At 46.4% G+C, this 1,153,433-nt stretch overlaps 1 protein-coding gene and 1 long non-coding RNA gene across 4 annotated transcripts; one reads left to right on the top strand and one right to left on the bottom strand.

The window, feature by feature from the left end:
* Positions 1-248,440: 248,440 nt before the first annotated feature.
* EPN2 (epsin 2) lies at positions 248,441-840,868 on the bottom strand. Of its 3 annotated transcripts, none has more exons than XM_069645677.1 (10): positions 840,603-840,868; positions 746,176-746,216; positions 653,249-654,042; positions 507,152-507,264; positions 496,997-497,092; positions 472,164-472,323; positions 405,056-405,226; positions 377,276-377,371; positions 316,392-316,607; positions 248,441-252,507 (listed from the first exon to the last, which is right to left on the bottom strand). In XM_069645677.1, the coding sequence occupies exons 3-10, from the start codon at positions 653,844-653,846 to the stop codon at positions 252,176-252,178; spliced, it is 1,782 nt and encodes a 593-aa protein (XP_069501778.1). In that variant the 5' UTR covers positions 653,847-654,042; positions 746,176-746,216; positions 840,603-840,868; the 3' UTR covers positions 248,441-252,175. The 3 variants fall into 3 exon arrangements, with proteins under 3 accessions (XP_069501778.1, XP_069501776.1, XP_069501779.1); XM_069645675.1 differs by having other exon boundaries at positions 472,164-472,326; positions 840,603-840,866; XM_069645678.1 differs by lacking the exon at positions 316,392-316,607 and having other exon boundaries at positions 472,164-472,326; positions 840,603-840,867.
* Positions 840,869-1,065,105: 224,237 nt separating this feature from the next.
* On the top strand, positions 1,065,106-1,085,678 carry LOC138567465 (uncharacterized). Its single transcript, XR_011302214.1, has 3 exons — positions 1,065,106-1,065,160; positions 1,084,978-1,085,129; positions 1,085,246-1,085,678. It is a non-coding gene; the product is annotated as an uncharacterized lncRNA (long non-coding RNA).
* Positions 1,085,679-1,153,433: the final 67,755 nt, after the last annotated feature.

Consider the following 1,153,433-nt stretch of genomic DNA (forward strand, 5'->3'; position numbering starts at 1 on the left):
CTGTGATGCTGGAATGTCATGAAGGAGAAGGACTGCTTCTCAGCATCCTTTACCTTCACTATAAGGCTGTCAGGATAGCTCAGGGGAAAGGCATTTGCCACTAGAGCAAGCAGATGCCAGGCAACATGGGTTTGATCCCCAGTGCAGCACTTAGAAGCTGAAGAAGACCAGTGTAGTCACAATATAAATCACCAATAACAATATATTTTTCTGTAGCAACGTTTTGGCCACAAGCTGCATGTGCAAAAATAGCAAGAAAATAATGCATGGACAGAGTTTGGATGCATGCATACCGGCATGGTAAAGAAAGCTGGAGAGCTGGAGTATCCACAATATTCCGGAAGTCAATATGCACAGGAATAGTTTGGCAAACATGGCTTCACCAACTTTCAGCCAAAACTGATAAAAGATTTGACTATGACCTAACCAAATTCCACTTATTTAGAAAGAAAGAAAGAGAAGAAAGAAAGATAAGAAAGAAAGAAAGAAAGAAAGAAAGAAAGAAAGAAAGAAAGAAAGAAAGAAAGAAAGAAAGAAAGAAAGAAAGAAAGAAAGAAAGAAAACACCCTGCCAGAAATCCCGTACACGCATAGGTACATTTGTTTTCTTCTTCCCCACATTAGCAATCTGCATACAAAATAATTGTTTATTGTGAACATTCTAATGAAGACAAACCACTGCCCTATTTTCTCAACCAACTACTTCAGTCACACTCGTATATAGTAAAAATATGCTGAAAACACACCTCAAATCAAGTTCTGTACATCCTGGCGTTGTTACCATATGTCAATTTGAATTCCTGTATAGTGTATAAATAAAGGAACACAAGAACCAGAATGTAATGTGAAGTGTGCCTAAAAACCAAGTAAAGTTGATCATGTCACAGTGGACCACCTGAGATCCTGCTCTGTGGGTTTAATACTATCAATATACATCACAGAAGAGCTTGTGTGATAATGGTCCATGCTTGCAGGCAATATGTGATGCAGGTATGCAGTTTGTGGTTATGCATCACATGAATAACATTTGAAGTTCCATGAGAATGTTTAAAATATGTATTGTGCCCCCAAACAAGCAAATATGCATCCTCAACAGCTTTCAGTAACTTCTCTGAACACAAGGGAGCTATGATCCATTTCACGGAGAGAGACTGAATCCCCAACGTCCTATTTTTAAAGTTAAAGTCAAGGTGGACATTTCACAAGGTAAGCACACTGCGCTCCACATGTCTGAATCCCACGAACCTTAAATGCCATTACAGTGGGCAATATTATAACATTGTCAGCAATTAGGCATGAAGCACTCAGCGATTTGCTTCATGTCATTAGATCTGACCTAATTTGGTCTCTAACCTAAGCCATTACCCTTCAGGTGGATCCTCGGGCTTGAAAAAGACCTGTTTTTTGGTCGAAACACGTTCTGGCTATTTCCTCAAAATGATGATTTAATTTGATTACTCTTTGTAAATGTCTAAATTTACATATGCATCCAACACCAGCCTTGATGTTTGTAATTGTTTTGAGTACTTCAGTTGGATGATATAATAAACCACACTCTTTGCTTATCACACCCACCCCACGTGCATAGTTGCCTTTGGTATTTGGTTACTGCCCATTGTCCTTCAGCGGCAGTTAGACACTCTTTAAGTCTATGCCGTTCAGAATAATTTGTTGATTAATGTGGCCAACTGTAACACAATGGTATTAAAGCCTGTGAGGAGTATATGGAATTTTCAATGGTAACTGCATAAAGCCTTGGTTTCACAAGTGGATGCTTTCCACTATTTAGGCTTTATACTGAATGACAATGGGAAGGACTCTGCAAAAATGATTATGCTCAGATCAAAAGTTGAAGCGCTTGTGGCTGAAGGGTTAGCTTTGCATCATAGGTTTGGATGTTTCTCATTACTCCTAGTGCTCCAGTTGTACACAATGAAAGTACTCCCTACATTGACATGTGGAGCTGAAACCATGCTGTGTACACCTAGGTCTGTATGGGACGTCCTTGAGGGAGTATTTTGGAAAGAGGTGCTAGGCATCCATAAAAGTGTTCTTATTCAAATAATTAGTTTTGAGCTTGGACTACTTAGTTGCTGATAAGAATTCCTTGTTGTAAATTGTCAAGGAGGCACTGAATTAAAAGAAATTGTAATATTTTAATTGAAAGCAACCGCATGAATTTGATCCAGGATCTGGATTTTATTGGTTAAGGCAAAAGAGAAATGCTGGACACAGAACTGGATTTGAATGCAAGCTTTATGCTGTAATTATATACTTTTTGTAAATTTTGTAGGGGAACAAAGTCAGTAAATCAGCTCCCTAACTATTTAAAACAGTTTCCTATTGTGATATTAGAACTTCATTTTTAAGAATGCGCTTTAATGAACCAGAGAGGTTAAAGACATAAGAACAAAGCGTGATAAGAGTCTGTTAGGCTGTAGGTTTTGTAAATCTCCGTCAGAATATGAAACATTATATGGGTTCACTCGTAGTATGCCCCTGGCTTCTGAACTCAGAACACAGTATTTTACAAAGGATAACACACCACTTTTGGAAGTAAACAGGCCGCATTTTATTACATTCTTTTTTCAAAGCACTTATGACAGGGACTCCTAAGGCTCCTGTCTGTGCCTGTCAGGGCCAAGGTGGGCCTGGATGTCCTTCTCTGTTCTCCCCCTTCTCAAACAATGAATCAGCCTGCAGACCTAATTACTGCTACCCCTTGACCTCAGACCTGTGGACCACTACTCTCCCTGCAGACCAACCAATGAGTGATGGCTGAACTCTCGCATTGCCTCCTCCACTAACTGAACTCATTAATGTACCTATGTTCTCTGCCTCCTGCCTCCTTTCTTGCAACTAATCCTACTTCATCTCTCACTGCATTTGCATTTGTGCCCCTATTTCGAAAGTCAAATTAGCTGTGTATGGGCCCTTATTTTTGAATGTCGAATTTAGCCCCGTGTGCCCGTATTTTTGAAGTTGTATTAGCTGTGTGTGTCCTTATTTTTAAAGTCGAATTAGCTATGTGTGCCCTTATTCTAAAGTGGAATTTAGCTATGTCCGTGCCCTTATTTTTGAAAGTCGTATTAGATGTGTGTGTCCTTATTTTTGAAAGTTGAATTTAGCTGTGTGTGTCCTCTTATTTTTGAAAGTCGAATTTAGCTGTGTGTGCCCTTATTTTTAAAGTCGAATCTAGCTGTGTGTGGGCCCTTATTTTTGAAAGTCGATTTCCTTAGGACTGCATTTTGCCTCTGTGCCTAGTAGGCCACCTTGTGAGTTTAGCTAGAACTGTGCAGTGCAGCCACTCATTCCTCTACTATCCTCTGCCGCCCCTATGGCTCTCACCATCTCACCATCTTCTCTAACTGCAACACCATCACCTATGCCCCCTCTCTCAAGAAGTCCGGAAGGAAAAGGCACAAAAAGGACATCTTGAGTGCAAACCCTGGTCTTCCCATTGCAGACACCTATGTCAGTGCTTCTTCCAGAGAGCTCTTCACTGATATCCTCTTCTCTGTCCCCTCCACAGATCTATGGACCCCTCATCTCATCTCTACTCTCTCTCCTTCCACATCCTCTCCCATTAACAGCGGTACTAAATGGAAAGTCCTGTTGGCCGGCTTCTCATCTTCACGTTGCTTCATTAATGTCTACCACACAGGCACTATCTCAGTTCAGGGTCCTGAACCCAACCTCCTTCTCTTTGACCGGATCCTAACGTTTCTCATTAGCTTCCTTACTCCTCCGTCTCTCCTCCCACTACTCTCTCTACCCCTCCCCTTCCAACTAGTGTGCCATGCCCCTGTACCCCTCCTCAGAAAACATTCAACGGCAGAGACCTCATTCATCTGCCAACTCTTAACACCCACTCAGCCAACAAACACTCTGCTGACACCTGCCTCCTTCTTGAAGACATTGACCTCGACATTCTCGCTCTTACCGAGACATGGTTCAATGCCAGCTCAGTCACTGCTTTTGACTCCCTCCTCGCTGATGCTTCAAGATCATTTCCAAGCCACAACCTCTCTATGCTGGTGGTGGGGTTGCCTTAATCCTCCTTGAGTGGGTTCCTTCTTCCATTTTACCCACCCATCTCTACTCTTCCTTTGAGAACCTGGTTTGCAAATTGGTCATCTCGCACTACTCCACCCTGACCATTGCCACCATTTACCAGCCTCCAGGCTCTTCCACCCTATTCCTCTCTGAATGGGCTGATTTCTGCTCTCCCTTACTTTTATCCACCTCCAATCTCCTCCTCTTGGTGGATTTCAACTCCCAATTGGACTCCCCTTTCGCAGCATCTACTCTTTTCATTGACCTCTGCACCTCTCTATGCCTCTCCATTCTCCCTTCTGGTCCAACACACTCGTCTGGACACACTCTGGATACCCTCATTCTCTCTGACCCCTCTCATCTCCTCCCCACTAGTCACCCCTCTCTCTTGGTCAGACCATTCTCTCCTCTCCTCCCACCTGGGTCTCTTTGGCGCTCTGACCGCACCCCCAATAGCCCTGCCAAATTCATTCACTAACATCCACCTCATGAAATGAGTATCAGCTGCTGGCTTCACTTCCACCTTCATCCCACCTTGCCCCCCCTACCTCAGATTCTACCACTAATTCTGCTCTCAGCAACCTCCACGTATCCATTACCAATACACTTGACATTCTTGCCCTAGTCATGAGGGTCTGCCTGAAAGCTGCCTCTAAGCGTAACACCTAGTACAACTTTGAACTTGCGGCCCTAAAAAGAAAATGCAGAGCGGCCAAACATAAGTAGCAAACATCAGGCGCATCCTCTTACAAACTGGCCTGCTACCTGCTCGAAAGGCAATACAGACTCCCCATCCATGCCAAGAAAAAAGCCTACATACAGGCATTGATTTCCGGTGCATCCAACAACACGGCTGAACTTTTTAAGATCTGCAGGGAACTACTCAACCCTTCTACAATCTCCTCCACCCCTTCCTCTTCCCAGGCTCTCTGCAATGCTCTGGCCACCCACTTCTCCACCAAAACTCAGGACGTCCTGTACACCCTTGCTACTCACCTCCCTCCACCAACCATTCCCACACCCCATTGCCTCCCTTGGCCCCTCACCCTCCTCCTTCCCCCTCTCCTCCTTCTCCCTCTGTCACACCGGAGGAAGTTAACAGAGTTGTCTGCTACATAAAGGTCTCTTCTAAACAGGTTTCCCCTTGCTCATCGAGAACCATCAAGGACAGAATGTATTTGCTCTCTTGTCCCTACACTCGCTGATTTCTGCAACCACTCTTTTGCCACTATATCTTTCCCCTCCTCCCTCAAGTACTCCCTTGTGCGCCCCCTCCTGAAAGAACCTTCAGCAGAACCCACCTGTCCAGCCAGCTAGCACCCTATTTCCATTACCCCCTCCTGGGGAAACTGCTGGAGAAGTTGGCCTTGCCCCAACTCATATTGGTGGTACCATGACAAACAATCTGGATTCCAAGCATCCAGAAGCATGGAAACTGCTCTTCTGAACACCCGTGAAGAACTACTCACATCTCTTGACTCCAACTCCCCAGCTGTACTCATCCAACTTGATCTCTCCTCTGCCTTTGACACGGTCGACCATTCCATCCTCATACAAAGGCTCCACGATACCCTTGGTATCTCAGATTGGACTGGCTGACATCCTTCCTAACTGAGCAATCGTCCCAAGTCATCCTGGGCCTTTCTCCTCTCCTACTTCCTTCTCTGCCTGCGGTGTCCCCCAGGGCTCTATCCTTTCCCTTTGGCTCTTTAACATCAACCTTGCTCAGCTTGCATGCCTCATCTCCTCTTTTTCCCCAAACTTCCAGTGTTATACAGACAACACACAACTCTTTCTAAAACTTCTAGCTGACCCTCTTGCACCTTCCATCAACCCTGACTGTCTATCTACCATCCATTCCTGTGCACCTCCAATGATCTCTGCCTTAATGCCTGTAAAACTGAGATCCTTCCCATCGGGTCTCCTTCTCCCTCCTTCTTCCCCTCACTCCGGCCTTCCTCCATTGGCACTCCCCTGCTCCTTCCTATGAAGCCAGAAACCTTGGAGTCATCATCTCCTTCCTCCCTCACACTCAGGACATTGCCAAGAAGTCCCACTTTCAGCTCTTCCTTCTCAAAGGAATTCTCCCTTTTCTCACTTTCCACTAGAGGCTCAGTGTTACCCGAGCCCTATTTCTCTATAGGCTTGACTATTGCACTAGCCTCCTCCTGAATCTACCTTCTTCCACTTTGCGACCCCTCCAGCTAATCCGGAATAGGGCAGCAAGACTTATCCTTGGCCGTAAACCCAGGGGCTGCATCTCTCCTGCCCTAAAAAGTATTCACTGGCTCCTGGTTGCTACACAGATTAAATTCAAATCCATCTGCATCATCCACAAGGCTGTCTGGGCCCGGGGACCACACTATCTTCAACTTTATCTTACTAAATACTCTTCCTCTAGACCTCTACGTACCTCTGGCACCAACTCTTTGTGAGTAAAGCGTTTCACCAAACAGATGGTAGGTGGTCAATCGCTTTCCTCCGTTGGCACCCTCCTATGAAACAGCCTCCTCCTCCCTCTGCACCTTGAGCAGGACTTTCTTAAATTCCAGAAGCTCCTCAAGGCTTCCCTCTTGACCTCCTCCTTCTCTTCTTCTCTTCTCTGCTGTGATCGGTGTCCTGGGCCCACATGCGACCTCGGGGCTCCTGACATCCCACACCCAATCACCCCAGCTCCTGTCTATCCTGAACACTTGCCCTGGCACTCCCTCCACCTTGGAGGCTTGCACTTATACCCAACACGGCTCAAAGCCATGTAGCACTCTCCATGCCATGCACTTCTACCATGCACTTATCTGTGGCTCACCCACAAGCACGGACACTCCAGCACTTCCCCCCTCTGCCCTCTACCTTGCTGCAATTGCGTTCTGAATGCTCACAAGGCATAGAAGGTTCGTCCTTTATCCTTTTCCCTCTACTGTTTTCAATACTTTTGTGTTTTTTTATGTGTTTCACTCCCTTGTTATCTCCCTTTGCCCTGTGGGCGCTTTGAAACAGTATATACTTGCTGTATAGGCGCCTAACAAGTGAACAATAAATAAATAAATAAATAAATAAATAAATAAATAAATCGTTATTTTACATCTTGCCTCATCGGTTACCATGACCTTGATCCCTAGCAGCACTGCTGACCCGCCAAATGCCTGTTTGGCCTACTGACTGTCTAGCTGACCCATGGTTACTTGCAGAAAATCCACTGTCCAGCAGGACATTCCAAACGCCTAAGCCTGGGCTAATAATCCACCCAATGGGCAACCCGAGGGGCCACCCCCTGCCATCCACACCTGTTTGGCCTATTGGACGCGAGTGGACCCCTCAACCAACAACCCCCCCCCCGAGTGGAAAATTCAAAGTTCTTGTTAATGCAAGGTTTCTGGTCATGGTCCGAACATTTTAGATAATCCATTGTGTTGGACCACGTCCACAGCGCAGTCCATAAAATGCAACTTTAAAAAACACATCTCACTATTAAACAACAACAACCACTAGCACAGAAAAAGAGGGTTAGGTGGGTGGGATTACTTTGCCAATCGATCCAGGCGGGCACGGAACAACAGCGGGAGAGCAAGAGGAGAATTTATGGGCCCAACCCACTTAAATACATTGGGCCTCATTACAGCCCTGGCGGCCCCATAATGAACGGTGCCGGTACGGGACCAGCACCATTCATTACGGGATGCCCTATTACGTGGTTCCCTTGTGCGACCCGCTCAGAACATCTGGTAAAACCCGGCATCCTTAGCGGGTCCCGCGAGGGGACCAGGGAGCTAATATGACCCGGTAATTCCTCATTGAAGGAACCCAGTACTGGTACCCGGTATGGAGGCAGCCATGCCCTTACTAAGGGTATGGCTGCCTCCATACTCATAATGAGGCCCAATTGTCTCCCCAACGGATGCAGGTAAGGTTGCCCCTCTTTGCCGTGGAACGTCCTCCCATCCGCCTGGAAGTCCACCTAAGAGATGAGGCAACCTCCATGGCCCCTAATGGCGCCACTCCTGCAGGACCATGGTGGCGCCTCCATAGGGGTGCACCCATAGTATGCCGCTGGCTTCTGAACATCACATACGCAGTATTTTACAAAGGATAACACACCACCTTTGGAAGTAAACAGGAAGCATTTTATTACAGAATTCTTTCAAAGCAATAGTTCTTTTACATCTTGCCTCATCAGTTACCATGACCTTGACCGCTAGCAGCCCTACCGACCTGCCAGATGCCTGTTTGGCCTACTGTCAGTCTAATCTAACCCAGGTTTAGTTGTAGCAAATCCAGTGTCCAGCCGGACAGTCCAAACGCCCAAGCCTGGGTTAAAATTCCACGAAACATGCAACCCGAGGGGCCACCCCTGATATCCTCGTCTTCTTGGCCTATTGGAGGCAAGTGGACCCCTCAACCCACAACCCGGGCAGTAAAGTCATGGTTAATGCAACATTTTTGGTCATGGTCCTAACATTTTATATAATCCATTGTGTAGGTCCCCATCCACAGTGCCACAGGGATGATCGGGCTACTGTCCAACAGCCCTCCTCCCAATGCTTAGGTACAGACACTGGTGTATCCCCCCTGGTAAATCGGGAATGAAAACATTAACACCTTCAGAGGAGAGATGAAAAAACGCTGGGGAGGAAATCCTTAACAAACCATGCCTAAAACTGCACAGCCCAGGCGTGCACGTGAACTTTGACAATTCCATGTTCAACTTTCTCATTGACGAGTTCATTGCTGCGGGATCATTTCGGACCAAACTATGACCAGACCCCTGAAATGGTGCACTAGAAATGCCATCTCATTAACGATAATTTCCCTCACCCGCTGCCTGCCCCCCCCCCCCGACATGTCATTCCCCCCAACATGAAGTACCAAAACCTTCGGGATGTGGAAACTGTCCCTGCTCTAACGCTTCCAACAAATGTTCCCGCAGCTGTCTAAGGCACAAACCCCCAGCTACCAACTAGTAACATGCAAATCTCTCATACACGTGTGTCACACCACACTGGGTCTCTCAGCCTTGCAACCGATCTCGATACAAATGAATGGCCGCATACCCAAGCCACTTTAGGCACGGGTCGCACTCCTGCAAAAACAATTGTGGAGTTAGAGTAGGGCTCCTTTAATGCTGTACCATTGGCCTAAAAGTTGGCTGCACATAGCGTTGAAAACATTCAGACTTCCACCTCCCAATACGCTGTAGTGCTTGCGGGGGCAGACCCACACACGCCGCTTCTGTAAATTGGAATTGCGCCAAAGCCCGCCCCCACGTTGACCAATATGTTATGATGACCCCCCGCCGGTCTCTCCTTCAAGTAGCGTTGCAGAAGGTACCTAGCCCCCCCGGCCCAACAGGTCCATTTTAGACTTAGGCAAATACAACCTCACTTAATCAGGGAAGAGATGCACGTGAACCCATTTCATTCCTCCCAACTGAACTGCTCTAGATGAGGTCACCAGCTCACTCACCCTAAATGCACCAGAAAATGCCAAACTATATGCAGCTGAAAACAGTACTCCCTCATATGTAGACTTGTACACCGCTGGGAGAACCCTCAAAATACTCTGCAGGAGGGCCAAGGTAATTGGCCTGCATGAATCTGGAAAACCGGGGCCGACCTAGACCAACTCTGGATGCTTTTTTTATCGCAAAATGAGCAGCAAAATCAGCACCCCCTGCAACTTTGAGAAGAAGGTTATGGTCATAACCTGTTTCTTTGCGAAAGCCAGCGACTGGCCCGGTCCCGCAACACCTGTAGGTAAGACGCTACATTACACCAGTTATCCATCCCACCCAACTTGTTGTCAATTGAAAACCCAGAATAAGCCCAAACGGCTGCCTCATATGCTTTCTTAGGCTTCAGGCGGTCAGCAGAGGGTATTCATGCGACGAGCACTGGGCTCCAATGCTCCATAAGTCCCCAGGGAACTCCACCATCTGCTCGTCTGCCATCAGGCACCACCTCCGAAACTCCACCATCTTAAAATGAGACAAAGCATCTGCTGCGTTATTATGGACCCCTGGGACATGGCACGCCCTAAACATAATCCCATATTGCAAACAGTACAGTATCAACTTCTTCAGTAAGCGCAGGATAATTTCACAATTTGCCGTTTGTCTGTAAATCACTTCAACCACTGACATGTTTCCTGAACAAAAAACAAGGCTTTTGACCACCAGCACTTCCCCCATACACCAGTATCGGGAACAGCTCTAAAATGGAAAATTCCTGTTTAAAACAGACTCTGACCCTTCTGTCGTCCAAAATTGCAAGCACCACCGTGAACCAAACACTGCCCCAAAACCTCCGTAGCCAGATGCTTGTATAAACAGGGCCAGTTCACCGCTCATGACAGGCGGCGTGGACCACATCACTTTCCCAGTTAAATCTTCCAAAAAGATCAACCACAACCTTGTGTATTCCTTCACCCCTTTAGTCAGTCTTAATGACAAAAAGACAGAGCTACTCATCCTCGGAACATCTCACAGATTAAAGAATCTGGACCCACAATATAAAACTTTTGTGATCAATGGAAATTCTATCCCAGTGTTGGACTCAGTGAAGACACTGGGCGTTTTTTTTGACTCACACCTTTCGTTTCAAAAACATGTCTCGCACTAGAAATCTTCATGCTCCTACCACGTACATCTACTATGGCAAATCCGCCCCAATTTATCAGAACCAAATAGGGCGTTGATTGCTGCAGCAATAGTTAATACAAAGTTAGATTATTGTAACAGCCTTCTTCTTGGGACATCAAAAGGAAATATTAAAAAACTTCAAGTACTGCAAATTGGCGCACTCCGAGCTGTCTGTGGTCTTGCACATCAAGATCACATCTCGGAATATCGGAGGAAGCTGCATTGGCTCCCGATCGAACAGCGTATACATTTCAAAAGTGCTGTTATGGTGTTTAAATGCATGATGGGTTAAGCACCAGGATACCTTTCTTCCAGAGTCCAAAAATCTACCCCTCAACAGACACTACGTTCAAATAATAAGAGGCTGCTGGTGCAGCCACGTGCTGCCTTATAAAAGCTTGGTGGGGCAAGCTTTAATGCTTGGGCTCTGTCCCTATGGAAGCAGTTCCCCTTAGACATCAAGGGTTGTGCCTCCACTCAACAATTCAGAAAACGTCTCAAAACATTTCTTTTTGACACATATCTGAATTGATAATGCCGAACTGCGATCTTGGAATGAACTGATGTCCAGCTTCTTTAAGCTGCACCTGCAGCTTTTTCGTGTTTCCATGTGTGTTTGTCATGTGAGCGCCCAGAGGCCTTCAGGTGTGTGTGTGCGCTATATACCATTTCTTTTTGGTAGTTAGTCTAGTATGGTGGTGTGTTGTTCCAGTAAACTAGACATAGCCCTAGCTATGCTGTGTTAAAAAGGTCTGCCCATTGGAATCACTCTTAATGCAAAATGTAGCTGGCCCACCAGCACCTGCAACTCCCTAAAGTTCACTTACTTTGTTCCCATTCATCTCTCTAAAGAGCTCCGGAATTCTGCAACCTTGTCCTTGGGTAGCCTAGATTCCCTGGCTACCGAATCCAATCCTATACCTAGAAAAGCCAAACATGTGGTTGGCCCTGCTGTCATTTCGGTTGCCAGTGGTAGCCCCAAAGATGCTGCCATCTCGATGAATGCTTTTAGAGCCTGCTCACAAGACACCTTCCCTGGCCCACCCAAGAACAAGCCTGGGTGAGGAGGGCCTGTGGTGCCCTGTGGAGCTCAGAAGGTACCAGGCAGCCAGTCACTGCGACAGAGGGGGGCATTAGCAGGTGGGGAATGAAGAAGAGAAAAGTTGTATCTTTAGAATCTTCCTGATCTTTCTGAGAGGGGCAGTAAGCCCATTAAAAAGGGATGCTCCTTCCGATGAAAGAGATCTACCCCACACACTCTCTGCTTGGAATAGCATCTGATCTGCACAGAACTGAATCTAGATGACCAAAGGTCTCTAGGAAGGAGGTATTAAGGGAAAGAGTCAGATGTAGTGGGCTCCCCAGAAAGCCTTGTGGATGATGCAGAGGGTCTTGAATCTTGATCCTCTGAGCCACTGGCAGCCAGTGGATATATCTTTGGGCTTGAGAGATGTGGTCCCTGGTCCCTGGGCTTGAGGCCAAGGATAAGTCTTGCAGCCCTATTCTGGATTAGTTGAAGGGGGCAAAGGGAGGATTTAGGCAGATTGTGGAAGAGGCGGTTCATGTAGTCCAGCCTGAAGAGGACCAGAGCTCTGCAGACATTTCTGTATGCCTGCTGCTCCTAATTTTCTGCTTAGATTCTTCAACTATTGTGAGTTCATTGCAAACAGGGCTCAAAATTAGGATTGGATAAGCAGGAATTCCAAGCAGTGCCTGGGTATCCAGCACTAGCCAGTCACCTTGAGTTACCACTGGGCAACAAGGAGCTAGTTTATAGTGTTACATTAGTTGTCCTGGGCAGCCAAAAGTAGCTCCTGGTTACTGTTGGTTTTAAGCTCACCAGTCTCTTCTACATTTGATTTGATTTGAGTCACATACTTGAAATAATAATCAGACTGGGCCTCATTATAACTGTGCCAGTCCGGTAGCAACAGTGCTGGTAAGCCTACTAGCACCATTGTTAGCGGACTTGCACAGTACAACTATGTGGGCGGGTGCAGTCCCGCCCACCAAGGTCATACCTGACGGCCAGGACGGCACCCGCTCACAGAGTTCTCACGGGAGCACCGGCACCATTGTTAATGGTGCTGGTGCTCCTGTGTCCCCATTTGGGACTTACAAAATTACAAGCGCCTGACTTCCTGGCCACCGGACTTGGAATAGCTCGGTGGCACTGGGAAGTCATGGTCCGGCAGCTACCTGCAGGTTTTACCGGCACGGCTACCAGCAGACCCGTAATGAGGCCCATGTGACATTTATTATTGAAATATAAATCAATTATATTGATGGTAATAAAGAAAAACATCAAAGAAAAATAGAAATGTTAAGGCCTATCTAGTGACATTACTTCACAAACAGCAATTAATAAAAAATACATTATTTAACAATTACATCTCAAGTGACATGCCAGTACATTTATTGTACAATGAAAACAGTTTACAAACACTGTACAAAAGTTTGAAACTGGCTGTCTTAAACATTGTGAAGAGAGCCACACATCATTGGAATCTTGAAGTTAACCTTTCAACAAGTTCAAGTTTGGGAGGGCAAACCTCTTTTGCAATGTTCCGTGGCATAGACTGGGCCCTGGAATGAAAATCTGTATCAATTCCATGCATTTGCATGGCCAGCACATTCAATGTCAGATCTTTCACAACTTCAAATTCCATCTGCTGGAAGATTGGCTTTGCCACCCACTGTTTGCTTCTTTTGGTAAACTCCTTGTTGTAAAGAGGTACCCCAAAAATTCCTGCAGTTATTTCGTGTTCCCTTTCAGCGTTCTCATTGTTCGCAAGTACAGCCAGTCTTGTTCTGGCCTCCATAGCATCTATGCCAAAATGCAACCTTTTAGGCCTGTACTTTAGGCACATATTACGGAACACCTACAAATCTCCATTGTGGCAGAACTCGGAGAGTCCCCTCAGGTCTCTTGAAAGCGTTTTTGACGTACACAATATTCTCAAGTGCTGTGTGAGGAGGGGATCCAGGAACCAACCACCTTTTCTAATACTCCTGCTCCTTGCTCAATGGTCCATGTGCACATTCATGGAAATGTTCATTTTCTTTCCAAGAGTGTATGTTACAGCAATGGTGCAGAAATGAACACCATTTTTCAAGCAGAATATCTACATATCCATCACTAGGTATTGTGCTCCACTAAAGATGGTTGCTGATAGACTGTGACCAATTTCAAATATGTTCTGTCGGAAGTGGCTGTGAAGCGGCTGTGTGTTAGTGAGCATACCACCCACAGTGCGGCTTGACGGGCCTGTTTTGCAAGCGTGTTACGTGCAACGCACCTAGGTTCTTTCCTCTGCCACGAGGCCACGAGGAACGCTCGCAGGAGGCGCAGAGGATCGCGGCAATCTCAGCGATTTGACCCGTTGCATGGACTGAATCTGCTAGCTCAGTTGTTTGTTATCTGCCGGCCGGACCCGCAGCGCCTTTTCCGCCTGAATTGACTTAACTACGGGCGGCATCGAATTTTGAACGGGGGTGAGTGATTTTACTTTCTCCAATTTCTCCATTTCCCCGCCCGTTCAGTTCATTTGTTTCTCCTTGCCTCTGGCGCCCTTGGTGCTTTAACCCCTTCGCCTGAAGCAAGGGGTAAGCAGTGTGTAATAACGCACGGATCAGGTAAGTTGAGTTATACTTTATTCTTCAACCCGTACACCGTGACCATCAATCCCCTCCCAGCTCCCTGCCCTTCAAAGATCAACTGCCGCCACGAGCGTGGAACTCAGAGAGATTCCACGCACCTGGGACACAAGACAAAGGCTCGCGGAAGCGCGAGCAACTACAACACTTCTCCCCCTGTAAACCACAAAACAAGTGAGGAAAATTTCACGCAGGAACATCAATGAAGGAAAGAACGGGGAAAATGGGAAGGAACAAGGGGAACATGAAGAAGGAGACATAAGAAAGAAGATAATTTAAATATCTGCAGTCCAAGAATTAATTATCTGCAGACTCTAAAATAAAATCCTTGTACTTTGCTGGAATCTTCTTCATTCTGTTCGGGCGGTTATTCACCTTATTGGAAGCCTCCGCAAGAGCAGAGTCCTCACATAGTTCCCCCCCAGCTGGAACTAAAACCGAATTGTCCGACACAAACACTGAAGACTCCTCAGCAACCTTTGTCCCCACCTCAGCCGGGCCAAGAGCAAAATTATCGGAATCACACTCGGAAGACTCATCCGCCTCCCTTGCAAAAGGCGCCCCACCAAATGGCGCAACGCCTTCACTCCCCGGGGAAGGCACCTCCACACTTCCACGCCCCACCACATTGGCCTGCCCAGGAACTACCATACCACTACTGGCACCCAAAGGGCTCGGTATGGGAACCACACACTCAGCCGCACACTCGAGACCATCTCCAACTGTGGCCCCGCCCCCCTCACAACACTGGTCCTGAGTATCCGCCAACTTTCCCTTAACAGGGACCACCCGCCTCAAACTCCATCTGGTACCATCTTGTAGTTTAACGTAACCACGACCGACTTTGGTCACGACACACGGCTGCATAAACTTGGAACAGCCTTTAGCTACGAATCTCGGATTTTTCACCACAACAAGATCACCAACTTGCACACGCAGGGGTTTCCTTTTGGAAAGCTGAGATTCCCAAAAACGGGATTGTTTAATGCGTACCCTGTCAAGAACCTCCTGCATGTTGATGCAACTCTGCACACCACCCCCAAGGGCGGCTACCCTGAGTTTGGACCCTGGTTTCCTACCCCTCATTAATTCAAACGGAGACACACCAGTAAACGATGAAGGGGTAACCCTATAAGCCTTAAGCGCCTCAGACACTACTCTGCACCACGGCAAACCATTGGCGATGGCCAACTGAACCGCCCCTTTCACGAACCGGTTCATCCGCTCCACTAACCCGTTGGCCTCTGGGTTATACAAAGCCACCCTATGGTGACGAATCCCTAGTTTAGAGAAGAACTCTTGCATGGCACCCGACACAAATTGGGGACCATTATCGGTGACGACTCCTGCAGGAACTCCCTCCCTGTCAAACACCGACGACAATAAGTCAATCACCTTCTCAGTGGTGACTGAGGACAAGGCTGTGGCCTCCACTCACCTAGAGGTGTAGTCAACCAACACTACAAAATATTTGAAACCTCCACCCAAAGCGTCCAAGGGACCCATAATGTCTACGGCCACCTTTGACCACACGTCTTGGGGCACTTCCACGGGTTGAACGGGTTGGGGCGACGTTGTCCTGCTCTTATCGCTGGTGGAACAAGCCACACAATCCTTAACTACCTTCTCAACCTCCTCATCCATCTTGGGCCACCAATACCCTTCTCTAAGCCTTCTTTTCGTCATAGATCTACCGATGTGCCCCTCATGAGCCAACTCCACCAACTTGGCCTTGAGACATTCAGGTGGTATTAACCTGGTACCCCTGGCAATGCCCCAAGGACCAACAGACAATTCAGACCATACTTGACCGAAAGATTTATCCAAATCGTCCATGCCCGCACCGGTAGCGAGAGCTGCCTTGATGCTGTTTAACACAGGATCCAGTGCACACTCTCTACCCCACTCCTGCTCACTGACGGCCGGAAACACCTTGGCCACCAACACATATTCGTCACCCGCCACGGCCTGTGTTGAGTCTTCCACGCCTATATCGTGGCGGGGAAAACGAGAGAGACAATCCGCAACCATATTTTTAGTACCAGGTAAATACTCCACTTTAAAATTATACTCACTCATGTCGGCCATCCAACGCATCACCCTAGAGGATGCCTGGGATAAGCCCTTAGTTGTCAATACATGCACCAGGGGCTTATGATCAGTGCGTATAGTGTATTCCACCCCCCACAAGAATGTTCTAAAATGTTTGGATGCCCAGACAGCGGCCAAGGCCTCCCTCTCTATGACGGCATATCTGCGTTCAGCCTCACTAAGAACCCTGGATGCGAAAGCAATGGGACGGTACGATCCATCAAAACACTGCTCAAGAACAGCCCCTACCCCATACTCACTGGCATCCACTGTCAAAACTGTCTTCCTTGAGGGAGAAAAGGAAGCTAAAGATGGAGCCTGGTCCACCTGAGCCTTCAAGCCTTCAAACTCAAGCTGACACGACTCTGACCACTCAAAACGTACACCCTTTTTGAGCAAAGCTCTCATGGCAACTGTCTTGTCGGAGTACGTGGGAATGAACCTGCTGTAATATTCAGCCAATCCCAAAAACGACCTTAATTGGTCTTTACTGGTGGGTGGAGACACCTCACATAATGCCCTCACCAATTCAGCCTTGGGATGTGTCCCTTTGGCATCCAGAGTGTGTCCCAGATAAGTTACACTCTCCACGCCTATTTTACACTTACTCAATTTGACCGTCAGACCACTCTTCTCCAAAATGCCTAACACTTGTAGAATCCTCTCATCGTGTTCCTCACGTGACCTGCCCCACACCAAGATATCGTCTTGGAAATACTCCACACCATCCACTCCACAAAACAACTTTTGCATAACTCGCTGGAAAACAGCGGAGGCAGAGGCCAAACCAAAAGGCATCCGCCGGAAACGGAAGGCCCCAAACGGGGTAATGAACGAAGTGAGAGGGCGTGATTTGACGTGCAGATCCACCTGGTGATAGGCAGAAGACAAATCTAAGGTGGAGAAACAAGAAGCCCCTCCCACAAGCGAAAGCATTTCGTTTATATTCGGCAAGGGATGCCTGTCGATCCAGATGCTGGAATTTAAATCTCTAAGATCGACGCACATCTTCATGCCACCATCGGATTTGCGTGCCAATACAACAGGGGCTAACCACTCTGAGGACTCTACCTCCTCTATTACACCAGCTTCCATGAGTTTGTTAGGTTCTGTCCTGAGACCCTCACGTGCCATGATAGGTACCCGCCTAACTCTGTGCACAACGGGAACGGCACTCCTCTTGAGCACAATCTTGTGTGAAAAACCCCGCAACTTGCCCAGGACAGGGGAGAAAACTGACGGAAACCTCTCTTGAAGAGCATTGGCTGTCAACGCACTTACCTGACCCAAACCACCTTCTCTTCCTTTGCTCACACACAAAACAGGGACTGCTTTACCAGGGCGAACCTCCATATCTAGGGCAGCCTGCTCATCCCACCCAATAACTGGGTCACCCTTATGAGCTACATAGAGTTTTCCTCTGGTTTTCCGACCATGAAATTCTATATCAACCCACTCGTATCCCAATACTTTAATTGGAACACGCCCATACGCACATGGATTGATGTCAGACGGACTCAAACTAGATACCTCCTTATGGAACTTGGACTTGTACAGCTCGGGAGAAACCATGGTGTAAGGAGAACCCGTGTCGACCAGCACACTGAGGGGAACACCATTCACACTAAGGGTAGCCCATGCACTCTTTTTTGATGGTCCCACGCTCAACAGCGCGCCTTCCTTGGGAAGCACACCCGCCATAGGGGAGGGACTGACATATCCTACAACCGTTACATTACTATCATCCTCTTCAGGGTCCACCATCCGTACAACTTCCCTCTGTGGAGCAGCCTTGCACATGCGGGCAAAATGTCCCCTTCCCTTGCATTTTCTGCACACAACAGCGGAAGCAGGACACTCCTTAGCTCCTGCAACATGACCCCTCCAACCACATTTCTTGCAGAGATCTCTGCTATTCGGCGTCGCTCTTTGATCCCTGTCCCTGGCACGATTATCCCTTGCGTGGCTGAACCATGTGTACAATGTCCGCCTTCTCTGTCACTTCCTTGACGCTCTTCCTTGACTCCTCCAGGGCACGGGCTATTTCTATCACTTTCTCCAACGAAGGGTCCTTCTCCGTCCATAACCTCTCCCTTACCTTTGAGTCACTAGTCCTCATCATGATCTGGTCACGAATGTATTCATCCGCCAGCCCCGTGAACTTACAGGTAGAAATGAGGGTGCGCAGAGCCGTCACATATGAATCGATGTTCTCGCCAAGACCCTGTGCCCTCGAGAAGAAATGATACCTTTCCAGCACAATGTTAGCTCTCTTGCCAAAGCGTGTCTCCAGCTTCTTAAGAGTAGTTTCAAATGCCAAAACCACTGCCTGCCCCCCCTCTCCATCCCCATCGTCAGAAGGCAAGGCCAAAACATCCTGGCCTGGAAGATGCCTGAAGACCCTCAAGCCCTCCGTACCAAGGCAATTGAGCAGGGTCGCTTCCTTGTCGTCATCAGACATCCTGGAACCACCTGACGCTCTCAGGTATAACTTGAAAGTGTCCACCCAAAGCTCCCACGCAATGGGGGGCTCTCCTGGATTGGGAAGAAAAGCTGGATGGGGGCGAGCATTGCTATGCTGCATGGTCAATGGAACAGAGATAGCCACTGATAGAGCTCAACCACAAATGGAACAGATGGAGATGTCTGCACGCGACCAGGACAGGTTAGTTGCGACGACTTCCTTGGAACACAAGGTGTTATCCTGTACACCCTGTCCTAAAACAGCAGACCCTATGAAGGAGTTACTTCATCCAAGACACCTCTACATGGAGGGGAATTCGCTGAACCTGAATGTTACAAATAGTTGCACATGCAGGTCCCCAGGCACAAGTCACTTCCTCCTAACTGAAACAGAAGTGGCCAACAGGGAATTGCAGTTCCTGCGACCTCCGCACTCAAGGGGTTAACATTCCTCTCCTTGAAGCCGAGGAAGTGTAACCACGCCCACTGATGAGTAGGAAACCCTCGGGCTAGCTTCCTCAGAGGAAGGGGCGGAGCCGAACAACGCAACAACCGTGGTCTCTGCAGGCGCCCTTACGGGCTATGAAGGTCCGCAGGGCTGTGCCCCCACCCAGGGTCCACCTCTCACCTGCCGAGGTTCGTCGTCTGCGACGTGCGAGGAGCCGCAGGGCAACAGCTGCACACACCTCCTTGAGCCACGCTCGACCTCGTCCGGGAGCGCGGCTAGGGCCGGATCCTTGAGAGCGAAGGACAGCGGTCGCTCAGCCGGAGTCAGCGGCTGTATACTCCGCCGTGGGCAGTGCTCGAGCAGCTGCACACACCTCCTTGAGCCACGCTCGACCTCGTCCGGGAGCGCGGCTCGGGCCGGATCCTTGAGAGCGAAGGACAGCGGTCGCTCAGCCGGAGTCAGCGGCTGTATACTCCGCCGTGGGCCCCGCTCGACCTCGTCCGGGAGCGCAGCTCGGGAGACCAGCTGAGGACACCAGAAAATGATGGTCCACGGCTTCGTAAGGCGCGTGGGTTGAGGTTGAAGAAATCCTCGTCGCCAGTGTAATAACGCACGGATCAGGTAAGTTGAGTTATACTTTATTCTTCAACCCATACACCGTGACCATCAATCCCCTCCCAGCTCCCTGCCCTTCAAAGATCAACTGCCGCCACGAGCGTGGAACTCAGAGAGATTCCACGCACCTGGGACACAAGACAAAGGCTCGCGGAAGCGCGAGCAACTACAACACAGTGCAGGACTTGCATAGTTAACAGTTTATAGTTAACATATTTCATTTATCAGTTGGCGTCTGCAGGTGGTGTCTGCAGTTAATAGTACTGGCCCAACTGAAACTTAAAACGAGTTCCTGATACTTTGCTGTCAACCGGTTGCCTGAAACATAATTAGAAATTTTACTTACCCGCTCAGTTAACTCATATTGCGTTCCAGAGTGACTGTGGGCTATAGCCTTTGAACTCTCCATCAGCCCTCGCATCTGAACACTGTGTGTGAATTTTGAAAGGTGTTTGTAGTGCTCTTCATACCTCCAGGAACCTGTGCTTACTTTACCCTGATGGCGGGAAAAGTGGCAAATCGTGGTTAAGGGGTGACCCATGGAAAGAAACCATATGGGCTCCATCAGCAAATCTGTGCTCTACGCCAGAGGTGCCATCTCTAAATAAAGATGCTGGCTCCAGAATGGGGGTGAGCTCTATGGGAGTGCAAACCCTATCCACAGGCCCCGTTGATGCATTTTTTAGAGCCAAATCTGTGTGCCAAGATACAGGGATACAACCTGTGGAATTGCCTGCGCAAAATCTGGAGGTAAATACTAGCTACCGTCCATTGGATCTTGATAATGATTCCCTTTTACAATTGTGCTATGCCTTACAGGATCATTCTTCAGCTCTTGTGGATAGAGGAGGGAATGAAGCATCTTCTGGCAAGGATCTCCCCCAACCATCAATCCTTGGGGAACAAGAGTCAAATGTGGCGATGGAGTCATCTACCATTGCGTGCCTCACCAACCAGGGGCCTCAACTTAAAACGGTGCCTTTATTGCCTCTAGTTGCATCAAAAATTGAACTAGGGAGCCCAGCTATGACTGCCTCACTGGGGGACACCAGACTTTCGGCAAGCCCTAACATCTTGCCGGACTCGGCCCATCAGTGAGTCGCTTCAGGCTGACTCCACTACACGAGACATCTAGTATCACTCAAAACAATGGAATATTGCTGTAAAGATCCTGTTAAAGCTATGTGGCACTATTAATGAAGATCTGAAACTGAAAGGATCTGCTATTGCAGCATTACATAGCCACTTGAGTTATGTTGAAAAGTCAATACTGAAGTTAAAATTGGATTCTTTGCCAGAAAATGCTAACAAACTAACACTGCCTAGACAAGACGTTACTGTACTTGTAATTCCTGATACATTGGAAGACCCGAAAATAGTGACGACTGCTCTGCCAGTCAAGACAAATGCAAGAAATGGGCAGACAATGCTTCCCAATTATCAGGAGACAAAGAGGAAGGCAGTGCATATTCCCTCTGACTTACCTACTTTGGGGGATAAACTATAGGGATCAGACCAACCTTTGAACTCCACATTGCGGCCTAATATTGCTAATATGTCAAAAAACAAAGAAAACGGGCTGCAACGAGGAAAAGGCGATCTGCTCAGACAGTAGGTACTCTTACAAGTTGGCTGATTGAGGAGGGTCCCCAATCCTCTGCTCCTTCGGTACCAGCTATAAATAGTTCTATTTCAGAAACAGAGACAAGGGTGGGGGCGCTGCCTACTACTTCTGTTACCCATCCTTCTCCAAGTGTTGATATTGGCGCAACTACTCCACAATCTCTGAGTCTAGCGACTGTAAGTTTGGATCCAAAATCCTTAACTATTTCACCAATACAGGGATCAAAAGGCACTAGCCGATTAAATCGACATCTTTTACTGGCCTTACTTAACAAAATACCCTCTCTCAGAATCTTAAATTCTAATGACTTTGATTTTGTAGAACCCCTTCACATTGTTGGGTCTTATACTACAAAGTTGCACTGCAGTCTACCTGAAACTATATCTCTAATTAGACTACATAAAGACTCAATAGAACACCTGGGCTATGTGCTGGACACACTAATCATGGAAGAAGAGGCAAAAGATGGCTGCGCCAAATGTAACTGTGCTCAGGTAGCACAACAAAAAGCTGCTACCCCAGAATTTCTGTTTGCAAAATTCAAGATGAATTGTACTGATGCACAGGGGTGGGAATGGCTGAAGGCCATGATTGTATTGAAAACCGGCTCTGATTGAAATTGGACTATTTCCAGTTGGAATACTAGAGGCTTTAGCCATTGGTTAAATGGAGGTACCTTTTTAGAATTCCTGGCCATTCAGGATGTGTTTATGTTACAGGAGACGTGGTTTACTTTTGATGTTGAGTTTGATGGATTTACCACTTTTCAGGTTGCAGCTACAAAGCGGGAACGGGGTCGCCCGAGTGGTGACTTATTGATTGGTGCGAGAACCACGCTAAACCCAAGATTAGTATATCAAGCAGCGCCTGGAGGCAGTATACTGGCAGTACAAGTTTCCTCCCCCCCTGGGAGACTTAGTACCTATCAGGATATTTTAATAATTTGTGTCTATGATCCCCCTGGGGAAGCCTGCACAGAGCAAATCATTGACTAACTGGATATTATCTATTCTACCTGGAAAGGTTGTTCTTATGATCAAGCAGTTATTGTTGGTGGTGATTGGAATGCAAATGTGGTCGATGAGGGTGGATGTGGGGGTTACCAACACGTCTCAGATTACTGTAGTATCCCGAATAAAAAAATCTAATAGAAAGGGGAAGCTGTGACTAGATTTGCTTAAGGAGTGCTCCTGTATGGTTTTAAATGGGTGTACAGAGGGTGATTACCCTGGACAGATAACCTGGGTCTCTGGCTCTAAGACGGCCATTTTAGACTATATGGCCATCTCTGACTCGCTATTGGAGCCCGTCCTACGATTACAGATGGTATCTAACACTTATAGTGACCACTCCTTGGCTGTATTAGTTATGACTGGCTCCGCTGCACAGGAGGAGCTGTGTCCCTGCAGTGATGTGGCCGTCAACCGGGCAGGGAACAGGATCCGTTGGTCTGAAAAGAATATTGAGAGGTTGAATATGTTTGCTTTTCCAAAGAGCTGCTGTATAAAGCAGCTCCTTTGGGGCAAAAACCCTGAGGCTATTGAAGGACGGATAGGGGGACTGATCCTGATGATTGCCGGGGGTAAAACAGCTCCTAAGATAAATTGGGGGAGTAAGAGTAGATTGATATTTGACATAAACATCCGGGACCGTAAACGTCAATTGAGATGTGAATTTAGGGCTTGTAGATGGGTAAGTTATCCCTTGGGTAACTCACATGAGATATCTGTTCGTATAAAGTTTTTTAAACGGCAGTACCATACCTGGCTCTACCATTACCGAAAATCTCAACAAAGAGGGAGATGGGAAAAATGTATCCAGATCCTTGGCAGTAGAGATTCATGTAAAATTTGGCAAACATTGACTGGGATTGAAGGTGACCTGTCAAAGAAAATAATAAATCCAATCTCCTCTGATCAGAGGGTACAATATGCTAAGAGTAAGTTTTATAATCATAACATCCTCTCTCATTTCAACACTGGGTATGCAGAACCTTGGCCACTTCCTATGAACTTTAAAAGCATAAAACAAGTTATCTTAAACTCTAAGAGGTCTAACGCACCTAGTCCAAATGGTCTAGCAAACTCTGCCTTGAAAAAAGATCCAGAAAAGTGGGCTCAGATTCTCCTGACTCTATTTTCCTGGGTTTGTCGCTCTTGCACCGTGCCATCGACATGGCAAAAGTCGGTGTTGATCCCGGTCCACAAGAAAGATTACCATAGGGAGGTAACCAATTACCGACTGTTGTCCATGTTGGATGCTACGGGCAAGGTTTTTGCGACACTGGTGCTTAGAGAGCTGGAGTCCTGGATTGTTGAGGAACAAGTTCTCCATCTTGCCCAGACAGGATTTAGACCAGGAACCAGCACCACTCATAACATCAGAGAGCTAGATTCATTGATAAACTCCACAACAGGGGAGTTGCTAGGTCTGGAAAAGACCCGGGGCTAAACTGATGTTGGTACTGTTGGGACTGGGGGCTAGCTAGTCTTTTGGCTGTAGCTCCTGAGATTCTATCCGGGGCTACAACCAAAAGATCAGGGGCTATAGCCCCCTTAGCCCCCCCCCTAGCAACGCCCCTGCTCCACAATGAGTAACAAAGAAGCTACTTTATATATGCTATTTGTCGACTTTACTGGCGCGTTTGATCAGGTCATAAGAGAGAAACTTTGGTCCAAGTTGACTAGCCTAAATTGTCCCCACTGGCTAGTTCAGATTTTAAAAGCATTACATAACGAAAACAGTGCTAAGATTAGACTCAACAATGAAGGTGCAGTGACTGAACCCATTAGCATTAACATGGGAGTAAAGCAGGGATGTGTAGCAGCACCTACGCTATATAATCTTTACATCTCTGACTTACTCCTACGTATGGGATTAAAGTCAAACTGCCCCCCTAAATTGTGGATAGTTCTAATGGCAGGTGTGCTCTATGCAGATGACCTGATATTGTTTGACAGAACATTATCGAGCATCAAGAGCATGCTAGAGGAACGTGCACAGTACTCTTCTGAGCTGGGCTTGACCATCAATTTAAGGAAGACAAAGGTAATGTTGACAAGTAGAAAGGGCCCCACCAGGCGGGGTATTGAATCTACCTTGGGCCTGATAGAGTTTACCGACTCCTATCCTTACTTGGGCTTGGAGTTTGATGCAACCCCTAACTACAATAGGATAATAGCCTGTAAAAAAAGACGAGCCAAACTATTGACACTACAGGCTTGCAAACGTTCAACTTACCACCATGGTAATTCTGCCGAAATTCCACATGGTGTCCTATGGACTGCAAATTAATGGGGACTAAAAATGCCACCACAACTTGTAATCTGGTAGTAAATCCGCCAGACCAAGTGGCAGTAACAGTAATTCCATTCCATGATATTCTAGCAGATGTACCACTGGAATACTGCTCAACTTGTAATGAGCAAGAACAATGGGGCAGAAGCCTGGTACGCTGTGCACCTTTCAAGGCTGGAGCCACTTGGTGCAAGAAATATGAGCCCAGCGGTATCCGGGTATGTAAATGCTGCAGGTGAATGTTTAAATGAAGACCCTTTGCCCAAAGTGTCCAGAAAGTTAAACGATACGACTGCAGTTACGTTTCGCCCGTATGTATTCACCCTTAAGTATAATATTGATGACAGATTTCTTGTGGCAGCTAGTTGCATGTAAGATAGCGTTGACAGATGCGCTCTTTCTGAAAGTATGTGTCACATACGCATTCAGTGTCATGATGATTTTTAAGTCCAAAATATCAATGCTCTGGTCACAATATGTATGGGTGAAGGTCAAACCCCATTCATTGGCAAAATCTGAGAGTTGTTTGATTGAACCAGTCCAAATCATAATCACCTTGTCTAAATAGCGTTGCCAGAGGTGTATATACGGCTGGAATGCGTGGTTAGTCAATGCATATTGATGTTCGAAATGAAGCATGAGAATATTTGCTAGGGACGGGGCAAAGCTAGCTCCCATAACAGTACCCACTTTCTGCCTGTAGTAAATACCTTTGACCATGAACACATTGTTGACAAGGGCCGGCATACCAATTGTGTATCCTTTGCATATTCTTGAATTTTATGGTATGACAATGTGTGTGCATTGTTACACATTGCAAATGTTTTGCTTACTATCTGTACTTGTGGAATGACACGTTTGATTATTTATGTAATGGTTTGCCTTCCCAAATGCATCTGAACTGCCTTTCAAAATTGCTTGTTTTATTATCCTATTTGAATTGTATACATACTCATACATTGCTTTGCCAATTTGTTACTGTAACATATCTCTGCAATGGTATATACCCATGCTATTTTGTGAATTTTAGCCTGAAAGAAGACCTGCTGGTTGAAACACGTGCCGGCTACATTCACTTTGGTTCATTGATTATAAATGGATATTGTAATTGCGCAGTGTGTTTGTGTTGTTTTCTGTATCATTTAACTTGCAATGAGGCCCATTGTATCTAATGTTTTAAGGGTCTGAGCATCAAGATCATTCAGTAGTTTATTCGTATTTTGCAGATTAGTTTGTGTAAGATTCTGCTGATTATCAATAAGGCTACAGATAATACTATTACTAAGGGTACTGGTACTGGAAATCATACTAAGGTAATGAACATATGCTGCAGGATGAGCCACAGTCTTCCTGGTGACACACCTGGCGCAGTGCTGGCAATAGTATTCTATGTCGGATAAATGTCGAAGCCAGAAAGCCATTGAGCGGACTAACTGGAAGGTTCTATTATGACAAAAAGTCCATGCTGGTCGTTGAGTGCCTACATTAAAAATCTGAGGATTGCTGTGGTAGCACCAGGTGATGTAGTAGCCGGTCAGCAACTTTGCTTATACCGGATTCCATCATTATGCAGAAGCGTCTTACACTCCCTCAGCATTGCAGCCTGTTCTGAGTCTCAAAAGACATCTCTGGGCAAATCCGCTCCAGTGCTCTTGGATTTCAGGAACAGAGTGATGCCAGGATCTGCTACATGGGTCAAACAGATTTCATCTCGGTCAACTGCGGTAGCTCGGATAACGCCAGAATGGTAAATGGCTGGTACAGCCTTAGCTGGGATCCGAAGCAGTCCACACCGTGGCTGTCTAGCTCGTGTTGACTTGCAGCCTGACAGCTAAGTTCGACGCCTGCTAAAGACAACTCCTTACACATATTAGTGCACCACAATGCAGCGAGCCATCAGTGTCCGGTACCATCCAGCTTAACCGACTTCAGCACATAGGTCAAGGGTTTGTTGTCTGTTCTCACCATGAAAGTGGCACCATAGAGATAATCCTGGGACTTTTCTGTGATGGCCCACTTCAGTGCCAACTTGTGGATTAGGTAGTTCCTTTTTACCATGTGCAGGCCTCGGCGGGCGAAAGCGCATTCTCGGATGGGCTGGTGGCAACACTCACTAGGGCCACAAAAGCTGTCAGGTGGAACTGTGCATTAATGGTACATCCTGGTAAGCGGATTGTCCTAATGGCACCTTGATACCCTTCAGGTCCGTGCCATCTGTCCTCACCGGAGATCACTGTACCAGTAAACCACCTGGTGGCTCCCCATATTCTCGTGCCTACCTCACCAAAAGTCTTGGGCATTACTCTGCCATGGGTCACACTCTGCCAGGACCATCACTGTGGTGTGTTCTAAGATAGAGAGCTGCCCAAACCAAGTGGTGCGAATATTTCCAACAGATCCATCAGGTGAAGCTCTGGACCTGATATCTCTCTGCAGGAATACCTTCTGGCACATGGGGTTCACGGACAATGCGCTGGCATATCGTGGCGCAGCCATCTCTTAACATAATGCCATCACTGCAACGAACACTGAGGAATGGGTTCCTATCACCACTGGTGTTACAGGTTCTTCACTTCAACTGAAACTAGAAAAAGAATGCTGATGGGTGTGTTGCCTCCAGCTATGTCGCATGGAAAGTGCAATATGACTCATATTTTCCCCTAGAATTGGGTTGTCTCCCATGCCGAAATAGTTCATAACAGCATGCATCTTCATACGTGTGCAAATGCTGGGGATCCCTATGGAGCAAGTCGGCTTTTTTAAACAAGCAAAAAGTAGGCGGATTCCATAGAGAGCCATTGGAAACGTGGCCTGCCATGTGAACATGACAGGTGGCATTTACTTCATTTGTACAGCAGAGAGCAAAAGTGCAGAACAGCAGGAGTTGTACACGCTTGTATGCTGCCTTTGAGAAAGACAAATAGCACCAATAAGTGTTCCAAGCTGCTTTGTTAAAATCAAAGACCATTTTGGGAACACAGAAATGAACATAGATCTTTAAATTTGAGAAATATAGCTGTAATAAAAGGTTTGAATCCTGGAATGGCAAAGGTACATACCACACACTGGGTTAGATGCACATTTAATTTTTCGCAATATTCAAACTAACATTAAAGCATTTGAGACTGTTAACCATAGAAAACCAATCTAGACAGCTTCTGGAGTTGTAAATAAGGATAAAATGACTTTCTGGATTTGGGTATAAGGATAAAATGACTGACATCTCTCCCTGCAATGTCATCCTGCTCTAATTTCCTCTCCACTTTCAAGGCTGAATTAGTTTTCACCTCTGCTGCGTAGCCAGAGTTTTCTCTGCAACAGCAGTTCTCCACCAGAGTAGGCAAAGGCTCACAATGAAAGCAGGTACACCAGGTGGAAACGTGTTCCATGCGACTGGGTTCAGGCTTCGGTGATTGATCCTCATGACTTTCATCTGATTCCATATTGTCTCAAGGTTTTTCTCTTTCAAGGATTTCCTCTTCTGAATATTCGGGCTTGTACAGGTAGGGCTGAATTGTTGCCATAGTTCCTGAATAGTGAAGAAGCACAGAATCAACAGTGAGGTAGATAAAAACGTTTTGTTAGTATGCAGTAAAGAAAAGAGGTTTCCCATTAACATTGAATGTTAAAGAAAGTCAAGCGAAGAAACAGCCATGTTACAAAAACACCTTGTGAAAAGGCAAGATTAATAGGCTAAAAACTTTAAAAGTTTTCAAGGACACATGTTTAAATATGGTTTGGTAAAGACATTTGTCCATAATATAATAAATGAAAAGTGACTGTTGAGTTAATTAATTGTCGGCAGTATAAGTACCGGGTCTCAGTGTGTCGTACTTGGCAGAAAGCTGAACAGAGCAGAAACAAGTCAGGGAAGCTCGAAATGGAATATACTGACACAAAGAAAAAAGAAACTCCAGCATTGTGTGATCAGAAAGGGTTTGTTTGCACTTGTTGAGGAACCAGGCGTTTTGGCATCTCCCTGGAGATACGTCCATAGATTGCGCACAGAGGACGTTGACATGAGAAGTGCATTGGGTGTGTGAAATGGGGCGTGAGCATCTAGTGATGTCAGCGTTAGGTGTGAGTGATCTGAATTAGTGTTGCAAGGGTATTTAATTAGGACGATGGATCAACGGATACGATTGGCATAAAATGGCAGTACCCGACCCATCATTTTTTAATGTGTTAAAGTGAGAAAAACTTGGGTAATTTGCATTGGAAATGTTTTTAAGAACGATTGATGTCTGATCTAAAATACATGCCCAATCGATTGGGCCAATAACATTTCTGACCAAACTACCCATTTAAAGTTGCCAAACTGCGTTCCTATATCAGTAATCTGAAATGAGTTAAGGTTACTTTCAATTGAATGTTGTGTAAATTGGAACATTTGTATTACTATTTAAGAAAGTGCATAGTCCGCCCGAGGAATCTTTATTCTGTGACCTCAATAACTTGTTAAAGAAGAACGCATGTATGCCCTTGCAGAATTGGGACTCCAAGTGTAATCATACTTTGGGAGGAATGGGTTGCACCTTACAGCAAATAGCTGAAAATCCACAATTGGTAAAAAAAAAAGTGTTTGTAGGAGCCGGATTGGATTAAGGCATGTTCAGTTTTGGGAGATTATAAACTGTGCAAACCTCTGTCAGCAAATCACAAGAAATGGGACCAATTGCCGGCCTATTTAGTAAAATTTCCAAATGCTAAATTGAGGACCTAGTTTATGAAGTTTAGATGTAACCTCATCTTAAAGAGGGAGATTCTAAATTCATGCAAACGTGCTGATGAACCATTATCCGTATAAATGATCATAAAGAAAAAACATAAGGAGAAATGACCGAATTGGTTTCCCTATATTTTCGAAATTTTGGTTTGTTTGGTTAAAATATGAGGGTTGTGTGGGGCAAGGTTATTAGATAATGTAGGGTGGTGAGGGGGGGTTTAAGGGTTTCCCCTCGCATTATTAGGAAAAAAAACAATTCAGTCATAAAAAAAACAATTCAGTAATTTTTCATACGATTTCTTTAGATTCGATCATTTCATGGACATCCCTGATGAACCTACTCCCTGTTGTAGATTCTGTAAAAAAAGATATCGAAATAGAAACTTTGAGAGACTGGGTGGAGGCCTGTCATAGGCTCTGAGAAACTAGGACTCTCTTTATGGGGGAGCAATCAACTTGTGGCGATGTCATAGAAGAAGACCTGTTCTGGCATCGTTGTAACTCGGGCCGTTCCATTTTACTCATGCTGAGAGTACTAAGGTTCTCAGGCATTTGTTGATTGGTAGAAGGAATTAAATATGAAACTTGAATAACAATCATATCATTGTACAGGCAAAGGAGTATATCATGTTGTTGCTAAGCCTGCTTCCGAATGATGGAATGATTTTGGCTGTTTTTCTTTTTCATTTCTGAATCAACTGTCTGATTGATTTTTTCTCACCCTATTTTATATTAGAGATTTGATTGTGATATTGTGTAAGTGATAATGTGATGTCTTAATTGTCTTTGTATGAAGTTGTTAAAGGTTGGAATTCAGACCGTAACACAATAACAGGAAAAAAGAGCAAATTTCAGCGTTTAGATTAAACCTTTAATATGTCAATATATGCAGACTAATGTGTGAATACCACTGACAGGGCCACAGTAAGGTGCTCCATGTACAGGCCCAAGCACTCTGAAAACAGGGTATAGGTGATTTGGCACACTATTACACACTATTCAGAAAACTACTTAACACTTTAACTCGGAACAAGAAGGAAATGACTAGAAGGCACATACACACCGGGAAAGAAGACCCCCAGAGAGGAATCCACCATCCCTTACTTCCTACCTTGTCTGCCCTAACCGGAAGATGGGGAGAGGATGCCACTGACACATACCTTATGACATAGCGGAAACCTAGTTAGATTAGGAGCCCGCTTCAGAACGGGCTTGGACGGACCTGAAGTGCAGAGGGAGCACAGAATACCCACTTACCGCTAATTTACAGAAGAATCATAGGCAGGTAAGGACACTGACACACAAAAGGACAGGAAGGGGCTAAATCCTATAATCTTTACAACCCAACAACAGAGTGGGAGAACATGCGTACTTCATCCAGGTACACAAACTAATAAAGTAACATGAAGGAAAACTGCCACACCATCATACCCTCCAATGAGATGGACAAACTACAATAGCAAACATGCAGGACAACCGCAGATGTGACACAAAGAAAAGGCACGCAATGAGTATTGAGATATTAATTTTTTTAAAATTATTTTAAAAAAAGAAATACAAAAAACTAACCCGAAATTATTGAAATCTCTTCTTTCCACATACACTTTTCACACCGAAACCCACAAAACCACTTCTCTGCACAGCTACCTGCACATACTTCACCACACTGCAACAACAGAAAAACAACACATGGAAACTCTCACCTATCCGATAACCACACTCAAGCTCAGCGCACGGTGAAAACCGAACTGAAGCTGCCAACAGAAAATCACAGCTCTCACTATCCTACTCCCGCTAAACCCTACTACCCCTGCCCTACACTCCCTTTTTCAGATCTGCCAGAGCACCTGGGGACCACTTCAGTGGTGACGGTGCACGGTTCAAATACCTTTAACATAACATAACCATTACAATCTATTAACAGGATTTTCTTCCACTGTAGTTTATCGCAGACCTTTGATTTTGCCTGGTGTACTGTCCTGCCAGGTCTTGGATGCAGTCTTTCAAGCATTTAACTTTCCCTGGCATACTCTCCTGAAAGGGTTTACTCTCCTGCCAGGACTTCTATACAATCTTTTAAACACTTAATGTGCAGTGTCTCCCAAATGCTTGAATCTTACCTGGTATACTCTCCTGCCAGGACGTATATGCTGTTATCTTTCCTTTTGCCCACAAAGTGATATGTGCCAACTGTTGGCTTATCACCTCCGGTTTCACAAAGTTTATTTCAACATTCGTGCTTGTACTTATTGTATTTGCTCTTTTCATGTATGGCCCAGTGACCCGTTCATGGTATGGTTTGAGACCATGTTAAACCCTACACAGGTTTCATTCAGGGTTTCTCTTGATACTTTCATGGAGCGGCATGCATTCTCAGACACCCCGGTAACCCATCTGTCTTCCCTGAGCGTACCAGGTGTTTTGAATGCTTCTTGCACTTCTTTGTTTCTTCACTGTGCAGCTTGTTGGCTCAGCGTGCATCCCGTCAACCGCTGTAGCTTTGCCGCATTCGGTTCCACTCTGCATGGCTCACGCTGCGTCTCTGATACAGGTGGCAGGCCCTCTGTCACTCGGTTTCCTATCACCCTGCCGGTATTCACCTCGACTTCGCTTCTCACAGCTTTCTCGCCCACAGCATGTGGTCTGGTCTCTGCGTGCCTGGCAGCATTCCCCAGCTTCTGCAATTCTCTCTCTCGACGTCTATCAGCTGCTATGAATTTAAAGTTCCTGGAAGAATGGAGCAACTTCCAAAGACTAGACCGCTGAGTATGCTTATCGGTCCCAGTCATCTTCATTGTTCTGTTCCTCTGTCTCATTTCAGTTGCGGTCACTGGGTCTTTAGTATAATGTTGAAGAAGCTGACAATGGATCTCACTGGGAGTAATTTCTACTGCTCTCTTCCTCATCCCAGTTATTAACATATCACTCCCTGTATGATGTTTGGGACTGTATGAAGTAGACCTGGCAAGCGTTTGAGGAAAAGGGTTACAATATGCCATTAAGGCATGTGGGAGATAAGTAACATTCCTAAAAGAGAACAGTGGTATGTGACTTCCTCTATCGATGCCATGTCATCCCCCTGATAGTCGCCTCCCAAGAGAAGAGGGGTATGTGACTTCCTCTATCGATGCCATGTCATCCGCCTGAGGGACGCCTCCCCCCCATGGGGTACTCCCTCAAATAGCCACCTCCAGGGTCAGGGTCAGGTAGTGGCTTCTGTCCCCTGGACACATGAGGTTAAGCTACCTCTGAGGAAAGAGTGATGACATCACCAGATTCATCATTGTGGAAAGAAGTGTTAATCACCAATGGTGTGAGGTCAAGGAAGACCATAGAGTTCTTGAAAGGAACCTTCCAAGGAGAAGGAAACATGAGAGTAATCATAATGGATAATGGGGTCAAATTTAAATCCAAAGAGAGGCAGGAGTATACTAAAGGGAAGGCCACAACCCTGCAGAATAGTATCACTCGCAGACAAATGTGATGGTGGAGTGTTTTAACAGGGTAATAAAGGACACAATCAGGTGCGCCTGGGCTAATCAAAGAGATTGGAAGGTAGCGGTGCAGGAGATGGTAGTGGCACACTGTTTCACACCACATTCCAAAACAGGGATATCTCTGTTGGAATATAGCTGGGGAAGGAAGCCAAACACTAGGTACAATCCTCCATGGATGCAAAGAGCAGGATAAGATGATTAATCGCACAACCATAGATAGTAGGATAAAAGGTGTCCAACAACGGAATAATAGGTAGTATGACAGAAAGGGGGTGAAGGCTCCCAGGTATCTGAGGGAAGGTGGATGGCTGAGGATCAAACTACCAAATGCTTTGAGAGAGGGTCTGTTCAGGTGGTCAAACCGATCTAGGTGTTAAATGTGTTAAAGAAAGCAGTAGATTTGGAAGATGATAGGGTATGGAATATGGAAAGAGTGATGATGTTCAGGGATATGCAACGAGTGGGAAGAGTTGATGCGAATCAGGGGTAATTAGAAAGATCATGTTCCTTAGCTTGGGATCCACATGGAGAAAGTAGCAGCATCAAAGGTGTGGAGTGTAGTAGCAGCAATGAGAGTAAATATACGAGGGGAACAGCAGGCAGATCTCACACGCCTCCAGCATATTTGAAAGATTTTGGTTGATAGGTGGAATTCATTGGAAAAGGAGGGAGGTGTGCGGTTATGTCATGAAGGGAGCATTTCGAGAACCGAATGCTGGAGGAGGACCGTTCTGGAGGACGACGAAGAGGAGCACTGGAGCAGAGATCCTTTCACAAAGAAAAATAATAATAAATAGTGATTACCTTCTACCTTGAAGGCCACCTTGTCACTTCAGAGTTTCATTAATTTTATTTTAGCAATTGTGATTTCATGAATACGATTTTTTTAAATTTTAAGTTATGTTAAATACAATTGATAATTTCTTGTACATTACCTTTTCACTAGATTCGGTGCATTTTCTTCAAAAATGGTGACTATTGATTAATACTTTGAAACCGGTAGACCAACTTTTGGTCAGTGACATTATAGTCACAGATGTCTAGTCCCAATCAATTGGTTTTTAATTTGTTTTTTAGGTATTGGCTAACAGCCTGATAAAATATAAAAAAGGAACAAAGAGTATGCCCGTTTTTAGTTTAGTATGTTTGTGTTGTGACTAAATCTTATGGCTGTAAAATGGCGGGAACACATGTTGGCACATTACAGGATCACTCCTGAACTTGAGATATACGAGGGAGGCATACTCGTTTGCCTGTTACTTCTAGAGAGTCGTCACACTAGCACTCTTTACTAGGGACATCCACTTACCGATGAAGGTTAAGGGCTACTTCCATCATCATTTTATAAAAAAAATGTCCCTTTTCTTTTGTATGTAAATGTAGCCGTGTGAACAAATCACATATTCAACATGACCCCACAGAGGGCTGGTGGTATCACTAGGCAAGGTTAGGTGCTTGCCTATATGTTGGAAATGTCAGAGCAGCAAAATGCTGTGTTAACACGGTCACACTAATTACTGCCTTGCCTGTAGTGATAGCACCAGTCCTGCTGTTGTTACACTGTCTGCAGGCTGGCTGCAGGCCTGCAGCAGCAGCAGACCAGGTGGCGCCAACCGTGAAGGTTGGGATTGGGGTCGGGTCAGGGTCACGAGTAGCATGGGCGTGGTAGCAGCGCTGGAACCTGCGCAATGCGCATTAGCACTCCTCCAAGCACTGCACGTGCCCCCTCGACCGATCGTCGACTCAATGGTATTATATGAGTCAGTGAATGCTGCATTCACGGTACATATTGTAACATTAGTGATAGCGCCGTCCCTGGTGCGACTGCACGACACAGGAGAGGTGGACCGAGGACGGTGCTGTGCCGACTACTGCTGAGTGCCAACCAAGTAAGCCAAGTAACGGTACCGGCGGTTACTGCAGATGGAGGTGATGAGCAGCGCTAGCCACCAGCAAGACCAGGCCTGGCCCAGCGCCAGGCTCAGCCCGGTCACCGGTCGCTGGGGCTACATGGCCGTGTGGTGGGGGCATCACACGGGACGGTGGGCTAACCAGGATGGGGCTACTCTGTGTGGTGTGGCAGCAGCCAGCTTGGAGCCTGTGCCCCCGGGGGGTGTGGGGGGTAAAGAGAACAATTGTGGTTGTGGTTTAATAGCGGTGTTGCACTCATTAGAACAGAGTAGAAGATGGTGCTCTACCCAAGGGGCTACACTCCATGGAAGAGCAAGGTCCCGGGAGCAGGCTGCACACTCTGTGGCACAGATACGAAGGGCAGACCAAATTGTGTATCAAGAGTGTGTTAGGCGGCTAGTGAAGTCATGGGGGCAGGCTGCATGCTGTAGCACCGGTGTAAAGGATGGGCTGCATGCACATCGCAGGTGTGAGGGGCACTGCCGACTGCACTTGTGAATGCGCACTGCGCCCTCTAGTGGAGGTGTGAGAAAGTGCACTGCAGTCTGTATGGCTCAGGTGTGGGGGTCAGACTGCACTCTATACTGTAGTTGCTAAAAAAAACAGTGCTCTCTAGAGCAGGTGTGAGGGCAGTGCAAACTGCATGCTGCACAGTGGTATAAGGGTCAATCTGCATTCCGAGGAGCAGATGTGACAAGCAGGGTGTCACATTTAGCACATGTGTAAGGGGCAGATTACGCTGTGTAGAGCAGTTGTAGGCATGACAGGCTGCACTCTGGAGCAGACAAAAGAGGTCAACTGCACTCTGCAAGGCAGATATGAGCATTAGGCTAAGGTTCACAGACAGCATACCTGAAAGAACACAGCAACAGCCAGGAACACTGTCCGCATCCGTACCTGAACAACAATTTGCCACTCAGCATCCCTTGAATCCATTGGGTTAACTTCCCCTAGACCAAACATTCCTAACTTGCCTTGAGAAGGACCCTCTGGGGTCGAAAAATGCATGTCGGCTGACCACCTTTTTAGACTATGTGTCTACACTATGAACAATAAAAGAAACACATTTTGAGACAGAGCAACCAGCGTGAGAATCCTTTTATTTACAAGGTTCAAAACAAACCTTCCGCTGCAAGGTAGTCAGTCCATAGTCGGCGTGAAGGCAGACTGGACTCTGTAGCAAAGGTATAAGAGCAGACTGCACTCTGTACAACCAATTTAGGGGATAGACTACACTTGTAGTGCGGGTGTAGGGGTAGACTGCACCCTGCACAACGGGTTTTGGCTAGACTGCACATTGTAGCTCAGATGTGAGGCTCAGACTACACAACAGAGCATTTGTAAGGGCAGGCTGTATTGAAGAGCAGAGCGAGGAGCAGGTTTTGCCCCATAGACTGGGCAGACTGCACTCAGCAGAGTAGGCGTGAGTGCAGATGGCTCGAAGAGTGAGTGTGAGAGGCACATATACTCTGAAGAGTGGATGTGAGTGGTAGACTACTGTAGAGCATGTTTGGGCACATGCTGCACTGTGTAGAGTAGATGTGAGGGCAGATGCACTCTGTAGAGCAGATGTGAGTGGTAGACTGCATTCTGTAGAGCAGGTGATTATAACACTTTGGAATGTAGAGCAGATACTAGGGCAGTCTGCACTCTTTACAGCTGGTGTGAGGGTGGACTGCAACCTGCAGAGCATGGGTTAGGGGTAGGCTGTACTTAGTAGAGCAGGTTTTGGGAACACATTGCACTCTGACTGCACTCCCTAGAATATTTCTGAGGGATAAACTGCACTTTGTACTGCAGATGTGAGGGGCAAGCTGACATTTGTGTAGCAGAGTTGGATTACACTCTACACTATAGGGCGCGGGTCTGAGGGGCTGAGCACACTGCAGAGTGAGAGAGAGACAACCCATGACATCCAGTGGTGCAGGGGGAAGAGTAAATGGCAATCTATGGGGTGAAAGGTTGGGGTATACTGCACTATGTAAAGCCAGTGTGAGAGAAGACAAGACTGCATTCATGAGAACACGTTTAAGGCGCACACTAGGCTGCAGAGTATTTGTGAGGGCAGACTACACTGTGCGAAGCAGGTGTTTGGGAACACTGCACTCTAAAGTGCAAGTGTGTTGTTTGTTTATTTGTTTCAATAGAGCCTTACGCCAAGGTGCTTTATAAAATGAATGAGTTGGTACAGTATAAGATCTGATAGCAGTAAACAACAGGACACAATGGAGAGAGAGAGAGAGTAAAGCAAAGAAATACCGACAAAGAACGCACATAAATGAAAAGGGTCCATGAAAAATCAAGCGACATGATAAGGAGTTGCACATGTCAGGGTCTGACTGCACTGCGTAGAACAGATGTGGGGGATAGACTGAACTTTCCAGTGCAGGTTTAAAGGGCAGTCCATACCACATATAACACATCTGGGGGCTAGCCTGCACTTTGTGTTGCAGATGTGAGGTGCAGACAACTTCTGGGGATCTGGCGTGAGGGCAGGCTGCACTCTGTAGAGCAGTATGACGACAGACTGCACTCTGTAGAGTAGAGCAGGTATGAAGGGCTGATTATACTCTGTAGAGAAGGTATGAGGGTAGGATGCGTGCCATACAGCAGGTTTGAGTAACGACTGTGCTCTAAAGCAGGTTTGGGGCAGACTGCACCATGTAGTGTAGGGTGGAGGACAAACTGCACTCTGTAGAACAGGTCTGCAGGATAGACTGCACTCAGCATCACTTGGTAGAACAGTGGTGGGCCGGCTGTCTTATGTAGAGCAGGGTTGATGGAAGACTGCACTCTCTAGAGCAATTGTGAGGGTAGACCGAAATAAGTAGCTTAGGCTGAGGGCAGGCTGCACTCTGTAGAAGAGGTCTGCGGGATAGACTGCACTTTGTAGTGCAGTTTGACTGACAGAGCCTAATCTGATGAGGATAAATTAACCCCTCATGGGCATGAGCATGTTGACCTTCACCTCAGCAGATAGAGCAAGGCGGTTAGGAGCGGGTCTACCCGAGTAGCGCTGGCGTGTTTGGGTAGCTACGCCTTGGAGATGAGGCAGTCTGGGGGGGTGCGTATAGGGGGCGGAGGCTCTCACGCTGACTGCACTGGATGTTCCCGTCCTCCGGGCTGCTAGGAGCAGGTAATCTCCGACTGCCATTTCCTGACCTCCAAACAGGGCCTCTGGTTACAGCATGGCTGGGGCACGTACCGCTATGCCACAGCCCAATGCATCTTTGGTGTATTCATGAGAAATCATTTATAATCAGGGGCAGGCAATGGCACGGTAGCGCCCAGGTTTATTGCTCGGAGTAGGCAGGCCCCTGGGAAGCCATGACCACCAGCATCTCCACCTGGGGTGCCGTGTGTCATCAGATGCGGCCGGTGCCACGCTGTGCAGGCAGGCTTGCCTCTCTCTCCATATGATCTGCATTTTTGTTGCACACTAAAGTGGTTGAAAGGTTGTGTTTTGGATTTCCAAACTCATTCTGGTGCCATGGATGTAATGGGTTTACAGCAATCAGTAACAAAATGAGGACGGTTGGTTGAAAACGGTTAGGATCTAGATTGGGGGGGAGTCAATCTGACAGTTTGCTAAGGGTGGCAAAATTCCTTGCACCGGCCCTGCCCCCACAGAGTGAATGTACCACATCTTAAACTGTGCGCTAGGTAGTTGATGGTTCTTGGCTGATGTGTAAGGGGCTGTGTGGCATGAATTTGTAGTTGGGTGTTTTCTTCACATCTACGAGGATTTGGAGTCTGTTATGGTGTTTACAATGCAGCATGACGCGCAACTGCAATCTGATTTTATGTGAGCGATGAGTAATACGTTGCTATGTCTGTGCTTGTTTTATGTCTTGTATGAATGTGTTGTGTGTTTAATGTGTTATGTTTCATACATTACATACATTCTGAAGAAGGTTGTGAAACATGCAAGGGAAGAAACAATAAAAATAGGGCATTAAACGCCAAATAAATATGTTGGGGGTCAATTTTGAGTTCCCTGTAATTCTGCAGCAGGGACCCGTTATGTGTAGATATACGTGTAGGCGGGTCCGCGCCACCGAATGTTGGTCATTTGCACAGTGGAGTACATAAGTGCACAGCAAAAGGCAGCGTACAAGGGTGTAGGCCACCTTTTGCCCTGCACTTTTCCACTTGGACGTAAACTTCGCCTCCCATCTACACATAGCAATTGGCCTTTCCAATGGATCCCTAGGGGGTCCGTCTGCTTTTTGTTGGAGCAAAAAGCCAGCGAACCCAGGAGTAGGATGTGTGGCAGAGAGGAAGGGAGATGGAGGAAATGCAAGTTGCATTCCACCCAGAGGCGTTGCTAGGGGGGGGGGCTAAGGGGGCTATAGCCCCTGGTCTTTTGGTTGTAGCCCCGGATAGAATCTCAGGAGCTTCAACCAAAAGCCTAGCTAGCCCCCAGTCCCAACAGTTCCAACATTAGTGTAGCCCCGGGTCTTTTCCAGACCTAGCAACACCCCTGATTCCACCCCTGCTCTCTGCCATACAAATGGATGCAAATACATATGCACACAACAAGACACAAGCACAGACAGAAAAAAACAAAAAATACCACAAACACTGAATCACGCTCTGTTACAGATTGCGCCTGCAGTAGAATAGCCGTTTGTAGTGGCAGAACATGCGGTAGTGTGGTAAACCAGGTCTTTTTCCGCAGTTTCCCCATGAGCAGGCTGACATGCTGTGGACAAGCGTTTTTCACAGACACTTGCATACCAATGACAGGAGGCAGGGGTGTCATTTGGGGGTCGACAGATCTCCCTTGCTACCCCTGTGGTCTCCCTTCCTACCCCCAGCAAAAAATGTTTAAAATTATTATTTTTTATTTTTTATTGAAGCTCTTGGTTGTGGCCAGTGCCATGTGACTCTTTGTTTCTGAAGTGGCTGACTTTCTTGTTTAGGAACAGGGTGTTCCACAAGTGTAACACTTTGAGCAGTGACCCTAAATAAGAAAGAATAGGAATAACAAATCATGGGGCTGATTCATGGAATTTGTGCGCCGAAAAACGGGGAAAAACGGGGATTTGTGCGCCATTCTGCCCACGAATCCCCATTTGTTAAACAGGGATTTGCGGGCAGAATGGCGCACAAATCCCTGTTTTTCAGCGCACAAATTCCATGAATCAGCCCACATTTGTCTTTCTGGCATTCTCTTACAATAATTGCTAGAATCATTAAAGGTTTATTTCAGGCACACTTCAGGGGGTGCGGCTCTGATTTAGTCTGTTATTAAACACCCCAAATTCACAAGGCAGACAAAAACGTTCAGAAAACATTTAGAGTAGAATAAGCATCCATTTCGGACTACGTATTTTGCTTTTTGCAAGTTATAGTTATAGTTTTTTCTGCCGTTGTCTCTGTTACAATCATCACAAGACATTCCATCTCGGTGTCCTCGGTCACTTGACAACATCCTTGTGCCTAAAAGCTTGTGTACAGTGTAGAAATGTTTAACAACAGCACATAAAGTGGCCCTTGATTTCATTGTGCCACAATTCATTCTTTGTTGTAATGTGTCTATCTTTCCAATCGCTAGGGCATGCTGTTCAGGATGTTTGTTTGCATGTAGGAGGTAACGAGTTCCCAGAGTACGGGATGCCATGTGAGTGCGCTGCTTGCCCTAGGCTACTCTAAATTCTGTAATTATAAGCAATGAACCCTCCCAATGGCATGTATTTTGCCAGTGTCTGAAGCCTGAAGTGTAGATCCATGCAGGCTTGACATGTGGCCAACTTTGCACTAGACCTGCAGATGAACTGGCCTGCTGTTAAATCTCAATTACCAGTTTAATGGTATCCACTACAGAGTGTAATTTGCTTTCTGACTTTGAGAACATTCAGACATGTAACTACTTATTTTACTGTAGCAGGTAAGATAGCTATAGCTGGTAAGAAAGCTCAGAGGGTTGAGCACTCACTGCTACGATGTGTGTGTAATCTGCAGGTTCGAATCTCGGCAAGGCCAACTCAGCCTTTCATCCTGCTGAGTTTGATAAATGAGTACCAACACAGGTTGAGTGATATTGTATTTGTTCTATATAAAGCGCTTAAGCGTAAGTGCTATTTAATAACACATCATTATCATTTGCACGTCTGCTTGCATTCACAGTCTTTTGGTAACATGGGCCTATACACACTGATATCACCTACATTGCTGTAACTCATGTTGCTATTTGTATCTTGTATTTTCGAACAATGCTTGACCAATTCGTGTGCATTGTTATTCCCTCTGGAATCACTCTAGTCCTCTTTCTGTTTCCACGCACGTTCACGCGGGCACAGCTGCTGCCTCTCTCTCGCGGGATATATGTGCCGGAGTGGACGCCCGTGCAGCGGACGGGTGCAGAGGGCACGCCTACAGTGCGCAGAAGGGGCACTTAAGGCAAGTCCATCTGTGCCCGTCCGGGAGCCTATAGGGCTATGGGCTGATCTAAGGCTCTCCCTCAAGCCCTCCTCGTGGCAAATCTTAATCTCACAATGCCTTTACTGCTCTGGCTCCACCGGGTCTAGCATGACCTCATGGGTTCATTATTACTGACCCCAACGAGACACGGAAGGCAGAAGCCAATCTGGCTGAAGCCGGCTTTCTCAAAGGCATACTTATCAATGTCAGATCTGCGGGACTCACCGGGAGGATATTTTCCCCGTCCTTGAGGAGTTCCATTCGGACGTTCTGTGCATAACAGCTGCTTCGAACCCCGGCATAATTCAAATGCTTCCTCCGTAGTAGAATATTCTGCATCATGCCTGCCCGGCCCCCAAGACTGGCGGTGGTGTCGCCATTCTGTTTCAGATCTCGTTAAGCTGTTCCATTATTCCACTGTCTCATAACTGTGCATGCAAAACCTTGTTGATTAGACTTCAACCATCTTCTACTAGTTCGTTTCATTTCTTAATATCATACCGCCCCCCTAGCTACTTATTGAATCAATTTCTTGACAATTTTGTCCAGTTAGTTGCTGACCTTTCTCTGTTATATTTAGCGATTTTTGGGTGATTTTAATATCCACCCCGATGATCTTGGTGACTTACGGGCCAGTAACTTTTTTTCTGCCTTACAGGATTGCGCTTCTTCTCCCAGAAATCACTGTCCCACTCATAGAGGAGGGAACCAGCTTGACCTGACGGTTTTCTGACTTTGACGGCCTTTTCATGTTTCCCCCTCGCCCTGTGGCCTGGTCGGCTCTCTTTCTTGTGCCTTTTTATCTTCCTGTCTCTGGCTCCAACCTGGCCCTTTTTAAAACCTGTCACCATGGACTAGGGTTTCTCCTGATTCTATTTCTAACTCCCTTATTTTCCTCACAAAACGGGAATTACCAATGACCTGAAAGATCCTTGCATTGCGCGGATTGGCACCACCCAAGGCATGGCTGATAAACTTGCTCCCCTTACATAATCTTTAAGTCGAGCCCTGCCGTCTGCCCCATGGTATTCTCCCGCACCTAAACTTCTCAAACAGCACTGTCGTAGAGCCGAACGAAGGCGGCTCTCTGATCCTGACTCTGTTGCTTTGTCTGTTTTTGTACAGCCCAGAACTGCATATCACACTGCAATAAAATCAGCTAAGGCTGATTTTCATGCTAATCGCATTTTGACTGCCTCCTGCTCCTCACACAAACTGTTCCGTGTGGCTAGGGAACTGACTGTTCCTGCTAAAGTTCCCCCCGCGACTCTTCTTACTCAGGCCCACTGCGATCATATTGCTCTCTTTTTTTTAGATAAAATTTCAAAAATCCGACAAATGATTAGTGCAGTGATACCCACAATATCTGATCCTTTTCTGACTTATGATGTTATGGAAGTAACTTTGCCAGATGCTTTTCACTTTAATGCAGGAACAGACAATTTGGTTCTGTCTGCTTTGAACAAACTCCACTCAGCCTCCCCTCTGGATCCTATTCTGCTTACTGTGCTTCAAGAGGCCGCCTGCAATGCTATTCCTCTTTTTACTGTAGCACTTGATCATTCCTTTACCACTGGGCATATTCCTGCCCCCTTAAACACGCAATCATTTCTCCTCGGTTAAAAAAAAAAACATCTTTACCCAGCAGCTGTGGCAAACTATTGTCCCAACTCCCTTCTCCCAATATTAATGAAATTAATGGAAACAATTGTGCCACCGCAACTATCTGCCTTTTTGTAGGCCAATGCCCTTCTTCATCCTTTCCAATATGGATTCCGCCCCGGAATGGGGACAGAATCCGTAATGATGGCACTTATGGATGATATTGCTTTGCTTCAGGACCACAGAGAGGTGAGAGCCTTCCTTGATTCTCCTTGACCTCTCTGCGGCCTTTGATACGGTTGGCCAACAGAAACTGTTGTCCTGCCTTTATGAGGCTGGAATATCAGGCATTCCACTTAAATCGTTCTCCTATTTTCTATCAGATAGAGCCCAATCAGTTTCCCTCCCACCATTTACATCTCCTCCCAGTGGCCTGCATTGTAGTGTTCCCTGGGCTCCGCCCTGTCCCCACTGCTTTTTAATCTTTATATGCACGCATTAGCCAAACTCATCGCCAACCAATGGAGTTCACTTCTTTTCCTGCACTGACGATACCTAAATTCTGTTTCGCCTCAATACGCCTTTCTCCGACCCTCCCAGTAAATTGAAACTTATCCTAGCTGCAGTTGGACACTGTATAGCTAAAAGCTGGTTAAAACTCAATGGTGAAAAAATGGAGGTTCTTTTGGTTGGTTGAAATGTGGAGTCATTTTTGGTCTCCTGACTACTTGCCGCTTTGTGCCTTGTCCTTGGTGCCTCAAGACTTGCTCACTCTCGTGAACTTTTACATCAACTTCACTGGCTTCCCATCAGGAGCCGAATTAAGTTCAAGGTTCTCTGTATGGTTCACCGGCCAATTCACAATGTAGGGCCGGAATTCCTACAGTCACGGATTCTGCTTTACATTCCTAGTCAGTCACTGCGCTCAGCTAATAAACTTCTGCTACTTGTTCCCAGATTTTTTCGTGCCAGACCTGGAGGAAGATCCTTTTCGGTTCTTGCCCCTACCCTTTGGAACACTTTGCCTTTAGATCATCTCAAGCTTCATGAGTTTCTTCCGTTCCGAAAGGCTCTAAAGACCCTTCTGTTTTAGTTCCTTGACTTCCCCCACTCTCACTCGCCTCAGCGCCTCGGTACCTCACAGTCTTTGTGCATTCTATAAATATCATATACAATAAATTAATAAATATTAACAATACATATGATCATCCATTCTCGTATGAAATTTGTATCACATTACAGTGCTATCATAACCATATCTTTCATAGCGTACTCCGCAAAAATGCTATGTGATGACACTTCCTGTTTTGTCAAGGGATGAAAGGTCGTGTTCCATCGTTTTCCGTGATGTCACTTTGGGGTGGGGACAAATGGCATCACTTCCTGTGATGCCATCAGAGTCAAGGGTTGTGTGATGTCACTTCTGCTACCCCTGGAATTTTGGTGAAATGACATCCCAGGGTGAGAGATGTCTAAGCGCACTCACCACACCTGAGGGAACTGCGCTCTTCCAGTCCTACTCATCGTATCATGGGCCAGACCACAGAAACTTTGCACTGGTGCATGTGCACCTTTGCACAGTATTAGCACTAAGGCAAAGTTTTCCCATTGGCAAAATCCTATTCTTTTAATGCATTTTTGCCCTAATGAAAACTTCAGAATGGAGAAGTAATTTTATAACGGGGGAATGATGGTGTGCCTGGACACACGCAAGAGGCACAGAGGGGTGTAAGCCAACCAGCTAAACGGTAACAACCCTACACTGGTGAATGGAAACGATTTTGCCATTTTACCACACTTGATACTACTCTCACAGGTCCTGCTGCTACCGATTTCAGAAATCACCTAGGGGTTGCGCGACAGCGCAGGTACTGGAGTGGAGTATTGGGAGACACAGTACGCCGAGATTGAATTACACCGGAATCTGACCATGTGGTAACCATATTTAATGTTCTGCACCCAGACACAAAGAAATAACTAAAGGCTTCCATGGAACTCTGACTATTATGTGCAATATGGGTGCAATTGTTTAATCAAAACCGAACCAGTGAGGCGATTGCTAAACTAAGGACAGTAATTTGCGTGGGTGTAATAGGCACCAGATGAAAACATACAAGACACAGGGCCTCATTACGAGTCCAGCGGTAGCCTTGCCGGAAAAACCGGCACGCTGCCGCCAGACCGGTAATACCATTCCACCTCCGTGATTGCCGGAATCACCGGGGCATTACATACCCGGTGACCCGGTAATTCCGGAGGCGGAATTCTGTAAATCCCCATTCCCATGGAATCCGATAGGACTCCATGAGAATGGGGACCCATGGGGATGGGGACCATGGAAACACTGGCTCCGTCTATGACAGAGCTGGTGTTTCCATGTCCGCCTGCAGGCGGGTAATGTTACTTCCGCCAGGTCAGACCTGGCGGGAGTGACACCTCCCGCCTGCAGGACTCGGAATCAGCTGGTCCGGAAACAACGGTGGTGGCGGATTTACCACCACCGTTGTTTCCGGACCAGCTGACTCATAATTAGACCCACAGTTCCGTGCCGCAGCCCTTTCAAGCCCACCTTCACCATGCAGCTTACTATGTAGGCCAGCAGGCCGAAAGGGATGAAGAGTGTTGTGGCATCAAAAAATTGTTCATTTCATAAAATAACTCTTCCCTCTTCCGTAATAGTGAGAGAATTTCTTGTTTAAATGATGGTTCTATAGCACCTTTCAGGACATATATATGTGGCGGGCGTTCTCATGGACGACAAGCCTCTAGTCACACATGTAGCAACAACAAAGGAACACACAATTATCTACCTCACAGCTCTCCAAGCTGTGTTAAAAAGCTACATATGTTTTCATTCGAGACCGCCCGCATCCCAGACTGGAAGAATAGCAAGACTCTCTGTTAAGACTACAAAGCAACAATCTAGAAGGATCAGGGCTGATGCTACTACTAGGCAAGTTCACGCACTTGCCTATAATGTGAAAGGCAATAACTACTTATGGTAATGGTCATGTTTATTTGTATAGCGCCTATACACAGGCAAGTGTTTCAGAGCGCTCAAGGAGGGAAGGAGCACAGGGAAAAAACAACAGTCGTTTAGAGCCCTTGAATTTCAGAGACGATAACAGGCTGCACAGGGAGATTAAGTGATATTATACATTTAACAATTTAGATATAGCAAATAGGCCTGATGGGGATTCTGCGTTTTTTTCAAGTGCACATTAAGGGGTGAAGACAAGAGAGAACAAACAGAACGATCTATAGGCAGGGATGTATGCAGATCGTGCAAGTGCGGGAGGGCAAGGAAGCAGCAGGGGACCAAGTCCGCCCAGTCAGTAGAGACTGGTGAAGTGCAGAGAGAGAGCTCTCAAGGTTTTATTACAAGTGCAGTGGGGTGTAGGGCCTGGCGGCAAGTGCAGAAGGACTGACAGGGGTGCCTGGGACCTGTGAGACTCTGAAGTACACCAGGCGGCCAGTCAATAAGCTGTATGGGTGGAGGGAGAGAGTAGGCGAGTGAGAGAGGAAGGGCAGAGAGCTAGGTTAGCAGGGTAGAGTGAGAGAGAAGGAAGAGGAAAAGAGGAAGGTTTTGAGGAGTTTCCGGAACTTGTGAATTTCATGCTCAAGATGGAGGATGGCAGGCAGGCTGTTCCCACCACATCTCTGCTTGGAGAACCGGCTCACTCACAGAAGGTTGGAGGTAGAAGAGTGGAGGGCTCCAGAGGGGCAGTATTTAGGAAGACAACGTTGAAGGTAAGTAGGTCCCAGGCCCTAGAAGGCCTTGTGAACAATGCAGAGGGTCTTGAATTTGATCCTTGCAGCCATGGGGAGCCAGTGAAGGAATTTCACCACCGCAGAGATACGATCCCTGGGCTTGAGGCCAAGGATAAGTCTTGCTGTTCTGTTCTGGATGAGTTGCAGTTGTACACATATATTGTTTATTCTCTCTCTCGAGTGGTGAAGCGGGAGGCGGGCGGCACTCTCAACATTGTCTGCAGCAGCAGGCAGTGCAGCAGGCACTGTGAGGTTCAGGTCGAGTCTCAGGTGTGGACACGGTGGCTGGGCCTTAGCATTAGAACTACATGCACCCTCGTGCCTGAGGCCCTGTGATGCTGTAAATGTCCTACCACTTCTCTATGTGTGTTTTCTCTATGTTTTCTGCCACTTAGATCCAGCATAGACCAGTGCAGTGCATCTCTTCATGTTTTCCTTTTGGTGAACAACACCCATGGGATACCCTTATGGAACCCATGGGTGGCGGTACATCTTTGTACCCCTTATGTGTGTTTTTGGGCACCTGTGTGATACCCACAGAGCAAGGTATGGGCTGGTGGCAGCTACATGCTGATTTGGCAGTAGCTCTGAGTATCCTCCATTTCTGGGACACCCAGGCCCTGCTATAGGAATCAATGGATCCCTGTTCGGTGGCAATATGGCCCCTGCGGCCTCTTGGTTTCTATTACCTTCTACCTTGTTTCCCAAAGTCCTGGGAAGCCCTAACTCTGTCCCTTCCTCCTGAATGGCTGTTGGGTGGAAACACCATATACGTCTCTGCTGTTACCTTTCCCCCTGACTGACTGTTGGGTGGAAATGCCATATATGGCTCGGGGGCTGCCTCCTGTCAGACTGACCGGAGCCTTCCCACGTGTTGTGTGTTGTGGGTAAACCCTAGGGGTGGAACCTGTTTGAATGGAGTCTGAAATGAACTCACATTCTCTGTTGTGGGTGTCAGCTTCTGTGTGTGTGACACAATGAATGAGACAGTCCTGCCTGAAACTGACATGAATGTGTTGTGCAGTGTTGTGTGCTGAAAGGCTGGGTACAAGGCCCAATCCACATCTTTTTTGTTATGGTGTCTGGGTGGAGTGAATGGCCTGATTGCATGTGAGCCTGATTGGCTGTCTGGCTGCATGAATGGACCTCTCACTTATCAATTTCGTTCAGTAGCTGTAGTCGAAGCTTAGCAAGAAGAAGCTACTCCTTGAAGCTAAGCTGGACGAGAAGCCTGCTGCCATATTTTTTCAACAATCCAAATGCTGTTGTGTCTCCGAAGGACTGATCCAGAGAGGATCTGCAAAGGAGTCCTCTCCTCAAGCTACGAGGGACCATTGTGCAAAACTGGTACTCTTTATAGAAGTATCCTTGAAGCCAGTACTGTGTGCCTGCCATCTGGTGAAGGGTTCTTCGAAGTCCATAGGAGGAGTGCCAGACATCTCGAGCTAGAGAAGTCAATTGTTGTCGCCCAGGGTCCGGAGGTGTGTTTCATGACCACTGGAAGCCATTGCTGTCTACCGCCCAGGAGAGGGGATACCTTGTCATCTTTCTGTTTGACACCCAGAGCTGCGAAAGTTCCAAACTGCCTAGGAAAATTTGAAAGGACACCCTTGCAGTCACCACTGACCACTTTTTCCCACCAGAGAGAGTCCAGTGTTGCTGAGAGCCAAGGAAGGTCCGTTGGTGGGTTTCCTGCCACCAGAAGTCGTCCTGAGAGTCCATACTTGGTGAGGCTCCAAAGTCCACTCCAGTGGTCGAGTCCAGGTTGCAAGAAGCTGTCCAGAAATCCGTGCTGTGGCTGCGGCACCGAAGAACCGAAAGTCGAAAAAACGCAATATTCCTAAACCCGTCATCAATTGTGACCTATGCACCCGTTGCCACCAGAAGTCATCAAAGGGTTCCAGGGGTCTTATCTTCATCCACAAAGCCTTTAATGAGACCATAGCAAGTTTCTTCTTCTCAAGACTTCCACAGTCGGAGAAATCATCGACCAGAGGAGAGCACTGCAAAGAGCCAAACTGCTGCCATTCTGAAAGACTTTTCAACTTCCACACCAACCATTGAATCGAGTGGCAGCATTATGTTGTCCCGAGGACATATCATAGGGGAGGGCCACTTGGGAATCAGCCATTCGGACCCCACCCGCCACTCCAGCAGGGAAGGAAACCAGCTGTGCCTTGGCCAAAACGGAACCACTAGTATTATGGACGCCCCCATGTCCCTGATCTTTCTCAATACTGCCGGTATGAGGGGATTGTTATGAAAGGCAAATAGCAGTGACCGCAGCCATTCCGACACCATCATATCCATCCACCATGCCCCAGGAGATTGGAACCTGGAGATTAATCATTAATCAAAGTCATGAGGCTTTGGTGTATTAAAAGAATTACTGCAACTTCCATTTTCATAAAAGATTGCTGTCTGTTACTGTTGCATCTCTGTTAGAGAGCTATACTCGCATGCAGTTAGTCTTCCGTTCAGCTTATACATTGCTTATATTATGGTTCCAAACCCTCAGCTGGCCAATGAGTCGTTAGGTGGCCACTGCGCTTGCAATATTAATGATGCCTCACAAAGGCAGAAGGCGACTGGAGAGGCTGGGTACTAGGCCTGATTACTCCAATTAGAATAATTGATACAAGAACAGCCACACTGCAACAATTGTGATAATTGAAATGAGGGGCTTACTTCGATTAGGTCTGCCTACCCAAGTGGCCACCTTAGTCCAGGGTGCCAGGAGAACCTCTATTGTGCATGCATACGACTGACACGCAAGCTCCCTGACATTCTACGATTTCTTCAGGAAGGGCGGAAAAATGGTTTATCAGTCTCCTTAATGGTCTAATGATCATCGATATGGTAGGGTAAAGGCACAGAACACCCCAGCCAAGGTTCTCAATGGGTAGCAAGGGATGAGCAATCAAGGCTTAAGCTTTCAGGAGGTGATGCATGCTGGTACGGGGAATCCCCCAAGCCCTTACAAAAGAATGTCCACACACTATGTTAGGTGATAACACAGCTACTTTATATAAAATAAGGTATCTGCTAATAACAGATATACATATAAATAATAACACTTTGTACTTGGAAATACTTACTCAAAGAATGGCAAATACATAAACTCTATGTAGTACCACACAATACTTAAATTCAGAAATTGTAATTGTTTATTGGATATACGTATAGCACAAGGCTTTGGATTACAAGCAGCTTAAAATACATTTTTATCAATTATTACAAAGACACTCAGGAAAGACATTTAAAAATCTCAACTATATGGATATAAAATCTAACAGTATGATAAATCAGGTTAATATCATCTCCTTGTAAAAATTCAGACCATAATCGAAACATATCAGACATAATAACAGCATTGTTATACGATTTAAAATATTGCAGACGCAGATGATTCAAACTTTCGCATACAATTAAAAGATTAAATAATGTTTCTTCCAACAAATTGCCACATAATCTACAATATTTATGGTTATATTCAATCTTGTTCAGCCAACCTTTCGGTGATAAAGCCACTGATGTATTAAATTTCAAAAGTAGATATGTCCGAAATATATCAGAAATAGATGCACTAACTGCAGACAGCTGTAAATGATATGATATGATATTTTATTTATATTGCGCTCATACAAAAGTGTTTTACAATTGGATGGCTTAATGGTTTACATGATATTGATCATGTCCTGTTCCTCCTGTTATTACCCTCCCTGCATTAGGTATTTTATGTGTTCACCCCCGTCAACCCAGTGCTCTTCTCAATATGAGAAGTGACATCGTGAGCACTCACAGTGGACCAATAACATCTCCAACATGTTCTTTCTTGTATTTTCTTGTTTATGTATCTTTATTGCCAGTGATGTGGCATCATTTGCCTTCTTTTATTATTGATATTGAGATATATATATATATATATATTACACGGCCACAGTAGTGGCCGTGTAGTTATGGTTCAGTTGCTGTTTCCATAGGAAGAGCACTTTTTGGGCGGCCTATAACTCCGCTCCCCCAGGACTAATCGTCTCCAAACTTTGCAAAAAAAGTATATGGGCCATGCTGAATTTTTTTGCCAAGTTTGGTGATGTTTGGTCTAGGGGGGGGAAAGTTATAGGGGGGGTTCCAAAACGTCTTTTTTTCCCATAGACTGAATGGGGGAAATTTTGCGCACGGCTACAGGGCAAACCGCTGGACAGATTTGCGCCAAATTTGCGCCAGTGGCAGGGGTTGGGCGCAAAAGCGTGCTTTTGTAAATGTTGTGACAATCCATTCAGTGTTTCCCTGAAAAACCAACCAAAATTATGTCTGTAAAAATGTGTGATATCTATGTCCGCTCCGTGGACACACTTCCCTGTTCGCTCCGTGGACAAGATTGCAATTGGTTATTCCGTGGCGTGCTGGCGGCGACCATGTTGCGCTTTCACCGATTGGTTGTGGCACAGCATGAAGTGCGTCGTAATCTTTCCATACAGCCGCCATGTTTACTTCGTTTTCTGTTCAATGCAAACATCGGCTCTAACAAACCTAACCGAAGAAGACACCAATGCACTTGTTGCACTTATGGAACACTGTTTGGAAGGTGAGCATTAAAGAGACATGGTAGTAGAAAAACAAGCATGGAAGAATTATTGATAGCACTGTCATACGGTACGGTGCGCCTTACTACTCATTCTACTAAATTAACTTACTGCGTTCATTGTACAACACATACACATCATCACTGCGGTCAGGCTGGCATCCTACTGTTTGAAATCTGAGACAGCCACCTGCACTATTTCGTACACACAGCCCTTCTGCACGTGCAGAAGATTAGCCATTCTCATGAATAGCCGCTGATATGTTGTTGCAAAACTGAAAATGTATTTGCATTCAGAGTGAAGGCCACTGCATTTTCTGTTTTCAATATGCGCTCAGTACGGCTGCATATTTGCCGACACCCATAAGGGTCCCTTGTTTTTTTAACCTTGACGTAGAGGGAAAGAGTAGAAAGAATGTAGGGAGTAACAGTTTGAAAAACATATCACTTGATAAGTTTATGCTTCAAAAACATGTGCACCGACCATGCAAAATTAGTTCCCGAACAGCCACTGGTCTCCATACACTACTTTATGCCTGCAGCGCCCGCAATGGAGGCTGTCCAAATTATGTAAGGGCCTCATTACGAGTCGGGCGGTACAGGGTTGACGGCACCGGTAAAGGTGCCGGTGCCGTCAACCCTGTACCGCCCGATTCCGAGTTCCCCTTGCGGGACCCGCTCTGCACGTCTGGTCTCACCAGACGTGCAGAGCGGGTCCCGCGAGGAGAAGAGGGAGCAAACAACGGCCCATCTCGTAATGGCCTGTTGTTTGCTCCCTCTCCCATTCCTATTCAGCCCTATGGGGGCTGAAATGGGAATGGGGAAGGACCGTGTCCGGGTCCTCTGAGGGAGCAATTACCGGGCCTTCCGACCTCGGAATGGCCCGTTAAATCCTCATTCCGAGGACCCGGACCCAGACGCGATTTCGGCAGCAGCCATGCCGCCAATAGCGGCATGGCTACCGCCAAACTCGCAATGAGGACCTAAGTGTTTTTCTGCCGACTATATACTACTTTAACGTTATTTCATCACTTTGCCCATATAAAAACAAAAATGTCCCTAATGATTTACAAGATTAATGCTCAGGTGCCATTTTTTTGCCCATTATGGACATTGCAAATTGTCGTCGTTTGTACGATACCACTACATTTTCCCAAATTATAATAATATTTAATAAAAATAAATGTGTTAAAATTTTGTTTTGTAAAAAGGTTGGGTGGTGATTCATGTTTTGTTTGCCATTCCATCGCGCTGCTACCTCCAAACAATAATTTTATTATTAATAAGGAAATTCCAGCTTTCAGTGCCGTTCCAATTTCTAACCCAATCACCTTCCATAGGTTCCCACTGCATTTCGTCCTATTGAATTAAATTTTGAATAAAAAAGTTACGTGTCACAACTTTGGTTTATCCAAAGGTTGCATAGTCATACATCTTTTTTTCCCATTTTCCCTGTCGGATATTTTCTTCCCTATTGTCATTTTCACGGATTACAGCTACCGAGTGACGGATTTTGCAATCGTCAACTTCAATTGCTTATCTCTGTAATTTTGAGCGTCATAATTCACTAGGCTGATCGTGTCGGCCCTCTGTGTCCGTCCGCTTATGTCGTCATAAGAAGTAACATTCCATCCTTTCCGCTGGTGTAGATCAGAATGGTTGATGTCGTCTTGCACATCAATGTGGGAGGAAAACGACTACTTTGGAAGCACCGCTTACTTTCTGTGTCTGAAAAAACAACGTGGCCTTTCAAATTTTCATTGTCACCGAAAGAGACAACCTTTCCACTTGTATGGAAATGTGAATGGGGCGATCATTTCGCACAGGTCATTGTGCAACCAAACAACTTTACTAATTGCATAGGGCGATGATTTCGCTCAGTGTATTGTGCAATAAAACGTATGTACTAATTCTTATATGTTCGTGTTTTCTTTACAAATTTACTCACTGTTTTTACAATGTGGTATGCTACATTGCAGGACGTAATGTGTTGTTTTACAGTTGCTACATCACGACACGTCCATCCACATGGACGCATTAGTTTAAGCAGCCAAGGAGCATTATTGAGAAAGGTACTGCATACCACTAACATTGGGTGCGGGAGGGTCAGGCCCATCTCATATGCTTTAGTGACGTCCGCCCATTTTCTGTGACCTTCAGGCCAATTTCTGTCACGCAGATGCCCTATGGCCAGAAATGTTTGTGAAAAAATACATGGTTACCCCCTCCAAACACACATATCTGCACACCTTTCGACTTGTTCCACTTACAAAATTATATGTGGAAAGGTGAGTGGTAATGGTGTTGCTGCCAGTATTTCCGACGTCATTATGCTTCACATCACACAGTTACTTTGGGATTTTATGTTAACTTAAGTACAGTACTCCATTGTGTTTTTTACACTCCTTTTTATAGAAAAAAAATTACTACATGTACAACACATGTCTGTAAAGGTCATTGACAACAACCGAAAAGCTTCGTATTGAGCATGTGATTGTGTTCTCATTCTTAACAAGTGTCATCATGTACATAACAAATCAACGGTACAGCTTCCGTCTCTGAGGGGAAGCCTCTATGTATGGTTAATGGCCACAATGTCGGGGATGTGGCTACTGGTCTTTACTGGAAGGGACAAAAAATGGCATTCAGGTCGCCATGTCCACCAGGCACTGCCTTTGTGCTTAAGATCTTGCTCATAACCCCAGATTTGTCAAGGAACACAAATGTGGTGCTCCCATTACAGGCACACCGTTTAATTTTTGCTTTCTGCAGCCTGCAATGGAAAGCGAAGAAGGCTTTCCATCCTACACCCCTTTTCCCTTTCTATGGTGGCCATCTTGACAAAGGATCTCTTTTCTTCAGCCGGGAACGCCGGAGGCGTTCCGGTTGAAGATAAAAAATCCTCTTTTTTGATGCCATGCATTACTGCTGCAAAATCTCGATTGCTAATGGCATTCATTCCACACTCTTTGGAAGGGAATGGGGTTTAATGATCCAGATACGGCGGTATGCACTTGTGCTTGTATTGTGTTCAACACTTGCATTGTGGAATTCTGCGCTGGAAAATTTGGGATTACAAGTTCCAACCACAACACCCAATGTACTTTCCCACTATCAACCAGTTACACTTGTGATTGTGAAGTGTGTATGATTTTTCAAATACGCCCGCATGAGGTGCGCCAGCATAGGATAATGTACATTTCTTTGCAAGGTGGCCAGTTACTTCAAATATTCCTCTGATAAGTGTAGTACATAATTTTTGTTAAAGTACTATTATGATGCATTTACACTACTAAAAACGTATGGCATTCAGTTAAAAAAACGTTGCTACAGGGACGTTATGATTACGTTGCCCTCCCAAAAACCTGTAAAATTCACTACAAAAAAACGTTGTTGAGGGGACGTTATGGTTAAGTTGCCGTACCAAATACCTGTGCACTTCACTACAAAAAAATGTTCACCCTCCCCTTTATGCTTCACATTAAAAACGAAAAACCCCTGAAATTCGCCAGTTATGGCAGACTGAGCCCCCTTACTTGCCAACACCAGTGTGCACTGCTAACTCTAACACCCAGAACATGAAAGATGTCATCTCAAATGTCACTCATGGCATCACTGATGGCATTACATGTTTAGCCCCTTTGTTTTTGTTCCCTACCATATATAATTATGTACATTTGGTAAAAAACTTTGTTAAAGGGATGTTATACTTCACAGTGACACCAAACAACACTGCACATTCCTCCATTATGTTAAGCTTAGCAACCATAACTCCTACCATCTACGTGCATTGCTAAGACTAACACCCAGGACATCAAACATGACATCACAAATATCATTGATGACAGCACTGATGCCATCACATGTGAAAATATGTTGATGAAAAGTCCCTACCTACAATGGGACACCCCTGGCGGTCAACTTACTGAAACTCTGCTGGCACATCTTCAATCTGGTTCTCCGTTCTTCTCCACATCACATTCAGGGACCTTTCATCAGCCCATTGTTCACTTTACTGCTTTCTGACAAGTTTAGGAGCCCCCTTTGTTTGCATGAGGGCCCTACTTCAGAACGCTGGATCCTCAAGAGCAGAATAGTCAATCAGGGGTACAATGTCACAAGAGAGACACATGGGTGGGGGAGTACACAAAAGGGCCTTTTTGTCGTCCTTTGCCCAGTTTGGTGACAGTTGGGCATCTGGGTCCCACAGGCCCTTTTATTTTAGTTAGGCCATCATCCCTGCTCGCAGGATCAGGCGCTTTGGTCACTTCAGGTGCATCATTTCTATTGTCCTTATCGATAGTCCATTTCCATATGGAACATAAAGAAAATTGAGTGCATTTTTTGAAGTGTAAGTGTATTTTATTGTTATCACTCCCTGCTAAGACCTATACATTATTACTTCAATATTGTCATTGCTTATAAACATTACTACCTCCTTAACAACTACTATTAGTATTTCTTCTTTTCATGTAATAGTCTATATTCTAATCGCTGACCATTCAATCCACCTCTGTGACCTCTTTGTTCATCATGGCAATACATGCTCTTCCTACTTAATGCATAACCCCATCTACTCTGTGGCAAATGGCTGCTCCTCCCGCATCTGGTACCTATTTTAATGTTTACCTTTTTGTCTGTAATGTTATTGTGTGTTTCTGCGACATGTGAGATGGGAGAGCACACACAACATGTGTCGTTTTGGCCTTTCCTGCCCCACCTTCTTCACAGACTCACACCACACTTTTCCTTACTCAGCAACGGGCCGACCCCGAATGCTATCTCCAAACGAAACACACCTTAAATTCCTCCCTTCTTTTCTGTCACAAAATCATTATGGAATGATACACTATTAATCCTGCTGGGGATAAATGTCCTCTTTCTTCTTTAAACAAAAGATAATAATAACAAAAATCAAATCAACAATAAAAAGAAACACATATCTTCTTTTGCAGCCCTCCAACCATTTCTTCCTGGTACATCCACAGATGACTATTTGCTATTTCCCTGTAAAGACCAAATGGGGACAAAAAGTCATGGGAAAAGAACAGTATGGGTTTTACTCCCAATTTAATAGGCTTTCTTGTCCTCTTCTGCATGGAGGGCGCTGGCCTTGTTGCAGGATATTTCTTTCAAGTGATGAGGCTGGTGACATCTATACTTGTGTCCGTGGCCAGGTAGAAGAGCAGTCACTTTTCCTTGAGTGGTGGCTCTGATGCGACGTCCTTTTTCTCCTGTGAAGCTAAACTGTCTTTTCCTTTGGATGCGATGGCAGGTCTGCTTTGATGACTTTTTTATTTTGCCAAAAGTCTTTGCTGTGTCTTTCTTTTGTAGACCTTCTTCAGACAGAGCTGGATCGCAATCTCTTCTGTTCCTGCTGCTACAACTAACAATGTCTGTTACTTTCCTAACATGTCCAAACTCTGGTACACCTGCCACTGAAGTTGAAACAAGGACATATAATGCTTGCATGTATGCAAGTGTAAAGTGTGTGTATATAGTTTTGCCTATAACTTATCTCTATACTACAACAATTTTCGGTCTCTTTCCTAAAACACAACACATAGAACATTGTTCATGCATTAAGCATGTATACATATTTAATATTCAACATAAGCATAGAGAATATTACTATACCTTTCTTGTCCAGAGGTCTCCTTTGATTTCTTCAAATAATCAAAATAATTCTTCTATAATGTCATATGGCCAAACTTATATGTAACATACTATACCTGTATCTGCTACACTAAAAATGCTATTAAGTTAAAAACACTATACCCCTCACCACAGGTTACTTGTACTCACCTGTGACATCCTTCCTTCAATAAAGATAAATAGAAGAACTCACACACTCCCTTGGTGTCCATGAATACCTACCTTGTATCGCTAGTCACCTCCCCTTCATTTCTACAAGTACTTACCTTTTCTTATGATGTTCCTTCCAACTACATTAATAAGCTATACTCTGATATGGCCATATAAGAATTACTTTTACACTTTAGAGTAATAATCCTTTTATCTTATAACACAAATCAATAATTCTATTTATATATTTAAAAAAGTATTGTATTGCTTACTCTCAAACATTGCTCTGTATGCTGGCAAATATGCTTGGATTCAATATGTGTCTTCGCTTACATCCCCTCATTTCCGCCCTGACAATTGCATGTTATACTGTGTGCCATTTTATTTATTGTAGCCCCTCCTGTGTAATTTTGGAATACTTCAAATGCACTATATATGTGACATGTGGTCACTCTACGTGTGCCTGTACACTTGTGCGCTTTGAGGCCTTTGGGCGAGTAGCGCTATACAAGAACTAAATAATAATAATAATAATGGTGTCCCTGTAAGGCATTTAGGTACTGTTGCTTAATTTAGTACTATGCTTATATTGCAGGATTATTGTCTGATATTGTGGGGGGTGCATATGCATGGGTTGCCCCCCCCTCTGTGGCTGTTACATGACACATCCATAAGGTGATACCCCTCTACTTCTGCATATTTGTGCATAATTCCCTCTCTTTCCACATGTCCGACATTATCTCCACCTGATATCTGTCTCCTTCCGATAACTCCTCCTCCACATTTATATGCACCCAAATCCATCTCCCTAATACCTTTGATAGCTCCACCTCATTTGGGAAAATACCTGTACTCCTCTCCATTGGTCCTATCTGTTGGTATCCTTACTCATAATGTTCCTAACTGTCCCTTCTACTGCAATTTGTGTTTTCTCTCTCTCTCTCTCTCTCTCTCTCTCTCTCTCTCTCTCTCTCTCTCTCTCTCTCTCTCTCTCTCCCTATCTCTCTCTCACTCTCTCTCTCTCTCTCTCTCTTGCTCCCTCTCTCTCTCTCTCTCTCTCTCTCACTCCTGCTTACTTCCTTTACTTCTCCTGTTGCAATTCTTCAAAAATGAATTATATACATCTGTATTTCGGGCCATTCACATTCACCTTTCATAACTGTCCCTGTATGTCATCAGCGAGGATCTTGCGTACTATAATAATTAGGTGCTGGCACATACAAGAGCTCTTGCAGTCATTGATGTGTCATTGTGTCTTAAAAAACATTGGGCAAGGCACCACCCCTTTCTAAATTATTGTCCAGCAATGTACCTAAACTCCAGGAGCAGATAGACTTAGAATCATCAACCTGCAAATATCGCCCACAATCAGCCGTTGGTCGATCCAACTCCTACACTGCCTATCCCACCTCAGGAGACCCACCACTGGAGGAGACCTTGATCCCACCTTGCCTGGTACCTGGCTGACCAGCACGCCTCATGTGGAGCTGATGCACTGTGATTATTTTCCCCTAAAATGGCCACCGCTGCCTCAAGCTCTATCAGTTTACTTGGTTGCCTAGCAACGTTTGGCCTATAGGCAGTGAGGGGCACCGGTAGCCGGAAGCCAGCCCCCCAGGCCTAAGGCCCACAAGCACAAGGCCTTCCCTGTCTGTGCCTGTCCGGGCCGAACGTGCCTTTGGGCTGGTCTCCCTACCCGTATGTCCCGCTGACTGACTAAGTGGTACACCGCTGTGTCTTCAATAATCGTGAGTACCTTCATTGACTTCCTAACCTTGTGTTCACCCCAGAGACGTCTTTATGGGAGGGCAAATTAAAAAGAAGGAGCCTTATTAAAAAAAGAAAAGTCAGTTTCCCCAAGTCAACAAAATTAAGTATCACACATCAGGATTTTCTATGGTGTGCTGCTAAGGCTAAACCTATTTTCTGTCTGTTGATGACAAGTAAATTCTGTTCTGATCTTTTCACCCTGCAATGCTATGTTCACTGCTATGTACATAGTTTGCATGGCACAACACCTGTTGCATTCTAACCTTTCTGTGGAGATTATATGGATCAAGTGCAATAGCCAATGTTGAAATGCATATTGATACATTCGAGTGTCCCGATGGTCCAGGGGATAGCTCAGTGAGGCACGTGCAAGATTACAATACCAAATTCCAGCAAGGCCGACTCAGCGTTTCCAATGTATGAAGTTGTTAAGCCTGCATGTATATGTACTTTGTTCTTTAGCACTCCAGGTGCTATCATCACCAATGTACCTGCACTTGATAGCGGTTGCTATAGAAACTAACATAGCGTCAGTATGGTGATGGTCTTGAAATTGGTTTGTTTAAATGGGGAGTTGTGAAACCTAGACAGGCCCCTCCAATGATGACAAAGTGTTAGAGCTGTTTATGTATCCAAATTCAAGACTGTGGAACCAACGTGTTCATGCTTGGATCCTGGCTTTGCCAGCAGAAGATACAGAAATCATGGACAAATCTTATATCACTGACAGTACTGTACTGCCTTCTATGAAAAGGTTTTCTTCTCACATACTGCTGGCATTGTTTTGCCAATTACCTGATCTTTCCTATCATGTAGACCATTTGAGTGGAAGGAGTTCTAGACAGAAGAGAGAAGACCAGAGATTGCAGGCTTCTTACCAGCATATTTTAACGTCTGCTTATGTGACAACAAAACAGTTTGCTTTTTTGTACAATTCAAAGGTTTTTCTGCAGGTTTTTAAATACCATTGCACAAGCCTGTGTTTGGGGTGTATTTAAAGCTTTACAATACAAAAAGAGAAACCTATCTGAAATCTTTTAAGATCACATCCATTAGTATGCTGGTATTTATATACTTTCCTTGATGATGGAGACAAAGCGCCTCATTATGACACAGTCGGCAGCCGTGCCTGTTTCACAGGCACAGCTGCCGCCGGTGTCCTTTTTTTTCCCGGCGCCCACGAATGGGCAATTACTGAGTCATTACGGCCCTGCCGGACCCAGTAATTACCCATATGTGGGCGCCGGGAAAAAGATGCTCCCCATTCCCATTTGGCCCCATAGGGCTGAATGGGAATGGGGAGGTTGGATGGACCAGCACCGTTTATAACGGTGCCAGTACATCCGACATGATGTGCTCGCGGGGGTGCCTTTCTGCCCGCCAGGTCTCACCTAGCGGGCAGAAAGGCACTCGCAAGCAGAACTCGTAGTTTGCCGGTCCGGGAACTACGGTACCAGCAAGCTTACCCATACCGTAGTTCCCAGAATGGCAAACTTATAATGAGGCCCAATGAAGCTAGAATCATTCCCATTTTGCATAATATGTTTCTATAACGTTTTGTTTTTTTTAAATGTTTATATTGGGTTATGTGATTTTCATATTTTCCAAGTCAGTTCTGTAAAATGGGATTATTTTAGTTCAAGGTAAAAACAAGAAAATAAATTGGTAAAGAGCAGAAATTGTGGGTACGAATCTCAGCTTCACCTCTTAATCAATGTGTGATCCTAAGTATCTCATTTAATCTTGTATTTCCTCACCTGTCAAAATTGCAAGTCGCTAAACCTTTCATAATTGTCAGCCCTTCAGAGTGATTTCGTTCTCAGGGTATAATCTTTAAAAAATACTCATTCATGCTTTCGCTGGCTATAGTATTGCTTCCTCTATAATGATAGTGAACATTGATATATTACACACCACAGCCACCTGTTTCTTTGCTCTCAATTGGCAATGCTGCTTGAAAACCATGTCCTACTTCTAATCTCAGTCTGTTTGGATACAGGCACCTTCCTGGTATCTTCACATCGTCATCCACTCTCTATTCTATGGTATGTGGAGTTTTATCCTTGCTTCCCATTGGTCGTCTGTATCCATGATTGAACACTTTTGCTGTCTCTGAGGCAGCTAATCTCAGACTATTCTGGATTATGTGTACCTTTGTCATAAAATGTGTGTCCTGCAGTTATACTATGGGCCTCATTACACGGTAGGCGGTGAACCATGTCGCAATTAGCGCCATGGTTCATGCCGGTAAAATACCAGCACCGCCTTGGTGGAAAGGGGAATTACCGCCCCATTCCAAGGTTGGAGGGGCGGTAATTCCCCCTTCCACCATTGCCCTTCCCCATTCCCATTTTTGCCCCATAGGGCATAATGGGAATGGTGAAGGCGCTAATTACGGCACCGCAAATTGCGTTACCGTAATTAGCTCCCTGTGCCCCTTTGCGGGTTGGTTTTTAACACCTGCAAAAAGCAGGCGTTAAAATCCCCAACCCGCAAAGGGACCTCGTAGTAAGGCGGTAAGGATTTACCGGTACCGGTAAAATACCGGTACCGGTAAACCCTTACCGCCTACCGTGTAATGAGGCCCTATGTCTAGTATACCTTAGACGTGGCTGCTATTGATGAAATGTTTGCTGTACCTATGCTTGAAAGCAAGTACCCTCGCGTAGACTGTTAATGTTGCACTTGAAATGCTACTTGTTCATCACTCCGTTTGCAACCTGAACGAAGAGTGTAAGATATCTGAAAGGAAGTTTACCATGCTTATTTTGATCTCTGCGAGGCAGCATATCAAGCTATGGGTTGTTATCGTGACACGGGGTGCAGCGCACTAGATATTCTATGGGCCTCATTACAAGTATGGCGGTAAGGTAACAACGGTGCCGGTAGCACTACAGGCTCCATTACTACCGTACCGCCATACTATGAGTTCTGCTCTCGGGTGCCCTTGCAGCCACCAGGTCTGACCTGGTGGCCGTACCGGCACCCGCAAGCAGAACAGGAATGTAGCACTGGTACCGTTATTAACGGTACCAGTGCTACCACCTTCCTCATTCCCCTTCAGCCCTATGGGGTCGAATGGGGATTGGGAGTCCCTTATTTCTGGCACCCGCAAATGGGCAATTACCGGGTCCACCGTTAATTGCCCATTCGCGGGTGCCGGTAAAATCACAGGTCTGACGGTAGCCGTGCCTTTGTTACAGGCACGGCTACCGCCAGACCCGTAATGAGGCCCTATATCCCTTAACTCCTTTGGTTCGTTGGAGGGGGGCCCCAGAGGTGTCCGTGCCCCAGGCCCCCAAAGTGCTTAAGATGGCCCTGGTTCACCCATCAGCCACCCACTCCAGCACGCATCGCTTCCGCAAGATCTATGCTGCACTCCCATTAACGTGTAAGGGCTAAAAAACACCTGTCCTTTACCCCGTTTGCTCGTAAAATAATCTGTGCAAAATGCATCCTGCAACCTGCTATTAATTATATCTGCAAACTGTGTCTTTTAAACTGTGACTATTTGTACGTGCAAAGGGCATCCTCCAAACTGTTGTTATTTATTTGCATGTGGAAATTGCTTCCTCTATACTGTTATTAACTGAATGGACAAACTGCATCCTGCAAACTGTTTTCAACAACCTCTGCCCAATGCAACCTAGCCACGCTGCTGCACTGTCCACACGTAGTCATAATTCTCGAGAACTAGGTATTGCTCTGCTCACTAGAACTGTGTGACGCGTCAGCTGCATCCTCCAAAATGTGGATGTGCAAAATGCATTATTTAAACTGTTTGTAATTGATTGAGCAAACTGCATCCTGCAAACTGTCTTTTACAACCTCTGCCCAATGTAACCTAGCACTGTTCACATTTAGTTGTACTCTCTAGAACTACATAATGCTCGACTCACGAGACATGTGTGACATGCTAGAAGGGTACTCTAGAACTGTGTACCTCTCAGCACCTGCCCTTCCCATGGAAGCCGTCGCTAGGCGCTCCCTTCCACGCATGACACAAGCAGACACCAACACAACTTCCACCAGCCAAGCACTCTCCTCCAGCATGAAGAAGCAGCCACCAAACTAGTCAGACATTCCCCTCACTCCTTTTCTCCCATCCTTCTTCAGTAAGCCCCATTCCCACACCACCCAGCAGCAGCTCACTACCCATCATCCCATTAACTTCCTAGCTTATATGCTAGCTAGGTTAAGATGCCGCACGGAATCCCAGCAGTACGCCAATTACCCCAGACCCACATCCATTAGTAGCCAATGTCTAGGCACGCGCTCCCATCACGCACCTGCCAACACCAAAAATAAGTGGACAGAACTACCCCAGCAACCCGCCAACCCCAGCCCTACTACGGCACCCATCGCCAAAACTGACTCAAGGACAACTAAGCCAACTCCAAGCCAGAACAAAACCCTGTCCTCCACCCCACTCCAATGTGCCCTTCTAAATTCACGCTCTCTCCAAGCCCATGCCACAGAGATACATGACTTGAACACCAACCTAGATTTGGATGCCCTCGCCATCATGGAAACATGGCTTCATGAAGCATCAAGTCCTGCCATCGCACTAGCTTTACCATCAGGATAAACCATCTTCCGGCAAGATAGACCCACTACCAAAAGAGGAGGAGTAGCCCTCATCGTCAAAGAATCCCTATCAGTCAGACAAACTAACTCACCTCTAAGTGGCAACATGATGTTCTATCTGTTAAACTCTCCCTCTCACCAAACTGTACCATGGCTATCCATGTCATATACCGCCCTCCAGGCCCCCTTCTCGACTTTAATGGAAGTCTACTCCAACATATGCTAGGTGATAACCTGAAAGAAACTTCAAAATCCATCCTACTTGGGGATCTCAATCTGGGTTTCAATGACCTGAAAGATAAACAAGCAAAGTCCCTGGCCAGAGCACTCCAGGACATGGGCTTCATCCAAAAAATCATAGATCCCACCCACACCAAAGGACGTATCCTGGACTTGGTAGCTGACCACAACTGCGCAGCAGACATCAGCTCAAACACTCCCTGTCCCTGGACAGACCACCACCTTCTCCACTTCTCCATCCCGACCACCACCTCTATCCTCAAATCTAAATCGCCCACCCCACCAGCACTACCTAGATGTTCACGTAATCTTACTATGGATAGGATCCTCCCACTTCTTGATGTGCAGGCCCTCAAGCTGCAGTTCTCCAACTACCCCCTGGTGTTTGTTGAACAGAACAATATAACAACACAATTAAAACAGTCATCAAAGCCATTGCCCCCTTAGAGAGCAAGAAAGCGAAAAGGAAAAAACACACAAACTCTTGGTTCACTAAGGATCTCCAAGAACTACGCTCCCACAAGCACAAGGTGCTTTCCAGTTGGCAAACCGACCCACAGAAATCCATGCTAGAAGCTTACAATCCAATTGCTGCAGAATACAAAAAAGCCATCATCCTAGCTAAATCTTCAGCCTTTAACTCCAGAATCTGTAACGTTGAATCTGAATCTAAAGAGCTTTTCGCCATCTTCAAAGAATTGGCCATACCTGCCGCCTCCACACAAGAACTGGGGAAAGATGAGGGCTGGTGCAGCAGAGTGCAAAAAGCCATGCTCGGAAAAATAGATCTCCTGCAGAAGAAAATTAAAACCCACTTCAACGCACTTCCTTGTGCCAACAGGCCCACGTCACCCATGACGAACCATGACACTGAGGACATAATGCCCTTCTCCTTTTGGGAGTAACAGAGTCTGAGGTAGGAGACATGATCAATCGAACCAAACCCGCTAACTGCAAGGGTGATATCTGTCCAGCTAATCTTATTAAAGACTGCACAGTCACACTAGCCCCATTTATGACAGCCTCTACTAATGCCTCCTTTGCCGCTGGCCTCGTCTGCGCCTGTCTCAAAGAGGCCTGGATCCACCCTCTGCTGAAAAAGCCCAACCTAGACCCAGGCTCATCCAATAACTAAAGACCCATCATCACCGTCCCTTATCTGCTGAACTTTCTGGACAAAGCTGCATATGTACAAATCCAACACTTCCTCAAAGTGAACAATATCCTTGGCAAAAGGCAATCTGGATTCCATCCAGGGCATGGTACAGAGTTGGCCCTTTTGGACCTCAAGAACCAAGTAGGGGAAATGATTGAGAAGGCAAGCCTGCGCTGCTCCTACTCCTTATCTATCAGCAGCCTTTGACCTTGTCGATCACAAGACACTCTGCAATCAACTCAAAAACTCAGCGCACTTCTCCCCTGAGGGCACAAGCTGGGTCAACTCCTTCCTTGAAGGAAGACTCATGATAGTGTTTTCAAACCAAGCCTGCACCCCACCAACCACCATTTAATGCAGAGTCCCTCAGGACTCATGCACATCACCCACCCTTTACAAATATTTGCACTCTAACTCTTTTCAATGACTTGGATAATAGCGGCATAGCCTATACAAACTATGCCGACGACACCCAAGTTGTCCACCCACTCACTGGCTCCTATGAACAGGACGCCTGCGCACTCTGTAAAATGTATCTCTCCATCCAGGCCTGGATGGCGGCTAATGGACTGTGTCTCAATGGGTACAAAACCGAAATACTCCTGGTCGGGTCCAAGGAAACCCTCAATGAGCTAGACACTAAATACAGCTCCTTCAACATTGGGAATACCCCTATTGCTGTATCACCAGTCGTAAAAACCCCCAGAGTTCACAATGACTCTTCTCTTTCCATGACCCGCCAGGTGAGTGCTATTGCCTCCTCAGCAGCACTCATCACTAAAATCATTAACTCTCTCGAACCCTACTTATCAGCCAAAAACTGCCTCAACATAGCCAGAGCCACTATTGGGGCTAAACTGGACTATTGCAATGTTCAGTTTGCAGGCACGTCTGCCAGAAACCTCAACAGGTTACAAATCACACAAAACAATGCCCTCAGAGCAGCGCTAAGCATTCCAAAAAGTGATCACATCTCACAGGCAAGAAGAGATGCCCACTGGCTTCCAGTTGAAGATCGCATTCTGTTTAAAATGCTAGCAATCAAACACAAGTGCCTTGCCATCACGGCCCCTCCGTATCTCTCAGAAAAATGTGTTTGAGCCACCGCCACCAGACCAAAGCAGTCCCATCTGACCAACAGCTCTCTGTACCTAGCTACAAAAGAGCCAAAGCGGGAGGATCCAGCTTCCTCTTTCTAGCCCCAGAAAACAGGAATGCCTTAACTGCATCTCTCAGAAATGTAACATCCCATGCTGCCTTCCGCAAGGGTCTGAAAAACAACTATTCAACTAAACACCTTGCCTTAGACATACATCACAAGCTTCAACTTGTTCCACTGTAACCACAGAATCATTAAGTTGGCAGCTCTCCTATCATTTGCTCTTGCAAATAGCGCTTCAAATCTGTAAACTTTGCAATGTTCTGTTTTGTTTTTCCTGTTCTACTTTCATTCTCATATAACTAAGCAAGCCCTAATGTAACAGCACCACGATGCCCAAGGGCCGCCGTGTGCGCTTTATAAATGTAAAAAATAAATAAATAAATTGAAGTCTTGGGGAAGGGAACCTTGAAACTGGATGAATTGCAAATACTGTCTTAAGGACAGATCTTCAAGACCCCTTTTCATTTGAAATGTGTTGCATTGAACTTGGGGAAGGGAACCCAGAGAATATTGTGGAATTATATTGCCTGGAACTTGGGAAAGGTAATCTTATGAATTTTATGGAACTATCTTGAACTTGGGGAAGGGGAACTGACGAGGAAACTAAGAACTGGAAGAAGCTCAGAGCATTGTGTTGATCACCATTTTTTTTATTATTGACATCGCTACACATTGTTTAGCTTCGGTTGTGAGGGCAAGGATAGGTTTTGGACACAGACTGACTTTTAAGTTGATCTCTTTGAATCAGACTTTCCTTAGTTTCGTTCAGGTAGGGAAATTCCACCTTAGCATAGGGCAAGTTAGGCCATCCTGACAATGGGTTTAATAAACAATTTGACTTTGAACTTTGAATCTGTTGTCTGTGTCTTGCCTTTACAAATGGTGTCAGAATGGGATGGGGCTCAACTGATACAAGTTGGAGGACCATACAATTTGAAAAGCTAGAAAGTAGAGCATCAGACCCCTAAGTAGCTACCAAAGGCTCTATTGGGTTTGATGTCTGTAGTAGTGGGGTGAGACAATTCCTCCAGGTGAAAGAAGATTGATACCCACTGATTTGATACTAATTCCACCTCCAAATACATACATCAGGCTAGCACCCAAATCAGAGCTGACATGGAGGTTTGGAATTGATGTATTAGCGGGAGTCATAGACCCAGACTTTAGAGGTGATGTTAAGCTATTGCTACAAAATCACAGGAAGGACCCATTCAAAATTCACCTCTTCTAAGGTGATGCGCAGGGTTCGGAAGACGGACTGGACCGGGCCCCCAAATCTGGCTTGTCTGGCTCGCAGAAGTATCCTTCTGTAGGTGAAAATAGGGGATTAACTGTCTGCGGGGTAATGCAATCGGCCTCCCACTTTCCCCTCTCACCCTCCTCGAAACCCCTTCTGTGATTCCTCGTAGCGTCTCACCTTAGGGTCTGGAAGGACGAGCTCTCCATCCTGCTTCTGATGCAGGGGCGCCTTGATATCCAGTTACTTCACTGGATTTTCGGATTGGTGAGAACCAAACTTGCTTGGCTTCCAGGTAAGTTTTTTGATAAGAGGTTCCCCTTGTGTCCATGCATTAATGTACTAGTGCTAGTGTTTCCCCATAGGGGCCGGGGTACGGAATGCCGGGGAACAGGCACCGACCCAAGATGAGAGGTGGAATCCTTGTAGAATTGTAGAAATCAGGTAAGTCTTTAATGAGCGTTTTTTGGTAATGTCTTTTCATTCGCTCATTAACGCTGATGTCTTTTTTTCCCCTTAGGGGCCGGGGTCCGGAAATGCCAGGATGCGGCGCGGACCCGAAATGAAGAGGGAATTAATCAACAGGTAAGTCTTAACGTGGAGATTTAGCTTTCCTTATTCCCTTCTCTCTCACCTTTTGTTCTTGTCTTTTTCTCCCTAGGCGATGGGGCGTGACTGCGAATCCGGATGATCGCTGCTGAACATGGAGGCGCCCTGTAAAGGTGAGTGGAATGCAGCGCTGCCGTGATCGACGCGATGAGCTTTTAAGTAAAAGTCTTCCTTTTCAGGATTGTCGGCGAGATGTCTCCGGGATGCGGATTTCGCAGGTAAGGACTTTTCCTTCTTCTGTTCTCTTCTTCTCTTCCTTTGCAGGTGATCCAGGATGCTGGCAGGCGTGGCAGAAGTCAGGATGCAGGAGCAGACACGGTGAGCGTCCAGCTGCTAGATGCAGAACAATGCGAAGCACGTGTGGCTGTTCGGGTGGGGTTTAAATAGCCTTGGAAGAAGTTCCAGGTATGTATCCTTCCTCCAATCAGGTATGTATCCTTCCCTGACCACGCCCGGACGGTAAATTAGTCCCACAGGTAAAGTAGTTCCTTTCAGGCCTCAAGGAGGCCGGGATCTGCAGCATGGTCTGCATCAGGTAAGTGCACCCAAGCACTCCCATAATGAGCCTGGCGCCTATGGCGCCAGGACTGATGTCTTTTATGAGCCTGGTGCCATAGGTGCCAGGACACTGTCCAAAGGGCCCCTATATGGGGTTGCTGGGTCCTTCCTTGGGGACTGGATGTCCACTCTCGGGGACGCAGGGCTTGAACCGGCTCCACGGGAGCGGGCATCATGACACTCGAGACGTTAGGGAGGCCAATGAGACATCCAAGGGTCTCCCCAACCCTAAACCCAGGAAAACTGAAGAGGAAGATCCCAAAATCCTTCAAGACTTAGCCTTTGCCCAAAGAAATTACCCTTGTTAGCTGAATCATTTTTTCAAGTGACATCAGCGTTAGAAGGTCGTGGGAAAGGGGAGCCTTTTTTCTTTTTGAAACATGGGCTTCTTTATAGAGGAGACAGAGGGCCTGGTAAAAATACACTTGGTGGTCCCTAAAAGTCACAAACATGTGTTTCTAGATATAGCCCATTCACATCAGACAGGAGGACATATGGGACAGTCCAGATCTCGGACACATATAACTTACAGATTGTACTGGCCCGGAATTCCCGCCGACATAAAAAAGGTCATTCAAGCGTGTATAATCTGCCAGAAAACTAGCACTCACATACCACCACTAGTCCCCTTAAACCTGTTACCAATAATTGAGGTTCCATTTTCCCAGATTGGTATGGACATTGTGGGACCCCTGGAAATTTCCGATTGGGGAATAAATATATTCTGGTCATTGTAGATTATGCTACACGATATCCCTGGGCCTTCCCCCGAACAGCCAACAAAACACAACAAATCCTGAAACACCTGCTCCCTTTCTTCTCTTGAGTATGATTTCCAAAGGGGATATTGACTGACCAGCGCTCTACTTTCATGAGCAAGCTTATGGGGGAATTTAAAGAACTGTTGTATATCACCAGGCTCAGAAAATCTGCATATCCTCCTCAGATGCATGGCCTCATGAAAAGATTTAATAAGACCCTCAAAACCATACTCCAAAGGTTAGTTGAGCAGGATGGTAAGAAATGGGATTAAATGATACCCTGGGCCTTGTTTGCAGTCCGGAAAACCCCTCAGGCCTCAACCGGATTTTCCCTGTTTGAAACCGAGGGATGTCCTAGATATGCTGAGAGAAACATTGGAAGAGAGGGAGGAGGCCCCAATTCCACTCTTCATTGCCTTCATTGACCAATCGGAGCAACCAGGAGGCAGGAGCCGGCTCCATCTACAGGGCCCACGAGGAAGCCTCTTCTTCCACTCTCTCAGAGCCTCTCAGGGCTGATAATTGCATGCAGTGGCCTGGCTGGCCCTTTCTGCCTATTTCTTCACTCCCCGGAGCCCAGATGTTACTGCAGGGTAAGCTCTGAATTGTGATGTGCATTTTGCGCATGAAGCGTGATTTTTCTAAACAAAAAAACCCGCAAAATTTATTTTTGGTTTTATTTGGAAGGCAGCGGTCTGCACATAGCTGCTTTCTTCATACTTGCAGCACCCAGTTTATGGGTTTGTCCCTTTTGCCTGCTGTGTTACATTGGGGCACACTGCTTTTCAGGCCCCTCCATGAGGGCCTCACTATCTTCTTTGTCCTGATGTCCTCCTGTCTGGCCTCACTGGCCTCACTCCCACCCACATTCGTTGCCTGGGTTACCAGACTCTTGACAGGCTGCAGGTGTGAGTGTCCATTCATCCCTGCCTGACCACAATTAGAGGGACATGCCTGACCTTTACTTCTCGTAGCAGGCATTTTCCTCAGAGTGGTGAAAGAGGTTAGTCGTCATTGCTCTTAGTTGTTTCTTCTTCATCTCAGTATTGTCAATTGTCATGTTGGGGGAAAACAAGCAGGGTTTATAACATTCCAGGAAGGTTGGGTTGGTTGTCAATGGGAAAAGGGAAATACCAAGTCTCGCCCAAGGCCTTTACTTGGCCACCTGAGTAGAGAATCCAAGGGGTTTAGGGGTGAGAAACCCCCCAGGTTTCTAATACAGTGCAGTTCTAGCAGCATGATACAGCCATAGCCAGAATATTTTGCGGGGAATACTTCATCAGGTGTTCTGTTGGATTAAGGTTCATTCCCAATCAGAGCAACCGGGAGGCGGGAGCCGGATCCATCTACAAAGGCCCACATCGAAGGCCCCTGTCGGCTTGCCTGTCCGCTGACAGGCCGCTACATGAGACCTCTACCTCATCCCAACCCTCCTTGAAGTTGCTATCCCTGGACTACTGGACTACCATGACTCTGCTACCTCACTCTGCATGGATTAGTTAACTCCTCCTAACTGCCCTGCACCATCATCTCTGCCTGTACTCTCAGCTTCTCCCTGTTATGTACTAAATTAAGTCATTTCTGTACTCATCTTTACCCTCTTTCTCCCACTTGATTTCCTTAACAACAGGGCCATACATGTAAATTGAAAGTCAAACTTGGGTGTATTTTTGTATTTAACTTGAAAGTCAAACTTGTGTGGATTTTGCAGTTAACTTGAAAGTCAAACTTGGGTGTATTTTGCATTTAACTTTGCCCATTGATTGCAACCTGCTAGCCCAGTGACTGTTCCATACCTCTGTACTTGCATACTCCTCGCTCTGACTCCTCTCTCTTCCCACCCATGGCGCTTTCTGTTTCTCCCATCTATTCCAACTGCTTCTCTATCAACTATCCTTCCCTTCTCACTAAGTCTGGAAAGAAGAAGTTTAAAAAGGATATCTTGGCCTCTAACCCTGGTCTCCCTATTGCTGATAACTATTCCAGAGCCTCTTCCAGACAGACCCTCACCAACATCCTCTTTGTTGCTCCTTTGCCGGATCTATGGACCCAGCATATGATCTCTGTGCTCTGTCCTGTCTCCTCCTTTCCCATTAATGGTGTCACTCACTGGGAAGTTCTCATGGATTCTTCCAAAGTCATCCTTAATGTCTATCTTAATGGCGCTGGCACTGTCATGGTTCAATGTCCTCAGGCCGATCTCCTCCTCTTTGATAGACGTTTCCCTTGCCTTATCAACTTCCTTTCATCTCCGGCTGTCCCTTCCTCTCATTCCTTGGCTACCTTGCCCACTCCTCCCTCCTCCTCTGCCCCACTTCAGGCTACCTCCACTCCTCCGCAAGGCATACCTCTGATTTGTACCCCTCCCCAGAAGGTCTTTAAGGCTGACAACCTTCTGCATCTTTCCACTCTCAACTCCCGCTCTGCTGTCAAACACTCCTCTGACATCTGCCACCTCCTCGAAGAACTGGACCTTGATGTCCTCGGTCTTATGGAGACATGGTTCACGGCCAGCTCTGTCACGAGCTTTGACACTCTCCTCCCTGATGGCTACAAGATCCTCTCCGCACCCAGATCCACCCGACCCGGAGGTGGTGTAGCCTGATATTTCCTGAGTGGATTCCTGCCACTATCATTCCCACTCAGATCTACCCCTCTTTCGAATGCCTTGTCTGCAGGCTCTCAATCTCTCCCAGCCACTCTCTTACTGTTGCTACTCTCTATTGGCCCCCTGGTAAAATCACCTCTTTTCTCTCAGAGTGGGCTGACCTCTCCTCCTCCCTCCAGGCCTCAACCACTCAACTCCTCTTCCTTGGTGACCTCAACATCCATCTCGATTCTCTGTCCCTCATCTTTGCTCTTTCGCGACCTATGCGATTCCCTCGCTCTCTCTATGCTCCCCTCTGGCCCGATGCATTCTGCAGGTCACACACTTGATGTCTCGATCTCCTCTGGCCTCCCCCTCTCCATCCCTCTGACCACTCCTTTCTCCAGGAGTGAAAACTGCCTCCACTTCTCTCATCTCTCACTCTTTTCCCCCCAAGCCAAGCCTACCCCTACAATGCCACCTACCTTCTCGGACATCTGGCCCATGAAGCCTGTGTCAGTTGAGGCTTTCACTGCCATCTCCCCCCCCCTGCCCCTGACTGACTCACACCCGGACACAGCCCTATCCCTTCTCTACTCTTCTATTTCTGATACTCTAGATGCTCTTGCCCCTGTCATGAGGATCCGCTTGAAGTCCAAAGCCAAGTGCAATTCCTGGTATGACTCTGACCTAGCTACACTTAAACGTAAGTGTAGGGCGGCTGAGAGGAAATGGAGGGCTTGTTGTTCATCCTCTGACAAACTGGCCTGTCACCTGCTCCAAAGGCAATACCGACTCTCTGTCCTCACCAAAAAGAGAGTCCACATTCAAGCCTGTGTCTCGGCGGCATCTAACAACTCAGCCGAAAAAACCCTGCTGCAGTCTCTACCCCTCCTGTTGCTTCCCAGGCTTTTTGCAATGCCCTTGCCTCTCACTTTATCTCAAAAACCCAGGAAATCCTGTCCAACCTCTCCTTCCCCTCCTCTCCCCTCTCTCCATCTGTGCTTGCTGACCCTCCCTCAGCCACTCCCCCACACCTCTTCTCATCCTTTCTGCTTTTCTCCCCCTATGAGGTCGCTACACAAGTCCTATCTATGAAAGCCTCATCAAAACAGGTTCATCCCAGTTCCTCTAAAACAACCAAGGAACACATTGACACCCTCGCTCCAGCCCTTGCTGATTTTTGCAACCACTCCTTTGCCTCAGGATCTTCCCTCTCCCTTCTGAAGCTCTCCCTTGTGCACCCTCTTCACAAGAAACCCACAGCTGATCCTTCCTGTCTGGCTAACTATCGCCCACTTTCCATTACTCCCTTTCTGGGCAAACTCCTGGAAAAGCTTGCCATCTCCCAGCTTAACCTTCATTCCGATTCTGTTGGCTGTCTCTATGACCACCAGTCTGGCTTCAGAGCTTCCAGAAGCACGGCAACTGCTCTTCTGAACATCCCTGAGGATCTGCTCTCCAACCTTGACTCTAACATTCCCTCTGTCCTCATCCTACTTGATCTCTCTTCTGCCTTTGACATGGTAAACCATACGATCCTGCTTAACCATCTCTGTGATAACCTGGGTATCACCAATCAGGCTCTGGCCTGGCTGACCTCTTTCCTCTCTGATTGACCCTCCCAGGTCATACTGGGGTCTTTCCTATCATCTATCTCCCTCTCTACCTCTGGTGTTTCCCAGGGATCTAACCTCTCGCCCTGGCTTTTCAACCAATACCTGGCAACTCTCGCCCACTGCATTGCCATTTTCAGCTCAAATTTCCAGTGCTATGCTGATGACACTCAACTCATTTTCAGGCTGCCCTCGGCCACCTCCTCTCCCTCTCTCATCTCTGATTGCTTTACTGCCATTCAAGATTGATGTTCAGCCAATGATCTTTGTCTGAATGCCAGCAAGACTGAGATCCTCATCATCAGCACACCTTCACCATCCTTTCCCCTCACTCTCTGGCCGGCTTCCCTTGGCCCTCCTCCTACCCCCGCCTGCGAGGCTAAGGACCTCAGGGTCATCTTTGATTCCACACTTTCCTTCTCCGCGCACATCTCTGATATCTCTAAAAAGTCAAATTTCCTACTGCACCTCCTCAGAGGTACTCTGCCTTTCCTCGCCTTCCCCCAGAAGCTCACTGTCTCCCAAGCTCTGGGTCTCTCTAGGTTGGACTATTGTAACAGCCTCTTTTAAAACCTACCTGACTCTACTCTCCTCCCTCTGCAACTAATCCAGAACAGGACTTCAAGACTTGTCCTTGGCCTCAAGCCCTGGGATTGTATCTCTCCAGCACTAAAATCTCTCCATTGGCTCCCAGTGGATTCAAGGATTACATTCAAAACCCTCTGCATTGTCCACAAGGCTTTCTGGGGCCTGGTTCCAAAATACCTTCAGCTATCCCTCAGCAAATACCCCCCCTCTCGAGCTGTTCGTTCCCCTACCTCTACCTCCCTCAGGGTCAGTCGTTTTTCAAAGAAAAGAGCTGGGGGTAAATCTCTGTCTTCCGCTGGGGCCTCTCTCTGGGACACCCTCCCTGCCACTCTAAAACTTGAGGAGAACCATCTCCGGTTCCGGAAGCACCTCAAGACCTTTCTCTTTGCTTCTGCCTTCCCCCACTCTCCCCTGCTGATCTGTTCTCTCCTGGCACGTGCTCCTGGCCACCCTCTGTCCGCCGGTCCCAGGTTCCTGCTCACCCTGCCACCCTCCCGCACTGCCTTGGGGCCACCCTTTGCACTGGGGTCTCTATATGTACCCATACAGCCCCCCCCCTTTTCTACCAGCACTTATCTCACCTAACCTGTCTGCTGCCTTAAACTCAGCACTTGCCACTTGCTGGCTGTACTAACACTTTTGTTTCTTTTATTATTTATTTATTTATTTACTATTTTTTATTCTGTTCTCCTTTTGCTCCGCACTTTCCACTTCTCCCCCTTCCTTGCACTTTTCCCCTCCCCCATGCACTTGGGCGTTCTCAATGTCACTGGGCCTAGTAAGATCGTTGTTCTGTTCTCCCTTGTTCCCCTCCCTTGCCTTGTCGCACTCTGAAACACTTTTGTGTGAGCACAATAGAAATAAAATATCAATTTAATTCACTCTCCCAAACTGCAAATAGGTTGAAAGAACATATGATGGCTGTTAGATCTTTTGTCCAGGCTCACATGGTTAAAGCCAAAATACATACTATGATAAAAGGGTTTAGTTAAGTTCCTTTTTCATAGACCAAAAGGTGCTGGTACTATTGCCTACTTCTGAAAATAAGCCAGTATCAGATGGCGTGGACCATACGAGGTACTGGAACAAATGGGACCCTTGTAGTTATAAAATCTCACAACCAGACTTTCGTCATAAAACCCAGGTTTACCACATGTATTTATTGAAGGAATAGAAGGCTATAATATTATCGTCTTGTACCAGAAGACACAGAAAACAAAGCCAAGAAGGAGCACTGTGAGTAAACCGGTAATACAATCCAGAAGGAGGGTCAAATTGACCTAGATTTGTGTTGAACTTTGAAAGACTGAAACCAGTAAAAGTTGCTACATTGAAGTCTTGGGGAAGGGAATCCTGAGACCAGATGAACTGCAAATACTGTCTTGAGAAAGGGAACCTGAGAATTGTGTGGAACTATATTGCCTTGAACTTGGGGAAGGGGGGCTGACGAGGAAACCAAGAACTGGAAGAAGGTCAGAACTTTTTGTTGATCACCATTTATTTCATTATTGAAATCCCTACACATTGTTTAGCTTTAGTTGTGAGGACAAGGATAGGTTTTGGACACCGACAGACCATTAAGTTGACCTCTTTGACTGAGACTTTCCTTAGTTTAATTCAGGTGGGGAATTACCACCTTGGCATAGGGCAAATTAGGCCTTCAAGCATCCTGACATTTGATTTAATAAACCATTTGAGTTTGAACTTTGAATCTGTTGCCTGTGTCTTGCTTCATGATGCCTTTGCTCTTTCCACACAAATAGGTTTTCATAACAGCTTAACAAAATAGCACAACACAAACATGCAACACATGTTAAATATTAGTTAAACATAACTCTGATTATTAGCCATGCATCAAATTTGATAGATTTGTAAAATTAGCCCCCTGAAAAGTACTTAAAAAATACCCAATATACTAACCACCCTGCTCCCCTCTAACACACTGCCCAACTACTACACATGCCCTATGGGCTCACCACACTGCACACAAACACACAGCCAACATAACAACATTCACATTCAACAAAACAAATCAAACATTAACCTTACCCCTACACAAAAAACTTTATTTCCAAACTAAAACTGCCACAACAAACTCCAATCCTTATTTGATACCCCAGAAAATTGTGCCATGATAAAACTGATAATATATATATATATGCAGCCGCATAACACAAAGCTGGCCCAACAATTACTACACAAACAAATACAATACAATACAATTGTCTTCCCATTCATCGAATGAGGTGACTTTTATCTTTTCATCATACGCCAGAAGGGGGTTTAAAATGCACTCTTCCGTAAACCTTGTTCCAGCCAAGCTCACGATTATTAACACTTCGTCATGAGTTTTAGTGCACTTTCTTCTGCGACATTGTCTCTCTCTTCATCATCAATCCATTAGTTTATCACAACTCCCCCAAAATACAAAAAAAACGTGTTGCCAGGCCAATGCTATATTTACATTAAAGAATTAACCAGCTCTGTCTCCCGCACGTTGTACACTCACCATAACTCATGAATCTCACTCCTCCTCCCTCAGAAACCTGCATTCCACCTCAGGGTACGACGAGCCCACGCCATCAGGCAGCTGTTTTGGTAAATAGGGCAAGACTGCAAGCCGTTTTTCTTTGCGCCTTGCATATATAAAGAAAGTTATACTGTCAGACACGCTCCAAAAATGGTACAACGCTGTGCAGGGAAAACAGAGATTAATTAAAACCACCTCACAGCTGGGAGCAACAGTTCAGAAGCAGCCCTGCCTTTGGGCTGACTGAAAAAGTTCTCAACTCCTCCTCCACTCAGAGCCATTTTTATGAACACAAACCACAGAATAAAAATAAAATGCATTGGCTACATTCTGGACAGGTCAACAAACTGTTTGGTTCAAATATTCATAATCTCCATACATTACTGTGATTTCATTGGGTAACATTTTTTCTGGCACTAAAACCTGCACCACACATTTCTGACATCCTACCTTGAAATCTCACTCACCATTTTACATCACCATCTGCTTGACTGGCAGATTAGCTGAAAATACAGGTTTCAACTAGATCTTGTTTGCCTGGAAAGGAAACAAGACAGTAAGCTAGGCCATTCTCTCACTGCACTCAAATTGGCTCTCTGTTCACTCTCTATCTGTTCCCTTAATGCATTCCAAGTTTTAGTTATAAAAAAACATCTACGAGGCCCTGCTGAAATCTGCCCCCTCAAAGCTGGGAGAAACAGTTCAAAAGCTGCCCTGTTCTTGGGCTGACTGAAAATGTTCTTAACTCCGCCTCAATTCAGAGCCATTTTTATAAACACAAACCACAGAATTAAAATAGAATACATTAGCTACATTCTGGGCAGGTCAACAAATTGATTGGTGCAAATATTCATAGTCTCTATACATCTGTGAGATTTCATTGGGTAACATATTCTCTGACACTAAAACCTTTGCCAGCCCTTTCTGACATCATACCTGAAATCTCCAACCCATATTACATCACCTTGTGCTTGACCGGCAGATCAGCTGCAAAATACAGGTTTGAAATAGATCCTGTTTGCTTGGATATTACACGAGAAATTGCACAGCACTCACAATCAAAATAAACATGGCCATTGTCTCTGTTCACTCTCTATCTGTTCCCTTAATACGTGCCAAGTCTTAGCTATAAAAAAAACATCTACCAAGCACAGCTGGAATCTGTAATTTCTACCATTTAATTATATTTTGCACTATATTTTACTGCCAAAGTCTGCACCTGGTGTTCTAGGCAAACTCCCCCCTCCCATGGGAACATTCTTCTCTCGTATTTCAACCTTGGCTTTTAAACTTCAAGATAATGTCTGGACTCTGCAAAGATTTCATATTTCTGTGTTGTCAGCATTCTGTGGTTCTCTGAGAGTCCTGAGGCTTTTTGGGTATTGGGAGGAAGGCGTGCTATTGAGCAGTATACAGAGACACAATGGATACAAGTTTAAAAAAACTTTATTTACGAGTTTTCTTGGGATGGTAGAATTTCTAACTGGCCCTAACTCTAAAATGGGAGTAATCTTGACCATTAAACAATAACAAATACATCCAAGTCCATCTGGTAAAAAGGCCTATACTAAGAAAACCTAACCTTGCCCATCTTCTCTGGATAACAAATTATATGATATGATATGATGGGTTATTTATGACGGGCTTAATACCCAGAGGTTTCTAAGCGCAGACCCGGGTATCGAACCCGTGTTGCTCCGTGTCGTCTTGCTTGCAAGGCAAGCACGTTGCCCCTGAGCTATCCTCCAGAAATGTGTTAAGGTAATACAAAAAGGAAATCAGTGTGTCAAAAGAAATGTCGGAATGGCTTCAGCATCAAGTCCCTTCCCCAGGTTCAACCCCACAGGGTCTAGAGAGTCTCTTAATAAACAAAGGATACGTGGATTGCACAGTTCTATCAGTCTTGCACACTTTGGCTTAATGGCACAGTTCAATAGTTCAATCTTTAGGCTTTCAATTTCTGGTAGTTCAATCCCTTCTTTATGCTTCATGTGCCCTGTCATCAGTACTCAGATCATATGTTCTCCATTTCTCGCAATTCTACACAGGCATCTCTCTGCCGGGCTCAAGCCTGTATGGTTTCACTTTATCAAACAATTTCTTACAGTTCTGTACAGGCTTCCCTCTGCCGGGCTCGAGCCCGTCTTGTTCTTTGGTGGGGTTTCCTTCCCCACATTTTATCTTAGATCTCTTTCACTGTGGAAGGCTTTTGAAAATGCAAGGAATTTAAATAAAACTCTGCATGACCACACCAACCTCTTGTTCCATATTCCTTCAATTCTCAATCTTCTTTTACAGCACCAATACCTCTTAGTATTTGTACTTATTTTCTTTCACTTGCCTTCTTGCCTTTTTCCCAAGTTCTTTATATTTTACTTTTGCCCTCTTGGCATGTTTCTACTTTGACCCTCTTCGCGTACTTCACATTTCACATATCTCATCTTATTTAACTTTCTTTCCTTTGCTCTTCGCTTGTTATATCATTCAAAAGTTCATAACATTTCACAGAGACTTTTGAATGTGTGACTTCCTCTCGCAGGACCACTCTGCTACTCTGTATCCTTTTCTTTTAACAATTGCTCTCTCCCATTTCTGTTTTATCAGCACACCACAACCTTCAACTTTCAAATCACAGTCACTTTCGCTTAAACATCAACCAGACGTTTTTTGTGCTCAATAACTCACCGGTTGTGTTAAATGAATGTCTTTCATCTTTTCCTCGCATCTCAAGGCTGTTACCAATGCCTCCTCTGCTCCTCCCCGACTCCACTGCTCACTCGGAAGGGTCCCATGCCGTTTCCTGGCACCTTGAAGATTTCTTTCCTTTGCTCGCTTGGCTCTGCCTTTTGAACACTCACGACTTCCCAAAAGCTTGGAAATCTTGCCTGGCTTTCTCTTAATCCTTTCACTTTCTGATCAGCCCATTGGCCTTCCAACTCTCAAAGCGTGATTCGCTTCAGCCTCGGAAGAACTGTTCCTTCTTGTACCCAGCCTCGCTCAAAGTGTGTCTGTATGCGCCACCTTTAATTTTCACAGGGAATTTATTAAGTGGCAGGTGTACATTATTAGAACTATGTGCCTGACTCTGCCAGGCCTCATTACAGGGATAGGGCCAATGCAACTGGGTGGTAATCCTTATGTCCTCATTCCTCATCTTCTTTGGTGCAGTACTTTTGTCAAGATAAGGTGGGGAGGAACTATGGGAGTTGTAGTTTCCCATCAAATAAACAGGGATAGGGGTTAGATGGGTTGTGGGAAAAAGGGGGATACCATGTCTCACCATTGTGCGCTTCCCCCCCACTCCCTGCAGACCCCCTAACCAGGTGATCCTGCCTCGCTTGTCCACCCCAAGGGTCGAGATCCAAACGTGATGGTGTTTCCCTGACCACCTGAGTAAGGGGTCCCCAGGAATTAGGTTGTGAAACACCCTCTGGTTTTTTACTGCAACTCCCATTTTAGAAAAGATGGCTGCCTGTTACTGTCGCATCTCTGTTAGTGAACTATACTTGCATGCAGTTAGTGTTGCATTCAGCATATACATCGCTTCATGCATGAATGATCTGCAAATGTTATTTTTTTCGTGTATAAATGCATCTTTGACCTAGTGCCTGTGTATCTTCATGGTGAGTGCATATGTATGTTTCTATCATCTGTCTGGTCATTCTCGCCATCTTTTTGCTCACATCATATTTATCATTTGTTGCACCTGCTTAGAATATGGGTAATATGGCTGCCTCTGTGAGTAATGTTTCTCACTTTTACAATATTGGACATGGGGAGGGGCAAGAACTATAAGTGACATGTTCATCTGTCCGTCAACAGGGGAGGGGCAATAGCTACAGATGACATATTCATCTGCCCCTCAACATTGGTAAGGACTGTGGAGGCTGATTGCAGCCCAAATGGTAGGGGCCTAGATGGAATATGGTCTAATCTCACAGTGAACCTCAGAAACCTCTGGTGAATGCTGTAGATGAGAAAATGATCATACACATCTTGGAGGTCGAAGGATGCCAACTAGTCCTCCTTCTGGGCCGCTGGAATGATCTTCTGAATGGTCTCCATATTGAAGGGGTGAGCCTTGACGTACTCGTTCAAGGCCTTCAGATCTATGATCAAGGGAAATTAGTGGTTGGGCTTGGGAACCAGGAACACCCTTGAAAAGAGGCCTTGCCGGGCTGTGACCTGGGAACCCTGGCAATTGCAGTCTTCATCAGGCGATCCCGGATTGCTGCTCCCATTGCCTCTCTCTCTTTGTCCGGACTATGGGAACCATCATTTGAACTGTCCCAGAGTCCTGGGGAATGGATGATAACTCGATCTGGTACCCTAGATGGACCGTCTTCTTGGACCAGACATCCGAGGCCCATTGGTCCCAAACTTTGTAAAAGGAGGTCAGTCCACCTCCAAACGGCTATCTATAATATACAGGGCTTATGTCTCTTGGGCAGGGAGCACGTCTTTTTAAAGGACCGTTGCAAATCCGATCTCCTCTGAAATGATTCAGACCCCAGACTTCTCTTAAAGGGCTTACATCCAGAGGATTTCCAAATGGAGGAAGGCTCCTTCTGGAATTTATCGGCATGATTGTCAGCCTTAGCAACCCGATGTACCTTACTCTCCGATGAGTCTGCAAACAGCTTAGCCCCTTCGAAGGGAAGCTTCATGGATGTGGATTTTTAGGATCCTTTAGATCGCCAGTCTCTGAGATGCATGTGCTGTCGACCTGGGATTGTAGATCCCATTGCCATAGCAGAACCCCTGGCACCATCGTAAATCGGATCTGACATGAACTCCACCTGTCTCTGCATCTCAGCCAGTGTAGGGGCACAGTCACAGCCATCCTCAAAGGCTTTCTTCAAATTTCTGAAGCCTGCCAGTACCCTTTATGCAGCATAAGACCCATAGGTATTTGCTCTCATGGCCAGATGGGTACCAACATAAGATTTCTTCAAGGCAGAATCCACCTTCCTGTCCACGGAGTCTCTGATGACTTCCTCATCCACTTGTATACAGGACCTTCTGAGCAAGCTCGCCAGTATCTCATCCACCTGGACCGAAACTGGCAGTTTATCCTCCCCACTATGCAAGGGGTAAACATTAGCCATCAATCTGGGCATGGACATGTGTTACAAGTCCTTCCATTCTCTCAGGATCTTCTTAATGTCAGGGATGATGGGGAGGCAGATTTTGGGTATGTCATTATTCTCCTGTATCCACCACAGTCGCAATAAGAGCAGGGTCCCGGAATCCCATATGGTTCTCGATCTGTCCAAGAACCCCCTCAACCTCATCACTGTCCTGGCATTTGCCCTTAGCCTCATCCTCATCTTGCGAGGACATGGTGCTTGAGGAAGAAGAGGACAAAGAGCTGGAAGAAGAGGAAGTGGAAGAAGAAGCGCTGGGAGGGAGGAGGTCCTTTTCTTCTTCCTTTTCTTTCTAGATCCCTACTGGACTTCCAACAACTCAGAGCAGAGGTTTCTCACCTCTTTCCTGGAGACCGTCACTGTTTTGTGTGTATGGTTTTATGCACCGGTTTATGTGCCTGGACATTCCTTTTCTTCCCATGTGTGCATTTGGAGGAGTATTCCTCAGTCTCTGCCAGATGCATCCTCTCATAGATCCTTTAGTTCATTTTTTATCAGGAATCATCTTCCTGCCGGGAAAGTTGCTTAGCAACCATTCCCGGAGGACCAACGTTGAAATATATATTTTTTAGCATTACAACTTTACCATCCCCGGCAGGGAAGCCCTCACTCAATATGGTGACCATGCCAGGGACCGAGCAGAAACCGACTAGTAGGAGGGTAACCTTCCCCAACTGGTAACGCTCCTCCTTACCTTGCTCCCTGGCACAGGCGCAGAACCTGCCCAGGGAGAGATGGCGGAGGGAGCATGTGCTGCCTTTATGCACACATTAGCACTGTACCTGCCCCATCTAGCACCCCGCCGTGGATCACATAACAAGGCTGCTCCGTGAATCCTTCCTGTGCCAGGGTAGCCGATCCCTCTCCTGGGAGAGATGACTGAGGGAGCGTGCACTGCCTTTGCACACCTTAGCACTGTGCCTGCCCCAAATTTCTGGCAAGCCCCGCCGTGCAGGCCAAAGCTTACCACACAGTGTACACATTTAGGTCGGTCATCTCCGCAGGGCACAAACAAGTTAACTGTGCCCCGAACAGCGAGCGTGCCTTGGTACTTGGACTCCTCAAGGTGATGAGAGCTATCTAGCCTCCACCACCAAAATATTCACGTATGTGGGATGTGAACAACGTCCTCTGACATTTCCTAATTTGGTCAGACAACGAGGCCCTGACCAGGAAGGCCCTTTCAGCTAAGCTAACAATATTTCTCTGCTTAGTAGCCTGCAAGAGAGTGTGGGACGTGGGTGCACTGGAAATAGACGGTGAATGTTTTTTTTCTGGGTGGAGTCACATTTCATTTTAGGAGAACAAAAACCTCCATTAGGATGGCCACCTCTCTGGCTTTTCCAGAGCAGTCGAAGCTCTGTCCAGTTGGAGGCCTCAAAGAATATGAGAAGAAGACCATGTATCTTAGGCCCGCAGGATAGTGTATAATTTCCATCCCACTCCATAAGCCATTCAGAGCAGTATCCACTGCAACCCCAGCCAGGTGGGTGAGATGTGTCATGCAGGAGGCAGGCATAGACACCTCTTGCTTTGGAGCACATTCTGCATGAGGAGCCATGGCGTTGAACGTTTCTGCCAGTGGGGCTCGAATACAAGACATCCGTAAGGCTGCAGAATTGGCGAGTGAGTCTACTTTTGAAGCATTTTACTTCAAGCCGGTCGAACAGATGGTAAGTAAGCTAGAGCCTTCGGGTCTTGACATAGAATTCAGATTTTCCATACTTACGTTCAGGAAAGCCATAATTCTATTAAAGACACTGAGGCAAAGTTTTATCCCACCCGTTTAATCGCTGAGATCTGCGCAGGCAAGGCGCAGTAACGGCAAGGTGCAGGGCGATGGCAAGTGCCAGGGACGCGGCTAGGCAGCAGCTCAGTGGTAGCGGCAATTGCCCACTTACAGTTAGCCTGAACATGGTTGTGGTTTCTCTTTATTCTATCCGTACAGGTACAGACGCTAAACAGGCAGGCTCCTGAGTGCCCTCGGGATGAAGCCACACAGCAGTGGTGGAGATTGGCGGGATCCAGAAACAGTAATACATTCTGAGTTGAGTTCTTGATTCTGCCAGAAGTTAAGGCGAAACTTCTTATAAAGACACTGCAAAGAGTCAGCAAAAGAAAGAGGAAGTTATGAGGAGGGCTTGTGAAGTGATGGGATAGTATCACCGTGATTGGTGGACTGTTACAAGTGATATGCCTAAGCGTTTTAAGTTCAAAGACTACATTGTCATAGAAAATGGTAGTTCTTTTTCTTAAATACTGTTGAATGTTTATTGTTATAAATGCTGCTCGAGCTTCCAGTAAAGAAGAGAAAGCATAATACTTCGCCCCATGTCTTTAATAGATTTGTGACTTTCCTGAACGTTAGTATGGAAAATCTAAATCATAAATACCAACTATGTATGCATAGTACCATGAAATCTCGGTTATTTCCATGGTTTTACTGCAAAGAGATAAAGTGATTGTAAGAAAATAACACAATTGGAACGGGGAGAGCGGAAATTATTACTTGTCTTCTGGTTGTACTGCTCCTGGACTACAGCTGCTTCGATCGCATTTATGTGGTTTCACTTTCCTTTACCATGTGCACTGAACGAGTTAAACTCTCCTAAAAGCACAAGTCTGGTACATGGCACATGTTTGTAAATATTTCTTTAACCTTCTATAATTAGTACTTAATTAACAGAATTACCAAAAAATGCCACTGGGTGGCACTGTGGCTCACCAAAAGGACTTGATTCATAAAATAATCATGAACTAGCTAAAGTATTTAAGTGCAGCACAGCTTCCCCCCCCCCCCCCAAAGAGTATGTACATACACGTAAACATTTTTTTAAAGAAAGGGCGTAGCCAGACACCCTCCCACACGTCATTGCGTTTGAAAAGAGACTACGTCAATTATTAGCGTGACTATCTGGTCTAAATACGTGTGGGGTGGGAATATTTTTCTTGTCTGCGCCCCAATTGAAATATCTGGCCAAAGTGTTTTGTGAACCACCCCCTTGGGAGTTCCATACGCTCCCCTTGCTCGACGTAAACGGTAAATTAAATGCATAACGTCAGGACACAAAATATGTAAATTTTTTAAGAGTGCAGTGGGACCCCCCCCCCACTCGCTCGCAGTACTCCCAGAGTTACGTATCTAAAGGGAGTGCGGGAGAGGGTGCTTAACCTCAGCCAAGGAGTGGAGCGTGAGTGGGGAGTGATGAACCAATGGCCCTGCTCTCGCGCCTGCGCGGTGGCCTTCTCAGGTTTTCCTTCCTCAGCAGTCCAGAACAATATCAGTCAAATGGGCACTCACCATCGGGGCGAGTAGCGGCGGGTCGCGATTTTGGGAATCCTCATTGACCTCGTTCCACCTGACCATAAAACCACTGAACCTGGTAAAGAAGGCGGCGTGCTGTGCAGTGGGGTCCAGTCGCTGGTGTCTAAAGGAGCAGTGCGCTGCGCCACATTCTCCTGCTACGACTATGCGTACAAGGCCAAGGGTCTTATTTAATTGTATTCCTGGCAGTTAACCTTTCAGGGGAGTAGTGGATCTGAAGGCCTTGAACCGAATTTTTGCATATTACCCTTCAAGATGGCGCCTCTCCACGTCATAATTTCCCTAATCCACCTCGGGGCTTCCTGGCATCTCTGGCTTTCCAGTGTTGTGTCCCTAGCTTCAGGGACACAGAGGAATATGACGTGAAGCGAGGCCCCGGGATATCATCTCCCCCCTCGTCACTGTGCCCTCCTGGTTGCTCGGGTGTTGGTGGGAGTCATATGGTGGTGCTGACGACTTCTCCCTCTTGCTGGAGTTTCTTTCTTTGGTGTCATTCTCTCCCATCTCCTGCTCGTCCTCTCAGTGGCCATGGGTACACTCTGTAGTATTTGTTCGGTAGATCTTCCTGCCTTCTATCCTTCAACAGGTATACCTCTCCTCCTGCCCTACTAGTTTATTTTTATTTATTTAATTTTATTGGGCATTTGTAAGGCGCTTATACTTTAAATAAATTGTGTTTCATAGCGCCCACAGGGCAACAGGGAGGCAGCATGGGAATGAAACAAATATAACAATACAAGATAGAAGCGTACCTACTTGGCCTTGTGAGCTTTCAGGACGTGCAAGTGCAGAGGGAGGGAGGGGGCTGAGGGGTAAGTGCTAGGTGTATCAAGAGGGACGTTCTAGAAAGTTAGCAGCTGTAAGTGCATAGGTGGAGTGGTCAGCCATCAATAAATAAGTGCAGGCCTGTGGTGACATAGGACAGTGGCTTCCAAGGCAAAGTGCTGGGAGGGGTGGGGGCTGTAGGCGATTGGGTGTGGCAGGCCAAGACGCGGGAGGATACATAAGGGCCCTGGTCACCAATCTCAGCAACTGTGGGATTAGCAGAGGAGGGAGGAAGGGAAGGAGTAGGTGAAAAGGAGAGTCTTGAGGAGCTTCCCGAATTTGAGGTGATCCGGCTTAAGACAGAGAGGAAGAGGGAGGCTGTTCCACAGGAGTGTTACTCACAATGCCTATACTGCCAGGGGCGATGTCGTCTCAGAGTTAAGCGAAGCCATAAAGCCAGGATCAACAACGAGATTGATTCGAAACGACCTCCCAGAATACAAGCCTCCTCAACTTGAGGGTACTCTTTTTACGATACACCCCTCTGCTGTTGTAATGAGATAGAGGAGTTGATCCCACAAAATAGCAGGGAACACACACGCTGCTTACACCAATGCTAAGAAAGAAATAACAAGCGTTAATGGCCCGAACACCACTAATCAAATACAATTTCACTAGCGAGAGGAGTAAGTACCTTGTGCTTATCTTGCTAATGACAGGAATCCCAAACCTAAAGAAATCGGGATTTGAGTACTTGATAGGCAGAAGAGTCTCTAATGGCACGCCCTTCCCAGTCAGGATTCAATTCTTACCAACTAATGTGAAGAACCAGGCTGAGCAACAAAGAACCAACGGCGGGAGAAAATAACAAACAGGAAGGTAAGTGTGGGAAACTACCCCGGACGGCACAAGGGACGCACTGGTGACGGGATGGTGCACTGAATCAACAGAGCGTTCTAAGTGCACTTGATATTTCAAGGGTTGTGTAGTTCTTTATGGAAGTTCGTAAAATGGGCAGTAAACAATAGTGTTCAGGAAAGGTAATCCAAAGTAAGTGGAATTATGGTACATGTAGTTCGGGAGCACTGGTATGAGGGAGCCTGGTGAGTGATTGCAGAATTACACTTTGTCCCCAGGAATAACTCAAAGGGCTTACCACAGCATGTAGAACCAGCCTCTGTACAGAGAAGCGCCGAAGATGTCAACCAGGCGATGCTGTTCAACTGACGTCTGTGGCGGAAGGACGGTAAGCAGAGCTTGAAGGGAAGCGGGATCTCCTGTCGTCTGCGGCGGAAGGACGGTAAGCAGAACTTGAAAAGGAAGCTTGTTGCAGAAGGACAGGAGTTCCACGTAGGTAAGCGTCGTAATGAAAACGGTAAGTGAGAGCAGGTCAAGGCAAGTCAGAGTTTCGTTACCAGAAAGACAAAACTTTGCCAAAATCAGGAGGCAGGAGCAGGTCAAAGTGCAAAGCAGAAGTCGATAACCGGATATCCACAAATGTACTAGGCAAGGACGAAAAGTAGTTCGTAGAAGGAAAAGTCGAATAGGACACAACTTCAATTAGAAGCACTGGAGCACAGAAAGGGAAAACTATTTAACTTCCTGGAAGGGCAGAGATCGAACGTGAACAGGTCGACGTGGCGTGCGTTGGTTTCTCACGTGACGCAGAAAGAATGCCTTTGTTAATCTCCATGGCAACCTCCATGGAGATTACTCCACATGAAAAGGTTACTGAACCAAAACTTGCCAACGATCTCAGTTCTTGGTTGTTTTCCGCGGCTGCTGCGTGGCCAATCCCTGCGCATGACAAGGCGGGAGCCAGATGAGGAAAGGGATCGACCACCAGCTCGCTGTTTACAAAAGCGCTTAAAACACAGAGAGTAGGTGCCAGAGGAACATAAGGCTCTGGAGAGGGAGTACTTAGTGAGAGCAAGTTGTAGATAGCATGGTCATCGACCCCAGACCGCCTTGTGGATGATGCAGAGGAATTTGAATTTGATCTTTGCAGCAACCAGGAGCCAGTGGAGAGTTTTTAGGGCTGGAGAAATGGGGTGCCTGGGATTAGTGGGAGGAGTCATAGCAAAGAAGAGGGTAGATTAAGGAAGTGGCTATTGCAGTAGTCTAGCCTAGAGAGAACCAGAGCTCTAGAGACATTGAGCTTCTGGGGGAAAGTGAGGAAAGGGAGAATTCCTTTGAGGAGGTGGAGTTGAAAGTGGGACTTCTTGACAAGATCCTGAATATGAGGGATGAAGGAAAGAGAGGAGTTGAAGATGCCCCGAACATTTCTGGCTTCAGATGAAGGAGAAGGGAGAGAGCTCATACGAGATGGCCAGAGTGATGGACAGAAAGTGGGAGCAGGAGTCCCAATCAGAAGGATCTCAGTCTTGAGGCAGAGATCATTGGAAGTACACCAGGACTGGATGGCAGGCAGTCAGGAATAAATGAGGCAGTGAGAAGAGAATTAGGGCAATTTGAAGAAGAGCTGTGTGCCACCTGCATAACACTAGAAGTTTGGGGAGAAGGCGGAAATGAGGTGTGTAAGCAGAGCAAGGTAGTTGTTAAAGAGGTTGGATCCCTGAGGGACGCCACAGGTGGAGAAAGAGGTGAGGGAGGAGAAAGAGCCCAAAGGGCCCATTGTCTCTTTTGGTGGGAAAGGGATTCCGTCCCTGCACACCAGCTCGAGTTGATGTCTTCTCCCGCACCTGGTACAATGATGCCCTATTGCCAGGCACGGTCCGCTGTGGCAAATTGCAGCCCACACCTGTAGTACATACCCCCCTTACTTAGCTTAGGCACATTACAGTGTACTACTGATGCCGTCTTGACCTCGGGGGCACAGTGCATGAACCATGTGTATGGAAGCTACCTGCCCATACCCACTTTCCTCTTGCTTTTGTATTTCAATTGCTTGGATGTCCACCCTTTCATGGGCGTATGCTAGCTCCAATATCTCTGCAAGTGGGAGGGGTTATTTCAAGAGATGCTTCCAAAGTATTGGTGAGGTGCACCCCTCCATGATTCGCAGACGTATTGTCTCGTCGTCTTTGAAGGTTGTTATGTTGCAGTGCGATATCTTCTTTTGCAATCTGACAAAGTCCTCAACTGTTTCATGAGGTAGCTGCAGACATTGTTAAACATGTATCTTTCAAAATCCTTGTTCGGTTGGGTCAGTATCTTCTTATTGAGTGTGGTGACGGCCATCCCATACGTTGTCCTGTCCTCTGGTGGGATCGTTTTGAGGATCCGCTTGACCTCTTGTCCAGCAATGTTTGTTAATATCTCCAGGAGTGTCGTTGGATCATCATCTCCAATTGCTTTCACATAGTCGGCAAACTCCTCCAGCCATTCTTCCCATCTGGGTCCCCTGTCCTGCTGCGGCTGCAATTGAAATAGTTGTGGTCGTCTGAGAAATATCACTGTGGCTGCACATCTTGCATTGCCCATTCTTTGGCTGTCCTGTTCTTCGACCATTGTGGTTTTGTTCGCTGGTTGCCTGGTCCTTACCGTGTCCCCTGTGTGTTTCCTGTTGTCTCCCAGGTTCTGAAGTGTTGGTCTTCTCATTCCTTCTCTTGTCCTTGTACAGAGCGGAATCTCTCACCCTGTAGCCGTAATTTCTGTTGGTGCGTGATGCTGCTGACGTCCTAGATGGCCACAGTAGACTGTACTCCCTTGGTGCACTGTTACTCTGTGTGATGCTGCCCCCTGGCTACCAGACCTGATGACTCTTTTACCACTGTGCGGGGCCGCTATCGGCGGGAGTCGTCCGTCGCTGTTGCTTGAGTGGCCTGTATCACTGCTCAAAAGGCAGATGTCCTTTTCCTGTGGGTGGGTGCCCTCCTAGCACTTGCGGGTGCACACTTGGGCGGATTGTCCCTTTTTATATCTCTCAGTGGCGGGATCTGCAGCCTCCTGGCAGCGCTCTTAGGCGGGTTGCCCTCTTGTTATTTCCCAGGCTGGGTTTGGCAGCCTGATGGGGCGGAGTGCCCGCTCCACTGGGTATATCGCTCTTATATTATCCTTTGGGCTGATTGCTCTTACGTGTTTTACAATGCTGGGATCGGTGTCTTGAGGGGGCAGAGTGGTCACTCTTTTTTGGCAGATTTCCCTTATTTTATTCCTTTTGGTCGGATTGCCCTTTCTTCCTTGCAGCGACAGGATCAGCCACATGATGCGGCAGAGTGCCCTCTTTCATGCGGGCAGATTGCCCTTATTTCATTCCTTTGTACGGATTGCCCTTGTGTATCCTGCTTGGTTCGGCAACTCACCTGGCGGACTGTCCTCTTCCGCTTTGGGCAGACTGCCCTTATTCAATTTTTTCTGGGATTGATGACTAAATGCAGCAAAGTGCCCTTGTACAATACCCGTCGGGCTGGGATCGATGCCTGAATGGGGAAGAGGACCCTCCTTCTCACGGGCGGATTACCCTTCTCAGTCCTGCAGTGTCTGGATTGGCTGTATTGGGCGATTGCCCTCAAATGTCCCAGGAGCAGTGGGCAGATTGTCCTCCCATCTGAATTTGCCACTGTGGTCATTTTCCTATCGTCGCCAGTTCTTGTGTCCCTAGTTCCAGGGATACAGAGAAATATGAAGTGTGGAGCGAGGCCCCAGGATATAAATTACATGCATATATAATAAGGCAAACAGAGCCAAACATGTAGTAATCCTTCCTGTATTCCCTCTACAACTTTCTGTCCCCAGCTCAAGTAGCCCCTCCTCTTCCTCCCTCATCCTGACCCAGCCCTTCCTCTTCCTCGTTTAGGGTCGTCCTCTTTTTAAAAAGGAATTGTCCTTAATCACTCTTCAACATCCAGAATGTTTTTTGGTGCTTCCTTTAACACTCCGCTGCACCAGATGTTTAGCTTTTAGTGGAGGGCATTTCCAACTCAGTGTTTGTCTACCACTTGTGCTGGTATTAAGGGTGGACTACAAGGTTAGGCCCTCAATTAAACATCCAACCCTCGAGGCCGCCAAGTTGTCAGGAAACCCATGAGCAGGGCAAGCTGCGAAACAAAGTCATCACGTTATTAAAGTGATGTACCTTTAAGATGCAAAGTGAGCCTTTCATCTGTGAACAACGGCTTTGCTTTGCTGAGGTCTGCGTCTTTGAGTCACAGAGATTTTGCTCCCTAAAGTCTACAGTTTTTGTAGCACAGAAGTGCTTTTTAAAAAAACACACAAAAAAACAAGCGATTTCAGCCACAAACATCGGTTTGGCTAGCTTGAAAACAATGCACAGTGGAGCATGATATGCACGTTTTTACAATCTGGTTCGTTGTGAGTCCAGATAATTGTGTTTGCTCCATCTACATATGTTAATTACTAATGTTGCAATTGGTTAAAAAAAAACATGGATAATTAACACACATTAATAGACCGGTTTTGGCCAAGCTCACATGCAAGTCCCGTGCAATCCCACCACTTCTGAATGCCTATTAAATTGTAACTCAAAAATAAATGTAGTACACACATAAGCTGAGTTATGTTATGTTGACTTATGTTGTGCACCGTTACCATTAGCATGGTCTCCCCACGCTCATGTGGCTCTGTAAAAAAGACGGCGGGGTGGCTTAGTGAGGGAAGAGGGATAGGATAGAGGTTGTGCTCATCTGTTGGTGCTCGCAGTACCAAGAGAAACTGGCATCTGTTCATGTCTGCTTTCTAAATGTGCTTTGATTGTGTGCACTGGCTTGTTGTGTCCAGAGGGATAAGGCCTGTGTGTGGGATTGTCTGTTGTTTGCTGATGTTTGTTGTTGTGGATGTGTGATTTGTGTGTTTTGTGTGTAGTGTGGCTGGCCCAATAGGTCGTGTGTGTAATTTGGGAGGTATGCGTGAGAGGAGCTGGAGCGGGGTGATTGGTACAGTGGCTAGCTTCAGAGTGTAGTACTCTTTCAACACAGTGGCAGGGTTCAGAGGGTAACAGTCCCCTAATCAGTACGGTGTGTAAACTTCAGAACTCAGCTAAGTGCAGTACATTGACTGCCCTCAAATTATTTTAAGTGCAGTGCATAGTCTACCATGAGGATTTGTCTATGTGCAATACCTTGGCTACCAATTAGAATGTATCTAAGTGCAATACGTTGGCTACCAGCATAGTTCTTCTAAGTGCAATGCATTGGCTACTCTCACAATTAATCTAAGTGCAATACTTTGGCATTCTTCGAAGCTCAAAACATTGGCTACTCTCAGAATTCTTCCAACATGCAAAACATAGGTTGCCCTTGAAGTTAATCTAAATGTAATACATTGGCTACCCTCAAAGTTCTTCTAAGGGCAATACATTGGCTACCCTCACAATTCATATAAGTGCAAGTTATGTGCTACCCTTAGGGTTCTTCTAAGTGCAATACACTGACTACTCACTCTCACAATTAATCTAAGTGCAATACATTGGCTACCATCAGATTCTTCTAAGCGCAATACATTGTCTACTCTCAAAATTCCTCTAAGCATAATATATTGGCCACTCTCAAATGTTTTCAAAGTTCAACACATAGGTTACCCTTGAAGTTCACCTACATGCAATACATTGGCTACCTTAAATAAATTCTACACCAGTTCCTGCCATGGCATATGCAGATGATATCGTTCTGTTGGACAAAACACCCACTGGACTACAAGCATCTCTGACAGCTCTGAGTAGCTATATGGAAAAAAACGAATTAACGATCAACATCGGAAAAACTAAGACAATGACTCTAACCAAATCATTCACAAAAAAATCATACCAACCGAGCTTCAATATCAACGGGAACCAAATAGAAAATGTGACAACTTTCAAATACCTTGGTGTCCTAATAAACCAATCAAACTCGGAGGAGCCATGGATGGATAAAATCGAACAAACGGCACAAACCCTAGCAAGACAAGGATGTATACTTCACAGGAAATACGGCCAGTTTTCATTCAAACCCATAATAGCCTATTACAGACAAAAGTACATCCCGATTCTAACATATGGACCAGAAGCAATGCTGAACGCCCGTACAATAAACTGGATGAAATTTGAAGCAATATCCTGGCGTAAAATTCTCCACCTACCACAGTCATATCCAATGCCAAGAATTCGATATGAAATGGCAACCCAGTCAATTGAATACATTGTTCTATGGAAAAGACTAGACATTTTCCGAAAAATACTCTCCGACCAAAAAACCCCAGCTATTCAAATCCTCTGAGCCCAAGCTAAGACCTTCAACAACACGGTATTACAAAAATGGAAACAATCAATGAGGAAGGAAATGGAAAATGAAGACATCACAGAAGAACAGCTAACTCTACGCCCACAACACGCAAAAATAAAACTTCTTCAGAATGATTGGATAAAAACTATTAAAAAAAAGAACATCTACAAACAAAATCTTGAATGCACCAAAGATAACAGGAAAATTCATGTGCTACCACCATACCTTCAAATTTCCCTTGACCAGAGCATTAGAACAACTTTCTTAAGATTAAGTTTGAACATTCTTCCTACAAACTCATATCTATCAATAACGAGGAAGATTGACGTCAAAAACAACTACTGCCGATTCTGTAGGGATCAAGCGATCCCAGAAACCATATTTCATCTGGTCATGGAATGCCAATCACTTTCGTCTCAGCGTAAACAATTTGGAGTGTTCTTCCAACTTTCAGCGCAATAAATGAACACTCAAGAAAGATGGGCCGCTCTACTCAGTGGATATAACAATAAATATACATATACAATCACTCTTTTTCTAAGTACTATATAGGAACTCAACAAAAGAACACCATGAAATACAATTTAAATCATTAGCTCTCACCATTTACAGATAATGGCCCTCATTACGACCCTGGCGGAAAGTGACTGACCGGACCGCCACAGCGTAAATAGCGTTTCCGCCATTGCACGAAGGAGCAAAGTGCGGCCCATTCCGACCCATCGGGCACGAGCACCACGGCATGGCGGAAGTGCAAAGTCCGCGATGGCGGAAATGACCCCAAAACGGCCCACACCGCCGCCGTACGGCGCCCTAGGTGCAATACCGCCACCCATCACAGCGGACACCGCAGTGTGCGCCTACCGGAAAGTACGGTGACCGGAAATATACGGAAACGGAAGTAAAAACATGGGCCCGGAACGGGAAACATCCCGCCGTACACCTATAAAACCACTAAAACCACACAACCACCAAAAACACTACCCTGAGACACACCCCAACCCGTCATCCACCCTAGCGAAACCAAGAAAAATGGGAAAAGTAGCGAAGAAAGCGTGCGACCGCAAGCGGCAGGTCCACTTCTCCCGTGAGGAACTCACCGTGCTAACAGAGACCCTCCAGGAGAATGCAGCCGTCGTCTTCTCCACGCAAATGACCAGGACGGCACTTGCAAACAAGAAGGCCATATGGGCTCTGGTGGCACAGCGGGTAAGTGCGGTGGGGACCGCACCCCGCAACCCACAGCAATGCCGAAAGCGATGGGACGACCTGCGGATACGCGTCCGCAGCATACTCTCTGCCAACCGCAACATTGCAACAGCCACCGGGGGAGGTCCTGAATCACCCATCAAGTTGACCCCCTGGGAAGAAATCTGTGCCTCCACCATCGGAATGGAGAGCATAGAGGGAGTCGGAGGGATGGAGAAAGGAGTGCAGACATCCGAAGATTCAGGTAGGTGGGCCAGATAAAACAATGCCAAATCCACAAAGTCCATTCATGTGAAGTACCATGTGTCCACATAGTGCAACAGAAACACATGTCCAGGAGAACGTCCACACACATCGGCCTGATAGCGCACGTTAAAACCCACAATAAATACATAATTAATTAAAAACCCCTAAAACACGCACTACACGTGCAGCAGGCACACCCTAACTGCAGGCTGCCAAACAACTGCACCCTCACTCCACACACAAATGAAAGCACCTCCAAGGCCCCGACCCAAATCACCCTCAGGTACCACCCCAATGCATGTGATACAATGCCATTCCAATTCCCACAGACCCATCAATAACCCTCGCCCTCCTTTACTGTCATATATTAATAAATGAGACAAGTTATATGCATATCCAATCAATCAATTGGCAGGTTATCCCAAGGACTCACCGTTACCTCTTCCTCCGACAGACCCCCTTTCGGTAGTGGAAGGCTCTTCTTGTTCCAAATGGAGAGAAGATAATGAAAGCCTCCCAAGTACCTCTTCCCCCTCCCGGATAAACCAGGTAGAAGAAGAAGTCCCAGGGAAACCCTCTGGGGAAGAAAACCCTGTTCCGAAGGTAGCGGTGTGTTGTCCTCCGTTGCAGTCGGGGATTTCGGCGAAGTCAGGAGGGCGTTCGTCTTTGAGAAGAAGAAAGAGACTGGTAAGTATCAGAGTGTAACAGAGGGATAGAATGTAAGGTAAGAGGAATGTGGATTACCCTTAAACCGGAACAATAGGGGGAAGATGATGGTAGTCAGAATCTTCCGAAAACCTCTGAGAAGCAATCGAGGCGGAGCTAAGATCTGTTTTGATGGTGCAGAGTCTTGCCAGTGTGTTTGAAATGCCGGTGCGTGATGTGCCTGTTACTAAGCGAAGAAGAGGATAATAGTGAGTTGTGAATGTTAGAATAAGCGGGATTGGAGGTAATTGGTTATATGGGATTGGGATGAGGCTTACCACGGTCCGGAATGGGACCGGATGGCAAACTTGGTTGATGAAGAGGAGGAGACCGCGAACTCGGAAAACAAAGAGGTAGTTGGAGAGACGCTAGAATTTGAAAACAGGAAGTTTAGAAGCTGAAGACAGTATTTCGCAAGTCAAATTCTAAGACCTAGGAACGAACTTACGTAGCGTTGTTAATGAGGAGTAGCAACGCAATGCCGTGTTGATCTCCGGGACTGATATACCCACCCTCGGGTAGGGAGGCAGTACTTCCGGGAAATCAAGGTGTGCTGAGGCTAGACTCGCAACTCCAGTTACGGCGGCCATCTTGGTAGTAGAAATGGCTGACACCCGCCGTCCTATGGTCCATCGATGCCACAAAGCCCAGCGTCTCCGAAGGGGCGTGACAGTATGCCCCCTCAAATGCCCCGGGCCTCCCGGTTTGGACGGATGGGACAAAAAGAACCGGCGGACCAAAGTAGGAGCATGAACCGCCGATGCCGGTTCCCAAGAGCGATCCGCCGGAGAATAACCCTTCCAGTCAATCAAGAACTGTAGACGACCCCGGAAAATGCGTGAATCGCAAATTCCCGCCACTTCATACTCGGGACCTGTCGGGGTGATGACAGGAGAGGGTAATCCTTTCCGTGCACGGGAGAAACGATCCGCCACGTCTTTCTTCAACTGCGAGACATGAAACACAGGATGAATCCTGGACCAGGATGAAGGGAGATTGAGCTTGAAAGCTGATGACCCTATACGCTTCAAAACGCAGAAAGGGCCGAAATATTTCGGGGACAATTTGGATGGTACCAGATGACGAGGCAGAAATCGAGATGCCAACCAAACCAAGTCTCCTGGTACCAACCGCGGAGCCGGAGTACGATGTCTGTCAGCAGAGCGTTTGACCCGGATCTGGGCCTCCCGAAGAGAGGTCTTGGCTGTTCGATGTCCCAACTGGATGGCATCAACGAGAAGATCCACATCGGGAAATTTTGAAGTGGAGACCGGTCCGCTGGGAAAACACTGAGGATGGTATCCGTAGGAGCAAAAAAAAGGGCTGAATCTCAAGGCTGAATGTCGAGAGTTATTATACGCGAATTCAGCCAAAGGCAACAAGGAACACCAGTTATCTTGTGAGGAGGAGATGTAACAACGCAAATATCCCTCAAGGGTCTGATTTAGGCGTTCCGTCTGACCATTTGTCTGCGGATGGAAACCTGAACTCAATGCCCGGGAGATATGCAAACTCTTGCAGACTTGCTGCCAATAGCGAGATGTATATTGTGAACCTCGATCAGAAACAATGGTCTCAGGTAATCCATGAAGGGAAAAAATCCGTGAAAGAAAAACTCTTGCCATCTGAGCTGCGGTGGGAATCCGCGGAAGTGGAACGAAATGTGCCAATTTTGTGAAGTAATCGATTGTGACCATGATTACTGTACAACCGTCTGATGGTGGCAAATCAACTATGAAATCAGTGGAAATCATTTGCCAAGGACGGTCCGGGATCGGCATTACTGAGAGGAGTCCTGAAGGGGCGTTTCGAGGGCATTTTGACTGCAAACAGATAGCACAAGCGGACACATAGTCTATGATGTCTTGAGTCATTTCCGGCCACCAGAAGTTACGTTGGATCAACTCTTTAGTATTAGCCACACCTCGGTGACCCGCTAGGTATGAGTCGTGACAGAGATTTAGAACTGTCTTTTGCAGTTCACTCGAAGGGAGGAAGAGCTTCTTGTCCTTATAAGCACATCCTTGGACCAAGTTGAGTTTCCAGGTCGCCAGTAACTGTGGATTCAACTGAATAAATTGCAAAGTGGAGTTAGCCACGTTCTGTAAAAACGTGGTAACTACTTGCACGAATGTGGCTCTGGGAAACAGAGGTTCCGATCGAAAAGGCGTAGAAGAGGTATAATCCTTTCTGGACAATGCATCAGCCTTGAGATTGACTCTCCCGGGAATGAAGGTGAAAACAATCTCATACGGTGAAAAGAAGTGTGCCCAACGTGCCTGCCTGCTATTTCGGGTCTGAGCATACTGTAGGACGCGTAAATTACTGTGATCAGTCCTGACCTCAACTGGGTGTCTTGCCCCCAGGAGAAGATGTCTCCACTCTTCGAATGCCTTTTTTATAGCTAATAGTTCTTTTTCTAGCACTGAATAATTGATTTCAGAGGGAGACAGTGTTTTAGAAAGGTAAGCTATAGGACATTCTATTCCTTGATCATTTTCTTGAAGCAAAACGGCCCCAAGGGCCTGATGAGACGCATCCGATTCCACAATGAACTTCTTGGTTTGATCTGGAGTAATCAGTATGGGTCCTGTGAGAAAATGTTTCTTCAGGTTCTCAAAGGCAATGTGTGCCTCCCCGGACCAAAGGAATTTTACATTCTTTTTAAGAAGTGTCGTCAGTGGAAGTATCTCTTGCGAATAGTGTGGGATGAAACGTCTGTAGAAATTGGAGAACCCCAGAAATCTCTGCAGATCCTTAATGCAGATTGGTATAGGCCAATCTGTAATAGCTGATACTTTTTTAGGGTCCATGGATACCCCATTTGCAGAGATTATGTACCCTAGGTAGGCAACCTGGTTTCTGTGAAACTCACATTTCTCTAGTTTGCAATAAAGGTGGTTGTTGAATAGTCTCCGTAGTACTTCTTTCACGTGCTGACAGTGTTCTGATGGTGATGAAGCAAAGACCAGAATATCATCTAAATAGACAATAACTGTGTGAAGAAGAATGTCTGAAAAGAGGTGGTCCATAAAGCGTTGGAAGACTGCGGGGGCGTTGGATAGGCCGAAAGGCATTACTTTATATTCATAGTGTCCCAAAGGAGTACGGAAAGCTGTCTTCCATTCATCGCCAGCTCGTATACGAATGAGATGATAAGCCCCGCGGAGGTCCAGTTTTGTAAAGATGGTAGCTCCTTTAACGGCTTCTAGTATATCTGGGATGAGAGGCATAGGATAGCGATCCGGGATGGTGATCTTATTTAAGCCTCGGTAATCTATACACGGTCTGAGTTCCGTAGAGTCTTTCTTTGGGATGAAGAACAAAGAAGCCCCCGCTGGTGAGGTGGATTCTTGAATAAGTCCATTGCAAAGATTCTTTTGAAGATATTCTTTAAGAACTTCACGTTCCCGTCCAGATAGGACATACATGCGACCGAAAGGAATCGGTGCATCTGGAACTAGTTCCAGGGCGCAGTCGTCTCTCCGATGTGGGGGTAGTTCAGCATATTGAGATTCGGAGAACACTGTCTGATACTGTTTGTATTCAATGGGTAATTCCTGGATATGGTTCAATACAGAGATGGAACCCGGATTTTCCAACATGGAGATAGTGGGACGAAACCCAACCGCACCGTCCGAAAGACAGTGCGTCAAACAATGTTCAGATCCCAGAAAAACCGTGCCCGCCTTCCAATTGATGTATGGGTTATGAGCACGAAGCCAGGGTAGTCCTAGAATAACTGGATAGTGGGCTGTACGGATTACATCAAAGATAATGGATTCTTGATGGGAGGAGATATTCATCCGCAAAGGTATAGTTTGTTCCTTTATGGGACCTGATGTTAACGGACTACCATCCACGGACTCAACTGGGATTGCCATTGTCTTGACTGAACATGGTATATTATGAGCGGTCTTCCAGAGGGTATCAACAAAGTTCCCTGCGGCCCCACAATCTATTAAGGCCGTGACCGGAATGGGGTCTGTATCTCCCCATTTGATCTGGACATGTAAGGCCAACATAGTAAGATCGGGGATCTCCGTAACTTGGGAAGGTATCAGATAAGATGAGGAACCGTTTACTGACTCCCTAGCCGCGGTTCCCCTGGCGGTTGGGAGATGGCGTTTCCCTGACTTTTGGCTGGGATGAGAGGACAATCTCGAATTGCGTGTTCTTTGGAACCACAATACATACACAGGCCCTTGACTCGACGTCTATGACGCTCCTCTGGAGTAAGGCGACCTCTGGTAGTCCCTATCTGCATAGGTTCATCTGTTTGTGATCTTCCTACACTAGGAGGGTATGTCATAGGTGGTCTCATGGAGCGGCCACGACGACGTTCCTTCACTCTTTCTTGCAGTCGGTAATCCATCTGCATAACCATGGTGATCATCTCTGCCAAATTCGGAGGTCTGGGTACTCGGGAGATCTCATCCTTTAGCTCTTCGTTTAATCCTCTGCGGAATATTGTGATTAGAGCATCGTCCGCCCATGACGTACCAGCTGCTAACTGCTTGAAATTGGTGATATAAGACAATAGATCTTGAGATCCTTGTTTGTAATCTAATAACTGCTCTTGGGCTGAAATCGTGATCTCCTGACGGCTGAACATGGCTCGAAGACTATTCAAAAAGGCAGGATAAGAATCTAATAAGACATTATTGGTAGTAACAAGAGGCGTGGCCCATGCTAACGCGGACCCCGTCAAGTTTGCAATCATGTGTCCTACCTTATCACGGTCGCTTTGAAAAAAGGCTGTCTTGAAAGAGAACTGAACGGTACAAGCCTCGATAAAAGTCTTGAGTTTATGAGGATTACCATCGTATAAACCTCCTGGGATAGGGCCAGGAGGCACTTCGGACCAGCTAGGGACTCTGCCTGCCTGTTGTCGGAGGTAAGCATTCTCTTGTTTTAAAGAATGCACTTCATCTGTCAGAGCCTGTACTGCAGTGACTAATTGCTGTTGTTGTGAGGCGTCCATGTTTCTTAGTAACCCTGAATCCCTGAGACAACCTGCTCAGATATACTTTATATTTTTAGGCGTTGCTAACTGTCATATATTAATAAATGAGACAAGTTATATGCATATCCAATCAATCAATTGGCAGGTTATCCCAAGGACTCACCGTTACCTCTTCCTCCGACAGACCCCCTTTCGGTAGTGGAAGGCTCTTCTTGTTCCAAATGGAGAGAAGATAATGAAAGCCTCCCAAGTACCTCTTCCCCCTCCCGGATAAACCAGGTAGAAGAAGAAGTCCCAGGGAAACCCTCTGGGGAAGAAAACCCTGTTCCGAAGGTAGCGGTGTGTTGTCCTCCGTTGCAGTCGGGGATTTCGGCGAAGTCAGGAGGGCGTTCGTCTTTGAGAAGAAGAAAGAGACTGGTAAGTATCAGAGTGTAACAGAGGGATAGAATGTAAGGTAAGAGGAATGTGGATTACCCTTAAACCGGAACAATAGGGGGAAGATGATGGTAGTCAGAATCTTCCGAAAACCTCTGAGAAGCAATCGAGGCGGAGCTAAGATCTGTTTTGATGGTGCAGAGTCTTGCCAGTGTGTTTGAAATGCCGGTGCGTGATGTGCCTGTTACTAAGCGAAGAAGAGGATAATAGTGAGTTGTGAATGTTAGAATAAGCGGGATTGGAGGTAATTGGTTATATGGGATTGGGATGAGGCTTACCACGGTCCGGAATGGGACCGGATGGCAAACTTGGTTGATGAAGAGGAGGAGACCGCGAACTCGGAAAACAAAGAGGTAGTTGGAGAGACGCTAGAATTTGAAAACAGGAAGTTTAGAAGCTGAAGACAGTATTTCGCAAGTCAAATTCTAAGACCTAGGAACGAACTTACGTAGCGTTGTTAATGAGGAGTAGCAACGCAATGCCGTGTTGATCTCCGGGACTGATATACCCACCCTCGGGTAGGGAGGCAGTACTTCCGGGAAATCAAGGTGTGCTGAGGCTAGACTCGCAACTCCAGTTACGGCGGCCATCTTGGTAGTAGAAATGGCTGACACCCGCCGTCCTATGGTCCATCGATGCCACAAAGCCCAGCGTCTCCGAAGGGGCGTGACATTTACTCCACCACAGGGTCCGATCCAAACGACGAGCATCAGGACACCCCTACCAGCACACCTGCAAAGAGGGCCAAGACCAACGGCCAAAGACCCTCCACCTCAGCTGCACGCATCAAGACACGACAGCAGCACAAATCAGGTGGCAGCACAGAGGAGGGAACATCAACAGGCTCCCCAGCAGCCAGCATGCCCACAACACCACCACCACAGGTCCCCCCAACGGATGCCACAGAAGGCACTGCCTCTGGTGGCAGCAGCACCATAGGTGACACCCCATTGATGGCAGCATGCTCCGACACAGAAGACGGGGATGTCGAAGTCAGATCCATCCATGACCTGTCCCAATCCCCCTGTCTGTCCCATCCCGTACAACATGAGGATGCCACGCAGGGGCACCCACAAGACGACTGGCCATCCCCCACAAGCCCTGTGGCAAGGCAACATGAGGTCCACAGCCCCTCTGTGACACCCCGGCAAATGGCCATGGCCCAGCAGAGGCAACAGTCCCTCGACCAGTTAATCGTGCAACAGCAGCAACTGGCCACGCTCCTCAAGGACCATGCCGATGAATGTGGGGGCACTAAGGCAGACATAGAAACATCAACTGAGACACTTAGGGCAGAAATGGAGAGAGGTACAGAGACACTAAGGGCACAAATGGAGAGAAGCACCGAGAGCCTGAGGGGGGAACTGCATGCGACGTCCAAAGACGTATGTGCCGAACTTGCCGCAGTGCGCCGTGTGCTCACTGAGCTCTCGCAAACCCTCAGGGACATGCATGGACGTGAGCAGGCAGAGACATCATCCGTTGCAAGTTCCGTCCAGGGCAGCCCCCAACGTAGATCTGGGAGGAACCTGCGCTCCACAGGCAGGGGTGCCCCTGACACCCGCAGAGGGGGCTTGCAATAGCGACTGCCCACTGACAATGAGCATCTTTGGACACTGGTGTTCGGGGGGGGTAGGAGGGTGGAGGGGGTGTGTTGGGCTCACTTGGGTGGCGGGTCGATAGGGTGTTCAACATGATATCACATATGCCATAAACAGTGCACGATCAACCAATGAGATGTGTGGACATTGATCTTTGTGTACTAGGCCATCATAGGCGTACAGTCCATATTGTGCATGTCCCAGACACACACAGTGCCACGAGTCCCGTGTCCATGTATCAGCCACCAGGCGTGAGTGCTAGAAGCATGCATCTATGAGATGCTGACGAATGTCACGGCCCTCCGGTGCCTCGCAGACTCCTTGAGGTGCTGCCACATCCCCACCCTCATCATGACCATCATCAGGTGCTTGCAGTTCTGCGTCAGGGGGCATGGGCACATTTCTACGTACGCACATGTTGTGGAGCATGACACATGCCATGACCATCTTTGCAACCTTCACATGCCGGTACAGGAGTGCCCCGCCAGACCTGCTGAGGCAGCGGAAACGACCCTTCAGTAGGCCGAATGCCTGTTCAATGACTACACGGGTACGTGAGTGGGCATGGTTGTAGTCCTCCTCATGCTGGTCCCGTGGGTTCCGGACTGGTGTGAGGAGCCATCTCTTCAGTGGATATCCAGCATCACCTGTATGTGGACGATAAACGTATGATGTGGAATGCCATTGCTACGTACGCACACCCCCCCCCCTTCCTGCCAGGTCATTGCCGAATCACATACCCCACATTATCATGCATGTAATGAGACTCACTGAGTAGCCAGGATCTGTTCCCTGCGTGTCGCTCCATGTAGCGTGGTATTGTAGAGTTCCTCAAGACCATAGAATCATGGGTTGATCCAGGGAATCGGGCACAACAATGTGTAATGATCCTGTTGGAGTCACACACCATTTGTACATTCAGGGAATGAAATTGTTTTCGGTTGCGGTACTGGGCCTCCATGGCATGTGGGACGACCAATTCCACATGGGTGCAGTCGATGGCACCAATGCAACCCGGTATGCCGGCAAGTGCATGGAATCCCACTTTTGTGTTGGTAATTTCCTGCTCCGAGCGTGGTAGAGAGATGTAGTCGTCTGCGTGCTGCAGGAGGGCATCGAGCACTTGCAATAGTGTCCGTGAGAACAGTGGCTGAGAAATGCCATGCAACTGTCCGACTGTGTGCTGGTAGGTGCCTGTGGCCAGGAAGTGTAGTACAGACACCACCTTCAGTAGGGGTGGGATGGCGGTTGGGCTATCTATCATGCTGACAAGGTCAGCCTGTGTCATGTCCACAATGGCGGTTATGGTGTCCCGGTCCAGACGGTAGAGGGTGTGGATCTGCTCATCAGTGAGGTTGAACGGATGTGCTCGGAGGCGTGGGATTGCGGGCTGCCTGCGTGGTGGTAGTGGCTGTGCTGGCGGCCCTTGCTGGCCCTGCCTTGCCCTCCTCCTCCTCCTGCGTCTCCTCCGTGCGGCCGGTTGTAGTTGGTGTTCGTCTTCTTCTTGGAGTTGGAGTACTTGCAGTGCTATCAGGTCCCCCAGGGCCAACATCGCGAGTCCTGCCGGTAGCATTTCGGAGTGGGTGTGGTTGTGGGAGGAGACTGGGTGTGCAATTTATGTGTTTTCAGGCTGTATGGCCTCCACCTGTGGTGATTCATTCCACCTGTGCAAACTGCTCTCCCCTTTGGCCGAGCATGTCCCGCACACAACGCTGCAATTCGAGGAATGGCATCTTGCTATTGCAATCATGTATTTGTACCCGATGGCCGTTTAACATTGGTTGATATGTTCATTCTGCTGTGGTCCCATTGTTTCATATGTGCAGTCGCGAACAGACTTGTGAAGGGTCAGTGGTACGTAGTACTCGAGTAACGGTGGGCCCTCATGCATCACTGTACCGAGTTGCAACGACGGGCGGGGCGTCCCATTTGTGGGTGAAGGCAGTTGCCATTTTCACACACAGCCGCACTAGATGGATTAATTTGTGATTTCAAACGGCCACAGATGCCTCTTCGACGTGATGTTGCAAATGAGGAATTCGAAGGGCGGCGCTTTCGGTTTTCAGCTAGCGGCGAGGAAATGCCCACAGGTCTGACTGCAAATATAACGTTCTATTGTTCAATGTCCTTGAGACAGGGGCCATGGCGAGGATGCAATGATTGATATGAATGGTTTGGGATGCGCAATAGCGACGTGGGCGATGAGGCCGGACGTTCCCAAATACATGTTACTTCACTACACTGGAATTACGGGCTGGGGCACTGTGGATTTTGCAGGCTGCATAACACACAGACTCAATGGATATTTCTAATGTTATGTGAGTAAATATTCAGGCGTTTTAATCCCGGGATGAGGGAATGATGAATGGATGCATGGGCAGGTGATTTGATACAGAGTTTGCCATGTACAGGGCTTCTTGGAATCTATCCGCCTCCCCTGCGCTATGTGATGCAGGGCTGCCATAGTGGGACCATCGTCTATCTGGCCTTGTTGAGCCCTCCCTGTCTCGACGCGCCCTCAGACACTTGTGTCCATGCACGTTACCAATCCCATCAGATGGATTCTGTTTTCACAGACGCATGCACAGGTACACTCGTTTGTGATGGTGTTTACACCTCGATATAGATAGTTATGAGTCGCAAGTGGTTTTTGGGTGGTGATGATCCTTTGGAGTGGGCTAGCATGCATATGGCTGTGGATTTAGTGTGATCATTGAAGTGAGTTGTTCGAATGTAGTTCTGATGGCCATTCTATTCTTTTTCTTTTCTTTTGGTTGACAGGTATCTCCTCCCCTTTTGCCACTGCCATCTGTATGCCACTCCTGCAGATGGCTTTTACTCCCGACACCTGCTGCTTCGTGTTAATCAGTGGAGCAGCATTACGATCTTATGGGACGATCGCCAATGGGCCACATGCCCTTACGCAGTACTGGTGGCTCGGAGCAACATTTCGGCCTTTCAGCTGGACTAGTGCCTCCCCATTGGGACGGCCCTGCGGTTCTGTGCGCTTCCATGTTGCCTTTTCGTACGTGAATGTGGCTCTGTGTACCATGATGGAACAGGGCGTCACACAAAGTAGTGGCTGGTCATTTCTTGCGGATGCAGCCCACAATGGTGAAATGTGTTTTGGAGTTCATGGCCTAATGGCTGTATGGGCTTGGTGATTTTGTTGTGCATTAAATTTCTATTCTGATTTGGCCCGTGTAGCGTTCTTCTTTGCAAGTGATGTGGCATATTCCTATTTGGGGAGCGATGTATTGTGAGGAGATCTGCATTGGGTTCCAGCTTCGGAGTTTAGTTGCGTGGTACTGTACTGGGCGCGTTTGCCTACGAAGCCCAGTGAGGTCAGGGATGGGGGCTGCCAATATGACTGTTTGAATGTTGTCATGCTCAGGGGCGGGGGATTGGGTTTTGTGTAACAGATGCCGGTCAGCCAGGTGGACTGGTGGCATGATGTGATTTTCGGAATATTGCTGGTCACAGGTGCCTGTGTTTGCGTGCGTTTCGGGGGGGGGGGACTGTGGTCATGTCCATTGGTTTGGCTTCTGTATTCGTGCCATCTGTGCCCTGCAGCTCCCATTGGCCCCTCTTGTGTTTCTTTTGTTCGTTGGCATGCATGGGTGACTTGTACATTTCACTGGTTGCATTGTGACTTCATTGCACCTACGGGGAGTTGTACTTTGTGGGCAGGGAGCGGTGTACAGGCACTCAGTGGGGCCGTTTACGGTTGATTTGCGATGCCGTACTTCTCACCATGGCGGAATGGTACATTCCGCCATGCTTGATGGCGTTAGGTACATGTCCGCTAGGGTCGGAATTAGCGTACCCTTGCGCCATGGTGGTATTTACGGTTTGGCGTGGCGCGCGCGCGCGTGCTTGGTGCAGTTAGCGTTGGGGTTCACTACGGTGTCGCTAATGGCTTCGTACTTTGCGGTGACGGGTCATAGTCGCACCGAGCGCTATTCGATGGCGGTATTGCATTTCCGCCATCGTTTTCCGAATTCCGCCAGGGTCGTAATGAGGGCCAATGACGGAAATGATGAAAACGTTTACAAATAAACTAAATCATCAACAACAAAAAAACACATTGGCTACTCTCACAATTCATCTAAGTGTGCTACATTGCCTACTCTCACATTCTTCTGAATGCAATACATTGGCTACCATCAAAGTTCTTCTAGGTGTAATAAATTGCCAACCCTCAGAGTCTTCTAAGTGCAATACATGGCTATTCTCAAAATTCTTCTAAGTGCAATATATGTGCTACCCTAAGGGTTCTACTAAGTGCAATACATAGGCTTGCTTTGGAGTGCAGAAATAACCAACACATTTGTATGTGTTGCATGGCAGCTATACAGTAACATAGTAGTAGAATTAAGAGGCACACAGCACTGGCCGTGTTTCCAATACCTAACCAGCATACCTGTTTGTAGCAGTAGAAGGTATTGTAGGGTGACCACGGCAAACAGGCACACAGTGGGAGCTTCCTAAGGGAGCTACCCTTCGCCGGCTGCCTGGGCAAGGCTGGCCTGGGGGGCCTCTGAAATGAAGGCTTTCCAGTCATCTGTGCAAGCGCACAGACCAATCCGAGGGGGAAATTGGTGGCCAGGTTGCTGGAGACTGGGTGCTGGAGAGGGAGGCAAAGAATGGATTCCAGGCACGGGAAGACAGGATATTAAAAGCATGCAGCACTTACCAGCAAGGATAATTATTCAGTAGTGTTGGCATGTGCGTGAGGAAAATAAGTGCTTGGCTGTCAAACTAATCACAAATCACAGTCAACTGAGAAACTGTCACCTTTATTGTGGTAAAAACCTGCATATAAACGATCTATATATATAAAATGCTTAGGTATGTTCCATACTCAGCTCAGAACCTCCAGTTTATAGCGATTTTGTGATCCCACAAAATGCTGCAAAAACGGCCATTTTGCGCAAAATGCCGCAAAAACTGCCATTTTGTGCAAAAACAGCATCCTTAAAAAAATTGTTATTTTGTTTTACCTTTTTTTAAAGTAATCTGCAAAAATTACTGTTTTAAAAAAAATAATCCTCTGGGTGCCAGGCTTTCAACTTTTTTTTACACGAGAAATGAAATAACTTGTGCCCGAAAAGGGGCCCATTCAGATGGCCTTTTTCACCTCCGTGATCAAATAAAGTGGCGTTTCTGTCAATTTAAAAGTGCACCCCTCATTTCCAAGCAAGATGCACTTTTAAATGTGCAGAAATTGTAGGCAACCCAACGTGCACGGGATGTGGGGCTGCCACTGCATGACAGGGTCTTTCCTGACCCTGTCATGCATTTCTTTTATGGTATGAAAAGAGGATGGTATCCTCCAAGAGGATAAAAATGCATTTTTTGGGTCGCATTTTACAGCGGCAGGCACCTGGAGTGCCTGTCCCTGTGAAAGGCGCTGGGAGCTTGCAGAACACTGTCGGGAGAGCGATTCCATTCAAAGTACTGCCCATTTTGATGACAAAAATCTATCGAATGTTACAATTTGACCCATTTCATCCAGTACTATTCGATCGATTTTTATAAATACTGAACATGTGTTGCCGGGGTGTCACCCGCTCCCCATGTTCAGTATTTTTGATCTAGGGTGGTTGCAGAAGTGTTTTCCCTTTTTTCCTCAAAATTGGAGGCGGGGACAGAAAAAAAAAGAAAATAACGAAAAAGGGACCCTGCTGAGTCGGATCCGACCCGCGTTAGAGGGATGGATCTGGCACCGCAGGGTTGCAGGGGAAGCAGCAGTGACCAAGCAGTTAAGTAGGGGAGGGGGTGGGGTGGTGGTGAAAGGTACATTTTGGGTTGTTTGGCTGAAGTGCAAATCAATTTGCGGCAAAATTGACTACGGTCAATTCCGCTGCAAATAATTACACTTCGGTCAAACAACACAGAACACCATTCAAGGCAGCTGGCCAAGCGCACAATTTGCGCTACAGCTCAAGCCTGTGGAAATGCGCTGGTCACCTTTGAGAATAAGGTGACCTGCTCATTTCCAAAAATGGGTTGTCTAAAAATAGCATATCTTCCGTTCTTTTTTTAAATGGCCCATTATTTGAGGAACTGGGTCAAAATCTACATTAAAAAAAAATAAAAAAAATGAAATGGTTACACTATGAGAGAGAGTGAGAGTGATGGGTGAGATGTGAAGTGATAGGCAAGAAAGCAGAGGGAAAGCAGTGGGTCAGAGGAGGAAGCGCTGCACAAGACAGCAGAGGAAGCAGTGTTGCTGCGGGCCAGAAATCTGAGAGCGAGCAGAGGTACAGAGAGTCGAGGGAGCGTGTGGTCAGTGAGCTAGAAAGCAGAGAGGAAGTGGTTGGCCAGAAAGAGGCAGTGAGCTGCAGATTGGGAAAAAGGATGAGGGAAGAGTGCGATAGAATGGGAGAAAGGATGCAAGATGCAGAAGCAGCACAAAAGAATGAAGGAATGTATATTGCGGGAGGAATTGTAGAGTGTAAGGTGTGAGTTGGGAGTATGATTTGGAGTGTGGCAGGGGCTGGGCAGTGCAAATTGTGACTTGACAGTGTGACATAGCACGTGAGTATTTGTATGACAGAGTGAGAGGTTAAGGAATGTAAGTTGTGATGGAGAGTTGGTGAGATGTGTGTTGGTGAGAGAGATGTGTGGGTCTTTTGGGGGATTGGAGAACATAGAAGGGGAATATTTTCAGCATTACAATTGATATTGATCAATATAGTTAATACTATTAAATAGGCATGAACATTAAACTAGAAATGTGGCCAAATCAAACACTGTTCTGCCAAGCCAGATCCATCTGGGACTCTTCCTATTAAATTAATACAAAAGATACATAATAATGATACCGTGGCTCTCTTGTAGCCTTGCACTCTGCCTATTTCCTGCAATGTGGCAATCTTACACCCTCCAGTTAATACAAAATGTCCCACAAAAATGCCGCAATAAATAAAGGTTTGTGCCGCAAAATTTGCCATTTCATGCCGGAAAATTTGCCATTTCATGCCGCAAAATCCTGTAAGGTCTGACAGCTGATGCAAATTATCAGTGTTAGGTTGCCCTCTGCTGTCCAAATGGCAAAGTGCACCTCTGTGTGCTCTTCCACTTTAACAACAGCTATCATTTTAACAAACAGAATGAACATGGTTCTACATGGTCACCTTCACCTTCCACTATCGCAAACATTTGGAATAATTGCAAGTTACTTTTTTCCACCCCCACTTCTCTTCACACATGCCTCGGTGGTTCAAGTGTCAAAAGTTAATTACTGGCTCAACATTTCAGTCTCTAAAGAGGGAAAACGCTGTAGGATGAATGCCTCCTGACGAATGCTTCCTGACTAGCTAAAACTGCAAGTAGGTGCTGTAATTATGCTACTACGCAATCTTATGCCATCACAACGATTCTGCAATGGAACAAGGTTGACAATTACGCATCTACAAAGATGCATTATAGAGGTCTGTGTAACTGATGGATTAGATACTGTTCTTATACAGTGCATACCTCTCATTCCATCTCATAAAAATATGCCTTTCAAATTGAAAAGAAGACAGATTCCTATACGTTTCGCCTTTTCAATGTTCAGCTGAAAAGGTGCCCCACACCTTGGGGTGCCCTCTGTGACTGACAAATAAAGGTTATTAGCTTTCCTAAGTGGTAATTTAGCTCCCCGACTTGCTGCTTTTCTTTGTTCTGCTATGCTGTGGATGATAGGCCTGTCCCTTGAAAATCTGCAGGCACTCCCCCCTCCAACCAATGCTTTATCTAGGATTCTGCTGCAAAAGTAAGCCAAAAGGTGGGGCTTGTGTGCATATCTTCCCTAAGGAAGCATACGTCCACACAAATTAAAGGACATCTCACTTTAAATGTGTATTTCCTGACCAAATACACACTTTTCCGAAAGGTGTTCAATAATCACTGACATGGGGGCGCTGTTGAGCAGCCAGCAAGATGGCCGCTTAGCCTTTAAGCTCCGTGGCCCGCTAGCTACTCATCCGCCGTAATCAGCGGTTCGGCATATATTCTTGAGTTGGGACCCCGTGCATCCTGCTGCCTGTCGCCTCTGCTTCACACTGCCCTGTTTCTGGGCGAAAACGGACATTGGGGACCATTGGGGCCGTCTGTGGAGGCCTCCGGCCCACGCGACGCTGATAGAGGCCCATCCCCCCTCACCGCCACCGCAAGGGTTCGCGCCCCTGCGGCTTGGAGTGCGGCCGCCTGGGGCCCAGGAATCACCCCCTCTTCGCCCTCCCTCCCTGGATGGCACGGACTGCAGCTCCCGGGTGCCGCCGTCGGCCGCGGCCCGCTCCCCCTGCAGGGGTGCGCCTGAGCCGGTGGCCTGCCGGCGGGGCTCCCTCGCTTACAGCTCCTGCTCCGCGGCGGTTCGGGGACCCCAGCCCACAACAGGCGAGGATACTCTGGGGGTGGCCGAACGCTCCTGGGTCGCGGCTCCACCACCGGCACCACTGGTCCCCAGCTGGGCCCCTGAGACGGCGTGGGAGATTACACGCCACAACACTGCAAGACCTCCCGGCGCGGCCCCTGCATAGACGCCATCTGCCCACTTCTGCTCCGTGGCTCCATCGCCTGCCTCGCTGGTTCACTGTGGCGGCTGGAGCGTGGGGCTGTCCCGTGGCCTTCCTGTTTAGGGCCCCGGCCGTGGCTTGAGGCCCTGATTCCGCCTGGCCCCACTTCTACAACTATTGGGCCTGCCGCGGCCCGGATGGACACCTGCTCTTCGACCTACAGGGTCCCAAGGTGAGGAGGGTGAGGGATCTGGCTGCCGCCTTCCTGGGCTGCGCCTTTGCTGTCTGGAGTGGGGGGTGAGGCCCACACTCATCGTGCCCCCCTGTGGCCACTCTCTTGTCGCTGGTGCCACCTTAGGCGCCCAATACTCTTCTCTCCTCTGATCCATGCTACGCCCCGGAGGTACCCTGCGCCCCTGACTTTGCTGCTTTCTACGTCTGGCCACCTTGGCCTGGGCCCTCCTGGCACACAGGCCACTCAGACACCCTGCTTGCCCCTCGAGTGAACTTATTGCCCCGAAACACACCAAGCGGGGGGTGCTTCTGGCCCTCACCCCCCAGGCGGCGGCTGACCCTTCGCCGATTACAGCCCTAGCCCCTCTCTAAACCCCTTGGGCCCCATTGCTGTCTCCCGGCAGAAAACACCCTCTTTCTTATCAAGGCGCTCCCCAAGGATGTCCGGCAAAGCACGAGGGGCCAACAAGGCTGGGGCAATGGACAAATTTGCTAAAGCCCTGGCCAGGCAGGACCAAGCTGGGCCTGCCCTTCTTCCAGATGACTCGGATGTTTTCTCTTGCTCCCCTCAGCCAGACCTTACGTCACTCATGGAGACTATGGCCAAAAACTTTGCGTCATTTCACGAAAAATTAGACGACATAAATGCCAATGTAGCCTCCCTACGCACCAAATTGGATCAGCATGGCACCAGACTGGGTGAGGCCGAGACTAGGATTGGTGCAACTGAGGATGAGGTACACGTGCTCCAGAATACGGTCTCGGACTTGGTGCGAGATATGAAGCAGGTCAAGGCGAAGTGCGATGACTTAGAATCTAGGTCCCGCAGGAATAATATCCGCATCGTTGGGGTTCCGGAGACAGCCCTCAAGGGCAAAATGGAACTCGCAGTCGAGACCCTATTGAGAGACCTCCTGGGGGATCCTCAACTTTCCCCCTTCTTTACTATTGAGCGTGCCCACCGTTCATTGGCCCCTTGCCCCAAACCGGGCGAGTTCCCCAGACCAATTATAGCCAAGGTTCTCAGCAACATAGATAGAGACCACATCCTGCGGTTGGCCCGCGAAAGAGGGGAACTGAGACTTGAGTCCCAGATTATTCGCATTTTCCCGGACTTCTCTGTCAGTGTTCAAATGGAGCGCAGGCAATTTAATGGAGTGAAGAAGATGCTCAGAGAGAGGAAGGTGGAATATGCTATGTTATTCCCTACTAAGCTGAAGCTCACCCACCGTAATAAACTGTACTTTTTTACTGTACCTGACGAGGCGGTGAAATTTATTGAGTCCCATATTCCTCTCCCAGGCCCTGGGGCCGACCCTGTTGATGAGGATTGAGCCGGCCTGCCATTCACCTGTTACCTTCCTCGTTGTGGTACCATTACCATGCCTGTTTTTTTGTGATTCTCTTGTAATGTCATGTATCTTCCTGTTCTGAATTCTCCTATTGTCGTAACTTGTTGTGGAATTTTGAGACATGCAGCGTGGGTCACTGATGGAGGGTCCACGGTGCGTGCCTTTGTGTAATTGCTGAGCCCCCTGATATTCCAGGACATTAGCCTAATGGCCATTCCATAGCAGTTTAGGGGGGATCCGAGTAATGTGTGTCATACATTTCCAAACAGATACCGGCCACAAGTGCAGCGGCCTGATGCGTCATTTCAAAGGCTGCCACTGTCTCACCATTTTTGTTAGTCTAACATTCTGGACACCGACCTGGATAGATCCGGTGTTGCACCCAGAGCATTGTCCAGGGCCGCCCGCCGCCTCCATGCACGCATGCTCACTGCTGGTCTGGTAGATGCCTGGAGGGTACTTCACCCTATGTCGAAAGAGCATACATTTTTACTCCTCATGGGCAAAGCACTCACCTCGTAGATTCTCCCTCGCACACTCTCCGATCACTCCCCGATCACGCTGGATATCACCCTGCGCCCGGACCTCCCTCTGTATTCTAACTGGAGATTTAAGTTCGACGCACTACACGACATAGTCTTCAAGGCTGATATTCTTGCAGATATCACCTCGTTTTTTGATAGTAACAAACGCCATGACACAACGGACGGGGTGAGATGGGAGGCCTTTAAGGTTTTCATTAGGGGCATGTGCATCTCCAGGGAGGCCGGGGTACTGAAAGATATTAGAAACTCTCTGCGCCGTTCTGAGGCCAGGCTCGGGGAGCTAGAGCGTGAATATGCGGCCACCCCGGCTCCCCCCATACTAGCGCAGATTAGAACCGAACTAGACACTTTCGAGTCCCTTGCACACAGCGAGATAAGATACCTCGCCCGCCCCATCGCGGCCCGAAAGTATGGTGAGGGAGAGAGACCAGGCCGTACTCTGACCCATCTCACCCGTGCCGAGGGAGGCAGGGCACGTATTGATAGCATCACTGATGACGACGGTGTGCGACACTGGTCCGACCGCCCCATTCTTGAGACCTTTGCAGAGTTCTATGCAACCCTTTATGCCCGGCAACCGGAGCACGGCCCGCAGGACCTGGACGACCTCCTAGACCGCATCCCAATGTCCCTTGTTTCCCTGCACACCAAAGAACAACTAGATGCTCCCTTCACCCTTGACAAGATCATTGCTGTCATCTCGGCCCTCCCTAAGGGGAAAGCCCCCGGTCCGGATGGTCTGACCACCGAGTTCTATCAGGAGCATGTTGCTCTCCTCGCTCCGCGCCTTCACGAGCTTTAGGAGGAGTCGCTGCGCCTTGCCACCCTCCCCCGGTCCCTGCGGGAGGCTGTCATCACTGTGCTTCCTAAGCCGGGCAAGCCCCCAGATGAGTGCGGATCTTACAGACCTCTATCCCTCATCAATACCGATACCAAGATCTTCGCCAAAATCATAGCAAACAGGTTCCTCCCTATCATGAAATATCTAATCCACCCGGCGAGAGCGTGTGCCTGCCCGCTCCACTGCCTTAAACATTCGGCGGTTGTTTAACGTCATCTCCAGAATTGATCCCCGAGCCAATGCGGTGGCCGTGACACTAGACGCCCAAAAAGCGTTTGACATGGTTTCCTGGCAATATCTGTGGGCGGTGCTGGAAAAGATGGGGATTGGTCCATACATGATGTCCTGTATTAAACTACTATACACTAATCCGGTAGCCAGAGTCCTGGTCAACTCTCGCCTCCCTTCTCCCTCCACAGGGGGACACGGCAGGGGTGCCCTTTCTCTCCCTTGCTATTTGCCATGGCCATCGAGCCCATGGCTGATAGCGTACGTAACGACCACGTGCGCAAAGGGATTCGCTTGCGGGACACTCCCGAAATCATATCACTATACGCAGATGACGTGCTTCTGTATATCAGAGACCCCTCAGTCCATCTCGACCCGATCATGCGAGAAATTATAAAAATTGGCACATTCTCGGGTTTCACCATAAATTACTCTAAATCAGAAATCTTTTCCCTTACTCCTGCAACCCCCCAGCCTGCATGCGAATTTCCTCTCAAATGGGCTCCCGAGGGCATCAAATACCTAGGGGTCCAGGTGGCCCTCTCAAAAGCCTCGTTATTGTCTAATAACTATGGGGCCGCCGCACAGTACGCTCGTACCAGAATGGAAAGATGGCAGAACCTCCCCCTCTCACTATCAGGGAGACTATCCCTAATTAAAATGATCATCGTGCCTAAACTCCTGTATGTATTTGCTAATGTCCCTCTTTGGCCCGGGAAACAATACTTTGCGGACCTACACTCGGAGTGTGCCCGCTTTCTTTTCCACTCAGGGGCCGTGCACAGGAAGTGGCTGTTCATGACCCTCCCTTACGAGAGGGGGGGCTTTGGTGCTCCTGACCTCACCCAGTACTGGATGGCAGCCCAAGCCCAACATGCTACATATTGGTACCACCACCAGCATCCCCCCCGCATGTTAAACTCGAAATCCTAGCGACCAAGGAGGTGAATGTCATTTCCTTGATCCTATTTCACTCGTATCGGACGCAGGCCCCCACTGACCCTGTGGCCTCCACTATTAAAGCATGGCGGCAGACCCTGTCGTCTAGTTCGGGCTCCCCCCCGTACTACAAATGGCTTCCCCTCTGGTCTTTCCCTGGCCTCGCCCCCACACAGGACAAGCTCCTAATACGCCACTGGTCGGACCTGGGATACAGATCATTCTCTGATCTGTTCCCTGACAGGAAATTCATCACCCCAGATACGTGGAGGCCGGGGCACTCCAGATCCCCACTAGAAATGCTACAATACTTCCTATTAGGGCGGCGGCCCAGGGCATGTGGCCTTCGTACCCGAACGAACCCCCTGAATCCCCTGAGGTCTGCTATATTGCCAATTCCGCTGGTGGTAGGGGTATCGTATCCTCCTTGTACAAAATGTTGATGGCACATGCTGCTGAACCTCCCCATACTGTTCGGGATGCCTGGAGCCGGGACATGGGAGTAGACATCACAGATGAAAGGTGGTCCAAGATGTGCAGACACACCCGCAAGGTTTCTCTTAATTCAAGAATCAGATGTATCCAATACAAGCTGCTCAATCGCCTGTACTACACCCCTTATGCGATTGAAAAATTTGCCCGGGACCAGTCGCACCCTTGTTAGAGATGTAGAGCAAGTGAAGCGGACCATGCACACATGTTCTGGACCTGCGGGACACTAGCCCCTTTCTGGAACGCAGTGCTCGACACCCTCTCTGAAATAGTGGGGTTCCGGGTGGATCCTGAACCCCTGTCTCTCCTGTTTGGGCTCTGGGAGGGGACTGAAGCGAAGCGGGTAGCCAGGTTTTTGAATGTGGCGGCGAGTGTTGCCAAGAAGTGCATCCTGCAGTGCTGGAAGCGCAGGTCCCCCCCCCCTCTCTTGAGATGTGGCTGAATGCCCTTACCTGGACACAATCCTGTGAAGAAGACTATGTTAACATGCTGCCTAGTAATGCTCGCCCTAAATACATATGGGCGGAGTTCTGCAGTTACCTGAACAATAAGGTGGACTTGGAGCTCCTGTCATCCCCTCCTTCTCCTGATCGGGGGGCTGATCTCGTTACATGATGCACGCCTCCACCACAATTAACCACTGTTGGGACTGTATACAACCTTTTGTAATACTTGTACGCCATAATCCATGCTTCAATATGTAATGTATGTCACTGTTCTAATTTGCACTGTACCGGCTGCTACTTCTTGCCAATAAAGAAAAGTAAAAAAAAAAAATAATCACTGACATGTTTCACCCTGCTTTCAGATCTTTGGTGTGTGGCAGTATATTTATGTTTGGAGATTAATTAAATTCATGGGGGGAGACTCTTGTTATGCACCATCAATAATAAAACCAGAGGACTCTCCCATTGCAATCTGCTTAAGGAAAATGATTCTCCTTATAAGTAAGGCTCCATGTTTTATGGCATTTATTTTAACAACATTGCCATCTGGATTTATGAACATTATTCAAACATTTAACCATATTTTATTTTTGGTGATTTTATCTGCATTTATCCACATTTATATTATGCACTGTGGAAATAACAGTTGCAAATGCTATTCTTCTGCATGTATCGAAATTAAAATGTAGTGCCCGGATGCCTGTAAAGGGATGCTCACGATGCTGGGTTCTTGCTCTTCAATTCTCCAGCCAGCCTGATATTGCTGATGGCGCGAGCATCATCCCTGCAGCCACTTAAACAACTTGCACTGGCGATAATTTGTGTTATGATGTGCTTGTCTTTGTCTGCTGTAGCTGGTCATGTGCTTAGTGATGTCCTACCAGTGTCAAGTGGAATGTTGATGTATGAGTGTGAGAATGCTGCGTTGAGTGTTCTGTAACAGGATCAGTTGGTCCCTCCCTCCCTGGGTGATGGGTGCCGGTGATCTATTGTCTTATACTTGATGTTTTGTCCTGTAACATGTAACCTAAGAACTGGAAGTAAACTTACTTATAAGCAACCTATCTCAAGCATGGACATTGCTTTACTACAATGGCGACGAGGATGGGATAAGTAATTCCATGTTAAGTTAGGTGTGTGCCTGTGAAGGGAGCAGGTACACCGGTTCAGTGTGAAGTTGAGAACAACCTACGTTAGTGTGTTTTAGTAGGCTTTGTGCACCACTAAGATTAGGGAGGTAGCGCCTCAGTTTGAGAGAATGAGTGCTGAAATGTACCATTTCCGATAGCAGTATTTTGGTAAGGTGTGATATCCACCACTAAGGTTACGGAGGTAGCGCCTCTATAGCAGTGTTGTGGTAAGGTGTGGTATGCACCACTAAGGCTAGGGAGTTTGCTCCTCCGTATTGGTTAATAAGTGCTGGGAGGTAGATAGCGTCTCAGAAAGCAGTGCTTTGGTTTGGTGTGGTATGCACCACTAAGCTTAGGGTAGTAGCACTCTGCTTTAGTTAATATGTGTTTTGTATATTGAGGTAGCGCCTTGGTATAAGTTAACTGTTGTGAGTTAGCATCTCTCTTTTTTATTGTGTCGAGTGAGGTCAATCCTGGGGGTAGCGCCCTGTCAGGAATTTTGGTGAGTGGTAAGTGAGAAGTGCACTAAGGTGAATGGGAGTTGTAGGTCTGGTGAGTCTGGTGACTTTTGGATATAGCACTAGTGCACTGTTTGGATAAGCCGACTATTATTGTTAGGGACAGCTGATTAAGTTAGATGAAGTGTGTTGCTGGTAGGGGACGCCCTCTAGTTAATACTATGTTAAAGTTAAAGATGCTGTTCAAGATGAAGAGTTGCATGTTGATTTATTTATCTTTATGTGGTATGTGTTAATCCTCGCTATTGTTATCAGGTCAGGGTTTGTTTATGGGACTTGTTAGTGCTGCCTTTGAGATAAGTAGTCAGGTCAACCCCATGTTTTGTTGGTGGTCTTGGAGATGGATGGCCAGCATCTTCAAGTTGTTGCAGGATCTGTATATCTTGGTGTGGTTGGGTGGGCTCTGTTGGCATAGTCCATATATGTATCTGTTTGTATGTTTGTGATGCAGGCATAGTTGGCGATATCTGGTAGCAGTTTTTGTAGCGGTTTATGGGGTCTCTTAACAAGTATGGTGATTCTGTTGTCATCCTGGATGACTAGTATTGCGTCAGGATGGCAAGTTGTGCTTCTGGGTGGCAGCATGAAGGCTCGCCTGTGGCGGGGGCGGGCGGAAGGATATATGTAATTGTAGTCGTGGTTTGGTTTGTAGGGTAGTCTTAGCCCTGTGTATGGGCTGGTATGTGTCTAGAGTGTGAGTCTAGAGTCTGTTCGTGGCAGGGACAGGCAGAAGGTGATATGTGTTATAATTGGGGGTGACCTGGATTTGTAGGTAAAGTTTGGAATCGCATGGCTGTGAGAGTATCTTGTGAAGTTTGTATGGTGGATGGTGGTGTGACTTGCTTGTATGTAAAGTGCTTGTTGTTTGTGTAGGTGTTGCGGTAAGGAGGGAGATGAGTTATGATGTGCTTGTCTTTGTCTGCTGTAGCTGGTCATGTGCTTAGTGATGTCATGCCAATGTCAAGTGGAATGTTGATGTATGAGTGTGAGAATGCTGCGTTGAGTGTTCTGTAACAGGATCAGTTGGTCCCTCCCTCCCTGGGTGATGGGTGCCGGTGATCTATTGTCTTATACTTGATGTTTTGTCCTGTAACATGTAACCTAAGAACTGGAAGTAAACTTACTTATAAGCAACCTATCTCAAGCATGGACATTGCTTTACTACAATTTGTTTTAAGCATCTCCCTTGTATTAATTGCAGAGCAAAGCAAGAGACCTCAATTTCCTTATTTTCCCAAATAAATATCAAAAGAGAACAGAGTGATTTCTATCTGTATTCATATTTAAAAAACAGTAAAAGCAGAGAACAGGGAGTCTTAATTATAAGCTATGTACCACATAGCCGTCTTCCGGATCCAAAGTTCTTTACCTGTGTTGTACTGAATTCTTCCTTCCCATCATTTATAATATACTGATTGTGCGGGCAGGTGCGTGCTCCAGTGATACACAACTGCAGCGACTGAAACTGCTTGTCCCAGCAAAAAGTAGTTGTCATTTTTTCACTGCCCGTTCACATTTAAAATCATGCAACTCCCTTTCCATGCATTTGTTGTTAACATTTGCAGTAGGTGTATCTAAGCTGTAAGCAAGGACACGCCCAGGCATTCGTTTTAAATGGGCCCCCACAAATCTTCTGCCGGCCATGGAAAGACGGGGTACAGGATACCGGTGGTCCCAATCTGGACTCGTCAACCATGGTTTCCACTGCTGTAGGAGTTGGTTATAGGGAGCTGTTAGGCATTGCTGATGGGCACCCCCCCCTGTTCAACCAGCTCCTTTGTAGCAAAGCACAAGAGGTGATGGCTGGAAGGTTTAGAATTAATATTAACCTCGGGCATTGCCCTGGGCAACCCTCCAGACCATCGTTCTTCATCTGCAAAGCCAATACAGAAGCGGAAAGACCATATGCAAATCAGGCTTGGTCCCACCCCAAAATGGGCATTTCAGCCCGAACTGCTAGGTCAGACCCCTTCTGTTGGAGGCATCCCATCAAGTCATGTTTCAAGCTTGTTGGGCCTCATCAGTGAGGAGTAGCTTGGGTCTCTAGGCCCAGCAGGCACGGGACCAATGCCTGGGCATACCCGTCCCACTCAGGGTGACTATAGCAAAAACACAAGAGGTGATGGCTGGAAGGTTTAGAATTCATGCTAAACCGTGGCATTGCTCTGGGCGGCCATCCAGACCATCGTTCTTCGCCTGCCAAGCTCCTCTGGTCATTGAGGCTAGTGCAGCTTAAGGAGTGCTCATATAGGCCCTTATTCACGGAACGTTTTCCAATGGGGATTTGCCATTATAAAACGCTTCTGCAAATTAGGCCCATAATGTCACCGGAGACATTCAGGGCCTTTCAAACCTGCAACTGGGAAGGTGTCCGATCGACATTGGAAGTGTTTTGCGTCGTGATGTGCTTCGCAATCTATATCACTCGCCTACAGCACTAGAGCATGGGTGCTAGCGTTAGACCCAGTTCCTTACAGGCCCAACAAGCATCAGAATCCATAAGAATGGCGACGAAACTTTGCAGACGTTCCATAATGATGCCACGCGTTGCACGCTGCATCGGGCACGTACGGTTCACATTGCATCCACTCTTTTGAATGTTCCTGCAAATAGTTTCTCAAACTTTCCCTGGGGTTTAATGAACTGTAATGTCTCTTTTATGGAGGTTTGAATCTTCAAATGTTGCCTGTCTGCTCGCTGGTTATTGTTACATCATTTCAGTGGGCAAATACATATTCGAAATCAAATTTAAACAATCTCTATGGCCCAAGAAGTGTGCCAATTCTGTGGTCCTGGCCTTTCCTATAGTGCTTTCCAGCTCAACCTGGTTGTATCTACTTTAGCGTATTCAGTTGAGGTTCTGACCAGTCACCAAAAGATTGCAGTGTGGTTTCACAAACCACAGACCTTTCATGAGTTCCTGAGTTCCTGCACTTCAATTCGCCATCCTGCTGTTGCTTTGGGGTTTGCAATAGGTATTGCTAAATGTATGTATAGTCAGTGCTTTAAATGGGCCGGTCCTACCCGGACCTTAGTACCTGCACTTCTTATTTTTGAGAAAATGAGTGCCTGCACTTCCCAACGCCAAAAAGACAGTACTGGTACTCAACTATGTGGCGAGCTGAAAATGAAAGCATTTCATTTAACTGGATCGCAATAAAGCCACCCACAGTGTCCATAAGAGCCACTCTCCAGAACATAGGAGAGTCAAACATGCAGCTCGAGAGCTGCCAGCACGCAGGTGAGACACTATTTCACTAACTGCGCTTCACCTGTTACCCATGGGGACCCTTAAGAGTTTTCATATGGGGCAAGGATTGCTTTGAAAAGCCTGGGTCGTTACCTTTTTTAAATACTTTTCTTCTTTCGCAGTGCCTTTTCTAATATGTACATGTTAAAAGTATTGGGAATTGTGATTAGTGTGTCAGACTGAAAACCCACACACATCAGCAGTTACCTACCAAATTCCTTATAATTAGACATTGAAAGGGAGCAATCAGAAAATTCCCCTTTTAGAGCTTCCTTTACATCTTTGAAGTCTGCTAGTCTGACACGCAAAAAAGAAAATCTCATGATATGTGGCTATTCACATTTTCTTAACATTATGCATACCAAATCCCCCAAATCACTGTGCAACCAATATGTGTGATCCTTGGCAAATAATTCAATCTCACTGTGCATTGCCTGCAAAAATGGGGACATCTCAAAGCCTGCCATCAAACCGGTCAACATTGGTCTGGGATTGATGAGCATCTTTGAGAGAGGATTGCATTAGGCTTGCCGAATCAAATTTAAGGTCAATGATTGAACAGTAAACCATTCTACCGAGCTTTTGGTTGAAATAACTGATAACGTTTCCACACAGCATGCTCCTGAGGCCAGACTCAGAAACAAATAAGGACTTACAGAGAGAGTTAAAGAGGGTGTGTGAATATGACTGAAGTGGGAGTGTACGTAGAGACAAACAGAAATTAATACAGCTTGAGAATGACACAGGAAGAGCGAGACACACATATAAAGTGAGAGAAATGTAGAGCTGTGAAAATGGAGTGTGGCACATTGTAAGATTATCTGGAATGGGTCAATGAGCCTTGGTCGGTCTCCGGCATAAGAGCGGCTTTCACACCATTCCGGGCTGAGCCCCTGCTCACTTAAACCCTAGATTGGTGAGTACCTGCACTTTTTTTTCCCATTTAAAGCACTGTGTATAGAGTGTTTGTGTAGGGGTTCCGGGGGTAGAGGTGGGTTATAGTTTGGGGGACCTGCCCCAACCCCCTCACCATCAAAAGAAAACCCCAAAACAGCTGGGTTGAAAACACAATTGGGGTCATTATGACCCAGGCGGTAAGTACGCCAACTTTACCACCATGGTGTAAACTACATTTACACCATGGTGGATGGCGGATTTACCGCCCCATTCCAAGGTGAGTGGGGCGGTAAATGCCCATTTTACCCTTCCCCATTCCCATTTTTGCCCCATAGGGCATAATGGGAGTGGGGAAGGAGCTAATTACGCCACCGTAAATTTAGTGGCGTAATTAGCACCAAGGCGGTTTAGCGCCATGGATTTTAACGGCTGCTAAAAGCAGCCGTTAAAATCGGAATCAGGCGTTAAGGGTTAACGACGGCGTTAACCCTTAACGCCTGAGTTGTAATGAGGCCCAATGTGGTCAAAACAGCCACAGTGAAAATTGCCACAATGCAAACCAGTAAAACCCTGCAGAGACCTTCATTTAAGCCACTTCAAGAAATCAACTTAGAATTGCTGTCAGATAAAGTTAATTTCTTAGCAGCAATAACTTCAGGTAGAAGGCTAGGTGAAAACGAGACTCTATTAACAGAGGAGATGTATTTTCGTATCCTATAGCAGAGCGCCTCTGTTAGCGTACTTGCTACCCCAGCATCCACGACGATCACTGTCAGGACTATCCTTCGCCCCCTTAAATTATAATGAGAGGAAAGGCTCATGTTACCAAGAAGAACAGAATCCTGCACCACTGGTTCTCGGTGCAGAAAGGGATCCTCTGAGAGATCTGCTGTGACTGCTAGCCGGAGCTCCTCCATATGTCATAAGATCTCCCCCCAGACACCCGCTCACTCATTTTGTTTTCTAATCAACGACTCCTGGTGGTACCTACCGAGTGCCACCTGGATGGGGGTGTGAGAAGGCTGTTATGTCAGAGTAGGAACTCCTCAACTTAAACCAAAATTCTTTGATATCATGGCCTAATGATATCCCTTTTAGTGAAAGACCCTTGCTATGATGAGCCTTAGGTTACCACGCCATGACTCCGTACAAGTACATGAGTTGCTGTACCCTGTGCTCTAGGCCACCAGGGATGTTATTTGGGGATCACCAGGGGTCGCACCTGCAACCCCTGAGGTCTCCCTTGCTACCCGAAAAAAATAATTACAAATAAATAAATATATATATATATATATATATATATATATATATATATATATATATATATATATATATATATCTTTTTTAAATGGAAGCTCCCGGGCTGTGGCCAGCGCCATGTGGCTCTTTGTTTCTGGAGTGGCTGGCTTTCTTGTTCAGGCCTCTTAAAAAAATAGGGGGTTCCACAAGTGTAACACTTTGAGCAGTGACCCTAAACAAGAAAGAAAAGGAATAACAAATAATTTGTTGTTCTGGAATTATATACAATAACTGCTAGACTCATTAAAGGTTTGTTTCAGGCACACTTCAGGGGGTGAGTCACTGATTTAGTCTGTTCTTAAACACCTCAAATTCACAAAGCAGACAGAACCGTCCAAAAAGTATTTAGAGTTGAATAAGCATCCATTTCGGACTACGTATTTTGCTTTTCGCAAGTTGTAGTTATAGTGTTTTTCTATCGTTGCCTGTGTTACGATCAACACAAGACATTGCATCTCAGTGTCCTCGGTCACTTGACAAAACCCTTGTGCCTTAAAGCTTGTGTACAGTGTAGAAGTGTTTGATCATAGCACATAAAGTGCCCCTTGATTTCATTATGCCACAATTAATGCTTTGTTGCAATGTGTCTATCTTTCCAATCTCCATGGCATCTTGTTCAGAATGTTTGTTTGCATGTATGAGGTAACGAGTTCCCAGAGTAGGGGATGCCGTGTGAGTGCACTGTTTTCCCTGCGCTACTCTAAATTCTTTAATACACAGTTATCAACCCTCCCAATGGTATGTATTTTGCCAACCTCTGAATCCTGAAAAGTAGATCCACGCAGGCTTGGCATGTGGCCAACCTTGCACCAGACCTGCTGTTAAATCTCAGTTACCGGTTTAATGGTATCCACTGCAGAATGTAATTTGCTTTCTGACTTTGAGAACAGCCAGACATGTAATTGCTCATTTTACTTTAGCTGGTAAGATAGCTCAGTGGGCTGAGTACTCGCTGCTGTGATATGTGTGTGTTCTCCAGTTTGCAGGTTCAAATCCCGGCAAGGTCAACTCAGCCTTTCATCCTTCCGAGATTGATAAAAGAGTACCAACACGGTTGGGTGATATTGTATGTATATTTGCTCTATATAAAGCGCTTTAGTGTAAGTGCTATATAATAACACACCATTATCATTTGGCCTTGGTCATCTGCTTGCATTCACAGTAATTTGGTAATACTGGCCTACACACTGATATTAACAATACATATGGTCATCCATGAAATGTATATCACGTTCCAGTGATATCACAACAATATTTTCGTAGTGTAGTTAGAAACAATGCTATGTGATGCCACTTCCTGTTTTGTCAAGGGGTGATAGGTCGTGTTCCATCACTTCCTGTGATGTCATTTCAGGGTGGGGTCAGATGACATCACTTCTTGCCTCGTCATCAGAGGTCAAGGGCGTGTGATGTCACTTCCGCTACCCCTGGCATTTTGCTGAAATGACATCCCTGTAGGCCACAGTTCCAAACTCCTTATTGGAAAGTCCCTTACAGTTTCTAAGTTATGGCAACGTTTATTAACAGTAGCTACCCTGCCCAATGCTCAGTGTGTGTAGCTTGAAGGATGGCCATTAGCCAAACCCTTTAAAATTAACAGTTGCTCAATTCTACCCACAACTTTTACTCCAAAGAGACGTAAAAACTGCAGGAGCAGCTCGCCTATGTGCACACATTGGCTGTCCTACATGTTCCCTTCAGTAAACATGCTTCCCATGCAGGCTGCCCAGGAGACGTGTGTGGGCTACAATGACTAATTGTCCAATGTATATTGATTAATTTCCAGGCCACTGGTGATCAGCCATGATAATTGCTGATTACCAGCTGGTGCGAGAGCCCTGGAGGGGAATGGCCGTGCAATTTAAATTAATTACTGCGGCCGGCTTTTAGCGATCACTCTGCCATCGATTGACAGGCAGACAGCTGAGGCTGGGCTGGGGATGGCGGCGTCTGGCTCTCGGCTCTCTCGTTCTATTTCAAATAAATGTCCCATTAGCCATTTAATCTGTGGTTCAATCTGAGGCTGGCAAAAGTAATTCAGTACTAAACACTCAAAAAGGAAGTTTACTGTGTACACTGTATCCCCTCCAACCTCTATCCTCTGCACTTATGCACCTCGGGGTGGTGCCCTAATCATGTGGGGGTAATCATCATTACTCTGAGTCACACTCTTCCTCGTCCCGTTCCTCAAACCTCTAACTGAGGTCTACAGCCATCGGCTCTCCAGATGTTTTGGCCAACTCCAAAAGGCCCTTGCCACTGTAGCCAAAGGCGAGGAATCATGGCAGGGGTAGGAAAACACATCTGGAGAGCTGATGGTGCCAGAGTTCTAGCTGAAAGAATATCCACAGCCTTGACAGATAACCTGAAGTATGCCTTGGCTGCTGACGCTTGTTAGACTCCTTTAACTGTAGCCCCCCCTGCCCTGTCCCACCGGACATCCTGTTCCTACCCAAACCTCAAATAAAAGAGGAATGATTGACTAGCCATCGGGAGTGGGAGATGCAAAGAACAGGAGGAGGAAGAGAAGGACTCGGTGTAATGCACGTTACTGGTAAGATATTAAATAATTCTGCTTCATCGCCCCCTTCTTCATGATGCCTAAGTAAGGCAAAATCACACCGGGACGCCTGACGGAAGAGAAATCGCACAAACCACATCGGTGCTGCAAAAAAGTACAGAGCAGACGAACACCACTCACAAGAAATGACTCTTTCCTTAAGTTTCAGAATGCAGACTTGCATACAACCTGGAGAGTCCTTAAAATGAATAGGCCTTAGACCCAATCTGACCAAGGGTTTAGCATCTTGAAAGTATGCAGGAGATAATATGCATCATTCCTAGTTTGGCGATATCCACCAAGGCTTCCAGGATGCCTGCACTACTTTCATTGGACCAACAGGATAATCACCGAGGAACTGAGCAGAAACGCCTGCTGGAGAAAGGTCAAGATGTGAAGAGCACTTATTTTGTAAGGGTTAAAGTGGTCATTATGGCTGACCTCATTTTGGTAATTGGACTTGTTTTTAATGAAGGGGTCCACCCATATCCTCTCCTTCCCTCCAACTCCCAACTGCTCACCTCTTTTCCCACCTCTTACCCCTCTCTTTCCTCAGATGAGAGAGAAGAGAGAGAGCAAGAGAGAGCAAGAGAGAGCAAGACAGACTAGGGCCTATTGACAACCTCGGTATGTTCCCATAATGGCTTCATCAATTTGATCACCACTCGATTAGCTTCTTTAGAACTTGGAAATTTGATCACCACTCGGTTAGCTTCTTTAGAACTTGGAATACTCGTACTAGCTATAGTCTATTTATTTGCCTATTGCACTCAAAGAATGTCTTTACCACAGTCCTTTACCCCCTACTAGAAGATGCTCTCGGACAACCAGCCCATCGCCTTAAAGACTTGGGGTAGCCGGCCCATGGTTCCAGAAAAAATCTGCCACAGCGACATCAAAGATAAACTTCATCCAAGTTTGAGGTATGTATAAACGCATCACTTCTATGGACATCGCCGCAGGCACGGCTCTCCACCCATGCACTCTAGAATGCCGCTACAGCTATGACAAATTCGTCTAGATGGTCACATAAATGATTGCGCTGAAACCCCAGACTTGCCTCAACACCTCTGCCATTAGCATACAGAGACAACCTACGACAAATTTGGAATAGCTGGGTACCCATTGACTTTCCTGCACTAGCGCTACATCATGACCACCCACAGCACCCGTCCACGTACCCGACATCTTGGGTTGATATGATATGATAGGTTATTTATAACGTGCTTAACACCGAGAGGTTTCTAAGCACGGACCCGGGGATCGAACCTGTGCTGCTCCGTGTCGTCTTGCTGCCAAGACAAGCACGTTGACCCTGTGCTATCCTCCCGAGACGGGTTGCTTACGGGAGCATAGCCAGCCCACCTAAGTCCTAATTTCAGCCAAATGCACACACGCATCTTAAAGTCTACTCTCAGAATGGTTTCCCATGATTGGACTTTGATTCCAGAGGGCGTTCTAACCACTAAGCGCATTGCGGCCATAGAAATGGGAAAATGGCGTAATGTAAATGACAACTACAGTACAATACCAAAGAGATGTTTCTGTCTTCCAATTTCGCACCCAATTATTCTGTTTGCCTAAGGCTGCTGCTCCTGATGCCAGAGCTGCCAAGTAGCACCTGGTCATGCAACACATCCTGAACCAGTCCTGGTTTTCCCCTTGTATGCTGCGGCGTGCTGATTCATTTTTCCCATTATAAGTACAGGCCTACAAATCCCAGCAGGCAAAATGAAAAGCCAGGACTGGCTTATGGTGTCATGCATGACATGGGGGCATTTGCCAGCTGTGTGATTCCAGAGCCCTAACCCTGTCATTGTCGGATCCTGTATCCAATAGTCATTCTCCCCTGATCCTACTTCTGAATGCCAACAGATCCAGGAGGTAGAACCGAATAAGAATACTGCAATGAAATAAAGCATTTTAACACATATCACAATGGAGGTATATGAATCCTGCCAGACCAGGATACACATTACATAGAAGGGCACAGATTACTAACATCACTAACTAACCCTAATAAAAACCTTCTGCTATCCTGTATACTCACCTTCAAACACCAAACAAAACGTACACAACCTCTACCACAGCAGAAACCTAAAACCACCACAAAATGAACACACTCAGCAACACCCAACTAAACACCACACACTACAGAAAACGGAACCAGTTACACCCAACTCATCCCACACACAGTAATACAAAACCACCTGACCGTCACCCACTAAATGCAAACCAGCACACAGTGACCGTCTTTTCCGAACTGAAGGATATGATATGGCATTTGTAACGCGCCTATACACAAGTGTTTCAAGGCGCGACGAGGCAGGGCGGGGGAACAACGGGAAGACAGACAACGATCCTACTAGGGCATGTGTCATTTAGATTGCGCAAGTGCAGGGGTACGGGGAAGGGAAAAGTGCAAGGGGAAGGGGAGGGGGGGGAGTGCAGTACAGGGTAAGTAGAATAAAAAATAAATAATAGGGCCAGCTGGTGGCAAGTGCAAGGTAAGTGCAGACAAGTGCTGGGGAGGGGGGGGCTGTAGGGATACAGAGACAGTCCCGCAGTGCAGGGGTTGCCAGGGAGGCAGTGCAAGTGGAGAGTGGCTGGGCCAAGGACCGAGGCTGGAGAGAGTGGCCCAGTTGCAGATTCAGTGCAGTTTCAGTGAAGAATTTAGCAGGGGAGAGGGAGAGAGAAGGCAGAAGCAAAGAGGAAGGTTTTGAGGTGCTTCCGGAACCGGAGATGGTTCTCCTCAAGTTGCAGGGAGGCAGGAAGGCTGTTCCAGAGGGAGGCCACTGCTGCGGAGAGAGATCTACCCCCAGCTCGTTGCTTCGAGAAACGGCTGACCCTGAGGGAGTTGGAGACAGATGAGCGAAGGGCTCGGGAAGGAAGATATTTTGGAAGAGAGAGTTGAAGGTATTTAGGCTCCAGGCCCCAGAAGGCCTTGTGGACAATGCAGAGGGTTTTGAACTTAATCCTCGCAGCCACTGGGAGCCAGTGTAGAGATTTCAGTCCTGTAGAGATACGGCCCCTGGGCTTGAGGCCAAGGACAAGTCTCGCAGTCCTGTTCTGGAAGAGTTGCAGAGGGCGGAGAGTGGAGGCAGGCAGATTAAGACAGAGGCAGTTACAGTAGTCCAGCTTCGAGAGAACCAGGGCTCGGAAGACAGTGAGCTTCTGGGGGAAGGAGAGGAAGGGAAGAATACCTCTGAGGAGGTGCAGCTGGTAGTGTGACTTCTTAGAGACGTCAGATATATGAGGAGAGAAGGAGAGTGTGGAGTCGAAGATGACCCCGAGGTTTTTTGCCTTGCAGGTAGGAGCAGGAAGAGGGCCAAGAGAGGCTGGCCAGAGAGCTGCAGGGAAGGAGGGAGTGGGTGTGCCGATGAGTAGAATCTCAGTCTTACTGGCATTAAGGCAGAGGTCATTGGCGGCACACCATTCCTGGATAGCAGACAGACAGTCAGAGATGAGGGAAGGAGAGGAGGAGGCCGAGGGTAGCCTGAAAATGAGCTGGATATCGTCCGCATAGCACTGAAAGTTGGGGCAGAGAGCGGCGATGCGGTGGGCAAGGAGTGCCAGATACTGGTTGAAAAGCCAGGGAGAGAGATTAGATCCCTGGGGGACACCACAGGCAGAAAAAAAGATGTCAGAGAGGAAGGACCCCAGAATCTACCAACATCTAAGCTCTCTAGCACTTTCCCTCTCTATCCGACTAACTAAGCCCTCCTTCCTTTTCAGATCCACCGGAGCACCTAGAGGGAATGAAAATGACTGTGGTGCACAGAATAAATCACAATAACATATACCAGCCTCTCGCGTCCACCTACAGACCACAGTTTCCAGAGCCGAGTGTAAACTGCAGGGGAAACCTTATCTCCAGTAGAGGGCCTCAGCGCAAGACTTGCCTATACCATTGCATTGTCACAATGCGGCCCTGTCATTGATCACCCACAAGAAGCATCCGCATTGCCCCGAGTGGATACGTTACAATGCAAGGCTGTGAGTTATAGATCATACGAGAATGATGAAGCCTTCATTGCCATATTTACATTTTTTAACAATTCGGTGCTGCCCCACACTAAAAGCAGTATTCAATGAGTAGCCACAAATTAACAAACTAATAATATCAGAACCTTACCATGTCGGAGAGCCTAATGAACCAAACATTCAAAAATACAAAAGAACTCCCAAGAATGAACTTATTGAAAAACAAATTGAGAAACAGAGAAAGGATGGACCCCTTTCAAGTAAAACCATGAATCACCAGTGTGACTTTAAAGGAGTGAGAATGGGGCTCATTATAAGTTGTCCGGTGCAGTAATAACGTGCCGATATTAACGTATACTGGCACGTTCCTGCACCGGCACACTACAAGTCTGCTGGTGAGGAGCCTGATTTACCTCCAGCTGAGAACAATGGGACTCCAAAGAACGTGGATTTACAACTATTGCCGGCACCTGTAATCCAGCGGTAATACCGGCCGACCGAGTGCTGGTAACGGTAATACAGTTTGGTGGTATCTGGGCAGATTTATGGCCCAGATACCACCAAACATATTGTGTTGTCGCTGTATTGTGAGCAAGTACTTTTGTGCTAAGTTTTAGAAGTTTTGTCCAAAGAATTGAGTACCATTCGGGAGTCCTGCTGCACAGACACCCATGCTATCTATCATCCCAGGACAGTATTGATTCTATAGATCTGATATGTAGGTCACATTGCGAATAGACGCTTTATTTGTCTGTAATGAACGGCTGGGATTATTGCCTGTGGGTTATTAAAACTGTCAAGTGCGATTCAAAGGGTATACAGAACTTAACTTGATTGCAACCGTTGATTGGACCATGAGATGAGCGAGGGCGGGGGCCAGCATTTCTGTGCACTCTGCTTACACTTTCGGGGATGCCCTCGCTGGTGGTTTTGGGGATCAGTGTGAATGAAAATGCAGTCATTTGTTGCTAGTTTGCGTTCTTCCTTTTTGTGTTGAAGTTCTTTTAGCAGGGGGCATGGCTATGTACCCGCAAGAAAGCTCATCAAGGGAACCTATGCATGCAGGCTTCTACATTCAGCATGCAAGACACACGTTCGAATCCCTGCAGGGTCCACTTACTCCTTGACCCCTCATTAAATACCATTAAATGGAGTTATAATAACACCTGTTGTAGTGGTAGCACTTGGAACAAGGCGGACCCTGCATGAAGCACTATTTAAAATTATGATTTTAAAAAATGTGAATAAGTTCACAGGTTTTAGTCATTTGGTCCATGAACAAGACTGGAAATTAAGCTCAAAATTGAATCATTTCATGAACTGTTGAGTTTAGAGCCCCAGAGAGGATTCTGGGCCGCTTCGGGCCAGTTTGTGGTGTTTTGGAGAGAAGCTGCCTGTTGCATGGGGGATGACTTTGTAGCATCTTTCTGAGGAAGTCTAATATTGAGATGTATCAATAGTTGGCATGTTCACTTCTACAAAGTCAGTGGTGGAAGCAGAGGACGTCTGCAAAGATGGCTTTTCAAAGTCTGTTCGAAACCTGTGTGATTGGAGGTCGCGCATAATGTCAGGGGCAAATAGTCACAAACTTCCGATCAGGCAAATCATCTTCTCGCGTTGGAGGTGTAAGGAGTTTTCCACCAGACCCCTACGTTAGGGTCTGGCGGAGGCCCCTACATAGGAAAACAGGGACTTTTTCCAGCTTCTATAGGTCAACAGTCAGTAGCAGCGGCCGAGCAATCACGGCCTAGGATTCCACAGGTGAGCAGGGTGCACAAGACACAGGGCACCAGAGGCGTTGCTAGGGGGGCTAAGGGGTTCATAGCCCCGGGTCTTTTGTTTGTAGCCCCAGATAGAATCTCAGGAGCTACAACCAAAAGGCTAGCTAGCCCCCAGTCTCGACAGTTTTGACATTAGCATAGCCCCAGGTGTTTTCCAGACCTAGCAACACCCCTGCAGGGCAGCACCCTAACACCTTTTTATATAAACAAGGAGATCACATATTGCTGTAGGGAACTTGACGACGAGTCTGAAAATGCAAGCCGTATTCACCTCACATGCAAGGGGAAGTGTTAAATTGCAAAAAAGGCGCTTGGCTGAAACGTGGAGTCCAAAATGCCAACGGAAGGTCCAAATCAGAATCCTGGACACATCTATGCATGTGCCAAATCAAGCCCAGTGCAATTAGAAATTGTTTAAGCTTCCAGGATATTCGTGTAGTCACCATTTTTAGGTGTATTGCCAAAGTGAGCCTGCATGGCCAAAATGGAGGTCCTTTTGTAGCTTTTGAAAATAGCTTCAAAACTATGGAAACCTAATTTTGATACTCATCCTATAATTCATACCAATGTGTGTACTTTATAAATAATGGGTGGTAATAATGCAAGGCAATACCCTATTCCTGAAAGGCAGGGCCCTTTTGTAATGCAAGTAGCTGTGTCTGGGTGAGAGAGTTCCTTCCTGACTCCCGAGCTCCCCCTGTGGGACAATTCACGGGATGTATAGATGATAAGCCCTGAGAAAGCACGTTTCTTTGGCGAACTGGTGGACCCTAGGCGACTGCCTGCTCCTGTTGTGATCTAACCAGGCTACAGAATTCCTTGCCTTTCAGGAAACTCACTTCCGGTGGAACTGTTCATCCTTTAGCTCTTGAGCAGAGCTTTCCAATGAACTCTGGCAGAGATCAGAAATATGTAATTGTCCAAAGATGATACAAAATGGAGATTGTAGTGAGGTGTGATTGGCTGCCCTAACACACTTTATTCCACTGCCAACATGCTTCTGTTCGCCTTCCTGCAGCTTCGGCATCCGCTTTAGACCAAGGAATGGTGCATCCTGCTTAATGGAGCGCTTCGAGGAACCCATACTCCACATTTTATCCTTCCTGCTAGTTTTCTCTTCGACCTCCCTGTGGATAAAAAAACGTTAGGGTTTTTGCAACACTCAGACCCCAAAGTTATTTAGATGCTGGAGCACTAGATGAGGCCCTGAGGTGAGGCTGGAAAGGATGAATGTATTAACTGTGGCTGTATACATGATGTAAGAGGGGTCTGAACCCTGTTGGAGACTTTTTGAGGAAATAATTAGGGATTCTGGTTTCTACACCGATCACCTAACAAACTGAAGTTCCAGCTGGCTCTACTGAACACAGCATCTGAGAAAGTTAGTGAGGTTGGAGGTGGCTCTCAGCCTGCCAACCAAAAGACTACGGAACGGTAAATGAGTGCCTGGGGTTTTCACATACTGTGTGGTTCTTTTTCTGAATCAAACAGCTCATGCCTCTCATAACCCTTAGCACTTTGTTTAGGGTAATGAGCGGAGCCCTCAGTCAGCCTCCACACCACCTCTACCAATTACCCAGCCCTTATTGCACACAGTGTACAATATCTAATTTATATTTTTGAAAGTGTTGTCTGTCTATTTGTTTGTCTGCTATAGGAATTGAGGCAGAATTATTATAGAGGGCCCCAAAGAGGTCTAATAGGGATAACAGTTTAAAGGAATCTAATGGTACGGCTGAAAGTTGCTGAAGTGAAACCACGGTAGCCAAAATGACAACTAATGCCCATTTTGCTTAATTTAAAGTTGCTGAAGTGGAGCCCCTGGTGGATGAACTTGGAATTCATGCCGATTTCACTTAACAGACAGCCACAGCTATTTTGCTTGACATATGACCATAACAAAAGCTAACAGTTTTCTAAACAAACAACCATAATAAAAGCTGAAAATGCATCAAAGATTAGTACAAGAAATCCTGATAAATTAAGACAAGAGAATCCAGGCAATGACTCTTCTTGACACTCAAGAAGTACACATTCCCAGTGACGAAGAGTGTAAGTCAGTCATCATGGCAGTCAAGAGACAATCTACATTTGGAGACACCAGAACAGAGATAAGCAAGACACCAGGCTGATGCAGCCAGACAGACAGCACAAATAAAGTAGGAGACCACACAACAAAGGAAAACCACACAACAACTAGATGTCGCTGAGAATTCTTCAAAATGACAGCAAGAGACACCAGGTCAATGTGAACACTGAGGTGTGCAGTGACAATAGTGTTCAGCGAAAATGCCAATCGTTCCTATATATGTACGCATTGATAAATAATATAGAACTATTCAGCCAATTCTTAAGTCTCTTTATTCACTGTTGGAAAACCATGTCAAAGGTTTGGTTACTTTTTTGACAAGGCAATGCTGGGTACATCTCCTAGTGTATGTGTATATATATATTCAATGAAAAAAACGTTACTTAATGACCAGTTACGATAAGAAACGTATGGCAACATAACCCCTGAAATTCAATGCATTGGGGAACTCTGTTTTTTCACTGAATTTCAACGGTTTATTATTCCATAGATATTTTGCGCAACACTGGCCATGGCCTTCGTCCATGGCTAGTGGCCACGGGCTTTGGCCGTTCCCACTGTCCATTTTAAAACACTACCAGACCATTAGTCATGGCATTCAGCCATGGCCAGTGGGCAAGACCTTTGGTCATGCCTACTCTATATTCTAGAACACTACCAGACCACTAGGCATGGCTATCGCCATGTCCAGTTGGCACGGCTGACTGTCCATTTTAAAACACTACCAGACCACTAGCCATGACCAGTGCATTTTCACTCCGGACCTCACCTCAAAACTACTAAAAGCCCATTTTTTATTACTTTCCTGCCTCTGGCCGTGCCCACTGTATTTTTTAGATCACTATCTGGTCACTAGCAATGGCCTTCGGCCGTGCCGACTGTCCATTTTAAAACACTACCAGACCACTAGCCATGGCGATTATTCACCCCCAACCTCACTGTATCTGTAAAAATTACTGAAACATTTTTTTAAATTACATTTTTTCTATAGCCACATGTGTAATTGTGTAATTATAATTATGGTTTTCTGTTTTCAGTGTTTACTTTTTTTAACTTCTGGGTGTGTTTTTCCGGTGCTTTATTTTCGGAATCCAAGAGCGTGTGAGCAGTGAACTACTGTGATTGACCTTGTGTTTTACCTGCCAGCATCCAGGCACTGCGAGCGTTGCTCTTGCCTGGCCCATACCGCTTCCTGGAGGAGGCGGAGTCACTCGGACCACGTGTGTGATCACGTGACTGGCAGCGAGTTGAAAACTGCGCTCGAGCCGCCTGAGCGGTGCTTTATTTTCAGAATCCAAGAGCGTGTGAGCAGTGAACTACTGTGATTGACCTTGTGTTTTACCTGCCAGCATCCAGGCACTGCGAGCGTTGCTCTTGCCTGGCCCATACCGCTTCCTGGAGGAGGCGGAGTCACTCGGACCACGTGTGTGATCACGTGACTGTTAGCGAGTTGAAAACTGCGCTCGAGCCGCCTGAGCGGTGCTTTATTTTCGGAATCCAAGAGCGTGTGAGCAGTGAACTACTGTGATTGACCTTGTGTTTTACCTGCCAGCATCCAGGCACTGCGAGCGTTGCTCTTGCCTGGCCCATACCGCTTCCTGGAGGAGGCGGAGTCACTCGGACCACGTGTGTGATCACGTGACTGGCAGCGGGTTGAAAACTGCGCTCGAGCCGCCTGAGCGGTGCTTTATTTTCGGAATCCAAGAGCGTGTGAGCAGTGAACTACTGTGATTGACCTTGTGTTTTACCTGCCAGCATCCAGGCACTGCGAGCGTTGCTCTTGCCTGGCCCACACCGCTTCCTGGAGGAGGCGGAGTCACTCGGACCACGTGTGTGATCACGTGACTGGCAGCGAGTTGAAAACTGCGCTCGAGCCACCTGAGCGGTGCTTTATTTTCGGAATCCAAGAGCGTGTGAGCAGTGAACTACTGTGATTGACCTTGTGTTTTACCTGCCAGCATCCAGGCACTGCGAGCGTTGCTCTTGCCTGGCCCATACCGCTTCCTGGAGGAGGCAGAGTCACTCGGACCACGTGTGTGATCACGTGACTGGCAGCGAGTTGAAAACTGCGCTCAACCCACCCTTGCGGCGTTAAGCCCGACGGTGAAAAGCCCATTGGCTGTTGTGCGGCTGTTTGGCGGCACATTTAGAAGGGAGGCTGCTGTGATTAGTCACTTTTGATCCCGGAGGCTCTATTTTTAAAAGTGTTAACGCTCAGGTTCATGCTGAAAGTAGTGAACCCAATGATATATTGCTAGAATATGAAGACCTTATGAGTTTATCATATGCGCTGGTGAGTGAGGGCGAGGCTATATTCTAATTGCTGACATTTAATTATAAAGTGCTAGGTGCTTGTCACCTCATAATGTGCTAATTCGTATTTCATTAGATATCGGGTGTAAAGCTGGATTAGTCTCTACCCACCATTGTTTTATCCTGACATTTATCTAGCAGGCTAAGAACTCTGTCTCTTCACTAATACATTGCACAAGAGCTATATCTTGCATTTTAACTATGGCTAATGGATTGCGTAGTGGGTGGTGCACTGAGGCAATATTGAAAGCTTGTACTGAAACTAATAATGACTCCTTAGATCACAAAAGGAGTATTCCTGATAATGAGCTATTGGATAATAACACTTTAGCTGAGGTAGCTAAAGACGATAATTTGAATCGCACTGATACTCCAATACAAACTACTTATTTGGCTCAGATTCATGCCGACCCAACTGCCTCTTTGTACAATTTCATAAAAGAGGAAGTAAATAATGATGCCAGGGTGAGTTTGGGGAGTCGCACAACCCCATTACTACCTTGCACTTTTAATGAAGACCCGTTTAGGATAACTATGAGGAAAATGGCTGAATTAGATGAACAGGTTAATCAATCCATTGATATGATGACCCCACTTGTTCATAGATCATCTAACAAGGGGATTTTTAAACCAACTTGTAGAAAGGACATCATGAAAACTCACAATGAAATAATAGGCGAAGGAGGCTCTGAAAGGATTTTGCATGCTTTATTGTACTCTCCTGAGCAAATCAAAGCCCAAAGAAGATCCATAAATGACGATCATGAGGGTAACATATCTGATAGGGGTAGTGCTGAACCTCAATCTCCTAGCCCCCTTCCAGTGATCACAAAAATATTAGATCTTCTCGATAAAGGCCACAAACTTACCCACTTGGAATTAAAGTAATTAAAGGCAATTATGCATTATCTTTGTTCCAAGATGGATAAAATTGAGGGCTTTATAACCGCAATTGATACCCTGAGATCTTTGCAATATGAAATAGGTGGCCAAAGATCAAGAGAGGCTACAAATGAGTGTCATGAGAGAAGTACACAATGTTCGCTACCTGTTCACCTAGAATGTAATAATTCTAGGCAATTACATGGGGTATCATCCGAGCCGCTGAAGTGCTATTGTGAGAATGATCTGAGTGAGATTAAAGCTTCGATAATCGCATTAAACGATACAATAGTTTCACAATTACTTAATAAAACACAGCCTTGTGATACGCTGCGTAGTCCTATTGCCAAAGTTCCGATTTTAGATCTGCCTGATAGCCCTTCTGTCTTGTTGGACGAAATTGAAAACCAAAAAAAGGCAGAGATTGAAAATATTCACACCGAAGTAACCCCAACCTTTATGTCTCGCCGGGCTAAAAGGATGCATATGCGTGCTGTGAAAAGACTTGCGAAAAGAAGGAGGGAGGAGAAGGTCATAAAATCAACTTCTATCCTAGAAATTGCAGATGAGGAGCACATTGACTTGGACCAGTTGTCCAAAGAGAGTCAGGATGCCCTCACACCTGCAACTGAAGTAAGAGTGGAAAAAGGAGGTGGAGGCCTCGGCACCTCTTCGCTATTGAAGGAAGACGTGCATACCAATACGGGAAGGATAAAAACTAGTACTACACAATTGGCAAAATTAAACTCTCAGAAAACCTTAACTTCTAAAACTGTGTTACATCAAAAAATAGTCACGATTATTCCAAAAGATCACTTAACCCAGGAAAAGGAAAATGAAAAGTCTAACATGGATTGCATTATTCAAAACTCAGCAAAAGCCACCTTAAGTGAATATTTCCCTATAGTAGGCAGATGCTGTACGTCGAAAAGTCAAATAAAGCATCAGGACGGAGGAATCAGCGTCCCCCTAAAAATACCTACGAGGAATTCCTATAGTGAGATATGTACTAATGTCTCGAATAATCGAACACATGTAAATAATGTATGTAGACTGAGTAATGAAATACAATCAGAAGTAGGAAATAGAAATAGCAATAAAATGAATGTAATATGTGATGATTCAATAAGGTTGGAAAATTGTTTATTGGACAAAAAGGAAAATGTAGTGATGGTAAATGGCCAAGGCAAAAAAGCGGAAATGGCTGAGGCACCTTTGAGGACCCAGCCTGGGAATTTATCAATCAATGAAGTAAATAATGTGGGTACCTTTTTTGCCCCGAGCCATATACCTATCCATGGTCCTCCACTAAGAAGGTCCTTATCTGAGAATCAAATTAACATGAATAACTCAAATAAGGAATACGATTTATCCGATAGCAAGTGCACATTTTCACTTGAGTCAAATCCCCGTGTGGTTACTAAGGCATCCCCATGGGCTGTAACATTAATAAATACAGGAAAAAGCACACCTCCTACTAGGCCACAACGAAGTGAATTGGCAACACAGTACATTATTGGATTTGAGGGGGATGAAAAGATATTGGCTGATAATCGCATTAATCGATCCTATACATTCTCCGTATTCTCAAAAATACCTCAATTGAGAATAATCAAATCTGAGGATATTACAAGGGTTTCTTTGGCAACTGTAAATAATCACAGGGCTATTTGTTATCTTACCTCTGAGGCTATAATGAAATTTATCTGGTTTAATCGCGAGGAAATAAAAAAGGAGGGTCTGACGCTGTTTACGTTTGACTGTGAGTCGGAGGCTTTAATATTTCTAGAAACACCAGGCAAGGGTATTGAAAAGATTGAAGTAGCAGGCGGACCTTGTACGCAATCTGAAGCAGGGCTGGATGGAGGAATGTTGGAAATATTGAAATTTGTAGCCAACACAAAAGGACTACCATGGTTGGAACCTATGCTTTCGGCAATCCTATGTCCAAAATTGTCTATGCCTGCTAAATAGCCACGCAATTATATGAGTATGCAAATTATATCTTGGAATTCTTGCGGGTATGTAAACTTGATGAAGTGGCACTCTGCTTGCACCTATATAGACCAACCAACAATAATAATGGTACAAGAAACGATGAAAACTGAGCCATTTGTGATTCCTGGGTATTTAACTTTTACTTCACCTGCAAGGAGATCTCTGCTAGGACGTCCATTTGGGGGTCTGTTGGTTGGAGTTAAGATATCCTTGCAGGCTCAAGCGGAATTAGCTTGGGAATCTGCTAGTATACTGGGGATCCATCTTGCAATACCCTCATTTAGGTATTCCTCACTCATGATAATTTCCCTATATTGGAATACAGCTGCCTTGTCAGTCGACGAGATGTTGGACGAACTAGATGCATGCTTATTATATATATCTGGTAGATACCAGACTTGTGAAATCATTATAGGCGGCGACATTAATTGTGACTGTAGAGATTTGACTGTAACCCATAAACTTAAATCGTCCACTCTTTCTTATAGTAGAGGAGTTAAATTTAGAGAACTCCTCACAGAGTGGGATATGGATTTAATGGTCAGAAATGACATGAATCTTGGAAATACATGGGCAAGAGGAACGATGCATTCAATGATAGATTATATATTTGTATCTCATAATCTTATCATGCATATGGCACCCCTAGTAATAGGACAGATTGAGATAGGAGATCATGCACAACTTTCTACTTTTTTTCAACTAAAATGTCATTCGCTTATGCCAAATATAACCTTGGCAGTGGTTGAAATTGATCGTCCTCTGCATTCCATCAGATGGAACCGAGGGACCTGCAACTTTGTTGTTAAACAAATTTCCTCAGAGATTGAGAGGATTAGACGAGCAGGGGGAAATTATGAATATACATTGTGTATGCATTACCCTGATATAGTTTCAACAGCTCTTGAGCGGTTTGGCAATATACAAAGTAACGTGCAACATACACATTCATATGATCATACATGTAAACTATTAAAAAGGGAGAAGAATAGGGCATTGAGATATTTAAAGAAAAGCAACTTGGGCAGCGAAGATAGCAAGGCAAGGAGGAATAGAATATTATCAGCCTATAAACACAACTTGCGATCTGCTCGTATTTCAAGTTATAACGACGCGAATTGCACATTAATTCGTGCCATCTTGGCTCATGACACACAAGTAATCTGGCGCACCTTGAAAGCTGATAATAGATGTGTGGCATTGTTCTCGTTAAATTGTATTCCTGAGCAGACATGGCAAACATTTATAAAGGTTAAATACCAACTGCCCTGCAAATTTCGTTTTGTCCCAGATGTTTCGCTTGAATATTCTAATATCCCAAGGCTGAAGTGGGATTGCATTGACATTATGTGGGCAATTTCCAGATTGACATATTCAAAAGCTGCAGGACCTGATGGCCTTCCCCCATGTCTTTACAAGGCGGATCCCGTGTTGTGGGCTGGCATTGTAAACTTTAAGTTCGACTCTATCATTAGGTCCGGGGAGGTTCCACCCTCATGGCTAACCGCTAATATAGTACCCATATTTAAAAAGGGTGATCCATCTCTCCCAGAAAATTATCGTCCAATATCTTTAATTGATACTGAGGCTAAGATTTTTTCTATCCTTCTCTTAAACGAATTGGAGAAAGCAATTAGGGCGTATGACATGTACTCGAAATACCAAACTGGATTTAGGAAGTGCATGAGTACAACCTTTAATGCTATTATCATGTCGCATGTTATTGCTGGAGCAAAAGAAAAGAATTTTAATCCTGTTTATATAGCAATGATCGATATGAGTTCAGCTTTCGACACGGTGGTCCGCAATTTATTGTGGAAGAAAATGATGAAGCTAGGGATTCCAACTGTGTTGATGTATTGGATCATTAAGTTGCACACGAATACTTCGTATAGAATAAGAATTTCACCAGAAGGTGGTACCACTGCCCCCATATGCACAACAATAGGTGTGAAACAGGGTTGTAACCTGGCGGCTACCTTATTTAATCTATACCTATCTGATCTCGGTGAAAACTGGGAAAAAGGGAATTTGTTTTCTGTCAAAGTGGGGAGTATTCAATTGAAATGGATTGCATTCGCTGACGTTATCATCTTGTTTGACCCTACCCCGGTAGGACTTCAAACTAAACTCTCATTATTTGAGACTTTTGCAAAAGCTCATAACTTGACACCTAATCCAACGAAAACTGCCATTATGACCTTTGGAGTTAAATCAAAAAGAGCGAATTTTAGATGGCAAATTTTGAATACACAAATTTGTTGTGTGAATAATGCTATCTATCTAGGGTATTATATATCAGCCCTCAACTCCATTAACGCTTGGTCAACTATCATTAGAAATAAAACTCGACCATTATTATCTCAAATGAAAAGGATCTATAGCCATTATTGCAAATTCTCTTTAATCCCGCTAATAGATTTTATGACATTAAAAATTGAAAGTGTCATACTGTATACATTAGATATTTGTCTATTTGACATGACAAGCACGCTTGATAGCTTACAGGGCTCTCTTCTGAAATCTGCAATGTTTCTCCCTATGTCAATTCCAAATGCCATTATTCGACACAAATTGGGACTGGTTTCATTATCATCTCGTTGGAAATGGAGACAGTTGTCCAATTACGTTAAGATTCATTATCCTCCAATAAATTCATTGTATATCGACTTAAATAAAATGTTGGGTTCTCAAACTCCGAAATCCTTCTCTAATTATCAATCGAAAATGCAACAAATCTTAGACAATGTAAATATAACTGTTGAGGATATACAATATCGTCCTGGTTTTGCTAAGAAAAAACTCTTTGAAATGGATTGGTGTATTACAATTGATTTAATTAAGACCCATGGGCTATATAAGGAATACGGTAGACATGTTAAGCAGCGCATTCCACGTTATGATCATGTCTTGTTATTCCCCTGTGAAAATATCCGAAAGGTATATATTCGCTTCAGACTAAACCTATACCACACAAGAGAAAGAACCAAGAACTGGGAAATGAATAAATCAAATAATTGTGTGGGATGTCGATTTGTTGAATGTAATGAATCTTATGAAACGTTGAAACACCTTATATTGTATTGTCTGCATTTTAAGAACATAAGGACACTTAAATTGAGGAAATTCGTGGAAATTGAATTTGAGGACTCCCTTGAAGTTCTGTGGTCCAGAATGATGCAGGGATTTCATAAACCCCTAATATATGATTTGGCAAGTTTTTGTAAGCATATTGAGAATGAATTAGAGCTATTTTTGTAATTGCAAAATGATTGTCTGTAATATTTTAAATTTTGTAAAGGTTCTACATGAATTGTTATGTATTTTGAACCAAATGCAAATAAAAATAAAATAAAAAAATATGTGTTTTCCCCTGTACCCCCTTCAAACAATCACGGATAACTGTTTTTTTTTTCCAGTTTAAACACACTCATATTCTTTATTGTTTCATTGCATGCATAAGTAGGGCAATATCTCTCATGACCGGCTGCAAGAATAAAATATGCCCAGGTTTGAGAGGTTAACCTTGAATTCCACCCTAAGGCAACCATCGCTCAAAGGCCTTTATCAATCACAGACTGATTCTGACCTGTTTTGACAGTGGCATTGTTATGTATAAAAGATAGCAGGCCTTCAGAACTCACAATTTCTTTAGGCAATGCCAGTGAGATACAATTATTTCCCAAGGATCACACACTTTGGTTAAGCAGCGTGCTGCAAGCCCATTGGTTTATAACTGGTTTCTTGGTGGCTGTTGTGATACATCGCAAGACCCCAACTAAGTGCATTTAAGCAGCACAGAAAAAGGAAAATAATTACCGGCTGCAGGAATAACATATGCCCAGGTACTTTTTGTATTAATTACTTTTCCCCCCCACAATGAAAATCAAAAGTTGGCACCCATGAATAATACACACACTAAGTGAACATATATCTCAAAGGGAAATTTACAAATGTAGTTCAATTGACCTTCCCCTTAGAAGAAAGTGTGCAAGACAAAATAGTATTGAACGTTAAAAAAAAGTAATGCACACCTGTAAAATAGCCTCAGAGAGGAAACGTTCCAATACATATGCTGGTAATTATAAGAGGTGCTCACCTTTTAAACCCAGCAATCTGTAGTGAAATATTCCCTGGAAAACAAAATCCCAATACAAAACAAGTGCTTGTGGTCTTCTGGGTAAGCGTCTGCACTGGGAAAATGACAAACTGTGTAAAATCCTGGTAGACAAATACTTGAGCAAGCTTGCCAACCTCAAAGAAACCCAAAGGGTTGCTTCCACTCTCTAAAAAAAGTTACGCTATGCACCCACTTACTTATGCCCTAACAATCAGTCACAGTCAGGAGAAAATAACTGCACCAGTGTCCAGGATTGCAACCTCTGTTGCGACTTCCGGCTAAATACTCATGACTTACTTGCCCTCTCATCATTTCCCCACCTTGCTACATGTCTGGTTTTCAACAATACTCTGCTTTGTAAAGATAACTTGAAAGGTACACATACCATAGTGTCACTCAAATCTATAAAACCTTATAGACCTATGTTAGGCAAAAAGTGTACAAGTGTGTCATTATTCCCCCCCCCATCTTTTCTGGAAGACTACAAATACCAGAATGCAATTCAGCAAAAGGCAACAAAAATAGTCTCTCAGAAAGTATATATATAGTATGTAGTAGGAAAATCCATCTGAGCCAAGTCACACATTCCACAATGCCACCTAATAGCCATCACTGAAAGTTCACTTCCAGTACTGAGCCACAGCAGAAAGGCCATCACGTCAGCGTTATTAGTTACAAAATAGTGTGTTGATGTCAGCTGGCATAGGTACACAATTGATGGCATATAACCAGGCTAATGCATGTAAATAGGTCAGCGTTATTAGTTACAAGATAGTGCGGTGATGTCAGCTGGCATAGGTCACAATTGAAAGTACGATCTGGCCTGGTTAAGGTAATGGCATATAAGTAGATCAGCATTTCTGAATACTCTATAATATGTGTGACATGAGATAGAGGGGCATTAGAGTGTGCAGAGAGGACTACTCGGGTAACAATTCACAATGCTATTACAGTTAAAAACATTGATAAAATACGTGTTGAAATAGTTACAGATGAATGGATATTGGTGAGCATAAGTCATGTTGAGGGGGTGCTGGATAGTTAGTGGGGTGAGAACAAACTGTTTGAACCTGGAGCTTGCAAAGATGCTATGGCGCACATGGGTGAGAACAAGGAAGTCTGTTGGACTCAAGGTGCGCGTTAACACAGGTGGGAGTCTCAGAAGGACAGTACTTTCTTACTGTGCATTAGTGTGGGTGGCGTGAGGGTGGGAGCTCCCAGCTCCCCAGCCACGGACAGGCACAGACAGGGGCCTTATCAGTCGTGCCTTGCCAGAGAAGGCCGGCTTCTGCCTGCTGGCATCAGTGATTGCCAGCACTTGAGCTGCAGAGGGCCAATCACGACGATCAGCATATGATCAGCCGGTCTGGCATTTTGAAGCATCGCTGTTGCTATGGTGCGGGCCCATCAGCCATTTTAGCAATAGTAATCACAATGTTAAAACAAATGGAACAGTGCAGTGATCAGATGACTAAACAGTGGGTTTTTGTGTATCGGGCTGACTGAACCTCACACAGAAGGCACAATTGAATGAATGTGGTTAAATCTACAAATAGCACAGAAGCGAAAGGTAGACTCTCGTAGAATGCGGCGAAGCTCCGGTGCAGATGTAGTCTTACCTAGTGGTCTAGGTGGGTTGATTAAGCTACATATAAAGTAGCACTGCCCTCTTAGACAAAGACATTTTCCTGGAGAAAATGGTTTGCATTTGGTGTCATTTGCATACCCACAATGCCTTGCGTTGTGGAATGTGTAACTCGGCTCAAATGGACTTTCCTACTTTCACATTTCAGGTGAAAGAGTTTTTTCAACCCTTTTTAAACCCACCATAACTTTCTTGATGTTGTGAATCTATATATATATATATATGAAAAAAATGTTATTCTAGTTTGCCTCGCACTTGCAAGCTGGATTTGCAATTCTCCACGTATTAGCAACTCCTTAGCCAGAGATAGCTTATTTTTTCATGTGGGCCTCATGGCAGCTTGACCTTTAGAGTGCAATACTTTCAAAGACTGACATTAGCACGGTTTCTCAAAATGATATGGATGCTGTGTGTTTTCTTAGTGTGTTATGAGATATTTAAAACTAAGAAAACACATCCCATCCGGCACTGTGGACTGTCCCCCATCTGTGCAGTAACCAGGAGCACCCTGGCTTAGCTTCAAAGAGAGGAAGGGGCTGGCCCCCTCCGGCCATGTTCCTCTTAGTGGTATTGTAACTTGAGCTCATTTATTAGGCAACTTTGAAGCAAAGCAGGGTCGGTCCGGGTTACTGAGTTCTGGATGCCTATTTTAGTGCTGACTACAGATAGCTGCGGTTATATGTAGTTTTATAGCATAAATATTTGAGAAACATCAGGAAACATGCTTTTCTGGTCCCTCAGGCCCTAACCAAGTACCCCCATCATCTGTGTCAGCTCCCCCAAGCAGCTGAAGGCCTCCTCACCCCCCCTGCCCCTCCCATTTCCCCCACATCACTCTCTGTTTCTGTGAGGCAGTTTGCTTAGTTATGTCAGCTATTCACAGCTATACCCCAGTTTATACCCGAGGGTATGGGAAAAATATTTGCGCCTCATGTTGCAAACTTGGTCCTAAGCCCCTCTACAACTCCCAAATTTCACTTTGTGTCCACTTGCCTCCCCCCACCTCCAGCCAGATGGTATTTGAATGTTTTCTGATCAGCAAAAGCCTGATTTTCTGATTCCCTCGGCTATAACTGGGGGTATAACTGCGGCTATAGATTGCATAGAGAGAAAAAAAGATGGCGGCTGTTTCCATTATAAACACCCAGATTCTTCTCAATGTAACAGAGATATAGTTATTTATTTTGGTTCAGGGGCACCCCCTTCTCCGTCAAATATCTGTAAAAGTACTGGATGGAATAACCCCAAACCACAAAAGGATCGTGATTCAATGCTTCATGCTCAAGTTGTTTTGGACCTGATCCTACATCTATTGATAAGGGGATAATGGGTGTTTGATAACAAAGTAATGTTGTGACATTTCCAGTTGCGTTGGCAAGTAGGCCCAAAAGACAAATATTGGTGCAACACGTACAGTGGCCACGGCCGAACGCCACACCTAGTTAGACCAGAAGAAACTATGAAACATGCTGTTGGTACAACATGTACAACATTTACATTGGCCACACTAGAAGGCTATGGCTAATGGGCCCTCAGCAAACTAAGGTAAAGCAAATCCCTTGAAATTCATTGAAACATACATTTGTTAAGAGACAGTTAAGGTGATCAGATTTAACACAACAAAACCCCTGAAATCCAGCACTTCAATCAAGTCTACCTCGGAGAAGAAAATGCGTCACACGAACCAAACAGTAATAGGGCATAATGGCCAGGAGGGGCATGGAAAGAGGAGGGGGCACTTGGTGAGTGCCGGTGAGGACAGGGAAGAGTTTTAGATTTTTGAGCGTTATCACAGGAATACTGGAGGAATCCCGGGGGCATGGGTAATTCAATGCCACTGTATGTGTAGTGCATTGCCATTATCGGGGGAATCCCGTGGGAATGGGGAGAGAGTGAAATAAAACAGTAATTTTACACCTGCAGTGATCACCTCTCCTAGGCAGGGGGCAATGGGTCTCTGTGCAGAAGGTCATGGCCGGTGGGCCCCAATGAAACCTATTGGTGCAACATGTACAGAGGCCACAACCAAAGGCAGTGGCCCTGGCCAAGGCCAAATACCATGGCTATTAGCCACAATGAAACCTATTGGTGCAACATGTACAGTGGCCACGGCCAAAGGCCATGGCTAGTGGGCCCAAAAGAGGCCACAGCTGAAAGCAGAGGCCACTGGCCAAAGGCCTTGGCTTGTGGGCCCCAAAGAAACCTATTGGTGCAACATGACCAAAGGTCATTGACAATAGCCATGGCTGAAGGCCATGGTTAGTGGACCCCACAGAGCCGTGAACCCTGGCACATAGTGCACATTAACTCTACGCCCCTGTTTCACAGGGTACGACCCCCAATGATGGTATCACATATGACATCACTGATGATCTCACTGGTAACATCACTAATTTCATCATACATGATATCACTGATTTGATTAATTACATTTTTAAATATGGCAACTCTGCTTTTTAACATAACATTTGTGTACATATTTCAAACTTACACAGTACAATGTTTTTTGCCCTTGCTTCTTTAAATGTAATGCACGATATACAATTATGTAGCATAAGTAACAGATTTTTTTCCATACTGTCCAAACTTAAAATTCTTAGATTATATATGATCACAATGCACACAGGGACATACTTTCTTTTGTATGTGATTATTTCTTTATAAAACTTGTCATTTAGAAATGAATGTGCTTATGTAATATTGTTACAGTGAGGATTATTGTAAATTTAAATGTGAACATTGACTATTTTCATAACACTTACTATTAATCATGTTTGTACTTATATCTATTCTTATTTATTTCACTTCTGCATATACTTATTATATTTGAAATACCTGAACTATATTGACCAGAATCAGGTACTTTCCCTGCAATGAAGATTTGTAATTGTTTACTAATACGTGACATTCAAACCATTTGTATAAATGCACATATTTTTTATTTTAAAGTTTTAAGTTGCTAAGTATTGCACATGAATGTGCCACAAGTTACCCCAGAAATTCACCAGTTATGGTAAGCTAAGCAACGATAACTCGAACCACCGCTGTGCACTGCTAAGACTAACACCCATGACATCAAACATGACATCACAAATGTCATTGATGATATCACTGATCACATCACATATCTGGCTCCCTCTTTTTTTGTTCACTGACATTTCTAGGCCAGATGGTTTTCTTCACTGACAGTTAGGAACTAAAAAAGCAAAAGGCACTATATTTGTAGACCTTAGCCTTCTCATATGTTCTTACACTACTGTCCTCATGGTTCATTCACATCATATGTTATATATACATAGGGGAATGAATATACTTTTTTGAGAGCAATGAATATAGTTTTTGAGGTGTGATACTAAAGACATCTAGTGTGAAGTTAAACACCAGAAATTTTATTAATTTGTATGAAAAAGAACGAAATCAATGGTGTGATGTTCAACACCAAGTGAAATAAAACACAATTTTCATCAATTACTTGGAATGAAGTTTGTTTTATTATATTTTCAACAAAGAGATAACCTTGCACAAAGCATACTTGACTCACCAACCAAGCTTTGTACACTACTAAGTTGGCGCATTTGAGTAAACTCTTTTCCCATCTTAAAAGAAGTTTCTATGCATTGATATCTCTGTAGCAGCCACACAGTGATTTGGGATATACTCATGCAGACAACCATGCCATATTAAAAGGAGCAGGCGCCAAGGGAAAGCTTTGCTGGCTGCAATACTTCCTTTCATGTACTTGTTGCACTGAATTTGATAGGTTTTTGTTAGGGCAACTGGACCATAACATCCCTGTAATGTTGTTTGTCGGTGAATTTGATAGGTTTTTAGTAGGGCACTATAACGAGAACCGTCCTTTAGCATAGTTTTTTCAGTAAAGGGGATATATTTTTAGTAGTGCAACTTAACCATAACATCCCTTTAACAAGGTTTTTTGTTTTTTATATATATATATATATATATATATATATATATATATATATGGATAAACGGATAAAAACGCTACAGATATAGTCAATGCAATTAAGGCACTAGGTCTATCCCAAAAGTGAATAAACCCACCCACCAAAAAGGGAGAATATTGGACTGGATAGCGGATTACAACTGTACAGCTACTATTTCATCCATCCTGCCGCTCTCTTGGACAGACCACTCACTGGTGTCCTTCTACCTATCTACTATAAGATTCACCCCACTGGCTCTCCCAGCAGCGCCACCATGCTTAACCAGAAATAAAAAAAAATATCACAGTAGAGAAAATTATCCCTGCTATCCTTCCCACCCTTATTATTATTATTATTATTATTATTTATTTATTTATTAACTCATTGTCGGAAAATCTTGATCCCAGCATCCTAGTTCAAGAATGTAACAATATTATGCTCACCACTCTGGACAGAATTGCCCCTCTCAAACTTAGATCCAGCAAACCTATGGCCCACTTAAACAAATGGTTTACGCCACAATTTAAAGACTTTTGCACCCTAAAAAGAAAAAGCAAAACTAATTGGAGACTCTGCCCCTCCAGTGAGAACAAAACCAAATTAACCTTACTCTCCTCACATTATAAGAAGGAAGTCTGCCGGGCAAAACGCAACTCCTATGATGAGCATATTGCCAAATCCAATTCTAGTATGAAAGAACTCTTTTCCATACTTAAAGGACTTGAGTCCCCAATAGCTACACCCGACATCTGTACCAAAGATAAATCTTGGTGTACAGACATCCAACATGCACTAACCAAAAAATGTCACGCTCCAAAATAAAATTCAGCAAAAAAAAGAAGTGTTAAACCTACAGCACTCGCCTAACATTACCGTGCCCAGTGCTTTACCACCGGCTTACAATAATACTTTAAATTTTTCCAAAATGTCTACCCTGGAGGTAGACAAAATCATCCTGTCACTGAAGCCCTCTAATTGCAAAGGTGACATCTGCCCAGCCCAACTAATAAAAGATGCTGCCAGAGAATTATCCCCATTAATCACCGAACTGATTAACACCTCCTTTGCCACAGGTACTATCTCTGCCAACCTTAAACAGTCTTGGGTGCTCCCTCTCCTAAAGAAACAGACCCTAGACCCGCTCATCCCCACCAATTACTGGCCCATTACCACGGTCCCATTCCTACTCAAAATACTGGATAAAGCCGCCTACAACCAAATTCAGAAACACCTTGAACAGCATAAACTCCTTGGTAACAGACAATCTGACTTCCGCCCGCTACACGGAACAGAAACAGCCTTAATTGACTTAAAGACCCAAATAGACGAGCTGAGAGACAAAGGGAAGTCAGTACTTCTGCTCCTAATTGATCTCTCAGCCGCATTTGATCTGGTCAACCACAAAGTCCTCTGCCGACACCTTGACTCTGCTGCCCACTTCTCCCCGGAAGCTATCAAATGGATTAAATGCTTCTTGAGCGAGAGAACCATGAGAGTCTTCTCTCCCTTGGCAGCTGCAGACCCAACCCCCATCCTGTGTGGTGTCCCTCAAGGCTCACCAACTCTCTACAATATTTTCACCAAACCCTTGTTCGATGATCTGGACCATCTGGGTATTACCTACACTAATTACGCAGATGATACCCAGATTCTCCTCCCGCTTTCTGGGGATCACAGCAAGGACACGGGGTTGGTGAACAAAGTATATCTTATCATCCAAGCATGGATGGCCACTCATGGCCTATGCTTGAACGATGATAAGACTGAGTTGATAATTCTGGGCTCACAGGCTAACATCAAAAAACTAGGTCAAGAATTTTCCTCATTCAATATTGACAGGAATTCCATTAAAGTCTCCAAGGAGGTAAAAACCCTTGGCTTCTACTTGGACTCCACATTGTCTTTTGATAAACAGATCAAATCCCTGACATTCTCCACGGCTTACACGTGCAATCTACTCAGAGCAGGCAAGCCATTCCTCTCTGACGACAGTTGCTTGATCCTGGCTAGAGCTTTAATACTCTTCAGAATTGATGACTGTTATGCTCTTTAAAGTGGTGCTAATAAAACGACTATCCATAAGCTCCAAACCTTACAAAATAATGCCTTAAGAGCAGCCTTAGGCATAAACAAAAGAACCCACATTTCCCCCTTTAGACGCCATCATAAATGGTTATCCACGGCCAATAAAATACAGTTGAAGACGTTATCATTGACTCATAAAGCTCTTAATAATGCTGCCCCTAGCTACCTTACAGCCAAGCTTCAGAGAAGAATCACTCACAGACTAACCAGAGCTGGCAATGCTAATTGCCTGACCATACTTAAATACAAGCTCACCACTATTGGTGGCAATAGCTTCCCTGTAAAGGCTGCTAAATGTTGGAACTCTCTGCCTCAAGACCTGAGAGCTGACCAACCCTACCTACACTTCAGAAAAAATGTCATAAAACACATTATCGCTACAGACCCTTAGCCTCTGACCTTTTAGGTTATGCTCGTTATTCCAGCTTACCTGCGTGCCTTAGTGATACACGGAGAATATGACTATGCACTGCATTTTTCTGCACACTGCACATGTTTTATTCTTGTAACTATAAAGGCCATCTTACTTCTGTATATATTTGCACATTCTGTATACTCTGTATTTATGTAATTTCTGTACCTGGCGTATATTTGTAACTATGTAAGCTTTGCATCTTCATACTGCTGCGCCCTTTTACCTACGGGTCTGGTGCACATAACATTATTCAATGAAAAAACTTTGTTAAAGGGACGTTATGGTTAAGTTGCACTAATAAAAACCTGTGAAAGTCAATGAAAAAACAACGTTAAAAGGATGTTATGGTTACAAGTAAAACCGAAAAAAAAACAGAAATTCGCCAGTTATGGTTAGCTAAGCAACCATAACTCGTGCCACCACTGTGCACTGCTAAGACTACCACCCAGGACATCAAATATGACATCACAAATGTCATTTATGATGGTTTCAGGACCAGGCCGCCACTCCTGCCGCAAATTTGGTGAAAATCCATCAAGCGGTTTGGGCTGTAGGCATGAGCAAAGTTTTTTCTCCATTCAGTCTATGGGAAAAAAAGAAAGAGTGGGCCATATACTTTTTATGCAAAGTTGGGTGAGGATTCGTCCATGGTGGGTGAAGTTTTAAGCCGCCCAAAAAGTGCTCTTCCTATGGGTTTAGCAACTTAACCATAACTACATAGCCGCTACCGCAGGCCATGTAACATATATATATATATATTGCAGGGTGGCCTATAGTTAATGTGAGTCAGACTCCAATAAGAACCTTGAAAAATCTGATTGTTAATAACTTTTGATTTATGTGACAGATTAAGACGAAATTCTGAAGTTGGTTAGGGGTGCATATGCCCCTCCAGACTGCAACATTTCATAAAGATTTGATAAAAAAGAAAGTTATTAAGACAATTTTTTTTTTCCAAAGTTGCAGCCTACTTCCCATTCATTTTACCGTAGACACAGAAGATACTTTTTTTGCTGGACCGCACAGCCAAAACCGCTGGACGGATTTGGACCAGGTCTGAAACAACTTGGGCACGAAGCGTTTGAAAGAGGACTTTTTGTGGTTAAGAGTTATTCTGTGCAGTAGCCTTTTAAATATTTGACGGAAAAGAGGGTGCCTCTATCTCAAAAATAGATAGCTATATCTTGAGTAAATTGCCAAAACCGCGGTTTCTTAGGAATAAAGTGGCCGCCATCTTTTTTTTCTCAGCATGAGAAATAGCCGCGCTATAGCTGAGGGTATCCAAAAATGCAAAGCAGGCAAAAAACAATTTGCAGGTCAAAGTAATTGCAAATTCCATTAGTCTATAGGTGAGGGTGGCTAGAGGTCACCAAGTGAAATTTGGGAGTTGGAGTGGGTCTAGGGTCTGAGTTTGAAACATGAAGCGTTTCTGTAACCTCGGCTATAACCTCAAATAGCCAACATCTCAAAGCAAACTGTGTCACAGAAACAGCGTGTGTTGTGGGAGAAAGGGAGAGGGCAGGGGGGGTGAAGAGGCCATCTGGGGATTTGGGGGAGCTGATGAGAGCCTGTGGGGGCAAGAAAGCATTTTCCTTCCGGCTGTTTTTCTGATATTTGCTGCTATAATAAACTGCAGATAGCCATCACTATCTGTGGTTCATATATGAAATGACTACAGATAGCCAATGTTATCTGTAGTTCTGTACCAGCGGCTACAGAAAAAGTAAAAACAAGTAAAAAACATTATTTTGACAGGTACAGTGACGTGGTGGTGAAAGATCACTGGCCATGGGCTTCAATAGGCATCTGGGACTCCCATCCAGGCAGTATAAAAGACTGACCTTGCTTAGCTTTAAAGCAAGGTAGTGGCTAGCACTCTCTGGCCATGTTGCCTAATAAATGAGCACACGTTAAAAGACCACTTAGAGCAACATGGCCCCAGGGGGCAGGCACCTTCCTCGCTTTGAAGCAAAGTAGGGTCTGCCCCTGTAACTGCATGGATGGGAGATAGTCCACAGTTCCAGATGCAGTGTGTTTTCTTAGTTTTAAATATCACATAAGACACAGCATCCACATTATCTTTTTTTAACCCATGATAATGGCAGTCCTTGAAATATTTGCACTTAGAGGCCACTCTTTTGCTGAATTTCATTCTGGTATTTGTAGTTTCCCAGTCAAGATGGGGGGGAATGATGCCACAATTGTACACTTTTTGCCTAACATTCATCAATAATGATTTATATATTTGAGTGACAATATGATATGTGTACTTTTCCAGTTATCTCTATTAAGCAGAGTATTGTTGAAAGCCAGGCATGTGGGTGAGGAGGGGAAATGAGAGGGCAAGTAAGTCATGAGTATTTGCCCACAATGTGGCATGAGAGTTTGCAATCCTGGACACGGGTGCAGTTATTTGCCCCTGATTGTAGCTAAGTTTCAGTGCACAAGTAAAGGACACGTGGGTGGACACAGTAACTTTTTGTCAGCGGGCGAATGCAACCCTTGGGGTTTTAGGAGGTTGGAAAGCTTGCTAAAGTATTTGGCTACCAGGATTTTACTCTGGTTGTCATGTTCCCAGTTCAGACGCTTACACACAAGACCACAAGCATGTGTTTCATATTGGGATTTTGTTTTCCAGGGAAAATGTCACAACAGATTGCTGGGATTAAAAGGTGAGCACCTTTAATACTTTGTCAGCATATTTATTGGAATATTTCCTCTCTCGTGTTATTTTTCTGGTGTCCAATGCTATTTTGTCTTGCGCTCTTTTCTCTAAGGGTAACAACAATTGAACTACATTTGTATATTTCACTTTAAGATATATGTTCACTTACTGGGCGCATATTCATGAGTGCCAGCTTTGGATTTTTGCTAAGGGGCGAACGTACATGGGCATATTTTATTCAAGCAGCCGGTCATGTTTTTTCCTTTTTTCGTGCTGCTTAAATGTGGCTAGTTGGGGTCATGCGATGTATCACAACAATCACCAAGAGGCCGTCCATAACACAAGGGGCTTGTAGCATGCTGCTTAACCAAAGTGTGTGGTCCATGGCAAATAATTAATCTCACTGCACAATGCCTAAAAACATGGTGCGTTCTCAAAGCCTGCAATTTGTTTGTTTGTTTGTTTGTTTTATTTACTTGTAGAGCGTGCCGAACCCAGAAGTATCTGGGCGCTTTTTCTTGGTATACAACAAAGGTTACAGAAAGAACAATGACATGAAGTAACAGCTTTTACATGGTATATAACAATAGTTGCAAAAGGAACCAGGAAATACAATTACAGGATAGGTGGCAAAAAGAAATGGCAGACAAGGTATGTTGTAGAACCAAGTGTTAGCCTTGTGTTACAGATCAAGTCATATGATTGCAGCAAGAGAGTTAGGAGTCAAAACATATGTAGTATTCTTATACAGTGCAGGTAGAATACTAGCGAGTGTGCCGATACCGAGATATGTATAGGGCGAGGAAGAAGAGTGCAGTGCCGAGCACAGGGCTTGGAATTGTGAGACAAGTCAAATTACAAATTTGTAGAGGATATATACAAGGTTCATAACATAGCTTAGGATAGTCTTGAGGTGTGACCCTCAGGAGGTCGCCTGTTGATACATATCTAAGCTATGGGCAAAGTCAGGTCTTGCAGTTTGGTCAGATAGTACGTTCGTGGCCGTTAATTAGACTGGGAGAACAGCCAGGTTTTAACCTTATTCCTGAAGGATAGGAACACTGGTTCTGTCCTTAGGGCGGGTGGTAAAGTAATCCAGTTCTTGGTTGCTAGCCCTGCGAAGCAAGCTCCTCCAGCTTTCGTCTGTTTGAATTTAGGTATGTTGAGGCAATGAGCGTAGTTAGCTCTTAAAGTTCTAGTGGAATTATTTCTCGAAAATGTGTCGATCAGGTACTTGGGGGCTGAGTTATTTAGACACTTGTGAGGGATCATTAATGTTCTGAAAGTGATTCCTCTTGGGGTTCACAAGAACAGAACAAAGGCCTCTTGACTTGGGGTTACACAGAATATACTCAGAATAGCTCTAGCACAGATCACCAGTGGATGCGAACAGCAGCCTCAAACCCCCATTCACAACCTCAGCCTCCCGCACTCATGCTGGTATTACAGACGCGCGCCACCACAAAGTGATCCTGTCTTGAATAGGGAGCCAGTTAGTGTTCCGTCGGATTTGTGCAATATGGTTGGAGTGCAGAATATTAAAGGCTGTTCTGAGAGCGTTATTTTGCAATACTTGTAGCTTGTGAAGGTTTCTCTGGCTAGTGCCTAGGTAAACAGTATTACAATAGTCCAATTTGGAGTTTATAAGAGCTCTTGCCAGGGTGATGCAGCTGCTAGTGGACAAGAATGGTCTGCAAGCGTTTATTAGTTTGGACGTGTAGGCTGTTGACGATGAAGTGGCATTGACTTGTCTGTGGTCTGACAGGGAGGAGTCCAGGTAGAAACCTAACGTTTTGGCTTCCTTGTCGACTTTGATGTTGTTGCCATCAATATTGAAGGAGGAATATTGGGAACCTAACTTGTTGAGTCTTAACTTGGAGCCAATGAGCAGAAGCTCAGTTTTGTCATCGTTAAGACATAGCCCATGCTTCGCCATCCATGCTTGGATTTTACTATATATTTAATTTAAGAGTATTGAGTCAGAATTATAGGAACCTAGGAGTGTGATGAGGATTTGCGTATTGTCTGTGTAATTCGTATATATTACACAGCAAGGTCATCAAGGTGATCAAGCAGGAGCTTTGTGAAAATGTTATAGAGGGTGGGGGAGACACATGAACCTTGTGGGACTCTGCATGTGATTGGAGAAGGTTCTACGGAAGCGGTAGGGTAGAATACCCTCATAGATCTGTCAGAAAGGAAGGAATTGACTGAGGCTGCGGCTTTGGTGGAGAATGAGGCAGCTGTGGTGAGATGATTAGTTAGTATATTGTGGATGACAAAGTCAAGTAGGAGGAGTAGGGCCGGCTTTCCATTGTCCCTCGCCTCATCCATTTGGATATTTAGATCCAGGAGGGCTGTCTCAGTCCCGTGTCTGGGACTGAATCCAGATTGCTGGACGCCTAGAAGGTTGTTAGCCTCAAGATGGTTTTGTATCTGATTGTAGGCTGCTTTATCTAATATTTTTAGAAGAAAGGGCACTGTGGTAATCGGTCTGAAGTTGGTAGGAACATTTGGGCCAAGGTTGGGCTTTTTGATGAGGGACATGACCCAGGCATCTTTGAGATTTTTCGGGACAGTGCAGAAGTCAAATGAGTTGATAAAGGATGTGATGAAGGGGGCACATTCTTTAGCTCCCTCTTTTACAATTGAGGTTGGACAGATGTCTCATTGGAATCTGGACAGCTTAAGGCTCCTGATGACCTCTTTCGTGGTAACTGGGGTAAATTCAAAGATTTTTCTTTGATTAGGAATCGTGTGGTAATGGGTGCTGTGTTTGAGCTGTGTGGTAACTAGGTCGCTGGGTTTGGCCAGGGCAGCCAGGCAGGATCTTTTTTGCTTCCATTTTTGCTTGAAGTAGTGCAATTTTGCCCAGTAAGGCCTTCTGGATGTTGGTGCACCATAGGGCGTCTTTATTGAATGAATCTGGTGGGGAAATGGGTGATTCCAGTTCTTTAAGGATAGTGAAGAGATCCTTGGTACTGGATTTTGCATTATGGATTCTATTGTTATAGGTCTCGTTTTTTGTTTTCAGTATGGCCATTTTATATGCAGTGGAGGCATTAATGACATTTGCCTTATTCTGGGTTGTCGTTTTTGTTTTCCAGGTCCCTTCTGCGCCTCTTTTCATTTTACGTAAGGTCTTCAACTCAGACGTGAACCATTTGTTAATATGTGCCAGTGGTTTGGCTTTACTGAGTTTAAGAGAGGCTAGTTGGTCAAGGGCGTTGAGTGAATTCTGATTGTATGAATCCACCAGTTTAGATGGATTTAAGTTGCAGGCCAACTATTGGTTTGTGATGGGTTGAATTAGAGGGAGTATGCTCTCTAGCATGCTTAGCCGATTATTTCTTGTTAAGGCACGGGCGGCTAGATGACCCTTGGGGATGGGTTGTTTAAAATCATGGATTTTGAAAGAGATGACATTATAGTCTGACCAAGCACCAAGAGAGTTGGAGAGAATTTTTGTATTGCAGTTTAGATCTGCTACCCAGTCTAAGGTTCTGCCTTTGCAGTGTGTTGGGTCTGAGGTACGCAGTGAAAAGCCTAGTTCTGTGATAACATTTTCTTAGGCTAGGGCGATGGTGTCTAGACGGTCATGAAGGCCTAAATTCATGTCGCCTAGCAGCATAATTTGGGAGCACAGTTTGGTGTTCTGTGAGAGAAGGCAGGTGATGTCTTCCTCAAAGGAGGAAATCGGGCCATGTGGTCTGTATAGAATATGGATAAGAAGTGTACGCAAAGTTGAGAGCGGGAGTTTAACATAGAGGTGTTCTCCAGAAGCGAAGAGGAAGCTCTCACATTCTCTAATACCCAGAGTGTTTTTAGCAATGATAGCGACCCCACCCCCTCTGCTAGTGGTTCTGTCAGCTCTGATGATGATGAAGTGTTCCGGGACTGCCAGCATGAGGGAGGGTCCTGCTGCTGGATATAGCCAGGTTTCTGTGATCGCTAAGAGATCTAATTTGTTGTAGGTGATGAGGTCTGCTATATCTAAGGCATGTGCAATTAAAGATCTGGCATTAATAAGGGCCCCTTTAACATGAGAAACTCCCCGCTGTGATTCTGATAAGGGGGGGGGGTTAGGCATAGATGTTTGTAGTGGCTTAGGAGTGTGTGTGTGTGAGAGCAGTCGGTAATGATGGTTATGGAGTTGGGCCGAATGATCTTGTAACGTGTCGGGCTTTTTGTAGTGATGCAGGAGCCAAGTCTCGTTCCTGAGGGTGGTGGAACAGGGTACATTCATGATGATATTAATGGCAGTGTGCACTGGGTTGTGACAACACATGGAAGGGTAAAGGATTCTCTTAGGATTTATGGTAATTGGAGGCTGTTGTACTATTCTGGGCATGTGCAATAGTGTTTTTTCTTTACATGCATTGGAGTAGTAAAATCGTCATGGTGTAAAAGACACCCCGCAAGTTCGCCATGGGTGTCAGGTGTAAGCTTGCTATTCGTTCGGAACAGGAGATCAAGCGTCATTGTAGTGGAGAATGAGCTGGGGGATCTGCAATCTTCTATACATATCAATATCACTGTCAAAACAGGTAAAAATCAGTTTGTGATTGATCAACGTCTTTGTGCGATAGGTCGCAAGTGTTTTACAATGTAGAGTGGCCACATCCACCAGCTAGTGGTCTGATAATGTTTTAAATTGGTCAGTGGGCACAGCCAAAAGCTGGAGTCGTATGGGACTCCACAGGAATGGGGACTTACCAAATATGCCACCTGACTTCCCGCTCCGCCGGGACTTGTAATATCCCGGTGGAACCGGGAAGTCAGGCAGCCGATTCAGTGTTACGCGGACAGCGGCAACCCACCGGTAGCACCAGCAGATTACTGCTGTCCTCGTAATGAGGCACATTGTAACAAAACCTTTGGAATTCAAGGAAAGCACTTTAGTTGCAGGGACATTAAGGTGAGAACTTAACGCAAAAAAACCTGAAATTTAGCTAAATCCACCTTAACGGAGCCTATGACCACAATGATGACATCACTGATGGCATCACTAATGGCATCATCTATGACAGCACTAATGGCATCATGGATGGAATCACTGATGACATTGCTAATAGCATCATAAATGACAGCAATACTTATTTAACTAATGGCATCAGACAAAAGATCACTCTATGTATTTGCCCATATTTAGACCACCCTTACGTTTCTACAAATGTGATATTAGCATTTTAGAATAGTTCATAACAATGGGTAAATTGTTTTAAACCGTAATCAGCTACACATACATCATATCACTACGTATGAAGCTTATCTTTGTAGTACGTTGGTAAAAGATATCTCAATTATAAATAGTACACTGCTTAGAATGTTCCTGTCTGTGCAAAATATATCTAGAACATGTTCACTATAATATAATCTCTATATACATTTACAAAAAGAAATTAGTAGAAATAAATTGAAAGTGACACATGTTGAACCCTAATTGTTTACGATGTTTTAAAATAAACATACGTAATTGTTTTATTGTAAGAAAAATGTGTACATGTATCATTTTCTAAATGGCATGAGAAGCGCTTTAAAACAGGGAACAACTTAGCATTAGGATATATTTGATGAATTTTCATACATGGGTATTGAAAAAAGGGATTATTACTCTAAATGTATATATGTATAGGAAAGAAATTAAGTTTTAAAATTCAACATTTGCTTGAAAACATGTACATAGATTTATATTTCTTTCTGTGTCTTTTGCTAGTGATAAACATGTAAAACTGAAATAAAACACATACTGTTCATGTGATCATTGATATCATCATTGTGGTCTTCAGCTGGGCGACAAGGGGTGCGAAGTTAAGGTGGCTTTAGTTGAATTTCAAGGGTTTTGTTGTGTTAGGTTCTCACCTTAACGTCCCTGCAACTAAAGTATGTTTCCTTGATTTTATATTAATATTATTAACAAAAACTGCCGGCTTACCAAAAAACCTGTTATTTGTTATTAACATCAAACATAACGAGAATGACTTCAAATACACTCCAAAATGGCCGCCTGCAGTTACACAGGAGAGAATCCACATGGATTGGGGAAAAGTCAAAAGAGAAAAGGGACTAATTGTATTGGGCAAAACCATAGAGTTTGAAACTTTCTTCTTAGACTGTATTTAAACGCTGTGCAAATCACTCACCTTTATATGTGATCAAGCAACGGGACCGTTGCGAAACGCGTCAGTTCTGTTATGCCTTTAATAAAACTGGATATGGCATAAGAAACCTTGTTGGCGAATGTTGGATTTATTTTTTTGAAGACCATCTTTGACGTCCTGACAGCTTTGAGTGCCGTCCTCGCTGGAAAAGTGGAATTACTTTTTCCTTTTGTTTTGAATATTTTTGCACCTAGCGACAGGCGCTGGACGAGCACCAGCTGGCCCCACCGAAGCAAAGAAAGAGTACCGTGTCACGCACGGGCTGCCCGCCTTCGCTCTAGACCTGGAACTGAACCAAGGGAGAAAGCGTGTGCTGTTGCCGCCGGGAGGGACTCGACCAATCGAAGGTAGACCCGGCTTCATCGGAGGGTGAACGGAGACACCAACGTTCTGGTGAGTGTACTCTCGAGCTGCCTACACACTGCGATATCCCTATCTTTAATGGTCTGTTAGGCGGAAAGTGCGTTTGACTTCACTCGCACGTATCACTGCTGCCAGGGCACAACGTTAAAGTCTTCGCATTGAACATATTCAGACCGAGTGTGTCTGAAATTTTCCATTCAGCGCCATCCCCATCCAGTATATTGTATGAAAGAGAGATTCTAGAAGGAACATGGCATCGCAACTCGAGAAAGAAAATACACGCCGCGAAGAGGCACAGAACCTATTTAGTGAAGCTCAGCAATTCAAAACAGCAAGCAAAAATACAACAGAAAATAATATAATCGACAAAAATGAAATTAGCCTACTTAAAGAGTTGGAAAAACTACAGAAAAAGGAAGTGAGCAAATGGTGGTAGGAGCATTCTCTTCAGAACTATGTGGATGTTGGGAGGATTCCACATGGGCTTAGAATCTTAATATCACCCTCCTTTGAGGAACAAGACCCAGAGATGCTCAAGGAATGCGGTGACTCCACTAACATGTGCTCGGGACAGTTCTTAAATATTTTGATTAAATATGCCCGAATCGACAGCGACAAGGTGTTAACGAAAATTGAAGAAATTAATGAGCAATTGTCCGTTATTCAACCTAGTGATGAAGGTAACAAACTCAGAAAAAGTATGGAAATAACCCTCAAAACATATGATAAAGATATAAAAGTACGTAAACAGAGGAAGTTCCTTCCTGACAAAGAAGATTACTCAAGAGGTAGAGTTTACACTTTTGCACGCCGATTCGACAACTTGAGAAAAAATATAGCTAACCAAAGTATTGAAAGCAAAGAAACAACTCCAGTCTCGAGTGAAGCAGCAACAACTTCAGATTCAGAAGCATCAACCAGCACCAACGAAAATCCACCTAAGAAAACTAATTTTTTAGAAGAGATGAGGATGCTCGGTCTAGATGGAAGAAAAAACCCACCAAAAATATGGGCAAAGGACGGGGCAAATCCCAAGGGTCTGGAGGAAGAAGAAAACAAGGAGGGGACAAGGGCACAAGCAGCTCAGAGTCAGAGCAAGGTACAACAACACGCTCTGGGGGGAAGAAGGCACAATAGAACCCAGTAACTCTGACAGAAGCATCATCAATCTCTCAAAGTATGCACTCAACCAGGATCAAATAAAAGTTCTTCAATATGGATTCAATTTTTGCCCTACAGCAGGTTATGACTACATGGAAACCAGAATAGATTTCTTCAAATACATGAGAAAAATTAGTTTGAAGAAATTTTTCATTTTGAATCCACCCAAAATGAAACCCAAATCAAATGTATCTGGTCGAACAGCAGTAGCAATTGGGCACTTTGTTGCATTAAATGCTCTGGCGGAACTGGAATTTACCGATCTGTCAACAGACATAGGTATTGACATCACCCCAGAAATACTAAACATAGAGACGGATTGGGCTATTGAGAGCACTCTAAAAGCCAAATCAGGATTCAACCCTATGTTTCAGCGAGGTGGCAAAATTGAAGCCTTTCAGGACCTGATAATTCACGACCTGAAGAAAGCCAGATCACACAAAAACAACATGAAGCCAAATTTCTCATTGAAAGAAAGAAAAATTCTCAAAGAACTGCAAGAAATCGACGATGTAATCATAAAAGCCTCAGATAAAGGAAGTAACATTGTAATTCTCGACAGAGAAGACTATGTGAAGGAAGCACAACGCCAACTTGGTGACCAACATTGCTATGAAAAGCTTGAAGACAATCCATTGGAATCCATTAAAACGAAAGTTGAGTGTTTTCTGCACAAATGGCAGGAATTGAATATTCTTGATGATGACGATTGGAAATATCTTTTCAATAAAACCCCCATCATCCCGACAATCTACTTCTTGCCAAGGATACATAAAAACCCTATTTGCCCCCCTGGAATACTCATTGTCACCCTAAACGGTGCTTCATTAGAAAATATGTCTAAGTACGTTGATCAAACATTACTACCTCTAGTTTTAACGTTGCCTTCTTACCTACGTGACACGAAAGACTTCCTCAGTAGAATTGAAGGAATCACCTGGGAAAGAAATGTAATGTTTGCCACACTGGACGTAGTATCATTGTATACGTCTATCCAACACAACGATGGTAAAAAAGCATGTAAATATTTTCTGGATAGCAGATCGTTAAACTATTTGAGCCATGGACAAATGGTTATGGAAATGGTAGATTTATGCTTGACCAACAACGTATTTCTCTTTGACAACGTTTACTACAACCAATTACATGGCACGGCAATGGGCACAAGTTTTGCACCACCATATGCAAACCTTACCATGGGATGGTGGGAAAAATTCATTGTCTGGACTGATGCCAACAGTAAGTACACAGACCAAGTTGTCCTCTGGTTACGGTATATTGACGATTTGTTTGTCCTATGGAATGGTGAAGAACAAGACTGGCTAGATTTTGTGACTATATTGAACGTCAACAACTTAAATCTTAGATTTACTGAGACCCACAGCCAAGAATCATTAATTTTCTTAGATGTCGTGGTAAAAACGGACAAAAAAGAAATCAGCACTGAACTTCACCGTAAACCTACAAGTTCGGACATGCCATTATTTGCGACAAGCAATCATCCGACTCCGCTCAAATGGAGTATACCATATGGTGAGTTCATCAGGATTCCACGCAATTGTAGTAAATTGGATTGCTTTGATAGAGAGTGTAAAATCACAGCCCGGAATTTCAGTAAACAAAGATATTCAAAGGCTGTTATCGAAAGAGATTACATCAAAGCCCGAAATTTAGATCGAGCGGTACTGCTCTCCACTAATCGAATACCTGAACAACCCCCCCGAAACCGATGAAGTAAGACTGATACCCACCTATGGTTCACATGCTAAAACAATAAGGCAAATATTACAAAAACATTGCCATGTCCTGAAAACCGATGAAGCTTTATCTCCTTTCATGGGGCAACGTGCCAATATAACCTACCGAAAATCAATTTCCATCAAAGATACATTAGTAACAAGTTTCCTGGCACAGAAAAATGCAATGCAAGCGGAACCCACATGGCTGAATAAGAGAAATACTGGTTTTCTGAAATGCACCAAATGCAAAGCCTGCCAATCTGCCCTTAACAAAACCAGTTATACACATCCGATACTGGGGTATGATGTTGAAATTAAAACTAAAATCACATGCAAACACCGAATTTGTGGTATATGTTTTAGTATGCTCATGCAATCTTTGGTATGTAGGCAGTACCATTGGCAAGTTGAAATTAAGGATCTTGCAGCATATGCGTGCCATAAAAACGTAGATGCCTCATACCCTATGGCAGTACATTTTAGAGATCAACATCAGAGCAAGTTGGACAGTTTCAGATTTTTTGGTGTGTATCATATTAAACTCAACCCACGTGGTGGTAACCGGGAGCTTGCACTGCGACAGATGGAAACACGCTGCATTTTAGACTTTCAAACCAAACAGGAGGACACAACCTGGATGAAGAATTGTATACTTTCCTTGGGACATAATGCACCTTTCCCATTTGAACTCTGACAAGTTTTCTGTAACTCACCACTAATGGCAATGTCTTGCTTAATTTGTTGATACCTGACCTCATTTTAATATTTTCTAATATTATGTAAATTGTATAAACTTTTTTGAATGTGTATTGACTTTTTTAGTGAAAATTGCACAGCTCTTTTTAGCCCTTGTCTCTCTATACTTTTTCCCCTTGTATATTTTTTTCCTTCCCCTTTCGTTTAAAATCCGGCATGTATTTCCCCAAATTCTGGTTTTATCATAACCTATATTGTACACTGATTGACAGTGGCAATGGATGTTTACAGCACTATGCACTTTATTGAGAATATCTCCTGCTTGTACAATTAATGAGTTTATTGACAACCAAGCTATTGCCCGGATATGAGGAATAATGATGAGCACTATGCACTTTAGAAATTTCTGGTTTTACTCAAAACCAATGTTTACAGCACTATGCACTTTTAAGTATCATGTTTCCTCTCTGTTTTCTTATATCTACGGGACAAATGCTTAAAGAAAAGGAGATCTCTCATTGAATTTGTTACAGCAGCTTATTTATTTTATCGTTCATTACAGATGGGGAAATCTAGTTGGTTTGCTGGCAAGCGAGTTAATAAGGTATATTGATACCGAGCACGCAGCATTTCTTGCTTTGACCACTAGTGTCACAATATTTTTGTTAATATTATTAATAAAAACTGCCGGCTTACCAAAAAACCTGTTATTTGTTATTAACATCAAACATAACGAGAATGACTTCAAATACACTCCAAAATGGCCGCCTGTAGTTACACAGGAGAGAATCCACATGGATTGGGGAAAAGTCAAAAGAGAAAAGGGACTAATTGTATTGGGCAAAACCATAGAGTTTGAAACTTTCTTCTTTGACTGTATTTAAACGCTGTGCAAATCACTCACCTTTATATGTGATCAAGCAACGGGATCGTTGCGAAACGCGTCAGTTTTGTTATGCCTTTAATAAAACTGGATATGGCATAAGAAACCTTGTTGGCGAATGTTGGATTTATTTTGAAGACCATCTTTGACGTCCTGACAGCTTTGAGTGCCGTCCTCGCTGGAAAAGTGGAATTACTTTTTCCTTTTGTTTTGAATATATGTATATATATATATATATATACTAGCTTAAGTACCCGGCTTCGCCCAGGATGTCCATTCTCTGTTTTTTCCTTCATATTCCACTGATAAAGATTAACAACTATTGTTGTTTGCCACAAAGGACATTCATTAATTGAACACCACATTTTCATTTATCTCCCATTTAAATTCTCACATGAATAGGATATTTGTATGCTTACTCTGATTATTTGCAGGGTTGTTAGCAGTGGTGGCCATTTTCGCTGCTTAACACACAGTAAATAATCAGAATAAACATACAAATATGTTATTCATGTGAGAATTTAAATCAGAGGTAAATAGAAATGTGGTGTGTAATTAGTTAGTGAAACCAGGTTTTTTTCCTGGATACCTCGCATTTGTTTATTGAATGGAGAAATAGTTTTTCCACACCATTTTTCTTGCGTTTTTGTGCTGGGTGCATCAAGTTTTTATTTGTTGCGATATTTTTGTTTTTGCTTTTTTACATGGTGTGGGCTCTTGGTCCCAGTTAAAAGTCAGCTGACACGTGTTTCGACCCGTAGGTCCTTTTCAAGGCTATGTAGAGTCTGCCTAGCCCCCTGTGGGGTCCTTGGTTGTGTGCTACAATAGTTCCTGTAGTTACAACTGGGATCTTGTTGGGGCCTGAGTGTAATTTTGTTGCGCATAGTAAAAAATTATGAGCACTTTCTACAATTACCTGTAGATGGTGCGCAGGACACCACAAAACATAATGCTGAAACCCCCAAAAATGAATTATCTTGGGAACGGGATGACCCATTAAGCTAGACATAGTTGCATTAATTAGGCAATGAAATGAACAATATTCCATGCAAAATTCATGACACCAGACCTCACCGTTCATGAGGAGTTACGTCCCAAAGATCAATGCCATATACAAACCCACAAAAAACGACTTTGTTTTATATATATATCTATATAGATATAGATATATATATAGATAGATATAGATATATAGATATATATAGAGATATATTTATATATATACAGATATATATATATAAACAAAGAAAGCATTTGGGCATTGTTTATATATATATATATATATTCACTGAAAAAACATTGTTAAAGGGGCATTATGGTTAGGTTGCACTAATAAAAACCTATGAAATTCAATGAAAAAAACGTTGCTAAAGGGACGTTATGGTTACAAGTAAAACCGAAAACCCCCAGAAATTCGCCAGTTATGGTAAACTAAGCATCCATAACTTGCGCCACCACCATGCACTGCTAAGACTAACACCCAGGACATGAAAGACAACATCACAAATGTCATTGGTTTTATGTCAATTTAATAGGTTTTTATAAGTGAAAATGTTTCATGGTGTTACATCACTGTAAATAAGTTATGAATTTATTAGTTATATAAGCGATTCATAATTCCTCTCTTGAAATACATGAAAGAACTATAAGCCTCCTTTAAGAAGCCTACTTTTTGCAACACATACTTATGTCTGTCGTTATCAGCTGCACATGTTGGTTATGGAAATCATTGTTCAATTGCCTATGGCATAAGGCTCTGCCATGACCCCAGCCAAACCAAACCACGCCTATTATACACTGCACCTACCCTGCATCCGAGCTCAGTGTCCACTATACTGAAATAATGTAACCAATGGCCAGTACTCACGGCTTGCAGCCATGACCAGTCTCCAAATCCATGGGGCATAGGCTTCGGCCATGCCACATTCCCCAATAAGCAAATCAGAGTACACATTTGCATTTGCCGAGGGCCAGGCCCACTAACCAGACACCAAATGTATATCAGTACTTTTTTCTACTTACATTGTTATACTTTTGAAAAATAAAACAAAAGACATATTTCCAAAAACATGCTTTCAGGTCCTTGCTAATGCTCGTCAAGCAAGTTTGTTGTAATCTAGTCCACCACTTCAAGCTGTAACCGCAAGCAGAATATTTTTCCCCATTCAAACCTACCTCTTTGGCTATGCTGAATAAATTACAGTACACATTTCTCCTTGATGATGGCCAGGCCCATTGGCCAGACACCAATGTTATATCACTGAGTTCTGTACTTACATTTTACACTTTTGAAAAAAATAAAACACACGACATATTTGCAAAACCATGCTTTCAAGTTCTTGCTGACCCTCCTCGTACTTATTTGCTGCAATCCCATCCAGCACTTCCACCTGCACCCACAAGCAGATTTTTTTCCCCATTCAAACCTATCCCAATTTACGAAACTGTTACCACATAGCTGGTCCCTTGTGGCCATGCCCACTTTAAACCCATTGCTGGTCCCTCATGGTCATGGCCAGGAGCCAGATAGTCTGCGCTATAGCCTTAGGCCGTGACCCAGACAATCTGCCCACTGCCCATGGCCACAGGCCATACCTCAGTCATCAAAGGTATATCACTATTTTTTGTACCTACGCTATGACACTTTCAAAAAAGTAAAACACAGACAGATTTGCAAAACCATACTTTCAGGTCCTTGCCAATGCTCCGTAAACGACTTTCCTGAAAATCCACCCATGTTTTATTTTTTCAAAAGTGTCGCAATGTACGTACATACAATGGTCATATAACTTAGCCCCCACTTGACAAAATCCATTCAGACCTTGCACAAACATTCAAGATTGGGTCTATAATTCTAAAGTTATAAGCCATCTAAAAATGGTGAGACCCCCATCTAATTTCTGCCCCTTTTGACAAACTCCCACCAAACTTTACAAAAATACTCATATCTTGATCTGCAATCATTTTACAAACCTTTGTGCAGATTTGACATATGGCACCACATTTATAATATATATATAATAGGGGGAACCCAAAATCCACTATACAAAAGATAGTGATTTCTCTACCTCTTTTTGGGGGCTCGGATAGAGTATATATTATTAGAAGGTAGATACATACACAACAGCACATCCAAATACAAATTTTATAATTCAAAACATTTTCAATTGATTAGAAATAGATAAAACTCAATTAAACACAGTTAGATAAAAAAAACTTTAAAATAATGTACTTGTGACACTATAAACTTCTAATGTAATAGCAAAAGTTCAACACTGATACAGATATGACATCAGCCATCTTCAGAATCAGATCTTGCTAAACTGTTAAGCTGATGGTTAATCAGTAAAGATCGAGATATATCTCTAATACACGCAATTACTAGGTCTTGCCCTCGACATGTTTCAGTTTGCTATTTCCATTTGGAACTTTCTTCAGGAGGGATAGTTTTTTCGGTCACTTGGACTTTATGGTTGATCTAGATTGATCTTTCTAAAGGCACCATAAATGCGCATATACAAAAGGATCGCTGTTAGTAAAAAATAAAACAAGATTTAAGCTAAGTAATTCTTGATATCTTAGCAGCAAACAAATCTGCCGCAAGCGAGGTTAAGGAAAAAATCATCATCACCTAGCCTGGGAGTGGTGGTGGTCTACTCAAAGAAACTGGGTTCGTCAGGAATCCTTCAGTTTGACTCTCTTCCCCAAATGGACGGAGTAGTCTGCAAAATACATATGAATTGTATAAGACTACATGTTCCAATAGGTATCTACACATACCCCGCTCTCTTAGATTCTACATTCACAGACTACATATTATTTCTGATTTAGAAGGGGCCATGGCTTACCTCCTTGTGTGCCCACTGGAGTTCGATTGGGGGCTTCCAAGGGGTGGAGGCAATCTTTAGTTTAGACGGTTAGTGATGGATTTCAAAAACCCACTGCAACAACGTATTTATCTGTTGAAGAAAAACAGATCTTGTCGCGGGTATAGATAGAACTGTCAAGTGAGGGTTGGTTCTACTTGAGCTACACAGTCTTGAGGCTAGGTCCACAATGGTTAGCTGTCCCAAATTGAGTAGGTGGCAGACAGATTATCCGGAGGCATTTAGCCGCGAAGTAGGTAAACGGTTAGCCTCACACGGAACCATTCTTCATCTTGGCCGTTGGGCTGTAAGGGTAGTTACAAAAAAAAACGTTATTTATCGACATAAATTTAAACTTATATACATCCATCTGGTAGTGTATTAGCCATGTTAGGTTCACTACTCTATTGTCATTGTGTTCCAAAAAAGGCAGTTGGGACAACCTAAGGCTTGGATAACTATCTAATCGCCCTAGATAGTATTCATCCTGGTGCACTGATCTTACCTTCAATCGGGGTGGTCTCTCATGCGCCTCCTGTCCAGATACACTCTGTGTAGCGGTTTAGAATCCCAGCCATGTATCCCAGCCGCGAGAGAAAAAATCAATCGATGGCAATTTTTTTCAGTGTTTTCGCCAACTTTTTCCAGTACATTCCGACTAGTACCGGCGTTCTCGAGGGTCCCGCGAATAAGCACCTGGGTTATTTAAACACAGACTGGAACTACGCCATACGTTTTCTTATTTGTTTTATCTCTCTTATATGTTGTCTCTGTATGTTTGTAATATGGCCAATTGTTATAACTCGGTTTTAAATGGATCCTGATGATGACACTGTGTGGGCTAGCACATAACCTGGCATGTTGAATAAAATATGTATAACTTGTCTGTGAATTCATCTACACTTTTTGACTGATATCAGATGAGAGCTATGGACCTTGAAGAAGGACTAATATTGTCCGAAATGCATTGGTCTAATCAGCATCTGCGCTATTGTTTTCAATAATTAAAACACACAAGAGACGTAACCACTGTCTCTCACGCATTTCTTTAAACTATTACGGAATTTAAAGAAAATACAAACGTGAACATTAGAAATTCAACCACAAAGTGGAAGTTAAGGTGTGCAACAAACACTGAAGGCTATTGAGCCTAGGTCTATTCATTCATTTCTACAATTTGGGAGCCCAGTACGGAGGCATTAAATTGTGGGTCTGCACCCCACTCATATTTTACAACCACATTTTTTCAACATAAGAAAACCCTGCTCTTACAATAACTGAAAAACGCAGTGCCAGCTCAGTAATTGAAGATTTCAGCCCACAATATATAAGACCGTTGGCACTGCAAATCACTTTTATGGTGCAGCGCCTGCAATATATGCAAGCATTTCAACCGTAAATCACTTTGATATGTGCCCAGAAAATATGACAGCCTCCCCCCTGTAACTCACTTTAATGATGCTGCAACCATAATATATGGCAACATTACCACTCTAAATCAGTTTCATTAAGCTGTATCCACAATATATGCCAGTATTCATTCTCTAAAACACTTCCATGGTTCTGGTGTAGAACACCTCCCCTCTTCTGCCAAACACATGCACCCGTCACACTTGCACACCCCCATTCATTCAGTCACACTCACAGAAACATACACAGGCTTTCACACACACACACACAGACATGCAAGGTCACACACACTGCATGCATTTCAAAACAGACATGCAAGCATGCATTCAAATATTTCTTTGTTATATGTACACTTACATGCGGGGGATCTTCTCGAATCCATGGGGGCAGAAGGATTCACCATCACAGCAGGCACAAGCAGCAGAAGGAACATGTTGGGCGCCTTGTCAGGGAACAACAGCTTGGTTGCCTAGCAGTGAGCAGCACCTGAATGTTGCTGGGCCACTCACTCCTGCAACCATAAAAACAAAAATGAGTAGTTGGCCTTAATGACTGGGTACCTATCCAGTGGGTGGTAGGGAGAACATGCCCAGGCCCCCATCCCTCTCTCGCTCTGCCACCGATGTGTCCCACGTCTGTTCTCCTTCTAGGCATCCCATTGCGATTCAGCCCCTTGGTATTTACTCCCATGTGCCCCACTGCAATTTTGCCCACTTGTCATTTTGCTTTCAGGTGTCTCACTGCAATTCTGATAAGAAGTGTCCCTAGGGGTATTTTCCCCTGGAGTGATTTCATTCCAATGTTGGCTTGGTACCCAATGCTTCCTGCTTCCATATGTCTTCTTCTGTTTCTCCAATGTGATCTATGAACAGTCACTTCATGCTGTCCACTGCTAGAAATATTAACCCATTGCCTTAGGACTTCTCACAATTACCCGACCCAATGTGCACCACTACCAGGATGTTGGCACAGCCACACTGGATGGATGCTTCACAGGTACCTCAAGGTCTCCATTGTCTGCTCCCTGCACTAACACATTCAAACTCTATGCTCCAACACACAATTTGCATACCAACATTGTCTCCCACACTTGGCTCAAACATCAGAATATGACAATCGTCCCTGCTTCCGGGGCAGACATGGCTGGTAACGGCCCAACAGCCCAAGCGTAGGTAGGCAGAGCAAAGCCAGGACCTCGGTGAGTGATGTGGCCCGTTAAATACGGTGCAAAGAATATGGAGTGGTACCCCCAAGTGCCAAGGGAATTCATTCCTTATGCTCCAAGCATAAGGTGTCTAGCACCGAGAATCTACTTGATGACCCAAAGACATAAACCCAGATGCTGCGACTCTGCTGGACCTGTGCACTTTGGTTCCACCGGGTAATAGTGTTTGGTGATGTCGTGGTGGATACAGAGTCAAGGTTGCGTGTTCATCAGTGCTGGGGTGCAAGGCAATCCTTTCCAGTACAGTAACCCATAGCTCTGATGATGGATACATTGTAGGCAATCACATCTGAGCAGAGTGCAGAAACTGCAGTGGTTGCACCACATATCATATTGTTGTGTGGCTGGGTAGGTGAGGCGGCAAAGGGGCTGGTGTCCTTGCTGGCACTTACCCAGCATGAGGCTTTGTAACTGCAGGCCCTAGGCTGTATCAACTGCAGGGCATTGTCGTTGATGTGCTCCCCCTCTTCATCATCTAGGTGGGTGCAGTGACCGGGTTAAGCAAGGCCTTCGGATGGCACATGGTCCGCAGCTTTTAACATAGCTGACCCTGCCTGGTCAAGAGAAGAGAGCACCGCATCTGGGTCCCTCACTCTCTGGTCACTTGAGGCTTAGACAGCTGATAGCGAGAGAGAGCGTCATCAGAAGGAAGCCTCTTAGCAGATTCCAAGCAAGGGAGCAGCCTCTTCTCTTCTAAGCGGTATTGAGAGAACTCGGACCCTGGTTTTATCCAAACATTCTCGTGGGCAGCACATTCTTCTTTCACAGGCTTTCTCGTAGGCGTGGATTCCGGCTGGGCTTGGCCATACGTAGCCACATCCTTATCACATTCACTCCCTCATAGATACAATCAGCCTCGAGTATGGCTTGTGGCAAAATTCAATGGTAACGTGGACGTCATTCCATTACCACTACATGACCACTGCATTCCTGCACCATCATACTACGAGTTTGGCGGAGAGCAGCTAAGAGCTGGAGTTAAATCTGCCACCTTTCGCCAAAAAAACACAAAATTGGTGAAATTATCGCTGGCAGAATTACCGCCAGTGGAAATTCCACCAAAATCCCAATGGAGTCCTATGAACTCCTATTAATTGGGACTAACACCCCCTACTGCCAGTTGAATTTCAGCGGCAATTCCCCCAGACCAAGTGGCGGTAACAGTAATTCACTGGTATCTCGTTGGATTTAATCGCGAGATACCACCAAACTCGTAATGTGGCCCTATGTCTGGGCCTTGGACACAGTATGGGATTTTACACAAGGCTTCTCAGGAGGAGCATCCTTGGGATATAGCAAACTATGGCCCACTAGGATTATGCATATGCTGCCAACAACCAGCACAGCCCACAAAGCCATCTGCAAAGAGATTTACACAGAGTATATAGTGCATCCTGGCTCATAATCCCTCAAGGGGCACACACGTGATTGGAGTAAAAGTCGGATACATTAAGCAGGAATAGGCAAAATGACAAATGGGTCTCATCCAAGACAGTCAGGATGGGCTCATCCAGCAGCACAGGAGGATATGATAGGTGAAGGTTGGTGATACTCAGGGGAGTGTGCCCAAAGGGGTTCGGGATCCAGCAGAGGAAGAAGGGAGATGCCCTGGGTCTGAGCTATAGTTGATCTGGACCGTGGCGGGAATTTGAAAGTATGACAGGACAATGTAACGTAGATCTTGGCGCGAATGAGTGGCCTGTCCGCTGTCCTGCTGGAATTGTAAATGTTTATGGTCCTTGTGAATTCATGGATAAGCCCCGCAGTTGCATTCTAAGCCACAGGAGGAAGTGGACTTGAAAGTCAGCATAGACATAATTAACACAATGCAACTTTACCTCTGGAGAAGAAACGTAAGGCTTTGAATGTATAGTCTGTGAAAATCAACATCTCCGACTGCGCCAATGCTGGAAGCCAACGTCATATGTGTGTCGACGATGAAGACAAGGTGCTGTCCAGTGGGAGGGGGTTGGTCAAGGAGGAAGGGAGTGATGAAATTACAGAAGAAAGGGTTTTGTCTTTTTGTCAAAATATTTTGGCAGTGCAGGAAAAAAGTGGTGGTAATTCCATTATTGTTTTTTTTGGCGGTAACGAAATTTCCGCCGTGTACCTTGCACTGCTGAATTATAAATGCAGTGATAAATTGGCGGATATTGCCTTCAGCAGCAAGGTGGCAGTAAATCTGACCCTTTACCTCCAACAATTGGTGGATTTCCCAAGCGATAAATCCACTGGCGGTAAATTCGCCCAAAAATCTCCCTGGAGTTGCTCGTGTATTGGGTATTAGGTGGGGCGGGTTTACAAAGTGGTACTATAGCCCTTGGGTACCTTGATGCTATTGCATGAGGACCGCCATTGATGCAGCGGGCACGCTACATTAAGGCTGTTTAAATCAGAGTGTTTTTAAGGCCTTCCGAAACGTTAGTGCCAGTGCAGAGCAGAAGAGGGAGGGCAATGCCCATTTCTGCTGAATTCATGGACTCCAGAAAAGAGAAATTACACCACGCTACCACAAATTGTAATCCTGTGGTAGACCCACAGGACCAAGTGGAGGTGTCTGTAAACGTTTTTGGTGGTAATTGGTCAGATTTACTGACGAATTACCACCAAACTCGTAATGAGGCAGACTGTCTTGTTCATGCCGGCAGTTAGTTGGAGGCGCCTTGACTTTATTCAGCAGTGAAGCAGTAAGTTACAGGGTCAATGATGCCGGGTCTACTTGGGATCCATAGGTGACGCAGAGAGTCATGAGCGTAGGAATGGCGCTTTAGGAGGAATTTCCTAACCCAGGAGAACTGAAGCGACGGCAGATACTGAACATAACATGGGCATGCCCACAAGGGGTGTCCCCGAAATCAGTCCAACAGGGTTAGACTCAAAGTCATGTAGTTACATTCTTTCCTTGCCATTGCACAGTAAAGATTAGATCTACTTGCAGTTAGAACGCTGCCCTAGGTGAGAACTACAAGGCCTTCCACTTAGAAAGGATGGGTGCTTTGCAATGTTAAACTCTGAGTTGGCAAGTGAGGCCCTTGGTGAAAATGGAAAGCATCAAGAAAATTCTTCAAATAGGTTGTTGGGTTCTTTCCTAAATGTGGCTGTGAACATGTCTGGATCTGAGCACCTCCTAGAACCACCATTCTCAGCGGTTTGATGCAGAATGCCATAGGGCTAAGTTTGCTTTATGGGTTAATGCAAGAGCCAATAACATTACAGCAGGTGCTACGCATGCGGCCAAGAGGGAGTATAAGAATCTTTTGAGCCAAAAGAGGAAATTATTTTATGAATCCCAATGGGAAAAACTTGAAGCCACTATATATGATAAAGTCACAAAGGGTTTGGGGAATTTGGTATCATGTGACTTTCGCGAGGGTGTGCTCGATTCAGTTTGCCCTATATCTGCTGAGGAGTGGATCGACCACTGTAGGTCTATCATGTTTGATGAGGATGTAAAACCTTTTTTACTGTTGAAGCCTAAAACAGACCTCACGTTTTCATTAGAGGAAGTGCAGAAGGCTATTGGGGGCGTTAAAGTAGGCAAGGCTCCAGGTCCAGATGATATTAGACCAGAAATATACAGGTGGTACCCAGACTGGGGACACCAGTCTTATTAAAACTATTCAATGCAATTGCCACCTCTGGGACGATACCTTCTTCTTGGTCTCTGAGCTTAATAAAAAACAATTAAAAAAAAAAAGGCTTGAGACAGGATCCTCAGTGCTAGCACCCTATTTCATTATTGGAATGCAGCTCAAAAATGTATACTAGCGGCATTTTGAGTATGCTGTAGGAATGGGCGTGGAAAAATAAGATACTTCCCATTCACCAGGCTGGATTCAGGAAGGGGTTTCCAACAACGGACCATGCATTTCTACTTTCGATCATTTTAGATAGATATTTAAAGATAAGAAGAGGAGTTGTCCACTCTGCCTTCCTGGATCTAGCAAAGACCTTTGATTCTATAGAACAACCTTTATTCTGGGTCAAACATAAGAGACTGGGTGTCCCTGCCTTCATTACTTCAAGTGATTGTGTGTCTATATTCGGACACCAGGACTTCTGTTAGAAGCCACTCCAGAGCAGGCTTTGCTAGCGAGTGTCCTATGAATAAAGGCGTGCTGCAGGGTTGTCCACTTGCCCCTCTTTTATTTATCTTTTTATCTGATTGTATACCACCCACAATAGGGTTGGATTCTTTTCCCTTTAGGTTGAATGGAGTGCCTTATCCTTCGCTACTATAATAGATGATGCGGTCCTTCTAGGTCTGACTCCTAAGGGCTGGCTAGTAGCCAGACTATGCATCTAAGTATTTAAAAAACAATGGTCTAAAATTGAATTTAAATAAAACTAAGATTGTTGTTTTTGGTTTAAAACATGAAAATAAATATAACTGGTGCATAGACAGATTAAGCTTAGCGTGGTGGACTCCTATTCCTATTTGGGCATCATGTTTGCAAGAAATTGTCAGTGGTTGGCGCATTTATCAATTGTGGAGAACCGCCCAAGGACTACTTTATGAGGTCTTGGACGATTTTACTAAAAATGTAGCGGCTTCCGCTTTGATAAATGCAAGCAAGCCCTTGAGGCTAAAATGTATTCTGCCATATTATATGGAAGAGAGCTGTGAGGAAAGGCAAGCTGTACTTCTTAGCAGTACTCAGCGTCTGCTTAATGAAACTGATAGGTGTGGCCCCTAGCACTCCGGGAACTCTCCCTGCATTAGAATCGCGGGTACCCAGTATTGGGTTACATGCTGAATTTAGGTTCTTGGAGTGCTACCCAAATTACACTCGTCTCTATCTTTGACTCCTAACATCCTAAATGTGAAAGAAGAAATGGAAAAGGCTGATGAGTATGCCATATGTCCCTGGCACAAGGATTGTGGCAGTGGGTGTAAGAAGTGGCGGATCGCTCTTGGTGTGCTGAAGCGGTGTATAATTACCAAGTGCCAATTACTTATGAAAACTAGAAAGAGAAGCTATGTGCTGGCAACAAATAGCATGGACAAACTAAGCTCGTTGGGGTTCTTAAGGCATGCTTGTAGGACTTATTCTGAAAAGGTTGCTCTTAGTGCTGTCCGTTCACCGACCCAGAGACGAATCATTGCTATGATTCGCCTCAATGTTTTATCTTTGAGTTTGCAAATGAAATGGCTTTTTAATTCTAAGTTTTGTACTTATGGGAGAGGCTGTGAGGAGGATGTAATCCATTTTTTATTCCTTTGTCAAAAATTTCAGAATTTGAGACGTCTATGGTTGAAAAATCATTTTAAGGCTAATTACATCAGGCATGTTGCAGAGGATATGAATTTGATTCTGTCATGCATAGATGTGTCTTTTATGAACGACCTATGTATAATATGTTGTTCAGGCTTTTAAACATTTGGCGAGAGTATTTAAACTGTGTTTTAAAAATATTATGATTTTGTATGAAATTTGCTATACTGTTAATGGCGAAAACCGAAATAAAGTACATTACTTACTGGCTTTGCACCTAGCCGTCAGTGGGCGGGCCTTGTTGAAGTTTTAGAACGGGTTGAGGTGGACTTTGGAAAGGGCTGTAATCATAGCGGAAGAAAGCACCTAGGGGTTTTCTGCCAATACATGACTTCTGTCTGGCTTTTCCTTTCCACGCTTTTCTAGTCCCTTTAAATATTTTTCCAATATATTAATCATGCATTATACATTTTTTTGATTACTAGTTGCTGTATGGCTAAGGTTTTAGTAGGTGTGATAAATACTTCATGCACATACAAGACTTAGGAAATGTGTGTGTTTTTTGTTGTGAGTTCTGGAGTGGATGCTCAGCTAGTGGACAGGTCTCAGGTCTGGGTATGTGTAGTTTTTCTTCAATTTTCACAGTGGTTAACATCAATAATCGCAGTAAAGTCACCTTCCAAAGATCAGCCTCTCGTCACATTCACTTGGTTCAAAAACTACATCAGCCAATGTGATTGGGGATTCAGATAGTTATTGTAGCTCCCAAACCACAGAAATGTCCTCCTCACTCCACGAAACTCCATCAACCCATTTCTGATCTGAGAGTGGCTGAAAATCCATGCCTGTTTACTCTCTATCCTTTCCTTAGCTTGTTCACTGATGGTTTCCATGTGGTATGGAGAGGACATGTTACTCATGGGCCGATACACACAAATTCTCTGTCAACCTCAATAGGGCGCCACAACATGAGCGGGAAGCGGCTGAGGTGAGCGGCCAAGTAATTATCATTAGAAGAAGCCGACTCAGGGCTTCCATGCCTACTAGGGAATCTTTCTGATGCTGCCGGAGCAATAGGTGTAAAGGGCATGACTGATTGCTCGTCTCTGCTCTTTCCGGCGATTCTGATCCATCCATGCACACAGCATCGGCACAGCAACGCCAAAGTCAAGATTTGTTTTTGTTGATGGTTCGCATGTCTCAGAATTCCACCATGCCCGCCGTCCATAAAAAAAACATGATTTTCAAGTGTTGCATTTGTTGCCATTTACCGCACTTCAAATTAATGGGAAATGACCTTGTGCTGGCACTGTCCATCAGCCTTCACTGTCGTTTGCACCAGACCTCCCTGTCCATTGAATCACACCGAGACTTGCAAGGCCGTCGATTTTTCTGATGAAACATTAAAGAATTTCAAGATGATATTGTTGCAACATTGTATGTCAAGACTGGTGGCGAGCATTATGCTTCAACTTCAATTTATTTGCTCCTCAGCAGTTCTCACAAAACCATAAGAAAATTGAAAGGGATCCTCTTTCTGCCCTTTTCTTTTCTGAAAACTACAAATCCCACTGTCTCTGTAGTCCTATCATCCTCAGTCCAGTTCATGACACCCTTCCTGTTCCTGGATGACTCCTCTTCTTTTACTGCTCTTCAGCGGATAAGTGCCTTTCTAACACTGTTCCGTATATTGCATGTAGTTGTGCGTTTGTATATGCATGTATTAAAGCAGAAATCAAATATTATGAGGCACCGGAGTAAGGAATGTGTTAGAATGTTATAGAATGCTTTATAACACTGTTAGAAGAAGTAAGATGTTGCAGATTACAGCGACCTATATTTTGCGCGAGCGTAAGGATCGGTTCAGCGATTTAGCCCGCGTTGTACAGACTCGTAGGCAGGATCTACGGCACAGACCAAGCCAGGTGAGCCCTGTTTCGTATTCCCGGCACGCCCGGGGGCCCGCCCGGTTTCATAGCCATCAGTAAGCTTCCAGCCCCCACCCTTGGGGGGGGGGCAGAGTTCAGAGAACACGAATTGGTCAGGCCCCCTCCAAATGACACTGCGGCCCAGACCGCATTTCGAATGCGACAGCGGTGAAAGAGGTTTTATCAGTAAAAGGCAGGCCCGGCAGTGACGAACATTTGAAAAACTCTAACGCTTCCACTGCATCCTCAAACACAACAGGTCAGTCAGCGGTAAGAGTGAGCAAGCTCAATCGGATGCAGATCAAAGTATCCCTGATCTCGGAGAAGCTGGCACGTGCAGCACGTGATATATGTGAGAGCACAGCTCTCTATACCACTCGGCCCCAGACAGCCAAAAGAAAGGGCAAACGGCCAAGAGAGGAGATTATAAGCAGTGATTGGTGCAAGCCACAAGTAAAAAAGAAAAAAAAGGGTGAAATTGCTCTTTCAGGAATAATCAGATGAGAGAGCGAGTAGAGTACATCTATGATATATCTAGTCATCGGATTCAATGCAGCAGTGGGCGTGCACAAGAGACCTGATTCAGGTAGAAGTCACACAGCACCCAAGAACATGTCCGAATTCGAGTGAAGCGAGGAGGAGCAGTTGCTGGACCTCAAATTCAGTTTCAAAGAAGTGCTGGGAAGCTTGTTGATCGATTGCGTGGCGCAAGGGGTCAAACCCTTACAAGATAGGTTGGAGGCACTGGAATTACTGCTAAGCCAGCCCAGAACAAGCACCAGGGAGACAGACAGCACGTCCACAGAGTCCTTGGGAAGAGGACTGAAGGGGAGTAACCAGACCCGCAAGAAGAAATCCTCTACTGACCCCCTGTGTTCCCAAGATGGGGTAGAATAAAAGAACCTAGAGGCAGCCGACGCTTTCGTCAAGCTGAGAAAAGCCTTTGTGGAAAGGTCGACAGTGCCAAGCCTCACGGCCCCCTCCCCAGGGGAAGAAAATGTGGGCGAGGAAGACCCAGGCTCGGAAGAAGAGCTGACAGAAGGCAAGGTATCCTCCCCTGAGGAGGAAGAAAAGATGAAGGAAGGAAGGAAGGGTGGGGAAAACCCAGTGGGGGCAAGAAAGCCCATAGGGGAAAAAATAAAACGAAGAGCTAGAGGAGGTTACGGACATGTTTGACCAAGTAATAGAAACCCCAGGTCCTCTGATTGGCTGCCTTCACCCGGGGTAATGAAATACATTGGCCTGAGACACAGAAAAGCACTAGATAAAGAGGTGAGACAGCGTTTGCAGGCAGAATGCCCACAACCGGACCTGCCAGGCAAAGTGGCGGAGACGCCAGGCTTGGACCCAAAGATGCTAGTGTTTGTCTCAAAGACTAGCAAAGACCCGAGGAAAGGAATAGACAGGTCATGGAGAAGCTGCCAGGAGAAAGTCCTGGATATCTCCAGGCCACTGGCCAAGATAATGGACTTAGCATAGAGGGCCAGAGATACCGGAGAAGAGATTGACCCCGAAGCCCTAGCAAGTTGGACACAGAGAACAGTCTGCCTATCTGGTAATACAAACTGTGCAATCTCAGAGAGGAGGAGAGGCCTACTGCTTAAAAAAGACACTAAACTAAGCGATCTGGCCTCCTACGAAGCAGTGGAAGTGGCGCAGGGCCTCCTCTACGGGGAGACCTTTGGCAACGAGATGGGCAGATTCGTGCCACATATGCATCTCTGTAGAAGGACCAAGCATCAATACGAAAGATCTTCCCGGGCAGAGTTTTTGCCGGGACCGCGCGTTACCGAGGTTCTGCAGCCGGTCGTTTCCAGGGAGGCAGAAGACCTCATAATCCCAGAGCGCAGTACTGGGAAAACAAGCAACAAGACTCCTTCTTCTAGGCCAGAGGATGTTTTCCGAGAGGTCGCAGAGGAAGAGGAGCTAGCCGAGGCCAGAGCTTTACCCCAGGTGAGAGCCATGAAATATCCTCCATTAGGGGGGGAGAACAGATATGTTCTGGAGAAACTGGTGCTTGTTTTCCAGTGATACATGGGTCTTGCAAACCGTCAGAGGTCTGCATTTGGAATTTGTACAGGAGCCTGTGCAGGAGAGCTTGCCACGGGAGATGATTATAGCGCTAGCAAAACAAGAGAGTCTGAATGAGAGCTCTGCCAACTAATGCAGAAGGGAGCCATAGAGAGGTGCAGAGCAACCACAATATTTGTGAGAAATATGGTTTCGGTCCGCAGAAAAGAGAAAGTGCGACCTGTCATAAATTTAAGAGAATTGAACGGCTGGATTGTATACCGCCACTTCAAGATGGAAGGGATAAACCAGCTAAGAGACTCCCTAAGAGAAAGGGACTGGTTAACGAGACTAGACTTGAAGGACGCATACTTAACAGTGCCAGAGCAAGAGGAATTCCGGACCTTCCTGGCCTTTCGCTGGAACAGCCAACTATGGCAATTCAAAACAATGCCCTTCGGGCTTCCCTCAGCGCCTTGGGCTTTTACCATGTTGATGAAGCCAGTAGCAGCAGCAATCCCAGACAAGGGTATCGGGATGATTGTAGACCTAGACGGCCTACTGCTTCTAGCAGAGGATCGAGAGGCGCTAGTGTATCAGACCACGTGGGTGCAGGATTTCCTCACGTTGCTAGGTTTTCTGGTGAACGTGGAGAAATCAGACACCACACCAGCTCAGAGACCAGACTTCCTGGGGTTCGTTCTAGACACCAGGAAAGTGACCCTAGAGTTGGCAGCCCAAAAAATCAGGGACATCAAGAAAGTAATCAGAGACTGTCTGAGCAAGCAGAAAATATCGATCAGAGTGCTAGCGAGGATAGTGCGGATGTTAGCAGCGTCGATTCAAGCTGCACTATCGAACCCTTCAGAGACTGAAGATCAGACACTTGCAGCAAGGTCTCAAGTACCACCAGTTAATTCCCTTAGACCAGGAATCCATCACAAAACTACAATGGTGGTTGAAGAATATGGACGCCTCGAATGGTCATGCCATTTTCTGAGATCTAGTCAGAGAGTCAGATGCCAGCGGAGTAGGCCGGGGAGCAAGATGCCAGTCTCTAGAGACCAGTGGGAAATGGGGCAGGAGGAACTCCGCCTGCACATAAACTGTATGGAGCTGCAGCGGGCTTCTTCGTCATCAAGGCGTTCACGAAAAGGGAGAGTTCATGTGTCCTGCTCAAGATGGACAATATATCAGCGGTCAGGTACATAAATCACCTAGGGGGAACGAAATCCAGACTGCTAGCAGAACTAGCCAAGGTCGTTTGGCATTTTTGCCTCCAGTCAGGGATCTCGGTCAGGGCAGAATATCTCCCAGATACACTCAACGTAGTAGCCGACTGGAACTCTCAATATCTCACAGACACCAAGGACTGGAGACTGAATACGGAATCCTTCGAGCGACTGAATCAGCTGTGTGGTCCGGTTCACACTGATCTGTTTGTGTCCCACCTCAATGCACAAACGCCCAACTACTTCAGCTGGAGGCTGGATCCGTCTGCCCAAAGTACAGACGCATTTCTACAAAGATGGGCAGGAGAGCTCCATTACGAGTTTCCTCCCTTTGTGATGTTGAGCAGAAGTTTAGCAAAGTGCCGGAGGGAGAAAGCAGAGCTGTTTCTGATACCACCATTATGGAAAATGCAAGTTTGGTTTCCGATGCTCATATAGAACGGTCAACAGACATTCCGCAAGTCCTTCCGGACGGAGAGCAACTGCTCATGGACCCAGTTGGGTTGTTTCATCCTCAGAGTGAGAGGGACTTTCGCTGCAAGCTGCAGAACTCATTGCAGAATCTTCGGCACCATCCACTAAGAGAAACTACGATGCAGCCTTGGCTAAATGGTCAAGATGGTGTAGAGGGAGAAATGTTCATCCTGTTTCAGCCCCTGTAGTTGCAATCTTTAATTTTCTAGCGCACCTTTTGCAGGATGGGAAAGCATTTCGTACCATCGGGGTGTACAGGTTGGCTATTTCAGCAGCCACCTGCCAATCAAAGGAGTCCCAGCAGGGGAGCATCCAGCGGTAACCAGACTCATAAAAGGAGCTTGTTACAAAGCACCACCACAACCAAGGTAAATCAATTGTGGGACATTACGGTGGTGCTGCGAATACTGGCAAGTTGGCCGGCAGACAGGTGCCTGACTCTAAAGCAGTTATCTGGCAAGCTAGCTATGCTATTATGCTTAGTTTCTTGCAGGCGGGTAGCCGCCGTCAAGGCCCTTGATATACACAGGAAGACTTTTGGTCTAGAGGGAGTGACCTTTTAGATAGTCAGAAGAACAAAGTCAGCGTCTACTACAGTACATTTTCCCTATTTCCTGAGTAACACTAAATGGTGCGTAGCTAGAAGTATTAAGGAATACAAGAGCAGGACAGCAGAGTGTAGAGCAGCCGGTACTACACAGCTGTTGATTGCGAGCACGAAGCCGTTTCGAGCAGTAGCGACAGCCACCATAGCAAGGTGGGTGAGAGAGGTGACGCAGCTCGCAGCCATAGAGTTGAGAGAGTATGGGGTGCATTCAGTGTGAGGTGCAATGGTGTCTAGAGCGTTCACAGCAGGAGTGTCCCTTTGGGATATTATGCAGGCAGCTGATTGGGCTAGCGATAATACTTTTTGAAAGAGTTTTATTTCAAGCCAATTGAAGGATTGGCGACAACTGTATTGTGAAAGCTTTGAACAAGCATAATGCTCGCCTCCTGTCTTGACATAGAATGAAGAATACCTCTGCTATTTGCACAGGGAGTCTTGATTCTATTAAAGACTAAGAGGCGAGCATTACATTACCACCATTTCATGTACTGTTTACATTGTATGCAATTAGTGATGGCTGAGTGACAGTACAAACACCCTCCCTGATTTTGTAGTTTGTTTGATCCTTAGGGAAGACCAGTAGAATAATTGAAAATGGAGGAATCATAGGCATAAGAGCCGGGATAAGTTGAGCAACACAAGCGTGCATCAGCGATGTTGAGTCTACAAAAGTTGGATTGGTTCACCCAGTTGGTTGGACATTGTTATAAGAGTTCAAGAGATGCAGTTCAGACCGTGTAAAGAAGAGGAGGAGAACAGGAAGGGTGTCATGAGCTGGACTGAGGATGATAGGACTACTGAGACAGTGGGATTTGTAGTTTTTAGAAAAAGGGAGAAAGAGGATCCTTTTCAGTTTTCTTATGTTTTGTATGCTTTTGTTGAAACTGCTGAGGAGCAAATAAATTGAAGTTGAAGCATAATTGTCGCCTCCTAGTCTTTAATAGAATCAAGACTCCCTGCGCAAATAGCAGGGGGTAATCTTCATTATGGATTGTTTCTGACCTCAATACAAAAGAAGCAGTTTGTTTGATCGAGACCAGAGTCGCAGGGGGCAGCCGCCATTTGTTTTTGTGAGGGGAAGCTCAGTCAACTTTAAGACATTAAGGGGGATCACCCAGGGTTCCTGAGTAGCGCCCAAAACATCAGTGTAGGGGTTTCATTAGACACTCATTCCCATTTACAACCCTATATATACTTGGATTGCTTCAAAGCAGGGCCTATTTAGGCGCATCTTTTATGTTACAGCGCAGTTAAAGCCTGTTTCTTAGATTCGGCTATTTAAAGTCCATTAATTAGCACAGTGCGTTGTCTCTATCTACAGTGAGAATGTTTCCCTAATTTTGTCTCTGCCTTAATATGCCCAGTCAACATAAATTCCACGGATACATTCATATTCCCAGATTCGGCGTCAAACGCCAATGCATATCCATCATAGGTACACCATTGTATGGTGGGGCACTGTAAAATAAGAAGAATGTGTTTAGTGCTCTGCTCTTACCACTGCATTGCGCCTTCAAAGCATTGTAAATAAGAGAACTTACAAATAATCAACTCAGTCTTACTCATTTTATCAAAGGAAGAAAGACGAAAGGCAGAGACAGCTGTGCTGTAATTCAGACATATACTAGCATGTTGCACGCAGATCTCTGTATATATGAGAGCTACATGTATGTGAACCTGGTCCTATGGGATAAACCCTCTTAAATGTCAGTAGTACTGCATGTTGTACGCTGGACTGGTATGCGAAGGAGCATAACATAACTCCCAATACAAAAATGCAAAAAGCCACAAAAGCTAGTAATGTTGTCAAATCACTCCCACTCTTCTCACCTTACATAGCTAGGAGCAGGAGTGAGGAAAAACCTTACAATAAGGCTTACACATCATAGTCCGCAGTCCTTCAGCACCTTTTTTATCACATGCCATTTTGCATTCCTGTACAGTAGTTGTAGTTTTTTCACATTATGAATGCATGACTACATGTACCAGAATGCAATATGAAGGAAGCCTCAAGCCAGGACTGGCTTATTATTTCACTGATATGGGACATCTTATGACTGATGTAACTGTACTCTGGTTATCTATTTTTAAGACATAAAGACACAGCCCAGAAGAGCCTGCATACCCAAGTGACATTTCCTCGCACACTGCCGGATCATTTGCTCCCTCTCCCTTACTGCCTTCCCTCATACTCTCCTTGCTTCGGCCCCTTTTCCAGTGCCACTCTTCCCACTGAGACCCCTAAAAGCAAGAAAGGGGTACGGCAGGTTCATGATGCATACCCGTCCCTCGCCCGCATTGGCCCTCCTCCGCAGCATGGGTGCCACCCTGTAATTTGTCTTGATTTGGTTGTTTTCCTAATCCCCCCACCAGCACCGACAAGATGTGCGAATGCTGATAATGTCCGCCATGGCAGTCCACTTCCATCTTGTACAGTCCACCATTGTCACCATGTCACACTTGTTAGAAGAAACTCGTTAGAGAGCGGACCTCCACCACACTTCATACAACACTGACTAAGATGCCTGAAAAAGACCCCTTTTACCAAATCACTGCTTAAAATAAAGAGTGCGAAAAGACACAGTAATCATGATCAGTGGAGGGTTCTGGGTGAGGGAGGCTGGCAGCGGGCGTGGGACATCTTATACCAAGGACGTCAATTGGGGGTATGTAGGTGTAGTAGCTGCTAACGCGGCCAATCTCCTTGGTAACCCCTAACAATGCCTCAGCGACCCCTGGCCTAAAGGTCATCACACTTATTATTGAACGGTAAAAACAAGGTTGGCCTGAAATAAATCCCTTTGGGTGTGGCACTCTAGGTGTGCTTGGTCCCTTTCACCTTTTCAAAATTCTGAGAACCTAAACATTTTCCACAGTGGCGGGGGAGACATTGGTGTCTGCTGTTTGCTTAACTTTGATATTGTATGTGTGGCACTTCATTGTGAACTGTTTCTATGCAAGTTTGAACAATAAAGCCATTCCCTTTTTATGGACAGCATGGACTTAGCTCAGTGAATTCATTACTTGCTAACAGTAACTTCATTCATCCTGAATGCCATCAAAAAAGTCATACTTTTTTAACCCAAAGTGTTTCAGTAAAGACTTATTTATATTTCCAGATTCATTTTGAATGTGGGTTGGTGCCCCAATATCTGCTTCATTAACTCTTTAACTGCTGGGTTAGTATACATTCCTATGCAAATTGAACGAGAACACTACCCCGTAACAAAGAAACTGAAACATGTGGTTCTGCTCATGAAATAGCACAATGCAGAAATCATAGCATGTTGGTGTGAAACTGAAGATGGAATGGTTGGAGATGGGGGTCTATTGGGTAAATTGGGGAAAATAAAACGGTCATCTGGGCACAAATCGTGGATTCTCCTCTTGACCAGCATGTGTGATGATTGTACTTGGTCGATTGAGGGTGCACTTTGGACATGATCAGAGTACTTGAGCTTGTTTGACTGTAGCTTGAGTGACATGATTATGCATGGCATACGAGGCTCAACCTGGCATAAAATGCCACTATGTGAGTGGCCAACTCAAGTCCTCTGAGCACCTATTGGGAGAACCAGTGCACCTTGGGGTTCGAACCGTATCTGGACATTATGAATCCCAGACTTATTTGCACATTACACATCAAGCTAAGGTTTAGCATGCTGCCGGTAGCCCATAGATTGAACAAGTGGGACCCCAGTATCGGAGAACAGAATAGAAACCGTTGAGCACCTTTTCCTAGCGTGTCCCGAGTTCCTCCATTATAGAAGGATGTATCTGAGACCAAGGTTTTTGTCACATCGAATCAAAACAAAAAAAAGATACAATGATCCTTTGCAGAAAGTCTAATGATCCTGTTGAAGTGGGAGAATGGAAGACCAGGCTCCCGTCCTTCACCTCTCGCGCTTGGCCTAAAGGGTCACGACCCAGACACCCGCCACGAGAAGAGTTTGCCCATCTACCAGACGACCAAATACCCTGGTACAGGAACATACGGATGTGTCCATCTGCCTGCCCAGCAGCCCGCACTGGCCATGCCGACACCTGCGGCACGGATCAACTAGACTAAAACCTACACGTCGTTAGAGATGCCATGACGACCTAGCCAACGGTCAGCACACCTGTACAAATATACACACTGAACACTCCCGCACCAATCTACATGAAGAATATACTCAGTGCTATGACGTAGGCGACAGACATACTCACGGACGTGCATCTTTATTATTTTCCACATAGGCTTTCAAAATGCAGAAACGCAAGACGCATCATGAACTCATCTAAAAGAGCTTGCTTACGCTTCTCCTAAAACCAGTTGCCACAATGAGAAATATAATGAAGACACGATACTGGTCATAAGACAATATGGTACTGTAACATAAAGCGCCTGTGCACCAAACGGCTCCACTTATACACCAGGCTTAAGTAGGCCGCAAGCAAGAGCTTCCATGGACGTTAAAAGAACAAGAATCAAGTTGCTGATCCTGCAGAATGAGCCCGGCGAAGCAACCAGCCAAGGTCGCAATGTTGCCAACCCACATTCCGAGAGCAAACCATCAAGGGCACGATGTTACAACCTCGCACGCCGCACACCAACGTTAAAGTCACACCTGCAAATTAAACCAGGCACACAGTGGAAAAACAATATTAATTGTGCAGAATTCTGCCTCAAACACGGTCTCACCTCACGTGACCAAGCCGAACCTGACAGGATGCCAAGCCCAGGAGGAAGAAAGCGTCTGGATCCCTCGTTACAAGACATAGGCAGATACAATTAAAAGGCTCAATGGACATCTGCGACAGTGGGAGTAGTCGGCCTTCCAGCTATGAATAAGTCCTCACATTGTCTGCACGTACCCATAGTGAAACATTGTTGCATATGACAGGTACACCGAGAGCTGGGAACAGCGATGGTCCCAGGCTGGGAAGCTCGCGGGCGCACCAATCAGAACATGGGGCTCCTATCACTGACGCCATTAACTTTAACCAATCATCAGGGGTCTTCATGTAACAATTCTCATGTATCTAATTGTAGGAACAACCCAGATATATCACCTGACTAACCCTTGTCCACTAATATTGTTCTCTATACGTGTGCTATACTAACCCTACCACTCGAGCAACCAATTAAGAGTGGCGATAGGTTTTTTGCTAACTTTCCAAGGTGACGCAAGTAGCGCGTCATAATAAGATAAAAAGGGCCTGCGAGCCCTACGATTGTGTGTGTGTCAGGACGGACGCGTACGCTCCTTGACCCATCCCTGCCGTTTTTGTCTAATAAACAGCAGAGTCACCTTGCTTCTTGCGTGTGTCTCATACTCTGTCTCATCTGGGATATACGGGAGGAGTTGGGGCCTCCCTGCCCGGAGGTCTGCGGACGGCCCGGCCGACCCCGGCAGAATTTCCCCCCCGACACTGTGAATGCGTTTGCCGTAGCGAAGTTCCTGCATAGATCTTGGCTGAAAAGATCCATCTTAATGAGATCATTTGAACAGAAAGGAATAATGCGTGCATTAGCGGTTCGATTATAGGATATTAACTGTGCCAACGGTTCAGTGGATATTGGTGCACGTTTGTCATTACCAACTGTCAATATCATTCAAATATAGTCCAATGCTATATTGGTTATCATGGGCCTCATTACACGGTAGGCGGCAAGGGTTTACCGGTACCGGTAAGGGCACCGGTACCGGTAAACCCTTGCCGCCTTACTACGAGGTCCCTTTGCGGGACCCGACCTTAACGGCTGGTTTTACCAGCCGTTAAGGAACGGGCCCGCTAAGGGACCTTGGTGCTAATTACGGTACCGCAATTTGCGGTACCGTAATTAGCGCCTTCCCCATTCCCATTGAGCCCTATGGGGGCAAAAATGGGAAAGGGGAAGTGCCTTGGTGAATGGGCAATTACCACCCCCGCTCACCTTGGAGTAGGGCGGTAATTCCGTCATCCACCAAGGCGGACACGGTAAAATACCGGCGGCAACCATGGCTCTAATAGCGCCATGGTTACCGCCTACCGTGTAATGAGGCCCCATATGTTTTATTTTAATAATGAATTGTGCCTAATTTTACTTTACCACATTTTACCAATATTATGACATATGCAAATATTAGCCATCGATTGTGCTGAATAGTAGACGTTGATTTCGCCATAAAAGTTTGTCTGGTCAATTCTGAGGGCGAAATGCGCTTGTACTTTACGGCATTACCGCTGTTTCATCTGAAAAATGTGTTTAATCCGTAGGGGAACATTTTATATTAGATCAGATCACGTTTTACTCTTGTCAACATTTCACTGAATTTCAATGCTTCTATTTTATAATGAGTCTAAGGGCCTCATTACAACTCAGGCGGTAAGGGGTTTACGGTGCCGTAAACAGCGCCGACCCTTACCGCCTGAGTACGAGGTCCCTTAGCGCCATGGCGGATTTAACACCTGCTTTTAGCAGGTGTTAAAATCCATGGCGCTAAGGGACCATGGAGTTAATTACGCCACCGTAATTTACGGTGGCGTAATTAACGCCTTCCCCACTCCCATTATGCCCTATGGGGCAAAAATGGGAATGGGGAAGGGTAAATGGGGATTGGGGACTTACCGCCCCGCCAAACTCGGAATGGGGCGGTAAGTCCGCCAACCACCATGGCGTAAACGTAGTCACGGTAAAGTCACGGCCCAGGCTGATCACCGCTGATGGACCACATTGCATCGTTGGACCGTGTCGACTCGACTTAACTGCATCAAGATACTGACTTGCCCATTGCCTGTCTATACTTCACATATTCAAAACGATCATGGCTGCAGCAGCGCATCACATTGCTAGACAGTGTCGAGCTGGCTCGACCATCTCTACTCACCCAATCCATAGGGAACACGCAACTCGATCATCTTGATGCTGGCTCGACCCATTGTAAAGTGCTTAAATGTATCTGTAGTGGTTCTGTTCCCCTGGCCTGCCTTAACGGGCCCTAGTGATATTTAAGACGCCGCTCCTTACTTTATTAAAGACCTCTTCATTGAACTTGACAATTGCTGCAGAAAAAATTGCCTGTGTCCTCCTTCTTTCAGGCCCAGAGTGACACCTTTGATTCCAAAGTCTGCATATTCTCCGTCATCCTTTATAGGGGTGGGTTATAAGTATTTTTTATTAGTGTGTTTCTATTTTTCATTTGATTTATTTTAAGGCTCCTTTTCTTTTTAGAACCTTGCTTGGACATTTCCTTTATTTTTGTATCACAGTATTATTGTTGTTTGGATATTTCCCTGCTGCCCAGGGCTTTAAGTGGGGTAAGAAATCGAGGGGGGGCCCTCATTTGGGGGCGTGGCCTAAAACGTACGCAAATCGTAAGGTATGCACACACATATATATGCATGTTATATATTTGTGTGCGTACCTTACTATGGTTTGTGTACTTTGCAAGCCATCTTTTCTAAACATAGAAATATTTATTTCTATGTTTAGAAAAGATGGCTTGCAAAGTACACAAACCATAGTAAGGTACGCACACAGATATATAACATGCATATATATGTGTGTGTGCATACCTTACGGTTTGCCTACTTTTCAGGCCATTTTTTTTTTATACATTTCGGTTTTTATAAAAGATGGCTTTGAAAGTACACAATTCAAGCCATCTTTTATAAAACTTTGACTACGGACAAAATTGTCCGTCGGCAAAGATTTATAAAAGATGGCTTGAATTGTGTACTTTTCAAGCCATCTTTCATAAACCTCGAAAAATGTCGAGGAATCCCCAGGTTCGCCGAGGGTTAAAGACGCCTCGGCGACCTGGGGAAACAAAGGGACAGTAACTGCCTCCCTCACGCGAGAGGTCACCAGAGGCAGTTACTATGACTTACAGAAGTGGCAGCCAGGCACAGCATCGCTGTGGTTGGCTGCCACTTCTGTCAGATGCCTGACTTCATGGCAGGCGCATCTCCCGTCGCGGCTGCCGCCGCGACGGGATAATGCATCCCGCCAATGTTGCGTGCAGTGGAAGGGGGGGCCCCGGCAGGGCCCCGGCTCAGTCCCACTTTTTGGAGACTGCCGGGGCCCGGCCCCGGCAGGCCCCGGCCCACTTAAAGCCCTGCTGCTGCCTCACACCCACCTGAAGCTCATATAGCCTACCTTCGACCCATCTCGCCACAAGAGGTGAAGGAGGTATACCTGGCGGATGTGCCTGTATCACCTTTATGATTGAGATCACTGCGATTTTAGTAGTAGCGTGGACCTCTGTAGGTGTTTCAATCGCCACTCATCCCTGCACTCCTGCAAAGCAGTAGTCATTTTGTCAAAGAGTTCAAAATGTGGCTTCAAAATGAAACCTTTCTACAGTTAGACACTCTAATATTCAGCTACGGTATGGGGGGGGGGTGTTTTGAGAGAGGGACATCAGCCAGCTTTCGCACACCAGCTGTTCGCAATAACAAGTTCAGGTATATGAGGCCTAACAGGTTTTCTTTTCATAAACACTGTACCCTGAAAGGGAGCAGTGCCCGCTTAGTGGACAGAGCAATGGCAGGCGAGGCTTGTATTTACATGTCTAGCTACAGGCAACCCATCAGACTGAACAAACAACTGATGTGCCTGGCTGCACTAAGCAGCACGCACTTTACGGCAGATCTCGCGAGAGAATTGTACTGGGAGTCTACATCCTTTTTCTCGAGACTACCATGAGATGCAGGAAACTTGGCAGATCTGGAGACTTATTGGTGAGTCAGCTCACGACTGCAGTACACAGAATCAAAGAGTGGGGTATCTTAGCTGCGCACATAGCTGGTGAAGAGCAACAATGAAGGGCGCGACTGCGGAAATGGCAGCTACCATTGCCCCCCCCCCCTTGATTCTAATGGATTCAACCTGCTTTTTTCCAAAATAGTAACAAATCGCAACAATCCGTTGCAAACCCATGATTTTTTATCCAGGGGTAGGAAATGGGTAAGACAAGATGGATCTAAGCTTTGGCAAAGTTCGTCTTGCCCAACCCCATTGTAGCGCAGCAGTCCCTAAAACCTGCTCCTGCGCATGAGCCATGAGCTCTCATCCACAAGCCAGCTTCTTTGCAGAAGCACTCACTCGAGCAGGCATCAGAAAACATCTGCCAGCTGACTGAATGTTGTATGTATTATTAGTTCCATGCAGAAACAGCCCAAGCCTCACGTCCTGTGGACAAGCACTCCAAAGGGGTATTTATGTCTTGGGATTTTTCAGTTAGGGTGAATATTGACACACATGTAAAGATCAGAGTGCCCAATAAGCATGACTTTGATCAGAAGGGTTTCACACTGAATCACCATCACAGACATAATTCAAATGTAAAATGTGGTCATTCTTATGCTCCCAAGATACTCTTTGTTTTTATGCAAATCGTCAGTATTGGTTTCCCTGGAGACATAGGGCACTGCAGGAGCTTGGTCTACATAACTCATCCCTCCCACACAAAGAGGGGGTGGGGTTCCCAGAATAAATTATTTCCATTTCCAGCACTTCTATCATCTCATTCTGCCAGGATTAGAATGTCAAGCCCCTGTGGAAGGAGGCCTGGCACCAGTTTGGGAACTCCTTATGCCCGCCTCACTGCAAGCTAGAAAGAATGAAGCTGTATGTCTGATTTTTGACAGGAAACACTTTCTTAGCTGGAACTCAGTCTACCGGGTCTTAAATGGACTGGAACTGAGCTCCAGCAAATATAGGCGTGTCTTGCCGGAGTGCTAGAGTCCCAGGAAACTCACTGATCTGTTAAAAGCTCTCACCCACACGCATCCAGCATTGAAAGCAGAAACAGCCAAAGCCTCACACCTGCTCAGAAGCTGTCCAAATTGTTATAGATGTCCTGCAATTTACAGACATGTTATTGTTAGGGTGGGTATTGGAACCAATGAAAGAGCAGAATCCTACTTCCATTACTCACTCAAAAGGATTGCTGAATCACTATCACAGACATGTTTCAAATTTAAAATGTTGGCATTCTTATGTCCCAAAGTGCTCTTTGCTGTTATGCAAATCACCAGGATTGGCTTCTATGAAGCGATACTGAGTTGAGTGACCTGGCCTGGGGCCACTTCCCTCTCCCCTTCCCATAGTAAGAGCACTGACTGCATACTTGCCAACCCTACAGATTTAGGTGGTAGGCAGCTGCTTTTTATGCAAGCCTACAGACTTTGTTTAAAGATCCTACAGATGTATAGCTCCGCTGGGCCCGCTGTCTGACTCGAGGCACAGCCTACAGCCCAGCAAGAGCAGCATCCATGCATGTGCAATGGGAAAGTGAGCAGGTTAACGGGTCATACATATGATTGATGCTGACAGTATTTGCAGCATAGCTCTGGTCTGTTGTGAGACAGGGACATGCACTCTGCCCTTTGCACAAGGTCCACGCAAGTGTCAGCATGGGAGAAACAATGGTCGAATAGCAAAAAATAAAAGTACTGAAAGTCCCAAAAAACACTAGGAGATTGCTCAATATTGCATGTATAGTGGCTAAGAAATGCATTTTACAGAAATGGAAGAGGAGCCTTGCCCCGCGCAGAGAACAATTCCTCACAGCTTTGACATATGTAAACAAATGCGAAGAAACCTATATAGGGCTGGTCCCCCCATCATGCAGACCTAAGAACATTTGGACACCGTTCAGGTCATACCTCGAAGCCACCCCACCAGTCACAGAAGACTCAGATAGCGATTAAACCGTATACGAAGCTTATTATCCTTCATTCATAATGTGTTAAACCTTTGTTGTTAACATGCATTGCTGGTACATGAACTGGGAGAGGATGGGGAATAAGTCACTGTTTAGATTTGTACACCTCTTGTTAGAGGGAAGTTGAAGCGAATGTGATGTGATATGCAAACCAAAAATAAAGTTTTTTAAAAAAAAGTAGTGGAGCTGTGGAGTTTTTTTTGTTTTTTTTTAAATAAAATGCTGTTGCTGCATGATTGTGGTAGGAGGTGTGGCTAGATCAGGTAGAATTGTATTCCTGAAGTTTGTGTTGGCCTTTCACTTCGGTACACGGACCAGGTTATAGCTGTCTTTTAGAGTTAAAGAGAAAGGCCTACACCATGAATCAATGTAATTGATTTCAAGGTCTGCCCAGCTCTAGACAAAGCTTCATCCAGCAGCAAGAGAGCTCTCAAGGTGTGTCCTACCTTGTTTAGAGCATGTAATGTCATGTTCCTGTATGGGAGGGAACCGTAGAAAGTGATAAATACCACTTGTTGTTAAGCGTTGTTTGACACAAGCCTGCAGCTTCTGCTATGAACCACGTGAAAACTATTTCCATTTCTGCCAAAAACTTAAACCAGTTAACAAGCAGAACTCCTGAACTATAAAATAAAACTGACCTGGTCAATTATTTTTAGAATAGTCAACAATCAAAGACATTGGCGGGTGAACTTCAGAATGCAAATGCACTGTGGCTTCCCAGTGGTAATTACCAAACACAATACCATACCAGAAGATGCAATCTTTTATACAATTCATTCATCACTGATTGTGGTGACTACTGCAGCCCTGTATCATAGCACTGTTTAAAATAGAGACAATGGGCCTCATTACGAGGCTGGCGTTAGTCGTGCCTGTAGTACAGGCACGACTGCCGTCTGCATTCATTTTTTTCCCGGCGCCCAAAAAAGGGCAATTACTGTGTCATTATGACCTTGCCGGACCCACTAATTGCTCTTTTCTGAGCGCCGGAAAAAATTATTCCCCATTACCATTTGAGTCCTATAAAGCTCAATGGAAATGGGGAGGGTGGTAGCACCGGTTAGTACCGGTGCTACCGTCATGTTCTGCTCACGGGTGCCGGTATGGCCACCAGGTCAGACCTATTGGCTGCAAAGGCACCCACGAGCAGAACTCGTAGTTTGCCGGAACGGTAACAACAGTACCGGCAAGCTTACCGGTACTGTTGTTACTGTACCAGCAAACTCGTAATGAGGCCCAATGCCAAAAAAGACATTGGGCCTCATTACAACAGTGGCGGTAAGGCAACAACAGCGCCGGTAGAGCTACCAGCGCCATTGTTGCCATGCTGGGTTACGAAGCGGGACCAGAGTTTGGAGGTAGCTAAACTTCTAAATATATATTACATTTACATGCCCTAAGGGCACGGCTACCCCCAAACTTGGGTCCGGCTCCGTGTCCCGTGAAAAGGGAATTACCGGGCCATTCCGACCTTGGAGGGCCCGGTTATTTCCCTTTTGTGGGACCAGGAGCTGGTGCGTTCTCATTCCCATTTGAGCCCCCATGGGGCTCAATGGGAATGGGGAGGATGGTAGCAGCGGTACCGTTCATAATGGTACCGTTACTACCATGCTGTTCTGCTTGCGGGTGCCGCTCTGTACGGCTGGTCTGACCAAGTGTGCAGAGCGTCCCCCATGAGCAGAACTCGTAATTTGGCAGCATGGCAACAACGGCGCTGGTAGCACTACTGGCGCCATTGTTGCCTTACCACCACTGTTGTAATGAGACCCATTGTTTTTGTTGCCAATCCATGATGTATACGGTAGAGGTGTGTGGGACGTCTTGTGAAGACCCTTCAAGGGATGGATAGTTATGTTAATGTTAAAGGACATTTGTACCGCGCACTATCACCACCGGAGTGGTCCCCTGGCGCTCTGACGGCTCTGAAAGAGGAGGGGAGGTTGAGTTAGTGGGAGGAGGCAGGAAAAGTGCAAGAGAGCGGTGATTTGCTGTTGGCGGCCTCAGCCCGGTGTGTCCGTTGGCTGGGCCTGGGGTGTTTGCGGCCGGTAGTCGTTGTGTAATGTTGTGCAAGACTATGCGTGTTTTTGTTTTGTTGTTGCAATGTAGTGAAGTTTGTGCGGTTTGTTGTGCTGTAGATTTTGGTTGTGATTGCTTTGGAGTTTGAGAGGTGTATGCACAAAGGGAAATTGTTAGTAGGGTTGGTTATACAGGGCTTACTGAGAATGTATCAGAGGTCATGGGGTCCATTTTAACATTTTGGGGGGCCTATTGCCTACATCTGGAATAAACAGTCTGAGGCACCCCTGGGGTGCTTACATTATAATGGTGGCACAGGAATACATTGAGGGGGTTAATAGCTGCAGATTATCATGGGATAGTAGCTAGCGAGAAGCTCATGTAATACAAATCTACTGAAAAGCTTTTAAATACTCTTTGGCAGCAAGGAGATTATTAAAGATGAAACCGAAGTAAAAAAGTATCAAGGAGATAAGATCATTGATGGATACTGCAAGAGGCCTGAGGGATATGGAGCTTGAGGGCTCCAGCAAAGGCAGATTGTAATGTGTGTGCTCCAAAGCGCACATTTAATATCCTAGATTAAAGAAGTATTCTGCCATCATAAGATGGTGCCCACCAGAGCCTTGGGACCCCAGATGATACATTTGTCAAGGTTGCCAGAGAGAATTTTAGAAGGAATAAAAGGAATACACTCCTTCTTTCATGAAGACACACTGGATGTTTTCAGTCTGCAGAAGGAATGCTTGCAGAGAATGCTATTTCAACTGAACCCCTTCACTAGGATGCCAGATATCTGTGCAGGGGTCTGTCCTTCGCAGGGAAAGGTAAAAGGAATAGGAGATCATTGAAATTGTACACATAACACCACATGCACATGAGTGACAGCTGCTACATGCTGAGTGTAAGTTAAATAATAAAACAATTGAATTCAGCACAATTCTTGTTGATTAACTATTCCTTTTTCCTATATGATTTCAGGTGTTGGGAAGGGGTGATGGTTTTCGGGTGAAAAGTTACACTTTCAGCTGGCAATACAGAGGTGTATTTTATTTTTAGAATACACGATTTGGTGTTTTATAGGTTAATTTGTAGAGCAATCCAAAACATTTCTGAACCCACAAAAGGAAGCTGGCCTGGCAGTGGGGTGAGGAGCAGGAGGGCACACCAGTGAACTTGTAGGGGCTGCCAGACCACAGCCGTTACTTCCTAAAAAACAAACTAGCAAAGAATCGTCACTTATTTTAAGAAGAGGGGATAGTGGACTTGCCACTGTTAACTCTTCTTTTAAATGTGACTATGTACTGATGACTGGGCTCCAAGCTGCTTAGGCTGTAATTTATTAATTTAAACTTCAGCTATAAAATGAACACTTGGGCACAGGTAGGCCACTGTGACCAAACAAACACATGATAACAAGGAGCAGGTACTCTTCCTGCAAGCTGCCTCTGATTACACTTCTCTCTGCCCTGGTAGTACGCTGGGCTGGGTTAGGGACACAGTTCAATGACTGCAGAATAAATCCCTGACTTGTGTCCTGTGCTCTGCTGGAAGGCCTGTGCAGTAACACAGCAGTATACAAAGGCACCCTAGCAGCACCATCATGAAGTGCGCCTCCCAATGAAGAGCGCACAGAGACCTCCAGAAAATAAATCTGATGCTGATTCCGTTACTTGATAAAAGAAATCATTCTGGAACGGTTTCTTTTCAGAATAAAAGTGTAGGAACCGTGAATCTGCCAAAAATAAAGTATAGGAGCAACGCTCCTGCTCACTTGGACCACTGCTGCCACATAGCCTGTGCCTCAGAGCTTTCTGCCTGAGGTCAGCTCTCTCAGTGTATCCGTGCATAGATAATTCACTCCAGCCCATCCATGGTGATATGATATGATAGTTTATTTATATAGCGCCTATACACAATGTGTTTCAAAGCGCTTCAAGGCAAGGAAGGGAACAAGGGAAAATACAACAACATTCTTACAGGCCATGAACAGTAAGGATGTGAAATTAACTATTGTACTCAGCCTGACGACATTTCAGATAGTGCAAGAGCTAAGACATAGATAAGGAAGGGAGGGAGAGAGTGGGAAGGAAATGGAAACAGACGACTACCGTACTAGGCCTGACCACTTTCCTGGTAGAGCGGAAGCAAAACAAAAGGTGAGGGAGAGGGGTGCAGAAAGGAAGGCGAGGAACAAAACAAGCGACTATCGTACTAGGCCTAGATAGTGCTGGAGGGAGGGGGGGAGGGGCAACAGTAAGGGGATAGGGGAGCGACAGACGAGGTTGCTATCATAGTAGGTCCAGGGACAATTCTGATAGAGTGAGTGATAGAGTAAGTGCAAAGAAGAAGGTAAGGGGAGGAGGGGAGGAAATGGGAAAAGGGAGAGGGGAGGAGAGAACAGAGAGTAAGCAGTCAAAGAGTGGAGAAGCAAGAGAGGAGAGTGAATACAATTGCAGAAGTCAGTAGTAAAACATAATGTTGCAAGCCAGGATACAAGATAAAGATGGAACAGCATGATTCAGGGCCACCATGAGTACAAGATGCAAAGAAGTCCAGCATGAGAGTTGAGAAAGGGTGACGCACCGTGAATCGATGAAGTCCATAAAAGTAAAATCCAGCATTGGCCACAAGACGGTGATGGTGTAACCAGAATGTATCAGGACAGACTCCTGTGTGCAGGAAGGGGGGGGTGCACAAGGGAACAACACAGGGGGACCAGAGAGGGTCGGGATGGCCTGTTGGGACAGAGGGTGTAAACACATGTTGGTGCATGCTTACCTGCCGTTTTAGCAGGGGGTCGGACCCTGGATCCTCCTGATCCGAACAGGTCCAAACAGCAATAGCTCTTTTCTTTGACTGCACTTCACTTTGGACGCCCGGGCGAGAGACGCCCTTCATCTAAGAGTTAAGAGCAGGAAGGAAGAGGCAGGGCTAAGAAGGTGGGCGGGGCTTAGGCCAGGTGACCTAGATCCACTTACAGCTGCTCCCCAGCTGCAAAGGAAAAGAGGCTGGAGGGCTCCTTAAGTAGGGAAAAGAGCGGCAACCAGGAAGGCACCAGGTGGGTGGGGCTTGCTAAGTGGTGAAAAGGAGCGGCAACCAGGAAGGCATCAGGTGGGCGGGGCTTAGGCCAGGTGACCTAGATCCACTTACACCTGCTCCCCAGCTGCAAAGGAAAAGAGGCTGGAGGGCTCCTTAAGTAGGGAAGAGAGCGGCAAGCAGGAAGGCACCAGGAGGGCGGGGCTTGCTAAGTGGTGAAAAAGAGCGGCAAGCAGGAAGGCACCAAGTGGGCAGGGCTTGCTAAGTGGTGAAAAGGAGTGGCAAGCAGGAAGGCACCTGGTGGGCAGGGCTTGCTAAGTGGTGAAAAGGAGTGGCAACCAGGAAGGCAACAGGTGGGCGCTGCTTAGGCCAGGTGACCTAGATCCGCTTACGCCTGCTCCCCAGCTGCAAAGGAAAAGAGGCTGGAGGGCTCCGTAAGTAGGGAAAAGAGCGGCAAGCAGGAAGGCACCAGGTGGGCGTGGCTTGCTAAGTGGTGAAAAGGAGCAGCAACCAGGAAGGCACCAGGTGGGCGGGTCTTAGGCCAGGTGACCTAGATCCACTTCCACCTGCTCCCCAGCTGCAAAGGAAAAGAGGCTGGAGGGCTCCTTAAGTAGGGAAAAGAGTGGCAAGCAGGAACGCACCAGGTGGGCAGGGCTTGCTAAGTGGTGAAAAGGAGCGGCAACCAGGTGGGCGAGGCTTAGGCCAGGTGACCTAGATCCACTTACACCTGCTCCCCAGTGCACTGAATGAATACGTTCTAGTGTCTGCAGGAAGCTGCTTACAGCTACAAATAAGGGTGACCAGACGTGTTGCCTGGGCCGCCCCAGTATTTTACCCTTGTGTCCCAAGACTTTTTTAACTTTTAAAACCCTGTCCCGTGATTTGAGGGATGGTGGACAAATGGCCTGGTTTTTGCTGGTGATCCTGGAATAAATACCCTCCCCCTTCATCCATGACTCTTGCCTCCAATGAGATTTTAATAAACAGTACTTTGCGTGGAAAAGGCAGCAACATAGAAGTAGGACTGGAGTTTTGTTGGAGTCTTGTGTGTATTTTAGTCCTTTTTTTGTGTTTGTCTGCTGAAACTGTAGTCCTACTTCTATGTTAGTCTTGTTTTTTTTATTTTAAAAGTCTGGTCACCCTACCACAAATGCCTTTCATCTGATTGTCTGTTTTCACGTAATTAACATGTGTAAACCAATATATTTAATTTTATGCATAATATTTCATTTGACAAGCCGATGTGTTGTTAGCAGTAAGTCAAAGGCAAACAGAACATTGCCTGGCTGTGTCGGTTCTGTGTGATTATAAAAACTGAAATTAAGCCACTTTATCCACGTGTTAACGCCAAATTATACATTGTAAAGAACAGTTTCAAATGTGACCACTTAAAATATTTTCATCAAGTGTGTGATTGATTGTATTTGAAAGCTCCAGTGGCACTGGAGTTGATTGAGAAGTGAAATAGGTTTGTCACGCAGAGGTTTCCTCAAACTATGTTCACCAAATGTAATTTCTCTGCATTTCTTTTGCTGATTGCACCAAGTTTTTTACTGAAAAATGCAGGGGGATACCCCCACACCTCTCCTTCCTCCCACAACCCCACTATACACCATACCCCAGTTTACCACATATAGATTTGCGGTAAAAGAAAGTGGTAAAAGGTTCACCAAGAAAATGTTTAAAAAATGCCATTCGTGTGAAAGTGGGGAATAGCGATCATGCTACCAATGGTTGGGGTATAAAAAGTCAACATATTAAATTTTAAAATGAATATACTGTGTTGTTGACAATTCGCATTACTTTTTCTGTGGTGTCATCATTATCCCAATACAACATTTTGAAAATTGTAAAATCCCACAGATTTTTGTTCACAGGAAGTTGCCATGTATTTGACTGACAGGATACCCGCCATATCACTGAAGAACACACAAATATGCCTGTGTAAAGTAAACAAGAACAGAGTGTGCACATTCTTCCTATAGATCATCCCCGACTGTAGACACGTGCCAATCTCCTTTGCATCCAGGACTGGCCCCATATTACACCTGTTCAGCAATCCTAACCCTTTTCCTAGGAGAAAATAAAATGTGGGAAAAAAATGGCTAACCACACAAAAGAGGCCCAGGGTGCAGAGGCCTAGCAAGAAATCTTCAGAGTTCCCATAGGCCAGTCCACACATGCCCCCCTCCCCAGCATACCTCCGCACATGTGATTTCGTTCTTTGCACGGAAATGCATGTTTGATTGCTGATTAGCGTCGACGGCGTGTGTTTACGGAAACGGGATCTCACTTCCTGACCCGGGGCTCTGGAAAGAGAGTAATGCAAAGCACTTGAAGTTAGTGCTGCCAAAATTAGAAACGCATGTCGGTGCCAGCCCCACGACCCCCACCTTCCCCCACAACTTTCCATGTTCCTTCAGCGGGGACGCCGCTGCTTCTGTGCTGGAAGCCAGCGCCCGCTGAGCGACGGGGGCGACCCTTCTGACATTTAGATTCCAGGAGAAATGCAGATCATGTTGTGAAAAACCCAGTGAACGACCAAACGCAGAGGAATGACACATCAGCCGTAAAGGTCAGGCCCACTGTTCCCACTCCTGCTTACGAGAAGCGGAATGCAAACTGGCAAGGGGCCAAGGACGCATGCCACAGCTGCAGAGCCCTGCAAGCTGGCTCAAATCGGGAGTCTGAAAGTCAAAATGCAATCATTTAAAACTCTGTTGATTTAGGACCTAGCACCTCCCGCTAGTTGTACATCGGGTTCCCTGCTTATATACGCCATTCCAGTGACTATTGCAGACGTTACATGAGGTGCCAAGGTCAACGCTTGAATAGGCGGGAGGTTTTGAGTCTCTCCAACCACAAACACACACCACACCACACCCCTGACAAACATGTTTTTCATTTTTGAGCATTTATCACAAGTTGCATAAAAAGACATATCTATTTTGGGAAATAAAACTTTTTTTTTTATTCACGGGCTCCGAGATGTGCATGGCCGGCTAGATGTCAAAACGCATACAAAAATATATGTATATATTGTGATCAAGCGGCGAGGCAAGCCGCGAAACGCGTTAACGTTCCCAACGCGCACGGACATTTTGGGAGAGACAAATTTTGATGGCTTTTTCATTTTTGTGCCACTTTGTAAGGCATTAATAAAGATTACTATTATTCTTGAACGTTGGTGTCCGGACTCCGCAAATCTTGTGATGAGTGCTACTCACCCTGCCTGATGTCATCAGTGCTTTGAAGAGGGAGGGAGATATATATATATATATATATGTGCCATAGGGCATCATTTCCTGCATATATTCATTTAGAAAGGTTCCAACGTAGTCCTTATTGTGCCCTCCCTGACCTACTGCATTTCCCCTAATTGTGCAAGAGTCTTTTTTCGCACATAGGCCATTTGTATGAGACGGGTATATTTTGCTTTTCCCCTAATTCTGTGGGCTGGTCATATTTGGCATTCCCCGCATCTAGCATAATTGTGTCACACAACCATATCCTGTTTTTTTTTTCTCCAGAATGCAGGAAGTAAAAGTATAGTCAGCATTTCACGTAATGGTGTGAGATAGTCTTTTTCGCATTCAGATCCTCAGGCTCGGGAGGATAGCTCAGGGTCAACGCGCTCGCCTTGGAAGCAAGACAGCTCCACGGGTCCGTGCTCAAAAACCTCTGGGTATTAAGCACCTTATAACTAACCAATTACATTGTATGAGATTGTTATATATTGCTTTCCACCTAATTGTGTGAGCTAGTCATATTTTGCGTTTATACCTGGGTGTGTAGGGTAGCCAAAGTCTGCACCTGGCAAATTATCTAGGATAGCCTAAGCTTGCATCTCACTTAGCAGGTAAGGCAGCCAAAGGTTGCAACTAGCCTAAGGGAACAACCTAACCTAAAATTTACATTTGGCCTACAGTCCCAAATAGCCACAGTTTTGCACTTGATCGGGGGCCAAACTTTTGCACTTGTCTGGGGTGTGTAGGGTGGCCCCGGTTTGCACTTGACCTAGTAGTCTAAGGTGGCCAAATGTTTTGCATCCAATCCTATGAGGTAAGGTAACCAATACTTTCCAACAGACCCTACAAAGCGCATCTTGCCAGCATTGCATCTGGCCCATAACACTATAGGCCTTCTGTTCCCCCAGTGCCCCTTACGGACATCATACTTACAGGGACAGTGTCTGTGTAGTACTGCACCGCACGCAAGGGTACCCACCATATGATTCACGACCCCCCCCCAACCATCCCTGCCCCACTAGGACTTCTCCTCCCCTTCCTCCGAAAGGTATCGCCGTCCTTAGCGCCCTATATAGCCAGAAGGCCTCCCACTACTAGCCACCTGCCACCAACAGAGTCACACTCACAACTCCTCCAACAGTAACTACAGACAACAGAAGCCACTAAGAAAACTGTGATTTAAAAGGGACCCACAATCCAAACAAACAAGAAAGAAAGAATCCAGCAAGACCAACAAAAATTCCAACCAACGTCGCAGGATGGTTAACACCACTGGGATCCAATACAATAACAAACAACAAAAACCCAACCAAAGGACCGAAAGAAAAGGAACACACAATAAACCAGAGTAGGAGCCTCACAGACACAACCACAACTACCACACTTTGTACATAACCACAAGACCCACCAATAAAGAGAAAAAAACTCAGACTCCCAGGAAGGAAATTACACCAGTGAACTAAAACACACCCAGACACTGAAAAGAAAACCCAAGGAGTGACACAAAACAGCGAGGACTGCCATGGGAACCAAACTAAAGAAAAAATCTCCAAAAAACAAAGTAGCTCCACTTTGTTAGGAAAGGCGCTTCACAGTTAGCCCCAATTAGGTTGCTAATATTAAATCCACTGTAGAGTATATCAAAATGTTAATAAAAAAAAATTCAGAAAGTAGTAAGTTTCATAGCAGGAAATGTTTAATGCACATTCCTGAAGTGTCTGCTATTACAGTATATCTTTGTAAATCACACAATGAGTGTTCATCTGAGATTGCCCATAATACTCTTGCCAATGCATTTCGGTTAAAACCTTCATCAGGGCAGTATTGTAGCAAAACTGATATCACATGACTTTTATAGTAACATCATTAACAGAATGTATCAGAATACACACATAGCAATCAAATGGGAAAAATGTTTACAAAAGCACATACCGATCCGTGTACCACATCCGCATATATAGATAATGGAGAGAATAAAACAAAAAGGCATACTAATTAGTTTACTGTTATGATTGTGCCTGTTCTATTTATATATCAGCCTTAAAGGCAAGTCATACCTTAGTCATGCCAAGAAACGCTATGATCGTGAAGTTGTACAGTTGCACAACGGGTAAATCTGCAAAAAAAGAATTAAATGTTACTCTAAGTCACCCTCGCGGACATCAGAGGATAAAGCATATTCGACGCTGAAAATAGCAGTGCTTACCGAGCAGCTTCCAAGACGTGTGTGCCGATAGAGCTGCATCAAACTCGCTCGCGATGGACTTACTTTTGTTTTAAATGTTTCCATGGAGACGGTGCGAGGCGTCGCAGTCCCTCAGGAGCACGTACGCCTCGCGCCCCACCCACGGGCGCAAGCCCGGGGGTGGGGATGTCTCCATGGTAACTGGCGTTAGGACGAAGCCTACGTGAAAAAAATGATCTCATGCCTGCGGGGACTATTAGGAACTAATGCATGTTCAGAAAGAAACGCGTACGCGAATTGTTCTAAATGCATTTTCCAAGGGATACACGCATCAGGGTAATTCAAATGGTGCTATCTGGTATCATTGCAGTAACAATGATCACATAATTAATACACTAGGCCCGGTAGGAACCAATGAGGGTACCTGGGGTGAGTGCGCTATTCTCTGAAAGGGAGACATGTTGCTATCACATTGTGTACAATAAGTGGAACGACTTAAACTAAGTCTGCCACATTTAAAGCATGTTAAGTAAATGCAAATTGTATCTGGAAAAGCAGATAGATATTACCAATATTACACAAAGCTAATTCGTTTAGCATAGGTCTGAACTGGGCCAACAAGTGGATCAAAATCTGTGGAAGTAAAGTCTATGATGTATACAATGTGCGCCTCCACTGTAACGGAGGCAACTAGGATGAATCAGAAGGTTAAAAAATTGCAACGCAATTAAAGTGAATACACAACAGGCATATGAAAGGGAGCCATAGAAGCAAGGAACAGAGGGCCCACATTTGCATGAAAGAATATCAACAATATGGCCAAAACTGTTAGTTCAATTTCTTCTGTCTCTTCTAGAAACCACTATATATGAGAATTTCCAAAGGAAGATGGACCAGAGAGAAACCTTCTGGATTGACCGTCTTGGCTCCCTCACTCCAAAGGGACTCAATGAAGAAATAAACTACATGTGCTTCCTGTAGAATCATTAGAAGAAATTGAACTAACAGTTTTGGCCATATTGTTGATATTCTTTCATGCAAATGTGGGCCCTCTGTTCCTTGCTTCTATGGCTCCCTTTCATATGCCTGTTGTGTATTGACTTTAATTGCGTTGCAATTTTTTAACCTTCTGATTCATCCTAGTTGCCTCCGTTACAGTGGAGGCGCACATTGTATACATCATAGACTTTACTTCCACAGATTTTGATCCACTTGTTGGCCCAGTTCAGACCTATGCTAAACGAATTAGCTTTGTGTAATATCTATCTGCTTTTCCAGATACAATTTGCATTTACTTAACATGCTTTAAATGTGGCAGACTGTAACGCTCACCTGATTCCCGTAGAGGCGCCGGTCTTGACTGGGCGTATACCGTATCTTCAAAGGTGATGTGTAACACACGGCTGGCTCTTTGGGCTGGACCTCTGTGCACTGTATGTCTGACTGATAGAAAATATGGGATTAATGAACTGGGTTATTGAATGTCTCTCTCTTCTTCCCTTTCTCTTCTCCTGTAGAGAAAGGGAAGGTTAACGCTCTCACCTTAGGTAAGTGAACGCCGTGCTCTCCATCTGCCTCGGGGCAGGGTGCTGTAACCAGTTTCTTCACTGGATAAGGGGAGCAGGCCTCTTGACTTCAGAGGACTGCTGTCCGTCGTTTACTGCACGAACGGTAAGTTTCGAGTAATTCTAATGTCTTTAAAGTCTTTAGTAATGATGTCTCTTGTTTTGCAGGGTTCCGGCGATGGTGGATGACGGGCTGAAGTGAGTTGAAGATGGAGCCCGTGTGATGAATAGAAGCGCCTGGAAGCACGTAAGTAAGCGCTTGTTGCCTGCTTCACGATGCGCTCTGTCTTTTTATTTTGCAGGTATAGGTTCGGAGCGGCTGCAGGGTGCCGGAATACCCACTGGGTTAGATGTGGAAAGGAGTAATGGCACGTGAGTATTAAAGTTCCCCAATGTCTTTAAACGCACCTTGTTTTGTCTTTCAGATGCGGGATGCAGCGCCGAAGGCCTCCGGAGCGTGCAAAGAGTTGGTAAGCTTTTGTCTTTCAGATGCCGGAATGCAGTGTGAAGACCTCCGGCGCGCACGAAGAGTAGGTAAGCCTTTGTCCTTCAGATGTCGGAATGCAGCGCGAGGCGTTGGTGACAGCCGATGGACCAGGTAAGTGAAGAGCTGTCACTGAAGACCGTAATGCTAACCTGTTCTTTCTTGTCTTTATAGGTGTTGCTGAAGACTGGATTCAGGATGGTAAGCCTTTTTCCTTAGGCCCAGGATCAGATGCAGAAGACACGATGAGCGTTCTGCTGCAGAGGATGCAGAATAACGCAAAGCAAGATTCATCCATCGGGTGTGGTTTAAATAGCCTCCTGTAGTGCTTAGGTGTCTCCTTCCACAGCCACGCCTAGGTAAGAAAAGAGTTCCTGCTTTCCAGAAGAGTTCCAGTGTTCTGAACCTAGGGAGTGGCTCCTGCCCCACCCAACAGGAAAAGTAGTTCCAAACAGAAGAGGATCAGAGGCTCAACTGGCAGGCAAGTAAGCAGCATGGTCTGCTGCAGGTAAGTCCACCCAAGCATTATGAGCCCGGCGCTTTCAGCGCTGGGACTGGGCATATTTATGAGCCTGGTGCCACTGGCGCCAGGACTGGGTCCAAAAGGTCCCAATTGGGACTGGTTGGCACTCGGAACCTGGGTTATGGATCTGCTTCCAAGGGAGTTGGGAAAACCCTGACCTTTTGGAAGCAGAGATCATGACACAGACTTAGTTTAAGTCGTTGCACTTATTGTACACAATGTGATAGCAACATGTCTCCCTTTCAGAGTATAGCGCACTCACCCCAGGTATCCTCATTGGTTCCTACCGGGCCTAGTGTATTAATAACGCGATCATTGTTACTGCAATGATACCAGATAGCACCATTGGAATTACCCTGATGCGCGTATCCCTTGGAAAATGCATTTAGAACAATTCGCATACGCGTTTCTTTCTGAACATACATTAGTTCCTAATAGTCCCCACAGACATGAGATCATTTTTTTCACGTAGGCTTCGTCCTAACGCCAGTTACCATGGAGACATCCCCGCCCCAGGGCTTGCGCCCGGGGGTGGGGCGCAAAGGCGTACGTGCTCCTGAGGGACCGCGACGCCTCGCACCATCTCCATGGAAACGTTTAAAATGAAAGTAAGTCCATCGCGAGCGCGTTTGATGCAGCTCTCTCGGCACACACGTCTTGGAAGCTACTCGGTAAGCACTGCTATTTTCAGCGTCGAATATGCTTTATCCTCTGATGTCCGCGAGGGTGACTTAGAGTTACATTTAATTCTTTTTTTGTAGATTTACCCATTGTGCAACTGTACAACTTCACGATCCTAGCGTTTCTTGGCATGACTAAGGTATGACTTGCCTTTGAGGCTGATATATAAATAGAACAGGCACAATCATAACAGTAAACTAATTAGTATGCCTTTTTGTTTTATTCTCTCCATTATCTATATATGCGGATGTGGTACACAGATCAGTATGTGCTTTTGTAAACATTTTTCCCATTTGATTGCTATGTGTGTATTGTGATACATTCTATTAATGATGTTACTATAAAAGTCATGTGATATCAGTTTTGCTATAATACCGCCCTGATGAAGGTTTTAACCGAAATGCATTGGCAAGAGTATTATGGGCAATCTCAGATGAACACTCATTGTGTGATTTACAAAGATATACTGTAATAGCAGACACTTCAGGAATGTGCATTAAACATTTCCTGCTATGAAACTTACTACTTGCTGAATTTTTTTATGATTAACATTTTGATATACTCTACAGTGGATTTAATATTAGCAACCTAATTGGGGCTAACTGTGAAGCGCCTTTCGTAACAAAGTGGAGCTACTTTGTTTTTTGGAGATTTTGTGTTTGAATAGGTCCTAGTGCTACAGGACCTTTTACGGACTGGCAGCTCCAGGCAAACACAATTTTGAATATACTTCAGCATATTTTTTCATCATCTAATGCAATCACTAAAAGACTGAATTCATAAGTGGTGCCCCCCCTCTCTCACTTCATTTTTTAACCAAACTAAAGAACACACAATTGTAAAATATAAAACCTTAGAATCATGGGAAGTCATTCATAACCGTTAGATATCCTGAGCTTCTAAGTATTATAGAATATCAAACCTCAGAATCATGGGAAGTCATTCATAACCATGTGATACCCTGAGTCTCTAAGTATTCTAAAGGAAAACCAAGTATTCTAACGGAAAAAGACTAGAAGAGTCAGAAGCACAGAAGATGCCACGCCAGAGGAGAGGACAATGCACGAGAAACCAAGGAGAAAGTATAAGCGAAATGGAACCACACCAGGCCACCACGCTAGCAAACACCAACACAGCAATGGACACATACTCACAAGCCCAACAGTAAAAAGTACCACCCCGAAAACAAGACAAAAATTACTGTACCTAATGCCCTACCACGCAACGGACCAGTCATCAAACCAGCAACCAACTACCAGAAACGTGAGACACATCAGCAGGATATCAGGACTCCAAAGGGAAAAGGCGGAAACAAACAGAAGGAGAACAATGGGAAACTATACCTTCACTCCATACATCATTAAAAAGTGAAAGGAACCACTGGCAACACCAACCAGAAACAGAAGAGGAGCCAGAAGAAGACTTGAACCTAATATGAAACCTAGCCGATCTATTTAAAGAGGAAACAGACCTCACAGAACACAACCTACACCCTAAAGACACAAAACAGGCTACTATAAAGAAAAGAATATACTGCAACCTAATCAAAGTCAGATCTATGTCCAAACACACAACAAAGATTTACGATCTACTTTGCGGCGGGGGAATCTACAACCTCTTCGTCACAGAAACCTGGCTAGCTGAAAACTACAAGGTCATAATGCAGAGCTGTCCACCTGACAATTTCAAATGCATACAAGCAAACAGAAAAGGAAAAAGAGGAGGAGGACTTGCAGTGGCTTACAAAGAACATCTCAAAATAAAAACAGCCGACGCACTGAACATCCTGAACTGCAAATCACTCGTCCTTCACCTGACGTCAGACCCACACATAAACCTCACATTTATACTCATCTATAGACCACCAACCTACGACACAACCTTCATAGACACCTTCATAGAAACAGTCACAAACCTGGCCATTAAACATGATCACTTTATCATTCTTGGGGACTTCAGCATATGGTTTGAAGAGAACGCAAACTAACAGAAAAGCCTAACTAAGCAGCTTGAGACAATGAAACTACGACAGATGGTGGAAGGAGCGATGCACACAGCAGGACACACTCTTGATGCAATCTTCACCAATAAAAACCTGATCACAACAGCACCACCAATCCAAATACTATGGAGCAACCACCTTATTATACCCTTTGTGATCCAAATACCATCAAAAGCATCCAACAAGCACCAAGAAAAAGCCCTGTTCTGGAAAAGAAACTGGAGAACCGTCAAAAGCAGTTACCTAGAAGAAAAACTAGAATACTTAAAGCCATCAATTGTAACCTATAACGACTGGATCACAAAAGCCACCGACACTCAGAAATAACTATTCAACATCGTAAACAAGATGAGAAACCCCCCCAGATGCAATAACACATAGGTGCCCTCCCAAAAACGATGTCTTGCAGACCTCTTTAAGGATAAAATCACCAACATACATTGGATCCTACAAAGCAGACCAAACAACCTGACCGTTCAGTACTTCCAACCAAAAACGGGACCACAGAACAGACTGAACAGTTTTGCGCAAATGAGAAGAGAAAAATTATTCGGCTTGGTGAACAAAAGCAACAAGGCAGGCTCCCCAATGGAACCCCGTCCATCAGACATCTACAAATCGATCCTTACACATGGTACACCATCAAAATGCTACCTAAACCTCTTCAATCTGTCACTTGCAATGGGGAGAGTACCACAATCCTTCAAAAATAGCCTATGTAGAGCAGCAGTTACATGCCTCTACAGGAAATTCCTACCCCCTACCTCCTGTATCTTGGAAGCCTAAGATTGTGCCAGGCTTGACACTAGCAGTTGTGACCATACTGCAGGGAATATTCAAAAGAAGGTATCCACTGAGAAAACCCTATCAAATGTATCCCAGAAGAGATGACAATCTGAGGGAGGAACTCCCCGATGGAATATGAAATAGAGCGAAAGAGGAGTTGGTGACATCACAAAAGACGAGCGTGACGCCCCGAGAATACTGACTGAGGAGAATGCATGGACCTTATAGAAACTGAAGACGAAGTTAAGAATCGAGTAAACTTTCATATGCAAAAAGAAGATTGCATGTGTGAGAAGCTCTGCAGAAAATGCAAGCCGTTCAATAACTGTACAGATGCTGTAACGCAAGTAGATTAAGTAATCTTAGCAGCTGACTAGGAGTAGTGAATAGACTGCAGGTGAAGCTTCCATTATATAGAAACTGGACATCTGTGTCATGATTTTAGCAAGCTTGGACCAATGAAGAGGAAAGGCAGAGAGCTGTGTCACAGCAAGAATAAGTTGAGATTGTGGACACGAATGGCAGGGCTGTTTGGCCTGGTGTCAAATCTGAAGCAGCCAAGACTGGTTATCTATTCTTGAAGGCGGTGAACGTCAGAAGCTGAATCATCCCTTGTTAAAGTGCAAAGAAAGAACACCAAACGTGCCACGTTTTATTCATTTAAGACATTTAAATGCTGCATAATGGACCAAATCATGGTCTACTGTCATGTGAGTCAAGGAGGGAAATACAGTTGAGCATGGAGTTTTAGAATAACGATAGTGCGTGCTCGCACTCCCTTATATTCCCAGAGACAATACTCTGCAAGGCCAGAAGGCATGGGTGATGAGATGATGGGCTAATTGGGTGGGGAGGTGAAGTCAAGTCCACCTCCTGGCACCTGGGTGGAGCTTACGTGCGGCTAAGTGAACCGAATGTTCCGACTGGCACAAGCGTGCCAACAAATTATAGAAGGCTGTATAATGCAAGGCCTTATAGTTTGAGAGCCAATGATATACTGTGTACATATTAGTGTTGAAGATGACATGTTAGAGGTAAAAATAAAGTTGGACGGATATGGCACACTCTATTAGTGTAGGTAATCCTGTAATGGATTAATGTGTAAAGTAGGAAATTGAAAGAAATTAGAGAATAGATGTGAGGTGCAGAGGAGAGATAAGCAACCTTGACACCTAGGTTGCATAAAGTAATAAGAAACAAAAAAAGTTCCCAATTAAGGAACTCACGTCCCCTGCACACTTTCCAATATCTGGATGACCAGACCAAAAATTAATTTGTATTTTAAACAGTATTTCTAATAATATTTATAAAGAAACATTTAGCGTAAAAAAAGCTTAGGGAAGTCAATTATTGAAGAAATCTACATTCAGTCAGAGTAGGTCACAAGAACCGAAATTCATGTTCATTCTTAATATTGAAATTGTGGCAGGCCCAAGGCGTTTCGAGTGGTACAACACTCTTCATCAGGGGCAAATCAAACAGTTCTAAGGAAAGATATGTACAAAATTTACATTAGAATGTTTTCCATTGACAACAATTTTACAAAAACAGCTTGTACAACCAACTTGAAAACAGTATATAGGCTAATTAAATGAGCATCATTGGCGCTAAATATCATAATTTCGAGGTGAATTGACACCCAAGGGCTAACCTTTTCAAACTCAACAGTTTCCTTAATGTTACAATTTGCAAAACAAAGTGAGTCAGCATCATGAGCTTACTTAATATACTGGACTGTGTTTTAAGAAATATTGTAAGGTCATGTGGTGGTTATAACAAAAGTGGACTGAAAAACAGAAAAGGAAATTCTAACCTTGTGAATATATAAGGATATCTTCAAGCGAAGAGATGGTGGATCCAGGAAAGGGATCCCAAGTAATCGACCAAACAGTACTAGATTAGTAATGTCAACGCACTCATATCTGTAGAAAAGGAGAGGGTATCAGAGACTAGTAAATAAGTGCAGTAATCAGGAAAGGCTTGAGCAATAATCAACTTAAAAATATACTTACAAATGATAGCGATCTATCTGGGTAGTGGAAAATCATCTTTAGCCATGGTGTGAAACCCACGGTAATCAGGAAACCAAGAAGGTGGCTTGGAAATACTTAAATTGTAGCCAGTGACTGGGAGATTTGTTCAACAGATGTCCACTGTCACTAAAAGGAATAGAAATGGAGAGGTGGAATAGTATCAAGGTCTAGCCGAATTTAGAGGTGGTAAAGGGCGACGTAGGAACAAGATTCTGCATAGGGAGTGTAATTAGAGGTGAGGAGCTCTTACCTGTGTAACCACAGCACTGCCAACTGGAGACCGGAGCCCAAAGGAACGCCGACGCCATTGTCAATGCTGTGTGTGTTAATATTGCGTTAAAAGGTGTGAAGTCATCACGCTGATGCGTGTGACGCTACGTCTTCAAATTAGATAATTATCGGAGGATGTGCTACAGATAAAAGAATAAAAGACAGGGTATCACAATAGTGGAAATATTGTAACTACCATTGGGATAGTGCCGAGTGTAAAAAAGGAGCGAGGCAGCAAACCAAGGGGTCCGGAATGTTAAACACATGACGTCATCACGCTAATGCGTGCCTGACGTCATGAGTAAATAAACACAGGCCGGGCAACTACATGATCCTGCAGGGAGAGATGAAATGTTAAGGCAAATGAGCTGAAAACAAGTAAGCCACATATTGATAGTAGCTTGGATCAGCCTAACAGTGCGAGCGGCGCCTGAAATAAAGGCAGCCTGTAATAGAGTTTAAAAACTTAAAACTGATCAGAGGAACATGGAAAAATATGTAAGCCGCCTAGAGAAAGTCACCAGTTAAGCCAACTGGTGATCTCGTGGAGGAGGAGGATAAAGTTGCTTGTTGTTATGTGCCACTGCTCATAGAAAACCTGCGCGGGGGTTTGGTGGTTCTGGTAGCTCAGTATATGTGCCAAAGGGTATCAGACGCACAGAGCGAAGGAGTGATGTGTTAGAATAGTGGCGAACTTAAAGTGCAGGACCGGTGTCATAGGTCGAGCGAGGGTACATTATGAAAGTTGTGTACAGACATTAGTTGACTGGAATAGATTTTAGGTCAAAAGTTGTGGATGAGAAGAGGATAAAAAGAATTCATATACCAAGCGCAGCAAAATCACAGGGTGAGATAATGAACCCTGTTCTGGGTATAATTATTTCTATTATCATGATATATGAACCAGCCCGCATCACCTCCTGAGAAGCTAGGCGTTGATTGCTCGACCATAGCTACCTTATAGAGAATCTTGGTGGGGGTCCTCTGTGCCTCTCCTCTGCCGTATAGAGAGTAGGAGTACAGAGGCCCCCACCAGTGCGTTTCTCTACACATAATATATTTGTCCATTTTATGCAGGGCGTGTTTGCCCAGGACCCGTTCAACATAAAGCCCCAACCAGGGTTTATAAAACACCACATTTTTTATTTGCATTTTAAAACATGTATTTTTTATTCCGATTTTATTTTTCACATTAAATAATTTGAGTTATCAGATGTTGCACAGCGATGTTCCCAGATACAAATTTCGATATATCATCAATTACCTCATACACAGCCTGTCTTTCACTGCGTCGATAAGCAAATATTCATAATAGAGACGGTGGACAAAAAGTCGAAGTTTCCTGTCCAACAACCATTGTCCTTTAACGCATCGAAAACTTTGTTGCTGGTTGGCCACATTTACCCACAATGAGGGCCCGACCTGCGACCTTAAAATCACTCTGCTCTCCTTTGTGATGCTTTTGCCAGTAGTTGTCCATTAGGGGGTGATTGATGATGACGATGCATAAAAGATGGTTACATTTCCTTCTGTATATGATTGTTGGTGCTTCCAGTTAACACAATAGCCTTGGACATATAGTAGCCAGGTGCTCTTTAAGTAGATCCTGCTATAATTGCTGTACACATCCAATGGCTGGTTTCACATTAAATTGATCACTTTTCAGCAGATGTAAATGTTTTATTTCCTGCAAATAAGCATAAATACGTATGAAAACATCTATAGGCTCAGTCCTCATAGGTCGGTTTACAGGGTTCCATGCACATTCCTCTACCATAGATTCATATCCACTGTCTTCAGAGCCTGCATCACCATTTAAGGGCGCCATTCCCAGATTAGCAACTGTAAAGGGCACATGCTCCTTAATATTTTGAATGCAATCTTCAACAACTTCCCCCATAGTCGTAACATTAAGAGGATGGCTTGCTGTCAGCAGAAAGTATAGCCATGTTTTCACAGAGCTCACCGGTCTCACGATCCGTCAATTCCGGAACAATCTCCAGATCAACATTCTCCAGAAAACAATAAGGGCTATAACTATCCACTGAACTCACTGGACTTCCTGGAGGAGTGTATCCCTCGTTGTAGCTGTTTATAGTTGCCATTTTCTAATACCCCCTGAAAAGCTACAAAAGCACAGTGTTTTTCAGCACACCGTAAAAAGCTATATATCCGGGTTATAAAGCCCACCCCCGATTCCATCACAGCCTTAGGCCGTGCCATTCAATCACATTTATTTCAAACTTTCTTAAAATGTATGGCGGCTTTAAAATGCCCACCAACTTAATATAAAATTATTCAAAGGCTTCTTATAAAATCTGTTATAAAATTAGACGACGCGTCTTAAAGGCCATACCAACTCCTGCATCATCATCGCATCACCAAACTCTAACAGTCACAAGTCTAACTCCTCACAACTCACTTTGGCCTTGACCAAGCAACAGCGCACACACGCTCTCCCATCTTTATATAGATTTAATATAAAGTTTATAGCAAATAATCTCTAAATACACAAACACTTTATATTCAGTTTATGGAAATCTGATGCAATGAACAAGTTACTTACCTGTAACTATTGTTCTCCAGCATGGGTCTGTTATGGAGTTACATGCTCATGAATATTCCTCATCAGGCCAGGAATCCTCGGAAAAAGAAAACAGTTTCACTTTAAGTCACAAACTGTATTTCGCTACTGAACAAACCACTGTCCTCTGGGCCATACTGCCCCCAGCCAATGACAGTACTCTCCCTAAGCCCCTCCTTTGGCAGCCATTTCAGATATGATAAGCACGTAAAGTGGCAGTATGACTAAGAAGAGCCGCAGAGGGGTAGGAGGGAGGTTTTGTATACCAATATTACAGTTAAGTAACTTGTTCCTTCTCCAGCATGGGGTCTGGCATGGATTCACATGCTCATGAATAAAGAACACATAGCAGTACAACATTCCACAACCACAGGAGGTTCAAGAGGCAACAGAAGCAATACTCTGGAACAGACTCACCTCAAGCGAACACGTTGCGTAGCATTGCCTGGCCGACTCTGGACTCCTCTCTGGAATCCCGGTCGATGCAGTATAACTTCGTGAAGGTGTGCGTGGACATCCACGTAGCAGCCCTGCAGATGTCCATCAGGGGCACACCAGACAGGAACGCTGTCGTCACAGCGATCTCTCTGGTGAAGTGGGCTCTCGGATGGCCGGGTAGTGGTCGTTTCGCCAACCGATGACCGTGCGTGATGCAGTCGGAGAGCCACCTTGAGATTGAAGCCTTGGACAAGGCCTTCCCATGATTCACAGGACCAAAGTTCACAAACAGTTGAGATGTCTTCCGAAAACTCTGTGTGTGCCAAGTATAACTTCAGGGCACGAGCAACGTCCAGTGAGTTCAAGGCCCTTTGAGCCAGTGATGAAGGCTTCAGGAAAAACACAGGTAACACCAAAGGTTCGTTGAGGTGGAATTCCGACTAAACCTTCGGCATGAAAGCAGGGTGCGTCCGCAGCACCACCCTCAACTTGTGGAAAGTCAGATATGGCTGTTTGCAGGAAAGGGCCTGGATCCCCTGGCAGAGGTGATGGCCACAAGGAAAGCAGTTTTCCATAAGAGAAACTTCAGAGGGGCCTGATGAATAGGCTCAAATGGGGCCCCCATGAGCATCATCAGCACCACGTTGAAGTTCCCACGCCCAGGCAGGCACCTTCACCAGTGGGAAAGTTTGAAACCGTCCTTCGAGGAACTCCTTGATGAGACGGCGAGACCAAAGAGAAGATAGTCCTGGAGACAAGGTGTAGCGCGAGATTGCCGCCACATGCACCTTGATAGGGGCGTGCACCAGTCCGGCCTTGGCCAAGGATAGAAGAATCTGCAGGGCCGTGACCATTTCAGAGGGGTGATGTTCTGCGACCGGCACCACGTAGCGAAATGTTTCCACTTGTGATCATAGCACTTCAAAGACAACAATGCTCTAGCCTTGGCAAGGACCTCCCTGCAGTCCGCAGGCAACGCATATCTTCCAAACTCTAGGGCTGCAGGAGCCAAGCCGTCCGGTTCAGCGATCCTGTGTCGTGGTGCAGGATTGCACCTCCTCCGGTGAGAAGATCTGGGACCACTGGCAGTTTAACCACACTGCCAGGCTGAGGTGCTCCGGGTACCAACTCTGCCTTGGCCACGCCAGGGTGATGAGAATCATCCTCTATCAAGGAGAATACGTCCCCCGTGCTCCTCGGTTGGTTGAATATGCTGGCAAACTTCTGGCATATGGAGTTCGCTGCCGACGCAAACAGTGATCTGGGGCCTGCCCCATTTGATGAAGATGCAGTCCACCTGGTCCTGCCAAAGTTCTCACTCATGGCAGGAGCACAACTCCCTGCTGAGGGAGTCAGCGATGGTGCACTTGACTCCCGCCAGGTGAAAGGGGATGAAGAACATCTCTTGTCCGACCGCCCAGTGCCACAAGTCCTGCGCCTCTTTGGAGAGTGCTGGGGATCGAAGCCCCCTTGCATCCTGATGTAGAACATTGTGGTTGTGTTGTCCGTAAAGATCCTCACCACCTTGCCCTTCAGAGTTGGAAGGAATGACTTGAGGGCCCAGAACACTGCCCACATCTCCAGGATATTGATTTGAAGATCCTTCTCTACTTGCCACAGGCCTCTGGCATGCAGATGTCTAGTGTGGGCTCCCCAGCCTTCCAGGGAGGTGGCTGTGGTGACCGTCTCCTGGTATGGGGGGGCCTTGAAACCCTGTGCCCTGGGCGACATTACTGGATAAGGTAGATGCATCATGCCGAGAAGGGACTTGATGGTCTGCACCGTGGCAGTCTTCAGTGACAACAGCCATTGCACTTCCCCAGAATGGCCACTACCCTCTCCTCTGAGGGCGAGGCTAGGCAGGAGACTGTATTGAGTCTAGCTCCTAGGAACAGCACGTTCTGCGATGGCATCAAGCAGGACTTCGGCTAATTGATGGAGAATCCCAGATCTGTCAGCAGCTGGACGGTCATCTGTGTGTCCGATGGCCAACTCTCGTGAACTGGTCCGAATGAGCCAGTCATCCAGGTATGGGTACACATGTATCTCCCGTAGACGCAGATGGGCCACCACTGGTGCCAGGCACTTTGTGAACTCCATGGGGCTGACTTCAGGCTGAAGGGGAGGGCCTTGCACTGGAAGTGCCATCCCCGCACTACGAAGCGTAGGAACTTTTGGTGCTTCTTGTGCATGGGGACGTGGAAGTAGGCGCCCTCCAGGTCGGACGACGTAAAGAAATCTTCCATTTGGCAGAGCACGTGCTGCAACATGACCATCTCTTATCTTTGGGACTTTAGGTACTTTTTGAGATGCTGCAGGTCTAGAATGGGCCACCAGCCCCCGGTTTTCTTTCCGACTAAAAAAGTATCTGGAGTAAACTCCGGATCCCCAGAGTCATCATGGAACCAGTTCTATCGCCCCATTTCGCAGCATGGCCCGTACCTCCTCCAAGAGTTGAGGGATGTGCTGATCCTGCCGGGCCACCGGAGGGATCCGCGGACACCTGTGCTGAAATTCCAGGGAATGTCGGTGGGCGAGAGCAGCCAGCACCCATCTGTCGGTGGAGATCTTCTCCCACTCACTGACTAGTCCCGTCAGCCGGCCTCCCACCGGGGTGCATGGGTGGGGGCACGATGTCCTGGCCAGTTCAGTCCTGCTTTGGCACTGGTGATCTGCCTTCAGGGCGACGGTGGCACTGACCACCTCCACCGTAGGCCTTGGAACGGCCCCTGTAGGCCTCCTGGGTCGTGGACCTGGAGGGCTGGTGGTATGAGGAGAACCCTTTCATTGATCTGTCTGACTTTCCTCTGGAGGAGCAAAAGGAAGATCATTGTTGCTGGAGCGTGCCCAGGACACGGGCCGTCTATCTGCCTTGACGGCCTTCAGGGATTAGTCGACAATCTTCCCAAAATGGTCAGCTCTGAACGGCATGTCCAGTACTCTCGCCTGGACCTCCTGGTGGAAATTCATTGCCTTCAGCCAGCCTTGACAAGAGGCAGACACTGTTCCCCATTTGCCAGAACCCTGTCCCGGCGGTGTCCAGCGCTACCGTAGCGGCATGGTCCGAAGCCACCTCTCCCGCCTAGAAGAGGGCAATCGCCTCCATCCTCTTGTTGTCGGGAGGAACTCCAGAATCAGGCCCAGCTTGTACCACAGCACCCTGTCGTACCTGGCAGGATCGTCAGTGCGTTGGTCGTCTTGATAGTTGACACCTCTGTGTAAATAACCTTCCTTCCAATGACATCCAACTTCTTACCCTCTGTGTCCGGAGGGACTGAGGACGACGAGGAAAGGTTTGCTGACCTTTTCCTCACGGTGCTGAAACCAACAAGTCCAGCACTGGTTGCAACCGTAGGGTGCGGATGCCAGTGTAAAGGCTGGAGGGGGGCGTCTGTACTCCTGCTCTCTATATGGTAGAGGAGAGGCACAGAGGACCCCAGCCAAGATTCTCTATTATGGTAGCTATGGTCGAGCAATCAAGGCCTAGCTTCTCAGGAGGCTATGCGGGCTGGTTCTTAAGTACAGTGTAGTCCCCAAGCACCCACAAAGGAATGTTCACACACTAGGTTAGTTAAAACAGCTCTTTATATAAATAAGGTTCACATTACATACACAATTTCGATAACACACTTTGTGCTCCGACAATTCTAAAATGGTAGATATATACAGTTCTAGGTGGTACCACTATTACTCCGATTCCATTAAAATGCACCAACTGTACTCAGTTCAAATAGCATACAAATCAACACAGCAAAACAATATCAACCATAGACTTAGGAGGAAGACAAGTTGGTTAGACAACTGGCAGAATACTGGCCCGATACCTAGACACAGTTCTGTATGAGGAGCCCCCCCCCCCGCCTGGGTAACCTGTAAATGAAGATGCACTACAAGTCCAGTCCATATATTGTCTATTAGAGTCTTATCTCCTTCTATAAAAGTTCTACTGCCCCAAAGTAACTGGTTTCATAGAGTTCTTCGGTGAGTCGTCGACAGGCCCTTCTTGAGCGCACTCCCTTTTCAGGCAGGAGCTGTGGGTCGTCGAGATTCAGTGAAGAAAGAGGTGAACGTTTGTCGTTGAGGGAGCCGCTTCGGTCTTCACGGTGCTGGTTGACGAAAGCTTGTGAACTTCCTGTGAAGAAGAGGCATGTGTTGCACCTCGATGAGTGTTTGTTGCTGCAAAGAGTAAATGAAGAACTTTGGCCCAGCAAGGGCGTCGGGTCGTCGGTGTCTGGCGTCAGCGAACGGGACATGACCATGGCTGGCTTCAGTTGCTTAGTCGGCATCTGAGGTCTTCGGGTGACGGCAAACCCACCGGCGGATTCTCCTCGGTCGTTGGTGGCCTTGACCTTCTCGGGGCAGGACGAAAGCGGTAGACTAGGATGAGCAAGGGAGTCCTTAGATCAAATTGTTCTTAAGCAAAGGGAGCACTGTGGCTCCGGTCGGTGATGGTGGATGGCTGTCCGGTGCAACTCTTCATTCTCCTCGGCGGTCCCCTTCTCCGGTCGGCAGCCTTTCGTAGGTCTGTTTACCAGGGAGCTTTGGCAAAGATCAGCTGCACGATGGTCCCTCGTAGCTCGGGAAGAGGTCTCCTAGCCAGGTCCTCTCTTGGTTGAGTTCCTTGAAGGCACAGCAGGTTTCTGATTAGTTCAAGACTGCAGCAGCAGTTCTTCCTCTTCCAGTGGGCTTCAAAGTTAAGCATCAGTTTCAACTTCAGCTTCTGAAAGATTTCTAGCAGTGAGGCCCCCAGATATACTGTTGATCTCTCATTCACTCTGCTGGGTCACACTCAGGCAACCAATCACTCAAAAGGGCAGTCAGGCAGCCAATCCGCTCACAGTGCATTCAGGCCATTCTTCTCTATCCAGACACTCCCAACACAGAATGTGGATTCGGACAAGCACTCTGCCATTCAGCACTCCACAATGCATTCATGCCAGTTTCGGGCAGGGCTGTCTCAGTCATTGTGTCAAACACCAGATACTAGACACCCATAACACAGGATGCGTATTCGTCACACACTCCATTCACACAGGTCCCACCCACGGGCGTACCCACAACATACAGTCGTTGGTAAGGCTCCAGCCGGTCTGGCCTGACATCCCCACAACGCCATATATGGAACTTAAACCCAACAGCCAGTAAGGGGATGGGACAGAGTCAGGGCTTCCCGGGACTTCGGAAAAAGTAAGTTAACAGAAACTAGAAAGCAGGAGGCCACGGGGGCCATCTTGTCTCCATCTGGAATCCACTGATTCCAATGACAGGGCCTGGACATCCCAAAATGGAGGATGCGCAGGGCACTTGTCACTTCAGCGCAGAGCTGCCACCAGCCAGTATCCTGCTCTGTGGGCCACACACAGGTGCCCAAAAACATACACTAGGAGTACAGGGTCGTATTCTCACCCATGGGTGCCATAAGGGTATCCCAAGGGTCTGTTCACCAAACCAAATACAGGAAGAGCCGCACCGTCAGCAGTCCCACGTGAACTCCTGTGCAGAAAACAAGACAGAACCCATGATAAAAAGCAATAAAGGACAAGGATTCAGAGGCCCTGTCTCTACAATGCATTTCCAGCATCACACCCGGCACCCAGTACTTTTTTTCCAGCCTATCCTACTTGGCTGGGGCCGTGCATGGGTTCTTCAAGAGAGTCAGGCCCTCCTCCCAAACATTGTTCAGAAGTGGTACCTCCATGATGGTCTTACTTTTGGCCTTGCACCTCTGTTACATGAAACCCTCCTTCCTGGTCTCCTTGGGCGTAAGCTGGAAGCTCAGAGCTTTGGCGACCATGGAATGGAACAACCCCAGTGGGGACGCCCTCAACTGCAGAGATCCGCCCGCCATGATGATATCGTCGTCTGTCGTCGCTGTGTCTGTCCCCGGGTCCACTGGGGACGGGAATGTGGAGGCTGAAATGAGGCATCAGATAATGCTTCATCTTCTTACCCAGAGGCTGGTCAGGGGGTGCAGGAACCAGGCCCTGCGGCATCCTCTTCTGGATTTCAGACACCAAAGTGTGCAATGTCGATAGGATGTCCAGGGATACATCCCTCGGTGGAGCTAGCGTGATCGGAACACTAGGCCCTGCGCCACCATCGCCAGAATTGCTGCCGTCATTCTCTGCCTCCTCCTGGACCGTTTGTAGGGACTACAGGTTCATGGCCTGAACTTACTCCCCCCCCCCTTTTTGGACGCTGAGGGGTCAGGGCCAGGCTCAGAGACGGCATCCTCTTTTCCGGTGTGCCAGCTGACTTTTCCCCAGTCACAGCAGAAGCTTCCCATCTCAGAAGCAGAGGCACCTTGGGAGCAGTAGGGGTTACCTTCACAGGGGTCAGCCCCTTTGCGCTTCGTGAGAAGGGCCGCCACCAACTCAATTGTCAAAGACCTCTTCTGCATCGCCTGGGCCTTCTTGCGAAGGTCGGCCACCTTTTCCTAAGCCCTTGGCTTCTCGGGCTCTCCCACAGCTTAGCCAGGTTGGCCGATTTCCTTTTTTAGGAGGAGCTTGATCGCTGGCTGGCGATGGAGGAGGATGCTGATGTTGATCACGCCCATAACATCTCAGAACCCGCTTGCGCGGCCACCCTGATGGAACTGGACTTGCAGTGCTTTGCCTTATCTCAGGGAATATTCATGAGCATGTGAATCCATGCCAGACCTCATGCTGGAGAAATTTGTTATATATTTGATATCATTTTTATATTCAATGTATATTAAATTGACATCAAAAATCCTATCACACGGAGGGCGGGATTAATACCGTAAGTGATCTTGCTTACGATGCAGAAGTGGACAAACTAATGGCATGCAAAGGGCTGCAGCACAAGTTATACAGAATAGTGATCTTGGGCACATTAAAATAGAGAGTGCCCATTGAAGTACCACCAAACTATCAAACAATGATGTAAGATAAAGACATAGTGATCAAGCTGTACGACATGATGAAAATGGAGCTCAAGCAGGACCTAAAAGGAGGCGAACGCTGTTTAAAAAGGAAAATTCAAAATAATCAAGAACAAGTTGCGTTATCTTGCATTTGTATAGCACCTCCTGCCAAAGGTAATGGCCGAAGCGCTTTGCCTGTCAGAGATTTAATGGAGGGATATGCAAGAACATGCAATAGTGGTAGGGAGAAGCAAAGTCGGGTAGATTGTTAGGATTTAGGATGGAGGATAGATAAGATGCTCAGGAAGGTGCTATGTGCCAATTGGACAAAATTTATTGTGGGATTCTTTGGGGTGCAGCGCCAAAAGGAGAGCTACTAGAGAGTTTTTGCTGCACTGTCCGAAAGGTGGCATATTGTGACCCTGTTAGGGTAACTCCACATCTTAACCGGTCAAGTGGCACAGTGAGTAGAGCTTTCGCTTTGACATTCGAGCAGAGCCTGCTAACACAGGTTCGAATCCCGGCAGGCCAAACTCAGCCTTTCATCCTTCTGAGGTCGATAAATGAGCACCACATACCGTGGGTAATAAATGCCAAATTATTATTATCATTAATTATTAACCCTAGAAAGGAAGGCGGCATTGGGGAGGTGGTTATGGGAAAGAGAAACTAGGCAATAGAATGACCACAATTAGAGAGGAAAAACAATTGGGATGAGCAGGAGGGGATCTGGATGAAGTAGGGGTGCACATTTTTCAAATGTGATGTTACTGGTAAGCACAAGTGTAGGCAAATCAAGCTCAATCTGGTTGTCAGATGAATGACTTCCACGTGCATATGCCGCTTACTTTGTAAAGGCATTACAGCTTGGGCATGTTGGCCAACATGGAGCAGTGACATTGAAGACACAAATATAAAACCGGTTTGGTATTCAGTGTTGGATGCCATGGTTGAACAGGGAAATCACAACTAAGTTTCCTACGAGGCAGCATGTCGGTGTGACGAGCCAGCTCCCAACATATTTTCTGTTTTAGCCAGAAACATTTGAAAACGTGAATGTGGACTTCTACAGCTTCAATAATGGCTGACATCTACTGTTTTATTTGTGAGTTTCCCAGCTGCAGAGACAAACTCTGCAAAGTTGTAGAAGAAACCAATCACTCCAGGACACCTTCTGGGAACCATATACTATGGACCCAGCTTTAAGAAATGTTTTGTAAATGTAACTTGGGTCTTTGGGCATCACCCACTACACGATCTATAAGTGGCACCAGGATAATGGTAAAACAAAACAATAGATGAAAACATTCAAGGAAACCCTTGGAATTGCAATAGAACACCCCCTTGATGCTAAGCTAGCAGACAACCTGTTTTTTCAAGAATATTAGATAACCCCAAATCCCATTACATGGCATCTACAATCGGTACTGTTGATCGGACGAATTGTAGCATGAATGATACGATATGCCATTTATAACGCATCTCTACACAAGTGTTTCAAGGCACAACGAGGCAAGGGAGGGGGAACAAAAGGAAGACAGACAACGATTTTACTAGGCCAGGTGACATTGAGATTGCGCAACTGCAGGGGACGGGAGGGGAAAGGAGAGTGGGCAGTGCAGTACATGGAAATCCCACGTAAAAATAAAAAAATGATCAAAATAAAAATGATCCAAAATCATGCTGTCTAAATGAGCACGACAACCAGAGGCTGAGCACATGGTGTAATGCCAGAGACAGTGAAATGAATGAGTGAGCCAGTGAAGTCTGATAATTGGGCGTGCAAGTTGTAGGTCTCAGTTTGGTTAAAAGCCAACTAACATACATTTTTCATGTCATTTTAAAATGATCCTTCGTAATGACTGAATGGAAGACCACACTGGTAACTACCATGGTGTGAGCCATTTCTGTCACTAGACATATATAATGGTTTGAGCATTTCTGGTGTCAAGTACCACTTAACTCAGACAAGAAATGTCCATCCCAGACTAGGTTATATTCGAGACAGGGGAGGACGCATCAGATGGGTGGTGGGGAGTTCAGTCTGAGTGTGCGTACTACTGCCACTCAGATGTGGAGGATGTCTCCATGGTCTGCTTTTGGCTCTTTGAACATCTACAGAAAGGAAGTCAAAGGGCCTGACTTTGAAAGCCTGCAGAAATCGCAGTATCATCCAAATCGCAATCTAAATCATCAGTCCTATTTAATGAGTATGCTACTGCACAGTCAATTAGTGCAGTCATGACTCCTATCAAAGGGATGTGATGTGTAGTGCATTAGCTATGATGCAGTCCCTTAAAAAGAATTCTATGATCAAAACACCAACTCCAGAATGCACTCATCATATCATCGTTAACATTACCCGCAAGCCGTACCCATAAAAGAAAATTCCCATGGACGGATGGGCACTCCACACACATCCTGTATTCTGTCCATATCTATCCTGCACTTCTATGCCCCGGAATGTTTGGTGCCCTTTGGGAACCCTGTATCTGCGGCAACCAGCCCTATAAATAAGGGGTATATCAGCTACTTTCACTCCCTAAAAACAGGCACACACTGCGAAAAAATAAAAAATAGGGACCTTCCGCTTTTGATGTTGCAGGTCAAGAAACCATCTTATTACCCTGGCATTGGTGTCTTTTCTCAGGTAAATCCAGGGAAAAGGGGAATAATCAGTGAACTTTCTGCTTGCTAGATTATAGCACAAAACATTGATGGCTCATTTTATAGCCAGGTCCTTCTGTTCCACAGTTGCATAGCTTTATTTGTGACCAGACAACCTTCAGTTCATATAGAACACCACAGGTTCTTGGCTATCATGCAACAGAGACAGGACAGCTCTCAGACCCACTTTGGATGTAACAGTTTGCAACAGAAACTCCCTGCTGAAGTCACGCATTTTCAGGACAGGTGCATGACAAAGGATTCCTTTCGGGCCCTGAAAGCGGTTTTTGTCTTGGCGAGTCCAGACAAGTTTGTTGGGCTTGGTGTTTTGTTTAAATTATCCATCAGATTGGCGGTAATGCTGGCAGAATTGGGAATTAATCTATGATAATAAGCAGCCTGACCCAGGAAGGCCCCAAGTTCTGTCTTGGTTTTTGGTGGTGTCAGGACCATTGCCTTTACTTTAGCCGACTGAGGATGGATAAGACAATTCCCCACAAAATAGCCCAAGTATTTGACAGTACTTTGGGCTAAATGACACTTTGGGTTTGGCGCAAAGCCCAGCTCTTCTTAGGGCCTAGTGACCTCGTAAAGGTGCCCGAGATGCTCTTTCGAACTCCAACTATGGATCACAATGTCAACGTAAGCCACAAACTAGGCATAGGGCCTTAAGTCCTTGTCCATAAGTCATCGGAAGGTAGCAGGGGGTCCGTGCAAACCAAAGGGAAGGACTGTAGTTATATCCCCTCAGGGGTCCTGAAGGCTTTGTTCTCCTTATTGGCTGAATTTATGGGCACGTGCCTATATCCTTTCATCAAGTCCAAGGTGTAAATGAACTTTGCGTTTCCCAAATATTTTTGTGGATTCTGGGAATTGTGTAGTTATCAAAAGCATAGATGGAATTGTGCCGTTAGTAGTCAATGCTGCCTTTGGTAGTCAAGGCACAATCTCCACAAATGATATGGCTTGCAGACCAGGACTATTGGGGAGGATCAGGGACTCACTGAGGGTGCTATTACCCTTAGATGTATCATTTTGGTAATTTCTTCCGATACTCTCTTTCCTCAAACCTCAGGAACGCAATACGGTATTAAGTTGACTGTCCTGGAGGAGTGTGAACGGAGTGGGAGAAATGCTTGGTTCTACCAGAAGGGCCGCCATGGTGACTGCCATCCAAACCTTCAACAGGTTACTATGGTAAATCTGGGTTTTCTACATCCTACCAGGTTGGGAGATTAGATAATTCAGGGGACCCACGTTTGAGTGGTTCGCTCCACCTTGAGGTCTTATTTTAAGAGGTTAGTAACAGGAGGAATACCTAATCACCCACTTAGAGAGACCTGGTTACTGCGGTCTGGTCATAATTCACCTTCTGATGTTCCTGGGGCAGCGTGGGGGGCGGGGGAAGGGGTTCCGTTAGGGGGGGTACTGTTATTCCCAATTTCCAAAATGGGCTTCATAAGGGGTTACATTTTGCAGCCCCCAGGGATATTGGTAGTTAAGCCTCTTTTGTCTCCTCCCAGGTCTCCCTTAGCAAAACAAGAACATCCTGCGGCTCTTAACATACAGGAGTAAAAAGGCAGAATTTCCTAAGGACAACATGGTTTTCCAAACTGCAAACAAGGCCCATGTTATCATAAGGTCACAGTTTTTTCCATCTGTCTCAACCAATTTTCTCAGTATGCATTGTAAGGTTTGGTTAAAACGCTCCACCAAGCCACCCGGCTGTGAGTGATATATGGATGTTCAGAGGCTTTTGATGTTTAACATTTCCTTGACCTCCTGCATTAGGTGAGACAATGCTGGTACCCTGTTCCGTTAGTGTTTCTTTGGGAAATCCCAATAGGGACAAGTTGATAAAAGGTTTTAATATGTGTTTCATGGTGTTTCTTTTGAATGGGGAAAATCTATGGACAGCAGGTGGAGTAATCGACGATTACAAGATGGTTCTTTGGGCCACTATGTCCATGGCTATTCTGGAGAATTGTATTTCAATGATGGGCAAGGCTTGAAAGGGAGCTCAGGGAACTGGGGTACTTCAGATTTTCTTGCAAATATTAAAGTTTGCCTTGTAGGTCTCAAGATTGGCATATATGCCGGGCCAGTAAAATTGACCAAGTATTTGATCTTAGGTCTTCACAATTACCTTGTGATCGGCAGTTAGGTGAGAGTTGGCCAGTTCCATAAATACCCTCCTGTGAATCCTAGGGATGACTATGCAGGTCCCACCCTTCTCATTGTATCCATGATATAGCAGTCCCTTCATTAAAAAAAGAAAAAAAGTGTCCACTCTGTTCCAGAACCCAGTCCTCGAGGATGGCTTTCTCAAAAGCATCCGCTAGGTTCTGGTAATTTCTTTATGGGAAAGCCAAGTCTGTCAGTGTGGTGGTATTTTTCCAATTGCTTGAGGAGAGGGTTACATTTTTATCAGCTTGCCCAAAGCCTAGGGAGCCACTTGAGTTGTTGGGCAGGTCCTCAAGCTCACACAACAGGGAAACTAACACTTGTTGGGGGATGCCCTGGGGCATTGGCTTCCCTCTTCTTACAGTATAGGTTTGTGACTCCACATTGTACAGCATCGCTTGGTTTTTCCCTCTTAGATTCAGGGTCTAGGACACCGGCTGTGACATCCAGAGAGTTTCCAGCCTTCACCTGACTTTGGCTAGCCTCAAATAGCTATCTGCCCTAGTGGAGATGGCTAAACTTGTAATAATTAACTTTCTTTTCAAGGTGGATATCTCAAGTTAGTTCAGGCTGAATAAACCAAAGCCAATGGAATTGGATGTTGCACACTTGGGTAGTCGAGCAGCCGTGGCAAGTTGTTTCACTAGCATGGGTCACAACCCTGCACCAGGTTGTTTGAATCCCACATCTGACACCACTTGTGGTAAGTCAGGATCAGGAGACAAACAATGTGCCATTTTGGGTTAACTAGTTTCTCTATACAAAAAACAACCTACATGTTCATGATGGTGTCTTGACCCTATCTCAAAGAAAATTAAGTCAAAGGGGTGCTCATCAGGATGTCCTAAAATATAACTTGTCTGTCAAGAAAATCTGCCCTATCCTGATCTCTGTCCCTACCACTATTACAAAACAGAAGGCAACATAAACAAAGCTCTGGGTCTCTTGCCTCATTGGAAATGGTGGTGGGTTTCTGACCAAATGTCACTACTTTTCAGGAGAGGGTACCTGACTGCAATGATCAATTCAAAAACATAGGTCCCGAAACAGTCTCTTCAACCTTCTCCCAGTTCAGTTGGTGTGCTTGCTGAAAGTCAATGTCTTTTCTTCCACCTTTGGACTTCGCCTGATAGTTTGTCCCGTGCCTCTGATCCTGTCAGATAGCTCAGATTTAAAAAGTCCTGTCTCAGGTACTCTCCTGGACTTACTTTCTAGGGCTGGCCATAATTAGGCTCACTAATCCCGATGTCTATCTCCACTCCCTGGGGTCTCAGGCTGTACACCCCCAACCAAGGTTTTCTCTCGCTTTGGTCCAACTCCAGTAGCAATGACTCTTACCCAGCCTTGCAGTTGTCTGTCCATCACACCTCTTTGGGGCCGTTTGCTTTTCACCCACCTGGGGTTGTCTGATTCTTACCCTGTCTTGGTATTGTTTGGTTTTCAGCCCACTCTGATGTTTTTGACCTTGCCACCCACCTCCTGGTTTCACCAATCGTCCGCGTACCTCTTGCTCCTTGGCAGCGTTCCTTCAGTTGGGTGCTTTAGGAAGGTGGTGCTTCTCGGTCATTTGGATCTGATGGAGCAGATGCTCTGTTGCTGCCAGCTCCCAACAGGGTTTTGGCTCCGCCTCTTACCCTCTACACTTTCTCAGTTACGGCAGTTTTGCTGAGCCTTCTGTGGTCTCCTCCATGTGTCAAGAAAACAGTCTAGCTGCGTTCATTCCCATGTTGCTGTGCAGGCCTCTCTTCAACTCAGCCAATGCGGATGGAATCTCCCTCACCTAGGCACAGAAAAGGCATTTTATATCTAGTTCTCTGGGCCGGCTGGAGGACAGTGACTTTGCAGGGTCAGAAACCACATCAGCTGTTGCTACATGGAGTGGAACCTCATTACATGGATCAGTTCCCATATAACCAACAACTTTGTGCTCTTGGGACAAGTAAGGGTAGCACATATACCTACCTAGAAATAATTGCCTGTCCTCTAAGGGGGAGGTGGAGTCACCCCCAGTGGGATCCTGCTTACTCTGTCCCCTATGGGGAGGGGGAGCGTTAAGCTTAGTGGGGTCAACTACAAAGCCCCAACAGGGATGGCTCCCCCTTGGGCAGAGGGGACACATTCCATGGATTTGTCGCAATTGTTATATAGTCTTAATAAAACGAGCCCTGTGTCCTTATGAACCCCAGTTATGACAGCACACAAGGTGCAGTTCCAGTCTGCCTCTTTGAATAACAGTTCTCTATAAGTCTGCCTCAATTGTATTCTTAATGTATTCAATGCCTATGTATTCAAGTCTACTGAAACCTCATTGCAGTGCTCACATCAATGTGTCACTAGAGGATATTTTATGTCTCCATTTGTCCCTGCCATGTCTTGTGCTATTCTGGTACCTAAAAGACTAGTGGTATAAGCCAAATATATACCCGTTGAAGATACAAGTTATTACGTAAATAGCAAAATGAATAGTTCAATTCCTGAAATTGCTAATGTAGTAAGTTTTTTCTTCAATGAATTTAAATGTTTGTGTCTTATTGATATCACATTGACAGATGCTGCATTCCTGATATTTGTAAAAGCCCTCATCTTTTTAAAATAGCCAGGTGGTTCCTGTTGTAGTTGGTAATGTTTTCAAATGGCTATGACGTAAGATTCTCAGGGTTGGTGTTTGTATGTTCAATGGCCGGTTTCTCATTCATGCAGCTTTTCATATTCTGGTCCAAAATTAACATTAATATGCCCCACTGCTTGTGAAGTGTGTGCCGGACACAATTTGAGAGAGTTGATATTGCAGTATTTGGATAATCTGAAGTTGCTTGTGCATATTTTCTTGTAAATTATTATAGTAGCATAGTTCAGATTCATTGGTCAGCCTTACCTTTTAACTTTCTCAATCAATTATTTGGGATACTCCCTTGCCACAAATGTATTGCACCCTATTGAAGGGTCTTGGAAAAGGTATTTTTAGGGGAAAAGTAGTCTTGCTTTCACCATTCCATTGAACCAAAATATCAAACTCTCTACTCACTACCTGTTACAAAATTACTAAGATTACCTTTAGCTAGATTGGGCATAAAGTGAGATTTCCACTGGTTATGCCTTGTGTCTGGCTCCATGTTTTCTGTATGTTCGATGGTGTCAGTGTTTCAACTGGCACAACAAAATGCCTTGTCCTCCTTTTATCCACCTGCTCATGCTTCCAAGGATGGGGAGGCTTCCTCGTTTGGACCCCAAGAGAGCATTGAGCTTTTACATTAGCAGGCTCGCTAAAGTGAAACAGGAGGATCAGCTCTTTGTGGTATATGCTGGTCATAGGTTGGGACAGCCAGTTACTAAGCAGACCCTTGGAGGATCATGTTGTGTATTACGGAATGTTACACTTGGCTGGCAAAGAGGTGCCTGAGCATCTGAGAGAACATTCCACAAGAGGAGTGGCTACTTCTTCAGCTCTCCAAAGAGGGGTGGTAGTGCAGGACATTTGCAGTGCTGCAACATGGTCTTCGCTGCACATCATTGCAAAACATTACTTCCTTGATTCTATATCAGGTCAGGAGGCTACATTTGGTAAAGTTGTTCTGCATAGCATGCTTCAAGATCTCTTTTCCCAGCTCTTTCTTCATACTTCTATGGGGAGTATATCAAAGATAAGGAAGAACAAAATTACTTACCCCTGGTAATGTTCTTCCCGATGGATGTGCCTTCCACGGATTTCTCATCACCCTCCCAACCTACCCCTCTATCTTTGGGACACAGTATCTCCTGGTCACCCGGACTAAGCCCCTGTCATAGGGCAGGGAACAGACAAACAAGACAAGTTTCCACAAGAATGCCGAGATAACAACAACTCACCTTCCCGGACAGTCAGAATAGCACCTGGCAAGATGCATTTTGATTATTTTAATTTTTCATTAGGTGGTCATCACCAATAATATTGCCCCTCTCAAATAGTGCCACCCCTACAATTTTGGGCAGTAAAGAGGAAGTGCTCTCAAAACTCAATTTTATGAAAAATTAAAGGTGGTCTCTAGCTTTATGCAGGGGAAGTCAACATAAAATGTTACTCAACAAACAGCTTTAGACAAAAACGAAAATGACCTTCTTGCATGAATCTCACTATTTCTTACACACAAACACTACATTTTCTGATATCCATCTATCTATATGTGTGTGTTCTTAAAACAAGTAACAGTTTTTCTTTAGTGTGTATCTGCTTAGAGTCGCATGCAATGTGAAGTCCACCAACTAGAAGTTGGCTCCGAGTATTACATATATTTTGTATTAAAGAAACTGGGCATCAACAGGGACGTTCCTGTAACACTATCCTTATCCTGTGTGTAGAGGGACCGACAATCATCCACACATTAACGTCCTCAGATGGATTGCTTTTCCTGCCCAGAATATATTATTTGTGCTGGAACCGAGCACTGGTTTTTAAAAAAAAAAGACTGCTCCACTTCTCTTTTGTGAGGAGGCAGGGTAGGGGCATGTGACTAAGCAGATACAAGTTACAGAAAGGCGATTACTAGGTAAGCATCATCTGCCTTATGGAGCTTGTGAATCTGCTTAGATTTAGATGTAATGCACAGATTAGCAAGCAGGACGTGAAACAGGTGGAAAGTGAGAATTAGTAACAGTAGAAAATAGGTGTTTAAGAATTGCTTGTCCTACTAGTGAAACCGTTCTTGCCCAGATCTACACAATAGTGCATAAAAGTATGTACTGAGCTCCAAGTTGCAGCCTTACAAATCTCTTCTAAAAGGGACATTAACCTGGGGAATTTCGAATTGCAGTACATGAAAAACTTAAACATAGTGTTCTACATGAGGGAATTAAGGTCTCACCAGTCTCAGTGATCGGAGAGACTAGGGCGATATGCATTCTCTAGTGGGAAATGCATATAATATGTGCTATCGGTATGTAGGCCCAGCTCTCCCTGTTGCATGCCTCAACGCTGTTGCTGCTCTTGTTCGGCCTCAAATCTTCCGACTTCTGACTCTGCAACCCTTGCTGTCCTTCAAGACCCTCCCCTACACCTTCACTCACTCTCCCTGCCCCACTGGCAGGTATGGTGGTGTAGGGTTGTTTAGATCCTCCAAACTGCCCATCACTCCTACTCCACTATCTCCCACTAGGTCTCCTTCATTCAAATAGACTTTCACCCACATCACTGCCCGCTATGGCATCCAGATTCTCTCTCCCTCTACTGGCCACCTGGTCTGGTAGGTCAATAGCTCAACCACATTTTCCAACAAATTGTGCCCCCCTCAACCTCCGATCACCACCTTCTTGTCATTGGGGACTTCAACTTCCTCCCTCTGATGCTCTATTCACTGACTTTAACACTATTCTACTTAACCACTCACTCTTCTGTCCACAGATTCAAATGGAATCTCCCTTGACCTTATTATAATCTCGTCTCTGATATCTCCCACTGCACCTTCCCCCTCAGATCACTCTGGTCTTTGCCTCAATCTACACGGCCAGTTCTCCCCCCCCCTCGCTCCACCTACTACAACTATTAAGTGCAGGTTTCCTTCCTGCAAACTCCCCGACTACCTCTCTGATCTACACCACTCTCTCTCCTATGCTTAGATCCCGTTTCCATCCACTGGAGAAGCCTTCACTAACACTGCTCTTTATGCTCTCCTCTCAACACTCACTCCTAAATCCTCCCGCCAACAGCCCCGGATTACACCGCTCATTCACACTCTGAAAAAGCTTTGCACTTGGCAAACACTCCTCTGATCTGCAGGTGTTACAGCCCTGTTAGGCAGAAACCTGTGCAGTTCCCTTTGGGAACACTGCAAAAGATTTAGGACTACAGGTGTTAGCAGTAAACCCACTTGGTAGCAGTCTGTACCACCCAGATTTACATGGTAGCTGTGGCTGAGCAGTCAGACTTCTCCCAAGAAGAGTTAGGCAGTATGCAAAGTATGCACAATAGGCACTCAGACACAATAATACAAGCAAACACTGACCAGAGCTTTGGTATCAAAGTATATAATTATTTATTTAAAAATACACTGTTTGAAACACTCCAGCACTCTTATTGTAAAACACTCTAAACACAGTTACTATTATAATATATACAACCCTTATTCCTTATCAGATAAGTCTTAGTTAACACCACTTATTTCCATACAGAGGTGAGCGCTTAACTATAGATGGCACTCCAATAAGTTTATGAAGAAGGGAGGGAAAAAGACAGAATATGGAAAGGTACACCACTCTAAGATTTAGGAACACTATTAGCAAGGCAGAAGAGCAAAAATCACTTGTGAGCCAAAGTCCATAGGCTGGGCCCACTCTTAGAGAGAGCAGAGCACAAATGCGCCCAAGATCACACAGTTACACTAGGCTTAGAAAGTCTTGCAGAGAGTTCGAAAAGAGTTTAGAGAGGCTCAGAAAAGTTTAGCCAGGGTGTCCCAGGCTAACCCAGGTTCGAAAGCCGGGGGCTAAATCTACCCCATACAGTCGGTGGCAAGGGAAGCCAGGCGGGACACGGTACCTTAAGTGGGAAGGATCCTCCAGCGGTGGCAGTTGTTCCTGGCAGCGGGTGCAAGTCTCGTCGTCGTCCAGGGGAAGAGAAGATCTCGACTTGGAGAAAAGATGAAGGTCGTTGCACTGCCAGGGAAGAAACCAGCCGCGGAGTTTTCCGGTTAAAGGTATTACCCTTTATTTCGCGGTAAAACGTGGTATTCTGGTTGCCGGGGTGTTTGGCACAGGCAAGGCGGCCACGAGATGCGTCAGGAAGGTGAAAAGATGGTGAAACTGGTTATCCCCACCAGTCAAAGGAAGAAGACTCTCCAGCGGGAGATCTCCTCTGTCGTTGGGAAAAGTGGTGAGACGGTCCAGCAGGGCTCCACCGGTGGTGTTGTCGTGGCAGGTCGGCTCAGCTTCTCCCTCGTCGGATTCTTAGGTCCTGTGGCGACTTCTGAAGTTCCAGTCCCCAAAGCCCTGCTTTTATGCAGAAAACCCCCACTCAGCCTAGCTGTCACTCAAACATGCTAAGTGGTGAGCCGGCCGGCTCACCACTTGGGCCAATCAGGACGGAGTGCGACTTGAGTTGCCTAGGCAACTCAGTCCAGGGTGCCTAAATCCCCCTCCACCCCTCCTAAGTACCCCAGACCGAGTGGCACCACTTTGGAGGGCTTCTGTGGAGAAGCCCGCCAAAAAGTGGAACAAAGGGCTCGACTTGGGTTGGAGTCACAGAAGAGAACACAAACACCATTTTAGAACCGAGTTGTGGCAAAAAATACCAACCGGAGAATTAATAATAATTAAATAAACCGGCGGTATGTTCGAGGCTATCGTAATTAAATAAATAAAGATGGTAGCCTCGAACAGTGGGAAAATCCCATAGAGAAATATTTGCGGTTGAATATAAAAAGTAGTATCCACTGCCACCAGCCAAAACTCGATCTTGGGGGACGGAGACGTGCCCCCTCGACTAACAGACCCCGGGGCAATCGAATTGCCCCAGCCAGTACGTCCACAATATGATGGTTTGTACTGGTTCTGTTCAGAATTCAAGACTAGTAAAGTCAATGGTGACTTTACATGCCCTGGGAGACAGTAGTCAGTCCCAGGGTATGGAGTCTATACTGGGGGGTCACTATGACACCCCTGTGTTACTGCACTAAGGGTGCTGTGTAACACACATCACAAAAACACATGAAGCCCTATGGAGTAAAAGACCCCATAGCCCATTAAACACATCTAGAGTCAAAGCAACACACTCAAATCATGCCCAAGAGTGAGGGTAAAACTCTTGGCAGGAGAAAAAAATAAACCCCAAAAATCCAGCAAAGCTGCTGGGGGACTCACTAGGTTAGGAAATTCAGCCGAAACAGAGAATTCTCCCTAACACTCGCCCCCCCTCCCCCACACTAAGGGACAGGAGAATTTAATCCACTCCTGGATGAACCGCATACCTCTAGTCGATGACATACATCCTAGAGAGTCCATCAGCATTTTGATGGTGACACCCTGACCTGTGCTCAATGGTGAAATCAAACCCTTGCAGGCAGATTGACCATCTCAATAGTTTTGGATTTTCTCCCTTCATTTGCATTAACCATCTCAAGGGTTGGTGGTCAGTCTGAATGACAAAAGTAGAACCATACGAGTATGGCCTAAACTTCTTCAGTGCCCACACAATAGCAAAGCATTCTCTTTCGATTGTTGCCCACCTTGTCTCAGGATCCTTCAGTTTACGGCTGATGAAGCAAATGGGTTGCTCCCTACCCTTCTCATCCAGTTGGCTTAGAACTGCACCTATACCTACATTGGAAGCATCAGTTTGTACAATGAAAGTTTGGTGGTAGTCAGGAGCTCTCAGTACTGGAGCTTGGCAAAGAGCTTTCTTCAGTTTTTCAAAGGCCTGACTGCACTCCTCATTCCATTTGACCTTTTTAGGGAATTTTGGAGAGGAGATTACATTGAGTGGAGAAGCTATGGTCCCATAGTTCTCAATGAAATTCCTGTAATACCCAGGGAGGCCTAGGAAGGCTCTCACCTGGGTTTGAGTAGTAGGTGTTGTCCAATTTTGCACAGCTTCAATTTTGCTGAGCAAAGGCCTTATTTCTCCACCTCCTACCTCATGCACAAGGTAGACCACTTTACTTTGACCTATCTGGCATTGACTTGCCTTGATAGTCAAATTGGCCTGCTCAAGAGCCCGCAAAACATGCCCTAGGTGCTTCACATGTTCCTCCCTGGAGTGGCTGAAGACTGCAATGTCATCCAAGTATGCCATGCAGAAGTCCTCCATCCCAGCTAGAACTTGATTCACCATCCTTTGGAATGTAGCAGGTGCATTTTTTAATCCAAAAGGCATGACCTTAAACTGGTACAAGCCAACTGGGGTTGAAAATGCAGTTTTCTCCTTGGCATGGTCTGTCATGGCTATTTGCCAATAGCCTGACGTAAGGTCAAATGTGCTGAGGTACTTGGCGGCACCAAGTTTATCCACCAACTCATCTGTACTTGGCAAAGGGTGGGTATCAGTCTTCGTGACTGCATTAAGAGCTCTATAGTCCACACAATCTCAAGTCTTTGGATCCTGCCTTTGGTACTAACACAACTGGGCTAGACCATGGACTAGTAGAGGGCTCTATTACCCCGAGATCAAGCATCTTCTTGACCTCCCCTTTGATATGGGTTCTCACATTTTCTGACATTCTGTATCCTCTGCTTTTGACTGGCAGACAGTCACCAGTGAGTATCTCATGCTGTCCCCAAGGGGTCAAGCCTGGTGAGAGTGAGAACAGGGAGGCAAACTGATTTAACATAGATTTGCACTCCTCTTGTTGCTCAGGTGTCAGATCTGAAGAGAGATTGACTCCTTCAATGTTCTCATCTAAAGGTACACCTCTGAGGAAATCAGGGAGAGATTCACTCTCTTCTTCCTCTGCTGCTGAAGCTAGAAGCAAGGCTCCTACTTCAGGTCTGGAGACGTACGCTTTCAGTCGGTTGGTGTGGAAGACTCAAGGAGCTTCCCTGGGTCATGCCAATGCTTGACCAAAGCTTGTCCAGCTTTCAGGTTATCACTAGCTTCTGCCATCATGTGTGACATTCTCCTTCGGAGACCTATCACATAGTCAGTCACTCTGACTGGCTTGAGGGTAGGAGCACCTTCCAATCCCTCCTTAATCAGGGCCAATGTAACTCTGACTGGATGGCCATAGAGAAGTTCAAAGGGAGAATAACCTACTCCCTCCGGAGGGACTTCTCTATAAGCAAAGAGAAGGCATGGCAGTAGAAGGTCCCACTTTCTTTTCAGAGGTTCCTCTAAAGCACCTATCATGCTCTTCATGGTTCTGTTAAACCTTTCTACCAACCCATTTGTCTAGGGGTGGTATGCGGTTGAGAACTTGTAAGTAACTCCACAGGTTTTCCACATGGCTTTCATGTAGTGGGACATAAAGTTTGACCCCCTGTCGGATATTACTTCCTTAGGAAACCCAACCCTGGTAAAAATACCAAGGAGGGCCTTAGCTACAGCCGGAGCTTTAACAGTCCTCATAGGAATTGCCTCAGGGTACTTAGTAGCATGGTCTACTACAACAAGGATAAACCTGTTGCCTGAGGAAGTTGGGGGATCAAGGGGACCAACAATGTCAATCCCTACCCTCTCAAATGGGACTCCCACAACTGGGAGAGGCACTTAAGGTGCCACATTCTTGGAGCAAACCTTACCAGAAGTTTGGCAGGTATGGCAGCTCTTGCAAAACTTATCTACTTCCGCCCACATTTTTGGCCAATAGAAGTAGAGTGAGAGCCTTTCCTTGGTCTTCTTGAAACTCAAGTGACCAGCCAAAGGAATCTCGTGGGCTAAGTGCAAGAACTGTTGTCTCTTTTCTTGAGGTACTACAAGGCACTTGTAGTCTCCAGGTTCAGACTCAGTTGGTTCACTGTAGAAGAGGCCATCTTCCCAGTGCAACCTATACTTCCCAGGCGCTTTCCCATCAGCCTGAGCAGCTGCCTGGTGGCGGAGACCCTCCAGAGTTGGACATTCTCTTTGTCCCTTACGAAAAGCTGCCCTGCTGGGCCCACCTTCTGCCAGTAAAGACTGCAGCTCAGGATGGTCCTCATGGTCCAGATCTCCAATAAGTTCTTGGCCTCCCACTAGCTCTTCTTCAGAGTCTAGTTCAACCACACAGGGTTGTACCTCCCTCTCAGCCTCAGCTGGAGTTACAGGTGTAACTGTGGACAACCGAGGGGAAGTCCTTGTTGGAAGCACTGGCGTGCTTGCTGCTGGCTTTTTCCTAGGAGTCTTGGGTTGCCCCTTTGCTCCTGATCTGGTAGTTACTGCAGTGAGTTGCTCCAGTGGTAAAGGAGTGATCTCTGTCACCATCTCCTTAGATAACCCTCGTAGGGCTTTCTCTCTTGCAGGTTTTGTGAGCTCCTGTAACCTTTTACTAGGAGGTCTGGGGGTATGTGACAACTCCAAGAGCTTTCAGGTAATTTCCCAACAGAACCCTACCTGGTACTTCACATTGTATACCGACAGGTATCTTTACAGCCATATCATTACACTGGATGAGCACTGGTAACTGGGGAGACATCTGCACAGCCCCTCCAGCTAACTTGGTGAGGCATTTGGGTGCCTTAGCAACATCCTCTGCCTTGAAAAAGGATTCATCCACCACAGTTATGCTGGCCCCAGTGTCTCTAATGGCAGGAGACTCCTGACCATTCACCTGGACACTGTCTTTATAATACTCTTTAGTATTATCTGGGATAGAATTATACACATCTAAATTCTGTTGTTCCCACAACCCCAGAGAGACTAAAGAAACACTGGCTGAGACACCAATGGGTTCATCAGCCAGCAGTAGAACGTTTCCACTTGCCATTGGGACTTCCTCTTCTGTAGCGAAGGCTAAGGAGGCAAGTTGGCTCCCTGAAGGTTTACCCTTGCATCTGGGATCTCCTTTCACATGGTCAGTAGAGCCACAAAGCATTTACCGAATGCCTTCTGGAATGGTGGCTTGTTCTATCCTCCCTCTGGTTTGGCATCAGAGGGCACACTATTCTGCTGTGGTTTCCCTTGCGGCTTACCCTTATGGTTTTGTTTGGGGCCCTCTTGGAATTTGCAGTATTAGAATTCTCTTTGGAGTCCTTTTTAGGCTGTTTCCCCTCATCCTTTTTCTGAGTTACCCCAGAATCCTTGTGAGTGGCCCTGTTGGCAACACACAAGTCATCAGCCTTAGGTAGCTTTCGGGAATCTAATTCCTTTGAATCAGCCAAGTGCTGTCTGAGCTCAGGAGAGCAGGCATCATAAATTGACTCCAACATAAAAAGATTCTTCATACCTTCATAAGTGTTCACCTTGTAACCCTTAATCCATCCCTCTAAGTTTTTCAACCCTTCACTCACCCAGGTAGCCCAAGGGGTACCATCATGCTTTTTGAGGGTTCTAAACCTCTTAAGATACTGGGAAGGGGTCTTCCCAAATCTAGCTATCAGAGCTAGTTTCACACATTCATTCTCTTTCCTATCCTCCTCCCCCAACTCCATTACCACATCAGTTGCAACAGGGGGAAGCCTAGAGAACAACCAGGTGAGTAAGTCATTTCCTGTGATGTTCTGGAGCCCATGATTATATTCAAACAGACAACCAATCCAACACATCCAACTTAGGCTCATACATACCAACCAATTCTTTAGGCATCCGGGGTCTTTTAGGACTGGAACTTCTAGAGGAGCCAGAGAGAGAAGCATTTTCAACAGACAATTTCTTCATTTCTAGCTCATGCTTGAGCTCCATTTCCCTTAGCCTTAGTTCTTGATTCAGTTCCTGGTGTGTTTGTTCAGCCCGAGTATTCAGTCTCTTGAACTCTAGTTCAAGTTTCATTTTCTCTAGCTCAATATATTGAGGACTAAGTGTGGGACCTGGCAAAGGTCCAGTAGGTACAGCTGGCAGAGCAGACAGAGGCCTAGGGGGGGACAGTCACAGCAGCCTCACCCTCCTCTTCTGACTCTTCCTCAAGATTATCAACATTTTGATCAACATCAATCTCTATACTATTATCTACAGTTTCTGGCATGGTCTCTGAACCATCAACCAGACTTTGGTTAGCTAACAACCTTTCTACCAATTCCATTTTCTTGCCTTTAGTCAGGAGATTCTTATGCTTACAGAGAACTCTTAAACAAACAGCTTGTTTTGTAGCAAGGGACTCTTGACTATAATTTTCCATAGTTGACATGTTAGAAAGATTACTTTTTCAGTGCTAAGCTTTGTGGTTAGTTGCACTAAGGTCTCTTAAAGCACTCAATACAAATCCCACCGCTGTACAGCAGTGTTAGGCAGAAACCTGTGGAGTTCCCTTTGGGAACACTGCAAAAGATTTAGGACTACAGGTGTTAGCAGTAAACCCACTTGGTAGCAGTCTGTACCACCCAGATTTACCTGGTAGCTGTGGCTGAGCAGTCAGACTTCCCTCAAGAAGAGTTAGGCAGTATGCAAAGTATACACAATAGGCACTCAGACACAATAATACAAGCAAACACTGACCAGAGCTTTGGTATCAAAGTATATAATTATTTATTTAAAAACACACTGTTTGAAACACTCCAGCACTCTTATTTTAAAACACTCTAAACACAGTTACTATTATAATATATACAACCCTTATTCCTTATCAGATAAGTCTTAGTTAACACCACTTATTTCCATACAGAGGTGAGCGCTTAGCTATAGATGGCACTCCAATAAGTTTATGAAGAAGGGAGGGAAAAAGACAGAATATGGAAAGGTAAACCACTCTAAGATTTAGGAACACTATTAGGAAGACAGAAGAGCAAAAGTCACTTGTGAGCCAAAGTCCATAGGTGGGGCCCACTCTTAGAGAGAGCAGAGCACAAATGCGCCCAAGATCACACAGTTACACTAGGCTTAGAAAGTCTTGCAGAGAGTTTGAAAAGAGTTTAGAGAGGCTCAGAAAAGTTTAGCCAGGGTGTCCCAGGCTAACCCAGGTTCGAAAGCCGGGGGCTAAATCTACCCCATACAGTCGGTGGCAAGGGAAGCCAGGCGGGACACGGTACCTTAAGTGGGAAGGATCCTCAAGCGGTGGCAGTTCCTGGCAGCGGGTGCAAGTCTCGTTGTCGTCCAGGGGAAGAGAATATCTCGACTTGGAGGAAAGAGGAAGGTCGTTGCACTGCCAGGGAAGAAACCAGCCGCAGAGTTTTTTGGTTAAAGGTATTACCCTTTATTTTGCAGTCGTGGTAAAACTTGGTATTCCGGTTGCGGGGGTGCTTGGCACAGGCAAGGCGGCCACGAGATGCGTCGGGAAGGCGAAAAGACGGTGAAACTGGTTATCCCCACCAGTCAAAGGAAGAAGACTCTCCGGCGGGAGATCTCCTCTGTCGTTGGGAAAAGTGGTGAGACGGTCCGGCAGGGCTCCACCGGTGGTGTCGTCGTGGCAGGTCGGCTCAGCTTCTCCCTCGTCGGATTCTTAGGTTCTGTGGCGACTTCTGAAGTTCCAGTCCCCAAAGCCCTGCTTTTATGCAGAAAACCCCCATTCACTCAGCCTAGCTGTCATTCAAACATGCTAAGTGGTGAGCCGGCCGGCTCACCACTTGGGCCAATCAGGACGGAGTGCGACTTGAGTTGCCTAGGCAACTCAGTCCAGGGTGCCTAAATCCCCCTCCACCCCTCCTAAGTACCCCAGACCGAGTGGCACCACTTTGGAGGGCTTCTGTGGAGAAGCCCGCCAAAAAGTGGAACAAAGGGCTCGACTTGGGTTGGAGTCACAGAAGAGAACAAACGCCATTTTAGAACATAGTTTTGGCAAAAAATACCAACCGGAGAATTAATAATAATTAAATAAACCGGCGGTATGTTCGAGGCTATCGTAATTAAATAAATAAAGATGGTAGCCTCGAACAATGGGAAAATCCCATAGAGAAATATTTGCGGTTGAATATAAAAAGTAGTATCCACTGCCACCAGCCAAAACTCGATCAGGGGGGGCGGAGACGTGCCCCCTCGACTAACAGACCCCGGGGCAATCAAATTGCCCCAGCCAGTAACGTCCACAATATGATGGTTTGTACTGGTTCTGTTCAGAATTCAAGACTAGTAAAGTCAATGGTGACTTTACATGCCCTGGGAGACAGTAGTCAGTCCCAGGGTATGGAGTCTATACTGGGGGGTCACTGACACCCCTGTGTTACTGCACTAAGGGTGCTGTGTAACACAACACAAAAACACATGAAGCCCTATGGAGTAAAAGACCCCATAGCCCATTAAACACATCTAGAGTCAAAGCAACACACTCAAATCATGCCCAAGAGTGAGGGTAAAAGAGTCTCACTCTTGGCAGGAGAAAAAAATAAACCCCAAAAATCCAGCAAAGCTGCTAGGGGACTCACTAGGTTAGGAAATTCAGCCTAAACAGAGAATTCTCCCTAACAAGCCCTTTTAAACTACTCCTACGCTTGACTCTGGCAAACGTGACTGCTCTCATTTCATCTCAATCCTCCCAACCTAAGCGACTCCAAAAATCTCACCTCAATTCTCCCACCTCCTAAACCCACCTCCATATCCTCTTTCTGCAAATGATCTTGCTCTACTTGGCTTCTAAAATTTCAACCATTCACAACACCCTAGCACCACTTACCTTCTATCCCCTCGCTCCTGCTCACTTTTCTCAACCACTTCTACCCTCCTTTCCCGCTACCATCTTCCTTTGCCCCCCCCCCCCCCCCAACAACCCAGATGAGATTCTTGCCCTTCTCAAGGCTAACCTTCCCTGTGCACAAACACATTGTGAAGCACATATCTCCCAGTGATGCTCCTTATCTTGCTTCCCTCTTCTGCGCTTGGCAATGCCCCTTTCCCTCATCTTCTAAAACAGCTACGGTTATCCCCCTCAAGGAACCTGGTCTAGAGCCTAACTGTCCTGCAAACATTTGTCCTGTCTCTCTCCTATTACATTATTTCAAAATGCTAGAGCGAGTAGTATGCAATCAACTCACTGAGTTTCTTAATACCCACAGCCTCTAGGACCCTCTTCAATCTGGCTTCTAACTTCTGCATTCCACTGAGACATCTCTCCTCAATGTCAGCAACTTCATCTCTTCCGCTTGTCATGCAAACCTTTAATTTAGTCTTATTCTTCTTGACCTCTGCTGCCTTTGATACGGTCAACCATTCCGACCTTTTCTCTACATTAGCTCTTCATGTCATATGGGGAGCTCAGGGGCAACACGTTTGTCTTGGAAGCAAGACAATGTGGCAAACACTGGCTCGAATACTGATCCTGCATTCAGAAACAACTCGCTGGTATTAAGCTAGTTAAATGAACAATTAAAATAAATAAGTCAGATATAAGGCTCTCGGTTGGTTTGCATAATACCTTGCCCCAGACACTTCCAGGTGTCCTGTCCTTACCTCCTCACTGACCCCCCCCCCCCCTTACTGTTGGAGTTAGGTCCATGGTCCACTTCACTCTCTATACCTCGGCACTTGGTGCCCTGATCTCCTCTTACGGCTTCTCCCATCAACTCTTCTCTGACTACACTCAGATTATCTCCTCTTTATTCGACGAGCTGTTGCCAGAAATTTCAAACTGTCTCTGCCATCAAATATTGGATGGCGTCTTACTCGCTCATGATCAACTTCACTAAGACTGATGTTCTCTACTTCCCAGCCAAACAGGCTATCTCTTCCTCTACCCCTCTTCTCTTCTCTCCGGACTACTTTCCTTACTGTTTCCGCTTGTAACCTTGGTGCTATCTTCGATCCATCACACATCTCCAAATCTACTACTGCAGCCAGTCACAACCTCCTTAATATCCCAAAAATTGGTCATCTTCCTTGCAATACCACTAAAACGCTATTCTTCTCCTTGGTCCTTTCTAGGTCTGATGCGGTGCAAGTCTCCTCTATGGCCTTCCCAACTATGCTTTTTCACCTCTGGACAAAGTCCTCAACTTCACAGTCGGCACACTTTTCAACCTTTCTTGCTTTACCTCTACTTCATCTGCTCATCGCCAGATTGGTTGGCTATCTATGAAACATAGGGCTAAGTATAGACAACTTTACATCATCTTAAAAACTATCCACGGACTCACCCCGTCCGATCTGCCCATCTCACTCACTACTCACCTCCTCACTTGTTATGATCATCCTTGGCTAACCTCAATGCCACCATTCAAGCCCTCTGTGCTTCCTCAATCCCGCTCCTGCTCTCCTCGCTCCCCTACTCTGGAATGCACTTCTCTCCCTTTCCTTACTACTCCAACTCTGCCACTATTTAAATCCAACCTCAAAGCCCTCGTTTCTGACCAACCAATTTCATGGCACTACTGCATCACCCGGTTTTTCCTCACTCCCTAACATTCGGGAACAAACCTACAGCACTTTTCCATCACCCCTCCATCCTTAATTTTGCACTTCCTCCACTCCGTTCCTATGTCATTCTGTCCTGTCCTCATCCCAGGTTTAAGTTTCCACCTTCACCTGTACCATCTGGTCTTCAAGTCACATCACATTCTCTCATCTCATTGTAAAACAATGAGATGAGAGAATGTCCTCTGCGCTCTTTTATCAATTAATTTTTTAAGGTTTTATTTTCCTATTAATACACTGCTTTCCCTGTGATTTTTATAAATAAACATACTGTGTAAAATTAACTTTTTTGCATTAGTTACAACCATATAGTGATACTCTCCTGAAGGTAATTTGAAAAATGGAAGGCAGGCCGTTGGACTGGTAACATTATGTAGGAATGCTGAGAACCCTAAATTTGAAACATGTGACTAATAACTGAGAAGATTCATTTTCTCAATCTTTCAATCTCCTTAAGAGAGCTTTTTGGGAATGAGCAGAAAACGATGTATCAAAAGTAGAAAAATAAATGGACTGCTGTGTATTGGGAGCTGAAAACCTTTCTCCTGAAGTTTAAGAGAGCATTGTACCAATTATTGGGGAAACGGTCTGAAATTCTGAATCTTTTTACTGCCTCTTGGACACAAGACATATGGCTTTTTGCCCTTTTTGAGCTATGACAAGTGAAGATGTTGTCCACTTCCTCTTTTTGTCCAATTCAGGATGACATAAGGATGTCTTATTCCATCCAAAAATGACAGAATTAAGGAGTTGGAGATTCATCATGTGGAAGAGCAACACACTTTCCAGCTCCCTCTACTTCTGGTTAAACACTTCAAGCACTGAACAGACTAAATTCAATGTTTAATTCAATTGGACCAATGGTATTATCTGTAGTCCTTCAATGGTCTATGAAATTATTAACTTAATTATTAGTATTTTGAAATCAATGTGTTAATAGACTTTATTGTATTTAGTCATTTACTCTAACCATTTGTGTAGATTTTGTATTGTGCTTTTGTGGGTCACAGCTACCGGAGAAGCAGCTCATAAAGAGCACCCAGAAACTCACTCTTGTATAGAAGAGAACTTATCAGTGCCCTTCATCTCAAAGGCAATTATTGGTAAGTGCATGATCTTTTGTTAAGAACAAATCAAATGGATGAAAACTGAACCCCTATGCACAATGGGATTCCTTATACTCTGATCCTGGTCTATCTGCAGTGAGCCATGCAAAGATGGGAGACAAAACAGTTGCTTTTACAAAAAGCTCTCATCGGTTAGCAGGGGTGACTGGCTGCAGTACAGGACAGGTGAAGCCCTCATCTTACTCTAGGTACACAATTAATATTTCCATAGTCTAACTCGTAATAATGGAAATTAACGAGTAGAAGCCAGACTAGCAGAGCTGTTTTAGTCAGACACCTTTCCCTGGGCAAACAACTTCATTGTCTGTTCTTGGAGGAATCAACTAGAGTAACTGGTGGGCCTACGTTACTGTTAACCTCCAGACAGACAGAGAAGATATCTTGTGGGTGGGCAGGTTGGAGTGTTAAAGGCACAGATTTAAGTGCCATGGTTTTCAGAGCAAGTCACTAAGTACATGATGGAGGTCCGAGCAGAGGCATTCTTATATGGGGCACCTAAAGGGAACATACCACATCGTTATTACCTGGTCCTCAGTCCAACAGAGGTCATTCGCAAACAGCACTGGCTGTGTAGAGTAGCCATTTTCTACCAATTTGATGGAGGCAGTGTGTCCACAGACTCATGTCTGGTAGGCTTCTCCTTCTGAAGTTAAAACAATTTTGCCTATTCTCAAAGCTGGATATTTTAAATTACTTTTTCTCATGTTTTAGGAATTAAGTAGTGTTGACAAGCCTTTACTCTCTAGCCTTGGTATCAAAGGAAACTTAGGAAGCTGGCAGAGGATAGTATAGTTTTGTCTGGAAGCTTTTGGACTGGCTGGGGATGCTTTTTCTGTGTGTGGTTCCATCATCATCATCTGACACAAAGATCTCATTAAAGGGTAGGAAGCAAACAATTGTGTCTCGTCGATTGTGGATACCAGTAAATGTTTCTGCCCCACTCACTCGTGAAGTGGCCTCAATGTATAAGTGGTGCCACACTTCTTAATATTGGACCTCCTCCTGAATCAAGTGATAATTTGACAACTCATATTTTGATTGTAGCCATCATCCGCTTATGTGCTGGTTTTTCGATCCAGTGCTCGACACATGAAGAAAGAAAGTAGTTTAAAGGATAAAATGACAAAGGCATGAAGTAGTTGAAGAGATAAGGCTCATAAAGGCATATCGTGCTCCCTCATCCCTCTGCTTTTATAAATCTTTATAGACATGCAACTTAGTCCCACAAAAAAAAAAACAGGTCTATGCCAAAGAGCAATCCATTAAACCGCAAAGGGATATAACCCTCAGAAATGCATACAATGGAAGAAGTGTTCCACTGAAACGGGAAGCTGTCCTAATGAAGTGTTAGAAGGAAGCTGCATATTTCCCTGCATGCAGCGCCCAGTTGAAGAAAATAAGACTAGTTTTTCCATTTTAAAGCATTAGGGAGGCTAAACATTTTAAAAAAGTGTTTCATGTGAATGCTCCAACTGCCTTCTCACAAAATGAACGATACTTCTGTGCCTTTAAAAATGGGTTATGCTGGATGGTCCAGGAGAGCCGGCAGCACCCTGCACACTCGGCTCCCCTCACTTGAGTATATAAAATCATAACCAAAACTACAGGTGGAAGGGGTGGAATCCTATCCAAGACCCAAAACCTGAGTAGTAACCTCACAAGGTCTCCAAAACATACAACTGAGGCATGTTAGGCTACGGAAGCCCTTTATGAGTGAGTGGTTACAAGTAGAGAGAAGGCCATCCATGTGAAGGGATTGACCAAACCAAAGTCCCACATCAAAACTGTAAGCCACCCCAGCCAACCTCCACAGCAACTCCATAGGCAGTTCCATTCAGCAAGAAGCAAGACAGAGAGAGACGGGTGTTGGGGGCGAGGACCCTATGAAAGGAATGGTCTGTTGGCAGCAGGCTGCGAGTTCAGAGAAAGAGTTCATTTTGAGATGGTTGGTGAAAGGTGTGGCAGGAGCTGGAGCAAGAGACAGGAGGCCAAAGAAGAGACCCAAGAATCGGAGAGAGAGGAACACACGAGCCTAGGATAAGTAAGAAACTAGGAGGCTATAGGAAAAGCCCAAATGTCTGGGAAGAGACGGAGACCCAAGGTGCTGGGGAAAGAGAAAATGAGAAGACGAGGGAAAAAAGGACTCAGGAAGTCAGAAGGTATTTCAAAATTAGCTCAGATTACAGAGATATTTATGGAGGAGGTGATGCGAGAAATTGAGGAGGGTGTGCAATAAGTCCACCCCTAGCAGAGGGGCCCAAAGAGAAAGAGGTGAACAGCGAGGGGACTATTAAAGGGAAGCGTGGTCAAAGTGAAAAGGTGAAGCAGAAAATCACCAGTAGGAGAGAGCGAGAAAGTTGATCAGGGAGAAAATAAACGAGTGGAAGAAGTCGTCTAAGAAGATGGAAGGTGCCCCAGGTATGAGCTTGCGATGGGACATTGAGGAGAGCTTGGGTTCAGAGGCTGTAAAACAAGGACCCAGAATGAGGGAGGCAGTGACAAGTCTAAAGTGGACCCTGTAAAAACCTTTGAATGTAATCCTATCTATTAATTACTCTGCACCTTTTAAAAAGTTTGAAGCCAGCTCATGCATGACATCAATGAATCATCCACCAGGCTCACGTATACACCTAAGACCTGGGACGGGGGGACTATCCACTGCATATGCTAGCTGCAGAATAACCTTGAAAAGAAGATTACCAGAGACTTAAAGAAGACTGAAAGACATTTTTCTTGCAAATCTTTTTGAATCTTTCAGATATCCCTATACTTACTGTAGCGCACAAACATTCTGATAAAAACGGCTACATTTGGTGCACATTCTTGGCCCATAAGACAACTGTTTTAGTGTTTCCTTTAAAACCCTAATAGGCCTGTTCTGAAATATTTGACATCCAGATCTTGCCTGATATGTGTACATGTTGTGAAAATTCACGATACTCATCCTTTATGTGGTCTCGGGTCAAACAAATCGACAGCCAATGGGTCATAATGCTGAACTACGTAAACGATTGGAAAAATGAAGCATCTGCCCGGAAAAATGGCAAACAGATGAGTATGAAAAGGAATTAACCAGTAACAGAGATCGAAAACTGAAAATATTGACATAAGGTATGCCCAGAGTGCGCATTAAAAAGCAAACTGAATTGGCTAACCGAAATGGAGTTTGAAAATCTTTTTCAGTAACAAACTGGAAAAATTGTTAACATTTCCAGAGATCATCCTCCCACACAGAAATCATCCAGGCACTCATGTGAAACTATGAGCTCGCCCAACCTCTTTCCCTGGAGAATTATTTCTTTTGTAGGGGAATTCTTTAATCAACTGTTTCAAAGAACTAGTCTAGCGCTAGTCAGGGCATCCGTTTTCTCATTCATAGGGACGGTTGCTTAAGAATACGGTTTCAATTGTTCTTTTCGGGGTGATGGGGAACTGACTATGGTTGATACCTTTCTGTAATGGCACATTAGGCTAAAGTAATTAACAGATCCGAGCAATTTAAAATTATTTCCTTCATTAATATTCTTTGAATATGCATCAATCTAGTTCTGAATGTCTTATATTACGTTATTCAACAAAATATCAAGCAATGAGTGGGTATCGTCTAGTGGATTGCCTATGCACTATACTTAGAGACTATCATTACTTAGGATCCAAGAGAGATTCAATTCACTGGATACCGAGTGCTGAGGAAGACCATGAAAGCTGCACCAGTGACCACTGAATACTTAAAGCCTTTTATACAATTAATGTTTCACCAAAAAGGCACACTTTATTAAGGCTAATTAACCAGAGACTATCAGAAAAGATGGCATATTCGAATAAGTCAATCATCAAAGTGCGTGCCGGCACATAGGACTCTTTTACTTGCTCTTTGGTTAAAAGAAACTGAGCATTTCTCCAACTGTTTTAGTTTTGCCTTGGTGAATTTCAAACTGCTCAAAAAGCTTGTGCACAGAACATGGGATTCATTTTGACAACAAAGTTCAACATTCAAATGTATCAATGCACCGACTCTGCAATGTGAGCAACACCATTTTAATTCCAACCAATGCACCTTCAGGCCTTATTTCTATCTACTGCGCCATTCAGATGGAATTAAATATCACTTTGCATTTATTTAACAGTCCTGGGTTAGGGAAAAAGACATTACACAGAACAGTACAGATGATAAATTATATTATACAGTAAAACATCAATGGTCAGTACAAATCCACAAAACAGCAGCCTGCTCCCAAGATGTAGAAAAACAGTTGATCAATTGGTCACAATAACTTTGGAAAAGTAGGTTTTCTTATTTGTGCAAAATTGTACCATGAGCCGTGAATGTTGCGAACCTTTACATCTGATAGAAAGCACAACGTTATTAATCATGGCAAATAGCCATGAAGATGGCTAACAATTGGAGTGGTCTTGAAATAGACACAAAACAACCACCACAGTGATCAACGCATCTTGCTTTCTCCTACCACACCACCTAACCTCTGTGGGCGAGCCAATGGTTACACACACTGCAGTTTCTAAATGGCACAGTATGATTGACTATGTACATTCCTATTTTTGGTGGAGCTGAACAGTTTTACAAAAAGTATGCTACTGGAAATATGACACTAGGAGTAATACTATTTGGTCAATTTGACCGGTAAGGCTAGTTTGGGCTACACATTTTACAACTAAATCACTTTATGTGTATTAGCAAGGACGAGCCGATGACATCTTGGCTGCAATTCTTATCAAGCAACTGGTGAAAGTTTCTGTGAAAGAATGTTTCTGGAGTTATTTGGAGAATGTCTAACAGTATGAATTTGGGCAAACACCATGGCAAGCGCAATCGAACCCTGGCCATGTGAGCTGTGCTTAGCAAAGACCTGCCAAAACATAGGAAGACCATAAAGCACTGACATTCAGTTACGTATTGCGTACATCATTAGGTATAAAGGCAGACTCTAGCACAAGGCAGCCTGTTTTCAGGATTTAAACATGTACATTTGAATTACAAAGTGCTATGCTAAGGTACACAAAAACAGATTAACTTGGATTCTTCAACACTGACCACCAAGTGGAAGGAATCTACAAGATGTTTGATACCATACACAGACACTCGTATGTGTTTACCAGCTGATTTACACACTTGCAATAGGCTTCTCCCTCATTGACCCAAAATGTAAATACCCAATATATGTTATTGACATACATGTCAATGGTAAGCCACACTTTTTACAAAATTATGGGATACACTGTTTTTTACATGTAAGAATACAAGATTTCATCTTAATGCAATCATGTACCCCTTTACAAAATACATTAGTGTAATCATGAAATATTGTCATTTTCTTTTTTGAAAGAGTAGTGTATGAACAGGTAGACTCCGCCTGATGACATTGAGAACCAACATTAGGTGGAAATGCACTGCATGTAAACGTGCACTCATGTAGCACAATTCAGAACAATATTAAGCCTTTCCGAGCAATCCAAAAGTGGAAAAGGGTAGAGGCTGGTGGAAGAAGGGTCAATAGGAGGAGAGAGAACATTAAACCACAAAGTTTAATATCCAAGCACTGATCATATTAAACTCATTGTGTGATCAAATCATTAAGCAGGGCTTCAAACAAAATGAGAACAGCAAGTAAAAGGAAGGAGCTGTGGCAAAGGAGGCAATGCAAGTGAATGAGGAATAAAGATAAAGTGGGGAAGGACACGGAAAATAAAAGGTGGGGGAGTGCAGGAATGTGTATGTCTAGTGTAGTAACTAGGAGGGTAGGCCATAATAGGAGGGAGCAATTCATCAGTGGGTCAGGCAGTGTATGAGGGTGTTACTACTCTCATATTGCACCAGTCACAGTAATTTCCTGGTGTAATGGTGGTGTCCTGGCTTTGCTGGACACCCACGTTTTGTTTCATGCTTTAATTCCTGAAGACTTCTTTTGAAAGTCAATGACTAATCAGGGGAAGGCCACTATGGTACATCATGTGGTTAAGCATTAACACATTTGCAACTTTTAGTTTACTTATCAGATATTAAATCTATATACATTTTGCCCAAAAAGAGAAGGCTACATAGACACCATTTAAACACTAACATTGACATATAAACAGGGGCACGGTTTGGCGACCATATGAAAGATGCAGAAGCATAAAATGAAGCCAACCTGTAAACTTATTACAAAATCTATGAACGTGTGGCACACAATATCATTGAGCTGAGACTCGCTGCCAAACAGGTAAATGAAAAAAGAATCGAAGATTTTTTTTTTGAGTCAACAAATTACAGCTCACTCGTTATCTGATAATTTAAACGCAGTAAGATGGAGTAAAAATATCATGACAATCCACACTTCGCTTTGAAATAGTATTAAATCTCAAACTTCACATAATATTCAAAAGGCAGTTTCCTTAAAGTTATTAAAAGCCACAGGAATATTTAACAAATCCTAAAATAAAGGAAACATAATTACATTTAGTGTTAATTATTCCCTTTTCTAAAAAATACTTTTTCACCTTAGTATTTGTTTAAAATTATAAATAAGTGGACACAATAAAAAAAGGATGTGGCTACATTACATTTCAGCCAGACCTGATAAAAATTCCACCACTAAATAAACAGTTAAATAAGAATAATATTATAAAAATATTAGCAAAAATAACCAATACGGTAGGTAAAAATCTGCGAAACCAAATACGAAACTGTAGTAAAACAATGTGCAAAGGTATTGAAAAATAACTACACATAGTAAAGTTGAGCTTAGACTAGCTGAAAGTAGTACATTTTCATTAAAATGTGCTGTTTTAGTTCATTAATACAACTCACATGGTAATTAAAAAAGCAAGAAATGAATAAAATGCAATGTTTCAGTCATTAATCAATCTTGTACCCTACATGGTAAAAGCGAATTAGACATTCCTGCACAAACACTGCATGTATCTCACAAAGCTTGACAAAAGCAACACATTTTTTTTTTCTTTTAGGCATTTTATACATAAATAAGGTTCATATGCAAAAGCTATGGCAAGAAAGTGTGAGTGAAAATCTGTCACATTTCTAGAGAAAACACGTATTCAGTGCCCCTGAACCCTCCCACCCCCTTCAAAATATGGACTATAGGTGCCCCAAGACTGTGAAAAAAAGCCTTCAGCTGCTAGTTTTGAAAGTACTTCTTAGCCTGCTAACAGAAAAGGGCAAACTAAAAGACTAAGTTAATTGAAGGTCCCAGCATAAGTTAGTGACGTGTACGAACACTAGAGGTGGGAACTTGAGTGGCAGGTTTCTCCTAAGAAGTGAACATATGATCATGTTGAACTGCGTTTGTACACATACAAAAAACTGGACATCCTTTAACTTTGGTGAAGAGACAACGTTCTGGGTGAGGTCCACAAACAAAAGGGTTATCTTCTGGAGAAAAGGATAGTTTAGTTGAACATGTAATGCAGACAAAGCTCTTTAGTAGATCAAAACTGTAAACTGCAAATCTACTTTGTCTCCTCTGTGATGTTGCATCTGAAAGTTGCATTGTTCCATTTCTCAGGCGACGAGCATAGTCTGAAACCAATCCAACAAGAGGATTGTTGAGTTGCGGGCCTTCAAAGGAGGAAAGGGTTAGTTGTGTTTATAGACTGATTTGCAGACATAGGAATTCCAGAGCTATGAAGAGGTTGAGACATTGAGCCTCCAATGCTCATGTTGGTGACCGGGACCAGTCTGGATACAGAAACTGTATTCCCCATGGTTGGTATAGCTTGCACACCGGCAGTAGACATAGAAGAGTGGTGCATTGGCTCCATGTTTATAGATGGCATAGAAGTGAAAGATTGGCTGACTCCCATCATTGGACTTGACCGCAACTGATTCAGCGTGAGGGGCTGAGGTTGGTTCACTTGAAAGGGATTGACTGGTGGTGGGGCTGGCGGTGCTCCTATACGAAATGGAGAGAATACAATAAAAATTACCATCATTTAATTCTTATTTGGCAGATATACGCCTAGGAGATAGAGTTCTGTTTCGATTAAGCAAATTTAACGGATAACCAATTTGAATTATGCCCAGGATTAAAATGCATTGCAGAAGAAAGACCGAGAAGGAAAACATTGTGTGCTAGGCACACTGAGCCACGAACTAAATCAGTATTAGAACACTATGTGGGACAAAAGGACCTTAAATACAACACCATTTTTCTTTCTACACATTTCAGATTCAGGAAAACATCAACTCCTTGCTGAAGAAAAACATCTAAAAATAACAAGCAGTGGTGGTTCCTTTCTAATGACAGGGGTGTCAGGGCGCCGCAGCAGATGGCACAGTCCATTATTTGTAGGGGCTGCGCTGCCTGCCTCGGAGACACGTTTATTTTTCAATGCAGAGCCCCTCTGAGCTGCACAAAAGGCATTGCATGTAATAGGAGGCAGGAGGGGCATAGGTCGTCTGGCCCTGACGCCTCATTATTGAGCTGCTACCATTGGCCACACTGACTAAAGGTAGAGGAGGATTCTTCTGTCATTCAGCATGCTGTGCGTGAGGCAGACCTTCTGATCAGGTCTCGTGGTCGTGTTGTCAGGGTGCTGAAGGGGCGAGTAGGTATGAGAAATGTAAATGCGTATACTGTGTAATGTGTTTTTATTTATGCGTGAAAACAAGTGGGGTTGTCTGAGTGCACATGTGTGAATGTTTCTGCGTATATTTGTTTTTATGTATGTGTGCCAGGAGTTGACCAAGTGTTGCATGAACGCAAGGGTGACTGAAAATGTTGTGTGAATGAGGGTGTGAATGAAAGTGTTTGTTATGTAAATGAGAGTGTGCTTTGAGTGTGGGCCTGAGCTGCATGCATGATGTGGGAGCAGTGCCTCCAACTTTGGGAGGGCGGGCTACTGGCGGCATGGCATTTATACTGGGCATCAAGTATAAAGCAAATATGACTAGTACCTATGACGAGTACCATTACATTGCTAGACTGGCTTTCATTGGATCTACTCTCTTACTATGGCATGGTATTTCTCACTGGACGTCAATGGTAAAGGAAGTACGAGTTATTATGTAGCTAGGCTGGTGTCTACTTTAGTGCAGCCAGGGTAACTATGTTCTTTTATTGTGGCACGACATGTATTTTACTGCTATATGAAAGGTACAGCCAGCATCAATGTAATTACATTGCTAGCCTGGCTTTAATTTGTGCAGCCAGTCTGGATCTACTTTCTTCCTGCAGGCCTGGCATTTATTTTATTGGGCATGAATGTTAAAGCGAACATGATTAGTGTTACTGTATAGCTAGACTGGCCTACTGTGGTGCACCCAGTCTAGTTCATTTTTTAATTGTGGAATGCCACTTTTTGCCGATAGGAAGGGTAAAACCAATATGAGTTACTGCTTTTCTAGGCTGGTCTTCATTGCTGCTGTCAGTTTGGACATACTTATACTGTAGCATGGCATGTTTTTATTGAACACCAAGGACAAAGCAAATATCAACTGGTCTTTATTAATGCAGCCAGACTGGACATATTTTCTCACTGTTACCTGGCATTTTTACTGACAAAGCCAACAGGAGTAAATTCGTAAATGAAAATGGCATATATGTTTGTGCATTCTGCATGAACATGTATGGGCGCAGCCAGCATGAAGACTGGAGAGCTGATCCAGAGCGACGTGCAGCGTGGAATGCGTGACGAGTAGGTGCAGTCCTGCAGTCTACTCTGGAGCAGTCTTTCTACAGTCTCTTCAGTGGGTGGAGCAAAGTGGTGCAAAGTGAACAATCAAAACCCCACTTCCCAGCGGAGCGGAGTAGGTGACGAGTAGGTGCAGTCCTGCAGTCATGGCGGTCAGGGCGGCCAGGCTCGCCAGGAGCGAAACATCGTCTCCACCACGCCATAGCCAGGAGGAAGAAGGTGAGGACTGCGGCGGCCGGCTGAAAAGTCTGAGATCACAAGCGGGCACAGAGAGCGCCACAACTGGACAGCCGTTCGCCCTCAAAGCTGCTACAGCAAAAAAAGTTGAGCGCAAAGGAATCCCCTACAGAGACAGCAAAGTTACTCCTAGCCCCCTAAATATACATGGAGGGGCCGAGGAGCGAGGCGCAGGGCCACCGAGTGGGGAGGAAATCATTCCGTGTCCCACTCAGTGTTCCAAATCAAAAACTCCCAAAACTGCCCCAGCCGCCAGCACCAGCCATGAGCCAGTTTGGGGCGTAGCGGTTAACATTCCACTAAGCAGCCTCAACTTGCAGCCCCCAACCCGCCTTACGACCACCTGCCCGCATATCACCTCTCTGGGTCCTAGGTCGCCGACCCGGGTCCTCGTGGAGGCTGTGGCGGTGCGGCGGTCGCCCGGGGAGGAGCGGGGAAGCTGACGCCTGGCCGTCGGAGAGACCGAGCATGGAAGAGGAAAGCGTCGGTAGACCAGCAGAGGTCCGGGATCATGAGGAAGATCTGTCAGGAGGGCCGAGCACGCCAGGCGAGGACGGCGTCGGGCTCGGGTTTGAAGTTCGAACAAGGGAGAGGGTGGGAGAGGGGAGAGACTTCAAAGCGGTCGGCTTGCTGGCAGCTGAGGAGCGCCCGAGCGACACGCAGGGAGCGCCATCTGCAGGCAGCGAAGAGAGCAGGCGGCCAGCACTGTCGGTGCTGGCGATGGTGCATGCCCCTGCCCAATGGACTAACAGTGACTTTCTGCCTGGCTCCCAGGAAGGACGAGAGGGGACAGCTGATTCCACAGAACTGGGATTGGGCACATCTAAACCATCCAGAGCCAAAGCCAAGAGAAAAAGAAATGAGAATGCACGCTCTTGGGCCTCTAAAACAAGGACGAAGGAAGGCACGGGTTACCGCAGACGGCCTCGAGCGAAGCCATACAAAAATCAAGAGGCAGCGGAGGGGGAATCAACCTCCACAAATGACACCAGAGATTAAAACTATAAGAAAACCACCAGTAATTCATAGTCTAAAATACTACTTTAAGCCATCTTCAGCACATAGAAGTAGAAATACTGTGGAACTGTCAGACACGGAAATCCTCCAAGCATTGCAGGATTGCTGGCCGCAGGCGAAATGCCGGAGAATAGACTATACATCAAGATTGCCCACTAAGGCGCAGCTTGTCGCACATATGAGTCCTCCCTCAGAAGGGACTGCAGGAAGGACGGGGCATCCTGGCGGCCCCGGGACAACGCAGGAAGACAAGCATAGAAAAGGAAGGGCCCGGGTGACACAAGCTAACGAAGAAGAAGGCCTAGGAAAGGTCTCCTCTCTAGAGGCGATCGTACTAGACCCTGAAGAGACTTCCGAAGAGACAAGAAATGGAGGGTACCCGAACCCAGTGGTGGAAGACACACATAGGGACGGGGAAGCGGTGGAACCCACACCTAACACTTACGGGTCACATGAAATCGATCCTGCATCAGAGTCAACAGACGCGAGCACGGATGCAGAACGAGAGAAAGGTGAACCCACACTCCAACAAGCAGATCTTAGACGGACAGCCACAGTATCCATTGGTGAAAAGAGTCCTTGTAAAGGGGAGGGTCTCTTAACCCCGAGGAGCCCGCGGCCGTCTGCCCCTCCACCTGAGAGTCCAATCGCACCCGGGCGGCGACACAACTGATCAGGGAAGCAGGGAAACATGGAACAGTCCAATAACAGGACCCTCAACTAGCAACATCCCAAGGTATACGGGATCGGCAAGAGCCTCTGCAGTGAACGAAAATCAAAGAAGGCCAACGGACTCTTCTTGCTCAGAGACCCGGCTAGGGTCCAAAAAGCAGCACACAGTGCTAGAAACCCCTGCAAAAACAAGAACATCGACTTCGTCAAACCATACAGGCGCTGAAACCCCCTCGAAAAAAGCAGACATTCTGGCAATTATGTCATCAACAACAATCGCTTTGGCGCCCTTTATGAAGCTATACGAGGCCATGAGTGACAACCTAAAAGATCTTAGCACAACACAAGCCATGATGTATAGCAAACTGATATTTCTAGAGGCTTATACCATGGCCAGAGATAAAGGCTCTCCCAATCTACCTACCGAGACAAGTATACCAATCCTGACAACGGAGCAGAACATAACTACAACAGTCTCAAAGAGGCACGCAGTATCCACCGCCACGCAAACGGACATAACTATAGATCTAACCAGTGACATCGGTCAGGACCAAGAGAAAGAACCGCACTTAAAGAGACCTCAGACAGGCCTCGACAAGCAGGTGCAGGGGCTGGGCGGTGAAACCTCCAAAGAGAATAGTCAAGCCCAAGAAGCCCCAAGTAAACCCCATAAGAAACAAACTCAACTTTCTAAACAGTCAATCGGAAAAGCAAAAGGCTCAACTGTGCTCAGTTATCTGATCGAGAAAGAACCCCCCTCATCAACAACAGCTATGAAAGCCAAGCCTTCCACTAAACAATATAAAAAACAGCAGGGGGCAGAAACGAGACAGAAGACCCCAGCCCAACAACTGTTCATCACAAGTGGGAGCCCCAAACCCAGAACAGCGGCGAGCTCGCCCAAATCTGCTGAAGACTTCCTTGAAGATGACTCAATGATGAACATGAGCCAACACCTGGACGAAGAGCCAACCCAAGTACAAAACGAGTGTGCTCCGCTCATGGCAACAAGAGACGTCCATAGGGAGACGCACACGGGCACGGGGACCAACTTTGAGGATGAACCATTTAGCTCAGAATTCTTAACACTCGAGGATTGCTGTAAGAAATTGAATAAAGGGGCGCAGTGGAAAGCAAAGAGCCCGAGGGGATCAGCGAGCAAGGGCAACCAGGAGTCCACAAACCCTCCACACGAGAAAGAAAATCGACACTCGTCCAAGCTCCCAAGTCATACTTCTGCCTATGCAGAGCCGCACTACACAAGCAAAACAAGCCTTCGACCTAGCACAGAATCTTGGAAACAGAAAGCGCCGCACTTCACCTCCAAGACGGAAAAATACCGCAAGGATGAAAAAAACACAGAAAGGAAGAAATGGATACTAAAGCTGGAGCAGATCCCTGGAAACGATGACGAGGTAGTACTAAATAGAGGCGCGGTGCTAGAACTACTGAGCTTCGTGCCTAATCTCAGATCTATAAACACGAAAGACCTGCTGATAGTGGACCCCAGCCAGAGCCAGCACAAATCCATCTCACACCTCTACGTGGCTTCTAAATCTGTGTTTCGTCTCCCGATAGCCGAAACGAAAGCTTTGCTGAAACTTGGATACGACATCATAGAATCAACTAGATCAACACGGTTCAACCGACCAAGCCCAAAACGCGATCATTCAGCTGCTCTGGAAATGAGAAGCCCCTCGTCAAAACATCGTCAGTACACAAAAAACCATTGGCACGAGACAAGAGGGGAAAAATCAAATCATAGACACGAGTTACAAACTACTACTAAGGAGAAGGCCTGCAAAGACCAGGGAGGCGAGAAAGCGCCGGCAAGAATAAGCCAAGAACAAAATAACAGAAAAATGGACCTCATGATTACAAAAACGATCTTGGCAGACCAAATAAAACCTTCACTGAGGCGCAACTCGAGACTCAACCTAGTCCTGGGTCCTGAGTCATGGTTATCCAAAGCAAAGACTGGTGCACCAAGGAAATAGCAACCCAAGCACCATGAGTCCGGTTCAGCCTTCACGACCGTCAAGAAAGCTGAGAGATCCTGCATCCGACTAGGCTCATGGAACACCAGGGGACACTCGCATCTAACGCGACCAGGAGCCATTGAACTAAGAGATTATGATTTTCTATGTCTACAGGAAACCTGGCTCACAGAGGTCCCGACATTGGAGGGATACGAAATCATCCTCTCACCGGCCACAAAAGGACAAACAGGACGTCCATCCTCTGGAATATTGACAGCATGTCGTCAAGGATGTGGCTTTTCACTCGACTACACGCTATTTAGCAGTCCCTCCATCCTGATGACCAAAGCAGTTCAGACTGATCGCGAAGAACACCCAGCCAACCAACTACGAGAGCCACTGATCATTATAAATACGTATTGGAATCCAGCTGGAATCAGTGACATATCCTTTCTGGAACAAATGGAAAGAGCGATCGATGATGCACTGTCGGCCCAGTTAACCCCTAACCTCTTGATCTGTGGAGACATCAACGCCACATGCCAGTCCTCAGACAAACTCACTTCCCATATGGACAAGAACAGCCCGGGTGCGAAGAGAGGAGCCCAGTGGTCGAATTTGATGAACTCTCGTGAACTCCATAACCTGGACGCAGCCTTTCCAGACCCAAAACGGCTGCCGACTTGGGCAAGGCGAGAAGCGAACGCCACAATAGACCACATATTTGTGTCCACGCCGTTGTTGGCAGTGATCAGTTCTTTTGACGTGATCAATGCGCCGGCTAGTGACCACAACTTGCTGGTGACAGTTTGGTCAACAACACAGGTGGAAAGAGATTATGCGTTGCCACAGCTCACCACGAATAACCAACGAACAAGAGTGAAAATATCGGCCAAAGCAATAAAAGAACTAGGACACAAATACCAGGCACAGGCAGAACGGGGGACAAGCGAGCAGATCGACTACTTACCTTTATTGGTCACATACAAAGTCAAGGCCACCAACAGAGCCAATCACAACTGCTCGCACCACAGATTTGACAACATCGTGGTGCTAAAACGCACGGAGATGAGAAGGCTAAAACGACAAGCTAATGTGAGAGGAACTGCGGCAGCAATAACTGAGGCAGCAGAGGGGTGCCGAAAGTACAAAAACTGGCTCAAAAACTATCGCTTGACCCTATAGCAACAGGACTCAGAAGCAATTCTGAAAACAATAGTATCCAACAACAGCAGAGAGTTCTGGAGCCTCCTGAATTCGACACACTCCGACGGAAAAACTGCTTTTATTTCAAACATCGGCAAAGCTACCTGGGTCAAATTCTTCAGTGCATTGTTTCAGAAGTCTGAAGAAGAGCAAACAGAGAAGCTGGCAGAGCCATCATTACCATGGATCAGAGTGGATGACATCGAGGACATCACAACACAAATTAAGAGACTTAAAAACTCCCGAGCCCCAGGCCCAGACGGCATCTCGAACGTTGACCTGAAGTCCTTCGAGGAAGAATGGGCCCCTCTTCTCAGTAAAATCTTTCAAAGATGTGCCCAACTACAATCTCTTCCTCCATCATGGAAAACGGCCACAGTCGTTCCAATTTACAAGAAGGGAGATAAAGAAGATCCAAAAAACTATAGGCCGATCGCCCTTCTGGATTGTATTGGTAAAGTGTTTGGTTCTCTCGTTCTGAGAGAATTCAACAACTGGGCCAAAACGGCTGGCTGCCGCGACTACCTACAAACAGGCTTCAAAAAAGGACTGGGCACAGCAGCCAACATACTGATGCTCAGCGCGTTCAAAGGGAAAGTGTTGGAGGGTGGACCGCGACTTTACCTAATCTTCATCAACCTCACCCAGGCGTTCGACAAAGTGGAGCGCCCGCGGCTCTGGCAGAAACTCGAAACTTGGGGCTGCCCCACCCCGATCCTGGAGCCGATCAAAGCACTGTACACCGGCACCACCATGCGAGTAAGATTAAACCAACACGGCCTCCTGTCCCCAGCGATTCCAACCGCCAGAGGGGTGAAACAGGGGTGCCCTTTGGCCCCGGCCCTATTTATCTCCTTCCTGGGGGACCTGCAAACAAAGTTCGAAGAAGTCCGCTGCTTCCCACCAAAGTTGGGCGACACCCATGTGAATAGAATCCTATACGCAGACGACCTGGTCCTCCTAGACCACACTCTTCTGGGCCTGCAGCGTCAACTAAAGAAACTCTCGGAATACATGGCTGACAACAAATTGGAGATAAACGAAAAAAAGACTAAATTTATGATCCTGTCTACAAAACCAAAGAAGGTGGAAAAAAACGCTCTGTTCTTGGAAAAGCAGCGGGTCGAAAAAGTCTCCGACTTTAGATACCTTGGAGTGACACTCGACGGCTCAAGAAATGAACTGGCAATGCAAGCCACCTCAAAAGAACAACGAAAAAGCTGACTGCACAAGCCAAAGCAATCAACAGAAAATTTGGTCGCTTCTCCCTAATTCCTGTTGTAGACTTCTACAAGAAAAAGGTTATTCCCACCTTGACCGACGGCGCCAACGCCCTTCCGAATTTACCCACTGTTGTGTGGCCGAGACTGGAAGCGATGTTTTGGAGAGGGACACTGGGTCTCCCTAATTCCACCTCGGTGACCGTCATAAGGAAGGAACTTAGCCTGCTATCACTCGAGGGAACAGTGAAATCCAGCATGCTCATGCTTTATCGCAAAACCAGAATTTCGCCTGATCCATCAATTTACAATCTAATCAAGAATGAATGTGAAAACGGCCAAAGCAACATGCTCAACCGTTGGACAAAAATAAACCAGGCTCTGTTGGCTACTACAGAGTGTGACGAAAAGACACTCGTCAGAAACCCTACAAAAATTAAAAAAAAACTGAAAGAAATCGACTGGATCCAAACCAACGAGGCAGCACTAAAGAACAAACTGACACAGCACCTCCCGCCAAACACCAGAAGATTCAACGACTTACAACCGTACATCAAAAAGTTCCCTTCTAGACACGCTCGCGATTTAATAATGAGAGCGCGGCTAAAGCTCCTGTTAACTAACGAAATTTTAGCAATCAGAGGGCTTTCCCCATCGAACGAGTGCCGATTCTGCAAAACGCCGGGAGCAACAGAATCGATTAGGCATTTGCTCTTAGCATGTCCTCACACAGCCAGGATCCGAACAGTCTACCTGACCAAGATCTTTTCGGAGCACATTTTAAGCGACCAGGCCGTTTGTTGGTCCAGATTGATGGCCGGGGATAGACCTTCGTGGCTGCTGCCCACCTACAAAATGTTGGTCTATATAAACACTGAACTTCTCAGCCGACCGTCCTCAGGTTGATCGGTCCGTCCAACGACCTTCGACGAGTTCCGGCCTCAATACAATTCAATACTTCTCCCGTTCTCATCATCACTGATGCTACTACAGCTTCGCACTGAAAATGAAAAGTTTTCTATTGTAAAAATCTTATTGATTAAAAGCAATAAAAAAAAAATGCTTTTATACTGGCATAGATTGTGAGCAAAGGTATCGTAAAAAAATGTTCCTGTGCACAGATCAGGACTTAAATTTACTTGATTGTTCATGTGATACCATACAAAAGCAGATTGCAAACTGTGGATTTTTACCCACTTTTTCACACAAACTGTGCTAGAAAATGCCCCATTTTAACCTACGGGAAACCCTGCCCCCAACAAAAAATAAAAAACCCTTGGTTGGTTAGGGCTCCCTTGCTCGCTATGGCATATTTGAGGCAAACATCTACGCCCGCCAATAAAAGAAAATTCACCAGCCGCCACTAATAAGAAGAAGATCATATTACCAGAATAGTGGAACAGTTTCAAGAATGCAGATCAAACAACTATTTCCCCCTACTGAGAAAGTCATGCCTCAGAAAACATCAATGTTTCAATACGAACAGAACAGAAGACTGCTCCTTGCAGAGAGAAATAGAACTAGATTGCTCCTGCATATACAATGCCATTCTGCCTAAGCTAGTTAATGTGTCTCAGAACAGAGCAAGGTACATGTCAGCCCTACAGATAAGTGCTGTAACTACCATTTTTAACAAGGCCTTCTGACAAATAAAGGGGGAGTTAAAATACTTTGAATAAGAAAATAATAGCCAACCAGAAGCCTAGCCAGTCAGTATTCCCCCACCCCCTGCAGTGTCATACTCCACGAATACATTAGATCATTGGTATTAGCAGATTAGTGCCAGAGAAGGGTGCTGTTCATTATATTACTGCCTGATCCAAAGAGGAACGTTAATGCAAAAATGCAGTTTAATATGTATGATTTACAAGTTGCAAAGAAGCATGGATTACAATAAAAATGTATGTAATCACCTAACATACCCCAATAGGAACGGGTTTTTTTTATTAATGCCAAAATAAACATTTTTTTAAAAAAACACTTCCAAATCTTACCTGGAGCAAAGGTACACCATATAATGATAGTTTTTACTGCTAGCAAGGCTATGGAAACCTAGGTAATGCCCTTGATAGCAAATTATTAATAAAGTATGTTACAAATGTTAAAGTATATGTCCAAAATTGTGCTATCTTGATCATTTAAACAAAGTATTTAAAATGTATTGTAGTTTGAAATAAACATTCTCACAGATACAGGAATGATACTGTCAAACTATTTGAGAAGCATGATCCTAGAAACTTTACTGGAAAGCAATTGCAGAGAAGCTCTCCAGCAAAACAGTCAAATCAGAAATTATCCGATTAGCATTGTACACAGTTGCTAGAGATACCATAAACTTTTGGGACACTGTGCAAAACAGGATTAAAAATGCAAAAGTATCCTTGTATTCATGAAGTATGCAACCTTTGTATTTCAATATAACAAAATGCTGATAAATGCAAAATTAGCGTGCTTCACAACTACGCCACTTTTGGGCATAGCACCACTCCTGCACCACATAGGGAAATTCAGTTGCGATGCTCGAACTCTGGAGCCTCACCGTCAGGATTAGGATAATGTATTTTAACTACTTTCCTGTCATTCCAAATAAAGGTTGTGCCCTTTTCCCAAAGCCACTTGACTGCCGGACTACTAATTTAGGAAAAACACGATAGCAACAGGAAATGGTCGCATGGTGATTTAGAGACAAACTGCTGCCTTCTTCAAGGATCGCACTGAAGACGAAGAAAATTCAGAAGCAATGAGATCAGGAATCTACTGTGAGTAGTCTAGTCATTACATGGAACTCCCACCCGATACTGACATACACAAACAGCCCAATGAAAGTAGAGTATGTAACAGGTTGAAACAGGTTCCAGCAATCGAGCCACCACATAAAAGCCCAAATGTTGGCCATCAATGCAATCACTGATGTCCCAGATATTCTATCTTCATATCAAAATGCTGATTTCATCCAAATCAGTACAGACGCTTCAATGTTAAACATTGTAATGGTGGGGCGAATGCTGTGTTGAATTAAATGAGCACCAAGCCAAGTGTGCATTATGAAATGAGTGATTCAAGCATACAGCCCTTTTATCACAAGGCAACATTGCCAAAAATAAATACCTATGGTCGCGATTTTGTTACAAAATGCTCATTGATTCTATGTAAAGCAGGCTGGAACGTACACTGGTGACATGTTTACCCTTCCCCTTTCTTACAGGGGCAATTTCGGAAGAATACAATAGGCGTGCACCAGACTGTCCATCTCAGAAAAACCTATTTGAAAATAATTTCTATGGTTATTATAGGCTTTAATAATGTTGTTTCCACAGTAATAAGAGTAACATTCTTATAATTACTATACATACTGGAAGCGATCATTAGAAACAAATATGGTAACATTTTAAAATGAGAAAATTTACAATGTTAGCACAATTAAATATTTTGTTGAACAGCTGGTTTTGGAAAAAACACGACTTGCAGACCGGAAGGCCAGCATGGAAATGTCACCGATGCCAAATACATCAAGTGTTGTTAGAAACAGGACCACTAAAATGAAGTGTGCCATGTGTGCCAACGGCAAGGCTGAAAAGAAATTAGGTTTAACTTCCATTACAGGATACAGAGACGCTGAAATGCATTCTTCCCAAAGAGAAAAGCTACCATAGAAATGAATACATTTCGGGGTAGTGCTTTTCTTCCCTAAAACGTGAACCTTTGAATGCCAAGGGGAAAATCCACATCCTTGGTCTTTCCTGTGGTTGGGGCACAATTTAATGTCAGTTGTCACTCCCACACAGTGTGACCAGCTGCGAATGGCGCAGCAACTGGGACGAGGAGGATCAGGCTAAAGAGTTCACCAGTCCATTTTGGGAAGAACCAACAATTCCCCTTTTCCTCTTTTATCTCCAACTTCTGCCAACCTGGGTTCTCTCTCTTTCCAGGACTGGTTAGTACGTTTTTAAAATAAACAATTCTCAGTTGTTACCTTATGCTTTTTCTCATGGTGCAAGGTGAGTTTAGTTCCACCTTCTTCTTGAGTGAGGGTTTGTCAGTGGATTCTTTTCTACAGCTTACCTGGTATCCGCCAAGTAATCTGATCAGCCCCCTCTGACCGCCCGTTTCCAGCCACCAGGCGCCGATATGCTCTCCCTGGATTTACACCTCTGATTTCAGTCGGCGAAGTCGGTGTTCCTTGGGTCCACTCGTCGGTCCTCTGGAAAGTTGTCAGTAACAGTTCTGTTGGGTGAGCCTTTCCTCAGTTCCCGGCACCTGGCGTCAGCCGCTGCTGACATGAGTTTTGTTTTTTGATGTGAGCGGGTATTACGCCCGGCTGCTGGTGTACTTGCACCCCGCTCGATTAGGTGTTGGCTCCCCACCTCCCTTTTCACAGGCAGTCACCCATTCTTGGGCTCCTTCGGTAGGTCCTGGGAGCTCAATACCCTCGATAGTACGCCGCTGCAGACTTGGCAGTCTCAACTAACGGGCTAGGTCTACGTCTGTGATCAGCTGCCGCATCAGCACAGCTATGTTGTGTCCTGGAGAGATGTCAGCGGCACCATTCTGTAAAGTCCTGGTTTCTGTCAGCAATTGGACTTTCACAATTGGTCTACCGCCGGTCTCCCGAGTTGTGAAGAAGTTTCTTCTACTTCTTTCTCTTTCTTTCCACATCTCCAATTGCTGCTTTATCTCCTCCAGCTGTTTTCATCAATCTCCTGTTTGGCCCAATAACACTTCTGTCGCTTTCTACAGCTCTGAGTCCACCATTGTCGCTCAAAGTACTACTTTTGCAATTACTACTTCTTGTTTCCACGCTACTGCTGTAGCCACATCACTGTCTCCACTCCTACGTTTTCTACTGCTATCACTACACTGTGTCGTCCCTCTTCTCTTATTAATGTGGCTGTTCTGCAACATAAAAAGAGGACTAAACGTGTGCAGTTCTCTTGCAGCTCCAGATAAGGCCTCCTCATCCCAGTACTACACCGATTTATTACTGGTCTTTATTTTACAGAACACCTGCCCTGATGTGTTCCCACCATTGTCTTTAGAGGAAAAAGTAGACAACGTTAGACACACATGGTTTGCCCAGGGTGGGAGTATTGTTAGTTGGCCAACACCCAAGGATGATACCTCTAGGTTCTTCACAGTTAAAAGGAACATTTTACAGGAGAAACTCCCTGGCCTGAACCATTCAAATGTATATTATAATGTGAAGTTTGACAGTGATGGCATTATGTGACAGATTAAAGCAGGCCAATATGTAAAGGAATTGAAGCATTCAAAAATACCAGTTTTCTGTGCATGTAGAAAAACTGCTTAGCGATTTATTTTCATTAGATTCGAAGGCCCAGAACTGCACACCGTCCCCATCAGATGCAAGGGGCACTGCTCTTTACTTTCGATCTAAAAAATCTCTTTGAAGCTAACAGAGCAAAGAAAAGGCGCACAGCTTGTGCCAGACTTATGGTTTATGAGGTGAACAGATGGCCACGGTGAAAACAAAAGACCCAGTTAATGGAAGTTAATTCTTAAAAATACATAGAATTAAAGCTCAATTCTGATGAAGTCCAGAATCTAACAAGTGACAAGTTGGAGGAGACTGCCACATGAGTGAGAGGGCAGAGTTATACCCTCTGCTCAAGGAAGATTAGGACTGACAGGCATTACCCCGGAGAGAAAGAAATGTTATGTTCTGTTTTGGCAGGGTTGGGTCAACAAAGGCCAGAGGACAGGCCTACATACAGATCTTGGGAAAATAATTATGGCAGTTAATCTAAGGGAAAATTATGCAATGCATTATTTTTTACATAGGCTTGTATGGAGGATCATACTTTGGCCATTATCGCAGGAACCATAATTCACACAACAATGGCTCAAATATCATTAAAAAGCTTATAAGAAGACCCATCTGGTAAAAATGTAACCTTGGGAAGTAATGTTATAAGCTCAAACGTGATGCTCGCTTCCCAGAAAATGCCACAAAGCGGAGATTCGGGGAGATGATACCTTGTTGAATTAGATATCTGTAATGAAAAATCACATGTTGTTAACGTCTCTTTGTTGAATAAATTACACACATCTGCCATTTGAACTTGCAACATAATGCCGAAATGAGACATGTCATTAAGTCCGGCATGATTAGACCTTTTCGGAAACAGTTTGTGACTCCTCTTACTTGTAAATTACAACATTTTGTCATGTTGTAGTCTTTAAAGTCATAACTAAAGTGTTCAAAAATGCTATTTCAAAGGGGTGGAGTGATGCTTAGTAACTAAAGGAACCAATCATTGCATTGGGGTGGAAAAATGGGGGTGGACAATAGATGTCCATCTAGAATAGCTACCGAATCAGCTGGCACATCCTAATTTAGATAATTTGGGGAGTGGTTTAATATTTATAAGGTGACACAAATGTGAAAATGGGAGATCTGTCTGAAATCTGAGCAGGAACTGCTGGAAAAACTGCAGGAGACCCTCTACAGAGAGTGAGAAATTGACACCTTATAGATCCATATATATAATAAGTGTTTTATTCTTAAGTCTGTTGTGCTTCAACACTGTTGGAATTGCCAAGTGCACAGGGCGATTATTATAAGGAGCGCTACACAAGTTACATTTCTTTTTACCAACAGAAAAGTGTTATGTTATTTAAAGTACACCCTATGCAAAGTATATTGTGAAGCTAAATTGTTTTGTCATGTACAGGAGGCTGCACAATTTTGTCCATTAAGAGTGTTTTGTGAGTGACCCAGGTATCCAAAGTATTCTATAGACCGGTGTTTTGATGTAAACATGGTGGAAAAAAACTCAAGAAGGAATACTGTACATTTATTTATTTATTATTTTATATAGCACCTTCATCCAAAGTGATTTACAGTTAACAATAAACATATCAAACATGGAACAGTAGAAGCGAAACAGTATACATGAATCAAGTCTTAAAATCGGCATTTAGACCAATTTGCAAGAAGAGAGGGAAGGTAAGGAGAAAAGAGAAGGAGAGAAAATGAGTGAAGTGAGCGATAAAAGAGAGGAGATCATAAGAGAGACGGGAAAGAAAGAGAAGGAGGACAGGGAGATGTAATAAAGGGAGAGAGGGAATGGAAAGAAGGGAAGGTATCGGGGAGGGGAGTGAAGAAGTTCTTTCAATGAGGAGCGGAAGGAGGAATAGGTGGGGGAAGAGCAGATAGAGAGAGGTAGAGAATTCCAGTGTAAGGGGGCAAGGAGCTGAAAGGAGCAGAAACGAGAAGAGGCACATGGTGGTGGGGGGGGCAGAAAGTAAGAAGAGATTAGCAGAACTAAGGGAGCGAGAGGGGGTGTAGAATGAGAGGAGAGAAGAGAGGTAAGGAGGGGCGAGATTATGAAGAGATTTAAAGACAAGACAAAGGAAGTGAAACTTAAGTTGGGAGTGGAAAGGAAGCCATCCTAGGTAAGAAAATGAGTTGGCGATAGAGTCATGGGGAGAGAGTAGACAGAGTACAGATGGCAGAGTGATAAAGAGATTTGAAGGGGGCCAGATGGGAAGCGGGAAGACCGAAGAAAAGAGAACAGAAAAGGCGAGAAAAGATGAGGGAGGAAATTAAAAGTTTGGTAGCATGGAAGGTGAGAGAGGGACAGACTTTATGGATGTTAAAGAGATGATAGCGACATGCCCGAGAAGTGAGGGAGATATGATGAGAGAAGGAGAGTGAAGTGCCAAAGTTAATACCTAGATTACGAGCATGGTTGGAAATTGGAAGATTAGAAAGGGGAAAATGGATGGAAGGAGGGGGGAGATGGGGAGGGTAGGGAGTTAGAAGGAAAGAACATGACTTCAGTTTTGTCAGTGTTCAGAGAGATGAGATGACATCCAGTCTTTAATAGCAGTAAGACAGGAAAAGAGGTTGAGATCTAAGTCAGAGGTGAATGAGGAAAAGGAGAGGAACAGTTGGGTGTCATCGGCGTAGAAATGGTGGGAAATACCAAAGGAGGAGATGATGGGGGCAAGGAGTGAGGTGTAAAAAGAGAATAAGAAGGGTCCAAGGACAGAGCCTTGGGGGACGCCGTATTTGAGAGGGAAGTTAGTAGAGGTTCGTCCTGCTCAAGAGACCATGAAAGAGTGGTGGGAGAGGTAAGAGGAGAGCCAGGTAAGAACAGAGCCTTTGAATCCAAGGGAGGAAAGAGTGTTGAGGAGTAAGGGGTGATCAACAGTGTCAAAGGCAGCAGAGAGGTCCAGGAGGATGAGGATTGAGGAATGCTTAGAATAGCGAGCGGTAAAGAGGGAATTAAGGACATAGGTAAGAGCGGACTCAGTGGAGTGTTTGGGGCGGAAGCCAGATTGATAGGGGGGGGATGAGAGAGTGGATAGTGACAAAAGTTGAGAGTTGTGAAAAAGCTAAGCGTTCGAGTACTTTAGAGAGAAGGGCAGAAGTGAGATTAGACGAAAGTTGGAGGCGAGAAGAGGATCAGCAGGTGGCTTTGTTTGGTATAGGGATGATAGTGGCATGCTTGAAGGCAGAAGGGAAGGTGGCCGTGGATAAACAAGTGTTGAAGGAGGAGGTAAGGTAGGGAATGAGGGGGGGGGGCATCTTGGGAATAAGAAGGGTTGGAATGGGGTCAGAAGGGGCGGCAGTAGGATGGGATTTAGTTAAGAGGAGAGAGACATCAGAGGGAGTGATAGGAGAAAATGTAGACATGTGAGCCAAGGGGGAGTGTGAGGAGAGGGGAGGAGGGAAAAAAGGAGAACAGATAATTTTTTGGTGAAGAGTTGTTGGGTTAAATAGTCTGTGATCTGAGTAATTAAAACCAACCAGTGTTTTCAATTTGTGTGAACGGTGAAATGTCAGGGAAGAAAAGCATTTGGGCCAAGGAGTAAGGTGGTGTGACTTGTGATTTTATACAGATCTTTATTTTCCTATACATTAATATATATATATTCTTTCTACACACCAGCCTGATTCTTGGCCTACATATGGCACAGACGTGAGGGATCTAAGTGGTATGATATGGTTCATAGACAGGGCTAGATTGAATTAGATAAACAGGTATAATGGTGTGGGGCTTTGGTGTGGGTGTAGGGAGCTGCAAATTCCCTGCATTAATTGTCACCCTATAAATATACCCCACATAAATGGGGGCTCGGTCCGGGATCTAGCTTTCTGTTTTTGATTCAGGACAAATGCATGGTTGACGGGCTATTTATTCTAGTTCGACGTCGGTAAGCAGCATGGCAAGTTGTGGCGCACTGGTATAATACCATTGTTGGCTTGACCCCTGAGAATCAGGGAGGTGTAGAGAAGAATAAGATTGTGCAGAGGAATGCACAATTAATCTGATTTGGCATTGATTGCCGAAATCTAGCAGGAACAAAATGCAAGGTTTTTGTTCCTGTGTGGAGTGTTTATAAGGTCGAAAAAAGACAAATTAGTGCCATTGGAAGAGTCCAGAAAACATCTCCTAGCCAAGCCGTTCATTCGGGGAGACTGGCATGAGCAGGAAACTAGTTGCTGGCAGTGTAGAATAGTACAAGAAATGAGATCAGTATGCACAGACCTTTGGCATGATGGTGGGATGTAACATCAAGCTCTGTGCGAGTTTAACAGGACTCAAAATGCACGTGAGGAACAGACTAAAATTGCATAACTCATGGTTCAGTTATATTTCCATTTGCAAAGAATTGAAGAGCTATTGCAAAATAAAGAGGCCAGTATGCTGAATCAGACGGGAGACCTGGAATAGGTCCAGCAACACTCATACAATTGGAAGATAAATTACAACAAAGCCAGATTTTAGAGCTCAAATATGAAAACCTCATTGAGTAACTCATTAAGGAGGTAAAAAAAAACATCAACAAGAGTAGAGAGTGGGAAATTGAGTTCTCTACACATCAAAACACACAGTGCGTAGACTAGTCACAATAAAGTATTGTTGGATAAAACTGTGCCCTACAAACAGTCCATGAAAGAGCTTAAACATGAAGTTAATTATAAAAGGGATTGAACTCCCAACAACTTTGATCAGATGCACCAACAAACAGAAAATTCAACCGATTAAGGAAAAAGACATCTTACACCAGGATAAGTGTCCTGTTATAAAAAGTGCATCAGAAGAAAATCGATATAGAAAAGGGCCAACATGATTCTCAGATGCTGAGCAGAATTGGGGAAGAAAATATATATTTTAGGGACTGTTTGAGACAAGCAGAAGCCGACCTTCTGCAGGCAGCGCATAGTATAGACAATCAGGGGAGAGAGCTTGTCATTTTAGAAGAAAAGCACTTTGACCATGTGTGCATAACGCAAGACTCTCAGAGGGAATATGAAATCCTTCAAAATGAAGTACAGGAAATAAAGGATCGATCAGTGGCTCAGAGCAGTGTGCTTGAAGCCAGCTAAGCCTCTGTGTCAGAGTTAACAGCTCAACTCTCTGAATATAAGCAGAGGATCCTGGCAGAGAGAAACGCCTGTGAGAAATTAAATAATGAAATCCGAAAATATAAACAGACATTGAGACCCCCTGACCAACCAGGTTAAGGATTACGACCCCATGACCAAGTAGAGTTGCCCTTCCCAGCAAGGACCTCATGCTATTTACCTAGAATATCCCATTTACAGACTGGAACTGACCTCATGAATACCACTAATAGAGATCAGGTAAACATGAGGCAGGGGGTCTCACCTATTCCTAGCAAACTGATCAGGAAGGACAGTCCTCATCTGACATTGATGAATATTCACCTGTAACAAACAGATGGCAAGGTGACGGGACCAGTGTGTCATGGGAGACCAACAATAGTCCTGCGAGCACTTCTGACCCTGAATAATCATGAGAAATCAGATATTTATATTTAAGGAAAATTATATTGCAAAGAGACTCCCTAGCCTACTTTGCTGAAAGAGAAGAGCAAAAGCATCAGCCTAGGAAGGACATTTTAAAAACCACCACGTATTCAGATAGATTTCCCCAGACGATCTGGAAGGAGGGATAGTACCCACTGGCAACATTCTGAAGAGGAGACACTTCTATCCTGCGCCAAAAGAGACCTTGAGAGCTCAAGTTGGTATAGGCAAAAGGGGGAGTCCAGGTCCTATGATTATGCAAGGTATTCCCAATGTCAGAGATAGGGAGCATGTAGGAGACGGGAACTGGAGTGCCAATAGCAGCACTGATTCCGAGGGTGAATGGTTCAGGGGTAAAAAAAAAAACCTAGAAACAGAGAAAGGGTTTTGTTAAAGACCCAATCAGGCAGATTAACGGCATAAAGTGCTTCATGAACCTATACCACAAGAATGCCAAGTATGCAGTGTGGGAACATTTGGAACTTTATGAAAAAATGTCATTCTTTGAAATAAAATATCTGTCAAATGCATGGAGTTTACATACTGGACGTTTTCTCTAGGGTACTCCCGTTTCTTTGCGGGATTGGAAACCCAGGATCATTAAAAGTAGTCCACCTATAAGTCAGCCATTTTGAAACACTTCTTCACTCACAGGAACCCACAAGAGTCATGCAAGGATGTGTATAACTTATAATGTTGGGAAGATCAGGCACCTAGGGCGTTTGCACAAGAATTAAAACGTGGATTTGCACAGACTACCAGTTGGGTGAATATGAATAGCAGGGAATTTGTGACCACATACTTCCATACTCTTCCCAAATATATAATGACCCAACTAATTTGCCATTTCCACAAGCACGGGACACTGCATTGGGTAATTGAGCAAGCCACCAGGATCTATGAGGTCCAGAAACCCACTGACAAAAACAACCCTAAAACCATCTACCACACCGGTCGTCGCGAAGGTGAAAACTGTCCCTCCTCCTTTGGACCTGGCAATCCGGGGATGGGCTCAAAATGCTCCTCCAGCAGATAAGCAGAATGAGAGGCAGAGGAGACCCTCTGCCCCAGCCCAACTGAATGGTAACCAGTCAGGGTATCAGAACAATGACCCCTCGGACCCTGCTACCAATGCGATCCGGTGATATAAGAGTACAAAGCTGATCCTGGGGTATGTGTACACTTCTCCGGCACAAAGAGGAGGGGTGGGGGCAAATCAGGTGGGTACTGCCCCAAAAAACTACTCTCCAAAACATCCTGCAGGAGAGAAGTATTATGCCACCTCCAAACCTGATTTTTTTTCAATGGTTACAGTCAGAATTTTAACTTCCAAAACATTACTCCTCCTCACTGGTTCATGGACAAATCGATGCTTGAAAAAAGAAGGGAGAATCAGGACTGAAAATGATGGTGAAAATTTCCAATACTCGAGCTAGTTCGCTAGAAGAGTCAGTTACCCTTACAGGGAGCAGCAGAGGTATGAGCAGAGACCTCCCTACAACCCAGAAACCAAAGAAAAGGTTACACAGCTGGATCAACAGGTCCCACAATTGACCGACGGCCTAGGGCACATGCTGAAGGCTCAGTTGAACCCTCAACCTAACCATGCTTCCCAGAACACCCCAACACCGGGTCTGATACATGGGGGATGTGGGTTGGAGTGGGGGAAATAACTGGAGGAAAATCACGACAACCAACAGGTTCCTGAGGATGGGGCCCTGGTCGAAGGGAGATGCCAAGCCTTTGAGAAAGCTTCCTTTCTTAACAGAACCACTGGAAACTTTTCAGCCTGATAGTGACTCTTCTACCTCTGGGAAGTTAGAATCCCAAGAACAGAGGGTAAGTAGAAGAGGTCAAAAACCCACTTTGTGGAGAAGGAATATCATTCCCTTTGAAAGAGAAGAATCCCTGGAGGATTCAGGTAAGGAAATCTCTTTCAGGAATGGGGGGAGGGGGGATAAGGGGGATCCCTCTCCCAAAGAAAAATGGGTCCCAGAAAACCCAGAGTCTGACAGGGTAGGTATGAAGACTGATACAGATCGAGAGAGTCCTAGACCCCAACCATGCGTGCCAGATCAGACTGTAGAGGTATCCTCCCCACAAAAGGGTTCAGAGAAAGGGAGCAGCAAATCTGGGGAGAAAGATGAGGCCCCTATTACACACATTGCACTATGTTAATGCCTTCCTACAGGTTCCCGATCTCCGACACAGAAAACCACCCAAGATCACAGTGGTGGAGTTCAATATTAAGAAAAGTAACACTAATGCTGACAAATAACACTCACTTTCTTTGTACAGATTTTAAGCCCCGGTCAAGGTACAGGGTCAGTGTGAATTATCGGCTCGGGTGGATTCTGGATCCCAAGTTATACTCCTGTCCAAAAAGGCTTTCGACCAACTAAATTTAGCAAGGGGGAGAGTTACCAGATTCCCCTCATACCTCTTTTGGGACAACTTCAAAACTTTGATGGGAATGATATTCCCATCGAAGGGACTGCGGATCTAGAAAAAAAAAAGGGGGGGGCGACATAGTATAAACGCCCAGTGATACTGGGGAACGCCTTGTTTACAGGGGAACGATTTCTATCAGAGGTTATCATCTCTGATTGACTGTGTGAACCAGGTTGTATGGACCCAGACTAACCGGCCCATCAAACTAGAGAATTACAAATTATGTGAATCTGAATGGCACCTGAAATCTTATTGTGCGGTGTACTGATCACTTGTTTTCTTGCATTAAGTAATGCACATTGTGGACTTCTCCATTATGCTGTCCATTTTGTTTTTGTCTTCCACCACTTGATTTGTACACTTTTGCAGAGGGAATTAGCTATGTCACCCTCTGTGAAAAGAAGCGTGGTTGAATTTCTATAACAGAAAGAATGCTGTCTTTAGAAACTTTAAAATAATTTAAAAAAATAGACAGCAATATAAAAAGCTGGTCCACAGTACTAAACTCAAGTGTATGTTTGTATATTGCATGTTGGTTCATTACATGGTAAAAAGCAATATGTGCCATGGATGTTTTTTTGACACCGTTAAATGAATTTGCCTCTAAATAATTGCAATCAAGTAACTACTACAGACAGGACGCCCCCCTCCCTAGTGTGAATCCAGTATTCGTTAAACAATACCGGTTACCTCTCGCGTCCAAGGAGTCACTCAAAGAGATTAAGAATTTGGAATCCCGTGGGATAATTTGTCCAATCCACAATACCTTTTACAACCCGGTACTGGGGATATTAAAACCAAATGGGCAACTGAGACTATGTGAAGACCCGAGGGAGTTGAATAAACTGGTCCATGTGTCAAGATGGCCACTTCCCTGCATCATTCAAGGAAAGGCACAGATCAAAGAGGCAAAAGTGTATACAGCCATTGATTTGCCCAACAGTTACTGGACGGCAGTCGTGAGTAGGGAAGACCAATACAAGCTTGCTTTTACCATTGGGGGCAGAAATACTTGTGGCCCTGAACACTCTTTGGATATATAAAGTCCGGAAATTAGTTCAATATATTCCTTAAGGCCATGCCCAACTTGGGTGAAAGAGGAAACCTGGCCTATGTGGATGAAGTATTGATCAAGAGCTCATCTGTGAAAGAATAGAGAGATTTGCTATGTTCTCGCCCAGTTGAAGGCTGGGGCAAAATGGTCCTTTCAAAAGGCACAGTGTTGTAAGACAGAGAACTTTCTCTGGCACGAAATCACCCCGAGGGTCTCAACCCCCCTGGTGAAGAAAGTGGAAGCCTTACTGAAATTAAAAGACTAGACTACTCTGCTAGAATTAAGAAGCCTTCTTGGACTCACTAATTATAGTCGAAAGTTCATTGAAGACTACGCAACAATCTGAAGCAGTTAAACAACTGAAAATAAGCCTTTGTCAAGCTCCTTGTTTGACTTACCCCATTAAGAATAACAAGTTCTTCTGGAGACAGGGTTTTCAGATATCTACCCAACAGCGGTACAATACCAAAAGCACGACAAGGTCAACAAACTGATCTCTTACGCAAGCAAAAATGTATCCTCTATGCAGGAAAAATGTAACAACTGCGAAAAAGCACTCCTAGTAATGCTATGGGCACTGAAAAATGACTGCCTGTTTATCCAGAGGGAGCACATCATCGTAGCGACTCCTCACCATCCCTTGCAGTACTTACAAAGTGACAGAATCCGGGCAGGGAATGTAAGTAATTCCAGAATTACTTCCTGGATCTCATCAAAACAAGAAGAGTCTTCTCGCGCAAGGATTGGTGGACTTTCATGATTGTACTCAAGAAAACTTTCTCGAGGAAGGAACGTCTCATAACCCAAGACAATATGGAGGCGTACCCAACATCCCCACACAAAGTCTATGAAGACGACACTGGTCAGGGGATACCCACAGTTTATGTGGCTGGGTGCTCCTACCATTTTGGCAATAACAGATAACTAGTGGCTGTCATTGGGAATGCGTGGGTCAATGACACCCCTGAACCCTCTGCTGGTAACAAAATAGGACCCCTTAGTAGTCGGGTGGCAGAGTTGATGGACGTACATCAAACCATCCTCGCTGGAGTACACCACCAACTCAAAGAACTGGCGATATTCACAGAATCTGATTATGGCAAGAATGGGTCTGTGGAACACCTGATAAACTGGAAGAATAGAGGCATGCTTTGTGCCAACAACAAATCATTAAAACATCGAAAACTGAGCCAGTCTATTGATGACCTGGTGACCTCCAAAGGGATGACCATCTACTAGAAGATGATTCAAAATAGAGGGTCCGGATAAGACTGGAAACAACCTGGCTGACCAGTTGGCTAAAACTGAAGCTCTGCAGGGGGATTTCTTAGATACAGAATCCTTGCTGGTGAAATCCAAGCCACAGCTGTGACCAGGTCTCAAACGTGTGCCAACAGTGAACCCTCAAATGTTCAGTTGAGTAAAGATGCCCCGGATACAGATTTGATCACTGCACAAAAAGGACACTATTATTTGAAAATTCTATCAACACATTGAAGACCCTGTAAGATATCCTCTAACAGAATCAGATTTTACCTGAATAATGCTCCAGGTGTTGATGACATTTTCCTAAATGTTTCGAATCCAAGATGGTTTGTTGGTACAGAAATCCCCATCTGTATGGGAATAGTAGTGGTACCTACCTCATTCTGGAGACTGATGTTTAATCACGCCCATGATGCGGCCACTGCCAGTGATTGGAGTTTTCAGACGACTTTGAAAATCTTGTGAGAGGTTGCATTCTGGCCACATGGGCCAAGACCTCAATTTATATCGAAAGGGGCGTCTCGTGTGTGCACAATTGCAGCCAAATTCCCCCACATACAGTGCTCCCCTACAAAAAAAGGGGGTGGTATGATTTACAAGTCCATCAGGCCAGCAAGTCGCTCGTCTAGTGGAAACAAGTACATGTTGACCTTAACATGCTGGTTTACCAAGTTCGGAGAATGTCTTCCTGCCCTAATGATCAACCACATGTTCTCTTAGGTCTACACCATCTTCCGCAAGTAAAATGTCTCAATTTGAACTCATGACCAGACAAAAATGGTGTTCTCAGCATCTGCTCTATAGAACTCCGGAGCAGATACCAATTAAAGCATACACTACTCATGAGTACATCATGAACCTAAGGAAGCAGCTGCAGCACACTTATGCGCAGCGCAACTTAGAGAAGTGTGCTCAAGGGATGAAATCCTACTACGACTCGAAGACCATGAAAAAGCAATATGAGGTAGGTGACAAGCTTTATCTGTAAAATTTCCAGAGAAACCAGACCAGGACACGGAATGTCCTGTCTCGGTGCAGTAGTTTTGAGATTGTAGACAAACTATCACTTGGCTCATAAGATCTGCATCTCAAAAGGAGAACTGATGGAAGAGAGATGGGTCCATAGCAATCAGCTAAAAAGCTGTCATACCAGACTAGCTTTAAGAGTGATTGAGGAGCCCAATGAAGTTCAAGCCGAGGAACCATGTGAGGAATGAAAGATCAAAAACCATGGATGGAAGCAGGTGAGTAATGAAATTCAAACGATAATTTATGATTCATGACTGTCAATGAATATTGCCTGTGATTAATGTCTCGTTCTGAAATGTTAAACGGGGGAATAAGGTTAAAACAATAATGCTCGACAATTCTTTTTAATCCTCCCTTTAGAAAATTGACCCATTCTTTCCAGACTGGAGGAAGCGGGAGTTCTGGTGGATCCCAGGAACCTTGGAGAGAACTCAAGGGGATCTAGAAAGGAGGTCCAACCTATACCCCGAGAACCCAGATGATGGCTGGAAGCCCGACCAAAGCTACTGGATCACTCAAGTAGACTATGCAAACCCCACTCTCCCCTGCCCTTTCACCAGAGTTCTATGTGTCAAAGAAGACTGGGGAAGAGGGGACTTGTGGAGGTTTAAATGCATCCCAAAGACACAGATGAACTGCCCCGTTTCACATTGGACATTCAAATGCAGAAAAATTGTCCCTGATTTTTGAACGCACACTTGACTGACAGACCGGAAGGCCAGCATGGAAATGTCAACACTGTGAAATACACCAACAGTGCTGTTAGACACAGCAAGACTAAAATTAAGTGTTCCATGTGTGCGAACAACAAGGCGGAAAAGAAATGAGGCCTACCTTCCATTATAGTATATTGAGACACTGAAATGCATTTTTCTCAAAGAGAAAAGCTGCCATAAAAATGAATACATTTTGCAGTATGGGTTGAAAGGAACTGTTAACAGTGGAAACTCCCTGGCCTGGACCATTCAAATGTATATTAGTATGGAAAGTTTGACATTGATGGCATGATGCACGATATTAAAGCAGGCCAATGTGTAAAGGTATTGCAATATTCAAAAATAAAAGTTTCTGTGCATGTAGAAAAACTGTGCTTAGCCAAATAACATTTTTTCTCATGAAACTTGAAGCCCCAGAACTGCTCACTTTCCCCATCAGATGCAAAGGTGAAGCTCTGCTCCTCTCTATTTAACACATCTCTTTTAAGCTAACAGAACCAACAAAGGGGGCACAGCTTGTGTCGAAGTTGGGCTTCATCAGGTGAACAGATGGCCACTGCGAAAACAAAAAGACCCAGTTAATGGAAGTCAATTCTTAAAAATGTGATTTCTGGTGAAGTCCAGGATCTAACTGAAAGTTGCAAGAGACTGCCACATGAGATACGTGGAGTTATACCCTATGCTCAAAGAAGATAAGGACAGATGGGCATTAACCCTGGGAGAAAGAAATGTTATGTTTTTTTAATGGCAGGCATGGGCCAATAAAGGACAGAGGCCAGGCCTACATACAGATCTGGGGAACAAAAGTTTGCCAGTCAATCTAAGGGGAAAAATATGCATGCCATTTTTTTTCCTAGGATTGTATGGAGGATCATACTTTGGCCATTATCTTGTGAAGCTTAATTCACACAATAATGTTTAAAATATCACTGAAAAGCTTATGAGAAAACCTATCTGATAGAAATTCGACCTACAGTTATAAGCTGAAATGTAATGATACCTTCCCAGAAAATGTCACAAAGCAGAGATTTAGGGAGAGGATAGCTTGTTGAATTAGATATCTGTATCGAAAGCCTTGTGTTGATAACTCATCCTGGTCGAATAAATTACAAAAATCTGCCATTCGAACCTGCAATATTGTGCTGAAATGAGACATTTCATTAAGTCTGGCATGATTAGACCATTTGGAAACCTAGTGTATGACTCTTATTTGTAAATTAAAACATGTTGCCATGTTTTTAAGGTCATAACTGAAGTGGTCAGAAATGCAATTTTAAAGGGGTGGAATTATAAGTCATAGGGATGATACCTAGCAACTAAAAGAACCAATCGTTGCGATGGGGGTGGACAATAGATGTCCAAACAGTAGTTAAGTCGGAATGGCCCGGTATTCCCCCATTCATGGACCACGGACCCGAGTTTAGAGGCACCAAACTCGTAATGAGGCCCACTGTCTCCACCAATCCCACAGAGTGATATACTGACATTATCTTTGGAAGCACTCTGAGTGACTCGTCGTGAAAGTTTTTACTACTTACGGTTGAATCCTGTTACGCGCTGTCAGTGACGACAGTGAGTGATCATCTGCCTCTCAAGACCTGCTGCTCGTGCTAGTCAGGCATTGATGCTCAGTCAGCTCTGCTTCCTTCTCTCAAGTACCAATACCATTCTACTGTGTGTCCCACCATGACCCGAGTGTCCCACACCCTATCTCAGAAAGAGCCTCCTGGCAGTTGGCTTTTATGTGCTGCATTACACATGGCGCAGACACTGGCCTGGCCACCCACTCCTTCAGATTAAATATCACTCACCGACTAACAGCCAATGAAATGTAACCAACGTCGGCTACTAGGAAAAAATAGGAAACACTGCCCTATTTGCGCATGCATCAATGCAGGGCTGGCGACGATCCAATTATTTATTTAATTTAGGATTGCCGCTACAGCCAGCTATTGTAGTCGCAGAGTGCACATTTCCATGCAGTGCACCCTTCTTGGTTTGGGGGTGGGGTCCCCGGACTAAAAACTCTGCTTCCCTTCACTTGCCAGCATGAGGCGAGTACCATGAAAACGGTGCTTGTCCTTAATACAATCTCAACTAAGTGGGCAAGGACATTTTGCGAGCCCTGTGCACAGCCCTACAGATATAAGGGGTCTATTGACCACTTTTACTCCCTAAAAATAGGCAACATTTCCCAATAAATAAAAACAGAGTAAAAATTCTCCCAACAAACAATAAGAAACAAGCTGTTTTCATCCACACAGCTACATGGATATGTTGGGACCAGTAGCGTAGGTAGTTCCACAAAGTTTTACTGTCACGACTGGCTTCAGGGGCAGACTTTGTGGCATCAGTGGCGTTTCCAACCTAGAATGCGGATTTGTTACTCCAATATGGCGCTCGATGCGAAGTGTAACGGTCCAGTCCTTCAGACGAGAGACGAGAGTGAAGCCCTGCCTCTCGGCCCGGAAGCAGTACTTGATTCAGCAGTTCCCGTTCCATGACGCGTTGCTACTGTCAACAGTGCCTACGCTGCGTGAGTTACCATCTACAGACCTGCGATTCGGGACCCGTTGCCTTGCTTGTTCTAAACCTTTCTTTCTCTTTCTACATTCTCACGTAGGGAAGCTCCGTTCAGCAGTACCCCTTCACTTAGGTTGCAGTCCGCTACCCTTTTTCCGATACAAGTCAGAGTCTCGGCTTTCCACGTAAGTCAGTTACCCTTTCCATTTTCCCTCGATACTTATAGGCACTGCCTACCTCCCTGGACCTCACTAGTGTACATTCCTATTTTACCTTTCCCAAATCCAGATTCAGACAGGAACTGTCAAACCTTCTGGTCAGCAATACGGCCGCGATCTCCCGGGAACTTCCAAGTCAGAATCCCTGTCTTGAACCCATATTGGTAGGTGCTCTGTTCCAACCCCTTTCTTTAGTTTCTCCCATCTGAAATCTTGCCAACACTCACTTGCTTCTGTGTTTCCCTACTCCAGATTGAATACTCCTCTCAACTATTCCATCCTTCCAACCATAAACCGATTTGAGTTGCTTACCAGGTAGATCCATCACTTAAGAGTTGGTAGAGGATTATCCTAGCCACACTCTAACCCTTTCATATTTTTACCCTACAGTAGTCCACACGGCGACGCATCCTGCACACTACTCTCCAGTTTCCGAGGGTGTCACATCAACCAGAGATTCCAAGTGGATTCAAGCTCTTTCAGCACACTCTAAAAACCATCACTGGGTTTTCTTCCCCACGAGGGTTTCCCAGAGTCCTTTCTCTCCATGCCTGAGCTTGAAGGTGCGGACAGATCGATAATGGGGGATCACTCCTTTCCTCTCTACTGATCTGAAGACCAGGTAGGAAGTCTTGCCCTTGTCGATTGTCGGCTATATTGTCTTGTGGAGCTCCCTGAGGTGGTTAACTATTGAGACCGGGCATAACAGATAGCAACGCCCATTACTTTAGGGATCTCCGGAGACAGTCCGGTGGATATTGATAATGGAACAGCAAGTTCAGCAGTTAGAGACGGCCATGCAGGCCCTTTCCGCTGAAGTTCAACAGGTAAAACAGGAAAACGCGATGCTGCGACAACAAGCGAGTCGCGTCGCTCAGAGTACCGAAGTTCCTCCTGGCCCACCTCCAGGAGGCCATTTTGATGGCAATCCCCATGCAGTGAAAGAATTCTTAGAGTCTTGTACAGTGCAATTTGCCTTCAAAGCAGCATTTTATTCCAACAGATAGAGACAAGGTGGGGCATATGATTGCCCAAATGACAGGGGCAGCCTTAGCTTGGGGTAGCCCCTTAGTAACCAACAATAATCCCATCCTCGACTCTTACCCGGCTTTTTGTAATAGCGTCTGGAGCATGTTTAGTAGACAAGAAGTGGTGGTAGCCTCCCAAGAAAGACTTCTTGATCTAAAACAAGGGAACCAAGACATATTGTCGTATATTACAAACTTTAAGAAAATGGCGACAGAAACCTCCTGGGCAGATGATGCCCTCATAACCATCTTCAGACGTGGTCTTTCAGAAGACCTTAAAGACGAGGTGTCGCGGGTTCCCCGTCCTTCTAACCTCACTGAATATATCGCACTTGTCATGCAACTGGACTATCGACTTCAAGAAAGGAATAGAGAAAGACGAAAAGGAAAAAAAAAACAAAACCTATTCCGAAGTCCTCTCTACTCCCCGCAAACCAGTGTCCGTGGAGGAACCCATGCAATTGGGAACCGCGCTGGGTCCTTTATCAGCAGAAGAAAGGGCAAGGAGGAGAACGCAACGACTATGTATGTTTTGTGGATCCAGTAATCATACAGTTAAAGAGTGTACACTGACTCCCCCCAGGAAGCCGGGAAACGCCAGTGCCCGACCGTGAAGGGAACAACGGTGTCGGGTTCAGCCTCTGCAGTCAGTTCCCTCCCCAATATTTCATTCAGCCTTTCTCCCACTACAACAGAAACTACCATGATTGTTCTAAGCATTACTCTGTCCTGGAACAACATTACTCTAGTCAATGTCCCGGCACTAGTAGATTGCGGTGCGTCCAGTAATTTCATAGAAGACATCTCGTCCATGAAACATGATATTCCAGGTAACACCAAGGCAGTGGCAATCCCAGTGGAAAGTGTCGATGGCAGTTTGCTTACATCTGGACCCATTAAGGACCACACATGTTCTCTAAGAATGACAGTGGCTCTACACCAGGAGACGATTGTGTTAGACATCATCAAAACAGCACATTATCCAGTTATTCTGGGGTTACCTTGGTTAAGAAGTCATACTCCTTATATTAACTGGACAGCCGGAACTCTCTTCTTGGGCTCAGAGCAATGTATTCATCATCATCACAAACCAGATAACATGGCACGTAAACCGGATCTGGATACTAACCCTACCACTGCAAGAGTAAACGAGATCCCTCTATTACCCAAGGAATACAATTAATTTCAATCAGTCTGCTCTTAGTCGGAGTACTCCAAACTTCCCCCACATAGGAGAGATGACTGTGCAATAGACCTGATACCCGACAGTCCTCTCCCCTTCGGAAGGATGTATATTCTTTCTGCCAGAGAGAAGGAAGTGCTGAAGGAATACCTTCATACACATTTAAAGAATGGTCTGATGTCTGAATCTACCTCCCCAGCAGCAGCCTCTTTGTTTCTTATTCCCAAGAATACAGCAGAACTCCACCCCTGCATTGACTTCCGAGGATTAAACGAGATTACGATCCCGGATAAGTATCCCATGCCACTTATCCCGGATATCTTAGAGGCTGTTCATGGTGCTAAGATATATACCAAGCTAGATTTAAGAGGAGCATATCACCTCATCCGTATTAGGGCTGGGGATGAGTGGAAAACTGCGTTCAGAACAACTTTCGGTCACTATCAGAATAGGGTCATGCCCTTTGGACTAACCAACACTCCTGCAGTCTTTCAAAGTTTTATGGATCACATTTTTTCGGATATTAATCTCCATTATGTTATCATCTACCTTGATATATTGATCTTTTCCACCACTTTGGAAGACCATAGAAAACATGTAATGGAAGTACTGAATCGTCTAAAAAAGAATCACCTGTTCTGTAAACTGGAGAAATGTGAATTTCAAAAAACCACCGTTGCTTACTTAGGTTATATCCTTTCCCAGGAAGGGATAGCGATGGATCCTGCAAAAGTCTCTGCAATTACTGAGTGGCCTTCCCCAAGATCCGTCAAAGAAAATCAGAGATTCTTAGGTTTCGCTAAATTTTATAGACGATTCATTCCACTGTTCTCGGCCCTCACAAAACCATTGACTCGTTTATTGAAGAAAGAAACACCATTCCTCTGGTCAACCGAAACTCAAGATTCATTTGAACGTCTTACACCTTTTTGTCCAAGCTCCCATTCTCGCAGTTCCTGACCAACGTCATCAGTTCATCGTAGAATCCGACGCTTCACAACAAGCCTTGGGAGCAGTTCTTCTTCAACCAGATATCCAGAACATAGAAAGACCGATTGCCTATCTAAGTCTCTCTCACCTGCAGAAATCAATTACACCGTCCTAGAAAAAGAACTACTCGCCATTAAACAAGCTTTCGAGGAATGGCGTCATCTCCTTTTGAGGGCTCAACACCCTATTGAAGTCCGAACAGACCATCATAACCTTCGTACATTGCAATACGCACAAACGTGCAACAGTAGACAAGCGAGATGGGCTCATTTTTTTTTTCACCATTCCGCATCATTTTTACCTTCATTCCAGGCAGCACGAATCTGAAGGCTGACGCCTTATCTCGAAAGAATCAGTTGGAGAAGGTCCCTTTTAAACTCGAGCCCATGGTGGTCTTCTTTCCCGTTGTACATCATTTTCTACAGAAACTGGAATCCAAGTCCGGAGACCTTGCTGTTTCCAATCCAGATCTCGTCACAATATATGACCTGACTTAAAGCCAAGTGGTTCAAAGATCTAAAGGTATTCGTCCCTGACAAAGACTTTCAGAATACTATGACTGTCATGATTCAAAAGCAGCCGGACATTGAGGGTTCAATAAAACTCTTGAACTTATCCAAAGACATTTCTGGTGGCCGAAGATTCGGACTGATGTACAAGAGTACATCGCCTCTTGCACAACATGCCTTCAGACGAAGACCCCCCGAAATCCTCCGCTGGGGGAATTAGTAACTTCTACACTCCCAACAAGACCATGGCAAATCATTTCCACAGATTTTATAGTGGATTTACCTATATCAGATGATTGCACCACCATCATGGTCACCGTTGATACACTAACAAAAATGGCACATTTTGTCCCTTTATCCTCTATTCCCTCGGCAGCACTCATGGCCCGTATCTTTCTGGATCGTATCTTCTCCCTCCATGGTCTCCCAGAAACTATTATTTCGGACCGAGGACCACAATATACCTCTAGGTATTGGAAACAACTCTGTCACACCTTGGGACTTTCCAGAGCTTTAAGTTCCGGGTTCCACCCACAAACCAATGGACAAACCGAGCGACTAAACCAGGCTTTGGAAGGCTACCTCAGATGTTATGCCTCAGCAGAAAAGTCAATTACCCTTGGCAGAATTCGCCTACAATAATGCTGCTCATTCTACCATAAGGGCCAGCCCTTTCTTTTGTACCTATGGATTCCATCCTACCATTTCTCCCTTACTGCCTCTCCACCGTCCAGGTTCCAGGATATCGAAGAGCTGGTGGTGAACATCCAACGAGGACATGCTAAAGCATATGTAGCCTTGCAAGACACCCAGGTAAGGAGCAAGCGGCAAGCTGACAAACATCGGACCCCAGCTCCCAAAATCCAATTTGGTGACCAAGTGTGGTTAGCCAGTAAATTCCTCCCCAGTAGACTTGTACCTTCTAAACTGTCTCCCAAATATTTTGGCCCCTTTCCGGTTCTGGCCAAACATGGTCCGGTAGCATTTTGATTGCAACTCCCTGGGTCCTGGAGTCGCATCCACCCCACGCTCCACGTCTCACAATTGAAGCCTGATGTACGTAATCAGTTTCACCAGACAACAACTAATCCACCCACTCCGGTGATGACTGACTCTGGGTCCGAATACAAATTATCGGGAATCTGTGACTCTCGTTACCACAGAGGGAGGTTACAATACCTGGTGGATTGGAAGGGGTATTCTCCTTTGGAACGTTCCTGGGAACCTGATGCTTCGGTCCATGTAAATCGTCTGGTCCGTTCCTTTCATAGGCAACACCCGTGGAAGCCGGGGTTTGCCTCCCCTCGGAGGGGGCATACTGTCACGACTGGCTTCAGGGGCAGATCTTTGTGGCATTGGTGGCGTTTCCAACCTAGAATGTTGATTCGTTACTCCAATATGGCGCTCGATGCGAAGTGTAACGGTCCAGTCCTTCAGACGAGAGCGAAGCCCCGCCTCTCGGCCCAGAAGCAGTACTTGATTCAGCAGTTCCCGTTCCACGACGCGTTGCTACTGTCAACAGTGCCTACGCTCCGTGAGTTACCGTCTACAGACCTGCGATTCGGGACCCGTTGCCTTGCTTGTTCTAAACCTATCTTTCTCTTTCTACATTCTCATGCAGGGAAGCTCCGTTCCGCAGTACCCCTTCACTTAGGTTGCAGTCCGCTACCCTTTTTCCGATACAAGTCAGAGCCTCGGCTTTCCACGTAAGTCAGTTACCCTTTCCATTTTCCCTCGATACTTATAGGCACCAAATACCTCCCTGGACCTTACTAGTCTACATTCCTATTTTACCTTTCCCAAATCCAGATTCAGACAGGAACTGTCAGCAATACGGCCGCAATCTCCCGGGAACTTCCAAGTCAGAATCCCGTCTTGAACCCATATTGGTAGGTGCTCTTTTCCAACCCTCTTTAGTCTCTCCCATCTGAAATCTTGCCAACACTCACTTCCTTATGTGTTTCCCTACTCCAGATTGAATACTCCTCAACTATTCCATCCTTCCAACCATAAACCGATTTGAGTTGCTCACCAGGTATATCCATCACTTAAGAGTTGGTAGAGGAATATCCTAGCCACACTCTAACCCTTTCATATTTTTTCCCTACAGTATTCCACACAGCGACACATCCTGCACACTACTCTCCAGTTTCCGAGGGTGTCACATCAACCAGAGATTCCGAGTGGATTCAAGCTCTTTCAGCGCACTCTAAAAACCAACACTGGGTTTTCTTCCCCACGAGGGTTTCCCAAAGTCCTTTCTCTCCGCGTCTGAGCTTGAAGGTGCGGACAGATCGATACTGGGGGATCACTCCTTTCCTCACTACTGATCTGAAGACCAGGGAGGAAGTCTTGCCCTTGTTGATTATCTGCTATATTGTCTTGTGGAGCTCCCTGAAGTGGTTAACTATTAAGACCGGGCATAACATTTACTGCCTGATACGCAAAGGTAAACATGCATGAATAACTAGCTCCAAAAATAATTCTATTGCAAAACATTCTGTTTTCCAGTTAAAACATTTTTACTTGCATATAAAAATACTCACATTGGAAATTGGGCTTTTTTTTTTAAGTCGGTAGTAAAAAAGTGAGAGTAAAGTACTACCACATCAAAATCTTTTCTGGAGCACTGCCTGGGCTAACATTACCAAGTGCGCAGGGAGATTAAAGAGCGCTGCCCACAGTGCTCCAGATAATATTTTAAAGTGGGAGTATTTTATTTTAATGTGGGAGTATTTTACTCCCTATTTTCGAAAGTTGAGTAAAAATGTAATTCCAGGTCCTAATGGGAGTATTTTATTTATTTTTGAATGCTTTTATTGGCATTTGTATTATACATCACCAGTTCGGTATACACTTGTTATCATCAGTCAACATGTGCATGATAGTACACAAATTAGCAGTAGCCAATATTTTAAAGAAGGAAAGAAAAAAACAAATTAAACTAAATAACCAGTCTTCGCTTGCCATGTTATCATGTTGGGGTACATGTCCCCTCCTACTGACCATTGCGAACTTCTGGATCTCGTTGGTGCTAGTCAGGCCAGAGACGACGAGTCTAAATGCTCTCCAGCGGGACCCCTGGTATTTTCTTTGGTAGAGCGCAGTTCGGTGAGCAGGGACAACTCTGGGGGGTTTGTTGTCCGATGGGTCAAACATGTCCCAAATTAGGGCCTTCCAGTCCTTGTTTGCTGGGCTTGCCTCTCCTCCCGCCTTGCCACTCCTTCTCCCCACCCAATGCGAGTATTTTATAAGCAAGTAAAATATGTTTCAACTGGGGACCGGAAATGTTTTCGTAATAATTCTTGGCACCTAGTTCTGCATAAAGATTAAACGATACATGTTTACTTCTTCCGATCACACTGTAATGGCAGTTTCTTCCTGTGCACTCCTGGGCTACTATGTGCACAGCTGGTCCAAACATATCCATGGAGCTGTGTGAGTGAACGCAGCGGCACAAGGTCATCGGGGTCAGTTTCCCATTTTAAAATTGGGATTATTTTGACCATTTTCATTTTTTGGGAGTATTTGTCTATTTTTAGGTAGTAAAAGTGGCCTATACACCCATTATATCTAGGGCTGACTGTGCATGTTAAATTTCATTTTACCAATACAAAAGTGTAGCATGTTATTTAAAGTGAACCTCATGCAAAGTATATTGTGAAGTTAAATTGTTCTTCATGTCCAGGGGGGAGCACAATTCTGTACATTGAGAGTGTTTTGTGGGTGATCCAGGTATCCAAAGTATTCTATAGACCAGTGTTTCTATGTGACCATGGTGGAAAACAACCCAAGAAGGAAAACTACAGGTTGTTGGGTTAAAGCGTCTGATCCGAGTTATCTTAAACCAACAAGTGTTTTCAATTTGTGTGGAAAGTGAATTGCAAGAAAAGAAAAGCATTTAGGGCACAGAGTAAGGTGATGTTATCTGTGATTTTGCACAAATATAAATTTTCCTATTCATGAACAAATATATATCCTTTCTACACACCAGCCGATTCTCGGATCATCTATGGCACAGGGGTGAGACAGGGCTAGATTGAATTAGGTAAACTGGTATATTGGTCTTGGGGGAGGGGTGGGGGGGGGTGACAAACAACTTGCAGTAATTGTTGCCCTATAAATATACACCACAACGTACACAGGGTTACTAACTCTTTGGATGGGTCAACTGATCAATTACACAATATGACTAATTAGCCATGTCCGTATCTTGTGAGTCTTTTCCACTCAGATACGGCCTTGGTAAACAAAATATATCTCATCATTCAGGCATGGATGGCCACACACGGTTTATGCCTGAATGATGAGAAAACCAAAATCCTACTCCTCGGATCCAACACTTATCTAAAAAAAAACTCAGCTCCAACTATAAGGCCTTCAACATTGATGACACCACCATCCCAGTGGCCAAAACAGTGTAAACACTAGGCTTTCACACCTTGATGCAACCATGTCACTAAAAAAACAAGCCAACTCACTAGCATCCTCTACCGCCTACACATGCAAGCTAATCAGGGCAAGTAGAGCCTTCCTCACCCAAGCTAGCTGCATCATCATTGCCAATGCCCTAATACTATCCAGACTGGACTATTGTAATGCCATGTACCTAGGAGCCAACAAATACATAACTAACAAATTACAGACACTACAAAAACCTACCCTCCAAGGAAAAACATTTCCAACAAAAGGAGAGAACACAAATGGCTCAAAATCTGTGACCACATCCCTCTCAAAACGGCATCACTCACTTTCAAATGCTTAAACAACGCAGCCCCCCCTATCTCACATCCAGAATAAAGAAAAAAACCTCCACCCGCCCCACCAGATCGATTAACTCTTACTGCCTGCAGGTACCCAATTTCAGACAAAAGAAAAACGGCAGCAGTAGCTTCCCTGTCTTGGCAGCCCAACATTGGAACGCCCTCCCACTCAACATTAGGACAGACCAATTCTACTATAGCTTCAGGCGAAACACCCTCACCTGGCTGCGGTCCAATGATCCCTATGACTAACCCTGCCATCTCACCTGCCCATGCCTTTGCTCAAACCTGACATACTAACGTGTAAATATGTAAGTTCAACCGAACTGTCTCTAAGCACAGTACTAAATATGTAAATATGTAAGCAATCTATTAACTGTATGTATATATGCACATTCCACGCAATGTAATGCTATGCTCCTTTTCATGTGTGCCTTATCCTGCAACTAAGTTTTTATGTAATCCTACCTTCCTGCTCTCTGTTGCGCCCTGTTACCTCTGGGTTTTGCGCGCCATACTAAATAAATAAACAAACAAAACGATGCCCAAACTGACCACAGGGCACGCCAATAAAGATTTTAAATACTCTTACATGCAACGAAGTAGGTGTGGGGGAGGCACTTGGCAATCACCCTTTGGAGCCTAATTAGCAGGAGGATTCAACTCATTGTGCAATTGACAAACATTTGAAGTCGCATTTCTATGGCGCACGTGCAGCAGCTCTGGAATCTGGCAATTGAGTGTGGTCAGAGTTTGTGATCTTGTGGGGCGACATGCACGTAATTCACAAGCAGAAAAGCGCATCTGCTTCTAAACTATGTCTGGAATGTCTTCTATAAACAACTACTTTCCTTATTAGGCAGGCAGGAAAAGCGCACAGATTCACTGTACCAGTTGCCAAAAGTCCCTGACACAATGCCAATGTGATTAGAAATTCCTCTGTGGAAATGGAATCATCTCTGGCTTTCACTGGCTCCAGGAAACTACAGTAGGGTAAAGAATAAGTATTAGCAGGTCATTAGTTGTCCAGAAAGCTCTACTGCCTCATTAAAGACAGATGGCTAGGCAAAATTAATATATGAACACACAAATTCAGACGGGCTGATAGGGCAAGCGAATGAAGGCCAAATGGCCTACATTTAGCCTTTTTTGGCATTTAAGAGTTCATAAATCCTCGCTTTCTAGGAGGGTCAGACTACAATCACTGTTTAGGAGGATGAAGCAGTCGCAATCGTTCTGGATGTCTAATTCTAGTGTTAAAGTTTATGCTGTGTTCGTCCAGTTTTAAAGTCACAAGATGCAGATTTGTATACCTTTTATTTGTCTAACTGAAGATACTATGCAGCGATTGAACAAAACCCAAGCTTTTGAACTCCCACAGACTACTTCCAAATACACTGATACAGGGACTCAGGCAAAATTGGCATGGTGGAAATTCAGATCACTTTAGATCTGAAGGATCTTCGTATTCTAAGGGCCATCCCTTTGTTCGCTAACAAAAGGGAACTGTGCTAGAACATTTTTACAGCTTACTCTCAGGGCATGCAGAAGTTGGTCTTCATAGTAAGATGCCTCAAAGGACAAGGATGAATTCACTCAAATGAAGTCCACTGGCGAAAAATCAAGACTAAGTTCAAGTCAAAGGTTCCTGAAAAGGTATCAACTTAACAGTACCAGTACTGTGGGTAAGCTCGCCATCTCTTGCATGACCACCAAACAGGTTTTAGGGTAGCCAGTGGAAAAGGTCCTTCTCTATACGAGGGCTGAGAATATGAAGCTCCTGGATAACAACATACCAGCCTCCTGGACATCTTGGTGGCCTTTGTGCTGTCAAGCATTCCAACATAGTGGACCGCCCGTCTACCTCTCCTTTGAAATTGAAGGCAAATCTGTTAAATGATCTTACTTTCAACCTGACGGGGAACTTAAAGTACAATCTGATCCCTTCCTTGTGGCATCTTTCCTCACTTGTGGTGTTCGATCATCATGTTGTTCAATGCATACCTCAGTCCCTAAGCAGGCCTCATATCTCCCTTTTCTGCCACCTCTTCGACATATGTAGATAACACATATTGCCATCAGTTCAATGGCTCCTGCATGGACTCGCATCCGTTATGGTAATGAGATTTTGTACTGTGCCAAATCACCACAGCAGATTTATCAATAGAGTGCTGTACTGTAGTTGCACCCAGTGAATCCAGATCTTAGTCTATTGGAGGAAAATAGATGTTACAAATGGAGGAGGGGAGAAGCAGGTAAAGAATGTTTTTGTGGTAGTTTATGTGCATGTTACTCCAAACAAGTAGACCATTGTTCAGGGGAGATAAGAAGGGGCCATGTCTTAAGGTGTTGTGGTCTTTGGTTACATTTCAAAGACAACCATGGAGAACTAAATAAATACAACTGTTGGCTTTGGATATATGAGGGTCTAGAACATGTGCTCAGGTAAACCTGGAAAATCAGTTGCTTATTTGCCTGGAAAAGGCGAGTTGTAAAGGTGGACGAGCTGCACAAATGCTGTCCTGCAGCATTCACTTTTTTGTGGAAAAGTAAACGAATGAGGGGTCTGACTGGCCATTTACAAACCCCTCGAATCAGCACGAGATACCCCATCCTCAACGAATTTTGGGAGATTCGAGGCACAAAAAAAAAAAAGGCATGGTAAAATAATTATAAATGAGAACAAATAAACCCATTATTATAAAATGGAGAACAATGGATAATTACTTGAAACCTATACTTTTAATTGTTTGGGTCATTTAAACCAGGACTCAAAATGTGCACTTGTCATTAGAATTGAGTGGCCTGGCTAATAGCTTGCAACTTGAAGATTTGCCCCTGCACTTCAACAAATTAAAAACATGAAAATGACATGTTAGAATTTAACAAAATGACACTATTCAAGGGCAACCTCATTAGAATGTCACAAAAAGCTTTTGTAAAAATAATTAAAATGCATTTGATCATTTTACGAAAACTTGTACAAAAAATATATATGTATAACCGATACAAATAGTGACATGAAATTGAATGAAATCTCTACAAATATGAAAAGCTACATGAAAAGTAACATTTAATACATTGAGAAAACTGCAGTATTTCATACAATTGTAAATAAATAAAATCAAGTAATTGCTTTACAATTGAAAAAAAATCAAATGCATAGAAACATTAAACATTTTTTTAAGAAGCTTTAAGTTATGTAAAAATTTAAATTTTAAATGTACAGTGTTGGCCTCTTTGGCATATTGCAGGGACTTAAAACTGGAACAAATACTGGCAAACAATAAAATATCTTCTTATCGGAAATGTGGTTTTAATGAATGTGATATGATCTAAAAAATGTGTGACGCCAGATTGTTTTGACGAAAATTTGATTTTTTACTTAAAATGTATTCAATTTAAAATAACTGAAAGGTTTATTTAAAACTGAAAGAATTCAAAAGTAATAAAATATATACAGTTTCTAATAAAATGCTGTCCAGTGTAGTTGTATTATGTTTAATGGTTCTTCAGCTACATTTATCCAAAGGAAGTAGCCGCTGGCCTACAGTGAAGATGGAACCTATAAACCATTGACTTGAGATCAATCTGTTGATATAAACTTTTGACGCAGACATTTGTGGATGAGATATTCCAAAAATATTACCTGGCTTGCACCACACTCCCACCCCCACAAGCACCAAAATTGAAAACTTTGGCCCTATTTCATTGTACGGTCCAATAAGCAGTATTGACAAAAAGGTTTGTGGACCAAGCTAATTTGTGGTGCCGATTTATGCATTTGTGCAGACACTTCTAGATCCCTCATGGTGAATTGCAGCAATTGAAGCTTTTCAAAAATGCGAACTTGCCACCTTTTTCCCCATCGATGTGAGCTCTTCAAGGCCATTTTGTAGGAAATGTGTTTAAACTCAGGCGAGAACAAAGGCAGGGGAGGCAGAAAACCTATGTATGCTATACCACCTAGGGCAGCAGTATTCAAACTGTGGGTCGCAACCCCCCAGGGGTCAGCGGGTGCATCCCTGGGGGGCCCTGAGAGCTCAGCAAGAAATATATATTTTTTAAAAATATATATTTTTTTTAATTATTATTTTTTTTAGATTGGAAGAAATGGGCAGGGGTGGCTCACATGGTCGGGCTGAAGCATGAAACTGTCTCAGGCAACAATGAAAAAGTGGCCCGCAGTTGTAAATGGATATTCATTCCTTTAGTCACAGACTGGGCCTCATTACAACTATGGCGGTAAGGTAACAACGGTGCTGGTAAGCTACCAGCACCGTTGCTACCGTTCCGCCTTAGTACGAATTGTGCTCGCTCGTGCCTGACAGCCTGCCAGGTCTGACCTGGCAGGCCGTGCGGTACCCGTGAGCACAGCTCATCGGATGCAACGGCACCATTATTAACGGTACCGGTGCATCCGAGCTCCCCATTCCCATTGAGCCCTATGGGGCTCAGATGGGAAAGGGGATCTACCGGTACCGGCACCCGCGAAAGGGCAATTATCAAGTCTGACTAACTGGGCATGACCCAGTAATTGCACATTCGCGGGTGGCGGACCCGGATACAACTCTGGCGGCAGCCGTGCCGGTTTTACTGGCACAGCTACCGCCAGGGTTGTAATGAGGCCCACTGTTTCAATAGTACCCAAGGGGGTGTTAAAATGTAAGTAAATTGTGATATATTCAGCAACAATGGTCAAAATTACTAACTGCATAGTTAAGTAAATATAAACCTGGTCCACATTGTCCAAAATGGCCCATTTTGACTGGCCCACGCTAGCATTTTACATTTTTGGTAGAAGCATTGCCCTATAGGGCAGTCCGAGCCTGGCAGCTCCTCCATAATGGAGAGGGGACACCCACCCAGTGGCCCCTCACCCATTATGGAGGCGCTAAGGAGCCAGCCCAGTGAAACAGTGAGCACTCCCTCAGCTACTTTTTCCAGCTGATGGGAGTGCTCCTGGGCTGGCTGAACTGTCAAAGGGAAACACGGTTTCCCTTTGACAGTTCAGTTTAGTTCCCAAGCCGCGCACATGCTCACTGAGGCATGCAAGTGCTGGGGTGTTTTGCTTCGCCAGCATTGCATAGCTCATTGCTGGCTGGGGCACTGCATGTCTGTATGTCCGAGGGGGAGCTCCTGCGCTTCCTCGCACATATGGACAGAGCAGCCTGGAGCAGGGTGTTTCAGCACCCACACGCAGGCTAATGCAGAAGGTACGTTTATGTTCATTGTTTTTATTTAAACATGTGTATGGATGCGTGTATGCTTATGTTATGAGTGAGTGTATGGTGATGGATGCTCGTGTGAATGATAGAGCGATTGCTGTATGAATGTGCAGCGCCTTGCATACACACATTATCATGTTGATTGTGTTAGGCCCAGTGGGGCCCATGAGACAGGGATTTTATCTTTTTACTGGACATCTATCATAGATGTCGAGTAAAAAATGTCATGCCTGTCCCCTGGGCCCCCCAGCACCAATTGCAAACTGCTTAGCTATTTACCAATTTTTTTGTTAAAAGTATGCGCTACAATGCAACATTTCAACCCATTATTTAACAAAAATTCACAGGGGGAAACCCCCCCGAACACCCTTTATTGGTTCGGACTCCCTCACTATGCTTGGTCACCATGGCATTTTTGGGGGAAATAGTTATGCACCTCCACTTAAAAAAATCAACAGCCGCCATTGGCCTTCAGACTGTGTTGGGAACAGGATGGGGGAACCCAGGGACTATTGTGGGAGCACAATGGGCGGGAAGCATGGGATAGTGATGGGAGCAGAGTGGGGAAGAGCCCAGGATGAGTGATGGGGTGGGGAGAGACCAGGGACTGGGTAGGAGTGGGATGAGGGAGCCCAGCGACTGATGGGAGCAGGTGACGGCACGTAATACATACTGTCCATTTGGCATTTCTGGGGGGCCCCCGACCTGCCCAAATTTTGCTCAGGGGGGCCCCGGCCAAAAAAGTTTGAAGACCACTGACCTAGGGGATCATTTCACAAAAAAGACTTGGACTTCTATGCGGTTTGATCCCCTGCTTGCAACTTTAAAGTTAACAAAACTGAGCTTAAAGGTTAAGAGTCACACCAGACTAAATAGCCTTACTCAATGTTTTTTCTCAGTTTTGTAAAAAGAAATGTAAATGCAGCCTGCAAATTATGCTTTGCAGACTGCATATACGAGCTTCTATGTAACATGCATGACTATTAAAAGGCAGATTCCATAGGAATCCATTGGATAAACACTTTCATTGTAATCTCATGCAGGTGTTAAACCATCTGCTCTTTGAAGGAGAAAGATCGCATGGTGAAAATGTCATTTTGGTCTTGTGCTTCTTCCCTGCCGCCACTTCTTACGCCTTGCACTAAAATACCCATAAGTGTAAACGTAAGGCGTAACTGGCTAACCCCTGCTGCTACACTGCACACATCACACCCATTCTTTTCGCGATTCCTCATTATTGCAGAGTGGCAACAGGCCATGGCCCGTGGCCCGTGGCCCAGACCGATAATGGGGAAAAACCAAATGGTAGGTACCTTAAAAACATTCTAATATTGAATATGGAATCTGATGACATGAAAAGAAAACACTTGAGTACTAAAGGTGGTGTGAGACAGAGCACAACAAAAACCTTGAAATTCAGAAAAGGTCACTGGAACCTAGAGCACACTGATAACATAATGGATGACTTCACAGCATACATCAGGGAAGCTACCTGTCGAGAGTAAACCATTCTGTCATATGTCCTGAAATAAACCAACTTATGTGAAGTGCATGCTAAAACATGATCTATACCCATGGTGTTAGGTTAGCCACTATGAGTGGGCTGGCAGGACCCAGTGCATGGCCTGTGCAGTATCCATGGACCATTTATAGGGGCAAAGTGGCCAATTATGGTGACCTGTTCGGACTTGGAGCATGGTCGAGACAGTGTGGCGAGACACCCTTTTCTGGGTAAAGTGTACAATGGTAATGGCTGCAAGCAAAGCCCAGTGGCTACTTTAGATGGCTTGGCAGGGCTCTGGGGCATGTGTCCAGTGTGGCCATGTCCAATGGCCCACTGACCCATTAGGGGAGTTGAGTAGGCAATAGGCCTGGCTGCAGGCCACGCCAAACTGCTACATTGGGTGGCTTGGTTGGGCTTGGGGGAAGGCTGTAGATAATGTGGCAACAGGCCATGGATGTAATTTTGCTTTAGTTTCCAGTTATATCATCAATGTTACAAATGTCAGTGTGCCCATGGGCCTTGTTAAGGTGGCATAGCTTTCAGCACCTGCCAAACTTCAAGGGTTTTGATGCATTATACCATCATCTTAATGTTACAATAGCTTACGTTTTTAAATGAATTTGAAGGGGTTTCTTGCATTCGACTACTTTAACTTGACTTTCAAGCATTACTTACCGTAATAGCATTTCTGATGATTGCATCTGCTTAGATTCACATGCTGTGCATATAGTCAGACATCTAGTGGTAATCGCAGAGTATTGCATCTTGTCTTTAGAGTATTGAAAGGGTACGTCAACATGGGCGTGCTTGTAGCACTATCCTTACCGTGACTCCTAGTGTATCCAAAATCCCTCACACCTCAAAGTCTCTCCGATTGTATTTTTTCTGCCATGAGGGAGCCTTATGACTATTGTTAGTACAGAGAGAGAGAGTAGTAGTGAGAAGTCTATGTTTCTTCCATCCGAGCGGGGAGGAAGGGAGTGCCCATGTGAATCCAAGCAGATACAATGATCGGAAATGCTATTCGGTAAGTAATGCATGTCTTCTGAATCTGCTTGGAGTCACATGCTGTGTATAGTCTGAGAAGGAACAGTAGTGAACAGATGTCTTAGTACCGCTTGTCCCACCTGAGAATCAGACCTAGAGTTAGTATCCAGGCAATAATGTTTAGCAAAGGTGTGTACAGAACTCCAGCCTGTCGCTTTGCAAATGGACTAAGAGGGGCATTTGCATTGAATGCTATGGAAGTCCCAGTGTCCCGAGTAGAGTGTGCTCTAGGCTTGAAGGGCAGATCTCTCTAGGCAAGAGTGTGATGCAATTGACAATCCACTTCGAGATGGCTGATTTAGAGACAGGGTCCCCTTCTCTACCAGCTGCCTGAGGGTACCTGACGGCATAATCTGGGCATTGTGGTTCTCCAGAGTTACGAACAAGTCGATCTCCGGGAAGCCCCATTCTGTGAAAACGTTGTAGACAGTGTCTTTGTGTAGTCGTCATTCGTACTCTGTGGGTAGCGGGAACTCTCTGCTGAGTACGTCCGCTAGAATATGGAGTTCCCCTGGAACATGTTGACACAGGAGGAACATGTGTTTGAGAGCCCACTTCCATATGTTCTGGGACAGTTTGGATAACCCCAAAGAGTGTGTGCCCACCTGTTTGTTCAGGTATTACATGGCTGTGGTACTGTCCGCGAGGACTAGTACTCTCTTCCCCTGTAATTGTGCCTGAGAGGCCTTTTGAACACTGCTAACCGCTCCAGCAGGTTTATGTGGTAGGACGCTATTGCTGGGAACCAAACGCTGTGCGCCATCTGCTGAAGGTGGTGAGCTCCCCCCCTCCCAGTGAGAGACACGTCTGTTGTGAGAGTGGCTTCTACTGCAGGGTGGTGAAGGTTTTCCCCATCAAGATGTTTTCCCCTCGACCAACACTGCAGAGAGAGAGAACGAGGGCTGCCGAGACAACCACTAGATCATCCATTGTCCGCTGGCCTAGCACCATTGGCTGTTATGCCACTCTTGCATGGGGTGCATGCGCAAACGTGCTTGTGGGACTAAATAAATGCAGTAGGACATAATTCCTAACAGTCACATGGCTTTGCGTTCAGTCACCTCTCGACTGGCTATATATTGAGGGATCTGAAACAGCAGGTTTCAAACCCTTTCATTGGAGGGGAAGACTAGGCCGTCTTCTGTCCGAATGAGTGTCCCCAGAAATTGTTTGACTTGAACGGGGTATAGGCTGGACTTTTTCTTGTTTATCGAGAATTCCAGACTCAAGAGTAGATCTATCATCTTCTGGGTGTTTTAAAGGCATGCTCTGTACGAATCCCTTGTAATGAACCAGTCGTTGAGGTAAGGATAAACTGGGATGGATTACCTGAACAGGTGAGCCGCTGCTACTGCCAGCATCTTTGTAAATACCCTTGGGGCTGAGGCAATGTCGAAGGGAAGGACGTGGAACTGATGGTGCTTGTCCTCCATCATGAACCTTAGGTATTTTCTGTGCACTGGCAACATTGAAATACGAATGTATGCATTTTTCACGTCCATGTTGCCATGTAATCCCTCTGTCAGTAGAGGGATTACCTCTTACAATGTTATCATTCAAAACTTGTGGTTTGACAAATTTGTTTGCTCGGCACAAGTCTAGCACAGGACGCATGGTGAGTTCCTTTTTGGGTACAAAGAAGTACACTGAATAAATACCCTCATTTACCTGTAGAACGGGGACGACTTTGATAGTGCCCTTTTCTTGCAGGATCTCGACCTCTTGCAGTAGTATCTTCAGATGTTCTGGTGACAAACGCCTGGACTTTGGTGGTCGGTATTTTGGTGGTTGGCTAACTCGATACAGTAACCACGGGTGACGGTTTTGAGCACCCACTGGTCTGTGATAATTCCCTCCCATGCGTGGAAGAATGATGTTATCTGTCCCTCGACCAGGGAGGCATGGGAGGGGACTGGATTAGCAAGTCATTTCTGACTGGAGGCCGGGGAGCCTCTAGGTGTGGTGCTTCTACCCCTTCATTTGCCACAACAATGCTGTCTTCTTGACTGATATTGGTCTGAGGCAACTGACCCCTGCCCTGAAGACCATGTGTTTCCCGTTCCATACTGATAGTGTACGGAACGTGGGAAAGACTGTTCCGCGAAAGGAGCAGCGAGAGTTTGCATCTTGCTGCTGAAAGGGCCTTTGAGTTATTTGATTTAATGATTTCAAAATCTCATGTTCCTTCTTCACAGTCTCTAGCGCCTCATCTACCGCCTTACCAAACAGGTTAGACTCCTCTACCGGTTTGTTAATGAGAGATGCCTGTGTTTCTGGTTTGAATCCCGAATTGTTCAACCATGCGTGCCTCTTCAATAGGTCATCTTGGGCTAGTGTTCTCCCTGCTGTCTCTGCAGCATCTAGGCTGTTAAGAATCTTATGATTCACCTGCCTCCCTTCCGGCACAATAGCCAGCAGGCATGAGCGTGTTGGTTCAGGGACCTCTTGCAGGCCTTCCTGGAGCAGAATCCACTGAACGTCGCTGTAGCTGGCCAACAATGTAGTATTGTTGGCTATTCTGGTGGAATAGGCTGCTGCAGTACTAACACGCTTCCCCAGGGCGTAACACTTCTTGCAGTCTTTGTCCGAGGGTGCTTCGTGCATGGACAAGAGTACTCCTGCTCTTTTCCTAGTTTTTGTCACCACTAGGGAATCTGGAGTGGCATGTCCCCAAATGTAGAGAGGGTCTATAGGTGAGGGGTGAAAAAGCTTCTTGACCCGTGGGTTCACAGCTCTTGTTTGCGATGGTGTTGCCAAAGAAGGGGCGATACGCCATTTAATGGAGTTCAATAGAGGTATTGCCTGGCTTGCGGGTGGTTTCTCCTTCAAAATATCTTCCACGAAGCCGGTGGTTTTCACTGCTTCTTGCGTGGCAATCTGAAAATGTTCTGCAGCTTTCTTCAGAATAGAATTGAATGCCATCTGGTCATCTATGAGAGATGCCTGTCTTATAGGAGGAGATGTGGGAGGATCCATGCACAATATGTCTAGACCAGGGGTATAAGTGACAGCCATGGTGCATTATCCACTGGCTTTTCATCCCCCCCCAATCTGGGGCCTGGTCAGTAGGGTGCTCAAAGGGATCATCTTCCTGTACATAAGGGTCCTGAGGAACCTCCTCTGGTTCCGTCAGGTCAAATACCGCCTTCCTTAAGAGAGCAAGAGGTCCTTTGAAATTTAGACACAGGGTATAGGTCTTCCACACAAGGCCTTTTAGGCATAGTAAACCTTTCTGAAAATTCCACAAATTTTTAAAGTGTATTCATACACCCCTCAAATCTGTCTCTGGTCCATAAAGATGAACCTGAGAGGTCAGGAGGTCAGGAGCAAGGGGGGGGGGGGTGTTTGGGGGGAGTGCTCTTCCTGGGGATATGTGTTCTAAGGCCGTCAAGATTTATCTGAAAGAGTCTTGGCCAGGAGCTGGGAACCTTCAGAATACTCTTCCTGCCTTTCTCGGCACGTGGACGTGTCCCTTATCCTGTCTCTAGGCCTATTTGCAGCCGAAACAATGTTCGCGAGACTTTCACGGATCATCGGCGTATCTGGGAGGGATGTCAACTGTTCTAGCGGCTTCACTGTAGTTTTTTGACGTTGCTGGAACTTTCTGCGTCGTCGTGCTCTTAAGAGGCGTCTCGGCACTCTTATTAATCTTGGTGCCAACGCCCTTGTCACTGGAGTGCCCGGATGCATGCCGCCTAGCCGGTTAAAAGGAGGGCTGCCGACCCTGCGAATCGGCAGGTTCAGTCGAAGATATCGGCATACCCGTTGGCGTCTTTTTACCGGCCTGAGTCCGTCGAGGCGGTTCGGGGGAGGGGGGGCGGAGTTGTGTGCTTTACGTGTGTGTGGGTCCCTGTCGCTGGGGTGAACACTTCCCATAACAGAACCGGTGGCCTGCCTGCTGGGGCTGGGAACGGATGACTCGGAGCATGGCTGCTCCAAAGATTGTCCCAGCCACGGCTGTGGCTCAATTACTCGTCACTCTCGGCACCTGTGGCAGCGGGGAGCTACCCTCGGCATGCATCGTGGCGTAGGCCGCCCCCGTTTAACTCGCCAATCGTCTTAGGATGTAAAAGCTGGCAAGACCGACAGGACTCCTCGTGGTGATCTCGAGGTAGACACTTCTTGCACCTCCGGTGCGTGCCCTTCCAGGGATACTTGCCTTTACAAGGGCAACATTTAAAAAGGTATCCTGTCCATAGCTACATTCTAGAAAAGAAAGAGCCCAGACCCCACTCTCCTTACTGTGTAGGCCTGGCTGGAGGACCAAGGCCATGCATCCGACAATGTCGACCGGAGCACCTGCCATCGAAGTCTGGAGTTGTCTTCAGCAGTGGTTGCTAAGGAGTCGTCGATGAATGGGACGAATATATAAAGGACCGTAGGTCAAGGACAAAGATATTAATTAGCAATTTTGTATGAGCTCTGCAGAAGGCAACCAGCTAGCTGGACGGAATAAAACAATCTGAGGGACCTCGACGCGTGAGGTATTTTGGGTACACTACACGCCACATTAGGGATAGTGTTACAGGTACGCCCATGTTGACATCCCCTTTCGATCCTCGAAAGACAAGATGCAATACTCTGCAATTACCACTACATGTCGGACTATATGCACAGCATGTGATTCTAAGCAGATTCACAAGCATCAGAAATATATATCTATTTATATTTTCAAGGAAAAACATTAGTTGCAGGCACGTTAATGTGAGAATTTAATGCAACAAAACCCCTGAAATTCAGCTAAAGCCACCTAAACGTCATGCCCCCTGCTGCGCAGCCTATGACCACAATGATCCCATTATCTAGGACATACATAAGTCAATGTATTAAATAATTGGATACTATTTCAAGATTACTTTACTATTTTAACATGTTAATATATACACATATACACACATTACTCACCGTAATCGTATTTCTGGTGCTTGCATCTGCTTAGATTCACATACTCTGCATATTCCGACATCTAGTGGTAGTCGCAGAGTATTACATGATTTGTTTTCAAAACTTGAAAACAGACATCGACAGGGCGTGTTTAGTAATACTATCCCTAGTGTGACATGTACTGTACGCATGGTCCTTCACACAGAGTTCCCTCAGACTGTTTGTTTCGGACATGAGGTTGCATGAAGTCTAGCGGGAATACAGCTATGCTAAAGGAGAAACAGTGATGACCCAGAAAACATTTTTGGACCTTCTACTCCAGTAGGGAAGGAAGGGTGGGCGCATGTGAATCCAAGCAGATGCAAGCACCAGAAATCAGATTATGGTAATGTATCCCCTTCTGGAGCTTGTGGATCTGCTTAGAACACATGCTCTGCATAGATTAGCGAGCAGAGTCTGGAGAAGAAGGTGGGAAGTGAGAAGGTACAGCAGCAAAAAGATGTTTTAGGACCGCTTGCTCCACCTGTGAATCTGCTTTAGAATGCGTGTCAATGCAATCATGTGTGAATGTATGGATGGAACTCCATGTAGCAGCTTTGCAAATGGCGTCTAGAGGGATGTTTGCAATTAAAGCTAAGGTAGCTCCTGCACCTCTAGTAGAGTGGGCCCTGGGAGTTGAAGGTAAGACTATCAATCTGGAGATGGTGTTTTTTGATATGTGATCGCCTTGTCTTCCAGATACTATGGAAACAAAGAGTTGGTCTGTTTTCCTTAGAGGTTTAGTTTTGTTTACATTGTACAAGACCGCCCTCCGTACATCAAGTGTATGGAGGCTTCTTTCTGTTGAATTAGATGGATTTTGTAAGAAGGTAAGAAGTTTAATTTACATGGAAATTTTAAATGAACTTAAGTGAGAACGTGGAGGCATTCTGGAGGACAACATTGTCCTTGTGTATAATGAAAAAAGGGTCTTGTACGGGCAAAGCCTGTAGCTCACTGACTCGTTTTATGGAGGTGATAGCTACTAGGAATGCAGTTTTTTAAGTCAGCTGTTTTAGGCTAGCCTTGTGCATAGGCTCAAAGGGTGGACCCATGTGCTTGGAGAGCACAACATTGAGATCCCAATCCGGGGGAGGGTTGGAAATTGGGGGGTTTAATCCTTTCATGAAGGCCTTAATGACAGGAACTTTCCACCAGGACACCTTGTTCTGTGAAGTGGTGTAAGCTGACAAAGCCGCCAGATGCACTTTGATGGAATTAAATACTAGGATGGAGTCTAGTAGGTAAAACATGTAGTGTAGAATGTTACCTGGAGAACATTCTGTTGGGTTCAGCATTTGTGACATGCACCATATCACAAATCTCTTCCACTTATTCAAGTAGTGTATCTGGTGTTGGGTTTTCATGCCTTTATTAGGATATCCATACACCTTTGTGGAACATTTAAGTAGCCAAACTAGGACTTCAGGAGCCAAGCTGCCAAGTTCATAGACTGGGGGCGCTGATGAAGGGATGCTCCCTTGTGTTGTGTAAGCATGTTGTACGGGCACAGGCGCTTCATCGGGGGGCACATCGCTAGTTTGAGCAGGTGCGGAAACCAAAGGTCTCTCCGCCCACATAGGTGCAACCAGGATTAGAATTACTTGTTCCTGGTGCTTCTTGTGCACCATTTTGCTCAGGAGTGGTGTCGGGGGGGAAATGCGCAAGCAAATCTCCCTGACCAGTTCATCCACAGGGCATTCCCCTTGGACTGTGGTTGGGGAAACCTGAACGCAAAGTCTGGGCATTGTGCGCTAGTGTTAGTGGTGAACAAGTCTAATGGGGGGTGACCCCATTGTGAGAATATTCTGTCTAGGAAATCTGTCGAGTTGCCACTCGTGTTCTTCTGGTACAGGGTGTCTGTTTAGTGTGTGTCAGAGAATTAAGTTCCCCGGGAACATGTTGCGATGTTAGGAACATGTTCCGCCCGAGTGCCCACTTCCATATATTTTGGGATAGCTTGAACAAAGTGCATCACCCGTTGCTTGTTAAGGTAGAACATTGGAGTGGTGCTGTCTGTGAGGACTTGCACTGTTTGACCTGTGAGATGATGAGAGGCTTGAAGGGCCTTGAGGACTGCCAATTGTTCCAGGAAGTGGATATGTTTTTGTGTCGTGGCGCATGTCCACTGGCAGTGGGCTGTGGGGTGGAGGAAGTGAGCCCCCCAACCGGCAAGCGAGGCGTCTGTAGTCAGTATTGCTTGTGCTCGTGGACCATGAAAAAGGGATTCCCTTTAAGTAGGCTGTCCCTGGACCACCAGCAGCGAAACAACCACTAGATTGTTTCACTGACCGCTTGCCCGAGACCATTGTTTTGCCAACCATTCCTGCACTGGACGCAGAACGCATGTGGAACCAAGTGAATGCATGGGGCCATCATCCCGAGCAAGCGCATTGCTTTGCGTACCGTTATCTAGCGACCAAGCTTGTAGTGAGTTACTTGCAACAGCATGTTTTGTACTCTCTCGGTTGAGGGGAAAGCCAGTTCCTCCTTTGTTTTAGGATAGCCCCTAGAAATTGTTTTGCTTGGCTGGGGACTAGAGTTTATTTCTTTTTGTCGATGGAGAAGCCCGTATTGAAAAGAAGGTTTGTCTTTTGTGTATTTTGTTTGCACTTTTGAGGAGATTTCCCGGCGATTAACCAGTTGTCCAGATAAGGGTATACTGGGATGAACCTTCTGCACAGATGTGCTGCCACTACTTCGAGCACCTTTGTGAATACTCTTGGTGCGGAGGTGATGCCAAAGCGGAGTGCTTTGAACTGGTAGTGCACTCCCGCTATCTTGAAACGCAGATATTTTCGCCAAAGGGGAGTACTTTGAACTGGTAGTGCACTCCCGCTATCTTGAAACGCAGATATTTTCTGTGTGCAGAGAGCATTGAAATATCAAAGTATGCATCTTTCATAGCCAATGTTGCCATGTAGTCTCCCTGTTTTAGGCGTGGGATTACCTCTTGGAGCGTGGTCATGTGAAACCTTTGGGGTTTGACATTTTTTCGCAGGGTGCTCATCTAATACTGGGCGCATGGAAAGGTCTTTCTTTGGCACAAGGGAGTATGTTGAATAAATACCCTTGTTTACCTGGTTTGCTCGGACGATCTCCATGGCGTCCTTCTCCAGCAGTGCCTTCACTTCTTCTAACATAATGCGCCTTTCTTCTGTTGACATTTTCCTGTTTCTTGGCGGGCGGTAGGGTGGTTTTTGTACCAACTCAAAACAATACCCACCTGCCACAGTGGGCAACACCCACTTGTCCGACATTATCCCCTCCCATGAGCCGGTGAAGTGTGAAATTCAGCCTCATACTGGAGTGACAGGGGTGGGGGGTGGGGATGATGGGTGCCTGAAACAGTGAGTAATTCTTTTGGGAGGGGTGGAGCCTCTCCCAGGTGAGGTTCTGTCCCTTCCTCTGCACCTTCCCATTTACTCTTTGAAAATTAGAAGGGGAACCTTGACCTTGCAATTGGTTCCCAAGATGAGGGCTGTCCGCCCCGAGTGTAGCCTAAGGAACGTTGAGCACCCTGACCCAAAATCACCTAGAGTTTGAGGAGCCCCATTGAACATAGGGCTTGCTTGTCAACTGTCCAAGGGATATGAGAAAGTCGTATTCCTCCTTAGCACTCTTAAGGGTATCTTCGAATGCCTTCCTGAATAACACATTTGGCTCCACTGGCATGCTTAAGAGGGTCGTCTGAGTCTCCAACTTAAACCCCGATTGTCTGAGCCAGGCATGGCGCTTGATGAGTGAACCATCTGCTATGAGGAGTCCTGCATTATATGCCGCAACAAGGTTGTTTTTCAGTATGCAGTTTGATATCTGCTTGCCTTCCGAGATAGTCTTTAACAATTGAGCCTTTTAGTGGTTCTGGGACGCCTTCGATTTTGGCGTTCCAGGTCATCCCATTTGTGGCAGCCATAACTACCTAAAAGCGCAGTGTTGTTGGCGATTCTGGTTAGGTATGCTGCAAACAAAGTGACCTTTCTCCCGAAAGCATATATTTTTTTGCTTACCTTGTCTGGCGGGGCCTCTGCCGACGCCAGGGTAGTGCCTGCCCACTTTCTGGTGGTGGTGACTACTAAGGAATCTGGTTTAAGCTGACCCCTAATATACAGGGGGTCAGTGGGCGCTGGTCTCAATTTCTCTATTCTGGGGTTGAACGCCCTTATGAGAATAGGCACCAGTAGGGATGGCTGGATGCATCTTTGGACAGACTGCAGGAGCGGAATAAACTGGGTGGCAGACCTTTTGTCCCCCAGAATGTCTTGTCTTTCACAAAGTCCTTGTCAACCTGTGCCTCCTCAGTGTCGCTATTAAAGCGTTGTGCCGCCTTAAGTAGCAGTTAGTTGTACTGTAGTTGGGTGTCATCAGGCTGGTCCTGGCGACTGGATCATGTAAATGTTGTGGTCATCGTCGCCATGAAATTGGTCTCGACTATAAAAGGTCCCCTTAAGACCCAGGGTTGTCATAATACCTGAGAGGGGTACCTGAGAGGGGTCTTGGTAGGTCGAGGCTGGGGTGCCTGGAGCAGAGGTGCTAGGCTGTGGCTCAAGACAAAACCTTCTGGCAGGGGGCTGCTGTGCTGTGGCCACTGGCTGTGAGGCATCTTTGAGGGTTGACAGTTGGTCTAGCTGTCTGTCCATAAAATCTACGAAACTTGACATCCTCAAGATTTTATTTAACTGTTCAGGTGTGTACTCACATGAAGGTGGGAAGCCCGACATGATAGGGGTGGCCTGGGAGGCAGCTTGTTCTTTTTGGAGCATGGCCCCTGAGAGAGTCTTAAGGGGGGGGGGGAAATGCAGCCTGTGTGGTTTTCAAGGCTAAATTTGGGATTTTTTCGGCTACCTTGCATTTAAGAGGGAAGCACTGACATGTTTCTTAATTAGCTCCTGCATTTTCGGAGTTTTCTTGGGGGACGCTGAATCTCCTTTCACCACCTGTTCTTCTGCACACGAAAGGAGGGCCTTCTCATGTGTGGTGTCTGCACCGACTTTTGGTTTCAGAGGCCTGTCGCGAGGCAACGCCTATGCAATGGCTCAGAGGACAGTGAAGTACCTGAGGCTCTCTCTTTGGACACTGAATGGGCTTCGACACTCGACGGTACCGCTGACAGTCGGCTGTGGGGTATGTTATAAGTGTCTTTGTGCTTGTGTGTGCCCTGGCCACCAGGTGTCCTCTCCATCATAGAGCCGCCAGCCTGCTTCTTGGAGTGGGGGGCCCACACATGGGGTTCAGACAAACACTGCTCACCTTCTGCATCTCTCATGACCCCAATACTGCCCTTGCTGGAGTTTTCGATCATGTCGATGGAAGCCTCGGCCTGCATGGCGCGAGTGTTTGGTCCACCAATCCTTTAGGTTTTTGGGTGAAAAATATACAGGATTTACAAACTTTTTCGGGGGGGATCCCTCGGGAGACAGTAATTGCACAGCTGGCTATATATATATATATATATATATAGCTGTTGCCTAGTCCCCATTAATTTTCCCATAGACAAAAAAGGTCAATTTTCGCCAGCCCGCTCGAGCCCAATCACAGGACGGATTTGGACCAGGTGCAAAAAAACCTGGGCACAAAGCATTGACTCCAGGCCCTTTTATGGTTTGGGGTATTCTGTCCAGTAGTTTTATAATATTTTATGGAAAAGCGGGTTCCCCCTTCTCCAAAATAGCCATTGTGGGTAAATTGCCAAGAAACTGTGTTTATAAATCAAACAGCCACCATCTTTTTTTCCCCTCGATGCAAGAGATGGCCGTGGCTAAAGCCAAGGGCATCATAAAATGAAACGCAGAAAAAAAGCTTTTGCAGGTCAAACAATATGCAAATGCCATCAGGCTCGAACTGTGGGGAGGCAAGAAGACACCAAGTGAAATATTTGGGAGTTGGGGGGGGGGGGGGCATTTAGCGACTGAGTTTGCAACACAAAGCTTTTCTGTAGCCTTGACGATCGGACAGAATTGCCGCAAATAGCTGACATTTCATTTCAAACTGCGTCACAGAAGCAGCAAGAGTTGTGGGGGGGAATGGGAAAGGAGAATGGAGGTGAGGAGACCTTGAGGGGGACCAGGGGAGCTGGCACAGATGGGGCCCTTGGTGAGGGCCTGGGGGAGGAGGGCCAGGGAATTTTTTTTTTTCTGTTTAGCCGCCCCCCCTACCCCCCACTCCCCCATAACCGCAGGTATGACTACAGATTACTGAGGATATCTTTAGTTCTGTACCCGTGGCCATAGAAAGAACATTTTTACAGCTATAGCGTCGTCGAGGGGTGAGAAATCACTGGCCATGGCCTCTGGGACTCCCAACCATGCAGTAACCGGGACCAACCCTGTTTGGCGTCAAAGCGAGGAAGGGGCTGGCCCCCTCAGGCCATGTTGTCTAATAAATTAGCACAAGTTACAAGACTACTTAGAGCAACATGGCCGGAAGGGGTTTTCCCCTTCCTCGCTTTGAAGCTAAGCCGGGTCGGTCCTGGTTACTGCTTGGATGGTAGTCGCGAATGCCTATCGGGTCATTTGACATGGCCAGTGATTTTTCACCCCCAACGTCACTGTAGCTGTCCAGGGAATATTTCACTACAGATTGCTGGGTTAAAAAGTTGAACATCTTTTGTACTATACCAGCATATTTATTGGAACATTTCCTCTCAGGTAATTTTTTTTTGTGTTCATTACTTTTTTAAAGGTCCAATGCTAATTTGTCTTGCACACTTTCTTCTAAAATATACTATCGGTCTGTTAGTTTTTGAAAATATACAGTGAGCACAGCTGAAGGCTGCGAACACTAGCCATGGCTGAAAGCCATGGCTACTGCCCCTTAATGTGTTTTATATACAGGGGCATGACCAAAGGGCATGGTCAAATGCCATGGCTAGTGGCTAGTATTTGTGAATTATACAGTGGGCATGGCCAAAGGCTGTGGCCACTGGCCATGGATGAAGGCCATGGCTAGTAGCCCCTTAATGTGTTAAAATATACAATGGGCACGGCTGAAGGCTGTGGCCACTGCCCATGGCCGAATGCCATGACAAGAGGCCCATTAATGTTTTAAATTATATATACAGTGGGTACTGGCCAAAGCCAGTTAACATTGTAATCTAATCAGATTCCATCAGTGAGGTCATCCATGATGTCATCACAGTGGTGGAAGGCTGCACAAAAGGGGGTGCAAAGTTAAGGTGGCTTTTGCTTAATTTCAGGGGTTTTGTTGTGTTCTCACATATATATATATATATATATATGTATAATACATTACTCACCACAATCGTATTTCTGATGCTTGTATCTGCTTAGATTTACATGGTGTGCATAGGCCGACATCTAGTGGCATCTGCAGAGTATTACAGTTGAAAAGGGGCGTCGACAGGGCAGGCCAGTAATACCATCCCTAGTGTGACGTCCACTGTACCCATGATCCCTCACGTATCAAAGTCCCTCAGATTGTTATTTTTCTGACATGAGGTAGCATGAGGTGTAGCATGAGTACAGTTGTAGCCAAGCAGATACGTATCAGACGTATCAGACAAGGTCATAAGCATCCATGCACCTTCTCTCCGAGGGGAGGAAGGGTGGTTCAAATGTGAACCGAAGCAGATACAAGCATCAGAAATACTATTATGGTGAGTAATGTATCCCTTCTGAGGCTTGTGGAATCTGGAGAGTTGATCAATTAGGTTTACTGAACTCAACTGAAATGTTAGTAGGGTCATTGAGAAAATGTGGAGTCTCGTTATGTCGATACACCAATAGCAAATTAGTACAGTGTATAAAGGCAGTGATTTTTAAAAGCAATACCTCACAGTCCTCGCAATTTACTGAATTAATTTAGCAATTATATAGCGCTACGAACCCTCAGGTATCTGAGCGCTGCTTAGTATTACCCACGGTGTGGTGCTCATTTATCGACCTCGGAAGGATGAAAGGCTGAGTTTAGCCCTGCTGGGATTTGAACCTGCGTCAGCAGGCTCTGCCAAATGTCAAAGCGAGCACTCTACTTGCTGTGCTATCAGACCTAGAGATGCCTAAATCCTCTCCAACTATAAATGCAACCCCCCCTAACCACCCCGAGCCACTGTTCTCGCCAAAAAATGTGAAGCCTATCAGAGTGGCTAGGTTAATAACCGGGCCACTTGAATCTTTAAGCCATGTTTCAGTAATTGCCAGTACGTCGATTTTACCATCAACTATATGGATTTAATGGCGGAGTTACCCAGTGAACGAGTGTTGATTAGAGTCATTTTTAGTTTAAGTCTGACGGAAACTATTTAGGAGCTGTGTTGCAAGGTTCTCCCAAATACATTTTCCCAATAGGAAGATTTCCAATTCTCTCAGAGCCACTAGGGATTGAGACCGGTACCAATGGTACGGGTCCACACCTTGGTAAATGGTCACCAATCATGGGACGTGTCTTTGATTCTTCATTGTAGTTTGTAACTTAAATCGTTTATTTAGCTCCTTCCTTTTAGTTGGGGCTCCCCGGTCATGGCGCAGTTGTCAGACCGCATGGTCCACCCATTACAGGTCGCGCAACCAGGCGCTTTACATTTTACTTGTGTCCTCTTTTCCTTGTGGTGGGGTCTCTGTGGCCCTCCTAGATCCTTCTCCTGCTTGGGGGCCACCCCAATGCTTTGCTAATACACTTTTTCGTTTCAACCCTTTTTCATGAGCTTTACGGATTACATTTTACTTGTATCTTCTGTTCAGTGTAATGGGGACTCTGTGGCTCTCCTGGATCAGTCTCATGCCTGCTGGCCACCCTAATGCTTCTCAATGCTCTTGCTTTAGTGGAAAGTCTTTTCCTTTACTTTTGGGGACCTTTTCACCCACTTAAGTTCTCGCACAGCTCCCCTTTTTGGATCTCTATTTTCCTCGGCTTTCATCACTGCGCATAGTTCCCCTTTGTTCACAGGAGCTTCCTATTCAGTTAGAGTCTTTCGATAATGTATTCAGTGGATTTTGGGTGCGCTGGGAGCCATAATGGACATTTGCTCCAGGCCTCAGTGGAAGCTGCACTTGATGTGAACTATTCAGTGGATTTTCAACATTGCTCATGTTATTCCACTGGTAAACATGTTTTCAGCGCTGCCTATTGCTTACATTATTTTGCATTGCTCCAAGGATACAGAGAGAAGATGCACGCATAGGCTAGAATGAGCCGTTGCCAGCTGGTACTTGATAACGTTGTTATGGAATTTGCTAAAATCGAAGAGAAGTTGTGTAGTTATTTTTGCTGCTTTTTTGAGAAAGGGAAGTGTTTTGCCTCTTGGGGTTACCATGGGTAACTCTGGCCGAGGGCCCGTGAGAGCTGTCAACAAGTAGAGACTTGGAAAGTCAGAAAGTTCCATCACGCATTTGCAGATGGCTTAAAATGAGGGGTGCCAGAGCAGTCAGACAGAAAGCTTCACTGGAGGATGGACACATCGCTCCAGGCCCGTTGATGCCACAATCTCTCTGCATGCCTGGGAGCTTTTCAGGGACTGCTGGAGAGAGGAGGGTGTGCTTTGCAGCTGTGTTAACAGTGATGTATTTTAGTTCGATATCTTTTATTCATTCATGTGTGTGTGTGGTGTGTGTGGTGTGTGTGTGGTGTGTGTGTGGTGTGTGTGTGGTGTGTGTGTGGTGGTGTGTGTGTGTGTGTGGTGGTGGTGTGTGTGTGTGTGTGTGTGTGTGTGTGTGTGTGGTGGTGTGTGTGTGTGTGTGTGTGTGTGGGTGGGTGTGGGTGTGGGTGTGTGTGTGTGTGTGTGTGTGTCAAAACCACAATCACTCTGTTACTTTGTAACAACAGACTCCTCTTTCAATTTCACCTAGTCTTTCACTGGGGTCGAGCGATTGCTTAGAAATACCAGGCTTTCCATCGCTTAGCTCTTCTATTGGGGTTTCCTTCCTTGTACGGACTGCGTCCTTGTAGGCTGAGGTCAGTGTCTTCCCACCTGCCCCTCAGACACTCCTGGGTCTCCAACATGGCCCATGGGAACAAGCACTTGGTATTCACATAAAAAGGGATTAGCAAGCCTCCTGGTTACCTTTTCTTGAAACTGGAGTGGCAGGCTTCTGGCCACATGGTTATAGGGCGCTTCCTTCATGCAAGCCCTCGGCATCTCAGCATCCTGGATTTCCCCCAGCTGGTCCCAGGCAGCAATGGCTCCACAGCTCTCCTGCCAACTTGTTCAACCCACTGAGTTCTTGGGTGATTTTTTTTTTTATACTTTCCGGAGTACGTGACCAAGCTGCAGGTGTGCATGGTTAAGGTAGACTTCCTGACCCTGCGTGGCTTTGTTAGTGGGACATAGAAAATGAAGTGGTTTGTGTGCCTTGATCATCATCATCATCATCATCTTCTCAGTACTGGTGTTTCACATAGGAACTCCGTACTCCTCTTGACTAGATCTTCTTCCTCACAGTACTTAAGTGATGCTTGTGGGAAAGAGGAGAGTGTGCTTGAATACATCCTATGAAGGCTTGGGTAAATACGTGTCATGGAAGGGGGTATATTATGTCTCGCCCTTGGGCATTTCCCTCCTCAGTCCTCAAGGACCCTCTACTTAGGTGATCATGCCTCGCTTGCCCATCACCAGGGTCTGGATCCAAAGGATACAGCCCTCACCTAGTCACCTGAATAAAGGATTCCCCAGGAACTACATGTGACAAAACCTTCGTTAAGGGACAGTTAATATGATTTGATGTAACAAAACCCTTTAAACTTAGCAGATGTGGGAAGTGATAATCATCTCAACTCTTCATCCGCATTCTTTTTTTAGGGTAAAGCAAGCATGACAAGTGCTATTGCGTTGCAAGGCTGTCTAGCCACGTAATAACACTTGTCAAGTTTTCTTTTCCCTCGATGCACAGGTGCATGCAGCCTCCACTGACATGTATGGGCACATCAAGCATGACAATGTTTTTATACTAGCATATGTTGTGGGAAAAGGTGTCATGGAAATGCATTGGAAAATGCTCCTGTGCACTGTTGATGATTTGCTTCTAATTGCGTTTTCTGGATTGATTTATTTATTTATAGAGCGCCTTACACCAAGACTACCAAGCAAAACGTATTTTGAAACTGTATGGCTTTTGAGCCACATTTTCACAAAGAATTGAGGTTGTGCACACACCATGGGGATGGAGTGGGAAGACCTTGCCCACAGCAAGGAGGGGTAGAGCTCACACACCATGGAGTAGGTGGGAACAGAGCTCACATGCACCATGGGGGAAGAATTAGCAGAGCTCAAGCAGACCATGGGGGATGCAGGCAGGTGGAAGGGGGAGATATTGCGCTCACCATGTGGTGGGGGGAAAGCTCACGCACGGCATGGGGCAAAGGGGAGAGCTTGTGCACACCATAGACGTGGGGAGAAGGGCTTGCCCGCCCCATGGGGGTGGAGAAAGTGGGGGGCAGACCTTGCACATTCAGTGGAGGCAGGGGGTGGACAGCTCACTCACACCATGGGGGGGTGGAGAGCTCATGCACACCACTGGGTGGGGGGGCAGAGAGCTTGTGCACACCATGTGGGTGGCCTATGCATACTGAGGGGGTGGGAGCAAATAGCTCACTGGGGAGGGACAATTGCACAAACCAAAGGGGGAGAGCTCACACTTAATGTTTGAGTAAGAGCTTGTGCACATCATGGAGGAAAGGCACACAATGAGAGTGGGGAGCTTATGCATACCATGAGGTCGGGGAAAGCTTGTTTTTTGGGGAATGGGAACTTGAACTCTTACATGGCCCCACCTTGGGGTTGAGGGGGAGGGATTGAGTGCGCCCACATTAAGAGAGGAGGGATTGAGTGCGCCCACATTAAGAGAGGAGGTGGTCATTTTAGTGCACACCACAGGGTGGGGAGGAGAGCTTAAGGAGCATAGACACCATGGAGGGGGGAAGTTTGTGCACAAACTATGAAGGAGGGGGCTAGCACACGCCAACATCATGGACAGGGAAGAGAACACTGACGGGAGTGAGGGGTGGTGGACACCATACACCCCAAGGGGGGAGCTCTCTCACACACCCCCCCACCCAGAGGGTAGGGCAGAGCACACACACACACACACACACACACACACACACACACACACACACACACACACACACACACACCCCCACCCCCCCCCCCTTTCAGGGGAGCGGAGCCCACATGCACCATGGCAGGGGAAGGGCATGCTCACCCTACAAGTCCTAATTGTCCCTGTTCAAAATGGGCACGCAATGATGCGCTAACTAGGCATAATGGAAACATGGACATGTGCTAATTTGGAAGAATGGAACATGAAAACGTGGTAGTGAGCATTTCCAGAATATGGCTTGAATGTATTAGCAGGGTACAATGGTCATATGCCATTTTGTTAAAACTAGGTGTGACTAGCTAGGCAGATTAAGGCAAATCACGGCATACCACGAGATTCCCAGGCATTTGAGATTATTTTTTTAAATAATTTGTAAGGCGCTTTATGCTACATAATTGTTTTTCAAAGTGCCACAAGGCTAAATGGGAAGGGAACAGGTGAAATGATAACCGTGGCAAGAAAAAAAAAAAAAACAATATATATATATATATACAGTCGTGGTCCTACTAGACCTTGTGGCATTCGGCCGTGCAAGTGCATTGAGGAGATGTGCAGGAGAGGGAGATGGAAAGGGGGAGCAGAGGAGTGGATAAGTTCTGGAGGAGTGCCCAAGAGTGAAGTGCTAAGGGGAGCCAGGTGAAGCACCTCAGGCTAAGTGCTGGTATACGCAGCTCTCAAGCGCGTTATGTGGAGCCACCAGGCAGGGGCACGCAGGGCAATGCAGTGGGCGTTCGGGGGCTGCTTGTAATGACTGGGAGGAAGGGCCCGACATCCTGTGAGGTTCATGAGGATCAGGCCACCGGTCACAGCAGCAGTAAGGTGACTAAGCAAGGAAGGGAAAGAGAGAAACAGCAGAGTTTTGAGCAATTTCCGGCTCAACTCTGAGAGGAGCTGGGAGGCTGTTTCCAAAGGTAGGTACCGGGCACAGAGATAGATACACCCCCCACTCTCTGCTTAGAGAAGCATTTGACAGTCAGAGTTGGAATTAGAGGAGCATAGGGCTCTAGCAGGGGAGTATTTAAGGAAGGAAGGTTGGAGATAGTGTGGTCCCAGACCACATAAGGTCTTGTGGATGACGCAGAGAGTCTTCAATCTGATCCTTCCACTGGGAGTCAGCGGAGAGATTTTAGGGCTGGAGAGATACGGTATCTAGGCTTGAGGCCAAGTATAAATCTTGCAGCCTTCTTCTGGATTAGCTGTAGGGGGCGAAGAGAGGGGTCTGAGAAAGGGGCCAGCACGGAAAGGACCTGAGCTCTGGAGACATTGAGCTTCTGGGGGAAGGTGAGAAAAGGAAGAACGCCTCTGAGAAGGTGGAGATGGAAGTGGGACTTTTTGGTAAGGTCCATGATGTGAGGACTGAAGGAGAGAGCACAGTCGAAGATGCCCCCCGAGGTTTTTGGCCTCACATAATGGTGGGTTAGAGGGCCCAAAGAGGGTGGACAAAGGGTAGGAGGAAAAGAGGGCACAGGTGTCTCAATGACGAGGATCCCGATCTTAATAGCATTGAGACAGAGATAATTTGTTGCACACCATGCTTGAATGGCGGACAGTCGGGGTTGAGAGAGGAGGAAGACACGGAGATAGAGGGAAGTTATAAGGAAAGCAGTGTGTCATCAGCATACCACTAGAAGTGAGGAGAGAAGGAGGAGACCAGCTGAGCAATCGGGGCAAGATAGATATTATAGAGTCAAGGCCACAGGGAGACGCCACAGCTAGAGAGAGTGGTGCAGGAGAAAGGGCCCAATTGCAGCTGGGAAGGGTGGTTTGTGAGGAAAGAGGTCAGCCTGTCCAGTGCCCGATCAGTGATGCCGAGGGTGATTAGATGTTGGCATATAGCAGGAGTCTAACATTTGCCTCTGCAGATATTTCGGACTATAAAACCCATCAGCTGTAGCTGCAATAGTAAAAAATGAGGGATCATTGGAGCATTAGCCCAAAATACCAGGCAAATTGCAGATTGCAGACTTCTGCCTTATAGCAATGCCTTCAGTACCTAGGCTTATTGTGGCAAAAGAATAAGTATTTGGGATTTTGATGGAAAACGACATTTATATGAGGGCAATAGCGGCCATAAAATATGTGCCCAGTGATTACCAGGGAAATATATGACAAATGATTGATGGACTAGGGCCTACGGTGGCAAACCCTATAGACAAGCTAGACTAACTGGCCTTGCCAAAGCTTGGTTTAAAGTGTTCTGCGTATTGCGTAGTTAAAAGTGTAAACATGTATCTCTTCAAAAAAAGCATTCTACAGGTCTATTATGGCAACAGCAAACCGAATGATTAACAAAATGTTAAGTGCCTGAACTCAACAAGAACGTTTTTGTCACAGTACTTCTTTTGACTATAAACTTAGACAAAAAAAGAGAAAGTAATTCTGAAAATAACCTTTTAGTGACCTAGAGGACAATCAAGTGAAGAGAGGTGGATATAAAGATCTGTTTCACAATGCAGATACAGGAGAATGTTTTTAAAAGCACGGATATTGTGAAGAATGAAACAGTAGGTCGAGGACGCATACCTGACGCCAAGAACGGATTCAATGAAGGGGCAGGCTGAGGCGGCTTCGTTACCAGGGAGTCCAGGTTAACTAATGCTGCATTGGGGCCCAGGAAGGACTCGGGGGTTTTCCGAGACGAAGACTGTTTGCTCGTGGACATATTCAAAGGCTGAGACTCAAACAGATCAGGGCTTGCTGTACCACTTTGCTCGGAAGGCAAAGTGGAAATGGATTCAGCTAGAAACAAAAAGAAATAGTGGAGTTGATGAAGTGAAGCTACATTAATGTCACATAGGGATACACCTTCCACGAGAAACGTGCACATTGACTTCAAGGATAAGATGCAGCGCAAGTTTCTTCTAAACCAATCTATCTCCAAGGGAACCAAGAAACGCAGTTCAGCAATACAACAATCAAAAGAAACATCCCGTCCTCATTACATGGAGACGCCAAACCCCCTATGAAGCAAGTATCTTATTCAAGGAATTTGCATGGCTTATTGCAATCACTACATTTATTCCAATACGCATGTTTCGCTTAATCACAGAATAAAAGCAATTTATTTCAAAGGGCAGTCATTCAATCAGCATGGCACCATGTTCATGAAATCCATACGTCCAGAATTGGGTTTCAGTCTAGAGGTGCAATCCAGGATAGAGATAACCGAGATTTCACAGCTCGCAATAATGTAGCCAGGTATTAGAATCCCAACCATTAGACGAAAACAGTAGCAACCATTGCCGCTTAATCCCCTCATTCACATTGTGGTCCTTATCGTACAAAGTAGTCCAGTCTGAGAAAAAAGCAACCACATTAACTTTGCATTAAAACAAAACCGCAGCTGCCCCAAAGACCATGGTTACAAAGCAAAAGCCCATCCGGAATCAGAGAAAGTGGAGGCTGGACGATACTGTTCATCTAGTGGAGTTGCATTTCTTTCTTTTGTTGCTCTCCCTTCATTGCTGGTGTGTGATGGAAAGGTCTGCCTTGTCATGCTTATTAATGGAACACCCATGAGCCATTTTGGATGCTGTATTTTTCACCATTTTCTTGCTGTGCAGCCTGGCATCCTAGAGGGACAGTCTGAGGTGTTTCCAAAACAGGCATACATTTCTCTTCCAGCCTTGGCTTTTACCACCTGGGTCTGGGGTGGCAAAGTCTGCAATGTACAGTGCCCTTGTCCTATATCCTTGCATTGAGATGTTGCCACTAACTGGAAAGAAGAGTGGCATGGGAGGCGGCTGAGTGTGGGGAGCTAGTCACACGGGGAAGAACAAGGAACAAAGTAAGCGAAATAGGATTAAACAACCAACAAAAAAAATAATACAAAAAAGTCCTTCCTGGCTATGTTTGTTAGGAAATGTAATCTTCCTAATCATGCAGGATACATGCTCCAAAAAAGAACCCAAAAACATGCATCAAAGTATACATTGTCAGGTTTGTGGCCAAAAGGAGGTGTCTAAAGGGACAGATTCATTTCAATGCTTCCAGGTAATATGGTGGATGTATCTCTGCAATGCAGGTTCATATCCCTGTCCTTTTACTGTATCGAGACCCGTGGCTTTGCATGGGGAGAAAGGCAGAGTTCATAGGGTACTATGGAGCAGGCTCCTCCTGAATGTTGGTACCTTTGGATGTGCATTTGTTGGGCACTGTGACCTTGCTCATCAGGTTCCTTATCCTTCACCTCCTAAGTGTGCCGATTTTCTTTTGTTTGCGTGGAACCTACGCCTCTCCAGACCATTTGACTTCTGCATATGCAAGGAGCAGATTTATTTCTGTACTGGTTCAAATGCCCCTACCTTGGTTAAAATGGTGCGACAGTCATTCGGGTATTGGTGTAGCATAGACACACTGAATGAGCAATCTGATTGGAAATTCCCAGCATGGATACAGCAGAGTTTGCGGAGATAACTTATTGGTGGCTTCGTTGACAAGGTAGTATGATGAATCTAGCCAACTACTACTTATCTCCATTTGAAGCACAGTAATCCGACTTCTACTTTACTAACCAAAGTAAGGGTCCAATGTGCGAACAACTCAGTTGTCTGAATTATTCAATTTTCAAGGGATGAAATAGACCACAAAGGCAAATAAGTGGCATTTTCAACATACTGCCCCATAAAGGTTCGACTGGATGTGCAAACATCAGTCTTGTCAAAATGCAAATTTACATGCTTCTCTAGTATACCATGCTATGCTCTAGTAAGTCACAGAGACACTACGGGTCTCAAGTGGATATTTTGTAACATAGCACCGATACCTCGCATATGAAACTGCCTGGGTGTGGTTGGTTTGTTTTCAGGATGTTTTTGATGAGACATTTGCCTTCAAAAGCTTAGCTTTTGACAGCTTTACTTTGCAGGTATCAGGTTTATCTGTTTGACAGATCGTGCCTTCTTTGTAAGAGGTCTAGTAATGGCTGTCACATACAGGTTGATATACCTGGTTTAGCAGGATAAGTGATGAACTCTTATTAAAATGTGCCTTTGTTAAGTGTAAGAAATCTTCCTTTTTTTGCGATTTGGGCACAAATTCAATGGCAGTAAACAGCCAACTAGTCATAGCTTTCAATAGTGCTACAGAGGAATGGGCCAGATTAAAACATGGTTAACAAAAACTGAATGCAAATTAGTATCCCTTAAAGGTAGTGGTTTTAAATCAGACTTCCGACATGCTATATACTTATTCTCTGCTTGTGTCTCTGTAGCATTGGAGAGGGCCAAGAACTCGTACAGGCTTTTTTGGTGGGTTATCTGGCCGATACTGCGTTCAAGTAGTAACATGCTCCCTCGGTTTGGTACCGGCATGTTGCACGAGTACACCAATATTGCCAGTGACCTTTTAGTGGTATAGTTGCTCCGTCTTGAATACCTCGTTAGAGTTTTGCCGGTAACCCTTCCTACAGCTGCATGTGCTTGTCTTGGCAGTGTGGGTCTCTATCACCATGGTAATGTGACACCAGAAGTTTCCATACTCTGCTGTGGTTCTTGGGTCTACATTAGGGTGTAGGTCATTTCTGTTTGGTATAGCATGCTTTTTCAGTTCATACTCATTGGAGTAATATGGCATAAGTGGTTTTTGCCATCTTGAGATTATTAGTTTAATTCTAGTTGTCTACCCTCCCCTAAAATTTGGCCACCTATAGTGTTTACAGTTATGTGCCTTCCACAATTTACTGGTTTTTATCTTTAATGCGAGATCGTGTTCATAAATTAATCAACTTTATTGGGAAATGACTCTCGCTTCCAAAAAAGAATAATATCTAACCCTCACCTAATTTTTCACTTCGAAAATGTTATAAAGGTATACACTTTTTTTGCTCCACTTGCTTTGCTGACATATATTGAGCCATGGGCAATATAGCTCAGTGAATAGAGTAGACAAATTGACAAATGTACACTGATTGATTGTCCTTTAAATGCAAGTATATTTTTGAGAGTCTTTCAACTGTAACATGTTAGACACACTCAACTGAGCTCTGGTCTCGATGAAGACAGTACCTTATGGCTACATGATGACAAACGTGCATGTCAACAGTTTAACTGTTAAAGCAACTAATCAGAAAACGTATCAAAAGTATGCCCTAGGAGTATATCTGACAGGAATTATCCAAAGGAGGGGGTCCCGGTCATGGTAGGCTGTATGAAAGAGTTCAAGAAAATGGTTAATGTACATATGACAATTCAGTGTGAGGATGATGCACTGTGAATAAATCTAAGATGTGGGTGCTTTTGCACATAACAGATTCAGCTTTTTTCCTGCATTACTTTGATTTCTCTCAATTGTTTGGTAAACTGTAAAGACTGAATAGATTATTGTTGAGTAAAACATTTTGTTAATACATGTCAGTGAGGTTATTGGTTAAATTTGGTTTGCCGTCTGGAGCTATAGGCTTCAATGCCTAAATTGCTAAATGTTCTTTGAAGAAAGCTATATGTATGTGAAATAACTTGCAATAGGGATACTAGACATGCACAACTAATTAATCTTCATTCTGATAAAGGTTAGGACGGTACGATATATTTGAAACTCAGAAGACTGGGCACATCGTTCTAGAATAAGAGCTGTGACGAGGAAGATGAATACATTGATAATGCTCCGATTACTTTCTGGTAGCCTTAAATAAACATGGTGTCCTTCCTTGTCACCCACTCCCTCCTACCCTTCTGTGCGACATGCCTATTTGACATTTTTGGCATTGCTTGGATATTACTAACGTGACTGGCCATATCATCTACCTGATATCCAATAGATAGAGAAGGGCTCAGATTTTAGTTCAATTTAAAGCATTAGCAAAGGTGTCCGTTTCAGCAACATGAACCTATCTCGTAACATACAGGCTTGGATAAGGAAACGCAAGACTCAATGCAATTAAGAGAACTGGTGAGCAATCAGCCTTCCAGCCATCACCAACATCATCAGGTCCCCACTCACCAGCTCATGCTTCGACTAAACCATGTCAACAGACAGGGCAGATATGTTGTTGCAAAGATACAACGCTATTTTATACCATAAAATGCTCACGGTTCACCCAACAAATGTTTGATGGCTTATTTAAACCTTTCATATTACAATATCATAAATAGGTCACAAACTGTGGAAACATAATTCAGCTTCATTTCCTAAAAGAGTTCCTGTGCAATCAATTAGTAATCCACCTGTGACTTCTGACTGGAATAGAACATTGTTATTAAACGTTATGCAAGTTACCAATACACAACACATGTTTCATTTTGTGATTCCGATATATACAAGGCTGTAGAAATGCACCTTGAATGGTAATATTGCTATGTCTCACACTTCTCATTTAAATCACAGAGCATGCAACACACTGGCTCGCATTCAGCTCAAAAATTCACATCCAGGCAGTCAATTGTTCAACAATACAAGATGTTCAATAAGATTATTTCTTTCTGGCAAATGGATTATTTGGGAAGGTACAGAGTTGCTATGTGTCCATTCCTCAAAGTGAGGCTTTCCCAGAAAATTGGAAAATTGTCACATGTGGACTATACCATTCTTTATTTTACTTTTAAACTATTTTTGAAGTTTGTGTTTTTCATGGAAGGTTTTCAAAATGAAGCTCAAGGTTGTATATAGACGCAAGATAGCTTTTTCTCTAATGGAAAATATGGCTATTTTCCACTTGTGTTTTCTTGTTCCACAAACAAGTTAATCGCAATGCCTATGTGGTGACAGTTGCAAATTTAAATAACAGTGGAAGCTTTAATTTTTCAACACACTTAAATTGAGGAGAGATTCTCAGAGGAAACTAGAATTCTGAAAAAAATTGCACAATGCAGAAAATGGCATGGCAGTTACTTGAAGCAATATTTCTATATCCTTGTTTAGAAAATAAAAATGCAAGAATGGATTTATAAGGTCAGAAGTAATGCAGGCATTGAATTCTGCAAATACACAGAATTGCAGTTTTAGACCATACGCTTAATTATTCTGCGAAGATCCCACTGGTAGCTATGTTTTATGCATAAGCAATATGCACATTCACTCACCTTGCGAATGTGGTTCCTGACATTAAAGTGCAACTTTCACCCAAAGTCACCCTGGCACTAACTAAGATGCAAAGCGTTCATAATTTTATACATAAAGTTTAGCTCTGATTAAAAAAAGCAGGTTTTCAGATGTTTCCATAATTTTAGCAGCTTGGTTTCACTGCAAAGCGCTGGAGGTAGTGAGTTCCACATTCTCGCTGCTTGGACCGAGAAGGAGGGACCACCCTTTCCTTTCCTTCTTGTACAGTGGGATGGGTTATTGTAGTTGAGAGCAAGAGGGGCAGTATGAAATTTGAGGTTTGAGAAAGAAGAGGAATCCGGCCAGAGTAAACTCTTAAATACAATACAAATGCTTATTAACGCAATCCGCTTTCTTACCGGAAGCCAGTGTAGAAATCTCAGGGCAGGAGTAATGCGATCATATTTTTTTCAAATTCGAGTGTTCTGGCAGTTGCGCTCTGAACTCTCTGAAGGCGCTCGAGCATGGACTCTGATATACCCAAAGAAGTGCTGTTATTAAAATCCAATCTGGATAGGATCATGGAGTTCGTAACAGTTACTTGCTGGGGAAAAGAGAGTAATTAAGAGTATGGGTCTAATTTTCTTAAGCAGGAAGAAACAGGATTTCGTCACAGCATTGATTTGACCTTTTAGCGTGCGGGAGCTAGCAAAAATAACCCCCGAATTCTTTACCTCCTCTTTAGATTTGGTCATGTTCCAAAATGTTGTGCCCAAAATGAAAAGACTTGGCAACTTTACTGCTTAAAAGTCACACTAGAGGCTTGTAACCCACCATATGAACTGTTTCAGTATGCAAAGGATAAATCACAAGAAAATAAAAAGCAGACTATAATGTTCATTTCAGGACTAGGTCGGTATATGGTTCAAACCTAAAAAAAGGACACATTAGAAACTGCCAGGGCTGCTTTTCAAATGTTCAGCAATGAAACTGGTCTCATAGGAATATACCTTAAGAGCAATACTTCACATCATACATTACATGAAGTGCCCATCATTGCGCAATGAAACATGTTAGCAGGAAAGAAAGTATCTTTACGCTGTGAAAGATTTCAATCAGAAGAATCTGTCCTTCCTCCTCGCTCCGGGTTGGTTGGTCCATAGATAAGAGTGTAACATTCTGAAGAAGGAGAGGCCGCCCAGGGCAATGGTTTAATGAGATGAACAAGTTTCTTACTAACTGGTAATGTTCTTTCGCTGGATGTTCCTCCAACGTATTCCACATCGCCCTCACAGCCTACCCCTCTGACGAATGTCCTATGCTATTGCAGCTTGCGTTCCCACAAGGCTATGTGCAGTCATGGAGGCTTTGTTCTTCGAATGGATTATGTCCTCCGATGTATTCCACATCTTTGACATACTCCCAAAGCAGTATCAGTGAACCGAGGAAGGAGCAGTATTTGGATATTCCCAATCAGATGGCAGAATAGAGCACTGCTTTATCAAAGGCTATATCTTGTCCGTGTAAAGTATCCAGGGAGTAATGCTTGACAAAGGTTTGGATGGAAGACTACGTTGCAGCATCACAAATGTTTTTAACAGGAACTCCCCGTTGTAGGGCTATGGCTTAGGAGGGTCCTTGCCAGCCAGTTTGTAACATTCAGCAATGGTGAGGATAATCCACCAGGAAAAGGTCTGTTTGGTAACATCCTGGCCCAATCAGTGTCCAGTGTATCCCACAAAAAGTTGGTCGTCCACTCTGACCCTGGACATCCTAGAAATATAAAAGCTCAAAGATCTCTTAGGGTCCAACCTATGGAGCTTCTCCTCTTCCTTACCAGGATGAGGAGGAGGATACAAAGCAAGAACTATCACCTTCTGGCTCAAATGAAACTCAGACACTACCTTAGGTAGAAAGGAAGGACGTATCCGCAGTACAACCCTATCCCTGTGTAACACAGTAAATGTGGCTTAGATTAAAGTTCCTGCAACTCGCTCACTCTGCGAGCAGCTGTAACTGCAATCAAGAAAACTGTCTTGAAGGTCAACAGTCTCAAAGGACAAGAGTGCAAAGGTTCAAATGGAGCACCCATCAAGAATTTCAAGACTAGATTCGGATCCCAAACCGGCACCTGAAACGGGGACGGCGGGAACACATTCGTAAGCCCTTTTAGAAAATGGGTAATCAAAGGAATCTTAAAGTAAGAACATTCTTCAGACGAGTGCTTGAAAATAGACAGCGCTGCCAGGTAACCCTTAATGGTACCCACTTGAAGACCCTTGTGGGCCAAAAAAAGCAAGAAAGAAAGAACCAACAGAATGGAACACTGAAAAGGATTGACATTGTGTCTTCTGCACCAGTCGCAAAACCTACGCCAATGGTACAGGGATTTCGTTGCCGGATGCCTAGCCGAAAGCAACACCTCCATCATGTCATCCGGGAGGTTCCAATCCTTATATCTCAACCTTTCAGAAACCAAGCGTGAAGGTTGAGAGTCTTGACCTCTGGATGGAGAGCCCGACCCCCCTTGCGGGAAAGATGATCCTCCTTGTGGGGAAGACGGCGTGGAGGACAGATGGACATTTCCAGAAGGTCCGGGGACCACACTCTCCAGGCCCAATCCAGAGCAATAAGAATCATGTGGGACCCAAACCTCCACAACCTCGTTATAACTTGAGGAAGGATGGAAACCGGAGGAAATGCGTCCCCTAAAGCTCCTCTCGGAGGAAATTCCCTTGAGCAATATCTCTCGCACTTCCAGTTGGCACCAGTCACGAACAGATTCACTTGCAGGGTTTCCCAAAGGGCGAAGATCTCCTGAAGGACTTCCTGAGCTAACTCCCACTCGTGGGAGAGCGCGCTCTGCCTGCTCAGAGCATCCGCCACCGCATTCTTCTCTCCGGCCAGATGAACTGCAGAGAGTGAGATTCCTTGCTGTATTGCCCAGATCCAGAGTTGCATCGCCTCTTTGCACAGAGGCAGCGACCCTACACTCCCCTTTTTGTTGAGGTAATGCATGGCCACTCTGTTGTCCGTCATGAACAAAACACTCTTCCCGCGCACAAATGGCAGAAAAGCCTTTAGGGCTAGCTTGATGGCCCTCAGCTCCAAAAGATTTGTGTGAAGTCTGGACTCCGACGGAGACCAACGACCGCTGGTGGTTAGCTCGTTGGCGTGAGCGCCCCATCCCGTGAGGGAAGCATCCGTCACTACCGTCACCTCTGGCTAGTGTTGCCAAAACGGCTCTCCCTTCATCAGATTCCCTTCGCTGGCCCACCATAGAAGATCCTGTGAGACCTTGAGTGGAATCTGAAGGAGATCTGACATCTTGCCGGAGAATTGGGAACACTGCGTCCTCAGAGATCATTGAAGGGACCTCATGCGCAGTCTGGCCTCTGGCACCAGAAAAATGCTGGATGCCATGAGGCAGAGCAACCTTAAGAATTCGAAAGCCGGAAGACTCTGGGCATGTTGAAATTTGTCGACCATCTGGACAATATGAGCCCTCATCTTGGGTGGCGAGCACTTCCCCAAGAATGTGTCCAACACAGCCCCGATGTACTGGAGCTGTTGGGAAGGTGTCATGTGCGACGTTTGAGGGAGAAGCCCAGCTTGTGAAGGGAGTGGCAGGTGAGGCTGAGATGATCCAAAGCCTGTTCGGGAGAACGCGCTCGGATCAGCCAGTCGTCCAGGTAGGGGTAGACGTGAACCCCTCCTCATGAGATACGCTGCCACCACCACTATGAGCTTGGTGAAGATCCTCGGGCGGAGGTCAACCCGAATTCAGGACCAGAAACTGAAAGTGCGAGCTGCCAACGGCGAACCTCAGGTATTTTCTGTGCTTTGGATGGATCGGCACATGAAAATAAGCATTCTGTAGGTCCAATGACACCAACCAATCCTGAAGTCGAAGGGCCTGAAGGACCTGAGAAAGAGTGACCATCTTCAACTTGTCCTTCCTGAGGAACTTGTTTAAGCGACGCAAGTCCAAAATGGGTCTCAGTCTTTGTTGGGAATCAAAAAATATGGGGAATACCAGCCCTTGTTGCTCTCTGCCACAGGCACTAGTTCCATAGCGCCTTTCTGCAGCAGGGTCAAGATTTCCTGCACAAGGAGCGGATCTGGAATCTTCAAAGAGAGTTTCCCCATTGGATTGTCGCGAGGCTGATTTAGGAAGGGTAGGCAGTAGCCGTGGGCTATTGTTTCCAGAACCCACGCATCTGAAGTAATGGCTTGCCACTCTTCGAGATGCTGAGACAGTCAGCCCCCAACCGGCGACCAATGAGACCTGGCCTCATAGCTGTTTCGGAGCAGCTGCGGCAGCGCCTGAAGACAAAGAGGCAGCTGCCTGAGCGGCTTTGTCACCAAGTCCTCCTCTACCGCGAGTACCCTTACGGTGGCACCTTTGACTGGCCGTTCGTCTTGTTCTACCAAAAGAGGTGTAGTAACGAAAGGAACCCCTCCACTGCTGTCCCCTAGGACGGAAAGGCACAGGTTGACACACAGCTGTGCCCAAAGATTTAGCAACTGCTTTGGAGGTCTGAAACCTCTCAAGGCTCTCGTCAGCCTTGCTCCAAACAAATGAGCCGTTAAAGGGTATGTTGAGAAGGCAGGCCTGCACAGGTGGTGCAAAGCTCGACTTCCGCAACCACGCACACCTGCCTATCACGGTGCTCGCAGCCATGGACCGGCTGACACTATTTGCTGTGTGCAACCCAGACTGAAGGGATTCACACATGGCATCCTTGCCATCCTGCACAGTAGCAAGGAACCCCTCCCTTTCTTCCCCTTCGGGAATATGCTCAGCCACCATAGAGAATTCCAATGAGTGTGTGAAAACGTGGCCAAGGCACAGGTGGAGTTGGCCGATATAAGGGCCATATTGCCAGCCGAAAATCCCTGAGTGTCCATTCATCGAAGCGCTTGTCGTCCCTATCTGAAGGGATGGTAGGGTACCCTGCCTGCCTCGAGGTGGCTGTGGCCACCTGAACCAAAAAACTATCAGGGGTGGGGTGAGTGGATAGGCAGCTGGGGCCGCTACTGGATGGGAAGTATTTCTTAGTCAACGACTTGTTGACCGCTGGAAGAGACTCTGGGGTGTTCCAAGCCACAGCCAACCTTTTCTGTAACGCCATGTGAAAAGGTAACACTGGGTCAGTCGACGGACCCGGATCTAAAATGTCAGTCAGGTCATCCTGATAGAATTCAACTTGAGGGCCGAACCACCCCAGGTACTCTGGGACCCTTGACATCAACCTCCTATAGGAGGATTCAGCATGAGCCCCAGGCTCTGGCTTGCCAAACTCCATCTCAGGAGATGTTTCGAGGCCACTGGCATCATGCAAAGATTGACAAAGATCCTCCTGCTGACTGTCCTCAGAAAACGCCATGTCAGAAGCTTCAGGAGTGGCACCAGGAGCATCAAAAGGCTCCAACTCCACCTCAGACCTCTCTTCATCCTCAGATATCCTGTTGAGAATGAAAGAACTCCATCATAGCACAGGAGGGAGCCCTGGAATCAAGAGGAGGCCTCACAGTCTTAGAGCCTTTCTCAGAGGATCCACAGCTCTAGGGGCCTCCACTGGCAAATTCAGGTCTGTAGGCCCCGATGGCATCTAGGGCGCCGACTGCTTCGGCGTCGACAAGGGCGCACAGGGTCCCGAGGACCTGGCCAAGGACAAAGCCCTGACAGCCGCCCTCGAAGGGCACGGCGCAGATGGCGTTGACACCTTCCAAGACTTTGTCAGTCTCGTCGGGTGACGGAGACCGCGACCCGGATCTGGCACGTCTCTGGCGATCTACATGAACCTTGTCCCAACAGGACCTCGACGGTTCCCGATGTTTATCGCGCCGACTGCCCGGGCCAGAAGGCGTGCAAGCGTCGGACCGAGAGCGTTCCCCAACAGCATCAACCGAAGGCGCGGACGGGACAGTGCGCTAGGATTGAAAAATCACCAGCATTTTCTCCCTGAATGCCTCCCACTCCTGCTGAGTAGAGGATTTAGTGGGGCAAGCCATCATCTGACGAGGACAATCATCATGTCATCATTTGTGATGTCATCTTTGATGTCCTGGGTGTTAGTGTTAGCAGTGCACTGTGGCGCGAGTTATGGTTGCTTATCTTACCATAACTGCCGAATTTCAGGGGGTTTTCGGTTTTACTTTGAACCAGAACGTCCCTTTTAACAAAGTTTTTTCACTGAAATAAATATATATATATATACATTACTCACCGTAATCGTATTTCTGATGCTTGTATCTGCTTAGATTCACATGCTGTGCATAGGCCGACATCTAGTGGAAGCTGCAGAGTATTACAGTTTGTTTTTCGAAACTCGAAAATGGGCGTCGACACAGGGCGTGCCAGTAATACTATCCCTAGTGTGACGCCCACTGTACCCATGATCCCTCACGCGTCTAGGACCCTCAGATTGTATTTTTCCTGACATGAGGTAGCATGAGGAGTAGCGCGAGTACAGATGATCCAAGCAGATAGAAGATAGATAAAATAAGACTACAAGCATCCATGCGCCTTCTCTCAGAGGGGAGGAAGGGTGGGTCGCATGTGAATCCAAGCAGATGCAAGCATCAGAAATATGATTACGGTGAGTAATGTATCCCTTCTGAGGCTTGTGGAATCTGCTTAGATCACATGCTGTGCATAGATTAGCGAGCAGTGTTAGAAGGAGGTGGGATTTGAGAAGGGTCATGAGCAAATAAATGTCTTAGAACCGCTTGTCCCACTTGAGTATCTGTCTTGGAATGGGTGTCAATGCAGTAGTGTTGAGTAAAAGTGTGAATAGAGCTCCAAGTAGCTGCTTTGCAAATGGTGTCAAGGGGAACATTTGCAATGAAAGCCAGAGTGGCCCCAATGCCTCTTGTCGAGTGGGCTCTGGGCGGTAAAGGCAAAGTTTTGTCAGAAAGAGGGTAACACAACTGGATACAGTTGACAATCCACTTGGAGATGGCACCCTTAGAGACGTGATCTCCCTCTTTGCCTGTGGTATACGGAGACAAACAGTTGATCTGTTTTCCTAAGCGGTCTGGTCTTGTTTACGTAGTAAAGGACCACCCTACGCACATCTAGGGTGTGTAGTTTAACCTCAGCCGAGCTTTGTGGGTTTTGGAAGAAAGCCGGAAGCTCGATGGACTGGTTTACATGGAATTTAGAAATAAACTTAGGTGAGAACCTAGAGTGTGTCCGTAAAACCAGCTTATCCTTATGAATAGTAAAGAAAGGATCCTGCACTGACAGAGCCTGAATTTCACAGACCCTTCTTATGGATGTAATGGCTACTAAGAAGGCAGTCTTATAGGTCAGGTGTTTGAGACTTGTTTTATGCATGGGCTCGAATGGTGGCCCCATGAGTTTAGATAGCACCACGTTCAGGTCCCATCCTGGTGGTGGGTTTGATATAGGGGGATGAAGTCTCTTTACTCCCTCCATGAATGCTTTAACAATGGGTACCTTCCACCACGACACCTTGCTATGTGAGGTGGTGTACGCTGACAGTGCTGTCAGATGTACCTTTAGTGATTTGAAAACCAAACCTGCGTCCAGCAGGTGGAGCATGTATGTCACGATTGTGGAAGGAGTGCAATCAACTGGGTTGATTTGTTTATTCTGGCACCAGATAACGAATCTCTTCCATTTGTCGAAGTAGCAATGCCTCGTGTTCGGTTTCCTAGACTCTTTTAGGATGTCCATACATCTCTGTGGTAAATTGAGATGTCCAAACTCTATGACCTCAGGAGCCATGCTGCTAGGTTCATGGAGTTGGGTAGAGGATGCACCTTCTGACCTTGGTGCTGGGACAAAAGATTGTACCAGCCCGGGAGTTTGATGGGATCGCACACCGAAAGTCTGCGTAGGTGTGGAAACCACGGTTGTCTCGCCCACATGGGGGCAACTAGGACGAGCGTCATCGACACTCTGTTCATCTTGTTCACCACCTTCCTGATGAGGAGTTGGTGGAAAAGCGTACGCAAACATCCCTGACCAGTTCATCCACAGGGCGTTCCCAGGGAGTCTGGTTGGGGAATCCTGGATGCGAATCCTGGGCACGGTCTGTTTTCGCTTGTGGCGAATAGGTCTATAGTGGGGAAACCCCACTGAGAGAAGAGATATTCTACGATATCTCTCTGTAGACACCATTCGTGTTCCTCCGGAAGGGGATCTCTGCTCAAAGCGTCCGCTAGAGAATTGAGATCCCCTGGAACATGTTGAGATGACAGAAAGATGTTCCTTCGGAGTGCCCATATCCAAATTTTCTGGGCAAGTATGGACAGATTTGGCGAACGAGTCCCTCCTTGCTTGTTCAGGTAGAACATGGCTGTCGTGCTGTCCGTTCGGATCTGCACCGACAGGTTCAGTAGGTGGGGCTCGAACGCTTGAAGTGCTCTGAAAACTGCCAGAAGCTCTAGCAGGTTGATGCGATTCTTGGCCACTGTGTGAGACCAGAGACCCTGAGCTGTGTGGTGGAGATGGTGAGCTCCCCATCCTGTCAGGCATGCGTCCGTCGTGACTACCGCCTGCATCTCGGGATCGTAAAAGGGTTTCGCCTTGGATAGATTGTCTCTTGTCAACCAGTGGAGGCTTTGTACAAGTGTTGGCGAAACGATCACTAGATCGTCCCACTGACCACTTGCCTGAGACCACAGTTTCGCCAACCATTCTTGCATGGGACGCATGCGCAGGCGCGTGTGGAGGACCAGGTAAATACATGATGCCATCATGCCCAGCAAACGCATTGCTTTGCATACTGTTATCTGGCGACCGGTTTGATATTGCGAAATTTGCAGTAGTATATTCCGAATTCTTTCCTCTGAAGGAAAAGCCAACCCCTCTTGAGTATTTAGAACAGCTCCTAGGAACTGCTTGGAGGTGCTGGGCACCAGACTTGATTTTTTCTCATTTATGGAGAAACCCAATTCGAAGAGGAGGTCGATAGTTCTTTGAATGTTTGTCCTGCAAATTACTGGGGTCTCCCCCGTGATGAGCCAGTCGTCCAGATAAGGGTACACTGGGATTGCCTCCCTGCGTAGGTGTGCCGCCGCCACCACCAGTACCTTGGTGAATACCCTTGGAGCCGAGGCTATCCCGAAGGGCAGTACCTTGAACTGGTAGTGCTGACTGTCCACCTTGAAGCGCAGATATTTTCTGTCCGCTGGGAACATGAAAATATGAAAATAGGCATCTTTGATATCCAATGTTGCCATGTAATCCCCCTTTTTTAGGAGGGGAATTACCCCTTGGAGAGTAGTCATGCGAAATTTTTGGGGCTTGACATACTTGTTTGCAAGCCGTAAATCCAATACTGGGCGCATTGTCAAATCTTTTTTTGGCACAAGGAAGTAAGTTGAATAAATACCCTTGTTTACCTGGTGTCCCGGCGCGAGTTCTATCGCGTTCTTTGCGAGAAGAATTTCAATCTCTTCGAGTAGGATCTTCTGGTGGTCTAAGGAGTGTATTCTTTGTCGTGGAGGGTGGTTTCAGGGAAGCATGCAGTATCCTGCTGACACTGTGGACAGCACCCATCTGTCTGATGTGATCCCTTCCCAAGCTTGGGTGAAGATGGAAATGCGTCCCCCTACTGGGGATGCGTGAGAAGGGACCCTGAACGGAGCGTCACTGTTTTGGTGGAGGCGTGCCCCCTCCTTTATTGGGACTGCCTCTACCCCTACCACAACCTCTTTTGTTACCCCTGCCATAACTCTGGGTAGACTGCTGGTTAGTGTTCCATGTAGTACCCTGGCCTTGGGAATAGTTTGAGCCTCTTTGGGAGTTCTGTCCGCGAGGCTGACGAAAATTGCCATTCCCTCTCTGGTTAGGGGGATTGTTGGTTAGTTGCCCTAGGGACTTGAGTGTCTCGTACTAGTCCTTGGCATTCTTTAGCGCGCCCTCGACCGCCTTTCCAAACAATAGATCCGGCTCCACCGGCTTATCTATCAATGATGCTTGGGTCTCGGCCTTGAAACCAGACTGCCGTAGCCAAGCATGCCTCTTGATGACCGTGCTTTCAGCAATTAATCTGCCGGCGTTATCCGCGGCATCAAAGGTTGATTTTAAAATGCAACCTGACACGGCTCTCCCCTCTGCCGAAACTCGTGCCAATTGGCTCTTTAAGGGTTCTGGGGCAGAGTCTATGAGAGCCGCGACTTCTTCCCATTGGTGGCAGTTGTAACTAGCCAGCAGGGTGGTGGAGTTTGCAATCCGGAAGGCGGAAGTGGAGGCTACTTTCCTGCCCAAGCCATAAATCTTCTTGCTTTCCTTGTCGGGGGGGGAGCTTCGCACGATGACAAGGGTGTTCCCGCCCTCTTACGGGTGTTTGTAACAACCAGGGAGCCCGGTTCGAGATGTCCCCTTATGTATAGTGGGTCAGATTGGGCTGCCCTGAAAAGCTTTTCAATTCTGGGGTTTACTGCCCTAGTGAGATTGGGGTTAACAAGGGAAGGGTCTATCCTCCTTTGTATTGACTTAAGGATAGGGATGGCCTGAGCAACAGGTCTCCTTTCTCCCACCAGTTCCTCTGCAAAGTCCCTCTCTTCCTGAGCACCCTGGGTGTCAATATGGAAGTGCTGTGCTGCTCTGGACAGGACCTCATTCAGGAGAGGTTGGTTGTCAACAGGGGAGTCGGTAACCGCGGGCTCTTTCTCTACCGGGGAATCAACCCTGTATGTATCTAGGTCGTCCTCTTGGTCCTCATCATCCCCATAATAGCCTGTCCCAGTTTGTTCTTCGAACATGCCCACATCTGGATCCTCAACAAAGGATGGATCTTCCTGGTATTGAGAACAGGGCTGTATATAGAAGGGGTCTGAAGATTGTGCCTCACCCCGGGACTTCCTACTTGGGGGTATTGGATCCTTCGAGTCTGAGGGAGTTGACCCTTCTGAGGTATAAGAGAGAAAGTGTTCCGGGTTCTTGGCATAGAAATCTGCCAATGATGACATCCTTGACATTACTCTCTATGTCATCACTGGACCATTCCCTTGAACTGGGAATAACTCTTTCCTGGAGTGCTTTCCCTGTTTTATCCGGACTAGACCTACTGGTTTGAACAGGGGTCTTAGGGACAACAGATTGAGATTTGTCCTGGCTAGACCTACTGGCCTGAACAGGGGCCTTAGGGACAGGGGACTGAGACTTGTCCGTCTGTTTAGGTGGAGTAGAATGTAGTTTAGGAAGTAGGCTGGGGCTGCTTGCTTCGTTGTTTTCCCCCCTCCCCGTGGGTGGAAGAGTGCTTCCCCGACTTTTGGGCCCCATCAGAGCTTTTCGATGCCTGGCGTCGAAATTCGGGGGTAGAGTCCCTGTCTCTGGAGAGTGTAAGGGATTCGGTAGCAGCCTTATCGCTGCCTGCAGACGCCGATACCTGGAGTGCGGCTTGGGGGTAGAGGTCGGCGTCGTCCGCCGATGACCGAACTTCAATCACTAAGGGGAGCGAGGCACTTTTAGCAACAGTGGAGGGTTGCTTGGTGACATGAGGCAATCTTGAACGCGAACGCCCAGAGGACACCGACTCGGTGGACCGTTCTCTACGTGGCTCTTTCCGAGAACTCTATGTGCGCGTCGAGTCTCGGTTGGACTTTTGTTTGCTGGAAGTGGTGTGGGTAGCGCTCGTGTCGCCGGGGGTCTTCACCATAGCTGCCCTGCCGGACAACCTTCCGAGGTCGGGGACTTGCGCTTGGCTGTCCATTGACGCCACATTGCCCTCGCCGTCCGAAAGTACGGCGTTGCTGCCATCGCTGAAGGCACCCTCCGCGGCCATGGTCTCTTGTCGCCTTGCGTGGTGGGCCCAACGCTTTGTCGAACGGTCCTTAAGGGTCTTCGGTTTAAACTGGCTGCACGCTCTGCAATTCTCCTCGGGGTGGTCCTTCGGCAAGCAGAGGTTACACGTGGCGTGTCTGTCAACCCAAGGATACTTGCGGTTGCACTTGGGGCAAAATTGAAAGGGGGTACCCTCCATACGCACCCTATGGCAGCGGGCGGGGAGTGTAGGAATATAAGTAAGTTACCTATATTAATCAGAGTGTAGGATATGTGCCACCCCCCACTCTGCTTACTTGCAGGGCCGAGTCCAGAGGACTTCCAAGGCCCGGGCCGAGGCCAGAGGCCTTCCGAGGCCCAAATCCGTTGCTGTAGTCCGACGGTAGAATTTTCTCCGATCCGGTGTCGAGTGTCGATGTTCGGAGACTCGACGTATAGGTGGAATAAACGGGGAAATATATAACAATATTTGCAAAATCTGACTAAGTCAGGGAACTCCGCTCAGTGCTTCCGACCAGCATGGCAGAAAAAAACAATCTGAGGGTCCTAGACGCGTGAGGGATCATGGGTACAGTGGACGTCACACTAGGCATAGTATTACTGGCACGCCCTGTGTCGACGCCCATTTTCGAGTTTCAAAAAACAAACTAATACTCTGCAGCTTCCACTAGATGTCGGCCTATGCACAGCAGGTGATCTAAGCAGATTCCACAAGCCTCAGAAATTATATATATATATATATATATATATATCCTCCTCACCGGCTCTCCTGCACCTTACTTTCCTGTCACTCTCTGGCTGGCCTCCCTTGGCCCTCTCCCTGCTCCCACCTGTGAGGCTAAGAACCTTGGGGTCATCTTCGACTCCACGCTCTCCTTTTCTCCACACATCTGACGTCTCTAATAAGTCAAACTACCAACTGCACCGCCTCAGAGGTATTCTTCCTTTCCTCTCCTTGCCACAGAAACTCACTGTTTCTAGAGCTCTGGTTCTCTATAGGCTGGACTCCTGCAACAACCTCTTTCTAAATCTGCCTGCTACTACTCCGCCCTCTGCAACTCATCCAGAACAGGACTGCGAGACTTGTCCTTGGCCTCACGCCCAGGGATCCCATCTCTACAGCCCTGAAATCTCTTCACTAGCTCCCAGTGGCTGCAAGGATTAGGTTCAAGACCCTCTGCATTGTCCACAAGCCTTCTGGGACCTGGGTCCGCAAAACCTTCAACTCTCCCTTCGGAAATACCTTCCTACTCAAGCTCTTCGCTCCTCCACCTCCAACCCCCTCAGGGTCAGTCGTTTCTCCAAGCAACAAGTTGGGGGTAGATGTCTTTCTTCGACTGGGGCCTCCCTCTGGAACTGCCTCTGTGAAACTTGAGGAGAACATCTTCGGTTCCAGAAGCACCTGAAGACCTTCCTCCTGGCATCTGCCTTCTCTATTTCTCTCCCCTGCTGATCACTTCTGTTTCTGCACTGGCCAGCCAGTTGCACGGGCACCTGGCTATACTCTGATTTCGGGCCCAGAACCAGCCCACCCAGCTGCATACCCGCACTGGCTCCTGGCAACCCCTGCACTTGGGTCTGTATCTGCAACCCTACAGTCCCCTTACCTGCACTTATTAAACACCCGTTGTCTATGCCTTATTCTTACACTTGCAACCTGCTGGCCGCAGCACCTGTTTTAATCACGTGTTTAGCACATTCCCCTTCTCCCCTGCCCTTTGCACTTTCCCCCTTCCCTCTCCCCTGCACTTGTGCATTCACAATGTCACTTGTTCACCATCTGCACAATGTGATGAGCCCTCACGTTGGGAGGCGAGCACTTCCCCAAGGACGTGTCTAACACAGCCCTGATGTACTGGAGCTGTTGGGAAGGTGTCAGATACAACTTCTTGAAATTCAGGGAGAAGCCCAGCTTGTGGAGGGTGCGGCAGGTGAGACCGAGGTGATCCAATGCTTGCTCGGGAGAGCGCTGCCGGATCAGCCAGTCGTCCAGGTAGGGGTAGACGTGAATCCCCCTCGCCTGAGGTATGCTGCCACCACCACCATTAGCTTGGTGAAGACCCTCAGGGCATAGGTCAATCCGAACTGCAGGACACGAAACAAAGTGTGATTCGCCAGCCGCAAACCTCAGGTACTTTCTGTGCTTGGGATGAATCACACATGAAAGTAAGCATCCTGTAGGTCCAGAGACACCAACCAATCCTGAAGTTGAATGGCCTGGAGGACTTGAGAAAGAGTAACCATCTTAAACTTGTCCTTCCTGAGAAGTTTGTTCCACCAACGCAAGTCCATGATGGGTCTCAATACCCCCGTCTTTCTTCAGGATAAAAAAATAAGGGGAATACCATCCCTTGATCCACCCTGCTACAGGCACCAGTTCTATAGCGCCTTTCTCCAGCAGGGTTAAGATTTCCTGCGCAAGGAGCAGATCCAGAAGCTTCAAAGAGTTTCCCCGGGGGATTGTTGTGAGGCCGCTGAAGCAAGGGAAGGCAGTAGCCGTGGGCTATGGTATTCAGAACACACGCATCTGAAGTAATGGCTCACCATTCTTCAAGATGCAGATACAGTCTGCCCCCAACCGGCGAACCATGGGACATGGCCTCATGACTGTTTGGAAGTGGTTGCAAACTGTCAAGACTCTCGTCAGCCTTGCTGCCAAACAAATGTGCACCATCAAAGGGCATGTTCAGAAGACGGGCCTGCGCATCTGGAGCAAAATCAGACATCCACAACCACGCAAATCTGCATAGAACGGTGCTCGCAGCCATGGATCGGCTAACACGATCGGCCGTATCCAAACCAGACTGAAGGGATTTGCACAGTGCATGCTTGCTGTCTCCCATCTCTTTCTTCACCCATGGGAATATGCTCAGCCGCTAAAGAAACAGTTCCACAGAGTGTTTGAGAACCTTGCCAAGGCGCAAGTGGAGTTGGCCGATTTCAATGGCATGCTCGCTGCAGAAAATACCTTCCGAGCCCAACCGTCGAAGCGCTTGTCGTCGCTATAAGCACCGTGGGCTGATAAGACAGCAAAGCGTCGACGTCGGAGTCGGACACAGTGCCGACCTAGTCGACGCCGACTTCAAGCCCTTAGCAGGTTGCAGCGGTCTTGCTGGAGACGAGGACCGAGACCTGGAGGCACGTCTCTCGCGACTATCCTGATTCTTGTCCTAACGGGACCTTGAAGGTTCCCGGTGCGAGTCGCGTACCCGAGCCTGAAGACATGCGAGCCACGGCACAAGACCGTTCCTTGCTAGCTTCATTAGAAGGCGTGACCGGAACCATGCCCTGCGATTGAAAAATCGCTAAAATCTGCTCCTTAAAGGCAGCCCATTCCTCCGGAGTCGAGGACTTCATCGGGCATGCCACTTTCCTTGAGGCACCACCCACCGAGGAGGACGGGGAAGGCGACCGGTGACGACGCTTCCTAGAGTGCCGGGACGAGCAAGAAGCATGGCTGGAACCACTCCAGGACTGAGATCCCCAGGCCACCTCCAGACGCGGAGAGTTGCCCCTCGAGTCGTCGGTGGAAACCCCCTTGGACGATTTAGACTTTCAGGACTTACTAGGCTTAGAGCCCCTACCTACTGGAGCTTCCCCTTACGCTCCCCTAAGGCCTTGGCAGTCAGCGACTGAACTTTTGAACAGTCGCCCAAACACCACAAACAAATGCTATGCGGGTTGGTGATCGACATTTTCGACTTGCAGTCCCAGCAAGTCTTGAAGCCACACCGTGGAGTCGGACGGGTCAAAGAAAAAGACATCTCAACGATGAACACACGAGGGGCGCCGAGTTTCACGAAGCAACAAGTTCGCAGAAAAAGCTTCACTGAGGCTACGGGAGCCGGGCATCCTATTTATAACATCCGGTGAGGTCGCCCTCGACGGAGGCCTTCGAGGAGGGACATCGACCCAACGTCATCGACGCCCTCTGCTGAAAAAAGTTGCCAAAGTGCACAGCTGTGGACATTACATGTCAAAAGATGCGGAATACGTTGGAGGACACAATCCATTCAAAATAGCTGTACTATAACTATAGTTAGATGAGTGAGCTATCCACCATTGGGATGGAGCGAGTGATTAGCTAAATTAATTAAAAAACACAACTCAATATGTGTCCAGACCGAACAAGTGTGGTGGGTTTCATTATGTGCCAACATGCATCTCTACACAGTGCCATGGGCTTCCCCACCGGTTCTCCTCCTATGCACGGTTAGGTGTTAGCAAAACTCTTCATACTGGAAGCTCAGATCCCCTTCCCCTATTTAACTCTCATATGCTGACCTGTTATCAGTTCAGAATGGGTGCATCAGCCAAATACGGACTCTTGCCCCTCTTCTGTCGCACATTCTCCTGCATTCCAGGATTTTTCTGCATCTCATCCTTGCTACTGCGCAGATGCCCCGTGTCTGCCATCTCATGCAGCTGGTCAGGATGAACCCTTCCACAGTTTTATCCCTCTGAAAAGTAGCTGGTTCAAATCTTACACTAGTCTCTTGTTCACCTCCTCCGACTCATTACTGCCTGCATCACACCTCTGGTTTTTCATTTGAGGGTGGTGAGGGCCTGGGCTCAGACAGGTTATGGGCATTGTGAAAGGACTCCTAGTTCTGTAGTGATTTCTAGTAGTCCAATTGGGTACTTTATCACAACTTATTGCGAAGAAACCTGTTTAACAGGTGAATATCCAACCCTGACCCAAGTTCGTTCTAAGCTCTGTGCGTGTGCACTTGCCCAGCTTCCATCTGGGTGCCCCAAGAAGAGCGTTAGCGCACACAGATTATTACCAACTTCTCAAGCATTCATAATGCACAAACCACAGAGGTTATGTGCAACTTGCATTGTGCCAAGAAAAACCTCCATCGTCATTATCCTACTATATCCCAGTTAACACTACTAGTATTTGAGTGACTGCACAAAGGTAACATTTTCCCTCTGAGGTTTTTGGGGAGACAAATTTCAAGCTCAGTCTCAGCTATTTCTGCAGTTCTAAGATTACTCTAATAATTATAATTCTTTTATAACACGCTTAGCATCGGAGTGGTTTCTAAGCGTGAGACCGGGATGCGAACCTGCGTGGCTATGCGCTGTCTTGCTTCCAAGACAAACGCGTTGCCCCTGAGCTATCCTGCCGGCCCTCAGGTAAAGCAAAATTGCCCATCATTTGTTTGGCCTACAAAGAATTACAGATAAGGAAATATTCCTGGAAATACTGGCATCTAGCATTAAGGCAAGAGATATTTGGAAATAGACAATGCTTTTCAGCCCGCATGGATATTTTCCAAGTTTACTCAGTTAAATTGGGCATAGACATTAATGAACCCTATTTTAACTCAAGTCATTCCCTTAAATCAAGGTTTCACTTAGCACTGGTGTAATCGTACGAAGCAATATTAGGAGGAGACATTGCTAACCATTTTGTTTGTCCTGCAAAACAAACATTTGTATTCAGATTCATGACATTATCTGGTTCTTCTTAAACTAAATATTTGTTTGCATGTAAGGTATTGTGGGTTCGCAAATATATCAGTAGGTGTGTAACTGGTAAAATTATCCAGTGACGCTACCTCACTTTTTACTGAGCTCTGTCAACTAACATTGTAGACCAGCACAGAAGAAAGGGTGAGCTGCTTGAGGGAGGTGGGATTGGTTAAAGGCACATCAGCACATTCCTTCAAGATCAAGGACCAATGATTCCAAGATCACAGACAAATTATTAAAAAATTCAAGTTCTGTATTTTCGCAGCTGTTTGTTTGCATTTAAGAATAGCTAATTCTGATAACAGTCTTGGAAATGGAACATTTTTCTTTTCTGGGCTAAGCTGAGGCTTTTCAATATAATCAGGTATTCTGTGTAAAGAGCCTCAACATCATTCACCATCTTGTATAACTCTTACCAGTGAATTGCAGAATAAGGACCCCAGTTATAGGAGAAGGTAATTCACCTTTAGGACCGCAGAGCAGTGTAGCTATTAACTTTAATGCACACGATGTGGTTTTTTTAAGGGGCCCCCCTCTACAGGACCTTCAGTGAAATTCCCATTTGTTTAGGATGGGTCTAAAAAGTGTGGGGAAACAACTATAGGCAAGCTTCTGTGCCGAGTCATTTCACTTTCAGTGGTAGGATAAGATCATGGCTACAGACCAGGTTTTGAAGTGGGAGTATTTCACTTCTTATTTTGAATACTTTGGAGTAAAATTATTTAAGCGAGTAAAAAGTACACAGCCAATGGGTCATTGAATAGGTGGATGGAAATATATTTAACTGTAGAACAAACTTTTTATCCATACATCTCTCCAACTAGTAATGCATGTCAAATAGAAGATTAGTGCCTCTTCAGATCAGGAAGTCATTATTAGAGCTCCTTCCTCTGCCACTGCTCTGAAGGTAACACTTATCTGAAAATATCAGTTGAAGCACGAGGAGGCTTCTTTGTGTTATTGTTTCATGTTTTTTGTTGGGCACACTTTTACTCCCTATTCTTGTAGGAAGTATTTTACTGTTTTCAGGGAGTAAACGTGTCTGCTCTCTGCTCAACTCTAGGGCGAGCTATAAGTGTCACAGCCCTGTTCGCAAGGCAACGTAATGCTGATAGGCAGTGGAACATGAGTTCTGCTCATCATACTCACTCTGCGGTTCAGCAACTCTGATGTAATTACTCTCCCAACAAATTGTTAAAGGCATGTCCCTCTGGCCCCTTCATTCTAGCGGCACATTAACTTGTACTGGCATGTTTTCTGGAACACTCCTTTTGGATCTATTTTTCAGTGTGGCAAATGAAGTGCCATGTCGAAATTTTGTGTGAGCCATACGAGTCACGGTAAGCAATATTTTTTTCATCAAGATTGTTTTAGATGTGTGTTCTTTTGCCAATGGCAAAAACATGTTCAGCATTGCCTGGGAACAGTGTTTGACACTTGACAAATGAATCACCACAGCTAAACGTATTGTTTATACAGGGCATACAAAGCATTCGTTTGGCACATGCATGTATTTTTCTACTTATAGTGCTTTTTGTAAGTACTGTGACAGAACTTTGATTCTAGGATTGGTTTAGGCGTTTTAACCACTCATAAAACATTGTTTTTAAGACAATATGTTGTAAGTGTGCTGTCATTTTCACCATTAATACTGATTTGCAAAGAATTACAGAGGTTTGGAAGGGATCACTAGTCAGTTGGGGACATGGAAAATAATGTGCGCAAGATAGCAAACCATTAAACACTTGGAAAAAAATAATTTGGCACTTGAAAAAAAGAAATACATTTAAAAACAAAAAAACAAAAAAAAAACGACGGAACATTTTCGGTGCAAGAAGGCACTTCATCAGCCATTCCCCGAGTTCTAACTTGTTATATTGCCCCTTAGTAGTTGTGCAACTTATTGTACCAGAGTCCTGTCCCGAGTCAGTTGCAGGAAAGGAATTTGAAAGGGGAGGGTGAGGGAGATGATACAAGAGGTGGGCAATGCTCAGGAACTGGAGGAACGCAAATGAATCTGAAGGATCTGCTGGTCTAGAGCTCCATTTACTCTATATACTCTCTAAAATTAGCATCAACCCCCGCCCACCTCTTTCTTCAGACTTGGTGTTCAGGAATGCAAATCATGAATTTATGCGTGAATTAAACTTCTACGTGCCTATCACTCATTTGCAGATCTTCCATTCCCCCACTGTGCCCCAGGCTCTCCCTGGGAGTTTCCTTATTCCCCTTACCGTTCTAGTCACACCACCACTGCCACTAACTGGCTCTATACAATTGTCCAACTCAAAGCACATTTCTCACTTCTGACAAAACCAAAAAAGCCAAAGGCCAAGAAAGGCATTGTAAACGAGAGAAGGAATTGAGTGCAGAGTGGTAATTAAGCTGTGGTAACAGCAGTAACTTGCAATGGGTGAGGAATTTAGGACTACTGGTCAGTATCTTGCACCTCCACATTAACCATCTGGTGTATGCAAGTCCCTGCTCTTATTTCACACCCAAGGCAGTGCAACGTCTGGGTGATGTGCAGGTGCATACATCTTAGCAGAAAAAGCTTTGAGGAATAGCTCTATAAATAATAACAGTCATTATCTCAAGGTGCTTTTAGTAGCCAATGTATGCCAGTGGCCTCCATCAGACTCTCTCAAGAGCTAAACGCTTTTGTCAAACTAGGTGTGAATTCATCTGAAAATAAATTATCAAAACAAATTATAATCACCCTTGAAATTGATTCAAATGCCACAATTGAAAATTAACAAAAACATTGCCTGCTATTCTGCGAGTGTCAGAAGTGTAACATCTTTTCCGGACTTCGTTAAAACTATCCCTTGATCAAGTAAATGAGCCCCAAAAGGTATGGCAGTGAAGGCTACTTGTTTGTTAAAAATAAGAAACTGAGAAATTCAGCAATCATGTTAAGGCTGAGCCTTGCTGTCGGATGATTCCCAAGTACAAATGTCAGAGGGGGCAGATAAAATCTGGATCATCATCGTGGTAGATATAACCATCACAAGGAATGCAACATTTAACGGCGACAGCTTTAAAATTACATTTCATAAAAACGTAAGGCTGTGCGGATAACATCTAGAGAGGCATTCTGGATTTCCCCTTTTAAATGTAATCCTGATCTTGCATCAGAGATGCTTGATTAATCAAGAGCTTGGCGTTTATAGCTGACTTGATGCAAATGCTAGCGATAGACAAGTCACTTTGAGCAGTAGTGTCACACTTGTATGACCATGTGCAACAGAAATCTTTATTTTTATCTGACAACGTTCAGCAGTAACAGTCTGCGAGCAAGAGTTACAGGAACAATGTTTCAACTACAACTACAGGCCGATTTCAAATATTCCCTACCCAGCAAAACTCCTTGAAACCTATGTATACAAATTAACCCAAGAACAAGTAGAAAAACACCACCTGCTAGACCAAAAAAAAGTTTGGTTTCAGAACTGCAAGAGGAATAGAAAAAGCAATACTATCCATCTGGGACAACCTGAAAACAAACGCGGACTCCAACACAACCTCAGTCCTGATTCGACCTCACCGCAGCCTTCGGCAGAGTTAGCCATGACACCCTAACCAATAGGGTTAGGGTGTCTTAAGACATAGGCATAATGGACATGGCACTACTCTGGATGAAATCATTCCTGGCAGACAGAACAGAAACCGTATGGATAAAACCCTTCAAATCCACCCCACGCGTCAACGACTGGAGTACCACAAGGGTCCTCACTCTCACCAATGTACGTCAACATCTACCAGACTCCAGTAATCAGAATCTTCAGAAAATACAAAATTGAAGACACTCAAGCAGATCACTTAACCCTAATCGAGTGTCTAAAAGAAGTCTTTAACTGGATGACTGCCAACAACTTGAAAATTAACCCAGGAAAAACAAATCATGATTATATCCAATAACCAAGAGAACAACACCTACATTCCATGGCCAACAGAAACGGGAACCGCACCAACACTGTCTAAAGTAGTAAAAAATCTGGGAGTCCTGCTGGACAACACCCTAACCTTAGAAACACAAATAAATACAATAACCAAGCAATGCTTCTTCCTCCTTCACAGGGCAAGAAGAATCTTACCTTTCCTCTCCTTCACCCACAACACACTCACAATCGTCGCCTTCATCATGTCAAGAATCGACTTACCAGGTTACTCACCATAGTGACCACCTTACTCCTAGTCCATAGTCCCCTTTCCTCCATACTTGTGGGACATCTCTCCGTCCTGTGGGACAGGACCGGAGCACTTTGTAAAAAGCATCCAAATTTTTCCCAGAATTTGTCCTTCCTCTCTTTTCTGTGCGGGGCCTGGCACGCGGCCGTAGCCCCGCCCACCTTGGCTCCGCCCCGCGCAACGCCCCTCAGTCCTTTTCTTTGCCAGGTCAGAGAGCCATTAGCAATTCAGAGGAACCTTATTAGAGGGGACGGCGGGCGGGCGTATGGAGGAAAGGGGGCTATGGACTAGGAGTAAGGTGGTCACTATGGTGAGTAACCTGGTAATACTCCTACGTCCCGTCCCCTTTCCTCCATACTTGTGGGAGATTACCAAGCACTCCTTACAGGAATTACGGGTGGATGGAAATACCCCTTACTGAAAAAGGTTCTTCAGCACAGCCTGACCAAACTGAGCATCAGCTCTAGAACTCATATCGAGGCAGTAATGCTTACAGAAAGCAGATGGAGAGGCCCAAGTAGCTGCCCTAGCGATGGACTCCCAGGGAACATACTTCTGAAAAGCAACCGCAGCTGCCTTGCCTTGCCCCGCACCAGGTGTGCATGAATACCTTTAGGAGGTTTCAGCTTTTGGACAGTGAAAGACTCCATGATGCAGGCGGCAATCCACCTAGAAATAGTTGCCTTAGACGCCTGCTTGCCTTGAGGGTTGCCGAAAGTCACAAAAAGTTAAGAACTAAGCTTGGAAGTCCTATTCAGGTAAAACTTAAGAGCTCTTCGGACATCAAGACAGTGTAGAACCCTCTCCGCCTCAGAGGCGGGGTTCGGAAAAAAGACCGGTAGGGAGATCGATTGATTCAAATGGAATTCGGTCACTATCTTCGGCAGAAAAGCCGGATTAGTTCGAAGGACTCCCTTGTCCTTGTGAAAGGCCAAGAAAGGATGCTCCACCGACAATGCCTGGAGCTCACTCACTCTCATTGCCGATGTGACGGCGACCAAAAAGGACACTTTCCAAGACAAGTACTTGAGGTCCACAGTAGCCATTGGCTCAAAGGGTTTATGGCACAGCGCTGTCAGGACAACATTCAAGTCCCATGGCGGGTGCGGATTACGAACTGGAGGGTAAAGGCGTGTTAAACCAGCGAAATGCCTCTTTACCACTGAGTTAGTCAGAGAATACGAACACTGATCCGTAGAAAGATAAGCGGAGACCGCTGAAAGGTAAGTCCTGCATGACAGAACATGAACCCCTGACTCTGCTAGGGAGGACACGAAGGACAACACCGTGTCAACCGTGGCCCCCCCCTTGGATCCAATTTCTTCTCTAGACACCAATGACAGAACCTGAGCCACTTACTCTTGTACTGAGATCTGGTTGAGGGTTTTCTGGCTGCCTGGATAATACGCATGTTATCCGCAGACAAATTCAGATGCTCTAAAGACCTGAACTCAGGCACCATGCCGCCAAGCTGAGCGATTGTGGGGAGGGGTGCCACAGCTGCTGCTCCCCCTGGTGGAGAAGATTGGGAGTTACCGGTAACCTGATCAGCGGATAAACCGACAGGTGTTGGAGTTCTGAGAACCAAATCCTGGCCGGCCACCACGGGGCTATCAGTAGAAGAGAACAGTTCACTGAGTTCTTCAACTTCAAAATTGCCCGGTGAACTAGAGGCAGAGGCGGGAAGGCGTAAGCTCTCATGTTGTGCCATGGAATCTCTAGGGCATCCCCCAGAGAGGAGGCTCCCAGCCCCCCTCTGGAGGCATACAGAGGAAGCTTCTTGTTCGCCGCCGTCGCGAAGAGGTCCACCTGCGGTGTGCCCCACCGCGAGAAAATCCCCGAGAGGACCTCTGCCTTCAACTCCCACTCGTAGCTGACCACTGTCTGCCGGCTGAGGGCATCTGCTGTGACATTCAGCTGGCCCGGGATGTGCACTGCAAGCAGCCAGACACCATGAAGCACGGCCCACTCCCAAATCTGGATGGACAGGTCCACGATGGGGGTGGGGGGGAGACTTCGTTCCCCCCTGCTTGTTGATGTAATACATTGACACCACATTGTCCGTTCTTATGCAGACCACTTTGTTGACAATGACCGGTCTGAACGCCCTGAGCGCCAAGAAAATCGCCAGAAGCTCCAAATGATTTATGTGCAGGAGCTTGTCCTGAGGCGACCAGAGGTCCGAGACCTGAAGGAGATCTAACGTCGCACCCCACCTGAGGAGGGAGGAGTCCGTGGTGATCGTCACCATAGGGACCGGGTCCTGAAACCCTGCGCCCCCAGACAGATTGCTGAGAGATGACCACCAGTCCAGGTCCACTCTCATGGAATCTGGAATTATTATCCGCATGGAGTCTGGGTCCACTGCCTGACGCCATGAATTCCGAAGGGCCATCTGGGTCCGCCTCATTTTGAGTCGAGCAAGAGGAAGAGCCAGCACACACGAGGCCATGAGGCCCAGAAGCCTCTGGAACCACCAGGCCGATATACTCTCCGACTGCGCAAACATCTGACACGTGGCCAACAGATCCGCCATTCTGTCCCCAGTCAGGTATACTCTGCAGTCGATCGTGTTCCAACGAAAACCCAGAAAAATCAGGTCCTAAGAGACCGTCATGGAGGATTTCCGCCAGTTCACCGACAGCCCAAGATGGAACAGGAGCTGAAGGAGAGACTGGAGGTTGCCCGCTGCCGCCAGCGGACAAAGGCTGCGTAAAAGCCAATTGTCCAAATAAGGATACACATGGATACCCTGAAGACGAAGATAGGCCACAATCACCGACATCATCTTCGTGAAGACATGCGGTGCCGAGCTGAGGCCAAAAGGAAGCACCCGAAACTGGAAGTGCTCCTCTCCCAAAGAGAACCGGAGGTACCTCCTGTGTGGAGCCCAAATCAGGATATGCATGTACGCATCCTGAAGGTCCACCACGCTGAGCCAATCACCCGCCTGCAACGAGGAGCGAATCTGGCCGGGCGTGATCATCTTGAATTTCCCTTGGGGTAAGGAAAGATTGAACTGGGGAAGGTCTAGGATGGTGTACAGGCCAGCCTGGTTGGGTTTGGGTACCGTAAACAGCCGGGAGTAGAAGCCCTCCCCTCGATCCCCAAGGGGAACGGGTTCCACAGCTCTGAGGAGCAGAAGTTTCTGAACCTCGGCCTTGAGGGAGGGTGAGCCCGACAGCTGAAAAGGAGGGTTGAGGGGTGGGGTAGGGGGTAAAGGTAAGCGGAAGCCCACCCGAGCAACTGACAAGACCCATCTCTCTTCTGTGATTGTCTGCCACGCCTCCCAATGAGACGCAATACGTCCTCCCACCGGGGTCTCGTGCGAGCCCGGAAAACCCTCATTTGGCAGGTTTATCGGTGGCGGTGCCACCTGAACCTAATGAGGAGGCTGAGGAGCGGGAGAAATACTGCGTACGCTGTCGTCTACGGCGGTTATTCCCCACAGGAGTATCCACTCTGCGCGATTTGCCGTCGAGGAAGCCCCTGAAACCAGAAGAAGGTCGACTCTACGATAACGGTCTCTGAGGTTTGAAAGGAGCTTTAACCAGAACAGACAATGATTTAGCCGTCTGAGTGCTATCCTTGGTTTTGGTGAGCTCTACATCAGTAGAAGAATGAAAAAGCTCCTTACCATCGAATGGAAGGTCCAATACTTTGTCTTGCACTTCCTTCGAAAACTTAGTGGCATGCAAGCACGCTTGCCTCGAGGTATCAACCCCGAGCATCATGCCCGAGCCGAGGGGTCTACGTGATGAGCCGCAGCCTCCAGGAGATCCTGGGCTGGCATCGGAAAGGCCACCTCTGAAATCTTCCAACTTCTCGACCGGAATGTGCTCCTCAAACTCCGACAGACCTTTCCACATCCGCATGTTAGCTCCCGCCAAAATCAATTCAGCATTGGCCTGCCTGAGCTGCAAGGCCGAATTGGCAAAGATTTTCCTCCCTAGGGAGTCCAGGAGCCTGTCCTCCTTTCCCAAGACCTGAGTAGCCGTCGCAGAAGAGGATGCTGCAAGTCTGGTCTGCAACATGGCCGCAGCCACCACTGTGGAGGAGGGAGGCAGACAAGATGACAAGGCCACTTCCTCCGAAGAGTGCAGCCTGTACCTCGCGTCAATCTTTTTATTGACAAAAAGTCATGCGTGTGGCTTCTCCCAGACTCTTCGGACCTCGGCCAAAACATCCTTCTGCAGGAAAAGGCTGCTACGCTCCAAAGGAGACAGGGTGAACGGCCCAGAAAGCACGCCCTCCTGTGGAGCAGGTGCCTCAGGAACCGGGACATCTAAGAAATTCATCATGTCCATTACCCGGTCATGAAAAGCTCTAACAGAGCGGGGAAGGTCCTCGTTGTCCTGCTCGCCTTGAGGGTCATCTGACAGGTCAGGATCCTGCTGAACCGTGTCAGGCACTGCCTTGTCCACTGGGGACAACGGTGGCAAAGGCGGAAGAGCAGGGGCAGGCACCACGGGCAAAGGAGGTGCCGGCGGAACCACCAGAGGAACGGGTGGAGCCGGGGGCGCTGGTGGACAAATTTCCTTAAAAAGCCCTTTGAAATACTCCCTCATGGGGTCGGTGCGCATACGCGCTTGGAATTTACCTAAAAAAGCGTCCTCAGGAGATTGCTTCGGAACCTGAGGAGGCCTCTCATGAGGTGGACAAATCCAGGGACGTAATGGAGTAGGGTGCCACGCCGGGCCCTCCGCCGACGTATCCACATAAATCAAAGGGGCCGCCCCTGCAGGCAACGAAACATTTTGCGGAAGAGGCATCCGGGCGTTCCAATCATAAACCGGCCGGTAAGGATACGCACAAGTGACCTTAGGTTCACCCAAAGGACCGAACCCTACACCAGAGGCTGATGGTGTAATTGGAGGGGTACTACCTAAAATGGCCGCTGTGGTCGCGGCGGGAACGGACGCCATTTTGTCTTCATCTGAGGGGAACTGCGGCATGTGAGGAGGTGAGGCAGGGGACCCAGTCGATGGATCAGGGGTCTTAATTTTAGCCTTAACCTAAGGAACCTCGGCAGAGCCGGTACTATGAGGCCTGGAATGTTTCTGCGACATACCAACCGCCAACTGAGCCTTCGATGGAAGGACCTCGGCACTGCCGGTAAAAGAAGAACCTTGCTTCTTTGCCCCCTCAACAGATCTGGTATCACCACAAGATGGGGGGAACGGTGAGAAACCGCTTTCACCGACAGGGCCCTGCCCGGCCCCTCAGAACTGTTGGTAGCTTTAGCCTCTGTACGAGGGACCTCGGGCCTAGGCCCGGTAATAGCCTTATCAGCACGGGCCTCGAACATCCGTTCGGTAAACACAAGCCCAGCCAAGGCCTCGGGGCGCACCCCGGTCTTGTTTTTGAAGGAAGCCAAAAGAGAGGCCTCAGAGCAAGCTCTGGTCCCCTGTGACTCAGCAGAACTGGGTCTACACACAGCCCCCACAGGAGGGGCCTCGGAAGTTACTCCGGTGTACACAGGCCCCTTACGGAGACCCTCGGAGAAAACTCTGGTAGAATTATTAGGCCCGACACGCACCTCAGGGCGAACCCCGGTGACAGAGCGATCAACGCCCCTCCCGGCTCGAGAGGAACCGGGGAAGGTATCCCCCGGCCGGGGTGCTCTGAAAAGTAAAGAACTTACCGGGCGTTTCTTCTTCTCGTCGAACGCCTGAAAATGAGATGGAGGAGTGGGTCGGAACACCTCCTCTCACCGTTCCAACCGACGTTGAAGAGGCCGGACCGAAAGGGTGTAACAGTAAAAACAGGAGTCCCAACTGTGTTCCGGACCCAAATACTCTAAACAAAGAGGATGGGGATCCGCCCTCGCGAAGCGACAATGACACGAAGAACAGTCTGGAAATTCTAATTTAAAAGACAGACAGACTAGAAGACGAACGCTAGCGAGAACCAGAGAGGAAAACAGGGAAGAAAATCTTCCGAGGATGCAAGTGCGTCCGGCCCCGATCGAGCAGAGAAAAGGACTGAGGGGCGATGCGCAGGGCGGAGCCAAGGTGGGCGGGGCTACGGCCGCGTGCAGGGCCCCGTGCAGGAAAGAGAGGAAGGACACATTTTTTGAAACATTTGGATGCTTTTTACAAAGTGCTCCGGTCCCGTCCCACAGGACGGAGAGATGTCCCACAAGTATGGAGGAAAGGGGACGGGACATAGGAGTATATGCAAACAGTCTATCTCGGCATACCAGAATACCTCCTGAACAAAACTACAATGGATCCAAAATACAGCAGCCAGATTGCTCCTTAAACTATCCGGAAGAGACGACTTCAACTCCAGCCCTAAAAACACTGCATTGGCTCCCAGTCAAACATCGCATCACCTTCAAAACAATGTGCATGACACACAGGGCAATCAGCAGACAAGGAGCTGAATTCCTACAAAAGAAAATAATCTACAAGCCAACAAGACTCCTCAGATCAGGCAACGAAATCCGCCTGGAACAAAAACCATACCTTAAGAAAAAACGTGGGTGCTCCTCATTCTCCCACTTAGCTGCAAAACCTGGAATAACATCCCGAAAGAAATAAGAAACACCAAAGACCACCTACAATTCAGAAAATTACTAAAAACCTGGCTCTTCAACATCACAGATTCAAACAAAAAAGCAAAACAACCTAATGGGAAAAACAAAGAAAAGGATGACAATTTAGGATGACACTGACAACATCCAGAACCGACTAAAGAAACTCTTATTACAACAAGCGAGACGATGCTAAGTCGAATAGGACATAAGCAACACCCATGAGAACAGAAATCAGCATACCTAGCCAACTCCAGCCAACAACCTCACCCGTCCCATAACTGCTACCAGGTATCATACTTGTATAGAGTTGTGTGAATGTTAGCACTTGCCACACTTGAACTGAGTTGTGGACATCGGCAGGGGCACTGACAGGATGAAGTTGTGATGGGTGACTGCCCCGCATACAGAAAGGTGTCACGTAGGTGGCCGGGGCCGAACTTGGGCAAGGGTGTGAATGTGGTGGGGTGCCATGTATGAATGGGACTGTGAGGGTCGGATGGTCCCATAGTTGGATGGAGATGCAGAGATGCTCGCGCATGCCACCTGTAGAGAATACAAAAGTTTAGCGCTTGCTTCCAAACAGCAATGCCAATTATCCACTCGACTAACAACTTCACCACTCTACAAAAACCTCTCAAACTCTAACCAAACAACCACAAGCCTACAACAAAACAATCCGCACAAACTTCACTACACTGCAACAACAAAACAAACCACACAGACTCGCACAACAGCACACAACGACTACCGACCGTAAAACACCCCAAGTCCAGCCAACTGATTTACCGGGCTAAGGCAGCCAACAGCACATCACTGCTCTCTTGCACTTTTCCAGCTTACTCCCACTAACTCACCCCAGCCCCCCTTCCCTTTTTTCAGAGCCACCAGAGCGCCAGGGGACCACTCCGGTGGTGATAGTGCGTGGTACAAATATCCTTTAACATTAACATAAACCATGTAATTTAAGTGCCATTGTACAGTCCGTGGCCTTGCTGTGCGTAGCTGTGTAAGGAAAAAAAGGAGCGATGAAGAGGGTCATTAGTAGGACACTGGGAGAGGCCAATGCAAAACCTGTGATGTTGTAGGGTGCAGGTCGAATATAACTGGTTCCTGTCTGCCAATCTGCTTTCTCTGGGTTGGGCAGGGAAACTTGGGAGCAGGTCATCCATAGGGAAGAACACAAGATCTAATGGACCATAGCGCTTTGGGTCTGGTCAGTTGCTTATGTGCAAGAGTGGTAGGGCAAGAGAGGAGAGCTTAGTGGTGACCTGGATACACTTTAATGTGCTAATGGCTAGGCTTCTAGCAGCAGTTTGCGGGGACGGGGGGTGCTGTGCTAGTAGATCTTAGCAGTGAGTCAGTGCAAGAGGAAGTAGGACTCAAGACAAAACAACCTGCAACCCTGCACACAATGCCACCTTACAAACCCCTTTCCCTCTTGGTGCATGATCGAACTTCCTATCAAGCTGTGTACACATATTCCTTAGCAACTGGGGAAAGGACTTGAGCATTTTGCACATCAGAAAATCAAACTTCGAATAACAAAGCCTAAATGCTGTGATGAATCCTCCAGAGACCTCACCAAAATCCTGCCTAAAGTCTCCTACCAGATGGGCAGGGAAAGGCAGAAGCTTCCTGATCATGACCCTGGGGGGTGGTATTAGTTGGATCACCAGGGAGGAGAAAGGCCCCAGGGCAACAGGAGGACTTTGTTGGATAAGATGCAGTATTTGTCTTCCTCAAGGAAGGAAATATTCATACTGGAATATGTAATGGCTTCATAGAGATGTTTCCCCCCCCCCCAAGCGGACTATCCAAATGTGGGTGAAAACAATCATAACCAGTTATGTATTGGAGTAAAAATGTATTGGGCACTAGGTTTGACTCGACTTGCGCTGCACTGAAGGTTTCTTCAGATTGCAGGAGTTGTATTGGAGCTGCAAGGTTACTGGTGGTTGGGGTGTTGCCCACACCTCGTGTGAAGGCTTGGACGTTTTTGGGTCCACTCACCTTGCGCTTGAGAACATTAAATAACTCTTTAGAATTCTGTTTGCAGTGATTTTGTGCATTTTAATAGCATTATTATTGTGCTCAGCCGACACATGTTTCAAATCCTCTGGGTCTTTATCAAAGGTCTATGCGGTCTGGCTCCGTGTATGGAGTGGGCCTGGGATCTCTCCGCCGGATATAAAGGGGGCCTGAGAACGGAAAATAGTATATTGTGTTTTTTATTGTGGTGGTGGGTAACGAGGAGGGGTCCGGTTTTGTTGTGTATGAATATTGAAGTAAAGTGAGGGGTGGTTGATGCGTTTGAGGGAGTGTGGGATATAGCGGTATGAGATAAGAGTGCGGTGTGAATGTGTGTGGAGTGGAACTAAAAGAGGGTGGGATATTGGAAAGGGGTGGGGTAACAGGACGACGAGCACTGCTGGATCGGAGTCTCAGTAAGTAAGGTATTATATAACATACTGACAGGGGCAGTAAAAACAGAGCAGGCATCCCCATTGGTGTATATGTGCACAGCTCTCCCGTTTTATAGGGATAAGATCATGAAATATAAGGAGTGGGTGGCCGAGACAAGGGGGTGGTATGTTTAAGCGAAGCCAGAACAGGGGACAAACAAAAATGACGTTTTTGGTCAAATGTACACCTTTGATGGAGCCGGCTACTTCCACATGATATGGTCATGCCCCCGCCTTACCCAATTTTGGGACGCTGTTTGCTCCACCATCTCGTCTGTTCTTGACCACCCCATCCCCCCTACCCCAATGAAATGCTTATTCCATGACTTTCCCGACCTCCACCAAGATTCTAGGAGACTGGCTGGCCTCTGTATGCTTCTGGCTGTTCGGGCGATACTACTCTGTTGGCTTCGACCTACCACTCCGACACATGCAAAGTGGCTTAGAGCGGTCACTTGGGCTTCCGACACGGAGGAATCTTGGGCGGTACAACAGCCCGCCTGCTCTAGGCCCAGAGACATCTGGTTGAAGTTCCGATCATTTATGTCCTCTCCCGGCGCCGACTCAGGTCCTACATCCCCGGTGCCTTCCTCTTGTGGTCCCCCAGCTCTCCCCTGAATGGCCCTCCATTTGCACTGTTCTGCTGCTCCCCCTTGTTGACGAGGTGGACCCTCGACCTGTTCTAGGAGACTGTGTTGTATTAAGTTGTTTGACTTTACATGCTCTTGATGCTCACCTGTATCTGTCCTACCAAGCTGAATAAAAAATAAAAGTTTAAAAAAAAAAAAAAAAAAAAAAAAAAAAAAGGTACACCTTTCTAGCAACAAAATAGAAAGGGAAAAAATAATTGGTTCCTCTATTTGCCCTTGGCTCTATTCAGTTTGCAGACACAGCCCTGCAAGGATCATCACCTTCCCCCCCTCACGAAATGTTGACGGGCGGTGCATGTACACGTCACTTACACCTACGCATAATACCTCTGATGCTCACAGGGATGCGCCCACATTAGGGGATGAATCTAAAGCATATTTATGTCAGTTAACAAAATCCATTAAGCACCTCTCGCGACAGCGCCAAAAAGAACAGAAGAAAACACTGCGCTGCACCAGAAGCACCAAGCTTGCCAAATCTACAGTGGCAACTGGGAGACAATATTTTTGTATGGAGTTGCGGTAGAACAGGCCTTACACAGTCATATATACAACTCCATTTGCAGTCAAAGTTAAGGAATTGCGGTATTGGGTACACCTCTGATGTCCAAAAGGCTCCCCAAACAGCACCTTGTTCACCAAATTCTCTGTCAGCCTGCATAAAGTAATATTCTCTTGTCATTTACAGTGACCCTCCTACCTCAATACATTCCTTCTCTACTTCAGCTCTTTCGGAGCAAATGATATTTTATTAAATAATGTGCATTCCTTTTCCTGTCATTCAGCCACTGCCATCAAACTATCGTTGCTCCATTGAGTAATATGGAAAATTCTAGGACTATTTCATCTTTAACCCGTTCAACGCCCCCTGCAGATTGCCCATAACAAGTATTGTGTAATTATGTCACTAATGTACATATCTGACGGTTTTGTTTCAGGTCTTTGTATATAATCACTCATCCAGGTTATAGGTTTGGGGCATAAAGAGGGGGGTGGAGTATAGAAGGGTGTATAAAAGATGATTTTTTGTATGGTAACGTCCGCAAAGAGGTTTTTACGAATAATCTAACAAATATAAAGAACGTGGGTAGTTGATACAGTCATATGGGAATTGAAGCCTTGAGTGAAAAGAGGGGTGGAGGAAGAGACAGTACAAACAGGTTGCATTTGACACAATGACTGATGTGACCCATCCAGAATTCTTTATTCTCATATGCACTCAGTGTGGATGCAGAGGTCAAATGGGAGCTGCTAGGTTTGCTCTCATCCCCCAAGCGTCAGGAGCACCCAAAATGTTAGTGCCCAGGAAAAGCCACCTCTAGAAGCCCAGTGCTTGGTACATCTGGCACTGTCAGGTAGGAAGCATGTTTCAGGGGCATGGAGTGCAAGCTGTACTGATGCACAAAGAAAAGTGTGAAAAAGACGACAAAGACCACGATGCAAGCCATGTCCATTGTGAAAGATGGACAGAGGTCTGTTTGTGTCAAACAGATGGGAGGAGGCGTTTGTGAGCTGTGCGTCAGAGGGGTTGGCGGGGTATGGTGATGAAATTATATAGAACAACAAGCACTGTGTCACAATATGGGCCACATATATCTCAAATGTAACATGGATTGAAGCAAAAAGTTCCAGTGAAGGTGCAAGCTGCAGACTAATACGAATTTTGTTTCTATGGAACTGTTCCGGTGGGAACTAACAGCAAGTTCAACAAGACATTCATCTCTGATCTGAGTAAAGGCACAGCAACCCTTATGGACATCTTTTGGACGCGTGGCCAGTGGCATACATGCAGCTCCCACCATCATGGAGAGGGATCTGTTCGCCAACTACTTTACATTCAGCCATCCTTGTGGTTCCCGAGGCCCACTTGACGATAGCACCCAGGTCCGTCACAGCATTGTCAACGCCACCCCCATCCCAACCCTCATAAGTTAGGGGAAAGAAGCGTTCACTAAGATGATAGCAGAAGCAATCAAATTATTTATCCGAAGATTCCTCGAAGTTGCTGAAAGAAATTCCAGACAAATATCACCTGTACATCAAAACAGAGGTGTTCTTCGCCTCTGTTCTGCTGACGGAAGTCCAGGTCGCAGCCAACGCTAAATGGCTCCAGATTGTGCTGTGGTAAATGATCCAGTTGGCAAAAGACAGAGCAAGGGCTGAACGCGATCAAGAGCGAGATGCGTGCGATACTGTTGATGACCCTGCAAAACTGGTATGTGTTAGGCAGAAACCTGTGCAGTTCCCTTAGGGACCACTGCAAAAGGCTTAGGACTACAGGTGTTGGCAGTAAACCCAATTGGTAGCAGTCTGTACCACCCAGATGTACCTGGTAGCTGTGGCTGAGCAGCCAGACTTCTCTCAAGAAGAGTTAGACAGTATATAGAGTATACAAGATGGGTACCAAAATACAATAGCACAAGCAAACACTGACCAGAGCTTGGGTATAAAAGTATATAATTATTTATTTAAAAACACACTTTGTAAAATACACTAACACTAATATGGCAAGCAAGTTCAAACACAGTCACTATTAATATATATACATCTCTGATCACTTATTGAACAAGTCTCAGTTAAAACACCACTTATTTTCAGACAGAGGTGAGTGCTTAACCTAAGATGGCACTCCAATAAGTTAATTAAAAAGGAAGAGAAAAAGGCAGAATTAGGAACATACACAATACCAACTCTTTAAGAGAACCAGAGTAAGTCAGAAAAAGCAGAGTCCACTGAGGTGCAAGAAAGTCATAGGCCAGGCCCACTCTTGGAGAGAGCAAGGCAGAATGTGTCCAAGATCACACAGTTGAATAGTACTTTTCAAGAATCTTTGCAAAGAGTTCAAAAAGGGTTGGATCAAGTCAGGAAAAGTTAGTTAGGAGGTCCCAAGTCACCCCAGGATAGAAAGTCAAGGATTTACGGGACACCTTGGACAGTCTGTTGCAAGGGAGACCAGGCGGGACCTGAAATGGTGAGAAAGCTCCAGCGGGGGCAGTTGTTCCTGGCAGCGGGTGCAAGTCGGTGCTTCGTCCAGGGGAAGAGAAGATCTCGACATGGAGGAAAGCTGGAGGTCGTTGCACTGCCAGGGAAGAAATCAGCCGCAGAGTTTCCCGGTTAAAAGGTACTACCCTTTTATTCGCGGTAGTGGTGAAGCGTGGCTATCCGGCCGCCGGGGTGCTTGGCACGGGCGATTCGACCACGAGACGATCCAGGAAGGCGAAAAAGAGCAAACTGGTTATCCCCACCAGTTCAGAGGAAGAAGACTCTCCGGGATGAAGATCTTCTCTGTCGTTGGGAAGTGGTGAGACGGTTCAGCAGGGCTCCACCGGTGGTGTCGTCGTTGCAGGTCGGCTCAGCTTCTCCCTCTTCGGATTCTTTGGTCCTGTGGCAACTTCTGAAGTTCCAGTCCCCAAAGCCCTGCTTTTATGCAGAAAACGCCCATTCATCAGTCCTAGCTGTCACACAAACATGCTAAGTGGTGAGCCGGGTGGCTCACCACTGGGCCAATCACACAAGAGTGAGACCAGGGTGCCTAAACCCCCCTCCCAAACAGCCTGTAGACTCAGACAGAGTGGCACCACTTTTGGAGGCTTCTGTGGAGCAGCCCGCCAAAAAGTGGAACAAAGGGCTCGACTTGGGTTGGAGTTACAGAGGCGAACACAAACGCCATTTTAAAACCGAGTCCTGTCAAAAAGACCCAACCAGGGAATAAATATTAAATAAATAACCCGGCGGCATCTTTAACATTGCACCAAAAAGTGGTGCGTTTAAAATGAATGGGAAAATCCCATAGGAAATATTCCGGTGAAATATTTTGCGTGCTAACCACTGCCACCAGCCAGAAACTCGACGAGGGGGGACTGCACAGTACCCCCTTGAAAAACAGACCAAGGGGCAATCTAATTACCCCTACCAATACTTCCACAATATGATGGTTTGTACTGGTTCTGTTCACAATTTAAGACTAGTAAAGTCAATGGTGACTTTACATGCCCTGGGAGACAGTAGTCAGTCCCAAGGTATGGAGTCTATGTTTGAGGGTCACTAGGACACCCCTGTGTTACTGCACTGAGGGTGCTGTGTAACACACTTACAAAAAACCACATGAAACCCTGTGGAGTAAAAGACCCCATAGCCCATAAAACACATTGCAAAGTCAAAGGATATCTCAAATCATGTCTAAGAGTGGGAGAAAAAGAAAAAAATAAACCCCAGAAATCCAGCAAAGCTGCTGGGGCACTCACTAGGTTTGGGAAATTAGCCTTAACAGAGAATTCTCCCTAACAGTATATCCTGGATCTATGGATGGCCATGTAAGGGGGCGTGTATCACCCTCACCTTAGCTCTGCAGGGGTATCAGGAGCCTCTGTTCGGAACTTGCTAGTGCTCACTGGAAGGACTGCGCCTGCGGGAAGAGACGAGTAAACCAATGATGAGAACAAGGGCCTGAGTGTCTGCACCCTACTCCCCACCTTGCTCTCCTAGCCTTATGTTACCCCGCCCATAAGTACGTGCTCAACTTGAATGATTAGAGGGCGAGCTCTCCATCCTGCTTCAATCGTAGCAGGGGCGCAATGTTCTGTTCCACCAGTTACTTCACTGGGTGGTCCTGCCCAGACCCGCTGTGGCATGGAGAAGTATGCTGAGCCTTGAGTTATCACGGTTAATTGTCTTTGCCAGTCTTGTTGGCTTTTACTTGTCCTTGTTCTGTCGGCTAGATGCAGCCTTCCCTACTAATGTTCACGGCCACACCTTCACTCTGCGTGTGCTGAGACTCTCTCCATGTGCGGTTCCTTTGCTGAGTACCTTCCTTCTTTTCCTGCCGTTGTTCTGGTGTTCGCAGCTGCCGTAATATGCGCCTTTTCTTGTGCTCATCTGCGTTGTGCCTTTCTTGTGCCTTTGGCGGTACGAGTTGAATTACATGCACATGCGCTTGTCTTAGATTTGTTTTTCTTTTTGTGCTGTTGTCAATACGGGCTAAATAACGTGCCTCTCTGTCCTTCTATTCCAGGTGACTGCAGTCTGGAGGCGTGATCGAAACAGGAGCAGCTGTAGGGGCAGAGCCCGCAGAGGGGCAGCGGACCTGCCGCTGGAGAAGCTGTCTACGCGGGACAGGATGCCGAGACATTGCGGAGCTGAACAGGTAAGTGTGAAGACAGCTGAGGAGAGGAGGCCGGCAGAGTTGCAGGAGCTGCGAGGAGCCGGGTCCGGAGAACCGCAGTGAGCGTTCGCTGTCAGACAGTTCAACGCAAAGCGTGGAGCAGAACCTGGGCGTGGCTTAAATAGCTGGCCACACCCAGGGATGTGTAAAAACTAGACTGTTGCTCCCTAATGCTATACTGCCTCATGACTCCCCATTGTTAGTTGTGATTGGACCCAAGAGCGCCATGCTCTGGTCCACAAGGGTTCCTTGGGGCACTGAAAACTGCATAACCAATGAGGGGCTCTGGGAGTAAGTGTGTGTGGTTGTGTTTGGCGGTGGGTGGAAGCCAGGGCAGAAAGGGTCATGACAGCGTGTGCAAGAAAATCGGACTGTGATGTACATAAATCCACCTAAACGATGAATAAAACAGGTCCCTGTCCCATCATAGGGGCGCTCCATAAGCTAAAAACAAACATGGAAACTGAAGCAGGAGAGTAAAATTAACATTGGTTCAACACAATGTTCTTATGGACACCAACACGGCTCGGAGCAGTGAAGATATTGGATACAAGCTTTATTCGGCACATTGCCATCAAAGCACACAAAATACAATAATAAAACTACTATATACAACCCATCAGTGCAAAGACAATCATGGAGAATGCATAAATATAATAGTTTTCCCTACAAATATGATATCATAAACACAGGAAAACATGACAGAATAAATTACAAACTGTGCATCCTCCAATCATGTGGAGTCACATTTATAGTCACCCCTGAGATCCATCAGGGCCAACGGCCATCGATCTAATACATTACACGTGCCCATGTTCAGCTGTGATTCCCCAATGGTAATGTGTTTGCCCCAGATAAAACAGAAATTAAGGCCATAGTTACAACCGAGAAATCTGTATTACAATCAAGATTTTACTGGTTTATGGGGTCGGGTATTCATGTAAATACTCAAGATGCCATCAGCTGTTCTCTGGCCCCGGAATTCAACCAGATTGAAATCATGGGCATGCTCCCGTTAATAATGCAATCTGGCACAGTTCAAAATTTCCGCCCGGGATACAAATAAACAACCGTGCACCATACACAGCCAGTGCAGGCTTTTGTTTATTAAAGATTCCCTAGGTTAGTATAGTGTTCCTCTCTTTGGGCACTGCCCATACTGTGCTCTACGGTCCCTGAAATGGGCTGTCCTTCTAGCTTGATCATTTACTTCATAACCAGTCCCAGGGACTGACTTGGCATTAGATGTTGTATATCCAGATACTTGGTCTGCCCCCCCTGAATAAAAGCTGTTTGAGCAATTGTGCATCTTGGCTCAGATCTTGGAATCAACCGTGCATTCAGTTGGGGCTGGGAGCGCCTGGGTGGACAGGGCCGCATCAGAGCCAATAAGGTCACTACTTTGGCACATGGGCCCCATCCCTGTTAAAACCAGACTTCTGGTATTTATACGAGCATCGGGCTTACAATGCGCTAACGACTGGCTGGGTTAATTGCTCACCCCCACCTAGCCCCCCCCTCCCAAGCACCACCAGACCTGTATGAGGTGCCCCCAGTGATTCCCCTCTTCTCCGAGTCTCAATGAGGACCAATAACAGCCTCTTTACCTTAATTCAGACAGAACAGCACTATAACTACATGTGCAAGGTGTGCATGCTCCCTCAACAATTGGAACACCATTAGGCCGGATTGGTGGGTCAGGTGATTTCTGGGTACAAAGGTTATTGGTGCTCAACAGAGAATTACTTCTATGGTAGATCACATTTTGATTATAACCTGTAAGAGAAGGGTTAGTAATGGCCATAGTATCATTAACAGGATGCTGGTCCCCCAAGCACAGATTCTAGAGCAAACGTGGGCACTGAATTTCTTAAGGCTCTAACAGGGCTATTAAAACGGGTGTTGCTGGTGATAATAAAGCTGGTTGGGAGCCACTCATTGGGCAGCAGCATTTCAGGGGCCGAAATTGCCACCCGCAAACCCATCGTTGTGCTTGTTGGCTAAAAAATACCCAAGGGTTCAAGGCTAGTTTTGGCCATCATGTCAGTGCTTGGGACCTCAGAAGTTGAGGCAGGTGAAGCAACTACAGGACTACCAGACACCCCTTCCCCCACAACCATAACATCCCAATTTACCCAGGAGATATTGGGACGAATCTCCAGTCTTTCCCACAGCCTCATGCATCTCAATTCTCACAAGTGTTCCATTACTGCTGCTCTGAGAGACTAGCCGCCACTCTGTTGCATGTGGTAGTGGTCAAACACAAACATTCCCTTTCAACCTATGGTCTTGGCCGTGCTAGTTTCATGGCTTGTACCCAAAAATGTCTTGATCTCTTCAATCAAAAAGTAAGCATCCCCCGTAATGGTTGTGGAATTCTGTGGTGATTTCTTTTTAGAAGGGGTAACAGAAACTTGGTGTATTGGGGCCGCCGGCAGCTGCCCCTTACCTACCACAATTTTGTGCTTTCCTTTTACTTGCTCTTCCCCCATGTTAGTACTATTGCAGGGTGGCAAGATCCATCGAAACTAGCGAACATGATACAGTATTTGCAGCTTCTCATCTGGGGGTCAGATTCTCAAGTTAACTTCTGCTACTTAAAAGAAAGGTGCCCCCCCTCCTCCTATGACTGCCAAACTCCCCTACGGGATGCCAAAATCCTGTGCCCTTTGCCCCCTGCGGGTGTGTGCGGGGCAGGGTGCGGGGTAGGCCGGGACTGAAGGAAAGGGGGTGTGTCCTCAGCAGGTTCCTCAGATGTTGCTGGCTTGTATCAGGATGGTGCCAAACTCCTGCACCCTTTCCCACGCGGGTGAAGATATTGGTCTCCATCGTGGTACTCCTGCGTTTGATGTTCTGCACGTGCCAAATTATATTCTGGTGCTGTGTAAAGACACTCCCGAACAGTGCCAGGATGACGGTCTCGATAGGGGCAAGAACAGCTCCTTCTAGTACAAAAGCTAGGCATGCTCAAACCAATCTAAAAAAGCCACGCATGGTGAGAATCGAACGGCCTATAGATCCCTTGGGGTCTTGATTTCACCCCCACCAGATTCAGAAAATTATGTACAATACTGGGTCTATCTAGCTGGTGGCTGATTTAGCTCACGTGTAGTCTGGAAAAATATGCCCAGGACGGAGGGAGCTTACATCACGCGTGCAGGGTGTGTGCGCCCAACGAGGATTATAGAGCAGAGGAAGCAGCTGAGTTAGTTAATGGAGGATTAACTAAAGGGGAGGAATGTTGGGATTCACGTCCAGCTCCCATGCCTACCCAAAGATTTAGGTTGAGGAAAATATTTTAGTGCATGAGAAAATTAACGTGCACGGCTGGAGGGAGTGAAACATGCACAATAGGTGTAGCACGTGTAGCGTTTTGTAGCAGTTGTTGAAAGGTAGAAGGGCCCTGTTATGGGGCATGCGTAGATGAAATGTTATTAACGCTAGTCCTGGTCCCCACCGCGAGAAATACTGAAGCACTGTCATATTTAGAGTAAGGCCAAGTCTGCCACAGGCCACAGTGAAAGTAGTAGTACAGCATGGCAATGAGTTCTGAATCACATTCCCATACCAAGCCCCAGCAGGGAAACCGAACATGCAGGCCTTCAGGCCCGATAGATAAAATACAATTGTATTGTATTGCATGCTTGCGAAAGCAGAAAGGAATGTCAATGGGCGAGCACAGGTAGGGCAGCGCCTGATCCGAAGACAAACCCATGGGAGCCGGGGTACAGGCCTTGAGCTGCCAAAGGCCTGTTCTAGATTTACGGCACTAACGACCCTCAAGATGATAGCCAACCCATGCCCACAAACAGCCGACTGAAGAAGAACCAGTTCCTCCGTGCTACATCTAGCCCCTAACTGGCTCTGCCTCAGTGGTGCTGTAATTTTTTAAGGTAAGCCTGCTCGGGCTCAAATATCGCTGTGCATCTCCCCCCCCCTCCTCATCTTTAATGAAAAAGGGAGTAGTTTCTTACCTGTAACTCCATTTCTCCAGCATTGGTATCTTTCATGGATTCACATGCTTAGAATATTCCCCGTCGTCAGACTGGGAACCCTCGGTACACATATATATAGTCATTTCCAATAGGAAAAACTTCTGCCCTATCCCCGTCTGCGTCCTCTACGGGGCCGCCCACGTACGCCCCGTTGGACGTGATGGTATATAAGCCCCGCCCCCGCGGGTCCCTTCAGATTTCGACCCCTCCAAGATAACGGGGGGAAAACTTGCTTACATACCAATCTTCCACATTGCAGTCCGGGGAGGCCGGAGGGCGCATGTGAATCCATGAAAGATACCAATGCTGGAGAAATGGAGTTACAGGTAAGAAACTACTCCCTTCTCCAGCATTGGATCTTTCATGGATTCACATGCTTAGAATAGATTGTAAAGCAGTAACATCAAGAAGGAGGTGAGAGTGCAATGTAACTTACATTCGTAGAGACACCCCCAAACACTACCGTTTACACCATGTATGTAAGCAACAACTTATTATACTGATACGAAACGGCTTTTCGCCATACAATGCTATGTCATATGACTAAGTATGCACCCCTTGCGCACATATCTACCCAACCACTTATGTTTAGGTCAATAAACTATGCACATTCATGTATACACTATGAAAAACCAGCTGAGGCCAAATAATAATAGGCAGCATTTTACTTGAAACTTTGGCTTACCTCATTGAAAAAGGTGGCGAAGCACTGCCCTCCCCATTTGTACCTCATCCGCGTGCTGCTTTTCCAGGCAGTAGTGGCGCGTAAACGTGTGCGGAACAGACCATGCCGCCGCCTGGCAGATGTCCGTCAGCGGAATTCCTGCCCATAGAGCCACGGAGGAAGATGTCGATCTCGTGGAATGGGCTCTGAGACGATGTAGTAGAGGTCTCCCAGCCTTGGAATGACACAGGGTAATCGCCGAGGAGACCCAGCGAGCCAGACCTTGTTTGGAGATAGCCTTACCCCTAGCCGAGGGGCCGTAGGCGACGAATAGCTGTCTGGTGGTTCTGATATCTTGCGTTTTTTGTAGGTAAAATTTTAGTGCCCTTTTGACGTCCAGAGTGTGAAGAGCCTTCTCCGCCGTCGACGAAGGAGATGCAAAGAACGTAGGGAGTACCAGGGTCGAGTGCTTATGATAGACCGACGGTACTTTTGGGATGAATGAAGGGTTAGTTGATAAAATAACTTTGTCCTTAAAGAACCTCAGATATGGAGGGTCTATGACCAGTGCCTGTAGTTCCGACATTCTTCTAGCCGAAGTGATGGCAACTAGGAACGCGAGTTTCCAAGATAGAAATTGTAGAGATGAAGAGGACATTGGCTCAAAGGGAGGCTTCATTAAGGCAGCTAGAACCGTGTTCAGACTCCACGACGGTGGGAACCGTTTTTCCGGAGGGAAGGTTCTAAACAGACCCTTCATGAAATGCTTCACTAGCCTGTCACTGAATAGTGGAGGGGACTGTCTTCTTCTGGTAAATCTCGAAACAGCCGCCAGGTGTACTTTGATTGACGATGATGACAGTCCGCTTTCCGCAAGATGAAGAAGATACGGGAGGATTTGCTCCGCAGTTACTTCCAAAGGTTGTATATTCTGTTGTGTTTGACACCATATACAGAACCTTTTCCATTTGCTTACATATGATTTGTTAGTGGACGGGGCTCTGGCCGCCTGCAGAATCCTTCGGCAATCAGTCGAGACTTTTAGGTTCCCGAACTCCGAGAAGTCAGGAGCCATGCAGTTAAGTTCAGGCTGTCCGGATTGTGGTGCCACACGGTCCCCTCGTCCCTGGACAGGAGGTTCGGTACTTTCCTGAATGGTATCGGCTGATCCAGCGACAGATGAAGGAGGTCTGAGAACCATGGTTGCCTCGGCCAGCGCGGGGCCACTAGGATGACCCGGCAATTGTACCTGTGGATCCCCTGGATCGTCCTCCGTATGAGGGGAAATGGAGGGAAGGCGTAGAGGAACTTGCCTGTCCACGGAAACGAGAACGCTTCCCCCAGGGAGCCTGTTTGGGGCCATCTGCTCGCGAACTGAGCACATTTTCGGTTTCTTTCCGTGGCGAAGAGATCGATCGACGGGGTCCCCCATCTTTCGAAGATTTCCCCGAGTTGAGTGGAGTCCAGCTCCCACTCGTGTATTTGTGACATAGTCCTGCTCAGGGAATCCGCCTGTAAGTTCTTCGCTCCCGGTAGGTGGTATGCCACTAGGGAGATGTGGTGTTTTAAAGCCCAATGCCAGATCTTTTGAGCTTCCTTCGAGAGGGTCCTGGATCTGGTGCCACCCTGTTTTATCAGGTAAAACATAGCTGTCGTATTGTCAGTGAGCACTCTTACTTTTGACCCCTTGATGTGTGGGAGGAAAGATTTCAGGGCCCATCTCACCGCCCTTAGCTCCAGGACGTTGATATGTAGGCGAGAATCGGTCGACGACCACCTGCCTTGGGTTTGGTGACGTGACATGTGTGCTCCCCAGCCCGACAGAGAGGCGTCTGTAATGATGGTGTTCTGAAATTCCGGCCCCTGCAAGGGGACCCCTCTGTCCAGGTTGCGCGCCACTTTCCACCATCGGATGGCTTTGATAACTCGTTCGTCGTCGACTATTATCTTGTCCGACCAGCGGCCTGTGGCCTGCTTCCATCTGTCTGATAGGAACTCCTGTAGAGGTCTCATGAACAACCGGCAGTTCGCGACTAGGTGGATGCACGATGCCATGGAGCCGAGGAGAGCCGCATATTTTCTTACTGACAACCTTCTCTGTAAACGAAGTTGGCTTGTCAGGTGTTTGATTTTTAACAACCTTTCCAGGGATGGTTTCACCAGTCCCGTGTGGGTGTCGAATTGAGCACCTAGGAACTTCAAGCTCTTCGAGGGCTTTAGTGAAGACTTTTCGTAGTTCACTGCAAATCCCAGACGCTGTAGCAGTCGCAAGGTGGTCAATAGGCTGTCGTTGGTCGACGCTGGGGAGGATCCCCTCACGAGCCAGTCGTCGAGGTACGGGTAAACGTGATGCCCTTCCTTCCGCAGCCAGGCTGCTACGGGTGCTAGGCACTTTGTGAAGGTTCTTGGGGAGGACTTCAGGCCGAAAGGGAGCACGGCAAATTGGTAGTGTGTTTGGCCGACTAGGAACCTCAGGAACCTCCTGTGGTGAGTGCGCACCGGAATGTGAAAATACGCATCTTGGAGGTCCAGAGACGCTAGGAAATCGTTCTTTTGGACCGATCTGATTACCTCCTGTAGAGTAAGCATCTTGAACTTTTGACTCAGCAGGGTTTTGTTGAGGTCCCGTAGGTCGAGGATGGGGCGCCACTTCCCGTTTGGTTTCTTTACTACGAAGCAGCGTGAGTAAACCCCTAAGCCTCTCTGTGAAGCAGGGACTAACTCGATGGCGCCTTTTTTTAGCATGAGCGCAACCTCTCGACGCAAGACACTTAGGTGTGGTTGAGACAGGCGTATCGGTGGACGTCTTGGAGGTCTGGATTTGAATCTTAGGGAATGTCCCAGTCTCACCGTGTCCAGAACCCACCGATCTGTCGTAATTGACTCCCATTCCTCGACGCAACTTGACACTCTCCCTCCTAGAACGTCATTGTTGATCTTTTGTTTTCCCGTCGACGACGAGTAGGTGGGACGTCTCTTAGAGGCCTGGAAATTTCTGCGTCGGGTCGAGGACTGTGAGGCGCGTCTATAGCCTTGGGACGGATATGAAGACCTCCCGAATGCTCTATCCCTGGATCCCGCAAATCGTGCGTTTCCCGTAGCTCCTCTAAAGGGGCGAAAGGAACGAAAGGGCTTACCGCTTTGGAGAGAGCCCAGCGAGCGCGCCGTCTCAGAGTCCTCCTTCATTCCTTTCAAGGCCTCATCCACCTTTTCGCCAAACAGGTGGTCACCTTCGAAAGGCATGTCGACGACCTTATATTGCACCTCGGGTCTAAAGTTGGTGCACTTGAGCCAGGCCTGGCGTCGTAGAACCACTCCATTGTTAATTTGTTTGAACCCCGAGTCTGCCAGGTCCACCGCTATATTGATAGCATGGTTCGAGGCTTCTTCTCCTTCACGAACCAGGGACATAGCTGATTTTCTGTGTTCTTCGGGGAGGTGGTCCAAAATGGGTGCCAGTCTGTGCCACATCTCCCTGTCATACCTGGCCATGATTGCCAGGGAGTTCGCTGCTTTCACTGTTGACGCTCCCACTGACAGGATCTTCTTACCGAAAGCGTCTTGGCGTCTAGCTTCGGAGTCCGGCGGGGTAGAGCACTTATGCTGGGCCTTTGCCTCTCTACGCGGCCTTTGACCGCAGGTTCCGAGAATGGATGCCGCATGGTTTGGACGCCCTCTTTCCATACGTGGTCCAGTATCGGAATCGAAAAAACGGAACGCCTATTCTTGCCCATGTGGTCAAAGAGGAAGCAGTCCTTCTTTTCTTCTTGTTGGGTCAAACCGAACTCCTTGCAGGCTTTTTCCATCATGGAATGGAAGGCCCCTATGTCATCCGGTGGAGATGGGTGAATGGGACTTTTCGGAGGATCCACCTCCACGTCCGAAACCCATGACGGGTCTCTCGACGGCGAGAGGGAGATATCAGAAGCTGACCCCTGTTCAGAGAGGGAGTCCGAGAGCTCACCTTCTTCCTGGACTGTTGGCGCAGTTGGGCCCACGGCCGATCTAGTCGGGCGGTGTGAAGGTCCGGGCTCGTCGACGAGGGGAGTCGTCGGAACAGGCGGGAGCCTTTCGTCCAGGGACTTTAAGAGCGAGTGTAAGGAGGAAAGTACCTCCATGGAGAGAGTAGCCTGGGCGTTTGGAGGCTGGGTGAAAACTTGAGAGCAGGTTGCACCAGAAGGAAATCTGGGCCGTAGCCCCAGGTCTTCCGGGCTCACTATTCTGAAGCCGTCGTCTTCTTTGGAGGCGATCGACACTGGCTGTTCTTGTAGCAGTGTGTCGGGTAGCCCCATGTCGAACGTTTCTGGCCTCCAGGCCTGGAACTCCGTCGACGAGGGAATCGTCGTCGACGATGAGCCCGTTTGAAAGGCGGGGGACTGTGACGGAGTGGGCACTTGGATCGTCGCCGTCGTCGACGGAGGGCCTGCAGGTGGCTTAGGCGGTCCCGCCTTCGCGGAGCTCTCCCTGTGTTTATCCGCCTCTCTACTCGTAGCTGATCTTTTCTGATCGCTCGAGGAGGATTTTGGCCTGTCCTTGTCTTTCTTCGACGAAGAAGAAGAGGAAGATGATTTCTTCGTCGATTCTTTCGATGAGGCCTTAGAGGAATGACTTCGAGGCACGTCCTTCCCCGTAGGTCGTGATTTTTTGGCCGGAGGTTCCGACGGATGTGAGCGTCGGGAGGCTTCTGATGTTTTCGCTGAGGCGATACTGCGCACCGATCCTACCTCCGACTGAGGGTACGCTCCAGCGCCGTCGTTCAGCCACGAGACCAGTCGCCGATTCCGGTCCTTCAGGGTTTTTTGGGAAAACCCCTTGCAGATATCACATTGGTCCGCCGAGTGGTGGGGGTGAAGGCAGTAGATGCAGTCAAGATGGCCATCCCCTTCATAAACCTTCTTTAGACCGCACGTGGCACACGGGCGGAAAAGAGGCTTACCCGACATTATTGCCAGACTAACTAACAAAACTCGTAGGAGTTGGAAGCGGACCAAACAGACCAACTCGCAGGAGTTAGAAACAATCGATAAGTATTTGAAGAAAATACACGAGGAGATCCCACTATCTTTGGAGACGGTTGAAATCTGAAGGGACCCGCGGGGGCGGGGCTTATATACCATCACGTCCAACGGGGCGTACGTGGGCGGCCCCGTAGAGGACGCAGACGGGGATAGGGCAGAAGTTTTTCCTATTGGAAATGACTATATATATGTGTACCGAGGGTTCCCAGTCTGACGACGGGGAATATTCTAAGCATGTGAATCCATGAAAGATCCAATGCTGGAGAAAATGTATTATTGCAAAAATACATTGGAGGGTGTCCACTCCAGACTGATCACTATGCCTGTGCAATGGCATTCCATGAGAGAAGTAGGAGCTGCAAGATCAGGTCCTGTGCAATAGATCTGTGATTTACTTCCTAGAATTAGAGAAACACCTTTCGCCCACACCCAAAAAACAAAAAAAATAAACAGGGAGACACATAAGGTGGTGTCTGCCCTTATTGCCACCTGTACTGCCGCATTCATGTATTCAGACCAGAAACATTAGCAGGAGATGCCAGACAGTGGAGCTGCACTATTCTTTTGTCTGAGGTGGTCGTAGCTGAAGAGCCCCTTCAAGATTACCAAAAGAAAACACACACAAAGTCTTTGATACCAATTACGGGGCATAAAGACAGACAGTATGTATTACAGCAAACACACCTACATGTGTTAAATCAACATGCATTTTTACTGGTCTAAAAAAAGTCTCAGTTGACAATGTCATTTTACTCTTTGAACCCCTTTTACTCCCAACTCAAAACCTAATATGGAACTGCTTCTAAAATCTACCCTGATTTTCCAATTCAGGAAAAGAAACGTAGAGAAGCAGAAGTAGACGCCATTTATAGAGCCCACCTAACTAACCTCCATCAAACTGGAAGAACAGCAAGAAAACACTGTTTGATACTTGGTATTAAGCCAATACCACATTGGAGATATGAGAGACGTTATGTGCTCCGACAACCGTATCGTATGTACCTTCGATCTGATGCAGGAGACATAAGCCTGCAGGCACTGGATATAGAAAAATTATAAGTAAAGTCAGGCAGATGTAAAGTGATGCAACTAAGGAGAGAAGATACGTGGATGCACTAAAATTGATGCATCGATATCTAAAGAATGAAGATGCGATTGAAGTGACAGAGTAAACATATATGAGAATGAAAAGGAAATCATATACGCTAAGAAGATGAGTGACAAGAAATGTGATAGATGTATATACACAGAAAAGCAAGGTAGATGACAACATAGAAGCTTGCTAAAGTAGAAAATAGAACCCAAGTAAAGCAGCTATGTTGAGAAAATGGACATCAGCATCGTATAATAGTAAGCAAAAAGCCTTGAGAAGGGAAACCAAGGCTGCAGTGCTGACAGACACTGGAATACAGATTCGTGCAAGAACAAAAGGATATGTGTTGGACTCAGAATCAAGGATGCCGCAGCAAGAGCAACTACATGGCTCGAAAGGAGTCTACGAAGATAAGCCATGTACGTAGTACATATTTTTCTTAGATTAAGTAAAGGAGTGAATAAATGTGAGTGCCAAGTATTGTACAATTGAAGACGCGGAAAGCGTAAGCAGGATGGAGCAACCAGGTCTCCAGAGGCCAATAAGGTTTAAGCTGATTACCTGTAACTATTGTTCTCCAGCATGGATCTCGCATGGATTCACATGCTCATGAATATTCCCCGTCAGGCTGGGAATCCTCAGTAAAAGAAAAACCAGTTTCACTTTCACTTAAAAACTGCATTTCTGCACTAAACCAATCAATGTCCTCTGGGTCGTACAGCCCCCATCCAATGACAGTCCTCTCCCTAAGCCCCCACCTCTGGCAATATCTTTAGATTTTGTAAGCACGTAAAGTGGCAGTATGACCAAGAAGAGCTGCAGAGGGGCTGAGGGAGGTTTCGCATGTGAATCCATGCGAGACCCATGCTGGAGAACAATAGTTACAGGTAAGTAACTTAAATCTTCTCCAGCATGGGGTCTGGCATGGATTCACTTGCTCATGAATAACAAATAAACAGCAGTACAACATTTCACAACCACGAGAGGTGGCAAGGCTCAACAGAAACAATTCACTCTTATCACAAGTGAACAGCTTGCCTAGCACTGGGCTGACTCTCGACTCCTCCCTGAAATCCCTGTCGATGCAGTAGAACTTCTTGAAGGTGTGCGCAGACCTCCATGCTCAGCCCTTCAGATGTCCTGCAGGGGCACACCAGAAAGGAACGCCGTCTATGCAGCGATCGCTCTGGTGGAGTAGGCTCTTTGACGGCCGGTCAGCGGTCAGGTCGCCAACCAATGACAATGCGTGATGCAACCGGAGAGCCACCTTCAAATGGAACCCTTGGACAAGGCCTTCCCCTGGTTCACAGGAACAAAGTTCACCAACAGTTGTGAAGTCTTCCGAAAACTCTTTGTTAGCGGCACGTACAACTTCAGGGCACGAGCAAAGTTTCCACCAGCGACAAAGGTTTTGGGAAGTAAACAGGTAACACCAAAGGCTCGTTGAGGAGGAATTCCGACTGAACCTTCGGCACGAAAGAAGGGTGCGTATGCAGTACCACTCAAGATGTGTGGAAAGGCAGGTCTGGTTGTTTGCAGGATAGGGCCTGGATCTCACCTACACATCTGGCAGAGGTGATGGTCACAAGGAACGCAGTCTTCCATGAGAGAAACTTGAGTGGGGCCTGATGCATGGGCGCAAAGCGGGCCCCCATGAGCCTCGTCAAAACCACATTGAGTTCCCATGCCGGGACAGGAGCCTTCACCTTTCAGAAACTCCTCCATGAGTCTGTGGTACCAAAGCGACGACCTTCCTGGGGATCTGGCGTAGCAGGAGATAGCCATCAGATGCACCTTGATGAAGGCGTGCGCCAGACCAGCCTTTGCCAATGATAGCAAGTATGGGAGAATCTGTGGAGCTGTGATCCTCAGAGGGGTAATCCTCTGCGACCAGCACCACACAGCAAAACACTTCCACTTATGGCTGTAGCAGATAAAAGTCGACACCACCCTGGCCTTGGCGAGGGCCTCCCTGCAGTCTGCTGACAACTCATAACCTCCAAACTCTAAAGCTGCAGGGGCCAAGCCCTCAGGTTCAGCGATCCTGGGTCGTGATGAAGGATTGTGCCCCCCTCTCTGGTGAGAAGATCTAGAACCACCGGCAACTTGACTGTAGGCAACACGGACAGGCTGAGAAGGTCCAGATACCAAATCTGCCTCGGCCCCGCTGAGGCAATGAGTAACATCTTGCAGCAACACTGCCAGAGTATGTTGATGACTTGCAGCAGGAGCAGGAAGGAGGAAACTCGTACAGAAACAGCCCTTCTGATGGGAAGCAGAACGCTTTCCCCAAGCTCATCGGCTGGTGGAATATGCTGGCAAACTGGCACTTGGAGTTTGCCGCTGTGGCAAACAGATCATTCTTGGTTCTGCCCGATTTGGCAAACAGGTGGTCCACCTGATCTGGACGAAGCGCTCACTCGTGGCAGGAGCCTAGTTGCCTGCTGAGGGAGTCTGCGATGGTGTTCTTGATTCCCGCCAGGTGAAGAGGGACATCCCCTGTCCGACGGCTCAGTGAAACAAGTCCTGCGTCTACTTGGAATGCGCTGGGGATTGAGTGCCCCCCTGCTTTCTGATGTAGAACATGGTGGTGGTGGTGGTGGTGGTGGTGTCCGTGACGATCCTCACCACCTTGCCTTTCAGAGAAGGTAGGAAAGACTTGAGGGCCCAGAACACTGCCCGTAGCTCAGGATGTTGATATACAGATCTTTCTCCTCCGGCAGCCACACGCCTCTGGCATGCAGATGTCCAGTGTGCGCTCCCCAACCTTCTTGGGAGGCGTCCGTGGTGACCGTCTCCTGATATGGAGGTTTTGAAATCCTGTGCCTTGTGCGATGTTGGAGCAGATGCCCCATCACCTGTCAGAACTCTTTGCTGTGAGAGATTTTGTCTGTGTAGCTTCAGGACACCTGTATCCAACAGGCGTCCAGGAATTCCTATAGGGGTTGCATCTGCAACCTGCAGAGACTGACGAGGTAGATGCAGGATGACATCATGCCCAGTAATGACTTGTTGGCCTGCACCGTGGACGTCTTTACCGACGACAGCCGTTGCACCTTTCCTTGAATGGCTGATAGCCTCTCCTCCGAGGGCAGATCCATGCAAGACACTGTTGAGCCTGGCGCCTAGGAACAGCCCATTCTGCGATGTGTTAGGGACTTCGGGTAGTTGACGGAGAATCCCAGATCCGTCAATAGTCAGACCATCGTCTGTGTGTTCGCCAGCCAGCTTTCGGGAACGAGCGTGTATCAGCCTCGTCCAGGTACGGGTATGCGTGTATGCCCTGTAGACTTAGATGGGCCGCCACTGGTACCAGGCACTTCCTCAACACCCTTGGGACTGACTTCAAGCCGAATGGTAGGGCCCTGAACTGGTAGTGATGACCCTGCACCACAAAACTGACATTTCTAATGTTTCTTGTGAATGGGGCATGGAAGTAGACGTCCTCCAGGTCCAACAATATCACAAGTCTCCCTTTTCCAGTTGGGCAAGCACATGCTGCAACGGAATCATCCTGAATGTTTTGGACTTTTGTGCAGACATCGTAGGTCCAGGATGGGTCTCCAGACCACCGTCTTCTTTCTGACTAGAACGTATCTGGAATAGACTCCCGAGTCGGAGTCCTTAGGGAACAGGCTTTATCACCCTGTTTCGTAGCATGGCTCATACCTCTTCCAGAAGCTGAGGAATGTGCTGATCCTGATGGAGAACCAGAGGGATCCACAGACACCTGTGATGGAACTCCAAAGTGTGTCCTTGGGCGAAAGCATCCAGCGCCCATCTGTTGTTATTTCTCCACTCGCTGATGAAACTAGTCAGCCGGCCTCCCACTGAAGTGTACGAGTGGTGGCCCGACGACTTGGCGGGTTCAGGCTTGCTTATAGGAGCCAGAGTCCTGCCCTGCAGGCAACGCTGTCCTCTACTACCGTAAATCTGGGAGCAGCCTCTGTAGGCTTCTTGCGCCACCTCCCCTTCCTGGAATACAGCAAGGGCTTCCATTTTATCATCGGGAAGGAACTCCAGGATCGGTCCTAGCTTGTACCACAATTCCATCATACCTGGCCCGGATCGTCAGCGCGTTGGCTGCCTTGATTGTGGACACCAGGGTATAAATCGCTTTCTTCCGCATGGCGTCCCATCCTTTTCCCCTCATTGTCCGGAGGGACTGGAGATGACCATGACGGGTTAGCTGACCATTTCCTCACGGCTGCTGACACCACTGAGTCTGGCCATGTTTGCAACCTCAGGCACTTGGCCTTAATGCCAGTAGGACTGAGATTCTCCTCATCGGCACACCCGCTCCCTCCTTTCCTGCAGCTCTCTGCCCAGACTCTCTTCGCCCTCTTCCTGCGCCCACCTGCAAGATGAAAAACCTTGGGGTCATCTTCGACTCCACACTCTCCTCTCCTCATATCTCTGACATCTCTAAGAAGTCCCACTACTAACTGCACCTCCTCAGAGGTATTCTTCCTTTCCTCTCCTTCCCTCAGAAGCTCACTGTCTCCAGAGCTCTGGTCCTCTCTAGGCTGGACTATTGCAACAGCCTCTTTCTAAATCTGCCTGCTTCTACTCTCCGCCCTCTGCAACTCATCCAGAACAGGACTGCAAGACTTGTCCTTGGCCTCAAGCCCAGGGATCGTATCTCTCCAGGACTGAAATCTCTGCACTGGCTCCCAGTGGCTGCGAGGATGAAGTTCAAAACCCTCTGCATCGTCCACAAGACCCTCTGGGGCCTCAATACCTTCAACTCTCTCTTCCTAAATATCTTCCTTCTCGAGCTCTTCGCTCATCCGCCTCCAACTCCCTCAGGGTCAGTCGCTTCTCCAAGCAACGTGGTGGTGGTAGATCTTTCTTCGGCTGGTGCCTCCCTCTGGAACAGCCTCCCTGCCTCCTTTAAACTCGAGGAGAACCATCTCCGGTTCCGGAAGCACCTCAAAACCTCTTTGCTACTACTTCTTTGCCTCCTGGCTGTAACTGGAGCTGCACTGGCTTCCGGGACGCCGTCTGATCTCAGGCCCATGTCCATCCTCTGCCAGCGTCACACACCTGCACTACCCGACTGGCAATCCCTGCACTTGGGGGACTGTTCTGTATCCCCACAGTCCCCTACCAGCCCTTGACACCTGCTGTGTTACCTGATGTCTGCCCTTACCATGACACCTGTTGGCCGCACTTACCTTTGCACTTGCTGGCCGTTACTTGCTCGTTAACTATTCCCATTTGCTGCACTGACCCTTGCCCCCCTCCAACACACTTGCGCGATCTGAATGATACCTAGCCTAGTAGGATTGTTGTCTGCCCTCCCTCTGTTCCCCTCCCTCGCCGTGTCGCCCTTGAAGCACTTGTGTATAGAGGCACATCATAAATGCCATATCATATATCATAAATAGGCTTCTCGCAACGAGTCTCCCAACCCACCCATAACAAAAGGCAGACTACTAGACTGGATCATTGACTGCGATATGAATATCCTCGCTAACCAGCCTTGTGCATGGTCAGACCATCACTTCATCCTCTGCAAAATACAGGACACCAATCAATCCAACCTGGATAAACCAGTGGCTCCTCCCAGACTCTCCAGAAAAATGCACAATGTTACAGCAAAAAATATACTCCTGTTACTCCAACCAATCATCAATTCTTCCACTGCCAATGACGACCCAACCTTAGTTGTTGATCTGTACAACGCAACAATACTCAACGCCATCAACAAAATCACCCCCCAAAAAATTTGAAAAGCTAAACCTCTCTCACACTTGAACACTTGGTTTACCCCTCGCCTTAGGACCCTGCGCAAGGATAAAAGGGCAGTGGAAACCGTCTGGCAAAACCTCCCTCCAGCAACAAACAAAAATAACTTTACAACAGCTTCGGCCACCTATAAAACAGTAATCTTCCAAGCCAAATGTGAATCCTATAACAGAATTACCAATACCAAATCCAACACAGAATTATTCAGCATACTTAGGAATCCCTGACCGGTCCACCGGTCTTCTGCACCAAAGATAGCACTTGGTGCACTTATATTCAAAAAGCCCTCTCAGACAAAATTGAACTCCTTCAAACTAAAATAGAGAGAACAAAAAACCCAGTTTAGCTATCATGAGATTCAATCACCTCTACCGGACCAACACAACCTGTTTAAATTCTCCCCCTTCACAACTAAGGATGTTGAGGACATAATTATGAGTCTAAAACCCTCCAGATGTCTGGGAGATGTTTTCCCAGCAACAATCATAAAATAGACTGCAAAGGAATTGGCCCCCTTTGCCACATCCTTAATAAACTCGTCCTTTTCAACCAATACAGTTCCTACTAACCAAAAAGACCATGGGTACTGCCTTTCAAAGAAACCTACCCTTGACCCAAATACCCCAGCAAACTACAGACCTATCACCACTGTTCCGTTCCTCTTAAAAATTCTGGATAGGGCTCCTTACCTGCAGATTCAGCAACACTTGGAAAATAAAAACTTACTTGGGCTCCGCCAATCCAGTTTCCGACCCAGACATGGCACGGAAACAGCTCTGATAGATCTAGTAACACAATTAAAGACTATAAAACAAAGGTAACCTAGCCCTTTTGGTTTTACTAGACATATCAGCAGCCTTCAACCTAGTGGATCTAAAAACACTTTGCACCCACCTCTCATCTGCAGCTCACTTCTCGGACGATGTCACCTCGTGGATTCAGTCCTTCCTCAAAAACAGAACTAGAGTGCGTGTTCCTACAGCATCAGCCACTCCTGTACCAGTCACCTGCGGGGTCCCCAAGGGCTCATGCGTTTCCCCAAAGCTCTACAACATATTTACTAAGCCAATATTCGACGATCTAGAAAATGTGGGTGCCTCCTACACAAATTATGCAGATGACACTCAAATCCTGATCCCCATCACTGGTGACTCCAAACGCCTAAATAACATCTACTTAATTATTCAAGCATGGATGGCCAAACATGGACTCTGTCTCAATGACAAGACAGAGTTGCTCCTGGTTGGAACCCAGACTAGACTCAAATTGGACACCTAATTCAACGCCTTTAACATTGACGGTAACAACATTAAGGTCTCCAGAGATGTAAAAACTCTAGGTATCTACATTGACTCCTCCCTCACACTAATCGAGACAAATCTCTGCAACTGTCTCAATGACAGCTTATACCTGCAAGCTTATCAATGCTTACAGACCATTCTTGACAACTAACAATTGCATTACGCTAGCCAGGGCACTAGTGCTATCCAAGTTAGACTACTGTAACGCTGGAAACGGTCAGAAACCAACTTCCTGAGAGCACGGCACATCTCAGAACTGACACGTAGTGTACACTGGCTATCCATCAATGAAAGAATCGGATTTAAAACACCATCACTCACTTTCAAAATGTATAAACAACGTAGCACCCAAGTACCTCTGCGACAAATTCAAACGCAATGCTTCAGATCGACCAACCAGATCCACCCAATCTAACTGCCTCACTGTCCCCAGGTTTAAGCTCCAAAGGGCAGAGGTAGCAGTTTTCTGGTTTTAGCAGCCAAAATGTTGAACTCTTTGCCTACTTTCATTAGCTGAGCCATCCTACAAATTCAGAAAATGCAAAAACGTGGCTCATTCAGAATGAAAGTTAACATCCAATCACTAACTATGCACATATGACTATTGTCACCAATGGTTCAATGTAACTGTACATTTTCTTTGTATATTCTCCCTGCATAGACTAATTATACTCTCTAAATAATCTTGCTCAATGCAACTAATGACCTATTGTAACTGTAAATACTCTCGAAAGTGAAGTGTTAACTTGTTTTTGATATGTAAATACACTGCTTGCAACTGTAAGAAGTGTGCTCAGATGCCTCAGGGATTAATTTGCGCTATATAAATAAAATACAATGCAATAGAGGCGGGTTTAAGGCATGCCTACCAGATAGGAGGAATCCAATTAATGTTCATACAAACTATATGTATACATTTCCCCTAAATAATCCCTCCACCCAGTCAGTTTTTACTGTTAGCCACGTAGGATAACATCATAGCTGATGTATGTTGCGGTATAAAATCTTTTGCAGAACCAAAATGCATTGAGTATGTGTGTGTGTGTGCTGCAATCTGTTTGCTCACCAGGTTTCCCTACTTTATTGAACAGATTATAAAGTAGTATTTTGCATCTTCCTTGAGTCTGGCCCATTATTTGGGCCGTAGATCATTTATTGTGGTAATCCCATTTGGCGCTTGGAACGCTCCAGGTGCTCTTGTACACAAACCAAGATAGGAACAACCAGCTAGGTGGCAACAAATCAAAAGGAAACAATTCAATTTTAATAGGTTATTAATGTGGAATTACATTTTGATTTATTAAGCAATGAACTATACTGTGCATGGTAAACAGGATTCAAAATTCAATACATACCTGAGGTTTTAGAAACTGTTCTTAAACTGTCAAAATCTGAAAAATCATCCTTGAGGGTACCATTCAAATTACTGAAGAGGTCAAAAGAGGCATTTCCTGCGTTTAGAAGAAAACAAACATCACTGTCACAATAAAAACTGGTCAGGCGTATGGCACTATTTACAAAGTTTTTGTTCCATTTTTGTAATGAAATTAAATCATGGGACATTTTGACTATGTTGAAAGCCACACAAAGCCTAATCAAAAGGTGAGTGCTAAGACTCCCATTAAATAGAGATCAAAGTGGTCATGACCGTTTCGCAGAGCATAAGAAAAATGTGTTCCTCTCTGTGGGGATCAATTGATCCTCGTCCATATGTCAATTTCCAAAAGAGAAAACTGTATGGTCACCTGTCAATTTTACTGTAAAGATTACAGCTAGCTTGCATTGGTATAAATGAGTACAAGGATCTGCCACAGACACAGCACAGCTGTTACATGGAAGAAAAGCAACATGCAACATACTTCAAAGATATCTTCCATGGCTAGAAAATATAGACAAATATGCTTTGCACAATCTGAGAACAAAAAAAATTAAATGCAATGTACGACAAATTGTTAATGTTAAGTGATGGAGGTACAGTGCTGTGGTGTGAATAAACTGAATAATGACAGGGAAGGCAATTAAGACAGGACATCCAATGAATATTGAAATCAGGTTCCCACTTTACCTTCACAGCAAAGTTTGAGGGTCTTTGTCAGATTGTGAAAAAAGGATTTGGGGTTCAAGGACTAGTGTTCCAAACTGTTTGCCTATTATGTAGATTTGATTTTCTAGTCCGTGCCTGTGTCATTGCTAGATCATTAGCTCCCGGATACATTGCAACTCTCCTCCCACTGAGGTTTTATAGATTTACATGCCTAAATTCACTTTTTAAGTGCAAATACCATGTACAAATAATTAAGATATATATATATATATTCAAAACATTATGTTTATAGCCCTACCTGAAGGCTTTTTTTCATTAAGGCCAGTGGCAGTGGTTCCTCCAACCTGCTTCAGCACTGCCAAACTCAGATCAGATTATATTCCCAACATTCTCCTCACAGTCAAAGGGTGAAACAAAAATATAGTCAACCCCCAGGAGCCTTCGAGGGCTGCATGTGAATGTGTAGAAGATAACAATAACGGGAAACAAGGTTTACAAATGGATAACTATTTTACCATCATTGAATCGTTTATTTATTCGTATGTTTATGTAAATAGTGAGCATTATGAAGAAGCAGTTCCAGAGAAGGTCTTCAATGGAATACATTTTCAGGACCGCTTGCTCTACGTCAGTTTCAAGTATTACATCTTTATGCAATCACAGTACCAAAGTAGGCTTCCGCTAGTGCCTGTGGGGGAGCACCATACCCCAAACCATAATGTAATCCTATCTTAAAATGTTGACAAAACAAGTTAGGATAGTAAACAAAAAATACTACTGAATAGAAGTACTTTCTCCTAAAATATTCTAGGGGGAGACTATTTACTTTTCTACCTCCAGTCCTAGAAATTCTGGATGCTTTTTGTGTTAGAGCCCTTTTGAAAGGTGCCATTAACCCCGCAAGGAGGAACTTTGAAAGGGACATCCATGTGTCGGCTTTGAAGATGTCTTTCAGCTGAGTGGTCGTCAGCTGTCACACTTTTTCTTCTTACTAAATTGCCCATCACAAACAACCAATCACCTACACGCATGAGCATAGCAAAAAGTTATACATCTACCCAGATGTTTTTGTGATCACAGCCTTGGAGACTGTATGCCATTTTTACATTGTGCAATACTCTGCTGTTGCGTTTGCTTAAAGATTGGTTCATTCAAGATAACAACTTAAGGCTCCCCCTTACGCCCTGATTCAAGAGGAAATCCGAAAGCACCTTGGGAATGAATCTTGGTTGAGTGCATGATCAAACATTTTCCACCTGGAACCGATATATATGTCTCTGCCACTGAGAAGGCCTTGATCTCACTGACCCTCTGTGCCAAAAAAATTGTTATCAAGAAAGAGGTTTTACATCAGATACTTAAATTGTGCTAGATCCACTCGTTAGAATGTGGCCATCATTACTCTTGCAAAACTGTTTATTTTCAACTGGGTACAGGGACAAAAGCAGTGGGCATGTGTGCAACAGACTGTAGAGATATTCCTTTACAAGTGGGATGGTCCTTTGCTTCTTGACATAAGTGCAGGTTGTGATGCGAGGGACATGTGCTTCAAAATGGTGAAGGTAGGTGTCCCTAATCCATCAAGTGGAGTTGACCCCATTTGCATCCTTCTGCAGCAAAGCCATTTCAGCTTCCCCAGCAAGGGCAGAAACAGAGGAAATGGAGTTCAGGCATTCCTCCTAAATGAAAAGGTCTCATGCCCCACCCACATTTGGTCCCTTCTGGGGGAACATGGAAGTCAAGGCTTATTATTTGGCAGTTTGCATTTGCAAACAGATCCAGATTGGATACTCCACAGACGAGAAACAAGAATTTAAAGTTATTTTGTTCAAATACCCATTTCTGTTGTCATCTCACAGAGTTGATCCACCTGAATGTAATTTATGTTCACCTAGGGTTCCACTGTCACTACTAATTTGCATTTGACCAGCAGGTACAATCTAATAGGCTTCACTGAGTCTCAGATCTCCCCAAAAGGTCCTCCAGCCCTCCAAGGATGTGTTGTACTTGACCGATGTACAAACACAGTTGTTCTAACTGTATTCCTTTTGTTGGATTACTCTAGACATTTTTTTTTTTTTTTAACCCTAATGGGATAGAGGTGGTGTGTCGGTATCCTCATAGTCGATCTTTGGGCATTATGGTAGTTATAATCTGAAAATATACAGCTAAAAGATAGCACTGTCACAGGAGAGGTGGGCCTTCCTCTTCTGCTATGCTGTGGAAAAGAGATGGCAGAAAAAGCCACAGTAGAGATTATAATTATGATAACAGTATAAACTGGATTATGAAATTGAGACCCAGAAACAATAAGCAGGGTCTTTATTCCTCATATGGACAGCAATCCTAAAACAAATTTCGAAGAGGACCTACCAGAGATTTTTGTTTACAAATCTCCCAGATTGCATGGTAGAACATGTACCAGTTATAACTGCTGGTAACACCTGATGTCATGTTTTCAGATCGTGGAAATTTGGCTCAGTCATGGATTGCCCCTGTATGGTGATTCAGGAGCAGTAAAAGAAAGATGCTTGTAGGCCACAACATCTCCCCTGCCCCCTTCCAGGGTGGGATTCTATTTGGCAAGGTGTTGGAATCCAAGGTGTATAGAGGTATAAAAATGGACGGACTGTCAGCCCCTCACTTTCCTAAAACCTTGATGAGTTTGCCATCCATTTCAAGAAATCCACACTTGTTCCCACACAGAGACTACCCTTCCTGGGCATCAAATTGGACTACAGTTTAGCTGTAATTTTTCCAACTCCAGAGTTGATCGCAGACATTTGCCTAACAGTCTTATTTTTGGAGCAGACCGTAAAACCTTGGCCAGAGGGTTCCAGAGGCTAGGTTTAATGACGGCTTACATCCTTTGTGTGCCGTGAGGTAGCCAAAGATGAGACTTTAGCTTCACCACTCAGAAACTTGGAATCAGTCTCCAGAGGCAAGCAGTTGGACTGAGTCCTAATTGCAGGAAGGTTATCGGAGAACCTGGAGTAATGGACTAATCTAGTCAGCAGAGGCAAGGCGTTGGCTTTCATGAATTTCGCCACTCTAGGAACGTTGAAGGTACATGGCCAGTGTTCAGCACGAGCCAGTACACATCATATCAATGTCTTGGTATCCCAGGCAGTTTAAAACGCTCAAAGATCATTAATTCCAGTAACTTGGGTCAAGGCTGTGCCAATATAAATAGACAGCTCAAACTAGGTTTAACATAGAAATAGGGGCACAAAGTCTCCCCACTCCTCACTTGGCAGTCTTTTTTTTAATCAAAGATTTTATTGATTTGAAAATTAAAACATTACACTTATCTCTCTGCAATACAGGGTAGGGACGTGGGAAGGGGGGGAGAGTTAGGAACAGCAGGGGGGCGGTGGGGAGACTGGAAGGGAGAGAACATATGCAACATCAACATTTCCAGGTGAGGGTGATGGGATGGGGGGAGAGAAACAATCAAGAAACAAAAAACATTCAGAAACTCAACTTCCGGGACCACGGTCCGACAGACTGTCAACTCAACATCGGATGACCTCATGGCATAGTCTATTCATGGCAGATTCGTTACCCCCACTTTCCCGGGGCGTCTCTTGGTCTCAGAGGCTGCGGAGCCACCCTTGTCCATTAGCTAGCCTCTTCCCATCTTCTCCATATTTTGTCCGCTTTTTGCAGGCAACCCTTCGCTGCGTACACTCTATGTTCCATTATAGCGCATATGTCCACATCTGTGACCCACTGGTCATAGCTTGGCGTACGTTCCGAGCCCTGAAGTTGCACAATGTTCCGCCTGAGAACCGCCATCGCAGTCGACCAGAGCAATTTCTCATAACGGGAAAGGTCAGTTTCACTGGAGATCCCCAGGTGAAGGAGTTTTGGGCATCTCTATCGTTTTACCCATAACGCTAGACAGTTTATCACAGCATTTCTGCCAGAGCTGCTGTATCTTACTACATTCCCACAGAAAATGGAAAAAGGTACCTTCTCGTTTGCAGCGTAGGCATCGTGCATCCGAGGATTTGCCCCAGCGGAAGAGGGCCACTCTCGGGTAGTAGGTGCGGTGCAGGAGCTTCAGTTGGACCAGTCTTAGCCTTGAGGAAATGTTCATTTCTCGTGGGTACATCAGGGCCTCCACCCAGTACTCTGGTTGAAGTGGACCCACATCTCGTTCCCACTTGTCTTCAAACTGGTTAGTTCCGGCGTTGCAAAGGATGTTATCACATTGTACATGGTAGAGGTGACCTTCCGGTCGACCCGGTCCAGAACTATGTTTCGCTCTTATGGGGAGCTTTCCGGCATGTCTTGTGTTATGTGTCGATGGCTCGTCCAAGCATGTTTCAGCTGCATGTAGTGGTACCTTTCTGTGGCTGGGAGGGAGAACTTCACCCGTAATGTCTCGAATGGTACCAGGTTGTCCTCGTGAACCACATCTCCTATGTTGGCGATTCCTCGCTGGACCCATTCAGGCCATCTGGGCAATTTTCGTATTTCGGGAAGGTTGCAGTTGTTCCATAGGGGTTGCGCCAGCGTTAATTTCCCGCCCCATCCTAAGTACCGATGTGCTTCCTTCCATATTCTCACTATATGCGTTACCATATCTGTTTTTGGTGTGCGGTTCAGGCCTCCATTCAGGTGCTCTAGAGGCGTGGTCGTGGCATTACAGATAAGACCTTTGATGTGTGGGAGGCTTCCGTCCCCATGGAGCATATCCTTTACTACCGCCATCTGGCTGGCCCAGTAATAGGACTGCATCCTGGGCAGTCCAATCCCTCCTTTCCAGATAGACCTTTGGACCGTGGCAAGAGCAATTTGTGGGTGTCCTCCCCATAGCAATTTCCAACGGATGCAATCGATTTTGTGGAATTCTCGCTGGTGGGTGTATAATGGAGCATTTTGCAGGATATACAAGAATTTAGGAAGGGCTATCATTTTGAACAGGGCCACTCTGCCCATCAGCGTTAGTGGCAAGGAGATCCAATGGCGAGAATCCTCTGCAAATCTTGTTACAAGGGGGGAGAAGTTCAGGGCTGTGTATTCAGTAAGATGCTTTGTGATACATATCCCCAGATACTTGAACTGTTCCTTCTCAATCTGGTAAGAGCCAGCCGCTAGGTTTGCCATCGAGGTGTCTCCTAAAGGGAAGAGGATGGATTTGGACCAGTTCACACGTAATCCGCTGAATGCCTCATATTGCTCTAACAGGTGCATGACTCTGGGGCAGGAGTTGCTCGGGTCCTTCAGATATATGAGAAGGTCATCCGCATAGAGGGATATTCTGTCTTCCCAGGTCTCAGACCATCGGAAGCCTTCCCAGGTTGGCGCGTTTCGCAGGAGGATTGCCAGTGGTTCGATAGCGATTGCAAAAATCATGGCCGACAATGGGCAGCCCTGTCTCGTGCCCCTCCCCAGATTGAAGAGGTCCGAACGCCAGCCATTTACTCTGGTCCTAGCCACCAGGGATTCATACAACAGGCACACCCACTTCATGAAGTTCTCATCGAAGCCCATGCGGTGCATTATGGTCCAGATGGCCTCCCATCTCACCGAATCAAAGGCCTTTTCAAAGTCAATTGCTAGTAGGGCTAGTGGGCCCCGTATGCTGTTGGCCCTTTCCAAGGCTGAATATAGCCTGTGGAGGTTAATGCGAGTTGATCTCTGAGGCATGAAGCCGCACTGGTCCGGTTGTATCAGGGTGGGAATAACCTCACCTGGCAGTCTTGATCTGGGAGTGGACCATTGGCTAGGAAATAGCCCACAAAGCAGTCCACCTTTGGGGGGGGGGTTATCAATACAGGTGCCAACCATGTAAGCAGACTGATGCATTGGGATCAACCAGACGGGCCACAGTTTGAGCTGTCACCACTAGGGCCAGCCATCAGTTGCTCTGTCAACAATCGCAACCGAAAGTATCCTCTCTTCGCCTCCTGCAAACTTGGTCGATGGAAGGATTTTGGATTGGCAATAAATGTTGCTTCACGCCTTCCCTATGGTTCTGATCTTCAAGGTTTTGGCAACGCTTGTGGAGACCAGGAATGCCACACTCCTAATGGTAGCCCCGTTCCGACTAGTCCGGTTCTGGTTTTCGGAACCCATGAGGCTGTGTTTGGACAGTCCCATTCAATTGCTGACCGGTCACAATTTCCTTCCCCCAGGGAATGAGTCTCCATATCCCTCGATTGTTTAACTTAGTGGCCTAGCTCCTGAAAAACAAACATTTGGTAATCTAGGCATCTCACCACCAGATAATATAAATCATTTTTCAAGCGGCTATGAAGCAGTCCACACGCTTAGCAGCACTAGAGATTCTGCAACTGGACAAAATCAACCATATTTTGGCTCAGTGAATGATGTGCTGTTCTTTGTTTCCTATTGGGCAGCTTCCCCCATCTTTGTGGAATTCTGCCGCTCTTCACTGGCAGCCATTGGTGCTTACCGTAACTCGCATATATTATTCCCCACCGCCAATTCAGTGGTAAGACTACTTTTGGATGGCTTATTTAGGTGGCATCCTCCTGTTAAACTGCTGCATCTCAGTTAGGACCAGAATAATGTGTTATCGGCTCTGGCGCATAAAGCTTTTCAAACCTATGGCATCTGCAGACATGAAACTAATCTCTTGGAAAGTGGCCTTGGTGGTCCTGACTTCAGCCTTACATGTTTTTTCATATGGAGAAGGTAGTCTTATGGACACATAATGCCTCCCTCAGGTATGAACTAAGAGGTAGTGCTTCCCACCTTCCTTCCAAATCTCCAATTACCAGCAGAATCCACCATCAAATGCCTGGATGTCACTTTTGGCAGCAGGAATCCTGGACAGGTGGCTGGCTTCTGGAATTGATCACTGCTCTACACTTCAGCAGTGCACCCCCCCCCCCAAAAGATATACATGCCCATTTGGTCCAGGCAAAATGCCACAGCTGTGGCTTTTCAGCGCAAGATCCCTTGGGAGGCGATTATCAAGGCAGCTGCATGCTACACTCCTTCAGCAAGCACTCCAGACTGAAAGTGGATGCTCTATTTGGACAGGCTGCCTGTAGAATCGGTATACACCAAATTGTTTGTTTACAATTGTTCGAATGAACAATTAACCGATTTCAAAGGGTCACAATTGACCTTTTCACAATTGATATAGATATATAAATATAGATAGGATACATTACTCACCGTAATCATATTTCTGATGCTTGTATCTGCTTAGATTCACATGCTGTGCATAGGCCGACATCTAGTGGAAGCTGCGGAGGATTAGTTTGTTTTTCGAAAGTCGAAAATGGGCGTCGACATAGGGCATGCCAGTAATACTAGTGTGACGTCCACTGTACCCATGATCCCTCACGCGTGTAGGATCCTCAGATTGTATTTTTCTGACATGAGGTAGCATGAGGAGTAGCATGAGTACAGATTATCCAAGCAGATAGATAAGACTACAAGCATCCATGCGCCTTCTCTTAGAGGGGAGGAAGGGCGGGCGCATGTGAATCTAAGCAGATACAAGCATCAGAAATACGATTACGGCAAGTAATTTATCCCTTCTGGGGCTTGTGGAATCTGCTTAGATCACATGCTGTGCATAGATTAGCGAGCAGTGTTAGAAGGAGGTGGGATGTGACAAGGGTCATGAGCAAACAGATGTCTTAGAACCGCTTGTCCCACTTGAGTATCTGTCTTGGAATGAGTGTCAATGAAGTAGTGCTGAGTAAAAGTGTGAATAGAGCTCCAAGTAGCTGCTTTGCAAATGGTGTCAAGGGGTACATTTGCAATGAAAGCCAGAGTGGCCCCAGTGCCTCAAGTAGAGTGGGCTCTTGGCGTAAAAGGCAGAGTCTTTCCAGAAAGGGAGTAACACAGCTGGATACAGCTGACTATCCACTTTGAGATGGCGCCCTTAGAGACGGGATCTCCTTCTCTGCATGTAGCTACGGAGACAGTGTTTTTCTTAGCGGCCTGGTCTTGTCTACATAGAAGAGGACTGCTCTTCACACATCTAGAGTGTGTAGTTTCACCTCAGCAGAGCTTTTGGGTTCTTGGAAGAAGGCCGGAAGCTCAATGGACTAGTTAACGTGGAATTTAGAAATGAACTTAGGTGAGAACCTAGGGTGTGTTCGTAGAACCAGTTTATCCTTATGAACAGTAAAGATAGTATCCTGCACTGAGAGCCTGAATTTCACTGACCCTACTTATGGATGTAATGGCTACTAAGAAGGCAGTTTTATAGGTCAGGTGTTTGAGACTGGCTTTGTGCATGGGTTCAAAGGGTGGGCCCATGAGTTTAGCAAGCACCACATTAAGGTCCCAACCTGGTGGTGGGTTTGAAATAGGAGGGTGGAGTCTCTTTACCACTTCCATGAAGGCTTTAACCACTGGTACTTTCCACCACGGCACCTTGCTATGGGAGGTGGTGTAGGCTGATATCACTGCCAGGTGAACCTTGAGTGAATTAAATACCAACCCTGCGTCCAGCAGGTGGAGCATGTAGGTGACAATATTGGAAGGAGTGCAATCAACCGGGTTGATTTGTTTATTCTGGCAGCAGATAACTAATCTTTTCCATTTATCAAAATAACAGTGCCTTGTGTTTGGTTTCCTAGATTCATTTAGGATATCCATGCATCTCTGTGGTAGGTTAAGATGTCCAAACTATGACTTCAGGAACCATGCTGCCAAGTTCATTGAGCTGGGTTGCGGATGCACTGTTTGACCTTGGTGCTGGGATAGTAGGTTGTGCCAGCACGGGAGTCTGATGGGTTCGCACGCTGCTAGTCTGCGCAGGTGTGGGAACCACGGTTGTCTCGCCCACATGGGAGCAACTAGGATGAGCGTCATTGATTCCCTGTGCATCTTGTTCATCACTTTCCTCATGAGAGGAGTTGGTGGAAAAGCATAGGCAAACATCCCAGACCAGTTCATCCACAGGGCGTTCCCCTTGGAGTCTGGCTGTGGGAACCTGGATGTGAATCCTGGGCATTGTCTGTTTTCGCTTGTGGCAAATAGGTCTATAGTGGGGAAACCCCACTGTGAGAAGAGATCTTCTACGATTTCTCTGTGCAGACATCATTCGTGTTCTTCTGGGAGGGGATCTCTGCTCAAAGCATCCGCTAGGAATTGAGATCCCCTGGAACATGTTGAGATGACAGGTAAATGTTCTGTCCGAGTGCCCATGTCCAAATTTTCTAGGCAAGCCTAGACCAATTTGGCGAACGAGTCCCTCCCTGTTTGTTTATGTAAAACATCGCTGTGGTACTGTGTTAAAATCTGTACTGACAGGTTCAACAGGTGAGCTTCGAACGCTCGAAGCGCTCTGAAGACTGCCAGAAGCTCTAGCAGATTGATATGATTGTTGGCCACTGTGTGAGACCAGAGACCCTGAGCTGTGTGGTGAAGGTGGTGTGCTCCCCACCCCAACAGGGACGCATCTGTAGTGACTACAGCTTGTATTTCCGGATCGTAAAAGGGTTTCCCCTTTGACAGGTTCTCTCTTGTCCACCAGTGAAGACTTTGTACAAGTGTTGGCGAAACGACCACTAGATCGTCGCACTGACCACTTGCCTGAGACCACTGTTTCGCCAACCATTCTTGCATGGGTCGCATGCACAGGCGCGCATGGGGGACCAGGTAAATACATGACGCCATCATGCCTAGCAAACGCATCGCTTTGCACACCCTTATCTAGCGGCCCGGCTGATATAGAGGAATTTGCAGTAGTATATTCCAAATTCTTTCCTCTGATGGAAAGGCCAACCCCTCTTGCGTGTTTAGGACAGCTCCTAGGAACTGTTTGGAGGTGCATGGCACCAGGCTTGATTTTTTCTCGTTGATAGAGAAACCCAATTCTAAGAGGAGGTTGATCGTTCTTTGGATGTTTGATCTGCAAATTACTGGGGTCTCCCCCGTGATGAGCCAGTCGTCCAGGTAAGGGTACACTGGGATTGCCTCCCTGCGTAGGTGTGCCACCGCCACCGCCAGTACCTTGGTGAATACCCTTGGAGCCGAGGCTATACCAAAGGGCAGCACCTTGAACTGGTAGTGCTGACTGTCCACCTTGAAGCACAAGAATCTTCTGTGCGCTGGGAACATGGAAATATGAAAATAGGCATCTTTCATGTTCAATGTTGCCATGTAATCCCCTGGTGTTAGGAGGGAGATTACCATTTGGAGAGTAGTCATGTGAAATTTTTGGGGCTTGATAGACTTGTTTGCAGGGTGTACATCTAATACTGGGCGCATTGTCAAATCTTTTTTTGGCACAAGAAAGTAAGTTGAATAGATACCCTTGTTTACCCGGTTGCCCGGGACGAGTTCTATCGCGTCCTTTGCGAGAAGATTGACGATTTCCTCGAGGAGGATCTTCTGGTGGTCCAGGGAATTTATTTTTTGTCGTGAAGGGTGGTTGCAGGGGTGCTCTAGCAGTTCGATGCAGTATCCTGCGGACACTCTGGACAGCACCCATCTGTCCAATGTGATCTCTTCCCATGCTTGGGTGAAGTTGGAAATGCGCCCCCCCTACTGGGGATGCGTGGGAAGGGACCCTGAGCGGAACGACACTGCTTTGCGGGAGGCGTACCGCCTCTGCCGGGGATGCCTCTAACACGGCTCCTCTTGTAACCTTTGCAGTAACTTTGGGTAGTCTGCTGGTTGCCACCCCATGATGTACCTTGTCCCTGTGCATAATTGGAGCCCCTCTGGGAATTTGGCCACATGAGCGACGAAAATTACTATTCCCTCTTTGATTAGTGGGCTTATTCGTCAATTTCCCCAGGGACTTTAGAGTATCCCACTCGTCTTTGGCAGTTTTCAGTGCGTCCTCTACCGCTTTGCCAAACAAGAAATTCGATTCCACCGGCATGTCAATAAGGGTTGCCTGGGTCTCGAGTTTAAATCCTGACTGTCTTAGCCAAGCGTGCCTATTAATGACAATGCTCTCTGCTATGAGGAGTCAATGAGAGCAGCTACCTGCTCCCACTGGTGGCAATTATAGCTTGCCAGCAGAGTGGTGGTGTTGGCGATCCTTGCCTGGTAAGCGGAGGTGGAGGCTACCTTCCTTCCTAGCCCATACATTATTTTGCTCTCCTTGTCTGGGAGAACCTCAGATGATGATAGAGGTGTCCCCGCTCTTTTTCTGGTGTTTGTAATTACCAAGGAGTCGGGTTTCAGTTGACCCCTTATGTAAAGAGGGTCTGACTGGGCAGCCCTGAACATTTTCTCAATTCTGGGGTTTACAGCCCTGGTGAGATTAGTAGTGAGAAAGGAAGGATCAATTATACGTTGGATTGATTTAAGAATAGGAATGGCTTGAGCAATGGGTCTTTTGTCCCCCACTAGCTCCTCTGCAAAGTCCCTTTCTTCCTGCGCCCCCTGAGCATCTATGTGGAAGTGCTCTGCAGCTTTAGCCAAGACCTCATTGAGAAGGGGCTGGTTATCTATAGGTGAGTCAGTAACTTGTGGTTCCTTGCGAACCGGGGAGTCCATATTGTAGACTTGAGCATCGTCTTCCTCCTCCTCATCCTGGCCCTCGCCATCTCCATAATAGTCGATCCCAGTTTGGTCGTCCAGCACCAGTATGTCTGGGTCATCCTCATACTGCTGGTAAGGCTGAATATAGTAAGGGTCTGAAGACAGGCCCTGAGCTGGAGTATCAAGCCGAGATCTCTTATTAGGAGGCTGCGGGTCCTTGGATCCTGAAGGAGTAGCATTGTCAGGGGTATAGCTAAGAAAATGCTCTGGGTTTTTTTCATAAAAATTAGCTAAAGAGGACATTCTCCTCATCACCGTGTCTATGTCCTCAGTGCTCCATTCTCTGGAACTGGGGATGACAACCTCCTGTTGAGGTTCATCTTCTAATCCCATATCGTAAGGAGTGGGAGGGATGAGCCTGGGTGTAGTGACAGGGACAGGGGTCTTAGATTTGTCCTTATCTGACAACCTATGTTTGTCCTTATGTACCTGGGGTGCAGAAGTTGAATGTGTCGACTTTTTCTGTCGTTTGTCCCCTTTACCGTGTGTCGAAGAGTGTTTCCCTGACTGTTTGGCCTTTTTGGAATCTTTCGATGCCTGTCGTCAAGATTCGGGGGTACTCTCTCTCTCTCTTTCTAGTGCGCATGTCGGGAATCTGAGGCAGACGCTGAACGGGCAGCCAGAGCAGATTTTTGGTGTGCAGCTTGGGGATGGAGGTCGGATTCGTCTTCTGACGAAAGTACCTCTGTTATTTTAGGGAGCGAGACACTCTTGGCAACTATGGACGGTTGCTGTGTGTCGTGCGGCGTTCTCAACCTGGAACGCCCAGAGAACACCGATTCAGTGGACCGCTCTCTTTATGCCTCTTTCTTCCGAGAACTCGACATGCGTGTCGAGTCTCGGTTGGCCTTAGTGTTTTTAGGTGTAGAAGTAGTTTGGGTAGCGCTCGTGCCGCTGGGTGTTTTCCCCCAACTGCCCTACCAGACAATCCTCTGCGGTCGGGGACTAGCGCTTGGGTGTCTTACGATGCCCCTGTGCCCTCGCCATCCGAAAAGGCGGCGTCGCTGCCATCACTGAAGGCACCCACCGCTTCCATGGCCTCGAGCTGCCTGGTGTGGTGGGCCCAACGTTTAGTGGAGCGGTCCTTGAGTGTTTTTGCTTTAAAAAGCCTACACGCTCTGCAGTTCGCTTCGGGGTGGTCCCTCGGCAAGCAGAGATTACAGGTGGTGTGTTTGTCAACCCAAGGGTACTTGCGGTTGCACTTGGGGCAAAATTTTAATGGAGTACTCTCCATATGTCACCTTATGGCAGCGGGCTAGTGTGTGTAGGAAAATAGAGTGTAGAGTATGTTTCCATCCCCCACTGTCCCTACTTGCAGGGCCGAGGTCAGAGGCCTTCCGAGGCCCAAAGTCCGTCGTGCAGCTCTCGACGGTTGTTTGTTCTTCTGATCGGCGTCGATCTTCGATGTCTCGACATGGCAGTGAAGGAACGGGGAAATGAATATTGATTTTTTGCAAAATGGCTGAAAGCCAGGGAACTCCGTGCAATGCTTCCGACAAGTATGGCAGAAAAAAACAATCTGAGGATCCTACACGCGTGAGGAATCATCACGGCTACAGTGGATGTCACACTAGGGATAGTATTACTGGCACACCCTATGTCGACGCCCATTTTCGACTTTCGAAAAACAAATACTCCGCCGCTTCCACTAGATGTCGGCCAATGCCCAGCATTTGATCTAAGCAGATCCCAGAAGCCTCAGGGGAAAAAAAAAAAATATATAGATATAGATATATATGGTTTTTGGGGGGTTTGCGTTGGGGTGTCGTGTGAGGGCTTGTGGGGTAAACCTACATGTAGTCACCTGACAATCTCGCTGTTCTAGGGTTCTGGTCGTAGGGATTCTGCCCTCCTTACTACTCAGGACACAAGCTCCCTGGCCCTCTATGAGGTTGCATGGTTTCGTATGTTTTCCCATTTCCAGAGACTCCCATGGACCTACCTAGTCCGCTGTTAAAATGGATTTATAAAATCCGGCCTGGTATACAGATTTCAGGTCATCCTAGTTATAGTGTAAAGGGTAACTAACTAAGGCTAGCCAAACCATATCAAGGTAATCATGGAGAGTGGTCAAGGCTTGGTCTCTGGAGTGAGTGAGCGTGGTCAGGGGTCCACAATGAGTCCACACAGTGAGGCAAACAATAATTCTACTAAAACAGTTAAATACAAAAATACTCTAATACATGCCCAAACTACAGAAGAAATATGAAATCAAGCAGGTACTATCACACAACAATCCGATATCAAACATATATACATCTTTGGTTTGTAGAAATGCATACAATTCACTTACACCTAAAAGGAAGGCAAGCAATGATGCAGCTAGGAAAACCAGTTCACAAGAATAATACCCTAACTTTAGAAGTCCAATCTCTATGTTGAATGGAGTCTTGTACCCAAAAGTCACAAAAGCTTCTTCTCAGGAGAGGGAACAAAGGTAGGAAAGGTTCTCAAGGTGGTGGCAAATATTCCAGAAGACTTCCCAAGAATATCACAGCTAAGTAAGAGGCTTTTTCTATCTTTTAGAACAGCTTTTAGAACAAACGTTTCAAAAGCGGTGGAATAGAACAAATGTTTATTCTAAGATTTATTATAGTGATAGATCAGCAAGGAATATCAAGGCTTAGTACCACCATAAATTGAATCCACCAGTCACGAAGTCAAAGTTATAACTTTATTCTGTACAGATACAAATATCAAAGCTCCCAAGCGCCTCACAGTGTTTACCAGCAGACACAGTGAGGGGTGAGAGTACTGGTCATCACAGAGCATGCAGTATTTATACACAGTCCTGGTCATGGCCCAGCCCTTCTCCAAACTAATAAGTTACAAATTGGGTTTGTGCCCAGTGCACATGACAAATATAACAATATTAGTTTACACTTTTGACATGTTGTCCTATCCTTGGAGATTCAATGGCGATGTTGGTTCTCCAGCTCAAGTTAAGCCCAGTTTCAAGAAACAAATTCAACAGTTTATTGCAAAGGCACATGGTTTTAGTTTGTCTGCAATTCAGTTCTGATGTTTGTATATGGCTGAAGCTATTGATGCAAACAACACCTGAATTGAGGTTCACTGTGGCTCGAAGGTTCCTTAAAGATACAATACTGGCAAAGTTTGTTGGATTCAGCTATGTAGATCTTTCCTTGTTTCTTGAGCTTTAGGATAAATCCTGTTCCAAGAGATGCACAAAGGATTTCTTCCAAAACACACGGCTGTAGTTGCTTTGCTTTGTGTGTCGTTGTTTGAAAGAGAAGGAGTCTGTAGGCCCTGATAACACTTTGAATGGGAGTTCATTTTGACTACAAGGTCTCTTTGCAAAGGACAATTTCTGCTTTTGGCAGCCCTAGTGTTGACATAGGCTCAAAGGCCATTCTGCTCAGTGGCAGCTGAAAATGGTTAATCATTTCTGAACAGGCAGCAGGAGTTGGGATCAAAATGGCAGATGTTTTCAAGATGGCGGCAAAGTCAATTCTATTTAAATCGAGTTAATCATAGGTTTTAATACACATGTGAATGTCTTAGGCCAATGTTCATAATCGGGTGGTATTTATGTGAATATGGTTTAACAATAGGGGAGTCCAGGGTGGCTGCAGCTATTGCGATTACTCCCCACCCTTACTCTGATTTTCCCAAGCGACTAGGCAGGTCGACTGGGAGTCAGAGGTAGGTTTTCACGCCACTGGATCCAGTAGATGAAACGAAAGATCCAGTAGAGGCATGGATGAAAGACTGAAACTGGCCACCTGAAGTGAGCGGTGCAGCCCGTGCCTCAGGATGCCGGCCACTCTAGTGAGGTGGGCGTTTACTATAGGCGAACCCCGAGCGCGCGTAGGGTCCCAGAGGAAGGCCAAGTGCTGGGGAGGCTGCCGTGAGACAAGTCCGGGGCAGGGATCACATCGATTTGGTGGTTTGCGAGGTGATCGGGGAGATGCTCCCCTGCGCGCACCAGAGGCACGTCCCAGAAGCATACAGGCAAGTCATTTAATGCGAGACCTTGTGGAAAGAGAACGGTGGGGGGCTATTTAGAGCACAGCACGCGAAGGTGTTCAGGCAAGCTATGTAAACGCAATGTGCTGGTCAACCGTGTGCTATACATTATTTATATACACAGGGACTGGTGATCACGTCCACACATGCCACTTCACCACAAAGGGAAGTGAGTTAAGCACTAGAGGTTTGCCTTAGCTCTATTTAACCAGAGCCTATATAGAACACGTATTACTGACCTGGCGGGTGGCTTGACTCCGTTGAATTCCGGGTTCTCTGTTTAATGATGCGGCAGTGAAAAGCAGTGTAAGGGTGCCAATGATTCGGGATCTATTGAAGTGATTTTCATAACTTGTAAATAGTGAAAGGGGGGGGCGATTGGAGACTCGCTCCAATCCATGGAGTGCAGTGCAAGTCTTTAACCATCCCCTGAGAACCCTACCCGTACACAACATAGGGTTGAAAGTGTAATATCGCCTACGGGTTATGAATAGGGGAATCTCACAGAGCTCTTCCAGACACTGTTGGGAATCTACCTGCAGGAAGACTGGCACAATAGATTAAAACATCCCCATACTCTGGGCCTCTGGGCTCTTTTTGGCATGTTCAAAGTGCAGATAACATGAGCCAACAGAACCAACCTCAGCCTGCAATTGGTGGGTTGCAAGAGACAGTCACACAGACGGACTTTCAGTTACTAGTGGAAAAAATTAAATCATGCTGAGCAATATCCATAACTCAATGGCAGAATTGAGGGAAAGACTAGAAAAGACAAAATGGAAGCAGCTGAGAACAACCAGCTATCGGCAGACCCAATTGAAATGAGATTAGATGTCAGGTCGCAGGACTAAGAATCCAAGGAGGCCGACCTTGCCATCAAGATTGAGGACCTAGAGAATAGGGAGAGGAGGTGTAATATTTGTATTATGGGCCTACAGGAACCACAAGAGGAAACAGTGTCCTCCTCAAAAGATCAGAACAAAATCTAGTTAACCACTCGCGCACTGATAGTTCTCGTGCTCCAGATATCTTTTTGACAGAATACACCGGGGCGGTGGTCCCCCAGGAGGCAGACGGTCAGTTCTGGCTAAATGCCATTACTTTAAGCAGAAAATTTACTTTCTAGCAAAGGCGGGATAAAAAGGAATCTGATCACGAAGGCTCCAAGGTTTGTACATATATCAGGATCTGTCTGCATTGACGCTAACCAAACGCAAAGAATGATGGTCTTTGATGCAATGGCTTTGTGAGCATGTCTAGTATTACAGATGGGTCCATCTATTTTCCTTCATTTTTGAATACCAACAAGAAGACTATAGGATATCAGCAGAAGAGGCGCACAGCCCCATGATACACCCGAGAAAAGAAGGGCAAGAGCCTAAGTTAAGTGAAGAAAGCAGTGCTTAGCGACCCATGGGCAGGGATTTGCCGCTTTAACCCAAGAGGGGAAGACAGAACGGCTCCAGGAAATATCGTCAACTACATACCCCATAGGGGATGGGTTTATCTACATCAAGCCTCATTGAACGAAATGGAATGTAGAATCTTATAAACGGAATCAGGGCAAAGAAAATTGATGTCCATCTGCAGGGTGTCACAAGGCACCAGAACTTGAGTTAGAAAAGTATACAAGACAATTAGCAGCACCCTGAATGTATAGAATTGATTTAATAGGGCAAAGCGTTCCTTTTTGGTGGCTCTAGTTTGATGGGGCATCTCTTCCTTTGAATGGAGGGGTGGAGAGTATGAGGGGGAAGGAATAGGGGATACGAGGTGGGGAACAACATGCTTACTCTAAAAGTCAATAGTATTCCGAAATGGGGGGGGGGGAGACGTTGGGTGTAATGTTATGGGAAATGCAAAATGTAAATCTTGACACAAGCAACGGTCTTGAGTTGTGTGGGAATCACAAGGGTGCGGAAGGGAAATGATATTGCATACTAGTCTTACCTGTAGGGTCCCTCAGAAGGGATCCATGTTGCAAACAGTCATATTTTATTCATTCAGGAAACTAAAATCAATAGAGGGGAAGAATACCAAATAAAAGGAAACTGTAGGTGCAGTGTTTTGGCCCTCAAGTGGTGTCAGACAGGCTGGTATGGAGATGCTGACAAGTAAGTCACTGGGCTTGGTAGTCCACCAAATAAAGAGGTGAATAGATGGTCGCCTCCTGGCGATGAAAGGGAGGATCAATGCAACGGACGTGACCTTATGATTACCTATGCACCAAACCAACAACCAAGCACTTTTTGTAAGGAACGACTAAGGATCCAAGCGGGCTGGAAGTTGGGGGTGTTGATCTGTGGTGGCGATTTTAATATGTTAGCAGGCCCGCTGAAAGATTGGCACTCATTAAGGGAAGGGGCGACAACCAATATAGGGATCAGAAGATGCTTTTACCACAAATATGCAAACACATTACATGATGGCTGTATGGAGGACAAAGCACCCCAACCAAAAGGTCTTCACTTTTTATTCCCCACCCACAAAACATACACACGGTTGGATTATATCCGGATTGATGCTGAAAATGCACATGATATAGTGGGGACGTATATACAGGAGGAGGAATGGTCGGACCATGTGCACGACATCCATTGACCTGCGGTACAGACCACTGACGGACAAGCGTATTTGTAACACTGTTCACCACCTCTTTTCCACGATGCTATCAGGATCGAAACAAGGGAATTTAAGGTGAATGATAATGGAGAGGTACCGTAGCACCTGGTTTGGAAGGCTCTGAAGGTCACCTTCCGAGCCCTATAGAACTCTGAAGAGTCAGTGTAAAAAAAAAAAAAAAAAGGGGGGGGGGGGGGCAGACTTTTACACAAAACTGTACTCAAACAGAAAATGAGAGGGTAGAAGCATTGCTGAGGGACCAGGTCTACTCGCAGGATAAACAGGAAGTGACAGACCTGAGACATGAGCGCAGAGACCTTTGGAGACCCAAGGACCTCTCCCAGCTCTGGTATTTAAAACAGAGGTTCTATGAACAAATTAGGCAAATCCCACACATTATTAGCAGACTAGATGTTTTGGACTGCAACTCCGATTAGTTCAGACTAGCTTAGTAAATGGTGAGGGATTCATCATGGGAGTTGTAGTCCAAACATCTGGAGAGTCGTAAGCTGTAGAAACCCAATCTAGAGTTTATACAAAGTGCCCTGGAATGCTCCCAAGACCAGAGAACCTCAGTGTACTGTGCACTCACTACCAGAGTCTGTTCTAGAATGCAGGAAACAAGAATTGATCAAAGACAGCACCTGATTCAGAATGGGTCAAAGGCAATTTAACTCCAAAAGTAGAAGTCAGGCCCAGTATTAAACCAAAATCTAAAAAGAATGTAGTAAGAAGACCAACACTGAAAACGAATCCAACTGAAAACTGCTCAAAATACATATATTTTGGGCCACAGGAGGACAGTTGAATGGCAGAAACTTGCAGTGGATAACAGACTGAGAATGAAGGATCTGCAAGCAACAAGTGTGGTTCAATTAACCATTTAGAGTTGAGTATTTTAACATTATTGTACATGAAATGCTTGAGACCCTAGAAGCTCCTGTTTGCATTCCAGCAGTTGAAGGCGAAACTCCAGTAAGTCAATGTTATGATTTTGCTATCAAAGTGTATGTTAACTGTTACCACAATGGCACCAGCACAGACAATAGACTTGAATGCCTTGAATAGACACAGGATGACTTAAGAACCACAGCCTTGACATTGATTCAGTGAATGCTGTAGCATGATCCAAACCCTAGGAACTTAAGGGACGAAAGGGTCATGCAATCAGACACTTTGGGCAAAATTGTGCAAAAAGGAACTGGCCTGAAAAATGGACCGTTACAGATGGCATGTTTTTTTTCAGTGCATTTTGTTCTGCTGATAGACCTTTCAAGCAACATTTCACGTTCCTAAATGTTCAACAGCAGCAGCTATTTGCTAAACAAAAGGATATGCTGACTTTTGAAAGGCAGATCGGCAGCAGTCTGGAGTGGAGGATCTGGGACCAAGCCAATTCTGTAGCCTCAGCATGGGGTGTAACCAAGGGGATTTAGAAAAATTAGGGGCGCTAGAAAGATACCAAGATTAAAGGGTTGCAGCTTCTGAATGTAAATGCAGGATGAACCTAAAGTCATCAAAGATTTGGGTAGCATAACGCAAAAGGTATTAATCCAAATTATTTCTAACATCATAGATAGGGAAAGCAAATAAGAGTGGGACGCTGCATGTGAAGAAGTGCCAGACTACCAGAATGACCAGCTTAGAGCTATCCGTGACAATGTCATCCACAAGTCCCGGCCAGCAGCTATGAAGGAGGGAGCTTGAGTTCCAAAATCGATATGGCCGAGAAGACAGATTTTGAATTTCAAAAGCTGGCACTGCAATATCAAGGAAGCAGGATGTGTTCAATGCCTATAGCCCTGTGAGACAAATATATGCACCTCAACATGCCAACTGGCCTCTGGAATATAGGCTGGCTGTTTGTGGGACAGGATTGTCCTCAGAGTCGTCTGGAAAATACAGGGACCAGGAGAATGGCAATTGTTATGAGCTAGTGCGAGATGAAACTATGGCTTAGAGAAACACTGTAAATAGTGTGTGTGGAGAAATGTTTAACGAGCACTACATGCATCACTAAGCAAATTGTGAGTGCATCAGGTTAACCTTAATAACTAGAACTGAAATACATTAAATGTATTGACTTGTGAAGAAACAACAAATATACATTTGAATTTCAAAACTAATTATGCTTGAACTGCCATGATCCCTTACCAGCTGTTGTCAGCGGTACGACAATTGGTACGCACACAACTCATTACAGTAGTTTCCCGGCATATTTTGCAACCCGTTTTTCAGGGGGTAATACAAGTCAGTGATTATACATTTAGGGTACAGGGTTAGGGGGGTACTTGGGGGAATATATATATATATATAATACTCAAATGATGCCCCTAATTGTGATAGCATAGACCCACAAATATGTGATTCGGAAGGCAGAGGCCAAGGCGCGAAGACATACACAGATTAATGTGAAGATACTGTTGAATGCAATATGTGGATTTACAGTTACAAATAACTTGAATTACTTTTCTGTTTTCTCCTCACGCACTAAACGATGCACTGAATAAAACTGGATAATGTAAGGGGTACATACGACACCTGGGTGTAGGTATTAAGAAAACACAAGGGCTGGTGTAAAAGTGTCACAAAAACAAGGATTATAAAATACACGAGAAGGATTGCGCTAGAACTCACAAAAGTGGGCGAGGGAACTGAATGTATTGTATAGGTTGCTGGAGCCATGGTCAGTGCTATGCTGCAGCAATGTTTTTGGATGGCACAGTTGGTCTGGGGCTCCCAATATTCCTTGTTCGGGTCCAGCATTCAGCTGCCCAAGGTGGCCCATGACTTTTGATAACCTCACCGAATCCCCCAGTTTAGGCAGAGGACTTCACATGAGCAAAATGTGTGCATTTCTTTTTTTTGCCTGCCTTTTTCAGTAGATCTTACCCTTAAATTTCCTCTTTCATTTCTCCCCTTTTTCCGCCCTCATATTAATTGACCTTTCTTTAACAACCATGTACAGTCTGTATGGAAAGCTGTTCGATGGGGTTAGGAAATTTGAAATCTATATTTGTCTGGTTTGATCACTGCAAGATAATCCAACAGCTTCTGGTCTAGGTGATTTACAGGGTATTGAAGACTGCACACAAAATAAGTTTGTACTCAAAATGTTTCTCTAGCACAGAATTCATCGGGAGATAAACAACCCATTCTCAACTTCAGAGCAGACATGTTAACGCATTTCAAGAGACGGACGCTTTAGAGGGTCATTCCGTCATTGCCAAAGAGGTGGCACAGATACATTTAGCCTATTCATCCCTCTTGCCGGAAATATCTGAGGTTTGTGATGGGAGACTAGTCTAGCTTGCACATGGCCTCCTTACCATCCTTGATGATTGCCAGGAAGCTGTCTCTTTCCTCTCCTTCCAGGATGTGGTCAGCAGCCATAGCAACACAGCCCCACAGGGTAAACTTAAATCTTGATAATGTACAAGTCCCATTAATAGACTTCAATCCCATACTACCAGGAGTGAAAACGTTTCTCACCCAGGCATCCACTCTCTTATCACTGTCAGGAGGGATGGATGGGTAAGCTAACTGCTTGGTAGATGTAGCAGCATGAACCACCAAGCTTTCTGGTGTGGTATGCTTAGTGAGGTAATCCGGGTCACTGCTGAATGGTCTGTACTTCCTCACAAAGTATGTTTTTATTTACTGCTGCAGCAGTTTCTGGTGTTTCCCAATTTGCGGAGACACTTTCCTGTAATGCCATGTGAAAGGGCAAAATAGGGTCTTTGAGGAGCCTGGTCCAAGATGTCCGCCATGTCCTCCTGCTCAAAAAAAGGAGTAGGTCTACTCCATCCTAAATATTCAATAACATTTCCCATAAGTTTTCTGTATGAAGAGTGAGCATGCTCAGTTGGGTCTGGTTTGCCAAACTAAATCTGGCGAGGTATGCAACCCACTGGCTGACTGAAGGTTATCATATAAACCTCTTAGCCTGGACTCAGATATATTAGTTCCTCTGGCACATTAGGGGTGCCGAACTGTAGTCCAAAAGGGGGTGTATGGTCATCAGAAGGAGGTTCCTCATATATGGCTGACAAAATAGTCCTTTTTAGGTAAAGGCTTGTAAACCTTTTCCTGTACCACTACTGGCTTCAATTTAGACCGCATTGACTTTGGTATCTGATTCGACGGCTCTGACGCAGTCGGCAAAGGCGTCAAAGTTCTTGTGCTTCTTCAAAGGAACCATAGATGGGCAAAAAAATGTCATCGGATCGAGAACTTTCTCGATGTAAAACCGGCTTCCAGCTCGGCTTCAAAAATGTCTTCGACTTCCCTTTGTCGTCCTTATGCGGAGTGACTGGGGCATGTTTTTCTGCTTGTCCGAGGGGATCGAGACCGCATTCTCGACGATTCAAAGCATCTCACCACATAATGCGTCCCATTTATCAGGGGAATCCGATTTCGTAGGATACTTGATTACCTAAATCGAGGAATCACTGCGGGTCGAAGGTGACCTATGATGCCTCTTCTTGGCCTTCTTCGAAGACAAAGAATGTCACGATTAACTTCTCGAGCAAGACCGTTTTGGACTTTTTGTGACCGGAAGAATCCCTCGACTCAGTCTTTTTTTACCTCTTCGAAGGTGACTTTGAAGGTAACCTCCACATCGCCAATTTACCTTTTACGCTCCCCAAGAGCCTTCTCTGTCATCGCCTGACAGGAGCCACAGTTGGAGGTACGGTGCCCGGAACCCAGACATACGTGGTGGGGGTTGGTGATTGACATCTTCGACACGCAGTTTTGCCACTTCTTGAAGCCCGACTTGGGAATCGATTGTGTTGACAAAAAAGACATTTTCCAAACAAAAACCCCCATTTTCAATGAAGAACGGAGCACGCCATAATTCTATCGAAGCGTTAGCTCTGAAAAACAGAACTGAAGCCAACGGGCGCTGCATGCGCTACTTATACTGATAATGAAGTCGACCGCCGAACAGAGGCACTCTAAGGAAATCGACTCAACGACAGTGCACACAGCGCCCGCTGTCGAAAACAAATTCTGAAGCAGCTGAAAATGGAGAGATAATCATCATAAGATTAGGAATACGTGGGAGACACAATCCATTTGAGTGGAGATTTTGTCAGAAAGTGATTTCTGCAAAATCAGATGCAATAAGAGAAGCGGGAGTATCAGAATCAGGAGGATGTGACAATACGGTTCAGGGTGCAACACAGAACAATGCGGAGATGAGCGCGCAGCAAGTTAGTCCTTTTTGGAGAAAATAAACGTAAGTAGAGTGAAAGAAATCAAGAAGAGTAGATCAGTGGTTCTAGATTTAAACTAGATCCAGAGAGATGAGAAGGAGGGTTAGGGATATTAAGAAGGTATGGGCCAAGTATAGATAAGAGGGGAGTTAGAATGAGTGTAAGAACGATGGAGATTATAGTCAGCAAGGAAGATCAAAGGTAACTCAAGATGAAGAAAGGATGAAAGAAGAATGTTAAGACTGTCGCAAAAAGTATTGATAGGTCCCAGATGAAGTAAATGTTTGGGAAAGCAATTAAATAGGGTTTAGAGAAGAAGGTTAACTGGCATTCAAAAGTAGAAAACAAAGGTAGATTAGTAAATGGGAGCAGAAGTAAAGAAAGTTGATGAGAGAATCCCAAAGCAAATGTAGTGTAGGTGGCAGAATGTCTGTGCTGAGGCCAGCCACTCTACACCGGAGGCCAAATGTCCTTACTCAAAGAAGTACCATGGGGGGGAGTGATATTTCCTGGATTGCACCATCCTTCAGTGTTCCACTAGCACTTGCAACATAGGTTCTGAAATGGCAGTGTTTTCATACTAAGTATACCATCTTACAGAATTCAGGTAACTACTCCTGAGCCAGAACAGGATTATGTGCAAGGCCTAGAGCACCAGGAGCAAGGCAAACAAGCCCTTGCAGTAAGCGGTCAGACCCTGTGCAATCGCTGATAACTGCAACAGGCAGTAGCGCTTCCAATCAAGGGTCTCTTTCTAAGCACTTACAGATGTATACAGACTGTGATGAGCCAACAGTTTTTTACCTTTTTATAGGGAGCTTTGAGATGGTTGCCTCACCCCCAGTTTAGCCCCAAGAAGCGGTGCCTTAAAGTGGCTGTGGTCTTTGTCCATGAAAAGGATTTGTCAGAGATGTTTCTGGTAGTGAACAGACTGAAGTACCATCCAGGAACCAACGAACACCAGAAAGGACTGCTGACCAAACTGCGATGCATGGAGGAATTGGTCTCTTCCTGGACATTTTGTCTTCTGTGAGATTAATTACTGTAGAGTAAACAGGTACTTCAACTTCTGCAAAAGCCATTAAAGTTCATGTGATAGTGTGACCAAAGCAGCAGCTGTCCCAGCTGTGTTTCAAACAAAGGGAGTAGGCCACACCGCTAGTACCTGCTGCTCGCAGTTTGATCGCATAACTGGCAAAGGCATGCACCAACATCATGCAGAGGAACCAGTGGGGAAAAGGAATTGAAGAAAAGTAGAAAATAAATGCTCTGTTTGCCAAATGCTCTGCTGGTGCAGAGAAAACAGCTAGAGAAGTGAGGATGGCACGTGAAGTGGTGTGACTGCATATGTGTGACTGCATCCCTAAAAATAAATGAAGCTCTGGCCCAGAATCTACAAAGGGAACTCCCGAGTGTGGCAGAAAAGTGATGGAATGTAGCAGTATAATCCAAGCAGGATGTCTACTGGAAGGAGAGATGTGAGCAGCATGTGCATGTCATACATGACTCCAATTACAAAGGCAGTCCTGTCAATGCCCAAGTTTGATAAACAGTTGCCATGCTGTGGAGTAACCACTAGAAGGCGGACTATGCAAATCTGTGAATCTAAAATTCTATGCCCTCTTCTGCTCTGTGAAAGGCCCCTTCATTTTGGATTAATGTATGCATGGCTCAGTGCCAGGTCATCATCTATTCTCTTCCATCAATCATTTCTTCCTTTGGCCTTTCTGATCATTCATAGCTTGATAATGCTCAAATCTGTCTCCTTTTCTTTCGATATCCAACAGTTTTCATCAAAATCAGAATGGCGCTTCTCTCCATCTTAACTCTGATAAACCAAATTATTTCTTCCCACGTCTTATCCCTCATGCCAGCCAACTCACCTGCCTCACCCGTTCATTATTGTAGATCCCTAAATCAAGCTCTCCTTTCCCAAATATCAATGCTTTTCAGATACCATCTAAAGTCCCCTTGCCACAATTCTTTGGGGTCTCCCGTGTTCAAATCTCAACAAAAAAACTAAGTGAAAATCTTTGGAGGTATATGAGCAGAAGGTTAGGCACTGGCAGCCAATTAGGTTGAAAGAATATAGCAGCTAGCCCAGTGGAAGGGTACAGCCTGCCCTATGTTCATTTTGACTCAAAAATAGTGACCAACCTTAATCTTGCATCAGTATGTGGGTAATCCATTGAACTTGAAAAAGTTGAATAACCCTACCATGCTTCTGTTCACCCTCCGGTTTCTTAATGTTACTGTACACCCCTTCTCTGTTTCCCTTTATGCTCTTCCTCCAGACTTGCATACCCATTTCCTTTAGGTAGCCACTACGGTTAGCTGCAGACCACATTCTACCGCTTTGTACCCAAATGCAAAACGTATCAATGGCGCCTGTGCCTCGAATCCCAGAATGTGCAGTGACTGCTTTGTCATACAGCTGCTTTTCTTGTCCCAAATGCTATTTCATTTGTTTTTGGAGATTGATTTATGGAAAAAAAAGTTGTACATTCATTGTTAAATAAAATATTGCTTTTGTTTTATGTACTGGTTAGTGGCAACTCTTCAAAACTGAAAAGACCGAACTTCTAGGTATTCATTTTGAACAACAGCACAAGTAACCAGAGACATGTTTCAGCTTCATTGTGGTGAGATGCATCTTTTGAATAGATCACTGCGTGAGAAGGACAACGATGTCAAGGTTGCTTCTGTACCTATGAAGAGGGAACATGGCCTAACAGTTTGAATTGCACAATTCCCATTGGTGAGAGGACCAAAACAGCTTTGTGTTTGTTTGCCCCCCCCGCCCCTCCCCCCTTCTACTATGGCTCAGGCATAGGGGAAATGCATGAAAGGTTGTACAGAGCAATGACCATGGTTTTCATTAATTCAAACCCTCCCAAGCATTACTTTTTAGATTTAAGTTATTAGCAAGCTTGTACTAAATTTTTGTTTTTTGTTTCTTGTGAATATTTTGGATAAGCAGCCAGACCAGTGAGAGAGGGTTACCACCTAGTTGCAAGATAATTTAGAGGGACTGTATGTGAAACATTTCAGGCAGAAGGCCTGGTCGGGATCCACTTAAGTGTTCAGGACAAAACTGTAGCAGGTTTAGTGTAGGTTTTACCCGGCAACTGATTCAGTGAGAGGGAAGTGCTGATCTATGAGCTTCTCCTGTAGGCTATTTTCACCAAAGCCCAGTTTCCTTTGGCAATGTGTGAAAACATTTCTGTCTGCTCATCCTCCAATGTGTGCTACATCCCTGCAAAGGTCACACGCTGAGAAAACAATTTGGGCAGAGTGGGTAGCGCATCAATGGCAGAGAAATGCAATAACAGCAGTCATGCGAGAAGGCAAATCTAGAGTTCAGGAGCGTACTGACCAGCAGCTATCTGAGTAGAAGTGTGACTGTGCCCTCACCATAAGCTATTCAACTCCTCAAGAGGAAATTAGTTTATGGAAACATCTCATGCCAAGCCTTTTTTAACCCCAAAAATAAGCCACAATCAGGCTATGAATGCAGTGTGGGAACTGAAAACATTTAATAAAGCTTAAGTGCTATCAGATGTTCTTTTGAAGAAAGAATGAGGGTTCATCATAACAAGGCACTGTTGATCGTTGCAAAGCTCAATTTAGTAACAAATAAATTGTATCAGTGGGCATATTCATCGCAATACACAATACTCCCATGAAACCCCCCCATTACTGAACAAAAAGTCTGTCTAACTAGAGTCAGTTTAAAGTACCGAATAAGGATTTCTTACCAGAAGCAGAAATACTTGTTTTGTTTGAAGGCGAAGGTCCCCATGGATCTGCAGATATTTTAGCAATGGATGAAGATTGAGAAGAAGCCCAGGGGTCAGCATTCTTGGGGAGAGATTTGGTAGCAGATCCAGGCGTTGGCCCCCAAGGATCAGAGGCTGATGTTTTTGTACCTACAATAACGGTCAACACCATGGATACTGTGAGTAACTAGACTAACAGTGGTACTTCAAGATGACCTCAATGAATATGCATACTCATTCAAATGTTTTCAGAAACAATACTACAATGCATAATAGTGGCTTGCAATAAGAGCGCAATCTGGGCCATCCCCCTGGCTGTCTGCTACAGGAAGAGCTAGGTCAAGTATTCAAACTTTTCCAGAATACATTTGTTTAGGATTACCATAATGCTGTAACCTTACTTAAAATAAGCTTTATTTTGGATTCCTCCTCACTTAACATATACAAAAAATATGCATCACTTTACACACAAATACACATTTTCATGCTGGTCACAGTTTTAACTGTTATTTACGTGTTACTCAAGTGTCAAAAAGGCCACACTTCTAAACGCAACGTTATCATACAATGACTGCTTGCTGTACAGCATGGACTCACTAAATGTTGGCTACAGAAAAGTTGGCTTCTGGACCTCTCCCCAGAGACTCAAAGATTTTTGTTTTTACAGCTTCCTGTAATCTGGTTGCCAGCGTCTTTCAGGCAATGGTAATCCTGAGGCAAATGGAGAAACATTTGGTGGAGCAAGTCCAAATTCCCAACCAATGCAGTTTATTTTTATTTATTGGTCATTTGTATGGCGCCTATACACGTTTCCAGATTAACTCACAGCAATCCCTTTCCAAAACCCATCAGCAGCATTTCTCATCTTCCAAAGATTAGTCTGGCAGTTCCCCTAAATTCTTTATACAAAAGAGCACAGGAACTAGCAGTATCTTTGCGGACATGTCAAGTTATGAAGTACACAGTGGAAGATTAGTTGCTAGTCTTAGCATGGCAAACTCGGCAGTGTCTAGACGCCAAAGGTTTTCGTGCCACAAACAGGGGGCTATGTTCAGAGCCGTTACCGCTACACTGGGGAGCAACTAACCTTTCTCTGTACATATTCGCAAGTAAGAGCTACTCACTCCTGCCTTTGTCTTGCTTGGAACATTGTTTAAATGGTCCCCCCCCCAAAACCCACTTTCTGTGAAGTTAATATCAAGATCTGAGTAGATTTGCTGAAGATGTGTGCAAGGATACAAACCTCTTTAAACCCTCTCTCAATCGAAAAAGTCTGTTAACGCATCTTTTGGTCCAACCCTCCCTTTCCCCAATGTATTATCATAAGGCTTCAGGTAATTTGGCCATGACCGTCTTGAAAACATAATGTCTTCAATCTCAGTTGCTTCACTGAATCAAAGGCTTACCTCAGACCTTAAAAGCATGCACAGATGAGCTCACTTTTGTGGTTAGCGAGACAGGGTCCCAACACTCGGGATTCGGGGACCCTACCGGACCTAGGGCCTACCAAGGTGTACATCAGACTCCTCAGGGACCCCCCTCAACTCCTTCATTCCTACCCCATGTGGGAGTTGAGGGGTTCCCCAGTCCCTGGCCCCAGAGTGTGCATTTTCTATAACTGCTAGTACCGCTGCCCCTTGCACAAAGCCAGTCAACCTCTCTTCAGCCAGGGTTCTCTTCTCTTTCAGAACTCCCCCAAAATGCACCTTGGCACAACTACAAAGAAAACCCAGACTGGAACCAAAGGAATGAAACTGAGAAAAGATGTGGAATGGTTTGCCTAACCAACAGAGATGAGACATCAAACACCCAACCCACCAACCCCATATGGACCCCCAAAGGGAATCTGAATATAGAAAGTGAATTGAGAGGGAGAAGGGACTGCAGAGGGCACCAAGAATTCCTCCCCAAAATCCACAGGGAAACAAAACACCAGCATTAGAAGAAAGCCACCACGAAAACTTGCAGACTGAGCACATTGATTTCACCCCACAAATGGAGATAGAAAATGGAAAGGGGCTGGGCTAAAAGCCTTCTTAAAGCCTTCCAGAGGAAGTCCTAACCCCCAGAGATTGTCTAAGGGGAGCATGTACCAGGGAGACCAATGGAGCTGGGAGGAGTGTTGTAAGGGGGTAGTACGGGCTATAAAATCTAATCCAGCACAGAGGACATTGACAGGTGTTTGGGTGAGACCAGGCAAAGGGCGGAAGGTGGACTGGAGTGCTGAAGAGACTGTGCCAGTGTTGGGAGAGAATACAGATAAGGTATTTTGTGAGAGAGTGTGGTACTGGGTAAGTCCAGTGTGGGAAGTGGGGTGCGATGGTAGAGCGCGGGAGAGACATGTAGGGGGATTTAGAAAGTGAGTGAATGTAAGTGATAGAGTATATGGCAGGAGAGTGGTGAGTGCAAGGTAGCAGTGGTGGGGACATACTGAAGCAAGAGGAGGGTAGTTGGGAGAGATAAGCAGAGAAATAGTGATACAATTAGCACATAGAGTAGACAGTGAATTAGAGACGGAGAGGAGCGATAAGCATACAGAGAAAGAATAGATTTGGTAAGAGCAGCAAAGGCAAATAGAGAGGAGCAGAACTGGAGGTAAGGGTGGTGGGGGGAGTAGAACAATAGAAAAATCCCAGAGGGAGGACAGGTAGAGAGAAACAGAGGGGGAGTGAGGTGAGTGAGAGAAAGAGAGGGAGGGAGAGAGAGAGCGAGAGAGAGAAGAGAAGGGGGAGAAGGGGGCAGAGAGGAGGAGGGGGCAGTGGGAGTAAAACCAGAAAATATCCCTTACAAAATCCTGATGGGAGATAGATCGATGGATAAAAACAAAGTGGGACAACCTTTGGGTTTCTGTTGAACAGACAAGACTTCAACAGTACGGTTTTCATTGCTCCTGGATAATCTTGGGGATCGGAATGTCTCGGCTACAGTGGAGGCAGGCAAACAGGAGGTCGAGAGAGGGAATTGTTTATGACAACCATGCGAGACTTCTCAAACCAGTTTTGTTTAATTAAGATATTAACTAAGCACTGTAAATCTGTGGGCTATTGAGGCCTTCTATGAAATTTGCTATTGCCTCATTAGCAAGGGTAGCATGAAGGCATGTCTGCTGTTGGGCCTTCTCTTTCAGAAGCCCGCCTGTAACTGTGGTTGGTTGACTCCATTTAGGTTTCCAACTGGATTAGGAAGCATTTGACACAAACTTTACTATCCACATCCAGAAGGGTAATATGTCTGTAGGTGGGGTCCCCTTTATTTGCTTTACACTGGGCAACTTTAGGATGCAGGGATTCTAGCGCCTACACAAATACAGCTAATCACTCTTGATAGTATTAATACCCACCACTCGATTACATCTTTGAAGTAACTGCTTGCCAGAGCATTTAAGCTTTTCGGCCTGACCTTCTACGATTAGTCTCTGTACATCTTCCATGGGATTTGTGATCCCTGAAAGGGGCATTTTCCCGTTACCAATTAAGTGGCCTCCTGTTTGTGTAGTTATTGAACTTTCAACACTTAGAAGAAATGTTCTACCTAAGCGGCCCTGAAGTCCCCTTTGCAACCAACAGCCAGAATGTCCTGTCTTCATTGTTTGACACTACACAAAAGATTATCTTGACATCTAAGTGGACTCAAACTGCTTCTTCCATTCTGCACCAACTCTGTCTGCAGTGCCAGGCCTTGCATGTGTCTGAGCAGTTCAGCCAGCTTCTTCATCCTTGACGTACCGTATCTGCAGTCCTCGACCCACTGAGCTGGTCTTACTTATTGCAATCTTGCTTAACAATCCAGTTGAAAATGTTGGACTCCACCACTTGTTTCACTAGACTGGTGTACAACTTCATGGCCACTGCTTGCGTTGTAACTGGATGTTTCATTTGCTTAGACCAGTTATCCAGCCTCCCCTTCTACAGTTTCTTTCCTGGATATGCGGGACACAGCCTTAGCGAATTGCAAACGCTTAATTGAGCTTGGCTATTTAGATCACTATTTTATTAAATTTGCATAGGAACACCATATGTATGAGAGGTAGATGGTCACTGTTTAGCCAAGGAGGAATAATTAGCTCTGAGAGGACCATCACCAATGTTCACTTAACACTGCGTAGGCTAGCGTTGTACCACTGCACATTTATTTCTATGTTTTTGTTTGCATTATAAAGCGCACAAACAGCCCAGAGGCATTTTGGCGCTGTAACATGGAAAGCGACTTAGTTACAGAGGCATCGCATTTTGTGTTACATGGAAGACGATTTGGTTGCAGAGGGCTTACATAATGTGATTGTGTCATGAGTCATTAGAGCGTTACACAGAGCTAGCACATCATGATTGCGTATTGGCCTAGCACGGTAGCAGTGCAAAACATTGCGTGCTTTTCATGTACAGTCTTAAGTAAATAGCCATGTTTTGATGGCCTTACGAAAAGCGAGATCCAGGGGTTCTGTTCTCAGGGAGAGCGGCAAGGCGTTCCATTGCCTTGCAGCGATGAAGGGGAAGCTTACACCAACCCCTCTGGCACGTTTCACTTTGGGTACTACCAGCTGATTGGTGCAGGGTGTTCTCGTTGGTCTGGAGGAGAAGGGTCAGTTTACTCTCTGCGATAGGTAAGGTGGGGCAGTGTGGTTGATGCACTTGTGGGTTAGGGCAAGTGTGTTAAAGAGGACACATTCTCTGATGGGTAGCCAGTGGGCTTGTCTTCTAGCATTAGAGATGTGTTCCCTTTTGGGGATGACTATTGTGACACAGAGCATTATTTTGGATTGTTAGTTTCTCAAGGTTTTTTCCCGATGTGCCAGCAAAGAGGACATTGCAATAGTCTAATCTAGACCCAATTAAAGCTCTCACAATAGTTATGCAGTTACCGGTTAAGGAAGGGCCGGGGTGCATTTATTAGTTGTGTAGTAGGCTGCAGAGGACGCAATGTTGTTGATTTGCCTGTACATGGAGAGGTTGGCATCTAGGTATACCCCAAGTGTTTTTACAGCCTGGGAGACTGGGATACGGGTGTTGTCAATATTGAAGGAGTATTTGTTGTCAAGTTTCTTTAGTAGGTCGGTGGGCCCCAACAGTAGTAGTAAAACATCCTAAAAAATGTACTGTTGGAGCTTGATGTCCCCATCCTTCCACTCAAGATGGCCATTCTACTTTCCAGAACTTCCAGGTCGGTACAAACCTCAATTGTCTACACAATTCTTGAAGTGCGCTTCTGGGGGTAATCCAAGCAGTACATTCCAGGACAGCAACTCCTTTGCTCCATGCTCTTCTTAAGCCACTTTTGCATTGAATTTATTCAATAGAAATGTGGCAGTCTTCAACCTGCTCTCCAGCAGCAGATACATCTCTCTAGTAACCAGGTCACCTCCCCTCCCACCATCTAACACCCCCACCCCACAAATCTTGCTCTTTAATAGATTTCTGTGAGGAATGCAAATATTCCAAGCAGATTTTGGGGGGGTGCTTGGTTAGGTTTGACCCCCTGTACATAAGTAATAAAGGGTGGTAGCCCAAAATAAAAACAGGGTGGCATTTTGTAAATTTTAGCTCATAAAGTACAGGTCTCAAAAGTCTTTGCAGCGCACATTTCCATCTATGCCAAAAATTAATAATAAAAGTGCATCAACGTTTCGAACTCTGCAGGAGAAAATTGGTTGCTATTGCATCTGGATGTCACTGTATTTAGTCCAATGCAGTTGTAACAGTCTAGCAATTAAAATGTGAGACTGCATAACAATGACCGGGTGGAGAAGGTTGTCTGTGCTTTTAAACAGTAATATTTATTGTATCTATTAATTTACAGCGCTCTGTCAGAAATGTGAATTGTTTTTCTAATTGTAGTTACACAATATGGCTTTCTTTCCTACAGTGTGCTTATGGTGTAAAGAAATGCATGTATATCTTCATGTTAAAACCTTTTTTTTGCTTTTTTAAATGTTATGAATTGTTGTGTTTGTATTACGCTCCGACTCGTTGCGTATAGTGCTCATGTGAACCTTTGGCAGACCTTTCAGGATATTGCAGCATGAAATAAATTGTGCCATAAAAATGCAGGTTTCCCATCACAAAATTGCATTTATGGGAGCATTTTTACCCGATTAAGAGACCCCGCAAAAATGCCGCAATAAATGCAATTTTGTGCTGCAAATCTTTTTTTATGCCAACAAATATTTCATGCCGCAATATCCTAGAGGGTCTGCTTTGGGCAAGTTTTGTCATATGCAAAGTGCTTTTTATAAAATATAACAAAATAACAGGAAGGAGGTGCTCAAAGCCCCCAGTGATTCTCACCAGGGCAGTACAATTAACATATGTTGGACAATAATGGGTGACTGATCAAAATACTTGATGCATTGTTGATAGCGAATGTAAACTGATTCTGCTGCTGTACCTCGGAGGCCTGCATCTTTTTATGTCTACTATACAGGAGACTTTGCTTAAAGGTGTACAATCCAGTACACTGAGGGTGCCCATTGAAACAGATCTTTAGTACGTTATTTAAGAATTTAGATGTTAAAACTTTAATAGCTTAATAGACTATTCCTATATTCATTAGTATGCATAGGGTTAACACAAATGTAATATAACCCAGAGGCAGATTACCGAGATGGATGTTGCTGGTGGGTTGCCCACACACTATGAAACCATTCACAATCATTGGGGGTCACTTTAACTGAAGCACCAGACTGATTCCAAACTCAAAGAGCCCCTGCTTAAGTACTTGCAGAGCCTGTGCACATTCTAGAGTACGCAGATGTCTGGCGGTTGCACAATGCTACTTTTGCTTTGATATGTAGTCAAACCCCCAACATAAGGAGATGTGGCGGACTGCAATTCTTCCGATAACCATTTCTTACCTTGTTCTAGAAATCTTATTCACAAGCAAGCCCAGATCACCACTGAAACAGATTAAATCCGACCAAGAATATGGCTAAATCTTGCTAGAAATATTTTGCAGCAGAATAGGCCCATAATTGAAGACAGCTGGCAGTTTAATGTTTTGAGGGTTGCCTCCATTAACACAAAGCATTTGATGACGGCAGTACTCAGAGGTAAGGAAACAAAGGTTTTAAAGAAAATAAAGACCCAACCATAAGGAAATCTGGAAAACGGGAGTGGGGCCGAAATGTTTCTCACTGTGTTGACTATGGTGAGAAAAAAAAAAAAAAAAAAGGTAAAATCAAGGATGTTGCAAAGGCAAGTAAGCAAGCACGGGATATCTGGTATTTAAATGTACATATGACTATTGTATATTGGTTAAATGTTTAGAGAAGGGCAACCAAGTATAAGTGACCATCGGTCATACATAAGCAACAGGGTCGAGGATAAGCCCCTTATTGGCCACTCCTCTCAGTTGAGACACGATGCAAATGATATGCTTTTGTTTAATATTCAACCTTCCACTACGAATCCGAGAGGAGCCAGTGTGGATTCTTCCCTCAGAAAGCTGGAAAAGAGATAATTAGATTCCTGAATATGGCTGAGTGTTAGGCGATCCTCTGCACACCGATCCACTGCACACCAGAACACTGCTCACATTTCTCCAACACCTCCCTCCAGGGTTCGAGGCTCATGTGATTCGGTTTTCCCAAAGAACCGAAAGCTCCGTACCAGGTACGATTTACGGGCTCGATTGCAGCCCTTATTGCACTGGCAGTTGCCATGGAGAATATACAGCAGAAAGGGCGGCGTTACACCTCCACGCCGATCGTTCACCTGCTCACGTGATCCAGACTGGTGTTTACCACGTGACCTTGGTGGACGTCACATGACCCCGAAACGCACAGTATATAAGGCTTGATGTGCGGAACACTCATTGCTTCTCAGCTGTCTTCAGACCCTGGTTGGCGCTACGTTTGGATTACACTACTGGTTTACCTTGATATTGGAACTCTCTCTTGGACTCCTTCGGATTACCCTTTTGTACCTTTGCCTGGAACTGTTTACCTATTGCCGGATTTCTGACACGCCCCTAACCTGTCTTCGGATTGTCCCTTGGTACTTTGTTAAACTTTTACGCTATTTCCCTTTTTGGGATTCAAGTCACGGCTTTAGTTCTACAGGGGGTTTATCTTGCATCCACGCTTGCCCGCGGTCCTCTTGTTCTAGGGACCGCATCATCCGAGCCTCGAACCTCCTTCCTAGGTCTTCTGGGTTTCCCAAACACCAGATAGGTAAGACTATTCAGATCATTTGGTTATTGTGATATATTTATTGTAATTGCCTGGTACTTAACCTCGTTCTTTATTGACAGCAGCATCGGTGTTGCAGAGATTCCGTGGATCCGGGAAGTAACATCTCCCACCTGTGGCCCCAAAGGTCGCACAGCGGGTTTCTTTTAGTTCCCATGTGCGTCACTTGAGGACGGAGGTTTCATCGGTCTACACGACAAGTCAGAACACTGAGGAGGGATTGAGTGGAATTTGATTACAAACGAATGTATTCCAATGCGTTATCGAATAAGCAACACTTTTGGAATCTTGATTCCTAGTGAGAGTTTGTAAATACACAAAAGGTACATGTTCCTGTTTGAGCAGGTGTATTATGCTTCATTCAGCTGATCTATTCCCTAAGGGTTACTTCAAAAGGGTGAGGGCTGGGTTTAGTCTGGTTTTTACTAAGTATTGAGAACAGTGATTGAATGAAAACTTTTATTTTTGAACTAGTGGCTACATTTCAGCTGATGGTTATTCCCTGCGATAATAGTTTAGCAGGTGAAGGTTGGAGATAGAGACGGAAACGTCAGTATATGGTTTTGTTACTTTACAGTGGCCTACCAACATGGCACCTGGTGGTGTTCCTATTTACTACATACAGCGGTCCAGTGTTAGACAACTTTGATTAAAGTGTCAGATGAGGGCTGCCCAGAGTCTTTGAATAGATCAGTGGCATAACGATGGGGGGGATTTGTTCACCAGCAATCTTCTGTTTGTACTCAATGTATCCTTGGATTATTGCTGCTATGGACGCATGGGCCAATGTTAGCATTGCAGAGTTGTGATGGAGGCTAGTGGCACAGCTTGCATTAGTGGAGGGCCTGTGCACTGCAAGAAGATTGTGTGAGTGTTGATATACAGTCACCACATCTTGTTTAGAATGAATAACTAGTAACGAAAACGTAAGTTCATTTTAACCAACATCTGTAATCGATCATGAGCATTTATGCATAAAATGGTACCAAATGGATCAGAAGAACAAGGACAGCCAGAATTTTAAAATAAAAACTTGGGCCAAGTTGGGTTGGTCAGAAGTATATTTATGGAGTTGGTAAATGAGAAAGAGAAACTTGAGGATAATCTCTAATGCAATATTGAGTGGCATAAGACAATTAAAAGGACTCATTGGTGATCTACATTGTTTTAAGGATAAGATCGCCCAAACATAATGAGAAGTGTGAACAATGAGATTTACAGTTAATACCAGAATGGGGATGTCAGAAGATTGAAGGTCTGAAAGTCTCTGACATTTTCATTTGTCAGGTGCCAATGATTTGACCCTAGGTTCTTAGCCATGTATTTTATATGGTGCTGGGGACAAACTCCCAGGTAGGTTGGAGGCCTAATAGGAGTTTGCAGACTCTTGGAAGTCCCAATACCTTTCCCCAAAAGGAATCTAGACCCAGCCAGACAGCAAGTTCAAACTGCATTTTATTACAGCCAAAACCAACAGGAATCAGTACAAGGATAAATGAAATCCAACGACGTCTCAACGTCTCCTGGCTCGCAGGCTAGTTTTGTACACAAATGACAGAGTGACGCTACAACCTGGGCCCTTCTCCAGAAAACCCATTGCACTCTGGGATTGGGTATTGAGTAATAGTCCACCTACAGTGGACACTATACATGCTAGTCTACTGGCTCTCGCATGTCAGGTGGCTGGCCTGGTCTATGCCCAAATTACTATCTCTAAACAATGTTGCAGTGTGAGGGTGTTACTGTCATGATCTCTGCTTCCAAAAGGCCAGGACTTCCCCAACTCCCTTGGAAGCAGACTCATAACCCAGGTTCCGAGTGCCAGCCAGTCCCAATTGGGACCTTTTGGACCCTGTCCTGGCGCCAGTGGCGCCAGGCTCATAAATATGCCCAGTCCCAGCGCTGCAAGCGCCGGGCTCATAATGCTTGGGTGGACTTACCTGCAGCAGACCATGCTGCTTACTTACCTGCCAGTTGAACCCCTGATCCTCTTCTGTTTGGGACTACTTTTCCTGTTGGGTGGGGCAGGAGCCACTCCCTAGGTTCAGAACATTGGAACTCTTCTGGAAAGCAGGAACTCTTCTTACCTAGGTGTGGCTGTGGAAGGAGACACCTAAGCACTACAGGAGGCTATTTAAACCACACCCGATGGATGAATCTTGCTTTGCGTTATTCTGCATCCTCTGCAGCAGAACGCTCATCGTGTCTTCTGCATCTGATCCTGGGCCTAAAGGAAAAAGGCTTACCATCCTGAATCCAGTCTTCAGCAACATCTATAAAGACAAGAAAGAACAGGTTAGCACTACGGTCTTCAGTGACAGCGCATCTCTTACCTGGTCCATCGGCTGTCATCAACGCCTCGCGCTGCATCCCGCATCTGTAAGACAAAAGAAGGTGCGTTTAAAGACATTGGGTAACGTTAAATACTCACGTGCCATTACTCCATCCACGCCAAACTCAGTGGGCATTCCGGCATCCTTCAGCAGCTCCGACCTGGTACCTGCAAAATAAAAGGACAGTTAGTGCGCATCGTGAAGCAAGCAACAAGCGCTTACTTACGCGCTTCCAGGCGCTTCTATTCCGCATACGGGTCCATCCTCAACTCACTTCAGCCAGTCAACCGCCATCGCCGGAACCCTGCAAAATAAGAGACAGCATTACAAAAGACTTTTAAAGACATTTGAAATATTCGGAACTCACCGTTCGTGAAGTAAACGACGGACAGCAGTCCTCTGAAGGCAAGAGGCCTGCGCTACCGATCCAGTGAAGAAACTGGTTACAGCACCCTGCCCCGAGGCAGATGGAGAGCTCGGCGTTCACTTACCTAAGGTGAGAGCGTTAACCTTTGGGGTTCTACAGGAGAGGAGAAAAGGAAAGAGATAGGAACACCCCAATAACCCCAGTTCATTAATCCCATATTTTCTATCTGCAGACATCTTACTCTTCGAGTCAGGCATACAGTGCACAGAGGTCCAGCCCAAAGAGCCAGCCGGGTGCTACACATCACTTTTGAAGATACGGTAGTCGCCCAGTCAAGACCGGCGCCTCTGCGAGAATCAGGTGAGCGTTACAGTTACCATTGGTTCTTGCCTGTTTCTACCCATGCCTAGGGACCTGAACTGTGATTGGCTAGAGCTGATCTCTCCAGGCCTTCGATCTGCATGGTGATCAGCTCCTGGTGTACCTTCTCAAGGTAATGAGAATTACTATGTGTCTGCATTGTAACTTGTGTGTACCACCTTAGACTATGAGAGTGCCCGTTCATCTCACGCAACACTTGTCTCTCGTTGTAACATCTTTGTTGCAAGCTTCTATCTGGCGGTGTGAGTCTCGTTCCCAGCTCTGGTTTCGATTCATCATCTGAGTCGGCCGGGTCACATGTTCAGAGACCATGATTTGGTGCATCTGCAGCTCTGAATTAAGAGGTATTATTTGTATTTACTGTGGCTGGTGTTACTGTTGTTCAGGGAATGGAATGTTGTTTGTATCTGGTGGCCTTGGCAACGGGTCCTGTCTCACATGTTTGCTCTTGTCCAGCCCGAATTGACCCTCAGCTCTTGCTGAGAGGCTTGTGGCCTGCTGTAATTTTGGTACGTCATAACGTGGCTTCAACATGTTTGTGGTATTCTATATTCACCATATCTTAGTCACACTGGACTGTCAGGTCCCATAGGTGCTCCTGCGGTTCCATAAGATTAATTGTACATAAGCATCTGCAAGCTTTATTCAGCATCTTTTGCTTCTTGCGGTTTGTGCGTTGTTGCGTTAAGCTAGTGACAAAATAATAAAAGCAATGACAGTATGTATGTGTATCTGTCCTCCAACTATAGAACTGGATGCTTGTGTTCTTCGTGCATTTGGTTGTGTGGTTGTGTCCCAATGTACGGATGGCACATGTGGTTCCTGTCTAAAGCTGCTACGTCATGGTGTGTCTAACGACTTCAGTGGTTTTGACTTCTAGGCGCTTTAGTCAATACTGTCAATTGAACTCTCTTTGGTTGCAGCCTGAGGCTCCTCATCCACTCTGGGTAAGGCTTGTACCACACCTGGTGTGTAAGGTTGGATGAGTGGGTACCTCTCAACATACTTATCGATTATTGGAGCACTAGGAATTGGTCCGAAATAGTATGGGCGTTCACGACATCTCCTGCTCTTCTTCCGCATCATGTACCTCATAGGAAGGGGGGGGGGGGTGAATTTGCCCATCCCTCTTCAATGGGTCTGTGTATAATTAGTTCTTTGGTTCATTTGCAGTATTACCAAGAACACTGCACCATTGGGGAAACAACAAATGCATGTTTGAAATAGAACATGTCCCGATTAAGGACAAAATGTCAAAATGAGATGGTGGGACAGAAGAATTGCCTGCACCCACATAAAAGGGACGAAAAACAGAGTGTAAACATTATATATTTTAGGATGGTAGTATAAAGCATCAATAAACAGCAATATCTTTTGGATACAGAGAGAGTGACCGCTTCCCACTATAAACTGGGTAAATCACAAGAATAGTTATAAAAATGCCAGAGTTCTGTTTTATTGATAAATTCAAGAAGGGGGCACCCTCTATTAGTGGTTTTTGTATGGAATTCTGGTAATGTCATGTTGATTTGTCACTATTATCTTTGCATTTTTTTTTTATTACAGCAGTGTTTTTATTGATTGAAATGAAATGAAGAAAAAGTAAGGTGTGTATGCCCCTCTTAAGACTGGTGCTCTCAGTTGACCCCGAACAGGGTTGCACAGTTCGATCCAATCTTTTCATAAAGTGATCATATTATAAAACAAATGATGAAAAAGACAGTACTTAATTTTCAAAAAGAAATGTTTAATTCACATTTCTAGGACCCATGTCCCTTGATTGATTAGTTCTTGTATCATGAGTCAACTCAAAAAGATCTAGGTCGTTCTTTCATAAAAGTACATATGCCAATGCATTTCGGTCCTTGACCATCTTCAGGGCCGTACTTAAGTGAATCTTAAATCAACTGTGCAGTATCAATGCAAAACATCAATGTAAACCATTATTAAGAAATAATTTGAAATACATATACCCCAGGTGGATTCGAATCAGTGGAGAAAATAAGGGAGAGAAGTAAAGAAAAGTTTGTCAACATCGTCATTTCACCATACCTATACTTGATAGTGTGTCGCCCTTATGTTCAATACCCTGTACCTGCTGGTTCGAGTTGTCCTCTCTTGTAAGTGCTCTTGTGCTTGTGTCCTCCGCCCCCCACCCTGGGCCCTCTTCCTGCTCCTTCCTGTGAGGCCAAGTACCTTGGTGTCATCTTAGACTCCAGCCTCTCGTCTCATTGCTGAAGTCTCTAAGAAGTCACACTTTCAGCTACAACTACTCAGAGGTATTCTGCCTTTTCTCACTTTCCCCAGAAGCTCGCAGTCTCTAGAACCCTGGTCCTCTCCAGGCAGGACTATTGCAACAGCCTCTTTCTAAATCTACCCGTCTACTCTTCAACCTTTACAACTGATCCAGAACAGGACTGCAAGACTTGTCCTTGGCCTCAAGTCCAGCGATCGCATCTCTCCAGCTCTGAAATCTCTACACAGACACCCTGTGGCTGCAAGGATCAAATACAAGACCTTTTGCATCGTTCACAGAGCTTTCTGGGGCCTGGACCGCACTACCTCCAACTTTTTCATCCTAAACATCTTCCTTCTCAAGCTCTCCGCTCATCCACCTCCAATTCTCTGAGGGTCAGACACCTTTCCAAGCAGAGAATGGGGGCGATCTCTTTCCTCGGCTGGGGCCTCCCTCTGGATCAGCCTCCCTGCCTCTCTCAAACTTGAGCAGAACCACCTGAGGTGCCCGGAAGCAACTCAATACCTTCCTTTTCGCTTCTGCTTTCTCTCTTCCTCTCCCCTGCTAATGTCCCCGATCGCTCCTCACACTGGTCACCTGGCCACCCCTGAACTCGGGCCCAGGCTCCTGCATGTCCAGTTGCCCTTGCACTGCCTCCGGGCTCCCTCAGCACTTAAGGGTCTGTATCTGTAACCCTACAGTGCCTTCTCTTTGCACTTAAGACCCACCCTCTGGCAGCACGTATTGAGTCACCTCCACTTCTCACCCCACACTCCCCTTGGCACTTCTCCCCTCTTCCCTGCACTTGCACGATCTGAATAACAAGGCCTAGTAAGATCATTGTTTGTCTTCCTTCTGTTTCCCCCTCCTTGTCTTGTCACGCCTAGAAACGCCTGTTTACAGGGGCATTATAAATATCATAACAAAGGGGGTACAGTAGACTCAGAGGGGACGCAAAGGTAGAAGGGAGGCTGGCTCACAAAGTTCTCTCTCGCCCCAGTAGTGGGAAGCCCCCTACTTTGTATAACTAAAGAAGGGTCAGGGACCCGAAAACAAAATCTTCCTCGTCACAGTGGGAAAGTGAAAACCACTGACCACCAGAGAAGGGTCTGTGACCCAAAAGCGAATACTGAGAGCACTAGAGGAAAACTTCCTCTTCATAGTGGGAAAGAGAAACACTAATCACCAGAGAAGGGTCAGGGAATCGAACAAGATTTGGAACTTTGCTAACAAACTAGAGTGGCAAAGTGTACAACAAGCTGAAAGCAGTGAGAATGAACTGTACCAAACCCTACCATGAGAAGGGAGTCATTCTCCTGGTACCGAACTAGAAGTTGTGATGACAACGCCAGGGGAAGGGAGTCATTCCCCCTGGCTTTATTGCACACTTTGTAGAGCTTCACCAGGAGAAGGGAAGCATTCTCCTGGAAGTAAACCTTGTATAAGGGCTGTGTGAAAGCCACAAGCAAGGGGAAGGGAGTCATTCCCCCTAGCATTTTCACTGCAAAAGAGCATTCTTTTTAGACGCTATCCAGGCAAAAGGAGAAGGGAGACATTATCCTGAAGAAGGAACTTTGTTAGTTTATCCTTTATAGTGTGAAGAATAGAAGTAGGCTGTGACACACGATGGTGGAGATTGACAGCCAGTCGATGGCCCCTTAAGTTTGAGTTTTGAGGCAGGGAACCCCTCAGAGAGGGGGACATATGGTTTTTGATACACTAATAAAAGCCTATAACCAAAGCCATGCCACCTTTCTGATATGATATGGCATTTATAACGTGCCTATAGTCAAGTGACACTTTGTGTCAGCTTCCTTCTTCGACACCCTTACAGTAGTTGGTGATTACAACCTCTACTTTATCATGGTTTAGTTTAAGACTGTTGTCCAGGATCCTGTGAACCACAGATGACATGCAGAATTTATCAAGATTGCTGGAGGTGGCCCAGCCTATGCACAAAGCACTTTAAAAGCACAGTGTACCTTCTTTTGCAGAAACACCAACATTTAGAAAATGAGAATGAATTTTGACTGTCTTTACTCGAATGGAAGGAAAGCAGACAGTTGTCTTTTGATTTCTCATTACTGTACGTGCATGGGTGTAACCAATGTTAGAGTAGATAAACCCCAATGAACAATCTAAATCATTCAAACCGATTAATTTAGGAATTTTCATATCCATAAAACAATTACAATCAGCAGAGTAATATAAATCATAAAACCTGTAAGAACAGATAAAAACTGAAAAAAATTGCAGACTAATCCGTGTCACATCCTTCATATCACAGCATTTGCATAGATCTAGCTTATTCCAGAGCTACAGTATCCGAAGCCCAACCCCCAGTTTACTTCGTCTCTACCATGCACTCTTTAGAAAGCTGGCAAAAGCCAGCATAGCGGGCTGTGTCGAGCTTATAAAAACAATGCAGAGACGTTGTATCCTGATTCTGCTTTCTCATAGAATGTTCATTAGAAACTTCGCTCCAAGGTCACAAAATAAAGGGCAGAATAAAAAAAAATGACTTAAATGTTTCAAAAGGTCCCACACATACAATTCCAACTACAATTGACCACTGTGCCCCTTGACCATTTTTGCTGCACTTCCAAACTGGTAAGATGTTAGATCTTGCCTTAGCAATAAAGGCTCGATGTACGGGGATAGACACCTTCATCAGATATTCTGCAGGTCCATCCACTGGAGAAAACTGCATATATGCCCTGACCTGTGTCTGACATTGCTTCATCCTCCCTTACTGATGCCAAGTAGTCTAATCAGTGTCTTGGGGATATTTCCAATACCTTGTAGATCCTCAAAATGAGATGGCCATGTGCAATAATGTCTTAATGTGTGATAACCAACCTACTTTTGATGGAACCCTGTGTAGTAATAAAATTCAAAATTCTTTTGGCGGCAAACTGATTATCAGCCATTAACGCAGCCCAAAATAAAATCGGCCTTACAAAGATAGTATCTGAAAGATGGGTCAAAGCAGTCTCTGTGTGCATCGAGAAGACTGGATTGAGGAAGGAACCACTAGGAATCTACTTAGTAATGCGTTTTTTGTTTTTAAAGGAAATTTGCCTGCGAGAATCCTTAAATCTCACTCTCCTAGATTCCCATTGGAAATAGCTTTCCCTCATAGACCTTTAGCATGTGATCCACTTAGTAGTGCCGCATGGTCTTAGCCAATCTGAACATGCTTCTGATGGTTTATTCATTTGAACATTTTGCTTCCTGATGTGGACCTCCCACTTAAGTCTATTATTAAATCTGATCCCTAGTAAATGAAGGAGGCACAATCTTCTAGACATTGTCCTTCCAAAAACATTAACAGATATTTTTGGGGTCTATGGGAAACACACATTGAGAACCATTTGGACTAATTGACCCTCAGACGTCTGTCCCTCATGAAATCGGCATAAGCTGAAATTAAAATCTGCAATGACATGGGGGTCTTGGCTAGTAGAACAGCATAATCAGCGTAGCAGAGTGCTGGCATTCTCCTGCTACTGCACCTTGGTACATCGGCAGAACATAGTTCCAAAAGAGGGGCAAGTGCATTCACATATAAATTTAAAAAGATTGGTGCAACCACACAGCCTTGACGGACTCCTTTTTTTACTGCTATGCTCTTGGTCAGTTCATCATCCAGCCCATATCGTATACACACACTGGAGTTTTTGTGTAATGACTCCAGCATCCTTATAAAAGGGCTGAGGGTGTTCAAATCATTGAGTCTTCCGGAGTACTCGCCTGTCTACGTGGTCAAATGCTGAGCTGCAGTCCATAAAGGCCACATAGACGGGGAAGTCGGATATGCTTAACCAGAATTCGATCAAGTTCAAGCATTGGTATATTGTGCCTGTTCCTTCTCTAAATGCTAGTTGTTTATCTGAAAGATTCTCATTCACAGATACCCAATCTTCTAAGCGATTTAGAATTACACCAGCCAACATTTTGGAGATCACATTCAGTAACGTCACAGAACGACATGAGGATGGCGCAGATTTACTACAGATTAAAAAAAAAACTTTAAAAAAGGGACAATACCACCAAGCTTGCAGCTTTCTGGAATTTGATTAGTCAGGATAAGGGCATTGAATACATGCGGTAAAAAGGAACCGCGTATATCTGGTGTTGCCCGAAATAAATAATTAGGGATACCATCTATGCCTGGTGATTTAAGAAGCTTGTCTTTGAAGGACTTGCAGCACCTGACGTAGTAACGTTACCCGGCCCGGTGGTCCATCTGTACTCCAACCAGTCTCATGAGTATAATTTCTTTCAAACCCACCGGGGACTTGGTGCTGAATAAATCACTATAGTGTTCTACCTAAGTTTCCTCAGCTACATGTACCTCAGGGATATCTGGGCACCCTTTGTCCAGGCCTTCGGTATTTCTATCCACAATACTCCAAAAGGTTTCACATCTGCCCTTTCTGCTGCTTCGTAAAGTGCTTCTGATTTCATGTCTGCAATTTCCTTCTTCTGGTCAACTAAGGCAATCTTAAAATCACAGTGTCTAAGTTTAAATTTGACAATGTCCACCTTGAGTTCTTTAAGGACTGTCATAAGAAGTCTGTTCTGTTTGTAGTGATCCAACAACCATGATTTCCCCCTTTTCTTTTTTTGTCATTTTCCCTAAATCCTATAAAAGTGGGTATAGCGGGGAGAGTTCTCACCCTTGCAGAACACTACAAGATAAAGATCGGGCTTGGATTAGCAAGGACTTCAATTGGAAACTCAAAATTCTCAATCAAAGACAAAAGAAAATCTTCAAGTACTCTTAAATGAAGATCATGTAGCTACATTTCGGTATGGGAGGGACAAGGCCAGTGGGGTGGAAGTGGTCAGGTGCAGCACTTGGTTCATATTAAATGAACCCTCGCTTAACACTATGTGTACAGACGAATAAAGCTTAAAGATGGTTAAACACAGTTTACAACATACTGGAGTACGGCTTATTGCAAAAATTTTAATGGAAAAAAATGATATTCCGAGTGAAAAGATCTATGCCAGAGGTCCATTAAGGGCACAAACAGAACAAAATGTAAGTGAGCTAAGAAGTTAAGCAGGTTAAACACTCATCTCAAACATGGTGATGACCTGCAGTTCGAATTCGGGCAAGGTCAACTTAGCCATCATCCTCACGTGGTCAACAATTGGGAGTCATTACATTCGTTAATAACAGCTATTTTCACAAGGCTTAGAAGCAGGAGAAACCTTACAAGCGCTGGATTACAAATTTGATATTTGTTCAATCCTGGCTTGGTTAATTCAACTCAGTTAACTCAGTCTATTCAATCATGAAATCTAAGTGACAATACAGAGTGGAACAATGTCTTGTTATACATACTGTGGCTAGTCAGAGGAAGGACACAGGCTCTGAGCTTTGGTGGGTTTTCCCTCCTGGATAATAAATTAATAGTTACTCACCTTACTGACAAATGTACTCTTAGTCCATAGTCCCCTTTCCTCCATTCTGCATGGGGACGAGAGACGGAACCTTTTTCACCAGAAAAACCTTCTTGCCCTTTTAAGTTTAGAGGTGCGCGGTGGCGCGGCAAAATGCACTCCCCTGACTCCACCCACCGATGCCACTCCTCAGTCCCCATCGATGCGTCGACAATATTTAACATTGCCTAATGACACCAGTATTATTAGGGTGGAGGATAGAGGGACGTATGGAGGAGAGGGGACTATGGACTAAGAGTGTGTTAGTCACTACTGTAAGTTACTATTAATTACTCTTACGTCCCATTTCCTCCCTACTGCATGGGCAATTACAACTGAATGTAGCCCCAGGGTGGAGAGGAGACTCTCCCTAAGCAAACAGGTTCCTTAGAACTGCCTGTCGGAAGGCCGCATCTGACTTAGAGCCGGCGTCCAAACAGTAATGCTTACAGAAAGCCGAAGGAGGTGGCCGCCCTACTGATGACCTGCCACGGAACCTGCCATTGGAATGCAATGGGCGCGCCCTTTGCTCCGACAGCATGGGTGTGCATGTTAACCGGCAGCGGCTTGTGCTGCCCCTCGTAGGCCTTGTTGATGGCCAAAATAATACACTGTACGATAGAGGCCTTGGATGCCCGATACATGGGCCTGGATCACCCGAAGATGACAGAGTGCGTCCGACTTGTGGAAGCCCTTGATCCTGTTCAGATAAAATTTCAGAGCACGTCTGACATCCAGACAGTTAAAGACCCGCTGAGCCTCGTCCTTGGGGTCAGCAAAAAACATAGGTAAGACTATTTCCTTGTTTAGATGGAAAGCAGAGGGTACCTTAGGTAGGAACGCGGGGTGAGTCTGCAGGACCACCTTATCACTGTAAAAAGTGGTATAGGGTGCAGAGGACATCAGGGCCTGGATCTCACCCACTCTGCGAGCAGAGGTTAGGCCCACTACCAAAGCTGTTTTAATAGTGACCAGCCTGATGTCCGCAGATGCCATTGGCTCGAAGGGTTTGTGCGCCAAGGTGTCCAGCACCACTTTGAGGTCCCACACGGGGTGTGGCTTCTTGATGGGCGGGTAGAGCCTGGAGAGGCCCGCCAAATGTCTCCTGACTATCGGGCTGGAAGAGAAGACAACCTCCTCCGAATTTCTGTAGGCCCCTATGGCTGCCATATAGGTGCGGCATGTGTCCACCTGTATGCCAGAGTGTGCCGAGAAGGAGAGCACATCATCTAGCGTACATTAGAGTCTGCCTAAAGACAGAACCTAGTCCATTTACTCTTGTATTGGCTCCTGGTAGCCTTGCTCCTGGCGCCCCAAATGATTTCCAGGTTAGACTGTGATAGGCTCAGGTGCCTGAGCGTGACCTGCTCAGGAACCACTCTGCCAAGGGCTAACCTCTGTGGGGCAGGGTGGATGACCCTGCCGCCCTGCTGTGCCCAGAGCTGGGCAGGCCCCATCGGAAGGTGAATGGGTGATCTGTCCGTGAGGCTAAGAAGTTTGGAGAACCACGGTCTCGCCGGCCACCATGGAGCTATCAGAATGATGCTGAGGTGACAAGATTCCTTTATCTTGCGGATCACCGTGTGGACCAGGGGTGTACGAGGGAAGGCATACGCCGTCATGCCGTCCCACTGTATCTGGAATACGTCGCCCAGGGAACCGGGGCCCAGCCCTTGCCAGGACGCAAACTGTTGGCATTTCCTGTTGTCCCAGGAGACAAACCGATCCACTCGAGGATGACCCATCTGCTGAAGATCTCCAGCAACACCTGGTTGTTCAATTGCCATTTGTAATTGTCCGCTCTCAATCTGCTGAGCCAGTCCACTTCCAAGTTGGACTCCCCGAAAGGTGGACAGCCGGGAGGTAGATGTTCTCCAGGGCCTATTGCCACATACTGACCACTAGGTAGCACAGTGGTGGGGACCTGGTACCCCCCCTGCTTGTTGACATAGTACATGCTGGTGGAGTTGGCGGTATCGGTACGGACGGTCTTTCTCCCAATGAGCAGAAGGAAAGCTTTGAGAGCTAGCCAGATGGCCTTCAGCTCCAGCCAGTTGATATGAGACTCCTGCTCCTGCCGGGTCTAGACTCCATGGACGATGTGGCTGTCCAGAGTGTCTCCCCAGCCTTCGAGGGAGGAGTCCTTAGTGATGGTGACCTGCGGGGCCAGCTGCCGGAAGGGATTGCCCATCCGCAGGTTCCAGTCCATGGAACACCATGTGGATGTCCAAGTGAAGAGAAAGAGGGATGCTGACCGGCTCCGCTTGGGAGCCCTTCTCCTGATTCCATGAGGCTGCGAAGTGCAGCTGTAATCTCCTCATCCTGAGTCACGTGTGGGGCACCGCCAGCAGGACCGCTGCCATGATACCTAATAAGTGTTGGTAATAACAGGCCAAGGTCATTGCTCTGGTAAGGAAGCGAGTAGTGGCGCTCTTGATGGCCGTGACCTTATGCTCCGAGGGAAAGAGACACTCTCTGAGCTCGTGTCCCAGATGAGGCCCAGGAAGGTCAGATTTTGGGTAGGCTGCAGCGAAGACTTCTTGAGGTTGATCGTAAACCCCAGGTCGCGGAGTGTGTTAATATGTGCAGAGGAAGTGTGGATAACCGCCTCCGGAGAGCTTGCCCTGACGAGCCAGTCGTCCAGGTACAGGTAAGGAAGGCGTATTGCCCTGGACCCTGAGGAGGGCTGCCACTGCATTCATGAGCCTGGTAAATACCCTGGGGCCTGAGTTGCAGCCAAAGGGTAGCACCTTGCATTGGAAATGGCAGCCCATGATAATGAAGCACAGGAAGGAGCGATGTGGTTCCCAAATCGGGACGTGTAGATAAGCGTCCTTCAGATCCAGGGAGCACATCCAATCTCCTCTGTCTAGTGTCTCCGCAATGAGTGCTGGCGTAACCATCTTGACTTTTTGAAGAGGGAGTGAGAGGTTGAAGATAGTTAAGTCCAACAAAACTCCCAGGCCAGCCTGGTGGTTCTTTTGTATGGCGAAAATCTGGGAATAGAAGCCCAATCCACTGGCAGTCTGGGACTTCTTCGACTGCCTGCCTCTCGACGAACAACCAAATTTCCGCCAACAGAGTTGCCGTCCCAATTTGTGGGAGTGGAGAGGGAGGGCCTGGTAGGCGGTACCCCGAGGATACTACACAGAGGATCAAGGGGTCTGAAAAGTTCTGGCACCAAAATTGCACATGAAAGGAAAGCCTGTCCCCCCCCAGCAGAGACATGTAGACCCGAAGGGACAAGTCATGCTTTCTTTCCCTCAGAGGCTGCGGAGGAGGAGGGGGGGGACTGGAAAAAGCCCTTGACCCCCCCCCCCTTTGTTGTTTGCGCCGGTGCTGACTCAGAGAGGTCAGGCTTCCTCGACCTCCGTTCCTGGAAGCCCAGGGACCCACAAAACACCCGCCCCTTGTCGGATTGTTCATGCGACTGGGCGAACGGCTTGGACGTGGCCTTCGTTAGGATAAAAACTTTGAAGTTTGCGAGCTGTTCTTTTCATCTAATTCCGCATCGGTGGTAGAGTGAAAGAGGTGCCAACCCTCGAATGGAAGGTCCAATATGCGTTTCTGGACGTAAGGGTTAAACTTAGATGCCTAAAGCCAGGCAGTCCTTCTCATGTCCGTGGCAATGCATAAGGCCCTACCAGAGGCATCGATGTGGGCCACGGTGGATTCCTTGATGTCCTGCGCCACCAGTTTGGCTTCTGCCAGCCCCGCCTTGAAGCGTGCTTGACTCTGCACCGGAAGGAAGTCAGCTATTTCCTGCCAAAGCCTTTGGATAACGGCTGCCAGCAGGTCATCGGCATTGGATTGACGCAGGTGCAGAGAGGTGTTAAGAGTACAGCTTTTTCCCGTACGCCTCCAAGATCTCCTTCTCCTAGCAGCACCGAGGATGAGGTGGCCATGGGCGACTGAGGCTTCGAAGAGTGTGGTTGAAGAGTAGCACAGTAAGAGTGAATCCCCCTCCATCTGCCTATACTTGAGGTGCCGAATGACAGGCTCGGCTGAGTGTGGCTTGAGCCACCCCTTCTTGGCCAAAGCAACATGTCCTTCTGCATCGGGATCCCCGTTCTAGTAGGGGGACGTAGAGTGAGGACTTCTGCCAAAACCACTTCCTCTGGCTGTTTGACCTCTGGTTGAGGAAGCCCCAAATATTTTCAGTCAAACCTGCAAGACGTTCGTGGAAGGCCTTGGCTGAAGATGGCGTGTCTGGGTCCTCCTCCTCATCATCATCTGTGTCCACCAGGGTGTCTGGCTGGTCCGAGGCAGGTGGAGGAGTACTGGGCTCTGTGGGTTGCGGTGTAGGAACCGGAGCCGGAGGCTGGTGCGGAACCGCCTGTAGTGTGGGAGGTAGGGGAGCCAGTATCGAAGGAGCTAGCTAGGGCAACAGGGGCTGCACTGGGGCCTGCAGTGCCGGAGCCATAGGAGGAATGACAATGGGCGCTGGTGGGGTGACCGGAGGGAGCATGTCCTTGGTAGCATCCCGAAGGATGGTTCCCATCTGATGAGTTCGCATCAGCGCTAGGAACCTGTCAAAGAACCTGCCTTCTGAGGCTGAAGAGGTGGCAGGTGATATTGACAGAGTGGTTGGAGGCTGCTGGGCCCAGAGCGCACTCTGCCTCGGTTGCACGAGAAACTTGCCCTGCGCTGCTGATGGATAAACACTACACCATGTACCTGGTTGACACCAGTCCCACCTTGAAACTCGTTCTCCCACCTGCTCCGTTCCTAGGAGTGGCATCGGCTGAGCGGCCATGTCATCTGGCGCGGCAGCCCTTTTGTCGAGCTGCGTGCCTCGTGCCGAAGTTGTGGTGCTTGGCTCCCTGGGCCCGGCCTCCTCCAAGACTCATGAGACTTACCCTGCACCTCAGGCTCGGGCCTGGAAGGCGTATTGCCCTCGGCAGTATCGCTGGTAGTTCTGAGTGCAGGCGCCACCTCGGACATTAGGCCGGTACTAGGGCGTTGCCCCTCGGGTGTACACCTGGTAAAAGAACCATGCGGTCCCTCAGCACTGTGCCTGGAGGGATCGGCTGACCACTCGGCTGTGAGGCCGGTAGTTGGACTAGCCTCGGTACGTGTGCTGCTGCGAGAACCAGAGATTCCTCCCGCTCTGGCGTTTCCTTGGGAAGGAGTTGCCCTTACGGGGTGCGATGGAAAATAGCAGCCCTCCCTTGGGCCTCGATCTCTGTCTGACAAAATCCTCTGGAGGCGACCTTTCAAAGAGCTCCCTCCACCGAGCAAGCATGTTCTTCAGTGAGCTTGGAGTCAGTGCGTCGAACACGGTACAACCTTCCCAGCCATGGTCGTAGGCAAAGAGCGTGGGGATCGGATGTAGGCAAGAGCCCCTCGCAGGCTATAAACCTGCTGAAGCCCGCTGAAGCAACATGCACCAGGGAGCAGCGTGGCGCCGGAGGTCCAAGTACCTGATTGACAAAAAGATAGAAGAAAGTATCCAGGGAAGAGCGCTTGGTATTACATGGCCGAAGCCAAACCCAGGAGCACTGGTGAAATCGGCCTGTCGATCTCAACACAGAAAAGGAGACGGAGGAGTGGCGCTGGTAGGCGGAGTCAGGGGAGCACATGCTGCGAGGGCCACGCGCCTCTAAATTTAATGGCGAAGAAGGTTTTTCTGGTGAAAAAGGTTCAGTCTCCCTTCCTTAGCGATGGACGTCCATGCAGTATGGAGGAAAGGGGACGGGATGCAAGAGTACAGTTCAGCTTGTTTTGCTCTACTTTACTTTTTATGTGGCTCAAGTGCCTAGTTCATCTAAACTCTGTCTTGTATCTTTCTCTTTAGTATTCTATTCTTCTTGTACAGAATATCAAGTTAGTTCCTCCTTTTCCCAGGGTATTATTATTCATTTTTGTTCTCCATCATTCAGTTTTTCAATAACGTTTTCCTCTTGAATCACAATATTGATTGGTTTCCAGGGAAACTGTTTCATAGCTTCTACTGGGACAAGTTGCTTGTCCGGTATAAGGATTCCCTTGGGGACTCCTGTTCTTGCCCTACTCCCAGTTATCTTAGTTCTTGAAGGAGAATGTCTTCAGGAGCTCTCTTCCTCTGGAACATTCTCTCTGCTCATGAACCCCCTTGCCCCTTCTCTTTGGCGCATGTCTCCTTGCATGCTCTCGTTTCCTCCCGGTACTCCGCTGCAAGACTGGCCACCCTGTAACCCTTGGTTGCCGGAAGTATCAGCGATGGTTTGTAGACCGGCTGGCCACCACAGCTTCGCCTTCAAGGTCTTGACACCACCTTCTCCTGGGCTCCTGCCCGATCGGTTTCTCGTGCTTCAGGTCTGCTGCAGCTCTGACCTCCTGCTCTGCAATATCGAGCAAGTTTGAAACTCACGGGCTTCCTGGTTTCAGTCTTCTCCAGGTGTTATGCAGCTTGGGGCCTTCCAAGGCTTGCGTAAGCGTTCCTCTCTCTTCTCGCTCGGAGAGCACGCTCATCAACGTACTCGCCCCAGTGGATTGGGTATTCGGATTTAAAAAGGGACATGATTTTTTTTCCATAAGATAACTATATGGGGAGGGCGACCGCTTGGGGAGAAGGCCTTGATTCGTCACAATACATTACTTTAAATCTATTATTTCTTGTGTTTAATGTATTTGGCAAATCATGCCGATCGGTTCCAGCACCCATTGAAAAAGAGTCAAAATCTTGTACAAACGGAAACACTTCCTTTTCCACTTAATCTGGTACATTAGTTTAGCGCAAGAGTTAAAGAGTACCTTGAAGAACAGCCATCACTTCCCCAGAAAGATTGTGATATCTAGTGTCTGGCTATTCAGGAGCCAAGCTTCCAAAAAGTGAAATGAAAGGGCCGGTGACACTGCCTCAGTTTGCTTCCCAATGCAAAATGATTTGGTGTTTCAGGGACGGTGAAGATGATCCTCGTACCTAGAAATACTTGTTTACAGGCGCGTTATAAAGGACTCATACGATACGATATCTCATATCCCATCATAGAAAAAGCCACTGTAGTTAAAAATGGGTAGGATGTACCAAACTCATGGTTGGGCTATTGAATTATGGTAAACATGTTTACAACTCGACATTCATTTAATCTGATACATACATATATGTTGTGTTAAAATATGATAAGTCAGTTATAACGTGCCTGTACACAAGTGGTTCTAGGCGTGACGAGGGAGGGAAGACAGAGGGAGGACAAAACAAATGATCTTACTAGGCCTAGTGTCATTCAGATTGTGCAAGTGCGAGAACGAGAAGTGTAAGGGGAAAGGGAGGGGGGTGCAAAGGAGAGGGGAAAACAGGGCAGTAATGCTCTGAGTAAGTGCACCCAGGGCAGCGCAGCTCTGGGTAGTGCAAGGAGAACAAGGGACTGCTGGGTTACAGTTGCAGCACCTAAGTGCGTGGTAGGCCCGGAGACAGTGTAAGGGTGACTGATCAAAAAAGAGCCTAGTACCCAGTGAGAATCTGAGGGTGGTACAGCAGACAGGTAGGTCAGCAGGGGAGGGAGAGAAAGCAGAAGAGAAGAGTTTGTAGCTGCTCCCAAAATTTCAGGTGGTCTGGCTCAAGTTTGAGAGGGGCAGGGAGGCCATTCCAGAGGGAGGCACCTGCAGAGGGGAGAGATCTACCCCCCACTCTCTGCTTAGAGAAGTGTCTAACCGTTAGAAAGCTGGAGGTAGCTGAGCAAAGGGCTCAAGAAGAGAGTAGTTTCTTCACTCTAACTCCATTTCTCCAGCGTTGGTATCTTTCATGGATTCACATGCTGTGAATATTCCCCGTAGTCAGGCTGGGAACCTCGGTCACTTTAACCTAGCGTTTTCCTATGGAAACCTTGACACTTTAGTGTCCTAATGTCCCTTTTGGGTGCTTTAGTCCCCACCAATAGGACATAGGGTATAAATAGCCCCGCCCCTGTGACTTCCCTTCAGATTACAACGTTGGAGAAATGGAGTTACAGCTAAGAAACTACTCCCTTCTCCAGCATTGGATCTTTCATGGATTCATATGCCGTGAATAGATTACATAGCAGTAGCAATCATGCACGGTGGAGTGTAAAGGCAAACCAATGCAGAAACAGAATCACATACATTAGACAAATAAACCCATCCAGTGACCAAGTTAAAAGAAATAAACACCCCAAAGCTGCGGGGCTACCTTATTGAAATAGGCGTTGCAGGACCGCCCTTGCCACCTGCACATCACCATGCTGCTGCCCCAGACAGTAATGCTGTGTAAAGGTATGCGGCACCGCCCAGTAGGCCGCCTTGCAAATGTCCACCAGCGGAATCCCGACCATAATGCAGCGGACGAAGCCGTAGACCTCGATGAGTTTGCCTTCGAAGTCCTTCCCAAAGGCTTCCCAGCTTTAGCATGGTAGAACAAGATAACAGAGGACACCCAACGAGAAAGTCCTTGTTTGGAGATTGTCTGTCCCCTGATGGACGGCCCATAAGCCACAAATAGCCGTTTAGATTTTCTGAAATCATGAGTAAGGTTCAAATAAAACTTCAACGCCCTCTTTACGTCCAGCGAAAGCACAGCCCGTTCTGCAGGCGTGGATGCTGAAGCAAAAAACGAGGGCAAAACAACAGAAGAGAGCTTGTGAAATGCCGTTGGCACTTTGGGTATAAAGTGCGGATTGGTGGCCAAAACAACCTTGTCCTTCAAGAATCTCAAGTTTGGGGGGTCTACAAACAATGCATGCAACTACGATATCCTTCTGACCGAAGTAATTGCCACCAGAAAAGCCACCTTCCATGACAAACTGCAAAGGAGTCGTCGACAGCGGCTCAAAAGGCGGTCTCATCATACCCGAAAGTACCACATTAAGGCTCCACACCGACGCAAACTTCTTGACCGGAGGAAAAGTTTGAAACAACCCCTTCAAGAAATGCTTGACTAGGCGATCATTAAACGGAGGAGCCGAGCCACATGCTGCCTCCGAGTAAATCTAGAAATCACTGCCAAGTGTACTTTATGGAGGATAACGCCAGGCCCCTATCCGCCAACTGCAATAGGGAGGGGAGAACCTGTGCAGGGGAAATGTTCAAAGGGTCCACCCCCAGCTGGCCCTTACACCACACACAAAACCGATTCAATTTACATGCATGGGAGACATTCGTGGATGGTGCTCTTGCCGCCCCCAGAATTCGGCGACAGTCACGGGAAAGCCTTAGCAGGCCAAACTAGGTAGTCAGGAGCCAAGCCGTCAGGCTGAGAGACCCGGGATTGTGGTGCCACAGAACTCCCCTGTCCCGAGAGAGAAGATCCAGCGTTACCTCCAACCGAATTGGATCCGCCACCGACAGGTGAAGGAGATCTGAGAACCACAGCTGCCTGGCACAGAACGGAGCCACCAGAATCACACGGCATGGGTATCTCCGAATCCATTGGAGGGTCCGTCAGATGAGCGGAAACGGAGGAAATGCATACGCGAACCGGCCCGTCCACAGGAACGAGAACGCATCCCCCAGAGACTTGGGGTGAGCCCACCTGTTGGCGAACTGCCTGCACTGTTTTTCTCCACCGTTGCAAAGAGCCAATGGAGGATGGCCCCACTTCCGGAAGATCATGGAAACCTGCTGCTCCTTCAACTGCCACTCGTGCAGCTGGACGACATACCTGCTGAGCGCATCTGCCTGCACATTCAACACTCCCGGCAGATAAGCCACAATGCCAATTTCGTGCAACAGAGCCCAATTCCAAAGTTCCTGTGCTTCCCTCGACAGAACCCTGGAATGCGTGCCCCCCGTTTCCTGAGATAAAACATTGTGGTGGTATGGTCTGTGAACACCCTCACCACAGAACCGTGTATGCGTGGCAGAAACGACTTGCAGGCCCAATGTACTGCTCTTAACTCCAGCACATTGATGTGCAACCGAGATTCCTCCCGAGACCACAGGGCTTGAACTTGCGAGTCGCCGAGATGCGCCCCCCCATCCTGTGTGAGAGGCATCCGCCACAATCGTAAATTGGAACTCCGGCTCCAGCAACGGCATGTCCCGAACCAGATTGTCAGAACACGTCCACCAGCGAAGAGCTTCCACCAGAGTGCCGTTGATCACCAACTTGTCGGACCAAGAGCCACGACTCTGGGTGGGCCCACCGGTCCGCGAGGAACTCTTGCACCGGTCTCATGAATAGACACAGTTTGGCAGCAGCAGAATGCATGACGACATGGCCCCCAGCAGCAACATGTAGGTCCGGACCGACACCCTTGTACCGATCTTCCACTCGGCCGCCCTTTGCAGGAGCTTCAGAACCCGCTCGCCTGAGGGCTTCACCAGTCCCAGTCAAGTCCGGAACTCCACCCCCAGAAACACCAAGTCCTTGGCAGGCATCAGAAAAGATTTCTTGAAGTTGATAGCAAATCCCAGACATTGCAACAGCTGCAGGGTAGCTCCAAGACTTTCCTGTGCCTGCCCTGGCGACGAATCTCTCACCATCCAGTCGTCCAGGTACGGGTATACGTGATGACCCTCCCGTCTGAGACACGCTGCCACTGGTGCCAAACATTTTGTAAACGTCCTGGGGGACGACTTTAAACCAAACGAGAGTACCCAAAACTGGTAATGATCTTCTATGATAAACCGCAGAAACATGCGGTGCCGTCAACGCATGGGAATGTGAAGTATGCGTCCTGTAAATTCAACAATACCAGAAACTCGTCCAGCTGTACCGACCGGATGACTTCCTGAAGAGTGAGCATCTTGAACTTCAGGTGTTGCAGAGTCTTGTTCAACGCCCGAAGATCCAGGATGGGTCGCAACTTGCGGTTGGGTTCCTTCACCACAAAGTTGCGGGAATAAACCCCTTGGCCTCTCTCTGCCACCCGAACCGGTTCTATAGCCCCTTTCTGTAGCATAAGAACTACCTCCTGCAACAGGATGTGAAGATGTGGTTGCAAGGCATACACCGGCAGAAAGGAAACCAGGGAACACTAACTCCAGCGAGTGGCCCAGACGCACCGTGTCCAACACCCAACAATCTGACGTAATTTTGCAACACTTGTCCACGTGCATCGCCACCCTGCCCCCCAGTAGATTGTCCTGAAGCAGTCATTGTTGCGGTTTAGCTTGTCTCCCCTTAGAGGTGGAGGACTGTGCCGAACTCCGATACCTCTGGGAGGAATAACTTAACCGACCATAACCCCGGTCCCTGGTGGAAGCAAACCGGGCATTACCCGAAGCCCCCCGGAATGGGCGAAAGGAGCGAAAAGAGCACCCACTCTGTAAAGCCCCTAAGGACTTAGCAGTCTCTGTGTCTTCCTTCATCCCTTTGAGGGCCTCATCGATTTTTTCCCCAAACAAATGCTCCCCTTCACCGGGCATGTCAACCTTATAATGCACCTCTGGGCGAAAGTCAGTGCACTTTAGCCAGGCTTGGCGACGAAGCACAACCCCATTGTTAATCTGCTTAAAGCCAGGTCAACTGCAATATTTATAATGTGATTGGAAGCGTCCTCCCCTTCACGCACCAATAGCATGGTGGTCTTGCGGTGCTCCTCTGGCAGATGTTCCAAAATAGGCGCCAGCCTATGCCACATCTCACGATCATAGCGTGCCATGATCGCTAAGGAATTTGCTGCTTTCACCGTCGTCGCCCAAACAGAAAATGGATGGCGCATTGTGCGCAGGCCCTCCTGCCACACGTGGTCCAGAATAGGCACAGAGAATACAGCTTTCCTTCTCTTGCCCATGTGATTGAACAGGAAGCACTCCTTCCGCTCTTCCTCAGGTGTCAACCCAAACTCCACACACGTCTTAGCCATCATGGCGTGGAACGCCCCAACATCATTCGGGAGGGGAAGGCTGCGCCGGACTCTGAGGCTGTTCCACCTCCCCGTCCGTGTCCCACGCGTTATCCCTCGTCGGCGACGATGAACCAGTAGACAAAGTCCTGCGGAACACTGTCCGTCTCCAACTCTGGCAGTTCGCCCTCCTCAGGGTATGATCGTGGATGATCTCTCACCGGCAGCGGCACCGGCAACCCAGCCGGGGGAGATCTACGTGGAGGAACACCAGGATCTTCCATGACAGGCCCCACTGGGACAACATTCAGCGGGGGTAACCTCGCATCCAGCTGGCCCAACAACGATTGCAGCGTGGACAGAACTTGAAGCGACAACATAGACTGCGGGTTCACCAGTGGGTAACTAGCAGGACCAGCTACCACTCCCACCGACGAAGGCCCAACACTTTGCAGTCCCAAAGCCGACGGCCCCAATACAGACTCCCGGTTGTCGTCCACCTCCGAGGACACCGCAAAAGCTGCCGTCTCCTGATGTAGAATGGTATCGGGCAGAAGCAAGTCAAAGGCGGAAGACTGCCATGCCCCACTCGTCGGCAGCAATCCTTCCGTGTCCATCCTCATGGGCGAGAAAAGTATTGGTCCTTTATCAAATACTGTCCTTGCCTGAGCCGACACTACTGTAGACGACGGAACCGTAGATTGCAGAGCAACGGTCGACGACGGGCCCTCCGTCGACAAGGTCGTTGTTGGAACCACCACCTGCAGTGTAGATTTCACAAGAGACCCGGCCTGCTTGGCAGCGCTGGAATGGTGTTTAGAGGATTCCCTGCTAGACGACGACCTGTGACGGTCCCCTGAAGGGGAGCGCTTCGACGACGAGTCCTTCTTGGCCACGCCCTTCTCCTGCGCCGTCGACTTTTTGGGGCTACCACCAGACCCTCTGGAATGGTCCGACCGATCATGCTTAAACAAAGAAGCACCCTTCGACAGCAGTTTACTCAAAGCAGATCTAATGCTCTTCCCCACCTCAGACGCTGGACGAGGTTTCTTAGCCGGAGGCTTGGCAGACGCCACCCGGCGATGTTCCGCAGACTGCACAGGCCACTCTGAGGACAGGCTCCGGACCGACCCCACCTCCGAGGACGGGTATGTACCCTCATTAAGTCAACAGACCAGCTGCCGATTGCGGTCCTTAAGAGTCTTTTGCGAGAACCCTCGACAAATCTTGCAAGTGTCTGCCGAGTGATGGGGTAAAGGCAGTAGAGGCAATCCATATGCCCGTCGCCCTCATACACCTTCAACCCACAAGTCGCACAGGGCCAGAAAAGAGACTTCTTCGGAGCCCCAGAAGCCATCTCAATACTCAAATAGCACACGCATGTGCAAAAACACGACAAACATGATGTGATCCCAACAGTTTGGAGACGGTTGAAATCTGACGGGAAGCCTCGGGGGTGGGGCTATTTATACCCTACGTTCTATTGGTGGGGACTAAAGCACTCAAAAAGGACGTTGATAGGACACTAAAGTCTCTAAGTTTTCAATAGGAAAACGCTAGGTTAAAGTGACCGAGGTTCCCAGCCTGACGGGGAAAATTCACAGCATGTGAATCCATGAAAGATCCAATGCTGGAGAAGGAAGGTATTTTGGAAGAAAGCGTTGGATGTAGTGCGGGCCCCAGCCCCAGAAAGTCTTGTGGGCAATGCAAAGCGTCCTGAACTTGATCCTTGCAGCCACCGCGAGCCAGTGGAGAGATTTCAGGGCTGGAGCGATACGATCGGCCAAGGATAACTCTTGCAGTCCTGTTCTGTATTAGTTGCAGAGAGTAGAGGAATGCAGATCGAGAAGAACAAGTTACTTTCTTACCTTGTAACGTTCTTTCGATGGGATGTTCCTCCGACGTATTCCACATCTTTGACAGTAATTACCACAGTTGTGCTGCTTCGGAAAACCCCCGCGGCGTAGGCGTCCTGCGCTGACGACGTCGATACGCTCCCTCGAGGACCACCCTCGACGTCACCGAATGTTCTATCTAGGACGCACAATGCCCGTAGCCTCAGTTGTAGTTGTAGTTTTTTTCCCAGAACGTGTGGCACCAACCACCTCCCAGTATGACTGCATAAAGCCTTTGCGGAGACGTGAGCTGCAATCGCATAAGAAATTCAGTAGAGTGGCAGGCTTGGAGGGTACGATGTGGAATATGTCGGAGGAACATCCCATCGAAAGAAGGTTACCAGGTAAGAAAGTAACTTGTTCTTCGAGGGGATTGTGTCCTCCGACATATTCCACATCTTTGACAGACTCCCAAAGCAGTACCAACGTATGGAGGTGGGAAAAGAATTTACAATTTCATCAATTTAGAATGCCCAATCAAATTGCCGAATATAGGACTGCCTTACCAAAGGCCAAATCTTGCCCATGGATCGAATACAGGGAATAGTGTCTCACAAAGGTATGGACAGAAGCCCACGTGGCTGCTTCGCAAATACTGCAAATCGGAATGCCCCTCTGTAGAGCCGTGGAGGCAGTCACACCCCTAGTAGAGTGAGCCCGTAAGCCTACTGGAGGGTCCTTACCCGCCAAACGGTAACATTCAGAGATCGTCAAAATGATCCATCTGGACAAGGTCTGCTTGGAAACAGCTTGCCCTAAACTCCTTCCAGCGTATCCAACAAAGAGCTGATCGTCCACTCTGACCCGAGACATCCGTGAGAGATAGAAACTTATAGCTCTCCTAGGATCCAACCTATGGAGCCTCTACTCTTCCTTACCAGGATGCGGAGGAGGATAAAACACCAGAAGAATTACCGGTTACCAGACATTTCATCGAAAAAAATTGGTTGACTGGACAAATGGTCGAACCAATTTCGTCGAAAACCAAATGGTCGAATTTTTTATTTTTTACCCTTTTTTTGGGGGGGGGGGGGTCGGTTCCCCCGCCCCAACCCCCTTTTTTTTCTAAAAAAGCCTTTTTTTCCCTAAACTACAACCTTAAAAATAAATATATTTTTTAAAAAAATTGACCATTTGGTTTGACAAAATTACGTCGACCAAATGTCCTGTCGACCAATTGTTGTCGATGAAATGTCCGGACACCGAATTACCTTCTGGCTCAAATGAAATGCCGACAACCTTTGGAAGAAAAGGAGGACGAACCCCAAGGACAACCCTGTCCTTATGGAACACTGTGAAAGGTGGCTTGGCGGAAAGCGCCTGCAACTCACTCACTCAGTCACACTGAGTGTGGAAGTAACTGCAACTAAAAATACAGTCTTAAAAGCCAACAGTCTCAGTGGGCAAGAAAGCCAGGGCTCAAACTGAGCTCCCATGAGGAACTTTAGAACCAAATACAAATCCCATCCTGGCACCTGGAAAGATGACAGAGGAAACACATTAGTTAGCCCTTTTAAAAACTGAGAAATCAAAGGGATCTTAAAATAATAACATTCCTCAGACGAGCGCTTAAATATGGAACTTGACTTCCCTCCCGTGAGAGCAGATCGTCTCGGTAGGGAAGACGACATGGAGGGCAGATGGACATGTCTAGAAGGTCAGGGTACCACGTTCTCCTGGCCCATGCCGGAGCAATGAGGATCATCCGGGAACTCCACCTCTGTAACCTCTGCAACACTTGCGGAATGACGGGGACTGGAGGGAACGCGTGCAGCAGTGGGAAGGACCACTCCACTACGAACGTGTCCCCTAAGGCTCCTCTTGGAGGAAATTCCCACAAGCAGAATCTTTCGCACTTCCGGTTGACACTGGTGGCGAAGAGATCCACTTGCGGGGTTCCCCAAAGGGCGAAGATCTCCAACAGAACTTCCTGAGCCAGCTCCCACTTGTGAGAGACTGTGCTCTGCCTGCTCAGAGCGTCCGCCTCCGTGTTTTCATCTCCGGCCAGATGAACTGCCGAGATCAAAATGTCCTGCTGGATGGCCCAGAACCAGAGCTGCATCGCCTCCCTGCCCAATGTGAGTGACCCTGCCCCGCCCCCTTTTGTGGAGGTAGTGCATGGCCACTGTATTGTCCGTCGTAATCAGGACATTCTTCCCCCGCATAGATGGCAGAAAAGCCTTCAGGGCTAGCCTGACAGCCCACAGCTCTAACAGATTGATGTGGAGTCTGGACTCCGACGGAGACCAACGGCCGCTGACCGTCAACTCGTTGGCATGAGCTCCCCACCCCGTGAGGGATGCATCCATCACGATCGTCACCTCCGGACACAGTTGCCAAAACGGAGCCCCCTACAACAGATTTCCTTCGACGGCCCACCACAGAAGGCACTGGGCGACCGAGGGCGGAATCTGAACGGGATCCGACATCCTGCCGGAGAACTGCGACCACTGCATCTTGAGAGCCCACTGCAGAGATCTCATCCGCAGCCTGGCCTCTGGCACCAAGAAAATGCAGGATGCCATGAGGCAGAGCAACCTCAAGAACTCGAACGCCGGGAGATTCTGGGCACGCTGAAACTTGCTTACCATCTGCAGAATGTGATGAGCACTCACCTGGGGAGGCGAACACAGATGTACTGGAGCCGCTGGGTAGTTGTCACATGAGACTTCAAGTTGGGGGAGAAGCCCAGCTTGTGAAGGGAGTGGCAGGTGATGTACAGATGATCCAGGACTTGCTCGGGAGAGCGCGTCCTGATCAACCAATCGTCCAGGTAGGGGTAGACGTGAATCCCCTTTTCCTGAGATGCGCTGCCACCACCACCATCAGCCTGGTGAAGACCCTCGGGCGGAGGTCAATCCGAACGGCAGGACCCGAAAGTGAAAATGCAAGTCGCCAACCGCAAACCTCAGGTACTTCCTGTGCTTGGGATGAATCAGCACATGAAAGTAAGCATCCTTGAGGTCGAGAGACACCAACCAATCCTGACGCTGAAGGGCCTGGAGGACTTGAGAAAGAGTAACCATCTTGAACTTGTCCTTCCTGAGGTGCTTGTTCAAACCACGCAAGTCCATGATGGGTCTCAATCCTGTCTTTTTTCGGGATCAAAAAATATGGGGAATACCATCCCTTGTTCCTCTCCGCTACAGGCACCAGTTCTACGGCGCCTTTCTCCAGCAGGGATAGGATTTCCTGTGCAAGGAGCGGATCCGGACGCTTCAAAGAGCTTCTCCGGTGGATTGTCGTGAGGCCTCTGCCGGAAAGGAAGACAGTAGCCGTGGGCTATGATCTCTAGAACCCACTCATCTGAAGTAATGGTCCACTATTCTACAAGATACTGCGCCAGTCTTCCCCCAAGGGGCGAACCATGGGACATGGCCTCATGACTAAGCTGCCGCGGCAGTGCCTGAAGGCAAAGAGGCAACTGCCCGAGCGGCTTTAGCACCCGAGTACCTTGTTTTCCACCTCTGGTACTCCTACGTTGACCCCTTTGACTGCCAGCTCCTCTCGATCTACCAAAGGAAGAGTAGTATCGAAAGGAACCTCCCCTCCATTGCTGTCCCCTAGGACGAGAAGGCAGAGGTTGACGTACTGCAGCGCTCAAGGACTTCGCTGCAGCTTTGGAGGTCTGCAAACTCTCAAGGCTCTCGTCAGCCTTGCTGCAAAAAAAGATGTACACCATCAAAAGGCATGTTGAGAAGCCGGGACTTTACATCAAGAGCAAACCTCGACTTCGCAACCACGCAAACCTGCGCATCACGGTGCTCGCCGCCATGGACCGGCTGACACAGTCTGCCACGTCCAGACCCGACTGAACGGATTCACACATGGCATCCTTACCATCTTGAACGAGGTCTAGAAAACCATCCCGTTCCTCCGCTTTGGGAATATGTTCAGCCGCCAAAGATACAGAATTCCACAGAGTGTGAGTGAATCTTGCCATGGCACAAACGGAGTTGGCTGCCTTTAAAGCCATACCCCCAGATGAAAATACTTTCTTCGCCCAACCATCAAAGCGCTTGTTGTCCCCATCAGGTGGGATGGTAGGGTTTGCAGCCTGCTTTGCTAGGGCTGTAGCTGCCTGCACCACCAAACTCTCTGTAGTGGGGTGCGTAGACAAGTAGCAGGGGTCACCACTGGCTGGACGGTATTTTTTTGGAAGCAACTTATTCACTGCCGGGAGACTCTCTGGAGCAGTCCAAGCCACTGCCACCCTTCTTTGTAAGGCTATATGAAATGCCAACACCGGGTCAGTGGGTGGACCGTGGTCCAGGATGTCTGTCAGATCATCCTGCAGAAAATCCACAAGTGGAGCAGACCACCCCAAGTACTCAGTCACCCTCGACATGAGACGCCTGTACGAGGACTCGGCAGGTGTACCAGGCTCAGGCCTGCCAAACTCAACCTTTGGAGAGTTGTCCAGACCACTGGCCTCATGTAAGGACTGACACAGGTCTTCCATTTGGCTGTGACCAGACAACAGGTCATCAGGAACCTCAGGAGGTACCACCCCCTCCTCATTCAACCCTTCTTCCACCTCTGAAATGTAGTCCAAAGGCTGGTATAAATCAAGCCTAGGGGGATGAACAGAGAAGGGCTCAAAGACAGGCATCACTGACTTACTGAGGGCCTTCCTCAGAGTTTCCACAGCCCTCCGGCGACGAGGGCGCCGATGGAATTGGCGATGTCGACTGAGGCGCCAGCGACTTTGACAATGGCTTCGAGGCCAGAGCCCCGAGCGTGTCATTCGACGGCCTCAGCGCCGATGGCGTCGACGACTTCCTCGGAGCCGGAGCGAGTCCCTTCGACAGACATGGCGCCAACAGCGTCGATGCCTTCTTAGAAGGCCTCACAGGCTCCGACGGTCTCAACGGCGTCGAGGACCGGGACCTGGACCTGGCACGGCTATGGCGATCAAACTTGTCCGATCGGGACCTCGACGGCTCCCGATGATCGCGCCGACTGCCCAAGCCCCGAAGGCATGCGAGCGGTGGCTCTGCTCATTCCTTGCCGGCTTCTCTCGAAGGTGTGGACGGAATGGTGCCCTGCGATTCGAAAATCGCCATCATCTCCTTGCGGAATGCGTCCCATTCCGCCGGCGATGAATGCTTGGTGGGACAAGCTACCCGCCTTCTGGCAGAGTCCTCCGACGAGGACGGGGAAGGCGACCGGTGACGGCGCTTCCGAGAATGCCTCGAAGAGGCAGAGGAATGGCGGAAACCACTCTGAGACCGAGACCCCCCCCCCCTGGACTTACGCCGACGCGGAGAGTCGCCCCTAGAGTCATTGGTCGAAAGTCTAGCAGATTTTGGCTTACGGGTTTTAGATACCATACCTACCGTTAATGTCTTCTTCTGCTCCCGCAAGGCCTTCGAAGTCAGGAACTGGCAGTCGTCAATGGCGTGGCTTTCGCCTAGGCCCTAGAGGCAGACGTTGTGCGGGTCCGTGATGGACATTTTGGAACCGCAGTCCCGACACTTTTTAAAGCCCAACTTCGGGGTAGAAGACGAAGACATGATCTCAAACTTTCACAATGAAGTAGAAGAATCGAGCGCGCCGAGATTCCGAAGCAAACACGTTCGTGGAAAAAACGGAACTGAGGCTACGGGCGTTGTGCGTCCTAGATATAACATCCGGTGACGTCAACCGTCGAGGGAGCGTATCGACGTAGTCAACGCATGACGCCTATGCCGGGGGAGGGGTCCGAAGCAGCACAGCTGTGATGATTACTGTCAAAGATGTGGTATACGTCAGAGGACACAATCCCCTCGAAAGATGTTGTTGCAGTAGTCCAACCTAGAGAGAACCAGGGCTCTGTAGACAGTGAGTTTATGGAGGAAAGTGAGAAAGTGAAGAATCCCTTTGAGGAGGTGCAGCTTGTAAAGGGACTTCTTGGCGATGTCCGAGATTTAAGGAGACGAGTGGAGTCTAAGATGACATCAGGTTTTTTGTATCGAAGGAAGAGGGGCCCTAGACAGGCGGACAGAGTGAGCCGGAAAGCATGGGCAGGGGTCCCAATGAGAAGGGACCTCCTGATGTGAAATTATGTAACCACAGATTAATTCCCAGTTAAGGAGCTTTTGTATTCATACTTGGCCATCAAGAAAGTAATTAGCACTGAGTGATCTCGGCTCAGGAAATTGCATGTATATTTTCTTGAATTAAGTAAAAGGGTAATTTACTCTAAAGCAGCCAAGTGGCCTTAGTCCAAAACATTTTTACCTAATATGAATGGTTTACCTAGCAACACTAGGAAAACAAATGTTCAAGAACCCACTCACACAGGCACACATGACACTACTAAAATAGGATCTAGAGTAGTATACTGTGACCTCCGATGTTTTCTGGGACAACTTAAGGAGCACAGCAACATTTGCAATGGTCACTCCCTTAATCATGATCGCACCCAGAGTATGGTACACTGCTATTTTCAGAGCTGGTTTTGACACACAATCAGTTAGCCACAAGTTTGTTTCGATGAAAGTATGCAAAAGACACTCAGAATACTCCCCAGTAGATGGCCCAGACAAATGCAGTTTGGAAAGCTATCAATAAGTACAGTAAACAACTGCTCTATGACAGGTTGGGGGGCTTGTCACTGTCCTGACTCACTGTCAGAGCAAAAGGATCTTAATCAAACCACTTTGGAGGTACAATTTCCAAAGAAATTACGATATACATCCCGACATACTAGAAAAAGTGACAGTGGTCCAACTCTGCCAACAATTATCATCAATAAAGTTTCTGAAGGTGTAAACTGAAATAATTTGTATGGACAGAAACGGGTAATTGAATCTGTAGATTGTGTTCAAAATGGACTTCAAACCTAATATGTAAATCTAGTTTTATGCCATCGGCCATACACTCTACACACATGAAAACTGTTTTGGCACAGTATTAAATAACCTGATTAAACACCAACTATTGCAGTAGAACGTGTGTTATAGTTACTCGATTGTTGCATCTGATATGTAAACAGAAGTAACCTTACATTTAGATTCATTAAATAGTCCAGTAATTCTCCAAACTGATTATCACCTTCATAGACCACCTTGCGTATTTAGACTATGTTAGGTGATAATGTCCACTGCAGATGTGGTTATAGGCAGCATGTGGGCCGGGTGCCGCCACCCACGCCGATTCAGGACCAGGGGTGGTGAGAATCCACTGGTCACATCTCAATAACTGGATCAGAGGCAAGCACTCCCATCATTGATAAAAAGCCATCTCGCCATTTACAAAATGTTCAATATATAAGGAAGTGTTGCTGGTAATACCAGGTCTGTGGCTCCTTTAACTCAAACTCAGCTGCTGAGAAACATTTTTCTCAAGCAATCCGTAATCCACAAATAGTAACTGTACCGCTAACTGGTATTCAAATAAGACAAGTTGTTCTCAGACTGGGTTGGCTATGACCGCTCAATATCAAAGAATACAACAGGGTGGACCAACTTCTTACAGCATCATTGCAGGGGATGCAGACCACCTGCATTCTTCGAACATACCTGAAGTTGTGGGCCAATCCTGTACTGACAAAAGTTTACGGTGGGAAGGGACATATATAAAGAAGCCCAAAAGGAGAACAGAGGTGGGTGTTCGGTGAAGGAAAAGGTGATGGTTGGAGAAAGAAGATGCTGGCGAAGCAGGAAGTGGCTAGAGGAAAAAGAAGGCAGGAATAACATCGGAGAAGGCAGTGAAAGGAGATGGGGTGAAATGAGCAGGAAGAGGGAATAACATCTGAGAAGACTGGCAACAAGTAGAGTCAAGAGGTTGGAGGAGAGTGGACATGGTAAGAAAGGAAGAGCCGTTGAAATATTGCAATGAGGTTTGAGGGATACTAGAAAGGTGCACACACACACTTCAAGTCTACAGGGTGTTCGAGAGGTGGGAGAAAGTATGGGCTTGGAAATGGGGGCTACACTGGTCTATACAAGTGAAATTGTAGCCGAGACCCTCACACTCTACCAACCAGTGAATACCACAGGAGAACTTGACCATCCAAAAGAAAACCACGACACTGAGGAGAGTGAAGATGGGTAGATACACAGACTATGAGAAACATTTCCACTGACCTTGAAAAGAGAAATGGACGCAGACAATGCCATTCTAAAATGTAATTTGGGGCCTACATTTGTGTTCAATTCTTAATAAACACTTTGTTCAATCTGTTATTTTGGTTTAACCTGTGGCTTAAACAGGGCCTGCCAAATGTAGCATGTATTCCTCACAGAGGGGTGTGAGGAGCCAGGAACGAGACAGTACTCATGGTTTTGGCCATAAACCTTTATTGAAACTAAAAGGGTTGGAAAATGCCTTACTATCCCTATTCTAGGAGGTATTTCCCTGTCTAAAGCAAAACTAAGGGCCTGTCCAATGTCAAGATTGGAAAGCAAAATGTCCTGTGTCCAAAATACAATTATTTCCCTCACACTCTAAAAATTAACTCCAAGGTGAAAAGGGAAAAGTTAACAGTTCCAGAGGATGGCTCCCTTCACCTGGATTTCTCTTAATTGCACTTTAATTGTTTAAAGACATTTTCCCTTGGGCTTCTTTTGGTCAGTAAAACAACTTGTATGCAAAACAACTTGGCTGTTAGTCTTCATTTTGGTAGGGGACCTGGTACTCTCCTGCCAGGTTTCATCAACAGTTTTTGGCTATACCCGATGTATCCTTATCATGATTCCCTCATGTGATTTACTTTTTTTTTATTTGCATATAATTGAAACTATTTTTTAGCAAAAGGAAATCACATCTTTACAAAAACAACTTCAAAAGTAAAATTCTGTTAAAAACGTTCCACAAAAGAACAGATCACGTAAGGACAGATCGCGTAAAAAGTTGCTCGTAAATCCTCATATGACAAACAAGGGCTCCAGAAATTTGATCATTGCAATCACGTGGCTCGTCCTATTCCCTGCGATCAAAAGTGACCAACATTTTCTCCATCTCCGGCTTTTGAAAGTCAGAAAGCAAGTGGCTGAAATATTTAGTGCACCTCTCCATAAGTGCTGGGCAGATAGTGACCCAGTGCTTTAATGATTCCACTGCAGGTGTCCTTACAAAAACGACAGTTGTTACTTTGAGTCGACGGATGGCTATAATTTCATTTGTGGGCTGTAAATTCAGACGCATCAGCAGGAATTGTTCTGAGGTTTTTCTCCAGGAGTTGTATTCACAAGTTGTATCCAGTTTGAGTTTCCCATGAAATATGGGCAGCGGATTGATATCTGCCTGCAGACTCCAGGGTGTTGATCCAAACTAGCTCTCTCAATTTGGTCCTAATCCATGCTGGGTTACTTAGTAGGAGCCATTGGGCAGCACTGCTTTACTCCCCTGGCTGTAGATATTTCTTCAGCTAAAAGACCAGATTTGTTCAGTCGGGCTCTTAAAGATGTGGCTTGGTGCAGCGCTTTCATCAGCTCCAAGATAGACCCAGGACAGCTCCTTAGCTCCAGTTTGGCCCACAGCTTCTGACTATTGATCTGGTCGAATGCCTGGACCAGATCGGCAAAGGCCATGGCGATTTTTGATTTCCTGTCATGGACTCTACCTTTTAGCATGTTAAGGGTTTAGATGTTCGCAGATGTTCCAATACCCCTAACAAAACCAGTTTTGAGTGGGTCAAGTGAGGAAATAGTCCAGGATGATAGCGCCATACAGGTTTTCTGATGACGTCAAAGGGGGCGATGGGACAATTTTTTGGGTTATCCGGATCCCCCCCCTTTTTAAAGATGGGGACCACAATCGCCCTCTTACAGGAGCTTGGCATCCTGTGTAGTATGGAAATCTGGGGGGAAAAGGGCATATATGAAAATTGCTCACTCCGCCGGGTGTTTTTTCAGCATAAGATTTGTTAGTCCATCCGGTCCTGGTGCCCGGGAGTTGTTAAGCTGAGTAATGAGTTTTACGATGTCATTAGGGCTTGATGAAGAAACCCAGGGCTCCACTCCATTCCAAGGTCTGTCATTCTTAATAGTCTATTGTTCCACAGCGTATAGTTTTTTGAAATGCAGAATCCAGTTGGCTTCGCTAATAGATTTCAATTGTTCATCGTTCGCCTGGGTTCCCACCAACTTTATAAGTGCCCAGAAATCGCTGGTTTTATTCCCTACGAGGGTCCCGTGCATGGTTTCTGAATCAAATTGGTACAGCGTCCATCTGATGGAACACAGCCAGTTCCTAAGTTCTGCTTCCCCAGTCGGAGATTCTCATTGTCGACTACTGCACCGGATTTCTTGGCCACTGTGGCACACCTTACCACCTTTCTTCGAGTGACCAGTTCCTAGTTGTAAACGTGAAGATGGGCAACAGGTGGTTGTCGTCTGTTGTTGGCTTTACAGAGATAACCGTTGGCTGAGCTTGGGGGTGTTTTCCGGTCGATAGCTGTTGTGTGAAGCTATGTGTGGTTTGTTTTGTTGTTGCGGTGTAGTGAAGTTTGTGCGGTTTGTTGTGCTTTAGGGGTGTGGTTGTGTTTGGTTAGAGTTTGAGAGGGGTATGCAGTGGGGTGAAATTGTTAGTGGGTTGATTATTGGCCTCGCTACCGAACTGAAGCTGCCAACAGCACATCGCAGCTCTCTTGCACGTATCCCGCCTGTTCCCACTAATCCCCCCGACCCCCTTTCCTTTTCAGATCCACCAGTGCGCAAGGGGACCACTCCGGTGGTGATAGTGCATTCTTCTTCGGTTGCTAGGCGCATTCCCATCCATTCCATGCATAGCATTTGGTGGTCACTGTCCTTAGTTTTAACTAGTTTAAATGAGGACTCAAGTTGAAGGAAATACCAAGAGACAAAGATGTAATCCATCACGGACAAGCAGCCCATGCTTTTCCATGTTGCCTGAGGTGGCGTATCTTCTTCTGTGTTTCCGTTAAGCATATGCATATCTTTTGCTTCCATCAGTGCATTCCACATAGCGGCTCTGGTGATTTGAGAGGAGCTGTCGACCATGTTGTGCAAGTCTGAGACACTAGAGATACATGAGGTGTTTAGATTGCTGCATACAATCACATTACTTGTGTTCTGGTTTATGTATGTGTTGTTTATCAAATCCGATATATATGGTCGATAAACTCCTCATTTGATGATAATACCGGGTTCCAATAGGCATTAATCACTACTAATTTAGATGGCGATTGAGAACCTTGGTTGTTCTCAGTGATCGCCCGCCCAAAGCAAAATTTCCTGTGACAGGGGACTCGCTGATATGCATTTAGTTAACATCAAAGGGCTTCCAGATTTGATTGCCGATAGCAAAACCGAAGAAGGCTGCCATTTTTTACACTTTGTAGCTGCAATCAATGAGATATCGAAGCAATCCAGGACCAGTTTTGCACAAAGCCAGGTCTCTTGCAGACAGAGCACATCAAATTCGCCAAAGTTTAATTTCGCTCGCTTTAGTAAAATGAGGGCCACGGGTGTTGCTTGATGCCATTTTTTATTGTGAATACTTCAAGTTGATCTTACAGGGCGATTGGATCTCAGTCCATGTCTGGATTACGGGTTGCTAGAGTGCAAGTATCAATGCTTTTGGCAACCAAGACCAGTTCTGTTATTTTTACCAAGGACTGGTGTGTCTGATGGCAGTGCCCTGATGCTATTGATTACTCGTGAGGAGGAGTTGGTTTGGAAGGGGACGTTGAACTTCTGTCTCAAGCCTAGCGGGACCATACCTTCCTGAAGAGGGTCCAGATACTTTACCCCCTCATTGATGAACTGGTCTTCTTTAGGGGGTACTCCCATTGTGGGTCCATCAGTCAAATTTAGGGCAGTACATTCCTTCGTGAGGCATTGGCCTGTCCTCTCTGTGTCTTTCAGTGTCGTCAAGTCGAAACCCAGCATCAGAAAACTTTCAGCTGCATTTATCAGCATGTTCTTAATCACTGCAGAAGTGAGGTGCAAGTAAATTTGGTCCATTCTCTGCTCATCCATGAACTCAATTCTCTGACCGTTGGAAGTCAGTTGACGCAAGCTGTGTACACAGTGAAAAAGGTCTAACCATGTTCTCCTATTCAGGATTAAGGTGTCCTCACTGTCCAAAATCCTCTCGAGTTTAAGAGTTTGTTATTTCGGATGAGCGACCTTCAGGCCTTGCTGGTTTGATCAGTTGTGGGCCTTGGTCTACTCGGTCTGTCGTTTGACGTACTCTTAACTCTATTAACTCGTTGATCTTGTTGGGTTGAGGCTGCACCTAGAATCAGGGGACCAGCAGGTTTAGCTGCACCAAATTTCACTGGTTGTAGTTGAGGTCTAAATGATTTGCTTACTTCCACTTCGAAATATTTTTATTTTCCAGACAACAGATCTGTATTTGAGTTTGTGCTCCTCGGAACACATTCCGGGTGTCCCGTGTTAGTCTGACCAAGAAGGGATCGCCTTCTTTTTTCAGACAAGGTGAGAAAATGCTGTGCAATCGGAGAAAAGCCTGGTTTGTGATGCATTCTCTTCTTGAGCGACGGGGAGCTAAGCAAGTCCACACACTTCCCGATGAGAAGTTACAGTAGATTATATTGAGTATGGAGAGGTCCAGCAAGATCTGTAACGTCTGACTCGCATCATTTGTGGTAGTCTCACTAGGACACATCCGTTCCTTATTTTATATGCTCAGAGGGGCAATGCTGGTAATCAAATTATTTTTCCCTTTTGACAAGATCTTCCTGGGAGCCGGTTTTGGGGTTCCTTTCTTGGCCTTTGGCTGGGGGAGAAGAGCAGCCGAAGCCCCCGTGTGTTGAAGATCCTGAGACTTTAGCTTCTCCTGGGAAACCTTTTTGATTAGGTTTTGTCTTTGCACACCGAAGATGGCAAATGCAGGGTGCCCGAATTCGCCAGGCTGAGCATCGTCGATCTGGTTTTTTATTGATGGCGTGATCAGAAGAGACACAAGGCCCTTGCCTCTTCACTGGACCTCCAGAGCATAATATTTTGCCCAAAAGCTCCCTAGAGGTCAAATCGTTCCATAGTCTCGATGGTTAGATCAACCTTCTGCACAGCGTGATTGTCTGTGTCCCCTCTGAACGACTTGTCTGAAAATTGGGAGCATGCTGGAGGATCTGCCTCCTTGAGCCCGAATGAATTTGCTCTGCTGGAGGACGATGATCATTGGCCATAATAAACTCCCTCCAAAAAAAACATCGGCAACAGAGTGGTGTGATCTTTTAACGTGTTGTTCAGGTGCTGTTAAAGCTTCATAAACGAAGCAAGAGCTATGGTGATGGTTGATCTGTCTGTGGGGCCGAGGAAGAATCTGTGATACACTATGCTCTTATGTTATAGCTTAAGACGTCGGAGGATTATGTATCTCAAGGTGTTGCTTACATTGTATGGGAATCTTACATTGAATGAGGTCATGGTCTTCTGCAAATCAACATGCAACTGGGAACAGTGTTTAATTTGCCTCCAAATACATCCATTGGGCCTGGCTAAGGAGACTTTACTCTGCCAAATCCTAAATTGTTATCTGATTGAATACATAACCTCTGCCGTTAAGAACATTACTGCGACACTTGTGGAAACTGGCATTTTATTTTGGTAATATATGATATACAATTTGAACAGATTTGTGAACAGTTAATTTATGTGCAACTCTGGTGCATCCTAATTTGTTTTAATGTAGAACCATCATGCCCCAGAAGGTACCCCATTGCACATATTCCGTATGTTGTATTTCAATTTGTTACATGTTTATTTTATTTGTGCTGGACATTTTAGAATGTGATTGTATATTGTATTGTAATTTTTGTATACTGTATATTACCTAAAGACTAAGTTGAATAAAGGTTTATAAAACATAAAAGAGAAGCCAGAACATACCGATGCTTGTTCCTTCAATATGAGGAACACGTTAAATACATTTGCCAAAATTGATCATATGAAGTTAATGAAAGATATTGAAATCAATGGAAGAACAACTCTTCTGCTCCAATGAGGGGGGTGAATGTAAAAGACGTATGGCTCGACTCAAAGAGAACCTAGAAAGAGTTGAAGGTGAAATTAGGTTGCGGAAGCAATACAAATTAAAAAGATAGACTATGGAAAAGGCAGAATTTACACCTTTGCCAAATTCTTTGATGACCCATAAAAGAACGACTGAGTAAGGTTTTGATTGACCAAAGAGTCAGACAGTCGGATGACTTAGTTCAGAAGTCAAGTCGTCGGACATGGAAGCTACACCAGTTCATTGAAACTTCCTGGAGGGACTCAAGCTGTTACATATGGACAGCAAAATAGAGAACAAGGGGTAGACCTCTAGGAAGAGGAAGAGAAAGAAAAAAACAAGAAGAGGCAAACGATACATTAGAAGCAATGTCACAGAATCGGAAGGCTCTCTATGGTAGGGGACAGAGAGGGAGAGACAGACCAGTGAAGAATCTTTAGTGAAGATTTACAATATATCCAACAGGGTTATTGCACCTGCTGAGAGATCTGTTTTGTGAATCGGGGCTTTCTTTCTCTCCTGTGTGCTTTTGACTTCACAAACTCACGCATTGCTTTGTTTAAATTTATTAAGGTTGATGAAATATTCAACTAAACTGGATCTACTGATTATGAAAGAGTTCAGAGAAAGCAACCCATTATCTGTATAAGATGTATCTGCTTTAACATGTCTGAAAGATGACACTGATTTCACAGATTTGGATGTGAACATCATTGTAAAAAGATATGGCATTGATACTGATACAAGTACAGACAGCAATTTGAGAGAAATCTCAATTTTGCCCTGATATTATGAACAGCAAAATTGATGTGTTTGAAGAGTTCGTTTTGAAGGATTTATGAAATGGATATTAAGATCAAACATAATCAATACAATGTTAGTGGGGAATAAAATGTGGTGATAATAAATCTTCAGGTCGCCACTGACTTAATACATCAAGCAGATAAAGGAGGAGGGGTGGTCATCTGAGATAGGAATTTGTATGCAACGGAAGCATATAGTCAGGTTGGTGATTCTAACTTCTATGAGTTGGTGTAAAAAAAAGTGCCAACAGAAAAAAAAATCTTTGTTCGATTCTTTATTAGAGGATTAGTTCAAGAGCAATTTGTTGGATTGGGAAGATCTCTTTTTGAAAAATGATCATCCTGTAACTTCAATGTTGTACTTTGTACCCAAGTGCATAAGAGCATTACATATCCCACTGGGAGACCAATTGTTTCCTCCAATTGCTCGTTGCTTAAAAAATGTGTAAATATTGTTGCTAGATTTTTTTCTAACCCACTACAGAGGTTTGAATTCCTACATAAGGGACACTTCTGACCTTTAGTTAAAACTAGACAGAATTAATTTTATTTATTGTGCATTTGTAAGGCGCTTATACATCAAGTAAATTGTGTTTCAAAGTACCCACAGGGCAACAGGGAGGGAACATGGGAATGAGAGGCAAATCTAATAACAATGAAGAGAAGAAAGACAGTCCTATAGGCCTTGTGAGCATTGAGAACGTGCAGAGAGCAGGGACGAGGGATGGGTGTGGGGAGTGCTAGGGGTTCCACGGAGGGAAGGGAAGTGCTAGGGAGTAAGTTGCAAGCAGCTGTTAAGTGCCTGGCAGAGATCATGAGAGTGGATAACTGCCAACTGGCAATATAATAAGTTCAGGCCTGTGAGACAGCACAGGCCAATGGGTGCCAAAGGGAAAGTGCTGGGAGGGGGGATGAGGGGCGGAGGCTAAAGGCAATTGGGGCGGGGAGGAAGCCAGGACCCAGAAGAACACATAAGGGCACCAATCTCAGCGACTGAGGGATTTAGCAAGGGAGGGAGAGTGGGAAGGAAGAAGTGAAAAGGAAAGTCTTGAGGAGCTTCCAGAATTTGAGGAGATTCATTTCAAGGTGGAGGCTATTCCAGAGGAGGGAGCCAGGCGAGGAATGAGATCGGCCACCAGCTTGCTCTTAAGAGAAGTGTTTGACAAGCAGAGAGTTGGTGCCGGAGGAGCGTAGAGATCTGGAGGGAGAGTATTTGTGAGAGCCAGCTGAAGATAGCATGGTCCCTGGCCCCAGACAGCCTTATGGATGATGCAGAGGGATTTTGATATTGATATTTTATTTCTATTGCGCTCGTACAGAAGTGTTTCAGAGGGTGGCAAGGGAGGGGAACAGGGGAGAACAAAACAACGATCTTTCTAGGCAGAGTGACATTGAGAACTCGCAAGTGCATGCGAGAGGGCAGGGAGGTGCATGGAAGGGGGGAGAAGTGGGAAGTGCGAAGCAAAGGAGAAACAGATAAATAATAAATAATAAAGGCAACAAACGGTGGTAGTGCAGGCAGCAATTGGTCAAGTGCTAGGTTTAAGGCAGCAGACAGGGTAGGTCTGATAAGTGCAGAAAGAAAAGGGGGGCTGTATGGGTACAGATACAGAACCCAGTGCAAGGGGTGGCCCAGAGGCAGTGCGGGAGGGTTGCAGGGTGAGCAGGTACCTGGGCCAGAGGACAGAGGGTAGCCAGGTGCATGGTGCCAAGAGAGAACAGATCAGCAAGGGAGCGGGGGAGTGAAGGCAGAAGAAAAGGATGGTCTTGAGGTGCTTCCGGAACCAGAGATGGTGCTCCTCAAGTTTTAGAGTGGCAGGGAGGCTGTCCCAGAGGGAGGCCCCAGACGAAGACAGATCTACCCCCAGCTCGTTTCTTTGAAAAACGTCTGGCCCTGAGGGAGTTGGAGGTATAGGAGCAAAGAGCTCGAGAGAGGTGGTATTTGCAGAGGGATAGCTGAAGGTATTTTGAAACCCAGGCCCCAGAAAGCCTTGTGGACAATGCAGAGGGTTTTGAATTTAATCCTTGCATCCACTGGGAACCAATGGAGGGATTTCAGAGCTGGAGACATACGATCCTAGGGCTTGTGGCCGAGGACAAGTCTCGCAGTCCTGTTCTGGATTAGTTGCAGAGGGCAGAGAGTAGAGGCAGGGAGATTTAGAAAGAGGCTGTTACAATAGTCCAATAGCTCCAGAGCTTGGGAGACCATGAGCTTCTGGGGGAAGGAGAGGAAACACAGAGTACCTCTGAGGAGGTGCAGTAGGAAGTTTGACTTTTCAGAGACATCAGAGATGTGGGCAGAGAAGGAAACTGGAGTCAAAGATGACCCCGGGGTTCTTAGCCTCGCAGGTGGGGGTAGGAGGAGGGCCAAGGGAGGCCAGCCAGAGAGTGAGGGGAAAGGATGGTGAAGGTGTGCAGATGATGAGGATCCCCTTGCTGGCATTCAGACAAAGATCATTGGCTGCACCAATCTTGAATGGCAGTTAGGCGGAGAGGAGGTGGCCGAGGGCAGCCTGAAAATGAGTTGAGTGTCGTCAGCGTGGCACTGGAAATTTGAGCAGAAAATGGCAATGCAGTGGGCGAGAGTTGCCAGGTATTGGTGGAAACGCCAGGGCAAGAGGTTACACCCCTGGGGAACACCACAGGTAGAGAGGAAGAGAGATGATAGGAAGGACCCAAGTTGGACCTGGGAGGGTTGATCAGAGAGGAGAGAGGTCAGCCAGGCTAGATCCTGATCAGTGATACCCAGGTTATCACAGAGACTGTTGAGCAGGATGGTATGGTTGACTGTGTCGAAGGCAGAAGAGAGATTGAGGAGGATGAGGACGGAGGGAATGTTAGAGTCAAGGTTGGAGAGCAGATCCTCACGGATGTTCAGGGCAGCAGTTTCCATGCCACTGGCAGCTCTGAAGCCAGACTTGTGGTCATGGAGACAGCCAACAGAGTTTGAATGAAGGTTAAGCTGAGAGATGGCCAACTTTTCCAGGAGTTTGCCCAGAAAGGGAGTAATGGAAGTCGCAGAGGTCACGGAAGAGTACAGAGGAGGAACAAGGAGAGTATAAATGTATATTGAGGTCACTGAGGAGGAGTTGAGAGGTAGAGGCCAGGAGGGAGGAGGAGCGGTCCACCCACTCGGAGAGAAATGAGGTGATTTGACCAGGAGGCGGGTAGATGGTAGATTTGAATTTGATCTTTGCAAGCAAGATTTTTGAGCTGGAGAGATGCAGTCCCTGGCCTTGAGGCCAAGGTTAAGTATTGCAGCCCTATTCTGGATAAGCTGGGGGTGACGTAGACAGAAACAGGGTACATTAAGGAAGATGCTGCTGCAGTAGCCCACTAGAGAGTACCAGCGCTCCATAGACATTGAGCCTCTGGGGGAAGTGAGGAAATGAAGGCTTCCTTTGAGGAGGTAGAGTTTAAAGGTGGCCTTCATGGCAAGTTCCTGGATGTGAGGGAGGAAGGTAAGAGGAGTCAAAGAGGACTCCAAGATTTCTGGCTTCAGATAAAGGAGAAGGGGGGAGAGCCCATAGAGGTGGCCAGAGTGAAGGGAAGAAGAACAAGTTACTTACCCATGGTAACGTTCTTTCGACTAGATGTTCCCCCCACGTATTCCTTATCTTCGATATTTCCTAATATCCAGCTTGCTACTTCGGAAAGTGCCAGTAGAGGGCGCATCGATGCCTGTCGAGTCGAGGCCTCTGTCTTGATGTCGACGTCATCACGGGTATAAGTAGCGCGCGCAGCAACCGTTGCTCAGTTCCGGAGCGAAGCATTGTCCAGGATGAGACGGTTACTACCCTTGAGGGAGCGCAGACTGTAACCACAAGGGAAGTTTTACTGCGGGGAAGGATGGGTGTGGCGATAAGGAATACGTGGGAGGAACATCCAGTCGAAAGAACGTTACCATGGGTAAATAACTTATTCTTCGAATGGATTTTGTCCTCCCATGTTTTCCTCATCTTTGATAGACTCCCAAAGCAGTAATATAGGAGGAGGGAGTCAAATTTACTTTAAGTATGCACAGAGTGCAGTACTGCCTTTCCAAATCTAGATCATTGGCTAGTGGAGGAATCCAGACTATAAAATCTTGTAATGGTGTGTGCAGACGACAATGTGACACCTGCGCAAAAATTTCCTTTATTGGAACTCCTCTTTGAAGAGCTGACGAAGCTGGTTGAATGAGCCCTTATATGCTCTGCAGAGTCTTTACTGGCCAATGTAGAACATTCAGCAATCGTTTGAATAAACCATCTAGAGATGTTTTGTTTGGTGATGGCTAGGCCCAACTTATGACCTGTGTAACCCACAAACAATTGGTCAGTTTGTCTTAATTTTGCTAGTCTGCTAATGTAAAAACGCAAGGCACGCCTTGGATCTAGTCTGTGTAACCTTTCTTCCTCTTTCCTCAGATGTGGGGGAGGGTAAAAGGAAGGTAAAGTTATATTCTGGGTGATATGAAACTCCGAAACAACTTTCGGGAGGAAGTTAGGTTTCACCTGTAGTACCACTTTGTCCTTGGCGAAGACCGTGTGAGGAGGCTTGCGGCATAGAGCCTGTAGTTCACTCTTCGGGCAGATGTTATAGCCACCAAAAAGACAGTTTTGAGGGTCAGAAGTCTTAATGGATACGAATGAAGGGATTCAAAAGGAGTACCCATTAGAAAATGTAAGACCAAATTAAGGTCCCACAAGGGGACTTGGAAAGGAGTTTGGGGGGGGGGGGTAAACATTAGTTAACCCATTCAAAAATGGAATTACCAAGGGTATTTTAAAGTAGGAGACTTCCTCAGCAGGGCACTTGAAGATGGACAGCGCTGCTAGGTAGCCTTTTATCGTACCAATCTGGAGCCCCAGATTTGCAAAGTGCAAAAGAAAGGATAAGACCATCGGTGTATTACATGTGAAAAAGATAACATTCTTATCTGTACACCAGTGGCAGAACTTGTTCCAACGGCAGCGGTATAAGAATTTGGTTGCCGGCCTCCTGGCCGAAAGCAACACCTCCATTACGTCGTCCGGGAGGTCCCAATCTTTATATCTCAGCCACTCAGAAACCATGCGTGAAGGCTCAGAGTCCCGATATTCGGATGGAGAACCCGACCCTCCTCTCGCGAGAGAAGATCCTCTCTTTGTGGAAGAAGAATCAGAGGACAGATGGACATGTGCAGAAGGTCCGGATACCACGTTATCCTGGCCCAATCCGGGGAAATTAGGATCATGGATTTCCTGAACCACCTAAACCTCCTTATTACGTAAAGAATGACGGGAATTGGAGGAAATGCGTAAAGGAGTGGAAATTCCCAGTCCACTTTGAACGCGTCTCCTAGAGCTCCTCTCGGAGGAACTTCCCTGAAGCAGTACAGTTCGCACTTCGTTTGACATTGGTCGCCAACAGATCCACTTGAGGGGTTCCCCAAGGCATGAAGATCTCTTGAAGGACTTCCTGAGCTAGTTCCCACTCGTGGGAGACTGTGCTCTGCCTGCTTAGAGCGTTCAGCCGTCATGTTCGTCTCTCCGGCTAGGTGAACTGCCAACAGAGAGGTTTCCTTCTTGTATAGCCCAAAACGTGAGCTGCATTGCCTCTCTGCACAGTGGTAGTGAGCCTACACCCCATCTTTTGTTGAGATAGTACATGGCCACTGTGTTGTCCGTCATTATCAGGACATTCTTTCCCCGCACAAATGGCAGGAAGGCCTACAGCGCTAGACTGATTACCCTCAGCTCTAAAAGGTTGATATGTAGTTTGGACTTCGATGGAGAATAAGGACCACTGATGGTCATATTGTTGGTATGGGCTCCCCACCCCATGAGTGAGGCGTCCATTACTACTGTTATCTCTGGCCATGGTTGCCAAAAAAGGTTCTCCTTTCAAGATGTTCTCCCGACAGGCCCACCACTAAAGAATCAGTGAGACGATTTGTAGGAGATCTGATATCCTTCCTGAGAACTGGGACCACTGGGTCCTGAGAGCCCATTGGAGAGATCTCATTCTCAGGCGAGCCTCTGGCTCCAGAAAAATGCCGGAAGCCATCAGACCAAGCAACCCCAGAAAATCAAAGGCCGGAACATGTTCGGTATTTTGGAATTTTGTCACCATCATCAGCACATCACTGCTCTCTTGCACTTTTCCAGCTTATTCCCCACTAACCCACCCCCTCTACTCCCCTTTTTCAGAGCCGCCAGAGGACCACTTCGGTGGTGATAGTGTGCGGTACAAATGTCCTTTGACATTAACATTAACCTTCCGTAGAATGTCTTGCGCCCTCACCTGTGGTGGCGAGGCTTTCCCCAGGGATGCATCCAGGACTGCTCCGATAAACTGGAGTCTTTGTGATGGCATCATGTGGCATTTCTTGAAGTTGAGGGGGTGGCAGGTATGGTTCAGATGATCCAGTGCTTGTTCCGGGGGAACTGGCACTGATCAATCAGTTGTCCGGGTAGGGGTAGACGTGAATCCACCCTGTCCCGGGACTTGCTGCCTCAACCGCCATTAGCTTGGTGAAAACCCTCGGGCGTAGGTTAGCCCAAATGGCAGAACCGGAAACAGATAGTGAGAGTTGCCAATGGCCAACCTCAGGTACTTTCTGTGCTTGTGATGTACTGGCTCATGAAAGTAAGCATCCTGAAGGTACAAAGATACCAACCAATCCTGAAGCTGGAGGGCCTGAAGGATCTGAGAAAGGGTAACCATCTTGAACTTGTTCTTCCTGAGGAATTTGTTCAATTTTCTTAAATCCAAAATGGGTCTCATTCTTCTGCCCTTTTCCGGAATTAGAAAGTACAGGGAGTACCAACGCTTGTTCCACTCCGCTACAGGTACCGGTTCTATGGCACCTTCCTCTAGCAGGTCTAAAATCTCCTGCAGAAGGAGCAGATCTAGAAACTTCAAAGAGGTGTTCCCCGGTGGATGACTCAGCTATTTTTAGGAAAGGCAGACAGTAACCTTGAGCTATTGTCCCCAATGCCCAAGCATCTGAAGTAATAGCCTGCCATTCTGTCAGATGTTGAGTTAATCTGCCCCCTACTGCTGTTTTGTGATGTAAGACCTTAGAGAGGTTTTCGGGCGGCTGACGCAGATGCGGAGGGTAAAGTAGCACCTGCTGATGCGGTCTTAGTACTTCTACCCCGTCCACCAGGGGGGAATCGTCTCTGGCCTCTTTGAGCCGGCTGTCCTCTGCCTTTTCCGAATGCGGAGTAATAGCAAAATAACCTACCCCTCCAGGGCGCACCTGTGGAGCAGTTTGGAGTTTGCCTTATTGCAGCTCCAAGTGATTTTGCAGCTTCTCCAAACTGTCATCAGCTTTCTTACCAAATAGATGAGTGCCGTCACAGGGCATATTCAAAAGTGTGGACTGTACATCTGGGGCAAATCCCGACTTCCACAACCACGCAAATCTGCGGATTGTCGTACTAGGCGCCATGGCTCTGCTGATGCGGTCAGCAGTGTCGAGACTGGTTTGGAGGGGTTCGCACATATCGTCCTTTCCATCATTGATAAGGTTCAAGAAACCACCTCTTTCTTCCCTCTCAGGGGTATGTTCAGCCGCCATTGAAACACAATCCCAAAGGGTGTGCGTAAACCTCGCCAGCGTGCATGTGGCATTAGCAGAATTTTACACCATGCTGCATGCCGAGAAAAACGTTCTTGATCATGGCATCCAACTTTGTCATCCCGATCCTGCGGGATTGTGGGCTATGCAGAAGATGCAGCCTGTACAACTAGGCTTTCTGGAGGTGGGTGCTTTGACCAATATAGAGGATCTTCAGTTGATGCTCTATATTTAGCTGTCAATTTCTTGTTGACTGCAGGGATCACATCCGGTGTTTCCCATTTTGTACACACCATTTTATGCAAAGCATTGCGAAAGGGGACAATAGGATCCTCCTGTGGACCCTTGTCAAGTATGTCCATTAGGTCATCTTGTTCGTACACAGGTCTAGGCATAGGCCACGCCAGATACTCAATCACTCTAGTGCAAAGCATTCTGTAATTGCTTTCTGCATGATCCCCTGGATCAGGTCTACCAAAGTCAAGGAAGTATCAATCCCACTTGCTTCATGCAGGAAGTCATGCAGATGTTTTATTCTGGATTCTTCTGAGACTAATTCTGCTGGGATAGAAGGCCTTCCATACTCTAGACCAAAAGGTCTTTCATCATCATAAGTTTCTCCTTCCTTGAGGATAGAGTCCTGAAGGAATCTGAACGAGATTGTGGTACATAACTTTTCTCAAACGAAGTAGGTGTTATGGATGTCACTATTGTCGACGATAACGTCACCGGCTTTGATGAAACCGTAATTGGCTTCGAAGTCGTCGGTGGAATCGACGCACGCCGACGTCTTCAATGAGTTGTCGAAGGTATTGTCTTGAACGGCATCGAGGAGATCAGCACTATGGGAGTCAATGATTTCTCCTTCGATGGAGTCGCCGAGGGCATCGATGACGCAGTCTTCGGCTTTGCCATATGAGTCGATAGTGATGATTTCTTGTCCGTCAGAGGCTTTTTCTTGACTTAAGTGTTTTTCACGCTCTCTAGGAGTTTCTCCCGCTGACGTCGAAGACTCACGGCTTTTGTGTTTATTTAGGTTTTTCACCTCGGGTATCGCCTCTATGCGTCTTTAGCATACTTTTACGGAATTCCTCCCACTGTGCTGGGGAACTGTGTTTGGTTGGACATATGACCCTCTACGGTGAACTGGAGGATGAGGTGGAAGGTAACCTATGACGCCTTTTCTTACTATGTCTCGAAGAGTATGAGTGATGTGATCCACTTTGAGAGTGTGATCGGTAGGGCTTTTTGTGATGAGGAGATGAAGGTCCCGACTCATCGGAGCTGCGCTTGGAAGGGCTAATGGATTTTTGGGGCTGACCTCTCTCCAATTTCCCTCCGCGCTCCCTCAAGGCCTTCGCCGTCATGGACATACACTTGTCGCACTCTGAACATGGATGCTCTGCCCCGAGGCAACAAAGACAGACCCTGTGCGGGTCTGTTATGGACATCTTAGCCCCACAGTCGCAACATTATTTTAAACAGGGCCTAGGGGTAGATGGAGCTGCTGAGAAAGCCATGTCGTCCATGTTTTCCTACTGGAAATTCAAAGAAATTCGATGATATTCGAAGAATAACACGGAACCGAGTGCTTCGTAACCGAAGCTGTGAAGCGCAGAAAAACGGAACTGAGCAACAGCCGCTGCATGCGCTACTTATACCCGTGATGACGTTGACGTCAAGTCGGAGGCCTCCGAGGGACATCGGACTCGACAGGCATCGACACGCAGCACCCTCTACTAGCAAACATTTTTCCCAAAGCAGCAAGCTGGATATTAGGAAATATCAAAGATAAGGAATACATGGGAGGACACAATCCATTCGAAAGAGGGAGCAGGAGTCCCAATGGGAAGAATCTCTGTCTTGCTGGCATTGAGGGAGAGATCATTGGAGGAACACCAGGACTGGATGTCAGATAGGCAGTCAGGAATGATGTAGGAAGTAAGGAGGTGATCAGAAGGAAGATTGAAGAAGAGTTGTGTCATCTGCATAACACTGGCGGTAAGGGGAGAAAGTGGAAGTTAGGTGTGCAAGCAGAACAAGATAGATGTTAAAGAGCCAGGGAGAAAACGCCAAAGGTGGCGATAGAGGTGGGAGAGGAGAAAGAGCAAAGGATACCCTGGGAGGGACAGTCAGTGAGGAAGGTCGTCAGCCAGTCCAGTACCCGCTCCGCGATACCAAGGGTATCGTGGAGCCATTTTATGAGGAACTTGAGAATCATCGTTTGTTTTGGTTTCCCTTGATGCAGTATCCTTTTATACTAGCCTTGAACATGAATATTGTCTTCTTGCATGCAAGCACTTTTTGAATCTGAGATCCATTAATTATAAACATGAAATGCTGCTATTGATGTTGCCTTGATCACAATGTTTTTTTTTTGTTTGAGGGGGAGGTACTACAGGCAAACCATTGGTACTGCAATGGGCTCTTGCATGGCTCCCACCTATGCTAATCTTTACATATGTTGGTGGGAGGAGGCATTGGCCTGATCTGAGCATTATGATATGTGACTCATGTGATACATTGGTATCAATTTATAGATTTGTTTATCATCTGGGATGATTCTATTGAACTGCTACATGAATATGTTGGTTTCCTAAATGATAATGCCTTAAAATCTGGCATTGACCACAACTGCTAATCATGATGAATTGTTTTATTTAGATGTGAAATTCACGACTGATGACAATGGTTTGGTTTCTACTTTATTTAGAAAACCTACTTCTTCCAATTCCCTGTTGCATTCGAAGAGCTATTATTTTAAGCCATTGAAGAATAGTATTCTGTACGGTGAGTTTTTGCTGGCCAGGATAAAGTGCTCCAGAGACATTGATTTTAAGCTGCAAGCTAGAAAAATTGTTAATAGTTTCTGGTGAGAGGCTATTCTCAGGATGTTACTGATAGAGCTTACGAGAAGGCCAGATTAAGCAAGATATCTAAAATGTTGATTGTGAAATCGAAGCCCTATAATGATAGTATTAGATTCATTACTAGATTCAATGCACAATCTGAGGCTATAAGAAAAATTTCGATTAAACAGTGACCTATCTCGACCAGTGATGAGAATTTAAACTCTGTACTTACCAGTTCTCCTCATATTATGATTTCTAGAGCTCCCAGTTTGAAGGATAATATTCGACCCAGTATGCTCAGGGATTCGGAACAAGTACATGTAGAATGGTTATCCAATATCAGTAAACCAGATGAGTTTCATAAACCTACTAAACGCAAAATGTGCAAATATGCTAAAGTTGGCAATCAAGTCCATTATGGTCAGCACAGGATTTAGAGAATCCAACATGTGATTACATGCATCAGTAAATTTGTGGGAGACCTAATTGAGTGTCCATGTGCTTTTAAATATATTGGCTCAACGAATGAGCCTTTGAAGCTCAAATTTACAGCACTATAGAGAGTTAAGAATTGAGACACGAGTTATCCTCTGGCTTTGCACTTTAAGAAACTCCATAATGGTGATGGTGCATTATGTCCTTTACTGACCTTGCACATGTTAAACACAAATGGAAGTGCAATAGAGAATTGAGGTTGTGCCAATGGGAATCAAGATTAATTATACAAATGGACACTATGAAACCCAGGTCATAATTCTGATTTGGAGCTTCATGGTTTTTTTTTAGATTGATTATGCAATAATGTGTTTTTCTCATCAATATGTTGAATCGTTATAATTGATCTTTAACTGTGGTATTACCAGATTTGTTTTTTTGCTTTTCTTTTCTGCTCACTTGGGCTGAATTTCACTATGAACATATAGAAATGATTTATTTATATAAACTTTGGTAGTGTCTTTTAGTTGATGGTGTTCTCTTTTAAAACTATGTAGCGCGTGAAGTTGTCATGGATTTGCACACCAAGGCTTGAAAGTGTGTCATTCATTTCTATGCACTTGGGCTTGCAAATTAGGTTATGGATATCCAATTCTTAGAATCTTTTGTTTTAGATATGATATTTGCACAAACAGTGCTGTAGTTTTAAATTGTGATGCTATTATATTGAATGTGTTTGTATTTAAGCTGTACCTAGACGCGGTTCCAATATGGTGCTAGTGTTAGTCTGATGTGTGTAACCTTTTAGTCAGGTAGATTGTACCGTTAAATGTAGGAAAAAAGTATTCAGTCTACATAATGTATGTTGAACTTGGGATGTCCAGTTTGTGACAGAACACGTGGCGTTATGTTGCACCCTTCTTGGGCCTTTCCCTTGCCCATGATTTAAATATGCATTGTTGTAATACAGCAACTTCTTTAAAGAAATTGCATAATTTGCCTTTTATGAACGTGTACATGTTATTCCATGTTAATTTTGCAATGTCGTCACTATATACAAGGTCTCTGAAGCAGCAGAAAGGAGATATAGCACGCCACAGACTACTGTGGAGTCAGAAGGAGGAGAGGGACTTGACTTTCTATCTCACTGGTATTTTTTAATAGCTAAAAGAAACAAACGCATATCTTTCTCTATGTGAAGGGTTTCCCTACCTAACAAAGCTAACTAAGATGCTTATCAATCAGTGAGAGTGCAAAATCAGGATCAGTCCACTGTCCAAACTAACCTATTCTAACCCTACCACTATTACAACAAAAGACAAGAGAAGGACTCCCTTCTCCTGTGAGCTGGTTCTTCACCAAGTTTCATTCTATAAAGTAGTTAGTAGCTCATGTGAACTACTTTTATAACGTCACCAAGTTCTAATAATGGGCTCTTCAAAATTTTGAGTGTCTTTTCTTTACTCTTTCGTTCTTTCTTGTATTTCTCCTCTTACTCCACTTGTGTTTATCCTTTTCCTTTCATAGGATAACTTTGTCCAACAGTTAGAACGTATCCCTTGACTTCCTGAATTCTTATTCTTTACTCAACAATGTTTGGTTTCTGTTCTTCGTTTGTCCCTCTCACAGTATCTCCTATTCTGTAATATCTCAACGTTGTCTCCTTGAGCTCCTGGATTATAAACCTTGCTGTAAGGATCATCATGCCACATTAGTGTCTTAACTGGACTGGGACGAGTATGAGCGTGCCACTAATGGTTCTCTTCATTCAATCTCAAGATCTGATGTGGGAGTGCAAGCTTGCCAGTAATGATTCTCCTTCTCGTCACTCAATGCAAATATCTTGTTTTGACAGGACAAGTACGAGTGTGCCATTTATGATTCTTTCCAGTCCCCCTCATGGGTCTCCCGGTTTACCCCATTACCTCCTGTGCTCGAGGACTTCATCACCAGGACTTTCAACAGGTTGGGACTTTTCTCTGCACTTGTTAGGTTATAGGCTCTCAGTTCCTGCAGTTTCATACATGGCCTCTATGGTTTCTGAATTACAGGTTTGTTCCTTCTTTCATTCAACAAAGTGGTATCAGCTCGACTTCGGTCACGCCACCACTTAGCTTTTGTTGTGAGCTAGGACACCTCGCCTTGACTTCAGCTTCTATAGTTCCTTCTCAAACAGGAAATGCCCCGCTTTGGAAACTGCAGCTGATTGGGCCTTCACAGAGCGCCGTGCCTGCAGTTTTCCTTCAGGATGCTTCCCAAAGCAAGTTCGTAAACTCGCAAGTTCTCTCACTCCTCTGCCAGTCTCTGCCTACTACTTTTATTACACTTTTTTGGGCCTTCCCCAGCGTACCGTCATAGTCCTTTCTCTCAGTTTGTTGATCTGTATTCATCCACAGGTCTTGTCCCTCGTCTCAGCATCATGTAGTCTTTCCACTTATAGGAATAAGCAGAGTATCTTGATGACGATAACAGATTTGGGTATGTTCTTCATATCTTTCTTCAGTGGATGTTTTTAGAGGTATGGTGGTGTGTTTCTTAGGGAGTTCCTCATCAGGACAGGAGTCCTTGTCCCCAAAGGCGGAGTCTTTCCCAGTGAGGTCCAGCTTGCTTCCAACCCAAAGGAGTGTATTGCGGTGTGGGCTCACTTCCCTAACCTCACAAGAAAAGGCTCCCTCTTGGGGATTAGTGACGGATGTTTGGGATTCATCACACTACCCAAATAAATGATACAAGTTAAAAGCATTCAGTTCAGGAAAAGGGCCACATGGACCCTTGTAGACCTGCAAAAGCAGCCTCTACAACCCTTCTGAGCCTAAGATTATCATGCTGCCCTCTATTAACAGGACGATATTGTTTTTGTGGAACATTACATCAATATTCCACAAATACACCATATAAGCATCGCAGTCAAAAAGCATTGTTGCTATGGTGTGTCCAAATGAATCCCAACTACAGAGCCGCCATCACCAATGTATACATATAATTGGTCATTTATAACGCGCTTAATACCCAGAGGTTTATAAGCGCGGACCCGGGGATCGAACCTGTATTGCTCCGCATCGTCTTGCTTCCAAGGCGAGTGCGTTGCCCATAAGCTATCCTCCCGAGACTATGTAGATATAGATGCCCAAACAAAGCTTTTAGTGCCCCTCAAATGTTTTCTATACAATCCTATGCATTTATTTTTTTAAGGCAACCGAGAAGAATGTACCAACAGAAGCTCAGTTCCCAGAGTTTGGTTTGTTTGCAGCATGATGGGTGGTATTCAAGTCTGTTCTCACATTCTTTTAAACTGTGTTTTGTTTCCTCTACACTCTGTTTCCTCCAGGGTTGTGCTTTACTCTGTTTTGTCTACCAGATCACACTGCATAGCCTCCCCTGCTCATCTCGTAGCTCTTACTAATAATCCACTCGCCCCGGCTCCCCCTAACCAGCTTCCATTCACCTCTTCTCCCATCAGGTTTCCCCTTAGACTATGGGCCCTCTCTTCCTTCCACACTCATCTTAGCTACAGCTCTGGCAAACGCTCAACTAGGGCTTGGCTCTCCTCAGAGATCCTTTGGCTACCTCTCCAGCTCCTCAGTGAATTTTCCCTCTAGTTTCTATGGCTTTGGCATATTTCCATGTCTTTCAGCTACAACACTCTGCTCTACTACTACTACTGTCCCCCATCTCTTTCCGGGTCTAAACATCTAATGTGGCTGCGGGCTGAGAGGTTACAAAGCTGTTTCTTCACCACTCCATGGAGTGAGATCACACCTACAGCTCGGGCCAGAGATTCCTCTATGTTGCATCAGCTTCTTCCTCGACACCCTTTTTGGCATCCAACTCTACATTCACTCACTGGACTATGGCTCCGGCTGCTCACTGGCTATGACAGGAGAGGTTTTTCTCTCATGGCTTCCCTTTACATTACACATAGACCCTCCCTCCATCCTTCACTAGACTTTGGCCATGTGTACTCTCTGGCTACAGTCTCAGCCAGAGACCTCAACAAGCTGAGCCAAAAGCAACAGGGGGGAGTATGTTACTCTCTACCCCCAAGCTGGTCTAGTACATAGTCACCTATTCAGAGGTGTCTGCATAGGTCAGTAAGGAGCAAGATCAGAACTGCAGAAAATTAGAGTAAAGTTTTACTGAGCTTGATGTGTAAACGGGAGGGGATATGTAAAGAACACAATATTTAGCGGGTGAGGAGTTGGGGATGGGTGGAGGGTCACGCATGGGATAGTTCTGAATTACACCAACTAGATGGGGATCCTACAACATTTTGACATTTCAGATCTATTATTTTTTTAAACTACCACATAGTTTGCAGGACATGCAATGTGGACATTGTTAGCTTTAATATGCTGGTGGCCAAGCAGTTTCCCCAATTAATGCAAGCCTGGTGGCTATGGGGTGTTCAAAATCAGATAATTGCTACCAATTATATAGATATGATCAATGAATATTTAATATTAAAAGAATATGAGGGATGAGAGATTCATGTCACATTGTTCTATCCCTTCCAGACCATATTTGTCCTTTTAAATCAGATTAATTTTGCATGCATAATATGCAAAATTCTGCGTCTCGCGTTTTGCTCCTCCTTTCTGAAAATGGAAAAAACCCCGGAAAAACAGGTATTTTTGTCTCGTTCTCTAAGATGTCACTCATACATCACAGGGCAATCGCATTTCAGACTGGTAGCTTGGGGAGTGTAAAAGTTGTATAAAAGTAGCATTAAAGTTCTTTTAATTGCTGACAGCACATCTTAAGGCAGCAGCAGTCACAGGAGCAATCGTTTGTTATTGAACAAATTGACCTAGCATTTCTTTCCTATATGGCTGCATGTGTGCTTTAATTAATGCATGTTTTATTAGAATAAATGCAGAAAAATACTGGTTGCGAATTATCTTTTTATGTGACAAAAAATAAATGTGGATAAATACAGAATAAAAGACTAAAAAATAAATATGGATAAATAGACAGAAATAAATACCAGAAAACTTCAACAGTTTAGACATACAGAACTTTCAATATAGGTACGTAGATTAAAAAAAAAAACGTTATAATTTTCAACTTTTAAACTGACTAAACTGTGCACACCTCAACCCTAAGTGTATAGCACCAACCTAACAAACTAGAGAAACAAATTCTCAAATAAACTCGCCCTACATGTTTCATTCCTTCACAGCGGATTGAATCTAGGAACTTCTTCAGGGGCTAGATTTGTGTTGCTGGCACAACATCAAGAACTCATACGGCAGTATAATTTTTGCCACCTTATGACCCACAGAATGTATTACCCTTTTCTGTGCTTGCTTGCAAGATTCACATTCTAGTGCCTCAGATTTAGGCAATGTTTTATCTCCTGCACCAACCAGGGTTTCACAATCTATAGCCTTCTCTCTGTTAAGTCTACCATCCTGAAACTCATGACAGCTTAGCAGAGACTAGCCTTCTTATTAGGCCTGCAATTCTAATGTGTGATTTGTGTATGGACCACTTGATTGCAGCAGTTGTCAGGTGCCCTGCAAAATAGAATATGGCAACGCCAGATTAGACAAATGTCAAGGTTTTCAATAACTACATTTGTGCTCAGCATGCCGTATAAATTATAAGAAGCCTTACTTGCAAATTCAATTCAACAGACTACATTCAGTCGGGAGTGGTGAAGTAGGTCTAAGGAAAAATTACATAGATCTAGTTAGCCTAACTCTGTTAATACTTAATACGGATGCTAATTTACAGTATACAGTTACCTAGAGTGCCAGTTATGCAGTCTCCAGCTCTGGATCTGCTACTTATTTGATAGTAACTCGCACAATCAGCGCGCCCATGTCATTAATTTCATAGTCTAGCAGCGTTGTAAATGCTCTTCTCCAATCTACCAAATTGCAGGTAAAATAAATCCTGGTAAAAACATTGGGGGTGTAAGTCGTTGTGCCCCTCCGCTAGCGTAAATCATCTTGCTCCTGAATATCTGCCCATGCACTCGCTCTCAATTGACTTAATGTTCTCGGCTTTGTTAATACTGTATGTCGGTGAGGGACAGCTCTGCGCTCACATTGAAAGAAGCAATGAGTCTTAATATTGAAATGGATCCAGCGTGCTGGTCTACCTGCTCAGACGTAGTGCTGCCTACACAATCAGGGGATCTGGGTGCCTAATGCTGCCATGAGCCTATAGCAGCATAGAACTTTAGTTACCTTAGGTGTATGCAGCAGTGCCATACTGGAGAGGGTAGTTATCCCGACATGTATGTTATTGTAGGAGAACCACCACTTTAATGGAGTAATCAGTTAGTGAATATGACTTAATTCAGCAAGAGTGTAGAGCCAGATAAACTCTTGACTGTGCTTAGTAATTTTTGTAAATAATTTGAAAGTCTGAAATGAAAAAGTATATAACAATACTTTCAGCTATCAAGTGCAGGGAAGGTACATGTTACAACAGGCTCTAAACAAAACCTGTCAGTATTTCACTTTGTGCCATTCGACATTTTGTTAGAAAGATAAGCTTGTGTTCTTTTCTTACTAGCCGGTTATTATTTGCATTGCTGTCTTTACCTTTCCCCAACTTCAGCAGAACTGTCAATTTTAGCTCTTCACATGTATGGCCTTTTTCAATTAAATGCTCCACCATGGGTGCTTCCAAGATTTTATTACATATTCAGCTTGTGTGTTTGCCGATTCTTGAAGTAAAGAGTAATGAGTTCTTATCAGTTGGTTTGTGATATGGCTTATCTGCCAATGAGTTAGTACCGGTTGCTGCATAGATAGTTAGATTCAGAAAATGCAGCTGAGACTGTCGCTTGACATAGTGAACTGTATGAACCCGTGGAAAATGCAAATGCTGCAGCTCTACTGCTAGATCCCTTGAAATCAATATATGCCTTAAAACAAAGTGGCACCAACTGCAACACTGAAATGGCGGTGTCAGCAGTGTGGAGCCCCTGTCCTTTTCTGTATATCGGCAAGACTGAGAGCAAACACAAAAGCTGTATATTCTCGGATATGCATTGCCCCATTTAACTTGAATGCCCCTTTACCCAGATCTCCCGCTCACCATCTTTAACTTCAGGGTTTGTCAGTCTCTCCCAGCTTGAGCCACCACCGCTCTTAATTCCCTCCTGGGATCCGGTTCGCATAAATACCCTGTCCCAGTCTGCTCGTAGTGTGCTTGCCTTCAGGAACGTCAAGGTTGGGGCTCCTCGTCAGCGTGTGTTGAACTCCGTCCCTCTAGGGACACTCAGCCTCTTGGGTAGGCTTTCTCAACTTGCCACTGTGTGAACCAGCATTCTCCCAGAGTTCCCAGCTTCTTCCTTCCAGCCAGTTTGAAATTCCTGGGTCTCTCCCTCTCTGGTTATATTGACCCCGCCCACTTTTATCACGCAATGCTGGAGCTTCCCTAGCTTCTCAGTGTAGTCTTTCCTTCATGCTGGAGTTGTGTTCTTTATAACTCCTTTTGGCTTTTTCCTCTCAGTGATTGACAGATCTTTTAGTACTATGCTTTTACTCTTCACAGTACCAGACAGATATTTTTCTTCTGGTATTACATCACAATAACATATGTAAGGGGAGTCGGATTGTCAAATGGTAGAATTGTATTGGGTTTAAGAGGATAATGAAAAGGGAGTTCCTCATAGGAAAGGGAGTCCTTATCCCCAGGACAGGAGTCTCTCCCTGTGAAGTCCTGCTTACCGCTACCCATAGGGGGAATGTTGCATAGCATGCTCAGCTCTCTAGCCTCACAGGAATGGGCTGCCCCATGCGGAACGTGACCGAATCCCTTGATTCATCACCATACTCGCACCATTTTCCAGTGGTTGCAATCTTGTGGCCAGTTAGCACAGTTATAGAAGTGCCTGACAAACTACTACCCAAAGCTTTTTGACTTTTATAGATGGGTACATATTTGTCAGACACGATAAACTACTCAATTTAATGGCACTACATTTTACTCACATAAACTAACATTGATCATTCAACCTCATCCTCCTTCAAGCAGGTATGCTGCTTGCAGAACAGATCATCCTTTCTCCTTCCCACTTTTCCAGTTTCCTGCATTTTCGACTCCTGGCTCTGGAAACTCGCCCAGCGGACTGCAAAACCCCACAATTATCCGCTGGTTGTAACTAGAGTGACAATTAAAAATTACTGGGTGAATAAGTCTCCACCCTTACTCTTGAGTACATCTCTAGTTCATCACACAACAATGTGTGCCGACTGATTCTAGAACAGCATTAGATACTGCTCTCAAAGAAAATTGACACCAGTGGGGGAATGGGGTTATATTCGCCTTCTTCTAGATCAAGATTTACAGTTTTCGCCTCCTTTGTCTCACATGCCATGGTTTGCTTTACCCCAGGCATGGGTACAAAATATCACCCTACAGACAAGCCTTAGCACCTTAAGACCACTACGGTGGTGGTGGGCCTAGTATACATGCTCATTACATAACATCAAGGGAGTAGCAACATCCTCTGTGTGCTCTTAGTGTTCTCAGTGTAAACGTTTGATTAATTATCTGGCACATGGGTTTCCTAGGACCAGTCACAGGAAATACGAAAACTATAAACAGAATAAGAGTGCAAAATCTGCTAAAATAAAAAGCATAAGCAGGTCTTGCACCTTACGAACCAGGAGACATGGGTGATTGAAAGCAGAAGTCAGATGTAGGTAGGAAAGTGGACGGTAGTTTAAAATCACAGAATTTTTTTTAAGCTCCAGTATCTTTCAACTGCATACACTCAATGATCTAATATATAATCTAATGATTAAAATTCCTAAATGCATCTAGCTCATCACTGAGTGCGTTTAGACCAAGTAGCAAAAAAAGGTTCAGTCCATGAAATATTCACCTTCAAAATCAAACAAGAAGAAACGTAACACTTCTTTTCATGGATAGCTTGCATATCATGATGGCATTAATCTGCCCAACTAAAAGCTTCTTACCAAGTGATGGCCACTGGTCTACAGTGGCAGAAGCAGCTACACTTCCTCCCCAGGGGTCAGGCTGATTTGTGGTGGCAACTGCTGATGCTCCCCATTGCTCAGTGTTCTGAGTTAACGAAGCAGAGGATGGCAGGGCATCCATAAGATCCAACAGAGATGTCTTCTGTGGAAATGAAGAAGAACAAGTTACTTTCTTACCTGGTAACGTTCTTTCGATGGGATGGTCCGACGACGTATTCCATATCTATGACAGGTAATGTCCACAGCTGTGCTGCTTCGGAAAATCTTTGGCATCTGCGTACTGCGTCGATGCGCCGTCCCCGAGGACCTCCTCCGACGGCCGACGTCACCCGATGTGATAAGTGGGACGCACGACGCCCATAGCCTCACTTATAGTTTTTTCCCAGAACGTGTGCCACCAGTTTTCTGCCAGTCAGACACACAAGGCCTTGCGGAACGCAAGCTGCAATCGCAAAAGAAATTCCGCAGCGGGGAAGGCAGGGAGGGAGCGATATGGAATACGTCGTCGGACCATCCCATCGAAAGAACGTTACCAGGTAAGAAAGTAACTTGTTCTTCGAGGGGATTGGGTCCTCCGACGTATTCCATAACTATGACAAACTCCCAAAGCAGTACCAAGCAAGGAGGTGGGAAAGAAATTAGAATACAAATTTAGCATGCCCAATCAAATTGCGGAATAGAGAACTGCCTTGCCAAAGGCCAGATCTTGCCCTCTGATGGATTCGAGGGAATAGTGACGTACAAAAGTATGTACTGAAGCCCAGGTGGCTGCATCACAGATGTGACGAATAGGAACTCCCCTCTGCAGAGCAGTAGACGCAGCCACTCCTCTGGTAGAATGGGCCCGCAAGCCAGCCGGAGGGTCCTTACCCGCCAAGCGGTAACACTCGGAGATAGCTAAAAAATCCAACGAGACAAAGTCTGTTTCGTCACAGCTTGTCCCAAACGCTTCCCAGCATAACCAATGAAAAGTTGATCGTCCACTCTGACCCGGGACATGTGTGAAATCTAAAAGCTCAACGCTCTCCGAAGATCAAGCCTATGGAGCCTCTCCTCTTCCTTACCAGGATAGAACGCTAGAAGAACAAACTTCTGGCTCAAATGAAATTCCGAAACCACCTTCGGAAGAAAAGAAGGACGAACTCTTAAGGACAACCCTGTCCTTATGAAACACAGTGAAGGGTGGCTTAACTGAAAGTGCCTGTAACTCACTCACTCTGCGAGCGGAAGTAACCGCAACCAGAAACACAGTTTTCAGAGTCAACAGCCTCAAAGGGCAAGAATGTAAAGGCTCAAATGGAACACCCATAAGAAACTTAAGAACAAGGTTCAAATCCCAACCTGGCACCAAAAAAGGTGACGGAGGGAACACATTAGTGAGCCCTTTCAAAAACTGCGAAATTAAAGGAATCTTAAAATAGGAACACTCTTCAGACGAGCGCTTAAATATGGGCAGCGCCGCCAGGTAACCTTTAATGGTCCCCACTTGCAAGCCCCTGTGGGCCAAAGAAAGCAAAAAAGACAAAACCATGGGAATGTCACATTCAAAAGGATCCACATTCTTAACTCTGCACCAGTCGCAGAACTTTCTCCAACGGCAACAGTACAGAGACTTTGTTGCAGGCCGCCTGGCCGAGAGCAACACCTCAATCACGTCTTCAGGGAGGTCCCAATCCTTATACCTCAACCTTTCAGAAGCCAAGCGTGAAGATTGAGGGATATGACCTCTGGATGGAGAACCTGACCCCCCCTCCCGTGAGAGAAGATCGTCTCGGTAGGGAAGACGACGTGGAGGGCAGATGAACAAGTCTAGAAGGTCCGGGTACCACGTCCTCCGGGCCCACGCCAGAGCAATGAGGATCATCCGGGAACCGAACCTCCGTAACCTCTGCAGCACTTGCAGGATGACGGGGACTGGAGGAAACGCGTACAGCAGTGGGAACGACCACTCCACCACGAACGCGTTTCCAAAGGCTCCTTTAGGAGGAAATTCCCGCGAGCAAAACCTTTCGCACTTCCGGTTGACACTGGAGGCGAAGAGATCCACTTGAGGGGTCCCCCTAAGGGCAAAGATCTCCAGTAGAATCTCCTGAGCCAGCTCCCACTCGTGAGAGATCGTGCTCTGCCTGCTCAGAGCGTCCGCCGTCTCGTTGTCGTCTCCTGCCAGATGAACCGCCGAGATCGAAACTTCCTGCTGGATGGCCCAGAACTCGAGCTGCATCGCCTCCGTGCACAGCGGAAGTGACCCTGCCCGCCCCCCCCCCCTTTTTGTTGAGGTAGTGCATGGCCACTTGTTGCCCGTTAGAATCAGGACACTATTTCCGCGCACAGTCGGCAGAAAAGCCTTCAGGGCTAGCCTGACGGCCCTCAGCTCCAACAGATTGATATGGAGTCTGGACTCCGACGGAGACCAACGAGCGCTCACTGTCAACTCGTTGGCATGAGCTCCCCATCCCGTGAGGGATGCGTCCGTCACGATCGTCACCTCCGGCCAGGGCAGCCAAAATGGGGCCCCCTTCATCAGATTGCCCTCGACGGCCCACCACAGAAGGTCCCGGGCTACCGAGGACGGCACCTGAACAGGGTCTGACAGCCTGCCGGAGGACTGAGACCACTGGAGCTTGAGTGCTCACTGCAAAGATCTCATCTGCAGACAAGCCTCTGGCACCAGAAGAATGCAGGATGCCATGAGGCCGAGCAGTCTCAAGAACTCGGACGCTGGGAGATTCTGGGCAAACTGAAACTTGTGCACCATCTGCTGAATGTGAAGAGCCCTCACCTGAGGAGGAAAACACTGCCCCAAGGACGTGTCGAGCACTGCTCCGATGTACTGGAGCCGCTGCGTTGGTGTCAAATGGGACTTCTTTAAATTGAGGGAGAAGCCCAGTCTGTGAAGGGAGTGGCAGGTGACGGACAGATGATCCAGGACTTGCTTGGGAGCGCTCCCCCTGATCAACCAATCGTCCAGGTAGGGGTAGACGTGAATCCCCCCCCTTTCCTGAGATGCGCTGCCACCACCACCATGAGCTTGGTGAAAACCCTCGGGGTGGAGGTCAATCCGAATGGCAGGACCCGAAACTGAAAGTGCGAGTCGCCAACCACGAACCTCAGGTACTTCTTGTGCTTGGGGTGGATCAGCACATGGAAGTAAGCATCCTTGAGGTCGAGAGACACCAACCAGTCCTGAAGTTGAAGGGCCTGGAGGACTTGAGAAAGAGTCACCATCTTGAACTTGTCCTTCCTGAGGAGTTTGTTCAAACCGCGCAAGTCCATAATGGGTCTCAATCCCCCGTCTTTCTTCGATATCAAAAAATAAGGGGAATACCATCCCTTGTTCCTCTCCGCTACAGGCACCAGTTCTATGGCGCCTTTCTCCAGCAGTGCTTGAATTTCCTGCGCAAGGAGCGGAACCGGACTCTTCAAAGAGAGGCTCCCAGGTGGATTGTCGTGAGGCCTCTGCCGAAAAGGAAGACAGTAGCCGTGGGTTATGATCTCCAGAACCCACACATCCGAAGTAATGGCTTGCCACGCTACAAGATGCTGCGCCAGCCTTCCCCCCAACCGGCGAACCATGGGACCTGGCCTCATGACTGAGTGGTAGTGGCTGTGGTGTTGCCGAGGGCAAAGAGGCAACTGCCCGAGCGGCCTTGGCACCTCGAGTACCTTTATTTCCACCTCTGGCACTGTTACGATGGCCTCTGACTGCTAGGCCCTCGCTTTACTGAAGGACGAGTAATAGCGAAAGGAACCTCCCCTCCATTGCTGTCCCCTAGGACGAAAAGGCGGAGGTTGGCGAACTGCAGCGCCCAATGACTTTGCTGCAGCTTTGGAGGTCTGCAACCTCTCAAGGCTCTAGTCAGCCTTGCTGCCAAAAAGGTGTTCACCGTTAAAGGGCATGTTGAGGAGCCGGGACTGCACATCAGGAGCGAACCCAGACTTCTGCAACCACGCAAACCTGCGCATTACGGTGCTCGCCGCCATGGACCGGCTGACACAATCCGCCAAGTCCAAACCCGACTGAACGGCCTCACACATGGCATCCTTGCCATCCTGAACCATAGCAAGGAAACCATCCCGTTCCTCCCCTTCGGGAATATGTTCAGCCGCTAATGCAACACAGTTCCACAGAGTGTGTGTGAGAAACGAGACAAGGCACATATGGAGTTGGCCGCCTGAAGCGCCATACCCCCCGAAGAAAACACTTTCTTCGCCCAGCCGTCAAAACGTTTGTCGTCCCTATCCGGAGGGAAGGTAGGATATGACACCTGCTTTGCCGGGGCCGTAGCCGCCTGCACCACCAAACTCTCCGGAGTGGGGTGCCTAGACAAGTAGCAGGGGTCGCTACTGGCTGGATGGTATTTTCGCAACAAAGACTTGCCCACTGCCGGGAGACTCTCCGGAGCAGTCCAAGCCGCAACCACCCTTCTCTGCAGAGCCATATGAAAAGGCAAAACCGGGTCAGTGGGTGGACCGAGATCAAGGATGTCCGTGAGATCATCCTGAACTCTCCTAGGGGAGCTGACCAACCCAAGTACTCGGTAACCCGAGACATAAGGCGCCGATATGAAGAATCGGCATGAGTGCCAGGCTCCGGCCTACAAAACTCCACCTCCAGAGAGGTGTCCAGACCACTGGCATCATGCAGCGACTGCCGCAGGTCATCAAACTGGCTATGGCCCGAGATAAGTTCATCGGGAACCGTAACCGGAACCAAGCCGCCATCAGAGCCTTCATCACCCTCAGAAATGTACTCCAGGCGGGGAGAGGAAGACCTCTGGGGACCAAAGTAGTGCCTGACCTTAGCCAGAGACTTTCTAGGGGCAAACCCTGTGCCACGGGGCCCTTCCGACACCACCGCCTCGAAAGGCGTTGAGGGCGCCGAACGAGTCGGCGCCGGCAGAAAAGGCGTCGACGTCGAGCGAATCGCCATCGACAGCTGCAGTGCCGCCAGCATCAGCGGCGTCAACACAGGCCTCGAAGCCGGAGCTCCGAGCGTGTCTCTCAACGACCTAGGTGCCGACGGCGTCGAAGACCCCCTCGGAGGCGGAGCCTCGGGAGAAATCGTCGACGACCTCCGCGCCACAGGCGTTGACGTCTTCTTCGAAGACGGCACAGGATCACGCGGTCTTGAGCACATCGAGGACCGGGACCTGGAACGGGCATGGCGAGAACGGCTACCCTTGTCGAGCGGGACCTCTCCCACGAGCCGTGCCGACCACCCGAGCCCGAAGGCGTACGAGCGGTGTCTCTCGACCGGTGCCGACCGACCCCACTCGGAGGCACGGACGGACCGGTGCCCTGCGATTCAAGAATCGCTAGCATCTGCTTCCAGAAGGAATCCCATTCCTCCGGTGTCGCTTGCATGGAGGGATAAGCGATCCGCCGACGGGCGGAGTCCTCCGAAGAGGACGGGGAAGGCGACCTATGCCGACGCTTCCGGGAAGGCCTCGAAGAGGCGGAGGAGTGGCGAGACAGACTCCTGGAAGGAGACCCACTGGACTTCTGACTATGACGCGGAGAGTCGCCCCTCGAGTCATCCGTCGAAAGCCCCGCAGACCTCGACTTCCAGGGCTTAGACAACCAGCCTACCGACAGCTTCTTCTTGCGTTCCCGCAAGGCCTTTGTCGTGAGCGACTGGCAGTCAACAGTCGTCCGTTTCGTGGGCCTCCCCGAGGCACCAGAGGCAGGCGTCGTGCGAGTCCGTGACCGACATCTTGGACCCACAGTCCCCGCATTTCTTGAAGCCCGGACGCGGGGTTGAAGACGAAGAAGACATTGCCACGAACAGGTCTTCACAACAAACTGAACAGGTTCAACGAACCAAGAATTGAAAACAGCAAACTCCAATGAGTCGAGGCGTACCGAGATTCACGAAGCGAACACGTTCGCGGAAAAAACGGAACTGAGGCTATGGGCTTTGTGCATCCTACTTATCACATTGGGTGACGTCGGCCGTCGGAGGAGGTCCTCGGGGACGGCGCATCAATGTCATCGACGCAGGACGCAGACGCCAAATATTTTCCGAAGCAGCACAGCTGTGGACATTACCTGTCAGATATGGAATACGTCGGAGGACCCAATCCCCTCAAATACCTTTTTACATGCACAACCAACAAAAACTCAATCCACGTAACATACCGATTTTAATCTTCCAATCACATGCAGGGGCCAGATTGAAACTATGAACATATCAAAAGTTATACATGCAAGTATTGTTCTTCCAAGATAATTTTCTGCTTACCACCCATTCTTTGATTGGGGTTCTCAATGCCATGCAGTTACCAAGGTTAAAAATATTTATAACAGTTGATTATAGAATGCACCATCAACCCTGTTCGGCTCAATGTAACACTGGATGGGTTTGGGTTGCTTTATACAGAGGAGTAACTAGTTAGAAAGGGAGAGAGGGCAAGACATTTAGGTGTAAGCAGAGGGTCCAACCTCAGTGCTCATGAGACGATGCTTAAGTATTAAAAAAAGAGTGGCTCATAATGATGTTTTTGACATAGGGTGCTAGGGCGTTTCACTGGATCGTGGCAAGGAGGGAGATTAATAGACTGGGAAGGATGTCATGGTGCTGGAACAGAGGCTGTGAAGAGAAGCAGGCGATCAGAGTTTGCCAGGTACAAACGTGTAAACTCACACAATGAATTATAGTTTAGTATTAGGAAATGCGATGAGAGTGCTGGATAACAAAGCCACACGACATGAGTTGGTAAAAAGAAGTATGTTAAGAATAAGTAAGAATGTAGAGGATGTGTGGGTAGTAAAGTAGAGGTATCTTGTTAAGCGTTGAGAAGGAGCAGAGATTGCCCAGGGAGAGTCTGGAACAGTAGTCTAGGCAGCTCAGTACCATAGTTTGTATGAGGGTTTGGGGTAGTAGGTGAGGAGCAGGCATATTTTTCTGATGTTACGCAAGTTAATTCTGGTCACAGTAGAAATAATGAAGAAAAGACTGCACTGTTGCGTGTCTTCGGCAATCGGGAGTGTATGTCAAGTGCAAGTTAGATGGTTGAGAGATGGGGGAGCACTGGAAGCAGGGGGATAAGCTTACTTTGGTCTTGGAACAGTTTACATAGGTCATTGAAATGCCATCCAGTGGTGGCTAGAGAGACGAACAGTAATGTACACAGAGGTGACGAGTCAACCTAGGAGGAAAATATTTGTCTGTCATCTCCAAAGAGATGGTAGGAAAATGCAAAGGCGATCAGTTGCTCAATGGAAGAGGTGAAGAGTGAAGACTAAAGGCCCAAGGGGAGAGGCATGTGGGACACTGACAAGAGGGTGGTTAGGTCAAAAGGTATCCATGTTACAGGACAGGTGCAAGGCATGAAGCAATACAGTTCAGAGCAGTGGCCTGAGATGCCAAGGCCAGAGGGGATCAGGAGGAGAGCAAAGTGACCCATCATGTTAAAGGCAGCAGAGAATAGAGGAGATGTGGAAACGGTGAGCAGAGGATAGAAAATTCGAAAAATGTGCAATGGTTGTTTCTACAGAATGACTGACAGAATATGGAGGTTTATGATAGGAAGACAGCGTAATAAAGATTGGTAATTCAAGGATAGTATTTTGGAGTAGTTAGGGGAAAGGGATGAATGCTGTTAGGACAGTTTCGGGTCAGCCAATGACTTCTTGGTGATTGGTAAAACAGTAGCAACCATGAAAAATAAAGTACATGAAAATGCTAGTACATTATGGGTATCTTCATTAAGTTCTTATGCACTAAATACCTAAGCTTACATGCAAGCTCTCAGAACATTTAAGTAGAACTAAATTCTGTGACAAATATTTGAAAATGCACAAAACACAGAAAAGAACAAATCGTCAGCCAATCCAAATCATGAAAAATGTCACTTAGCCAGCCAAGTTGATCTGGAGTACAATCACAACGCAATGACAGCAAAGGTTGTTTCATTTGTACTGCTAAGTGGAAGATATTCCTTTTGAAAGTGCTTTATTTACAAAATGCATAAAAAAGCCAACCTATGAGTAGCTGTAAAATAACACAATCCGACATAAAAATAAACTATAAGCAAGTACTAAAAAAAAAAAAACTACAAACATTATCACAAAAGCACTGAACTAAAAACCTAATCAAACCAAAAATCTATAAATAAAATACTGAGGTAAAAAAAAAAAATGATTTTTACACCTATGGAAGAGAGAACAAACAACCAGTGTTCAAGTCTTTGAGAAAGGATAGAAGAGTAGCAAGAACCCATCTTACCCTCGAAGGTTATCACCAAGAGGATCCCCATCACCCTTCTTCCCCTCAGGGTGGACATGCAACACAGGACTTCCTTAACTCACTATGGACCCCTACATTCCGAGCTAAAGGATAGCTCAGAGGAAGACCACAACCAGCCCGAGTGCCTCTTACAGACGCTTTTCCTTACCTCCCTTTCCCAACGCCAGGCTAATCTGCTCCCCATTGCTATTACCCAATGCTGACTTGCATGTTTACATGCGCCCTACACCATAAGTAATTTCCACTTTCACGTCTGTACATTTAATATCGACCTACAAGCATATATATATATATATATATATATATATATATATATATATATATATATATATATATATATATATATATATATATATATATATATATATATCAAAGTAGTCCTTTTAGGGCTTGTATCTGCTTAGTCACATGCTTTGCATAGGCTGCCATCAAGTAGTTGGCTCAGCGTATTAGTGTTTCTCGAATTCGAAAAGAGTGTGACAACAGTGTTGTTCCTGCCACAATACTCATTCTACATGTACAGGGACGCATGATTCTTCACGTGCCGACATGCACACATAAGTACATATGAATTGGCTGTATACTTTCGACTCCTTCCATGAAGGCTTTAACCACTGGCATTCTCCACCAGGATACCTTCGGTTGGGATGCACTACAAGCTGCTAGGGGCACTGAGTGAGTTGTATACTACGCCGGAGTATGGTAGGAATAGGAGGTTTGTTACAATGCATGTAGGTGCGCATTCAGTGGGAAAAACATTGTTTTCACCAGAGAACATTTTCACTTGCTGTAATGATCCCTCATATTTGGTTTTCTGGCCTCTTTTTGTATCTCTGTACATCTTTCAGGTAATTGTAGATATCTAAACCCTGACTTCAGGAGCCATGCTGCCAGGTTCAGTGTCTATGGGCAGATATGAGCCAGTTTGCCTTGTTGTGCAAGTAGGAATTTCACTGGGTGTAGTTTGATTGGTTGTTGACAGGCCATCCTTACAAGGGGAGGATACCAGTGTCTGTCTGGCCCACATTAGTGCAATTAGTATTCGCATTGCAATTTCATATTTGTGAATCACTTTACAGAGTAAAGGAGTTGGAAGGCACGGGGTGTAGAAGGGGGCGCCTAAGCAAATATTCATGACCAAGTAATCCATAGGGCATTCTAAAGCAGCCCCTTTTGTGGGTACCTGGATGCAAAAATGTGGCATTCTTTTATTTTGCGCTTTTGATAACAGATCTGCTATTGGCAACTCCCACCTCCTGAAAACATGTTGAATGTGGATGGGTTTACTTCCCATTCAAGCTTTTGTAAGAAAACTCTGCCTAGGCTGTCTGCCAAGTGAGTGTGTTCTCCAGGGACATACCTTGCAGGTACATAAATTCCTTTCTTGATGCACCACTGCTAGATTTCTCGTGCTAAAGTTGAGTGTTTGTGAATTTCTTCCTCCTTGTTTATGGATGCAATAGCTGTGGTGTTGTCTGTGTTGATCAAACTCTTGTTGAATATCCTTGTTTGAAATGATAGCAGTGTAATCATTACTGCTAAGAGCACTAGGATGTTGGTGATGTGTGGTCTGAATGTGACTATCTTGTGCCGTGAGCTGTGGACAATGGGCCCCTCAACGAACATTGAGGCCTCTGTTGTGATTGTTTCAAGTTTCAAGGGCCTGCCTTTTAATAGGTTTTCTTTGGTCCATCACTGCAGGGCATTTACTACCGCTTGATACCACCAGTAGATGGCCCCACTGGTCCGATATTTGGAACCATTGTTTTGATAGCCATTGTTGAATTTTCCTCATGTTTAGCCATACATTTGGTACTATGTAGATGCACGATGCAATCACCCCCAGCACTTTCATTACCCATTTTTACTTCTACATGGACACTCATTTGGAAACAAGGTATCTGGTGAAGGAAGGCTTGCACCCTTTCTGTGGATGGGTAAGCAACTGCTTGCTCAGAATATATGAACACTCCCAGGAATTGTTTCTTCTGGGATTGTACAAGACTTAACCTGGTCAAGTTTATGGTGAAGCCTAGTATGACCAGAAGGTTTACTCTATTTATGTGTCGTCTAGGCATTCTGACATAGACCCCCCCCTTGTTATGAGCCAGTCGATCAGATAAGGATAGACTGGGAAATATTCCCTGCGTAGGTATGCCGCTAACGCCATAGGCACATGTGAATACATGTGGTGCTGACACTATTCAAAAAGGTACCACCTTGAACTGGTAAGTGGCCTTTTCCTAATTTGAATCTTCAGTATTTTCTGTGAGTGGGGAACAATGACATATGAAAGCATGCATGTTTCATGTCTAGCGTGGTCATGAATATCCCCTTTTTACGAGTGGGCTAACTTTCTATATTGTTGTCAATCAGAAATTTTGGGAGCTTTACATAGTTAATCACTGGCCTTAGATCTAGTGGTGGCCTTGTTTTGTCTTTCTTGGGTACCAAAAAATAAAGGGAGTAAATGCTCTAGTTTACCCGGTTTGGATGAATCTTTTTTCAATGGTACTTTTCTGTAGTACTGCCTTGATTTCCTCTTCTAGACGCTCCGGATGGCCCTGCTGCAGCTTCTTGTTGCGCTATATCAGTTTTCTTGGAATCCCTATTAATTCTACATAATAACCCATTGCAATCGTGTCTAGCACCCACTGATGTGATGTAATCCCTTCCCATGTGTGGGCAAATTATGTTATGCGATCACCCATGGGATGACATGTGATGGGACATGGATGCTGGAGAGATGTGGAGGAGACCCGGTGTGGTGTAGGCACTGTCTGCCCCACCCCTCGCATCGCCCTTCAGTCCCTTTCTATCACCAAAGTTGAAGGACCATTAGCAAAGAGAGGAAACCTTTTAGAGGGGAAGGGGTGCGGGCGTTTGGAAGAAAGGGGACTATGGACTAAGAGTAAGGTAGTCACTACGGTGAGTAACTCCGTTCTACTCCTACGTCCCGTCCCCTTACCTCCATACTTTCGTGATATTCCCAAGCACTAACCAAAGAAACAGGAGGATGAAAATGTCCCTTACTGGAACAGGTTTGTAAGAACTGCCTGGCAAAAATGTGCATCAGCCCAGGAGCTCAGTTCAAGGCAATAGTGTCTACAAAGAGGCCAAGGGAGAAGCCCACGTAGCAGCCTTGGCTATGGACTCACACGGGAGATATTTCTGGAAGGCAACAGCAGCTGCTTTGCCTTGGGCCAAATGTGCATGAACGCCCTTTTGGGGCCAGAAGGCCTTTAACTACATAAGCCTCTGAGATGCACAAAGCGATCCATTGTGAAATTGAAGCTATTGAAGCCGGTTTCCTTTTTGAGTCCCCGAAAGTAATCAAGTTGTGGGGAGCTTCTGAAATTGCTTGTTCTTTGAAAATAAAACTTCAAAGCTCTTCCGACATCCAGGTTATGGAGCACCCCCCTCTCTGCACATGAGACCGGACAGGAAAGAAAACCGGGAGACAGATGGAGTGGTTTATACCGAACTAGACAATTTTTGGAAGGAAAGAAGGATGAATGCGAAGCACAACTTTATCCTTTTGAATGGGTGTTAGACAGCTTGAACCTGGCTTATCCTTCTCGCAGATCTAACTGCGATTAAGAAGGCCACTTTCCAGGAGAGAAACTTGAGCTCCGTAGTGGAGAGTGGTTCAAATGGCTTGTGACAAAGGGGTAAGGACCATGTTTAGATCCCATTTGAGGAGGTCTGACCGGTGGAAAGAGGTGATGACCACCTGCGAAATGGCCCTGGATTACTGGGTTTGTTAGAGAAAAAGAACAATTATCTGTAGAAAGATATGGCAGATAAAGTTCTGCACAATAAGAGGCTGCAAGGTCCAATATAAGTGACAAAACACTAGAAGCACGTCAACGATCACGCTGTTTACCAAGACACCAATGATAAAAACGAAGCCATTCACTTTTGTACTGCGCTCTCGTTGAAGGTTTACGTGCCGCCTGGATTATGCGCATATTATCCTCCGAAAGGTTAAACTGCGCAAAGGACTTTAACTCAGGTACCAGGCCGCCAAGTTGACTGTGGGGAGGGGTGCCACACCAGATTATTGCTCTGGTGCAGGAGATTAGGGATGTGCAGTTACCTGATTGGGTTACATATTGATAGGTGCTGAAGCTCCGAAACCCAGAACCTGGCTGGCCACCAAGGAGCTATGGACAGGAGAGTGCAGTTGGAGGCACTCCTGAGCTTCCAGAGCAATCTATAAATCAATGGCAGAGGAGGGAAGGCATAAGCCTTCATGTTGTCCCATGTAATCTCGAGCTCATCCCCCAAGGAAGATGCTCTGAGGCCGTCCCTGGAGGCATAGAATGGCAGTTTCCTGTTGGTTGCAGTCGCAAAAATGTCCACCGTTGGAGTGCTCTACAGCTGGAAACGTTTTGCAAGAGCCTCGCTGTTCATTTCCCATTCGTGGTTCGCCATAGCCTGGCAGCTCAAGGAATCCGCGCAACATAGTTCTTTCTCGGCATGTGCACGGCTTGTAGCCAGACATTGTGTTGGACTGCCCAATCCCAAATTTGGATGGCTATATCTACTAGGAGGAGCAGCGCTGGTGCCCCCTTGTTTGTTCACGTAGAACATAGCCACAGATTTGTCTGTGCAAATTTGCACTATTTTGTTGATGATGAAAGGCCGGAAAGCTTTCAGTGCTAGGAAACCGCCAAATGTTCCAGGTAGTTGATATGAGACATCCTGTTCGGGGCATTCACAGATCATAGATTTCATGATGACCCAATGTAGCCCCACCAAACCAGAAGGAAGGAGTCTGTTGTGATCGTGACCTGTGGTGAAGGCTCCTGGAAGGCGGTTCCCACTGAGAGGTTGTTGAAGATTGCCCACGACTGAAGAACCAACCTCATGGAAGAGGGGATTGGTATCATTTTGGAGTCTGGGTCTAATGCTTGAGACCAACAGTTCCGAAGGGCTAGCTGTGTGCGCCTCCTTTTGAGTCTCGCCAGAGGCAGAGCTAAAACCCATGCGGCCTAGGAGTCTTTGGAACCACCAGGCTGACCTATGAGGTGGGGCTTAGAAACAGATGGCACGTGGTTGTCAAATCCGCAATCATGTCATCCGTTAGGAAAACCCTGGCACTGATAGCATCCCAACAGAAGCCTAGGAATATCAGGTCCTGAGCCACCGTCAGACTATTTCTGCCAGTTTACCGACAGCCCCAGCTGGAGCAGGAACTGGAGCAGAGACTGAAGATTGACTGTCACAGTTTGGGGACAAGGGCTCCACAGGCACCAATCGTCTATATATGGATAGACATGCAGTCTGAGGAACGTAGCTATGACTGAGCTAAATCCAAACGGTAGCACTAGATATTGGAAATGTTACGTTCCCATGGAAAACCAAAGGTATTTCCGATGTTGGGCCGAAATTAGGATGTGCACATAAGCATCCTAGAGATCCACCAGTGAGCCCTTCCAGAGAAAGGACCTTAGTTGTTTGTGCGTGATCATCTTGAATTTCTCTTGGGGACGGAAAAGGCTGAAGCTGGAGAGGTCTAGGATAGTGCACAAGCCATCCTGGCTGGGTTTGGGCACTATAAACCGATGGGAGTAATAGCCCTCCCCTTGCTCCCTCAAGCGAACAGGTTCCAATGCCCTGAGGTTCAAGAGTTTTAGTACCTCGGCTCTGAGAAAGGGAGACTCAGTCTGCTGAAGAGGGTGAGATGGTGGGGTAAGAGGAAGGGGGACCGGAAGGTGGATCGGGCGACGGACAAAATCCATCGATCTTCTGTTATGGTCTTCCATGCCGGCAGATGAGACGATATACGTCCTCCCACCGGAGTCTTGAGTGACTGATGGAAAACATTATTTGGATGATTTATCGGGGCAAGAGCTCCTGTCGCAGAGGAGGAGGAGGCTGAGAACCTAGAGGAACACCAGCCACTCTGCTGCTTGCATCAAGGTCCACCAGAGGAGCCTTCTGCTTGGCGCGCTCAATGCTCCTGGAAACCTGTAAAACCCGAAAAGGATCTTGTTTGGGTCCCTGATCTTTGTGTAGAGCCACTTAAGCTGGAGGCTGCTTTGCTATGACTGACAAAGATTTAGCCATCAATGTGCTTGCTTTTGTCTGGTTGAGTTCCTCGTCAGTGGAGTGGAAAAGCTGGACTTATCTGGGTTTAGTGACAAGCCGAGACAGAAGACTAAGTTTAGTAGCACCTGAAATTGCAACTCTTTCACACAAGGACTTGTCCCCGGATCAGCAAGACATTGAGTTCAGGATAAAAGTGGCTGCCCCCACTGCCAGAGGATGGCTGCCACTGCAGACACTGACAATGCCAGTACGCTGGCTTTATCAAGAGGGGAAGGGAGCCCCTCTCAGCTGGGGGTGGGAGGACTACCAGTGAGAAATTCAGAGCCAGACCTACAGAGAGGGTAACAGTGGTAGTTGGAAGGGCCCCAATTCCTGTCACCCCAGTGAATTTTTTCACAAGCAGTACATCTTGGTCTCAAACCATACCTCCTAAGCAAGATTTATGACAGTGTCTTGGTTATTTCTGGTGAGGAAACACCAGACTGGGGAGTCATCCCGAAGCATTAGAATTCATCTAGTACTGCATGCCAGCCAGATAAAGACCTGGGACTGGGACCCAAACACGAGTAAACAACCCTCCAGTGTTCTTTACTCCGGTGAGGGGGACTGAAAGGGGGACTCAGCAGCTTATCCACCATTACCCGGCAGACAGACAAGCTGTGTATTGCTGCAAAGCAATGACGGCAAACACTCACTGCCACTAGAAACTCAAAGCCATCAGTTACCTTAGGAGCGCCAGGACAATGCCCCCAAACACGAACAAGGACATTCAACTTCCCGAGCCACATTGGCATTCTGCGGGGGGCCCGTGTAGAGAAAGTGCCTGGGGCTTAACCAGCTATTTGTAGCGTCCACTACTTTCAAAACTTGGCAGGCCAGGAAACCGGGGCCAGTGATCCAATAGAGGAAAGAGGGGGCAGGGTATAAAGAGGACAAGTGGAAACAGGAAATTGTGGGTTACTCAGGTGAGGTCAGAGGAGAAGGTGACAGACCAAGAGACCAGTAGGAGGGAGGACGGAGCACTGGGGGTGTGGAGGAGATTTCTGGAGCAGGGGAGGCACAGTGCCAAAAGGACAGAGGCACAGCACCAATGGGCAGAGGTGAGACCTAGAAAGCACAAGCAACATCAGAAGTACAGAAGCATAAAACGGGAGAGAGTGGGTGGATGTGGAGAAGAGTGCAGAGGTAAACTAGAGGAAGAATGGGCATAATTAAGCAATAAGCCCCGAGCTGGGGGGCCATTACCACTTCAGGTACTGCCCCGGGCCCATAGTTACAGGCTCGAGCGAAGGGCCTTAACAAAGGCCCCAGGGCATTATCATGCAAGGGGCTTATTGAAAATGAAGTCAGTTTTCCCTTTCCATGGCGGCCATTGAAAACAATAAAAAAGTAAACAAAATGGCCACCATGGAAAAGGAGAAGGGACTACACAGTCCCTTCGCATGGCAGCCATTCAAAAAAGGGACACCAAAAGTCATCAAAAATGGCCGCCATGGAAAGGGAGAAGGGACTACATGTATTCCCTTCTTCCTTGCCATGGCAGCCTGTCGCAGATCGGGAGCGGACGCGCTGGAGACCAAAGTGTTTCCAGCACGTTCACTGCCAAAAAGCAGGTAAGTGGGGGGAGGGTTGGGGCGGAGGAAATGTGGGGAAGGACAGGTTAGAAGGCTTAGCCCTTTCCCTGGCAAGGGGAGATGGCGGCCGCCAGCCCTGATGAGGCTCAGGGTGGTGGGATTACTGTGTGGCAACGCCCGTGTTCTGAGCCTCCCCATTGGCTGGGAGGCCGCCACACACCACTTTGCTGGGTCTAATAGAAGAAATAACACATCTAGCAGGGTGCCTGCAAGCCACCACCCCATACCCTTTAGACCACAAATAACTTGGTAGAATAGGGAAAGCTAGGAAGTCCCTGAAGGAGTTCAGTGAGATAAGGCAGAGGGAAAGAGAAGGGAGGTGGTTGGGGGAGGGGGGGTTGGGGGTGCGTCATAGGGACCACAGAAAGTTCAATAAAAACCCTTGCACTGTCCATGACCATTTGAGTGTTTCTTAGCCATCTGTGACAATACAGTAAATATGCAAGGTATTATGTTGAATCCAAAGGGGAGAACCCTGTATTGGAATTGCTGCTTCCAAAACGAAAACCGATTAAAGCCTCAATGCGACTTCATGCAAGTATGCATCCTTCAGATCCACCACACAGATCCAGTCTCTGATGTAGCAGTCCGGATCCGTGCTGGTGTGATCATCTAGAGTGGTTCAGAGGTAGGAAGGTGTTGAAGAAAAGACCAGTCCAGGATTGTCAGCAGACCAGCCTGGTTGTCGCTCGGAATTGGAAATCTTGGAAAAATAGCCTGTCCCCCTCTGGAAGATGGGAAATCATACAATGCCAGGATCTACATCAGCGTCGGAACCTTGGATGGACCTGCAGCAGTGAAGGCCATGAATGGGGTCCTGGATGAAGGACAAGGCAAGAACCTGCCCTTGCATTTCACACATGGGACCAGGGAAACAGCCCTGGTCCCATGTGTGGAATGAGATTTTTTTTTCTTCTCACTACAGATGAAGGCAAATAAGTTTGTAATTAATTATGTCTCAAATCTGAGGAAGGGAGGAAGAAAGGCCTTTGAGAACACCCATGAGGGTGGTGCAGCGATAAGGAATAAAGAGACTGACCAAGTGGTGCAATAGTGGTTGCTATAGAATTTTATTAAATGAAAACCACACCCATATGTCCATAACTCTAAGGGGATTTCCCTACCTAAATTAAAGAAACTCTGGTGTGCATCAGGAAGTCTGTGTGAGTCAAAACAAAAGGGCACTGTCCCGGTCACAAAGGGTCCTATTCTTTCCCTGTCACTTCAACAGAACAAAGTCCAGCTACTGTTCGCAATCCAGTAAAATGACTCCTTTTTCCTGGATGTGAAGCGTCAAAACTCCTCTCAGGTTGTCGAAAACAAAAGTTCCACAAAGGTTCTGAGTTCTGCGTAACCCAACAGAAAATCAACAGTTGCATAAAGTTCTTTCGGGGCTAGAAGGACTCCCCTTTTCTCCTACCTGGTTCCCCAATGTCTCCCACTGTTCCCAATAAGATGGAAGCTCAAAAGGCTTTCAATGCCAGAATAATTGCCAAGAGCTCAAGGTAATTGATATGACACTTCCTGTTCTGGGATGACCACAGATCGAAAACCTCCAAGCAATCCAACGTTGCACCCCAGCCCAGAAGGGAGGAGTCTGTTATTGTGACGAGGGTTCCCAAAAACAGGCTCCCACCGAGAGGTTGGTGTGGTCCGACCACCACTGGAGATCTGTAGTCATAATCAATGGGATTATAATCAGCCAGGAGTCTGGATCTGATGCTTGAGACCAGTTCCCCCTGAGCACCAGTTGTGTAGGTCTCATCTTCAATATTGCCAGAGGAGGGCTAAAAACACATGAAGCCATTAGGCCCAGACTCCTCTGAAACCACCAAGCCGACCAGTGGGATGATTTGAGAACAGGTGGCACGTGGCACGTGGCCAACAAATCGGTCATCCTGTCCTCGGTCATAAAAACCTTGGCCCTAAAGGTATCCCAGCAAAACCCTAAAAAGAAAAAAAAAAGAAAAAAAAAAAAAAAAAATTAGGTCCTGAGAAAAAGACAGTCGGATTATTTTAGTCCGTTCACTGACCGTACGAGCCAGAACAACAGTTGGAGAAGGAACTGAAGATAATTTCAGTTTGCAGACAGTGACTTCAAAGTAGCCAGTCATCCAAATATGGATAGGCCATCATTTTCATAAAAACCTGTGTGGCTGAGCTGAGACAAAAGGGGAGGACTCAATACTGAAAATGTTCCACCCCTACCGAGAAACAAAGGACTTTGCAGTATTGGGGCCATATCTAGTATAGACGGGAGGCTGTTTAAAGTAAAGACCATTTGACCATTCTCAGTATGGCTTTCAGAAATGTTGTTAGGTTCATCCCAATCCTGATGAAGACATAGATAACCAACCAAGTCGAAACTATTTACCAAGAAGCCTGTTTGATAAAGAAGATTTGCATGGGCACTAATAGTCGATAATATTTTTTGTCTGGAGTGAACTACTATCATCAAAATATTGGAAGTGTATCTGCATTTACTCTACATAGGAATTGTACTTGTATTCATTCATCGTTTACAGAAAAAATCTAAATTGAATGCTTTGATAATAATTGTCTTTTGGAATGAACAACTTTTATTTAAACAATGGAATTGTTGTTGCACTTTCTTACATTTCCACTAAAAAAACTTAAATGAACTGTTTTAGGAATTGTATTAGCTGAATGAATGTATGAATGCCAGCTATATAGGATTTGTGTGTTTTTTAAAAATGAATTAAAGACGTTCATGATTTTTTATCATTTTTTATCACAATTTAAATCAAATAAATGGATGATTTGATCTAATACCTCTTGCCTTGTCCTTCAGTTGCTCTCCTCACCTTGGCACCACCACTTGTTTCTTATATATTGGGGCCATATTGCAACATGCCACCACGCAGAGCCAATCGTCCTTCAAGAGGGAGGGTCTGATCTGCTTGGGTGTGATCATCTTGAATTTCTCCTGAGGAAGATACGGGTTGAAATTGGACAGAGCGAGGATAGTGCACAGGGCAGCCTGGTTGGGTTTGGGCACTGAACAGACAGGAATAAAATCCTCCCACCTGATGAGCCTACGCTTAAGTGCCCGGACAGAGAGAGAGTCGCAGTAAAGACAGGAATCCCCCACCAATGATCTGGGCCCAAGCACTCCAAACAAAGAATGAGGAACCGCCCTCGCAAAGTGGCGTTCGCAAGATGAACAGGACACAGACTCTTGTTGCTCAGACATAGACTGAGATGAAGAGGACCCACGGAACCAGAGCAGAGAGAATGAAGAATAAAAATAAAAAAATAAATCCTCACAATGGCAGTGCATCCGACCACGCAGAGAAGGGGGCTCAGGAAGGCAGGGCTACAGCCCCGCGCAAAAATAAAAAGACAATAAAAACCATTGAGGCTTCATAAAGTGCTCTGGTCCCATCAAGAAGGTGGGAATGTCCCACAAGTATGGAGGAAAGGGGGCGGGGCGTAGGAGTAGATCGGTTAGCAGCCTCAGCTCCCTAGCCTCATGTAGAGGTTCTGTCCTGGGGAGAAGTGACACTATCTGAAGGATCATCCCAGTGGTTCATTGCAGTTTCTTCCTCTGCTGATCAGGTTGCAATAGCACCCTTCTTCAGCACCAGAATAAGCAAGATTCTGTCCTTTGGTGATTTTTGCGAGGCAAAAAAAAGGTATTTTGTGCTGTTTTAGACAAGACTGCCAGTGACTTGGCATTTATGTGCTCGTCTTCTTCTGGCACTCTTCCACCGGTAAAAGAATAGAAGAGGTACAAACACTCAAAAGGGACAGCCAAGACAAACTTATTGGCACCAAATAGGCCTGTATCGTCACGCTGACTGCCATGCCCCTGGCTGATGTGCCAAGTGGTTGGCCGTAAATTGCTAAAGGTCCTTTGTGAGCGGTTTTGCCTCAGCAAGTACAGAGATAAATGGCTCATGCTTGTCTGAAGGTATAAGGTTCTCAAATTCAGCAAGCTCCCACTACAGTCTTTGGTTGGTGGTTGCTAGGCCAGTCAAACTATTGGCCTGCCAGAGCTGCCTTGCAATCATAAACAAAGGCACTTTTATCCTCCTTTCTCAGAATTGACACTGCAGACATGCCAAACGAGGATTTAGACTGGAAGGTAGCCGCAGCCACCAAAGAGGAGGAAAGTGATGTTGGGAAACCAAACACGATGACTCTAGGAGTAGAGGACAGTACTTCATATCAACCCTTCTGTTAACCACAAAACTCAAATGGGTTTTTGACATATCAGGAGGGTCTCCATCAGCATGTCCTTTTATATGGAGATGCCAGATTGCTCGCCTGACCGCAAGGTCAGCACCCTGCCAATCCACCACCCCGTCTCTGCCGGGCGAGGGGCTCTGAAATGGGGATGTCTAGAAATTCCAGTAATCCAGCCACCCGCTCATGAAAATCTTTTGCTTAAGATAGCAACTCCTCCTCTGGGTCCTCACCATTGTCTCACAAATCTGTAGTCGGAAGGAAGGGGAGCCAATGGCCTAGGCAGCAGGGAGAGGGGGTAGGTGAGGCTGTCCAGAAGCAGATGCAGCAAAATGGTCTGAGAAGGACCTTGCTCCTGGAAGAGCCAAGTTAATCATATTCTTGACCGGCGTGGCAGTTGAGGTGCAAGAAGGAACGATGAGCAGGCCGCAGCATATCACGATGAATGTCCCTAAAGTGCCCTGCACAGCTGGTGTCTGCATGAGGCCAAAGCACTTTGGAAAGAACCAGTCCTCAAAAGGGGGTTGGTACGTCTAGACTGGCCGAGCTCGAGAGGCCATAACCCACAGGGGTCCCCTAATTCCCAACATCCATGGGTCTGAAAATACCTATGGCGGGAAAGAGCAAGGTCTGAAAGGGACAAAAGTACGCACTCCTGATGGTTTTTTTACCGCCAGGATTTCATGACGGTGACGAGGAGGCCTGGAGAAGATGTCTTTCCATCACTACAGACGAAGATTAAGTGCATGCACCAATGCGTCGCAACACCAGCACCGGCCCCAAAGATTTTCCAGGCACTGGAGGCAGAATGAACAGGGACCTACCGTGGACACCTGTTTCTACCAGCACCCACTGGCCATGAAACGGGCATAGCCGAGGGAACAAGACGCCACTGGGGGCCCTGAAAATGATCAAATGATCTTGGAACAAAAATATCTGACAAATAAGAACAAATTATTTAAAGTGGAATAAGCACTGTCTCCTCCCATGGAGAAAAGGCCTGCTGGGGAGAGGATAGGGTTCATGCCTGGAGAGGTATGGCCGTGCACACAGCGCCAAAAACTTGAGGGACTTTTGAAAGCACCAAAAAAATGCTTTGGTTCCTTTCTCACGAGCAGGAGCACCCACAAGCCTGGAGGAAGGGGGACGGGATGTCCGAGTAAGCTGGGGTACATATTTAAGTAGAAGAATATCATTTAGATTTTAACAGCAGCACATTTTATCCTGCTTGTGTGGCTAAAGGATTGACAAACCATAGAACAAAAGGTTGTTTTATTTTTGGGATTAAGTCCCTATAAAACACCTGCATGGTACAGACATTAAAGACTTCCGCTTGGGGTGTAAGGAAACATTACAAAGGGCTCTCAGAAAGCAGAAGTGGGGACATGGTTTCCATGGGTACACTTTGATAAACCAGTGTTCCTATGTGCCTTTATGCCATCTCAAATGAGGAGAGCTGTGCCTCTCCACACATACTAACTGGAAAACAATATTAAGTTTAAGGGGTAACTCAGTAAAGGCAGACATTTTTTCTCAGGGAGACCTTGCCCAAAGACACAGGAACACTGTTCATATAATTGCTGGGGAGAGTGGCATTTTCTATTGAAACGCAGCCAACTTTACAAATGTAAACGTATTTCTTTAAGTCTATGAAGATGTGACCAGGACTTTTATCCAAGCAGGGTCGTTTTCCCGAAGTTAGGCCCAAACACACATTCACCACCACCTGAAGGGAACACTAGACTATTTTATAGTCCATCTATAGGAGCTGCTGTGGAAAAGGTTAACCTTGGCACACAGGCTAAGGGCCTCAACCCCACCACTCACGCCTGTGCCCTCTGCCATTATACTTCTACACTCCATATGAGGACAGTAAAACCACATTGATGGGGAAACGCTTTCCCAAAATACCATACCACTAAAAAGTCCCAGAGGCAGTGTGTGAATTAAAATCCTCACTCTGATGCAGCCTTAAATCATTTTGAAAATGATTAAACCGACATGAGTTATCAGTATCCAGATGTGATAAAATTGTAAGTTCATACAAGAATTCAATATGTCCTAAAGACGAATTCTACTAAACAGTGTTACTAGTTATGTGTAAAGCGCTTATACAATTGGTATGGACACATAGCAACAGGGCTGCTTTAAAGTGGAACTAAAACTTGTAAAAAATATGCTCTCTCAAATAAGCTCTTTGATGTCAAACGCAATATTGCAAAATCAAATGTGCATTTTTTCATTCCCGGGCTTTTAAGGGTGAATGGTGCTTACTCTGTTGGCTTATAATGTGCTGCCATTCTAATTTCTGGATGTCTTAATGCCAAAAAAAAGTGAACACTTAGACAGCCACAGTAACTAGAGCAAGCAGCAGTCTGTGTGGTCTGTGCTGAGACCAGGCTACAGGGCCATGTTCTTACAAATGTTTTATCATATTGGTGGGATAGTTCGCAGATCACATCAAAATTAAAATTGCCTTATGCTCAAACTTGCAACTTTCCCCAAATAGTGCAGTGATCGGCGTGTCGTGCACCTGCAAGCCTCCGCGGCCCACTAGTCTCCTTTGGTGGTTCCACTAGTGGTGTGAAAACATGTCCCTCTTGTGACATTAACAGAGCGATCCAGGAAACCTCTGCATATACCACTCCTTGACAAACAGCCGTCCAGTGCTGCAGTGATCTCCATGCATTCGGAGAGCAACAGGGTGAAACCCAAATGTGTACATAATAGAGAAAATGATTGATAGGTGAACACTGCTCTTACAAGGCTAAGTAGATTTTAGAAATGTTAACCTCCAGTCCACACACTAATTGGGAATGTGCGAGTAAAGTTCCCATTCCGAACACACAAAAGCAGATTAATCTGCTGCTCGTTGAATTTCTATTTAAGGCTATGCATGAAACAGTTTAGTGGCAGTAGTGATGCAAGCTCAAGGGGGAAGTGCCAACTCTCAGGGATGCTTCAGCCTCCCACATTGGAATGCAGAAAGTAGGTCATTGGAGTGGAACAGAGAGCGGCATCTGGCTTCAAAGACTTCATTGCCATCCGGTCACCCCACAAAATGTTTTTGTCCACAATCTCTCACCAATGATTATGCAGGCTGGAGCTGATGCGAGTCGTAGACTAAAACATCTAGATGACAGGTTGGCTTACCCTGATATTAAGAGACCCGTTGAGCAGGTGGCACATCTCTGCTTCAGGGCATGGCTGGCATGTACCCAAGCGCAGAGTTGCTTGATCACAGGACCTCTGCCAAGAAAGACTACTTTATTTGGTGGCATGCTCGCTGTTGGAAGGAGCATTAGGGTGAGAAGCAGCAGAGGGTAAACTGAATGCACGTATCCACAACACAAAGCTACTGTTTGAGATGGTTACAGAGCAAAGGGTTTGTGGAATTAAGGCACCTGCATTATTGTAAGGGTCAACTAAACCCCATTGCTGTAGAACCCTCACCATTAATAAGGAAAAGCACCAAGTTGATGTCAGATATTTTTCCTAGTTGCACAAACAATATGACTTTGGTGGTTAAGTTGGACACAGTGCTCTGAAAACTGTGCGGCTTAGTCAAAATATTCCAAAGGACAATGTCTGGAAACAAGGCAGACTCCGGCGGCCTCAGTTCATGCAAACATTATGCCCCACAAAAGCTTCAAATGATATTCCCCAAGTTATAAAATGTATACACAAAAGGGGCATTACCGATTAAAATTTCGAGCACTAATGGTAACCCCACAGGGAATCTCACGGACATCAGCCAAACTGGGGAAACCAGAAATGGTCTAATCACAGCCACCTCTAGCATGTGAAAAATGAAACTTTCATTTCTGGTGTCTAGCACTGGCTCCAACCTTAAGCACTAAGGGTTGAAGGCTATAGTTTATTGAAATTCGTTTAGAGGCTTCAGTGATTCCTAACTACATGTGCACCTAGCAGGCCACATTGCATTCTCTCCCTTTTCCAAGGAGATGTGGAATTCCACTGTAATCCTTGGATATAGCCTACAGAGCAAAGGCATAGAATTACTGATCTAAAACAAAACTTCTGATCAGAAAAAAAGCTACACACAAAACCTTTAGACAGGGCCAATACCACAAGGCAACATATATGTGTCTGGTGACATGGCAGCACGTCACAAAGTAAGTGAGCTTTACCAAAAGATCATTTCTGCATCCAACTGAAAATGGTGAAGCTATACAGAGTAGTAGTACAAAAACACAGACGATTTGGGATTGTCTGGCAACCCTTTTTGCGCCACCATGCTTCTAAGGAGTACTTTTGTTTTGCCTGCCCAGGAATGCCTTTCCATGCTCGATGTCTGAATTTGATCTGAGCTAAGGTGCAATTTAAGCAAGGCAAAGCTTTGGGCCTACTTTTTCAGAACTTGACATCCTATAAAAACAAAAAAGTACATAACAACCTCCTGACACCGCTCTTACAAAACACTCAAACCTGACCACTACAATGTACCCAGAAGCCTTTTCAGGAAGCATCACAACAGCACCTGTCACCATAACCGATGAAGAAATTAGTTTGAGGCATAATGTGAATTCGCTATATAAACAACAAATCAGTATTACCACTTTGAAACAAATTAACAAAGCAAATAATCCAATACAAGTGCTTCTCCGACATTTGCAGTGTGTATTTGGAAGTGAAATTGCTACCTCTTTCTTTTTCTTAGGAACTTTAGAGTTGCCTTTCCGACTTTCCTCCAAGGCCATCTGCAATCGAAGATCATCTCCACGTCTGATGCGTTCCTCCTAAAGAGGAAATCAAAACAATTAACTATGTTAAAATAGTGGAAATAATTGAGAGCAAGACTGACAGTCTTTTGGGACATGGTGGCCAAGGGCTCTTAAATGCAAAACAAATATTTTGCTGTTCTGCTTGGACTTTGGGTATCTCTAAATGGACTGCCTTTCTAAAAGGCTTATAAGCACCTTGTAATAAAGAGCACATTATTCTTCTCCAGGGGTCTAATCTCCACTGCGATTAGAAATACGAAGCCTACACATTGAAATAATTAGACCTCTCAGAGGAAGAAAGGTTCCATGCCATATCGTCTAGCAAGCTTGGTATTTAAGAAGAACAAGTTACTCTCTTACCTGGTAAGGTTCTTTCGATGGGATGGTCCGACGACGTATTCCATATCTATGAGTACTCACCACAGCTGTGCTGCTTCGGAAAATCTTTCGGCATCTGCGTCCATGACATTGATACGCCGTCCTCAAGGGCCTCCGTCGAGCAGACGTCACCAGATGTTATAAGTAGGACGCACAACGCCCGTAGCCTCAGTTGTAGTTTTTTCCCCAGAACGTGTGGCACCAATCAATTGCCATTATGACCGCAGAAAGCCTTGCGGAAACGTAAGCTGCAAAACGCACAAGAAATTCTGTAGCGGGTAGGCAGGGAGGGAGCGATATGGAATATGTCGTCGGACCATCCCATCAAAAGAACGTTACCAGGTAAGAGAGTAACTTGTTCTTCGAGGGGATTGGGTCCTCCGACTTATTCCATATCTATGACAGACTCCCAAAGCAGTACCAACGTAAGGAGGTAGGAAAAGAATTTAGAATATACCAATTTAAAATGCCCAATCAAATTGCAGAGTAAAGGACCGCCTTGCCAAAGGCCAGATCCTGCCCATGTATAGAATCTTTGGAGTAGTGACGTACAAAAGTATGGCCCGAAGCCCAAGTGGCTGCATCACAGATGTTACGAATAGGGACACCCCTCTGCAGGGCAGTAGAGGCAGCCATACCCCTAGTAGAACGGGCCCGTAAGCCTACCGTAGTATGCTTAGTCACAGCTTGTCCCAAACGCCTTCCAGCGTAACCAATAAAGAGCTGATCGTCCACTCTGACCCGGGACATGCGTGAAATGTAGAAACTTAAAGCTCTCCTAGGATCCAGCCTATGGAGCCTCTCCTCTTCCTTACCAGGATGTGGAGGAGGGTAAAATGCCAGAAGAATAACCTTCTGGCTTAAATGAAATTCCGACACCACCTTCGGAAGAAAGGAAGGACGAACTCTAAGGACAACCCTGTCCTTATGAAACACAGTGAAAGGTGTCTTAACTGAAAGTGCCTGTAACTCACTCACTCTGTGAGCAGAAGTGACCGCAACTAAAAATACAGTTTTAAGGGTTAACAGTCTCAAAGGACAAGAACGTAAAGGCTCAAATGGAGCACCCATTAGAAACTTGAGAACAAGGTTCAAATACCAACCGGGCACCTGGAAAGGTGACGGAGGTAACACTTTAGTGAGCCCTTTCAGAAACTGAGAAATTAAAGGAATTTTAAAATAAGAACACGCCTCACACGAGCGCTTAAATATGGACAGCGCCGCCAGGTAACCCTTTAACGGTACCCACTTGCAAGCCCCTCTGGGCTAAAGAAAGCAAAAAAGACAGAACCAAAGCAATGTCACGTGAAAAAGGATCCACATTCTTAACCCTGCATCACTCGCAGAACATTCTCCAATGGCAACGGTACAGGGACTTTGTTGCCGGCTGTCTGGCCGAAAGCAACACCTCCATCACGTCTTCAGGGAGGTCCCAATCCTTCTACCTCAACCTTTCAGAAGCCTAGTGTGAAGGTTGAGGGATCTGACCTCTGGATGGAGAAACTGAGCCTCCCCTCCCGTGAGAGCAGATCGTCTCTGTAGGGAAGATGACGTGGAGGGCAGATGGACAAGTCGAGAAGGTCCGGGTACCACGTCCTCCGGGCCCATGCCGGAGCAATGAGGATCATCCGGGAGCCGAACCTCCGCAACACTTGCGGGATGACAGGGACTGGAGGAAACACGTAGAGCAGTGGGAAGGACCACTCCACTACGAACGCGTCTCCTAAAGCTCCTCTTGGAGGAAATTCCCGCGAGCAGAACCTTTCGCACTTCCAGTTGACACTGGAGGCGAAGAGATCCATTTGAGGGGTCCCCCCAAAGGGCAAAGATCTCCAGGAGAATCTCCTGAGCCAATTCCCACTCGTAAGAGATCACACTCTGCCTGCTCAGAGCGTCTGCCGTCTCGTTTTCGTCTCCGGCCAGATGAACTGCCGAGATCGAAATTTCCTGCTGGATGGCCCAGAACCAGAGCTGCATTGCCTCCCTGCACAGAGGAAGTGACCATGACCCCCCCCCCTTTTTGTTGAGGTAGTGCATGGCCACTGTGTTGTCCGTCAGAATCAGGACATTCTTTCCTCGCACAGTCATCAAAAAAGCCTGACTGCCCTCAGCTCCAACAGATTGATGGAGTCTGGACTCCGACGGAGACCAACGACCGCTGACTGTAACCTCGTTGGCATGAGCTCCCCATCCCGTGAGGGACGCATCCATCACGATGTTCACCTCTGGCCAGGGTAGCCAAAATGGAGCCCCCCTCATCAGATTGCCTTTGACGCCCTACCACAGAAGGTCCTGGGCGACCGAGGGCGGCACCTGAACGGGGTCCGACATCCTGCCGGAGAACTGTGACCAATGGAGCTTGAGAGCCCATTGCAAAGATCTCATCCGCAACCTGGCCTCTGGCACCAGAAGAATGCAGGATGCCATGAGCCCGAGCAACCTCAAGAACTCGAACGCTGGGAGACTCTGGGCATGTCGAAACTTGTGCACCATCTGCTGAATGTGGTGAGCCCTCACCTGGGGAGGAAAACACTGCCCCAGGGACGTGTCGAGCACTGCTCCGATGTACTGGAGCCGCTGAGTTGGCATCAAATGGGACTTTTTTAAGTTGAGGGAGAAGCCCAGCTTGTGAAGGGAATGGCAGGTGACGGACAGATGATCCAGGACTTGCTCGGGAGAGTGCACCCTGATAAACCAATCGTCCAGGTAGGGATAGACGTGAATACCCCCCTTTCCAGAGATACGCTACCACCACCACCATGAGCTTGGTGAAAACCCTCGGGGCGGAGGTCAATCCGAACGGCAGGACCCGAAACTGAAAGTGCGAGTCGCCAACTGTGAACCTCAGGTACTTCTGGTGCTTGGGATGGATCGGCACATGAAAATAAGCATCCTTGAGGTCGAGAGACACCAACCAGTCCTGAAGTTGAAGGGCCTGGAGGACTTGAGAAATAGTAACCATCTTGAACTTGTCCTTCCTGAGGAGCTTGTTCAAACCGTGCAAGTCCATGATGGGTCTCAATCCCCCGTCTTTCTTTGAAATCAAAAAATAAGGGGAATTCCATCCCTTGTTCCTCTCCGCTACAGGCACCAGTTCTATGGCGCCTTTCTCCAGCAGGGATTCAATTTCCTGCGCAAGGAGCGGATCCGGACTCTTCAAAGAGAGATTCCCTGGTGGATTGTCGTGAGGCCTCTGCCGGAAAGGAAGACAGTAGCCGTGGGCTATGATCTCCAGAACCCACACATCTGAAGTAATGGCACACCAATCAACAAGATGCTGCGCCAGCCTTCCCCCAACTGGAGAAGAATGGGCCTCATGACTGAGTTGAAGCGGCTGCAGCAGTGCCTGAGGGCAAAGAGGCAACTGCTCGCGTGGCCTTGGCACCTCAAGGACCTTGTTTTCCATCTCTGGCACTCCTACAGTTGCCCCTTTGGCTTGAAGCTCCTCTCGATTTACTAAAGGATGAGTAATATCGAAAGGAACCTCCCCTCCATTGCTGTCCCCTAGGACGAAAAGGCAGAGGTTGGCGGAGGTTGGCAAACTGCAGTGCCCAACGACTTCGCTGCAGCTTTGGAGGTCTGCAACCTCTCAAGACTCTTGTCAGCCTTGCTGCCAAAAAGATGTTCACCATCAAAGGGCATGTTGAGGAGCCAGGCTTGCACATCAGGAGCAAAACCAGACTTCCGCAACCACGCAAACCTGCGTATTACGGTGCTCGCCGCCATGGACCGGCTGACGCAATCAACCATGTCCAAACCCGACTGAACGGATTCACACATGGCAATCTTTGCAATCCTGCACAATAGCAATGAAACCATCCTGTTCCTCCCCTTCGGGAATATGATCAGCCGCTAAGGAAATACAGTTCCACAGAGTGTGCGTGAAACGACACAGCGCCATACCCCCAGAAGAAAATACCTTCTTCGCCCAGCCGTCAAAACATTTGTCGTCCCGATCAGGAGGGATGGTAGGGTACGACGCCTGCTTTGCTGGGGCCGTAGCCGCCTGCACCACCAAACTCTCTGGTGTAGGGTGCGTGGTCAAGTAGCAGGGGTCGCCACTGGCTGGGCGATATTTCTTCGGCAAGGACTTGCTCACTGCCGGGAGACTCTCCGGAGAAGTCCAAGCTGCAGCCACCCTTCTCTGCAAGGCCATATGGAATGGCAGCACCGGGTCAGTTGGGGGACCATGGTCCAGGATATCAGTCAGGTCATCCTGCTGAAAATCCCCAGGGGGGGCAGATCACCCCTGGTAATCCCTGACCCTCGACATGAGGCGCCGGTATGTGGATTCGGCATGCGTGCCAGGCTCCGGCCTACCAAACTCCACCTCCGGAGAGGTGTCTAGACCACTGGCGTTGTGCAGCGACTGACGCAGGTCCACAAGTTGACTAGGACCAGAAACAATGTAATCAGGGACCTCTGCAGGGACCTCACCTTCCTCAGACCCCTCATCCACCTCTGAAATATAATCCATAGGTTGGAAGGAGGGTACAGAAAAAGGCAAAAAGGACATGTTTAGCCTTGCCCATCGCCTTTCTGGGGAGTGCCACAGGGTACCTTCGACAAGGCCGCCTCAAAAGGCGTTGAGGGCGTCAACGGAATTGGCGTTGAGCGTGGCGCAGACAGCTTCAACGGCGTCGACAAAGGCCTCGAGGGCGGAGCCCCGAGTGTGTCTCTCAACAGCCTGGGCGCCGATGGCGTTGACGGCTTCCTTGGTGGCGGGGCCTCGAGAGAGTCCGTCAACAACCGATGCCGCCGGCGTCGATATCTTCCTCGAAGACATCACAGATTCTCGAGGGCGTCGAGGACCGGGACCTGGAACGGGCATGTCTAGAGCGACCATCCTTGTCCGACACGGACCTCGAAGGCGCCTGGTGGTCGCGACGACTGCTCGAGCCGGAAGGCGGATGAGCGGTGTCTCTAGCACGGCCACGTCCGGCGTCCTCAGACGGACCGGAGCCCTGGGATTCAGAAATCGCCACCATCTCCTTTTGGAAGGAATCCCATTCCTCAGGAGTGAAATGCTTGTTGGGACAAGCAACCCGCTGACTGGCGGAGTCCTCGGAAGAGGACGGGGAAGGCGACCTGTGACAGCGCTTCTTGGAGTGCCTCGAAAGAGGCAGAAGAATGGTGGGACCGACTCCCAGACCGAGAACCCCCGGACTCACGACGACGACGACGATGCGGAGAGTCACCCCTCGAATCATCCATCGAAAGATCAGTGCAACACTACTTCCGGGGCTTGGCCACCTTACCGACCGACAGCTTCTTCTTACGCTCCCGCAAGGCCTTCGATGTGAGCAATTGGCAGTCGACACAGTCGTCCGTATCATGGTCCTCCCCGAGGCACCAGAGGCAAGCGTTGTGCGTATCAGTCAGCGACATCTTGGACCCGCACACCCGACACTTCTTAAACCCAGACTGCATGGTGGAAGAAGCCAAAGACATCATACGATAGCAATGAAGAAACAGGTTCGAAGAACCGAAAGAACAGGATTCAGTAGAATCGAGGTGTGCCGAGATCTCCGAAGCGAACACGTTCAAGGAAAAAACAGAACTGAGGCTATCGGCGTTGTGCGTCCTACTTATAACATCCAGTGACGTCGGCTCGACGGAGGCCCTCGAGGACGCCGAATCGACGTCATCGACGCAGAAAGATTTTCCGAAGCAGCACAGCTGTGGCGATTACTGTCATGAATATGGAATACGTCGGAGGACCCAATCCCCTCGAAAAACACACGCATACGTGGTCAAGCTGTCTTGAATCATTTTTCAGTGTTTTTCTGGAATCAGGCAGAATTCCCAGATTCCTTGGTTGGTGTTATGGCAATAACGCTTTACAAGCAGGAAATCAGGGAAGATCTTATAACGTTGACTTTAAATTCCATGTAAATACAGTACATCAGATTTACTAAACCACACAACAAGGCCTCAAACCCATGAAATAAGTTTCAAAATCGTATAAAAGAATATTAGACCAAAGCCATAAAACATTCTCCTTTTTAAGCAGCTATGAATCGTGCAGAATGACGACAGCGTAAGAGTCAATACTGGCAGTTCCATAGGCCTAGAAGAGGTTACATACTACATATAGATGGTTTATATACGAGAGTGCATGTGCATTACTAAAGTATAACATTATTCCAATTAATATGCTTCACATTAAAATAACGACTTATAATCTAAATGTAATATGCAGTGCTTTCGGTAAGCGTTATGTGCTGTCAACTACTCAAGTCTACACATGTGTGATCTTCTTTTTCTCTAACTGCAAACTATTAAAGAAAGTTACTACTGTGATAGCAATTGATGTAGGCTAGCCTCTCAAAAACCCAAAGAAATTCAGTCAAAGACTTCAGAGAAGGACAATATACCAAGAGATGCTTAAAAGTCTCTAATGTTTCTTTATCATTACAGAATCTCCATTTTGCTTCCATCTCATTCTTCCATCTCAACAGAATCTCTCTAGTTCGTTACAGGGTCCACCTAAACCGAACAAAGTCATCTATGACCTTGGGGCAGGGAAAGAAGACATGGAGATGCGAAGCCAGATCTACCAAACACTTATGATCCACGGCTAAATGCTACAAGCTAACATCATATCCTTAAAAGTTATGCTTTGTGCAGCATCAACCATTAGATATGAGCATTCCTTTGACCCTAACAATATCAGCTATCAAGTCTACCTTAATCAAATTGCAAACGTTTATCAGATCTTTTGGCAAAACCTTTTAAAACTGTTACTGTGTTCTCCTCAAATAATCTTCCAAAGCATTGTATAACACGTTTAATTGAGGGCATACAAATACACAATATATGGCTAATATTTTCCACTGTCCTACTACCTTAAGAGAATTTAGGCCAAGCTCAAACCTGATGGCCTTTGGGGAGACCGTGTTTGGAATAACATGAACCATATGCCATATTAAACCTATTTAAGGTTCCCAGAAATACCAAGACCCAGTCCAGATTAAGTTCATCGCCATATACAAGCTTTGGTATCACTTTTCCAATTAAGTTGCACATTTTTGCATACATTTACAATATCTATTTTTATAAACTTAATTTAAGCTATGAGGAAATCTGTCATTTACCTCAGCTAGTTCATTATGTAAGGATATCCCAAGTATACCAAATGCTTCATGTTTTCTCATAGAACCTTAATTCACTGTCCATTTCATGTTTACGCATTTCTTGCTATTTGCTATTGACAGAATTTTCCTTTTACATGTGTTGATGTTTAAAAGAAATGTGCACTTGAATAATTCGTAAAAGTAGTTAAGTCTCTGCAAACCAACTCCAGTTCGATCTAATAAGATAAAATCACCAGTGCAGGCTAATCACTTTATACGCAACAAACCTGATCTGGGAAAGGCAAAAGCAGCATGATCTAGGAATTTGCCTACATCTAAAACATACAAGTATTTTGATGAATGGTTATTAAGAAAGTTGACTAATTAGACACACGAACTAAGCTATGCACTAATTAGGTTGTAGCTGGGGCTTTCAGAATCACATGTTCACTCTAGCATATAGGGTTAGTAGGTAGCCTGTGCCAAAGGGCAAGATAAATGAATTACCTTTGGTACAACATTTTGATGTAAGCAACTATCTTATGGCCTACATTTCAAAAGATCACTGCATTTGAACACACGAGTAACAATGTCACTGGTGAATACAGGGAAATGTCTGAAAAAGATATACTTTTAATGTGTTCCAGAACAAATGTGTATTGGCCCCTGCATTATTTGTTTTGTATTGAGCTCAACTCCCTATAGGTATAGCACACTGTTAGGGGGAGCTGAGCAGTTAACATTGCTGTACTAGTTGATTCAATGTGTGGGTAATCATTGTTTTATCTCGTTGACGTGTAACCAAAAAGTATTAAGTGTGATGCCTTTAAGGATTAATGAAAGCTCTTTTTTCACATGTTGAAACATCCTATCGCAATGTCTAACATTACCTTTCTGTTCTACCTTTTACCGCATAGAATAACCACACTTTACTGAATAACGTATTGCCAATGCCTTTTGATAGGCCACTGAGAAAAGCAATTACCAATATCTCGTAAAGAACTAATGTCGACTAGTGTGCCTTCATGCTATGTTTCACTTCACCGAGCCCAATGGATTAAGAACGTGTGGTTTAATTGTGTTATCAAAATGCCACTGCAATAATACCTTTTTTAACCATTTATAGACAAATCCACCCAGATGTTTTGATTACAACTCCCACATCTCTGAAGACAAATGTAATGTATAAGGCATGCGTTTAAGATGTAACATCGGAAACTTAAGTGCCTAAATAACATCAGGCAGATCATGGTTGGAGGCACTTTAAAAATGAACATTGGGACACAATGTTACTCTGGGAAACGAGAGCAAAAAAGTAAACTTCTATTAGAGGTCAGTGAAATATTTCAGCAAAACTTTATTTCCCTAAAAATACCTATGCAGAGGAAGATGTGCTATATTACTTTGCTGTGTTGGGTGGATGGGAGTATAGGGTAAGGAAGGGAGAAACATCTCTACTCGAGAGGCTTAAAGGAATTCATTTTGAAATAAATGATACTGGCACTGGCACAAGCAAAGACACAAGCTTTAAGTGTTAGAGTCAGGTGACCCAGACTGTAGTGAACCGGAAAACTGCTTTTAGGAGAATGACTATCATTAATAAGCAAGCAACACATTTAGGAAAAGTATGCATGTTTTCAACTGAAATGGGTACAGGTGATTACCATTTACCCAAGATTATATAGACCATCCATAAAAAAAAGAATTAAATGGAAGTTTGCCATTATCAAAATAGAATGGTCTCATGTCCTGCACGAAACGCAAACTGAAAGAAATCAGACAGGTTCCCAAATGGTGCCTTCACAGTCTTCGGCTAGATGCCCTGCAGATGCATGAGCAAGATGGCTAGATGCCATGCTAGATGCATGAGCAAATGGCAGTGCTGTGTTGTGTTGCATGAGCAAAAGTAATATGACAAAAACCTTCCGGGCCATCCTATGGCATATCGCTCCAGAAATATTCAACTAAACGAGCTAACTGAGCTCTGCTCATCTGAACTTACCACACATCCATGAGATTGTTGTAGACCTGAACATGACAATGTACATATACACCTTCAATTGGAGGCTGCCCTTCTGAAATTCCAGAGAGGTCTGAGGACCACACCTTCCTATCACTCTATGGCCTCACCCCAAATTTCTAGACTTCACCTATTCACATCCAAATGTCTGGGACTACGCTCATTAAAATCTAATATTCTCAATTATCTGTGCTGACCAAATTGGTGATGTTGCTTTTACACTGGTCAAACATGGAATCACAGTCCCAGTACTTCCAGACTTAAACAGGTGTTGGACACAGTCTTCGCTCCAACCCAAGACTTTGAGTCACACAACAGGAGAGTAGCCCACCCTAGGAAGTAGAACGACCAGCATCACCTGGTAAATGCCATCCTCACTAACATTCCTGTAACCCATACAACCTCTTCCATCGCCTTGCCTTCATTTTGTGAGTGCCCTCCCTCTAAAAGCGCTTTGAAGTGGCAGAAAAATAGCATTCTAAAAATCCTCTAAATAAATGTGTGTACTGTACATGACCCTTCGTTGTTCATCTACAAAACATATGCCTATACTAGCAAAGATAATGGATATAACAAATCACTGTTACTTCAGGAACTGACCTGCTCCGCAGCTTCCCGGCTCATTGCTAATGCAAGCTGCAGCTGGAGTTCCTCCTCACCACTCGTCTGAGGCCGTGCTTGCTCCAATTCTGAAGACACTCCTGGGGAGGTAGCTATTGAAGATAAAATAGTAAACATTTTTCCAACTATAAAGCACAAATACTGCTCAAGATGCTGCACTCCATCTAACAAGAAAGTTCAATGAAAAATTAGCAAAAGAGCAGTGGCTAAAAATAAAAAGAATGGCGAATGAATGGTGCATAAAAACCACCATGGTCTCCTATCATTTTAGCCCTTTCTGAAATAAGCGGTTTTCAGAACTCCTTTTCCGCTTTCATAGCTCAGCACCCAGTTCTATTGTCAATGTTTAAGTGGGAGAAGAGTGTGCACCGGTGAACGAGGGGGCCGGGCCAGGCATGTACCACGTCCGAATAGGGGAAGAGGAAGCGATACATCAGCAGTTGATTTGAGTAAGTAAATGAGGAGGTGGGGTGAGGTATTCATTGGGGTGAAAGGCAGACTGACTCCCCCTTTCATGGGTATTAGCGAGGGGGTGGTGGGTCAATGGTGGATTCCCCTTTCAAGAAGGACGGCTGAGGGACCAGGCAGCGATGAGCGCATTGATGCTTTTACTGCTAGGAGAGACCCGCGCAGCAAATACAATCGATGTGAAGACATGGAACCAGACATACCACATGTAGATTAATTCTAGCCTTAAGAGTGTTTGTTTCACCATACATTCAGCGCTCTGCCTAGTTACAAACTTTACACAAACACATTAATTGTTACTTCAACTTCGCTTGAGCGATTCGTAGCCCAACCAGCACCACCATCCCAAGAAAAAAAGAGCAACAGGAAGCATTGGAGATAGGGACACAGATAAATGTTATGTTTATTAAGTTTATATATGGAGGGGACATGCAACAAAGACAGGTTAAGCATTAGAGATGTTGGGAAGAGAAAGCGAAGAAACCCCAAGAACCCAAGAACGCTTGAATGGCTGCTACCCGCACTCGCAGTGTGGAGAAAGAGGCCAAACATGAAGCCATCAATCAAGGACCCTAAGGGGATCATGGAAACAAGGAGACATAACTTTCAAATAGCAGAAAAGGATTGGTTCTGGGATTTCAGGATGGAAGGCTCACAGGACTGCTGGCTTGGGCATTATCAGCTCATCAACCAAAGACATAACATTGATTGGTCTGAAAGCAGAGCCAGGGGAAGGGGAGCATAGGTGGGGGGCACTCCTGGGCAGACATCAATCAACAAGGGTAATCAACGCGCATTGTCTACCACAATGAAGGCCTCAGTTACAACTGACCTCTTTTCTAATTCTCTCCAACACAGTGGCAATCAGAAGGGAAATGGACAAAATGCAAACAAGAGGCTTATTAGCAACACCAGAGATACTAAATTACTAATGTACGCCCTTTCCCTATCCCCACTTTCTCCATAATCTTAGAGACCCAACTACATGGTACTCGACCACAGCCATGTATTTCCCTCCAACAACAAAAAAGAACAATCCCTCAACTTGATTGAAAGCAGGTTCATGCTGTTGTTAACGGACTGGCACACTACGAGTCTGCGGGCAGGTGCCGTCCCGCCCGCTAGGGTCAGACCTGGCGGACAAAACGGCACCCGCCCGCAGAATTGCACGGAAGCACCAGCACCATTATTAACTGTGCTGATGCTTCCGTGCTCCCTATTCGAATTGAGTCCTATCGGACTCAAATGGGAATTCACAATTTCCGGCGCCTGACTTCAGAGTGCCAGGGCTGTAAGCCCCTGTGTTTCAGGGAAGTCAGGCACCGGAAAAATGTGCAAGTCTGGCGGCAACCTGCCGGTTTTACAAGCACGGTTACCGCCAGTCTTGTAATGAGGCCCAGTGTCTTTAGGCCTGCCATACAGGGACGCCGATTCACCAAAATGCCAGGGGTAGCAGAAGTAACATCCCACACAACATTGCAGGAAGTGATGTCACATGACCCTTGACCTGGATGGCATCAGTTCCTCTTTAAACCTGGTGACATCACACTAGTTTTCCCTTTGCCCTGGCACTTAGCCTCCGTGGCTAACCTCAGTACTTGCTCAACCTGGCCCCTGCCTCCTGCACCTCCACCCTCCACCCTACCCTCATCCCAGCCCTTTCACCCGGACCTTCACCATCTCATTGCACTTTTGCCACTGCACTTGCATGGTCAGAATGTCACAAGGCCTAGTATGACGGTTACTACTGTTTTTCCCTCTGTCTCCCCCTCCCCTTTTTTCTGTCTTGTGGCACCTGGATACACATGTGTGTATAGACTCCATACAAATGTCCAATAAAATAAATATCCTCCCGCTGAGTACCACCCCAGAAGGACTATCGGGTAGCAGTCTCACCTCCCTGGCCTCATGGGAAGGCCCCCCCTGGGGTAGAAGGGATGACATCCAAAGATGTATCACAATGCAATTAAAAATATACCATGCCACAGTACGGCATGTTTGGACTGGCTGCACCCAAATGCCAGCATGGCCAGGTAATTACACTTAGGATTGCTTCATCAGAGATGCCTAGTGCAAAATATCAGGTGGCTAGTCTAGCAATTTCTTACTGTGGCCTAACACCACATGATGCTTACTTCATTATCTATGCCGAGAAAATATACCACGACACAGTAAGAAAAGGATATACTGGCCACACCCAAATGCCAGACTAGACAGTGTGGTAGGGCAGAGGGACTGATTTGACATTATACTCATGATTCTATTACAAAATATAGATAAGGTATATCTTTCCTATTCTACAAGGGTTCCATACCTAACAAAATGAACTAAGGTGCTTGTCAGTCATCAGTGAATGTCTGAAATGAAGAACCGTCCACTGTACAACTCTAACCTATCTGACCCTAGCACTACTCTTACCAACCTCAAGATAGGAGAGGGTCTCCCTTCTCCTGTAGTTTGATTGGTCTCTCTAACACTCTTCAATAGATGATATTTAGATAGTCTATTCACTTTTACCAGTTCATACAGTTAGTTTACTGCATTCTTGAATTTGGGTTACTACGTCTGAGTTTCCTTATAACGCTTGATCCTTCCCTTTCCCTGGGTTGTTTTTCCAACAGTTTAGTTTTCCTATCTGGGATATTGCTTATATTTCTAAAAGTTCATGTTCCTTGAACCTTTCACCCTCAGCTTCATAAGATATTGACACAGTTTGTATCCCTATTACATTTCTCTTTTAGGGCTGACTTTTCTCTGTCCCTTGGGCCCTCCTTGATGTGCTTTACAATTATTTGGATAATTTCCAATACATTGGTCTTGCAGGTTTCGTTTTTACTGTTCTTATATTTTCTCCCTCCTGTCTGTCAAGTAGGAGTATTATAATAAGGACTCTCAGTCTGTCAAGTTTCTCTCTCTCTAGAATGACAAGGATGAACAGTTAATGATTCTCATGCACTCATATTATGTCTTTACTCTTGTGTCTGAGGAGTATGAGCAGTCAAATACTGATTTTTATCCACTCATTATTTGTCTTTACCCTCGACTGTGATGAGTACGAGTAGTCCAGTAATGATCTACACTCCCTTCCCTGGGTCTCCCGTTATCCCCTTTACCTTCCGTGTTGAGGGTTAACGTCACCGGGAACATGACGGGTTTCCTATCCTCTCTTCCTGGCGACTTGTGTCCTTCCAGTTTCTATTTCCTTATTTCTTTCTGTATGGCAGTCTCTAATCTCGGAGTTCCACTTACCCCGAGTTCACTGTGTGCAAATGGTCTCAGTGTAGTTAATTGGACCTCTGATCCACCACGAACCTCCTGTGGTCATGCCACCACTCTCGCTCACATCTCTTCGGGGCGCTGTGCATAATCCATCCCTACTGCATTTCTTGCTACCGACCATAGCACGTCTGACCGCTCTGGGCTCTGCACGACTTACCCCAGCTCCTCGTAGCCAGTGTGTCACTCCTTTCAAATCTTGCGAGCAATGACCAAGCCGGCATAGAACAACATCTCAGTAAGAGTATGGAGGTCAATGTCTTCAAGGGGGAGGCAAATGGCAGCAGAGTGTTTGAAAGCAGAGAGCATTAAGCATGGCCAGATTAGGCAGGTCTCTGCCTATGAATGTTTTCGGAGGAGGGGTACAGAGGCATGGTACACCAGTCGAATGAGCGGTGGAAGAGGGACAGAGGAGGAAGGAGTAGCAGGCGCAGGAAGGAAGTTGATGAGGGATGGCAGGAGCCAGTCAAAGGGGAGGAGGTTGGTTTGAGGACCCTGGGCCATGATAGTGCCATTGCGATAGACATTAATGATACACCTGGATCATGAGAAGCCCGCCAAGAGAACTTCCCATCTAGTGCCATCGTTAATGGGTGAGGATAGGAAAGGAGAAAGAGTAGAGAAAAGAAGAGGGGTCCAGACATCTGGAGAGGGGGCAGAAAAGAGGATATCAGTGACAATCTGTCTGGAAGTTGCTCTGACGTAGGTGTCTGATGGGAGGACCAGGACTGGTGGCCAGTGACACTTTTTTTTTTAAACGTTTTCCTTCCCGACTGAGATAAGGAGGATGGGTGATAAGAACAAATGCCTGATTGCACTCCTATTAGCCCTATGATGAAGAGGTGGGCCAATGCGTGCAGCTGCAGTGCTCCAAGAAAGTGAGGCTCTCCGGTGCCTAGAGGAAGAGCGAAGGCAGCAGCCATGATGGACAAACTGAGCGCCCACTGATGGTAAAGCCCATGCGGCAATGTGCACACTCTGTAGCAGCAGAAGTAGAATGCACACTAAAGCATGTTACTGTTTGCACACAATATTAAATAGCTTACAGTGCCCCAAAATACACTCCGACTCTTAAGCACCACTGAAATTGCATTGAAATGAACGGATGGCCCTGCTGGGCTTACCTAGCAGTGCGGATGTTGCTGCCTGAACGATGCCGCCTCATTGAGTCAAATGGTGGAGGTGGATTCCACAGAGCTGTAGATGGAAAGAGAGGGAAGTGGAAAGTTTGGCAAAAAAGGACTCCTCGGACGAGTTGTGGCTGAGGAATGGTGTGACCGGCCTGGAAAAGGGGGGTTGTCTCCATGAATCAATGGATACTGGTTGTCACGATGGGCCTCCTAAACAGATCCACAGTGTAAATGGAGTGACATGGGAGAAAGAGATTGTAGACAGCAACAACATCCTGGTATGTGTTGACCATTCCACCCTAGGCACAAATGAGTCATTTCACAAGGATGCACTTCGTACTTACCCAAGTCTGGATGCTGAAGGCTTGGTGGAAATGGCAGTCACTGAAGTCCTAAGGGACTACCCTTTTGAGAGACGATGTTGTGAAGTGCATCACTGTTTTAGCTGAGGAATCTGCCAATTTAGCCAGCGGGTTCTAGACTTGACTGAAACCTGAGGATTTGGAACTTGTGTGGAATCCTTTTCAGGGGAAACATTGTTATGCTTCTCAAGGGGATCCTAGACAATGCGATTCGTCTGTTATTGGGTTAAACCCCAAACTTTTAACCCTTGCACGATCCTTGGTGTGGCCAGTAATTCTTTTTAGCCCCTTTGGGGGAATCCTCTGAGATCACTTCGGTAATTTTAGCCATGGGTAGGGGGATGCTCTGCTTCTCTGGTAGATTTTTTAGCCCCTCTAAGAGGAACCTCAGGGTTGCCCCTGGTAAATGTTGCCTCTGAATGGGGAAACTCACAGGAACCTCCAATATTCAGCTCAATCCACTTGTGGGGTACCTTGAGATGATTCAGAGTAAGACTAAGGTCTACTCGACCCCTACCTGCATTATAAGACCCCAAAAGAAGTCACCTGACCAGGGTGCCCTGAAAAGAAGAGTACTTCCTGGACAACAGCCCTTCTCTCTTTAAGTCCCTCAGGAGAAATGCGTTGAAAAACCTCTTCCCACATCTGCAGTCTTCTCTCAAGTGCATGTACGGACAGTCACAATAAAAAACACAAGCTCAACCAATGGTCCAGACATAGGCACTCTAAGCAGAGGTTATGGGGATCCACCAACGTGCAGTAACGCCTGTAAGACACACGAGACAAACCTTTTATGCTCCAGCATACGTGGAGGGAAAATGCCAAATGTGGGAAGCAAAAAAATAATAATAAATGCCATGACAAGGCAAAAAGGCAGAAAAAACTCTTGCATGTGCGACCCTATGACCAATCCAGACAGCAGAGAGAAAACTACTGAAGGGTGAGGCTTGGGCGGGGCACAGTAAGGCAGAGCAAAGGCCGCGCATGTGGCAGCCCTCATGTAACATTTTTTTAAAGCATTTTTTGGTGCTACAAGTGCTACGGTTCAGTCTCGAAGGGCAAAATGTCCCGCAAGTATAGAGGAGAGAGGACATGACATAGAAGAACAAGTTACTTACCAACTGGTAACGTTCTTTCGACTGGATGTTCCTCCGACGTATTCCACATCTTGGACATTAAATGTCCAAGATGTGGAATACGTTGGAGGACACAATCCATTAGAAGTATGTTTGCCCAAACACAAACACTCATACCCAGACCAACTATGCCACATACATTTTAAATCCCTCCCTAGAGGTAAACATCAGAACTTTGCACTTCTAATGCTAACTTACAATCCACCACCCCAGCCAATGTAACATAGAACCACAAGTACATGAGGCTCCGGTGTGTGGGCACAAATGCCTTTATGCCCTTGACGTATCACCTAGAAACACACCTGAGTAGTTTGAAACTTTATGCATTCACCCAGCAGCAAAGCTATCTCACATTTACCATCTGCCACTCCTAACTTAGCACACCTGCCCATTTCAGATTCACCAAGAGCACCTGAAGACCATGCAAATGACAATGGTGTGTGGCATAAATCCCAGTAGTTTATTGGATATTTGTAAGGCGCCTATACAACAAATGCTGTTTCAAGGCGCCACAAGACAAACAAGGGGCCTATGGGGGAGACAAGGGAGTAACAAAGGAGGGACTTGAGGAGCTTCCAAACTTAGCCTGAGAGGGGCAGGAAGACAATTCCAGAGGGAGGCTCCTGTGGATTAGAGAGCTCTAGCCCCTTCACTCTCAACTAAGAGAAGCATCTGATATGCAGGGAATTGGAGCTAGAAGACCAAAGGTCTCTAAGCAGGGAGGTATTTAGGGAGTGAGAGAGCTGGAGGTAACATGGTCCCAGGCCCCAGAAGGCCTTATGGATGAAGCAGTGGGCATTGTACTTGATCCTAGCAGCAACCGGGAGCCAGTGCAGAGATTTTAGGGCTGGAAATGCAGTCCATGGGCTTGAGGTCAAGGATACGTCTGGCAGTCCTATTTTGGATTAGTTGAAGGGTGTGAAGGGAGGATAAAGGAAGGTTGAGGAAGAGGCTGTTGCATTAGTCCAGCCCAGAGAAGACTAGAGCAATACACAAGATGTTAATGCTGTCCCACACAAAGATATACATTTGAGTTACATGTACAGCCAGTCACACTGACATGCCATGAATGAAACCTGGGCACTAGGAAGAAAACCAATTTGTATCTCAACTTCAGAATTAAGACTGCATATATTCTGTGACGAATCTGAAATGTGTGTCCCTTCTATGCAGAGAGGAGCCACCCCCTGTGAGGCTAGGGAGGTGAGCCTGCTAAGCAATACCCTCCCTAGGGGTCTGGGCAAGTAGAACCTCGCTGGGAGCGACTCCCCTCTTGGGGACAAGGACTCCCACATACAGATGTGGAAAAGACCAATATTCTCTGCAACAACTACATTTAACAATGATCCTTCTTTACGTGTATTGGCTGCAGGCAATGCTGAACAGAGCCTGAACGCCATGATCAGCGAAGGACACTGTTCCGTTTATTCATGTGGCCAATAGAAGAATGGGAACTCCTACGGAGAAGAGAAACACTATGCAGAGGTGAGCCTCCGCATTGTTGACATCCTGGAGGGGCAGAGCCACACTGGTACACAGAGCCAGTGGCAGCAAGATGAACGCCAAAGAGTTGACTTTCTCCACGAGCGAGGGACCAAGGTCAGAGAGGGAGCTGAGACAGGAATTCCTGTGTCTGATCTGGTGGCACGACCACTAGGGAGCAGTGGTGGGCGAGGAGGCAGAGACCGGATGCAGAGACCAGAATGCACGAGGAAGCCAGAGTCCCTGAGGCACTACACCCGTCGGACCATAGTTACAGAGCCAAGTTGAAGGGGAGAAAGCCAAAGAGCTTACGAGATATCGCTTCAATGTATGTGAGTTGTGAGTGACGGCTATGAAAAGCTATGCTGGGCACGGAAGCTTGAGAAACAGGAATATGCAAATATCCTATGCAAAGGGGATTGCGTGAAATACAAACATTGTGAGTAACGGCTACAAAAGTGATTCATATTACGGGAACCTGAGAATCCCGAACACACAAATACCCTGTTCAAGGGGGATTGAGAGAGATATGTACATTGTGAATGAAGAGAGGGTCCCAGGAATGCCCCTCCGCACCCCCATGAGCATGACAGGCCGAAGAATCAAGAAAGCTTGAAGTCACTCCGATTTCCGACGAACACCAAGTGCACCACTGACTGACACGTATGTAGAGAGGTTTTCCCTCAGACAGCCATTCCAATCATATCTACTGCATACCCTTCCAGATCCAGGGAACCCCACAGAGATCATGGACCTGAACACTATAATATACTGCATCGATTAAGTACCAAGAAGCCACTGTGCTGGCATCACTAGTGACACCACGACGTAGCAGCGTTGGACATGAAGCACACTCGAAGCCCTGCACAGTATTAAACAAATCCACACCTGCATACACGAAGAACACGCTTTCACAGTTCTGTAGGTAGAGGACAGATACATATACATACCGTCAAAGCTTTTATTATTTTTCTCATAAGCCAAATGCAGCAACGCTGAAACGCAAGGCAACAAGAGATCCTGAGCAGGCTTGCAGATGCTTATGGCAATTAACTCTATGGGACTACAGGAGTATATATGCAGTGTGGTAAGACCATGTATGACTAACTTATAGCTAACATAGCACAGTATGAGCATGTAGAAATCACATTATAGGTCTAAGGAAAATTACAGAAGGCCTCAAGCCACAGAACACCAGACAAGAGAAGCTGGCTCAGGCTGCATGAAGCAAGGACCAAGCTCACAACCAAGGTCAGAGAAACAGTCACATTCCAAACTTCAAACAAGGGATCAGCTGTAGAAAAACAAATAAATGCAGTTGTGTCGTCGATAAATGATCGCCCTATCACTCTACTCCCTGCAATGGCAAAATTGTTGGAATCCATTATCACTCCCCAGCTCTCGGATTATCTCGAGACCAATAATATTCTTCACTGCCTCCAGGCAAGCTTTCGCCCAGGGATGAGTACAGAGTCTATAATGATCGCTCTTCTTGACGATATAGTGTCATGATCTCTGCTTCCAAAAGGTCAGGGTTTTCCCAACTCCCTTGGAAGCAGATCCATAACCCAGGTTCCGAGTGCCAACCAGTCCCAATTGGGACCTTTTGGACCCAGTCCTGGCGCCAGTGGCACCAGGCTCATAAATATGCCCAGTCCCAGCGCTGGAAGCGCCGGGCTCATAATGCTTGGGTGGACTTACCTTCAGCAGACCATGCTGCTTACTTGCCTGCTAGTTGAGCCTCTGATCCTCTTCTGTTTGGAACTACTTTTCCTGTTGGGTGGGGCTGGAGCCACTCCCTAGATTCAGAACACTGGAACTCTTCTGGAAGGCAGGAACTCTTTTCTTACCAGGAACTCTTTTCTTACTTAGGCGTGGCTGTGGAAGGAGACACCTAAGCACTACAGGAGGCTATTTAAACCACACCCGGTGGATGAATCTTGCTTTGCGTTATTCTGCAACCTCTGCAGCAGAACGCTCATCGTGTCTTCTGCATCCGGTCCAGGGCCTAAGGAAAAAGGCTTACCATCCTGAATCCAGTCTTCAGCAACACCTATAAAGACAAGAAAGAACAGGTTAGCATTCCGGCATCTGAAAGGCAAAGGCTTACCTACTCTTCGTGCGCTCCGGAGGTCTTCACACTGCATTCCGGCATCTGAAAGACAAAACAAGGTGCGTTTAAAGACATTGGGGAACTTTAATACTCACGTGCCATTACTCCTTTCCACATCTAATCCAGTGGGTATTCCGGCACCCTGCAGCCGCTCCGAACACGTACCTGCAAAATAAAAAGACAGTTAGAGCGCATAGTGAAGCAGGCAACAAGCGCTTACTTACGTGCTTCCAGGCGCTTCTATTCATCACACGGGCTCCATCTTCAACTCACTTCAGCCCGTCATCCGCCATCGCCGGAACCCTGCAAAACAAGAGACATCATTACTAAAGACTTTAAAGACATTTGAATGACTCGAAACTTACCGTTCGTGCAGTAAACGACGGACAGCAGTCCTCTGAAGTCAAGAGGCCTGCGCTACCTATCCAGTGAAGAAACTGGTTACAGCACCCTGCCCCGAGGCAGATGGAGAGCTCGGCATTCACTTACCTAAGGTGAGAGCGTTAACCTTTGGGGGTCTACAGGAGAGGAGAAGAGGAAAGAGATAGGGACACCCCAATAACCCCAGTTCATTAATCCCATATTTTCTATCTGCAGACATCTTACTCTACACGTCAGGCATACAGTGCACAGAGGTCCAGCCCAAAGAGCCAACCAGGTGCTACACATCACCTTTGAAGATACGGTAGTCGCCCAGTCAAGACCGGCGCCTCTGCGAGAATCAGGTGAGCGTTACATATAGCAGGGCTACAAAACCACTGAGAGACTAGTGCACTCATTCTACTAGATCTCTCCTCGGCCTTCGACACCATTGACCACCAAAGACTCTTGCACCGTCTTTCTGATGCGGATGCCTCGGGTGTCCCCCTGAAGTGGTGGTGTTCTTTTCTGTTGGTCCGTACTCAGGTGGTGTCTCCTCCCCCTTTCACTTCTCCTCCCATGGTGTTTGGCTGTGGAGTCCCTCAGGGGTCGGCACTCTCTCCACTACTCATATGGTTGCACTGACCAAGCTTATTTTTAGTTTAGGTGTGCACTTTTTCCATATACGCTGATGACATCCAGATTCTTTTTCGTATTAACGCCCCTCAAGAAAGTCCCCCCCAGCATCTGAGAGACTGTCTCAGCGGGAGGAAAGTGGATGACTGAAAATTGGTTAAAACTGAATGGAGAGAAGACGGAGGTATTGGTGATTGGCAAGAAGTCCCCCAATTCCTGTTGGAATTGTGACTACTGGCCAGCCTGCCTGGGGCCGTGCCCGACTCCCTCGGTTCTAGTCAAAAGCCTTGGCATTAAGTTCATGGCTTCTGGCTCCAGACAGTCCCAAATCACAACAGTTTGCCAGGCTGGGTTTGCCAAACTGAAGATCTTACAGAAGGTACTCAGCTTTCTTCCTGATGAGGCTATGGCAAAAATTGTGACTGCCTCCATTATGGGGGCAATAGACTATTGTAATGGCATCTATCTCGGACAACCAGAGATGCTAATTCAGAGGCTTCAGATTCTTCAAAAGGCAGCTGCCAGACTGGCTCTTAACGCCCCTAGACTCTCACTCACTTGATCTTCTCCAACACCTTCACTGGCTGCCAGTCAAAGCCCGGGTGAGCGTTAAGATCTTATGCACGGTTCACTGTGCTATTCACTCTGTGGGTGCCCAATTTCTTCAAACTAAGGTTTCCCTCTACCAACCTACTAGATCACTTGGTTCCTCTAACCAATTTCTGCTGTGTCCCCCCCCCCCGCTTCAGGCGTGCCCAGACCGGCGGCTGATCGTTTTCTGTGCTGGCCCCGTCATTATGGAATGCTCTTAAGCATCACATTAGGAGCAACCATGTCTTATTCAGCTTCCGTAAACAACTTAAAACACTGCTGTTTTAGAGTGGGTTGCTTTTCCTTCTACTCCCTACTCCTACTAGCGCCTAGATGCCATCAGGTCCTTGCTGCGCTTTACAAATATTGTTACAATAAAATACAATACGGACCCAAAGCACTCAATTTTGTGGTCCACAACCACGTGATGCAGCCAAACTAGACAATGGGACTTCACTAGTGATGGCAAGACGAGCTGTTCTCAGCAACCCAGGCGGCAAGTGAAACAAATCTTGCTACAGGGAGCGCACTCTCATTGGCAAAGGTGATCTACTACCAGATACAATTCAGTTATTTCACATCACCTTGAAGAGGTGCAGAGAGGGCTGAGTACCAAACTGGGTACTAGGCCTGACCAGATCTAGCCAATCAAGAGACAGAAATCCAGGGTTGTATGGCAGAGAACAAGTGCCAATGGTAAGTCTACAACCCTGCAACAATGAAATAGATAGTTTCTTGGGGACGGGGCAGGTCAGCCACCTGACGTGCGAGAGCCAGTAAAATAATCTCTATAGGGGTTAGCTATGCGTTACTACTCTTAGCACCATATTAGAAATGGGGATAGGTTTGGGGGGGGGGGGGCTCAGATGATTACAACATGTGGCATGAAAACTGGGAAATGCACCATGGAAAATTGAGATGTACTGGAGAACTGTGATTGTCTTTTATGATCCCTGTAGGTTTTTGTAATAAACCCTGCTAACTTGCCCTTGTCGGAGTCCTCAGTTATTCTGTTAGGTCCTTGAGGGATCAATCCTCAGGCCTCTGGTTCCCACCAACTTGAATTACATCAGTGAGAGCTATCAAAGTTACGGCAGCCCGAGAATCCAGGGTGCACGAATACCCTATATAAGGGGAAAAGAAAAGGGACATGAACACTTGGAAAAGCCAAGGAAGCAATACACGTCTGATAAGCCAGGGTGGACAGCTGGCCTATGTGAAATAACCTTGGTGAAAGACAACCTATCTGAGGAGTTCAGGAGCTGGAGAGAGTCCGACCGCCTTGAAGGTGAAAGTGTTTATTTCCAAGTAATCCTGGAGGGATTCAAAGGTTTGCAACAAGAGGCAGCTGTCTTCATTAAAAGGAGAGTGAAGATCATAAACTTGATACAAAGGCAGGGAAGGATATCCTGACGGGCACCATTCGCTTTTGTTTTGCTAGGCAGGGAAACTCGCACAGCTATAGGGGAAGTTAGGCATTTTTCCTTTTAATTTAAATAAAACTTTGTTAACATGAGTCCTCACAGCACCAGTCCCACACCAGATAATATGGGCGGCTGTTGGGGACCTAGCAATTCCCTACATACATTTGACTGACTCTGACACACACAGACACACACAGACACACACAGACACACACACACTTTACCTCTCCTCTCACTACTTCTGGGCGTTCATCCTCACAGCGTTTCAAGGCCATACCAGTGGCAGTATGTGCTACAGAATGCCAAATAACAAAATTACATACTGGGCAAACGTTACTAGCGGCAATGTCAGGTTAGCTGCTAGTGACTCATTCACTAGCAGGACCTTATGGGTATAAGCAACTAGAAACTGGATTTCACCAAAAATAAGCATTGGGGACAAGCTCTGGAAACTCCCCTTTGATCTGGGAAGGTTTGGCAAATTCTACAGAGGACAGATAATCTCCACAAGGTGTTAGATGTGAAAGTTTCAAAGGCATGCCTTGCCAGTAAAATGGCCAGTTCACACCAGTTTGCGAATTAACAGACTTTTGGCAGAGTTCGAGCAGCCAGGAGAGAAGCACCAGTCCAAAGAAGGGTCTCTCAATCTTGGATTCTCCCTGGGCTACCAAACCTCCTATGCCCCCCTCCCCACTGCAGGTAGAGCACTGTGGGCATGACAAAACCAGGATGAAAACTCTGATATAGCAGCCTTAACTGGACCCCTTCCAGAAGGCAAGAAGGAACCAATAAGCTGAATAGGATTGCCAATGGAAGGGGGTGAGACCAATCTGAGGATTTTCCCCCAGCATCCCATAGAAGATTTTGGGGCGATCTGCTGGCTGGATAAAACCTACTGCAAGCAAAAACCACTAATACCCATGAATCTTCTCACTGGCGGTGATAGAACCTACATATGCTCTCTAGTAACATTGCTAGCTAAAAAAGTGCAGAAAAAAAGGATCCACCTTGCCCTTGGAGACCCTAGGCATGGTCTCCCAGCAACCAAAGAATTGGTCCTTGCTCTCCCTTGCATAACCGAACCACTTGCACACTGGTTTGGCACCTTCCACAGCATCCAAGCTGCTGCAGGAGAAGTACAGTAATGTTTTACTTCGACACTCAACCACTTCACACATGTCCAAGATTCGCTGGACGTCGAAGGTCTGTCTCCTCGTCACACACCTGCATAGTCTTGCAGTGCAATCGACATGACATTGCTTGCCATTATGCAGAGTCGCCAACCTGCAAGCCGTTGTTGCTGCCAAACAGCATTGTTAGTCGACGCTGCTCCTAGATTCTGGATCAGCACAGTCAATGCACCCAGGATTTGATGCATGAAAGCCTGCAAATCAAGAATAAGGTACATATATTTGTTCTACCCACTGGCCTGCTGCAAAGAGCCCTATGGATATTTAAGACCGTTTGTTACCTTTTTAAGAGAATACCTTTAACTGGAACATTTGTTGCAGAAACTGCTTGCCTGGCTACCCAGTCTTCCAACCCAGAGTGCCCCCTTATTCCAAAGTCTGCATTCTCTGCGTTTTCCCTTACAAGGGTGGGTCAGTATTTTAATGATTAGTGGTATTTTTAGATAAAGACCGCATTTTTGTAGAACCTTAGTTGGAGATTCATCTAATTTGGTAGTACATAACTAGCAGGATTTGCTTTGCTTCTGTCCTAGCTCAAAGCCCGCCTGACTGCTCGCTGGCATTTGCCAACAGGCCGGGAAGGGACCATAATATGCTAACGTCACCCCCAGACCAGCTGTAGAGGAAAGCAGATTAGGCAAACTCCGACAAATAGGCAACTGGACGGGACATTGGCACCCACATGAGCCACACAAGTTATTTTTACGATCTTTTGTTTAACAAAAAGACAAGACACTCAAAGTGGATTTTTGAAATCCCAGATCTCTATATTTGCTTAAGAACAAACACCTGAAAGCATTCTCAACAGACTTAACCCCAATACAACCCTTAATCGGGGAGCCTTGCTAGCTGCATCCTCACCCTCAGAAGTCACAAAAAGGGACTTGTTAAGGTAAAAAGTCGCAGCAACTACCCGTTCATACCTCATGACCAGCCACATTTTGAGTTTCCCCTGTGGTGGCGTAATGGAACTCAAGGAGGCCTACAATCGAAAGGGGCAAGCCCATCTCATATCAACACTGTGTGCATGACTGGAGCAGACATCCAACGTGCTCGTCCCGGTCAGCCTCCAAGGGAAACTGTCACATGATGCTCATCTGCACACATACCCTGCATCTTCTCTGCTGCGTGGTACCCAGAAGTCCCCCACACTCCTCAGTGTGGAAGCACACGGTCAAGCAGTCCATGCTGGCTGCTTGCCCAGATGTTTCTCCAGCACACAGCCACCACACCCAGTCACGGTCTTACCTGGGTGGGTTGCACAGCTCACCTTTGCACGCTGCTCCCAGCCAGTCTGGCTTCAGAGCAGGAGAGTGGTCAAAATCTACCCAAACTGCACCGACAGCATGGCAGCCATGAGCTTTGATTTACATGCCAGACCAATCTTTCTCCCAGGCCACACAATGGATGCAGCCTGGGGACTCTGCAGCCGGGGAGGAGGCGGTTTACAGATCTCCTCAGCCCACTCCACGACAGGCTGATCATGTCCTCTATTGCACTGCGCTCCCCTACCTAGTGTACCACTGAAGGACACCAATGCTTTCACTTCTTGCTGGGTCGCTCGTGGAATACATGGCTTGGCATGTTGCTGGTCAGTCGTGCCCAGTAGCTCAAGGCATTGGCTATTCCTTAGCTGATCCTCCTTTCTCACAGCTAGCCATCTTGATTTTGTGGTCCTTCCTTCCCTTAAGGACAATCCTCTACTCTGGTCATCCGGTGGTGGCCATTCCCAATTGTAACTAAACTCAGCATTCCATGAGCTCTCCCAAACAGTGGTACTTTCCTGCTGCAAAGTACATACAGTAAGACAGTACAAAATAACAAATACAAATCACATTCAGAATGAACAGGTTTTAAACAAAGCTTAGGTGTGGTTTTTATTTACTTCTGGTTCCGTGTCCCTTCGAAGGGCGGGAGGGGGTATAATATCACTTTGCACGATAGTAGCTAGGCCTAGTAAAAAAATATTACCCACCTCCTCAGTTATTCACATGCACGCAGCAAGCAATGTTTTACCTGCCAAAAGTCAATTATCACTTGCCAATGACTAGTTGCCAGGATAAACCTTGAGCCACCACTAGAGTTCGTAACCACATGATAGGCTGGCCCCATTTAGGCCAGGGGTTACACAATTCTCAAACTTCACAGAGGTATAACGGTCGGGATGTGCCTCACCTTTATGATTGGGATCACTGCTGGTTTAGTATTAGCGTAGGGTTGAGCAGGAGTAGCCAGTACTGATCCCTGTGCTTCTGCAGAGCAGTAGTCAATTCATCACACTATTTTAACTCAAAAACACAGGCACTATGCCCGTTTTCCAGCTGCACTTAGGCAGGCGTTCAGAAAAAATTCAGCCTCTTAGTTACCACTTTCTTTAACATAAGACAAAGACAGTGTGACAGAAGAGTAAGTAATTGTTGAAATGCACTAATAATTAAGGTCACAATGGCTTGCTGCGGAATTTGAAACAGAGGGAATGAATTTCATGGGGAGCGAGTGTAAATCAACAAGGTTGTGTCAAGAGCGCGCATTTTTCAAATTCCTGAGTTTTGGATATCAGCACTACGTCCAGGACGCTCAGATTTCCGGTAGCATGTCCCAGCTGCAGTGAGCCTGCAGAAAGGTTATGGCCCCAGTAACAATATATTATTTCACATTCCCGTAAACGTTCATGAAAGACCTGCATACATGCCGGTGCCAGGAGTAAATTCCCAGATAACAGGGAGAATGCGAATATCCCTTGCAGCCAGAAGAATCCGTTTTAGGGGATTTCTTAACTGCTATATTTACACACGGTATCGCCACCTCGTGATATTGCCATCAAAGAAGCACTACTTCAACATAGCATTTTATTCTCCATTTTCTCTCTTCCTTCTTTACCTACCACAACATCTAACTCTAGCCTTAATCCCAGCCAAATTCCAGAGAACATGGACATCCCAAAAGTGGCATTCAGAACGGCGAGATATAACCCTGCAGTGTCAAAGTATGTGCAACATTATATAATTTGACAGATTTTAGCACATTCTAGATAGCATATACAAAAGATTATACAATGTATGGAAGTCAACAATATCAGCATAAAAACAACAAATTACTTTCCTTATTACAGCCTAGTTCTGATACCAACACTCGTATGCAATAACGAAATGACGCTACGAAGCTGTAACTTCGTACAGTTAAAACATCGCAATCCTGCCACAAGGAACAGAATTCCAGTTACCAAAAACTCATTCAAATAAAGGCATGCCCAGCTTTTCAGATTGCTTTTTTTGTATTTTTACTTGGTTTATTTAAACCTTACACAATACAAAAAAGATGATTAAAACGTGCATACGTTAAATAGAGAAACAAAAAATGAGATGACACACACTAAGAAGAGATAAAATAGAGAAAAACAAAATAAACTCACTTCACTCTTACACTTGATTGAATCATCAATTAGATTCCTATACAGTTCATCTACTACATAATTTTAACTATAAAAACATAAAAACGAAATAAAGAAACAGACATAATAAAAATAAACCAGACCATCCCAGCAATGCAGGACATTTCATAGAGTCAAGGAGTTAATCCTATTTTAAGGAATTTAATCACTCTAATCAAAAGTGACGCCAGGCCACCTTCTAAAACATGTTGCCAAAAGGTATCGTCATTAAAGATGCTAAATTATGTACGAACTGAGCAAATGTATTTTCCCCTCGCCTTCTTAAGTGCAGGGCATGTCATCACTAGCACACCTTCCGCCGGGGCTAGCCATAGACTTCTGTTGAACAGCATTTCCCTTGTGGGGAGCAAGTTGAACCTCATTCTCGTAAAGAGATCTCTGAATCGGCTGTCTGGACATTGTTTTAGGTATTTCAACAGGTGTCCCATTTTCTTAGCCTCCAAGTGTATTTCGGTGTATAAAGAGTACTTCTTTCTTTCTTCACAAGTATGCATCCACTCGGTTTCCAACATTTTCTCTTTCAATTTGTCAACATTCCCCATTAAATCGTCCAAGTTGATTTCATATAATGCCATTATGCATTCACAATCATATCTGAATGGGACCATGGGCCCACACCGGATGTAGGACAGTTTTTACCAATGAATGCATACCATGAATTCGAGGCACTAATCAACAGCTTCCGGTAAAGCAATAACTTGTTCACATGTACTACACTCTTCATTGACGATAGACCCAATTCAAAACGCAAAATCAAACAGAAACACATGAAGGTTAGCCTAGTACTCTCCTCCAAATCAAGCCCTCCTCAACCTTATGCAATTCTAGTTTTTCATCATCTAACCCTATTTTTCAAGGCCATACAATGCTGCTGCTATCCTTACTTTTATAGAATACGATTAACGGAAGGCGGGTAAACCGGCAATATTTTCTTCATAAAAGCCATTTGGGCTACCAACTGTGTACCCTTTTCTCACACAGCTTGCCTCCTAACTCTGAAGTCTGATGGCCTCACTAAATGTATTCCCAAGTACTTTGCAGTAGAAAAAAACAGGTAATTTAGTTCCTCCCATTTTCCAAATAAATCGTTTTTCCTTTTGCTTCTTGCCATTAAAACACATAATGGTAGATTTAGATGGATGTACTGCAAGACTATTCAAAATCGCATATGCCTCAAAATGCATTAGGAATCTCTGGAGACCCATCGGCGTCCTGTCCATCAATAGCACATCATCTGCATAGACAACCTATGAACATAGTTCCCCCTCAAGTCATGGGGGAGCAAAACCTGATTCCCCAAAAATTCCCCCAGATTGCCTTCCTCTCAACTGACAATTCGCAGCGTTTCATTTGGACGCATAAAGATAAGGTAGTGTGTTTTTTTTAATGCACTCCTGGAGTTGAATGCATGAGAGCCATAGACTAGGTGTCCTGGACAGAGGTTAAGGAGAAAAAAGTAAGTAGTGCTCTCCCAGGTGTTAACAAGCTCAAGAAACCTCATACATATGGACAGTTTTTGAAGCTTTGCTTTGGTCCGTCGTGCAATTCTCACAACAAAGTAACGCTCATATTAGAGGTGGGCAAGTCTGCAAAGGGCCGGCACCCCCAGATGCCACAGTCCCGCCACAGGCCTCACAATTGCTGCCGAGTTCAAAGAAAAAAAAAAATGGGCATTTTTTTCTTTATATTAGGCACAGGCAAAATGCAAAGAAATGCCTATATATGAAAAAAATATAAACGCAGGGGGGTGGCCAGCCGAGGACCTGAGCGGATGGCTCCGTGACTTCTATTGGCCCTGGAACCCCTACCACTTAAATAATGTGTTATTTAACAAGGCAAATCAATATATAGGGCGCTGAACCCCAGGGGCACCTGAGGGACTGGAGGTCGGACGGTCCCAGACAGCATTTTTGAGACAACAAGCAAGTCCAGGTGGGACTCAGTAATGGCGCGCACCTAAGATGGCAGTTGCCGCGGACTCCGTATGATGACGAAGGCTGCGGAGTTCCTTGAACATGGGACCCAGAGCACCCAGCTTACCTGTAATCACTCCTTGGCTCTGTTGGAAGGCCCGGCGGTTCGATGCGGACGAGAGGGGAAGGAACTATCAGTCCTCCCTCACCCTCCTAACGCATACCAGGGACTGTAGACCTGAGCCGCGGTGGAGGAGGCGGCAGACCCCTGGACCGGAGGCGCGGCTAGGCAGGTGCTGCTGTGATCGTTGGATCCCCCCAGCCCCCAGCAGGAAGGAAATCCCGCACACTGGCGATCCAACGCTAACCGGAGGTGAGTGGGCTGGCGGGGGACGAAATTGCAGATGCCTGCGCCGGAAGGGGGTTGGGGGGCGGCGGCGGCGACTCCCACAGAGACCGGTTGAAGGTATACAATTACAAGTGACCGATACGGAACTCCACAAGATCCTGTGTGCCTATGGCTGCGTTCCAGTCCATATTGAGGTCCTGGTGGTCAGAGACGGATACGAAAGTGGGGGTCCGTTGAATCTCCCTCTCTCTCCAGACACATGTTGGAGGCCACAGATCTGAGCCGCGGTAAGAGGAGGCGGCATACCCCAAGGCCTGAAATACAGATCGGCTGGATCCGCCGCATCCGCGGGACCCCGCGATAAAGGGAATCCCAGGGCGGAGGACCCTGCATGCCCCATGGAGGCCGCCGTCAACAGAGGTGAGCGGGCTGGCTGGGGGGAAGCTAATCGTGACGATGGCCGTCTATGCTGGAAGGCAGCGGCGCCCCCCCCCACTCCCCTCCGGGCTCCTGGAGACAACCTATGCGGTCAGGGAGAGGGATCTTCGCAAAAGGCCACTGGGCAAGCTCCCTTAACCGCAACCACGCTTGGGCTGACCTAGTGGTGCACTGCTAAATAACGCTATACATGTTTTAAAGCAACCTCGATAAGGGGGAAGAAGCACAAGGAACAAGTTACTTACCTGTAACTGTTCTCCAGCATGGGTCTGGCATGGATTCACATGCTCAAGAATATATTCCCCGTCGTCAGGCTGGGAATCCTCGGTAAAGAAAAAATCAGTATCAGTTTCGTTTCTGATCTGTCTTTCGTAGTAGTAACCAATCACTGATCTCTGCGTCATACTGATCACAGCCAATGACTGCCCTCTACCTAAGACCCGCCTCTGGCAGCCATCTTCAGATTTGGTAGCACGTGAAGAGGCAGTATGACCAAGTGAAGAGCCGCAGAGGGGTAGGTGGGAGGGTTCGCATGTGAATCCATGCCAGACCCATGCTGGAGAACAACAGTTACAGGTAAGTAACTTGTTCCTTCTCCAGCCTGGGGTCTGGCATGGATTCACATGCTCATGAATATAAGAATAAATTGCAGTACACACATGCACAACCACGGGAGGTGGCAAAAGGCTCAACATTAAGCAATACAAAAAACTCAACATTAAGCATCTCTTACCTCCTCACCAGGCTCACCTTAGGCGAACAGGTTGCGCAGCACTGCTTGGCCGACCCTGGACTCCTCTCTGGAATCCCGATCGACGCAGTAGAATCTCGTGAAGGTGTGCGTCGACCTCCACGTAGCAGCCCTGCAGATGTCCAGCAGGGGCACACCAGATAAGAACGCCATAGTAGCAGCGATCGCTCTGGACGAATGGGCTCTCGGACGGCCTGGCAGCGGTCGGTTAGCCAACCGGTGGCAGTGCATGATGCAGCCGGAGAGCCATCTGGAAATAGAAGACTTCGAAAGAGCCTTCCCTTGATTCACAGGTCCAAAGTTCACGAACAGCTGTGATGTCCTCCGGAAACTCTTTGTGCGGTCCACGTATAACTTCAGCGCTCTAGCCACATCCAGCGAGTGCAAAGTCCTCTCGGCCGGCGACGAAGGAGACGGGAAGAAAACAGGTAACACCAAGGGCTCGTTAAGATGGAAGTCCGACGGCACCTTGGGCATAAAGGAGGGGTGCGTCCCAAGCACCACCCTCGAGGCATGGAAAGTCAAGTACGGTGCTTTGCAGGATAGGGCCTGGATCTCTCCCACTCGTCGCGCGGAGGTAATGGCCACAAGGAATGCAGTCTTCCACGACACAAACTTCATCGGTGCGGAGTGCAACGGCTCGAATGGGGGCCCCATGAGCCTGGTCAGCACCATGTTAAGTTCCCACGCCGGGGCCGGGGCCTTCACCGGTGGGAACGACCAGAACAGTCCTTTCATAAACTCTTTTACCAGTCGATGGGACCACAGGAACGTCCGTCCTGTGGTTCTGGTATGTCTGGAGATCGACGCCAGATGAATCTTAATGGAGGCATGGGCTAGCCCAGCCTTTGCCAGCGAAAGCAGGTACGGCAGCACTTGAGGGGCCGTAATCCGAAGGGGGTTGATCTTCTGTGCTCGGCACCAGATAGAGAACCTCTTCCACTTATGAGCGTAGCATTTGAGAGTCGAGGACGCCCTGGCCTTTGCAAGAACCTCTCTGCATTCGCCCGGTATATCGTAGCCTCCAAACTCTAGCGCTGCAGGAGCCAAGCCTGCAGGTTCAGCGACGCCGGGTCGTGGTGGAAGATGGTGCCTCCTTCTCTGGAGAGAAGGTCTGCGTCCGCCGACAGCTTGATGGGAGGGGACGTTGACAAGTCCAGAAGGTCCGGGAACCAGATCTGCCTCGGCCACGCCGGTGCGACGAGGACCATCCTGCACTGGGACCTCTTGAGCTGGCTGATGAGTCGAAGCAGCAACGGCAACGGAGGGAACGGATACAGGTATAGGCCGTCCCAGGGGAACGAGAACGCATCGCCCATGCTTCTCGGCTGGGGAAACCTGCTGGCGAACCTCTTGCACTTCGAGTTCGTCGCTGTTGCGAACAGGTCGATTTGGGGTTTGCCCCATCGTCGGAAGAGTTGATCCACCTGATCCTGGCGCAGTTCCCACTCGTGACACGTGCGCAGCTCCCTGCTGAGCGAGTCAGCGATGGTGTTGCTTTCTCCTGCCAGGTGGAAGGGAACCAGGAACATCCCCTGGGCGACCGCCCAGTGCCACAGATTCTGTGCCTCCTTGGATAGGGCTGGGGATCTGGTGCCTTCCTGCTTCCGTATGTAAAACATTGTCGTGGTGTTGTCCGTGAAGATCCGCACCACCTTGCCCTTGAGCGACGGGAGGAACGATTTGAGAGCCCAGAACACGGCTCAGAGTTCCAGGATGTTGATGTGCAGGAGCCTCTCCTCCGGGAGCCAGAGGCCTCTTGCGTGGAGATCTCCGGGGTGGGTGCCCCAACCTTCCAGGGAGGCGTCCGTCGTCACCGTCTCCTGGTACGCCGGCGTCTGAAAGTCCGTGCCCGCCATGAGGTGCGCTCGAACGCCCCACCACTGGATCGCCCGCCGGAACACCTCGTTGAGGGGGACCCTGTCTTCGAAGGTGCCCGTCGCCTGCATCCAACGGGCGTCGAGAAAATCTTGAAGAGGGCGCATCCGTAGTCTGCAGAGGCGCACCAGGTAGATGCAAGAGGACATCATCCCCAGGAGGGACTTGATGGACCTCACCCTGGCCACGTCCGTGGCTAGCAGGCGCTGCACCTCACCTAGAATGGTCTTCGTCCGTTCTCCCGACGGGGCCGCCAGGCGCCTCACTGTATCGAGCTTCGCTCCCAGAAACAGGGCCACCTGCGACAGCACCAGGTGGGACTTTGGGTAGTTTATGGCGAAACCCAGGTCTGTGTGTAGCTGGACGGTCTTCGCAGTGTGTTCGACAGCGAGTTCCCTCGTCCTTGAGCGGATGAGCCAGTCGTCCAGGTAGGGGTAGACGTGAATCCCCTGCAGGCGCAGCCGCGCCGCCACTGGTGCTAGGCACTTGGTAAAGACCCTGGGGGCTGACTTCAATCCGAACGGCAGTGCTCTGACTTGGTAGTGGCGTCCCTGGACGACGAACCTGAGGAACTTTCGGTGACTTTTGAGGATGGGAACGTGGAAGTAAGCATCCTCCAGGTCCAACGACGATAGAAAGTCACCTTCCTCCAGCTGTCCCAGTACTTGCTGGAGGGTGACCATCCTGAACTTTTGTGATCTGATGTATTTGTTCAAACGACGAAGGTCCAGGATGGGGCGCCAGCCGCCCGTCTTCTTCCTGACGAGGAAGTACCTTGAGTACACCCCGGAGCCTCTTCGGGACAAGCTCGATGGCGCCTTTCCTGAGCATCGCCCTTACTTCCAACAGCAGTTGCGGGACATGATTTTCCTTCCTGGCCACAGGTGGAACGTGAGGGCACTTCTTCAGGAATTCGATAGAGTGTCCTCTTGCCAGGGTATCCAGCACCCAGCGGTCGGTGGAGATGGACTTCCACACGCCGAAGAAATTCGCCAGCCGGCCTCCCACCGGGGTGCTTCGGTGGGGGCCCGAGACCACGGCCGGTTCAGTCCTGCTTGGAGGTGGTGGCCTTGCCGCCCTGGCCACCTTGCCGACGGCGGCGAGGCGCTCCCTGCTTGCCGCGACCCCTGTAGGCCTCCTGAGACGAGGAGCGTGCCGCATGGCGGTAGGACGAGCCACCGCTGGATCCCTTAGAGGCACCCTGTCTGCCTCCGGAGCTCCGAAAGGGCCGTCGTTGCTGAAGGGCTCCTAGGGCGCGGGCCGTCTCCGTGTCCGTTTTTATGGCTTGGAGGGATTCGTCCACCGCCTTCCCGAACAAGTTGCTGCCGTCGAACGGCATGTCCAACACCCTGGTCTGGACATCCTGACGGAAGTCGGTCGCCCGAAGCCAACCCCGTCGTCGTAGGCAAACACCGTTGCCCAGCTGGCGGAACCCGGTATCGGCAATATCGGTTGCCACCGTTATGGCGTGGTCCGACGCCACCTCGCCCTCTTGCAGTATTTCCAGGGCCTCGGACCTCTTGTCGTCCGACAGGAAGTCCAATATGGGGGCCAGCTTAAACCAGAGCTCCCTGTCGTAACGGGCCACAATCGCCAGGGCGTTGGCCGCTTTGATCGTCGTCGCCGCTGACGAAATGACCCGCCGCCCCATGGCGTCCAACTTCTTTCCCTCGCCGTCCGGCGGGGAATTCGACGTCGAGGCTCCTGACCCCGCCGCTTTCTTCTTAGCCGCCGCCGAGACGACCAAGTCTGGCGTTGGCTGGGCCCTGAGGCACAGGGGAGCGGTTTCGGGGACCCGGTACTTCTTCTCGTACCGGTCCCGTTTGGCTGGTGCCGTGGAGGGGTTCTTGAGAACCGACAGGCCCTCCTCCCAGATGTCATCGATTAGGGGCACCGCGATGACCGTCTTCCTCTTGGCCTCCCGGCGCTGATAGAGGAAACCTTCCTTTTTCTGCTCCTCCGGGCAGAGCTGGAACAATTCGGACGCCCTGGCGATCATGGCGTGGAATGAGCCAATCTCGTCGGGCGGCGAGGCCCGTGCGACGGGAGACGGGAGACCCGTTCCGTCGTCGTCGCCCTCAGAACCAGTCATCGAGCCCAACGCACTGTCATCTCCCGACTCGTGAGAGGATGAGAAGGGAACTGTAGGCCTCACAGGGGCGAGCGGAGGAGAGGGTTGGGTGCTCCGTCGTTTGTTCTGAGGACTTCCCGACGGGCCAGGTTGCGGGTCCTCCGGCCTGGGCCGTGGAAATCTCGTCCTTATCTCAGAGCATAAGGACTGGATGGCAGACAAAATGGCCGCCGAGCCATCCTGAGGCCTAGGATCCGGCCGCGCCGGAAGGGAAGGCCGCTTTTCCTCACCATCGTCGTCTTCCTCGGTTATCTCCCGAGGATCTTCCTGACGGGATCGAACCTTCTCGAATTGGACTTCGAGGTTCGTCACGGCCTCGGTCAGTTCCTCCTCCGAGGCTGACTCCGAGCTCGAGGAGGGTACCGTGCCCCCCCTCGCTTCTTCCATCATGGCGGCCACGACGATGGGCTGAAAAGAGGATTCCCTCCTTGGCGGCAGGGAAACTAGTCCCAGAGGCAGTCTACGCTGGCGGTGTCTCTGCCGGCTTGGCCAGAGTCGCCGCGATAGCCTCGATAGAGGCCTTCGCCTGCTGGGTAGGGGCCTTTACCACCTTAGGTGTGTCCCGGGCCTTCTCCTTCGGGGGAGGGGTGACGCCTCGCTCCCCCTCTTCCGAGATCGGACGGGACTTCTCCCGAAGCTTACCCGGGGTCTCGGACTTTCTCTTCCCCGAACCGGAGCGTTGGCTCGTCGTTGACGGTGCCGGGGAAGGTGTGCCCTGCCTGGCGACTGAAGAGCCCGACCTTTCGGCGCTCCCGGAGCCAGCGGACTTGCGGCGCTTGGCCTGGTGTTGGGCCCCCGTCGCCGGGGCGCCTGCACAGGACTTAGAAGCCCGCTCGGACCCTTTCTTCTTCTTCTCACCCGTCGAGCCCTTCTCCAACCAGCTTGCGAGACGGGATCGACGGTCCCTCATGGTCCGCTCCAACAAGTTCTTGCAGAACTGGCAGTCCTTCTCTACATGAGTCTTGTCCCCATGAAGACAGTAGAGGCATCGCGAATGTTCGTCTTCCTTAAACACATTCTGCAGCACATATACAGGGCAGCTGCGAAACAGCTTGGGTCCGGGCGACAAACTCGCATCCTGAGCCATCTCGAAGTAGGCCGCGAATCTTCTGGAATCCTCCAAGAAGTTGATTCGACAATATCTTCACCCTTGAGGGGCGTAGGAAAATCCCGCAACGGGTAGCCGTTAAAGGGAGTAGAAACGGTGGAGCTTGAGACTCGATTAACCGAAAAAATTGGAAAAATCACCTGAAAAAGCGTGAAACACGCAGTAAAAGCTCGAGAGCCAAGCACGAAGACTCCCAACACTTGAACGTGCGGTAAAAATCTAAAGATGGCTGCCAGAGGCGGGGCTTAGGTAGAGGGCAGTCATTGGCTGTGGTCAGTATGACGCAGAGATCAGTGATTGGATATTACTTTGAAAGACAGATCAGAAACTAAACTGATTTTTTCTTTACCGAGGATTCCCAGCCTGACGGGGAATATATTCTTGAGCATGTGAATCCATGCCAGACCCCATGCTGGAGAAGGTGCAACACTGGAGACACCAAATACAATGAAAGAGGAGGTGAGCCGGCTGGTGGAGGGAGAAATAAAGGCTGCAGTGTGTGAGGCCCGGCCCTTGAAACAGTGTGGGGGTTCATAAACCGTCCATGCACACTTCGGGCATTCCCGAACAAAACAAAGAAACACTCATGAAATGGCCTGTGGGAGGATCTCTCTGAGTGTGCCCAGTTAAATCATATCAAAAGCTGGGCACTAGCCTGCACAAAAGCAAGGGAGGACATCAGGCTGCAATACGGCCCCTTTGGCCGGAGGAGATCTGGGATACGTTGGGGGCATGTGAAGTCAACAATAACCGCTTGAGCCTGTAGGAAACCAGCTAAAAACCTAACCCATGGCGTGAACGTTGCGTGAACATAGATATATACTTGGCTCATAAGTGCTTCCAAAGAGGCGAGAGGCCGAACACCCACCCGAGGACCACAGGAAACAAACAATAATAATCTCATCTCTCCAGACCTAATCTAGTGCCGCAATCAGAATAGCACGCATAACCAAAGATGTCCAAACAAACATCAAAAGCTAAAAGTCAAGGCTCTGGTGATATTAAAGCCATGCTACAGACAGCAGACGCCCAGAAACACAATCAAGTGCAAGCAGTGGTCCAAATGCACAACCCCCCTCCAGAAGGGGCAACGTCCTCTGAAGATCCGCCTATTCGAAAATCAGACTTGCTGGAAATGCTGTTAGAATTCAAAAAAGGCATAAAAGAAAGTGCAACTAATCTAGCTAAATCCATCACAGACCTCAATAAGGGAGTCTTGGCGGTGGAAAAAAGAATTGCCGAAGTTGAAACGGTGATAACTGAACAGAGCCACGACCATGATATCTTGGCAAGTAGAGTGTTGGAGCTGGAACAACGTATGAAACGGGTACAGAACAAGCAGGAAGAGGCGGAAAATAGGTCCAGACTAAACAATATACGTATTCACGGAATTCCAAAAGCAATACCAGACTCAGACCTACAACAATATGTGATTGAGTTGTTCCGCCACATCCTGAATACAGAAGAGAACAAGGAAATAGTGCTCGACCGGACACATAGGGTCTACTCAATTTACCAACTCACCAGGAACTTGACCCCCGATGTGTTAACCCAGATACATCTGTATCCACTGAAAGAGGACATTATGCTGGCAGCCCAGAAAAAGGAGCCCATCGGGTTCCGCTCAACCCCAATTCAGCTGTTTCAAGACCTATCCCAAGCAACGCTTGCCAGGAGGAAAAGACTGAGGGTGGTCACAGATTGGTTGAGCGCCAAGGACGTGCGATACCGATGGGGGCACCCAACATGTCTCTGGTTTGAATGGAAAGGCACGCGCTACTCGGTCTCCAAGGAGGAAGATGTGACGGATCTCATGCAAGAGGATGAAGGGGGCAATCTCAACGACACCAAAGAATCCCCGTCTCAGAACGGGGAGACAAATGGCGGATCTGGGGCAAGCCAAAAGAAACTGGGCCGCTCCCTTCTGCGAGGACACAACAAAGCCTACATTTCTGGAGCCCACCTGAACAATCGCCAGATCCCTGAGGAATGGTGTCTATCCCCTTAAGGTTTAAAACAGGAAAGTCAATATTAAGAAAGGGTCTCATACCTGGAATTGCCTACACTTAGTATGACAGTATGAGCAGCAAGGATGTTAGAACACTATGTTGGTAAAGTGGTTTAAATATGTTAGTTTGAAAGTTGGGGGGGAGGGAATTCCACTTTTCTATCTTTTGGTGAAGAAGTATGCAACATATATGCAACATCTACAATATGTCTAAATTGGATCATAATGAAAGGATGCTATGGCTGAAATATAATAATGGCCGAGTTAACATTTGCCTCACTGAATGTGCAGGGGCTCAATTCCCCAGTTAAGCGGAAATCCATGTTGACCAGGCTGTCTGATATGCATGCATCGGTGGTATGGCTCCAAGAGACACATTTACTCCCAGAGGATGAGCTGAGGCTGAAACAGAGCCTTCCCTATACAATATCTGGCATCTAGCGGGACCAAAATACGGGGAGTGGGCATTCTAATAGGGAAAAACATCAACTTCGAGAAACTATTTGTAAAAAAGGATCCGGAAGGTCGTTACCCGATGCTGGGAGGGAAACTGGTGGGCCAACTTGTGACCTTGATTTCACTTTACGCCCCTAACTCAAAACAGGACCACTTTCTACTGAATTTGTTACCCAAAATTGCGTAATGGGGAATACGGAAAATCCTCCTTGCAGGCGATTTTAACAGAGTGATGGATGCAACAATGGATAAAACACTCCCAGCCACCTCCAACGACCACACATTTAGACAAGCTCTGGCAAAATTGACTGCATCTTCTAGAGTCCTGGCGCTTCTTTAACCCACAAAAGAAAACATACACTCACTATTCAGCAGTACACAGGGGGTATTCCCGTATCGATATGATACTCATCTCCGAAACAGTCGTCCCACAAGACACAGGTTTAGAAATTGGGGTACGCTGCCTCTCAGACCATGTTCCGGTACTTCTAAAAATAGAACTAACCTGCCCACAACAACAATCCCGCAGGCCCTGGCGATTTAATGAGGTAATGCTGAAAGACCAAGTGGTCCGGATGAGCATTGAACAAATCCTACAGAACTACTTCTGGGAAAATAGGACGCCGGGGATAGATTGGTCAACTATTTGGGACGCTAGTAAAGTGGTGGTACGGGGTGAATTTATTGCGCAAACATCAAATTATATCAAAAGTAGGGTGAGGGTGAGATGTAATATGGAAGCCAATATACAAAAAGCAGAAGTAGTATATAAAGACAAAGGTTCACAGAAAGCTTGGCAGGAACTTAAAAAGGCCAGAGCGATCCTAGAAACTCACCTAGCAGATGATGCAGCACAGCTTCTAGTACAAACAAAACTATTTTACTACATACACGGGGGCAAAGCTAATCGATTTCTTGCTGCTAAATTAAGACACCAGAAACTCCGGAATCGAATAACCCCACTTTGTAATGACAAAGGGGAAGTAAAGAGGGGAGAGAAAGAGCTAGAGGAGGTGCTGATCTCATACTATACCAATAATCTAAAAAAAGGAAGACCACATAGGGAGGAGCAGATTGCGTTTTTTAATCAAATACATCTACCACAAACTAATGAACTACATAGCCAACGACTAGAGAGCCCAATAACAGAAGCGGAAGTAGGGGTGGCTATAGGAGCATTAAAATGACACAAAACTCCGGGCCCAGATGGGCTAAGTAATGCATACTATAAAGCCTTTAGAACCATCCTAACAGGCCCCCTAACCTGTCTATTTAACTTCATTAGAGATAAGGGACGTACATCTGGGGATATGAGCCCAGCAACCACAATATTATTGTTGAAGCCAGATAGGGACCCACTAGATTGTGCAAGCTGTCGGCTGATCTCTTTACTAAATGGAGATGCAAAGCTTTACTCTATGGTACTGGCCGGGAGACTAGCATTGATACTTCCTGAAATAATGCACTCTGATCAAGTGGGTTTTGTGAAGGGGCGGCACACATACGACAACATTCGTAGAGCTATGGATACGATAAACTGGGGACGAAGGATGCGCCAGGAATTCTCGGTAGCAGCCCTAGATGCCTCCAGAGCGTTTGATAGTTTACACTGGGGCTTCTTACGCTTAACCCTTGAAAGATTCGGGTGCGGTCCAATATTCACACGCATGATAACGGCCAACTTTGCAAGTCCATCCACTAGACTAATGGTTAATGGAAGGCTCACAGGGAGTATCCCCATTCAGAGAGGCACAAGACAGGGGTGCCCACTGTCACCCCTGATCTTGGCCATGGCGCCCTTCGCATGCAGGGTCCGTAATCATCCAGGAATTCAAGGGGTTGAAGGAGGCACTGCAGGACCGCCGAAAGTAGCGCTCTATGCGGATGACATTCTCCTATTCCTTAAAAATACTGCAAACTCTCTACCAGCAGTGATACAATTATTGGGAGATTTCGCTAGGGTCTCGGGATTCCACATTAATTATCCCAAATCCAAAGCTCTCAACATTACAGAAAAACCGGAGCAAATTCCGATTTGGGAGAATCAATACCCTCTGAAGTGGGAACATAATTATTATAAAGGCAGTAAAATACCTCGGGATACAATTACCCCCATATATGATCGGTTATACAGAGCTAACATCCTGGACCTCCTGGAATCCCTAGCAAATGAACTAAAATGTTGGCAACTGCAGGAGTTGTCTTGGTTGGCATGCATTACAGCGGTCAAAATGACCCTGCTCCCTAAACTCCTATATGTAGTCGGCGCCCTTCCAATAAGAATCCTAAGCCCAGCTATCCAAACATTGCAGAAAGAAGTGATGCATTTTATCTGGAAAGGGAAAAAACAGAGTTCCCAAAAGAGTACTATTCAGACCACAGGTCCGGGAGGCCGGGGGGGGTTTGGGAGTCCCGGATTTTCGTAGGTACCTATGGGCAGCACAGGTAGCCCCTATGCTGCAATGTACAGCTGGGGATACCCCAAATGAATGGGTCACTCTTGAAAGTTTGGCGACCAAAATACCACTGGGGAATCTTTGCTTCCTGGCTACACGACATAGGGAGAAAGAGGGCCAGATATTGGAATCCACTAGAACTACTTTGTGGTACTGGGACAAGATCTTGAGAAACAAGAAGATCAAATGGGGGTGGGGGGAACCTTTCACACCAATTAGCTTACAATCCAGAATTTTCCCCTGGAACACATGCTAACTTTTGGACAAACTGGGGGGGCATGGAAAACAACATGGCCCTAAGAGATCTTTACGTAGATGGGACACCTCTGTCGTTTGAGGTATATAAAACTAAGTTTAACATACCGGAGCATGAACGCTACCATTATGCTCAACTCAGACATTGGGTCTCAAACACGAGGGTGAGAGAGGGGGCAAACAGAAACCCCACAGGAGTGGAACTAACGATTCAAGAAGGTCAACTGGACAAGGGAATAGCTAGACTATACCGCCTGGTTGGGGAATGGGATCCTGAGGAGAATCTTACTTGTATGCCGAAGTGGGAGGCCGATTTGGGGAGACCAATCGATGGGGACACATGGGGCTGCATCTGGCATATGGCCACCAAGAGTTCTAAATGTACCTTGATTAAGGAAGCAGCATACAAACTTTGTCTTCGGTGATATATGACGCCTACACGCATGCACGCCATTAACCCAGAATACCCGGCTACTTGCTGGAGGAACTGCGGACAACCTGGGAACCTTGTTGACATGTGGTGGTCCTGTCCACTAGCAAAAACCTACTAGAAAGAGATTCTAAGTCACATTAAAGAAATAACTGGCGTGGAGCTCCCTTCCGATCCGTTAGTAGTGCTCTTGGGGGAAGCAGTAGAGGGATGCTATGCAAACTCGGGGCCGACAGCCACTCTAATTACACATATGCTGAGCGCTGCCAGAATCACAATTGCGCAAGCGTGGAAGAACAAAGATGGGCCAAAAGTGGCTATGTGGTGGGTATGGCTGTGGGGGGTAATGGCCATGGAAAAGGTGACAGCAATAGCCTGAACATTTGGCTACCACTACACGAACTTACAGATGACAAAGAGCAGATGTACTTTAAGCCCAGACTACTCCGTGCAATACCTATCATCTGATGAATCCAAGACCCAGATGGAAATGATCCTCCTGGCTGAGGTTTTAAGACAGAAGAGAACACTTCTTCAGCTTTAAGTTTAAAAGAGGCGGGGGGTAGGGTGGAGTTTGACATTTATTTTTACATGGTTATTATATATGAGCATTGGCACCTAACAGTACTGAAATCCCATAAAGGGGTAAAGAGGAACCGACGTGTATGAAGCAATACATATCTGTCTTAATTGTTCACTGATGTATACATGTCTATAATGCTCCAAAACTTAAAGTTGGTATATAAAAAAAAAAAACAATTATATATATATATATATATATATATATATATATATATATATATATATATACAGATAATAAGACCACATAAAGAGTAAAATCAAACAGAATATTGTCACAACATGCACTGAAAATTTAGAATTAAAACGACCCGGATGGCCATTCGAGTGCCGCGAGGCCACCAGAGTCGCATTTATTATTTTCATATTTGACAATTTCTTTCCAGTTTGCCCGCGCCGTGATGGCAAAATGTAAAGAAATTGCCTTTTTATTTCATAGTTGCCCATTTCTTTCCATTTTGTCTGCTCCGGTGGGCAAAATGGAAGGAAATGCCCATACATGAAGAAAAAAAAAAAAAACCCTCCCCGATCTGATGGTGGCTCGACCGGGGCCACGTTAATTTTTTCCCTTTTTCTTAGGGAACCAGGGATTTCATGGGCTCGGCCCGTGGTGGGCTCCTAGAGTCCGGCCTGACACCCCCCAGGCTCGGCTCTACCCGTGAAATCCCTGGCACCCCCAGCTCTAGCTCCTGTGGCCAGTCACTGCCCTTAGGGCTCTCTTCAAGCACTAGTATCTAGTGCCCAAACACCAGTGCTTGCCCTAAAGCACTCACTTGTGCTAATCATCTAGAGGGGGATACCATCCACATCAGATGGACACCTGCGGCACCTTAATGACTTTTGCACACAGGTGGGGGATGTTATCACTGCTACGCAGACACCACGTTGTTGCCTTCAATGGTGTTATGTCATATGTAGGATACCACTTCCCACCTCAGTCACAGTGGCAGAGCAGTGTGCAAGGTGCTGGGGCCAGATCCTCATTCCTCCGAGCACAGATCAAAGCAAACCCCTTCAACTGCAGCCTCTAGGGCCCTTACCTGTCCCACGCCCTATACACCCGGACATATACACACTCTGGATATAGATACTCCTTAAACAGACCTGCCAGCTTATAGCTATTTTGCAATCCTGAAAAATGCCGCAAAAACAGCCGTTGTGTGCAAAAACAGCATTAAAAAAAATGTTTAAGTAATCTGCAAAAATTACTGTTTTAAAAAAAAATACTCGGGGTGCCAGGTTCTCAACTTTTTTTTTTTTTTTTTTTTTTTTTTTTTACACAAGAAATGAAATGCGCTAATCTCATCACTTGCGCCCCAAAAAGGTGCAGCCCAATCCACAAGGGACACATGAATGGGCACATTTTATATGCGCGCCCATTCAGATGGATTTTTCACCTCCTTGATCAAATAAAGTGGCGTTTCTGTCAATTTAAAAGCGCATCCCTCATTTCCAAGCAAGATTCACTTTTAAATGTGCAGAAATTGTAGGCAAACCTACGCACACGGGATGTGGGGCTGCCACTGCATGATATGGTCTTTCCCGGTCATGCATTTCTTTTAAGGTATGAACCGCTGCTGTGTCGCTTGCACTTCTGTTCCTCAAACAGGATAAAAATGCATTTTTTGGGGTCGCAATTTACAGCGGCAGGCACCTGGAGGGCCTGTCCCTGTGAAAGGTGCTGGGAGCTTGCAGAACACTGTCGGGAGAGCGATTCTATTCAAAGTACTGCCCATTTTGATGACAAAAATCTATCAAATGTTAAAATTTGACCTATTTCGTCCAGTACTATTCGATCAATTTTTATAAATACTGAACATGTATTGCGGGCGTGTCACCCGCTCCCCATGTTCAGTATTGTTCGTCTAGGGTGGTTGCAGAAGTGTTTTCCCCTTTTTCCTCAAAATTGGAGGCAGGGACAGAAAAAAAGAAAATCACGAAAAAGGGACCCTGCGGAGTCGGATTCGACCCGTGTTAGAGGGACAGATCTGGCACCGCAGGTTTGCAGGGGAAGCGGCAGCAACCAAGCAGTTAAGTAGGGGTGGGGTGGGGTGGTGGTGAAAGGTACATTTTGGGTTGTTTGGCTGAAGTGCAAATCAATTTGCAGGAAAATTGACTATGGTCAATTCCACCGCAAACAATTACACTTCGGTCAAACAACCCAGAGCGCCATTCAAGGCAGCTGACCAGCGCACAATTTGCGCTACAGCTCAAGCCTGTGGAAACGCGCCAGTCACCTTTGAGAATAAGGTGACCTGCTCATTTCCAAAAATGGGTTGTCTAAAAATAGCATATCCTCGGTTCTTTTATTAAATGCCCCATTATTTGAGGAACTGGGTCAAAATCTACATTTAAAAAAAAATGTAAAAAATGGTTACACTATGAGAGAGAGGGAGAGTGATGGGTGAGATGTGAAGTGATAGGCAAGAAAGCAGAGGGAGAGCAGTGGGTCAGAGGAGGAAGCGCTGCACAAGACAGCAGAGGAAGCAGTGATGCTGTGGGCCAGAAATCTGAGAGCGAGCAGAGGTACAGAAAGTAGAGGGAGCGTGTGGTCAGTGAGTCAGAAAGCAGAGAGGAAGCAGTTGGCCAGAAAGAGGCAGTGAGCTGCAAATTGGGAAAAAGGATAAGGGAAGAGTGCGATAGAATGGGAGAAAGGATGCAAGATGCAGAAGCAGCACAAAAGAATGAAGGACTGTATATTGTGGGAGGAATTGTAGAGTGTAAAGGTGTGAGTTGGGAGTATGATTTGGAGTGTGGCAGGGGCTGGGCAGTGCAAATTGTCACTTGACAGTGTGACATAGCACGCAAGTATTTGTAGACAGAGCGAGAGGTTAAGGAATGTAAGTTGTGATGGAGAGTTGGTGAGATGTGTGTTGGTGAGAGGTGTGTGGGTGTTTGGGGGATTGGAGAACATAGAAGAGGAATATTTTCAGCGTTACAATTGATAATGATCAATTTAGTTAATACTATTAAATAGGCATGAACATTAAACCAGAAATGTAGCCAAATCAAACACTGTTCTGCTAAGCCAGATCCATCTGGGACTCTTCCTATTAAATGAATACAAAAGATACATAATAATGATAGCCTGGCTCTCTTGTAGCCTTGCACTCTATTTTCTGCAATGTGGCACTCTTACACCCTCCAGTTAATACAAAATGTCCCGCAAAAATGCCACAATAAATAAAGGTTTGTGCCGCAAAATTTGCCATTTCATGCCGCAAAATCCTGGAAGGTCTGTTTAAAGGAATAGGGTGCCTTCCTTACGACTCGTGGGGAAAATGCGACTAAATACCTTTAGGGTGGTCTGTCAGGAATCTCCTCACTATGAGCAATATAGAGCTCTTCCTCCTAGTTACTACCCTCTTCACTCGCCCAGACCATGGTCGAGTGGACCCCTTTTCAGCTGCTCCCACTGTGCAAAACAGTGCTTTCTGCATTTACTTATAGTGCCATTAAGTGCTGGGGGCATGTCTGCCTTTATATCAAGAACCAGTTTGTCGACCCACATTTTAAAATGTGTGTTTAGAGGGCATTATTTAAAAAGTAATTGGATCAGCAATTCATTCAATTGTGATTTGCACATACTTGGAATCCCCACACTCTTTTGTAGATGCATAAACCTGCAACATTGCAAGGGAGCATTTGATGAAATTCCCTGGTTCTGCTCTGACGCCAGGGCTGCATTTTCACATGCAGCCCTGAGGTCATGGAATGCGCTTCCTCTCAACTTACGAGCGTGAACATCCGTCTCCATTATTTAAAGGGGGGGATTGAAAATCGTTCTCCTTTGCCGAGTACGCTCTGCCTTAGAATGATTCCGGCTGTCTCTTATGTTCTGCGTGTACGTCCTGTTCAGCGCCCCCATGCCTACAGGCTCTGGTTTGTGAGCTATATAAATAAAATAAATGTTTCCTGGACAGGGCCAACTCGTCATCCCTTACCTACTTCTAACCTACTTCTAACCCTCTTTCAATGCTGCATTCGCGGGCATGATCTTATCAGGATCACACACCTTTCATCAAATGGGGAGGCCGGATCAAAACCTTTGGCCTCATCGATCATTCGTTGGTAAAATGACAATCACAAGACTTTCCCTGTTTTACCCCCATAAGGCTGGGTGCCATTCCAAATATATACATCTCCTTTCAAAATATTTTATGCGGGGTGCCATTATTCCATATATATATATATATATTATTCCATATATATATATATATATATATATATATATATATATATATATATATATATATATGAGAATGCATTACTTACCGTAAAAGCATTTCTGATGGTTGTATCTGCTTAGATTCACATGCTGTGCATAGGTCCGACATCCAGTGGTCACTGCGGAGTATTGCATCTTGTTTTTCGTAGTCGAAAAGGGGACGTCGACCAGGCGTGTCTGAAACACTATCCCTATAGTGACGTGCGTTGTACCCACAATCCCTCACGCGTCGAGGTCCCTCTGTTTGTATTTTTTCTGCCCTGAGGGAGCCTTCTAGACGTGAGTGAGTACAGAAAGAGAGAGATATATAAAGGAAGTCTATGTTCCTTCCATCCGAGCGGGGAGGAAGGGTGGGCGCATGTGAATCTAAGCAGATACAACCATCAGAAATGCTTTTACGGTAAGTAATGCATTCTCTTCTGATGTTTGTTAATCTGCTTAGAATCACATGCTGTGCATAGACTAGCGAGCAGTACCCGGAGTTGGCGGTGGGTTATGAGAAGGAACAGTAGAGAAAAGGTGTCGTAATACTGCCTGTCCCACCTGGGAGTCAGATCTAGAGTGTGTATCTAGACAGTAGTGTTTTGTAAAGGTGTGCACAGAACTCCAGGTAGCCGCTTTGCAGATGAACTCAAGGGGAACATTTGCAATGAATGCTATGGATGCCCCCGTGCCTCGAGTAGAGTGTGCTCTTGGCTTAAAGGGTAGTTCTCTCTTAGCAAGAGTATAGCAGAGAGTGATGCATTGAACAATCCATCTAGAAATAGTGGATTTTGAAACCGCATCTCCTTCTCTTCCTGCTGCCACCGAGACGAAGAACTGATTAGTCTTCCTCAATGGTCTGGTTCTTTCCATGTAGAACATGACCGCCCTGCGTACATCAAGTGTGTGCAGAGTCCTTTCTCCCAAATTGGAAGGATTTTGAAAGAACGTTGGTAGTTCTATAGACTGGTTTACGTGGAATTTAGAAATAAATTTCGGAGCAAACCTAGGGTGAGTGCGTAGAACCACTTTATCTTTGTGAACTGTAACAAAGGGGTCTAGAATAGAAAGAGCCTGAAGTTCACTTACTCTCCTGATGGAGGTGATAGCTATTAAAAAAGCAGTCTTAAGAGTAAGATGTTTAAGGGATGCTTTGTGCATGGGTTCGAATGGAGAGCCCATGAGTCTGGTAAGTACCACATTAAGGTCCCATCCGGGAGCAGGGTCAGCTATCGGGGGGTGTATTCTTTTTACTCCCTCCATGAATGCCTTTATAACTGGGATCCTCCACCACGACACTTTGAGTTGGGAGGTGGTGTATGCAGAAAGTGCCGCTAGGTGGACTTTAATGGAGTTAAACACTAGGCCTGAATCCAAGAGATGGGTCAGGTATAGTACCACATGTGTGGGAGAGCAGTCAATAGGGTTGATGCTTTTACTCCTGCACCAGATGACAAATCTCTTCCACTTGCTAGAATAGCAGTGGCGAGTGTTCGGTTTTCTGGCTTCCCTGAGGATGTCCATGCATCTTTGCGGGAGTTGTAGATGTCCGAACTCTATGACCTCAGGAGCCAAGCTGCTAAATTCATGTTCTGGGGGCATGGGTGCAGAGTCCTGCCCTTGTTCTGAGATAGCATGTTGTACAGGCAGGGGAGTTTTACTGGGGGAGATAGAGACATCTCCATCAAGTGAGCGAACCATGGCTGTCGGGCCCACATTGGGGCCACCAGTATCATGGTCACTTGTTCCTGGTGCATCTTGTGCACCACCTTGTTGAGAAGGGGAGTCGGGGGAAAAGCGTAAACAAATTTCCCTGACCATTGCATCGATAGACCGTTCCCCTTGGATTGGTTCTGGGGGTACCTGGAGGCGTAACTTAGGCATTGAGAGTTCTCCAGGGTTGCGAACAGGTCTATTTCTGGGAATCCCCATTGTGTGAAGACGTCGAAGACGATGTCTTCGTGCAGACGCCATTCGTACTCTTCGGGCAGGGGGAAATCTCTGCTGAGTCTGTCTGCCAGCAGATTGAGTTCCCCGGGTACATGTAGTGATAGTAGGAACATGTCCTGTTTGAGAGCCCACTTCCATATATTCTGGGCCAGTTTGGACAAGCCTGGAGAGTGGGTGCCCCCCTGCTTGTTGATGTAGTACATGGCTGTAGTGCTGTCCGTAAGGACAATTACTGTCTTGCCTTGTAGGTGTTCTTGGAAGGCTTTTAGCGCCTTGAATACCGCTAGTAGCTCCAGTAGATTGATGTGTTTGGATGCTACGTTCGGAGTCCACACTCCGTGAGCAGTCTGATGGTATAGGTGAGCACCCCATCCTGTGAGGGATGCGTCTGTGGTTAGAGTGGCTTCCGCCGCGGGTGTGGCAAAGGGTTTTCCTTTTTCCATGTTCCCCTTTGTCCACCACTGTAGCGAGAGAACCAAGGCCTGCGAGACCACCACTAGATCGTCCCATTGTCCGCTGGCCTGACACCACTGGCTGTTGAGCCACTCTTGCATTGGGCGCAGGCGCGCGTGAGGTACCAAATAAATACACGACGCCATCATTCCTAGCAAGCGCATTGCTTTGCGTACCGTCACCTCTCGGCCGGTCACATATTGGGGGATCTGAAACAGCATGTTTTGGACCCTCTCTTTGGAGGGGAAGACGAGGCCGTCCCTTGTTTGAATTAGAGCCCCTAGAAATTGTTTGATTTGCCTGGGGTCTAGACTGGACTTCTTTTCGTTGATGGAGAAGCCCAGTTGGAACAAAAGGTCTACCGTCTTTTGGGTATTGGAGAAACATGTTTCGTAGGAGTCCCCTGTTATGAGCCAGTCGTCGAGGTAAGGGTAAACTGGGATGGACAACCTGCGCAGGTGGGCCGCAGCCACTGCCAGTACCTTTGTGAATACCCTTGGTGCTGAAGCTATACCGAAGGGTAGCACCTTGAACTGGTAGTGTTTGCCCTCTATCATGAACCTTAGGTATTTTCTGTGCGCTGGCAACATTGAAATATGAAAGTATGCATCTTTCATGTCCAATGTTGTCATGTAATCTCCCTGTGAAAGCAGCGGGATCACGTCCTGTAAGGTCACCATACGAAACTTTTGGGGTTTGATAAACTTGTTCGCTGGGCGCAGATCTAATACAGGGCGCATGGTTAGATCCTTTTTGGGTACAAGGAAGTACACTGAATAAATACCTTCCGTTACCTGAGATAGAGGCACGACCTCTATGGCTCCTTTTTCCAGCAGTTGTTGTACTTCTTGAAGAAGGATGGCAAGATGTTCCGGCGTCAACCGCCGTCCCCTCGGGGGTCTGTAGGATGGGGAACTGTTGAATTCGATACAGTATCCGTGGGCTACGGTGGAAAGTACCCAACGGTCTGACGTTATCTCCTCCCATGCAGGAAGAAAGGATGTTATCCGGCCCCCGACCGGTGTTGCATGGGAGGGGACGCGAATCTTCGCGTCACTTGGAGTTGTTGGGGGCTTGGGAGCCTCTGGGGGTGGATCCCCGACCTCTCCCTTTGCCCCGGCGTTGGCCTTTTTGGCTGTACTGGCCACTATTGGCTTGGTAATTGGTGGCAGGGTTTTGCTGATGGTGACCTTGTTGTTGTTGCCGTTGGCCACGAAAAAAGCGCTTGTTGCCATAGCCGCGTCTGGTAGTGGGCTTAGAGATCTGGTCAAGAGTCTTGATAGTGTCGAACTCTTTTTTGGCCATCTCTAGGGCTTCATCTACCGCTTTTCCGAAGAGGTTGGCGTCCTCGACAGGTTTATCTATTAAAGACGCCTGTGTCTCCGGTTTAAAGCCTGAGTTGCGCAGCCATACATGGTGCTTTAGGAGTATTCCTTGTACCAGGGAACGTCCTGCTGTTTCTGCCGCGTCCAGAGAGTTTTTTACAATGCTCTGGTTCACTTGTGTTCCTTCGCCAATAGTCGACAGTAGGCGTGTACGTAAAGGCTCCAGTGCTTCCTCTGCGTCTTTGCGCAGTTTGGCCCACTGCGCGTCTGCGTAGCTCGCAAGCAAGGAATTGTTGTTGGCAATTCTTGCTGAGAAGGCAGCCGAGGAAGTAACTCTTTTTGCAAGGGCATATAGCCTCTTGCCCTCCTTGTCAGGGGGTGCCTCACTGGTGGAAAGTGGTACCCCTGCCCTCTTTCTAGTATTAGATACAACTAGGGAGTCCGGTATGGAATGTCCCCTAATGTAGAGCGGGTCTGAGGGTGAAGGAGCGAAAAGTTTCTCAATCCGTGGATTGACCCCTCTGATCAATGCGGGAGTGGACAGCGACGGGGTGATCCTCCTTTTAACTGAGGCGAGGAGTGGAATGGTCTGGCTGACCGGGGGTTTTTCTTTAATGACTCTTTCTACAAAGTCTAATTCTGGAGAGAGTTCTCCCGTGTCCAGTTCGAAATGCGCTGCTGCTCTGCGCAACAGTGCATTGAAAGTAGGCTGATCGTCAATTGGAGACGTGTTCCTAACTGGAGAATTATCCGGAGGAGTTAGATTTAGGGCATCAGTGTCGGAACACACTGATGGTGATTGCCAGGGGTGCGAAGGTCCTTCTCCTGGGCTAATCCCGAAGCCTTCTTCTATAATGTCTGTTCTGTCTTCTAGACATTCCTCCTGGTTCTGTCCTTCGTTGTCCATGAAATCATCTTCTTCCTCGAAGTATTGTTCCTCCCCAGTGAGGTCATATACATCTTGGAAGTCTGAGGCTGTGTCCAGCAGGGGATCGACCAGCCTCGGTTTTTTGGCTCTGGGGTCGTCTTGAGGCCCTTCTCTAGTTCTTCTGAGAGTTAGAGGGGCTTGGGTACTCATAAACTTTTCCATCCTCTCCATACAGAGGTGGAGTCTCTCCATAGTTTCATGGGGTACCCCAGAGCGGTCTAGCGGGGGAAAACTCGAGTTGTCTACCTCGAAATGGCTCGACCTCTCCCAAAGCGTTGAGGAAAGTGTCCCGTCGCCCTCCTCAAAACCCTCAGGTGTGTCGGGAGACTCCCTGACTGAAGGGGGTAGTCCCTGCTTTCCTTCGGGTGTTTTCGGCGTATCCTTTGCTCTATGCGTAACGCTCGACGAAATCTTCGGCGTACGCTTTTGGGCGTCGGCTACAACGATCCTGGCTAAGCTATCGGCGACATTCTTGTCGGCGGAAGCTTGAGTTTGACGCTATGGGTATCGAGCGCTGTACGGCGGTCTGCGCCTTCTGTTGATGCGCACCGGCCGATGGTTTGGTGGTGGCGCCCTTGTTTGCCGAAAGCCCAGTCGCAGGTCGCGGCTGCGGTTGCGAGAGGGGCTTCGAACCCGAACGGTCCGAGGAGGCCGCCGGTGGAACCTGCGTCTCCTTGGGCGCCGAAGCTCTCTTCGACTTAGACGAAGAAGAGCCATGGGTTATGTGCTTATCTTTATGTGAATCTTTGTGTGCGTCAGTGTCGCCGGGGTGTTCATCCCCATAAGCAGGGCGTGAGCCGAGCCCGTCGGGGCCGGGGACAGACGACGAAGCGCGTAAGCGCTCCTTAGAGGGGGTTACGACTTCCGTGGCGGAGGTCGTGTCATCGCGTTCCTCGTCACTGTCGGTGGTAGCAGCGGCGGGTGAACCTTCGGCCTTCGACATCGCGTAGGCCGCCCACCTTTTAACCCTACGGTCTTTTAGAGTTTTAGGCTTTAGAAGCCGACAAGCCGCGCACCCTTCCTCTTTGTGATCGAGGGGCAAGCAGCGGTTACACCGTGAGTGCTTGTCCTTCCAAGTGAATTTGCCTTTACAAAGTGGGCAAAACCTAAATGGTGTCCTCTCCATAGCAGAGGCAATAAATCGCGATAAACACCCCCAGGGAAAGGAAGGGGAAAGGGAAAGGCATTCTCAGAAAGACCCAGAGATGTCCCACGACCCCACTCTCCCTACTGTATGTGGCCAGCGAGGCCAGGCCACGTGTTCGGCAGCGCCGAAGATTTCCTCCGCTCGACCCTCCGTCGACGATTTTGCTCGGCGGAGAACAGCTACACTGCGTCGAGGGAGTGCTGTATTAATCTTCGTAGAAGAAACGACCAAAGGTCGAGGGTTGCAATGTCTCTCGAGGAGCTCCGCGTGAAGGCGACCAGAAGCTGGGCGGAAAAAAACAATCTGAGGGACCTCGACGCGTGAGGGATTGTGGGTACAACGCACGTCACTATAGGGATAGTGTTTCAGACACGCCTGGTCGACGTCCCCTTTTCGACTACGAAAAACAAGATGCAATACTCCGCAGTGACCACTGGATGTCGGACCTATGCACAGCATGTGATTCTAAGCAGATTAACAAACATCAGAATATATATATATATATATATATATATATATATATATATATATATATATATATATATATATATATATAACCATTTCTGTTATTTGGGGTGAAGACTACACACCACACTACGAACATTTCTAATGCTTGGTGGGGGTAGTAGACATGCGGCAAAAACCTTCATTTTCGGCCCCTACAGCAGGAAGCTTAGGTGTATTTGCATTGCCTCACTGCCCGTGCCTCAAGGAATTTTGCACCCAATTGCGATCTGTGGCATGACAAATCTGCACCTACACGAATGTTTTTGCAGTCTGGGATTTACGATAGTTGGTGTGCCAGGTGACAGAAGAGTTGGTTGCAGACTTCTGGATTTAGACATGCAATTGGTAGAGAGGGCGGAATGGAACTGAAAGGGCTAATTGGGCCACAAGAGCACTGCAGAAATGGAACCTGTCAAGGTGAGGTGGTAGACAAATTACCTGACAGCAGGACTGGCGTCCTCTTCACCACGGAGCAGGTAAGACCAATATGTTGGGGGTTTCCCTATACTGCGTGTCATATCTTTACTGCATATTGGCAAACTATTTTAATCGCACCATCTCATATGGATTTATTGTATTCAATGTTGCAGAACCTAACCGGTCTTGTGCTGACGAGTCTTCTGGGGATGCCCATTTTAATCTGCTGTGCACTTTCTGTTCCTGTTTCTTCCACACTCCATTCATTTTCCCCATTCTGATAGTAAGCCTAGGAAGCTTCAGAAGGTTACTTCATTTCTGAGCAGTACATCATTATTATCATGCCTCTCTAAAATTACAAATTATGATCCCATTCCTAATTGCTGCTCTATTTAGCCACTTTTCCAAATGTTTTTTTCAGTGGGCCACTATTATGGTAGTGAGTTACATAATTAAACAACCCCGTTACTTCTTGTAACATTTAAGGCTGCCAGGCTGTCTACATTTCATAATGTTCATGGCCTAATGGCCATTTTGGGTGGGGTGGGGGTCGGGGAGCCACATGGCTACTTAATACATCAGCCCAATTATACTTTGAAAAATCCAGCAAACCTCCGATTTAGACCTGTTGTGCAATGTTCAGAATTAAAATGAAGTCTAGCAGAACATGAACATGGAATACTCACCATTTCACTTTTAAGGTGGTAGGGAGTCAATACTTTAGTCGATCTAACTGTGCTAACTCCTCTTATCCAAGAAAGTTAATCTTTTCACAGTATATTCTTCAACGGCCACAATCTGCCCCCAAGGCTTCACAACTCCAGAACTGATATAATGAAATTGATCCTGTGGTACAATTATTTAAATGTATGTCTGACAAAGCAGTTTGGTTAAACACATTTGTTGCAAAGGAATAAAGGTAAGTCCACAGAGTAAGGACTGGCAGTATGAAGGTTGCAATGAAGTCCTCTTTATTCACTTCATTGATGGGGGAACGAGTGAACCCACGGTTGCGCCGCCATCCAGATAACTGGTTAACAGTCAACCCTCAGAACAGCAACATGTCAGCATTATACATGAGCATACCACCAATGTCACAAATGCATTCCTCCATCCAGCTAGCCAGCTCACACATATTTAGCTATTTCTAGGGAGTAAAAGTGGCCGATACACCCCCAAGAATTGCCTCAATGCATTTACAAATGTGCATAATGTCCGGTGGTTATGAATATAGGTAAACAGTTGTCCTGATTTATCAAAAGTAGCTTTTCTTAGTTGTTGGGGGCAGGATGGCCAGCGGGAGGAGTGCGGGGTGGGAGCCAACCAGGCTTCTCAAGGCCACGAAAAATAGCTAAGCGGAGCCCAGAAATGTGTAATAAAATAGTCCTGCGACTTCAGACTCGCATCTGTAGTTGATCACAGAACCCATATCGCAGGGAGTAATTTATCCAATATAGAACATACGGTGGTGGTGGGGCTTTATCCCATATATAGTCCTATTAAAAACTGTACAATGTCAGGCTCCATAGCACAATAAGGGGTATAGGAATGGAGGAGGGGTGTATTAGAGGGCTTATGCCTCTGGGAGGGGTGCCTTGGAACATATACCCACCAGTTTGCAGGGCGGGAGGGGGGCCTACCAGAGGAGCAGGAGATGGATCTATAAGGGGTGCTGTTTTCTCCAGTAGGGTCCCGTCTTGAGAGTTGAAATTTGCTCCAGCAGCCATTGAAATGCAAAGGTGGCCGCTGCCCATTTACCGCCCTGTAAATTAGCAACCCCTTAACTGAGAGAAGTGGACATAGGGGCTTTAGAGCCTCAAATGTTAGAGTGACCTGCCCACCAGCATTTACATTAGATTTGCTGTGCTTAGGACATTCAGATTCCATCTCCAGTGAACCCCGCAAGGGCCCATTTCTGAAAGGATGCAAATGGTGACAATGTATCTCTAATGTAATGGGTGGGTTGTGGAGGAGGAACTTTTAGAAGTCTTGGGTAAAAAGAAATATAGCTGGAAAAAACACGTTTAAAATCGTCTTACCAACTGATTGCACACTATGCAAGCAAAGCGGAACTTGGAATATAATTGTGTTTGTAAAACTATATAAGAATACTTATAATCTAGCGTTTTAAATAAAATAAAAAACTAAGCAATATGCATGTGTGTCAGGCCTGTAAGCTGCACCACGTTGACTTGCAGCACATAAGAGTGCTGTGCAATGCAACGTCTGTGTGTGCGTCCGTCTGTGTCTGTGTCCGTGTGTGTGTGCCCGTGTGCGTGTATCTCACCGTAATCGCATTTCTGATGCTTGTATCTGCTTAGATTTACATGCTGTGCATAGGCCAACATCTAGTGGAAGCTGCAGAGTATTACAGTTTGTTTTTCCAAACTCGAAAAGGGGCGAACTAGGGCGTGCAAGTAATACTATCCCTAGTGTGACGTCCACTGTACCCATGATCCCTCACGCGTGTAGGACCCTCAGATTGTATTTTTTCTGACAAGAGGTAGCATGAGGAGTAGCGCGAGTACAGAGTATCCAAGCAGATAAGATAGATAAGATTACAAGCATCCATGTGCCTTCTCTCAGAGGGGAGGGAGGGAGGGCGCCTGTGAATCTAAGCAGATATAAGCATCAGAAATACGATTATGGTGAGTAATGTAACACTTCTGAGGCTAAGATCACATGCTGTGCATAGATTAGCAAGCAGTGTTAGAAGAAGGATGTGGGATGTGAGAAGGGTCATGAGCGAACAAATGTCTTGGAACCACTTGTCCCACTTGAGTATCTGTCTTGGAATGAGTGTCAATGCAGTAGTGCTGAGTAAAGGTGTGAATAGAGCTTCATGTAGCTGCTTTGCAAATGGCGTCAAGGGGTACATTTTCAATGAAAGCCAGACTAGCTCCAGTACCTCTTGTAGAGTGGGCACTTGGCATAAAAGGCAGTGTTTTTCTAAAAGGGAATAGCACAGTTGGATACATCTGACTATCCACTTAGAGATGGCATTCTTAGAGACGGAATCTCACTCTCTGCCTGGAGCTATGGAGACAAACAGTTGATCTGTCTTTCTTAGCGGTATGGTCTTGCCTACATAGTAGAGGACCGTATTCCTCACAGCTAGTGTGGGGAGTTTCACCTCAGCAGAGCTTTTGGGTTCCTGGAAGAAGGCCGGTAGCTCAATGGACTGGTTAACATGGAATTTGGAAATGAACTTTGGTGAGAACCAAGGGTCAGTGCGTAAAACCAGTTTATCCTATGAACAGTAAAGAAAGGATCCTGCACTGAGAGCTTGAATTTCACTGACCCTTCTTATGGAGGTGATGGCTACTAAGAATGCAGTTTTATAAGTCAACTGAGACTCGATTTGTGCATGGGCTCAAAGGGGAGTCCCATGAGCTTAGCAAGTACCACATTAAGGTCCCAACCTGGGGGTGGGTTAGAAATTGGAGGGTGGAGTCTCTTTACCCCTTTCATAAATGCTTTGACAACTGGAACTTTCCACCATGACACCTTGTTATGGGAAGTGGTGTAGGCTGATAAAGCTGCCAGGTGCAATTTAAGTGAGTTAAACACTAACCCTGCCTCCAATAAGTGGAGCATATAGGTGACGACATTAGAAGGAGTACAATCAACTGGGTTGATTTGCTTATTCTGGCACCAAATGATGAATTGTTTCCATTTGTCATAGTAACAGTGCCTTGTGTTAGGTTTTCTTGACTCTTTCAAGATATCCATACATCTCAGGGGTAAATTGAGATGTCTGAACTCTATGACTTCAGGAGCCATGCAGCCAAGTTCATTGAGTTGGGCTGAGGATGCACGGTTAGCCCTCTGTGCTGGGAGAGTAGGTTGTACTGGCACAGGAGTTTGATGGGGGGTCGCACACCGCCAATTTGCGTAGGTGTGGGTACCATGGTTTTCTCGCCCACATAGGAGCAACTAGGATGAGCGTCATCGGTTCCCTGTGGATCTTGTTCACCACCTTCCTCATCAAAGGGGTTGGTGGAAAAGCATAGGCAAATATTCTGACCAATTCATCCATAGGGCGTTCCCCTTGGAGCCTAGCTGGGGGAACCTGGATTTGAAGTCTGGGCACTGCTTGTTTTCGCTTGCGGAAAATAGGTCTATAGTGGGGAAACCCCACTGAGAGAAGAAGTCTCGGACGACTTCTTTGTGTAGTGTCCACTCGTGTTCTTCTGGGAGGGGATCCCAGCTCAGAGCATTGCTAGCAAGTTGAGATCCCCTGGAACATGTTGGGATGACAGGTAAATCTTCTGCTTGAGTGCCCATCTCCAAATTGTCTGGGCAAGCTTGGACAGATTTGGTAAACGAGTGCCCCCTTGTTTGTTTAAGTAAAACATTGCTGTCGTGCTGTCTGTTAGGATCTGCACTGACAGGTTGGATCGGAGGGGTTCGAATGCCTGAAGCGCTCTGAAGACTGCCAGAAGTTCTAGCAGGTTGATGTGGTTCTGAGCCCCTGTGTGAGACCAAAGACCCTGAGCTGTATGGTGCAGGTAGTGGGCTCCCCACCCTGCTAGGGAGGCGTCTGTTGTGACAACGGCCTGTATCTCTGGATCATAGAAGGGTTTCCCCTTCGTAAGATTCTCTCCGGTCTTGGCAAAACGACCACTAGATGTTCCACTGACCACTTGCCTGAGACCGCTGTTTCACCAACCATTCCTGCATGGGTCACATGGGCAGGCGCGTGTCGGGAACCAGGTAAATGCAAGATGCCATCATGCCTAGCAAACGCATCGCTTTGCGTACCCTTATTTGGCGACCGGCCTGATAGTGTGGAATTTGTAGCAACATATTCCGAATTCTTTCTTCTGATGGAAAGGCTAACCCCTCTTGGGTGTCTAGGAAAGCTCCTAGGAACTGTTTTGAGGTGCTTGGCACTTGGCTTAATTTTTTTTCTTGTTGATTGAGAAGCCCAATTGGAAGATGAGGTCGATAGTTGTTTGGATGTTTAGTCTGCAAATTAAGGGGGTTTCCCCTGTGATGAGCCAGTCTTCCAGGTAAGGGTACAATAGGATTGCCTCCCCGCGTAGGTGCGCCACCACCACCACCGCCAGTACCTTGGTGAATATCCTTGGAGCCGAGGCTATTCCGAAGGGCAGCACCTTCAACTGGTAGTGCTGGTTGTCCATTTTGAAACGCAAGAACCATCTGTGCGCTGGGATCATTGAAATATGAAAATGGGCATCTTCATATACAATGTTTCCATGTAATCCCCTTTTTTAGTAGGGGGATTACCTCTTGGAGTGTAGTCATGCAGAACTTCTGTGGCTTGACATACGTCTTTGCAGTGTGCAAATCTAATGCTGGGCACATTGTCGGATTTTTTTTTGGCACAAGGAAGTAGGTTGAATAAATGCCCCTATTTACCTGGTTGCCCTGGACGAGTTCTATGGCGTCCTTTGCAAGTAGAATGGCGATCTCCTCGAGAAGGATTTTCTGGCGCTCCAACGAGTGTACCTTCTGTCTTGGAGAATGGTCGTGGGGGGCGCTCTAGTAGTTCTATACAGTATCCTGCGGACACTGGACAGCACCCATCTGTCCGAAGTGATCCCTTCCCATGCATGGGTGAAGGTGGAAATGCGCCCCCCTACTGGGGATGCATGGGAGGGGACCTGAAGCGGAACGTCAGTGTTTACTGGGTGGTGTACCACGTGTGGCGGGGCTACCTCTACCCCTAGTGCGGCCTCTGCGCTGCCCTCTGGGGAAGGCTTGTGATGCTTGGAACTGATTGTTGCCCCATGAGGTTCCTTGATTTTGATAGCAATTTGAACCCCTCTGGGAGCTTTGGCCCCGAAAGCGAAGAAAATTAGAGTTTCCCCTCTGTCCTCAGGGTTTATTAGTAAGTTGTCTGAGAGATTTTAGTGTCTCGTACTCATCCTTAGATGTCTTTAAGGCTTCCTCCACTGCCTTGCCGAATAGTATGTCCGTTTCCACCGGCATGTCTATAAGCGTGGCTTGAGTCTCGGGTTTGAACCCCGATTGTCTTAACCAAGCATGACGTTTTATTACAGTGCCTTCGGCAATTAGTCTTCCAGCATTATCTGCTGCATCAAAGTTTGTTTTCAGAATGCATCCTGAAACCAACCTTCCATCTGTTGCCATCTGAGCCAACGGCCTCTTCAGTGGTTCAGAAGCAGAAGATACCAAAGCAGCTACTTGTTCCCACTGGTGGCAATTGTAGCTTGCCAAAAGGGTAGTGGTGTTTGCAATTCGTGCCTGAGAGGCGGAAGTGGTGGCAACCTTCCTGCCGATAGTATATAGTGACTTGCTCTCCTTTTCGGGAGGTGCTTCTGAAGAAGCGAGAGGTATACCTACCCTCTTTCTGGTGGTTGATACTACCACGGAGTCGGGTTTTAATTGGCCCCTAATATATAGGGGATCAGAAGGTGCAGCACGGAATAATTATAACTAGTGGATTCACCGCACAAGTGGAGTTACCAGCGAGGGGTCAATTCTACGCTGGACAGACTTTAGTATAGGGATAGCCTGAGCAAAGTCTCTTTTGTCACCCAGGATCTCTTACGCAAAATCTCTGTCCTCTTGGACATCTTGAGTGTAAATCTGAAAATGGGCTGCTGCTTTAGCCAGTATCTCGTTGAGGAGCGGTTGATTATCAACCAGTGAGTTATGCACCAGGGGTTCTTTAGGAATCGGGGAGTCAAGATTGTAGGCCTTAGCCTCATCGTCCTCCTGTTCCTCATCATCACCATAATAAGAGACCCCCGTTTGGCCTTCCATCATTTGTGGGTCTGTTTCATCACAATATGACTCGGGATAGTAAGATTCAATGACCAAAGGGTCTCTGCCCAAATCCTGCACCAGGGCATCAGTGTGGGGTCTTTTATTAGTGGGTTGAGAATCCTTGGACCCCAAAGGGGCCGAGGTAACTGGTGTGTTAGCATAACTATGAAAATAATTAGGGTCTTTTTCATAGAAGTCTGCTATAAATGACATTCTTATAACCCTGTCGATATCAGCAGAGCTCAAATCCTTGGAGCTAGGGATAACCGAAACCTCTTCTGTTTCTTCTTCCAGGCCCATGTCTAGAGCAGTGGGAGGGATGATCTTCCCCTTAGTGGGAGGGACAGGGACTTTGGACCTTTCTACTGATTTAGGGGCTTTTTGTTTTTCTTTATGAATATGGAGTTCTGAAGGCTTTGTGTGTTGTTTCTCCCCCTTCCCATGACTAGAGGAATGTTTCCCAGTGCTTTTAGGGGCCTCTGAGGAACCCGACGCCTAACGTCGAGATTCGGAGGTGGTATCTGACACCTCGTGTCGAGAATCTGAGGTGATATAAGATTCGGAGGTGGTCTTGGAGGAAGGGCGTTGAATCTCAGGGGTAGACGCTAGGCGTCTTGACTGGGGATAGAGGTCGGAATAGTCTTCTTACGATCGGGCCTCTGGGAGTATTGGGAGTGTGACAACTTAAGCGTGGACGGTTGGTTTTTGCCATGAGGCGATCTCGAACGACACCCAGAGGACACAGAATCGTTGGACCGTTCTCTGTGTCTTCGGTTGCCGATCGCTCGACACGCGTGTCTAGTTGCGGCCGGGTCTGAGGTGCTTAGTGGAAGTGGTGTGTGTAGCGCTTCTGCCGCTGGGTGTTGTCCCCATAACTGAGCCGCCGGCCAGTCCTGCGGGGTCGGGGGCTTGCGCTTGGGTGTCTGAAGTCACCCCTCTGCCCTCGCCGTCCGATACGGCGGCGTTGCTGCCATCGCTAAAAGACCAATTCGGCGTCCATGGCCTCTCGTTGCCTGGCGTAGTGGGTCCAACGTTTAGTGGAGCGGTCCATAAGTGTTTTCGGCTTGCAGAGCTTGCAATCTCGACAGGTAGCCTCGGGATGGTCTTGTGGGAGACACAAATGGCACGTATTGTGCTCACCTACCTAGGGGAACTTCCTGCTATACTTGGGGCACAATTTGAAAGGAGTACTCTCCATATGTATCAATTTGGCAGCGGGCGGGTATATGTAGGAAATAAATGTGGGAGCCTGTATGACCACCCCCCACTCTCCCTACTTGTACAGGGCCGAGGCCAGAGGCCTTCCAAGGTCCGTCGTGGAGTTTCAATGGCCGATTTCCTCGATCTTCACAGGCATCGATCTTCAGCATAGGGTGGAAAGAACGGGGAAGTTTGAACAATAATTTTTGTATAATTGGCTAATGCCAAGGGAACTCTGCAACATGCGTCTGACTAGTATGGCTGAAAAACCAATCTGATGGTCCTACACGCTTGAGGGATCATGGGTACAGTGGACATCACACTAGGGATAGTATTACTGGCCCCTGTAGTACGCCCCTTTTCGAGTTTCGAAAAACAAACTTATACTCCGCAGCTTCCACTAGATGGCGGCCTATGCACAGCATGTGATCCAAGCAGATTCCACAAGCCTCAGAAATATATATATCATTACATACCTGTAATCGTTTTCTGATTCTTGCATCTACCATGACTCACAGACTTTGCACAGGCGTACATCTAGTGGTTGATGCAGAGTAAAAGACTTGTTTTCAAAATCGAAAATGGACGTCGACCGGGGAGATTTGTAATACGATCCCTACTGTAAATTGAACTGTACCCATATTCCTTCACGTGTCGAGGTCCTCAGATTGTTTTATTTCTGACCTGAGGTTGCATGAAGTGTGTAGTAAAAGGATAAAATGGTGTGAGGAAGTGTATGTTGTCTATGTGACGTCTACTCCAAAGGAGGGAAGGCAGGGTGGGCGCATGTGAATCTAAGCAGGTCCAAGCATCATAAAGACGATTACAGGTATATAATGTTTGTCTTCTGAGGCTCGAGGGTCTGCTTAGAATCACATACTTTGCATAGACTAGCAAGCAGGAGCAGCAGGTGGGTTGTTCGAAGGAACAGAGTCAAACCAAGGTTTTAACATTGCCTGTCCCACCTGGAGTCACTCCCTGCATGTGTATCTACACAGCAATGTTGAGTGAATGCGTTAACTGAACGCCATGTTGCTGCTCTAAAGATCGACTCCCAAGGAACAATTGCAATAAAGGCTAATGTGGCACCTGCACTACGTGTACAGTGCAAAGGGGCCGAAAAAACCCCCAAAAAAGCTGAATGTGTGTTTTATGCGCATTCAGCATAGTAGAAAAGGTTGCATCGCAAAATGCTGAACTAGGGGGCAAGGGTTGCGGTGGTGTCCCTCCCCTAGTACGGAATATGGGCTTCGGAGATTGCGGGTTGTCCCCCCGCTTACATTAAATGTAAAGCAGGGGAGAAATGTCCTACAAAAGCATGCAAGAGTTTCAAAATGCAAACAAGTCTGCTTTGCAGTTTTGAGACTCGTGCTTTTGACATACTTTTTTTCATTTAGATCCATATAGTGTGCTCTAGGTGTCAATGGTAGTTCCTTGTTGGATAGCTTGAACCATTGCTGTATGCATTTTACTATCCATTTAGAAATGGCTGCCTTTGAGACAGGGTCCCCTTGCCTTCAGCAAAGGAAGCAAAAAACTGGTCTGTTTTTCCAATTGTTGAGGTAGTACATGACAGCTTTCCTAACATCTAGTGTATGGTGGGCTCTTTCTCCAGAGTTGTTTGGGTCTTGGAAAAACACTGGCAGTTCAATAGATTGACATGAAATTTGGAAATAAACGTAGGTGCGAAACGTGGGTGCATTCTTAGGACCACCTTGTTTTTTATGTATTTTGACGCAAGGTTCTGTAATGGACAATGCCTGGAGCTCACTTACTCTTCTTATGGAAGTGATGGCTATAAGGAATGCGACTTTGTAAGTGAGATCTTTAAGGCTTGCCTTATGAATAGGTTCAAAAGGGAGACCCATGAGTTTAATTAGAACAATGTTTAAATCCCATCCCGGGGGTGGATTGGCAATAGGGGGCGGGGGGATATAGTCTTTTAACCCCTTCGATGAAGGCTTTCACAACTGGAATTCTCCACCATGAAACTTTGCTCTGTGCTGTTGTGTATGCAGAAAGTGCTGCTAAATGGGCCTTTAAGGAATGAAAGACTAGACTTGATTCCAACAAGTGAAGTAGATTGTGTACTATTTCAGATGGTGAACTGTCAATTGACTTTACATTTGACTTTTTGCACCATACTACAAATCTTTTCCCATTTGTTAAAGTAGCAGTGTCTAGTGTTTGGTTGACGCGCTTAGTTTGATACTTCCATGCATCTGCTAGGTAAATAAAAATGGCCGAAATCTATAACCTCAGGAGAGAAGCTGCTCAGTTGGTGGTCTGAGGATGTGGATGAAGGGTTGACCATTGGTGGGCAAAAGGCCATCTTGAGTAGGTTGGAGTACCATGTTTGACTTGCCCATATTGGAGTTACTAGGATCAATGTTAAGTGCCCCTGATGCATCTTGTATATCACTTTGTCCAACAGTGGCTTTGGAGGAAAGATGTATACAAATATACCTGGCCAGCTGATCCATAGTGTGTTTTCCCCTTGAACACCTCTGGGGAAACCTGGATGTGCAAGCGTCATTTTGCATTTTCTTTTGTGGCAAACAGATCTATGTCTGGATGACCCCCATTGGGAGAATTGTCTGAATGTAGTTCCCACTTGTTTTCTGAGGGTTGTTTTGTGTTCCTGCTTGGTGTGTATGCTAGTCATTTGTGTTCCCCTGGAACGTGTTGTGACACAAGGAAAGTGTCTCTCTGGTGGCTCCATTTCCAGATTTTATGTGCTATCTTCTGTTCGAATTATCGAACCCAGAAAAAGCTTAACCCAACTAGCAACTAGGATGGACTTTTATTGATAAAGAACCCTAGTTGATGCAGAAGGACTATTGTCTGTTGTGTATGCCGTTAACCTATCTGAGGTGTCTCCTGTTATAAGCCAGTGGTCCAGATAAGGGCATACTGGGATTAACTGTAAGTGTGCCGCTGCTACTGCCAGTACCTTTGTAAAGATCGATGGGTCTGATGCAATGCCAAAAGGGAGCACTTTGAACTGGTAGTTTGTGGACCCCACTTTGAATCTTAGTTACTTTCTGCAAGCTAGCAACATTGAAATATGTTGTTATAAACCTTTATTCAACATTTAGTCATCAAGGTATAACCACATCAACAATTAAAATTCATTAGATAATCAATATATTTACATCAATGCTTAAAAATAAACTGTTAATACACTAAATCTAAAAATTAAAATGACCCAGTATTTCACTGCAGAAATGCTATTAGAGGATGCATTCTTAGTCATGCCAACTGAATATATTTGGAAACGAAATACACCACACCCATAGCCACAGTAGATTTGCAGAAGCTCAAGGCTTCCAGCTTTGTGCGGATGCTGTGCAAAAGAAACAAAAAGGTTTAAGATACCTGGTTCTCAAATACTTCAGTCCTTCACAAATGAGCAAAACGTATAAAAATGATCTTCCTGGGCTCTGCAAACAACATGCTCCTGTCATGTTGCCCCAATGGCTTGTATAGCTCTGCACTTTCAAACAGCCATTTCGGAATTCTATGTAGAGTGCTCGTGCTTAAATAGGGATGATTATATCAAGACCATTTTTATAACCAAAGATCTTTTTGAATCCGATATTCTGGCCCATGAATTAGTAGGTGCAAGAGCTTACCATCTTGTCCTTTAGTATTCAGAGTAAGCCAATCGCATCCTGGTTTTAGAATCTTTGGTAACCATGGCAGCTGTTCCCAGTAACATCACAAATCCAATGCCACAAGGCATCTCTCGACATCTGCCAGACAGGGTATGTTACACCCACCCCCAGTGGCATTACATAGGCCAGTCCATCTCGATATTTAGCCAGGCCCAGGTTGCTCCATATCCGTAACCAAAAAAAAGACTGGCCTGAATCCTGCCTCTTCTATAATAGGGCTCAGATCAAATTGTATAGGTACTGTAGCACTGGGTGCACGCTGAGGTAGTAAAAACATACCTTAAAAACATTCTCAGTTATCAAAAATGCCAGAGTATTGGCATAGCCAGCGCCATACAAAGCTGACACCGTAGCCTGCATTTTGTATACTTCCAGGGCAGGTGTGGCTGCACACCCCTTCCTCTGCACCCATGACAGCTAGAAAAAAACAGCGGCACTTTGAAAAAATTCAAAGGCACTATTGGCCTTAAGTAGCAGGAGAGTCCTGCCAGAGTTGCTTGAAAAGCATATTCCCAAATATCATACCATTGCACCTGCTCTATATCAATTTTCCCCCGCCTCCTCGACACTCGGAAGAAGAGCTTTGTTTTTGGAGTTTCCGGTGCCGAAGACCATAGATTTGGTTTTGCTTGTGTTCATTTCCAACCCCAGTTCTTCATATATGTGTGCAAAACATAAAAGATGCTTGTAATCCTGCAGGAGTTATGGGCAGAAGATTGGCTTAGTCCGCAAAGAACAGAGACAGAATTGTATCGTTCCTCAAAACGGGGAGGATCAAAACTACATTTGGTCAATTCTTAAATAACAAAAATAAAACTTCTTTGGATCCCACTGTTCCCTCTAATTTTCAGCCTATTTCTCTTCTTCCTTTCTTCAAGAAGTTGCTCGAGTCATTGGTGAAGTCTTTATTTTGGTCCTTTTTGGAAGACTCTGGTTTCTTGGACCCTTTCGATCAGGTTTTTGGCCAGGGCAAGGAACTGAGTCGGTGCTGGTATCCACCCTGGATTATCTGGCCCGTCTGGTGGACTCTCGTGGTTTTGTTAGACCTGTTAGCTGCCTTCAACACCAATGAACATTCCACCCTGGTGGACCGGCTGCTTTTGGTTTTCGGGTATTCGCAGGTATAACCACGGTTATCTCTCGTATCGGGGGGAGGGGAGATGGCTTCTTTCATTTCTGAAAAGAGTTTATCCTGCAAAGCACCATGGGAGATCTCCAATTTTGGGACAAGGGGCACCTGCTTCTCTGTCAAATATTTTAAAAGAGTACTGGACGCAATACCACACAGCCTCCTTATTTAGCTGGTTTTTCGGTGGCTGTACCACCAGAACCCGAGGAGGAGGAGGAGGAGGAGGAGGTGTGAGAAAAAACAGCCCTGTTGCTGATGCCGATGGGAGTTTCCGAAAACCAGAGGAAGGCCGAGGCTGCAAAGACGTCCTCTGAGCCCTATTTAAAGTCTGTTTCACCAAGACGGACAGGGACTTGGCGGTCTGAGTGCTGTCCTTAATCTTGGTCAGTTCAACGTCTGTTGATGAATGAAAAAGCTCTTGGCCATCAAAAGGTAGGGCCAGAACTTTATTGTCGGGGGGAAAGCCCAAGTCAGGGGGCTCAGAGGGGCGTAGCGGGGGTAGTGATGCTTAGACAGAGCATAAGGAAGGTGTTTAGGAAGCTACATCCATTTAAAAGACTGCTTTGCCCCTTTTGTAGAAGAGCAGCCCTAAAAAACTACATTTCCCAGCGAAAACTTCATCAGAACTACAGTTCCCAGCATGCCAGAGGTCGCTATGGACCAATCAGAAGCCCGGCCGGGTGTGGCTCATCAACGCGCATGCGCAAGCCCTGAGGCACGGGGTTTGCGCTCGAGACTTCAGGGAGAGAGGACGTACGAACCGCAGCTCCGGCAAAAACTACTTGCGAGGGGCCCAGCCCCACCGGAGAAGCAGCCCGGCCCCTCGCTCGCACAGATAAGTTCCTACCATCTTCCTGGGAATCAGAGGGATCGGGGGGAAAAGCGCAGGGGGCCTTTGATCGCCCATTCCTAGCCCCTGCGCCTGTTCAAAGAGATAAGTGGGCGTGTTATTCGCGTGCCGCCATATTGCGCTTGAGTTGTAGTGGGGAAGCATAGCTTTTTGGAGATAACTGCACCAGACCTTGGGCGTGTTCCTGCCTCTTGGGACCTGGAAAGCAAGGCGCAGTTGAGTCGAAAACGCACGTGGCAATTGCCTGCGGCGGCCTGAAGGAAGGCCACTGTGGGAACACAAACGCTGGCAATCGCTTAGTGAAAACACCCCGAAAAGGGGGGCCAAGACTAGGCATAGCCATCCACGCTCGATGTAGGGCACGGTGGGTGCAAGTGAACGTTGAATGGTTTGAGAGTGTGTGAATGAGAGTGAGTGTTACCAGAATCCTTGGAGCCAAAACGTTAATATGTGTTATTTCTTTTAGCTTGGACCGCCTGTGAAACTCAACAGACCTGCCTCAGGACTTGACGGCTCAATTATGGACTGGACACTGAAAGCCAGAGCTAAGTTTGCATGCTGGATTAAAAACTGTTTAGTAGTGGGCTAATCAATGTGCATCGGTTAGATTAGAGAGGGTGATGAGAGAGGGGGCCTGACTAACAAAGTGGCTTTGAAGCAAAATGCTACTTGGTACCAAGTACAGCTAAAGTGTGCAATAACCAAGTACAGCTAAAGTGTGCAATAATTAACCTTTCCCTAGAAACCCCACTTCCTGCCCACAACCTCTACCCAACCCTCAATCCGGTTTCCCTAAACTCCCCCAAACCTATCCAACCATCGAGATCCTAACCCTCCTTCCCTGCTCTGGTCTAGGTCGCCTGTGTAAGCTTGACTTGCAGGCTCTGCAACCATAGCGGGGGTGGTTGGTATTGCGTCGCTCCTGAGCCGTGGACCGGGGTGCCTGACATTTATCCTGCACCTCTTTGGAAAACTTTGTGGCATGAAGCCAATCCTGACGAGTGGTGTCCACGCCAAGCATGAGGCCCCGAGCTGAGGCATAGTCATGATGCACCGCCGCCTCAAGCATTTCCTGCGCCAGGACCCTGGCATGTGACAAATCCGCTTTAAAATCGTCTAGTTTATCCGCTGGGATGAATTCCTCAACTCCGACAGACCTTTCCACATTTTCATATTCACCCCCGCTAACACAAGTTCCGCGTTCGCTTGACACAACTGCCGGGCTGAATTAGCAAAGATCTTCCTCCCCAAAGAGTCAAGAATCGTGTCCTCTTTGGCCAGAATCTGGGCTGCCATTGTCGATGACGCTGAAGCCGGTTTGGATTGTAACGTGGCAGCCGCCACCCCTGTGGAGGAAGGGGGCAGACAAGACACTAAGGCTACATCCTCTGAAGAATGAAGCCTATAACGAGCGTCAATCTTTTAGTTAACAATTAGTCCAGAAAGTGGTTTATCCCAGACCTTTCAGACCTCGGCCAAAACGTTATTCAGGAAGAACAAGCCAGTACGCTCCAGAGGAGACAAGGTGAACGCCCCAGAAAGCACCCCTTCCTGGGCAGCGGGTGCTCGGGTACCAGAACATCCACAAGACATGTCCAGCACGCGGCCGTGGAAGGATCTAACAGAGCGGGGCTGGTCCTCGCTGTCCTGGTCCCCCTGTGTGCCATCCGACACATGTGTCGCATCTGGCTGAAGATTTGTCCACTGGAGTCAAGTGAGGCAAGGGAGGGAGAGCTGGAGGCGGGCTGCCGGTAGAGGCAGAGCTGGCGGCATGACCGGTGCCGCAACTGGAACTGACGGCGCAGGAGCCACTGGAGGGCACATTTCCCTAAACAAACCTCGGAAATACTCCTTCATGGGGTCGGAGTGCATACGCCTTTGAAATTTTCCCAAATAAAGTGTTCTCCGCCGATGGTTTAGGCGTGGCAGGAGGAGGCCTCATGAGCAGAGTAGCTCCAGGGGCGTAAGGGAGAGGGCTGCCAAGAAGGCCCTTCTCCAACCGAATCAATGTAGATCAAGGGCGCAGATGCCGCAGGGAGTGGGACGGTGTGTGGTAAAGGCATCCCAGCGTTCCAGTCATATACTGGATGAAAAGGATGCGCACAAAGAAAACTATGTTGACCTGAAAAAACACTCCCAGCACCTAACGCCTATGGTGTAGTTGTAAGGGAGGAATCCAAAATGGGCGCCGTAGTCTTGGCCGGAACGGCCGCCATTTTAACAGCACCGGAGGAGAACTGTGACACATGTGGTAGTGGGGCCGGGGTCTCCACAGACGGGTCAGGGGTCTTCATTTTAGCCTTGAAACAAGGAACCTCGGCAGAGCCGGTACTGTGTGGCCTAGGATGTTTGAGATATGCTATCAGCCAAATTAGCCTCCAACGGAGGGATCTCGGCCACGCCGGTAAGAGAGGAATTCCGATCAGAGACCTCACTGTGCCCCCTCAACTGAACCGGTTACACCACCCGAGCGGGAGCAATGAGGAGTGCATCTCACCGACAAGACATTCACAGGCCTCTCAGAACTGTCGGTCACCTTAACCTCAAACAGAGGAACCTCAGGCTAGAGTCTGGTAACAGCCCCCTCATGAGGGACCTCAAACCTTAGTTCGGTACAGAAAACCTCCACAGAGGCCCAGGGCGTACACCGGTGTCTGTATGGGAAGCTCCAGACAAGGAGACCTCGAAGCAAGCTCCGTTACCTACCACCTGAGTAGTACTGGGCCCACAAACAGCCCCCACAGGAGGGGCCTCGGATTGTAATCCGGTGTCAATAGGCCCCTTACGCAGGCCCTCGGAGAAAACTCTGGTACACTTTTTAGGCCTAAGATGACACCTGAGGGCAAACCCCGGTAACAGAGCTTTTGAAGCTCTTACCGGACCGGGAAGACCCGGAAAGGTGTCCCGCGGCCGGGGTGCTCTAAAACTTCTCGTCGATGAAGTTTCGAAAATGAGGACGAGCAGCGCACTGAAGCACCTCCTACCACTGCTCCAGACGACGTTGAAGTGCCCAGACTGAAAGGGAATCGCAGTAGAAGCACGAGTCCCAACGGTGGACAGGACCCAAACACTCTAAACAAAGAGGATGGGGATCCGCCCTAGCGAAGCGTCGATCGCAGGAAGAACAATTGGGAAAATCTAACTGAAACGGTTTAGACTACTACGCGACCGCTAATCCGGAGCAGTAGAGGACACTGGAAGGAAAAAATCTCCCAAAGATGCAAGTGCGTCCAGTCCCGATCGTGCGGAGTAAAGGACTGATGGGCGATGCGCTGGGCAGAGCTAAGGAGGGTGGGGTTATGGCCGCATGCGGTACCCCACGTAAAAAAAGAGGAAGGACACATTTTTGAAAAATGTGATGTTTTTTACAAAGTGCTCAGGTCCCGTCCCACAGGACGGAGGAATGTCCCATAAGTATGGACGAAAGGGGACAGGACTTAGGAGTACCCTTGAAATCCAGGGAAAAAAACTTTAGTTGTAGGGACTTTAAGGTGAGAACTTAGCAACAAAACTCCTGAAAGTCAGCTAAAGCCACAATAACTTCAAGCCCCCTGTTGTGCAGCCTATGACCTCAATGATGACATCACAGGTGACTTAATTGTCAGAGGTCCTCAGATTGTTTTGTTTCTTACCCGAGGTTGCATGTGTCTTGAAGTACAAGTAAAGTACAGGCGGTGTAAGTTGTCTATATACCTTCTAATCCCAACGAGGGGAGGAAGGGTGGGCACATGTGAATCTAAGTAGTTAGAGTCAGAAAGATAATTACAGGTATGCATTTTCTGTCCTGAGACTTGTGGGTCTGCTTAGAATCGCATGATTTGCATAGACTGAACAGGAAAAGGATGTGGGTTGTTAGAAGGGATAGAGGTAAAAAGAGGTCTGAAGACCATCAGTCCTACAGTCGCTCCTAGATGGTGTCTCCAAACAGTAATGTTGGATGAATGTGTGAACTGAGCTCCATGTTGCTGCCCAAAGATTGCCTCGAAGGAACATTTGCAACGAAGGCTAATGTGGCACCAGTACCATGTTTAGAGTGTGCTCTATGTGTATATGATAATTTTTTGTTAAATAACCTGTAGCATTGCTGTATGCACCTTACAATCCATTTAGAAATGGCTGCTTTGGAAACAGGATCACCTTCTCTCCCTGGAGTCAAGTGTGACGAATCAAAGGATCACATACCTTTTAACAAGCAGGCAAACACTGCTCCAGTGCTTAAAGCACATCTTCTGGCTAAGTTTCTGACCACTTTTGCTACTTTAACATTCTATGCCATACCAAGCGGCGTACTCTAAAATAACACCAGCTACACATGCTATTAGTATTAGGACAAGGAGGCCACACGAGGAGGCACAGAACGGCTATCAACGTTCGAGTTGTTGCTTAATTACTGAGAATAGTAATCCAATAAACAGCACGAGGAACAAAACGAATGTCAGAAGATGTAGTAGCAGAGTTTTTCGGAACAAGGAAGAAGTGGAGACAAACTGAAGAGAATGACACGGAGAAGCAACCCGCGTAATTGAAGCCATGGCAAGAAAGCACACAGTCAGGAGCGATGTGTAGGATTGGGAGAGAAAGTTGTGCTAAAAGCCGCCGGAGACACAGCCAGCAAACAGCGGTTTGATCCGTGTTCTCTGAGGCAGAGAACGCCACGAGGCAGAAAAATCAAAAGAAGAACAAGAAGCTCCAATAGAGTTTCAATCTGTCGAGATCACCGGACATTCATTATGGGAGTCCGAGAGACGATTATAAGGACGACTGCATTGACTGGTGCTGCCGTCGACTGGGGATGGTATGATAAGTTCACACAAGCCATACTGGCATGGGAGGTATCAGAAGGGAAAGACTACGCCGGCAGGAGGAGACGTGGCAAGATCCAGTAAGCCGCTTTATCCCAGAACTAAGTAGACGGGAGACCGGAATAACTGTCCTCGGTGGTGGCGGGGTGCGGGGGACTTCCCGCTCTACAGGAACCGTGAAGGTATGTGGGTGGAGTAGGGTGGGATGGAGGTTCGAGAAAGCCACAAACTGGGAGAACCCAAAGTTATATAAGGCGGCGCTGAGACATCATGAGCATATGTTTGGAGAAGGGGGTAGAAAACCACCCCACCTAAATACTGCCACCTTAAGAGACGCTAGGCCAAATACCACTCAAGCTGATTTAGGTAATTAACACAAAACCCGGACAGACAGCCAAATAATAAACAGGCATAAACTAAACGCCACGTATATGCCTGTGAAGAGAGAACGAGAAGCTCTTCCTCATCCCAGAAATTAGGGGAAATAACATTGTTAGTACTTAGAAGGAGACTAAACCAAGTCTGGCAGGGACAGGAAAACAGTGTTTAGGTAATTGCTCATTATCAACCAAAGGAAAGACCAGGGGAAGAGGATTGTCCCCATTGGAATTATCAAACCCGGTTTAGGGGAAGAAAGTCACTTCCCCTAGGAGTAAGCAGTCCAACAAGTAACAAAACTTCACTTTTGGTTGGTGGAGCTTTTTTATTATTTTGGAACACAGGTTGCTACATTACATATTGGAACTTTGTGCACTGGAATTGAGGAAGGATGCAGGAAAGCAGCCGAAAGACTTTTCCCCCCCTTGTTGCACCTTTAGTAGCATTAAGAGAGTGAGGGTCATAATATGTTTTGGACACAAGACGGAGTATTTTATTCTGGACATCCTGACCATGACTGTTCCATTAGTTCATTGGGTTGAGGCTGGGAAACCCCTCAATGTTCGGGCTATTGAGGCATTTTTCCAAACCCCATTATTATTTGAATAAAAGTATTGCAAGAATTCCACTACCTGTGTCTGCCTCATATGTCCGACTTCCCACATCAAGAAACTAATAACTAGTCCTTCTTTCTGTTTGGTTTAGTCATATTGAGAGCCCTCCTAACATTTGGAGTATGTAGGGCTCTTTCTACAGAGTTCTGTGTGTCTTGAAACAATGCAGACAGCTCAATAGATTGGTTGACACAGAATCTAGAAATTAACTTTGGTGCAAATTGTGGGTGTGTTCGTAGGACCACCTTCTTTACTTGTGTATTGTAACAAAGGACACAGATAATGCTTGGAGCTCACTCCCCCCCCCTTCTTATAAAAGGTGATGACTATAAGAAAAGGAATACATTACTTAACTAACTTCGGTTCTCCAGCATTGGTATCTTTCATAGATTTACATGCTTTGAATATTCACTGCTGTCAGGCTGGGAATCCTCGGTAACAGAGCAGTAACTGAAAACTTTCAGTCACTTTTGTGCTCTATTCCAATCATTTTGGGTCATGTTGCCCACAGCCAATAGGAACACCTCCCTTAAACTCCTCCCCTGTTGGCCATCTTCAGATTTGGCAAGCGCACGTGAGCGGAAGTAAGAGCCATGCAGGTTAGGTGTAGGGTGTCCAGACGTCCCGGTTTTGCCAGGACAGTCCCGGAATTTGTCCCTCTGTCCCCTGGTCCGAAAGGTGTTTTTAATTTAAAATCCCTGTCCCAGTTTTTGGATAAAAAGAAGGTGACCACTACCAGTTCCGGTATGAAATGATTGAATATTGCTAGTGGACAACAAATAAAACCCAAGCACACGTCTGAATAATTAGCATATTTTCCGTTGTATCCTTCTGACATCCTAGGTGGGGTTGAACTCCCAACCATTCAGGTACCCACCATATGCATTACCAGTTTGTGCCACAAACACTGGTTAGGAAACCAAATACATAGTAAATCTTGTAATATTAATCAGAGCAAAAACTCCTTTGTTAATGACAAGAATGGATCATTTGCAGGACAGCAGTTCAACCTTTGACATATTACGGACGCACACGCGAAGAAGCGGGGGGTTAGAGGGTCTGCCATGTTAGTCCTTTTATGTTTGTGGCCGTCCCGGTTTTTATTTTGAAAATCTTGTCACCCTAGTTAGGTTGGAGGGTTGCATGTGAATCTATGAAAGAACCAATTCTGGAAAACCGGAGTTACAGGTAACTTATTCCTTCTCCAGCATTGGATCTTTCATAGACTCACATGCTGTGAATAGATTACAAAGCAGTATTACAATAATACACATGGGCAGAGGCAAGCAAGCTCCCAGCGTAACGTACCACTGGAAATTTACTAACCTCATGCAAAAAGGTTCTGCAGAACCGATTGGCCAACTCTAGAATCTTCTGCGGAATCTGTCGACACAGTAGAACCTGGTGAATGTATGCACTGATCTCCAGGTGGCTGCACTGCAGATGTCGGTCAGCAGGATTCTGGAGAGAAAGGCAGTAGTGGCCGCCACTGCTCTGGTAGAGTGTGCCCGGGGCCTGCAGACCTGCTGATGGCAGAATAAGATGCAGGTTGCAATCCATCCTGAAATGGAGCACTTGGTGAGAGCCTTCACAGGCCCCAAAGGTCCAAATCAAACAGTCGATCCATCGTACGGAATGATTTAGTACGTGCCGCATAGTACTGGAGGGCGCACACAACATCCAGCGTGTGCAGGGTTGGCTCCGCTGGAGATGTTGGTGTGCCAAAGAATACGGGCAAAGCCACTTGCTGATTAAGATGGAAAGAGGATGGCACCTTTGGCATAAAGGTTGGGTTAGGACGTAGAATAGCCTTGTCCTTGTGAAACGTTAAGTAGGATGGCTTGGATGCAAACGCCTGGATCTCACCCACTCTCTTGGCCGATGTGATGGCCACCAAGAACTCTGTTTTCCAGTAGAGGTGTTTAATGGACGTTTGGTGCACAGGGTGGAAGGGTGGCCTCATGAGCCTTGCAAAGACATTCACCTCATATGCCAGAGCAGGGCAATGGACAGGTGGAAAAGATCAGAACAGCCCTCGCAGGAACTCCTTTAGTAGCCAATGGGACCACAGGGATGGCACCCCTATGGATAGGTTGTACCTGGAGTCGCCGCTAGGTGCACCTTAATGGAAGAATGGGTCAAGCCAGACTGGGCAAGCGACAACAGATAAGGCAACAGGTCTTCCAGCTGAATGATTTGAGGTCGCAGTTCATGGTTCCTGCACCACAATTGAAAACATTTCCACTTGCTTTTGTAGTACCTTCAAGGCTGACAGGGCTCTTGCTAGGACCTCCTGACAATCTTTTGGAAAGGCCAGACCCCCAAATTCTAAGAACACAGGAGCCAGGGCATCAGAGAAGCCGGGTCATAGTGCAGTACCGAACCCTGGTTCCTGGACAGGAGCGATTGGTGCGGGCGTAGCTTGATCGGCACTGCTGACCAGGGGACCAGGAGGTTGGAGTACCAAAACTTTCTCGGCCATGCAGGGGCCACTAACATAAGTTTGCACCAATACAGTCTGAAGGTGTGTAGGATTCGAGGCACCAGAGGAATCTGGGGGAATGCATACAGATATTTCCCCTCCCATGGAAACGCAAAGGCATCCCCCAGGCTCCACGGATGGGAAAGCGGCTGGCAAAGGTCTTGCAGGGACTGTTGTCGTAGGTGGCAAAAAGGTCGATTTCCGTAGTGCCCTACATCTAAGAACAGGCAAAGCTGATTGGTGTGCAACTCCCACTCGTGACATAAGCATAACTCCCTACTGAGGGAGTCCGCCACAGTGCTGTGAATCCCCAGTAGATCAAGGGGAATGAGGAACAGTTTGTGCTGTAGAGCCCAGTGCCACAGAGCTTGGGCCTGTGGGGACCTCATACCTCCCTGCTTGCGGACATAAAATATTGATGTTGTGCTGTTGGTGTAAATCCGTACCACCTTCCCTGCCAGGAAGGGGAGGAAAGATTTCTGGGCCCAAAAGATTGCTGTAGCTCCAGCAGGTTGATGTGCTGGCTCTTTTCCTCCTCCGGCCAAAGGCCTCTGGTGTGTTGGTCCAGACAGGCACCCCAGCCCTCCAGTGAAGCATCCGTCGTGTGCGTGGTCTGACGGTCCGGCAATCGGAAGAGTGTGCACTGCACCAGATGTTCTCTCAAGGACCACCGGCGAAGAAAAATCGGCGTCAGGTCCCAGGACCTTGAGGCTTGGATCCAAAGGGCATCCAGGAATTCCTGCACAGGCCTCATGTGTCGCCGGCAGTTGGTGATCAACGGGATGTATGACAACAGAATCCCCAGCAGGGATTTGTAGTTGCGGACTGGTATCACCTGGGCGCTGCCGAGATAGCGCACCTTTTCCAGAAGAGCCACCACCCTTTTGTCCAATGGCCTGGCGGTGCAGGTGCGGGTGTCGAGCCTTGCTCCGAGATAGAGTGCCTGTTGCGATGGGACCAGGCACGACTTGGGGAAGTTGGAGAAGCCCAGTTGCTGTAGACACTGAATGGTGTTTGCAGTGTTGGCCTCTGGTTGGTGAGAGCCGCCTTCCTATCTGCTGGCAGTTGTCTACATACAGGTAGACGTGGATGCCCTTCCACCGCAGGTGCGCACCACTGGTGCAAGGCATTTGTTAAACACCCACGGAGCGGACCACAAGCCAAACGGAAGGGCTTCAAATCAATAATGCACTCCTGCCACCACGAAACATAGGTAGCGCCAGTGTGAGCGGAGAATATGCATGTGAAAATAGGCGTCCGAGATAGAGAGACACCAAGAAATCTCCCTGTTGCAGTTGGGATAACACCTGTTGGGGTGTGACCATACGGAAAGTTTGTACCTTCAACTAGTTGAGCACCCTTAAATCTAGTATGGGCCTCCACCACCTGACTTGCTGTGCAGTGATTTATTTTCTTACCAGGAAGTAGCAGGAGTAGAGTCTGTGCCACCTCGTCCGTTGGCACCTTCTCCACTGCACCCTTTAGTTGTAGAGCTTGCACTTCCTGCAACAAGGGGTGTCGCAACCTTTGTTTGTGTGCAGGAGGAATGTCCGGTGGATGGTCTACAAACTCCAGCAAGTGGCCCTGCTGAAGGAGAGCTAGTACCCATTCCTCGGTTGTGATGTTTGCCCATTCTTCAACAAACCTGGACACCCACCGGGGTGCTGAAGCAGGAGGACCTGGCCCTGGGCTGATTATGTTTGTTTACCGGACTGGCCCCTAGATTGGGAGGAGCCACGGTGAAGTTGTAGGACTGGAACTTTTTTCTGTACACGTCCTCTGATGAGTACGGGGTCTTGTAAAGGACGACTGGTATGTGGATCGTTTATCCTGCAAAGTCCTGCCATAGCGCCCTTTGCCAGAACTAAAGGACTGTCGTCTTTGCTGTAGGGTGCCCAAGCAGCAAGCGGTTTCTGTGTCTGTTTTGATGGACTGCAGGGTCTCATACACCTTTTTTCCAAAAAGGGTGGATCTGTCAAACGGCCTATCAATGACTTTGGACTGGACAGCAGCTCTAAAGTCTGTGGCCTTCAGCCAACCCTGGCTGCATAGAACTGCTCCATTCCCTAGCTGGCGAAACACAGTATTGGCAAGGTCCACTGAGACTGATGGCATGGTTGGACGCCAATTTGCCCTCATAGAAGATGTCGCAGGGGACCCATTTTGTACCACAGTTCACGATCATAGCATGCCAGTATGGCCATTGAATTTGCTGCCTTAATAGTCGTGGTGGGGCGGTAATCTTGCAGAATAGGCAAATTCGTCAGTGTGGGACAATGCTTGGGGATGCAGTCCTGGAACCGGCTGCTTTACAGGCAAACTGCCCTGTGCCTGGGATGAAAGAAGTGGAGGTAAAGGAAGTAATATGATCAAGCTTGCTTCACACCGTGGTGAACTTGATTGCCTTCTGGGAGGCAATGTCTTGCGTGGTGCTGTTGGTGGTGAAGGTGGGAACATCATGGCCTACTCCTCTGGCTCTTCTATACCCTCCAATAGGGAAGAACTTGGATTCGATATAATGGTACCTCCAGGTAACACGGCCGCCCCAAGGTTAGGGTATGAAACCCATGGACAAGCTGTTAAAGCGGACACTGTGCTGGTGTGGGTGTCGGCAACATTCATCACAACGGCAGTGGTAGCCACCCGATGAGACGGTGCACTTTTTCTTGTCGACGAGGGTGTCACCGCCATGGATGTGGATGCCGTTTGATAAAGTAGTCCTGTATGGTTTTGGAGACGTAGGTGTAGTCGTGGTCGAGGGAGGCTATGTCGCCGGGGTGCCGGTTGATGGCGTTGACGGCCTTGGAATAGATGAGGACGTAGATGCCTCCGATCTCGACGGGACAGCTTTATATGCTGAAGGCGAAGAGTGGCCACCAGATGTGAACTTAGATGAGGTTGCGTCCTTGGGGGCGATGGAAAGGGCCTTGGCACACCTTCCCTGTCAACGCCTCTTGGGCACTGACCTGCGGTGAAGAGTGGTCCCTGAACTAGAATCTTGGTTCATCACCAGAGGTGTCCTTATGTCTCCTTTTGCTGGTGGCCTGGACCTCGTTCGACCTAGACCTCTTGTCAGAGGAGGGTCGCTTGACCGTCTTGCCCTGTCGTAACGAGGCATGATTCCGTACCGAAGCGGAGTCAGAGGCCCGCTGGCATCCTCGAGCCACATTGACAAGATGACTATGAAGATCTCTCATCTTGTTGGAAAACTACTGGCAGATTTCGCAGTCCTTGATTACATGGTGCGGATGAAGGCAGTAAAGATGTAGTTGTGATCCTCCACGTAGACCTTCAGTCCCCAGCAGGCCCAAACTGCGCAGACTAACCTCTTTGAAGATTACCGGCAGTGGGAACGGTCTATGGAGCTCGCACTGTGGCCGCTAATGCCGAAAAATATTGTCTTTTTTTCTGCAAAGATGAGAAAATGTAAATAGAAATGTTGAAGAGAAGACTTTCGAGAACACCTCACACCAACGTGCGGGAAAAAAATCTGAAGATGGCCAACAGGGGAGGAATTTAAGGGAGGTGTTCCGATTGGCTGTGGGCAGTATGACCCAAAATGACTAATAGAACGCAAAAGAGACAAAGTTTTCAGTTTAAGTTTAAACTGCTCTATGTTACAGAGGATTCGCAGCCAGACAACAGGGAATATTCACAGCTTGTGAATCTATGAAAGATCCAATGATGAAGAAGCAGTCTTATGAGATCCCTGAGGCTTGCTTCATACATGGGTTCGAAGAGGGTCCCATAAGCATGTGCAAGGCAATGGGCCTCATTACAACTGAGGCGTTAAGGGGTTAACAGCGCCGGTAAAGGTGCCGGCGCTGTTAACCCTGTACCACCTCATTATGAGTTTCCCTCGCGGGACCCGCTCTGGACGTCTGGTCAGACTAGACGTCCTTTGCGGATTCCGCAAAGGACGTGGCATGGGTGCCTCCAAACTCGTAATGAGGACCAATGTTTAAATCCCACCCTGGCGGTGGATTTGTAATAGGGGTGAATGCAATAGGGTGGATGCAGAAGTAAGTCTGATACAATGGTGGCATATTTTTGGGTATACACATTTATTGATCAAGAAAGGTTTGGAAAAATGCCTCTCTATCCCTAAAGCCAAGAGGGGTTTCCTCTGCCTCAAAGAAAACTAGTGAAATTGCCAGGATGTCCAAAACCAAAAAGTATGTCACTGTCGTGTCTCAAAAGCCTACCTCTGTCCCCAACATAAATAACAACCTATCTGGATGAACTGTTTGCCAAGTAAAATGTTCATAGTAGGTCCAGCCAACAGAAATATTCTCAGTCTCTCGAGTAAAAACAATGCTCATAAGTATTCCAAGGCTGGGGACGAGTTCCTTTTCCCTAGACTTCAACTTTACTTCCTTTAAGCTTCTGAGCCCCATGTTACTGGGTAATTTAAAAGGATCCATCTGTTGGGTTCACAGTTCTTTTAACCCAGCAGATTGGCACACTTCCCTACCAAGCACATGAGTATGTTCTTTTCACTTCCAGGGTCCTTGGCCCTCTTGTTCCAAACTTCTTATATACGTGCAGGTCCCATAATTGCAAGGATTTGAACTGCTTGGTTTACTCTCCTGCCAAGCCGTTGACCTCTCAAGGACTCTCCTATTGCACGGTCCCAGAGCCTCCTGTTCCTCATTACTTCAGGCCTCTGCCATTCACATAGGTGCGGGTCCCAGGCCATCTGCTTGGTTTACTCCACTGCCAAGCATACAACTTTCTCTTGTTTGCTTTTGCTCGCTCAGGGACCCAGGCCCTCTTATTCTTGGCTTCTCATACTTCGCTGTCGTATCACTTTGGTTCACTCTCCTGCCAAACATACAATTCCTCTCTTGGTTATTCTCGGGTCCCAGACCCTCTTATAATTTAACGTCAAATGGGTGCGGGTCCCAGACTCGCAATGTCCCTTCAGGGTCCCAGGCGCTCTTGTACCATCTTTATTCCCCCACTTTGCTTCCCAGGTCCTCCAACGCCTTTCAGATCGCTTATCTGTTCACATCTTTTTTGTAGATACCGGCATTTCCCGAGCAGCTGCGTTGCTTCGAGGTTCTGGTACTATTCGAGTAAGAGGCGGGGTCCGCAGCAGCTATGCAGATATCGACTCTGCCCAACCGCACGTCCTTCCTCGAAGGTGCTTCGCCTGGGCCTGAGGTGCCCAGAGGTTTTCACGGCAGCAGCACCAGTGGTTCTTCCAGCTTGGACCAGGTTTGCATTCTCCTTTTCATCTGTTCTCGGCTTCCCTTTCTGCACTCATTTGCTCGCCTAGTACATGGCTCCTGTAGTTCCTCCGTGAAGGATAGTTTTCCTCCTGTGTCCCAGCTGAGCTCACTTTGAGCTCCTGCGCTGGTTTGCTGCTTTAGTTTCGGCCAATGACATCCTGTGAGCAGCTAGACCGCTCACGCTGACTCTCCAAAGTAATCCTCGGACTCTTGTCATCTTCACAGTACTTCTCTCAAAAGTAGATGCAAAATATATGGTTGGTATTTCAGTCTTGTCAAGTATATTAGTTTGACTAACTTGACAATAAAAAACATTGGCTCTGCTTAGAAGGGGGGGGGCTAGTATTGGAGAAAGGGTTGGCAAAACTGGAGCTTGGGCATAACCCGTTTCCTGATAATAGCCGTCACCAATCCCCTAGGTGGATTCCTTCCCCATGTGATCCTCCCTTGGGGCACCACCCCCAGGGAAATTATTGTACTGTGGATGCACCGCCGTGGACCCATGGGAAAGATCTTCCACCACCCTGGGGGTGAAGGGACGACATACGCAGATTTGTCACAGTGGATGAATCCTTTATACCCCTTGCATGAAGTCTTTTGCGACAGGAATCCTCCACCATGAAACCTTGCTCTGTGATGTGTATGCAGAAAGAGAAACTACATGGACCTTTGGGGAATGAACACTAGACAGGAGTCCCACAAGTGCAGTAGATAGTGCACTATGTTAGAAGGTGAATAGTCAATGGGATTAACACAAGAATGTCCACGCCACAAGGCAAATCTTTTCCACTTGTTAAAGTAGCAGTGTCTTATATTTAAGTGCTTCTTTTAATAGGTCCAAGCATCTGTCAGGCAAGCTAAGATGTTCAAAATCTATGACTTCAGGAGCCAAGCTATGTAGGTTGTCTGAAGGGTCGACCGTTGCGAGACATATTGCTAACGGCTGGTCAGTTGCATTGGTGGACAAACTGACATCCTGAGTAGGTGGGAGTACCATGTCTGATGTGCCCACATTGGAGCAACCAGGAACCTCGTTCAGTTTTCCTGGTGCATTTTGTGGATTTATCTGTTGAGGAGTGGGGTCGAAGGAAAAGCGTACACAAATATCCCTGACCAACTGATCCATAGTGCATTACCCTTGGATTGCCTCTGTGGAGACCTGGAGGCGTAGGTGTGGCATTTTGCATTTTATCTTGTGGCAAACCGATCTGTGTCTGGCTGACTCCATTTTGCTAAATCGTTGACCATGTCTGGATGTAGCTCCCACTCGTGCTCTGAGGGTAGGTCTGTATTTCTGCTTAGTATGTCTGCTAGGCAGTTGTGTTCCCCTGGAACGTGCTGTGACACAAGGAAAATGTTCCTGTGGATGCTCTGTCTCCAAATATTTAGTGCTAATCTAGACAGATTTAGCGAATGTGTCCTGCCCGGTTTGTTGATGTTAAACATGGTGGTTGTGCTGTGTGTGAGAATGAGTACAGTCTTCCCTGACAAGTGATGCTGGAAAGCTTGTAGTGCTTTGTACACTGCTAGCAACTCCAGGAGATGGAGATGCATCTTTGTTAGTGCATGTGTCCACATGCTGTGTGCGGTCTGGTGGACGTAATGAGTTCCCTAGCCTGAGAGCGTTACATCAGTTATTGTGGCTTGCGTTTGCAGGGTGACAAAAGGTTCCCCCTTCTCTAGGATGCCTTTTGTTCACCACTTAAATGCTGACACCACAGTCTGCGTTACTATCACAAGATCGTCCCATTCACCTTGTGCTTGAGACTATTGTTTTGCTAGCCATTCTTGTATTTGTTGCATGTGGCACAATTAATATGCATGATGCCATCATACCAAGAAGATTCATCACTTTCCTGACTGTTACCTGGCAACTAGCTCTATAACAGGATGTTATGCAGCATGTTTCGGACCCTCTCATTGCAGGGGAAGAATAAAGCGTCTTCTGTTTGAATTATTGCCCCAAGGAATTGTTTGACTTGGTTGGGGACTAGATTTTTCCTCGATGGAAAATTCTAGTTGAAACAGGTTTATTAACTCCTGTGTGTGCTGCTGACACATGTGGTGCATTTCCTGTTATGGGCCAGTTGTCTAGATAAGGGTACACTGGGATGGACAGCGCAAGTGCGCTGCCACCACAGCTAGTACCTTCGTGAAAACCTGAGGGGTTGACGCAATCCCTAAGGGTAGTACTTTGAATTGGTAGTGTGTGGAACCCACTTTGAACCTTAGGTACTTTCTGCGAGCTGGCAACATTGAAATATCAAAGTATGCATCTTTCATATCCAATGTTGACATGCAGCCTCCCCTCTTTAGTAAAGGAATGACCTCTTGTAATGTATTTCTAAACTTCTGAAGTTTGACATACATTTTTGGAGGTCTTAAGGTCTAACACTGGGCGTTTGGTTTGGTCTCTCTTTGGCACAAGGAAGTAGACAGAATAAATACTGCTTTTTACCTCCGACAGAGGGATAATTTCTATGCCTCCTGTCTGTAGTAGAGTCTCTATGTCCACCTGGAGGATCTGCTGTTCCAGAGAGATGTTCTTGTGTTTTGGAGGATAATTGTGCAGAAGTATGTTGAACTCTTATGCAATATCAGTCCTTGACAGTTGCTCGCACCCACTGGTTTTTTTGCGATCACCTCGCATGCGTGGGTGAAGTGAGAAATGCGACCCCACTACTAGGGTGACATGGGAGGCGACATGCAGCTCTGCGTTAGGGATTGACGATATGGACCAAAAGGCCTCCTTGATAATTTGGGGCTGAATGGCTTTATACAATATGTATCCCAATATTGTTTAAACAAGTTAAATGCTCAGTTGTAAGCCAACTACATGTGAGATGCCAACAGTACCAATAGTGAAAATTAAATGCAAAAAAGCTCTAACATTGTCAGTTAATCTCATCCTAAAATTGCAACAGATTCAAAAGGACATCATCTCAACTATAATGGCAATGCTAACAGCAACAACAATGCAAGTAGGATACACATCCCTAAAATGCACTGAAGTAGGCATTAAGTGACATTTTGTCATATTTATTGGTCATCTTAACTTAATGGGTGATATACATATACGCATAAATATTGAGATGTTAACAATATTGTCTAATCTTAGACCGCTTTTGAAAATATATAGATGCATCTACATAACTCATATCGCCCAGCCCTACTCTGTCATTGCTTGGCGGGGGCAGCCGAACCCCTAGCGGTTTGGCTTCTACCCCTACCACGCCCTCGCCTCAATTGCCTTTGTAAGGAGGATTGGGAGCTCAGCAGTTGTCCTTCATTGGCGAACCATGTGCTGGTGCCCGCTCCTGAGGAATAGCTGGACCTGGCTGATTATATATCCTTAAGCATGAAAAGCGCAGCGATTGCCATAAGAACCCCTTTGCGTGAAGGGCTTATTAGTGATCTGACCTGATGTTTATAGGGTGTTATACTCTTTTTGAGCTGTTTCTAGAACGTCGCCGACTGCTTTCCCAAACAGAGCGTTGTTTTCTGTGGGCATATTGATCAGCGTGGCTTGGGTTTGAACCCAGAGTTTGAGCCATGTTTGACCTTTCATGAGGGTTCCTTCGACCACTATCCTTCCAGCTGTGTCTGCAGCATCAAGTGAGTTTTTAATAATGGCATTAGCGGTTTGCTTGCCCTTAGCTAAAGTCGTAAGGATCTGGGAGCAAAAGGGCTCTGGCACCCCACTAACCTGCTCTTCCACTTCATCCCATTTAGCCCTATTGAAGATAGTCAGAAGGGTTGTATTGTTTGCAATACGCATCTGGTAAGCCGCAAAAGTAGCGACTATTTCCAAGAACTTTTTTTTGTTCTCCATCAGGTGGCGCTTCAGAAGCAGCTAGTTGAGTACCCACTCTCTTGTGGTCGTAGTAACTACCAGGGAGCCAGGTTTTTAGTGACCTTAATAAATTGAGGGTCTTTGGGTGCAGATTTAAAACACTTATGCGTGGGTTGACTGCTATATTAAGAGCGTGGCTAGAAAATGAAGGTAGGAGACGTCTGACAGACTGTAGCAAAGGGATCTGTTGCCCAGTTTCTTTTCTTTGAGGAGGTTACCAATGAAGTCAGTGTCTTCCTCTAACTGCTGTGCGTCTATTTTGAAGAAATTTGCTGCTCTCTTAAGAAGATCATTATAGAGCAGTTGGTCATCAATGGGTGAGTTTGATATAAACTTGTGTGATGTCTGGGGACGAGTTGGTATAGTCCTTCGGGGTCTGTACCAGGGTTGTCTTCTAAGAAGGCGTCCTCATCTTCGTCCACATCTATCTCAATTATAAACTACTAAGAGGGGTCAGTCTGTTCCCTAATAACCTTAGCTGGAGGCTCCCATTCTCCCAGAGAAATGAGCTTGTGTTTGTTTAAAAAAATAAAATATATCTACAAATGCAGCCATTTTATCCAGGGTGCTTTCAAACCCATCCCTAGTCCAGCGACCCCTAGATGGGGTATCCTGGAGAGGACAACCTATGTTGCTGTGTGATAAACTTTCTCTGCAGTGCCTCAGACTACGAGGAGGGGTCTCCTGTTTAACCAGACTCCTGTGTGTCAATATATGTTGAAACAGACTTTCGGCAGCCGAGCCTGGAAAAGGTGGATGTGCAGGAAGTTTAGGCGCAGAACCACTTTTGCTCAGCGTTTGTGATCTCGAACGTGTGCAGAGTACGAGCACTGGGCACAAAGATTTTCTGAGGCGCCAAGCTGCCTGCTGAAGGGCTAGGTTCTGCAGCCGATTCGCAACTTATCGACGGGTGAGTCGAGGGTGTATGATGTTTATGTTCGTGCTCATGTGTCAGCACCTTGTGGGCCGCTACAGCTTGTGCGTTTGATGTGCGTGCCCGTCGCCAGAGGAACCCTCCATAGGAGTGAGGGACGCCTGCCTTTCCGAGCAGGGGACAGGCACCCGGGAGTCTCCAATCTCCCGGTCGGATCTCTCCAGCGATTCCAGATGGACAAATAACCAGGCACCTACAGGCTGTGTGCCCCTCCTCAGATGCCATTCCTCCCTAGCTTTACAGTAATGAAATATTTTCAGCGTATTCCCAATAGCCCAAACTAATAATTCAAGAACAGCATGAATGAGTTAGCCAAGATGAATTAGAATGATTGAACTAAAAAAAACATAAGAGTCAGAACCGATCTACATTGCAAATTCATGCTGAAATATCTTAATCACAGCATTATTCCTAAAGGTCTCCATGTTCGAGAACATCTTTAGAGTTTTTACTGATAACCCCACAATTAAAACCAACTGGGTGGGTAATAAACGCAGCAGAGACTAGATTATTTTAATCATTGAAACTGCTGAAGAAGAATGCAACAACCAAGGGGATGAATTGGCAGAAAAAAAACATTTTTAAAAAATGCATCCATTAGTGATGCAAAGAAAAAATTGAACAAAACGAGATTAGAAAATAGCCTAGTTTAAACAACTCAATGCAGGCAGAAGAGTATACATAATAAAGAAATCTGGAGAACTGCAGAGAAGAAAAAACATCTGTATCTGACAACTGTCTTAGGACATGCAAAAGAATCACATAACGTGATGAAATATGTTTGTCACTTTTACAGAGAGTTCTATGTCCAGTGGGGATACTGTCAAGAGGATATATGTACAGAATCAGGACCCTCAGTGTCCAATCAGAACATCGCCTTACAACAGTGATTTTTTTCAGAGAAACAATGCAAGGGGAAGAAACCAGAGACTGTTTTACAGGGCCAGAAAGAAAAATTCAAACGAGGCAATGGAAAAAGCAACACTAATCAACACATGATTCACAATATGTGATAACATTTCCCAATCATGAAATAACTGCTGCAGATATAAATCTAAATAAATATGAGCCTGAGCTTTGTACCAACAAGACAATCAGACCAGTTTCAGACTAAGATTGAACTTTGTAAGTTCTTTCACAATATTTGATTGAAATATTTTTTTGAAGTACATTTGCCCCCATACAACGCAGATAGAGAATGGGATGATAGATTAAACAAAACTGGGCTTCAACTCAAATCAAAACGTTGTTGCCAATACTATTTTCTATTTAGTATTATCCAGTATGACATGTAGTCAACTTTAAATACAATTCATCATCTCATTTGTGTCATTAGTTCATTCACAATATTTACAGATTCAAAAAGGTAAATATCTGGAGAATATTTTCAATATAAATCCATAGTTTTGTTAAACTCTTTGTATGGTAGCGTCAGACCATTACTAGTTGACCTGCTTAACCACAAATTAGCACATTTAACAAGTTAAGTGACGTTACTATTTCTCATATATGCATTTTTACTAGTGTATGCATCCCTTAGAAAACTTTGGAATGTGCTGGATTTTGCATTAGAAGTTTTCCAGTACATGCTGCACTGGTCCACTTCTGCAGAAATGCTCGTAATTTACTCCAGTAGGATGAATTCTATCGGTGTGTTCTTGTTTAGACGCAGTAACCATCTTTCAAGTAGGGCTAATTTGGCCACCATCTTTAAGCCCCAGAATTGAACCAAGTTAAGTATGATGGGTAGTATCTTGCCATTACTATACTACAATACTATTCAGGCTGTGGTAATAATTTTTGAAAACAGAGTCCTACAATAAGTTACTCATTCAATTAAGTATAAACACTTTAGAAGGGATGACCTCAACAAAGAAGAGCGCAAGGCTTTAAGGTCATTGAGTTGAGATACATAAATAACAATAAAACCAGCCGACAAGGAATAGTCCTTATGGGGACTACTGAATATGACAAAGATTGCCCGAGACTTATCAGACATTAATTTGAGGAGAACATTGCAGAGAAACCAAATCGCGTGGCTAAAAAAATAGATCATTTAACTAAGGAGGCAGTCTAGAACGACTGGATTAGTGACTCGGGAGCATCTTTTTGGAAAAAAAAAATTAAACCTTAAAATAGCAGCATTCTACATCTTTCCTAAGAGTCATTAAAACATCATCAAGCATCCCCCCAGGCTGACCAACTGGCCGCCATCAATACCATTCTAAAACCATCATCAGTCTTTGCAGATTGGCATCACAAACCTTTTATATTCCAAATGCCATACTTTGTTCAAGACTCTATGGCTATGATTAACAACATCGAAGGCCTAGAAGTTGCAACCACAGACATCCTGGTCACAATGCATGTGGAGGCACTCTATACATATGACTTACTGTAAAAGCATTTCTGATTGTATCTGCTTAGATTCACATGCTGTGCATATGGTCCGACATCAAGTGGTAACCGCGGAGTATTGCATCTTGTCCTTCGGGGACCGAAAGGGGACATTGGCATAGGCGTGTCTGTAACACTATCCCTATCGTGACGTGTGTAGTACCCAAAATCCCTCACGCGCCGAGGTCCCTCCGATTGTATTTTTTCTGCCATGAGGGAGCCCAAGGCTATAGTGAGCGAGTACATAAAGAGAGAGAGTAGTAAGACGTTTATGTTCCTTCCACCCCGAGCGGGGAGGCAGGGACGGTGCATGTGAATCCAAGCAGATACAATCATCAGAAATGCTTTTACGGTAAGTAATGCATGTCTTCTGATGCTTGTTAATCTGCTTAGAATCACATGCTGTGCATAGACTAGCGAGCAGTGCCCTGAGTTGGAGGTGGGTTGTGAAGAAACAGTAGAAAAAGATGTTTTAGTACTGCTTGTCCCACCTGAGAATCAGACCTAGAATGAGTGTCTAGGCATTAGTGTTTTGTAAAGGTGTGTACAGAACTCCAGGTTGCCGCTTAGCAAATGGACTCTAGGGGAACATTTGCAATGAATGCTATGGATGCCCCAGTGCCTCGAATAGAGTGTGCTCTAGGCTTGAAGGGCAGTTCTCTCTTTGCAAGAGAGAACCATAGTGTGATGCATTTGACAATCCACCTCGAGATTGATGATTTAGAGACAGGATCCCCCTTCTCTACCAGCTGCCACTGAAACAAAGAATTGTTTAGTCTTCCTCAGTGGTTTAGTTCTTTCCATGTAAAACATGACTGCCCTGCGCACGTCTAGTGTGTGAATGCTTCTTTCGGCCATGTTAGTAGGGTTCTGGAAGAACGTGGGTAGTTCGATTGACTGGTTCACATGGAACTTTGAAATAAATTTCGGCGCAAACCTGGTGTGTGTGCGCAGAACTACCTCATCTTTGTGGACTGTAACAAAGGTGTCTAAAACAGAAAGAGCCTGTAGTTTGCTAACCCTTCTGATAGAAGTGATAGCCTCTAGGAAGACTGTCTTATAAGTCAGATATTTCAGACTTGCTTTATGCATAGGCTCAAAGGGAGCTCCTATGAGCCTGGTCAAAACCACATTCAGATCCCACCCGGGGGCTGGATGAGAGATGGGAGGATAAATCCTCTTAACCCCTTCCATAAAGGCTTTAATTACTGGTATCTTCCGCCATGATCCTTTTTGCTGTGATATGGTGTAGGCTGACCGCGCAGCCAGATGAACCTTTAGGGAATTGAAGACTAACCCAGTGTCCAACAGATGGGTTAGATGCAACACAATGGGTGAGAGTGAGGAATCAATGAGATTGATGCCCTTGGAATTGCACCAGATGACAAACCGTTTCCATTTGCTGGCAGAGCAATAATGTTTATTAGGCTTTCTCGCTTCCGAGTATGTCCATGCATCTCTGAGGGAGTTGCAGGTGTCCAAACTCTATGATCTCAGGAGCCAGGCTGCTAACTTCAGAGTTTGTGGGCATAGGTGGAGGGTCTCTCCTCTGTCCTGAGACAACATGTTGTACGGGCAGGGCAGTTTGACTGGTGGGGAGAGGGACATCTCCATCAGGTGAGCGAACCAGGGTTGGCAGGCCCACATGGGGGCCACCAGTATCATGGTAACTGGTTCCTGGTGCATCTTGTGCACTATCTTGTTGAGAAGGGGAGTCGGGAGTTAGGGGGGGTGGTTGGGTAGCATAGAAAAATTTCCCCGACTAAGTTATCCAGAGACCGTTCCCCTTGGATCGGTTCTGGGGGTACCTGGAGGCGTAGTCTTGGCATTGGGTGTTCTCCTGAGTAGCAAACAGGTCGATCTCTGGGAAACCCATTCTGCGAAGACGTTGGACACAATGCCTTCGTGCAGCCGCTATTCGTATTCTTCTGGCAGAGGAAAATCTCTGTTGAATATGTCTGCCAGAAAATTGAGTTCCCCTGGAATATGTTGGGACAACAAAAAACATCTTGTGTTTGAGAGCCCATATCCAAATGTTCCGGGACAGCTTGGATAGCCCTGGATAGTGAGTGGCCCCCTGTTTGTTCAGGTAATATATTGCTGTAGTGCTGTCGGTTATGATCAGCACTGTCTTCCCTTGCAGTTGCCCCTGAAATGCTTTCAATGCTTTGAACACCGCTAGTAGCTCCAGTAAGTTTATATGATTGGACGCTTCCTGAGGGGACCACACTCTGTGTGCTGTCTGCTGTAGCAGGTGAGCCCCCCACCCCGTGAGAGATGCATCTGTCGTAAGAGTGGCTTCCACTGCAGGGGTGGTGAAGGTCCTCCCCTTCAAGAGGTTCTCTCTTAACCACCACTGCAGAGTGAGATCGAGGGCTGTCAAGACAACTAACAGATCTTCCTATTGTCCGCTGGCCTGACACCACTGGCTGTTGAGCCACTCTTGCATGGGACGCATGCGCAGCCGCGCGTGGTGAACCAAGTATATGCATGACGCCATCATCCCTAGCAAACGCATGGCTTTGCGTACCGTCACCTCCCGACTGGCTACATATTAAGGAACCTGAGAGAGCATGTTCTGAACCCTCACGCTGGAGGGGAAGACAAGGCCGTCTTCTGTCCGAATTAGCGCTCCCAGAAATTGTTTTACTTGGCTGAGGACTAAGCTGGATTTCTTTTCCTTGATTGAAAAACCCAGGCTGAAGAGGAGATCTACTGTTTTTTGGGTGTTCGAAAAACAAGCATCGAACGAGTCACCCGTAATGAGCCAGTCGTCGATGTAAGGGTAAACTGGGACTGATGGTCTGCGCAGGTGTGCTGCTGCCACTGCCAGGACTTTGGTAAACACCCTTGGTGCTAAGGCGATGCCGAAGGGGCGTACTTTCAACTGGTAGTGTTTGTCCTGAATCATGAACCTTAGATATTTTCTGTGCACTGGCAACATTGCAATATGAAAGTATGCATCTTTCATATCCAATGTTGCCATGAAATCCCACCCGTTTCAGCAATGGGATCACCTCCTGTAGTGTTACCATGCAAAACTTCTGGGGCTTTATGAACTTGTTCCCTGGGCGCAGGTCTAGAACAGGACGCATGGTGAGATCCTTTTTGGGTACAAGGAAGTACACTGAATAGATACCCTCGTTTACCTGAAGAATCGGGATGGCTTCTATAGCGTCCTTTCCCAGCAGAGCTTCCACATCTTGGACGAGGATCTGCAGATGGTCCGGTTAAAGGCGTCGTGATCGCGGCGGTCTGAACTGTGGAGGTCGGGGGAATTCGACGCAATAACCGTGGGCGACCGTCTTTAAGACCCACTGGTCTGAAGTTATCCCCTCCCATGCCTTGAGGAAAGAGGTTAAATCGCACCCCGACCGGGGAGACATGGGAGGGGTCCTGGAATTGGTGGTAATTTCTGACCCGAGGCTGAGGCTCCTCTGAGATTGGGGCCTCTGCCTCTACCTTTGCCGCGTTTCTGACCCCTTGGGGGGTAGTAGGTAGGGCTTCCGGATGCTTGATTCGTGTTGAAGTTACCTGTGCCATAGTTGTTCTGACCGGCACGGGCTTGTCCTCGAAAGGACTGCCGAGAATTATTAGCCCTCTGGGAGGAGGGTTTCTGTGTAATTTGGTGCAAAGACCTAATCGTCTCGTGCTCCTTCTTGGCTGTATCCAACGCTTCATCCACTGCTTTCCCGAAGAGGTTAGTCTCTTCAATGGGTTTGTTAATAAGAGAGGCCTGGGTCTCAGGTCTGAAGCCCGACATGCGCAGCCATGTGTGTCTTTTTAGAAGAGTACTTTGTGCAAGAGACCTGCCTGCTGTTTCTGCAGTGTCTAGGGTGTTCTTCACCACATTCTGATTAACCAGTTTTCCCTCCGAAACAATGGCGAGAAGCTTTGTTCTGGCTGTTTCAGGAACCTCCTGGATGCCTTCTTGGAGCAAGTTCCATTGGGCATCAGCATAGCTTGCTAATAGCGTAGTATTAGCAACCGGAATGGTGTATGCAGCTACTGACGTGACACGTTTGCCCAGGGCATACAACCTTTTAGACTCCTTGTCCGGTGGTGATTCTCCCATGGCAAGGGGTACCCATGCCCTCTTTCGAGTGGTAGTCACTAACAGTGAATCTGGGATGGCGTGCCCCTTGATATACAGAGGGTCGGTAGGGGAAGGGCGAAATAGTTTTTCAGCTCTCAGGTTCACCGCCCGTGTCTGAGCAGGTGTGACCAAAGATGGAGCTACCCTTCTCCGGACAGAGTTAAGGGGGGGGATGGATTGACTCGCTGGAGATTTTTCTTTAATAATATCCTCGATGAAATCCGGCTCCGGTACCGCCTCTTGAGTGGCAATTTTGAAGAATTCTGCCGCTTTTTTCAACATGGAGTTGAAAGCCATTTGGTCATCCACAGAGGAGGTCTGGCATCCACAGAGGAGGACGGAGGAGAATCCAGGACCAAAATATCAGAGTCCTGATCTTGTTGTGTCCAAGGGTTTTCACCTTCCTGCTGGGTCTCTTCCCAGTTGTCTATCGTGTCCTGTTGATCCTCCTCATAGTTTGAGAAAGGACGATTCTTCTTCTTCATTATAGATATCTCTATAAGTATCCATATGGATGAAGTCTTCTTGTTGGGAAACCGGAGACTGATCTACTTGAACCTGAGGGTTAGGGTCTACCCGTGCTCTTTTCAGGGGCGGATGATCTGAAGAGGCGATGATCCACTCCAGCGATCCATACAACCTTAGAACTTTTCTGTGGTCCATTTAGAGGACCCAAACGGGCCAGCACGAGGGGAAGTGACATTCTCTGCACTTTGGCGTCGACGGGAACCTCTAAGGGTGTCGGAGAGAGTCTCTTGACCATCTACGTAAGTCCCATTGAAATCTGGAACATAGTCCGCAGAAAACTTTCCCGCGGATTGACCCATAATCCTTGGCGGAACAGGGGTAAGACACACCGCTGCTGCGATCCTTCCGATGCTACTTTGGATAGTTGCCGAATCGTCGAGACAAAGGCTGCGCCGATTTGTCGGCAGCAGCAGAAAGACCGTCCATGCCACCAGGAGGTTTAGCGGATGGGTTTCCGGGTAGAGGCCCTAGTCGTATCTTTTGGGCCTACAGAGGCCTTGGAACTTGTCGACGCGTCGGACTCCCGACGTGTGTAGGATTAGGAGTAGCGCCCTTGGTCTTTTTTGTTTGCCCAGTCGCCATGCGCTGCTGCGAATGCGGGGAAGGCCGTGGATCAGAGCGATCCGGGGGAACCGGCGAAGATTTCGGCGGCCCCGTTGGCGCTTTCGCCTTTTTCGATGCAACCGTCGAAATTGGCGTAGGGGTTGTGTGCTTAATGTTACGGTGCGATTGTACGCCCCGGTCGCCAGTTGTGGTCCCTGTAGCAAGACCAGAGTCGAGCCTGGAAGGGTCGGGGATGGGCGTGGCGGACCTAGAAGTGTCCGCCTCAAGGTCTATAACATCCGCGTTGGACCTTTGGTCATCCGAAGTACCCTGTCACTTTCGGCTGGTGTGGCGGTGGGGGTAGGGGGCTCCACACGTGACATGCCGTACACGGCGCTCCTTAAGGGTCTTGGGCCAAAGGAGTTTGCACGTCGCACACCGCTTCTCGTCGTGCTCTAGGGGGAGACAGGCATTACATGTCCTGTGCTCGTCCTTCCAAGGATATCTGACCCTACACTTAGGGCAGAATCTAAAGGGAGTCCTTTCCATAGCAAAAGGGAAGGATGACCAGACCAAAAGGGAAAGGAGGGGAAAGGAGGAAAGACAAACTAAAACAATATGGCCACCCCGACCCCACTCTCCCTACTGTGTAGGTCAGCCAGAGGGCCCAACCACGTGGATAATCCGGCCGCCGGATCTTAGGCGCCGTAATCCACAGCCGTAGACGATTCCCCCGTAGTCTTCAAAGATGTTCTTATTGGCTAAGTGACTTAACGGGGAATAAACCGACAATTCGGTAAGGATAAACAATGTCTCTAGTAAGAGCTCTGCTATAGGGCGACCAGTTATCTGGGCGGAAAAAAACAATCTGAGGGACCTCGGCACGTGAGGGATTTTGGGTACTACACACGTCACGATAGGGATAGTGTTACAGACACGCCTATGCCGACGTCCCCTTTCGGTCCCCGAAAGACAAGATGCAATACTCTGCGATTACCACTGGATGTCGGACCATATGCACAGCATGTGATTCTTAGCAGATTAACAAGCATCAGAAATATAAATACGAATATTCCACAAATAGAGAGCTTGTGAGTGCTTAAACAATACCTTGACAGGATAGCAGAGCCACATACTACACCTACGGCCTGTATAGTTGTCTGCAAGGCTGGCTTTAACAGAACATTTTTCTTGTTTAAAAATCCAACTCTACAAATACAAGGAACAAGCATGGGTGCTACCTTTGCCCTGGATGTGGGAAGTTTGTGTATGGACCACTTTGGGGGAAAGTTCCATCTAGGACATCACCAATAAACCATCGTAAAAATAATATCATGACAGATATATAGATGTTTATTTACTGTGGAGAGGCAAGGAGGCAATTGTAGCTTGGTTAAATGAAACAGACCCACACATACTCTTTACATTAGCGTATGATTTACGGAGTAGCTTTTCTTGATTTACACATTCACAAGAGGAAATAGACTGATGTCTTAGCAACATATAAAAACACACAGACAAAAGGGTGAACTACTTAATAAAACTTTTCATCCAGTTGGTCTGAAAACCAACCTTCCATATAACCAATTCTTGCAGATTAGGTGCAATTGTGCAACAAAAGAGGACCTTGAAACATGCTTAAGAATTAAACAAGATTTACCAATCTAGGCTACCCCAAAAAGTTGTTGAAGCAAGCGCCAAAGAGCACAGGACAGATGGATAGATGCATTTGTCTCACTAAACAAGAGAACAAGTATTCGAATAAATGGGTATGTGACAACTTTTAGCCCAGTCAGCAACATTTTCAGAATAAAGTATTTTGCAGAACTGGCAACTAACAAAATGGTTCTTTAAACAAGAAACCTAGGTTTGCTTTCAAAAGAAGAGAACATCTTCACTGGAAACTGGTACAGACATACAGACAACCAGCCAAACAATCCCTCAGTGTGCTATGGGGGATGACCCATATACTAATCCATCATAAATTAGGCAAATGCGTGGCTGAGAAATTCACGAGCACCATTAGACAGCTTTAACACAGTGATGTTAAGTGGAAACTTCACTTTACAAATTGCAGCAGCTCCAATTTAATCGGATGCTGTGTGATCTATATTATATGTGGGCAAGACTACAAGGCCTTTCAAACAGAGAATTTCTAAACACAGGTTCTGTATTCAGAATCGCATAGCTGGTAACCTGCTAGTTGAACATTATTGGGGATTCAAACACACTGACAAAAGGTGTGAATTGGTTTGTGTTACAACAAACTACCCAACTCCCCCGAGGAGGAGTGTTACAGTTTTCATTAACCTATGTTGAACAGAAACGGAAACATAATTTGGCACCATGGGAAATGGTCTAAACATTTGCATTGAGTGAAATGAACAGTTTTAAAATATCTTTAATATGTTCTGTTAAAAGTCTTCTACCCAAGACATCGTGCTACATACACTATAGACATGAAATAAGCGACATACTAGAGTTGATCATTATCACCCTTATTTCAGTCATAGATTGACAAACGTCATGAGAAAACGTCTGTATAAGAAAAAACTAAACATTTTAACTATTACAAAAAAAGAATTATGGCGTTCTGACGAACTTTGCATCTCAAGACATTTAGAAAATATTGATACGATTTGGTTTAATAAACCTGTAAAATTCTTATTGTGTAGAAGATCACGCACCAGTGTACATATATTTATTGGTGATCAATGCGCCAATCACAATACGCATGCAGGTAATAATAAGGCATCACTTTTTCTGTTTCCAAGAACAAAGAAGATGCTAAAACAAACAATGTGTGTCTAGACATCAATAAAAGATAGTAATATATCATAGTAGTACTCATAATAATTATGGAATACAAATACAATCAAATGGCACTTTCTCAATGCATTTTCTATGCTTGCAGTGGGCATTCAATCTCAATTTGACTGTATAACCAATAAAGCTGCCTTTTCCGCATCCAATATAGACACGTCAAATTATTTTGGCAGGAATACATTCCAGTATATCTGTATAATACGGATTAAAAATTAAAAAGAAACGACTAGGCTGGCGGGCACATGCCTCTTATGTGCAGCGCTTCAGTTGCTGAACTTTTATTAAAAAGCCATTGCTGGTGCTCGGTTCAGTGAATAATGGTACGCCGAATGCTGACACATCCTTAAGTTTGGAGTCTACACTTAATTTTACGAGGTGGTAAAACCAACAAAAGCTTTTTCTTTGTTGGTAATAATATAAACGTGCCGAAATCTGAAGTGAATTTGTTATATTAAAGAATGTTCGGCCAAACAGAAACTAAGGTGGTGGACACATGGGCTACCTTGAGCTCCTTAATATCGTGCTCTAGCTTTTGAATCTCTAGAAGGAAGCCAATAATGGTGCTCGCCTCAGAGCAGGAGACATTGAACTCTAAGGTGCAGTTCAACCGATAGAGAAATAATGTAAACCGGGGATAGCCCTACTGAAATTAGACTGCAAGAAAATACTTGCACCAAAAAAACGGTTCCAAAGAAATAAAATGTATTTTTTTATTTTTCACTGCATCATGAGTGATGTCGAAACGAAGAGGTTGTGGTAGTCCAACTACTCTACAAATACATGAAGATGTTGGTTCTGTCTTGATAAGGTACTATCATTGAATGATTATACTATTTGATAATGATATTGATAACGACTAATTGTTAGGGTCCTCAGACCGATTTCCTTAATGGATTCAACCCTTAATTTGAGAAAGAGAAAAATACAGACGCAGTAGTCCTTAGTAGTCAGTCTCTCTTTCCCAAGTTGTTGGGGGAATCAGAGAAATGACGCCCTCTGGGAGTTCCAAGTTGGACAGTCCTGCTCTTATTTGCAGTCCTACCGTTCGGCCACCAGATAGCAAGATCTAATTTCCACGTCACTGTAGTTGCAGCCATCCTACTGGGAAAGGAGATTTCCAAATTATTTACAATTCCACTTCAACTAACCCCTTTTATTCGCAGCCATATACAATGATTAAAAGATTCTTTCTTACATAACTCATTGGACCGTTTTCAGAATACTGCCTCAAAACCATAGATTTCAATCCAGGCAAGTTATAAATGACATTCCAGAGATGGATAATATGATGGCAGATTAATTATCTAGGAACGTTTAGCATTCCACAAAACCGGTGTTTGGATCAAAAATCTTGAAAAGGCGCTGGAGTGTGCACAGCTCTTAGGAGATGTTCTCCCCTCTTTAACAGGAGGGACCATAAACATGAAAGGAGCAAGCCAACCTTGGGAGAAGGTAGAGATAATAGGGCCTTCTCCCCAGACAATCGATTCTGAAAATCGAATTTTTTTAACAAAAAGGGGTTCTATTTTTTTTATTTACAACTTTCGATTGACACCTAGAAAATGGCTGGTATTAGTGCTGCTTCAATAAGTAAGAATGACCACATTGATGAACAAGGCTGACATTGTGCTGCATTGGGCTACTGTGAAGTTCCTGCTTTAATGACTTCACTAGAATTAGAGTGGTTTTTATCTCAACTGCTCTGCCACAATAACACTGCTCTGGGTATCAGGGTTCGAAATTGCTGGGAGCCATTTAGCTCCTGCTTCTTTCCTGGAAAAAGCTGGTTGGCTTAAAACTAACAGTTATCACAAGCTACTTTTGACTCCCCATGACAACTGGTGCTTTACAAGCATTTATTTATATTTACATTTGTATAGCGCCTAAACCTTGAGGCACCAGGGAGCTGTTGCGGACCAGTTACATGATACAAAAAGCTTCAACAGAGGAGTGACAATTTACCCCTGTGACACCATCCATATGTGACATTAACATTGAGTGTTTTAGAATGTAAATGAAGAATTAGGACACATTTAAGTATATATCGGATCATACGTAATGGGCAAAAAGTTAAAGGGTGCATCTTATGTGAAAGTTAGATTTGCAGTGTGCAGTGTACTCGCTCCTGGTTCCCCAATGCCAACACCCATGCGCTGGCTTTAGCTCTTGCTCATCGAATCTAAATGTCGAACCCTGCGGTATAGGCGAGATGCCATGATTGTAATGTGAACCATTTTTACTAGCAAGAAAAAAATAAAGCTGCATTACTCGTTCTGGTATTCAAATTACCAAATTCAACCATTTCCTCCAACAACCCTCCTTTCATACAGACGGCAAAGACATCTAACACTAAGGGATAAAAACGCACAGCGATCTTCCCGCTTCTCACAATCATGCAAAACAAAGATAACATTTACTGGCTGCTACAGTTCAAAACGATTCGCTTGTCCCCTGGGATCCTTCTTGTGTCACTGCTTTCAAACGGTTGCCAACATGCAGTGGACTGAAAGGAATAACGCAGGGGACCGTTTAATGAGATGGCCGTAATCCACGGTTGGAGATTCCCTGCTGTTTATGGGAGATTATGATGATGGTGTCATTTAAGGCAACGTAGGAAATACCATTTACATAATCGCAGCAATCTACGGAGTTGATTTGGACCCAATAGTGTTTAGACAAAGCTGATGTGTCTATTCGCGATTGGACATTATAGCATAAGCAGTGGTAACCTCAGAATTTGAAATGGGTTTCGATTTTGGAATCATATCAATTTCTCTGTAAAAGGCTTCAATTGTATGCTGCACATAATGGTCCAAAACATTTTCACAATCGCTTTAATGTTGTGAATGAGTTACATTTTAGCTAAGCAATTGTTAAGGAAGGTTTTTTCAAAATGTTTGACCACAAAGAAAGTAGCCGCAAAAAAGTTTGAAACAAACTTGATTTTTAGAATAGTAAAAATATGCAAAGGCCTCTACAGATAAAGAGTGGAGCTTTGCATGGGGAAACGGAGGAATTTAAAAAAGCAGACCCCAATTGATAATATACAACACCTTTAGGTGCTTAACCATATATCAGGCCTTCCAAGTTCACATCCATTTCACAGTCCTCTATAGTTCCCCATGCTTTATCTCCTCCTCCTAATTCTCCAAGCCAACCTCTTACGGGCAGCAACTTGCATTTTTTCAACCACATGATGCCCCTGATGATGGACCCAACAGTAGGACCTTGTGGTCTTGCAAACACGGACGAGTTTCTGTTTAGGCAGTCGGCTGCTCCTGAGGCCAGTTCAGTTTACATCAAATCATGTTCACAACATATGATGCCAAGATGAAGCCTCGACTGGCTTTGTGCACTAGTCAGAAGCACCAAGGAACAAGGGACTCCTTTCCACCAGTATGAAGCTGCCAAACCCTTTGATCATGAAAAGATCAATCACAAAGAAAAACTTTTCAGGTGTGCCATATTGTATACATACATATTATGTTGTCTCCTGTATGCTCCTATATGCCCCACGCAGATTTACATTGGCTTAAAAATTTGTGTTCAAAGTACGTATTTTGCAGCATCTCAGAGCAATTAAAACTGTAGACAACCGTCCAATCACCACACACATTTTGGAAATTCATAAACGCGATCCATCCAAGTTGTCTTTTTAGCGAGGTCATTTTTTGCCTGGGAATAGCAGCAGAGTGTGCAAAAAGCTACAATCTAGGTAAACTGCTACTACTTTACACTACAACGTATGCTGTCATTGCAATACATGAGAGATGGCACAGTATTTCACTGTGGCTAACCAGCCCTCCTTTGTTTTTAATGTTTTCATGGACCATGTATAAGCCTTACGATGCAGAGAGGCAAAATGCAGACATTTTACCTTTTGTAAGATAACATTTGTCCTGACGAATTCTGCAATAAAAAAAAAACACGTTTAAATCATAATTTTTACAAACTTGAAAAAACACTGAGGGTCACATTACAAGTATGGCAGAGCTGGACAAAAATTGCTGTAACGGAATTACCACCACTTTTCGCATTCCGCCATATTACGGTTATGGTCCTGGGGTGGAGGAAATGCTGGAGGTAAATCCTGCTACTCTCCATTGAAAAAAAATCAGCAAAATCTGCAGAATTACTGCTGCGGAATAACCGCTGAAGTAATTCTGCCAAAAAAGCTCCACAGAGTGCTATGTACTAAAAAATGTTTTTAAAAAAATGATGAGGATTTACACCGCCATTTGTAATCCGGCAAAAATTCTGCCAGACCAAGTGACGTTAACAGCAAATCCACGGGTGGTATTCCGGCGGGTTTACCATGGAATACTGAACACTCATGAGGAGGCCCAGCGTTTTCTACCCATCAGGTTTTTGTGCTAACACGGATTTTATCCTTTCTACAGTAGCTGAATGGGCTTGCAGAGAAAATGTGCACCAGGTGCGGCCTAAACTGTGAGCTTGTGAGGTGCAGAGCATTAAAACATTTTAAGGAGAGGGGCTGGGCATTGCTCATTAATTTAATACTGTTTACTTATGCAGCAATATACAGATACATATTTATGTGTGAGCTATGATCCAGAACTCCCTAAACAATATGGAAATCGCATACTAGGACTGTAGTGCCTGTCGGATGATGAAACTCGCACCAAATTTGAATTATTGACCAATGTTACAGAAATAGCCTGATGGATTCAATAAAGTGATTGTCACTCAGTCACGTGCATAGATATCATCCCGCGTTTGCATCTTACCATTTTTGTCCAACCATCATTTTAAGAAAATCTTTAAGACAAGACTAACCAACACAAAGTTTGGCAAGATCTACATTTGGTTTTTATTTACAAGCTTCTAATTTTTCATAAAAGTGTGGAATCCTAGCTTTACTGGAGGATTTAAACAAGCTTACATGGTCCAGTAAAAACTCCATTTTTTTAAAGTTTTAATCTCACTCAAAATTATAGTGGTAAATTCGCTTTACAATGTTCAACAACCTACCAATGTAGAATTCCAAACTGCTAACAAATCTACTCAAAATATCTCGTTTTTTTAGACAATACTTTAAAGCATTTAAGGTTTTTGCATACCCATTTGAACAGTTTATTAAAAACACTATGGCAAATTCCTTTTTTTGGAATCTTGGACCTACCCACACTGTATCCCTCAGACTGTGCCACACACACACAAACTGGGCCTTTAACATGACAAATAAGCACCTTCTCCATACAAAAACTGACTGGACTAATTTAAGATTTCATGCTATGAAAACGTACTTAAAATAAAACATACATTTTATGCAAGAAATACATACATTTTGGAAGAAAATACATACTATTCAACATCATGAGTTAAAAAATAAAAATTCAGAGGCAAACTTGAGATTGCAAATCACTAATCAAAAATGAGAAAATGCTGGCCAACCACTTAAGGATGTACAAAATACTGTATGCAAATCCAAACATTAAAAAAATGCATGAAACATTCAAGTTAATTCATTATAAATCTATAAGAAATGAAGGAAAAACGACAAGGTGACTCATGGATTCTTAGAATAGATTACGCTTCCTAGTGTTTTGTGCCATTAAGTACCAGCTTTACAGGAAATCATCCAAAACTCATCACAAACCATATTAAAGCCTGAGAACGGGACAGGGCCGTACTTGTCCAGCAAATAACTTTCAATTAGAAATAACATTGATGTAACTAGGGTTTATGAAACTAAATCAGACTTTTACATTACCTAGCAGCTGGAACAAGGCAACAGCCTCACTAGGGACCTGTAAGATTGACATTCATGTAGACCAATAGCACTTGTGAAACAAATGTTGCTGAATATGCTTGCAGGCAGGTGTTTACGTGTTACTGACTATAATCATTAAAAAACGATCAACGAAATGGAAGGATATATGTTTTCCAACACACATCTCCATCTTTGACACAGCAGTTCATTAGAATACCCATCTACACTTCTTTTGATAACAGAAAAATAATGTTCTACTGCAGTGTGGCCATTTCTGCCAGCCATGCCAAGGCTAAAATGTGCACTAGCCATAGGCTCATGGTGAGCAAGAAATGGTATGCTACGTGTATGTGAAGAACTGAGGGGGTGGGGTGTGACTTCTTATGCCTGTCTAATACCCAGACACTTACTTTTATCCCTGTGCCAAATAGAGACTATTGAGGAATCTACAAGAGCAAATTAGATTACCAATTCCATGTTATCAAGTCACAAAGGAAAGGATTTTAGATAACCTCACAAAGTTCTACTGCTGATAACTAGAAACACATGTTTAGTATGCCTTCTCTAAGCAATATTACAGCTAGAAACAAGTACAGACAGAAGGACTAAGCATTCATGAAAAATTCTTCTTTGACCATGCCCCATTTGCTGATAGTATGCAGATAACTCAAAATTACACCACAGAAGTGACATTAACCGAAGATTGTTTTCCCCCCAATGACCTGGAGCATTCAGGCTACAAAACTAAAAATCAAAATGGGGCGCATGGGATGCTAGGCTCTGGATAAAGAAACATTAAAGCTTAGGTACTCCGGGCCAGAAAAAAAGACCATATACATTAAGTTCAGAAGTACAGAAGACTACAAATAAGAACACATTACTTAGAAAAATTGGAAGTAAAATAAACCTAATCAAACTTGTAAACATGATGGTTTAGACCAGGGAGCAACATTGCTCTCACCACTACCCATTGGCCAGTGATATTTGACTCTTGCTGAGTAAGGAATGTTGTGCTTTGTGTATGTATAGAGTTGAGGTGGCAAATGACTTTATGGCTGGCTACTAACTTTCAACTTTAATGTATGCCCCCCCCCTGGTTTAGACCAAGATCACTTTCTTACAATCATTGGCAATTTATGTAACCAAGAATTACTGACAATTTGCCGCCTGACGTACTGGATTCACCTGGAACACTAGATCTCCACAGACAGACAAATTATGCCATTAAAATTAAAAAAGGCATCATCATTACCCAATTTTGAGCTGCACTATTAGCACAAGCTTTGCCAAAAGAATAAACTCTTACTCTGAGAAATGTACATAATTCTCTGCTAGAAAGTGGAATATATTCAAGGAACATGCAAGGCAACATTCAAATAGACCCACTAAAAGCGGTTTTAACAAGATGTGTCTGAAAAACTTTGCATATTTTAGAGCATGGGGAGTTCCCACTTCCTGATCCCTTCTTTCCTGCTCCTCCTGCGCCAGTGCAAATCGGGTATCTTACTGCATTTGTGCAATCGGTTAACATCCTGACATTAGGATTAACGTGCCTCTAGGTTTAACTCTCTCTCCGGGGGTAGAGGGCCATGTTCCTTCGCCATCAGCTTTCAGGGAACTGTAGTTGCAGCAGTTTTTTGCTGAACTACATTTCCCGGCTTCGCCGACCTCTTGACGCCTTACCATTTTAAAGTCAATGTCTACCCAATCCCAGGCCAGTAAGTTATACAACATGTTAAAGGGTTTGAAATAAAGATCTGAAGACCAAGTGTAAAAGGCAATTTATGTGCACGAGGAACTACCCCCTAAGCATCAGCTACCTATGGGAACTAAGTGCCAGAATATATCGAGCTGCAACTCTACCTCCCACTCGAGATGCAAACTATAACTTTGTTAAACATGAACAATTATGCTGCAACATGTCTTGAAAATGTCATATAGCTTCATTTTATCAATTAACAAACACACAGCTGTCAGATGTGTATCTTTGTATGGCAGCAGGGTGCCAGTGTCAAGCAAATTAAGCTCTTCAGGGCTACCAGGAGAAGCTAAATGACTCCAAGCTATTTCAATTCCTGTGCTGTTGACTAATAACTAATTGAGGAAAATGTAGAATTATGACAGAAGGCAATAAAACAAGTAGCTGAATGTTCAGAGGGTATTACTGAGTTTGCTTGTCTCCAATGTGAACAAAATGTTTTCTTATTACAAAGCTACGTTTTTAAATAATTGCCAACAAGAATGTTTCGGCAATCGTTTTATCCCATAGCATTTTAAATGTGGGCATTCTATTAAACATCCACAACCAACTAAACAGCCAACAGGATGAATCAAAGAATGTAGACATTTTCATTTCTAACAAAAACACATTTTTGCTGACCTAGGCAGCCCACTAATTTATCTAAGGCAAACCTACATTGGCAAAATCCTTGCATCCTAACTAAAAAGCCCTGGAGCAAAGTTTTGTGGGAAAAATCTATTTAATGTTGCTACATGTTACGACTGTTTCCACACGTCACCCGCTAGTCGCACCATTTCGCAGAGTTTGCGTTCTAAAAAATTTTTGTCAGCCCACCCAAGGAAGGGGATACATCCTACAACGTTATGAGGGAATACCAAGTAAACACTGCAAAGTATTTCACAACTTCTGGAAAGAATAACTTATGTCTTGTCATTTGCATAAACACAACTTACATACAGAGCCTTTCAATATGTGGTGTCGCCTAGGTGGGTGATATCCCAGATTTATATTTTGGCGTGCAAGAACCAACTGAACGCTATCGTGGTGCATCAAGTTTGTCGTGAGCAGCGGACTGAGTACAGGACAGGTGACAAGGCAAATGCAGGTGAGTTAAGAAGTATAGTGATATGCAGAGGACTCTATGTATTGTATACAACAGACTTCTATACTATTGTCCTTTTACTGCATTTCTGCATTCGGTTAACATCCTGACATTAGGATTAATGTGCCTCTAGGTTTAACTCTCCCTCCTGGGGTAGAGGGCCATGTTCCTTCGCCGATCAGCTTTCAGGGAACTGTAGATGCAGCAGTTTTTTGCTGAACTACATTTCCCGGCTTCGCCGACCTCTTGACCCCGGCCGCGGCGGGTAGCACTGGTGCGTTCGAAGAGGACTGTTTTAGCCGCATCCTCAGTGGTTGATTAGGGTTACGTGTGCGTGTGTTGGTTGTTTCCCATGTATTGTGCTGTAAACTGCTTATTTGAACTGTTGTCCTTTTATTGCATTTCTGCGCGTTCTAAAAGGCCCGATCGTGCAGAGTTTTGGCGTTACTCTGCCAATACTTTTGGGAACGGCAGCACCAATGCCCATGGGTAGAAGGACCAGAGCATCCAAAATTATACAGAATTTCTTTCAAATTGGCAGGTAGAAAATCACTGTCCCGTTCAAACCCATCAGATTCCTCCATCCGAGAGTTTGTGGGAAGCGGATTCTCTGCCCATGACCACCTGAACTGTCCCTAATCACGCTATCCAACACTACAATGATATTACAGCTGGAGGTTGTAAAGACTACCTGCTCAGGGATCCGTGCTCTGTTGCCTACCAACAGCACAAGAACAGCCCGGCATTACGGCAGAATTCAATCCCATCAGCGTCTCAATTTGCATCGACACAAGCAGGAAATTTTAGTACTTCTTACAAGGACTATTACTACACTGAAGTTCACCCGGCCCATAATTACACAACAGTCCATACTTTACAAACTGACAATTCCACCCCCACATGCACTTCAGCACAGAATAAATTTCAGACACCAGGAAATAGAAAAACACTCCACAGACGTAGCCGACTATATCAGTGCACACAAAATAGATTTTTGTGCAATCACTGAAACCTGGTTACATGATGCTGCCGGACCTGCATTGACCCTTGCTATGCCCGAGGACTACAACATACTAAGATCTGATTGCAGTAATAAGAAAGGCAGAGGAGTTGCCCCGATTTATCACACATCTCTACAAATCAGGACGGTTGAAAGCGCTGTAAGGAACTCATGGAGGCAACCGTAAAGACAGACACAAGCGATCACAGGGTGTTTATTAAAAACTGTATAGGAAGGTTAAAAAAACACAATCTAAACACTAAATCTAAGATGCGAGCAAGTTACGACAATCAAAAAATAATAAGGCAGTCCTGGAGGCGTCTTGTCAAATAAAAGGGCCTATACTAAGAAAAACCTATTGCCAATCCTTACGCTAAAGGCAAACAAAGAGTGTGGGATAATGTTCATAAGAAAGAAGTGTACGTAAATAAGTCAGGATGTTGTAGCCGGGGGACTCCCCTCCCCATGTTTTGAGCACAGGACAAGGTGGGATTTCGGAGCACAGCACACGCTCGAGCTTTCCCAGCACGAGCCAACAGTTCCGCTCACAGCAATCAGGGCCTTCGTGGTTAAGTCGCTTTTCTATAAAAAGTCTCTTGCCTCTGGAGGACCGAATGTATCCAAAATAATGACCAAAAAGTTTCTTTCAACATATACATTGGGTGATGACCTTCAACCCTGGATCCCCCTCTTCCGGGATCAGATCCACAAAAAGTTCTTGGTAATATCAGGACCTTTGATAGTTTTAATATATAGACATGCCCATAATATGCCATTTCTTGCTTCTGAGGGCCCGATGAGCTCAAAATAATAAACAAAAGTTCTTTCCTGCTTGTACCTGGAGTGATTCTTCACCCCTGGGTCCACCTCTTACGGGCTCAGACCCCCTCTCGAATCTCAGCCTACCTCCGTCGGGTCCACTTTGGCTTACATTTAAATGATTTTTCTGATGTAGTTCACGTGTCGGTGGGGTGATGTCTTCTTTCCGCTGGAACCCCTTCTTCCGGGCTCAGACACCTCTCAAAGATCAGCCCTCCCTCTGCCGGCTTCACTACGGCTTCTCAACACAATCACATATGTGACATTCACAAATCGTAATGCCCTTTTAAAAACTGTGGACATCCAAAAACTGTGGACATTCACTCTTGTCAACACACTATTCATTGGGAGTTCAGACTTCGCCCCCTTTTTAATCGGCATCCCTCACTCTTGTCAACCTTGCAAATCACAAGTTCACTGTGGACATCAATCTGCCGGGTTCACTCTAGTGAACACACTATTCCTTGATCAGTTCTTACGATGCGGCATTCACTTCCCTTAGCTTTACAATCATCTGCCGGTCAAAGACTGTCGCCTGTACAATGGATTCTACTAGACCCCTGTATGACCACTTTGACCCACTTCTCGCGCCTCTCAGAAGGCCTTCTGGTAACAGAAGTTTCAACAATAGGGTAATTGGCCAGAGGTTCGAGTGAGCACCCACAGGGTGCCTGACTCTTCTGTAGCTGGTTTTCCCCTCTAGTATTAACAGTTCTTTGTACTTTCTTCAATTAGTCATTTGCTACTTTTGTTCAACACAGTTCGGTTTCTTATCGGCTCTACCCTCGATTCACCGGCTTTGATGAACCGCTTGGCTTCTCTAGTCTTTGGAGTCAAGCCAGTACCACAGTGGCAGGTGCCTCTCCATGGCTCGGTTATCAGTGGAGGAGGGCCCTGTGTACCGTTGACATCTGCAACACACGTTGTCTATTGTTTGCAGTCTTACCATTCCTTCTACGGAGGTTGCGCAGAGTTGGAAAGGGCAAGGTCGTGTCTCTCCTTGTCACCCTTTCGGTTGTGGCTGCCTTTCTCCTCCTCTTGAACTGCTGTGCTGGGTTAGCTCTCTCGTTGTGCGGTCTGCCTTGCTCGTATTGTGTTCTCGTGCTCCACCTTTTATCCCTGTGGGGAGGGGAAAGAGGTGTGTGTGTGATATATATATATATATATATATATATACATATATATATATATTTTGGCCATTTGCCTGACCCTCGTGTTAGGACATGTGAGGTAAACGGCTTTGGTGTTTGTCCATCGTCTTTCGTGATGTGCGAAAGAGTTAGTGTCGGAAAGGGAGCAGGGGTAAGTATTCTACGTGGTAGGATGGGGAAAACGTGTTATAAGAAGGGATAGTGCGTCTCACCCGTCGGTGTCCCACTTCCACTCCCGAGGACCCCCCACCCGATCCAGGTGATTCTCCCGCACTGATCCACCACTAGGAACTGGATCCAATCCAATAGCAATGGCCGTGTCCTGGCCACGTGGATGACAGATCCCCAGGGACAAGCAAGTGAGACACCTTCAGGTTTTTCACAGCGCTCCACTATTGGAGGGTGTAATACTATGTTCCAAGTTAGAAATTAATGCCAACGCCACAGTGAACATTTTTCTTAATATATAGACATGCCCATAATATGCCAGACTTCCTGACCAGCCTGAGTGACCTGATTTTACCAAGTCTCAAAACCAAATCCAGATTTTTACTCAAGGGTAATATTTACTTCAGCTATGATGACGCGTCCGACTCATTCTCTGGACTTGTGAACACCACACTATGTGATCTAGGTTTTATCAAATATGTCAAAACCCCCACCCATGTCAAAGGCAGAACCCTGGATTTGGTGCAATATTACCATTGATAACCTAGAGAGCAATCCCTGCCCATGGACCGATCACTTTCTTCTGGGTTGGAGCATGTCCCTACCTTTTTATCAAGTAAACAAACCGGATAAAACCTGGCTATCCTACAGAAATCTGCGCAAGCTGACTTCAGTTGCCATGGCCACGTTCATTTCAGCTATTGCTAAAGACCTAGCTAATCTGAATACAGCAGAAAAACTGGCAGAGGCTAACTGTAGTACCCTTAAAAGGGCTATCAATCACCTGGCTCCAATGAAAACACATCTATCTAAATCCACTCCCAATAAGAAATGGTACTCTCCAGACATCCACATCGTAAGAGCTAAACTAAGGGCCCTGAAACAATGGAGAGAAAAAAAACATTCAATTGAGGATAAACCTATTTTTAATGGCAGCTAAAGCCCATGAAAAAAGTTGTTGTGGAAGCTAAAAAATCGTACTATGACCAAAGAATTGCTGGGGCATCCTCCAGTTCTAGGGAAATATTTAGCACCCTTAAAGAACTGGGGTACCCCTGCCAATCTCCTCTCAGGTCAAATACTCCAACTGTGCCCTTCCTGAACACCTCCAACTGTGGCATAATTGAGCGTGCCATCATAGGGGCAAAACTGGATTATTGCTCCAGTCTGCTGCTAGGGACTGCCAAAGATGAACTTTCCAGGTTATAGATCATTCAGAACAATGCTGTACACATTGTAAAGGGCCTGCAGAGAGCAGACCATGTCTCGTCGGCAAGAGCCTTACACACTGGCTTCCTTTGAGTAGCCACGTTATATTTCTGGTACATTGCATTTCCCATCGCTGCCTCGAAGGCCAAGTCCCAGAGTACCTAGCCAATTGACTTTCCTGGTTGCCTGCCCTCAGAACCCTGCGGTCAAATACTACATCTCTTCTAGTCACTCCCATGACCAAACTCACCTGTGCAGCAGAAGCGTCCTTCCCCCATGCTGCACCTAAGCTCTGGAACACTCTCCCACCTGATCTGCGAGCATGCACATCACTTTCCATCTTCTATTTTGCTGATCTACTTTTTCCTGACCTGCACGTCCTCTTGCTCATTTTGTTATATGGTGTGTCTTGTTTAGCACCCCTATGCCTCCGGGCTTCACCTTCTCACTACATAAATATAATAAATGTAAAGAACGTCTACGAAAATGGACTGGAGAATATATGTGATGGCGGAGTGCGTTGAGTGGGCTGCAGTAGCAGTTAAGAGGCTGTTGCAGGCGGCGAGGCATTAAGGCTCCCTTTCAACCGCTCCCATTCGTTCAATGAAACATGGTAAGAAGCTGCTTATTGTACGTAGACTTCTGGTGATTCTCATTGATATGGAGTACTCCGTGGCGTTGTGCACAAGTTCTTTAGACTGACCCAGAGTTATTGTGACCCGCGATTTCTTTTCGCTGATCTTTGCGGTATACCTCGAAAGCTGCAGCTTTGCACAGAGATTATTACATCTAGGTGAATAGCTCGTTATTTCCACCATGCCGGCACATACAAGAAAACAGCAGTTAGAAGTGAGACTCGCAAAGAAGCAGCTATACCCTATAGTAATGCCAAGACAGGGGTTAAGACTCAGACAACCCTTTCAAATTAGACTATTAGGTCCACTAGTTTTGATGCAGAGAAAACTGTTGATAAGTCTTGCACTGGGAAAATAACTTCCTTCAATCCAACTAATAACATTAATGTGGAACCTAGTCTATGCCCGGAAACTATTGTGAACTCACATAATTTTGAAGGTGGAGGAGGATCCATGTTACTACCACCTCCCATTGACAATCACTCCTTACTAAACATATGTTACTCCTTGCAGAGAGATTCAATGGGTGGTCATGGAGCAGCTGTGCAATTAGATCATGTCACTACAGACCATTATGATGGCCCTGCTGCTGCATTGGACCATAGACCTTCGAAATGTCCCGACTTTGATACAATCTTAAACGAAGCAATGAGTGGATCGGAAATTTATTAATTCAATATGTGAATCCTTTTTTGTCTGAAGTAATTGAAATAGCTGGTGTAACTAAATCATTATTAGCTTTATGTTGCAAAATTGCAGCGGACCAAAAAGATATACAGGGTAATTCATAGAGCTTCGAACAAAAGTGGCGCACGCGGCTGGCGCACAGTGTACCCGTGCGAATGTCTGCACCAGCCGCGTGCGCTAAAATCGATTTCCGCGCACAGCGCATTCATGGATTTTAGCCTCCAAAAGCAGCCGTGGCGCAGCGACCCTGCAGCAGCGCCAGTTACGCCCCCAAGAACGCCCTCACGCAAGGAAAAGCCATCAAAATCCCCAATACAGCGAAAAGGGCTGCGCCAACCCTGGACCAGTTTACCGGACTGCCAAACAGCAAACGCCAAGCAGGAAACGTGTATTACGGGTTTCGCGGTAGCTTCCACACGCGAAAGGGTCTGTGCGAGTGGGGTACGTGTATAACGGTTGTTCGCGTGAATTTTTACACGGGATTGGCCTGGGTACGTGTATTTCAGGGGTGCGCGGGAAGTTTCACACGCGATTGGCCTGGGTACGTGTATTTCAGGGGTGTGCGGGAAGTTTCACACGCGATTTAGGTGTCAGAGCGGGGTACGTGAATTTCGGGGGTGCGCGGGGAGTCCTACACGTGAATTGGCAGTGTGGGTCCTCCCAGGTGTTCCCTCTACACCCTCCACGGCCCCTGAAGGCAGACCGCACCACAGGGGACTACCCCGCACCCCTGGTCATGTCCCGCAGGCAGCCCATCCACCATGGCCATGCACCCCAGCCAAGCCACCTGTCCGCTTGCACCACTGATCACCAACTCATGTCCCCTGAAACCCCCATCCCCCTCCCCCAAGCACTGCAGGGCACCTGCCAGCAGGCCCCCACTCATGTCCCCTTGCACCCCCGCTCTCCAACAGTCAGGGGCCCCTGCCAGCAGGCCCCTACTCTTTTTCCCCTGCCCCAAGGTCAAGACGATCCTCAATCATGGCACTTATGGCCAGCCTCCCCAGACCAAAGACCCCAACCAAGTATTGCATCCACCCACATAGTAAAGGCAATTACATGATACAACCCCAATGGCAAGTATGTAAATGAACATATGTTCGTCACACACACACAATGGTTGCAAGTGAATGTGAAAACCCATATCAGGACATGCATGAAACCAATGAGATAATACCACACATGGAAGTATGAAGAAAGAAATGTATTAAAAGCAACATGAATGGAATTAAAATCAAACAAACAACAATGGGAATAAAAAAAGAAAAGCTGCATGTCCGTAAAAAAATGAAAAACAAGAAATCAGAATCCAAAAGGAAAGGTGTCCAAAGTCACAGTCCAACCATGCAAATCCAAGGGAAAAACAAAAGTGAAAACCATTGCTCCATGGGGAAATAAAAAAAAAAAAAGATGAATCCAATAGTGAACTATATACAGATGAACAATCCAGGGTCCATGATCCCAACTGAAGAAATGAAACCTATCAAAAATACTACCTAATTAAAAACTATATACAGAAATGTGGTGCATTGTCCAAGCGCAACCAAAATAAAGAAAAAACCAAAGGAAACCTAACACTATCTAACTATTTACAAGGGCAGCGGGCAAGTCCAACGGCTCACATGTTGATGTCCCGGGCCAGGGCATCATCGAACTCCTGCTCTATGTCCCGGAGGCGGTCCTCTTCCATGTCCCCGAGGGTTCGCAGGGATGGTGACATCTGGAACTCCAGGCCCCTGCGAATGGCCTCGAGGCACTCGCCCTGACTCAGGGCCCTACGCATGGAGTTCTCCGCCCTGACCATCGTGAGCCGTGCCTCTTCCGCCTGCTTCCGCTCTGCATCTATCGCATTGCCCAACCGCTGCAACACGGAAGACACTTCCCGTCCAGGGTCCTCCTGCCCTCCGGCCGATGCCTGTCCCCTCCGATGGCTCCCACCTTGCTGCTGCTGCTGCTGTGCCGCTGCCTGTGCCCTGGCTCCTGCTGCCTGCACATCCTCCTCCAGCTGGGGTGCAGTTGTTGAGGTGGCCACCCCTGCTGGACGTCCGACTCCCGACTGGCAGGGATGTGTCCTCCACCAGCCTGGCCGCAGGGTCAGAGGCAGCTCCACAGGGCACCCAGGTGAAACATGGGTGGGAAGATGGCACGGAGGATGACTGGCGCATAGGGGGTTCAGTTGAGGAGGGGGTCGGAACAAGGTCCAGAAAACGGAGGAATCCGGCTTTGGTGAGCTGTCCCAGTGGGTCAACGCGGTCAACGAGCCATGCGAGAAGACGTGCAGACTCCTCATGTAAACACTGCAGGTCAGCTCGTATGCCACGTTGACGCAACGCCACCCCACCCAGAACAGGCTCAACCCGGTGCCGGATAGCCACATCCGCAGGGAGAGGAAGGCCAGTTGGTGTAAGCCAATCCCCTCCCTGAGAACGGGTCTGGACGTGGGTATCCCTGCTGGTGCCAGATGATGCAGTCACAGGATCGGGGACAGGATTACACACAGGCACCTCCGCGGCGGCCTGTGCTGCCTCCTGTCCCTGCACTGCACCACTAGCACCAGTGGAATCCCCACCTACAGACCCCGTCTCAGTCCCTTGCACGGCCTCCTCCTCCACCAAACCCCCCACCAACCTGGATGACTCGGTGCCATCTTCCTCCATCGGGCCCTGTGGGGTCTTAGCTGCCCCTGCGACCTGGGACGCGGCACCAGACTCCTCACTCCCAGACGAGATGACAACCTGGGAGGGGAGCCGGGCCTTGCGTCTCCGGCTGGCGGTGCGATCCCTGCTGCTGTGCTCCACAGCACCTTCTGCGCCCTCTTCATCAGTTGACGCTGCAGACAGGGAGAGATAGGAGACAGGCATTAGGGCACTGTAGAGTGGACTCATACACACATGACAGTTGTACATGAGTGGCATTGTCAAACTTCAGACATGGCATCACAATCCCCAACACACATGTCATTGCAACTCACACACATGAGCTATTCCACAGCCATATTGCAACAGCCAGCACCATCCATATACATACAACAGCATGAGCAGCCAAAGGTGAGCCAGACATCACATGAAACACAGTGAGTGCACTAGACATGCACACACGCCACCACAATTACATGCATGTGTACACCTCCGCCAACTGTCGCAGTGATGAGATTGGCATCCATGTCACATCTGGCAATCAGTCTTCTACATATCAGTCTCACATGCATCCATGTTGCATCACTGTTGCACCCATGTCAAATACACACACATGTACACGGTGCAGATACATGCAGCTGGAACCAACATCCACAACCATGCCAAGTTATATACACAGTAATCCAAACGTGTGCTCACACATCTGCATTTGGCCTGCATACTTACCCACACATACACCATCCATGTGTCTCACGCATGAAAGGACTTGCATGTGTCAGCCTCACAGCCCTGTACATACACATCCATACATGGCCCTACAAAACCACATGTACAACCTGCCCACTACTGGCACACCACCACCAGCACAGCTTCCAATCAGTATGCATGTACACTTACCGCTCGACTCCAGACGGGTCTGCCTCTCAAGGACCTGGACGTGGAGCGCTGGGCATATGCGTTCCAGGACCCTCATCTGATGTTCCGACAGGTGGCCCCGGCGCCCTTTAGCATCCGTTGCCTTCAAGAGGCGCCGGGCCTTGTTGAGGGTCCTGGACCTGAAGTCCTCCCATCGCTTCTTGACATGTTGGAAGTCGCAGACTGCCACCCCCTCCGCGTTGATGGCAGTCATGATGTCCGTCCAGATCCGAGTCCGTCCTTCCTTGTCGACAGCCGACCTTCCGAAGAGGGCATCATACTGCCCCCAGACTTGCTCCACCAGGACACCAACTTCGGTGGCAGTGAAGCTGGTGGCCCTCTGCCTCTCTGGCTGGGGGTTGCCCGTGGTGCCAGATGGTGTAGTGCCCGACATGGCAACCCCAGAGGCAGGTGTGGGTGGGCAACTGGGTCCTGGGGCTGGGCTGTGGAGCGATGGAATAGCAGTCGGGAGTCTTCGGTTCCAGCAGGGGTGGTCACAGCAACAGCACCCCGGGCTGACTTGCAGGCAGCAAATGGCAGGGCACGTGGGCTGCAGGCAATCAGGCAGCAGCAGATGGCAGGTGGGAGCGTGCTCGGGGCTCTGGGGCGCAGTAATTCGGCCTTCTGGGCAGGAGTGTGGTCTTCATGTGTGAACGCGTGGCCAGCTTGATACGGAGTGATTTGGCACGTGAAAATCTTGCACGTCAGCGTGTAATTCGAGGAAAGGCCCTTAGCGCGTCAGCACGCATACACGATTTCATTGGACCAAAGGCCCTCAGCGCGTCTGACGTATCGCGCACAGGCCTGTACGTGCTTTTCGTGGGGTGCGGTGTGTGTGTTTTCCAGGTGTTGGGGTTCACACGCTATTACTTCACAGCGGGTGGGTGTTGGTTACACGTTCTTCTACACGCAAGGCAGACGGTGAGTGGTACCCCGCTCGCCCAGGACCAATCGCGTGTGAAACTTCACGCGTGACCCTGAAATACACGTACCCAGGCCAATCGCATGTGAAACTTCACGCGCACCCCTGAAATACACGTACCCAGGCCAATCGCGTGTGCAACTTCACGCGCACCCCTGAAATACATGTACGCAGGCCAATCGCGTGTGAAACTTCACGTGCACCCCTGAAATACACATACCTAGGCCAATCGCGTGTGCAACTTCACGCGCACCCCTGAAATACACGTACCCAGGCCAATCGCGTGTGCAACTTCACGCGCACCCCTGAAATACATGTACGCAGGCCAATCGCGTGTGAAACTTCACGTGCACCCCTGAAATACACATACCTAGGCCAATCGCATGTGCAACTTCACGCGCACCCCTGAAATACACGTACCCAGGCCAATTGCGTGTGAAACTTCATGCGCACCCCTGGAATACAGGCACACGCTATTTTTCACACAGCGGATGTCCGTGTTTGTCGCGTACCCCTTTGCCCGTCATTTGTCCTAGAGGCCCACAGTATGGGACATTCTACATAGCTGTATATACCTGCTTTTTGTGGGCGCACATTTTTTTCATGCGCAGGGACGTGACCGCCTGCCTTCGTGTGGCGGACGTGTTTAGGCCGGTGCGCGTCTTTGCCCGTGCGCCGTTTTGCCCTATTCGATTCCATGAATATGTGTTGTAGGCAAGCGTGTGGAAGTTCCGAGGACTTGCCTCCTGTACTTCCCCCGTGACGCCCACATTTTCACGAGTTGTTCCCCATTCCGCGTGTTACGCCCCGTGTTCCGCCTACTTTTGTTATGTGCGCCGTGCTATGTGCGCTTTCGCTGTGGCCTTAGCGCACGCCGTTAGATGACCTGTGCGCCGGCGTGCGCCGCACACTTTTTCAGCGCACATCCCAGATTTTACTTGCGCACGGACTTCCATGAATAGATGTGCGCTGGTTTCCCTGCGATATTCGCACTTGCACTGCGATTTTCGCTCTTTCACTGCGAATCGCACGCTTGCACCGATATTTTCAGCGCACAGTAATTCCATGAATCGGCCTGCTAATGTATGAAGTAAGCCGTACTGTTGATGTGATCTTAATGAACAGTGATATGGTTGTGGAAAAAGATCTGATCAGTATCCTACACGCTCCTTTTCAGGCAATGGCCCTTGTGAGGGCGATTTAATTATATTAGAACAAGTTATTGCCTCATATTCTGAGGAGCCAGTAAGATCCAAGCAGAAACCTCTTGTTAACTGAGGTTATAAAAACTCCTGAAATATCTGTCACCGAAACTAAGATATAATAAAAAACATCTGCAAAGACAAAGGAAAAGGCAGCAAGGTCAACAAATTAAAATATCTAATGAGGTTTATCGATAGTCCTCATGAGAATGCACAAACTGATAGTGTGACGGATTGCCAGATCTCGAGATGTATACCTGATCAAGGAAGGGCCAGTGAGAAAGGTAGCATTGTTGTTAATTCCAAGAAAACAATTAACAAACATGGCCCAATGGACTGCTGGCTGGGCTCAACTTGCGGCCTGTACGACTACCCACTCCAGATGAAGCTAGTGAGGAGATAAATGAATCATAGGAAGCTCAGTCTGAATCAATTGTTAATTATGATGAGGCTGGTATTGGAGGTTCTGTTGCAAACGAAATATAATCACAATTGGTACTGGTATTAAGAAACCTCGACACTAGGGTGAAGATGAATAAATTCAATGTGTCCAAAATCAAGATAATGTTACGACTAGCTCAAGCAGCAAGTCCTTTTATTAACAGAAGTCGGGTGATTCAGATCTTACATGACATTACACAATTGATCATGATCTCAACTAACAGCATTTCATATATTGAGTTACCAAACTATGAAAGTGAACCAAATTGAGCAATAGTACACTTTCATTCCCCATTATTTGTTGAATACATATTGTATGCACCCGAGATTAGGACAATGGGTTTTGAGATCACACACCTGCAGACAATAGAAGCTGAGCTAGAAGCCTATTCATTGTGGAATGTTAAGGATTTCAATAATTTGAAAATTGCTTAAAACAGATTTGGTCCATGAAATTAGACAATTAGAAGTTAAGGTTGATGCCTTTAAGAAAGCATTGAACTAGGAAAAAGCAGGATCTGTTTCAATGAGGTCTGCATGCAGAAGTTGAATAGGAAATGGCAACCGTAAAGATCATAGATCCGCGTTATCTATGCCTAGTTTCATGGAACTCGAGGTTTTAGATAATTTTTGTCTCTGTACAAGGGTCGAATATTTTACCTGCAAAGGGACCCCATCAACATCTTCCTGTCTCATTGATGGCTTTAACATAATACAGAGAATGGTCATGAAAGGTCCTGTTGGCAGACCTTCTGGTGGACTGATAATTGCTGTTAGGGCCGTTAGGGAATATGCCCTTCAATGGCAAGATAGTGCAATTTCATTGATTGTATCCGGATTCGTAGAAGATGATCAATTTAAAATGCTTTTGATCAATTTGTACAATCCACCAGGTAACGCACTGGTTGCACAGTTGCAACACTATATTGGCATGGTACTGAATCAGTGGCTGGATGAAGACAATGTATACTATTCGGATTACTGGAGATTTTGATGCTGCTTGTAATGGAATCGACAAACTGCACTTTCCTAGAGACTCAAATGAATATGTGAAACATAAGTGTTGCTCTAGAATATGAGGTTTTTAAATCCGAATGCAATTCAGACTCAACCATTTTTATACCTGGAGAAGAGGTACACAAAAGTCGAGAATTGATAATACTTTTGTGTCAAAGTCCCTCATGAGTAAGGTTATAGATTATAATTCTGTGTTTAGCCAATTTAAGCCACCATGCAATATTAGGCTGCCAACTGCATATTAAGAAATCTGTTAGCGAGCATGTTTTTCTAGGGGAGGTTGGTTTGAACCTTCAACATAATAGATTAAATTTGTCAGGAAAAAGTGTTGAGCTGTTCAATAGGTTAATAGCACAGTTTGTGGAAACCAGGTATAATGGTATTGGTCAAAAGACTTGTATCTGTGGGAAAACATTTGGGATGTGATTGAAAAATTGAAAGGATTATTTGGCTCCAAAACAATATAAAAGTGGCACATCATCACATAAGAAATCTACTGTATGATGTTAAAATAGTCAATAGGAGAAAAGAATATAGAGCTGCAATGAGGAAAATTAAGAGGGACATGGCATATGACAAAATTGACAAAGAATGCCCCAACTAATATCGGAACAAAGTATAAAAACTGGCTGAGAATTCACAAACAGTTCAAACTTCATGCCCAATGGTTGACGATGAATGAAATCCCGGTTCAAAAAGATTACAAAAAATGTTGATGTACATACAAGTGATGGTCAAATTATAATGGTTAACCCTATTTCAGAGGAATCATATGTGCTATATTAAGAACCTCTATTATATTAAGGTTACAAGTGCCCGTGAGGATCACAAAATGAAGCTATTGTGGCACACCAAAGATCGATATTAGCCTAAAGGGTTTAAGCATGCTGTGGAAGACCTATACAGAATTATAATGAAGACCAAACCATCTAGTACTCCTGGGCCTGATAATATTCCAAATGTGGTATCAAACCTCAACCTGAATTGTGGGCCCAACTATTGTATGACCTTTTTTGGCATTGCTAAAACTGGGTTAGTCTCCCTATAAAAAAGGGCAGCTGCATAGATACAGGAAATTGTTTATTGGCTCTTTGTGACAGTATGTAAAAAAAAAATGTCCCCATGTCTGTTGGAATGTCTCACTTCCTGGATGGACTCGAATGCGTTATTGCCTTGTACTATTAACGTTTTGGGCGTTTATGCTGGAATGAACAATCTTAGCATAAACTCGTCAAAAAATAAAGTCATTGTCATGGGCTGCAAGGCACGAAAAAGGAAACCTTTCGTATGGAAGCTGAATGATGTGAAGTTGGAAGTGGTGGGTGGCTATATCTATTTGGGATATTCCATTTGTTCTTTTCCAACTTGTTCACACTATGGTGATAATACAGCTCACATATTTAAGAAGTGGCAATTAATAAAACGTTTTGTGGCAGGTTTAGGAGGTCATAATATCGAAGCCTTGATAAATATATCAAACAGGCATTATCCCTGCCTAACATTCGGCCTTCAACTATTACCGGAGACGCATGTGGGCTAGTTGACAGTTTTGAGGGGAGGATTTTATTTTTGAAAATCATATTTTATTGGCATTTTTTGGTGATCACATCATGCATTATGTTTCATCAATATTCACCTTGAAAACATTGTAACAATAACCCTTCCCCCCAGCCCTCCCCCCACCCTCTGCCATGGGTCTAGCACTAGTATCTAGTTCGTCCAACGAGCTCACAGGAAACGTTTTGAGGCACAGTCTATCAGTTCCTTGCACACTGGTGTCTTGGGCTCGGCTTTTTGCGGCCCCTGTAGGGCGATTATTTGTGCGATGCCTCCTACATGTGGGGTATCATCCCTGGTGACCATTGATGTCTGGGTTGGTCCCCGGGCATGCTATTGTCACTTCAGGCCAGGCACTCGTACTTCTCGAAAAAGGGGAGCCAAAGTTCTTCAATGTTAGATCTAGATTCATCAATGAGATGTGTCAGAAACTCCATGTCATAAATGGCCCGGACTTTGGTGACCCAGTCTTTTTCTCCTGGCATGTGTGGGCTTTTCCACTTCTAGGCCAGACAACACCTGGCCGCCACGAGCATGACCTGTAGCATGTGGCCCTGCGTTTCCTCAAGGTCGTCCCCCACATCAATCCCGAAGAGGAGACCTTCCCAATTCATCGACCCCTTTAATCCAGGATAGAACCTCTCCCCAGTATGTCTGGACCATTTCCACCACATGTGTATGTAGTCACCTTTTACTTTCCTACATTTCCAACAGTGCGGGTCATATCCCTCCCTCATCCTGGCGATCCTCGGGGGGGGGGGATAATGCCACCTGTGCAATATCTTCAGGGCCTGGTGTCGGTATTGAAGCAAAGTCACTGATCGGTTGGCTCGGATGCACATTTTGGACCATTTGTTATCAATTGGCCCCCCCCCCGCCCCCAGGTCCCTTTCCCATTGTGTCTGGGCTGGCGGGGGTTCCCCAGGAGCCGAGAGCAGGAGGAGTTTGTAAAGACGAGATATGACCCCCCCTGGAGCCCCGGGTGGAGATTAGCAGTTTCTCGGAAGCTGTCAGGTCTCTCCTAAGAGTGTCTCACCATGAAGGTTCAGTGAGGACTCACTTGAGTTGGCGGTAGCGGAACGGTGATAGTTGCCCAGCCCCAGGGCCTCCACCAGGTCTATCAGGGGCATGAAGGATCCTGCCACCCATAGCTGGCCTGCCCTGGTAAGACCTGCCTCATACCATTGTTGGAATGCGGCTGGTTCGGCTACTTTGTCTATGAACAGGGAGACCCAAATGCAGCTCAGCAGAGGGGGCCAGGTGGTGAGCCATCTGTAGTAGCCTCCTTCTCTTCAGGTCGACCATAAGACCCCCAGCACCGGGTGGTGCAGGACCCTTCTTGGGATGCGTGATCTGGGGACCCATTACCATTCATCTAGTGTGACCGGGCCAAGTACCTTGTTGTCCATTGGCACCCACTGCTTTTCCGTCCCAGGATTGAAATGATCTGCCAGGACCCCCAGCTGGGCAGCCTTGTACTATGTTTCAAGGTCCGGGAACCCCACCCCTCCCCTCCGTCTTCCTTGGTCCTCGTTAGGACCTCGTAAGAAATCCTGTGCTTCTTGCTCGCCCAGAGAAATCTCAGAAGGGTTTATTTTATTTCCGTTAGGAATGTTTTGGGTACCTGGACGGGGAGCATCTGGAACAATAGGAATTTAGGAAGGACCACCATTTTAATAAGGTTAAGGCATGCCATCCATGAGAGCCCCGAACTTGCCCACCTCTCTACATCCCTCTTGATTTCTGTCCAGAGTGGGGTAAAGTTTTTGGGGAAGAGGTCTGTAGGGTCGCTTGTGACTTGGACTCCCAAGTATCAGAACCTGTCCCTCTGGAGTCGGAAGGGGCGCTCTCCCCCGTACTCTGTCTCTGCGCCTGATAGATTTCCCTCTATGAATGCCACAGACTTCCCCAGATTAACCTTGAATCTGGAGAGTTCTCCGTAGCGCGCAGAACCCTGCAGCACACGGGGGACCGTCTGGGATGGTTTAGTGATGTAGAGGAGTGCATCGTCGGCAAATAGGAGACTCTCACTGTAAAATTAGCCTATCAGTACTACATTGATTGCCTCATCCTTTAACCTTTACTGTACAGGCTTGCCCTTTGCCGGGCTCAAGCCAGTCTCACCTTGTGGGGGTTCCCTCCCTCACGTTTTGTCTCGGGTGTCTTCACTGAAGACTTTAGAAACGTCAAGGATTTTACATAGACCTCTGCATGACCACTTCAATCTCTTACAATAATTCTGCAGTCCACAATATTCCTTCTCTTACAACAACCGATGCCTCTAGGTACTTCTAGTTTCTTATTCTCTTTGGTTTGTCTTCTTGACCTTTTCCAAAATCCATATGCAACACCAATACTTCTTGGTACTTGTAGTTGCTTATTTTCTTTACTTTGCCTTCTTGGTCTCTTTCAAACTTGATATGTGTTGCCCTCTTGGCATATTCAGAGTTCACATACTTTGCTTTTCACTGATTCAACTTTCATTCGGGATCGCAATTACTTTCTTGCCTTTGGTTCCCAATGAACTCAGAAAATTTCACAGAGACTTTCGAATGTGCGATTTTGCCTCGCAGGACCACTTACTTTGTAACCATTCGTTTTACAATTAAGGAAATGTCCTGTCCATTATGCGGTTTATTGGCACACATGCAACCTTCAATTTTTGAGTGTGTTACTTTTGCATTTAACATAAAACAGACTTTTGTTGCCTTTGATAACTCACCAGTTGTGTTAATCAGTCTCCTTTCATCAAGGCTCATCATGCAGCAGTCAAGGCATTTTCCAACGCCTCCTCTGCTCCTTCCCAACTCAGTCGTTCACCCCGGAGGGTCGCAGGCCGCTTTGAAGTACCTTGAAGGTTTCTTTCCTCCGTTCACTCTGTTTCTGTCCTTGAACGCCTATGGCCTCCCGATAGTGTGGGATTCTCGCCTGATCTCTCTCGATCTTCGTAACTGCAGATCAGCACCTTAGCCATCCAACTTTCATCGCCGGGTTTGCATCAGCCCCCAAAGAGCAGTTCCTTCTCGTACCCAGCCTCGCCAGAGTGTGTTTGTGCCATGCCACCTTTTATTTGTGTGAACGGTGGTGTTAACAAGTGGCAGGTGTATATAGTTGGGATAACGTGCCCAATTCTGCCTGGCCATATTACAGGGACAGAGCCATTGCATGTCAGTAGGGGTAATCTGACCTCATTCCTCATCTTCCTCGGCTCAGTAGTGTTGCCAATATAACGTGGGAGGAATTATGGGAGCTGTATTTTCCCATAAAATAAGCAGGGATAGGGGTTAGATGGGTTGTGGAAATAGGGGGGGGGGGGATACCATGTGTCACCATCTGATGTTTCTCCCCAAGGACCACCGTACCCAGGTGATCCTCCCTTGCTTGTCTGCCCCCAGGGTCGGGATCCAAAGTGATGGCCTTTCCCTGGCCACCCGAGTACAGTATTAGGTTGTGAACCACACTCTGGTTTTTCACAGGATAGTATCTAATTTCAGGGCTTTCCTGTGTACATTTCAAATATTTTATGAATTCCTGATTGATTTATGCACTCTCAGACCGGCATTCATTTTTTTCAAAATATGTCAATAGTTGTTAAAGAACTTTGCATATTAATGTTAACGAAACATTCTACATGCAAGTTTGTAAAATACTAAAACTGTTCTAGAAAACAATGATTTTATGATGGGTATTTTGTAAAACAGGTTTATATTTTTCTGTACAATACAACAAATTATGAGCCATAGATAATTAAGAAATGTGCATCGAGTAGCAGCATATTAATTCAAACCATAGGTGGTGGGGGCTTGGCTATGCAGGCTGACTTACAGCTCCAAGCTCTTTCACCTCTTGCAGACTACCCCATAAACGGTCCCTTGCCCCTTCTGGTACGCAAAGTGACAGATCACCCACCTTCTAAGCACAGAGGAATGGCAAAGTTCTGTCCTTCCTTGCTTCTTCGATCAGCGCCCAAAACTGGTAGCCACGGTGGAGCCGAGAAACAGCAGTGGACCCAGACAGAAGGAAGGGAGGGAGGGAGTGAGTGAGTGAGTTTGCCTGAAGACTGACTAGTGTAGGGAGCCACTTGTTGTGGAATCCTTGATCGTTGTCAACGAGGCGAGTTATTGAGGCCCCATACACTAATCTATGCACCCGTGGTGGGGAGATGGCGAGTCTCTATGGTGGGGAGATAGTGAATCTCCGCATCACAGTCTCCCTGAAGTGGAGACAGGGGCTGGAGGTGCGTTTCTCACCGCTGGTGCTCTGGGCTCCCTTGTCGGTCGTCCCACATTTTGGTGTGGCTGTTCAATTTTTCAGATAACAAATTGAGCTCAGGGCTCAAGTATAGTGGGAGGTGCCTGAAATTCAATTCTGAGACGGAGTTATCCAACCCAACAGCACGTTTGAATTAAAAGTCATTGTGATGATGGACTTGAATTACCAGGTTACTCACCGTGGTGACCACCTTACTCCTAGTCCATAGTCCCCTTTCTTCCATATTTATGGGACATCTCTCCGTTCTATGGGACAGGACCGGAGCACTTTGTAAAAAGCATCGATATTTTTTCAAAAATGTGTCCTTCCTCTCTTTCTTGCATGGGGCCCGACACGCGGCCGTAATCCTGCTCACCTCGGCTCCGCCCCGCGCATCGCCCATCAGTCCTTTTTTATCGCCAGGCCAAAGACCCATTAGCAATAACAGAGGAACCTTATTAGAGGGGACGGCGGGTGGGCGTATGGAGAAAAGGAGACTATGGACTAGGAGTAAGGTAGTCACTACGGTGAGTAACCTGGTAATACTCCTACGTCCCGTCCCCTTTCCTCCATACTTATGGGAGATTCCCAAGCACTCCCTACAGGAACTATGGGTCGATGGAAATACCCCTTACTGAAACAGGTTCTTCAGCACAGCCTGACCAAACTGAGCGTCAGCCCTTGAGCTCATGTCGAGACAATAATGCTTACAGAAAGCAGATGGGGAGGCCCAAGTAGCTGCCCTAGCGATGGACTCCCAGGGCACATACTTCTGAAAAGCAACCGCGGCTGCCTTGCCCCGCACCAGGTGTGCATGAATACCCTTAGGAGGTTTCAGCCCTTGGACGGTGAAAGACTGATGCAGGCGGCAATCCGAGAAATCGTTGCCTTAGACGCCTGCTTGCCCTGAGGGCTACCGAAGGTCACAAAAAGTTGAGAAGAACTCCTAAGCTCAGAAGTCCTGTCCAGGTAGAACTTAAGAGCTCTTCGGACATCAAGACAGTGTAGAACCCTTTCAGCCTCAGAGGCAGTGTTCGGAAAAAAGACCGGTAGGGAGATCGACTGATTCAGATGGAACTCGGTCACCACCTACGGCAGAAAAGCCGGGTTTGTCCGGACTACCTTGTCCTTGTGAAAGACCAAGAAAGGATGCTCCACCGACAATGCCTGGAGCTCACTCACTCTCCTTGCATTCTTAAAATGAGTAATTTTACAAATAATCACAAGGCATCTACAGTACAGCATCTAAGCCAATTGGCTTAGCAACAACAACTGGGACTGGTCGCTGCTATTCATGAACTGGATCAGTTCACAAGTACAGATATCGTTTAAGTCTTTGAAGCAGCACGAAAAAGTTTTTGATCCAGAGATCCACGCTGCAAAAAATAAATTGCGCAAGCTCCAGAGAGCTATTGCTAAGGCCAGCAATACTGCTTTGGATAAAAAGCAGTATAAGAACTATGAAAACGAGGTATAAAAATTGTGTCAGAAACCATAAAGCGTCACTTAAATCGGAAGCAGGCTTGCCCTCTATAAGCTTATTAGAATACGGGATGACAAAAACCTCTGGGGAATGGTTCGAAGATTTTTAAATACTATGCCCGATTGGCGATTCTGTCTGAAAATCGACAATTAAGAACATGTTTTACGCTCTAGCAGCTCCGGACAAGACATTCTGAGTACATACCCCGCACTAAATTTAACAAGGACTTTGGATGGGAAAATATGTGATCAATTATTAAGTCATCAAAAAAACTCACGTGCACCAGTATGTGATTCATTGGCAAAAGTATTTAAATGAAATCCGTGCTTCTGGGCACACATATTGGAACAACTGTTCAGTCAAATCTTAGAGGAGTTCAAAATCCCCCAGTCTTGGAAGAGGGCTATTCTAATAACGGTCTTTAAAAGGTGTACCCCAACTGACCCTGGTAATTATCGGCTTCTGGCGATAATTGACGCTAGTCAGAAGATTTCTGCCACTATATTATTGAGGAAGGCGACCAAATGGTCGATAGAAGCTGGGCGTCATTCTCCCCGTCACTCTGGATTTAGAAAAGCCTTCAATACTCTTAACGTTAGCATCCTGCAATATCTCATTGCTGAGTGTAACAAAAAAACACAAAGAAAAACTATACCTATATTTCATTGATTACAATAGAGCGTTTGACATGGTCCCTCGCCAGAAACTGGGAAAAGCTAGACGGTTGGGGCATGAGTTCTCTTCTGTTTTTTATCTCTAGCCTGTATTCCGAGAACAGGGTGGCAATTCATTTGAACTACGAGGGGGTAACAACCACAGACATTCAAACGAATGTCTGTGTGAAACAAGGTTGCATACTTGCACCCCTCTCATATAAATTTGTATGGGAGTGATATGGGGGAGGCAATTTCAACCGCACAAAGCTTTCCGCCCAAGCTCGGTCCCATAAAAGTACAACGGCCTAGCTACGCTGATGGCACAATCTTATTAGATAAAACAGCCATTGGTCTTCAACGCTCCATCACTGCCATTGTAAACTATTTGCAGATAAACTTAAAGATAAACATTGGATAAATTAAAATAATGACACTGCACTGGATAACCAACATAAATCAGATGACTACAAATGATATCTGAATGGAAGTGCCCTAGAAGTTGTGGATAAATACATCTATCTAGGTTTTGAAATATCCAAACCGCCCTCTATTGATTTTTACTGCAACATTGTGAGCTCCAAGGCGATAAGAAAACGGTCTGTATATAAAAAGATCATGCGTTTAAAGTGTGGGAACAACTTGGACGGCCAAGTAGCTTTAAATAGTCAACTGTATTGTTCCTGCTATACTTTATGGCCGGTCTATTCTCCTGGATAATAGGATGTCATAGCTAGATAAACTTGAGGGTAGAATCCTCAGATCACTCTTAGAGATCCCTCAATCAGTTCCAGTGCAAGCCCTAAGATGCGAGTTGGGTGTTCAATCGCTGAGAACGTATAGGATAACACATTGGTGCCAACTGTCTATCACAATATGCCTAGCGGATGAATCCCCGGACTCCCTATCATCACTTGGTCCGGTTGGATAACAAGCTGTAGTAATACATTTTTACAGGGGCTGGGGCAATCTGCGACAGGGCATTGATAAATTTACAACCGGATGAATTGAGGAACCTCCCTAATTGGTTAACAATATGAAAAAAGAGAACCAAACGCCTAGCTAGCTCCAACAATTTAGATTCCCTGGCAGCTATATCGAAATATGCAGAATATTGTGAGCAAGTATTTAGGGGGCTCAATGTCAATAGCTACTTGGTAAAATATTGTCCAATTCGGATTCAAAAATGTATAATTTAGCTTCAATTTAATATATCACCCACTTTCGAGCATACAAAGAGGTGGAAAAGGATTCCCTGTGGAAAAACGATTGTGTCGTATGTGTGGGAGTGAAATTGAGACTGCCCGCCATGTATGAACTCAGTGTAAAAAGATGTCCAAATGTTATGACCAGGGCTAAGCACAGTTTCTTGCAAACTGACAGCAGAGAAACGGGGAACAATTCTGGAGCTCCAGTATGGGCGCCGAATCTGTGGTAACTATGGCTGCTGTGTTTTATATATGGAAATGTGCCAATAACTGTATTAATGACCTTTCGTAATCCTTGAGCTTTTATACAAATGTTGGTGTATACAATAAGTGCACATAATTAACATTTTTAGAAAGATTGTCGGCAATAATTATTCAGCAATTTAATCATATGCAATTTCCGCTTATCGATACTGTACTTTGAATGTTTTATTTATATATATATTTTAGATTTTTCTATGTTTTCTATTAAAACATGCGTATATGGTTTATTTTAACCAATATTGCACAATACAAAATAAAACAAATTATGGTGAGCGATGACCAAAACCAAATGTGGGGAGGGAATGGATGGGTTACATAAGAGAGAGTAAGTGGCAGGGTACAAAATGTGCACTCGCCCCAAATGTGCACTCGCCCCTGGCTAGTGATACTTGACCATTGGCCGAGAAATTAATGGTGTGCTGGATGCATGTATGGAGGTGGCAAGTGACATTTTATGGCCGGAAAGTAGCTCGCAACTTACATTTTTGCTCCCTGCTAATGGGTATGGACCAGGGTACATGATAGACAGTCAGGACACATGTTCTTGTTACTCCGGGTAGAAGTTCTACCATCCCTAACCTGGAAAACCATACGATATTGATATTGTCTGCATTATTTCTGCAATTCATGGTAATTATTTATAATCTTATATTCTCATTATCTTGCATCCACTGTTCCTTACCTCCCCTGATGCTTGAATACAAATGTAATACATTACAACAAAAAAAGCAAGGATCGATCTGCAAGGAGTTCACGATTTAAAATCTTTTAAGCATTGTTAACTTTCAATGTACACAAGAACAATTGGTTTAACATGCTTCTCACATCTTTCATTACAGAGCTTTAAAACACCTAGGGGACGTTATGCACTTTAGAAGAAACCAGACCGCTTAATGCTGCCTACCCCAATCTCCTACCTCCTTCCCTCTTCACACCTTGTTAGCTTTTAGGTCAACACCGAACTCTTGCGCAGATCCTCAGTCCTTGCCTGGGTAAGGTGCTCATTATGGTTTTTTCTTTACTTGTATCATGCCAAAGCAGACGTTCATTTTACGCACCTCCCTCACATAAAGTGGCAGTTTAATCTCATCGGATTTTGTCCCCAACTATATTACATTCGGAATAACTGTATTTTATAGAAGGAACTTGGGTAGGCGTAACATGACATGTATTATGTTTTTTAATATGAGGGAGCCTTATGACTAAAGTACAGATAGCGAGAATAGTAATATGTATATGCTCCTTCTACTCCGAGCAGGAAGGAAAGGTGGGCGCATGTGAATCTAAGCAGATACAATCATCAGAAATGCTATTACAGTAAATAATGCATGTCTTCTGATGCTTCTGAATCTGCTTAAAGTCACATGCTGTGCATAGACTAGCGAGCAGTACTCCGAGTTGGAGGTGGGGTGTGAGAATGAACAGTAGTAGTAAAGAGATGTCTCAGTACCACTTGCCCCACCTGAGAATCAGATCTAGAGTGAGTATCTAGGCAGTAGTGTTTCGTAAAGGTGTGCATAGAACTCCAGTTTGCTGCTTTGCAAATGGACTCAAAAGGAACATTTGCCATTAATGCTATGGAAGCCCCAGTGCCCCGAGTAGAGTGTGCTCTAGGCTTGAAGGGCAGATTTCTCTTGGCAAGAGTGTATCAGAGTGTGATGCAATTTACAATCCACTTTGAGATGGCTGATTTAGAGACACGGTCCCCTTCTCTACCAACCGCCACGAAAAACTGATTTTTCTTTCTTCGTGGTTTCGTCTTTTCCAGATAATATAGGATGGCCCTGCGCACATCAAGTGTGTGAAGGCTTCTTTCTGCCACGTTAGTGGAGTTCTGGAAGAAGGTGGGTAGTTCTATTGAGTGGTTCACATGGAACTTTGAAATGAATTTGGGCACAAACCTTGGCTGAGTGTGCAAAACCACCTTATCTTTGGGAATTGTGACAAATGGGTCTTGAACTGAAAGGGACTGTAATTCACTGAGTCTTCTTATTGAAGTGACTGCCACTAGGAAGGCGGTCTTGTAAGTGAGTGCTTTAAGGCTAGCCTTATGCATCGGGTCAAAGGGAGATCCCATTAGTCAGTTAATACCACATTTATGTTGCATGCGAGAGCTGGGATTGAAATTGGGGATGAAGTCTTTTAACCCCTTCCACAAATGCCTTTATCACTGGGATCTTCCACCATAAATCCTTCTTTTGGGACGTAGTGTAAGCTGAAAGTGCAGCTAGGAGGACTTTCAGGGAATAAAAAAAAAGAAACAGACCCGAGTGCAGTAGAGGAGTCTGGTATAAGACAATATGTGTTGGTGAGCAGTCTATGGGATTGATGCTCTTAGAATGGCACTAGATAAAGTGTTTCCACTTATTGGAATAACAATGTCTGGTGTTCGGCTTTCTAGCCTCTTTAAGAATGTCCATGCATCTCTGAGGGAGTTGGAGGTGCCCAAACTCGATAACTTCAGGAGCCAGGCTGCTAAACTGAGAGTTTGCAGGCATGGATGGAGTGTTTCCCCCCTGTCTCGTGAGAGCATGTTGTATGGGCAAGGCAGCTTCATCTGAGGAGAGATTGACATTGCCATAAAATGGGAGAAACAGGGTTGGCGGGCCCACATAGATGCCACCAGAATCATTGTGACTAGCTCCTGGTGCATCTTGTGCACTATCTTTCTGAGTAGGGGATTTTGGGGGGGGGAGGGAGCATAGACAAATTACCCTGACCATGTTATCCAGAGACCGTTCCCCCTGGGGCTGATTCTGTGGGTACCTGGAGGCGTAATCTGGGCATTGTGCATTCTCCAGAGTTGCAAACAGGTCGATCTCTGGGAAGCCGCATTCCGCTAAGACGTTGGAGACGCTTTCTTCGTGGAATCGCCATTCGTACTATGTGGGTAGAAGGAAGTCTCTGCTGAGCACGTCTGCCAGAAGAGTGAGTTCCCCTGCAACATGTTGAGACAGGAGGAACATCTTGTGTTTGAGAGCCCACTTGCAAACGTTCTCGAAAGTTTGGATAGCCCTGAAGAGAGTGTGCCCCCCCTGTTTGTTCAGGTAATATATGGCCATGGTGCTGTCCGTGAGGACTAGTACCAGATGGGTTTGGAAACCTTTTAGGGCTTTGAACATGGCTAACAACTCCAACAGGTTTTTGTGGTTGGATGCTAATGCTGGCGACCAAGCGCTGTGCGGTCTGATGAAGGAGGTGAGCCCCCCACCCATCCAGTCAGAGATATGTCTGTGGTGATTGGCTTGTACTGCGGGGAAGGTGAAGGTTTTCTCTTTCATGAGATTTTCTCTCAACCACCACTGCAGAGGGAGAACGAGGGCTGCCGAGACAAACACTAGATCGTCCCAATGTCCGCTAGCCTTACACCATTGGCTATTGAGCCACTCTTCCATGGGGCACATGAGCAAACGTGCATGTGTGACTAAGTAAACGCAGGAGGCCATCATCCCTAGCAGTCGCATGGCTTTGCGTACAGTCACCTTGCGACTGGCTACATAGTGTGGGATCTGGAACAGCATGTTTTGAACCCTCTCATTGGAGGGAAAGACGAGGCAGTCATCTGTCCGAATTAGAGCCCCCAGAAATTGTTTGACTTGGCTGGGGTCGAGGCTGGACTTTGTTTATTGAGAATCCCAGACTGAAGAGTAAATCTACTGTCTTTTAGGTGTTTGATAAGCATGTTCCGTACAAATCCCCTGTTATTAGCCAGTCGTCGAGGTAAGGATAAACTGGAATTGACTGCCTGCGCAGGAGAGCAGTTACTACTGCTGGCACCTTTGTAAATATCCTTGGGGCTGAGGCAATGCCGAAGGAAAGGACCTTGAACTGATAGTGTTTGTCCTCTATCATGAACCTTCGGTATTTTCTGTGCACTGGCAGCATTGAAATATAAAAGTATGCATCTTTCATGTCCAATGTTGCCATGTAATCCCCCTGTGTTAGTAGAGGGATTATCTCTTGCAATGTTGTCATTCAGAACTTTTATGGTTTGACAAATTTGTTCGCTGGGCGCAAGTCTAGCACAGGGCGCATGGTGAGATCCTTTTTGGGTACAAGGATATACACTGAATAAATACCCTAGTTAACCTGTAGACTGGGGACTTCGATCGCACCCTTTTCTTGCAGGATCTCAACCTCTTGCAGTAGGATCTTCAGATGTTCTGGCGATAGGCATCTGGACGTTGGTGGTCGGTATCAAGGTGGTCGGATGTACTCTATAGCGTAACCGTGGGTGCCGGTCTTGAGCACCCACTGGTCTGTTATTCCCTCCCATGCATGATAGAATGATGTTATTCGTCCCCTGACCGGGGAGGTATGCGAGGGGACCCGAATCAGAAAGTCATTTTTGATTTGAGGCCAGGGATCCTCTTGGGGTGAAGTTTCTACCCCTTCCTTTGCTATGGCGCTGCCCTCTCGGCTGATATTGGCTTGTGGTAGCCGCCCCTTGTCCCGAGGACCAAGATGCATTTCCTGTTCCGTACTGATTGTGGGGGGAATGTGGGAAGGACTGTCCCCGAAAGGAGCGGCAAGAGCAACCCCCTTGCTGCTGATAGGGTCTTTGGGTAATCTGGTTTAGAGACTTTATGGTCTCATGTTTCTTTTTGCAGTCTCTAAAGCCTCATCCACTGCCTTTCCAAACAGGTTAGTTTCTTCTACTGGCTTGAGGGATGCCTGGGTTTCAGGTTTAAATCCCGAATTTGTTAACCATGCATGTCTTTTTAGAAAGGTACCTTGGGCCAGTGTTCGTCCCGGTGTTTCTGCAGCATCCAGGGCGTTTGAGAATGTTTTGATTGACCTGCCTTCCCTCGGACACAACTGCCAGCAGGCATGATCGTGTTGGCTCTGGGACTTCCTGCAGGTCCTCCTGGAGAAAATTCCACTGGACATCACTGTAACAAGCCAGCAATGTGGTGGTGTTAGCTATCCTGGTGAAATAGGCTGCTGACATTGTAATGCGCTTCCCCAGGGCATACAACTTCTTGCAATCCTTGTCCGGCTGTGCCTCAGTCGTAAAAAAGGGTACCCCTGCTCTCTTCCTAGTAGGTGTGACCAGTAGGGAGTCGGGAGTGGAATGTCTCTGGGTGTATATATATATATAGCGGGTCTGTTGGAGAGTGTCGAAAAAGCTTCTCGACCCGTGGGTTGACTGCTCTTGTCTGAGATGAAGTCAACAAAGAGGGGGCTATGCTCTGTTTGATGGAGTTCAACAGAGGTATCGCCTGACCTGAGGGTGGCTTTTCTTTCATAATATCCTCTACAAAGTCGGTGTCTTATTCCACCTCTTGAGTGGCAATCAAGTGTTCAGCCGCTTTCTTAAGGATAGCATTGAATGCCATCTGGTCAACAATGGGAGAGGCTTGTTTTATAGGAGATGAGGAGGGAAATTCTATGCACCGTGTCTGTATCAGGGCGACAGCCATGGTGCCTCGCCCACTGGTTGTTCATTACCCCAATCTGAAGAGTGGTCTATAGCCTCGTCAAAGGGATCCTCTTCCTGGTCATAAGGGTCCTCATGAGGAGTTTGACTGGAAACTCTTCAAATTTGGACATAGTAGGGTAGGAGTCTTCCTCTTGGTCTTCCACAAACCTGGAGAGCTTGTTCATATACCCCTCAAACCTATCTCTGGTCCACAAGGATGAGCCAGAGAGGTCTGGAGGATGAAAGGACTCTTCTTGAGTTCTGTAGACGGTCGAGATCTGTCCGACAGTCTTAGACAAGGGCTGGGAACCTTCAGAATATTCTTCCTGGCCTTCTCGAAGCCTCAACATGTCTTTCGAGAAGTCCTTAGGCTGATTAGCCACCGAGATGATGTTCGCGAGGCTCTCGTGGATCTCTGGCGTATCTGGGAGATATTTCAACAGGCCTAACGCCTTTGATGTGTTTTTCGGCACTGCCAAAACCTTTGCTGCTGACGCGCTCTTATGAGGCGTCTCGGCACTCTTGTGGTGTTTCGTGCTGACACCCTTCTGACTTGGTTGCCTGGATGCATGCTGTACGGATGGTTGCGGAGAGGGCTGCCAATGCGGAGACCGGTGGGTTCCGTCGACAGTTTCGGCATACCGGTGAAGTCTGTGGCCTTCCAGACAAGTCTATCAAGGAGGCTTGGGGGGTTGTGTGCTTTACTTTGTGTGATGTGTGTGTGCTTGTGTCCTTGTGGCCGGGGTGTACCTTCCCCATAGCAGAACCTGTGGTATGCCTGCCGGGGCGGACATCTCAGAACTTGGCTGTTCCATAGATAGGTCAATGGCCTCCGGATTAGAGCCACGGCTGTCGCTTATTTCTTAGTCACTGCCGAAGGGGGGGAAACTACTCTCAGCCTGCTGCATTGCATAGGCTGCCCACCATTTTGTCCGTCGATCTTTCAACATCATTGGACGTAAAAGTCGACGGGACTTGCAGGACTGCTCGTTATGATCTTGAGGTAGACACTTATTACACCTCGGGTGTGTCTTTCCAGGGATATTTGCTGTTAAAAGAAGGGCAAAATTGTAAAGGTGTCCTGACCATAGCTAAGTTAAAAGCAACAGCAAAACCAACAGGCAAAAGAGGGGAGAAAGAAATGCATTCTACAAAAGAATCAGAACCCCGGGCCCCAAGCCGCCGAAATCTGCAGTCGTCTTCAGCAATCTTTGGCATGGGCTCGGAAGTAGTCATCGGTGAAAGAATGACGAATAATAAACGACCGCAGGTCATGGACAAATAAATCTATCTTAGCAATTTTTCGAGCTCCGCAAAAGGCAACCAAATAACTGGGTGGAAAAAAAAATCTGCGGGACCTCTACGCGTGAGGGATTTTGGGTACACTACAATTCACGTTAGAGATAGTGTTACAAGCACTCCCATGTTGACGTCCCCTTCCGATCCTCGAAAGAGAATATGCAATACTCTGCAGGATGCAACTCACTTTTAAAAAGCCTATGGAAACCCAATAATTAGCAAAACAGTTGGAGGGCCAGCATTTCTATGTTAAGTTGCACTCTGAAGCCCACCATCACTTCAGTGTCCTCGGCGCTCATGCAGATTTCACACATACAGAACAGGTAGTTTGCGGGACTATGGTGTACCCGGAACGTAGTGTCCAATGTGCAAACTCTGTTTCACACACTCATTATTTGCTGCTGAATTTCTTTTTTCAACTGTTGAATACCATCATTGCTCAAAAAACTTGGAAGCTGCAGACATGCACCTTTTAGTGCCATATACAACTTCTAAACATGCCAATCTACTGTGCTATTCCCAGTCACAGCAAATTATTAAAGGTTAGGCATTTCTTCGCGAGCACAAGAGTTGGTCTCATCACCACCCGTGAATTTATCTGGTTACGTTATGAAATGTCACATCTTAATTGGGTCCACCATCACTAACACACATTTGGCAAGGTGTTCAGAAGGGAACTTTGGGAGGCGTCTACCACAAAACCAGCACTGATTCACTGAAAAGAGCTTTCTGGGCACGAGGTATATATATATATATATATATATATATATATATATATATATATATATATATATATATATATATATATATATATATATATATATATATATATATATATATATATATATAAAACTAAATGGCTATTAGTAGCCAATACCTCATCACCTAAAGCACAACTTAGTTCTTGATTTGCACGCATAGATTTAACACACTACTTCAATGTACCTGAAAGCCCTGATATACAAGGCATGGTTACTCATGTAGCATTATTTCTCCAAGACATCCAAAGATGCCTCCCACATCGTCTAGCTCTGTCTCTGCTCACAAACTCAGCCCACCCCCTTATTGCCCCCTTGAGATATGGAAAACACCCCATACTCTAGTTTAGACGGACATAGAGGCACACAGAGATATACTGTAGATAAGGGTATACTGACCTCTGCTCATCACAGCTGGAAAACAGAATGAAGCAAAGCTTGCACCTCAGTAACATCTGGTTAAGACTTCCCCAGGTAGGTTTCTGCTCACATCCCCACTATGGAAAGAGCCATGTTCGACAGCTAATGAGGTTGTTAAAAAGCCATCTTTCTACAAAGGAGCCCTCCCCTTAGCCAAGAATGAGGCTGCATAGGTTAAGCTGAGCTGTGCCGGCTTGCTCCAGTAGCATTAGGTCTTTCCTTAAGAGTCAGACTCTCTCGTAAGTCGAGGCCCCACAATCTCCAGCAGTATTCTGTGAAGTTTAAACCACTGAACATGAAGGCACCCTGCCCATAATACAGAGATGGACTCAAGACAGGAGCTTGAACTGGATTTGTACCTTGCAACTTCATTCAATGTGTAATTTGATGTCTTAATTTATGTATTCCTATGGAGGAGTAACAATGCTCTTGATCACAAAAGAACGTACAACAGATAAGAAATCAGATTTGACGGGAAGCAGTGAGCTCCTTACATTGGGGTGAGTTTGAGGGACATTCTGACCAGCTTGAGGAGGGGGACAAATGGAACAGTCAATGGGGACAATACATAAGTGGACATACGTAGATTTAGAACAACCAACACTGGACATTTTTAAGTGCAGGCAGGCACTGTGAGGAATTTGACCAGCCGCATGGCGGATGTGCATTCGCCTGGGCTTTGATATTTTTTAAAGAAATTGAGTGACGGGATATCCACCTTGGAAATGTGTGGGGCTAAACCGCACACATTTTCCTATGCTCACTGCTCAACAAAAGCATAGATCTATGTTTTCTCGGGGGTAGGGGGAACATAGCCTACAGGCGCAGTCCCCCCAATCACATTTAGCTGGAATGTGACAGCCAGGAGTACATGAAAGCATCCAGAGAAGGAGGGCAACACCTTCCTCCCGCCATGTCAAGCCCAATTAAATATCAAAGGCTCCATGAATCTGCCCTGCCCATTGTCAGTCTGCTGGTGGTGGTGCATACTCACGGGTTCATTGAAGCAGGCCTGCGGGAGGCCTGGTCGCAGAACTGACAAAAGGGACAGGAAACCCAACACCTTTTTGATATGCATGTGTAAACCTGAAGTCAGTTCACACCCCTTAGTACGAAGGGCAGTGAATTTCATGTCTGGGACAACTGTTTACAGTAGGCAGCCACTGCAGGAGGACCCCCTTTTAGAGGGAAGTATGTGATTTGATGGAGACAAAGTCTTTTCTCGCCATAACTTCAAGGGAGACCTTCGCATTGATCAGGATCCACAGAGAGCTCATTTAACCAGACAGACACTTTGATCCACAACAGAAAGAAAGATAGGTGTGACTTAGTATTACATGTGTTCAAGCCTTTACCTTCCCTGTTGCAAAGCGATATATGGCATTTATAATGCGCCTATACACAAGTGTTTCAAGGCGTGACGGGGCAAGGGAGGGGTAACAGAGGGAAGACAGACAACGATCTTACTAGGCCCAGTATCATTCAGATCGCGCAAGTGGATAGGAAGGGGGAAAGGGAAAAGCGCGAGGGGTAATGGGGAGGGGACAATGCAGCACATGGGATAAAGAAATAGAAAAATACAAATACGGCCAACTGGGGCAAGTGCAAAGTAAGTGCAGACATAAGTGCTGAGAGGGGGACTGTAGGGATACAGAGTCACCAAGTGCAGTGGTTTCCAGGGAGGCAGTGCAGGTGTGCAACTGGCGGGGTCTAGGTCCGAGATCAGAAGGGTGGCCAGGTAACCAGTGCAATCTCAGTTCCAACCAGGAATTCAGCAGGGGAGAGGGGAGAGAAAGCAGAAGCAAAGAGAAAGGTTTTTAGGTGCTTGTGGAACTGGAGAAGGTTCTCTTCAAGTTTCAGGGAGGCTGTTCTAGGGCCCCCGCCGAAGAGAGAGATCTACCACCAACTCGTTGCTTGGAGAAGCGGCTGACCCTGAGGGAGTTGGAGGTGGATGAGTGAGGAGCTTCAGGAGAAACCTATAACCTCACGCATAACAGAAGAATGTTGGTGGGGACCTAGGATTGGTTCATTAAGGTAGGCTTAGCCTGCACCAATGACTAGGGCACATTTGGCTTTAAAAGAGGGCTGAGCCCCTCTCTTAGCAGATCATCCGACGACTTTGAAAGGAGTAAGAAGGACTCCTTGGGACCATGGCTAAGGTACAGTCTGCCTTACAAATTCCACAAGTGAAGGAAGGCCAGGATTTCCAAGAGGGAAGCAAGATCCTCCCCCTAAACATCTCCTAAAGAACAGAGGGAGATACCAAACTAGAGGACCTGTCCAGCAGCTCCAGAACCGGTACTCAGCCAGCACACAGAATGCCCTGCTAGGCTCTGCCAGCAAACTCCCTAGTCTCTGAACAAAGGACAAGGCTGTTGCCTGCGAACACTCTCATCCGCTTTGGGCCGTCCGCCTTAAAAGGATGACACCAGCCCAGCAAAGAAGCTAGAAGTGCCACGACAAGCACCAACAACCGTCCATTTTTAAGGACATTTCCGAGGCAGCTGTGCTCTCGAACCGCGACCGGCTGCACCACTGACTGTTGTTCCGCTGCAGTCACTAAAGCCATCCGAGACACCTCAACCAGCATTCCAGATCCGCCAACCAGCAGAGAGACAGCGATTCTTGATCCCCCAAGCCATGTAGGTCAACCTGCAGGTGTCCATACAGTCTCGCTTGCCGAACTGCCTACCGCCAGATACCTGCAGCTGTCTCCCGTCTTGAACTCTGTTGCAGGAGCTGCAAAGCGTCCTGGAACCAACTCGACCCTGTCGAGAATCAAGATCATCTCAAGCACATGGTACATTGTGGTTCTGCGCCCCAGTCCTTCTTTGAAGGCACCTAGTAACATTTACGACCCCCTTGCTCCGTTGGTGCTGAAACCAAATAACCTTGAACAATTAAGACTGATTGCTTTACCGACTACCCTTCTGTCAGAATCCAGAGAGCATCACTTTCCTTCATGAAACTGCTGGTCCTCCGTTACTGGTTTATTTTGTAGTGTACTGGAACTGGCTGTTGTGATAATAAAGTAGATATTTTCAATACAACCATGACTGGACAGTCCCTTTTATCATTAGGTAATTGTATTTTTGCTGTGTTGCAACTAACCAACGATCCATGACCTTGCAGAGATAAGCCAGCCATTCCGTCCACGTAACCAAAATTAGACAAGGAGGTTTATAATTCACTTGTGTTCCCAATCTGTTTGGATCCTTTAAAGGTGTGCTAGAGGTGTGGAACTGATTGATGGTTTAGAAACAGATATTCATCCCTGGACCACTGGTGCCCCCGAAGTTGATTCGTCACAGGCGGTACGGCCAGCTGTGCTTGGGCCGTGACCATGATGGGTGAAGTGCTTGAATGGAGGGAGAGGAAGTGAGAGACAGAGGCAGGTTAGAAGCAAGGGAACAGGTTAGCTAGCAGGCAGATGGGAGGTAGGTTAAGAGGGTAACTGAGGCAAGGAGGTAGGCTTTTAGTTTGGTTTTGAACAAATCTGTGTAGACTGTTTCTCGGATGTCCGGGGGAAGAGAATTCCATGCTAGTGGAGCAAGAAGAGAGAAAGTGGAAGCACAGGGAGGGCGAGGAGCTACAAGAGCAGAGATTACGAGAAGGCTTATAGAGTTGGATAGAGGATAGATACAGTTTGTTTGTTTGTTTATTTGGTATAGCGCAGAACCAAACCCGAAGGGGTAGCTGGGCGCAAACAGTACAAGATTACTTAAGAACTTAGTTACAGGAGAAATACAATTTATGCAGTTCGCAGTTAAATCAAGAAAAGTGCAGTTTATACAGTTCACGATAAATCAAAGATAAGTATAGAAGGAAAGCAAAAGGAAAAGAAGAAAAAATGCGGAACTACGGTTCAGTCTAGTTGATCGGATGTCATTCAGCTGGTTGTAGACGTCTAGTGTCTATGTGGGAGGGGAAGGTCAAGCTAAGTGTCATTGGCATGGATCCAAGTGAGGACTTTTCGCCTGAAGCTAGAGTAAGGTTGGTCCATTCTGAGATCCAAAGGGAGTTTGTTCCAAGTTTGCGCAGCTATGATTGGGAAACTAGAGCCGCCGGCTGTACTCTTTTTGTATCTAGGCATCACTAAGGTGAAGGCGTTGGTCAGTCTAGTGGGACGGTTTGAGGTTCTCCTGTGGATTCTATTGGCCAGATAAGGGGGGGAAATGTTGTTAAGGCATTTGGAGGGGAGGGAGAGTATTTTGAGGGTGATCCTGTCTTTGATTTTTAGCCAATGGATATTTTTCCTAAAGGTGGAGATGTGGGCTCTGTTAGGAATATTTAAAGCTACTCTGATAGCGTTATTTTGGAGAGTTTGTAGTTTGTCAAGGATATACTTGTTAGCGCCTGCATAGAGGGCATTGCAGTAATCCAGCTTGGATATGATGAGAGCATTGGCTAATGTGATGCAGCTAGTTTCAGTTAGAAAAGGTCTACATGCTCGGATCAATTTGCAAGTATATGCCGTGGAGGATGCTAGAGAGTTCGTTTGTTTTTTGAAGGTGAGCGTTGAGTCAAGATAAACCCTGAGGGTTTTGACTGCAGGCATCACTTTGATGACGTTATTGTCGATGTTAAATGAGGCATAGTTAGGGTCAAGTTTTTTGATAGCCAACGCTGAGCCAATGATCAGTAGCTCAGTCTTGTCGTCGTTCAGGCAGAGGCCATGGGATGCCATCCAAGCCTGAATGAGGAGATATATCTTATTTACTAAGTCCGTGTCTTCCAAGAAGTTACCCGAAAGGGGGATTAGAATCTGAGTGTCATCTGCGTAATTAGTGTAGACAACACCCAGTCTGTCCAGCTTATCAAACAGGGGCTTAGTAAAGATGTTATACATCGTCGGAGAAACACAAGATCCTTGGGGGACACCGCATGAAACTTGTATGGGATCAGCGGCTGCTGAGGGGGAGAAGACTCTCATTGTCCGGTTTGCAAGGAAGGATTGTACCCAGGTTATGGCATCACTTGAGAAATGAGCGGCTGAGCTTAAGTGATTGCATAAGACTGCATGATCTACCAAGTCGAAGGCCGCAGATAGGTCAAGGAGGAGTAGCATCGCTGTTTTACCATTGTCCTTCAACTCGTCAATTTGGGTCTTGAGGTCAATCAAGGCTGTTTCAGTGCCATGAAGGGGACGGAAGCCAGATTGCCGTGATCCTAGTAATTTGTTAGTTTCTAAGTAGTCCTGGATTTGCAGGTATGCTACTCTGTCTATAATTTTAAGTAAGAAAGGGACAGTAGTGATGGGTCTGTAGTTAGTTGGTATAGCAGGGTCAAGTGTTTGTTTTTTTAGCAAGGGAAGCACCCAGGATTGTTTGAGGTTGTTAGGTACTAGATTAGACTTAAAGGATGCATTAATGAGTTTCGAAATGAAGGGTGCTAGGTCTCGAGCTGCATCTTTTATAATTTGGGCCGGACAGTTGTCACCTTTACAGTTGGAGGGTTTTAGAGATAGTATGATTTTTTCTGTCTCCAATATGGATATTTTTCTGAAGCTAAATGGGTGAGGGGTGTTAGATTGGTTTGGGAGGAGCTGAGGTTGCAATATGGGTTCTGTAGGCAGGAGCAAGGAAGCTTTTTTGTTAGCAATTTTAGATTGGAGCAGGCCGATTTTACCCGCCAGGGCATTTTGTATATTAGTGCACCAGGGCTTGTTTTTAGGAATGTTGTCAGGTGGGGTTATGGGTGTTTCCATTTCACAGAGGATGGAAAATAGCTCCTTAGTGTCTGATTTGGCTTTGGAGATTCTGTCATTGAAGGTGTTTCTTTTAGTGCTTATGATTTCCTTTTTATACTGTTTGGCGAGGGTGGCTAATTTGGTTTTGTTCTCCTCAGTGGGTGAGTGTTGCCAGATGGACTGCAACTTTCTTTTTTGGATTCTAAGGTCTTTCAGGTATGGCGTGAACCAGTTGTTAAGGTGACAGTTGTTTGCTTTTGCGCAGCTTGGTAGGGGCAATCGAGTCAAGTGCCTTGATCATAGAGCTGTTATAAGCTTCTACAAGCAACGTAGGGTCTGTGATGTTGTCTAAGTTATTGAGAGTAGGGAGAAGGTGGGGTAGGAGTTGTTCTGATGTGATGTCTTTTTTACTTCTGGTGGGAAGTGGCGGGGCCATGAGTATAGGTTTGGGCCGGATAAGGTCTAGTGAGGCATTGAATACAATTAAGTGGTGGTCAGTCCAGGATTGTGGTATTATGTTGGTAATACTGATGTTACAGTTCCGATCAGCAACCCAGTCTAGGGTTCTACCTTTGGCATGAGTAGGAGAGGAGACTTTTTGAGATAGGGCGTAGTCCTTCAGGAGTGAGGCGACAGATAGGGCATGTTTGTCGTTGCTGTCATTAAAGCCCAGGTTAAAGTCTCCCAGTAATAGTATTTGAGCATGGTCTTTAGTATTGTTGGTTATGATACTGGTTATGTCGTCTTCAAAGGTTCCCAATGGTCCAGGAGGTCTGTAGATAACATGCAAGGTGAGAGTCCGGTTGCAAGAGAGGTGCAATTTGGCGGTAAGGAGTTCACAAGATGAGAATATCAGGGTAGTAGCTAGTTTGATAGGTAAGGTAGCTTTATGAATGATGGCTAGGCCGCCACCTTTAGTGTTAGGTCTATCGACTCTTAGTAGTTGGTAGCCGTCTGGTATAGCTAGCATGATGGCAGGGCCAGCCGCGTCATGGAGCCATGTTTCGGTTATGACTAATAGGTCTAAGTTTTCATTAGTTAGGGTGTCCGAGATCTCAGTAGCATGGGCGACCATGGATCTTTTATTAATGAGAGATCCAGTTATTGATAAGGTACTAGTTGGTTGAGTCGAGGGGGGTTGTATATTTTTAGTGGGGGCAACTCTTTGTGACGGTGGCTGGTTAGTAGATATAGGAACAGGGCAAGGGGTGATAGGTTTGGGGTATTGCGAACGTTTGTTTGCTAGATCGATATATCCTCTGTGATTGTGGTAGGAAGATGGTTCATGAAGACAGGACAGTCTTGCCCTCAGTCTCATGTTTCTGTCTTTAGCAGGGTGTGAGTCCGCGGTTGCAAATGCCATGGTGGTAAGGAGGCTCAGGGCAATGTGTAGAGATTGGTAAAGGGTGATTTTCATTCTGGTAGTGGACAGGGATGAGAGGGTGGGCAAGTCCAGGTTCAAACTAAGGGCGTGGACTAGGTTGCATGCAAGGGCGTGTAGCTGGTGGTTCGGTGCCAAAGAGGTCTGAGCAGTCTGTAAAGAGACCTGTATATTGGCAGTTAGGTGATCTAGGCGAGAGCCAGGCTAGGTTCTATGTGGGCAAAGCGGTGGCAAAATAGGCAAGTGTAGAAGGCTAGCTAGGTAGTGTGTCACCTAAGTGTGTCAGGGCGACTAGAAGCACATTGAAGTATATAAAGTGGCTAGGGCAGTGTTATACCTAATGACAACCATAGGGCAGGGGCACAAGTCAGGTGAAGTACTATCTGCAGCAGCACAGATTAAGGCAAAGGTCAACTGTAGTCTATTGGCGACCATAAGGCACAACACAAATTGAGGCACAAATCAGGTAAAGTCTAATGGCAACCATAGGGCACAGCACAGATTGAGGCACAGGTCAATTGTAGTCTATTGGCGACTATAAGGCACAACACGAATTGAGTCACAAATCAGGTGAGGTCTGATGTCAGGTTAACCTTGTGCAATAGAGCTGCAAGGTAGAGGGAAGGGGTTAAACAGCCCAACTACCAAAGTACAACAGGGGTTGCATAGGGGCCTTTGTTAGAGCGTGCCAAATAAGTCTAAAGCGTGCAGTTTTCTGGGTTCCAGCTCGAGGTGCCGGAAAAGAGCCCTCGGGCTTACCGTGGTTGTGTGGGTCCGTCCTTGCAGAAGGCAGGGTTCCTTGCAGGATATCTTCGGGAGGGAGGGACAAGGGGGTAGGCCGCGCCGCGCCTCCGAAGCGCCGAACAGGGCGCAAAACAGGGCCTTTGTATGGCCTTCGGATGCGCCGGCGTATCCGCCTGCCGGCGGATGTACAATTCAGATATTGCCGCGGTTAGCGAGGCTCAGCCTCGTTATGGTGCCGTAATGCGCCCGGCATGCCCAGGTCAGGCACAATGAAAGGACAAGGTCAGGCGAGCCCTGCACCTTGTGCATTCGTAGCTCGTAGGCAGCGGTGGTGTCTGAGATGTGGCTTCTGCGGGGGGGGGGGAGGGCTCCTGCCCTCTGCCCTTGCCGTGGGGGTGCTGGAATGGGGTCCAGGGCGCAAAACAGGGCCTTTGTATGGCCTTCGGATGCGCCGGCGTATCCGCCTGCCGGCGGATGTACAATTCAGATATTGCCGCGGTTAGCGAGGCTCAGCCTCGTTATGGCGCCGTAATGCGCCCGGCATGCCCAGGTCAGGCACAATGAAAGGACAAGGTCAGGCGAGCCCTGCACCTTGTGCATTCGTAGCTCGTAGGCAGCGGTGGTGTCTGAGATGTGGCTTCTGCGGGGGGGGAGGGCTCCTGCCCTCTGCCCTTGCCGTGGGGGTGCTGGTGGAGCCTTATAGTGGATAGATTTGTGAACCAGGAGAAGACATGTAAATCTGGCTCTGTTTTGCATTATCAGCCATCCAGCCTGTTGACGGTACAAGGAACTAGGTGTGAAGTGAGGGAGTTCAAAGAGTCTTGGTAGCAAAGATAATGACCTTGTCGAGAGGACAAAGTAAAGTTGGGGAGACCAAAGAGGATGCTGGCACATTAGTCCAGTTTAGAGAAGAGAGTGGTTAAGAGCTGCTTGGCGGTATTGAAAGGAATAAGGTGCCTGATGTTCCTAATATTTAGGAGGTAGAGGCGAGCTGCTGTTCCAGTTTTGGAGAAAGTAGAGATGGTTCATAGATGACGTTGAGGTTTCTAGCTGAAGAAGAGTAGGGTACAGTGGTAACTGGAAAGGCAGAGGAAGAGATGAGAGAGGGTTTGGCAGGGAAGAAGAGTACCCCTGTTTTGCTTGAGTTTAACATCAGAAAGTGCAAAGCCATCCAGCATTTAATGTCAGAGACACAGTTGGAAATGTTGATGGCGAGATCAGAGGAGAGTTCGGGAAAAGTTAAGAAGATTTGGGTGTGGTCCATAAAGAGTTGGTACGAGAACCCAGAGGAGGCGATTAGTGCCCCAAGAGCAGAAGTGTACAGTATAAAGAGGAGCAGACCCAAGACAGAGTCTTGTGGAACACCAAACAGTTAGAGGAGGGAGTTGAGAGATGTTGCTCCAGGAGCCCGAGAATTGGTGGGGTGCAAGGTAGGATTCAACCCAGGCAGGGGCTTGTCCGCGAATCCCAAGAAGAGAGAATTAAGGAGATCAGAGTGATCGGCAGTAAAGACAGCAGACAGGTCAAGGAGAATTAGAATAGAGGATAGGTGTGAGTGCTTAGCAGAGGCAATGAAGTTGGGCACATTCATGAGAACAGTTGCCGTGGAGTGTCAGGAGTGGAAATCCGATTGTAAACCTGCTTGTAGGGGGTCTTGAAGGTTGTGAATGTCAAGGGAAATTGAGCACTTTAGAGTAATGCGGAAGGAGACACACGGTGAAAGTTAGCTGGCAGTTTAGGGTCAACCCCTTGCTTTTTTTTTTTTTTTTTTGTTTTTTTAAGGAGAGGCATGACTGCTGCTGTTTTGAAAACAGAGTGAAAGCAAGCAACGTCAAAGGACAGGTTGAAGAGTTCAGTGAGGTGAGAGGCCACTATAGGGGCAATAGGCTTGACTAACTGAGCACTAAGAGGGTTTTATGGGGCACAAGAGGGGTTAGCCTTCATCAATAGAGATAGCACTTTGTCAGTAAGGCATAAAATAAGCAGTGTTGCATAGCAATTTACTATGCAATTATGTAGGTTTGCTGATCAAATTGACACTTGTGTAGCAAAGCTAGCTATTTAAAATACCCTGTTAAATGGAAGCGCAGCTTGTCATGCATTCCTATTGCCCTCGAGGCTTGTGTCACCCTATTTCTCTGTTCACAAGTTCAAAGGGGCTAATGGAGAGAGAATGCAGCCATAATAATCTCCTACACTCTTAAGTGCCAAAGGCCTGTGTGGGACTGCTAGGCAAGACATTCTCTTTCAAATATTTGCAAACCAGAAATAATCAGGATGATGATTTTATTAAGCCAACTAGATCCTCTCTTGCAAAGACCAGTATGTGTGAACTTCAGTAATGCAATTTCATCCCTAAAAATGTTAAGTTGCTACATAATGTATAATTACAGTATTGATACTGTGAAATACTACATCATCTTCATGCTTTAAAGTAAAGTTTAGGTTAGTGTAGCCAAATCTCATAGTGTCAACTATATTTCATTTTGTTGGGCAAGATGCATCATGTTGACTAGTGAACACTTTTGAAAATGTACATCACACAGCCAAATGCCCTTGCTGGCAAACTTAGTTCTGTAACTTGCTGATTGCATGCATCTGTGCAACTGGTGCTCAACCCATAAGCTGATCCCATACTCCTTGACATTCTCTCTTACGACCTTGTTGCTTTATACCAGATACCCTGAAAGTGAGGTGGCCAGCAAACTATAATATTCCCCCTAGTTAGCCCAGTACTCTGCCTGCTACGCCAGCCGCTCGTCTCTTACATAATTAATACACACCTCTATATATGTGTTTATTCAAAGTAGTGATCAATAGTTCCATCCAGTCTGTACTTATACTGATCTACTGCGCTACAATACGCTATAGTTAGCCTGCAGAGCTCACTTTGCTCTTTGCATTATATATTAGCACCTGCAGGAGAGAGCTGGCAAAACTGATTCCAGAGCCTTTTAATCATATATATTTAGTTGTGTCCATTCATGCAGCTAATCTTTTACATTTTACAGACACTCATCCAGGGCTCAAAGTCATTTTGCCCACTTGCCTAGTCAAGTAGATTTAAAGAAGGGCGAGTACCATTTGCAGGGATGTTTTAAACTTTTAATTAACATTTACTCTGCTGACAGTAAATATCAAATGTTTTGTTGCTGTGGTGATATGCACCGTTTTAAAGAATGCACGTTTAAATTGGTTGTCATCTGTTACCATGAGTTGGGTGCATTTCTCTTAGGTCGAGTAGGAAAACTAAGTTACTCAACCTGCAGGTCTAGCAGAATTTTAATGAATTTGCAAGGCCTGACTCCCCTCACTAATGTCTTACTTCAGCAGTACACAGAACTTGTATTGTTGCTCATTTTATGTCTTGGGTACAAATAACTTCTGGTGACATTATATTAGTACAACAAGGCTAATCAAATGGGGTTATTTGCTAATAAAAACATGTTTAATTAGCAAACTGCTAATCAATGTTTGAAAACTAAGTTATGCCTTGATTAGTGGGACTAAAGTGGGAGCTGGAGGCAGAGAATGATGGTAGAGTAGGCGGAGTGTAAAATGTAGGAGGAGGGCATGTGATGAAGGTCAGGCGAGAGTCTCTAATTTGTGCAGCAAAGTATTCAGCTAGGTCATTAGCTGTGAGAGTGGAGTGGACAGCCATAGCCTTAGGAGGAGTGAGTTTAGGGTGCCCTGTAGCCAGCGAGGATGGTTGGAGTGAGTGTCAATGTGTGGATACATAGAAGTCTGCATCCTGTTCTGGTAAGCAAAAGGAGCTTCAATTAACCACTGTCAAAAACCTGTGGGCTATAGTGTGGTAAACCCCAATGAGTCATGTCCAAACGATATTTGAGGCCTATAACCAAAGTACATTTGTTCTCCCATTACATAATGGGAGAAAAAGACAAGAAAATGAAATGATATCATTTCTGCATAAAGGAATTCTCACCTGATCACAAAGGGCACCACAAACCAGATCATGATTAATCAGATTTACAATGATAATTTCAAATCTGAAGCAGAGATAGCAAATTCAGAACCTAAGTAATATCAATTGCAACAAGAGGTTTACCCAACTTCAAGTCATTGGGGCTTCCGGTGTGAAGCCACTTAACGGACAGAGGGTTCATTTAGTCTGATTGGCGGTTAAGAGGACAAGGGCACAGCCCATGAAAATTACCTTCAGTTCCATCTTTAAATGGGGGAGGGGGTGGTCAGAATCTAGGGGACACTATGAAAACGGTCTTGTGGCCATTATGCTATGAATGCTAAGCGCACAACCTAGTCTTATGGAGGACTTGGTCAGGTGATTGTATGATTCTCCTAAACCGGGCCATAAAAGATGGCAAATTAAAAACCTCAAAAGGCTTTTCAGAGATTGATTTACATCTTGCACAAGCTGCACTGGAAGAGGGGCCCTATACAGCAAACCAGCCTTTTTCCAAAAATGTGGTAAAGGGTCAGGCAATTACAGAGCCCCTTCCAAGATTATACTAGACACTTTAGAGGTACAATTTCCTTGGTTAAAAGCATCCACAAACAACCCAAAATTGGTCATTTAAAATCTAGAATGAAACAGTATCACTTAACATTCAGCCATTTAAACAAAAGATATGACCGTCTTCAAAATCACCTCTCGTAAGACTGGCGGCCAGAGCTGTCCAAATGTGGGGGCCAGTGACCAGGAGTAACCCCAGTCCGGCTTGCAGCAGCTGCAGGGGTGATCACTTCTTCCCTACAGTCAATGACAACACCATCACAGCCTGAGGCACCAGGGCAACCAGTTTACCTGCCATGTTAGAGTGGCACTAACACCTAGCTGCGACCTGGTTTTTTAGGTGGAACGTAGATGCAACTCAGAAAGGAGGTACAGCAAAGTGGCAGAAGTGATACCTTGCCTGTTCATCCCTCATGACAAACTAATACAGCAGCACAGACAGATGCCATCCTGTGCCAGTGTGTGTCAGGAGACCAGTCTGAGGTACTTGATGCCTATATTGTATGTAGCCTTCATTGTCTACATTACATTTTTATGCGTCTCTGATACTAAAGGGCTGGTGTGATTACTAATTCTACTCTTTGGGGTATTCATTGTTCTTAGTTCACAGACTATTGTCAGAAATGCCTGCGGCACATTCTGCCCACACTACCTGAAAGCAGAGAAATACAGGATAGTCATCCTGGTACTACAGGAGCCACACTTGCAAGTGAATAATGCATGCAGACACGCTGACAAGTGAGGACTAGCAAACACAGATCCAGCGTAGGAGACACAAATGCATATAGCGACATGATGACATGATTTAGATAAATAATCGTGATAGATGCCTGCATCTAGACATGGTGTAAACAAAAACAAGAATACATACATCTATATACGCCGACAAATTAATTCAAATATAGTACACCATTCTTTCTGCTATGGAATCCAGTTATGGCTATCTAGAACTTCCAAGAGACCATTTAAATGGCAGATCTTATGCATCATTAATAATGTGTAACATAACACCTACGATAGGCATCAACATGTATACCTACCACTAGCTAGTGATTTGACTCTTGGCGAGTAAAACATTGAGGGGCGACTGACCAATAGCTTGCAACTTTACATTTTAATTGCTTCCTACAGCATCCTGATGCAATGTTGTCCCATTGCAAGTACTGTATAACATGCAGACCTCTACATTTCACAACAAAGAGCATGCTAAAAAGAACAAAGCAGAAGTATGCATGTTCAGAGCCACTGAGACGGGTGCACTGGGCCGTGAAGGGCAAGAAGCAATTGAAGCACCCCCATTCATTGTGGCCATCACTATGGTCTCCACAAACCAGGTTACGGTCTTAGCAAATATAAGATCTACCACTATAGTACTTATTTACAAACATTCAGTTTCAAGCAGGTTACTATTTAACTTTCTGCCAACGCCAAGCAAATACACCCTTCCATTACAGGCTATAATGCATTGTCTACTGCATGAGCTAGTCCATGGCACACCACCCTGAAACACTTGGGGCTGCAAAGGGGCCACAAACTGCTGCGAAAAACATTTTTCGCCAAATCTTCGTACAGGCTATTCGGTTGTCAGAATCATATTAAAAACAGATTGAGCATAAATATTGGTAACACTGGAAACTAAGCAATACTGCTTCCTCTCCTGTTAAGTGTGGAGAATTCAACATCTGAAGAGTGCTTACAGAGATTGCGCCCACTAGTTTAGGTGCAATGCTGTGGTTAGTCAGAAAAGAGTCCAGCTGCACTTACTTGCGAGGGTCATTTTGGGATAAATGTACTTAAATATGTATATTTCGTGTCATCCTACGCTCATGAGCGTTCCAAGAGTGTGATCAAAGCAGTTCAGTGTGACAAATCTAGAAAATACATCCCTTCTTCCCAGAGGGGAGCCACCCCCCTTTGTTGTTTACATAGCGCTACGAACCCTCAGGTATCTGAGCGCTGCTCATTTCCCACGGTGTGTGGTGCTCATTTATCGACCTCGGAAGGATGAAAGGCTGAGTTTGGCCCTGCCGGGATTCGAACCTGCGTCAGCAGGCTCTGCATGGGTATCAGGTAATAATATCCCCATATATATGGTCGACGTAAATAATATTGTGGCAATATTATTTGGGTGACCATATATATGGGAACAGGGGCTAAAAAAATAAAGTTTGGGGGTTGCGGGGGTGTCCCCCGCATGTTCCATGCAATAACGTTGCCACAAAAAACGGCCATTTTTCTGCGATATTTTTGCGGCAACATTATTATATGGAACCCTGCATGGATGTCAAAACGAGCACTCTACTCGCTGTGCTACCTGACCGGCTAGGGCGGCGAGCCCGCTAAGCAAGACCCCCTCTATAGGGGTCTTAACAAGTGGGACCTTACTGGCCACGACTCCCCTCTTGGGGACAAGGACTCCCATTCTGATATGGAACTCCAAAACACAATTTTGGCATATATTGTTATTGGAAAAACATTGGCATCTCACGTTATGGCTATAAACAAACAAGGATCCTTCTTTCCCTCTTGCCTTCAGGTAATGCTGAAGGTCGTCTGAATGCCATAATCAAAGAAGATGGACACAAATCTTTTGTTTCCGATGACATACATAAAACAGAATGGACTGCGAGTTGGGGAGAGGCTCCTATGGATGGAGGAGAGTAATCCGTACGCAGAGGTGAGCCTCGGTAGAGACGTCGTCCTGCAGGGGTAGAGCCACACCAAGCCATGAAAGCAGTGGTGGCATGCAGGAAAGCGACCCGCTAGCTGGAGGCTGAAAGGTGGGAATTCTGACCGAGCGAGAAGCTACGGTCAGGAGAAAGATGGAGATGGGAATAAAACCGTCCTCACTGGTGGCGTGACCACTGGAGAGGAGTGGTGGGCCTGGCGCCTGGCAACTGACGCCGAGACCAGAAGACAAAAGGGAGCCGGGTTCCCAGCTTCACACAGTAAGTACCTTTGCTGCAGAGGTGAACAGAGAACCACGGCTAGGAGAGCCGATGAAGGTACGAGCGCTTGAGAGAAGAGGCACACTTTATACCAATGCTGCAACAGCTGACAAAAGTACCAGAGCCTGGGAGTACTGAACAGGCACACACCCTATGCAAACAAGAGTGCAAAGGATACGTGTGTTATATGCCACGGCAGATAAAACCGGACAGGCATGTGTCCCACATCAAACAGTTTGAAAGGAGTATGAACACTCTGCAGCATGGCTGAAAAAAGTCAATTAGGTTATGGGAACCTGCAAGCACCCAAGCGGGCAGATGCTCTACATCTATTAAGTTGACCTAGAGCCAGTACGCCTATCAAAGAGTCACAGGACTTTGTGGAGTCTGAACGCAACGAAGGTTGGGCATTGAAAATTGCATTAAAAGTAGCCCTGGAGGGATTTGAAAACTTGTAAAATCTGAGAAAAGTAATCTAATGAGACTGGTCATTTTCCAGGGTAATAAATAAAACAGTACAGAGGAAATATGTATATATTTTTTATCAACAGATCATACAAGAAGACTGAACTGTGTCACATTTTGAGACTGAAAATAAGTTTTGAGTTTGGGCCAGGCAGAAGCCACAGAAGAACAAGTTACTTACCTTTGGTAAGGTTCTTTCGACTGGATGTTCCTCCCACGTATTCCTCATCTTTGATATTTACATTTGCTTGCAGCTCGCTTCGGAATTTATTTTCATAGGGTCGTGTAGCGTTGAGTCTTGGTCCTCAATGGCCTCTGTAGCATCCCTCAGGACGTTGACGCTGGTATATCAAGCAAGCGATCTGACCGTTCTCAGTTTTTTGTTTTTTGCCCTCTAACTTGCATGCTGTGTGACATGAAGAGAATCTTAATGCGAGAAATGAAGGTCTAAGACGCAGAAATTCGAAGCAGGCAAGAGTGGATGGCGATGAGGAATACATGGGAGAAACATCCAGTCGAAAGAACATTACCACGCATAAGTGACGACTTCTTCGAATGGATTGCGTCCTCCCACGTTTTCCTCATCTTTGATAAACTCCCAAAGCAGTTTGGCTTAGGAGGCGGGTGCCAATAATTTGCCCATTTGTTTACATTATGGAGGACAGCCTTGTCAAATTTGGCTTCCTCTCCTGAAAAGGAATCTACACAGTAAAATGTACTGAAAGTGTGAAGGGACAACAAAGTTGCCGCTCTACAAATGTCTCGCAGCGGCACACCTCTTTCCAGAGCTGAAGAAGCAGCCATCCCTCTAGTGGAATGCACCCTCCGACCTACGGGCGAATCCTTGTCTGTTAACGAGTAACCCGCTGTTTTGCACATTACAATTCATCTAGAGATTGATTGTTTTGCAACTGCCATGCCGAGTCTTTGGCAAGCATAACCGATGAAAAATTGATAATATTGGCGAATACTTGCAGTCCTTGTAATGTAGTAGAATAGGGCCCTTTTCAGATCTAGACGATGTAGTCTCTCCTCCTCTTTAGATGGAGGAGAGGAAGGGTCAAATGAAGGCAGTGCAATACGTTGTCCTAAATGAAACGGACAACTTTCAGAAGGAAAGATAATCTAACTCTTAAAAATACTTTATCCTTGAAAAAGGATGTAAAAGGTTGCTTGGAAGAGAAGGCTTGTAGCTCACTTACCCTACGGGCAGACGTGATCGCTACTAGAAATGCCATTTCCATAATGAGTATCCTCAAAGGACAAATGTAAGGGCTCAAATGGAGCTCCCATAAGGCATCTTAATACAAGATTTAAATCCCATGATGGTACGATGAAGGGAGTGGGCGGAAAGAAATTGGTTAAGCCCTTCAGAAATTGTGTCACAATCAGCAATTTGAAGTATGTCCCCCTCATCCGGAGATCTTTTAAAGATTGATAGTGCCGCTAAGTAGCCCTTCAGTGTAATCACTTGCAACCCAGAATGGGTCAGGTGGAGCAAGAAAGATAGAACATGGGGAAGTTTACATGGAAAGGATCTAGTCTCTTCTCCCTGAACCAGCTGCAAAACGTATTTCAACGGCAGCGGTACAGGGATTTATTTGCTGGCCTCCTTGCCCAAAGCAACAACTCCATTACATCTTCTGGGAGGTCCCAATATTTTTAGCTCACCCTTTCAGACACAGGCGTGAAGATTGAGGGTCATGATCTCTGGGTGAAGAATGCAACCTCCCCAAAGAAAGGACCTACTCTCGCTAGAGGAAGACTAATTGGAGGGCAGATGGCCATTTCCTCAAGGTCTGGGTACCACGTTCTCCTGGCAAAATCCAGAGCAACTAAGATAATGGTTTTCCCCAAACAACCTCAGCCTCCTGATGACATGAGGAATGATGGGGACTAGCAGAAACATGTACATCAGTGGAAACTCCCAGTCCACCACAAACGCATCTCCTAGAGCTCCTCTTTGGGGAAATTCCCTGGAGCAGAACTTCTCGCACTTCTGGTGGACACTGGTCTTGAACAGATCCACTTGAAGGACTCCCCAAATGGCAAAGATCTCCAGAAGGACTTCCTGAGTTAGTTCCGACTCGTGGGAGATCATGCTTTGCCTGCTCAGAGAATCTGCCGCTGTGTTCCTTTCTCCAGCGAGATTAACTGCCAGAAGAGTGACTCCTTCTCTCAATACCCAGAACCAGAGCTGCATTACCAATCTGCAGTGGGGCAGTGACCCTACTCCCTCTTGTTGAGGGGGTGCATGGCCACTGTGTTGTCCGTCATTATCAGGACACTCTTTCCCCTTATAAAGGGCAGGAAGGCCCTTAGCGCTAGTCTGATTGCCCTTAGGTCTAACAGGTTGATATGGAGTCTTGACTTCGACTGAAACCAGTGTCTGCTTATTGAAATATCTCTCATGTACGCTCTCCATCCTGTGAGGGACACGTCTGTCACAACTGGTTCTCATTACATTATCTCGGCAGGCCTACCACAGGAGATCCTGGGCGCCCTTTGTCGGGACCTGGAGCAGGTCTGTCATTCTGCCGGAGAATTGAGGCCTCTGGGATCTGAGGGCCCATTGAAGGGATCTCATTCTCAGACAGGCTTCTGGCACCAGAACAATGCAGGATACCATGAGGTCGAGAAACCTTAGGAAGTCATAGGCTGGAAGACGTTCAGCACTCTGGAATTTTTTGACCATCTGTAAGAGATGTTGAGCCCTTAACTCGGGTGGCGAAGCTTTTCCCGAAGCTGAATCCAGGACTGCTCCAATGAATGGAAGCTTCTGCAAAGGTTTCAAGTGTGACTTCTTGACATTCAGGGAGAAACCCAGCTCATGGCGGAAGTGGCAGGTGTGACAGATGATTCAAAGACTGATCCGGAGAAACAGCCCTGATCAACCAGTTGTCTAGGTAAGGGTAGATGTGCATCCCTTCCCTCCTTACACTTGCTGCCACCACTGCCATACGTTTGGTGAAGACCCTCGGGCCGAGGTGAGCCCTAATGGCAGAACTCGAAACTGATCACGAGAACCTCCAACTGTTAACTTCAGGTACTTTCTGTGCTTCTGATGTATCGGCACATGAAAGTAAGTACTCTGAAGGTCCAAGGACACCCACCAATCCTGGAGTCGAAGGGCCTGAAGGATCTGTGAATCAGTTACCATCTTGAACTTGTGCTTCCTGAGGAACTTGCCCAAGCATCTCAAGTCCAAGATGGGTTTCACTCCTCTGTCCTTCTTGGGTATCAGAAAATAGGGAGAGTACCAACCCTAGTTTCTCTCCACTGCAAGTACCAATTCTATTGCACCTTTCTCCAACAGGATGAGAATCTCCTGTTGGAGGAGCGGATCTGGAATCAAGGTGATCTGGATTTTGGGGGGCAATTGGGATGTCTCTTTCGAAATGGAAGACAGTAACCTGTCTGCTTCGGTTTCTAGCACCCATGCGTCCGAAGTTATACCTTGCCAACTCCGGAGATGTGACAGTCTGCCTCCTACCACAGACTTGTGGGCAAGGGAGTCATTTTGCTCTACCACCAGCAGCCAATGGTAACTCACTGGTGTTGAACAGGGATGTATCCCTCCTCTACCTGCACGAGGGGCTATTTGGCCCCTTCATGAGAATTGTCCTCTTCCTCTAGAGACGGTACAATAAAAGCGAAAAGGACGTCCTCTCCATCCTTGATTTGAAAGTTGAAATTGTCTGATTGCAGCCCCTAATTTTTTATGCAGCTCAAGATGCTTGCAGCTTTTCTAGGCTACTATCAGCCTTGTCACCAAACAGGGAAGTCCTGTCAAATGACATGTCAAGCAAACATGCCTGGCCGTCTGCAGAAAATCCATATTTTCTCAACCAATACATGCACCTGAACACTGTACTGGCAGCCATGGACCAGCGTACTGAATCCACTGTATCCAGGCTGGACTGCAACAACTGCCACAAGGCGTCTTTTGCATCCTTTATTAGGCTTAAGAAACCTTTCTATTCTCCTTCCGGAATGTGTTCTGCTTCAAGAGCAGCTACACCCCAAAGGGGGCGAGTATTCTTTGCTAAGGCACAGAATTTGCTGGATTTAACACCATGTTGCCTGCACTAAATACTCTTTTTGCTGAAGAGTCAATCCTACTGTGCCAAAGTTGAAGGTGTCCAAGGCAAAGGTTTCGACGACTTCCTCCAGTCGGTGAATGGGTCAACAAGTTAGTAGGCTTTGATGACTGTTGATGGATGACATGCCTCCAAGGTTCAGGTGAAAAACATAACTACTTCGATATCGAAGATAAATGCTTCAAGGAGCCAGGCACAGACTCTTGTACATCGAGGAAGACTCCTTCGACTTGTGTCAAGGAGTCTCTCTTCCCGGGTCTTGAGGTGCACGAGGAGACATACGAGACTCCCTACTGGTCTTAATAGATGCTGAGGGGTGGCTTTTTCTCTCCGACTCCTTCAGAGGTGCACTCGGAGGAGACTGCCTTTGGAAAACTTCGAGCATTTTCAAACTGAAGTTTTCTTATTCAGTCTAGTTCTTTTTTTGGAGAAGAAACCTTTTCAGGAGAGGAAGACGACGATCTATGGCGTTGTTTTTTTACTCTTCTTATGAGAAGAGGAAGACTAATGTCATGAACTAGACCTCGAAAGTCTTCAGTGTTTAGGACCCTTTATAACGGGAGAAACATCTCTAAAATTGGTGGATGATTTTCTTGTAGATGGGGTAAGGGCAAGGGATTTGGGAGAGTCCTTAACTGCAGCAGGTTTCCCCTTCCTTTTGCGCAAGGCCTTGACAGTCATGGATTGACATGAGCCAGTCGTCGACTTGGTGGCCTGACCCGAAACACCATAGATGAATGCAGGGAGGGTCTGTGATATTATTTTCCCTGCACAGTCTGAACAATGCTTGAAGGCGGTCATTGAAATTTCGCCAAGTGGAGTAACTACGAAGCACACAGCAATGTGGAAAAACTGACTTGAGGTAACGGTCAGAACGCGTGCTTCATATACCAGCGTCGACGTCACGAAGAACGCAACGAAGGCCATTGAGGACCAAGACTCGACGCTGCACAAGCCTATAAAAAAAATCCAAAGCAAGCCGCAAGCAGACTTGGATATCAAAGATGAGGAATAAATGCGAGGACACAATCCATTCGAGTTTATTTCTCCGGCCCCCCTTTTTCCTTTTAGTTGGATTTTCTAAGTGGTAGGGCAAGAAAGTTGATTAGGATTTGGGCTCAGGACTTTTCTTTTGGACTTTGACAAGCACCCTTTGTTTTGTTTTAGAAGCTAGGGAACTTCTCTCATAGCGATAGGGCCAAATAAGCATTATTCTTCCATTTTTGTAAAAACACCCTTGAATCATGACCCATTGTAGTGCAAGTCCACCTTGTGGTTTACCAGACCACCTTCAGTGGAAGTTGGTCTGCGAACGGAGGGGCTCAACTAAATAATTTGGGAATACCCGTACCAAAAAACAATGAGTCTGCAAAAATACTTTTGCAATCTACTTTCAGGACCGGAAATCATAGCCACACTTGAGTCGCTGACTGCAGGTAAACACCTTGATACTTGAAAAAACATGCAACAAACAACATTGTAAAGCTCAAACAAATATTCATTATTTACTTCCACCCTCTTTCTACCATGCAGTCAAGGACTCCTGATGCACTGCTTTATAATAGCACTCCCGGAATACTGAGGAGAGCAAGTAAGCGCAAAACATCCATATCTTTTTCTGGAATTGACCATTGCAAGTATGTGCAGCTCGGCTTATTCATTAATTGAACTTCTGGGAAGCATATAATTAAATATACATGTTCAATGCTGCTCAATTAATCAATAGGAGTCCAATAGGTGTACTTCAACATGTGCCCAATTGACATATTACAAATATCTGCTTACTGAAGCAAGCAGCCGACAGGTTCTGTAAATACCTTCTGCAAAGCTTCAATTTATAACAAGCACAATTACACTTACTTAAAAAAATATACTAACGGTTTTCTGGGTCTGAATTAAATGCTCTAGTTAGTCAACGGCCGAGATGTACCCGACCCCATGAGTACTTACAGCCATGGTAGGAAGCTGGAGATCCCCCGGACTTGCCATATTCATGCTCAGAGTAGCTGGTGGACAAATTGGGCTGACTGGAGCCCCGTCCAAAATTTATCTGGTTGTTGCTACCAACAGCGGTTGCAACCTGCGCCATACGCTCTTTGGTCTTCAAAGCTTGAGCTCGCTCAATCTTGAGCCTTTCGTCATCCTTGAGGAGTGTCACAAGCTGTCGGGACTTCTCCCTCACATTGATGCCCTGATCCTTTCCGTCCCGATCAATGTATTGGAAGTCTTTCAAGGTCTGGATAGCAAAGATGTTCTCTTTACACTGCTGAGCAACTCGCTCAGACCCAGTTTTGATCAGATAGTCCAACAGTGTCAGCGCTTTGTACACATGCCGCCAGTTCTTGCCATGGTCATTTAGCCTTTTCCAAATCATGCTCATAATTTCTGAAAAAGCCACAACATTGTAAGTCAGATCAGCAATTTCTGTCATCAAAGAACTGGAGGGCCCCCACGGATCATTGGAGGTAGCTTCACGGACTCGGATTTCAGCTTCTGAATAACTGTTTACTAGGTTTTTCATCTGCCGCCTTATTGATGAGGACGTCATTTTGTGCAAAATATTCCCTTCTAAAAGATTAAAACATACTAAAAAAGAAAAACAATTAACGTCTTGGCGTTAACTGGGCAAGCTTCGATTACCAAAATTAAAGGACATTATATCAGAGGAAGATTATACTCCATTTGTTCTGCTAAAACCATTTCCTCCCTGAAAGAATAGGATGCATGATGCAGGAAATCATTATCTGAAAAAGAAAAGAAAACAGAACACCGATTTAGTCAAACAGACTTGAATGCACAGATGATATTTTGTTTAACATTGAGTCCCTCCCTGCACAGCATTAGCTAATCATGAAGAAATGAAGGGGCATCTTGCAATAGTTGCAAGGCATTTCATGAACAAATGCAAGACACAATTAAAACGGCCATTAAAATAGCCAACAAGCCATTCAAATTGGCTCCAATGATTGACAAATTCCTGCCGAACTATATGGTTGAAAAATGTACAGTGCAAAGTGCAGGCATTTCTCAACCATCAAAATGGAAGCAATTTAATGAAAAAACAAATCCTCTGCCACAACACTTCTCTTTCTAGACACCATAAAGTTTAAGTATTGCCACCAACATCATTAAAAGCACACACAGTACTAGCCAAGTAACAACCTTTTTGTTCACGGTTGCGTTTAGTGAGAACTTACTTACCCAAATGGCTTCCCCTTGTGTACATAGAGTGACATTTTGAAATTAATTTTTAATCGGCAGAAACTAACATCTCACCAACACATCCTGCCACTGTTTTGGCCCCAGTTGAAGGGCTGAAATGGACATGCGTCAGGATACCTATCATTTTTACACTAGGTGTCTGTCATTAAACAGGGGTCAAAGTGCCTGCACCTCCTGCATGGTGTGGCCACAGCGCACACATGCTCATTTGTTTCAAGCACGTAGGTATTTTGACACGCACACCCCCACAACACCTCATAGCGCTTGATGATCAGAGGTCAGAGTACTTGCCTGCCAAATCCCCTCATTCAACTTGGAGCCAGGATTTGATCAAATTGAATCCCTCAATCAATCGAGTGAACCAGTCAATCGACTGGGCTCAAGACCCGACACCTTATCAATGATATATTGACCAGCAGGTCGTACATAGTTTATTTTGTTTTCATTCATAACCTCAGAATAAGGCAGACCGGGGAAACCCGTTAACCAGCTAGGGAAAGGATATTTTAACATGGGTCGGCAATCCAAATAATGCATATACTATATTATAAACTTGAACTCCTGTATCAGGCATGGTATTGGTATTCAATATGAAGGGGCCAGGCCCTGAACTGCAACATCAGATTCATTGCAAAGGTGGGCAATACATCAAATTCAAAAATCAAAGCTTGGGACCGTTCACAGAAACCAGGATCATAAAGGTTGAAAACACAAATATATACATTCTAATGTATCAATTAATGATAAAATATGCATAACAAATAGCATTTATAGGGCAACGGGCTACTGCCCCTTCAAATAGTCTATGGATTCGCCTTAAAGTGTCCAGAAATGTTTGATACAATCATGCACATTTAGGATACAATGTTATCCGAGTCAAGTTTCAATAAGCTAATTGAACCAATCTGATCCTTGAGGTCTTATCTGCGGATCTATAAAAAGCAACTAAACTAGCATTAATCCATGCTGTATGTAAACTGTTTACATTTGTGCACTGACCCCGACCACTTCTAAAGGTCAACCAAAGACAACAACATAGATTGAATGTTACAATGCATTGAAGATAGCAGAAATATACGTATCAAATCAGCATAAATAGACCCAAACATCGAATAGCAGCACAATTGTTTATGGTACTACTTACTCAGCCTCCACATTGTATATTAGTGAAAATACAATAATTTATGATGCAGATGCTCACGCTTTCTATCAATTGTTTTAAACAAGGATGCATCTTCCCCTACCTCTACTACCCTCATAGTCACAGTGATCAAGACTATTGCCCTCTCTTGCCTCGACTACGGTAACTCCCTATACCTGGGCACCCCTGCATCACAACTCACAAAACTCCAACATCCTGGCCCTTGGCCCCAGAGAGCACATTACTCCCGCCCCCAGAGTGCTCCACTGGCTCCTCGTCGCACAATAGTCCACTTTCAAAGCCATGTGCATCACCCACCGTGCTCTTCACAAGACAGGCCCCAGAATACCTACAACACAAGCTCATCCCCATAATCCCCCAGAACAAACCGAGATTAGGCACAGCACTTCTTGTCATCCATTTCAAATCGCCCAGAATAGGGGCAACCTCCTTTTCCATCCAAGCACCCAATATCTGGAACGCAATACCCCTTAGCATCTGCCGCTTAGAGGATCACCTTGCCTTCCGGAAGGCCCTCAAGACCTGGCTCTTCCCCCTCTGCGTACTGACTAACCCACCCCGCCCCTCGGGGCTGTGCACCCCACGGGCCAGATAGCAGGGGGCATCCAAGAGCCCTACATAGAATGCACTGAACGAGGCAGAGAAATGAGTCCAGCAGACCGGAGGACAGGATCCGCATCAAGTCAACAAAACAAGAAACCACCCAGGACTAGCAAGTATGTATCGCACTCAATTTCGATGGAAAGTAACCACAGGCAAGGCCACCAACCCGCACATATTTGCAATCATACGCTACTCGACAAATCACACAACACATCTTCCACTAGACTGCAACAAAGTCTCACAATACAAAATGTGGTCTAGGTGGACAAAATCAGTCACCCTGACTTGCATACTATCCCCCTCAACCTTCACAACACCCACTCACAAGCCAGCTCTATGTGGGTCGCTAGAAGTGACTTAGCCACCCCCTAAGTATACTGGCTAAAATGCACACACGCATTGTAATCTCCTCTGACCAATCTCTCGTACCTCAGACTTCGGTCCTCCAAGGGAGTTCAACCACAGCACTTTGAGGCCATACCAATGGGGAAAGGCACTATACAAAATGCCATATTACATTACACACATTCAAGCTCTCTGAAATATAGCTCAATGTCAACCTCATGAAAATTATTAGGCCATTTCTCCAATTATTGCACAGAAATGTGCATAATACATAGCAGTCAAGCATCTACCAATGATACTATCTAACTCTCGGGGTGATAATTACCCCCCCCCCACTGCCCTCCCGTCCCCAACTCATCAACAGGATTGTGCATAATACTGCAAATCTGTAAATATTTATAATAGGCAGTCCCTCGAAGTTGATATTTGCTGCAAAGTTGCTCAAAATAAAGGGTATGCCACCATCATATGAATTATCCAACACATTCTAATTCTCTAGATTCCCAAAACCTCCCATCGGAATTAAAATAAATGCAGGCAGCCCACCACTGACAATTGTATATATCCATGTAATAGAACCATACAAAAAACCCTTTGCACCTTGTCTAACCCCATCATAAAGGCCAAACACCTTTGAATTAAACTGAATCATACCAAAATGTGACCACATAATGGCAACACAACTGTTACTGAGACTTTGCGCTGTACAACAATCCCAACTCCCATTACACAGACTAAGGGGAGCCAGGGCTGAGGGGGGTCGGGGGGTGTGTGTCCCCCACTCCCCTTAAATGGTGTAATGTGAGTCAGGGGCTGGGGTGCAGGGGTGTCTACCACTTCCATTAGATGGATAGCGGGGGACAAGAAAGATTAAAGAAAAGTAAAAACTTTTTTAGTAAAGGGACCCTGAAGCGCCAGCTCCGACCCACATAAGTGGGTGGGAACCGGTACCGCAGGGATAGAGGGGAGTCGGCAGCACACACAGAAGTGTGCCGCCGAAAAGGTAAGTAGCTTTGGGGGTGTGGGGGGGGGATGGAGTAGGTAGGGGGTGCGTGGAACAGTTGATCCATGTGATCACTGCACCTCACCTAATGGAAGTCAGCATTTTCTGAATCAACATTTTCAGTGGCGCAGTGATCACATAGATCTGGGTCAAACCTTGTAAAACCTTTTGGTCCCCAAATGTGCCACTGTCCTTAATTTGATTAGTCAGAGAATTTAATGAACAAATTGGATTCTTCCATCATGTCGAAAAGATAATTGATTTGATTAATATGGCAGCCCAACTGTAGATTCCATTATCAGGAAGCGAGCAGCCTCCTCCGCCTTCCACCCTCCATCTACCCACTGGTTGGATTTTCTTTAAACCCACACAATGCTTCTTCCGAATCTAGAAGAAAGGCTACAGTTGCTTTTATTTGTGTATGGTGAAGTTAAAAGCATCCCAAATGCACCAACAAATAAAAAGACCACCATTTTGAGTAAAGTTATCTAATCTATGCTATAGGTAGGGAAAACAAAAAAAAAAGGGTTACCCGACATCACTCCGTAACACCCGAATAATAAGAGGATTTTCACCTACAGTAATCCCTACATGTGATTTTTATCAGTGGTGTTCCACTTGTAGTACAGCATGTTCATTACCACCCGGGGTGGGCGAGCAACCAATCCGGTTGCTTGAATCGCAGGCTGAATCTCACAATCCAAGCATGCGTTCCAAGCAACCTGATGGCTGCTTCCCCGCCATCTTCCCCCCCCCCCCACCCTCCATTCCCTTTCGTAGTAATTTAGCCCCAAACCCCTCCCAGCCCCACTTGCCTGATTAATGCAGCGGCAACATATGGAGCCCCGCCTTCCAGATCCATTGCGGACATCTTGTGTGTAAGTATTTTTGTTCAATGAATGGGACACCACGATGTGTCTTGTTCACTGAAAGAAAATAATTAGCTCTTGCCAACCCCAGGGTCCCGGATTTGAAACCTTAGGCGCTAATAGCAATAATCACCTGTTCCAAGGGATGGAAAAGGTGGTAACGGCACCAGGGACCGTTGTTAAAGCATCAAGCGTACCATTTCCAGCCCTTGGAACGAGCGAATATTGATTAAAAAATATACTCTAATCTTTTTAATATTCTGCATCAAACCAGAAACCGCTACAAACTTGTTTGCACAATCAAACAATGCTGGGATTGTTTAACTGGGATCAGATGAAAGAACCAATTATTAAGCAGGAAACCCCAACGGGCTATGGTTTTACTGGGTCAGGTAATGCCCAGGGCCAATTACAAGACAGTGCAACGCGTGGGCCTGAACGTTAACCTGGGTATTACCAGATACGCTAAAGCCCACAGTCCAGAGAAGTTTATTGCAATTGGCATCCTGGCATGGTTTTCTGGGATGCGAACAGCTTTTCTTAAGTTGAGAAACGGCAAAAAGTAACCTTGCGTTTCCAGACAACCTTAAGACTAACAGAAGAAAATCTTCACAGTCCATTTCCAAACTATCCGTAACACCCTTCATGTCCCATAATCCTCTGGTTTTTTGTGTTCTCCCATCTTGACAAAATAAATTAAGAATAACTACCTTCCCAGAGGGCTTGTTGTATTTGCAACAAGCTTCTCACAAACGTAAAAAGGAAAATTATTTTTTTTCTCCTTCAAGTTTAACATCTGCACCCTTACAAGCACGCTCCTGGTCCTCTCCACCAAGTCCACACCTGAAAGGACTTCTTTAATAGCTTTGATGTAATAGTGCACACATCATTAGACAATCCACATGTATCTTAAACAATTCCAAACATCTATGTTTTCTAGCATCTATAAAACCACGAGTTCCAATTGCAGCACAAAAAGCGTATTCACTCGTGCCAAATTTGATTAATTGGACATTGATTAAGTGTGAATCAGTTGCAGTGTGGCTGCACAGATTTCTGGATGGCTTTCTACATTTTAGCAAACTTTTCAAATAGCATGGTTCTCTGGGGCTCTAGTACCGAGATTGCTACCTTGTTCACTCGCAGGCCCCTGTTTCTCACTATATGGCAGTATGAAGTGCTACGTTAAAAAGGTGGAACTAGATACCTTTCCATTTGAAGCCATGTGAGACCGTTGCCTCTTATTCATGTAATCTATCCAATTTTAAATTAGCACAAATTTGCTAGCCGATATGCTCTCTAAATTGGGGTGACAAATTAAATCCCCCAAAATGGCATCTAGGGAGTCAACTGTTAAAGCAGTCAGAAGCATCAGAAAGACAATCATATGCCAGCCAAATGCAAATTTGAAGGCATCAACCCTGTACTGCTGGCTCACACGAGGTGGTCACAAACAGAAAATTGAGGGATGGACAGCCTGGGAAGAATTAACATCTAGGTGGCATTTGTGTTTGTGTATTCAATAGCATTGATGTTCCCACAGTTCTGTTATATTGTTATATTTCTAGTAATAATCCAGCTATGGCTGCTCCAGTCATGCAAAAAGTAAAACTTCCTTGTGTATTATTGGCAGCTCATGATAGGAGACACAACAGGCACATATGTGGGGTGAGATGAAGGATGCCAGGCATTTTTGAGTTTGTAGTCGGATACATAGGTTTAAAGACAAACAGTATGACTTAAGGTTAAAGCCAATAAATGATTGGAGGCGCACACTAAAGAATACTCTTTAGAAGAGAACCAAATGTGATAATACAGCAATGCCAGTTCTTTGCCGTTTCACAAAATTGTAAGGAAGAAATCTAGAGCTACAATAACAATAGTCAAAGAGCTCGGTGTGTACAGTACTACATATTCTGGTTAAATTGGAATAGCCCCTCATTCACCCAGAATGTCCATGCATGAGCGTGTTACATAGGTATTAGAACCTACTCAATGCATGGAGCATAAGCAGGGGGTGATCTACACCACACAGTTACCATCCTTCCCTTATTCGCTGGTCAATTGGTCTGATCACAACCTCCTATTCTAAACTAATGATACCAAAATGGCCACTGAGCCACGGTATACTGGTGTAGGAAAAACTGCACGCCCAATACGAGAACCAGCTCCTCACCTCTGAAAGAATATCAACTTTTGAAGTTCACGGTTCTGCAACTAGATTTGGTGACTTCTTTAAAACATACCACTCCAATAATTGTGTTAATCTTCTGTATAACATAGCACCTGCCTGTTTGCAATCTAATAACGACCCATGGTTTAATCAAGATCTAAGATTTCTTAAGTATAACAAACACCAAAAAGAGGGCTAAAATAAATGGGCTACATCCTGACGCTCATAATCCATGTACAACGTAATACAAAATACAAAACGAAATCCTGTCAGCCAAAAAAGTAGCAATAAAAGCCAGGGCTAACTCAAAAGCATCCAGCAAACAAACCAGATCTTCTAGCTTTAATCAGGCCTCAAAATGTGCATTTGCCACAAGCCACTGGCTAATGCAAATTGGCTTTTGACGAGTATGAAATGATACTGTTTGAAATGAAAAGCTAGTGTTTAATAACTGTACCAGAAGCACCCATATTTTTCCAAATTACCCGAATTACTTCCCTGCCCCCAGGAACCTCCTCACCCCCAACTCCCTATGCTTCTTTGCACCCACCCCCTGGGCCTCATCCCAAAACCCAACCACAGACACTATGTATTCTCTTTTATCAAAGGGGTGTTAAGTATAGGGATCCCCTGGCATGAGATAGAAAGGAGTCCTTGGGGTGGGACTGCCCATGGAGGGCAAAGTCCTGGCCCCTCTTCAGTGGTTGGTGCCATTTGCCCAACCATACGGGTCTATCTTTGACCCCTGTCTGGGAGTGTGGGCAGCCAGAGGGCGAGCCCTCCGAGAGAAATCACGCCAGGGTAGGAGAGTTAGGCGTTTTACAGTTAAGCTTGAAGTATGTATTGTATTATGTGTAAGATAAAGAAGGGGTCGCTATTGGGATCCCTAAAAATTTTTTACATATATAATCTTGGTATCTGTGTCCCAGTGAATGGGGTAAGGCAACAACTCAGTGTTCAGCCCATCTCCTTTAAGGCCAACATCTTTCTGTTGCCAGATGCTCATACGTTCTAACTGTACAGCTGGTCTGGAGGGGTGGGTTCAGTGGTCCCTCCATGGCCCTTGGCGTAAGATGCACGCACGGGCCATCAGGCTAGGGACAGAAACATTAGGGGCTAAACCTGTGACCATTAGGGGAAGGGGCAGGGAAAGGTTTTGGCAGGCATTTGTGTAAATGGCAGAAAAGGAGTGGGGGATGAGTGCCACAAGAAGAACAGTTATGCATTTTGTGTCGCCTCCACTGAAGTACACCATCTCTAAAGTATTCACCCCACCATTCCTCAGATTTCCCACTACTCTTACTCTGCTCTACGGTGCAGGCCCACCTCTACTTTGTTTTTATTAACCAGCTGCGGACTGTTCGGCAGGGAATCCTGAACATTTCCTGGTGGGCCCCTGCATCATAGGCCTCATGTGGGTACCTATGTTTTCTGCTTCTCTTACCTTTTCTCCCATGCACAAGGCCTTCATGGGCCACATTCCTTTGAAGTAAGGAAAGTTTCATTATGCTTCCAGTTAATTCCTCCTTCATAAAAATAAGTGTTCAGTCAGATTTTTCATGTGACACTACTTTTTAATCCCTATGAAGGGGCAACTGTACATTACCAAGAACTACTCAAACCCATATGTTTTAAATGTTATTGTGGGAGAAGCACCGAAACGCTACTTCAAGAGGTTGGGGTTGCTTGCATGGTGTAATACAAGGAACTTTCTAAAACATTTCCAGGCCCACTTTTGGTTCCCAGTCCACCCATTATTGACACTGTAGTGGTTGATGCAGTATCGTCACTCCTTATTGTGCACTTGTGGAGTCTGGTAGTAACTTTTTTTGCCATTGGAAAGGGATGAGCCTACCCATGAGGGTTTCTGGAACAATACGCTATGTATGGTCAATGAGGGAGGAGTTCTTTTGGTCCATTAGCTCCTTTGGCAACATTTGATGTAGATCATCCACCAGCATATGACCACAGTAGGATACATGTCCTTGCGTGCAGTTTGCCCTTTTTTGTAGGACCAGTCTCAATACGTCAGGTGGGTGTTTTCCAGGACGTAGAAATCTGATCTCCTGTGTGATTCCTATACCAGGTGTTGTCCCGTCTGTCTTCCCCTCAACAGTCATACGGAACAAACGCTTAATTTATTATATGCAATAGTACACAGTGATATGTAGACTACATTCAAATCACTCGTCGGGATACAAATTCACAGAACTTGAGATATTCATAAGTAAGAACCAAGAGTGGACGAGAGCTAACCATATCAAACTAACGACAAAGAATTGTGCTTTTAAAATTATTATTGTTTTTTTAACAATAAATCCACCTTGATGGGTACACGGTTACTATGTTCCTCCATGTTCTTAGACCTCGCCCAAATTATAAAATGTATGGAACATAACATGGGTCTGCATTTGCGGCAATGTCACACATTCTGTTACCCTCTACTCATGGCATGCCCATTTCCTATTGCACCGTACCCACACCATCCAATGGCAATTTGAAAAATGTCCATCTACTATAAAGCATCTGACCACTGCAACGTTTCTTAAATATGGGCCTTGTTGAAACACCTTGTATTGGTAATAAATAGAAAAAAAACAATACTTTGATCATGAGAGGACACGGTCTCCACCTCTTTTGCACTGCATTCTTTGTTCCTTTTGAAAATTGAAACCTTCACCCCTCATTTTACATTGCATGTGTGTGCCCCTCCTGGTAATTACTAGGCCACCTGGTGTGTTTGAGCCAGGACTGCGCAGTGCAGCCACCCCTCTTTCATTCATCTATCTTCTGCCACCCTGATTGCGCTCACCATCTCTCCTATCTGCTCTAACTGCTACACTATCACCCATCTCCCTCTCACGAAGTCTGGAAGGAAAAAGCACAAAAATAGACATCCTCAGTGCAAACCCTGGCCTACCCATCGCAGACACCCATGTTATCGCAACCTCCAGACAGTACTTCACCGATATCCTCTTCTGTCACCTCCCCAGATCTATGACTCTTCTATACTCTTCCCCTTTCACATACTCTCCCATTAATGGTGGCACCAAGTGGGAAGTCCTCTTGGCGAGCTTCTCATCACGCTGCATCATTAATGTTTACCAAACTGGCACTATCTTGGCTCAGGGTCCTCAACCCAACCTCCTCCTCTTTGGCTGGCACCTCCCGTCCCTCATCAACTTCCTTCACCTACCTCTCCCTCATCTGCTATCTCTGTCCCTGCCCCTCTGATTGGTGTACCCCGCCACCCTGTACTCCTCAGAAAACCTTCGAGACCTCTTTCACCTGGCTACTCTTAATGCCCTTTCAGCCAAAAAACATTCCACCAACATCTGCCTCCTTCTTGAAGACACTAACCTCAACATTCTCGCTCTTACCTAGAGTTAGTTCAATGCCAGCTCAGTCACTGCTTTGTACTCACTTCTTCCTGAGGACGTCAAGATAGTTTCCAAGCCACAACCCCACCGTGATGGCGTAGGGTTGCCTTAATCTTCCGGGGGTGGGTCCCCTTCCTCCCTCATAACCACCTAGCACTACTCTTCCTTTGAGAGCCTGGCCTGCAAGTTGGTCATCCGTCCCCTACCCTCTGAACATTGCCACTGTTTACAGGCACACCCCCCCCCCCCCGGCACTTCGGTCAATGCGAACTATCGTCTCGATTCAAATATACAAAATATTTCATTTCGCCAAGCTCAAATAGCTACACTCACTTCATACAAAATAAAAAACACAAAAACCACTGACAAAAGCTATAGAATCACATCTATGTACAATAATTTTCTCTACATAACTTGACGGATTACCAAAAAAAAAGAAACCCATTTGATACAAAGCACAAAATGCTGTGAATATAAACACCACGATATACTCATGTAAACGTATGGTACTTGGCAATTTGTTAACTGAAGTCAACCCAGATGATACACCCAATTAATGGCTCATCTTACTGGTAACCAGGCCAATTTAATTAACATGCACCATAACTTATGCCTCTTCTTCCTCAAGACAAAAGACCATCAATAATTCACACAATGTTTAGAAACAATTTTCTGCTCCAATGGTGATTCCTTTACTCATTCTGTGTCACTATAGAAAGAAATTTCCTGAATAGAAACCACCTACAACAGTTACGAAAAATATCAATTATTCTACTATTAACACAATCTCAACTAAAACTTGTCCCAACATTAAAAGTACAAAAGAGACATGGTGTCCAAGGCAGATACTTATCAAGCATTGCCAAACGTACAGATATGCGAGATTTGAAAACCGGAATTACATAATATTCGCTCGACACTGCTTACTAATTCATACTTCACAATTCACACCAAAATTACCTCCATGTCATTTCCATACCTGCCTCAATGGTTTCCAGTCATTTTTGACAGAAATTCTGCCGAAGTATTGTCCCAACCGGCACCGAATAGCCCAAAAAAAATTAAAAAAATATTTGAGGAGGTTTTACTATGAGAAAAAAAGTGAGGAACTGTTGCAGCTGGCAGTATCTTATTTTGGATATGTGCCTGGATGTACATGAACCAAAGGCAGAGTAAAACCGCAGCCAGTATTGGGAAGGTGACGCAGTGAGAAGTCCAACTGGTGCGCAAATATGCAGCAGCCCATAAGGCTGTGCAGCCATGATCTTAACCTTCGCCCAGAGCACAATCACACCCACTAATGAAGGCATGCTTTCCTGCCTCAGAGCCAGAACAAATATCACATGGGTACTAGACAACAGATCAGGTCTTGTTACCTCTAATCAAAGTCTGAGCTCTACTGAAGGAATTGTACAAGTCACACATGGTTTTGCAAAACAAATCCCCTCAAGGCGGAAGGATGTTCGTTTAGGTTGTTCATTGTTCAAGTAACCAACTAAATGTACCCTACTGACTTTGAGGCTCACGGAGTAGAACCCTATAAAAAAAGAAAAGCAAGGTTTGTCTGCTCGGGATCACAATTTTGGGACAGGGATACTCTGCCAGTTTCCCCCCTCTCCTTTTGTGCACAACTGTGTGGCAATGAATCCAGTCTCTACATTTTTCTGCCTGGGTTGCTCATTGGGTTACAATGGGATGGCTTTCCTGCTTCTATAGAGGTATTCTCTATAGTAGCATTGCAAAATTGTATCCAGTGATGAAGACGCCTGGGAAAAGGTCGCCATGGCAACATTTCCCCAAATTTGCACTCCCAGGAAATTCAAGCATTTTCCACAAACATTCTAGGACTGGAGCTAGAAGGTTTAAGTTACTTAACTGTAACTATTGTTCTCCAGCATGGGTTTGGCATGTACTCACATGCTCATGAGTATTCCCAGTCGTCAGGCTGGGAATCCTCGGTAAAAGAAAAAACAGTTTCACTTTGACTTTAACTGTTATTTCTCCTCTAAACCAATCACTGTCCTCTGGGTTATACTGCCCCCATCCAATGACCGTCCTCTCACTAAGCCACTCCTCTGCCAGCAATCTTCAGATTTGGTAAGCACGTAAAGTGGTAGTATGACCAAGAAGAGCCGCAGAGGGAGGGTTCCATGCCAGACCCATGCTGTAGAACAATAGTTACAGGTAAGGAACTTAAACCTACTCCAGCATGGGGTCTGGCATGGATTCACATGCTCATGAATAATGAATATAGAGCAGTACAACATTACACAACCATGGGAAGTGGCAAGGCTCAACAGTAGCAATTAATTCTTACCTCCGGAACAATCTCCCCCAAGCGAACAGGTCGCATAGAACCGATTGGCCGACTCTGGGCTCCTCCCTGGAATCCTTGTCGAAGCAGTAGAATTTTGTGAAGGTGTGCGTGGAGCTCCACGTAGCAGTCCTGCAAATGTCCAGCAGGGGCACACCAGACAAACGCCATTGACGCAGCGATCGCCCTGGTGGAGTGGGCTCTCGGGCGGCCGGGCAACAGTCGGTTCGCCAACCGAGTGTGTGAGGCAGCCACAGAGCCACCTTGAAATGGTAGCCTTGGACAAGGCCTTGCATGCTTGATAGGACCAAAATTCACAAACAGTTATGAGGTCTTCCAAAGATTCTTTGTGCGCGTCACGTAGAACTTCAGGGCACGAGCAACATCTGAGTGTAAGGCGACAAAGGTTTGGGGAAAAAAACACATGTAATACCAAAGGCATGTTGGGGTGGAATTCCAACGGACCCTTCAGCATGAAAGTGGGGTGCGTGCGCAGTACCACCCTCAATTTGTGGAAAATCAAGTATGGTTGCTTGCAGGATAGGGCCTGGATCTCACCTGCCCTTCTGGCAGAGGTAATGACCACAAGGAAAGCAGTTTTCCATGAGAGCAACTTGAGTGGGGCCTGATGCATAGACTCGAAGGGACCCCCACCCCCCCATTAGCCTCATCAGAAACACGTACCCACGCCGGGGCAGGAGCCTTCACCGGCGGGAAAGATCGGAAAAGTCTTTGAGAAATTCCTAGATGAGTCAGTGGGACCAAAGCAACGATCTTCCTGGAGACCTGGTGTAGCGGGAGATAGCCGCCAGATGTACCTTGATAGAGGCATGCGCCAGTGCAGCCTTGGCAAAGAATAGCAAGTATGGAAGGATCTGCAGGGCCGTGACCCTAAGCGGGGTAATCTTCTGAGACCAGCACCACGTAGCAAAATCCTTTCACTTGTGACCGTAGCACTTAAGTCGGCGACGCCATGGCCTTGGTGAGGACCTCCCTGCAGGCCGCAGGAAACTCATATCCTCAAACTCTAGGGCTACAGGAGCCAAGCCCTCAAGGTTCAGCAATCCTGGGTAGTGATGAAGGATTGCACCTTCTTCTCTGGTGAGAAGATCCTAAACCACTGGCAGTTTGAACGGAGGCGACGCTAATAGACTAAGAAGGTCCGGATACCAAATCAGCTTAGGTCACGGCGGGGGGGAGGAGTATCATCCTGCATGGACACTGAGTGTGTTGATGACTCGTAGCAGGAAAGGGAATGGAGGAAATGCTGGGTAATCTGCTGGCAAACTTCAGGCACTTGAAACGGCCCCATTTGACGAATAGGTGGTCCACCTGATCCTGACAAAGCTCCCACTCATGGCAGGAGGACAGTTCCCTGTTGAGGGAGTCTGCAATGGTGTTCTTGACTCCCGCCAGTTGGAGAGGGACGAGGAACATCCCCTGTCCGATGACCCAGCACCACAAGTCCTGTGCTTCTTTGGAGAGCGCCAGGGACCGAGTGCCCTCCTGCTGCCTGATGTAGAACATGGTGGTGGTGTTGTCCGTGAAGATCCTCACCATCTTGTCTTTCATAGATGGTAGGAACGACCTGAGGGACCAGAACTCTGCCCATAGCTCCAAGATATTGATATGAGGATCCTTTGCCTCCGGCCACCACATGCCTTTGGTGTGCAGCCGTCCGGTGCACGCTCCCAGTACTTCCAGGGAGGTATCTGTGGTGACCGTCTCCTGTTATGGGGGTTCTGAAATCATGTGCCTTGAGCAATGTTGGAGCAGACACCCCACCATCTTATCGCCCAACCTAGTCGTTGAGAGATCTTGTCCGTGAAGCTTCCGGACACCTGTCTCCAGCGGGCATCCAGAAATTCCTGCAGGGGTCGCATATGCAACCTGCAGAGTCGGATGAGGTAGATGCAGGAGACATCTTCGGCAGCCGGCCTCCCACAGGGGTACACGAGTGGGGGTCCAATGACCCGGTCGATTCAGGCTTGCTGCTGCGGGCGACGGCAACGCTGTGCTCTACTACCATAGACCCGTGAACAGCCTATGTAGCTTCCTGAGCTGTGGATCTGGAAGACTGATGGTACGATGTGGAGAAACCTTTTGAAGACCTGCTCGACTTTCCCCTGGAGGAGTGAAAAGAAGAGCGGGCTGCTGGAGCGTGCCCAGGGAACGGGCCATCTCCATATCTGCTTTTAAGGCCTGGAGGGGCTTGTCAAACCCTTTCCCAATTAGATTCTCTCCATCAAAGGGCATATCCAACACCTTCGTTTAGACCTCCTGGTGGACATTCGTGGCTTTCCTCCAGCCTTGCCAACGAAGGCATCACTGTTCCCCATTTCCTGTGTCGGCGATGTCCAATGCCACTGTGATGGTGTGATCAGATACTACCTCCCGTTCCTGGAAGAGAGCGATTGCCTCCATCTTCTTATCGGGGAGGAACTCCAGATTAGGCCCCCAGCTTGTACTAGGCTAAGATTGCCAGTGCGTTGGCCGCCTTGACAGTGGACGCCGCAGTGTAACACACCTTCATCCCCAAGGCGTCCATCCTCTTCTCCTCGCTGTCTGGAGGGGCCGACAAGGACAGGTCGGCCGACCGTTTCCTCGCAGCCACCGATACCACCAAATCCAGCGATGGCTGCAACCTCAGAGTATGGCACCCAATATTTCTTCTCCAGCCTATCCAGTTTGGCTGGAGCCATGCAAGGGTTCTTCACGAGAGCCAGGCCATCTTCCCAAACGTCGTCCAGAAGGGGCACCGCCATGATAGTCTTGGCCTCGCGCCTCTGGTACAAGAAGCCCACCTTCTTGGTTTCCTTCGGGCCCAAGCTGGAATTGCTTGGTGGCTCTGGAGATCATGGAATGGAACAATCCCATCTCATTCATTTGGGGACACCCTATGTGGAGCAGCCAAATGTGGAGAGTCACCGTCTGCTGCAACGATATATAGTCGGCATCCGTTGTCGTGGCCATATCCATCCCCATGCCTGGTTCTGGTGGGGGAGAAGGGACCAGACATGGTGGCAGAGGTGGAAATGGGGGCATCGGACGACACTTCCTCTTCTTCGCTGGAGGCTGATTGGGGACCACAGGTACCAGCATCCTCATCTGTATCTCCGACACCAAGGTGTGAAGGGTCAACAGAATATCCAAGGAAATGTCCGTCGACTGAAGGTAGAAGAGGAAAATGAGGCTCTGCGCCGTCATCGCGGTCATCCTCCTCTTCAAATTCCTCGTGGACTGTGTGTAAGGACATCAGTGGACGAGACCTCCATTGCTTGTGCGACTGCTCCCCACTCACCCTACCCAGAGTGTCTTGAACCGGGGACAGAGCCGGTTTCCCCCCCTTCTGGCGTGCCTGCAGACTTTGCCAAAGTCACTTTGGCACCGTCACGCCTTGGGGGTATGGACACCTGAGCCATGGGGGCTACCCCCGTAGGATCAGCGCCCTTAGCTGTTGTGGCAGTAGCAGTCACCGGCGAGGTCTTAGCCTGTGCTGGCTGAGCCTGCTTGGGCTGATCGGGCTTATCCTCCATCCGCCGCTTCTCAGATTTCTCACGTAGTTTAGCTGGAGTAGATTACTTCCTCTTCGAAGAGGAGCTCGATTGCTGACTGTCAATAGAGGCGGAAGGGGACGTTGATCGCGGACTATCCACCTTGGGGTCTGCTTCCGCAGTGAACCCGGTAGTCTCAGATTTGCAGCTCTTGGCCTTATCTTGGGCCCCCTTGGATGAGGTGCCCTCAAAGGACTTCTCGGAACGCTCCTCGGACTGGCCGGTCCTGGGTGAGGCATGACCCAGCTTGGAGCACGGGTCTGAGGCCTTGGCATTCAGCCATGCTGCCAGTCTACTATGCCTGTCCTTCATCGTCCTCTCGGAGAAACAGAGGCATATCTCGCACTCCACCTCCTTGTGTTCTGGGTGCAGGCAGTAGAGGCACTGCAGGTGCTTGTCCTCCATAACATTCCCTAACCCGCATTTGTGCAGGGCCTGAAGAGGGTCCTTCCCTCCTTCTCTGTCATGGTCGGAGGGTGCAAAATATGCCCAAGGGCCTTCTAGAATTTTCAATGATCTTCGCCCCTGAGGGGCGTGGAACTTCACCCACAGCGGGTCCCCAATGTCGGCAGGTGAACCAAAGAGCAGGCTTCTTTGAAACAAAAATAGAACTTTTTCCGTCAAAAATACAAAATAAAAAACATACAAATAGCTCAGAAGGGATCAAGAGGGCTCCCAAAACTGCAGCGTGCTGTAAAAATCTGAAGATGGCTGCTAGAGGAAGGTCTTAGCGATAGGACGGTCATTGATATGATAGTTTATTTATATAGGACCTATACACAATGTGTTTCAAAGCGCTTCAAGGCAAGGGAGGGAACAAGGGAAAATACAACTACATTCTTACAGGCAAGGAACAGTAAGGATGTGAAATTAACTATCGTATTCGGCCTGATGACATTTCAGATAGTGCAAGTGCTAAGACATAGATAAGGAAGGGAAGGAAATGGAAATAGACCAATGACTACCGTACTAGGCCTGACAACATTTCTGGTAGAGCCGGAGGAAAACAAAAGGTGAGGGAGAGGGGTGCAGAAAGGGAGGGGAGGAACAAAAAACAAGCAACTATCATACTAGGCCTGACAACGTTTCAGATAGTACTGGAGGGAGGGGGTGGGGGACAGTAAAGGGATGGGGGAGCGACAGACGAGGTTGCTATCATACTAGGTCCAGGGACAATTCTGATAGAGTAAGTGCATAGAAGAAAGTAAGGGGAGGAGGGGAGGAGATAGGAAAAGGGAGGGGAGGAGAGAACAGAGAGTAAGCAGTCAAAAAGAATGGAGAAGCAAGAGGGGAGAGCGAATACAATTGCAGAAGTCAGTATTAACACATTATGTTGCAAGCCAGGATACAAGATGAAGATGGGAACAGCATGATTTAGGACCACCATGAGTACAAGATGCAAAGGAAGTCCAGCATGAGAGTTGAGAAACAGTGACGCACCATGAAGTCCATAAAAGTAAAATCCAGCATTGGCCACAAGACGGTGATGGTGAAACCAGAATGTATCAGGACAGACTCCTGTGCACAGGAAGGGGGGGGCCACAAGGGAACAACACGGGGGACCAGAGAGGGTGGGGATGGCTTGTGGGGACAGAGGGTGTAAACACATGTTGGTGCATGCTTACCTGCTGTCTTAGCAGGGGGTCGGACCCTGGATCCTCCTGGTCTGAGCAGGTCCAAACAGGAATTGCCCTTTTCTTTGACTGCCCTTCACTTTGGACGCCAGGTCGAGAGACTCCCTTGATCAGAGTTAGGAGCAGGAAGGAAGAGTCAGGGCTAAGAAGGTGGGTGGTGCTTGGGCCAGGTGACCTAGTTCCACTTACACCTGCTCCCCAGTTGGATGGGGGCAGCATGACCCAGAGGACAGTGATTGGTTTAAAGGAGAAAACTTTTTAAGTGAAAGTGATTTTTTTTTCTTTTACCAGGGATTCCCAGCCTGACGGGGAATATTTATGAGCATGTGTATCCATGCCAGACCCTATGGTGGAGAATAGTAATTAATAGCAGTCCTTGAATATGTGGCGAATGCTTTTTGGGTTGGAGTAAAAAAACACTACAACAAAATAAATAAATCTCCTCCCTGGCAGTTTGGTCATGCACAATGCCTGTACATTGATTCCCAAGATTAAAAAAACCCATTTTGATGTTGAAGCCAATACGACTAGCGGTTTTATAGTATGCTATTCAATATTTCCATAGCACCTTACTGCCATTGTTATGTCTTCAAAGTGCTTTTTCATGTGTGGCCATTTGGCGGCATGCAGTCTGAACATACTTGCAATGAACCAAGCATTATATTGCATGCAGCTATAGAACGTGTAATTGCAAGCAAATGTCAATAATTGTCAAAGATAGCGTAGTTACATTATATTGGGCCCAATATATACGTATGGTGTGGGGCTTGCTAGGACAATGAACTGGCAGCTGCACCGAATTTTCTTTGGGACTCCGCTATATTCGATGGAGCACAGCGCTAAAGGTTGAATTGGAGGAGAGTATAAGGAGTATCTGTCCAAAGCCAAGCCAGGATATTTGGTAGGCCGTTCGTGTCAAAGCATTGAATGGTATCTAGTCGTCTGATCCCCAATCCCACCATATTATGAAAACCATCAAATAAGCTTGAGGCATGTCACAGTTTCAAACGCGGTAAACATTGTATCAAAGGCTGAAGGAAGAGAAAGAACATTGGGCTGTGGTAAGACATAGAAACAATTGGATAGTATAGTAATTGTGTCAGTGGGCCCGAATTATGTACTGGAGGCATATGCGAAACGTATTATTGCAATACAATGCATTTACGTTAGGGCTATGGGGGTGACTTGGGGATTATGTTGAAAAGGGAGTGCGAATTACATGGAGGAAGCAGGGAGGTATTCAGGGGATTTAGGGACTGCTTTTTCGATGGAGTTGGGGCACATCATGAACAGAGATGGAGAGATTCCCTCTCTTCTACCTTCGAGTTCTTGGGAGTCTTTGTGCAGGTCTGAGCCCAGATGGCTCTGGGGCACGAGAAGCAGGGCTGTATCCACCGAAATAACAGAGTGCAGATCTATGGTATTGTCACCTTTGCCCACGGATATATACATGTGGACAGACAGACCCTGGAGCTCTGAGGAACGAGAGGGCATAGTAACAACTTCTAACACTCCTACTTCTCAGAAGAGCCAGCAGAGTTGGCCTTCAAGATGGCCACTTTTTTTTTGTAACTCATTTCCCCCACGCCCTCTCTACTTGTGTCCCTTAAATTACGTATAGATGGCCCGGCACTTCTGTCAGCTGGCACAGTGTCTCCATATCTTTCTCCCCGTTAGAAGTTGGTGGTTTTAGATGTGCCATCGGAGTAAAGCCTGCATACTTCAAGGGTGCACAACTACATCTTAAGCTTATCACACAACTATGCAGCAATACAATATGGTTCCTTTGGCAAAGTACTGGAACACACCATTCACAAATTATGCTCAATCCTCCAGAGCAGGGATTAGTTCTCTTTTCTGGCGATCTCTTCATCGGATCCAGCTACATGACTAATCATGCACTCATCCTTTCATAATTGTATTCCCTTTCCCAAACTCCCAGTGATGTGCGTCATCTTGGTGAGTTGGTACTTCCGCCCATCCCCGCACCCCACCTCCCCTCTCTGTGCCCCACCCACCCCCCCCCCCCATCTCCCACCGTACCTTCTCTTAGCCGCTACCAGCTCCTTCCACGGGTTAAGTACTGGTTCAGCCCTAACGGGGACATTATACACCACAGCATCTACGGACGAGGTAAGGCACAGTAAGTACGACTCAATAAAAGCCCAATGACATATTTCTACACCCTTCCAATTAAATTATATAGGAGTACACTGTAGTCCATTGGACCTCCATCACAAATCACAATTACTAAACATGTAGGTAATGGCTGTCTAACCCAGAGGAATTCATCTGCCTTCCCAGCGCACCTGGGTGACGCCTGGGGCAGTTGCGTGGGATGCCAGAGCTGGTCGGAATCCCTATGTTACTGTACTGAACTGCACTACTCTAGGAATGGCAAATTCACCTGACTTGTCCCTGATGGTGCTTTAGCCTTCAAATAGTTTTCCTCACAGAAAGTCCACATCACATCCTCTTGTTGTAAAACTTTAGAAATGTAACAGGACGCTTTGTTGCAACATTTCTATCTTATTGTGCACACAGCAATGAAGCATTTGTGTAAGACCAAAACAACATGATGTTACTTTACCCACCACGTGAACATTTATCACTTGAAACTCCTACGTTTAGCCCAATCACATTCCCTCACATACCAGCGGCTAAAACAAAAGCGCGTATTCTACCAGATCGTGGGCTCCCCCTTCGGATAACGTCCACCCACACCTCCTCCGATTATCTGTCAATCCCATTGAAGCAGAACGGCACTCCAAACCAGGGTACCTCAGAACTGTGCCCATCAATCAACACTATCCCACTAGCTTGCCCCCTCTCATCTTACAGAACCACTGGAGCGACGCCAAGAAACATGGCTGAAAACCAATGTACATAACACTTAAATGGAACGTGGCCAACTGAACAAGTGCATGAACAAAATGTGACCTGCTGGTGAACGGATCAGCAGCATACCCAGGCTCTAGCAGAAAGGGACAGATGACTCTTGTTAAGGTGTGCCGGATAGATCGCACGACGAGGTAAATTCACACGTTTGGCACAGAAATTCACGCTACAGAAAACCAGTTCAAATCCCTTTTTTATTATATATAAAAAATAAAAAATATTTTTTTTTAAAAAGAAGGTTTTCCATAAAGTCGAGGCCTGTGATTTGACCAGGCACCGTAACGTAACTGGGATGGCGCTGGGTCCTAAGCATGCTTTATTGTTGCTTACATTGCTTTGATTTTATGGAGGTCAGTCTGACCACTTACGGTAGGTAAAACGTGGCCAACAAATGTTACTCAGCGTTTGTATAGTTTTACAGTACTTTGTACACAAATCATTTATAAATAAAATCAGTAGGACTTTTCCTTTGGTCTGGTTTTCTTTTAATTTAATTACGTTTCTGTACATTAGATTGTTACTTTCCATTCAACTCGGTGACGAGAACCATTTTTTAACTGGATTGGCTGGTTGTGAACCATTGGCATGAACCAAGCAATCAAAACCATATAAACATAGTACTTCCTGAGTTTACAAGAGGCATTAAATTGCTTCTTGTAGCGATACTTCGCCAGACATCACAAGTACCATTCTAAGGTTTTCTGTATGTTGTACTAATGAACGGAATGTGTGAATGCTAGCGTGTAATTTATTAATCCATCTGTGTATGCTTGAGGCTGCACATATAATTAAACGCTAAGTCTCCTTAATTCAGCCTATAATTACCTCGATGTTCGAACTCGAGCAGTAGCTTTGTCGCGTAGCTGAGTACATCCAGGCAATACAAAAGAGATAGATGGTGAAACGCTGGTCTTGTAAACAGACGGAAGGCAGATAAGGACCTGCAAGACCCATACAGAACCAAAGAATCATGATTTGGGATCACTTTGCATTCTCGGATGTCACCTAGTGTCCTTTTAAATATACAGACTGTTCCATTTTATGCATTACTCATTCAAAATATTTTGAATGAAAATACCCTTCCTACAGTGTAGTTGCACTGTAAAGTGATGTATAAATGTTGTAGAAGTGTCTTTATTTCCAGGAAGTTCAAGTGTTATAACCTGTAGTGCCACTTATGTTGCTATAGCCCCAGCAGAATGCGGGAGTGGAATTGCTGGGTTTGCTGTGGTGTGCCAGTAGGCAACTAATAATCAGTCTCGGATGATGACATCAGATACTGCCGTTTGATGAAGGAAGATGCAGCGGTGGATCCCTCAGGGTCAGAAGTACAGCAGGACTTTAGGCATTTAAAAAAGTGGGGGCATGGAGAGCCCGCTCTCTCGTTTCCCGCTGCACCTGGACCTTGTGGTATTTCGATGCGTTGACGCCAGGAGCGACTATCACCACCAACCAGGGGAGGAATTGGGCCGGAACAAGAAAAGGCTGCGCTGTGGCAAAACCAGTCTTGCCGGAGCACCGTTCTGTGTGTGTCCGAGACACAGCGTTCAGGAAACTGCTGGAAGCCTCACATAGTCTTCCACGAGTGGCAGTTCGGGGCAGAGAGCTTCCTCAACTTGGCAGGAGGAAGTACGGTGCTCATTACATATTGCCGCTCAGCTGCACACAGACAGTGGGCCTCATTACGAGTGTGGCAGTCCAGAATTATGGGTGCTGGTTGCACCGTACCGGCATGCATTTATGGACTGCCACACTACAACTCTGCGGGTGGAGACCGTTACGGCTGGGAAGGTCAGACCTGCCGTGCGCAACGGTTTCACCCGCAGAGTTTTCACTGAACCACTGGCACCGTTAGCAATGGTGCCAGTGCTTCCGTGTCCCCATTCCCATGGAATCCTATGGGGCTCCATGGGAATGGGGACTCACTTTTTCTGGCACCTGACTTTTCGATCTGCCGGGACTTGTAATGTCCCGGTGGCACCAGGAAGTCAGGTGCCAGAAAAGTGTTACGAGTCCAACGACAACCCGCCGGAAGCACCGGCAGGGTTACCGCTGAACTCATGAGGCCCAGTGTTTCTATGCGTGCAGCTGGGCCTCAACTTCACAGACTGCACCTGAAAGTCATCCTTTGCTCAACAGCCCAAACTCAAACAATGAAACTGCCCAAAGCTGTATATAGGTCTCATGCTTTGCACACATTTTACGGTCAGGGTGACTATTCCGACAGAGGAAATTAGCACCATACACTAAGTGTGCATTGCATGCTCAGAAGGAATGAATATTTGAATTCCTAGCACAAACATGTTTGATAAATTGGTGGTCATATGTTCCCAAAATGCACTTGGTTTTTATGCAAAGCAGTCAGCATCCTATATTCAAGGCACGCACATCACTGACACTTAGCTCCGCCCTCAGTCCCATCCACACCACTGACAATCCGTCCTCCACTGTCTCCCTTGAAGGGAGGTGGGATTGAGGGAGGGGAGCCCCCCAGTACATTTTGTCCTTTTCCAGGACTACCACCAACTGATAGTCTACAGACTTGGATCTTTCTGCTGCCCTGCTAGGTACTGTGCAGGACAATGTCCCGGGAGGATAGCTCAGCGGCAGTGTGCGCGTCTTGGAAGCAAGACAACACGAACCCGGGTCTGCGCTTAGAAATCTCTGGGTGTTTAAGCGCGTTATAAATACGTAACTAAGACAAAAAAAAAATACACAATTAGCAACTAAGAAAAACAAACAATTCTTGTAACAGCGCCTCGATGCCTGCAGGCTGTGTGAGCGCTTTATAAATGTAAAAAAAAAATAAATAAATAAATAAAAAAAGGTGGGTCAGCAACATCCTCTGCGGTTTAGAAGGCAGAGGCACCAGCACAACATGATCCGCCTACCAGGATCTGCCATGGCTCAGGAAGGTAGGGTGTGGGGGGCGGGAGGCGATCTGAGCTACATTGCTGTGGGCAGGTGTGCCACGGCAGTTAGGGCGTGTGGTGCAGACTAAGAGGGATAATGGTTATGTGGACATGGAGACAAGATATCAGTGGGTGGGGCATCTCCGTTTCAGTTTGCGGTAATGGTCTCTGGTCCCGAGTTTGAGGGCGTTTGAGCTACTAGAGAATTAAATGTAAAACTTTCTAAACAAACGTTGGGTCGTAACGTGTGGGTGGGCTTCTATGTCTCGCTTTTTGACAAAAGAAAAATCCAATAGGTGGTTCTGTAGAGTGGGACAAGGCCCAGGAGAAAAGTGCCTGTTATGGCAGCTTCTACTACAAGCACACATTTGAAAAAAAGACTGCAGTGAAGTGGAGGGTCGGGGGAAGGGGAGAAGGCTGCAACACCAAGAGTGGTGGAAGCTATTTTTGAGGGAGAAGCTATTGTTGTGGATAAAAAAGTTGGGGAGGATCTGGTTTTGGACAGCACTTGGAGAAGTGGGTACTGCAACAGACGTTCTGACAGTGGGGAGCAGGAGATGCAGCTTTTACATAGCACATGTAGTATCAGTATCCATGGACCGTTCCTTGGCTTCAATATACACAGCATGTTGGGCAGTGGGTACCAGGGACATTCCCCCATGTTCGTGCCTTAGACAGTGGGCTATATGCCATGGTAGCTAAATATGCCACAGGGAGGTGCGTTGGTTAGCAGACTAACATCTGACCCCAGAAGCCCAGGGATCACCGGACATTATGTTGATATGCATGACCGGTACCTTGTCAGCAGTGCTAGGTTATGTGTGTGTCTCCTAGAAAACAGGCACCGTCAATGGCGGCAGATACAGCATCTGCTGCGGGATCAAGAGAATAGGGCCGTGAGAAGAGAGAATGGAGGGTCTAAGATGGAAAAGGGAGGTGGAGTCTTGCACTACTATTGGGAGGCTGGAGTGATTGTTTGCTTGGCATATAGGACTAGAAATTAAAAGGAGAAGATATGGAAAGTATTATGTTGATTTGTTCCCCATGTTGGAGAAAAGCGCGATTTAAGAATCGCAAAAAGGTGAAGGAAGGCAAGGATCAGGCAGATCAGCGGGGAAGGAAAACCCTGTAAGAAAAGGACAATTGTGAACCAGTCTATTGGTTTCTGAGTGTGCATGTTGGACAAATAACCGGAATTGCCTTCAAAGATCGGTGCTTGGCAACATTTGATTTGATCAACTTATAGGTCTGTTTGTATGGATTGGTTAGTAGGATTTTAGAGGTGGTAAGGCTGGTTTTGCATACTTGGATTATGGGAAGAAGGCAGTGGAATTATTGTTGAATAATGCAGCGATAAAGCAAAGCACGGTCAAGGCAACGGGCCCGATCTAGTCGTAATAATCAGTCCTTCCGGACAAAAAGCATAGACCAGGCATTGCAAATTCAGACATGTCTGCTCAGTCTGCGGACTGAGATCTCACAAAGAAGCACATTGTCATAAAAATGCAATAGAGACCAGAAGTAGCAAAGAAATTGCAGGACAGGGATACACTGGAAGGAAGAGGTTTGTGGGGGGAGTGGTTCGGGCAGAGGAAGTGAATTTCCAAAAGCCCAGAGTTATTGAGTTTTGAAGTGCTGAAGCAATGGCTGTCTTCTTATCCGGCGGTTAAAGAGGCTCAGTTTTTGTACATGTGATTCAAAGAGTATTTCACATACTTGCTTCTCGGGTAGGAGCCAAGGAGCTACAGTATAACCAGTCATTGTGCTGGCAAATTCGGGGGCAGTGGCTACAAAGACTGGTGAAGAAATTGCTTTGGGTAAAGTGGCAGGTCCATAACATGTCCCACCGCTATATGGTTTTATCTGTTCGGGCTCTTATCAAAAACACTGAATCATGATGTGTCCTTTGCCAAAGGAGAGTCAGTTAATGACGCAATAGACCCTGGAATTTGTACTGCATTATTGGTTTACCTCTATTGTGGATGATGTTTGAAATACTGATATAGTAGGTTCTAAAATGTATGCTATTTTGTGGTTTCAGTACATCTAATTCGGTACCATAAATGGGCTATCAAATATTGTATAATTATTTCCAGAAGGCACTGAAACTATGGATTAAATCAGATGCACGGCAATACAATGTATTGGGACTTTGACCCATTGAAATATTCCACACTTAATTTTTTTGCTGCTTTAGAATAAAGAAATTGAAATGTATTTCTCTGATTAAGGGTTTTATAAACCAGGTGTTTAATTTGTATCAATCAAGCAAAGGAAGTGAAAGAATATGAACAAGGTTTATCATATAAAAGGAGCGCAGTAAATAATTTATTTCTGTAGAATTATTAATTGACAAATACATTTTAAAATACATGTTATTTTCATTGATGACTATTGGTGGAAAACATTTAAGGACAGCTGTGACAAGTTACTTTTGTATCATTTAAAATTGGAGACAACATCCTTATTAAAAAGGAATGTAGTATTCTGGTTTAATTTTTGGGAGATGTCCCATGGGGAGTGCAACATAGTTCCTAAATTTTTTCCTGTAGAAATACTATTTTCATTGCTGCTTTTGAAAAACTACTTTGGAAATGGTGTATATTTCTAGATCCACAGAAAACACGGTCCAAAAAAGTGTGTCTTTGAGGACCACAAACTGTGGACCGCTATCAAAATGGGTGCATGTTTTTTATGCCAGCCAGTCAACGGAAGCTTGTGAGTGATGAGGAGGGGAGCGGTCTTTCCTCTGGAAGACAAAAAAAAAATGTTCACCCATGCCAGATCCAAAATGCCAGTGGGTATACGTAATGGCTGAGCCAAGATCACCAAGGGACTGTGTTTCTTCAGCATCACCAGACCAGAATACATTCCGTGACATCAACAAGCAGTGATCTAGCTATGCAGAGCATGTCACACAGACCATTTAAATCAAACACTATTAAGTTCAGTTCTGTTAAATTGGCGTTTGCCCTGCGTAGAATTACTCAGTGCCTCGAAAAGAGGAAGAAACCAGTCTTTAAAAAATCCTGCAGATTATGAACATGAGGGAGACTTTGAGTAGCTGCTCCGCCAAGAAGCTGCACTCCATCTTCTGAAACAATTTAGACAAGTCTTATTACAATAGTGGGCCAAAACTATGAAAGCATTAACAGAAATACTGTTCCAACTGTAGGTTGGGGCATGGTAAAAACATCTCCAGACCATGTGAAAACAAATTTGAACAGAGGTACGTCCCGAACGAGTGATGAGTCTTCAAAAGAGAATGATCGCTTTGCTTTATCGACATCTATGTACGTACTTCAGGACAAGAGAACAAAAGTATTAAATTAATTGGCATAATGCTTTCAACAATTGAGAAACTGCATTCTTTTAGGTACACAAATGTTGGTAAGATCAACTTTTCCAAAAAGCGCATAACATACTCCAAGTAGTATGGCAAGCACAAGCCGCATAAAGTAACGAAGCGCCTGGGGTATGTGGTAGGTCAGAAGGAGGACGCAGACTACGATTGGACATTTCACTGGTCTGTTTCTTAAAGAAAAGGAATAAAGTCTGTCTTTCCATATTCTACAAGGCTTCCCTACCCAACTAAACTCGCTAAGATGCTCGTCAGTGAATGTCTATAAATGAAACTGTCCACCCTCCTACTAACCTATCTGTCCTACCACTACTTTTAACAACTCAAAATCAGAATGTCTCTTCTCCTGAGGTTCGTCTTTCAGCCACTTTTCAATAGATAATGTTCAGATAGTCTAGTGATCACTCATCAGTTCGCACAGTTCCTTTATTATTGTTTTGAACTTCTGATTCTTCTCTTGTTGGGGATCCTTTCCTCCTCCCCTGGTAAACTTATGTAACAATTATCTTTTCCTTCTGGGCTATTTCTTATTTTCTTGAATAGTTCATAGTCTTTGATTTCCCTTTGCTCCTTATCTGGATCTGTATTTACAAATTCCATCTTCTCATGTTTCAATTCCTTTATTTCACTTAGGCCTTTGTGCTTTGATTTATTACGAATCAGGTAATTCCCAGAATATTTCTTTCACTGTTCTTTGTACTGACTGTACAAACAGTTCCTTCTAGACTGCAAGTATGAGCATTCCAATAATGATTCTCATTCATTCTCGTTATGTTTTATTTCTCTTGACTGATGCGGAGTAGGAGCATTTCAATAATACTTGTTTTCATCCACTCCCCCGGGTCACCAGGTTATTCCCATTACCTTCCGTTCTTAGTGTTAATGTCACCAAGGTTTCTGTTAGTTGAGGATCAGCTTCCTCATCTCCTAGCCTGGTGTCTCGTGTCCTTTAACCAGCTTCTCTTGCCTCTGTTCATCTGGGATGGCAATGCGGTATCTCGGGTATCAGTGTGTCCCAGTCGGTCATGTCAGAATGGTTTTGTCATCACAAGTACCTGGTCCACCATGGTCCTCCCGTGGGCACGCCACTGGACTCTGCTTCTTTCTCTTAGCTTTCGGGATGGCATACGTCCGGCCTAATTTCTACTGGCTTCCTTGCTACTGACGGTAGCATACCTGTCTCCTCTCGGTCTCTGTCCTTTGGAAACTCGTGGGCTCTTCCATAGTTTCCCCAGGCTCCTCACCCTTTTGGATTAACTTGGCCAACAATTTAAACTGGGAGGAGATCATAGAAATGGCCTGATCATCCAGTTCCAAATTCCATTTTTTATTGTGTTTTGAGTGGCAATAAAAAAGGGACAAATAAGTTGTACCTAAAGAAACAGAATAATTTCACTATTTCAAGCTAAGGAGTTGCATCATGGCTAACTGAGTGCATGCTAATTTGTGAAGTGAAATCCGAGACATTCCCCATAGAAATGAAATAACTTCCTAAAGCATATGCGAAATAGAGAGCACTGATCGATTTCATGGGTTTAAATCTAATAAAAAGGTTTTATTTTAAAATGGCTCAATGAAGATCTTGATCCTCTAAAACAGGACAGAACCGCAGAAAGGCATGTGGAATTCACCAAAATGTTACAAGAAAAGCAGCCTTCTACTAATGTAAAATCACTGACGTGGCTAACTCGTGTTAGCGGCCCTTTTGCTCCCTGTAGGAATTTACACTCCCCCACACAATACCCAGAAATCCGAATCCCTCAAAGCAATTGTGAAATTTTGATTAGTCTCAGAAAAAAAGGGCAGACATTAGATGTTGCGCTGCTCACGTCATCACTACCCTTCTGATCTTCTCATCACAGCTACCAACTCTCTTTGCACAGTACCAATAGACAAGATCACAACTCAAAGCTTTGAACGCCAGCAGTGGTGTTTTCTGACAACTGTAATGACCATATAGCCAAGCTAGGATGGTCTGTGATCGCATCTTATTTCGAAGAGATTTTAAACGGTTGTCCCTACCAACTTAAGCATGCAATCATTATCCCATCACAAACTGTAGTAACTGCTCAGCTCTTTCTCACCTCAAGTACACAGCCTGCTTATTTATAAATCCTCCCACAACCAGAGTCCTGGCAAGGCCTTTTTGTGCACTGGTAACACTGGACGTATCCACGATTTTCAATATGGCCAACCACACATCCTCTGAAACTCCATGCATATCGAAGGTAGAGCTTTGAAAGAGTTCACATCCTTTCTAGTCAAAGCATCAAATTAAAAAGCAGGACTCATTTCCTCACCAAGCAAGATCCACTGTTAGTGCCACAGGGTTTGCATCTGTCGACGATCCTTTGTAATATTTATATGGCACCTTTGTCCTTCGCATGGCCATGAGTCTCAAAGCAGATATTTCCAAAAGTACACAGATAAAGCCCAAAGCAACAGGACATTACATGAAGGTGCTGGGGTCGTCAAAGGTTTAGGGACTGCATACTTTATGTTCCAGTTGGGTGGCTATTGGCAGTGCTTCAGATACGATTTTGACTGAGTATTTTGCTCCCCATTTCTTTAAATTGGGAGTAATATGATTTTAGGGACTGAAGCTGCAAGTCCAATTCCCAATCGGTGTATTTTAGAAGAGAGTAAAAATAGGTTATAACTAGAAAAAAAGAAAAAAAGGACATTAAAAAAAAAAGATTCCTTTGCAAATAGTTATTCATACACATTAAAAGATGAATGTTAACTTCTTCCGATCAGGAAGTAATAGTTTCTCCCTGAGGTACTACGTGGTACTAAGTGCACTACCGGTCCAAACATATCCATGGAGCTGTGTGGTTGAAAGCAGGGGCACAGGGTCCAACATGTCTATATCCTATTTTTTGTTTTGAACAGTTTGACTCCCTATTTACATTTTTTGTGAGTATTTGAGGGGGGGAAAACTGCAAAATACACCCCTTATCTGTAGGGCAGGTTTATGGAAAGACTTTGTTTAATCACTTACAATAATAAGAAATTAATGGCACCGGAGGACCACATCCATCTTTCTTTCCCATGGTCTTACGAATTGGGTTGTCTCTGCCAAGGAGATAATCTGGGGTCACCTTTAACAAACTAGCATGTAGCATGGCAATAAAACCAGCTTTCTACCATTGAGGTCATTTGGTGAGGATAGGAGGGGGGTGGTCTCCTTTAACCAAATTGAACAAAGGCTTGCACTAGCCGTAGGCATGTCCATACTAGAATCTATGCATTACTCCCAGCTAAAACAGACATTTTCATAGGGTTCAGAAATTAGCAGCCCAACTCATCTTTCTACCCTCATAGCACTGTGAAGCGAGTGAGGCGTAATTTAGCATTCTACAAGGATAATAATCTATGTAACTGCCCTAAACATAAAAAGGGGGTTACTATAGAGCAAATGAAAATATTTATGGTAATTAGGGGAAATAGTACGAACCATGCTTCCCTGAGCTGTACATGTCTCAGCTAGCCCAGCAGCTCATGTGCCTCATGGCAGAAAAGCAGATCTGACCCTCCGGCCTGGTAGACCAAGCTGCTGGTGCTCCGTTCCAGAATGAGTTGGGGCTCTATCTGCAGGCCCTTTGTGTGCACAGTTAATAACTGGTTGATCCTGGCTGGGATCTTGACTTCAGGGCGGTGCTCCCTCAGCTTGTGTGGAGCCATGCATTTCACACAGTGAGCCTGTTTCTTCAGCCAGCCACGCCCACTCCAATCTACACCCAAGTCTCTCTGTACGCGCATTCTGGGCCTTCCTCACCCGGTTTGCCATCCCGACATGCCGGGTCAGGGCTCCTCTTCCTACCAGACCAGGCGCTGCAGCTCAGGGCTTTGAAGGCTGTTCTACTGGCCCTCTACAGCCAATCAGGGGCTGGCACCTCACTGGGCTCCATCCATTACTGTGACCACAAAGGTGATGGGTGGAAGGTTTTGAATTAATCTGAACCACTGGCATTGCTCTGGGCAACCTTCCACACCACCGTTTTTTAGCCCGTCTGCGCCATTGCAAAAGCTGTACATGTCTCAGCTAGCCCAGCAGCTCATGCGCCTCATAGGCAGAAAAGCAGATGATCTGACCCTCCGGCCTGGTAGGCCAAGCTGCTGGTGCTCCGTTGCAGAAGGAGTCGGGGCTCTATCTGCAGGCACTTTGTGTGCACAGCGAATAACGGGTTGATCCTGGCAGGGATCTGGACTTCAGGGTGATGCTCCATCAGCTTCTGGGGAGTCATGCATTTCACACAGTGGGCCTGTTTCTTCAGCCAGCCACGCCCACTCCAATCTACACCCAAGTCTCTCTGTACGCGCATTCTGGGCCTTCCTCACCCAGTTTGCCATCCCGACATGCCGGGTCAGGGCTCCTCTTCCTACCAGACCACGCGCTGCAGCTCAGGGATTTGAAGGGCGTTCTACTGGCCCTCTACAGCCAATCAGGGGCTGGCACCTCACCATTACAGCCTGGCTCCACCACCAAGAGTAATCTTAAAGCAACAGCTGGGATAAGAAACTAGGCAACACTGACCTGGCTGTCATACAGTAGGGAAGTATTTTTAAGAAGCGTTTTTCATATTAACGTGTGCTCTCTACAGAAATAGGTTCAAATTTATTTATGCAGCATTAATAGGGTAATATATAATAAGATGAGTTAGGTTAGTTTTAGTTGTGCAAGTACTCATGTACATATGTGTTTTATCCATTTTAATACAAAGGAGTTAACATGTTAAATTAAAAAAAACACATGCTCTGAAAACATTTGCCAAACTAACTATTAAGTGTTGTTTTTAAGAAGGTGTTTTACTAATCTATGGACAGTTTAATCATGCCAAACTGGATCCCTGAATAAATGAACAGCAATGACTAAACACCAAGACATACACATCACCAAAACAAACACCCGCCAACAGCAGTATCAAATTATCACTAGACTATTCAATTACGTAAAAAGAACAACAAAAAAAAAAACTATTTTCAGAATCAGTGATCAGTCCCTAATGAAGATTGATCACTAATTGAAACTTAACTCATTGCTGGGACAAAAGAATAACAGGATTGCCTGCAATTAGAGATTTATATTGTGCCTAAAATGTATAATCTGCTTCAGAGTGCAACAAGGTTAACTACGACGGGGGATGAGGGATAGTTTGAAAGGTCAAATAAAGGAGGTGGCATAAAAGTTAGTGCCGTCCATATTTGATGCATCTGCCACCTCCTTTCATCAGTTTGTGGATGATCCTCAATAACCAGGTTACTCACCGTAGTGACCACCTTACTCCTAGTCTAGTCCCCTTTCCTCCATACTTATGGGACATCTCTCCGTCCTGTGCATCCAAAATTTTGCAAAAATGTGTCCTTCCTCCCTTTCTTGCGTGGGGCCCGGAATGCGGCCGTAACCCCGCCCACCTTGGCTCCGCCCCGCGTATCGCCCATCAGTCCTTTTCTATCGCCAGGTCTAAGACCCATTAGCAATAACAGAGGAACCTTATTAGAGGGGACGGCGGGCGGGCGTATGAAGGAAAGGGGACTATGGACTAGGAGTAAGGTGGTCACTACGGTGAGTAACCTGGTTATACTCCTACGTCCCGTCCCCTTTCCTCCATACTTATGGGAGATTCCCAAGCACTCCTTACAGGAATTACGGGTGGATGGAAATACCCCTTACTGAAAAAGGTTCTTCAGCACAGCCTGACCAAACTGAGCATCAGCTCTAGAACTCATATCGAGGCAGTAATGTTTACAGAAAGCAGATGGAGAGGCCCAAGTAGCTGCCCTAGCGATGGACTCCCAGGGAACATACTTCTGAAAAGCAACCGCAGCTGCCTTGCCTTGCCCCGCACCAGGTGTGCATGAATACCTTTAGGAGGTTTCAGCTTTTGGACAGTGAAAGACTCCATGATGCAGGCGGCAATCCACCTAGAAATAGTTGTCTTAGACGCCTGCTTGCCTTGAGGGTTGCCGAAAGTCACAAAAAGTTGAGAAGAACTCCTAAACTCGGACGTTCTGTCCAGATAGAACTTAAGAGCCCTTCTGACATCAAGACAATGCAGAACCCTTTCTGCTTCCGAGGTAGGGTTCGGAAAAAAGACCGGCAGGGAGATCGACTGATTCAGATGGAATTCAGATAACACCTTCGGCAGGAAAGCAGGATTCGTCCGTAGGACTACCTTATCCTTGTGTAAGACCAAAAAGGAATGCTCCACCGACAAGGCCTGGAGCTCACTCAACCGCCTTGCTGACGTAACGGCGACCAAAAAGGACACTTTCCAGGACAGGTACTTGAGGTCCATCGTGGCCATTGGCTCGAAAGGCTTATGACAACGCCGTCAGGACTACATTTAGATCCCACGACGGGTGCAGACTACAAATTGGAGGATAGAGGCGTGTCAAGCCTGCAAAATGCCTCTTAACAACTGGGTTACTCAGATTAAGAGCATTGGTCCGTAGAAAGGTAAGCAGAAACCGCTGAAAGGTAAGTTCTGCATGACAGAACATGGACACCCGACTCTGCCAACAAGGATACAAAGGACAAAACCGTATCAACTGTAGCCCTCCTTGAGTCCAACTGCTTGTTTAAACACCAATGACAGAACCCGAGCCTCGCTTCTGTACTGGGACCTAGTCGAGGGCTTCCTGGCTGCCTGGATAATACGCATGTTATCAGCAGACAAGTTAAGATGTTCTAAAGATTTGAACTCAGGCACCATGCTGCCAAGCTGAGCGATTGTGGGGAGGGGTGCCACATCTGCTGTTCCCCCTGATGGAAGATCGGGGGTCACCAGTAACCTGATAGGTGGATACACCGACAGGTCTTGAAGTTCTGAGAACCAAAACCTGGCCGGTCACCACGGGGCTATGAGTAGAAGGGAACAGTTCACCGAGTTCCTCAGCTTCCAAATTGCGCGGTGAACTAGAGGCAGAGGCAGGAAGGCGTAAGCTCTCATGTTGTACCATGGAATCTCGAGAGCATCCCCGAGAGAGGAGGCTCCCAGCCCCCCTCTGGAGGCATACTGAGGAAGCTTCTTGTTTACCGCCTGCGGTGTGCCCCAATGCAAGAAAATCCATGAGGACCTCCGCCTTCAACTCCCAGACCGAGGGCATCCGCTGTGACATTCAGCTGGCACGGGATGTGCACTGCGAGCAGCCAAACACCATGAAGCACAGCCCACTCCCAAATCTGGATGGACAGGTCCACGAGAGGGTGAGACTTGGTTCCCCCTTGCTTGTTGATGTAATACATCGACACCACATTGTCCGTGCGTATGCGGACCACCTTGTTGGCTATAATCGGTCTGAACACCCTGAGTGCTAGGAAGATCGCCATAAGCTCCAAATAATTTATGTGGAGGAGCTTGTCCTGAGGCGACCAGAGATCCGAGACCTGAAGAGGATCCAACGTCGCATCCTACCCCAGTAGTGGGGAGTCTGTTGTGATAGACACCGTAGGGGCTGCATCCTGGAACCTCGCACCCACTGACAGGTTGCTGAGAGATGACGACCATTCCAGGTCTACTCTCATGGAAGCCAGAATCATTATCAGCTTGGAATCCGGGTCCACAGCCTGACGCCAAGAACTCCGAAGAGCCATCTGAGTCCGCCTCATCTTGAGACGAGCAAGAGGAAGAGCCAAAATGCACGAGGCCATGAAGCCCAGAAGCCTCTGGAACCACCAGGCCGACATGCTTTCCGACTGCGCAAACATCTGACACGTGCCTAACAGATCCGCCATTCTGTCCCCGGTCAGGTACACTCTTGCAGTCGATCGTGTTCCAGCGAAAATCAAGTCCTGCGAGACCGTCACCGACAGCCCAAGATGGAACAGGAGCTGAAGGAGAGACTGAAGATTGCCCGCTGCTTTCAACGGGCAACGACTGCCTAAGAGCCAGTCGTCCAAATACGGATACACATGGAAACTCTGCAGACGAAGATAGGCTGCAATCACCGACATCTTTGTGAAGACACGCGGTGCAGAGCTGAGGCTGGAAGGAAGCACTCGAAACTGGAAGTGCTCCTCTCCCAAAGAGAAATGGCGATATCTCCTGTGTGGATTCCAAATCCGAATATGCATGTATGCATCCTGAAGATCCACTACGCTGAGCCAATCGCCCATCTGCAAAGAGGACCGTATTTGGCTGGGCGTGATCATCTTGAATTTCTTTTGGGGTAGGAAAAGATTGAACTGGGAAAGGTCTAGGATGGTGCGCAGGCCAGCCTGGTTGGGTTTGGGCACCGTAAACAGCTGGGAGTAGAAGCCCTCCCCTCGCTCCCCAAGTGGAACGGGTTCTACAGCTCTGAGGTCCAGAAGTTTCTGGACCTTGGCTTTAAGGGCGGGCGAGCCCGACAGCTGAAAAGGAGGGTTGAAGGGTGGAGTAGGGGTAGGTGTAAGCAGAAGCCCGCTCGAGCGACTGACAAGACCCATCTGTCTTCGGTGATGGTCTGCCCCGCCTCCCAATGAGACGCAATGCGTCCTCCCCACCAGGGTCTCATGCGAGCGCGGAGAACCCTCATTTTGTAGGTTTTTCAGTGGTGTCGCCACCTGAACCTGAAGAGGAGGCTGAGGAGCGGGAGAAAAACCAAGTCCGTTGTTGCCTCCGGCGGTTATTCCCCAAAGGGGTATCCACTCTGCGAGATTTCCAGTCTAGGAAGCCCCTAAGGCCAGAGGAGGGTCGACTTTGCGACAACGGTCTCCGAGTTTTGAAAGGGGTCTTAACAAGGACCGACAAGGACTTCGCTGTCTCAGTGCTATCCTTCGTCTTGGTCAGCTCTACATCTGTTGTAGAATGAAAGAGCTCCTTACCATCGAACGGAAGGTCCAACACCTTGTCCTGCACTTCTTCAAGCTGGTCAAGTGGCACAGAAAGTAGAGCGCTCGGTTTGACATCCGTGCAGAGCCTGCTAACGCAGGTTCGAATCCCGGCAGGGCTAAACTCAACCTTTCATCCTTCCGAGGTCAATAAATGAGCACCACACACCGTGGGTAATAATAAGCAGCGCTCAGATACCTGAGGGTTCGTAGCGCTATATAAATGCAAAATGATTATTCCTTTGAGAATTTGGTTGCATGCAGCCACGCCTGTCGTGAGGCATCAACCCCCAGCATGATGCCCCGAGCCGAGGTGTCTACGTGGTGAGCCGCAGCCTCCAGATCATCCTAGGCCAAGACCCTGGCGTCAGATAATCCCGCTTTAAAGTCTTGCAGCTTCTCGACCGGGATGAACTCCTCAAACTCCGACAGACCTTTCCACTTCTGCATATTAGCCCCCGCTATCACCAGTTCAGCATTGGCCTGCCTGAGCTGCAAGGCCGAGTTGGCGAAAATCGTTCTCCAAGGAAGTCAAGGAGCTTATCCTACTTTCCCAGAACCTGAGTAGCCGTCGTGGAAGAGGATGCTGCAGGCCTGGACTGCAAAGTGGCCGCAGCCACCACTGTGGAGGAGGGGGCCAGACAAGACGACAGGGTCCTCTCTTCCGAAGTATGCAGCCAATATCACGCGTCAATTTTCTTATTGACGAAAAGTCCAGAGTGTGGCTTTTCCCAGACCCTGCGGACCTCGGCCAGAACGTCCTTCTGCAAGAACAGGCCGGTACGCTCCAAAGGAGACAGGGTGAACGCCCCAGAAAGCACGCCCTCCTGTGGAGCGGGTGCCTCGGCACCAGAACATCCAAGAAGCACATCATGTCCAGTACCCGGTCACGAAAAGCTCTAACAGAGCCGGGAAGGTCCTTGTTGTCCTGATCGCCTTGGGCGTCATCCGACAGGTCAGGATCGTGCTGAACCGTGTCGGCCACTGCCTTATCCACGAGGGACAATGGGGGCAAAGGCGGAAGAGTCGGGGAAGGCACCGTAGGCAAGGGAGGCACCGGCAGAACCACCGGAGGAACAGGTGGAGTCGGAGGCGCGGGCGGACATATCTCCCTAAAAAGCCCTTTGAAATATTCCCTCATGGGGTTTGTACGCATGAGCGTCTGAAATTTGCCGTAAAAGGCGTCCTCCGGGGACTGTTTTGGAACCAGAGGAATCCTCTCATGAGGAGGAAAATGCCAGGGACGTAACGGGGCAGGGTGCCACACCAGACCCTCCACCGACGTATCCACATAAATCAAAGGTGCCGACCCCGCAGACAACAAAACATTGTGCGGAAGGGGCATCCAAGCATTCCAATCATAAACTGGCCGATAAGGATACGCACAAGGAACCCTATGTTCACCCACGGAACCAAGCCCTACACCTGAGGCCGATGGCATAGTTGTAGGGGTAGCACCCAAAATGGCTGCCGCCGTCGTGGCGGGAATGGGAGCCATTTTGTCATCACCTGAGGGGAACTGCGGCACGTGAGGCAGGGGTCCCCGTCGATTGATCAAGGATCTTAACTTTAGCCTTAACACAAGGAACCTCGGCTGAGCCGGTACTATGTGGCCTGGAATGTTCCTGCGACATACCAATCGCCAAATTAGCCTTCCCAGGAAGGACCTCGGCACTGCGGGTAAAAGAAGAACTTTCTTTCTTTGCCCCCTCAACAGATCTGGTGTCGCCACAAGAGCGGGAAGGGTGAGAAACAAACTTCACCGATAAGGCCTTGCCAGGCCTCTCAAAAATGTTGGTAACTTTAGCCTCTGTGCGAGGGACCTCGGACCCAGGTCTGGTAACAGCCTTACTGGTGCAGGCCTCGAACATCCGTTCGGTAACACCAAGCCCGGTCTTATTTTTGAGGGAAGCCGACAGAGGGGCCTCAGAGAAAGCTCCAGTACCACACAACTCAGTAGATCTGGGTCTACAAGCAGCCCCCACAGGAGGGGCCTCGGAATGTACTCCGGTATCCACAGGACCCTTACAGAGACCCTCGGAGAAAACTCTGGTATAATTATTAGGCCCAACGGGCACCTCAGGGCGAACCCCGGTGACAGAGCGATCAACACCCCTCCCTGCCCGGGAGGAACCCGGAAAGGTATCTCCCGGCCGGGGTGCTCTGAAAAGTAAAGAACTTACCGGGTGACTCTTCTTTTCGTCGATGAACGCTTGAAAATGTGAAGGTGGAGTTGGTCAGAAATCCTCCTCCCACAGCTCCAACCAACGCTGAAGAGCCCGGACCGAAAGGGAATCACAGTAAAAACAGGAGTCCCAACGGTGATCCAGACCCAAACACTCTAAGCAAAGAGAATGGGGATCCGCCCTCGCGAAGTGTCAGTGACACGATGAACAATCTGGAAAGTCTAGTTTGAACGACATAGACGGACTAGTACACGATCGCTAGCGAGAGCCAGAGGAAAGAAGAAAGAAAATCTTCAGCGAATGCAAGTGCGTCCAGTCCCGAACGAGCGGAGAAAAGGACTGATGGGTGATGCGCGGGATGGAGGGTGGGCGGGGTTACGGCCACGTGCCTGGCCCCACGCAAGAAAGAGACGAAGGACACATTTTTGCTAAATTTTGGATGCTTTTTACAAAGTGCTCCGGTCCTGTCCCACAGGACGGAGGGATGTCCCATAAGTATGGAGGAAAGGGGACGGGACGTAGGAGTAATAGCCATCAACTTGGGCAAGGACAGGTGTGACAAACTAATGAACTTTGCTGCACAAATCTATGACAGAATGGATATAATTGGGTCACCAGACCACTAAAATCTGAAATCCTATTCAGCCCAAAATATTCAGCTTTCCAGATAGCAACGGTGCTCTTCACCTTTGGCTTGCTTCTCCATCTTTGGTCTGTCCCAGAATTGGATCACGGTCTGGTTTCCTCAGAACTGTCATTTTCGCCTACTAGAGCTTGCCTTTCTAAGTGTTCCAATTCGGTTTCCAAATGTGCTTACGATCTGCTAGACAAACAAGTTACTTCTTACCTTGCAACGTTCTTTTGACGGGATGTTCCTCCGACGTATTCCTTATCTTTGATAATACGTTTCCAGCTTGCTGGCCTCGGAAATTTTTTCTGTAGAGGGCGCTGCGCGTCGACATCCGCCGAGTCGATGACCCTCGACGGCCACCGTATCGGCGCCGACGTCACCATGCCCATAAATAGCCACGCGCTGCATCCGTTGCTCAGTTCCGTTTTGTAGCATAAGAAAAGTCATGCCTGAATTGGTTATTGACCTTGAAGGAGCGTAAGCTGCAACCACAAGGGATGTATTAATGCGGGGATGGATGGGAGGGGCGATAAGGAATACGTCGGAGGAACATCCCGTCAAAAGAACGTTGCAAGGTAAGAAGTAACTTGTTCTTCGAAGGGATTGTGTCCTCTGATGTATTCCTCATCTTCGATAGACTCCCATAGCAGTGGCATGTAATTGGAGGTGGGAGTAAGAATGTTAAGTATCCCTTTAGGGATGGATCGAATGTAATACGGCCTTGCCAAATCTGGTCTCTTGACTAGTGGAGGAATCCAGGTTGTAAAGTTTTGTGAATGTATGTGCGGATGACCAGGTGGCAGCCGCACATATGTCTCGGACCGATACCCCTCTTTGGAGAGCCGAAGAGGCTGCAATACCCCTGGTTGAATGAGCCCTAAGATTATGGGGTGGCTCTTTCCCTGCCAATTTGTAACATTCCAGAATGGCCAAAATAATCCACCTGGAAATGGTTTGTTTTGTTATGGGTAGTCCCAACTTGTGACCCGAGTATCCTACAAACAGTTGGTCTGCTTGCCTGATCCTAGCCATTCTGCTGATGTAAAAGCTGAGAGCTCGCCTTGGGTCCAGCCTATGTAGCCCTTCTTCCTCTTTCCCCGGATGGGGAGGAGGGTAGAACGAAGGTAAGGTAATTTTCTGAGTAATATGAAATTCAGAAACCATTTTTGGGAGGAAATTAGGCTTCACCTGTAGGACAACTTTGTCCTTGTAGAAAATCGTATGTGGGGGTTTACAGGAGAGATCTTGTAGTTCGCTCACCCGCCTAGCAGATGTTAGTGCTACCAATAGGACAGTTTTAAGCGTGAGAAATCTCAGCGAACAAGAGTGAAGTGGTTCGAATGGAGTGCCTATTAGGAAGTTTAAGACTAAATTTGAGTCCCATAAGGGAACCTGGAATGGTTTTGGAGGATAAACATTAGTTAATCCCTTGAGAAATTGTTATCACTAGAGGTAGTTTGAAATTCGATGGTTCCTCCGCAGTGCGCTTGAAGATAGAAAGCGCTGCGGGATAGCCTTTTACAGTGCCAACTTGAAGGCTTGAGTTTGCCAAGTAGAGTAGAAATGATAACACCGTTGGTGTACCACATGAAAAAGGGTCGATATTCTCTTCCCTACACCAGCTGCAAAATTTGTTCCAACGGCAGCTGTATAAAGACTTTGTTGCTGGCCTTCTGGCCGAAAGCAACACCTCCATGACGTCATCAGGGAGATCCCAATCCTTGTACCTCACCCTTTCAGAAGCCAAGTGTGAAGGTTGAGGGTTCTGGTGTCTGGATGGAGAACCTGACCTCCCTTCTGCGAGAGAAGATTCTCTTTGAGTGGAAGACGGATTGGAGGGCAGATGGACATATCTAGAAGGTCCGGGTACCACGTTCTCCTTGCCCTGTCTGGGGCAATTAGGATCATGGTTTTCCGGAATCTTCTCAACCTCCTAATCATTTGAGGAATAACAGGGACTGGTGGGAACGCGTAAAGGAGTGGAAACTCCCAGTCCACTACGAACGCGTCTCCTAGAGCTCCTCTCGGGGTAAATTCCATTGAACAGAACAGATCGCACTTCCTGTTGGTGCTTGTGGCGAACAGATCCACCTGAGGGGTTCCCCAAAGGACGAAGATCTCTTGAAGGACTTCCTGAGCTAGCTCCCACTCGTGGGAGACTGCTCTGCCTGCTCAGAGCGTCCGCTGTCAAGTTCTTCTCTCCGGCTAGGTGGACTGCCGATAGAGAGATTCTTTCACGAATTGCCCAAAACCAGAGCTGCATTGCCTCTCTGCACAGTGGCAGTGATCCCACGCCACCTCTTTTGTTGAGGTAGTGCATGGCCACCGTGTTGTCCGTCATTATCAGGACATTTCTACCCTGTACTGATGGCAGGAAAGCTTTCAGCGCTAATCTGATCGCTCTCAGCTCCAATAGGTTGATGTGTAGTCTGGACTCCGATGGAGACCAACGACCACTGATGGTCAAGTCTTTGGCATGGGCTCCCCACCCCGTGAGTGAGGCGTCTGTGACTACTGTTATCTCTGGCCATGGTTGCCAAAACAGTTCTCCTTTCAAGATGTTCTGTAGATAGGCCCACCATTGAAGGTCGCGGGCTACTTTGTCCAGAATCCGGAGGAGATCCGTCATTCTCCCTGAGAATTGTGACCACCGAGTTCTCAGTGCCCACTGAAGAGATCTCATTCTCAGGCGAGCCTCTGGCACAAGGAAGATGCAGGATGCCATGAGGCCTAGCAACCTAAAAAATCGAAGGCTGGGAGACGTTGGGCATTTTCAAACTTGTTGACCATCTGCAGAATATCTTGAGCCCTCACCTCTGGTGGCAAGGCTTTTCCCAGGGACGTGTCCAGGACCGCTACAATGAACTGGAGTCTCTGTGATGGTATCATCTGTGACTTCTTTAAATTGAGGGAGAAGCCCAGTTTGTGAAGGAAGTGGCAGACATAATCTAGCTGGACCTGGGCCTGTTTCGAAGATACAGCCCTGATCAGCCAATCGTCCAGGTAGGGGTAGACGTGGATCCCTTCCCTCCTTAGACTCGCCACCACTATTGACATTAGCTTGGTGAAGACCCTCTGGGCGGAGGTCAGCCCAAACGGCAGAACTCGAAATTGATAATGAGAGTCGCCAATTGCGAAACTCAGGTATTTCCTTTGTTTGAGATGGATTGGCACATGGAAATAAGCATCCTGAAGGTCCAGAGATACCAGCCAGTCCTGGAGCTGGAGGGCCTGAAGGATCTGAGAGAGAGTTACCATCTTGAACTTGTCCTTCCTGAGGAACTTGTCCAATTCTCGTAAGTCCAGGATGGGTCTCAGTCCTCCGTCCTTCTTTGGGATGAGAAAGTAGGGGGGGGGGGGGGAAGAGTACCAGCCCTTGTTCCTGTCCGCTACAGGTACCGGTTCTATGGCACCTTTCTCTAGCAGGTCTATAATTTCCTGCAAGAGGAGCGATCTGGAACTTTTAGAGAGCTGTTCCCGGTGGATGACTGAGGGATGTGAAAAAAGGGTAGGCAGTTACCCTGGGCAACTGTCTCCAATGCCCAAGCATCTGACGTTATAGCCTGCCATTCCGTCAGATGGTGAGTTAACCTGCCCCCTACAGGTTTTTTGTGTGGAAAGACCTCAGAGTGGTTTGGGGTTGGCTGATGGAGATGCCGAGGGTAAAGAGGCACCTGCTGCTGCGGCCTTAGTACCTTTGACCCGTCCACCTCGGGTGGATCTCCTTTGGCCTCTTTGAGCCGGCTGTCCTCTGCCTTTCCCGAATGTGGAATAATAGCGAAAGTACTTTCCTCTCCCAGAGGTTCCTGAGGGGCGAAAAGGAGTTTGGCGGATAGCAGCTCCTAAAGATTTTGCTGCTGCTTTAGAAGTCTGCAACTTTTCCAGACTGTCATCAGCCTTTTTTCCGAATAATGAAGAGCCGTCAAAGGGCATATTCAAAAGTCTGGCCTGTACATCTGGAGCAAAGCCAGACTTTCGCAACCATGCATGCCTGCGGATTGTTGTACTTGCCGCCATGGCCCAGCTGATACTGTCAGCGGAATCAATGCCAGTTTGAAGTGATACGCACATGGCATCTTTGCCATCTTTAATAATGTTAAGGAAGGCTTCCTTTTCCTCTCCTTCGGGTATGCAGTCAGCCGCTGATGAAGCACACTCCCAGAGTGTGTGACTGAACCTGGCGAGCGTACAGGTGGCGTTGATGGACTTCAACGCCATACTACAAGCAGAGAAGACTTTCTTCACCATAGAATCGTACCTCTTGTCATCTCTATCCTGTGGGACAATAGGGTAAGCGGTCCTACTGCTAGATGAAGTTGCCGCTTGGACCACCAGGCTCTCTGGAGTCGGGTGTTTTGATAAGTATTCAGGGTCAGCAGCCGCTACCCTATACTTGGCTGACAATCTTTTATTGACCGCAGGGATAACTTCACGAGTTTCCCAATTAGATGTATTTTTCCTTTGTAAGGCTGCATGGAAGGGCACCACAGGGTCCTCCTGTGGACCTTTGTCTAATAGGTCTGTCAGGTCATCCTGTTGAAAAACAGGCGAAGGCGCAGACCCACCCATAAATTCAATAATTCTTGCCATAAGGGTTCTATACAGTGTGGTCCTCTGCAACCCAAATGTTTCCTGGTCAGAATCTTCCCCCTCTTCATAAACTGAAGATAGTCCTACTCTGACCTCTGAAATGGTGTAAAACCCATCTCTAAGGCAGAAGGAGCCAAACTCGTCATTATTGGGCGAGAAAACGTCGATGCCGTCGACGCTGTTGTGACAGGCTTCGAAGGCGTCGAGAAAACTGGAAAAGGTCTCGAAGAACTCGAGAGGATCGGGATCCTACTTGAGGACATCGACGACGGTCTCGGCGTCGTGCCGGAGGCACTTGGAATCACCGTTGGCTGTGGAGTAGCCTTGGTCTTCTCTTTCATTAGCGTCGATGTCGGCGTCGACGATGGCGTCGAGTCGATCGACGCGTCGAAGAAACCTTCGACGACGGCGTCGATAGTGCCGATCCATGCGTCGAAGGAATCTTAGACGACGGCGGAGATGGTGCCTTCTTACCCGATGGCTCGTGGCGCTCTCGGGTGGAATGTTTCGCCGGGTGCAGCGACTTGCGCCGTTTTGATTTTTTGGGTTTTTCACCCGGGGTATCACCCTCAGCTGTCTTCGAGGGGGTCGAGGCCGCTTTCTCGAAGACGCTTAACATTTTCTTACTGAATTCCTCCCACTCAGCCCGAGAGCTGTGTTTTGTGGGACAGGAGACCCTTTCTGGGGAAACAAAAGACGAGGAAGGGGATCTTCGACGTCTCTTTGAGTGACTTGATCTCGACGAATGGTGGGAGCTACTTCGAGATCTAGAATGGGAATGCCTCGACTCAGCCGAAGAAACCTTCGAGAAGGTTTTGACTGACTTACCTCTCTCGAGCTTCCCCTTGCGCTCCTTCAAGGCTTTCGCCGTCATGGACATGCAGTCCTCACACTCCGAACAATGGTGATCGGCTCCCAAGCACCACAAGCAGATCCTGTGTGGATCCGTTATCGACATTATTTTGCTGCAGTCTCGACATTTCTTGAAGCCGGATCGCGGCGTCGTCCGTTCCGATGAAGATGCCATCGAGAACGAGTTGTATTTATTCGAGTAGATATATAGGGTTATCCTGACTGAACTGAGCAACGATGTTCCGAGGCCCCACGAAGCACGGAAAAAACGGAACTGAGCAAAAGACGCAGCACGTGGCCATTTATGGGCATGGTGACGTCGGCGCCAATACGGTGGCCGTCGAGGGTCATCAACTCGGCGGATGTCGACGCTTAGCGCCCTCTACAGAAAAAAAATTCCAAGGCCAGCAAGCTGGAAACATATTATCAAAGATAAGGAATACGTCGGAGGACACAATCCCTTCGAAATTTGGTCTCTCGGCACATAAGCAATACTGGTTTGTCCTCAGCAAATCAGGATTGCTTTTCTTTCCCCACTATGTACTTGCAACATCACATTTCAGGTCCTTTTTCTCTCTCCGGCTCTGAGCCACAACAACTCGTGTGCCTCTTCTCTAGCAGCCTTCTATTTCTTGGTCTCAATGATCCTTCTACAGGTTCAAATGATCAGAAGCATACAGAAATTATTAAATTACTCACAAAGTTAAAGTCATCCATGTGGCTAGTTTATCACACGATTTACCCCGGGGTTCAGGAGCCTGGGCATGTTGAGGTAATGTTCCATTATAAGCTAACCTTATTTTAACAGGTCAATGCAATACCATGAAAAGCTCATTAGCAACTTCAGCTTCTTAGATCTCTGCTGGAAAAGCTGAGGAAGAGTGTATGGCACTGGTATGATCTCGGATAGACTATTGCAACTGTGCCTATGTAGGACTACCAAAAAAGTACACTAAAGACATCCAGACTGGCACTTGGTTTTGAAGAAAAACACGGTGCATCGTTGGGTACCTGATAGAATGTGCATTGGCAGCTCAACTGTCAAACGCATTCACATGGGCACAGAACAGCCCTACTGGAAATAGATAGAAGCATGGGTCTCCCGCTCTGGCAGATCTCCCACACTTCCCTTGAAACACCAGATAGGAGTAGTCCCTCTCACGTCAACGAAAAACAGGGTCAATTGGAAGCTAGCAGCCCGCAAAAGGGGCTGCACAGGTACTCTAGGCCCCGCTCACGCCACTTTGGAATAATCCAGAGTTCTCACCAGGACTGCACTCCCAGAGCTTCACGACCTGGAGGGAGGTTTGCAGAGAATACCAGACTTCTTAGACAGGGGAAACACGCTCACATTCGAAGAATGCAAAGCCAAATTCAAATTAACAGAGGCGGAGCGGTTTCACTACGCCCAGCTCCAACACTGGATCTCACAGAAAGTAGTCAGGGAAAGGGGAGCGAGGAACCGGGCAGCTCTGGAACGCACTCTAACAGCAACAACCCTGAAGGGGAAAATCGCGACACTAACGCCTATTAGACAGAACAGACCCAACCATGAAGGAAAAACACATGCTGTACTGGGAAAGGGACCTGGGGCGCGAAATAGATAGTGAAGAATGGGGGGAGAATCTGGACCAGAATGCAGAAAAGCACCCAATGTATCACGAACGAAGAGGGTGGATATTAGGTCGGCTATAGGTACTATATCACCCCGGAACCACTAAACAAATCCAACCGACACATTCCACTGGGGTGCTGGAGGGGTGTCCAGAAAAGGGCACGTTGTTCCACTTATTATGGGACTGCCCGAAAGCGGCAGCCTACTGGACTGTCGATTCCCTGGAACCCGGGGATAGAGCTGTTGGGGGAGACTGTGGGAGGGGAATACCCACTCACTGGAAAGATGAACAAGTTACTCTCTTACCTGGTAACGTTCTTTCGATGGGATGGTCTGACAACGTATTCCATATCTATGACAGTAATCACCACAGCTGTGCTGCTTCGGAAAATCTTTTGGCGTCTGCGTCATGCGTCAATGACGTCGATACGCTGTCCTCGAGGGCCTCCGACGAGCCGACGTCATCGGACGTTATAAGTAGGACGCACGACGCCCGTCGCCTGTAGCCTCTGTGTTTTCCCCAGAACGTGCGGCACCAATCTTCTGCCAGTATGACCACAGAAAGCCTTGCAGAAACAAGCTGCAATCGCATAAGAAATTCTGGAGCAGGGTAGGCAGGGAGGGAGCGATATGGAATACGTCGTCGGACCATCCCATCGAAAGAACGTTACCAGGTAAGAGAGTAACTTGTTCTTCGAGGGGATTGGGTCCTCCGACGTATTCCATATCTATGACAGACTCCCAAAGCAGTACCAACGTAAGGAGGTGGGAAAAGAATTTAGAATATAGAAATTCAGAATGCCCAATCAAATAGAGTAAAGGACAGCCTTGCCAAAGGCCAGATCCTGCCCATGGATGGAATCTAGGCAGTAGTGACGTACAAAAGTATGGACCGAAGCCCAAGTGGCTGCTTCACAGATGTTGCGAATAGGAACACCCCTCTGCAGGGCAGTAGAGGCAGCCATACCCCTAGTAGAATGGGCCCGCAAGCCGACCGGAGGGTCCTTACCCGCCAAGCGGTAACATTCAGAAATTGCCAAGATAATCCATCTAGACAAAGTCTGCTTAGTCACAACTTGTCCCAAACGCCTTCCAGCTTAACCTATAAAGAGCTGATCGTCCACTCTGACCCAGGACATGCATGAAATGTAGAAACTTAAAGCTCTCCTAGGATCCAACCTATGGAGCCTCTCCTCATCCTTACCAGGATGCAGAGGAGGATAAAATGCCAGAAGAATAACCTTCTGGCTTAAATGAAATTCCGACACCACTTTCGGAAGAAAGGAAGGACGAACTCTAAGGACAACCCTGTCCTTATAAAACACAGTGAAGGGTGGCTTAACTGAAAGTGCCTGTAACTCACTCACTCTGCGAGCGGAAGTGACCGCAACTAAAAATACAGTTTTAAGGGTCAACAGTCTCAAAGGACAAGAATGTAAAGGCTCAAATGGAGCACCCATTAGAAACTTGAGAACAAGGTTCCGATCCCAACTGGGCACCTGGAAAGGTGACGGAGGGAACACATTAGTGAGCCCTTAAGGGATTTTAAAATAAGAACATTCCTCAGACAAGCACTTAAATATAGACAGCGCCGCCAGGTAACCTTTAATGGTACCCACTTGCAGGCCCCTGTGGGCCAAAGAAAGCAAAAAAAAGAGAACTACATGATTGTCACATGAAAAAGGATCCACATTCTTAACCCTGCACCAGTCGCAGAACTTTCTCCAACGGCAACGGTACAGGGACTTTGTTGCCGGCCGTCTGGCCGAAAGCAACACCTCCATCACGTCTTCAGGGAGGTCCCAATCCTTATACCTCAACCTTTCAGAAGCCAAGCGTGAAGGTTGAGGGATCTGACCTCTGGATGGAGAACCTGACCTCCCTACCGTGAGAGCAGATCGTCTCGGTAGGGAAGACGACGTGGAGGACAGATGGACAAGTCGAGCAGGTCTGGGTACCATGTCCTCCGGGCCCATGCCGGAGCAATGAGGATCATCCAGGAACCGAACCTCCGTAACCTCTGCAGCACTTGCAGGATGACAGGGACTGGAGGAAACGTGTACAGCAGTGGGAAGGACCACTCCACCACAAATGTGTTTCCTAAGGCTCCTTTTGGAGGAAATTCCCACAAGCAGACCTTTCGCACTTCCAGTTGACACTGGAGGCAAAGAGATCCACCTGAGGGGTCCCCCAAAGGGGGAAGATCTCCAGAAGAATCTCCTGAGCCAACTCCCACTCGTGAGAGATCGCACTCTGCCTGCTCAGAGCGTCCGCCGTCTCGTTTTGGTTTCCAGCCAGATGAACTGCCGAGATCGAAATTTCCTGCTGGATGGCCCAGAACCAGAGCTGCATCGCCTCCCTGCACAGAGGAAGTGGCCCTGCCCCTCCCTTTTTGTTGAGGTAGTGCATGGCCACTGTGTTGTCCGTCAGAATCAGGACATTCTTTCCTCTCACAGTTGGCAGAAAAGCCTTCAGGGCAAGCCTGACGGCCCTCAGCTCCAACAGATTGATATGGAGTCTGGACTCCGAGGGAGACCAACGACCGCTGACTGTCAACTCGTTGGCATGAGCTCCCCATCCCGTGAGGGATGCGTCCGTCACAATCGTCACCTCCGGCCAGGGTAGCCAAAATGGAGCCCCCCCCCCTCATCAGATTGCCTTCGTTGGCCCACCGCAGAAGTTCCCGGATGACCGAGGGCGGCACCTGAACGGGGTCCGACATCCGGCCGTAGGACTGTGACCACTGCATCTTGAGAGCCCACTGCAAAGATCTCATCCAGAGTTGAGCCTCTGGCACCAGAAGAATGCAGGATGCCATGAGGCCGAGCAACCTCAAGAACTCGAACGCCAGGAGACTCTGGACATGTCGAAACTTGTGTACCATCTGCTGAATGTGAAGAGCCCTCACCTGGGGAGGAAAACACTGCCCCAGGGAAGTGTTGAGCACTGCTCCGATGTACTGGAGCCGCTGAGTTGGCGTCAATTGGGACTTCAAGTTGAGGGAGAAGACCAGCTTATGAAGGGAGTGGCAGGTGACGGCCAGATGATCCAGGACTTGCTCGGGAGAGCTCGCCCTGATCAACCAATCGTCCAGGTAGGGGTAGATGTGAATCCCCCTTTTCCTGAGATACGCTGCCACCACCATGAGCTTGGTGAAAACCCTCGGGCAGAGGTCAATCCAACGGCAGGACCCGAAACTGAAAGTGCGAGTCGCCAACCACGAACCTCAGGTACATGTGCTTGGGATGGATCGGCACATGAAAGTAAGTGTCCTTGAGGTCGAGAGTCCTGAAGTTGAAGGGCTTGGAGGACTTGAGAGAGTAACCATCTTGAACTTGTCCTTCCTAAGGAGCTTGTTCAAACCGCGCAAGTCCATGATGGGTCTCAATCCCCACCATCCCTTGTTCCTCTCCGCTACAGGCACCAGTTCTATGGCGCCTTTCTCCAGCAGGGATTAGATTTCCTGCGCAAGGAGCGGATCCAGACGCTTCAAATAGATTCCCTGGTGGATTGTCGTGAGGCCTCTGCCAGAAAGGAAGACAGTAGCCGTGGGCTATGATCTCCAGAACCCACGCATCTGAAGTAATGGCACGCCATTCTACAAGATGCTGCGCCTGCCTTCCCCCAACCGGCGAAGCATGGGCCTCATGACTGAGCTGAAGCGGCTGCGGCAGTGCCTGAGGGCAAAGAGGCAACTGCTCAAGCGGCCTTGGCACCTTGAGTACCTTGTTTTCCACCTCTGGCACTCCTACGGTGGCCCCTTTGACTTGCAGCTCCTCTCGATTTATTAAAGGATGAGTAATACCGAAAGGAACCTCCCCTCCATTGCTGTCCCCTAGGACGAAAAGGCGGAGGTGGGCGAACTGCAGCGCCCAATGACTTCGCTGCAGCTTTGGAGGTCTGCAACCTCTCCAGGCTCTCGTCAGCCTTGCTGCCAAAAAGATGTTCACCATCAAAGGGCATGTTCAGGGGCCGGGCTTGCACATCAGGACCAAACCCCGACTTCCTCAACCACGAAAACCTGCGTATTACGGTGCTCGTCGCTATGGACGGGCTGACGCAATCAACCATGTCCAGACCCGACTGAACGGATTCACACATGGCATCCTTGCCATCCTGCACGATAGCAAGAAAACCATCCCATTCCTCCCCTTGGGGAATATGATCAGCTGCTAAGGAAATACAGTTCCACAGAGAGTACGTGAAACGAGACAAGGCACAAATGGAGTTGGCAGCCTGAAGTGCCATACCCCCAGTAGAAAACACCTTTGCCCAGTCGTCAAAACGTTTGTCATCCTTATCAGGAGGGATGGTAGGGTATGTCGTCTGCTTTGCGGGGGCCATAACCGCCTGCACCACCAAACTCTCTGGAGTGGGGTGCGTGGTCAAGTAGCAAGGGTCGCCACTGGCAAAGCGATATTTCTTCGGCAAGGACTTGCTCACTACCGGGAGACTCTCCGGAGAAGTCCAAGCCGCAGCCACCCTTCTTTGCAAGGTCATCCTGCTGAAAATCCCCAGGGGGGGGGGGCAGACCACCCCAGGTAATCACTGACCCTCGACATGAGGTGCCGGTATGAGGACGCGGCATGCGTGCCAGGCTCAGGCCTACCAAACTCCACCTCCGGAGAGGTGTCCAGACCACTGGCGTCGTGCAACGACTGGCGCAGGTCCTCAAGTTGGCTATGACCAGAAAGGAGGTCATCAGGAACCTCTGCAAGAACCTCACCTTCCCCAGACCCCTCATCCACCTCAGAAATATAATCCAGAGGCTGGAAGGAGGGTACAGAAAAAGAAACAAAGACATGTTTTGCCTTGGCCAGAGCCTTTCTGGGGGGGTTCCACCGTGCCACGGGGTACCCCCGACAACGCCGCCTCGAAAGGCGTCGACGGAATCGGCGTCGACATCGAGCGTGGCGCCGACAGCATCGACGGCTTCGTCACAGGCCTCGTGGGTTGAGCCCCGAGCGTGTCTCGACAGCCTAGGCGCCGACGACATCCTCAGAGGCGGAGCCTCGAGAGTCCGTCGACGACCTCGGAACCGCAGGCGTCAATGTCTTCTTCGAAGACTTCACAGGTTCTCGTGGTCTCGAGGGCGTCAAAGGACCGGGCATGTCTAGAGCGACCAACCTTGTGTGACCGGGACCTCAAAAGGCGCCCGGTGGTCGCAGCGACCACAAGAGCCCGAAGGCGTACGAGCAGTGTCTCTAGAACGGTCACGGCCAGCGTCTTTCGACAGTGCCAGACCAGAGCCCTGCGATTGGAAAATCGCCAATATCTCCTTTCTGAAGGAATCTCATTCCTCAGGAGTGGAATGCTTGTTGGGAAAAGCAACCCGCCGACGGGGAAGGCGACCTGTGACGGCGCTTCATGGAATGCCTCAACGAGGCAGAGGAATGGCGGGACCGACTCCCAGACTGAGAACCCCCAGACTCACGACGATGCAGAGTCTCGTCCCTCCAATCATCTGTCGAAAGACCAGTGAAACGCGAATTCCTGGGCTTGTCCATCTTACCGACCCACAGCTTCTTCTTATGCTCCCGCAAGGCTTTCGATGTGAGCGATTGGCAGTCGACAGTCATCCGTATCGTGGTCCTCCCCGAGGCAAGCGTCGTGCGTGTCCGTCAGCGACATCTTGGACCCGCACACCCGACACTTCTTAAACTCGGACCGCGGGGTGGAAGAAGCCGAAGACATACAATATCGAGGAAGAAAACAGGTTCGGAGCACCGAAAGAACAGGATTTAGTAGAATCGAGGTGCGCCGAGATCTCCGAAGCGAACACGTTCGCAGAAAAAAACGGAACTGAGGCTACGGGCGTCGTGCGTCCAACTTCTAACATCCGGTGACGTCGGCTCGTCGGAGGCCCTCAAGGACAGCGTATCGACGCAGATGCTGAAAGATTTTCCGAAGCCACACAGCTGTGGTGATTACTGTCATAGATATGGAATACGACGGAGGACCAAATTCCCTCGAAGTCCCGCCTATGTTCACACCTACTAACAGCGGACAAAATAGTACTGTCTCAGCTATGGAAGAACACTGAGGGGAAAGAGCAAACCTATACCCACACCCGGGAAGAAAACAGAAAGACTGACCCTAGCAGTGGACAATGTAATGAAAACACCCCTTAGAGAAAACGAGTTGTGAAATATGTATGAGTAGAAAGCTGATATGATGTCATTGTAACCATTACCTTGAAAAAGTTGAATAAAATATATGGTAAAAAAAATAAATAAATTAAAAACAAAAAAGAATGTGCACGATTCACTGGGTCCTTTGCGGCATGGGGCGCACACACAGGATCAACCAAGCTATCTCCAAAGAAGTTACATTCAAATTGGGGCTTTGTAGACCCAGTCTGTCAAGGCGACATATGTAAGTTGTAGATACAATTTGGTCTGAAAATAAAAGATTTGAGTATATGTTGCGTCTAATCTGAGTGGTGGTTAAAAAAGCCACTTAAACCACAGGTAAAGTTATATGATTCAAAGGACTCAGATGAAAGACAGCGCCAGCGTAGAACGAAGCGCAAGCAGCACATGGAAAGAATGAAGCGGGGAGAACCCATCTATTTGAGAACCTGATATGAAACCAATATTCGAGATTATACATTAATAAGGCCCTAATTTGAAAAAGTCTAGTGGAAATAGCCGAAACACGTGTCATATAAGGGCATGATCAATTAAAACCTTTTTTCTTTGCAAATCTGGATTTTGGCGCTGTCTTTCATCTGAGTCCTTTGAATCATACCTCCAAAGAAGACCTACGGGAACCAGGAGACAGTCTAACAAGGTTTTAAGTCTTTTCCTTGGAGGAAGCTGCTGTTTCAACATGATTTTGTCAGAAGTAAATTACAGTGTGGAAATGTACTTCGCTGAAATTACCTCATGGGTTTTTCTTGATATATTATGGGGGTACCCTCCATACATCATTACCCACTGCCTCCCATAACCTTCTCTCATCTACATACCTTTAAGACCACAAGGTAATTTCAACGAAGTAAGTTACCACAATGGTATTTACTTAAACGAAACAGTCCCTCAAGCTGCCTCGGTACAAAAACTCTGGAATGTGTTACCGCTTAATTTGAGAAAGAAAAATTATCCGGAAAATTCAGGAAAGCCGTCAAACAAATGTTCAGTGAAGCATTTGGCAATTTAGAGTCAATTTCCCCAATGGACAAGATCACCTTAAGATGCAATATTTGCCTGAAGCACTTAACTTGGAATGTAAGCACCTAATCTGCGAGTGGATTTATGGTCTTTATACTGCCTATATTTTTCGAAGAACCTTGCCCTCAAATGGCTCCTTAAAAAACAATTGGCAGATAAACAAGATAAAAGGTTTTTAAGATACAAAGTACTAGCTATGCATAAATAGCCAAGTATGAAAGTCACTTGCCCCATTGGCATGAATGCCAGTTCTCCACAAGCACAGCACCATTTCCTACCGCAAACCAGGGCTAGTGCAGCCTGCAAGTTGTGTCCTGGATAGAATAGTACATCAACTCAACACAAGCCCTACTTGAGGATTTAAATACATAAGAGGTGCATGGCATTGGGAGTAGGATGTGTTACGAATCAAGGCCATTCGTCCAGTGGGCCAAGGGCTCACATTCCTTTAAGGAACTCCCTCCAAAGAAAACAATATCTGCCTATATGGGAATAGAAGAAACTAATGGTACGACTATATGGCATGCAACCAAGACTGAAAACACTTTTCTAATATTGGCTCATGGTAATGCTGGAGGCCATTTGAAGTAGCTGTGGACATACAGAAATGCTGCCTTTGATGTACACAAGTGTGAATATAGAGACGAAGAATCGTGAATGGAAAGAAGAGAATCCTACGCAGAGGGAAGCCTCTAGTGTACCAACCTTCAGGAGGGACGGAGCCATGCCTTACCGCAGAGACAGGCAAGGAAGCGAAGACACTGGTGCAGAGAGAGGCGACACAGCCGAACGAGAAACGCAGACCAGAAAACATTCTTCCTTGGTGGCACAACCATGGTGCAGCCGTGGTGGGTCAGGAACCCAGGACACAGCGCCAAAACTAGGAGGGAACAGAGGAAAGAATCCTCCATTCAGGATACGATAATCCAGTAGTCTGCCGTGCCGGGCAGCATTCAAGAAGCAGAGGCTTAGGGGCCAAGAACACAGAGGTGGGAGGCAAACGGCCACAGCCCTGCTGGGACACAACCCCGCTGGAGAACGCCTAGTGATACAGAAGGTACCAGATTTGACTAGGGCGGAGGGAGGCGAGTGGAGCCCCAGGAACAGAAAGAAAGGAGGGTTACGGGAGCCTGAGAAACCAGAGAGATGAATATGTGATGGAAATATTAACACCAACACAATGCTAAAGAAACGCAGAATGCCAAAGGGTATGGAAGGCCCAATAGAGATCAGACATTTGGGAAACCCCAAAGAGAAGATAATCTGGAGGATTCAACCAAGGGAGTCGTGGTATAATCCCAAAGAGTCATTTGGGAAATCCAAGGGAACCTAGAGGGTTCAAACATGTGGATCAAGACAAAAAAACAAGGAAGAGAAAGTGGCTATGGTTGTAGGAAAAGGATAAATCGATCATTCCAAAATGTAAAGGACAAGAGACATGTGACGGTCTCTTTAAATTAAAACATTTCCTGAAGAGTTTAACACGAGAGCAGAAACAATATACATTAATAATAGAACCCCTGTACATTGATCCAAGAAAGCCTTAATGAGTAGACCATCACCTGGGCTAATTTTATTTTATTTGAACATTATGGCAGGGCTAGATAGATAAGTTACGTACTGAGGAATGCCTTTTTTTGTTGATGACTGACAAGCACACTTAGCTTACTTTTTAGGTAGGGAAATCCCTCATAGCAATAGAGACTGAGGCATTTTTCTTTTAGTTATCACTAAACAAATTTACCATGTCATTCCTGAGTCTGTTTCCTCCTTCTGGTTTGCCACAGATTAGTCAAGTTTAAGGCAATACTGCAATTTCTCAAATTGCCCGTTAGGTATAAATATGTATTATTGACCTTATTCATTCAACCATCAGACAAATAGGTTGATTTGATGGATGCTGCGCAATGTTCTATCTATTTATTGGAATCAGGTGTGCAAAATCGTTCAGATGTTTATCAAATTATACACTGCAACAACAAAAATATTCTACATTTTGACTGTCTAAATTTTCTGTTGACTCGAACGCAAAAGAATGCAACAGCTGGATGTGTAAGTTTCTCAGTTGTATAAATGATGTCCATGTAAAAACAATAATATGCTCCATTTCCTTGACAAGTTCCCAACGTTTTGCAGTCCGAACATGAAGTGTGCAGTGCGCCTGAAGAGGGAGGTACACAGTTCCTCTGGCAATATCTCCATTCTGATTAATGAATAAAAACATTAGCCACTCTTGGAAAAAAAAAATGAACAGTCTATGAAAGGTTGTCACACTTACAAACTACAGGTGAGTGACCATCCCAAATTGAGTAATGAAACCTGATCAGGTGGCTGTTTATCAATTTCTTGCCCAAGTGTGGCAGACTACACTTCAAGCAGACACTGGTCATGTGCTGTACTATCTGTACACAAACTGTGTCCAGACATACAGCACCTCAGTTTCCAGAGTGGAGATAATTGATGAATTACCAAGCAGCGATCACTCTGCTTAAGAAAGTAATGTCTCAATATTTGTTCTCTGCCTCCCAATAATATTATGCTCAAGGCTATTGGAGAGCAATCACTTGGAAACCACAGCAAAGAAATACGTAGGACTCTGGGACAGAGTTCCGATCAGCAGTTACCTTTCCCCACTTCAGGTAATTTATGAATATCAAAGAGACACTACGCCACACATGTTGCAAACTTTGCATGACCGGCATGTTTGGCTGCTTGGCATGTAAAATTAACCCTTACACTTGTGTGAGAAATCTTCCTGCTAATCCAGTGTTGTAAGGACATTCTAGATTCCATACCTACTATGGTGAATAAATAAGGCTCCATTATGATGTTTAAGTTCATATTTTGCATGTGTTACTATGGGTTCCTGTATGCCTAAATGGCAAAGGAATAAACCACAAAGAAATCAGATATTGAGATACCCTATGCTGTATACTCCATTCCACAAAAGCAGAAATCGAATTACAAGTGTTTTGGAATAAAGCCAACTCATCCACACCTATGGTAGAAGTCTTATTACTGGGTATAACCAGAGATTCACCCTAGGTCATAGAATTACTGACTAATCCTGTGTGTGTGACATTCTACGCTTCAGAGATATTATGGTGACTAAGTAAGGGGCCCTTATTCATTTTCAGTTCATAGTCTACTTGAGGTTATTATCGGTTAACAAACCCAAATACCAAAGGAATTTACCACAAACTCTGATACCGTGATATACTGCGTAGCATTACTTCGCGACATGATGCAAGAACGCCTTTAAAGTTGGCATTTAAAAGTAACACTGATCTCACAGAACCGTTTCATTCCAGAAACACTTGTAATTACTTTATATATATCAGTTTTAGTTTATTTGGATCAAAAGTCCATAAACCAAAACTTGCATACAAATATGCAGTCCAATATAAAAACACAATACAATGTACATGAATAATCTTGCGATACACAAATGTAACAATACACAGTCCATACTGATGCCCCGCAGTGTCCAAAGACGTTAAGACAAGCATCCATGTACGGCTGTCATCTGGATTGGAGAGAAAAAAAACATTAGCTTAGAGAGGGGGCATTTTCTGTTAAAGTGTACACAATGTGCTTCCTTCTATTCCATGCCTTCCTCAGATATTTTGACATGCCCCAGGCAACAGTTGATGGTTCTGTACGCGGCAAGAACAAAAGAGCAGGACGACACTGAAAGTTTGCTTCCGTCAGGAGTGGGGTAATAGTTTCCCAGATGTCATAATATCAAGAGCAAAACAAGAGAAATGTAGGTGGTCTTCATTCGCACAGGACAGGCCACAATCTGCTCCTGTCCCTGCCATTTCCGTGTAATATCCCTCAGCAGGAGCAGGTTTAGGCGCACCCTTGTAAGTGCCCATTGGTGGGTCCGTTTATCGCTATGCATCAAGTATGGTTGAATATCTAATTTTGAAATGGATAGATGGAACCTGTTGGATTGCAGCAAGGCCAATGGATACGCGTTTTGTTGTTGTCAGCGAGCGGAAGCCCCTCTTGTGCGCACTCCTCTGTGCTAGCGTAAAAATTTGGACTGGCATTGTAGAGACTGGGCATTGACCATAGAGACACATTCAGATATGCATGTCAACCATGGTGTTTTTTGCCAATGGGGGCCCTGCAGCAGATATCTAATAATGTCATGTGTCAGAGTGCTTCTCGAATTTGACCAAATCCCCAGCTAATGCAAAAAAGGTGCTTCATACCAGTCGTCCCCTATGTGGGTGTTAGCCAGTTCAATGGGCACGGCATAGTTAGGGGCTGAACTGGGGAGACCCAACCATTTTTTCAGAAAATGATTCTCTAAGACTTCAATGACCATTACGTTCTCGGCCCCCCTCCCCCGCACCCTCCAGGTAGCCTCATAGGTGGTCACGGCCTTTGTTTGTGCACAATATACTACCATAATGAGGCAGTGGCTTGTCCTGGCACATTTTCAAACATCTTGGAATTATTAGCCCCCCCCCCCCCCCCCAACACCCCCAATGCCCGTTTCATTTTTCTACTCTGTCTTTGAACATGGGCAAACCCCCTCCAGTTATCTGAGAAAGAGATGGCTAAATAATCTAACTCTCTTAACCAGGGTTAACAGACCCGTTGCTCATCATAGGGCGCATTTGAACTGTTGTCCCTCTCCAAGCACTACATGCCATCACTGCGGATTTGCTCGTATTTATGGTGCGTTTTAGCTCCGTCATAAAGTCAGTGTAAGCGTTAATCAGCTTTTGTAGGGCTATTGGTGTCCGGGTAATAAACACAGTGTCATCAGCATATGCAAGCAAGGGGAATGCTTTTTTTCCGGCCCACGGGAAGTCTGCTTTGGTGTTCTAAACAAGCCATTTATGTAGAGAGTGAATAGGTCTGGCGCAAACACACAGCGCTGACGAACCCCCTTGGCCACCTCAAAATAAATCACTGCTTTCACCCTGTTCCCCAAAGCGGACACAGGACATGGTGTCACGGAGCAATTGCAGGATCCACAACAGCTCAGGAGAAGCAGAGGGGGGGGTTGGTTTAAACTCAAGCTCTAGTTTACAAGGTCAGTATAACAAGTTGTCTCAACCACCATTGAAAACAGTCAGTGAAGACAGTCATTTGTGTTGGTACCACACCCATAAAACGAGTGCCATTAAAAATACTGATTTACCACTGTGAAATCTTTTGATTACCTGTACTATACATTTTGGAGCACGCTCCATTCAGCTACAGTTAAGAATATACATTTAAATGCAAATAAGGTATAGGACTCAAGGCCTAGCGGAACACTGGAAATGCATGCAATCTCTCCACTTCCGGCATAAACAGGCACTTAAATCCACAGATGGATAATCAAAAATCTAAATTTATCAAGGCATGTTCATCAAAGCCTTCAGTAAACAAACAGCCGATACCGTTTTTACTCCTGCAACAACTCCCTATTTGTTGAGCTTCACCAGTTGGTAACTTGTCAAGTTACAGGCCGCAGTGAAGCAAAACAAAAAGTGTATTATTGCTATTAACAACCAGGGATGGCCAAATAGGTACGTACTCGATGCAACCACTGTGTGTAAATCAAATGGTCGCTGCAAGCGTGCAACCAGTTTCACACAAATAAACACTCAACATGGCAGTCGTGGAAATCGAGGCCAAGATTCCATGTGTAGTCCCTCTATTTCTATGGCGAGCACAGAGTGACTGGGAGGCAGCCGAAGGGTTTAGGTGTCCTAGATCTTGCCAGATTAAGCTGGGCCGTGGGTTGAGAAAGTAGGAGGGAGGCTAGAACCGGGGAAGAGGCAGCGTGGGCTAGCCTGGGGAACAGCATTTGGGGCAAGTGCAATCAGCATTCATGTGTATAGGCTCTGATCAATAGCGTCAGCCCGCATTCTGAGCGAGCTGACGGCTCACGATTTTCATTAGCCTACATGACATCAGCAATCACTGACACAGCCATAGTGGACGTACACAGGCCCAAGGGGTGGTGAATGTTTTAAGCATCTGTTTACTGCAGACTAAGAACATTCAAAGATTATTCTAGGTAGACAAGAAAACATCAGTGTTTCAAGACCTCGAGTATATGACTGAATTCATTTTCACCTCTGTCAACAATTTTAGAGAGACATACGTTCCCTAGAAGTCATGCCTCGATATTTCTTGTTTAAAAAAAGCGCACCACACAGATGTGGCCCTGCACTTTGCTAGTTGCCAAAGTTGCATCTCTTTCATGCTCACTGGAAAGTGAAAGGAGTTGTTGTCAGCCAAAGCAACCTTTAGAATGAAAAAACACTGCCTAATGGTCACGCTCTTGTTAAACAATCACCATTTCCCTGGAGGACGCTTATGGGTGAAACATTCTTCAAATACTGCTCACGGATTAACATCTCTTACCTACTGCCTAGGTGCTGTGCCCTTGTACCCAACAGTAAACGTACCATAAAGCAGCATCAATCGTCTTTTCATAGTTGTGCAACAAAGCTTTAACCCGACGAGCATTACTTGAATATTAATAGGCAAAAAGCGGATGCACAACCACTGAAAGTACAATCCGTTGGGGCACCTGTTGTGGTCTCAACTGGATACATATTCGTAAATTAATCAGACTCTGGTATTCTGAATGATTCATTCAGATCACGTTCTGCCGTACTAAATCATATGTCCATTTTTCCTTTTTTTTAGAGGATTCGCTCCAAATGCCCACACCTCTGGCTGAATGGAGCTTTTCAAATGGCCAGCTAGGTTATCCTGTGTATACCAAAAGCTCTCAAAATTGACAAATAAAAAGGTGCCTTTTCTATTGCTATGTTAACTAAGGAGCAGTGCTCCCTTTTACGTTTCTGCTTTCCAAGAGCCTGGCAAGAGCAATTTATAGAGGTTTCGGATCCCACAAATGGCATTTTTACTTCTGCAATTAGTCTGGTCAAACGTCTACATCGGCTTACACCATTGTGGACCATATCACTGTGAAACGGAAGTCAAACCACAACATTTGCGGTGAGCGATTTTATGAATTCTTATCCAGCTTGGGACTAATCTAGTCTGTTCTGTAGTGTGTTTTCTATGGTGTACTCTGAAACTAGAGTCCAAAGCAGGTTAATTACTGGTTTATTACAAAGGTTTATCCAGAATGGACCATTGTCTGCAATTTTTAATGTGGGAGTACTTTTTAAAAAGTGTCTGGAGATAGTTAGTGACTGAACTGAACGCATATAGTAAGGGAAAACAGGAGGGGCAGAGTAGCCTTGCCCACATTGGTCAGAAAGTCTGTAGTTCTCTAATAGGCAGTGTGTTGAGCTGGCGTCTTTTTAAGTCACATTGTAAAGTAAAGAGGGTAAAAGTTAGCATGCATGTTATCACAGTTGCACCTTGGAAACACAGCGTCCTCTTGCAAATTAATGGAAAAACAGAGCATTCTTTTTGAGTTAGGGGTACATTTTGAACAAATACAAATTTGTAAAAATAAGTAATGTTCATTTTCAAGCACAGTCTTTCAGTGACAGACCTGTGCAATTGTTTGTGGTTTCCCCTCAAAGCACTTTGCCTACATTTAAAACACCATGCACGATTCTACCACACATTGAGAGAAGGTTTCCATATTCTGCTTAAATGAGAGCCTACTGGCATCAATTAAGGCAGGGGTCTGCAACCTGTGGCTCTCCAGATGTGTTGGACTGCAATTCCCATGTTCCCCCAACATTGACTTTGCTGGATATGGCTGATGGGAGTTATGTTACGTTAAAGGGGCTTATATAGCGCACCGTCACCAACGGATTTGGTCCCCAGGCGCTCTGGTGGATCTGTAAACGAGAAGGTGGGAAGGGTTAGTAAGGTGAAGAGGGAGTAGGATAGTGAGAGGGGTGGTATACTGTTGGCAGCCCAAAACTCCTCTAAAGTCAAAGGTTGCAGAAGCCTGAATTAAGGGATTCTCATTTTCCTGTGGCACCATTGGGATTATGCAATTAATAAATGTAATCATGTCAATTGTATATAAAAAAAAATGAATGTGTTGCAGGTGGGTAGGTTTCTCAAAAGTACTGTTCTACATCGTTTTGGTTCTTTTTTTATTAACCATCATCCTCCCGAAGTCTACATTGTAGATATAGGATTGTGAGTAGTGTTTAGGTTCTGAAACTGCCAACACTGGAATACACTGCTCTTGGCACATTAGTGGCAAGATTGGAACCTAGTGAATAATTAAATTCCCTTTGAATTATTTCTTTTCTGAAGATAGACAAGAAAAAAGTGCACGCAATCCAACCTTGAAGGAGGGCTATATTTACTCCATCTTTTAACATTGTTCCCCTGGAATAAATCGTATATATTTTTTTTATAATTTAGGATTTTTCTGTGGCAATGCTTTCGCGTTACAACCTCTTCAGGGTGCTATTCAGGGAGGAACAGAGAGGAACCATCAACATGTAGTGCACCAAGCCACGTACGTGTACTGCAAACTTGAGGTTAAAAAGGTGCAGCAATTACCCGATCTTTAGGTGTTAACATAGGTACCGATCTGCAGGGCAACGGCAAATGGAATCAAATAACAAGTGTGTTGTAGGGCTGCTGCAGAATCGAAGGAACAATTTTCAAGACTGATCACACGAGACACGAATTAAAATATATAGATCAGCAACGCAGAGAAAACACCATTGAACACTTAAAAATAATCCTCGGAACTACTATCCAGATTAGAGTGTTTGTGTTTTCCTTACATACATGAAAACACTCAGACGGTTTCAGAATGTCAGACCAAGAACAGAATATTCTTGGTCAGCTCGAGCAAAGAGTGCTGTTGCATTTGTAAGAAGAAATTACTTTTGCATATGCATGGGGGTCACTGCCTTCAGGCTTCTCTAGGGGAAGCAGATAATTCTGAATTAAATCCAGAGCCTCTGCAGGAGGCAGTGGACCTGCCATAAATCCAAGCAGTAATAGCGAGTTAAACACCACTTCATCATCAGTGAAGTGAATGGTAGAATTCAAGAGTGCTTTGACAGTTGCATTCTTCAGCTGCATGGAACAATGTTGCTTCCACAAGACTGACTTGCATTCTGTACTTCTATTATGTATCAAGCAAAAGTGTGAGTGGTTAGATCAGAAGCAATTGTGATGAATCCGATGGAGTCGGCACGAATATCCCAACGGTGACCACCTCCCATGTGGCCAGGGGACTGCAGCCGCTACCTGATCCTGGGGGCGGCTATATAAGGGAGGACCACATGGGAGGAGACAGCCTCCAAGGATATGTCATTGCTTCATTGGATGAGACATGGTATCCCCCATTTGGGCTTTAAAATAATCCTCTCAGACCGAATAGCCTCATGGCCTATTGTCATACAGCTGCACCTTCCCCTAGGAAGAACAGGGAAGACCTTTCCCCAGATCACAAATTGTAATGGGGCGACGGGAGTTAAAGATTCATCCTAGTCTGTTCCCAATAATTATTTATAGCAGATCACAAAGAACAAACAAACTTCCAACTTTGGTCCACCTTGTGGAAATTACAAGACTGCCTTTGCCAGTTCCTTTTTTCCATCATCCAGAACGGATTGAATGGATTTACCATTTAGAACTGTTGAGAGTTGTTATTCAAGATTTTTACACCAACAACAATGGACTTCTGTTCCCAGAATCGCCAGAAAACTGGGACGAGCAACAGTGAAAAAGCAGTGCAGAGCTCAAGAGGCAAGAAGCAAAAGACTAAAGGCACATGCTGTGGAGCCAGGCAGCTCACCATCCAGGAAGAAGGGAGACGCTGCGAGATGCGCTGAAGAAACGCCCGGAGCAGGTCAAAGACTGCTGGGCGTTCACCAACCGCAGAAAGCAGCACCTTGCTTACCCGAGCCTGAAGCAAAGCAGATGTGCTGAAGAGAAGCCGCAGAAGACAGGAGAACGAAGGAAAGGCAGTCACGTATGGAAAGCAAGTGGTGTACCTTTGCCGGTTGACAGCAAAAAAGCCAGAGAATGCCAACAAGAGCCGGTGAGTCAACCCAAGGATAGTGGGGACACCGGGGCGTATCAGCATTCGCACACAATGCAAAGGATAATAAACAGAAGAGCGAAAGCGAACAGATTGATTGTACAGAGCAGAAGTGAATTACAATCAATGCCCTTATCAGTATGTGAATGCATGGAATGCAAATACATGGGGACATAGAATCAATTAATATATAAAGAGGATATATTATACAAGTAAATGTACAATTGTGGAAGTGTATAGTTTAGTTTATTTTTTTTAATTTTTTTTATTTACTTGTTTATAATCAAAAGCATTTGATTTTTACAAGATGTTGATACGCAAAACAGAGAAAAACACATTTTGTAAAATAAATATCATAGATGCAGATAAAAAAGAGGAAAATAGAAGTAAAAGAGGATAACAGGAAACAGAAAAATAATTGAAACCAGGAAACTAGGCACTTCACTACAGAAACTGTGTCTCAACATAAAAGAAAGTCACTGTTCTTTGAATTACACTTGACTAGTTTGTAAGTTCTGGTTTAGACTCAATGCTGCTTCTAAAATCTTTACTGTCGCTGTCGACCACTTAGTTCTGTCTCCAGCAATCAGACGACACCACCATGTGTTTTCCTCTCGGAGTGGTACGTCGTACATCAAAGGGAGCAAATAGGCTTCCCGCAAAAATGAGGTTCTAGTGCAAGTCATAAGTAAAGGTCTCAGAGTTTCCACTTTTCCTGGGTCCAGACAGAATCTGCAAGTACGAGCGTCCGTTTTTGTACGGATTGCTATGATTTCCTGCGTTGGTAATTGATTGAATCTTATTTTCATAAAAGTCTTGTGCATTTTTTTGTTGGGGAATTTTATGCAGTAGCTCATAGGTTGGGTAAGTCTATTTGTTGTTGCTGGTAAATGAGCCAGGAGTTTGTTTCCTATTGTTTTTTCACCAGTTTGGATCCAATCTGCTTGCGCTATTTTTGTCTTGATTTTGTTGGGGTTCGCGATCAGATCGTCTGCCGAACAAGCCAAATCTGCTAGTTGTTTTGTGAGTTTTTGAACCCAATTATTTAGTCCTCTGCAACGTCCTTGGTTAAGCTCTATCTGGACCAACTTGTAAATTGGAATGGTATCTGGAAGAATAATTTTCCGAAAGAGACGCATCTTGCTTTGGTCTACTGATGCTTGTAATGACAGTAAGCCTAATTCATGTCTAACAGCAGCAATTGCAGAGGATTTAGGCAGCCCTAACACAGCTTTCCATAGGTAGCCTTCCAGTTTGGTCCATATGGTGTTATCAATGTTCAACGCAGCGTCCATGCCGTAGATTATAGACGGAAGTACCTTTTGTTTGTAGTATTGGATCGCTAGAAGAAGCGAAAATTTACCAAATTTCCAATCTACTAATTTCATTTGGGTTGTCAGAGTTTTGGTCTTTGTCCATAGCGCTGAGATGGTCGCACTTTCTGACCTTTTTGAATCTATCATGATTCCCAAGTATTTTATAGTAGACACGGATTCAAGTTTTGTGTTTAAATACCAGTGGTCTTGATGGATCGTTGCTGGACGACTTTTCCCCATCGTCAAAATGTTTGACTTATGGATGTTTATCTCCAAGTCATTATCGCTGATGTAACTTGCCAGGTTCGTAAATTGGCGTTGGAGACCTATTTGGGTTTGATCCATCAGGATCAAGTCATCAGCATATAACAATCTTGAGATTTCAGTATTGCCCAATTTAGGTGGAAAGGCTCTGACCGCTAGTTGTGTATGCTGGAAGTCTCCCATGAAGGCGATGAATAGAGCCGGAGCGAGCCCGGAGCCCAGTTTAACACCACGCTCTGATAGTTTATTGTTTGCTTGTGAGGCGCTTAAAAAGCAAGTAAATTCTGTTTCAAAGCACCCAAAGGGCAACATGGATGGAACATGGGATTGCAAATACAATGAGCATATAAGAAAAAATACAGTGGGAGAGGGGGCAGCCGAACCTACTATGCCATGTGGGTATTCAGAACGTGCAAGTGCAGCAGGATGAGTGCAGTGGGGTAGGTGCTGAGGGGTCAGTGCTCGGGGGATCAGGGGGAGCCACAGATGAAGTGCAAGGTAAGTGCTATGCGGTCAGGGGCCGCGGTGGGTGGAATGATGCGAGACTCCAGTGCGAAGGGTGTGCCAATGCAAGTGCTAAAGGTCAACATAAGCTGGGAAGATTGGGTGTGAGAGTTCAGGGGCCCCGAAGATTGCCTTAAGGGAACAAGACACCAATCACAGCAACTGTGAGATTAGCAGAGGAGGGTAGAAGGGCAGGAGGAGGAAGAGAGGAAAGTCTTGAGGAGCTTTCGGAACTTAAGACGCAGAGGGAGTGGGGAGGTTGTTCCATAGGCGGGATCCAGCTGAGGAAAGAGAACAACCACCTGCTCAGTTTAGCGAAATGCTTTACACACAAGGAGTTGGTGCCAGAGGAACGAAGAGGTCTTGAAGGAGAGTATTTTGAGAGAGTTGTCGACAGAGTGGTCCCCTGGCCCCACACAGCCTTGATGATGCAGCGATTTCAATTTGATCCGTGCAGCAACCCGGGAGCCAGTGGAGATGTTTTAGGACAGGACAGATGCAGTCCCTGGGCTTAAGGCCAAGGATAAGTCTCGCAGTTCTATTCTGGATCAGCTGAAGGGGTCACAGAGTGAAAGAAGGTAGATTGAGGAGGCGGCTGTGGCAATAGTCAAGCCTAGAGAGAACTAGGGCTCAGGAAACATTGAGCTTCTGGGGCAAGGGGAGATAGTTTCACAGAGTGAACATAAGAAGCCCTGACAGGAGAGTACAGCAGGCAATTGCAATTGTGTGGCGACCAGACAAAATCCTGGCAGAAAGGAGAACCAGGAATTCTGAGAGAAACAGAATTACAAGGCTAAACAGCTTTGTATGTGCCAGTGTTATTGTGGGCCATGAAAGAAACAAGGAACAGTTATATAAATAACTATTTGATTCAAGAAGAATCCAGGGGAAGGGAACTACCCATGGAACAAGAATCATCTATCCTTGGTGAATTTTATTTTGATGGAATGATTTATTCTGCTTTCACAAACACTTTTTCAAAAAGCCTTCCCAGACACCATCCCTTTTTCACCTCATAGTTTAGGTTATAGTGTGAGGGTCAGAATATACATTTTGGACACAAGGATAGTTTTGATTTTGACATCCTGACAGACACATACTTAGTTTTGCAAAAGACCACCCCAATTCCACAATCTGGCCACCTCACCCACAGTTTTCCAACTCGCTCATCTCAACATTTTACTCCTTTCCAACTCTGTTCTATCTTCTCCCACAGCACTTGCTGATTTCTCATATCTGCATTTACATAGCCACCTCTCCCTGCTCCTCCTTACTTATGTCTGATATTGCCTCATCTTTCAGAGGTTTAAAGACAGACACCAAACTGTTGCACTAGTCCGGGTGGCTGTTCTCCCTTCCACCTGGTCCTTCTCCTATCCCATCCTCTTCCACGCTCACGTATTAACAGCATCGCATGGCGCTACTACCTGTGCAGTGAAGTGCTGTTAACGATAGTTTCTGCACTTTCTTCTACCTCGAGTATTCTGCTAGGTGAGCATTTTGCATTAACCCCTTTCAGCATGTAAAGCCAAACTTAAAAAGTGGAGGGAGAATAGGTAAACAAACAGGGCAAATTGCAACCAGTAAATCAGTGCTTCTATGTGGCGTTTGAATGTAGCACCAATCTAATGGAAGATCGTAATTACCTGCAACTAACCTCTTCCCACTCAGGCTAACATTATTGAAGATGGAAGCCCGATTAAAGTGCACACTTCGAAGTCGAAAAAAAGCCGTACTATCCACAAACCAACATCAGGGTTGGAGTTAACAGCATTTTAAAACATGCTGTCCTAGTTTCTGCATTGAAGCAATCCAAACTAGACTTGTTATGTTAGTGATCCCCTTGTGTCGAAGGTAGGTTTTATGATGCCATTTCTTTATATCTCCTATGAATAGATTTAGGTTAATGATCTTACTTTTCTCGAGACCTTTCAGACTGGTTTTGATGGGAGTTGCCTCTAGAATTGGCAGCACTATTCCCAAAACAGATTTGGAAGCATCTGAAAGTAAGAAACACACGCACAGGCAACAAAAGGAGAGGCAGAACTCTTGTCACGTCACACTAGTGTGACATACTGACCAACATGGCAGGAAGACCAGCTGGATAAACATTTAATGGAAGCGATTCTGGGGGACTATTGCTTCGATGTGAGACTTCCTCTTGCCCAATGTCACCTTGAAACATCACAACCGAGTGTGCACGGCTGCAGAGGTTGGGGTCTTCCCTAACACATGCGTGCACTTTGTGAAAACATGAACGGGCAATAAATGGGAGTACGCGGATTTCCCAGGGTAGGCGGAGCACCAAATTGCGCACTTTTCCACGTAAACCAATAATCTCACACACATGCCAAGATTATAAAGGGTGATGTAAAAAGATTCCATTGCAGAACAACCACCTGGATGGAGCACACATAAGAGGACCCCCCCATGAGGTTGTCAACATTTAAAGTTGACACAGTAAACCGCAAAAATGCCAACTTAAAAAACAAAAAGTGGCAGGTAGGATAATGGCGAACAGGTGGGCATTTCCAACGCAGAGGAACACAGCCATAACATGACATAGGCCTACATGTAAAAATCCAGTCTAATGTTAGCAGTGAGGCTGCGTGCAGCACAAATAAGTAAAAACCAGGTTAGTCAAACAATCTCTACTCAGGCATTGAACTGGAAAGAAAGCCGTTTAAAAAGTACTTCTGTTCCAAGCATCACAACTGCAGACGGTGGATGCGGTCTCTAAGCAACATAAGAAACTTGTCGTGCAAAGACTCGATTTCCTGGTGCATACAGCAATACAATTACATTTGATAAAAGGACCACCGCCTAGGATTGAAACCGACCAGGAGGCAAGATGGCAACATCACAAGCAACCCTGCTCAGCCACTCACTGGCCAAACTCGAGCCATCAACAAAAACGATAGCAAGCAGAAGGGCAACTAAGTATCCATTGATAAAAAGAAACGGCTGCGCAGTGTCTTTAAAGCAGAGTTTGAGAATGCCAAGCCACAGTTTTATTGTTTGCAAAGCTGTGTCAGACAAGGGGTTGGCATTTGCCTTGGTGACTACTGAATAGGATTGTAATGGGGCGACGGGAGCTAAAGCTTCATCCTAGTCCGTTCCCAATAATTATTTATAGCATTCCCAAAAAAACGCCTGAAGCTAATCAAATCGGTCTCAAAGAAAGGGGTTATAGACCTTACAGGTAAGTGTGCGTGTTAATGGCTATGCAGCACTTTCGTGAAAACAGTGATCGTGCATATTGACACAAGGATACAAAAGATTATGAATTGGAATTTTGGGGGACGTACCGGATTAAAACAAAATGTACTCTCAGAAAAAAATGGAACTAGGGAAACGACAGTCACTCTCAGGGAGAGAGGCAGCAAAATGTCCAATTATGTCGAGTCGAGATGTCTTACCCAATATAAAATGTAACGAAAGGGAAAGCACTAAAGTTAATTTGGGATTATACAGCATTAAAAAAAAAAAAAACACAACAAGAAACTTGTTTGGCGGTGATTAGTTCAAAACGATTTTGAAGCAGGAATATTCTTCCTTCACGCTTTACTAATGCTTAGGAAGTCTGGTAGATTTCTAGAATACATGTCAGCCTGCTGCAATAGCAGTAGAATACCTGGCAGCCTGCAATAACAGCCTGTAAATAATGTTCTTATTACAGACTAGTTGTGACATCACCACCGACGTGCAATTAGGAAATTCTGTAACGCGTTATTCCAGTTAAATCGTGATGCGCTTGCTGCTAGAGCCAGTAAAAAGCATAATCCCAGATGCAGATGTCCCTGCAGCACTCACAGCTGCTATTTTAGAAGAAAAGAAATCTGAAAAGCTTGGCATGGCTGTGACGCTTTACAGCCTTTAATGGACAAGGAACTGCTGCCAATTGTAATATGTTTGTTTTGTGAACACATGAGAGCAAGGATCTACCTATATGTAAAGACTTAATTTAAAACACAATATATTTCAGATACATTTTGAAAAACTGCTTAATCTGTTTTTCTGCAACACATCAGCCGCATATTAGAAGTGTTTAGCCAAACAGATTCTACTTGGATTACACGTTCCAACAACTGTAATATCGCCAATACCTGGCCTCCCTCTTGATTAACAATCTAAAAAGGGACGGAGGGCAGCATGTGGCCATGTATGAAGAAAAAAAAATACCACCTTCCATACATAACAAGCATTGGCCTTTGCCAACAGTTTTGGCTTTTGTGTAGGCATGGAAAGGCATTTGCCAGGCACTGCTGTATGGTAATAACTTACCATTGATGTAGAAGCTGCAAAATAGCAAGACTACTTGGGCATATAAGATCAGTTGCCTGACAAATTCCTAATACTTACACAAAAGTAATGCACACAAATTCACACATTACTTTGCCAATGCTGGTTTTTAACAGGAGTTCAGTGAAGGACACGCATAGTGCCTGTAGAGTGGCTGAAGGCAGACCTAGTTAAGAAATGTTTATTACACCAGTAGTGCCTTTACAGCTCCAATTCAGTCATTAACTATTAACACTTAGAAGTCAAAGCTTGATCATAAGGCTTGAAAAACCTAGCCCAAAAAGATCCTAGGATGCTGTGTTTTGGGAAGGGCAGGAAGTGGGTGGGAATGGTAATAGAGATTAACATGGCCATGGGCAGTCAATGGGTGGGTAAATAACCAAACACCTACAAGCTTTGTATCCCTCATATGCCATTTGTCCCTAGTTGTACTCTAATGCGATAGTTTCGGTTTATAGGTGGTGCTAAAGTGCTATCCAATAGCCAAAAGTAAAAATGGATCTTGTAAGTTTCCTCTGAGTTACGTAAGCTTACAAAGGATCTTTGGCCTCATTCCTCTATTTGGTCACAAGCTCCGCACTGACTTAGTACAATCTTATGACATGCAGTAGGGGTAACTTTATCCCATATATATCTGCATCCAACTAAATTGTATTTGCATGTATTGAGATTTTTATAGAGCTTTTGCTTCAGTACTTTAACATAAAATGACAAAAGGCGGTATAAACAGTAAAGCAGTAATGGAATGCAATGCAGATCGGCATTTAAGAGTCAGAAAGGACAGAAGGTGGGCCTTAACCCTGGTACGAAGATCGGATAGGTTTCAGAGGAGCCAATGACTAACGGGACCACAAAGACATTTGAAAACTATGAACAGAAAATGGTAGAGAATCCGTGCTCAAAACGTCAGAAAGGAGGCTGAGGAGATCGACGCACGAGGGGGGAGAAGGCGAATAACAGAATTGTAGCGGTAAGGGGATGAGATGCAGGGAGACCAATAAGGAGGGCAGGCAAGTAGTCAACCCGAAAAAAAAGAAGAGGTGGAGGGAGGGGGGAAAAAAAGGCGGATGAAAAGATCCTACATTTTAGAAGGGTTAAGATGAAGAAAGTGGGCAGACATCCAGGATTGGATGGCTAAGAGACAGGAAGAAATGCAGGAGTGAAGGGCTTCAGAGAAATGAGAAAAGGAAAGGATTTCAGAGCCATCAGCGTAGAAGAGACAAGATAGGTTGAAGGATGAAATAAGAGAAAAGAGGAATAGTATGGAGAAAACGAGATGGCCAAGAACAGACCCTTGGGAGACACCATAAAGAAGGGGGTGAGAGAGGAAGGAAGATTGCCAGCCCAGACAACATAATAAGAGCAACAAGAGAGATGGGATTTAAAACAAGTGAAAATGGATCCAGAAATACCAATTGAACAAAGAGTAGCAAGAAGGGTAAGGAGGCTAACCATGTCAAAGGCAGCTGAGAGATCGAGAAGAATTAGTATAGAGGAAAGCTCATTGTCATGCAGAAAGAAGGGAGTTTGAAACCTATAGGAGAGAAGTTTCAGTGGAATGTGCAGGTCGAAAGCTAGACAAGTGGTGGAAGAAGAGTGAAGATGTAGGAAGGAAGATACGTGGGCGTAAACGGTACATTCCAAGAGTTCAGATAGAAAGTGTGGAAGAGAGATAGGATGGAAATTAGATGAGAGAGAGAGGGGGGCTCAAAGAAGGTTTCTTCAGGGAGAATAATAGCATGGTTAAATGTGGAAGGGAAGACAGATCAAAATGAGTGGTCAGATAATGGAGATTTTGAGGAAAGATGCAAGGACTGAGTGTAGAAGGAATATGCTCAGTAGGAGAGGCAGTAGGATATGCACAAGAAGGGAGTCCTAGGAAGAGTGGAGAGAGGACAGTGAGTCAAGGCCAGAAAGTCTCTCTGACGGGACTCCATTTTCCAGAGGGAAGAACGAAAACGACAGGAGAGAAGGAGTGAGCCATGGTTGAAGAGGTTTGCAGGCAGGGATAAAGGGGCAAGCAGGGTCTTAAACTTAAAGTGGAGATAAGTGAAGAATGCAAGGCAGTATATGCAGAATCAGCAGTGTGGATTGAAAAGGACTGGAGAGAGGGGGAGAGAGTAAGGGAGGCCTGAAAGGTAGAGATGTTGAAAAGCTGAAGATCACAACGCAGGAAAGAAAGTATTTGGAGGGGAGAGAAGGGGACGGTCAGATGAGGAAAGAAAAATATAGAAGAAAATCGTCACAAGAGTAGATAATACAATTTCTATTAAACAGATTGCAAAGTTTTAGTTGTGTTCCGCGTAGGATTTTAAGAATCTACAGTTTAATCAAAACTGGGTCCAATTTCCTCTGTAGACATACAAAAACTTTGTTCAAAGCATCTCTTGCTTCCTTTGTCAATGAAATTCAGGGGAACCAAACGGTTCAGTCATTGAGGTAGGAACAGGCTGAGGGACAGGTGGCATATGTTCCTGCATCAGCTCCATTTAAAAAAAAGAAAAAAAAAAAGAATTCATAGGCCCAGAATGCATACAATTTTGAAAGCAAGCATAAAAGCCATCTCCCAAAACCTGGTCCAGGAATCAACAAACTAGGTTGTCATGAAGGTCTGGCAAACCAAGGGTCCACTTAACATAGCAGAGAAGAACAAGTTACTTACCAACTGTAACGTTCTTTCGATTGGATGTTCCTCCCACGTATTCCTCACCTTAGATAAATCCTTACCTTCAGCTTTGCCTCTTCCGAAGCAGCAAAGCTGAAGGTAAGGATATATCTAAGATCTAAGATGAGGAATGCGTGGGAGGACACAATCCATTCGAAGAACAAGTTACTTACCAACTGTAACGTTCTTTCGATTGGATGTTCCTCCCACGTTTTACACGAGGGATTTTACATTTACACTGTATGACATTGACTGGCGTTGCTTTACAGGCAGTTTATTACGCCTTTCGTTTACACAAGTGTGACCGTTTTATTTACATTACTTTTTTATTATTTACTTTACTCTTGAACTGTGTAATATATCTGTGCTCTCGTGTGTATTCGCTGATGCTCATCTAAAGATTATGAAAAATTAATATTGGCGCACAAAAACATGACTTGTTTCAAAGGGGCGTGGTGGTTTTTGCTCCTTGCTTTACAATCTAAACTGAATGGGATGCAATTGAAGATGTGGTTCGTTTTAGCTTTTCTCGACAGTAAACTGTTGGGAATATAAGGACGTCCATACTGTATTTATTTCTTTGGGAAGCATGGTCTTACAAGCACAAGTATTTTACCTTTGCACTAACTCGGGAGAGCAGTGTTTTGGCCATGGGTTCTATCTGAATCGAAGAGCCGCGAGAAGGGGCGACAGAACGGCTTGTTTGAGGCACTTTCGCACATATATGTTGCTTGTATATATTTGAGGATCATGTTGCATTGATCCTGCAACCCAGTTGGATAGCAGAACGAGTCGGAGGAAGTAAACAGTCATTCGTAACACTTGACCACTTTTGTAGAACCTGTATATTTTTTATTTTTCTAGTTTTTTTCCCCCCTTCAATCTACGTGTTCCAACTGCAATTCTTAACTGTTGACAATCGGTGTGCATGCATTTCGAATGCAGCTCTTTTGCCAGCTTCCATGTGTATAGAACGTTTGCCTTGTTGAGTTTGTTTTCTTACATTTTCTCCAGTGCACTGAATTTTCCGCAGCTTGTGTGTTCCCGATTTGTTCTCCATCGTCCAAAGAAAGGCTAGTCCATCTGTGAATATTTTTGCTAACAACCGAAACCTCTGAGCAGTGTGTGAGTAGAAACAAGGCCATGTTGCAATTCTCTTCGCGTCTCCAATTAAACAAACCCCATTCGAAAATAAGATTGTTTCAGTAATGAAAACGTGTTTCTATAGCATGGTGAAACATCACACCAGAGACACTGTATTGGTACATGGTGTACAATAGTTGAACATTAGTAGCACACGCCTTTGTCTTGGATACTGCACACGACTCATTTAATAGCTTTGGGCTGCCTACTCATATTATATATACACGTGATTTATTTACCATCTGCCTGGAAGTCTTGCTTGAGTGTGTGTTAGATGCTAGGGTTATAATAACTTTATGCACTTGCACAATCTAAATCGTTCAGTTTTCAATTTAAGAATTTTATTTCTTTAAATTGTGTTTTGAGAAGGAATAAGATTCACTTTTCTGAAGCATTTTCAGGTAAATTGGTTTAATTGAATGGTCTAAATGTTGTTGCACAGCAATCAAAAAAATGTGAATGAATTCATGGCAGGGTCGACCATGCCAACTCTAACTGAAAGTATAGACTGCCTCTAGACCATCGTCAGGGATGAAAATATGGACTTGATGGCCCGGAGCTATCTTTAGCTTTTGGTTGTCGCGTATCGTACAGAAAGCAGGCACTAGTTCTTGGGAGCTTGGAGTTAGTACATATTTGTATTGTATGTGTATTTGTTTATTTATAACGCGCAGACCATCAGGCCCGGGGGCATCAGGGTGCAATTTGTGCAGGGTTGCAAGAAAAGAACATACAGGGAGATAAATTACAAAAAAGTATAACAATACAGCATAATAAACAAACTTAATAATTACATATCTTACACATGGTACAGTGTCCCTAGGCTCTGCAGAGGAAGTATCCCTGAGGTAGTTGGGAAAGGTAGCAGACCGGAAATCGTGCAGGGGAACAGGCGTGTTGGGTAAGTAGGACCGATGTCTGACACAGCTATTGCTGGTCAAAGAGCCAAGATTTGGTTTTATTCTTGAAGGCGTTGAAGGAGTCTTCGGCTCTGATGGCAGCAGGGAGGGTGTTCCAAAGTTTGGAGGCTAGGACAGGGAAGCTAGTGCCTCCCGCTTTTTGGAGCTTAAACCTAGGGATAGTAAGGCAGTGAGTCTGGGCAATTCTTAGTGGTCGGGCAGTGGCGTGGCGCGAAAGCCGACTGCAGAGATAGATCGGAGCCTTGTTGGCTAGGCATTTGTGCGTGAGGGCAAGCGTTTTTAGGGAAATTCTCTGCTTCACGGGTAACCACTTAAGGCTAGCTCTGGCGTCTGAGATGTGGTGGTTACGAGGGATGTTCAGAGTCGCTCGAATTGCATTGTTCTGGGTGGTTTGGAGTTTGGACAGGTTTTCTTGGCTGGTGCCTAGATATAGGACACTGCAGTAATCTATTTTTGCCATGATAAGTGTTCTCGCTAGTGTGACGCTATTGTGGGTGGTGAGGAAAGGTCTGCAGGCTGAAATGAGTTTGCACGTGTAGGCGGAGGTGGATCTGACTGCATTAGTTTGTCTTGACAAGGAAAAGGTGGAATCCAGGTAAAAGCCTAGTGTTTTGGTGTCTTTCGAGACTTGTATGGAGTTGCCGTCTATGATGAATGACTGATAGGATGTCTCCAGTTTGCTCAGGCGTTGTGAAGTACCCAGAATAAGTAGCTCCGTCTTATCGTCGTTCAGACATAGCTGGTGCTGGGCCATCCAGGCTTGGATGACCAAGTAGACGTCATTGAGGGCCTTGGTGTCAGCAAGATAATCACCCGAGATGGGAATGAGTATCTGGGTGTCGTCCGCATAGTTGGTGTAGGAGACACCCAGATAATCGAGCACATCGAAGAGTGGTTTCGTAAAGATATTGTAAAGGGTAGGAGACACGCAAGAGCCCTGAGGAACACCGCAATGAATAGGGGAGGGAGCTGCGGCAGCAGAGGGTGCAAAGACCCTCATAGATCTGTTGCTCAGGAAGGATGTGATCCAGGCCGCTGCGGAGGGAGAGAAGTTGGCAGCAGAGTGGAGGTGCCTGCAAAGGATCTGGTGGTTAACCAAATCAAATGCGGCGGAAAGGTCGAGGAGTAATAGCATTGCTAATTTGCCCTTGTCCTTCAGGACTTCGATCTGGGTTTTTAGGTCTAATAGAGCCGTTTCGGTCCCGTGTCTGGGCCGAAATCCGGATTGTCGTAGACCTAGCAGATCGTTTGATTCATGGTAGTTTTGGATCTGCAGGTAAGCTGCACGGTCCAGTATCTTCAGCAGGAATGGTACTGTAGTAATAGGTCGGAAATTCGTAGGTATGCTTGGGTCAAGGGAAGGTTTTTTTAGTAGCGGGATCACCCAGGCGTCTTTAAGGTTGTCCGGGACAATACCTGTTTCAAAGGAAGAGTTAATGAAGGCTGTAATGAATGGGGCTAGGTCATGGGCGGAGTCATAACATAGCATTTCAATGGATTGCTTTTCTCCCGCAGATTCCTCCTTATGATAGATATCCATCATCCAGCTCTGCTGTTAGGAAACATTTCGACGGGGCGTAGTGACTTGGACTCGACTGTCGATTGTCGATCCGTCTTGTCTGGCTCTTGATTGTCTGCTCCGGATGGGACTTCAGGTGTTGTGTGTATATATAGCACATCACTACGTGCCATGCTCCAGTTCTTTTTCCACGCGCTTGCATGCTGCATCGGGAACACGACTCGAGTTTACTCTACGTTCTTTTTGTACTATTATACAAGGCATAAATTAGTTTTCAAAAATTGATTAGCAGAGTTTGCTAATTACAATGTTTTTGATTAGCAAACAGGCCCATTTGATTAGCAATATTGTTAATGTCACCAGAAGTTATTTGTACCCAAGACATGAAATGAGCAACAATACAGCAGTTTTGCATACTGCTGAAATGAGACATTTGTGAGGATTCAAGCCCTGCTAATTCTACATTCGACCCATAGCAACAGAGGACAACTAATTTAAAATGCGATTTTTGTAAAATGGTGCATGTCACTACAAAAACACTTTATATTTGGCACACTGCTGCCACCCAGAGGCCAGTCATGCACAGTGAAACGTATTTGACATTTACTGCAAACAAAGTAGATGTTAAATAAAAGTTTCAAACCTCTCTTTTGAATGCTACTCGCCCTTCATAAACTCTACTTGACTGTTTTAATGGGCAAAACGACTTTGCTAATCATAGCTGAGTGTCTGTAAAATGTAAAAGGTTAACTACATGAATGGACACATAAATAGATATGATAAAAAGGCTCTGAAAAGAAGTTTGGCAAGCTGTCTCCTGCAGGTGGTAATATATAATTCAATCATGAAGCAAAGCAAGCTCTAGAGACTAACTACGGTGTTTGGTATTGCAGTAGATCTGTGGTTGTACAGATTGGATGGAACTATTGATCACTACTTTGCGTAAGCATGTAGTTTGCTTTGTGTATTTATTATGAAAGAGGAAAGAAAGACTTAGAAGAGTGGATTGCGTAGCAGGCGGAGAACTGTCCAAAGTAGGTGGAATAATGTAGTTTGTGGTCAGCTCACTTTCAGGGTACCTGGTGTGAAGCAACAGGTTGATAATATAGAATGTCAAGGAGTATAGGTTGAGCACCAGTTACAAGATGTATGCAACCGGCAGGTTACAGAACTGGGTTTGCCATCAAAAGCATTTGATCATGTGATAATGTACATTTTCAAAAGTTCACTAGTCAACATGATGGATCTTGCTCAACAAAATGAAATGTAGTTGATACTATGAAATTCAGATACACTACCATAAACTTTACTGTAAAGCATGGAGAGTTTCAATACTGTCATTATGTATTATTTAACAACTTACATTTTAGGAACGGAATTGCATGACTGTCTTTTTAAAAGATATAAAGTTGACATACTTGTCTATGCAAGACAGGATATAAAAAGCTTAATAAAAGCATCATCCCGATTTCTTCTATTGTTGCCTAGCACTCCTACATGCCTTTTGCACTTGAGTGGAGGAGAGGATTACTGCTGCAAGTTCCCTCCATTAGCACTGAAGTGAACAGAGAAAAGAGGGTGAAGAGAGCACTGACTGCAAGAGAGGAATACAGGGACAAGCTTTGTTTTCATTGAAGAGGGAAACTTAAATAGCTAACTTTGCTCCACAAGTGTTCATTTGACTAGCAAACCTACAGAATTGCATAGCAAATTGCTATGCGACACTGCTCATTTTAAGCCTTGCTATGGATGTGGTTGTACAATACAAGATGCATATCCTTAAAAGCCTTTGGCTGAAAGGGTTTATGAGAACAGACTGCAAGCACTACATTGATGCCCAACACCATGGGCTAATCTAACTTGAGTAAAAACATATTAGCCCTTTCAAATGATGCTTGACGCACTAGATTGGAGCAGGAGAAAGACCCTGAATCACAGTACTATGCAGCCAAGTTATGTGATCGAGGGTAATTTGAATGTATAGACACGTCAGTAGTTGACAACCTAGTTGATCAGGTACTATCAGAATGACATTTTCTGGACTACCTGAGCACCTGGACTACTGGGAGGGGAGGAAAGGTGGTCAGGGGTTTAGCTCAAAGCAGTCCCCGCCCCCTCTGATCGACACCCGCAGAGGTGTGCTGCTGATAGCTTGTGTTGGAAGAGCTGGCAAAAATGTCCACTTGCTGATTAGTTAAGTGATTAATCTCCCATTCAGGATTCTGGAGTGCTGCCCTGCTGAAAAGTTTCCTACTAAACTCTGTATGTCTGCGTAATGGCCTACTTGGTTGAATTCAAGCATAGGAGAGGAGCAGTCCAGGCCCTGGTAAGGCCTGCAACCCCCTCCCCCACCGCCTCAGGCTCCCACAGCTACTCGTTGCATTTTTTTTAATCTTTCACAAGCTTTCGAGCTCTTTCTGGGTCATGGATTCCTCCATTATCTGCCTGCCCCCGCACCTCCCTCATGCATGCCCACCTCAGCCCAGACTGGCTGCTTGGCTAGGACGTGCCCCTCGACTGCGCATCCCACGGCAGCCTTGCCCAGGTAGCCAGCTAAGGTGTCTGGCAAAGTAAACACCTCCATGGGCATCTCCATCACCAGTTTGCCTGTATGCCCCAGCCAGGTCTCTACCACTGTCTGCTGCAAAGCTCAGGTAAGGGATAACTATTTTTGGACCACTAGTACTGCAGTAGGTCTGTAATGTTGAATCTAGTTGCTGTTTTGTGCCACTGCCCTGCATCTTTTTCCACATGGATAGTTCAGTAGGCCTGAAATGTTGATTCTAGCTACTGTTTTATGCCACTTCCGTGCATGTTCTTTTTCACAGGGATAGTACTGTAGGTCTGTCATTTTGAGTCCAGTGGCTGTTTTTGGGCCACCTGCATCTTTTTCCACAAGGATAGTACCATAGGCCTGTAATTCCGAATCCAACTGCTTTATGCCACTACCCTGCATCTACTGATTTGATTTTGTGATTTGTAGTGCCCATATCCCTAAGGAACCAAACGGAGACTGCATCCAGGCACAGGTGGTTTAAAGCAAGCACAAAATAAAATTGAAGCAAAACAGTCAGTTAAGGACAAATTAGTTATTGAAACAAATAGTCTTCAACTTTTTCCTAAACAAGGACAGAATGCAATTTCCCAGAGTTCAGCAGGCAGAGAATTCCATGCACATAGACCACCGATAGAAAAACTTCCATCTCCACGGTGCATGAAGCAGGAAGATGGAACAGTCGAAGATACCGACAGGTAGACCGAAGTGAGCGAGAAGGGCAATTCAGAGCGATTTATGAGGCAAGGGAGCATTGCCATGAATTCACTTCCAGATCAAACTGAGGATTTAAAAAATAATTCTTTGCAGACCTGGGAGCCAGTGAAGATTTCTACTAAAGTGAGATCAGGGCAACCCTAGGAAGACTGTAGAGGAGTTGAACTGACGCGTGTTGCACTACCTGGGAGGTATTTTATCTGGTTGGATGCAGTGCTCAAAAACAGTGCATTACAATAGCTCAATCTGGAATTCATCAGGGTTCAACAACACCAGGTCGGTTTGATTCTGCAATCAGAGGCAGAACAGGTTTTAAATGTTTAAGTTGTTAATACGTTGTTTTGACAAATTCACTGACATGCAAGTTGCAGCTTAGGTTTGTCTGCCAGATACAGCCTAGATTTTTAATTTTAGCGGAAAACATGGTTGGAACTTAAAAAAATAGCTGGGCAGGACACAGAAAAAATATAAGTAAACAGATTTTTTGGACGAAACACAATGACCTCAGTCTTGGACGGATTAAGTTGCAATCTGTTTGAGCATCCAACTTTTTTAGCACAATCCAACAACTGGTTGATTGATTCAGAGGGAGACTTAAGCCCAACTAAGATTTGCACATCATTGACATAGGAATGATAGCTCAGGTTAAACTCTGAGAAAATATTTATCAGTGGCTGAATGTAGATTTTGAACAAGACTGGAGTTAGGGAGGACCCTTGTGGCACTACACAAAGAACAGGTAGAAGGTCAGAATAATGGGTTCCTATTTCATCTTGTGGAGTCAGATTGGAAAAAAAAAGAGGAAAACCATTCCAGGGATTTCTCAGATACCAGAGCCACCTTGGTCAGTCTGGAGGTGAGGATATTTTAGTCTACCGTATCAAATGGCGCTGATAAATCAAACATGACTAGCATTCTCATATCACCTCTTCGGCAGCCATGAGGACCTCATCCCAGACTGCCACAAGGGTAGTTTCGGTGCCATGACCAGGCCTGAAGCCAGATTGGTAATTCTAGGATTACAGAAAATTCTGGAGTTGCACCGTCACTACTTTCTCAAGACTCTTAGCGTCACAACTTAGGCCTGCAATAGGTTGCTAGTTGGAGAGTAGGTTATGATCCAGTGACGTTTTTAAAAAAAATATTTTTTAAGAAGGGGGGTTGAATAAGATTTATTTTTTTAAGATCAGAGGGCACACAGCCCTGGGCCAGCGAAGCATTGACAAAAGTAATAATAAAAACACTTAAATAAGGATGCTCCTTTGAAATCTCAGATTGGATCATATTTGTGGTTGGTAGGTTTTCATTTTAAGATTAAAGCCTCAATTTCCGCTAAAGAGACCATATTAAACGTGAATGAGAGCGAAGTAGGTAAGCGAAAGGTAGCTGCATCAGTATCTCACAGAGACAATTCCGAATTACTGAGCGGATAATCAATGTTCTGCTGAATAAAGTGGACTTTATTCATAAAAAATTAATTTAATTAATTTGCAAAATTGGACGACGAAGGCAGGCTAGAAGAGATACAAGCTGGGGTGACTAGATTCTTTATCACAGTAAAAAGTTCTTTCGGTTTGTTATTAGCATGAGCAATCTTGATTTTCAAAAACAGATTCTGCTAAAATAATTCCTTTTTTCTTATAGGTTCAGTGCTTCTTTAGCTACCTGATCATCATTAGAATCTCTGGACTTCAGCCAAATCAATATTTTCCTTTTTACAGTAGTCTTTCTTCACATTCCTTAGTGATCCAGAATACCATAAATAGTTTTTAGATTATTTTTTTTTCTGAACCTTTGCCACAGCTAGTATTGTAGGCCTATAATTTTCAATCTAGCCACTGCCTAGTACTGTATGGCCTGTAATTCTGGACTTAGCTACTGATTACTGCCACTACCCGCAACATTTCCCACAGGGATTGTACTGTATGTATGTCTGTAGTTTTGAATCCAGATGTCTAGTGCTGTAGGTCTGTAATTTCGATTCTAGCTACTGCTCTGTGCACTACGCTGCATCCGTTTCCACAAATATAATACTGTGGGGCTGTAACTTGAATCTAGCTACTATTTACTGCAGTAGGTCTGTAATTTTAAATCAAGCTACTGTTTGGTGCCCACATGTTGCATCTCTCTCCACAGGATAGCGCCTTTTTTTCTCCACAGGAATTAAGCACTGCTTCTCTACTCACATCACCCCTGTTGCCCTCCTCCGCCTCCAAACCTGCATACAGTTTACCACACAAGATCCTCCACCACTCTCACAGCTAGAGCGGATGCCGACTTGATTACAGCCACTCGTGGCTCTCTCGCACACCTCTCTGTCCTAGGGCTGAGGCGGCTGGTCCCTGCCATACCAAGCAGCACCAAAGTTGGAGGGGCACTCTGGTGCACCAGAAACCTCTCCAACCTCATCATCTAGACCCCACCCCTAATCACATCCTCTCTCTCCTCATCCTGGCCCCCTGGGAAAAAAACCACACCCCTCTCCCCCACGCCCCAAACCAACCTGGCCGCCTCATATACACAGACCTCCGTCCAGACTCTCCTTGACCACCTGCACCCGCCACTCATCCACTCAGCCATGTCCCACCCTTTGCATCCCTAATTGCTGCCCGGGCTATCCTAGCAGTCATTCCTCTATCCGCTGCCCTGCCAACCCTCACCCACACCTACACCAGGGGTACCCAAGAATCCTCTAAAACCGACACTGCACTACCCGGGTCCTTTCCTGACTGCACATATCACCCCAGCTCTCCTCCAGACCCAGAACATCCCCTCTCGCATACACCCTTGCGGCCTCCCCCATGTCACTCATCACAGTGAAATCCCTCTTCAGCCTATCCTACAACACTCTGGTACTGACACCAGACACCCCCCACAAGTCTGCCCCATGATCCCGTATCCGACCATACACCCACATGACCTCTCCCGTACAACATCAATCCGGCGTGACTTCCCCAGTCGCTGTCCTGCACACCAACCCTCCACTCTACCCCGAACCCATCCACGCCACAGACTAGGGATTCCATCATGCTACCCACTCGCACCCCGTGCACCATTAACCACCACACCCACCAACCCCCGCAGGACCCCCAACCTCATAAGCTCTCTTCTCACTCACACAAACATTACAATCAAGCTCCCTCCCCACTCCCCGGAACAGAGACATTAGGCACACCCCGATCAATCCCTCTCATCGAAACAACTACCACACTGTACTTCAGACTTCCCCCTCAAACACTCCTCCACTACACTCCGCCACCACCCACTGGACTCCCCCGAGGGGACCTCAGCTCCAACCTTCACACACCCTCTCACCCACTCCACTTTTTCTCCTCCTACCTGTGGGTAGCCACCACCGTCACAATAGTCCCCCGCCATAGCCCTCCTATTTCACAGCAAACGCTAATCTTAGTCCGATGCCAACATGAATGCCAGATCTGTCACTAGAAACCTCTACAACATATACAGCGTATTATCCTCTGAAGGCCTGGACATCCTTTTCATCACAAAAATCTGGTTCTCCCAGGATTTCCAGACGATTGCACACAAATCCTTCCCTCCGGGATACACCCTTATTGTGCACAGCAGAACCAGCAGGGCAGGTGGACTTGCCATCCTCTACAAATCCTGCCTCTCCATTTCACACTCCGAGGAAAAAGCCTGCAACTTCAAATCCCTCTGAGTAAAATGTTCTCATCACCCCCACACTTACTCACAGCTTCTTACTCATATACAGACCCCCCCGGCTACAACAGAAATTTTGCTGAGTACCTCAGTGACTCCTTAGCGGCCATCCTGGTTACTCACCCCTCCCTCACTGTGGTAGGGGATTTCAAAATATGGTTCGACGTCCCACATAAACCCATGACACAACTGATGCTGAAAACGCATTGAGGGACAGGGCCTCCCTGTCCTTGTCCTGTAGTCCTTTTTCATTTGTGTTCTGTATTGTTTTCTGGCCAGGAGCCCATGTGGGACTCCTGGCAGTGCAGTGCTTCCTATTTTTGGTTTGGTGTACAGACCCATGGGATACCCTTAGGGCACCCATGGGTGAGGGTACAACCCTCTGCCCCTAGTGTATGTTTTTGGGCAGGAGCTGGGTATGGGCACAGAGCAGCTCCATGCAGAAATCGACAGGTGCTCAGAGTATCCTCCATTTGGGATACCCAGGCCTTGTCATTGGAATCAGTTGATTCCTGATAGGAAACAAGATGGCCCCTGTGGCCTCTTGATTTCTATTGCCTGTTACCTTGTTTTTCCAAAGTCCTGTGAAGCCCCAACTCTGTCCATTCCCCGACTGGCTGTTGGCTGGGTGAAAGTTCTATAAATGGTGTTGTTGTGAAGTCAAGGCCAGACTGGCTGGAGCTTTCCCATTGACTGTATGTTGTGGGTGTCCCCTGAGGGTGGGACCTGGGTGAATGGAGTGTGTGACCAATATCGTCTTCTTGTTTTGGATGTCTGGTATCTGGTGTTTGACACAATGACTGCCCGAAACATGTATGAATGCAGTGTGTAGTGTTGGATGGCTGGGTACTTGTCCCAATACACATTCCTTGTTGAGTGTGTCTGAGAGGGAGGAGAGTAACCTGAATGGACTGTATGCCGGATTGGCTGACTGACTGCTGAATGCCCTTCTGAGAGATTGGTTGCCCGAGTGTGACCCAGCAGAATGAATGGGAGATCAACTAGTATATCTGGGGGCCTCTCACTGCTAGAAATCGTTCAGAAGCTGGAGTTGAAACTAACATTGAACCTGAATCTCGAAGCCGAGCCAGAAGAAGGTTGACTGCTGTCTCCCTTTGCCAAAATCCAAAAAGCCAAAAGCCGTCGAAACTGATCCAAGAGGGGACCTGGTTAGGCGCCTCTTCCCATGCTCCGAGGGACCATTGAGCACCGCTAACCTTCGCCGAAGCGCCCAGGAAGTTAGACCTTCGACAGGAATGCGACCGGAGACTGGGACCGCCAAGGAGAACGAAGACAAGCACCGGACATTCCGTCCACCGTCGTCGACCAGGTGTACTGTGGAGACCCCCGACCGGCCCATAGAGTCGGGGTTTGCACCAAAATACTTTAAGACAAGATAGCTGCACCTTGGGATGGATGGGGGTACAGATTTATTACTCCACACCAATCAATAAGGACAACTCAATGATTTGGCAAAGGGGAGTCCGCACAAGTACAAAAACCGGGAAAACATGGAAATCAACAGTGATGTGATAGCCGTCGCTTCAACTCCCTCGAACTTCATACAAAACATCATTTTTATGCTCAAAACACATCGTAATCTGACGTGTAAGACTCAAAAGTTATCATGCAATTCTATTGTTTAGGAAAAGGTAACTTTAATATAGGTGCTATATCTGTATATGGTAACGGAGTGAGGGGTTTGGGTAAACACTATCAGGTGGGAAACTAAGTCCTTCCTTCAAAAAAAAAAATAATGTTTGACGTCCCATTGGTTATACTAACTATAGGACCCTAGATTAATTGGTCCTTTGTGATTGGGTTGGCATCAACCCCATGCATATATTTCCACTTTGCGTAGCAGCACGCAGAACTGTCAACCAGGTGCAGGGTGTCCCCCAATTCACCCTGCCTTTCTTCAATTAATGATCACTTTATGGGCTATGTGTCAATTTGTTCACTGTGGTTGGCATCGAAACTGCATCTTGCCTCGTTTCTTTCAATTTGTGTATTTGATTTTCCTTTCACCCACCACCTGCCTTCGCCTTCTTATCTCGATCCTTCAGAGGCAGGATATTCTGTTCTTAGCTTCAATTAAAAGTAGCTTCTGTTCATAGCTTCCATTGGTATGACCTTGGTTTCCCCGGCACAAGCTGCCTCTGCCTAGTTTCGATTCAGCCTTTTTCCTCGTGTTGCTAAAATATGAAACTTCTTGCGTTTGGCCTATAATAACCTGGGTTGGCTCGGCTTTTCATGCAAAGTGGACTCGCACTTATATAACATGCTTAATTTTGAGGTAGATTGTGTACAAACAGCGCTTGCCCCTCTATTCTTCTACTTAGCATAGCAAGCCGCACTGTTTCCTTAGCTTTCTTGCGGTTACAAGCATATGTACAGGCGTTAGCTTGGTTGAATATCTTCATCCTGCTTTCAGTTTAAGCTCCCTTGTACTACAACAATGTTCTCTTCTTTCAGTTTCTCAATATCTTTATGCATGGCATTTCGTCTCTTTGCGTCATCCTTGGATAGTCATATCTTCTATGGGTGCGTTAGTCCAGGTCCTCATGACGTCACCATTCATCTTCCATTAAGGACCTTTTGGTTTCTTCCTATACACTACTTAAACGATCTTCATTTTGTTTAATTTGCTAGTAGGGTTTTCTCAATGGTTATCTTACTGTCCATGGTTGTTTGGTTATTGGTACTTCAATAATTACTGCTATTCTGATAGGCACTGGGCAGAGCCCTACTGTGGCTCTCTGCTTGTTTATCTGCTCATCGTACGTCACATATTTCGGTGTGAATATTCCTGGTACTTCAAAATGGGCGACTGGAGTGCAGGCTATATTTGGGACCTCCTCTGCACAGGGTTTGCAGGTTTGCTATAACCGTTGGAAGCCCGTGTAAGCCGTGTTGCCCAGAAGCAGTGACCGCTTGATACCGTGCCATTGACGACCGGAGCCGCAACGCTCCTTTGCCTAAGACTTTTGATTCACAGACGCACTCGTCCGCACCGCCGCCCGCCTTATCCTAACAGAGAAGGCCAGGCCGTCGACGCAGCGAGGTGCATCCGCCGGTGGGTTTCCCGCCACCCAAGGACCGTAGAGACGCCGGATGACTCGACGCCCTTGCTGGGCCACAGTTCTTCACAAACTCTTTGTGGTCCAGAACTATCGACATCGAGTTGCCCCGCACGCCTCTTCCTTGCAGGACGTCTTCGAATCATATTCGACGAGCACCGCTGGGACTGAAGCTGCCGCCTCGACGCCAAGTTCACTTTCTTCTAGGGATCTCGACGATCCGTGGCTCCTGCTTTAAAGGGAGCCGCTCAAGAAGGATCCAGGAACATTCCAGGTACATTGGGGTGGTAGAAACATTTTAGAAGGAAATAAGACTCATAGAACAATACATGGACTGGGCTTGTGATAGCTTTATCTTACAATTGTTCTAACCAACTGCTTTCCTCCTAGGTCTATTGTTGGTTACCTTTATAAAGTGATTTGTGTGACATTTAACCAGAGTACAGTTGATGCACTTTAATGAAATCTGATAATTGTGGTACCACTTAGAACTGTATATGTTTGCCATTGTAGATTTACTGAGCACAAAGTGAGTTATTGTGATTGTGTATATGACTTTGAACCTTTAATTATATAAAGACTGAGTTTTAACTAATACAGTGTGTGGACATTCCTTTGTTGGTGCTTGGGGTCTACACTGTACTTAAGAACCAGCCTGCATCACCTCCTGAGAAGCTAGGCCCCGATTGCTCATCCATTGCTACCAACAATAGAGAATCTTGGCTGGGGTCCTCTGTGCCTCTCCTCTACCATATAGAGAGCAGGAGTACAGACCCACCCCCCTCCAGTCTTTACAACAACCCATCCTGGAAGTCCTCCACCTGACCCCACGCACATTCTGCAGGCCATCATCAGTTCTTCTGAACTGATCTCCATGTTCCCGCCTGAGCCACTAATCTAGACGGACCATGCAGCCATTTTCTTCTCCCTCTCAACAGCAGACGCTCCCTCCCCCTCGACTGACCCAGGACCCTGCTGCCGCTTCTCACTATGGAACAAGGTCAAAGTAATCCCGGACAAGGCCGTCTCCCTGCTTGCTTCCCTACCCCTCCCACACACTTCAGGTCAGCTCTACATCAGTCACTTTGACCAATGGCTCTACAAAGCTCTTAGCCCTCTCATCCCCATCAGATCCTCCTGCAAATGACAAGGGCCCCTTCCCCAGATAGTTCACCCCATCCCTCAAACCCCTCAAAACTCAAAACCCAAAACCCAAAACCACATCCTGGAACGCAGATGGCAGGCTGATCCTTCACCACATAAAATAACTTTGTATGCCTATCAGATCAAAGCCTAGAGGGCAGCAATTTGGAAGGCCAAAAAAACTTTTTTTGGAACACAGTCACCAAAGTGCCCCCCACCCCCCACCCCAACACAAGCAGGTACCTTCACAAGATAATCTCAAAATTCAAGGACCTTCTCTTTACTCTTCCTCCTCTCTACCCCACATTCAAGCCCTCTGACACTCTTTCTCCGACCACTTCCACAACATAGCCTTGGAAAGAAACCTCACCATCGGCTCTAAATTAGCATCACTCCCTCCCAGTCCCTTGCACAAAACGTCCAGACTCACTGACCCCACCCGCATGTACTAGCCAGCAGTCGTCCATCAGGATCTCTTGGAGATCCCTGCCCTCCACCTCTTCCAAAAGATATCTTCTCCTCAACCTGTGATGGCAGCATTGCCAGTACGATCATTAACACATCCCTCACTTCAGGCACGTTCCAAACAGTTTAAGGCATCCCACATTAAACCCCTGCTCAAAAAAACTCTCCATGGACCCCCTACTACCTGCCATCTACAGACCCATCTTGAATAACCAGTTCATAGCCAAACTAACTGACTGAACAGCCTACACACAGCTATGGCTTCTCACTGAACATCCTCCTTGAAGCCACCCATTCAGGCTTCAGACCCATATGAGGAACTGAGTCGTGCCTAGTCTCCATCTGGGATGATCTCAAAAAAGCAGCCTCAGAAGGTTGTGCTGCATGAATCCTACTAGACCCCTCTGCAGCTTTTGACACCACCGACCACTGCACCCTCAGAGTCAGACTGCACTCCCTCAGCATCTGGGATGCAGCATTGCAGTGTACAGCCCCCTTCCTCTCAAACAGATCCCAAATTACACACATAACCCACCACCCCTTCGCCTCGACTCCGTTCCCTGTCACCAACCAAGTACCACAGGGTGCCTCTCTTTCAACCCTGCTCTTTAACCTCTACCTGAGCCCCCCTCCCTGCTATTATCTGGTCACACAGCCTGTCTTGCTACAACTACGCAGATGACACCCAAATCATCTTCAAGATCCCAAAAGAGCCCTCCAACCCCACCCCCGACCTCAACACATGCCTCTAAGAAATTGACCATTGGATGACAGCTAACTAGCTCCTTCTCAACCCCAGAAAATAATCCGTGAGAAAACTGCCCTCTTCCCCCAACCCACCCCTTGGATGTCCCCCCCCCTAGGCCCTCACCACCCTCCCCCACCTGCAACAAAATAAAAAACCTTTAATGCACCATGGATGCAGAACTGACACTTTCACATCACACCAACTCTGTCAAAATCCTGCTATCTACATCTACGTATTCTCCAATGCATCTTCCCCTTACCCTCACAGTCGCCGCAAATATGACCATCTTCTCTCACCTAGACTATGCCAACACCCTACACCTGGGCACCCCTGCATCTCAACTTAGAAAAATCCAACAGCTGCAAAACGCTGCAGCGAGGCTCCTCCTTGCCCTATGAACTAGGGGGCACTTCACAACGGCCCTCTGTGTCCTGCACTGGCTCCCAGTCGGGCGTCAGTCCACTTTCAGGGCTATGTACATCACCCACCATGCTCTGGACAACTCTGGCCCATATCCACAACACAAGCTCACACCATAGAGACCCAACAGAAGGCACAGCCCTCCTCCGGGTCATCCCTCCCGCCAAACCGACCAGAATGGGGGGGGGGGGGGACATCCTTCTCCGTCTAAGCACCCACAATATGGAACTGTATCCTTTTTAGCATCTGCCGCATAGATCACCTCGCCAACCGGAAGGCACTCAAGACCTGGCTCTTCCCGTCTGCATCAGGATTGACTTAATCTACCTCTTGGATGAACTCTCACCCCCTTCCAGGTAGGTGGGGTATCGACGAGTCACTTGAAGAGACATCAAGAAAATACTGATCAAACACAGAAAGGATTCCTGTACTCCAAAAATAAAATCAGCCATGACTCATGGGTATGTACTGCACTCATCACAATAGAAGATAGCTGCATCCCTCCCAGGGCACAACCACCCAATTGCATACATCTGCAACCATCCACTACTTGAACTAACATCGCACATCACATCTGCCACTAGAATGCATCTATGTCCCACGAAATAAATTCGGACAAGTTGGGCACATAAGTCTCCTTGACTTGCATACTCTCCCGACAGCCCATCGCAGCACCCATCCACAACTCAGTCCTCCATGGGCACTCCTACAGAGTTCCAGGCACTCCGTGATGGTGGTTAGGAGAGCTTTATGGGGGGGGTTTGGGCTGCATGTGGGGGTATTCACTTGGGGGTTGGGCGCATAAGTGGAAAGGATAGGATGTCGACGGATGCAAACGAAATGAGGGGGTACATGGAATCTTGCAGAAATTGGAGAGGAAACTTCAGCAGAAGTGGCAGCGAGAAGAGACCGGAGTGCATTAAGTGGCCCACACTCAGCCCTACCCATATGTACATAGTGGGCCTGGTCTCATCCCCACTAGTGCCCAGGCAGGACCTAGGCATGTTACTTATCATACTGCATACCTAATATGTACCTCATTCTTGCTATGCTTGGGGAATGCCAGAGACCACACCACTGGGAACTGATGTTCAGGGCATTGGCAGTGCAGAGTCTGTGTGATTCCCGTTTTCAAGCAAAGGTAAGGTACAGTTGTGTGTTGCCTTCATGCAGTAACTCGTGCTGTTTAACCTTAAAAAAAGAGTAGTCCGAGACCTGGCAAATATGCATGCACAGTGTGAGTTTAACATGTCAAAGTTTAGCAAATCATTTTCTTACAACTGTATGGCCAAACTTTCATCTACCAAACGTTTGTGAAAAGTACTGTTTATTAAGTACTAGTGGAAAAGCACATGTACACCGGCTAATGTGATTAAAGGAAGACATTTTCAGAGTGTAAATATATTCTGTGGTGTATTTTAATGTAATTTATTTTAATAGAAAAAAAAATAACATTTGCAAAGGATCTTGCTCCTTTTAGATTAAGAATTAACCAAAATCTCAGAATCCCTTGAAAATTCAACATAGTACATACGGCCAATTGTATCTGCTCCTCATTGTCCTAGACTCCACTTACAGGTTTTGGACTCAAATATATTATGTTGAGGGATGTCGGAGTAATACAATTCATGTGCAGCATTATTCGAAGTAGACATGAAATCAAATTAAAGTAAATTGAAGTAAAATAAAGTTTAACACATACAAGAATATTGATAGAATACATACCAAAAAATATCACAATCAATTACATAATACATAAGCACATTTAAAAGTATGTTTTTTTCGAGAAATGGTTCATAATCAAATACATGTGTTTATCCATTTTTTTTTATGTATTTATTTTCTTAGTGTATGCAACTTGAAGTATCCTGTTAAAGTGGTTTCCCTCTCTTGGGCCTTTTCTGCAGCTAATTGTACGTTATCATTGTTGACATACACATTTTGTTCTCTTGGAAGATTAACTTGAACTCTTAATGTTGTATGCGTAAGGCAACAGCTCCCTCTATCGGTGACAACAGGTGAAGCTATGTAAATTAGACCACCGTATTACCTAAGGCAACAGCTCCCTCTAGCAGCGCATTCTGTGCATTCGGACAGCCTCTACTATGCATGACTGCTTCGAAAAAAACATACATCTGGTCTTTTATTATATACAGGATAGGATATTTTACCAAATATGCATAAAACGTAAAGTACTGTTTAATTTTTTAATCGTAAGGCTCATAACTGATTCAATTGTTCCAGAAATAGTTTAATCTGTGGATATGGTCTACTACAACTTTCACTGTGTGTCCCCATAGTAGCTGGACAATTCCCAAACACAAAAATTGATTCTCATGCCAGTTAACATTCATTCAAAGGCGTAGCAAATCACAACACTCCCACACCCAACACAAAACTGCTAAATAAAACTGTACTTTGGATTAGTTGTATACAATTACGATTTGTTTATTGCTTAAATGGACCATTTCCAAATACATATGAATTTTCAGTTACGATTTTCTTTACTGTTCATACATGCACATTTTACACTATTCTGTAACTGCTTGTTACGTATATAAAAAATGAAAAATATATTTAAAAAACTGCAGTACTAGTATCGTATTTTACCTACAAATGTAATGTAGAAGTATCAGGTATCTCCTGCAATGCAGCATACTGTTATGTGCAACTAGTCTGTCTGCCAAACTAAAATGTTTTGAGGCCATGACAACAGCAGTTAGGCGATAAACAAGTATCACAGAACATAAAAGGCTAAGGCTGCCTGTGCAAGCTCTGCCCTCCACACACTGTGCAGCTCCAGCGGAAGTCCAAGTCCTTATCACAATCTCTGCCTCAAGAGACAAGTGCTCAAAGCACATCTCTGCCTCGTCATTTGGGCAGAAAAGTAACAATGAGCAGCTACCGCAATAACCAAAGTGCCCTCCAGCTCCACCTCACCACACATGCAGACAGGAACCTATAGAGCACCGCTGCATAAATAGCATGAACCCACAATGGCCTATATGCACCTCTGTATATTTTGGAACTGTCCTACCTACCTGGTCAACCACGATCAATTCCAGGTCCAATATTAAATGTTCTAGTAAACCTTGTACCACATTAAGATTCAGAATTAGCTTGTCAGCAAAAATAAAGAAATAAATATCAAATCATGCAAAACAAACTGTACCGTTATTCTCACAATTCGCAAGCTCTGAAAATGAATGCTCCACAGTAGATAATATGGAGCTGTACCAGGAATCAACAAGAGCTGGGACTGCGCAACATAAAGCCTATTTTCAACCTGTGCTGTATCAATAAGCCACATTAACAATTGCTAGTAGCCCCAGCCGTCGCCCAGTTTAGTGCATGAATTACCCCATTACTGCACACATTTCACACCATTAGCCTACACTAAGCAGTAATACACACTGATGCACTCATTTCCATCCCATCAGTTGGCACTCTGCTGTTCTCAACATAACCAACAAGTGCATCAATTACCCCCAAAGCGCCAGAACTGTGTTGATAAGTATTCAACCCAGACAGGCAATAGCGTGCAAGAATAATCATCCAGTAAGAGCATTTATAGAACTGTGTGGTTATTAGCCCAATAAGCCAGTGCTCAGCAGTAATGGACACCAACACTCAGTAACATTCCAGACACCCATTACTGTGCAAAACTAAGAACCACCAGGATTATGGCTTAAGCAAACAGTGTATGTATGTCAGTTTGAGGCAGGTCACACATGCCAAACCACCACCTAGTTGCCATCGCTGGAAGTACACCTACAGTTCAGAGCCATATCAGCAAGATATTGTGGGTATGGAAATTATCCCCCATGCAAGCCTTTTGTTTAAGGAAATGGTTTTTGTCCGACAGGGCAGTGCTACCTTACACATAGCTTTCTCAACGCAAGACAGACATTTCTCAAGGCTGTCAGACAACTACATCCAAAGTGGATATTGGAGACAGGTCAATGCAGGGGTCCAACAGCAGGTGTGCACACATTGACAAGGGAGGGGGGGCTTGCAGAGGACTGCATGACCTAGTGGAGAACTTGAGTGCTTTGATCACTTATAGTACAGGCTATGTGTGTACAACACCACAAAGCAGGCTCTTTTGGCATGAGTAGGTCTCCATTTTATTATACTTTCCATCTTCTAAACTCGCATCAGAACACCAAAGCCACACTTACCATAAATGTTGCTAGATTGGCAAGCAGTACACCATTCCTCCCTGAAAAACAAAAAACAAAAAAACAGGACAGTGTTACACCATGTTGAAACATTGGAAATGTGCAATTTGTAAATACATACAGGATTTGAAGAACTGCACATTACAGCAACATATTTCCTATGGGAACGGGTTGCCTGTTCAGCAGAGGAATTAAAGACTACTATAATGCCAAACATAATATGTAAAGCCTTGCATTTGTCCATGTCATGTGATCCAAATTAGACGTCAAACAATTGGAAAATGTACAGTATGCATTACACAGAACCATGTCGCATCTTGGTTAGACACTGGCACAAATTCACAGTTGTGCGCTATTAGGTGGTGTGGTGGAGTAAGGAGTTGGACAAAGGGGTGGCATGTTTCAACAAAGTTTTGTTTAAGAAATCAAGAAAATAACCTACCTCTCCCTATCTCTAAAAGGTTATCACTACCTAAACAAATATCAACCCTGGTGCTCGTTGTCAGGATGTGTTCCCAAATGAAAGTGCCCATCCTCCGTCTAAAAACCTACTCTAGCCCCATCAATAATCTACAAAAGGATTCCACATCCAAATTAAATTATTACCAGGAGAATTACTCCCTTCTCCTGGTGAAATGACTCGGTCCTCTTTTCTAACAATCAATTGCACTAGTTTCTGATTAAACAACGAGAGTATGGTCAGGAGAATGATTCCCTTCTCCGGACCCACCTTGCACAGCCTTGAGGGCTGTCTTGTGATATTCTTTGGCAATAGTTCTCTAATGTCTCTTCACTTCTTCCCAAGAGATCCTGAAAGCTTGCTTTACAGTTCCAGCAATTCCTCCCAGTTTTATGACATTTTGAAGATTACCTCCAGACAGCTCTTGCTGTCTAGTGTCTTCTTCAATCCTGCTTAGATTACCACCGACAAGTGAGATTCCTGCCAAGGCGCTCTTGACTCTTGGTTCTCTGGGTATCACTTCTGTGATGAGGGAGATTCCTGCAGAGGCTCTCTTGACTCTTAGACCTTTGGATATCACTACTGTGGCGAGGGAGATTTCGCCCATGGCTCTCTTGAGCTACCCCCAAACCCCCACCGGGTCTACCACTGCTCCAATTACCTGTGGCATGTAGGGACTGCATCGCCGGTTCTTCCTGGAGTGATGGGCTGACTTGCGTTGCTTCACTGCTCCCGCTTCCTTCACTCCGCTTCCTGCTTCATCCTCGCGGCTCTGCTGGGACTTGAGCCACATGGCTCCGCTGCAGGACCACACTGTCCACCTCCCAGAGTTCAGGCCACATTTGGCTTCTTTCCCACTCCGCCACTGGTCAGGAGCTTGGCTTCCACCACAGTGCTCCGCTGACCCTTCCAGGATGTCCCTGCCACAGGGGATCAGCGTTCTTGCAGCTTTGCGTTCCCAGGTTCCAACTTCTCGTGCTGGACTGGCTTCATGTTGGCTGCTCCATTTCCCAGTCTTTTCTCGCTCTTTATTTCCTGTGGCTGGATCCTCCCCAGCGTAAAGTCAAATTCCTCCTTTTCGGTTGATAAATCTTTATGCCTTCTTGGGGCAAACTCTTCTCAGTACTATGGTAAGGCAACCTGGTATTACTCCGTGTTTCTTTGGCTCTTTGCCTTGGTCATATTAATTTGTGGATCAAAGATGGAAGAGATATCCCCATAACAGAGTAGTGTTATCAGGGATTTCTGACAGGGACTTGGTCCCAAGGAAATGGGGGTTAGGGAGTTCCTTCACTGAACGGGAGTCCTTATCCCCATGAGGGGAGTCTCTCCCTGCGAGGTCAAGCTTTCCACCCTCCTATGGTGGGGGGGGGGGGGATGGGCCACTATTGGGAAGCAGCCTCACCACCTCACCTCACCTCACCACCCTAGCCTCACAGGGAGTCCCCCCCCTCCTGGCAGAGAACTGACGAGATCCTGTGAATCGTCACAGTGAACAAAAACAGCAAGCCAGAAATGCAAATACGTGAAAAAAGATTCCATTCACCCTACATTTTAAAGTAATGCTGTGCATTCCAAGTATAGACAACGTTTGTACCAGAGAAGGGAACATTTTTGCAATCTTAACGTGAACGATTATTACTAGTCGAGCCAAAAACCTGCAGTAATCTACCTCCTGAGCAAACAAACGATCATATTAACAATCAGTTAGTAAAAGCCTTAAGGAAATTCCTCCATAAACCACCCCCACAGATACACACATGGGTGGGAAAATAACCAAACAGCACCTACAAGCTTTGTGTCCCTCTTCATCTCCCCATCTGTACTCATATCCAATAGTTTCAGTTTATAGGTGACGCTAAAGAGCCACCAAATAGCGGAAACGTAAAAGGCACGTACCTAACTCAGACCATGTTCTGAAAGTCTGCTATCTGCCAATCGGAAGTTGCAACCTACTGTGTGAATTCATGCCTTCCAATTGTTAACTTTTACACAAGGAAAGCAATTAAGCACATGCCTAAGACAACCCTGAAGCCTGCATGGATCCAATTTTTGCTTCTTTAGCCGACGTTTGCCTGTCAAATAAAACATGCACATGCCACTGTCTAACAAAGTCCCTCTGCTCCCTTCGCAGCCACCAAAGACATAAAACAGCATATATCATTTTGTGCCTGGTGGCGGTGCAAGAGGGTCTCCCTCTAAATAGGTGGCTTCATAATTTGGTTCATCATATACATGGCTCATAATCTGAGATATGAGATCACTTTAGTACTATTAGGATTAATGATGAAGGTTATCAAACACTGGCAACAACTGTAATTAACTAAAGAACACAGACGATCGATAGCGACCAGAATTAACAATGAGCAAGCAGGAAGCAAAGAGCATTTTTTACTTTAGAGCAATTAGTTTATTTATTTTATTTATTTTTGCATTTTTAAAGCCCTCAAAACAGGCCGCGGGCATCGAGCCGCTGTTACAGGAATGGTTCGTTTTTTTAGTTGCGTAATTGTTATTTTTTTGTCTTGGTTGCATATTTATAACACACTTAAACACCGAGGTTTCTAAGCGCGGACCCGGGAATCGAACCCGTGTTGCTTCGTGTGGTCTTGCTTCCAAGGCGTGCACGTTGCTGTTAAGCTATCCTCCCGGGATATTAGTGAGGTCTCAATACGGACCAAGAACCAAAATGTCGTTCCAACACGTTTTGCCTTGGACCAAAACAATGCACCTACCTTTCCAAGTACTCTACACTTATCCTTATTTATCAAAAGACAATTTAAAAAGATCCTCTAATGTGCTACATGTTTATTCTCCAGACCTTTGAATGTGTTGCATATTTTAAATAGCACAGCACACACTTGTATCAGCTTGCAAGATGCATATTGAAATTTAGAAAAAACAGTGCCAACCAGTTGACCCTAAGCGCCAAAGAAGTTTAAACTGTATTATCTTGATCTGCACTATTTACCTACACATTTTGCAATAACATTGCACACGAGAAGTGAACTTATGCTTGCAATACAAGATGGTTTTATTGTAGCACAATTAAGCAAATAATGTCTTAAGTATGAAAACTGAAAAGGCACAGTGTGATGCTGCACACCCAGTGAATTAACATCCTCATTTATTAGGCAGCATGCAAACACATTTCAAAATAGTTTCCTGTGCTGAGCAAATCTGTTCCACAAAACTGAACCACAACAACAGGTAGTTCAGCAAAGACCTCAAGAAGCTGCTCTTCGGGGAGTTCCTAGAGAACACTTTAGAACCTCAGTTACATCTCCCAAGAGAAAACCACCACTGTGGACCTGCACCACCCAGATCCACAGTCAGAAACTGCCCTCCGTTTGGCAGGCCTACACCTTTGTTGTAATCCTCAAACAACTTTGCATAGTGCTCCATAGCTAGGTTTAAGATATATAAGCAGAAAAACTACAACAACAAAAAGATTACGGGCAGCTCAAAAAGGTTTAGTCCAGCTGCAACCAATAAGAACTGCTCTTTCAATTGACCAATTATTATTTTTCTTTTCCCTAGGTCACTCGCCCAGGACACTCACTGATCCAAATCAAGCAATTAGGTTCCACAGATGCAGCATTAAAGTCCACAAGCTCTAAATCATTGTTACTCTTGTCAATTGCAGGCATTTTATAACATAAAATGCTGAATAGATTCCACCACACCAAGTGAAGATCAAAGTTATGTTAATTTGTAACGCACACGACAACCACCCAGGGACAGTCTCCAGGTGCTTGCATGGCTTTGCAAGAGGGGTGTAAAGGGGAGTGGGGGAGGTTAGTGGGGATAGGGTGAGAGATAGGTTCAGAAGCAGAAGGAACTGGCATCTGTCAGTGTTTTGCATTTTGGTTGTTTGTGCTCAAGGCTTCGTGCAATGCAGCTGTATGGGTAAGATTCAGTGCCTAGGATGTGTGGAAGTGTTTTGTGTTAGTGTGTTGTGTGGGTTATGGTAAGTTTGGTTGTGCGCGCTGGTTTGGTAGTGTCTTTAAGGGATTCAGAGTCACAGATGGCAGTAGCAGTGGGTTGATATGGTATCTTGGTGTGTAGTTGCATTGTTGGATTTATGGACTATTTGGGTGGTTCACTCTAGATTTGCTTCAGCATCTAGAGATTCTGGGTGTGGATATAACATGAATTCCATGTTTATTTATGTGTAGTGTGGCTAGTATAAGGTCTGGTGTAGAGGCATCAGTTATGTTGGAGGAGCATGGGAAATGGGTTAGAACGTCGGTCAGTTTGTTGGTGCCTCTGGTGCGGCTCTTGGGTTGCTGTTTGATGGTATCTAGCAAGGATCTTGTTTGTAGTTCTTTGGCCTATCAGGTCACCTCTCAGGTTGTTTGTCTATGGTGTTTTTGTTGTCCCTTCTACGTTGTCATGGTCTGCTAAATAAGACAGGTTTTGGGCCGTTTCCATAAAGTGATGTCTTCTGTGGTTCAAATTTCTTTGGGCAGGTTTTTCCAGATGTTAGCAATTAGATGCGAGAACACTGTTCTGCCAGATTTCCTTTTTTCCTAGTGTGTTGTCTCTATTTGTAGGTTGTTGCTGGATCTTAATTCCCTTCCTGGGCGATACCGGCTTACCTTATATTGGAGGAATTCTGCTCCTTGTCTGTGCAAGGCCCTGTGGGCGATACAGAGTGCTTTGAAGTGGATGAGCTTTTTAACTGGTAACCAGTGTAGGCTTTTCAGTGCCGGAGTGATGGGGTTTCTTCTGTTTAGTCTCAATAGGATCCTGGCTGCTGTATTTTGCACCCTTTGGTGTTTCTTGGCGAGTCTTTCCGGCATTCCTAGGGAGAGGTTGTTTGCATAGTCAATTCTTATAAGTATCAGAGATATGATTGCGAGGGCTCTGTGGGGGGAAGGAGAGGTAGGGGAGTAATCTTCCGAGCATTCATAAGGGGAAGAAGCATTTAGGGTGATTGAATAGACTTGCGGTTCCAGTGATAGTCCTTTGTCCATGAGTATTCCTAGGTTATTTACTACATTGGTGGTCTCTGGTCACGTTTCAATGCCGATCGACAAGTCCAGTCGTGGGTTCCCTCCATCGTTTTTCATTAATGAAAACAATCAGTTTGAGTGTCGTCTGCATAGTTGTAGGCGGTAAGTCTGTGGCTTCAAATGATTTTCATCAGTGGGCACATGTAGATGTTGAAAAGCAGCGGGGACGGGGGTGCTGTTGCGTGGTAATAAAGATGGCAGCTCCAGTGTAGAGCTCCCACTCCGGGTGCATTATTTGGTCTCATTATGCCTTCCGCAGACCCTGGGCACAGCAACCACAAGTGCCCGCTGAAACCGGGTGCTCCCACCTACGTTCCGGTCGCATTGCGTCCGCACACGGGTACCGAGATACGGGAGGCTGCATTTTCCACTGCGGAGAGCTGCTGGCAGGCCGCGCTCTGCCCCACCTCCAACACCACACCACCTTGCGGCTTCGGCCCCTCTGCAGGCCCATACACACTGCTTGTTTGGGGGGAGGGGAGCCTGCTGCGACCATCGGACAGGGGAAAGAAGTATGCTTCCCCTCCTGCCTCCCCCAGGCACGCCTGACTGCAATTGCGGCATATCGCGCTGCACGTGGGTGTGCATGGAGGAGAGTTTACTGGAGGCAGGCCTCCCAACATACACAGCGCGGGAGAGACCCCTGTGCAATCTTGACCCCCAACAAGATAACACTGCACTGGGGTGAGGCGGGCCTCCTCGCTGAGACGCTCTGTACCCACAACGCACCCAATATCAGGATCATCACCGCTGGAGGCAGGGTGGGAGCCAGATCCGGTCACCCCACCTACCCTCATCTGGACAGGCTCGTCCAACCACACTACAGTGTTGCGCTCTGCCCTACACAACGTCGGTGTTATCTGCAACCCCCATGAGGGATTCCCCACGGTGACCTAAGGAAACGCACTGACATCACCTACAGATGCGGTGGGAGTAGGACAGGCCTGCAATATCCTGTCTACTACCAGACAGACTGCGGAAGCTCTGGGAGGTGACCTCCTCCCCCCCCCCCCCCCCCCCCAACTACAGACTGCAGCAGGCGGGTGCAATCCCCACGACCAAATGTCCAGGCGCTTATGACCCAACTCCCCTCTCCCACTGGTGGCACATCTGAAACCCTCGAGTTTTCGCAAAAGGTGCACCGCGTTGAGGGAGTGCTCACTCACTAGCAAGTACTTGCAGGCCACCTCGTGAGGATGACAAAAGGGAGTGCAAAAACCCAACGTTTCATGAGCCAGTACACCAAGGCTACACCTAAGAAACCAGTAAACGCAGAGGCAGCAGGCACTATGGTGCAATAATCCTCTCCTATTGAATCCTCTGAAACGCAGCACATGCATGCATGCAGGATTTGCTAAGGTGCCTAACAAGCTCGATGACATGACCAGCACCATCAACTCCATTAAGTCACGCATACACAGAACGGAGCAGCGCCTGGATGAAGCCGAAACAAGGGTGTGCACAGTCGAGGACGATGTGTCCAGCCTCCTAGCGGATCCAACTACACTCTCTAAGCGGGTACTGCAGGTAGAGAATAAAAATGACGACTTAAGAGTCAAGATATGCCAAAACAATATCCACATTATAGGGACTCCATGGAGCAATGGATCACCAACACCTTGCTGGCACTTTTGGTCAATCCCTCCACTGACACCACAATTCGCAATTGAGCGAGCCCACAGATCCCTGAAGCCCAAGCCCAAACCTGCCCAGTCATTATCTGTATTCTCAATTATTGGGACCGAAATACCATTTTGCGGGCAGCCCATGAGCAGGGCGTCCTCAAGTTGGGTTCAAACAGGATCTACATATACCTTGACTTTTCGGTAGCTGTGCGACAAGAAAATCAAATCTTTTTTGGCAGTCAAAAAATGACTCTACGAGGGACACTTTAAATACGCCATGCTATACCCTGCTAAACTCTGTGTAGAATGGAATGACAAGACCTATTTTCTCACACTACCAGGAGAGGTTATGACAATTCTGCATGAGATCCTGCCAGCACTCAGACTATGTTCAATGGCCAAAACGTACTAGTGCTGTGCCCTAATAATGTGGTCATTGTTTCTTTGCCAATCGACTTCTTGGGGTGGATGCCACCCTCTAGCACAGCAATGCGACACACGGCAAAGCGACTTGAAAGAAGGTTGTAAACGTATCCATTTTCCATGCCTCTGTCATGGAAACGCCCGGGTTGCCTAGCGTGCCAGTCCCCCATGCAAGGTTGCGCTCAGTGTTTATTTTTTATTATCGTTGGGTTTGTTATTGGAAGGGTTTAATCTCCCATGTTTGGTGGGAAATGCGGGTGGCGGGAGGAAACGGGAAGTTAAAAAGTGAAAATCACATGGCAAGCCTTGGGTTAAAGGCTAGCAATATGGTGGGCTCTGTAGGAGGTCCGTGTCGGGGCATGGGCGAGGGGAGGTGCGGGCGGGGATGAAACACTGTGGTTGACACTAAGATGGGTGATGTGATGCGTCTTAGCTGGAACGTATGGGGCCATGGGAATCAAATTAAGAGGCGAAAGATACACTTATACGCAGACAGACCCAAAGCCAACATTTTATATTTACAGGAGACTTGTGCACTTTTTCCGTGACCTGTGAGGTATTTGCTAGACAATGGGGAGGGAACCGATTCTACACTTCATATTCGACGAAGGCCAGGGGAGTTATGACACTAGTACATAAGTCCCTCCCGTTCCTGAGTAGGCATGTGGACATCAACCCGTTGGTGAGGTACCTCATGGTGTATGGGGCCTTGGCTGGACGGGAGATTCTGATAATGTGTATCTATGGTCCAAACATTGATGATCCTCATTTCTACATGGAAATCATTGAGCAGTTGTCACAGTACCCATGGTCCCCATAACGTGAGGGGGCGGGGGGGATTTAAATACTATCCTTGACAGGTCCACATCCTCCCAAAGGACTATGACGCGGGCTGACACCACGATAAATCAGGGCATGCACTCCCTTCCCTGATCGACGCCTGGAGAGCGACTCATGGCAATGATCAATCCTACTCATCGGTCCATGACTCGTACTCCGGCATCGATATGTGACCGATATCTGGTGTGCTGATGGGAGGTGTCAAGGAGACCTACATGCTCAAGAACCTACTCTGATCACTCCCCTCTCTGCCTCTTCATGACACTATGAGCTCTCCCTATACCCCGAAATAGCTGGTGCTTTAAATCACAGGCGCTGCTGGACGTGGCGTTTGCATCCAATATGGATGACCATGTAAAATTGTTCTTTGAGACTAATGTGGACTAGGTGGCACAAATAAGCACATTGTGGGAAAGTTTACATACATAGGATCTCAATGCCTACCGAGGTTAGCGTCCTCAAAACGATACGAGGCACAGAGAAAAGCGAGGATAGACTAAAGGAACTTGAAAGAGGCCTGGCAACCATCCCCCCTCCGCCACACTTACACAGATTAAAGAGACACTTGATATTTTCAGAGCACATGCATCGCGAGAGGTGAAGTTCTTCGATATCCCTATGGCAGCACGAAGGTACGGCGAGGGGGATAGGCCAGGTAAATTACTTGCTCGTATATCTCACCAAGAAAAGCGTAGTGGGAGTATTGCGGTGATTACAGACACTTCAGGTAACCAGATACATAATCCAGCAGCCACCAACAATGGGTTCGCCGAGTTCAACACAGATTTCTATACAAATGCGGATACAACCACGTCTGATGACATCGATTGGCAATCTCCCTTGAACACTTACCATCTGGGAAAGCCCCTGGCCCTGATGGCCTCACAGCCGATTATTATAAACCTACTATGGCACGAATCCCTTAAGTCACAGACACTACCAACTACCATGCGCGAGGCTGTCATCACAATTCTGCTTAAGCCCAATAAGCCGACTATAAGCTCCTCTCTCTAATCAATACAGATATTAAAATATTTTCTAAAATGATGGCCACACAACTGATGCCCTTCATGTCACACATAATACACTCGGACCAGTCGGGGTTCATCCCTGGAAAATCTACGGTATTGAATCAACGGCGCCTCTTTAATATACTGGCCCAGATAGACCCTGAAACCCAGGCAGCGGCGGCCGCGTTGGACGTCCAAAAGGCATCTGGACATCTGGAACCCATCATGTCTGACGTCACAGACTTCGGCGAAATATCGGACCTCAGAGTCAACTGTAGCAAGTCGAAACTCTTCCCTCTCACAGATGCCACAGTCCCACCCTGTGACCTGCAAGGATTCGGATGGGCCCCCTTGACCATAGGTTATTTGGGGATCGACAGACTGCCTTGAATTATATAAGCTCAACTATACTGCATATACTACGCTACTGTGGGATAAACTTAAAAGACGGGCTACTATCCCCCCCCCCCATCACGATCGCGGGCAGACTGGCGCTCCTCAAAATGACTGTGCTCCCTAAACTGTTATATTTCTTCCTCCACATACCGATGTGGCCAGGGCAGACATTCTTTCATGAATTAGAGGCCAACATATGCAAATACATGTGGCACTCGGGCAGTGCCCCTGAAATGGAGCACACTGTTGCAACCATACGACAGGGGATCATTTACTGCTCCCAACTTTGGCCTGTGCTGGATAGTAGCACAGGCGCAATTCGCTGCCTTCTGGTACTCTGATGAATCGCCTCCCCCCTAACATGTGCTTAGAGAAACACTCAGTGGGGGACAAAGCTCAGTGCTCATTCATCTTCCCCAATCAATTCGCTGACAACTGCGGATTCGACAGAGCTAGCACCACTGCGCTTGTCTGGTGCAAAATATGGAAGATAGGTGGCGCAGCCGCCCCATACCATAGAAACTTCCCCTTGAGGGATTATGTGCCCACCCTGCTACATATGGACTCGGGTTCACGTAAATACTGGTCGCGCCATGGATTCCACACTTTGTACCTGGAAGGCAATTTCATCCAGCCTTGCGACACCCCAATGCCTGCCTGTCGCACATCATAATGGTTACAATATGCAGGCTTGTGTAAAGCATGTAAAATAAGATGGGTGGACTGCCCAGTGGAGCCTGCTGCCGATACACTACTAGAATACGCCCGGACCGCGAATGGTAATCGAGGGCTGGAGTCATCTCTGTAAAGGAATGTTCGATCCCGCCTGGCGCCACCACAGTATAATGCCCGCTCCAAATGGGCAAGTGACCTGCAGATCGACATTACTGATGACCTCTGGACAAACATGTGCGCACAGACACACATCGTCTCATATAATTCTAAATTTCAATTGATATAACTGAAAGTGTTACTCAGGTCTCACTACACACCAGCCAGACTATGTCTGTTCTCAAACCAACGTACCAGGGCGTACCCTCTGTGCAATTTTCCTGATGCCAAATACTTTCACACGTTGTGGCACTGCGGGAAATTACAACCGCTTTGGGGTATATATGTACTGTTGTGTTGGAAATTGGTAGGACAAGAGATTCCCCCTGCCCCAATGCCCTGACACTCCCTTTGGCAGCATGAGTAGATTAGTTAGAAGAAGGCACAATTTTACCAAACAATGCATATTACTTAGATGGAAAAGGGTTAATGCTCCTAACAAGGATCACTGGTTGAGACATGTATGGGCCAACGACATGGAGGAGCACTGGGTGCAGATGCAACAGACTAACCTCCGTCCAAGAAACATTTGGGGGCCACTCACGGCATACCTCTTACGCGTGGCATCAACTGTCGATACAGCTCCAGACTCCAGATGGAGTCCCTTTATGTACACACCTATTAATAAGACCTGTCAAATGCACGTCATCACCGCTGCGAGCCCCCCCTCCTGGAAGTGTCTTCCCCCTGCGCCCCGGTCCCTGTGTTACCCCACTTTAGTCCTAGTGGACCCACCGTTTACACCACCAAAATGCACTGTACTGTGATAGCAAATGTATTGCCATGTGTTAATAATGAAAGTGTAAAAAAAGAAAAGAAAAAAAACAGAAAAGAAAAGCGGTGGGGAGTGGCTGGATCCCTGCGGGGCTCGCAGGATATATTTTTGGTGTTCGAGGTGAATGGTGGTAGGTAGGTTCTTTAAGTTTGGTTTGTTAGGAATAAGGTAAGCCCCTTTACTGCAAATTCCTGAATGCCACATCAATCTTTTTATTAGTGTTGCATGGTTAATTGTGTAAAAAGCCGCTGGTATGTCCAATAGTATGAGGGCCGATTGGGCATCGTCTGCGTTTATTTTCAGGTCGTCCCATTTCAATAGAAGTGCTGATTCCGTTCCTCTCTTTGGTCTGAAGCCAACTTGCGACCAGTCGAGTAGTCCGCTTGTTTCGAAGTATTCAAGAAGGATTTTGTACACATCGTTCAACGAGATCTTTGCTGGGTAGACTAGATTGGATGTCGGACTGTAGTTGCTCAGGTCTTCTGCGCTTCGATTCCTTTTTTATCAGTGGTTTAATGTATGCTGATTTGAAGGACAATGCTATTCCTCTTGAGTGGTAGATTCATTAGGTTCCGAAGTGTGTCGCCGGGGTTCTGTGGTTGAGGATTCCTTTGAAGATGTCAGGCAGGCAGAGGTCCTTTGGGGAGCTTGCAAGATTGGTGTCCTTCATCAGTGCGGCAAATGTTTCTTCTGCTATTGGTTCTAAGCAGGTGAGTTTTGATGTAGTCTGATTCTCCCGGTGTCTGTGGTCTGGCAGTCATGGTTGAATTTGCCCGGGCTAGGTTGATGGTCTCCTGGATTGTGTCTATTTTTACTCTCAGGTGGTTGGTAATGTTGTCACAAAGTGCTTGTGTCAGGGTGATGGAATTCTTGCAGGAAGAAGATTTTAAAGAGTTCTTTCTGTGGATTGTTTGCCGATTCTATTCTGTTTATTTGTATAGTTGAAGTTGTCTTTGGTATTTTGTTATGTCACGTCAGGTGTTTTGATCTCTCCATTTCGCAAGATTTTTGTTGAGATCATTCCGTTTTTCCATGAACCATTTTGCTACCAGTTTTTTTGGTGTTGCTTTGAATGTTTTAGCTTGCGCCAGATGGTCAAGGGCCGTGGTGATCCAATTGTTGAGTGCATTTCCTGCCTTGTCTATGGTTGTTTCGGTGGGTTGGTGGGTTCGGTTTTGCTTGGGAGGGTGGGGATATGAGGCTAGAATGTTTGTCAGGGCCTCTAGGTCTAGGTTCTTCCAGTTTCTTTTCTTGCTGGTATGGAGCATTTCCTTCCCTGGCGTTGGGCGGGTTTGGGATGTGAGGTAGAATGATATTGGTGTTGGTGGCATGGCTGCGTATGGTCCTTTCCTGTAGAAAGTTACATCCAGGCCCGGCGTTGTGGGTGGATCCATTTATTATTTGCTTGAAATGCAGCGTTTCTAGGAGTGTGCAGAGTGAGTTTGCTGTGGACTCGTTTTCTTTTTCAAACAATATGCTGGAAGTCTACCAGTATAACTAGGTTTTAGGGGTGGGTTGACAGCATGGCGGCCGCGGCCGCTAGTTTCATTGCAAAGTTGTGGTTGTAATAAGGTGGTCTGTAGATCAGGAGGAATACTATTGTTGGTTTGGTCATTGAGCTCCATCTTGAGGAGGAGGGATTCATAGTCTTCTGCATTGGTTGCGATGAGCTGAGATGTTCGGACGTATTCTTTGTGTAAGACTGCGATTCCACCCCCTCTCAGTTTTCAATGTGGCGTGTATTAATTTACAATTGTCCGGTATTGCTTCGTTCGCGATTGCTTTGTAGTTGTCCGATAACCAGGTTTCTGTGAGAAAAAGCACATCTGTGCCTCCTTCGCTTCAAAGGTCATGGATTTCTATTGAGTGTTTTGCCATGGATCCGATATTGAGAAGACTGCAATGCAGTTTATTTTGGTTTCAAGTTGTTGTTTGTATTGTTTATTCGACCTGGTTTGTTGTCAGATGGGTTTCCGTTACTGGCAGATTTTTCCTGGTTGAACCTGTTCGGCGGTGTGGTTTTTTGGTGATCAGCCTCTTCGTCGAGTCGAATGATCAGGTTTATGGCGGGTTTGGTTAGTTTTGGTCCATTCCAGGTGTTAAATTGTGTAGGTACCCATTGGGAGATCTACAAACCATTGGGATCATTTTGTAAAGTCTACCTCCAAAGTGTACTTTGGGAAAACTCCATCATTGGTGTTACAGCTGGTGGGATTTGTGTAGGTTGGATTACATTAACTCCTGGTAGTATTGTATTCAAAGAATCCATCCTCAAGGGTACTATACTGCAAAGTACTAAACTATGTCCACTATGGAAAACTAGAAGGCTGAAGCTCTTACACCGCTTACTGTTGAAAAATTGAAAGAATTGTGTAAAGACAAATGATAAGTACTAACGGAAAGAAAGCTGAATTAATCCAATCTTTGTTGGATTACCAAGTGTCTGCGTAGGCCTGTAACCCCTACTCCCAGAAATGATCTGGAAAATAATGGTCAAATTTTAACACTTTGCCCTCATATTCCAGAAAGTGAGGGAGATGTGGATGAACATGTGATTATTAATCCACCTGCCAATCTTGTGACCTTAGCCCTACCTATCTAGGTCTAACATATCAGCCTATCTGGTTCTAGAAATCGAGAAAATGAAAATGCAGATAGAATACTGTCTAATTTCAGAATGAATCTCAAAAGAAAAGATAAAGGAACTGTATCTCTGGAAAAAAAGATGGATTAGCTTGACATGAATACGGTGTCCCTTGATTCCACTTCTGTTTCAGAGTCCTCTCTGCCTTTCACCTCCAGGAGCAGGAAGCCTCGTACCCCCCCCCCCCCAAAGATTTGGCAAGTGTGTATGATGCTAAAACTGATTTTCTAGATTCGCTGGGTACATTTGAGTTTACATGTTAAGGTGCAAGGTATATGTGAAAGTGAGTTTGTTGCATGGGCAATCTCTATGCTCCCCCATAATGGCTGTGATGTAGTTGAAATGCTGATGGACAAAATTACCAGTTGGCAAAAACTGCTCTTGTAGCCAGGTTTGCGAAGACCCCTTCGCAATACCTAAAAAAGTTTAGGGACCACAAGAAGGGAGATGGTAACTTGTGGACCACTTGGGTGTGTAAAAGCCTGAAAAACTTGGATTAAGGGCTACAATGATGGTTCAAGAGATCTCCTTATGCTAGAAAGTATTTGTGATGCCTGTTCCCCAAATCTAAGACAGCACCTTTCGAACTCTAAGGAACTAGATCCCCAATAACTAGCAATAGCTGCTGACTTGAAGGTTGCTAATAGGGCTACTCACAAGGACTCTGGGGCTCCTCACATGAAAGAGGATGGGAGGGGGGGGGGGAACAGCACAAGAAGGATGAGAAGGATAATTCCCCAAATCCCCCACCAAAAGAGGGCCACAAACATAACAAGGGTAAATATCCCTTAAACAACCTTACAGGGCTAGGGAAACCTCTGGGCCCAAACCAGAGGGAGGTTACCAGAAAACCTTTGGGAAATGTGTGGGTTGTGGGTCTGGTGACCATGTGAAAGGAGATCCCAGATGTATGTGCAAACCTTCAGGGATCTCATCTGTCAGCTTAGCATGCACGCACGATGTGGATATACAAATGACGGGTGCAACCTTTCACACTCCAGCTGAAGAACACATCAGTGTGTAAGCTAGAATCTCTGGGACAATGCGAACATTAAAGTCTATAATTGCATTCCTGATAATACTAAACAGTATACGACAGTGTACCTGTTAATGGTCAGGATACCCCTGCGATCAAAGACACTGAGGCCTGTAGAACTGTGGTAGATGAAGGTTTCTTTCAACCTGAAGAAGCTGCTAATGCTCCCAAAAGGCTTACCAAGTTAGGAGGTCAGGCACCAGCTCTCCACACAGGTTTGGTGTCAATACATACATCCTTTTTTGTGGTAGGCAAGTAAAATCCTGAATGGGGTTCCCGCCACCCCCAAGAGGGCACAACTAAGCAGCACGTTCCAGAAAAATTCAAACAGTGCAAAAGTTACAAGCATCTTGGGGGGTGAGGAGGGACTATGTACAGGTTGCCCACCTTGACATATCTAGAAAGCAGATGGACAGAGCATATAGTACACAGAGTATGACGTATAGGGAAAGGATGTATATGTAGAGAAATTGTAGTAAAGCAGTCACTTTTCAGGTAGAAACGAGTGACAAGACAATTTGCGCTATGATGTAAATGTAATTGGGTATTAAGCGCGTTATAAATAACCCGAGGTTTCTAAGCGAGGACCCGGGGATCGAACCTGTGTTGCTCTGCCTCATCTTGCTTCCAAGACGAGCGCGTTGCCCCCGAGCTATCCTCCCGGTGAAGCAGTAACTGCTAATGAGGCCTACACTAAAATGTAATAAGTTAAACAGGAGACAGGGGGCTGTTATAGCTGAGGGGGTCAGGGGCATGGATCATGACACTGAGTCAGCACAGTACCTTAGGTTAGAAGAAGAGAGTTCAGCTGGGTTCTGTCCTGGTTGAAGACCTACAGATCCTGTGTACGTGGGCCTCAGTCGTGGGGACAAGGACGACGTCTGGGGGACTCCTGCCCAGCAGTTTGGAGGCAGCTACGGGCTCTTTTCAATTCAGCTGTACTTCGCGGTCTCAGCTACTGGCAAATAGCACCACCGCAGATATTTGACATTGGATGGGCTTCCTTCACTCCTTGAGCCCAGCACTCTGGTGAGGTGACTAGAGCTTGGGTCGTCCTACTTTGGGAGGGTCCTCAGGATCTTCCTGAAGCATCAGTCCGGCTTAAAGACGTTGCACTCAACTACAGATTTCTAGACTTCTGGCACTTGGTTCCAGCAGCAGCAAAGAAGTACAGCCAGTTTGGGGGACCGTCTTCCAGAAAAGTTAGTCTTGGGGTTAGATGGTCCAACTAACCCAAGGGAAGAAGTCGTCCTCTGCGGAGCTTCTCTAGTCGATTAGGAAAAGGAGCTTCATGACTGCAGCAGGGCTTCACCAGGCAGTTCAATGGTTCAGGGGGATGCAGCAAACTTCTTTTCACAATTCCTTTGTCGGAGGTTTCTTCCAGTGGTAGACCATCTTCAGTTCAAGAAGCCTCGCCTTTTATGCAGGTTTCTCCCATTCATGCACAGCCTAGCTGTTACTCACAGCAGGGTGGCTGTCCTGCAAGGACAACCAGACAGCCAATCAGGAATGGGTGCATTCAGGAAACCAAGGAGCCTAAGGACATGGGAGTTTCGGGCACCTCCCTCACTTCCTGCCCTTCGACACACTGGAGCCAGAGGCGGGTTTCAGTACTGAAGCCCGCCAAAGGCAAAATGAACAAAAGGGTTAAACCTGGTTTGGCGCGCAGAGTAAAACCCAAGAAAGACCACACAAAGAAAAAATTGCAAAAAAGAAGACCGTGTGATTTTGACACAATGGTCACCCATGGCTGCGATACTGCAGCGAGGGATTCAGCCTGTGGTAGAAAAGCACAATGGTAGGAAAATTAAACCACTGCCACCAGCCATTTAAAGCAGTGAGGGTAACATGAAAAATGTTACATGAGTAAGTAGAAAAAGAGGAAGTAACCCCCAGCAATCCCCATAAAATGGGATGTGCTGGATCTACAGAGAGAAAAGGTAAGTAAAGTCAATTTCACTTTACTGTTCTTGGGAACTGTAGTTCACTCAAGAAAAGGTATTTAAACATTAGGGGAAATCCAAAGGGTTTCTCTGACACTGCACTGAAGGTGCTGTGTCACCATACAAAAAGTGGATGCCTATGGAGTTGGTCAGACTCCAAAAACGAGGGAACAAATAATCCCAAATCAAATCGAAATACAAGAGAGTGAGAAAAAGGGCTCCCGGTCTTCAGGGAGAAAATTAAAAAGTCCTGAAGTCCAGAAAAAGAGCTCGGGGTCTCTAAGGTTGAAGGGAATTCACACAGAAATGAGAATTCTCCTCTAACACCATCAACATTCCTAAACAAAGGTCCGACTCAAGTGCAAGGGATATGCTGTGGTAACTAAATAACCAGCAAATGATAGGGTCATGGCTAGGAGTTGCATTCCTATATCCCCCATATGTAACTCTCAAAATGGGAGTTTGACTCAGTCTTGGTCTGCACATCTCCACATGACTGAACTCTCAGCGACTTAACCATAGGATAAGGTTTATTAAATTTTTGTTTTATAAGCTTTACATGTCTCGCTTTAACTGCTTCAGAACAATTGCCCAGTAGATTGAAGTTTGAAGCTCATTTATATCCAACTAATTTATGCCTGCCCTCCATCGCGTAAACCCTCTAAAACTTGGGAGTTCCCCCGATCTCAAGTCCCTTTATTCTTTCCTTCTCAGGGTCGCTGGTATAAATTCTCTACCGTGATTTTAACACTCTGCATTCTTACAATAACCTTTCTATCCACCAAAAAACAATACTTCTCTCTCACACAGTCTCATCACTGATGGCGTCTATTTCAAATCCTTAACTCTATCCTTTCACCCTGACCTCCATTTCTTCCCCTTTCGGTTCCAATAACTTTGCCGACAATTTTACCAAAGTCTTGTTCTTATGCCCGGCTTTACCATCTCGCTCTTCTCCACCCTCACATCTTTAGTCTACACTTTCCCCACCCTGTCCACTTCCCCAACTCTCTCCCTCAGATTTGTATACTGCCCATTTCTTGGGTCGTGCTCACCCTACTGCTTTCCCCTGTGATCCTATCCACTCATCTTATTCCTACTGTCTACCCAGAGTTCCTCCCATGCCTTACATACCTCTAATTGCCCTCTGTCTACTTCCCCCACTTGCTTCAAACACACTATCATACCCATACTTAAACCCCCTCACTGCCCTCCAGTTTGCATCCCATCTCCTTTCCCCACTTCATATCTAAAATCATTGAGAGGACTATCTATTCCCAGGTCTCCTCTTTTTTTACCTCCAATCTATTCTTACTCCTCTCCAGTCTGGCTTCCATCTCCCAAACTCAATTGGTCAGCCCTTCCCCAATTCTATTATCGAACATCACAACCAGCTCTCCCCATACTCCTTCTCCCCACTCTCCTTACGTTTCCCTCTTATTCTTTTTTCTGGCTCTGTCCTCACTTGGTTTTATTCCCATCTCTCTGAATGATCTTAATTAGCCCCCTGGGTGACAATCTCTCCTCACCCTATATTGTACGGTTTCCCTAAGGGTTTTGTCCTTGGACCACTACTCTTCTCTCTATACTGCCCACCCCTTCTGCTTTTATCCAATCCTTCAACCTTTACTGTCAATTCCAGTGTCTCCTCCTGCCTGCTCTCTAGCCAATCATAGGTGTCCATATTTCCTTCACTTGAACTTTACTAACATTCTGTTCTTCCCTGCCTCCTCTCCCCCAGTCCCTTTGGGAATTCTTTCTCCCTGGCAGCCCCCATACCCGTAATCTTGCCATGATCTTTGCTTCTACTCCATCATTCTAAACACACATTGCTAACTGCCCGAACCTGCCGCCATTACCTCTATAATCTTTGTTGTGCTCGTCCTTTTCCTTCATTCCACACAACTAAGCTGGTTTCCTTTCTTGTTTTCTCCTGCCTAGACTACTGCTCTGCTCTCCTGGTTGGTCTTCCTGCCTCTCATCTTACCTCTTTGTTCTCTCTATGACTGCCATATGACTCCTTTTTCTTCTACTCCCTCGTTCCTCCATCTAGTCTTCCCTTTGTTCTGCTTCTCTTACCATTTGAGCCCCACCTTCTCTTTCACATTATTTGCATAGTGTTTAAATGTACTCACGGTCTTGCCTAGTCCCATGTGTCCTCTCGTGTCCCCTTTTATTCTCCACCATGCTCTCTTCGGTCTAAATCCCAGTTCCTCCTTTCTGTAACTAAACTCCCTTGTGGCACATCACATTTTTGCTCTTTTTCCCTTTTAGCTCCAAAACGTTTTAATACTTTACCTCTTACTATTCGCTCTCCTCCCTCTCATCATATGCTTCCTACCTATTTAAAAAAATGACTTCCTTTCTCTACTTCCTACACCCCCCTGCAATCATTTGTCTGCCATATGACCTAACTTTGTTGTACCGCTGTATACTTGTGATAAGCGCTTTGGAGAAAGCATTCAATAAATACAAATGAAGGAACAAACGCTTACTAATAACACCAACTATATCAGGAATTGTGCTCTCCTGAAGTTCTTTTTATTTAGCATATAAAGGTTCTAGCACTGCAATATTAACAAATAAAGAATTGATGCCACCAGGGGGTGCGCGGAAGAGCGCACCTTGAGTTACTGCCCCGGTCCACCTATGCGTAAAGGGGTACTGAGGCCACCCTTTACCCCCCCGACCCGGACTTAATTCATGGCCCCCTGCTACCCTCCCAACCCCCCTGCCCCCCCACCCCAAGCAAAGCACCTGGTGACCAAGTCTTGGGACTATTGGCCAAGGCAAACAGCTGCTAAGCTTGGTAAGTCGAAGAGCGGAGCCCTGACCCAGTGAGGGGGCCGAAGCAGCCACCGAGGGAACAGCGGAGAGGCCCCCCCAATGGGAGTACACCTCCCCATGCCCATATTCCGGCGAGTCGAGCCCCTGGCGTCCCCTCCTCCTAACATAAATGGGGTTCGCTCGAAGAGCCTGCACAGGCCCGGCGCGGAGGCGAGGGAGCTTCCCAGATTACATCCCCAGAGCTCCGCTGTATACCCAATCTAATCCCACAGGGGTCCCCACATGGTGCCAGTGTGCCTCTGCCTCCCTGTGCGAAGGTCCCGGGGTGCAGCCCCTTGCTGATGGCTGGGCCCGGCCTGGCCCTCTGCCCCCCGCGCCGCCAGGGTCTGCCTATGCCTGAGGCAGTGTTACGGCTCCACGTTGCACAGCACAGCGGCCCTCCTACTTTTCGGGAGCACAACGTAGTGAGGAGGGTGCCCCCATCCATTTGCCTGCTGATCAGCCCAAAAGGAGTGAATCAGCATCCTGAGCGTCCCCTCACCGGCTTGGCACCCAGACAAGGACTTTCAACCTTGAGGACAGCGGTCAGAGACAAGTATTAGAGAAAAGAACCATAGACATTAATTGGGACCCCCCCACTACCCCGTATGGGACACAACGGAATTTTGAGTCTATGGCGAGTTGAGGGGCGAGAGCGACGGCAAAGTGTGATGCCACATATTACGCATGGAATTTGGGAAGGAGTGATATTTGGTGGGCCCCAATACCCTTTTAATTCATCTCCCGAAGGGGAACATCGAGCATCTTGCCCTACATGGCCTGGAGGTCCGTCCTGCAGCAGTTTCAATACGCTCACACACCTCAGAATCACAATAACACCATGGCGGCAGAGGCCAACAACCAATTGCCCACTAAAAAAAGATGCAGCTTCCTTGAGGGAGATTAGAGATTAGGGGCATGAGGCAGATTAGGGGCATGCGGCAGATTAGAGGCATGAGGGAGAACATAGGGGGTGGGGGAACACTGGACAAGTTGAACCAACAAGTGGACAAGTGGACAGCATGGACGACTGCCTGCAACAAGTGGAGAATAACCAGTCTTCCCTAGATGTTCTTGAGACTCGGATGGAAATGAAAATTGCAGAATTGGAAAGGAGAGCGTCTGAAATAACCTTAAGATGGATGGCTTTGAAAAAAGAAAGGAAAAACAAACTACACTTTAGGATCCCGGAAAAAGAAGGTGAAACGGAGAGAGACCTCAGGAGGGCAATACATGAAGTGGCAAAAGCCATATTTGAGGACAACTCAATAGACAAACCCAGAACAGACAGAGCCCATGGGGTGCTGTCGGGGGCAGTGCTGGCGCTCTTCCACCATTACCCTGAAAACACACAAATTCGGGACAATGCATGACAGAAAGGGACGGTCACCTAGGGAGAAGCAAGGATTACAATCTTTCAACACTGGTCACATATGGCGCTCTGAAACACTTGTGTAGGAGCGCGATAGAAATAAAACAACAATATCACTATCTTATACTCTGGCGAAACGCAGGCTGTGCAGTCCATTGACCAAATGGTTGAATGAGAAGGGTATTCGCAACAGATGGGGGTTCCCTTTTTTTATCATTCGAGAAAAAGACTGGTTTAACCTCTTAAGTGCCATGGACAAGTATGCTCATCCTTTTTGCATAGACTTACATAATAGCCTGGCACTTAAGACTATTAACATCTGATCACACAAGAAGACATACAGCGAGTCACGGAAGAATAGGCGGAGTGTCAGGACAAGAGGCCCGCCGAGAGAGAAAGCCTACCGAAGGAAGGGCAGTGGCGCACAAAGCAAACCAATAAGAGACGCATGCCATGTTCACACAAGTTTAGGAAGCTTAACACCCCCCGAAAGGACCTTCCTGAGCATTGAGAGGAGGGATTGGACCGAGCATCCTTACTTATCGTTTTTGTACATAGCCTGCAATGATCTAGAGTTTTTGCGAGGGGACCGTGGTGACCCCTCTGGGGTTTGGGCGGGGGGGCCACACCGAGGCTAGGCAAAACTCAGTGAGGGTGGGCCTGGATGGATGGGGCAGTGGTTGAGATGAGGCAGGTAAAGTGGCGGCATGTTCTTTAATCAATAATGGCTGGGGAGGAGGTCGGGGGGGGTGAAATGACAGAAACACGGGGGACAATTTGGGAGGAATAGTTAAGAGTTCAAAGTTGAGATGGGGTGGTTCTCAGTGGTCAACGTGGTTACTATTCTATGTTAGTTTTGAAGTTAGTAAAGTGTTGGTCCTAGTTAACGGGGGTGGCGGTGGTCAGAAGAAGAGTGGTTCTGTTGTGAAGATGTGGACACATCAAACAATGAGACTGGGTCAGGCTAATTTCACGGCCGTGCACTTCTGCCCTCTGCCTGCCTATGGACAATCAAAACCTAAAGAACCTCACAGTCTTCCTCTCATCTCTTTTGGTCCATCAACTGCCTGACTGGGGCCAAGTACCAAATAGGTCCTGAGTCAGTAGATTTTAAGTCATAATACATTTTATTTTGTCAAGAAATACACATATATTGTGAAAATACAAATATTTAGAAACACACCACTATACAGGTACAATTCTACTGTATTTGCTCATAACATTCTAAAAATCAGCCTAAAATTGATTAAAAGTAAAATCATATATAAAAAACAACACCCTTCCTATACAAAACTAAAACCAATACTGTAGTGTTATCCACAAGTCATTTTTCAATATAATGGACAATGTGCAAATTAGCTAATAAAGTGCAAACATACGTTGGTTTTGGCAGTGCTAGACCGGTCCTCTTTTTTTGGGGGGTGGGGGGGTGCTTAGCCAGAAGAAACTGTTCTTTTCGGCCTCCCTAATTCTGCCTTAAGGGGACCTTGATTTAAACCTAATGCCAATTGTAACCACTGATCATTTATCAGTGTATGAAACCCTTGAAGATGTGGACGCCAGGGGTGGGCTGGTGGTCCAGTTGGAGGTTGCGGTGTTGGTTGACCAAGCCTGGATGCATGTGGGGGAGGGTGGGAAAGGGAGGAGGATGGAGTAAGTACAGTTCAGGGGACTCATTTTTGGAAGTCTCGAGCACAGAGTAAGAGTTCATGGGGTAATCTAGAAGTGAAATTGTGTTAAAGTGCACTGTCACGGGCGAGCTGCTATTAGAGTCACCACATAAGGCGTGAGGGCACACAAAGAAGGGGGCATGGGTACAGACATAACAATCAGCTCCCTTAATGTAAGAGGGGCCAATTCCCCGACAAAAAAATCCCAGTTGTTGAGGGAAATGCAGAGGTCACAGTTGGACGTCCTGATGATTCAGGAGACAGGCTAGGTATTGGGGGAGGAGCCAACCATGAGAGGAAAAGTGGTGGGGAAGGTGTCCGAGCCTCAGCCACAGTGAAACAAAAGGGAGTGTCGATCGCTCTTTCCAATCGCCCCTCCTTCGAGGTGGCATCTCAGATGGTTGATGTGGAGGGGAGCCATCTATTCTTTAAGGGTCAGCTTGCTGGGACCCCGGGACAGAGGTTTGGTGTACTGCCCAAACGTGGGACAGATACAGTTTTGGGAGGGAGTTGGGGACCAGCTGAAGGTCTTTGTGGAAAGTCCCATGGTGGTCCGGGGAGATTTCAATATGGTCCTGGACCCTCTTCAGGAGCACTCCAGATCAGGGTCGACGGAAGGGAGCAGAGAAGGTGGTCTCAGAAAGATTTCGGAGGGTGAATGAAGAGCTTTGGTTGTCCGACTCCCTGATTGAATGCGAGGATGGGCCAAGTTCGTTCACATACTACTCCCCATTTCAAAACACCTACTGAAGGATAGACCTAGTCCTGATAGATTTCACTCTTAAAGGTCAGATTTCGTGTTCACAGGTTGAAACAGTCCCATGGTCAGATGACTATCTAGTGAAAGTGGTGGTGGGGAACTGGGCGATGCGGAAACCAAGGAGCAAGTGGATGTGCAACGACTCCCTCCTGAAAGACAAAGAAATAGCGCAGGCCCTACTCTCCGAAATTAAGGACTACTTTGACCACGACAATGGGGGAAGTAGGGGTCCAGCCCCTCTGGATGGTTTTAAAGCTACCATACGTTGGGTATTAATGAAAGTGAGATCCCATAAGAAGAAGGAAAAGGCCCAACTAGAGCAGAAATTAAGGGGGGGGGATAGCGGCAACTCCTCAGGGGGGGCCTCGAGGGAGGGCTCTAGCCTACACCGGGGAAAACTAAGAAGCTTAGAAGGTACGAAATCCAACTGAAAAAGCTATTGGTTCAGGATATTGAAAAGAAATGACTGTTTCTGAAACAGAAATACCACGAACAATGCAACAAAGCCGATAAAATCCTAGCCTGGAAGCTACGGGAGGAACGGAAGGGTAGATTGTTGAACAGTAGCGAGTCTGGTGGGGCCCGGAGGGTGTACAACGCTAAAGGGATTGGGGAAGGGTTTAGAACCTTTTTCGAGACCTTATATAGCTCAGAATTCTGAGGAGACAGTTCTTGCATAACTGAGTTCTTGAGGCAATTGCCCATCCCATGCCTTACAAGGGAGTCAGCAGTAACCCTAGAAGATCCAGTAGATGAGGTGGTGGTGAGGACGATCAAGGGAATGAAGGTGGGTACAACCCCCGGCAAGCAACAGATTTTCAGTATGATTCTTTAAACAATATAGATCGACCTTGGCTCTGTACCTGGTGAGAGGCTTTTAACCCAGTCTTGGCGGATGGCTCCCTCCCGGAGTCAATAATCGGAGCAATTATAGTGGTTCTCCCCAAAGAACACGGGAACCCAGGACTATGCACATCTTATAAGCCAATATACCTTCAAAATATGGATGTAAAAATCCTAGCCAAACTACTGGGGAATAGAATAGAAGGGGTTTTACCGAATTTAACCCACAGGGATCAAGTGGACTTAGGCATGGTAGGAATAATATCAGGAAAACCTTAGACTTAATGCATCAGCGCAGAACAGGGGGGCTTTGAGAAGGCTTTTGATTGGGTAGAATGGCCGTATATGATGGAGGTATTTAAGGAAATGGGATTCGCCCCTGCACTTCAGAAACTTCTACAAGTAACGAGCTATTGACAGAATCGTTCCGACTCCTTAGAGGTACCCCCCGGGCTGTCCACGCTCCCCATTGCTGTATGCGTTGGCCATTGAGCCACTGGCCATTTCCATTAGGTCGAACCCAAAGATTAAAGGGATTACTTGAGAGGGAACGGAATTCAAGCTATCACACTTTACAGACTACATTCTAGCATACCTGTCTGAGAGCGGCGCTTCCCTGCCTGAACTAATCACTCGGATCTCTCGATTTAGAAAATGTTCAGGGCTGAAAATCAATGCGGATAAATCCACAGTGATGCCAGTGTGCAAGGGCCGGTCAAGCCTAGACTCTGTGGCGAGGGTTTGAGGGATGAAAGTGGAGGGGAATAGTATCAAGTACCTGCGGGTACACCTGACCCAGGACTTGTCCAACTTATTCAAATATAACTTCTCGCCCATGCTAGACAAACTCAACGCAGACCTGAAACGGTGGGAGCCATCGGTCCCCTTATGGTATGGTCAAACGACCTCGATAAAAATGAACGTCCTACCCAGTCTTCTTTACCTCTTTAGGTCACTCCCGGTTGTCCTCTCAGAGGGATTCTTTAGTGACACATCAATGCAGCAGTGTCCAGGTTTATATAGGGAAACAAAAAAGCAAGCATTAAATCGACTGACTCACCCCAGGACCGAGGGTGGCTTCAGCCTCCCTGAATTCTAAGGATACTACTGGGCCTCAGAGCTGAGGGTTATGTCTGAGCACATGAGGGAAGACCAGACGGCTTACTGGACATTTGTATTTTTGGAAGACCTAGAGGTGTACCCTAGGAAGGCAAGATACCATCTCTGGGCCACATTGAAAGATATCCCAATTAATCTGCGGAATCACCGGACCCTGGGAGCTCTATGGGCGATATGATGGAAGCGGACAGCCACCCCGGCCCTGTCCACATGGCTCTCGCCTCCAATCTCAGCCTGGGGCCTGCAAATAGGCCTAGATGGGCAAATTTTCACAGCAATGGTCCGGGGGAAATAGAACGAGCGGGTCAGCTCTTTCATCAGGGCCTTTTCACATCCATAGATCTGTGGACCGAAATACCAACGGTAAAGATCCCCATCTTTGACTACCTGAGACTTAAAGGGATCCTCACGGATCCCAAATGGAAGGAGTTACTAGCCAGGGAGGTTACGGCCTTCAAGAAGACATTGATCTCGGCCACAGATAGGAAACGGATGGTATCACGACTTTTTAAGGTCATGATTACAGCAGACCGAGGGGTGGTGGGGGCAGGGGAGGGCAGCAATTTAAAAATCTTTGGGAAGAACTCCCAGAACGGGAAATAGGAGAGGAAGAGTGGGACCGGATATATAAGATAGAAATCCATGGGAATCTGTCTCGGGAGGATAGCTCGGGGGCAACGTGCTCGCCTTGGAAGCAAGATGAGACCGAGCACCACAGGTTCGATCTTCAGGTCCGCGCTTAGAAACCTCTGGGTAAGCGCGTGATAAATAACGGTTTATAGTCATAAAGTCAAATGAACTAATATCCAAAGTCATAATGTCTAAAACACAAAGTCAAAAAAAAAAGTCGAATTTTTTTTGGGTTGTTTTTTGTTCGAAATGCCAACCCCCTCCCCCCCTTTTTTTTGTTTCACCCCTTTTTTTTACCCCTGGAACCCAAAATAAACATGTAAATTAAAAAATACAAAATTCAACATTTTTTTTCCGACATTATTGTTTAGACATTTTTGCAATTCGATATAATTTTTTCGACATTATGACTGCACACGATAAATAACCTTTCATATCATATCTGTTCACAGCCACAATGGAACATAACTAAGCTTCTTCAGGGGTGGCATAGGGACCCCCTTAAAACTGTCTAAGATGTTTCGCCAGGCATCTCCCAATTGCCCTATACGGTGTGGCCAGGTGGGGTTCTTCTCACACATGTGGTGGAGATGTCCGAGAATTAAAATGTTTTGGTCAGAGGTTCTGAGATGGATCACAGAGGTTTCTGGGTAAATCTTGGTTATGGACTCCCTCCAGATATTCCAGGGGCTCCCCCTGCCCCCCTCGCTTACAGGTTGGAACCCGGATTGACTAGACTCAGAGACAATGTTGAGAGCAGCCGAGTCACTGTAGAACAAAAGGTGGGGGGAGCTCACCCCATGGGACCATAAATTCCAGGGCATGTAACCATGGAAAAGTGGACGGCTATAGTGAACAATAGGCTAGGATTATTCCATGAAGAATGGGGTGAGCTGTTGGCTAGGGAGGGGCGGGCATTGGTGGGGGCCCTATGGAACAGGAGGTGATCTAAACACAATAAGGTGTGAACCGGGGGAGGTGATACATCTGAAGGTACAGTTAGAGGGGCGGGCGGTGGGCCCGTCGGTACGCTCATGGGGACTGCAAGGTTGTATATAACCTACGGTGTGAAGAACCTGATAACGTCTATTGCAACCAGTGCAAAGAGACTTTTCTGAGAGGGGGTAGGAGTGGGGGGGGGGCGCGATTTATAACAGTTGATGACATTGTGAAGTGTTGTGGTTTAATGTAAACAGAAAAATGCCAAGAAAGATCACAGTTTAAAAAATATATAATGAATTATACTAACCAGATTGAAGCAATAACTACACTATGCTGCAGAACACTGGACTTTATGGCAAGAGGTGCAGGCCCAATGAACCAATGAAGATTGCATGGTGTAAACTCTTAAGGGAGAGCAGGATGCAGGAGTACCCGCCTCACAGTTAGTTGTGTATAGGGCTCTCAACAGCTTATGAAGAAACCAGGTCACAAAATAATTTGACTGACTTGGAATTTCTGATCTCATCTTTAGTATAAACCCAGGATGGGTTCAGAGTATGACCTTATCAGTGCAGAATTTTAAGCAAGACTCCACACCCAATACATTTGATTTTGCTTACTCTTCATGTTTTCTAGGGAAGGGACTTTGGGGCAGAGGAATGGATCGGAACAAGAGGCACACATTGGCCTGCTAGCATCACATTGATCTTCAACACTGCTGCCGGAAGGCCATAAATTGGGACACTTTAACAGCAATGCCTCCACTAAATGTTTGAATATTCAGTCCGTAATATCTTCTTCAGGTCAGATTTCAATTTATAGAAGGATTTTGCATCAAAACAACTAGAATTGTCATAAGATGAAGACCTGCTGTAGCCAGATAAAGCCATTATGGTAGTGTTGCAAGCACAAGACAAGTATGCAAGGCCAATTCTTTGAACTCAAGACACAAATATATAAAGACTACTTATGGTGGTGCCAACATGTGTGTGCAGTCAAGTACAATTGTAAATTGAACTTGCCAGCACTCTCCAGGACATTGGGAGCAAAGCAGCGTGGTTCACTGAAAAAGGTATTGCACTGAAGTAATGCACTTATGTTCTTGGATGCCAATTCCCAACTGCTGCAGAGCGAAATGTGGTTAGTGACAGAGGGATGGGCGACCCCCAGATACCGCACGTGCCTGAAACATATTGATGCAATCAATAGGATACCTTAAGTTTGACTAAGTTTTAGAAAATTAAAAGGCAACACTGAGAAGGTATAGAGATACTGCATTTCAAATGATGGCAAATGCTTCACTATTCATTCCCATTGTTGAAAGCTTAATGCAATGAGTTTGGGTTTTGCGTTGTCACCTTTTGTACAGGGATACATGAACAAAGATGGAGGGAGCAGAGGATGATGGAACCCAAAGGCTTGTAGCCACTCCCCGTTTGACACGGGATCCTTGGCTCAAACAAAAAAAATCCAGATTACTATTTGCCTCCCTTTTCTTCGATAACTGGCAGCCCAGTGCAGAGACTTCCCTGTTCCCCTTATTCTGGTTCTGGTGTAAAAACTATTTCAATTGTTGCATATCGGTCTCCAAGATGACCTCTTCCGTTAGCTCCATTTGGAAGAAATGGGTTTGACACAAATGTACAGGCAGGCATTGGGGAAAACTTCATTGCCCCCATGGACATGTCGCTGTTACCAATTATTCTGGCATGTTTTGGATTGGGATATACAACAAAATCCCAAACCAAGGTCGGTCTAGTCCTCCAGTTCACTTTGCAGGTACAACTTCCCTGCCCTTTTTCCTTGTGCCAGCATGTCTCTAACTGCGTTTCTCCTTAGGGCTCTATAAGGTCTGGAACTCGCCACAAAGCATCTTCGTTACACTGTTCATTTGCAGGGCGGCAATGGCGTGTGTCTACAGGTTCAGGAATCCAGAAGTATGGACCGTTCTTAGCTATGTGATCCAGCGTTCCACAGGCATAACACATTTGAGATTTGAGGGAGGTGTTCAGTGCAAGAGGGAAAGGTTTCTTGTACTCGGCTGGACGATAGGGCGGACCACAATACTTTAAAAGAACTCCACCTGGCGGGAGGCCACTGTGTTTCTTGTAGAATCTCCATCCCCACAACAAGCACTTGGTAAGGAAGTTTCACGCTTGACTGGTGTCTTGTTGGAGGCATCTTACTGTGTTTTTACTGCGCTTTTCTTTAGCCGGATTGCTCCTAGAGGGCCCTGCCTTTGCAATCTAGTCCTTTGTTTCTGTGCTTTTTCCTTTCCCCTCCCATCCTCCATTTCTTAAGCACTGTTCCCAGGGCAGCCTACGAAGGGCACAGGCTACGGGCACCCCTTTAGGTTGCGAACCATCCCCATTTGCCTGGCGCTGAAGCCCTGCAGGGCACCACACTCCCCTCTTACAGCTACTTCCAGGTAAGGGACTTCTTCACTGAATCTTTTGCTACAGCTGGATAGTGGATCACAAGGTGTCCCAACTGGGGGTTTGTTACATTACATCTCCCCACTTGTTGCATTTTGCCGGACTAGGTTTCCCAATTTAGATTGCTGCTTTAAACTCGTCACCGTCTAGTTTTCCCACACTTGCATTTTGCCTTCCAGAGTTACTTAGCCAAATGTAGTGCACCACACTTTTGCTGCTGCATGGATTTCACCATTCTATGATTTCGATACTGTTGGGGTTAACCACATTGGATTTTTGCCACAGCTAGGGTTGAGTCACAGCCGATTTTTGCTGCTGCGTGGGATTTTTTCCTGCTGTGCGAGTTGGTTTACGCTGCTTTTGAATTTGGCCACACTAGAATTGCACCAACTAGCCTCCCAACACTTATGAACTTAGCCACACTAGAATCGTTTTTTTAGTTAACGCCTCTTTTGAATCTAGCCACACAACGAAACCAACTTGGTCCCCCCGCTTGGAGTTCAGCCACGCTTAAAATTGTAATGAGTTGGTTAACGCTGCATTTGAATTCGGCCACAATAGAAACATACTGAGTTTGTCGTTTAGATTTAGTTTAGACATGCCCCGCCACAATCCATACAGCAGGGCCAAAGAAATCACAGGACAATACAGAACATAAAAGCGACAATTAAACTATTCAACACAGAGGTCACCCGAAACCAACTAACCACCAACCCTTCCTTTGTCCACACCAGCTCACATCTCACGTTCCAAAACAACCTACCAAAAACGCGCAAAACGCACACCCCTCTCAAATCAGACTACAAAACCCAATACCTGCAGACAACAAACAACTCAGGCACTACCCTTATGGACCAAAAGCCCAGTGTGCATAGCACACCTAGAAAGCCAACACGCTCAGATGCCAGTTTCTCCTGGTTCTGCATGCATCAACAACAAACTCCATCCTATGCCTCTCTCCCTCACTAACCAACCTTACCCACTTTTCATACAGAGCCGCGTGAGCACCTGGAGACCATGCAAATTGCAGCAGTGTCAGGCATAAATCAACATAACATTACAGCATGCCTAACACGAATATGAATTTCATGACTACACCAGAGCATATACAATGGAGCCATTTACTTTTCCTAACAGGGGCAAATTACTTTTACTAATCCAAGTCTCTGCTCCTCAGGGATTGCGCTTTCGAAAAACAACAAAGATCTACTGAACAGTCCTAATAAACTGTATCTGTTTGGTGTAAAGTCCTAAGCTGTGGCTCTGGTTTGAGCCCCTTGATGTTTCCGATATCCTTTTCTCTAGTGAGCCCTAATCCCAGGCGTCATTGAAAGTGCTACTCAGTTCAATATAGTCCCAGAGGGACCTTACGCCCTAGAGGGCTGGGTGTCCAAAACGTATGCCATAGTTTCCTAGGCAAAATACACAGCAGTCGGAGGGCCAGAAGGCAAAAGCAGCAAGGAACTGTGAAAGTACATCTGCCAGTCCTTTTCACAAGGGAAGCATACCTGCTGCTTGGCACAGAACCTCTAGGTTACACTCTTACACTATCAATCCTTAAATTCCACAGTAAAACTTGATTTCCTTTGATGAAAGGGAACTGATGTGGTAGTTGCTGGGAAGTCCAAGACCATATCAGGCGAATATGTGAATAGGATACATGGATTCAAGACTGAATCCACATCCAGTGTGTTGCAAGGGAAGGTACAAATGACATTTTAATGTGGTGGCCCCCAGCCCCAAGTTAAAGGGCAGCCACCAAATATTTGAAATGATTCACGTTTTGATTGGGGGACGAAAACAAACTATTCAGATATAATTGGGACACCCACATCTAAAACTTTCCCAAACAAACATCAGGCCAGCTTCCAAAGCACTGAGATGCAATTTTACCCTGAAATTATTGAAGCACTGCTAAGGCATCCTGCTCCTGGAGAACACACCCTCAAGGCGAAGCACAGAAGAGATCGGGGTCTACCAGCCTTCTCAAATGAAGAGGGGGAACCACAAGGATGCTTACTGCCATAAACTCTGGCATCAGCTGGGTTAAAAGCCTCCTAGATCGCTCTTCTCCCCCCACCTGAGCTCCCAGAAGAAGCCTTGCTGCTTGAATTACACCTTTGGCAACAAAGAGGGATAAACATCATAACGGAGGGCAAATAACCAGTAGGACCATGATCCATTACTCATAGCATGGTTATTAATTATGTGACCCCCCCCTCCAGATGTTTTGGACTAGAGCATCCATGATCCTTCTCTAGGATGGCTAATGCTGATGGGAGATGAATTCCAAAGCACCCAGGGGACCACAGGAAAACTTCAAGTTGCTTTCTACTTAAAAGCCAGAAACGTTGCTTGCCCGCTCAGTTCGCCACACACAAAAAAGCCAATTATTCAGGGTGCAACATTTCAAGTTGAAGGCCACTAGCCACATGCAAAAGTCACTCACCCCCATTTGTGAAAAAAGTGTGGTGGATGACGCATCACAAGCCCATGTGCGCCAAAACTTTGGGGCGGCGGGGACTTATGCATACAAACTACTCCTCACTCTCCTCAACACTTCACTCAAAATTACCAAACTCCATGGCAGTCACTTCCCTACGACACCCAAGGCTAAATTCCACCAACAGCCTTTCCCAAGGCATCCCAGAATAACATCTCTACAAAGAGCGCAAACCTCAGCAGCAAAAATCCTCCTAAAACCAGTAAGATTGAAACATCACTGGCTCTCAGACAAACGCAGGATCCAATTCAGAGCCCTATGTTTCACACACCGAGCCAGGTATTAAAGGGGGCCCTCTGACATTTCCAGCTGAAGTGTGGATCACTAGCATTATGGTGCTTGTAAGAAGGCTTTGATCCAGCAAAGTAGCACTAGTGTCCCACACTTTAACCAGAAACACCAAGGATAGCACCCCTTTCAATTCCAGGCAATCAACCTATGTAACGCCATGCCGAGGCAACTCCACACCTAACACCATGCAGTAGCCCCCAGCACCTCAAGCTCCGAGTGCAAGGCCTGCCGGGAGCTACTGCATATCAAGTTGCCGGAGACAGGGATACACTTTAGAGATGCACGCTCACATTTTACTTGCCCCAGTTCTTTTTCACTCGCCATTTGGGAGTGGCGAGTGGAAGTTTTGCGCCCGGCTGAATCATCATTAGGCAATGGCTAGTGATGAGAGAAAATTTGGAGACCTCTTGAGGGCCATCTAATGAGTAACCATGAAAGACTTACACTACCACAGGCTCACCTGCTAACATCTCAAGCCAGCCCCAAACCCCATCTGCACTGACTGGCTATTGACGCTGCATCATAAGCAACAGAACAGCTGTAAATCATCAGATCACATTCGCCTCCAATCCAGCAGACATCTGGCTACTCCAAAGCCTTCTTTCCTACAAGGGAATCTTTCTTTAGACTCGCAATAATGATGGTTTCTTATTCGGAGACTGACAGCAATGACCTTTGATTTGCCATACCAAGGTTCAAAATTGCAAGAGCTGGGAGGTATTTAGCTCCTGCTTGTAGCCTAGTAGAGTCGGGTTAGGTTGATGCCCTCAGGAGCTACTTTTGACTCCCCAAGACAACTTGCCATATTGAAACATACCCATGTGATTATTTGGGAAATTGTCCGAATGAGCATTAGAACACATTGAGAAGACATTTAAAACTATAATGGGCCATATATATAATGGGCATAGGTTTATAGTTTGCCATACGCGGAAGTAAGATTTCCAACCACAGGCATATACTAGCTCCTAGTTCCCCACAGTTCGCTCCTACTTATTGGGTGGTACCAGATACCTAGGTGCTGCTTTTAGCTTCTACTCCACAACTGATTGCACGTGGGAACTTCCTAGAACGCAAGTGCTTGCCTAGCGTCCTTATGCCGCGTTTACTTCTCTGGGAGAGTTGTATTCCATTTCGTATAAAGGCTGATTTTGGGACATACTATGTTGGTTGACCTTGGTGCAGAGTGGCCAGGTGGACTACAAACAGTGTCCCTAACTTGTCAGGGTCCTAACCTAAAGATTTGAGCTATCCATTTTACAAAGTTACTTGTACGCAATTCTGCATTTTCTTTTTTCATGGAAAACTAACAAAGAGGCCTGAAAAACTGCATTCGCCATTATGAGTGGCAATTTGACTCTAGGCAAGTAAGAAATTTCTCATGTGTAGAACTCAGGGGCGAGTAACTTAATGCCGGCCAGTGCCTATAGGCAGCTATCAGAGGTGTATTGCTACCCAACGCAGATTGAAGGGCCGAGCGTACTGTGAACATATGGTGAAAAAGCAGATTACTGTAGTGGGTTCAGTTGTGCAAAGTAACTTATGCAGCAGATGGTCTTTACAGGGTGCCTCATTAGCCAATAATACAATCAATAAAGCAGTCTTGCCACGCCTACAAATGATCACTGAGTTCAGAACAGTGCATGAGCACAAAAACTTAAAACCCTTGTCACAAAAATGATGGCTGGTATTACTTTTTTGGGGAGTGTTAGGCAGAAAACTGTGCAGTTCCCTCTGGGACCACTGCAAAAGATTTAAGACTACAGGTGTTTGGCAGTAAACCCACTTGGTAGCAGTCTGTACCACACAGATTCACTTGGTAGCTGTGGCTGAGCAGTCAGACTTCCCTCAAGAAGAGTTAGGCAGTATACAGAGTATTCACAATAGGTCAAGAGCACACAATAGAACAAGTAAACACTGACCAGGGCTTGGTGTAAAAGAGATATAATTAATTATTTAAAACCACATCTACAAAAAAAAAAAAATATATATATAATAATTATAATAATAATAATAATAATAATAATAATAATAATAATAATAATAATAAACACACAGGCACTAATAGTAAGCAATTCAGAAACACGGTCACTACAAGATATACACTCCCTTAAAAGAATATTAGACAAGTCTTAAGTAAAGCCCCACTTATTTTCAGACAGCGGTGAGCGCTTAACGTAGATGGCACTCAAAAAGCTTGTTTTAAAAAGGGAGAGAAAAGCAGAGAACAAATTGAAACAGAGCCCAACACTTTTACAAGAACAGAACAAGAGAGGAAGGCAAAGTAAAACCGTGAGTTTAGAGTTCAGTAGGCCTGATCCACTTTAAGGGGATCAAAACGAAATGTGTCCAAGGTCTCACAGTTGCAGTGCACAAAAGTCGTGAAAAGGTTCAAAAAGAGTTGGACCAAAGAAAGGGACCAGTTAGAAGGTCAAGGCGTCCAGCTCAGTCCAGAAGGTTAAGGGGTTATTAATACCTTGTAGCAATCTTTAGAAAGGGAGGCCTGGCGGACACGGTACCTTAAAGTGGTGAGAACCCTCCAGCGGGGGCAGTTGTTCCTGGCAGCGGGGGCAAGTCGCTGCTTCGTCCGGGGGAAGAGAGGATCTCGTCGTGGAGGAAGACAGGAGTCCGTTGCACTGCCAGGGAAGAAACCAGCCGCGGAGTTTCTCAGGTGCAAGGAGCGGTCCGTTGATTCGCGGTTCAGTGGTGAGTGGCTATTCGGCCGCCGGGGTGCTTGGCACGGGCAGTTCGACCACAAACCGGTCTGGGGTGCGAAGAAAAGAAGATAAACTGGTTGTGCCCACCAGTCAGGGGAAGAAGCCTCTCCAGCCGGGAGATCTTCTCTGTCGTCGGGAAGTGGCGAGTCGGTTCTGCAGGGCTCCACCGGTGGTGTCTTCGTGGTAGGTCGGCTCAGCTTCTCCCTCGTCGGATTCTCAGGTCCTGTGGCGACTTCTGAAGTTCCAGTTCCCAAAGCCCTGCTTTTATGCAGCATACCCCCATTCACTCAGCTTAGCTGTCAAACATGCTAAGTGGTGAGCCGGCCGGCTCACCACTTGGGCCAATCACACAAGAGTGTGACTTGAGTTACCAAGGTAACTCAGTCCAGGGTGCCTAAACCCCCTCCCACATCCCCTGTGGTACCCAGACAGAGTGGCACCACTTTTGGAGGCTTCTGTGGAGAAGCCCGCCAAAAAGTGGAACAAAGGGCTCGACTTGGGTTGGAGTCACAGAAAAGAATACAAACATCATTTTTTAATCGAGTCTTGGCAAAAAATACCAACCGGAGAATTAATATTAATTAAATAAACCAGCGGTATGTTCGAGGCTATGAGAATTAAATAATTAAAGTTGGTAGCCTCGAACAATGGGAAAATCCCATAGGGAAATATTCAGGGTTGAATATAAAAAGTAGTTTCCACTGCCACCAGCCAAAACTCGATCAGGGGGGACGGAGACGTGCCCCCTCGACTAACAGACCCCGGGGTAATCGAATTGCCCCGACCAGTACGTCCACAATATAATGGTTTGTACTGGTTTCTGTTAATAATTTGGGACTAGTAAAGCCAATGGTGACTTTACAGGCCCTGGGAGACCGTAGTCAGTCCCAGGGTATGGAGTCTATGGTGGGGTGTCACTATGACACCCCTGTGTTACTGCACGGAGGGTGCTGTGTAACACACATAGTAAAAATACATGAGACCCTATGGATTAAAGGACCCCATAGCCCATAAAACACATTACCAGTCAAAGGAATACCATAAATCATGTCCAAGAGTGGGCGAAAAAAAAGAGTCTCACTCTTGGCAGGAGAAAAAAAACAAACTCCAGCTATCCAGCAAAGCTGCTGGGGGACTCACTAGGTTAGGAAATTCAGCCTAAAGAGAGAATTCTCCCTAGCAGGGAGAATTCTGGGTTCTTCATTTGTGAAGAACCCAGTCAAGAAATCGTCAGTGTTTACTCTTGGCACATTTTAGTGACAATGATGGGTTGAAGGCTAACTTAAGCTTAATGTGTAATGGAACTCACAATGCTAGCAGCATGCAGTGCAAATACTTGCTGACAAATCTCAACAGAAAGACTAACAGCTCCACAGTGTGAAGCTTCCCAGGAAGTTGCAACACTCGACAGTGAGCATGAAAAGCCATTCATATATTGGTAATTCCGTGCTATTTGCTCCAGACAAAAAGAACGGATTCAAGCAGACAGTGCAGCTTTATGGAAGCTCTTGAAGGCTTCCGCGGCCCCCGCCACCAGCCTTAATAGGATCTGGGATTGAACAAGGCCTGCACAGTACAGCAGTATTTCTTGGCCTACGATGGAGCATGACACCCTCATCAGCACACAATAATAGGATTTCTGTTTTTACATCTGAAAAGAAAATATAGCCCTCTGCTTTTTTTAATAAAGTTCCATACAGTTTATTCTCCCTTTTACCATTTTATTATTGACTCAATTATTTTATAAATGTCTTTCAATATGAGCGCATTAAATATGGACTATTGTGTTCAAGTAATGTGATGTAAAGTGGTCCGTTACAGTTGCGGTCGGTTCTTTTTTCTTCTGGCTGCCAAGAACAAAACGCATGGCACTAAGAAGCTACCTTTTCACCATGAAGACTATAGAATCTTTCAATGGTAAAACTCATAAAATGAATAGCACAACTAAAAAAAGCAAAAAAGAGTAACATCTAACCGTGCTTTTGACATAAAAGAACCAAATGTGCATTACACGATCAGAATGGGGGCACTCGAGACGTTTTCATGTAAAAATGCTGACACATTCAATATGTAAAGCACCAATAATACATTTATCAAATCATTTTTTATACAATGCGTCATCAATTTTACACCGAAAGGTCTTATCCTCCCATTTGAACAGTGTTTAAGTAATGCATTATAAACTCGTTTGTTGTAGTGGGAGTCTGATCTCTTTCCTCAGAAAATCTCAATATCAAACCCTAAAAATGAACTAAAATCAATAGCATAATTGAAAGAAAGAAAAAAGTAGAACCTAACATAAAAGAACCGTACAACTTTGAAAGACTACATTTTTATCACTGAACACCTCAAAGGGTGGATACTCTCAAAATATCCAGATAAAATTGGAATGAAGCATCAACATGGTATTGTTAGCACACGAAGGAGAAAAAAAAAACACCAATTAACTGAAAGAGCTGCACTTCTGGCCAATGAGATGCAAAGTTATGAGGAAAACTGATTTCGGTGGGATTGTGGAAACTTGGCTGTTTTGTGTTAATCCACAACTCCTCCAGAACTCCTTAACTGCGTATACCACCCTATAATTGCAATCTCACTGGATAATAATTCGGTCACCAGATACAAATTAGACACTATCAATTTGGAAGAAAAAAAAAAAAACAGGAAACATACTAGCAACTGTGGCACCAGTCGATGTGGATAAATTGTCAAAAAGCAGTGTTTATATACGATGTGTAAATAATCCAAGGATTATCAGACTAGGTGGGAGTACACCAAAGCTAAAACAAAAACTTTGATAAACTCGAATACATGTCTAATTCTGTTGCACAACCATGCTTTCATGAAGAACCGTTCACCTCCAATAGAACTTTTGAGTCTTCTAACCAATCAACCCTAGGCTGAATACCTAATAAAAAAAATTTAAACAAATAAACAGGAAAAAGAAAAGTGGTCAACAACTCGTCACACTGCTGGACGCTAAAACAGGTTAACGCCACTGCAAGTGAATTCTTCCCCTCGATATGATCAATCTACGGGAGGATCACAGATGCAATTAAGAACTTTTCCTTTATTCAACATTGGAAAGAAACTCAAAACTCTGCACATCGATCACAAGTGTTGCGACAACCAAAAATCTGATGATACAAAACTAAAAACATAGAACGAACCTAAACCTGGATTGCTGAACAGCAAGAATGTCTGAACTCTCATATGAGGAGGATCAATGAAAGACTTGCATCATTCCTGATTTTTATGCCTGAATACATTTTTTGGAACATGTGGGTCGCAGTACACCCTCACACTAAAAGGGTGAACTGACCTGTAGTGGTGAGCAGAAAGCATTTTTAAGTGTTTTGTAATTGTAATGGTTTATTTGTAAAGCGCTTATACAAAAGTGAAGTGCTTCAAAGCGGGAACGGAACAAGGGAGTAAAGTCGTAATTCTTAGGCCTTCAAGGTTCCGAATGTTCTAACAATAGCTAGCATACTAGGCCAGAGACATGTGTACTAGTGATGTGCTTGACAAAGAGTGAGGGGAGAAGGGGTGAAGGCGGGTGGGGAGGGGGGAAGAGAAGCATACACATCAATAGACTACAGTACTGGCCTGGAGACATTTCTGGTTGCATGCAGGAGTATTCCAGGCACGACCAAGCTAGGGAGGGGAGACAGAGGGAGGACCGGACAGACAGACCTGCAAGGCCTAGAACATTCAAGGTCGTGCAAGTGCGCATAACAGGAAATGCGATGGAGGGGACAAGTGTGCCCTATCCAGCAGGGGCCTGGGTTAAGTGCAGAGTGGTTGCCCTCTCATGGAGCATATTGCAGTAGTGCTAGGCAGAGTGTAGAGACAAGCGCAGGACTGGCAGGCGAGCCTGGGACCTGTGAGGCTCTGGATTTGCACCAGCTGACCAGTCAGCTAACTGAGCGGGTTTGGGAAGAGAACGAAGGAGGTAAAGAAGCAAGGAGAAAAGGAGGTTAGAAGGGGAGAGGGAGACAGGAGGAGGAAGAGAAGCAGTAGGTCGAGGAGTTTCTGGAACTTGAGTTCTGGCTCAAGACGGAGGGCGAGAGGTAGGTAGGTGTTACCAGGGGGAGGCACCTGCAGAGGATAAGGCTCTACACCCAAATCTCTGTTTGGACGAATGGCTTACCCGCAGAGAGTTGGAGGACGCCGAGCGCAGGGCTCGAGAAGAAGAGTATTTGGGAAGAGAGCGTTGTAGATAGTAAGGGTACAGCCCCTGAAAGTCTTGTGGGCTATGAAGAGGGACTTTAACTTGATCCTTGCAGCCGCAGGGAGCCAGTGGAGTGATTTCAGTGCCGGAGAGATGCGGTGCCTGGCCTTGAGGCCAAGGATAAGTCTCACTGTTCAGTTCTGGATAAGTTGCAGCGGTCGGAGAGTAGAAGTAGGACGATTGAGAAAGACTGTTGCAGTAGTCCAATCCGAAGCGAGCCAGGAGACAGTGAACCTCTGGGGGAAGGTGAGAAAAGCTAGAATACCTTTGAGGAGGTGCAGCCGGTAGTGAGACTTTTTGGACATGTCCGATTGACATGAAATGAGGTGACAGGGAAGTACTTATGTTTTAATGGGATTGGCAAAACGTTTCATTGAATCTACTTTATCTAGCAATGGGTTTGCTTGATGACCCACTATAGCGTACAAAATCTGCATTGTTGTTTAGGATAAGTATAAAAAGAAGTACAAATAGCATTAAAAATTATAGATCCCTTGCGCCCTCTAATATAAAAGATCTTCAAGTGGAATACATTTAGACTGGGTGGGGGAAAGGGCAGATAAACAGCCTGTAATGTGTTGCAAACAAACAGGTCAATCAATTGAATAAAAATGCAGTTAACCAGACACATAATTATGTTCCTTTAGGCTTGTCCACGATTGTTGTACCTCGGCATGTAAATGCATCTGTAGCACCATATGGGCACACGTACTGAAGGTCAGATGTTAAAAATGACAGAATATCAGACTGGCATCCTAACGGGACAGGCAAAAGCACTAACTTTCAGTGATCAACAGCAGGCTTTTAAACTACACGACTGGAGCAATAAATGTGACCTTAGCCCATCGCGTCTTGTGGTTGCTCTAGGTGGATTAAAAAAATAAAATAAATAAAAAAAGATACACCCAAAGGACTATGATTTTCACATTAAAAAAAAGTCTATTTTAGTCACTTATCTATCAGCATAATAAACTCGCGATGAGAATGCAAAAACTAAAAAAAATAAAAAAAAAAGTTTGGTTCTGCGCTTATAGATTTAAGGCCAGGTTAAGGAAGCTAATCCTCAATACCTTCACAAAACGAAGGGCCTAAATACAATGGCCGGCGCTCCCCCGCTGTCCCCCAAACAAAGTTTCCGGACTGCAGCAGGCCGCCTGCGACACGGGTGAAAGCCCCGCTGCAGGACACATCTCCCCACCCCTGGGCTGCGCAAGCCAGATGGAAGTAGTTAAGATGTGAAAGAGTTGAACGTTCCATCTCCACTAAACCCTGCCTTGGTAGAAAAAAGTGGGAGGAAGTGGCTTCCAATATTCGACCTTTTGCATTCCCTTTCCGGGTTTAGCTGCTTGGAAACTAGATAATAAAGAGTTAACGCTTCTTGTATCCATTTACCATGGTGCCAGCCCACAATACAAATGGGCTTTCCTACATCATGCCCCACCCGCAATGACCTACATAGTGTTTTTTAAATTAAAAAAAGGGAGGTGCAAAGCGAAGGGCGAGTGCCGATGGCACCCGACTTTCTGCTAGCACCACTGCAGTGTTAGGAATAACAGCTTTTAGCATCCTTCCCCAAGACGTTGACTTTAAAAGTAGCAGCATGAAGCACCACAAAACCAACAAAACTACCAAACAGCAGAATTACGAACAAGGTGTTCAAAAGGCTCATGGTTGAACCCACCCACAAATCTACTTTGCTACTCATTACTGACTGCTTAGAAAGTATAGCATTTAAACTGCCCCAACACTCCTCCTAAAATTAAAAAGGGAAAACGACCGCACCTCAAAAGCCTAGAAAGACTAGTAACCCCGAGGAAAGGGCCCCTGCACGAGAATGGAACGTTCAGAACGAACCACCTTAAAAGGTTACATCCAGGATGTGCACAGGTTAATGGAGCAGAGGGAGCATTTGCTATACGATTATTTGCAGTGCAGACATGTCGTCGTTCCACTTTCTTAACCCTTTAAGTGCCATGGGTATTTATTTCTCCCCAGTGCCAGGGCCTTTTTTGGCGATTTCAGTATGTGGCCATTCAATGGCTTGTAACTTCTTTGCTACATGAGATATCTCGGCCAAATTTGGCTCCTTTTTTTTTTCACATGTAGGCGGTTGTAACGCTACCCAGGAAAACTAGGTTGCTTTGAGGGTGGGGGGGTGAGAGAAAATAACCAAAAAGGGGGAAAATGTTGGGTTTTTTCAAAAATGCCAATACAATGATGTACAAAGAAGCCTGTGGTTTTTTTCCTTGTAAGAGCTAGGAACAAATGGTTTGCTGTGCCGAGTTCCCCAATTTCCTGGCTTTCAAGACCAGATTGAGTGGAAACGAAAAAAAAATATTTTGATGTGGTGATCAACTGTTTTGTGAGAGGTAGGAGATTTTGGCCATTTTTGCCAATTGGACATGCATGGACGGAATGGGAGAAAAGCCGAATTGGAGGACAGAAAGGCATATATTTCTGAAAAATACAATTCCAAGTTCAGGAAGGGGTGATCTGCGTAGGTCAGGCAAACATTAGGTAGGGGAAAATGCCATAGATTGGGGGAAAAGCGGGAAAATGACCGGAAAAAAGGGATGTGTTGGACATGGTTGGCTTGGTACGGCAATGGCTTCTATGAATTTTGAGAAAAGCAATGCTCCGCTACATTCCCCCCGACTCTTGCAGTTAGGAAAGCACACATTTTTGTAGTGTTTTACAAAAGAAGCAATACCCCAAGCCAAACACTGAGCCATGGTACACAGGAGTTTTACGCACACGGCCTGAACAGATGCACTTTGCATGTGTAAATCGGGAAAACCAATGTGGTGAGGAACGGCAAGCACACATTTTTTAAAAGAGCACAGGTAGTCCTTTTCAAGGGTAGGTGACTTGTGCAGGTTACAAAAGTGTATGGTGCCTAAAGCAGCAACTAAATGTAGGGCACATTTGGGCAATGAAAGGGTTGTGTGACAAAGGGCACCAGCAAATGGGTCAAAACGTTATGAAAACCACACAAACACAACAAATGTTATACCTTCCCGCATTCCCACAAGTGTGCCGATGAAAACGGTACCTCACATGTGTGGGTGCACCTACCTGGGCGCCAAGGGGAAAGACTAAAACTCGGGTAACCCCACGTCTGTTTCGACACCGGAATTTGACACTTTCTCCAGACAAGCACAACATACAGATATGGGCCTCGGGTGTCCAAGCCACCAAGGAAAACAGGGAACCCCATGCATTTCTGAAAAGAGGACACCCGTGGGAATACACAGAGGTATGATTTGCACAAATCGGCCCAGAATTTATTACCCAGACACCCCTGCAAAGTCCGAAATGTGGGGGGGAAAAAAACTCATTTTCCGCACATTTCACTCGGCTCACCCATCAAAACACGCCGCCAACAACACATGGCCTACCGTCCCGCGTTCCCACAGGTGTCCCGATGAAAACGGTACCTCACATGTGTGGGTGCACCTACCTGGGCGCCAAGGGGAAAGCCTAAAACACAGGTAGCCCCAAGTCCGTTTTCACACCTGAATTTGACACTTTCTCCAGACAAGCGCAACATACAGATATGGGCCTCGGGTGTCCAAGCCACCAAGTTAAACAGGGAACCCCATGCATTTTCCAAAAGAGGACACCCGTGGGGAATGCGCCGGTCTGACTTGCACAAAGCGGCCCAGAATTTATTACCCAGAACCCCAGAGGGTTCGCTCAAAACAAGGTGCCAAAACCAACGATCCGGCTCGTCGGTGGCAACCTGGAGCGGTTTCCACTGACGAGCCGGCTCGGCGGTGGCACTAAAGGGGTTAAAACGTTAAAGATTCATCTGAACTGATCTAGTGTGTTCGGTTTACACAATTGATTAAAAGGAGAACAGCATGATAATCACAATACATCGGGAATAAGGTTTCGGATTGTAATTGGAGGCCACAGCAGTGACTATTTGGGGGTTTGGCAGATGCCACAGGTAGTTCCAGGGAGAGTCTGAGCCCAACACAAAGCAGGTTCTGTTTACATTTCTATCATTTCAGAGGCTCCAACGGTAGTAGTTGCCCTTTTTTTCCTTTCTTCCTAATACTATCCCTAGATGAGGCAGAGGGTCTAGAGTTTAAGTTTCAGGGACCCTTACGTTGCAATTGGGTGTGGGGGGAGGAGGTGTAAGTCAGAGTACTCGCAGAGGGGATACCAGACTAGCTGCATGAGAGGGTTGCCTTTTTTATTATGAGCTTTCAGCAGAGTTCTCAAGTTTCTCGTGGTTCTGAAAGGTGCTAAGCTCCAGAAGGGAGTTTGAATGTAGAGGGGTGTTCGGGGGTAGGGAAATAGAGTTCGAGAGTGCAGCAATTGGAAGTAGAGAAGGACTAGATGGAGGGTGTAAGCTACAGGTGTACTTGCAAATTAAAGTTATGCTTGACAATCCTTATGCAAAGTCATGGCGTGAGTGTTGAGGAACACAACAAATTTGGCAACAAGTATCTAACATGCGACGTAGGACTCAAGGACGTTATGGCAGGGCTAATTGTCATCGGAATTCGGCTGCAGTGCATCAAAAGAATTTAACCAGACAGCCATCATGTGGTGCCATCGTAATTCTGTAGGAAAGCCCATATAAGTTCATTATTGTAATATAAATTGGGTCAAAGACTCAAGAGCCTCAGGCAAAGTGAAGTGGGTGCATCAACATGAAAGCTTGAGTGGCACTGGCACAAGGTATTAGAAAAAAGAAAACTAGCGCTGTAACAACATTCGGCACCAACACCAAAGCACGCAAATTTAAGCAGATACATGGCTAGATATGGTGTACCTGCCCAATAAAGGGGTGTTGGCTGTTAATTCCGGAAGGGAACCACTGGAAAAACGCAATCAAACATTATTATGCCAAATGACACTATGGGAAAATGTTTCCTCTATACAAGCCCAAATCAACAGGAAGTAGGGAGAGCTCTGGGATTCTGAAAAGCCTGCAGATGGGGAAGCCCTGCCTGAGAAAACTGCTGAAGTGGTATAATACCTTAAGAAGATGGTAGGACTCACTAGGATGGCCTTGTCCACAGGAAACCTGAAGCAGAACTTTGCCTTAATAGGACCAGATTCCCTCAGGAGAATTTCTAAACAAAAGGATGGGAGAACTTGGGCGAAGCTGCCTGAAATGTGAGATGCCATGCTGGTTCTGTGCATTAAAAGATAAATCCATAAGAAAGAATGTAATTAGAAATCATCTACGTGCCAGACCACTGAATGGTGGGATCCCAGGGAAGTCACTCTGGGACCAGATTTAAAAATAAAATATCGTAGCATTTTCAGAGCAAATTGCACATTGCTTTTTGACAGTGACCAAATAAACCAAACCCCATGTTTTCAGAAGCGTATTGAAAAACTGGAAATGGTGTACAACATTTCACAGTGGTTTATTACATTTTCGACCTGTGGAGCTCATCGTTTTTTATAGTAATTGTTCTTTTATAATTTTATAACGCACTTAATACCCGAGAGCGGTTTCTAAGTGCAAAACCAGGATTCGTACCCGTGTTACTATGCATTTGAATTTTATTTATTTGTATAGTGTGCCAAGCCCAGGGGCACAAAAGCGTTGCCCCTGAGCTATCCTGCAGGATAGCTCGGGGGCAAAAATAAAGAAATTCTGAGTGGAGCCATACCATTCTCCTGGGATGAGAAGGAGTATAGTTTGATCATAGACATTTCTGGAAAGTGATGGCAACTTAAATGACTTAAGTCTTGCATATACATTACCCTGAAAAAGGACCCTATATTAAAACCATAAACACCAAGTAGTTTGGGGGAAGAGTATCTATCCCTTCAGAGAATTGAATTGTTTTTGGCTGTTAGATCTTCCTAATCCCCTTCTGCTTGAGATCACTGGTTTACTAACCATTCTTGTACTGAACACATTCAGTGTGACATGTGGCACGATGAAGATGCAAGATGCCATCATGCGGAGCAAGCGCACAGCCCTTCTGACTTATCTGCCAACCAGCTACGCAACAGGGGATCTGGCTAAACTAAATTTTGAACCCGCTCATTGTAGGGGAAGAATAGTGCCATTTTCCGGTTGATAATGGCCCCACTGCTCCAGATAAGATTTTGAAGTGTGAGTATTTTACTCACGGGTTTTAAAAGTTGGGAGCCAAATTTTTTTTTTTTTTGGGGGAGTTAAAATGTAAGTCCAATTTCCAATGCGAGTATTTTAAAAAGGGAGTAAACAATATTTTAACTGGAAAAACGGAAATGCTTCATCAATGACTTCTTTGCACCAGACTATTCATACACATTAAAAGATACAGGTTTACTTCTTCCGATCTTGCAGGAGTTGGTCTATGGTACTACTGGTCCAAACATATCCATGGAGCTGTGCCCCTTTCGTATTTTTGTTGGGAGTATTTGTACTCCCTATTTTTGTGTTTGGGGAGTATTTGCATATTTTTTAGGGAGTAAGAGTGCCTGTTACACCCCTTAGCTGTGGGGCTGAATAGCCCCCAGAAATTGTTTTTCTTGGCTTGGGGGCAGACCGGATTTCTTCTTGTTGATGAAAGCCCTAGTCTGTGCAAAAGATTAATTGTAGCATGAATATTCATGCACCATACTTCTGCATATTCCCCGGTTATTAACCAGTCATCAAGATAAGGGTACACTCAAATGGATTCCCTGCAAAGGTGAGCTGCAACCATTGCCAGCACTTTTGTGAACACCCAAGGAGCTGAAGCATTTCCACAAGAGAATACCTTGAATTGGTCATGAACCCAACCAAGTTTGAATCTCTTTGTCTAGGGGAATGATCTCTTGTAATGTCATCTTGAAGTTTGAAGCTTTGTATATTTGTTTGCTGGTCTGAGAGCCAACACTGGTCTTTTTGTTTTGTCATTCTTTGGCACAAGGAAGCACAGAATACACACTCCTATTTACCTGTGATTGCGGAGCTGGTTCCATTGCTCTATTTTAGACCAGTGCCTGGATCACTGCCTGTAGAAGCCATAGGTGCTCATGGGAGGACATTATGTCCTCCCATGCATAGGTGTATGTTATTCGCCCCAACCAGGGTAACATGGGTGGAAAAAGTACAAGGGCGCCCTAGCTTTGCGGCAGAGGCCGCTCCTCTTGGTGTCTGGCTTCTTCCACGCCTATGTGGTCTCTGGAATCTTGATGGTGCAGGATTCTATGGGCACTGGATTGGGAACCAGCTGCCTGAGGCCCCTGCATTTGCATAGGTGTACTGAAATGTTGCCCAGAAAAATCTTTGGGAGCGCAAACCTGCAATTTGGGCCAACGATTTGAGGGCTTCATGCTCTTTTTGGCCTGCGCCAAAGCTTTGTCTACTGCTTTCCTGAAGAGAACATTTTCCTCCACTGGCATGCTGAGAGTGGCTTGCGTTTCAGGTCTGAACCCTTACCCTCGCAGCCAAGTACATCTCTTATTGCTTGTTGAGCAATTAGTCTGTCCCCCTCCCCCAGTCTCAGCCAAATGAAGGGCATCTTATTGACCGCATTTGAGGATTGTTTGCCCTCCTGCAGAACCTTTAGCATCTGGGATTGTAGTGGTGCTTAGACCTTCTTAACTAGGTAGTCCATCTAGTCTTATTGTGCTCGGTTATAACTGGCAATAAGAGCCGTTGCTTTTACAATGCAGGTTTCATTTGTGGCAGATGTAGCAAGCTCCCCCCGCCAAGCTCCCCGCTCCCCGCCAGACCTTTTTTCTCTCCTTATCAGGTGGGGACTCAGTAGAGGTCATAGCCAGTTTATGAGCAGTAGTCACCACCAACGAGTCTGGCATAAGGTGCCTTCTTATATGAAGTTCATTAACGGCTTTAACCGCTTTCAGATATGGGGGTTAACTGTTTGAGGGAGCCGGAGTTACCAGTGAAGGAGTAATCCTCTTTTTACAGCTTGTAAAAGGGAAATACACTGCCCTATTAGTTTCTTTTCCTGGAATAATTCTTCAATTAAATGCGTCTTCCTTGTACTCATTCTCAGCTGCTGTCTTTAAAAGATTGAAATATGGGATCTGATCATCCATTGGGGATGATGAAAAGGGGCGCAGGGGCGGTCGGGGTAAGGTTTCCATAATGTCTGTGGAAGGCATAGGGTAATCTTCGGGTTCAATATACTGATCTTTCGCCAATGTGCCAACTTTCTCATCAGTGTAGACTGCCTATACATAAGGAACTCCGATTTAGAAATGTAATTTGTTTTTTAAAAAGTGGCACAGGGTCTTCAGTAATAAGGGGTTTCCTTTTAATGTGGTGTTTATCGAGAAACTCCACGAAGGACATCTTATCCACTGTATTTTGGAACTTCTCCTTGGTCCAGTTCGTTATGGAGGTCTCAAGTGGGAAAACAATGTCTTCATCTTCTGATTCAGAGTACTGTGAGACACTCTTTCTTTACGGCATCTGATAAGGAACCCACGTACTCAGTAAGGCTAGAACTATGGTGCAAATGTGTCTTTTCTACAAACTTTTTACTCAGCGCCATAGATGTGAATTTCGTGGCATGAGATGTCTTCAGAACCTGAGATGAGTGAGAACCATTAGAGGGGGAGCACTTCTGTTTCCGATTTGTGTTTGATGCCGGAACAGGCGTTGATAATTTATGTGAGTCGCCATGTTTAGACTTACTCTACCTCAATACTTCGACCGCTGACTTAGTGTTGTGTATGTTGTGTGTCTAACCTTTTTGTCACCAGTGGTAGTCCCCATAACTAGGCCTAACACCTGCCCTTCGGAGCTGGGGACAGGCTAATGGGAATCTAAAGTTTCCTGAATGCTAGACTCCTCAGTATTGCCCTCGAAACTGATGCTGTCCTGATCGGCCTCTGTTTTCCTCGACTGCAGAAGATTCGACAGATGCCTTATCCTGCAACATATAGGCCGCCAAAATCTTTGACCAATCCTTAAGTGTCTTTGCCTTAAAGAGCTTACACACTAGACACATCTTCCCGATTCCGTGGAAGGCCGCATTGCACACTTTGTGCGTGTCCTTCAATGTAAATGTATTACAGGATGGGCAAAACTTAAAAAGGAATATTGTCTATCTTCGGAGTTAGAGGACATAGAGATTGTTTACAAAAAAAGTGGGAACAGCTAACATTTCTACAATAGTGCAACCTAATGTGTAATGCCTTTTTCCCCCTCTCCCTCTGTAACACCTTAAAGGCCTGCAGTAGTAGTTATCGATAGTCGATTCTCGGGAATCGAGAGGCCAACCAACTGAGATTTTGCAAGCCCAAAGTATTGCATCATTGACATACAAACATATGTGGAATAGACCTCAAATATATGGGCTCCTTCTTGTAAGCTCTCGACAAGAGAGATGGCATATGCAGATGATATGCTGATGGAACTTGACAAGATCGATCCGAAGCAAGGGGCTAGGGAGGTGGGGCAGCTGCATTGGAGCTTGATGCCTTTGGTATCCCTCGTTGGGGCCACAATCCCCACATCCAGACCACTTCTCGGAACATGAAAGCTCCCCAGAAATTTTGCCTCAAAATAGATACATAAAGCAGACTCCTGGCTAACAAATTGACCTGCGCATCCATTTTTCCCAAGGGTATATGGAGCTGAGAGTAGGCTGCTGATGCTCAATTGCCAAATCTGCACACCTTCTGCGACTGCTTTGGAGCAATGCGTCACAAAACAATAGTGAGCGATCAGGCAGAAGGGACTGCTGCATTGTGGGATAGGAAGGATTAAATAAACACATGCAATGATAATGAAGTTGCTTAGCAGAATATTGCTTTTAATCGCTCTCTTGATAGGAAGGATTTAGAACTTTGCAAATCTGTAGAAGAATAAATACACTTCATAAAAGAGGTTAAAGTGATGTTGAAGGACGTATATTAGACTGGATACTAACTTACAATATTGAAGTGGTCAATACCGGATGCAGAAGACTAGACTGCACTGAACATTTAGGGGCCCTTTTTCAAATTGGGGTGATAAGTAGGAGGAACTCTGTAAACCATTTATTACAGAGACAGAAAACATTTTCAAACCAACAAGACTCTCCCTCAGCTTGTAAACAAACTTAAAAATATTAAATTAGATGTTGGCATCACCAAACTTGTTGAATATTAGAAAGTCTCTATCTTTGGGTTATCGTTAGTCAAAACATACAACCTACACCCATAAGAAACAGTCTTGGTTTGCCAACGAATTGCACTAGCTTGGATCACTGTGACATGCTGTTGAAAGGAGTGTGAGAGTGTGGGGGGACTTGGGTATGAAATCAAGCACACGTTATGAGGACTTATTTCACTGTGGGGACCTAAATCCAAGTACCCACATGGTAATGCCTTCCAAATGACTTAAAACAACTTAAAAGGGTTGGTTCCAAGATGGCGGTCGGTGAGGGAAGACGTGTTTAAGTGTCTCTCCCCATTGGGCCGCAACGGCAGATCGATAATAAAGCGATCGAAGAAGATAACTGTCCCCAGTGAACGAATACCAACAGTGATGGAAGACCGGCATCACCCTCACACTTAGTGTATACGTGGTGCCACGAAGAAAGAGGAAGCGCGATCTGCAGGAAAGAGGGACACGCGCTAGATGCATAGCATGCGCGCCATGCATAGAAATAGTGAAAAATCGCTGACCTGTATTCTTCTGGACCGTGCACGGATCGCGGCGACAGGCAGCACCGCGGGATACAAACGAGGCAACCGGACAGCGAGCTCAACGCAAGCAGAGCGGATCCCCGCAGGTTGAGGAGGAGCCGACGTACATTGAAGGGCAACGCAGCTCGAGGAGAGGCTAAGCCACCAAAGAGACTCGGAACGGAGGGTCCCTCCGAAGCGACACATTAAGGCGGCACATAGATAAACAATTTGTATCATCGCCACAACCCTCCGAGGGGAAAGGAACACAGGTCCCTGGATGGGACAGCACATGCATCGGCCCACACACGAAACGTGCGCCTCATCCCAGATACACAGGAATTTCACTGTTCCAAACAAATACAGTGAAAAGAAAAGACATCTCTGTCATAACGCCCAGACGACAAAACAGAGATCATCAGGGTTGACACCTGGTGATCATATTCCATAGCAGAGACCGGAAGAGCATGGCATTGAGGAAAGCTCAGCGACATCCAGCCTGGCTAATAAAAGGAGGGGCCGGAGACACAACAGATCACTAGTAGGCTCGCCTGGAGGGTCACACACAGGAACCCAGATTATAGAACAGCCACTTCAAGCCACAATCCAGCAGAGGGCGAGAGCTACTGAGAAAAAGGGTGCCCAGGCCGACTCTGAATGTGCCATCCAAGAAAAGCTAAAAAAGGGGAGACAGCCCGTTGGGAGGGCCCCCAAACGGAGGGTTCGGCACCCACAAGAACCGATATCCCCAAAACGAATTGACGAGAAGGAGGGGTAAGAATAACCAGTAAAATTACACCTACACCACACTCCAAGACACAAATACGACGTCAGGGGATATAGTCAGTCAACACAAACTTCACCAACAGAGACATATTAATGGCAGGAGACCTAAACATGGCAGGCTTCCCCAACTTGATAGAAGCCATAATGTAATACAGGAACAAGGGCCTCTTCAAAAATGGTAAGGCGGAAAGTAGATATTCTGGCCCTCCACGACATATGGAGAGTAAAGGGCAGGGAACAAGGCTTCACACGCTACTCCCATGAATACAGCACAATGTCCAGGATAGACTATATATGGGCCTCATCAGGCCTCATGGGGAAAATCAAAGGGATAGATATAGGACTAATTTCATTATCCGATCACGCTGCACTCTGGATGGATAGATCGTTAAGAAATAAGAAAACAGGGCTTTGGCATTGGAAACTCCCCATAGATCTACTACATAACCCCATATAAGAGAATATTATTAGGGAAAAGATAGAGTACTTTAGGATAAATCATTTGGGAGCAGTCACACAAGAGACAATATGGGGAGCCTTTAAGGCAGTCATCAGGGGGCAATTGATAGCTCTTAAAGTAAGGACGGACAAAGGACCCATCGGGAAAGAGAATTAGAAGGGAAATTACAGGATATTCAGGGAGAGATGGCAAAGAACTACAATAATAAGCTAAAAAGAGCGGCGAGACATGTCCACGGACAACTGAAAACTATTAAAATGAAACTGGCGGAGCAGGGCATACTCTATTTGAAACACTGCCATTATATGAAAACTAATAAAGCAGATAAACATCTTGCCAGACAACTACGGGACAAAACGCACACAAACAATTACAAAAGTAAAGAACAAATCTGGGGCAATTTGGAAAAGGGATGAGGAAATAGAAGAAATCTTTAGAGAATACTATCAGACCTTGTACACATCAGACCAAATGGAATACCTCGCTAGATTAAAAATCCCACAGATATAGAGGGTAGAGAAAACTCTTCTAGATGAAGACCTTAAGGTAGAAGTTAAAGCAATTTCAGAACTACCCCTGAATAAAGCTCTGGGCCCACATGAATTGACTGCGATTTTCAATAGGAAATAAAATGACCTTCTGGTATCAATCGTTACAAAGTTATTGAACGCATTTAAGGATAAAGGAAATATCACGCCGTCAATGAATGAGGCAAAGCTACTGGTTTTTGACAAACTGGGTGAGGACCAGACTCGGCCGGGCTCCTACAGGCCGATCACCTTAATAAACCTGGAGGCAAAGCTATACACAAATATCTTAGCGAATAGACTTCTTCACTTGCTTCACAAGCTAATAGGGCAGGAACAATCACATTTTATTCCCACTAGACATACCTTTGATAACACACATAGAATAATACACATAACTGAGAAAATAGGGATTACACAAACTCCAGCACTACTAGTCTTGCTTGATGCACAAAAAGCATTCGACCGAGTAGACGGTCCCTGCTGTTCCGCATATTAGAACATATGGGATTTGGGGAACCATTCATCAATATGGTGCAAGCAAATTACAATACACATCTCGGTAAACGGAATGTCACAGCTAAGGTAGCATTGGGCCGGGGTACAAAACAAGAATGCCCCTCATCACTGTTGCTTTATGCAATCTACTTAGGGCTGTTGTTAATCAAATTCCAGAACTCAGAACACCTCAGGGGAATAATAATGGTGGGGGGACTCCCACAAGGTAGTGGCATACGCAGATGATATGCTGATGGCACTGACGGACCGCGAATGCTCACTTCCAGCTCCGATACAGGAACTGGCAGGGTTTGGGAAAATTCCGGGTTTAAAAATCAAACAGAAATCAGAAATTCTGGTACTAGTGGGAGATCAGAGGGATAAATAAACTAGCTACAAATCTGCGACTGAAAGTGGCAGAACCGGGGATCACGTAGTTCGGTATAACCCTCACTAAAAGAATGGGACAACTGTATGGAGCAGATTACCCACAGATACTGGCAATAATTAAACAAGAACTTGAAAGATGGATCCCTCTTATGATTTCATGGTGGGGAAGGATGACATCAATAAAAATGAACTCTACCGAAAATATTAGATTACTTCCAGGCCTTACCGATCAGAGTCCCACAAGCATTCTTTACAGACATGAATAAGGCATTTTCGTCACATCTGGAAGAAAAGCCCCCCCCCCCCATAGTAGCGAGATCGATGCTAACTGCACCGAAAAAAACAAAAGGAGGCCTGGCCCTACCACAGTTTTACAGATACTATTAAGCGTCACAACTGTGGGTAATAAGAGTGGCATGCAGAAGGGACACACAAGATATGGGTAGGGCAGGATGGAGCAATGGCAAGAACCCCTCTATCGGATCTGCGATGGAAAAACATACGACAGAAACCCAAATCTTAGGATCAGCGAGGTGATGGGGGTGGAGCTGGAAGTGTGTGACGAGGCAAAAAGGAAAGGGGTATTTACGGTGGACCCCGCCACATTTAGTCCGATGTTTGAGAATCCCGATTTTCAGCCAGGGACGGAAAAGGGGCCTACAAGAAATGGGAGAAGGCAGGCTGTCTAAAGATAAGCAACAAGTTTCGGGATCATTTGAGGACTCTACTAAGGTGCTCGGCTTAACAGGGAAAGACAGGTTCAAATACGAACAACTGACACACTGGCTGACTACCCCAACCATTAAAAAGGCAGCAACAAGATCACCAACACCATTTAAAACCTACTTACCTACCCACTCAGGATCAAAGAAACTGGTCTCAGACATATACAAATGTATCAATGATCAAGATGAAGTAATTCATGAACTACATGAAGAGGTGGGAAAACGCATTGGGGAAACATTTCTAGGAATTATTGGGAACATCTATGTCGGTGGGGGGTATATCCCAAAGCTAACTAGAGCCATACCGGTGAGAGAAATATGGACACAGTCTAGTACAATGGCACTACACCCCGGAGAGGCTGCATGCAATGTACCTACAAGTATCAGATCAGTGCTGGAGGGGTTGTGACCAAGTTAGGACCTGGAATCATATATGGTGGGAGTGCCCAGTAGCACAGCAATTCTGGGAGGAAGTGAAGACTCAAATGCAAGGGATGTTTCAGGGGCTGGGACAAGTGTGAGAAAGGGTATGGATGTCTAGCATGTGGGGCCCCAAAGGGAAATGTTGGACCAAAACACAGGAACAGAGGGTGGGGGGTGGGTCATGCTACTTTTAATTGCAGCCTGGTTAAGGATCGCGCAAAGATGGAAGCAACAATCAATTTATGGCTACACACTACAAGCTTAAAGGGATGTCCCAGTCAACTCATGTCTTCCACAATCAACATCTTTATGGGAGAGCAAAACATTTTTTTTTTAAATTAAAAAAAAAATGGTCCACGTGCCCCAGGCTCCCGGACTGGGAATGGACTCTTCTGGCTGCCTGAGGAAAATATGCCTGTGTACATTTTTATACATCATCATCATAAATAACACAGGTCATGATATTGTACAGTGGGCTGTGGAGGAGCGAAGCCTTTTATCTGGCTGATGAGTCTGTATGACCAATTAATCCCTCAATCTGTTCCATGCTCACTGTAGAACAGAGGTTTGAGGGTAATCAATTGCATAACGTGGAGAGTTTTCACAATTCTTTGGGGATATATTAAAACAACTGATGTTGAAATACATATTCAGGAGTTTGAGTGTCACAATGGTTCAGAAGATACACAGATCAATAAATTAAGCACTTTGTGGCAGAGATCCAAGTTGATTTGCCAGATCACAGTTCCAACTCCTTGCATGGCAGACTCAGACTTTCCTCTTTCTGTAGTTGGCAATCTTCAGTACATAAACTAAAACCTATTGTGATGCAAACGAATGTTCTTGCACCAAAAACACTAGTTACAAAAACTAGCTAAGTATCAGTATGGTGGAGTTCTGGCGCTTAGTCTTTCTAAATGATTTTTGTAAATAGTGAGCAACCCACTCAAGATCATGATGCATCAGTCGAGAGGAACTTCGCTACCAAATGTTTCTATTCTCAACCAGCTTTCGCAATGGCCAATACAGAGATCCTGGACAGATCATTTTATCTAGCTGCAGGGTGCCAAATAGTCACCCGCCCCTAGCCATTGGGTAGTGAGATTTCACTCTTGGAGAGTACGAAACGGTGTGCTGTTTGCATAGAATTGAGGTGCCGAGTGACTTTTATGGCTGGCTAGTAGCTTGTAACTTGCATACAGTAGTGAAACCAAGAGGAACCTTGGGAAAGAAGGGAAACAAACCAGCAGCTACTCATCAGCAAGCAACAAATGCAGACTTAAGTGGGATCCCAGGATAGTGGCTTCCCCATTTAAAGACTCTCCCCCGATGAACTCAGAGAGACAGAGCAACCCAGCCATGGAGCATGCCTAGAGTGGCAATATGACCCTCCTCCTCTGGCAATCAGAGGAAAGCTAGCCAGTCCAAGCACTATATAAGTGTCATCTCCCATAGGAGACGGAAAGCTTGAGACCAGAAATACAGAAAATAAATTGAAGCAGAGACCAAAAAGCATGCGAATAGAGACCTTACCAAAGCCCAAGAAAAGGGCAGAGGAAGCAAAAGTGGAGGCCTTTGGTGAAGGAAAGACAAGGAAGGTTAGGGGAGAGAGGGCATAACAGTTAAGAGCTGAGGCCCGGAACAAAGAGAAGGATGAAGTGCCCAAAGGGGGCAGATAATGGAATGGCAGTGACCCTGGTCTACGAGGAAGAAAAGGTGATGAGAAGGAGGAGGCAAAGACATTAAAGGGTCCCCTGGGACTAACCCGGGAAAGAACAGTGTCCTTGTGAAGTGTCAGGGAGCACTACAACAAAGCTCAACAACCCTGAAACTTTAAATAAAAAGCATAAACTTGAATAGCCTTGTTGTGTCATTTGTTAAAACCTGTGACAGTAGGATTGTCAAAGTTCTCAATCTTCCAAAATCATAATAAGTCTCCTTGAATGCTGAAATGCTGGTTCAACTCCAGTTGCCCATTAAAATGCATTGGACGGAAATCAGATCTTGGATGGCCACACCATGAAAAGGCCGAAGAATGAGTGTAAAGTTATGGTCAATGCAAAGGTTTCAGTGGGGGCGTTCCTAGTAATGAGAGGAGTGGCTTTTGCTCAGCGCAGCAAAGGAATTGTGAGGATGAACGTAGGCTTGGTTCAAAATGACAAAACCACAAAGAAGGGGTGTAGACTTGTCACAGCTTACTGGCAGCGAGATTATTCTGGAGGTTGCATTTACAGAATTATATATTTTGTGCATGTAAATATGCGCTTTGCTTAGAGAGTTTATTCACCACCTCAGTTGTTCAATTAATTGTACATGATCTGAAATAGTACTCATGCTAAAATGGTGTGACACGATAGTTGCAATAAGTTCTAGCGTCTTTCATCTCTGAGCAGACCCCATCCTTCAACTATTTGCAGGTTCTCCGTTTTAGCCACGGATCACACCTACCACCTTAACTTTAAAGCCCTATGTGTATTGTTCACTGCGCCCACAACTACCAAATATCATTCAACTGCAGACGATTGTATGTAAGTGCTAGAGTGGTGTGAAAACTAGAGTTTTTTTTCTTTTGGTAACTATAATGCATTTTTCTATTTCCCTCAGCATAGCTTAAATACTTAATTGTGCAGTCCAAGTTGTGTACACACACACACACACACACACACACACACACACACACACACACACACACACACACACACACACACACACACACACACATTTACACTACGATAGACCAGGTTTTAGTTACAACTGAACATGCTGTATTGTATTAATTTCATGCATCTGTCTGGTATATTTGACCGTTATCAACTATAAAATAGCATGTGTTTGGGTGCCATATTTAAAAATATAGGCCAGAGTGACACGTAGATTGTTTTTAGAGAGCAAGGCGATTCGTCTAACATTTAGTCCCTTGGGCAAGTAAATCTTTTAAAACAATTCCATACCCCTGGCAAAAGAGGGCACTTATTTTACTTCATAAGAATCAACCATTCACAAATAATTGCCACTTTTTGTGAAACAAGAACTGGGAAACAACTGTCAAGTACAGATTACGCTCAGTCACGTTTCATAACATGACCAAAGTGTGTGATACTGGACACATGATCTATCAAAATTGCTAGTCCCAAAATATTTCTAAAATGGTCAGCCCACAATTGTGATTTAGTTCTCACCGAATGCTCTTCAAAATATCTTCGCTCATGGTTTAACTGGTTATAGTGTCACTTCATGTGCTTAAAATATACCACAAAGCCGGTATAAAGAATTCCATGAACCACAATTAATGTGCGGTCTTCCACTTCAAATCTTCTAGGTAGACTTTCTTTTTCTCCCCTTTTAATGGGGGGTGGGGCGAGTTCGACTCCATAGCTCCCCCTCCCATACGACCCCTACAAAGAGGAAGGGGAGCGGCAGTATAGGCCCCTCATTAAAAGAAGAAAACAAAATGAAAGGTCTACCTACAAGAGCCAATGTAAAAGACCACAAAGCAAATTTGGTTGATGTCATCACATAGAACCCACAAAGCCAAATGTTTCCTCGCACCTCAATCGAAAACGGCAACCCTCTTCCAATTTCAAACTCAGTTCAGATACATGCTTCTTCTTGGCAATTTGTAACTAGAATCCTCGATCTAGACTAGGGTATGAGTACTTTCCGCGTTGCTTGTCTCTTGTACCCATACTTCAGCACTTTTACATTCTATGAGGCTGCTAATTTGTTTCTCAATTTATAAAAGTTTTGCATGTTTGTTGACTGAATCCCTGCCCTCCATGTGTGCTAAAACATGTAAAGCTTTTGAACTGCTTTCAAACTATGTCATGTATCCAAAGCAGGGACATGAACCTTCCTCATGGCTTTTAAACCCAGGAGATATACTCCGCTATGTGTACCTCTTCCTTGCTATACATAAGGTTTGAGGGTATGCTGTGGTATGTGTACCTTTTTAATATGGCTACCGATCAGAGTCCTACTTCTATTTTGCAGACCGTACATATGGGATAAAGTACCCCCCACAGTAAGTTATAAGGATATTACAAGTCACTGAGGAATTTAATGCATTTTAAAACACACTTCGGCCAGAGGCCTTTCGTGCCAGACAAGGTAAATACAGACATAATATACATCGATATTGATAAGATGTCATTAACACACAGACAACAAAACAGCTCAAAGGAGAGCTGGAGAAATAACAAAAGTCAAAAATGAAGGGAACATTGATATTTGACAAGACTACTTAAGGGTTCGAAAGTAAGATTCACTAAGCAGGAGCTAAAACCAGCTCGTGTGTCAAGCATCACCCAATAGGCCGGAGCCACCACTGGGAAACCAGGAGCGAGTACACAGCATACCACAAATTTAATTTCTACAGGAGACAGAAAATAACGTTTTGCACAATGTGTATGATCCATTATGTTTAAATGTCTACTAGACGTTTCCGAATATTTCCAAATTAACATTCTTATACATTTAAAGCGGATGCCAAATATGTATGTCTGTAAGGCACCGGTTTGCCTGGAGAGCCAAATGTAGCTCATCGTGGCTGTTGGCGTCAAGCTAACCTGGCTCTCCTAGGCTAGAAGCAGGAGCTAAATAGATACCAGCAATTTCGAACCCTGCTAATTTCCCGCTCTGAGGATAGTAGCATCCAAAACAATCTTGAGAAATGAAACTTTTTTCCTTCTTTCTTCGTTCCTTGTTCCTCTGTAGATTTTCTGGCAAAGTGATCTGTCCACATCCTCCAATAATGTAGTCTGTTGAAGGACTCCATTCAGGGAAATTAACTCTTCTGAAATGCATTAGGTCACTAAGGAGAACTGCTCCAGGATTGTTTTTTTTTATCTTAGCAAGGCCAAAACCTTGTGACGGAGGGCTCCCATGGCGTATGCGGTCTTACTCTGGGGACGTTGTGGAGGATATTACTTTTGTCCTGTATTTGAGCCAATACTTTCTGAAGCCCAATACCTGGCATGTTCTCCTTCGATCTGATAGCAACCCATTGCAAAGTGTGGAAACTATCAGAATGGAAGATTGAAACTGCATCATCTGAAGCCTTCTTGTTCACTTTTTGACATTTTAGCTATGATTGCAGATAGTCCTTTTCACAGTGGGCTTTTTGTGAAGATGAAAGCTTGGATGTATCAGATTGATTTAAATCTCTAGGGATTGTACCGATTCGATTTCCCTCCCTTGGGATCTTTGATTTCGTAAAATTGCTACCATTTGTCAACTCATTGGCCATGCTGGGTAAACTGATATTTAATTGAGTTTCTGATAACCTTGATCTTGAGCTAGCGTCCAACATATCCTGACTAGAGCAATTCATGATGACTTTAGCCTTGGGATTTGTGTTAACTTTATTCGCAACGGCTGCTAATTTACCTTTAAGATGCCCAATGTCATCCCTTTGCTCTGCCATCAGGGATGCCAATTCTGAATATGTGGGTGGAAGCAGCACCATGGAGAGAGGTTTATTGGATATGTATCACTCGGCTTATTCTCGGTTAAGGACCAACCATTTGCATCAAAACTGTAGGGCAGGATCTCCAACTCATTCTGAAGATTTATTGGACTTTAACTCTGCGGTTCCGCATTTACAATAGGCATTTCAGCAATGCATAAGTGACCGGCTGATACATTCACATCTCCCCCAAGGTGGTTTGGCTGTGCAGTTGAATGGATGCAGCTGGCCTCCAAATCACTTAGATTTACTTGTTTCCTAGAGGTCGATGAATCAACCTTGCGTTTTACTGCTTCAATGCGCTTCCTTCTCCTCGCACTTCTAAGCAGGATATCTTGAAAGCGAGTTGAACCTTCCGTCGTACATATCTCAAAGAACTGAGAGGTCCAGTTAGCCTTTGGGGGTATATCAATTATTTCACGTTGTGGTTCTCTTGGTATAGAATAGAAAGTAGGGGCGGGCATCTCTAACTGTTGTACCACCCCAACGGTGAGACGGTAATACAGGGATAATACTTGGTGTTTTCCTGCTAAATTGCAACAAAAAGGTGCTTGAATACTTTAATTATCGCTTTCACTTAACTCAGGTGGTTGCCCTATATTACGGGGTTTTCCTTTTCGCTAGCTCTCGCAACAGGTATTTTGCTTCATTCTTGTCACTTACAAGCCAACTTAGATAGCTATATTTTATATACTTATTATGGCTACACAACGCCTTAAATGATAGACTAACAATAAAAAAGTGTGGGGGGGTGGAGTGAAAACAGATGTAAACTAACAGAAATCTAATTTGAAGTCCAGAAAAACAGGGTGTGTCTGATAAAACTGCAAAAGGATATGTGCACACATGCATCCATGTGACCAACAAGCGTAAAATGCTCTCCGATGCCTTTACATGCTTCACACTAAACGCACAGACAGCAAAGTCAGCCCTTTGCAGGGGTGCTGAGTATGCAGGTGCTACGGGATGCCCCCCACCACACATCCCGAGTGCCCCCCTGGAAAGGCCAATTGCATTAAAGTCCCATATCTTACAATCAGGCTTTTTTTGCCACCGGCCCCCCCACCCCTCTCCAAAGCCCTCCATTTATACACAAAGAAAACTCAGACAGGTAAAGCATTAAACTTAAGCAACCCCTAACTTGCCCACCCACACAACTACGGCCACTCAGTCGAGCACCACTTTTGCAATTATTATAACACCAGACACGTACCCTTTTGGCAGTTGACCGCACAACCGGTCCACACCCAACTGCTACGTCCAACCCAGACAAGCAACCAGGAACACACTAGGTACAACCAACCCTTTGCCACCGAACATGCAGGGGAATTCAGCCTCCAGGCCTGGATAGGAGGCGAGATTGGCCAATGAACCACAACCAAGAATGTAGGTAGATACCATCCAGTGGCAACCAAAAAAGACCAACAGAATTACTAACCCATTTCACCCCTTCCTGCTCCTCAAACATAGCCAAAGCCACTACACATGACTATGGGCTAGACACACTGCACATAAACAGGTTACCAGACATTTGGTCGAATAAAATTGGTCGACCAGACAAGTGGTCGAACCAATTTGGTCGAAAACCAAATGGTTGGATTTTTTTTTATTTTCACACCTTTTTTGGGGGGGGGGGTCCCCCCCCCCTCCCGAGCCCCCTTTTTTTTCAAAAAAACCCTTTTTTTTAAAAAAACGAAAACCCGAAAATATATATAATTTTTAAAAAAAAAAATTCGACCATTTGGTTTTCGACCAAATTGCGTCGACCAAATGTCATTCAACCAGGTTTCAGTCGACCAAATGACTGGACACCACATAAACACACCGAGAATGTATCGAATGTTCGCACCCTACCAACCCAGAGACTCTGGAAACACTAGAGAGAACTCTCTTACACATAGTCAACAAATCCATCAACACTACACAAATTCACACCAACACAATATATTCATACAACCAACACCCATCCGTGACTCTGGAACCCATAAGGTTACAACTAACCAGTGCACACAAACACAAACACCACACAAACACAAACCCCACTCTAACATCACATGATACTCCCCTCCAACATAAACACTAGCACACATCCGAGGCACTGAGTAATACCCATACGGTTACAGCACATGGCGCCTCCCGAACCAACTCCCACACACAAGACAGCGCTCACAGTCGGCAGTTCCTCTTGGTTCTGAACCTATCCTATCACTCTATCCCCACTAACACACCCTGCCCTCTCGATATATGGCATTAATAACGCGTCTATACATAAGTGTTTCAAGGCGCAAAATTCTCTTCTCTTGCAGAGCCACGTGAGCGCCTGGAAACAGCATTTGGGTGGTAGCGGTGCGCAGTATAAAGCAACACAACCTAACTCGTGCCATCTGAGTAACAATGAAAATATTTCTGAATCCGGACCCCTCCCACTGGCTGTGCCCAAATGCAGAGTTTGGTTGACAGATGAAATCAAAGCTTGCTCACCAGAAAGAAAAAACACAAACCAGATGCAGCTCCTCACTTGCACAGGCTCAACTGTCAGTGACCCAATCGCAGCAGCAGTTCCTAGCCACGTCAGTCCTCCCGCTCCACATTGCCAACCTATTCAGGACTCACTGTGCAGCAAGCCACATCATGAAGGCACATCTAGCGCACATGGCCGCTTCTGCCACACAGCTTGTTGAGAGCGGAACACTTCGCAGAGAGCATCCTGGAGGAGTACCGTGACCAATTAGAGGAACAAAGCCACATGCCGCTTTCCTTTAGGTGGTCACATAACTAAACATCTGGTAGCCAGCATGTTATTACTTGGAATACATGGCCACACACTGTCAAGCCTTTAAGACCTGCCCTCTTGCTTAATCTAATGTAATGGATGTGCCGATCCATATAATCAATGTGGAATCTGTTTGGATTTTAAAAAGCTAGTATGCAGCTTTGAATGTGTTGCAGAAAAATATTTTTTTTAAAAAGCATTGAAAAATGTTTTCTTTTAAGATAAGAAATAACATGCAGCTGCTTGCTTACATGTGTTAAAATTTCAGCAGTGCACATATTAAAACATTTCACCATAAACAATTCCTTGGCGATCACTGAAAAGTGTCACAGAAAACTAGTTAACAAGCAAGAAATTTGAAATGCTTGTAATGGCTTTAATTAACTGCTCCTGTGACAGCTGGAATTCTGACCTTTGCTTGCTCAAGCAGAAGGCGTTGTGATGTCACAACTGAAGCGCAATAACAGATTACGAAGCAGGTGTGATGTCATTTTCTTATTACAGGTCAGTTGTGATGTCATAACTAGCCTGTAATAATCAATTTGGCCCTTTACATAACTTGCACTGTTCAGGGAATTCAGAAAAATATTCAGACAAGTGGAATGTGCAGCACCTTCAACAAAGGACTTCTGCTTTTGTGCAACCTGCGGGAAGATGTCAATATTTTTACAGGAATTGCAAAATTTAAAATATAGAATTTTAGATTACTAGAACAATACTCTAAAAAGGCGTTTTACTGACCTAAATAAATAGATCATCTTGGACTTAGATGATTCTGTACAACATAGCGAGCAAGGATCAGAAGCCAACGTTTGTAGAGTCTGAGGTGAAATCAGCCTGCATGGCACCCTCCAGGTTGTATTCAGCAGCATGTTCCACTGCCTTCCATAAACCAAATGAGTATTTGGCGAAAGCACATACCACGTTAGCCATGCTACCAGAAAACCTGCCTAGCCAGTGAGTCAGATTCCCCCCCCCGCCCTCTGTAGGCAGATTAGAGGTGGATGCCACAGGTCTTGTGGAAATGGTGGCAGCTTGTATAACCAACCTTTCTGGGTATGGGTGTGTTGCGAGGAAAGGGGGTCTCCTCTTGCCGGCCTATACTTCGCTGTAAAATTGACATTCATAGGGGGAATGGTACAATGGTGCTGCCATAGGTATGCTAAGGGGTCCGCAATGGCTGGGTTGAAAGGCATATTGTGTTCGAGTCTCTGGTCCAAAATGTCGGTAAGCTCATACCCGTGAACAGGGGTAGTGGACGCCTTCAACCTCATGCTACTGCACTCGGTCAATTACCCATCGAGAATGGTATCTCTCAGCACTTACCCAGTTTCTGACCCACTGGGTGGATCTGGATTCTACCACCCCCCTACCCCCTCACTGTACTTGTCCTACTCCCCCTCTCCCGTACCGTCTGTGCACTTGCACAATCTGAACGTACCATGTCTTGAAGATAGTCTAACCTTTCCTCCCCGTTTCCCCTCCCACATGGTGGCCCCTCTATGCTCTTAGAAAAACATCAGAATAGTCACACCTATTTGTTGTCATCTACACTGTTAATTGTATTGAATGCACTTACTCTGCCTGGCAAGCTGGTTATCGTTCAGAAACTCGAGGGCCCTGAATGACTGTTTTTCTCCCCTGTTCCCTCCCTCCTGGAGCACCTTGTAACACTTGCCTTGTGTATAGGCGCTTTACAAATAAACATTACCATACCAACCCCAGGGTGTCAACTACCCTGTGAACCAGATCCCCGAACATAGCACTAGCGTGGGTATAGGGCTGGCTTTGCTGTAATTCCAGGTCTGGGGAGGTATCCAGACCACTGACATCCTGTAGACCCTGAGCTAGTGCCAGTGCCTGGTCGTCAGGGGGGTTTGGCGTGGGACGCAGTGGAGTCTTCATGGTCATCAATGCCAAATATGGAATGCATGGAATCCAAGAAACCCAATCTCGACAGTGGCACAAATGAACCATAGCAGACTGTTGGCGCTGAGGGCTTGAGAATAGGTTTCAAAGCGGACGCTTTCAATGCCAAAAGCTTCTTTTGGCACCAAAAGACGCTCAGACAAACTATGGCTCCCAGGGACCTCGGCCTTACGGCCCTCGAGTGACTTATGCCTGGCAGGTGCAATACCCGAAGATGTTTTCGATGTCGATTGAATGGCTGGCTTGAGGTCGGGAGCATCGAGTGCAGCTTTAGTAGCCAAAGCTTGCTGGTCGGGGGCCAGAGCTGTACCTCCAGTAGCTTGCGTCTTAAGTCTTAAACATTTCTAACATTGAAATCTTAAAACTCTGCCACTCTTCCCCCCCCAACCCCCAAGAGGTCTTACCTTGTTCCGATGACGTGCTGGACTTGCGTCGATGGCGGTGGTGCTGCTGCTTCTTCCGCGACGAAGACGAGGAATTGCTCTTGGAATGGGACAGTTTATTGGCATTATTAAAATGTTGTTCCTTCCCCTTGTCGGGGGTGGGCTCTGCAGCCTCCCAGTGTCGGACGAGCGACCGTGTCGGAGACTTGGCAACTGGTCGGCCCAAGGCCAGTTTCCCAGCCCTCTCATGTAAGGATTTCAGCTGCATCTTTGCGCACGACACGCAGGCCTCCGAGTCGTGACTAACACTGAGACACCATAGGCAGGAATCATGGGGGGGGGGGCGGTCGGTCCTGGATCTTTTGGCCTCGCAATCACAGCATCGCTTGAAGCCCAAAACCCTGCGTGACGACATTGCATCGAGGTTTTGAAGAAAAAACATAAAACAAGGCATAAAATAAGCAGTGTCGCATAGCAATTTGCTATGCAATTCTGTAGGTTTGCTAGTCAAATGAACACTTGTGGAGCAAAGTTAGCTATTTAAGTTGCCCTCTTCAATGAAAACAAAGCTCGTCCCTGCATTCCTCTCTTCACCCTCTTTTCTCTGTTCACTTCAGTGCTAATGGAGGGAACGTGCAGCAGTAATCCTCTCCTCCACTCAAGTGCAAAAGGCATGTGTACGAGTGCTAGGCAACAATTTCTTTTAACAAATAATTGCAAACCAGAAGTAATCAGGATGATACTTTTATTAAGCTTTTTATATCCTGTCTGGCATAGACAAGTATGTGTCAACTTTATATCTTTTAAAAAGACAGTCATGCAATTCCTTTCCTAAAATGTAAATTGTTAATACATAATTACAGTATTGAAACTCTCCATGCTTTACAGTAAAGTTTAGGGTAGTGTATCTGAATTTCATAGTATCAACTACATTTCATTTTGTTGAGCAAGATCCATCATGTTGACTAGTGAACTTTTGAAAATGTACATTATCACATGATCAAATGCTTTTGATGGCAAACCCAGTTCTGTAACCTGCCGGTTGCATACATCTTGTAACTGGTGCTCAACCCATACTCCTTGACATTCTATATTATCAACCTGTTGCTTTATACCAGGTACCCTGAAAGTGAGCTGACCACAAACTACATTATTCCACCTAGTTTGGACAGCTCTCTGCCTGCTATGCAATCCACTCTGCTAAGTCTTTCTTTCCTCTTTCATAATAAATACACAAAGCAAACTACATGCTTACGCAAAGTAGTGATCAATAGTTCCATCCAATCTGTACATCCACAGATCTACTGCAATACCAAACACTGTAGTTAGCCTCTAGAGCTTGCTTTGCTTCATGATTGTATTATATATTACCACCTGCAAGAGACAGCTGGCCAAACTGTTTTGAGACCCTTTTTATCAGATCTATTTATGTTTCCATTCATGTAGTTAACCTTTTACATTTTACAGACACTCAGCTATAATTAACAAAGTCGTTTTGCCCATTCGAACAGTCGAGTAGATTTTATGAATGGCGAAAAGCATTCACAAGAGAGGTTTCAAACTTTTACTCAACATCTACTTTGTTTGCAGTAAATGTCAAATAAAGGTTTCACTGTGCAGGACTGGCCTCTGGGTGGCAGCAATGAGCCAAACAAAGTGGGTTTGTAGCGACATGCACCATTTTACAGAAATCACATTTTAAATTGGTTGTCCTCCGTTGCTATGGGTCGAATGTGTTTGACCAACAGGTCTAGCTGAAGTTTAAAGAATTAGCAGGGCTTGACTCCTCTCACAAATGTCTCATTTCAGCGGTACGCAAAACTGCTGTATTGTTGCTCATTTAATGTCTTGGGTAACTAACTTCTGGTGACATTAACAATATTAGTACAATATTGCTAATCAAATGGGTCTGTTTGCTAACCAAAAACATTTTAAATAGCAAACTCTGCTAATCAATTTTTGAAAACTAATGTATGCATTGTACAATAGTACAAAAAGGACGTCGAATAAACTAGAGTCGTGTTCCCAATGCAGCGTGCAAGCGCGTGGAAAAAGGAACTGAAGCATGGAGCGCAGTGATGAGCTATATATACACAACGCCCAACGTCACGTCCGGGGCAGACGATCAAGAGCCAGACAAGACGGATCTACAATCGACAGCCGAGCCTAAGTCCACTACGCCTCGTCGAAAAGTTTCCCAACAGCAGAGCTCGATGATGGATATCTATCATGAGGAGGAATCTGCGGGAGAAAAGCAATAATCCATTGAAATGCTATGTACTAGCTCCAAGCTCCCAAGAACTAGTGCCTGCTTTCTGTACGATACATGACAACCAAAAGCTAAAGATAGCTCCGGGCCATCAAGTCCATATTTTCATCCCCGACAATGTTCTAGAGGCAGTCTATACTTTCAGTTAAAGAGTTGGCATGGTCGACCGTGCCATGAATTCATTCACATTTCTTAAATTCAACAACATTTAGATCATTCAATTAAATTAGTTTACCTCAAAATGCTTCAGAAAAGTGAATCAGATTTATTCTCATAGCACAGTTTAAAGAAATTAAATTCTTACATTGAAAACTGAACGATTTAGATTGTGCAAGTGCATACAGTTATTATAACCCTAGCATCCAGCAAGACTTCCAGGCAGATGGAAAATAAATCACGCGTCTATATAATGTGAGACGGCAACCCAGAAGTTATTAAATGAGTCATGTGTGCAGTATCCGAGACAAAGGCGTGTGCTACTAATGTTCAACTATTAATTGCACACCATGTACCAATGCAGCGTCTCTGGTGTGATGTTTCACCATGCTATATAAACACGTTTTCATTACTGAAACAATCTTATTTTCGAACGGGGTTTGTTTAATTGGAGACACGCAGAGAATTGCAACATGGCCTTGTTGCTACTCACACACTGGTCAGAGGTGTCGGTTGTTAGCAAAAATATTCACAGATGGACTAGCCTTTCTTTGGACGATGGAGAACAAATCAGGAACACACAAGCTGCGGAAAATTCAGTGCACTGGAGAAAATGTAAGAAAACAAACTCAACAAGGCAAACGTTCTATACACATGGAAGCTGGCAAAAGAGCTGCATTCGAAATGCATGCACACCGATTGTCAACAGTTAAGAATTGCAGTTGGAACACGTAGATTGAAGGGGGGGGGGGGTGAGGGGAAACTAGAAAAATAAAAAATATACAGGTTCTACAAAAGTGGTCAAGTGTTACGAATGACTGTTTACTTCCTCCGACTCGTTCTACTATCCAACTGGGTTGCAGGATCAATGCAACATGGTCCTCAAATATATACAAGCAACATATATGTGCGAAAGTGCTTCAAACAAGCCGTTCTGTCGCCCCTTCTCGCGGCTCTTCGATTCAGATAGAACCCATGGCCAAAACACTGCTCTCCCGAGTTAGTGCAAAGGTAAAATACTTGTGCTTGTAAGACCATGCTTCCCAAAGAAATAAATACAGTATGGACGGTCCTTATATTCCCAACAGTTTACTGTCGAGAAAAGCCAAAACGAACCACATCTTCAATTGCATCCCATTCAGTTTAGATTGTAAAGCAAGGAGCAAAAACCACCACGCCCCTTTGAAACAAGTCATGTTTTTGTGCGCCAATCTTAACTTTTCATTATCTTTAGATGAGCATCAGCGAATACACACGAGAGCACAGATATATTACACAGTTCAAGAGTAAAGTAAATAGTAAAAAAGTAATGTAAATAAAACGGTCACACTTGTGTAAACGAAAGGCGTAATAAACTGCCTGTAAAGCAACGCCAGTCAATGTCATACCGTGTAAATGTAAAATCATTAATATTACGCCATGATCTACGAGCAATCATATAGATTAACATTTGGCAACACAAGGCAGAAGCTTTAACAGTGTGTGAAATAATTGGAAGACATGACGCAAATATAAAAAGTTATGCTTCAATGTTATAATACGCATGGCCATATGAACTCCTCTCCAAAGACAACACCCCACGGCCAAAACCCATAGAAAGTCAGACTCCTACCGAGTACCAATTTCCATTCACAAATCTATCCCACCGAAGTTCCTCTAAAACAAACCCCCACCATATTCATTACATTGCAGGCTTTCAAGCAAAATAGTGCTGCATGCACTAAGATACAGTTCAGTTTGTGATGTGCACTATATAGGTACATATAAGGCAAAGCATAAAATAAGCAGTGTCGTATAGATAGATATTTTGCTATGCAATTCTGTAGGTTTGCTTCTTAAATTGACACTTGTGTAGCACATCCTGCTATTTAAATTACACTGAATGAAAGCACAGCTCTCTGTGCAATCCTCTCTAGACCTCCAGGCTCTGTCTGCCATCTTTTCTCTGTTCACCGGAAATTGAAAGGGGTTAATGAAGGGAGTGCAGCAGTAATCATCTCCTCCACTCTTAAAGTACCAAAGGCCTGTGTGAGAGACACGTTTTCTTTTAAAGAATTGCAGACCAGAAGTAATTAGGATGATACTTTTATTAAGCCTACTATATCCTGTTTGGCAAAGATTGGTATGTGTTAATGTTTTTTTTAAAAGACAGTCGTGCAAATACATCATTAAAAATGTAACTTACTACATAATGCATAATTACAGAATTGAAGTGTCACCACTCCATGTTTTTCAGTAAAGTGTAGGTTAGTTTATCTAAATCTCATAGTGGCAACTATATGTCATTTTGTTGGGGAAGATGCATCATACTGATGAGTGGACACTTTTGAAAATGTCCATGACCACGTGGCCAAATTCTTTTGATGGTAAACCTAGTTCTGCGACCTGCTCGTTGCATATATCTGTACAACTGATGTACAGCCCATGAGCTGAGCCCAAACTCTGACATTATCACCCTGTTGCTTTTTACCAGCTACCCTGAAAGTGAGATGGCCGCAAACTAAAATATTCCACCTAGTTTGCCTAGTTGCCTGCTACGCTATCAGATCTGCTTAGTCTCTTCCTTTTTTTCCTCTTACATAATTAATACAAAATGTGGATTAGATGTTTATGCAAACTAGTGATCAATGCTTCCATCCTGTCTGTACATTTACAGATCTACTGCAATACCCTACACTGTAGTTAGCTGCCAGGCTTGCTTTGCTCTAATATTGATTTCATTATATATTAGTACCTGCGGGAGAGAGCTGGCCAATCTGGAATCTGCACGTAGCTGACCGCGGCACTGCTTGCCCAACCTGCCCCTGCAAGTGGTGCCTCAGGCCGAATCTCCACTAGAGTGCCCCACCTCCATCTCCCACCCCCTGCTGCCCACACCATGGCTCACCTTCAGCTCCTGCGCAAAGCCTGGTTCCCTTAATAACAAACAAAATGTCTGCACCACAGATGGCGGCTCAGAGTGCTAACAGCAATAAATACTGCTTTCATGGCCACGCAGGGCTGGAATGCTGTGCTTGGGCCTACCTGGCTCGGACGAGAGTAGTTGGCAGCCCTGCCGTCCACTGAAAGTTTTACTTTAATGAAACCCGCTGATATCAATGACAGGCAAAACCTGCCTCAAAACCATAGTACATGCTTAGTCTCAAGCTATGAATTTCCTTTAAACATTTGTGTTTTATTCATGAAACGAGCATACAATAAAAAGGGACACTGCCCTGTGCAACACCGACCGCACACAGCTGCAGAGCCTTGTACTGAAAACTGCTTTCATAGTCGTTATCACGTCTATTTCTGTCCATGCAGCTAACCTTTCCATTTTACAGACACTCATCTAATAAATGTTTTACTTCAGCGGTACACAAAAAGGCTGTATTGTTGCTCATTTTATGTCCTGGACACAAGTAACCTCTGGTGACATTAAAAATAGTAGTACAACATTGCTAATCAAAAAGGCTTGTTTGCTAATCAAGAAAACTTTAATTAGCAAACACTGCTAATCAATTTTTGAAAACGAATTTATGCCTTGTAAGAAATACGTTATGATACATGTCTATTGATTCAGCAAGAGTCCACACTCACACCCCCATGCCCGAAACCAAATACACATCACCTTCTATACACGTTGCGCCTCTTAACCAACCCTTGCACGATTCCACCCGACAGGCCATACTCCTAAATTAGCAAAGCAGTTAAGTAGTGGGTCGGCTATCTGTTCAGTCTTTAGGTCACAGCTTTGAAATGTGTTGGACCGACTCAGCCTTGCGTTGTTCTAAAAGCAATAAATATTAAAAGCTGTTATTTAAATCACAGCGCTACAAAAGCAATCTTCACTGCAACCACCAAATAAAACGTTAAACTATACTGTGTCAGAAATATGTTAAATCTGAAACCACAACAGCGTACGACTCCTAAACTAATAAAAAATATAAGTCCAAGTCCAAGCACTTGAAACACAAGTCAGATTTCATGTGCTTAATCTAGAAACCCCATACTTTGCTCATTATGTAGTCCATGTCATCAGCCTCTTAACAGAGCCATACAACTACTTTACCACAAACCAAAACCCTGACCAATTCCAAAAACACTACTGCCATAAACCAAAACGGAACCGCCGCTCACATCTTATGCCACTATATCTCAACTCTCAAGTTTCTAAAAAGGAGTTGTGTATCCAAATTCCACCAGCAGCCACTTCACAACTCCGAAGTCATGAGATTTGCCAAAGTCTCAACGCCAAACCAAAATACATAGACCTATTGATAAAGCCAATAGTTCGGCTTTTTCTATTCACAGAATTTTACATGCATGATGAATTTGCGTTGTACCATAGATAACTGTCCAAGCTCAAAACACGTAAACAGAAGGGCCGGACGTCACGCGATTTATCACATGAGCTGCAGTGCTCACGTCTGTTAGCCGTTTATAAATACTTTAGCAATTTAAAATAGGCAGCTTTGGCACAAAGTCTGCAGCTTACAAAGCCTGCTGCAGAGCGCCATACCATGCTTTTTATATGTGCCAGCTAGCATGGCATCATCAATGTTAAAACACACCTTCAAGATTGAGGCAGTAAAGACCGATGTCCAAGAGAATGGTGTGACCTCCCAACAATCAGTTTACTACAGAGACAAAAAGTAGGACTTCATCACTCAAAAATCAGAATGCAGATGCGAGCATGTCATACGAAACCGTGAGTAGCAGGTGTACTGCTTGATAAACAACGTTTGCAACAAGACTAGACTATTTTGCTGCATGAAGAACCAGCACCATGGACATGGTAGAAGTGAAAACTACCTTGGCTGAACTGAACTCTAAGGTGTCTCATCTGGATGGCAGAGTGGAAGAGTTGGAAAGAAAATCAAATTCAATGACTTCAGAAAAGGCAGCGAGTTACAGGGCCTATAACAATTTGAAAAAGGATCTCCATGATGAGAAAGACCGGAGACTGGAAATGGACTTCAAGCTGCGGGAAAGAAATGTCAGGCTGGTTGGAGTGGAGGGAGACCCTGGAGTTGAGAAGCTGCTTTCAACAGTTATTGGGATTTTCAAGTATTGCTTTGGTCTACTGTCAATGAAGGAGGAGGATATGGACCATGTTTACAGGATTGGTAAACAGCCTGGCTCTAGACCCAGGCACATCATGGTAGTCTTTGTTTTGGCCAGGAAGAAGGAAGGTCTACTACTTGCTGCTAGGTCTAAGGGATCTACCTCTTACAAGGGAAAACCTATATTTGTGTTTCCAGATTACCCTAGAGAAGTCATGATGACTAGGAAGACCTTTAAGCGTGTGAAAGACTTGGCAAAATCCCTGAGGGTAAAGTCCTTTCTGAACAAATATAACTCATTGACCCTGATGTTGCCAGACGGAGAGAGGGTAACTTCTGACCCGAAAGAAGCTTTATCTTGGCTTGAGGCGCTTCGGGATACATCAAGCACAATTGCTGATTGATTTGACATTGATAACTCTTATTTGCCTCCCCCTCTTTTTTTTTCTTTTTTTTCGTGTGTTTTTTATTTACATTTATCGTGGAAAATGGCGCTGGATGGTGGTTTCAGTTGCAGATTTAAATTCGTCTGCATTCGAAGCTGTAATGTAGCTGGTTGATTCTCTTGCGGCAACACTCCGATGGGAGGAAGTAAAGGACCTTGATTAACTGACATGCTGACGCGTGGCGTTGCATTTCTCTGTGCGTCACGTCACGTGTCGGTAATACGGCCGGTGAGGGGTGGAGCTGCGTATGGAGCGAACATGCGCGTTCGGGGTTGCGGCTCTCCCTCCATCTACGAGTGGCTGTATTGCGGCACGACACACAGGTAATGGGGATTCGAGTTTGCTGACCTTGGTTTGTTGGATTAATGTGGAGGGATTTCAAGGTACGTGGGAAGTAGCGGTCTTGATGTGCTACGGAGGCCTAGACTTCACGGACTGGGGATGGATACCGGCTGCCCATGCTGTATCAGTCTGGGGGTGTTACAATGGGCAGAACATTACCACATGTGCACTAAGGGGAGCCGTGTGCAGCACGGTGCACGGGGCTGCAGCAGATGTGCCCCCGCTCCTTCTCACGATAATCTATCTACACAGTCAGCTGCAAACAGTATGGGGAGGTTGCTCCTTGGGGATCTTATGGGCACACCCCACTTGTGCCCCTTACCCTTGTCACGTCCATCTGGACTGGCCAGGGCTGGTGAATGCATGCACAGCGTGCCTTGGTTTCTTCCGCGAACTGGTGGTTATTGAATATGTCGAATAAACGGCCTGCTTATGTTACGGACTGCAGTTCATACATAGCTGCAGGCACTAGTACCATCCGGCGCACAGTCACACGTATTCTGGCTTCGTTCTGCCCTGCACCCATGTGCCCCCCTTGACCCGGCAGCACTCATAGTTCTGCAGTAGAACAGTTGACAACATGTCGGGCACGCATTCCCAGATTATGCAGGTTTTATTTACACAGCATTTGCACAATGGCCCCTTACGAAAGGAAATCCATCTGTTGGCTGCCCTGTCTGGGTGAGGGTGGTGGTTGGCGAATGGACTGCTGGTGGCTGAATTTTTGCCATCATAATTGTATAGTCATGTGACATATCGGCAGCCATAAGGCATGGAACGGCAGCTTAGCAATTGGTATTGATGAGCTGTACAGTCCTCATGATTTCATGCAGGCTTTTTGGTTCTGTGGCACAACCTTGTAGTGCAATCAAACTGATGCTGGCATTGGTCAATCCATGGCAGTCAAAGGGAGTAGATTCATTTTGTGGGCTGACTTGCTGCATCCGATGCATTATTCGGTTACTGTGACTGTTGATACACAATGCACGCTGGAGCGGCGGAATTTTAATGTGCTACAATTTTGAGATCGCCTATGTTTGGATTTTGAATGGTTCCGGACTTTGGTAAGTGATGGAGTCAAGATTGGCACACAGCGGCTGGGGTCCCGTTTAAATCTTTACATTGGCTCCATGTGACACTGCTTTCCTGGAAGGTCCCGGAGTTGTGAAGTGGTCATCTTTGCGGCTCCTGTACCTGCTTCTGAGTCCAAATGTCAAATGCATGTGACTAAGGTATGTTGATGGGTGGCACTCTGTTTCTTCTCCTGAGTAGATTGCGGAGTTGAAGGAGTTAGTGGGGGTGGCGGCTATTCCATACGAGGTGCTTTGGTCCGTATATGCTTTTATGATGGTTCGACTTGTGATGACACAGCTGGACTTAGACAGGAATGGAGATTAATACCATGATAGTCAGATATATGTGTTGATGCACTGTTTTTTGCTTTACTATTTTACTATGTTGCTGTTTTCACTTTTTTTCCACTTCTTTGTCTTTCTTTTTGTTTTAGAGGGGGTAGGCATTTCTCTTTTCACGGGTCAGTGATAATTAGATAGATGCTCTGACGGGTGTATTCATTCAGTTTTAGATATAGTTATTGTTTGCGATCCTTTTCACCTTCAGTGTTTGGGATGCTTTTAATTGTGATTTAGGTTGTATTTTGCTGAAGGGCTCCTTGTAGTCTACATGGGCTCTTTTAAACTTTTGTGTTTTCTGGTTTGGGATGTCTATATATGATTGGGAGGGGAATCGGGGTGGCTTGGGGTTTGTTAGTTCTTGTTGACGTTGGATTCACACTTCTGCAGGTTGGGGTGGGGGAGGGTTTTTGGTATTTATAAGTACAGTATTTTTGATTTGGTTTTTTGTTGTTTTTTCCTTTCCCTTGCAATGCCGGCTGGGAGGGGTGACCAGTTGTCTGTTTCCTCGTGGAAAATAAATGGTTTAAACAATCCACTCAAAAGGCAAACGATGTTTAATTGTTTGAAAGATATGCGCAGTGATGTTTATTTTCTTCAGGAGACCCATTTATTGCTGGATGAAGTTAATATGTTACGCAAAGGATGGATTGGGGAATTTTTTGTCTCGTGCTATTCGTCCAGGAGTAGAGGGGTCGCTATTCTGATTCGGAAGAATTCCCCGATTAAGGTCTTAAACTCTAGCTCTGATAAGGAGGGTAGGGTCATTGCACTTTTGGTGGATGTTCAGGGAGTTCAAACTATTCTTTGCAAGGTTTACGCTCCCTCAGTGGATGATGGTTCATTCTTTGGAAAAGTTGCTCAAATGTTGCAGGATTTTGCTTGCCGGAATGTTATTCTGGGGGGAGATTTTAATTTGGTTATGGCTACTGTCAAAGATCGGAGTGGATCCGACATTTTGTTCTTTTAGCTCACTTATTTCTGAATTTGCCTTAGAAGACTGTTGGAGATTGCTTCATGCTGATTTGAGAGAATACACGTTTTATTCTAGCTCTCATGGTTCACATTCTCGTATAGATATGTTTCTCACGGCTGGATCAGCAACCTTGAATCTGGCAAGCTGTGAGATTGGTTGTATTGCTGTCACTGACCATGCACCTGTGTTTATGAATATGGGTTTGCAGTTTGATACTTCCAGATCTTTTTGTTGGAAAATGAACACCTCAATTCTTCAGGATGAGAAGATAGTAGATAAAATCAGGTCTGTGGCTGATCATTTTGTTGTGGAAAATAGGACAGAAGGAATTGGTGTTGGGACAGTCTGGGAGGCATTTAAATGTACGATGCGGGGATTGGTCCTGGGTTTGTCCAGTAGCAAGAGGAAATGTATAGAGAGGAAAAGTTTGGATTTGGAACAAAAATATTAAGCAGCTTTCAAAGGATTTGATAAATGACTCAGTTAATCTGGAGAAAAGGAGAACACCTAGGGAACTGCAGAGGGAGCTGAATGAGACTTTGAAAACAAGAGCTGAAAAGGATTTGTTTAGATTGAAATGTTCTTATTTTGAATATGGTGAAAAGTGCGATAGCTGGCTTGCCTATAGATTAAGACAACAGCAATCAGAAAGATCTATCACTTCTATCAAAAGAGAGAATGGTCAGGTGACTTGTGACCCGAAATTGATTAATAAGACTTTTAAGGAGTATTATATGAAACTCTATCAAAGTGAGTTGGGTGTCAATGGATTGAATGATTCCTTTTTTAATGGATTGGAGATACCTAGAGTGAATGATTTGGAGAATGCAATGCTGGGTGAAGCTTTGACTGTGGATGAATTGAAAACTGCGATTGGGAAGTTGAACTCGGGCAAGTCTCCGGGTCCGGATGGTCTGCCTGCTGAATTTTATAAAATCTTACCTGATTCGGTGGTAGCGCTTATGCGGGATATGTTCATGGAATCCAGGGTGGGAGGTTTACTTTTACACCACCCTTTTACTAGTCATGCCATTATATCGGTTTTTCTAAAAAAGGGTAAGGATGGTTGCTTCACTTCGAATTACCGTCCGATCAGTTTGATTAACACTGATAATAAGATCCTTGCGAAACTATTGGCCCTTCGTTTGCAGAATCTTCTCGTGAAGTTAGTGCACACTAATCAGTCGGGCTTTGTTCACGGCCGGAGAACATCTAGCAATATTAGGAACTTATTGTTGTTGATGACACATGCACAGGATATGGATGATGATGTTGCGGTGCTTTCCTTGGGCGCGGAGAAAGCGTTTGATCGTGTTGATTGGAACTATCTTTTTTCAGTATTGCGTGCTATGAATTTGGGAGAGGAGTTTATTTCATGGATCGTCTTGCTTTATGCTTGTCCGACTGCTGCTGTCAGAACTAATGGGCAATTGTCAGACTCTTTTGTGCTACGGAGGGGTACGAGACAGGGATGTCCTTTATCCCCCCTGATATTTGTTTTGGTCATGAAACCATTGGCGATTGCCTTGAGGAGTGACGTGGGGATACAGGGACCGAGTTTTCATGGTGCCGACTAAAAGTTGTGGTTTTATGTGGATGACCTACTTTTGTTGTTACGGAATTTAACAGTGTCCCTTCCGGCCTTGCTAAATGTTTGATAGATTTCATGCGGTGGCTGGATTTAAGGTTAACTGGTCTAAATCTGAGGTGTTGCCAATTTCAGGATATTGTGACAAGAACTTGATTACTGGGATTGGGTTTCAGTGGTGTGAAAGGAAACTGAAATACCTGGGTATATGGCTAACCCCACTGGTGGATGAGATGGTTGTGGTAAACATGAGTGAGGTATGTACCGATTTGAAAATGAGCATCTTGAGGTGGTCTTTGCTACATTCGTCCCTATGGGGCAAGGTGAACGCTATCAAAATGAATGCAGCTCCGAAGATTAATTACGTTCTAGGTATGCTTCCGATGAAAATTGGTCAACATTACTGGAAAAAAATTGATGGTTTGCTGCAGTCATTCCTGTGGGATAAGCCGCCGCCTAGGCTTAAATTGTGGAAACTTCAGTTGCCAGTAGAAAAAGGTTTTCTGGGGGTACCGAACTTCAGGGCATATCATTTAGCCTTTTCAAGTCATTTTATTGTGCCTTTTTTGATGGATTTACCTGATAAATGGGTAATTGCAGAGGCAAGTATGTTGGGTCCGCTCCCTCCAAGGGCAATTCTCACGGCGACAAACAAGTCATGTAATAAATCGCCTTTGACGGTTTTTCTGAGAGAGATGTGGAGACAGGTTCATGAATTGTTGGGCTCGGTTGCTTCAAGGACTATTCACTCATCCATTTGGTTGAACCCACTGATTGCTATCGGGGCAGGTCTTTATTCTGGCCGGATTGGTTTCTAGGTGGGGTGCTCTGGATTGATGATGTTCTGGTGGATGGAGGGTGGATTGGGGAACGTGAGTTACGAGCAAAGTTTCACATTGATAATTTCAGAACTGAAGACTTCAGGAAATTGAAAAGATGTATCGGTGATGTGGCAGAGCTAGGAAGTTCAATGGTGAATCTCCATCTTATGGAGAGGGAGCCAGATGGTTGTTCCATTGCTAGCAGGATATATAATCGTATTGCGTGTGCTTATAAGGAAAATTCTGATTTGAGAGATGAATGGGGAAGGAGGTTGGGGTGTGAGATTTCGCCTGAGATGTGGCTGGATATGTGTGCGAATGTTAAACTCTGTGCAATTGATCTGGTGGAACGGTCAAGACAGATAAAGATCCTCAATAGTGTGTTTTGGAGCCCGGAGCGAATGTTTAAGAGGGGGTTGATGGACTCGGATGAATGCTGGTGTTGTGGGAATGGACAGGGAAGTCTGGAACATCTGCTGTGGGAATGTGTGCGTGTACGGGGATTTTGGCATGATGTTTGTGGTGCCTGTCTGCGTGTTTTGAATTTGGATGTTGAATTGGATTTTATGACAATGATTTTGGGAGGTGGAGAATTGCTGGAGGATCTCTCTGTGTCACGTAAAAAGTTTTTACTCCGTGGAGCTTGTCTGGGCAAAAAGTTGGTCCTCAGGGGCTGAAGTCGCGGAATGCGCCTTCTCTTGATGATTGGGTTGAGGGGATGTCTGCCCTTGCATCCATGGAAAGGGTGGTTTTCAAGAGGCAAGGGAAGTTGAGGTTGTACGGAAAGGTGTGGGATGACTTTCTGAGTATTTACTGATTTATTGCAAGTTATGTATATATAATATTCTGTTATTCTGTGTATTTTTGCTGAGTATTTATTGTTCTGATTGATTATCTATGTGTAAACTTTATAAACAAATTTTAAAAAAAAAGAATAAAAAAAAAAAAGAAAAGGAACCAGCACCAATTTACCAGCCACACCTAGGGCATCAACCTATGGGCTAGGCCTAAAGGTTTGGTGCGCTTTACAAATAAACAATTATGTAAACATGCTAGGTATAACAAATGTATGGAAGATCAGAAAGGGTTTCTCTTTCTGAGAAACACAAGAGTAGTATTCATGCCTTTTTGCCTGAGACAAAAATTGAAGAGTTGCTGTACGCAGTCATTAACTGCAAGTTGCGAACGTAATAGCGTAGCAAGTTCCATGACAACAATGAATCCTTCAAAAACTTTAGGCCCGTCATAAAATGTAGAAATACCGCACGCAGATCCACGTGCCGGTTTAGGGGTTTTTCTTTATGCATAAAACAGCAAAATTATTGGACATTATAACACATTCTATACATTCAGTGTCCACCTATTTAGAAACTCACAATGCAGCCTTTAATTATTTCTTTGCCTTCTCTTGCACCATTTCTACAAAGAGCAGCACTGCACTCCACAGTGAAAAGTACGGGAGTGAGCAAGCAAGAGAGAAAGACAGTCAAAGAGGGCCATATGGGAATGGGAAAAAGAAGAAAAGATAGCTGGAGCAATATGGGGAGCAGGGGGTGGGGGCGGGGGGAGGAGTAGGAGATTGTGCCCGAGAGACAATGTAAGGAGATGGGCACGGCTGGGGCAGAATAGCATGGAGATGAGCCGTTGCAGACAATCATGTTAGGTTACAAAGGTTTACACTGCACCAAATAACCGCTGTAGTGGTATGAAAGGGCATGTGCTTGTCTGGCGTTTGGCAAATTGTGCAGATAGCAATTCAGTCAATGGATTATCCATAATAGGCAAAACCCCATGAGGCTGTGCAATAGTAAATACAAAAAAGGCCCGTGCAATAAAGAACTTGTTTCAGTCATAAGTAAATCTACACTTCTCCCCCCAGAGAATAGGCATCAAAACAAAGCTATGCAATCGTAAATAAATACAATATGATGGGTCCAAGAATATGAGATTGCCCAGCTAGCTGTCAAAAGTGACAGAGCCAAGTGTGGACTGTGTGGAAGATTGCCTTTACGGTCAGATAATCCTGGTTTGTTTTTTCAATCTCTACATCAAATTGCCCATATGGAATTAGCTTCTCTAAACTTGTTGGATAAGTTGTTGAATTCTGACAGAGTGAAGGATGTCCTGTATGGTCTGATGCTTAGAACCCCGAGACTGCCAGCAGGGACAGTGACCCGTAGCAGTCAAGTTGATCCTGTATCAGCGGACATGATGTCCCATGAGTTACCATCTCCTTATCTAAATGAAGATACCGGATTCGCTGAAATGTAACTGCAAGAATGAGAGGAATATACTAGCAGCCGATTTCACACTTTCAGTATCCAGCCTGGTCTCTTCTGCACGCATTTAAGCACAAACTTTTTGTACCACGGGGTACATCTGTTCTGTACCATGCAACAGGTGCAGGAGAACGTGGGGTGCCATAAGTGAGCATTGCGCTGAGAGGGGCCATGCAGTGCCTGGCCAATTTGTTAACCTCATAATTAACAAGCTACTTGGTTCCCGCCTCCCATCTCCTCAGGACACTTACTTCTACCAGAACCTAATATTTATTGGCATTGTGCAGGAAGAAACCGTGATTGGCAACGATCATCACAGCAGGCATCACCCACCAGATGCCCCTTCACTCATGACAATTCTGCGTGCAAAGCCTGAGCTGAGCACCATGTCTCTCCTAAAAAAGGCCTTATAACTCAACACAGCACAAGCAAGTTCCAAAAGGGCAACGAGCATCTGAATGGAGCAGGACGTGCAAAAGGGAAGGTATCTGCAAGACACTTTCTCCAAGAGGATTTAACATACACCTCTCACTGGCACAGTAGCCATATGCATCATCCGTTAAGGAGCAGTGCTTCACAGGTTTCAGGAGGGAGGGGGAAGAGAACCCATATGTCACTCATCCAAGTCAGTTACCAATGTCAAAACCCGATAGGTTCTCAAAAATACTTAAGATACCCTTCTTGGTGTGCCATCACAAGTGCCAAAATACTACAGTAATTTGAATAAGAGTCAATGAGCAAATTCTGACATCAGCCACAAGGTTTCCAAAACATCCACTTGAACAGTCTCCTTAATGAAATCAGCATCTTCAACCCGAAAAAATGCGGGCAAAATGTGGCCAATGCATTTTGGACCTAGTGGTTCACCTTTAGGGCAACATCTGTAAAACTTTAAGAAAAGGATTACAAGAAAATATTTTAATAGTAAAAGGATCGTTTTTCCAAATATGTGAAGGATTTTATAACATCAAGTGGACAATAGTCCCAATGAAAGACTACCACATAATCCATAAAGATTCTCTTAAGCAGCATACCCTCAGCAAAGTAATCAACTGCAAGACATGATCACATGATACTAGAAAGCCGCCGAAAATACTCACACTATGGAACACAGGTAGCCTGCAAGTAGGGTGCAATGATGTTATTGCACGCATAGAAGCAAGCGCTCCTAAATACCCAAATAACTTCCCGGCAGGCAAAGCTACATTGACATATACACAGAATACAGTAATTATCCAGAAATATTAATAAGCTACAAAAATGAAAGAAGTGTTACATCAGAAAAATATTTGAAGAATAATAAAGTATTTAACAACAAATAAATAAACAATAATGTCAATCTCAATTACAGAATCGTGAATTTTTTCCAAGTGTAATTTATTGGTAATCAAATTTGATTGACTGGAAAAACACAAGTCTGATATGCATATTCAAAACCTATATATACACACACACACACAGAGGTGCAGCACCAAGAAAAAATATTGTTTGCATCTGAAAAGGATTGATCATGATGCCAATTCCACTATAACAGACAATGTGAGAACACAACACCTTGCTTCATAACAAGTAAATAATATGGATTTAAATCCTCATTCATGACGCCTAGGTAGACGGAATCAAGTACATCAATCCAATACGGCTCTGTTCATGTGTCCTTACTAAATCTACATACAATGCTTTATTAGCTATTACTTCTAGACTCTGGAAGCACTACTGAGCAATCTGATGGTTTCATCAAGGAAACAATGAGCTAATTATGAATAGTGTTCGTACAAATGTTGGTTCTACTCACAAATCCTCTTCACATGAAGTTACTCAAGGTAAGGAATGTCTCTAGTGGATGAATACACAAACTATGTAATAAATTGTTCCAGTCTTTGGGGAAAATGTTGGTAACAAAATTAGGCATCTCTGGGGGTAACAAACATCTAAAAAATGCACATCTGGGGTTCAGATTACTGATGTGAACCAAATCCTTCAATCTATTGCAAAATGATATAATCACAGAAATTACTTTATGAATCCAAGGAGCCATCCAAAACTGCTAAACTATTTTCTAAAGGGGCTCAAAATGCTCACATTGGCTAGTGACAATTGACTTGGCGAGTAAGAAATACTGTGCAGAGAGTTTGTGTAGAATTGCAGCAGAGTTATTTGTTTATTGATGGCTGGTAGCTTTCACCTGAAAATGTTTACCCCCTGGTCTATACATCTATTACAGTAATTCATATATTTGTGCCATATCAGGTGATGAATAATGTGATAAAATGTATATGTACGCATAAAACAGTTTGCATATAATGCTACCCCTGTAGCTCCCACAGAAGTGAGTCTGTAAAATATACATGATTTTATAGTCTGAATTTTGTGAAATTAATTCAAGTAACATCCTGAGGACTTCATCTGCTCCAATGTGATTAGCTTGAAGTAACATCCATTCTACTGCCTAATCTTAATTTCGATCTGTGTCCTAATATTTACTTATTCATTGTTCCAATTGCACAGAATTACATCCGCATAGGTGTGCTTGTTCTGCATAAATTGGCCTATGGTGCAAAAATGAGCTCCTAGTAGCTGTTGGGGTCAGGCTAACCAAGCTCTTCTAGGCTAAAAGCAGGAGCTAAATAGCTCCCAGACCCTCAATTTCGAACCACATTAGGAAACATCTTTACAATGTTTAAAGCAAAAAAGGGGAGGAGGCAAATAAGGGACACAATATGTTTGCATGTTATGTGTGCGTTAGATTTGCAGAGCGCTGTGATCTTTCTCCTTGTTACCAAGTGGTAGCTCCTGGTCACTGGTTAATGCTAGATACTCAGGAGCTGCTTTTAGCTCATTTCAACCCTCGGCATAGCAGGTGTACCTAAACTCAAATGTCCCACAACAAAAGAATTTAAAAAAATTAGAAAGAGTGAGCACCACATAAATTGTTACTTAACAATTGTATATACACATTTTTTAAAAATGCAGTCAAATTACTTGTTGCACATCAGCTCCCTCCCCAAGCAGCACAACCTGGGGTAAACCTCAATCTCAAATACACCTGAAATACCTTTCTTGGTGCACTCTAGATTCAAAATACTGCATTTATTTGAAAGAGTCAATGAGAAAATTCTGGCACTCACAGAATTTCAAAAAGCCAAGTGCGAAGCTAGCTTTCAGTGGATGTAGGTGTTCTGTTGCTGAGGGGCTCAACTGATACCTTTGCATTCACTCAGGGTGAGGCCAAGTCCATGGTGCTCATGAGGGTCATACCAGCATCACAGGAAACAAGAGAAAGGACCACAAAAAGTACTGGTTCTCCGAGGTAGACTTTTGTGGGCAGCAATTAAGCAAACTTTGGTCATGTTCATATTGACACAAGAGTGTTAAGACCCAAAGGCAACCCCTATACCACTTTCTCGTACCGGAGGGAGTGCGGAGATGGCTGGGAATACAAATTGTGTCTGGATCAGAATCTCGGACCGAGGAAGAAGTAAATGATAAATCACAGTGGATTACTATAAATAGCCCAAGATCAAGCTGGTAGAGTGTGTCAATAGTCACAACATTATAAGCTTCATAGAGCACATCTTCAGCAGAGAAGGTTACACCGAACATGTAAGATATGACAATAAGGCCTATACAGAGTCTTGAAAGTTGTTCAATATGCACAAAAAAGTATTAAAACAAAGTACAAGACTGTGTACCATCCTATGAATAACGGGTTAACGGAGAAGTTCAATTGGGTGGTCACCTAAACAGCCGAACCAGACATTCAGAACAACCTTGACGTTACCAAAGCTATCAGAGACATGATATGGAGTGTGATGTCAGCATTTAACGGGGTCACTGGACCATCACCCTTCAAACTTAATTCTTCCAGACTGAATCCTGCTTCGGTGAATACCACTCCACAGAAGAGGAGCCCCACAATTAGGCTAGGAAGGGAATGTCAAGGGTTAAAAAATAAAAATATATATATTTTTATAAGGAGAGCTAAACTAGATATTGCAGGCACATAATCAGTGTTGCACAAGGACTTGAGGGGTCAAGTGAGGGTAAGCAAGGAAAGGAAGGGGTGGTGGGGGGGCAAAGGTTTCAAGACCCATAGTGGTACAAGAAGGGTTTCCCCATGAGGGAGGGTGGAAGATGGGTCAATTTGGAAACTTACAGTTGTGAGGTAGAACAGTGAAAGGTGTGAATCTGAATGCACTAAAAATACAAATGAATTGAAGAGAGGGTCCCTGGAATGCCCCTCGTCACCCCCACGAACATGAAGGCCCGAAGAGTCAAAAATGCACAAAGCCACTCACTATTCGGACAGCCCCCGGGATGGCCAGCGACATCCACGTATGCTGAAAGATATTCTCTCAGACAGCCATTCAAACCTTATCCAATCAATGTCTTTATGGATACAGGTGCTTCGACATTGGTCATGGACCCAAATGCCTCGATGGATGACGTTTACTAATGCCGAGAAACCAATGTTCGGCAATCATTAGTGACACCACGACAGCCATGTTAGTCACGAAGTACACTCGCAGCCATGCATGAAGTCACACGTGAACACACGAAGAACATGCTTGCACAGTTCTGCAGATGGAGGACAGATACATACTGTCAACGCTTTTATAATTTTTCTCATTAGCCAAATGCAGAAACGCTGAACGTGAGGCGAACAGAGATGCAGAGCAAGCTTATTGCAACTAACTCAATGGAACTACAGGATCATGTAAGGAGCCTGGAAGGACTAAACACGACTAACCTATGGGAACCATATCTATACTGTGCTATGTATAAATCATGGTATAATTCACCTGCGGTGGGAAGAACAGTTCTCAGCAACACAGACATGAAGTGAAACATGGAATGGTCAACAACGCTGAAGGCACTCTCGCAGGCAAAGTTGGTACTGCAAACAGTTACATTAGAAACGCAGTCACTCATCACCTTGAGAAGGTGCACTGAGAACAGAGCTGTGTCATAGGCCTGGGGAGACCAGTTCCAGCCAATCAGGGAGCAGAAATCCAGGGGTGGGTGGCAGAGGGCAAGTGCCAATGGTAATCCTGCATAAATCTAATCAATAGCTTCTTAGGGCAGTGGCAGGCCAACCACCCGACATGTGAGGGCCAATCAATCAAGATCTATAGGTGCTTATCCTAAGGGTTACTACTCACCCAACCAAAAGGACTGATCTGTTTTTCGGGGAAGGGACCATGTTGTGACACAAGGGGACAAAATAAATGGCCGGACACTGGCTCGGGAGCGGTGATTCTGGTTATTTTGGAAGGTCCTGTATGATCCCTGTTGGTTTGTGTAATAGTTCTAACTTGCCCTTGGCTGTGTCCTCCGTTTGTACTGGGGGAGGGTTGGTGGGCCCTGAGAGCTGAACGAGTACGCTCACAGTAACCCCCAGACCTCTGGCATACCTAAGCCAACAGAATGGTGCAAAATGAAGATTATGTCGTGAAGAGGAGTGGAGGAGTCACAGGGGCCCCAACTATCAGACAAAACAAGTGGAGGTAGAGAACACCAAAGAAATTGACATCTGACGACCAACGCAGACAATGAGGCATACAACCTGCCCTGGACACCTCTCTCCAACTTTGGATCTCTTTACAAAGGGGGGGGGGGGACGAGGCGATGTGCAGTATCCTTAATGTAATATGAGGGCTAACTTGATCACTCATTAAATTGGTGTGAAGTCTTCAGCCTGTGCAGGGATACATCATAAGCAAAGAATTTCTCTCCCTTCCGACACTAGATTTGAAGGGGAACCAAGATTCTCCAAATGGGAGTCAGTTGAGGTGTGACGAGGATGCTGAAGCTGTGCAGGACATTCATCCCAAATAAAGATGGATCTGTAACTACTGGAGTTGTTGGAGCAGTGTCACTTCACAAACAAGTGGTTTGTAATTCCATGCAGGACGAAATGTTCAACAACAGTGTTTTTTCATTGGTAATTGCCTTCAATCTTACTGACCAAAGAAATGCATCGTCTTGATTAATTGCTGGTATGCCCAATACCTTTCTTACAATCCCACCACCTGACAGTGTGTCGTCTACACCCATAAGTGGCAAAGAAATGCATAGTAGGTCTGTCCTCTTGTGGTGTTGAACCTTTTCCTATATGGGTTTATCTTGTTGCATAATTGAGGAAGATGTGTTTCCCAAGTGAATGTAGACATGAGCAACCGATGTCACGATCCAGTGATGCATGGAACCCTGGGCATGTCGTCAGTAAGTGCTCCTTATGAGCGAGTTCATCCAGTGTGATTTGAAACAGCTGTACAATGGGTTGCACTCTCCTTGGCATAAGTAAAGATTCCAGATTCCATCCATAATGAAACAAGAACAATTCAGATTTTCCACACATACGTTACAAAAAGTGATAATTCTATTAAAGACTCAGAGGCAAAGGATTATGCTTTACTCTCAACTTTACTTCTCAAGCAACATCATTTAAAACAACAGTAACATTACAAATGCAAAAACTACAATCTCCATAAGTTTTGAGTCTTTGTAGTCCCTAATGTTATTGGTCGTTCCAAACGTGTGATAATTTGTAACCAACAGTCTCTGTACATCCCTATAAATCCTGTCCACCACCTTAAGAAATCCTCTTTCTTTCGCTGGTCCTTTCAAACTGTAGCGCCCCAAAGAGAAAATGCTGATGGACTGTTCTCCTCCAAAATTATCATGAACACGTCGGCCTGTTATCCTCCAAGGACCCTGCAACACAAACCATATTTCAGACATCTGGTCCAAGTGGGTGGGTAATCGACAAACAATCCCAAATGCATATTCACTTTGCAATCATGACATTACATTAAATCACCACATCTATTCATGAATTCGATTACTCGGGCGGGATAATCCTTCGCCTCCGTGTATTTAATAGAATTATGACTTTCTGTAACGTATGTGTGGAAAATCTGAATTCTATTTCAAGAACCGGAGGCTCGGAGTATGCTTGTTCAAAGCTTACTTACCACCAACGTTGCTACTTGTTCGACTGGCTTGACTTGTTCGACCAGTCTGCTGCCTTCATAATGTCCTCCAGTCTGGCTCCTGCATGAAAAGCCTTCGAGGCCATCGCCCCTCTCACTGAATGGGCCATGTAACAATCAGTATCAACACCCGCTTGGGACATAAGCCATCTGATCCATCTGGCTAGTGTAGCTGAAGCTATTGCCCTGAAGGGTTTCCTTAAGGCAATGAGTAACTGCGTTACTCCTATGGGTTGCAGCTCTCTAGTCATGATCAGGGAATACCTCATATGAAACAGATCTCAAATACATTTTCGTTCTTCTTGTGATGTGGAATGTTACTCCCCGTGGGCATAAGGCTTTCCTTTTGACCTCTAATGCTCACATCTGATACGCTTTTACATTACATACATAAAAGCATAGCCACCTTGGCAAACGCCTTTCTCGTTACATCAGCGTTGTCTGGCCATGACATGAACATTCTTAGGACCTTATCTACATACCACACCTGGTCACATTTCTCCCTGAGGTCCGATTAGTCCAACACCCTTCAGAAGTCTACATAGTAATGGGTGTTCTCCCACCAACAGTCCTATTTTTGCGTGGCCTGCTGAAATTGCTGAGCAGGCTGTGTTATTGTCCTAAACGCTTTGCCCCGAGCTGCTAGTTGTGCCAGGAAATTGGCTACGTGTACCACATCTGTTCCAGAGGGATGTACATTCCTTTCCATGCACCAATTATGCCAGGTTGACCAAGCAGACCTGTATGCTTTCCTGTCCCTGGTGACCAGGATTCATCGATAATATGTTCAGTCTTGTCCGATAGTCCTGTCGTAGACCAAGCTCGCCTGAAATTGCCCACGCAACGCAAGTGAGGCTGCCTGTCTTCACCATTGGATGGCCTCCCCCTGAGGGGTCACACACTATTAGCTCGAACCTTGGTAGAGCTATCAGATTGTCATGGGACATCGCTGACAGATTTGGGAACCATGCTTGTCCCCTCCAGTCTGGAGTTATCAGAACCATGGATACTTGTCTCCTCACCTGTGCCAGGGTTCTCGCTACCATTGCAAAGGTAGGGAATGCATATTCTGCGCTCGGACCCCACTGTTGCAGGAATGCATCCCTCGCTGCCGCCTCTGGGTCTGCGTCTTGTCTCCAACGGAAGAACCAAGCAATTTGCCTGTTCAATCTGTCCTACATGGACCCAATCTTGCCATTAAAGTCTGGAATACTCTCTCATCGAGCTTCCAATCGCTGGCATCTCTGAGGAATCTGGAGTTCCAGTAGGCTACCTCGTTCTGGCGACCTGGAAGGTATTCCGCTGTCACTGATGCCTCCCTCTGTAGGAGACGATGCCAATATTCTTTTGCTAACAATGGCAGCATTTTGGACTTTGTGCCTCCCAGTCTGTACTTTGTCCATCTTGAGGAGAAGGCGACAACATGCTCTCTCTTGCATCCAGCATTTCACTACCAATGAGCCCGCTAGGAGCTCCAGACAGTTTTTGTGAAGGCTCAGTTCCTCCTCTGACCATCTGCCCCCTGTCAACAGATCTCCACATCTGGCTCCCCATCCCCACCTGCCGGCATCGAACTCGATCACCAGGTCCGGAGAGGAGCCAAATATTACCCTTACATTGCAGGCATCCATGTGTTGTAGCCACCATTACAGATCCTCCCAAATCGGACCGTTCCATCGAAATCTAAGAAACTTTAGTTGTTTCACAGTAATGGGTAGTGTCAGGGATGCATCCTTGAGGTCCATTCTGGTTAGCCAGTCCCCTTGCTGTACAGCGTCTCCCAGGAGGTGTATACTCTCCATCTTGAAGCACCTGTATACCACTAAAAACTGTTTAATCCTCTTAAATTTACAAAATAAAATAAATAAAAAAAAGTCGTCCATATTTATGACGGCCTTTTACCAAGAACATGTCGCTTATGAAGAGCTCCGTCGTATACGACGCTTGCACTATCACTGCCTTCAGAGCCAGCCCTCTTATTTCTGTATTTAATATTGTTTCGTCTGTCATGCTCTGTACTACCACGTTTGGCCATCTCTCTTGTACAGGTATGGTGTGGCAATCTATATGGAAACCTTGAACTGTGTCTTAAACTCAAGAACCTGCTGAAATGAGCCTCCATTTTTCTATGTATTGTCCAACTCCCCCCCCCCCCCCCCCCCACCTCTCCTCCCCACTGTGGGAGCCTGTGTGTTCAACGCTTGCGCCCGAGTATTTACTCTCACCCGTGTTAGCCTGGTGTTTGTTTGCTGCTTGCCTCCAACCTCACCCCCTTCCTCTCGAAGGAAAGAACGGATTGGGCTTTCTCTTATCTGGTTTCCATTGGTATCTGTCATTATGGAACCGATTGAATGAGTAGCGGCTGCCTCTTCCAGCTCGGCCAAAAACCTGCTTGCCGAATACACTTTTCAGGAATGCCTGAGCTTTATCGATTGCCGCATAGGAATTTGCACATTTTGTCAACTCTTTCATGAAAGCGTCACCAAAACGTTTCCCTTTGTTGAAGTTGCTTCTGATGTGGCCAGGTCGCCGAGTTTTGGGTCGATCTTTACTAAGATCGACCTCCTCCTCTCTGCCATAATCACGATGTTAGCATTGCCCAGTAAACATATCGCTCTCTGGGCCCCATCTATGGCTTCTTTTTTCCCTCCTTCATCTCCATGATTTTAGTTAATGGACCAATCATATCCAGCATCTTGTCCTGGCATTAACGCCAAGACCTGTCCTAACCTTTTTTTTTTAGTGTCCTTCACATATCTCCCCATGAATGTGATCACGCGGTCATCAATATCCAGGGTCTCCGCTATCCCCTCAGGCAGATGTGGTCTTGGGCATTCTGCCCTTAGCTTATTCCTGGCTTCTTTTGTCAAAGGTGCCCCCCGAGTCATTTCTTTATGTAGACTGTTATTCTAGCAGCCAGTACTCATTCTGAGGAACGTGGGTGGATCAAGGCGTCGGGTCAAAATTGTGTCCGGCTTCCTCCTCTTTGGCCTCTACCTCATATTTCTTGGAAGCTCTTTCACGCTCCACTTCATCATTTCAACTTCCTCAGACGATTGGCTCCCCCAATGGGCGTAGTCGTACTCCTCTGAACTTTCATAGGTTGCATCCTGCCATCTGCATTTTTGTTTTCACACTTACTGCCTTCCTATGGCCCTTTCCTTTTTGTGGCGAGCCCAGGGTGCGGGGGGCATTTCTGGCCTAACTGGCTTTCTTTTATCCCCCCTTTTTCTCTCCCCTGTCCACTCGCTCCTCTAAGTTCCTCCATACCCTTGGAGAACTTCAGCCAGTCCTCCATGATGGACAACTGGTGGGATCCATGTCCTAAACTGGCTCCCAGAGACTGCAGTTACCACTTGCCCCATACTGGGCTGTATTCTTTTCTGGCTTATCTGGGCCTTTCCTTCTTCAATGGAGCTGGACATTTAGCAATTCACCACGAGAGATTAGCCACCAAATACAAAGAACAGTTCTTGGGCCTGCACCCGTCCAGATATATCGATGTATGGGCAAAGGAAATTATTCAGTGATAATATTCAAAACACGGGCTGTCCTTTGCCACAACGATTTTTCAGGGACCGTCACACACTTAGTTTTATCTTTGCTGCGAGAATAACTTTTGGCCACCAGATGGTGCGGATTAGTTCATAGAGCATACGCAGAAAAAGGCTCACAGTCTCCACATGAGGAACGATTCGCATTCAACCGGTCACGGGCGGTCTCGCTCAGACTACTCCGGGGTGTTGCACACTACCTAACGGTCACGGAGCAATAACATTGCGCGCCGGAACTCTAATTAGTCCCATCGCACTCGGATCACTTCCGTGACCGCAGTGCCCCCTTACAATGAAAAAGAAACGTTGCAGACGCCAGAGCTCTATCCCGTCGCAAACCGTGACTAACACAAGTAAACAATTTACTTCCTCGCCTGCGGGTAAGCTCAGCGAAACTTTCTCACTATCTGCTTGTGTTGCCCTGGCTCTGCTAGCTGCGCACAATGCAAACAATTCACTTTGCTCAAATTAAATAGAATATAAAAAGGTAGTGCACTTAACTGGCTGCCCGAGCAGCAACGAAAGAGGAGTTCTTAAGATGGTGGACAGGATTTATAGGGATGGACAGCGACTATTGGTTAAATAAGGTCACATGTTTGGAAGGACCAACACCATTAAGGACTACAAAGACTCAAAACATATGGAGATTGGAGTTGCTCGTTTTGCATTTGTGATATGTTACTGTTATTGTTTTAAATGATGCTGCTCGACAAGTAAAGTTGAGAGTAAAGCATAATCCAAGCCTCCGGGTCTTGACACAGAATCAACCAGCTGATCTTACACTTATAGTCTCCAATGAGGCAGCTAATATACATACACACACACCCCACGAACGTTATGGTGGGTTTAAGAAGGTGTGAAAAAAAATAATAACTTCACCTCAAATAAATGTGAAAGTACCATTCGAACAGTCACGCACTCCACAGCACCCATCGCTGGAAGTTCACCTCCAGTTCTGAGCCACAATAGCAATGCATTGTGGATATGCAAATTAGCCCAAATGCAAACCTTTTCTCCAGAAAGGGGCAGGGGGAGAACAGTGTCACTACCGCTGGCCCCAGACCAATCTCCTTAACACGCCACCCAGACTAAAGACTCTGGTCCCCAAGAAACCTTTGTCCCTTCGTCTCTTTCTCTAGGTCTCTCTATTTTTTTTAAGTGTTCTCTTCTAGGCTATTCCACTCACCAACACCAGGGGGTGGCCCATACATGGTGTTTTTGGCCCCCAATGTTCCAAGCGCCACATAGAGGGGCCAGATAATATAGTCCATTGAGTTACTCCCTAAAAATAAATAGGCAAATACTCCAAAAACAAAAATAGGGAGTAAAAATATTACCAACCAAAAAATAGGAAACACATATGGGGGCTGTACACTCTGCTGCCACCCAAAGAGCTCTGTGGATATGTTTGGAATAGTAGTGCACATATTGCATCAGGAAAACAACATTATTACAGCCTGATCCAAAGCGGTAAAATTTGATCTTAATGTGCATGAATGAAGGTGCAAGGATATTACAAACATTTTTGTTTACTCGCTTAGAAAATACTCTCGTTAGGAATGGGACTTCATTTACTCCCTAAAAAAGCATTTCACTCCCAACTTAAAAATAAAAAAATAGGGAGTAAAATACTCCCACTTCAAAGAACTGCATGCACACATTAAATACAGTATTTATAGCGCCCCTGGTGTCAAATCAAACCAAATGAACTTTATTTCAGAAAGAAAAGGTTTCCCCATAAAAGCAAGACATAGCATACAGAGTATTTATACCACCCCTTGTGTCTGTGTCTTTATGTTCCTAGGTCTACCCGCTTGGGATCATGTAACTCCACCTGGTCCGGACCTAATTGGGACAAGAGTTACACATGTGGATTTATACCACGCACTGCTACCATTTTCATGGGATTCAGGCTTTCAAATGGCTCTGCAATAAAAATGGGTAGTGTTGGTTAATGAGCGAGAGAGGGATGGGATAGTGGTTGTGCTCATTTGTTGATGCATGCAGATCCAGGGGCCACTGGCGTCTGAGCTTTCTAGATGTGCTTTGTTTTGCGCACTGAGCGTGTTGGTCTGGAAGGGCAGTCAGTGTCTTTGATTGTTTGCTGTAACTGATGGTTGGGTTTGCAGCTTGGTTAAAGGGATGTGCAGTTTGCGCATTTTGGTGGGTTCATTCACTAGCCCTCTGGGTGTGTGTTGTAGTTGTGGAGTGTGGGAAATAAGTGGTTAGTGAGTTTTTGGGAGTTCTCTGGTTATTTGTAGTTATGTTTTCCATTATAAAATGTATCCCTTGTTTCTGGTTCCAGTTTCCATATATAAACAGTTACCACCGCACATGCTGACAGACACCACAGATGTTCTAATCCCCATTCAAACCAATAGGTCTCTCTCTCTGAATGCGACTAATTATTAAAAATACAAAGACTAGGGTACAGAAACATTGCTAAAAAGGTACGTTACTCGTCATACCTGCTCTTGGAAAGGGCAAACAAATTCCATTCCAAATTCTGTTTTTACTCAAACGAAGGTGCATTCAATCATTTATTTTATTTGCAAGCTGAAGAAGTGCCAATACATCATCTTTAATAGCCAGATTTTTGAATCCCCACACTTATAGAAACGAAGCATATATTTCACAAATGGAACAAGTTTATTTGATAGGAAAAGTTCCGTGATTATTACTTGGCTGCGCTACTACACGTAACTTTACCTTATCAAACATCTGGGGAAAAACGCAGAAGTGCCTATTTTGAAAGTAGATGTGTAAACCAAGAAGACTTGATACTTTTTCATCACAAACTAAGGTATGCAAGAAGCACGTCTGAGCATGCTCAGCCGCACCCAAAGCTATGTTGAAGCCATATGAAAGAGGGAATTGCCATTCCGTTCCCACGTGTCACCTTTGTTTACATCTTAGTCCGAGAAAACAGTTATGATATCATATACTGGACAAACAAAAACATAAAAATGCATAAATAATGCAGCGCCCACTATTGGTTATCAAATCACAGTGCCATTCCTTTCAGAGTTCAACGTCACAGGCATACCAAACTCAAATCATACTACTCCGTAAGCAAACATACAACTTCACCCCATTTCAGCCCTTCAACCTAACAGCCCAATAACTTATATCCTAAAGTACACCCCCAAGATCCCCCACGCACGATCCCTGTGCAACACACCCCCCTGCAGCCCCCATGCCTGTGCAAAACACACACCCTGCAGCCCCCATGCCAGTGCAAAACACACACCCCCTGCAGTCCCCATGCCAGTGCAAAACACACCCTGCAACCCCCATGCCAGTGCAACTCACACCCCCTGCAACCCCCATGCCAGTGCAACTCACACCCCCTGCAACCTCCATGCCAGTGCAACTCACACTGCCTGCAGTCACCATCCCTGTGCAATACACCCCCCTCCCCCACCATCAATGTCCCACACACTCCCTGCCCCATCACCTGCAACAGTAGCCCCCCACCCACCACTGCAGCCCCCCGCAACCTCCATCACTGTCTCCACAACCCCTACAGCCCCACACACCCAACATTGCTGCCCACCACTACCTATTTCCCCGTCACTGCTGCCTCCACAACTGCCATCCCCACCTCTCATACAGCAGCAAACCAACACCTCAGCCACAGACCACTGCCACAGCTACCGACCTTCGCCCACCCCCCGCCACTGCCGCCTACATGCTTGAAACCGCAATGGGCCACACGGTTCCCCACGATCCCAACAACCAGCGGACAGTGCGCCCTTACAAGACCAGATAACGGACTATACATGTCACTAGAGTACCGCTTTCCCAGGGCTAGCTTTCCGTTTATACATTATTGGCTTCAGGAACAGAGGTAAACCAGAGTACAACTTCCAGGCTACCTTAAACAATGAAAGCACAGGGCTGGGGGAGAAAGTGCCCCAATGACAGTCTCCTCCTTCTCCCACATCATAGCGTGTGCCCACATTCAACCCAAAACCCTGTCCGTCCCTAGACGCAATCACCAGAATCCCAAAACATGATCACCACCCCGCCACTACGCACACATTCACCAACACCCACCAAAAAACATAAGGACCACCAACGCACACATACAACCACTATATGACACCCAAATACAACACAGAGATCGATCGCATCACATGCAACACCATAAAATGTTTCAGCAAGACGATTAGCTAGCCCACAACCCATATCCACCTCCCCCATCAGCGAGCCTCCCTTTAAACATTTACTGAGCTCCGCAGAGCAGTACTCACCAGATGCTGAATGCTCTACCCTGCCCATGTATCTCCAGCATCCGAGGATGGCTGTGCGGGACAGGCGGTGGCTAGGGCGTAGGCTCCAAGTCCCGCACTGGAGGGGGGGGTGGGACGGGCGGGGATGGAGGGCGCGGCTCTTGGTATCCTCCGCGGCTCTCAACGCCTCCGGCAGCACCTCTGAAAGCTTCCGAGATACCGATAGAAACGCGCATGCGTATCCCACAACATGGCGGTGTAAACTTGCACCGACATGGAGAAAGGACTGCAGCAGCCCCCTTCTTGGAATAAAAGTGAAGGAACACAGTAACCCTGCAAGCGGCACCCTTTGCAGAGAAAAAGAATTGAGCAGAGCAGACATAGAGGACGGACAAACACGACAAGCAGAGAAAGGCAAAACAGAGCAATCCACAGATAAGACCAAAGCGTCCCATCTTTTCAGCCCCACCCTTCCCAAGACTGCGCGAGCAATCATGCAGCAACAGAGGGGATATATATACACATTTTAAATTACTTGGAAGGCATAAAGTAATTCTATGGTGTCACTTGCCTCAGCTGCAGAGTTCATTCAGGAGCAAGTTGGGAAAAGGCTCAGGGGGACAAAGGGGGGCATTATGCAACAAAAATAATTGAAAAAGCAAATCCTTCAGATTCCAGCCTGTATAACTAGGAACTGTTTACGCTTAATATTCAAAGACAAACTGGCAGTTTTTGTTACCCGATATACATATTCATACATGTCAGCCCTCCCGATTTAGGCGGGAGACTCCCGATTTATCCACGTACTCGCGCCTAAAATAATTGTACCCCCAATGCATTCCTATTGGAAAATGTATGTATCCCGATTCCATAGCTCTCAACCATTTGTGTCGCAAAGGCGGGTGAAAACACCCGATTTTATTTTTGGCGGGTGAGAGGCCCATTGAAATGAATGGGCGTGCAGGAGGCTTGGCGGGTGAGTCAGCTGTTTACAAGGCGGGTGACACCCGCCAAAAGCGTGTAAGTTGAGAGCTATGCGATTCTATGTCAAGACCGGAGACTCGGATTATGCTTCTCTTTCAATTTTACTACCCCAGCAGCAAAATGACAACCAATAATATAACTGATAACAAAGCTATAAAAAAAACGACAATATACATTGAAACAGAGTCTTTGGTAATCCTGATATTATTGTGCTTCAAACTGACCACGTCAGTCCAGTCCATACCCATGACCACACTGCACCTTCTCCTCTACTTCCTCTTTTTTTGCTGCTCGGCAGCGAGTTAAGACCTTTTTTAATTACTCTTACTACATTCATGCTAATATCTTTTAATGTATGTTTGTTTATAGGGACAGACTTGCACGCACGCGCTCCGCGCAGAGGCTTTGAGGGAGCTTATCCGCATTTCATGGGATCAAGAGTTGCTGGCGCGACGAGGCTGGTGCTCCGGCGACCGCAACCATAAGGTGAATCCCGTAGACGGCAGAACGGCCACGGAAGAGCGAGCGCGACGGGACCACGTAGTTCCGGCGCTCCCTTCATTCCACTGACTGTTGCTGAAGGATAAATCCTTTCAATCGATCGCTTCGTGAGCATACGCATATATCTATGATATTACAGAGTCCAAAGACTATAATCTGCTCAGTACATTAAAGCACAATGTTCTATGAGATCGCGAACCGCGATTAGCAAACAAAGAGCTCCTGCAGGCCACAGAGAGTAAACATAGCTCTCATATTGACGGGCACAGTCCCATGTAAAACCTGTAAGTAATATATATATATATATGGATTTTGGTCTTAATTGACCGTGGAGAGTGCGGTTCACTTTCTCCTCTTTTTTAAAAATATTTTCTTACACGGTGCGCACCGTGTTGAACTTGCACCATTTCTACCATTTTGGCACGCTTCTATTTGGGGGCGCTTTCTAAGCGGATCCGCTGCCGCTGGTTACAGACTTCTACTGCCTATTGGATTTAAGTTGTACCCGCCTGGGAGATAAGCCTGAGGAGCCCTTTCTGTCGGCACGGGTGAAACGTGCCGGAGGACACGTAGACCTTGGCCATACGGTAGGTGCCTTCCTCATGTGCTTACCTTTCTCCTTTGTTTTTCACTCGAATGGCATTGTACTTCTGTTTACTCCATACCAGCTTTCTTTGTTGACATTCTATATCGCTCTTTGGCGCTAGCTTGGCATGCTGCGGTCTTGACCTCAACCTTAGCACATGTTAGCTCGCCTTTTTCTAGGTCTTTTTTGCTATTTTTGCTTCTATACATTAAAAACACTTTTTTTACGGCTTGGCTTATAGTGGCCTAAACATGCAGGATGCCTGGGTAGCAGCTCGGCTCATTCAGGCCAAGGATTTGTTTAGCGAACAACAGGAGTTGCCTATTTCTTTGCCCACCACTGGGGCAAAAAAGGCCAATTCGAATCATAGTGCCGAGATCACCTTACTCAAAGACATTGAGAGGTTGCGCAAGAAGGAGATCTCAAAATGGTGGGAGGAGCACTCACTGCAGAACTACTTGGACGTTGGACGTATTCCTCGAGGATTGCGCATCATGACAATGACCTCATTTGAGGACCAAGATCCTCGCATGCTCCAAGAATGGGGGGAAGCCAGCAATGGCTGTTCTGCCCATTTTCTTACCATCTTGGTAAAATATGCCAAATCTGATCGTGGCTTGGCTCTTGAAGAACTCGACAAAAAGGAAACAGAACTCAATAAGGTTCCCAGCACAGAGGAGGGCAAGCAGTTACGCACAAAAATCAATGAGGTTCTTATTATATATGAAGAAGACATCAAAGAGCGTAAACATCGTAAATTCATAAGGGACAAACTTGACTATGAAACTGGCAGGATATTCACCTTTGCCAAACGATTTGATTCTTTGCGGACACCTGTCATTAAGCCTGCTTCCATTGCTTCTGGTGATCCTGGCACAGCCTCATCTGAATCCGATGTGTCAGTCTCGGAAAATGAGGAACCTATCGTCAAACATAATTTTTTAGACGAGATGCGGCTACTCTGCCAAGATGGGAAAAATCAAAAACGTGGCAGAGGCCAGGGCAAGCCAAGAGGAAGAGGCAAAGGACAGAGACCTCGAAAAGGACTCGCCGAGGCCGACGTGGGAAACGGCTTGGGTGCAAATCAGGAGGGCAGATCAACGCGCTCTGGAGCGAAAAAATAACCACCAATAGAATGAAGATGTGCCAAATAATTAATCTGTCCTCCCATATACTCACGAAGCCGCAAACCTCGGTTCTCTCTCATGGGCTTAATTTTTGCCCCACAAAGGCTTTTGACTATGTTCAAGCACGTTTAGATCTTGACAAATTCTTTCGGAAGATCAAGCTCAGGAAATTTTTCATTCAAAACCCCAATGTCATGAAGCCTTCTGTACCTCGGACTGGCCGTACCAACCTCCTCATTTCTGATATTCCATCGCTTTTGGATCTTGCCAGTCTTGAAGACACCCAGTTCGATCCTGTTAATGCTGATTTGACTGATTTTGACATTGACCCCTGCTGGGATGTACATACAAAGCTCAAGAACAAATCCAGATTCAATCCGCAGTTCCCTGTGGGTGGTTGTTTGGAAGCCTTTTATGATTTGTGTGTCAGTGATTTGAGAAAACTACGGACTAGCACTGACAGAGTTAAATATAATCTCACTGCATCACAATTAAAGGCCATAGGTGAATTACAAAACCTGCCCAATATTGTCATTAAGCAGGCTGACAAGGGGTCTAATATCATGATCCAAGATAGAGTCCATTATGTTTCTGAAGCCAACCGCCAATTTAGGGACCGACTGTGTTATGCCAAATTACTCAAAAATCCCTTTTATGATATACAGTCAGAATTAAATAATCTCTGCACCAAGTGGGCTGATAATGGACTTCTTGAGGAGGATCTAGTTACATTTCTTGTTCCCTCTTGTCACATCGTCCCCACCATCAATTTTCTACCGAAGACACACAAATCTCTTGCCCACCCACCCGGGAGACCTATTGTTACGTTATGTGGTTCCCTTCTTGAACACTTGGCCCAATTTATTGATGAGACTTTGTTTCCATTTGTTTCCGTTTTGCCATCTTATTTGCAGGACACAAGGGATTGTTTTTACAACATATCAACGATACACCCTGGGAAGAGGGTTTTCTTTTGGCCACCCTTGATGTTGTATCATTGTATACCTCTATTGATCATCAAGTTGGTATGCAAGCCTGTCAATTTTTCTTGGAAACACGGTCATTGAATTTTCATGGTCACATTTCCATGATTTTGGAGATGTTGCTGTTCTGCCTCACCAATAATGTCTTTTTGTTTGATGGCACCTTTTACCGGCAAGTTAGGGGTACTGCTATGGGCAGTACCTTTGCCCCATCGTATGCTAACCTGACGATGGGTTGGTGGGAGGCTACATTCTTACACGATCTCCCTGCATCCAGCTTTTCCACCCAAAATGTTCCCTGGTGGCGCTACATCGATGATGTGTTTGTAATATGGAAGGGGACCGTCAGTGATTGGCAACTTTTTGTGAGAACCATCAATACTAATACGATGAATTTATGTTTTACTGAATGCCATAGTACCACAGAGATAATCTATCTCGATGTGGTGGTAACCCTGGACACATCTGGTTTCCACACAGCTCTCCACAAGAAACCCTCCAACACTGGCCTACACCTGCATGCTACCAGTTGTCATCCGGGGCCATGTAAACGCAGTAATCCTTACGGCGAATTTATTCGCTACCGTAGGAATTGCACCGATTTAGTTGTATTTGATCAGCACTGTGCTCGAGCTGCCACTGACTTTTTGCAACAAGGGTATACCAAAAAGAAGATTGAAATGGCCTATAACAAGGCCAGAGACCTTTGCAGGGACAAATTATTGTATGGTATTCAATCGTGCAAGACTGCTACAGATGATGAACCTAGACTCATTGTCTCCTTCGATAATGCCTCCAAGAATGTACATAGGATTATTGAGCGACATTGGCGTGTTTTAACTTTGGATCAAGATTTTTGCTCTGTACTTTCCAAACGCCCTACCATTGCGTACAAAAGAGTACCATTGCTCATTGGCTTTACCAAATGTACTAAATGTAAAGCCTGTGCCCACGCATCTCCCTGCAGATTTTACTTGCATCCAGTAACCAAGAGTAAGCAAATCATCAATTATTCCATCAATTGTGACACTACTTACGTTGTCTATGTTCTTACATGCCCCTGCAGGAAGTGGTACGTCGGGAGTACCACCTGTAAGCTTAAACTCAGGATTCTCCAGCATCTCAGGGCAATCAAAAACTCTGATCCCGCGTACCCCATGGCTAAACACTTTGTGCAGGAACATGCGAATGACTCAAATTTGCTTACTTTCTTTTGCAGTGGCATACATCCCTATTCATCCCAGGGGCGGAGACCGTGTTTTAAAGTTAAGACAATTGGAGACACGTTTTATTTTGGACCTCGATACCAAGTTCCCTAATGGACACAATCTTGATAAGGAGCTTTATACGTTCCTTGGGACTTGAGGCTGGCTGACATTTCTACCTTCATTTTCTGTCATTCCTTCCCTCTTGCTGACTTATCTCGATTATTCTTTTGGTTTTGGTGGCTTCAGCTTCTATTTTTCTCCATATTTTGCATCCTTGGCCTGATTGTGTTACCCTACACCTTAATTTCTTGGTGTTTTTACATTTATTTTCTTTGTATTAGACTTATGTATGTTTATTTGTCTATCTGCTGTAGCACGATTTGATGGGACTTGAGCTCTCTATTTGTTCTTTTTGTATCATCACTCTTAGTTGTCCCTTTTTTCCATTCTTGTGGTCCCACCTTCCCCTGCATACAGCTTCACAGTCATCCCCCTCCTCTCATTTGTACTTTTGTACTTACATATTTTTGTCAATATTAGCTATTCGTCTTTCCATTACCCTTGTAGGTTCTATGACTCTGGGCATCTTTGATATTAATTTCTTCTTTTTTGGCCAGCCATTTACTGTGTTATTTTATATGTGTTCCTTGTTATCATTCCGGCTCTTGTGTATTACATCTTTCGAAGTTGCGATTGTTTCTTTTTAACAATGCTGACACTTTGCAATTGTTGCAATTTTTGACTCTGCAATAATGGCCCAGCATATTTGCACATTAGTATGCTGCTTGCACTTGCACTTTATTACTATTTTTAACAGGGCCATCATGCTATCCCTTGCATTGTTTTAGATTTGTATACTGCTACCTCGCTGTAGCGCACTCGCGCTACACAACTATGCTGCTAAATTACATGCACTTGCACTTTATTCCATTTGCCTGAATGCTGCTACTTGCCTTGTTTACACATATTGTTATTGTGACTTTCATCTTGCATTTTTGCACACTAATTGGCTGCTAGAATTGTTTTTAACATCTTATCATGCTTCATTCATTGGCATTAGTCCTTTATATCTATGTCCTATGATGCTCCAGATTGATGTCATTTATCTTTTAGTGTTGTTGTTAGACGGTGTGTTTATTTCCATTTTTATATAATGGTTTTATTCATCAGGGGCGGATATGTAAAATATTTTTTGACTGTGTGAGTACATCATTGATTCCAATTTTGTACTACTACTGTTGTTTATATTAGGTGGTACCCCGGAACCATGGCCCTGCCCTACATGGAAGGCGTGCTCCCGATTATATTTCATGGTCATCTCACCATGATTCCCATATTTATGCACTTATTGCAGCCTTTAATTCTGCTAATTTTTGTCATTCTATTCCAACAGGGCCGCCGCCTTCTCCATGTGTCCAGGTACCCTTGCAGTTCCAGGGAAATAGTAAAAGGACTTCTTTTTTCAAATTATAAAAGTGCTCTAGTCCTTCCTCTCTTCACATGAACAAGCACTCAGTTGAGTGTGAAACGCGTTGTGTGCGGGTCGTGCATCCTGGCGTCCTGCCTCTGTTTTAGCCGTTGCTGCCCAGCCGTATTTTGTGTATTTTTTGTTAATTTTTTGGTCACATTAAATACTCTAAGACCTTCATTTTCTTTGTGAGCTGTGCTTTGTGTGTTTCCTCATGGATTTTGGTCTTAATTGACCGCAGAGAGTGTGGTTCACTTTCTCCTCTTTTTTTAATATATATATATATATATATATATATATATATATATATATATATTAAGTTGCACTAGCAAAAACATATGAAATTCTATGGAAAAATGTTGTTACAGGGACGTTATGGTTACAGGTAAAACCGAAAACCCCCCAAAATTCTACAGTTATGGTAAGCTAAGCAACCATAACTCGCGCCACTACCCTGCACTGCTAAGACTATACATCATATCTATACTGACATCATGTTACCAACATTATAAACACAATCCCTTGTAGGGACTTTACATCAAAATTTATTTCAGATGTAATGTCATTGTTGATGTTATGGGTGTTAGTCTTAGCAGTGCAGGGTGGTGGCGCGAGTTATGGTTGCCTAGCTTACCATAACTGTCGAATTTAGTTTGTTATCATTTTTATCTGTAACCATAACGTCCCTGTAAGAACGTTCTTCCATAGAATTTCATAGGTTTTTGCTGGTGCAACTTAACCATAACATCCCTTTAACAATGGTCTTGTTAGTGAATTTGATAGGTTTTTAGTAGGGCACTGTAAGCAAAACGTTGCTTGAGCATAGGGTTTTCTGTAATGAGGATAGGTATTTCATACAGCGACATAACCATAACGTCCCGTTAACAGCGATTTGTTACTAATTCCTTCGATGCCCTCATCGATCCCAATTATAGATGTACATAGTAAATGTTGTGTAGTGTGGCAGTAGGCTTTCTTTTTGTGTTAACAGGGCATGATAAATCTGTGCCGCACAGTACTGGCCGAGATCAGTACAAAAGAGCAATATGGACGTTTCCTAGGGACACTGCACCTGGTTGGCGTATGTGCAATCACACTGCAAGTATCCGTAGGACTCCATTAGTGGCCACATGGCCGCATCTTCGAATGCACTTTTAAGTAGTTGTGGAAGTGCATGTGTTTCTGTTCCACACCTAGAACTATGCATATGTCATCCACTGTATGCTGGTAACACCGCCCCTGTTGCCAGCCCTATGGAATCATGCAGTAGGCTACCGCATTTAAAGTACTGCTGCCGACTTTGTGGGTGGCTCTGCAAACCTACCAATGTGTGGCTACAGTACTCCTAACTGTATAACAGCCACTGTTAAACAAGGAACAGAAACCTGCATTGCCACGTGGCCGTGTTAAATGTCTCATTACTTTCATTTATCTGCTGCTTGCCTTTCCATGACCCGTGAAACAAATATGAACTCAGCGGTGTGACGGAAATTATCAAGAGATCGCCTGCCGGTCGTACATTTGAAGAAAACATGTAACTGCAGGTGGGGCAGTTTGAACTTAGTCTGCAAAATGGCGAAGCTGCTGCACCTTCCTCACGCAATTAAACCGAACGTGTAATGAGAGTGTTCAATTGTAAATATGGAGTGCTGTATAGAAATGACAGTGTGCAATGCAGAGGTTTTGTATGTAATTTCTGCATGCTTGTTTGAAAATTTGACAGCACCCAATGGGGGAGTGCTGCACAAAATTGACCGTGCATAGGGAAGAAGTATTGTCTCAGCTTTACTGGGCTGTGGCCCTCACTGTAGATGGGAAAGCGCACGTGCACATCCTGCCATTATGAGCAGGTTGGAAAGGGAAATGGAATTGTGGGAAATAGGCAAGTAGGAGTTTAGGGCGTGGTTCACAGGAAGGTGCGGTACCATTTCCTCCCAATACTGTGTCCTGAGGGTAGTCGAGATGGAGAGACGCACAGTGCTTATCGTCGGTGATACCTTTGTGCGCCATCTGCACAGGTGTTGTGTGCAAAGAGGCGTTGCTGGTAATTTCGGGTTGGAAGGAGTGGACGCTCTTTGGGCCTGCCAGGGTGACTGTAGTTTCGGCGGGATGGGTCTCCTTTGCAGATATGTGGCATCCGTCACGAACATTGACTTTGTCGTACTGCACTATGGAAGTCTACATTTGGGTTACATGTTGTGTGGACGATTAATCCATCACCTTAAGAGGTTGCTGACCGCAGTGATGCATATTTTTCCTACTGCGAAGGTCGTTTACTCATGCATAACACCAAGAGGAGTTTGGGTCCGTGACAGTGTAATTTGTCCGCAACCAGAGGTCGGAAGGTGTGCTATAAACAGAATTATGCGTGCGTTTATGCAGACTGCTGGCATGTTCTCCACCCCCTATGAGATCATGTTTGTTTGTTTGTTTGTTTATTTATTTAGTATAGCGCGCAAAACCCAGAGGTAACAGGGCGCAACAGAGGTCAGGAAGATAGGATTACTTAAAAACTTGGTTACAGAATAAGATAGGCATGAGAAAAAGTGCATTGCATTTACAGTTACATTGTGTGGGATGTGCATATATACATATAGTTGAGCGAAGGCTTACAAATTTACATATTAATACTGTGCGTAGGGGCAGTTCGGTTGCATTTACATATTTACAAATTTAAGGCTATGCATGGTAGTCAGGTTATAGCACTGGCATGATCAGATTAGATGGCAGGGTTAGTCGTGAGGATCATTGGCCCGCAGCCAAGTGAGGGTGTTTCGCCTGAAGCTATAGTAGGATTGGTCAGTCCTAATGTGGAGTGGGAGGGCGTTCCAGTGTTGGGCTGCCAGGACAGGGAAGCTCCTGCCGCCGGTTTTCTTTTGTCTGAAATTGGGTACCTGCAGGCAGTAGGAATTGATCGATCTGGTGGGGCGGGTGGACGTTTTTTTCTTTATTCTGGATGCGAGATAGGGGGGGGCTGCGTTGTTTAAGCATTTGTGGGTGAGTGATGCCGTTTTGAGGGAGATGCGGTCATGGATTTTAAGCCATTTGTGTTCTCTTCTTTTGTTGGAGATGTGTTCCTTAGAGGGTAGGTTGAGGGCTGTTCTGAGAGCGTTGTTTTGTAGTGTCTGTAGTTTGTTGGTTATGCATTTGTTGGCTCCTAGGTACATGGCGTTGCAATAATCCAGTCTGGATAGTATTAGGGCGTTGGCTATGATGATGCAGCTAGCTTGGGTGAGGAAGGCTCTACTTGCCCTAATTAGCTTGCATGTGTAGGCGGTGGAGGATGCTAGTGAGTTGACTTGTTTTTTTAGTGGCATGGTTGCATCAAGGTGAAAGCCTAGTGTTTTCACTGTTTTGGCCACTGTGATGGTATTGCCATCAATGTTGAAGGCCTTATAGTTGGAACTGAGTTTTTTGAGATTGGTATTGGATCCGAGGAGCAGGATTTCGGTTTTCTCATCATTTAGACATAGACCGTGTGTGGCCATCCATGCCTGAATGATGAGATATATTTTGTTTACCAAGGCCGTATCTGAAGCGTAGTTGCCTGAGAGGGGTATGAGGATCTGGGTGTCATCTGCATAATTGGTATATGAGACACCCAGTCTGTCCAACTTGTCAAATAGGGGCTTGGTAAAGATGTTGTAGAGGGTGGGAGAGACGCAGGAGCCTTGGGGCACCCCACAGGTTATTTTAATGGGGTCTGCTGAGGCTAGGGTGGAGAAGACCCTCATAGTTCGGTTGTCCAGGAATGATTGGATCCAGGCTATGGCCTCTTTCGAGAAGTGGGCTGCTGAGGCCAGGTGTTCGCACAGGACCTCATGAGGTCGCAAAATACGCAGTGGTTCCCTAGAAATGGCATTTATTTGAGTGCCAATGGCAGTGCCGTTTTCTTTTACACTGTGCAAGAAGCATTGACCAGAATGTGGTATAAATGTGACGAGAGGCAAACAGAAACGCATATAAAGAGAACATTTTTAAAAAGTTGCAGGCACGCACGTCACAAAAAACCCACAAAAAACCCCACCTTAATACATCTACGCTGGAAGACTGAATCCCCTACCCACACTATCACGAAAAGTCAGACCACACGTTAAGGACTGGACCCGCTGAGGGACTTCAGAGCAAATGACGGTACCGCTAATTACGGTACCGTTATTTGCTCCTTCCCCATTCCCATTGAGCCCTATGGGTGCTCAATGGGAATGGGGAAGGGCCATGGTGAATGGGGAATTACCGCCCCCGCCAACCTTGGAATGGGGCGGTAATTCCGCCATTCACCATGCCGGACTCTGGCGCCAACCATGGCGCTACTGGCCATGCACCCAATAATCTAGGCCTTGAACACACCCACAGCTCTACCATACTGACAGTATGCAAACACTGCACCCAGAGCACGCACTGTGTGACCTTTCACTGCAGCATCTCCAAACACAGCGCACCGGCATGCATCTATGCAGCAACAAATTGCAACAGTTACCTAATGTACAAACAAAACAATCTCTCCTGCATCCCTGTGCACTTTCAATCACATACTATGGGTGTACCCACTTCCATTCACAAAGTATTGTGCCACTTCCAACCTACCCACAATCTGTTTGCAACATTGGGCTGTAACGGCTGAAATGTGCTCCACAACCATTCCTTACATGTCACCACCCTCTAACTGACGCACATTCAAAAATGCATTACTGCCATGGGTGTTCTCAAGGCTTAGGCTCTTGAGTGCATGGCCTATGGGCTACGGCCTTTGGCCATGCACCCTATAGTCTGGGCCTTCAACACACCCACAGCTCTACCATACTGACAGTATGCAAACACTGCACCCTAAGCCCACACTGCGTGACTTTTCACTGCAGCATCTGCAAATACAGTGCACCGCCATTGAGGTATGCAGCAACAAATTGCAACAGTTACCATAATGTAAAAACAAACAATCTCTCCCGCATCCCTGTGCACTTTCAATCACATACTATGGGCGTACCCACTTCCATTCACAAAGTATTGTGCCACTTCCATCCTACCCACAATCTGTTTGCAACACTGGCCTATAATGGCTGAAATGTGCTCCACAACCATTCCTCACATGTCACCACCCTCTCACTGATGCACTTTCAAAAATGCATTACTGCTATAGGTGTCCTCAAAGCCTAGGCTCTTGAGTGCATGGCCTTTGGACATGCACCCAAATAGTCTAGGCCTTGAACACAACCGCAGCAACGTAATGCCACCATGCATGTCATCATGTCAGCAAGTACGACAATCCACATACAGACCACTGCCACCAGAACTGCTACCCAACCTGTGCAGTGCCATGGCGCTATGCAACACCAAATTGCACCACTTAACATAATGGCCATGTGGGCAGCTAACATTACGCACAAACAAAACACCCATGCATGAAAACAGGTTGCAATTACCGGAATCCACAAACATACCACAGCCTCTGCCACCGCTACCCACAGCCATTCACAAAGTATTGTGCCACTAACCACAACATTTTCACAACATTGGGCCTATTTGAAGAAATCTGCACACAGCGCAGGCAGTGAAACACACCCACAGCAACATAATGCCACCATGCATGTCACCATGACACCCACTACGACCATTCACATACACACCACTGCCACCAGCACTCCTACCCAACCTGTACACCGCCATGCAGCTATGCAGCAACAAATTGCAACAGTGAACATAATGTGCAAAGAAAACACTCACTTCTGCACCACTGTGCACTTTCATTCATTTACTATGGCGTCCCCACTTCAATTCACAAAGTACTGTGTCACTGCCAACCTACCCACATTCTGGTCGCAACACTAGCCCTACTGCAACCAATCTGCACATACCACATTATACAAGCACCACCCTGTACCGAATGCAGAGTCAAACATGCGTCCTGTGATGGGTATGTTACAGCCGTACTGTCATGATCCGTCGATCACGGCCTTTCTGGTCTTCCTGGTCCCTGGCACATCGGGGGTTACTCGCTGTAGTACACCCAACATGGCCGTATACACGGAATGCGGTCTATCAACCTTTATGTCATATGCAGCACGTTCTATAAATTAGCCACTCACCTGTGGTTCAGCGCGTCTCAACGCTACCGATAGCTGTGGCCTGACGTGCTCTGTAGTTCGTTCTCCTGAACTGTGTTGCTTCCTGGTTCCCGGAGCTTCCTCCTTCTCCTTTCCTTCTACCTTCCTTGATCCTGTTTCTTCCGCGTTCCGCGCAGACCGCCTCTGTGTGCTGCCTCCATTGCAAGCTTCCTGGAGTTTCCATAGATCCCGGACGAAGAAGCTGAACGAATCCTGGAATCCGAAGACGGCCGAGCGGGCTTGTACAAGACCCGAACTGCTCGGAAGAAAACCCTGACAAAGGACTCCACAAAACAGAGAAAACAGGTGAGAAAAGGGGACACCTGTGACACATACGCTCTTGAGTGCATGCCATACACCCTACGGTTTACGGCCTTCGCCCATGCACCCAATAGTCCAATCCTTCCACACACCCACTGCACCTTCATTCACCCATGTATGCCACCAAGTCGCCAACTACTGCATTCCATCCGCAGAGCACAGCCACCCGCGCTCCCACCCACCCTATGTCTTGTGCAAATCACTCCCCTTCTGCAATTCACCTGCCAGAACTCACCACGAAAAGAGGTTGCCGCAAACAGGTCACGGCCGAAGCTATGGGGCCGCTACGACAGCTACCTCCAATCACCACACACAGTACTTCCCTACATATGTCACATTAACCACTTCTCACTCCCCCACCCGTTCCCTCCTTTATTGCTACCAACGCATTCCGTACGGTACATTTTCCAGACCCTTCTGCCGCCGCACTGTCCTCTTATACACCATGGCAGCTTTCCCCAAAAATGTTGAGGTACACCACACTTCCCTCCAGCCAACCACCGGCCGTGTCCAAACTTCTCTGACAGCACGCCGTACCACAAGCCAAAAACACTTCTGTCGGATTTCCACCAAACACACAAAAGCATGCTTTCTCACCCAAGCCCCCGCTCCTGCCGCAAATTTGGTGAAAATCCGTCCAGCCGTTCAGCCTGTAGCCGTGTACAACCAAAAAAGTGCTCTTCCTATGACTTTAGTAACTTAACCATAACTACACGCCCGCTACCACTGGCCGTGCAATATAAATATATATATATATATATACGAGCCAGGTGATTTATATCAGAATATATATATATATATATATATATATATATATATATATATATATATATATATTCGGTAGTGGCCATGTAGTTATGGTTAAGTTGCTGTTTCCATAGGAAGAGCCCTTTTTGGGTGGCTTATAACTTCACTCTCCCTGGACGGATCCTCACCAAACTTTGCAAAAAAAGTATTTGGGTCACTCTAAATTTTCTTGCAAAGTTTGCCGAGGATTCGTCCAGGGGGGGCAAAGTTATAGGGGGGGTCCCAAAACTTTTTTTTTTCCCATAGACTGAATGGGAAAAATTTTTTGCTCGCGCCTACAGCCCAAACCGCTGGACGGATTTCCACCAAATTTGGACCAGGAGCAGCGGCTTGGTCCCGAAAGCGTGCTTTTGCAAATTTGGTGAAAATCCGTCCAGTAGTTTTTTTTAAAATGACCAAAAAGTAGGTAAAAAAAAATTAGTGATATCTGTGTTCGGTTCACGGACACACTTCCCTGTTCGCTCGCGGACAGTGTCCTGATTGGCCAATCGTCTTGTGTGATGTTCGCGGACATGCAACGTGTTCGCTGATTGGACGGCGTGGAGCGTGAAGCGCGTCAGATTTTTCGTTAGCGCCCGCCATCTTGGATTCACGGACGTCCGCGGACAGCGCGGTGAAACTTTGTTAAAAATGTGTATTTTGTAGAGTGTCTTGTGTGTAGGAGTGTTTGGGGAGGGTGGGAGTGTATGAGATAGGATGAAAGTTGTGTTTTTTATGTGTTAGATGTTCTTTTTGTGTTCGATTTGTTTGCAGACATCACGGGTGTTCTGAAATGTTCTAAATAAACTGACTGGGGGGTGTTCTAAGGACTCAATATGTGTCCGTTTTGTTCGCAAGCAAAGTGAAACTGTTCTAAGAACACTTGTGGTGTCTGGGGAGTGTTCGTAGGGGGTGTCCTGAGGACGCTGTCCGTATTGTTCCCTGTCAAGTTGAATGTGTTCTAAGAACACCCGCGGTGTCCTGAAATGTTTGCAAATAAACAAAATGGGGGTGTTCTGAAGACGTTTTTGAGAACACTCCCGGTGTCCTGAAATGTTCGTAGGGGGTGTCCTGAGGACGCTGTCCGTATTGTTCCCTGTCAAGATGAATGTGTTCTAAGAACACCCGCGGTGTCCTGAAATGTTTGCAAATAAACAAAATGGGGGTGTTCTGAAGATGCTTCTAAGAACACTCGCGGTGTCCGGGGAGTGTTCGTAGGGGGTGTCCTGAGGACGCTGTCCGTATTGTTCTCTGTCAAGTTGAATGTGTCCTAAGAACACTCGCGGTGTCCTGAAATGTTCGCAAATAAACAAAATGGGGGTGTTCTGAAGACGCTTCTAAGAACACTCGCGGTGGTCGGATTTCCACCAAATTTGGACCAGGAGCAGCGGCTTGGTCCCGAAAGCGTGCTTTTGCAAATTTGGTGAAAATCCGTCCAGTAGTTTTTTTTAAAATGACCAAAAAGTAGGTAAAAAAAAATTAGTGATATCTGTGTTCGGTTCGCGGACACACTTCCCTGTTCGCTCGCGGACAGTGTCCTGATTGGCCAATCGTCTTGCGTGATGTTCGCGGACATGCAACGTGTTCGCTGATTGGACGGCGTGGAGCGTGAAGCGCGTCAGATTTTTCGGTAGCGCCCGCCATCTTGGATTCATGGACTTCCGCGGACAGCGCGGTGAAACTTTGTTCAAAATGTGTATTTTGTAGAGTGTCTTGTCGTGTAGGAGTGTTTGGGGAGGGTGGGAGTGTATGAGATAGGATGAAAGTTGTGTTTTTTATGTGTTAGATGTTCTTTTTGTGTTCGATTTGTTTGCAGACATCACGGGTGTTCTGAAATGTTCTAAATAAACTGACTGGGGGGTGTTCTAAGGACTCAATATGTGTCCATTTTGTTCGCAAGCAAAGTGAAACTGTTCTAAGAACACTCGCGGTGTCCGGGGAGTGTTCGTAGGGGGTGTCCTGAGGACGCTGTCCGTATTGTTCTCTGTCAAGTTGAATGTGTCCTAAGAACACTCGCGGTGTCCTGAAATGTTCGCAAATAAACAAGATGGGGGTGTTCTGAAGACGTTTTTGAGATCACTCCCGGTGTCCTGGAATGTTCTTGGGGGTGTCCTGAGGACGCTGTCCGTATTGTTCTCTGTCAAGTTGAATGTGTTCTAAGAACACCTGCGGTGTCCTGAAATGTTCGCAAATAAAAAAAATGGGGGTGTTCTGAAGACGCTTCTAAGAACACTCGCGGTGTCCGGGGAGTGTTCGTAGGGGGTGTCCTGAGGACGCTGTCCGTATTGTTCTCTGTCAAGTTGAATGTGTCCTAAGAACACTTGCGGTGTCCTGAAATGTTCGCAAATAAACAAGATGGTGGTGTTCTGAAGACGCTTCTAAGAACACTCGCGGTGTCCGGGGAGTGTTCGTAGGGGGTGTCCTGAGGACGCTGTTCGTATTGTTCTCTGTCAAGTTGAATGTGTCCTAAGAACACTCGCGGTGTCCTGAAATGTTCGCAAATAAACAAGATGGTGGTGTTCTGAAGAAGCTTCTAAGAACACTCCCGGTGTCCTAGAATGTTCGTAGGGGGTGTCCTGAGGACGCTGTCCCTATTGTTCTCTGTCAAGTTGAATGTGTCCTAAGAACACTCGCGGTGTCCTGAAATGTTCGCAAATAAACAAGATGGTGGTGTTCTGAAGACGCTTCTAAGAACACTCGCGGTGTCCGGGGAGTGTTCGTAGGGGGTGTCCTGAGGACGCTGTCCGTATTGTTCTCTGTCAAGTTGAATGTGTTCTAAGAACACCCGCGGTGTCCTGAAATGTTCGCAAATAAACAAAATGGGGGTGTTCTGAAGACGTTTTTGAGAACACTCCCGGTGTCCTGGAATGTTCGTAGGGGGTGTCCTTAGGACGCTGTCCGTATTGTTCTCTGTCAAGTTGAATGTGTCCTAAGAACACTCGCGGTGTCCTGAAATGTTCGCAAATAAACAAGATGGTGGTGTTCTGAAGACGCTTCTAAGAAGACTCGCGGTGTCCGGGGAGTGTTCGTAGGGGGTGTCCTGAGGACGCTGTCCGTATTGTTCTCTGTCAAGTTGAATGTGTCCTAAGAACACTTGCGGTGTCCTGAAATGTTCGCAAATAAACAAGATGGTGGTGTTCTGAAGAAGCTTCTAAGAACACTCCCGGTGTCCTAGAATGTTCGTAGGGGGTGTCCTGAGGACGCTGTCCGTATTGTTCTCTGTCAAGTTGAATGTGTCCTAAGAACACTCGCGGTGTCCTGAAATGTTCGCAAATAAAGAAGATGGTGGTGTTCTGAAGACGCTTCTAAGAACACTCGCGGTGTCCGGGGAGTGTTCGTAGGGGGGTGTCCTGAGGACGCTGTCCGTATTGTTCTCTGTCAAGTTGAATGTGTCCTAAGAACACTTGCGGTGTCCTGAAATGTTCGCAAATAAACAAGATGGTGGTTTTCTGAAGACGCTTCTAAGAACACTCGCGGTGTCCGGGGAGTGTTCGTAGGGGGTGTCCTGAGGACGCTGTCCGTATTGTTCTCTGTCAAGTTGAATGTGTTCTAAGAACACCCGCGGTGTCCTGAAATGTTTGCAAATAAACAAAATGGGGGTGTTCTGAAGACGTTTCTGAGAACACTTGCGGTGTCCGGGGAGTGTTCGTAGGGGGTGTCCTGAGGACGCTGTCCGTATTGTTCTCTGTCAAGTTGAAAGTGTTCTAAGAACTATCGCGTTGTTCTGAAATGTTCGTAGGGGGTGTCCTGAAAACGGTGTCCGTATTGTTCGCTGGGAAGTTCAAAGTGTTCTAAGAACACTCACATTGTTCGCGGACATTAAAAGTTTCCCATAAATCATAGTTGAAATGTTTGACTCTATGGATGTGATATGCTGCGGTGGTTGTTGCCAGGGCATAGAGTCTTGGGTGCATGGCCATTTGGCCATGCACCCAAGACTCTATGCCCTGGCAACAACCACCGCAGCATATCACATTCATATTTGCTTATAACTTTGGGTGAAAAACAAATGTATAAGGAAGAAAGGTATTAGATACTATGGATGTGATATGCTGCTATGGTTGTCCTTATTATTGTATACTTACTGTTTGGTCTAGTAATGGGAGTCCATGTTTTTTCTTCTTCATTTCTGTGATAAAAGAAAATAGCATGTTAGTATTAGTATTTTGTAATGACTTATTACATTGTATAAGCAATATACTTTTATTTTTTTTTTACCCTCATATTTAGTAGAGTACAAATCAGAGTACAGTGCAATTTGCTCAGTTTCTGTATTTGTTGCTAAAATCATTTGGTCTGTGGGAGAAAAAAAAATCCATGTTGGATTAAAAAAAAAACCTTTTTCTGTTATGCTACAGTTTATTTGTTTGTTTGTTTTCAGTGTTCACTTGTTGTTTCTGGCTAATGCTTTATACTTTGCTTTGTTGTATTTTTTTTGGAGCAGTAACAGATTCTTCATTTGTTTTGATATTATAAAATTTTGGAGCAGTTAGATACCAATTGGCGTATTCTAACTGTCTATTTTTTAATATATTTTAGTGGTTTTGATTTATCTATTTGGATATTGTTAAATTTTGGGACAGTTAGATACCAATTGGCGTATTCTAACTGTGTATTTTTTGGCCTAATTTAGTGGTATTCATTTATCTGATTAGTGGTTGTAGAATCTTTGAGCTGTTAGATAGCTTTTGGAGTATTCTAACAGTTTATATTATTTTAACACAAATTTATAATTTTGGGACAGTTAGATACCAATTGGCGTTTTCTAGCTGTGTATTTGTTGGTCTAATTTAGTGGTATTCATTTATCTGATTAGTTGTTGTAGAATCTTTGAGCAGTTAGATAGCTTTTGGAGTATTCTAACAGTTTATATTTTTTTAACACAAATTTACTTAAAGGTTTAAATACAGTTTATTTATCAAATTTTGGTTTTAAGAACATCAAATAAGCGATTTGCTGGTAATCTCTGCTTTAGAGTAATGGTACTATCATTACATTCAAACCATCCACATTTCTTTTTTATATATGCCGTGTAGTGCCCTGAATTGGTTGTGGCTCCTGCGTGGTAGATTATACCTATTGTTGTGAAGGTTTTCTTACCAAGTGATATTTGACTATGTGTGAAAACAGTCAGCTTGCAGTTGTTTTTGGTACCATCTGCATTGTAACGTAGAAGCATTAGTATTACGTATTTACTATGTGTTTGTATTACTAACGTGGAGCGATTATCTGAATTGCAGTTAGAGCATAATCTACCATGGTTTGCATTTTGTACAAGTTGCTGAAATGGAATGGATTCACAATTTGGTATTGATATATATATGAAGCGTTCATTGGGAATTTCTTCTTGTGTCACATTGTTGCACAGAGTGCATGTATGTTTCCACATGTGAGAAATCTGGAAGATTTCATTTATAGGTATGTTTTTGTTTTCCAGTACTAATAGTAAGTACATTAGAAATTCTTGTGGATCTTCCTGTGAGTTTATAGTGAATTTCACCATTCCAGCACAGTAGTCCAATTGTCGTCTTATTCCAAAAACACTATATGTGTTGTCAGGATTGTTTGCTGCATTTCTGTGAAGTACTAAGATTTGCAAACACAAAGGGTCTGTACTGTGTAAGTAAATGTTGTCAACAATTGGTGGTAATTGAAACAGAATATTCATTGCTACATTTGCATAGCAACTTACACCAACTATATTTGAGAATTTAAATGGTCCATGTAGTTCTGTATCTAACTGCTTTTTTTGGAGTTTGTCTTCCTTCTTTAAAGAAGTACCTGGTTTACTTTCTCTAATTGATTATTTTTTGTTTGTGGTACTTGATGAAGTATTAGTTTCTTTTACTCTCTTTGGAGGATTTGCAGTGACGTCCTGTTGCATTTCTGTTTGATTTAGTTTTCTTTTACAACTTTTTAGTTTTTGTGGAACAGAATATGTGTTTAGATGGGGAGTGTATAGTGAACAAAGTCTATTATATTCTAAAATGCAAGGAATATCAGCGTTTACTTTACTTGCATCAAAGTTAATTAGAAATAGACCGTCAAGTGTACGTAAGCGTGATAGTGCTACGTAGCTCATGCCTTCTTTAAAGACTGTGTTACCAATATCTATCATTGCTTTGTCTAGGGTAAGACCTTGTGATTTATGAATCGTGACTGCGTATGCAAGAGTTAGAGAAAATTGTTCTCTGCGTACATACATATCTTTGTAGAGAAGGAATCTAGCTGTTGAGCGTCCTATCCGTTTTACTTCTGAAAGTTTGTTAAAGAGTATATTGACAAACTGAATTTTGTTGTCACGTGGGTATGTTTGAAAGCCAACAACTGTACCCAGTGCTCCATTAACTAGTCCTTTGTCCACGTCAAGGTTACGTTTAAGCAATACTCTGCAATTTAAGGATAATTTTAACATCTTTTCTAAGCCGGCTGTGTTTGAGATTGATTTTTCTAAATTATTTAGTCTTGTTGTGGCTTGGTCACACATGGGTATTGTCATACCATGTACATCTAGTTTGTGTGTGGCGCTAATTTCCATTATTAGTTGCATTTCTTTACTTAACATTATTTCATTGAATTTGAGACAGCTTGCATGAGTTGGCATTAAGGCCATACAATTGACATTTTTGTGGGCTAATTGTTCCATAACATCTGTAGCACATGCATTATCGCTATAAAGTGCATTAAAGTGCCGGGTTTTCAATGTTGCTTCTGCTTCTTTAGAAAGTATACCAACTCTCAAACTTTTTAAAATGTTGGCATAAGTTAGATCTGCAGATTGGCGCATGTTTTCTGTTAATTCTCTGTATTGGAAATGTTGCCAAAGGTTGACATTTCCAATGCTGCCAACAGTTTTACGGCAGAGTTTGTGCCCTAATGTTTTAAAAATAGGTTCACCTTTTACTGGTGTTAATTGAAGCAGATCTCCAAAAACAATAATGTGTTTTCCTGCAAAGAGCTCTTCATAGTCTGTTTTGAGTACTTCTTGTAATCTGAGGTGAATCAAAGCTAACATCAGGTTGGAGACCATGCTCACTTCATCTATTAGTAGCATTTTCATTTGTTTCAATACTCTGCGTAATTCCATTGCAGCTTCTGCAGAACGTTTGTAATAGTCTAATTTGTTCTGGTGTTCTACTGGTAATAGTAGTAATCGGTGTAATGTAACACCACCTATGTTGTAGGCAGCTAAACCTGTGGGGGCAGTGACAACAGCTGACAGTTTGTTGTTTGTCAATTGTTGAAGGAACTTACTAATGATTTTGATTAGGAATGTTTTGCCAGAACCAGCTTCACCACTGACGTACAGTAGTATAGGTTTATAATTATGGCAGGAACATTCTTTATTTTCATGTTTTACACCATGTGCAATTTGTTTTGTTACTTCTTGAAAAATGCTACTTTGCTCATTGTTTAGTTTTGATTGTAGTATAGTTAAGTCTTCCTTATCTTCATACTGACACATGGTGTTTTCTACTTCTATCATAGCTAATTCTGCCTCATTTGTTATTAGTGGTTCTCCCAGTGGTTCTTGGCTTCCTGTTACAGAAGGTTGACTACTGTCAGGAGTATCCTTATCTAGTTGGGCTTGGAGTTCTTCTTCATGTTGCTGTTCATTGTGCAAAATTGTTTTGTACTGTGTAAAGTTTATATCAGTTATAGTGCTTTCATTTGCTTTGAAAGCATCCTCATATGAGTCATAGTTATCTAGTAATTGTTCTTCTTTTCTCCATGGTTTGAAGAGTTGTAGCAGGGACATGTAATATACTTCTTTATGTTGAGGAGTCTTCAATGACAATTTGATATGATTAATTAAATTTGGTTTAGTGAGTTTAACTAAGCTGCCTTCACAGTCTGTCACTCTATATTTACCTTTTTTTTCATCAGGTTTCATATTATTTTTGTATGTGTAGTTTTGGGCTATTTGGTATAGACACATGTTTTCCAAAGTATTACTTCTGTTTGGGTAGTATGTGTCAAATAAATTGTTTTTTAAAATGTCTTGGCTGTTGGGATCATGTTTGGCTATTGTTTCTATATCTTCATATGATTTTAGAACTCTTTTCCTAGATTTAGCTGGACCAAGACTTAGCCATACTATATTTTCAGATTTACCATACAATGAAGTACCAGTTAAACGATCAGCTGCTTCATAAGATCCACATTCTCTATGGGTGAGCATTTTTATGCCCAAGCTGTATAATTTCTGAGATACTGTTTTATCTGATGACAGGTCATTCCAGAGGTCTTGGAGCTCTGTCTTTTCTGCTTTAGTTAAGTATGCTGTGACATATCGTGCAACTGCAGTAGAATTGTCTGCAATGTACTGCACATCTATGTTTGCATTCCATAAGTGGGCAATGATTGCTTTGTAATCATTGATATATTTTTCTTCTTCTTTTCTTTTTATGTAATATGTATTTTTAGGTGACTTAACTTTAACACTATGTCTAACTGAAGACATGAGGTTGTTTACTTGACCTGTATTTGTAACTGGTCTAGGGATACCAAATCGGCATTTGGTGTAGTATTTGCCTTTGTTTTTGTATTTGCGACGACAATATTTTCTACATTTGTGTCTTTGAAATTGTAAAATTTGTGCATGAAGATCACTATTTGTGGCTTCTGATGGAATTTCACAAGTGACATATTTTTCAATAAACTGTAAAACAGTGGCATCACTGTCTTGACCAAATTTAGGAGCATCTTTAATCCATAAAAGCATGTGGATATGTGGTGCTCCTCTGGCTTGGTATTCTTTTCTCCAAAAGAAGTGTTGCACTTCTCCAAGGGGAGGAACAGTTTTATTACAAATAAAATGTAGCATAGCAGTGAAGCGATGGTGAAAATATCTTGAAACATTAACAGGATCCAAAGAACAAAGTTCTCCAGGTGTTAGAATATCTATGTTTGTTTTGTTTTTATTTGATATGCGTAGGAAATCATGTAAATCTTCCCATGCGTATTCTGCACAACTTAATGTAACAAACCAAGTGGGTGGGCCAAGGTTTCTGATCATACAACGTACATCTCCATGACGTCGAAACCAGTACTCTTTAGTACCACGCATATTTGCTAATAGATTTGTAATATTTGATTGTAAAACCTCATCCTTTTGTTGCACTTTCTCTAATAATTGTGTAGCTGTCATATTTTGAAAGTGTGATCCTGATTTTAATATGTGTGCAACTCCGTAACATAAAGTTACTAGTTCACTTTCAAAGAGTAGGTGGAATATGTATTCCACATTTTGTCTAAATCTGGGATCTTCAGAATACATCCGTAATGAGCGGTATTCTGAAGCTGATATTTTAATAGGTCTATCATCATACCTTCCTCCTTTGCCAGTAGGAAAGAGTAGAGGAAAAGCACGTGCTTCTATACTTTTTTCCCATATACTGATTGGCGATCCTTTTGTTTGACGCATTTGGTAAGTTTCCAGTACATCTTGTATGGTGTCATTACAGTGCAAAGGATGAATTGTATAATGGTCTAAAGTATTTGATATTGTAGCAGGATCTAGTAGCTCAAATTGGCCAGCTTCTTGTGTTTCTTGAATTATTTCAGTTGTATCTTTCAAGTTTTCTTCTATATTAATTTCTTTGTAATATTCATTATTCTCTTTAAGATATTGGAAGGCTTGTCTAACTTTATATAAATCTACCAGCTGTTGCCATATTTTTTGTCTTTTGTAGGTACTCCATTTACTAATATAATTAAAGATTGCTGCATTGGACGTTGCACTCCTAGAGTATGCACATTTTCTTTTAGATTTAATGGTAAATAAACTACTTTTCCACGAATGCCTTTTACCAATTCAGAGGGAGGTAATTTTGCTGTTTTTGGTTGAAGGCGTATTATTGATTGAAATGGGTGTACTGTTTGAATTATGATGCTCTCATATAAATTAAGTTGTTGTAGAGGTTTTGGTACTGGGTATAATTCCAAATTATTTGTGATAGAACGTGAAGGAGTTTGGTTGTTGTCAAGTTTTGTAGTGCAATAACTGCAAAGTATTAAGGGCTCAGTTATTTCATATTTGTTTTCTGCTACAAGGTAGAGAGCTAATTCAAACCATTTAGAATCTTCATTATCTTCTATTTTGTATGATAGGTCCACAGTTTTTGTGTTACTTTTATAAAACATTCTACGGCAACATACACATACATGGTTTGGTACTTCAGTTGATGTACTTTTAAATGTTAGTATTTCTTTTTTGTATGTGTTTAGCAAAAGGTTTCCATGTGTAGAATTGTTGCTTAATTGGTTTAAAGCTATTTCATTCTGTAAATGGCTTTCACTTCCAAAATATTTCTTCTGGATATAGTGAATTTCTTCAAGTAGGTCTTTTGCTGTACCATGTAGAAGGATGTTATTTAACTTTGCTAGTGCTAAAGCAGGACTTTTAGCATAGTACAGTTTATAGACTAGATTTCTTATAGTTGAATGATGTGTTGATATCCTTTTGATATCATGGAAAGTGGTTTTACAAGTAGGTCCTGTAATGCAGGCCAATGAATGTCCTTGTAGTCCTGTGTACTTGCGCACTGGACAGGTATCTATATTTTGCAGTAATTTAATTTTGATTTTGTCTTTGCTTTTTACATATTTATTGAGGAATTGGCGTAAAGATTTGAAACATTGTTTGGGAATGTTACACATTGACGTGCATGGCCATTTGTACACTAGACGTTCTGATTCAGTTGAATGGAGGGGTAAGTTTTCAGGGCATATTTTTGTAAGAAGTACTTCTTGTTCCATTATGGTATTATTCACTTTTTCATAACCTCGACCACTGCTATGTATGGCAATTGTATTTGTTTGCTTTTGTTTGTACGCTTCTTCATTAAAATATGGTTCTGTGCTTGTAGTGTGATTCCATTCACCTCCGCTGATACTTAAGAAGTTCTTTCTGTTGATATTTCGCTTATTGAGAAGTCTTTTTTGTAATTTAGTTATTAGTTTTGTTAGTGGTTTCATTTTGTTTAACAGTAAAATAAATACATTTCTTTTGAGAAGAATTGCACTGTCCATCAATGCTTCTAAGATTAATTTCCTATGATAGGTTTTAAGCTTTGAACCTGATTTCTCTCCTGTTTTTATAAGATTTTGAAGGACTTTTTGACGGTATATTTTGGCTAAAATACTTTTCTTGGTATGCTTACTTTGCACTATATTACAATTTGAAGAAGTAGTTTTATCTGTACTGATAGCTGATTTTCTGTTAATTGTTTTTTGGTTTGTTTTACATTTTGATAGAGGAAGCAAAGTTGTTGTACTTGAAACTTCTTGTGTTTCACTAAATGATTGTATTAGCTGTTTTGTTTCAACTTTTTTTACAAATTCTGCTAGAGATGGATGCTTATGTTGGACACCTTTATTTTCATTTGCTCTACTTTTGCGTTGCTTTCTATGGACTTGACTTTAGGTAGGAATTCGTTAGGGTCTGTTGACAAAAATAAAGAAGATATGGGTTGGCGTGTTCTTCAATGTATGTGTGCTGTGCGCATGAGTGTTTGAGTAAGATGATAAAGATGTATGTAATGGTGTGTGATTGTGCATTGGGAACTAAAACTAGTAGGGATAGGTATTCTTGAATTTATGTGTTACTAAACTGGGGTTCAGATGACAAATAAAAGTAAGCTAGTGGTGTGGAAAAGTACAAATAGTAAATCTAATGTATACAATTAAAACAGTTGTTTGTTCTATAATATGAAAATTGTAGTGGTTCAGTTGGGTAATTTGTGTGTCCAAAAATAGAAATTTGCGGGCCATTCTGGCTGTAAATCGCTGTTTAAGACATGGACATTTTTGGACAAAATGGTACAAAATCTCTATTTTTAGAAACCGAAATAGCTCGTATTAACGTTATAGTATATTTGATTAATAATAGAAATATTATGGTGATATTTTACTTACTTTTTTTTTAAATTAACAGGTAACTTCTTAGTTTTTCTTTCTTCTTCGAATTCGGCTGCTTCTTTTCAGGAAACTGGTCTTCACTGCAATTGTAAAAGCTTCAAATTAGTAACTTTGTTTGTATATAGCACTGTTTTTAATTTAGATATTGATTTTTTTAATTGAAATCCTCAGTGCCTTCTGTAAAACCATTAAACTAATTTATTTACATAAGATACATTGCATCAGTTCAGTACATATGATATGTTCTTAATGAACAAATTGTATTGAATGACTAACTGTAGCAACAAAAAAAAATATCTTTACTATGTCTTGTGAAATTTATAATATATTAGTGAATACCACTATTTCAGTAAGTAAACTGTTCTAGGTAATAGCGCCTCAATGTCATGTCTAATTTAAAGTAATTAAGTAAATAAATAAATAAAAACAAAAAATATGAAATTGTATAAGTATTTATATAAAGGTTTAAACATAGATTGTGTTTGCATGCAATTTTGTTTGAATATATGTAGTCTATATATTTCATTTAAAAAATGTTCGTTTAACATGATTTGAGTGTGTGTGTATAAAGAAAGTAAATAGTATAAAGGTTTATAAGTGATAGTTGATTTTAGGAAATTGAAAAAAGTACAGTAAATTCATTTTACAGATTTTACAAGGTAAAAGTCTGTTTGAAAATGTGTTCATCTACTATACAGAAAATATGCATACCTGAAGTTTGTGTTCATGCATATGGATATGCATGGAGCTGCAAGTAGAAATCTTGAAGACTTGTACAGTATTTCTGGTAGATGCTGCTTGCCAATGACACTTGTACTCAGAGAGATTCAGAGTACATTTGCAGTGCTGATCTATGATGATGCAGTTAGATGTAGAGGTCTTGAATGTGATTGGTGCATGGTCATGTGATTTTTGAGGTACATCCAATGAGGGAATGGCAGAGAGAGTGTAGTGGAAATGGTAGAAGGGCTGTTCATGTTACGATATGTCCGCGGACATGGCGGTAGTTCGCGGACATCGGGAGTTACATCCGGGGATTTTTGGGTTCAGAAGTCATGTAAATGAGAATAAGCACTGAAAGGGATTGGTCAGGAAAGTTTGGTGGGTGTGTTGTGCCAGGAGAGATTTTCTCAGATACTCTTTTTGCTGAGAGAACAAAAGATAGCTATGGCTGTGTGTTTCAGAAAACAGATTGTTTGGATTTTAGGAGATTCGTGGATACATTGGTTGAAGGTGCATGCAGAAAGCTGTGGAGTAGCTGTAAATCTTGGATTCCCACATGTGGAAGTACACTGGCATGGAGTACGTGGAATGAAGTGGTTGGACTTGCTACCTCTCTGTGCTACTTTGGAGACAGAGCAACATCCAGACATAATTGTAATTCATTGTGGAGGGAACAGTTTAGGACATGTGACTGGAATTTTTTTGCAATTTGCTATGAAAGAAGGACTTAGGAAGGTTATGGACATGTTTCCTAATTCTCAAGTGATATTTTCACGGATTGCGCAGAGACAAATGTGGCTTCGTTCTTCTTCATTTGGTCCACAAATGGAAAAAGCAAGGCACAATGTTAATAAGGCTGTTTGTGCCTTTCTAAGAGATTTTGGCATGTCTTCTTTTCACAATGAAAATATTATGTTTTGTAGTACATACATTTTTCGCAGAGATGGAGTCCATCTTACTTATGCTGGCAATCAGATTTTTCTGAGAAATGTACAAAATGCATTGCGACCTTTTTTGGAATTACAACAACGATTTTGAAGTAGATGTTAAGCATTTACAATTTTTGACTTACAAACACCACCCAAAGGCTCTTTTCAGAGCCACCACTTCTTTCCAGAGAAAATTACAATGTTTGTGATGGAGTAGCAACCCAATTTTTTTAATGTGCGCGAACTGTCCGCGGACTTCTAAAAAATACAAAGAGCCCTGCTTCATTTATTTTCACTTCTATTTTTTAACTGGGAAAGGCGGCTCTGAAACGAGCCTTATTTTTTTTTGATTTTTGTAATTTTGTATTTTTTTTGGTTTTTCAGACACGACACACTAGGAGAGGAGGGTAAAGGAGGTTAAAGGGGGGTACACCAACCACAGGGATAAGAAAGGGCGAGCTGAGAGAGAAAGATGTAGAGTGGGTTTTATTTGGGTAGTGAGCAGGTCTTCTCGTGCTCTGAGACGATAGTCTCAAAAGCACTCCGAAGTCGCTCCCCCCTGCAGAGTACTGTTCACAGTACATACATACAACTGTGACCCTCGAAAGGTAAGGGTCATCAGCATTCTGTATGGCCTGTGAGGCAGCTTGAGGAAGACGCTGTCCCAAAGAGGTGGTCCTTGTGGTGACAGGATCAGAAACAGAGGATGAAGTAGAGGAAATCAACCTACTACATTCTTCGCAAGGTACAACCCTGCGAATAGCCCCAGAGTGAAATGACCTCAGGTGTCGCTTCATAGTAGTGGTCCCAAAGCTGTACTTACCGTGCTTCCCGCGACTGATTATCATTTTGCACTCATTGCAGGTAACACGGTTCGCACGAGCCTTAGGAACATTACCATGAATGGTAAATAACCGCCACACCCAAGACTCACGCCTAGTGCGGGTAGTAGGGTTTTCCTCTACCTCATTCTCATCATCCTCTTCTTCCTCCTCCGCATCCTCACTCCTGTTCCCCTCTTCAGGCCCTTGTGGAGGTGGTGGTGGTGGAGGGGGTAGGGGTGGTGCTGAAGCAGGTGCAGCACCAAGTGGCAGTTCAGCAGCCAAGGATGCCATCTCGATGATGGTGTAGTCTGCAGGTGGCAGCAAAAATCACTGTGTTCTGAATAATAGCCAGAAACACAATGGGAATAAGCTCTTGGGCGTGGTCTTTTATAGGGGTGCTTGTGCGCGGTTAACGGACATGCGCACTGTCCGCGGACAGATCGAACACAAAAAAAGGATCGGAAAGTTTCAAAAGGTATATAGAAACTCAAGATTGCTATGTGGGACTTGTGCCATGGTGAGATTTTATTGAAAAATATTATGGATTAACTGAAAATGTACTTTTAAATTGTTCGGGGACACGAACAGTGTCCGCATTTCAGGACACACGATGAGCGCGGGCTCGGTCATATGATCCGTTCGCGAACTAGTCCGCGAAGGAAGCGCCTGTCCGCAGGACACCAAGTGCACGGAGATTGGTTAGCGCATGCGCATTGATGTCCTACGGACACTGTTCGGGTTCTGAAGTAATTAAAAGTGCGTCACACGTGAAACGAACATTTCAGGACACCGCGTGTGTTCTCAGAACAGTTTAAACTTGGTAGCAAACAGTAAGGACAGATATAGTGTTCTTCAGGACACGTGTAATTTCGTTTATGTACGAACATTTCAGGACACCAATTGTGTTCTTAGAACAGTTTCAATTGGGTAGCGAACAGTACGAACAGATATAGTGTTCTTCAGGACACCTCCATTTTCGTTTACGTACGAACATTTCAGGACACCAATAGCGTTCTTAGAACAGTTTGAACTTGCTAGCGAACAGTACCGGACAGGTATAGTGTTCTTTAGGACACTTTAATTTTTGTTTGTTTACGAACAATTCAGGACACCGCGTGTGTTCTTAGTACAGTTTCATGTTGCTAGCGAACACTACGAACAGTTGTACTCTTGTTCAGGACACATCATTTTTGTTTATTTATGAACATTTCAGGACACCAATTGTGTTCTTAGGACAGTTTTAAGTTGATAGCGAACATTACGGACAGATATAGTGTTCTTTAGAACACTTTAATTTTTGTTTCTTTACGAACATTTCAGGACACCACGTGTGTTCTTAGAACAGTTTCAACTTGCTAGCGAACAGTACAAACAGGTGTGGTGTTCTTCAGGACACCTCCTTTTTCGTTTATGTACGAACATTTCAGAACACTCGCACTGTCCGCGGACACTTTTATTGTTTTTTTTAAAAAAAACGGAAACTATTCACAATACAATATAAAAATTAAACTTTATTTAACATATATTAATAATTTATGACAGAGAAGGTGAGGCAGAAACAGAAACAAAAACAGGAGAATTTGGGGTTTCAACATGATTGGTATTAGGTGAAGAAGGGATGGAAGTCTCATCAAAACGTTTTGGATTATGGAGAGGGTTTGGGGATAATTGACTGGGATATGGTGAGGAGGGACAAGTACATTTGGGGCAATGGTACGAGGTTTTTGGTTTGAAATGATTTTCTACAAAAGTTTTTAAATTATTAAAATTAGCCAACAATACATCAATTTTTTCTTCTATATTGTGAAGACTGTTATCCATAACAGGGTTTTCTGAAGTTTTTGCTATTTTGGTATGCTCTATACAAAAAAATAATATATATGTTAAATGTATATAAAAAAATAATAAATAAATGGTTTATATTATAAAGTGTTTACCATTAGTTTCACTATCTTGTGACATTTCTTCATGTGGGAAATTGTCTTCTAGCCATTGCAGAGTACTAGACATTTCTGTGAGAAAAAAAAAGATAATATATTTTTTAATCTAATACAGAAAGTTTATAAATATATGAGTAAAATGAAGTACACTTACTATTTCTGGTAAGATAAGTCCTATGTATTCAGTGAGTCTGGTCTTGTTCTCAGTTCTGTTGTGTCTGTGAGGTAATTATGTTGGAAGCCAATTTATCTTCTTGTGGTATATTCCATTTCAGAACATATTGTATTTAAATGAATGGTTAGTGTGTTACATATATGGGTTACATTTCTTATGTATTACTATATATAATGTGTTTGTGTGCTGCTTTTTGAATTTGTTAAATGTTCCTATATTATGATACAACAATCAAACATACCCCCCCAACCCCCCCCCACAGTTTTTAGGTAGTGGTACTGTTCTCCGAACATGTCCGCGAACATTAAATAAGTTCGCGGACATCAAGTTCATAAGAAGAGATCTAGTCAGTTCCATATGACATGTATATAAAGTCAAAGTCATTATTGTTAAGTTGTGCTACTAAAAAACTATGAAATTCAGTGAAAAAACTTTGTTAAAGGGACGTTATGGTTAAGTTGCGCTACTAAAAACCTATGAAATTCAGTGAAAAAAACTTTGTTAAAGGGACGTTATGGTTAAGTTGTGCTACTAAAAACCTATGAAATTCAGTGAAAAAACTTTGTTAAAGGGACGTTATGGTTCCAAGTAAAACCGAAAAACCCTTGAAATTCGCCAGTTATGGTAAGCTAAGCAACCATAACTCGCGCCACCACTGTGCACTGCTAAGACTAACACCCAGGACATCAAAGATGACATCACAAATGTCATCGATTTCATCACTGATGACATCACATGTGTATGTACTTCTCATGAAATATGTGTAGAAGGGATTCTTATTATGTTGCGAAAAAAGTGTGAAGAATCATTGCAAGAAATATACCCTAATAAGTGCATTGAACAATGCATTGATATAAATAGCATCCTATTATGGGGTTCTATCTAGTATACTAAGCCACTCATACAGAAACATAACATTGTGTGCAGCGTACAAGATGAAGGTATGATATTCGTAATGTTAATATGTTGAATAATGAAATGATAATTGTTTTCTTAATAGATGTTTGTGTACTGTGAAATATTTAATAAGTAGCTAATAAAACCCATGTATTACATAATTGCATTACTATAGACAAAACACAAAGACACAAGAACACATACCAATATGGGCATATACAGGGAAAGTGAAGTTAGCAAAAAAGCACAAGTAGTAGCAGAAACAATTCATAACTTAACTGATTAGTTTCATGCAAATAAATGATTGCTCTGTTTCAAAGCTGCTATTTACCCTATGTATATGTATCACTTGATGTGATTGGACCCTAAGGAAAGTAGTGTGAGTACAATTTATACAAATATGACCATATACAGGGAAAGTACAGCCATAAAAAAAACAACAGAACTATCAGAAAGTGCTCATAAGTCTAGTGATTATCTTTATGCACAAAAAGGATTGCTGTCTTTCAAGCTTGTGTTTTCCCATATGTATATGTTTCCTATGATGTGACTGTACTCTAAGGGAATTACTGTAAGAACCTACTAGAAGGATACGTCTACAAATAAAATAAAATTCTTAGTTTCTGACTGTTACTGAAGAAAACCATGTGGCCTAGATATGTCAGCAAAAGAAAAAATAGTGAGCCAGACATGTGATGTCATCAGTGATGTCATCAATGACATTTGTGATGTCATCTTTGATGTCCTGGGTGTTAGTCTTAGCAGTGCACGGTGGTGGCGCGAGTTATGGTTGCTTAGCTTACCATAACTGGCGAATTTCAAGGGTTTTTCGGTTTTACTTGAAACCATAACGTCCCTTTAACAAAGTTTTTTCACTGAATTTCATAGGTTTTTAGTAGCGCAACTTAACCATAACGTCCCTTTAACAACGTTTTTTTCACTGAATTTCATAGGTTTTTAGTAGCGCAACTTAACCATAACGTCCCTTTAACAAAGTTTTTTCACTGAATATATATATATATGTATATGGGATACATTACTCACCGTAATCGTATTTCTGATGCTTGTATCTGCTTAGATTCACATGCTGTGCATAGGCCGACATCTAGTGGAAGCTGCGGAGTATTACAGTTTGTTTTTCGAAGTCGAAAAATGGGCGTCGACACAGGGCGTGCCAGTAATACTATCCCTAGTGTGACGTCCCCTGTACCCATGATCCCTCACGCGTCTAGGATCCCCAGATTGTGTTTTTCCTGACATGAGGTAGCATGAGGAGTAGCGTGAGTACAGATAGTCCAAGCAGATAGACAGAAAGGTAAGACTACAAGCAACCATGCGCCTTCTCTCGGAGGGGAGGAAGGGTGGGTCGCATGTGAATCTAAGCAGATACAAGCATCAGAAATACGATTACGGTGAGTAATGTATCCCTTCTGAGGCTTGTGGAATCTGCTTAGATCACATGCTGTGCATAGATTAGCGAGCAGTACCAGAAGAAGGAGGTGGGATGTGAGAAGGGTCATGAGCAAACAGGTGTCTTAGAACCGCTTGTCCCACTTGTGTATCTGCCTTGGAATGAGTGTCAATGCAGTAATGCTGAGTAAAAGTGTGAATAGAGCTCCAAGTAGCTGCTTTGCAAATGGTGTCAAGGGGAACATTTGCAATGAAAGCCAGAGTGGCCCCAATGCCTCTGGTAGAGTGGGCCCTTGGCGTAAAAGGCAGAGTTTTTTCAGAAAGAGAGTAACACAGCTGTATACAGTTGATAATCCACTTTGAGATAGCGCCCTTAGAGACGCGATCCCCCTCTCTGCCTGTAGCTACGGAGACAAACAGTTGATCTGTTTTCCTTAGCGGTCTGGTTTTATTTACATAGTATAAGACCGCCCTACGCACATCTAGGGTGTGTAGTTTCACCTCAGCTGAGCTTTGTGGGTTTTGGAAGAAAGCCGGAAGCTCGATGGACTGGTTTACATGGAACTTGGATATGAATTTTGGTGAGAATCTAGGGTGTGTGCGTAAAACCAGTTTGTCCTTGTGGATAGTAAAGAAAGGATCTTGCACTGACAGAGCCTGAATTTCACTGACCCTTCTTATGGAGGTAATGGCTACTAAGAAGGCCGTTTTATAAGTCAGGTGTTTGAGACTACTTTTATGCATGGGTTCGAAGGGGGGCCCCATGAGCTTAGATAGCACCACATTGAGATCCCATCCTGGCGGTGGGTTCGAGATAGGAGGGTGAAGTCTCTTTACTCCTTCCATGAAGGCTTTAACCACTGGTACTTTCCACCACGAAACCTTGTTATGGGATGTGGTGCAGGCTGAGAGGGCTGCCAGGTGTACTTTCAGAGAGTTAAAAACCAACCCTGCATCCAGCAGGTGGAGCATGTATGTTACAACGTTGGAAGGAGTGCAATCAACCGGGTTGATTTGTTTACACTGGCACCAGATAACGAATCTTTTCCACTTGTCAAAGTAACAGTGCCTTGTATTTGGTTTCCTAGACTCTTTTAGAATGTCCATACACCTCTGTGGTAATTTGAGATGTCCAAACTCTATGACTTCAGGAGCCATGCTGCTAGGTTCATAGAGTTGGGTTCCTGATGCACTGTTTGACCTTGTTGCTGGGACAGAAGGTTGTACCAGGCTGGGAGTCTGATGGGCTCGCATACCGCCATCCTGCGTAGGTGTGGAAACCATGGTTGTCTCGCCCACATGGGAGCAACTAGGATGAGCGTCATCGATTCCTTGTTCATCTTGTACACCACCTTCCTGATGAGAGGAGTTGGTGGGAAAGCGTACGCAAACATCCCTGACCAGTTCATCCACAGGGCATTCCCCTGGGAGTCCGGTTGTGGGAACCTGGATGCAAATCCTGGGCATTGTTTGTTTTCGCTTGTGGCGAATAGGTCTATAGTGGGGAAACCCCACTGAGAGAAGAGATCTTCTACTACGTCTCTGTGAAGGACCCATTCGTGTTCTTCTGGGAGGGAGTCTCTGCTTAGAGCATCCGCTAGGGAATTGAGCTCCCCTGGAACATGTTGCGATGACAGGAAGATGTTCCGTCTGAGTGCCCATCTCCATATTTTCTGGGCAAGCTTGGACAGATTTGGCGAACGAGTCCCTCCTTGCTTGTTCAGATAGAACATGGCTGTCGTGCTGTCCGTCCTGATCTGCACCGACAAGTTTAGTAGATGGGGCTCGAACGCCTGCAGCGCTCGGAATACTGCCAGAAGCTCTAGCAGATTGATGTGGTTCTTGGCTACTGAGTGAGACCAGAGACCCTGAGCTGTGTGGTGGAGATGGTGAGCTCCCCACCCCGTCAGGCATGCATCTGTAGTTACCACTGCCTGTACTTCGGGATCGTAAAAGGGTTTCCCCTTTGCGAGATTCTCTCTTGTCCACCAGTGTAGGTTCTGTACAAGTGTTGGCGAAACGACCACTAGATCGTCCCACTGACCACTTGCCTGAGACCACTGTTTCGCCAACCATTCCTGCATGGGACGCATGCGCAGACGCGCGTGGGGGACCAGGTAAATGCATGACGCCATCATGCCGAGTAACCGCATAGCTTTGCGTACTGTTATCTGTTGACCTGACTGATAATGCGGAATTTGCAGAAGTATGTTCCGAATTCTCTCTTCCGAAGGGAAGGTCAATCCTTTCTGAGTATCTAGGATAGCTCCTAGAAACTGTTTTGAGGTGCTTGGCACCAGACTTGACTTTTTCTCGTTGATGGAGAAGCCTAATTCGTGGAGGAGGTCGATGGTCCTCTGAATGTTTGACCTGCAGATTCCTGGGGTTTCCCCCGTTATGAGCCAGTCGTCCAGATAAGGGTACACTGGGATTGCCTCCCTGCGTAGGTGTGCAGCTGCCACCGCCAGTACCTTGGTGAATACCCTTGGTGCAGAAGCTATCCCGAAGGGCAGTACCTTGAATTGGTAGTGGCGACTGTCCACCTTGAAGCGCAAGTATTTTCTGTGCGCCGGGAGCATGGAAATATGAAAATAGGCATCTTTCATATCCAAGGTTGCCATGTAATCCCCCTTTTTTAGGAGTGGGATTACCTCTTGTAGTGTGGTCATACGGAATTTTTGTGGCTTGACATACTTGTTGGCAGGCCGTAAGTCTAAAACTGGGCGCATTGTTAAATCTTTCTTTGGCACAAGGAAGTAAGTTGAATAGATACCCTTGTTTACCTGGTGTCCCGGGACGAGTTCTATCGCGTCCTTTTCTAGCAGAATGGCGATCTCCTCGAGGAGGATCTTCTGATGTTGTAAAGAGTGGACTTTTTGTCTTGGAGGATGGTTTAGGGGACGTTGCAGTAGTTCTATGCAGTACCCATTGGATACTGTTGACAGCACCCAACTGTCGGATGTTATCCCTTCCCATGCCTGGTGAAACTTGATATTCGTCCCCCTACTGGGGTTGCATGGGAAGGGACCCTGAACTGAGCGTCACTGCTTTGGTGGAGGCGTGCCTCCTCCTTTACTGGGGCTGCCTCTGCCTCTACCACGTCCTCTTTTACTACCCCTACCATACGCCTGGGTAGACTGTTGTGAGCTGGTGTTCCACTGTGTACCCTGGGTGTGGGAGTAGCTATTTCCTCTATTGGAATTTTGGCCGCGGGGGCGACGAAAATTGCCATTCCCTCTTTGGTTAGGTGGTTTGGTAGTTAACTGGCCAAGGGATTTGAGGGTGTCGAATTCTTCCTTAGCGTTTTTTAGAGCGTCCTCGACTGCCTTCCCAAACAGGAGATCACTTTCCACTGGTTTGTCTAAGAGCGCAGCTTGTGTTTCTGCTTTGAATCCCGACTGCCTCAACCAAGCATGCCTTTTGATGACAGTCCCCTCTGCTATAAGTCTACCCGCATTGTCAGCGGCGTCCAGAGTTGCTTTTACAGTGCAGCCTGACACGTTCCTTCCTTCCGCACAAATGCGAGCTAGCTGGCTTTTAAGGGGTTCGGGAGCAGAGTCTATTAGTGCTGCCACTTCTTCCCACTGGTGACAGTTGTAGCTAGCCAACAGTGTGGTGGAATTCGCGATTCTGGCTTGGTAGGCTGCCGTGGAAGCTACTTTCCTGCCAAAACCATAAAGTTTTTTACTTTCTTTGTCGGGGGGAGCCTCAGAGGAAGATAATGGTGTACCAGCTCTTTTGCGGGTGTTGGTTACTACTAGAGAGTCTGGCTTAAGTTGACCTCTAATATATAGGGGGTCCGACTGGGCTGCTTTAAACAGCTTCTCCACTCTCGGATTTACAGGTCTTGTCAGGTTTGGGTTGACAAGGGATGGTGCTATTCTGCGTTGAACAGATTTTAGGATGGGAATGGTCTGGGCTACTGGCTTCCTTTCCCCTATTAGTTCTTCCGCAAAGTCCCTTTCTTCCTGGACACCTTGTGTGTCTATGTGGAAGTGGTTAGCTGCCCGAAAGAGCAGTTCATTCAGGAGGGGCTGATTATCTATTGGGGAGTCAGACACTGGGGCTTCCCTTTCGACTGGTGAGTCCATTCTGAAAATATCTGGGCTATTTTCTGGCTCATCCTCGTCTTCGTCTTCGCCGTAATAATCTGATCCTGCAGGATCTTCTGGCGTGTCAATTTCCTGACCTTCTATAAGGGAAGAGTTTCCTTGGTCTGTAGGGAAGAGGTAAGAATAGGGTTGGACCTCGATGGGGTCTAAAGGCCTAAATGGTGTCTCGACCCGGGGTCTTTTATTTGAGGGGATAGGGTCCCTTGACCCTGAGGGAGAATGTTCCTGAGGGTTTAAAGCTAGGAGTTGTTCAGGGTGTCTTTCGAAAAAATTCGCCAAGGAAGACATCCTTGACATTACTCTGTCAATGTCCTCGCATGACCAGAGTTTTGAGCTTGGGGTGACCTTGCTGGGACTTTCTATGGATTGGCCCTGAGAAGACTTGGTCAGTTCTTTTGTAGTGGAGGACTGCAAGGGTTGTTTCCTTTGCTGTTTACCCCCTTCCCCGTGGGTGGAAGTGTGTTTCCCCTTTCCCTTATCTTTCGACGCCTGGCGTCGAGGATCGGAGGTGGAATCCCTGTCTTTCGAACTAGCCTTCGAAACTGGCCCCTCTTTACTCCCAAGTAATGTACCCTTTTCCTGGGGTGCAGTCTGGGGGTGGAAGTCGTGTTCGTCTCCGGACGATTGATCTTCCGGGATATTAATGGTCGAGGCACTCTGTGCAAGTGTGGAGGCTTGCCTGACGTTGTGCGGCGACCTCGACCGGGACCGCCCAGAGGACGTCCTTTCGGACCGCTCCTTCTGTGCCTCTTTCCGAGGTTTCGACGACGTCGAATCTCGGGTGGATTTTTTGTGTTTAGCGTGTATATGTGTAACGCTTTTGTCGCCGGGGGACTTCCCCATAGTCGCCGGGACGGACGACCTTCCGAGGCCGGGGACGTGCGTTCGGCTGTCCTTCGACGCCTTGGTGCCCTCGCCGTCCGAAAGTTCGGCGTCGCTGCCGTCGCTGAAGGTACCCTCCGCCTCCATAGCTGCTAGCTTGGCGTGGTGGGCCCAACGCTTGGTGGAGCGGTCCTTAAGAGTTTTTGCCTTAAACCTGCTACAGGCCCTGCAACCCGTCTCGGGGTGGTCTCTGGGTAGGCAAAGGTTGCACGTAGCGTGCTTATCTACCCAAGGGTATTTCTTATTACACTTGGGGCAAAACTGAAAGGGCGTACCCTCCATACGCGCCTGTGGGCAGCGGGCAAGTGTGTGTAGGTAATAAGGTGTCGAGTGTGGAAGTGTACCACCCCCACTCTCCCTACTTGTAGGGCCGAGGCCAGCGGCCCAGGCCCGAGCCGAGGCGGAAGCCTCAAGGCCCAATCCGTCGGGTATTCGACGTTGATCTCCTCCCCGGTTCGGCGTCGAGATGTTGATCGACGAAAGGTTGGCCAAACGGGGCAAATTAGAATTAGTTTAGAGTGAAAATATGGCAAAGCCAGGGAACTCCGATGAAGTGCTTCCGACCAGAATGGCGGAAAAAAACAATCTGGGGATCCTAGACGCGTGAGGGATCATGGGTACAGGGGACGTCACACTAGGGATAGTATTACTGGCACGCCCTGTGTCGACGCCCATTTTTCGACTTCGAAAAACAAACTGTAATACTCCGCAGCTTCCACTAGATGTCGGCCTATGCACAGCATGTGATCTAAGCAGATTCCACAAGCCTCAGAAATATATATACACTCTCCAAGAGATTAACCATAAATATTCCTTGCATAATACAATCCCCATTGTTCTGTGCTGACATGAGCTCCTCCAGTGATGAGGGTAAGGCTAGTATTAGCCACAAGAGGAGCCACACGGAAATGACTCAGGTCCTTCAAAAAGCCCAGGGTGCCTTGTTGGGGCAAGAACCTAAGCCAATAGCTCTGATGGAGGATTGGCTCAAGTTCTCACAGGGACTAGAGGAAATCAAAGTGTTGAAAGCACGGGGGAGAATGAAAGGGGGCAGAAAGACAGCCAGGGCAGATGAAGCCCATATCCCCCACCCCCCGAGCACACCACCTAAGAAGAAGGGTGGCAAGAGAAGGAGAGTGAGATTCAAGGCGGGGCTTAACAGGTGGCAAGATAAATCCTTTGATACCTCAGACGAAAGGGATGAGGATTGGGAGGAGGACTATTCAGAGGAGGAAGTATACTCGATATCATCCTCAGAGGAAGAAGGCTGTAAAGAAAAAGAAAGAGGAGACCGAGGAGGATGGTGCAGTTGATTACTTCGATACAGAAGCACTGATCCACCCCTGTTCTTCCGAATGGGAGCCGCAGAAGAAGATAGAGGCCTTTCTGAGAAAATGCCTGAGAGCACCCCTAGCAAAACAGGCTAAAAGTAAGATGAGGGCCGAATGCCAGAGACCTCACCCCCCGGGGGGTGCCGCTGAAACACCTGAGATTGACGAGAAGATGATCACTTTCATTAGTAAATATACAAAAGACGTAAGGAAAGGTCTGGCTAGGTCCTGGCGATCATTCCAGTTCAAGATGTTAGACATGGTGGAACCACTTACCAAGATATTACAGATAGGCGAAGAAGCCAGAGAGAAGGGTGAACCGGTGGACCCGATGGTTGTGATCGGGTGGACTCAGAGAGCAATCTGTATGCTAGGTAACGCAAATCATGTGATTACCACAGAAAGAAGATCACTTGTATTGAAAGTTGATCCAAAACTAAGCGAACTAGCTTAATCAGAATCAGCATCAACAGCTAAGGGGAAGCTCATTTATCAAGGAATTAATGAAGTTTGCAAACTCTTATGCAACACCGAATAAGGCGCAAGCATCGCTCAAGAGAGTGTTTGGAAGTCAAATTTTCAGGAGGGTCAGCAGAGGTTGGGGTCACTCTGCTGGCCGGTTTCCATTCAATAGATCCTACAATGATAGGAAGCAGTGGCGAGACCTGGAAGACCAAAGGCAGACCCCTTTCTTCCCCTCAAGGGGCAGAGGAAGGAGAAGAGGCTGGTAACACAGAGATCGTCAACAGAACCCCACAGGTGAGAGCGTGCAACCTGCGCTTAGTTACCACAGCAGTAGGGGGGAGGCTAGAGGAATTTATAAAAAATTGGTACGCTATATTTGGAGAAACATGGATACTAGAGAATGTGCAAGGTCTTCAAATAGACTTTTGCAGGATACCACAACAGAGGAACCCTCCAAAGGGTTTAGATCTAAACAAAGAAGACAGACAATTACTGGAGGAAGAGCTGAGAGGGCTGGAAAGCCAAAATGCCATAAAACAGGTAACATACGCCTCAGGAGGTTTCATAAGCAACATGTTCCTTGTGAGGGGAAAACACAAGGTGAGACCAATTATAAATCTGAAGGGTTTGAACAAATACGTCATTTACAGACACTTCAAAATGGAAGGGATACACCTGTTAAGAGACACGTCGATTCAGGGAGATTGGCTCACCAGAATACACCTAAAAGACACATACCTTACTATACCCATAGTGACGGAACACTGCAAATTCCTACGTTTTATCTGGGGGAGTCGACATGGAAATGTCGTTGCGTTCCCTTTGGGCTGGCATCCGCACCAGGGTGTTTCACCAAAATAATGAAGCCTGTGGTGACCCACGTCAGTAGCCAGGGAATAAGACTCATAATATACCTGGACCATATATGCTTGATGTGTCAGGACAGAGAGACACTTCAAATGCAGGTGCAGATGACAGTAAATGTAGTGCAGGACCTGGGCTTCCTAATAAATTGGGAGAAATCCAGAATATTGCCAGAACAGACAATGGAATTTCTAGGGTTTATAGTAGACTCGACACAGGGATCCCTCAGCCTACCCATTACCAAGGTGAACGATATCAAGAAACAGATAAGACACACCCTAGCACGAGAGAGATGTCGCTGAGAGACATTGCAAGGTTAGTAGGATGACTAGTGTTATCGATCCATTCTATATCATCAGGGCCGCTTTTTTACAGAGCGCTACAGAGATTGAAGATCAGAGACCTCAGGAGGGGCGCATGTTATGAAACAAACGTTACAATGGGCCTCATTAAACGGTAGGCGGTAAGGGAAAAACAATGCCAGTAAAGGATTACCGGTATCGCTAACCGCTACTGCCAATTACGACCAGCCTATCCGCTATTAGCGGCACCACTAAGAACGGTGCCTCTAATAGCGGCAAGGTCGCGGGCGCGCGACCCCTCATGTCGGCAATAGCGGCATGGCGGAAATAGGAGTCCATCACAAGGCATGCGGACATGCTAATAGCGGCATGGTGTATGGCCAAAAAGCCCATACTGGCATGGCAGAAATACTGGCATCGCGAACCACCCGTTAAGGGCCATGTGCAGTGTTCCCAACTGCCACAGGTGGCCACAATCAGCACAGGTGGAGGCAGTGGAGACTGGGGCAGCACAAAAGGAGCACACCACACCCCTTCCCACACCCATTCACACATCAAGATGATTCCAATACTAGCAGCATTACATGGGCTGGAGAACATGATTGCATTGCAGCACCAACAACAACAGGCAGCACAGAGGAGACGCAGGTGGAGGAGGAGTAGGGTGAGACAGGTCCAGCAAGCCCCACCAGTGCACCTAGTCATACCACAGAGGCAGCCACCAATCCCCAGGATTAGAGCCAGTCCATTCAACCTAACCCCTGAGCAGATACACACCCTGTACTGCTGGACCGGAACACCATCACCACCATTGTGGACATGATACACAACGACATCTTGAGCCTCATAGACATCCGAACTGCCATCCCTCTCTACTAAAGGTGGCAACTGTGCATAAGCTATTTACAACAATGTGCAGCAATGAAAGTCAAGATGATGATGTGCCCAGAACTGGTGCACGTGTACACAGGGATGGGGTAGGGGAGGTTGGCCAGACAGGGCTTGATTGAGAATTGACTCAGACACGGTTGATGGGTACATGTAACACATATCACTTGTACATTAAAGAGCACATGATCACAATCATGAATGTCCATGCTTTGTATGATTTTGGAACATGATTTATTAAATGTTTGACAATCCCCCCCCCCTAGTGACCTCCCCAGCACACAATCCCCCTCCCCCCTGTGAACTCCCCAGCACACAATCCCCCTCCCCCCAGTGAACTCCCCAGCACACAATGCCCCCTCCCCCAATGAACTCCCCAGCACACAATCCCCCTCCCCCAGTGAACTCCCCAGCACGCAATCCCCCTTCCCCCCCAGTGAACTCCCCAGCACACAATCCCCCCTCCCCCCAGTGAACTCCCCAGCACACAATCCCCCCTCCCCCTAGTGAACCCCCCCAAAACTGTGCAGGTAGGTGCATGTTCTCAGGGCCACAAAAACTGTGCCATGTCCATCTATGATGGTCGCGGGCACTTTCCAAGTCCGGGACCCTCTGGTGAGCGGGCTCTCAGGTGGCGCATTAACCGGCACCTAGGTGAAGGCTCCAGGGACCCCTCTGTGGGCATGGTAGAGGTCTATGGGATGGCTCCGGTGACCTGCAGCTGCTGGCGGAGAAGGTTGTTGGATTCCCTTGTCTGCTCTGCATGTGCAGACAGTCCCTCGCACAACTCCTGTACCCTTTGCCAAAAAACTGTCAGTGCCACGGTGCATCCCTCCACCACTTTCCGGGTCCGCACGTTGTCTCGGGCCATGTACTTAGTGGCATCCCGTATGGCTCCGCTGATGACCTTGATGTGGCAGCTGTGCACTTTGGCCATGGACTCTATTTTTGCCTGTTTGGCCTCAATTGCGTCCAGCCGTGCCATCACGGCAGCTCCCATGATCAAAGGTACCTCAGGTGTGACGGGGTCCGGGCTGACAGCTGTGTGCTGCCTGGAAGGGGGGCTGCATGGGGACACGTTGGCAGCTTGGATGGGGCTGCTGCGGTACGAGTGCCTATCCTCTGGGGTACCATATGATGGAGTATCGACATCAGGCTCTGGTGTGCGGACACGACGCACACGCACTCGTGAGGTGTGTGCTTCCTGTGCTACTGGCTCTGGGCTCCCCTGAGGTGTTGCCATTCCTTCTGTGTCACTGCGTCTGGGGGAGCTCAACAGTTCTGGCTGAGGTGCAGCTGTAGCTCTCTGTCCCTCATCGGGCTCTGACCCACTGGTGGCTCCCTCTACATCCAGTGTCTGCATGATGGGTCGGGGTGAAGGAGGTGCTGACACCCTGTGGCCATGTGGGTGCTGCAGCCGTCTGGTTGGGCTGTGGTGTGGTGATGTGGGATGGGTCCGGCGTCGGGTTGCTTCTGGGCGGGCCCTTTGCGGGGTGGTGGTGCTGGTCGAGGAGCGCTGCCTCAGGCGCCGTGATGTAGTGACCTCCTCACCGTCATCATCCCCTGTGGTGATCGATGTGTGCCTGTGGGGTACATAGGGTGTGGTATGAGTCCAGGGCGGCCTAGATAAGTAGCATGCATATCATGCCTTCAAGTGGGATTGTAGACAGTAGCAATCATGCATTGCACTTGCATTATGTTCACTCCCCATGTTGTGATTGGTGGAATGTGTCACTGTGGAGGGTCACTGCACTGACATGTTTGTGTGTCATCATCACATGCATGTTGGGGATGCACCGTGCCCATGTTGCTGTTTTTTTTTCATGCACACTCAAACATCACGTAGCTATGCCGTAGCCATAGATGTCTGTCCCCTGGCCCTTGTATTGATGCAGTGCACGTACAGGGGAGACTAGGGGGTGCTACGGTACGGTGGTACAAGGGGTCAGTTATGGGTGTCTACAGTGCCTCACGCACATTGCATGCACATTAATTCACTCAGGGTCTGCATGTGTGGGCCTTACAGGTTCATGTATTTTGGGGGGGGGGCAACCTGCAGCCTGCTGGATACCGGTGCCAGCCTATGCTCCTCTGACTCCCTCAATGGTGCCCATGTCGATGAGTCTTGTCATCTCCTCCCACGGTGTGAGCTCGGGTGGTGGTGGCCCTCCTCCAGTACCCATGCTTGCACTCCTGTGCTGGGATAGTATGCCACGTACTCTGACACGCAAGTCATTTAGGCACTTGCGTCAGTCCTGGCCATCCCGGGGTACGCGCCCCACTGCAGACACCCTCTGGCTGATTTCCCACCATATCTGCGCCCGACGCTGCCCGCTTGTCTCGCGCTGCTGTGCACCATGTAGTTCTTCTTGGTGGTTCACTGCCTCCTCCACAAGTACGGCCAGTTCCTGGTCACTAAATTTGGGTTTCCTGACCCTGTCCAGGCCTGACTTGCCTCTAGTGTGCTCCTGTGACATTTTTCACTCTTCACAGGGGTGGATGGCTTGCAGGGGCTGTGATATTTGACGGATTGTGATTTCCAAAATGGTCGCTGCTTTATTTCCCGGTCTGGCTGTGCCGCGTTTCCCGCGCGCTATTAGCGCATGCTAATAGCGCGCGCTAATAGCACCGCGGCACGACGGTAGCGCACAGTGCGCTGGATCTACGGGTTCCTGGCCAATTTCTACGTCGAGCGCTATTTGCGTTAACGCCATGTCCCTGTGCGCGTGCACGCGTCCTCATGATCTGGCAGGCTTTCCGCCAGGGGCTTGTTGTTAGCACAAATACCGCTCAACGGGAAATCCGCCGGATTAGCGCCCGATTCGTGATGAGGCCCTTAATATTCAACAATAAACTGTTTCTTATGTATTAATATTGTATTTTTTCTTAACAATATAAGTTTATCTACTTACACATTGTTTGGCTTAAATTGTGTGCATGGGACGGGAGGGCTCTTTTTGGTTTACATGTTGATTGACAGCTTCGTGTCAGGGCAGTTATAACTCCCCAGCACCCCAATTTGTTAGGATCGCTTTATCAAGCTGTGGTTTTGGAATAATTTATTTTCATATTTGAGTGCACAGTGACATACTGCTTTGTGATTATTTGATCATTGTGCGGCAACTTTATTTTCACCATGTCACCTTTATTTACCTTAGTTCTCTGGACTGCTCTGTGGGTGTTACTCCATAGTTTCATCTGGTCTTTGTTCTTTTGAATTCTCCATACCATCTAGTTCATGTTGACTTTGTCATCCTGCCTCACTTTGGATAACTGTGGGGGTACCAGTGTGGAAGTGGCCCTCCTCCCTCTCAACATGTGAAAGGGAGACACATTAGTGGTTGCATTGGGAGTGAGGTGGTGGGCAGCTACCGCTTCCTTAACGGTTTTGTAGGGGTCCATCCCAGAATACAGAGCCAGCTGTAGGGCACCATTAAGGAGCCTATTGGTCCATTCTACCAATCTGTTGGCCTGGGTATGATAGAGACTTGCTTTTATTTGTTTGATATTATGGTCTTGCAAAAATGTTTCCATTTCTCTTGATACTGCTGGGACCCCATTGTCAGTCACTATTTCTTTCAGCAGACCTTCCCTCTGAAAGACTGCATTTAACACTGTGGCTGTGGTGATGTTGGGCACAAATTCTGCCTCTATCTACTTTGATAGGTAGTCTATCATTACCCCCTGTGATGGGTCAGAAATGTGAGGTGGACAACTTTGTAAAGCGTTTTCAACTGTAGACATTTTATTAAATACACAGGTTGTATACATGCCTCGCTATCCCTCCCAGGAAATACTCTAACAAATGAATATCTGACCCTCACACTAGTACAACAAATAAAGCAAAAAGGAAATATATGGCAGCTCATTTCAATAGCAATGTATGACATATAATCTGATTCACAATAGGATCAATGTCTCTTCTCATAACCTGGGTGAGTTTCCCTTCCCTAGATCTGAACAAAGGGTTTTCCCCACAGTTCAAAGAAAACTAGAAAACTCAATTTAGCACAAACTTTCAATACAGTTCTGAAAGTGTGTTATTCAGTCACACAAGGTTCTGTTGCTTCATTATAGTACCTCAAGGAATCACAAGTTCCCAAACCTCCTGGAGTAAGAAGTGTCTCACGTTCGTACTGAAAAGTAAGCAACACGATTTATGAAGCTGACGGGTTGTTAATGAGAGGGGATCAAGTGATACCGGGACTGGGAATGAAAACGTGATTCTGTGCAGGGAACACTTGGGACATTTAGGTGTTAACATGACCAGATGAAGATTGTCAGAGTCATACTGGTGGCCGTGCATGGACCAAGACATCAGAATAATGATGGAAAGATGCCATGAATACAGCATTAGTCTAAATACACCCAGTTACCCAATAATTGTAGCCGCACACTTAAGTCACTCTTAACTAAATTGGCCCTTATGATGTCTTTAGATGCTGACAATTCGTCGCCAGATATACCAGGTCATCATTTAGCAACATCGTAAACATTTACTTTACTTTCACCTGACCTCAACGGTCTTAGATAAGATACTTTCTTTACTCTTATGCAACTTGTATAGCTAATTATTATTACTATTTTGGAGATTTCTGTCTATTCATTTATTTGTTAAACATATTTTACTCAGATATATTGTATGTCGCTGTAAGATCAGAATCATTGGAACCAAACTCCTACCGGTATTATCTCCTCTTTACATTGTGTCTCACACAGCAGCATGTTAACACACCGACGAATCAAAAGCATCACCTAACATGGCACATCGCAGAGACCTTGACTCAATATATCGGCGCATGTTTTGCCACTGCGGTAATGAATCGAACCCAATACCTAGTTTAGGAACTAATCATAGCAGCCATTTATCACTATAGATTGTCTAGCACTAGCTATCCACACAGAATCATCACCAGACGTTTCATGATAGTTTTCCAAAACACACTGATAAAACGTGTCTGGGTGAATACTTCACGGAGATTATCGCATGCTATTTTGATACACTCCATAACATTGGTAGTGTCACAAAAGATAAATATCCGTTATAAGATAATTCACACACTTATTCACCTGAAAAATGTTACAATTTGGCTTATAACTTTTCAATTTCATTTCTTATTTTTCTGTTTTTCTTTCTTCATATCTTCATTGTGTCTAATCACTTGTCATCATTTGTCCTCCAAACCTTCTGGTTATACATGAATCAACTACTCGCAAAAATGGTAATGTTGATGAATTACTCATTGATTATCAATCACTAATTCAATCTGATTCAAGTGTTACATGCTTATTATTTTTTTATGATTTCCCTTTGTACTATTTGATGTCTGACCCAATATTTGTAGCCACACCTTGAAAATGACCAAGGGTCAAACATGTGTCGGTAAAGGCTAATATGATTATATGATCAGAATAATGAAACCTCTATCAAAACTATTATGTGATTTAACACTGCTTAATTGACAATAAAATTGTGGGACAAGCGCACACACCAGGAAGTGGTCAACACCATTACATTAATTGAAGAGACATATTTTTATATTATTTATTTATTTATTACATTTGTTACACGCCCAGCCCCTGGGGTATCACAGCGAGGTTACAGACAGCTTATAGTGTTTCTTATACAATGTTACAGGTAGAAGGAAAAGAACATTTCACCGGAAGGCTATAATTACAGAGTAGTTACAAATTAACATACATAATAAATGTGTAGGAGGACATTCACATTTTATTGCAGATGATTAGGTCGAGGCATCGCAATGCCAGTGTTGGTTAGGACCTGGCAGTATGGCACGACTTGTCAATATTGGTTGAACAACCTTTGAAGCCTGAAATAGTTTCCTCATTTTAATACTAAGTGGTAGAGAATTCCAGTGGGTGGGGGCGAGGACTCTAAAACTGCTACCTCCTGCTTTGGTACATTTATATCGCAGGATTTCCAGTAGTGCCTGGTTGTTGGATCCGAGGGTCCTACTAGATGTTTTTTTCTTTATAGTGTTGTTAAGGTAACTAGGGGCTTTATTCATGAGACATTTGTGTACGACACATAAGATTTTGAAAATGAGCGGCAGCCAGTGGGTCTATCTCCTAATGTTGGAGATGTGTTCTGATTTCTTTATACCTAGAGCGGCTCTTTGGGCTTTATTCTGCAGTAATTGTAATTTACTGATATTGGTATTAGAAGTTCATAGTAGAAGAGCATTGCAATAGTCGAGCTTAGTTAAAATCAGAGCTCTAGCCAACGTAATACAGTTAGTGGGTGTAAGCAATTGGCAGCTTAATGCAATGAGTTTGGCGGTGTATGCTGTGGAGGATAAGAGGGCTGAAATGTGTTTTCTCATGGTGAGATTGGCATCTAGGTATACACTGAGAGTTTTGACTTGCTTAAGTACTGGGATCTAAGTACCGTCAATGTTGATGGCTGTGTAGTCAGGGTGGAGGGTGCCTATTCTGGATTGGGAGCCCACAATGAGAACCTTGGTCTTCTCATCATTAAGGCAGAGGCTGTTCATTGCCATCCAATTTTGAATAATGGAGTAGATTTTGTTAATGGTCTGGGTGACTTGGCCGTAGTCCCCAGTGATGAGATGAGGATCTGGGTGTCATCTGCAAAGTTTGTGTAGATGACCACCATATCATCGAGTGCTGAGAATAGGAGCTTTGTGTAGGCATTATAGAGAGTAGGGGAGAGGCATGATCCTCTATGGGGACTCCGATGGGGACAGCTATGGGGTCAGCAGATTCTTTGCCAATGGCGACTCTGGACGTGTGTTCAGCTAAGAATGATTTGATCCAGAGTGTGGCATTGTTGGAGAAGCTAAAGTCTTTTGCTAATGTGTCGCAAAGTTTGTCATGGTCTACAAGGTTGAACGCTGCTGATAAGTCCAGCAGCAGCAGTATGCCCATTTTCCCTGAATCTCTGATAGTATCTATTTGGATTTTCAGGTCAATAAGAGCGGTTTCAGTACTGTGGTTGGGTCTGAAACCGGATTGTCTGGCTCCTAAGAGTTTGTTCTGTTCAAAGTGTGTTTGTATTTGATTGTATGCTATTTTGTCAATCATTTTAAGAAGGAAAGGGACCGTAGTTATGGGCCAGTAATTAGTGGGTACTAAGGGATCCAGCAAGGGTTTTTTAATAATGGTGTGACCCTGGCTTCTTTGATACCGGCTTGGACAATTGGAATTGAAAGAGGCATTAACAAAGTTAGTGATAATAGGAGTAAGGGTAGGGGCACATAGTTTAACTGGGTGGGCTGGGAAGTTGTCCTCTTTGCAATTAGAGGCTTTTAGTTTAGTTATGGCGTTGAGCACTACTTCTTGGGAAACTGAAGAGAAATGGAATGCTGGAGGGTTGCATACTTTGGGTCTAGTGGTTGTATTGGAGATGGTGTGTTTTTCAGCTAGTACTTTTCTTTTGATGATGATTTTGTTTTGTAGCAATTCTATTTTGGCAGCGAGAGCATCTTGAATAGTGGTGCACCATTCTTTGCTCGATTGAACAGGGTTGGCGATCGGGATAGGGGTTTCCAACTCTCTAAGGATGGAGAACAGTTCTTTTGAATCTGAGGATGAATTGCTGATCCTGGTATTGAGCGCATCTGCTTTGTGTGGAATGATGGCTGCTTTGTGGATTTTGTTAGCGGTGTTTAAGGCGTCAGCGGCCTCGAGAGTACGGGATTTGTTGTGGTGGTGTTCAAGCGAACGTTTGATTCGCCTAAGTGATACTAGTTCATCATTAAAGCAAAAAGAGGATTTTTTGTCTGTTTGTCTAGTTTTAGTGACACAGGGTGCTACAGTATCTATCGTGTTGATGAGGCAGTTATGGTAAATGTCTGCAAGGGAACACTGGTTATCATTGATGATCATCTTATCTGTGAGGGTATTCTTTAAAATTAGGTTATGGTTCTCAGCTGAGAGTTTGCGAATATTCCTAGTTACATAGGAATCTAGCGTGGTGGACTTAGGTAGGCAAGGTTAATTGCACATGATAGAGAAGTTAACACTATGGTGGTCAGTCCAGAGTAAGGGATTGATTGATTCTATGGATACTCTGGTGTTGAGGGATAATATCCAATCCAGCGTCCTACCTTTAGTATGGATAGGCGCATTCACAATTTGTGTAAATAACATGTCTTTAAGAGCATTATGGAGGGCTTCTGCTTTGTAATCTTGGCTATCGTTGAAACCAAGATTCAGGTTGCCAAGAATGATGCATTTTGTCTTAGATTTGAAGTGGAGTTAATAGTAGGGATATGTCTATCTCGGGCTGTGATTTAATATTGGGCACTCTGTATATAGCTACTATGTTGATAGTAGTTTTGTGGTTGGCAGCAAGGTTTGGTAGTAGAATTTCATACCCCTCTGGATTTTCAATGGGGCAGGCTCTTAATTTGAGGTGGGTTTTAGCAATAATGGCTCCTCCCCCACCTACTGTCTTAGTTCTGTCAGTCCTGAGGATAGTGTAATCCGGAGGGATGGCAATCATAAGTATTGGTCCAGAAGCTTGGTGGTGCCAAGTTTCTGTCACTATGAGCATGTCTAATTGTTGATCAATAATATAATCGTGTATTTATGCAGCATGTGCTCCTATAGAGCGTGCGTTGATAAGAGCTGCTTTCAGCTGTGTGGGAGGTGGAGTCTGGGCTATTGGCGTTAAATGTGAACTAGCAACATTGTGTGGTGTGGCATGTTGTTTGATAGTGGTTATGGTATTCGTTTTTGGTGATTTGGATCGGTGATCAGATATAGTTTTATTATATATGGTGGTGGTTGGGGCAGGGGCATTATTACCAGAACAGCTTATGGTCCGTGACCTGAGTCGTTGGGTTCTAGTGCTGCCCTGTAAAGGGATCAGTTTAGGCTGCTTAAGTTTAGTATGATCTAGGTCTAAATGGGATAGGATGGCGTGGGTCCCTGACCCGAGTGTGCTGCATCTAATTTCACCTTGAACAGGATAGGAGATCCTTTTTGGCCGATGTTTTAAAGGTGAGAGTGATTGGAGTGGTGTTAGTTTTAAGTTTATGGCCACTCGTAGAGTCAATGGGGATATTGGCCTGGTCATGATGGGGAGGGAAAGGAGTTGTGAGGGGTAGGAAAGGAGTAGGGCAGGGCATAGAGTAATGTCGGGGACACGCTAATCTGAGAAGACCATTCTGGTAGGTCAGAAAGTGTGAGCCTGTACACAGCAGATCATAGGGTACAATACAGAAAGGGAACATAATGAACCTTAACAAGCGTGGCATGACTTCAAATTGGTAGGAAACTAGCAATGTATTAGCAGTAAACTAAAGGTGCAAACGACCTAAAGAGAGATGTCAGTGTACTGTAGTAAAGCGGAAGTGCCCTATAAAAGTTGGCTAGTATGGTAATTATCTCAAGTTATATAAAACGCAGTCACTGCACATGGCTTTTTGAGCACAGGGTGACCACAAGCAAATCTTGGTGATATCACGGCACCATAGGTTTGTTTGTTTGTTTGTTTATTTGTATAGTGCTCCAGACCCGTAGGTAGAGGGCGCTTAAGAAAATGGCTACATATTATAGTTTATACAGTTACAGTGTACAGTTACAGAATATACAGTCATGGTTAAGCAGTTGAGGGGTGTGCACCCATATCTCAGGGTACAACGATTACAAATACAGCAACAGTTAGCAAAGTTCACAGACATATTTAAGCAGAAGGAGGAGAATCACAAGTCTATGGGCTACTCTTTGTTCAGGAGCCAGCCGATAACATGTTTCCTGAAGATCTGAAAGGATTCAATGGCTTTAATGTTGAGTGGAAGTGTGGTCCAGAGGAGGGAGGCAAGTACTGTGAAGCTGGCCCCTCCAGCTCTTTTTAAGGAGAATCTGGGCACTGTCAGGCATAAGGTGTTGGAGGATCTAGTGGTTCTAACGGAGGGTTTCATGGTGAATTTGTTGGTGATATAGGGTGGGGCTAGATGATTCAGAGCCTTGTATGTGAGGCAAATGGTTTTCAAGTCAATGTTTTGTCGTATGGAGAGCCATTTGCATGATTTCCTAGAGATGTGCTCTCGCCTAGGGATGTTGAGTGCTGCTCGTAGAGAGTTGTTTTGAAGTACCTGCAGTTTGTTAATTATCGACTGGTTAACACCTAGGTATAGGCTATTGCAATAGTCCAGTTTGGACTGTATGAGGGCTCTAGCAAGAGTGAGGCAGCTGTTAGGAGATAGGAAGGGTCTACTGGCCCTGATAAGCTTGCCGGTGTAGGCGGATGCTGAGGCGATCATGTTGGTTTGTTTGGAGAGGTTAGAGTTGGCATCAAGGTGAAAGCCAAGAGTTTTCACGATTTTGGCTATAGGGAAGGTGTGACCATCGATGGTGATGTTGTGTAATTAGGGTTAGGTTTACACTGGTTACTAGGAGAGCCAACAAGGAGGAGCTCCGTCTTCTCATCGTTCAGGCAGAGGCCATGAGAGGCCATCCAAGCCTGAATGATGGAAAATATTTCGTTAATCCGGGTGACGTCTTCATGGTAGTTGCCAGAGATAGTGAGGAGGATCTGGGTGTCATCAGCGTAATTTGTGTAGGTGACACCCAGACGGTCCAGTTGGTCAAATAGTGGCTTTGTAAATATGTTATACAAAGTGGGGGAGACGCAGGAGCCTTGTGGGACCCCGCAAGAGATGGGGATGGGGCCAGCTGCAGCAGTTGTGGAGAAGACCCGCATGGTTCTGTTTGCCAGAAAGGATTGTATCCAGGTGACGGTAGCAAAGGAGAAGTGAGCTGCGGATGCTAGATGGCTGCATAGGATTTTGTGGTCGACCAGGTCGAAGGCCGCTGAGAGGCCTAAGAGGAGTAGGATTGCGGTGTTGCCTTTGTCTTTGATTTAATCAATCTGACTTTTGAGATCAACAAGGGCAGTTTCTGTGCCATGCTGAGGTCTAAAGCCAGATTGACGTATTCCTAGCAGTTGGTTGGATTCCAGATAGTCCTGAATTTGGATGTAGGCGACTCTGTCTAGGATTTTTAGTAGGAAAGGGACTGTGGTGATGGGTCTATAGGTGGGTATGGCAGGGTCTAGAGATTGTTTTTTCAAGAGTGGGATAACCCATGATTGTTTTAGGTTGCTGGAGACTGAGTTATTGATTAATGATAGGTTAATAAGTTTAGTGATGAAGGGAGATAGATCTCTAGCTGCGTCTGTTATGATCTGGGCGGGACAGCTGTCCCCTTTGCAGTTCGAGGGTTTTAAGGAGGTGATGATTTTTTGAACTTCTACCGTGGTTACTTGCTTGAAGGTGAAGCCGAATTTGGTGTCAGTGGGCGTAGGTGCGTCAGAGTCCTGTGATTTTGTTGTTAAGGGCGTCTTGGATGCTGGTGCACCAAGGTTTGTCTTTCAAGCAGGTGTCTGAGGGTGGATTGGGATTTTCTAGTTCTTTTCGAATTTTAAATAATTCTTTGGTGGAGGATCCTGCCTGATCAATCCTGATGTCGTAAGCTTCTTTTTTGGTGCAAATTATCTCACTCTTATATCGCAAAGATATATTCGTAAGGTTTGATTTATTTTCAGCAGAAGGCTTAGTTTTCCATGTGAGTTGTGCCTTGGCTTTTTTTTTTCAAAGTAATTTGAGTTCAGGGGTGTACCAAGAGTTCACGTGAGCTTTTGGTTTGTCTTTAGGTAATTTCAGTGGGGCAATGGTATCCATCGCCTTGGCGATGGAGTCATTGAAGGTGTCGATTAATAGGTTTAAATCAGCATTGTCTGGGAGTGCATTGAGGGTGGGTAGGACTAGGGGTAGTAGGGCCTCAGCTGTGTTATTGCGTTTGTTTCTAGTAGGGCAGGCTGGTGCCAAGGTGCACTTTTTAGGTACCACATGATCAGTGTTGATCTCAAGAGGGATGAGGTGGTGGTCCGTCCAAGCTAGGGGTTGGGGGTCCTTACAGATTGTGTTGCAATTGTAGGTTGCTACCCAAACGATGATTCTGCCCTTCTGGTGGGTGGGAAGGACATTGAGTTGTGCAAAGCCATGTTCTGTTAGGGCGTTCGCTAAGGATGCAGCAGGTGCGTCATTGGGGTCGCGATAGCCAAGGTTGAAATCACTGAGGTTAATAATTTGTGCTGATAGCTTGGAGTTTTCAGCATTGAGGGATGTGATGTCTTCTTCAAAGACCCCGGGAGGGTCTGGGGGTCTATATATGAGATGAAATGTGATCGTGCTTGTGGGGGAGGTTTGCGGCTTGGCTGTAAGTAGCTCGCAGGATGTGCGTGACACTGAGGAGACTGATCTGAAGTCTAACGAGGTTTTGGAAATGATTGCTGCGCCTCCTCCCCTAGCTGTAGGTGACTTTGAAGGTACCAGTTTAGCATAAGATCGCCTGGTCACATACACCTTATCTGGATTATTTACAACGTTATTGCAAAATAGGCTAAGAAACATATGTTAGGTGTCTCAGACAAAACGTAAACATAGGGGTCAGTCTCAACTTCCACAGTTGTGCAGCTATCCGACCAGTGTAATCTTTTACTTACTTCTAACCTAAGTGTATCCATTCCAATTTTCCTCAAATTCTTGCACATTACTTTTCAGCACAGGCTCAATCCTCCCGGAATGGTTCTTTCAGTGGGCCATCCCTTTTAGGCCATTCAGTTAATTTCTAAGAATTATCTGCTTCTTAAATCACCCACTGATGCCACCACGCATTCATCCTTAAGAAATGTGGTTGCCGACTCTCTGAGTTCTGGTAGACGCAACATGCAGTCACTCACCAGCTCCAAAGTCACAGCGGTTGCGGGCTGCTTCCACTTCCTGACTTTATTTCTGCTTCTACTGCTGCAGGCACTCTTGGGACCCACACCCCTCTGCAGTACGGGTGTGTCAGATCTGGCCTCGACCACAGAGAGTCTCCTTTTCTCCTGGTTCCCTCGGCTTGCTACCGCACATGGGCCTCGGGTAGATGCACAACTTCAGCTCTGCATTCACAGCAGGGTGCACCTGGAAAGACCGTTGACTTCTCCCAGTCCCTTCCAATGCAGCCACAGCCAAAGAGGGTTTGTGAGCACAGGACCAACTCAGAACCTACAGGTGATATTTGCTCTTCTCTCATCCCTGCGTCCCTTATGTGATCACATTTTCTAGTGAGCTGCCAGTCTCCTGGTCTGCTTCTTCTTCTGCTGCTACTACTGCTGACCTTCCAGCTCCTGCTCCAGCTTCTTTCTCCTGCTCCTTCCTCCTGCAGCCTTTTATGCCTCTTATGTGGGGCAATTGGCTTCCGGTGCAGGCCCTTAGTGTTATTTGCCTGACCCTGGAAAAGGCTGTTAGGCCTGTCTGCCTCTCCTTTACCTCTGTATGCCTCGTCATCCCTCTTCTTCTTCACAGTCCCTGAGGGATTCTGGGACATGCAGTCTATTTCAAGGAAATTAGGTTTTCTCACTTTGTTTGGTTGGCAAAAGGCCATCAGAACGGCGAAAATACAGGGAAAGCTAAAAAAGCGGTTCCTACACAAATCATCCTGACAAAACATTGTTGTTGACACAGAAGAATTGTGAAAGTATTTGTTTCTTACTAAGAACATTTGGCTACACTTGAAGAGATAAAGACGTGTTGTCTATTTCAACTGTTGGTTAAAAACCAAGTGAAAAACTCTTTGAAGCAAGAAGAACTTTGTTGCAAAATGGAAATTTCTTATCTGAACCTTTGATTGAAATTCCTGCTTTGAATCTGGGGAAGGGGATCTGACACAGGTTACAAGAATACACAGATATTGGAATTGAATTGAATATAACTGTTATTTCTGTTATATTTGAATTGCCATTGGTTACCTTTATGAGTTTGATGTATGTACAAGTGTGAGGGACAGATTCCTTTTGTTAGAGTGTTTTTCCTTTAGTTATTTTGATAGGTAGGGAAATCCTCATTAGGTTAGGGATAGTGAGGCATTTATCAAACCCATATTATTTAATAAACAGGCTTCTTGCAAAAAACCTTTACCAGGTTTTCCAACTCAAATTTCACAGTTTCCATTGTGGCCATGGAATCACAGGCCTACCTGGGGGCTACAGAAATTCTGGAGGATGCGTTGCATCTTGCATCGTGGAGATGGTGGGTTATTTCCTTGTTCATCATTGCCAATTATGTTATGAATTATATAATACTCCACACGGTATTGTAAGTGACTTCTTTAATCACCATATCACAAATCAACTGTGTACAGTGGCCATATGCTTCACTGCCTCACATATTCAATATAGTCCAGGATTGATGTCCATTTAAATTGTCATTTTGATTGCAGCCTAAGCCTTGGAGGCTCGAGGAGTGCAGGGTTGCATCCGCTTGCGGCACTGGCTGCGCTCTGAGTCCGTTCCAGCACACGTGGGATTCACGCATGACCACTTGTGGCTTGGGAGACTACGGCTGGTGACACGTCTCGCGAGACGCCTCCTCACAAGAGCCTCACACCTAAATCGGGAGGGTTGGCATGTATGAATGCTGCAGATGTGCCTGTGTTGCCCCCCACATGCAGGCCTCCACAGAGAGTGACAGAGGCGGCAGGCACATTTTCTTAAGTCCAGTGGCAATGTTTGCCTTTAAATGAAATATTTTGTAACCTTGGACGGTAATGTTGGCACCACTATGTGGCCCATACACCTTGGTTTGTTACAATCCCCCACAGCTTTACATGACTCCGACTTGCCACGGAAGCAGGCATCCTTATTAGAGTTTGTCCCCAGATTAACTCTGTAAGACTGCTTCCACAATGTTCTGGTGAATTTTTTTTTATCATTGCTGAGATCATTAAAAATAGTAGTACCCATGGTTGATTCAGGTATTCATTTTTAGTAGTCTACAAACTAATACAAGGGCCTTCAACGTTTGGCTCTGCCGATATTTTGGACTACAACTTCCATTATCCCTAGCCTGCATGACCATTGTTTAGGAACCATGGGAATATTAATCAAAAATAGCTGGAGAGCCACAGGTTGCAGACCCCTGAATAAAGAGGATAATTCAGAGCTGGGCAGATGTTTTACGAAATCCTAGAAAGAACAGAGGAGACAAGAGGGTCACTGAGTGACAGGGGGGAGGGTGCTACAAAGGGGTCAAAGAATCACACCCTGCCAACTTTAAGAGAGGGGGAGGTCAGCAAGTAACGAGTTCCCCCAAACTCCCCGCCACCCCCCAGGTGAGAGCGATGACAACACAAGCAATGGCTAAGAAGTCGGGGGCCTTTGTACAGCCCTGTTACCAGGGGGGCTTCAGTATGAATCCCTCTTCTATGTCCTTTACGGCCTTGTCATGGTGGTGGCCATCTTAGGTCAGGCCTTTCTCTTAACCGATCAACAACACAGCACAACATATTGCCACTACTCCTTTCAACCTCACAAAGCTATGTAAAGTAATCTGTTCATGGCAGCTGTGAGGAATCAGGAGTAAGACTAAGACACAAGGGCATTGTGTACATTGCTATAAACCTTTATTGACAGAAAAGAGGGTTGGAGAAATACCTTTCTCGCCCTATCGCTATGAGAGGGTTTCCCTGCCTCCACGAAATAGAGGATGTCAATGTCAGAACGTCCAAAAGCAAAACGGTTCTTCGTCCTGTGTCTGAAATCCTAACCTGGCCCTTACATTCTAACCTAAGATAATGTGAAAAAGGGGTATAGTCTCTCAACTGGTTGAAGGTGGTTCTTTTCACAGTTCCAGCTCAAAGTTCCAAAAAGGGTGCAAAAAGAAACAAAATAATCAAAGTTCCACAAATCTCAGGAGGGGGGATCCTTGCCTCTGAGTTTCTCAGTCTTTGAATTATATAGTTCTCCAAACTCAGGGGTATGGCTCCCTTCCCGTAGATTCCACAAACTCAAGGGATTCTTTGTCACTCCTTGATTACACAATCTACTCACATTTCTTGCTCAGGGGGATGCTTCCCTTCCCCTAGAGTTTTCACAATCTTGAGAGGTCACTCTCCCTCTTCCTAACTATTACAGTACATTCACATTGCCTGGTTTACTGTCTTGCCAAGCTTTCACACCTTTCATTTTCTGCTGTTCACCGTTCTCCTATGCCTGCTAAACTCTCATTCAAGGGATTCTTTGTATATCTGCACCAAAGGGGTATGAGTTTCCCCTTGTGTTCTCACACTTCTCCCGTGCCTGGTATTACTCTCTTGCCAGGGCTCTCACAGTAAGTTGCACCAAAGGGGTTTGAGTCTTCCCTTGTGCCTACACTTTGAAATTGGGTGCAGGTCCCAGACTCGCAATCTCAGTGCTGGTTTACTCTCCTACTAGGGCTTTTTCAACATACACTTTTTGGTGCGGGTACAGACTCGCCACACGTTGTCTGGTATACTTGCCTGCCAGGTCTTCTTCAACATATGTTTGTTTCACTCAACTATCCTTGGTGTCTACAACCCCTCTTCACTGGAGGTGGACACAAAATTGTGGTATTGTCAAAGTCAGACTTTTATTGAACAAAAGTGGGTTGGAAAAATGTCTTTCTTGCTTTATTCTAAAGACAAATTTCCCTACCTTGAAAACTAAAACTACAGATATGTCTGTGTCAAGTAGTCAGTAACTTAAAAACTGTCCTTGGGTCCAAAATGTTTTAAGCTGACCCCCAAATTAGAAGCAAAATAAAAAAGGATGCAAGGAAATCTCTCTAACTTGATGTTAGCAAAAAGTGTGCACAACCAAAAATATAATGATATCTCCAACAAATGTGTTTTCCAAGGAAAGAGCCTTGGATCCAGAGGGTGATTCCCTTCCCCTCGATTTCTAGGTAGGATGGCAAGAATGTCTCTATCCAACAGTTCCTTTATGTCTTTGTACTAGACTCAGAAAGTTGTTGTTCAAACAATACATTCCATAATAGTCTTACTTTAATTCCTATGGTAGCCTTTGTGGATTGCCTGGTATACTTCCTTGCCAGGAATCCTGGTATGGGGGTTTCTGATCCCCTGGAATACTCGCTTCCCACAATATCATAATATTTATACAACTGTCAGAAGCTTTATACAACTTGATGTGCCTGGTATACTTGCCTACCAGTACTTGTTTCATGGACGTTTCAGATCCCCTGGTATACTCCCCTGCCAGGTATCTACCCACAATGTCAGAATCTTTATGTCTTGTAAGTTTTGTGGATTACCTGGTGTACTCTCCTGCCAAGAATCCTTCCATCAGTTTTAAGATCCCCTAGTATATTCCTCTGCCATCTATCTATCTTATCTATCTATCTATCTATCTATCTATCTATCTATCTATCTATCTATCTATCTATCTATCTATCTATCTATCTAGCTGTCACGACCCTCGCCCAAAACCCCCTCTGGCAAACCCATTGGCCAGGTGGAGTCAGGAATCGGGCCTCTAGAGCCTGGCATCCTCTTCAAAAGCCCTCATGGGCCCAGTCCTGGTGCCTATGGTGCCAAGTTCATACACCATGAACAACAATGTGCTTGGGAACTACTTTATTGTATTGTCAGCCAACATGGAGGCATCCACATAGCTTGGTTCCCCAAGAACCAAGCTATGCGGTCTAGTGTTTTGGGTGTGGCAGGCCTGGAACTACTTTCCCTGGAACTACTTTACCTGGGCTATATAAACCACACCCTGACTGCAGAACATGCTTCGTGTTACTTTACAGCTTGCGAAGTGACGCTCACCGTGTCCAGCTATTCCCTCGAACCTCGGAGAAGCAGAACCTGCAAGGAGACAAAAGGAACATCATTAGCAGCAGCATCTTACCTGCAGTCTTCATCATTAAACACTTGCAGCTACTGAGAACAGCATCCTTGAATCTGCATGCCTCCCGGACAGAACGACCTGAAAGAGGAAGATAGAGGCAACATTAAAGAAAGCTGTAGATACATTTACAAATTACGAACTGCTCAAAAGGCTTACCTGGCTGGTCGCCTCTCGGCTGGCACCACTCCGGACATTCCACTCGCGCTGAAGAACACCGTGACCTACAAGGAAGGAAAACACAGGTTAGCAAAGGCAAGACTTTGCAGCGCTGCGCATAGTGCTTACTTACCACATCATAGCGCTCTTAATACGCCATCATTTACCAGCGGGGCTCAACCAAGCAAGTTCGTCGCGCTGAAGCTCTGCATAACTAAGGGAGAAAAAAGAGACATTTGAAACAAAGAAAGGCATGCAGGATAGCAACAAAACTAAAGAACAGCAATAAGACCTACCTGAACAATATCAAACGGGCCGGCGTCAGTGAAGTAACTGGACCTCACTCGCCCATGAAAGACAACGCGCCCCTGCAAAGAAGGCAGGATGGAGAGCACGCCTAATTCAATCACAAGGCAGAACCTTCCCCGCAGACCACATCAGGGCAAAGCTGAGAAGCATACCAGCGAATAACCCGGCTGGGTGGCGTCCCTGTGGATACCAGGTGAGCGTAACAGAACACGAAGCCTACCATAACAAATCCACCTGGGCGCCATGGAGACATCAGAAATGGACCAATTGGCCCAATTACTAGGAGAGCTTCGTGCTGAGGTTCATTCTGCCCGACAAGAGACTAATGCCCTCTGGAGAGACCTAATAGTGACCAAAGAACACACTGAAGAGATACTTGCAATCACAGGCAGGACAGCCACGGAAGTATGCAGCATTCATCAATCAGTGCCGCCTTCATTTTCTTTGTAGGCCTGGAGCATTTCCGAACGACCAAGCTCGGGTAGCTTTTGTCTTATCATACCTGAGTGGTAGTGCAGCAGATTGGTCGGTGCCGTTGGTAACCCATGACAATCCTCTATTACATGACTTTGGGGGGTTCCAGAGAGAAATGGAAACACTTTCTGCTCGCCATACCCAGGAACAAGCAGTAGACAATGAACTCTTGTCCCTCCAACAGGGGGATCAGGACTTGTTAACGTACATTGCTACCTTCAACAGACTGGTTGCCGAAGCTAGGTGGCCAGAAAACAAAAGAACCACGTTATTCCATCGAGGCTTATGAGGCAAATTAAAGGACGTCTTAGCCCAGGTGGTTGATCGACCCAGAGACTGTGCAGAATTCATAAATCTGGTTGTGCAGCTAGACCACCGTACAGGACCGAAAGGCAGACCGGTCTAAGACTGACCCTCGGTCCGTGTATGTTCGACAAAGGGAAAACACACCCCGTGTACCTGAAAATGCTGTAGAACCCATGCGGCCTCCATTAACAAAACAAGAGTGGGACAAAAGAAGACAACAGCTTTGTTTGTATTGTGGGAAACTAGGACATTTCCTGAAGGACTGTCCAGTAAAAGCCCCAAGAAGAACAGTCAGGGCCACAGAGAAGGATGAAGCTAAGGAATCGGGAAACTATCAAGCTCGACAAACGTGGAGGTCAGTTTGTCGAGTGAGAAGAAAGAGTTGCTGACCTCGCACTTTGCAATACCAGTAATCTTAATTAACCACCAACAGTCGTCAAGAATGCATGCCGTTGAAGCATACATCAATAGCGGAGCAGTTGGAAATTATATTGATCAAGAACTGGCAGCAGAGATGGGGCTTCCTTTGTGTTCTAAGCCAACTATGGACAAGGTAACCACCGTGGATGGGACAGAAATCGCTTCCGGACCAGTAACCCAGTGCACAGCCAGGGTAACCTTGCTGTGCCAGGTCGGACATCGGGAGTCTATTTCATTCGATCTCATCAAGGCACCTCAGTGCACCTAGGGATGACATGGTTGGTTGCTCACAACCCTTTGATAGACTGGTGGGCACAAAAATCAACCTTCCCCGGTGACTGCTCCCCTGCCTGCTATTACCAAGAGGAGAAACCCGACGTCTGTATCCCCATGACTCCTGGAGCAACAGTATCAACCCTGGGAGCAACTAATACCTTGCCAAGTGAATACCATGATTTCCCGGATGTTTTCTGAAAGGACCAAGCCAATACATTGCCGCCGCACAGGCTCTATGACTGTCAGATCGACCTTGTTCCTGGTGCACAAATCCCTTGCGGCAGGATCTATGCTCTCACAGAACCAGAAAACCTTCATTTGAAATCCTATTTAGACCAGTACCTTGCAAACGGATTTATCCGTCCTTCGAAGTCCCCACAGCCAGTCCTTTGTTCTTCGTACCGAAAAAGGAAGGAGACTTGAGAATCTGTATTGACTACCACGCATTGAACCAGATCACCGTGAAGAACCGCTACCCCTTGCCACTTATCCCTGAGATGCTAGACCAAGTTAAAGATGCCCAGATTTATACCAAATTGGACCTTCGAGGAGCGTACCACCTGGTCCGAGTCAGAAAAGGAGATGAATGGAAAACTGCCTTCCGTACTAAGTACGGCTTGTTTGGATATCAAGTCATGCCCTTCGGGTTATGCAACGCTCCTGCGGCATTCCAATATTCCATGAATGACGTCTTAAGGGAGTTAATTGATGTGTGCGCCTTAGTGTACATAGACGACATTTTAGTACACTCAGCCTCGGAACAAGATCATGTCAGGCACTTTCGTTCAGTCCTCACCAAGCTCCGTCAACATCGCTTGTTTGCAAAGCTTGAAAAATGCTTTTTTCATGTCACCGAAGTAGAAATTCTTGGTTTTATCCTTACTCCAGGAGGCATCAGAATGGACGTGCACAAGGTAGATGCTATTCTGAAATGGCCTTCACTGACGTCTCTGAAAGGGGTACAAAGCATGCTGGGCTTTGCGAACCTCTACCGCCGGTTCATCCCTGACTTCTCTCAGGTTGTGCACCCAATCACAGTACTATTATGAAAAAACAATAAAAAGTTTGCTTGGACCGAAGAAGCAGAAGAAGCCTTTCATGAACTTAAACAAAGGTTTACCTCTGCTCCAATCCTGCAACATCCTCGTCCAGACCTCCCTCATGTCCTTGAAACTAATGTGTCCAGTCTCGCAATGGGGGCTGTCCTTTCACAGAGAGACCCAGAAACCGGCCAGCTACATCCTGTGGCCTTCTGGTGGAAAAAGTTCTCACCTCCAGAGATTAATTATGCCATCACGGACAAGGAACTCCTGGCTATCAAATCCGCCTTTAAAGCCTGGAGGCACTACCTTCTGGGGGCCAGACACACCATTACAGTCATCACAGACCACTGATACCTGCAATATCTCAAAACAGCCAAGGCCCAGTCCTCGCGCCAATTACGGTGGGCCCTTTTCTTCTCCGAATATGATTATGCACGCCTAATTCAACCACAAGGCAGAACCTTCCCCGCAAACCACATCAGGGCAAAGCTGAGAAGCATACCAGCGAGTAACCCGGCTGGGTGGCGTCCCTGTGGATACCAGGTGAGCGTAAATCTATCTATCTATCTATCTATCTATCTATCTATCTATCTATCTATCTATCTATCTATCTATCTATCTATCTATCTATCTATCTATCTATCTATCTCTAGCTATATTTATTTTTATATAGCGCTGTTCGCCCGCAGGCCTGAGAGCGTTCAGCTCTTCCCCCAAGCATATCTTCCCCCAATGTCAGCTGGCTGGTATACTCCTCTACCAGGGCTTTTTTTTGGTTCACTGTTCTTTTCACTATACGACAGTAGCATATACCCTGAGGTGTTCGCTATATTTAACCACACTGGCATCTCACGCATCTGTACTTGTTTGGGGTTTGTGGCTGCACTTTGTCTTGTCTGTATTCAAATAGTATTCTTATTGGGTATTGAATTGTTATTGGGTTTTGTCGGCATTCAACCTATATTTGAGCATTATCCATATTAGCAAACTCATACCATTCAGTCACTCAGTTGCATGCTTGTCGATATGCCCTGGGGTCCCCAACATCTTTGGCCAAACTCACTGGTCGTTCACAGCATCCCCGACTTTTGACATGCCTCTGCGATGAAGCTCCCTCATTGGGTCGGCTTCTTACATGGCGCAGACATTGTCCCAGCGTTTCCTGCAGCTCTGCAATCACTCGCTGGCTTTCCTCCGTGGCCTGGACCGGAGAACGCTGTCTCCTGGCATGATTATACCTCCAGGAGCTGCGCTGCGGCTCTCAATGCTTCCACAGTCCTCCAGGAGCTCCGCTGGGTCTCTTCACCATTCTCGCCATGAGTGCCTCGCATTTGCGAGCCACCGCAGGGCTTTGGATGTCTTCTTTTGCACTGCTTTCTCTTGCACAGTTCTCTCCTGCATTGCCAGCTGTTGCTATAGTGCGGATGCCATTTTAAAATATCCTACGCACTTTAGGTCCAGAAAAACAACTAGCCTGTGATGGTATGCCCATGTACGCTCACACAAGAAAAAATACAGCCCTCTTGGGAAAAAGGCCCAAGACACTCCTGCAAGGATAACAAGTTTTTATTTCTACAAAAATAGGGATGCATCAGTAAAGAACTCTGCTGCCGTGAAACGTTCTGAGGTCCGTTGGCATATGTGGTACATTATAAACACAAACAGCCTTACTAGTGAAGTCAACATATATAGTAAAATTCTACAATATGGATTGTCAGAGGCCTATGGATGTAGGGCCTGCTCCATATCGGATGCCAGGCCATTGGTTAATCTTCATCTGTCCATCTTTGTTCATGTGGGTGCTGCTGGGCACGTCATCCGCGGTGAGCTGACCTAACAATTAATTAACTACTCTGACACACAGTGGGTCTCATTATAAGTTTGCCAGTCTGGAAACAAGGGCGCCGGTAAGCTCACTGGCACCCTTGTTTCAGACCGGCAAACTACGAGTCTGCCTGTCGTGGCCACTGTGCTTGATAGGCCTGACCCTGCCGAGGGCAGCGGCCACTGTAGGCAGACTCTTCACAGGAACACCGGCACCGTTGCTAATGGTGCCGGTGCTCCTGTGTCCCCAATCCCATAGAGTCCCATAAAACTCTATGGGATTGGGGATTAACAAATATACCAGTGCCTGACTTCCCGGCCGCCGGATTCGTAATGAGCCCTGGGCACCGGGAGGTTAGTAGCCGGTAATTTATTATGGGTCTGGCAGCAACCTGCCGGTAGCACCGGCAGGGTTACTGCCGGACCCGTAATGAGGCCCAATGTTATTCTTCTGATTGTAACAATGCACCTGGCAGATATGATATGATATGGCATTTATAACGCGCCTATGCACAAGTGTTTCAAGGCGCGACGAGGCAAGGGAGGGGGAACAGAGGGAAGACAGCCAACGATCCTACTAGTCCAGGTGTCATTCAGATCACGCAAGTGCAAGGGAAGGGGGAAGGGGGAAGTGTGGGGGGGAAGGTGAGGGGACAGTGCAGTACATGGGAATATAGAATAAATAACAATAAGTAAAAGTAAGGCAAGCAGGTGGCAAGTGCAGGGGTAAGTGCAGGTATCAGGTGTCGAGTGCTGGTAGTGGGACTGTAGGGATACAGAAAAAAGTCCCCAAGTGCAGGGCTTGCCAGGAAGGCAGTGCAGGTGTGTGACTCGCAGGGGACCTGGGCACCTAGTTCAGAGGGTGTCCAGGAAACCAGTGTAGTTTCAGCCAGGAAGTCAGCAAGGGAGAGGAGGAGAAAAAGCAGAAGCAAAGAGAAAGGTTTTGAGGTGCTTCCGGAACTGGAGATGATTCTCCTCAAGTGCCAGGGAGGCAGGGAGGCTTTTCCAGAGGGAGGCCCCAGCTGAAGAAAGAGATATCCCACCAACTCGCTGCTTGGAGAATCAACGGACCCTGAGGGAGTTGGAGGCGAATGAGCGAAGAGTTTGAGAAAGGAGATATATAGGAATTGAGAGATGAAGGTATTGAGGCCCCAAGTCCCAGAAGGCCTTGTGGACAATGCAGAGGGTTTTGTACTTAATCCTCGCAGCCACTGGGAGCCAGTGAAGAGATTTCAGTCCTGGAGAGATACGATCCCTGGGCTTGAGGCCAAGGACAAGTCTTGCAGTCCTGTTCTGGATGAATTGCAGAGAGCGGAGAGCAGAAGCAGGCAGATTTAGAAAGAGACTGTTGCAATAGTCCAGCCTAGAGAGAACCAGAGCTCTGGATACAGTGAGCTTCTGAGGGAAGGAGAGGAAAGGGAAAATACCTCTGAGGAGGTGCAGCTGGTAGTGTGACTTCTTAGAGACGTTGGAGATGTGAGGAGAGAAGGAGAGTGTGGAGTCGAAGATGACCCAGAGGTTTTTTGCCTCACAGGTGGGAGCAGGAAGAGGGCCAAGAGAGGCTGGCCAGAGAGTGACAGAAAAGGAGGGTGTGCCGATGAGGAGAACCTCAGTCTTACTGGCATTAAGGCAGAGATCATTGGCGGCACACCAGATACAGGATGGGCTCGGGGGAGAGCCGAGGTCACAATAACCCATACACACTTCACTTGCTCCAAGACAAGTCAGCAACCCCCAAGGTTCTCCACCTTAGTTTTAGGCTATAATTCTGATGCCACCCTGCATCTCGCTGCACAAATCATGTGACCCATTCCTGAAGGTGCGATAAACTTGCCTTCTGATCTTAGTGATCGATCGAGGGGTGTAAAAGTTTTATGGTCGGTGGTCTGGGTTTGGATGGAGCTGTGGCATGCGGGGGTCATGGGATGAAAGTATAGCAAAGCTGTTTTTCTCATGTGGGGATCGTTGGGGGCAGGAGGACCTTGCTACCTTCTCCACGGGATGGTACTGCCAAGAGGCCCTCAGCTCCCTTCTCATGACTTTGCAGGGCGCATTCTTCCCAGAGCGCGAGGGCCTGTAACTTTCTGAACAATGAAGGAAGTTGTGGATCCCTCAGACCTGGCCAGGGTGGGGTGGGGTTCGCGCTCATGCAAGGGACCTAATACTAACATACAAAATATTGTTTAACGCGCTTGGGCCTAACTTCTATGATGGCTGCCATTTGCCAAAATGGCCTTCACCCCTGCATCTACCATACAGCTTGTAATACATGCACTAAGATAATTGCGCACCCCCCCCATATGTGTACTCTGAGGCCCCCTGCTCCCTGGATATGCTCTATTAGCATCTAGTTCTTGTTCGGTATCACCTATGGGGGTGTGAAGACCCTCTCTCCTTCCCAACACCTGCACATTAGGTTTCTAGCTTCTCTTGGTCTATGGGAGTCCATAGATGGTGTTGGATTTCTTGGATATCTTTGTTCAAAAATGTCACATAAAGACACATCAAAACCAGGAGATGGTATGTATGAGTTGTGGGGCTTGAATAGAGGGATATCAAAGAAAGCTTTTTTGACTTTTCCTATCGGGTGGAACTGTTAGGTGACAAACCATTAAGGACTTGGGTATTATAGTGTCTTCCTCAGGGGAAAGGGGGGAATATTGCATCTCGTCTGATGGAGTCATCACCTCACCCCGGTGGTTGTTTCTTTCCATGTGATCCACCCACATATATCCGCCCCCAGGGTCAGGATCCGGTAGTGACTGCCGTCCCCTGGCCATATGGGAGGAAGTCACTGCCGGGGTGTCAGTGATGACTCCACTGGATTCATCACAGTTCCTGTTCACTTGCTTGGGTTCGCTTTCACACCGCTTCTGTGCTGGGCGGTCTACTCTACGAAATGCCCCGTTATCCCACTTCCCTTGCTTAGGCTCACCGGTCTCTTGTAGTTGCTTTGGCGTTCTCTGCAGTTCTCACTTCCTTAGCCGGGGAGCGTCATCTTGCTGTTCGGTTCCTGCTTCTCCATGGCCTCCTTCTCATAGTGTCTCCTGCTGCCGGTTCTTGGACGGCGTACCTTAATTGCAGCCTTTTATGATGGTGCTGACAGCCACTGGCCTTCTCCCTTCTCCGACTGTCATCTGCTTCATTCACGATCAGCGTTGGGTAAAGTGTATCTGCTGCCATCAATCTCCATCTTCTTTGCTATGCCGGGATTTTGAATGTCCCGGCACGTATCGGATACTTCCAACGACTAGAGCGTGTTGCTACTTCAGTGCTCTGCAATACTCCCACAATCTTTCTTGTCTCAGTCTTTCCATAAGTAGAATGGAAGAAAGCCTCATAGTCAGTACTGCGTTGGGGAACAGGTTCAATGTGCAATATGCAATACTGGTTGTGGGATTTAAAGAGTGAGTGTCAGAGCCTGAAAAAAGGGGGGTACCAGGTTCCTGCCAGTGAGTCTCCCTCCCTCCCATGAAGGTTGTCTCACCCATTTGATCCTCCGTCAGGCAGCCACTCCGAGGGTCAGGATCAAGTAGTGGTTACCCTTCACTGGCCACATGGGTAGCGAACTTCCGTGGAGAGGGAGTGATAACATCACAGCATTCACTACACAGCTAAGCAAATTTTTACACAGAAGTACTGGAACTACACGAAGGTCAGCAGATAATATAACTAAGTCCTCAAGACAAGGAATGCAGTTCCAAGATGGGAAAAGAAGCTCCCCAAAAACAGATAAAACATCAATCATCTTCCCATATAAGCATGATGGATGTTCATAATGACATAGCAGAAGTGGTTCTCATTCAAAATACTGTGACCTGGGTGGATTGTAGCACCCAAGAAGTACAGGACGAAATGAATTTGATCCACATAGACATGCACCAATTCATGGGGTGCCTGATGCATATGTAGGAGATGTCTCTGCTTTGGAGGATAGAATGGAAGGCTAGGAGCATCTCCAGGGCAGGCTCTCTGAACTAGAAGCCACAGTGATCAAATTAGAAGACAGAAACAGATGCTGTAACATCAAAATATTTAGAGTCCTTGAAAACGTCAAAGGAACGGATCTCGAAAACTGGACAATCAAATGTCTCCCATCTGCCTTACAAGTCAGTTTCTTGCCGCCACTTGAGATCCACAGAGCACATTGGGTAGGGTCAGAAGGAAACGCCCGCAAAAGAAGACCCAGACCACTATGTGCCTGCCTCTTGCGATACTCCTAGCTTGTTCAGATGCCTACAAGAAAAAGGATGCCAAAATTAGATACGAGGGGCATCCAATTTACATTTTGCAAGGATTCTCATAACACACCATGATTAAAATGAAGCATTTTCTGAGCTTTTGCCAGGAACTATGATGCAGAGATTTCTGCTATTGCCTTCTAGCTCTGGCTTGAATAATGGTTATGACCCAAAACGGTATATCATAATCCTTCGGCAACCACCTAACCTGGCAGGATTCTCAGAATCAATGTCAGACTCTCTCATCAGCGTCCTTCCCTCATTTTTGGTGATGAGGGAAGGACGCTGGCCTTCCCTCATCACCAAAGAGGATAACCTCCTCTACACAGAAGTATACGTTTGTCAGACCCTCTAACTCAGAGGTGGCCAGCAGACTCTCTTTCTTCAAATTCAAGAGAGGTTTGGCTGTGAGGATCAAGATATTTATACACAGCCACTGCTCTCCGAGGAGCTAGAGAAGAAAGAGATAAAATCCAAATCACTGCTGAAGTCAAACCTCCCATTGGAAGCGAGGGATGCTACATAACTTTGACATTGAGCTAATTAAATGTTCATGGTGTATATCAGCACTTGGCTTTTTGTTTATATGAAGGACGTTATAATCCATTTATAGAAGGGAATGGAGTCGGTGGCGCTGGTCATCTTCATTCTGTCAGCTCCCCCTCCAATCGCCTCTTGAGGCTGAGTATGGTCTTGGTTACGCTGAGATCATTTTTTCATTAATGTTGATGTCCATTTACCTCTAAGGATCAGTAGATTAGCTAACCATTGTGAGGTCTTTCCCTTGATGTGTATAGTTGAAGCTATACAAGGTTTACAAATTCATCTACCTCTTCAGTCTCTCTTTCATGCTTAGTTATATCGAATTGCATACTGTGTTGTATTGATATGCACTGACATGCCTAGTCAGACACCCAGCCACTTTATTATTGTTGGTATTACATCTCCTCTCTTGGATGTAGTGAAAAGGCCTCTATTCGACCTCCCACTCTATAGATCCACTCCCCAAATAATCGTCCATAAATAAATGGGGTAAATGCTCATTTAATCACTTGAAATGTGAGAGGTCTAAGGTTCACAATCAAAACACAGAAGATCATATCCCACCAGAGGAAATCAGAATAGCATAATACCCTCTTCACACCTCGCGGATAAAGAAATTACTAGATTTAAAGGACAATGGGTGTTACACTCATGACAGTTGGTTGAAAAGGGTGGGTTGCCATTCTATTCCAGAAGAAACCGCCTGTTCAGATTCATGACACAAGAACAGACACACAAGGAAGATGGGTGTCAGTAGAATGCTCTATTGACAATGCACACACTGCTATTCTGAATGTATATGGACTTAATCACCCCCACCCTACCTTCTGGAATGATCCAAGACAAACCAGGCAAGCACTGAATTGCCATTGCCTCCTAATTTAAGGTGGCTGTAATCTGCCTCTTGACCAGATAATGGATAGGAAATCCCTTTGCAGATTTGTCCCTTCTAAAATGCATAAAGCTTTTGAGAATATTTTCCATGGCAACGACTTAGTGGATGCCAGGTATACATCTAATCCTGAAAATGTAGATTTTGCATTTCACTCTCCAGTCCACTCCTCTTCTCTAGAATCTTCATCATTAAACCAGCATAATGCTCTATGCAAAGTTGTTATTCAAGGGCAAACTAGTACACTGTTCAATAAATCTGGCTTTCGAAGCAACAAGTCACATGATAAAGCAACCTTTCAAAATATAAGAGAAGTCTTAATTGAAATGTATGTTCATAAAGCAGGTATGAATTGTTTCATCCTAAAAAGAAAGGGGCCAAGCCAGTCACACAATCAGGTACAGTGGCATGCAGATCAGGTACAGATCTGAGCAACAGTTACTCAATCTGCTGACCTACTTTTAGAGATTTGTACCTTTGTCGAGTTTATCCTACTTTCCCCAAAGTTCATCAGTTTCTCGCAGTACAGAACTCAGCCTCTCTGCAGGTTCTGTATGCCAACTTTTAAGTCTTCACATATATTCCATACGGTTTCCTTTTCTCAGGAAAGACAAGGTTCTCTTAACATAATTCCACCATTTCTTACTTGGTGTTTGACAGTATCCTTGTCTTGTTTTTAAACACTGGAACCCTTCAGGTTATCTCTCCTCCCAGTTCTGTTCACTATGTTTCTTGTTGCCAGGACTCCCCAAAGTCCTTTGGCCTCTGTCAAGCTTGTTTTAGCAGGGCCTTGGTAGGGCGTCTGCCCTTTTGGGTTTACCAGGCTCCCGTAACCGTTGTGGCTTCTCACGCCTTGAGTGTCTCTTGATTTATCAAGGCTCTCCAAAGCTCTCTGACCTGCTGATATGATTGCGTTAACAGGCCCTTGATGCAACATTTGCCCTTTTTGGTTTTCCGGCTCCTGTAACCCTTGTGACTTTCCCAGCCTCCATATCACTGTTAGCCCCTCTAAACTGTACTTTCTCTTCGAGAGTATTCACTTCCCTTCTGCTCTGCAGTTAATGCACTTCTCATGCAGAGATTGGGGAGCCGACATCTACGCTGCGATCTGGTCTTGGTGTCAGTTAATGGGCCTCAGGACCATCACGGCTTCCGTGTGGTCACGCCACCAGGCGAGATGGTCGCTTTACTGTCTTTGTCCCTCTCCTGACCTTCTGTGACACTGATTCGCTCTCCACTCTACTGCTGGCTCTGCGGTCTACCATGGCTCAGCCCCTCCCGGACGTCTTCGCCTCAGGGGCTTGCTTCTGCTTAGGATTTTGTCTTCTCCATTCAAGGTTCCATGTCTTTTTATATACATCATCACAAACAAAAGGGATGTGTCGTTTCTCTTTGCCTGTATAGTTCAGGTGAGATCAAGCATTACCTCAAGCAAAAGAGATTGTAGAAATGTCAGTATTTGCTGGATTCAAAACAAAAGTAGCAATAGCCTTTCCAACACCCATGTAGGCAGTGTAAGGAACTCATGGTGGCAACGGTAAAGACAAACACAAGTGATCACAGTTCAAGGGTGTTTATTAAACTTTATGTGCAGGTTGGAAAAACGCCTAATCTAAATCTAAATCTAAGATGGGAGAAAGCTACGACCATCAAATAATAATAAGGAAGTCATAGTTGCGTTTTGTCAGATAAAAGGGCCTATACTAAAAATAAACTATTGCCAATCCTTACAACCAAATACAAAAAGAGTGTGGGATAGTGTTTACAAGAAAGAAATAAGTGTTCACAAATGATAAGTCAGGATGTAGTAGCCAGGGGTCTTCCTTTTCCACGTTTTGAGCACAGGAAAACGTGAGACTCCCGAGCACAGTACACTCTCGAACTTTCCCAGTGTCACGTCCCCGGTCCTGCCCTCCTCCCGTCACTCACCAGGCACCATTCGTTCCCATACCCACCACCCACACCAACGGGGAAGACACGGCAGGCGGGATGTTCGAGGGGGCAGATCCTCCTCTTTCCGCCCATTTCCGTGCTGGCGCTTGCCATGGCGTCTCGTACATGCCCGACGGCTCCGGCGTCGGCAGCTCCAGTTTCCACGCACGGGGGAACCTGATCGCGTCTCGCTCAGACGATCACGTGACTAGTCACGGGATCGCCTGTAGCCGAAGCTGGCGTCCACATCGGACGAACACCAATCACTGATGGCGTCCGTCCATCACGTGACGCCTCTGTGCGGTCACGTGCCCTGTCACGTGATCTACCTTTCATTTCAAATAGAGCTGAGAGGAAACACTCAGTGCTTCACAGCTGTTTCCACCAGAGACCTGTTCGGTATTACCCTCGTCCTTCTTGTAACTCTTTGGAACTCGACCACGGACCGCTACTTGGACTTGTCTTGGATTGCCCTTCTTGTTTCGACGCATCTTCTGGACCCTTGGAACTCTTGACCACCCTTTTTCTGGCCCTGGAATTGCTCTGGATTACCCTTCTGTTTTGGCGAACTTCTACCCACGCTCTTGGCGATCACGTTTTGTCTCCTGAGTCATTTGGGGTTCACCACCTGGAACTTGGATGGACTTGCTATCTGGTCACGCTCTGGCTATCGGTGTGAGTTGGAGGAAGTACTGTACATCCCAGCCTGCTGTCGGTCTTCCCTCGTTGTCTGTTCAGGCTTACTACCTGTCCTATCATCACCAGGGTAAGCTGTGCCATTTTTGTTCCTTGTTTGCTTGCACTGCCATTATTGTTCATAGTATACCTGAACCTAACCTTTGCCTTACAGCACTCAGGGGTCCTTCCGGTGTTCCGGGTATCCGATTGACGACGCCACTCATCACCTGTGGCCTCAAAGATTGCTAGGGCAGTATTCTTTACCTGCTCGAGCGGTACTTGGGGACGGAGGTAGTTTATAGCTGCACGACCATCAAGGCGGATCACCAGGATCAGAACACCCAGCACGAGACAACAGTTCTGTTCTCAGCTATCAGGACCTTCGGTAGTTAAGTCTCTTTTATACAAAACGTCTCTTGCCTATGAGAACCTGATGTGTTCAAAATAATAAATAAAAAGTTCCTTTCCGTATGTACCTTGGGTGATGATTATTCACTGCTGGATCCCCCTCTTCCAGGCTCAGATCCACAAAAGTTCCTAGCGATATCAGGACCTTTGGTGATTACGTTTCTTGCTTCCGAGGGCCTGATAGGTTCAAAATAAGAAACAAAAGTTACTTTCTGATTGCCGTTAGGGTGCTGATTATTCTTCCCTGGGCCCTCCGCTCAGACCCCTCTTGAATGTCAGCTTCCCTCTGTCGGGTTCACTATGGGTTGAATTCAAAAGATCTCATCTTTTGTATTCACGTGTCATCGGGTGATAAGCTTTTCACCCCTGGGTCCCCCTCGTTCGGGCTCAGACTCTGGGTGATGTCTTTTCACCCCTGGATCTCCCTCTTCCAGGCTCTGACCCTTCTCGAATAGCAGCCTCCCTCTGTCAGGTTCACTACGGCTCTCATTCACACGCTTTCTCCTTTTGTATTCACAAACCTTTGGGTAATGCTTTTCACCCTTGGATCCCCCTCTTCCAGGCTCAGACCCTTCTTGAATGTTAGCCTCCTTGTTTCGGGTTCACTATGGCTTGGGGCCTCATTACGGCCATGGCGCTCCCGTAATGAAGGGTGCTGGTACGGGACCGGCATCCTTCATTATGGGACGCCCTGTTTCGAGGTTCCCTTGCGGGACCCGGTAAGGACGCCTGGTAAAACCATGAGTCCTTACCGGGTCCCGCGAGGGGCCAGGGAGCTAATAACGGGCCGTTATTAGCTCCCTCCCCATTCCCATTGAGCCCTATAGGGGCTCAAATGGGAATGGGGATGGGTTTTTCCAATGAGGACTTCCCGGGCCCTCCATGGTTGGAATAGCCCGGTAAATCCTCATTGGAGGAACCCGGTACTGGAACCCGGTATGGAGGCAGCCATGCCCTTATTAAGGACATGGCTCCCTCCATACTCTTAATGAGGCCCTTGATGTCCAAAACAATTTCACCTTTCACATTCACAAGTCTTAATGTCTTTTTTAAACAGTTCACTGTGGACATCCCTTTGTCGCGCTCACTCTTGTCAAAACACTGTTCATTGGGACTTCAGGCCCCATTCTATCAGCATCCCTCAGTTGGGTTCACTCTTTCCAGCTCTTGCAAGTCTCACAGTTCTTTCTCTTTCCTCAGTATGCAGGATTCATCTCCCTTAGCTTTCCAATTACGTGCAGGTCAAAGGCTTTCGACTGTACAGAGGATTTTGCTAGACCCCTGTATGAGCACTTTGACCTTTTCCTTGCGGCTCTCCTAGGGCTTTCTGGTATTGGTAGTTTCAACAAATTTGGGATCAACCAGAGTCTCTCGAATTAGCACTCACGTTGTGCCTGACACATCTGCAGCTGGGTTTTCCTTAATGTTTAACAGTTCTTTGAACTTCCCTTAATTTGCGACTTTTATTCAACACAGTTTGGTTTCTATCAGTTCTCCCCTCGACTCACCGACTGTGATGAACCGCTTGGATTTTCTTGTCTCTGGAGTCAAGGACGGTACCATGGTAGCAAGCGTCACTCCCTGTTCCGATAATCAGTGTAGGCGTGCTCCATTGACCGTTGACATCTGCTGCAACACACGCTGGCTATTGTTCGCGGTCTTAAATTTCCTCGAGGTTGTTTCTCTCCTTGACGCTCCTTCGATTCTCACTTCCTTTCTCCCCCTCTTGAATTGCTGTACTGGGATAGCTGTCTCATCATGCGGTTTGCCTTGCTTGTAGTGTGCTCTCATGCTCCACCCTTTATCCCTGTGGGGAAAGCAAAGGGCCATCAGGTGTGTGTGTCATTCTGGTCAATTGCCTGACTTTGCCTGTCCCTTGTGTTGGGGCATGTCAGGTAAACAGTTTTGGCATTAGTCCATTGTTTGTCACAGTGTAAAAAAGTGTTTTTGTTGGAAAAGGAGGGGGTAGAGTTTCTAGATCTCCTACGAGGTATGCTGAAGATGTCATAAGGAAGTGAGTGGTTGGTCAACTCAGAAAGGTGAGATTTACAGGGTTTGTGAATTGAATAAGGGGGATTGTGGGAAGGGTAGGGTTTTAACAAAGTATTTTGGGAGTTTGGGAAATAATAATCAGAGGGGCATGGAGAAGAATTACTGGGAGTTTTCTGGTAGGGAACAGGGAAACAGGGATTCAGCGAGATGTTGTAGAGGGGTTGGAGGGGTTGGAGATTCTTACAGAGTTGGTGCCATACACAAGATTCACATGATACAGAATACTTCAATTGCATTCATCATGTTTCTGTTTCTGTTTCATAAAGTCATGGCATCTTGTATTTTGCATTGTGCCATTGTCTTTAATGTTACTGGGGTGCCGGCACGTGTTTCGACCACTTGGGGGTCTTTATAAAGGCTGAGATTTGTCAATCATGGTCAGCAAATAAAACATTCAGAACAGATGTTTGGTTCCCCAAGAGTGTTGTATAGCATTAGGCCATATGTGTGTCCATTGTGATGTGATAGTAAAGTAGTGTGTGGTGAATTAGGTGACATAGGTAAGAAGTTGATCATGGTGAATAAGTGCCATATGTACATTGTTGAAAAGACATTGATTGTAAAATGAGGCATGTCGTTTGTTACAATTGATGTGGGTATATGCCACATTACAGAAGGAAAATGCAAAAGCACCAAGGAAGGAAGGGAGAGAAAGAAGAAGATAAATGTCAGTTGGGTGTGGGTCTCTGTAGTCCCTGGAATGATGGCTTGAAGTAATGATAATGGCTTACCGAGTGGACTGTTTTCATGAACATTGATCTGGGGTAGCTGTAATATTTGGCAACTTGTAAGGCACTGGATAGTGCTTCTTTGGGTGTAAAAGTTGAAGTTCAGTCTCAGAGAAATAATACCAGTACAGAACAGTGAAGGCAAGGATTCTTTTGCGGTGGACAAAGCGCTTTTTTGACTGTGGCATGAGCAATACAGTCTACCATCTCGCCTCAAGCAAACTAGAGACAGTGGTTTAAACATGGCAAGTGGCAATCAGAATATAATGGTGTACAGTGACATATGACAAAGGGGTACAAAATGATTATTCCTTGTTACTTCTTTTTTTCCTACACAGTCCCGCCTATGAGACCTTCTCTCCAGTCTCATTACATACATCTCCAATGGAGCACCGCTCACATCCGGGCATATCATAGCAAATGTTGTTCCCAGTAACTTGACAATACATTACTTGAACAGTTTGGTAAACATCAGAAGAAGAACTGATTGACAGTTGATAGAGGCATTTACAGACCATTGACAGACGGGACAGGCATAACATCACTACTACGGCTATGAGCAGGATCTGACCAATGGGGTATTAGCCTATTTGACCTAAAACATTTGACCTAATGACCAAATTAACCTTTTTTCGTGTGGTCCAAATTGACCTTTTTGTTGTGTGGTCTAAATTGACCTTTTTCTGCTTGACTGTCACTTACCTTGCTTTATACCCTGTTTTTCTTGTTTTCTTTTCTTCTCTAAATGAAAGCGCATGCACTGTGAAACAAAATATTTTATTTATCGGTTTTTCTTTTTAACAATTCAGTTTATAACGTTTAAAATAAATTCAAAATACAATTATTCATTAACAATCACTTTTTCTCTTAAATAAGTCTTTGTTTCTTTACATTGTAAAGAAGTTCCCTGAGAAGGCCATACCTGATAAATAATCAGAAATAGTTAATGTCTCATACTTTTCAGCTATCGTTTTTAGTTTTTTTGTTTTGCACGCTTTTATTTTTGTTTTTTTGCAGATTTAGACTACTCATTTTTTTGAATAATTTCGTTTTCTTGCAACCCTTGATCTGTTTGTAACATGCTCAAAAACTTCCACAATGTAGGTTTTGCATGATTCATGGCCACATTTAGGCCATGATGCACCCCTCCGGTATGAAGGCTAATGCGCAAAGTTTTTTGATGTGATGCTGAAATTCACTATCCTCACTATATTTCGTTTGAAGCCCATGTTTCTGTAGGTTGGCTATAGTGAAAGTAGCAGCCTTGTATAGAATTAATAGGGAATATTTGTTTCATTGCTTTAATTGCAGCCAATTCGTAGTCCATTGAGCATATTTCCCCTCTTTTTCCGCACTGGGCATACTTTCTTTCAGCTTGGTAAGCACTTCTCTGTATTTTTTCCCCCTTTTTCTCTCATTAAAGGGGAAGTGCGCTCTAAAATGTTATTGTCCCGATCGTTTGGGCATGTTTATTTAAGCATACTGTAATCGCTCTTAAACCATTCTCCTATGCATCTTACCTTAGTTTTCCTCACTTTTACACATGCGACGACAACGTGCGGGTGCGGCCATCTTGTGCTAGTCTTAGCCATTGAGGCATCGCATTAACTTCAAAGGTCCTTGCGGCAAGAATACAGATTGCCCGCCCCTGAAGCTGACATCACTAGACATGTACGGCCCTTTCCTCAACACCAATGCACGTCTTGTGTCAACGATCTCTGTATGCAAGCTATTGAGGCGTCACCATGGAAATGGCAGGACGACTCTTTCCTTAATAAGTATAAACAGACCCCTTCTCATTAGACAACATCAGCATTGCTTTTTGAATGGTCTTGCTGTGTTTCTTTTTTTCGATCACCTGTGAGTTGTTTATGCTTTGTTCGGCTACCTTAGTAGTACGAAGCCCCTGTGGACAGATTCTTATACTATCAAAACTGATTGCAATCATTAATTGCTTTCTATATATAACATTGTCGTACAATGGCAACAATACAGCCCTACCAGTACGAGCCAGATTATTCCCAGGAGAAAGTGATTGAAAGAGAAAGATGCGGAAACGAGGGGGAATCGAACGATAGTTGGGACGATGAATCACCGGATCATGAGACTGAGCCAAGTCGCATGGAAGACAATTTCACCTGGTGTACCTGCAATCTTTGCGAGGTCATGCCAACCGAGGTGGAGAACTGCTGCTGCCAAGAAAACTCTGGATGCGTGGCCTACATTTCAGAAGAAGACACAACACTGCTATGCGTCACCGAGCTCCATGACTTCAGGGCAGCCTGCCTCACAAGGTCCGTGTTGAGGATTATGATGGTGCTTATGCATGAACTTCACGCAACAGTTTGCCCTCGAAATCCAGGTAATGAGTAAATGTACTCTAGATGTGATGTTACTTTGACCACTGAGACGACTAACACTTCATGTTTGTCTCATACATTGTCGTAACTTTGATCGATCACTGACAAATGAATTTAGTTTAGTAGGTGGAGTGGCTGCAGAGTGGCAGTCTCTGCAGTGTGTTTAACGTGATTCCTGGTGATTCCTGTTCTGGGAAGTGTTTCTTCACTGCCTGTTAACTTGAGGGCGGCCTTTTCTTTAAAAGCCCTCTTTCCCTGCGGAGCGGCCGCGTAGTGGCTGCAGAGTGGCAGTCTCTGCAGTCTATGGCAGCTAAGGCAGCTCACGCCGCAAATAAAAAGGCCAGTCCTCTGCTGACCGAGGCCTCTGTTAAACAGACACAGCCACCACACGTGTCAGCTGATTTATTGGCATCTCAATCGTAGGTGAAGGGCTCACGTCTACGAAGTTTGCGCAGTGCCAACAAGGATATGGCCCACTTTGAGTCAAGCCGCCTCCTTGTGGCGGTGATGCGGACTTTTCGCCAACGTGGCAAGTGCCGCGTGTACCCATTGAACTACACCTTCGCCCTGGAGAAGACGAAAAAGACCTGAAGCAGCGGGAGCCTCATACCGACATCTGTCGGCCTGCCCAGCCTGAGCTTCCTCCTCCCGTCCGATGCTTCTCGCCGTGTGAGCTGGTTCCTGCGTCCTCCCTCGGAGGAGAGGAGACGCCACCTGCAAACGGTGAGGAGGGGGCTGGGCATGGGGGGGGAGCGTGGGAGGACGAGGCGACCCAAAATGGGCCGCACACCTGGACTTGCTATCGGCAGGATGTGTGGCTCCGGTGGGTACAGTCAAACTGGTACATAGTCCAACTACTCTTTCTTCAGCAATGGAGGACCCCCGTGGTTGTGCGGCGGCGAAGGAACCGCCTCCCAGGGAAGTGTCCCTGTCGAATCCGGTGCCGTCAGAGCCAAGGGTGTCAGATGGCTCACCAATCTCCCCGAGAAATGCTAAACCATTGCATGCGTCCACGAACGCCCTCCACCAAAAGAAAAAGGCAGCACCCGCGCGCAGAAGACGATGCGCCCACCAGCGACAAAAGCCTGTCCTTAAAGCTCAGTCGACCTTACGACCAAGACCTCCAAAAAAATCGAAAAGTGCACTGAAATCCCCTCAAGAGGGGGTCTTGCGCCTGTCAGAATCCAGTAACAAGTTTTTGCGAACTTTTTGAAAAAGAAAAAACCTGTACCAGAAGAACTCTCAGATTCCCAGATTCTTAACGCCGTAGCAAACCAAATCCCTGTGCATAACCAACCTGAGAGAATTGTGGCGGAGGGCTCAACCTTCTCGCTGGACCCTCCACGCTTTATATTTTCCAACATGGTACCCGACGCTAGAGTGAGGTGGCACTTTGGCTCACCGCAACCTAGACCAATTCCTTCTCGGTCTAGAAAACCTTCAACCAATCAAAATGAGGGGGAGGAGGGCACAAACTCGTCCTTTTGCACAGACCCTGAAAAACCAGAAAGGGTTGCTGTCACACCGCTTCCTACTCAGCCGAAGACACGCCTCTCCGCTTCTACCACTATCAGCGCTTCCCGGCACACACGCTCAGATTCCTGCACAGCATTTCCCACTCACGTTCCACACGGCAGGGCACGGCGTGGCATGTTTGGCGGTACAGGCATTTATCGCCCTTCACTGCGGTGGCAAACCAAGTGGAGACTTTTGCAATCCAGGAACTCGTATCTTCCGCGGAGATCAGTGCTGCCCGGCGCGTCACGGACTATGTGACCCTGGTTTCCTAGCAATGCGGCAACGCTTTCGGTTCGCTTCCACGTGACGTTGTCACGTGTGTCCTTTCCAGGGATAAAAAGAGTTCGGAAACCGAAGGCGTTGCTTCACAGCTGTTTCAATCAGGATCACGTGACACACTCTCTTCGTTCTACAGACCTGTTTTCATTGTCGACCTACGCCTGCTCCACGGATTGTCTCTGCTTAGCCCTTCTCTGACTCTGGAACTTTGGAACTTTGGATTGCCTATCATCGACCTATGCCTGCTCCACGGATCATCTTTGCTTAGCCCTTCTCTGACTCTGGAACTTTGGAACATTGGATTGCCTGTTGCCGACCTACGCTTAGTACACGGATTGTTTTTGCTTCACCCTTCACTGACGCTGGAACATTTGATCATCAAGTTTCTGACCTCGGATTTCCACGTGTTTCCAGTTGGACCTCGGTCCTACAATAGGTGGTTGCCTGCTATACCATACAGCCTTGTCCCGCCACAGTCTGGAGGTTCACACCTCTTTCAAGTCCTCACAGGTATTTTAGTATCTGCTATTTACATACAAGTAATTGTGTCTTGCTTTCATACTTACATAACCATTGTACCTTGCCTTACAGCGCTCAAGGGATTCTTCCGGCTGTCCCGCGTCCTGGTTTGGGGACTTCCACCTGTGGCCTTAATAATCACGCTGACAGTATTTTAGGTGTTGTCAGGGTGTTTCTTGGGGACAGAGGGGTAGTTCATACTCTACACGACCAACGAACTTCGTAACAGACTGTGAAGCCTTTTTGGTCGTCCGGAGTATGAATCCCTCCGCCGGGGATCCAGTGACCGCCTTATTGCAGGCAGTGGCGGCCCTTAGGACCGACATGGTTACCGCCATGACGGCCATACATCACCGCCTGGACGCCTTACAGAGCACGCGTTTCCCATTACCCGCAGATGCCGATTTCGGGGACCCAGTTCCCCCAGTCCAGCCAACACCTGTCACGGCCCCTGCACCCACTCCTGTATGGTTTCCTACACCCGTCCCTCTTGCTGCACCAGAACGCTACCAGGGGGATCCCCGGAAATATCGTACATTTGTTAATCAATGCAAATTACATTTTTTGTGCCGGCCCTTAGCGTTTCCTGATTCTGTTACAAAAGCCGCGTTTCTTCTGTCCCATTTGTCTGGGGTTGCGGCCACTTGGGCGAATCCAATGATGGAAAGCGATCATCCCGCTCTGTATGATTTCGATCTTCTTGTATCAGAAATGGCCAAAGTCTTTGATACGCGCTATAAGGCCCAATCAAGGGATCTCGAACTCCTGGATCTTACACAAGGTAAACAATCATTGATAGAATACATTACTAAGTATAATCAACTCGCTGCTGAAACATCCTGGCCAGAGGAGAAGAAAGCAATCGTATTCTATCGCGGCCTATGCAACACCATGAAGGATGCCCTTTCAGTGGTTCCTGCCCTTCCCTCGGTATTTTCGGATCTGGTGGATCTCGCTTTACAGGTTGACGCAAGGAGATCCGAGAGAAGGGCCGAAACTACGTTCTCTAGTCAATCTGGGCCTTCCGTTCTTACCACCCCTGCTGAACCCATGCAAGTAGGCGGTATCCGTAGTCCGATAACATCATCCGAACGAGAACGGCGAAGAAACAATAACGCCTGTTTTTATTGCGGGTTAAACGGACACTTTGTAAGGGAATGCCCCCGACGCCCCAAGAACAAAACTTCGGGTTTTCAGAAGGCTCGCCCATGATACAGGGGGTACCGGCGAGCCTGTCTATGACCCCCTCTGAACCCATCTTCGGGCCTATCAGACCAGTGGTACTTCATGCTCTACTAAAACCCACTAGGGAGATCGCTCACACAGTTCATATTGTAGTTGATTCTGGGGCCACTGGTTGTTTCATCGATATTCCCTTGGCCCATCGTCTCAATCTGCCCCTGGTCAGGAAAAAGCATCCAGAGCCGGTAAACGCCGTGGACGGCACTTCCCTGTCCTCCGGCCCAATCAGGTTCCAGACTGCGCCAATGGAAGTAGTGATACAAAACATCCATAGAGAAACCATGTCGTTTGACCTCATCGATACACCACAGTTCGGCATCATAATGGGAATTCCCTGGTTAAGGCAACACAACCCATTGATCAACTGGGGAAACGGACAAGTCACGTTTGAATCCGAGGTGTGTCAACGGTTTTGTCTCATCGAAGCTGATCCGCTGTCCACTCCTGCCACGATCCTTGGTGCCATGGCTGCCACTCATATCGACGACATCGTTCCTAATCCTTCGTCGTCGCACACGGTGGGGGCCGTTACAGTTAACATACCCGCTGCCTATCATGATTTCCATATGGTTTTTGACAAAGTCACCGCTGAGGGTTTACCCCTGCATAGACCATATGATTGTCCGATTGATCTGGTTCCGGAGGCTCCCATTCCCAGAGGTAGGGTTTATTCATTGTCACAGTCAGAGGAGCAAGCTCTTAAAGAATACATACAACAGGCTTTGCAGTTGGGTCACATACGGCCCTCTTGTTCTCCAGCTGCCAGTCCAATCTTCTTTGTGCCAAAGAAGGAGGGCGATCTACGTCCATGTGTGGATTACAGACGGTTGAATTCCATCACCATAAAAAACAGGTACCCACTTCCGCTCATTTCCACGCTGTTGGACAGGTTGACTAAGGCTTCTATCTTCACTAAGTTGGACCTAAGAGGGGCGTACAACCTGATTCGTATCCGGCTTGGGGACGAGTGGAAGACAGCGTTCTGCTCCCGACAGGGACTATTCGAATACACAGTAATGCCCTTTGGGCTTTGTAATGCTCCTGCGACGTTCCAACGATTCATCAACGACGTATTCTCGGACATCCTGGATACGTTCGTGGTGGTATATCTGGATGATATTTTGATCTACTCATCCTCCCTGGAGGAACATGTCGGGCATGTCAGAGAAGTACTCTCTCGCCTCAAGGCAAACGCCTTGTTTGCTAAACCGGAAAAGTGTCTATTCCACTCAAGGGAAGTGGAGTTTCTGGGTTTTCACATCTCCCCTGGAGGCTTGTCCATGAATCTGTCTAAAGTTCGTGCTGTCACTGAATGGCCAACTCCTGTCACTGTCAAACAACTCCAGTCCTTTCTCGGCTTTGCTAATTTTTACCGGCGATTCATCGCCGGTTTCTCTTCTATCGTTTCTCCTCTGACCACTTTGACCAGTCCTCTTGTCCCATTCTCTTGGACCCCTACACATCAGAAGGCCTTCGAAGCACTCAAGGCCAGGTTCGTCTCTGCCCCGGTATTGCAACACCCCGATCCCGACCTTCCTTATGTTCTGGAAGCAGACGCCTCCTCGTTTGCCCTAGGAGCAGTACTGTCCCAGCCTTGCCCAACCACGGGTTGTTTGCATCCAGTGGCCTATCACTCACGCAAGTTCTCGGCAGCCGAATCACACTATACTGTAACCGAGAAAGAGTTATTGGCCATCAAGGACGCTCTGCAAACGTGGAGACATCATCTAATGGGGGCAAAACACCAGACGGTGGTATATACAGACCACAAAAATTTACAAGACTTAGCCTCCCTAAAATGTGCAAACAGCAGGCAGGTGCGTTGGCATTTGTTTTTTGCCGCCTTTGATTTTGTAGTCAAACACAGACCAGGTCGCATCCATGGTAAGGCTGATACGTTATCCCGTTCTCCTGGCGGGGAGTCGTTACCTCTGTTCCATGACACACTACTGGGAAAAGGCCATGTTATCTGTATGTGTACGCCGTCTCCCACCATGCTTACCGACATCAAACAATGGGTTTCCCAAAATCCCCATGCACTCACCGAATGGGACGTTGTCCTTCACGAAGGGTTACCTTTCATCCAGGGCAAATTGTTCCTCCCTACATGCGACGTACGCAACCAAGCACTCGCTTGGTCACATGATGCGGCAATAAACGGCCATCCAGGGCAACAACGCACATTAGACTTGTTACAACGCTGGTGCTGGTGGCCCTCCATGAGAAAAGACATTGAACATTACGTCAACACGTGCTCCATATGTGCCCAATGCAAAACACGCAGGGGACGGCCTTTAGGGCTACTCTTACCGTTGCCGGTACCTCCCAGGCCTTGGCACACCATCTCTATGGATCTCATCACTGACCTGCCCTGCAGACAAGGCTACGATACAATATGGGTTATCATCGATTCGTACACAAAAATGGCCCGCTTTATTCCCTGCACAGGTATACCGTCTGCCCCAACCCTGGCTCGCTTGTTCTTTAGAGCTGGCTTCTGTCTCTTTGGCTTGCCACAGGTCATCATCTCTGATCGTGGATCACAGTTCACGTCCTGTTTCTGGCGCTCTCTCACTAAACTCCTGGGTATAGATGCCCGCTTCTCTTCGGCCTATCACCCTGAAAGCGACGGGCAGACCGAGAGGGTGAATCAGGCTCTAGAGCAGTACTTGCGGTGCCTGTCCCTTCAGTTCCAAGACTCCTGGTCCAAATTATTGTATATCGCTGAATTCGCGTACAACAACTCCCGCCATTCCGCCACTGGTTTCTCCCCCTTTTATGCTCTGTATGGGCAGCATCCTCGCACCCTGCCGCTACCTGACTTCCCCTCTGCCACTCCTGCTGCTAATGCCTGTGTGCGCGATCTTGCAGCTGTGCATACTCAGACATTGGTTCATCTCCGTGAAGCTCAAGCGGTGATGAAGGCCAAGGCTGACCGTAAGCGGGCGAAGGCTCCGGAATATCAGGTGGGCGATCGGGTATGGCTATCGACCAGACATTTGCGGATCCCTGGTTGCCGCAAACTGTTGCCCCGTTTTGTGGGCCCTTACCGGATTACCAGAATCTTGAATCCCGTGGCTCTCAAGCTCTCTGTTCCCCTTTCCTGGCGGATCCACCCGGTGTTCCATACCTCTCTCCTCAAACCGTACCTTGCTCCCACTCGTGTCCTTGTCCCGCCTGCCCCGGTCTCTGTCTCTTCCCAGGATGTATTTGAGGTTAGTGCTATCCTTGGTTCCCGTTACCATCGGGGTCGCCTTCAATATCTGGTGGACTGGCTGGGCTATGGTCCCGAGGATCGCTCCTGGGTTCCCTCTCGGGATGTCCGGGCCCCGCTTTTGGTGTCGCGGTTTCATAGGGACAATCCTGCTAGCCCACGTGGTCGTGGGCCCTTGAGGGGGGATTCTGTCACACCGCTTCCTACTCAGCCGAAGACACGCCTCTCCGCTTCTACCACTATCAGCGCTTCCCGGCACACACGCTCAGATTCCTGCACAGCATTTCCCACTCACGTTCCACACGGCAGGGCACGGCGTGGCATGTTTGGCGGTACAGGCATTTATCGCCCTTCACTGCGGTGGCAAACCAAGTGGAGACTTTTGCAATCCAGGAACTCGTATCTTCCGCGGAGATCAGTGCTGCCCGGCGCGTCACGGACTATGTGACCCTGGTTTCCTAGCAACGCGGCAACGCTTTCGGTTCGCTTCCACGTGACGTTGTCACATGTGTCCTTTCCAGGGATAAAAAGAGTTCGGAAACCGAAGGCGTTGCTTCACAGCTGTTTCAATCAGGATCACGTGACGCACTCTCTTCGTTCTACAGACCTGTTTTCATTGTCGACCTACGCCTGCTCCACGGATTGTCTCTGCTTAGCCCTTCTCTGACTCTGGAACTTTGGAACTTTGGATTGCCTATCATCGACCTACGCCTGCTCCACGGATCATCTTTGCTTAGCCCTTCTCTGACTCTGGAACTTTGGAACATTGGATTGCCTGTTGCCGACCTACGCTTAGTACACGGATTGTTTTTGCTTCACCCTTCACTGACGCTGGAACATTTGATCATCAAGTTTCTGACCTCGGATTTCCACGTGTTTCCAGTTGGACCTCGGTCCTACAATAGGTGGTTGCCTGCTATACCATACAGCCTTGTCCCGCCACAGTCTGGAGGTTCACACCTCTTTCAAGTCCTCACAGGTATTTTAGTATCTGCTATTTACATACAAGTAATTGTGTCTTGCTTTCATACTTACATAACCATTGTACCTTGCCTTACAGCGCTCAAGGGATTCTTCCGGCTGTCCCGCGTCCTGGTTTGGGGACTTCCACCTGTGGCCTTAATAATCACGCTGACAGTATTTTAGGTGTTGTCAGGGTGTTTCTTGGGGACAGAGGGGTAGTTCATACTCTACACGACCAACAAACTTCGTAACAGTTGCCTCAAACCAAAAGTTAAAGGCTTGGGAGTCCTCCCGTGCTCCCGACGTATCCTTGGCAATACCACCTTTGCCCACGATGACACCAGGGAACATGGAACCAAAGCGACTTTTATTGAAACCTAAAATTGTCCAACAGGCCGCGGAAAACAACCAGCTTGGCATGTCCTCGTCGGCCCAGGAGCAGCAATTAAAAGAAGCAGTGGACATTGACTTAGCACGGGCCCCTGTTTCCTTGGAGGCGCCTGAGCTTGTTGACCTGACAAAACCAGAGCCTTCCTCTGGAATACGGGCTATACAAGAACTGGACAAGAAGGAAATGGATAGGCAGATGGCGAGTCCAGTGGCCCTGGCCCCTACCAGTCTGGCTCCTAGTGGAGACTTAGTAGGGGCACAAAACTCTAGCTCGCAGACCACACCCAGCCCTATGAGAGCCCGCCGTCAAAGTGAGCGGCTCAGTCACTCGTCTAAAGATTCCCCGTCAAAAAAGACTGACTTAAGGTTAATTCTGTCAACAGTTACCTTGGCCATGGCACCTTTCTGCAAATTATACGAGTCGATAAACGACTCTTTGAAAGACCACACTTCGATTATAGCCATGATGAACAGTCGGTTGATCTTCCTAGAAGGGTACATAAAAGACCTCAACAGCAAAATGGAAAAACGGGTAACAATCGAACAGTCTTTACCAGTCCGAGAAGGTTATGAAACCTCTGGAAACATGAACCTAAATAGACCTACAAGACCCTCACTATCTGACACCTGCGTCCAGAACCCAAAAGATCGATTGATTCCCCCAGTTATGAGCCATGAGGAACCATGAGTGGTAAATCTCGTCGAGTCAGGCACCTTGGGAAAGAATCTGAAGAAGAAAACCATAACCACAAATGGTGCCATCTGTAATGAAAAAATGTTCAATTTGCAAGAGCTCGAGTTGACCCATGAACCTAAAGGGAAAGAGAAAATTAATGTAAATGAAGACCAGGGCAGTCGGCAACCTATGAAAGCAGTTAGCTTTACTCCTAGGCAACTCAACAATTTTCAAGAAGAGCCCACTAGAAAGTGGCCCCGAGAATTTGGACGGAGAACCAGCAACGCCCTAAACCGTTGGAAACATCAGCCCTGCATGAGAACCCCCACAGAAAAAGAGAAGAACCCGCCAGGGTTAGTCCCAAAGGAGTCAAAGAGGCAGGCACTGAGGTGAACGAAGATCTGTTAAACCTCAGTGTCTACTCGCTATCCGACGATCAGGAGGACAGCTGTTTGCCTCAATCTTGCAATGAGGTGTCTTCACCTTTCCAAACTTTAGAAGACAGATGCAAGAAGCTAACAAAAAAAACCTCATTGGGGGCAGGATTCAATAAAGACGCAAGTGAAGGACAATGAACTAAATCTCAACAAAAAAAGCAAAAGAGTTCTGCACAGGCCTTCTCCTTCACCTTCTCCTTCACCTCGTAGGTGGAAAGCGAGTTCAACTTCCCCGATAGAGGAAAATACTTCTAAAGTGCGATGGGTTCACACAACTCGGGCCAAAGGGCAACCAGTAAGACAACCACAACTTGAATATTCGAGAAAGAAAAACAGGACCAGAAATTCCGGTGAATCCAGCTGAAGACCGACCGCCCGGACACCCAAAACGGAACGCAGTTTTAAGATCGAACAACTGCCGGATAACAAGAAATATGTGTTCCTAAACAGAGGCTACGTGCTTCAACTTCTAAAGTGCGTGCCGTCACTCAGACATGTGGATACGAAAGATCTCGCCCGAGTAGAACATTTTCACGAAGGGAAAATTGCCAGCGCTTATCTTTATGTAAGCACACATTGGGCGAAAATCAGGATCTCGGAAGCAGCTGAAAAATTATTGAAGTTAGGGTTCGACCTGTTCGAACTCGAAGAGTGCGCTGACTCTTCCTCAAAAAGGAAATCCCGTGAGTTGACCAGGTCTCTAAAACCTATGTGTCCCATGGAAGAAAGCGAAAAATTGGAACGACCTCAGAAATCCTCAGATCAGACGGGCCATAAACAACAACCCTTATCTAAGGAGCAGTCCCCCAAGGCTAGAAACATGCGGAGTATTCCTCAGAATTCTGACCTGGAACCACTCAGCCCTCGTCCTCCAAAGGAAGTGCAACGAAGTAACTGTGTCTACAAAGATCCCCTGGGATTAGGAAGAGTCCCTACAGGTCCCATGCCAAAAATTCAACGTACTGTCACCCAACCTTCTAAATCAAATGAACCAGGCATTTTACAACAGTCCAAATCTGCCCCTTTACTGCAACTATGGGCCTGGTTACCAAAGGCTTTGACAATCAATAAGAACATATAGCAATCCGCTAAACTGCCCGAAGCTCCACTTTCCATCAGATACATTGCGGAGAAGGAAGAGCAATCCTTGGGGTCATGGAACACTCGCGGATTTTTACATCTGACAAAGAAAGGTGATCTAAATCTGGGAGACTTCGACATAGTTTGCTTACAAGAGTCTTGGATGACAACTCGCCCAGTTATGGATGGATACTCAATAGCCTGTGTCACAGCAATCAAAGGAATTTTTGGCCGACCATCATCAGGTCTTATAACTCCAATTCGGGGAGGCTGTGGACTACAGCTGAACAAAATATTGAGATCAACTACTTACCGCTTAGCTACTGAGATAAGCTGGGACCAGCCAGTGGGGAAAACGGAGGCCCCCCCGTGTGCAGCTCCTGATTGTTATGAACGTTTACTGGAACCCTGTAGCCCAGAGTGACTCCGCTTTTTTAGCTTTGATTGGAGAGACTATTGATGAGGTCCGTATAAAGTGGCCAGAGGCCATGTTGATCCTCTGCGGCAACCTAAATGCTACCTGGGCTCCGCTTGAGGTAGCCTCCTGCGCCATACCTCCATCTTCGCCGGGGACAAAGTGGTTGACCTTGATGTCCTCAAGGGACCTACTTTGTGCCGAAGAACTGTTTGCCAGAGAAAACAGACCGTCTACTTGGGAACGAGGAAACTCCAAGGCGGACATTGACCACATCTTTATAAGCAGACCACTGGCAACTCTAACCAGCTCATTTGAAGTCTTAAAGTCTACAGCCAGCGATCACAACTTACTGGCTCTTAGGTGGAAGAGTGGACCAAAGGAAAACCTGCACATGATTGTGCAAGTAGAGACAAACAATCAGCAAAATTGATTAAAACCTTTGGCGGCCTCTATCTTGAAGATCATGGCTAATTACCAACGAAAAGAAATGGTTCATAGGGGAGGGCAAGTTCCAACAGCACCTGATTACCAACCTTTGCTGATACCGTTTATAAGGAAAACTAACAGTTCGGGACACAGAAACCAACCGCACTCACATGAATACAGTCATGAAGTAGTGGAGAAAAGGCGAGTGAGACAAGCGAAAAGAAAGTTTATTATCTACCGTCAGCTGACAACCAAGACAGCTTAACCAGGATCACGAAAGCCTACAAATCCTGGATTAGACAACAGAGGCTCCACCTATACCAACAGGATGCGGAATCTATGTTAAAGTTGGTTTGTGGCCACCATCCACGGGAGTTTTGGGCCCTGTTAAGATCTTCATCCGCTCCATCGGAAATGGCCCAAACTAACCCAATTAGTGAGAAAGAGTGGACAAACTTCTACAAAAATCTGTTCCAGTCACCATCGACCCACCCCCCTTTGGTAAACAACAGCAAACTGGAGTGTTGGGTAGACTTGACCGACAAAGCTGAAATAACAAAGACCCTTCAAAGGCTCAAACCATCTCGTGCCCCTGGCCCGGATGGTATCACTAATCTTGACCTAAAACAAAATGTAAAAAAATGGACACCACTGATTAGCAAGATCTTTAAACGCTGCAAACAATCCAGACAAATCCCGGTGACATGGACTACATCTATCGTGGTGCTCATATTCAAAAAAGGTCACAAGGAAGACCCAAAAAATTACCGCCCCATAGCGTTACTCGATACCATCGGTAAAGTCTTTGGGTCACTTCTCCATCAACACTTCCAGCGATGGGCAAAGAAAGGAGCGTGCGCTGACCCGTTTCAAACAGGTTTTACCAAAGACAACGGGACGGCTACAAATATCTTGTTTCTTAGCGCCTTAAAAAGCAACGTCCTCTGTGGTGGCCCTCGTGCCTTCCTTGCGTTTGTAGATTTAGCGCAAGCTTTTGACCAGGTGAATAGAGCGAAGTTGTGGGGAAAGCTGAGACTTTGGAACTGCCTGACAGATATTCTTCAACCTATTCAAGCTCTCCACAAAGACACCAAACTCTGTGTAAGGTTGAACCAAGCCGGTCTGCTGTCATCCGAAATCTCTGTGGGAAGAGGGGTAAAACAGGGCTGTCCACTAGCCCCGGCCCTATTCATTGTATATCTTGGAGACTTCAAGAAATCGGAACTACTCATACAATCTTTTCCACCGTCTATGGGAAGCCAGAAAGTCACAAGACTACTTTACGCAGATGATCTTATACTTATGGACTTAACCCCGATTGGTCTTCAGCGTCAGTTAGACAATCTAGCGACCTATACAAAAGAAAACGACCTCACAATCAATGTTTCAAAAACAAAAATATTGGTCCTGGAAAAAAGGAGGCGACCAAAAGAAAAGACGTCCTGGTATCTGGAGGGGATTGCTTTAGAAAAAGTCAACAACTTTAAATACCTTGGAATAACGTTCGACAGTTCAAGCACAAATGCAACCCTACAGGAAACGTTGATGGAAAAGGCGATCAAACTGGCGGCACAAGCCCGTGCTATGGATCTTAAATTTGGACGATTTTCGCTGCTTCCAGTGATTAAATTCTACTGTGCAAAGGTGGTAGCGTCTCTTACTTATGCAGCGGAAGCCTTGCCACATACCCCGGCCAATCTCTGGCTGAAACTCGAGGGGTACTTCTGGCGTACAGTTTTAGGCCTTCCTAAAACCACTTCTATGCCCTTAATCAGAAGAGAGCTGGGTTTCCTATCGTTGGCAGGGACTACGGATATCAAAGCAATGTCCCTATACAGGAAAACGCTGCTCCCGGATTGCCCTCACTTACTTGCGATAATACGTGCCCGCTGTAACGTGCTAAACTCCTGGGAAACAGCGTGTAAAGCAAAACTGCTTGAAATTCAGTCCTCAGAGAACAAACTGATCTGGTACCCGAAAAGAATAAAAAGGAGAATGGGCGAGTTAGATTGGATTAAAACTTTGGATACTGCTGCGAAGGCGAAGTCAGTTAGCCATCTCCCGCCTTGCCAAACCAAACTGAACTCGGTGCCAAATTATTTAGCCAAATTTCCTAGTAAACCAGTAAGAAACCTGTTCTTAAGAGCCGGATTAAACCTGTTGGCTACAAACCAGATCCTAAAACTGAGAGGACAAAGCACTTCAGACTTATGTCGTTTCTGCGAAAGCGAAGCAAAGGTGGAAACTATACGCCACTTGCTACTAAACTGTCCTGGTACAAGAGAAATAGGTGAGAAATATTTGTTATCTCACCTCTCCGCGTCTTATACAAAGGAAGAGGAAGTATGGTGGTACCGTTTGATGAGCGGAGAAAGAAAAACTTGGACTATTGCCACAGTACAAACTCTCCAATCTATCTTGTCAAAGTGGCCAGCAGGGGCAGAAACCCAAACTTAGCAGAACGAATTTTCTCAAAGCAGTAAATTAAAGAAGAGAACTGTTCTGGAAAGCCGAAATTCTATTGACTCTATAAGAAATGTGTAGTTTTGGCTTGAAACTTTGGTTTAGTCCGACTTATGTTTGCCTTTTGTTTAATTCTGTCTATTTTACTGTCCGCGGGAGTTTCTTGTCCTCTCTCGTTCTCTTCTTTCTACTTCTACTTTTACTCTCTTGTTTACTTTTAAAAACTCTTCGTCTTCTTCTTCTACGTTTTTCTACGCCTGCATGAACCTTTTGTTTCGAATTTCTTTCCTCTGTATTATCGCTGATGTTGAGCTTTCTTCACTTCTACAACGTTTTGTAAAAATCATTGAATTGATTAAATCAAGTAAATAAATTTAGTCTGCAAATGGAATACATTTATCCCGTTTTTTTAAAAATCGGAGTGTTCATCGCTTATGTGTCTTTCACTTTCAACCCAAATCGAATATTTCTCTGTGGCCCAAAGCATTATGGGTTGAATTGATGCTCACTTTTGTAATGTGTCGAGACTTCAAAGCCATAAATAAATTATCCATGAAGTAATTTTTGTAAGGACAAGTACGTCATATAATTTAGGATGATTTTTAAAGGTAGGGTGTCATATTTATCTGGTTCATTCATTTACAGTATGTATCTTTCTCTTCCACAGGTGGTACAGGCTGGTGGCCTACCATTAGTTTACATGGTGGCTTCATGGGAGGCTTGGATTACCACGTTCAACGAATATTAACCGACTGTGTCGTTGGAGCCATTTGCGCCAAATTCCCCAGTGACAGTGGACAGTACAGGGGATTTACACGCAATGTGCTGCATCCTCAAGTATACAATTTGTAGTTTGTTTGTGCCATCAACCTCACCAACTAAATAAAATACAAATGAGCGTATACGAATAGTTGTTTCTATTTTTCAAGGAATCATGAACACGCTCATTGGTCTATGAGGGACATGAAAGAATGGTTGGTGCCTTTCCACGCTCACCTCCTCCACAACAATCCACCCCCCCTCCATTATAACTCACTCCAGTACTGGGTGGGTGGGAATGGCCGAGGTGCCAAACACCATATACTCTTCAAAAGGGATCTTCTGCATGGTGTCCTTTGCTCTCATTGCCTCCCCAGACCCAGTGTCTCCAGGCACCCCTCCTCAAGACCCTGCCCCCGCAATCCAAATAAGTTTGCCTTTCATCAGCAGAGTTCTGGGCCTTTTGCGCTTGTCTCAGGCCCATCCATCCCCCCTCCAGTATCAATAGCAGTTCGCACCTGTGGTCATGCGCTCCAAAAGGGGCTGGGAGGATGGGAATGGCCGAGGTGCCAAACACCATGTACACTTCAAAAGGTATCTTCTGCATGGTGACCATTACACTCATGGCCTCCCCAGACCTAGTGTCTCCAGGCAATCTTCCTCAAGACCCCTCCCCCGCAATCAACATAAGTATGTCTCCCTTCAGCAGAGTTCCAGGCCTTTTGCGCTCACCTCAGGCCCATCCATCCCCCCTCCAGTATCAATGGCAGTTCACACCTGTGGCCATGCGCTCCCAAGGGGGCTGTGAGGATGGGAACGGCTGAGGTGACAAACACCATGTACACTTCAAAAGGTATCTTCTGCACAGTGACCTTTGTTCTCATGGCCTCCCAGACCCAGTGTCTCCAGGCTCCCCTCCTCAAAAACACCAACAAACATGTGACACATTCACATACACACCCACTTTTCTAATCCTTTATAAACACCTTGACATTTAACAGCAGAACATCTATGAACTCTGCAAGGAATCTCGTCATCATGCTACCTGTTCCACAGCCACTTGCTCCCCTGCTTGCTGAATCGGCTTGTTTGTTCATCCAGGTAAGGGTAGGTCTGCTTTTTATTGCTGTATATTCATCGATCGCTGATCTAAAAGTTTCTATATATTTCCACCTAATGTACCAAGTATTGTAATGTTTGTTTATCTCAAAGACTTCACCATTGTCTACTATTTCAAGTATTTTGATCTCGCTAAATATCACATTGCATCACTGTCCATTATAATAGAATGGAATCTTTCATGGTACTTGTTTGCAAGCATGTTTCCTTTTCATGCATCAAAGTACATTCAACGGACGGGTAACACGTTTCGATTTGCGGTATACCAATCAGTTCTGTAATAAAGTTATTGCTGTGTTCATTCTACTAGGATACACAGGTTTTCTTTGTTTAACTAAAAGAATTACAGTATTATTTCTTTTAATTATTTATATTTTTTATACAGATTTTACAGACTTCTCACCTGGCACAGTCCTGCATACATTCCCGAAGGATATTGATTTAATAAGAAGATGGATTCAAAATTGCAGTTATCCGGCGGACAAGATTGAAAGTAGAGCACAGAATGTCTTGAAGGACGTGAGGGCCAATCGATTCCGCATCTACAGCCTGCGCTTTAGCGACGATATGTACGAACAGTCGAAGTACACAAAGAAATGTCGACCCAGAGTTCTTTGTAAATTGATTCCGAATGCAATTCCAACGCAATTAATGCACACGCTGCCTCTGGTGAGTCCTGGATGATGAATTAGCTATGTTTGGTGGTATTTAGGATGATGGTCTGCATAAATAAGTATTCTCTATGATCTCTCGATTTAATTAGGATAGAGTATTGAAAAGGTAACTTCATGAGCGAATTGGAGCTTATGGTGTATATTTACTTAAAATGTCTCCTACTAAAGTTTCCATAGTTAACAGTTGTATTGCATTTTTACTATACTACATTTGACTATACTACATCTGTCCCCGCTTTTTGGAGCCTCTAATAAATCCTGGATTTATGACCATTAGTAAACAATGCCATAGTGCCCTTTAAATTTTGCATAATGTTTTCGTAATCTGTCGCTTGACATGTCCCATTTTATCATAAAGCACACCACTGGAAGTGCAAACCCTGACAAGTGACCAAACCACTGACACGTCCAGTATCCCAATGGTGAGCACTACCGACATGCACAAAGTGATATTTTCGAGCGTTGTATCTGCCCACATATTTTAAACAACTTTAATTTTCCCTTGTACAACTTTATAACAATATACTGAAAATGAAGGAGCAAGATTCTGCATCAATTACTTTTCTGGAGTCAACATCAAGCTCACTCGCCTATCAAGTAATTTTATTGTACTTGTCCTTCACCGGAATGTGTTATGCTTGGAATTTCAAATAAAATGTAAATGTTTATGTATGCTATTGGTTATTTACACTAAGTGGCATGTCTGGTTGTCTCTCTATATGTACCATTGTCTGCATCTCATTGTTTCATTTCCATTTTGCTGTTTTCATTCGTACTAAAATAAGTACTGTGCTATAGGTGGATGCTGGAACCTCAACTACAATAACTTCCTCCCTTGAAACTGGTCCAGATTATCAGGTATGCATACACACAGTTCCCTACAGCGATATTTCAATCAGTATGTTTTGCACGTTGATGTCAGATCAAGTACATGTGTCAACTCGGAAGGTTATCAGTTGAAATCTGAAATGTATATTATAACCAAATCGCATACACTGTTTTCGAATTTATGTTTATACTAATGTTCGATTTGTGTGGTTACAGCAAATCTTATAGTATATGGATCGTAATCATTTTTTTTTTACTTTGTTTTTATTAACATCTTAAGTAGGAAACAGGGTGCACAGGCACTCCCTGACACCAATACATCAATCAGGAATATATGTTAGTTTTTATACGTTTTCCACCCCCCCAGCTATTAAACATACCAAGTTTCGAGGTTCTGCGGGTTATAGAAGCTGTGGGAAGCGCAACCAAATACCATTTTGTTATTAATTTAACAACTTGCCATAGTGGGGTCAGACAGTGCTCCAGCAGGTTGGGAGCTGACATGGACCACTGAGAGTGGTGGTGAGAGTTGCACAATAGGTCCGTTATTATTTATACATCACAGTCGTATAGAGATACAGTCATCGTTCATAAGAACTGCAGTCCATTCCTGTACGAAGGCCGACATAGTATCATTCGTTATCGCAGTGAGTTTTTCATAGGTGAAAATTGACCTAAGTTTGCTGAGCCATTCCTCTTTGGATGGGGCTAGAACACATTTCCACTTTTGAGCGAGTGCTAACCTTCCTGCTCTCAACATAGCCCAATGACTCTCGGGAACGCGTTCTGTTCGGTCTCCGGCATGGGTGTACCCAGGAGAATCTCCAGTGGAAGGAGGGACGGACAGAATCCCACAATGTCCTTGATCCAGCTAAGTAGTTCAGACCAGTACACCTGGATCACCGGACATTCCCACCACATGTGAAACCAAGTACCGCGTTGCATACATGCCCTAGGGCAAAATGGGGATACATCTTTAAACATTTTGGACAGAGTGGCTGGAGGGCGGTGCCATGAATGGAGTATCTTAAAACTGATCGTAATCATTTCATAATACTTTGTGTGTAAGTGATCTGTGCGATGAAAGACTTCAATTTCCATTACGATCCACATTTTCAAAAAAATGTATATTCTATTCAAGGAATGTACTCAAGGTGCAGAATTAGAAGAGGAGGCACATGGACCTGAGGTAACCTAATATTGAATAGAATTGGACATCACATTGCATTTGGAATACATTTTTATGTTATAATGTTTTCAAGTCACTGTAGTTTGTTCTGTTTGTAGATATGTACATATGTTTAATTGCTTGCAAATAAAATGTGTTTGATTTGAACCATGGCAAAGAGAAGCCCACGATTTTGAAGAAGACTAAGAAAACAAGGGTAAAAACCAAACAAGTTTGTTTTGTAGAAGTTTTTAGGCTGATGTTTTATTCATATAATTTATTTTAAATAAAATGGTATCTGCTGTATGTGTGCTATACATTGAGCATGTTGTTCAACACATCTCTTAGAGGTCCAGAAGGAAGAGAAGTAGAAAGACTTAGACAACAAATGAAACCAAAGATGTTGCTTGTCAAACAGATTTCACATTGGAGCAACTACTATTTGGGGTGCAGCATTGTCAAGTCAATAAGCAGACTAGTGATGCTTATGCCCAGTGGCCGGAAACTGAATGGAATCTCACCGGCGAACCATACAAAGTGTCCAGGCCCATTGCGACCATGTGACAACTCGACACAATGAAACTGAATACAATGAAGATGCATTGCAATTCCTCGCAGACCCCTTCACACAATATACACCCTCAAAAAAATGTCCATGCAAGAAACATTCCATGTTGCCTGTTTCTCCAATTCATGTGCAAATATCACAACCTGATTTAACCGAGACTTAAGCTTGCACACAATTGACCGAGGAACTTGCTAAAGATCTCGACTTCAGTTTACCTAGTTTTGGCGATTTGGCCACCACAGTCGAGTCACAAAACACATTCATGCAGGATGATTGACTATTAAAGGAGCAAAAATACATTGTATTCGAGAGCTGCCTGCTAGAGATTGTACAGATGCTGAAATGTGTCCATACATTGAGGAGGAACAAATGCGGGGAGCCATTGGTGAATGTGTCTCATGTATTACAAAGCACTAACCTGAAAATCCAAGCCAGCCGTGTCCACCTCCATACTACATTTTTATGGTCTGCTCAACCGATGCTGCGCAAAGTGCCTGCTGGAAATCTACTATGTTCAGCAGCTTTACCTTTCAGTGGGTTGACTTTTGGGAAGATTTCAAGTTTCTGTGGATTTGTGGGAGTTGAGTTCCTTGCTAAAGCCCAGTACTACAAATATCAAAGGGAATTCTTATTCCCCGCTATTAGTCAAGCCTGGAAAATCAAACGGATGTCAATCGAAAGTACATTCTCTGGCAAAGGTTTCAGGCTAGCTGGCGACGGACAGTGTGACAGCCCCGGATTTTCAGAAAAGTACTGCACATACCACTTTCAAGACATGGAAAGTAAAAAAATTGTGAGTTTGGAGATCGTGCAGGTGTCCGAATGTACATCTTCTGTGGCCATGGAGAAACATGGCTTTGTCAAATCCGTAGAACATCTTCAATCCAGGGGAATGCAAATAGACCTGATAACCACTGACAGGCACGTTTCAATAGCCAAGGCCATGCAAGAGCAGTTTTCACACATTCATCATCAATTTGATGCATGTCACGTTGCCAAATCAGTCAATAAAAAAATTACAACTGCTGGTAAAAAAAAAAGGGTTAGGAAAATATTTAAATGTGGTGTCAGTCTATCAAAAACCATCTTTGGTGGAGCTCCAAAACTTGTGATGGATCTGTAGAAATTCAACTTGAAAAATGGCATTCGTTGATGCTCCATTGTTCCAACGTACACTCATGGACAGAAAACCAACATTTTCATGAATGTGCACACAGACCTTTATCGAAGGAGCAGGAACAAAAGAAGAAGTGGTTGTTGTCACGTTCCCCTCCACACAAAGCACTTGAGAAGATTGTGTACAATAAAACGCTTTCAAGAGACCTGAAGGGACTCACTGAATTCTGTCATACCGTAGATTTGGACGTGTTCCATAATATGTGCCTAAAATACAGGCCCAAAAGGTTGCATTTCAACATAGATGGAATGGAGGCCAGAACAAGACTTGCTGTGCTTACGCACAACGAGAAAATTGGGAGGAAACAAGCAAAAACTGCAGGAAACTTTGGGTTGCATCGTTACATCATGGCCTTTACAAAACGAGGCAAACAATGGGTGGCCAAGGTAATATACCAGGAAATGGATTTTAAATTTGTGAAAGATCTCACATTGACTGTGTTGGCCATGCATACTCATGGAATTGATCCAGAATTTGTTCCTAGGACTCTTACAATGCCACAAACATTGCAAAAGATCCCTGTCCACCTAAAGCGGAACTTGTTGAAAGGTTGACTTCCAGATTTTAATGATTTGTGGCTGTGATCATAATCTGCTAACAATGAAATGTTTAATTGGATACACAATTATTTGTACACTGGACATAAACAATTGAATGCTGTTACACTCGCAATTCCAATGAAAAAGAAAGTATTAAAACATATTTAATCATGCTCATTTAATTGGGTGGGTCTTTAACCTTCCATTCATTTTCAATACTGGTCCTCTATCGAGACAAAACACATGTCCATGGTTGCTATTGGTACCAAATTGCAGAATAGAATTCCCCTAGTAGATCGGCGCTGCACTGCCCATTTTGGTAATATAAAGACTTTTATGCAAATGGATATTTGACATTGTTCAAAGGTATACTGATGCTAGGTGTCTGACAAACACTCTGCTAGACACAAACCACATCCCCACATGCAGAGCATGGCACTGGCATTGATGGCCTTTGGTAGATATGATGTACATACTAATGATAAATATCCTGACCTGTGTCAAACCCATTACCCGAAGGACTTTTTGTTTCACTAGTGTATTACTTTTTCTTACAATGGCACAAGGCACAATACTGAAACGCCACAAAGGAAATGGTGCAAATATAGCCTGCTGTAAATACAGCAGCCAAACTCTGAACAAAGGAAATACACAAGGCACAAGTGAAGACAAGAACTGTAACATAGATATCCATTGAAAAAAAGAAGTCAAAGTGAGCAAGGTTCAGGTCAGAGAACCTGGAAGAAAGTATGAACCAGAGAAAACTAACATCTAAGTGCAGGGGTGAGGAGAATGGAAACTGCAGACTGGTAACAGGGAACAGTAACTCTGGACTGGAATAACAATGGTGGGAACGCAGAGAGAAAACAAGTGAACTGTAGTTCTGAAGGGTTATAACAAAGGCAGGACTGAAGACTGATAACAGGGAAACTGTAGCTCTGAAGTGGGATAACATGGCCAGTACTGAAGACTGATAACACGGGAAATGGGCACAAATAACAATTTACTGCAGGTATAGAATGCGATAATTACTGTTAGAGAGCAAGGGGCTTTAGACAGGGGATATAGGACAAGGGTGTGAAGGCAGAGTAGCAGGGCTGCAAGGCAGGGATCACATGGCTCTGGAACAAGAGCAGGTTCTGGAAACACCAGGGCACAGCAGAAATCAAAGGATCAAGGCAACAAAGGGCTGGATGCGTGCTCAATGCAAGAGAAATATGAATCAGTATTGTCAAGGGAATATTATGGCGATGAATGAGTTCAAAATAGTCCATCATTGGTGTCAATTTGTGCGCCAGTGGCACAGTCGTGACTACTGCCATCATTTCACAAGAAATCATGCGCCTGCCTTTATGCAAAGTGTATATAGGTTTGGTTTAGTTACCATTGAAACGTTATGCTATTTATATCTGAGATGATTTTGCTTGCACTTGAATTGGTCGTGCCACTCTGTTTTAGACAGACACTAAAAGAGTTGTTGCTTACACTGCCATTGAAATTGCTTAAAGTATCGGATTTACTTACCTTGGGTGTAACTGTGTTCCCCTATACTAAGTTGCAGTAATTGCTTCCCATAGTGTGGGAAACCAAAAGCAAGTGTAATCGAATATTACACCTCAAGGTCTAAGCCCCCTCGAATGACTGCTATCCAGATTAAAAGTTGTAGGTTTATACTGTGCCTAGTGTATGATTATCACTTGATCTGAAAAATGTATATTCTGGTTCATTAAACAATGTGATTTCTTGGGGAGCGTCACGGTACAACGTATAGGGTCTACTCTCCGTGGAGTGACTGAAATTATATTATAGAGGAATGGGTGTTGTTCCAGCGGTAGGCCACAACAGAAAAAAGATCAAACGCTGACTCTTTGATTGGAGAAGTGACTGACTCTGAGTGAGTTGCGGGTGTAGGAGCGAAGTGCTCAAGTAAGGAGATAAAAAAAAGTGTCTCAACAGCTACCCCGGAGCAGAAGCAATAGGGTGTTTCAAAGAGGTATCTGTTTTATATATTTTTTATATATGTACGAGGTTGAAGTGCATTGACTCAACATAAAGTGTGATGAAAGGGTCATTGTAAGGGGTAATAACATGCATGTCCTTGCGGAAATAAAATTAAACCCATGGCTATAATTTGGCTGCATGGTTCAAGACCTTGAATTACTTGAAGGTTTATGACCAGCACAAACGATACCTTTGACGCACCGGTTGTCCCATAAAGGTATTCGATGTTGGCTGGGTTAGCCAGCGCTACCCAGCAATTTTCACCTTTGGAAAACTGATCTGCCACCACGGGCACATGCTACTGGAATAGTGGAACCAATTCTTCATCGCCTCAGGGCCCTTCCTGACTTTCTACGGTCTTCCCCAAAAGAACCTCTATTTGCTTCATCCACGCGATTGTGCGCTTCCACACACTACTGCAACGCAAGGCTACCCACTGCTCAGGGTCGCACTATAACGTTATACAACAAATAGTCTAATGCTCCGCCTTGCTTGCCCTATGCACTTGCACAGGCGATTGGCCCAAGGCATAGGGGGTAATTACAAGGTTGGAGGTAGCCATGGTGCTAGTAGCACCATGGCTACCCCCTTACTGCATACCGGGTCTGGGTTCCTCAAATGAGGAATTACCGGGCCATTCCAACCTTGGAGGACCGGTAATTCCTCATTCAAGGAACCCGGACCCGGTACCTCCCCATTCCCATTGAGCCCCCATGGGGCTCAGTGGGAATGGGGAGCATGCTAATAACGGGCCCGTTAATTACGGGCCGGTTACTAGCATGCTGGTCCTTTTATCGGCTCCCACTAAGGGCGCCTGGTAAGACCAGTCGCCCTTAGCGGGACCCGCTAAGGGACCTCGTAATGCGGCGGTAAGGGGTTAACGGCACTGGCACCATTACCGGCGCCGTTAACCCCTTACCACCAAAAGGCGTAATGCCCCCCATAGTCGTCGCATGTGAGCATGCACTGTCACCTTTCTTGCAAAAAGGCATTGAGGGCCGCCGGGGGTGCGATAGATGAATGTTGTTTCCTTTTCAGAGTACAGAACGTCAGTAATGACATTACATATAGGGTCAAAAGCAGCACTAGTGATCGGTAACACAGTATACATGATCGTGATCCATCGGTGGATGCCAGCCTACAATTCCTTTATTTAACAGGCGTATTTCGAATTCCACGTGACACGGCTGGGCTCATCTATCAGTTTAGTGAAGGTCAGGTAGTGGGCTGATGCTTGTGGGAATGGAAGCAATTAATCAAGACAAATTGACGCGTCTTGCCTGGTATGTTTCATTATTGTGGCATTCTTTGTCAAAATCGAAACCTAGCCGCTTGTAGATCCTATCATTGAAAACAAGTGGCCCTAGTTATTTGACCTTGAACGAAAGTCAGCAAACGCTGCCCAACAAGACAGGAATGTGTGGAAAACACACTGAAAGTATAACATTCACTATATTGAGAGTACATTTTGAAAAAAGTTACCCTTCGGGTGTACTCATGCTCCCAATGCTGAATATTTTTTAAATAATAATTTCTTTCACACAGTATCAATTTTTGAGAAATGTAATGCCCTATGTTGATGACACGTGTTTCAACGTCTACAACGTCTTTCTCAAATCAGGGCCGATACGTATTGTGGCCTTCCTGTCCTCATACAGTACGAGGACAGGAAGGCACAACATGCAGACAACGAAGGACAGGAATTATCCCATGACTGTAACAAAAGACTGTGAGGATATTTTCATGCCACAATACCTATTGGCCCTGATTTGAGAAAGACGTTATAGACGTCGAAACACGTGTCATCAACATAGGGCATTACATTTCTCAGAAATTGATACCGTGTGAAAGAAAATATAATTTCAAAAATATTCAGCATTGGGCGCATGAGTACACCCGAAGGGTAACTTTTTTCCAAAATTGCCCCTTCCTAATGGAGTAGAGGAATCAAGGACTCCATTGTTACCCGGGTCAATGCGACCTCATATACCAAGTGCCAAAACCAAGACATAGGGCGCAGAGTTCAATTTCACAAGTACCTTGAATAGATTCCTCACCGTTTCATAGTATATTGAGAGTAAGACATTGGAAAATATTTTTTCATTTTTTGGGATCTGTGGTGCAGAGCTGTTCTTGAACTGAACGCATAGAGAATGGAACTGCCTGACATTATGTAAGTTGATCTATACATAATATTGTTACGATTATACACGGGATGTGTGCTGTATGCATATTTAATAATTCAGCGACGTGCAAAAGTGCAATTGAAAGAATATAATGGACACAATACTGTGTTATGTTGAATTATATTTATACCGCGCAAAATAACAAACCGAGTGCGTAACTCGCAGTTTCTTTAAAAGTCAAGTACTAGTAATATTTTGTATTTGTGAATAGTTTAAAGAGAAGTAAATTGAGGTAATGATTTTTTGTGCAGTATTGATTGGGCTAGTGATATCCAAACCGCTTTGTCCCAAAGAATTACAGGGTGTGCTGTCAATTTTGCATTATTGTGCAGCAAAAAGTGGGTGTGGGGTTGAATCGACGGGTGCTGGAAATTTTCTTAGACAACTTGGTCTTGTTACGATCAATAATCTTCGCAGTTCTGTTATAATGCCATAAGTCTGTGGTTCTCCATATACATCTGGTTCTACATCCCTTTGGGAGTTATACCTACATCACAGCGCTAACCTCTCATGCACGTCGTGGTCTCAAATACTCCCCATGTTGCCATTAGTGTCTTTGTTATGGGTGGTTTGTGTGTATGATTAGGTTTAATCTAATGCAGAATTACACAGTAAATGGTTAGATTCAATTAAAGAACGGCTAATAAAATATATTTTTATTCTGCTATTTACACAGATATATTGTTCCATTCTGCACATGCAATAGTTTCCAGCTGCCGTTGAACGGGTTCTTCAATCAACAAAGGCAAATAGTCATACACAGTGTTTTCTGAATAACCGTAATGTGGGACGATAGACAAGCACCAATATGCCCTTTGGCGGTACCAGCGACAAAGAGCAACCTGTCATTGTTTCCAATTTAGTAAGATGCTGATGCGATAGTACTGCCATACAGATTGCTTCCACTAGGACTACTGGGATTAATCGTTCGTTGATCGCAATCAGTGTAACTGGAGGAACTTATACATACATTTAAAAAATGAAGAATTCGATCTTCGCTAGCTATTACTTGTATGGCGAAAACAGTTTTGGGAGCGTTGTTTGATAAATAAAATCACCTGCTATATTGCAGACTAATTATGTTTTCTTTACAAATATTGTTTTCCTATACATTTTGTGACGTGCTGTCAGAGGCGGTTTGTGTTTATCATCCTGGTTCTGCGTTAACTGACATTCTGGCATGGGTGATGACTGTGAGCGTTTGGCCACGCTGGCCACGGATGTCATGAAAATAGTTGGAGCATTTTGTTTGGAATAGTGATGTCAGCTTCAGGGGCGGGTATTCTTGCTGCAAGCGCCTTCGAAGTTAATGCAATGCCTCAACGGCTAAGATTATCACAAGATGGCCGCGCCCCGCTCGTTTTCGCATTTGTGTAAAAGTGAGGAAAACTAAGGTAAAATGCATAGGAAAACATTTTAAGAACGATTACAGTATGCTTAAATAAACATTCCCGAACGATCGGGACAATAACATTCTAGAGTCACTTCCCCTTTAATATGTATACAGGTGGACAAAATTCATTATCAATTTCTCCATGCACACTGTACAACTGTATGAACGGTTTAGGACAACATTTGAATGTTCTGTCTAGCATCCAGTTTTTGCTTATTTCTAAACGAGTCAAGTTTTGATTTAGTGCAAAAATAATGTATCTGTTATCCATTGTTTTGCTATCATAATACATGAATCTTTCAGCCTGTGGAGCTCTCTGTAACCCTTCTGGTATTTCCACATTTCCCACTTTTTTTGGGATGATTGGTAATCTAGATTCTAAATTCCTCTGGTACAGTATTCTTTTTTTTTGTTGTAAATTCTTACACAGCATCTCGCCAGCCAAATGTGGTGGGATCTCCCCTTATACCTGTCTAACTAATTGTCCACTTGTACATATTTCCGATTTTGCCTTTCTTTTTAACTCAATTATCTTTTCTTTTAATTCGATTTTAGCAATGTTTGGTGCATGGCTATGTTCTTTTGTTTTTTCTATATTTTCTCCATTTGTTATTGCTCTTCCTCTACAATTCATTCTCCTGTATTCTATGCATTTCCACCATTTATTTTCACCTTTAAACCTTTCTATATTGTAAATACAGCCATTTCTTTTCAATTGTTCTTTTCCTCTGGTAGACACAAGGTAAACTGACATTTCCATAATCTGGTTTACCTAAATAATTTATTTAATAATTTTTAGTCAGGAGGTATATACGAACTTCACTTTCTTTACCTTTTTTTTTAGCTTTTATTACTTTTAGACACAATTTCTAGTTGGTACATGCTTATACGTACAGTAAAACACTAAAAAACGTGTTCACACTGATTGATGGAATTTGTGCGCCAAAAAACGGGGATTTGTGCACTGTTCTGCCCGCAAATCCCCAAATCCCTCCCCGTTTTTCGGCGCACAAATTCCATGAATCAGCCCCGTTGTCTCTGTGTCTTTATTTTCACATGAATAACACATGTCAATCTGGCTTACAATTAAATGAGTTTTTATTCTTGACTACAAAAAAACAGAGAACAGCTTTTTCTAGGGTTTGCAGGGGAGGGATCTTTCAATCAACCACTAATATAAAAAGTAATAATAAGCAACTGCTTTAATCCTTTTAACACATACGGTTCCCTCACTATTTACACTAATTTCAGGAAAAGTGAGCCCAACGTTATAGATGGTGTTGAAAATTACACTTACATTTCTTACTTCTTTGCTAATAGTTTAATTATCGACATTAAAAAACGATCGATCTTATAAACAATAATATTTTTGTATGTGCGTGCTTTCAATTCACCTCCGTCAATGTTTTGGTTTCAATTTCCCTCATCACTCTGATCGTAACTTTTTTTGTTCAAATCTCGTGAGATTTGACTGCTATGTCCTTTCCTTTATTATCTTTTTAGTTTCCTGCTTTTCAAACACTATCACATCCATTTTCTCATTTCTACCCCTGCTCGCGTATGCATCAACAACAAAACCCAATGATAAACAAAGTAAGTGCACCTTTAGCATCTTTATTTCTTTCTATTAAAACTAGACGGAATGCAACATATTGATTGGATTTGTGCTAAACCTTGCCGAACATCTTGTGGTCACATGTTTCATGCGGTCTGCTTTGTTTTGGTCACATTTCCGCGACCAATTCTTTTCGGTCTAACATACCCAAACTGACTAATGGACACGCCTAACGGTACTAGTAACCCTACAATTCAGGATCCAAAAGACCAGGTGTTCTCAGTGCTACTGTGTAGAAGGGTTACGGTATGTTGAATGTGAGTGATGATGTCAGTGATACTGTGTGCGTTATTTTGTATAAAATTTCAGCACTCACATTTTATGACTGCACAGATGCTTGCCTGTGAGCCTAGAATGATATGCAGAGCCATATGGTTCTGGAGTACCATAAGATTCTGGAGTACCATAGTTAGGATGGCCAAGGACAATGATGCAGCAGTGGCATTGGCAACGTCCTCGACTAACTGTGACAAGTGAGTGAGTCGGTCTCTGTTTATCTTGACCCTAAGGGCTGGTATCAGATATCCCACCCCTGCGATGAAGGATTCCCAGTCTGTGCTCCTCATGGAATGTGGTGGAACAGGAAAGGTAGGGGAATGTTGCACTGCAAGCAGGATATATCCCTTGTAACTGCACCCTCCCCAATTGTTGGGAAACCATGGATAAGCTTTATCCCTGCATATGATGCAAGTTCAGGAATAAGTGGAGTACCCGTATTGGGAGAATGAAAATCCAGGGTCAAAGGCAAAAGTGACATTATAAATCACTGCACTAGAGTTGGTGGACATGTAATATTGACATTTGCTATTTCAGATGTATAGAGATCCCTGGTTGGAATAACATAGGAGACCAGACGCTGCGGAGGACAGATGAAGAGTGACTGGATTGACCTGTACTTTTCCGGAGTAGGGAAATTCAGGGGCCCAGTGAAACCCCGGTGTGAATGAGTGTCCTGACAGGGCCTGGGGCCTATGGACTGTCAAGATGGTGAGATCCAGACGTGTGCATGGATCTCACCAGCTTGATATCCAGACAGATGTCTTCCCACTGGGAGGGAATGGGTGTGATGGGAAACCGGGAAGACAGATCATGGGGCAGGTGCGCACACACCCAGCAATCGGTTAGGTTGAAAATGCAGGCTGTGATGAATCCTTGGATGTCGTCCCTTCTCCCGTAATGGGTTACCGCACCCACGGGACCAGAGCCTTGTGGACACAGTCTAATAATCCCCCTTGCGGGTGGTGCATTGTGGGAGGATCACATGGGGAGGGGAACCCCTTATGGGGCAGGGGAAGACACCTCAGGGAGAATGTGGTATACATCCACCCTGTTCAAACCTCCCTTACCCTCTTACCCTCTAGAGGGTGACATAGTCTCACAGACTCCCATGTATTTGTGTAAGATAGAACATTCACCTTCAAAACCTTACTGCAAGACCGGAAGGAGTAGAGACTATGTGAATCCTCTCCAACAGCTGGGACGAGGAAGAAAATCAAGAACCCAGTGGATAATAATTGTGTTGACACTGAGATGAAGAAGAATGTCAGTACCTCAGTGTATCATAAACATAGGGGTACTGCGACATGGAAGATGTGCAGAGTGATGAGGAACACTCTGTGGAACCAACACAGGCAGTCTAGTCAATATGGACAATCTGGTGAAAGGAACACTACAAAAAGGAAAGACGGACTTCTTACATTATTGAATCCACCCAGGAGGAACTAGGGGAACCCGAACAGAATGCGAGGAAGAAGCAGAGGCTGGGACGCAGACACTGGAGCAGGACGCTCCGCGGTCCACTCGGGCTGGAAGAAGCACTCACTGAGGGCAGCACCAGATGTACCTGAAGCAGAAGAAAGGTGTGAAGTCCAAGCCATGCCATCCAGAGATATGGGGATGCTGCAGAATTGCTGCGCTGACACTGAATGCTCTGGCAAGCACTTACCAAGTTGGTGGAGTGCAACGCCCATCAAATCCAAAGTAGCAGAGGGGCGTTGAGTTCAGACCGGGCCATCCAGTGAACTGGGGATGCTGCTGAACCGTTGCACACAGCAGAGAGAGGCCGAACACACAGCAGAGAGAGCCCAAACAGTGGAACTGGCACTTATCAAGTTGTTTTTTGTTGGTTCACTTGTTGAAGTTGAGTTCTTTAGTGTACCAGGGTGCAGACAGTTTAGGATTCAGGGTGCATTGTTTCACTGTGGCATGGTGGATGATGTTGGGGTTTTCAGGGTGTTGTTGAGTTCTTGGAGAAGCGTGTCACAGTCCTGGTTCATCAGAGGTAGATTGGTCCATGTGAAGTGGTGTTTGGCAAGGTATTTCCATGAGATCCTCCACTGGGAAGTTCTTGAATTATCTTAAGGCTTGTTTGATGGGTTTGCTTGACTGGTGTGGTGTGACTAATGTCAAAGGGGATTGCCAGATGTCTGACCAGTTTAGCAAGATTGGAGAGCTGTGACACTGATACAGGGAAAGGGATGTGACAATGAGGTTGAGGATATTACCTTTCCTGTGAATTGGGTCTTTCGTGTGTTGTGTGAAGTTCAGGGTGTTCAGCAGGCAGTGGAGATCTTCCTTCATTGACTTGGTTGCTGGGATGCCAGGTATGTTGAAGTCACTAAAGAAGATGTTGTTGGCATGCAAGAGGCGTAGTGGTGAGCAAGTCTGTGAAGTCTTCAATGTAGGAGGTGTTGGGCTTGGGTGGTCTGTAGATGACGTGAAAAGTGACTGTGTCTGTTGAGGAGAGCAAGAAGTGTCAGGAAAGGTTTTCAAAAGAACCAATGGTTGTAATGTCTAGTTGGGTGCATGGTCATGATGCCTTGTGAATGATGGCAAGTCCTCCACCAATCTTGTTCAGATGGCCTTATTGTAGAATTCTGTAGCCGTTGGGGATGAGGACATTTAGGATATGGGTGGAGGTTTTTGTCATCTAGGTGCCAGAAATACAGATGGCATCTAATTCATGTGTGGGTATGAGGTTGGCATTGTGTGCTGCATGGTTGGTTACTGAACGGACATTGGAGAGGACTACATTTTCGCGTAGTGGTGGGTGATGGAGTACTGATGTGGTTGATGGTGATGCTGGTGAGATTGCTACAATGTGGTCTCCATGATGTTACTGATGAGCGGTGTGGTTGACGATAAGTGGTGATGGTAGGGATGGGCTGCTGGGAGAGAGGGGTGAAAGACATATTTGAGGGAGTTTACCCAATGTTAGAGGAGCAGGGGATCTGGTCCTTGGTCCTCCTGGTTTGGACAGGTCTGAACAGAAATTGCCCTTTTATTCGCCTGCCCTACGCTTCGCCAACAGGGCCAAGAGATGCCCTTGATCTAAGAATTAGAGGGAAAGGAAGGGCCAGGGAAGAGCAGGTGGGTGGGGCTAAGGTCACATGACCAAGATCCGCTTGCACATGCTCACCAAATGCAAGGGAAAGAGGCTGCCTGGATGGCATGAGAACTGCTGGTGGGCAGAGCAACTGAGTGGCAGGGCCTGGTCACATGATCGGCAACCTCCTCAATGCTGTTTGCCTGGATCTGGCCTGGAGTCCTTCAGTAGCTACCTCGAAGGCAAGAAAACGCGTGGTCGGCAGAGCATCTGAATGGCAGGGCCTGGTCACGTGACCAGTAACCTCTTCAATGCTCTCTGCCTGTCACTGGCCTGGAGTCCTTAAGTAACTGCCTTAATTGTGCAACGTGCCCCTGCGTCAGCATGATCATCATGCGCATTGCGCACAAGTGGTGGTCCAGGACAGTCCGGAGTGTGGCACAGCCTGTGTGTTTTTGCTGAGCTTGCAGGGGGCCCCTCAATATAGCTCACAGTAGGGCCTCCACATTTTGTGTTCTGCCACTGCTTGGTTAGGATTTTCTTATCATGGGTTGATTTTTGTCAGGATGGCTCACTGGTCCACCTGCACTCCTTCAATATCTGGGACCACCATCCCATGTGCCATGGGCCATCTGGACTGGGGCTGGGTGTCTTTCACTGTTGCTGGGTCCTTGGATCAAACAGCTGCCCCCTCCATCTCTTCTGGGTATTCTTCTAGGTTTCCAACTTCCAGCTGATACAGTTACACAGTTGCATCAGTCGGGTAAACATTGAACATTCCCTCTTTCTGTTCTTCATTCTCCTTCACACCTTTTCTCCCTACTGTCTTCCCTTCTTCTTATTTCTCCTTATTTCTCCTTACCTCCTCTCCTTCCATCTTGTCACCTTGTCTCCTTTTTTCCATTCTCCTACTGTCTCTATTCCTCCCCTGCTTTTCACTCTTTGGCCTCCCTGCTATCCTGCCACACAGCTCGTTCCTTTATCTCCCCTCACCTTTCTCTCTCATTGTCCTCCTCTCTCTTCCTTGACCTCCTCCACCTATCCCTCTTTTGTTCATGTTCTTTCTTCTTCCTTTTCTGTCTCCTCCAGTTTCCCCAATCTCCTACCCTTGCCCTCCTCTTTAGTGTTTTTTTCTCGTTATCTATGGGAACCTTTGTCTATCCATGCCACCACTTTCCACCCTCTCCTCGCCTCCTCCTTTGGCCATCTCTCTTTCTCTCCCTCCTCCCCTCTGGAGTTGCACTTTTCTCCTCTAGTCTATGTTTTCTTTTCTGCCTCTGTTTTTCTCCTCCCCTCACCACTATAATTTCTTTATCTGTCATTTTCCTCTCTTTCACTTCTGCTCCTTTCTTCTCTTGCTCCTCCCTTCTTGTTTGTGTTTCTCCTACCTCTACTATTTTCTCTTTCACCTCTGTTCATTCCCCGGTGCCACCTTTGCTCCCCTCACTCATTTCTCTCCTCATGTACCCCACGCCTCTTTCTCTCACCTCTAATCTTCTCTATCCCTTCCAATCGTACCTCTCGCTGGTCCACCTTCCTCCTGCTCCTCTTCTACTTTCACTTGTCGCCTTACCGCCACACTCCAAAATCTACTTTGCTCACCAAAATCCAAACTTTCCCACTGCCTTTTGGTTACCCCCTTTTTGTCCTCTGAGAGGGTCGGGCCAGTGCTCCTCAAGGGGACAAGTAGATTTAGGTGTGATTGTGACATGTATGATTGGCTAAACAGTGGGTTGAACTACAAAAGTGGCAGGTGGAAATACTCAGGCCTCTATAATTGCTTTTTTGCTTTCGTGGTAGTTGTCAGTTGCTGGGTAGCCTCCAGTTCTATTTTTCACAATGTCAATTTCCAGACTTTGATAACTTGTGTGACTCAAGAGTCAGGTCCTGGCACAGTGGATGAGCCATGCTGTTTTTATATATCACTTACGCTTAAGCACTTTATATAGAACCAATATACATACAATATCACTCAACCTGTGTTGGTACTCATTTATCAACTTCAGAAAAAGGACAGGCTGAGTTGGCCTTGCCGGGATTTGAACCTGTAACCTGCAGATCACACACACATCGCAGTAGCGAGTGCTCATCTCACTGAGCTATCTTACCGGCTAGATCTATCTTACCAGCTATAGTAAAATGAGCAATTAGATGTTCTAAAAGTCAGAAAGCAAATTACACTCTGCAGTGGATACCATTAAACTGGTAAGTGAGATTTACCAGCAGGCCAGTTTGTCTGCAGGTCTGGTGCAAAGTTGGCCACATGTCAAGCCTGCGTGGATCTACTTTTCAGGCTTCAGAGGTTTGCAAAATACCTTTGGGAAGGTTCATAACTGTGTATTAAATAAGTTAGAGTAGAGCAGGGAAAGAAGTGCACTCGCACAGCTTCCCGTACTCTGGGCCATCGTTACCTCATACATTCAAACAAATATCCTGAACAGCAGGCCATGGCGATAGGAAAGATAGACACATCACAACAAAGCATCAATTGTGGCAAAATGAAATCAAGGACCACTTTATGTGCTATGGTTAAACATTTCTACACTGTACACAAGCTTTTAGGCACAAGGAATGTGTCAAGTGACGAGGACAGCAAGCTGAAATGTCTTGTGATGATTGCAACAGAGACAACAGCAGAAAAAAACTATAACTACAACTTGCGAAAAGCAAAATACATAGTCCGAAATGGATGCTTATTCTACTCTAAATACTTTCTGGACGTTTTTGTCTGCTTTGTGAATACGAGGTGTTTAATAACAGACTGACAGGGTAATTCATAGAATTTCGCAGAAAAGTGTCGCAAGCGGCTGGCGCAGAGTGTCCGCGTGCTATTGTCTGCGCCAGGCACGTGCGCTAAAACCGATTTCCGCGCACAGCGTATTCATGGATTTTAGGCTCCCAAACCAGCCGTGGCACAGAGTATCGCAGCGACCCTGCAGCAGCACCAGTAACGCCCCCAAGAAACGCCCTCGCTCAAGGAAAAGCCATCAAAATTGCAAAATCATCGCAAAGGGCTGCGCTAACCCTGCACCAGTTTACAGGGCTGCCAAACAAGGAACGCAAAGCGGGTAACGTGCATATCAGGGGTACGCGTGAAGTTATACACGCGATTAGCCAGGGTACGTGTATTACAGGGGTACGTGGGAAGTTTAACACGCGATTGGCCAGGGTACGTGTATTACAGGGGTACGCGTGAAGTTTTACACGCGATTAGCCAGGGCACGTGTATCACAGGGGTACGCGGGAATTATCACACGCGATTTGGCTGGGTACGTGTATTACAGGGGTACACGGGAAGTTTTACACGCGATTCGGCTGGGTACGTGTATTACAGGGGTGCGCTGGAATTCTCACATGCGATTTGGCCAGGTACGTGTATTACAGGGGTGCGTGGGAATTATCACACGCAATTTGGCTTGGTACGTGTATTACAGGGGTGCCTGGGAAGTTACACACGCGATTAGGCTGGGTGGGTCCTCACAGGTGTTCCCTGTACACCCTCCACGGCCCCTGCAGGCAGCCCACAAAACAGGGGACTACCCTGCACACCTGCTCATGTCCCCCTGCACCCCCACCCCCCAGCAGTGCAGGGGCAGTCTCCACCAGGCCCCCACTCATGTCTACCCCCCCCAACCCCCAGCCACCAGGGGCAGCCTCCACCAGGCCCCCACTCATGTCTCCCACCACCCCCACCCCCCAGCCACCAGGGGCAGCCTCCACCAGGCCCCCACTCATGTCTCCCACCACCCCCACCCCCCAGCAGTGCAGGGGCAGCCTCCACCAGGCCCCCACTCATGTCTCCCACCACCCCCACCCCCCAGCAGTGCAGGGGCAGCCTCCACCAGGCCCCCACTCATGTCTCCCACCACCCCCACCCCCCAGCAGTGCAGGAGCAGCCTCCACCAGGCCCCCACCCATGTCTCCCACCACCCCCACCCCCCAGCAGTGCAGGGGCAGCCTCCACCAGGCCCCCACCCATGTCCCCTATCACCCCCACCCCCCAGCATCCAAGGGCACCCTCCACCAGGCCCCCACTCATGTCTCCCACCACCCCCACCCCCCAGCAGTGCAGGGGCAGCCTCCACCAGGCCCCCACTCATGTCTCCCACCACCCCCACCCCCCAGCAGTGCAGGGGCAGCCTCCACCAGGCCCCCACTCATGTCTACCACCACCCCCATCCCCCAGCCACCAGGGGCAGCCTCCACCAGGCCCCCACTCATGTCTCCCACCACCCCCACCCCCCAGCCACCAGGGGCACCCGCCACCAGGCCCCCACTCATGTCTCCCACCACCCCCACCCCCCAGCAGTGCAGGGGCAGCCTCCACCAGGCCCCAACCCATGTCCCCTATCACCCCCACCCCCCAGCATCCAGGGGCACCCTCCACCAGGCCCCCACTCATGTCTCCCACCACCCCCACCCCCCAGCAGTGCAGAGGCACCCTCCACCAGGCCCCCACTCAAGTCTCCCACCACCCCCACCCCCCAGCCACCAGGGGCAGCCTCCACCAGGCCCCCACTCATGTCTCCCACCACCCCCACCCCCCAGCCACCAGGGGCACCCTCCACCAGGCCCCCACTCATGTCTCCCACCACCCCCACCCCCCAGCAGTGCAGGGGCACCCTCCACCAGGCCCCCACTCATGTCTCCCACCACCCCCACCCCCCAGCAGTGCAGGGGCAGCCTCCACCAGGCCCCCACTCATGTCTCCCACCACCCCCACCCACCAGCAGTGCAGGGGCAGCCTCCACCAGGCCCCCACTCATGTCTACCACTACCCCCACCCCCCAGCCACCAGGGGCACCCTCCACCAGGCCCCCACTCATGTCTCCCACCACCCCCACCCCCCAGCAGTGCAGGGGCAGCCTCCACCAGGCCCCCACTCATATCTCCCACCCCCCAGCAGTGCAGGGGCAGCCTCCACCAGGCCCCCACTCATGTCTACCACTACCCCCACCCCCCAGCCACCAGGGGCACCCTCCACCAGGCCCCCACTCATGTCTCCCACCACCCCCACCCCCCAGCAGTGCAGGGGCAGCCTCCACCAGGCCCCCACTCATGTCTACCACCACCCCCACCCCCCAGCCACCAGGGGCACCCTCCACCAGGCCCCCACCCATGTCTCCCACCACCCCCACCCCCCAGCAGTGCAGGGGCAGCCTCCACCAGGCCCCCACTCATGTCTACCACCACCCCCACCCCCCAGCAGTGCAGGGGCAGCCTCCACCAGGCCCCCACTCATGTCTACCACCACCCCCACCCCCCAGCAGTGCAGGGGCACCCTCCACCAGGCCCCCACTCATGTCTCCCACCACCCCCATCCCCAAGCAGTGCAGGGGCAGCCTCCACCAGGCCCCCACCCATGTCTCCCACCACCCCCACCCCCCAGCAGTGCAGGGGCACCCTCCACCAGGCCCCCACCCATGTCTCCCACCACCCCCACCCCCCAGCAGTGCAGGGGCAGCCTCCACCAGGCCCCACCCATGTCCCCTATCACCCCCACCCCCAGCATCCAGGGGCACCCTCCACCAGGCCCCCACTCATGTCTCCCACCACCCCCACCCCCCAGCAGTGCAGGGGCAGCCTCCACCAGGCCCCCACTCATGTCTCCCACCACCCCCACCCCCCAGCCACCAGGGGCAGCCTCCACCAGGCCCCCACTCATGTCTCCCACCACCCCCACCCCCCAGCCACCAGGGGCACCCTCCACCAGGCCCCCACTCATGTCTCCCACCACCCCCACCCCCCAGAAGTGCAGGGGCACCCTCCATCAGGCCCCCACTCATGTCTCCCACCACCCCCACCCCCCAGCAGTGCAGGGGCAGCCTCCACCAGGCCCCCACTCATGTCTCCCACCACCCCCATCCCCCAGCAGTGCAGGGGCAGCCTCCACCAGCCCCCCAACCATGTCCCCTATCACCCCCACCCCCCAGCATCCAGGGGCACCCTCCACCAGGCCCCCACTCATGTCTCCCACCACCCCCACCCCCCAGCAGTGCAGGGGCAGCCTCCACCAGCCCCCCACTCATGTCTCCCACCACCCCCACCCACCAGCAGTGCAGGGGCAGCCTCCACCAGGCCCCCACTCATGTCTACCACTACCCCCACCCCCCAGCCACCAGGGGCACCCTCCACCAGGCCCCCACTCATGTCTCCCACCACCCCCACCCCCCAGCAGTGCAGGGGCAGCCTCCACCAGGCCCCCACTCATATCTCCCACCCCCCAGCAGTGCAGGGGAAGCCTCCACCAGGCCCCCACTCATGTCTACCACTACCCCCACCCCCCAGCCACCAGGGGCACCCTCCACCAGGCCCCCACTCATGTCTCCCACCACCCCCACCCCCCAGCAGTGCAGGGGCAGCCTCCACCAGGCCCCCACTCATGTCTCCCACCACCCCCACCCCCCAGCAGTGCAGGGGCACCCTCCACCAGGCCCCCACTCATGTCTCCCCCCAGCAGTGCAGGGGCACCCTCCACCAGGCCCCCACTCATGTCTCCCACCACCCCCACCCCCCGGCAGTGCAGGGGCAGCCTCCACCAGGCCCCCACTCATGTCTACCACCACCCCCACCCCCCAGCCACCAGGGGCACCCTCCACCAAGCCCCCACCCATGTCTCCCACCACCCCCACCCCCCAGCAATGCAGGGGCACCCTCCACCAGGCCCCCACTCATGTCTACCACCACCCCCACCCCCCAGCCACCAGGGGCAGCCTCCACCAGGCCCCCACTCATGTCTCCCACCACCCCCACCCCCCAGCCACCAGGGGCAGCCTCCTCCAGGCCCCCACTCGTGTCTCCCACCACCCCCACCCCCCAGCAGTGCAGGGGCACCCTCCACCAGGCCCCCACTCATGTCTCCCACCACCCCCACCCCCCAGCAGTGCAGGGGCAGCCTCCACCAGGCCCCCACCCATGTCTCCCACCACCCCCACCCCCCAGCAGTGCAGGGGCAGCCTCCACCAGGCCCCCACCCATGTCCCCTATCACCCCCACCCCCCAGCATCCAGGGGCACCCTCCACCAGGCCCCCACTCATGTCTCCCACCACCCCCACCCCCCAGCAGTGCAGGGGCAGCCTCCACCAGGCCCCCACCCATGTCTCCCACCACCCCCACCCCCCAGCAGTGCAGGGGCAGCCTCCACCAGGCCCCCACCCATGTCCCCTATCACCCCCACCCCCCAGCATCCAGGGGCACCCTCCACCAGGCCCCCACTCATGTCTCCCACCACCCCCAAGCAGTGCAGGGGCACCCTCCACCAGGCCCCCACTCATGTCTCCCACCACCCCCACCCCCCAGCCACCAGGGGCAGCCTCCACCAGGCCCCCACTCATGTCTCCCACCACCCCCACCCCCCAGCCACCAGGGGCACCCTCCACCAGGCCCCCACCCATGTCTCCCACCCCCCCACCCCCCAGCAGTGCAGGGGCACCCTCCACCAGGCCCCCACCCATGTCCCCTATCACCCCCGACCCCCAGCATCCAGGGGCACCCTCCACCAGGCCCCCACTCATGTCTCCCACCACCGCCACCCCCAGCAGTGCAGGGGCACCCTCCACCAGGCCCCCACCCACGTCTCCCACCACCCCCACCCTCCAGCAGTGCAGGGGCACCCTCCACCAGGCCCCCACCCATGTCTACCACCACCCCCACCCCCCCGCCACCATGGGCAGCCTCCACCAGGCCCCCACTCATGTCCCCCTGCCCACAGGCCCTGACAATCCTCAAGCATGTGTCTTATGGCCAGCCACCACAGCCCAAAGACACAACCAAGTATTACATGTGCCCATGATACTACTCCAATGGAAACAATGTAAATCAACACATGTGTCTCACACACACACAATGGTTGCAAGGGAACCTGAAAACCCATATCATGACATGCATGAAAACAATGAGATGAAACCACACATTGAAGAATGAAAAAATCAAAATAATGTATTAAAAACAACAGCAATGGCTATCAAAATCAACCAAAATACACAAGTAAAATAATTAAAAAATTAAGCAGGCTGTCTCTTTTCAAAATGAAATCAATAAATGACAATACGAAAAAATATCTTCCAAAGTTCAAGTCCATGAAAAGTAAATGAAGGTAAAAAAGAAATAGAAAACCATTGCTGAATGGCAAAAAATATTCATAGTTAAAAAAATATCCAAATCCAAAGTCCAACTATGTACAAAGTATTCAGGGTCCATCATCCCAAGAGAAGAAATGAAACCTACCAAAAAACCTATCTAAAATGGAACTATATACAAAAGGTGGAGCAGTGTCCGTCGACTCCAAAGAAAAATAAACTGCAAAGGAAACCTATCACTAAATAACTATATACAATGGCGGCGGGCCAGTCCAGCGGCTCACTTAGTGGTGTTCCAGGCCAGGGCATCATCGAACTCCTCGTCTATGTCCCGGAGGCGGTCCTGTTCCATGGCCCCGAGGGTCCGCAGGGACGCCGACATGTTCACCTCCAACTCCCTGCGGATTGCCTCGAGGCACTCGGCCCGCCTCAGGGCCCTCCGCATGGAGTTCTCCGCCCTGACCATCGTGAGCCGCGCCTCTTCTGCCTGCCGCCGCTCCGCATCTATGGCGTGGCCCAACCGCTGCCACACGGAAGACACTTCCCGTCCAGGGTCCTCCTGCCCTCCGGCCGATGCCTGCCCCTCCGATGTTGAAGGCCCCGAGCTATCGTGGCTCCCACCTACAGCCTCCTGCTGCTGCAGCTGCTGCTGTCCATGTGCCCTGTCCGATGGTGCCTGCACATCCTCCTCCAGCTGGGGTGCAGTCGTTGACGTGGCCACCCCTGCTGGACGTCCGACTCCCGACTGTGGCAGGGATCTGTTGTCCACCAGCCTGGCCGCACGGTGGGAGGCAGCTCCATAGGGCACCCGGGTGAAACATGGGTGGGAAGATGGCATGGAGGACGACTGGGGCATAGGGGGTTCTGTGGAGAAGGGGGTCGGAACAAGGTCCAGGAAACGGAGGAATCCAGCCCTGGTGAGCTGTCCCAGTGGGTCAACGCGGTCAACGAGCCATGCGAGAAGACGTGCAGACTCATCATGAAAAGACTGCAGGTCAGCTCGCATGGCCCGTTGACGCAACGCCACCCCACCCTGGACAGGCACAACCTGGTGCAGGATAGCCACATCCGCAGGGAGTGGAAGGCCAGGTGTCGTAAGCCAATCCTCTCCCTGAGAACGGGTCTGGAGGTAGGCATCCCCGCTGGTGCAAGATGATGCAGTGACAGGAGCAGGGACAGGATTGCACACAGGCACCTCCGCGGCGGCCTGTGCTGCCTCCTGTCCCTGATCCTGCACTGCACCACTAGCACCAGTGGAATCCCCACCTCCAGACCCCGCCACTGTCGCTTGCACGGCCTCCTCCTCCTCAAACCCCCCACCAACCTGGATGACTCCGTGCCATCTTCCCCCGTTGGGCCCTTGGGGGTCCCAGCTGCCCCTTCTGCTGCCGAGGAGTCCAACTCCAACCTCCGCCTCTTGGACCTCCCCTCGGCAGCTGCGGCCTGGGACGCGGCACCGGACTCCTCACTCCCCGACGAGATCACAACCTGGGAGGGGATCCGGGCCTTGCGTCTCCGGCTGGTGGTGCGACCCCTGCCGCTGTGCTCCACAGCACCTTCTCCGCCCTCTTCATCAGTTGACGCTGCAGACAGGGAGAAAGAAAACACAGGCATCAGGGCACTGTAAAATGGACTCATACACACATGACAGTTATACATGAGTGGCATTTGTAAACCTCAGACATGGCATCACAATCCCCAACACACATGTCATTTCAACTTGCACACATGAGCCATACCACAGCCATAATGCAACAGCCAGCACCATCCATTCACATACAACAGCATGAGCAGCCAAAGGTCATCCACACATCACATGCAACATAGGGAGTACACTACACATGCACACACAACACCAAACTTGCATGCATGTGTACACCTCCGCCAACTGTCGCAGTGTTTTGATCGACATCCATGTCACACCTGACAATCATTCCTCCACATCCTGTGCCATGCAAGCCCACACACACAAGCACCATCCATGTGTCACACATGAGACCCCTTGCATGTGTCACCCTCACGGCCCTGTACACCCCCCTACTTGGCCACATAAAAATACATGTTCAACCTGCACACTCCTGGCACACCACCACACGCACAGCTTACAATCAGTATGCATGTACACTTACCGCTCGACTCCAGACGGGTCTGCTTCTCAAGGACCTGGATGTGGAGCGCTGGGGATATGCGTTCCAGGACCCTCATCTGATCTTCCGACAAGTGGCCCCGGCGCCCCTTAGCATCTGCTGCCTTCAGGAGGCGCCGGGCCTTGTTGAGGGTCCTGGACCTGAAGTCCTCCCAGCGCTTCCTGACACGTTCGTAGTCGCGGACTGCCACCTCCTCCGCGTTGATGGCAGTCACGATGTCCATCCAGATCCGAGTCTGTCCTTCCTTGTCGGCGCGCAACCTTCCGAAGAGGGCATCATACTGCCCCAGGACATGCTCCACCAGGACACCAACTTCGGTGGCAGTGAAGCTGGTGCCCCTCTGCCTCCTTGGCCGGGGGTTGCCACTGGTGCCAGATGTTGCAGTGCCCGACATGGCAACCCCAGAGGCAGGAGTGGGTGGGCAACTGGGTCCTGGGGCTGGGCTGTGGGGCGATGGAAAATCAGTCGGAGTCTTCGGTTCCAGCAGGGGTGGTCACAGCAACAGCAGCCCTGGCTGATGTGCAGGCAGCAAATGGCAGGGCATGTGGACAGCAGGCAGTCAGGCAGCAGCAGATGGCAGGTGGGAGCGTGCTCAGGGCTCTGGGGGGCAGTAATTTGGCCTTCTGGGCAGGAGCGTGGTCTTCCGTGTGTGAACGTGTGGCCAGCTTCATACGGAGTGATTTGGCATGTGAAAATCCAACACGTCTGCGTGTAATTCGAGGAAAGGCCCTTAGCGCGTAAACGCGTCGCCAGCGTATGCGCGTCTATGAAGTCACGTGCACGTTGAATTGGGCACACGTCGGAAAATGTTGAGTGTGAAAAAAATGAAAGACACGTCCGAGTGTCAAAGCGTGTAATTGGTGGGAATGGTCCTAGCGCGTACACGCGGCAGTGTCAAAGCGTGTAATTGGTGAAAATGGCCCTACACGCAGAAGTAACAAAGCGTGTAATTGGTGGAAATGGCCCTACACGCAGAAGTGACAAAGCGTGTAATTGGTGGAAATGGCCCTAGCGCGTACACGCCGCGTAAGTGACGCTGGACGTGTGGGCCTGCATAAAAGGTACGTGTAGAACACCATTTCCTTGTACGTGCTTTTCGTGGAGAGCGAGTGGGTGAATTCTGTACTTCTTGTCGTTTCACACGCGATTTACTTCACGGCGTTTCAAGTTCGTACTCCCTGTTACCTCTGACAGCGTTTTCTCTTTTTTCTCTTTTACTGGTTTACCTGGGCCTGTTCCCTCAAACAGTGTTCCCTTCTACTGTTGTCCTGTCTCCTCAGACAGCGTACAAATCTTCTTTTGGCGGGGGTGTTGCCAACCAAACGCGCTCCTTTTTCACGCTCTTTTACCTGGCAGACGGTGAGTCACGCACGTATCTAACATCTGTGCTTGCCCCGTGTGTAGCCTACCCCTTCAGAGGTCATTCTAGGCTGCGTGTGACACGCATACATTCATTCTTGTGTTACTGGGTGCCACAGCGTAGTGCAGGTTTTTCTTTCTGCACACATGGTCTAGGAGGGGTTGCGTGCATGTCATCTCCCTTTTTTGGGCTTCCTGTGCGTAGCGTGACCCGTCATCTTTCCCCAGGGGTTACATTCAGCCTTGCTAGAGCACTAGGGTACAATTACCATCTGGTACCCAACCCCTTTGACCCCCAATTGCCCAGGACAATAGTTTACAGCCACTCCCATACGCACATTAACATCAGTGCCATGGCTGGGAGGCGAGGATTCCGTAAGGGTGGCAAAGGTGAAAGAGCCACAAGTGGTGGCCGTGGTGGATCTGGTAGGGGACGTGGTCGTTACTTGCAGGGTGAGCCTGTCCCCCCATGTGTGGAGGACCAGTCAAGGGCACCCATAATCCCCCCCCCTCCCGTTGAGGCTGATGTGGCTGACACCATCCATGCTCAGCCCTTGTTGGACCAGCCCATTGTGGCACCAGACCTGGCTGACTCCATGGCTGACTTCCAGGTCAGCAGGCCTATGACACGTGCGCTGGTGCACGTTGATGTCATCATGCCACGTGGATCTGGGGCAGCAAGGTCATCTGCTGCCCCAAGTAGGCAGGGCGGAGAGGCTGCAGGGGCAGCTGCGGCTCCATCCACCCCAGCTCTCACACACCCAGCCAGGACAGTGTCGGTCCTAGTCCATCCTGCTGACATTCCCCCTGACACCATTACACTTGAGCCAATGCCTGCACCAACTCCCATACTGAGTGTGCAATCCCACACTCCTGATACAGAGTCCACCAGGGCTCCTGCCCCTAGTGTCCAGAGCGGCGCAGGACACTCAGGATCACCACCACCTTCCAAGCGGAAGAGGAAGAGTGCTCGTCCGGCACAGGCTGATGCCCCAGACACGGCTACACAGTCCGGCCCGTCGAGGAAGCCCAGCTTCACGGATGACGAACTGAATGCACTTGTCGAGTATGTGTCCGGACATGATAACGAGATGGTCATTGTTGCAGGATCCAAGACCACACCTGCACAACGCCAGGCACACTGGAAGACCGTTGCGGACATCGTAAGTGCCCTTGGAATCGTAAGGCGCACAGCCAATGATTGCTATAAGCGCTGGAATGACCTAAAGCGCAGGGCAAAGAATAAGCTGGCCTCAAGTCATGCCGCAACTCTAGTGACTGGAGGTGGGTCTCCAGTAGTGGACATGGAACTCACTCCACATGAGTCAGTCGCTGGGACCTACGTCACGGAGGAACAGATCCAAGGCGTGGGAGATCTGCCTGATTACGAGGCATTGTCCGGTGAGTGCACATGCATGTGTGTGTCATCCATGTGCATGGTGTGTGTGAGGGCTTCTGTTTGTGTGCCAGGTGAGAGTGTGTGCGCCTGAGTCGTATGGGTCAGCCATGTGCTTCATGCAATACATCCTGCGCAGCTGCATTTGGCCATAGCAGTATCCCTTCTGCCAACAGTAGACATCTAGCCCAACAGCATGCCAGTTGCCCTTGAAGTGTCACCTTGCCACAACATTGTTGCTTATTTTTCTCTGTTCATTCAGGCAGATTGTTTGCATTCCACTACTTTTACTAGGCATTTCTCAGTCCTCTAGTCACATGTCTGACATGGCTATGGTAAAGTGGAGTGACTTTGTTACCTGGATATCATTTGTTCACACATGTCCCTGTGCAATTGGACCATTTTGGACTGGCAGCTCCAGGTGAAAAATCTGACCTGTTTGAATTAGAAAAGCTATTACATGCGGGAACTGGACTGAATGAATAGGTGCTGCCCTCCTCTCCATCTTCACTCAATAGCAATGGTACATGCCATCTGTGTGATGGCATGTGTGTTTCACCTGGCAATCACAGGCCAATGTGTGATGCCACTGCCAGGCAGCATGCAGAAAATGTGTTCATCTTCCATCTTGGTGTCATCAGTGTGTGCCATTTGCCTGCCCTTCATATGCAGTGAGGGTGCATGCATGGGAGGGGTTTAGTCATGTGGGACATGTGTCAATCAAGTACTGGTTATCTTGCTTCTCAGCCCTCATTGTGTGCCATGGTGCTAATGCCTGTTTCCATTTCTTTGTTTTTATGTCTTTGCAGGGGAAGACGCACCTGATACTGCTGGGGTTGTGGAGATGGTGCAGACCCAGGAGGGGTCCGAGGGCCGACCAACCACCAGTGAGGGACGTGGTGTGGTGGTGGGTGAGAACCCACAAGTGCTGCAGGTCGTGCTCTCAAGGGGTGTCTCTGGCTGCACCTCCCCCGAGCTGTACTCAGGTGTTGATTCGGATGATGAGACCTACGTGCCGTCGCAGGTGAGTGTTCCAGGGAGGGATTCTGTTCTGTCCCACCCACCTGCACCAGGGTCAGAACCCTCAATGGGGATGTCAGTGTTGGCAGCTACGCCTTTGGTGGTTACGGATGCAGGGTCACACTCCGCGACATCTGATCCTGTTCCTGGGCCAGCAGATCAGAGGGGGAATGCAGTCCTGCAGCCTCAGGCAGTGCCGGCACAGCAAGGCGCAGTTCGCCTTGCCCCAGACAGGTGTGGTGCCCGCCGACGTGGTGGCCGTACGCCACCTGGCAATACCGCATGGGAGCAATCCATTTACGGTATGGCAACCCAACAGGCAGCATCATCCGAGATGATGGCTCAGGCCATGGATAGGGTGGCCACTTCCATTGTCCCCCCTGAAAGGCTGATGGAGCGACTACAGCAGGCAACCGACTCCATCTGCCAGTCACACAGGGAGGACATGTTGGCGTCCAACAGGGACAGGCGGGCGGCACTGGCGACTCTGCAGGAGGCCATCTCCATAGAGTCCCAGGGCCACAGGGAAGCCCTGAGGCAGGAGCTCCTTCACCTCAGGACGACTCTTGTTGAGCTTGAGGCTTCAACACACCAAAGGACAGAACAGCAGCTGGAGCGTCTCACCCGTACGCTCTCAGCTGAGATGCAGGCAACGAGGGCGGAGGTCCGGGCATCCCGTGAGTTGTTGCATGGGGACCTCCGCACACTCATCCTCCAGAACGAGACCTACCACACCCGCATGCTTGCAGCCATGGAGGAGCAGACTAGGGCCTTGCGTGGGCTGCCTCCCATAGTGCAACCACCTCCGGATGCAGCTGCACAGGGTGATAATAGCGACAGCAGTGATACTCCCACAATAGGGTAGCCGTGTAGGCCATGAGCCCATGGAGGTGTTTTTTTTTCCCAGGATCCACACAGGTGGGTTTTGGTGTGCACCCTGTCCTCGGACCTCCTGGGTGGCCTGCCCAACCCCCCCCCCGGGCCCATCAATGGCCATTTTTTATTTTTTTTTATTTTTATTTTTATTTTTATTTTTCCCAATTTTTTTGGGACAATTTGTTGCCTTCCGTGGTTTCTGTGGGCATACGCTGCATTGTGGCTGGGCACATGCAGGCTTGTCATGTATTTGGTTCAGATGCTTGGGTTTGAGTCACACACACCCCTCCTGCTTCCCGTTTCCATGGGCTTGCAAAGGGTGTGCCCAAGTGACATTGACGTACATGGTGACATTGGACTCCCACTACATGTGTGGGTAGTCTAGTCAATACTGTGTATACATTCCTAGTGCATATTGCTGTTGTGTTGTACACTGCATGTTGCATTGATGTGTAACTCATCATCTGTGTCTACCTCCCAATTTGCAGGTCCCTTCCTCATGTCTACACAAGGCCCTCTAGTTTGGAGATGGGGTCCATGTTGGCAGCAGTGCACCTACAACTCTACATGGTGCCAACACTGTACAGTTGGAAGTGGTGGGAGTGCAGGCATTTCCAGGTGGTGAGACTACTAATTTATTACATTTGTGATGTCATGTTAATGGTAGTACCTGCTCAAGTTTGTTGTTGGTCCTGCATTACTGTGAGCATTTCAGGTGTTGCAAGTTTCAATTAGGGACACTGTACATTGTGACACTTGTGTCATGTTGTGGGGATTACTTTGTTTACCTGCAAATAGCATGACATGGCACGGTGTGTCGTGTGGCGGTGCTGGCGATGGGTTGGCTGACATGGCACTGTCCTCTTGTTGCATTTTGCAAGTGGGTATTCATTTTAGCTGCTTGAATGTGTTTCTTCACAAAACTGCCTTGGTGGTGTCTGTGTGGGTAGGGATGCACACATTGTAACACTTCCAGGTGAACAATCTCAGGCTGATATGGTTTTCACGGTTGATTCTCCAGACATTCAGGATCAGTGTCAGGTTGAGTCATCATTGATTGTCAGATGGAATGTGCCAGGGCAGTGTGCACTCCACAGGGGTGTGATTTCTATGTGAAGTAATTAGCCACTAGCTGTGTACGGGCTGCCTCCCCCGTGCCCTTTCCCCTCCCATGCGCAGCGGCTGTGCATGTGGTTGGGGATGTGGGGCCACCACCATGTCCACGGCCAGGCCCCGGCGTGTTGCAACGTTGTGCAGGACACATGCTGCCACTATGATCCTGCACACTACTGGGGGAGCGTATAACAGCTGCCCGCCAGAACGGTCAAGGGAGCGAAAGCGTGACTTTAGCACTCCGAATGTGCGCTCCACTATGCCCCCGGTTGTAATGTGGGCTGTGTTATATCTTACCTCGGGTGGCGTGGTGGGGTTCCGAATTGGCGTCATCATGTGGGGGCTGAGAGGGTAGGCACTGTCCCCTGTGGAGGTGGTGATTGGTATCATTGGTGGGGTTGTGACCTTGCTCAGTATCTGACATGCATGCATGTGCAGTGGCATTCATACTCACCAAGCAGCCATGTATCGCCATGCCGCCCAGCTTCTAGGTCCCGGCTTAGGGTGGACATTCGGTAAATGAAGCTGTCGTGGGTGGACCCGGGATAGTTGGCATATACTGAGGTGATGATTCCCTTGGCATTACATACTACCTGCACGTTGATGGAATGCCAGTGCTTGCGGTTCCTATAGATGTGCTCTGATGCCCTGGGGGGACGTAGAGCCACATGGGTGCAGTCGATGGCACCTAGCACTTTGGGGAATCGTGCCACACCGTAAAAATCCAGGGCGGCAGCATGCCTTTCTGCAGGTGTTCTGGGCAGGTATATGTGCCTGCGGACTGATGGGCGTGCAGTGATGATGTTCAAGACCTGGTGTAGGCAGCGTGACTGGGTGGCCTGTGATACCCCACCCACTATGGCACTTGTCCGCTGAAATGATCCAGTGGCTAAGAAGTGCAGTACATTGAGGACCTTCTCCAGGGGGCTGAGTGCTTGGGAGCACAGGGTGGGTGATGTGAGGTCATCCTCCCACTCACTCACCAGGTCCAGTATTATGTGTGGTGGAAACCTGTACCTCCCACACACCTGGTCATTAGGCATTCCGAAAAGGCTGGTTCTGGGTGTGAATATTCTGGCCCTGACTATCCTCCTCCTCCTCCTTTGGTAGCCCACGGCCACTGCTGCTAGGAACGGTATGTTCATCCTGGGTCTGAGCTTGTTATTTTGTTAGCGCGTTAATTTATGCGTTGCGCATGTTGTAGGCGAGCGTGTGACCCGCGCACCCCTGAAATCCAGTACCCAGTCCAATAGCGTGTGGAAATTCCCGCGCACCCCGGGATACAGGTGCGCTGACGTACTTGCGTGTGTAAGTGCCCGTGCACCCCTGAAATACACGTACATAGGCCAATCGCGTGTACGCGCACTTTTGTCCATTTACACGCGATGACACTCTGACGTGCTGTCCAATTACACGCGATGACACTCTGACGTGCAGTCTTTCCACGTGTGCTCCATCATCACGTGCTGTGTGGGAAACACCCCTGCGGGTCACGTCACAGACGCGCTTACGCGCTGAGGGCCTTTGGTCCAATAGAATCGCGTATGCGTGCTGACGCGCTTACGCGCTAAGGGCCTTTCCTCGAATTTCACGCTGACGTGCAGGATTTTCACATGCCAAATCACTCCGTATCAAGCTGGCCACGCGAAAACACACGGAAGACCACGCTCCTGCCCAGAAGGCCGAATTACTGCCCCCCAGTGCCCCGAGCAGCCTCCCACGTGCCATCTGCTGCTGCCTGCCTGCCTGCCTGCTGCCACCGTGCCCTGCCATTTGGTGCCTGCACATCAGCCATCTGCAGGGGTCCAGTTGCTGTGTCCACCCCTGCTGGAACTGAAGACTCCCAACTGGGATTACATCGCTCCACAGCCCAGCCCCAGGACCCAGTTGCCCACCCACACCTGCCTCTGGGGTTGCCATGTCGGGCACTTCCACATCTGGCACCAGTGGCAACCCCAGGCCAGAGGGGCAGAGGGGCACCAGCTTCACTGCCACCGAAGTTGGTGTCCTGGTGGAGCATGTCCTGGGGCAGTATGATGCCCTCTTTGGATCGTCCCGCGCCAGCAAGGAAGGACGGGAGAGGATCTGGGCCGACTGTGTGGTTGCCATCAACGCGGAGGGGGTGGCAACCCGCGACGTCCAGAAGATCAAGAAGCGCTGGGAGGACTTGAGGTCCAGGACCCTCGTGAAGGCCCGGCGCCTCGTGGAGGGGGGCCGGGGCCGCATGAGTTCCATCCAGATGAGGGTCCTGGAACGCGTACGCCCAGCGCTCCACGCCCAGATCCTTGAGAGGGAGACCCGTCTGGAGTTGAGCGGTAAGTGTCCAAGCATTGCTGTGTGAGACAAGGCATGCTGCGGTGTGCTGGTTCTCTGATACTTGCCTGTATGTGTGACATAGGCCATGTATGCATGTATGTGTGCAGGGACATCATGGTAATGCATGTGCGACCAGTGATGTGTGAACCACATGGTTGTTGCATGTGTTTAAATGCCACATGAGGAGCCCTATGCAGATTTTAAACATGAGAGCATGCCAGTCTCTGTTCCTGGACATGGGTGGGGTGAGGGATGGGTGCTGATGCCAGGTACATATATGGTAGCCATGTCTGTGTGCCTGACCTGCGTGTCTGTGACTTGTGCATGCCATGGATGCATGACACATGTGTGTGACAATGCACAGATTCACTGATGCAGCCTAGTTACCCTTGTATCCGCTGTGTTTGGGGTGTATTGGGCCAGATGGATGTGACTGAGGTGAAGTGTGTGCATGTGATAGGCATGACCCATGATGCATGTGAGTTCCATATCATTGTATGTTTCAAGAGTCCATTGGACATGTATGGAAATGTCCATGGCATGCACCATGCCTGTTACTGTGTGTGTTTTGCCTGGACTGACCCATGTGTTGTGGAGGGACATGATGGACGTGTACTTTGACAGTGGTACTCATCTGCTATTGCTTCCTGTCTAGGGGACCATTGTACAGTACCCTGATGCTTGTGTTCTTTGTCTCCCTCTACGCAGCGGCTAGTGAAGAAGAGGGCGGAGACGGCGCTGTGGAGCAAGGCGGCGGGGATGCCCCCACGGCTGCAGCGGAAGGGGTGGGTGAGCCCCCACAGGGGCCTGCTACGGTGGAAGACGGTGAGGAGCCATCCAGGTTGGTGGTTTCCACAGAGGAGGAGGAGGCCGCCACAGGGGCACACATGGGGCCTGGTGGGGGCATCCCTGCTGGTGCAAGTGGTGCAGTCCAGGCCCAGGGGCAGGAGGCAGCACAGGTCACCGTGGAGGGGCCTGTGCATGTCGCTGTCCCTGACCCTGTGAGTCACCTGACTCCCCTCCACCTGCGGACGAGGGGACCCGTGTTCGTATGGAGAAGGTCCTGATTGGGGTTGCGATGCGCGCGGGTGCAATTCGTGATGACGTGCGTGCTTCCCGGGAGGAGCACGCACATCATCACGAAGAGCACAGTGCCGACGTGGCCCAATTGGGATCTTCCATGTTCGGGGGTTTCCTGCATGTGTCGGCCAATCTGGCGGCCCTCTCCTCCTCTGTGGAGGCTATACGCCGGTCGTTCTCCTTGCCGTCTTCCGGCCCAGATGCCACCAGGGCCCCCTGTGGACCTGCCCTGACCTATGCAGCCAGCTCGGTGGGGATCCCATCCCTGCCACAGTCGGGAGTCGGAGGTCAAGCAGGGGTGGACACCACAGCAACTGTACCCCAGCAGATGGAGGATGTGCCGGCATCATCAGGCAGGGCACGTGCACGACGGCGTCGGTGGATTCCATCAGCCTGGATGCCGTCGTGCTGGCAGAGGCAGTTGCGTCGGAGGCAGCAGCAGAGTCAACGTGGGAGGCATCATGGCTCGGGGCCATCAACATCGGAGGGGCAGGCATCGGCCGGAGGGCAGGAGGACCCAGGACAGGAAGTGTCTTCCGTGTGGCTGCGGTTGGGCCAGCAGATAGGTGCGGAGCGGCGGCGGGCGGAAAAGGAGCGGCTCACGATGGTCAGGGCGGAGAACTCCATGCGGAGGGCACTGAGGCGGGCCGAGTGCCTCGAGGCAATCCGCAGGGGGTTGGAGGAGCAGATGGCGTCGTCCCTGCAGACCCTCGGGCCATGGAACAGGACCGCCTCCGGGACATAGACGAGGAGTTTGATGATGCCCTGGCCCGGAACACTACGGAGTGAGCCGCTGGACTTGCCTGCCGCCTTTGTATATAGTTCTTTAGTTTTAGGTTTCATTTGTTTATTCTTATGATTTGGAGTCGACGGACACAGCTCCACTTTTTGTATATAGTTGCATTTTTGTTAGGGTTTTTTGTAGGATTCCTTTGTACAGTTGGGCTCATGGACCCTTGGATATTTTGTACATAGTTCTTCATTGGATTGTTTTATTTTTTAATTTTTTATTTCTTCTCCATGGAGCAATGGTGTTTGGATTTATTTTTTTTCTGTCGGATTGATTTCATTTTTAATGTGACTTTGAAGTACATTTTTTTTGGATTTGGTGTTTTTAATTTTTTTGGACGGACATGCACCTTTTCTTTTTTTCATTGGCATTGTAGTTTGTTTCATTTCATTTGCATTCATATTTTTTTAATACAATTTTGTTTTCATACTTCACTGTGTGGTATCATCTCATTGGTTTCATGCATGTCATGTTGGGTGTTTTCCAATTCATTTGCAACCATTGTGTGTGACAGACATGGGTTCATTTGCTTTATGTACGTTGGGGGTGTAACATGTAATTTCCATTTCCATGTGGGTGAATGGGTTACTTGGTAGGGCCTTTTGGCTGTGGAGGCTGACCATTACGCACATGGTTGGTAATTGTGAGGACCTGGGTGCAGGGAGACATGAGTGGGGGCCTGGTGGAGGCTGCCCCTGGTGGCTGGGGGGTGGGGGTGGGGGGAGACATGGGTGGGGGCCTGGTGGAGGCTGCCCCTGGGGGCTGGGGGGTGGGGGCGGTGGGAGACATGGGTGGGGGCCTGGTGGAGGGTGCCCCTGCACTGCTGGGGGTTGGGGGTGGTGGGAGACATGGGTGGGGGCCTTGTGGAGGCTGCCCCTGCACTGCTGGGGGGTGGGGGTGGTGGGAGACATGAGTGGGGGCCTGGTGGAGGGGGGCCCCTGGATGCTGGGGGGTGGGGGTGATAGGGGACATGGGTGGGGGCCTGGTGGAGGGTGCCCCTGCTCTGCTGGGGGGTGGGGGTGGTGGGAGACATGGGTGGGGGCCTGGTGGAGGCTGCACCTGGTGGCTGGGGGGTGGGGGTGGTGGGAGACATGGGTGGGGCCTGGTGGAGGGTGCCCCTGCACTGCTGGGGGGGGGTGGTGGGAGACATGGGTGGGGGCCTGGTGGAGGCTGCCCCTGGTGGCTGGGGGGTGGGGGTGGTGGGAGACATGGGTGGGGGCCTGGTGGAGGGTGCCCCTGCACTGCTGGGGGGTGGGGGTGGTGGGAGACATGAGTGGGGGCCTGGTGGAGGGTGCCCCTGGATGCTGGGGGGTGGGGGTGATAGGGGACATGGGTGGGGGCCTGGTGGAGGGTGCCCCTGCACTGCTGGGGGGTGGGGGTGGTGGGAGAAATGGGTGGGGGCCTGGTGGAGGGTGCCCCTGGTGGCTGGGGGGTGGGGGTGGTGGTAGACATGAGTGGGGGCCTGGTGGAGGCTGCCCCTGCACTGCTGGGGGGTGGGGGTGGTGGGAGACATGAGTGGGGGCCTGGTGGAGGCTGCCCCTGCACTGCTGGGGGGTGGGGGTGGTGGGAGACATGAGTGGGGGCCTGGTGGAGGCTGCCCCTGGTGGCTGGGGGGTGGGGGTGGTGGTAGACATGAGTGGGGGCCTGGTGGAGGCTGCCCCTGCACTGCTGGGGGGTGGGGGTGGTGGGAGACATGAGTGGGGGCCTGGTGGAGGGTGCCCCTGCACTGCTGGGGGGTGGGGGTGGTGGGAGACATGAGTGGGGGCCTGGTGGAGGGTGCCCCTGGATGCTGGGGGGTGGGGGTGATAGGGGACATGGGTGGGGGCCTGGTGGAGGGTGCCCCTGCACTGCTGGGGGGTGGGGGTGGTGGGAGACATGGGTGGGGGCCTGGTGGAGGGTGCCCCTGCACTGCTGGGGGGTGGAGGTGGTGGGAGACATGGGTGGGGGCCTGGTGGAGGCTGCCCCTGGTGGCTGGGGGATGGGGGTGGTGGGAGACATGGGTGGGGGCCTGGTGGAGGGTGCCCCTGCACTGCTGGGGGGTGGGGGTGGTGGGAGACATGAGTGGGGGCCTGGTGGAGGGTGCCCCTGGATGCTGGGGGGTGGGGGTGATAGGGGACATGGGTGGGGGCCTGGTGGAGGGTGCCCCTGGATACTGGGGGATGGGGGTGATAGGGGACATGGGTGGGGGCCTGGTGGAGGGTGCCCCTGGATGCTGGGGGGTGGGGGTGATAGGGGACATGGGTGGGGGCCTGGTGGAGGGTGCCCCTGGATGCTGGGGGCTGGGGGTGATAGGGGACATGGGTGGGGGCCTGGTGGAGGGTGCCGCTGGTTGCTGGGGGGTGGGGGTGGTGGGAGACATGGGTGGGGGCCTGGTGGAGGGTGCCCCTGCACTGCTGGGGGGTGGGGGTGGTGGGAGACATGAGTGGGGGCCTGGTGGAGGCTGCCCCTGCACTGCTGGGGGGTGGGGGTGGTGGTAGACATGGGTGGGGGCCTGGTGGAGGGTGCCCCTGCACTGCTGGGGGGTGGGGGTGGTGGGAGACATGGGTGGGGGCCTGGTGGAGGCTGCCCCTGGTGGCTGGGGGGTGGGGGTGGTGGGAGACATGGGTGGGGGCCTGGTGGAGGCTGCCCCTGGTGGCTGGGGGGTGGGGGGGGGGTGGGAGACATGGGTGGGGGCCTGGTGGAGGGTGCCCCTGCACTGCTGGGGGGTGGGGGTGGTGGGAGACATGGGTGGGGGCCTGGTGGAGGCTGCCCCTGGTGGCTGGGGGGTGGGGGTGGTGGGAGACATGGGTGGGGGCCTGGTGGAGGGTGCCCCTGCACTGCTGGGGGGTGGGGGTGGTGGGAGACATGAGTGGGGGCCTGGTGGAGGGTGCCCCTGGATGCTGGGGGGTGGGGGTGGTGGGAGACATGGGTGGGGGCCTGGTGGAGGGTGCCCCTGCACTGCTGGGGGTGGGGGTGGTGGGAGACATGAGTGGGGGCCTGGTGGAGGGTGCCCCTGGATGCTGGGGGGTGGGGGTGGTGTGAGACATGAGTGGGGGCCTGGTGGAGGGTGCCCCTGGATGCTGGGGGGTGGGGGTGGTGGGAGACATGGGTGGGGGCCTGGTGGAGGGTGCCCCTGCACTGCTGGGGGGTGGGGGTGGTGGGAGACATGAGTGGGGGCCTGGTGGAGGCTGCCCCTGGTGGCTGGGGGATGGGGGTGGTGGGAGACATGGGTGGGGGCCTGGTGGAGGGTGCCCCTGCACTGCTGGGGGGTGGGGGTGGTGGGAGACATGAGTGGGGGCCTGGTGGAGGGTGCCCCTGGTTGCTGGGGGGTGGGGGTGATAGGGGACATGGGTGGGGGCCTGGTGGAGGGTGCCCCTGGATACTGGGGGATGGGGGTGATAGGGGACATGGGTGGGGGCCTGGTGGAGGGTGCCCCTGGATGCTGGGGGGTGGGGGTGATAGGGGACATGGGTGGGGGCCTGGTGGAGGGTGCCCCTGGATGCTGGGGGCTGGGGGTGATAGGGGACATGGGTGGGGGCCTGGTGGAGGGTGCCGCTGGTTGCTGGGGGGTGGGGGTGGTGGGAGACATGGGTGGGGGCCTGGTGGAGGGTGCCCCTGCACTGCTGGGGGGTGGGGGTGGTGGGAGACATGAGTGGGGGCCTGGTGGAGGCTGCCCCTGCACTGCTGGGGGGTGGGGGTGGTGGTAGACATGGGTGGGGGCCTGGTGGAGGGTGCCCCTGCACTGCTGGGGGGTGGGGGTGGTGGGAGACATGGGTGGGGGCCTGGTGGAGGCTGCCCCTGGTGGCTGGGGGGTGGGGGTGGTGGGAGACATGGGTGGGGGCCTGGTGGAGGCTGCCCCTGGTGGCTGGGGGGTGGGGGGGGGGGTGGGAGACATGGGTGGGGGCCTGGTGGAGGGTGCCCCTGCACTGCTGGGGGGTGGGGGTGGTGGGAGACATGGGTGGGGGCCTGGTGGAGGCTGCCCCTGGTGGCTGGGGGGTGGGGGTGGTGGGAGACATGGGTGGGGGCCTGGTGGAGGGTGCCCCTGCACTGCTGGGGGGTGGGGGTGGTGGGAGACATGAGTGGGGGCCTGGTGGAGGGTGCCCCTGGATGCTGGGGGGTGGGGGTGGTGGGAGACATGGGTGGGGGCCTGGTGGAGGCTGCCCCTGCACTGCTGGGGGGTGGGGGTGGTGGGAGACATGAGTGGGGGCCTGGTGGAGGGTGCCCCTGGATGCTGGGGGGTGGGGGTGATAGGGGACATGGGTGGGGGCCTGGTGGAGGGTGCCCCTGCACTGCTGGGGGTGGGGTGGTGGGAGACATGAGTGGGGGCCTGGTGGAGGGTGCCCCTGGATGCTGGGGGGTGGGGGTGGTGTGAGACATGAGTGGGGGCCTGGTGGAGGGTGCCCCTGGATGCTGGGGGGTGGGGGTGGTGGGAGACATGGGTGGGGGCCTGGTGGAGGGTGCCCCTGCACTGCTGGGGGGTGGGGGTGGTGGGAGACATGAGTGGGGGCCTGGTGGAGGCTGCCCCTGCACTGCTGGGGGGTGGGGGTGGTGGGAGACATGGGTGGGGGCCTGGTGGGGGGTGCCCCTGCACTGCTGGGGGGTGGGGGTGGTGGGAGACATGGGTGGGGGCCTGGTGGAGGCTGCCCCTGGTGGCTGGGGGGTGGGGGTGGTGGGAGACATGAGTGGGGGCCTGGTGGAAGGTGCCCCTGGATGCTGGGGGGTGGGGTGGTGGGAGACATGAGTGGGGGCCTGGTGGAGGGTGCCCCTGCACTGCTGGGGGGTGGGGGTGTTAGGGGACATGGGTGGGGGCCTGGTGGAGGGTGCCCCTGCACTGCTGGGGGGTGGGGATGGTGGGAGACATGGGTGGGGGCCTGGTGGAGGCTGCCCCTGGTGGCTGGGGGGTGGGGGTGGTGGGAGACATGGGTGGGGGTCTGGTGGAGGCTGCCCCTGGTGGCTGGGGGGTGGGGGTGGTGGGAGACATGGGTGGGGGCCTGGTGGAGGGTGCCCCTGCACTGCTGGGGGGTGGGGGTGGTGGGAGACATGGGTGGGGGCCTGGTGGAGGGTGCCCCTGCACTGCTGGGGGGTGGGGGTGGTGGGAGACATGGGTGGGGGCCTGGTGGAGGGTGCCCCTGCACTGCTGGGGGGTGAGGGTGGTGGGAGACATGAGTGGGGGCCTGGTGGAGGGTGCCCCTGGATGCTGGGGGGTGGGGGTGATAGGGGACATGGGTGGGGGCCTGGTGGAGGGTGCCCCTGGATGCTGGGGGGTGGGGGTGATAGGGGACATGGGTGGGGGCCTGGTGGAGGGTGCCCCTGCACTGCTGGGGGGTGGGGGTGGTGGGACACATGGGTGGGGGCCTGGTGGAGGGTGCCCCTGCACTGCTGGGGGGTGGGGGTGGTGGGAGACATGGGTGGGGGCCTGGTGGAGGCTGCCCCTGCACTGCTGGGGGGTGGGGGTGGTGGGAGACATGGGTGGGGGCCTGGTGGAGGGTGCCCCTGCACTGCTGGGGGGTGGGGGTGGTGGGAGACATGGGTGGGGGCCTGGTGGAGGCTGCCCCTGGTGGCTGGGGGGTGGGGGTGGTGGGAGACATGAGTGGGGGCCTGGTGGAGGGTGCCCCTGCACTGCTGGGGGGTGGGGGTGGTGGGAGACATGAGTGGGGGCCTGGTGGAGGGTGCCCCTGGATGCTGGGGGGTGGGGGTGATAGGGGACATGGGTGGGGGCCTGGTGGAGGGTGCCCCTGGGGGTGGGGGTGATGGGGGACATGGGTGGGGGCCTGGTGGAGGGTGCCCCTGGATGCTGGGGGTGGGGGTGATAGGGGACATGGGTGGGGGCCTGGTGGAGGGTGCCCCTGGATGCTGGGGGGTGGGGGTGATAGGGGACATGGGTGGGGGCCTGGTGGAGGGTGCCCCTGGATGCTGGGGTGTGGGGTTGGTGGGAGACATGGGTGGGGGCCTGGTGGAGGCTGCCCCTGCACTGCTGGGGGGTGGGGGTGGTGGGAGACATGGTTGGGGGCCTGGTGGAGGGTGCCCCTGCACTGCTGGGGGGTGGGGGTGGTGGGAGACATGGGTGGGGGCCTGGTGGAGGCTGCCCCTGGTGGCTGGGGGGTGGGGGTGGTGGGAGACATGGGTGGGGGCCTGGTGGAGGCTGCCCCTGGTGGCTGGGGGGTGGTGGGAGACATGGGTGGGGGCCTGGTGGAGGGTGCCCCTGCACTGCTGGGGGTTGGGGGTGTTGGGAGACATGGGTGGGGGCCTGGTGGAGGGTGCCCCTGTACTGCTGGGGGGTGGGGGAGGTGGGAGACATGAGTGGGGGCCTGGTGGAGGGTGCCCCTGGATGCTGGGGGGTGGGGGTGATAGGGGACATGGGCGGGGGCCTGGTGGAGGGTGCCCCTGGATGCTGGGGGGTGGGGGTGATAGGGGACATGAGTGGGGGCCTGGTGGAGGGTGCCCCTGCACTGCTGGGGGGTGGGGGTGGTGGGAGACATGGGTGGGGGCGTGGTGGAGGGTGCCCCTGCACTGCTGGGGGGTGGGGGTGGTGGGAGACATGGGTGGGGGCCTGGTGGAGGCTGCCCCTGGGGGGTGGGGGTGGTGGGAGACATGGGTGGGGGCCTGGTGGAGGGTGCCCCTGGTGGCTGGGGGGTGGGGGTGGTGGGAGACATGGGTGGGGGCCTGGTGGAGGGTGCCCCTGCACTACTGGGGGGTGGGGGTGGTGGGAGACATGAGTGGGGGCCTGGTGGAGGGTGCCCCTGGATGCTGGGGGGTGGGGGTGATAGGGGACATGGGTGGGGGCCTGGTGGAGGGTGCCCCTGGATGCTGGGGGGTGGGGGTGATAGGGGACATGGGTGGGGGCTGGTGGAGGGTGCCCCTGCACTGCTGGGGGGTGGGGGTGGTGGGAGACATGAGTGGGGGCCTGGTGGAGGGTGCCCCTGGATGCTGGGGGGTGGGGGTGGTGGGAGACATGGGTGGGGGCCTGGTGGAGGCTGCCCCTGCACTGCTGGGGGGTGGGGGTGGTGGGAGACATGAGTGGGGGCTTGGTGGAGGGTGCCCCTGGATGCTGGGGGGTGGGGGTGATAGGGGACATGGGTGGGGGCCTGGTGGAGGTTGCCCCTGCACTGCTGGGGGGTGGGGGTGGTGGGAGACATGAGTGGGGGCCTGGTGGAGGGTGCCCCTGGATGCCGGGGGGTGGGGGTGGTGGGAGACATGAGTGGGGGCCTGGTGGAGGGTGCCCCTGGATGCTGGGGGGTGGGGGTGGTGGGAGACATGGGTGGGGGCCTGGTGGAGGGTGCCCCTGGATGCTGGGGGGTGGGGGTGATAGGGGACATGGGTGGGGCCTGGTGGAGGGTGCCCCTGCACTGCTGGGGGGTGGGGGTGGTGGGAGACATGGGTGGGGGCCTGGTGGAGGGTGCCCCTGGTGGCTGGGGGGTGGGGGTGGTGGAAGACATGAGTGGGGGCCTGGTGGAGGCCGCCCCGGGTGGCTGGGGGGTGGGGGTGGTGGGAGACATCAGTGGGGGCCTGGTGGAGGGTGCCCCTGGATGCTGGGGGGTGGGGGTGGTGGGAGACATGAGTGGGGGCCTGGTGGAGGGTGCCCCTGGATGCTTGTTGGTGGTGGGGGTGCTGGGTGACATGAGCAGGTGTGCAGGGTAGTCCCCTGTGGTGTGTGCTGCCTGCAGGGGCCGTGGAGGGTGTACAGGGAATACTTGGGAGCACACAGCCAAATCTCGTGTAGAATTTCCCGCGTACCCCTGTCATACACGTGCCCAGCCAAATCGCGTGTGGAACTTCCCGCGCACCCCTGAAATCCACGTACCAGGCCAAATCGCGTGTGGAACTTCCCCCGCACCCCTGAAATCCACGTACCCTGACAAATCGCGTGTGGAACTTCCCGCGCACCCCTGAAATCCACGTACCCGGCCAAATTGCGTGTGGAACTTCCCGCGCACCCCTGAAATCCACGTACACGGCCAAATCGCGTGTGGAACTTCCCGCGCACCACTGAAATCCACGTACCCTGACAAATCGCGTGTGGAACTTCCCGCGCACCCCTGAAATCCACGTACCCGGCCAAATCGCGTGTGGAACTTCCCGCGCACCCCTGAAATCCACGTACACGGCCAAATCGCGTGTGGAACTTCCCACGCACCCCTGAAATCCACGTAACCGGCCAAATCGTGTGTGGAACTTCCCGCGCACCCCTGAAATCCACGTACCCTGACAAATCGCGTGTGGAACTTCCCGCGCACCCCTGAAATCCACGTACCCGGCCAAATCGCGTGTGGAACTTCCCGCGCACCCCTGAAATCCACGTACACGGCCAAATCGCGTGTGGAACTTCCCGCGCACCCCTGAAATCCACGTACCCTGACAAATCGCGTGTGGAACTTCCCGCGCACCCCTGAAATCCACGTACCCGGCCAAATCGCGTGTGGAACTTCCCGCGCACCCCTGAAATCCACGTACACGGCCAAATCGCGTGTGGAACTTCCCGCGCACCCCTGAAATCCACGTACCCTGACAAATCGCATGTGGCACTTTCCGCGCACCCCTGCAATCCACGTACCCTGACAAATCGCGTGTGGTACTTCCCGCGCACCCCTGCAATCCACCTACCCTGACAAATCGCGTGTGGAACTTCCCGCACACCCCTGAAATCCACGTACCCTGACAAATCGTGTGTGGAACTTCCCGCGCACCCCTGAAATCCACATACCCTGACAAATTGCGTGTGAGACTTCCCGCGCACCCCGGTATACACGCACACGTATTTTTTGTCAGCGGGTGTCCGTGTTTGTGGGTACCCCTTTGCACGTCATTTGTCCTGGAGGGCCACAGTATAGGACATTCATCATGGCTGTATATAAGTGCTATTTGTTGGCGCACCTTTTGGCGCACATTTCTTACAGGCGCAGAGACACTACCGCCTGCTTTCTTGTGGCGGTCGTGTTTGTGCCTGTGCGCTGGTTAAGCGTGCGCTTTTTTGCCCTATTCTATTCCATGAATACGTGTTGTAGGCGAGCGTGTGGGCGTTCTGCGCACTTGTACCCTGTACTTCCCCCGTGACGCCCACATTTTGGCAAGTTGTTCCCCATTCCGAGTGTTACGCCCCGTGTTCCGCCTACTTTTGTTGCGTGCGCCGCGCTATGTGCGATTTTCGCTGTGGCCTGTGCGATTTTCGCTGTGACCTGGCGCACGCAGTTAGATGGCCTGTGCGCCAACGTGCGCCGCGCACTTTTTTATCGCACATCCGATGGTTTTCTCGTGCACGGCCTTCCATGAATCGATGTGCGCTGCTTTTCGTGCGATTTTCGCACTTGCACTGCGATTTTCGCTATTCCACTGCGATTCGCACGTTTTTGGCCACTTGCGCCGCGCTAATTATTCCATGAATTGGCCTGTGAATCAGTGACTCACCCCCTGACATGTTCCTGAAATAAACCTTTATTGAGTCTAGCAATTATTGTATAGAATTCCAGAAGACTAATTATTTGTTATTCCTATTGTTTCTTATTTTGGGTCACTGCTCAAAGTGATACACTTGTGGAACCCCCTGTTTTTTCAAGAGGCCTGAACAAGAAAGCCAGCCACTCCAGAAACAAAGAGCCACAACATGGCTCTGGCCACGGCCCAGGAGCCTCAATTAAAACATTTTTTTTTTTTTAAATGTATTTATTTTTTAGGGGCAGCAAGAGAGACCTAGTGGGTAACAAGGGAGGCCTCAGGGCTGGCAGGTGCTACTCCTGGCCATCCCCAAATGACGTCCCTGCCCCTATTCCTGATAATAACCTGCTACTTGCCAACGCACTGCCAGGCAGTGGTATCCCTTCACGATAGCAATACTATAAATGCATGCAGACAGACTACTGCATCACTATTGCTGCTACGAATATAACAGAACGCTTCATTTCAGTCCAGAAATCAGCGCTGGTGACCACTTCAGCAATGTTGGCCACAAGCCAAAAGCCACCCCAGAGATTAAACACTGACAGGCTGTGAAAAGGGGAGACCTGCAACCGACTCCAAGCCACAACGGTCACTAAATCCGCGTCGAGTGGAAAACTGGTCATCCTCATTGATTTGGCAACCTGTGAGTGAGGCCAACATGGCGGGCCTCCGCGTTTACTGCAATCAGTCTGCTGCGCGCGCAAGCCGTCACGCGCATGCAGCACATCGAGGACGAGGAAGCACTGGAATTTGAGATGCGTCCAGACGAGTTTTAGGTGACTGTTGGAACATTGTGTGCTTCGGAATTTTAAAACAATTTTGTTTAGTTTAGATAAAGGTTTTGCAAGGTCATCCATGGGACGTCCTCGTCCTCCCCCCAAGATTTGCTTAATCATTTAAATGAACACAACCATGACAGAAACTGTAAATGTTGTTAAGTAGTCTTGAGTACTTGAAGCACATGTGAGGGGCTGTATGGAAAGCCTCAGCACCACCCTTCAGAAATCCTTGAGTCTGCTTTAAAGAGGCCTAAGGCCTGTCTGTCTAGCTATTTGTATGGTTGTAACACCCTCAACAATGTATGAACTTATTTCACAAAAAGATATGTGCAGTACATCCTGACACTTTCCATAGTAATTGCGTTAAAACGCCTTGGAAAACTGAACACCCCTTCCTTCTCACACAGGTAAGTGAATAGTTAAGAAATGTTTTTCGGTGCATATACATTGACTAACATTTTTGGTTATGCATTTTTGTACAAGGCTTTTGTGAGTGTACTTCATGTTAGAAAACCAATGAAATGTTCAAACTTAAACCCGAGGAAGTGAATGGTTGCACGTGTATTGCTCTTATTTGGAAGCACAATGGGCCTCATTACGACTTTGACCGAATTACCTCTGGTAATTAAGTATTTTTATTGTCAACGCAGTTTGTAACCACAGTAAATCCATGTTATGCCAGACATTGCCTCACTCAAAGCTATAGTTAAGAGACAGTTAAATTGAAACAGTTTATTGCAACAAAACACTTGATATTCAGGGATACAGCTTTATTTGAAGTGGCATTAGGACACCACCGGGGTAATGTTAGGACACCGGGGTAATGTTAGGACACCGGGGGTAATGTTAGAACACCGGAGGTAATGTTAGGACACCGGGGTAATGTTAGGACACCGGGGGTAATGTTAGGACACCGGGGTAATGTTAGGACACCGGAGTAATGTTAGGACACTGGGGTAATGTTAGGAGACTGGGGTAATGTTAGGACCCCGGGAGTAATGTTAGGACACCGGGGTAACACAGCATATTTCCTGAAATTCAGCAGTCGCTGGAAGCAATGCCACCTTAACTGCAAGCTCCCAGTTGTGTAGCCCATCAGCACAAGGTTTATATTGCAGATGACATCACTGATGACATCACATACAACATCATGTATTTCACCATCAATGGCATCTCTGGAAACTACTCCATTAACAATACAGCAGCCCTCCCTGCATACTCACAGGGAGCAGTAACAATACAGCAGCCTTCCCTGCATACTCACAGGGAGCAGTAACAATACAGCAGCCCTCCCTGCATACTCACAGGAGCAGTAACAATACAGCAGCCCTCCCTGCATACTCACAGGAGCAGTAACAATACAGCAGACCTCCCTGCATACTCACAGGAGCAGTAACAATACAGCAGCCTTCCCTGCACACTCACAGGGAGCAGTAACAATACCGCAGACCTCCCTGCATACTCACAGGAGCAGTAACAATACACCAGCCCTCCCTGCACACTCACAGGAGCAGTAACAATACACCAGCCCTCCCTGCATACTCACAGGAGCGGTAACAATACAGCAGCCCTCCCTGCATACTCACAGGAGCGGTAACAATACACCAGCCCTCCCTGCATACTCACAGGAGCGGTAACCATACAGCAGCCTTCCCTGCATACTCACAGGGAGCAGTAACAATACAGCAGCCCTCCCTGCATACTCACAGGAGCAGTAACAATACAGCAGCCCTCCCTGCATACTCACAGAGAGCAGTAACAATACAGCAGCCCTCCCTGCATACTCACAGGAAGCAGTAACAATACACCAGCCCTCCCTGCATACTCACAGGGAGCAATAACAATACACCAGCCCTCCCTGCATAGTCACGGGGCAGTAACAATACAGCAGCCCTCCCTGCATACTCACAGGAGCAGTAACAATACACCAGCCCTCCCTGCATACTCACGGGGCAATAACAATACAGCAGCCCTGCCTGCATACTCACAGGAGCAGTAACACTACACCAGCCCTCCCTGCATACTCACAGGGAGCAGTAACAATACAGCAGCCCTCCCTGCATTCTCACAGGGAGAAGTAACAATACACCAGCCCCCCTGCATACTCACAGGGAGCAGTAACAATACAGCAGCCCTCCCTGCATACTCACAGGAGCAGTAACAATACACCAGCCCTCCCTGCATACTCACAGGAGCAGTAACAATACAGCAGCCCTCCCTGCATACTCACAGGGAGCAGTAACAATACAGCAGCCCTCCCTGCATACTCACAGGAGCAGTAACAATACAGCAGCCCTCCCTGCATACTCACAGGAGCAGTAACAATACACCAGCCCTCCCTGCATACTCACAGGAGCAGGAACAATACACCAGCCCTGCATACTCACAGGGAGCAGTAACAATACAGCAGCCCTCCCTGCATACTCACAGGAGCAGTAACAATACAGCAGCCCTCCCTGCATACTCAAAGGGAGCAGTAACAATACACCAGCCCTCCCTGCATACTCACAGGAGCAGTAACAATACACCAGCCCTCCCTGCATACTCACAGGATACTCACAGGGAGCAGTAACAATACACCAGCCCTCCCTGCATACTCACAGGGAGCAGTAACAATACAGCAGCCCTCCCTGCATACTCACAGGAGCAGTAACAATACACCAGCCCTCCCTGCATACTCACAGGGAGCAGTAACAATACAGCAGTCCTCCCTGCATACTCGCAGGAGCAGTAACAATACAGCAGCCCTCCCTGCATACTCGCAGGAGCAGGGAAATCAAGATTCATGTGAAACACCATTTGTTTTGAGTAGATGAAAGGATCCATATTGTATTTAGAAGATCAATCTATATATAGTTCATAATATCTTTTAGATTCTTATAAAATAAGTGCGAGCATGCAACAACTACGGAGAAGATTAACTTTGTATCAAAAATGCATTTTTAAATAATAAAATGTATAAATATCACACGATTAGACAATCCGGTTAAAATACAAGTGCCTCAGTACATGATACACATGTAATTCAGTGTATTCGCCTAAATAACACTACAGTTTAACAAAGTTCTTTGTGGTGCCAGATCATATAACAAACAGTTGTAACAACTAATGATACATGAAGTCCATAAAACATGAAATACCTTGGCTTAGACCGAAACTCTTCTGGTAGCTTTTACATAACCTAGTCAACAAAAAAAGGAAGGAGCGTACACCCTTTTATACAAGCAAAGGAACCCAAATAATAAACACAGGTGGCCTGCCTACAACCTCTAAAACAAATGTGGGTTGTGCAACATGTGAACTCTTGATAAGTTATTCAGTACAAAACATTTTTATTTTTGTTCTTGTCAAAGCACAAATATCAAAGCATGAACATAAAAAACATAAAACCACCACATTACAGTATACAAAGATAAAAGATTACTGCATATAAACAGCTTCTCAAGTGTTAACTACTTGAAGAACCGCAGTGGCAAATTAATTGTCCCTAATACACACTGTGATCATAATAACCCGACTTATATACGTTTCTGTACTGGGTGTTCAAAAATAACTGGACATAACTGGATATTCTGCTTCTTGACGTTTTGCAGGCAGTTTTCCCCCCTCAAGAATCCCTTCCATTCCATCTTGTACACTCATTTCCCTCCTAATGTGGACTTTGAACTTCGTCAAAAAGGTTTAATCTGTTTCCTGCAAAAGTCCCTTCCAACGAATCCTAGGCACTTACATGGCACCCAACGGCTGTGCTCGCCCTAGCGTTGTACAGAAGGATTTATTCTACAACAGTAATGTCTACTACCCCTTCACTCTTTCTAAAGGTTTCCTCTCTGTTTCTCACAAAACGTTTTCACAAATGTAAGTCTCAAGCGTTTTAATGCACCCTTTTCTTTGCTGATCGTTTACATACTTAAATATGTCTGTAAGCACCCCCCCTAATTAATGTATGTCTTGATTTGGAGATAAAACGATTTTCATCTCCTTTAAAATGTTTCTTCTTTTTTTATGCTTGTTATTTAACCCCTCAAACCCACTTCCCGCAGTTGCCTTATGTCCAAGTCATCTGCCCTGACCAAACCTTCACACTTATACCCATTAACCTTCCTCGCAATTCCCTGTCGACAAGTACACCGTCCCTCCACTATTTACATCACTTCATGCACATTTTATTTCCTGAACTCCTCGAACCTTCATTAAAAACACCCTGAAGTTAGAAATGTCTTATTTCCAAGCCCCTGCTTCTGCAGGGCATCATAGAAAAGATGTTGGTGTCAAGGGCACCCCTCTCTCTGTTTACTTTAAAACAAATAATACCAGGCAGATTTCCACCAAACCAGAAAAAGGATCTATTCCCACGCTTTCTGCCACTTTAAAAAAAAATCATAACATCCGTTCCGGGCTTTGCACTAAGGGCTTGACCAAACATTTTTCATTTTCCGTATCGTAAAACCAATGCAAAAAGTCAAAAATACACCCGTTTTTTATAAGGCTTTATATCTTGTGAACTGCTGGAAGTTTTGCAATAACATTCCAGTCTTTTTCCGACTGAGGTAAAGACATTTTTTGATACATTCATGGCAATTCGCCAAATGGGTCACAAATTATCAGCCATAGAATTTTGAGAAAATCCATGGATTCTGTTGAACTCCCCATAGGAAGAGCACTTGTTGTGTGGTTTATAATGTGTGTGCCATTCAACAAATCTGCATGAAACTTTCCAAAAAAGTATAGACTGAGTTGTAAAATTTCATTAAGGATGGGAAAGGTCTAGCGGGGTGGTCTCAAAAAGTAAAGTTTCCCCAATCATTCTCCGTATGCAAATTTTCTGTCAAGCCCACAGCCTGACTGACTAGACGGCTTTGCCTCAAACTTTTGTGAGGAGCACGCGTCTGTCCCGAAAGCAGGCTTTTGTAAATTGGGTGCAAAGTCAGTCAACAAGTAGGCTAAAATATATCAATGATATTTGGGTTCATGGACCATTTGCACCCGGGGAAGAGTGCTCAGACAATCAGGTGGCTGGAGCAGCGGGCGAGAATATGCAGTGTAATGCCCAGGGGTGGCGCCATCTTTTCTTTTTTCTTTCATGTGGGAAGGCAACAGGAAGCCTAGCTTTGTTATATTCCTGCTGCACAGTATCACATAAATGGAGTAAAATGAGAGTGTCTGCTTCTTCGTGTGAGCATGGAGCCAGTCTCAAGGTATCTTGACGATATATAGAAAGAACATTGGTATTATTTGTGGTAATCCCCTGCCTGTTTGTGTGAATAGCTGTTAAGGTTTTTGCCAAGAAAGAGAGCAATTCAGTCTTATTTTCACAGTCTGGGTAGGGAAATAAGGAAAGGTCCAGGAGGGAGAAACAAGGGAAATGAGTAAGAAACAGAGCAACAGGAGTAGAACCAGACACGGAACTCACCAAGGGTTTGTCCAGAGCCGCTCCTCCGTACCGATGACATTTTTTGTTTTCCATTCACTGCCAGAACGTGGTGACGTGTTGCTGGGGCAACCGCTGCCGCGTCCCAGTTGCCACGGCAGTCTCCACTTTCTCTCCTAACGGCTACAGGGGTTTGGCGCAAGACGGTCCTGCTGCTCATAAATCCTGACAAAAGTGGCTTCCAGTGTTTTTTCAAAGCAATCTTCTGGGAGTTAATGGTCCTCATATATGTTTGGTGCTATCCCGCTGGTAAATCTGGCAGGATACCACCAAACGGTAATACTGCTCCCACCACTTGGTCTGCTGGAATTATCTGCAAATTACAAGTGGCGTGAAGGGTTGAATTACTGATTCCCCATTCCATGGTGTCCTCCATGGAGGGAATTGCCGGTATTTTGGTGGTGGGGTGCTGGAATTAACCAGCCACCTCACCACCAAACTTAGAGTGTGCAAGTGTGATAGCGTGCCGGTTTGCAGTAATACCATCACGTTATTACTGCACCGGCACACTCATAATGAGGCCCAAATATCTTAATTGGCACTGTAAACCAGGCCTGCCTTCAACCACTCAATTTATAAACAGTATGCATGTCCTTCACTGAAGTTCTGTTAAAAAGAAGCATTGGTAAAGCCAACAGTTTTGCTTGTGTATAAGAATTAGACATTTGCAAGGCACTGCTATTAGATGCCTAGGTACACACCCATTTTGCAGCTGCTCCCATCGATGAACAGTTAATTCCACTATGCAGTGCCTGGCAAATGGCTTTCCCGTGCCTACACAAAACTGTTGGCATTACCAATGCTTGTTTTATGTGGCAGTAGAGGTGAAAAATACGTAGTACCCAAACTGATTGTTTTCATTTGATCGTATGGTAAATCTGGCTGAATTTGGCCAGTACCCTATCGATCATTTGGAAACCATCAGATTGGGTAATCACTGCCAAACATGGGGAGCACGGGTTACAGGGGTGTCCCTGCTCTCCATGTTTGGTAGTGATGGCCTTTGGAGGTAGCGGGGGTGACCCCCACTTCCAGAGGCTTGGAGGCGGGGGACAGAAAAAAGAAAAAGCGGACCCTGCGGCGTCGGATCCGACCCACGTACGAGGAATGGATCTGACGCTGCAAGGTCAGAAGATGAGCGGATGCCAAAAAGGTAAGCAGGGGTGGGGGAATGTATTGGGGACCGTGGGGGTTTTAAGTTTGGCCAGATTTGGAAGCAGCAAAATTGTCTTCGCGGTCAAAATTGATCACAGTCAATTCGACGGCGAACAATTGTGCCACGGCCAAATCGTATACATCCGAAAAATACAGTAGCAGCACAGTATTATGGGTGCTGTGAGACGATGATGCTCTTGCCTTATCGCATACTAGTGGTTCTGTCGCCAGTCCACCGGTCATAGGATGTGAGTGTGAGATCGAGCTGTCGTGTGTCATGTAGGTTTGAGATGTACGGGTGTCCCTGTGGGCCATTGTCTGGCTGAAATGTGCCAAAGGCATTTCACATATCCAGGTGGGGTGTAGAAACATACAGCCAGTCAGGTAACTCGATACATTGTGATCTGTGCTCAATCCGCCAGTCACAGACTTGAAGGAAGGGCGGTCCAATGGAACCATTCATCATTGCAAAGTCACTGTATTGTGCACCAATAAATGGTGGGCCATTAACAGCTCTATGAAATGGCAAGAATGTTGGTAGCAAACGCTATGTAGAAAAATATTCTCGTTATGCGCACGATTGATCAATTCTGTTCAAGCCAATAGGCCTTCGACTTCACAGGGCTGAGTAGCAACCAGGGCTATTTATAGTGTGCACACCAGCAAGTAAATTCTCTCCAGACACATGAATAATAGATAGTAAATATCGACTCGAGTTAAGTGAAAATGGAATATTATGGACCCCATGAGAAGTCGATATTGCCTGGCAAAGACGATCTAGCCCGAGGATGCGGGCGGAGGACTGAGCTGTGCTGGAGAGAAAGGCCACGTCCACAGGGGAAATACTACCTCTTATGTGCGGAAACCTATAGTCCGTATATAGGCCATGAAAGACAAGCAGGGAACAACAAAACCAGTTTCAGCAAAACCATACCATCTCACAACGCTTCTTCCCTTCTCCCCAAGCCTCTTTGAGAAATTTGAAAACACGGATTTCAAAATGCACACTCATGTTTCTTCATATGTTTATACTACTTAAAAATAGTTTCTAACGCAATGTCCCATTTCCGTGACCAAAGAATAAATAACATTGAAAAAATGCATGGATTGTGTTGTCCGAGTCGAAAAGGTGACCGTGCACCTTCCACTTCTCTGGTGCTTTGAGTTTTCAGCTATTCAAGCTTCAGCAAAGCCAATAGTGTGGGCTTTTGAATGGGCACTGTGCAAGCCTTTGCCAAGTATCATCAGCACATGCGCAGCCACTCGCACCTTTCGGCAGCTAATGGCTGCATATGTCCAAGCACTTGCATCATCACCAATGATTGACTTCAAATCCCTTGGTACATAAGGCACTGGCATGAATTTCCTTGAATGGCCAAGGTACTCACAACATTCTGATGTGCGAGTGTGCACTGTGTTGGTGTGTGCAGCTTCTGGGGGATACTTTGTGTGTGTGAACAGTGTATGTGGTCAGTATGTGTATGTGGGCAGTATTAGTGTGTTTAGAGGGTGTGTGCATGAATGTGTGCTGCATGTGGGCAGTGTGTGTGCTGCCAATGTGTGTGTGGGGACAGTGTGGAGGGGGCTATGTGTGTGAAAGTTATGTGTGTGGCGGCAGCATGCTGGAACCAGTGTCTTTGCAGGCATAGTGCCTGGTGTGGGTGAAGTATGTGTGGGTCGTGGTGGATTGTGTGGGGGCATGAATGTGTGGAGGTCGTGCTGTGTTTTGGCAGATTGTGAGTGACGGGGCAATGTGTTTTTTTTGTGGGGTGGGTGGGGTGGCAGTGCTAGTGTGTGTGGGCAGTAGGTTTGTGTGAGGAGTGTATGGTGGCAGTATATGGGTCAAAAGTGATGGTGGGGGAAGTATGGGGGACGTATGTGGGGTTACTGTGTGTGTGTAGGACAGTGTGTATGTGTGTTTGTTTGTGTGGGTGCATGTGTTTGAGATGTATAGGCCTAGGGCAGTGTACATGTGGAAGTGTGGGGGCAGTGTACATGTGGGGGCAGTGTGTGTGTGTGTGAAGGGCAGTGTGTATGGGGTGTAGTGTGTGCACATTTGTAGGGGAAGTGTGTGCAGGGTCAGTGTTTGTAGGAGCAGTATGTGGGGGGCATTGGTGGTGTGTGGGGGAAGTGTGTTTGTGTAGCATACAGTCTTAGTGTGCGAGCAATGTGTATGTGTGTGATGATGGCCAACGTATGTGAGGAGTGGTCTGCTTGGGGGCGATGTGTGTGTGAGCAGTGTGTGTATGGTGAGGCAGGTTATGGGCTGTGTGTTGGGGGGGCTCTTTGTGGGGGTGTGTATAGTATGGTTGGGCAGTGGGTGTGCAAAGGGAGTGTTTGGGGAAGTGGGTTTGCACACACTGTGCAAAAAGGGATTTGTGTGTGTCTGGGGAGAGAGTGTGCATGTGTGTTTTGGCACATTGTGCCTGGGCAGGGTGTGTATGTAGGGACACGATGGGCATGTGTGGTGGGGCAATGTGTGGGGTACTGTGTGGGGCCAGTATGTTTTGGCAGTGTGGAGGGGAAACAGTGTGTGTGTGTGTGGAGGGCAGTGTGTGTGTGTTTGGGTAGTGGGTGTGTGTATGGGCAGTGGGTGTCTGGAGGTGTGTGTGGGCAATGTGTGTGGAGGAGTAGTGTGTAGAGGTCAGTGTGTGTGGGGTCAGTGTGTAGTGGGGTAGTGCATGTGTGTGGGGGAAGTGTGAGGGAGTGGCAGTGTGTGTGCGGCAGGCACCGTGTGTGTTTGTGGGGGAAGACTGTGTGGGGTGGCACTGTGTCTGTAGGGAGTATGTGCACTGGAGATGTGTAGGGGCCATGTGAGGGGCAGTGTGTGTTCTGGGCAGTGTATCTGGGAATAATGTGTGTGAGTGCAGGGGAGTGAATGTGAGGGGTTGTGTATGTGGGGGTGGTAGGTGCGGGGGCACTGTGTGTGGGGCAGATGTGCTTGGGGCAGTTTACAGCATGTGGGCAATGCATGGAGGGATCGGCAAGGCAGTTATTGTGTGTGGGCAGCAGTCTGTGTGGGGAAATTGTGTGTGGGAGGTAGTGTGTGTGGGCAGTGTGTGGGGGCAGTGCACGTGAGGGCTGAGTGTGGAGGGGGCAATGTGTGGGAGTAGTGTGTGAAGGCAATGTGGAAAGGCTAAGTGTTTGGAACGCAATGTGTGTGAAGTTGCAGTGTGCATCTGGGGGCAATCCATGTGTAAGTGGGAAGTGTGTTTGGGGGCAGTGTTAATGTGTGAGCAGGCATTGAGTATGTGAGCAGGCATTGTGTGTGTGGCCAGTGTATGTGGAAAGTGTGTGTGTAGCCAGCGTGTGGGGGCGATATGTGTTATGTGTAGTACATGTCTGTGTGGGGGACAGTGTGTGTGTGTTTGTGTGTGTGTTTGGGTGGGGCAATTCATGTGTGCAGGTTGTATGCATTGGGGGAGTGGCAATGTATGTGGGGGCCAGGCAGTATGTGTGTGTGCATGTGAGCATTTGTTTACAGTGGCATTGTTTGCTGTGTGTGTGTGTCAGCATTTGTGGCAGTGTGAAGTTTGTGTGTGTGTATGTGTGCGTAGTGTGTGAGGGGCAGATGTGTGGATGGGCAATGTTGTGTGTATGTGATAGAAATCAATCTGCTTACAGATCCCCTCTGTAATCTACAATGCACTTTCATAGACATTATGTTGCTCGACTCAACTGGACTGTTTAATGACTTCTGGGGATTGAATGCTGAGCAAACTCTATCAGGATACAAATAGGTGACACCCCTGCATCTGGGAGGGTTCACAACCCACTGAACTAACGTATTGGCTCGGGTAAGGTTTTCATATCATAGCCAAAAAATATGATGAGTGGAAGGTTTTGAATTAATGTTAACCACAGGCAGTGAGTGGCCATGGCAACTTTATCAGCACCACTTTTTAGCCCATCTACGCCATTGTTGGAAGGGACAAGCAAACCCATGTACAAATCAGTCTGATGCATATATTATATATGTTATATGCGCAGGATCGGGCTGGGACAAGAAATAGGCGGTGCTATGGTCAAATATTTCTACATTGTACAGAAGCTATTAGGCAAAAGGATTTTATTAAGTGACCGAGAACACCAAGATGGAATGTCTTGTGATGATCGTAACAAAGACAATGGCAGAAAAAAGACATGCTATTACTGCAAATTGTGAAAGGCAAAATACATGGTCCGAAATGGATGCTTATTCTACTCTAAAATTGGTTGTTTATCACTAATATCACTAATACATACTTATCACTAATACACAGCACAGCCACTCTAGGGGGCACCATGCCCCCTGGAGTGTCGGCACAGTGGCAGCCGCCGGCCTGGCGGCGGCCCCGGCCCCTTAACTTTGCCTGCTGCAGCAGCATGTGAATGATGCATGCATCATAATTTATGATGCACACATCATGCATGCAAATCAATCATCAAAGCAAGGTAACATGTGTTACCTTGTGTTGATGAATTATGCCGTTGCAGGTGTTTGTTTTCTTTTCCCCAAATTATTTATTTATTTAAAAATAAAAAAATTCCAAACCATCCCAGGAGCAGGCCGAATCCGGCCCCCACCCACTAGGGATGATTTCTGAACGGCCACGGGCCAAGAGGCTGAGGGGCCAATCCGACCCTGTATTGCGTGTAATATATGTATATATATTTTAAATAGATATATTTTTTTCTCTGAAAAAACTTTAGTTAAGAGAGAGTTAAAGTCATTGCACCAAAACCCTTGAAATATAGCAGGTGTGGGAAGTTAGTGATCTTAACTTGATGATGTTACCGTACTGTGGGAATCTCACGAGATTCCTATGTGATTTTCTTGATAGGTTGAAAATTCCTGCCTCCCCAAACGGCTCACCATTCCAGCCCAAACTCTCCAACTGCACATGTGATCCTCCTTCCCCAATCCACCTATAAACCTGATATAAATGCATCCATTTTCCTCCTCCAAATATAATTTTGAGCACTCTTCATTTTTGTCTTCTCTCTGAAATTGTTCGCATTGAAAAAAAGTGCAGGTTTTCATTCCTGAAACGTCTCTCAGCCTCTCTGCCGTAAAGCACCATGGGAGATGTATGAATGCTTTTTGAGAGCAGAGGGCACCCCCTTCTCTGTTGAATATTTTAAAACTACTGGACAGATTCACCTCAAACAGTTCTGCAATGCATTGTGCCCACATTGTTTCTAATTTGGTGCAAATCTGACCAGCAATTTTCACACTACAGGTGAAAGCACCTTTTCTCTATGGGAAAATGATTAGGACTTGACCGAAAACAGATGACATTGCATGTGACATCACTCATGGAATCATCAATGAGTTCACTGGAAACTAGATATCACAGATGCCCTGTCTTATGACATCACTGCAAAGTACGCATAACAGTGGAAAATCCTCTTACTCTATGAAAATATATTTGGAAAGATCACAGCTTGATGCATTAGAGTACATTATTTCTTTGTACTAAGAACATTTTGCACTCAAAACATGAAAGTGTATTTTTTCCTGATTGCTCTTTACAAGTCATCTAATATATTTTTTTACATTTGTACACCGTTGGAGCCTATCTTCTCTTTATTCAAAATGAATGTTAGTTTGTTGTGATATATAAGAAAGAGATTTAGAATACTATTTGTATTTAGGTTACAATTCTTCTGTGGACTCCAGCAAAGTCATAATTAGACTACCCATATTTAAGCCTGGCCTGAATTATTCATCCGAATCCCACATGTTATGTTATGTTATTTGGCATTTATATAGCACCCTATATCTACCATTGGTATGATCTCAAACCACTTGTAGGATGAACTCCCTTGTGGACAGTAGTCCAGGTCAGTCGAAAGAGTAGGGTAGAATACAGTGCTTGGGTGCACTCAGTATGTGTGCAGCCAGTGTGATTTGCGTGATGGTGCTGCATAACACTAGGTGTGGTGGTAGTGAGAGATTAGTCAAATGTTTTCAGTCAGATGGTTGGTCTCTGAGACTGCATTCTGGCGGCATTAGGCCTGTGTAGGAAGTTTATGCGTGCAGCTAGGCCGATTTTTTTGTGGGGTATAGCTGCGTTCTAGCAGGTTGTTGAGGTGCTCATGGAGAATTGTTTGTATGTGTGCAGCTAAAGTGGAAAGTGAGCATAGAGGTAGGAGAGGTGAGTGTCTGGAGTGGATGGTGTACTCTTTGGAGCCCACTATTCCTGGTTACCTTCTAGGTTAGGATGAGCTGGCATTGATCGTTCTCATGTTTCATGGTAGAGGTACTCAGAGGTAGATTCACAGGTTGGACCGGAGTAGGTTATGATTGGCACGATCAGAGGGTCAGCATTATGTGTCAGAGAGCCCATTTTCCGGGTCCCTGGATGTGGTTTATGGTGGGTTACAGGGTAGGTCTTGGTACTGGTTATAGGTCACGATATATTTTGCTGTAGAGTAGTTCTACCAAGGTACTGGTGTTAAGGGACAGGCAGAACAGAGACATTGTAGAGCCTGGTTGTTTGATGCTTGGGAGGGTTCCTATCTTCAATATGCAGTCGTGCAAGGTAGGGGTGAAAGTTTATGATCAACTTGATGGCATGAGATGCTACTAGGCCTGTCTAGTACTATTGAGAGGTGGAGAGTCGGAAGGTGCATATTTTAGAGTCAACTGCACAGTAAGAGTGTGAACTGTGGTCTCAAAGTTCCCCAATCCGCCTTGATGTCTTATTGGTCTGTGATTGGGGTCCCTTCTCTCTGTATCCCTAGGAACACTTGTTGGTCGACTGTAATTACTTTCCAGTTTAATGTCATTGGACTCATGCTTCTAGAATAACGGTGAGTTTCGGCAGGCTTAGTCATGGTTTACGGAAAAGCCAGGTTATTAGAGCTTTAAGTAAGGCCATGTAGTCTTGGGTGTGTCGAAAGTGAGGCGGGAGTGAGTTCCACAGAGTTGGAGCCAGGGATGAGTAGGCAGACCCTCCGATACTGGCTGGATGGGAGGCTGGAATCACTAGTAAGAGGGCAGTGCTTGACCTTAGGGTGCATGATGGTGTGAGGGTGTAATCTTCTCTTGTAGGTATGCTGGGCCGGTTTTGTGCACTGCTCTGTGGGTAATGCATAGAATTTTGAAAGTGACCCTTCATCCACCAGGCAGCCAGTGAAGGGTGCGTAGAGCAGGGGAGATGTGATCCCTGTGTCCCAGCGCAAGAAGGAGTCTGGCGGCAGCGTTTTGGGCTCTTTGGAGTGTGTTAAGTTGATATGCCGGAGTACCCAGATATAAGGAGTTGGCATAGTCCAGTCTCGACATAACAGTGGACATAATAGCTGCAAGTCTGTTTGGGTAGGTGAGGTATGGCAAAATGGGCCTTAGGAGATTTTGATACATTATTGATCTAATGGGAGAGCGTTAAGCCTGAGCCCATAGTGCAGCCAAGGTTTTTGAGTATTTTGGAGGTAGGATAGGGGTGCCAATGGAGGGGGGCCATGTGAGTTGTTGCGGGAGAAGGGCAGTGTTTCCGCTCACCATGATCTCAGTTTTATCAGGGTTCAGAAGAAGCTGGTTTCTTGTCATCAATCGGTCAATGTCTCTGTGGCAAGTTTCAAGGTCGGGTCGTGGGTTGAGGCTTGTTTTGGGAATTCTCAGGATAATTTAGGTATCATCAGCGTAGTTGTAGCAGGTGAGGTTGTGCACATGGATGATCCTTGGTAGAGTGGTCAGATAGAGGTTGAAAAGGAGAGCTGAGAGGCAGACGCCTTGTGGTACTCCAGTGTTCACGGTGCAAACGGTTGAGAGAAAAGGGGAGAGGAAAGTGATTTGTTTCCTGTTGTTGAGGAATGAGGCAACCCATTTGAGTGCCGAGCTTCGGATTCCAAGGGAGTGCAGTTGGTCAAGGAGGATAGAATGGTTAACGGTGTCAAAGGCGGCTGACAAGTCAAGAAGAACCAGCGCTGCACATACCTCCGAGTCCGTCGGCCTGTCGTTCTTAGGCTTGAGGGGTTCATGGGATGCCTTTATCAGAAGTGGTTTGACATGCGCTTTTTTAGAGGCCTTGGGAAAGATGCCAGATGTGAGGGCGTTATTTTTTATGGACGTTGCTTATTCTCCTGCACATGTGGTGGACAATATTTCTTTCAGAAGAGAGGCCGGACAGGGGTCAAGGGGAAATCCAGAGGGTCTGCTGCCGGATAGTAGATCAAGGAACTCGTCTCTCGAGATCATTCAGATGTTTCCCAAATTCAGGATCGGCCAAACTTCCCGAACCTTTAGGAGATTTGTGTAAACAAGTTTGGACAGGCAGATTCACTTATATATATAGTAGTCACAGGGAATCTTTCAGAGAGAAGGAATGTGGTGTGGACTGGTGTCTGTTGTTGTTTGAGAGCTGGAGAATTTAACTTTAATTTCTAGTTAGGGCTTTAAGGGCCTGTTCATTTAATATATTCAAAGGGGAAAAAAGGGGGGTTACGTACAAGCATTTTACTTGTATTTTTAGGTAGGGCTTTTTGGACTTTGAAACAAAAAAATCATTGCATGTTGTACATTTAATATTATAGAAGTGATTGTGGGTAGGAGATTTTAGGCAGTACTCAACAGAATATAATTTGATGTTATATTTTTGCACATAGCCCTTAAAAGCAATCTGCATTTCATAGGAAGGGAGGCTGCCCTTTGGGATTATTTTGTTTATAGAGAGTCTCACGTTCTCTGCCAGGTAGCTCAACAATTTACTTTGCATCTAGGCACTGGGGCTGTTTGATTGAAAACACACACACACGGTATTCCAGAAAAAGTGTTGGAGGCAATAGTGATGAATTAATGGCAGGATTTGCTGTGTGTCGCAACACTCAACCTGCGTGAAGAGGAGGAATTAGTGCTGGGTCATTTGAAACATGAATGTGCATTTTTAAAATCGCTCGTTCACTGACTTTTCACATTTCTTAAAGAGGCTTGGGGAGAAGGGATGAAGCATTGTAAGTTGATACTGTCTGTTAAACCAGGTTTCATTGTTCCCAGATTGTCTTTCCTCACATTATGCTATCATAGGCTAAATACAGACTGTATCGAATGTTTGAATCTGCACACTAACACACAAAACAAGTAGTTGCATTGTTTTGGGGGATGAGTTCAAATTTAAAGGTGCTGTAAACATTGTTGGAGGCAGTGGTGGGTAATTAGTGGCAGGTTCAACTGCTTGAGCACACTGTGAGCAGTAGGCCAGATTGTTTAAGGGATGCATTCACACACAAAACATGTCCTTGGGGGAAAGGAGAATATGGGGGTGCTGGGAAAATGGATTGAGGCACTGGAGGGAAATTAGTGGCAGGTTGAATGGCTGTGTGACCCAGCCCACCACCTGCTTGAGCACACTGTGAGCAGAAGTTGGGAGGTAGAATTTGCACCGGGCAAGAATTTTTGAACGGGTGCACTCACACACAAGAGAAGTAGTTGTATTGTTTTGGGAGATGACAATTTGGGGTGACAGAAAATGCGTTGAATGGGGTGGTGGTGGTGGTGGTTGTGATTACAGGCAGTGGGCATACAGCACTACCTCTTTTTGAAAGAGGTGCTGCCAGTGGCTCTGCTGTTTGAGGCAAAATGCATCATCAATTAAGATGTCCTCAGAGCCAAAGGCCAAACGTTGGCTTGGGAAAGGAAATCCCTGTGGAAATGCTGAAAGGTTTACGGTAGAAGCAGTAGCTGATGCAATTGATGGGGTTGCACACATCATGGGTATTAGAGTAGAACAGTATCAGCCGTTAACCACACGTTTTAAATCCACCACTATAATAACATGTACTGAAAGCATTCAAAAACCAGTTGTGGTGGTGGCAAGTAGTCCTTTCAATGTCATCTCTTAGCTGCTTCTGCCACATTAGTGCAGTCAGTGTGAATCCTGAGTTCCCTAAAATAAGAGTCTGGCACAAGTGGGGATGTATCCTTTGCACACTTGCGCCAGCAGACCAGTCAACGTGTCCAAGTTCTTCAGGAGACTCCCGAGGTGCCAGCTGAAGAAACTGCCACTGAATATGTGTCAGAAAGTGCAGATGTTATTGAGGGGAGTTTGGATTTACAGCTCTCAGAAGTAGGTCAGAAGCAGCAGAGACATGCCCAATTGCCCATGTACAGAAGAAGGATGTTTCTCAGACTAGCCCACCTACTGCATCTCACACCCCTTCCACTCCTTTGGCCTATTATTTAGATGATGGTGTAACAGGTCAGAGGACTGAGGGGTACGCATCAATGATATCACAAGTCAGCAGAATTTTTAAGGCCCATCAAAACCCTCCTGGGAATAACGGAAGACTGAGCCATGGGGCAATGTTTACTGTCTTTATTCTCCAATAAGACAGGGATCATACAGGAAATCACAAATCTCCAGAAATCACAGCTCCTAAACTGGTGTCATCCGGTTTTATACCCCAGTGACATCACAAACATCAACTCCATCCCAGAAAACCTAAGGGGTTTCCCAATTGGGTAGCTCAAATCTATTACCTATGAAGACAGTGTAAATTAGACCACTGATTGGTCTAGCATATCAGGTGGCTGTGCCTGAAACGTCCCCAAGAACTATCTGTACATCTGTACAGGGGGGGGGCCCTACCCGTCAAACTGAATGTATAGGAAATAGACCCCACCCCCCCATCAAACCTAATGAAGATAACTTGTCGGATTGATCAATGACTCCAAATGCTGTGAAAATCAGAAATGTAGTGCCTTTCAGAAAAGCGCTTTGAAGAAGCCATCTATTTTGTGGGGTCAGAATGCCTTGTACAATAGGGAATATGTCAAGTAGTATTTGTTTATCCTAAATTATCAAAGAATCTAGGTTTATAGCTAAACAGAATTGAAGTTATAAGTAAAAATTGGTTGGTAAGGCATTTCGTAATTTTAGTAGCCATTTTGAATAGGACAAAGTCAGGCAAACTTTCAGGCAACTCTAAAATGGTTGGTAGATACAAAATGGTCGACTTTTGCTAGTAATGATGACATCAGTGGAAACCGTTTTTCATAGAAATTCATGCAGAGACAACTGGTGTAGAATGAGTCAGATGAGACCTGTTCAAGCAAGTTTTGAGTGGCAGGTAGGCCAACTAATCACAGGCAGGAAAAGGGGTTGTACATTGATCATTGCATTACCTCACTTTTTAAGACTGTATAAAAGAAGCTGAAGGCTGAGGGGATTTGGGAGTTGCAGATTTTTTTTTCAGTATGCTGTAAGCTGTGTCCTGCTCTGCTGAAAATAATAAACAGATGCCTTTTGAAATCCAGTCTGAGTGTCCTGATGTGCTTCAGCCTCCCTTTCCTGATCTCGGGGTGCCAAGGCCCAGGGAAGGTGTTGGGACTTTCTATTCATACCTATTGCATTGGTGCGGGCAGAGGTGTTGCTGGGGGGGCTAAGGAGGCTATAGCCCCTGGTCTTTTGGTTGTAGCCCCGGATAGAATCTCAGGAGCTACAACCAAAAGGTTAGCTAGCCTCCAGTCCCGACAGTGCCGACATTAGTGTAGCCCCGGGTCTTTTCCAGGCCAAGCAACACCCCTGGTTGCGGGGTCGCACGAAGACCATTGACCTGTGCAACATTCTGCACCACCCGACGATCAGAGTGTCTGGATTGGCTAAAGCGAGTCCTCATAGGCCTGGGAGCCTGTTCTGTTCCCAGCTCTCTGTGTACCATTTCAAGGTAATGGAAAGGCCTATCTGTCCCCATTGTTGCCACTGGTCTGATCACCTAGCCTGAGAGAGTGCCTTCAGATTGCATTTTTGGTGGGAAACAAATGCATAAGTCTTCCCTGCTTCGCTGGGAAGCGTTTCTCTTCTCACCACGACTCAATTACAATTGTTCGGCTCTGCTGGGTCATGTGTGCGAAGACAACAAAATGAAGCCCTTCTGTCTGCAATTATGAGGATTTTATTCTGAATTCTTACAGGTGGCTCACTGCTTTGGGAATCAGGAATTGTCCACCCGCCCTTGTCCTTGGCTGCAAACACTGTCTCTGTGCTTCGTGCTGCGGAGCCTGCATCTCTCCTTCAATGTGTTTGAGGCATGTGGTCTCATGTATATTCACTGCAGTGATTTTATGATTTGCCTAGGTGTTCTAATATCTTCTTAGCAGTAAGTCGCGATAGATCCCTATAAGTTCCCTATACGTTCCAGTAGCTCCTTATAATTAGTTGCAATAAAGCGGATGCAAGCTTGGACCATGTATATTTGGCTTTTTTGCGTTTCTGTATTTGGCTAAATAAAGACAAGGATACAATTGAATAGGTCAAAAAGGGGGGGTTCACCTTTGCACTCTCCTTTACACTCTGTGGTCAAAACAATTGAATACAGACACTCAATTAATGGTACCTCATTGAGGAATCCTTCAAATTTTGTATCAGGTACAATAAAAATACATTGGTTGATAAATACGGTTTTTCACCAAGGATTTTTTAAAACAGACATACAGAACGTAATCACAAAAGCATAAAAAGTATTGAAGTCAAATGCTTGTACATCAAATCAAAAGGTGAATCTCTTACTGCCATGATCTAGTATGTAGCATTATGGTAGGGGCAACCGAACATATTATAAACAATAAACAACAAGACAAATAACAATGTTCTTTCTGAAACAGTGACCTTGCGCTGTGGGTAAAAAGGTGCATCTACACCGGGGTGTTTCTGCTGTCTGTGCAGGCTAGATGAGCCACGTATCTACCACGACATTCATCAGGACGAAGTCTGTATGTGAGGGAAATCATGGAGTGTTGTAGAAAGGAAAAAGGAGAACTGTTTAGGAGAGAGCTTGAGTGGGGGTGCTGGAAATACAACTAAATTGTTTGCTGTATCATGTGAAGTATCATGTAAAAAACAGCTTACCTGAGTGGAGGAAATTCCACCAGGCACTTGTGTAGGTAGCCGTCTCAGGTTATTTATCCCGACAACGCTCCTAAAGCAAAATCAGAGGTGACAAACTAAATATAGTCTCCTCAAAGGTATCAATGGACTTACAGCACATACAGGAATGAATAAACATATCTTGTGCCGGTAATCGTAAATGAGAGCTTACCTCTCACTGGGGCCTGGGATCTGCGATATCCTTGTGGGGTTCACAGTACTGAAAGAGGTCAAAGTGTGAGTGAACTGACACACACTAATGACTCGAGTGAAAAAGGTAGCTGCAGTGAATGCATACCTTGTTGTTGCTTTCGCTCGTGGAGTTCGCGGGCCGCTTCGTGCAGACAAAGTTCTGCAGATTTCTACGTGGAATGCTGAGTCACTCTGTAGCAGGAAAAAGCAGGAAGCTAAGTGTAACTAGCGCCATTGCTAGTGTCACGCTGTCCCCTCATTCTGTCCCTATTTCACAAACATCTAGGTCAAACAATACTCACACTCTATCTAGGACAGGCAACACTCACAATACACCAGTTACCCCAGTCAGGTTTCCGTTCCATGTCACTCACAGTGGACGGGTGTCACGTGAGCGGGTTTACCCTAAGGGCCACATATGCAGACTCAAGGGTTCCCCATTCCTTCATTGGCGTCTGCCATGGCGTCTGCAGGAGGGAGCTCGCAGGCGCCGACTACAGTCAATTCCGCGATTATGGAGACTATTGAGATCAAAACAACGCTCACGTGTCGCGTCTGCGGGTCACGTGACGCGTTCATCCGTTTCACTCACGGATCAGGTGACGTGGAAGCCTCTGTTACTTAAGCGCTGAACTTCTGCACGTCCGCGCTTCACAGCTGTTCTTTGGAGGACTCTGTTCGGCGTTTGGATACCTTGTGTTTCACGGCTTTTGACTCTTGGACTGTTGTCGGATTTGCTTTGCTTACGTCTTTTGGCTCTGTTTGCTGGATCATCTCAAACTCGGAACGCCTTTTTGGACTGTCTTGGATTACCCTGAATTGGACTTGGCATTTTTTCCACTTTGCTGCATTACGTTATCAAGTACTTCGTATTTTGGTCCTTTTGTTTCATCAAGTTACAGGAGGGCAAGTTGGGTTATAACCCGGCCTACAGTTCTTCTCCCTACTGTCATCGGGGAAACCAGCTCACGTGCCACTCCATGGAATTATCAACCAACCATCATAGGATTCTGGGCTTCCTCACCCGTCAGCTTAGGTAAGCCCTGCTCTTTATACTGCTTGTTTGCTTGTACTGTGCTCAGTTGATTGCTAATAAAGGTTTTCCTTTACAGCTGCCTTGGGTTTCAACATTTTACGTGGTTCCGGGCTTCAAGAACTACCCACCTGTGGCCTCAATGATCGCATAGGGAGTAATCTTGTATTCTCTCTCTGTGGTACTTGGGGACGGAGGTTTCAATACTCTTCACGGCAATCAAGCAACCTGACAGCTAGGGAGTAGTTCTTTTTATATGGGCGGCCATATTGAAGTGTCTAGAACAGTCACGCTTGGCCGTACAGATGACATTGAAGCCCATAGGTATTCCAAATATGTAAAATAAATTTAGGTGGATGTAGTTAACCTGTACGTAATTATAGTTTAATTGGATAACATGTTGGTAATGGTTGCCATGGTAACCAAAACACGGAACACTGGTCGTGTGATCGTGTCCTTGTATGCGTAAATGTGCTGACATGTAGATCAATGGCTACAAGCATTTTGATGATGACACAATCAACAATATCAATAGATGTAATGGACCATTTGGGTGATCGTAGTGAGCCCATAAATAACAGTTTCATAAACAACTCACATAGATCAAAATTACATCATCTTTGTCTCTCCAAATTGGAATAGAGCTAGCTGGTTTTAGATACACATATTGTGCAATTTGATTGTACACCATAATCCGCATGGACCACAAAACATAGATGATCATGAATAAACATCTTATAGATCTTCAACATTTCCTGGTACAATAGCATAATTCCAGAAACAAAGGTCCTGGGTTGCAGCAAGTCATCTGTGTGTGTGCTAGCATATATAAAAATGGGTACCAGAGGTGAATTTTGCCTCATCAAGGTTGTAGTACATAAATGCAAAAGTGACTTTCGAGCATAGCGTTGGATGACTAGTATGGGAGAACTAATGTTATGTGTGAAAGTCACATAGAGGAGTTTCATTCAACGGAAATGTTGAGTCCTGTACGTACAGTGTCCAATCTGTGTACCCAACATTGCTCAAGCTTGGTCAGAATTCTATTTAGGTCACCTCGCCGTTTTGCCGGGGGTCACTTTTTGTAAGATGAACCATCTTAGATCTGTGTCTTTATGGTGTTCTTTTTTGAAGTGCTCCACCAGGGGCTTATCGGCTATCATGTTCCTTATGCACGATCGATGTTCGGAATTGCGCATCTTGAGAAGGGCGAATAAACCAAGCCATTCGGAATACTACAAGTCTGGGACCTGTGAGAAACAAGAAGGTGCCTCATCCGCTAGTCCCCGCGGATATCTCTCTCAGGCGGCCAGGGCACGGCCATCGCCTTTGTATCTAGACCCTGGGGGTGGACCAGAGCAGGAGGATCACCTGGGTCAGGGGTCCTTGTGGAGTGGGACACCAGATGGTGAGATGCTGTATCCCTCTCTTCCCTGTAACACCTTTATCCCATCCTACCCGATGGGATATTTAAAAACTCAACCCCCACCCAAACCCTCCTTTTCCTGCCTAAACACTTTTACACAGAAAGCCCGCTCTGGGAGAAAACAGACTCACACCTGACATGTCCCGATACTATGGTCAGATGAGGTCAGGCAATTATCGACAATCACTCACACCTGAATTCAATTATACTTCCCCATACTGATAAAAGGCAGAGCAAGAGAGCACACTCTGATCGAGGTAAAACACACAAACGTACAGTGTTTTCGAGTTGGCAGCTGAATGAAGGGAGAAAGACGGTGAGGCATGAGAGGTTTGTGAGATGGGCAACACCCTTGACCTTGTTGACAGGAAGTTGTTACTTTAAGGAAACCTTCAAGGCAGAAAGCATAAGACCAGGAAATCAGGCTGAAGAATCTTTTATTGTGTGATTTGAAGTGTAAATTGTGTGAAGTGAATCGAAGTGGTCCTGTGACGGTTTAAGCAAAACCCAGCGCACATTCGAAAGTCTTCGATTCGGGTATCAAAAGGAATCTGAGCCCGGCCGAGGAGGATCCATGGTCCAAGCCCAAACGAGAGAGACCAAATTGTGAACATTGTAGAAAAGAGGATCTGAGCCTGGACGAGGGGGATCCATGGTGCGAGCCCGAACAAGGGAGACCAAATTGTGAACATTTTAGAAAGCGAGTCTGAGCCCGTACGAGGGTGACCCGTGGTCCGAGCCCAAAGGAGGGAGACCAGTCTTGAATTTGTGAAAGTGAAAACCCTGACAAAGGAAAGGAACTTTTGTGCTTTGTTTGTTGCGTCAGGCCCTCTGCAATAAGAGACTATCATTGTGAGAGAGACTTTGCTGGAAAGCCCTGATGCCTATGTCTTGAACTGTTACATCGTGGCCAAGAAGCCAGAGTGTGTGCGAAGCCCGTACGTGTAGCCTTGCCCCATTCTGAAAACGTGGGTAAGGGAAGCCATCTGCTCAACTATCCTGACATATCATTTCTTGAACAGTTTTCTTTTGCATACATTGTTAGCCCACAGTATTTTGTATTTAGAAGTAAGGATTGGCAATAGGTTTATTAGCATAGGCCCTTTTATTTTGACAGACTCCACTATGACTGCGTTATTATTATTTGATGGTCGTAGCTTGCTCCCATCTTTAGATTTAGGTTTAGATAGGCATTCTACCAACCCATTGAAGTTCAATAAGCACTCTTAAACTGTGATCACTTGTGTCTGTCTTCACTTTTTGATACCATGCCTTTCTTACAGACCCACACCCAAAATACCTGAAGCATACATTGTGCAAAAAGGTCCTACACTTGGCCGAAAGGAGTGTGCTAAGTTAGTTGGATAAATCAGAAATGAATATGGAGTATATTCTTGTGGGCTGCCTATTGAAATTTGGTTAAGTAAGTACAGGCCTGAGATGCCCCAACAGGAAAGTGCAGGCCTGAGGGGCTCCAAAAGGGAGGGAGAGCGCACAAAAAGGATTCTAGGGGAACTATGACCTTAACCTTGAAGTTCTACAGTTTCAAGCATTGCTTTATTGTTGCCACTTGTGATCGCCCAAGGGACTGGGAACCTTTCTGTTGGTTGGATCTACACTGAACACTTTACTTTAGGAGGAGATCATCCTAGCTCATGGGTTTAGGTTGTTAGTGTTAGGGACAGAAGTAGGGCTTTTTAGGACACAACAGTGACAGACTTTATCATTTGGAAATTCTGACAATTTCCTTGGTTTCCTTAGAGGCAAGGAACCCCCTCTTAGTCTTAGGGACAGACAGGCATTTTTACAACCCCTTTTCATATAATAAATGTTTCTACCCACAAACATGCTGCAATTGCTTGCCCATGACCAGTCTAATCCCTAGGGTCATTCCCACCCACTACCCATCCCTTCCCTCCCAAAATACATCCTCCCGGGATCTCTTTGAACTTGTCCTATTAAGAAGTAGCATCAAACACCAGCCTGCCAGTGTTTCTTTCTAAGTAGTCTTTCTGTTGAGAGTTAATAGCCTAATTGCAGTTGTGAATGGCTACTGGTGTAATTAAAATGCCTTCACCAAGTATGCATTCAGCTGTTTGATTTATATCTCTGCCATGCACTGAAGTCCTTTTAAAAACAAGCAACAACAAAGCAGACCGATTTTTCTTGAGGTATTAGAGAGGCATTTGTCATTTACTGCCATCGTATGTGTAGGTAATCACTCAATTTTTCAGCTGTTGCGATCTTATGTCGAGGTGGAATCATATGCAAGCAGAATTTAAGACCTCCTTCATCAAGCCCCTTATTAAAAAGGCCTCCCTCAACCCTCTTGATCTGACCAACTACAGACCCATCTCGAATAGCAAAATTTGCTGACTGAGCAGCTTACTCACAACTATGCCTCTTCACAGAATCCTACAAGATCTTAGATGCTGCTCACTCAGGCTTCAGACCATGACAAGGAACAAAACCTTGCTTAGTTTCCATCTGGGACGATCTAAAACTTTACAATAGATAACATCAGTATCCCAGTCTCTGAAACAGTAAAAACCCTCGGAGTGTACCTAGTCTTAAACATCTCTATGTCCAGGAAAGTCAATGCCATCTTGTCTGCCACAGCATACGACGCCAAGCTACTCAATGCAGCCAGACCATTCCTGTCCATTGCAAGAGCTATAACAGTATCCAGACACGACTACTGCAATGCCCTCTTTGTAGGCACGTCAGTAAAACATTTGGAGATGCTCCAAACAATACAAAATAGTGCACTCCGCGCAGCTACTGGCATACCTACAAGGGACCACATATTGGCCGCCAGGAAAGAGGCCCACTGGCTACCCATCAAAGAGCGTATCCTCTTTAAAACCCTGGCCTTGACCCACAACTGTGTCAGTCACTCAGCCCCTCTCTACCTTGCCCAAAGAATACACAGATCTGCATCCTCCATACCAACAAGAACACCATATACCAACATGCTCACAGTACCCAAAATCAAACGAGCCAGAGCCGGCGGCGCCATTTCCCCTTTCTTAGCAGCTCTGCAATGGAATGCAGTGCTGCTGCCCCTAAGAGGAGAAACTTCACACCTAGCCTTGCGAAAAGCCATCAAGACAACTCTATTCACCCTATCCTAGACTTTAGGGATACAATGTACATACTATGACTGCCTGTGCTATATGTATGAAATATTTCTGCAAATGTCTGACACCTGCTACGTGTAACTAAGTTCATTACCTGTAACAGCGCCACAATGCCCTTGGGCTGTGTGCGCGCTTTATAAATTTAATAAATAATTAAATAGACAGACACACAGACTCAGACGGATGCGCTTTCCTAATCCTGCTTGACCTCTCAGCAGTGTTTGATACCATAGACCACTCTGCCTTCACCAAGAGACTACACGCTCTAGGCATCAGGGTTTTAGCTCTCCATCCGATCAAAGATTGTACATTTGCCTCTGTTCTCCTCAGCACCCCTTCCAGTTCTCTAGTGGGTGACTCTATCCTCAGCTCTTTAACCCCTAGCTGAGTCCGATGCCCACCCTCAAACGAGTTCACGGTTTATCATGCTACAAATACGCCAACGAAACCCAACTCATCTTTAAACTCTCAAATAGCCCTTCCTCGACGTCTCCTGATTTTGCAACCTGCCTCTTTGAGATCAAATGCTGGATGTCCTTCCACTCAATCGAGTAAAAACCGAGATTATGCTATGTGGAAAATCGCCCTTTTCCCTCAACCCACCACCAGACTCCACCATCTAGGCCCGCCCCCATCTACCAACACAGTCAAAAATCTTGGGTGCAGTATGGTCTTGGACCAGACTCTGTCTCATCACATCAACTCAGTGGTAAAAATCTGTTTCCTCCATATATGCATCTTTCGCCGCATTTTTCCTTTCCTGACCTTTCCGCAGAGTCACATCGCTATTGTTGCAATCATCCTTTCATGCCTAGACTATACCAATGCAGTATATTTAGGTTCTTCCGCCTCGCAACTGAGAAAACTCAGAGTGTAAACCACTGCTCAAGACTCCTCGTAGCTTTAAGTCCTAGAGAACACATGCCGCCCACCCTCCGAGTTCTCCACTGCCTTCTGACTGGTCTGCGAGCTTCCTTCAAGGTGATGTGTATCACTCATCAAGCCTTCTACAACAAAGGACCTGAATATCTGCCCCTGAGACATGATTTACATCAAATGTGTTTCTGTCTTTGCTACAGGGCTATTTTAAATTGAAACCATTTCAATTTCACCTGCTCCCTGCCCCTTGACAAATAACCAACATTGCAACTAGTTTTGGTAAGCAATAACAGACTAGCTGTAATCTACAGAGTTCTCGCAAACCCTTAAGAGTGGCCTTAAGAAATATATATCATTTGTGTTTCTATGTAGGGTCCCAAGTAATTGGCCCTGAAGAAGGCAGTCTTAATCAAAGTTTCCAGCCGAAACATAAACCACACAAGCAGTCTTTCCATCACTTGCGATACTACACAGGTCGACCATCAGAAGACCCATTTGATTCCAAAAAATGTTTATGTGTCATTTGAAGATTTTGTCAACATGTCAAATTACCAGGTTTTATTGAAGAGCAAATTGTCTGGACTAAATAACGTCATGTCCCACACCGGTCTAGTTATGACTGGAATAAAATGGACATGGATATGTTAAATGCATACAGTCTACTGGCTGATAAAAAAAAACGATTTGAAGAGAGAGTGACCCTTACTGAGGGTTTTTGAGTTTAACACAGTTGTTCCTTTGTCATAATAGGTTTTAGGATTTCTTCTCTCTCTGAATACAATTTTTTCCACTTTGGGCTTTCGTTTCTTCTCATTACTTCTTTCAATTTTTTATTGTATGTTAAATGGTTTTGTGAGGTTTTTTGAAATATGACCAGTTATTTTATGCATTAAATGTGATTCAATACTATAGTTTGAAATAAATGTGAAAAAACATTTTCTTTTCACTTTCTTCTTCCCTTTCTTTCCATAAATAATGGACAATTTGATTTTATTAATGTATTAGGCCGAGAGCTGGGTTGCCTTGTGAGTAATTTGATTTATATCCTATAAGATGAAACAAAGAAGTCAATTTGGTGAATTCGTTGTTTTTCTTCCAGTGGGAACTCTCTTGGTGTTGTGCTGAATACCTGCAGCAAACATGTACTCATTACAGGCCGAACAGAAACCTCAGACCTGGCTCAGCACTTCTACTCGTAATTCCAGTGACCAAATCAACTCACATGGTAGCCACCTCCTTCTCAGTACAAGAACTCTAGGCCAATTGCCCAACACAACAATCCAACCCCCACCAGCCTCATACAGCATACCAATTCTCTGCACTGCATTCCCCCGTTCACATAGCCCACACAACTCTATCCATCAGCATTTCTTCCTGAAGCCTTGCATTTGTAAACTGAGCTACTTGCCCAGCATGACAAACAACCCCCTTATGAGGCCATCCACCCCTACACATTCTCAGCACCCCATTCCCTCACCCTCAGACAACCTAAACAACCCATCCACCAGCCTCCCTACCTACTCACTTCAGACCTGTCTGAAAGACAAGAGCCAGCAAATGAGACTGAATGGAACAGGCTCTCCCAGTCTAACCCTCTCCAGCCCCTCCCACCTTTTAGCTGAATATAAACGACACTAGGCTCTCTTAACTCAAGCTATCCTAGCAACTCACTGAGACCTCCCGTTCTGATATTTTATAATGTAGGCACTCCTAACAATAAGCTCTGCTTCATCCGATGAACCAGCCGGACTATGAAGCCTTGCACGACCCGTCTCTCCCGAGTATACACCTGTAGGTACACAGCCTCTCCATTCGGTTCCCTGCCTCACCAACCAACATGGACTAGGCTGTCAGAACTCTCCCATGCGCAGAATCGGACACCCAGGGGACTCAAGCAGGTGGGTGATCGAGGGGGGATTAGAGTGTGGTTTCTCTCTAGAGGACCGGGTATTCCATGAGACAGGCAATGGCATGAACGATGAGTGCAATTTTCCATAGGTGACTATGCAGTATCACCACCACGCTTGAAGCCAACATAGTATTTCCTTCTTAACAACAAAAGATGGTACAAACAAAGGCTGTACGCTGCTGGTATCGTTGTCTTATCTTGCACTTGTGTATGTGATTTGCATGTCAACTCCATGTTAGCCTTGGCAGCAGGTATCCTGCATATAACAAACAGCAGAGCCCTCAACTGTAAACAGTTGCCTTGGGGATGCACAGGCTTCTTATATCACCCTTGCCTTCTCACTGGCTGCAACCTATAGATTACAGCTGAGTCGCACGGAAAATGTGCTCCAACCGTCACATAGCCACTGACTTAGCACTTTCCCCTATGCCTTTACAATATGCACTGCATGACTAAAAACAATCGCTTTAAACCTAGTCGTTCTCTGATTATCACCGATTTGGCAATATATGTATGCACGCATTGCACCGCTCCAATCATTTACATGTCTGCTCAGACTGCGGTTTTGTGCGGGCGTTCATCCACCACAGCGCTTCGAGGCCATACCAATGGCAGTAGGCACTACACAAATATCATATACCAAAACATAACACATCAGCGCCTAGCAAATGCCTATTCCACACCTACACAAAAGCCCAAACTGTTGGCCTTGCCAATGCTTGCTACATTACGATCATAGCCCTAATGGGGTCGCCACGAGTGAGTACAACGCCAGAGGCTAGAAACCCCTTCAGTTTGCTTTGCAGGGATGAAGCATGCTTCTCGGTTGGGATGCTGGCAGCAGGCTGTCATGGTGAGATGTTCTTGGGCGTGCTATGCGCCTGTGAAGCTGCCAAGGCTATGCTCTTGTTGGACTCAGCCCCATGACTCCTAGTCATTTCGCACAGTGGCTGAACCGGACATGAAATCTTACTTACCGATGTCCTGCATAGCGCAGACATCTGTTTCCCTGCATTATGCATGATCCTGCAAACCTAAGCGCTGAAAGGCAGATGTCCGCGGGCAGTGGTGTAAATTCATGGTTCTCTGGGGAGAGGCATTGACGACATTAACAGAAGTGTGTGTCAGCAATCGGATTGCCTCACTAAGCTAAAAAATAAAAAGGACTTTTAGTTTTAAAGGCTAGACAAACACACATTACTGCTTTCCCTTGTAAAGAAGCGTGACAATAAAAAGAGCTGCTGTGGCTTCTATGCGGATCCATCTAATTCTGGTCTGTCGACCCTGAAATTCCTATTTTTAGTATATGTTGTTGTTTTATCTCCCCCTTTCGCTTTGCGGGGAAGGAGGGATCCCCGAGCCCCTTGGCCTCCCATGTCACCCCTTTAACCTTCCCCACAACAACTTGTTACACTATGGAGGTTAGCGTATGGTTGCGTTCAACATTCCTGGCCCCAAATAATTGATGGTGAAGTTTGGACCAGGTTGAGAAACAAGGAGGGATTGGCCTGCACATCTGGAATATCAGTAAAGGAGTAAAGGAGATGTAAAAAGGGAATAATCTCCAAACAAGGAATTGCAATCCTCAAAATCCCAAAATGCCCATTTAATGAAATCCCACAAAATCTAGCAAACAAAGGCCACATTTTCAACTGCAAGCAACCAGTAGTAGGAAGTGGTAACTGGAGCGACCAATGTCGGGGGCGCTTTTTTTCTTCGAGTCATATGATGTTTTAGTGAGCTAAGTAGGATTGCTCGGTAATTAGAAATGTTGGCGGTGCTGAAGAAGCTGCGCGCTGTGCGAAACAATGATCTGGCCACACACTGTGGTTCACTTTGTCTCTGTAGGACATGTTTTGTTGGTGCTGATTTCAGACCCTCCAGCTAATCGCGATTTCGCGATCCCGCAAAATGCTGCGAAAACACCAGTTAAAAAAAAACACACAAGCGGCCAATTTTGCAAAAACACCAGCGAAAATAGCTGTTTTTGCTAAAACAGAGTTTTTTTTTAAAAGGGGCAGATTCTCAAAACTTTTTTAGGTGCAAGTAATTAAATGTGATAACATATCTCATCACTAAAAAGGAGCAGCCCAATCCACAAAGGACACCTAAATGGGCGCATCTCATATGCGCACATACAGATGGCCTCTTTGTGCATTTGTGCAAATCTGGGAGCGTTTCTGCACATTTAAAAGCACATCCCGAATTCACAAACAGGATGCACTTTTAAATGTGCATACAAATGAGGCTTGCAATAGGCGCAGGAGGGATGTGCATTATATGACAGGGTATTTCCTGACCCTATCATGGATTCTATCTCTTAAGCGTGGCAGCAGTTATGAACTGCTGCTGTCTCACTTGCATTTCTATTCCCCAAACGGGATAGGCATTTTTTTTTTTGGATCACATTTAACAGTGGCAGGCCCTTTAAGCTCCTGTTGCAGTGAAATCCGATGTGAGCCTGTAGAACATTAGCGTCGGTAGAGTGCTCCCGACACTAATTTATTCAATGCGGTTGGCCAGCAAACCATTTGTGCTACAGCTTAGTCCCCTGGAAATGCGCAATTGCCGTTGAGAATAAAGTGACCTACTCGTTTCCAAAAAAGGTGCATTTAAAAACAGCACAATTTCTGCAAAATTTTTAGATGCTGCATTGTTTGAGGATCTGGCCTAGAATCTACATTTAAAGAAAATGATAAAACAGTCACTATCTGAGGGGAAAAGGAAAGAGAGGGGAGCAATGGACAAGAAAAGCTGAGGGAGAGCAGTGGTTCAGAGGAGGAATTGTTGGGCAAGCGAGCATAGAGGCAGCGGTGGTCTAGTGGACCAGAAAGCAGAGTGGGCGCGTCAGTCCAGAAAGCAGAGGTCCGGAATAAGAGGGAGCGCTGGGCTACAGAGAGGGAGTGGTTGGCCAGAAAGAGCCGGTGAGCTGCAGATTTGGAGAAAGGATGGTGGAAGAGTGCGATAGAATGGGAGAAAGGATGCAAGATGCAGAACGAGGAAGAAAGAAGGACTGCAGAATGCAGGAGGAACTGGGGAGCATAAGGTGTAAGTTGGGAGCATGGCTTGAAGTATGGCAGGGACTGGGGAGTGTGAGTTTTGACATGGCAGTGTGACAGAACACGGGAGTATGCACAAGACTGGCAGAGTAAGCGGTTTGGGAGTTTAAGTTGTGATGGGGAATTGGTGATTGTGAGGGGTGTTGGTGAGTGGGGAGTGTGTGTGTTTGGCGAATTGGAGAACATAGAAGGGGAATATTTTTACCATTACAACAGATAATGATCAATAAAGTTAACATAAAATAGACACGCACATTAAACCAAAAACGTGACTAAAATAAACACTGTTCTGTCAAGCCAGGGACACCTGGGACTCTTTCCACCAAATAGATAAAAAAGGTGTAAACAATCACAAGCTGGCTCTTTTAGTCGTGCATACTGCCTCTTTCTGCAATCTACCAATCGTACACACTCCAATCAATAGAAAATGTGCAGATGTGTAATCTTTGACTGCAGTCTCTCTTTCTCTCCACACATCACAGACCTTGCCAAGAAGGCTTGCTTCCAGCTGTTCCACCTCAGAGGTATTCTCCTTTTTGTCACCTTCCCTCAGAAGCTCACTGTCTCCAGAGCCTTGGTACTCTCTAGGCTAGGCTACTGCAACAGCCTCTTTCTAAATCTGCCTCCCTCTACTCTTTGCCCTCTCCAACTAATCCAGAATAGGACTGCAAGACTTATCCTTGGCCTCAAGCCCAGGTACCGTATCTCTCTGGCCCTGAAATACCTCCACTGTCACCTGGTGGCTGCAAGGATCAAGTTTAAGACCCTCTGCATCATCCACAAGGCTTTCTGGGGCCGTGGTCCTCACTACCTTCAACTACCTTCTGAAGTACGTTCCTCCTAGAGCCCTTTGCTCGTCTACTTCTATCTCCCTGTGGGTGAGTCACTTCTCCAAGCAGAGAATGGGGGGAATCTCTCTCTTCTGCAGGTGCCTCTCTCTGGAATGGCCTCCCCGCCTCTCTCCACCTTCAGCCGGATTGCCTTAAGTTCCGGAAGCTCCTCAAGACCTCCCTTTTCTCCTCTTCTTTCTCGCTCCCTCTCCCCTGATAACCTTCCCTTCCTCCTGCTTCGTTTGCTGACTGGCTGCTCGGTGTCCTCTGAGTCATAAAGAACAACAGGCGGCCCGACCAGTCCCCCTGCACTTACCGCATTTCCGCTTGGCTAACATTGCACTACCGGGCTGGGATGGCCCCCTGTAGTCCCAGTCTTGCAGCACTTAACTCAGGGCCCTGCCGCTCTGGGTGCACTTCTCCCTGTACCCTCACCGGCACACTTCTTCTTGCGCACTTGCACGAACACGAGGCCTAGTAAGATCGCCGTCTTGTCCTCCCTTTGTTCTCCTTCCATTGTTGCGCCTTGAAACACTTGTATATAAGGGCATAACAAATAACAAATCAATCAATCAGCAAAAATGCTGCAATAAATACAATTTTGTGCCGCAAAATTAGTTTTTTTATGCTGTAAAATGTTCCAAAATATCCTGGAGTGTCTGCTCATTACTTTGTATTCTGGGTCCTGGTGGTGAGGGCGGAGTTCATTAACAGGGAAAGGGCAACACCGTTTCAGCAGCATGAGGCCCTAGAGAACAAGCTCTCCAATGTACATGTCACAGGTAGCTTCCGGTCTACCGGGCCATGCCAGCATGGAGTTCCAGACATTGGCCTGTCTCCCAAATGTTTCTCAATGTCTTTCTTGTTCGTGCATGTACTTTCCAAAGAGAATTCCAATGTGCAGCATGTGCAGGAAGATTTCTGTGCAATAGCCAATTTTCCTCATCTCACAAGTGCCAACAGAAAATGTTCTCATTGAGGATACTGAGTTTCACCCATAAAAACGACTTTGACCATGGCTTTATGTGTCGAAGCCTGTGGTGTTCAGTTAATACTGGCAGAGCATCGCGGCCATCTTCAAGTGGTCGCCCCGTCCAAGAGTTCCCATCTTTCTTTAAGTCATACCCGATAGAACATGGTTAGATGTGTTGTTTCACTTGCTGTGCTGCTGCCCATGGGGTACTGTTCCCATGTATAAATGAGGCTTGCTCTGCTGCTGCCCATGAGGTACCTTTGCCATGTAAAAAGGAGGCTTGCTGTGCTGCTGCCCATGAGGTACCTTTCCCATGTAAAAATGAGGCTTGCTGTGCTGCTGCCCACGAGGTACCTTTCCCATGTAAAAAGAAGGCTTGCTGTGCTGCTGCCCACGAGGTACCTTTCCCATGTAAAAAGGAGGCTTGCTGTGCTGCTGCCTATGAGGTACCTTTCCCATGTAAAAATGAGGCTTGCAATGCAACTGCCCATGAGGTACCTTTCCCATGTACAAACGAGGCTTGCTGTGCTGCTGCCCACGAGGTACCTTTCCCATGTAAAAAGGAGGCTTGCTGTGCTGCTGCCCACGAGGTACCTTTCCCATGTAAAAAGGAGGCTTGCTGTGCTGCTGCCCACGAGGTACCTTTCCCATGTAAAAAGAAGGCTTGCTGTGCTGCTGCCCACGAGGTACCTTTCCCATGTAAAAACGAGGCTTGCTGTGCTGCTGCCCATGAGGTACCTTTGCCATGTAAAAAGGAGGCTTGCTGTGCTGCTGCCCATGAGGTACCTTTCCCATGTAAAAATGAGGCTTGCAATGCAACTGCCCATGAGGTACCTTTCCCATGTACAAACGAGGCTTGCTGTGCTGCTGCCCACGAGGTACCTTTCCCATGTAAAAAGGAGGCTTGCTGTGCTGCTGCCCACGAGGTACCTTTCCCATGTAAAAAGAAGGCTTGCTGTGCTGCTGCCCACGAGGTACCTTTCCCATGTAAAAATGAGGCTTGCTGTGGTGCTGCCCATGAGGTACCTTTGCCATGTAAAAAGGAGGCTTGCTGTGCTGCTGCCCATGAGGTACCTTTCCCATGTAAAAATGAGGCTTGTAATGCAACTGCCCATGAGGTACCTTTCCCATGTACAAACGAGGCTTGCTGTGCTGCTGCCCACGAGGTACCTTTCCCATGTAAAAAGGAGGCTTGCTGTGCTGCTGCCCACGAGGTACCTTTCCCATGTAAAAAAGAGGCTTGCACTGCAGCTGCCCACGAGGTACCTTTCCCATGTAAAAAAGAGACTTGCTCTGCAGCTGCCCACGAGGGAACTTTCCCATGTACAAATGAGGCTTGCTGTGCTGCCCGCGAGATGCCTTTCCCATGTAAAAAAGAGGCTTGCACTGCAGCTGCCCACGAGGTACCTTTCCCCTGTAAAAATGGGGTTTGCTGTGCTGCTGCCCACGAGGGACCTTTCCCGTGTAAACACGAGGCTTGCTGTGCTGCTGCCCACGAGGTACCTTTCCCATGTAAACTCGAGGCTTGCTGTGCTGCTGCCCACGAGGTACCTTTCCCATGTAAACACGAGGCTTGCTCTATTCTGCTGCCCACGCGAAACATACCATGTCTCTATTCTTGCTGTACCTGTTCTATTTATGTGAAACGCATGCACCTATGTAACCGGTTCTGTGTTCGTGTAAAGTGTCTGCTAATGCCCACCATTAAGTGTCTGTTGGCGTCTTTAGCTCCGTGCGCGCATTTGTGTGTGGGGGGGAAGTAGCGCTGGGGAGGAGGCTCTGGGGGGAAAGAGGGGAGAGCGGGGGGCCGGGTGTGGGGGGGAGCATGCATGGGGAGTATGGAGGGTATTATCTGATGATCCTTAATTCTAATCCTGGTTCATATGTTCAATTACATAATCCAAGCACAAACTCCACAGTCTGTCAACTGACCCCTCCAACAATCCCTCCATACCTTAGTCACTAACTCCCACACTCCAAAACTCTGCCACCCACCCACCCTTCCACGAACTTCCAGCAACCTTTAACCTACCCCCAATACTAGTGTGTGTAATAGAAGTGGGTGTTGTGTGATAGACCTTATTTCCAGTCCTGCCTGGTAGGCTGCGTATCTATAAATCAACCCAACAGGTATATTGGGCACGGAACCTTCAAACTTGCACAGCCGAGCATTGTCAGTCATTCAAATGCATTCCACTCCACAGTCTGTATGCCATCGCTTACCAGAAGACTGGTGCACAGGTCTCTCTCTATAAAACCTGATGAAGCTCCTGCATTCCACACATGCTTAATGTTATAGACGACATTCAAAAGACACCCAGTGCCCATTTCAAACCCGCATCAATGGTAAATGACATAAAAAAAACACCCCTCTAAACTTTCCAAAATGAAACTTTTTCAACACTGAAATGACAAGTTGTAATCATAGACTGTAATAGCGAGCATGAAAAGGTGCAGTGTGTTTCAAGGGTTATCGTGGCTACAAAAAGCAGAGAAACCGGACTTTTGAGTCTTCCTGGCAATTGTGGCATGTCTCGATGCCACCCAAATATGGCCTTCCTTCTCCGTCTCCTTGTGGAATCGGGGCTTAGTGAATTCTAAACGGGCTCCTACTAACCCATTTTTCAACAGAAGGTAAGCATTAGCAGACTGTGAGAATGACTCCACTTTCGGCTTTATATTTACATTTTGTTTTACAAAATTCATATATTTAAGACGAATATTGGGCCTTAAATGACGTTTCTGCTCACTGAAGCCAGGCTGCGTGTGAGCTCCCTTCACGTGCAGTAAGATCACCCAAGATATGTTGCCACAAGACTGCCCCTGGGTTCAGCAATATTGTCTCCCCCACATGTATTGATGACTGCGACACCTTCACACCCCTGCTGCTCACCTCGGATTCTGGCTATGCCAACTCATTTGGATGTAGCTGCCATGGGGGACCTTTTTCAACTTGTTTACAAAAATAAAGGTATTCGTTATCAATTATTGAATCTCGTCAGAACGTTTTTGTGTTAAACTAAATTACTGACTTAAGGAATTAAATGAGCTAACTTCCATTAATGTAGTAATTAAACAAAATAAAAACTTATTACAAAAACACGAATTTTATTAATTGGTAATTAACCTAAAACAACCCTAATATTTTCAGAATTATTAATCAAAGCAAACTTCAGTTCATATAGATGAAGTTGAAGCAGAAATTCAGTTAACAGTAACAACAAATAAACAATAATCAATATACGGGAAGAGAACATCAATATAAAAAGGACAATCATTCAGTGAATGCAACATAAAGGACTTGATCTAGGTTTACTTTAAGGCCAACGATAAATTGTTAATAGCGTTAGTTGGGATTAGTAACAATTGTTTTCATTGTGACAGTGTCAGACGTTTGACACTGTCAGGGGCTACAGGGACCGCTCACGACCTTCGGCAGGTGGCCCACCAGGGCGCAGGCCAGAGCCAGGCCTACCACTGAGGTAACGTGAGGATGTCGGGGACTCAGTGCCTGCCCCAGGTGAGGGTGCATTGTATATTGCTGAGGGTGCCAATGTTTCTTCCACATTGCCTGTCAGCCTCTCTTCTGACCTGACTTCTCTTTTTGTCGTTTTCAGAACCACAACTCCCAAAATGCACCTGGGGGGGGCAAATCTAAGAAAATCTAGACTGGAACCAGAGGAATGGAATTAAGACCTGACACAGAATCGAGTGGGATGTTTCCTGCCCAACAAAAATGGGACACCCAGCACCCTACCCAACCTAAGATGGACCTGGGGAGAATGGTGGAGCAGTAGAAATAAACTGAGAGTGAGAAGGGGCTACAGGGGAGTAGAGCATCAAACACAGGAACAAGCAAAACTCAACCAGCGTGTTGAGAAAGTCTGAGAAAAAACAAGCAGCCTGAGCACATGGTTGCCACCTTGCTAATGGAGATAGGAATGGGGGGTGGGGCTAACATCCTTCTTAAAGCCTTCCAAGGGGAGCTTGAACTCCATAGGGACCAAGTAGCCAGTGATTGGTCAAGTGGAGCATCTGACCAGGGGGACAAATGGGAGCTGAGAGGAGTGCTAGTAGAGGAGAGGCTGGGCTATGAAAGGTCGGCCAACATAGAGGAGATTGGTGCAGCAGTGGTGGACCAAGAGGCCAGGTGGAGGGAGGATGGTGGAGTTGAGTGCTGAGGAGACTGTCTTCTGAGAGACTGTAGGTAAGGTATTGTGTGTGTAGCAGAGTAGTACCAGTGGTGTGTAGTTTAGTGCTGTGAGGGAGGGTGAGACAGGTGAGGGAAAGAAATAAACAAATAGTGACAGAGAAGTGTGGGGTGATTTAGAGAGGGAGTGAGAATGAGTGCAAGAGGTAGAGAAGACTGTGGGCCAGGGGAGTGGTGAGAAAGTGAAAGGTGGTAGTAGGATTAATAGTGGTGAGGGCGGAGATAAGAAGGAGGAGGAAGGAAGTGGGAAGAGAAACGCAGAGAGAGTGATGAAATCAGGTGACAGCAAGTAGACAAGGGTTATTGAGGGAGAGGTGACAGGAGAGGGGTGCGGCTAAAGAGAGGGTGGAAAGAGCTACATGAAGTGAAAGGGTGGTTGAAGAGAGATGTGCGAGGAGAGGGGTAGAAGAGTAGATAGGGGAGGGAAGAAGGAGAGAGGTGAGAGGAAAAGAAGAGGGAAAAGGAGAGGAGAGAAAGCATGAGGAGAGAGAAGTGAGAGAAGTAGGAGAGGGGTACAGGGTGACAGCGAGGGGCCAGTGGCGGAGCCAGAGGGGGGCAAGAGAGGTGCCCTCCCTAGTTCCTAGTTCCCACCTGCTGCCCAGTGCACCCCCAGCCTCCCATTGGTGCCTATGAGCCACCCCCTCTACCCCGGCACCAAAAGCTTCCTCCCCTACTGCGAGGGGCATGAGGAATATCACAGAGGGAGGAGAGAGGATATATAAACAGAGGGAGAGCTAGAGACTGAGAGTGAGAGAGAGAGAGAGTGTTAGAGGGAGAGGCAAGCAGGGACACCCCAGTGAAAGCAGTCTGCTGCCAAAAGGCAGAGGATCATTTAAGAATTCCCTGAGGGAGCTAGACAGAGCAGGCCTCAGCCTCTACATTTCACTTACATATTAGAAAAGACAGAGTGCCGGGCTTTAGAATATGTCGGCGACAATCCGGTGGGTGGGGATGCCTGGGTTACCGTGGAGGGAGCCCACACGGGGAATTTGAAAGAGCAGTAAGGGCCCCCTTAGTTTCAACCATCTGAGCCTTCTCAAACCATTTGTTTACAATTGTAATAAGGCACCTTACATCTGCCACCTTTGTTTGTGGATTTCTGAAGCCATCTGTGACAGAATTCACTGAATTGATCAAGAGTGTCAATTACAAATAAATAATTTTGTATTTGTATTTATGGTTTTTATATAGCGCTTTAATCCATGTTATTCACTTTAATTATCTAAATGAATCAAACATACAAATCAATAAAATGATACATATTGTCCAAAGGGAATTAATCACACACCACTGCCAACCCGATCTACTCACTTCTCCTGATCTTGCTCCATGTACCTCAAAGGCCATATCCGGGTTGTGTCCTTTCGTTCGCCTATATGTTTGAGCCCCCATTAACTTGGGTTGTTCGGGTTGTCAATTTAGATTTGGGCTGTTTCCATATTAAGTTGGCAGCAAATCTTCGACCCAAGCAAGCAAAACATTTGACTTCCTCCAACATGCCGCTGATCACAAAAATCGTCACTACCCTGGGTTGTTTGCGAACATTTACTTGGGTTCAAAAGAATAACATGCATGTCAACAAGGCTCTGAAGGCTGAAGGGGCGTGTTCAATGATGTCAGCGTCATCTGCATGGGGCAGAAGGCCACGTGTTTACCTTGCACCAATGGGACGTCTTCAGCTCGTTCTCCGGATTGGTTATGCACGAGTAGAACAGATATGGGTCAACTACACAACCCTGTCTGGTTCGGAGGATCACGGGAGATGAGCCGGCCATTTCCACCACATTTCCCTATCTAACTGAGCGTTCCAGAGTAGAACCGACTCGGTTGGGACAGATGTGTATGATTATGCTCATTATGCTCTTATTTAAATCTGATTTTTCTGAACCATAGGTCACTGGAGCCGAAACAATGTAACCCGAGTCATTGCACGTTCTGCTGTTTCTAGTTCCTGCTGTAGGCGAGTATTGTTCTCATGGAACTCATAATAGCACTTGTATCTGTCCTCCTCACTGCTTTCAGTTAAGGTTTCCTTTTTTTGCCTAAGAGTCCCTGGAGAACCACCCAATCCCTTGATACTGTGCTTTGCCTTTCACCCGCTTTTAACCGAAATTAAGTCACTGGCCTTTGGTTTGTCAAAGGTACAACACTATTGTACTGAGCATACTGCATTTGTAAGACATGTTAATATCATCCCTAGCTATTCTCACCAAAGTGTCTGCAATTCACCCTTGGGGAATTGTATTCCAGATTAGATGTCTTTGATTGGACGTAAGCGAGCCTCCCGCCATCTTTTCTACCTCACATGTAGTGTAACAGGATGAGCAATGGGTTGGCTGAGCACACTGGACAGGTAGGGACCAGCTAAACAATCCTGCACATGTAAATACAATTGACGTTCCCCGCTCTCCACCCTTCCCAGGCCTGATGCCTGCCTCTCCTGGGTTCCGCTGGTCCTGAGTTTGGAGATCATCCACGGGGCTGCACAGAAAGGCAAACACAAGGGAAGAGCAGGAAGGCAGGGGAGTAGAAGTTGTAAATGAAGTGTTGGACGTCCCCAAAGTCCTCTGACATGATTAGAATATCACAAGGAAAATTCAGTGTTTATATGCAGTATTTAAGGAGGACGCAGGGACCAACCACCCTGGCAGAAGAAAACTCTGACATAAGTACAGGATGGTGTACTGGTCTTTCTGTCATAGCAGCTTAAGGAGTAAAGCTTTGCCCAGGCTGGCAAGGGGCAAAGCCACAGGCGAAGTATAATAGCTTTTGTCTTAGTTTGTCCTTCTACCCCTAACTCTGCACGGTCTAGTATGTCCCTTTTTGTAGAACAATACTATTAAGAACCATTTCGGACAGTGAAATTAGAAAAATATTTAACCATGAATAGTTTTCCAGGCAGTATCGCAACTCTGTCGGCCTTTGCTATGGAACTTAAGGCCTGCGGAAATCGCTTATTTCAACAACAAAAAACTGAAGGCAAACATGAGGCTGATTTAACTGATTCCGCTCCACCGGTAGTCATTTCACCCACCTCTAGCCTGGAGCACTTTGTGATAATCGCAGATGTGATTAAAAAAGATTTGCTAAAAGGCACCCAACAAATGTTCCCAGAATCTTCAGATTCGATCAAATTTGAATTTGTGTGGATCAGACCACGTAAGTCAGCTGGTGCAGATCTGAGATGCTGGCGGGCATCTCCTGAATGTCCCTCGTGAACGTCAGGGGCGTAGAGTTCAATGAACTTGGAAAGATTCAGTGGTGTGGTGCTGGGTACCATTTTCCACATCTGGGTCCACCTTCCTTTCTGGACTTGTTGGTAAACTGGTAACTATTTGTGCTCTATATATTAGGGATTGTACTTAAAACACTTGTGACCTCTAAATGATGTCTCAGCCAGGCCAGCAGAAGCTGTGCCATAGACTACTTGAACATCAGTACCTGGTTTCTCTCTCCAGGGCTGTAGGATGTCCACAGTCATCTATAGGGTTTCTTCCAAAGGAGCTACATATTGAAGAATACAAAAAAGGTAGCAGGCGCCCCTCTCTGAAGAAACAGCTCCTGTAAAAGGAGATCCTGAGAAGCAAAATGGCTGCAAATGAAAAAATAGGCGTTATGATTGCTACCCATGGTGACCCCTAAATGACATGTTTTGGTAAAACTACAATGGGACCTCTAGGAGCAGGGTCGACTGGGGCATAACATTGTCTCAGACACCAAGTGGCCCACAGTTGCAAATGACAATTCATTCCTTGTGTGATAGATAGTAGCAGTTCGCCGAAACATAGTTCCTGCCTCAAGTTATTTGAAGCTGTGTGGTGACGCATAACTTTTACACAAAAACAAACGACATCAATCAAGCAAATTAAAGCGGATTCACTGACTGACAACCTTGGGGGGGGGGGGGGGGGCAAAGCAAACGGCGCGTTTTGCTGATGATCAAGAAAAGTTCTCACAGAGGACTGAAGAGCGCTAATTACCGAGCACTTTAATCAGCACCAACGACAATAGCACCAGAGAGCCGTCGCGCGGCGGCTGCTATGTGCGCCGCTCCACAGCAGGCTGGGATTGGCAGTGCGGATGGGAATATTTACACAGAGGGAATGTTAGCACACTGTAATGCACGAGACAGTGTTGCGACCATGAGAATTTTTTTCCACCAAGTGGTTCCAAGTGATATCCCTGGTTTTGTAATGTCTCTGAATTGTGTGTGGTGGTAGGCAGGGGTGAAGTCCTAAAAATAAAAGTGGTGGGGACTCATCAACAAACACAACGCGATGTGACGTCACCAGAAATTAGCATAGCAAGGTGAAATATGCACATTTCATTAAATTGGCTTTGCTTAACCACCCGAATTGCACAGGACGAAGGGCATTTGCCTTTCATAAAATCAACAAACACACACAAAACCAAGAGAGGATATTTCCTTCTAATAGTGTTTTTGAAAACGTTAAAAGGTGTGCACGTTTTAATCTCCAAGAACTAATACAAATGTTTTCCCTGGAACTTGCAGCACCGAAATGCGACATTTCACCTTGAGTTGTTTTTTTTTGTTTTTTTCATCAGGCAGTGGTGACGTGTCCTGCAGTTCGACCTCGGGGAATTCATGAATTCAAAGAGGACACTCAATCTTTCTCATTTTAGCTGAGCGGGGGGGGGGGGGACTGAGTCCACCCGTGTCTACCCTTCACTTCAGCCCTGGCCTCACCACACCAAAGGGTCACAAGACGACCATTCAGGAAACACTATTGCAAGCCACAGTGTGACAGCTGAGAGACACCAAAGGTTCCAGAATACACAACAGTGGCTCTCTTGTATGGGTTTGGGTGAATACGATTAAACAATCTCACTGCCTTTGCTGAAGTAATGGAACTGCTAAAAGGGGTTCATATTGAGGGGTAAAAATCAGTCAGGCCTTTTTTTGAAAAGGGGAAAAAGAATGGCTTCCGATGCCAAAGAATTACAGTTTGAGAGCAATGTTATAGGAAAGGCCAATGCCGAAAGCCTTGAATGTAGTTCGTTTCACAGGTTTTGAAATCAGGACAGTGTTGCTACTCTGTGGTTGAGTGGGACCTTCATGTCTATAGCAGGAGGAAAGGGTGGTCCGGCATCAAGCATGGAGCAGTACGCTTGAGATCGGGATGTTGCTTGGAGATCTGGCTGAAGCCAACTCACACATAATACCTAATCCTCACACTAGCGTGAGAAGGGGGTTTAGATTCTATAAAAGACAAGGAGGCGAGTATTATGCATTTACAATCTTTACTCTGAACCACAGCAGCAAAGAAGTATAAAACTTTGTAATAAAATTGTTTTTGTAAATAAACACAAAAAGCTGTTTCGAACAGTATAAAGGGAAACATCCCAGTCCAACGTGGTGGGCAGGTCATGCCCTGGAGGTAGCCAATGGGCTGAGAGGCAGCCCCATATAGGTCCATTCCTCTAACACCACCTCCTCTTTCTGTCGTTGATCTGCTTCACACGCCCACTGTACACTTCCACCATGAAGAACAAAGGGGGTAACCAGAACCAGAGACACCGCTTGTCTGCGAACCTGAACCAGCACCCAAGCTATCATGGCAAAAGGAGGGAAGGCATACCCCAACTGACCCGACCAATCCTGGAGGAAAGCGTCGGTAGCCAGAGCCAAAGGATCTGGTCTCCAACTGTAAAACCTGGGAACCTGACAATTTAGTCTCGAGGCAAACAGGTCTACTGCAAAGGGACCCCAGAGAGACGCTATGCGGCAAAGAGTACTCTGTTCAACATCGCTCCTGTCCTGCAGGTGCCTGGAGTTCCAATCTCCAACCTCGTTGCTGACCCCCGGGAGATATTCTGCCTTCAACAGAATATCCCGGTCGAGGCAATAATGCCAAAACTCCCTCGCCAAATCTGCCAGGGCTTTGGACCTGGTGCCCCCCAGATGATTGATGTATCTCACCGCAGAGATATTGTCCATGCGGAGGAGAACAAAACAATTTTCCTGATCCTTGAGAAGACTTCGGACTGCAAAGGAACCAGCTAACAACTCCAGACAATTGATATGTAGTTGTTTTTCTGAATCCGACCACTTCCCTCCTGTGGAAACATGACCCAATCTGGCTCCCCAAGCCGCTCTGCTTGCATCTAACTCTAGAATGACGTCCGGAGAGGGACCAAATATCGCTTTGCCATTCCAGGCCTCCATGTGCCTGAGCCACCACAGTAGTTCTAACCTGGCCTCGGGGGACAATTCCACTATCTGTGAATAAGAAAGACACTTGCGCAGATGCTTGGCTTTCAGACGCTGTAGCGCTATGTAATGTAGAGGGGCAGGGAAGATAGCCTGAAGGGATGCAGACAGCCTTCCTACAACCCTGGCTAACTGCCTGAGAGAGATCCTCCCTCTCCTGAGGAGCAGACGAATCTCCTTCTTTATCTTGGAAAGTCTGCTGTCCGGGAGAAGAAGGATGCAAAGCTATGAATCTATATTGAAGCCCAGAAACTGGATACATTGTGTAGGCTTCAATATGGACTTTTTGACATTTATCACAAAACCTAAATCCTGTAAAAAGGTCACCGTGAATTTCAGATGAGTGCACAGAGTTTGAAAATTCTGGGCTAGCAGGAGCATATCGTCCAGATAAATTATGATCCGAATCCCCTTGGATCTGAGGAGAGCCATCACAGGCCTCATGAGTTTGGTGAAACACCATGGAGCTGAGGACAGGCCAAACGGAAGGGAGGCAAACTGCCACACTCGACCCTTCCACTGAAACTGAAGAAACTCTTGATGCAGGGGAAACACAGGAACCACCAGGTAAGCGTCTTTGAGGTCCAATTTGACCATCCAGTCCGCCGGAAGAAGGGTGTCCCTGAGCAAATGAATTCCTTCCATCTTGAAGTGGTGATATACCACAAAAGAGTTGAGGGTTTTTAGATTTATTACTGGGCGAAAACCCTGGTCTGGCTTCGGGACTAGGAAAATGGTACTCAGAAACTGCGAGGCCCTGTAAGAGGCCGGGACTACCGCACCCTTGGAGATGAGTTCCCTGACTCCCACATCTATCAGAGATTGTTTGACCTCATCGAACACCAAGGGAAGGGGATAAGACAACTGGCAAGGAGGAGCGTAAAATTCTATCCGATAACCTTGAACAGTTTGCAACACCCAAGGATTCGAAGTGAGGGCTTTCCACTGTGGGAGAAACCTGGCTAGTCTGCCCGCTAGACTTTCATGGGAAAACACTTTTAGCACCTGAGAAAGTACCTGATGCCCCTCTTGATCTTCCGGCGCCTCTGCCGGGACGTTCTCACCAACTTGAGCTTTGTTGAGGGTAAAACTGGTTGTGCGCTCCCCGAGCAGAGGAGGGATTGTAAGCGCCTCAAGGCGCAAACTGGCGGGGACGGGAGGAGCCCTGGGCAAACCGGCCAGAGGAGCAGGCTCTACCTCGTCCAGCCTTGTTAAAAACCTTTGGGGAAAATACCTTTTTTTATATTAGTTTATGCTTTGTCCAATGCTGTAAAAGTATGGACATATGCGGAGAGATCCTTGAGGAAAGTATCCCCAAACAAATTGCCTTGGGCCGAAGGGCCCCCTTCCCTTTCTGACATGTCTGCCAGTTTAGGATCCAACCTCATTAATAATGACTTTCTCCTCTCCTTAGATATGGAGGCATTAGCGTTGCCGAGCAGACAAACCGTGCATTGGATGCACCCCGTTAAGGCGTTTACATCCACCGGGGTATTAGAGGAAGCCGCCTCTTCTGCCAATTCAATAATCTGCGTGACCGGACCTAAGACGTCCAACAGTCTATCTTGACAACTACGCCACGCTTTGTAAACCCCCTTCTTGGGGTCTTCCCCTTCTGGGAAAGAAAAGCCACCATAGACTGATCTATTTCCGGCGTTAAAGCCACCTTGTCGGCGAGCATAGCCCTAGGACATTCCGACCTCAACTTATTACGATCCTCTCTAGGCATAGGGCGTCTGACCCAAAACTTAAGGAAAGAGGAAACCTCTTCAGAAGGCTGCCACTCAGCCGACCTGGGGTGTTGTATCAGGATAGAAAAGAATGGAACCCCACTAACATCGAGAACCGGACCCTCTTGAGGGGCAACTGAAGGCACCTTCCTTTTTTGCCTTTTAGGGGGCGAATCAGAATCATCCAAACTATCCGAGGATGTGATGGCAATAGGGGGCGCAGTCGCAGGGAAAGGTGTGGGGGCTGGCCACGGGGTAGAAGAGATAGGTTGTCGGGTTTCTTCCCACCTGCGCTTTAGGTCTCTCCTAGGGGAAGACACAGGTGACATGGCAACGAGAGGACTGAGTTGTCCCTGCATATGTTTAGCTTTGCTCGTGCATTTTTTAGGGGCCTGAACCATAACAGAGAGGCCAGCATCTTGGGAAGGATGAAAATCCGCAATGCGATTGATCAATCTGTCAAACGCTGAAGCCAGGGTGTTATTTAAACCTGTTAAGGCTGTGTCCAAAGAGGACTGAATAGCCTGCGCCACTGAAGGCTGGTCATGTAAGGACTGATCCCCCAAACTGTCACTTTTTTTGGAATTGTGTACCTGAGTGCTAGCATCCGCAGAAGAGGGAAGCGCACTCTTATCCATGACAGCACTTAAATAATGATATTTTAATATTTTTAACACTTTTTTAATACTTTTTTACTATTTTAACCCCCAGCAGGCTCAACTGCTGTACCAACAACTTCGAGCCGAGTAGGATCACCAAAGCTGCCTACCCTAGCAGGGTGAAAAGCAGCAGGGAAGGGCCACACAGGCAAAGAACAGGCATTACCTGTAGCCTAGCAGGCAAGCACGCGAACAGCATGAGAAATAAATGTAATTCTAAAAACACATATAAATATATAATCCTTAAATATTTAAACATTTAAATAAATAATTTGAATAATTTTAAATAAAGAAACCTTCAAACATTTAAATACATACGCGCGGCCAGTCAGAAGCTAATCTCCTTACACCGTGCGCGTGTTAACTTCAAAGGAAAAAACGCTGGCGGCCCGAACAGGGTCGCGTGCGTCAGAGGAACGCTGTAAGCGTTCTGAGGAGAAAGCTCAAAATTAATGAAGAGAGATGCCCCCAGGCAGGCAGCAGCAGGCAGAGGCGGGCCTAGTAAACAAACGCTGCGCTCCCCTGCCTGAGGAAACAATGCAAGACGTTCGGCAAAAGCGAACGTTCTGAAGAAATACAACAAAAGGAAACACGTTCCCAGGCGAACGCTGCCTCCAGCACACACAATAAAGCAATTAACCACAAATTGCTACAAAGTAACACTGCTCCTTACACAGCCTAAGGAAAAACCAAAGGTGTGACTTAGCTGTGGGTCAGCAGCAAAGAAAGAGGAGGTGGTGTTAGAGGAATAGACCTATGTGGGGCTGGCTCTCAGCCCTTTGGCTACATCCAGGGCATGACCTGCCCACCATGTTGGACTGGGATGTTTCCCTTTATACTGTTTGAAACAGCGTTTTGTGGTTATTTACAAAAAAAAATGTATTACAAAGTTTTATACTTCTTTGCTGCTGTGGTTCAGAGTAAAGATTGTAAATGCATAATATGAGCCTCCTGTCTTGCCATAGAATCTGGGTGTGGCACCATGGACAAAATGGCAATATTGGAATGGCCTACCTGACATGCCAGTGTGGGCCAGTTCACTGACTCCTGTTTGTACCCATACTGCATTTACTGCCTTCGGCAGCCAGGTTTTTTCCACTGCGCCTGCCGTTAGGCTGGTGAACCTTTTCTGTCTGCCAAGTAGCTCCTGGTTCCTTCTTTTTTGCTCCATTGCATCGCGTGCACATCCCAGCGTGATAGTTGCTGCTACTTCTTCCCTGTGTTTTTTCCAATTTCCCATTTGGGATCTCATAGATCCCATTATGTCCAAGAAGTGGGGAGGAAGTTCCACTTGTGGTATCCTCTTGGACAACTAGTAACTTCCTCTGTGCAGAGGTTCCATATTTTAGGCTGGAGGGTGGGACTGGGGTCACCGGGGGCGGGGAGGCAGGTCCCACTTCTAACTCAAAGAATAACCCTTTTTTGTTCGTCTCTAATATGTAAATGCAAGTTAATAGATGCAGTCTTCAATTTCTTGTATGTCATCTGTACATATTCTATTGCATGAGATCATGACAAATGCACCCTGTACTATAACAGCATTTCAATTGGTATCCACTGTGCTCAAACCAACTGTACAGAATGCTACCTGGAATTCATTCCAGTTAAAGGTGCTGGGCACAGGAATGTTTTATACCACATCATGTGCTTTGAGAGAACAACCTGGCACCTAAATAGATTTCTTGAAAGGAACCAATACACCCCAACATGTTTTGGTTACCTGAATTGTTGACATTCTTCAGGGGGAATACTGTAGGTAAAGCAGATCTGAATAGGGTATGTCACACTATGTTTGGCTGGAATGTCAAATGGCTGTGATCCTTTTCTTCCTGCACTGATAATAATGAAATTAATATTTATAGAGACAACATGTGACTATCTAATCTACTTAATGACTCTTCTAAGTAGAGATAATGTTGCCTTACGTTAAGAAGTAATGTTCCATGTGAACAGCCCCTTGGAACATAAGGCTTTGGCTTGTGAGTCAACTAGACTATAAGGGATAATAGACATTGCTTTTTTGAAAGCCTGCATGCATGTTATTAACATATGTTTGTAAGATATAGCATTTACAAAGAAAAAGTTGCTCTTTGTTAAACCAAAGTACCAACGTACTTGTTGTTTGATGAAATCTTCAGAGGAAGCAGTATGTGTGAGAATCATCAATTGTTTCTTTACTGAGCTGAAGTGGAACCAGAAAGGTGTGTTTTTCGGGCTTAGACGAATAAGGAACAGCTGTAGAGGTCAATTGAATAATTGTTATCTATTTGCTCAGAGGAATGGTAAATGCCAACCTGGACCTTTAGAACAAATATAGAAAAAAGTGAGAAAAAGGTTGTTTGGTTTGGAATGACCTGCCCGCTCGAGTTGTAACGTCAAACATTTGGGTGACATCTATTATGCCATAGGAGCTCCTAGATGAAGGAACATTCGTTCGGAATGAATTTCTGAACGTCAGAACCAGCTCCATCACAAAGGACCTGGAGGTGGCAGACAGGGGATTGCCCATGCTTCCAATTCCATCACCAGCCTTAGAGTAGCCATCCAATCATCAAGCCCTAGGTGACCCTGAGATAGGGTAGTACAGGAGCCTGAGAGGGATGGGGCCCTAGAAGAAAGAATACCTAAGACCAGGGTGGGGGAACCAGAGGTCTGACAGAAGGGAACCACATGATGGGGGTGACAGAGAGGTCCACATTGCAGGGAAGAGGAAGTTTGCTGAAGCACGTCAACAATGCTCTCACAGCAGATTGACCCCTATCTCCTACAAAAAAAAGAATGTGTCCCCTACCACTAGTACTCCTCCTAACCCATTGCTTAAGTTGTCCACGCAGCTCTCGACTCTGCCCTACTGTTCAAACCCCCATGGGGCCGACCCGGCCCCTAATAGGCATGAACGTCACCCGGCTCAGCCTAGGCAATCCTGGTTAGCAGCGGAAATGTATCCTACACACAATAAATCAACTCAGAGGGCCTTGCGAACTGACAGATACATGCTTGAATAAAGTACCTCACAATGGCAAGCAAGCGGAACCATTTCCGGAGGGGGGGGATAGGAGGTCACACAGCCTATAACATCAGAGCATTCAACAATGGTTTGATATCCAAAAGGGCCAACAGTCAATTATCGAGTGCAAGGTGCAGTCCTTCACGCTTGAAGAATGGGCGCTTGTGAGTTGACACATCTGACAGTAGGTGACGAGCAGTAGCAAGGTGAATGAGGACAGCGGACCTCTAACAGACGAGCTAGCAGATAGCCCCCATAAAGGGGTTCGTCTGCGACTTCGGGCCCAGTCATGCAGATCAACAGGTAATAGCTGAGAAAAAAAGAAACATGAAAATCAATCCCCACGCTCAGTTCACGAGCTAAGCAGCTGAATGGGGTTTGTGTTTGCAGCCTCTGCAGGTGGGCCCACACAGTGTTCTATGCTAAGTGGTAGACTCTGAATGGAGGATGAGAAGAAGGAAGAGCCAAGCAACCCGAGTAGGACGATTTCCCAAGAGAAGTGTCAGAATGGAAGATTAACTTGGATGCAGCGACGGCCTGTACTATTGGGACAGAATGGTCCGATTTCAATGCCCATTCCCTATGCTACTTCACAAGGTTTCCTTCTCGTTACTCACATTCTCAGGGACCTTTGACTTGACCATGCCAGACAATCATGATATTCAGTAGTCTCCTGGGATGATGTAGCCTTTGCTGAGCTCCTACTGGGGCAGGACCTGTAGCTGTCCCCTCTTGCCCGGGCATCTTTTCCAGCCCTTGTAGTTTTCTACAATTGCCTTAGGAAATATTCTGGGTAGGGTGTTCATTCCCTCACCTAGGTATTTCTCAAGCTGCAAGAATTATAACACCCAACACGTATTTTCTCCAAGAATCACCTCTCTTTAAACTAATAGTATGTAAAGACAATTCAGTTAAACCGGACCTGAAGAAGCCATCTTTGATTTAACAAGGCCAATCAATTATCTTAGGATAAGACATCTTCCAGGGCCGGCCTAAAAGCTTCTTAATTGGGTGGGACAACAAATGTAGCCAGTGATTTAAGGGCGTCCTGATCTACAATAGTAACACCTACCTCACATTGCACAGAAAACAGAGAGCACCCCTACAGGGATATTGTGATTATTAGTATGTCACTGCCCACCACCCCCCACAATTGTTCTTGTTACATCAGTGAACACTTCTCACTTGATTCATGTAACATCAGTGGCCACTCTCACCTTACCTTATTTGACATTGGTGCACATTTTGCGATTGCCCCTTTGGGCATCAGTGCCCACCCGATAATGGCCTCTTTTGACATTCGTGCCAAATCCCAGCTTGTGTCTTTCGACATTAGTGCCCATTCCACACTTGTCTCTTTTCACATCAGTTTGCCCTTACTTTTGACTTCAATACCAGCTTTCTGGTTGGCACTATTGTTATCAGGGTCAGCGCCGTCCTGTCACTTTTGACACCACCCCCATTCACTGTATGACTCTTTCAACATTAGTTCTCATTCCTCACATTATTGTTCACTCTCATTTGGCCTCTTTTGACATGGGTTCCATATAACATTTGTTTTGACATCATTGCTGAATTTTAACAAGGTCCAAAAACATCCTATCAAGGAAAACATAGTCATGAATCTTACGGGCAAGGATCTTTCCCCTCATTTAAATTCAGCACTAAACAAGGGAGTTTCCTTCTGCCCCTCCAACACCTTGGATTATTTTCAGACAAATGTGGATTTATTCAAATTTTGTAGAAGTTTGAGATTGAAAAAATATTTCTCCACAAAAATTTCAAGAAATGCTAAAGAACCAGTATCCATAATATCAACCATAACAACAACCCTAGCTGAACATACAGTAACACTGCTAAGTATAGAGGACTTGTCTTAAGAACCAACTCTGGAATCCTTTGCATCAGAATTAAACCTAGATTTAGGATTGGCACAAGAAACAAAACTAAAACCCAAATCAACATTTAATCCCAATTTAACAATGGAAACCTCAATTGACATCTTTCAGAAAACTAGTCACTAATGACTTAAGACAACACTATTTGGCAAGCCACAACAAGAAATCGATCAACAAAATGTGACCTATCAGGAAACCAAAGCAATTCAGGAACTTGGTAACAATAAAGCTATCATTCTAAAACAAGCAGACAAAGGAGGTAAAAGTTTTTGCTCTTAACAACTAATTATATCACAATGGCCAATGAACATCTCCATGACAACAACTGCTATGATAAACTTAAGGATTACTTCTTACCAGCATTAACGCATGAATGGAACATCATGAATAATCACTGGCATAACCAAGGATTCTTAACTGATGATGAAAGAGATTTCATGAAAACAACTCATCCTATCATTGAGACAGCCTACTTTCTCTCAAAAATCCACAAACCATTCATTCACTTGCCACCAACCAGACCAATCATTAATGGAATCGGCTCCTTAACAGAACCAATCTCTGAATGTATTGATCAACATCTCCAACCATTGGCAGCAGGTTTATCTTCATATATACAGGACACAAAGCATATTATTCAACAACTCACCACTGTCAACTGGGAAGCCAATTTCAGACTTGTAACACTTGATGTCTCATTACTATAGACATGCATCTTACATTCAAAAGGCATCAACACAACCAACTATTTATTGAAGACACACTCAATATCTTATTGTTTACAAAATTTAATGATATTGGAGATGCTCAACTTCACATTACAAAACAACATTTTTATGTTTAACAATGACATCTACAGGCAAAAATACAGCGATGGGGGCAAAATTTGCGCCTCCTATGCCAATCTTTACATGGGCCACTTTTAGCTACAACATGCCTGGCAACATTCAGCTTTCACAGATGACAACAACATCATTTTCTAGGGCAGATATATTGACGATATCCTGTTGATTTGGAATGGTTCACAACAACAATTACAAGATGATCATTAATACCTCAACAATAACACCTATAACCTACAACTCACAATGCAGGAAAGCACAGAGAGAATACAATTTCTGGATTTGGAACTGTTCGTGGAGAACAACACCATTCAGTCCACTCTTTATGTGAAAGCAACAGCAGGCAATAGTATGTTATATGCAACCAGCAATCACCGGCAACACATTAAATCCAATATCCCGTACGGAGAATTCTTAAGAATCAAAAGAAACTGTACATAAACCAACAAATTCATTAAACACATAGCACAAGCCAAACAAAAATATCAAGCAAGAGGCTACAACAACAAAAGTCTAAATCAAGCATATCAAAAGACAATTCGAAGAACAAGAACCTAATTACTGCAAAACAAAATCTAAATCAAATCAGCTATCCCTAAAGAGGTAGGATTCATTACAACATACAATTCGGAGGCACAAATAATTAGAAAAATACTACAAAAACACTGGGCAATCCTGAAATCAGATGAAGACCTCCAACATCATCTAAACAAGAGTCTGTGTATTCCCTATCGTAAGGCCAAAAACCTCAAAAACGTACTATGTCTATCTCACTTCCAGAGCAAAAAAGCTCAAAAGGGACTAATACAACTCTGGAACACTCAAAATCTGAAAGGAAAATACAAATGCGGGTCTTGCTCGGTGTGTACTTTCTCAGAAAATTCAAAAACTTCCATACAATTACCGAATGGCAAAGAGCACAGAATAAAAGATTTCATCAACTGCAATTCCAGATTCGTTGTGTATGGTATTAAATGCATCTGCCAAAACCTCTATATAGGCAGCACAATCCGCCACCTCAAAACACGAATCACAGAACATTTCAGAACTCTCAGAAATAAAGACACAACGTACCAATATGCCTACCATTTTTACCATGAACTTGCCAATGAGGACTATGAACAAGGGAATTTTTTGGGCATTGAGAAAGTTGCCAAACTAGTGAGAGGAGGAAATAGAGAAAAGAAACTTAGGCAATGTGAGGCGAAATGTATTTGTTTGCCAGATTGTTGATTCACACGACTCAATTCAGACACAGAAATTATTCATTTCCTATAATAAGTTTTTCATTTTTCACGCATTGTATTCCCTTTTTTGTCTTATGTTCGATAGTAATATCATTATCTTTTACCCCAGTTTTTGTGTGAGGTTGCATTAGTAAATGGTAACTTTAATGTTATCATCCAAGCAGTAACACTGTGGGTTACATATCCCACAAAAGTACAACGCCATCTACAATAAGGCGCCGTTTTTGCCATAAAGTATTAAGGGAATTTCATATGCACGGCAGTCATTAATTTTCAATCGTGCCTTTGTAAAAATGAAATCATTTACTATTTGCCCAATTCCAAAAAGGCACAAAACCGCATCATTGATAAAAACCATCATTAGCCCGATTCAAAATAGCGGACTACGTGATGACGTCAGAACGTCATAATACGACATAAAACGTCATCACGCCATAATAAATACACAGCCATTTTTTTGTTTATCTTGCTCACAGCCGCGGTAACCAGGTGTGAGAATCAGGACAGTAGTCGAGGTTGATGCTGAGAGAACTTTATTAAACACGGGTTAAATGTTCTGTGTTAACCACTAGGTTTGGTTCCCGGTAGTCCCACAGTTACTTCACGGTGGGAAAGAACCAGGAACTGCTCTCCTTGTGAAGTGTCTCCTATTCGCTCGGACCCGGATAGGCCCACCACTTGCTTCCACTCTCCTGTCCTTCTCCCTGCAAAAAGCAACAAAACTGCCATTAGGCCAGTCCCTTTTATACCCGGTCCTAGGAGGGAAAAAGGACCAAACAGGGACACTATTCCTCCCCCCCTTCTGATTGGCGGAGCCTCAAGGAGCCCTCCCTCTAGATATAGAGCTGCCCTCTCCCCTCCTCCTCCCTTCCTTCTGTTGATTGGTTCCAGCTCTCCCTCCACTTTTCCAGCTCTCCCCCTACTGCCGTTGCACCTGAGCAGTGTTTGACGTGCATTTTCCCCATAGGCCCCACCCCCTAACATGGTGCTTCCGGGTCTGCCTGTCTCGTCTGCGGTCCTGCGTTGGCAGCCTCTTTCAGGTAAGGAGGGGGTTTGGTTGCATATACCCCTAACCTCGCTCCCCCAGGTGTAATGAGTCCCTCCAGTGCTGAGCAGTCGGCCTGAGCCCGGCTCTCGTTTCCCCAAGCTCCACCGCCGCCCAACGCCGGAGGGTGAGGTGTCGGTCCGTGTTCTGCCGGTGCAGTGCGCCTCTGTGCTGCTCTGCCGCAGCGCCAGTGTCCCGGGCCACTGTGAGAGGGGCTGGCGCTGCGGCATCGCAGGCGGCCTCGGTGCGGAACGCCGGCAAGACATCCCTGTTGTCCATGGCCCCTCCTAGGCATTCCCCGCCAGTGCTGCCCGCAACGGCACCTTGCCTGCGTCCCGTGCCTGCGCTGACCATGGCGGAGCTGGCGCTGCCTGCTCCGTCGTCCCCAGAGCGCCCCGCAGTAGTCCCGGTTCGGCTCTCCTGGTGTCCCCTCTCCTATTTCCCTCCTCACATACCCCCACCACAGATCCAGGCCGGTCGGGCCGGATCGAGCACCTGCACAAGTAGTCCGCCACCAACTGAAAGCTGGCAGGTTTATGTAGGGTGACAAAGTCGAAGGGCTGGAGGGACAAGAACCAACGCAGCACCCGCTGGTTAGTGTCTTTATGTCTCATCAACCATTGCAATGGAGTGTGGTCAGTATACAGCGTGAACCTCCTTCCTAGTTGATAATAACGCAATGTATCCACCGCCCACTTGATAGCAAGGCATTCCTTTTCTATCGTGGAATACACCATTTGATGCGGAAGAAGTTTCCGGCTCACAAAACAAACAGGTCGCAGGAAACCATCGATTTCCTGCGTCAAGACAGCACGCAGCCCTAGGCCTGAGGCGTCCGTTTGCAGGAAGAAATGTTCCTGGAAGTCAGGGCATAGCAACACCGGATGTGTGGATGTGCTGCGCTTCAATTCCTCCACCGCCAGGATGGCTGCAGGATGTTCGATAGGTCCGGGGAACCTCCATTCTTCAAAGCCTCGGTTAGCGGTGCGGCAAGGGACGAGAAACTGGGAATAAAGCGTCTATAGTATCTGATAAACCCCAAAAATGGCCTTATTTGCTTTCTGGTGGTGGGAACCGGAATCTTCTGAATTGCTTTGGTCTTTGATATCTGGGGTTTGATCACACCGCCCCCCACAACATGACCCAGGTACTTGGTTTCACGGGCCCCTAGGACCGTCTTTTTAGGATTTACATGGAGTCCGGCACGGGTTAGGGCGCAGACCACTTCTTGTAGATGAACCAGGTGTTCCCTCCATGACGCACTGTAAACTACGATGTCATCAAGATAGTTGCGGCGTACTGATCGTGTGGTTGCAGGAGAACATCCATTAGTCTCTGGAAGGTGCCCGGAGCCCCATGTAACCCAAAGGGTAGAACCTTGTACTGAAAAAGCCCCTGAGGTGTTGCAAAGGCTGTCTTTTCCTTGTCTGATTTCTGCAGTGGGATCTGCCAGTACCCCTTGGTGAGGTCCAAGGTACTGAGGTAGCGGGCAGCACCTAGTCTTTCCAGCAATTCATCCATTCTGGCCATGGGATAGGCTTCGTACTGTGAGATTGTATTGAGCTGTCTATTATCCATACAAAACCGGACAGCCCCGTCCGGTTTGGGCACGAGGACGATGGGGGAACACCAAGCACTGGTCGATGGTTTGATTATGTCTAGTCTGATCATTTCTTCTATTTCCCTCTTTATGACCAGTATCCGGGCCTCCGGGATCCGGTAAGGTTGCAGCCGGATTATTTGTCTGGGTTGGGTTTCGATCTGATGCTATATGAGGTTGGTCCTGCCAGGTAATGGGGAGAAGGCTTTGCGGTGGAGTTTGAGCGTCTCCTGGATCTCATTCTTCACGTGTTCCATCAGGAATTCACCCCATTGTACTGTATCCAACTGGTTGGGTGTGGGATTCGCACCACTTCCGTGAGTTGCCAGAACATCGATCGGGCGGTTTCTGTCCATTTCTTCAGGAGATTGATATGGTAGATCTTATGCGAGGGGGTCCGGTCGGGCTGGTGTATTCGATAGTTCACCGGCCCCACTACGTCCTTTACCACATACGGGCCTCTCCACCAGGCTAACAACTTGTTGGTGCTGGTGGGTAATAATATTAGTACCCTCTCCCCTGGCTCTACCTTCCTTAGACGACTCTCCTTGTTATGCGCCCTCTCCTGCTGGTCTTGTGCTAGACCTAGATGGGTCTCTGCCAAATTTCTCAAGGTGGATAGATGTTCTCAAAGTTCTTCGGCGTATTCAGTCAGGGATGTTTCCTTAGAGTTTTCCCAGTCTTCCTTAACCAGATCTAGAATGGTTCTAGGCTGTCTCCTGAATAGCAGCTCGAACGGTGAGAACCCGGTCGAGGATTGGGGCGTGTCCCTCAGTACCATTAGGATCAGAGGTATGACTCTATCCCAGTCCTTCCCCTCCGCTCCTATCACTCTTTTCATCATTTTCTTTATGGTTTGATTATACCTCTCCACCAAACCATCCGTCTGGGGGTGGTATACTGAGGTGCGCAACTGTTTGATCTGTAGCCTTTCACAGACATGTCGCATGATAGACGACAAGAAGTTCGTACCCTGATCGGTAAGGATTTTGGTGGGTAGGCCTACCCGTGAAAAAAAAGGGATAAGTTGATCACATATCTGGTTGGCAGATGTCCCTTTTAGGGGGAAGGCCTCAGGGTATCTGGTGGCATAATCCACAATAACCAACAAGTATCGGTACCCTCTACTGGCTGGTTCTAGGGGTCCTACCAGATCCATACATATCCTTTGGAAGGGTATGGTGATCAGCGGCATCTGTTGTAATAGTGCCTTGGCTGGCTTCTCCCCACTCGTCAGCTGGCAAGTCTTGCACTCCTTACAGAATTTCGCCACCTCCCCATAGATCCCTGGCCAGTAGAATTGTTTCAGGATATTCTGCTGTGTTTTTAGGGAGGCCATATGGCCCCCGCATGGATGATTATGTGCCAGTTGGAGAATAATTACCCGGTGGGATTTGGGTAGGAGTAACTGCTCCTTTCGTATTCCTCTTTCCATCTGGTAGACCCGATAGAGTAGACCCTGTCTAGAAGTAAAACCGGCTCCCTTGGTGAGGTCTGGATCCTCATCTATGGTGGCTCTTTCGCTAGCCATTTTTAAGGTGGGGTCTGTTAGGGATGGATTCCTCATGATCCTCGGGGTTCCATGCTATCGGTTGGGTGGCATACATGGACTCGTATTTAGCAAGCCGGTTTTCCCTTCTTTCTGTACTGGTTTTCTTACGGCCCTGGGTACCTGGGTGTATCGACTCTCAGGAAAAGGGTGCTTCATCCCACCATCCCTGGTCCATGGCGTTTATGGCCTGGTGGAAGTGGGGTAGATCGGTTCCAATAACCACCGGGGAGGGTAAGGAAGGGAGGATGGCAGCTCTCATCTTTGCAATGTTAGGGCCCACCTCTAATGTTATGGTTTTCATGGGGTATGTTCTTACGTCCCCGTGTATGCATCGTATTGGAATACTAACATTAGCGAGGTAAGGGGGGTCACTTACGGATGGTGGTACTGCCGTGTGCCGGCTTTCACTGTCGAGTAAGGCCCTGGTGGGGATCCCGTCTACCCGGATGTCCATGTTGCAGGGCCCCTGGCACAGTGGCCCCTGTTCCGCCTTCATAAATCCAATTTCCATTGGCTCTGCACCTCTTCTTCTGGGGCAAAACCGAGCTATATGGCCCCATTCGCCACAGTCATAACATTGTCGTTGCCGGAATCCTGTGGGCAGCGGGGTGGACGGGCCGTCAGGGCTGCTCTTTTTCTCGTCTGCTCTGGTAGGGCGTTCCTCCATCGATCTCCATCTAGGCAAAACCACTCTAGGACCCTTGGTTATGACCAGTTCAGTAAATGGTATCGGGCTGCGGTTGGATGAGCCAGTTCCAAAGGCTTTGCTCCCCCCCAGCCTTTTGGTATGCAGATTCTATGTCCACAGCTTCAGATAAGGTGGGTCGGTGATGTTGTCGGACCCACCTTTGCATCGGAGGGGGTAGGACCTCGATGAATTGTTCCAGGGTGACGTTATCCAATACATCCTGTAAGCCCACACCCAGCGCTCGCAGCCATTTTTTGGCAAGGTCTTTAACATGGTAGAAGAGCTGCCGGGGGTTTTCCCCAGGTTTGAGTCTAGTGTCCCGTAGCCTCATTCTGTAGGCTTCCTCATCTAGTTCCAATTGATCTAACACCGCCTTCTTAATTTCAGCATAGGCGTTAGGTAAGATTTCTTAATTGTGGGTAATTTTCCTTCCATGTGGCAACCCCTAAACTTTTTGCTGTTGTTTTCACCATGATCTAGACTTTGCCAGAGAAGTGCAGCCTTCTGCCGCACTCATCTGGGCTTTCGCTCCATTCTTACGGGGAAACTAACATGCCCTTAAAACAGTCAGTACCGAGAAACGTTGTTTTCCGTAGTTCTTATATCATGTTGCAGCTTTCGCGCAACATGGCACAAGAGGGCACTGTAAGCTAAGTTACTGCTCTCTTGGGTCTCTAGTCTTCTACAGGCCCTAGACACTCTCTTTGGATTGTTAACGAATGGTGCAAGTGAATCACGGACACACTGGTGGCAGCGATCGTTTCTTTGTGTTTTTGAGCTCCTTTTGGCGTTTAAGCGCGTTTCTCGCGCTTAGCCCAAAATGGTGGCCTGGCTTCCAAAATGGCCAGACCACGAGGCTCTTTGTCCTGCCCACTGACCGTCTTGCCCCCTTCACCTTCCCCAGGTCGAGCCGACCCGGGGCCTTCCTTATTTGGGCATGTACTTTCCCGCGAAACACAGATGCTTTCGCGGGCTTCTACAGGCCTTGTGTGTGCCTCCAGGATGTGGGCTGGGATGTCTGGTCCCAATACACATCCTGGGTGCCAGAGAGTTTAGTGTCTCGTGAATGCCTGGGACCACCGTGGTCCATGATAAGTCCACGTATGGTGTGAGTGTTTTGTGAGCAGATCTCCCATTGGGTCCCCTCCGTTTTGGCGCAAAGGGAACCGTGGATAAGAGGAGGCTGGAAACACCACTACCATGTCGATCTCCTGAGTTCTCACAAACAAAGGAATACAGGAGCCAAGTATCCTGCAACTACGAGGCTGAACCGAGGACTCGCTGGTGACCCGCTGAAGGACTGCTCCTCTGCACTGCTGTCGCTTTGTGAAACTCTTTCTACCTCTGATCGAACGAGAAGGCCTGTACTGGTACTTCGACCCTTTGGAATAGTGGGAACAACTATTCTCGGCATCTTCACCATCTCCTGCACGTAAGCCGTCGGAAGTGTCTCTGGGCCATCCAGTGGACTGACCAGCCTACCCAGGAGTCTTGCTCTGTAACCGCCGTCAGGTTGCTGCTGTATTACGAGTCCTTGTCACTCTCACACGATTCGTACACTTGGCATTCCCAGGTCTGAAGTGAGAAGTTGTTACACTTTAACTCTTTACTCTCTGGAGAATCCCCAGATGCAAACTCGCCGGCAAGAACAACACAACAAAGCCTACCTTGTCTTCGTCCCGAAATGAAGAATAGATAGATCTACCGGGAATCAGCTTCCGACACCTTCCAACTCAGGTATCGAAAGGAGACTTCCGGGAAACCCTCGTGGGGGAGAAAACCCGGTTGCCGGTAGAAAGCGCTGGGTGTAGAGCTGGTTTCAAACTCTCAAAGATCTTGCGGGATGATGTCTTCTAACGGTAGGTAAGTAGTTCGTCTTTGAAGTATCAGGCTCAGGAATGAACTGGGGATAAACATATAGAAGTTAGCGAAGGCGATGGTATCGGATTTCCTGTGAGTGTTGGATGAGAGTTGTAATACCTGCGAGTGGTAGGTACCGGGTGTCGGCAGAGGATTTCCAATCGCTGATTGTAAGTGTGTGTGCCTTTGGAGATGGATCCCATACGGGGTTCCGAGAAGGAGCAGATGGCAAGCTGAAAAGCTGGGTTTCTTTGGGAGGAATAAGGAAAGAGTAATTTAGAAGAGGAAAGGCCTGACCTATAAATCTGGTTACCGGATACCAAAACGGAAAGAAGCTTGCAAGAGTGGAGGTTGAGACACACCGCTATCGGTGGTCGAATGGAGTCGGTAACGCAAGCGTGGGTGACAGAGGAGACGGGGCTTCCCTGCTCGAAAAGAAAAGGAGAGAAATCAAGGGTTAGTAGAAACAAAGGTTCTAAGGAAATAGTAAGGTAAGGTTCCTAACGGCAACTCACGAAGCGAAGCCTCTGATAGCAGTAGCAACGCGTTGTTGTCCAGGAGACGTGGATTCTTGTAGCGTTTACGGGATGGGAGGCAGAGCTTCGCTTCCGTCTCCCGTCCTGACAACTAGACCATTGACTCCGAGCACAGGCGCCATGTTGGAGGAACAAAGCCGCAACTTTGGCTGAAGCCGCCAGCGGTTCCATATCAAACCTCGTCGGAGACCCATCGTAACAGTATGCCCCCTTCCAAGGGAGGAAAATCCCGGCTTACCCGGGTGGAAGCGATAAAAGGCACGAACCAACCGCGGAGCATGAACCGCGGATGCAGGTTCCCAGGAGCGGTCGGAGGGGGAGTAACCCTTCCAGTCCACCAGGTATTGAAGAACTCCTCTATGGTAACGGGAGTCACAAATCCCTGAAACCTCATACTCCGGACCCGAGTCCGTCATCACAGGAGGGGGAGAACCGCATGTAGAACGGTGGAAATGGTTATGAACATCTGGTTTTAGCTGTGAGACGTGAAAGGTGGGATGAATGCGACTCCAAGACCTAGGGTGCCTGAGTTTGAAGGCTACAGGTCCGAATCTGGCAATGATGGGAAAAGGACCGAAATATTTGGGTGACAGTTTAGAAGGAATGAGTCGCCTGGGGAGAAACTTGCTGGCCAGCCACACATGATCCCCGATGTCGAATTGTGGGGTAGGAGTCCGATGTCTGTCGGCTTGTTTCTTGCTCCTGGTCTGGGCTTCTTGTAGGGCCAGACCTGCTTTGAGATGGCCTTGTTGAATGGTATCGATCAAGGCGTCGATATCCGGGAATTTGGTAAGGGCGGAGGTCACATGAGGAAAGACTGAAGGATGAAATCCATATGTGCAAAAGAAGGGACTGGCTTTGATGGAAGAATGCGCTGTATTCTTATAGGCGAATTCTGCTAAGGGTAGCAGATCCTTCCAGTTGTCTTGGGCTGAAGAGACATAACAGCGAAGGTACCCTTCCACGGTCTGATTCAGCCGCTCCGTCTGCCCGTTGGTTTGCGGGTGAAAGCCGGAGCTTAATGCTCTCGAAATTCCCAAAGCCTGACAGATTCGTTTCCAATACCTCGAAGTATACTGCGGTCCTCTATCAGAAATTATAGTTTCTGGGAGGCCGTGAAGAGAGAAGATGCGTTCCAAAAAAACCCGTGCCATAATGGCTGCTGAGGGAATAGTAGGCAAAGGGATAAAAAGAGCCATTTTGGTTAAACTGTCCACAGTGACCATGATGGTGTTACACCCCTTACAAAGGGGTAAGTCCACTATGAAATCAGTAGAGATTATCTGCCAGGGTTTGACTGGTAGTAGAGGGGTCATCAATTCCCCTAAAGGGGAACACCGAGGTGTCTTGGTCTGCAGACAGACAGTGCAGGAAGCGATATAGTCTCGCACATCAGTGCATACCGAAGGCCACCAAAAATGTCTCTGAATGAGTTCCAGGGTATTAGTAAACCCTCGATGTCCTGCCGCCTGAGAATCATGGCATAATCGTAACACTTTGTCTTGGAGTTCGGGATCAGGAACGTAGACGTTTTCCCCTTTGAACAGAAGACCTTGGCTTCTCGTTAATCCATGAGTCGATAATAGGGTAGAGTCTAGGATCTCGAGGTCTTTGGACTTGTCTTCCAGTTTTTGCAGAAAGAGACAAACTACAGATATGGACATGGTCCTTGGAAACATAGGTTCGGGTTTAAAAGGGACTTTTTCTTGAGGAGTCTTTCTGGATAAAGCATCTGCCTTCAAATTTGTGTTTCCTGGAACAAAGGTAAATTTGATTTGATATGGAGAAAAGAAATGGGCCCATCGGGCCTGCCGGCTATTGCAGGTTTGTGTGTAATGTAAAGTTCGGAGGTTATGATGGTCAGTTCTGACTTCTAAAGGGTGTTGGGCCCCTAGAAGAAGGTGACGCCATTCTTCAAAAGCCTGTTTGATGGCCAGGAGTTCTTTCTCTAACACCGTGAAGTGAAGTTCAGCCGGTGAGAGAGTCTTGGATAAATAAGCCACTGGTCTTTCTATGTTCTGCTCGTCTGGTTGAAGCAAGACGGCCCCTAAGGCATACTGGGATGCGTCGTCGTTGATCTGGTACTGTTAAAATAGGAGCCTGAGTAAAAAGAATCTTGAGTTGTTCAAATGATCTCTGTGTCTCAGTGGCCCAAACAAATGGAATGTCTTTTTTCAGCAGATACATTAGGGGTTTGGTCAGCAAGGAGAAATGAGGGATGAATCTTCTATAAAAGTTGGCAAAACCTAGGAATCGTTGAATGTCTTTAATAGATCGGGGAGAGGGCCATTCCGTGATTGCCGATATCTTGCCAGGATCCATAGCAATACCTTGTTGAGAAAGAACATAGCCTAAGTAGGAAATGGTGGTTTTGTGAAATTCACACTTCTCCAGTTTACAGAACAGATGATTCTGTTGCAGCTGCGTTAACACTTCCTTTACATGTAAAACATGTTCTTCCCAGGTAGAAGAAAAAACCAAGATGTCATCCAGATAAATGATAACATAATGTAAGCTGATGTCTGCAAAAATATGATCCATAAATCTTTGAAATACTGCTGGGGCATTCATAAGTCCAAACGGCATGACTCGATACTGATAATGACCAAACGGTGTGCGAAAAGCCGTCTTCCATTCGTCTCCAGCCTTTATTCGAATCAGGTAGTAGGCTCCTCTTAAGTCAAGCTTGGTGTAAACTTTGGCTCCTTGCACTGCTTCTAATATATCGGGGATGAGAGGCATGGGATATTTGTCCGGGATGGTGATTTTGTTTAAACCCCTAAAGTCGATGCAAGGACGGAGCTCGGTGGTGTCTTTTTTTGGTATAAAAAATAATGAAGCTGCTGCGGGGGAAGTGGACTCGGAAATCAGACCGTTCTTGATATGTGTGTGTAGGTATTCTTTTCGAACTTCCTTTTCTTTGGCTGATAGGATATACATTCTCCCAAAAGGAAGTGGACGATCTGGGATGAGGTCTATCGCACAATCGTCCCTCCGGTGAGGGGGAAGTTCTGAAAACTCAGACTGAGAAAAGATAGCACGGAATGAATGGTATTCTGCTGGTAGGGAAGAGACTTCGTTTACTATGGTATTGGCAATCCCTGCCTCCTGCTCAGGATTTGGTGAAGGGGGTTTAGCTGAAAGGTGACCGTGAATGCAATGTTCGGAACCTAAGAAAAGAGTACCCGCCGTCCAGTTGATATAGGGGTTATGGATCCTTAACCACGGGATACCTAAAATTACCGGACAATGAGCGGTCTTAATAATGTCTAGCTCAATGTTCTCATGATGGGAGACCACCGTCATTTTTAAGGCTCTTGTGTGATCCTTAATGGGCCCAGATATAAGAGGGCTACCGTCTACGCTTTCCACTGGGATGGCTATGGGCTTTGTTGGAAGTACGTGGGATAGCATGTTTTCTTGCCCAAACATCATCGATAAAGTTGCCCGCGGCTCCGCTGTCTATTAAGGCGGGAACGTTAACAAGACACATGTTATCCCAAGCCAATGAAACACTTAAAGTAATCATGGTGTTTCCATCTTCTAGGGTAGAAGGACTGATAGTGTAATTTGGAAGGGGACTAATAGTAGTTGAAGAACCCGAAGCCGTTGTCCCCTTTACGGTCGGCATTGGCGTTTCCCTGTTTCCTCGGGGGTGCAACCGTACATTCTTTAACAGTATGGCTGTTTGATCCACAGTACATACACAATCCTTGTGTCTTTCTCCGTGCACGTTCTGCAGGGGAGAGAGGACCCCTTGCGTTACCTAATTGCATGGGCTCCTCGCTAGTATTCGATTTATGAGGAGAAGAAAGGGATTCCATATGGTATCTAGGGTTCTTTCCTTTTCGTTTTTCTCTGTTCCTTTCCTGGAGCCTATAATCTGAATGCATCACTAGGGCAATAAATTCAGTCAGATTGGAAGGTCTCGGGACTCGAGACACCTCCTCTTTTAGTTCTTCCGATAACCCTCTTCTAAAGAGGGTTATCAGTGCATCGTCCGCCCAAGAGGTGTCGGTGGCCATCCTTTTAAAGGTAGTTATATAAGCTAGGATATCCAGGTCCCCTTGTTTTAAATCAAGGAGCCTTTCCTGAGAGGCGACAACCACCTCTTGTCTGCTGAACATACTGCAGATACTGTTGCAAAATGCCGGATAGGAGTCCAAAATGGGGTTGTTATTGGTGACTAAAGGAGTGGCCCATGCTAAGGCTGCTCCTGTCATTTGTGCAATCATATGGCCCACTTTGTCTCTGTCCGTGGGAAAAAAAGGCTGCCTTAAAGCCAAATTGCACTGTGCAAGATTCAAGGAATTCTTTCACGGCCTGGGGATTGCCATCAAATCGACCTCCTGGTAAAGGCCCGGGAGGGACTTCTGAGCTCCGGGCTGTCTGTCCCCCTTGTTGTCGCAATGCAGTATTTTCCAATTTTAACTTTTGGACCTCTGCAGAAAGGGTCTGCATGGCGGCCATCATTTGTTGTAGTTGTTGTTCCATTGTTAATGCCCGTTGAGTTTCCCCTGTGAGTGTTCAAGAGCTTTTATTTTTCGGGCGTTGCTAACTGTTACACTTTAACTCTTTACTCTCTGGAGAATCCCCACATGCAAACTCGCCGGCAAGAACAACACAACAAAGCCTACTTTGTCTTCGTCCCGAAATGAAGAATAGATAGATCTACTGGGAATCAGCTTCCGACACCTTCCAACTCAGGTATCGAAAGGAGACTTCCGGGAAACCCTCGTGGGGGAGAAAACCCGGTTGCCGGTGGAAAGCGCTGGGTGTAGAGCTGGTTTCAAACTCTCAAAGATCTTGCGGGATGATGTCTTCTAACGGTAGGTAAGTAGTTCGTCTATGAAGTATCAGGCTCAAGAATGAACTGGGGATAAACATATAGAAGTTAGCGAAGGCGATGGTATCGGATTTCTTGTGAGTGTTGGATGAGAGTTATAATACCTGCGAGTGGTAGGTACCGGGTGTCGGCAGAGGATTTCCAATCGCTGATTGTAAGTGTGTGTGCCTTTGGAGATGGATCCCATACGGGGTTCCGAGAAGGAGCAGGATGGCAAGCTGAAAAGCTGGGTTTCTTTGGGAGGAATAAGGAAAGAGTAATTTAGAAGAGGAAAGGCCTGACCTATAAATCTGGTTACCGGATACCAAAACGGAAAGAAGCTTACAAGAGTGGAGGTTGAGACGCACCGCTCTCGGTGGTCGAATGGAGTCGGTAACGCAAGCGTGGGTGACAGAGGAGACGGGGCTTCCCTGCTCGAAAAGAAAAGGAGAGAAATCAAGGGTTAGTATAAACAAAGGTTCTAAGGAAATAGTAACGTAAGGTTCCTAACGGAAACTCACGAAGCGAAGCCTCTGATAGCAGTAGCAACGCGTTGTTGTCCGGGAGACGTGGATTCTTGTAGCGTTTCCTGGATGGGAGGCAGAGCTTCGCTTCCGTCTCCCGTCCTGACAACTAGACCATTGACTCCGAGCACAGGCGCCATGTTGGAGGAACAAAGCCGCAACTTTGGCTGAAGCCGCCAGCGGTTCCATATCAAACCGCGTCGGAGACCCATCGTAACAGAAGTGTACATTGGGCTGAAATACACACGGCCGCTGCGTTGCCCTGCTGTGGTAACAAACTGTGCGGGTTCACTGCGTTTGGGACATCCTCAACTCTAACTTCTGCTGCTGCGGAATCTACACGACGCCGAGACGTCCCCTGCTCGTATCCGAACCTGCCAGCACTGAAACTGACGCGGAGAAGCCTGGGTCTGCCTGCATCTGGGACCGGTGAGTAGCATCGCTAGGAACTGGTCGCCCTCCTGCAGTAGCCCATAGCTTTTCCCCGCTGTGTCAAACAGCACGCCTTTCCGTACTTGCACTCTGCTTCTGCCCACAGTGGAGGCTGCGCTTGAGTCGTGGAGCTCTGTTCATCTTCATTTGTTCACCGAACTGAACTGCCTGATTCCCTCGAGGAGACTCCCCTTTGCCCGTTGGCACCCGCGTGTGCAGGTACTTTTGAGCACAAGGCTCCACTCTTCGTAGGGCTCGGACTTACTTCTAGTTAGGTGCCTCTGAAGGCGGACTGGGTCTAACTATTATTCGCACTGCCTGTTTTCCTCCCCATCTAGGTGGTCTGCACATTTCGTGCGTCTAACTCGTTAGACTTGTTGGTAATTGTATATATATTGTATTTGATTGTGATGTGTTGGTTTACTGTGATTTCTCGCTACGGTCAATGTTACAAAGGCCTTGTAATAAATGTGTCTATATTTTTAATATAACACCTGCTTGGAGTAATTTGTAAGTGTCCTTGCTTTGTGTGCTCATTGCAGGCTTTCAGTCACCCTCTCCCCTCTTGAGACCTAGTATTGACCGCCGCGATCGCTACCTTGATTGGTCTGGCTTGTCCAGAGGTTACCCTGTTCCAAGAAACTAGGCTGGCCTTCTGAACCTCTGCCCTCCAGGACAGAGTTCAGAAATCCATTTTAACAAATTGGTGTACAGCGGTGGGATACGACTGAAGGTATCCAGTGTTGCGCACGAGCTAAGGCATTTCAAGTTATTTCTACCAGGACACGTAGTGAATTGTCGTAGTATAACTTTTAAAAGGCCATAGTCCTATCTAACAGTATGGAAACAAATACCTTGTTAACTTTAAATGCTTCTAAGTCTGAAACATTGAAAAAGATGTGTGCGGAGAGAGGTGTCTCCTCTCAAGGCACCAAATTGGATATGATCCAAAGAATCGTGGCGTGGCAAGAAGTGCAGCTTGACGCTATAACTTCTGAGGACAGTGAGGAAGGAGGTGGGGCTGCTCTCACTGGTAGAACCGACGGTTCTGCCGCTTCACTGGTCCACCGCGACCACGAGGACAGGGAGGATGAGATGTCTAATGTTTCCTCTGCCAGTGTTGATGGGGAGGCCATGCTTGAATTCAAGAAGCAAGAGCTGCTGTTTAGGCAGAAGGAGCTTGATTTCAGTATGGCCAAGCTAAAAATCGACCAGGCAGAAAAACAGAAAGACAGGGATCACCAGTTGGAACTGGCCAAGCTTCAGGTTGCAAATGGATCCAAGGGTCCTGGACATGGGTCTGGGGCCTCCTCTCATCCATAGTTTGCAAAAGATCTGCTCAGTGCGTACGAGGAAAAGAATGACATTATGGACTGGCTGAATACGTTTGAGTATGCATGTGAAGTTCAACAAGTTGGCAATGCTGATTAGATTGCCTGGTTACTCAGCAGACTTCCCCATTCTGGTTGTAGTGCCATTATGGAAATGTCGAAGGCTGAGCGAGCTGATTTTGCAATGTTAAAGCAAATTCTAATTTTAAAGTTTGGAAAGACTCCTGCCCAATATTTAAAACGATTCCGAGAGTATAAGAAAAAAGAAGGTGGTACTTGGGTATCTTATGCAACCGAATCCTTAAAAAACTTGACTGTCTGGGTCGAAGGTTATAAGGTTTCTACCTTTGAAGGCATGATAAGTCTTGTCATGCTGGAACATATTTTTGCATTTTCTTCCCCGGAGCTTAAGCAGCATTTGGCCGATTCGAAGGAGATAGATCCTAAGAAGCTTGCCATTGCCGCAGATTTATGGGTGTCACATCGAGTGTCCCATAAGGACAAAACTCATCCTGGTAAGCAGGAGGAAGGGAAAAAGTCCAAAGATAAGGAGGGTGGAGAATCTGATAAAACTTCTTCTCAAAAGGGCCACAAAAAGAAAAATAAGGGTAAGACACAAGAGAACTCACAGGGTAGTGGAGGTCAGCCTCCGAAACAGAACTCTGGTTACAATAAGCCTCCCTATGTAAACAGACCCAATGGATCTTGTTTTGCTTGTGGAGCAACTGACCACGTGAAGGGGGATCCCCGGTGTAAGGTTAAACCTTTGGGGGTCCACTCCGCTAATCTGGCCTTCTCCTCCTACGAGGAAGAAGAGATTACAGGAGCATTCTTCTCCTCAGACTCGTTCCCCAGCAGGATAGAAGCTGAGGTAGTTTTAGTTTCCCTGGGTTCCTGGGAGCCTAAAGTTGCAGAGGTTTATGCTAGGATTCCAGATAATACCAAGCACTACTTTAAAGACAGTGTGCTGATCAATGGAGTAGATACTCCAGCTCTTAGGGATAGTGGGTGCAGTCGAACTGTAGTGGATTCTACCTTGGTAGACTCAGAGGAAGTTGCCAGAGCCACTCTGATGCCCAATAAGTTGGCTGACGGCCCATCTCGCATGTTTCCAGTAATACCTGTAAATCTTACTTTAAATGGTACAGCAGTCAGGATTCCAGTGAGCATTCAGAGAAACGTCCCAGGAAAGGTCTTGTTAGGCAACGATCTCAGATCTTTAGGGCTCGTAGGAGACACTGCCGACAGACCCTTCACACGGTCTCAAACACGGGCAGCATTGGCCAAGACCAATACGCCGCCCCAGCCAAAGGGGAAACCCAAGGCGAAAGGAGTAAGAAAGTCAAGACGAGGGAAAGAGAACATTCCCCCGAACTCGCCTACCACTGCGGTGGAGGAAGTTGGTCAATCGCCCGGGCCTGACGAGGAGGTGGCGATGCCTGAAGTATTTGACCCCAACGACCATCCTGAACTAAAAGACTTGTTAGTAGAAGGTGGTCCTGACAGGGAAGAATTCAGTAAAGGCCAACGTGAGTGCCCATCTCTGGAAGGCCTAAGGAGACAGGCCTGCTCCCAGCTTGAGGGTGAACCTCCTGGGACGCATCGGATTTATTGGGAAGGTGGACTCCTCTATAGTGAGCCCACAGAGTCTACAGAAGGAGACCATAGGAGGTTGGTGGTTCCCCTTGCTGTAAGACCCTTCCTCCTGCAGCTGGCGCATGAAGTGCCCCTTGCTGGTTACCTTAGTATTAAGAGGACCAAGCAAAGGTTATCCATGCACTTCTACTGGCCCAAGATGGGGGTGCAAGTAGAAAGTCACTGCAGTAGTTGTGCCTCCTGTCAGTTATCTGGTAAGAGTGGCTCAACAATCCAAGCTCCATTGGTACCACTCCCAGTTGTGGGAATACCATTTGAAAGGGTAGGGATCGACATTGTTGGTCCCCTTGACCCCCAGACATCCTCAGGCAATAGGTTTATCTTGGTGCTAGTCGACTATGCTACCAGATATCCTGAGGCCATCCCATTGAAAACTGTAACTGCCAAGTCAGTTGCAAAAGCGTTACTTGGCATCTTCACTAGGGTTGGCTTCCCTAAAGAAGTTGTGTCTGACAGAGGCAGCAACTTTATGTCAAAGCATATGCAGGCTATGTGGAAAGAATGTGGGGTCACCTACAAGTTCTCTTCTGCATACCACCCCCAGACCAATGGTCTGGTGGAACGTTTCAACAGAACGTTAAAGAGCATGATTGGGGCTCTGGAAGTACCTCAGAGAAGAAAATGGGATCTTCTTTTACCATGCTTACTGTTTGCCTACCGAGAGGTACCACAGGAGGGTGTTGGCTTCAGCCCCTTTGAACTTCTGTTTGGTAATCCTGTGCGGGGACCCTTAGCCATAGTCAAAGAGGGATGGGAGATGCCCACTCCCCCTGTTACTACAAACGTAGTAGATTATGTGCTGGGGTTCAGAAAACAGATGGTACTTCTGACGGGCTTGGCTAGTGATAAATTGAAGGCAGGACAGGCGCTGGTGAAACATTGGTACGACCAGAAAGCTTCCCTCATCAACTTTACACCTGGTCAGCAAGTCCTGATCATGAATCCCATAAGGCCTCAAGCTTTACAGGACAAATGGTCAGGCCCTTACACAGTGGTGGAGCCCCTGGGTGAGGTTAACTATTTAGTGGACCTTGGAAGGCCTGGACAGGCTCCAAAAGTGTTCCACGTAAATAGGCTGAAGGCTTTCATCCCAAGAGTCGAAATCGCAGCACTGCTACTGGCTTCAGATGTTGAGGAAGAGGAGTCTGAACCTCTCCCCGACCTGTTCCAAAGCGATCCTTCAGATAGCTCCTTTGAGGGTGTCCGAGTGGCCCCTCACCTGACTTCTGATCAGCAGGCTGAGGTGAAAACTTTGCTTAGGCAGTTCTCCCCCGTTTTCACAGTCGCCTGGTTTGACACCTTGGTGCAAACATAACATAGACACAGGAGACAGTGTACCTACCAAAAGTAGGGGATACAGGATGTCAGACAAAGTACGGTCTTACATTAAGACCGAGGTCAACAAGATGTTAGACCTTGGGGTGATTGAACCCTCTAGTAGTCCTTGGTCCAGCCCTGTGGTTTTGGTTCCAAAGGCAGGCACTTCTGAATTGAGGTTCTGCGTGGATTACAGGGCTCTGAATGCTGTCACCAAGACAGATGCACACCCCTTGCCTAGAACAGATGAGCTGGTGGATACCTTGGGTGCCTCCAGGTACCTCAGCACGTTTGACCTCACTGTGGCTATTGGCAAATAGCTTTAGCAGAACATGCCAAGGAGAAGACAGCGTTTTCTACTCCAGACAGCCTTTACCAATTCAGGGTAATGCCGTTCGAGTTGAAGAATGCACCTGCCACTTTCCAGAGGCTTGTGAATCATGTGTTGAATGGGTTGGACGAATTCTGTCTTGCATGTCTGGATGATATAGCAGTTTTCAGTGCCACCTGGGAAGACCAATTGAAACACCTCGGGATTGTGCTCCAGGCTCTTCAGAAAGCACACTTGACCATAAAGGCTAGTAAATGCCAGATTGGACAAGGCTCAGTGGTTTACCTTGGACATGAAGTAGGTGGAGGGAGGATACAGCCTCTTCCCAGTAAAGTACAAGCAGTACAAGGCTGACCTACCCCCACTACACAGACCCAAGTGAGAGCCTTCTTAGGACTCACGGGGTATTACCGCAACTTCATGACAGACTATGGCACCATAGCTGACCCTCTGACTGCCCTCACCACTCCGAAGAAACCCAAGAAGGTAACTTGGACCGACGAGTGTGAGAAGGCCTTCAACGGCTTAAATGAATCCTTGTGCCAGGCCCCTGTCCTCAGGGCCCCTGATTATCAAAGACCTTTTATTGTGCAGACGGACGCCTCTGACACTGGGATAGGAGCTGTACTATCGCAAGTAGATGAGAAGGGTAAGGAACACCCTATTGGTTTTATTAGTCGCCAGCTTAAGGACAGAGAGCTCAGATGGTCCACAGTGGAGAAAGAATGTTTCTCTGTCGTGTGGGCCCTACAGAAGCTGAGGCCCTACCTCTATGGGACCCACTTCACTGTGCAAACTGACCATAAGCCCTTAAAGGGGCTAATGAACATGAAGGGAGAGAATCCAAAGTTGCTTAGGTGGTCCATAAGTCTACAAGGCTTTGACTTCACTATTGAGCATAGGCCAGGTGTCCAACATAGCAATGCTGATGGGTTGTCCAGAATGTTTAACCGACCTGAAGAAGAGACTCATCCAGGGGTGGATTAGTTCCTCCTGTCCATAGTCTGGGAGGGGCGAGTATTAGGAAAGATTTCTTAATTGTGGGTAATTTTCCTTCCATGTGGCAACCCCTAAACGTTTTGCTGTTGTTTTCACCATGATCTAGACTTTGCCAGAGAAGTGCAGCCTTCTGCCGCACTCCTCTAGGCTTTCGCTCCATTCTTACGGGGAAACTGACATGCCCTTAAGACAGTCAGTACCGGGAAACGTTGTTTTCCGTAGTTCTTTTTATCATGTTGCAGCTTTCGCGCAACATGGCACAAGAGGGCACTGTAAGCTAAGTTACTGCTCTCTTGGGTCTCTAGTCTTCTACAGGCCCTAGACACTCTCTTTGGATTGTTAACGAACGGTGCAAGTGAATCACGGACGGGACTGGTGGCAGCGATCGTTTCTTTGTGTTTTTGAGCTCCTTTTGGCGTTTAAGCGCGTTTCTCGCGCTTAGACCAAAATGGTGGCCTGGCTTCCAAAATGGCCAGACCACGAGGCTCTTTGTCCTGCCCGCTGACCGGCTTGCCCCCTTCACCTTCCCCAGGTCGAGCCGACCCGGGGCCTTCCTTATTTGGGCATGTACTTTCCCGCGAAACACAGATGCTTTCGCGAGCTTCTACAGGCCTTGTGTGTGCCTCCAGGATGTGGGCTGGGATGTCTGGTCCCAATACACATCCTGGGTGCCAGAGAGTCTAGTGTGTCGTGAATGCCTGGGACCACCGTGGTCCGTGATAGGTCCACGTATGGTGTGAGTGTTTTGTGAGCAGATCTCCCATTGGGTCCCCTCCGTTTTGGCGCGAAGGAACCGTGGATAAGAGGAGGCTGGAAACACCACTACCATGTCAATCTCCTGAGTTCTCACGAAAAAAGGAATGCAGGAGCCAAGTATCCTGCAACTACGAGGCTGAACCGAGGAATCGCTGGTGACCCGCTGAAGAACTGCTCCTCTGCACTGCTGTCGCTTTGTGAAACACTTTCTACCTCTGATTGAATGAGAAGGCCTGTACTGGTACTTCGACCCTTTGGAATAGTGGGAACAACTATTCTCGGCATCTTCACCATCTCCTGCACGTAAGCCTTCGGAAGTGTCTCTGGGCCATCCAGTGGACTAGCCGGCCTACCCAGGAGTCTTGCTCTGTAACCGCCGTCAGGTTGCTGCTGTATTACGAGTCCTTGCCACTCTCACACGATTTGTACACTTGGCATTCCCAGGTCTGAAGTGAGAAGTGTACATTGGGCTGAAATACACACGGCCGCTCCGTTGCCCTGCTGTGGTAACAAACTGTGCGGGTTCACTGCGTTTGGGACATCCTCAACTCTAACTTCTGCTGCTGCGGAATCTACACGACGTCGAGACGTCCCCTGCTCGTATCCGAACCTGCCAGCACTGAAACTGACGCGGAGAAGCCTGGGTCTGCCTGCATCGGGGACCGGTGAGTAGCATTGCTAGGAACTGGTCACCCTCCTGCAGTAGCCCATATCATTTCCCCGCTGTGTCAAACAGCACGCCTTTCCATACTCGCGCTCTGCTTCTGCCCACAGTGGAGGCTGCGCTTGAGTCGCGGAGCTCTGTTCATCTTCATTTGTTCACCGAACTGAACTGCCTGATTCCCTCGAGGAGACTCCCCTTTGCCCGTTGGCACCCGCGTGTGCAGGTACTTTTGAGCACAAGGCTCCACTCTTCGTAGGGCTCGGACTTCCTTCTAGTTAGGTGCCTCTGAAGGTGGACTGGGTCTAACTATTATTCGCACTGCCTGTTTTCCTCCCCATCTAGGTGGTCTGCACATTTCGTGCATCTAACTCGTTAGACTCGTTGGTAATTGTATATATATTGTATTTGATTGTGATGTGTTGGTTTACTTGAGTTTTATTGTGATTTCTCGCTACGGTCAATGTTACAAAGGTCTTGTAATAAATGTGTCTATATTTTTAATATAACACCTGCTTGGAGTAATTTGTAAGTGTCCTTGCTTTGTGTGCTCATTGCGGGCTTTCAGTCACCCTCACCCCTCTTGAGACCTAGTCTTGACCGCTGCGATGGCTACCTTGATTGGTCTGGCTTGTCCAGAGGTTACCCTGTTCCAAGAAACAAGGCTGGCCTTCTGAACCTCTGCCCTCCAGAAATCCATCTAAACAATAGGGAGTGGTTCGGTTTGGCTTAACAGCCTCGTAGGCTCCTTGCATGATGCCTGATAGCAGGGGTGCGACGTACTGCCCCCAGCGGTCCGCAGGCCATTGGGCATTTCGGGCTATCCTCTCAAATGTGGTAAAAAAGAAAGCTGGGTCTTCGCCTTCCTTAAATTTCTGCAACACGGCAGAGGGGACCATAGGTTGGTTCCGGGAGCTGGTCACCGCATCCGTCAAGTGCCTGATGGTCTCCTGATGTTTGTCCTGTGATGTGGACTGAAGGGTACTCTGCATTTGCATTGCCTGGTGGAAGGCCTGGCGGTCAGCAGCCGCCTGCTGGGCCTATAATTGGAGGAGCTGTTGTATTGCTGTTGCCCCTCAGACAGCGTTTGTATGATTTTCTCCATCGTGTTCTCAATCCTGCCGACTACGCCACTTGTGATAATCAGGACAGTAGTCGAGGTTGATGCTGAGAGAACTTTATTAAACACGGGTTAAATGTTCTGTGTTAACCACTAGGTTTTGGTTCCCGGTAGTCCCACAGTTACTTCACGGTGGGAAAGAACCAGGAATTGCTCTCCTTGTGAAGTGTCTCCTATTCGCTCGGACCCGGATAGGCCCACCAGTTGCTTCCACTCTCCTCTCCTTCTCCCTGCAAAAAGCAACAAAACCGCCATTAGGCCAGTCCCTTTTATACCCGGTCCTAGGAGGGAAAAAGGACCAATCAGGGACACTATCCCTCACCCCCCTTCTTATTGGTGGAGCCTCAAGGAGCCCTCCCTCTAGAAATAGAGCTGCCCTCTCCCCTCCTCCTCCATTCCTTCTGTTGATTGGTTCCAGCTCTCCCTCCACTTTTCCAGCTCTCCCCCTACTGCCGTTGCACCTGAGCAGTGTTTGACGTGCATTTTCCCCATAGGCCCCGCCCCCCCAACATGGTGCTTTCATGTCTGCCCGTCTCGTGTGCGGTCCTGCGTTGGCAGCCTCTTCAGGTAAGCAGGGGGTTTGGTTGCATATACCCCTATCCTCGCTCCCTCAGGTGTAATGAGTCCCTCTGGCGCTGAGCGGTCGGACAGAGCTCGGCTCTCGTTTCCCCAAGCTCCGCCGCCGCCCAATGCCGGAGGGTGAGGTGTCGGTCCGTGTTCTGCCGGTGCGCCTCTGTGCTGCTCTGCCGCAGCGCCAGTGTCCCGGGCCACTGTGAGAGGGGCCGGCGCTGCGGCATCGCAGGTGGCCTCGGCGCAGAACGCCGGCAAGACATCCCTGTTGTCCGTGGCCCCTCCCCGGCGTTCCCCACCAGTGCCGCCCTCAACGGCACATTGCCTACGTCCCGTGCCTGCGCTGACCGCAGCGGAGCGCCCCGCAGTAGGCCCGGTTCGGCTGTCCTGGTGTCCCCTCCCCTATTTCCCTCCTCACACCAGCCCAGCGAGATATCTTCGAACCTGTCTCTCCCAGCCTTAAGAGCAACCAGACATCACTCAGGTAAGGCAATATCCTTAGTTAGGATGCACAAGCTAGTGCAACTATGAGAAATGATCCCCTTATCTAGTAAATTTCAATTTGACAATTTCTTTTACACAAACAGGTACACAGAGAAATCAATTTAAAACTTTTAGAGGGACAGAAACCTTATGATAGACAACCTATCTAATCCAGACAAACAGATTAAATGCTTAATTGTTACAAAATAATCAGAATTTCTCAACATTGCAATCCCATCACGAATTCAAACAAGTGAGTACAACAATATTTACTAGGCCCTTATTCTTATGGCAAAAAGTTTCTTCACAAGAAATTACCAAGTTTTTGTCTCTTCCGTTAGTCAATTAGGTATCCCTATGAAAACCGAGGGCTCGCTTTTAAATTTGTATGATACTCTTTTTTGCATTCAATTGAGAAAATCATTATTTCAATAGCAGGCTATTATTGTTCACACATGTTGTATCTTGCTTACAAATTTCCAAAGTCTAAATGTTTGACTCACCCTCCTGAGGAACCAAATTACTGTTTTTGGGGAAACGCGGGTCGGGGTTTTTTTTCTTTCAGAGTTACCAGAATTCTTTTGAAATTCATGTATTCAAAGACAAATAAGAACTTGATTTTGATGTGAATTAACATTAAACCGAGTACATACTCAAATCTAATTAAAAACAATTTTTTTCAACGCAAAGCAAGTCTAAGCCTATTATTGAAACACATTTAAGAATCTACCATTAGGCAGGTGCAGAAATTGATAGGTGACTCCAATCTATGCAGTATAATTTCAGCACACTGGGCAGCCCCAGTGTAAGAGCACCTAATTCCGCAGCCCCAGTTGCTCTCATAATTCCACAACAGCTGCAATTCAGAGCTCTCCAAGGGTTGCCTCCAGGCTGCACAATTTCAAGTTTTCCATTGCTGACTCTCATCTTGCCATATTTTTTGGGAATAACTTTTTTTAAAATTCTGTTAGTTGAAGTTTGATAGAGTGTGAATCAGACTTCAGTGAGCACTAGAAATGTTTACAAAGAAGTGCAATACCCGAAGCCGGTGTTATAAACTTAAAGTAAATACAATGCACAGTAGGATATATGATGTATCATTAACAGATAAAAACAAAGAGATAAAAAAATGAAGTCCATGGCCATTGTAAATCAAAGCATTAAGAGCAATACCAGTGCGCACTTCATGCTTATCACTTGTGACACCAATGACTGGACCCTGCCAGGCCTAATGTTCACAAAATCCCTATCAAACTGGAATTTCACAAGAATCCATTTGACCTGCAAAGATGGCACCCTCAAGGACGTGACCAAATAGAAACAAACCAGACCAAACTCAACCAACAGCCATCCAAGAGCAAAATGTCTTCCAGAAACACTCCGACAAACACACAACCCAAACACAGACCCCGTTACAACACAAATGAGCATCACAGGCCTGGATCCAAATGAACCTCTGTAAAGAACAACATAAACAACAGTCAAGCCAAAGCATAATTCAACTGAGATGGGAATCTTTCAGGTTAAATCACACCTACACAGGCCTCACACCTTCGCACACGACTTCAATTAATAAACTCCGGAAATCAGACTTAGTTAGGCTGGCCTCCGCTGTATGACAAAATTAATGTTTGTAATGCCAATCGAAGGGGGGATTGGGAACTCTAGGGGCCAGGGAAGGCCAGTCACTAGTCAGGTGACCTCTCCTAGTGTTTCCTCTGTCCCCTCATTACGTGCCCTGAAATCATCCTTGTATAGGACGATCTGTTGTGTCTCCCAGAAAGAAATATATAATGAGAAATGAAGAGGCTTCCCAATATTGCCATACTGTGAGGAAAGTGAGATTAGGGATAACAAACACTGAGAAAATCAGACCCAGGAATAGTGTGTTAGGAGTTCCTTACATAGGGGAAAACTCCAAGAAGAACCGCCTGGCCGCTACAGCAGATCCACAAGCAGCACCAGACTCCATAACAAACACTTCTGGGGTTCACAAGCACCAGTGTGGATCACGGAATGAAGACTGAAGAAAAATACATGGCAAGAGAGAAAAGCAAGTAAAATAAGCAAATTTACTGGGCACGCATCTGCTACCTGAGAGTAAGTGAACTAACCTGCAGAATTTCCAGTGAGAATGCCGGGGCTCTCGGACACCAGGACACCGCTGTCTCCTCCCAAAATGGGAGGCAGATTGTCTGAGATCTCAGTCAAGGGGCCCATGGCAGCCGTCAAAGTCGATTAGAAGATGCACAACAACTAAGAAGGAGGTGAAATGGAAGGCATACACTGTGGTAGAAGGTTGAAACATTAGGTACGCACCAAGTATAAACAACAAACGAATGAGGTAAACGACACACCAAAAAAAACACTAATGGAAACAATTAACTTTGGCAGTGTAAAAAGTTGTTTACAACTGTATGCACTGAAATAAATAATAAAAATGGAAACATTTACTGGAAAATTTGAACTATGAATGGAGTCATACACCACCTGACTGTGAGTGTATTGAGATGCTCATTATAAGTTTGGTGGTAGCCTTGCAGGTAAAACCGGCAAGCTGCCGCCAAACTTGTGAAAATTTCCGGAGCCCGCGAATGGGCAATTACCGGGTTATTACGGCCCTGCTGTACCCGGTAATTGCCCATTAGCGGGCGCCGGAATGGAATGCTCCCCATTCCCATTGAGCCCTATGGGGTCGGATGCACCAGCACCATTCAGAATGGTGCCGGTGCATCCGACAGGCTCTGCTCGCGGGTGCCAGTACGGCCACCAGGACACACCTGGCGGCCGTAATTGCACCCACGAGCAGAATTCGTTGTTTGCCGGTCCGGGAACTACGGTACCGGCAAGCTTACCGGTAGCGTAGTTAACGGACCGGCAAACTGATAATGAGGCCCGCTGTTCCATATTATAGGCGTGATAACAGTGAGAGAGATAGGACAGAGAGGAAGAACCAGAGGGTGTGAAGCCAAGTAGGTCAAATATTGGGAGGGCTACAGAACCTGTGAGCCACATTATAGACCGGTTAAGACGAATAGGAAATTCCAATGTAAAGAGCCTGCTGGGGGCCTTGCCCAAATGCCAGGCCTGCGGAAGAATATGTTTGAGAGTATACTGCTGGCGGCTTGAAAGTAGCCTGCTGGGGACTCTAGCTGCCGTGGTACCTGCAAAGCCATGAGAAGATGTGTACACCCTTGGAGAAAACATGTGGTGGGGGATTATAATTATTGCAGCTTGAGAAATACCTAGCTGAGGGAACAAAATCCTACTCAGAAGATTTCATAGGGCAAGAGTAGAACACTACAAGGGCTTGCACTGGTAACCCACTGAAAAGACCCCCAGGGCAAGAGTGGACAGCTACAGGTCTTGTCACAGTTGGAGTTCAGCAAAGGCTACATAATCTCAGGCGGCTACTGAACACTGTGATTGTCTGCCAAGTCCAAGTGAAAGATCCCTGAGAATGTGAGCAACTTGAAGGAAACTTTGTGAAGTAGCGTAGGGAATGGGCATTGAAATCATACCATTCAGTCTTATTAGTATAGGCCATTCGCTGCATCTAAGTTAATCTACCATTCTGACATTTACCTTGAGAAATCGCCCTACTTGGGTTGTGTGACTCAACCTGCCCAAAACATATAACTCAGTTGTGGGAAATAAAATGGTTTGGTGCAACTCGCGCAAGGGAATCCTGACTCTACAAATACAAGATGGAGAAAGAGGGGGAGAACCACTCCAATCCACCAGAGCTTGGCCGTATTTGCCATATACAGAGTCCGCCAGTGTAGACCACACTGCGGTAAAGGGAACACCTTGAAAATAAATGAGGGGCAGTGATGGACATCAGGTGATTCCAAATCTCTCTCATCCGAATACAAGCTTGCCACAGAGTTTTACTTCAAAATTATGTCACAACCAAATTAAACATTGTGCAAACCTAAGTGGGATGTGATTGGGTGAGTAGTGTGGAAGAGTATGAATTTTATGTGGGGTTAAGAGCCTAATTGGTTCAGCGCTATTAGGTAACACCGCCTGGGACCGCCTACAAAAAAGGTACATGGGGAACAGGTCATCAGGGTATTCTATGACTGGCGGATGCAACACAGTTAAGGTGAGCGTTAGCGGCGGATGGTGATTGGATAAGGATGGCTTTCTCAGCCCTGGCACTTTGGACTGTTGCCAGGACATGAGCAACAATTGAAGGAGATGAGAACGGCCCCAAGGTGCTGCGTGTCCCACTAAATGTACCATTGCCTGATTCCCTAGGCCTCGAGCCAGGACAGTTAGCTTTCAACTCTACTCTATGTTATATCCTTCGTCCCAGTAAGATGGATGGGAACAGAGGTATCTGTCTGCCTTTGTCTGGCTCTAATGAATCAGCATTCTCTGCCATCTTCAGGTCACACGTGTGGAAACCTCATTTCAAATAATTCTGCTTAGCAATTTATGAGGATTTTAGTCCTTTTTACTGTAGGTGACATTACCTCATTGGCCTGTAGAGACTTATTCGAGCTACTTTACTCTCTGTGTCAGGTGTGAGCTGGCAAAAACCGGACATTCCTGCAATATTTGTTTCTCTGCTCCTTCAGATAGAGTTATGTCCATTGTCGTGGATCTGTTTACTGCCTGTATTTTTTCAATGCTGGTTCAAACCTGCCTTCCGTGCTAACCTTGGCAACCTGTGCGCTTTGTTTTCTGCGCTGTTCAGGCTTTAGCTCTTTTCGCTGGCATAGCAAGACAGGGTCTCTCTGCTGCTTTATGGCTTTTCAATGTTTCCCGTTCACCTAACTTGATTGTGTCCTCCATCTTAGTTTACATGACCACTCATTATAATTGCGTTCTGCATTAAGTATGCTTTTATATGTATTCTCGTGCAACTTGCGTTTCAGCATAGCAAGAAGAGTATATGTTTTCTAACCTAATGGATGCAACCATGTTCTTCGTGTCTAAGTGCAATTTTACCTAGTGTTTGTTTAGCTTCGTTTTTGAATACATAGGCACTTCATGTGTAATGCACATGTGTGCAGCCATGACATCATTGTTTCTTCCATGATTGCAGCTCATCCAGGGGTTCCATCGCCTGCAGATTTATTGCTTCTGTGATGTCATCTGGGTAGGGCCTGTACAGTTGTCTCAGGGAATAACATCTCTTGCATCAGTGATACAATGTTGGGGAGAGGGTAGATACTATGAGCGAGGTACACCGTGTCAATACCATGTAAACGCAGGAGGGTTGATGCAAGGATGGACACGTTCATTTGTCTCTCTTCATTCCCCCCTCTGGTTGAGTCATCGACCACCCTGGCTGGAGGCCCTTCCCCACTACTTGGCGTCTTGGGGATACACACCTTTGTCACCCCCCTCAGGTTGCCTAGGTTCTTTATATGTTTGTCCCGGTTCCAGGTCATATATCTGCACTCCCCATCTGGTTTGCAGAACATGCAACATCCCACGTAATTGCCAGCATCCTGGGGATACAATAATTTTGTATCTGGAGGAAAGAAGGGACTTTGTTTTAGGTGTGACTGCAGCACTCTGAAAGTTTGTGTGTTCCCATCTGCCTTTGTACTCATGTCAACTAATATTTTAATTCCTATTGTTTTCTGGGTTGTTTTCTTACATTGTGCTATTACTACTCTGATGACAGAGAATACGATTATTACCAACACTAGTGCAGCTATGAGGACTTTAAGACCGTTCGCCATCCAAGATGGAATCGAGGAAAAGATGGACGCCAACCAGTCGTCCTCTGCTCTGATTGAGTTTGTTTCTTCTTCTATCTCGGCATGCAAATCTGACAGCAAAGTTATTGCTTCTGTGAGGGTCCATTTTTTTCATCATGGGCAGGTATGATGTACTGCCCAGTAGTGCTCCATGAGTAATGCTGTTCTTACCTTCATGTCAGATATCTTCGAAATGTGTTTGCAGCCTCTGTGTTCTCCAGCCTTTACTGGATCATCCTTCTGGTAACATAATGATGCGTTTTTGAGGGGTATTATGGATAGAGGGCCTGCTTCATTTTCTACCCCGGAAAGCAATTTTAAAAACTCTGCCCAGTCCTTGAGTAACTCATCATCATTTTCTTTCTGTGCCAATTCCACTGGAACTGTCAGGAGTGCATGTGCTTTGCATCCTATCATTCCATCGACCCATTCTCCGGTGAACACCGGTCCATACACTTATAGTTTGGGTCTCTCCCAGCATCTAGGCATTTCCCCTATCTCTCTCCTTCCAGTGTTCGGGCATTGCAGCCCCTTCTGTGTCACTATTCTAGCTTCCCCTCGGTAGGGGGCATCCAGTATGTATTGCAGCATTTTGTCTTTACTCCTGTAATACTCCATAATTTTCTGTGTCTTTATGTAACTATCCTCATATGGAAATGTCTTTTGCGACATCCCTGAAATTTGCCCATAGTAGTGCAAAGCGGCAAATGCATTAGGCACTGTGCTCTAGTTGCTGGGATGTCAGTGGCTATGACTGTCCTGGGGGTGCTAATGGCATAGGGAATGAGCAAACGCACATAAAAGTCTCCCCTAAAGGCTCTCTCCCCACATGGATCAAGTGCTGGTACCACATGTTATTGGGGACATGAGCAGAACTAGTCATATAAGCATTCACATGTTCAAAGTCATTAATGATGTTCCATTTGAGCCACTTTATCTCTTGGGAAGCACCTGCGAGGTTTGGGGTTGTCACTTCGGTTATTAGGGAAACATGTGTCACATTAGCATATACTGGTTCATGTGTGCAATGCATTGACACTATTCGAAATGCTATGAGGGTAAAGAGATAGAGACAGCAGAATGCAAAAAATATAACCACAATTGCCTTGGTTGTGTAGTTCGTGTGTTGCGCATGTGCACGTCCATTTCTCTTCCTGTAAGCAATCATTCTGTGTTTGGCAACATTTACAGCGTTACGGAATATAATAACGTCTGTCGTCGTTTGCGTTTCTCACCCTTGTTTTTGATGGCTCGATGCTTACGAGGGAGTTGTGTTAGAATCGCTACCAGGATGTGCTCAAATATATATTGTGTCTTGGGATCATTGAGTAAGACGGTTGTGAGGATGTGAGGGTGGCCGCCGGAAAGCGGGACGCCCGGGCAGGGGAGCCTGCTGTACCGCGGCCGTGTGCGGCGCTGAGGGGGGGCGTCGGGGAGGTGTCCCTGTCAGCAGGAAAGCCTTGTTGGCGTTCCGCGGCGGTGCAGGCGTTGCAGCCGCAGCGCCGCGTGCACCCACAGGGACCCGGGCTGCTAGCGCTGCGGCTGAGCGACCCGGGTACACGGCGTGCATCGGCGGCCTCCGGCGGCGAGCGGCGGCGGGGCTTGGGAAGTCGAGAGCCCGGCTCGTGCCGACCGCTCGGCGTCGGAGGAGCGCCATGCACATGGTCAGGAACCAGACAGGGGGGACAACCCAGAACCCCCTCCTTACCTCGAGCAGGGCAGACCCCTAGCAGCAGCGTGGAGCCTCGAGCAGGACGGGCCTCCGGGGAGCATGCCTCAAGGGAGACACCATGTTGGGGGGGCGGGAACTATGGAGAGGGCTTGTGTCAGACACGACCCAGGTGGGATAGCAACCAGGGAGTGGCTGACAACAGGGAGGGGGAGCCGGGACCAGGCAGCCAAGGGAAAGGAGGAGGAGGGGAGAGGGCAGCTCTACTCATAGAGGGTGGGTGCCTGGGGTCCCCACCAATCGGAAAGGGGGGGAGGGAAGTTGTCCCTGATTGGCCCTCTTTCCCTCCAAGCACCGGGTATAAAGGGGACTGGCCTAATGGCAGTTTTGTTGCTTTTTGCAGGGAGAAGGAGAGGAGAGTGAGAGCAACTGGTGGGCCTATCCGGGTCCGTGAGAACAGGAGACACTTCAAGGGGAGAGGAACTCCTGGTGCCTTTTACTCACAGTGAAGTAACTGTGGGACAACCTGGAGTCCAACCACCATGGTTAAGACATTACATTTAACCAGTGTGTAATAAAGGTCTACAAAAACTTCCCATCGGCTACTGTCCTGATTACCACAACGGTAATGGGCACTTCACTCTTTATTAATGCTGAGTAACTTTCGATAATTTGTGCAAGGAAAGTAAAGGTAAAAAGCTGAATGGGCAACATTTAATGTCTGTGCTTTTAGCTGGTCAAAACCGCTGTCACTGATTCTTTCAATTTGTAGGAAAATATATTTTTCTCTGAAGTGCTGTTCATTCGTGTACAGTGGGGCTATATGTAAGAAAGGACAGTGTACCTATACTAATTCTCTTTTATGGCTAGTCTATCTCTAATCATGGACCGGGTCCACGATATTTCTGAGCAGCTCGCATTTCCTGTGAAGTCAAAAACTTGCAATTAGGTCCCCATACTGTTCTGTTTCTCTAGTTCCTGTTAGCACATACTTTCATCATCCTACATCCCTTTTCCTATCCATTTCTTACCTTATGCACTCCGTGCTGTGTGTTCGTGCTGGCTGCTAAAAAGGAGCTGCTGCCGTCGTTGAGTGCGTATTTAAAACGCTAATCTTTCTGCGCATGCGCATGGCGTTCTATCCCACTGACCTCACGTCACCATTCCTTCGTGGTGCACATGTGTTTAATGGTTATGTACTTATCTGGGTAATCGTGTTTACTCTAAATGTTAGTTAACATCTATAGAATGAAAAAATAAAGCAGTTTATGCTCGATATGCGGAACGTTCATTTCCACGCATGGGTGTCCATTGTGCACTACATTCTCTGTTCCCGGGCGTCTGCGTGGACCCAAAAGGTAGTGTTTCTCTACCTATTCATGATTACTGTTATGTAGATTCTCATAATGTAAATCGAGGGGTCCCCGAGTGCCTCCTCATGTGAACAAGTTATGTTCTGTTTTTAAAACGTACATAGGGAGTTTCATTGCAACATCCTGGTTAGTAGTTTAACATTCACATATTAGCTCTAGAGTTGAAATATTATCAATCACCAACCCAGTCCTGTGAGGGTTAATAGTACTCAATCCTCAAAGTATCAAAGTGCCATTTTCTTGTTATGTTACAATTACTTCTTACCAAATTCACCTGCGACACATTATATACATATATTTACATCCTAATTTGCATATTCATCTCAATCATCCACCGAGTTTATTGTTCATATTTCCAACTTGAAATTACAGGAAACACAAAGTTTATCTCCTCATTGATACCCCCTGGTCTCAGGGAGTCAAGGCGATATATCCAAAAAGACTCTTGTTGGTTTAATCTTTTTCCCAAATCTTCGTGTGCATTATATTGTCTAATGACTTCTAGGACTTGTATCCTCATCTGGCTGATATTATGTTTCATTAAGTTCCAATGTCTTGCCACCGCTGAATTCAGTTGGAAATATGAACAATAAACTCGATGGAATAGCACCCTGACATAGACATACCCACTGTCCCATCAGCGGAGATGCGCGATATGTCCCGCAGGGAATTACACCCTGTGGAACGTAAGGCAGTGTCACCACTGCCAATCTGTGGATCCTTGCTGATGGACGATTGAGATGAATATGCAAATTAGGATGTAAATATATGTATATAATGTGTCGCAGGTGAATTTGGTAAGAAGTAATTGTAACATAACAAGAAAATGGCACTTTGATACTTTGAGGATTGAGTACTATTAACCCTCACAGGACTGGGTTGGTGATTGATAATATTTCAACTCTAGAGCTAATATGTGAATGTTAAACTACTAACCAGGATATGCTGGATGTTGCAATAATACTCCCTATGTACGTTTTAAAAACAGAACATAACTTGTTCACATGAGGAGGCACTCGGGGACCCCTCGATTTACATTATGAGAATCTACATAACAGTAATCATGAATAGGTAGAGAAACACTACCTTTTGGGTCCACGCACACGCACGGGAACAGAGAACGTAGTGCACAATGGACACACATGCGCGGAAATGAACGTTCCGCATATCGAGCATAAACTCCTTTATTTTTTCATTCTATAGATGTTAACTAACATTTAGAGTAAACATGATTACCCAGATAAGTACATAACCATTAAACACATGTGCACCACGAAGGAATGGTGACGTGAGGTCAGTGGGATAGAACGCCATGCGCATGTGCAGAAAGATTAGCGTTTTAAATACGCACTCAACGACGGCAACAGCTCCTTTTTAGCAGCCAGCACGAACACACAGCACGGAGTGCATAAGGTAAGAAATGGATAGGAAAAGGGATGTAGGACGATGAAAGTATGTGCTAACAGGAACTAGAGAAACAGAACAGTATGGGGACCTAATTGCAAGTTTTTGACTTCACAGGAAATGCGAGCTGCTCAAAAATACATGCAGAGTGAAACATAAAAAATACTCTGGGTGATAGAAGTTGAACAGGTAGTGAATTTAAGTCACCAATATATAGTTTTAAAACAGTGGATAAGTGACATAACAATGTATTACAATGAATCTTCTTTTTGCTTTGTTTTGTTGTTTTTTTTCTAAATTTCACCTTGGACTACAACAACTATCAGGTATGTGTAATTATGATTTACTTTCTGCTGTATTTGACAAAATGATGGTTAAACGGGGAATGAATTGTACAATTGAATAATGTTGTGCAACTATGGGATCTTTACTGATAAATAAGTAGCAGTGTTAATAGCCCTGACGATGGACGGAGGTCCGAAATGCATTGGCTAAAAATGATGTGACACTGAGAAGTCAGGATTAAATGATGATATTTAAAGGATTACACATAGAACTGTGAATTCATGATTAAAAATCATAAATACTGAAAAAGTGAGCTAATCGATTTAAGCATTGGTTGAAACCCTGGATAGGGTATTTTGAGTTAGCTCATCCAGGAACGGAAGTGGTCCGGTCCTACATTTTGGATATCAACAGTAAGACAGACACAAGTGAACACAGTTCAAGGGTGTTTATTGAACTTCAACAAGGGTATGATAAACACCTAACTTATCCTAAATCTACAGATGGGAGCAAACTATGACCATCAAATTATCATAATACAGATCGAGTGGTGTCTCGTCAAATTAAAAGGGCCTATACTAAAAAAAACATATTGCTAATCCTTACCTCTAAATACAAATAGTGTGGGGTAGTGTTTATGGAAAAGAAAGAAGTGTTCACAAAAAATGATATGTCAGGATGTTTGGGCCTCCTTTCCCCACATTTTCAGCACGGGACAAGGCGGTTCACTGGAGCGTAGCACAATCTCTGGCTTCTTCAGCATGAGGATACAGTTCAATTACTAGCATCAGGCCCTTCCGTGCCCAAGTCTGATGTACCAAAACAAACAAAAAAAGTTATTTTGCTCAATTCAGGTGATTCACTCTTCACCCTGGATCCCCCTCAGCCGGGCTCAGATCCCTTTTAAACAATGGTCGTTACTTTGGAAACACGCTCTTCGGGGCTAAGATCCCCTTTTCAATGTTCAGAGAATATTCTTTCGCGGGTGACTCATGGTTCACCTTGGATCCACCTCAGCCGGGCTCAGATCCCTTTTATACAACTGTCATTACTTTGGCTCCTCCTGTTCCGTGCTCAGATCCCCTTTTCAATGTTCAGAGAAGATTTTTTCTCGGTTGACTCACGGGTTACCCCGGATGCTCCTCAGCCGGGCTCAGATCCTTCCTCTTATATAATTAGTCTCCCTCAGCCGGGTTAGAACCAATTTTAGTTAATGTTAACTATCAAAGACTTTGAATGTGCACAGGGTTTAGCTTGACCCATTGCAGAACCACTTCGATTTCAAAATTACTTTTTACATTTGCCACCTCTCAGTTGGATACCTAACAGAGACCCTTGAATGAGCACCCATGTGGTGCCAGACCCTTGGTTTACGGTATCTGTCTTGGCATTAAAAAATACAGTCACTCATCTGCTGTTTTAATTATATTTGCGTCACTCGTCACATATGCTTCACACGCTGTTCTCTTCAGATTTCTCCATGAAATGTGGCCGCTTGCAACCCTGGTTCCAACACAGACTGGTTTGGTATCAGTCTCCTCGACTCACCGGCTGTGCCAACCTTACTGGTGCTGCTTTGTTGTAGGAGCCAAGGACAGTACCACTGTGGCAAATGTTCCTCCGCGCCTTGGCTATCGACAGGGGAGAGGCCCGGATACCTCCGACACACAATGCAGGTTTTTCAGCTTTAATCCGAGGTCTTATATTTCTTATTCTCGAAGGCTCACGAAAGTAATGGTCTTTCTCTAAAAAGGTCAAGGGTATGTCTCTCTTTGCAACTCTCTCCGGTCTTGCCATCTTTCTCCTCGTATTAAACTGCCATATTGGAACTGATGCTTCCTTGTGTGCTTTGCCTTGCTCAAAGTGTGCTTTCATACTCTGCCTTTTATCCGTGTGGGGAAGTGTGATGGAAGTCAGGTGTGTCTAATAATCAGTAATTGCTTGACTCTGCCTGACCATCGTTTATGGGTATATGGCTCTGGTGTTAGTCTCTTTTCTCTCACAGTGAGCTGTCTGTGAGAAAGTGTTTGTGTCGGGATGGGGGGTGGGGTTGAGTTACTAAGTATCCTACTTGGTAGGATGGGGAAAAGGTGTTACAGGGAAGGAGATACCACGTCTCGCCGTCCGGTGTCCCACTTCCGCTCCCCGAAAACCCCTCATCTAGGTAATCCACCCGCACTGGTCCACCCCCAGGAACTGGATCCAAACGCGATGGCCGTTCCTGGCCACCTGGATGACAGATCCCTGGGGACTAGCATGTGAGACACCTTCAGTTTTCTCACAGTAGGCAATGGAGCCATCGCCTTTTCAATGACATTTTTAGCTTGGCTTGTTTTTCCTTGAGCTGGCTTTTGAGGCGCTCACAAGCTCCATTTGCTTGCGGGTGGCAATCACAGGAAAATGTGTGCTTAATCCACTGTAGAGTTGTGATATACTCGAAAACCTCATTGACAAAATGCGATCTACTGCCAGACCGTAGGACTTCACACACACCCCATTTGTCACAAATACCAGAGGGGGTAGAGTACCAACACTCTCCCCTGAGCCACAGAAGCCAAAATAGATTTGACCCTCCCACTGTGGTTGCCACGGGCGCCTGATGTCAGTATAACAGGAACCCCATGTGGCAGCCAATGGGGGGGAAGAGGGATTAGGGAGAGGTTGTGGATTGGAAGGGGGAGATAAGGAACACCGTAAAAAGGGTTAGGGAATACAAACACACATGAGCATGAACATGAACTTGCAAAACCAGCCTCCTGAACACCTCCAATTCCTGATTCACCCTGTAACCAAGTTCCTATCAATGACACCTACTCATAGTGGTCCATGTGTCATGAAAGCCACCCATACATTTAGTTCGACATAAATGACACTTACAACATTGAGCATGGCAAAAATGAAACAAACAAGGGACTTGACCCCTATTGCATACCCACATATACCGACATCTTTCAATGTACCCTCCTGTATCTTTTCTCAAATCCGGCCACCAAAATATTTCTCCAACATACTTTTTGTCTTTTTTCTTCCTGAATGACCTACCAGTGGAGATTTATGACACCAGAACAATGCTTTTTCCTGTAAATCTTTAGTGGGCAAAAACAATCTTCCTGCATAAATCCCATTACGGATGGTTTTTACTGGGTCACCCACACCCCACTTGTGCATTTCCTGGGGGCTCAAACTTCCTCTCACTTGCTCTAGCAACCTTTTGGTGACAGCCCCAACACCTTCCCTGGGGGAATAATAGCCTTGACCTCTGTAACCACATTCTCCAAATTCTGCTGTCTAGAGAAGGCATCCGCTTTACCATTCTTCCATCCTTGCCGAAAAGTTACCACAAAATCAAACTCATTGAAATGTTGTGACCACCTCAATGGCCTAGGGATCAAAGTATGTGCTGTTTTGAAATACTGTAAGTTCTTATGATCTGTCACCACCACCACCTGATGCTTTGCCCCCAGCAAGTAATGCTGCCACTCCAAAAATGCTGCCCGAATAGCTAACAACTCCTTGTCTGTAATTGAATAATTCTGTTCACACTGCGTGAGCTTACGAGCGTTAAAAGCTACAGGATGCCAAATTCCTTGCTCACTTTTCTGAGACAAAATAGCCCCTATAGCCAAATTGGAAGCATCTGTCTCAACTTGAAAAGGTTTGTCTGAATCAGGATTCCTTAATACGGGGGCCTGTGTAAAAGCTTCCTTCCATTTCCTAAAAGCCTCCTACGCTTCCTGAGTCCAATAGAATTGTGCTTTCTTTCTCAGCAATTTGGTAATGGGTCTGACTACTTGTGAACAAAATCTCAATAAACCTCCTATAGAAATTAGCAAACCCCAAAAATTACTGAATGTCCTTGATGCATTGTGGGGCAGGCCAATCAGTGACTGCCTGCACTTTCTTCCTGTCCATGACAATATCTGTCGGTGTTAGTATGAACCCCAAAAACTCCACCCTGGTGGTATGGAAGGCACACTTTTCCAATTTTACATACAACTGATATTCCTGCAACCTCCCCAATACTGCCCTTGCATGTGTTGTATGTTGCTCAAGGGATTCAGAGTAAATCAAAATATCATCAATATATACAATAACGAATACATCAATGAACTCTCTCAATACTTCCTGCATAAAATATTGGAAGGCCGCATGGGCATTGCATAGCCCAAACAGTATAACCAAGTACTCAAACAATCCAAACTTTGTTCGAAAAGCAGCCTTCCACTCATCACCACTCTTTACCCTGATCAAATGATAAGCTCCCCTCAAATCCAACTTAGTGTACACTTGTGCTGCTTTCACTTGGTCCAACAATACAGGAATCAAAGGGAGCGGAAACCTATTCTTTACAGTTACCTTGTTAAGGGCGCGATAATCTATGCACATTCTGAGTGTACCCTCTCTTTAGGAACAAAAAATAAAAGTGAAGACACCAGTGACGTAGAGTGCCTGATGAACCCTTTTTCCAACATTTCATCCAAATACTCTCGCAAATGAACATTTTCAGTTTCCGGTAAAGCATACATTTTATTGCAGGGTAACTTTGCCCCTGGTTCCAAATCAATAACGCAATCATAAGGCCTATGGTGTGGTAACCTTTCGTCCCCCCCCCTTTGTCAAACACTCTTGCAAAATCCTGATATTGAGACGGAACTCTCGTCTCTAGCGCCCCTACCACCTGCTGATCCTGCTGACCACCGTTCACTAGATGACTAACTGGGCCCACCAGTTAGTTTGAGGGGGGTGAGCTTGCGCGTTGCTGTATATGACTCTCACAATCCTTATTTTCAACGAACATTTCCTGAGTTATCCAATCAATCCTAGGGTTATGCCGCACCAACCAGGGCATTCCCAGAATGAGACCAAATTGTGGTGCTGCAATTAAATCAAACGTGATTTCTTCTGTATGACCTGACCCACATATCATTTTTTTTTTAAATGTGTTTATTTTAAACCAAGGCAGGTTGACAATAATATTCCATAAACGAAAACAGAGGCATGCTGACCCCCAGGCATTCCCCTTAGGTCCCGTCCCCCCTTCCCTTCCTTCCCAGGCCGGGGCTTCCCCTCTCCAGGCTGTCCGCTCTGTGGCCTCATAGTCTATATGTCCCTTCCAGGATCTTCCTGGTCTCTCAGGATCCACCGGGCATTGATGGGTTTGTAGGTCAGGGCAGGGAATCGCTGGTCATATTCCAATATCAGGTCCAAAATATTCTGGAATCGATGGAGGACCCCAGCTTTTGCTGCTGTCACCTTCTCCGCTAACAATATGTCCCATAGTTTTGTCCACCACTGGGCCATGAGGGGGCCGTCCGGGAACTTCCAATAGCGGGCGAGCACCATTTTCCATGCTAGCAGGCATTGGGTCAGCAGTGTTGCCTTATTCCCGGATCGTGGATAGATCGCAGGGATCGGAACCCCAGCAAGATGGGCCCCGGTTCCAGCGGGATTGCTGTCCCGGTGATTTGTGTAATGGTCCCCAGACATACTTTCCAGAATTGCTAGATCTTCGGGCATGTCCACCACATGTGGAAGAAGGAGCCTGGATGGCAGCATCCTCTCCAGCACGAATGGTCCACCTGGGGGTTCATATCATGCAGCCTAAGGGGGTGGTTGTACCACCGCAGCATGATTTTATATGCGCATTCCCTGTTGGTGACGCAGGTGGATGAAGAGTGTGCTCGGGACGAGATGTCCGCCCATGTCTGGTCCTCCACTGGGTGTCCCAGATCCGCCTCCCATTGGGCCATGCAGCGGGTTATTTCTGCCAGGAAGTCGCCCAGAAAGCGCCTATATAAGGTGGATATCCTGCCACGGGTCGGGAGGTCCTTGAGTGTTAGTTCGAGGGGGGTGAGTTCGCGCGGCGCTGCCTGTAGGGTTCAGGGGTGCGAACACCAGTGTCGCAGTTGTATGTACGTAAATCTGTCTTTTTCCTGAAGGTGGAACTTTTCCTTGCACTGTTCAAATGTGTGGGGAATATTTCCGGCGTACAGCTGCTCTAGGGTCTCAAGGCCACCGTTCATCCAGTGTTGGAAGTCACGGGGGTTCGACACAGGCAAGAACTCTGGATTATGGAAAATCTGCGATTGTGGGTTCAGGCCCCTTGGGATCCCTTTTCGTTTTAGTGCCCAGTCCCAGGTCTTCAGGGTGTGTTTGGTTGCCAGAAGGAGCCCATCCCAGCGTATTCTGAACTAGTATGGGATGTGCGGCAAAAATCGTAGGGGTAGGGGCAGTTGTGATTGTTCCAGTTCTACCCATCTGGGGTGGTTTGTGATTGTTTGCCATACGTGGACGTGTGCCAGTTGGGCCATCACTCTGTATGCCTGTAGGTCCGGCACCCCCAGCCCTCCCATTTTGGAACCACCCAGTAGACTCTTGTAAGGGATTCTTGCTTCTTACCTCTCCAGATAAACTTCAGCATTTTTCTCGGTAGGTCTTGAAGGGTAGGTGCTGGGATTGCCACTGGGAGGGAGGAGCAGGCGTAGAGAAACCTCGGGAGAAGGTTCATTTTGCAAGCTATTATGCGTCCCATTAGCGAGATCTCCTGGGTTGTCCAGCATTTCAGGTCTCTCTCTTGTTCTTTGAACAGCCGGGGAAAATTGGTTTGGTACGTCTCTTTTGGGTCCGCCGGAATGTAGACTCCCGTGTGAGGAAGGGCCCTTTTTTTCCATGTGATTGGGTCAGTGTTTCTTGTTCCTCCAGGGCGAGGCCAATGCCCAAAGCTGTCGATTTGGTGAAGTTGACTGAAAGCCAGACACTTCTCCGTAGCTGATTATTTCTGCTAAGGCGTGCTTCAAGGAGGAGCGAGCTTCCGAGATCATGAGCAGGACATCATCGGCGTATAAAGCGATTTTGTGTTGCGATGGGCCGACCTGTGGGCCTTTAATCTGGTTGTTTCGTCTAATTCTCTGGGCGAAGGGCTCCATGGTAAGTGCGAAGAGCAGGGGCGATAGCGGGCAGCCCTCTCTGGTTCCACAGGACAGAGGGATTGGGGCAGAGATCGATCCATTAGTCCTCAGGAATGTTTTTGGTTTTTTATAGTTGGGGAGGACCATTGTCTGGAATGTCGTTCCGAAGCCAAAGGCTTCATGAACGTTTCATGAACGTTTCATGAACATTTCATGAACGACCAGTCCACCCTGTCAAATGCCTTGGTAGCGTCCAAGGCCATCAGTACTAGATTCCGGGAGCTTCGGGCGGTGAGATCCACCAAATTTAAGGTCCTCCGGATATTATCTCCTGCTGACCGGTTTAAGATAAAGCCTGCCTGGTCTGGCTGAATTATCTCTGGGAGGATGCGGCCCAGATGGTTTGCGAGAATTTTGGAATACAGGTTCGCATCTATGTTCAGTAGTGCTATCGGCCTGTATGAGGCCAGGTCTCTCGGGTCCTTCCCTGGCTTAGGGAGGAGGATAGTGGTCGATTCCTGCATCGTGGGGGTCACCAACCCTGTTTCTCTGAATGAGTTGAAGAGTGTCACCAAGGGGGGAACCAGTTGGGGTCTAATTAGTTTGTAATACCTGGCCGAGAATCCGTCTGGGCCTGGGGCCCGTGTTTTGAGCAACTTAATGGCTTCCTTGACCTCCTCCTCCGTGATAGGTGCCTCCAAACTCTCTCTTGCTGAGTCGGGGAGTTGGGGCAGACGCATGCTTTGCAGGTATTCCTCTTGTTTAAGCTAATCTCGTGGGGGTCGCCGTCATGATCTGGGTCAGGTGGTCCACTGCCAGTTGCTGTTTTTTAAGCTCTGAGTATTGGATGACACCCTGAGAGTGGCACAAGCCGGCAATAGTATTAGTTTGTTTTCTTTTGGCCAATTTTATCTACCAGGATTTTGTTTGCCTTTTTGTTCTTTGTGTAATAAGATTGTTTGACCATGGCCATTAGTTCCGCGGTCTGTTCCGCATAGTGGGCTTCTAGTTTCTTCCTGGCTATGCGTAGGGCTTGCTGCGTTTTGGGGGACCATCCTTTTTTCTTATGTGCTTCCTCTGCCGCTCCCAATTCTTCTTCTAAGGCCATCGGGTTCTGCCGCCTCTGCCGATGATAGGCCACCCCCTGTGCAATCAGGACGCCTCTAATCACTGCCTTCATTGCCTCCCAGTTATTCGCCGGTGAAGTGTCAGAGGCTGGATTTTCTTCAAGGAAGTTCTTGATTGCAGTTGCGATTTTGTCCCTTGTCGTCATATCATTGAGGATTGGATCATACAGCGACCATGTACTTGGGGCGTTGGTTTTGAGGTTCTGTGCCCGGATCTCCATGGCCACTGGGGCGTGATCAGATAGGATTCTGGAGCCAATGGAGACTTCCTTGACAAAGGCGAGCGTCTGTGGGGATGTTAGGAGAAGGTCGATCCTCGAGAAGGTTCGGTGAACATAAGAGTAAATGGAATAGTCTATTTCGGTGGGGTGAAGAACCCACCATGAGTCCACCACCTCCAGGGATCTGAAAAAGTGTAGGAGGCTCAGCGCCTGGGTGAAGTCGTTTGGAGTAGAGGGGTGCGATTTATCCCTTATCGGGTCTGGTACTCCGTTGAAGTCCCCTCCCATTATTGTTTGGCCTTCTACGAAGCGTGAGAGGGAGGAGCTTAGTGAGTTATAGAAGTTCGATTGCCCAGAGTTGGGGGCATACACGGAGATGAAGGTATATAGGTCTCCCAGCAGGAGGCATTTCACTGCTTTGAAGCGGCCTTCTGGGCATGTTTTGGTGTCCAGGATCTGGGGGGTTAGGTCCTTCCTGAAGAGGATTGCGCTACCTCCTTTTTTAGTCTCTCCGGATGCAAATAATTGGAGTGGGTATAGCCGGGAGCGGAGCTGGCCGGTATCTGCCCATAGCAGGTGAGTCTCCTGGAGCATGGCTACTGGGCCTCCTCGTCCTGTAGTTTTTGCAAAATTGTTTTTCGTTTGGCTGGAGCGTTCAGCCCATTGACGTTAAGGGAGAGGAATTTTAGGTTTTGGTGTTCCGGGGCCAGGCTCTCCTCAGCCCTCTGATTTAGGGGGGGGTTGATGGAGCGTGGGTCAACCACCATCTCTGGTGAGGGTTAAGAGTGTGTCATCCTGCACTTGGAGTTTTAATACGAGCCCCCAACGGGTGGGCCGACATTGTGTGTGCGGTCGCACCTTTGGTCAACAGGGCCAACAAATGGAACTGAGTACTGTGTACTGTAGGTTTCCAAGGACTCAGAGCTGGAATGTCTCCTGGAATGGGCATGAACCGTGGATATGGCCCGCCGCCATGGTTACGGGCGCTCGTTCCGTAGACCAAAGATGATGGTTCTCTGTGGGGCAGGGCCAGACGGCGATGAGTATGTGTGGTGCGGGTTTACGGGGCTCGCACCCGCCCCCCGGTTATCTCCCCCTATTGCTCTGCTGCACCTTTGACCATGACGGCCGTCTAGACTTCGGGGGAGGGGCTGGCTCCGGGCCTCCAGTCCCCTCTGAGTCTGGTGAGGTGGGTTCTCCGGGTGAGGTGGTTGCATGATTTGTCCTCCAGGTGGTTAATGCGTTGCACCGTGCCTTTGTATGAAAACTGCAGGGCCGTTGGGAATAACCATCTGTATCGCACCTGTTGGTCTTGGAGAAAGAGTGCCAGGGGCCAGAGTGCTCTTCTTTTCTGGAGGGTGAGCATTGAAAGGTATTGATAAATCTGGAGCGGTGAGCCCTGAAAAGAGAGTTCGTCTCCAGTACGTCTGATGGCTGCGATGGCCTCTTTAGTAGTAAAGAAGTGGACCCTGGTAATAACGTCTGGGGAGAGGTCCGAGTTTACAATCTGGGGCGGGCGTAATCTGTGGGTGCGGTCTAACAAAAGCTCGTATTTATCCAGCTGTGGGAGCAAAATTTGAAAAAAGTCCCTTAGATATTCTGCCAGGTTTTTATCAGGAATAGAAGACAGGATCCCTCGGATCCAGAGGATGTTGCGGCGGCCCTATTTTCGAGGTCCCCTTGCTTAAACTCTAAGATCTTTCACTTATCTTGTAGGGCTCTGATTGAGTGCTGGACTTCCCCCAGTGTGGCTGTGTGTTCCTGTGAGCGATCTTCGATCTCTCCTAGTCTTTGCTCCACCTCCGTCACCCTTTGGTCCGTCTGTTCCACTTTGTGGTGAGTTCTGACAAGCATGAGCAGAATTCCGACTTTATGTCAGCCATAAAAGCCACTAAGTCCCCTTTGGTATCGAGAGCATCCTTTTCTTCTTGGGGTTTCTGTGTGGTCAGTTTAGGAGGGTCCTGCTTCTTACCCTTGTCTGATGTTGAGAACATAGAGGCTATTTCTGAGTTTTTGCCGGCCTTCGCTTGTTTAGACATGATGATTGTAGAGGGTGGGTGCGCCAGGAAGCGCCGAAGTTTCCCAGGGGAGGCTCCGAACTCTTAGAGAAGATCTCGCAGGCAGCGGTCTCGGTGTTGTTCTGGGGGTGTGAGCTCTGTGGGATCGGGGCGGGGTCCGTCTGTGTTGTTGGACCGGTAGATTGGGTCTGTTCGATTGGGCTAAGTGGGGCAGGACGTCCAGGATCCTTCGATAAGTAGGGGAGACCCAGAAGCTTGATCTGTTGCCTTAGGAAGGGCGGTTTCGTTGACTGGAGATGTGGGCCGGGGCGCCCCAGGAAGCGTATGGGGGGTGAAAAGTAGGGGGGGTTCCTGCAGGGGCCGTCCTGTAGTTTAGGCCGTTGTGTTATGCAGCAAGGGGTCCCAATGGGTGTGGACCGTCGCCCGTTGTACTAGCTTACATGGGCGTGATTTTATTGGGAATGTGATTTATCCCTCTGTGGGGGGGGATCCAGCTAGGGGGCCTCTTGACCCTGAGTTCTCTGCCCGGGCCTCAACCCTACAGGGCTTCCGGGAATGCTCCTGGTGTCTTGGCTCATCAGGGCGTGGGTCCGCAGTGGGGGGCAGGAACTGTCAGGGGTGGTGAGCAGAACAAAAGGGGGCCCCCTGTATCAGAGCAATACGATGTTCCAGAGGTGCAGGTCAATGAAGGAGCACTTGTAATGCTGGTGTGTTGTGGATGGCGCCCGCGGTGTTGCTCTGCTTCTTCAGGAGTCTCTGGGGTGCCGTGCCGTCCGCGGCCAAGAAGAGCTGCCCCCTGCTGGCCTGTATCTGGAAAGGGTCTTCTGGTGTCACCCCAATGGGGCTATCCCTGCCACCCGTCACTACCTGGGGTCAGGGCCCACATTTGAGATCTTGCGGAGGTGGGCGTTGGGCTGACCTCCGGTGCCGTCTGCCCTAGTAATTGCCTCAGCCATTACTCCAGCTGCGAGGGAGCGCCCACCAGGGTCTCAGAGCATAGTCCCCGCCGCTTCCTCTTTTTCTTGAGATTAGGCTCCGTATGCCAGAGCCTCGCAGAAGTGGGGGGGGACACTCTCTCTGCTCCGCCCGCCCCAGCTGATGCTCTGACAGCGGGGATCCAACGAGCACGGATCCACCTCACTCTTCCTTGCCGAGTGTCACGTTCGGGGGCCGGGGTTAGCTTCCCCAGCTGGTGCTCCCCTGGTCTGCTCTCTGCTCCGGTGCCCCCGCTGGTGAGTCTGGGCCACCTCTCGTGGACCTGGGGTCTCAGTCTGCTCCTCTCGGCCAAGCCCTCATTAGCTCCAGCCCGCAAGTCGTTGCGAGGTCCGCATCCATTTACAGGCCGTATGCATGCCCACGCACGCGCACGCCATCTTGCTTGTTCCCTGTTGCTCCTGAATCTACCATCGCTGACACCATTTCTTTCGTAAGGGCAAAACATAAGTTCACCAACAAATATAAATGCAAAGTCTTACTTCCAGCAGTATTTGCTGCCCACTCTGGGAACCTTGATTCACTAGGACCTGACACCTCTGCTCCCTCTAAGGCCGGCCCAAACCTTTTCCCGACTCCCCCTTATTTCGCTGCCTTCCTGCTCCTTTCTTAGGTGTGTTAGGACAAGTGCAAATATAAAGTCCGGATTGTCCATAATATAAACACAAATTATTCGCCTTACACTGTTCCTTCTCTGCTGCTGACAGTGGTCCTCTTACACTCCCTAGCTGCATAGGTTCACCTTCTCCTCCACTCCTTCCTATTCTTCCATTGTCCAACCTTACAAAAGGTACTGTCTCAGGTTTCTTCTTGTCCCCTTTGCGTTCATTCATGCGATGATCCAAATGCAAGGCCAAATCAATCATTGCAGAGCAAGTAGTGGGCTGAGGTTCCAACTGTGCAATCGCATCCTTCAATTCTTCCCTCAATCCCTGATAAAATAATAATGTCTGCTTACCCTCAGGCCACTCTGTTTCAATTATCAATTGATTAAACTGTGTCACATATGATACTAAATCCCGAGTCCCTTGCCGTAATGCCAACAATTCCTTGTCCTGGGCTAACGACACCTCCCGCTTGTCAAACAATCGGCCAAACTCTGTCAAAAACCTCTCCCAATTATATAGCAAAGGGTCATCTTTTTGCACCAGGGGCATAGCCTTAGCCGCAGCATCACCCGTCAAATAGGAGATCGCAAATGCTGTTCTTGCTTGGATAGTTTCAAAAGCTGCTGGTTTACCCAGAAAATGCAACCTGCACTGGGTTAAAAACATCATGTACTTTCTAGGATCACCAGCAAATCTTTCTGGCGCCGCCAGGGGAACACTACTAGGACAATTACGGTGGTAGATCTACTCCCGACTGAACTCCCTGCTGCTTCTGCCGTTCCTACCTCCAACGGGGTCCTTTGTGCTACTAAACCTTGTACATGGGCCTTCAATGCCATAGACTCCTGCGGGGCATGGGTTAACTCCATTTGAATATCCTGTAATACCTTTAACACGTCGGCTAAAGGGGGGGTAAATGACTCCATTTGGCTTGGGAGGTATGATAAACCCACTTGGGGGCGGATTATTATGTCACAAATACCAGAGGGTGTAGAGTACCGACACTCTCCCCCGAACCACAGAAGCCAAAATAGATTTGAGCCTCCCACCGTGGTTGGCACGGGCGTCTGATGTCAGTATAACAGGAACACCACGTGGCAGCCAATGGGGGGAAGAGGGATTAGGGAGAGGTTGTGGATAGGAAGGGAGAGATAAGGAACACCGGAAAAAGGGTTAGGAATACAAATAAACATACATGAGCATGAACTTGCAAAACCAGCCTCCTGACCTGAACACCTCCAAATCCTGATTCACCCTGTAACCAAGTTCCTATCAATGACACCTACTCATAGTGGTCCATGTGTCATGAAAGCCACCCACACATTTAGTTCGACATAAATGACACTTACAACATTGAGCATGGCAAAAATGAAACAAAGAAGGGGGTTGACCCCTAGTGCATGAATATGACAAAACTCATTGCCCATTGGGCGACTGGACAACAGAGAACAATGTAGTACTGGCCTCAATCCTAAAGTCTTTTACCAAACATTGTCCATCTAAATGTAATTGTGTCCGAAATAAGTCCACAACCAACTCAGAATCCCTAATTTTCTGAAGAGAACATGGGCTTCACAAACTTAAGCAATGCAGTCCTCATTTTGGCATAATTTTGGCACAAATCATATAGGCACAACACAATACATCTTGGTTGTTCTTATCTGAATGTCCGAGTGCTCCGGAGAACACTCGGACCGGAAGAAATGATGCGGAGAAATGCTTCCCAGTGTGAAGTCACCGCCACAGCCCCAGTCTGCCTCGTAACTCTGCTCGGGTCAAGGATTGATAGGCAGCTGACTTTTCGGAGTGTCATAGAAACTATGACTTTAGGGTCTGGTAGCGCGCCAACAGTCCTTCGGCGTCATGGAGCTAGTGATATTTCTTCATGCGAGCTGCCGCTTCCGCCCGTGCCGAACGCTTCAATAACCCGCACCTGGGCATGGGCGGCCAGCGTACAAATAGCCCCACACAATGAACTCAGCTGCGTAACTGCGTGCAAAAGGAACTAGAGCTTCCCTCAAGGGTTGATGGGAAGTGTAGTTTTCTAGTCACTATCCAGTACTCACTACAGTTTCCTAGCCCCCACACGCCGCTGTCACCATGCAGAGAACCTGCCACCATTTTGGGAATACCTCACTTATGAAGAATTTGGCAACAGAGCCAGAGTTGGTGTGGGTGCACACACTGGCTTTGATCCAGCATGAGCAAGGGCAGACGGCTATCAAAATGTACCTGTAGCCGTTACAATTTTGAATCATGTCGACATAATACGCAAATGTTGGAATGGTGCTGTAGGCCAGGGTATCGCTCTTCTCACTGCTTGCAATGTATGTCCTTCTGTGAATTGCTGGCAGATCATGCAATTGAAAACAAAGCCGGCAACATGCTATGCAAAGTTGGGAGCGAACCAGTCATCCGCAATCTGTGCTGCAAGACTCTCTTTATTTGTATGGGTCAGGTGGTGGAGTTGCTCTAATGCTGGCTGTAATAGTATGAGGGGCATGACCTGTTTACCAGTGCTTTCATGGCACTTTAAGGCATTCATGGAGGATACTGAACACCCCCACCTCTTCCACAGTTCCTGCTCTTCTGGAGGAGCTCTTCCTAGTAATTCTACAATTTGGGTGATGGCCAATGAATTAAAACCTTACTTTAATATCATGTTGCATGCTCACATGCGTTTATTGGGTTGGGGTCAAATTCAGTGATTTCAGGAAAATATGCAATTTTTTGGCCTCCACATCTGTGGCTTGGTTGCCCCAGGAGATTATCTCAACCCCCCCCTCGTATGGGCTGCACACTTCACAACAGTAATGGCCTCTGGGAACTGTAGAGCATCTATGAGTCTGTCCAATAGTGGTGCGTACTGCACTGGTATGCCATCATCACTTAGGAAGCCTTGCCTCTTCCACTGTGACAGTCCTGCATTTACTGTCGGCATCACGTAGACAGAGTCGGAATACACTGTGATTTCCTCATCCTCATGTGATTCAAGTACTACAATAGGCGCTTTTAACTCTGCGGCTTGCACTGAAAAATGTGAGGGCAACCTCGCGCCCGCCATTACCTCAAAGATCCCACTTAGTCTTGCCTTTAGTACTGCCGTCCTAGTATGCCTTTCGCGCGAAATCTGGTCAATTGTCAAAGACCCGTCAATAAAGAGCACTTCCCCTCTCCGAGGGCATTATCTCTGACATGGTATATGTCGCCATAGTATTCAGTGTATTTGGCGCAGGCGTGTACGTAGTCTCCTTCCTCAACTGGTTCTGCTATGAATGTTGCTGGATTCACTACTCTGCATCTCACTATTTTCACTTCTGGGTTTGAAATGATTACTTTGTAATCCAATGCTCTCTGCATTGTCAATGTGCTTCTGGGTTTCTCGAGAATGGCAGAAAAGGGCATCCTCCACATAGAGTGTTGATTCGCAGCTGATGGTGATATTTGCTTACTTCTCTAGTGCAAAAGCTGCTGCAGCCAAAGCTTGCTTGCAAGGGTAATGACCCTTCATCACTTGATCGAAAAGCCCACTGTAGTAAGCTAAATGTTTATGTCCCACGGTAGTTTTCTGTGTGAGTACTGCTGTCATCACCACCCCATTGGAGTGCGTGAATAAGTAAAATCCTCCATTGTAGTCAGGAATCCCTAAGACTGGTGCTATGCATATTGCTCTTTTAGTTCATCAAACGTTTCTGTCCTCTCATTTGTTCAGCCAATCTCACTGTTGTCCCTCTGATCCTCCGTAAGGCCTGCTAGGAGGGGCCTAACATATGTGCAGTAATCAAACACCCATGCCCTGCAATAATTTCACAAGCTCAAAAACTGTTGCATCTCTCTTACTATATTTGGCTGTGGTGTTTTGGTAATGCCCTCTGCTCTTTCTGGGGTGACTTTCCTGCATTCCTGCAAAATGAAATGCCCAATGTAGAGAACCTCTTTCTGACAGTATTGTAATTTTGCCTTGTTCACCTTGTATCCCTTGTCTCCTAAGACTGTCATCAGTTGTATTGAGTCTCTTAGCACTGTTCTTCTGTCTCACTGCACACCAAAATGTTGTCCACGTACTGAATTACTGCGCTATCCATGTGTGCATTCCCCAAATCCATCTGAAGTACTCTATTAAATATATATGGGCACTCACAGTACCCCAGAGGTAATCTTGTATGTTTCCACTTCTAGTTTCTATATGAAAATTAGGTCACATCTTGTGATTCTTCATGAAGAGGTATTGAGATAAATGCATTTTTCAGGTCAATCACTATAAAATATGTGGCTTTTGTTGGGATTTTGCATAATATGGTTGCTGGGTTGGGAACTAATGGAAATTCTGCCTCAACAATATTGTTTAGGGGGCACAAGTCCTGTATGAATCTCCATGACCTGTAATGAACTCATGGTGGCAGTAAAGACAGACACAAGTGATCACAGTTCAATGGTGTTTATTAAACTGTAAATGCAGGGTGGAAAAATGCCTAACCTAAATCTAAGATGAGAGCAAGCTTCGACCATCAAATGAAAAATAAGGCAGTCCTTGTGGCGTCTTGTCAAAGTAAAAGGCCTATACTAACAAAAACCTATTGCCAAATCGTTACAACTAATTACAGAAAGAGTATGGGATAGAGTTTTCAATAAAGAAATAAGTGTTCACAAATAATAAGTAGGGATGTGTTTTCCAGGGGTCTTCCTTCCCCATGTTTTGAGCACTGGACAAGGAGGATCTCCTGACCACAGCAAACACTCGAGTTTTCCCAGCACGAGTCAACAGTTCGGTACCAGTTATCAGTTCTTCGAAGGTTAAGTCTCTTTTCAATAAAACAGTTTCTTGACTTTGAGGGCCTGATGTATGCAGCAAAACAAGCAAACAAAAAAATGTTCCTTTCCAAATGCACATTGGGGTGATGACTTTCCATCCCCTGGATCTCCGTCTCTCGGGCTCGGATTCCAATGCCAAGGGCACTTCCCCTGGTCTTACAATACTCCTTGCATTCACAAAACTTAATATCTTTTTAAACAGTTCTTCAGGCTTTGCCCCTTTTTGTTGGCCTTCCTCTGCCGGGTTCACTCTTGCCTACTTTTGCGGAACAGTTCATGGTGCATATCCCTCGGTCGGGTTTACTCCTATCAACACACTGTTCATAGGGACTTCAGGCCTCGCCCCTTTTTGCTAGTATACCTCTTCCGGGCTCACTCTTATCAATCTTTGCTAAACAGTTCACTGTATTTCGGGACTTTAGACTTTGCCGCTTTTTGTTAGCATCCCTCTGCCCTGTTCACTCTTGCCAAACTTTGCAACACACTGTTCATGTGCTAATTTCACCAAGCGGGATTCATTTCCCTTAACTTCACAATCATCTGTCGGCCAAAGCTGTTCAACTGTATAGAGGATTTTACAAGACCCCTGTGTGACCACTTTGACCCCTCTTCTTTTTTTTCCAAGCTCTTCTGCTTATGTTTTTTTCTAGCATCGGGTTATCGCCCAGAGTCTCCTCTGTGAGCACTCATGTGGTGCCGGTCTCCTCTGTTGCTGGTTTTCCCCCTTTTAATCAACAGCTCTTTCACAGTTCAAATCAGCCGATTGCTGCTTTTCGTTCAACACAGTTCTATTTCTTATCGACTCTTCCCTCGACTCATCGGCTGTGATGAACCGCTTGGCTTCCTTTCTCTTTGGAGTCAAGGTTGGTACCTCTGATGCAATCATCTCGCCCCAGCTTGGTAATCAGCGGAGCAGGGTCTTGTGTACCGTTGACTTCTGCTGCAAATCACTGTGGCTATTGTTCGCGGTCTTATGATTCATTCTGCAGAGGTTTCTCGGGCCTTGGTTGAAAAAGGGAAAGGTTGTTTCCCTCCTTGTCACCTTCTCGGTATGCACCATCTTTCTCCTACTCTTGAACTGCTGTGCTGAGTTAGCTCTCACGTCATGCGGTCTGCCTTACTCGACCTGTGCTCTCGTGCTCCACCTTTTATCCCTGTGGGGAAGGGAAAGGGCCATCAGGTGAGTGTGATTCTGGTCAATTGCCTGACTTTGCCTGACCCTTATATTTCACACATGCCCCTGTGACTATGAGCCTGCACCTCCTCCAGTTTTCTGACTCAAGCTCTCTGAAGCCTGTCTGCCCTGAGATGGCTGCCTGTATACGCCCCCCTTCCCTTTTTCCCCCTCTGCGCCCGCATTCTATTCAGCCTGGCGGTCTGCAGCATTCTCTTGTGGCGTCCTTTTCAAACTGTGCCCACCCTTTTACCTTGGCAGTGCTTTTCTCTCTGCCCCGCGCCTAATTCCCATATTTAAACCCTGTGCTTACCAGCAAACTGAGTAATTTGAACCTTTGGCAGTGCTTTTCGCTCTGCCGCGCACTTAATTCCCAATTTTAATCCACACAAAACCGCCTCTCTCCCCTTCACGGAGATTTACAGGCAACATGTTGGTAATGCCTGGGAACGAATGGCACAGGACTGTACAACAACGCTCAACAATCACGCGCCATATTCGCATTTTTGTAGGCCCCTGCCCCTCCCTCTACCCTCCCCCCCTCGAGCAACCTCTCGTTTTTGGAAACCAGGTCCCAGCAACACACGGCTCCACTTCAGGTAAGACTTTGTTTACTATCAGGGCCACTGCCCTGCCCCCCTTCTCATTGGCTCTCCAGCTTGAGCCTTCTCCCTGCTCCGAGCGCCTGACACCGGACGCTTCACACACCCTCCGTAGGGTTTTTTTAGGCTCGGAACGTGGTTGCCGTGACAACCCTCCCGCGACGTGCAAGCCGGCTTTCACCAGCCTCAGCTGCTTGTCTCGAGAGGGTCTCACGGAAATCCGTCTCCCTGAAGCATGACGCGGCATTTTCTTCCCACTGGCTCTGACTGTGCGAGCCCTGCTGCTTGAACCTCTTTCCACAGCCACTGGTGAGTTTCTAATTAACACATGCCACACGGGTCTTTTTGCCTCGGGTTCGTGGCCAGTTACTGCTCTACTCTGGTGCCCTCTCCTGATGGCACCGTAATGGTTTTACACGCTGCCATTCCTCACGCCATCATTTATGCTATGTTTGGTGTGCTTTCTTCCACAACACCCATTGTGGCGCCGGTTTTGACCAACATTTACCGTACCAGTTGGAAATCTATTCCTTCCCTTTTCCATGGACCAGCCCCACCTGGAGTACAATAATACAAGGTATCCCTCAGGTCTATTGCTATTCCTTTGGGTCCCTCTTTTTTGCACATTTTACACTGCATACTCTATATTCTCTATATATGTATTTTTCTCCTCCCTACCACTCAGGGGTGTGTCTCCCTTCGACTGGATCTCCCACCCTTACACACTCGCTCCACCCTATCTGTGGTGCTGCCGTTGTGCCGCGTGCCTACTTTGTGCATGGGTTTTGCGCGCACTTCTAACTTCATTTTAACAGTGAGTCTGCCGTCTCCTACATAAGCTTCCACTCAGTTCCATTAGCTTAACCTTTCCCTCAGCTACTTTCCCCTTGATTACTCTGCACCTAACCACTGACTTTGGTGTTTACTACTATTTATTTATTTTCAACAGTCACATAAAATTCTTTTTGATCCAGAGTATAGGCAGTCGTACTTATTCACCTGTAATGTACTTGCAGTAAGCTTTCATGGCCTCTCTGCTCTGCAGCCCACCGTTCTTGTTTTAATTTTGTTTATACAGTTGGTGTACTCCCCCACAGCGAGCCTAGAACCGTTAACCAGGTTCACTCTCTTCTCAAAACCAGGCGGCACCGTTATACCATGCAAGAAGGTTAATAAACTGGAAAAGTAGCTCCCAAGGACTCCACCCCGTCTTCTTTAAATCTGTACTGGGTGAGTGTTCCGCATATTAAAAGACAGCAACCCTTGAACTTTGATATTCCTTTGAAGTTGTCCCAACAGAAGCTTGTATGTATAATCTATGTCCCCTCTATTTCTGCCCCCTCTAGGGTGATTTTACCAAATTACTCCAATCCTGCCCTGAGGAAGGCCTCTACTATTGATGCCAGTCTGGCACGCCGAAACGTGATATCTATGTGTGTTGTTCCCCTCGGAACGAGTTTATGATTTCCTCCTACACGTTGGCAGATAAACATGCAAATTTGGCAGATAAACATGCAAATTTAGCGAATTGAATATTTTTTCTCTACACCTACCAGGGTAATTTTTAATACACCCTGAAAGGCCCCGTGCTGTAGGAACAATTGGTATCCTGCAAGGATTGTTTTATTCTTCTCATTAAATGCTCCTGAACAATCCACGTTTGTGATTTGATGAACATGTTGTTCTTTTGTACTCTATGTATTCATGATAAATGTTATGTTTTATGTCTTTCTTCACTTTTTTCAATTGATTTTATTCAATTTTTGTCAAAAGTATAAAAAATTCCGATCTATTAAAAAACTGTACTTTCAACAATACATTTATTGTCAGCATACTCTAGACTTCTTCTTATGTTTACTTCCTTAGTGACTGGCTTTTGCAAGCACTAGCCTCAAATTGATATGGAGATTTAATTCAAATTTTTGACAGAATTTAGGACTGTCTACAGTGTGAGTACCCTTTTGTCGGTTCTGTTTAAGCAATATATCTTGCCCCCACTCACGCTCGCACACAGGGGCACCCCTATTGTTTGTTATATGACCCTTATAATGGGACATGTCAGGCAAACGGCTCTGGTGTTAGTCTGTTGCCGTTCATGTTGTGCGAAAGAGTTCGTGTTGGAAAAGGGGGGGCAGTGTTTTGGAATATCCTACGTGGTAGGATGGGAAAAGGTGTTGAAAGAAGGGGCATACTGCGTCTCACCCATCGGTGTCCCACTCTCACACCCCAAGGACCCCCCCTCATCCAGATGATCCTCCATCACTGGTCCACCCCCAGGAACTGGATCCAATAGTGACGGCAGTGATGGGGTCTGTTTCTGTATCCCTACAGCCCCCTACCAGCACTTGACACCTGATGTCTGCACTTACCCTTGCACTTTCCACCAGCTGAGCACACTGCTTATTTATTGTTTTTATCTATTTTACTATCTATCCTATGTACTACACTGACCCTCCCCCTTTCCCCTCGCCCTTTTGCCCTTCCCCCGTCCTCTGCACTTGCACAATCTCAATGTCACCTGGCCTAGTAAGATTGTTGTTTCTGTCTTCCCTCTGTTACCCACCCCTTGCCTCGTCGCGCCTTGAAACACTTATGTGTAGGCGCATTATAAATGCCATATCATATATCATATCACCTGGATGACAGATCTCCGGCTCCGGGGACTAGCCAGGGAGACACCTTCAGGTTTCTCACATATCCTTCCCCTATGCAAGGTGGATATACCTGTTCTTTGGTTAGATTTCCGGTTGTTAAGACTGGTCAAAGAACAGGGGTGAGAGATGTCCAGGAACTCTTGCATATTCCACTAATCGGTTTTAATAGTTAGAGGTGAAGTGGTCTTATCTGACTCTCTACAATAACCTATGAATTGGGTTTCAAAGGCTGTCTTTGGCTTTATTGGTTCTGAGTTTTCCCAATCCCATACTGGAGAGTTTTGGGAGTCGTAACTTTCCTGCAAGGATCTCTGGGGCAAGAAATCTCAGAAGGGGGGTGGAGATTCCTGTAAGAGAGTAGAGAAGATGGGGACGTCTCGCAGCAGAATAACTTCCACAGGTAGTCCTGGATTTGTAGCTGGTGGTATTTCACAGGACTTGTCCCGGATTTCTATGTGTACTGGTATCTTAGGATATATTTTGTTGTCTCCATGTACACAAGTTATTCGGACTAGGGTTGTGTGGTTTAGGTTTTATGGTGTAACTAAATCAGACCGTAATAGTAGTATGCTTGCTACCCGAGTCGATTAAGGCATTTACCTGCTTTCCATTCACCCAATACTTTTCATAGGTGAACTCAGTAGGGGTTTGACATAAGCAGATGCTAAAAGTCTCTAGCTCTTTCTCGGTTTCTTCCCACTCTTCACCCTTCAAGCAGCCTATTTCCATAGGTTCATCTTTTATATTCTTTGGACAGTGTCTAGCTAGATGTCCCATTTCACTACAGGAAAAACAGACTAGAGGAGGTGGTTTGCTTCCTTTTACTTCTGTCCTTCTGCTATAATCTTTAGGTTTTGGATCAGCTTTCCTGATCTCTACCCTTTAGAGAGGCATCCCTGCCTTGACTCTATGTGACCCCCCCTTGTTAATCTGCTCCCTGGGGTTGAGGGAGATGGATGGGTTTATGATCTCTTCGATCTTCCCATCGATGGGCTGGCTGGAAGTATTTAGCCACATCCGAGTGGTTTTGATCAGTCTCAAAAGCCACGGCTAGGGTAGGTCGATTTGATTGAAGGACAGATTTTTGCAAAAAAGGGGGTAAGGAATTTGTAAATTGTTCTATGGTAATCATCTCTGTCAATTTTTCTAGAGTTGTATTATTAGTCCACAAGGTCACTGTGATTTTGACCTGTTCGCCCATCTCTAAAGGGGTTTCTCCCAGGTTCAACCTAATGGCTTGTTTTTTTCTGCCAATAAAACCTGCAGGTTTGCCCCCTCTCTTTTTAACAAGCCCTCCTTGATACATAGGAAGTAGGCTCCCTGTGCAAGGTGGAGTAGTTGATATGAAGTTTGGAGTTCCCTTTTAACAAGGGTCTCAAATAAAATGTCTTAAGGTTCTCTCCCCACCCAAGATGTTCGGCCAGGCGCTCGAAGTTTAGGAAAACATTTCCCAAATCTTTGCTTCGAGATAAGGTTGAACTATGCCTTGGGGTAGTAAAGGCCTTGCTTGCAATTCAGTTAGTCTAGTTAGATTTTCCTGGAGTGTGTTTTTGGCTTGTATCTGATGGGTTGCCAATTGGGCTATGATATTGGCTAGATCAGCCATTTCTTCCGGGGGTATAATGGTTCCCCCTGTGGTGTCCGAATCAGAAAAGAAATAACTCTCAACCACTTTGGATAAGGTTTTGAAATCCTCTGAGTTCCCTGATTCTGAGTCTGTTGAAGGAGGGGACTGGGGTAGATTAGGTTTTAACCCTGATGGTCACGGCGCCAATGAAGATTGAATACCATGAAAAAAAAAGGGCGCGGAGGGAGGAGGATTTAGAGGGATCAGGGTTGAAAGACAGAGTTACAAATGTTCGAGGGAGAAAAGACTGAAGATTATTTTTTCAAAATAACCTTCAGTCTTTCCTCCCCTGAACATTTCTGACTTGGCCAACCCCCTGCCCACACCCCCAACATTGATCGAACTTTTCGGCCATTCGGATTTTCAAATGGCCGAAAATCGGGCAAAGAATTTTCATCGCTCTTTTTGGGTGATTCTGATTTAGAGCACTGGATTTGATGAAAGAAAAGACCAACCACATATTTAGAAATATTTAGTCCCGTGGTTGTATGTTATAATGAGAGAGTGGAAGGGTATCTAGTAAGAGTTGAGTCTTAAAGAACAGATCCTGTTGACTAGCTGGAATAAGTAACTGAGAGGACACCTCTTTAAATGTGGATACACAGTCAAAATCTAGGAGATCAACTATTTTGTTTTCCCCTTTCAGTGGTACCACAATTATTAGCATGGGTTTCCATTTTTATCAATTGAATCAAATCCCACCCCTGACACCATATTTAAGGAATCCATGGTGGCATCAGCAAAGACAGACACAAGTGATCACAGTTCAAGGGTGTTTATTAAACTGTAAATGTAGGGTTAAAAAATGCCTAAACTAAACCTAAATCTAAGATGGAAGCAAGCTTCGACCATCAAATGAAATATAAGGCAGTCCTTGTGGCGTCTTGTCAAAGTAAAAGGCCTATACTAACAAAAACCTATTGCCAAATCCTTACAACTAATTACAGAAAGAGTGTGGCATAGGGTTTTCATTAAGGAAAGAAGTGTTAACAAATAATAAGTCAGGATGTGATTGCCAGGGGTCTTCCTTCCACACGTTTTGAGCACGGGACAAGGAGGATCGCCTGAACACAGCATCCACTGGAGCTTTCCCAGCACGAGTCGACAGCTCCATACAAGTTATTAGGTTCTTCGATGGTTAAGTCTCTTTTCAATAAAAAAGTCTCTTTCTTTCGAGGGTCTGATGTTTTCAGGAAAACAAACCAACAAAAAAAATTGCTTACCAAATGAATGTTGGTGTGATGACTTTCCACCCCCTGGATCTCCTCTCGACTCACCGGCTGTGATGAACCGCTTGACTTCCTTTTTCTTTGGAGTCAAGATTGGTACCTCTGAGACAAATGTCTCTCCCTGGCTTGGTAATCAGTGGAGGAGGGTCTCGTGCACCTTTGACATCTGCTGCAACACACGCTGGCTATTGTTCATAGTCTTATGATTCCTTCTGCAGAGGTTTCAAGCGCCTTGGTCAGAAAGGGCAAAGTCGCTTCTCTCCTTGTCACCCTCCCATGCTGAGTTAGCTCTCACGTTGTGCGGTCTGCCTTGCTTGATCTGTGCTCTTGTGCTCCACCTTTTATCCCTGTGGGGAAGGGAAAGGGCCATCAGGTGTGTGTGTTTCTGGTCAATTGTCTGACTTTGCCTGACCCTTGTATTGAGACATGTCAGGTAAATGGCTCTGGTGTAGGTCTGTTGCCTCTCATTTTGTGCGAAAGTGTTAATGTCATTAATGAGGGGCGGGGGGCAGTGTTTTGGAATATCCTATGTGGTAGGATGGGGAAAAGGTGTTGAAAGAAGGGAGATACCGCATCCCACCCATCGGTGTCCCACTCCCACTCCCCAAGGACCCCCATCCGGGTCATCCTGCCTCACTGGTCCACCCCCACGAACTGGATCCAATAGCGATGGCCATGTCCTGGCCACCTGGATGACAGATCCCTGGGGACTAGCCAGGGAGACACCTTCAGGTTTCTCACATACCCCTATTTCTTTCATTATTGGTTACACCGCTGTGTTAAATGGGAACTCTGATGGTGCTAAGATTCCCTGTTGCACTAGCGCTGAAATTGTCTCAAAAATGCCTTTGTCTGCTTCTCTGCATAGGGGGTAATGTCTTACTCTGGATAAAATTGTTCCTAGCTTTAATTTGGTCTTGACTGCCCCTATTTCTTTTAGTCGGCCAACGTCATACAGACTGTTGGTTCACAAGACAGCTGGCACTTGTGCCAAGTTATCTTCAAGAAATGATGGTGCCTTTTTCAAGAGTGCCATTATCTGTGGCACTTCCTTGTGCTCAATTCTCATCCAACAAGTAATGCTTACAGAGAACACCACTTCACTGTCAGAGTAAACAAGTCTCTAAACAACTCTTTGTCTGTCAAGTCAGTCAGTCTATGTCCCTTGTCCAGGGCAATTACTGCCCGCTATGCTTCCCCCTTGTCATCTGTCCCATGGCGAACTACTCTCTCATCCCTGATTATAACAGTTTCCAATTTAATGCAAACATGTGTCACTTTTCCTTGTCCATCAGGATTTCTGGCCTGAATAAACGCTCTGCGGGTAACATCAATGTTTTTCCTTGGATCCCAGGAAGCCATGCTAATATAAGACTCACCCCATATTGAAACACCTCGGGGTCTAGGGGAGCCCCCCCCCTGTACTGTCTGACCACAGAATGCTGGAATACATTCTTCTGCATACACATAGTGGATCACTGGAGTGGAACACACTATCCCCTGCTCAGTAAACAAGATGGTCATATTGAGCTTGCTCATCATATCGCTTCCCATTATGTTCACTGGAGTTTGGCGGGAATATAATAATGGCATGGTAAGGTCGTGTTCCCCAACTGTGAAGGGCAATTCATCAGAAAATGGAACCAAAGTTGTAGCCCCAGAAAAGCTTATGCATTCCTGGCAGTGCCTGGCGTTGGGTATCTCCCTTCCCTAACACAGGATCTAGTGTATCTATGAGAAAAGAAAACATCTTGTCACCTATGGTCACCCCCACTTGTAACTCCTCTGTCGGGTCAGGTGTGACAGATACGATGAAACACATCAGGTCAGTCTGTGGGCTGTCCTATTGTGGATATAGATTCATCCCTGTCCTGGTGAAAGGATTCCCTCCTACTACTGTCATGTTCCCTATTCTGGGTGCAGGGGTCTGTACTGCTGTGTTAGTGTTCCATGTAGTCAGGGAATTCTGCTGTGTCAGTGATTGGGGTTTTGTTTGCGGTTGGTGCATCTGCATATGTGCTTGTTGTGACTGCATCTGTATGTGTGCCTGCTGTGGGGGTACCTGCGTATGTGTTTGCTGTGGCTGTGCCAGTGCCTGAAGAGCTTGTTGCATCTGCAGCACATGTGCCTCCTACGGTGTGTGATCTTGGACATACTAGTGAGGTTGCTCTGTTGTGTATGTGCGTGGAGCTGCTGACCCCCTCTTGCCAATTCTGCTGCACTCCTCCCCTGCTTCTACACACTCAGGATGTATGGCCAATCTTCCTGTATGTCCAACATTGTGGTGGGGGTCGCATGGGTTGGGGCTGTCCTTTCCCAATAAATCCTCCTCCGTGCAGTGCTTGAGGTCCACCCCTCTCCCTCTGGACACACCCCCTCTTCCTTGGGTCCAATGATTAAGCTCTCCCCTTCTTGCAAACTCCCTCCTGCAATTTTCTGGCTCTGCAGTGAATCCTGTATAACCACTCAATCTCTGCTTGTCAGCACCGCCCCTTCCATCATATATTTTGACAACTTTTTCTGAACTAATTTTGCTTCGTCCTCCTTTCTTTCCTCACGTTTCTTTCTAGCATTCTCTTGCATTAACCGATAAACATGTACTATAGTCAACTGAATCTCTGGCCATGGTCTTGCTTCCATCCCCACTAATTTCTTCAACTGTTTTTGTACATTCTAGGGTAGTCCCTGACTCAATATGTGGTAAAATAAACCCACTGTCTTGTCCCACAATTAACGAGTCTCGAGACGCCAACGTTTTTCGATTTCTTGAATATATGCAATGTGGTTCTCGTCATCACGCATTTTGCGTGCCATAATTGCACTTATGTCTGGTGTATCGGATACTACTCTGAGGGCTTGCCATATGGTCACCCTACAGTTATTGAATGGTGCCCAGTTTTTGTGATGTGTTCTGTGCGATCACCCCAGGATACCCTGCCTGTTTCCAAATGCCGTCCGCTCTCTCCCCAAGGAACCGGAGAGCAAGCTTTTAATGTCGCCCACTGCTAGAGTCATGCAAGCTGTCAGTTTGTCTATCTCATAAATCCATTTCTCCACCACTGCAGTTAACGATTGCAGTTTACACCTCAAATTGCCCTTGTCCATTTGGGACCAGGGTATATATTGGGGCCGTCCTCCCCCCGTTCTCTAGTAGCGGATACTGCGTTATTTGTTCATAACTCTTGGGTGCATCTAGACCTTTTGTTGTTTTGAATGCTTAAGTCATGCTCACCTTCTTTCGCCCTGGTAGTGCCCTCAACCTCTGGGTATATGGGGTACCTTCGTCTATGCTGCACGAGCGACCCTTGAGTTGCTTAGGGTGTGTCTTCAGCCCTGGCCTTTCTCCTTCTGCCTCTTCCACCTCTGACCATTCTGCCTCCTGTTCTAAGGTTGACCCCTCAGCGGGACCCGGTATGTTCCTTCCCTCTTCCTCATCGTCACTTGTCTCTCTTTCTTCATCTGAGCCCATTATCCTGCAACTACCATCACTCCCCTCGTCCTCTCTGCTTTCAAAATTCAGTAGTTTTAATGTACTTATCCCCCTTCGCCCTTTCGTGGCCCTGTCTCACGATCATGGCTCCTCCCTTTGTGGAGACCCCGCTGTGCTAATTGTTTCCCTGAAGGTAGCCCCACCCTCTCATCTGCTTCGATATCATGTCCCAATCCTCCTCTGTATCCCTTTGTCCTCATCCTCACCAGGAAATGTACTGTTTTTCATTATTTCCTCCATTTCCTTAATTCATCTTTCCCAGCTACCCTCTCTCTCTCTCACTCCTGCTGTTTATTTACTTCCTCGCTCTTGCTCATATACTCTTGAACGAGCCTTTCGACACCTGTTTCCTCCTTTCTTCATTCCCTTGCACCTGACTCTCCCATTCCTACTCTGCTTCTCTTGCTGCCCTCTCAACGGCTTCTTTTCCCTTTCCTCTTTCCTTTTTCTCATTGCTTACATTTCTTTCTCCCTCTCTGCTTCTTCTAACACCCTCCTTCATTTCTCCTGCCACCTTATTTCCTTCTTCTCCTTCTCCTCCACTTCCTCTATCACTTTTTCCCATTCTCTTTCTTCCTCCTCTAGCTTCCTTCTCTGTCGCACTTCTTCTTCCTCTTTATCCCATTTATCTCCAGATTCGATTTCCTTATCTTTAGGGTCATTCTTGTGTTGTCTGTCTAGTTTAAGCAATATCTGCCCCCCCCAACAAGAACATTTAGGAAAAATCGGTACAAATAGTGCATTTTAAAGTACATTTGCCCTAATATATTGTATTGCATAATATGGGGGCTCACAATGTGCTAGTTATTACTTTGAAAGACATCTAGGGGCTAAAGAGGTCAGCAAAGCAGCGATACCACACCAAGGGAGACTTATTGAGGAAACCACAGTGTTTTGAGTTTCTGGCTGAGCTTCAAATGGTTACTTGTGAGATAGAGAAGAGGGAGTAAAGAGCTCCATAGTTTTACGCGAGAAAGGAAAAATCCTGCCCCCAGATCTCACCAGTCTAATCTTAGGTACAGCTAAAAGGCCGGGGGACGAGGAGCGCTGTGCAGCAAGCAAACCAGTTCATAATGGGCTAGGAGGATAGCTCAGGGGCAACGTGTTTGTCTTGGAAGCAAGGGAACGCAGAGCAACACAGGTTAAACCCATGGTCGCGCGCTTAGAGACTGGTCTCCGGTATTAAGCAAGTTTTAAAAGATGAATTCATTAATTTATTTAAACTGATCCTTAAGAAAAGGACAGGGTCAAATTCTAGACAGACTTGTGCACCAGACACACAGAATCGAACTGGATGATTTTCTCCACTGGACCAGTGCAACCAGTGCCCTATGGCTGAGGAAATATCGGCCCTACAGCCCAGATGAAAAATCACATGAGCAGAAGCATTCTGTACAATCTGAAGCTTATAAGAATTGCAAAGTAGTTACACATAGCACAACAATACGGACATTCAACATTTGTTCAGCGTTATGGAAGCACATAATGGAAGCTTTATAACAAATATTTGACTTCTAAAGGATGTGGGGGTGAGGAGAGGTGGAAGGTAGGCTGAGGGGGGCTTGGGAGAGAAAGTAAGTGGTCCAGAAAACCAGGATACCGTCATAAAAGAGATACATGGTGCAGAGGCCTATGGGAAATCTCCAATCTCCATAGCTCCTTGTAGGACAGTCCACCCCGGCGGATGTGGATACATCCAGCCTGCACTCATCAACAGCTCAGATTTCACACCCGCCTCCTCCCCTATCCCTGTAGCAATGGCTGCCCCATCTCTCTTCATGCAGCACCACAGGCCAAAATGTCACAAGTGCGCTATGTAAGATCACTTTACAACACTAGTGGTACTGAATAAAGTAGTTGAACTGTGATCTCGGCCGGGGAGTGGGTAGGCGGAAGCATAGTGCAACATGTGAGATGTGCTGCGGCCAGGGCATTCCAACGGTCTAGGTGAGTAGTAACTAAGGTTCCTATTACAACTTTACACTTGCACAAGGACATGAATGCACATATCCTCTATACAGAATAGTGAACATAGTCATAAAAAGTAGAGGAATGGTAAACAGAACAAAATAAAAGTAGTAAAACACCACTCCCGATCGTTCCTGCTGACTTCGATCACTGTGCAACTCATTACCTTCCTCTCCATCATTGCTCTTGAATTAGATAAAAGCAGTGGCTGCACATAGACAAATGCACACACAAAAATCTCAGGCATACTTTTACCCTTGCTTGGAAATTTTAGACGACATGTTAAATATGTATTTAAAAAAAAACGGAGACAGACAGACATAGATTTGATGCTGGCTATTTCAATCTCTGCAGACAGCGCATCCGAAAGCCTGACCCTCAGATGCCACACTGTTTTCCGCAAAGGCCGAGGCAGACTGGAACGCTGCTGCTCCGGAAGTAAAGTCCTTCTTGTTTAACACTCCCCCTAGCTGGGTTTCTCAGCGCGCGACAATGACATTGTACGTTTGGCAAGACTTCAATCTCACTGCAGGAGCCGCCTGTTATTATATTTATGAAAAATGGAAATAGAGCTGAAAGGAGAAACATGAAAGTCTAGAATACGGCATGTGAAGGCTTGGCGCAGTCTAAAAAAAGGAATGCTTCTAGCTTCAAGAAGCAGGCGCACAGACAATAGCTGAGGCTTCTGTATAGTGAAACACTTCTCTTTATTAGGGGTACAGCGGGAAATGAAGATGAGCAAAAGAACATAAGGCGAAGGCGCTGCAGCAGCACAGTAGAGAGTAAACAGTGTTGAAGCCTGGGGACAGCCCAGGTGGGGAGGATAATGAGGACGGCTACAAGTGCATACTTGCCAACATTCTGTGACCAAAAAGATACGGGATTTTTCAAGTTTCAAAAATAATTTGCATAAAAATTACATCACAGGAAAATACAAAGCATACATTGTTGGCACCATTGAAGCATTCTAAAATAAACAACCCATCAAACAGCACAACATGGAAAGATGTTCACGTGTTAAAAATGTATAATTCAGAACGTTAAGTTAACACCAAATTCAATTACACAGAAGGTAATTACGCAGAGCTGGTAGGCAACGTTTGCCACTGCTTTGTAGCAGCAGCCTGGACAAAACATATGTATTCCTGCAATGCTAGTTGAACACTGAATGACATGGAGACTGATACCCCCTCAGTCTGATATGCAGATGCTGTGTGATGGTGGTACGCTCTGCCACTTGCCTTCAATGGTGGTTCACCTAGGGGTTGTCCAGGCAAAAGAGCAGGACAGAGTCACGTAGCTGTCAGGTCAGTGGATTGGTCTGAGCCCAATCACCTACTAGCCCACTGCACAGACCAATTAATGTGTTGCATGCTTTGTCCTGCAGCCTGCCTTAGAGTCACATAAATTACCTGCCACTGTTAAAAGCAGTAGGATCTGTCACTGAAATCTGTAGGCGGTAGGACTCCTTAAAAAGCAGTAGCCTACTGCCTAAATCTGTAGGGTTGGCAAGTATGCAGGTGGAGGCGCACTAGAAGCCTAGCAACGGGTCTATGGGGCAGACTTTCTCCGAGCGACGTCCATTCAGTCCCAGGTGTGGCATCATGTGGCATTCCCATTGGCCTGGGATGGGCAGATGTTTGCATGCTCTAGACCAGGCTTAACAATGACTGCGTCTGGACCACAACAACTGTTTATAAAATCAGCATGAAATAAAAATGTGTTTCTTTGGGTGGTTATAACGGACCAGTGTGCATTTTGAAATGCGCAATGGCAGGAACTGAAACTAAAGACCGCCTACTTTAAAGAACCAGAGCGAGAGCAAAGCAATAGGATGTTAAGACACGCAGGGACTAATCTCTGTCCCATCAAAGACATATTTAAAGTTAAGTTTATTTTAAAAAGGTAGGGTACGAAGCAGGCTCCCTCAACAGGCGTCCCATCTGTACCATTGTGCCGGCATGTCAGGTGGCATGGGCACGCATTACTGAAAAGGGTCACATGACCGTTGCTGGCGAGTCCGCGCCCCTAGTGGAAATAAAGCTAGTTACCCCGTTATAACCCAACATGTGGGTGTCTTCTTTGTTCTGGTGCGTTTGCGTGGTGGCGCGCATAGCCCTAGTAGTGTATAACGTGACATTCGCAAAATTCATCCTGCCACATCGCACAGCGGCCCACAGCAGGGAGGCCTGCTCGCCGGTCCAGCAGCGTGACGCACGTCAATGTCTCGTGGCCTCCAGTGCCTGCCTGCCTGCAAAATTAAAGTGGAATATAGAAATTCTGCTCCGTCCCTGTCTTCAAGTGCAGCCAACATACAAGTGGGACAAGAAAGTAAGTTTGAACAATTCAAAGGTACCTTAACCCACACGTCAAATAAGGGGGATCAGGTCCCAGCTCCCACTGGGTGACATCGCCCCAGAGGTAGCCCGCTTAGGAGCGGCCCAGTGCATGGGTTGTGTGAATTCTGTGATGTGAATCAATCAAGTCATATGTTTTATCTAGGACACTACAACTCTCTGACCCAGTCAAGCTTTGGCTTCTCTTTGCCACACTAATTACTTCCAATTCCTTTATTAATACTGCTGCCTCAACTGATAGTTTCTGCAGCCCGTTTTCTCTTTACTATTCCCATAATCACTTTCTTTGACAAGCAGTCCAGCAATGCCCAATCCCAGCAACCCATCCACTCTTTATTCAACCCATCAAATAATTTCAAACTCCTTCCAAGGTATAACTACAACCCTTCGCATGTGTGCATTGTTAGTCCCCTCCACCCAACGGCATTCTGTGGGTCATGCCATCTGTATCAATTGTTCTTTTTTCCTAGAATACCGCAGTTTTCGCTGAAATAGGAACTACAAAAGAAAATAAAGCCCTCTTTTTGGGAATTTGTACATCTAATAAATGTCTACATTGAGACTGCTTACATTCAGTGTTATGAGCCTGTGGCTAGCCAGATGAAGTACTATAATGGGTCATGGTACATATTTGTTATTCACATTTTATTTTAATTTTATTTATTATATTGTGCATTTGTTAGGCACCTCTACAACAAAACGGTGTTTCCAGGTTCCACAAGGCAAGTGGGGAGGGAGCAAGGGAGTTAATGACAGTGGAAAACAAAAATAACAATCATGGTCCTACTAGGCCTTGTGGCATTCGATGTGCAAGTGCAAAGAAGAGAAGTGCAGGAATGGAGGGGCAGGGGGAAGGGGAAGGCAAGTGCTAGTGGGAGCACGGGAGGGAAGTGCTAGGGGGTGCTAATGTGGGAGGCCGCTGACTAAGTGCTAGGGTGGAGAAGTCCCAGGGTGGGATGCACAGCCACCAAGAGTGTGCCCACAAGGGCAGTGCTGAGGGGGGAGGGGGCTGGTGTCGACTGGGTGGAAGGCCTGGTAACCAATGAGATTCCTGAGGGACCAGGCCACCAGTCTCAGTGGCAGTGCGAGGATTAGCAGGGAAGGGAAAGAGGGGAAGAGGTAGATAAGAGTTTTGAGAAGCTTCCAGAACTTAAGGAGAGCCGGCTCAAGTCTTAGAGGGGTAGGGAGGCTGTTCCGAAGAGAGGCTCCAGCCAAAGAGAGATACCTGCCACTCTCTCTCAGCTTGGAGAAGTGGTTTACAAGCAGAGATTTGGAATTAGAGGAGCGGAAGTCTCAAGCAGGGATGTATTTGGGGAGGGGAAAGTTGGAGATAGTGTGGTCCCAGGCCCCAGAAAGCCTTGTGGGTGATACAGAGGGTCTTGAATTTGGTCCTTGCAACCACTGTGAGCCATTGGATAGATTACAGGGCTGGAGAGATAAAGTCCCTGGGCTTGAGGCCAAGAATAGGTTTTGCGGCCCTATTCTGGATTAGCTGGAGGGGGCGTAGGGAGGAAAGGGGGAGGTTGAGGAAGAGGCTATTGCAGTAGTCTAGCCTAGAGGGGACCAGAGCTCTGGAGACATTAAGCTTCTGGGGGAAGGTGAGGAAAGGGAGAAGGCCTCTAAGTAGGTAAAGCTGGAAGTGGGCCTTCTTGAAAGGTCCAAGATGTGAGAGGTGAAGGTGAGAGAGGAGTCAAAGATGACCCTAATGTTTTGGCCTCACAGGATGGTGAGGGTAGAGGGCCCAAAGAGGGCGGCCAGAGGGTAGGAGGGAAACAGGGCACAGGTGTCCCAATAAGAAGGATCTCTGTCTTACTGGCACTGAGACAGAGATCGTTAGGCACACACCATTGCCTGGATAGCGGTCAGACAATCAGGGACGAGAGAGGAAGAGGAGGAGGAGGTAGTAGAGGGAAGTGTGAAGGAAAGCTGTCTGTCATCAGCATAACAATGGAAACAAGGGGAGAAGGAGGAGATGAGGTGAGCCAGAGAGGCGAGATAGATATTGAAGAGCCACGGCGATAGGATAGAGCCCTGAGGGACTCTGCATTTAGAGAGTGAGGTGGTGGAGGGGAAAAAGCCCTGTTGCAACTAGGAAGCGTGGTTAGTGAGGAAGGAGGTCAGCCAATCCAGTGCCCTGTCCGTTATACAGAGGTATCACAGAGCAGTTTTATGAGGATAGAGTAGTTGACCATGTCAAAGGCGGAAGAGAGATCAAGGAGAATGAGAACAGCAGGAGAGTTGGGAGTCAAGGTTTGCAAGCATGTCTTCACAGGTGTTTAGGAGAGCAGTTTCCATGCCTCTGTATGCCCAAATCCACATTGATGGTCATGGAGGCAAACCGACAAGTTAATTATGAAAAATCAATTGGGGGAGGAGCAACTTCTCCAAGAGGTTCCGCAGAAAGGGAGTGGTGGAAATATGGCGGTAGTTAGCTGAACAGGAGGGGTCAGCAGACAGCTATTTTAGGAGTGGGTGCACAAGGGAGTGCTTGAGGGATAAAGGGAAAGAGCCAGTGGTGAAGCAGTGGTTACATAAATCGGCAAGAGGAGATATTGCCTTTAAAGGTTCTAGAAGAGCAGGGGAGCACCTGTTTGTATGAGACCTTCATAGAGCGGACAACTTAGAGACCTCATAAGGTGCTATGGGCAGGAGGGAGGAGAGTGGTGTTGGGAGAGGTGCCAAGGGAGGCAGAGAGGGGTGAAGGAGTGGAGATGGGGAAGGGGGGTAGAGAGTGAGGACAAGATGTCCTGAGTTTTTTGTATGTGAGATGGGAAGTCAAGGCGGTGCAAAGAGCATGGGATGGAAGGAGAGAGGTGGAGACTGCAGGTGGATTGGCAAGTTTCTTGCAGATTTTAAAGAGTTCAGCCGTGTTGTTGGTGGATCCAGAGATACAGGCGGATAAAAAAAACATATTGCCTTTCGAGCATGCAACAGGCCAGTTTGTCAGAGGATGAGCCCAAGGTCTGCCACTGCGTTTAGCAACTCTTTACTTACGTTTCAGAGAATGTAGGTCAGAATCGTAGCAGCTGTTGCACTTAGAGGCTGCCTTCAGGCGGATCCTCATGACAGGGGCAAGGATATCAAGGGTGTTAGCGATGGAGAGGTGAAGGTTAGCAAGGACAGAGTCAGAGGGAGAACCAGAAGAAGGGATCGGAGGGGGGATGAAGGTGAAGGCAAAAGCAGCAACTGACACTCTCTTCATTGGTCGAATGGCAGTGAAGGAGGTTGTCAGTGCGGGAGGCAGCTCAGACAGAGGGCCAAGGGGCCCCAAGTGGGAGGAGAGGAGGGAGTGGTCTGACCAGGAGAGTGGGGTGGTGACCGGGTTCGAGATAGGGATGTCCCCAGAGATGAAGGCATCCAGAGCATGACTGGCTAGGTGGGTCGGCCAGAAGGAAGAATAGTAAGAGAGAGAGAGTCACAGAGGGAACAGTGAAGTGGCTAGTTCAGGTGACTCGAGCTGGATGTTGAAGTCCTCAAGGAGGAGGAGTTTGGAGGTAGAGGTTAAGAGGGAGAAGGTGAGGTTGCCCCATTCAGAGAGGAAAAGAGGGATAGGGCCAGGGGGCCGGTAAATGGTAGCAAGGGTGAGTGAGAGCATAGGAGAGACCCTGAGCCTGAAGACAAGGCATTCAAAGGAGGTGTAGGATTGAGTAGGTATGATAGAAGCAGGGACCCACTCAGGAAAAATCAGGGCCACTCCACCTGCAGGACAGCTGGGCCTGGGTTTGGAGAGGAGTTTGTAGCCATCAGGAAGGAGAGTGCCAAGAGAAGTGACAGAGCTGGCATTGAACCATATCTCGGAAAGGGCGAGGACGTCAGCGTCAAAGTCTTCAAGAAGTAGACAGATGTCAGAGGAGTGTCTGACAGCAGAACAAGCCTTCGTAGTGGCTAAGTGTAGTTGGTTACAACCCTTGAAAGTTTTCTGAGGAGGGGTACAGGGCTGTGGTACACCTGTCGGAGGTGGTGGGGAGGTTACAGAGGAGATGGGGGGAGTTGCAGGGGCAGGGGGAAAGTTAAAGAGTGAGGGCAGGCGCCGGTCAAGAAGGAGAAAATTAGCTTGGGAGCCTTGGTACATGACAGTGCCGCTGTGTTAGACATTAATAATGCATCTAGAGGATGTGAAATATGCCAAGAGTACTTCCCATATGGTGCCACCATTCATGTGTGAAGAGGAGAAAGGGGAGAGAGTACAGACCATGTAGGAAGTCCATAGGTGAGGGGAGAGGACGGCAGTGATAGTCTGCCTGGAAGTAGCATTGATGTGTGCATCAGCAATAGGGAGGCCAGGGTTAGAGGGCAGGAGGGCTTTTTAAAGCTTTTTTCTTCCAGACTTCGTGAGAGAGATAAGATAGGTGATATAGAAGCAGTTAGAATAGATAGGGGAGATGGAGAGCACCATGTAGGCAGGGGGAGAGAGATAAACAGGGAAGCTGCACAGGTGGCCTAGCATCCAAGCAGGCACAGATAAAGGAGGTGCTTTGACAGGAGATGCTCAAGGCACTAGGATTTCAGGTACCAGACTGAGTGAGCATTAAATACAGCTGAAGCAAACAATATTCTGATTAGAGGCACTTCTAAGTACAACAATTCATGAAATCACTAAAATGTGGCAGGAGCCCTAAAAATACAGCAGAAAACCATCAAACAATGTACAATTTTAGAGGCACTTCTAAGTGCAACAATTCATCAGAGCACTAAAAATGAGACAGAAAATAATAAACGTGCAAGTTTGAAACACAGCATGGATCAGGTTTCAGGCGGTGGTTGGTTCTTAGCAACATTCAAAACATGCAGGGAAAAGGCATGTATGATGAAGGAGAAAGAGGCAAAAGTAACTTGTGCACAGGGTTTGCGCAATGAGCGCGAGTAATAAGTAAGGCCTAAATTACATAGGCAGCACTGAATACAAACGGCTTATGGGGCACAGCCACTAGTAAGAGAACTACAGCATGGCAAACAGGTGGGGCAAAGAGGCCTAATAGTAGACATGCAAATCTGTACAGGTGCAACTCAATGGAGATGTGCTCAATGGGGTAGGCCTGGAAGCTAAAGGGAGCCCACAGATTAAAACAAGGGAGACTGTTGAGTCAAGATGCCGTAGTGTAGGATAGAGCTACTAGGCATGAACACAGCAGATTGGAGAAGCATAAGTCCAGCAAGCAGCAGACAGTGATAAGATAGAAGATGTGTCATCACAGCTAGATTTGAAAATCCACGAGGTAGCCAAAAAAGCATGAGTTTTCTGAGGCAAACAATCTGTTAAATCTGTTACAAGGCACTGCTCAGAATGATAATCCAAAGAGTAAGATTGAGGGGCAATGGATTGGAGGAGTCCGTGGGTACACAAAGAGTGGCCTTCAGTCAAGAGGTATGGTGCTGGATTCCAGCTTAGTGGCCAGGTGTGAGGAAAGTCGAGTGCCAAGGTTTGGAGCGGTGCCACCAGCAAGGAAGGATGCAGTTGTAAGCAGGTGGAGGATGGAGTAGGTGAAGTGCCAGATGGACAGTGAGGGCAGTAGTCAAGGTTGGCAGAACGCATAGCCGGACTATTGGGGGCTGGGTGTCATGCGCCGCCTCCGCACCTGGCGTCTTTGGCCCCGCTGCCGCTTAGGGACTTCCTGATTCCCGTCACGCTGACGCTACGTCCTCTCTATGCGGTCTAGTCTTCGCCGCCGTAGCGCTATTTAACCACTCCTCTCCCTGAGCACAGCGCGTTGCAACCTTCCACGGTCAGCTGCTTTTCCTCGCTGCCGCGGTCTTGCTACACGCAGTTTACCTTTGGCTCCTCGAGCATTTTTCTCTTACACTTTCCGTCCTAAATACCGGTCCAACTCCGGTCCCAGTCTTTCGTTTCCTCTCTACCTCCATTTCCTTAGTTCCAGCTCTCTGCCTTTACTTTGTCTTCTTTACCTTTTGGCGTTTTACGCTGCATTACGATTCCACCTGGTTCCGGTTGCTGCTTTCTCCCATCATTCATCTGCATCACGTCCAGCAGCCATCAGGATACTTACCGGTCCTAGGGGTTTTTTGCCTACTCTGGCTTTTTTCCCCCTTCCTGTCTCTCCCGGGAGGGGGACACGGTCAGGGCGCATTTACACGCTCTCACTGTGGCTTCCTCTTGTGGAAGACACTCTCAACCTAGAAAAAAGGAAAAGGATTATACGGCACATCGAGCACTCAGTCCAGCTGAAGAGGATTTCGACTCCACAGGTGAGGAGGTTGAAGAGAGAAAGAAGGGTATTACACCAGTGGTGGAATCGGAAGCTGACAGTTTGCAACGCCCACAAACACCAATCATGGCTACTCCTGAGCAAGTGCAGGAACTAATCGCTGCGGTACAAAACCTTTCTCTAGAGATGCAGAATATGAAAACTGAAAACAATCTGTTAAAACAAATGGTGGCAGTAAGGGAGCCCCCCAACACAGACCTGCCCCCTATGCCTTTATCTTCAGGGAAATACGATGGTTCCCCCAAGACCCTAAAAGAATTTCTTGACGCTTGCCGGGTGTATTTTTCCTTCAGAACCCGCACCTACGCCTCAGACCATGCCAAGGTTGGATTCCTGGTGTCTAATATGACAGGGAACGCTCTAGCTTGGGCCACCCCTCTAGTCACCGGAAATGACCCTGTCCTTCAGAATTTCGATGCATTCATTGCTTTCGTTAAACAAACCTTTGAGAGACCTGAAGTCTCAATGGCAGCTGGTGAAGAATTGATGGACATTCGTCAAGGACAGTTTGATGTGCTGTCTTATATCTCCTCATTTAAGAGATTGGCCATGGAGACGGGTTGGTCTGAACAGTCTCAATTTATTTTGTTCCGCAGAGGACTTCGAGAAGAATTAAAAGATGAAATGGCTCACTTTCCTCGGCCTACTTCCCTGCAGGATCTTATGACGGCCGCCCTTCAGATGGAGTTCAGGATGCAAGAAAGGCGGCAAGAAAGAAGAAAAGCACGTACCTCCTTTTCAAGGACCTCCTCACCTCCTTCGGCAGTGCCCAAACCTCAAGATGAGCCCATGCAAATCGGCACTACTCGCCGTTCTTTAACACCTGAGGAAAGAAGGAGGAGAAGGGAACAGGGCCTATGTGCCTACTGTGCCTCTGATCGCCACACGGTGCATACTTGTACTGAACTAACCAAGAAACCGGCGGAAAACGCAAACCCTCGAACCTAGTGGGGACGGGTTATCGAGGGCAATCTTCCAGTCCCTACGTTACTATGTCTATTGATTCCTCGAACCCTTCTGAAGATTCCCGCCTGATGGTTATAACGGTCCAGGTCACTATCAATGGCAGCCCCGTAGAGACGCTGGCTCTCTTGGATTGCGGTGCCGCAGGAAACTTTGCTGACACCCTTTGGGTAGACAAAGTGGGTGCTTCACGGATAGACCGCAGCCACGGTCAGAAAGTAGAAGGAGTAGACGGCACACCTTTGAGTTCAGGACTCATTATTCAGACAACCGAACCCCTTCCTCTGTCTATATTTCAACATTCAGAAGTCATTACTTTTGACATCATTCGAGCAGCCCATTTTCCTCTTATCTTGGGGGTTACCTGGTTGCGACAACATAATCCCCATGTCGACTGGAAGTCTAACACTTTGCAGTTTAATTCCAGCTATTGCCAGACACACTGCTTTAAAGAAGCACATTACCAGGAGGTAAAGATATCACCCACTGTTCTCCCCACGAGTATAGGGGTGCTTTCCATTGACTCGGTATTGGAAGAATACCCTATGGTGTTTGCTGAATCCGCTCCAATGGCATTACCACCTCATAGACCGGAGGACTGCTCTATTGAGCTAATACCTAATGCCCTGGTCCCATTTGGACGAATGTTTACTTTATCCAAGACTGAAAAGGACGCTTTACGAAAATATCTGGATGACAACTTATGCAACGGTCTCATCAGACCCTCTAAATCCCCGGCGGGTGCTCCCTTGTTTTTTATTCCAAAGAGGGATTCTAAGGACCTCAGACCATGCATCGATTACAGGGGACTCAATAAAGTCACTCGTAAGGATAGATATCCCATGCCCCTCATTCCTGACATTTTGGAATCTGTACAGGGAGCAACAGTCTTCTCTAAATTGGATCTGCGCAATGCATATCATTTACTCAGAGTGAGTCCAGGAGATGAATGGAAGACGGCCTTCAGGACACCATTCGGCCTATACGAATACTACGTTATGCCTTTCGGACTGGTCAATGCTCCCGCTATATTCCAAAGGTTCATAGACCGAATATTCTCTGATTTATTGTTTATTTCAGTTGTGGTTTACCTGGACGACATACTTGTTTTTTCACAGTCTATGTCAGAACATCTACTACATCTCACTGAGGTCCTGGAGCGCCTTAAAAAACATCATTTATTGGCCAAACGTGAAAAGTGTGTTTTTGGGGTATCCTCGATCCCGTACTTAGGGTTTATCCTCTCACCACAAGGAGTACAAATGGATCAAAAGAAGGTTGAGGCCATTCTCCATTGGCAGGCTCCTTCCTCAGTCAAAGAAGTTCAGAGATTCCTGGGCCTGGCTAATTTTTATAGGCGTTTCGTGCCAGGTTTTTCCAACACTGTCCTACCAATTACCAATTTGTTAAAGAAGACATCTGTGCCTTTCATTTGGAGCCCACAGGCTGAAGAAAGCTTTCAACTCTTGAAGAAGAGCTTCTGCAGCGCTCCCATCCTGTGCCAGCCAGACCAAAGCAAACCTTTTATTGTTGAGACAGATGCCTCTGCCGCAGCAATAGGAGCAGTTCTACTACAAGAGCATGACAACGCGGAACACCCGATAGCATATCTATCGAAAACTCTCACTCCGAGTCAACGGAATTATTCAGTAATAGAACGTGAACTACTAGCCATGAAAAAAGCCTGTGAAGTATGGAGACACCTCTTACAAGGGTGCAACCACCCTTTTGTAATCCGGACCGACCATAAGAATTTACAAGTACTACAGTCAATGGATTGCATCAATTCCAGACAAGCCCGGTGGGCGCATTTTTTCTCACAATATGACTTTACCATCACGTATATTCCTGGAAGCCAAAACACTTTGGCAGATGCTCTGTCCAGAAAGGCTTTCTCCTCCCATGTTGCCTCATCCTGCCCGGAAAAGTTGTTTCCCAGGAACCGCATTGTTGCCACTATCTCTTCCCTGTTTCAACGGATAAAAGAAGCTGTCTCCTTACATCCAGAACCTCGCGGCATGATCCAAAAGGATGGTTTGTTCCTGAAGAAACAGAGGATCTGGATACCATCTAAACCTCTTCAAAAAGACATATTGTCCTGGTGCCATGATCACAAGACAGCAGGCCATAGGGGACAAACCAGCACCTTGGACTTGATTAGTAGAGCTTTTTATTGGCCTAATATGTCTAAAGATGTTAAACATTATGTCAAGTCCTGCAGAGTCTGCTGTCAGAGTAAAAACAACACAAAGAAACCCATAGGTCTACTACAACAAGATGCAATCCCGGAACGTCCGTGGAGTCATATATCTACAGATTTTATTGTGGACTTACCTTTGTCCCACGGATGTACATGCATAATGGTGTCCATCGACTCTCTCACCAAGATGGCTCATTTTTCTCCACTTCCTGGTATACCAACTGCCGATGGTATGGCATTAGTATTCATTAAAGATGTGTTTCGACTCCATGGTCTCCCCGACAAGATTGTATCAGATCGAGGAAGCCAATTCGTCTCCAGATTCTGGAAGACCTTATGCGCCGCTCTTAATATTCAGCGCGCTTTGTCATCAGGATATCATCCCCAAACCAATGGGCAGACAGAGCGGTTAAACGCCACATTAGAACAATATTTGCGCAGCTACACCAATATGGAACAAGACAACTGGGTGGATATGCTGCCGACAGCGGAGTTCGCATATAATAATGCCAGTCATTCCGCAAGCAAAATGTCTCCATTCTATTGTTCATATGGCTTTCATCCCCGAACCATCATTCCACAGTTTTTTTGCAAACCTGCACTTCCGGCGGTAGAAGAGACACTTATCCGAATAAAGGACATCCAAGACAAAGCCAAGTTGAATCTCAGAGATAGCCTCCAGGCTTACAAAAGGCAAGCTGACCGGCACCGGCAGGTTGTACCTGATTGGGAGGTTGGTTCCAAGGTATGGTTATCTACTAAATACCTTCCTAGATGGTCTCGCCCATCTAAACTGTCCCCCAGGTTTATCGGTCCCTATCCCATTTCTGCCAAGATCAATCCAGTGGCCTTCCGCCTTAAGCTGCCACATTCTCTTAGGCGGATTCACCCAGTGTTTCACGCATCTCTTTTGAAGAGTGCCGAACAGTCATTAAGGGCTCGTCCTTTTCCCACTCTTTCTCACTCACCTGATGCTCCTGAGTATGAAGTGTCCGGGTTGATGGACTCCAGATACCGCAAAGGGCGCCTTGAATACCTGGTGCATTGGAAAGGTTATTCACATGCTGAAGACTCTTGGGAACCAATTGCGCACATCCACGCTCCTGTCCTTCTCCGGAAGTTTCACCGTTTGCATCCCGGCAAACCGGGTGGCCTGGGCCTTGGCGGGGGGCATACTGTCATGCGCCGCCTCCGCACCTGGCGTCTTTGGCCCCGCTGCCGCTTAGGGACTTCCTGATTCCCGTCACGCTGACGCTACGTTCTCTCTATGCGGTCTAGTCTTCGCCGCCGTAGCGCTATTTAACCACTCCTCTCCCTGAGCACAGCGCGTTGCAACCTTCCACGGTCAGCTGCTTTTCCTCGCTGCCGCGGTCTTGCTACACGCAGTTTACCTTTGGCTCCTCGAGCATTTTTCTCTTACACTTTCCGTCCTAAATACCGGTCCAACTCCGGTCCCAGTCTTTCGTTTCCTCTCTACCTCCATTTCCTTAGTTCCAGCTCTCTGCCTTTACTTTGTCTTCTTTACCTTTTGGCGTTTTACGCTGCATTACGATTCCACCTGGTTCCGGTTGCTGCTTTCTCCCATCATTCATCTGCATCACGTCCAGCAGCCATCAGGATACTTACCGGTCCTAGGGGTTTTTTGCCTACTCTGGCTTTTTTCCCCCTTCCTGTCTCTCCCGGGAGGGGGACACGGTCAGGGCGCATTTACACGCTCTCACTGTGGCTTCCTCTTGTGGAAGACACTCTCAACCTAGAAAAAAGGAAAAGGATTATACGGCACATCGAGCACTCAGTCCAGCTGAAGAGGATTTCGACTCCACAGGTGAGGAGGTTGAAGAGAGAAAGAAGGGTATTACACCAGTGGTGGAATCGGAAGCTGACACTGGGGCGTATCAGGTATTAATATCGCCAAATATATGGTCGCCTTAAATAATATTGCCGCAAAAATGTCATGGCGATATTATTTGGGTGACCATATATGTGGCGATAGGGGCAAAAAAATATATATTTTTTTTAAAAACAAAAAACAAAAAAAAAATGTGTGGGTTGCGGGGGTGTCCCCCGCATGTTCCATGCAATAATGTCGCCACAAAAAACGACAATTTTTCGGCGATATTTTTGTATGGCGATATTTTTGTGGCGACATTATTACATGGAACCGGCTGGGGGAGTTCAGACTGCAAATCGACCAGTCAGGCTGGGTTGTAGGGTGATATTGTACCTCTAGGAGATGAGCGGCTTACCGGTGGTCAGATGGTGGATTGTACCAGCTGGCAGAGTGAGGAACAGGGCGGCATGGAGGTAGGAGGTCTGTACAGGCCTGGACAGGGTCAGAGAGGGGCCTTAGATGTGAGCCTTTGTTCGGGGGCCGATCAGCCTGCCAGCTTCGGAATGGGCCACAAGATGGCTCTCCACAGCCAATCCTGATGAAGCAGGTGGGCTTTGGATGAACAAGCGAGACACTCCAGTGCCTGAGGATGGCGGTGGCCATCACTGAGGGGATCGGGCCCAATGTTGAATTAATGGAAGTAGTGCCCCGTGCTCACCCAACGCTCACCTGCTCAATGAATGAAGCTCGTCGTCAGTGGTATTAAGGTGACCGCCTCGAGGCCAGCACAGGTAGGAGAATGAATGCAGTCTAGTTGTGGGCCTTTGTTCGGAGCCGGTTCAGCCTGCCGCCTCCTGGATGCACCACAACATGGTTCACCAGAGCCAATCTCAATGATGTGGGGCGGGCTTTGGATGAACTAGCAAGGCACTCCAATGCCTGAGGATGGCAGCGGCCATCCCTGAGGGAATCAGGACCAATGTTGAATTAATGGAAGTAGTGCCCCAAACTCATCCAGTGCTCACCCGCTCAATGAATGAAGCTCACCATCAGTGGTATTAAGGCGGCCCCCTCGAGGCCGGCACAGCAGGAGAATGAATCATATAAATCAGGAAAAAGACAAATAAAACGAAAAATGCCTGTCTGGCCCTATCACTATGAGGGAAGTTCCCTACCTTCTAAAACAAAAATTAAGGGTGCTAGTCAAAGTCCAAAATGAAAGAGTTCTGAGTCCAAATTCCTGGTTACTAACTGGCACTACCACTTTAGAAAATCTAACTAAAAGGAAAAGGAAGCTTGCACAATAGCCTCAGAATGGGTTTCTTCCTGGCCTGGCTTTTTGAAGACTTATCATTAGTCTCAGAGTTCCTTTAGAAAGTTTTTACAGAGTTCACAGTCTTAGTCTAGAGTTTGTTGTTTAAAATTATGAATGTCTTCTGGATGGTTTTTCTCTTCCCCTTTTGGGAAAAAGACAAATTCTTCTTATATGTTTTTCAACTTTTATCACTGATTAAATCCCTCCAGGATCACTTCAGCTTTTTACCAGTGGTTAAATCCATCCAGGATTATGTTGCACACCCTTCTCTGTATCCCACCTTTGTGGCACCCGAATTCCCCAAAGTCCTGCGGCTCTTTGATAGGGTTATTGGTTCTTAGTCCAATTAATCTGATATGTCTGTCTGCTTCTCTAGCCCTGGAAACAAGTGCACGCATCCCTTTCACTCTCTTGTTCACAGGGTATGTGCTCATTCAATTCTCTTAGAGTCTTGTACTGAGAGTAGCTTCCCCAGTCTTGAAATGCAGTGTTAGTATCTATTCCCCTTTGTTTTACTTGGGCCGCCGTCCCATTCCACTCTTTCAGACTTTCATACCTTTGGTGGCTTCTCTGGCCCTTATATGCAGTACTCATGTCTCTCTCATGTCTTCTGCTATACCTGGGTCTTGTGCCCATTCCATTTTCCCAGCTTCTCATATCGTGGACGGCTTTGGCAGTCTATGAACCCACACTTTACAGCCCTCACTGAAGTCCTCACGCCAGGAGCGTTCGCTTCCCTTTTCATGCTCGTCTCATCGGTACCGGCACTCGCTGGGTGGAGCTCAGGGACTCTGGCTCCTTTCTTTTTCCTGGTCTCGGCGCCGGTTACTGGGCGCCAGGCCCACCACTGTCCTCTAGTGGTCGCAACACCAGGGAAGCCGGTTTTCTTGCCGTCTTCGTTCCGCTTCTGACCAGAGCCTTTTGCTGGGTCAGTGCACCCTACTTGTAGCCTCCAGCTAACGGGTCCTACTTCCACTGCACCACTGCTGGCTCCGCGGCTTCGCGTAACTCCGCCCCTCCAGGACGTGTTCACAGAGGTTTGCCTCTGCAGGTTGGAGATTCTCCTCCTTCCGACCTAGTTGCGCACTGCGTAGGGGGTCACTCTCCATTCACAGTTCTTACTGTGTTTAAAAATGTCATCTCAATCGAAAAAGGTGAATCCTTCTTCCTTTATGGCAGCGTTCAGATGAAAGCTAGCATTACCTGTAGCCAACAGGTCGCTGGTAGTTGCAGTCAAAACATAAGAACAAACAGGTTTTTCAAGTTCCATGAAGGCGGACAATGTAGTCCATTCAAGGAGGTCCTCAATGGACTGGGAAACCTTGTCCACGAGAGGTGAGCCACTCCCAGTGAGGTCCCACTTGCCCAAAACCCTAGAGAGCATCTTGCGAAGCGTGCTCACCTCCCTAGCCTCACAGGGGGTCGCTCCCCTCTAGGGAGAAGGAACGAACTGTCCAGATTCGTCACACAGCCACTTACTGCTCTTTCATCAGTGGGAATACTGTGTTTCTACGCAACCAGAAAAACCAAACCCTTCCTCTCCCTATCTTGGAAAAAGTATCTATGATCTTGCCAACATCTTCAAGTCACGACAAGCATCCAAGACTAGTGCCTCTTTGAAACGGTTCACTGCTGTTCCTTTTTTCCACTGCAGTAGAATTAATAATTTAAGTGCAAGGGGAATTAGAAGGGGCCATTGTAACATGGAACAAAATGCAGTGCATAGTTGAAGGGAACAATAAGGGAAAGGTGATACCAGGTTCAGGACATTAGTGCAATATCAATGTCCATGACCCGGTAGTGCAGACACGGAGTGTGTGAAAGACTGGAGAAGCAATCAGTCTCCTAGGTCAATGAAGATCTGAAGAGGTATGTCTGTTTGGGAGCTGAAGATGGTCCCCAATTATATAATGGCAACTGGGGGTTTGTCCTAAGGGAAGCCCTGGGAGAATTCAGAGTCCTGCCTCCTAGCGTCTTTCCATTGGAGGCATCGCCCACAAAAGTCTTTGATCCTGGGGATCTCAGAGGCATGTAGGGGATGCATGTCTTAGTCTTCTGCTTGAGGTATGCCTGAGGTATGTCAGGCGGTGTTCAAGAAGGCTCCAGCAGTCAATCAATCGAGGGGTGGCAATGCAGGTGTGTGATGTGATGTGATCATGCGGTTTCAGACGTAGAATCAGCCTAGCTTCTTTGTTTTACATAATACAGATATTTTGGATGAGGTTCTTAGAAGTCCCAGGAAGAGACGATTACAATCGCCAAGGGGAGAGTGAGCTATGGCAGAGGTTATTTAGATTCTTTTGTTTATTTTCAAGAATGGAAGGATGCATTTCAGGACGTGAAATTGAAAGTGAGATTTCTTGAATATGAGGAGAGAAAATGAAGAATCTATCAAAGATAACACCAAGGTTACACACAGAAGATGAGAGGGTAGGAGTGACTAAGGAGTAAGGACAAGGAAAAGGAAAAGAAGGAGGAATTGAGGGGCCAAAAAATAAGATTTATGGCTTCAGCACATTAAGGCAAAGGCAGTTGTCAACCGTACAAACCTGGATCTAGAACGTGTTGGGGTTCGGCAAAGGGCGTCCAAAGTTTGAATGCTATCTTATTCGAAGTAGCACTGTGAGGCATGGCCCGACAAAGTGTTATGGAACGCATTAAAAAGCCATGAGAAATAATAGAACCTTGTTGGACTCCACAGTTGTGGCTTACTCCTTAACTGTAAATTCTTAAAAGTCATGGAGGGGAAGTAAATTCGTGCCCATTGTAAACAGAGAGCTTGTCTCAGACTCATTTCTCGAGCCCTTCCTATAAATGAAGAACATGCTCTTGGGGACTAATTTGGGAATGAGAATCCCCTTTCCCTTTCCTTTGGCTGCCTATGTGTGTTCCCATCCCTACAAAGCTTGAAGCCAGATCATCTGTCGTAAGGTCTCAAATGCATTTTGACCATCCATAGGACTAGTAAATAAAGTGCCTTACAGGTTTATACAAAATGTATGTCATTAATGTCTTTAAAAACATGCCTTGACATAGATCATTCAACCACTGAGTCAGCATCACCCATCTTAAGTACCAGTTTCCAGCAAGCGATTGATTCAAGGCAATTTACACCATCTCTCCCTGTAAAAGATGTTCTATGCAAAGCGTGTTTTGAATAAAAATCAACTACAGCAGCTATATCATTCACTGCAACATTTATTCTTATTAACCCCTTAAGTGCCAAGGACGAGTACGCTCGTCCTTTTTGCCTAGACTTGCATAATAGCCTGGCAGGAGTAGTGCAAAGAATTGGTGCTAGACATAATGGGCCTCATCACGACCCAGGCGGTAAGTTACCGCCTGGGCCGTGACTTTACCACCATGGCGTAAACTATGTTTACGCCATGGTGGTTGGCGGACTTACCGCCCCATTCCGACCTTGGCGGGGCGGTAAGTCCCCAATCCCCATTTACCCTTCCCCATTCCCATTTTTGCCCCATAGGGCATAATGGGAGTGGGGAAGGCGTTAATTACGCCACCGTAAATTACGGTGGCGTAATTAACTCCATGGTCCCTTAGCGCCATGGATTTTAACACCTGCTAAAAGCAGGTGTTAAATCCGCCATGGCGCTAAGGGACCTCGTACTCAGGCGGTAAGGGTCGGCGCTGTTTACGGCGCCGTAAACCCCTTACCGCCTGCGTTGTAATGAAGGCCAATGCATACAAAACCAACAGGGCCTTGAGCAACCCTGCTCCTCACAACCACTAGCAGGAGGTGATCATTCATAATATCATCAGTACATCCTGCACCTGGTTCCCAAATTGCAAGTCAACCTGCATCAAATCTGGTGGTTTGATATTCACTAAGAATGACACATCCGATTGTTTCAATTTGCTTAGAGTTCCACATGGCATGTGCTGTTCGACAGGAAAAAAACGCACATCAAAGGAAAACTGCAGCGTGCCTAAATTAAAGATTCAATTTAAAAGGGAGGATTAGTCCTATAAATGGCCTTTATAGACAGTTTTAACTTTATTTGTGCATGAACAAAGTTGATTGCTGGTTTGTTTTTTAATAACAGTAGTTACAGTTTTATGGTAACTTATTAGACACTTTCCACTCCATGGAGGCAGACAGCCACCCCAATCACTCCTGTTCTGCAGGGGCGACATGGACTAATCTCAAGGCTCAGGAAGAGGAGGTGTGCTCCATAATTTCCAACAGACAATGCAAAAGCTTTAAAGCAATGCTAAAAAGACACTGGCCCTCATTACGACCCTGGCAGAAAGTGACTGACCGGAGCGCCACAGCGTAAATAGCGTTTCCGCCATTGCACGAAGGAGCAAAGTGCGGCCCATTCCGACCCATCGGGCACGAGCACCACGCCACGGCGGAAGTGCAAAGTCCGCGATGGCGGAAATGACCCCAAAACGGCCCACACCGCCGCCGTACGGCGCCCTAGGTGCCATACCGCCACCCCTCTTAGCGGTCACCGCAGTGTGCGCCTACCGGAAAGTACGGTGACCGGAAATATACGGAAACGGAAGTAAAAACATGGGCCCGGAACGGGAAACATCCCGCCGTACACCTATAAAACCACTAAAACCACACAACCACCAAAATCACTACCCTGAAACACACCCCAACCCGTCACCCACCCTAGCGAAACCAAGAAAAATGGGAAAAGTAGCGAAGAAAGCGTGCGACCGCAAGCGGCAGGTCCACTTCTCCCGTGAGGAACTCACCGTGCTAACAGAGACCCTCCAGGAGAATGCTGCCGTCGTCTTCTCCACGCAAATGACCAGAACGGCACTTGCAAACAAGAAGGCCATATGGGCTCTGGTGGCACAGCGGGTAAGTGCGGTGGGGACCGCACCCCGCAACCCACAGCAATGCCGAAAGCGATGGGACGACCTGCGGATACGCGTCCGCAGCATACTCTCTGCCAACCGCAACATTGCCACAGCCACCGGGGGAGGTCCTGAATCACCCATCAAGTTGACCCCCTGGGAAGAAATCTGTGCCTCCACCATCGGAATGGAGAGCATAGAGGGAGTCGGAGGGATGGAGAAAGGAGTGCAGACATCCGAAGATTCAGGTAGGTGGGCCCGATAAAACAATGCCAAATCCACACAGTCCATCCATGTGAAGTACCATGCGTCCACATAGTGCAACAGAAACACATGTCCAGGAGAACGTCCACACACATCGGCCTGATAGCGCACGTTAAAACCCACAATAAATACATAAATAATTAAAAACCCCTAATACACGCACTACACGTGCAGCAGGCACACCCTAACTGCAGGCTGCCAAACAACTGCACCCTCACTCCACACACAAATCAAAGCACCTCCAAGGCCCCGACCCAAATCACCCTCAGGTACCACCCCAAAGCATGTGATACAATGCCATTCCAATTCCCACAGACCCATCAGTAACCCTCGCCCTCCTTTACTCCACCACAGGGTCCGATCCAAACGACGAGCTACAGGACACCCCTACCAGCACACCTGCAAAGAGGGCCAAGACCAACGGCCAGAGACCCTCCACCTCAGCTGCACGCATCAAGACACAGCAGCAGCACAAATCAGGTGGCAGCACAGAGGAGGGAACATCAACAGGCACCCCAGCAGCCAGCATGCCCACAACACCACCACCACAGGTCCCCCCAATGGATGCCACAGAAGGCACTGCCTCTGGTGGCAGCAGCACCATAGGTGACACCCCATTGATGGCAGCATGCTCGGACACAGAAAACGGGGATGTCGAAGTCAGATCCATCCATGACCTGTCCCAATCCCCCTGTCTGTCCCATCCCGTACAACATGAGGATACCACGCAGGGGCACCCACAAGACGACGACTGGCCATCCCCCACAAGCCCTGTGGCAAGGCAACATGAGGACAACAGCCCCTCTGTGGCACCCCCGCAAATGGCCATGGCCCAGCAGAGGCAACAGTCCCTCGACCAGTTAATCGTACAACAGCAGCAACTGGCCACACTCCTCAAGGACCATGCCGATGAATGTGGGGGCACTAAGGCAGACATAGAAACATCAACTGAGACACTTAGGGCAGAAATGGAGAGAGGTACAGAGACGCTAAGGGCACAAATGGAGAGTAGCACCGAGAGCCTGAGAGTCCAAATGGAGAGTAGCACCGAGAGCCTGAGAGTCCAAATGGAGAGTAGCACCGAGAGCCTGAGAGTCCAAATGGAGAGTAGCACCGAGAGCCTGAGGGGGGAACTGCATGCGACGTCCAAAGACGTATGTGCCGAACTTGCCGCAGTGCGCCGTGTGCTCACTGAGCTCTCGCAAACCCTTAGGGACATGCATGGACGTGAGCAGGCAGACACATCATCCGTTGCAAGTTCCGTCCAGGGCAGCCCCCAACGTAGATCTGGAAGGAACCTGCGCTCCACAGGCAGGGGTGCCCCTGATACCCGCAGAGGGGGCTTGCAATAGCGACAGCCCACTGACAATGAGCATCTTTGGACACTGGTGTTCGGGGGGGAGGTAGGAGGGTGGAGGGGGTGTGTTGGGCTCACTTGGGTGGCGGGTCGATAGGGTGTTCAACATGACATCACATATGCCATAAAAAGTGCACGATCAACCAATGAGATGTGTGGACATTGATCTGTGTGTACTAGGCCATCATAGGCGTACAGTCCATATTGTGCATGTCCCAGACACACACAGTGCCACGAGTCCCGTGTCCATGTATCAGCCACCAGGCGTGAGTGCTAGAAGCATACATCAATGAGATGCTGACGAATGTCACGGGCCTCCGGTGCCTCGCAGACTCCATGAGGTGCTGCCACATCCCCACCCTCATCATGACCATCATCAGGTGCTTGCAGTTCTGCGTCAGGGGGCATGGGCACATTTCTACGTACGCACATGTTGTGGAGCATGACACATGCCATCACCATCCTTGCAACCTTCTCATGGCGGTACAGGAGTGCCCCGCCAGACCTGCTGAGGCAGCGGAAACGAGTCTTCAGTAGGCCGAATGCCTGTTCAATGACTACACGGGTACGTGAGTGGGCATGGTTGTAGTCCTCCTCATGCTGGTCCCGTGGGTTCCGGACTGGTGTGAGGAGCCATCTCTTCAGTGGATATCCAGCATCACCTGTATGTGGACGAGAAACGTATGATGTGGAATGCCATTGATACGTACGCACACCCCCCCCCTTCCTGCCAGGTCATTGCCAATTCACATACCCCACATAATCATGCATGTAATGAGACTCACCGAGTAGCCAGGATCTGTTCCCTGCGTGTCGCTCCATGTAGCGTGGTATTGTAGAGTTCCTCAAGACCATAGAATCATGGGTTGATCCAGGGAATCGGGCACAACAATGTGTAATGATCCTGTTGGAGTCACACACCATTTGTACATTCAGGGAATGAAATTGTTTTCGGTTGCGGTACTGGGCCTCCATGGCATGTGGGACGACCAATTCCACATGGGTGCAGTCGATGGCACCAATGCAACCCGGTATGCCGGCAAGTGCATGGAATCCCACTTTTGTGTTGGTAATTTCCTGCTCCGAGCGTGGTAGAGAGATGTAGTCGTCTGCGTGCTGCAGGAGGGCATCGAGCACTTGAAATAGTGTCCGTGAGAACAGTGGCTGAGAAATGCCATGCAACTGTCCGACTGTGTGCTGGTAGGTGCCTGTGGCCAGGAAGTGGAGTACAGACACCACCTTCAGTAGGGGTGGGATGGCGGTTGGGCTATCTATCATGCTGACAAGGTCAGCCTGTGTCATGTCCACAATGGCGGCTATGGTGTCCCGGTCCAGACGGTAGAGGGTGTGGATCTGCTCATCAGTGAGGTTGAACGGATGTGCTCGGAGGCGTGGGATTGCGGGCTGCCTGCGTGGTGGTAGTGGCTGTGCTGGTGGGCCTTGCTGGCCCTGCCTTGGCCTCCTCCTCCTCCTGCGTCTCCTCCGTGCGGCTGGTTGTAGTTGGTGTTCGTCTTCTTCTTGGAGTTGGAGCACTTGCAGTGCTATCAGGTCCCCCAGGGCCAACATCGCGAGTCCTGCCGGTAGCATTTCGGTGTGGTTGTGGGAGGAGAATGGCTGTGCAATTTATGTGTTTTCAGGCTGTATGGCCTCCACCTGTGGTGATTAATTCCACCTGTGCAAACTGCTCTCCCCTTTGGCCGAGCACGTCCCGCACACAACGCTGCAATTCGGGGAATGGCATCTTGCTATTGCAATCATGTATTTGTACCCGATGGCCGTGTAAGATTGGTTGATATGTTCATTCTGCTGTGGTCCCATTGTTTTACATACTATCTGTGCAGTCGCGAACAGACTTGTGAAGGGTCAGTGGAACGTAGTACTCGAGTAACGGTGGGCCCTCATGCATCACTGTACCGAGTTGCAACGACGGGCGGGGCGTCCCATTTGTGGGTGAAGGCAGTTGCCATTTTCACACACAGCCGCACTCGATGGAATAATTAGTGATTTCAAACGGCCACAGATGCCTTTTCGACGTGATGTTGCAAATGAGGAATTCGAAGGGCGGCGCTTTCGGTTTCCAGCTAGCGGCGAGGAGATGCCCACAGGTCTGACTGCAAATATAACGTTCTATTGTTCAATGTCCTTGAGACAGGGCCCATGGCGAGGAAGCAATGATTGATATGAATAGTTTGGGATGCGCAATAGCTACGTGGGCGATGAGGCCGGCCATTCCCAAATACATGTTACTTCACAACACTGGAATTACGGGCTGGGGCACTGTGGATTTTGCAGGCTGCATAACGCACAGACTCAATGGATGTTTCTAATGTTATGTGAGTAATTATTCAGGCGTTTTGATCCCGGGATGAGGGAATGATGAATGGATGCATGGGCAGGTGATTTGATACAGAGTTTGCCATGTACAGGGCTTCTTGGGATCTATCCGCCTCCCCTACGCTATGTGATGCAGGGCTGCCATAGTGGGACCATCGTCTATCTGGCCTTGTTGAGCCCTCCCTGTCTCGACGCACCCTCAGACACTTGTGTCCATGCACGTTAACATTCCCATCTGATGGATTCTGTTTTGACAGACGCATGCACAGGTACACTCGTTTGTGATGGTGTTTGCACCTCGATATAGATGGTTATGAGTCGCAAGTGGTTTTGGGGTGGTGATGATCCTTTGGAGTGGGCTAGCATGCATATGGCTGTGGATTTCGTGTGATCATTGAAGTGAGTTGTTGGAATGTAGTTCTGATGGCCATTCTGTTCTTTTTCTTTTCTTTTGGTTGACAGGTATCTCCTCCCCTTTTGCCACTGCCATCTGTATGCCACTCCTGCAGATGGGTTTTACTCCCGACACCTGCTGCTTCGTGTTAATCAGTGGAGCAGCATTACGATCTTATGGGACGATCGCCAATGGCCCACATGCCCTTACGCAGTACTGGTGGCTCGGAGCAACATTTCGGCCTTTCAGCTGGACTAGTGCCTCCCCATTGGGACGGCCCTGCGGTTCTGTGCGCTTCCATGTTGCCTTTTCGTACGTGAATGTGGCTCTGTGTACCATGGGGGAACAGGGCGACACACAAGTAGTGGCTGGTCATTTCTTGCGGATGCAGCCCACAATGGTGATTAGTGTTTTGGAGTTCATGGCCTGATGGCTGTATGGCCTTGGTGACTTTGATGTGCATAAAATTTCTATTCTGATTTGGCCCGTGTAGCGTTTTTCTTTGCAAGTGATGTGGCATATGCCTATTTGGGGGGCGATGTATTGTGAGGAGATCTGCATTGGGTTCCAGCTTCGGAGTTTAGTTGCGTGGTACTGTACTGGGCGCGTTTGCCTACTAAGCCCGTGAGGTCAGGGATGGGGGCTGCCAATATGACAGTTTGAATGTTGTCATGCTCAGGGGCGGGGGATTGGGTTTTGTGTAACAGATGCCCGTCAGCCAGGTGGACTGGTGGAATGATGTGATTCTAGGAATATTGCTGGTCACAGGTGCCTGTGTTTGCGTGCGTTTCTTGGTAGGGGACTGTGGTCATGTCCATTGGGATGGCTTCTGTATTCGTGCCATCTGTGCCATGCAGCTCCCATTGGCCCCTCTTGTGTTTCTTTTGTTCGTTGCCATGCATGGGTGACTTGTACATTTCAATGGTTGCATTGTGACTTCATTGCACCTACGGGGAGTTGTACTTTGTGGGCAGGGAGCGGTGTACAGGCACTCAGTGGGGCCGTTTACGGTTGATTCGCGATGCCGTACTTCTCACCATGGCGGAATGGTACATTACGCCATGCCTGATGGCGTTAGGTACATGTCCGCTAGGGTCGGAATTGGCGTACCCTTGCGCCATGGTGGTGTTTGCGGTTTCGCATGGCGCGCGCGCGCGTGCTTGGTGCAGTTAGCGTAGGCGTTCACTACGGTGTCGCTAATGGCTTCGTACTTTGCGGTGACGGGTCATAGTCGCACCGAGCGCTATTCGATGGCGGTATTGCATTTCCGCCATCGTTTTCCGATTTCCGCAAGGGTCGTAATGAGGGCCACTGAGGGCCTCGTTATGAGGTCAGAACTAGTGGTAAGAAATAGCACCAGAATTACCATCTGCCGAATTCATGTTTTGGAGGAAGACCTTTGCGGTAAAGTCCTCCAGCAGATTTTTAGCAAAGTCACTTATTTTGGGCAGAAATGCACCTTTTAAAATGGAACCAAAAAACATTTTTTTTTACTTCAATACAGTAACAATTATGATTTGGCGCTTAGTAGTGGGTGGAGAAGGTTCTCTGATGTCACCTCGTACCACCTTATCTATGAAATGTGGTACAACTGCTGTCAGAGGTGATAAAGAGACCCTATCTGCTTAAAGGAGAGGGCCTATGATAGTCACAATTGTCATGAGCATTATTAATTGCATTACTGCCACTTTACTGCCTTGTTACCGCACCATTGTCATTCACAGCATTGTGTTGGCGTAAATCCTCCACTTTCCAATAACCCCTAAAACTCAGTGAATTAACTGTGTCGATTACTGCTTGCAATGAATCCATTAAAACCCCCTATGAAGTCGTATGGACTCCAAGAATGTGGATTTACTCATCACTTCTCGTGATTCCGTGGTAATGTTAAATGTTAAAGGTATTTGTACCGCGCACCGTCACCAACGGAATTGGTCCCCAGGCGCTCTGGCGGATCTGTAAATGATAAGGTGGGATGGGTTAGTAAGGTGAAGAGGGAGTAGGATAGTGAGAGGAGTGGTGTTCTGTTGGCAGCTTCAGCTCTGTATGCACCAGATACTGAGCTTTGATGCGGGTATTGGATCGGTGTCAGTCCGCGTGTGCTGTTGCTCCGGCTTATGTGTTGTTGCAGTGTTGTGAAGTGCGTACGGCTTGTTGTGCGAGAGATGGTTGTGTGAGTTTTTGAGTGAGATAACTATGCAGAGTTTGAGTTTATATTGGTTAGTGGGTTGCCTGACCTTTAGCATGCTAACATTCACAGTTCTGTCCAAGTGTGGCACTTGTTGACCCTCACAACTCTATCTGGATGCGGCACAGGCCAATGCTTAGGATTCCATCTAGGTGTGGGCATGCCAACATTCACAGTCCCATCCAGATGCGGCGCAGGCTAACATTAACAATTCTATCTAAGTGTGGACATGCTAATGTTCACAATTTTATCTAAGTGCGGGCATGCTAACATTCAGTTTTCACCTAAGTGCGGGCAGTAATGCCAAAGGGACCAAGTTATAAGGTGACCAGACGTCCCGGTGTTGCTGGGACTCTCCCTGTATTTGACTCTTTGTCCCCCGTTCTCAAGATTATGTTTCCATTGGAAACTGCAGTGGTCGCGTTTTTTTGTGGTACGTCTTCATGGCTGGCAGGCAGGATTGCACAATCTCGCACAGAAGAAATGCTGCATTTTACAACTGAAGATAGTGTTAGTTTGCGATAAATGAATTATAATGTTTTTTTTTTTTTGTATAAGAAGAAAAGAAATTCAGGCGCTAAGGCACGTTGTCTGTTGTGCTTGAGCGACCGCCGGCCGATTTAGTGAGAGGAGAGAATTTTCTATATATTGCAGAATGTTGTATGTGGCCAATAACCACGATGTTTTGTCTCCCATCATCATTCGTGACCAGCATATGTCTTCATCACTGAAGGCAAAGTTCGAGAATAGGTGCCTCAAGTAGTGCGCTCTTATATTTGCAGTACCTGAACAAGAGAGGAGGAGGTGGCGAATGGACTCTACCACTTCTGGCAAGTCACAGAATTGGCATCCGTTAGTAACTGCTTGCCCTCGGATGGTTAGAATTTCTTTGGTATGTAATAAGTTAAACCTTGCTGTCATTAGGAGATTTCTGGCCTGTTTTGAGGGAAACTGCTGTAAGAACTGTTGGAGTTCGTTCAGTTTCCTGGGGTTGTGCAGTAAATGTCGCGTTAGCTTGTTAGCAGCTGCTGATTCTCCTGTCACAATCCAATCAAGCTCTTTGATCTTATTCAGAACTTTCACCGGATTGGTTTTCAGTACTTCTTCATCCATGGCCACCTCTTGTTAAGTTTCCAAGTTCTGTTTTGTCCACCGATTCAACATCTTACAACTTGATCCCAAGCTTTCTTGCAAGATGAGGTTGTGGATTGAAAGTTTTTCTGAAAGCTGGCATTTTCGGAACAGCATCAAGGTGTTGCATTTGACTGTGGCCGCAAGAGATAACAGACTTAGTTCTTTCCTGATACAGACTATCGAGGTACAGTTTGGAAGGCCATGCACCTTTCTCCAGAATAGGACCTCCAGTTGAGGCCATGTCGACGTTGATATATTGGGCATCGCGTCGGCTCCGTAAGTCAAAGCTGGTACTACTTTCATTTTATAGAAACCTAGCATGGGGATCAAGGAAAAGTGGCCACATTTTTTGTCAATTGCACACCCTTGGGGCGCTAGTTTTCTGTTTTTTTTCTTTCAGAAACTTTTGCATGGCTGTCTCATTCTTGGAGTTGTCAAGTATAACTCCTAGGTATCTGAACTCACATACTTTTTCTATCAGATTTTCCTCCAGACCCAGTTTTATATTTTCCTTTCTTTTTGTACCTGTGGACATGATCATAAATTTAGTTTTATCTTCATTGATCTCCAGGCTATTAGATGTAATATATTTCTGTAGGTTGCTAAGCTGGTGTTGCAAACCTATTGATGTGTAGTTGAGGAGAATCAGGTTGTCCGCATACAAAATTCTGTTTATGGGGGTTTTACCCATCTTAGGAGGGAAACAACGGACCTCTGTGTCGGCGTCTTTGATGTCTCCTACGAAAGCCAAAAACAAAGCTGGAGCCAGCAGGCAGCCCTGCTTAACTCCTCTTCGGGTAGGAATTTCTGTTGAAAGTCAGCCTTGTTGGTCCAAACACACTCGCATATTTGTGTCTGTATACAAGGCTTTAATTGGTGCCAGTATTGAAGTAGGGCAATTCCACCTTGCTAGTTTCTTCCAGAGGAGCGACCTATCCACACAATCAAATGCTTGCGTGAGATCCGCGAAAACAATAAATATCTGCGGGCCCCCTTCAAGGACCTTATTCTTCAGGATATTTAACGTCAAGATGTTAGCTGCTGTTCCTATGTTTTTCTTGAACCCTGTTTGCAAATAGGCCTCGCACTGGGCCCCTTTTGCCCATGTCTTGAATTTGTTTAGGAGCAGGGATCCAAACACCTTCCCAATGCAGTCTAATAGGGCGATTGGTTGGTAGTTGGCCGGATCGCTCTTATTTCCTTTTTTATAAATTGGCACCACCGTTGCCGCTTTCCATGATGGAGGGATCGATTCTAACTCAGCACATCTTCAAAATATTTTACTAAGAAGATCTGCCCAATCTGCCTGGTGGGCCTTTAGGTCCATGTTTGCGATTCCGTCGGGCCCAGGTGCTCTAGAGTTCTTAAGAGTCGTAATCATCCGGATAATTTCTACTTTGTCGTCAAGGCAGGCCCATTCTGACAAGGTTGGGCACTGATTCGAATATGGACTGTTTCTTGGGCGCTGAAACAAAGATCTGAAGAAGTTTACCCATGTTGTTTCACCTATGTTGGTAATCCTTACCACCATAGGTGAAACAACATGCTTCATCTGATGGACTAGTTGAGTTCAAGAGAGACCAAAATTCTCTACTTTTGTTCCCACTTATGGCTCTTTGAATGTCTTCTGCGTCTTGCTGGTATAACGCAATTGTGAGATTTCTATGGCTGTTGACCCCGTAGTGTAGCCGTAGAGTCTTAAAAATAATACCCTTCCAGAATGAGTAATAAACTAGAACAATCTAGGAAGGTTATTAAGCAGAAGATGGACCTCAGTCTCGAGTTGGCGTGGACAGGACGTGCAGGAATACTCCGAGGCAGATACCAAAAGTAAGTAAAACCTGCAGAAGGATATAAACAATCACTATACAAGTAAAGGCTAACCTTGGAACATGAAACAAGAAGCAGACACCAAACTAACCTGTGGAAAACTGGAATCCACAGATGAGCCAAAGTAACACTTGAGGTTCAGTAGGATGTTATGGCTGTAATATAACAATTAACAAGTAACCAAAAGTGACAAGAAAAGAAAACAAAAAAAGGTGAATAGATAGAAGCAGGCTTACCAGGATGAAATGCGTAGGAATACCTTTACCAGATGAGGGGGAGAAAAAATAAGGCTCTATCCTGACGCATGAGGACGCCTCCCCTAAAGTGGCAAGTCTCTAGTCCCAGATGCGCCACCTGACCCGACGGCACGAGGACGCCTACCCAAGAGTGGCAAGTCTCTAGTCCCCGATGCGCCACCGGACCCGACGGCATGAGGACGCCTTATCAGTGGGGCAGATGACTTTGATTGAAACACAACAAGGTCCATATAGTTCTGGCCCCAGGGAGAAACGTGCAAGATCCTTCAATAATCTCAAACACCGGAGTCCAGGAGGATAATGTGGGCAGGAGGCTTGGAGAACGGAAATCCGTTCAGTTGAGTGGAATAATCTGCAGGCACAGATGCAGGGCGAGGGCAAAACGAGAGCAATCCAAAGAACGAAACAAAGTCTGGCAACCAGCGAGCAATATCAACAGTTCAGGAGACAAAAGGCAATCCAGTTAAGCGTGGCAGTAAGGTTCGGCAACTGGCTGGGGAAAAACAAGGACAGACAAAGGCTAGACAGTAGAGGCAGTCGTAGGTAGCGTAATCCGTGGTCAAAAGCAGTACACAACAAATTCCAAAACCGTAAGAACACCTAATCAGAAGCACCGCAATCTGTAACTCGGTGGCTTATAAGGCTGCTAACACGTGACCTGGGAGAGCGTGTCACATGACACGGAAACCCCGAACGCCATACCAGTTTCCATAGCATGAGCAAAGATTTGTATCTCTGCAAGGCTTCTATCACTGCTGGGTTTGTCCTTACAGGGCCTGAGAGTTTGGCTTCTCTTTTTATTTTTCTTAGTTCTTTTCTTTTTTCCACCAAAATGTTATTGTATACGTGTTTTTGTGGTCTACGCAATTTTGTTTGGCCTGCTTCTTTTTGTATATCAAAAGTAGCAGTAAATAGGCGATCTGTCTTGAAGCTTCCGAATGATTTTGTGCCAAATATTTGGTCTTCAGATCGCTTATTGCCACGCCGACATCTTCAATCTAGATCCTTGGTTATTTGTCTCCAGATGCGAGATAGATTTCGTGGGTGTGATGAGCTTTACTGGCCAAGTAATGCACAGCAGATTATGGTCACTGGCAACCGAGCGTGTCACCTCAAATGAAGTTATTGTTTGTGCTAGTTGGCGCGTTACAAATATATAATCAATCGTGGCGCTTGATGATTTTTCGCTCCCACATCGGCAAGGTCTTTACATTTGATAGAACCTCATCTATATTATGGAACTCCTGTGATAACATTAGGTTAGTCCATGCTACTCCACTTAGGTCTGCTGCCAAAACCTTTTTGCTTAAAAGGGCCGTCTCGGTTCTCCGTTTGCAACTTGAGTTGATGTCTCCACATATCAGTGCATGCGAGGCCAAATGTACTGCTGTCGCCTCATCAATAGCGTTTTCAATCATGCCAAGAAACTTGCAAGTTTCATTTGTTGCTGGGTTCCAGTATATGTTCATGATGACTATCACTGTCTTTGTATCTTTGGCTCCATTGTTTTCTGTAATTATCCATACTGTCTTAATCCTCAGCAAGGCTTGATTGCATGTTAGCAATTCAGCTGGCGATATTCCACAGCCATGACGTATAGCCGTCAATATTCCAGATGAGGGGTGACCGAAGGGGCCCTTTTTTGCTGGCGATAGAAAGATTTCATAGCCATCTAGTGTAGGAAGCTCTGTCAACCAAGTCTCTTGTATACAAAGGACTTCGTAGTCACCCAGTTTGATGTCACTTGTAGCTGTCAAATGTCCATGGCCTCTTGTATTCCACGAGCATAGCATGATTTGCTTCATTAATTTATCTGGGGTTGTGTTCAGTTGTTTGCTATGCTCGGAACTCGAGAATTGCTATCTTTTTTGTTGTGTTGACAGGACTTTCGGTAGTCAGGACCGCAGGCTTTGTGTTGAACATTTCTTACCAACATTATCTCCAGTGGCCAATTTCTCACTTTTCGCTTGGAGTATTGTTCTACTGGTTTTTTGTTTGTCCGAAGAGGGTGCCCTTTTGGTGCTTTTTGCCATGATCAGCCTGTTATTATCCAGAGCTGGCTGGGCCCGTCTACTTCGTCCTTTCGATCGAGACCTTGAGTGTGTAGATCTGCGTCGTTCTTTTGTAGTTCTGGGAACACTGCTTATCTTGTTTCATGTGCTGTGTTCACTTTGGATTTCCTCTCCTCTTTCATTAGTGTGTATATATTGGGCGGTTGCTTGAGGTTGACCTGTTTCTGCCGTACCGTTGACTGGGTTTGCCCCTGGTTTCGAATTCACCTTTCTAGTAGATTCAGTCAGGTCGTAGCCCATTTTCAAAAGGCTTTTAGTTTCATCTCTTAATTGGCCTTGCACTGTTGATGAGGCGATGTACAGGTGGGCTAGTGCTTTCTTTTTTCTTTGTCTAGGGTCCACGATGAGTAAATCGTCTGTTTGTATCCGTCGTAAATTCGGAATATAACTGAATAGGGCTAAAACCGAGCTCGATTTAAGATAACTTTGTCGTCATTTCCCTTAATTTGTTCCAACTTTAGGATCTACCTAGTTGAGTCTTTTTTCTTGTTGACTTTATTGTAGATTGCTGTTTTTGTTATGTAATGAGTTTTTACGGGACTGTTGTGGAGGTTCCGGTAATTAGATGCCCCTCTGTGAGTTTTGCTGCTCTTGTTGTTATCTATGTACAACAAAGGTGACTTTAGAGGTCTCTCGTGTTGTTGTCTCGTGTTTTCCCTGCGTTTTCTCTTAGGTTCGTACTCTCTTGAACCCCTCTGAGTCCCGATTGTTCCGCATGAAGACCCGGCGTGTTGTTTCTTGAGCTACTCCCTTTTAGATCACTTTCCTTGTCTACACGAGAGTAGTTACCTTTTTCTTCCTTCCGCTCATTTTTCCGGGTCGGGCAGTTGGTCTGTCTTGCTTGTTCTTTGGGTGACCTATGCTCGTTTACTGCCCTTTGTTCTGAGGACTGAATGTCCTCAAGGTGCACACTCATGTTCATCAGCTCATCACTCTTCAGGAATTTGTTGATTATTTTCGGTGAACGTGATACCGGTGAAATTGGTTCCACCGTTATTGTTTCTTCTAATGCACATATCCTGCCCCCTATCTGGACACGGTTCGTTGTTTTTCTTGTTTCTTTGGGAAGGTTCTTTCGGGGTCGATTTAGAATGAGAACTGGTTCCAGTACTTTCGAATTTGTAGGTCTCTCAAATTTCCCCGAGGTTTTCTTCTCGTGTCTTGGGGGAGGTTTTTCTTTAGTAATCTGTGTTAAGTCGATCATGGTGGATGTTTGGCACCCTGTCTCTTTAGTGGTCACCGAGGTGGTAAGGTGAACCTGTGTGTTTGAAGTAAGCTGGGGTTACGGTTCTTGTATCCCCAACTGTCTTTTTTCTTTATTTTCCAGGGCCATGATGTAGGCTTCCAAGAAGGTCAACTTGACAGACATCGTGGCCTGAATCGATGTATAGTCCTTCAGGGTGTCACCCTTCGTACAGTTTAATGAATGGTGCTAACGCTATTGTTACAGCCGACATAATCGATAGCATGTCAGGTTTCTTTGTCGGAATTGCCCCCTGGTTTTGGTCTGTGGAGAGATGGTGTCTACCTTTTGACGGTGAGTCGATCCAGAGTGGAGAAGGTGCTGGACGTTGGGAGATGGCTGTTCTATATGGTTCCATCGACTTTCTTCGGCTTTAAGGGTACCCAAAGTGCTTGTTGACTGTGTAGCCTCAGGGGATTTACACTTTCAGGGAATGGGCTTCCACTCCTTCGTGATCTGTTTTTTTGCAGGGGCTCATTGGCTACCGCTCCCCCTAGCGTGCCAGAGTCACTGGATAGTTCTAAACATTCCACTTGGTCCCCTGAGTCTTTGCCCGGGTCTCCTGGAGACTCAGGTCTAGCAGGCTTCTCCTGTTTCGATGGAATTTCCTTTGGGACGTTGGGGCCACGATAATGTGTGTATTTGAACAATAGTACTTACACAACCCCCTTCTCCTTCAAACGCTAATGAAGTGTAGTGTCTTGTCAGCCACTTTCAAGAGTTAGTCCTACGTTTATATTAGTTGCCCTGTCTGGATTTTTTACTTTTTAAATCTGGTCACCCTAACCAAGTAGCAGTGACCAAGTGGCAGCGACCGTAATTCAGTTTGGCAGTAATTACACAGATTTACCAATGGATTACTGCCTAACTCATGATGAGGCCTGTGGTGTTTTTCTTGAACCGCCGTGTAGGAGAAATGCATACTCGTGATACGCAATCATTTTAGCTGCTTCTGCAGTATAGCAGCAGGCTTTGCACGCGTTGTGCACCACAGGCAAGGGCGCCACAGAGCTGTGCGTCGCAGGGAACCGCGCCACAGAGCTGTGAACCCCAGGGAACCACACCACAGAGCTGTGCGCCACAGGGAAACGTGCCACAGAGCTGTGTGTAGCAGGGAACCGCGCCACAGAGCTGTGAACCCCAGGGAACCGCACCACAGAGCTGTGCGCCACAGGGAAACGTGCCACAGAGCTGTGCGCCGCAGGGACCCGCACCACAGATCTCTTGTACTTCTTGAGTCTGATCAGTAGATTTGCATCAGGCCTCACTTCAAAGTATTTGTAGTTCTTATATGGGGATTTTGTTCAAAAGGTGCAAAAAGGCAGACTTTTTCCCATATTCTTAATTTCTTTCGAGCTGCCTTAGCATACAAACAGGTTATGTCGGTACCAACCAGGTTGCAGCCCGAACACAACACAGAAGACATGCATTTGTGTAGCACGCGTACACGTGTAATACAACGTGTCACCGCCTGCTGCCTGTATCTGATAATGTGCTGTCTAACAGTGCTCTTGGTTAACAATGTTTAGCCAGGATGACCTTTTAACCTGTCTCACCGCCTGGAGCGTGCTACTGGCCCAGGTCTTCTGTGCCCGAAGAACACGGCCTTGTTCTAGGTACATTCTTAGGTTCACGCGGAAATATTATTTTCACACAAGTGCTCTTTAAATAGTAGGTCCTCTCTTAAGTTTGTAAATCTTAAAGTGTTGGTAACATTTCCGATTCAGCATGTTCAGCATTGTTACACGAGTGCCTTTGTAGGGCAACCCTGGGCAAAATGCGCAATAACCCAGAAAGGAATAGCACGGAATTGACCCTGCCGCAGACTCACCAGAATCCATTTTGTGGCCAGCCAGGAACGGAAACCAGATATAAACACATTACTGCCATCGTCTGATCTGATTTTTTTTAGCATCAAGTGGTTTCCTATTTCGCTATAAGCCAGACGCCTAACTCGTTTTTTTCTGTCTGGGCCAACCCCCACGAGAGACACAAGATATGCTACAAAACCTTATCGAAAGGTTATTTGTTTTGATACCCTGCGGAAAATGACATGTCAGAACATGCTCTAATAAAACCATTAGACCTCCACTTTAAAAATGAACACAAGAACTTGGTGTAGCCAGGATTTCTTGCCATGGCGGACCTCCATAACATACATGAGAGCCCGGCCATGGTAAAGTTTGAACTATTCTAGGCTATTGACTACTACTAACTAGTTAAAAGACACATTTCAACCAAATGCGTTCTTCCATTTTCCTAAATCATTAAGTGAGCAAAACAAATGATATCCTCTAAATTTTACGACTGCATTTTCAAGACGCACAAAAGAAAATGTAATAAGTGCACTTGTTTGTAGTCATTTACATTCAGCTTATTTCTGTGTGATGTGATACAACATTGTAAGTCCTACAAAAAAGGAAAGGGGTTTCAATTTGTACAAAAAAGGAAAGGGGGTTCAATCTGTGGTTTTAGAATTTTAGATTGCTTGATGGGGGTGTGGGTGCCTTGAAACCAGTTGCACCAATTGCAGTGTGAATGATTCAAACGTTCACACCCATCAGAATACATGCTCCCAGGCAAAGAAATAAAATGCACTGCCTCATAGTGAGTACTGACTAAACAATATTCATGTTTTTGATTGTGTGAAGATCACAGAAGGAGTTCAAGCAAATGAATGTTATATTTTCTGGCACAGAATAATAAAATGTTTGGAAAGCAACTGGTGAATCTGAACATGCATATGCCTCCTAAAGAAAGAAAGGCAGAAAAACACAATCCCTTTTTATTACATGTCACAGATATCACAGAAATCACTCAGAGTCTTAAAGATAGTTTAAGGGTGTTTATTTCTTTCCTTGTGCGTCCTAGGGCCATCACCCGCTCTCTCGTCTTGTTATGACCCTCCTCCCTAGCCCAGGTGTCTGTAACCCCTGTCAGTGCTACTGCATAATTTACTGTCTTATACTGCAGATGCTTCCCTAAATGCCGCCAGCTGCCTAAAATCCCTAAGGGACTGTCTAACTGTCCCTGCACTATTCAGTTGCTAGTGTGCTAAATGGATTTGGGGGAGTGCCTCACAATTACTCGGTTGGATTCAGGGTTTCTGCAATATGCCCACTACCACCTTTCTCCTGTCTACTCTCACTGCTCCACCCCCTCCTCTTTTCCCCTCCCACACAATTCTCTATCCTGTCAATGCTTCACACCCGCTAGGATTAGCCTCCGCCCTTAGTCGTTTACACTCTTTCCTCTATCCACTACTCCTCTCTCAAACCATTACTCCTCCATCCAAACCAATACTCCTCCCTCCAAATCGTTACTACTACCCACCTCCCACTACTACGCTCCTCCACCCACTGGTCTCTTCCTACCTTCTGCTTAAACACCCTCCTTCCACTCACTGCTATCCACTTCCAAATTACTCCTTACACAACTCTCTTGAAATACACTTGCCACACAAACATGCACATTTACACAGCAGTATCTTCGCCCTTACTAAATCAATACCTCTGCTCCTTAAATAGTATCCTCCACAATGCGCTTTGTTCTCCTTTCTCCTGCTGGTCTCTTGGTCTACTGCCTTCTCCTCCTCTGATCTTGCTGCAACAACCACACTTCTTGCCTTCTATCCTGGGCTTAAATCCCCCTCCTACTCCCAGGATTGGACAGCTGCCCCTGGCCAATTTGTTGCTTTCTTCTCCAGGCGGGGCATGCATGTGCAACAGGAGCCCATATAAAGGGGCTATGCCCTGGCCACTTTCTCAGCATGGGCCTGCTGCAAAGTATTGATGGCACCCCGGGAGGCCAACTGTTCCAGTATGTGTTAAGGGGCCTAATCTTTGGCACCCTTACTATAAGTTCATTGGATATGGGGTCAGTGCCCCTTTTGTTTAGTCCCTGTTGATCTAGTGGCAGGTATGCCAATGGTGCTGTACGCGTAGCATCACCGGGGTGTTCTGTGAGGTGCGGCTTGCCGATGCTCAATGAATGCTTGGCCAGTATTTTCTCTCTCTCTCTCTCTCTCTCTCTCTCTCTCTTTGCCGGTTTGGGATGCTGGAATTGTAGCACTCCAGATGGTTTATTTATTTTATTTATTTGAATTTGTATAGCGCACTACAGCCCAAAGGCATTGAGGCGCTGAAGGGATGAAGCTTGCATGGGCACGGGTCTCACACAGTCTCACTGATCCAGATGGTGTTAGAGTGTGTTCTGTATTCATCTGTTGAAGCTTTGGTATAGCTTTGACTCTGCTGCCTCTGAAAGAAACAGAAAGAGTTGGGCGAGCACTTTGGTCATGAAGCATGGTCTGAGACAAAGGTGTACTGCACCACATTACTATGGCACAAGGGGGGTGGAATTGGATCCCTTTAAAGTGCCCCCATTCTCAAGGGTAGGACTGGTTGTGGACATCCTCCTCGGTCACCCACCCCCTTTCAAGAGGTGTTCTTGTCCTGTGTTGACAAAGGCATGGTCCTAGCCTTGTCACACACCTAATATCATGCCTTCATGCACACATCTGTTTCTTAAAAATCTGCCAACACAGAGCTCTCAAATCATGTTTTATAAGTCGTGACTATACTGGGCGTAGGGTGCGGTGACAGCGTGCAATACATACTGTCCATTCGGCATTTTTGGGGGGAGGGACAGGCCGGCCGAAATTTTGCTCGGGGGGGAGGGCCACGCCAAAAAAGTTTGAAGACCACTGCAATAGCCCATGGCAGCACTCTGAGGCTTACGTTGTTGATTACAGCTCTCCCAAGCCTGCCATTTGCTGCCCTTCCTGCATGCTGCAGTGTCTCAAAGCGCTTGGAAGCAACGGAAGGCAGCATGTTCGCATTGTGAAAACATTGAAACAAAGGGGGTTGATTCCTTTGACTAGGCCATGCTCTACACCGCAGCATACGTAGTGCTATACTGAGGGCCCCTGGGCCGGACTGGGCCATACAATGGTATGCAGTGATAAAATCGTGGCACAAATGTCACATATACAAAAATGTATGAGGTTTGACCCAGTAAAGGTGTACCCCAGTATCCCATTTAAGGCGAGCGGGTGTTGCGGGGGTGTCCCCCGCTCCCCTAAAATGGTATAATGGGTCCAGGGGTTGCGGGGGTGACCTCCCTCATCCTTTACATGGATTGCGGCGACAAAACCACAGCCTTTTTGCTGCAATATTTTGAAAGCACAGCCATTTTTGCAGCGATTTTAACACATGGAACCCATACAATTGTCTTGGGCACCAATGAAAAAGTGGCCCACAGTTGTAAATGACAATTCATTCCTTTTGTGACACTTTGAATAGTACCGAAGGGGAAGATTAAAAAAAAATGTAATGCAAATCTTGCATTTTAAAGAATATGTATTCAGCAACACTGGTCAAAACTATTAGTCTCATAGTGAAGTAACTTATCAAAGTGGCACAAATTGGCCAAAAAAGTGGCTCACCGTGGCCCAAAATACCAGCCCACAACAGTATTTGGGGTTTTTGGTTCGGCCGTGGGCCTATAGGCAAGTCTGAGCCTGCTGAGGGACACACTGCTAAACTTGTCTGTACCAGAAAGAGGAGTGGGGGGAGGGGCATCCGGGCTTTAAAGCATAGGAAACTTTCTTTGGCCAGAGCAAATGACCCATGCACTCAACAGCCTAGGATTTCCACAAGGCCCGAGTAATCCCCGTATCCCTGCGCTCGCCCTAATGAGGCACGGCCTTTGTCTTAGTTCATACCAAGTGGGCTATGAGCAGCACGGCCGGCCCTTTCTTTCTCTCTTGTGTGTTAACCTCCCGGAAACGGGGTATGCAAACTACACCTGCATCCGCGCGCCCTAGCAGCTACAAAAAAAAAGGTCCAATTAAGAGGCCAGCTGTTGATCTGCTGCCTTTTAACCCTTTCAGCGGTGAAGGCCTCCTTTCACCGGACCTGGATTCTGGCGAGCTGGACGGCAGTATACGCGCCGATGATTTATAAGGAGGCTCTGTCCCCGGCGCGCAGTCCATCGCATCGCAGGCCCTTTCATAAATGGTACAGAGGGCACAGGGGGAGGCAGGAACTCCCGCTTCCTCCTCCGCCGGAGGAAGTGACAGAGCCTCTTCTTCTCCTCGCCCCCCCCCCGTTCTCCTCTCCAGCTGAGTCACCCCATCTGTGCAAGCAATTGCCAGGAAGTCGAGCCACAGACGTCTGTGTTTTTCCATGCTTTGGCGCGGGACCTGGGCGCTCATAACCCGGGTGGCCATTTGCTTTGACGATGGTAGCAAACATCCATAAAAACTCAAGTTAACGGTTTAATCCGGCTGCTGCAACTGGTATCGTGGGTGAATCCAAGGTTTATAGGTGCGGCAGATCAGTTTTTCCCCCACAATGTCGCCCTCTCTTGCCGGCCCAGACAGAAGCGTGCGTCACGCGAGAATACGCCTTGTTGGGTTGGCTGAGTGTAGCACGGCCTTCCGTCGCTAATGAAATGTAAACATGAACATTTCTGATTTATTTCACATCATTGAACTGCGTTTTGTTCACATTGTGTGTGGGTGCAGCAAACAGGGCTTGTTTTGGCACGAGGCGGGCGTGTGAGTGTGGCAACCAGTGTCAGTTGCAACAAAACACGGCCACACAAATGGAATTTAATAGAAGCCGGAATGGGGTCGCTTAATTTGATATATAAAAGTCTATTTGGTTGAGGTAGCCCTTGTAAAACACTCTCCTGACAGTAACTTTACAAGTAATCCACAGCGAAAAACAGTTCTCTCTACAGTCGAGAAGAAAGTTGTGCTGAACTCTGTTCAAATATGTGACGTGGTTTGTTTAACCATTTGATTACTGGGTACCCATATCTTGTTGGGCACTACTGACCTGAGTTTGATGTCACTCCCTACCCTTAAGGTATATACGGGGAAGGGGTGACTGCAATAATTAATTTTATTTTATATACACTTTTATACAGCGCTAGCCCTACCAGAGGGCCTTAAAGTACCTTACAAAGTTCAAAAGGGAGGAGGTGAAAATGCCCCAGCAATGGGCAATTACCGGGGCATTCCAGCCCCGCCGGACCCGGTAATTGCCCATTGCCGTGTGCCGGTATTTATTAGTCCCCGTTCCCAAGGGCTCAATGGGAATGGGGAGGCCGATGGCGCCGGGACCGTTAACGGTGTCGGCGCTACAGTGTAGGTCTGCTTGTGGGTGCCGCTCCACCCGGCAGGTCGGATCTGCCAGGCTGACAGGCACCCGTGAGCAGACCTCGTAGTTTGACGGTCCGGTAACAACGATACCTGCAAGCTTACCCGCAACCTTGTAATGAGGCCCAATGTGTTCTGAATAGGATAGGAAGATTAGGATAGAGGATAGCAGGGGAGGTTTTGATTGACCAAACATGGCAGGCATGCAGTGGGTGGAGGCGAGGGGACAACCAGAAAAGGGAGTGCTGGGGGAGGGAGTGAGCGTGTTAGTGAAACGCACACAGAGATGCATTATCATGCAGACCCTCCAGGTTATAGGAGGTTTGCATTCATGAAAAAAAAAAAATGCAAACCCGGGCGTTTTAACCAAAATACACAAACTTGTCAATTTTTGCTAAAACACCTGCGAAAACCGTTGATGTTATTTCAGTTAACTGAAATATATTTCAAGATACAATGGAACTTCGGATTAAAGGTTATTTTCGATTAAAGTTCACAAGTGCACCTGCCAACAATATTAGGGACATGGCACAGTGATGAAATCCTGCAATTTTTCAATGATGTTAGAAAGCTCCAATAAATATTCTGGGGGATTACTGAATCCTTCTGGATGTGGAAAAATTCCAACTTCCATGTGCATTTCTCTGCATGTCCTTAGCATCGACGCAGTCTCTGGAATTGTACTTACAGGCCCTACAAATGGTTAGAGTTTGCGATTTCTCTTTCACTTTGCTGCAAAATGACTCTAGGGTGCACACGCAGTTATTTGTACCACACAGGGGCACCCTTTCCATCATGGCAACGAGTAAGGGGCGAAATCCAAGAAAACAAGCTCTTTTGAACAGTGCCTCTCTTGCTCTATACCGAAGCAGTTTTCCCATTATCAGTTTATTTTTTAGAAAACTATCTGCGCTGCATTTTCCTTTACATACTGCTATACTTATGTGCTGATACTTCTTAAAATGTGCATATTCCTACGTCCCGTCCCCTTTCCTCCATACTGTACGGGCGTCCCTCGCTAGAGATGGGAGACGAAAAAGAGGACCTCTTTCCAGTCTCCTATCCCTAGCGAGGGACACCCGTACAGTACGGAGGAAAGGGGACTAAGGGCTAGGAGTTCGTTAGTCACTACGGTGAATAACTTACAATTTTGTGAGGGTGAGCTGTTTTCAACAATTTTGGTTGTAATGGTGGTTTTATTTTATTTTATGTTTAGTGTTAATGTTGGTTTAATGTTCAATAATAGGTTAATCCTTAACATTGACTTTCATAGTATTTATAGACTTCAACTTTTTATAGTGTCCCCAATAATCCCCTCTTTTTTTGAGCGAGGGTGGTCTAAATTGTGTGTGAATTGTCATGCCAAATTTTTTTGCAGATCCAAGGTAATAATTACATGCACGCTGTAGGGTTGCAGCAACACTCTGATACCGTAGGCCTGGCTCCACGTCATACCTGGTGACTTGTGTCTGTTGGTGGCAGTGGAGATGGGGATTTCATTGTTGGATTGTGTGAGAAGAGTTTGGGGTTTGTGGGAGACGGAAGTGTAGAGCTGTGGGAGAAATTAATCAGGATTTTGGCCCTGCCCCCAACCAATGCCTGATGTACACCTGATAAATGGCTTGCCATGCCTCGATGGGCCATCCCCTGATGGGCAAAAGTCCCAACAGGCTACTGAGCGTAGTAACCGAGCATGTTAGAGTGACGTTTGCAGCATCTCTTAGGCTGCTAACCATCATCCTAAGGAAGATGAAATGGCTGACTGCAGTCCTTAAATTTCAAGCTGCCCTTTCACTGAACCATGGCTTCTTCCCTCCCATAAGCCTTTGCAGGTTATGATAATATCAGAGTTTCCGCCCCCCCTTTCATTCTTCTGCCAACTCACAGATGCTTGTTTTGTTCCCCAGGCGTACAGTGTATCTATATGAGAGAGGGAGAGAGAGGGGGATAGGGAGAGACAGAGAGAGAGAAAGAGAGAGAGTGGCATTGGGCGGTAGAGAAATGGGACCTGTCTGCAAATGGCCTGGGATAGAAATGCAGGGTTACAGGTTGGATTGACTTGTAAGGCCTACTCCCACCTTCCCCCGACTAACTGCCTCCCCCTTAAGATCTTCTACCACGTTACACTACACAAAAAAAAACCCTGACGGCCACAGCAGGCCAAGCCATTAGCCCATCAACACTAACAGAGACACAACTAAGCTCACCTCTTAAGCCCTGCTGCACTCTCAAACATCGGCGGCTAACCAGACCCGAAGAGCTGTAGTCTATCAGATCTTGGGCTCTTCCCTATGGATAACATAGTCCCAAGTTATTCCACCAAACCCATAGAAAGCAGATTGTCATGCAGGAACTGGGTACTTCTGACCTGCATCCACACCACACCACACCACAGGTTTCGAATCTGCCTCTTCCCCTCTCCCACTAATGAACCCCAAACCCTTTTTTCTTTCAGAGCCAAGCACAGCAAGGTCACCAATAGTGGCAGGTTGGTACTATACAAGACCACTTACATTACATTACTATTGTTCTGTTTTGTGATGCTTTGATTGGTTGTTGTGTACATACTATTTTGGGAATCATCCAATTTCATGTAGTTTATTTAACAGTCCGTGGAAGGGGTTGGTGTTTTGGTAATGTATACATATCAGGATGAAGTCCTCTGCCTTGCTCAGCGGACAGTTAGGAGAGTGACCCTTGGGGCTGAGGGCCTTCCCACACCTTGAGGTTGATTGGGGAGGAGCTCCCCCTATGTCGGGATCATTTGGCAGGGTTCTGTCACAGTCACACGACCATGTACAACCCCAATGTGGACCAAATGTTATTGGGCCTCTCCCTTATTCCAATCCCACAGAACAACCCTCTCCTGTCCCTAATCAGTGTGAAGAGGTGCCTAACCAGGCTCCTGCGACCCAGGATCACAGTGGGCACACTTTCTGGGGCACCCTGTAGCTTTGCTAGCTTCTTCGGGTTTGCGGATCTGCAGAAAAAGTCAGTGTACCTGCTAACACACCTGCTCAATGTAAAGCATATTAGTGATATAGACAAGACAAAGTAAACACCCTTACACCTGCCAAAATAACCTTACCTTACTAAACCCTACTTACAAGCAGAAGACAGCTCGCCATGGCCCATTACATATACAAGAGGCTTCCAAGTTGATGGACCAGAGCTATATAGACTTAGGCTGGCCCCCACAGCTTCACTCTGTCCCGCGGGATGTTAAGGACCACAGCCAACGACAGCCATGCCCCATAACCATTCACAGGTGCAGGCCCTTAGGGGAAGCTCTACCGAAGGGAAAGAGGAGGAGCCCTATGTAAGTCAGATAGCCCAACCTGGTAGTGTGGGTTGCTGGAGCAGGTCGTGGTTGGCATTTGAAGGACTTTGGAGTGCATTACTAGGTCAGTGGAGGGTGGCAGAAGTGAAGGGGGAGAAAGAGCCAGGAGGGGGAGAATAAGGTGGCGAGAAGTTGGAGGAGCTGGTGTCAGAAGGAGGTGGTGAGAGCATTGGAGGAAACATTACATGAAAGGAGGGAGGATGTAAAAATCTGTAAGGGAGTGGAAGGGTGGAGTAATGTCAGAGGACAGGGGAAATAGGTAGAACCTGGACTGGAGTGGAATAAGGGAGTTAGATCAGAAGAAAGGAGGGAGGTGGTAAAACCTGGAGTGGGGTTGAAGGAGGCAGTAGGTGGTGTGGCGCTGGATCAGGTTGCAGCAACAGAAAGAAGCAGTGGGAGTCTGATGGAGGAAATAACATCTGTAGGAGGTGCAGAGAAGCAGGAATGGGTTGGGGACAGATGAAGGAGTCAGCAACAAGGTCAGGAAAAGTGTCAGGTGAAAGTGGCAGGAAGAAGCAGGAGACCCGTGTAGGGAGCACATGGTAGTCAGGTCTCTAGAAGCAAGGAAAACGGATGGAGCATTCAGCAATGCTGAAATGGGACCCGAGTCTGTATAAGAAGGTAGCAAACACTTCTAGCTCCAATTTACAGACCTGACCAGCGTGGGTACTACCTGAGGTTGGTCGAAGCAACACAGCAGTGCATCAACCAGGGGACCCAGGAGATGACCCAGACTCCATCTTGGAGGAGGCTATTTTTCTAGCTATTCATAGGTACGGGACTGAGGAAAGCCCACAACTAGGCAGATGGCTAAGGAACAGTGAACACCCTGGGATGAGAGGGTGAGAGACTTAGTTGCTTTTCATTTTCCTGGGCTATCCCGAGAATGCCCTTCATTTGGTATCAGCTACTAATGTCGCCATGAAAAAAGTTGTCAGGTTGACGACTTTTTTTTAAAAATGGATGCACCCTCCAGTCTATCAAACACATTCCACAAATATCCTTGGACTGGAGGTAATAATATATAATTAGACCTCTTAGAATATTTTGGGAAAGAATTTTAGTAGCCAGGAAAAAGTCACCAGAACCTGATGACTTTTTCACAGCGACATTATTACATGGAACCTTTCATTTGGGACGTTGGGCTTTCTGTGCACTTTGTATATAAAAATACTAAAGCAAACTCGAGTTCACTTGTTTGTACATCCCGCTAGCCCTCGCAACACTGATTACTGTTTTCAGCCATGAAGAAGTTTATATTTTTTTATTTTGTATTATTTGTTGTGGAATGGTGCGTTTTGTTTAGGAGAGACACATATGAAAGAATGTTCTCTGTGTAAGTTGCCGCCTCTTGGAAGTCCTTTCTAGCATGCTTACTGGTAGCTGATGTTCCAAGATTGTGGGGGAATAATCAGCGCTCTTCCGCGAAGGATCCTTCTGAAATCCTGTGTTGTGGTCTCTTAATTTCCCAGCCTTGAAAATCAAGTACGTTCCTGAACCTTTACCAGTTTTATCTGCAAATTTCATGCTTGGGTTGTATTGTATTGTATTGTATTTTGCATTTATATAGCGCCTTATATACCATTGGTATGGTCTGAAGGCGCTGGTAGGTTGAACGCCCTTGGGAACCGAGGTTCGAGTCAGTAGAGAGGGTGAAGAGAGACAAAAGGTGCGTGTGCGCACAGAGTATGTGTGCAGCTGGTGCGGGTTATTGTGGTAGCTGCTTCTTAGCGGTAGGTGTGGTGGTTGAGAGGTCAGGAGAATGTGTACGCTCTGGCAGAATTAATCCAGCTCGAGAGTGGCTGCGTTAGGCCTGAGGAGAAACGCCTGGCTGGGGGTGTTAAACCAGCGGTGGTTACTTAGAGTGATGGGGAGTGAGCGGGAGATGTTGATATGAGAACAGTTATACCGAATGGTGTCATAGTATCCCTGTGTTCTATTTGAGTGATGGTGTAAAGAGGAGAGTAGGCGTGAGGTGTGGTATGATATATGTTCATTCGAATGTTCCCGCATATCAATGCATATTATGTACGTTCCTCACACTCAGCTATTCCCTACACTCAGCCAATTCCTACATTCCGCCATTCCCCACACTCAGCCATTCCCCACACTCAGCCATTCCCACATACTCAGCTATTCCCCACACTCAGCTATTCCCCACACTCAGCCATTCCCCACACTCAGCCATTCCCACACACTCAGCCATTCCCACATACTCAGCCATTCCCACATACTCAGCCATTCCCACATAATCAGCCATTCCCATATACTCAGCCATACCCCTCACTCAGCCATTCCCCCCACTCAGCCATTCCCCCCATTCAGCCATTCCCCCCACTCAGCCATTCCCCCCACTCAGCCATTCCCCCCACTCAGCCATTCCCCCCACTCAGCCATTCCCCCCACTCAGCCATTCCCCACACTCAGCCATTCCCCACACCCAGCCATTCCCCACACTCAGCCATTCCCCACACTCAGCCATTCCCCACACTCGGCCATTCCCCACACTCGGCCATTCCCCACACTCGGCCATTCCCCACACTCGGCCATTCCCCACACTCGGCCATTCCCCACACTCGGCCATTCCCCACTCTCGGCTATTCCTCACACTCGGCTATTCCCCACACTCGGCCATTCCCCACACTCGGCCATTCCTCACACTCGGCCATTCCTCACACTCGGCCATTCCCCACACTCAGCCATTCCCCACACTCAGCCATTCCCCACACTCAGCCATTCCTCACATTCAGCCATTCCCCACATTCAGCCATTCCCCACACTCATCCATTCCCCACACTCAGCCATTCCCCACACTCAGCCATTCCCCACACTCAGCCATTCCCCACACTCAACCATTCCCCACACTCAGCCATTCCCCACACTCAGCCATTCCCCACACTCAGCCATTCCCCACACTCAGCCATTCCCCACACTCAGCCATTCCCCACACTCAGCCATTTCCCACACTCAGCCATCCGCTCTCCAAACCCGTACGCTCTCCAGACCCATCCGCTTTCCAGACTCATCCGCTACTCACACTCATACACTCCCACACTCATATGTTCCATACATTCATACGCTCCCCACACTCAGTCTCTCCCCCCATGGGGCTGAACATGGGGCGTTTATTGTTGACTTGAAGCATGGTTTCTGACCAATTTGTTTCCAAAGAATTATTTTTTGAGGCTTGTGAAAATGGCATTTCCCAGGTCCCTGATAACAGGCCTTTGGAGCTATCAAATCACCCTGATGTTAGAGCTTTGAATGTCCTGTTTTCAGGATCCTCAAACACCCTGGATGGAGGAGTACCATATCTTGGTGGGGGAGGGGAAACATACGGGATCCCACAAATTCCACCCTAGAGTAGGCACCTTGGCCAGTGGCCAGACAAAACCAGCCTCAAGTGACTCGCCCCCTCACATGGTAACATGGGGAGTTCATCCAACTCATTGCAGTACATACGTTCTGTATTATAAGGAAACTGCGTTCTGTGTGCTGCCTAAGGCGAGATGGAAAGGTTGGATCTGTTTAACCATGTGCATCGTAAGGTTTCCATCTTTCCAAGGGGCTTTCTGTGTGGTAGCCCACCAGCAGATACATTTTACACAGACATAGCCAGCTAGGTTTGGGACACTTGGGAGTGTGGGGATAGAAGGTTCCACGAAGTGGGTGTGGAGACCAAGCAAAGGGAAGGCCTATGCAGAAGAGTGGTACCCACGCAGAAGCATTGCTGGGGGGGCTGAAGGGACTATAGCCCCTGGTCTTTTGGTTGTAGCCCTGGATAGAAGCTCAATGGATGCAACCAAAAGGTTTGCTAGCCCCGAGTCCCGGCAGTCCCGACATTAGCATAGTCCCGGAATCTTTCCAGACCTAGCAACACCCCTGAGTGGTAGTACTTAAAAAGAGTGGAGGGGAGCAATTCATCACATCATTTGAACTGCTGGTTACCTACCAAGGCGATGTGTGTTTCTCAATGGGTGCAGTACTGGATGATGTATGCAGATTAGTTGATGGAGGGAGCATATCCAGCATCATTGTGGCCTTCAACAGGAATTCAGCTGTCCCTGGTGCCCTCAGTCAAAAATCTGGGCTTCAAGTTAGATAGCTCATAGTCTCTTGCTCCTCAGATTAACTCAGTCTGCAGTGTCTGCTATTACCATCTTCGCATCTTGTAGAAGGTTTGACAATTTTTTACCCTCACATTGCAAGTCCACTGTAATCAGCGCAACTAGCTCTTCCAGATTGGTGTATGGCCATTCTTTCTACCTGGGCCACCCAGCATTTTGAATTAGGTGACTTACGATCGAACAAAATGCAGCAGCTAGACTCTTAACATGCCTGGGTGTTGGGGCCATATCTCTCCTGTAACTAGACACCTTCACTGGACTCCTGTTTAGCCATGCATTTGGTTCAAGTATATTGCATCGCCCACGGTTTGTTCTATCGCTGAGGTCCTACTTTCACCAAAGTGAAGTGTTAGGGAAGAATTCCACTTTTGGTGGTTTTGCTGCTCTCATTTTATGGGACCCCTAAACGTTGTGCCCCCCTTCTTTACTTCTTTACTGGGATCGCTGACTTATTTTTGTGGTCAGAGGGACTTGCCACTGCAGTCCTTTATTTTAGTATACGGTCCTATGGTAGCCCGTATGGCTTCTAGGACAAGGGGGCTACCAATTAGGCAGCCAATTTTGGCAATAGGGTGATTTTATTACCCTAAATTGGGTATGATTTTGGTGAGAAGACTGACTGGCAGCAGCTGTAATTGAATTTTGGCTTCGGGGTGCTACCTGGGCTTCAGTAGCCCATTGTAAAGTTTTGGTAGCCATTGGGGCACTAATGCATTTTTTTTCAAGTCAGTCCAACTCCTGGCCATTTATTTTTTAGGCCTTTCCTTTGATTTGGGAAGCCATGACGCAGGCCTAATGGCTGCTATGCAAACATGGGCATTTTCTGAGCCCAACTCTGCATGGTCAGTTCTGGTGTGAACTGATTTAGAACAGTCCCTAACCCTAAAAAGGCCAAAACAGATACCTTATGGGAGGACCTGGGCGTTGGACGATTGGCTAGCCACTATAACTTGTGTATGGGTGCACCAGTGTGTGATGGAATGGCTAGCAAAGGCCTGCCAACAAATGCTTGGGTATGCCTAGGGGAAACCTAACCCTTTCTTAATTATGCTGACGTCTGCTGGGATTTCTGTAAGTGTACTTACCTGCGGGAGTGTGTTGCCACAACGCTGCGGCTGAAGTTTTGGGACTGTGTCTGGCCATACTGGCTGGGGCCTGTGTCCTTTTCCTCTCGGTTTCGTTTTTTGGCTGCTGAACGTCCTTCCTGGGCTGTCCTCATCCGCACCCTTCTCATTGGCTGGGCCTGGATCCTCATGCTGGGACTATTACTGGGCCGTTTCACTGCAGTCTTCCCTGATTACTACCATGGACGTGCTTCTTAAGGTTCAATGCTGCCGCCCTTTGTTCTTCGACCCATCGGAATAATGTTGGTTGGGTTCCACCATCTCCCTAGGGCCCTCGTTTCCATTGCTTTCACTCCTGGCTGGTGCGTTCTGCCCCAAAGCAGGTCAATTGTTCTTCTTTTGTGACGCTTGGATCGTTGCTGGTCAAGGGTTCAAGTCCCTGGGTGACCAGGTCCTGTAGCTCCACCGGCAAGAGAAGATTCTTGCTCACTGGGATGTTTCGCCATCCGTGAGCCGTGTTTTCAGGAACTGCCACCATGAGTACATACCTTTGGGTGCTAGTCTAGTGGGTTATTTGAGCAACTTTCCCTCAGGGGTCCCAAGTCCCCAGGCATTGGGTTCTGCAGGTCTCTCTTACTGTTGCCTTTTGCCATAGACCTTCATTAGTACGAACCTGCTGTGCTTCCTTTCTTCCTGGGGGGTCTTAGATTGTGACCCTGGGACTGGAACTCTTTCTGAGGGTCTCTGCTGGCATCCTCTGGGGTAGGTTCCTGCCTTTCTCTGCACCTGTAGGGTAGAACTCAGACTTACCTGACTTTTCCCCATAACCACCACAGTGCCTACAGAGATTGTCCTGTTTATTTATATTATTTATTTATTTATTTATTTATTTAAATTTCTATAGCACGCAAACAGCACCTTGGGCATCGAGGCGTTGTTACATGTGATGAACTTAGTTACAGGGGGCATCAGACACGCCTTAGGAATCAATACAGGTTATTTGCATACATTTGTACATAGTGGGCAGGCAGTTCCCTAGTTCCCCATATTTCGATGGGAAACTTTTGAACGTACCTACAACTCTCTGAATGTGACTTGGAATGAGTGGAATTTTCGCATTATGGACATGTCTTGCTATTGTGAAACTCCAGTGGCTACTTTGTAGCATTGTACTCCTAGAACTGTAATGAGACCTTATGGATCTGGTGCTGTGAGACAAATTTAATCGTAACGTTTGATGGCCCTCTTGATCTGGATGCTCAAGTATTAACCCCTTCTTTCCTCTAGGTGCTGTGTATAATGCTTGGTGTGCATTGCTATCATTGATGTTAAAATGTGTTAGTGGTTCAAGAATTCGGTGACTGTTTTTTGTGTGGCATTGTGGGTTCTCATTGTGAGTTTATGTTTGATTTTATTGTCAAGAATTGCCTTTTTTTCCACCCCTTATCCTTGTATTGTGCATCCCACCAGGTAGTGGACAGCGCTTCTAGGTTAGGAGTAGGATGGGTATTCACTGACCATTACTGCTTTTATACATACACTACATTGGTACTTTGTGTTATGTTTAACCTAAGTACTTATTTGATCTAACAGAGATTCTGTGTGCAGTTTAAAAATAAAGTGCATATTTTTAATTATATCAGTGTGTTGTGTTCTTTGGGGGTAACTGTGGGGAACATCTTTACTTGACAACCAGCCCTGCCCCCTCCCTGGAGTTAAGCCTGAATTCTCTGCCACAGCTACCATTATAGAGGGGTCTCGTCTACCTTTAGGTTGGAACACTTTTTTGCCATTAGGTTAGATAGTTTCACATCCCTCAGCAGAGGGCTTTGGCAAAATCTCCCTAATGAAAAGCTTAGACACTATGATATGATTGAGTATTAAGCGTGTTATAAATACCCTGAGGATTCTAAGGCGGACCGGGGATCGAACCTGTGTTGCTCCTGTCGTCTTGCTTCCAAGGCAAGCACGTTGCCCCTCAGCTATCCTCACGAGACAATTCGCCTTTTCGTCTTTTGTGTTCAGACACAGCCTTTATTCTTCACACTCTCAAACATCAAAGGAAAAGAATGGGTGGCATAGCCTTACCGGTTGCTGGAATTCTCTGCTTTTGCATTGGAGATCCATTGAACTCCATGTTCACTTCCGGAAGTCCCTCAAGACATTGCTCTTCGCTTAGTAGCTCTTCCCTTGGCTCCCCGACTATTCTTAGCTCTGAGAGACATATTGGTATTTCTGGGCTCTATAAAACCCTGCTCAAAGCAAATGAAATCAGAGGGGAAGAAGAGTAAAGAGAAACAGAACCCACACAGTGCTCATGTAAGGAATCATACACAACCGTTTTCCTATTTTAGGATTATCCTCGGTCCTTCTTTTGCCAGGCTGAGAGGAATCCCTAAATTATGTTTTCCAACCCAACTGTCGGGAAGCATGGGTACATCTGTTGTATAGTGCCATCAGGCGGGGACGTATACGGGCGATGAAAGGGCGACACTATTAAAGACAAGTGAGGATTAGTATATAGCCAACTAGGCCCACAGCTTACAAATATAAAAGAGAAGGCGTGTGCAAGAGAGGAGGGAAACAGAAAATTGAGGAGAACAGAGCGAGAGTGGTAAGACGCGGAGAATTGATTCTCTGACGTGTATCCCATAGGTTGTGCAGTAACAGTTGACCCAAAGCAATTTGAAAGCATATGTGTCTGACCCCCCTGACAAGAAAACACTGCCCAGAGGGGTATAATTAAGCATCATTAAGCCTAGATAACAGTTTCCTCATCCTGTTCATAGGATAGATAACCCACAGAACATTTAAGAATCCTTCAGGCTAGCTCAATTTCCCTTTTCTGTCCAGATGGCATATCTCACACACATATTCTTAGCATCATTCAGACTGGGCATGTGTGTGTATGTTTATGACATGTATTATCACAGGGCTTGCATTGAGGGACAAGAAAGAGTGTTTAAACACAAGCATAATAGAGGGTGTTAATGAAACAGTAGAAGAGCAATAGGAAAAGAGGAAAAATTTGATTATTTGGAAAAACTCTGCAATCGCGTTATGGATGGAGCGGTTCAGAATAAAATATTCTAATGCGTGTTTTAGTCTGTGCCATATGTCAATCTAAGTGACCTTTGGTGCAGCTTTTGTCTAGAATGAATACTGTGTATTATCCTATGGGTTCCTGTTCCCCGCATAGGGACTGTGCCTGGCACTATAGCAATAGAATTTAATTCATGACACATTTTCTGTCCGACAGTTCCACCGTGGAATGGAGGTGAGGGTGACATAGAGAGGTGTTTACAAAATAACTCAGGAGGGGACAAACCCCACAACCTGTATCTTGCTAGTATGTGTTGGTGATGATTAGAAGTATACAAAGAAAAGGCTGCACATTAGAGGCACTGCTGAGTTAACACTTGACCCCCCAGCGATTAGTGCTAATTCTTACCCCGTACCACTGTAAAGTGTGATGGCACTGTAGTTAACACCAGTGCATTGCTGTTGGAGGTATGGGGGGGATCTATTTCAGTAACAGGGCTATGGAAGACAGTCTAGTGACAGACACTTCCCAGCCGGGCCGAAATCATAAGCCCACGAATGGGCCGGTTTTTTAAATCATAGGCCTGGGCCTGTTTATTTTAATGCAACTCGTGCTCAGGGTTCCTGCAGTGCTGCAGGCAGCCCCTGAGCCAACTGCCGTGCACCTGACATGCACGACACCATGGCGCGGTGGCTGCCTGCAGCACTGAAATTATATTTAAAAAAAAGAGAATGATATTATTTGTTCTATACTTCTATTTTCGATTATAGAATTTAATGAACTTTTATCTAGGAGAGTAATACTCATACTCTCAATTTTATATTTTAGTTACATTTCCAGGGGTATTTTGTACCATGTTTTGTTGCTGGCTCGGGGGCTTAGTTAGCTATTTGGGAAGTAAGGGGCATATTTTAGTGCACAATAAGTTATTGTGTGCACCATGGTGGGTCAAGGACCCAGTAAGGAGGGCTTGGTGGATGCCAGGGCTCTGAGAGAGGCGCTAGAAATCATTAGCAGGGCATCCAAGGCCCAATTGGAAGGGGCGGTTGGGGAGGTCACGGGAGTGGGGGAAGTTGTTTGGGGGTAGGCGGCAGCGCAGAACAGCGGCTGATGGGGCTCCCGCAGCAGCGGTGGCTTGCCCCCCTGCGGCGGGCCGGGGGTGGTCTGGGAAACCAGAGGCAGGAGGTTGAGGCGGGAGATAGACAGGAGAGCATCTAGGGGAGAAGTGGATTTGGGTGTGGAAGGAGACAGGGATGTTTCACATAATGAAAGGGAGGAAGGAGGGTGTCAGGAGTGCCCATAGAGGGGTAAGACAGGGGTAGGACATGGTGGGGGTGACTGGGCGCAACGCGGGGCGTTAGGACAGAGGGGAAAAGGGGGAAAATACCTGCGGAAGAGTGCAGGTGGGAGAAGGAGAGAGAGGTCCCCATCAATTAGTGAGGTTAGGGCGGGGCGTGGAACGCCCCCCCCCCGGCTAAGAGGATTTTGGGCGGAGGGTGCTGCACAGCCCCCCCTGTCACAGAAGGTGAACACGGAGAGGGTTTAAGAACGGCCCCTCCTCGGTCGGCGCGAGAACAGTCTAGAGGGTGCAGCACGGTCCCTAGCGGTGGGGACCACAGGGTGGAGGAGGCCACACCTCGCCCGAGAGAAGAGGACCAGGAAGGGGTTTCTGCGGCCCTGCCGAGAAGACAACAAAGTAGTGGCGGGGCGGATGCCCCGGGCTCACAAGAAGAGGATCTTCGCAACCCGAGCATGGGCTTGCATCAGCAATGGTATTTCAGGGGTGATGAAGTTGGGATGAAGGATTATGTTGGGCAATGGGAGGAGGAAGGTTATTGAGCTGTAATGAGGAGGGGGAATGAGAGAAGGGGTTTTAGGTGGGATGGTGAAGGATGGGAGCAAGGGGTTTGAGGGGCAAGAGGTCAGGGGAACAATTGGTTGGGTGAGACTGCTGACATGTTTTGTCCCCGCAGTAGGAGCCCAGTAAGAAAAGAGATGAGGAGCATCGGAGTGGAGCTCAGACCGCAGACGGGTGATGGCAGGTCGGAAAGAGGTGAGCGGGATAAGGACTGGTCAACTGCATGGCAGAGAGGGATACAAGAACGGGGGTAGGAAATGAAGGGTTGGGTCTGCAAAGGGTAAGGAGAGATATTGGTGTACAGGCTATTGGAGCCTTGGAGGGTGTAAAGGAAAATTGCTCATTGGAGATACAAACGGACAAAGTGGTTGAGCCATTGGCTCTCGCGGTACAGGTTTCAAAAGAGAAAGAAGCTGGAGTGAAGGGAAAGGAGAAAAAGCTACCTTATATGGGCATCACAAAACCTTTGGGGGCACACTTGATGTCAGCAACTAAAGATAAGATTCAGGCATTTGAATTTATGGACGTGTTTAAACTGCTCCATAGGGAAGTGAGAGCAAAGGAGGGTTCTAAGGAAGAGGAGAAAGAGTTGGCCTCACGCCCAAGAGTACCAGTGACAATTGAGAACTGGACGTTGGTGTTTATTATTTATGCCAGTGTATATTGTGAAAAATTTCCGGAGCAGTGTCTGGCTCTGCTAAAATATATGGATGTGATCAGGAAGGCATTTACAAGTTTTGGGGGCTTTGCGTGGGTACGTTATGATGAGAAATTCAGAGCAAGAATGGCTGAGGACAGTCAGGCTGTTTGGGGGGAGATATACATGGATTTATGGCTGCAATGGATGGCGTCAACGAGGCCTGCCCCGACGTTGCACACAGCAAGCGGGCTGCCTGTGCCTTTCCGGCCCTTTCTTGGTCGCCCCGCCCAGGAGGGTGTGGGGGGAAGGAGGCAGAGGGTAGTCCTCAGCAGCGTGTTGGGCATTTAACAAGGACGGCTGCACAAGGAATTTCGGTAGGTTCAGACATGAATGTAGCAAATGTGCAGAGAAACACTCTCTCAGTGTTTCCAGCAAGGAGACAGGGGCAGGGGGAGAGGAGCTGGCAGAGGGGTTGTGGGGAAAGACTTTTACGCCAGTTAAGTTGGATGTGCTGGAGAAGTGGTTGGAGTTTTATCCGGACAGGGAAGGGGCTAGGATTTTGAGTGAGGGTTTTTGTCATGGTCTCAGGCTCGGTTATCAGGGACCAAAGGTGCACCGGTGGGTGGAAAATTTGAAGTCAGCCAAAGAAAATGTGGAGGTGGTAAAACAGAAATTGGGCAAAGAAATAGCAGCAGGGAGGATAACAGGGCCATTTGATGATCTTCCGGGAGACTTTGTGGTATCTCCGCTGGGAGTTGTGCCTAAGAAAGCCCCGGGGGAATTCAGATTGATACACCATTTGTCATGGCCCGAGGGCATGTCTGTTAATGATTTCATTGCTCCTGAGGAATGCGGGGTTGTATATGCAAGTGTAGACCAGGCAGTGGATTTGGTGAGGAAAGCAGGGTGTGGTGCCTTTATGGCCAAATGTGTCATTAAGGCGGCTTTCAGTTTGTTGCCAGTGCACCTGGAGGATTTTTGGCTGTTGGGTTTGCAATTTGAGGACAGGATATACATCGACAAAGCTTTGCCAATGGGGTGTGCAATTTCCTGCACCTTGTTTGAGCGTTTCAGTTCCTTCTTACAGTGGATTTTTTCATACAGTTCCGGTTGTCAAAATGTGCTGCATTACCTAGATGATTTTCCGTTTATTAGTGGGGCGGAAGGAGAAAGAGAGTGCGCAGAGATGCTAAAGTTGTTCCAAGCCTTGATGGGGGATCTGGGTGTGCCTCTAGCAGAAGACAAAACAGAAGGGCCGGCAGTGGTGTTGACATTTCTAGGGATTGAACTGGACTCAGTAGAGATGACCCCACGCTTGCCGCACGGCAAGGTGAGCAAATTGGTAGGATTGCTGGAGAAAGCGGTGGGGGCCAAGAAACTGATGCTAGTGGAAATGCAGAGTTTGGTGGGGCATTTGAATTTTGCATGCAAAGTGGTGGCCCCAAGGCGGACTTTTTGCAGAAACATGGCGTGGTCTATGGCAGGAGCAAAGTACCCACATCATCGGATAAGAGTAACAGGTGCAGTGTGGGAAGAATGTAGAATATGGCTGCGTTTTTTGGAGAGTTTCAACGGAGTGTCCATGTGGTTGCAGGGAGATCCGGTGTCATGAGAAGTTCCGATTTTTTCGGATGCAGCAGGTTCAGGAGGTTTTGGAGTTTTTGGGGGATGAAAGTGGTGCGCGGAGAAGTGGTCATCGTTTTGGTTGAGAGAAGGAAGGAGCATTGCATTCCTGGAATTCTTTCCTTTGTTGGTTGCATTGGAGTTGTGGGGGAAGGAGTTGCAAAACAAGAAAGTGAATTTCAACATTGACGATGAATGCGTGGTTAATGAAGTGAATCAGCAGTCAGCAAGGGATCTGAGGGTGGCGAGGTTGATGAGAGAGTTTGTTTTGCGTTGCATGGAATGGAATGTGGTTTTTAAGGCAACACGTGCCAGGCAAGGATAATGGCATCGGTGATGCGTTTTTAATGGCAGAGATTCCGTCGATTGGCTCCAGAGGCGGATCAGGATGGGCAGAGGATTCCGGAGGAGCTGTGGAAAATAGGAAGCTGAGAGCACTTTCATTGGTGGAGGGTTCGCTGGCTCCTGCATCTAGAGAGGCTTACCGGAGGGCTTGGGAGGATTTTATAGGAGGGGTTGGGGGGATGCGGAAGAACGGAGAAGGGACGATGTCACTAATTTCCTTTTGAGGTGCATGGATAGGGGCTGGTCTAGAGCAACTATAGCGGGGAAACTGGCAGGGATTGCTTTCTATGGGAAGTGGTTTTGGGGTTTTCAGCCGAGCAGTGGAGAAATGTCAAGCAGGATGTTGGAAGGATGGGCAAGGGAAAGTAAGAGGGAAAAAGATAAGAGGAGACCGATATCGGCCGAATTGCTAACCAGGTTATGTCAGGCGGTGAGGGGGATTTGCTGGTCGGCCTGGGAAGAAGAATTGTTCACAACTTGTTTTACTTGGCTATTTTTGGGGGGCCTCTAGGGTTTCTGAGTTGGTGCGGGAAAAGCTGGGTAGGTGGACTACAATGGGAAGATGTTCAGTTTACTGAGTTAGGTTTGGACATCAGGATTAGGAGTTCTAAAACAGATCAAAAAGGAAAGGGCCCTTTGGTTTTGCTGGGTTGAGAGAGTAAGGAGTTATGCCCGGTTCGGTCAGGTTTGGTTTGGAAGGAGCGTTGTGTGGGTAGGACAGGTTTGGTTTTCCAGCATGAGAAGGGGGAGCCACTATCAGTGCAACAAGTTCTGGGAGTACTACGGAAAGCTCTCGTAGCAGTGGGGGAAAAGGCGTAGGATTTTGGAACTCATTCATTTTGGATGGGGGCAGCATCTGAAAGTAGTAGGATGGGATATTCAGAGGAGAAGGTGAAACGTTTGGGGCGTTGGAAGTCGGGGAGATACAAAGGGTATGTCAGGGATTTGGGCAAAGGGAATGTTTTATACAGTTTTTAGAAGTTAGCTGGAAAGTTGAATTTAGTAGTTTGTTGTTGATTTGTAAGTGATTTTGTAATTTCTTTTCCAGATTTCACAAATTTGGATCGTGGGGCATTCCATTGTTAAGTGGGCGGGGAAAGAAGCTGAGAAAAGGGTTTTTGGCAGACAATTGGGTTGCAGCTATAAACATTTTTTGGTAAGATGGTCCTGTTCAGGGGGGCTTCGCTGGGATCAGTTACTTCCTATGCTGGCGGGGTTGAGGGAACTCTACGGGTCTCCAGATGGGGTGATTATTCATGCGGGGGAAAATGACCTGGTAAGAGATACGGGTGTGGCTCTTCTGAGGAAAATGTAAAGGGATTTGTTATGGGTCCGTGAAATGTGGCCTCAAGCATCGGTAGTTTGCACTAAGTTGTTGCCGCAGAGAGTTTGGAGAGGAGCGAGAAGTGAGGGAGTGATAGAGCGGGCAAGGAAAGGGATAAACAGAGAGATGATAAAATGTTATGCCTCTGTGGCGGTACAGGTTTTGGACCACAAGGAAATAGTTTATGAAGGGTTCATGATATTCAGAGAGGATGGTGTCCACTTGTCGGTTTTCGGGAATAGTCATTATCTGGCAGACTTGAGCTCGTTGGTGGGAGATATGTTAAGGAGTTGGAAGTAAGGAGAACTGGTTGGGGTGGGGCAGAAAGAACACCTCGGTGGAGGGTTTTTCTGGTGCCGGGGGCATGGCCCCTTTAAATGTGGGGGGAGGGAAGCACAATGGGGGAATGGCACGGGAAAGGATGGGGGTGGTGCTGTTTGCACAAACGGGCTACCCCGGGGGAACAGGTATTGAACCTGAAGGGGCATGGCCCCAGGGAGAAAATGGGATGCCTTGAGAATTGGTAAGGAGACGGTAGGGACCAAGGGATGGTTAGGGAGAAAGTGGACTTATTTATTTATTTAATTATTCAATTGCTGGGGAAATGAAAGTGTTCATTATTCATTGGTTGTTTAAAACAGTTTTATAGTTTGTAAGGCCAGGGAACCAGGTAAGTGTTTATTTGTAAGCTTTGATCTGTCACATTAAAGCGACCTTTTCCACTCTAAACGAGTCTGGGTTTTTCTGCAGTAAGTCAAAAGGGGGACACCGGGGGGAACGCAAAGTATTTCCCCCTGGGGCTATTTTGACGCTGCACAGGCCAGCGAGGTGGCCTCCGCACAGAGCGTCTCCCTAAGGGTATTTAAGGGCCAGGGAAGGTTCAGGAAGCAGGCGATGGTTGGGGACTTAAGATTGACCCACCTGCCCACCCCCTTTTTAGTTTTTTGTTTTTGGATTATTGTAGGTTCCTGGTTTTCAATTTCTGGGGGGGTGGAGGGGTGGCTTCTTTTAAAGTGGTTTCTGAGGGTTTATTTATTATTTTATATTTTTCCCAGGAGTTTGAGCATCGGTTCAATGTTTGTATTGTTTCGGTAGTTTTGTGTTACAGGTTGGGGCATTCATTTTGAAAGTTGTGATGTATAATATCTGTTGCTGATGTGGCAGGTCAGACTGGCTGCAGGTCATAGGTAAAAGGAGTGAGGAGATTGGTGTATAGAGGAGTTTTTTATGGATCTGGG

The sequence above is a fragment of the Ambystoma mexicanum genome, chromosome 2p (assembly GCF_040938575.1).
Source record: "Ambystoma mexicanum isolate Mex_15411 chromosome 2p, UKY_AmexF1_1, whole genome shotgun sequence".
Classification (NCBI taxonomy): Eukaryota; Metazoa; Chordata; class Amphibia; order Caudata; family Ambystomatidae; genus Ambystoma; species Ambystoma mexicanum.

What these genes read in the sequence shown, in the direction of transcription:
- EPN2 (XM_069645675.1), bottom strand. Translation starts at nt 653,846, where the DNA reads ATGACGTCCTCATCAATAAGGCGGCAGATGAAAAACCTAGTAAACAGT. An exon ending in GCCGGGAAGCTGCGGAGCAG is followed by an intron (nt 497,093 to 507,151) that starts GTCAGTTCCTGA and finishes TTTCCTCTTTAG; the next exon opens with GAGGAACGCATCAGACGTGG. An exon ending in GAATCCGTTCTTGGCGTCAG is followed by an intron (nt 252,508 to 316,391) that starts GTATGCGTCCTC and finishes CATTTCGTATAG; the next exon opens with GAGCACCGCCAGCCCCACCA.